General features: G+C 37.8%; 6 protein-coding genes, 1 long non-coding RNA gene and 1 other non-coding gene across 17 annotated transcripts; 7 read left to right on the plus strand and 1 right to left on the minus strand.

Annotated features, from left to right (window-relative positions):
* The first annotated feature begins 146,813 nt into the window (after positions 1-146,813).
* LOC127476524 (cell surface glycoprotein 1-like) lies at positions 146,814-157,719 on the plus strand. The gene is made up of 5 exons (XM_051799528.1): positions 146,814-146,823; positions 148,147-148,218; positions 148,699-149,336; positions 154,951-155,346; positions 157,489-157,719. The coding sequence occupies exons 1-5, from the start codon at positions 146,814-146,816 to the stop codon at positions 157,717-157,719; spliced, it is 1,347 nt and encodes a 448-aa protein (XP_051655488.1).
* A 17,951-nt stretch (positions 157,720-175,670) lies between these two features.
* Positions 175,671-179,992, plus strand: LOC127476525 (microtubule-associated protein 1S-like). Its single transcript, XM_051799529.1, has 3 exons — positions 175,671-175,856; positions 176,566-177,583; positions 179,746-179,992. Exons 1-3 carry the CDS (start codon positions 175,757-175,759, stop codon positions 179,990-179,992), a joined length of 1,365 nt encoding a protein of 454 aa, XP_051655489.1. The 5' UTR covers positions 175,671-175,756.
* Positions 179,993-181,249: 1,257 nt separating this feature from the next.
* On the plus strand, positions 181,250-191,205 carry LOC127476526 (cell surface glycoprotein 1-like). The gene is made up of 3 exons (XM_051799531.1): positions 181,250-181,435; positions 187,779-188,826; positions 190,959-191,205. Exons 1-3 carry the CDS (start codon positions 181,336-181,338, stop codon positions 191,203-191,205), a joined length of 1,395 nt encoding a protein of 464 aa, XP_051655491.1. The 5' UTR covers positions 181,250-181,335.
* A 17,998-nt stretch (positions 191,206-209,203) lies between these two features.
* Positions 209,204-213,525, plus strand: LOC127476527 (cell surface glycoprotein 1-like). Its single transcript, XM_051799532.1, has 3 exons — positions 209,204-209,389; positions 210,099-211,192; positions 213,295-213,525. The coding sequence occupies exons 1-3, from the start codon at positions 209,290-209,292 to the stop codon at positions 213,523-213,525; spliced, it is 1,425 nt and encodes a 474-aa protein (XP_051655492.1). The 5' UTR covers positions 209,204-209,289.
* Positions 213,526-214,783: 1,258 nt separating this feature from the next.
* On the plus strand, positions 214,784-219,105 carry LOC127476528 (cell surface glycoprotein 1-like). Its single transcript, XM_051799533.1, has 3 exons — positions 214,784-214,969; positions 215,679-216,772; positions 218,875-219,105. Exons 1-3 carry the CDS (start codon positions 214,870-214,872, stop codon positions 219,103-219,105), a joined length of 1,425 nt encoding a protein of 474 aa, XP_051655493.1. The 5' UTR covers positions 214,784-214,869.
* A 42,695-nt stretch (positions 219,106-261,800) lies between these two features.
* CDH18 (cadherin 18) lies at positions 261,801-748,811 on the plus strand. 10 transcript variants are annotated; one of them, XM_051799307.1, is made up of 17 exons: positions 261,801-262,139; positions 369,764-369,861; positions 455,492-455,577; positions 529,383-529,481; positions 559,817-559,948; positions 569,223-569,299; positions 589,790-590,264; positions 617,362-617,656; positions 623,935-624,054; positions 679,112-679,279; positions 688,069-688,256; positions 694,845-695,098; positions 710,653-710,789; positions 723,745-723,866; positions 729,947-730,064; positions 742,511-742,762; positions 743,968-748,811. In XM_051799307.1, the coding sequence occupies exons 7-17, from the start codon at positions 590,043-590,045 to the stop codon at positions 744,468-744,470; spliced, it is 2,379 nt and encodes a 792-aa protein (XP_051655267.1). In that variant the 5' UTR covers positions 261,801-262,139; positions 369,764-369,861; positions 455,492-455,577; positions 529,383-529,481; positions 559,817-559,948; positions 569,223-569,299; positions 589,790-590,042; the 3' UTR covers positions 744,471-748,811. The 10 variants fall into 10 exon arrangements, with proteins under 10 accessions (XP_051655267.1, XP_051655277.1, XP_051655269.1 ...); XM_051799317.1 differs by having other exon boundaries at positions 743,980-748,811; XM_051799309.1 differs by lacking the exon at positions 559,817-559,948.
* A 113,545-nt stretch (positions 748,812-862,356) lies between these two features.
* On the minus strand, positions 862,357-871,238 carry LOC127476434 (uncharacterized). The gene is made up of 3 exons (XR_007906614.1): positions 870,792-871,238; positions 867,378-867,438; positions 862,357-862,478 (listed from the first exon to the last, which is right to left on the minus strand). It is a non-coding gene; the product is annotated as an uncharacterized LOC127476434 (long non-coding RNA).
* A 96,715-nt stretch (positions 871,239-967,953) lies between these two features.
* LOC127476535 (U6 spliceosomal RNA) lies at positions 967,954-968,060 on the plus strand. The gene has a single exon (XR_007906663.1). It is a non-coding gene; the product is annotated as a U6 spliceosomal RNA (small nuclear RNA).
* Positions 968,061-1,153,433: the final 185,373 nt, after the last annotated feature.

Here is a 1,153,433-nt window from a genome sequence, read left to right on the forward strand (position 1 = left end):
AACTATCCAGGTTCATGATTTCTCTACTCTATTCTAACATTCTCTGGAACAGAGAGAGCAGCAGCAGAAATACATATGAACAGGTAAATGTAGAGGGAAGCACAAGGGAAATGTGCACATGTAAGTGATGTACAAATGAAATTATGAGCCCTGACCTGATTAGGTGGGCACCATGGGATTATCATAGCTCTGTAAAATCAGCAGCTCAGTACTCAGAGACAGTCAAAAACCCAGCAAAACATTAGAAATTATTAGGAAAGGCATATAGAATGAAACAAAAATATTACTACTTTGCTATTTAAGTCATCCAAAGTAAGATCTAATAAGACAGGAAAAGGTCCAGAATGTTGGAAAGAACATTCAGCGGCATTGGACTCTTTCTGTATGAAAAACAACAGACTGTCTTGGCATCTTCAAAAGACTCTTGTCTCTCGAAAGGAGAGATAGAGATAAAAGAGGACTATAAAATCAAACTGACGTAGACACAATAGACATGGAGAAATTGCACACTGTCTCTTCCAATATAAGAACTGGGGGCATAAAATGAAACTAGTAATAAACCAGTTTCATAACAAAGGAGGTAGTTGCTCAGACAATGCAAGAGTCCCATAAGATGTTGAGAATGCTGAGTTTACAGAGCCTCCAGGGCTGAAACATTGCATGGAAGAAAAACTCTGAAACCACATTTAGTTAAAAGTCTTGTGAGTCAAAACCAGTTCAGAATTTAGAATAGCTAAAATGAAAACCATTATATGCCCTGTCCTTACTATTAGACATTTGCTCTATAAGCTCTGATGGGAACCAGTCAGTAAGCTAGAGGAATCTTTGGTCTGACCCAAAACAACCTTTATTCTCTTATATTAATGTCATTTTCTGAACCTCAGCTAATGCATCTCCTTTGTGTTCTTAAACTGTAGTCAAACATAATCAACATTGACTATTTAAAGTTCACATTATATCTACCATGTGAAAATTTCCTGTCTATACTATTGCATTAATGAAATGAAACTAGAAATCCCCACACACCCAGAGCTCAGAAATTACTGTTTTACCAGATACATTTTCTAATGAGTGTGGGATTGACATAGTATACTTTTTGAACCTTCAATTTTTTCTTACTCAGACACAATGGAATCCTATTTTACTATATAATGTGTATATATATACTGAAGTATAGTTCCTTACCTGAGAGGGTTTGCCAGCTGAAGGAAGACATACAGCAAATGTGGGCATGTATATGAAAGAAATCTCTTACAGAGGATCTAATGTGTATCAAAGCAGATGACCTATTCAAGCCGAACCTAGTTCTATATGCAATTTCAAGCCACTGTAGCATGAAAAGTGTCCTTTTTTAAAAAAAATTTCTTCTCCCCGAGAGGTCCATGATGTTCATCAGTTTGGGATTTTATACAAATACATCTATCTATAGCTTGTTAAGGTTACTTCTTCATGAAGATCACAGTAGGAACTAATTTCATTATCTGTGACAAATAAATTTCCTTACGATAACAGTATGTTTCCTGAACCCTGCTAATCACTGTCAAAACCTGAACTACCATTTTTGCTATGTGGGTTATACATACCTTGTAGAGTAATACCTGATTTTTGCTGGATTAATTCTCAACAGGTTTCTCCCTCTCTGGCCCTGAAAAGATGGAGAGAAGTCTATGATGATGCAGGGAGAGTCCGCTCCAATATAACAGCTGATCTGAAAATAATCAACCTATAGAGACCATATATACGTTGTTTGTACAGTTTTGTTTTCAGTTTTCTTAGTGCAGAGAGTGCTCGAATAAGCATTGTGGTTTGGGACAGATGAGAATCACAGAATGGTTAGGGTTGGAAGGGAGCTCTGGATATCATCTACTCCAACTCCCCCTGCTAAAGTAGGGTCTCCTAGGGCAAGTTGCACAGAATTGCATCCAGGCAGGTTTTGAGTATCTACAGAGGAGTACATTCCACAATATCTCTGGGTAGCCTGTTCCAGTACTTCGTCACTCTCAAAGTAAAGAAGTTATTCCTGGTGTTCAGATGGATCTTTCACTGTTTCAATTTGTGTCCACTGTGCCTTTTCCTATTGCTGGGAGATACATATAAGTGAGATATCATATAAGTGATCTAGATGCAATATACAAAGTATTTCAGAAAAATTTCTTTGTAACTTTGATTATAAAAGATACTCTAGTCCTTGGAAATCAAATTTCAAGGTACACGGTTAATTTGATGTGAGTTATTGATCTGACAGATATATGGAATCTTGCCTTAAATAAAGACCATTACCGATACACACAGCGGAAAGGTAAGTTTACTACCAAGAAGATAAACTAAATTGCAGTAACTATGGTTGAGTGAGTTCAAATTGAATATCCATTTAGGAATTCAGGTTAAAGGATACCTACTTTTGCATAGGTATGAATAATCAAAGTATCAACAGAAAAAAAAAAAGTTTGGGAAAACGGGGCGTTAATATCTGTGACAAGACATTTTTAAATAGCTCCTAATCAAAGTTTGACCTGCAAACATTTTTAGCTGGTTTTCCCATGGAAAAATTGCACTATTTGTCAAAAGCACAGAGATCTAAAATGCATTATGTTCCTAGCAGCTGCATGGAAATAGGAAGCCTGTCAGAGGAGAGAGACTGTATGGACACTTATTCTTGGAAGATGTCTGAGTTTGCATGGCGGTTTCACGTCAGACATCAAGTACACAGGCAGGAATGAGCAGAATTGCCCCAAAACATGTTTAATACAGCATTACACCTTACACTAGGAGATCTAATCATGCTTTATTTCCAAAGAATAATGGGCCTAGCAAGTTCCATCAATAATGATAGAGCTTCTTAGTTATAGATATGAATTAATTTTAAGGTTTTGAAGTTCTTGCTATAAAATCATAAAATTCCAATAACACACAGTTCTGTCACTAAAGTCTTAGGATGTGTGGATAAATATCTTTAACTTTGAAGAAAAAGAAGGAGAAACAGAATATTTTTCCTTCCTGAAGATGTTTCATCTCTCTCAATGTTGAATACAAATGTAAAAAGGACAAAGATACTCTAGGGTTCACAGGGACTTTACAAGAAGAATATCATCACAGTCTCTTTTCTTTCTACTACACTGTATGGTGTGGCGCTATGAAGAATTACCTGAGAAAAGTTAAAACATCCTTCCTCAGGTATCAAAAGTAATACATAATATAGCTATGCTGTGTGGAGGTGTGTACAGTAATTCACCAGGTTTCTCGGTGGCATAGATCTATACAGTTGGTGACCACAGTTGAATGCCTGGAAGGAGTATTTGCTTTAGTAGTTCACTGACCCCACTAACCATTAGACAGTACTTCCCAGCTGTTTGGGAAGAGAGAAGACATCCACTGATGCCCGATGACTTTCACAATTTTGTGAGATGTACAAATTGCCTCATAGTGAATTAAGGTCACACTTCTTTTCAAAGGCATTTATGGTTCTTGGGAAAAGGATGCACAGAGACTTAAAGATAAGGAACTTAACATGTTATAAAATAATGCCTTTCAAACCTCAAATGAAAAGATGTATTTTCACTTGGCAGCATTAGACATGTAAAAAAAAGTCCCTTCCAACCCAAATTATTCTGTGATACTATAATAACGACACAGCATTTTCCATATTATGTTCCTGTTATATTCTTTTTAGTTTTCATATCTGAATTCAAAATAAACAGTCTTTTGTAATAGCATCTGCACAGATAAGAAATTCTGCAGACCTATCATATGCTAATTAGCATATCACCTATTTGAGTCTACGAGGTCACATTTGATAGTAGTGACCAAAAGAGAAAATATGTTTTTTAATTAAAAAAGAGATTAATAACATACAGAATTTTATATGACTTAAGACAGTATGCAAATGCTAATTATATATATAATATATAATAAATATTCCATGTCAAACGGAAAAGAAAGCTGCAATTTTACTATTAAAATTAAAAGACCAATAAAAACAAGACAAGTTAACACTGGAAAAGATTTTTTTTCTGCTTACAGACAAAGATGAAAAATATCTAGGGAATTAAATGCTATGCAAGAAAAACAGTGGAAAAAATATGCATAGGTAATCTTAATGAATCACAGAATAGAGCAATATACCTTGAGAGGTTATCCAACTCACATGCTTCCCCAAGACATGATCGTGAGAAACAGAAGAGAAAAATCATTCCAAAATTTCTGAAAACTATCAAGATTGACTTGCATGATCAAATATATTTAATAAAAGACAAAACTGTCAAGGTTAACAGTGCTGAGAGAACAAACAGGAAAGCTGAAGAAGAAAGGCGCCAAAGATTTTTGTAAATGGTATTTTTCCCAGCATCTGGAACTAATATCTTATTTTTGGCAGTGTTTGACTGGATATCAGGTATCACTGAAATAGCATGTCAGAGCCCTGATAGAAAAGCTATTTCTCTTTTGTTTTTCCTGTGCACTGTGCAGGTAGGAATATTTGACTTCATACTACATTTGCAAATTGCTGTGGGGATTCCAGAAAGCCAATTTGACTTTACAAAATTGATGAATGAGAAAAACATACTGCTGGATTTGTGTCTGTTGCTTTTGGAAGCTGCACGCCTGGGATTTTGGCACACTGGGCATTGCTAATGATTCTTTGTCACAGTGCTGCAGTGAAAATGCTGAAGCTTCTTTTAATCCTCATGGAACTTGTTAATCAGAATGCATAAACTATTTACATTTCACTGTGTTTTTTTTTTACTGTTCACCCTTATGAACAGCAAAAAAGAAACACTACAAAATTAACCTATTAAATCCAATAATGTTTTTAAATTAAAATGTTCAAGCAGAAAAATCTAAGAAAGGACACAATGCAGGCTGAATAAGGGAAACAAACAGGACTGCAAGAGGGACTGTGATGTACAGCTGCTGCTGCATCAGGCACAGAAAGCTGGTTTGCATAGCACTGTACCCAGCATTAATGTGAAAGGACTAGACACACTAGTCTACTTTGTTTTTTAATGATTTTAATGGAGCAACGTTAGATCTAAGTTGAAAAGGAACTTATAAGATCATCTGATCTATTACATCCACAAGATGTGGACCCTAATCCAGTTATATTTTTTTGAACTGTACTGATCATCATTTAGCACACTAAATAAAACAGACTTCCATAAAAAAGTTCAGTGAAGTACAAAGCAATCATTCACAATTCAAAAAAGCAAAAATGATAGGCATCCTAAACCAAAAACTGTTACTTAGAGGTTTCTATGTGCTAAAAATACTGAGAGAAATTTTCAAAGCAGAGAGAGAAATATTATTTTATATAGAATGGTGTGTGGTTTTACCATTTTAGTATATAGTTACTAATCTGTGTTCTACAGACATAATATGCAGTAATTGATAAAAATAATTAAATGCAAATTAAATATCTGATAGATGTCAATTCCTTCAACCATAAGGAATGAATGAATTATAAAGCTAATAAAGCCATGGAGAGAGAGAGACTAGCAGTGATCATTTTGAAGTCGCTATTGCTGCTTCCAGCTCAGAGTAAGCTGGTATGGTCTTGCTTGGTGAAATGAGGCAGCTACACGTAATGAGGCAGATGCTCCTGAGACTGCTATTTTTCAGTCGCATCAAGATCAGAAAGGAACTTCCCTTTTATACATTCTTGGGTAACTCCATTGCAGGGACCTGAACACCTTCTGTGATCATGTGGATTAGCCAGGATAAAGAAAGGAACCCTTTCCACAGGTCATACAGACTACTCCTTAACCTCCATGGAATGGAGTCAGAAAACTGGAGGATTAATATCGTAAAACTGTATCACCTCAGATGCATTGTACCTCAGTCCCAGTATGCAGCATTTAGGACTTACTTCATTGATAGAAGGGAATAAGACAACAGGGTGCTCAATAACTGGGGCTGAGCCTTCACTGAAGACTTTGTCAGGTTAACCAATCTTGCTGCCTAGCAGAGGGACAGAACAGATACTTCTGATCACACTTCCTCCCCATCCCCATTAAATCTGCAGTTTGACTGGGGAAATATTTGGGAGTAAAAAAAAACAATCTTTCATCATTTAGTGGTTAAAATGTATGCCTGCTTTTTCAACATATACATCTCTAATTGAAGTCTTCTTACCATGCCAAAAGAAAATATCACATTACTCCTCAAATTTATGCTGTTTTTATTTTAAATTTGGACATTATCATGATACAAAATATAGGAAATGCTTAAAAATTATTACATGCAAAGATGTCCATGATAAGATACATCTGCATTAGTAATATCTACAGCTATTTTGTGATCCTTGAAATAAACAAAAAATATGAGTGAAAGAATATCACACATTCTTGCTGCATAAACACTTAATTAACAAACACATTTAAAAAAATAAATAGGCAAACATTCCTCAGGCCTCAGATATCAAAAAACCTCTTAATTCAACCTTGATTTATCCAAGACAACACTCCCTTGAGTGCTAGAAGGTGAAACTGGTTGAAAAATGCTTGTCCTCACTCAAATATTTTTCAAGCTTTCTGCTAAGTCATAAGGCAACAGGAAACGAAACAGACCCCCAAGACACAAAAGGGCAGTGTCCTCATTGATTTTGCTTCATTCACCATCACCACTTTCTGCAAAAATCTACCAAAAATCTCTCAAATAAGCAAGAATAATTATTTGCTGTGAGTGTGTATTGCGTTTGTGTGGCCAGGTTTTGGTAGCAGGGGGCTACAGGGGTGCTTTCTGTGAGAAGGTGGTAGAACCTTTCCCCATGTCCAACAGAGCCAGCCAGTCAGCTCCAAGACAGACCTGTTGATAGCCAAGGCTGAGCACATCAACAACATGGTAGCAACGCTGGGATAAAGTATTTAAGAAAGGGGGGGAAAAGCTGCACAAGAGCCATTGCAGCTGTAGAGGGGAGTGAGAGGAACAAACCTGCAGACACGAACGTCGGCAAACAAGGAGGGGCAAGAGGTGCTCCAGACACCAAAGCAGAGATTCCCCTGCGGCCTGTGGTGAAGACTGTGGTAAGGTAGCTGTCCCTCTGCAGCCCATGAACATCCACAGAGGAGCAGAGATCCACCTGCAGCCCTTGGAGCAGGTGGATGTCTGAAGGAGACTGTGACCCCGAGGGATACCAGGGCTACAACAGGCTCCTGGCAGGCCTTGTGGATCTGAGAAGAGAGGAGCTCATGATGGAGCAGGTTTTCTGGCAGGACTTGTAACCCTGCAGGGGACCCACTCTGGAGCAGGGGAAGAGTGTGAGGAGGAAGGCGTGGAAGAAACAACATGTGGTGGACTCATAATCCCCATTTCCTGTCCACCTTCAACACTACCTGGGGAGGACACAGAGAAGATCAGGAGTGAAGTTAAGCTCAGGAAGAAGGAAGGGGTGGGGGAAAGCTGTTTTAAGATTTGGTTTTATTTCTCATCCTACTCTGATTTGATTTGCAATAAATTAAATTAATTTGTCTGAGTCAAGTCCGTTTTGCACATGATGGTAATTACTGAGTGATTTCTCCCAGTCCATATCTCATTCTATGAAGGTTTAAACATATTTTCCTCCCCCTGCCCAGTGAGGAAGGGAGTGATAAAGCATCTTTTTGGACATCTGACATCCAGTCAAGGTCAACCCACAACAGAGTGAAAACTAAGTTCCCGTTTTAATGACAGGTTAATATAACTGGAACAAATTGTTTATATAAATCCTGAACTTGCATCTCCAGGAACAAATGTTTCATATGCATAAGAACTCAAGCAATAACTATTATAGACTAGCACCACACCAATTCCCAGTGCTTGGCAACTGAGAAAAAGGAGTATTCAGCTTCACAAGTCACTTCAACCAGGCATCAAGCACGCTTCTCACTTCAAAGTATGACGGAACCAAGAACTAAATTAAAATGGAAGCACAATCCACTCATGCGTATCAACTCACACATGCAATATTTTCCCCCAGACTTAGCAGCAGCTCCCACCTCTGACTAGCAGAGCAAATAACAAAACTCCTTAATGCTCAGTAGGCCAGGCTGGCACTTGAAATGTCAACATAGAAGTTTCTGGGAAGAACAAATCTAAGAGAGTAATAAAAATGCTACAGAACCCAGCCATGATATTAGCACAGAAATAGATTACCTTAGCACAACTAAATGCACACAATTAAGTCAGACCAAATGCAGACTGACCTATCGCAAAATAGGTGAGGACGTAACCATGCAGAAAATACTGGTTAAATACCTTGTTCTTCTTTCTTACTTTAAATAAAAGTTTATATAGCTCAGTATTACATTACATACTGAATCACATTGAATAACCTACACTCATAAACCAAATAGGAGAGATGTGTGATAGTCCAGTTTCCTCTTCTTTGGGAAGTTGCGTGGACATGTAGCATTTTTGCCTTCAGTATTTTCACTATTAAGGAGACTGGACACAAGAAATTTCACTTCCCAAGAAATGCTGTTCTTTCACATTGAATTTTATACTGAACCAGAAAAATAGATGCCATTTGAAATTTAACAATAATCAATTTCAGAAAAAGTGTTTTAAATAAGTCTATTTCTGCTAATTAAATATTTTTTCTTGATTTATTCCACAATGCTTAAATCAAGTTGCAGTAATTATTAAAATAAATGCCTGCAAAAATAATTCCACACTGTAACATTAAAATGCCTGTGGTATTTGGTTATTTAATAGAATCAGAGAATTAACCAGGTTGGAAAAGACCTCCGAGATCATCAAGTCCAATCCTTGATCCAGCACTGCCGTGGTTACTAGACCATGGCATTATATTTGACTATATCTTTTTTTTTCAACTTCTGCCTTCTCAGTTCTGTTCTCTGCAGCACAAAAAAAACCCAACAAAACAAAAAACCCAACCAAACAAAAAAATAACCTTCACCAAAGACACAAGAGTTTTTTAATATTTTTTAAATTTTAATTTGCATATTGAAGGATAGCTTACTGATGTTAGGCAAGAAAGGGAAGTATATACAAATCTTTATTAAAGAAAGCTCTTGAATTAAGAATTTCAGGGGGAAAAGTATTTATTACTAAGTTACAACTCAGTGTTTGGCACTGATATTATTCGTTACAAAAGTATTAAAAGGCTCTTGTCTGAACTCGATGTTACTATAAGACCATACAGCTCTGATTATGGTTTTAATTAAATAATTTGTGGCAATTTTAAACCATAGCCATTAATTTAAAGTGGAGAGCATGACTCATCAGACTTCTACAAATTATTAAAATTCTTACATGTAGATATACTGCTCTGGTTCACCAGTGTGTAATGACTTTATAAATCATTGTGTAATCTAGAAGAGTCTCTTTTTTTAAAATTTTAAAATTAAGAAGTGCTGCTGTGGTGTACAGTACATGTTAATTAGCAACCATACTTTTTCTCATCAAAGGTAGTAACAGCTGCATTTTTGAATGAACTGAGGAAAAGAAGCATTTGGATTAAATAATCAAGCAAAATACTCTCCCTGTCAAATCCATGTTTCCCTGACTCTTTCTCTTATTTGATTCTATTTGGGCAGTATTTCCTACCTGCTTATATATGCTGAAATTCAAAACCTCGCAAGAAAAGTTTATTTTATTCACTTTTCGTTAGAGTTTTCAGTCAGATTTTTGGCAATCCTGTTTTGTTTGAGAAAGATTACCAATAAAGACCTTTAATATACACAAAACAGAAAATGTAGATCTCAAAACATGTTTTTTATTGTATTGGGTTTTTTTCAAACAGAAGCCCAAACTGAAATATGTCATCACATTTGTTCAGTAACTGAAACAGGTAAGAACAATTGTTTCTGTGCTATGTTGAAATTTAGATTATTAGAACTGTTAAAAGACAGAAAATGCAGCCAGAGAATTGCATAGCCTTCTCTGTCTGTCTTCTTTGAAGGTAAAGCTTGCAGGGGCGGGGGGGTGGGAAATAGCATTTGTTTTTGTTTGGTTACCTTAGAGCGTTCTAATAATTCAGAGAAATCTACAATAAACAATTTGCAAAAGCAAACAATTTGCAAAGGTTTGTTCTCTATGCCCACTTCAAATCCTATTTAGAAAATTAACTACACATTGCAAATCAGAGTTCAGTACTCAAAGCACTCTGAATAGTCAATGAGTTATAAATGCCTAGTCTAGCCTAGCCTATTTATTTCTCAGGTATAAGCCTTTTCCATATCTTTGATCACCACTACTGTGCTTCCCTCAATTTTAGTACTTTGTATTCTTCTTTTCTCTCATGATAAGAGAAAACTGTACAAAGTATACATCCTCTGGAAAAGTATGCAATTATACAACGGCTTAAAGATTTTCTCTGCTCTGATCTCTATTGCCTTCCTAATAATTCCGAACAATTGTTTTGAGACTGCTAGTGATGAGCAGCTGACATTTTTGAGGCTCATTCCTTCCTAACTGAAATCTTCCATATGACTACAGTGATTGGGAATCTGTTTTAAATGGCAAGTTAAGCTGGTCCACTCTATTTGTCATCAGTATCCCTTTAAATTTATCTACACTGAATTTCATTATATTACCTGGTCACTAAATCTTATAAGAATTTTCCAGAATTCATCACAGTCAGCCCTTGTCTCACAACCAAGGTTTCATTTTAGAGAGGTTCACAAAAGTCTTCTGCAACACACAAGTTGCAATGCACTTCAAGCAATCTATGGGATGCAGTGTTATTCACACAGTCCTTCAGTGTCCAAAACACCCCACGCATCAAATTCCATTTAGTTTATAAAGCACCCAGTAGCTTATAAAGAGCCTTGAGGGATGAGCAAAGTGGAGAGAGTAATGAACTGGTTTGATCCATTTGCATTCAGGAAGAACCTCCAGAACTCAAGAAATAGCATAATAATTTTCAGTCCCCTATATGGTGTGTAAGACTGGATCAGACCTTACCTAACCAGACTGTTATTTGTAACAGATTTTATTTTCACATACATAATATATTCTGTAGCTGCTGGTAATAAATTGCACATTAGGTGACTAGTGACATAATGAGTCATTGTATTTGTACTTGGGATTGTCAGGGAAAGCTGGAATTCACTGTCATTGTAGGGATTCTTTTTACTTCATTTCATGTAGTTTCCCTTTTGAAATGGAGCAGAGATACAGTGATTTTTTGATTGAATCTGCAGGGACATTGAATATAAACTCATCACAGTTACTGTCATAGAGAGGCTCTATAACTGAAACTTTCAGACCTGTTGCATCTTTTCTCAAGGATACAGAATTTCTATGATTTCATCAGCAACAGATTACACTGAACAATGGTCTCTTTCAGTGTGGTTGAATTTATGGCGTTCATAAATTTATATATAAGCTAGTCAGTTTTCAATATCAAAAGCCCTAGATCTTAAATCAAATTAATTGCATCTCTATTGTATATGCCTTCTCTATTATAGAGGCATTTCCAGTCTCTGAAGAATCTGAATTCCTGCTTACTACCCCTTCAACAACCAGGCACTAAAAAAATCTGCCTTTCTTCCAGTTTCCAAAATGGCACGTAATACTATGAGAATTTCAGAGAATGCTATTACGGGTGTCATGGTTTTCAAGAACCTTCCTAAACCCCCATATTTTGTTTTCATAGTAAAATGACTTGTGGAATGAGGTGTAGACAAAGGGGAAAGTCATGGATGCCAACTATCTTGACTGTAACAAGGCTTTCAACACTCTTTCCCACATAAAGGTCTGAATGGTTGAGCTGCTAGATGGACAAATAAAAAGGTGAATGATCGGACTCAGAGGATCATTGTTAATTAGCTGTACTCTCACTGGAAGCTTGTAACACCGCTTTATATTATACTGGGGTCTGTATCAAAACCAAAGCATTTGACCAAAATTAAGCATAATTCATTGTAACTGACTAAGTCTGGGAAACCTTCTCTCTTAATGAATGCCTAAAAGAAGAAAAGAGAATATGAAATGTAGAAACTTACTTTGCAATTTATGCAAGTGTTCCGATACCTGCTTTTCTCAGATCTTTTTCTTTTTACCCCTTAATTATTTGAATTTCATATACTTTTCTGTTCTTGTAGATTTCTCCCCTGATGCTACCTATAATTTCCAGTTTCTCATTCAAGTCTTTCCTCACCCTATTGCTTTCTAAAAAAAAAAAAAAAGTATAATTTGAGTCTTTCTTTTAGTTTGAGATAAAATTTCAGCAAAATAATTAGAAAAATAAGCCCAGAGCAAAATGATCAATATATGAGGTTTTCTACTAATCTCATGCAGTTCAATCACACAGTTTTGTTATTACTATAACCCATATTTCTCATTTGATTTAATTGTAATTTCTTATGGCAAGACTGTGTTCAGATTTATTGATTTTATAATTATCTTGATGCTGATAAGTAGTTATATTGATAAAACTTTAAATGTGGCAATCTTCTACTACATAAAGACTCTCAACTATCTCCATAGCACTGGACTAAATGGAAGGAAGCTCTTCCTGTACAAAAATAAAAATGTAGATTCATAATTTGCTGATTTTAGAATATATATTCATACTTCTGTAGATTTCTACTAGCTACAGTCACATTTTAAAATTTAAATAAATATTATGAAAAAGAGAAATTTTTAGATTTTCAAGGATTTTAAAAGATGCCACACAATAGTGTGCTTTACTGAAACCTTCTATTTTCTGGGTATTTTTCCATAGTACACTCTGAAAATCCCTCTTGATTTTTTACACTGTTTTCGTAACCAAGGACAGGGACATGGTTGTACTTACTTGTCAGTTTGATGTTGTGCATTTGACAGGTTATCTGTCTTCTTTTCTGACAAAAACATTTGCAACAAAGTACCTCCAAGGCTTTCACCTAAGTCTTTGAGGAAAGTAAAAACCCCAAGATTATTAAAGCAGACCCTTCAGAATTATTTTACATATTGTAGTTTTGGTTGCTGAAACCTCCCCCCTCCCCACAGCTAGTAAGTACATCTATTTTACAGTTAGCTGTATTAATAATAAATCATGATCAATTTTACCTCCTACATAGTAGGTAATAATATGTAGCTACTGTACTAGCTCCCCAAGTAATTTCAAGTTGTGGCAACACTTGCAATTTCACAAAAAACCTGCACAGTACAGCAGAGCTTATTTCTCATATCTACTGTGATACAGGAGAAGAATAAATATTCTCAACCTTATTAGAAGTAGGACTTAGTAAGTTTCTAACTTTTAGATGCATTGGATTACCCATTATTTTGAAAAAAAATTGCAGAAAATGTAGAAGATTAAAAGACAAGATTAAAAGAATTTTGCTGACGCACTCTAGATATGGCAGCACAACAGAATAAAGTGTCATTTGTCATGGTAACACAAACAGAAACTAGTTCTCTCTCACTGAAATGCAGTGCCATAACAGAGAAGTAAAATCAAGCATTTCTCATATTACACGTTCAAATCACATACTCCCCAGTGTGGGTGGGTTGGCTAGCACCAGCAGCCCTCTACGTGTATTTTGAGTCTTCTGGGCTTGCCTTACAAAATATTCATTTGTCAATAGCCAGCCACAAACAGTTTTGGTGCAGCCATTCCCAGAAGCATTCATAGTGCAAATAGCCTAAAGACCCATCTAAGCTCCTACCATGACTTTTCCTTCATCTACAGAACCTTTGGGGGGCTGAGCAAACTTGGATCACAACTGACAGCAAAGTGCAAACTCTTGGGAATCACCCTTCTCTCATCTGTAAGTTTTTGGAAGGCACACCTTGTAACTTACAGCCATTTGGTTTTGAGTCAGATTTCCATGTGACATTTTCTGCAAGAAGGAACAGGGTTTCTGAAACAGTAGTCCCACCAAGAAGTTGAATGGGGCCAGGGCTAGGGCCTGAGGTCATGTAGCTGTGGTAATGAGGTCACAGCAACACAAAAGGTCCTGGTCAGTTGGCAGGGCGGGGAAAAATCAAGGCCAGCAACCCTACGGCATGTCTTTGGTAAAGGCAAGGCAAGGACCAGAGGCTTGGGACACGCAAAGGTCACAGCAAGGCTCCTTTGCCTCTTCCACATAGCTGTGGGCACAGCTTCCCAAAGCTGCTGGGAGAAGGTGTTGGAGAAGGAGTTACACAGCAAAGCCTCCTGGTGCAGTGTGGGGCTAATGGTTGATTTCTATTCAGATGTTTAATTTAGATGAGCTGTTCTAACTATCTGCTCTCCAGTTTCCGCCATGCTTGAATCTGTTGCCCATGAGCTGCAGTCTTGGACTGACTTGAAGAGGGTTAATCTCATCTGGGAGATGGTGCTTTCTGTTGCCTTCTGTGCTGCCTCCAGCTCTACCTATTCATCAGTGTAAAGGTGCTGAAAACAAACCTGCCTTGAATTAAACGTTCTTGGTAAAGTGTTCCACTTAAAAGAGCCATGAGAGCCATTCTTGCAGCTTCTATCTGAATGCGAAATGGCTCTGTGATCTGCAATATGAGATTTTTTTTTTATTCTTACTTTAATTCTTAATTGTTGAGAACAATTCCTTTTTCAGTAAGGTCTGGTAATTACATTAGGAGCTAAATGTGAAGTTTCATACTTATATGAAAAGTTTACTAAGTAATTTCTGGTGAATTCTATTTTAATGAAAAGTTGAAAATATTTCTGTAGGATATTTTGCAAATATATTTGTCCAAAAATATTCAAATTCAATCCTTAAATTGTTTTTGTTTGACATCATGTAAGTTTTTAAGGACAAAAAATAAAATAAAAATTTGAAACAAGTTCAATGTTTTATTTCAACTAAAAAATAAACCCTTTGCCTCCCAGATTTGGTCACACACCAGGAAAAACTTTTGTTTCTCATCACACAAACCTAGTATTTCTTTCTCTTCAACTATATCCTAATTAACCCTTTGAATAAAAAGAACCTATTACTGCATATTCTTACCTATACACAAGATAAGGACTCCATATTTCAAGAAATAAATACATGTAAGTAAAAATCTCTCCCCGTTCTTTCATGTCCTTTACATCCATGATGTTACGCAGTCAGCATTTCACAGCTGAAACAGTTTGTGTCCTTTCTCTACAAATGTACAGTCTACTTATATCAAATAACTTAAAACTAATGCTGCTGACTGCAGTGTTCGTGACTAAGACAGTACAAAACACATATGCTGTTAACATCAGAGCGTGATTATCTACTGTGTAGGAACTCAAAGTAACCAAACAAATAATTATAATGGCCCTTGTAAAATTTCAGTCTTAAGAGTTTCAAAATAAAGTCTGCATAAATTTTGATGATGTTTCTTAATCACATCCATTTCATAACATTTTGAACAATTAAACACATATTATGATGTAAAGAACAGATTCTGTATAAAGCATTTCTGTTGCTGAAGACAGCACGGGAACTTTTTAAGGCCTCACTAAGAGTATTGCATTTATTTTTAAAATAATATTTGTTAAAGCAATCATAACAGACTGTTATATGATTAGCCTTGAATGCTAGGGTTGGGTTTTATTTTGCACATTCCCCTAGATTCCCTAAAAATTTTGTCTTCAGCATTGCCCTTATAAATTAAAAGATCAGCTAAATAAAATTTTTTTAATGAAAGAGTATGCTAAATTATTTCATTTTTGTTGCACTTTCCTAGCAGATTAAAAATCCACATCTAATCCAAATTTCAGCAGAAAATTTTTTGTTCTGTTCAGTAATCACTCCTCTCCATTTAAATATATTATCTTTTTAAAATCCTGTAGACTTGAATATCAGTGGAAAAATCGCACAAAGTTTTCATGTATAAATATATTTTAGAGTGTTCATACTTTGATTGTTGATCAAATAACACAAAGAATGTAATATTCTCACACTGTATTAAGCAAGTTCAATCAATATACTTTAGTTGCATGTAATGTCATTCTATTTTTTCAATTATTAGTGGAATAAAGGAGAAATCTAATATATGTCTAGATTAGTGACGAAATTTATTCTGAAATAACTTTGATAAAAAACCCACAGCATTTGTATTTTTCTGCAATACCTTTAACTCCCAAAGTAAGTTTCTTCAGGAGGCTTTATGGAACTCTAGATTAATCTTACTGGTTTTAGGCTTCAGTGATTAAAGTAGCAAATACTGCCCGGTTACTCAACAGTTGAGCTTGTATGAATACGTTTATATCTTTACACCTGAGTAAGGATTTCTAATTTATAATATGTTTTTGCTCATCGTTACCAAGTCGGAGACAGGTTTAGCTCTATGGAAGTGACTACAACTTTCAAACTGTAGTCTATAAGCTATGTTTATCTTCAAAATAACTCCAAGTCCACCTCCCTGTTTTAAAGATGAGGTAAGAAACAAGAGATTACAAACATTTTCTCAAGATCCCACAAAAACCTATCTCAGAGCACATAACACATTCAGTGCTCTTGGATTTCCATTTTGCATCACAATCTTACAAATAGGCTTCCTATTGCTGCTGGAGATAAAACTGTAAGGTTTTGAGAAGTAAAATTCTTCAAGGCCTGGAATATAGTCCTTCACAGACAAAAGCTAGAAACAAATACTCATTCACAAAAAAAGCCAAGCTGGAGAGAGAAGAGAGAGAGAAAGAACAAAGAGCAAGCCGAATAATTTAATGTAGAATGGAACATTTTCAGAAGCAAATATTCAGTCTGTAAAATCATGCCAAACAAAGTTGAAAAAACCTTAGCTTAATCAAGTAATTTTCCACAAATGAAATTCAAAACAGAACAAGCTGCTTCATCCTCAGAAGACACATAAGGCAGATGATCCTCAGGCCAGAGCATCTCTTACAAGCACATTGAGAAACTGCTGCTAAGTCACAGTTCCTTATAGATGATGCTTCTGCTGAGCCTTGCTGTACAGATGAGATAGCAATCTTTGGTATCCTCATGGTCAGATACAGGAGAAAAGCACCCAGGTGCACTTAGGAAATATGTCCTGCCCTGAATTCAGGCTGGAATCTGTGGAAGTTCACTTTCCATTTTAAGCATCTTATTTTTCTGTTAAAGTCTAGCCACTATGCTTTTCATACCTGGAAAAATTAAATTTTCTTGAAAAGTGAGATTGATCAGGTTCCCTGAAGTTGCTTAATATTCAAAGCAAAATTATGCCTTGAAATAGCAATAATTATCTGTATGTATCAGAGTACTATAGTATTGACTTGCCTCAGACAACATTGACACACTGCCATCAGAGACCCAGGGGAAAAACCTGTGAAAAAAGCTGCCCAAAGCACGGGAGCTCTGAAGACACCCCACTCTGGCCACACACAGGCAGAGGTGCAGAAGTGCTTAGGCTGTCAGTTACATCAGGGTATCAGCAAAGGGCAGCACTGGGAAGGAAACATAGACAAAACTGCACTCAGAACAGCAGTCAGAATAGGACTTGAATTGCTTATTTTTTTGTTTTGATTCTTTTTAAGATGTTTTTCTTTTAGGGGTAAGATCTTGCCCATTATCTTCAGCTTCCCATTAGAGTGATGCTGAGTTTTTGCTATGTTTCTTCTGAGGTCAATGCTGGATACTGAGTTTCCCCCAAACAAACATTAAGAACTATATACTTGGAAGTAAAAATAAGTACATAGAGTAAAGATGATGACATACATTCATATCTGCACCAATAACCTTACAGACTGGTAACACTGGTTTTTATAACATACTATTAAGATTAATGAGGTTTACTAACATAAAATATTTGAAACCGACAAAATACCACAATTAAAATCAAGATATATTTCTGAACTGTGTTCCTAGCTGCCTTTCTTTCATCTTATTACTGAAAAACATGTAGTTCTCACGTGTGTTTATATTTTAATGTTTAAAAATAAGATTTTAAAATCAAATTTTTTTTAGCATGTTATCCCCAACACTGTCGAACATGAACAAATAAACAAATGAGTTAAGGGGCACTCAATCACAATTTGAACACGTTGACTATGCAAAACTGAGATGACAACTTTTTTTCTATTAGGTTAAAACATAAAATCTGATAGGAGACTTATTCCACTAAGGACTTAAATTGTGCCAAATGTACACACAAAGGTATCAGCAATTAAGTGGTAGAAGTTCTAAACTAAATTCTTCCAGGATACATCACTGACAATAACAAACACAATTTTGATTACAATTACATAGCTTATAAATGTTAGTAGCTAGCTAATGACCAAGTATCTGAAAATACAATATCATTGTACAGATATTAAGTATATAACCTTTTCTAAAATTTCAAACACACATGATGAGCATGACCTTCGTATTAAGAGAATAAAATCATTCACTGAGAATGTTCAAGAGGCTCTCACTTCTAACTGAAATTTTGCATTTTTTTTCTGTTCACCTATTTTCTGCAAAAGGCTCTGAAACAAAACTGGATAGTTATAATTGAATTGCAACCCCCACTTGTATAATTACTTTTCAATGTAGCATACAGTAATATAGTAAATTGCAAGCCTCCAATATGTGACAGCATAGTTTAAAAAAAGCAGACTGAGGCTGAGGGATGGAGGAAGAAGTAAAGTCCATTTCCTGATCTGACAGAACTCAGAAAAGGGTGCCATTATGTAAAACATTTTGAAGGCAATCACAAGTAAATCAGAATCTTACAAAAGATGTCTTGCAGAAATAATAAAGACAGGAAAACTGTATTCAGATAAAAGTATGACAGCAAAAAAGTGACCATAAATGCAAAAACTACGGCTATCAGGAAGGATATGTAAGTGCTGCCAAGGAAAAGAGTCCCAAGATGTGAATCCTACTTAGTCTTAAGAAAAACCACTTTGAACAAGGAAAAGAGAATACCATTCTGTAACCTTCCATTGGAAAGATAGGGTTGAAATACAGAACCAACTGAAAGGCTAGATTTCTTTAATCTAGAAGAGGTAAAGATATTGATCCTGAGGAACCTAAAACAAGAGAAAATTCATTAGAAATGTCTTGCATTGGCTTTGGTAGATCAACACAATAAACAATTTTTTTGCTACTAAAAAGGAATCCATTCTAGGTAGGAAGAGCTACTTTCTAATCCTAGGAAACATCAGCATTCTGGTACTTAGATGATGATGATGATCACTGAAATTCAAGTGAAGTATTTTGCTGGTGTCAGAAATAAATGTACTTCAAAAAATTATTTATCTGTTATGGAGTTAGACATTACTGTCTTGATAGTGTTTAAAGACGGGTCACTTGAAGCACACTCACTAGACTGACATTCAACAGCACTACATATTGCCAGTGGATAGTTCTTATTACCAATCATTATCAATATGTATTTAAAGCAACTACTCATTCCAAATGGATTATAGAGAGCCAGAAAACATAATGCTTCTTGACGGACTCTGCTGTGAAGAGTGTAATTCCAGCAATATCCTAATCTCAAGCTATCAGTGTCAGGACATTTGTCTCTATATCATTTATCGGAGTCTGCAATAGCTGATATCTGTGGGACTGATAAAAGTCTAAGAGGTACATTTGGATGACAGATGGTGTGGCCCATACACCAATTCTAAAGAGTGGCTCTGCAGTTGCAATATAAGGGTGTACCTCAGGTACTACTGCAGTAACAGACAACAGCAACACTAATGGTCACGAGTATTTGAAATTGCATTGTCTGGAGGAAATGTCCCTGACCAGTCTGATTTTCTGAATACTACTAACATATGACTGACAAGTCAGTCCAGAGACCCTGGGGTATACATTCTGACTGTGCTCCCTGCTCAAGTATGGAATAATGAATGATTACCCTGTAATTGGAGGATATTCCATGAAAGGGCATACCTTATATATTGTGCTTGGGTCTTTTCTTCCAGTGTATAGATTTATGCATGAATTCACATTTCTAGGGAACAAATAATCTAACTAGATAATATTTAACTAGAGCCAAATTTGAAGGGTCAACTTCCTACACCAATGGGTCGTGAGACAACATACTGTCATATGAACCAGAAACAGAGTATGATGACTGGTGTATACAGAGGAGATGAATCTGATCAGAATCCTAGCTGCTGGAGGCTTCAGTAGTACTCCTAGGAGTTCTATCTGCTGATTGTTCTAGATGCCAGAGAACTCAGGATTCCTATGGTTTTGTTCATGCAATTCATTGTTTCGGGAATAAAAGGACTCATCCTTTATCAGTCAGTTACCAAGACAGGGATGTAGCTTCAACATCTGACAGTTAGGACTTTACCCAGTGTATTAATTTGTTCAGGCATCATTCACATTATGCAGCAAAACTCTGCTGTCAGGTTATATACAGTGTCCCTGGTGGCCAGTCAGTCCCACAAAATGAGGGAAAGTTGGTCTCCTCTTCTGAGAATTGGTTGATCCACATTCTTATCAAATTGCTGTATTCAGGTTCACTGCTTTATCCTTGGTGTCTCATAAATTATTATTTTCTCTTGAATCCTTGAGCCACTGTCACCATCTCAGCAATTTCAGTTCTGTCTGCATTCTTCCATTTATTATTGAACATGGTTTTAGCTCACGTCCCTTCTCATGTCTTAGCAACAGATTTCATAATAAAATTGAGTCAAGATCACATCACTGTGTTCCACCAAATGAGGTCTGAGGTGACACGTTGAAGGTTACAGCATGCTATCACTGTAGCTAGGAATGTCATTGAGCACCTGCTCATTAAACAGATTCAGTGCCATGTGAAAACCAAAGGCCAGAAGCAAGAATGGATAATGATCCTGATCTATTGTGAATCTAAGACACTTACAGCACAAAGAGCTGGTAGAGACCTGGAAAAAAACTTCAAATTGAGAAATGGGAACCAGCCTTTTTTTTCAGGAACAAGAGGATTATGCCCACCAAGTCACCATCCTGCAATTCAATTTTTCAGAACATGTGGTTCAGGCTCCTCAAATCTGAAAGGGATCTTTAATATTAGAGAAGTAAGTAGTATAAAGAGTTATGCTGAAAACGGTGTTATGAACTGCTATTTGCAAAAAAAGCCCATCCCCACATCTCTAATGTAAAACTAAGATTTAGTTATTATAACTGAAATCCTAACTGAACAACAAATTACAGAAGTCCAGATCTAATTATAGAAAAAGAAAACTGAAAGAAAATTTTAAAAAATGCTATTATATTACACAGTACAAATAAAAGCAATAGTTTAAACTACACACGTATCCCAATGGCTACCTCTTTTTTCAATGTTATAGTCATTCTGCTTTCCTGTCAGGTCTAAGGTTGATGTCTTCAGTCTGGACTATTAGCAATAAGGAGATGGGTAAAGTCAAAACAAAATATGTCCTTAGTCCTTAACTGAGAGGTTAATGTTTATTTATCATTTTGATGGTTTCCTCCTCCTCCGTCTAGGATCTGTTTGGAGTAATTTTTATTTATTTGTAAACACATTCTACACCTTGAATTCTTCACTGTCAGCAAGTCCATGTTGCATTAAAATTTATCATTTGTTCAAGACTTCTGTATTTTAAATACTTGTTCTTAATTGTTACCAATTTAATATAGTCCTGTTCCTGGATCTGAATTTTTGACTGACCTTTACTGAAAATTTTACAGCCTAAAGTTCTCCCCTGTAAGCATGAGTCCTTTTTTTTATGATCTTACATCTGTACACCCCTGCACTATCTCCCCAAAGTTAAGACCTCTGCTATTATTTCAAGCATTTATACAGCTACATCACTGTGTTATAAATATTTACTTTTACATGGAACTACTCATTGCTAATATATATCTAAAACCTGTGGCCATACCATGCAAAACTAAGCAAAAGTAAAACAATATTTTATTTGTCAGGCTACAAGTCACAAAAGGCATTTTACTGTCTTTTCTGTTGGCTTGTCCATGACAGCTTCAGCAGGAAATGAACTTCAGTCAAAGCCAGGGAAGGGGTCCTAAGAGAATATAGAGTGAGAGACATAGATATTATTAAAATACATCATTGATATAGTTAAGAAGTATGAACTATAATGGCCACTTGGAAATAAGAAAAAATTTAGAAAAAATTATCTCAAAAGTAAGTGTGATAGTGACAATGGTGAAAGCACAGTGACATTTGGCAATAGTGATGACATTGTATGTTTCTCACCCTCCTCCTGGGGAGGGGAATAAGGAGCAGGAGCAGATGCTGCTGATGTGGCAAAGTTAACAATGCTTGGCCACTAGTTCGTTTGTTTTGATAGATATTCTAGATATGGTCTTTCAAATTATTATTATTAATATAGTAATAAATAAAAAAAAATGGAGAAAGCTAGCAGGTTGGTTAAAAAAGATTTCCCCTTAACAAATCCTTGCTGTCTAGTCCCAATCACCTTCCTGCCCATACTTTTAGGGATCGAGGTGAGTCTGACTGGCCTGTAGTTCCCCAGGTTCTCATCCTTGTCCTTCTTGAAGGTAGAAGTGAAAGTTGCTTTCTTGCCATCCTAAGGAACCTTTCATGATCACCGTGACCCGTCAGAGATAATTGAGAAAAGCCTTGTAATTATATCATCCATCTCCCTTGGCACTGTGGGTGATTCCTGTCACATCCCATGCACTTATGCAAGTACAATTTGTTTAAATGTTCCCTAACTGCATCCTCTTCCACAAAGGCTATTTTTCTTGCTCCAGACTGATGCAAAGAAGACATTGCAAACATCACCTTTTCCATGCCCTTTGGCACTGTGGCTCCTGCCTCACACAACAGCAATTTTCACTGGTTTTCCTTTTGCTGTTGATGTACTTGCAGAAGTCCTCTATGTTACTCTCCATGTCTCTCATGAGATTTAATTTCAGTTGTACTTTGGCTGTCCTGAGGTGGTGGTGTTAAGTGACAGTAATCACCTTGGAGAAAAGTTTGCAGAAGCAGCTCCTCCTTTTTTGTTCCCTACTCTAACAGCATTTGGAACTGGGGGAAAGTGGTCATGTGTAGAAAAAAAGTACTTGGGAAACTGATTTTCTGGTTTGACCCAGTACACCTTTTGTCACATTCTCAATAAGCTGGGGTGAGTAACCTGTGTGTGAACTCCAAAAACCATGGTGCCTTTGTGAGATGAGGTGTTTCTAGAAGCTGCTTAAACAGCAAGCTGTTTGTAGAAGATATCAGTTTAGTGCAATGCACTCTTTCAATGAAAGAAACAATAGAAAGAAAAGAAATCTAATGTAGTCCTTCAAATCAGAAATATCTGTTGTACAAAATGACCAGAAAGGCAGATTTGGCCCAAACTGGGAGGATAGATCAAACTGACAGGAAAAAAATATGATAGCAATAATTGCTATAAGTCTCCAGGGCTCAATAAGGAAACTGGTCAGATAACCGAAACTGACTTATGAAGAAAGAAGTTAAAACATTTATCATAGCAAATTTCATTTAGTTTGACAGTCAGAAGCAAATATGAAATGTGGAAATGCTAAGAGATGGAACATAATTTACTCTCTTCGCTGTCCAGAAGAGCACACAAAACAAGGAATTCAGCCTTTCTTGGTTTTAGTGATAGGGACACACAGGGATATTTTTGTATAATAAACCAAAGTTTACGAATCTTTGCATTTTAATATTAATTGAAGCTTTAGTTGTACGAAATGATGGTGAATATTCAGGGCTTTCAAATGAGAAACTGATTTACAAAGTCAGTATATCATCCACATATAACAAAGCTTCCATTGTAAGATGGTGCCTTACATCAAAATCAGGAAAAATACATAAATGTATAATTATAGTAAAGGACTTACACAGAAATTATAATTTGTGTTTCACTGCACTAAAGATTTACTTCAATTCATGACAGGATTACTAAAGCAATTTTATTTATGGATGAAATGCCTATGCCTGTAAATACTATACTCACTAAAAATTGCTTTCAAAAGCTTGGTAAAAAAATCCATTTACACTATAAAAACAAAACAAAAAAACCAGCCATGTAAAAACTCAGTACTAGGCAATCCATGTAACTCTTGGGAAAACCAATATCAGACAGCAGAAGTAGTATGATTTCTCCCAGGATGATTTCTGTCCATGTTCCTACTGAGAAACAATAATTAGTATTTTTAAATAGAATTCTAAATATTTTAAAAAAGGGACCAGCTGCCCTTGGAATCAATACCTATGCATACCTTAAAAGCTTTTATCACTCCTACTTACACTAACCGATAATGAAGGTGCTGAATTCAAAAGAAATCTTAATGTACAAGGTTAGATATGAAAGAATAGTGAAAGAATAAAGAAAGTAGGCAAGTATTAGATCTTTTAGGAAAAAAAGAGAGAGAAAACATACAGGAAGAAACAATACTGGAAGAGTTTGGAGAAAGTGAAACTTACATGACCTGAAATTATCAGGCAATCTAAAATAAGGCAAGCAAAAACAATACAATAGTAAAGGAGCATGAAGATATAACAAGTTAAAGAGGAGAAGGAAAAAGCAAACACTGGGAAAATTAATCAGCAATGAGAAAAAGCAATGCACTCTGAACTACTTAAGAAAAAAGATTGCTGAGGAAACAAAGAAGGAAATACAGGCATACAGAAGATGTAGGCTTTGGAACAAAGTTTTTTACCAGAAAACTAAAATGCCAAGGTGCTACAAAATAGATTCTGATAAAATTATTTTAACACTAAAAAAGAAGAAAGGATGGTATGGTGAAAGTGGGACAAATATTGAAATTCATCTAAGAGAAAATTATACAAAACCTAGTTCTGTGATGGGAAGAAACAAGAATATTAAAGTATGATTTAAGTTCAGTGGGAAAATTCTGGGAATGACATTATAAAAGCCATAAATAAGCTTCTGTGTAGAAAACTAAATTTGATGCACTGGTGTTAATTCCCAGGCTCAAGCTGTTTGAGCCTTCCCAGGCACTGAGTTCCACCTTGATTTAGTTGTATAATTCAGCATCACAAGAAAACAGAAGGAACCAGACCTACCCACATTGACTGAATGGTGAAGCCAGACAAGGGGCAATTGAAAATTTCCGAAAAAAAAAATTCAGTCTAAAATACAAAATAAGGACAAATTATTTCAGAGATTTGGTCAACTCATCTATTTCCCATCAACATTCAAAGATAAAAGAAGGTGTAAGTTTTTCCACACTAAGGACTACTGACAGGAAAAAAAAAAAAAAAAAAAGAAATAGTGTTCTGCTGTGGTGGAAACAGATAAATGGATTTTGTAAAAAAAAGAAAATCTCAAAATTATAGTGATAGTAATTGTGGTTTTGTTTGTACTAGGATTTAAATTTATTTCAGTTCATGCAGAAAAAAAAGTCAGAGAATCAGAGAATCATTAAGGCTGGAAAAGACCAAAAGACCTCTAAGGTCAAATCCAACCTTTGACCAAATACCAACCCGTCAACTAAACCATAGCACTAGGTTCCATGTCCATTCATTTCTTGAACACTTCCAGCAATGGTGACTCCACCACCTCCCTGGGCAGCCCATTCCAATGTGTAACCACCCTTTCAGTGAAAAAATTCTTCCTGATGTCCACCCTGAACCTCCTGTGCTGCACTTTGAGGCTGTCCTCTTGTCCTGTTGCTAGCTGCCTGGGAGAAGAGGCCCCTATCCCACTGCAGCCTCCTTTCAAGTAATTCTAGATAAAGTCTCCCCTGAGCTGCTTCTTCTCCAGACAACACAACACAATGCAATAAAACTGAAATTTTTAAAAGTTTCGTGTGCAGTTTCTAATTTGAATGCTAATATGGTTATTCAATGAAACACTCCAACCTCTTGCAAAATCTACTTGTGGAAAACTTGTCATTCTTAAAAGCTATTTTGTGCAATGTGATTTCTATTAATGGTTAATAATTATTCAATAATAAAATTCCTCCTTAGGGAAGAAATATTAGTCATATCAGACAGGTGAAACACAAGTAAGTAACTGGGCAGCTTAGTGAGTCTTTCTTAATACTCTGGGGTTATGTGTGATATAGGAACTTTCACTCAAAATCCATGATGTCATTAAAAACTCAGATCTTGAACTTTGAAAGGCTCAGTAAAATAGAAAAAAAAAACCCATATGTTTTTAATTACCCACTGAAATTTGTCAAAGTACTCTAGGTAACCTACTAGTAGTTGTAGAAATAAGGTTATGCATTAGATATGTGTTTCTATATTGTACTGTTTCATAACTCCTCTTTATAAAAAGATAGTGAGACATAGAATAGGATTTCTACCCATAACTGTGTTATTTTTTCTACCTGTGAGTAAACAAAACACTGTTGCTACCATGCCTAATTTAATATCTTTTTTAATCAAAAGTATTTGTTCAGTGTATTTCCCATGTCTATGCAATGTGACATACTCAGACCTTTATATTTTAACAACATGTGACTTATTGTACCTCAGGTGAACCCATCCTTGAATGTTTTACATGGCATCTGCATTCTTATGTATTACCATGTTGCAGTGTTCGAAGGGTGGTTCCGAAGGAGACAGAGACTTCCTTTTTACAAGGAGTCACATGTAAAAGAATAGGGGTGCAAGATACTACTGGGATGATTCCTGTTGGTCACAAAAGGAAATTTTTTTGCAATGAGAACCATCAGCCATTGGAATAATCTTCTCAGGGAAGTGGTGGATTCCTCAACGTAGGACACTTCTATGATTCACCTGAACAGGGTGTTGGGCCATCTTGTCTGGATTGTACTTTTGCCAAGAAAGGTTGGACCAGATGATCCTTGAGGACCCCTTCCAACCTGGTATTCTATTATTCTAAGATTAATGCAGTCCTATTCACACTTAAATAAAAAATAAAAAATCTATTTATATTTCTTGGCAGGTTAATTCATAACACTGGACAATAATGTACACCAGACAACACTTTAAAATGTCAAGCAGATCTGTTTAATTGCATTACTACCTTTGCAGGTAGGAATACATAATTTTGACCTTCTGAATGGTCATATTAATACTTAAGACAAATCTACACATATCAAACTATGTATAATATTTGTTGTAAAGTTCAAAATATTTTGAATCAATTCATGCAAGATTAGATAAGGAAATGTAAAAGGCAGAAAGAAGATGGAGAACCACATATTCTGCTGTTAATTACCAGAAATACAGAGCTTTCCATCTGAATTTGAAATCACAAAAAGGCATTTATCTGTTGTGTCAAAAATTTACATACAAGCATAAAATCAAAAATAAACTTAAACCAAATCTGATACAAAGAGCAGTGATCTATTACAATAATCCAAAAATTTCACATTAGGTGTTTTAGGAATTGAGTTTTAAAAAACAAACTATTAATATCAATATGCATTCTTAATTTCTATATTTTTCCATGAAACTACAAATATATACTCCTTGAAACTCTAACAAATACTATGGAATTTTTAGTGGGTTTATTAACCCCCAAGTTTCCAAAGAATGTTAAACAGGTTTTAAAATTTACAGAGATGGGGGAATAGATAGATGAAGCAATTCATTGAAAGCTGAAGCACAAATTTAAGTTGAAAGTGAAAAGGCAATATGTCATAAATATTCTATTACTGATGTTCACAAAGAAGTTTACTTGTACCTAACAATGTATGCGTCATCTCGGTGGTCACGGAATTTCCTACAAGCTTTCATTTTTCCTTTTACCCTAAAAATTTTTTTGAAACATATTTTTCTTTCTTCACAATGCAGTATATGTGAAAATATATGGAAGTGTACTTAGTATATATGCAGCACATGAAAACATAGAATGTGTCCATCTTGTGAAAAATTCAGTCTACTATTATAATGTGCTGCTTTTGGTTGGGATAGGGTTAATTTTCTTCACAGTGGCTGGTATGGGGCTGTGTTTTGGATTTGTGCTGAACATCGGGTTGATAATAAAGAGATGTTTTTTGTTATTGCTGAGCATACTGCCATGTTGGCATGGAAGTTGGGGATGCATGGGAGGCTGGGAGGAGACACAGCTGGGACAAGTGACCCAAAAGTGACCAAAGGGATATTCCAGATTGAATGACATCATGCTCAGGGTATAAAGTGGGGGGAAGGAGGAAGAGGGGAGACGTTTGGAGTGATGGTGTCTGTCTTCCCACTGTTACTTGTGATGGGGCCCAGGTCTCCTGGACATGGCTGAACACTTGCCTGCCCATGGGAAGAAGTGAGTGAATTCTTTGTTTTCCTTTGCTTCTGTGTGAGGCTTTTGCTTTTCTTCTTAAATTGTCTTTACCTTAACCCACAAGTTTTATGGCTTTTACCCTTCTGATTCTCTACCTGATCCTGTTGGTGAGATTGAGCAAAGTGGCTGTGTTGGGCTTTGCTGTTGGCTGGGGCTAAACCATGGCATAAATATACTGCGCAAGCCTCATCATTATCTTATAGTATGATATCCTTAAAGACTATAAGGTCAATTCTGGATATTTTACACACTAATAAAGACATTTTGATGTAAAAATTAAGAAAAAATAGAGTAGGGAGAATAGATATAAAATGATCTGCCCATTCACAAGGCTGCAAGTTATATTGGGGCATATACCCACATACTTATACATATATCATTCCTGGAGATTACCTGTTCTAATACCTGTTATTAGAAAAATTATTTTCCCTTAAAAGGTGTAAAACTGTTCATCTGGTTTGTGTTTCTGTTTCTGAAAATTTTCTTTCCACCTTGGCACATTGATTCTGAATAGCAGATTAAATGTAGATCATGGTGAATATATTTGTGCCTATAACTGCCTATACTGCCCATGAATTTGGTTAAAACCAGAATGATTCTCTGATTCCTGGAACCCCCATTTCACTCCATTCTGTTTAAAATACAATATAATCTTTAAACATTTGGAAAAGTGTCTAAAATGAATGTTTCATCCTCACTTTTTATACAGAATAATGGTGATTCCAATCTGATCAATCCAAAGAAAATACCCACTACAAGTAATAGCATCTTAATTTGATCTTTTAGAAATAACGTTTACACTGGAAAATTTCTATGCTCACATTACGTTTAAGAAGATCTACTGAAGAATTCAGATTTGTAAAGTGACATACTAAGTCAGCAAGTTATACAGTATTTCAAGTGATGTTTTCTCACCTCTTGTCTTCTCCTTGATTTCACCTATAGGATAAAAACTGTTTAGGGACTGAGCAGGTCTTCAATTTTACTTTGTATTCACATCATTAAATATGCACAACCAGACCTTACTATTTTCCATACTGCAAGACCAAGAATAGAATTAATAGTTACCTGCTGGACTTTTCTATAGTACTGCTTATTGTTTTATCTAGACAATAATTTAAGGAGTTTAATATTCACAACACATCCATTAAGCAAAAAGAGATTATTGTTCACACTTCACAGATAGGGTCTTTTTGTACTTAGTTGAAAATGCTTTATTTGAATGCCAGAAAGATTCAATTCCAAATTCAGAAAGTATAGATTTTTTCAGAATTATTGGTCATTCACAAGTCTCATTCTCAGTGGAAACTGTGACTGCTCCATACCTATGCTAATTAGATTCCAGGTATTTATGTCAAGAAAGGTTTTCACTATATTCTTCCTCAAATCAGAGAAGAAGTCTGCTTAAATGATGCTGGACTCAGTCCAAGACAAGGGAAGTAAATACTTTCTCCCTGTATTAAATCAGGATTTAAGCAATTTCTTTTAACATTCAGTGGAATTATAGAATAATTTAAATTGAAAGGGATCCCTGGCTTGATTGTCCAAGGCCTTGTTCCATCAACTCCATCTCCATGAACTGACAGTCCACTGTCTTTGCTAACAACCTATTCAATACATTTGATTACATTTTGTTTATACCTACTGTGAATTTCCCTTGCTGCAACTTGTGTTCACTGATTCTTGTTATGTTACCCTCCACTTCCAAGAAACGCACTCTGGCTCTGACATAGAACACTTCTAGAAAAATACTATGTCATCATTTGATGAACAGCAATGAAGGGGATGAAAGAATTAAAATAAGAAACTCTGAAGCTGTTTTGCAGGTGAAATGAACTACTTTGTATCTGTTGTGTGAATTCTAACCTTGCCTAACTCATGATAAATTACTGAGAAGAGATTTAGATAGCCTGAGATAACAAAGTTCCAATTCAACTGATTACATGTCAAAAGATTTCAAAAGACAAATACACAGTAACTAGACGAGACCAAGTTTACCCCTGCAAGCCCTGAGACCTGGTAAACTAGAAGAATACAAGACCCGGAGCCAGAACTCTAACCGGAATGTGTTAGCAGTCTAGCCAGAACAGAGAATAAAAATAATTGTCTCTCAGCAGGGGAGCATACATTAATCATATATTTATGTCACGAAGGGGAAGGGGCCTTAGTTATTAATTATTGTATTAGTTAGACACTGTTTTGATTTCAAAATGGCTATGGTTTAACTTCATTCTTGCTATGATGACTATAGTTACATTAACACCATATCTAGAAAATCAAAAAACAATACAAATAATAGTCCTTTAGAAGCCAATAGACATGAAACACATTACTATTTTGTAACTCAAAATATTGTCAGAAATAACCACTGAGAGTAGCCACATGAGAATTTTATCTTGGGAACGGAAAGTTGCAATTTAAACAAATTGGCCTATACTGGAAGAAAATTCCAGTGAGAATGTAATTTTTAGATAATTGCTAAGCCAAATGATGTGGAATGGACATTTTAAATTCTGTTATTAAAATTAATGAAAAAATCTTTGCATAATTACTATTTCCCAAACATGGAAATTCCCTTTCATTAACAAAAAAAAAAAGCAAAGCTTTTACAGTAAGTATGTTTCTGAAAAAAATATGTGTAAAATGAATACTGATTTGCAAAGTGAACTGTCACATGACACTACTAATACAAGAAGCTAACAACACATTCATTTTCAGCCTTATGCAACAAAATCTTCGAATATATAATCTCAGTGAAATGACTTTGACCTCCAATGCTTTTAGCCAATCTGCAGTTACAGGTTAATTTTAGAAACATGTACTTAGTAATGGAAGAGCATAAAACATTCTAACTTTAGGACTGCAATACTTATCTTGAGTAACACACTTGTGGTAGGTTGACCTTAGGTGGAGGCCAGGTGCCAAACAAGCTGCTCAATCACTCCCCCTTCTCAACTGGACAGAGGAGAGAAAATAAGACAAAAAAAATCTCATAGTTTCACATAAGGCAGTTTACTAAAGCAAAAGCAAAAGTTTGTGCAAGCACAAGCAAAGAAAAAAAAAACCAAATATTTATTCTCCACTTTCCATGAGCAAGCGATGTCTGACTGCTTCCTGGAGAGCAAGGCTCCAGCACACACAGTTGTTGCTCTAGAAAGCAAGGATTGTAAATGGTCAGTGCCCCCACTTCTTCCACCTTTCCTTAGCTTTTATATCTGAGTTGATATCACATGGTATAGACTATTCCTTTGGTCAGTTTGGGCCATTTGACCCAGTTGTGCCCCCTCCCAAGATTTTGCCCACCCCCAGTCTACTAACGTCAGAGAGAGAGCACGGATGCTGTGCCAACACTGCTCAGCAGTAGCCAAAACACTGATGTGTTATCAACACCTTTCCAGCTACTAATGCAAAGCATGGCACTATGAGGGCTGCTATGGGGAAAGTTAAGTCCATTTCAACCAGACCCAATACAACTTTCTTAGTTAAGTGACAAAAAGATGCTCTCTCACCTAATCTCTGTTCATTTGCTGGAGTGTAAGCAGAAGAATTCGAAAGGTGAGAGAAAAGTTCCTGAAATTAAGTTTCTTACAACAGGGAAGTAGCTATCTGGAAAACCTACGAAAGAACTCAGTAGTGAGGTTTTTTTCCTGGATTCCATATAATTTCTGTTTCAGGATTTCAGTGTCTAGGTAGGAGATCTTAAATATTCTGAATCTCACATAGTATGAACAGTTATCCTGGCCTATGTGTCCTTATCCAAATTCTTAATACACATGCACATTTCTGGTGTTAATAAGAAAGTCTATGTTCATTTAATTATGGAAAGTTCTGTGTAAAGAAAGTCATTACATTTGCTAAGAATGTAATGTAAAGGTCATTCGTTTAGATCAGTAGCCATATAAAACACTGTATCAGGAATATTTCTACTGGAATCATGGTTTTTGCACAATAATATGTCATTTATCCTTACAGTGTTCTATGACTTCAGTATTTGAGTATCAGTGATGAAACTTAGAATATACTTGGATGATCCATCACATGTGTTCTGTCTTCAAAACAGAGAAACAATGCTGATTTTGGAAACAGAAACATCTATAACAAAAGAAGTAATATTTCCAGAACAACTCACTGTGGATATTTCTGAGGATGAAATGGAAGCAATTTATTGAATGACCATGCTGCAACTTCTTTTAAACCTTACAATCAAAGTTATTCCTAACATTATTTCACTGGGGTATTATGAATACTACATTTCTTGAAATTTAATTTAATCTTTCTTATGAGGGCTCTGATTATAATTCAAGCAACTGCAGCATATACAAACAAACACAGTTTTCAAGAAATTGGGAGTAGATAACAATTTTGCTTTTTCTATGTAGTGTGTATTAATGATTCCAACAACTTAGCTTAGCAAAGACCTTAGTACAGTTATATCATTTGCGATAGTATCTAATGGGTTACTCAATAAATATTAATAGCATACTACAATTCCTATGCTAGATGAGACTTTAAATATCATTACATCTGAGTAGTTATCCAGTAAAGTTGAGTCAATGATATCGGTCATTGTGTTGGTCTTATTTCATTACATCTTGTGTTCAATCTATTGTCTATATTATCATAGACTTTTAAAAGCCAGGTTTAGATTAATTTTTTTCTGCAGAAAGTCTTCTTTCATTTTTTATATGATTTACTGTAATTTCAGCATCATAAATTTAGTTTGATCTCTGAATTTCATAATGTTTACACTTACTCTTGAATCACCAAAATATTAAATTAAATATTCACTACTCCCAAAATGAACAGATCTCCCAAAAATCTGTCAAAATCAGTGGCTGTAGAAAATATCTCTTGTTCCTACTACATATAGAGAATATATTGCCATTAAAAAATTAATTGAAATAAAATATATTTACAATTCATTCATAGGATTGCAGAAATTGAATGATAATTTTATTTCCATTATAAATCTATTTTCACCGTAATTTGCACAGTTTAGGTTATTTCAAGAGATTGGAGGTTAACAACAGGGAAGTATTAAGCAACTGTATTTACTACCCTGATCGTAGTAGTTCTCTCGTATGCATCTCTATTACTTTAGATTATGAGGACTTATACTTTGTAATTTTTTCCACCTCAATAGAAACTTCCGTATTTCTCTAGTTTTGGCAGATTTCTTTTGTCCTTGCAAGGTTCTAAACTAATTTTCCAGGTTTTATCTTATTCAGATTGTTCTGTCATTAATGATGTCAACTCTTAATATCAATTAAAATCTACTTGAACATTTTCATTATCACCCTTAATGCTTCAAGTTACATATCATTGAAACTAAACTAACTTTTTATACTCTCAGTACCTTCAAGTATTCCTTATCTAATCTAACCTCCTATTTGAAGCTATTTTAGAAAATGTCATTACTTTCTAGTTATCCAGTTATCTTTTCTTATTATTAAAGATAGTTAACAGAACTCAGTCTTTTTTTTTATTTTTTTTTAAATATCACCAGTTTATTTCCACATTTATCAATCAGGCAACTTTATCTTTCTATATTTCTCCTCATAAACTTGTAAAAAATATTCCCCTTAATTCCCTTAAGCCTTTCAGATGTCACTCTGCTCTTTTGTTTTCCTTCCAACAACTGTACATGTCACATTACAGAATTACACTCATTTTCCTGATCTTTTCCCATATTTCATTCATACTGCAAAGCAACCACTTAAGAACTAAAAACCTAAGGAGTTTTTGCTTGTTTCTTTTAAACAGGTTCAGAGTATTCTACATATCATTTTGAAGTTCCCTCTGCTGATATATCAGAAAGCCAAGTCCTGCATAGGGCTGGTTCTGGGATCCCAGCAGTAGGGCAGGTAGACCTTAGTACTACTTGGATTTCTAAGTTGCATGAATGATTTTATGGTGGTAATTCAACTCTGACAATATCCATTTTGCTGAAACTGAGTCTCTTTGCACTGCTGTATTATGTGAGCTCAGAGCTTCTTGTGCCTACAACATTCCAGTGCTCGACAAATTCAGGTGTTTTGTATTTACCAGTAACTTCCTTAGTCCTATTAAGACTAACCAGGCACTCAGGATGGCTCATTTCCTTTTCTGGATAATAAAACAATCATTCTGAATAAGTTCTGCAAAACATACAAAGAGCCATATAACATCAGGCATAAAATATCAGGCAACAACAAGGGCAAGCTGCTTCCGGGAGGGACAAGGAGCCAGGAGCTGAGTATGGCAAGACAGGCAGAGGCAGTTGCCACTGAAAATTTATGATCTTTCTGCTAATGAAAAACAAAACAACTAGCTCAAATTATTTACTTGTAAATTGCACTTATGTGTAATACAATAATAGAATATAATCAAGGAGAGGAGGCAGAATTTTAGTTCACAGAGGTATGTAGTGACTTAACACGCAAAACACAAGACCTTCATGCAGAAGTAGGTTTAAAATTTTGCCTTCAACAAAAGTAACACATTTTTGTCTTATGGTATGTTTTGTTCACATAGAAATGAACAGTACAGTTATTATTTATGTGGTCTGGTTCCCTTTTCTAGCACAATCTGTGCTTGCATATTCCTCTTTTTCTCACTTGCATATCAACTGTACTTCTGTTGTTTTCAAAACATTCATATTACATTTCAGACAATGTCTCTCTTCGCAGCTGTTTTGTTTTGCTTAGTTTTTGGATTTTTTGAATGTGCTATTTTGTTTCAGACACAAATAAAAAAAAAATTTCAACACTCTCCCTGCTCCGGTATTCTGTCTAGAGGGTGACTAGATGGCTGTGTAAACTAGAATTTTAAATCCAAGGCTCTATTTGAATTCTGTCTGCTCTTCCCTAGACATATGCATATATGCATTGACACCATCGCAAAAGAAAACACACTGAATGAACCTACCACTATCAAAGCCATTCATTTCATAGTTCCTCTTATGCATGCACCATCTACCTCCAAGTTCCGAGCAGAAAATTCCATGAGACAGGTAGCATACTGTTAATCAAATACCTTTTAACTTTCTCTAGAGTGTCCAAGCCAGTCCTACCTACTTGCACGCTACTCTTTTCATTTAGTTAAACAGTTTTTCCCTCTGACATTCCATTTCCTTAACGTTCACCTGTGATTTAATGACAGAAGACTTTTCATAGTCTGATGCATTACTAGTATAATATGTCACAGTCTGATATGTTAACTAAACACGTATTTTTAATCTTATTCTGCTGACAGAAGCCAGAACATGGGGCAACAAGAACAATGGATTTATCTCATAGAATTTTTATTCATATGCATATATATATACACACATGGTTGTGTTCTATGAACCTTTTATTTTAAGAATTCATGTCACACGCTTCTTACCTTTGTGCCTGCAGGTATCTTTAGTCCACTTCTACTTTTCCTACTGTGAAGATTTTAAAGTGAAAATACACTTCCCAAAGAGTAAGTTTTTAAAACATATTTAGTAAGAACCTTCCCCACTATTTTCCATTTAGCTACAAATTCTTATTGTCTCATATAGCCAGTTCTTAAAACTGGGACTTGTACAGAAATTGAATAAGTGTTAATCCTTCAGTTTAATGCAGTACTTTACATTTGACACCATACTTTTATTTGACACAGATGCTTTATAGATGATGAGATTCAATCTGTTTAATTTAGCTTGGTCAAAACCAGAAGGAACAGTAGAGTAGGGGAATCTGACATGATGTCTCTGGTGTATTGGATTTGTACCATTAACTTCTACAACCTCTAAGATTTGAGGTTAAATTTATATGTTCCAGCCAATCCGGTGAGATCTCAACAATACAGAATTGTGGTATAAAATCCATAATGACCTGTTCTACTTCAATATGAATGCACCCTTGATCTTAAACCCTTGATATTAAACACTAGATTAAAAAACACCTTAAAGCATTAATCTCCCTTTCCAATAGAAAAAAAATAATTTCTATTTTAGCTCATCCAACCTTTCAAAATAGTCCTTTGTGTGAGTTTGGTTATCTTTTGATGCCTTGTTCCTTTTAATATCTTTTTAATGTTGTGTAATTGACCAAAGGAAGCATCAGAGTAAGTCACTTTACTGACTGAATTAATTTCTGCAGATAATACAGTTGAATTTCTTTTCCTGTTATCACAATTGTCAGTAGTAATCTATACCAACAAAATGCATATGATTTATTTTCTTATTTTTACTTCAGGAGGCAGTGAAGAGTTATTGAACATTCAGAATTTAACCTTTTATGTAATGCATTGCAGCTTAATGCATCAACAAAGAAGAGAAAACTGCACATAATCATTGCCAGTGCTATTTTTACCTAGTTGCTAATGTATTAACTCAACTTGGTGAAAACATGTGTTGATTCTTACCACTAGAGTTTGCTCTTTCCATCAAGAGCAGTTCTACAATCTCAATCAAATTCAAGAGAAATGGTGAAGTTGAGAGTGGGTAAGTCTGAGCTGTAGGTAAACTAAAAAATCCAAATAGAAAGAATCTTAATATCCATAAGCTCTCCATTTTACTTAGTGAATGTGTAAATATATTTAGTATGCCCAAAATACTATAACAGTTTTCTCTGGAAAAAAATCCACATCACTTGCATCTTCACATTTCTTTAAAATCTATTGGGCCTGTAAACAGAACATAGAGAAGGTAAATTACATTTTGGCCTCTGTATATTCTCCTTTGCATTTTGGGCAGAATGAGGGCACAGCTTTCAGCCTACTATCCCTGATGCTCAGTACAAACTAAATAATTTTCTGAATATGATTTTATAGGCCTCACAACAAATACAATCCTATAGACCTGACAATGTACAGCCACTTGGTGTTAGAGAAATATCTCTTTTTTCCCCTCCAAATTAAGTTACTATAACTCTAGCTTCTTTGAATCTACACCCTTTTCACTTATTCTGCTTCTCATCCCACAGGCCATATACCGGGTTGAGCAACAAAATCTATAACAGTCTTGAAAACTGCAGTTGACTAAAGTTCAACTCAGTTTCTTTAGCTGTATTTTCTGCACTTGACACAAACTATCTTTCTCAGAACATGTTATGTACAATATGAATGTAATTTTCCTTTTGTTCTACTATTTTCACTTGTTCTTGGATGCTGCCAACATGAATGACTTTAGATTTTGAAATAGTTTTTTTTTTATACTTGCTTCTTTACAGAACTTTGGTGTATGTTACTCTGCAGTCCTTTTTTTTTTTAATACTTTTTATGAGTCTTTTGACAACTTGTACCAAGGTCAAAAATAATTATTTGAACAAAAGTAAAACTACTACCAGTTCTCAGCTTTGAAGAACATAGATTGCTATAGCTCATTATAACACTCTAGATTCTTTCTTCTAGTAAACTTTAGACCAACGACTCCAACCTAAAATTAATATTTATTCTTTTGGTGGCTTAGATTAGGCCAAGTGACACTTTATTGACTCTTCAATAAAATATAGACTACATTCTTCTCTCTCCCTGCGATTTAATTTCGAAAACTTTTCCAAAAATCCTTTCAGAGACTTTGACAAGACCTGCTCCTTACAAACCTATCATGGCAACTGATTATCTCATTCCCAATCATTTTTCAAACATCTGGTCTTAATGTCACTACGGATTATAAGCCTTCTCTGATATTGAAGTTCTCAGTCCATAATTAAAAACAAAAACCTTTTGCTTTTTACCACTTTTTATTTTTCCAAAATAGAAATTCCAGTAGGTCATAGATTAAAAAAAAATAAATTATTTTATGGTTCATTATATTAAAACTTTCAATAACTAAACTACATACTCAAAATTTTGCACACATATTAAAGATGAAAACGCTAACATATTAATTAGAAGTTAAATGTCAATGAGTGAGACTCTTTCACATGGGAGGATGAGGTGGAAGTCATGGGTGATACCAACTCAGACAGTACCCTCACCAGCCAGGACACAATAGTGCGATATCCAAAAACTGTGGGGAGAGCAAGGTGCAGGTAACAGGCTGCAGTGACACTCCCAGAGAAATCAAAGCAATCAACTGGGTCCAGAGTCTACTTAGTGAACCTAGTCAGGAGGTGGGTCAGAAACACAACTGGAAACAAGACTACAACATAGGTCCAAGGCTCATCCAGAGACAAAACTTGAGAAAGCACACCTCCAGCACAGCTCTGACAAGGAGGGCATGTGTGGCCTGACCTGAAATGGCCCACGGGCAGGGTGTGAAGGGTGGATCCAGGGGAGGCTGCTCAGGACAGTTGAAGTGTCATGGTGTACTCAGGATCCTGACACTTAACTAAGAAACTTTTCCTAGTTTCTATATCTTTTTTGGTATTGTGGCCAAAGTGTTCTACTATTTTGGGCTCAGTTAAGATTTGCATTAAGTAAAAGCTTAAACATAATAGGTCTTGTACCTCAAACCCAAATTTTGAAAATATAAATACAAAAAGAAACAAAATGTGTACATGCAGGTACATGAGTTTCTCTTGATCTCATTCACCAAATTTTTCTACAAAGGAAGTTTTCATATCACCTTCTAAAACATTCTCTGCTATTGAAGTTCTTAGCCAACAAATAGAACATAATGCCATTAATTTATGTCATTATCAAGCTGAGGATTTTTTGTCCCATTTCAGATGAGTTTACAACTTGTTCATTTTTTTTTCTACTGGAAATCTCCTATTTCATGTTACGGTTATAGTTTCTCTTTTAGTTAATTTCTTTAAACTCATAAAAGAATCATCCAAAATTTTCAAATTATTCAAATTATACAACAATTAATCTAACCGCTTTTTTGTGCTCTTAGCTTTTCATTTTTTAAAATACATTCATCTCACAAGTTTTGCATCACTTGGAATTTCGCATGCAATCTAGAAAGCTATTAGAAAAGGAAAAGTTTTTGTGTTTTTCTGTTTTGTCATGTCTTGTTTTTCCCCCAACCCTCCCCACCCCCTACTTTCCCCTGGAAAAATCACAAGCATACTTTTGTATAAAGGAAATAATTTGACAGAATTTTAAAACTCAGTATTTTGAAACTATCTACAGGGAGTATATTTACTTAATTTATAGGACTGTGGTTTTGCTTCTAGGGCTATTTATCCTTTTCCTTGACATTTATTTGAATAAAAATTTCTCAATGGAAGCAGTGTACAAATTATTTTAATTACCAACTCTTCAAATCACTCTAGGTATCAAGAGGCAAGAATATAGTCTTCCTATACCTAATTGTCTAAACGAAGGCCAAATTTTCTACAAGTACTAGCTAGTTACCTCCCTCACCTTCACAATCTTATGCAAACACTTGAGAGAAACCAGGTAGACTTCTATACTCATGTACATGAAGGTATGCTTCCTCTGTACTTTTGAAGAAGGGAAATTTTTAGGTATAGTAGCTTAAGAATGGTGCAGAAACTGGTTTAGAGATAGGAAAAATTTAATTACTTTCCACTGATATTTCATTACTTTCATGATCGCTGAATTGACTTATTCTCTTGATGTATTCAAAAAGATGAGAATGAGGCAGTACATCTAGCATACTCACATCACTGGAATTCTGTGACCAGCTAGTAGTCTTTCTCTTGCTATCTAACACCCGTTCTCGACCTTGAGTCATATTGTTCCAATAAAACCTTGATTCATTACTTTTAATGAACACACTTCTTTTTTTTCCAGTCAAATATCACAAATATGCAATCTTCTTTGATATGAGAGTTCAAGAACTGCCACATGGCACCTTTATCAAAATGGAAATGAAGAGACAAGGACAAATAAATTAAATTAAAAATTGTATTATTTAGTCATTAATGATGTATCATTGTATGATTCAGCTGCATCTCAGCCAGAAACAATTATTTCTAATATTAACATTTCTCAAAATGGTCACATTGCTGCTGCTTTTCATGGAGCTATGTTATCTCCCTTAGGAAACCGACATTCATTTAATGAAAAGAGTTTGTAAAATAATACACTCCTCTATGATTGTTGCAAGCACAAACTTGATAAAAATAATTAAAAATTTCATTTTCCACTACATCTAAAAACATTCACTCTCAACTCTTCACCTCCACATAAACTTCTCAACATAAAGACACAGCTAACAGAAATGAACATTTTAAACTACAAATCAGATCAATGTGACAAGGCCCTGTGATTTTAGCAGAGCTGAGTCTTAAAATTCTGCTAGGGAAGCTGTAGAAAAAGTAAGAAGAAAAAAATATTCCAGAGATTTATCAAAGGGATAAAGGAAAAATGGATTTGATTCAAAGTGCAAAGCTTCCAAACACAGTCTAGAAATCATAAGGTTCTATCAAAGAGGGTATTCACAATGTATTTCTCCTTTATGGTCTTTTCTCAGGAATGATACATCAGTGAGAGAGTATGAGCTGGGAGAAACAACAAGCTTTTGGCAGCAGAATCCCTTCATTAGTCACAAACATGCTCCTCATTTAGGACTGCTTTCTACCAAGGGGATCCTCAAGAACACATGATAACACTTTAATTTCTTTATCTACCACCTGGTGACCAAGCATACAGATAGTACGGCAGATGGATGCATACAAAGACAAGCCAAAAACTCAGTGCCCACATCAAGATGAAGTATTGCATATGGAGTCTGTATCCAAGTATATAAAAGGTAGACTTGTGATAAACTACAGCCTCAACATATTTAGGACTATTACAGATTGCAATTAGTATAATCACTGACATTTCTAATAATTTAGAACTACAGTTATTTCACTCTCCCCAGGGAAAAGTGCAATTTAATACATTTACACAACTATCCAGTTGTTCATAAGAGCCTTCTGCAGATATAGAGATGATCTCATTTGAAAACAAATCTAAATGCAAAAAGTCTAAAAGCATAGGTCATTTTATATGCATAGAAATATTGTGAAGCTAACAAATGCAGCAAAACTCAATGTAAGATCATACAGGAGGGTAATGTGAGGTTTTTTTAACACAGAACAGTTTTATTTGCTTACACTGATGCTCTCATACACACCATCAACCACCAAAACAGTTGAGTCCATGTAGTCTGTCCAAAAGCACCAAGACATATATCCAGTGATCTAATAAAGATTAAAAATTACAATAATAATAAGTGACTAGAGCTATCCAGTTCTGCTAATCCCCTGCTATTAAAATCCAAACATTCTTGGAATGTTGTCCATCCGCTAATTATACAACTAGACATGGACATACCCAGTTTTTCTCCATTCACATCAATTTAACAAATTCATCTTTCTATTCTATTACAGATAGCTACTTAAAACACTGACACCTGGTATATTAAAATTATGGTATTCTTAACAGGGTCCTAGCTACCATGACATGAAATCAACATTATTTTGACACTTGTTCAGTGTCATTTAAGAATACAGATGATCTCAGAATTTTGTAATCTGTACAGCTTATAGCCTGACCTGTTATTTCTGAATCATTAATAATTTTAAAATATTATTTTGCTTTATGATGGGTTTAGAATAGCTGTAATTATAAAAAGCTCATGTTTATGATAGGCAGTTCTAAGTATTGTCATTAAAGGATTAAATGCAATTAGACTATGATGTAGTTCATAATGGGACCATAAAGATACACAACCAAAAGAGGCTAATAGTGCCAGTCAGATTATATAGACTGACATAAATTAAACAAATACTGTGATCATTTGAGCTCAAAAGAGTGTTAGGTTGTTATGCTACTACACAGAATTTATGAAAATAAGTGACTGCACTGATGCCAAAAAAACTACATGTACATTATGAAACAAGGAGTGTATTGAAGCTAATCGTGGTCTGAATAGTTTCTAAAACCTTCTTGGATGCATCCTGCTACTTGTATAATTTTGAAGGTCATAAAAATGAGACTACAATAACCTCCCAACAGAAATAACTACATGAAATTTACTTCCATCTGCCAATGACATTACTGACACAAACATCAGCAGTGATGAAACCTATCTTTCAAGAAGCCAATGAAAATACATGTGCACATTTCCTTTGGGCTTTTTGAAGATATCAGAGGCATCTGTGCAGCCAGACTGTATGACCAAAAAAAAGGAGCCTCCAAGTGCAGGTGACTCAAAATACCAAGCTCTAGAATTCTGTTCAGAGTCAATCTGTATATTTGGCACAGATGCAGTATTTAATGTCTTCCTAGCATCCATGCATTATGGCATTAACTCTGTTAAACAGAGAACTTGGTAGTACAAGGCTGCTGAGGATTTTTGCTTTGAACTAATTTTGTAGAGGGATAAAACAGGAAACATTTTGAGGTATTAAATGGTTAGATTAAGTTCTGCATTTGTTAGTGGCATGAGCACTTATCTCTAGTAGGCTAAAGGGTTCTGCTGCTTGAATGGCTTCTAAAAGTTGTAAATCTCCTGCTATAATACATGTTACTGTACACATCTCAAGATCTTTGCTTCCTCCCTAAAGATTGCATGATGAAGCACCTACAGCTCAGGTAGGTAGTGCATTACAGTAAATGTCAAAGCAAAATAATGAACAGAGCTATTAAATACTGTATTGTTGGAATGCAGCTTGTCTAGGGTTCCTTTTGTATTCTGTATTGAACTACAGAAGTGCACATATTATGATATACAAATTGCTCAGAATAGCTCACTGCGTAAATGCAATCCATTAACGCTACCTGAAAGAGGGTTTATTATAAGCAGTTTCTTTTAAAATACTAATTTAAAAACATCTATTAGACTCTTGTTAAGTTTCGACTGTATTACTGTTGATAACCTTCCCTTGTAACTAACTATATGGGTTATTTCCTTTACCATTTTCATTCTTTCATTATTTAATTCAAAGCACAGTCACAAGAGATCCTAGAAATGCAGTATTGCTTAGTTCTTGATCTTTCCTGAGTATGTCATAAAACTACAGAGCCAGAAAAAAAAACAAATTCTGAAATTATTTCAACAAACATTAAAGAAACAATATTTCTGCCTAGGAGTACAAAGAAGCCCTTCCAGGCTCTACAGTTGTAGGGCTATAGCTTGTCGATCAGCAAGAAGTGACTAGCTTCTCCTTAGCACTGCATATAGTAAATTGCAGATTATATGAAGCTTATATATTTCATCAGCCAGTTCACCCAGGTTCCATTTGGACAAAACAGATTTCAGTATAATTATAAAAGGAAATACTCTCAAGCTCTTTCTGCACTGTACTCCTAGTTTAAACTTAAACTTAGGTTCGCTCTTCGCTTTCCCAAGACAATTATCTTTCATTTTTTTGAGTTAGGAAAACTTATAGGATAGAAGTTACAGATGTGCCTAGAAAGACTCAGTCACCTACACCAAGCTAGCTTTGGGGACAAAACCTAGTTCCTGTACACTCGAGGTGCAGATGAGATTATTTAAATTCTGTGACCAACAGAGTTCTTGCATTAATGAACTCTAATCATGTAGAAGACATTTGTACTAGTCAGCAAGCTTCAATGAACATATGTAACTGTTTTGAAAGACCTTTGTCTTGGTTTCAACTGGGATAGAATTCATTTTCTTTTTAGTAGCTGGTACAGTGCTGTTTTGGACTTAGTATGAAAATAATGTTGATAACACACTGATGTTTTAGTGTTGCTGAGCAGCCCTTAGTCTGGATCTGACAGTTTTCAGTTTCTTGTACTCTGCCAGTGAGCAGGTGCACAAGAAGCTTGGGGGGGGAGCATGGCCAGGACAGCTGACCAGAACTGACCAAAGGGATAGTCCATACCATGGAACATCATGCCCATTATATAAACTGGGAAGAGTTGACTGAAACCTGCTGATTTCTCTTCTGGGTTGGGCTGGGCGTCAGTCAGCAGGTAATGAGCAATTGTATCGTTCATCATTTATTTCTGTTGGGTTTTATTTCTATCTCTCTCTCTGTTTCATTACAATTATTATTATCATTGCCATTATTATCATTGTTGTTGTTATTATTATTATATTTTTTTTGGTTTCAATTATTAAGCTGGTTTTATCTCACTCCATAAGGTTTACTTTTTGTCTACTATTCTCCTCCCCACTGGCGTGAGGGTAAGAAGAATAAGGTGCTACGTAATACTTAGTTGCCAGCTGGGGTTAAACCATGATGGACTTTCACAATAGAATAATTTAAAATTTATTAAAAAAAAAAATCAAATACCTTCAAAACCGTATGTCAAAATCTCGTTTAAAATCTCACACGTTTTAAAAATGCAAACATTTCCAAATTGAAATAGGTTCTTTTTGTGTTAACGGAAAGTCAATATTTAACATGTTTAATAGGAGAAAAATTATTATTATTATATAAATTGCTAGTAACCAGAAATGAAACATTGAGTTTCTAAAAAGCTGCTTTTGAATCACAGAAACATGACTGTAACTATAGTATTAATTTTCTATTAGACATTCCTATACTATCTCCAAAATTAAAAGAGCCTACATATTACAAACATCAACCTACTTCAAATTATTCAGAATAGGTCTTTAGTTATTTCAGTGTTCCATCAGTCTCATTCAGAAAACTGTGACAAAGACTATACCACATTTATTTAGATTGTATATTTCCATAGGGGGAATGTTGCCCTCCATTCAGTGGATTTGCTTTCTCCCCTACCCCCATCTAAGTTAAAAGACTATAATTTAGTCACAGTAGGGTACTAAGAGAGATGAAAAATTCCTCTATAGCATTGTTTCACATAAAAATTGCAGTAAATGTTCTCTTATTCTAACAGAGAGAGGTTTTGTCATAAAACCACTTAAATGACAGTGGGAGAAAATGTTTTTTTCAGCTTTTCACATTTTTTGTAACACTGAAGAAGTCATTCATCTCTACTGAGGTAACTGAATTTAGCTATGTGTCACAACATATGTGATATTCTATAAATGAAAACAATGCAAAAAATAAAACCTCTAGGTACTTTTTAATACAATATTCAGTTTGTAGATTGCCCAAGAGATGAAGACTGCATTGCAATGTGAAGATGGATCCTTCTCCAGAATGCCCAGAGGTCTAAGGAAAATAAAAATCTAAATGGAGACAGTTTGAATATAAAAGTACAGAAATAAAAACTGGAGGAGATTGCAAGGAGATATTTGCCCCTTTAATGCTGTCGAAAGCCAAAGTGTTGTATTAAGTGAAGCTGACTTCTGGGAAGCTTATGAGAAAATCACACTGACATTAGGAAAGAAAATTCCCACCATACTTATCGAAAAATAAGGAGTTTTAATCAAAGTTACTTGAATATGCATACAGAAGTATATGACACCTGCAATTTTGAAAATTTTCATGGACCTTGATCTTTTTTTGTTTCAGTTCCTCATAATTTTCAATCACACCAAATTATACTCATAAAATATGTAGGATTGTAGTGTTACTGCAAGAAGTCTGCTTTCTAGTAGCTGAATAAGTCACTCCACAATGGGTCACTAAGTCACTGGTTTTTTGCCTGTTGATGAAAACTATTCCGTAAATGTTTTTATCTTTTTCTGAGTAAATATACAGATATCACCGAATGTGTGACAAAGTAAACTTTGGATATATGACAACACTAAATTCAGATATTCAGTTTAGTTTCAGAAGAGCTAAATTTCAAGTACCATTCAACCTTACCAGATATAGGCAAATAACAATTTTAAAAAACAAATCACCATATCACCTTCAGTAAAACACTGTTACAGTCTCACCCAGTAATTCCAAAAAGATGGACTACGTAAAACTGTTATTTCATTTGAAGTACATAGTTTTAACTCCTCTTTGTTGCTTAAATATCTGCCTTAGTATATATGAAGGTAGACATAGATGGCAATACACATAATTTGTATGATGGTACTTGTGTTTGACCTAAATCTACTGGCATCAGAAACATTTGCAGCTAGCATCTAATTTTTTAGTGTTCTCACTCATAAATTTTAATGTTGCAACTTCAGGACTTATGTTACATTTAAAATACATTATTTTTGTTTTGCATTCATTTGCAAAGATTAATACCTGAAATCTGCTATTTATCAGTGGCAGCTAAGAAGGCAACATAAACAGAAACTATTTAAAGACTGTTTAAACAAAGCACAGCTCTCATCTGAAGTAGTCTCATTTTCATGGTAACAAGAACCAATAATGTTAGTTATGTCCCATTACTACATATCAAGTTAGGCCTTTGGGGTATAATGAAACATACTCACACTGAAAATTAATATACTGCAAGGTGTCATTTTAATGGCATGAAAAATTAAATATAAAAACATAATAAGAAAACCTCATTCCAATTCACCTGATCTTGGTTCTTTTCCAAAGAATTTCTAAAGTTTTTGTGATTTCAGTAATATCCTGAAAATGGGGTAACTACAGAAAAGAACTTCAAAGATCTGTGATCAGTCTCTTTGGCATATCTTATTATATGTACTGGGGAAAAAAATTTCAGCTTCTTTTCAGATGTAATCTAACAAAACTTCCAAATTCTACCCTTCAAAACAGTTTTTAAAAAGAAAATGAATCAATAATCAAACACTACCTATAAAAGGTACTGAATTCTAGCAGCAGGACAGTAAGACAGTGATTCAGTTCCCCTTCTTTTGAAACCTAAGATAGGCTATACTGAACAAACTATTTCTGAGAAGACATTTCACTATGACTTAACCTTTTCATAGTATAGTTAGGTATAACCAAGTTCGTGCGTTTCCACACCTTGTCTTCACTCAACTTTTTGACCCTACCTACACACCTCATTCCTTTTAATTTGGTTATGCCTCCCATTTATTTTTCATTTCCTCTAATTTCTTGTTTCTTTCTAACACTGTAAAATATCACTAATATTAGATTCGATTTTGTATTCAAACAGTATCTTCCCTGTTTTCATCAGGTCTTTCACTTACTCGCTGTATTCAGCTAGTCTCAGGACTCCCCTATTTGAAGTCCCATTCATCCATCTCAAACCTATTTGAACACATTCTTGTTCCAGGGCATATATGTTGTCTCATTCTGTCAGAGTTTAAGGTGAAATTAAATTAGTTTACATGAGAAACACACATGAGAAAGAAAAACGACTGGTTAACTCATTCTGTTGTATCACAACGGTCCCTTCCAATATCAATAGTGTCAGATATAGAAAGGCATACTACAAATTCAGTACACACTCAAAAACTTATTTGATATATCAGTCACATCCTATACAAGACATTTCCTTTCCCAGTATTTGCATGTGATCAGGTCACTTTATGATGGTTATGAATATGTGCTGTTTTTAGCAGTATGTTTTATTTTTCTAGATTGCTCAGTTACATTCCAATTTTTAGCAGCATTTTGCTCTACTTACAGAGAATAAAGTAGATTTCTGAAGGCAGATATCCCTCTGCTGCAAGACAGCTTGAGGTAGACTGCAGCAAGAGATACATCTTTTCTGAGCCTTATGTAAATTCTTCAAGGGCCTGATACGTTCAAAAAATGTAACACATCAAAATGGTAAGGCTATCTGGCTACTTGCTGTGTGTGTTTTATAGCATAATGCTGAAAGTGCATTTGCCTGTTAACTTGTTTTGGAGGACTGCAGTAGCCGGAAGTGAGGTCTAATATAGTACTGCCCTTTAAAGTTCTCCTAGACCAACTGGATCACCTCATGTTTTGTCTGGGAAGAAATCTGGCAGCAAGACTGCAGAAAGAATCCAGGGAGTAACAGAACAATCCCACAGTGTGGGCACCAAAACAGAGAGTGATCCAAACTGGAAAAGAAAGAGTAAGACAAAAAAAGGAAAGTACTTTTTAGACATTTGAAATGAGCCATTTTTCAGGCAGGACAGGGTACTGGTATGTTCCTTTCATTAAGTGTGACAACAAATATTTACTCCTGTTAAAAAAAGTGCTCATGTTTTTACCTATTGGCATTGATGAAGGAGAACTTCCATGGGTATTGATTGACATATGGACCAATACTAAATAAAAACATATTATGCATGTTCATATAAAGTACAGTTTAGGGCTTGGAAATGTAACAACAGTAGATGCAAATAATCAGTGAATCAAAAAAATTTAAAAGATCACACCCACATCCTATTTGCACAGGATTGGGGCACAGAGGGAACTTGTCTGAATGACAGAGAACACTCCTTTGGATAATTAGGCAATCAGAAATGTAGGATACATCACAGAGGGCACCTGCTTTGAAATCTAGACTTAACCCTTCTAAGAAGAGAGCCCCTGAAGCCATTCTCTTGACAGTTTCCTCATCTGACAGATCTCTTGTATTTTTTCCCAGAAGAACTCCTTTGAACCAGCAGATTGACATGGCAACAATATAAACCACTGGAAAAATTTTAAGAGTTTTACCTGCCTGTGTAGGAATATATAATCTGTGCTCTGTAACTTATGTCTCTGTCTTGTTTTTTGATCAGTACAATGAAGTGGTGTGGTGCTATATATGCCTAATCAAGATAGTGCATCTAGGGTGACCAGAAGCCATGCTTTGTACTACAGATTAGTTTTCATCATGGACACACAGGTACCTGTTTTTCAAGGACAGCTTCCTTCACATTTCATTATCCCCTGCAACTTCCAAATCAGTGAAAACCACATTTTACTGACTATTCAGAGCCTACTAGTATATTGTCACAATAAGAACAGTAACAACAACAAAAGGCAGACTCTGCTCACTCCTCCCCACTGGTCCTTCCGTATCTTTTCTGAGGAATCAAACTTAAAAAAAAAAGAGTAAAAGTCTGTAAAGTCTTAAAAATAGCCTTTTTTTTACAGTTAAAGTTGCAGTACTTTTCATTTAGTACACTTGGAACATACTTTGTTGCATTACCTGATTTTCTGCAATGAACAGTCTATTTAGTATTGCCACTTAAGTGCAATGTCTCTTCAAACTTTCCTCCTTGAAACAAACTGTTTTCTATGTCACAGGCATCCTGCAAACCTTTAGCAGTGTCTCACCTGAAGTGCAGTCTTCATTGCCAACTAAGAACACTCCTGCACTATTATTTTTTAAGCCTCAAACAAAACTTTTCTGTGTATCCATTATAGGAGTATATAAAATATGAATATTTTAAAGCATAAAATTTTGACTCTTGAAACCTAATATGTTATAGACAGTGCTAGAAAACATTGAAAAAGTTTGTAGACAAGGAATTTTTGGCCACAGAGTCCATATACTATGGAAGACACACTGTTTCCAGAGAAGAATACAAAATAGGAGGATAAACCCTGTACATATTGAGGTTCCAGATCAGTGCAGAACTTCTGAAAAATGATAGGTACAAAAGTCTCAAAGTGTGGGACTACTTTCCAAAATCATAAAAAACATAGAATGGTTTGCATTGGAAGGGACCTCAATGATCATGTAGTTCCAAACCACCTGCCGTGGGCAGGACAACTTCCACTAGACCAAGTGTTCAAAGACCCATCCAACCTGACCTTGAACACTTCCAGGAATGGGGCATCCACAGTTTCTCTGGGAAGCATGTTGTAGAGTCACCACTCTCATAGGAAAGAACTTCTTCCTAATATCCTATATAAACCTACACTCTTTCAGGTTAAAACCATTCTCCCTTGTCCAATCACTACATGCTTTTGTAAAATGTCCCTCTCCAGCTTTCTTGTAGGTCCTCTTTAGGTACTGGAAGGCTGTTATAAGGTCCCCTTGGAGCTTTCTATTCTCCGGGCTGAACAATCCCAGCTCTCTCATCCTGTCTTCATAGGAGAGGTGCTTCAGCCTTGCGATATTTGTCACCCTCCTCTGGACTCACTCCATCAGGTGCATATCCTACTTATGTTTGGGCCCCCAGTGCTGGATGCAGTACCTCTTGGTGAGGTCTCATGAGAGCAAAGTACAGGGAAAGAATTACCTCCCTCAGCCTGCTGGTCACACTTTCTTTGATGCAGCCCAGCATACAGTTGACTCTCTGGGCTGCAAGCACACATTGGCTGCTCATGTACAGCTTTTCATCCATGAGAATGCCAAAGTCCTTCTGTGCAGGGCTGCTCTCAAGTCATCCTCTGTCTAGAAGGTATCAGGTACAACAGAGCATCTTTCCTATCAGCTCTTTTATCACCCATGTCAGGAAGTTCCTCATAAGACCTCCAAACGCAAGGTTTCTTCCAGTTTTCTGAAGGTCTCATACATTACTTCCTAATCAGGTGTTCTTACAACTTTACACATGTTAGTCTGCCTTTTAATCCTGACCCATCAGGTCTTGTCTGGCTCATCACCAGTGCCCACGCAGAGCTCCATGCGCTCCAGCTTACCTCTCACTCAAACAGAAACGAAAGGTATTTTACTTACTGTGAAAGCAGCGCGCATATACATACATATAGGTAACATAGATACATCTGCATTGTCCTGTAAAAACTAATACAACATTTTAAATTTATTCATTTCAGTTTCAATGCATAAAAAATTTATAACATAACCCAGTAGTTCATGTTTTTGCATTGAACATACTTTCATAATGAATCATTCCTGAAGTGAAAGATCAAAAAAAATCTTTCATTGAATAAGAATGTTTATAACAAAGAGTAAATACAAGTCAAAATCCCATTGTTCTAGACAACAGTGAATATAATTTCAAAAATAATTTCTATGGCTTCAAAACTTCTGCACAAATGGCTCTACACTGAGAGCCTTTATAATGTCTGTAGCAAATAGAACAAATTTTCTTTCTGCCCCACAAAACACTATTCAAAGCTAGTTTTTCTGCTTTGCTGGTTTTGACAAGCAGACTATGAAACAGATTTGCAAGACAATATACAAAATCAGGGAACTGCAGAGTTATTTCAGTATCCCTACTTACAATGCAGAGTTGGAAAGACAAGGACTGTCAATGCTTTTCTTTACAGTGCTCAACTATCAGCTGGAAAAAAAAGCCTTACTATAGCAAAAGTCAACTGGATAATTACAAGTACCTCCAACACCACTGAATAGTAAAATATCTCATGTATATTTCATATGAAAAATCTACTCGATTATACTCTTATTCTTAGTAAATCTACATAAGAAGACAAGGTTTAAATCTCAAATTAAAGGACTGATCTAAAGCATGGAAACACATTGAAACTGATTAATGTATAGGGAACCTGGTGAGGTCCAATGAGCAGACCATGCATTGGAAAAACAAAATATTGTTCAATCGTACTGCTTTAACAGCCAAACATATTCCTATTGTGCTCACTCATAATAGCATTAACATGAGCTTCTATGTTTAGCTATTGCTCCAGGTAGATCTGTGCAGCTCTGCCTCCCAAGAGACATTCCTCATGGCTGTTGAGATCAGACAGCTATGAACTTCTTTCTACATAGCAATGTCATTGCACAAGTCTGGCTACCTGCATTGGAGCTATGTTGGAGCAAATCTACTGAACACTTGTAAGCTCCATTTTTGCTGACTACTCTCTTGCCATGACTCTGGGGAAGGAGTTAGTCAGAGCACAGCGATATCAATTTAAAAACGAAGTGGTTGAACAAAATTCAGAAAAATATTGTGGTAAAACTTCAGAGAGTCATATAGAGCAATGGAACTACAGCTATCTTGAAATGAGTGAAAGCTTTCAGCCAGACTGTGGTGAATACACAAATATCTTTCCATATCTGTGAGGAATAATACTAGATCTAGAGGACTTATTATATGTTCATTGCTGTGTTCCAAAGTTAATATACAATGTATACATTAATGCCATCTTTCAAAAAAACACACTGCTAAACAATTATCAATAGAATTGTTATGAAGAATCCTCAGAATTAATTATATAAATAAATAAATAGTTTCTGAAAAAAAAAATACATTTGATGTTCATTTGAAAAGCCTATTCTATTGCCATTAATCATGAGATTTTTCCCTATGCATGACTATCAATGAACAGCAAAGGAGACAGAAACATTACAAGACTGAGTGTAGACAAGTTGGCCTAGGCAAAGTTGAATCTCTTCCAGTAGACTTGCCCTCTGTATGAAAGGATAAACTAAACTTTCTATAAATATAAAATAATCTTTAGCTCCAAACACTGCAAATATTTTCTTATGCCATTTCTTCTTTGGTAGTGTCATGAGTTCTTGGAGAATAAACATGACACTACAAGATAGCATAAAATTATTAATCTCATTTGAACACTTCCTAGACAGTTTTCTAGAGTACTTAAAAACAGGTTGTGCTTTTTCCTTCACCAGAGTGAAGAAATCTCTAGTAAAATCGCTTTAAGCAAAAAGGATCAAGGAGCTGCCCAAATTTAGTCCTATTCTGCTAAGCCCTTCCAAATGCAAGGAGGAAGCAGAGAAGAGCTACAGCAAACAAATTAAGATAAAAAAAGTCCTCTATCACTTCAGTCTTGAAGAAATAGCAAAGCCCAAGACTCTGGTTACTGTAGAGCTTCTTTAGGAGAATTCTCCTGCCACATTCCTCAGACGCATATCCTAGTTCCCTGTTTTTGCAGTAAAAAAGATGATTAGGAAAGAGAAACTTTAGTGCTGTATTTCTCACAACAGTTTAGAACAATTCTTGCCCCCTTTTCATTCTGAGACACTTGCTACCTTCAGTGTTTATAAGCATAAGTCACAAAACTTTTCTTATACTTCATTATGCAGAGAAAACTAATGGGATTTACTCAGACCTTCAGTTCTTCTCTATCCAGTGAGGAATCAAGAAAGGGAGTCGTCTTACTATAAAGGAATATTAAAAGCTGTTAACATTGTTTTCTGCTGTATTCAGATCTCTGAGAAAAAAATACTGTAACTTGCTCATTTGAAATTCTGCAATTGCATCTCAAGAATTTAAACCACAATTATAAGGACACAGGCTTTGTTTGCATTTTCATAATATAGCATCCATTATTTTGTGACCTTGATTCAAATTAAATACATACAATGCCAATGTTGCAGTAAGGGAACTCAAAATATTTGTTTAACTCATCTTTGTTCCTAGAAAGCATTTGCAGCTTCCCTAATCTGTGACACACTTAAAATATATGGTTTCTCAAGAGGGTTCTATATAGATTTTAGTCATACAGTGCTCAAATTTTAAATTGAAATAGAGATTTGACAGAAGACTTTTGTGTGGCTGCCATTTTTGATCCATCTCGCAGAAGAAGCAAATCCCCATGAACATTCTTAAGGAATCATTCTCTTGAGTTGCAAAGAATTATTTGAACATCAGTAGTAAAGCCAAGTCTGTCACTCCAGCTGAGAACAAAGCTTTTCAAGCTTCAGAACTTCCACAGGGACATATTTCTTTTGAGGAGCAAATCCAAAGTGGCACTCAGGATTTTATGGCTCCTGTGGAACAATGGTGATTGCTTTGCTTTTTTTTTTTCTATCCTCCACCTTATAGGGATGAAGTACTTAAAAAGTTTATTTTTTGTATATTTCCATGTGTCATCAGAAATGAGAAATCATGTCATTCTTTTCCTCTTCCCTCTCTCCCCACAAATTCAAGCTCTTTTTGTGTTTGAAGAAATTTTTATTTTAACTTCAAAAAGCATAATCAAGTGTAACTGATATCCTTGGGTAGAAGGAAAGTTCTTTCATGAGCAAATGCAAAAAAAAATATTTTATCTATTTAAGAGAACAAGATGGTGCAGAGATTAAAAGTAGCAATGCCACAAGAGTAAACATGAAGGATGCACTTTTAAAAAATTGTGCAAGAATATCCAAACACTGAGATTAAAAGATGTATCTTCTTTGGTTGCATGGCAAGCCACAGCCTGCAATAGGAAAAAAAATAGCAACATTGTGAGTGAACTTAATCTCTTACATGATTCTTTTGACTTTAGTCATGTTACAGCAGAATAAACTCCTCTGTCTACTCGGCAATCACTAACATCGTTTATGTTAATTCATTTTGACTTTACTCTAAGATTTACCTAGGAAATAAAGTCAGACAGGGCTTTTTGTATGCAAAATGTACAATAATTTCATACTTAACCTACATGGAAAGAATTACTGTAAATCAGACCCTTTTTTATTTTCAGTGTAAAGCTACTTTACAGGTTGCTTGCTCAGAAATAACAGAAGTCTGACTGCATCTCACAAGTCTCAAACTCCCACCCTTGACAACTATTCCAACAAATTCAGCAGAACTTTCCTGGTTTACATTAGTCATAGACTTCACCTCTCTCTTCACTTGTTTCTCATCATTTTCTGCTACCATTAATTGAAAGCAAGTTGAAAAGGACTATTTTGCCAGTAATTCATTTTACAGAAGAAATTTCAGCTGCAAGTGATTAACAAAAGGAACGAGTTAGAGTTGATGTGCAACATTTTTAAATATAACAGTAGTTATGAACATACATATTCACAAAAATATAACCCGATCCAGTGTTTTCTACTGAGGCTTGAAAGTTACTAAAAGGTATGAAAGAACTCCTTTTGGCAATTCTTCTCATTCACATTGTCCCAATCATGTAACTGGGACACAAAAACCTCTCCATTTGTATGCAAGCTAAATGCAGATGTATTCTTCACTGCACATGCCCTCAAAAGAAAAAAGCCCCACAGCACTTAACAAATCAAAGTATACACCCATGAAAGAAAGAAAGAAAGAAAGAAAGAAAGAAAGAAAGAAAGAAAGAAAGAAAGAAAGAAAGAAAGAAAGAAAGAAAGAAAGAAAGAAAGAAAGAAAGAAAGAAAGAAAGAAAGAAAGAAAGAAAGAAAGAAAGAAAGAAAGAAAGAAAGAAAGAAAGAAAGAAAGAAAGAAAGAAAGAAAGAAAGAAAGAAAGAAAGAAAGAAAGAAAGAAAGAAAGAAAGAAAGAAAGAAAGAAAGAAAGAAAGAAAGAAAGAAAGAAAGAAAGAAAGAGAAAGAAAAAAAATACAATTCTCACGTGCGGTTTGTTAAAATTTAAGCCTACCAATACTCTCAAAACTGAAGGTCAAATATTCTCGAAGACACTCCTTTCTCAGTCTTTTAGTAATCTCATCATTTACTATATGTTCTCCAATCCCAGATTGGTTGTCATTTGTTTAACTTCTCATTTCTGACACATATGAGCAATGCCAAGTAACTCAATAAAAGTGACAGAGGCACCCTAAATGTATGCCAAATGTCACACATCTCAACTTTGCTTTTTATGAGGACTAGGACCCTGGGAATGGATCAATTACATTTCCTATTTTCAGCACATTGCTATTGATTTTCTTTCAACATCTTTCTTCCAAGTGGTTTTATCCCTTTCTTTCTACTGGACATTCTGTCTCTGTGCAAGCTTATGCTAGCCTGCAGACTTCTACTCAGGCTGTTCAGAGCTTAAAATTTCTTTTCCCCTTTCATGTCCAGAGTTATAGCTCCCATAAGAGGATAAACTCCACCCATACCCTCATTTGGTTGCATTTAAGAGCACATGGTAGTACACTTTTCCTTCAATAGCTCTATGAGTTGCCACATTCAGAGCTTTTCTGCCTTTGGGCCTAGTAGATGGCTGCCTGAATAAGGAGTTTCTTATGGGTAGACTCTACTCAGAAGTAAGTGTCAAGAAAAACAAGAAAGAGACAACTAGGATTGCCATTTTGTAATAACGTAATTGGAATATTCATCTAATTACCATTGCATAACCAGTGATGACACAGCTCACACTCTGAAGCATTCAAGACTTAGTAGACTTAAATGATCCTCTACATTGGATTTACATGTCAGGATGTTGGCAAAAGTGTGGATGTAGAGTCAGCCTTTGTGAAATATTTTATGTGTCTGCAACCTTAGAGTTGCATAGTCAGTCTAGGGATCTTCTATTTCACGAAAGACATGGTAACACTTTCCAGTACTTTATTCTGCTGTATTGCTGAGTTTATAGGTATAACCAGCTCTGTAGTTTGACTGCACTTGGCAAGCAGGAATAGTGCAGCTTTTTGATTAATTTATTCAGGGAAGAAATACTCCCTAAACAATCTGTTCTTACACTGTATGGTCATTGATCCAACTTGTAATCTCCCTAAGATGTCTTTATTCAGCTATTCATATCTAATTCTCTGTAGATTCTGTTGACAGTCATCCTTGCTGATCAAGTCCATGAGCCATCTTAATCTGCACATGTGTTTAATGTGAACTTTGAGATATTTTATATGCCTGGGGTTATTCATTATTGAAACATGGAGTTAATTGGGCAGATCTTCTCAGATGCACAGGTGTCAGGAGGGATTACAATTGCAAAACTGAGTATATACCTTTTGGTAATACATTTTCTTTCTACTCTTTGTCCAACAGACATCAAAGAATCTCATTTTGTATGTGTATTTTCTAAGGTTGTTTCTACAGTTCTAAATTAACACTGTAATTCACTTAATTTTACAGAAATTCTTACCTTCTGTACAGTGACTTTTTCCTCTATTAGTAACATACTCATCAAAAGTACTCTTCTTAAACCACTAGCATCAGTTTGCAAAAGAATTATGTGATATCTGTAAGATAATATCCCATGATGTTGCAAATGTGGGTATTTTAACAGTCCTCCCTCTTTACTTGAACCCAGTTGAATTAGAAAGAAATATATATTCTGTGAAAGATGTTTCTCAGAAGTGCATCTCATTTAGAATCCATTCTGGAACACATACTTTTTTTTCCCTTTGTGTTTTCTCAATAGGATAGTTCTCTCATGATAAATCTTGCAGCTAGAAGCCGAAAGTAATTAAGCACTATGGATCCATTTCCTATCAGAAACTGTGAACTTTAAGGTGCCATAAATAAAGATAAGTGCAGTACTAAAACCCAAAAATATTAATATTAAGTTATCTTTCTTTTCAGTTAACTGCCTCTCTTAAATCAGGATGTGAGCATTATACCCTCAACCAAAAGGGATCATTATTAAATTTAGATTGTTAAAAAGCTTTCTTTGGGAACTGTCTGCAAAGTAAGTTCTACCAAACAGCAAAAACTCATTTCTCAAAATAAAAATATCAAAGACGAGTGCTTGATGAGGCTGTTTGAAATTAAACTAGAAACATAGGAGCCAGAGATGGAAAGGGTCAGCTGTCTTGTCTATTTTTAAATGTCTCAAGCAACTGGGATTCTGTATTATTCCTTAGGAGATGAGTACATTGTCATTCAAACATTTTCTTATTAGCTCCAACTGTAATCTTATTTTATAATCCTTTAATTATAAAACTTACTGTCAACAAGGTAATGCCATGCATGTATAACATCCTTCTAAGAAGGACATTAGGGATCAATATTCCTTAATCCACTGCCACCCCAGAGTGATTAATTATAACCGTGCCTGTGTTCTGCAAGAGCCAGTGGTAGGTACACATATTTATCCCATTTATAAACTAAGTAAACTTTACAGACTGGTATAGAATGAAAGGCTTCATGCAAGTTTAAAATGCATTTGCCAATGAAGTGTAATATCCTAATGGGAAAGAAGAAAAGCTTTTCAGGACAGAAGCTCAGTGTTAGCCAAGTAAATTGAGCAACTAGTTCCTTCTGTAACAAAGATGCACCTGCATACTCAAGAGGAACAATTTAAAATAACCAGGCTGTCTCTTGCAGTAGGACAGTGTCCTAGTTAGGACAACTGAGATCAGTTCATCATGGTGGGTGTAACCCAAAACTGTATTCTATAGCCTTCCATGTCATTTCCCAGAAACTAGACTATTGTTGTCAATAGACTATTCGCACCTTCTGCCCATAGAGCCTGACTCCTCAGGCTATAAACTAGGTGTTAAGAGGCCTGTGAGATAGGAGGATGTTTCTGTCCTCACACCCTTTGTGGAACTCCCCGCCCTGAGGGGAGCACTGAACATTCCTGCCTGAACTGGAGGATATATAATCTTGGAGTTTTGGAACATTTTTCAACCCACTCGTGGGATCCAGAGGACGGCTGCATCTCATCGCTCTCAACCAGACTTAGACCACCACTGGACTGCGATCACCACTTTGGCCAGACTGCAGCAGCTCTCCCACCAGCAGGTTCTTCCCCTCTCCCTTTGCTTTGGACTCAAACAGGGCCCAAGGAACACCACTTTGTTCATGCCCCAGGGCACTGGGTTATACATTTGGGTTTTTGTGGGTTGAGACCAATTGTTTGTTTGTATTATTGTACTTACTGTATTATTTTAATAAATTGTTATTCTGACTTATAATCTCTCCTTTGAGTTGAGTTCATCCCCCTGCTGGTTAACTTTTAAACCAGCACAGACAGAAAAGATTAAACTTCAGAAGGAAATGTTCTCTTGAACTCCTGAAAGAATTCACAGGGGGACTGGTAGTATGAACTAACATGTTTCATTAAACAAGAGTAAATCTGAACCAATCCTAGAAATCAGAAAAGATAACAGAAGGCAAGTTGCAAGGGCTGTTACTAAGGATATCTGGTAGAAACAGTCTTCTGGAAAAAGATTGAGGCTTCCAAGTCAGCCGTCTGCAACAATGTGACTAAGGTTTAAGGTTTGCACACAGATTAAACTATGGTTCTTCTAAGAATCTTCTTCAATAAAAGCAATGATGTATTTCTAATTTTCTTAATATCATAGCCAACATGGAACTGCATTCTTAAAATCAGGAATCTGCTACAGTTACATGGAGATCATTGCCAAAATGCAACTGATCAGAAGAACAGCAACAGACATGAAAGTGTGGCAGTAGTCCTAGGCTGATGGATCAGTTTACGTGAGTCGAAGTAACAGTGAAGTGTGACTATGAGAGCTACTCACATTAAAATTCTGAGTCTTACGTATAATAAATATCTTCCTTCAAACACAAACTAGCCAATCCATTTGATAAAGCTGTAAAAATCACCTGAAGACTCAGATGCTCACATGTTACATCATATTCTTTCTAGCATTTCAAGTGTCATAGTGCACATACTCTACAATGTCATTTTAACATCAGTTTATAACACTTCTAGTCAGACTAGAAAATCGTCCACAGTAGAATAGTCAGACTAGAAATAGTTCTGGAGCAGGAACTATCTCTGATGATGTCACAGAGCAGCGTAAACAGATTCTCTGTAGGTTCCTTTAGGCACAAATCTAGTAAAAGCAATAGCATCACATGGTTAATAACAACTCATACAAGCAATTCCCCACCTGAAACAAAACCAGTCATTTAGTCTAAAAAAAAAAGAAAAGAAAAATTAAAATAGTGAAACTGTATTTGAAAGCTTAAACATTTTCAGAGAAATTAAGCATTCTTTTTTCCTTATTCACATTTCTGTGAGCACTTTCAAAATATCACTTTCAATATATAAATCCAAATTTTAAACAACTTTGCTTTTAGCCTCTCCTCCGTGAATGTTAAATCTTGGATTTGATGACTATCTCAAAATATTACTGTGTTAACAATGGTAAAGGCTAATATGCTCTTACATGGCCTGAGAATTTGAAAATAATCTCTACACTCTTTTCCTCTTCTCTTGGCAGGTCCTCAAGGTCACTCTTATAAAGGTACTAAGCTACATGAGGATATGGCTTGACACCATAAGGGTATTTGAAGATTGTGGTTAGATGATTTCTCTAATTGGGAGATTCGGATGTATTATCAAAATTATTAACTGACAAAACAGTTGGCATTTTAAAAATTAATCTTTGACTGTAAGGTCAGTATGACTGAAATATTGGGGGGTTTTGGCCACCAATATGCATATGCAATTGAGCTGTAATGAGCTCAGTTTCTTCCGGAAGCAAGGCAGAAATTTAAGATATTTTACTGATTTCATTTAAATTTATAAGACTGCCCATTCAAATTCAACTGACTGTGTCTTACATGTCTGAATAAATACACCAAAGAACCAAATCTGTTATTAAAAGAATTGAAGATATACCATCCTTCATCAACTGAGAATTTAATGTGATATTTTTAGTGCTAAGTTTTATACGTATATGACAAAAGTTACAGTTTATCAAATGGGAACCTCAGTACTGTAGGAACCAAGCCTGATTTCTCAAATACTAGCCCAGAGATCAGATTTCACTCTGGAAAAACATTATTAATTTTTCCAGACTTTGTAACACACTTACAGAACAAATTTAAACCATTATACCATGAGGTTCTATTCTGACAGTATTTCTGTTCCAAATTCTCTCTAGATGTCCTGGCTCTCTCAGACCCAGAAACAGTGATACAGTCAAACCACTGTCAGCAAAGTTACTCAAGTAACCCCCCAGAAGGTGCTAAGTACAAAGGACATAAACCCCAAAATGATGACGTGACTACCTGTTATTGACTACTGCCCATGCTGGAATCAGCAGGAGGAAGACCCTAATAGAAGACATGCTTGCTTTCAAGAGTAGCTTGAAAGCAACAGGCAGTCTTGAAAAGTCATATTTACCAAAGCTCCAAACTTTGTATTGAATACAGACAGACGCACAGGTCACTTCTACCAACTGTATTTTGTAGGAGAAATACTGCAACACAATAATAGCTTCAATCTCTAAGATGTATTGCCAAATGTAGATTTAGCATCTGGACTTTCATCTTAGCCAGTCTGGTCAGTTCCAGTTACTCACATTCATACAAACCTAGAAAACAGACATATCCTACATAAATAAGAGCTTTCTTAGAGAGAGCCCTGGCAAGGATTGTCAACTCCTCAGAAGCATATAAAATCAATCATACAGCATGGGAAAAGTAATGCAAAGGAGATGGAGGGTGAGAGGGGAGGCTCTGAATATTTGAAACAACACAAAACACAGTGGAATTACATCATATAATCCAGATTAGTAAATGGTGTTTTAAGATAAAGATGATGAGATTTCATAAATGCAATGACCAATTTTGTACTTAATCCTGGATTTAAAGTATGTGTACTACTATATAAAAACACCTTCTGAGGGAAAAGTTTAACAGATAAGGGAAATCCACTTCATATATAAAAAGCTTGCTAACTAAGGCAAATGTAGTGAGAGTACAGAAACATGAGGAAAACTACATCTAGTATTCCTCCCTAAGCAGGGCAAACATTCAAGGTCCTGCACTGAACCTGTTGTGCTCAGTAACCTGACACAACATTTGCAATCATTTGTGCTGGATTACTGGGGACTGTAACATGTAAGTGGTTGCATCCACTTACAGCTACTGATACCAGTTAAGTGCTATAGTTTAAGAAGAGCTATTAATTGTACCTTCTTGATACTGGAAAGGTTTTATACTAGTGTATTTCCTATCTACAGTAAAGCCATGAAAATTTTACAGTCACAGTGTAAAGTCATAGAAAATTGAGAAACTAAATTCAGTTTCTCAGTTTCTTAAAGTTTGAAACTGACTTCAACTTGATATGTGTAACTATGAAAATGAAAAGTGTAGGTAGATCTGAGATCTATTAAACTATCATAGTAAGAAACAACACTTCTCACAATCACATTTTTGACATCAAACTACTTACTATGAGTTGTTAATTCATGAAATAAGTTTGGTTCTAAGTAAGATTTCACTTGCTTATGCAGGCCTACTCTATTATTTTCAATAAGCAAAATCCAAACATTACAGCTTAACCCTTAAACCTCACTACAGGAAAAAAAAAATGATTAATAGAAAGTATGCAAAATATTACAACTAGAAAATAAATTAAAGTAATTGGAATAAATTTTAAAAATCCTGTTGACACTTAACCTTAGACTTAATCTATAGAAGTAATATTTGACATCTGTTTTTATTAGGGTTTTTCACAGGTTCGACTCCACACACTTAGAAATGTTTCTGACTTCTGTGCATATACAATCTTTACATATGAATTATAAAGAGTTTTAACTGAAATGTGTTGAGTAATGTTTCTTACATTTTTTAGTCTGATTTTCCATGTTTCAAAACTGTACTGTACAAGAATGAAAATTGTACCTTCTGAAAATCATAGTTTAGGACTTCAGTGCAGAAAATTCTGCCATATGGAGCTTGAGTATTAAAATTTCACTTAAATTTCCACCATCATGCATATATGTTCATAAAGACCACTTTTCATTATTACAAGTTAAAATTGATACCCGGTAATATAAAAATTAACCTAGGGTAATAATATTTTTATTTTATTAAGGAATAAATGTATTAGGTGTCTGAAAATTCCAACACTCATTTAATATCCCTCTACAAGAACCACGGGTACAAACTACCCAACATGCAGCCCTTTTTCCTCCTGTCCCATTGCACCTGATATATTCATCATTTGACATCTTATACCTTTATTACAGAGCTCTCCACACACAAGATGCTTCAGTCTTCCCATTCATTCACACTCAAATTTGTATATTTAGTGGCATCCAAAGCTAAAGATCTTCAAACTGGTCTCCACCAGGAAAATGGGCTTTTTCTCTGGCTCAGAGCAAATTTATACTGAAGCAAATCTAGAAAGTTATATGACATTTTCATTACTGTAATTTCAAGAACTTGCACATTATTGAATGAGGCTAAAGTTCTGGACTTAGGCTGGGAATTCTGTGCAAGCTGATGATTGCTGTATTTTTAGGTGTCCAATGAACATTAAGAAGGTCATAATTTTGAAGACGGATCAGGTATGACTGCAAAATTTTCTGCTGTATCATTTTCTTTAAGAGTCCTTATAAAGCAACTAAACAACCATGTTCTTTTCATCCCAATCTTTGGGTTTCTTTAAATAAACAAATGAGGAGGTGTCAGTAAGAGCAGGGATGAGTACCTGATTTAAACTGAGTTGCCACAATTTTCACATGAAATAATAAATAAAATACAGGAGAATTTGTGACCTAGCAGATAAAAATCCAAAGACAGTGGGAGTGTGGCTAATATACTGGTTTCAAATTCTGCATTGTAGACAGCTGCCCAGACTACTTTGTGAGACAGATGGGTATGTTCAGTCACATAACCAAGTAAACATCCCCACCCCACCCACCCATCCTACAGACTAATTGCTCTAAAATCATTTGTGTATGCAAATCCTATAAACAGAATCGAGACACTTCAGATGTGAAAATCTATGTTACACCTATGTAAAGTTCATGCATCTTACTTGGAAGGGAAACAGGCAACGCTAATCCTCTAATAAAGGTGAATGATCTTGAAGTTGTTTCCCTCTTTTGTCTGGATACTAGCTAGCTTTCTTACCCTGACATTCCTCAGTGTGGTCCAGTCCCTCTTTGGACCACCAGCATACTGGAACATAACTTACACTTTTAACCTTCTGGTTTGTGCAGATTTGCTGGCCTCTAATACATCTTTCCCAAAGTGCAAAAAAGTTATCTTTTTTTTCTTATTCAGTCTATTCTTTCATTTAGACCTTATGGCACTGCTGAACTTGGGTTTATACATTTATGTACAGACTTTTCAACTCAAACATTGTCTCCTAAATTCCAAACTCACCATGCATAGGGAGAAATAATTCTATGAATATTCTGGGATTAGAGCAGGACTAAAGAATAAAGTACAGAAGACTTGTTTTCAGAACAAGAGTATTTGAAGCATTTACTTTTATTTCCTTAAATCATACCAATGTTTGTAACAGTCCTGTTTCTACATACAATGACATTCATCTCATTGTCATACATAATTCTCAATTGTACTAAAGTATGGTAGAATGAAGCAAATAAATCCTAGTAAACTGATATAAATCATTCAATTTACAATTTGTATGCAGTCAACAAGGAAAATTAATACTTATTTATCAAATTTGATTAGATATCTCACATCTGTAATTAAAGGTAAGTGGTTTGGATTTTAAATTTGTACTCTTGTTAATTTTAAGAACCATCTATCAAGGAGGATATAACTTGGCCAGTGAACTTTGAATATTCTCCAGGATCTGCACAGAGATAGCAAACTTTTGTTTGAGATTGTGTATCAGATCACCTTCCCCTCTGTCTGCTTCACAGTAAATGGACATGCATGCTTAATTTGGGTGTCAAACTACAATAATTCTTTGCGGATTAAGCCCAGTATGCAGCTTAGCCCCACATGGCCACTCACTCACTTTCCCACAGTGGGACTGGAGAGAAGGGAAAGTGTAACAGTGGTACAATCTGCTTAAATGTTGCAGAAAGAACTTCAGATTCAAATATTCCCTTGAGTAAAATTAAAACTCGCACAAGTTATCTGTTGATACCAAAATTGATTTTATTAATTGCTATGAGATGCAAAGAGAAAGAGGAAAAAATAAGAAAAGGTTGGAAAATGCTAAGATTCCTTCTAGAAGAACAGAAAAGATACCACAAAAACTACCTTTCCGCTGAGTTGGTGTTGAGGGGGGGGCGGAGAAGCAGTTTCAGCTCTTTTTTTTCCTCTGCCGCTTTTCGATGTTCTCTCTTTAGCTGCAGGGGGGGTGTCTTAGCAGCTTTAGTTCTCTGGAATGTGGCCAGGATGTGTGGGTTCCCAACTCACACAGAGCCACGTCCCAGACTGTGCAGCATTCCAGTTAAGCTGCACCTTTCGGCCCTCAGAAATATGGTAAGGATAGAAGGATAAGATATAACTCATGCATGTGGTAAGATGGGTCTCTGTTCTCTCCAGGTCGGCAGAGTTTCAGTCTCTAGAGGCAGGTAGGCAGCATGCAGTGGCAGAGAAAAAGTGAGGGGGAAGGGGGGAGACATTCTCAACTAGGGTAACTGGTTCTCTCTCTTTCCTCTCTCTCTGATTTTCCAAAATTTTTCCTCAACTTTTATAGTGTTCAAAGGAGGTTGAACATGGTTTCTTGGCACATAGCCCTATTCAGATGTTTGAAGGGAAACAGTGACAAAACTTCTGGATCAAGATAAAGACACTTTAGTAGGGAAAGGAAAAGCCATACACAAGAAAAGCGAAATGAGGCATTCATTCACCACTTCCCATTGGCAGGCAGGTGTTCAGCTATCCCCAGGAACGCAGGACTTCATCAAGTTCAGCAGTTGCTTGGGAAGGCACCATCACTCCGAATGGCCCCCCTAGCTGTATGCACTGAGCATGATGTCATATAGCATGCAATATTCCTTGGGTCAGTTAGGGTCAGCTATCCTAGCTGTGTCCCCTTTCCAAATTCTTGTGCACCCCCAGCCTACTTGCTGGTGTGTTGGGGTGAGAGATAGAAAAGGACTCTTCAGCAATGCCTAAAACATCCCTTGTTATCAAAACTTTGGTCACAAATCCAAACCACAACACCATATGAGCTGCTATGAAAAATATTAACTCTTATTGCAGCCAAAAAGCAGCAGAGCATTTATCCAAGTCATATTGCCACAGGCTGCCTGGTATTTTACAGGACTTGCAGTAGACCTAGGCTACTTTTGAACAGTCACCAGTACCCTGTCTGGATACACTTGGCATATCATATAATGCCAGGTATCTGTAACCAGGCAATAAATTTGTTGGAGACTCTTAATCATTACAGTTTACAGCACAGCATTCTATCCTGTTCAGGAGTTTATTCTTAAGAACCACTGAATACATACCTATGATAAGCAATTAGGAAAACCATAGTGAGTCCCCTCCTACAGCTGGAAAAGCCTTTTGCCAGACTGGAAATGTAGCTTGAACAGTTTATTAGAAATAATTTCATGTACTTCACTCCCTGGTTCGAAGAGTACTAACATTTTTGCAAGTGTTTTTAGCTATGAGAGTGATTGTGTAAACAATGACTTTAAAAATGCAATGAGAAATTCAACCAGCTTAATGCAACCATTCAAAAAAATCCCTTATAGCGGTCATCAACTTAGATTTTTAACTGTGCAGAAAGCTTCTTTTCTACAGACATAATTATACAGAGTTATTTTGACAAATACTAATATGACTGAAAACCAGCTCTAGGACCTGCAACCAGATTTTTGTAGTGTCCTGATATAAATTGCATCACTGTAAAACTCTGAAGAGAATTGGCAGCCTTACTTTTTTATGCTTAGTTCATCACATCAATATAGTGGTAAACTAATAATGTCAACATAACAGCAATTAAATTACTATACTCACTTTAGAACAGAAAGCAATGGAGCTACTTCAGAACAGCACTGAAAGTCCAGACTAATAGGGAGGAATCCTTGGGCATGCCAGCATGTTAGTAATGTTTCTGGAATTTGATGTAACATCGACATTGTTGCCCTGAACTATGTGAATTAATCAACACACCGAACTTTAGTTCAGACAGTTTTATGCAATATTCAATTCTTCAGGTAACAAGCCCAGATTATCAAAACAGTGTTGATTAGCACAGCTTGGTAAACTGAAAATACTGATGGATAAAGTGAACAACTAGAGCAGATATCACTAAATTGTTATCATTTAGAGTGACCCACCATTTCATATACGAATGTATATTTGTATGTGCACATGCACATATAGCTAAAACACAGATCAAAGTGCAAATGTTCCATGAACAACACTTAAAGCCATGATCACAATAGCTTTTCATCAGATGTTACTTTAAGCTCAGTTCAGAATTTATGCAAATTTTGTTGAAATGACTGTCATGGAAGCAACAAGTTTCTGAGTATAACAAAGAATAACATTGGCCCCCATGCCACGCTGACCTGCTTACACCTTAACTATTAACACCATTCATCCATACAGTGATGTAATTTAGAGCCCCACCCTGGAGCACACCAGCTGTAAACAGGAATTTGGTGTCATCCACAAACTTGATGGAGGTGCATTCTCTTGTTTTGTCTGGGCGATTGATCAAAGTATGGTAGAGGATAGGCTTCAAGACAAATCCCAGAAGAACTCCACTTGCAACTGATCTCCAGGCAGCGTACAAACTGTTAACCCCTTTCCTTCAGGTTCAACCATCCAGGCAGTACTCAAACAAGCTACTAGTCCACCCATCCACACTGAAACATCTCACTTTTAATACAGTGATGCTCTGGTGAGCAGGGTGAAAAGCTTTCCCAGTCATGGAATAAAATAGCCACCACTCTCTCTACGTCTCTAAACCTAGTGACAAATGCTAATCTTGTAATAAGGCACACTCAGGTTATTCAAGATTGATTCACTCTTGTTAAACTCATGCTGACCATTACCCATTACCTTCATGTGACCAGTATGTGTTCCATTTACACCGTGGTATTACCAGGTATTGAACTGTGGTTGATCAGCCTCTTCCTGGAGTTCCACTGATATTCACACTCGCCTTTTAAGATGAGTGCAACATCTGTCTGACTACTGTCATCAAGGACATCTCCTGTCCTCCATGACCACCCACAGATAATAGTAAGCAGCCTCACAATGACATGAACCAGATCACTCTATACCTCTCATAGGAAGAATTAACAGTCTCGGGCCCTCTCTGGCAGTCTTCTTGTGACACCAAAAATACAGACCTTAAATCCATGTCAAGCAATAAACTTTCTGTGACAGTGTGTCTGGTCAGCAGCTAGAGGTTTCCATTCCCATCAAAAGGGAATCTCAATCTTGATGCCAATGGTCTATTCAGGCCCAGGTCTCTCACTGATCCTCCTTAGAAGAACCTGTTCTTCTGTATTGGCTATTATGGCACAGTGTCCATGTCTGTAAGACCAGATCTAACATGAGAGAAGAATTTCTCCTGCTCTTGAAAATTAAAAGCTTCAAGCCTGTCTCATCTTTCAGGTCTCCATCCATGAGTCACTCAAACATAGCCTCCCTGTAGCTGTCTTTTCTTCTCTGTGAAGGGAAGAACTTCTCTATGAGGAAGAACTTAATGCTCTTTCCTCTGTAAAGTTTCTGTGAAGCCCCAGTCAAATCCCCTTTTTATCCTTTCTAATAGCACACAGTCTGCTCATCTTCCCCTGTGATATTTCATAGAGTCATAGAATCATTTAGGTTCAAAAAGACTTCTAAGATCATCCTACCTTCACTGCCACCCTCCTTTCAGGTACACGCAGACAGTGAGATAAGATCTCCCTTGAGCCTCCTTATCTCCAGGCTAAACAAGCCCCACTCCCTCAGCTACTCCTCAGGACACACTATCTAGACCCTTCACTAGCTTTGTTGCCCTTCTGTGGACAAGTTCCAGCATCACAATGTCTTTCTTGTAGTCAGGGGCCCAGAACTGAACACAGCACTTGAGACATGGCCTCATCTGTGCCAAATACAGGGGAACAATCACTGGTCCTGCTGGTCACAATATTTCTGATACAGGTCATGTGGGCACAGTGCTGCTCAGCCAGCTGTTAACCAGAACCCCAATGTCCTTTTCCACCAGTCAACTTTCTAGACATCCTCCCCCAAGTCTTTAACATTGCATGGAGTTGTTGTGACCCAAGTGCAGGACAAATTTCTACCCAGAAACACAGGTCTTTCACCACCACTCATTTCCCAAAAGTGAGACTATTTCCATGTTCAACAGGCAGTCCTAGCTGCTCCAGACCGAGAGATCAGCCATCTCCTCAGGAGCTTCATCTGGGTCACAGTCTCTGATGTGCCCAGGTATCACACCAAGGCAAGGGATCAAGCCCTGTGGGGCATCACCATCTGTACTCCCACACATCCTAGAGCAGCTTCTAGTTGCTGCCACCTGTTGTCTCTGGGTGTCAGTTCATCCCAGATTGGCCAAGACCCTCCACCAACTGGACTCCTTCTACATACCCAGCAATCAGATAACAACTAACAAGTCAAGGACCCACCAGTTATGAAGGAGATAACATCAATCAGGAGTTAAATCTGACGAGTCCAAATGCCCGATTTGCACTCAGGACAGAGTAACATGGACACAATTATAAACTGGGAGGCAAGTGGCTGGAGTGCAGCTCTGCAGAAAGGGATCTGCAGGTGCTGGTTGGCAACACCTCAGTGTGAGTCAGCAGTGTGCCCTGTCCGTCCAGAGAGCAAACCCATCCTGGGGTGCATCAGACACGGCATCATCAGCTGGTCAAAAGAGATGATTATTCCACTGTATTCAGTCTTGTTGAGGCCTCATCTTGAGTATTGTGTGCAGCTCTGGGCCCTACAATTTAGGAAGGATGTAAAGGGTCACAGAAGGAGGCAGCAAAGCTTGTAAAAGGGCTGGAGGGAATGTCTTGTGAGGAGCAGCTGAGGACTTTGGGCTCGTCCGGTTTGGAGAAAAGGAGGCTGAGGTGTGACGTTATTGCTACAACTTCCTGAGGATGAGAAGGGGAAAGGGAGATGTTGAGCTCTCCTCTCCTGTATGCCTTGATAGAATGTGTAATAATGGTTCAAAGCTGTGCCAGGGCAGGTTTTGATGGGACACTAGAAAGGATTTCTTTACCTAGAGCGTAGTCAACCACTAGAACAGGATTTCTGGACATGTGGTCAATGCCTCAAGGCTGTCAGTGTTGAAGAGACATTTGGACAATATCCTTAAAAGTCTATGCTGGTAAGCCCTGAAGTGGTCAGGCAGCTGGACTAGATGATCATTTTAGGTCCCTTTGAACTGAAATGATTCTATTCTATTTTAATATAGGCGGTGCCTGCAGAAGCTCCTGGAAAGTACCCTAAGGACCTGAAAACACTTTTAATAAAAAAAAGAGGAAGACTCAATAAATAAATTACCTGACTAACCCACCCACCCTAAAAAACCTAACAAACTACTAGGAGAGGGTGATGAATAAAAAGCTACTGAAAAATCAAAATAAATTTTAAAAAGCCAAACAACAAATGCCCAGAAAAGTACTACATGGTCAAAGTTCAGCATTACTCCAAATCTGTAATTTCAGAAATAATCAGCATCACACTCAAGGAAGTTATTTCTTCATTTTGACCTCAGTCCCATGGTTATTTGGTGCTCATTTAATGAGTTTTAGTTGACACTGAATAGAGTAACCTCATCAAATAGTAACGGTGTGGGTTCAGTTGGGTCAAAGTACTTTTAGACATCATTTACTTTAGGTTGTGTTTGTCTTTTACGAAGCACATAGCCTGGTATCTTTCTTGTGATTTTAACAGTTTCCAGGGTGATAGGAAGATCTGGTAGAAATTAATCATGTTTTCTGAGCATATATGTTTAACTATTATGCAACTATTTTTTTTTATTATTTTTCTTTCATTTTCCTAGAGCTGACTTGAAGTAACACTATTACTAACTCATTTTCAAATATATTTTAAATATGATGAGCAAAAATCCTGGAATGTAAATTCCTTCTGTGAACAAGCTATGAATATATTCAACATTCTTTCCCTTGAGCAGATTAAATAGTAGTCCTTTTCTTACAGTCACACTTAAATCTGCACTGATTTCAGTTTTATATTTTCAGTATAAGCAATACTATTTAGTCAAGTTTGAAAATTCTTTCTGCAATTTACCATGAGATTCATCTTTATGAAAGTTTGTGGTAGGCTGTGAAGACATACTCTTTCAGTTTTCTGTGGGACAAAAATATTCAAGACAAACTGTCTTGCTCACTCTAAAATAATTTGTAATGAAATACTGCTTTCTGTCTAGATTGCATTGAAGAGTGATTGCCAATCACAGAGTTTCTGAAAAATTGTGCCATTTTATAGTTGTCTATAATATTAAGACAGTTCTGCATAATTGAAAAGCTAATTGTAATGTAATTAGAATAATCTAGCTGAGCTACAGCTGTGAAAAAAACACAGTAGTTACAGTAAACAGATAATATGATGAAATTTTATCTTCTGGTTTGCTTGACCTTCATCTGGACCCACAGAAAAAAAAGCTAAAGCAACCCAAACTTTCTGAAGTTATTTTGACATTTAAAGAGAGAGTATATAAAATGTTTCCTTTGGTGCATGTGATAGTTTTCACTCTAGGCCTTCCTGGAGACCAGCTTGTAACCAGGAAGGCACTAGGAAGGTGACCACGGAAGTATTCCATGCTATTCCTTTACGTAACTCTTCCTTTCCGTTGAGGTTCGAGAACGGTGGGTCCCTGTCTCAGTCTTGCTTATCTGGAGCTGAGGCCTGCAGTGACTGCTGTTCTCTGCCACACGTGAGGGGAGAGTGCTGGCCTGTGTCCTGCCATCCTGCTTCTCTCAAGGGAAGTGGTGAGATTTTGCCAGTTCTTCAGTTTGCTGGTTACAGGGTTTTTAGATAGTGTAGACCTGTTTTAGTTTTGTCTCTTCATCCTATTTTGTCCTTTTCACTTCTCCCTTCTCCTCTTCCCTTTAGGAAGCTATTTAGGGTTTCTGGGGTTATAGGTATATAATATTCTCACTGTATATATCTGTTTCATATGTAAAATATATATTTTTGATGTAGCTTTGGCTGCTTGGTTTATTTCTTCCCTCTCTGGGAAGCAGACCCTGTTGTCGAGTTTCGGAGACTTGGCGGGAAGCCAGCTCGAAACTTGCACAGTGCAGACATTCAATTTTATTTAAAATAAAAGTTTAATTTCTATTTTCTACTGTAATTTGTTTTGGAAGTTTAGGCGTTATGCTACAAAATCTAAAAATGGTGGGAGTTTCTTTTCTTGTATTTCTTGTGTGAATCAACCTGTGTTGATTGCTAGAAAGTTTAAAAACAAAGTTTCTTACAAGTCATATTTGTATATGTATGTGTAAATGCTCAGAAGTCCTACAGTGGATTCCTTTCCTCCTCCTGCTTTTGGAGAACTGGCCACCGGGTAAGCTTTCAAGAATTTGACTACTATAGGTTATAGGCCTAGTACCAAGAGAAATGATAGATTCAGCTTTGAGATTATGGTTTGGTCAGACATTATAAAATACAGAAATACAGAAAGCTGCCATTTGATATTGTAAGCCTTTTTTATTTTTACCATAAATTTGCTATTAAGTGCTCACATAAATTGCTGCTGGGGATGCAGTCTTACCGCTGCTATTACAGAGTCAGTACCTACTGCAACAGAATCTACCTGATGCCTTGATTGCTACTTCTTGGTCACCCATGTCAGCAAAGTCTCTAGAGCCATGTAGTACTTCGTTGTTACCTGAATAGCAGAGAAAAAAAAACCACTTTTTTTCTTATGCCTGCTATCGTGAATCTTGCTGACATTGTCTGCTGCTGAGTTTGAGTGCAGCTACCACCACTCTTCTACATGTGCAACATAGGGTGAAGCACTTACCCATGCTATTGTTTCAAAATAAAAATTCAGCCTTCCAAGTCATCATCCTTACTTTTCTAAGTATTGCACAGGAAGCAACCTACCCTTTCCAAAACAACTGTCAACCTTTATTTCCCTCAGCACTTGGAGTGAATTACAATCCAATCGAGTTTTCTGAATTCAAGTGTCTTTAGGTAACAGTTTACTGTTTGACCCAGTTTCTCCAGAATAGTTCAGGTAGACATTCTGCATTCACAGGAACATCTTCTGTCCTCTACTGTCAAGATATCGAACATTGCCTAAGGTCTCAGCTGAGCTCTGACCTTTCTAATTGTTAATCCAAATCTGGTGCATTCAAATCTATAACAAAAGTTTTCCAAGGCAGACCCACAGGAAATCCTGATCCATTTTTTGCTGGAAGCACTTTATGAAACATGTCAAACTGTAATGTATGAAGCTTATGTGCCATTCAAAACCGAAATATAAATCCAGTGTTGGTTTTGGCTGAGTTAATTTTCTTCACAGTACCTAATATGGGGCTATGCTTTGGATTTGTGCTGGGAATAGGGTTGACTTCTGTTATTGCTGAGCAGTACTTGCGCAGAATTAAAAAAATTTCTGCTTCTTGCACTGCCCCGCCAGTGAGGAGGCTGGGGATGCATAAGAAGTTGGGAGGAGACAAAGCTGGGACAGCTGACCACAACTGACCAGAGATGTTCAATACCATATGGCACCATGCTCAGCATATAAATCTGGGGGAAGAAGAAGGAAGGGGTGACATTTGGAGTGATGGCTTTTATCTTCTCAAGTCAGTGTTATGTGTGACAGAGCCCTGGGAAGCTGCGAAGGAATTCCTTGTTTTGCTTTACTTGTGTGTGTGACTTTTGCTTTATCTATTAAAGTGTCTTTATCTCAATGAGTTTTCTCACTTTTACCCTTTTGATTCTCTTCTGCATTTGACTGAGGGTAAATAGTAAGTGGCTGTGTCAGGCCTTTTTGCCAGCTGGGTTTAAACCATACAATAACTTTGTATCTATGATTAACTTGAAACAAATTCTCTTCCTTTTATCTCCTGCTTCCTCTGTAGTCTGTGAGATTCTCTGTCTCTTTAAAGACGTAAACTCTCAGGAAAGGGGATGTCTCTGAGTATGATTAAACAAAAATGAAACAGAGTTTTCATCATTAGTTAAGACTTTTAATCTCTGTCTTTACTGTAGTAATTATGCATGCACACCCACAAATATGAAGAATCAGTACTTCATTGCCAAGAGTGGGATAACTTCAGCCACTTCAATATAAATTGCTCACCACATTAAAATTAGTTCATATGAAAAATATTTATTCCAATTTCTATCTTAGAATGTAAATGTACTGAGACATTCAGTTTGTTAACATTATGTTGTCATTGAAAGTAGTTCTCACTAGCTAGCACCATCTGTTTATACCCAAATATTTTCCTTCCATTCAGGCAAGATGAAAGTAACAGTAAAAACAGTCTGGTAGGGAAAAGAAATGTGCTAAATATGTTGATACACATACATATCAAGAGCAGTTTTTAATACTGCTTTACTCCATAGCCAAATATCTAGCTGTTGCTTTTCAAATCCAATAGGGGAAAAAGTAAAAAATTCTTGTGAACATCTGGATCATCAAAGTCAAAGGAAGAACTTCCATTTACTGCCACATATAAGTGTTAAGACCCTGATTCCAATCACTTTAAAAGAAATCTTAGAGAAAGTAGAGAATAATTATTACAACATACTTGTAGCATTCTTCTCTGTAATAGCAACATTTATGTTTCAGAGTTCACCTTCCATGAATTGAAAAGGAAGAGTCATTTGGTGGGTCAGTTCTTTTTCTATTTATCCCAATGCCATTTTTCATCCTATGTGATTCTTTATAGAACTTTGTATTCTCTTCCGTTGAAGAAATACTCTTTCAAGTGGTCCCCATTCACAGTTCAGCTTCTGCCCCTGACCCAACTGTCTTCTGTTTTCTAGTCATGATTCTCATGAAGTAATAGACAAATAAAACAACAACCAGAAGGATGTCTCCAGGAAGGCAATCTAGCTATGCTGGCATTTAAATTTTCTATGTTTCTTTGACAGTGAGAAGCACTTATAAATGCTTCTTTAAAACTATTTACATCAAGAATCTTAATATATCACTGAGGGAAGGACTTGAAGTTCCCTCTGGAACTGTATAGACTCCACTGAAGTCTTTTCTTTGTTATCTGCATTGATTTTGGGTCTCAGTTGCATTCAGCCTAGAAGACAAACAGCCTCAGTAATCAGCAGCTCTTTACACCAGTTGCCCTTTTACAAAGTCTTATTTCCAACTGGGACTGTGAAAATTCTTTCACCTGCAGTTTACACAGAGGAACCTATGCAGAGGTGGCTAATAGGAAAAAATATAAAAATTTATAACCTGCCTTGTCAAAAAAAATGTGTTCTGTGACTAGGCAATTTTCAGATAAATGGTTTGGGATTTATAGGCTACTTGATGTTGGAGTGTTGGAATCCAAAACTCGGCTATCAGCAGAAAAGGAAATGATGGAATTATGTAGCAGACCATGAACAGCAGGAGCTGGGAGAAACTCTGAGGAACTTCATAACAAGACTTGTTAGTGTTTACCTATGTTTGATTGTCCTGTCTCCTTCAACAAGATATGGAAAGACTTTGTGGTGATGTTGTCAGACAATGCAGAAACCCTTTTGTTCTCTCCCCCCCCATGTGGTGTTCACTATAGGAAAATATTAACCACTTGTGTAATTGCAATAGAAAATTGTGTAATCCTCTAGTTAGTGTAATCCACCCCCTAGTTAGCATAACCTGTCCTCTTCATTAACATGTCCTGCCTTCAAGACCCTTATATTATGTGTTGCATGTTCAATAAATATTCCAGCTTCTACCCCCAATCTCGGATAACGTAGTTTTATTGACCACTTACATTGGAGTGTTCTTCTTAAACACCTTTCTCTTACTCATGTACTGTTAAATTGGTGGCAATAAGGGAAGCTGCAGTGAAAAAAACTTTCTATGTTGTATCACTGATCATTAGCTTACCAGTTATATTCCATGAAACAAAGGTTTTTATACTTTGCTCCCACAAACTGACTTTTCTATCTGTTTTAGGCTTACTGCTTTCTATTAAGTTCAGTGAGAATATATCGATTCAATTTAATGAGCATTGGATTATCTTGCTCTTCTATGTACTAAATTTGTATTTCAGTGTTGAAAATGCTGATACTGAGAAAAAGTCAACTTTCAGTTTAAAATTATAAGAACATCATTTGAATATGCCATCACTACTCAGAAAAGGGATATTTTTGCTCCAGTGTTACATATGGCTTTCTTTTAGCATCTGTAAATCACAAAGGTGTTTTAAGTGCTCTGGTTTTGACACTGAGTAATACCATGTGAGTGGGTCAAACTAATTAACTACTCAAGTTGATATACCCTAATTCAGGTCTATATTAACATGATATTTGCAAATGATAAGATAAAAAACAATTGCAATTATTTTTACTGTCAGACAAAAATATCTTGCATTCTCTGACTAATTAAGGCTTTGTATATAGAAAGAAATAGTAGTTCTGTGTGCTAAATATGGCATCAGTCAATGCTGCAAATTTTTTAAGAAAACAAACCAGAGATACCAAGGGCTTTGGAAAGAAATTCTCTCCAAAGGTAAAAAACCCTACAACAAATAAACACACATTTACATACATGTATGTCTTTACATATACATACATAAATGCAGCTCAGTTGAACACCTATGGGGAATATGAAAACTAATACTGACTTATTTTGCTGTCCATTTTCTAGTTTTCGTACATACGAATAAACAGATGGAATTTTTTCTACTGGGAGTTTAATCTACTGATAGCAAGGGTTATGAAAAAATACATGGCAGTTTCCCAATTTCCAGCTGATAACCAGATGACTCTTTTTACAGAGGCATACAATGAGCTTCAAGAGACAAACTTATCAAATAAAAAAATAAGCTGCAAAGTGACAGGACATAGAAAATGTGACTGTTCTCAGCAATGGTATTTATTGACTGACTCACCAAATATGCAGCAACAATTTATCAAATGGTTTAGAGGCCAGAAGGGTGTCTAGGCAATTCTTTGGTTTAAAAACCTATTTTGTTTCCAGAAAGGTTATTTTTTGATGTGTCACTCTGAATTCCTGAATCACTGCTTGAAGATATTTTAAAACATATTTCTATGTTACCTGAAACTAATGGGGCAATATAGCCAAAAATGGAGCTTGATATCTGCCATTTATAACCAGAGATTTCTAGACAGAACATTTTTGTCCATAACATGGTTAAAACTCCAAAAAGGAAAGAAGCTAACCCAGCTTTGACCTAAGAAGTTACTTGAATAAGTAATGCTGAATTGCAATTATGAGATCACATTTTGTGTGAAGCCCACTATTAAGAAAAATGTATTTTTGGTTGCAGATCTTTTCAGTTAGCTTATGGTTATGAATGCCTTAAAATATATTATGAGGGAAAAAAATGCAATTAGAATCTGTGAAAATAGCTTTGAAGAGAAAAGCACCACTACTTTAGATGTTACTTGAAAGGAAAACACACATTTTGTAAAACTTCTGTTTCCGGGGACGTACGGATGACACAGACCTTTCACTGAATAACTTATACATTTATTTACATTTTAAATGGTTTAGATAACCTAGTTAAAAAAAAAAAAAAAGTATTTTTTTAAATTTACCTATAACAAAATACTTCTTTTTCACAACTCATTCTTAGCAAAAAATAAGACTTCTGTTAAAGGTTTTCGGTTTAGTGTTCAGTACTACTATTCTAAAGTAAGCAGTTATCAATTCTATTCTAAAGTAAGCAGCTATCTATTCTATGTGATCAGCAGTGAAATCAATCTTCCCAGATGTTACCCAAATCTTTGAATCACAGAGACATTGGAGGGCTTTTTTGGGGATGACTGGATCAAGGCTGTTCTTAGAAATACAGGGCTTTTTTTCCTTTTTATTTCAAATTAATGCTAATATTACAGAAATCTTGCAGACAAATTCCATTTTTGCATTGTCTTTATTGTATTTCTTACCAAATATTATTGATTTCAAAAAAAGAAAAAAAAGTAACCATCTGGTATATTCACAAAAAATTGTGTTAATAGGATAACACTCCCTTCTAAATGTCAAAACTGAGGAGATTCAAAAAATATATTTGTCTTTGAGACAAAAAAAAGTTAAAGAACCTATGAAATTTCTGTGCTACATCCAATTGGAGAATAGTAATTTTTGCAAACTGTTAATTTTACTGTACAGAAAATAGAAAAGATACACTTGACTAGTAGAATTGTATATCCAAATAAATGCAAAAAAGTTGTGTTAACATTCATAAGTCAAAGTTTCAGTAGTAATTCAGAACATTATTAAGCTACAAATTATTTTCAAAGGCTTGAAGGCAAAACTTTTTGTATTTTTAGATGAAGGCATAGAATATTCTACAATATTAAAAATTCTCAAAAAACTTAAGTTACTAAACTGGTCAAATAAGGTCATAAGTTGTGTACTCTCTTTGGTTGCTCAGAGAAAGCCACTATTACTAATGAAGTCCTCTACTAGTTAGTACATTTGGCACTGGTCCATTATTATGAAGTTCACAGAAGTTCACAAACAGTTACTAGTATGACATATTAATGTCTTTATGTCTTGGTAACAAAGATGACTGAGAAAAAAAACATATTTATGGGCACGCTCACAAAGACTTCTGAGGCTCATAGAGAAGTCATGTATTTCAGAGTCATATACATGTTTTACAATACATCATATATTTAAACAATACATGTTTGCATGTTTTAAAATACATTGTTTTCGTCATCATCATCGTCATGGCTAGGCTTCGTGAACGAAGATTTGGGGAGGGCTCTACCCACGTTTGTTACAAGCACGCTGGTGGTTAAAAAGGCCAATACGAGATAGGCACGTCTGGTTGCAAAAGGCACAGGAAAAAGACTCTTTAAGTGTATATTCTGCAAGACACAATTCTTTCTGTGCTGTCTTTTCTCCTCAAGAGTGATCCTGCGTGCTTCCTCAAAAGCATCAGCAGCGTTATAGGTGGTGTGTCTCCAGACCTCCTGATTGGAGGCCAGAGTAGATCAGTTATGTTGATCAATATGGCCAAGGTTGAGATGTTGTTTCAGGGAGTCCTTGTATCTCCTCTTCAGGGCTCCTCTCATGCAGCAGCCAGTGGCAAGTTCACCATAAAGCAAGATCTTAGGGAGGCGGTGGTCCTTCATCCTTGAGATGTGCCCTACCCTGTGCAGCTGTGTTCTCAGCAACGTGGCCTCAATACTCATAACTGCTGCCTGTTCTAGAACAGACGTGTTAGTCACATAAACTGACCAGTGGATGTTTAGGATTGTACAGAAGCAGTGTTGATGGAAGCGTTCTAGGAGTCACAGGTGGTGGTGGTAGATGACCCATGATTCAGATTCATACAAGAGAGTAGACAATAAGAATAGACTGAGCTGTCCCATGAGACTCAGAAGAAGTGTTATGAAGGTCATATTTAGACTGGAGGTAGAGCTACAGAGTGTATCCCCCACTTATGCTCTTCTTTTCCTTGACCCATGAAGACGACATTGTACATCTCTATGAGCTGTTAAACAAGTCAGGTTATTCAGTCTTTTGAAACAGCATAATGAGGAGAAAATCTGTGTTTTTCTACTTGAAGGATAATTGGTAAATTAACTCTTCCCACGTATCCAGCTAGTCAATGCTTACAAGGCTGCAGAAGGGAAAAGCTTTCTTGCCCTAGAAAGTGATTGTCTTGTGATATGAAGCACAGACTTTAATTAGCTTTTATTAAATTTGCACAACTGTGATGTTAGATCCATCACAGGCTGATTGATTAGATATAGGTGATATAGATATAGATATAGATATAGTTATACAGTTTTCTCCCTCCCCCCTCCAAATGACACTGTGTTTAAACATTCTTTGTTCTTTTCTGTTGTATGAGAATATAAAGGATTTACCAAAGCCAGTCACTATAAACCTAGTGATTCTGCACATCTAAGTTAGTTGTTCTTAATTTTTTTTTTGTGCTATCTAGTGACCCTATATTTTATCTAACTTTAAATAAAATTTTACTTCCATTTCCTTGCTCTGTGTCAGGTCACATTTTCAAAATGATACTTATTAAAGGTGAGGGACTAATTAGGTACATAACTGTATAACTAAGTGTGTCTGGAAGAAAACATGAAATAGTTATATTTATGTATCTGCTTCTTTCCTAGTGACCCTAGATAATTCTATTTTCTCTGTAGAAATGCTAGAAATTAAGATATATTCCCAGGCAAAAAATTAAAAGTGCAATTAAAAAGTTAAGAGCTTAGAAAAGCTTTTTCAATAATAAAAGTATAACCAGATATGTTACACATATTTTTCAAAGCATTTAACACTAAACTAATTCTATTTCAACTCAGGCCATTGACCATAGGAGTAAGGTTATGCCATAACTGAGTGCCCTGTAAAAAATAAAAATGAGAAAAAAACAGAAGCAGAAGATTGTTAAAGAGGTATAGATTTTCTGTAGAGAAGCACATTTCTACACGTTCATCTCGCAGTCTATTCAACACATAATTGAATATTCAACACATAATTTCTTTTTCATTTAATCAAGGAAGGTTCTCAAGGACTAATTTAAGCAAGGTTATACTTTACAATACTGGAAAGCAGTAAAACTTAGAGGGTCAGAGTCTCAACTAAGTTTAAATGCATTCTAAAATTTCAAAGAAAAAGGGTCTGTATTATTTTATATCATCTGGTGATCTACAGCCTTATTTTTCATGTTTGCCTATATCAGTAGTACTTCTTTCTTCTTTATGAATCTTTAGAAAAATAAAGTAAAATTTTGAGTCTTACAATAGCACATCTCTGACATGATTTCCAGCAGTTTGTTCAGTTATTCCAAAATATACCACTAAAATATTTGTCATCATATCGTTTACACTCTGAATTACTAGACAATTTTGTAACTAGGAACTTGTCCTATATCCTCTGTGCTTTACCAAAATTCAAAAGAAATATGGAAATATGCAGTTATTGTGGTAAGTGTGCAGGCTGAAATAAGATTTACTTTATATCAAAAAGATTTACTTTATATCAATCAGGTCTTTCTAAATTATTGAAGCTCTATCTGAAAGCTCCTGACAGGCAAAAATAGATATAAAAGAACAAGGCATCTAGCCCTTTCTTATCTTATAGTAGTGTTAGAAAAGAAAAGAAAAAATTACAGCACCAATCATATGTATTGTCATCAGCGCATAGTTTCCAAGACAGCATGAAACAATTTTCTTTTATATAGATATATTAAAAAAAATAAGTAAAGCATTTACACAATACAAATTTTCAGAAAAGAACAGGTTTTCTCTTCAAAAAGGATTGATCTTAATGTGTGAGGTAAAGAGACAGAAGCTCATTTGCTTCAGCAAAATACAAGTATGCTGTGAGATGCAGAACCTGGGCCTGAAAATCTGGAAAATAAAATAGAAATTGCAAGAGATGACAACTCTTAAGAATCCATTTACATGCAGAGATATGTTCTGGAGAGTCATAAGCCAGAACTCTTCACTGCAGAAAAGCATGACCATCCTCAATGAATTAGAAGAGCCCTTTATCGAGCCTGTGCAGACTGGCCAAGGGCGAACCAAACATGCCACAGACGAAACAAGCATCAGAAGCTCATCTGGGCTTCTTTGCAGCATAGTCACTCTGAACCCAAAAATAATATGTTTAATAGCTAGCAGGGTGGAAAGAAAAAAAACTCCTGAGGATATAAGGGTTTTGGTTGCAATCCCAGTATTCAGTTTCAACAGACACATTTCAAGAGACACCTTAAAAATAACTGATGAGGCTAAGGCCTGTAATAAAAAGTGCATAACAAATTTAATCTATATCAGATTCAGCACAAAATCACCCAAGGATCTGTACTGAAGTTCACTCTAACCTAAAAACTGTAAGAAATGTGTAATAGGGGAGGTACTTGAACCTAGCTTTGAGTTAACAATCTTTTGTTTAGGAAGTAAAATTATGTATCTTAATTATAAGCCGCAATTCAGCTTTTGCAAGTAAAATAGCAGCAGCAAGTGTAGAGCGGTAGATGAGGTAAATTTTTTCCATAAAACTGGTTTAATATCAGTTTTCTTAAGCAATTGGAATTTTGAATATTCAGCATTTTGCAAATCAGTGTTGTTGTTAATTCTTCAGAGAGGTTCTTTCTATAGCAGAGGAACAATGCACCATCTGTGTATAAGCGTGATACTAATTGCTAGCACAACAAACATTAAAGTTGATTATCCAGACTTATAAATTATAATAAATACAAGTAAAATTGAAGACAGCTTTTTCATGCCCCTCTGCCTCTACTACCTAATAAAGAACAAAATGTTTAATACAGAATGAAATAATCTTTTTTAAACATGTTGCTCACAAACATCTTGGAGGAAGTCAGTGTGTCATTGGTCCATATAATCCCTCCTGATTATAGTCAACCATAATGACAGTATTTGAAGGGCAACGGATTTTGTTTCAGGCTATGGGAAATCAAAGCCAGAATATGATAAATCTTTTTAATATAATAGAAATTTTGAGGTCATTTAAGAAGAAGAAAAAACAAACAACCACAAAATGCTTAGGTTTTCAAGTCCAACAGTATTATTTTTCTAGGGTGATAAAAGCAATAATGAATTTTTTGGATCCTCAGGCTTTGCTTTTCCTAGTAAAGTATTTTTGGTCACGTCCTAGTCTGAAGTGGTGGCATATGATCATACATACTGCCTAACTGTTGGCCTGCGCTTTGACACGGAACATGCTTAATTAGCACCTTCAGAGAAAACACTTGTACAAAGACTGAGGAAAGGTATGGGTCAGAGATGATTGACAGCAGCCTATCTGGAGAAGATTACCTGTTTTTTTTTAAGGGAAGTGAGTTAAACTGTGAGGACAGTGTCCCATCTTGACATGGAAAGGTCTTTGTATTCAATAAGATAAAAGGGTTCATGTATCAACCCAAGGGAATGCAGTGTGGAAAGGGTACACATAAAAATGGTAGCATGCCACTTGTTGTCGGGGGTAGAAAATTAGATAAGTTAATTTATTAAAAGGACTGTAGCCTCAGTAAAGTGGAAAACCACTGAAAAAGCTGGCTAAACAACCATAACTATTGAATTATAAAAAGGATGAAATGAGTATCAAAATTAAAGCCCCTAAATGCTATTAAACTATCAGGTATTATGCTAGTGAAATTTTGAATTGTATGATTTTGTTACTGTCATTAATATTCAACACATTTCATTTATTGTTAATGATATTCAAATATGGATAGACATATTTAGTCCTTAAGCCTCTGTGATAAATACTTTCCACTGACATTGTAAAACAGGGTTGAGAAATACTATAAACTTTGAGTAAACCATAAGAAAATATCTATTTAAAAAATGGGTAGGCTTTCCTTTGCTAATGTCTGTAGATTCAAGGAATTAGTTTTTGTCTATGTGATCATCTAGAAAAATGAGATATAATTTAGCATCCTCAAATCTTTCAACAGGACATTGCATATGGGTTATAGGATAAGGAAAAGATTTTAAGAGGTACAATGGGCATTAAAACACTAGTTACCCTCTGCTTACTGCCACACTCATTACTAACTTGTCTTCCCAAGCCTGTGCAGATCAGAGCTGAATTTTGTTTTTTGGGGACTATAATTTGTGTCAATGACAGACCACTCAACAAATGTTTCATGGATAAGCTTAATTTTCTAATACAGTATAAGTACTGTTTTCTTTGAATAATGGTCTTGGTCAAGGACTGAAACTACAGATGAGCCAAAGTCTGCGATCTCACCACACCTAGGCCTATGAAAGCTAAGCTACATAACCAAACAAAGTCATAGACAAAGGCTGAACCTTTTAACTACCAGGTTCTCAGAAAGAAAAGATCAAATGGGTCACTGTTGCATTGTCAGTAATACTATTCAGAAATCCATTCCCATGAGTATGTTCGACAAGACCTTTTCTTCGGTCCTAACAATTTCCTGTTTAGTACTTTTGCATAGTTTTGGTCTGCAAATGGAGAGTAGCTCTCATGTTTTACTCATTAATATGTCATCACACTTCCAACCTCATGCTCAGTTTATGAAGCAGTGTCAGATATAGTTCGCTTTCACTCCCCTTTCCTGTTGCCTCCTCTGGTATAAGGGTAAGGAGTTACACTGGTACTGTACTGTATTTCACATCAGTTATTAATTCAGAAAAATGTCCCATCACAATATTGACAGTATTGTCAATATTCTCAGAAAAAAAAATAAAAATAAAAAACCCCTACCATATTCTTCCAATGTGTTCACACTAGCCTCCAAGTAGAATCGGTGTTTAAATTAACCCACTCCTCAGTCTTTTCCAGTTACTTTTTCCTGGAAGGTTCCAGATAGTAAATTTTAAAGTCTGAAACAAGAAGCTAGGCCCAAAAGAGTTAACTGAAAGATTTGGGCCTACTAAGAGACCCCTTAACTTCTAGTTGGTCTGTGTTGCTAAGGCTTGTTCTGTTCTGCTTACTGGACCGAAACTTGGAAGAATGCTAGAGGCAATATACAATAGGCCTAGAGGTAATAAATTGGGATACAGTAAGATAAGGTAGACATTTGAATAGGAGAAATAGGCCTGGAGCCAGGGCTTTCTCCAAGCTTCACGTAGCTGGTCAAGAACAATGGAAAGGTAGAAAGTTCAGGATGACGAAGTGGAGCAAAGACCCCAGACCCACGGGATGAAGAATGAAACCCCTGCCAAAATTGAGGGCCAAGAGAAGCACTGCCCCAAGCTCTGTCTGAGCTCCACCTGTACTCCACCTGTTATTAATATGTATAGATAGATGTCGTAATCGTATGAATATGCATTTAATCATATATGAAAATTGTATAAAGCCCCCTGATTTTGTGTGAAACCTTTGAGCAAGTTCTCTGTGGTGCAAACCACGCTTGCTCCCGACATCGGCAATAAATACCTTTGCTGCTCAAAAGATCCAAAATTCTCTGAGCAGTTCTTTATACCGGATTTTTTGGAATCGAGTCACTTTGTGTTACTACACTTTCTAGTTCAATAATATGACAGAACTGCTTTGCAAAACTCAAAACATGTTTTCTGCAGCTAAGAATAACATCATGTTGCTTCTTTCATATTGGTAGCCACAGGGTTTACAGAAGCGGACTTGAATTAATAGGCAACTTCATCTATTGTAAAATGTTGCCAATAAATGTATAGTCTTGTAACAGACACAGCCCACGTGTATAAATGAGTTATGATTTCTGTATACTGCAACTCAAGCATCAGTGCCTATTTTTAAAATCTCTGTGTGATGTGGGTTATTATTGTAATCATTCCGTCTTTAGCTATATTTAGCTAAGAGTTAAAGACAACATGGGTGTCTCATTTCTAGCCCACCTACACAATCACCCATTCATTTGTATATTGTGTTTTTAGATTAAGTTAGAAATAAAAGTGTGTTTGAACTAATTATTTATTTATCCAGGTGTTAAAATTCAACAGTAAATCAAAATTGACAAAAATGTCAAACAGCTTTGGAGTATTGTCTACATATGGGAGGTGGTGGATGATTTCTAAGCTTCTGAAACAATACTTTCATGAGATCGGGATTGTATCTTACTGCAGGATGTGAAAAATACTGACTTTGTTTTTAAGCAAGCTCTTGTGCTAATAAAAGCTAATAGATCAAAGACAAATGAATCAAAAATTATTCAATCTGTCACAGCAGAAACTTGTTTCAATGCAACATATTCACAGACTGCAGGAAATCTTTCTGATTTAATTGGAACTTGTATCACCTTGACCTTTCCTAGCACAGAGCAGAGTGCCCCTCTGAACCAATGGCAGCATCTGCATCCTCATTCCATTTTAATCAGAGCTCAATTTGGATTTCTATGTCTCGGCAATCAGTGCATTGCAGAGCAAGGAAACTGCAGAAATAAATGAGATGTTGCCTTGTTCCAGCTGATTAAAACATGATTCAAGGTGACTTTTAGGTGACATTACAAGTTGTCAGAACAGCAGTGTACTTTTCTTTATGACAGAAAAAAATGTGTGAGGGATGTTTATTTCCCCTATCTGAGATAAGTGACAGAATTGAAATGAGAGCACTGGTGTGTCCACGAAAATATATCAGTGTTTAAAGAATCCTATTATTAGACACAGTGGAAACTACATCTTGGATAAGCCTCCCATACTGCGGGTAATTATCACAAACCAGAATGCTAATTGCTTTTCGATCTGCTCTGTGCCTCTGATGAGTCTTGTTGAGGGCTACTGGGGCTGTACCAGACACTAACACTTAATGAGACAAAGTTTATCAGAGTACAGCATCTGCTATTACTAAGTGAAGAACAGGAAAAATATGCCTTAAGATGAAAAGAGAAAAAAATAAAGAGACATGAAACTATGGGACAACAAGAAGAATTAAAAAAATGTTTTCATTATACTTTCTTTTCAGGTGTTAAGTAACTATGTCCTCATCACAGACAAAAAAAAAAATAAATTGCTTGTTATGGTCTGGTCACTTGAAAAGGTGAGCACTTGTTATGTATTTAAACAGGTTTGCTTTGTTCTTCTACTTACATAAGAGAAGTTAAAATTCATAAATCATTTTTTCTTTCTGTTCTAACTATTCTGGTTAAGAACAGTCAAGGATGGAAGCCTATACATTTTTTTCACTTTCCTGTGAAAAGTGAGAAAACAAACTAAATTGGAAACTATCTTCTGGATAATCTTCCATGTCTTTGATAGTAGATTTCTGTTTAATCCCTGAGACTCCAGAAAACATGGGCAATGTGTATTTTCCAGAAAGCTTAACCCAATAAAAATGACCATTCTGAAGAAAAGTGGGGACACTTCCACATTTCTCTGTTTCACCATATTTGTTCTCTTATAATTAGATCTTTTTCATGAAGAAACTAGGGAGGCAATTTCCACAGTAAATATTCCAAATATCATTAAAAATGGTAAGATATATTGACTGCTTTATGGATATGATAATGAAGTTACCAAAGTTCTACTGAAAATCTTCAGGGAAGGGAAAAAGAACCCAGAGGTCAGTGCTTCCACTCCTGTACTAAATGGAGAAGCGTTCTCCCCTGTAAAACAAACCTAATGCCTTGACAGAAAGACATCACCAACAAAATCGTAGCTGCATCATGAGTTATTTGTTGAACTGATGCATACTTTGTGTCACTTCTTTTTCTAATCTGTGATTTAAAGAGGGTGAGAAGAAATAATTATAGTGAGGAAGTAGAGAAATGAGTCTTTGACTTTGGTTCTGCAAAAATTTGTCAGTTCTCAGCACTGACAGTTTCAAGTGCAGAGGTCAAAAGAGCAACAACGGAGAACACAAGTAAGACCAGTAAGTAATGGACCTCAACAGTAATGATACTAGTCACAGCTGCTGTGAAGATGAAAGTAAATCTGAGTAGATCAAGTGAGTAGATTATATCAGAAAATTTTAATGCAGATGTCAGTATTTCTGCATGTATGTGTGTTCGCTCACCTTTAAAAGAAAATACTTCACCATTTTTGTTACTTTTTAAAACAGTAAGACACACTACCAAAAAACAATGGTTTTAAACCTACTCTTCATACAGTCTTGAAGTCTTAGGGGTTCACACAAGCTGAAGAAAAGCTAGCCTATTGCCAGTAGGTTGCTTTGAGTCTCTCAGTAGTTCAAAACGAAAAACTTTTGAGGATCTAATTCAAGAGAAATATAAAAGCAAATTACAGAACACAATGATTTACATATAGAAAAAATTCATTAAGCTCCTAATCTGGTTGAATTTTCTGTTTCTGTTGTAATCATAACTAAAATTACACGATATTATAGTCTCTGATCTCTCCTTCTCATAATAGGTGCAAACTTTATTTCTAATAAGGATTTTTAACACCTGATATTGCCTTAACCTTAAATTGCTCCATCTCTAGGGCAATCTCATCCTTCTTCAGAAAAGGTGACCTACTTCCAAGATGAAGTCTAACAATTGGGTTGTTCAGTGACAATACTGCTATACTTTCCTTTTGATTTTCCTGAGAATAGTCTATTTGCCCTAAAAATCCCTTACCCTCATTCTCTAACAGTTTTTATCCAAGTAAACTTTTGACAGCTTGTCTTAATATCGAGTATTATGGCAAACAAGATAAATATGCCTCAGTAGTGACTACAACATTATTCTCTGAATTCTCAGTAAAATCAGTCAACAAAAATGTTTCATTTCATACATCATTTACCATTCCTACAGGAATTGCAGAAGATACCACAAACGAATTCTAAAGTGAAAATTTTGCAGTAGCAATAGATGCATGATGCGTGTATAAGATTACCTTCTGCCAGTTCTTCCCACCTGCCATCATTGTGATCCATAGACAACAGGATTAAACTTTGGAATGAAAACTACAGAAAAGCCACAGAAAGGAGAAAGAAAACATTCAGAAAGAAAAGATAGCTACATGGTAGATCTTTATTCACAAACTTTGTACGAACAAACTCTAACTCAAGAAATTATGGCAGTAATTGGATAAAACATTTGAACAGCTAAAAAATGGGGGGGGAAAAAAGAAAGGATAAAATAAGACAAGCTTCCTCTACTTGGTACAAACACTGCAATAAGGGTATGACTTCACCCACAGTATTATCTACCTGCTGACACATTTTCTTCTCCCATTTTATTATTGTATGAAATAGAAGGTAACAGGAGTATGGCTGAAAGACGACAGAGAGACTTTAAAGATGGGTAACACACTGCAACAAGAATCTATGAAGTTTAGAAAGTCTCTTCCCAAGGGATTAATCTCGAGCTGTTTCTACCTTCATACTCTCTAGATGTGTTGACCATGGCACCAGGCAAAGAGATGATGCATCTGCTCAAAATGGAAACAAGTCAAAAGAAAAAGGCAGTTTTCTCCATCTATCTGGTGTTCCTCCCTTATTTTCTAAGCAAAATTTTAAACAGAAGTGGGGTTGTGGTTTAAGTTTTGTTTGTTTGTTTTTGTAGTTATTTGGGGTTCTTTTTCTTTTCATATATATTGAGTGATATTTATCAGGAAAACTACAATTCTGAAGGCATATTTTCTTTTATTAGACCCTTGTACATACTTGGCTTGGAGATGCTCATATTAGAACCTAGGAATTATAGCAAGTTTTCGGTGGTTTTGTATTTTGACTTTTTTTTTTTTAATTTTTAGATAATGTTTTGATCATGCTGTCCTTTTGGTGGTTATGGTGACAGCTCTGGTTTAGGTTATGGACTACTGTCCAAATGTTGTGGGTAGTCAGCTCAGCCCCACCCAGCTGCTCATTCACTCCTTCTCAGTGGGATGGGAAAGAGAATGGAAAGGATAAACATGAGAAAATTCATGGGTTGAGATAAACAGCATTTAATAGGTAAAGCAATTGTAAAGATGCATGGAAAGTTTGCCCAATTTTACTATTTCTGTCATCTGCTAAATATAATATGTTATTATGCCCCTTTGTTAAAAAAGCCAGTGTTTTTAAGAACCAGAGAGAATGAACTCTGTTACTGCAAATAGTTCTACCAGATTCAAATTAAATTCTGCAGTAGTAAGGGTATTAGCCCGCTGCATTTAATTAAAGTAGTTCAGTGTATTTCTACAGAGCACCCATTTTTCTGCATTTTAAAAAACATATAAAAAGCGAGAAATTAAGAACTAATATGAACAAGTATAAGCAATGATCAAGGTTAAAAGATTAGAAAAGTGAAGAGAAAAGTAAGCTAGCACAACTTTGAACTTTATAGGTCATGAAATAGTTGCTGCTTTCAGAAATGATAACATTTTGAAATGGAAGATTGTATCTCTTTTTACACTTTGCTTTTTTAATTCTCTCCAGTGTCCAAGTTTACAAAGGTTAGATGCCACTATAATCTAGAATAAGAGCATCTGTGACTGATTTTGAAAGGTTACTGAGAGGGAAATCAGATGCGCGAGAAGCCTCAGGGAATGCAGTGCTGACTCCTATTGTTTTCTAATAGATTTGATATTCCAGTGAAAGACAAAATTGCTGAATTCTTGCCTGGATTTCCAGACAACATATCAGGATATCTATGAAGTCAAATTAAGAACATATTTTACCACCTTCTCCCCCACCTCCTCTAATATTGTGACAAATTGTTGTCAAAATCTGATGCTTGTCAGAGATGCTGTGAATGCTACCTGCATATCATAAACAAAATCAAATAAATAATGTGCATTTATTCTCTATAACAACAAAAAACTCTTCAACCTTTAGAAGTCCTTAATAAAATTGACAGGATATTTCAGTAGAGAAGAAAGGCCAAAATTAACATTCATCACAATATTTCTGCAATTTTCTACACTTCTATCATCAGGTCACACCAATAATCAGGGTTAACCTGAGGAAGAGAAAATGTTATCCAGTCTGAAATGGCACAGTCTAGTCGCATAAAGAGCTTTGAATATTAAAGCCAAAATTCTCACCAGGGTCCCTGAAGGACACTAAAGCATAGTAAAAAGGACTTCAACTACCATAGTAACCTTACTTGTTAAACAATGGAGCTGCTGTGCTTTGTACCCAGCAGTTTCCTAGGAATGTATATTATTCAAAAGGTATAAAACAAAGTAATTAAATAGCATATTTGGACTTCAGGAGTCTAATACTGTGCAATGCTAGTCAGGATTGGGACCAAATTTTCAGATGAATAATTTCTTTGTTCAAGGTCAAGTCATCTGAACTGTTTCTGAACAGAGTGATTTACTCACAGAAGAAATAGATCTGTGAAATATCTGCAAATTTATACATTTCATTTGGGTCAAATGAGATATTCTGTGTGACTTGCAAAAAAGGAAAAAAAATTTGTTTTTTTATTTCAGCCACCAAACCAACAAACCAGCTATCCACACAAACACAGTAAAAAATCTGTCAAGAACAGATATCCAAAAAACACTGTGTAGTCCAGACTAGCAGCATGTAACTATCATTTAAAAACAGGACGGTTCTGACTTAGCGATTTTGTGTTAAATTGTTTCTTCCCTTCAAATACTATGATCTCCACCCTCCCCTCCATTCAGTTTTAGGGAAACTGCAGATTCTAGTATGACTTTGTGAAAACTGGGACAAGATGTACCTATATCTGGTCTAAGGGACATACAGGAATGCCATCTGTACAGAAAGCACAGGAACTTGCGTACTTTTACCCCATCTCTCAATAGTTTTCTATGAATCAGGAACAATAAGAAGGAATACTGACTTTGAGAAGAAGAAATTTTGCCCACAATGAAGTGAAATGCTCTTCCTGCAAGCTTTGCAGAGATCACACACAATTTTGAAACTCACAGTTCTAAAAGTTTAAAGAATGTTGTTTCTGCACCATCTTCTCTCCACCATCAAAAGGAAAACCACTTCATAGTAAAACTTTAAAATAGAGAAACCTTTAATGATAATTGTTGAAACTGATATGCCATAAGTGTTACCTTTAAATCTCAAGTATTAATTTGGGCAGAAAAAAAAAGGTCATGGTACTTCGAGAATCTAGATACATGCTAACTTCTTGATTTAATTACCTTTTCATAACATAAAAATTTTCATACTTAGATCTACATTAGTAACTATTCTGGCTATCTAGGAGTATAGACTGGCAAATACAAAGTTATGTAAAGCTTCTGTGGTCAAACTCCTCTTAGAGCTGTACCAAAATATTTTTTTGTATTATGTGTGCCCGACTGTCCAGCAGAGAACAAAATCCCCAGACTTTTCATTCCTAGTCTTTAAAAGTAAATTATTTATATTACCATTTTTAATTATTTTAGATAATCCAAGATTTTGAAAAGACTGGAGTTTATTGTTATTATCCTTTAAATGAGGAACTTAAAAGTACAGAAATAGCCACAGTCTATTTTATGATGTTTCTTTTATCAAACTAACCATATTTGAGTTTTCACTTTCTGTCTGCCATTTCAGCAACACAAGAGAGTTTGTGACAAGCCATTTTACTTACAGTTATTTTGGCATTTTATTTAGGCGTAGAGGAAGATAAACATTCTGAATATTTTATTTTGAAGACTGGAAATAATTACTTGATGCAAAGTGTGAAGACATACTTCATTCGTCCTCCTGAAAGCTGAATCGTTCGCACAGTTCCAAAAACGGAGTCACAGTAAGTAAAAGAGCAGGGAACTGAATGTCTGGTTTATAATTCCTTCAAATATATTCTGAGTGGCTGTGCTGTTTCTGATGTGAAATGCTTCTAATTTGGGTATGTTGTCTAACCAGGTTACTTGGTAAGGTTAAGTAAAACCCACAATCACCTAAATGTTTTGCAGTCTGGCTTGAATCCCAGTAAGATATATCAGCTAGTAAGGTGATTTGTTAAGCTGACTAATCACACAAACAGGCTGTAGCAAGTAGCAATCTTATCTGTAGTGCATGAAGAATAACATTTTTCCTTTAAATATAAGAGATAAAAAAGAATAATCACTTTACTTTTTATAAAAACATTAAAAATAGAGTGTCTTCTTGTTTTTCAGTTATGCGTGTGGTACAGAAGTGTACCTGGTGCAGGTTTCCAGATGGCACATGGCTACATTATAACATCTTAGATGGGTCATAGCTTTTTGGGGGGGGGGAAAGTTTTGACTCTCTTTGACCTGTACTGATGCAAAGAGAGAGAACAAAATGAAATAAAGAAATATGATTCAACACAGTGTGCTACTATAGGGAATTTACATTTCTACTAACTGATAATTTTTATTTTTGTTCTGTACAGAATTCCAGGACATACTGCCAAATTCTAGACCATGGTACAACCAAGTTGGATGCAAGCTTGAACGCTACAGAAAGTTCCAATTGCAGAGAAAAAACCAAATTATTTCTATGTAAAAGGCCTGTGAGTTTATATCCCAGATTCCTAAACAACTTTAAATAAAGGTTGATATAAAAGTGCTGTATCTAGGCAAAATATTTTGCCTACAGTGATATGTTCTGTGAGCTGCAGACATCTTTCTCAAGTTGCCTTTTTTGTTTGTCCTGTGAAAGTACACTGATGCTGAAAAATAAAATTTATCATATTCTGACATATAATTCAGAATTTCAGAGAATATATATTTTTAATATATATTTTGCTTTCTGCATTAGAGAATTTTTTCCCCTTTGTTTTTAAAAAGAGATATTGATTTTATTTGTTTATTTGCTAACTACAGATATGAAATTTTGAGAGTCTAGTTAAAATATGTTTTGTACCTTGAGGTCCCTTTCCATTTATTCAGATTGAGGATGTGGTAGGAGGGGAGAATGCAGGACCAAAAAAAAAAAACCAATACATAGTAAACAGAACATTTACACTAAAAATATCTAATAAAGGTACAAGATATGCTGTACTTCAGGTGTTTGCTGGAATAACAGGCAGAAAAGAAGCAATAACAACTAAAGTCACTTACTTGAAAGAAATAAAGATCAGAAGGATAAGCTCACTAACTGTATCTTCACAGAGATAGAAAATGTTTCTCCCAACAACATAGTGCCTTGACAAGAGCACGTCATCACAGTCAAAAGATGCAGTGGTCATGTATACATGAGACAAGAAAATGTTAGTCCAGAGTTCTCACTAGCTAAATATTACTTGGTCTACTCTTCCTCACTAGTAATCAGCAAAAGGAAGTAGCAATGCTGATTAGCACACTGAAGGAAAGGAGTGTTACCTTATACCATATATTTGTATTATGCAGTTGGCAACAACAATCTAGATATTGCTTGCTAATAAGCTAGGTTGGTTCATTAAATTGTTCAGTTTAATTTTTTTTTTTTTTTGGTGATGTGGACACATGAAGGACTGAAGACAAACAGGACTCTTACTTTTCAAGGCACCTGGTAACAGGTCATTACATATGCTTAAGGTGTATGTTATAGAGACAATAGAAGAACTGCATCTAAGGGAATATTGGTTAAACTTTAATTTTACTTAGGCTTATTCTGCTTATTTTGAAAACTCTTTATGCAGAACTTAAATGTGTAGGTCCCTATTTTAATTTTTTCAAGCAATTATAAAGATACTATGATATGAGATGCAACTACCTAGTGTTTTTCTTCTCAAAGTTTAAAAGAACTACTTCAAGTAATGCAGTTATGTAAAAATGAGGATAAGAAAAGATATTAAGATGCAAAGCTATTAATTTTTTGGTTTAGCTGTTCCACAGTTGCAAACAACCACATGCTGATGTGCTATGAAGCTCTCATGAAGCTGACGAAACCTACACAAATCACTGACAAAAATTAACTAAATAGTTCAGATGAGTATTTAGTAATTTTTTTTACTATTTAAAACATATTTTGGCATGGTTCATGAACCTACTGACATCCAGCGACAGTCAAAGACAGGATATCTATATGCCTTCCTTTGATGACTGTTATAAACAAAGTTGTAGAGACTGGATTCAATCTAAAGCTTCTGGACCATACTTAATACTGATACAAAACCCTTTGGGTTTCTTATATCATAATGCGCATATTCATAAGAAAAATCCAACCACCCTATTATAAAATTACTAACGCAAAACGTATTTGTTTTTTCTATTATTTGCTTAAAGTAAAATTCAGTTAATTCATAGAAATGGACAGTATGAATAAATGTAGTAGAGGCAAGGATAAGATTTTATATATTTTTTTTTAGTTATTATTCAAGTTATGTAAAATTAGAAACAACAGAAAATTGAATATAGATGTTATACTTAACCTTATCCACTTCATTTATGAGTAAAGTCAATGTCTGAAATGTTCATCCTTCATTTAGAGTTTGTCTTGTCTTAACCTCAGCTAGCAGCTCAGCCCCACACAACCATTCACTCACTCACTCACTCGCTCCCTCCCTCCCTCCCTTTTAGCAGGAGGGGGAAGAGAAGTGGAAGGGTAACACTGAGAAAACCTGTGGATTGAGACGAATACAGTTTGATAAGGATAGTAAAAGCCGTGTGCGCAACCAAAACAAAACAAGGAATTAATTCAACACTTCCCATGGGTAGGCAGGGTGTTCAGCCAGTCCCAGGAAAGCAGGGCTCCATCGCATGAAACAACAACCAGAGAAGACAAATGCAATTACTCTGAACATCCCCCCTCTTCCTCCTTCTTCCCTCAGCTTTATGCGCTGAGCATGACTCCATAAGGTATGGGACAACTCTTTGGTCAGTTGGGGTCATCTGTTCCAGTTGTGTCCCTTCTCAAATTCTTGTGCATCTCCAGCCTACTCACTGTGGGTGGAAGGAGCAAGAAAGGCCTTGATGCTATGTAAGCAATGCTCAGCAATGGCTAAAACATCTCCATGTTATCAGCACTGCTTTTAGTCACAAATCCAAAACACAGAACCATAGCAGCTGCTATGAAGAAAATTAGCTCTTATCCCAGCCAAAACCAACACAGAAGTTCACTACAAATGGAGTTTAATTCACACACAGTTATCCAAATCTAAATATTATGATAAAAATATAGTGGCAGTTATGCCACATTCGATTTTAAAGGTCCTGAAGTGAAAGGTGAGCCTAGAAAGTGAAAAATAGATTATGCATTGTTCTAAAATCAATCCATCAGTATAAAATGTTTAGTTTTTTCTAGCTGTGCTGCACTGATAAAAAAAGCTAAGAAGAATGCTGAAAATGGTATTATGAAGAAAATTATAAGCTGTACTTAAAGAAAAAATAAAAGTAATGAAAAGAAAGCATGTAAAACGTACGAGAAGGCCAACTCCAAACCAACCTACCTACATTGACAAATTCATGCTGTTTCCCAGTTGCTGAATTTCTTAGTAAGGTGCATTAAACTAATGCTAATAAAACCTAAGTTCATAAGTCCACATTAAGGAGGGGGATACCAGGTGAAGGGAACACACCAAAATACTTTAAAGAATAGTTTTGCAAAGTCAAACTAATTCATGAACACTCTTTTTTATAGTATAATAAGGTCATTGTTAAATGTTATATATTTTTAATCTTCAAACAGGTCAGCAGCATGCCTTCTATTTATTATAACTATTTCTTTGTGCTACACAAGAATTTGCACCCAAAGAAGTCAACATTTGTGAGGAGATCTTATTAGAGGACTTTTGAATACATTACCACTCTCTGTTGTAATTAATCTTTTAATTGCCTGCTCCTACTTCAGCAGAAAGAGGTGGTCAATTAATGCAGAAGCACATGTCTATGTCTATGTCTGTGCCTGCCAATAGTTTTCCTCCTCATTGCATGAAAACAACTTCGGTGATTTCTTTTTAGCATATAGAATGCCTCCATCAAAACACTGATGTTTTTCAGTAGTAACACTGCTCTATCTTTGTTTTGGTAAAACTTGAGATTTTCTTTTATTTTACTCCTGTGACAGAGGTTAGTTTCTCCTTCTATTTGCCCTTTTTTTTTTTCTCTCTAGCTCCCTGTACTTAACACACAGTTAATATGCATTCTTCAGGTAGTTCTGAGTGCCTCAGACATCAAATCAAGGACTGCAGTGCTCGCTCCTTGTGACCTGTGACGTGGACAAATTATTTTCTTAGGAATGCTCTGTATCTGGACCAGTAAAATTATTCCTACTAAATGCCAAGTCGTTGCATGGACTCAAATGCAGTCTGGAAGCAACATATTTGAAAAAAACATAACAGCAAAAGAACATATGGCAAAAGGTTATGGTCTCCACTAAAATGGACAGTTAGTGTTTGTGGTAATAAAAAATACAACTAAAATGCTACCCATCAAATTTGAAATCAGCTTCCAGTTCTGTAAAAATCTGTAGAAAAAAAAATCTAATACTAAGTTCCCAATAATAGGTGACAAAAACAAAAGAAGTGTTTAAATTCAAACATGCAGTACTCCTCCAACTTTGTTGTATCATTTTAATTTACTTATCAATTATGGGATTAAGGTATTTATTTGCAGTCACTGATTTGAAATGTGCTTTGGGTTTTATTCAAGGTCAAATTGAAATAGGAATTTGCACAAAATGAAATGATAATACTGTTTTTTAAAAAAGAAACAATATAAAGAAAGAGGAGGTAAACCAGTTCATTAAAAGATTTCTACCATGATGCTTGAAAGCTCTGATAATCATTGAAACTAAGTAAAACAGGGACACCGTGCAATTTGAGGTTTCACTTAAGAGGACTAAGCTGACTTTTGTAACTACTTCAATATTTTTATTTCAGATTATAAAAGAAATAGAGAGAATTTGTGCCCTAACTTGGAAATAATGGCTGTTAAGAATGCAACAGATTAATTTTTATCAAATGGAGAGTTAAACAGAACCACAGAGTTTGGAAAAATTGAAACTCTTACCTTTCAGGCACATAATTTTGTCAGCTTTTACAGTGTTCCCTTTTTACTTAAAGGCTATTCATAAGAGAAAAAAAAAAGGATAGACCCAGAAATAGAGCTTTAATATCAACAGAATCAAGTTATTTCAGTCAAAATGGCAATCAAATCAAGAATTTGTGTGGTTTATAGGAAAACAGCTTTTTTTTCAGCTGAACTCAGACCAAAGAATCTTTTCTGATTGCCATTAATGATAGAATGTTATTGGATGTGAGATTTTTTGTAGCAGGCAACTCAAGTATTTCTTAGCTCCACAGAGCAGAAACAACCCCAATCACCTTCACCTAGACATCGCCAGGGCCAGCTTAAATTCATGCTGACATTTGCAGATAGTCAACTGGCATACTTGCCCAGCTGTGTTCTCCAAATACACATCAGATTCCACATTATCTGATTTTATACTGAAAACCGACCCAGTGAAGCATCAGAGGAAGCCATATGAAATGCACAAAAAGTGCTTCTATTTTCCCTTTCCATATTTTACACAGTCTAAATGTACAGACTACTGCAATATTGATGCAGCAAAGACAAAAGAAAGAAATAAATCTTGGTTGTATGAATACTTGAGGTACGTCTTGGTAATGTGCCCATTTTGATCTAGTGCAACATTTTTAGGTATCATAAATAAATATGACCTGCCAGCTATTAAGTCTGACACAGAGACTGTGACATATGGCTGTTATCCATACATAGTCCCTTGGATTCTTACAAAACCCAACAAAGGTCAAGGAGTCCTGTGCCTTCCCTCTCTCACTTATATTTTATGATTCAAGAACAAGATGAGGTCCTCTAGATAACTGTTACTGAGTCACACAGTAGATGGATATGTTTCAGATCATGAATTATTAGGCTCAAAAAGTGGTCTAACTCACCTAGATTTTAACACAATTGCCTGTGATACTTAAACTATTAGGAAATAATTTAAGACAGTTTAACTCAACTTCAGAAATTCATAGTACTTGAAAAGACTCTCACATCTTTTCTTCCACTGGGTGATCATAGTATTAGTAATGCTATTAATGATTCTTTAGGTAGAACACAGCTAATATATTCTGACACATTCATCACATGCATATTTGTGTTGATATTGCTAAGAGTTGGTTTAGTTTTCTTTATTACATGTTTCTTTGCCAAAGACAAAATTATGTCCTGTGCCAATTTTCATTCTAACTGTGATAATACTGAAATTCCACACCTGGAAAGAAAACATAATAAAAAGAAAATAGTTTTGATAAACGTGAACTGAATTGTGAGGTATGTTCTTTGTTGTCTTATAGAACCTCAAACACAAAAATAATGAGATTATCTCTGGCCTCAGGCTTGAATCCTAAAGCTTATGCACCCCCATGACTTCATAAACTTCTACAGTCTCATCAAAATCAATAGTAGTATTCATGAGATGAAAGTAATTTGCATGCTTAGGTCTTTTCAAAGTCAATGGCTTAATTATTTGGATTCAGGCTCAAAGTTTACAGTGACCGACTGTGTCAGGAGCTCACTGAAAGAGTAACAGTAAAATTATGCCTGTCATGCTGAGTTCCAGGACAAAATACTTTCTTCTCCTCACCTTCACTTCCTCTCCTATGTGCTTTGAATATGGCAGCAACTTGATACACCAAATCAGCAAGCCAGTGGTTTATGAAAATTATTAAAGTATGTTTAATTTAGCATTCAGCAAGTATAGATTTTTTCTATTGTTGCAACATTGTTTTATTACTGCTGAAGTACAAAAATGTCACAGATTTTATATGTAAATCATGTAAAAGCACAAAAATAATACAAATAAAAGAGTTAGTGCGATGAAGATATCTAAGATATCAATTCACTGAGCAAGAGGTGGAGGACGTAGAACAGAAAACATGTATATTAACAGGACCACCTGTGACAATGCACAGAAATCGTCTAACTCTGATCTTTGAAAAACAGTCAGCAACAAGATGCTGCAACTGGGTAAAGCAAAACCAGAAATATCTCATCGACCCCTGGTTAAAGAGTCAGCTCTAGCTGAACCATTACAGAAGCTCCAGTGAGATGGCAATGTCTATTTTCTGACTTCTTAGAGATGAAAAGAAGGATGTTCCTTTTACATATCTGTTCGATAATAAGAATTTATAGCCCAGTGCTCCTATCTTCTTTAGCTAGGAGTTCCAGATGAGAGAGAAGGAAGACAGGAAAGCAAATCACTCTGCTTTTTTGAGGGCTTAGTCTGCTTGAGACCTTCCAAGGCGTCAGGTCCACCCAGTTGCTCAAAGCGCCATCTAACCTGGCCTTGAACACTTCCATGGGTGGGGCAACCACAGCTTCTCTGGGCAACATTTTCCAACGCCTCACCACCCTCACAGTAAAGAACTTCTTCCTAATACCTATTCTAAACCTTCTTTCAGTTTGAAGCCATTCCCCCTTGCCCTATCACTAAATACCCTTGTCAAAAGTCCCTCTCCAGCTCTCTTGTAGATCCCTTTAGGTCTTAAAGGCTACTATAAGGTCTCCCTTCTCTTCTCCAAGCAGAACAACCCCCGCTTGTTCAGCCTGTCTTCATAGGAGAGGTGCTCCAGCCCACTGATCAACTTAGTATCTCTCCTCTGGACTTGCTCCAACAGGTCCATGTCTCCTTATGTTGGAGGCTCCAGAGCTATATGAAGCAGTATTCCAGCTGGGGTCTCACAAGAGCTGAAAAGTGAGGGGGAATCACCTCCTTCAACCTGCTGTACTGGATATCCTTTGCTCACTATTTTATTAAATTACTCATTAAAAATTTTGATATTTAATCCTTAGAGACCAAAGATAAATACAGCTATTACAGTATTTCTGCATTTCTAAACTTCCCTGACTTGGATGAATTGCTTTTGCAGGTAAAAAAACATGGATATGTGTATTTGTATGCTTAATGAAACCAGGATAGTATTATCTCTACTAAATTACTTAAGTATCAAGTAAGAAATACCATAAAGTTCAGTGAGCACATCTTCCTTCTCAGAAAACCCCAGAGGAATATACACAAGGATAGTACATGCTATGTACTTACCATTAGCAAAATCGTAGATTCTGAAGTTCCCAAAGGTGAAACAAGGGTATCTAAGAATAGTTACAGTTTTGCTGACCTCAGTTCTTTAGGGAAGGTAAATACCAAAATTAGTGTTGAAAGAGCAACTGAATGGAGTGAGCCTAAAACTTTTCACAATATAGAATGTGATTATCATTTGCACATATAAAGATACAGAATAGTTTTAATTCATATTTTGGTTCATGTACAAATATATGTTGCAGCTTTTATCAGATTCTGGGTTTCAACTAAAACATTGTGCATTTTCTTCTGTAAACTCCAAAATTTTCTATCTGATTAACTGAATCTTCAGATGCATGCTTTATTTAGCTACTTTTCATCATCTTACATATACTCACAGAGACTTGATTGGCAAGTGCAATTTAGTAGGTATATGGCCAAAAAACATCTTACTAATTTGTGTGGGAACTTTTTACAGTTACACATTAAAAGTAACACATTAAACCTCTGGAAATCGGTACTATGCATAAACTGAAAGAGTTTTCCTCATATCTACCTAAAAGCCTAGAATAACAAAAACAATAGGATCTCAACAAGACTGAGAAGTTGTCTTTAGAGAAAAGACGCAAAAAATTACTTGTATGTAACACTCGTCCCTCCTCATTTCAAACTGGAAACAAAGCAAATGAGCAGATCCTTTGAATTGATTGCAAGTTTGTCCTGTTTTTTGCCTACATGCAACATGAGCATGTGTAAAACCTAGAATCCCACAGATTTTGCAGTCAAGGAAAAAGGGGATTTAAGGCACCACTATAATATCAGATGCATATATTCTTTAGAAATGTAAAGCAGATAACCTCATGGGAAACTCATCAAATTGTGATAGGAATAGACATTGCCAAGAGAACATATATTGTTACAATATACACAGTAGTCTTGAAAATTAAAGCATGTCAAACTGGGCACACAGCGCAATACAAAAAAACTAGGTCTAGTTCCCCATATATGACTACAAAAGTGATTATGGAAGTATTTTTTCAGATTTCTGAAGAGAAAAAGAAATCTTATAAAATTCATCAGGACCAACTGCAAAATACTATATTCAAGCAGAAACCATCAGCTGCATAATTATAGGATAAGGAACAATATCCTGAGATGCAGCTGTTCAGGAAAGAGAAGCCATGAATGACAGCAAGACATAAGATCAATTGAATCAGCATTGCCATAGTGTTCTAACCAAGACAGATGCTGCACTGAGAAAATAAACAGTACCATATCTCATTAAATCCAAAGGTATAATACCGTGAATAGTTCTGAACTCTAAACTTGGAGTAAGATAAACCTATTTGAAAAGTATCAATAGAATCATATTCCCCAGAACTGCCGCTGAAAAAAAGACTGAATGAAGTAGCCTTTCGCAGTGAAAACTGTCCTGGACATGCAACAGATAATGTGATGATAGTACTCAAATATGTGAAAGTCTGCTGAAGAGAGGAAAGGGAGAAAACAGATACAGAGTACATTATGGCAGGTCCTACAGACCTGTATGTACTGGTACCCAAAAACTTTTTATCAAAGTACTTATAGAAATTGACAAACCATTGTTTAAACTGATTTCACAACCGGTAACTATAGAACTGTGCTGAATAGTCTTAAAAAATGATGACCGAATGGCATAGTCCACCTGAATCATGTATCAATAATCATGTTTCAAAAATTCTACCCATAATATCTAGTATTCTGAAATTAATTCTATCTGTACACCAGCTAGGATGCTTAATCACTTACCTAAAATTTCAGTAGGTCAGGGCATTAGTTCGCCTTCTGAAAGGTTTTAAAACACTTGTAAGAAACAACAGAATTAGCATGCCAAATTTAAAGAGTTTTTTTCCTATTCTTGTTATTTTGATAGTCCTCCTCAGAAAAATGATACATTGCATATCAGAATTAAGAGAATCATCCCCCTGAAGTCAAAACATGTATTTCCCTGGATTTCTGTCTTTTAGAATTAATCCGAAAAAAAAGGAAGGGACGTGACAGAATGCAGCAGAAGTTGTAGAGAAAGATCTCTCATCAACAGTATTGATATTGTGAAAAACAGTAAAAGAATTATATTAACTTCAGGGAAAAACAACAAAAGTATCTCAGAACACTGAAAAATACATGAAGTATATTAAATGAGTCCTACAGGGTTCAAAATCCAAGAATATAAGGTCAATCTAAATAGAAAGTCTGTCTAGGCATTTAAGGATAGACATGACAGTGTAGCCCTTTCCTTTTTCTTTTTCTAATAGGGGAATAATATTTCTAAAGGTCAGAATGTAACTCTAATCTTCATGCAGAAAGGAAAGATAACCACTCTTTTTTCAGTCCCCAAATACAGTTTTTTTCCCAGCAGTTTACTGTGTGTTTTATCTGGTTAACAGAAGACACATAGACTATAGTGAAGATGAATAAATGTGAGGGTGTTGAAAAATGAGAGGTGTAGTATAGCCCTGTAGCCCACAAGGGATGGCGTTGCCACTGCCAGTAACAGACCACAAGTGTTTTGTCAGGCTCATGGCCCTCGGATGGTGTCAGGCCTTACTTGGACTCATCTTGCCTGTCCAGAGCCACGTCTTTGCTTTTCTAGCTGTAACAGCAATATATCTAACCACCACTTTATTAGATTACCCTTCTGTATTTCTACCTCTTGTTTAGCTTTATCAGTTATTGTGTGGCTATTGTTGTACATACAACTGTAGTAACAACTGTTGGGGCAGCTCCAGCATGGTTCCCCAGCACACACGTCTCACAGCATGTTTGTACAATTAAATCTTTCACTAGCAGCCAGATTCAAAACCGCACAATTGCGCCAAAACCTGGACCTGGGCCCAGACTGCAAAAGCCATGGAAGGAGGAGAGAAGAGGTCATGCTCAGGGCATGACAATAGCTTACTTAATCTGTGTAGAATGCAATATCTATCTGTGACCCTAAAATCAAATGCAAGATAGATAAACAGAGGAGGCTCGAAGGCTATGAACAAGTCATCAATGGTCCTTCACTGTTCATTAAAGGGACATAGTCATAGGAGCTGGTAAAAACAGTTTTAAGGGTAACAAAACCCCGAAAAGTATCCACTATCCATGTAAGACACTCTATATAACAAATTGGGATCCGAAGGGGAATTGTAAACAAAATAAAAGAGAGATATGTGTTAGCAAATTGATACAAATTACCAAAAGTAGACAAAGGAATGAGGAGGAAGAAATCATCAACCTCACTTTGCTTCTGGTGAAGGACTCTGGATGCCGATGGCTCCCTCTAACACCAAAACCACAGTACCACCACTGACCCTAATATCCCCAGGAGCAGTGGAAGTGGGAGTAGAACATCACAGAGAGGAGTAAATACCAGAAATTTTGTTTATATAATTTTAATGGCATACAATTTGAATGCTAAGTGTTAGTATACTTGCAACTAGACTAATAGTAATTCTTTGATTAAACCTTTAAAATGTTAGGTTTAGACTAAATTCTTGACTTAAACGTTAGACATGTTCCTTTGGTACACAGAATGCACAAACTCTAGTGCAATAAACTGAATGAGTGTTCAAGCAACCTAGTCTTTAAATTGGATACTAGAGTTGTACCAGGAGTATTAATTTTTTGCTGACACTATTTCTTAAAGATATTATTGTCAACTGGTAAGTGGGATTAATATTTTTTTAGTTTCTTCATTATCCAAACATAAAGTTTTCAACATGTTGCTCTCCATCTCCCACTGTGTATCATCTAGCTTAATAGTGAGATAATTACTGTCTCACCTTTTGGTTCATTTGGAAGAATCTCTTAAGGACCACAACTCAGTGGTCCTTGAATGAACATATTTTCTAGCTACACTTGTGGCTACAGAAAATTTGTGATAGCTGCCAACTGACTCGTAAATAAATAACTTATGGTTTTTCAGAGAGGTGCTAACGTCTCTTTTTTTTTCAAGTGAGTATTTTCAACAACAATTACAACAAAATAACTTTCAATTTAAAATATTTAGTTTACTTTCATACACATTGAGGTACTGTTCTACTACTACATATTGTTGTAGAGCATTCAGCATATGCTTGCATGTTCATCTTTACACAGAATGGAAAAAGAGAAGTATGCTAATGTATGGCACAAGGTTAATATAACTATATACAGGTTTTTTTCTGAGAAATATATAGAATCCTAAACTGTACAACATGTAGCTATATTGCTTGCAGCAGAGTAGAAATCTACTGGTAGCTTGCTATTCTAATTTCCATTGAATATTGTTCCCATTTAAGTTGCATTTTACTCCATGAGTCATTTTCCTTCTTTGGTACCTACAATAGCTGCTTCTGAGAGAAAATACCAGAAAGAAGTTGCTAAATACCTGGATTAAAACATAACAATACTTGACCACATCTATTCTTCAAAAAATTTGGAGATAGGAGATTCAGAATTAGACTAAATGCTGAAAGGAGGTATTTTAAGTCTCTTCCTGCCTATGATGGCATTCAGTAACTGAGAAGTATCAACATTTCACAACTCTGTTGTGCCTCATAGTTTTACTATGTGAGGTACTTAGGCAAAGCACTGGAAGCTTTAAGTAAAGTAGTCATAATTCCATATGAAATACAACTGTACAAGTACCAATTGTATTGATAACTTTGCTTTGAACACCTACCTGAACAGTTTGTTCTTATATTGCTTTCAAACTTAAATTATAAAAACTCCGCATAAGGTGCCTGAAGTCTTCCTTCAGGAAAATATACAAAGATTCATAATTTAATCATTCCTCCTTTCTTTTTAAACTTACAGAGTCTAACCAATTCTTTTTCATTGAAATATGAAAATAGTGCAAGTAGAACATCTCTCAGCTGTTGCAGTAAAGAATAGCTAATCAGAACTTAATATGTTGTCATTAGCAAAGAGATAGAAAAAGTGTAAATATTTGTTCAGTAAATCACTTGACATAATGAGACATTCAAGACATTGCAGCAGAAATAATTGTGCAAAAGCTTTCTTTTTTTTAATGTTTTATCTAGTCTACACTCCCCCACCCAAAACAGTGACTGTTAGTTTATTTTTTCATATTGTCACAAGAATATTGTAAAGCATCTCGAGACAAAATTTTTAAGATCTCATATTTAAGTTTCTTCACTGAAATGTAGTCCTTCTTTCTTTTTTACTATAGCATATATAAATGTTTGCAATAGTAAAACAAATTATTTCCTGAAAGCTGTGTTCGATATAATAGAAACCAGAAATTGAGTACATTATCAGAAGTACATGATCAAAAGAATATTTATTTTGCATTAAATTAATTACTTTTTATGAGACATTGTTAGTGACTGTTTCTCACTATCCACGTAGCTGCTCCTAAATTCTTTACTTTCATCATAATTCTTGAAGCATAAGGCTTTAAAAAAATTCCTCAGGGAGTAATGCAGGTTGTAACATGTCAGCTGTTGCAAAGGAGCTGACTGTATTGCAACATAAAGGAGATGGGAAGGTGGCTTTTGTTTCAGATAAACAGTTATTAACAGCTGAGTGGATCAAGGGGTGGTGTAAATGTTTCTCCTTGAGTTCACAAAAAGACTATGAGTGCCTTCCAGAGTTAGCCAGACCAGTATGGGAGGAATGAATGTGTGACCCAGGCCAGCATAGATTATAAAAACTGGACAAGTAGTAAAAGAATTCTGAATACAGCAACAGGCTTGAGTAGGCTTCACCCATGTATTTCTTTCTTGCAACTGAAGATGCCCAATGTCATGACAGCGAACATATTATAGAGACTGGCAAGGGGAATCACATTGGTATTGGCACTGAACTTTGTATTGTAATTGCTCTATTTTCCTAAATGTACCTTACATTTTTATTGTGCTTTCATTATATTTTGTACCACTGTGCTAAATCAGAAATCCTGTGTAGCATTGACTTTGAAAAAATTGAACATTAAACATTACATCTTCTATGCATGGAGTATCTAAAAGGACCTCATCAGAGAATATTTAACAATGCCTTTCACTTGAACTTGTAACTGTCAGGTACAATGCTGTACCACTCTAATGACAAGTGATTCACAGGAGGAGCAGTGTGTAAATCATGAAGCTCGGATAGGTCACAGACCGGTTGCCCATGCCTTTTCCTGCTTCTGCTATCAATTTGCATGACCTTTAGCTAACGATTTCATTGTAGAGGTGGCTACTTGTGACCTGCTTTTGAAATCTTCTATTAGAGAGCAGCAAGAGTAGGGTTGCACTTCAAGGAAGGATGAAGTAGGAACCAACTCTGAGAGTACAGGCAGTACCTTCACTGCCAGGGTGTCACCTTGCAGCACCTGAGGAGGTTCCAATGACAGACCTGTGATCTTCAACCAAAGGCAAGGTTAACAAGTCAGGATTGATCTTAATCAATGAAAGGTCAATGCCTGTTCAGGGAGAGCTTGAGACAGAACCAGACCCTGGCACAACTATAGCATAATTCGAGCCATGCCTAATCACCCTGACCTGAACTGAGATGGAGCCTTTTAATGGATTACATTTTTTTAAAAAAAGAGACAGGTAATCCATCCATGAGCAGAAATCAAATGGATGGAGAGATTTGTTTTGTGGTATGAACATTGATAAGAACATCTGCATTTTTATTGATACTTTCTGGTAATAAATTGTTCACATTGTTTTTGTTTTCATTCTTCCTCTTTTAACAGACTTGTGGATGTTCATTAATGCATTCTATAACTCTATATATGGCACAAGCTAAATCAACCACAGAAGACAGAGACAGCTAAACTTTGATCAACATAAAGCTGTCCATCTTCTGAACAGGACATTTCTTGGCACAGTAAGGCACATTATATCTGGTCTTATTATCCTTGGCATTTCTCACAATCTGAGTCCACCAAAAATTAAACCGCAACACACAGATTTTAGATATAATTAGTGACAGAATATGGAATTTGTATATTAGAGGGCTGGAAATCAGCTAATAGCAGTAAGAGCATCTCTGCAATGGGTGTTGGAGCCTCTCCTTGACTTGAGATTTCAGTTCTATAACACATTTTTATGAAGACAGTTCCTTAATATTGCACAAAGTCCCACTAAAATAGATAAGGTTCAGCCCTGCAATCCATGCGGAGTTCAAATCTTCTGTTGGCATAGGGAACAAAAGCAGAGTCACACAAGATTGAGAAATTGCACTGCTAGTGTCAGTAAATACAAAAGGTGTCATCAGTTCCTTTTTATTTTTAGATGGTGAACCTTTCATTTTCACAGCTCTTTTTAACCAAAACTCTTTTTGTTTGTTTGTTTGTTTGTTATTAAAGGGAGGTGGATGAAGGGGGAAATGTTCCCCTGTTAGCAGCCACAAGTCAAACTGAGCTTGAAAAACCATACCTGCTGCATCACTAAAGAGAATAAATTTTCAGCTCACAGAAAGGAATAACAACACAATACATTGTCATATTAGGGATCAAGCAATACAAGACAAAAGATTAAAGTAAAACACAAAGCACCTACAAATATTACAGTTTAGTAATGAACTTAGAACAGCAAGGTAGAGCTTTGTAGTTGAACCAACACGCTACAAAATCATGAGAGAGCTTGTGGAACCACGCTCACCTCTTACAATTGGAGAAACAACCTTTCAAAAATGTACTTCTCCAGTCTTATCAGACAGAAAAAATAAATTGAAAATCACCCTGCTGTGACCTTATATGCTACATCCTGTCTTTTATCCTCACAGACTGCTGGATTTCCAGAATATTCTCCTTTCTTTCCATAGCCTGACTATGCAAAGACCCCACTCCTTGAAGCAATCTCTTCCCTGCAAACAGTTATGTTGTGGGTTATTGATCAGACCTTCCAGCCAGCTCTGATGTAGCATATGCATAGTTAAAGCAGTCTGTCCTCATAAACTTGCCCAACATTAGAGAGTTCTTTTCTCACACCTGAAAGCAAAACTTAAATACTAGGCCATATTTAGTGGAATATAACATTATGGAAAAGGAAAACAGGGAGAAATCTCAGCCACAGACTTTCAGTAGACTAGTATTGTAAGCTATAAGGTATATTGTTTCTGCTCTGTTCTCTAAGCAACAGATTGAAAGAAACATTTGGGTTGTGGTTTTTTGAGCTAAAAATAATGTCATAGTTTGAAGTTACTTATAATACAAAAGACAGAGTAAGTCTACAGCTAATAAAACTGTCTTTGCAGTTTTCCCCTCAAAGAAGTAATTTTTAATATTGATTTATATTATTCAGAATTCACTCTAAAGAATACATGGAGCAATAGTGTCTCTAAGCATTAGGCAGTCTAAGCAGGCATGTCCATTCTTCTAAGACATGTTGTATTGAAACTGAATAAGCTTGTTTTTTACTAGCGAAAGTCACTTCTACTAAAGTAGACCTTGCTCTATCTAAAGGATTAATTTCGCAGCCTATATATAATAGAGAAGATTTTTTTAACTAGATTTTGTAGTTACAATAATTGTGCATTAACAGTAGCAATCAACATGTAGGACTGATTGTCAGCCATCACTAAACAATGAATGAATTACATACAAAAAAATATGGTTTGTAAGCAGCTACTGTCTCCTTGATGTATATAACAGCCATTACAAATACAGGTTCACATCAGGAAATTTTGCATATTTTTATATCTATCCCTCTCTCTCAGTGTCCTGTTTGAGTTGTGATGTTTACCCACATCAACCTCAAACTCATTTTTCGGCTTTACTATTTAAGAAGGTTTTGCTGCATCAAGATGTATTGCACAAAAAGATTGGAGTAATTTGAAACCGAGACTGTGCCCTTATCATGACTTCTGCACAGCTCTTAATCAACAGTAATTCCTACTTTGGAGGCTATATCCACCTGATTATTTGGTATTGACTTACATTTGTGACAGCAGAACGCTAATTCAACTACAAGCTCTTTATAACCTCACACCAAACAGATGACATTTTTGAAAAATAGCTGGATTTATTGAATTCTATTTCAGGAGCTGAACTTATTCTAAGCATTGTATCTAAGGCCCATGAGGCAGAGGAGCTATAAAGTCTTATTTCTAGTTGTAGGAGGATTCCCTTGGTTCAGGCACTGAGGAAAACAGCCACAAGGCAATGCAGTAATGAGCATATGCAAATCTGGCTACAGGCAGAGCTGGTGAACCTCTAATATAGTTGGGGGTGAAAAAGGTACTGCAGGACACCAGTGCTCTAGCACAGCATATTGGTATATAAGACATGCATTATAGAACGAGTTTCCAGGATTTTCTGCTACTTTTCACAGGCACCAGAGTAGACATGGATTGGAAAATATAAAAGGTAGCTTAAAACTGCCTTAACTATTTGCCTTCAAATTCAAGGATGTCTTTCTACATTAGAGCAGGTGCAAGTCATTAAAGAGACCTGCAAAAGATTATCCAATGAAAAACAACCCTTGCAGATTATAGAAAGCCTTATCTTGGCATTAGAATGGTTGAATTGAGCTTCCAGAATCAGTGGCTGCAAAAAGAAAAACATTTTTATTTTTTTTTCCATTAAAAGTAAGTTCCTCAGCACATTCTGATATTAAATTACTTAGATTTGACTTTGTGATAACTGAAATTAGCAAAACAAAGAGTAGTTCAATTTTAAGGAGCAGTATTAAGGCACAATAGATACAGTGTATCAAAAATTTATCTTGCAAAGCGGTTTGATTAGACATTAATAGAATGATTTGTTTTATATAAAGTGTTGTTCCCATCTGTCTCAGAGGTCCTCTTTCTAGGAAAGAAATATAAACTATAACTCATAATGGTATTCCCCCTCCAAAAAACCCCACCTGCTTTTTCCCCAAATCTGGGTCATGCTCTCAAAACTAATTTAGTAGAAGAGAAAACCTGAAGAGGATTTGTGATATGAAGAAAGATGAACCAAGGAAAAGAGGAAAAACTTCATATCTTCTCAGACACTTGTATTATAATGAGTTTCAACTCTCTCTTTTATACAGTGCCCAAGTTGAGTGGGATTCCTCTGACTTTCCTTGCAGAGTTCACTCTAAAGGCTTACTTCTGCCTTTTGCTACTTTGCCCTCTGATTTCCACTAGCTACTTCTACGGCAGAAAGTCTTGGTGATAATTTATATTGTTCTTCATTCTTAATCCCTAGGAAGGATCATTCACAAACTAAAACATAATAAAGAACATATAAGAAAGTATTAAGTTATAATATATACTATAAGCTTAGCTGAAAATAGTTTAGTGAGAATTTGTCTTATAACTTACAAGCTGGCACCAATACATGATACTACACACACACACACACACACACACACACAAAACATATTTATGGTAGTATAAATGTATAGATACAATACTAAGGTTAACAGGGAACACAGGAAAAAGCAAACCTCAAGGAAATGCTATTGAACATGATCACAATAAACTTTTTTTAACATGCTATTATTTCATTATTAAAATACATTTGAAACAGAACTTAAATTTTCACTTCCACATAGTATGACTGAAATGAAATGTTCTGTACAGAAACTGCAATGCTGTATTCTACCTCATTTTGATTCAGACAAGAATGTAACATTTCTTCCCCACTACCCCACTGTAAGCTAGTGTCTGACAAGGAGAATGAGCCTGGGGTAAGAACTACAGATGAAAATGAAAAGAGGCTGGATGGAAACCATTTGGAAAAAGAGCACATCAAGGTTACATAGGTGGAAGTTTACCTTCATCAGCATACCTTTCTCTTCTCATACTTAAAGTGAAAAAAAAATCCAAAAAATCACTAACAAATTAATTCCCTCAAAACCCTCTGTAACTTCATTAACTCAAATGGCAGCAGTTTGCACAGTTACTCACCTGTCTCCGCAGTAGGTTTCCGTGTGATGGAGTTTTCAGATAAGACAGAGGGAAGGACATTGGGAGAAAAAGCAAACTAGAAACTATATGCTTTATAAAGACTGCATTAAAAGTGAAAAAAGTAAGATTCTAGCCTTAGTTCTTTACTTTTAAAATGTAAGCTATATTTATAAACACAAGTACAGACTCATGTGTCATGGTTTAACCCCAGCCAGCAATCAAGCACCATGCAGTCTTTCACTCCCTTCCTCTCCACTGGTTCTAGGAGGGAGATAATTGGAAGAGTAAAAGTGAAGAAACACATGAATTGAGATAAAGATAGTTTAATACAGAAAAAAAAAAGCCACATACACAAGTAAAGCAAAACAAGAAATTCATAAACTACTTTCCACGGGCAAGCAAGTGTTCAGCCATTTCCCAAAAACAGTGCTCCATCACATGTATCGGTTACTCAAGAAGACAAATGCCATCACTCCAAATGTTCCCCCATTCCTCTTTCTTCTCTCAGCTTTATATGCTAAATATGATACCACATGGTATGGAATAACCCTTTGGTCAGTTTGGGTCAGCTGTCCTAACTCTGTTCCCTCCCATCTTCTTGTGCACCCCCAGTCTTCAGACTGGTAGAGAATACAAGAAGTGGAAAGGGTTTTGTATGAGGACTGCTCAGTCAGCAGTCACAAAAGCATCATTATATTATCAATACTGTTTCCAGCACAAATCCAAAACATAGCCTAGTTAATTTTCTGTGAAGAAAATTAACTCTACCCCAAAACCAGCATGTCATGTCTTGATTTTCTTCTCTATGAAAGATATACCAGAAAGAAAAGACATTCACCTTGGCTGTCAGGTGCTTAGATGAAAGCATTCAGTCTTTTCCTATTTTGCATCTGTTTCAAAGTATATAGTCTATCCATTTCCCAACTTTCTTTCTGAATAATGTCACAGTTATTTTGGAAGTAAGTGGATGAGTTCACCTGTGCCATTTCCCCCTTCCAACTGCTAATCATAGATCTCTATGCTCTCATTAAATTTAATGCTTAGTCAGCTGTTCACTTTCTTCAGGTGACTCTTCTTTGCATTCATTTTCATCCAGCAAGGTGGCAAAATATGGCAGAAGTGCAGCTGATATACAAACTGCTGACAGAGGCAGCTCCCTTCCTGAACATTCTAACTATGAACATATGGTTTAATATTACTTGCTTGCTATCACAGTGGCTGGAGATAAAAATGATTACAGCTTATTTAGCCTATATTTAAATTGTTACACCAAAAAAAACCCAGAAGCTACATCTTGATTTCTCTTAGTAACAATGACAAAAGTTCCAGCTGCTTGTACTTTGACAGCCAAAGAAACTATTATGATGATTTAAAAGGATATTCCACATAACAGAAAAAATATTCAACTAGTAATACTTTTTGCAACTTCTGCTTGAGTTAGAATATGTTGTTTATAAGAAAACCAGTGACAGTTTAAAGAATATGTCAACTTATTAATGTCCTTTTAAGTTTTAATTAGCATCTGTGGGTGCATGCTCTGCGTGAACTAGAACTTTGATCCATGGTGTCAAAACCAGTTCTCCTAACCGAAAAGCTGAATAGGATCATGCAGAGGCTATCTGTATTAAAAAGATCTTTACAATTGGAACAGTGGGGCTTCGTTGCCTTTTATCAATGTTTAATCTCAGAAATCTATTAGAGCGATAGCTGGGTGAAATATAATGGTTGTGATATACTGTGAAAACAGGTTAATGATCTAATGATTTCTCTCAGCTTTAAAATCTATTTCCTCAGACAATAACTCAATGTAGCATAAAGAGCACCCTAGACCATCCGGTTTGATTCTCATTGTCGTTAGTGTACTGTGGAACAAAGGGATGATTAGAAAGGAAGATTAAAAAAAATGCCTCAAACACTCACAAGCACTCACATTGAGACAAACATTGGCGATGAAGGGTAAGGATGATTTAGCAAGTTGGTTTGGAGAGATGATGGTGTACTATGCATGCAGGATAAAGGTGGTGAATTCATATGGACCTGGGGTGACACATTCGGAAAAGGTTAATGGGCTTGAGAGAATGCAGATTTCTCAGATATATCTAATTCCATGAAGTTTGTTTTAATATTTCTTTTCAACAATAGCTTTTGAAAGCTATTTTTTCTCATTCTAATGATAATTTATCATTACTCTTCAGTGCTCAAAAACTATATGTTTCTGCAAGAAAAAAGAAATATCAGGATACTTTGTGACTTTTTGACTGTAACATATCTTAAAAAAAGAAAAAAAAAAAAAAAACACAAAATAAAATCAAAGCCAAAACACTCCAACATTCTTTTAGTGGCCAGATTCTGAAACATTTTACACAATAGTATTGAAATAGAGGCATTTTTTTTAAATTATTTTTTAGAGAGATAGAAAGGAAATCAGATTCTCATCCAAAATACTATTAAGAAATGAACTTAAAAACTGTTTTATTTGTGTGTAGTCTTGGGAAATAGAATATTGAAAAATTTGATAAGGATCTCATCGCTTGATATCAATGGAGCATATGAAACAAACACATGCAGTAAAATAAAGAAAGATCAAATCATATATGGGAAATCTTTAGTCTTACCACTTAATGCACTGACTAAAACCACTCAAAGGTTATAACAATGGAAATGTGATCAGAATATATCTGGAACAAAGTAAGAATGGAAAATATATACTCCTATCTTGTTTGAAAAATCAAAGTAGCTACTTTGGCTTCACAGGAGCTATCTTGGATAGAGATAAGTTTTTATCTACTGTTTAATTTTTGGTTCATACCCCTGGAAAATGAAGAAGGGGTTTAGCTGTAAATGGTTTCAATGACCAGTAAAATTAATTCTTTTGCTATTTCGTGAAGCTTGCATCATTATTTTTTATCTTCTATGAAGAAAAAAAAATTATATTTGTATTTTCACAGCTGGTATATTGCTTTGCAGAATCATTTTTATTTCAGCTGCTATATATTTCTTTGAAAGGATTTTATTCTGAGAGCTGACCATTCTCTTTTCCATTTGTTTTTGAGGTCAAACTGTTTTCATTCCTAGCTATACTGGATTTTACCCTTGATACCATCTAGTACAAACTCCCACCAGTTCCAATTCACGAAAGATTTTAATGTTGACTCCTGGGACCTGCTTTGCGTTCACACTTTTTTAACAAATCACATTAATGCAGAAAACTTTATTAAGGTGATATTTTTGGCTCAAATTCTATATTTTTTTCTCCCATACAATTTAGAGAAAAGTACATAGAAGACAGAAGCAATATCTTGTTTCCAGTTCTGCAGAAGAGAACGGAATGAAATGTAATGGAACAAATAGAATAGAATAGAACAGAATGTTTAAGTTGGAAGTGTCCTAAATTGATCATTTAGCCCCATTGCCTGGTCATTCTAGGGCTGATGAAAAGCTAAAACATGTTATTAAGGTCATTGTCCAAATGCCACTTCAACATTGACTGAGGTTTGGGGCATTGACCACCTCTCTAGAAGCCTGTTCCAATGTTTGACCACTCCCTCGGTAAAAAAAAGCTATCCAAAATCCAGTCAAAACCTTGCCTGATACAGCTTGGAACTATTTCCACACATCCCGTCACCGGATATGAAGGAGAAGAATTCAGCGTCTCCATCTCCACAGCAAGATGTAGAGAACAATGAGGTCAGCCCTCAGCCTCCTTTGTTAAAAATTAGGCAAGCCCAAAGTCCTCAGCTGCTCCTCACAGGACACTCCTCCCAGCCCTTTCACCACCTTTGTCACCCTCCTCTGGACACATTCGAAGATCTTCATATTCATCTGAAATGTTGGAGCCCAGAACTAAATACAGCACTATAGATGTCTCATCCCAAGTTCCCATGCACGCCCAGCCTCCTCACCAATGTGGCAGTACGAGAAAGGAAAAAGGACTTGATGTTGTGCAAGTACTACTCAGCAGTATCTAAAACATCCCTGTATTATCAACACAGTTTTCAGCACAAACCCAAAATATAGCCCCATACTAACCACTGTGAAGAAAATGAACTTTATCCCAGCCAAAACCAGCATACAACATCTTGAAATACATCTGTGTTTTGACCTTGTCTGACACACCTTTTAAGGAGAATTTACTTCCTTTCCTTCAGTGTTTCAGACAAATGAAATAAATGCAAACAAAGATTGAGCACAACCAAGAAAAGAGGAAGATAAATAGTATTTCCTTTTCCCCAGTTTTTGCCATAGTATTTAAGTACCTTCCCAACCTGTATTTCTTTATTCCTTTTGACCCCATCATCTATTAAAAACAAACAAACAAAAAATACACTAAAGAAAAAAAATCAGAAAACACAAAACACAGACACAAAGCAAAACTAGTAAAAAAATTCCACAAAGAAGTTTACATCTGTTACGTATGCACAGTTCACCTCCCAAGACTTGAATAATCTTATCAAGTATTTACATTCTTCACAAAACTATATGAAAATCAAAATTACATACCTCAGAAAGACCTATGAAAATGGACAATCACAGATTAAACAAGCAAACAAAGAAAAACTTATTTTCCAAATGCACTACCCATTGGTAAAAGAGATCTTGGTTTTGGTGGTTTGCGTTTTTTTGTTTTTCCTCTGAGTGGTATATAGATTCTGCTGTAGTGAATGATGCATATATGCAAATAGGTATATAAGAAAACACAAAGGTTTTAGATATGGGCACAGACAGTCTTCAAATGTATTACCAGCTTCAATGAAAGTAAGACATTTTGTTACTAAAAAAAATTCTAGACTTTTGCTTTAAACAACTACTGCCTCTATTGTAACTACAATTCACTCTAAAATGCCTACAGCTACCGAGGAATATACTGTTATCTAAATGTTGTATCACAGTGAAGTTTCCTTCAAATTCTGATACTCCTGGGTTTCACACTAGCCAGAAGGTAATTTCAGTGCAGAGGTGCAGATCACAGAATGTATTTCTACTTCTAGATCTAATATCACCTGGTAATAAAAGCCCATACTATATAGCTTCTCTCAAAGATTCTTAACTGAAAGCTACCAATTCTTCTCATATAGCAAAATGATCCATGGAATGTAATTTACCATTTTTGTATGCCTGTATTTGATCCAATGTAAAACTAGTAATATTGATAAAATTCTCTGTCATTCCCAAAGACCAGTCTATTTCATGGAAATGGTCTAGGTTGCCCTAATGGAATCTTTTACATGAATATGAACATTTTTAATACAACCTTTAAATTCTAAATTATGGTTGTCATGGATAGCAGCTCTGACAAAAACACCTCTTTGTGGCCTCAGCAGGCAATTATTGACAGCAGCCTAACTTTAAAGTCCTTCTGAGGTTTAGTATTTGTGGACAGCAGGAGTTCAGGAACAATGCGTGGACGATCAATGTGACCAAAGCGATGTCCAATTTATTATTTAAATGAGTTAACTTTTATACAGTTTAGTTGTTCTGGGTACATGCTTACAACAAGGTGATTCGAGAGCTCAGTCTGTGCACATGCCTTCAGTTCATTGGATTTGGTGCTCTGTCCATGAGGCCTGAGATAATTTTTGACATACAAAGTCCCTTCTATTGATCCACCTTTAGGGGTTTTCACATATTCTGCATGTGTCTCATTATCTCCAGTTTCTCAAGGCTTTCTACTATAAACATACCATTTTCTCATACCTTATAACTATAAACACACAGCTAACGAGTATAAACATTGCATAGTTTCACACAGCTTGCAGCTTCTAAAGTCATGTCAAGCAAGGCCTACAAAATACAGAAGAAATTGCTCAGAAAAAACTCTCTGCTCCGGCCACAAGTATTAGTGTTAGAAGTTGCAGTATTAACCAAGATGCATATAACTAGATCATTTTGCTAAAATATAAGGTAGCCTGAGAACCAACGAAATAATTATAGCTTGCTCTGCAAAGGAATGTGCCAAATTTCATGCATCTGTTATTTCTCAGTGACAACATGGAACAGGACCTTGTCATATGTCTCTTTCTTCCATACATCTTCTTATTTTACTATCTGTGGACTGGGAAAGCAGATGATGAAGATGAACTTGCTCTGCATATGGGCGTACACTGATCTCTGGCCTCCACCCTTTGCTCATGCCTACTCTATGCTTTGTTCTTCAACAACTAAATAGGTATTATTCTTCCATGTTTACTGATACTTTCTGACAGACTAAAAGACACTGCTTTTAGTATTGCAAGGACAATTGATTTAGTAGGAAGTGGTAGTCACCTTTAGAACACTAAAATGATGGTTGTGTGTTACCTAGAAGGAATGCAGGGAGCATGATTGGCCAAACCTAAAGATGCCTGTGTGTCTTACAGAAATTATCAATAAGTAGTAAAAGAGGGGATTGTGGTATAACACATGATGTCTTCGCAAGTTATTCTAGGAAAAAACTTGAGTGTATAAAAGCATACTAAAGCTGGAGGAAAGTCATTAAAGAACTGCCTAATTACTTTAGTTGTGAGCTCTTACTGAGAACTGGTAAGGTTTTCTTAAATACACAACATATTTAAAGCACAGTTTTATAGTTTATTATTTATTATTTATTCATTCTATAGGATGATCCTTCAGATTTTCATTAGGATTCACAAAAGGTTGGTTGTTAAGTGAGAAGCAATAACCTACTGATCTCAAAAAAGGGAGAGGATACACAGACTGATAATAAACACATCAAAAGGAAGCTAAATCTACAAACTAATTAAAAAGTCTTTGCAGGTGAACAGAGGTGGACTAAAGGATGCTTCAGAAGAATCTCTCTACATAGTGTGCTCATTACTTGGGTATATTTGTAACCTGAATAAATATAACATTCTTCAGACTCCATTGTTCAGTTCCATTCCTCTTCTGTCTGACTAATGAAAGTGCATCAGACAAACTGAGTTAATTATCCCTGCTCCATACTAACCCTGTGAATATCCTAAGGAAATTATATGCAATTTTCATTCGGTGCCTGGGTACCACTGAAACAGGATTGTTAGAATAACTGAGTTTGATTGCTGTTGGAAATACCTTGACAAATCAAAGCACTAATCCTGCCTATTGCTTTTCCCTATCAGGCACCACATTTCACTTCTGGATGAAGATTTGATCCACAGTCTTTTAAAAATCCATTAATTCAAATTTACTTAACATACTATCATAAAGGTTTTCTGTCTGACCATTTGTTCTTTTAGTAGAAACTTTCTCTACTAGAGAAATTTTGGAACACAAGGTTGCCAATGTAGAAAGAAAATTAGAGCAACAAAGGCACAATTTGAACTCAATCTTGCCACTTCTGTGAAGTGCTTCTACAAATACATCAATAGAAAAGGAGGGGCAAGGAAAACCTCTATTCTTTGTTGGACATGGGAGGGGAACATAGTCACCAAAGATGAGGAAGAGGTTGAGGTACTTAACGCTTTCTTTGCCTCAGTTTTCAACAGTTAAACAGGTTGTCCTGAGGACAGCTGGCTTCCAGAACTGGCAGACAGAGACAGAAGCCAAATAGCCCCCCTGTAATCCAGGAGGGAACAGTTAGCGACCTACTGAGCCACTTGGATCCTCACAAGTCTATAGGACCAGATGGGATCCACCCTAGGGTGATGAGGGAGCTGGTGGAAGAGCTCGCCAAGCCACTCGCCATCATTTACCAACAGTCCTGGCTCACTGGGGAGGTCCCAGATGATTGGAAGTTGGTGAATGTCACGCCCATCCACAAAAAGGGCTGCAAGGAGGACCTGGGAGACTACAGACCTGTCAACCTGACCTCAGTGCCTGGTAAGGTTATGGAGCAGATCATCCTAAGTGCAATCACACAGCACATACAGGATGGACAAGGGCTCGGACCCAGCCAGTACGGGTTTAGTAGGGGCAGGTCCTGTTTGACCAACCTGATCTCCTTTTATGATCAGGTGACCCACCTGGTGGATGAGGAGAAGGCTGTGGATGTGGTCTATCTGGACTTCAGCAAAGCCTTTGACACTGTCTCCCATAGCATTCTCCTGAAAAAGCTGGCAGCCCATGGCTTGGACAGGGGCACTCTGTGCTGGGTTAGGAACTGGCTGGAGGGCCGGGCCCAGAGAGTGGTGGTGAACGGTGCTGCATCCAGTTGACACTAGTCACTAGTGGTGTCCCCCAGGGATCAGCGTTGGGCCCAGTTCTGTTTAATATCCTTATTGATGATCTGGATGAGTGGATTGACTCCACTATTAGTAAATTTGCAGATGACACCAAGCTGGGGGCGAGTGTTGATCTGCTGGAAGGCAGGAGGGTTCTGCAGAGGGACCTGGACAGTCTGGAGAGTTGGGCAGATTCCAACAGGATGAGGTTCAACAAGGCCAGGTGCCAGGTCCTGCACTTTGGCCACAACAACCCCATACAGTGCTGCAGGCTGGGCACAGAGTGGCTGGAGAGCAGCCAGACAGAAAGGGACCTGGGAGTTTGGATTGACAGGAAGCTGAACAGGAGCCAACAGTGTGCCCAGGTGGCCAAGAAGGCCAATGGCATCCTGGCCTGGATCAGGAACAGTGTGGCCAGCAGGACCAGGGAAGTGATTCTTCCCCTGCACTCAGCACTGGTGAGGCCACACCTGGAGTGCTGTGTCCAGCTCTGGGCCCCTCAGTTCAGGAAGGATATTGAGGTCCTGGAGCAGGTCCAGAGAAGAGTAACAAGGCTGGGGAAGGGACTCAAGCACAAGTCCTGTGAGGAGAGGCTGAGAGAGCTGGGGTTGTTCAGCCTGGAGAAGAGGAGGCTCAGGGAAGACCTCATCACTCTCTCCAACTCCCTGAAAGGAGGTTGTAGCCAGGTGGGGGTTGGTCTCTTCTGCCAGGCAACCAGCAGTAGGACAAGAGGGTATGGTCTTAAGTTGTGCCAGGGGAGGTTTAGGTTGAATATTAGAAAAAAATTTTTTTACAGAGAGACTGATCAGCCGTTGGAATGGGCTGCCCAGGGAGGTGGTGGATTCACTGTCCCTGGAGGTTTTTAAGATGAGACTGGATGTGGCATTAAGTGCCATGGTCTAGTAACCACAGCGGTATTGGATCAAGTGTTGTACTTGATGATCTTGGAGGTCTTTTCCAACCCAGTTGATTTTATGATTCTATGATTCTATGATTCTATGATTCTATGATTCTATGATTCTATGATTCTATGATTCTATGATTAAAGGTTTTGGGTGATCCTTCTGTCTGCTAGCAAAATGATTTTTCAAATTGTATGTTTCTTCAACAAAAGCTAATACTTATGTGTACTTAAAGGAGTCCAAAAACTCGGCCTTTGAAGAAAATATAGTGCATCATTGGAGTGGTGATAAAATTCTCAAAATCTTCAAATTAAATATTACAATACTTCAAGAAGTGTTACTGTGACTTTCAGCACAGTTCCTGTGTTTTTTTCAGAGAAATGGACACTGTAGAAGAGAAGGAAAAACCCTACACGTACAGGTAGTTCTTTTTTGTTGTTGTTGGTTTTTGTTTGTTTGTTTGTTTTCCTTTTTCATCAATCATTGATCATTTTCTTAAGACCACTTATTTCGATTTGTAAAAGCTCCCAGGCAACACCTTGGCCATTCAGAGAAAAATTCTGAAGTGTCACTTCTTCATTCCATGGTATAAATTCATAAACTTGATATTTATTTGGAATACAAATATTTTCAGTTATATTGAATACACTTTCAGTACACAGTATTGAATGTAAACAGAAGACATGGAATGACTACAAATGTAACATATATTCAGAGATACACAATAGTAACAAAATATTTCTACAGATTCCAAACCTGCTTTGAATGTAGATGTCTCCTCTTTGTGTAACAATGGCAAAAAAATAAAAGAATTTAAGGAAAAAAGAATTGAAGTAAAAAATATAAAAGTATTCGTAAGCTACTATATAAATTCAACTGTATTTGACATAAATCTTTAAATCTATGAACAGTAGAATAGAAAAGTAACCCCGTAACAAACAGGAAGTAAAAACCAAAGCACTATTGCCAGGTTTTGAAATTACTGAAATCCAGTGACATTCCAGCAGAACCTCAATAGGGAAACCTATGCTCGTGAGGAGTAGCAGCAGCAGAGACAGAAACTGTATTCATGGTATGCAGCAGTTAGGCAGCACCTCAATTCCAAAGAAACTGCCCTGAGCATTATTATTCTTACTGAAATGTAATTCTTCATCCTGTGGGTTTCATCCAGCTCTTTCTTAACTATTTCTATGTTGTTGGCCCCTTTGTTAGCAGACATTTTTGAAGATTGATCACATTGCTCTGTACATATTACAGCAGAAAATGAAGGCTGGGTAACACATACTTTTTTATTTTGACCCTCTCCTTGCAGTTTTGTCTCCAGTTCTGCTAGTATATTGGTGTGCACTTTTGTGAATATGCTTTATCAAGTATCAATACAGCTTTTCTTAGTTCACGCATCCTACTCCTCTCACTTACATGAGTGGTGCTATCAAAATTTACTCCATTTATGTTCCTGGTTTATAGTAAATACCGTACTATTTTGCCATTTTCCTCTATTTTATTGTGGTGAAAAGTCTCTATTGTCCTTCCAGGCTGAGAATTGGCCATGCAGTTGTATTGAGGAAACAAGAAAGGCAGCAGACATCAACAGATCTATATCCATGATGTACCAATGGCATGAAAAAGCCATGCAAGGAGAGTGATCCAGTTAGTACAGCAAATTATAGAATTGAGCTAAAAAGCATATAGCAACAGATTTTAGTCAATTAAATTAAGAAAGTATTCATAATGCACATGAAAATACCTAATACTAAAATGAAATGATGGCTATTTCCTCACTGGAAGAGTATGAAAAGTATCACAATTTGGCAAAGACTGGCAAAGAGAAATTCTAATTCCTCTCCCCAAATAGTTAAAATAAATTGCCTTGAATCAAATTCATTTATAATGAAAAATATTCTAAAACGCTGTCAAAATGTGGTGTCATAAATTGTATTGACTGCAAACTTCACACTTTTGACCCATCAGGGCAACTAAACAATTTTCACTGTCAGTATAGCTGAGATGAAATCTCTCCTACATACAGTAGCACAGGAAGGACAGAAAAAGAGCCCAGATGCAATTTTTTTTAAATATATGAGAAATTCTTTCTTATTCACTTTGATAAGGCCATGATTAAGAACAGCATTCTGTCAGACCCAAAGGAGAACAAAATCTGTACTACTGCTGTGATAAAGTGTACTGCCACTGTTTCCCCATTAAATATGTTTCAAACATAACTCTTCCTCCATGATATGAAGTTGAAAATGAACTTTTATGTCAGTGGTACTAAATCAGAGTAGATTTGTAGCAAGCATAGAATGTCCAAAACCATAATTAGTTCACTCACTATTGAAAAATACTAGGAAAATGGCTTTCCAGTGACAGAATTCTAAATTTGCAACATCTTGCAATAACGTCTGCTGTTCTACTGTATTGACAAGTTCTACAGAGTTCTGTGGTGCCTCCAGTTCAAAACAATTTCAGATAGAGAGTTAGTTTATGGGCATTTTGGAAGACTGGTCACTGCTTTGCACATATTACAACAGAAAATGAAAACACATGGAAAATAAAGAAGTGATTGGTGACAGCGTGGCTTCACTAAGAAAAAATCACACCTCATAAATTTGGTAATCTTCTAGGATGGGTTTAGAACACTGGTGGATGAGGAAAGAGAAACTGACACCATCTGTCTAGACTGCTTCAAAGCATCTGATGCTGTCCTAAATGACATCCTAGTCTCTGACCTGGAGAGATACGGATTTGGCAAATGGACCACACAATAAATAAGGAATTGTCTGGATGGTGACTCTCAAAGGTTTTCAGTTAATGGCTTGATATCGAAATAGAATATGATTATGAGTGGCATTCCTAAGGCACTGGTATTGGGACTGGTGTTGTTTAACATCTAACTCTGTCGGTGACATAGAGAGTGAGATTGAGTGCACTCTCAGTAAATTTGCTAATAACACCAAGCTGTGTTGCATAGTTAACACAGTGGAAAGAAGGGATGCCATCCAGAAAGACCTTGACAGGCTTGAGAGTTGGACCTGTGAAAAAATCACAAAGCTCAACAAGGCCAAGATTGCATCTGGGTCAGAGCAATCCCAAGCACAAATAGAGGCTGGGCAGAAAGTGGCTGGAAAGCAGCCCTGAGGAGAAGGACTTGGGGATGTTCATGAATGAGAAGCTCAGCATAACCCAACAACGCACACTTGTGGTCCAGAAAGACAACTGTGTCCTGGACTGCATCAGAAGCAATGTGGCCAGCAGATTGAGGGAAGTAATTCTGCCCCTCTACTCTGCTCTTATGAGACCCCAGCTGGAGTACTGCATCTGGGGCCCCCAATTTTAGAAGGGCATGGACTGTTGGAGTGAGTCCAGAGGAGAGTGACAAAGATGACCAGAGGGCTGGAGCACCTCTCGTGTGAAGACAGGTTTAGAAAGCTGGGGTTACTCAGACTGGAGAAGGTCTGGGGAGACCTTATAGCAGCCTTCCGAGTACCTGAAGGGATCTACAAGAAAGCTAGAGAGGAACTTTTTACAGGGGCATGTAGTGATAGAACAAAGAGGAATGGTTTCAAACTGAAAGACCATAGGTTTAAATTAGATATCAGGAAGAAATTCTTTACTGTGAGGGTGGTGGGGCACTGGAACAGGTTGCCCAGGAAAGTTGTGGGCATGAAAGTGTTTAAGGACAGGTTAGATGGAGTTTTGAGCAACCTGGTGTAGTGGAAGGAGTTCCTGCCCATGGGAGGGGCACTGGAACTAGAAAATCTTCAAAGCCCCTTTCAACCCAAACCATTCTATGATTCTACGATAGAGAGATTTCTTCAGGACAAAACACTGGCCATGACAGACAACTGCTGTTCAAGCATAGGACTATCACTGACAATTACATGAGGTCCATTAGCAAAAACGAATGACCTATCAAAAAAATTAAAAAGATTTAGAGAAAGTTGAAAATATCTTTAACAAAGGCAAATTTCTTCACTTGTTTACAGCACAACAATTCATTAGAAGAGTACTTATTCTTCTGAAGCAGCGACCAGTTTGCTGGTAATAATTCCCAAGTGATTAGGAAGCAGACTGATAAATCTACATTAATAGAAAACAGTTAAAAGTGATGCAATGGCAAAATAGTTTCTATTAAAACCAAAAAATTTTGACATGAGATAATAAAGCATCGTGTCATCAAAAAAGAGTTGAATGCATTTTAACTTGTTTAAACCACAATCATCTCATATTAGGATCTTTTGTATTCTTTTGAAACATCAGTCTTCCTGTGCTATAAATTCAAACTGATGGAAACAATGACACACAGTTTCAGGTGATAGATATTAATTGGTCATTGGAAATGAGATAAGACTTTTCAGCAGTGTTTCAGGATCAGTGTTTGCTTCCTGACCTCCAGCACTCCTCAGCATGCTGTAAATTGTAAGGGATTTTTTTTTAAAGTCTTTTAGTTCTTATACAAAAATTTGAAGAGGTTATTAATATTTTCTGTCTCCAACAGGATAAATGTGAACTATCATAGAATCATAGAATGGTCAGTGTTGGAAGGGACCTTAAAGATCATCAGTTCCAACTCCCTGGCCATGGGCAGGGAACTTTCCACTGGACCAGGTTACTGAGAGCCCCATCCAACTTGGTCTTGAACGCCTCCAGGGATGGGTAGTCCACAACCTCTCTGGGTAACCTGTTTCAGTACCTCACCCCCCTCAAAGTAAAAAATAATCTCCCTCTCCAGGTTTCTTGTAGGCCCCCTTCAGGTACTGGAAGGTTGCTATAAATTTACCCTGAAGCCTCTTTTCCAGGCTGAACAGCCCCAACTCTTTCAGTCTGTCTTTATAGGAGGAGTGCTCCAGCCCTGTGATCAACTTAGTAGCCCTCCTCTAGACTCATTCTAACAGGTCCACATCTTTCTTGTGTTGATCCTAACTGATAACTTAATTTAAACTCATACTTGTTATTAATGTTCTAGTATCTGCTTAAATCACTCTGAAGATCAGAGAGATGCAACAAGTGCCTTTAGATAAACATAACATTAACAAAACAGACATAGCTGAGATACCAGGCATCTTCTGAATCAGGTTCTGAGACAAGAAACACAGATGTCATGTGACACTCAATTAAGGCAGTTAAAAGGTCAAAGGGCAAACATAAGCTTGTGAGTTATTTCCAATTTTCAATTCTTTATAGAGTGTTTGTTTTCATTTACTCAAGAATTACACAAGCTATTGCCCCATATCCAATTATTATAATTCATTCACAGATAGCTTATAAAAAGGCATTGATCTCCGCATATTCATTGACTATAAATTGAGCACCATTTCCCATGTTCAAGTGCACTGTTATGTATTTGGGAATGCTTTCAGAGTATTGTTGCATTCCTCCAAAAGACAAAAATGTTTTAGAATTCTAACTATGTAGCACTAACATGTATTTATCTTATTTTGAAACAGTATGACCTGTAAAGAATGCAGTTATTCACCCTTATTACAAGCTATTATCTTCCATGTGTATTTTATTTTGATATCATGAATACGAACCAGGATTCATATTACTCTCAAATGTTTTCAGCACCATATAGTCTATTTTATCAATTTACCAATGACTACACTTCTGCAAATAAAGTGTGTTGTTTGTTTCATGCAAAGCTTAAAGTCTCAAGTCAGCAACACTCCTAGAACTCTGGCGCCAATTCAACAGCAACAAATTAGAAACACTCATTTGGGAATATGTAGGGATAAGTAAAGTCCAATTAAACTATGAACGGGGACTAATTATATTTAAAAGTAAAGCTTAAAATGAAAAAAAATCCTTAATAACAATATTAGACTTTTATTTGCGTTTATTTAGGCAAATATACATCTTGACTTCCAGGGGCTTTTAATTCAAGACATTCAAAAGAAATGTCAATATTTTGATGTCTATTTATTTCACGGGGCTGAACTGTAGCTCTAAGGAATTCTTAGCATTTGGCTGTGATGTCTGAAGGGTAGTTTAGGCCACCTTGGATTATATTATGATTTTGAATCTCTTGCTTTGGTTTTCAGTTTCTCCCTCACTGCAAGGCTTGGAAAGGAACATACTGTCTTAAAAGATTTTTAGTTTGGCAGAAATTAGAGAATTCCTTTTGTAAGTGTATTAGACATAATATACACAAAAAAAATCATTTTCAGTATTTTCAGTGCCTCCATTTAACTGGAGAATCTGCTCTACCAGCCATGTTACTATAGGGCAAAAATAGTTTGCCTCCTTGCATTAATTCTACACGTTAATCTAATTTTCAGTAGTATTTAATCTAAAGCTAACTGCTTTGTGGAGTTTCTCATCTCAGAAACATATATTTCAGAAACATATATGGAAGCACATAGGTGTTTAGCTTCTACTTCAGGTATTACACAACTAGAATGCAAAGAGGAAAAGTAGGGTCTGTGCCAGGAAGAATAGCCAAGTAGTTCCCATTCATGTAAATTACTCAAGATGAAACAGCCCTGCAGTGATGTTGCTTTGAATTCTTTATGGGGCTTCCAAAAGTGAGATATGCTGCCAGGCCTCCAAATTAGACAACCTAGATCTGCTTCTAGAAAAATCACAATTTGTTCCTTCTTGTAGTCTAGTTCCAAGAAAAAATAATGCACACAAACCACAGCTACTCAAGTGGAAAGTTGTAGACTGATCATTAAAGGACCAAATCAGAGGCTGCAGTGACCACCACGTTGCCTAAATCTTCTCAGCTCTATATTTACCCTTAGAGCTTGCTGTTCTCTTCTTCTTGCCATTGAATTAACTGAAATGGGTAACATTCCAAACCCACTTTCATTGAATTTGAAGTAGGCTTAAACATGACTAATGGGTACATCTGGTATATGCAAAGTTTTGCCTCATAGGAGATATGCATGACAATATATTAAGGTCTACTGTAATATTTTTGACTGTATGAGGCATAATATCCCATTGCAATTTCTGAAAGTTTGCTTAGACCAAGTACAAAGAACTCTTCTTCCTCTGAGCTGAAACTACGGTTAAGGATTCCAAATATGACATATAGACATAGACTGTAGTGGAATTGGCATAGATATACCAAAAAATAAGCCTATTTCTTCCACTGTAGAAATTTTCATTCTACTTAACATCTTGTATTCTTAATTTAAAAACTTCCAAGCTATCTTTCCAGTCTTTTTCCAAATTGTGGAAAATATCTCAAGTTGCTATTCTCTGTTAGTGTTTTGAAATGCTTTAGTAAGACTTTTTCATTCTGACCACGTGGTGTTATTAATGATTCATTGTAAATATGTTGTCATAAAATGTAGAGATCTAGTGCTAAAGGTAATTCCAAATTCTTTTTACAACAGAATTTACAATTTAAGTAGATGCGCACAAGACGAGGCAACGTTTGTTTGGTTTTTTTTCCAAACAGGGCAATGCTAGATTTTAATTTTCCTTTCATACATTTTATATCTGGACTTCAGATTTCTGCTTTAGGAAATCAGGCAGCTGTGCAAGGGAACTCTGTTTTTACTGATGTATTATTTTATTCTAACATAGAACTCTAATCACACACAAAGTCTGGCAGTAGTTTCAAACATAAAGTTTGAACTGTTTTGGTAAAAAAACCCCAAACTACCTGTAGTCATTATGCAATCGCTGTAGCTTTCCAGAAAACATGGGTGTTTGAGGAAGCATTTGACAGCTCGATGTATGCTAATTAAGAAGCTTTGGCAATTAGAAAAGAAAGTTGCAAAACTGCCAAACATAAAAGAAAGTAGTTCATGGAGTTTAAGAGTGGAGCAGATATCCAACTGCAGACCATGGAGGACCCCATGCTGGGTGTCACAGTTTGAAATTGGCCCCCCCTGAGAGAGAGAGGGGGCTCAGAGGCGACTGGGTGCCAGGGCAGTGTTCCCTGGAGAGCCAACCACCGCTTGTCTTGTCCGCTTCTGCTCAAAATCATATATCACAGCACTGGAAGCTGTTGGCAGTCTGGGTGTTTTGCTGTTGGTGTCTGCTGTGTGTAGGTGGAGAAGGCTAGGGGGTGGCTGGGCTCCTTCCCTTTCCCCCTCTGCGGGGGGAGAGAAGAGCCCTGCGGCCCCCCCCAACTCTGCCTGGGCCGGAGTTGGAGGCAGCATTTGGAATGTGTGCTGTGAAGGAACAGATTTCACAGCACCTGAGGTAAGAGGAAGGAGGCTAGGCCCTCTTTCCCCCCCTGCAGCTGCGGGATGCTTGGGACAGTGTATGACTGGATCAAACTGCCTGTGGCCAAGGCTAGGGGGCTTTTTCCCCCCTCACTGCATTAAGACTGGTGGGGGGTGGATTTTAAGGCTCAGCATTTAAGCAGAGGCAAAGTGGACGGGCTACTGACGAAACAGCTCAGAGCCAGGGAAAGGAATCCCAGGCGAAACTGGAGACAGACCGAAGAGAGGCCCGGAGGATGTCTCTGCCGTGATCTGAATGGAGGACAGCTGAAAACCTGAGGAGGAATCAACATTCCAGGATGCAGACACTTGATAAGGTAAACTACACTGTAGCAGCCTACAAACCGAGGTATGTGACTGAGAGAGATCACACAGCAGCAGAAGAGAAAGGACTCAAAGCTATCTTCTTGGACTTTGTTAGGAGAAAAACTGCAGTAAACAGCTGAAGGTTGGTTAGCGAGTGTTTCAGGGGCCCAGAACACTCCCACGAGAGAGAGACTGGTTACCCAGCAGCCTTGAAAAACTTTTCCTGGACTAAAGTTAAAGGGAGGAACTTAAAAGGACTGACAGAAATGTAAATATGTATATATAGTTGCTTTTAGTTTGTACAGTATATTTATTTGTGTAAATAAATGTATATACTTCCCCCCTTCCCCTACAGAAGCCTCTGGCCTGAAAGTTTCTCTCCGGTGTTGGGATAAATTGTGGGAAGGAGTGGGGGGAAGCCTGGAAATTGGATTTTGGATTTCTAATGTGACTCAAGCTGCCACACTGGGACAGATGGATGAATGAAGGAGACCGTGGGAAGTCTACAATGGAGCAGACTCCTGATGGGACCTGTGGACTGGTGGAAAGAGAGGGGATCACACTGGAGCAAATTTGCTGACGGGACTTATGATCCCATGAAGAACCCACACTGGATCAATTTGTGAAGAACTGCAACAGGTGGGAAGGACTCCCATTAGAGAACTCTACTCCCATGGAGGACACTGTTCCTTGATAGAGTAGGAGCAGAGGACGAGAATGAGGAAGGAGTGAATGAGATGGCATGTAACAAACTGATTGCAACCTGCATTCCCCATCTCCATGTGTCACTTGTACCCACTTGATGGGTAAAAATAGAGAAGTCAGAAGTGAAACTGAGCACAGGAAGAAGAGAAAGGTGGGAGGAAAGTGTTTTAAGATTTGATTTTGTTCCTTTATTGCCCTGCTTTGGTTTGCTTGGTAATACACTACATTAATTTCCCTGAGTTTGTTTAGCCCATTATCGTAATTGTTGAGCGATGCCTCCTTGTCCTTATCTCAACCACTGAAGTATTTGTTATATTTTCTTTCCACTATGCAGTTTAGGAGAGGAGTGGTAGAGGGGCTTTGTTGGGTGACCAGCCAGGGCCAACCCACCATGCTCTTTAGAAGATTTCTGCATGGTAATGAGAGTTTGATTTCTGGAGGGTATGGATAGTTAGATCACATAACAATTTGTGATATTTGAGAGATCTAAATTATTACTGTAGGTTGGTGAACAGTTAGTCTTATTTTTCCATCTGAAATAGTTTTTAAAATAAATACAGATTTACCTCTAGAGGATAATATGCAATCGTTCAAGATGTTCCTTAAAGAGTGTATGCAAAATACTGAAAAATATTTGTGCAACAGCCTGTTTCTATCCATCCTACAGTTTACAAGTGGAGAATCTGCCAATGTGCTGATTAATCACCAGTGTGCACGTCCCTTGTTTTTTTCAGAGACCAGTGCAAAGAGGTGATGCTAATGAGGGAACAAGGACAAGTTTGTATGGAAGCTGAAAACAAATCATAATTTCTTGTCAGATATATTTATCTTTCCAGTGATTTTTTTTTTTTTTTTTAGAATTTAGAGACAGCTTGTTATCTGATATTATTTGTCACAACTATTTGGTTGTAAGCTTCAATTTAACACTGCACCACTACTTCACAGTAGCCCTCCAGGAGACATAGTTGACCTCAGATACCAAGCTTAACATATCTAGCAGAAACAGTAGAGACAAAGAGATCACTTTCAGACCAAAGTGATCCCTGTCTTAAAGACTGTGAACAACAAGCTACCCTCAAGAACCAATGAAAAGCATCAAGAAGAAAATCAAAGCAAATATGAGGACCAAAATACCGTATTGCCTCCAGTATGACAGCTCTCCAGTATTGTTGCCTGTGGACTATGGTAGATTTGGAAATGCTGCTTATTTTACCATGAGAAGTAGGGGACATAAAATTTATCTTATTATCTCCCAGCTACTCTGATAGTTTACTGGGATCACAGGAAACCTCCTGACAGTTGCCCTAATTTACATTTAAGGGATCAGCCCTACAGATATTCTATAAAGCTTACTCGTCCACCTCCTCCCTAATACTCTTATTGTATTACCTGATGCTCCTCCACAGCAAAGATGATAGCTTTTCTGCTATATCCTCCTTGATGCTGGAACTGAAATACATGGTTAACAAGGTACAGTACTTCAGAAGTGACATACCTTGCTACCCTCCATCCAAAATGCACATTTTCTTTCAAAGTACTTTACTGTTGAAACAGTGGCCATGTGAATACATATCAGGCAGTCAGCAAAAGCCATGGTATTGTTGCATTCAAACATTCAAACATTTCATCATGTTGAAAATTTCAATTAATCTCAAGAAATAGGGATCTGATTTTAATATTACACATCACAAAAGATTTTTAAGGAAGATACAAGTCAGTGGTGGGACTAAAAGTAAAACAAAATTGCTTCCCCACATCTCTTTTCCCAGTAGGTTATAAATAACTTCTTAAGTGTAAGGCAAAAAAATAGAAAAAAAATTGAATAATCCTACAATTACAAGAAAATTACTGTGTTAATCCAACATATGACTTACTGTTTGTTTAAACTTTATTGTATTCCATTCTCACCCTCCCATGTTTCATCTCAGAAAGGTCAGAGACCCTGTTCAAGCCTCAGAAACAAACATGAATCAAAATAATCCTTTGTATATGGATGATGCAGACCTTTGTATTTCACTTAGGGTAAGCCAATCTGTCTCTTTGTCCTGATATTAATATCCAGTCAGCATTTCTCCTTGTATAATGAGATCATAAACTTTATGACAGAAGGAAATATATACAGTGGTTATTTGGGGGGAAAAACCCAAAACCCAAACCAAAACCAAACACAAAAAACAACGCATCTGACCCTGACCAAATCTTTGTATATTGGCCCAGCTTTGATCATAAGAGCTGGACCAGAATGACCCCTAGAAGTATCTTCCAATCCCTTTCATTCTATCATCTATGATTTCATAAGTTTCTTTTAGTATATTTCCAAAGTCATTCACATTAAGAACAACACTGGAAAAGGAAGGAAAATAAAAAAGGTAAAGATAATATTCAGATTTGGTTATGGGCAAGTGATATGGACTACTCACAAATGCTTGTTTTAATCCTTAGCATTAAATGTGTCACAACATATTTCACTGGAGTTCCTCAGATCTCACAATTACTGCACCACAGAAATATCAAACCTACTGGAAGCAAGGTAAAATTTTTTCTCTTTGTTTCCCCTACCCTATAATTGAGTGTGCACTTGATGAGATGGAGACAGAAGGGCCAAATATGACACCCGTGATGATGGAAAAGATAACAAACGTCATTGTGAATCGAATGCCCTGAAATAATGTACCAAATTATTTCCTCAGTGAGTGATATGCCATGCACACATATGAAAAAAGAAAATATTTCTTCTTTAGTACTTTTTCCAATCACTTTCTCCCTTACCAGTAAGGTTCTTCTTTTTGCTCTGTCTGCTGCTGGGCTTTGACTGTGGATTAATCACCAGTTGTGATGCAGTCATCTGCAGTCTGTGATGCAGACTCAGATGACCTAATTTCCACCTAGGACTTTTTCCAGCAGTCTTCAACTGGCTTAAGTCTTCTAAAAGTCTGAAGCAAGTCAATAGAAGGGTGGAAGGGAAGTCAACAGCTGGGGTGGAATCTAGACCTCAGTGCACTTCTGCTTAGGGATTTGATTTCTACTTGATTTCATTCAAAGCTGGGTTAACTTTGATGTCATTGCACCCACATTTCCTATTATGTAATTTCAAGAAACCTGAGCCCACAAGCAACACATTTCCTACTCCAAAATATGCTTCTAGATGTGCAGCACAGTCTTCCTTCTACCTTCACTAGAAAAAATTAAAACAGATATAAAGATGACTTTTTCCCCCATTTTCTGCTATTCCCCCTTGCCTGTGATAGGATGGAAAGTGTATTTAATCTTGTCTGAAAATGAAGTTTATCTTTAGATAAAAATTCCATTATTTTACAAAGTTTTCAGCATTTGACTTCTACTGGCTGAATTTGAACCCTCACATTCCTTTCGACTCCAGAGTTTGTTATTAAGCTGTTATTTTTAACAAAAAAACCCAAATCAAAACCAAAACCAAAAAATTGCAGAGAATAATTATTGTACTGTGTGTATTTTACTGTCTGTAGAATTCCACAGCTAAATTCAGCTTCTGAATTTACAGGGTCTAAACAGCAGACCACAAAATATTTTGGTGAGACTGTCACTCACTTTCTGTCCTTAACTACCAGAGGATATATCTTTATTACCATACCCAGAATTTTTCTGAAAGCCTTGGAATCCAGGTGCTTGGTCATACAGTCCCCTCTTTGTAACACAGAACAGAGTTTTTTATTTTTGTTTGTTTGTTTCAGGTTTAGAAGGAAACCAAAATACACAACACAGATGCAGGTTCTTATATGGACTAATTTCATTTTTAATCCAGCTATGATTTAGGATTCCAGCAGAACTTTAACCTAACGCCTTGAGTGGTTTCTCAGCTCCTTCTTTACATAAGGAGAAAATACATTTTTCCACTTGCTCTTTATCTGTCTTGTCCATGCCAACCCTTATCTTGTAAGTGTAAATATATCTGATTACAATGACACTAAGTGCAAAATCAGATGAACAATGGGACTACATAGACATGAAGTTAATCTTCTGCACAAGTGTTGCTGGGAGGTAGGTCTTAGACTGTAAACACTTGGAGGCAACAATGCTCTCTTGATAAGGTGTATGTTTGCCTATGATAGAGGATTGGATTTAGATTAAGCATTACTACTACCAGTCACTACTAACAATGAACTATAATCATACTTACATGGAACTCAAAACTGTACGACTGTGTTTGGACAAATCTAATTTATGTGATAATCAACTCTGTTGGTATTATTAAGTAAGAGTTTTTTTGCAAAGGTCAGGCAGGACATTCATTTAAAACCCCTACTCACATTAATTTCTTTTATTTCCCCAAAGGCATGTATAAATTGTTTACAATGTTTAGCTTTTCGTTCTGCCTGAATAATATAGAGACAACTCATGACAGCATGTTTTATTACTTCTAGAAGTGAGCATGAGTCTAATTTTCTCTTACTTGCTATTTTTTTAAAAACATATAAAGCTCTATGAAAGTGAAATACATGCTTTCATTCTTCGATATGTGGAGTGTATCAGCTAATTACTCCCTTTTACTTAAAGTAAATTTTTAAGTATGACATAAGTTATATTTCACTCATTTGGAGCCTTGCAACTCATTTTCTCCTGAAATAGAGAATAAATGAGATCTTTTTTCCTTCATAGTCATTGTTCTGATGCTTAGCTTGTATGCATGCAGGAAAGTTATGTTTCTTGTTTCAAGTTCCTTGATCAAACCTGGATATTTAAGGTCCTTAGTAGGTGTTCCATGTACTACATTACTCCACATTTTAAGGTCTTTGCCTTTCCTTCTTTTCTATATAGAAGAGTTATTTCAAAGAGTTATGTCAAAACCCATATTTTGGAAAGTTTTTTCATTAACTTTTACTTTTCTCTTTGACTAAATTATAATTATGTAATTATTTTTCATATATATTATTTTATTTGTTAAAATTAAAGAAAATTTCCTTAAAACTTACGAAAACCAGCAGATTTACGGTGAATGGAAAGCAGTTGAATTTAGGACTTTGATTAATATTTTAAAGACAGGAATATATCTTCTGCCTCAGGCTGCATCAACTCCATCCCCTTTGCACTTCTTACATTTTTTTTTTACATATTATTATAAAAGCCAAGTAGCATCACCAATGGTCAGAGGAATTATTCCTATTGTTTTCTTACAATGTTCTGATTCCACATGCTTTAATCATTTATTGGTATCCACTAACTTTCTTTTTTACCTTCCATCAGTCTTAATAAATGGGTTTTTTTCTACTCTCTAAGTCAATTTAATGCTTCTTTTCTGAGTTTCAACTCTTTATACCTCTTCTGCCATTTACCTTTTATGTTTGCTTTTGTCCTAGCCCTGGGTTTTAATGGTTTGAAAGGCACTTCGTAATTTTTCCGCATCTGTGATGAACGGAGTCCGTGATAAACATATCCATTTATTGATGTAGAATGATATAGGCTTTCATTTTAAACCAGTGGTGCATTTTATAGTTGATATGTACTCTTTGTGGAAACACTACTCCTGTCAGTTGTCTTCAGTTTCTGTTTCTAGTGCAGATAAAACAGTTTTCAGTGTAAGGTGCTTTGAAAAGCAGTGGACTGCTGTTTTGACCTGTGGTTGCTCTGCAGTCCCTAAACATTGGAAGGCACAAACACCTACAAAGGATTTGTTTCGGTTTATAATGGTATCACAGAGTATTCACTTTGATCAGACTTCATATTCTATCATCCCTGCCCATTTTTTGTCACTGTTGTCAGTTTAGGTCTCCCACTTCATGGACAACAGGGCTTAAGTCAAAGCACAAGGTTGAGAAGGTTGTATGCTATTAGGGAGCTTTTGCCCTGTGTAGGTAATGTGTCCTTAAACCCTTCCATGAAGAGCTCTTATTTGCATTTTTGCATGAAAAGACAATGTGGGAAAATATGGGTGAAGATTTTCCTTTGGGTTTTAGCTATGTCCTTTTATTCAATAATAAAAGCCTGCATCTATGCACTCTCATCCAGTTCCATGGGATGGTTCTTACTTTCTAGGTCAATTAGTCTTCTTTATTACATCAGTCCCTCTATAATGCCTCCACAGTTCAGCAGCACTTTCCAAGATAACCTACAGTTTCGTCTGTTTCTCTACTCATATCTACGCTGTAGATGTTTCAAAACAGCATCTATTTGGTTACATAATGGGAAATACTTAGCTCCTGTATTGATATCGTTGAAATCGAGTTTGATCTGGTGACTCGTTTTGCTTGAGTAACCCTTATTTTCCCTTTTTGTGTCCATAATACCTGCTTTTTATTTTTTTTCACAAAATCACAGAATAGGCCAAGTTGAAAGGCACCCACAAGGATCATCAAGTCCAACTCTCTGCCCTGCACAGGACATCCCCAAGAGTCACACCATGTGTTTGAGAATATCACCAAAATGCTCCTTGAACACTGTCAAGCTTGGTGCTGTGACCACTTCCCTGAGCTGCCTGTTCCCAAACATCCTCTGGGTGAAGAATATCCAGTCTAAACCTCTCCTGACACAACTTCAGGCCATTTCCTTGGGTCGTCCTCCACAGAGAAGAGATCAGTGTCTGCCTCTGCTCTTTCCCTCACAAGGAAGTTGTAGATGTCAATGAGGTCTCTGCTCAGTTTCCTCTTCTCCAGGCTGAACAGAACAAGTGACCTCAACCACTCCTCATACAACTTCTTCTCGTGGCTCCTCACTATCTTCATTGACCTCCTTTGGGCACTCTGCAGTAGCTTTATATCTTTCTTATATTGTGGTGCCCAAAACTGTACACAATATTCAAGGTGAGGGCACACCATTGCAGAGCAGAGCAGGACAATCCCCTCCCTCGACCAGCTGGCGATGCTTTGCCTGATGCCCCCCAGGACACAGTTGGTCTTTCTGGCTGCCAGGGCACTGCTGACTCATATTCAACTTGCTGTCGACCAGGACCCCCAGATCCCTTTCCGTGGCACTGCTTTCCAGCACCTCATTCCCCGGTTTGTTCGTACATCCAGATTTGCCCCATTCCAGGTGCTGAATCCAGCACTTTCCCTTGTTAAACTTCTTTTGTCTCAAATAGGAAAAAAAGTTCCCAAAGTACTGTGTGAAAAATTTCAGGAAATTATATCTACATTTTCAAAATATTTGGGTATTTCAGCATCATTTTGCCCATTATTCAGAGTCAAAGGATGAATATTGTCATTTTTATAGAGGGGGAAAAGTGAGTTTACACATTTGTAAACAAAAATCATATTAGCTATGTCAACAACTTGAAATTGGGATGTACACTTTAGTGACGTTGCTTTCAAATTTTATCTGAAGTTGTAAACTTGAAATTAAATATCTAGTTCAAATTGAAATTTGCACAGAACAGTTGTGGTCAAGAGAATCATAGCTTCAGAATATCCCACAGAAAATTGTAGTGTTTTACTGCAATAGAAGAAAGGTACTAGAACATAATTGCATAATTTAAGAATAATATTTTAGTAGGTTTTTCTGATTATCAAGGCATTTCTTGCAATTGAAAGGGCTATACCATCTTTTGCTCTTTTAATAGACGTTATCTTAACCTAAACAGTGTAATTGGACATCATATCCTAATCTATGTGTTACTGTCACTTATGGAAATTCATAGTATGCTCTGTTCTCAGGCCTGCCAAAGAATCATGACTGAATCATAGACCTATAAAACTATCTATTATTTTTGACAATGACATAAATATCAACCATCCTAGAAGGAATACAAACTGTTAAAGAAGTCTTATTCAACCCTAAATGAAACTAACATCAGTTTACAACAGGATTACAGATTCATGCTCTTGCCAGAGCGTGAACCTGTTTAACAGCTTGTAGTAGTTGTCATTCTACTTGAACTGATTCAATAAAAAAAAAATCCCAACAACCTCCCCAAAAAATACCCAAATGAAAACAAAACAAAAAAAGACACAGTGCAAAGTGTTGAAAAGCAATTGCATTACTTATACTGGTATATCTTTAGGGAAAAATAAATTTAGATTCCAGTCAGAAAGCCTTCTACATCAAGCCTGCAGCCAAATTCCACCTAAAATATCAGTGTTACTAGACACTCTATTTGCAAAAGCTACATGACTGCCCAAGCCTGCTACATTACGAAAAGCTGTCAAAGATCTATATGTTTCAAATGTTCCTTAAAATTTCCTAGCAGCTATATTATCATATGGGTTTGTATCTTTTTGCCTTAGCCCACAATAACATTGAATTGATTTGCAAGGTTTTAATTAAACAATTTGGCAAAGTGTGGAACCTTTATTATTATCAGAAGAATTAATGTTTATCACCTTGTTACAGAATCTACAGTGGCATTAGTATGGAGACAGATAGAATAATGTTGTGCATACAAATATATTTATCCAGCTCAAATACAGGTAGACAATACTATTTTTTGAACACATAATGTTCCAGATAGATAAAGGCTGCAAAACTGGGAACTTTGAGAGAAGACCTTTTGGATGTATAAGTTTTTGGAGAGCAAGATAACATCAAATTCTTTCAGCCATCAGTACAGCATTATCTACATGCGCCTAATTACAGGAATATTTGTCCTGAGATAGATACCACTCACACTCTGTGCAAGTTTGGAGCTGGCTTCCCGCCAAATCTCCAACACTCGACAACAGAGCCTTGCTTCCCAAGAGAGGTGAGAAAAAAAAAAAACAAACAGCGAAAGTTATAGCAAAAATATATTTTACATATAAAACAGATATATACAGTGAGAATACTATATACCTATGACCCCATAAATCCCAAATAGCTTCCTAAAGGGAAGAGAGGAAGGGAGAAGGGAAAAAGGACAAAATAGGACGAAAAGGGACAGAATCAAAACAGGTCTACACAGTCTAAAAACCCGGTAACCAGCAAACTGAAGAACTGGCAAAATCTCACCACTTCCCTTGAGAGAAGCAGGATGGCTGGACGCTGCCCAGCACTCTCCCCTCACGTGTGGCAGAGAACAGCAGTCACTGCAGGCCTCAGCTCCAGATAAGCAAGACCGAGACAGGGACCCACCATTCTCGAACCTCGCCGGAAAGGAAGAGCGCGAGTTCTCTTATCTATGCCTTATTTATATCCCAGGTTACGTAAAGGAATAGCACGGAATACTTCCTGGGTCATCTTCCTAGTTCCTTCCTGGTTACAAGCTGGTCTCCAGGAAAGCCTAGGGTGAAAACTATCACACGCTTAAATGTGAGTCATTGAGAACTCTTTAAGACCTGTATAAGACAGCTATATAGAGACATGTCAGGTGACACCAGGAAATCCAAGATGTACAGCTGAAAGTGAAAATGGAAAAAAAAACCAACATAAGAATGAATAAAAATCTACCAAAATTCAACCAACAACTTCTACAACAAACTTCTTTATCAGATTCCCAATGGAAGGGATGAAGGGTAAAAATTAAATACTGCAGAAGACAGTCATAGAAGGGTCTGAATCTACATTAAGTGGGATCATTCTCTAAATGTGCCTCAAAGGTAATGAAGATGAACAAATGTGTAATTTCAGTGTCTCTAGAAGTGGGGTAGGTGATATCATTGGTAATAAAATGGTCTTTTGAACCCTCTGGGAAATCAAATGCAGTGATTAGGAAAAAAGTAAATGAAATTTGTAAATGTTAAAACTGGAATCCTGGGTAAATAAAACAGATAGAATTACTGCTTCAGGGTATCAGCAAATAATAAATCATAAATCAGTCAACAGATCAAATAATAAAATCATAACTGAAGTACAATTATGGAACAAAATATTCATTTTCAGAAGGGATGAAAAAAAAACAAACAAAGCAACGGGACTAACATTTTTAAGATAGAATTGGGCCATGAGTTTAATAGGCAACCACAGCAACATCATGTGTTGACCGTCAATAAGACTGAGAATTGTGTAATTTTTTAAATCTTTATATTCTTAGGTGGAAAGATGGGAAGAAATACTTTGAATAATAATATTGTCCAATAATGTCCAATATGAGACATGATTACCATCATTACTTTACCAAGCAACAAAACACAATAACAATATTGATGCTATATTATTTATGCTTATTACGGTACATGATAGAGGTTCAAGAAAATGAAAGTCATAGAAAACAACAGGCTGGAGTGAATGGAACTTTGGAGCAAACCAAAATTACATTCAGTGAAACTGACTTATATGTAAGGTGTTTTTATTATTCCCATATAAAATGGAAGACCATGAAACTAAGGGAAAACTCAAAGGCTCACCAGCTCTCGGAAAATATCTCTCTCTCAAATAAGATAAGTTTTTGTACTGCTATCAAAGGGAAAGAAAGTCCAATGACAAGGCCAACAATTAACTATTTTTCTCACAACCTCGAAATCAAATTACATAAATGTAGTAAGAAAAGATCAGAAACAAAGACTGTACTTAAGGGGTTAATCTATGGTCACACTGAGTCATATGAGTTAATGGAATCAGAGACACACAACCTTCTTCTCTTGGTTTGCTGTTTCTTGAAAGAACTAATTTAATTTAGCAACCATTTCAGCTGCATTGCTTCTTACACCTAAATTAGTCTATTTAGAACTAGATTGCACATCTTACATGGTACTAGCCAGAGATTCTTGAGGTTTCTGTCTATATAGTATCATCCATACACTTTTTTCCCCACAGTAATCCCACAGGAAATAGAGGTTTGACCACTGAAAACTGGATTTATCCTAAGATCTGCAGAGTCCTTTGGTCATCCAAACCAGACAGAATTATTCTGGAGAAGTCCAAGGGCCCATTTACCATTTCTGTTCCACAAGCAGTCCCTCAAAAACTGTGTTACTAGGAGAACTAGGCACAGAACACTAGAACATATTTCTTGGAATCATACACACAGGAACAACCACAAACTCCCCATCAAAACAACAACAACAACAACAAACAACCTCAAAATTTTTGTTCAAGCAATAGTTTTTCCTGATGATGCTACAAGTATCTCCCCCCCAAATCCAAAGGGAACAAAGATGAAATAGATGCCATCCATACTAACTCTGCCATGTAGTTCATTGAAACTTCAAAACAGAAAATGCATTTCTTATCTGGAGGTAAAAGAAGCACATGTATTGCTGCTTCAGAGTCTGCCACCTTCTGTACTGTGCAGATTTCAATTTAACTTTAAAATGACAGCACTTTGCATATTGTCTTTTGGAAGATAAATTAACACAGTTCTTTCAAGTCTATGTAAGAAATCATCCACTTACTAGACAGAATATATTTGAGTATTTTTTCTCAACTCTCTATGACATGAATGGTCATTCCTGTTAAGAAAGTGCTGGATCATGTGGTATCTCTGAAATGAGAGGAAAATAAATTGTTCCCTACTGTGAAATTTCTCTGTCCCAAGCAGAGAAATTTCTAGGAGTCCCAGGGTTTGGTAAGGGAGTTATTTGCCTGAAGTTCAGATGAAGACACAGCCAGATATCTGGTAAAAGGCAAAAGTCACAGAAGATCTGAGAGTTTCCATACAAGCATAGTCTTCTGAAGACAGCAGATGGCCAGACTTGCCTGACATTCCTCCTAAGCACCCGAGAAGGTTCTACAGGGTTAGTTGAAGCTGAGGAAGCCATTGAGCTGACTGAAGAAAAACCTGGAAGCAAAGAATCATCCCATAAAGAATTCTGCATTAAATCCCTTAACTCCCCTGAAACCCGGCAAGTAAATTACTGGTATTGGTGAGTCATTATCCTACAAGAGGAGGGAGTATCAATCTCAGCAACAGTAAACATCTTCCTATACTGCACAAGGAATAAATTCCAAAGAACTTAGGTATAAAATATTACATGTCAAACATATTTCTTAATAGTTTTGTATTCCATGTTCATGAAAGTTTTCTGTAAGAGAGCAAGGCTTTAATTTTTGTTTGGACACTGTCCAAGGCATTGCACATATTTCTAAGATGCTGAATAAGAAAACAACAAAGTCTGCTTGATTTGCGCCAAAAGGAATTTAGTTTCAGAATTTATATCTATAATATATAGTTAAATAAAAGTTACATATTTGGAGAAAAATTGTTAAAATAATGAAGACATGTTCAGGAGATCTGTGCTCCTTCATTGTTTTGATACTGTGTGAATTTAGACAAGTTATTTAAGCTATGTCCTCAGCAGTTCCAAGAGACCAAAATACTTCTGACCTGGTATGCTCAACTGAAATCGTTGCCTGCACTATGCCTCTATATGGGGTTAAAAATGTACACAACACAGTCACCTATGTAATTTGTCAGAATAGGGTACCTTTCCTCATTCTGAAATCTACAAAAAGCTCTCTCTTACCTATTTACACTGAAAATCAGTTCCTGGCCAGAGACTTTCCTTTTCCTGATTATATACATCTGATATAGGGAGAATTTTATTTCACTTGGGATATTTAGATGCCACTAAAAAAATAACTAAAATTTATTTCTCTGCTTCTAAGATCTATTTCTCTGCTTATACTTGCATAAGTTATGAAAGGGGGAGTCAATTTGCAACTAATTTTTTGTCCTTTAGAGTATATTTTGTTGTTTTTATTGCCAAACTTTTACAAAAAGTAAATATATGAAATAAAACCAGACAAAAATAACGGATTATAATTTTTATTTTCCTAGTGACACTCTCACTTTTATGGATGCAGAAAAGACAGAATTGGGCATTTGCGATTTTCAGTAAAGTTAGTTAAAGTAAATATTTTTTATGGAAGCAACTCATTACAAATGTCTTTGTAATACCCAACATTTGAAAAAATATTTTATTTCTATTTTCTTCTACTTCCTGAGGGAAGTCTGGGGTCATAGTAGTAAATTATTTGTCAGTTGAGAGGGAGTTAGATTTTTCAGAAATACTCTCTGCTGTTGAAGCTTTTAAGAAATATGTTAGCTATGTACCAGAATTAGAAATTAGTACTCAGCAAACCACTCTTCAAATACCAGTGGTATAAATGTATTTGCTTTAAAAATTATTCATATACAGGAGAGAGGTGGAAAAACATCAACTAATCCCTAGTGTTATGGAAAAAACCTTAGTTAGTTAGACTTTAATTAGCACTTAGCAGTCATTTAATCAATGTGACCTCAAAGCCTAATCCATCAAACTATAACTACCATTACCAGTGGTTTAAAAACTATGTATTAACAAAAAAATTTGCAAAAATCCTACAGAACAGCATCAGGGAATTGCAGCACTATGAGTTCCAGTTCTGTGAATCTGTCAGATCTGGTTACCTTGGGGAACTGAATTTTGTGAATTGTGTGAAGATGAAGCCTAAACTACTGTAAATAAACTGGGAGTTACTCTAATTCTTTTGATTCTGAGAACTGGAAGATGAAATCTTGAGTTATCACAAATAGTTCAAGACACTACAATTAACTGCCTGTTGAAGTTCACAGAATAATTATGAAGATTACCTGCTTATTGTTTAAAATATTTCAATTGCAATAATTTGTAATTGGCACTCAGAACCTTAGTAAAATCATAATACTGAAATATTAGGTATTGGAATCGCTACTACTATTGAAAGTAACAGAAATTACAGCATGAAGTCATGCAATACAGATAAAAAAATCTGGATTCTACAGAGGAAAATCATGCTTTTCTAGTCTACTAGGATCATTAGAAAAGTCAGTTAAGGGAAGAATTAGAGAAAGATCTGTACTTGAACAGAATTTTAGGTAAACAGTGTATTTGGAACAAAGGAGAAAGATAATGTGTACGTTGTAGACAACGCATAGACCTGTTGCATCCATAAACTCTAAATTTACTAAGCATAATGTAATTAATAGTACCTTACTTTGGACATGAGCCAAGAACGTGTTTGCATCTCAGAAAGCTAGTTGTGTCCCAGGCTGCATCAAAAGAAATATGACCAGCAGGTGAGGAAGGTGATTCTGCCCCCTACACTGCTCTTGTGAGACCCCATCTGGAGTAATGCATCTAGCTCTGATGTCCCCAAGATAAGGGCATGGACCTGCTGGACCAAGTTCAAAGGAGGGCCACAAAGATCATCAGAATGTTGGAGCACTTCTCCTATGAGGAAAAACTGAGTGAATTGGGATTTTTCAACCGGGAGAAAAGAAGGCTCTGGGAAGACGTTATCTCAGCCTTTCAGTTCCTGAAGGGAGCCTACAAGAAAGGTGGAAAGGAACTTGTTACGAGGGCATGTAGTGACAGGACAAGGGATAATGTCTTTAAATGGAAAGATAACAGGTTTAGATTGTATATTACTAAGAAATCCTATACAAGGGTGGTGAGGCACTGGAACAGCTTGCCCAGAGAAGTTATGATCTATCCCTGGAAGTGTTAGAGGTCAGGTTTGATGGAGCTCTGGGCAACTTGGCCAAGTAAAAGGTGCCCCTGTCCACAGCAAGGGAGGTGGAACTAGAAGATCTTTAAGGTCCCTTACAACCCAAACCATTCTATTATTCCATAGTTTAAAAATATTGACCATTTCGTCAATATTTTTCTGTTGATCCTCTAATCTAAAACACGAAAGAAAGTCTTAGAACAAGACAGAGGAGAGCATAGCACAGTTAGTGCTTTGACAAGGTAAAGGCACTGCAATTAATACAATCAAAACAGTGACATAATTACATGGAACATAGTAAAGGTAAAATCTAGGAAGAAATCTGTCCTCTCTTATCAATGACAAAATTAGTAGTAGTCTACAGAGATTATCTGGGATTACTGGATTTTTTTTGTCCATAAAAGAGGCAAGGCCCTTGGAAAGATTCTGAAAGGTTAATACTTGAATCCTTTATAGGCTAAGGAATGCACTGACCAGGCTGCATTAAAACTCTTACCCTCATATCATTTGTAATATTTTAGCTTCACTGTACAGCACAACATTGAGAATCAAGAATTTGTATTATTCTATGAGTTTAGCTGTTATATTAGTGACAATATGGGGCATATATTATACTAAGATGTGAGGCCACGTAACTGTTTCCAAGAAAATGATTGTGTATCAAGTTCAAGAAATAAGTCTCCAGCTTAGATCTTATTGATAAATGTTGTTACAGTGCTAGCTTCTGATAGCTAACATTTTTGTTACTTTCCTCTACCTACCTGTGTGGTGTGGTGATATGGTCTGAAGCTGGCTCCCTGCCAAGTCTCCAAACCTTACCACAAGAAGTCCCCCCACCCCGAACCTCAGGGAGAAGAGGGAGAAAAAAGCAACCAAGAAAAACCGAAACAAGAGAGCTAAAGCAATATATATATATATATAAATATATTTACACTTATGTTACAGGTATATACAATTGAAATATATATACAATTTCACAAGGGAATGGGAAGGGGGAAGGGAAAAGGAACAAAACCAAAATAATATATATATATACATATCCCGATTAGTAGCCCAATATCTAACAACTAAAATAGTTAGCAAAGGAATATCTCACTACTCTCCTTGGGACAGCCAAGAGTCGCTCTGGAACGATTGCCAGCAACCTCTGTCTCCCAAGGTCGACAAGGCCTTACCAGGCCTGGCTCCCCAACACAACAGACTCAACAGCAGGGAACCTGCACCTCCAAGCCACCGGAAGGAAAGAGAGGGAAGGTCTTTCCTCCTTTCTCCTTATAGCCCAGATTACGTAAAAATCGTAAGGAATACTGGATAAATCTGGAGCCTTCCTTGGTTACAAACTGGTCACCTAGGAAGGTCTAGGCCAAAATACCACATGTGGTTTTTCCCTACATCTTTTTTTCTCCCTACCCAATACAAAATAATTAAAAAGGAAATCCACAAACATAGATTATTCATATTTGTATAAAACAGCTCTTCAAATGGTATATGCTAGTAAAGGTATTTAAATTTACAGCTAGAAGAATACATACGTATTAAGCCATTTAAATTATAAATTCTATCAGTCTGTCCATATTTCTCTTTTTATATAATAATAGATTATGTTTTGCGGAGACCTGTGACAAATGGATACCTGAAGATCAGCAGATAACGGTAATGTTTGGAATAGAAATGCTGAGAAATGACGTGAAATAGTTGCCATGTAAAAGATCATATATACCTCACTGAGCATTAGTAGTTATGCCAATCATTCTCAAACATAACTGAAAGATCTAACAATCTAAAGTAAAAACACGAAGGATGCCTGTAAAACAATTTTCCCTACCAGGTCACTGGGACAACATATTACATTATTTAAATAGTTAGAAAAAAAATGTGATAAACGATCTCATGTTACTAGTTTAGGTTGAGACATGCTTAAGATAAAAAATAATGCCGCAGAAAACTCATTCCATATAATAGTCTCCATTCTGAAAGTTAGTAGTTATACTGGTACAATTTCTCCAAGCAGCACAAGAAGCAAATAGCACCAAGCAGGTCCACCAAGGCCCAAAGGGCTCCAAGGGCACCCAAAGGGCACTCCAGGCCTGAGTCAGCGCCGGAGGTGCAGGCATTCATGGAGGGTCCCCTTCCCTTGGGGAAGCAGCCCTTTGGCATGGGAGCCAGAACAGAGGGGTCCGTGCAGGACTCACGCACATGGCCCCACGCCGAAAGCAGCCCCGAGCACAGCCTGGGCACTGTCCTCCCACTCTGGGGTTTTAGAAGGCTGCTCCCACTGCTCCCACTGACCCCAGCATGTCCCCAGTCATCCCACTGCAGCCCCAGACAGAGCTCCTGCAGGCTGCCCCGGGGCTGCATTGGGCAGGGGTGGGAAGGGAGCGGGAAGAACGTGCTGGGAACCATATGCAGGGCCTCACAAAAGTCCAGGGAGACAACCTCTGTAGATCTCTGGGAGGTAGCACTTGGGATGTATCGAGCTCTGTCGGGGGGTGGGCGGCGAGCCACTCGGGACTCGATGGGTCGGGATCAAAGGGCAGGCTGGGAATGGGGACGCTGCTGAGGGCACTGCGGGGACACCGCGGGCCTCCTGAGCAGCAGCAGCAGGATGGGGATGAGAGCTCTACAGGCAGCTTGAAGCAGCCTCAAAGTCACAGTCCCTGGCTCTCGTGGGGCATTCAACTACCCTGAGAGCAGCTGGAGAGGCAACGCAGCCAAGCACAAACAGTCCAGGAGCCTCCTGGAAGGCATTGCTGACAACTTCCTGACCCAGGCGGTGGAGCCTGCCACAAGGAATGCTGTGCTGCTCCACCTCATCCTAACACACAGGAAAGGCCTTGTTGGAGATGGGAAGGTAAGGGACAACCTTGCCTGTCGAGACCACGGCACTGTGGTCTTCTGAAGGTCCAGGTACTGGGAGACACATAAATACCAGGAGACAGAGGAGCTAACTACGAAGAAGAAGCTTTTATTCCAATGAAAGGGAGAGTTCACCGAACAAACCTCAGTGAGGCCTCTCAGCTCAGTGGAGGTCGCAGCCCCCTTTTATCCCCTTTACCCGGAGCGCTGCTCCCTCCCCAGCGTTTCTCCACTGGCTGACATACGCCGGGGTTACAGGCTTCCCAACACGCCTGCTCTGTGTCCCCCATTATGTCCCTCGGAGGGGGCTGGGAAGGTCACTGGCGCTTTTCAAAATGGAGGCCACAGCACACTTCAAAACGGAGGACGTGGCCACCTGAGACCTTCTCTGCTGCTGATCGGTGCCCCTGTCTCTGGGTAAAGGGCACCACTTGGTAGCCAACAATTGAACCACCAGTAACTTACTGCTTCTTACTGCGAACTGCAACTACCCTACAAACTTTGCAAGCGCACTTTCTTCTTCCTAAGGGTGGAGTTGAGGACTGGGGGAGGACGAAGCAGGGCAGCATGGAAGATCAGAACCACGCACCTCAGGAGAGCTGACTTGAGCCTCCTCACGGATCTGCTTCCTCCTTGCCTGATGCCCTTTTTCCCCTCACTCACTGCTCTAACCCCACAACCTGATTTGCTGCACACCCTGTCTTCCTAAAACACCGCCCAGTTAGTCTTTCTCGATGGACCGAGCTCCTTGTTTCCCTTTGCCCTTGTGCCAATGCCAGGGAATGGGAAATACCCTCATTTTTATGGTTGGGCTTTTGCTGCCCAGCCTCACTTTCTGCAACAGTTGCACAGTTTTCAATCTGGTTCTGTCCCTGTTTCTTTTAATGCCCAGATTTTCTCCTAAACAGCCAGCCGACATCCAGGCAGTCACTGTGCCCAGAACTGCCAGGAGAACTCCACAGGTTCAGAGGCTCAAGTGGGCAGAACCTATCTTGGATACAGCCTTGCCCGCTTTGAACATCGGATTCCACGTCAGGAGACAGATGCTGAGCACTCCCGAAGAACCCCCTTTTCTAGACCCAATCTCCAAGCACAACGGATCACAGCACACACCTAAAGTGCCTCTGACCGTCACCTGACAGAACCCCCTTCTTCTTGTCCACGCTTGTCTCCCCATGGAACGGAGAGCAGAAAAAGACTCTCCAGTGTAAGGCCAGAACTGCCAGGTTTACGGCAGAGGCAGAGAAATTGCCCAACCCTTGCCTCCAGGATGGTGAGCTTGCTCCAGGATCCTTCCACCAGGCACTTTTGGTTGCATTGTTTGGTTTTATGTCAACGTGCATCGCTTCCAGCAATGGTAACTTCCAATGCTGAGAAGTCACGGGATTAGTCCCCAGAATGAGGTGATGACCTTCGGTAACCAGAGCCTGACTTCGTATGGCCAACGCTTTTATTTACCTCCCGCTTTCTGCAGCTGCCCCCTGCTTTTCAAGACTCCTAGAAGAGTTTGCGCTGGAAGGGACCTTAAAGCTCATCTAGACAAGGTTGCTCCAAGCCCCGGCCAACCCGGCCGTGAACACTTCCAGGGATGGGGCAGCCACAGCACCCCCGTGAGGGTGGGGCCTCACCACTCTCACGGGGAAGAATTTTTTTCCCAGAATCCCATCTAATCCTGCCCTCTGCCAGTGTGAAGCCATTCCCCCTTGTTCTGTCACTGCAGTCCCTTGTAAATAGTCTCTCCTATCCAAACCTTCTTGGTCCTCCCTGTTGTGTTGGAAAATTTGGAAGTTGATGTTGTGCCAGCTGGCACCAGCCAAGCCCTGAGCCGGGTGCAGGACCTTGCGCTTGAGGTCTGAGGTCACTGGCTTTGTTCAGCCTGGAGGAGACTGAGCTCAGATCTCATGGGGGGCTGCAGCTTCCTGCCAAGGGGCAGCAGCGATTTCTGCTCCGTGTGACCAGGGACAGGACCCCAGGGAACGGCTGGAGCTGTGTCGGGGGAGGCTTAGGTTGGATATTAGGAAAAGCTTCTTCCCCCACAGGGTGGTCGGCCACTGGAACAGGCTCCCCAGGGCAGTGGTCTTGGCCCCAAGGCTGCCAGAGCTCAAGGAGCGTTTGGACAACGCTCTCGGGCACTTGGTGGGATTGCTGGGCTGTCCTGTGCAAGGCCAGGAGCTGGACTGGACCATCCTTGTGGGTCCCTTCCAGCTCGGGATATTCTGTGATTCTAACTCTTTGGTTAACCCTTTGTCTCCCCATGAAGAGCTGGCAAAGCTGTTGGGGGTGGGGCAGAACAAGGGAAGCTGTTCTGCCTCTATGACATTGTTGCTGCCTCTATGACATTGTTGCTGCCTCTATGACACTGTTGCTGTCTCTATGACACAACAATGGGAGCCCCAACATTCCGTCCCTGGAGACGCTCCAAGAGGAGCGTCCAGACCCGGGTCCAGTCAACAGACCGGAGCGGCCGCCGAAGCTGACTGACCATGGCTCTGTCAGCTCTGTGGCAGCGTTGTGTGAGCTGGAGCTCAGCCATAGCCCAGCTCCTGCAGCCATTCTTCTCTCGCGGAACCTCCTGCCCCACAGGTGAGGACAGACCCTGAGCCCGAAAGCCCCCGGACGCACGGCGGGGACATTCACAGCCCTTGCTCCCCTGCCCCTTGCCCTCCTCCTCCTCAGTCCTCTGAGCGCCCGACACCCCCCGACTGGCATGTGACCTCCAGCATTTGCTCTTTCTCGCAGGATCAGCCAACCTCGGCCAACAGCCTGGCCAGAAGCAGCAGCCCTTGCCAGCTCCCTCTGCCCCAGCAGCAGGTATGGCAGTCCCATCTGCCTTGGCCCCTCGGCATTCCCTACCCCCCAGTCCCTCCAACCCCCAGGCCTGCCCTGACTCCTCCAGCCCTGCCGGCACCTCCGGCAGCCACAGCACCCCTGTCCCCCTGCCAGCTGGGGCACCTTGGCTCAGCACGGCACAGCGAGCAGATCTGGCATTGCCTGGCCCAACTCTGTTCAAGCAAGAGCTTTTAGAGATATTTTCCCAGGATCTTGGGGCCATCTCTGCCATTTTGCCGTCCCCTGTGCAACCCCATGGCCGTGGCACGGCAGCTCACCCCGCAGGGATGGTCCCTCACGCAAGCTCCCGCTCAGAGCAGGGGGATGCCTGTGTTCGGGACCGGCTCCGCGGGTGCCCCAGGAGACTCTCCCAGCCCCGAGCCCCCCATCTCCCTTCTCCCCTGTGCCAATGGCTCTGAGCAGTGACTGCTCCAAGCCCCACCCATATCTTCTGCTCCGCAGGGACACGGACTCAGCTGCCTCCACCAGCCCCCTTGGCAAGCAGCCATGGCATTGCTCCTCCATCAGGCAATGCCCTGGGGGGGGCCCGGGGCTGCAGGAAGCCCCTGGCCCCAGTCCCCTCAGTGCGGGACACCCAACACGGCCCTACCAGATCAGCCAACACCTCAGGGACACCCCTGGGCCGTGGCAGCCCTCCAGACACCAGCGTCCCCATGGATTTGGACACCACCCCAGCTCTTGACATCAGTCTGGGCAGTGATGTCCCCATGGATGACGACAGCCCGTCAGGCTGCGACCTCTCACTGGCCAGCGACGTCACCATGGACGAGGACAGCCCGTCAGGCCGTGACCTCTCCTTGGCCAGTGACGTCACCATGGACGAGGACAGCCCGTCAGGCCGTGACCTCTCGCTGGCCACTGACGACCCCATGGATGGTGGCTCGCCCTCAGGCAGTGATCACGTTGCGAGCTGTGACATCTCACTGAGCAGCGATGTCCCCATGGATGAGGACACCTTCCCGAGGGCTGACATCTCTCTGCCCAGTCACAGCACTGCCAGCCACCCAGGCCCACTCCACGGCCAAGCCATCGGGGCCCATGGGGTGACTCCAGCCAGCGACACTGGGCTGCGTCGCAAGGTCCCGCCGAAAAGGACTCGGAGCCACTTGCATTGCTCCCAGGGAGCCGTGGGCACCAACCGGGATGATTGCAGCAGCATCCCCATGCCCACGGCCCATGCTGGCCCCAGTGGCACCAGCCCCCAGCCCAAGAACGCCTCGCTCTGCCCGCCCAAGAAGATGCCGTCCACTGACCACAGTGTCCCCAAGTCTTCCAGAGCCGTCCTGAGCACGGGACACTGCAACACGGGCGGCACCAAGCCTCAGGACCCTCAGCAGGGTGCGGGCACGGACCTGCCACCGCCTCAGAGCAGCGTGTCACCACGCAACAACATCGCTCTGCAAAGGCGGGGCAGGAAGAGGAAGAGGGGCTCTGGGCCAAGCACTGGGAGCAAGTGCAAGGCTCCCGCAGCCAGGGCTGGGGCAGGAGGTTGTTGAGGGACAGATCGTTTGGGGATCTGTCCCAGGGGGAGGGACAGATCGTTTGGGGATCTGTCCCAGAGGGAGGGACAGATCGTTTGGGGATCTGTCCCAGGGGGAGGGACAGATCGTTTGGGGATCTGTCCCAGGGGGCGGGACAGATCGTTTGGGGATCTGTCCCAGGGGGCGGGACAGATCGTTTGGGGATCTGTCCCAGGGGGCGGGACAGATCGTTTGGGGATCTGTCCCAGGGGGAGGGATAGATCGTTTGGGGATCTGTCCCAGGGGGAGGGACAGATCATTTTTTTCTGGTTATCAATTAAAAGATTTTATTTTTTATTCCATAAGCTGTCTGTGTCTGCATGGAATGGGGAGGGAGTGCAGGGTGGTAGCAGGAAATGGCACCAAGCAGGTCCACCAAGGCCCAAAGGGCTCCAAGGGCACCCAAAGGGCACTCCAGGCCTGAGTCAGCGCCGGAGGTGCAGGCATTCATGGAGGGTCCCCTTCCCTTGGGGAAGCAGCCCTTTGGCATGGGAGCCAGAACAGAGGGGTCCGTGCAGGACTCACGCACATGGCCCCACGCCGAAAGCAGCCCCGAGCACAGCCTGGGCACTGTCCTCCCACTCTGGGGTTTTAGAAGGCTGCTCCCACTGCTCCCACTGACCCCAGCATGTCCCCAGTCATCCCACTGCAGCCCCAGACAGAGCTCCTGCAGGCTGCCCCGGGGCTGCATTGGGCAGGGGCGGGAAGGGAGCGGGAAGAACGTGCTGGGAACCATATGCAGGGCCTCACAAAAGTCCAGGGAGACAACCTCTGTAGATCTCTGGGAGGTAGCACTTGGGATGTATCGAGCTCTGTCGGGGGGTGGGCGGCGAGCCACTCGGGACTGGATGGGTCGGGATCAAAGGGCAGGCTGGGAATGGGGACGCTGCTGAGGGCACTGCGGGGACACCGCGGGCCTCCTGAGCAGCAGCAGCAGGATGGGGATGAGAGCTCTACAGGCAGCTTGAAGCAGCCTCAAAGTCACAGTCCCTGGCTCTCGTGGGGCATTCAACTACCCTGAGAGCAGCTGGAGAGGCAACGCAGCCAAGCACAAACAGTCCAGGAGCCTCCTGGAAGGCATTGCTGACAACTTCCTGACCCAGGCGGTGGAGCCTGCCACAAGGAATGCTGTGCTGCTCCACCTCATCCTAACACACAGGAAAGGCCTTGTTGGAGATGGGAAGGTAAGGGACAACCTTGCCTGTCGAGACCACGGCACTGTGGTCTTCTGAAGGTCCAGGTACTGGGAGACACATAAATACCAGGAGACAGAGGAGCTAACTACGAAGAAGAAGCTTTTATTCCAATGAAAGGGAGAGTTCACCGAACAAACCTCAGTGAGGCCTCTCAGCTCAGTGGAGGTCGCAGCCCCCTTTTATCCCCTTTACCCGGAGCGCTGCTCCCTCCCCAGCGTTTCTCCACTGGCTGACATACGCCGGGGTTACAGGCTTCCCAACACGCCTGCTCTGTGTCCCCCATTATGTCCCTCGGAGGGGGCTGGGAAGGTCACTGGCGCTTTTCAAAATGGAGGCCACAGCACACTTCAAAACGGAGGACGTGGCCACCTGAGACCTTCTCTGCCGCTGATCGGTGCCCCTGTCTCTGGGTAAAGGGCACCACTTGGTAGCCAACAATTGAACCACCAGTAACTTACTGCTTCTTACTGCGAACTGCAACTACCCTACAAACTTTGCAAGCGCACTTTCTTCTTCCTAAGGGTGGAGTTGAGGACTGGGGGAGGACAAAGCAGGGCAGCATGGAAGATCAGAACCACGCACCTCAGGAGAGCTGACTTGAGCCTCCTCACGGATCTGCTTCCTCCTTGCCTGATGCCCTTTTTCCCCTCACTCACTGCTCTAACCCCACAACCTGATTTGCTGCACACCCTGTCTTCCTAAAACACCGCCCAGTTAGTCTTTCTCGATGGACCGAGCTCCTTGTTTCCCTTTGCCCTTGTGCCAATGCCAGGGAATGGGAAATACCCTCATTTTTATGGTTGGGCTTTTGCTGCCCAGCCTCACTTTCTGCAACAGTTGCACAGTTTTCAATCTGCTTCTGTCCCTGTTTCTTTTAATGCCCAGATTTTCTCCTAAACAGCCAGCCGACATCCAGGCAGTCACTGTGCCCAGAACTGCCAGGAGAACTCCACAGGTTCAGAGGCTCAAGTGGGCAGAACCTATCTTGGATACAGCCTTGCCCGCTTTGAACATCGGATTCCACGTCAGGAGACAGATGCTGAGCACTCCCGAAGAACCCCCTTTTCTAGACCCAATCTCCAAGCACAACGGATCACAGCACACACCTAAAGTGCCTCTGACCGTCACCTGACAGAACCCCCTTCTTCTTGTCCACGCTTGTCTCCCCATGGAACGGAGAGCAGAAAAAGACTCTCCAGTGTAAGGCCAGAACTGCCAGGTTTACGGCAGAGGCAGAGAAATTGCCCAACCCTTGCCTCCAGGATGGTGAGCTTGCTCCAGGATCCTTCCACCAGGCACTTTTGGTTGCATTGTTTGGTTTTATGTCAACGTGCATCGCTTCCAGCAATGGTAACTTCCAATGCTGAGAAGTCACGGGATTAGTCCCCAGAATGAGGTGATGACCTTCGGTAACCAGAGCCTGACTTCGTATGGCCAACGCTTTTATTTACCTCCCGCTTTCTGCAGCTGCCCCCTGCTTTTCAAGACTCCTAGAAGAGTTTGCGCTGGAAGGGACCTTAAAGCTCATCTAGACAAGGTTGCTCCAAGCCCCGGCCAACCCGGCCGTGAACACTTCCAGGGATGGGGCAGCCACAGCACCCCCGTGAGGGTGGGGCCTCACCACTCTCACGGGGAAGAATTTTTTTCCCAGAATCCCATCTAATCCTGCCCTCTGCCAGTGTGAAGCCATTCCCCCTTGTTCTGTCACTGCAGTCCCTTGTAAATAGTCTCTCCTATCCAAGCCTTCTTGGTCCTCCCTGTTGTGTTGGAAAATTTGGAAGTTGATGTTGTGCCAGCTGGCACCAGCCAAGCCCTGAGCCGGGTGCAGGACCTTGCGCTTGAGGTCTGAGGTCACTGGCTTTGTTCAGCCTGGAGGAGACTGAGCTCAGATCTCATGGGGGGCTGCAGCTTCCTGCCAAGGGGCAGCAGCGATTTCTGCTCCGTGTGACCAGGGACAGGACCCCAGGGAACGGCTGGAGCTGTGTCGGGGGAGGCTTAGGTTGGATATTAGGAAAAGCTTCTTCCCCCACAGGGTGGTCGGCCACTGGAACAGGCTCCCCAGGGCAGTGGTCTTGGCCCCAAGGCTGCCAGAGCTCAAGGAGCGTTTGGACAACGCTCTCGGGCACTTGGTGGGATTGCTGGGCTGTCCTGTGCAAGGCCAGGAGCTGGACTGGACCATCCTTGTGGGTCCCTTCCAGCTCGGGATATTCTGTGATTCTAACTCTTTGGTTAACCCTTTGTCTCCCCATGAAGAGCTGGCAAAGCTGTTGGGGGTGGGGCAGAACAAGGGAAGCTGTTCTGCCTCTATGACATTGTTGCTGCCTCTATGACATTGTTGCTGCCTCTATGACACTGTTGCTGTCTCTATGACACAACAATGGGAGCCCCAACATTCCGTCCCTGGAGACGCTCCAAGAGGAGCGTCCAGACCCGGGTCCAGTCAACAGACCGGAGCGGCCGCCGAAGCTGACTGACCATGGCTCTGTCAGCTCTGTGGCAGCGTTGTGTGAGCTGGAGCTCAGCCATAGCCCAGCTCCTGCAGCCATTCTTCTCTCCCGGAACCTCCTGCCCCACAGGTGAGGACAGACCCTGAGCCCGAAAGCCCCCGGACGCACGGCGGGGACATTCACAGCCCTTGCTCCCCTGCCCCTTGCCCTCCTCCTCCTCAGTCCTCTGAGCGCCCGACACCCCCCGACTGGCATGTGACCTCCAGCATTTGCCCTTTCTCGCAGGATCAGCCAACCTCGGCCAACAGCCTGGCCAGAAGCAGCAGCCCTTGCCAGCTCCCTCTGCCCCAGCAGCAGGTATGGCAGTCCCATCTGCCTTGGCCCCTCGGCATTCCCTGCCCCCCAGCCCCTCCAACCCCCAGGCCTGCCCTGACTCCTCCAGCCCTGCCGGCACCTCCGGCAGCCACAGCACCCCTGTCCCCCTGCCAGCTGGGGCACCTTGGCTCAGCACGGCACAGCGAGCAGATCTGGCATTGCCTGGCCCAACTCTGTTCAAGCAAGAGCTTTTAGAGATATTTTCCCAGGATCTTGGGGCCATCTCTGCCATTTTGCCATCCCCTGTGCAACCCCATGGCCGTGGCACGGCAGCTCACCCCGCAGGGATGGTCCCTCACGCAAGCTCCCGCTCAGAGCAGGGGGATGCCTGTGTTCGGGACCGGCTCCACGGGTGCCCCAGGAGACTCTCCCAGCCCCGAGCCCCCCCATCTCCCTTCTCCCCTGTGCCAATGGCTCTGAGCAGTGACTGCTCCAAGCCCCACCCATATCTTCTGCTCCGCAGGGACACGGACTCAGCTGCCTCCACCAGCCCCCTTGGCAAGCAGCCATGGCATTGCTCCTCCATCAGGCAATGCCCTGGGGGGGGCCCGGGGCTGCAGGAAGCCCCTGGCCCCAGTCCCCTCAGTGCGGGACACCCAACACGGCCCTACCAGATCAGCCAACACCTCAGGGACACCCCTGGGCCGTGGCAGCCCTCCAGACACCAGCGTCCCCATGGATTTGGACACCACCCCAGCTCTTGACATCAGTCTGGGCAGTGATGTCCCCATGGATGACGACAGCCCGTCAGGCTGCGACCTCTCACTGGCCAGCGACGTCACCATGGACGAGGACAGCCCGTCAGGCCGTGACCTCTCCTTGGCCAGCGACGTCACCATGGACGAGGACAGCCCGTCAGGCCGTGACCTCTCCTTGGCCAGTGACGTCACCATGGACGAGGACAGCCCGTCAGGCCGTGACCTCTCGCTGGCCACTGACGACCCCATGGATGGTGGCTCGCCCTCAGGCAGTGATCACGTTGCGAGCTGTGACATCTCACTGAGCAGCGATGTCCCCATGGATGAGGACACCTTCCCGAGGGCTGACATCTCTCTGCCCAGTCACAGCACTGCCAGCCACCCAGGCCCACTCCACGGCCAAGCCATCGGGGCCCATGGGGTGACTCCAGCCAGCGACACTGGGCTGCGTCACAAGGTCCCGCCGAAAAGGACTCGGAGCCACTTGCATTGCTCCCAGGGAGCCGTGGGCACCAGCCGGGATGATCGCAGCAGCATCCCCATGCCCACGGCCCATGCTGGCCCCAGTGGCACCAGCCCCCAGCCCAAGAACGCCTCGCTCTGCCCGCCCAAGAAGATGCCGTCCACTGACCGCAGTGTCCCCAAGTCTTCCAGAGCCGTCCTGAGCACGGGACACTGCAACACGGGCGGCACCAAGCCTCAGGACCCTCAGCAGGGTGCGGGCACGGACCTGCCACCGCCTCAGAGCAGCGTGTCACCACGCAACAACATCGCTCTGCAAAGGCGGGGCAGGAAGAGGAAGAGGGGCTCTGGGCCAAGCACTGGGAGCAAGTGCAAGGCTCCCGCAGCCAGGGTTGGGGCAGGAGGTTGTTGAGGGACAGATCGTTTGGGGATCTGTCCCAGGGGGAGGGACAGATCGTTTGGGGATCTGTCCCAGAGGGAGGGACAGATCGTTTGGGGATCTGTCCCAGGGGGAGGGATAGATCGTTTGGGGATCTGTCCCAGGGGGAGGGACAGATCGTTTGGGGATCTGTCCCAGGGGGAGGGACAGATCGTTTGGGGATCTGTCCCAGGGGGAGGGACAGATCGTTTGGGGATCTGTCCCAGGGGGCGGGACAGATCGTTTGGGGATCTGTCCCAGGGGGAGGGACAGATCATTTTTTTCTGGTTATCAATTAAAAGATTTTATTTTTTATTCCATAAGCTGTCTGTGTCTGCATGGAATGGGGAGGGAGTGCAGGGTGGTAGCAGGAAATGGCACCAAGCAGGTCCACCAAGGCCCAAAGGGCTCCAAGGGCACCCAAAGGGCACTCCAGGCCTGAGTCAGCGCCGGAGGTGCAGGCATTCATGGAGGGTCCCCTTCCCTTGGGGAAGCAGCCCTTTGGCATGGGAGCCAGAACAGAGGGGTCCGTGCAGGACTCACGCACATGGCCCCACGCCGAAAGCAGCCCCGAGCACAGCCTGGGCACTGTCCTCCCACTCTGGGGTTTTAGAAGGCTGCTCCCACTGCTCCCACTGACCCCAGCATGTCCCCAGTCATCCCACTGCAGCCCCAGACAGAGCTCCTGCCGGCTGCCCCGGGGCTGCATTGGGCAGGGGTGGGAAGGGAGCGGGAAGAACGTGCTGGGAACCATATGCAGGGCCTCACAAAAGTCCAGGGAGACAACCTCTGTAGATCTCTGGGAGGTAGCACTTGGGATGTATCGAGCTCTGTCGGGGGGTGGGCGGCGAGCCACTCGGGACTCGATGGGTCGGGATCAAAGGGCAGGCTGGGAATGGGGACGCTGCTGAGGGCACTGCGGGGACACCGCGGGCCTCCTGAGCAGCAGCAGCAGGATGGGGATGAGAGCTCTACAGGCAGCTTGAAGCAGCCTCAAAGTCACAGTCCCTGGCTCTCGTGGGGCATTCAACTACCCTGAGAGCAGCTGGAGAGGCAACGCAGCCAAGCACAAACAGTCCAGGAGCCTCCTGGAAGGCATTGCTGACAACTTCCTGACCCAGGCGGTGGAGCCTGCCACAAGGAATGCTGTGCTGCTCCACCTCATCCTAACACACAGGAAAGGCCTTGTTGGAGATGGGAAGGTAAGGGACAACCTTGCCTGTCGAGACCACGGCACTGTGGTCTTCTGAAGGTCCAGGTACTGGGAGACACATAAATACCAGGAGACAGAGGAGCTAACTACGAAGAAGAAGCTTTTATTCCAATGAAAGGGAGAGTTCACCGAACAAACCTCAGTGAGGCCTCTCAGCTCAGTGGAGGTCGCAGCCCCCTTTTATCCCCTTTACCCGGAGCGCTGCTCCCTCCCCAGCGTTTCTCCACTGGCTGACATACGCCGGGGTTACAGGCTTCCCAACACGCCTGCTCTGTGTCCCCCATTATGTCCCTCGGAGGGGGTTGGGAAGGTCACTGGCGCTTTTCAAAATGGAGGCCACAGCACACTTCAAAACGGAGGACGTGGCCACCTGAGACCTTCTCTGCCGCTGATCGGTGCCCCTGTCTCTGGGTAAAGGGCACCACTTGGTAGCCAACAATTGAACCACCAGTAACTTACTGCTTCTTACTGCGAACTGCAACTACCCTACAAACTTTGCAAGCGCACTTTCTTCTTCCTAAGGGTGGAGTTGAGGACTGGGGGAGGACGAAGCAGGGCAGCATGGAAGATCAGAACCACGCACCTCAGGAGAGCTGACTTGAGCCTCCTCACGGATCTGCTTCCTCCTTGCCTGATGCCCTTTTTCCCCTCACTCACTGCTCTAACCCCACAACCTGATTTGCTGCACACCCTGTCTTCCTAAAACACCGCCCAGTTAGTCTTTCTCGATGGGCCGAGCTCCTTGTTTCCCTTTGCCCTTGTGCCAATGCCAGGGAATGGGAAATACCCTCATTTTTATGGTTGGGCTTTTGCTGCCCAGCCTCACTTTCTGCAACAGTTGCACAGTTTTCAATCTGGTTCTGTCCCTGTTTCTTTTAATGCCCAGATTTTCTCCTAAACAGCCAGCCGACATCCAGGCAGTCACTGTGCCCAGAACTGCCAGGAGAACTCCACAGGTTCAGAGGCTCAAGTGGGCAGAACCTATCTTGGATACAGCCTTGCCCGCTTTGAACATCGGATTCCACGTCAGGAGACAGATGCTGAGCACTCCCGAAGACCCCCCTTTTCTAGACCCAATCTCCAAGCACAACGGATCACAGCACACACCTAAAGTGCCTCTGACCGTCACCTGACAGAACCCCCTTCTTCTTGTCCACGCTTGTCTCCCCATGGAACGGAGAGCAGAAAAAGACTCTCCAGTGTAAGGCCAGAACTGCCAGGTTTACGGCAGAGGCAGAGAAATTGCCCAACCCTTGCCTCCAGGATGGTGAGCTTGCTCCAGGATCCTTCCACCAGGCACTTTTGGTTGCATTGTTTGGTTTTATGTCAACGTGCATCGCTTCCAGCAATGGTAACTTCCAATGCTGAGAAGTCACGGGATTAGTCCCCAGAATGAGGTGATGACCTTCGGTAACCAGAGCCTGACTTCGTATGGCCAACGCTTTTATTTACCTCCCGCTTTCTGCAGCTGCCCCCTGCTTTTCAAGACTCCTAGAAGAGTTTGCGCTGGAAGGGACCTTAAAGCTCATCTAGACAAGGTTGCTCCAAGCCCCAGCCAACCCGGCCGTGAACACTTCCAGGGATGGGGCAGCCACAGCACCCCCGTGAGGGTGGGGCCTCACCACTCTCACGGGGAAGAATTTTTTTCCCAGAATCCCATCTAATCCTGCCCTCTGCCAGTGTGAAGCCATTCCCCCTTGTTCTGTCACTGCAGTCCCTTGTAAATAGTCTCTCCTATCCAAGCCTTCTTGGTCCTCCCTGTTGTGTTGAAAAATTTGGAAGTTGATGTTGTGCCAGCTGGCACCAGCCAAGCCCTGAGCCGGGTGCAGGACCTTGCGCTTGAGGTCTGAGGTCACTGGCTTTGTTCAGCCTGGAGGAGACTGAGCTCAGATCTCATGGGGGGCTGCAGCTTCCTGCCAAGGGGCAGCAGCGATTTCTGCTCCGTGTGACCAGGGACAGGACCCCAGGGAACGGTTGGAGCTGTGTCGGGGGAGGCTTAGGTTGGATATTAGGAAAAGCTTCTTCCCCCACAGGGTGGTCGGCCACTGGAACAGGCTCCCCAGGGCAGTGGTCTTGGCCCCAAGGCTGCCAGAGCTCAAGGAGCGTTTGGACAACGCTCTCGGGCACTTGGTGGGATCGCTGGGCTGTCCTGTGCAAGGCCAGGAGCTGGACTGGACCATCCTTGTGGGTCCCTTCCAGCTCGGGATATTCTGTGATTCTAACTCTTTGGTTAACCCTTTGTCTCCCCATGAAGAGCTGGCAAAGCTGTTGGGGGTGGGGCAGAACAAGGGAAGCTGTTCTGCCTCTATGACATTGTTGCTGCCTCTATGACATTGTTGCTGCCTCTATGACACTGTTGCTGTCTCTATGACACAACAATGGGAGCCCCAACATTCCGTCCCTGGAGACGCTCCAAGAGGAGCGTCCAGACCCGGGTCCAGTCAACAGACCGGAGCGGCCGCCGAAGCTGACTGACCATGGCTCTGTCAGCTCTGTGGCAGCGTTGTGTGAGCTGGAGCTCAGCCATAGCCCAGCTCCTGCAGCCATTCTTCTCTCGCGGAACCTCCTGCCCCACAGGTGAGGACAGACCCTGAGCCCGAAAGCCCCCGGACGCACGGCGGGGACATTCACAGCCCTTGCTCCCCTGCCCCTTGCCCTCCTCCTCCTCAGTCCTCTGAGCGCCCGACACCCCCCGACTGGCATGTGACCTCCAGCATTTGCCCTTTCTCGCAGGATCAGCCAACCTCGGCCAACAGCCTGGCCAGAAGCAGCAGCCCTTGCCAGCTCCCTCTGCCCCAGCAGCAGGTATGGCAGTCCCATCTGCCTTGGCCCCTCGGCATTCCCTGCCCCCCAGCCCCTCCAACCCCCAGGCCTGCCCTGACTCCTCCAGCCCTGCCGGCACCTCCGGCAGCCACAGCACCCCTGTCCCCCTGCCAGCTGGGGCACCTTGGCTCAGCACGGCACAGCGAGCAGATCTGGCATTGCCTGGCCCAACTCTGTTCAAGCAAGAGCTTTTAGAGATATTTTCCCAGGATCTTGGGGCCATCTCTGCCATTTTGCCGTCCCCTGTGCAACCCCATGGCCGTGGCACGGCAGCTCACCCCGCAGGGATGGTCCCTCACGCACGCTCCCGCTCAGAGCAGGGGGATGCCTGTGTTCGGGACCGGCTCCACGGGTGCCCCAGGAGACTCTCCCAGCCCCGAGCCCCCCCATCTCCCTTCTCCCCTGTGCCAATGGCTCTGAGCAGTGACTGCTCCAAGCCCCACCCATATCTTCTGCTCCGCAGGGACACGGACTCAGCTGCCTCCACCAGCCCCCTTGGCAAGCAGCCATGGCATTGCTCCTCCATCAGGCAATGCCCTGGGGGGGGCCCGGGGCTGCAGGAAGCCCCTGGCCCCAGTCCCCTCAGTGCGGGACACCCAACACGGTCCTACCAGATCAGCCAACACCTCAGGGACACCCCTGGGCCGTGGCAGCCCTCCAGACACCAGCGTCCCCATGGATTTGGACACCACCCCAGCTCTTGACATCAGTCTGGGCAGTGATGTCCCCATGGATGACGACAGCCCGTCAGGCTGCGACCTCTCACTGGCCAGCGACGTCACCATGGACGAGGACAGCCCGTCAGGCCGTGACCTCTCCTTGGCCAGCGACGTCACCATGGACGAGGACAGCCCGTCAGGCCGTGACCTCTCCTTGGCCAGTGACGTCACCATGGACGAGGACAGCCCGTCAGGCCGTGACCTCTCGCTGGCCACTGACGACCCCATGGATGGTGGCTCGCCCTCAGGCAGTGATCACGTTGCGAGCTGTGACATCTCACTGAGCAGCGATGTCCCCATGGATGAGGACACCTTCCCGAGGGCTGACATCTCTCTGCCCAGTCACAGCACTGCCAGCCACCCAGGCCCACTCCACGGCCAAGCCATCGGGGCCCATGGGGTGACTCCAGCCAGCGACACTGGGCTGCGTCGCAAGGTCCCGCCGAAAAGGACTCGGAGCCACTTGCATTGCTCCCAGGGAGCCGTGGGCACCAGCCGGGATGATCGCAGCAGCATCCCCATGCCCACGGCCCATGCTGGCCCCAGTGGCACCAGCCCCCAGCCCAAGAACGCCTCGCTCTGCCCGCCCAAGAAGATGCCGTCCACTGACCGCAGTGTCCCCAAGTCTTCCAGAGCCGTCCTGAGCACGGGACACTGCAACACGGGCGGCACCAAGCCTCAGGACCCTCAGCAGGGTGCGGGCACGGACCTGCCACCGCCTCAGAGCAGCGTGTCACCACGCAACAACATCGCTCTGCAAAGGCGGGGCAGGAAGAGGAAGAGGGGCTCTGGGCCAAGCACTGGGAGCAAGTGCAAGGCTTCCGCAGCCAGGGCTGGGGTAGGAGGTTGTTGAGGGACAGATCGTTTGGGGATCTGTCCCAGGGGGAGGGACAGATCGTTTGGGGATCTGTCCCAGAGGGAGGGACAGATCGTTTGGGGATCTGTCCCAGGGGGAGGGACAGATCGTTTGGGGATCTGTCCCAGGGGGCGGGACAGATCGTTTGGGGATCTGTCCCAGGGGGAGGGACAGATCATTTTTTTCTGGTTATCAATTAAAAGATTTTATTTTTTATTCCATAAGCTGTCTGTGTCTGCATGGAATGGGGAGGGAGTGCAGGGTGGTAGCAGGAAATGGCACCAAGCAGGTCCACCAAGGCCCAAAGGGCTCCAAGGGCACCCAAAGGGCACTCCAGGCCTGAGTCAGCGCCGGAGGTGCAGGCATTCATGGAGGGTCCCCTTCCCTTGGGGAAGCAGCCCTTTGGCATGGGAGCCAGAACAGAGGGGTCCGTGCAGGACTCACGCACATGGCCCCACGCCGAAAGCAGCCCCGAGCACAGCCTGGGCACTGTCCTCCCACTCTGGGGTTTTAGAAGGCTGCTCCCACTGCTCCCACTGACCCCAGCATGTCCCCAGTCATCCCACTGCAGCCCCAGACAGAGCTCCTGCCGGCTGCCCCGGGGCTGCATTGGGCAGGGGCGGGAAGGGAGCGGGAAGAACGTGCTGGGAACCATATGCAGGGCCTCACAAAAGTCCAGGGAGACAACCTCTGTAGATCTCTGGGAGGTAGCACTTGGGATGTATCGAGCTCTGTCGGGGGGTGGGCGGCGAGCCACTCGGGACTGGATGGGTCGGGATCAAAGGGCAGGCTGGGAATGGGGACACTGCTGAGGGCACTGCGGGGACACCGCGGGCCTCCTGAGCAGCAGCAGCAGGATGGGGATGAGAGCTCTACAGGCAGCTTGAAGCAGCCTCAAAGTCACAGTCCCTGGCTCTCGTGGGGCATTCAACTACCCTGAGAGCAGCTGGAGAGGCAACGCAGCCAAGCACAAACAGTCCAGGAGCCTCCTGGAAGGCATTGCTGACAACTTCCTGACCCAGGCGGTGGAGCCTGCCACAAGGAATGCTGTGCTGCTCCACCTCATCCTAACACACAGGAAAGGCCTTGTTGGAGATGGGAAGGTAAGGGACAACCTTGCCTGTCGAGACCACGGCACTGTGGTCTTCTGAAGGTCCAGGTACTGGGAGACACATAAATACCAGGAGACAGAGGAGCTAACTACGAAGAAGAAGCTTTTATTCCAATGAAAGGGAGAGTTCACCGAACAAACCTCAGTGAGGCCTCTCAGCTCAGTGGAGGTCGCAGCCCCCTTTTATCCCCTTTACCCGGAGCGCTGCTCCCTCCCCAGCGTTTCTCCACTGGCTGACATACGCCGGGGTTACAGGCTTCCCAACACGCCTGCTCTGTGTCCCCCATTATGTCCCTCGGAGGGGGCTGGGAAGGTCACTGGCGCTTTTCAAAATGGAGGCCACAGCACACTTCAAAACGGAGGACGTGGCCACCTGAGACCTTCTCTGCCGCTGATCGGTGCCCCTGTCTCTGGGTAAAGGGCACCACTTGGTAGCCAACAATTGAACCACCAGTAACTTACTGCTTCTTACTGCGAACTGCAACTACCCTACAAACTTTGCAAGCGCACTTTCTTCTTCCTAAGGGTGGAGTTGAGGACTGGGGGAGGACGAAGCAGGGCAGCATGGAAGATCAGAACCACGCACCTCAGGAGAGCTGACTTGAGCCTCCTCACGGATCTGCTTCCTCCTTGCCTGATGCCCTTTTTCCCCTCACTCACTGCTCTAACCCCACAACCTGATTTGCTGCACACCCTGTCTTCCTAAAACACCGCCCAGTTAGTCTTTCTCGATGGGCCGAGCTCCTTGTTTCCCTTTGCCCTTGTGCCAATGCCAGGGAATGGGAAATACCCTCATTTTTATGGTTGGGCTTTTGCTGCCCAGCCTCACTTTCTGCAACAGTTGCACAGTTTTCAATCTGGTTCTGTCCCTGTTTCTTTTAATGCCCAGATTTTCTCCTAAACAGCCAGCCGACATCCAGGCAGTCACTGTGCCCAGAACTGCCAGGAGAACTCCACAGGTTCAGAGGCTCAAGTGGGCAGAACCTATCTTGGATACAGCCTTGCCCGCTTTGAACATCGGATTCCACGTCAGGAGACAGATGCTGAGCACTCCCGAAGACCCCCCTTTTCTAGACCCAATCTCCAAGCACAACGGATCACAACACACACCTAAAGTGCCTCTGACCGTCACCTGACAGAACCCCCTTCTTCTTGTCCACGCTTGTCTCCCCATGGAACGGAGAGCAGAAAAAGACTCTCCAGTGTAAGGCCAGAACTGCCAGGTTTACGGCAGAGGCAGAGAAATTGCCCAACCCTTGCCTCCAGGATGGTGAGCTTGCTCCAGGATCCTTCCACCAGGCACTTTTGGTTGCATTGTTTGGTTTTATGTCAACGTGCATCGCTTCCAGCAATGGTAACTTCCAATGCTGAGAAGTCACGGGATTAGTCCCCAGAATGAGGTGATGACCTTCGGTAACCAGAGCCTGACTTCGTATGGCCAACGCTTTTATTTACCTCCCGCTTTCTGCAGCTGCCCCCTGCTTTTCAAGACTCCTAGAAGAGTTTGCGCTGGAAGGGACCTTAAAGCTCATCTAGACAAGGTTGCTCCAAGCCCCAGCCAACCCGGCCGTGAACACTTCCAGGGATGGGGCAGCCACAGCACCCCCGTGAGGGTGGGGCCTCACCACTCTCACGGGGAAGAATTTTTTTCCCAGAATCCCATCTAATCCTGCCCTCTGCCAGTGTGAAGCCATTCCCCCTTGTTCTGTCACTGCAGTCCCTTGTAAATAGTCTCTCCTATCCAAGCCTTCTTGGTCCTCCCTGTTGTGTTGAAAAATTTGGAAGTTGATGTTGTGCCAGCTGGCACCAGCCAAGCCCTGAGCCGGGTGCAGGACCTTGCGCTTGAGGTCTGAGGTCACTGGCTTTGTTCAGCCTGGAGGAGACTGAGCTCAGATCTCATGGGGGGCTGCAGCTTCCTGCCAAGGGGCAGCAGCGATTTCTGCTCCGTGTGACCAGGGACAGGACCCCAGGGAACGGCTGGAGCTGTGTCGGGGGAGGCTTAGGTTGGATATTAGGAAAAGCTTCTTCCCCCACAGGGTGGTCGGCCACTGGAACAGGCTCCCCAGGGCAGTGGTCTTGGCCCCAAGGCTGCCAGAGCTCAAGGAGCGTTTGGACAACGCTCTCGGGCACTTGGTGGGATTGCTGGGCTGTCCTGTGCAAGGCCAGGAGCTGGACTGGACCATCCTTGTGGGTCCCTTCCAGCTCGGGATATTCTGTGATTCTAACTCTTTGGTTAACCCTTTGTCTCCCCATGAAGAGCTGGCAAAGCTGTTGGGGGTGGGGCAGAACAAGGGAAGCTGTTCTGCCTCTATGACATTGTTGCTGCCTCTATGACATTGTTGCTGCCTCTATGACACTGTTGCTGTCTCTATGACACAACAATGGGAGCCCCAACATTCCGTCCCTGGAGACGCTCCAAGAGGAGCGTCCAGACCCGGGTCCAGTCAACAGACCGGAGCGGCCGCCGAAGCTGACTGACCATGGCTCTGTCAGCTCTGTGGCAGCGTTGTGTGAGCTGGAGCTCAGCCATAGCCCAGCTCCTGCAGCCATTCTTCTCTCGCGGAACCTCCTGCCCCACAGGTGAGGACAGACCCTGAGCCCGAAAGCCCCCGGACGCACGGCGGGGACATTCACAGCCCTTGCTCCCCTGCCCCTTGCCCTCCTCCTCCTCAGTCCTCTGAGCGCCCGACACCCCCCGACTGGCATGTGACCTCCAGCATTTGCCCTTTCTCGCAGGATCAGCCAACCTCGGCCAACAGCCTGGCCAGAAGCAGCAGCCCTTGCCAGCTCCCTCTGCCCCAGCAGCAGGTATGGCAGTCCCATCTGCCTTGGCCCCTCGGCATTCCCTGCCCCCCAGCCCCTCCAACCCCCAGGCCTGCCCTGACTCCTCCAGCCCTGCCGGCACCTCCGGCAGCCACAGCACCCCTGTCCTCCTGCCAGCTGGGGCACCTTGGCTCAGCACGGCACAGCGAGCAGATCTGGCATTGCCTGGCCCAACTCTGTTCAAGCAAGAGCTTTTAGAGATATTTTCCCAGGATCTTGGGGCCATCTCTGCCATTTTGCCATCCCCTGTGCAACCCCATGGCCGTGGCACGGCAGCTCACCCCGCAGGGATGGTCCCTCACGCAAGCTCCCGCTCAGAGCAGGGGGATGCCTGTGTTCGGGACCGGCTCCACGGGTGCCCCAGGAGACTCTCCCAGCCCCGAGCCCCCCCATCTCCCTTCTCCCCTGTGCCAATGGCTCTGAGCAGTGACTGCTCCAAGCCCCACCCATATCTTCTGCTCCGCAGGGACACGGACTCAGCTGCCTCCACCAGCCCCCTTGGCAAGCAGCCATGGCATTGCTCCTCCATCAGGCAATGCCCTGGGGGGGGCCCGGGGCTGCAGGAAGCCCCTGGCCCCAGTCCCCTCAGTGCGGGACACCCAACACGGCCCTACCAGATCAGCCAACACCTCAGGGACACCCCTGGGCCGTGGCAGCCCTCCAGACACCAGCGTCCCCATGGATTTGGACACCACCCCAGCTCTTGACATCAGTCTGGGCAGTGATGTCCCCATGGATGACGACAGCCCGTCAGGCTGCGACCTCTCACTGGTCAGCGACGTCACCATGGACGAGGACAGCCCGTCAGGCCGTGACCTCTCCTTGGCCAGCGACGTCACCATGGACGAGGACAGCCCGTCAGGCCGTGACCTCTCCTTGGCCAGTGACGTCACCATGGACGAGGACAGCCCGTCAGGCCGTGACCTCTCGCTGGCCACTGACGACCCCATGGATGGTGGCTCGCCCTCAGGCAGTGATCACGTTGCGAGCTGTGACATCTCACTGAGCAGCGATGTCCCCATGGATGAGGACACCTTCCCGAGGGCTGACATCTCTCTGCCCAGTCACAGCACTGCCAGCCACCCAGGCCCACTCCACGGCCAAGCCATCGGGGCCCATGGGGTGACTCCAGCCAGCGACACTGGGCTGCGTCGCAAGGTCCCGCCGAAAAGGACTCGGAGCCACTTGCATTGCTCCCAGGGAGCCGTGGGCACCAGCCGGGATGATCGCAGCAGCATCCCCATGCCCACGGCCCATGCTGGCCCCAGTGGCACCAGCCCCCAGCCCAAGAACGCCTCGCTCTGCCCGCCCAAGAAGATGCCGTCCACTGACCGCAGTGTCCCCAAGTCTTCCAGAGCCGTCCTGAGCACGGGACACTGCAACACGGGCGGCACCAAGCCTCAGGACCCTCAGCAGGGTGCGGGCACGGACCTGCCACCGCCTCAGAGCAGCGTGTCACCACGCAACAACATCGCTCTGCAAAGGCAGGGCAGGAAGAGGAAGAGGGGCTCTGGGCCAAGCACTGGGAGCAAGTGCAAGGTTTCCGCAGCCAGGGCTGGGGTAGGAGGTTGTTGAGGGACAGATCGTTTGGGGATCTGTCCCAGGGGGAGGGACAGATCGTTTGGGGATCTGTCCCAGAGGGAGGGACAGATCGTTTGGGGATCTGTCCCAGGGGGAGGGACAGATCGTTTGGGGATCTGTCCCAGGGGGAGGGACAGATCGTTTGGGGATCTGTCCCAGGGGGCGGGACAGATCGTTTGGGGATCTGTCCCAGGGGGAGGGATAGATCGTTTGGGGATCTGTCCCAGGGGGAGGGACAGATCATTTTTTTCTGGTTATCAATTAAAAGATTTTATTTTTTATTCCATAAGCTGTCTGTGTCTGCATGGAATGGGGAGGGAGTGCAGGGTGGTAGCAGGAAATGGCACCAAGCAGGTCCACCAAGGCCCAAAGGGCTCCAAGGGCACCCAAAGGGCACTCCAGGCCTGAGTCAGCGCCGGAGGTGCAGGCATTCATGGAGGGTCCCCTTCCCTTGGGGAAGCAGCCCTTTGGCATGGGAGCCAGAACAGAGGGGTCCGTGCAGGACTCACGCACATGGCCCCACGCCGAAAGCAGCCCCGAGCACAGCCTGGGCACTGTCCTCCCACTCTGGGGTTTTAGAAGGCTGCTCCCACTGCTCCCACTGACCCCAGCATGTCCCCAGTCATCCCACTGCAGCCCCAGACAGAGCTCCTGCAGGCTGCCCCGGGGCTGCATTGGGCAGGGGCGGGAAGGGAGCGGGAAGAACGTGCTGGGAACCATATGCAGGGCCTCACAAAAGTCCAGGGAGACAACCTCTGTAGATCTCTGGGAGGTAGCACTTGGGATGTATCGAGCTCTGTCGGGGGGTGGGCGGCGAGCCACTCGGGACTGGATGGGTCGGGATCAAAGGGCAGGCTGGGAATGGGGACGGTGCTGAGGGCACTGCGGGGACACCGCAGGCCTCCTGAGCAGCAGCAGCAGGATGGGGATGAGAGCTCTACAGGCAGCTTGAAGCAGCCTCAAAGTCACAGTCCCTGGCTCTCGTGGGGCATTCAACTACCCTGAGAGCAGCTGGAGAGGCAACGCAGCCAAGCACAAACAGTCCAGGAGCCTCCTGGAAGGCATTGCTGACAACTTCCTGACCCAGGCGGTGGAGCCTGCCACAAGGAATGCTGTGCTGCTCCACCTCATCCTAACACACAGGAAAGGCCTTGTTGGAGATGGGAAGGTAAGGGACAACCTTGCCTGTCGAGACCACGGCACTGTGGTCTTCTGAAGGTCCAGGTACTGGGAGACACATAAATACCAGGAGACAGAGGAGCTAACTACGAAGAAGAAGCTTTTATTCCAATGAAAGGGAGAGTTCACCGAACAAACCTCAGTGAGGCCTCTCAGCTCAGTGGAGGTCGCAGCCCCCTTTTATCCCCTTTACCCGGAGCGCTGCTCCCTCCCCAGCGTTTCTCCACTGGCTGACATACGCCGGGGTTACAGGCTTCCCAACACGCCTGCTCTGTGTCCCCCATTATGTCCCTCGGAGGGGGCTGGGAAGGTCACTGGCGCTTTTCAAAATGGAGGCCACAGCACACTTCAAAACGGAGGACGTGGCCACCTGAGACCTTCTCTGCCGCTGATCGGTGCCCCTGTCTCTGGGTAAAGGGCACCACTTGGTAGCCAACAATTGAACCACCAGTAACTTACTGCTTCTTACTGCGAACTGCAACTACCCTACAAACTTTGCAAGCGCACTTTCTTCTTCCTAAGGGTGGAGTTGAGGACTGGGGGAGGACGAAGCAGGGCAGCATGGAAGATCAGAACCACGCACCTCAGGAGAGCTGACTTGAGCCTCCTCACGGATCTGCTTCCTCCTTGCCTGATGCCCTTTTTCCCCTCACTCACTGTTCTAACCCCACAACCTGATTTGCTGCACACCCTGTCTTCCTAAAACACCGCCCAGTTAGTCTTTCTCGATGGGCCGAGCTCCTTGTTTCCCTTTGCCCTTGTGCCAATGCCAGGGAATGGGAAATACCCTCATTTTTATGGTTGGGCTTTTGCTGCCCAGCCTCACTTTCTGCAACAGTTGCACAGTTTTCAATCTGCTTCTGTCCCTGTTTCTTTTAATGCCCAGATTTTCTCCTAAACAGCCAGCCGACATCCAGGCAGTCACTGTGCCCAGAACTGCCAGGAGAACTCCACAGGTTCAGAGGCTCAAGTGGGCAGAACCTATCTTGGATACAGCCTTGCCCGCTTTGAACATCGGATTCCACGTCAGGAGACAGATGCTGAGCACTCCCGAAGACCCCCCTTTTCTAGACCCAATCTCCAAGCACAACGGATCACAGCACACACCTAAAGTGCCTCTGACCGTCACCTGACAGAACCCCCTTCTTCTTGTCCACGCTTGTCTCCCCATGGAACGGAGAGCAGAAAAAGACTCTCCAGTGTAAGGCCAGAACTGCCAGGTTTACGGCAGAGGCAGAGAAATTGCCCAACCCTTGCCTCCAGGATGGTGAGCTTGCTCCAGGATCCTTCCACCAGGCACTTTTGGTTGCATTGTTTGGTTTTATGTCAACGTGCATCGCTTCCAGCAATGGTAACTTCCAATGCTGAGAAGTCACGGGATTAGTCCCCAGAATGAGGTGATGACCTTCGGTAACCAGAGCCTGACTTCGTATGGCCAACGCTTTTATTTACCTCCCGCTTTCTGCAGCTGCCCCCTGTTTCTCAAGACTCCTAGAAGAGTTTGCGCTGGAAGGGACCTTAAAGCTCATCTAGACAAGGTTGCTCCAAGCCCCGGCCAACCCGGCCGTGAACACTTCCAGGGATGGGGCAGCCACAGCACCCCCGTGAGGGTGGGGCCTCACCACTCTCACGGGGAAGAATTTTTTTCCCAGAATCCCATCTAATCCTGCCCTCTGCCAGTGTGAAGCCATTCCCCCTTGTTCTGTCACTGCAGTCCCTTGTAAATAGTCTCTCCTATCCAAGCCTTCTTGGTCCTCCCTGTTGTGTTGGAAAATTTGGAAGTTGATGTTGTGCCAGCTGGCACCAGCCAAGCCCTGAGCCGGGTGCAGGACCTTGCGCTTGAGGTCTGAGGTCACTGGCTTTGTTCAGCCTGGAGGAGACTGAGCTCAGATCTCATGGGGGGCTGCAGCTTCCTGCCAAGGGGCAGCAGCGATTTCTGCTCCGTGTGACCAGGGACAGGACCCCAGGGAACGGCTGGAGCTGTGTCGGGGGAGGCTTAGGTTGGATATTAGGAAAAGCTTCTTCCCCCACAGGGTGGTCGGCCACTGGAACAGGCTCCCCAGGGCAGTGGTCTTGGCCCCAAGGCTGCCAGAGCTCAAGGAGCGTTTGGACAACGCTCTCGGGCACTTGGTGGGATTGCTGGGCTGTCCTGTGCAAGGCCAGGAGCTGGACTGGACCATCCTTGTGGGTCCCTTCCAGCTCGGGATATTCTGTGATTCTAACTCTTTGGTTAACCCTTTGTCTCCCCATGAAGAGCTGGCAAAGCTGTTGGGGGTGGGGCAGAACAAGGGAAGCTGTTCTGCCTCTATGACATTGTTGCTGCCTCTATGACATTGTTGCTGCCTCTATGACACTGTTGCTGTCTCTATGACACAACAATGGGAGCCCCAACATTCCGTCCCTGGAGACGCTCCAAGAGGAGCGTCCAGACCCGGGTCCAGTCAACAGACCGGAGCGGCCGCCGAAGCTGACTGACCATGGCTCTGTCAGCTCTGTGGCAGCGTTGTGTGAGCTGGAGCTCAGCCATAGCCCAGCTCCTGCAGCCATTCTTCTCTCGCGGAACCTCCTGCCCCACAGGTGAGGACAGACCCTGAGCCCGAAAGCCCCCGGACGCACGGCGGGGACATTCACAGCCCTTGCTCCCCTGCCCCTTGCCCTCCTCCTCCTCAGTCCTCTGAGCGCCCGACACCCCCCGACTGGCATGTGACCTCCAGCATTTGCCCTTTCTCGCAGGATCAGCCAACCTCGGCCAACAGCCTGGCCAGAAGCAGCAGCCCTTGCCAGCTCCCTCTGCCCCAGCAGCAGGTATGGCAGTCCCATCTGCCTTGGCCCCTCGGCATTCCCTGCCCCCCAGCCCCTCCAACCCCCAGGCCTGCCCTGACTCCTCCAGCCCTGCCGGCACCTCCGGCAGCCACAGCACCCCTGTCCTCCTGCCAGCTGGGGCACCTTGGCTCAGCACGGCACAGCGAGCAGATCTGGCATTGCCTGGCCCAACTCTGTTCAAGCAAGAGCTTTTAGAGATATTTTCCCAGGATCTTGGGGCCATCTCTGCCATTTTGCCGTCCCCTGTGCAACCCCATGGCCGTGGCACGGCAGCTCACCCCGCAGGGATGGTCCCTCACACAAGCTCCCGCTCAGAGCAGGGGGATGCCTGTGTTCGGGACCGGCTCCGCGGGTGCCCCAGGAGACTCTCCCAGCCCCGAGCCCCCCCATCTCCCTTCTCCCCTGTGCCAATGGCTCTGAGCAGTGACTGCTCCAAGCCCCACCCATATCTTCTGCTCCGCAGGGACACGGACTCAGCTGCCTCCACCAGCCCCCTTGGCAAGCAGCCATGGCATTGCTCCTCCATCAGGCAATGCCCTGGGGGGGGCCCGGGGCTGCAGGAAGCCCCTGGCCCCAGTCCCCTCAGTGCGGGACACCCAACACGGCCCTACCAGATCAGCCAACACCTCAGGGACACCCCTGGGCCGTGGCAGCCCTCCAGACACCAGCGTCCCCATGGATTTGGACACCACCCCAGCTCTTGACATCAGTCTGGGCAGTGATGTCCCCATGGATGACGACAGCCCGTCAGGCTGCGACCTCTCACTGGCCAGCGACGTCACCATGGACGAGGACAGCCCGTCAGGCCGTGACCTCTCCTTGGCCAGCGACGTCACCATGGACGAGGACAGCCCGTCAGGCCGTGACCTCTCCTTGGCCAGTGACGTCACCATGGACGAGGACAGCCCGTCAGGCCGTGACCTCTCCTTGGCCAGTGACGTCACCATGGACGAGGACAGCCCGTCAGGCCGTGACCTCTCGCTGGCCACTGACGACCCCATGGATGGTGGCTCGCCCTCAGGCAGTGATCACGTTGCGAGCTGTGACATCTCACTGAGCAGCGATGTCCCCATGGATGAGGACACCTTCCCGAGGGCTGACATCTCTCTGCCCAGTCACAGCACTGCCAGCCACCCAGGCCCACTCCACGGCCAAGCCATCGGGGTTCATGGGGTGACTCCAGCCAGCGACACTGGGTTGCGTCACAAGGTCCCGCCGAAAAGGACTCGGAGCCACTTGCATTGCTCCCAGGGAGCCGTGGGCACCAGCCGGGATGATCGCAGCAGCATCCCCATGCCCACGGCCCATGCTGGCCCCAGTGGCACCAGCCCCCAGCCCAAGAACGCCTCGCTCTGCCCGCCCAAGAAGATGCCGTCCACTGACCGCAGTGTCCCCAAGTCTTCCAGAGCCGTCCTGAGCACGGGACACTGCAACACGGGCGGCACCAAGCCTCAGGACCCTCAGCAGGGTGCGGGCACGGACCTGCCACCGCCTCAGAGCAGCGTGTCACCACGCAACAACATCGCTCTGCAAAGGCGGGGCAGGAAGAGGAAGAGGGGCTCTGGGCCAAGCACTGGGAGCAAGTGCAAGGCTTCCGCAGCCAGGACTGGGGCAGGAGGTTGTTGAGGGACAGATCGTTTGGGGATCTGTCCCAGGGGGAGGGACAGATCGTTTGGGGATCTGTCCCAGGGGGAGGGACAGATCGTTTGGGGATCTGTCCCAGGGGGAGGGACAGATCGTTTGGGGATCTGTCCCAGGGGGCGGGACAGATCGTTTGGGGATCTGTCCCAGGGGGAGGGATAGATCGTTTGGGGATCTGTCCCAGGGGGAGGGACAGATCATATTTTTCTGGTTATCAATTAAAAGATTTTATTTTTTATTCCATAAGCTGTCTGTGTCTGCATGGAATGGGGAGGGAGTGCAGGGTGGTAGCAGGAAATGGCACCAAGCAGGTCCACCAAGGCCCAAAGGGCTCCAAGGGCACCCAAAGGGCACTCCAGGCCTGAGTCAGCGCCGGAGGTGCAGGCATTCATGGAGGGTCCCCTTCCCTTGGGGAAGCAGCCCTTTGGCATGGGAGCCAGAACAGAGGGGTCCGTGCAGGACTCACGCACATGGCCCCACGCCGAAAGCAGCCCCGAGCACAGCCTGGGCACTGTCCTCCCACTCTGGGGTTTTAGAAGGCTGCTCCCACTGCTCCCACTGACCCCAGCATGTCTCCAGTCATCCCACTGCAGCCCCAGACAGAGCTCCTGCAGGCTGCCCCGGGGCTGCATTGGGCAGGGGCGGGAAGGGAGCGGGAAGAACGTGCTGGGAACCATATGCAGGGCCTCACAAAAGTCCAGGGAGACAACCTCTGTAGATCTCTGGGAGGTAGCACTTGGGATGTATCGAGCTCTGTCGGGGGGTGGGCGGCGAGCCACTCGGGACTGGATGGGTCGGGATTAAAAGGGCAGGCTGGGAATGGGGACACTGCTGAGGGCACTGCGGGGACACCGCGGGCCTCCTGAGCAGCAGCAGCAGGATGGGGATGAGAGCTCTACAGGCAGCTTGAAGCAGCCTCAAAGTCACAGTCCCTGGTTCTCGTGGGGCATTCAACTACCCTGAGAGCAGCTGGAGAGGCAACGCAGCCAAGCACAAACAGTCCAGGAGCCTCCTGGAAGACATTGCTGACAACTTCCTGACCCAGGCGGTGGAGCCTGCCACAAGGAATGCTGTGCTGCTCCACCTCATCCTAACACACAGGAAAGGCCTTGTTGGAGATGGGAAGGTAAGGGACAACCTTGCCTGTCGAGACCACGGCACTGTGGTCTTCTGAAGGTCCAGGTACTGGGAGACACATAAATACCAGGAGACAGAGGAGCTAACTACGAAGAAGAAGCTTTTATTCCAATGAAAGGGAGAGTTCACCGAACAAACCTCAGTGAGGCCTCTCAGCTCAGTGGAGGTCGCAGCCCCCTTTTATCCCCTTTACCCGGAGCGCTGCTCCCTCCCCAGCGTTTCTCCACTGGCTGACATACGCCGGGGTTACAGGCTTCCCAACACGCCTGCTCTGTGTCCCCCATTATGTCCCTCGGAGGGGGCTGGGAAGGTCACTGGCGCTTTTCAAAATGGAGGCCACAGCACACTTCAAAACGGAGGACGTGGCCACCTGAGACCTTCTCTGCCGCTGATCGGTGCCCCTGTCTCTGGGTAAAGGGCACCACTTGGTAGCCAACAATTGAACCACCAGTAACTTACTGCTTCTTACTGCGAACTGCAACTACCCTACAAACTTTGCAAGCGCACTTTCTTCTTCCTAAGGGTGGAGTTGAGGACTGGGGGAGGACGAAGCAGGGCAGCATGGAAGATCAGAACCACGCACCTCAGGAGAGCTGACTTGAGCCTCCTCACGGATCTGCTTCCTCCTTGCCTGATGCCCTTTTTCCCCTCACTCACTGCTCTAACCCCACAACCTGATTTGCTGCACACCCTGTCTTCCTAAAACACCGCCCAGTTAGTCTTTCTCGATGGGTCGAGCTCCTTGTTTCCCTTTGCCCTTGTGCCAATGCCAGGGAATGGGAAATACCCTCATTTTTATGGTTGGGCTTTTGCTGCCCAGCCTCACTTTCTGCAACAGTTGCACAGTTTTCAATCTGGTTCTGTCCCTGTTTCTTTTAATGCCCAGATTTTCTCCTAAACAGCCAGCCGACATCCAGGCAGTCACTGTGCCCAGAACTGCCAGGAGAACTCCACAGGTTCAGAGGCTCAAGTGGGCAGAACCTATCTTGGATACAGCCTTGCCCGCTTTGAACATCGGATTCCACGTCAGGAGACAGATGCTGAGCACTCCCGAAGACCCCCCTTTTCTAGACCCAATCTCCAAGCACAACGGATCACAGCACACACCTAAAGTGCCTCTGACCGTCACCTGACAGAACCCCCTTCTTCTTGTCCACGCTTGTCTCCCCATGGAACGGAGAGCAGAAAAAGACTCTCCAGTGTAAGGCCAGAACTGCCAGGTTTACGGCAGAGGCAGAGAAATTGCCCAACCCTTGCCTCCAGGATGGTGAGCTTGCTCCAGGATCCTTCCACCAGGCACTTTTGGTTGCATTGTTTGGTTTTATGTCAACGTGCATCGCTTCCAGCAATGGTAACTTCCAATGCTGAGAAGTCACGGGATTAGTCCCCAGAATGAGGTGATGACCTTCGGTAACCAGAGCCTGACTTCGTATGGCCAACGCTTTTATTTACCTCCCGCTTTCTGCAGCTGCCCCCTGCTTTTCAAGACTCCTAGAAGAGTTTGCGCTGGAAGGGACCTTAAAGCTCATCTAGACAAGGTTGCTCCAAGCCCCGTCCAACCCGGCCGTGAACACTTCCAGGGATGGGGCAGCCACAGCACCCCCGTGAGGGTGGGGCCTCACCACTCTCACGGGGAAGAATTTTTTTCCCAGAATCCCATCTAATCCTGCCCTCTACCAGTGTGAAGCCATTCCCCCTTGTTCTGTCACTGCAGTCCCTTGTAAATAGTCTCTCCTATCCAAGCCTTCTTGGTCCTCCCTGTTGTGTTGAAAAATTTGGAAGTTGATGTTGTGCCAGCTGGCACCAGCCAAGCCCTGAGCCGGGTGCAGGACCTTGCGCTTGAGGTCTGAGGTCACTGGCTTTGTTCAGCCTGGAGGAGACTGAGCTCAGATCTCATGGGGGGCTGCAGCTTCCTGCCAAGGGGCAGCAGCGATTTCTGCTCCGTGTGACCAGGGACAGGACCCCAGGGAACGGCTGGAGCTGTGTCGGGGGAGGCTTAGGTTGGATATTAGGAAAAGCTTCTTCCCCCACAGGGTGGTCGGCCACTGGAACAGGCTCCCCAGGGCAGTGGTCTTGGCCCCAAGGCTGCCAGAGCTCAAGGAGCGTTTGGACAACGCTCTCGGGCACTTGGTGGGATTGCTGGGCTGTCCTGTGCAAGGCCAGGAGCTGGACTGGACCATCCTTGTGGGTCCCTTCCAGCTCGGGATATTCTGTGATTCTAACTCTTTGGTTAACCCTTTGTCTCCCCATGAAGAGCTGGCAAAGCTGTTGGGGGTGGGGCAGAACAAGGGAAGCTGTTCTGCCTCTATGACATTGTTGCTGCCTCTATGACATTGTTGCTGCCTCTATGACACTGTTGCTGTCTCTATGACACAACAATGGGAGCCCCAACATTCCGTCCCTGGAGACGCTCCAAGAGGAGCGTCCAGACCCGGGTCCAGTCAACAGACCGGAGCGGCCGCCGAAGCTGACTGACCATGGCTCTGTCAGCTCTGTGGCAGCGTTGTGTGAGCTGGAGCTCAGCCATAGCCCAGCTCCTGCAGCCATTCTTCTCTCGCGGAACCTCCTGCCCCACAGGTGAGGACAGACCCTGAGCCCGAAAGCCCCCGGACGCACGGCGGGGACATTCACAGCCCTTGCTCCCCTGCCCCTTGCCCTCCTCCTCCTCAGTCCTCTGAGCGCCCGACACCCCCCGACTGGCATGTGACCTCCAGCATTTGCCCTTTCTCGCAGGATCAGCCAACCTCGGCCAACAGCCTGGCCAGAAGCAGCAGCCCTTGCCAGCTCCCTCTGCCCCAGCAGCAGGTATGGCAGTCCCATCTGCCTTGGCCCCTCGGCATTCCCTGCCCCCCAGCCCCTCCAACCCCCAGGCCTGCCCTGACTCCTCCAGCCCTGCCGGCACCTCCGGCAGCCACAGCACCCCTGTCCCCCTGCCAGCTGGGGCACCTTGGCTCAGCACGGCACAGCGAGCAGATCTGGCATTGCCTGGCCCAACTCTGTTCAAGCAAGAGCTTTTAGAGATATTTTCCCAGGATCTTGGGGCCATCTCTGCCATTTTGCCGTCCCCTGTGCAACCCCATGGCCGTGGCACGGCAGCTCACCCCGCAGGGATGGTCCCTCACACAAGCTCCCGCTCAGAGCAGGGGGATGCCTGTGTTCGGGACCGGCTCCGCGGGTGCCCCAGGAGACTCTCCCAGCCCCGAGCCCCCCCATCTCCCTTCTCCCCTGTGCCAATGGCTCTGAGCAGTGACTGCTCCAAGCCCCACCCATATCTTCTGCTCCGCAGGGACACGGACTCAGCTGCCTCCACCAGCCCCCTTGGCAAGCAGCCATGGCATTGCTCCTCCATCAGGCAATGCCCTGGGGGGGGCCCGGGGCTGCAGGAAGCCCCTGGCCCCAGTCCCCTCAGTGCGGGACACCCAACACGGCCCTACCAGATCAGCCAACACCTCAGGGACACCCCTGGGCCGTGGCAGCCCTCCAGACACCAGCGTCCCCATGGATTTGGACACCACCCCAGTTCTTGACATCAGTCTGGGCAGTGATGTCCCCATGGATGACGACAGCCCGTCAGGCTGCGACCTCTCACTGGCCAGCGACGTCACCATGGACGAGGACAGCCCGTCAGGCCGTGACCTCTCCTTGGCCAGCGACGTCACCATGGACGAGGACAGCCCGTCAGGCCGTGACCTCTCCTTGGCCAGTGACGTCACCATGGACGAGGACAGCCCGTCAGGCCGTGACCTCTCGCTGGCCACTGACGACCCCATGGATGGTGGCTCGCCCTCAGGCAGTGATCACGTTGCGAGCTGTGACATCTCACTGAGCAGCGATGTCCCCATGGATGAGGACACCTTCCCGAGGGCTGACATCTCTCTGCCCAGTCACAGCACTGCCAGCCACCCAGGCCCACTCCACGGCCAAGCCATCGGGGCCCATGGGGTGACTCCAGCCAGCGACACTGGGCTGCGTCGCAAGGTCCTGCCGAAAAGGACTCGGAGCCACTTGCATTGCTCCCAGGGAGCCGTGGGCACCAGCCGGGATGATCGCAGCAGCATCCCCATGCCCACGGCCCATGCTGGCCCCAGTGGCACCAGCCCCCAGCCCAAGAACGCCTCGCTCTGCCCGCCCAAGAAGATGCCGTCCACTGACCGCAGTGTCCCCAAGTCTTCCAGAGCCGTCCTGAGCACGGGACACTGCAACACGGGCGGCACCAAGCCTCAGGACCCTCAGCAGGGTGCGGGCACGGACCTGCCACCGCCTCAGAGCAGCGTGTCACCACGCAACAACATCGCTCTGCAAAGGCGGGGCAGGAAGAGGAAGAGGGGCTCTGGGCCAAGCACTGGGAGCAAGTGCAAGGCTCCCGCAGCCAGGGTTGGGGCAGGAGGTTGTTGAGGGACAGATCGTTTGGGGATCTGTCCCAGGGGGAGGGACAGATCGTTTGGGGATCTGTCCCAGAGGGAGGGACAGATCGTTTGGGGATCTGTCCCAGGGGGAGGGACAGATCGTTTGGGGATCTGTCCCAGGGGGAGGGACAGATCGTTTGGGGATCTGTCCCAGGGGGCGGGACAGATCGTTTGGGGATCTGTCCCAGGGGGAGGGATAGATCGTTTGGGGATCTGTCCCAGGGGGAGGGACAGATCATTTTTTTCTGGTTATCAATTAAAAGATTTTATTTTTTATTCCATAAGCTGTCTGTGTCTGCATGGAATGGGGAGGGAGTGCAGGGTGGTAGCAGGAAATGGCACCAAGCAGGTCCACCAAGGCCCAAAGGGCTCCAAGGGCACCCAAAGGGCACTCCAGGCCTGAGTCAGCGCCGGAGGTGCAGGCATTCATGGAGGGTCCCCTTCCCTTGGGGAAGCAGCCCTTTGGCATGGGAGCCAGAACAGAGGGGTCCGTGCAGGACTCACGCACATGGCCCCACGCCGAAAGCAGCCCCGAGCACAGCCTGGGCACTGTCCTCCCACTCTGGGGTTTTAGAAGGCTGCTCCCACTGCTCCCACTGACCCCAGCATGTCCCCAGTCATCCCACTGCAGCCCCAGACAGAGCTCCTGCAGGCTGCCCCGGGGCTGCATTGGGCAGGGGCGGGAAGGGAGCGGGAAGAACGTACTGGGAACCATATGCAGGGCCTCACAAAAGTCCAGGGAGACAACCTCTGTAGATCTCTGGGAGGTAGCACTTGGGATGTATCGAGCTCTGTCGGGGGGTGGGCGGCGAGCCACTCGGGACTGGATGGGTCGGGATCAAAGGGCAGGCTGGGAATGGGGACACTGCTGAGGGCACTGCGGGGACACCGCGGGCCTCCTGAGCAGCAGCAGCAGGATGGGGATGAGAGCTCTACAGGCAGCTTGAAGCAGCCTCAAAGTCACAGTCCCTGGCTCTCGTGGGGCATTCAACTACCCTGAGAGCAGCTGGAGAGGCAACGCAGCCAAGCACAAACAGTCCAGGAGCCTCCTGGAAGACATTGCTGACAACTTCCTGACCCAGGCGGTGGAGCCTGCCACAAGGAATGCTGTGCTGCTCCACCTCATCCTAACACACAGGAAAGGCCTTGTTGGAGATGGGAAGGTAAGGGACAACCTTGCCTGTCGAGACCACGGCACTGTGGTCTTCTGAAGGTCCAGGTACTGGGAGACACATAAATACCAGGAGACAGAGGAGCTAACTACGAAGAAGAAGCTTTTATTCCAATGAAAGGGAGAGTTCACCGAACAAACCTCAGTGAGGCCTCTCAGCTCAGTGGAGGTCGCAGCCCCCTTTTATCCCCTTTACCCGGAGCGCTGCTCCCTCCCCAGCGTTTCTCCACTGGCTGACATACGCCGGGGTTACAGGCTTCCCAACACGCCTGCTCTGTGTCCCCCATTATGTCCCTCGGAGGGGGCTGGGAAGGTCACTGGCGCTTTTCAAAATGGAGGCCACAGCACACTTCAAAACGGAGGACGTGGCCACCTGAGACCTTCTCTGCCGCTGATCGGTGCCCCTGTCTCTGGGTAAAGGGCACCACTTGGTAGCCAACAATTGAACCACCAGTAACTTACTGCTTCTTACTGCGAACTGCAACTACCCTACAAACTTTGCAAGCGCACTTTCTTCTTCCTAAGGGTGGAGTTGAGGACTGGGGGAGGACGAAGCAGGGCAGCATGGAAGATCAGAACCACGCACCTCAGGAGAGCTGACTTGAGCCTCCTCACGGATCTGCTTCCTCCTTGCCTGATGCCCTTTTTCCCCTCACTCACTGCTCTAACCCCACAACCTGATTTGCTGCACACCCTGTCTTCCTAAAACACCGCCCAGTTAGTCTTTCTCGATGGGCCGAGCTCCTTGTTTCCCTTTGCCCTTGTGCCAATGCCAGGGAATGGGAAATACCCTCATTTTTATGGTTGGGCTTTTGCTGCCCAGCCTCACTTTCTGCAACAGTTGCACAGTTTTCAATCTGCTTCTGTCCCTGTTTCTTTTAATGCCCAGATTTTCTCCTAAACAGCCAGCCGACATCCAGGCAGTCACTGTGCCCAGAACTGCCAGGAGAACTCCACAGGTTCAGAGGCTCAAGTGGGCAGAACCTATCTTGGATACAGCCTTGCCCGCTTTGAACATCGGATTCCACGTCAGGAGACAGATGCTGAGCACTCCCGAAGACCCCCCTTTTCTAGACCCAATCTCCAAGCACAACGGATCACAGCACACACCTAAAGTGCCTCTGACCGTCACCTGACAGAACCCCCTTCTTCTTGTCCACGCTTGTCTCCCCATGGAACGGAGAGCAGAAAAAGACTCTCCAGTGTAAGGCCAGAACTGCCAGGTTTACGGCAGAGGCAGAGAAATTGCCCAACCCTTGCCTCCAGGATGGTGAGCTTGCTCCAGGATCCTTCCACCAGGCACTTTTGGTTGCATTGTTTGGTTTTATGTCAACGTGCATCGCTTCCAGCAATGGTAACTTCCAATGCTGAGAAGTCACGGGATTAGTCCCCAGAATGAGGTGATGACCTTCGGTAACCAGAGCCTGACTTCGTATGGCCAACGCTTTTATTTACCTCCCGCTTTCTGCAGCTGCCCCCTGCTTTTCAAGACTCCTAGAAGAGTTTGCGCTGGAAGGGACCTTAAAGCTCATCTAGACAAGGTTGCTCCAAGCCCCGGCCAACCCGGTCGTGAACACTTCCAGGGATGGGGCAGCCACAGCACCCCCGTGAGGGTGGGGCCTCACCACTCTCACGGGGAAGAATTTTTTCCCAGAATCCCATCTAATCCTGCCCTCTGCCAGTGTGAAGCCATTCCCCCTTGTTCTGTCACTGCAGTCCCTTGTAAATAGTCTCTCCTATCCAAGCCTTCTTGGTCCTCCCTGTTGTGTTGGAAAATTTGGAAGTTGATGTTGTGCCAGCTGGCACCAGCCAAGCCCTGAGCCGGGTGCAGGACCTTGCGCTTGAGGTCTGAGGTCACTGGCTTTGTTCAGCCTGGAGGAGACTGAGCTCAGATCTCATGGGGGGCTGCAGCTTCCTGCCAAGGGGCAGCAGCGATTTCTGCTCCGTGTGACCAGGGACAGGACCCCAGGGAACGGCTGGAGCTGTGTCGGGGGAGGCTTAGGTTGGATATTAGGAAAAGCTTCTTCCCCCACAGGGTGGTCGGCCACTGGAACAGGCTCCCCAGGGCAGTGGTCTTGGCCCCAAGGCTGCCAGAGCTCAAGGAGCGTTTGGACAACGCTCTCGGGCACTTGGTGGGATTGCTGGGCTGTCCTGTGCAAGGCCAGGAGCTGGACTGGACCATCCTTGTGGGTCCCTTCCAGCTCGGGATATTCTGTGATTCTAACTCTTTGGTTAACCCTTTGTCTCCCCATGAAGAGCTGGCAAAGCTGTTGGGGGTGGGGCAGAACAAGGGAAGCTGTTCTGCCTCTATGACATTGTTGCTGCCTCTATGACATTGTTGCTGCCTCTATGACACTGTTGCTGTCTCTATGACACAACAATGGGAGCCCCAACATTCCGTCCCTGGAGACGCTCCAAGAGGAGCGTCCAGACCCGGGTCCAGTCAACAGACCGGAGCGGCCGCCGAAGCTGACTGACCATGGCTCTGTCAGCTCTGTGGCAGCGTTGTGTGAGCTGGAGCTCAGCCATAGCCCAGCTCCTGCAGCCATTCTTCTCTCGCGGAACCTCCTGCCCCACAGGTGAGGACAGACCCTGAGCCCGAAAGCCCCCGGACGCACGGCGGGGACATTCACAGCCCTTGCTCCCCTGCCCCTTGCCCTCCTCCTCCTCAGTCCTCTGAGCGCCCGACACCCCCCGACTGGCATGTGACCTCCAGCATTTGCCCTTTCTCGCAGGATCAGCCAACCTCGGCCAACAGCCTGGCCAGAAGCAGCAGCCCTTGCCAGCTCCCTCTGCCCCAGCAGCAGGTATGGCAGTCCCATCTGCCTTGGCCCCTCGGCATTCCCTGCCCCCCAGCCCCTCCAACCCCCAGGCCTGCCCTGACTCCTCCAGCCCTGCCGGCACCTCCGGCAGCCACAGCACCCCTGTCCCCCTGCCAGCTGGGGCACCTTGGCTCAGCACGGCACAGCGAGCAGATCTGGCATTGCCTGGCCCAACTCTGTTCAAGCAAGAGCTTTTAGAGATATTTTCCCAGGATCTTGGGGCCATCTCTGCCATTTTGCCGTCCCCTGTGCAACCCCATGGCCGTGGCACGGCAGCTCACCCCGCAGGGATGGTCCCTCACACAAGCTCCCGCTCAGAGCAGGGGGATGCCTGTGTTCGGGACCGGCTCCGCGGGTGCCCCAGGAGACTCTCCCAGCCCCGAGCCCCCCCATCTCCCTTCTCCCCTGTGCCAATGGCTCTGAGCAGTGACTGCTCCAAGCCCCACCCATATCTTCTGCTCCGCAGGGACACGGACTCAGCTGCCTCCACCAGCCCCCTTGGCAAGCAGCCATGGCATTGCTCCTCCATCAGGCAATGCCCTGGGGGGGGCCCGGGGCTGCAGGAAGCCCCTGGCCCCAGTCCCCTCAGTGCGGGACACCCAACACGGCCCTACCAGATCAGCCAACACCTCAGGGACACCCCTGGGCCGTGGCAGCCCTCCAGACACCAGCGTCCCCATGGATTTGGACACCACCCCAGTTCTTGACATCAGTCTGGGCAGTGATGTCCCCATGGATGACGACAGCCCGTCAGGCTGCGACCTCTCACTGGCCAGCGACGTCACCATGGACGAGGACAGCCCGTCAGGCCGTGACCTCTCCTTGGCCAGCGACGTCACCATGGACGAGGACAGCCCGTCAGGCCGTGACCTCTCCTTGGCCAGTGACGTCACCATGGACGAGGACAGCCCGTCAGGCCGTGACCTCTCCTTGGCCAGTGACGTCACCATGGACGAGGACAGCCCGTCAGGCCGTGACCTCTCGCTGGCCACTGACGACCCCATGGATGGTGGCTCGCCCTCAGGCAGTGATCACGTTGCGAGCTGTGACATCTCACTGAGCAGCGATGTCCCCATGGATGAGGACACCTTCCCGAGGGCTGACATCTCTCTGCCCAGTCACAGCACTGCCAGCCACCCAGGCCCACTCCACGGCCAAGCCATCGGGGCCCATGGGGTGACTCCAGCCAGCGACACTGGGCTGCGTCGCAAGGTCCCGCCGAAAAGGACTCGGAGCCACTTGCATTGCTCCCAGGGAGCCGTGGGCACCAGCCGGGATGATCGCAGCAGCATCCCCATGCCCACGGCCCATGCTGGCCCCAGTGGCACCAGCCCCCAGCCCAAGAACGCCTCGCTCTGCCCGCCCAAGAAGATGCCGTCCACTGACCGCAGTGTCCCCAAGTCTTCCAGAGCCGTCCTGAGCACGGGACACTGCAACACGGGCGGCACCAAGCCTCAGGACCCTCAGCAGGGTGCGGGCACGGACCTGCCACCGCCTCAGAGCAGCGTGTCACCACGCAACAACATCGCTCTGCAAAGGCGGGGCAGGAAGAGGAAGAGGGGCTCTGGGCCAAGCACTGGGAGCAAGTGCAAGGCTCCCGCAGCCAGGGTTGGGGCAGGAGGTTGTTGAGGGACAGATCGTTTGGGGATCTGTCCCAGGGGGAGGGACAGATCGTTTGGGGATCTGTCCCAGAGGGAGGGACAGATCGTTTGGGGATCTGTCCCAGGGGGAGGGACAGATCGTTTGGGGATCTGTCCCAGGGGGAGGGACAGATCGTTTGGGGATCTGTCCCAGGGGGCGGGACAGATCGTTTGGGGATCTGTCCCAGGGGGAGGGATAGATCGTTTGGGGATCTGTCCCAGGGGGAGGGACAGATCATTTTTTTCTGGTTATCAATTAAAAGATTTTATTTTTTATTCCATAAGCTGTCTGTGTCTGCATGGAATGGGGAGGGAGTGCAGGGTGGTAGCAGGAAATGGCACCAAGCAGGTCCACCAAGGCCCAAAGGGCTCCAAGGGCACCCAAAGGGCACTCCAGGCCTGAGTCAGCGCCGGAGGTGCAGGCATTCATGGAGGGTCCCCTTCCCTTGGGGAAGCAGCCCTTTGGCATGGGAGCCAGAACAGAGGGGTCCGTGCAGGACTCACGCACATGGCCCCACGCCGAAAGCAGCCCCGAGCACAGCCTGGGCACTGTCCTCCCACTCTGGGGTTTTAGAAGGCTGCTCCCACTGCTCCCACTGACCCCAGCATGTCCCCAGTCATCCCACTGCAGCCCCAGACAGAGCTCCTGCCGGCTGCCCCGGGGCTGCATTGGGCAGGGGCGGGAAGGGAGCGGGAAGAACGTGCTGGGAACCATATGCAGGGCCTCACAAAAGTCCAGGGAGACAACCTCTGTAGATCTCTGGGAGGTAGCACTTGGGATGTATCGAGCTCTGTCGGGGGGTGGGCGGCGAGCCACTCGGGACTGGATGGGTCGGGATCAAAGGGCAGGCTGGGAATGGGGACGCTGCTGAGGGCACTGCGGGGACACCGCGGGCCTCCTGAGCAGCAGCAGCAGGATGGGGATGAGAGCTCTACAGGCAGCTTGAAGCAGCCTCAAAGTCACAGTCCCTGGCTCTCGTGGGGCATTCAACTACCCTGAGAGCAGCTGGAGAGGCAACGCAGCCAAGCACAAACAGTCCAGGAGCCTCCTGGAAGGCATTGCTGACAACTTCCTGACCCAGGCGGTGGAGCCTGCCACAAGGAATGCTGTGCTGCTCCACCTCATCCTAACACACAGGAAAGGCCTTGTTGGAGATGGGAAGGTAAGGGACAACCTTGCCTGTCGAGACCACGGCACTGTGGTCTTCTGAAGGTCCAGGTACTGGGAGACACATAAATACCAGGAGACAGAGGAGCTAACTACGAAGAAGAAGCTTTTATTCCAATGAAAGGGAGAGTTCACCGAACAAACCTCAGTGAGGCCTCTCAGCTCAGTGGAGGTCGCAGCCCCCTTTTATCCCCTTTACCCGGAGCGCTGCTCCCTCCCCAGCGTTTCTCCACTGGCTGACATACGCCGGGGTTACAGGCTTCCCAACACGCCTGCTCTGTGTCCCCCATTATGTCCCTCGGAGGGGGCTGGGAAGGTCACTGGCGCTTTTCAAAATGGAGGCCACAGCACACTTCAAAACGGAGGACGTGGCCACCTGAGACCTTCTCTGCCGCTGATCGGTGCCCCTGTCTCTGGGTAAAGGGCACCACTTGGTAGCCAACAATTGAACCACCAGTAACTTACTGCTTCTTACTGCGAACTGCAACTACCCTACAAACTTTGCAAGCGCACTTTCTTCTTCCTAAGGGTGGAGTTGAGGACTGGGGGAGGACGAAGCAGGGCAGCATGGAAGATCAGAACCACGCACCTCAGGAGAGCTGACTTGAGCCTCCTCACGGATCTGCTTCCTCCTTGCCTGATGCCCTTTTTCCCCTCACTCACTGCTCTAACCCCACAACCTGATTTGCTGCACACCCTGTCTTCCTAAAACACCGCCCAGTTAGTCTTTCTCGATGGGCCGAGCTCCTTGTTTCCCTTTGCCCTTGTGCCAATGCCAGGGAATGGGAAATACCCTCATTTTTATGGTTGGGCTTTTGCTGCCCAGCCTCACTTTCTGCAACAGTTGCACAGTTTTCAATCTGGTTCTGTCCCTGTTTCTTTTAATGCCCAGATTTTCTCCTAAACAGCCAGTCGACATCCAGGCAGTCACTGTGCCCAGAACTGCCAGGAGAACTCCACAGGTTCAGAGGCTCAAGTGGGCAGAACCTATCTTGGATACAGCCTTGCCCGCTTTGAACATCGGATTCCACGTCAGGAGACAGATGCTGAGCACTCCCGAAGACCCCCCTTTTCTAGACCCAATCTCCAAGCACAACGGATCACAGCACACACCTAAAGTGCCTCTGACCGTCACCTGACAGAACCCCCTTCTTCTTGTCCACGCTTGTCTCCCCATGGAACGGAGAGCAGAAAAAGACTCTCCAGTGTAAGGCCAGAACTGCCAGGTTTACGGCAGAGGCAGAGAAATTGCCCAACCCTTGCCTCCAGGATGGTGAGCTTGCTCCAGGATCCTTCCACCAGGCACTTTTGGTTGCATTGTTTGGTTTTATGTCAACGTGCATCGCTTCCAGCAATGGTAACTTCCAATGCTGAGAAGTCACGGGATTAGTCCCCAGAATGAGGTGATGACCTTCGGTAACCAGAGCCTGACTTCGTATGGCCAACGCTTTTATTTACCTCCCGCTTTCTGCAGCTGCCCCCTGCTTTTCAAGACTCCTAGAAGAGTTTGCGCTGGAAGGGACCTTAAAGCTCATCTAGACAAGGTTGCTCCAAGCCCCAGCCAACCCGGCCGTGAACACTTCCAGGGATGGGGCAGCCACAGCACCCCCGTGAGGGTGGGGCCTCACCACTCTCACGGGGAAGAATTTTTTTCCCAGAATCCCATCTAATCCTGCCCTCTGCCAGTGTGAAGCCATTCCCCCTTGTTCTGTCACTGCAGTCCCTTGTAAATAGTCTCTCCTATCCAAGCCTTCTTGGTCCTCCCTGTTGTGTTGAAAAATTTGGAAGTTGATGTTGTGCCAGCTGGCACCAGCCAAGCCCTGAGCCGGGTGCAGGACCTTGCGCTTGAGGTCTGAGGTCACTGGCTTTGTTCAGCCTGGAGGAGACTGAGCTCAGATCTCATGGGGGGCTGCAGCTTCCTGCCAAGGGGCAGCAGCGATTTCTGCTCCGTGTGACCAGGGACAGGACCCCAGGGAACGGCTGGAGCTGTGTCGGGGGAGGCTTAGGTTGGATATTAGGAAAAGCTTCTTCCCCCACAGGGTGGTCGGCCACTGGAACAGGCTCCCCAGGGCAGTGGTCTTGGCCCCAAGGCTACCAGAGCTCAAGAAGCGTTTGGACAACGCTCTCGGGCACTTGGTGGGATTGCTGGGCTGTCCTGTGCAAGGCCAGGAGCTGGACTGGACCATCCTTGTGGGTCCCTTCCAGCTCGGGATATTCTGTGATTCTAACTCTTTGGTTAACCCTTTGTCTCCCCATGAAGAGCTGGCAAAGCTGTTGGGGGTGGGGCAGAACAAGGGAAGCTGTTCTGCCTCTATGACATTGTTGCTGCCTCTATGACATTGTTGCTGCCTCTATGACACTGTTGCTGTCTCTATGACACAACAATGGGAGCCCCAACATTCCGTCCCTGGAGACGCTCCAAGAGGAGCGTCCAGACCCGGGTCCAGTCAACAGACCGGAGCGGCCGCCGAAGCTGACTGACCATGGCTCTGTCAGCTCTGTGGCAGCGTTGTGTGAGCTGGAGCTCAGCCATAGCCCAGCTCCTGCAGCCATTCTTCTCTCGCGGAACCTCCTGCCCCACAGGTGAGGACAGACCCTGAGCCCGAAAGCCCCCGGACGCACGGCGGGGACATTCACAGCCCTTGCTCCCCTGCCCCTTGCCCTCCTCCTCCTCAGTCCTCTGAGCGCCCGACACCCCCCGACTGGCATGTGACCTCCAGCATTTGCCCTTTCTCGCAGGATCAGCCAACCTCGGCCAACAGCCTGGCCAGAAGCAGCAGCCCTTGCCAGCTCCCTCTGCCCCAGCAGCAGGTATGGCAGTCCCATCTGCCTTGGCCCCTCGGCATTCCCTGCCCCCCAGCCCCTCCAACCCCCAGGCCTGCCCTGACTCCTCCAGCCCTGCCGGCACCTCCGGCAGCCACAGCACCCCTGTCCCCCTGCCAGCTGGGGCACCTTGGCTCAGCACGGCACAGCGAGCAGATCTGGCATTGCCTGGCCCAACTCTGTTCAAGCAAGAGCTTTTAGAGATATTTTCCCAGGATCTTGGGGCCATCTCTGCCATTTTGCCGTCCCCTGTGCAACCCCATGGCCGTGGCACGGCAGCTCACCCCGCAGGGATGGTCCCTCACGCAAGCTCCCGCTCAGAGCAGGGGGATGCCTGTGTTCGGGACCGGCTCCGCGGGTGCCCCAGGAGACTCTCCCAGCCCCGAGCCCCCCCATCTCCCTTCTCCCCTGTGCCAATGGCTCTGAGCAGTGACTGCTCCAAGCCCCACCCATATCTTCTGCTCCGCAGGGACACGGACTCAGCTGCCTCCACCAGCCCCCTTGGCAAGCAGCCATGGCATTGCTCCTCCATCAGGCAATGCCCTGGGGGGGGCCCGGGGCTGCAGGAAGCCCCTGGCCCCAGTCCCCTCAGTGCGGGACACCCAACACGGCCCTACCAGATCAGCCAACACCTCAGGGACACCCCTGGGCCGTGGCAGCCCTCCAGACACCAGCGTCCCCATGGATTTGGACACCACCCCAGCTCTTGACATCAGTCTGGGCAGTGATGTCCCCATGGATGACGACAGCCCGTCAGGCTGCGACCTCTCACTGGCCAGCGACGTCACCATGGACGAGGACAGCCCGTCAGGCCGTGACCTCTCCTTGGCCAGCGACGTCACCATGGACGAGGACAGCCCGTCAGGCCGTGACCTCTCCTTGGCCAGTGACGTCACCATGGACGAGGACAGCCCGTCAGGCCGTGACCTCTCGCTGGCCACTGACGACCCCATGGATGGTGGCTCGCCCTCAGGCAGTGATCACGTTGCGAGCTGTGACATCTCACTGAGCAGCGATGTCCCCATGGATGAGGACACCTTCCCGAGGGCTGACATCTCTCTGCCCAGTCACAGCACTGCCAGCCACCCAGGCCCACTCCACGGCCAAGCCATCGGGGCCCATGGGGTGACTCCAGCCAGCGACACTGGGCTGCGTCGCAAGGTCCCGCCGAAAAGGACTCGGAGCCACTTGCATTGCTCCCAGGGAGCCGTGGGCACCAGCCGGGATGATCGCAGCAGCATCCCCATGCCCACGGCCCATGCTGGCCCCAGTGGCACCAGCCCCCAGCCCAAGAACGCCTCGCTCTGCCCGCCCAAGAAGATGCCGTCCACTGACCGCAGTGTCCCCAAGTCTTCCAGAGCCGTCCTGAGCACGGGACACTGCAACACGGGCGGCACCAAGCCTCAGGACCCTCAGCAGGGTGCGGGCACGGACCTGCCACCGCCTCAGAGCAGCGTGTCACCACGCAACAACATCGCTCTGCAAAGGCGGGGCAGGAAGAGGAAGAGGGGCTCTGGGTCAAGCACTGGGAGCAAGTGCAAGGCTCCCGCAGCCAGGGTTGGGGCAGGAGGTTGTTGAGGGACAGATCGTTTGGGGATCTGTCCCAGGGGGAGGGACAGATCGTTTGGGGATCTGTCCCAGAGGGAGGGACAGATCGTTTGGGGATCTGTCCCAGGGGGAGGGACAGATCGTTTGGGGATCTGTCCCAGGGGGAGGGACAGATCGTTTGGGGATCTGTCCCAGGGGGCGGGACAGATCGTTTGGGGATCTGTCCCAGGGGGAGGGATAGATCGTTTGGGGATCTGTCCCAGGGGGAGGGACAGATCATTTTTTTCTGGTTATCAATTAAAAGATTTTATTTTTTATTCCATAAGCTGTCTGTGTCTGCATGGAATGGGGAGGGAGTGCAGGGTGGTAGCAGGAAATGGCACCAAGCAGGTCCACCAAGGCCCAAAGGGCTCCAAGGGCACCCAAAGGGCACTCCAGGCCTGAGTCAGCGCCGGAGGTGCAGGCATTCATGGAGGGTCCCCTTCCCTTGGGGAAGCAGCCCTTTGGCATGGGAGCCAGAACAGAGGGGTCCGTGCAGGACTCACGCACATGGCCCCACGCCGAAAGCAGCCCCGAGCACAGCCTGGGCACTGTCCTCCCACTCTGGGGTTTTAGAAGGCTGCTCCCACTGCTCCCACTGACCCCAGCATGTCCCCAGTCATCCCACTGCAGCCCCAGACAGAGCTCCTGCCGGCTGCCCCGGGGCTGCATTGGGCAGGGGCGGGAAGGGAGCGGGAAGAACGTGCTGGGAACCATATGCAGGGCCTCACAAAAGTCCAGGGAGACAACCTCTGTAGATCTCTGGGAGGTAGCACTTGGGATGTATCGAGCTCTGTCGGGGGGTGGGCGGCGAGCCACTCGGGACTGGATGGGTCGGGATCAAAGGGCAGGCTGGGAATGGGGACACTGCTGAGGGCACTGCGGGGACACCGCGGGCCTCCTGAGCAGCAGCAGCAGGATGGGGATGAGAGCTCTACAGGCAGCTTGAAGCAGCCTCAAAGTCACAGTCCCTGGCTCTCGTGGGGCATTCAACTACCCTGAGAGCAGCTGGAGAGGCAACGCAGCCAAGCACAAACAGTCCAGGAGCCTCCTGGAAGACATTGCTGACAACTTCCTGACCCAGGCGGTGGAGCCTGCCACAAGGAATGCTGTGCTGCTCCACCTCATCCTAACACACAGGAAAGGCCTTGTTGGAGATGGGAAGGTAAGGGACAACCTTGCCTGTCGAGACCACGGCACTGTGGTCTTCTGAAGGTCCAGGTACTGGGAGACACATAAATACCAGGAGACAGAGGAGCTAACTACGAAGAAGAAGCTTTTATTCCAATGAAAGGGAGAGTTCACCGAACAAACCTCAGTGAGGCCTCTCAGCTCAGTGGAGGTCGCAGCCCCCTTTTATCCCCTTTACCCGGAGCGCTGCTCCCTCCCCAGCGTTTCTCCACTGGCTGACATACGCCGGGGTTACAGGCTTCCCAACACGCCTGCTCTGTGCCCCATTATGTCCCTCGGAGGGGGCTGGGAAGGTCACTGGCGCTTTTCAAATGGAGGCCACAGCAACACTTCAAAACGGAGGACGTGGCCACCTGAGACCTTCTCTGCCGCTGATCGGTGCCCCTGTCTCTGGGTAAAGGGCACCACTTGGTAGCCAACAATTGAACCACCAGTAACTTACTGCTTCTTACTGCGAACTGCAACTACCCTACAAACTTTGCAAGCGCACTTTCTTCTTCCTAAGGGTGGAGTTGAGGACTGGGGGAGGACGAAGCAGGGCAGCATGAGAAGATCAGAACCACGCACCTCAGGAGAGCTGACTTGAGCCTCCTCACGGATCTGCTTCCTCCTTGCCTGATGCCCTTTTTCCCCTCACTCACTGTTCTAACCCCACAACCTGATTTGCTGCACACCCTGTCTTCCTAAAACACCGCCCAGTTAGGTCTTTCTCGATGGGCCGAGCTCCTTGTTTCCCTTTGCCCTTGTGCCAATGCCAGGGAATGGGAAATACCCTCATTTTTATGGTTGGGCTTTTGCTGCCCAGCCTCACTTTCTGCAACAGTTGCACAGTTTTCAATCTGGTTCTGTCCCTGTTTCTTTTAATGCCCAGATTTTCTCCTAAACAGCCAGCCGACATCCAGGCAGTCACTGTGCCCAGAACTGCCAGGAGAACTCCACAGGTTCAGAGGCTCAAGTGGGCAGAACCTATCTTGGATACAGCCTTGCCCGCTTTGAACATCGGATTCCACGTCAGGAGACAGATGCTGAGCACTCCCGAAGACCCCCCTTTTCTAGACCCAATCTCCAAGCACAACGGATCACAGCACACACCTAAAGTGCCTCTGACCGTCACCTGACAGAACCCCCTTCTTCTTGTCCACGCTTGTCTCCCCATGGAACGGAGAGCAGAAAAAGACTCTCCAGTGTAAGGCCAGAACTGCCAGGTTTACGGCAGAGGCAGAGAAATTGCCCAACCCTTGCCTCCAGGATGGTGAGCTTGCTCCAGGATCCTTCCACCAGGCACTTTTGGTTGCATTGTTTGGTTTTATGTCAACGTGCATCGCTTCCAGCAATGGTAACTTCCAATGCTGAGAAGTCACGGGATTAGTCCCCAGAATGAGGTGATGACCTTCGGTAACCAGAGCCTGACTTCGTATGGCCAACGCTTTTATTTACCTCCCGCTTTCTGCAGCTGCCCCCTGCTTTTCAAGACTCCTAGAAGAGTTTGCGCTGGAAGGGACCTTAAAGCTCATCTAGACAAGGTTGCTCCAAGCCCCGGCCAACCCGGCCGTGAACACTTCCAGGGATGGGGCAGCCACAGCACCCCCGTGAGGGTGGGGCCTCACCACTCTCACGGGGAAGAATTTTTTTCCCAGAATCCCATCTAATCCTGCCCTCTGCCAGTGTGAAGCCATTCCCCCTTGTTCTGTCACTGCAGTCCCTTGTAAATAGTCTCTCCTATCCAAGCCTTCTTGGTCCTCCCTGTTGTGTTGAAAAATTTGGAAGTTGATGTTGTGCCAGCTGGCACCAGCCAAGCCCTGAGCTGGGTGCAGGACCTTGCGCTTGAGGTCTGAGGTCACTGGCTTTGTTCAACCTGGAGGAGACTGAGCTCAGATCTCATGGGGGGCTGCAGCTTCCTGCCAAGGGGCAGCAGCGATTTCTGCTCCGTGTGACCAGGGACAGGACCCCAGGGAACGGCTGGAGCTGTGTCGGGGGAGGCTTAGGTTGGATATTAGGAAAAGCTTCTTCCCCCACAGGGTGGTCGGCCACTGGAACAGGCTCTCCAGGGCAGTGGTCTTGGCCCCAAGGCTGCCAGAGCTCAAGGAGCGTTTGGACAACGCTCTCGGGCACTTGGTGGGATTGCTGGGCTGTCCTGTGCAAGGCCAGGAGCTGGACTGGACCATCCTTGTGGGTCCCTTCCAGCTCGGGATATTCTGTGATTCTAACTCTTTGGTTAACCCTTTGTCTCCCCATGAAGAGCTGGCAAAGCTGTTGGGGGTGGGGCAGAACAAGGGAAGCTGTTCTGCCTCTATGACATTGTTGCTGCCTCTATGACATTGTTGCTGCCTCTATGACACTGTTGCTGTCTCTATGACACAACAATGGGAGCCCCAACCTTCCGTCCCTGGAGACGCTCCAAGAGGAGCGTCCAGACCCGGGTCCAGTCAACAGACCGGAGCGGCCACCGAAGCTGACTGACCATGGCTCTGTCAGCTCTGTGGCAGCGTTGTGTGAGCTGGAGCTCAGCCATAGCCCAGCTCCTGCAGCCATTCTTCTCTCGCGGAACCTCCTGCCCCACAGGTGAGGACAGACCCTGAGCCCGAAAGCCCCCGGACGCACGGCGGGGACATTCACAGCCCTTGCTCCCCTGCCCCTTGCCCTCCTCCTCCTCAGTCCTCTGAGCGCCCGACACCCCCCGACTGGCATGTGACCTCCAGCATTTGCCCTTTCTCGCAGGATCAGCCAACCTCGGCCAACAGCCTGGCCAGAAGCAGCAGCCCTTGCCAGCTCCCTCTGCCCCAGCAGCAGGTATGGCAGTCCCATCTGCCTTGGCCCCTCGGCATTCCCTGCCCCCCAGCCCCTCCAACCCCCAGGCCTGCCCTGACTCCTCCAGCCCTGCCGGCACCTCCGGCAGCCACAGCACCCCTGTCCCCCTGCCAGCTGGGGCACCTTGGCTCAGCACGGCACAGCGAGCAGATCTGGCATTGCCTGGCCCAACTCTGTTCAAGCAAGAGCTTTTAGAGATATTTTCCCAGGATCTTGGGGCCATCTCTGCCATTTTGCCGTCCCCTGTGCAACCCCATGGCCGTGGCACGGCAGCTCACCCCGCAGGGATGGTCCCTCACGCAAGCTCCCGCTCAGAGCAGGGGGATGCCTGTGTTCGGGACCGGCTCCGCGGGTGCCCCAGGAGACTCTCCCAGCCCCGAGCCCCCCCATCTCCCTTCTCCCCTGTGCCAATGGCTCTGAGCAGTGACTGCTCCAAGCCCCACCCATATCTTCTGCTCCGCAGGGACACGGACTCAGCTGCCTCCACCAGCCCCCTTGGCAAGCAGCCATGGCATTGCTCCTCCATCAGGCAATGCCCTGGGGGGGGCCCGGGGCTGCAGGAAGCCCCTGGCCCCAGTCCCCTCAGTGCGGGACACCCAACACGGCCCTACCAGATCAGCCAACACCTCAGGGACACCCCTGGGCCGTGGCAGCCCTCCAGACACCAGCGTCCCCATGGATTTGGACACCACCCCAGCTCTTGACATCAGTCTGGGCAGTGATGTCCCCATGGATGACGACAGCCCGTCAGGCTGCGACCTCTCACTGGCCAGCGACGTCACCATGGACGAGGACAGCCCGTCAGGCCGTGACCTCTCCTTGGCCAGCGACGTCACCATGGACGAGGACAGCCCGTCAGGCCGTGACCTCTCCTTGGCCAGTGACGTCACCATGGACGAGGACAGCCCGTCAGGCCGTGACCTCTCGCTGGCCACTGACGACCCCATGGATGGTGGCTCGCCCTCAGGCAGTGATCACGTTGCGAGCTGTGACATCTCACTGAGCAGCGATGTCCCCATGGATGAGGACACCTTCCCGAGGGCTGACATCTCTCTGCCCAGTCACAGCACTGCCAGCCACCCAGGCCCACTCCACGGCCAAGCCATCGGGGCCCATGGGGTGACTCCAGCCAGCGACACTGGGCTGCGTCGCAAGGTCCCGCCGAAAAGGACTCGGAGCCACTTGCATTGCTCCCAGGGAGCCGTGGGCACCAGCCGGGATGATCGCAGCAGCATCCCCATGCCCACGGCCCATGCTGACCCCAGTGGCACCAGCCCCCAGCCCAAGAACGCCTCGCTCTGCCCGCCCAAGAAGATGCCGTCCACTGACCGCAGTGTCCCCAAGTCTTCCAGAGCCGTCCTGAGCACGGGACACTGCAACACGGGCGGCACCAAGCCTCAGGACCCTCAGCAGGGTGCGGGCACGGACCTGCCACCGCCTCAGAGCAGCGTGTCACCACGCAACAACATCGCTCTGCAAAGGCAGGGCAGGAAGAGGAAGAGGGGCTCTGGGCCAAGCACTGGGAGCAAGTGCAAGGCTTCCGCAGCCAGGGCTGGGGTAGGAGGTTGTTGAGGGACAGATCGTTTGGGGATCTGTCCCAGGGGGCGGGACAGATCGTTTGGGGATCTGTCCCAGGGGGCGGGACAGATCGTTTGGGGATCTGTCCCAGGGGGAGGGATAGATCGTTTGGGGATCTGTCCCAGGGGGAGGGACAGATCGTTTGGGGATCTGTCCCAGGGGGCGGGACAGATCGTTTGGGGATCTGTCCCAGGGGGAGGGATAGATCGTTTGGGGATCTGTCCCAGGGGGAGGGACAGATCATTTTTTTCTGGTTATCAATTAAAAGATTTTATTTTTTATTCCATAAGCTGTCTGTGTCTGCATGGAATGGGGAGGGAGTGCAGGGTGGTAGCAGGAAATGGCACCAAGCAGGTCCACCAAGGCCCAAAGGGCTCCAAGGGCACCCAAAGGGCACTCCAGGCCTGAGTCAGCGCCGGAGGTGCAGGCATTCATGGAGGGTCCCCTTCCCTTGGGGAAGCAGCCCTTTGGCATGGGAGCCAGAACAGAGGGGTCCGTGCAGGACTCACGCACATGGCCCCACGCCGAAAGCAGCCCCGAGCACAGCCTGGGCACTGTCCTCCCACTCTGGGGTTTTAGAAGGCTGCTCCCACTGCTCCCACTGACCCCAGCATGTCCCCAGTCATCCCACTGCAGCCCCAGACAGAGCTCCTGCCGGCTGCCCCGGGGCTGCATTGGGCAGGGGCGGGAAGGGAGCGGGAAGAACGTGCTGGGAACCATATGCAGGGCCTCACAAAAGTCCAGGGAGACAACCTCTGTAGATCTCTGGGAGGTAGCACTTGGGATGTATCGAGCTCTGTCGGGGGGTGGGCGGCGAGCCACTCGGGACTGGATGGGTCGGGATCAAAGGGCAGGCTGGGAATGGGGACACTGCTGAGGGCACTGCGGGGACACCGCGGGCCTCCTGAGCAGCAGCAGCAGGATGGGGATGAGAGCTCTACAGGCAGCTTGAAGCAGCCTCAAAGTCACAGTCCCTGGCTCTCGTGGGGCATTCAACTACCCTGAGAGCAGCTGGAGAGGCAACGCAGCCAAGCACAAACAGTCCAGGAGCCTCCTGGAAGACATTGCTGACAACTTCCTGACCCAGGCGGTGGAGCCTGCCACAAGGAATGCTGTGCTGCTCCACCTCATCCTAACACACAGGAAAGGCCTTGTTGGAGATGGGAAGGTAAGGGACAACCTTGCCTGTCGAGACCACGGCACTGTGGTCTTCTGAAGGTCCAGGTACTGGGAGACACATAAATACCAGGAGACAGAGGAGCTAACTACGAAGAAGAAGCTTTTATTCCAATGAAAGGGAGAGTTCACCGAACAAACCTCAGTGAGGCCTCTCAGCTCAGTGGAGGTCGCAGCCCCCTTTTATCCCCTTTACCCGGAGCGCTGCTCCCTCCCCAGCGTTTCTCCACTGGCTGACATACGCCGGGGTTACAGGCTTCCCAACACGCCTGCTCTGTGTCCCCCATTATGTCCCTCGGAGGGGGCTGGGAAGGTCACTGGCGCTTTTCAAAATGGAGGCCACAGCACACTTCAAAACGGAGGACGTGGCCACCTGAGACCTTCTCTGCCGCTGATCGGTGCCCCTGTCTCTGGGTAAAGGGCACCACTTGGTAGCCAACAATTGAACCACCAGTAACTTACTGCTTCTTACTGCGAACTGCAACTACCCTACAAACTTTGCAAGCGCACTTTCTTCTTCCTAAGGGTGGAGTTGAGGACTGGGGGAGGACGAAGCAGGGCAGCATGGAAGATCAGAACCACGCACCTCAGGAGAGCTGACTTGAGCCTCCTCACGGATCTGCTTCCTCCTTGCCTGATGCCCTTTTTCCCCTCACTCACTGTTCTAACCCCACAACCTGATTTGCTGCACACCCTGTCTTCCTAAAACACCGCCCAGTTAGTCTTTCTCGATGGGCCGAGCTCCTTGTTTCCCTTTGCCCTTGTGCCAATGCCAGGGAATGGGAAATACCCTCATTTTTATGGTTGGGCTTTTGCTGCCCAGCCTCACTTTCTGCAACAGTTGCACAGTTTTCAATCTGGTTCTGTCCCTGTTTCTTTTAATGCCCAGATTTTCTCCTAAACAGCCAGCCGACATCCAGGCAGTCACTGTGCCCAGAACTGCCAGGAGAACTCCACAGGTTCAGAGGCTCAAGTGGGCAGAACCTATCTTGGATACAGCCTTGCCCGCTTTGAACATCGGATTCCACGTCAGGAGACAGATGCTGAGCACTCCCGAAGACCCCCCTTTTCTAGACCCAATCTCCAAGCACAACGGATCACAGCACACACCTAAAGTGCCTCTGACCGTCACCTGACAGAACCCCCTTCTTCTTGTCCACGCTTGTCTCCCCATGGAACGGAGAGCAGAAAAAGACTCTCCAGTGTAAGGCCAGAACTGCCAGGTTTACGGCAGAGGCAGAGAAATTGCCCAACCCTTGCCTCCAGGATGGTGAGCTTGCTCCAGGATCCTTCCACCAGGCACTTTTGGTTGCATTGTTTGGTTTTATGTCAACGTGCATCGCTTCCAGCAATGGTAACTTCCAATGCTGAGAAGTCACGGGATTAGTCCCCAGAATGAGGTGATGACCTTCGGTAACCAGAGCCTGACTTCGTATGGCCAACGCTTTTATTTACCTCCCGCTTTCTGCAGCTGCCCCCTGCTTTTCAAGACTCCTAGAAGAGTTTGCGCTGGAAGGGACCTTAAAGCTCATCTAGACAAGGTTGCTCCAAGCCCCGGCCAACCCGGCCGTGAACACTTCCAGGGATGGGGCAGCCACAGCACCCCCGTGAGGGTGGGGCCTCACCACTCTCACGGGGAAGAATTTTTTTCCCAGAATCCCATCTAATCCTGCCCTCTGCCAGTGTGAAGCCATTCCCCCTTGTTCTGTCACTGCAGTCCCTTGTAAATAGTCTCTCCTATCCAAGCCTTCTTGGTCCTCCCTGTTGTGTTGAAAAATTTGGAAGTTGATGTTGTGCCAGCTGGCACCAGCCAAGCCCTGAGCTGGGTGCAGGACCTTGCGCTTGAGGTCTGAGGTCACTGGCTTTGTTCAACCTGGAGGAGACTGAGCTCAGATCTCATGGGGGGCTGCAGCTTCCTGCCAAGGGGCAGCAGCGATTTCTGCTCCGTGTGACCAGGGACAGGACCCCAGGGAACGGCTGGAGCTGTGTCGGGGGAGGCTTAGGTTGGATATTAGGAAAAGCTTCTTCCCCCACAGGGTGGTCGGCCACTGGAACAGGCTCTCCAGGGCAGTGGTCTTGGCCCCAAGGCTGCCAGAGCTCAAGGAGCGTTTGGACAACGCTCTCGGGCACTTGGTGGGATTGCTGGGCTGTCCTGTGCAAGGCCAGGAGCTGGACTGGACCATCCTTGTGGGTCCCTTCCAGCTCGGGATATTCTGTGATTCTAACTCTTTGGTTAACCCTTTGTCTCCCCATGAAGAGCTGGCAAAGCTGTTGGGGGTGGGGCAGAACAAGGGAAGCTGTTCTGCCTCTATGACATTGTTGCTGCCTCTATGACATTGTTGCTGCCTCTATGACACTGTTGCTGTCTCTATGACACAACAATGGGAGCCCCAACATTCCGTCCCTGGAGACGCTCCAAGAGGAGCGTCCAGACCCGGGTCCAGTCAACAGACCGGAGCGGCCACCGAAGCTGACTGACCATGGCTCTGTCAGCTCTGTGGCAGCGTTGTGTGAGCTGGAGCTCAGCCATAGCCCAGCTCCTGCAGCCATTCTTCTCTCGCGGAACCTCCTGCCCCACAGGTGAGGACAGACCCTGAGCCCGAAAGCCCCCGGACGCACGGCGGGGACATTCACAGCCCTTGCTCCCCTGCCCCTTGCCCTCCTCCTCCTCAGTCCTCTGAGCGCCCGACACCCCCCGACTGGCATGTGACCTCCAGCATTTGCCCTTTCTCGCAGGATCAGCCAACCTCGGCCAACAGCCTGGCCAGAAGCAGCAGCCCTTGCCAGCTCCCTCTGCCCCAGCAGCAGGTATGGCAGTCCCATCTGCCTTGGCCCCTCGGCATTCCCTGCCCCCCAGCCCCTCCAACCCCCAGGCCTGCCCTGACTCCTCCAGCCCTGCCGGCACCTCCGGCAGCCACAGCACCCCTGTCCCCCTGCCAGCTGGGGCACCTTGGCTCAGCACGGCACAGCGAGCAGATCTGGCATTGCCTGGCCCAACTCTGTTCAAGCAAGAGCTTTTAGAGATATTTTCCCAGGATCTTGGGGCCATCTCTGCCATTTTGCCGTCCCCTGTGCAACCCCATGGCCGTGGCACGGCAGCTCACCCCGCAGGGATGGTCCCTCACGCAAGCTCCCGCTCAGAGCAGGGGGATGCCTGTGTTCGGGACCGGCTCCGCGGGTGCCCCAGGAGACTCTCCCAGCCCTGAGCCCCCCCATCTCCCTTCTCCCCTGTGCCAATGGCTCTGAGCAGTGACTGCTCCAAGCCCCACCCATATCTTCTGCTCCGCAGGGACACGGACTCAGCTGCCTCCACCAGCCCCCTTGGCAAGCAGCCATGGCATTGCTCCTCCATCAGGCAATGCCCTGGGGGGGGCCCGGGGCTGCAGGAAGCCCCTGGCCCCAGTCCCCTCAGTGCGGGACACCCAACACGGCCCTACCAGATCAGCCAACACCTCAGGGACACCCCTGGGCCGTGGTAGCCCTCCAGACACCAGCGTCCCCATGGATTTGGACACCACCCCAGCTCTTGACATCAGTCTGGGCAGTGATGTCCCCATGGATGACGACAGCCCGTCAGGCTGCGACCTCTCACTGGCCAGCGACGTCACCATGGACGAGGACAGCCCGTCAGGCCGTGACCTCTCCTTGGCCAGCGACGTCACCATGGACGAGGACAGCCCGTCAGGCCGTGACCTCTCCTTGGCCAGTGACGTCACCATGGACGAGGACAGCCCGTCAGGCCGTGACCTCTCGCTGGCCACTGACGACCCCATGGATGGTGGCTCGCCCTCAGGCAGTGATCACGTTGCGAGCTGTGACATCTCACTGAGCAGCGATGTCCCCATGGATGAGGACACCTTCCCGAGGGCTGACATCTCTCTGCCCAGTCACAGCACTGCCAGCCACCCAGGCCCACTCCACGGCCAAGCCATCGGGGCCCATGGGGTGACTCCAGCCAGCGACACTGGGCTGCGTCGCAAGGTCCCGCCGAAAAGGACTCGGAGCCACTTGCATTGCTCCCAGGGAGCCGTGGGCACCAGCCGGGATGATCGCAGCAGCATCCCCATGCCCACGGCCCATGCTGGCCCCAGTGGCACCAGCCCCCAGCCCAAGAACGCCTCGCTCTGCCCGCCCAAGAAGATGCCGTCCACTGACCGCAGTGTCCCCAAGTCTTCCAGAGCCGTCCTGAGCACGGGACACTGCAACACGGGCGGCACCAAGCCTCAGGACCCTCAGCAGGGTGCGGGCACGGACCTGCCACCGCCTCAGAGCAGCGTGTCACCACGCAACAACATCGCTCTGCAAAGGCGGGGCAGGAAGAGGAAGAGGGGCTCTGGGTCAAGCACTGGGAGCAAGTGCAAGGCTCCCGCAGCCAGGGTTGGGGCAGGAGGTTGTTGAGGGACAGATCGTTTGGGGATCTGTCCCAGGGGGAGGGACAGATCGTTTGGGGATCTGTCCCAGAGGGAGGGACAGATCGTTTGGGGATCTGTCCCAGGGGGAGGGACAGATCGTTTGGGGATCTGTCCCAGGGGGAGGGACAGATCGTTTGGGGATCTGTCCCAGGGGGCGGGACAGATCGTTTGGGGATCTGTCCCAGGGGGAGGGATAGATCGTTTGGGGATCTGTCCCAGGGGGAGGGACAGATCATTTTTTTCTGGTTATCAATTAAAAGATTTTATTTTTTATTCCATAAGCTGTCTGTGTCTGCATGGAATGGGGAGGGAGTGCAGGGTGGTAGCAGGAAATGGCACCAAGCAGGTCCACCAAGGCCCAAAGGGCTCCAAGGGCACCCAAAGGGCACTCCAGGCCTGAGTCAGCGCCGGAGGTGCAGGCATTCATGGAGGGTCCCCTTCCCTTGGGGAAGCAGCCCTTTGGCATGGGAGCCAGAACAGAGGGGTCCGTGCAGGACTCACGCACATGGCCCCACGCCGAAAGCAGCCCCGAGCACAGCCTGGGCACTGTCCTCCCACTCTGGGGTTTTAGAAGGCTGCTCCCACTGCTCCCACTGACCCCAGCATGTCCCCAGTCATCCCACTGCAGCCCCAGACAGAGCTCCTGCAGGCTGCCCCGGGGCTGCATTGGGCAGGGGCGGGAAGGGAGCAGGAAGAACGTGCTGGGAACCATATGCAGGGCCTCACAAAAGTCCAGGGAGACAACCTCTGTAGATCTCTGGGAGGTAGCACTTGGGATGTATCGAGCTCTGTCGGGGGGTGGGCGGCGAGCCACTCGGGACTGGATGGGTCGGGATCAAAGGGCAGGCTGGGAATGGGGACACTGCTGAGGGCACTGCGGGGACACCGCGGGCCTCCTGAGCAGCAGCAGCAGGATGGGGATGAGAGCTCTACAGGCAGCTTGAAGCAGCCTCAAAGTCACAGTCCCTGGCTCTCGTGGGGCATTCAACTACCCTGAGAGCAGCTGGAGAGGCAACGCAGCCAAGCACAAACAGTCCAGGAGCCTCCTGGAAGACATTGCTGACAACTTCCTGACCCAGGCGGTGGAGCCTGCCACAAGGAATGCTGTGCTGCTCCACCTCATCCTAACACACAGGAAAGGCCTTGTTGGAGATGGGAAGGTAAGGGACAACCTTGCCTGTCGAGACCACGGCACTGTGGTCTTCTGAAGGTCCAGGTACTGGGAGACACATAAATACCAGGAGACAGAGGAGCTAACTACGAAGAAGAAGCTTTTATTCCAATGAAAGGGAGAGTTCACCGAACAAACCTCAGTGAGGCCTCTCAGCTCAGTGGAGGTCGCAGCCCCCTTTTATCCCCTTTACCCGGAGCGCTGCTCCCTCCCCAGCGTTTCTCCACTGGCTGACATACGCCGGGGTTACAGGCTTCCCAACACGCCTGCTCTGTGTCCCCCATTATGTCCCTCGGAGGGGGCTGGGAAGGTCACTGGCGCTTTTCAAAATGGAGGCCACAGCACACTTCAAAACGGAGGACGTGGCCACCTGAGACCTTCTCTGCCGCTGATCGGTGCCCCTGTCTCTGGGTAAAGGGCACCACTTGGTAGCCAACAATTGAACCACCAGTAACTTACTGCTTCTTACTGCGAACTGCAACTACCCTACAAACTTTGCAAGCGCACTTTCTTCTTCCTAAGGGTGGAGTTGAGGACTGGGGGAGGACGAAGCAGGGCAGCATGGAAGATCAGAACCACGCACCTCAGGAGAGCTGACTTGAGCCTCCTCACGGATCTGCTTCCTCCTTGCCTGATGCCCTTTTTCCCCTCACTCACTGTTCTAACCCCACAACCTGATTTGCTGCACACCCTGTCTTCCTAAAACACCGCCCAGTTAGTCTTTCTCGATGGGCCGAGCTCCTTGTTTCCCTTTGCCCTTGTGCCAATGCCAGGGAATGGGAAATACCCTCATTTTTATGGTTGGGCTTTTGCTGCCCAGCCTCACTTTCTGCAACAGTTGCACAGTTTTCAATCTGGTTCTGTCCCTGTTTCTTTTAATGCCCAGATTTTCTCCTAAACAACCAGCCGACATCCAGGCAGTCACTGTGCCCAGAACTGCCAGGAGAACTCCACAGGTTCAGAGGCTCAAGTGGGCAGAACCTATCTTGGATACAGCCTTGCCCGCTTTGAACATCGGATTCCACGTCAGGAGACAGATGCTGAGCACTCCCGAAGACCCCCCTTTTCTAGACCCAATCTCCAAGCACAACGGATCACAGCACACACCTAAAGTGCCTCTGACCGTCACCTGACAGAACCCCCTTCTTCTTGTCCACGCTTGTCTCCCCATGGAACGGAGAGCAGAAAAAGACTCTCCAGTGTAAGGCCAGAACTGCCAGGTTTACGGCAGAGGCAGAGAAATTGCCCAACCCTTGCCTCCAGGATGGTGAGCTTGCTCCAGGATCCTTCCACCAGGCACTTTTGGTTGCATTGTTTGGTTTTATGTCAACGTGCATCGCTTCCAGCAATGGTAACTTCCAATGCTGAGAAGTCACGGGATTAGTCCCCAGAATGAGGTGATGACCTTCGGTAACCAGAGCCTGACTTCGTATGGCCAACGCTTTTATTTACCTCCCGCTTTCTGCAGCTGCCCCCTGCTTTTCAAGACTCCTAGAAGAGTTTGCGCTGGAAGGGACCTTAAAGCTCATCTAGACAAGGTTGCTCCAAGCCCCGTCCAACCCGGCCGTGAACACTTCCAGGGATGGGGCAGCCACAGCACCCCCGTGAGGGTGGGGCCTCACCACTCTCACGGGGAAGAATTTTTTTCCCAGAATCCCATCTAATCCTGCCCTCTGCCAGTGTGAAGCCATTCCCCCTTGTTCTGTCACTGCAGTCCCTTGTAAATAGTCTCTCCTATCCAAGCCTTCTTGGTCCTCCCTGTTGTGTTGAAAAATTTGGAAGTTGATGTTGTGCCAGCTGGCACCAGCCAAGCCCTGAGCCGGGTGCAGGACCTTGCGCTTGAGGTCTGAGGTCACTGGCTTTGTTCAACCTGGAGGAGACTGAGCTCAGATCTCATGGGGGGCTGCAGCTTCCTGCCAAGGGGCAGCAGCGATTTCTGCTCCGTGTGACCAGGGACAGGACCCCAGGGAACGGCTGGAGCTGTGTCGGGGGAGGCTTAGGTTGGATATTAGGAAAAGCTTCTTCCCCCACAGGGTGGTCGGCCACTGGAACAGGCTCCCCAGGGCAGTGGTCTTGGCCCCAAGGCTGCCAGAGCTCAAGGAGCGTTTGGACAACGCTCTCGGGCACTTGGTGGGATTGCTGGGCTGTCCTGTGCAAGGCCAGGAGCTGGACTGGACCATCCTTGTGGGTCCCTTCCAGCTCGGGATATTCTGTGATTCTAACTCTTTGGTTAACCCTTTGTCTCCCCACGAAGAGCTGGCAAAGCTGTTGGGGGTGGGGCAGAACAAGGGAAGCTGTTCTGCCTCTATGACATTGTTGCTGCCTCTATGACATTGTTGCTGCCTCTATGACACTGTTGCTGTCTCTATGACACAACAATGGGAGCCCCAACATTCCGTCCCTGGAGACGCTCCAAGAGGAGCGTCCAGACCCGGGTCCAGTCAACAGACCGGAGCGGCCGCCGAAGCTGACTGACCATGGCTCTGTCAGCTCTGTGGCAGCGTTGTGTGAGCTGGAGCTCAGCCATAGCCCAGCTCCTGCAGCCATTCTTCTCTCGCGGAACCTCCTGCCCCACAGGTGAGGACAGACCCTGAGCCCGAAAGCCCCCAGACGCACGGCGGGGACATTCACAGCCCTTGCTCCCCTGCCCCTTGCCCTCCTCCTCCTCAGTCCTCTGAGCGCCCGACACCCCCCGACTGGCATGTGACCTCCAGCATTTGCCCTTTCTCGCAGGATCAGCCAACCTCGGCCAACAGCCTGGCCAGAAGCAGCAGCCCTTGCCAGCTCCCTCTGCCCCAGCAGCAGGTATGGCAGTCCCATCTGCCTTGGCCCCTCGGCATTCCCTGCCCCCCAGCCCCTCCAACCCCCAGGCCTGCCCTGACTCCTCCAGCCCTGCCGGCACCTCCGGCAGCCACAGCACCCCTGTCCCCCTGCCAGCTGGGGCACCTTGGCTCAGCACGGCACAGCGAGCAGATCTGGCATTGCCTGGCCCAACTCTGTTCAAGCAAGAGCTTTTAGAGATATTTTCCCAGGATCTTGGGGCCATCTCTGCCATTTTGCCGTCCCCTGTGCAACCCCATGGCCGTGGCACGGCAGCTCACCCCGCAGGGATGGTCCCTCACGCAAACTCCCGCTCAGAGCAGGGGGATGCCTGTGTTCGGGACCGGCTCCGCGGGTGCCCCAGGAGACTCTCCCAGCCCCGAGCCCCCCCATCTCCCTTCTCCCCTGTGCCAATGGCTCTGAGCAGTGACTGCTCCAAGCCCCACCCATATCTTCTGCTCCGCAGGGACACGGACTCAGCTGCCTCCACCAGCCCCCTTGGCAAGCAGCCATGGCATTGCTCCTCCATCAGGCAATGCCCTGGGGGGGGCCCGGGGCTGCAGGAAGCCCCTGGCCCCAGTCCCCTCAGTGCGGGACACCCAACACGGCCCTACCAGATCAGCCAACACCTCAGGGACACCCCTGGGCCGTGGCAGCCCTCCAGACACCAGCGTCCCCATGGATTTGGACACCACCCCAGTTCTTGACATCAGTCTGGGCAGTGATGTCCCCATGGATGACGACAGCCCGTCAGGTTGCGACCTCTCACTGGCCAGCGACGTCACCATGGACGAGGACAGCCCGTCAGGCCGTGACCTCTCCTTGGCCAGCGACGTCACCATGGACGAGGACAGCCCGTCAGGCCGTGACCTCTCCTTGGCCAGTGACGTCACCATGGACGAGGACAGCCCGTCAGGCCGTGACCTCTCGCTGGCCACTGACGACCCCATGGATGGTGGCTCGCCCTCAGGCAGTGATCACGTTGCGAGCTGTGACATCTCACTGAGCAGCGATGTCCCCATGGATGAGGACACCTTCCCGAGGGCTGACATCTCTCTGCCCAGTCACAGCACTGCCAGCCACCCAGGCCCACTCCACGGCCAAGCCATCGGGGCCCATGGGGTGACTCCAGCCAGCGACACTGGGCTGCGTCGCAAGGTCCTGCCGAAAAGGACTCGGAGCCACTTGCATTGCTCCCAGGGAGCCGTGGGCACCAGCCGGGATGATCGCAGCAGCATCCCCATGCCCACGGCCCATGCTGGCCCCAGTGGCACCAGCCCCCAGCCCAAGAACGCCTCGCTCTGCCCGCCCAAGAAGATGCCGTCCACTGACCGCAGTGTCCCCAAGTCTTCCAGAGCCGTCCTGAGCACGGGACACTGCAACACGGGCGGCACCAAGCCTCAGGACCCTCAGCAGGGTGCGGGCACGGACCTGCCACCGCCTCAGAGCAGCGTGTCACCACGCAACAACATCGCTCTGCAAAGGCGGGGCAGGAAGAGGAAGAGGGGCTCTGGGCCAAGCACTGGGAGCAAGTGCAAGGCTCCCGCAGCCAGGGTTGGGGCAGGAGGTTGTTGAGGGACAGATCGTTTGGGGATCTGTCCCAGGGGGAGGGACAGATCGTTTGGGGATCTGTCCCAGGGGGAGGGACAGATCGTTTGGGGATCTGTCCCAGGGGGAGGGACAGATCGTTTGGGGATCTGTCCCAGGGGGAGGGACAGATCGTTTGGGGATCTGTCCCAGGGGGCGGGACAGATCGTTTGGGGATCTGTCCCAGGGGGAGGGATAGATCGTTTGGGGATCTGTCCCAGGGGGAGGGACAGATCATTTTTTTCTGGTTATCAATTAAAAGATTTTATTTTTTATTCCATAAGCTGTCTGTGTCTGCATGGAATGGGGAGGGAGTGCAGGGTGGTAGCAGGAAATGGCACCAAGCAGGTCCACCAAGGCCCAAAGGGCTCCAAGGGCACCCAAAGGGCACTCCAGGCCTGAGTCAGCGCCGGAGGTGCAGGCATTCATGGAGGGTCCCCTTCCCTTGGGGAAGCAGCCCTTTGGCATGGGAGCCAGAACAGAGGGGTCCGTGCAGGACTCACGCACATGGCCCCACGCCGAAAGCAGCCCCGAGCACAGCCTGGGCACTGTCCTCCCACTCTGGGGTTTTAGAAGGCTGCTCCCACTGCTCCCACTGACCCCAGCATGTCCCCAGTCATCCCACTGCAGCCCCAGACAGAGCTCCTGCAGGCTGCCCCGGGGCTGCATTGGGCAGGGGCGGGAAGGGAGCGGGAAGAACGTGCTGGGAACCATATGCAGGGCCTCACAAAAGTCCAGGGAGACAACCTCTGTAGATCTCTGGGAGGTAGCACTTGGGATGTATCGAGCTCTGTCGGGGGGTGGGCGGCGAGCCACTCGGGACTGGATGGGTCGGGATCAAAGGGCAGGCTGGGAATGGGGACACTGCTGAGGGCACTGCGGGGACACCGCGGGCCTCCTGAGCAGCAGCAGCAGGATGGGGATGAGAGCTCTACAGGCAGCTTGAAGCAACCTCAAAGTCACAGTCCCTGGCTCTCGTGGGGCATTCAACTACCCTGAGAGCAGCTGGAGAGGCAACGCAGCCAAGCACAAACAGTCCAGGAGCCTCCTGGAAGGCATTGCTGACAACTTCCTGACCCAGGCGGTGGAGCCTGCCACAAGGAATGCTGTGCTGCTCCACCTCATCCTAACACACAGGAAAGGCCTTGTTGGAGATGGGAAGGTAAGGGACAACCTTGCCTGTCGAGACCACGGCACTGTGGTCTTCTGAAGGTCCAGGTACTGGGAGACACATAAATACCAGGAGACAGAGGAGCTAACTACGAAGAAGAAGCTTTTATTCCAATGAAAGGGAGAGTTCACCGAACAAACCTCAGTGAGGCCTCTCAGCTCAGTGGAGGTCGCAGCCCCCTTTTATCCCCTTTACCCGGAGCGCTGCTCCCTCCCCAGCGTTTCTCCACTGGCTGACATACGCCGGGGTTACAGGCTTCCCAACACGCCTGCTCTGTGTCCCCCATTATGTCCCTCGGAGGGGGCTGGGAAGGTCACTGGCGCTTTTCAAAATGGAGGCCACAGCACACTTCAAAACGGAGGACGTGGCCACCTGAGACCTTCTCTGCCGCTGATCGGTGCCCCTGTCTCTGGGTAAAGGGCACCACTTGGTAGCCAACAATTGAACCACCAGTAACTTACTGCTTCTTACTGCGAACTGCAACTACCCTACAAACTTTGCAAGCGCACTTTCTTCTTCCTAAGGGTGGAGTTGAGGACTGGGGGAGGACGAAGCAGGGCAGCATGGAAGATCAGAACCACGCACCTCAGGAGAGCTGACTTGAGCCTCCTCACGGATCTGCTTCCTCCTTGCCTGATGCCCTTTTTCCCCTCACTCACTGCTCTAACCCCACAACCTGATTTGCTGCACACCCTGTCTTCCTAAAACACCGCCCAGTTAGTCTTTCTCGATGGGCCGAGCTCCTTGTTTCCCTTTGCCCTTGTGCCAATGCCAGGGAATGGGAAATACCCTCATTTTTATGGTTGGGCTTTTGCTGCCCAGCCTCACTTTCTGCAACAGTTGCACAGTTTTCAATCTGCTTCTGTCCCTGTTTCTTTTAATGCCCAGATTTTCTCCTAAACAGCCAGCCGACATCCAGGCAGTCACTGTGCCCAGAACTGCCAGGAGAACTCCACAGGTTCAGAGGCTCAAGTGGGCAGAACCTATCTTGGATACAGCCTTGCCCGCTTTGAACATCGGATTCCACGTCAGGAGACAGATGCTGAGCACTCCCGAAGACCCCCCTTTTCTAGACCCAATCTCCAAGCACAACGGATCACAGCACACACCTAAAGTGCCTCTGACCGTCACCTGACAGAACCCCCTTCTTCTTGTCCACGCTTGTCTCCCCATGGAACGGAGAGCAGAAAAAGACTCTCCAGTGTAAGGCCAGAACTGCCAGGTTTACGGCAGAGGCAGAGAAATTGCCCAACCCTTGCCTCCAGGATGGTGAGCTTGCTCCAGGATCCTTCCACCAGGCACTTTTGGTTGCATTGTTTGGTTTTATGTCAACGTGCATCGCTTCCAGCAATGGTAACTTCCAATGCTGAGAAGTCACGGGATTAGTCCCCAGAATGAGGTGATGACCTTCGGTAACCAGAGCCTGACTTCGTATGGCCAACGCTTTTATTTACCTCCCGCTTTCTGCAGCTGCCCCCTGCTTTTCAAGACTCCTAGAAGAGTTTGCGCTGGAAGGGACCTTAAAGCTCATCTAGACAAGGTTGCTCCAAGCCCCGGCCAACCCGGCCGTGAACACTTCCAGGGATGGGGCAGCCACAGCACCCCCGTGAGGGTGGGGCCTCACCACTCTCACGGGGAAGAATTTTTTTCCCAGAATCCCATCTAATCCTGCCCTCTGCCAGTGTGAAGCCATTCCCCCTTGTTCTGTCACTGCAGTCCCTTGTAAATAGTCTCTCCTATCCAAGCCTTCTTGGTCCTCCCTGTTGTGTTGAAAAATTTGGAAGTTGATGTTGTGCCAGCTGGCACCAGCCAAGCCCTGAGCCAGGTGCAGGACCTTGCGCTTGAGGTCTGAGGTCACTGGCTTTGTTCAGCCTGGAGGAGACTGAGCTCAGATCTCATGGGGGGCTGCAGCTTCCTGCCAAGGGGCAGCAGCGATTTCTGCTCCGTGTGACCAGGGACAGGACCCCAGGGAACGGCTGGAGCTGTGTCAGGGGAGGCTTAGGTTGGATATTAGGAAAAGCTTCTTCCCCCACAGGGTGGTCGGCCACTGGAACAGGCTCCCCAGGGCAGTGGTCTTGGCCCCAAGGCTGCCAGAGCTCAAGGAGCGTTTGGACAACGCTCTCGGGCACTTGGTGGGATTGCTGGGCTGTCCTGTGCAAGGCCAGGAGCTGGACTGGACCATCCTTGTGGGTCCCTTCCAGCTCGGGATATTCTGTGATTCTAACTCTTTGGTTAACCCTTTGTCTCCCCATGAAGAGCTGGCAAAGCTGTTGGGGGTGGGGCAGAACAAGGGAAGCTGTTCTGCCTCTATGACATTGTTGCTGCCTCTATGACATTGTTGCTGCCTCTATGACACTGTTGCTGTCTCTATGACACAACAATGGGAGCCCCAACATTCCGTCCCTGGAGACGCTCCAAGAGGAGCGTCCAGACCCGGGTCCAGTCAACAGACCGGAGCGGCCGCCGAAGCTGACTGACCATGGCTCTGTCAGCTCTGTGGCAGCGTTGTGTGAGCTGGAGCTCAGCCATAGCCCAGCTCCTGCAGCCATTCTTCTCTCGCGGAACCTCCTGCCCCACAGGTGAGGACAGACCCTGAGCCCGAAAGCCCCCGGACGCACGGCGGGGACATTCACAGCCCTTGCTCCCCTGCCCCTTGCCCTCCTCCTCCTCAGTCCTCTGAGCGCCCGACACCCCCCGACTGGCATGTGACCTCCAGCATTTGCCCTTTCTCGCAGGATCAGCCAACCTCGGCCAACAGCCTGGCCAGAAGCAGCAGCCCTTGCCAGCTCCCTCTGCCCCAGCAGCAGGTATGGCAGTCCCATCTGCCTTGGCCCCTCGGCATTCCCTGCCCCCCAGCCCCTCCAACCCCCAGGCCTGCCCTGACTCCTCCAGCCCTGCCGGCACCTCCGGCAGCCACAGCACCCCTGTCCCCCTGCCAGCTGGGGCACCTTGGCTCAGCACGGCACAGCGAGCAGATCTGGCATTGCCTGGCCCAACTCTGTTCAAGCAAGAGCTTTTAGAGATATTTTCCCAGGATCTTGGGGCCATCTCTGCCATTTTGCCGTCCCCTGTGCAACCCCATGGCCGTGGCACGGCAGCTCACCCCGCAGGGATGGTCCCTCACGCAAGCTCCCGCTCAGAGCAGGGGGATGCCTGTGTTCGGGACCGGCTCCGCGGGTGCCCCAGGAGACTCTCCCAGCCCCGAGCCCCCCCATCTCCCTTCTCCCCTGTGCCAATGGCTCTGAGCAGTGACTGCTCCAAGCCCCACCCATATCTTCTGCTCCGCAGGGACACGGACTCAGCTGCCTCCACCAGCCCCCTTGGCAAGCAGCCATGGCATTGCTCCTCCATCAGGCAATGCCCTGGGGGGGGCCCGGGGCTGCAGGAAGCCCCTGGCCCCAGTCCCCTCAGTGCGGGACACCCAACACGGCCCTACCAGATCAGCCAACACCTCAGGGACACCCCTGGGCCGTGGCAGCCCTCCAGACACCAGCGTCCCCATGGATTTGGACACCACCCCAGCTCTTGACATCAGTCTGGGCAGTGATGTCCCCATGGATGACGACAGCCCGTCAGGCTGCGACCTCTCACTGGCCAGCGACGTCACCATGGACGAGGACAGCCCGTCAGGCCGTGACCTCTCCTTGGCCAGCGACGTCACCATGGACGAGGACAGCCCGTCAGGCCGTGACCTCTCCTTGGCCAGTGACGTCACCATGGACGAGGACAGCCCGTCAGGCCGTGACCTCTCGCTGGCCACTGACGACCCCATGGATGGTGGCTCGCCCTCAGGCAGTGATCACGTTGCGAGCTGTGACATCTCACTGAGCAGCGATGTCCCCATGGATGAGGACACCTTCCCGAGGGCTGACATCTCTCTGCCCAGTCACAGCACTGCCAGCCACCCAGGCCCACTCCACGGCCAAGCCATCGGGGCCCATGGGGTGACTCCAGCCAGCGACACTGGGCTGCGTCGCAAGGTCCCGCCGAAAAGGACTCGGAGCCACTTGCATTGCTCCCAGGGAGCCGTGGGCACCAGCCGGGATGATCGCAGCAGCATCCCCATGCCCACGGCCCATGCTGGCCCCAGTGGCACCAGCCCCCAGCCCAAGAACGCCTCGCTCTGCCCGCCCAAGAAGATGCCGTCCACTGACCGCAGTGTCCCCAAGTCTTCCAGAGCCGTCCTGAGCACGGGACACTGCAACACGGGCGGCACCAAGCCTCAGGACCCTCAGCAGGGTGCGGGCACGGACCTGCCACCGCCTCAGAGCAGCGTGTCACCACGCAACAACATCGCTCTGCAAAGGCAGGGCAGGAAGAGGAAGAGGGGCTCTGGGCCAAGCACTGGGAGCAAGTGCAAGGCTTCCGCAGCCAGGGCTGGGGTAGGAGGTTGTTGAGGGACAGATCGTTTGGGGATCTGTCCCAGGGGGAGGGACAGATCGTTTGGGGATCTGTCCCAGAGGGAGGGACAGATCGTTTGGGGATCTGTCCCAGGGGGAGGGACAGATCGTTTGGGGATCTGTCCCAGGGGGAGGGACAGATCGTTTGGGGATCTGTCCCAGGGGGCGGGACAGATCGTTTGGGGATCTGTCCCAGGGGGAGGGATAGATCGTTTGGGGATCTGTCCCAGGGGGAGGGACAGATCATTTTTTTCTGGTTATCAATTAAAAGATTTTATTTTTTATTCCATAAGCTGTCTGTGTCTGCATGGAATGGGGAGGGAGTGCAGGGTGGTAGCAGGAAATGGCACCAAGCAGGTCCACCAAGGCCCAAAGGGCTCCAAGGGCACCCAAAGGGCACTCCAGGCCTGAGTCAGCGCCGGAGGTGCAGGCATTCATGGAGGGTCCCCTTCCCTTGGGGAAGCAGCCCTTTGGCATGGGAGCCAGAACAGAGGGGTCCGTGCAGGACTCACGCACATGGCCCCACGCCGAAAGCAGCCCCGAGCACAGCCTGGGCACTGTCCTCCCACTCTGGGGTTTTAGAAGGCTGCTCCCACTGCTCCCACTGACCCCAGCATGTCCCCAGTCATCCCACTGCAGCCCCAGACAGAGCTCCTGCAGGCTGCCCCGGGGCTGCATTGGGCAGGGGCGGGAAGGGAGCGGGAAGAACGTGCTGGGAACCATATGCAGGGCCTCACAAAAGTCCAGGGAGACAACCTCTGTAGATCTCTGGGAGGTAGCACTTGGGATGTATCGAGCTCTGTCGGGGGGTGGGCGGCGAGCCACTCGGGACTGGATGGGTCGGGATCAAAGGGCAGGCTGGGAATGGGGACGCTGCTGAGGGCACTGCGGGGACACCGCGGGCCTCCTGAGCAGCAGCAGCAGGATGGGGATGAGAGCTCTACAGGCAGCTTGAAGCAGCCTCAAAGTCACAGTCCCTGGCTCTCGTGGGGCATTCAACTACCCTGAGAGCAGCTGGAGAGGCAACGCAGCCAAGCACAAACAGTCCAGGAGCCTCCTGGAAGGCATTGCTGACAACTTCCTGACCCAGGCGGTGGAGCCTGCCACAAGGAATGCTGTGCTGCTCCACCTCATCCTAACACACAGGAAAGGCCTTGTTGGAGATGGGAAGGTAAGGGACAACCTTGCCTGTCGAGACCACGGCACTGTGGTCTTCTGAAGGTCCAGGTACTGGGAGACACATAAATACCAGGAGACAGAGGAGCTAACTACGAAGAAGAAGCTTTTATTCCAATGAAAGGGAGAGTTCACCGAACAAACCTCAGTGAGGCCTCTCAGCTCAGTGGAGGTCGCAGCCCCCTTTTATCCCCTTTACCCGGAGCGCTGCTCCCTCCCCAGCGTTTCTCCACTGGCTGACATACGCCGGGGTTACAGGCTTCCCAACACGCCTGCTCTGTGTCCCCCATTATGTCCCTCGGAGGGGGCTGGGAAGGTCACTGGCGCTTTTCAAAATGGAGGCCACAGCACACTTCAAAACGGAGGACGTGGCCACCTGAGACCTTCTCTGCCGCTGATCGGTGCCCCTGTCTCTGGGTAAAGGGCACCACTTGGTAGCCAACAATTGAACCACCAGTAACTTACTGCTTCTTACTGCGAACTGCAACTACCCTACAAACTTTGCAAGCGCACTTTCTTCTTCCTAAGGGTGGAGTTGAGGACTGGGGGAGGACGAAGCAGGGCAGCATGGAAGATCAGAACCACGCACCTCAGGAGAGCTGACTTGAGCCTCCTCACGGATCTGCTTCCTCCTTGCCTGATGCCCTTTTTCCCCTCACTCACTGCTCTAACCCCACAACCTGATTTGCTGCACACCCTGTCTTCCTAAAACACCGCCCAGTCAGTCTTTCTCGATGGGCCGAGCTCCTTGTTTCCCTTTGCCCTTGTGCCAATGCCAGGGAATGGGAAATACCCTCATTTTTATGGTTGGGCTTTTGCTGCCCAGCCTCACTTTCTGCAACAGTTGCACAGTTTTCAATCTGGTTCTGTCCCTGTTTCTTTTAATGCCCAGATTTTCTCCTAAACAGCCAGCCGACATCCAGGCAGTCACTGTGCCCAGAACTGCCAGGAGAACTCCACAGGTTCAGAGGCTCAAGTGGGCAGAACCTATCTTGGATACAGCCTTGCCCGCTTTGAACATCGGATTCCACGTCAGGAGACAGATGCTGAGCACTCCCGAAGACCCCCCTTTTCTAGACCCAATCTCCAAGCACAACGGATCACAGCACACACCTAAAGTGCCTCTGACCGTCACCTGACAGAACCCCCTTCTTCTTGTCCACGCTTGTCTCCCCATGGAACGGAGAGCAGAAAAAGACTCTCCAGTGTAAGGCCAGAACTGCCAGGTTTACGGCAGAGGCAGAGAAATTGCCCAACCCTTGCCTCCAGGATGGTGAGCTTGCTCCAGGATCCTTCCACCAGGCACTTTTGGTTGCATTGTTTGGTTTTATGTCAACGTGCATCGCTTCCAGCAATGGTAACTTCCAATGCTGAGAAGTCACGGGATTAGTCCCCAGAATGAGGTGATGACCTTCGGTAACCAGAGCCTGACTTCGTATGGCCAACGCTTTTATTTACCTCCCGCTTTCTGCAGCTGCCCCCTGCTTTTCAAGACTCCTAGAAGAGTTTGCGCTGGAAGGGACCTTAAAGCTCATCTAGACAAGGTTGCTCCAAGCCCCGTCCAACCCGGCCGTGAACACTTCCAGGGATGGGGCAGCCACAGCACCCCCGTGAGGGTGGGGCCTCACCACTCTCACGGGGAAGAATTTTTTTCCCAGAATCCCATCTAATCCTGCCCTCTGCCAGTGTGAAGCCATTCCCCCTTGTTCTGTCACTGCAGTCCCTTGTAAATAGTCTCTCCTATCCAAGCCTTCTTGGTCCTCCCTGTTGTGTTGAAAAATTTGGAAGTTGATGTTGTGCCAGCTGGCACCAGCCAAGCCCTGAGCCGGGTGCAGGACCTTGCGCTTGAGGTCTGAGGTCACTGGCTTTGTTCAGCCTGGAGGAGACTGAGCTCAGATCTCATGGGGGGCTGCAGCTTCCTGCCAAGGGGCAGCAGCGATTTCTGCTCCGTGTGACCAGGGACAGGACCCCAGGGAACGGCTGGAGCTGTGTCAGGGGAGGCTTAGGTTGGATATTAGGAAAAGCTTCTTCCCCCACAGGGTGGTCGGCCACTGGAACAGGCTCCCCAGGGCAGTGGTCTTGGCCCCAAGGCTGCCAGAGCTCAAGGAGCGTTTGGACAACGCTCTCGGGCACTTGGTGGGATTGCTGGGCTGTCCTGTGCAAGGCCAGGAGCTGGACTGGACCATCCTTGTGGGTCCCTTCCAGCTCGGGATATTCTGTGATTCTAACTCTTTGGTTAACCCTTTGTCTCCCCATGAAGAGCTGGCAAAGCTGTTGGGGGTGGGGCAGAACAAGGGAAGCTGTTCTGCCTCTATGACATTGTTGCTGCCTCTATGACATTGTTGCTGCCTCTATGACACTGTTGCTGTCTCTATGACACAACAATGGGAGCCCCAACATTCCGTCCCTGGAGACGCTCCAAGAGGAGCGTCCAGACCCGGGTCCAGTCAACAGACCGGAGCGGCCGCCGAAGCTGACTGACCATGGCTCTGTCAGCTCTGTGGCAGCGTTGTGTGAGCTGGAGCTCAGCCATAGCCCAGCTCCTGCAGCCATTCTTCTCTCGCGGAACCTCCTGCCCCACAGGTGAGGACAGACCCTGAGCCCGAAAGCCCCCGGACGCACGGCGGGGACATTCACAGCCCTTGCTCCCCTGCCCCTTGCCCTCCTCCTCCTCAGTCCTCTGAGCGCCCGACACCCCCCGACTGGCATGTGACCTCCAGCATTTGCCCTTTCTCGCAGGATCAGCCAACCTCGGCCAACAGCCTGGCCAGAAGCAGCAGCCCTTGCCAGCTCCCTCTGCCCCAGCAGCAGGTATGGCAGTCCCATCTGCCTTGGCCCCTCGGCATTCCCTGCCCCCCAGCCCCTCCAACCCCCAGGCCTGCCCTGACTCCTCCAGCCCTGCCGGCACCTCCGGCAGCCACAGCACCCCTGTCCCCCTGCCAGCTGGGGCACCTTGGCTCAGCACGGCACAGCGAGCAGATCTGGCATTGCCTGGCCCAACTCTGTTCAAGCAAGAGCTTTTAGAGATATTTTCCCAGGATCTTGGGGCCATCTCTGCCATTTTGCCGTCCCCTGTGCAACCCCATGGCCGTGGCACGGCAGCTCACCCCGCAGGGATGGTCCCTCACGCAAGCTCCCGCTCAGAGCAGGGGGATGCCTGTGTTCGGGACCGGCTCCGCGGGTGCCCCAGGAGACTCTCCCAGCCCCGAGCCCCCCCATCTCCCTTCTCCCCTGTGCCAATGGCTCTGAGCAGTGACTGCTCCAAGCCCCACCCATATCTTCTGCTCCGCAGGGACACGGACTCAGCTGCCTCCACCAGCCCCCTTGGCAAGCAGCCATGGCATTGCTCCTCCATCAGGCAATGCCCTGGGGGGGGCCCGGGGCTGCAGGAAGCCCCTGGCCCCAGTCCCCTCAGTGCGGGACACCCAACACGGCCCTACCAGATCAGCCAACACCTCAGGGACACCCCTGGGCCGTGGCAGCCCTCCAGACACCAGCGTCCCCATGGATTTGGACACCACCCCAGCTCTTGACATCAGTCTGGGCAGTGATGTCCCCATGGATGACGACAGCCCGTCAGGCTGCGACCTCTCACTGGCCAGCGACGTCACCATGGACGAGGACAGCCCGTCAGGCCGTGACCTCTCCTTGGCCAGCGACGTCACCATGGACGAGGACAGCCCGTCAGGCCGTGACCTCTCCTTGGCCAGTGACGTCACCATGGACGAGGACAGCCCGTCAGGCCGTGACCTCTCGCTGGCCACTGACGACCCCATGGATGGTGGCTCGCCCTCAGGCAGTGATCACGTTGCGAGCTGTGACATCTCACTGAGCAGCGATGTCCCCATGGATGAGGACACCTTCCCGAGGGCTGACATCTCTCTGCCCAGTCACAGCACTGCCAGCCACCCAGGCCCACTCCACGGCCAAGCCATCGGGGCCCATGGGGTGACTCCAGCCAGCGACACTGGGCTGCGTCGCAAGGTCCCGCCGAAAAGGACTCGGAGCCACTTGCATTGCTCCCAGGGAGCCGTGGGCACCAGCCGGGATGATCGCAGCAGCATCCCCATGCCCACGGCCCATGCTGGCCCCAGTGGCACCAGCCCCCAGCCCAAGAACGCCTCGCTCTGCCCGCCCAAGAAGATGCCGTCCACTGACCGCAGTGTCCCCAAGTCTTCCAGAGCCGTCCTGAGCACGGGACACTGCAACACGGGCGGCACCAAGCCTCAGGACCCTCAGCAGGGTGCGGGCACGGACCTGCCACCGCCTCAGAGCAGCGTGTCACCACGCAACAACATCGCTCTGCAAAGGCAGGGCAGGAAGAGGAAGAGGGGCTCTGGGCCAAGCACTGGGAGCAAGTGCAAGGCTTCCGCAGCCAGGGCTGGGGTAGGAGGTTGTTGAGGGACAGATCGTTTGGGGATCTGTCCCAGGGGGAGGGACAGATCGTTTGGGGATCTGTCCCAGAGGGAGGGACAGATCGTTTGGGGATCTGTCCCAGGGGGAGGGACAGATCGTTTGGGGATCTGTCCCAGGGGGAGGGACAGATCGTTTGGGGATCTGTCCCAGGGGGCGGGACAGATCGTTTGGGGATCTGTCCCAGGGGGAGGGATAGATCGTTTGGGGATCTGTCCCAGGGGGAGGGACAGATCATTTTTTTCTGGTTATCAATTAAAAGATTTTATTTTTTATTCCATAAGCTGTCTGTGTCTGCATGGAATGGGGAGGGAGTGCAGGGTGGTAGCAGGAAATGGCACCAAGCAGGTCCACCAAGGCCCAAAGGGCTCCAAGGGCACCCAAAGGGCACTCCAGGCCTGAGTCAGCGCCGGAGGTGCAGGCATTCATGGAGGGTCCCCTTCCCTTGGGGAAGCAGCCCTTTGGCATGGGAGCCAGAACAGAGGGGTCCGTGCAGGACTCACGCACATGGCCCCACGCCGAAAGCAGCCCCGAGCACAGCCTGGGCACTGTCCTCCCACTCTGGGGTTTTAGAAGGCTGCTCCCACTGCTCCCACTGACCCCAGCATGTCCCCAGTCATCCCACTGCAGCCCCAGACAGAGCTCCTGCAGGCTGCCCCGGGGCTGCATTGGGCAGGGGCGGGAAGGGAGCGGGAAGAACGTGCTGGGAACCATATGCAGGGCCTCACAAAAGTCCAGGGAGACAACCTCTGTAGATCTCTGGGAGGTAGCACTTGGGATGTATCGAGCTCTGTCGGGGGGTGGGCGGCGAGCCACTCGGGACTGGATGGGTCGGGATCAAAGGGCAGGCTGGGAATGGGGACGCTGCTGAGGGCACTGCGGGGACACCGCGGGCCTCCTGAGCAGCAGCAGCAGGATGGGGATGAGAGCTCTACAGGCAGCTTGAAGCAGCCTCAAAGTCACAGTCCCTGGCTCTCGTGGGGCATTCAACTACCCTGAGAGCAGCTGGAGAGGCAACGCAGCCAAGCACAAACAGTCCAGGAGCCTCCTGGAAGGCATTGCTGACAACTTCCTGACCCAGGCGGTGGAGCCTGCCACAAGGAATGCTGTGCTGCTCCACCTCATCCTAACACACAGGAAAGGCCTTGTTGGAGATGGGAAGGTAAGGGACAACCTTGCCTGTCGAGACCACGGCACTGTGGTCTTCTGAAGGTCCAGGTACTGGGAGACACATAAATACCAGGAGACAGAGGAGCTAACTACGAAGAAGAAGCTTTTATTCCAATGAAAGGGAGAGTTCACCGAACAAACCTCAGTGAGGCCTCTCAGCTCAGTGGAGGTCGCAGCCCCCTTTTATCCCCTTTACCCGGAGCGCTGCTCCCTCCCCAGCGTTTCTCCACTGGCTGACATACGCCGGGGTTACAGGCTTCCCAACACGCCTGCTCTGTGTCCCCCATTATGTCCCTCGGAGGGGGCTGGGAAGGTCACTGGCGCTTTTCAAAATGGAGGCCACAGCACACTTCAAAACGGAGGACGTGGCCACCTGAGACCTTCTCTGCCGCTGATCGGTGCCCCTGTCTCTGGGTAAAGGGCACCACTTGGTAGCCAACAATTGAACCACCAGTAACTTACTGCTTCTTACTGCGAACTGCAACTACCCTACAAACTTTGCAAGCGCACTTTCTTCTTCCTAAGGGTGGAGTTGAGGACTGGGGGAGGACGAAGCAGGGCAGCATGGAAGATCAGAACCACGCACCTCAGGAGAGCTGACTTGAGCCTCCTCACGGATCTGCTTCCTCCTTGCCTGATGCCCTTTTTCCCCTCACTCACTGCTCTAACCCCACAACCTGATTTGCTGCACACCCTGTCTTCCTAAAACACCGCCCAGTTAGTCTTTCTCGATGGGCCGAGCTCCTTGTTTCCCTTTGCCCTTGTGCCAATGCCAGGGAATGGGAAATACCCTCATTTTTATGGTTGGGCTTTTGCTGCCCAGCCTCACTTTCTGCAACAGTTGCACAGTTTTCAATCTGCTTCTGTCCCTGTTTCTTTTAATGCCCAGATTTTCTCCTAAACAGCCAGCCGACATCCAGGCAGTCACTGTGCCCAGAACTGCCAGGAGAACTCCACAGGTTCAGAGGCTCAAGTGGGCAGAACCTATCTTGGATACAGCCTTGCCCGCTTTGAACATCGGATTCCACGTCAGGAGACAGATGCTGAGCACTCCCGAAGACCCCCCTTTTCTAGACCCAATCTCCAAGCACAACGGATCACAGCACACACCTAAAGTGCCTCTGACCGTCACCTGACAGAACCCCCTTCTTCTTGTCCACGCTTGTCTCCCCATGGAACGGAGAGCAGAAAAAGACTCTCCAGTGTAAGGCCAGAACTGCCAGGTTTACGGCAGAGGCAGAGAAATTGCCCAACCCTTGCCTCCAGGATGGTGAGCTTGCTCCAGGATCCTTCCACCAGGCACTTTTGGTTGCATTGTTTGGTTTTATGTCAACGTGCATCGCTTCCAGCAATGGTAACTTCCAATGCTGAGAAGTCACGGGATTAGTCCCCAGAATGAGGTGATGACCTTCGGTAACCAGAGCCTGACTTCGTATGGCCAACGCTTTTATTTACCTCCCGCTTTCTGCAGCTGCCCCCTGCTTTTCAAGACTCCTAGAAGAGTTTGCGCTGGAAGGGACCTTAAAGCTCATCTAGACAAGGTTGCTCCAAGCCCCGTCCAACCCGGCCGTGAACACTTCCAGGGATGGGGCAGCCACAGCACCCCCGTGAGGGTGGGGCCTCACCACTCTCACGGGGAAGAATTTTTTTCCCAGAATCCCATCTAATCCTGCCCTCTGCCAGTGTGAAGCCATTCCCCCTTGTTCTGTCACTGCAGTCCCTTGTAAATAGTCTCTCCTATCCAAGCCTTCTTGGTCCTCCCTGTTGTGTTGAAAAATTTGGAAGTTGATGTTGTGCCAGCTGGCACCAGCCAAGCCCTGAGCCGGGTGCAGGACCTTGCGCTTGAGGTCTGAGGTCACTGGCTTTGTTCAGCCTGGAGGAGACTGAGCTCAGATCTCATGGGGGGCTGCAGCTTCCTGCCAAGGGGCAGCAGCGATTTCTGCTCCGTGTGACCAGGGACAGGACCCCAGGGAACGGCTGGAGCTGTGTCAGGGGAGGCTTAGGTTGGATATTAGGAAAAGCTTCTTCCCCCACAGGGTGGTCGGCCACTGGAACAGGCTCCCCAGGGCAGTGGTCTTGGCCCCAAGGCTGCCAGAGCTCAAGGAGCGTTTGGACAACGCTCTCGGGCACTTGGTGGGATTGCTGGGCTGTCCTGTGCAAGGCCAGGAGCTGGACTGGACCATCCTTGTGGGTCCCTTCCAGCTCGGGATATTCTGTGATTCTAACTCTTTGGTTAACCCTTTGTCTCCCCATGAAGAGCTGGCAAAGCTGTTGGGGGTGGGGCAGAACAAGGGAAGCTGTTCTGCCTCTATGACATTGTTGCTGCCTCTATGACATTGTTGCTGCCTCTATGACACTGTTGCTGTCTCTATGACACAACAATGGGAGCCCCAACATTCCGTCCCTGGAGACGCTCCAAGAGGAGCGTCCAGACCCGGGTCCAGTCAACAGACCGGAGCGGCCGCCGAAGCTGACTGACCATGGCTCTGTCAGCTCTGTGGCAGCGTTGTGTGAGCTGGAGCTCAGCCATAGCCCAGCTCCTGCAGCCATTCTTCTCTCGCGGAACCTCCTGCCCCACAGGTGAGGACAGACCCTGAGCCCGAAAGCCCCCGGACGCACGGCGGGGACATTCACAGCCCTTGCTCCCCTGCCCCTTGCCCTCCTCCTCCTCAGTCCTCTGAGCGCCCGACACCCCCCGACTGGCATGTGACCTCCAGCATTTGCCCTTTCTCGCAGGATCAGCCAACCTCGGCCAACAGCCTGGCCAGAAGCAGCAGCCCTTGCCAGCTCCCTCTGCCCCAGCAGCAGGTATGGCAGTCCCATCTGCCTTGGCCCCTCGGCATTCCCTGCCCCCCAGCCCCTCCAACCCCCAGGCCTGCCCTGACTCCTCCAGCCCTGCCGGCACCTCCGGCAGCCACAGCACCCCTGTCCCCCTGCCAGCTGGGGCACCTTGGCTCAGCACGGCACAGCGAGCAGATCTGGCATTGCCTGGCCCAACTCTGTTCAAGCAAGAGCTTTTAGAGATATTTTCCCAGGATCTTGGGGCCATCTCTGCCATTTTGCCGTCCCCTGTGCAACCCCATGGCCGTGGCACGGCAGCTCACCCCGCAGGGATGGTCCCTCACGCAAGCTCCCGCTCAGAGCAGGGGGATGCCTGTGTTCGGAACCGGCTCCGCGGGTGCCCCAGGAGACTCTCCCAGCCCCGAGCCCCCCCATCTCCCTTCTCCCCTGTGCCAATGGCTCTGAGCAGTGACTGCTCCAAGCCCCACCCATATCTTCTGCTCCGCAGGGACACGGACTCAGCTGCCTCCACCAGCCCCCTTGGCAAGCATGGCATTGCTCCTCCATCAGGCAATGCCCTGGGGGGGGCCCGGGGCTGCAGGAAGCCCCTGGCCCCAGTCCCCTCAGTGCGGGACACCCAACACGGCCCTACCAGATCAGCCAACACCTCAGGGACACCCCTGGGCCGTGGCAGCCCTCCAGACACCAGCGTCCCCATGGATTTGGACACCACCCCAGCTCTTGACATCAGTCTGGGCAGTGATGTCCCCATGGATGACGACAGCCCGTCAGGCTGCGACCTCTCACTGGCCAGCGACGTCACCATGGACGAGGACAGCCCGTCAGGCCGTGACCTCTCCTTGGCCAGCGACGTCACCATGGACGAGGACAGCCCGTCAGGCCGTGACCTCTCCTTGGCCAGTGACGTCACCATGGACGAGGACAGCCCGTCAGGCCGTGACCTCTCGCTGGCCACTGACGACCCCATGGATGGTGGCTCGCCCTCAGGCAGTGATCACGTTGCGAGCTGTGACATCTCACTGAGCAGCGATGTCCCCATGGATGAGGACACCTTCCCGAGGGCTGACATCTCTCTGCCCAGTCACAGCACTGCCAGCCACCCAGGCCCACTCCACGGCCAAGCCATCGGGGCCCATGGGGTGACTCCAGCCAGCGACACTGGGCTGCGTCGCAAGGTCCCGCCGAAAAGGACTCGGAGCCACTTGCATTGCTCCCAGGGAGCCGTGGGCACCAGCCGGGATGATCGCAGCAGCATCCCCATGCCCACGGCCCATGCTGGCCCCAGTGGCACCAGCCCCCAGCCCAAGAACGCCTCGCTCTGCCCGCCCAAGAAGATGCCATCCACTGACCGCAGTGTCCCCAAGTCTTCCAGAGCCGTCCTGAGCACGGGACACTGCAACACGGGCGGCACCAAGCCTCAGGACCCTCAGCAGGGTGCGGGCACGGACCTGCCACCGCCTCAGAGCAGCGTGTCACCACGCAACAACATCGCTCTGCAAAGGCGGGGCAGGAAGAGGAAGAGGGGCTCTGGGCCAAGCACTGGGAGCAAGTGCAAGGCTCCCGCAGCCAGGGCTGGGGCAGGAGGTTGTTGAGGGACAGATCGTTTGGGGATCTGTCCCAGGGGGAGGGACAGATCGTTTGGGGATCTGTCCCAGAGGGAGGGACAGATCGTTTGGGGATCTGTCCCAGGGGGAGGGACAGATCGTTTGGGGATCTGTCCCAGGGGGAGGGACAGATCGTTTGGGGATCTGTCCCAGGGGGCGGGACAGATCGTTTGGGGATCTGTCCCAGGGGGAGGGATAGATCGTTTGGGGATCTGTCCCAGGGGGAGGGACAGATCATTTTTTTCTGGTTATCAATTAAAAGATTTTATTTTTTATTCCATAAGCTGTCTGTGTCTGCATGGAATGGGGAGGGAGTGCAGGGTGGTAGCAGGAAATGGCACCAAGCAGGTCCACCAAGGCCCAAAGGGCTCCAAGGGCACCCAAAGGGCACTCCAGGCCTGAGTCAGCGCCGGAGGTGCAGGCATTCATGGAGGGTCCCCTTCCCTTGGGGAAGCAGCCCTTTGGCATGGGAGCCAGAACAGAGGGGTCCGTGCAGGACTCACGCACATGGCCCCACGCCGAAAGCAGCCCCGAGCACAGCCTGGGCACTGTCCTCCCACTCTGGGGTTTTAGAAGGCTGCTCCCACTGCTCCCACTGACCCCAGCATGTCCCCAGTCATCCCACTGCAGCCCCAGACAGAGCTCCTGCAGGCTGCCCCGGGGCTGCATTGGGCAGGGGCGGGAAGGGAGCGGGAAGAACGTGCTGGGAACCATATGCAGGGCCTCACAAAAGTCCAGGGAGACAACCTCTGTAGATCTCTGGGAGGTAGCACTTGGGATGTATCGAGCTCTGTCGGGGGGTGGGCGGCGAGCCACTCGGGACTGGATGGGTCGGGATCAAAGGGCAGGCTGGGAATGGGGACGCTGCTGAGGGCACTGCGGGGACACCGCGGGCCTCCTGAGCAGCAGCAGCAGGATGGGGATGAGAGCTCTACAGGCAGCTTGAAGCAGCCTCAAAGTCACAGTCCCTGGCTCTCGTGGGGCATTCAACTACCCTGAGAGCAGCTGGAGAGGCAACGCAGCCAAGCACAAACAGTCCAGGAGCCTCCTGGAAGGCATTGCTGACAACTTCCTGACCCAGGCGGTGGAGCCTGCCACAAGGAATGCTGTGCTGCTCCACCTCATCCTAACACACAGGAAAGGCCTTGTTGGAGATGGGAAGGTAAGGGACAACCTTGCCTGTCGAGACCACGGCACTGTGGTCTTCTGAAGGTCCAGGTACTGGGAGACACATAAATACCAGGAGACAGAGGAGCTAACTACGAAGAAGAAGCTTTTATTCCAATGAAAGGGAGAGTTCACCGAACAAACCTCAGTGAGGCCTCTCAGCTCAGTGGAGGTCGCAGCCCCCTTTTATCCCCTTTACCCGGAGCGCTGCTCCCTCCCCAGCGTTTCTCCACTGGCTGACATACGCCGGGGTTACAGGCTTCCCAACACGCCTGCTCTGTGTCCCCCATTATGTCCCTCGGAGGGGGCTGGGAAGGTCACTGGCGCTTTTCAAAATGGAGGCCACAGCACACTTCAAAACGGAGGACGTGGCCACCTGAGACCTTCTCTGCCGCTGATCGGTGCCCCTGTCTCTGGGTAAAGGGCACCACTTGGTAGCCAACAATTGAACCACCAGTAACTTACTGCTTCTTACTGCGAACTGCAACTACCCTACAAACTTTGCAAGCGCACTTTCTTCTTCCTAAGGGTGGAGTTGAGGACTGGGGGAGGACGAAGCAGGGCAGCATGGAAGATCAGAACCACGCACCTCAGGAGAGCTGACTTGAGCCTCCTCACGGATCTGCTTCCTCCTTGCCTGATGCCCTTTTTCCCCTCACTCACTGCTCTAACCCCACAACCTGATTTGCTGCACACCCTGTCTTCCTAAAACACCGCCCAGTTAGTCTTTCTCGATGGGCCGAGCTCCTTGTTTCCCTTTGCCCTTGTGCCAATGCCAGGGAATGGGAAATACCCTCATTTTTATGGTTGGGCTTTTGCTGCCCAGCCTCACTTTCTGCAACAGTTGCACAGTTTTCAATCTGCTTCTGTCCCTGTTTCTTTTAATGCCCAGATTTTCTCCTAAACAGCCAGCCGACATCCAGGCAGTCACTGTGCCCAGAACTGCCAGGAGAACTCCACAGGTTCAGAGGCTCAAGTGGGCAGAACCTATCTTGGATACAGCCTTGCCCGCTTTGAACATCGGATTCCACGTCAGGAGACAGATGCTGAGCACTCCCGAAGACCCCCCTTTTCTAGACCCAATCTCCAAGCACAACGGATCACAGCACACACCTAAAGTGCCTCTGACCGTCACCTGACAGAACCCCCTTCTTCTTGTCCACGCTTGTCTCCCCATGGAACGGAGAGCAGAAAAAGACTCTCCAGTGTAAGGCCAGAACTGCCAGGTTTACGGCAGAGGCAGAGAAATTGCCCAACCCTTGCCTCCAGGATGGTGAGCTTGCTCCAGGATCCTTCCACCAGGCACTTTTGGTTGCATTGTTTGGTTTTATGTCAACGTGCATCGCTTCCAGCAATGGTAACTTCCAATGCTGAGAAGTCACGGGATTAGTCCCCAGAATGAGGTGATGACCTTCGGTAACCAGAGCCTGACTTCGTATGGCCAACGCTTTTATTTACCTCCCGCTTTCTGCAGCTGCCCCCTGCTTTTCAAGACTCCTAGAAGAGTTTGCGCTGGAAGGGACCTTAAAGCTCATCTAGACAAGGTTGCTCCAAGCCCCAGCCAACCCGGCCGTGAACACTTCCAGGGATGGGGCAGCCACAGCACCCCCGTGAGGGTGGGGCCTCACCACTCTCACGGGGAAGAATTTTTTTCCCAGAATCCCATCTAATCCTGCCCTCTGCCAGTGTGAAGCCATTCCCCCTTGTTCTGTCACTGCAGTCCCTTGTAAATAGTCTCTCCTATCCAAGCCTTCTTGGTCCTCCCTGTTGTGTTGAAAAATTTGGAAGTTGATGTTGTGCCAGCTGGCACCAGCCAAGCCCTGAGCCGGGTGCAGGACCTTGCGCTTGAGGTCTGAGGTCACTGGCTTTGTTCAGCCTGGAGGAGACTGAGCTCAGATCTCATGGGGGGCTGCAGCTTCCTGCCAAGGGGCAGCAGCGATTTCTGCTCCGTGTGACCAGGGACAGGACCCCAGGGAACGGCTGGAGCTGTGTCAGGGGAGGCTTAGGTTGGATATTAGGAAAAGCTTCTTCCCCCACAGGGTGGTCGGCCACTGGAACAGGCTCCCCAGGGCAGTGGTCTTGGCCCCAAGGCTGCCAGAGCTCAAGGAGCGTTTGGACAACGCTCTCGGGCACTTGGTGGGATTGCTGGGCTGTCCTGTGCAAGGCCAGGAGCTGGACTGGACCATCCTTGTGGGTCCCTTCCAGCTCGGGATATTCTGTGATTCTAACTCTTTGGTTAACCCTTTGTCTCCCCATGAAGAGCTGGCAAAGCTGTTGGGGGTGGGGCAGAACAAGGGAAGCTGTTCTGCCTCTATGACATTGTTGCTGCCTCTATGACATTGTTGCTGCCTCTATGACACTGTTGCTGTCTCTATGACACAACAATGGGAGCCCCAACATTCCATCCCTGGAGACGCTCCAAGAGGAGCGTCCAGACCCGGGTCCAGTCAACAGACCGGAGCGGCCGCCGAAGCTGACTGACCATGGCTCTGTCAGCTCTGTGGCAGCGTTGTGTGAGCTGGAGCTCAGCCATAGCCCAGCTCCTGCAGCCATTCTTCTCTCGCGGAACCTCCTGCCCCACAGGTGAGGACAGACCCTGAGCCCGAAAGCCCCCGGACGCACGGCGGGGACATTCACAGCCCTTACTCCCCTGCCCCTTGCCCTCCTCCTCCTCAGTCCTCTGAGCGCCCGACACCCCCCGACTGGCATGTGACCTCCAGCATTTGCCCTTTCTCGCAGGATCAGCCAACCTCGGCCAACAGCCTGGCCAGAAGCAGCAGCCCTTGCCAGCTCCCTCTGCCCCAGCAGCAGGTATGGCAGTCCCATCTGCCTTGGCCCCTCGGCATTCCCTGCCCCCCAGCCCCTCCAACCCCCAGGCCTGCCCTGACTCCTCCAGCCCTGCCGGCACCTCCGGCAGCCACAGCACCCCTGTCCCCCTGCCAGCTGGGGCACCTTGGCTCAGCACGGCACAGCGAGCAGATCTGGCATTGCCTGGCCCAACTCTGTTCAAGCAAGAGCTTTTAGAGATATTTTCCCAGGATCTTGGGGCCATCTCTGCCATTTTGCCGTCCCCTGTGCAACCCCATGGCCGTGGCACGGCAGCTCACCCCGCAGGGATGGTCCCTCACACAAGCTCCCGCTCAGAGCAGGGGGATGCCTGTGTTCGGGACCGGCTCCGCGGGTGCCCCAGGAGACTCTCCCAGCCCCGAGCCCCCCCATCTCCCTTCTCCCCTGTGCCAATGGCTCTGAGCAGTGACTGCTCCAAGCCCCACCCATATCTTCTGCTCCGCAGGGACACGGACTCAGCTGCCTCCACCAGCCCCCTTGGCAAGCAGCCATGGCATTGCTCCTCCATCAGGCAATGCCCTGGGGGGGGCCCGGGGCTGCAGGAAGCCCCTGGCCCCAGTCCCCTCAGTGCGGGACACCCAACACGGCCCTACCAGATCAGCCAACACCTCAGGGACACCCCTGGGCCGTGGCAGCCCTCCAGACACCAGCGTCCCCATGGATTTGGACACCACCCCAGCTCTTGACATCAGTCTGGGCAGTGATGTCCCCATGGATGACGACAGCCCGTCAGGCTGCGACCTCTCACTGGCCAGCGACGTCACCATGGACGAGGACAGCCCGTCAGACCGTGACCTCTCCTTGGCCAGCGACGTCACCATGGACGAGGACAGCCCGTCAGGCCGTGACCTCTCCTTGGCCAGTGACGTCACCATGGACGAGGACAGCCCGTCAGGCCGTGACCTCTCGCTGGCCACTGACGACCCCATGGATGGTGGCTCGCCCTCAGGCAGTGATCACGTTGCGAGCTGTGACATCTCACTGAGCAGCGATGTCCCCATGGATGAGGACACCTTCCCGAGGGCTGACATCTCTCTGCCCAGTCACAGCACTGCCAGCCACCCAGGCCCACTCCACGGCCAAGCCATCGGGGCCCATGGGGTGACTCCAGCCAGCGACACTGGGCTGCGTCGCAAGGTCCCGCCGAAAAGGACTCGGAGCCACTTGCATTGCTCCCAGGGAGCCGTGGGCACCAGCCGGGATGATCGCAGCAGCATCCCCATGCCCACGGCCCATGCTGGCCCCAGTGGCACCAGCCCCCAGCCCAAGAACGCCTCGCTCTGCCCGCCCAAGAAGATGCCATCCACTGACCGCAGTGTCCCCAAGTCTTCCAGAGCCGTCCTGAGCACGGGACACTGCAACACGGGCGGCACCAAGCCTCAGGACCCTCAGCAGGGTGCGGGCACGGACCTGCCACCGCCTCAGAGCAGCGTGTCACCACGCAACAACATCGCTCTGCAAAGGCGGGGCAGGAAGAGGAAGAGGGGCTCTGGGCCAAGCACTGGGAGCAAGTGCAAGGCTCCCGCAGCCAGGGCTGGGGCAGGAGGTTGTTGAGGGACAGATCGTTTGGGGATCTGTCCCAGGGGGAGGGACAGATCGTTTGGGGATCTGTCCCAGGGGGAGGGACAGATCGTTTGGGGATCTGTCCCAGGGGGAGGGACAGATCGTTTGGGGATCTGTCCCAGGGGGAGGGACAGATCGTTTGGGGATCTGTCCCAGGGGGCGGGACAGATCGTTTGGGGATCTGTCCCAGGGGGAGGGATAGATCGTTTGGGGATCTGTCCCAGGGGGAGGGACAGATCATTTTTTTCTGGTTATCAATTAAAAGATTTTATTTTTTATTCCATAAGCTGTCTGTGTCTGCATGGAATGGGGAGGGAGTGCAGGGTGGTAGCAGGAAATGGCACCAAGCAGGTCCACCAAGGCCCAAAGGGCTCCAAGGGCACCCAAAGGGCACTCCAGGCCTGAGTCAGCGCCGGAGGTGCAGGCATTCATGGAGGGTCCCCTTCCCTTGGGGAAGCAGCCCTTTGGCATGGGAGCCAGAACAGAGGGGTCCGTGCAGGACTCACGCACATGGCCCCACGCCGAAAGCAGCCCCGAGCACAGCCTGGGCACTGTCCTCCCACTCTGGGGTTTTAGAAGGCTGCTCCCACTGCTCCCACTGACCCCAGCATGTCCCCAGTCATCCCACTGCAGCCCCAGACAGAGCTCCTGCAGGCTGCCCCGGGGCTGCATTGGGCAGGGGCGGGAAGGGAGCGGGAAGAACGTGCTGGGAACCATATGCAGGGCCTCACAAAAGTCCAGGGAGACAACCTCTGTAGATCTCTGGGAGGTAGCACTTGGGATGTATCGAGCTCTGTCGGGGGGTGGGCGGCGAGCCACTCGGGACTGGATGGGTCGGGATCAAAGGGCAGGCTGGGAATGGGGACGCTGCTGAGGGCACTGCGGGGACACCGCGGGCCTCCTGAGCAGCAGCAGCAGGATGGGGATGAGAGCTCTACAGGCAGCTTGAAGCAGCCTCAAAGTCACAGTCCCTGGCTCTCGTGGGGCATTCAACTACCCTGAGAGCAGCTGGAGAGGCAACGCAGCCAAGCACAAACAGTCCAGGAGCCTCCTGGAAGGCATTGCTGACAACTTCCTGACCCAGGCGGTGGAGCCTGCCACAAGGAATGCTGTGCTGCTCCACCTCATCCTAACACACAGGAAAGGCCTTGTTGGAGATGGGAAGGTAAGGGACAACCTTGCCTGTCGAGACCACGGCACTGTGGTCTTCTGAAGGTCCAGGTACTGGGAGACACATAAATACCAGGAGACAGAGGAGCTAACTACGAAGAAGAAGCTTTTATTCCAATGAAAGGGAGAGTTCACCGAACAAACCTCAGTGAGGCCTCTCAGCTCAGTGGAGGTCGCAGCCCCCTTTTATCCCCTTTACCCGGAGCGCTGCTCCCTCCCCAGCGTTTCTCCACTGGCTGACATACGCCGGGGTTACAGGCTTCCCAACACGCCTGCTCTGTGTCCCCCATTATGTCCCTCGGAGGGGGCTGGGAAGGTCACTGGCGCTTTTCAAAATGGAGGCCACAGCACACTTCAAAACGGAGGACGTGGCCACCTGAGACCTTCTCTGCCGCTGATCGGTGCCCCTGTCTCTGGGTAAAGGGCACCACTTGGTAGCCAACAATTGAACCACCAGTAACTTACTGCTTCTTACTGCGAACTGCAACTACCCTACAAACTTTGCAAGCGCACTTTCTTCTTCCTAAGGGTGGAGTTGAGGACTGGGGGAGGACGAAGCAGGGCAGCATGGAAGATCAGAACCACGCACCTCAGGAGAGCTGACTTGAGCCTCCTCACGGATCTGCTTCCTCCTTGCCTGATGCCCTTTTTCCCCTCACTCACTGCTCTAACCCCACAACCTGATTTGCTGCACACCCTGTCTTCCTAAAACACCGCCCAGTCAGTCTTTCTCGATGGGCCGAGCTCCTTGTTTCCCTTTGCCCTTGTGCCAATGCCAGGGAATGGGAAATACCCTCATTTTTATGGTTGGGCTTTTGCTGCCCAGCCTCACTTTCTGCAACAGTTGCACAGTTTTCAATCTGGTTCTGTCCCTGTTTCTTTTAATGCCCAGATTTTCTCCTAAACAGCCAGCCGACATCCAGGCAGTCACTGTGCCCAGAACTGCCAGGAGAACTCCACAGGTTCAGAGGCTCAAGTGGGCAGAACCTATCTTGGATACAGCCTTGCCCGCTTTGAACATCGGATTCCACGTCAGGAGACAGATGCTGAGCACTCCCGAAGACCCCCCTTTTCTAGACCCAATCTCCAAGCACAACGGATCACAGCACACACCTAAAGTGCCTCTGACCGTCACCTGACAGAACCCCCTTCTTCTTGTCCACGCTTGTCTCCCCATGGAACGGAGAGCAGAAAAAGACTCTCCAGTGTAAGGCCAGAACTGCCAGGTTTACGGCAGAGGCAGAGAAATTGCCCAACCCTTGCCTCCAGGATGGTGAGCTTGCTCCAGGATCCTTCCACCAGGCACTTTTGGTTGCATTGTTTGGTTTTATGTCAACGTGCATCGCTTCCAGCAATGGTAACTTCCAATGCTGAGAAGTCACGGGATTAGTCCCCAGAATGAGGTGATGACCTTCGGTAACCAGAGCCTGACTTCGTATGGCCAACGCTTTTATTTACCTCCCGCTTTCTGCAGCTGCCCCCTGCTTTTCAAGACTCCTAGAAGAGTTTGCGCTGGAAGGGACCTTAAAGCTCATCTAGACAAGGTTGCTCCAAGCCCCGTCCAACCCGGCCGTGAACACTTCCAGGGATGGGGCAGCCACAGCACCCCCGTGAGGGTGGGGCCTCACCACTCTCACGGGGAAGAATTTTTTTCCCAGAATCCCATCTAATCCTGCCCTCTGCCAGTGTGAAGCCATTCCCCCTTGTTCTGTCACTGCAGTCCCTTGTAAATAGTCTCTCCTATCCAAGCCTTCTTGGTCCTCCCTGTTGTGTTGAAAAATTTGGAAGTTGATGTTGTGCCAGCTGGCACCAGCCAAGCCCTGAGCCGGGTGCAGGACCTTGCGCTTGAGGTCTGAGGTCACTGGCTTTGTTCAGCCTGGAGGAGACTGAGCTCAGATCTCATGGGGGGCTGCAGCTTCCTGCCAAGGGGCAGCAGCGATTTCTGCTCCGTGTGACCAGGGACAGGACCCCAGGGAACGGCTGGAGCTGTGTCAGGGGAGGCTTAGGTTGGATATTAGGAAAAGCTTCTTCCCCCACAGGGTGGTCGGCCACTGGAACAGGCTCCCCAGGGCAGTGGTCTTGGCCCCAAGGCTGCCAGAGCTCAAGGAGCGTTTGGACAACGCTCTCGGGCACTTGGTGGGATTGCTGGGCTGTCCTGTGCAAGGCCAGGAGCTGGACTGGACCATCCTTGTGGGTCCCTTCCAGCTCGGGATATTCTGTGATTCTAACTCTTTGGTTAACCCTTTGTCTCCCCATGAAGAGCTGGCAAAGCTGTTGGGGGTGGGGCAGAACAAGGGAAGCTGTTCTGCCTCTATGACATTGTTGCTGCCTCTATGACATTGTTGCTGCCTCTATGACACTGTTGCTGTCTCTATGACACAACAATGGGAGCCCCAACATTCCGTCCCTGGAGACGCTCCAAGAGGAGCGTCCAGACCCGGGTCCAGTCAACAGACCGGAGCGGCCGCCGAAGCTGACTGACCATGGCTCTGTCAGCTCTGTGGCAGCGTTGTGTGAGCTGGAGCTCAGCCATAGCCCAGCTCCTGCAGCCATTCTTCTCTCGCGGAACCTCCTGCCCCACAGGTGAGGACAGACCCTGAGCCCGAAAGCCCCCGGACGCACGGCGGGGACATTCACAGCCCTTACTCCCCTGCCCCTTGCCCTCCTCCTCCTCAGTCCTCTGAGCGCCCGACACCCCCCGACTGGCATGTGACCTCCAGCATTTGCCCTTTCTCGCAGGATCAGCCAACCTCGGCCAACAGCCTGGCCAGAAGCAGCAGCCCTTGCCAGCTCCCTCTGCCCCAGCAGCAGGTATGGCAGTCCCATCTGCCTTGGCCCCTCGGCATTCCCTGCCCCCCAGCCCCTCCAACCCCCAGGCCTGCCCTGACTCCTCCAGCCCTGCCGGCACCTCCGGCAGCCACAGCACCCCTGTCCCCCTGCCAGCTGGGGCACCTTGGCTCAGCACGGCACAGCGAGCAGATCTGGCATTGCCTGGCCCAACTCTGTTCAAGCAAGAGCTTTTAGAGATATTTTCCCAGGATCTTGGGGCCATCTCTGCCATTTTGCCGTCCCCTGTGCAACCCCATGGCCGTGGCACGGCAGCTCACCCCGCAGGGATGGTCCCTCACACAAGCTCCCGCTCAGAGCAGGGGGATGCCTGTGTTCGGGACCGGCTCCGCGGGTGCCCCAGGAGACTCTCCCAGCCCCGAGCCCCCCCATCTCCCTTCTCCCCTGTGCCAATGGCTCTGAGCAGTGACTGCTCCAAGCCCCACCCATATCTTCTGCTCCGCAGGGACACGGACTCAGCTGCCTCCACCAGCCCCCTTGGCAAGCAGCCATGGCATTGCTCCTCCATCAGGCAATGCCCTGGGGGGGGCCCGGGGCTGCAGGAAGCCCCTGGCCCCAGTCCCCTCAGTGCGGGACACCCAACACGGCCCTACCAGATCAGCCAACACCTCAGGGACACCCCTGGGCCGTGGCAGCCCTCCAGACACCAGCGTCCCCATGGATTTGGACACCACCCCAGCTCTTGACATCAGTCTGGGCAGTGATGTCCCCATGGATGACGACAGCCCGTCAGGCTGCGACCTCTCACTGGCCAGCGACGTCACCATGGACGAGGACAGCCCGTCAGACCGTGACCTCTCCTTGGCCAGCGACGTCACCATGGACGAGGACAGCCTGTCAGGCCGTGACCTCTCCTTGGCCAGTGACGTCACCATGGACGAGGACAGCCCGTCAGGCCGTGACCTCTCGCTGGCCACTGACGACCCCATGGATGGTGGCTCGCCCTCAGGCAGTGATCACGTTGCGAGCTGTGACATCTCACTGAGCAGCGATGTCCCCATGGATGAGGACACCTTCCCGAGGGCTGACATCTCTCTGCCCAGTCACAGCACTGCCAGCCACCCAGGCCCACTCCACGGCCAAGCCATCGGGGCCCATGGGGTGACTCCAGCCAGCGACACTGGGCTGCGTCGCAAGGTCCCGCCGAAAAGGACTCGGAGCCACTTGCATTGCTCCCAGGGAGCCGTGGGCACCAGCCGGGATGATCGCAGCAGCATCCCCATGCCCACGGCCCATGCTGGCCCCAGTGGCACCAGCCCCCAGCCCAAGAACGCCTCGCTCTGCCCGCCCAAGAAGATGCCATCCACTGACCGCAGTGTCCCCAAGTCTTCCAGAGCCGTCCTGAGCACGGGACACTGCAACACGGGCGGCACCAAGCCTCAGGACCCTCAGCAGGGTGCGGGCACGGACCTGCCACCGCCTCAGAGCAGCGTGTCACCACGCAACAACATCGCTCTGCAAAGGCGGGGCAGGAAGAGGAAGAGGGGCTCTGGGCCAAGCACTGGGAGCAAGTGCAAGGCTCCCGCAGCCAGGGCTGGGGCAGGAGGTTGTTGAGGGACAGATCGTTTGGGGATCTGTCCCAGGGGGAGGGACAGATCGTTTGGGGATCTGTCCCAGGGGGAGGGACAGATCGTTTGGGGATCTGTCCCAGGGGGAGGGACAGATCGTTTGGGGATCTGTCCCAGGGGGAGGGACAGATCGTTTGGGGATCTGTCCCAGGGGGCGGGACAGATCGTTTGGGGATCTGTCCCAGGGGGAGGGATAGATCGTTTGGGGATCTGTCCCAGGGGGAGGGACAGATCATTTTTTTCTGGTTATCAATTAAAAGATTTTATTTTTTATTCCATAAGCTGTCTGTGTCTGCATGGAATGGGGAGGGAGTGCAGGGTGGTAGCAGGAAATGGCACCAAGCAGGTCCACCAAGGCCCAAAGGGCTCCAAGGGCACCCAAAGGGCACTCCAGGCCTGAGTCAGCGCCGGAGGTGCAGGCATTCATGGAGGGTCCCCTTCCCTTGGGGAAGCAGCCCTTTGGCATGGGAGCCAGAACAGAGGGGTCCGTGCAGGACTCACGCACATGGCCCCACGCCGAAAGCAGCCCCGAGCACAGCCTGGGCACTGTCCTCCCACTCTGGGGTTTTAGAAGGCTGCTCCCACTGCTCCCACTGACCCCAGCATGTCCCCAGTCATCCCACTGCAGCCCCAGACAGAGCTCCTGCAGGCTGCCCCGGGGCTGCATTGGGCAGGGGCGGGAAGGGAGCGGGAAGAACGTGCTGGGAACCATATGCAGGGCCTCACAAAAGTCCAGGGAGACAACCTCTGTAGATCTCTGGGAGGTAGCACTTGGGATGTATCGAGCTCTGTCGGGGGGTGGGCGGCGAGCCACTCGGGACTGGATGGGTCGGGATCAAAGGGCAGGCTGGGAATGGGGACGCTGCTGAGGGCACTGCGGGGACACCGCGGGCCTCCTGAGCAGCAGCAGCAGGATGGGGATGAGAGCTCTACAGGCAGCTTGAAGCAGCCTCAAAGTCACAGTCCCTGGCTCTCGTGGGGCATTCAACTACCCTGAGAGCAGCTGGAGAGGCAACGCAGCCAAGCACAAACAGTCCAGGAGCCTCCTGGAAGGCATTGCTGACAACTTCCTGACCCAGGCGGTGGAGCCTGCCACAAGGAATGCTGTGCTGCTCCACCTCATCCTAACACACAGGAAAGGCCTTGTTGGAGATGGGAAGGTAAGGGACAACCTTGCCTGTCGAGACCACGGCACTGTGGTCTTCTGAAGGTCCAGGTACTGGGAGACACATAAATACCAGGAGACAGAGGAGCTAACTACGAAGAAGAAGCTTTTATTCCAATGAAAGGGAGAGTTCACCGAACAAACCTCAGTGAGGCCTCTCAGCTCAGTGGAGGTCGCAGCCCCCTTTTATCCCCTTTACCCGGAGCGCTGCTCCCTCCCCAGCGTTTCTCCACTGGCTGACATACGCCGGGGTTACAGGCTTCCCAACACGCCTGCTCTGTGTCCCCCATTATGTCCCTCGGAGGGGGCTGGGAAGGTCACTGGCGCTTTTCAAAATGGAGGCCACAGCACACTTCAAAACGGAGGACGTGGCCACCTGAGACCTTCTCTGCCGCTGATCGGTGCCCCTGTCTCTGGGTAAAGGGCACCACTTGGTAGCCAACAATTGAACCACCAGTAACTTACTGCTTCTTACTGCGAACTGCAACTACCCTACAAACTTTGCAAGCGCACTTTCTTCTTCCTAAGGGTGGAGTTGAGGACTGGGGGAGGACGAAGCAGGGCAGCATGGAAGATCAGAACCACGCACCTCAGGAGAGCTGACTTGAGCCTCCTCACGGATCTGCTTCCTCCTTGCCTGATGCCCTTTTTCCCCTCACTCACTGCTCTAACCCCACAACCTGATTTGCTGCACACCCTGTCTTCCTAAAACACCGCCCAGTTAGTCTTTCTCGATGGGCCGAGCTCCTTGTTTCCCTTTGCCCTTGTGCCAATGCCAGGGAATGGGAAATACCCTCATTTTTATGGTTGGGCTTTTGCTGCCCAGCCTCACTTTCTGCAACAGTTGCACAGTTTTCAATCTGGTTCTGTCCCTGTTTCTTTTAATGCCCAGATTTTCTCCTAAACAGCCAGCCGACATCCAGGCAGTCACTGTGCCCAGAACTGCCAGGAGAACTCCACAGGTTCAGAGGCTCAAGTGGGCAGAACCTATCTTGGATACAGCCTTGCCCGCTTTGAACATCGGATTCCACGTCAGGAGACAGATGCTGAGCACTCCCGAAGACCCCCCTTTTCTAGACCCAATCTCCAAGCACAACGGATCACAGCACACACCTAAAGTGCCTCTGACCGTCACCTGACAGAACCCCCTTCTTCTTGTCCACGCTTGTCTCCCCATGGAACGGAGAGCAGAAAAAGACTCTCCAGTGTAAGGCCAGAACTGCCAGGTTTACGGCAGAGGCAGAGAAATTGCCCAACCCTTGCCTCCAGGATGGTGAGCTTGCTCCAGGATCCTTCCACCAGGCACTTTTGGTTGCATTGTTTGGTTTTATGTCAACGTGCATCGCTTCCAGCAATGGTAACTTCCAATGCTGAGAAGTCACGGGATTAGTCCCCAGAATGAGGTGATGACCTTCGGTAACCAGAGCCTGACTTCGTATGGCCAACGCTTTTATTTACCTCCCGCTTTCTGCAGCTGCCCCCTGCTTTTCAAGACTCCTAGAAGAGTTTGCGCTGGAAGGGACCTTAAAGCTCATCTAGACAAGGTTGCTCCAAGCCCCGGCCAACCCGGCCGTGAACACTTCCAGGGATGGGGCAGCCACAGCTTCTCTGGACAACGTGTGCCGTGGCCTCACCACTCTCACGAGGAAGAATTTTTTTCGTAATAATTAGTCTAAACTTTGAGACTTTCAGTTTGAAACCCCTCCTCCTTTTCTTTTCACTTTTCTTGTAAAAAATTCCTCTCTATCTTTCTTGTAGGCTCCCTTCAGGTACTGGAAAGCTGAAATTAGGTCACCCTAAATCTTTCTCTTTTCCAAGTGTAACAAGTCCAATGCTCCGAACCTTTTCTTAGAGAAGAGGTCCTCCATCCTGTGACTAGATTATATTCTTAGTTTCTGCATTCAATCTTTTAGTTCTTTTTCATTAACCTGCCATAATATTTTAGGTTATGTATCAGTGCTCATCATGTTTGAAGTATTAATTTTAATAAACTTACAATTTACTCAAATTTCAGAGTAAAGCCTTGTTGATATCTTAGAGATATGTACATTTTAATTTCTTTGTATTTTATCTTTTTATAATTTTAAATGTCTTTTCAGGAGAAGTAATATTTTTTACATTACCCAGAAATATACTATATAGCAACCATTACATTACAGTAAAGAGGGTTGGTTTAAACAGCCTTCAGAGACAATTTATTGAACATGCCATTAGTATTGTACTTCTCCAACAATGCCACTGCCACCTCAGTTTCAAATTGCAAACTTTAGACATCATACCACAATGTGTTCAAAGTCCATAGAATGGATTTTAAAGTGATGCATAAAAAAAATTAAAACAAAAATAGGCCACCACTTCTGATGTCATTTTATATTGGACTTGGTCATAGTTAAGTATCAAATTTGTTGTGACATTTGTTAGCAGACTGTTAAGGAAAACTTGATGAAGGCAAAGTATTATTCCCTAGGAAATTTTAACTGACAACCTTAACTTACAACTTTCTGCATGCAGGCACATATTTCTGTAAAACTCAGTATAAATAAATGCTGATTGCAACACTGGTAGAGTTAAAATGAATCTATTGTACATTGAATAACTAAGATGATGATGACAATCTTAGTAGATAGTAACTTATTCTTCTATGTCTGCCATTTACACCAAATTGTTATTAAGCAGACAGCAAATTTATACTTTTGATTTGAGAAAAGTTTACCTCAGAACTCTTGATCAAAGCAAATTGAAAATGTAAGAATTTGTTGCACATGTGCAGCAGCTTTCTCCCTTTCTAGCTGCTGACAGGCAAGATGTTTATTTGAAAGAACTTGCTTTTCCATGAGTTACAAGTAGAAAAGATATATTATCTAGGGCAGAAAATCTGTTGCAAAACCAGTTAAAATTTCTGTAGGTTTGTTCTTTCTCTGTGCCGAGGCCAAATCAAAAGTTCATAGAATCATAGAACGGTTTGGTTTGGTGAGGTATTGTGTAAAACATGGTTGTCTTCAACACTTTATTTTGACTGGAAATGAGGTTAATAAATATTGTAATTATGAATTTAAAATCCAATAGCACGCTGCATCCATTACTGAAGGAATTTTACTTGGGAATAGAATTTAAGAGATTGCAGTACTCTCTGGGAACAGTTGCAGCCATGAGTAATGCTCAGGATATTAGTAAAAGATAATGCAGGGGCATTTCACAAGGCATATACTTCTACAACATATTGGTGAAATCTTGCAATATTTTAAGTTGTAGAGGGATTTGACATAGATTTTAATGGAGTTAGGATTTCAGTTGATAATCCTAAAACATGAAAAAAGACGGTGTTCTTGAACTCAAAAGTCAGTAGAAAAGACAAAGAATCAGAGGGTATGAAAACAGTTTTTATCTTGCCAATATTTAACATAAAGTGATTGGCTTTTTCCCATGAGAAACTGAGTAGTAGGTAGAGAGAAAGCAATCTGCGGAGAAGGAAATAAATTTAATGAGGTGTGCAACTAAAGAAATGGTGTTGTAGGTCAAGAACAGAAACATGACTTCTAAAATAGCAGGTGTAAAAAGAAAAGCATAAAGGAGTTGACAAAAGGACACTTGGACATACTTATCCTTGAAAAGAAACTGTGAGAAAGTATGATCTTCATTTAATAGAACTTGTAAGCATGAGTTCTTCAATATCCTGCTATGCTGAGTAGACACTGCAATGCAAGAGGTACAGAAATTAAAAAAGAGAAACAGCACTCACATAAGTCTACTAAGTTCTATACTAACTTTGCAAATGATACTAAATTGGGAGGAGTTGTTGACTCCCTTGAAGGCAGGGAGGCCCTGCAGAGAGACATATTACAATTGGACAGCTGGACAATCACCAATCCTATGAAGTTTAATAAAGATAAGTGCTGGATTCTGCACCTGGGATGGGGCAACCCTGCGTGTACAAACAGATGGGAATGAGATCCTGAAAGCAGTGTTGCAGAAAGAGACCTGGGGGTCCTGGTCAATGGCAAGTTGAATATGAGTCAGCAGTGCCAACTGTGTCTGAGGGGGCATCAGGCACAGCATTGCCAGCTGGTTGAGGGAGGTGATTGTCCTGCTCTTCTCTGCCCTGGTGCGGCCTTGCCTTGAATATTGTGTTTTGGGCACCACAATTGCAATTTTGGGCAGCACAATATTAGAAAGGTATTAAGCTATTAAAGAATGTCCAAAAGAGAGTAATGAAGCTGGTGAAGGGCCTTGAGGGGAAGATGTATGAGGAGCAGCTGAGGTCATTTGGTCTGTTCAGCCTGGAGAAGAGGAGACTGGGGAGAGACCTCATTGCAGTCTACAACTTCCTCGTGAGGGGAAGAGGACGGACAGGCACTGATCTCTTCTCTGTGGTGAACTTATGAATGAAAATATGACTTATGAATGGAAATGTGACTCACTTTTGAGTGCAACTTAAGTAGGGAAAGCCAAGGAGAGGAGTAAGGATGTTGGCACAAACCAGTAGCAGTCTGTATCTGTAGCCCAGAATGAGCTAAATGAAAATTAGATTGGAATGATGTATTAACAGAATGCCAGATTGAAAAAAAAAAAAAGATAATTGAGAACACACAGCCCATTTCCAGACACTACCAAAAATCTGGACAAGATGATTTTGCTTGTAATTAATCACAAACAAAATGACAAATAAAATGAGAAAAAAAAGTTTTAACAACATTTTTTAACTGCTTTAACAAAAACATATTGATTAATCTAAGCAGAAAAAAAAGAATTTTTTTAAACAGTGATGAAAAGGAATCAAAACATAGCTAAAAGTAGCCCCACACCTTCACAGAATCAAGAAAGCCTGACTGAAAAAAGTCATTCATGGGAGATTAAAATATGACAGGGAAACTGGAACAGAAAAATATGTCAGCAGTCACATCACAGCACTGCCCAAGTTGGAGAGATACCCTCCTTCTATCAGCCTATTCAGGTCTTTAAACTAAAGCTTAAATTGTTCATAGCCCTGAATCAGAGTCAGTGAGGTCAAAAGAGACCTCTGGATGTCATCTAGTCCAGCTCCCCTGCTCAAAGAAGGGCCAATCACAATGTTTTTTAGGTCATGTCCATTTGGGTTTTGAGTATCTCCAAGAACTTTATAAACTCCTGGAAACCTATTCTACTGTTGGATCATCCTTACAGTAAAAAAAAAAAAATCATATTTAAGTGAAATTTCTTTTATTTTAATTTGTGCCTAGTGTATCTTGTCTTATCACAGGACACTGCTGAGAAGAGTCCGACTCCCTATTACTTCCTCCCCTCATGTATTTATACACATTGATAGCCTGTCCAATCCAGGCCCTCCTTTTCTGCAGGCTGAACAGTTCCATTTCTCCCAACCTCTCCTAGTTTGACAGATGCTCCTGTCCCTTAATTTTTTATGCCCTTTTCTGGCTTTACTCCATTATGACCACATATTGTGCTGGGGAGACCAGAAGTGGACCCTGTTCTGGGGGTTCCGGACATACTCCAGATCTGTTTTACATGTGTTTTACAATGAGCTGAGGTCACCTCCTTCCACCTGGCAGTGCTCTTCTAAATGCAGCGCAGCATACTGTAGGTAGAGAGCCTGAGTATTGTCTTGTCATGTTTTCAAGACTTTTTTCACAATGATGATTGATAACAATGACAATAAAAAAATAACTCTAATTCTTCTACAATGAAGTAACTCTGTGAACTTGAACCGAAAACATAGGTACTAGATGACCAGATTTTTAATCCATTGTTGATGAAATTGATGTCTTATAAACATTGTCTGCAAATGTTAGCCTTGCCCGTCTCTCCTCTTAAATTTTAATAGCAATTTCATCCTGAAACCACAAGTCTTTTTACAATTTATTTTTAAAAATCTATTATAATAATTGTAGTTTTCCTAGAAAAGACTATTGACTAAAAACCACTACCTTCAATTTCAAAATATAGTCCTGAAATCTGAAAGCATATTTTTAAATCTTTTTAGGGTGTCTTCCTCTGTCTAAAAAATTAATATAGAATCTCAGATTGTAACAGAAAATGGATGATGATTTGTATTTTTTTCTCTTAGTGGATGAAAAAATTACTCATTTCCAATCCTATGGTGCTCACTTAGTCTGACAAAGAACAAGTAAAAAAAAAACAGGATAATATCCATTATTATTATTTTTTTGCAGATGGAAACACATATAGTCATAAATTCACCGGTACTCTTAAGCTTGGTGATTTCTTTAGAACCTACTTAAAAGTTGTTTTTGTTAATCACTTTGGTTATTGTGTAAACATTCAAAATTCACAAAATGTTTATCCAATTACCAGAAATGGAGAAACAGAGATATAAATTCCCATTGAATTTATGCTATCCTTCAAATACATGTTCAGTGTTGAGCAGAAAAGTTCACGTTGAGAAAGATCTTAAAAGTGGTGAAAGATTCAGCTCTGAATTGGAAGCCCAAAAAAAGTAAATGCTTAGATTTGCATCACTACAGAAAACATGAAACTCAGATTTTTTAAGAAAGTTACTTGGCTTCAAGTATTGAGCCCCAACATAGAACCTTGATAGGTTTGGTCTATGCCCATGTCTAGACAGATTGTGCAGTGTTATGGTTTCTTATTTGGTTTTTGTTTGGGATTTTTTCTGTTATAAGGTAAAAAGACTATTTGAATTTGACATGCTCCAGCTTTGATTTATTTTTTTGTAAGAAAATCCTTGTAAGTTCCTCATAAAAATACAAATGACTATGTTTTTTCTCCCTTTTCCTCTTAAAGCCATGTCTTTTGCAGTCATATGATATTTGATGAGTAGATTATTAGCAATATTTGAACTCTGTTCCTCAAGAAGATGGAAAGAATAATCATGATTTCTATCCATGAAACTAAACGCCTTTGTTCTCATTCCTGAGACTTTCATGACTAAGTGATCTGGGTATATATGGCAATATATATGCCAAATTCCTGCAACTTTTTCTGATTTAAATGAATAATTACGCCTAATTTGAAAATTGTTTCACAGTTCATAAAATCCCCAGAAAACAACAACACAAAAAACCATTTAAAATTTATTAGTATGTGTAAATTAGTCATTTTCGTATGTGTAAATTAGTCTTTCTAGAATGCATACTGATGTAAAAATTGATTGCTTTCCTGAAGAGATTTTGTTTATATACTACTACGGTTTTAATTCTTCCTATGTTTAATACTTTCGTGTGATTTGTGGGTATGAAATACTGGATTACTAATTATTGTCTGGGACCAACTCAAGCGTGTGTGTGTGGGCAGGGAAGGGATAGGCAGAACGTCACGAAAGTGAGGTCAGGCTATAGCCCACATGTCAGCTCCCGCAGCGCCTTGGGGCAACCCCCGGGGCAGCTGTCAGTGAAAGGCAGCCCGGGAACACTCCTCCCTCTGGAACACCTAACCCAGCCTCAGATTGGCTGGCACAGCGGGAGCACCGCCCCTCGCCCCACCCCCGAGTCCCAGAGTGGCCAGTGGGCCGGGAGTCCTGCCTGGGAGGGGGGGCTACAGAGGGCCAGAGCAATAAAAGCAGCAGCATGTGCTATCCATGCTGTTCAAACCCTCCATCTTTTATACTGCTGTAGGTGGACCTAGGAATGGTAGCTATATTTCTTCTTTTATCTCCCTTTGCTACTTCTCTTAATCTCCTTTCTTAATTTGTTGGGTTACTTGGGACTGGATGGGCTAGATTTTGCTAAGTTGTATGGGTTAGCATGTGCGAAGTCAGTCCTTTGTGGAATGCTTTATTTTGGTTGTATGTTATCCTTTAAACTTTTGCCGAATTCCCTTATTTTCTAAAGTTTACCAGTAAAAGTACCCCCTGAGAAAATCTGTGCAGCTTTTCTCCTTTGTGCTCTCTCTTACGGTGTTAAAAGAACCAAGGGCTCTTCTAAAAATTTGATGGACAAATTTTTGGAGCCTTGTATATTTTTAAAGTAAAACTCCTTTGATGAGCTCATAGCTCCAAGACTTGGGGTCTTACAGTGGGGTGTACTAATTTGAAATTCAGAGAGATGGAAGATAGTAAAAAAATTAAAATAGCGAAGTACTACTGATACATACAGATTTTAATTTTCTGCTTTCCTGTTCTCGTTTTCTAAAAAACCCTGATAAATAGCAAACTAAATCTGCAGAATAAGGTAACATAAAAAAGGAATTCATAATTATTTGAGGAAAAAAACAAGTGTGACTTTTTAAATAATATCTTCTTGAAAACATATGTTTTTTCCACTGTTCTATCAGAAATTAGTATCGCACAAAAGATCGAGAGACTACACACAACCACTTATAAGTTTTAATCAGGATTCTATGGCCATTCTTTCATTCCAGTGCTTGGGAATCCAAACAAAAGCAAATAGGGAAAATACTAAATATTGCTAATGTCTTAGAGCACAAATATGAAAATAACACTTGTAATCAAAGTCAATGCTTTTCATTTGAGGGGAAAGAGCTTTTAGTCCTCTCAATGGCTTCTGATCATATTTTATTTCAGGAGAACGTATTAATTATGCATTTTACCACCATCCGTTTGAGTTAGGAGAGAGTTTAACTAAATTGCTATTTGTATTTCCATCTCTGGCCTTCCAAATAGCTCGCAAAGGCATATGATGTTGCTAGCCGTTCCTCTTTTGAACAGCTTCAAGAAAAAGGTTACATCTGCCACATCAAACTTGCTGTCATCTCTAGAGCACTCAGCAGTTTAGGCTTCACATGTGTTTATTTTTTCAGGCTGTGCTATTGCTGCGCTTCTCTCACTGCAGTGCAGCAGCTGTACCCTGGGGTTCAGCCAGCTTTATACTGCACTGACTCCTTGTAATGACAAATATATTATTAATGCTTAAAACTTGTGTTGCCCCCTGTTTCTAGTTCATATACCCTTTCTGCACCACTTGAAAAAAGAATATTAGTAGTTGTTTCTGTTTAGGAAAATAGGTTACTGCTTCTCTCTTCAGCTCCATGATTCTATCAATCAACATCAACATATTGATCAATAAATTCTTGTGTCAATCCTATCCCACCAAAGCACAGGTATACTGTGAGAAGTCTAAGCCAATTTAAGTGAACCCAGAAAAGGATGCACTGTGTCTAGAAGCTACACAATATTCAAAAGACTTTGAAAGTCTCTCTACTTTGCTAAGCTCCTGAAGTAAGTAGCAAGTTCTGTGAGAGAGTATTAAGTGAAAGATGTTTCCTGTGTTCGCAGTCACAAAAAAAATTATTTCAAAAGTGAAAGTGTTTAACCTTCAATTCAGAGAGAGAGGATAAGTTGCACTGTCAAATTAACGCAATTTATACAAAATAGTTTGCACAAGCTTACATTTACTATTACCCCCAGAACACGTTGCATTGTGTTAATCAAATACTTGTCAGATTTTTATTGAATGGGCTTTGCTACACACTCTATACCAAACCCACTTCTATAACTGAGTTTACTTTTTGTTTACTGAAAAGAACATGATAAAAGTTAACATTGTCAAGTAAGATTTCAAAATATGGCAAGCTGGCAAATGTGGCTGTGTGTTACTCTCAAATTTAAATTCCTCTTTGCTATTATGATCTGTTTCCATCCATATGTCTAAGACTGTTTTTTCTTTATTTTTCATTGCATTGCTGAGATAAGATTTCTGAGAGTGAGGGTAGCACTCTACGCTCTCATATATCAATCATAAAACACTGTGAATACAAACAGAAATACCTGGTAAGGACAGAGAAATAAGATGGATTTCTCTTCCTACAATGGGCTTTCCTGATATTTTTTGCTGGTGGCTATACAATAAAGCACCTAGAGCAAAGTAAAAACTTCAGAAGCTCATACCAGAAAAGTACAAATTCTTAAATATTCAACAGAGAGGGTCATAGTGGCAGCAAAATCTTCAGTAAGAGAAAGTGAAAGAAAATTACACCCTTTGGTAAAACAGTTTGATTTTTTTTTCAAATTTGCAGTTAACAATGAAGGTAAAAATAGATCTGTAGACAAATAAACTTCAGAAGCTCATACCAGAAAAGTACAAATTCTTAAATATTCAACAGAGAGGGTCATAGTGGCAGCAAAATCTTTAGTAAGAGAAAGTAAAAGAAAATTACACCCTGTGGTAAAACAGTTTGATTTTTTTTTTCAAATTCACAGTTAACAATGAAGGCAAAAATAGGTCTGTAGACAAATAAAGCTCAGTAGATTTAACTAAAACCACTTTCAGAATGGAGAAACCTACTATACTTTCGGTAAGTAAGTGCTGGTTTAGGAAATGAGTGTGTGTGCATTTTGTCATGATCATTGTGTTCGTGCGTACCTTGAAGTAATGATTGCTGAAATCGTGGAGTCCATGATTTCCACAATTCAGTAACCTCAAGAGGTCCCATGATCAGGATATAGGACATGGAAGTGTATTCTGACAGTTAATTTTTAATCTGATGGCCAGGAAAAGCTGGGTCATTTTAATGAAGATATGATAGGTCAGGAAATGAAAGCATAATATGCTCCAGAATAGATAAAATAAATAAACCCACCCTGTTAGCTGACTTAGAATTCTGAACCTGCATATCTCGCATTTTCTGGGCAGTTATGACTATTGATTCTTTATGTGTTCCTTAGAGAGAGAAGTTAGATTGAGCCCAGAATGACTAGAAGTATAGAATGACTGTATAACAACAAAATCTTAAATATACAGTAATTCTTATAAACACTTACTTTAATCTGAGATTTTGTATTTTTTCCCCTTTTTTTTCCTCTCTCCTCTTTTCTTTGTTTTTTTTTCTTCTTGGAAAATTGAAGGGGGATTTCTTCATTCTCCTTGATAAAGAAGAATGCTCTTTTCAAATATCAAGTACCTCTTCCTTTCAATCTGGAGTACCCCAGCATTGCTCTAGTGTTCATCATTCTCTCAGAGAAGCCATTAAGGAAACCTCAACATGCTGAATTTTTTTCCTAAACAAAAGCAAAACCACAACAAAACCCATCCACTTTCTTTTTCTTAAAAGAAACAGATCTAACTCTCAAATTATGGATCCTGACATTACTGTTACCTTTGTGGATAAATACAAATTCTATAGTGCCTGGTCCTTTGACAATTTTACTCCAGTGAGGAATGTCAGCAGCACTCTGTCTTCTATTTCTAAGGGAGAATCCGTTATATCCTCAAGGTCTTTTCATTACATACTCTCTGCTGTACCCTCTTCTTGTAGTAGGTAGTGCAAAAATTGCCTGATAAAAGTGCATGAACTATGCTCATCCAACAGCTCCTCTTTAAGAAACCTGCAAAACCCCCATTGTAAGTCTTACTATCCTAACCACACCATACAGAGTCTGCAAAATTATTCTCAATTTTCAGAGTATCTTTCCCTACTCTACTTTCCCACCTTTCCTTCTTTCCTCGTAGTACTCACATAGAAACATTTTTTTTTCAAGAGTTCTTGTCAGTATTGCCAGTGCTACATGTCTGCCACACATTGTTTGGAATATAAAAGGAATAGATTCCTCTCACTACTCTTGCATTGTTACTGTCTCATCTCTGCCTCTTCTTTTTTTCTTCTGAAAACTGGCACAATATTATTGCCTTATGCATAAAGAGCTGGCCAAACATTTAAGAGGGCTCAATTCTAAGGCTGCTATTCTGATCCTATTTTAAGATGAACTTTCTACAGACAATTTTGTTTCTCCTGAGAATGCAGGAGATATTAAGAATTTCAAAGATACAAAACCACAGAAATAGTTCAAATATTCTTACAAGTATGTTATTATTTCTATCCTTCCCAATCTGAACACTGTGTGATTCTCACATATCACATTTGAAGTACCATCTGCCTAAGCATAATCAAATGATTGTAAACTATCCCTAGTGTAATAGTATACATAATTCTCATCATCTCAGTAGTACAAACTTTCATTTTCTTTCTGATTATTTTTCCCCTTCATTGTATAAATTGCAGGTAGAGAATTATGCTCCCTCTCTCCCTCTTTTGCACTCAGTTTCTCTTCCTGTTAAAGAACTGGTATCTTTCTGATGTCTGAAGGTTATGTTACATAAAAAAACCTATTTTTCTAACCTTTATTTCCAACATATTTCAGTATTTTCAATAACCCTTGAAAGACAGTGTTCAAAGAGAAAGTATTCTGTTTTTTTAAGAGATAATTTTTTTTTTCTCTTCTCTACTTATATGTTTAGACAATACTTTGGTTGCTTCCTTTGATTTCAGAAATAGGATTTTCTTATACTGTAGAGTATATGAATCTTTTCATGCTAAGTGTTTTTCACAATCTGTTGATCTGAATAAAAAGGTTGTGCATCCAAAAGTTTTATAAGGAGACACAAACTTATCTATATTAAGCATAACTAATAAAAGATGCAATTTTATATTGAAAACCTGATTTTAGAATGTGCCTATTTTGAATAAGTTAGTCCCAGAATAAAATTCTTCTACAAACATTTTATTTTTCTCACCAGATTATGATAAGCAAACAAAAATGTTCCTATAGTGTAAGTGCAAATTCTGCTCACTAGTGTGCTATTAGGATAAAGACAGAAAAACGTACAGGTAATAGACAGCTTGGAAAAAGATACCGGAAAGATGGGGACCTGGAGACCTTTAAACCTCTACATGAAATGCAGCAAAGGACATGCTATTTAATCTTTAAAAAAGTAACCTGATTTTGCTGGGATACATTAGACTAGTGTTTAAAATGTTTGCAGAATTCAGACTGCAGTGGTAATGCATGGAGAAAACCTGGAAAAAAGTCTCATGTTTATTCTGTAAAATATACTGTACAGTAAATTACAGCATGATGGTAGGGTGGAGTACTGTTAATGAAGGTAATCTAAAAAAAATAAATAAACAACATGTGGAATGTTGTACATATGCTTTATGTCATCAGCAATATGACGTTTCTAAAGTAAATGACACAAAGGGGAAAGTAATTCTTCTAGTTAAGAACAATAAACAAGAGAAGTTTTGACTAGCCTAAACTGGGCTGAGAAAAAGCTGTTCTAATAACACCAGCATAAAAATAGTTGTATGAACACTGGAGCATGAAAAACAGTGCAAGATTTTTAATGGGACTGAGATGCTATTTTTGTCCAAATGTATGAGAGATAATACCATAAACTGTGATTAGTACAGCAAATGTTTTTCCTGCCTCTTCATTTATGGCAAACAGCAACAGAATCCTTTCTCTGAAAGCTTTCTTCAATAAGTCTAAATAGTGGAAATACTTTGAGAATTATCTTGAAAGATGCAGCTCTGTTTCAAGAGATATACCCAAGAGAAATTGTGGTACGTGTAATATAATAGTGAAGTATTCAACCCTAGTCTTCACAGGTTCTCAAGTAAATAGGCATTTTCATAAAAAGATAAAAAATTCCCCATTTTTTCCAGTAATTCTCAGGATTCTGGAGTAAATTCAGAAAGTTATAAAGCAAGTTCTGAATATCTTCAGTGAGGGAGACTCCACAACCTCTGTGGGCAATCTGGCTCAGTCGCCCACACAGTAAAGTTTGTCCCCGTATTCAAGTAGAACTTGAATAGTAGAACATCAGTTTCTTTTCATTATCTCTTGTCCTATTGCATGGCACCACTGAGAAGAGCCTGAATTCATCCTCTTGACACTCACCCTCCAGATACTTTCACATACTGATAAGCTTGCTTCTCACTTGTCTCTTTTTCTCGAGGCTTTACAGACCCAGCTTCCTCAGCCTTTCCTTGCAAGAGAGATGCTCCAGTCCCTTTATCATCTTTGTGCTGTGCTGGACCTGATGCAGGAGCTCCATGTCTCTCTTGTACTGGGGAGCCCAGAACTGGACACAGCACTTCAAATGTGGCCTCATTAGGGCTGAGCAGTGGAGCAGGATCACCTCCCTGCTGACAATGGTCTTTCTAATCCACTCCAGGATATCACTGGCCATCTTGGCCACAAGGACACACTGCTGGCTCATGTACAGCTTGTTGTCCCAGGTCCTTCTCCACAGAGCTGCTTTCCAGGAGGTTAGCCCCCAGCCTGTACTGATGCATGGGGTTATTCTTCCACAGATGCAGGGGAAGGTGCAGGGTGTTATATGGCCTGATACAACATAGAGGAATGTTTGAGAGAAATACTCCAAGGAACTCCAGGATGGAGTTAGAGAACTATGCAATGTAGCAATCAGATATATTGTGACTGATAATTCTTTCACAGTGCAGATGTACCACCAGCTATTGTACTTTACAACCATATCTGCATTAAACCAGACTAGTCACTGCAGAGTATCATTGCATTAGCTAAAAGTAAAACCGAATTATTTTTGAAGCCTTTCATTTACTTTCTTTTAGCGATGCTTCATATTATATTGGAACACTTTGAAGAAAAATGTTCTGTTTGAAACAAAAAGGTGCTGGCATGAAGGTCACATAGGAAACATTTAACTCTACTTGTGTGTATCATCTTGAAATATAAGTAGTGGGCTGGGAGAAGGGCAAGAAATGTGTTGTTTGTTTTTTACAGTGAGAGAAGAAAAAGGGAAATCATTAAGTTACCACTGATATTAAAAAAAAGGGACAATTCTGTGGAACTGAGCATATATCACACAAAGACATACCCTTTCCCTCCCTAATGGACCAGGTTATCAGTCAGAGTGACTTAACAGCCGTTTCTTATAAGGTATGAAAAATCACAATTAAGCAGAAATAGTTAGTCTTGCAAGAGAATCTCAAGCACTCTTTTTTCCTGGCCTGAAGGAAGCCCTTTTTTAGTGTTAAAACACTAGCTTTTTATTTCCAACCTCCAGGCAAAACAATGAATTCTAAAGGACTACACTGCCTCTTACACAAGGACCAACTGCCTCACCTTAAGATAAAATGCACTCCAGCACTGTCAAATACTCCTTTCTTACCAGTACCATCTCCATCAGAAGAGACACGATTGGCAGACCAATATTTTACCTGCACAACAATAGAGTATATTTTAGTCTGGCAATATATTCATTCTTGCATCTAAAACTCCTTTTTAAGAAAACAAAATTGTCTTTGACCATCCATTATTTATGGTAGGTAGGTGACAACTCAGGATTTTCCAAATCAGGAAGAGAACCATTATTACTATTTCTCACTCACAAATAGCTTCCACTGACTCTTTTGGAAGTCTTCTTGTATTATGACTGAAAACCACTGAGGAAAAACTGATTTAAGACATGAAAAAGTAGTGAACAGAGCCTCATCACTTGTAGGCCTAGCCCACAGTCTTAAGAGTTGGCTTTAGATGGAGTCACTGTTAGCACACCAAAACATCTCATACAATCTGGAAAGACAGGGGAAATTATGGATTAGGTGGGCTGTACTGCTTTTGCTTTAATGAAAACATACACTGATAAATGCCAAGTTGTTTTCGCTCTCACACTGGCTGCATTCGCTGCTCTCTCATCTATTATGTATTTATTTCTCTATTTCTGCAGACTCAAGGTTTGATTTCAGGTAGAGCTGCCTGATAAATGGTTTTGTCTCCACAATTAATATTCTAGGAAGCAACAACTCAAGGATGACTACAGACATATCTGCAGGAGGCTATGGAAAAGTGAAGGAACCTATTTTTCAGGTAGTTGCTAAGGAAGACTTCCAAAGAAATTTCCACTCTGAATTATTTTAAAGGAAAAAGCCAAAACAAACTTGCTCCCACTTTGTCTCAGCAAAAGGTAATATTCAATGTATTGTGACTCCTGAGAAATGACAGAGACCTATGGATATATGAGCTTTCTTCTTCTTCTTTAAGAACATATTTTGCTCTGCTACAAGGAGATGGTTTTAGTGTGTGCACTATCCATGGTGTAAACACAATGTTCCCAGGAAACGAGGCAAATTGGAGATACTGTACACAATATACGCCCAATCCTGTTATCTACCCTGACAAAACTTTGATTACTTTCAGTAGAAATACTGTCCAAAGGAAACTAGAAAATTAGAATCCAAGTTTATTTGAAAATGGTTTCTCTTTAGCTATCACAGTTTAAAAATTGCATCAGACAATTCTCAAGTACTTGTTTAACATACTACATACCTGATATGTAAAACACTAAAGCAATGGACGGCATAGTGATTCTACTAATGGAAGAAATATTTTCTTCCTAAGTAAATATGCTTCAATATTGCTTTTGTTTAAAGGACATTTCATTACAATGACTCTTAATTTTACATCATTTACTTCTCTATTGCCATGTGGCACTGGAGAGAACTTGCATATTTTCTTTCCTGCCTTGAACATCTGCTGGTCTCTTCCAGCATATGAAGGGAAGCCTTCATATGCTAGCCAGGCCCTTGATCTCCTCTGCACTGGCCAACCCTCTGGAGAGACTCTGAATGTGAGCTTGACCTTCATCTCAAAGGATATATATGATAAAGTTCAAATCACAGACCTCTGTCCCTCACAGAAGATTAGAGTTTCCTCCACGACATCTGAGATTGCTGTAATGGCTATGGCAATGCTGTGGAGAAAATGCAGTTGGTAAAGGCAGCTACAGTGCTACAGGCAGACAAAAAGACAGGAAGGAAAAGTAGAACCACAACCCTTGTCTCTAGGAGAGCAGACTATGACCTGTTCACATCTCTGCTTGGAAGATACATGGGATAAAGCCCTGGAGAGAAGAGCAGAGAATCTGGTTGATTTTCAAAGATCTCCTCCAAGCTCAAGAATTCATCCATCCCAAAGAGCAGAAAACAAAGCAAAGTCAGTAATCTGATGCCTACAGGGATAAATAAGGGGGTCTTGACAAAACACAAGTGTAAAAATAAAACAAGAGTTGGAAGCAGGGACATGAGTTAGGAGGAATATAAGGACATTGTCAAAGCTTGCAGGGATGAGGTTACGAAAGGCAGTGTGGCTCAGGGGCTAATAAAGGGGACAAAACAATTTACTATCTTCCTTCATGACCTGGATGATGATCAAGTCGGTGGGTGATACAAAACTGTAGGGAGCTGTTCCTACATCAGATGGTTGTGCTGCCATGCAGAGGGACCATTCAGAATAAGACCCTGCAGCAGTACATGCTGGAGGACAAAAGGCTGGAAATTGGCCTTGAAAAGATTACATCATGATCCTGGAAGGCAACAAATTCAACATGTTCCAACAATGTCTCCAGTAGCAAGAAGGCCAACAGCATCCAGAGCTGCATTAGAAGGAATACTGACAGGATGTCAAGGGAGCTGACCATTCCCCTTTACTGGTGAGGTCACACCTAGAGGGCTGGGTCCATTCCTGGACTTCCCAGTACAAAAACAGACATGGACATACTGGAGCATGTCCATCAAAGGACCATAAAAATGATTAAGGGACTGCATAATCTGTCGTATGAAGGCTGAAAGAGATGAGACTGCTCCTCCTGAAGAAGATGAGCCTTGGAGGTCTGAGGAGGGAGAAGGAGGAAATAAGGAGATGATAAGGCCTTTGCAATGGTTTTCTTCTTTATTTTTATTTTTCTCACTTTAGAGAAAACAAACAAACAAAGCAAAACAACAAACAAAAAAAAAACCCACCAAAGATGGTACTTTAATGCTTTAATACTTTAATACTTTTCAGGTGATGCTAACTAGGAAACCTTTTACCAATCTCCACGAAGAAAAATAAATAAAAAATCAAACCTAAAAAAACATGCCCTTAGAAATTGTAAGGCAAGCTGAAAAAAAAAATCAAATTTAAAAATAATCTTGGCAAACAAAGTATTTATTTGCTCTTGTGCCCAGTGAAATGTGACGTAAAACATACTGTCAGGGCCAGAAATGCATTCTCCCCTTCCATAAGATTACCTAGCTGCACTCAGGGTCAGCTTGCTGATTAAAGTTGTTGCAATAAGGCAGAACAAACCTCAATGGGAACTCCCCTCTCCTTTGTGTAGCAGCTGTTTTTAAGCTGAGGTCTTTGTTTCTGGCACCCACCTGAACTACCCGTCAAAGAGCAATAAGAAAGGGCTGGTCTGCAGAGGAAGGTGAGCCAGGAGCATAGAACCAGAGAGGCACTGACTTCACCAACAGGGACGCAATCCGCAGCACCTGAACAAGGAGAATGTGATAATATGTAGGGTCAGGAATCACGCAGTAAGATCACAGTAAGAAGACAAAGTCAAGATTGAATCAGTAAGTCAAGCCTTTGATAGGATCAGTCAGGTACAAAGCATCTGCAGATACAGTGCCACTGCAGGGACAGTATAGCTTACAAGTCCCAAGCAAAGGTGGTGGAAGGGAACAGCTACTGAGGATTCTTCCAGCTCTTCACAGCAGCTCTTCCTACCTGATAACTTGGAAGTCATCTAAACTTCTAGAAGGAGGGAAGTGAATTCCAGTTCCTGACACATAACAAAAGCATTCCCATTAAGATAATGCTTCTTCAGACAAGGAAAGAACTCTCCTAGAAAACAAATCATAACCTACTGAAGGCACAGATGCAGACAGCTGGGCAGCATTTGATGAGAGAACTTCCAAATCAAATAAAAATAAGTTCAGTTATTTTCTTTGTCTCCAGGGAAGACATAAAAATGTTCCCATACTTTGCATTGCTCTTACTTTTCTATTTTATCCCTGCTACTCTTGTGAGTTAGTCATTACTAGTCTGTCTTTTACTGCACAGGAAGAAGCTTTTTTGTTTCTGATTACATCAAAATTTAAATCCATCATAATTAATTAGGGTTTAGATCCTGGAGGGACTTCTAGGCAGTCTAGAAATTCTACTAAACTTCTGGTTTCTTGATGGGCAGTTCTCAATCTTCTGCTGCATATTCCTGATTATGAAAAATAGTTCTTTTTGACAATAGACATGCATGCTGATTAAGATTCAAAGTTAGCGTATTAAGCAAAATCCTATGAATCTTGTTCTCATTATTATTAATTGTATTTCAGGTTCAATGCCACAGTCAGTGTGACATATAAGTTACTGGTTGTGGTTCAGAAATATTTGCAACATTACATTTTTAAGTTTCTCAGTATTAAATACATTTAAAATAAATACTTTCTACTATATTGAAATATATTACCATCTTGTCTGTTTGGTAGGTAATTTTTACAGTATTTTGGAGGCGGTTCTATTTAAATCATGACTGGTAATGTTATATTTGTTTGGTTGTTTTTTCTGGGTTTGGTTTGATTTGGTTTGCTTATGGGTTTTTTTGTTTGTTTTAGTTTTGTTTTCCAGTGAACTTCCGAGGGAAACTTAAACAAACTGGCTTAAATCAGAAAGTTTCTGAATATGACTTCAAGAAGAGAAAAAGTCGGTGAGTACTTGCAATGAAGGATGACGGAGGATGAAGTCTCCTTTGTGATTTGGTTACAGCCTTCTCTGCTACATAGCACACATAATTTCCTGCAGTTGGAAATACAGTATACACATTATCTTTCACTTCACTACAAATGTGGCATTCACACGTTAAACCCTATCTTCAACAATAGTGTAACTCTGCCTTCCGTTAGCAATTCAAGGTAATGTTTCCCTGGGCTTTCTCTGTGCGAGCTAGAGAAATAAATTCAAAATCTATTGTAAAGAATTACATTGGTTTATAGTTTGTATTTACGTCTTTGATTTTTTTGGGTATACACCAGGAAAGTCATATATCATATTCAAATTGATGGTACAATACAAAACTGAATTCTGAGTATTAGCTGTGTTTTATTAACTTCTCTGGTATTTGTGCCTGGAGCATTTTCTATTGTCTTCATTGTTCAGTAGAAAAATATTTGGATATTATGAGTTTAAATATTGGATGACAGGACTCTCACAGGCTAAAGCTAAATCTCTTTGATAGGCCTGTTTGCCAGAATTTGAACCTCCAACAAAAAACTCATAGGAGATCTCTTTTTTCAATGCACATAGGGCAAATTCTTCAGGCCTAATTTAATGGCAAATTGCAATAAATATTTCACAGAAGCATAAGGAGAGACATTATTTGTGCTACAACACTAATTACATTTTGTTCCTCATTGTGCAATAAACACATTTTCAGTTTAAAAGCATTATTTGGACTGTCCTGTATTGTGTTGTAGTTAATCATTGTACAGTGCATAGCATCTAGACTTCTGTTACTGCAGTACCACTAATAATAATGAAAAATAAAGACATTTAAAGCAACGCTTTCCTCTACATACATTTTCTACCAAAACTTAGGCTTTTCATATTACCCAGAAGAAACCATGACATCAATTTAAAAACCAGTTAAAGTTGTACACTGGCAGCCACATAGTCTACAAATACATTGTTATTAAGAGTTTGTTGTGAAAAGATATGAAAATGGGCATATACACTACTCAAAACAAACTAATAGTTCTTACCAAGCTCCAAATAACATGAATTCAATCAAAATGCATAACCTTTCTTGGACAACAAAACACGTCATAATAAGGAAGGGTTGAAAGTGTGCAGGCAAACAGCACCAATGGCTTGACATGATGTAGGACACAATCCACTAGTGACTACTACTACAGGAAAAACAACTTTCAAAATTGCCTGCAAAATCAGCATTTTTACTATTCCATTCCATCTTTCAAAGTTGTTACCAGTTTGGTACTTTTAAACCTTGCAAGACAATGCTACTTAGCATAACACTACCAAAGGACCCTCTATCTGCTGATCCTTAATGAAAATAGACTACTCCTCATCAGAACTTTACAGTTTTCTGAGCCAGCTGCACTATGTTTTGTGTCAGAAAAAGAATTTTCACTATGTGTCTCTTGAACTTGGGAGCTGGTGTAGAAGACAATGACAGCACAATTAATTTAGTTCTATTTCACAAGATTTCAGTATCAAGAACAATGAAACTACAGAAGTATGGCTTATGAGAAAAATTCTATAACCTGCAGTCCTGTCATACTGTGGTTATTGCTAGAGGCAGATCTCAAACCTTGTATCAAACTTGCTGCTCCTCAGAACTGAGGTTTGTTGGACTTTCTCTAAACTCAAGTTTTGATTTAGTTTGGTTAACTACAGCACAGTTACATACAGGAAATACATACAACATACAGGATTTTTTTCCCCTAGATAATTTCTTTGACTTATTTTGTTAGTGCAGCCTTAGTTTTATAGGTATAGTGGCCACAAATAGTTATTTTGTTTAGAATTAGTTATTTATGCCATGCCATAATGATTGGTGTAAGATAGCTCAAGATAGCCTGGCATGATAGCAGAGCCCTTGAGAAAGAGAGACCAAGGAAGCTCTAAAGTACAGGCATAGGATGACAAGAGATGGAGCAAAGACTGACATGAGGAGAGAGCATTTCCTTTTTGCCCTTTAACACATTCCAAACTTGGGAAAAAGGTAACAAACAAACAAACAAAACCCAGCTGTCATGCTGGGAACTGCAGTCAGTGGCTGAAGGTCATACTGCTGGATTAAATGTATTTTAGTGATGCATGTAGGTTACTGAAATCACTTTCAGACTTCACTACTGTCCGTGTTTTAGGGAACAGAAACTGCTTTCAATGAGAATTGAAAATATTTAATTTCATGCAAATATTTAATTTCTGAAGCTACAGACCCTACGGCAACTGTGAATTTTCATGAAGATCCTCTTATTTTAAAATACAGTAATTACTTTTTCTGTGTTTTACCAAAAAGCTCATAGAAATTTAATTTTATTATACTGGGACTCAGGAATTTTGGATTAAAAAATTCAGTAATTGCCTGTATTTTTAAATGTCCAAGAAAGTTTTGACTTGGACTAACTCTTCCAAACAAAGCTTATGTAACATTTAGAAATTATCACAAACATTCCAAGAAGCAGCTTAGATGTAGCTATGGTGTTCTGAGGAAGAAAAACATTTAAGTCTATGCATGTGAGTTTTCCATTTAAGCTGACTTTGAGGATAGCCCAACCCGTTTCCTTCACTAACATCAGTGTGGCCCTTTGAAGGTTCTGAAGTCTATGAAAAAGACCAATTCCAATTGTGTTAAATAGATCATAAACACACATGAAATTAGAGTAGATCTGGTAAATTCCAAGAGAAACATTTACAAATATGGAGTGGATGATCTTTGCATGGAGATGCAGAAGATAAATATAGTCCTAGAAATGCTACCCATTTAGTTTTGCAATCTGTTCTAGAGAATTGTTTGTCTGACCTAGAAGCATCATAATAATACAAATATTAACAGACATGATAATAAATAATTTCATTTCTATTGGTTTGCATTTTTATAACAATGTTCACCCTGAAGCTCAGTAAAGCATTCAGATAGAAAATAAGGTATGTTGTGTTTTATGGACATGTATTCCATTATATCAGGTTCTATACATAGCTTTCATAGCTGAAATCAAAGTCTTTAATAACAGAGATTTACCTTCTCTTATTCTCTAGGATGTTTGCCAAAACTAAACTGAGTATCTACAAAACTAAAATACTAGCTTCTATAGCTTGAAATAGAAAAAAAATCAAATCAAATTTTAACATATTTGTCTATTCTGTGAGAATCAGGTTGGAAGGGACTACAGCAGGTCATCTGGTCCAACCTCCCTGCTCAAGCAGGGTAATTCTAGAGCACATGGCACAGGATTGCCTTCAGAGAGTTCTTGAATATCTCCAGTGAGGGAGACTCCACTGCCTCTCTGGGCAATCTGTTCCAGTGCACAGTCACCCGTGCAGTAAAGCAGTTCTTCCTCATGTTCAGGTGAACTTCCTGTACATCAATTTCTACCCATTGCCTCTTGTCCTATTGCTTGACACCACTGAGAAATAATGAGAAACACTATATAGAATATGAGAAACTATGTATTGTTATCTTAGGTAACTCAGAACTTGTATCTTGGCTTCTTTCCTAAGCATGCCCTTCCGGATCTGAAAAGGAATTTTTCTAAGGAAAAATGAAATAAAATTTGCAAAATTTATCCTCAGTATTCTTATGTTTACAGTCAAGCATTTAAAACAAATTTTAAATGCAGTTTTGTCCCCCATCTGTGGAAAAAGACTTTTCTTAAGTATCATTAAAGTTAAATAATGTTTCAGGTTTCTACATTGAATAGCTGAGTATGCATTACTTAATTTCAAACGTGAAATGTCTGAGAATTTTAAGAATGTGTTAAGACTCAGCAAGACTGGAGACTTGAATGATACAGTCAGCAATAGTACAATTAATAAAACTAGTGTTTAGGTTCAGTGTAGAAAGCCCATTTAATTCATTCTTTCCTGTGAAAGGTATAACATGTAGAACTCTGACTTTTTATTTTCATTGAGGGAATCTATCAAAGGCACCTCTATGAATAGGCAAATCTGTTATTTCATTATTAAATGTTCACCAGATATAGTCTTACAGAGCTGCACGTTCTGGCTTTCCTTTGATTACTTGGTTACAGAAAAACTATCTTGATTGTTGTTGGAATCATAAGGTAGGAACCACATATATTTTCTCTTTGTTAATTAAATCTGAAATAGTGGAAAAAACAATTTCTCATACAGAACTAAACTTAATAACATATGAAAACACAGGGCTCACAAACCAAGCAAAACAAAATGAAAAACAGCTGGATATGCAGAGCTTCTTAACAGAGTTTATACAGTATGCCTTTTATTCTAAATTACTTTGGCATTGTTTAACTCAATGTTTCAATATTTCAGGCTTAAACACTGGTCTCAACATTAATCCCTGCAGTATTAAACATCTATTTATCTAGATAGCAACCATACATTTTATCTACTGAATATACATTAGTGCAGTCCTGAATTATCATGCTGTGATATGTTGTACCAATATATTCTTAAAACAATTTATCATACTTCAATACAGACATAAAGGCCAAGGAGATGTTTCCATATATATTCCATATGAGCACAAATTCCACACAGCATATGTAGAATCTAAAGCTACCCCGTAGACAAGTGTGTGCTAACATTTGTATTCTCAAAATACAATTAAAATTTCAGTAAATAGTTTTTCGGTCATTAATTCAGTGTTTGCATAAAAGGACACTTGCTGATTTACAGTGATTATCTTTTTAAAAATGTGACCCTGACAGTCCTGCCTTCAGCTGAAGAGTAAAAACCAAACACTAATGTATCAAACTGCGCAGTGCAGAATTCTGTAATAGCAGCTCATACAACTACTGTTTGGTTTGCATGGGGTGGATTAGATTAGATGCAGAAAGAAGTCATCAAGAAAAATATCAGAAGAGTACTTGGAAAGTGAGCTTCTTCCACCTCAATACATGAAACAGTGCTCTTCCCATCTGTATTGGGAGCCTTGTGGAAAAGAGTGCATTCTTCATAGTGGTTCTTGATAACCTGCACTTGCTCTGTAGGGCTCCAGGCTTAGGGCTTGAGCAGCCCATATATTAGCATGAGCTGCTGTTTTAAGGGAACTTGTTGGTATATCCCAAATCAGTTTGTGCTGTGCTGGTTGGTGTTATGGCAGAGATAATATTAAAAAATGTCAGGATATGGTATGTGATTCTCTTTGTTACACAAAACAAAGGGTACAACAGTGTGGGAGAGAGAAAAAGTCCTCTCCATGATTAGGATCTGGGTAGGGTGCTTTAGGAAAGTCTACCCATGGTCTGTGCTGCATGAAAGAAGGGTTGTCAGCATACGAGGGATGCAAGTTGTACTCTCTATCTATAGTCCTCTTTATAATCTCTTATTAAAACAACTGTTTTATTACACCATGTGTTATTGGGCTTTATTTCACTGAGATCTGCAAAAACCTGTGCACTGCCATACACCTCTCTGCTTCCACCCTCCCTTCAAGGGCAGAACACTCTAATTGCCATTCTTGCAACATATAGGCCTGTACAGGCTTACACACTTTCACTACCAGATCTACACTCATACAATTGTATGAACATAATTCTATCCATCTTCACTTTTACTTACCCATGTTAATCTTTTTTTCTATCTATGAACATCACTCAAAACACTTGAGACTTCTGTTAAATGTGTTAATGAGGTATTCCATATGCAATTGGGAAATCAGAGATTGTTGGTTGATACTATGATATTTCTCATGAAGAACAGATGAGTTAAACTTGCTGCGGATACTGTGACTTCATTGGTTGTTTCCTGTAACTTTTTTTGTATGTGCGTTGAAAGAGGTTCAAGAGTATAAATGTGTTATTTTCTACCATCACATTACCTTACACATACTCTTGTGTAAACATTCAGAGTAAACAGAATTTTCTTCTGATAGCTCTAAATCTCTGAATAGGCTTAGAGATACCCCTTAGTTTTGATGAACACCATATATTTCCTTCTTATGTTGCAAACTCCAGTTTAATAGCTGGTCTTTTTCTTCCTGCTGTCTTTCCCTTTCAGTCTTTGACTAGAACTTTCAAGACACTAATAACATAAAATTGATGACTTAGTAGGCCTAGCTTATGTTTATCCAAGAAGTCTGGATAAGTAGGTAGGTTATGTAAGGAATAAACTATCTGATGTGACTCTGTAAATCTGTTTAATGGGGGATTTTTTGATAAAGGGACTGGAAAGGAACAACCCCTTTTGACCACTCCTAAGAGATTACACAAGAAATCTCATGAGTCAAGTATAAATCCTAATCAACCAGGTTGTCACAACAAAACTTAATTAATTATTAGTACATCTACTTATGTCAGACTCTGATGTTAGACTACAGAGCTCATACTTCAGTAAGAGTTTTGACATTTGTTAACTCTCTAAGTAAGCAATTTTAACCATGGAATAAAGAGCTGGACCGCAAGTTCCAGTTCTCAAGACAGGATCTCAGACGCAAGGTGTTAGTGCAGTAGTGTATTGAGAGATCCTTTGACTGATGGAAAATCTAAACACTGAAGAGGTAGAAAATCAAAGCTCTCATTTTGTTTCTGGATTCAGTTGAATTTGTACAATAATCATCTATGAGGTACCCACTAAGAATGTGACAGTATGTTCTCTAAAAAAACAGATGCTTTGGACTCGTGGTGTTCTTTAGTTACAGTTGCTGTTTTGAATTATGAACAGAATACAATAGTGTCAATATGCTGCTATGTGGAAGCATCTGTGACTGATGTAACTACCCTCTGGACTTAGGAGTATGGTAGGTACTTTCCCACAGTTTGCTTGAGCATGAAAGTTAGTTCATAATTTTCAAATGCAACCAGAATGAAGAGGTCTCAAATCAATGTTCTGATGATTTAGTGTCCCTAAATCATAAAATTAAATTTAAAAAGAATTCTGGTTTGTTGCAATAAAAATATTTACTTTACAAAATATCTTTCCTGAAATTTTGGTTTTACCTACCAAAGAACAGTCTATTTCTTGCATACCTGCAAGCACATCTTGAGCACGCTGCAGTGCAAGATAAGGTATGCTTGTAGTGTACTACAAATAGTTATTTCTATCAGTTAATTCTGACCAATGTTTTGGCAGAAAAAAAAAAAAGTGAATCTGCTGAGTAGACATTGTACCTCCAGTTATTCCTGAATCTGAATCTGTGATGTTCCTATATAAATTCTTAAAAAAACCTTCCAAACAACAAAAAACACAAACGAACATAAAAACCAACCAAAGAAAAACACAGGCAATGAAACAAAACCCACAACCTCCCCCCCAAATCACACAAGGTGAAACATAAATAGTGTAGGAAAAAAGTGAGTTCTAACTGGCATGGGTTAGAAGCACAGTCTGTGAAGCACAATTCTCCTAATTCTTGGTTTATGCCTAATTTCCACAATTGCCATAAACAATTCCAGGTTGCAAAACACACTACTGGATTTTTCAGAACACAAAGCCTGAGGCTTGCCATGCAGGTTCATTTCTAGACTGGGGGATGGGGGAAATGTTTCTGTGTGTATGTTCATTTTCTTTTCTTTCTTTTTTAATATGCATTCTAAAACACGCAGATAGGGTAAAAATTTAAAAGTGTCAGTGCACTGCAATGTGCATGTTTATATAACTCTCACAAAAAGAATACAAAGATAGCTTTGAACCTGGGCTCTGCTAAACAATTTTTCTTCAAGAGAGATAAAATAATGAAAAATACTTGCTTAAACTGCTGCCCAAACTCTTATTGTTTATACCACTCCTGGAAAAGACCCCAGGGAGCAGCAGCGGAATCTGTGCTATTGATTGGCTGGTTAAATAGAGGCCTATTAGATTCAGACAGGCTAGATTGATTATACAGCAGCAGAAGGAGCTCAGATTCAGAGCTGAGTGAACGTCAGGGTGAGAGGGAGGGAGAGCAAGCGAGAGAAAGCGCGCAATAGAGGGAGACTGTGCACACTCTAGCATCAGTATGTGACTACCGGTGCCTGATAACACTGATATTGAGCTCCTTCAGCGGAGAACTTGCTGAGCTACCTTTTTTCATTTGCAAGAGGATGCCAGCTCTAAGCCTGTGCAACCGATGACAGACTGGACGTTGGAATAGTTCATTTTACTTACAATTACATCTCTCATGTTCTGCATCTCTGAAAAAAGGCTTATTACTGAAGACAAAAATTCGTCCTCTCCCCTTAGCTCACATAATACTGATGATATACAGAGTTTCATCTTCCAGGTAAGGAAATTATAATTTGTTTTTCTGAGCAGCTAAAAAAAGGAATTATTCTTTTATATCTTGCATGTTAAACACAAGCTTTGGCATCTGTTCACAGAATGCATTTTTGCACTTGCATTTCTTCCAGTCACAGATTATATGTGTCAAATACTATGTACACTGGAAGACAATTAGCAACAGGACATGGTTTTGCATTGCATTTATCATGCTTAACCCTTCAAGTAAATGGGAATGAAACAACCAGAAAGATTATTTCTAACTACTTGGATGATGTTTTAATGTAACTTGTCCCACACGTGCTAAGCAGTCCGGAGTAATAATGGCACACAAGAGCTCAAATATAATTAATTCATTAGTGTATGTGTTCTGAAGCCAGGTAGAGAGAACATTTACCTGAAGGATTTTTCAGTGCTTGTCAGTAGTTTGAAACAGTATCTGTCTTTTGACTGCAAGCTTACCACAGCTGAACATATATGGTCAGCCTTAAATAATATGGCATTAAACTGCCTTTTTTTTTTTATATATATATAGATATAGTAGTTATTGCTAGCATTCTGCCTGCAAAGCAAAGATCAAGGCTTATGACCTGAGACATGAAACCTAAGATGTTCTGTTACACTGTGCTGCATATTTGATGCAACCATCCCACAGACTGATTGCTTGTTTTGATGTGACATTGGCACTACTGTCTCCTAATTGCCTATCTCTATATAAACTTTCTACATATTTACTTCTGCTATGCTGTAAGTGGTTTTGCTGTGATAGGTTGTGATGAATTGCTGTGATTTTGAAGGTGATAGGCTAAAACTGAAATAACCCGACTTTTGGTTACGAAGCAAGTCAGGAAGTTGATCAGCTCGGGATTTACAGGCCATGGGAGCATAATGCTAGGAAGACAGCATTGTCACTTCACTGGTAGTATATTCCTAACAGATGTGATAATCTGCACCTCCTTCCTCATCAGTTTGTGCATTCTGCTGCTGAAGAGTTTTTCATATACCAGCTATTGTGATTACTCCCTCTAAGTGGAGACATCAGTCTATTAATGTAACCCTGTAGGTAGACTTGCACCCAGCCAAGTACAACATTCCAATGCTTTGTCCAACTAGGAAACTGCCTATAGCAAGATCTTGCTCTTAGATTGTGCACCTAACTGTAATCCAATTTATCCAATGACAAAAGCATCACAAATATAGAAAAGCACATTCTTCCTTTACCATGAATTTTTTTATAAATTTCTATAAACCACCATACTCAAATACTTAATGACTTCTCAAAACCTAAATATGGAGTTACCAAAATGATTATTTATAATTTTGTAAAAGAAACACATTATAAATGTTGAGGACCTTAGACATACAGAGTTTTTTTGAAAACTAACAATAATTTGAATGGGTGTCTAAGTGGTCACATGAAAAAATAAGTAATGCTTAAGAGAAAGCTTCATCTTCTATAATGTACAATATGAATAAGCACTGACAAAACCAAGATCTAAACTGATGAGCCAAAACTAAAGGAATACTTAAACTATAGCATCTGTGCTCTTTTATTTCTTTATATTTTCTTCATGAATAATGTTTATGTTATTTCTTACATACATAATTGATCCATGTCAGCAATTTCAGTGTTTCCTTCTGAAATTCTTTCCAGGTAGAAGGTAATTCTCTTAGGGGCACATTTTGCCACCGTAGCTTTCATTAAGTGATATTTTACTCCAGAAAATACTGCCAAAAGTGAAGACTGCATACAGTGACTATGGAGTCAGAGTGCAGAATCTGACCATAAAAAAATGGAGAGAAACCCTTTACATTTTAATTACCTGACTGAAAATTTTAACAGTAAGACAAAGACGTGGATATCAAGAGTTAGAGCTACTAAATATGGACAATATTTCATAAGGAGCTAAGATAATTGGATGCCTAATTCACTGGATTCTTACACAGCTTAAGGCCTGCCTCAATATATTTCATGTGCAGTTTGACTTGCAAAAAATAATCCTTTATGTAAGTGCAAAAGCTTTCTTACAGCTCTTATTAATCTCTCTTTTCTTTCTGAAAAGCCTTGTTCATCTGTGCTCTCTAAATATACCTTATAATTTTTTGATTGGAAATAAAATCATGGTAATTCTGTGATTTCAAAATCAGCAATATGGTTCCCTCCAGATTAGTAGCTGTTAGTAGTCAAACTTGAAATTCCAAATAAAGCTAAAAAGTGTTTATTTTTGAAAAGACAATATTAAATTTGAACCTTTTTTTTTAAGCACAAAAGAAAATCACAAACCCAAAAACTTAGCTATAAGATATTCATTTCCACATTACAGATTGCAAGCATCTTCTTTTGTCAAATTCAGAAAAACAAATGGAATGAAAAAATCAAATAAGAAAGGTTTAAGAATTTACATACTACAAATTGTGCATTTTCTTTCAAGTCTTGAATGTTGTTAATCTGGACTTTTTGCAACACTTTAAGCTGATTCACTTGTATTACCTTTTTCTCAAAAAGATTATTTGGTTCTTTTTGAAATTAATGTTGTGTTTCTTTCCAACTTGAATTGACAGAATGTGAAATTTATTTTTATTTTCCTAGCTAACTTGAAGCCATTAGGGGGCCCTTTCCTCCTATGATATCACACAGCAAGCTGCAATAAAAAGATATATCTAGTTATTAGACTTGGCAGAAAAACAAGTTCTACTTGTTTTAATTTATTCTGGGTGTAGAGCATTTTAATAATACAGAGTAATTTAAAATATCTCATTTGTTTATTTGTTAGTTCATTTGTTGGAGCGGGTTCTGTTTGGTTTGGGGTTTTATTGCACATAGTTAAAAAATGATATATCTTTCACTGCCAGTTAGATGGTTATGTTTTGAAGTTACCTTTGTCCCATAAAGCAGAGGAAGCAGGGAACACAGTCAGCAACAACTTTGAAGTAATCTCTGGGATTACTAGATCAAGCTAACAGGCTGATCAGACTGAATATGAAGCACAACTTATATCCAAAAAGCTAATGTTTGCTTATTCTAGTAGCTGGGACCAACAGCGCAGCTAGCATTAAAAAAAAAAAAAAAAAAAAGAAAATAAAAAATTAATCCTGTTGAGTACTGGTATATTGTGCCGATAAGAACCTAGATTATATAGAACTGACATATTCTTCACTTGCGCAGCTTGCTTTCAGAAAGGCTAAGAATATCACCAACATTTTTGGATGACTTTATTTCACAAAGGTTGGATGACTTTATTTCACAAAGTAAGAAAGGTAGTTTCAATTCTGCAAATATTCACCCGTGAGCAGCTGCGCTGAAGTTACTGTGGAGCAAATTCCAATATACTTTGTTCTGCCTCTTATGCCTTTAGTAATTCCAGTCAATTCATTGAACCACTGTACCTGAAATCAGTACTGTTTGTACAAACTGAAGCTTTTATTATTTCTTGTTGAATTCCTTGGAATGAACTATAGAATAACCAGATCCAGACTAAGAAGAAGAAATAGATTTGTTGCAAAGCACAGCAAGGTGGCTGCAAACACTGCAGTAGCATGCTGAGGTGAGACCAGGAGAAATATGAGTGTCAAAAGACAAGCAAATTAATTGTCCACCTGTTTCAGTTTTAAAGAATTATATTATTCCTACCAACCTTGAAAGAAAAAAATCCCATGTTGGTAAATGACTTTACCCACCCTGGTGAACTTGCTACTTTACATGGTTTAGCTTGGAGAGATTCTAATACTACCAACTCCATTCAAGAAAAAAAGAAAAAGAAGAAAAAAACTAACACCCTATGTGATACTCTACATTCAAAACAAAGTAGTGTAATCTGGCCAAATTGGAATTTGTTTTTAAGTGCTTCAAGCTAAAAAATTATATTCTTCCCTGGTTTTACTACACATCTGAATAATCTCTCAAATTTTACACATGCTTATAGCAACTATCTTATGACACGTCAATGAAGAATTCTTTTCTGCTAAACAGTATGTGGAAATTCCAACCAAGATCTGAAGACATTGTGTTTCCTGCTCTGCATAGTCAGGAAAATAGTTTCAGTTTCAGGTTCATGCAATGTAATAGAAATTGTCAACAACTGGAATAAATCATTATTTCTGAGATACATAACTGATGTTTCAACTCATAGAAGGTGGTCTTTATTAGGTATGTTATTAGCACATTGTAAATTCAGCGTCATACAAATTAGCTTCCTGTCAGTGGAAGAGAGTTTTTTCATTGCTAAAATGAGGATAAAGTTAACTGTGACTGGCTTGCATTTCAAGTAATTAATTGTGTACATGTGAAAAGTCACTAAACTTGAGCTGGTATTGTTATTAGAAATCCATCAGGCACAGCATCTCCAGCCAGTTGAGGGAGGTGATTGTCTCGCTGTGCTCTGCACTGGTGTGGCCTCACCTTGAATGCTGTGTGCAGTTTTGGACACCAAAATATAAGATATTAAGCTATTAGAGAGTGTCCAAAGGAGCGCAACGAAGATGGTGAAGGGCCTGGAGGAGAAGCCCTATGAGGAACTGCTAAGGTCACTTGGTCTGCTCAGCCTGGAGAAGAGGAGACTGAGGAGAGACCTCATTGTGGTCTACAGCTTCCTCACAAGGCAAAGCAGAGGGGCAAGTACCTCGTGACCAGTGACACACGAGAAAATGGCATGAAGCTGAGTCCAGGGAGGTTTAGGTTGGATATTAGGAAAAAGTTCTTCATCCAAACAGTGACCAAACACTGGAACAGGCTACCCAGAAAAGTGGTCACAGCTCCAGGTCTGAGAGAGTTTGAGAAGCACTTGGGCAATACTCTCAGGCACACGGTGTGATTCTTGGGGCTGTCCTGTGAAGGGCCAGGAGTTGGACTTCCAGATTCTTGTGGGTCCCTTCCAACTGAAGATATTCTAGGATCTTATGTTGTTGTGTAAGGCCCAAATCAGACCAAATTGTTGGAAGATGACATGAGGTGTGTGGCAGAAGCAAGTAACAGAGACCACTTCTTTGTTGGAGTTAAGTGCCTTAGCAGTAAGATTCTTTTCTCCTCTATAAAACACAGTTTAGTTCTATTGTATGCTTTGCTGCCTTGAAATCAATGAAATTCTATTTAAAACGTAAAAATTAAACCCATATAAGATTCTTGCCACAAAGTTTTTGCAGAGCTTCACTCCAGAGGTAACTCTAATTTACTGGTTGGTTAATTTATCCCTTATATAAACACACTGTGCAAAGCACTTTGAAATACTTTTGAATGAAAACTGTTGTGTAAATGTAAAGTATTATTATGGTAAACGGAAGTCACTCAAACTTCAGCTAATGAAACCTGCAACAGTCTGGGGTGCTCTATGAAGCATGAATAAATAATTTATCTTTGATGAATGTTTAAAGAGTGAAAAACAATTCTTCAGTCATAAATAAGAAATACTTAATTTTTTTTTCCTATTTCATGTTTTCTATAATATGTGAGGGGAATAATTCATATAACTGGATTTTAGAAGTAGAGAAGTTTGTAATAGCAATTTATGAACATATTGTCAAAACATTTTAAGGAAAAATACTAACAATGTAGTCTAAAATACACATCAGAATGTAGTGAAAAGCAAGATCTCTTGCTCCTTTAATCTTCTCTTTACAGAAAAAAAAATTACATAACTTAGCAAATGGAATTGCACTGAAACAGCAACCTGCAGCTTCCTCTTGTTTGCATAAAATCCCTGTGTTAAAACTAAATTCATACGTATATATGTATATATTATGGCTTCCCTGCCCATAGCAGGGAGGTTGGAACAAGATGATCTTTAGGGTCCCTTCCAACCTAACCCATTCTATGATATGATTCTATTATATGTGTGCATATATATGTCTATATATTCTATATTTAAGCTAACCCTTTACTGTCTACATTCCACACAGATGTATATTCACTGTTACAGTGAATTTGCAACTTTTAACAATACAGCCATGTAGAACCAAACATATTACCTGAGTTCCATAAAAGAGGATTTTTTAGTCATGAAGCTGCTTGAGGGTACAAGTTATCAGAAAAGTGTCACCAAGAAATGCAGATCCGCAGATTATCAGATGCCAGGATCCTAAAACCAAAATACTATTTCCCCTGGTATTGAAAGTATTTTGTTCACATAATCTGTTTTAATGTTGTAAGATAGCAGAAAGGCTTTGCTGTGCAACATGCAACGAAATGCCATTGAAACACACAGTACACTTTGGAGAAAAGCTCTTTAAATTTTGGGTTTATTTGAATTTCAGAATATTTAGACCTGAGCCAAAAGCACTGTTGCTTTGCAAAATACTGATTATGTTTGACTCTGGAAAAAGACATGGGCAAATCTTGCTCTAATCAGGGACTATTAGCACTAGTCTGTGGAATATAAAATAAGTGAACAAAGTTCCCCAGAGCAGATGATAATGAGAAGTAACTCATTGTCCTTCTATCACATATCTGTAATAGCGAGAATTACTGTACTTAAGCAGTAACAAAGCTATGGTAACACCTAAATTATTTATACACCTTTCTCTTTTTTCCCTCAGAACTTTTTGTAACTGATTTAGGATATGGGACTCTGAAGGTTTTTTTCTTTACCTCTGATGTGGTTTGAAGCTGGCTCCCTGCCAAGTCTCCAAACCTCACCACAAGAAGCCACCCCCCCAGCCCATACCTCAGGGAGAAGAGGGAGAAAAAACAACCAAGAAAAACCGAAACAAGAGAGAGAGCTAAAGCAATATATATATAAATATATTTACACTTATGTTACAGTTATATACAATTGAAATATATATACAATTTCACAAGGGAAAGGGAGGGGGAAGGGAAAAGGAACAAAACCAAAATAAAAAATATATATATATCCCGATTAGTAGCCCAATATCTAACAACTAAAAGAGTTAGCAAAGGAATATCTCACTACTCTCCTTGGGACAACCAAGAGTCTCTCTGGAACGATCGCCAGCAACCTCTGTCTCCCAAGGTCGACAAGGCCTAACCAGGCCTCGCTCCCCGACACGACAGACTCAACAGCAGGGAACCTGCACCTCCAAGCCACCGGAAGGAAAGAGGACGAAGGCCTCTCCTCCTTTCTTCTTATGGCCCAGCTTACGTAAAAATCGTAGGGAATACTGGATAAATCTGGGCTCTTCCTTGGTTACAAACTGGTCATCATGGAAGGCCCAGACCAAACTACCACAACCTCCAAAACAAACAAACAAACAAACAAACAAACTACATCAAAACACTCTCAAATTCATCTTTAGGCAAGATGTTAAAGGTGAACAGCATTAACTGGTAAAAATTACTATGATAAAATTTTTTGTTTAACATAACGAAACAATAGTTTTGTTCTTAATACAGTGCAGTAATCAATAAGTAGCAGCTCTTTGTGGCCCAGAATACTTAACAATGACTGTATGAGTATTTTGTAGCATATGGAAATTATGTATACCAAAAATAAAAAAAAGGAATATATTATATTCCTTTGAATTCCGTAAATTTTAATTTGAAAAATCTGTTTTTCATAGGGGTACACAGACTTCACTGACTTCTAAAAGTTACTCAAATTACATTGTAGTGTTTTGCTCTTCCTGAATTCCTAAGACCCATTGATAGCTCTTAGTTCTATGCAACATAGCTCTATTGATATACGTGAAGGGACAGCTCTGAAATTAATGTTACAGCTTTCAAGTGGAAATAAGAAAAAACTCATCTGACAATTCCTGCTACCAGTGCATTTTATAGAACCAGATTAAATAATAGAAACATATCCTTCATGTTTTTGTAATTTAACTTATAACAGACTATACCTTCTGTATACTGTGTGGGGAACCAGCATTTGAAACTATCTTCTTAAATGAAATCATGAGTAAAGATCTTACAGGGAAACCTTAAAAAATAGAATTTAAATCACTTTATTTTTATCTTTGTTTTGGTACATAACATGCTTTTTGTCAGTGTATCAATATGGAAAGACATGAAGGATTCTAGTGGGACTTGGTTTTACTCAGAATCAGCTCTTATATTAGAGATAGTGGAATGGATCCACCCCAAAACTTTATAAAACTCACTTAAATCTTCTGTTATCTAGTCTTAATATTATCCAGTCTTTATATTGAGGTATCAGAGAACAGCAGTATGCAAAATTATAATATATTTAACAAATAATTCTGTCTTGGTAGTACTATCTTGAACCTAAATAAGCTATACAGCTGTTGTTTTATGTGACATTCTTTTAAATCTCTATTTCATTATAGATGTATATATATGCACAACTGAGTCACTACAGAATTTCCTTTAGACATCTTAATCAACTAATCACTTGATCCACTGCTCCTAGTTTTATTTCAGATAAAACACAGTATATGATGGAAATTTCATTTCCCCTCCACCCCCAAAATAGCATGAACAGTCAAAGTCATTGATTAAATTATTTCAGTAAGCCACTAATTCTCATAAACAGTTGAATTCTCTTGAAATCGGATCCTAAACACGATTTGCTTCCAGTGTTCCAAGAACCAGGATGATTATTTCTTCTGAGCCAACAAAACTGTTCTGGCATAAAGCAGCATATAAATTTTGGCTAATGTAGCATATTTCAGATGATATGTTGTCATAATAATTTCCATGGCTTTTAATTATTCTTATTTAATTATATTTTAAAGTAATGAAGCCAGCAGTAATTTAATTTTGTGATTTTGTATGACACTGAAATATTTCCAGTGTCTTTTTATCATCCTGAACACAGGGGCTGCTCCTTGTGCCTTACGCTGTGCATTACTCACAACTTTATATACCAAAAAATGTATATTCTTAACAATTCTGAGCAAGTTTTTGACCAAAAAAAAAATGTCCCCATAAATTTCCTTGTTTAGGAAATGGAAAGCAAGATATAATGAAAGTCCACATTTCTATTGCTGTTTGATATTACAGCTCTTTCTCAAACAAGAAATCAATTCTTTAACACAAACCAGACATATAGGATTGTTTATCTTGACAAGGACCAAAGAAATATAACACCACTTTTCAATCCATGTTATATTTTCTGACAAATCTACATGTTATTATTTTGTATTAATGGACATTTCTGCCCTCTTTCTCCCATTCTCTTCTCAGGAAGAAAATAGCCCTAGAGGTATCATGCTTTTAGAGAATAGGTGTAAATACAATTCTTGTAGATATAATACATAAAATTCAGAAAGCCCAGAAACACTGTTGAAAATGTTCTACGACAGCTTAAAACTTTCAAGATGAGAAACAATCTTTAATGTGTCTGTGTCATCAGAGATGCTAGATTTATTTCATACCAATAAATGTGGATTAAATCAACCAGCAAAACACTCAAAGTCTAAATTTGATACTTTGGAATCATGTAGGGATAGCTATACTTCTCTTTCATCATGCATCATTGGTTTCTCAAGTCAGTAACTCATATTAAAAATTACTTAGAGTAAAACCAAAATCTTGTATTAAATTTCCTTTGAATATTGGTGATTTTGCCAATTACAGAATGCATGATTCAAGGATAGTTCCAGAATTTCGGAGAAAATAATGTCCTTTATCTACTGTGAAAAAAAAAATACAATTAAACTCAGATTTCTAGGTGCCTTAATTTAAACTTTTAAACTGAGAGCATTCAAGGCAAAGAGCAAATCTATTTCTACTATTGCAATGACAACACAAATATATTTAATGTGACTTTTGCCTCTACAGTTACCTCTACAACATGAAGTTCTCTATTCCCATAGTTTGATTCAACAAACTATATATGGGCTCAATGATCCAAAATGAATTATACTGGGTGATTTATATTTCATCATAAGTATGTGAATAGCTGATTTTCCTATGCATTATCTAGAATGCGAATTGTGTCTGACATGCAAAGATGTAACCTCCTTGGGAATTACAGCTACAGTTGGTTTACATATGATCACACACAAACCAGTGCATATAGATAACTACAACTGTAGAACGTGTCCATATAGCCACAACCTAGAAGTTTCTGTTTGAAAAGTGAAAATTCCCAATGCTCCAGGACTGAAAAAAAAAATAAAATTTATCCACCAGGAAAACTGAAATGGAAACAAACTGTGCATCGTGATAAAATGGCATGCTTGTTTAGCAGTAATATTTTGCTGTGAATGACTCCCTCACCTGCATTTAGCATGTGTTGATTGCTCAGTTCACTGAAGCACAGGACGCTGAGTAGAGACATCAATCAATAAAGTAATTTATAATGATCAACCTTCTGGGCAGACTATGGGATGAACTAGTCATTACTATTTTCTTCTGGCTGAGAAAATCTGTTCCACTATTGATAAATATTTGCCAAACAAATTCTTCAGCCTCTCTAACATTTTCTCCTTACAGAGAAGTGAAAGGGTAAAGTCGAAACTGATTGCACTTGAATACAGCTTAACAACAAGAAGCATTTCTATTAACCTACAAGACTCTGATAAAGGTATTCATCAATAACATGATTGGTTTAATGATAATAGAAGCTGATGTTAGGGTGGCCTCAAGTAAAGGAAACAACTTCCCTTAAATGTGTTAGAAGCAATGCTCAAACTGATGGCCACCATTCCACTGAAGCAGAGAGCAAAATATGGACATAATATCTCACACACTTCCACTGACTGTTTATCTTGACAAGGATAATGAATGTCCCCTGCAGATGTGCCAAGGGTCAGGCTCTTCAGGAGTACCCCAATAAATCCTCTCCTGCTGGACTGGAAATGAATCGCTTCATTTCAGACCTCTGCCAAAGCTGCCTCTGCAGGGTGAGAAGCACCCTGACATGGGTTCGGGCCAGGGCCAGGGCCAGGGTTGGGACTGGAGGCTGAGGCTGGAGATCAAGGGTAGGGCTGTCCATAGAACCTTCTGGAAATTTGCTGTTAGCATGGGAAGGAGACATTCACGCCAGGCACAAGATAGCCAGGGGGTAAGGAGGGCAGTCTTGTGCCATGTTGTGGCTGTGGGAGTTGTTTCCTAGTTAGTGAGAGAGGGGAGTGACAAGGAGTGGGGCTGTGAGGTTGGGTGAGCCCTGTGAGTCAACTGTTTTTCTCTTGGTCTGTGTGGGGCCCTCCTTTAGAGCCTGTACTATGGGGAGCTACCTTGTTGTTTGTATGACCCACCAGGACTGAGGGACTTGATTTGCTGCTGGGTTTGCTGTAGAGGAGCATTGGTGGTCCTAGCTGTGCCAGTGGACCCCCTACAAGGAGGCAACCAGTCTTGAAGGGGCCAAGAGTGATACCTTTGGACAACTGGGGAGTTAATCTCAGGAAAACTCACCTGAGACACTGCAGCCAAGATGTTTTTGCCAGTGGTGGTGCTGGGTTAGATGCCAGTCGCTAAGGCTGAATCCTTTTAGACAAGAAGTGGTTCAGAAGAAAAGAAGGGCAATAGGTAGGGGGAGTTCCTGGAGGTGGTGCATGCAGGAGTGCTAGAGGAGCAGACCTATAGTGTAAGAGGAGTAGACTTGTAGTATAAGAGTTGTGCTTGACGGTACTATTTGCAAAATAGGGCCATATTGTGGATCCTTAGCTAAGGAGCTGTATTATGTCCTGGATGCTTTTGACTGAAGGCAAGATAAGGAAGTAAAAAGTATTCAGCTCTGAAGTCTGGGATTGTATAGGGATTTGTGTTTAGTTTCATTTTGCTCTTTTTACCAAAATATTGAATCTTACTGAATGACACTCTCCTGTGTTGCTGGTAAACCAGTCTAATTGATGTAAGGGCAAAGGTTTTTCCAACTTTGGGTGCTTTATCTCTGTTCGGTGTGTAAATCCAAATGAAACAATATCAAGAAAGCCTTAGAGAGATGTGCAGCTGATGCATGTTTCAGGGATTCATGTACTGGGAATTAATTCAGCTAGGCTGCTGACAGATGGAGAGAGTCTCTGGCCTTTGCCTTACTTAATCTTGCCATCCCATTGACAGTGGCCAGAGTAGCCCTTGAACAAGCTGTCATTACTCATTGCTGCCAGACCTGTTGCAGGCAATTCCCATAGCACTTCATTAACTATCCATGACCTCCTTGTTTCAGAAGTCTCTAGTTTTCCAAAATTGTTTTTTATTCAAGCTGTCAATCTGTTACAAAAATGTAGAAAAATGATGGGCAGTTCATGAAGTGACAATGACTTTATGACATAGGCTCACATTCAGAGAATAATTATGTCCCTATCTCTCAAGCACAATATGTCATACTGATCACAATATAGGTTATACTTGAATTGGAGATAGGGTTTTCCTACAATTCCCAGGTTCACCATGAAGGATGCTTCTGAATTAATAGGCTAATAACTGATGTCATTTGGATTGTTGTTGTGAAAAACTTCTTTCTTTTCTCCCTCCCTAGGAGAGAGTGTTGTGCCTAAGCCTCAAATTTAGTTGATTAATTAACTTCCATATTTTATTCAAATATTTGCTTAATATTACTGAGTGACATCAGCCTAACTGTGATATCTGGAAAAAAAGAAACCTATATTAGACTGAAGCTTTCACTCATGGTACCAAATTCTGCACTCTTTTTTATCAAATGCCATACTGAAAAAATAAATAGCTGGGGATGTTTCTTCGTGGAATTTAGGATTATTTCAGTTGGAAAATACAGTTTCACCATGTTTCCTTCTATTTGGAGATTTATGAACTGTTGAAGAAATCACTTTAAACATACCAAGATGTAATACTGTTTTCCTTACTCTGTTTTTATTGAGTCATCCATAAATATATGTAAGATTTAAAATTGGTTAACTTCTAAAATTTTTCTTCTGGGTCACTGAAGTTCCCTGATTTTTCAGAAAGGTCTTATAAATTGATCTAAAAATAAAAAAAATCTGACTTTTTTGATGGGACTGTGAAAAGAGGTGAGTGATTTCTGGAGGTCTTTTGCTGAATTATGAAACTCCTCTGGAAATTGCAAGGTGAAAAACAAACTTAGTATACTCTTTCTTGAACCTTGGTGATAGTAAAAAGTACAATCTCTTCACTCTGCTGCCATTGAGGAATACATATTGTACATTTCTTCAAGTACACTTGCAAATGGATAACTTTCTATAATTGTTTTTTCAGATGGACTTAGAATTAGCAGAAAGAAGCATGATTTAATAAATAAAAACAAAGATAAATTCCTTGCTTTGTTTTAACGAAAAAAAGGCCCCAAAACCAACTAACAAACCAAAACCAACAACCAACTGAAATTTCAGACCTTCTCTCATCTCTTACCTTAGACCTAATTAATAGTCTGCTATCAGAAGACTCTCCTTCAGTTCATCTTTCTATAGCAAGGGGTCTATAACTTAAATATAAATTGTAACTTCGGTTTTTGTTCGGCAAGTGAGAGTAGAGCTTTTACTGCATTGTGGTGTTATTTTCAGGCTGTTGAAATATTGGTATGGGTTTGGTATTTTTTCACTAACAAGTGCTGTTATGTACAACCATTCACTGAATTCAAATATCACATAGTCTAGGAGGTTTTTGGGAGCCAAATGAGAAAAAAACTTATTCTCAAAGGCATTTCATTTCCCTGCTTGATTTTATTACAATAGCCAAGAACTCAAACTATAATTAAATAATATAAATTTAAATATAAATATAAATATAAATTACCTTGCAAATTATTACCAAATGCTGACGAAATACCAAGAGTTCTGCCACCAAAATTACAAGTGAGACATGACCAGTGTAGAAGCTGTTACTTCTATGCGTATTACTTATCTTATAGGACTGCTTGGTATTTTAATTTTCTTCTGACCTGAATTCTTGCCCATACTTTTGGCTTGTAATAGAATACTTTCTGTCCTTTTCTAGCTATATTGTGGTGTATTGTGATAACACTGCACCCCAGGTATTATTTTCCTTTCAGGGATACATGTGGTAGTCAACAAGAGAGAATCCTGAATTGCATTCATAGAAATCTTTATGGAAGATGGACAAAGGCTTTCTTTGCAAGTCAGTAGGAAAAATGAACATGTAGAAGGAAGAGCAGTCATTATTTAGAAACATTCTCTCAATTAATCTGATTCTTTGTTTTTTAAATGCTTTCTGTCTGTGCTTGCAGAATATTCTCTTCTATTGTAAAACCATTAGATAATAGCCTACATTTTCCACTGCTAATGGAGTCATTCTGATAGAGTATAAACTCAAAGTTGGTGCAGACCTAGTATTTAAATTCTAATCTATATCAGTTTACAATATAATTCATGAGCCATGCTACATGGATTAAGGAATCTTGAGTAGATGCTGCTTTTTAATTAGTATTGATATGGTGAGCTTTTAACTTTTGCCAGTTTACATTGCAAAATTTCCCTCGATCAGAGAGGATTGTAAATTTGACAAATTAACATTGATTCTGAGGCAAAACTGCACTATTATGTCACTGCTAGCAGCATTAGTGACATATGCAGCCACATTACTCCATATGCAAAAACCTTGTCTGACCTGTGCGTGGAATACAAATATGGAAACGTGTTGATACTGAAACTATGACACTAATTACTATTAATTAACATTAAGCTATTTTTCTAAGTGAGGTGAAGGATTATTCACAACATGATGATTTTACATCAAGACTGAATACCTTTCAAGGTTAATACTTCAGTTTAAGTACACGTAGGGGGAATATGCAGGAAGAGTAGATGAAGTCCTCTCATTTTTTGTTTTTTTTTTTGTTTGATTGGTTTGTGGTTTTGGTTTTATGTTATGCAAGAGGATCAGTCAAGGTAATCATGATGATCTTCTCTGTCTCCCTCTTAACTCAATAATTTTTCAAGGAAAAAAAATAGTCTCATGTCTTCATAGATCAGATCCTGTCATTTTTTTCAATGTTTTTTTAATGTCATAGTGTTTTTGTCTCAGCCCAATGTCATTCAGGATTTTTTTTAAAAGCATCATTGAATCATATAACTTTTTCTCAGATATTTTGATAGTGTTCTGCTGCTTTTCTACTTGAAGAAAGGAAGAACATATATTATCAACAAGTGAAGTACACCTTTCAAAATTAGAAGGGTTGAGTGGGGATTCCAAACCGATAGGTAACTCAGAGTATTTGTCAAATGATGATTTTTTTTTTTAATCATGTCTGTTTTTCTGGGTGGGGAGAATAAACATAAATGTCTACACTGTGCATTGAACACCCCAAAATTTTGGGGTAAAGCAGGTGAAGATAAATACTCCTCAGATTCCCATGGATTCTGTTTTCATAGAAGGTAGACAGTGCAAGGTATGTGCAATATTATTCTGTTATACTGTTTTCTTGAAGGTGGAGGGCAATTGCAGACACATGCAAAGATACCTTCACAAAATTACAGAATATTCTGAGTTGGAAGGGACCCACAAGGATCATCAATTCCTTTCTGAAAGTAGACTTTTACTTGTTTGTGCCTCAAAGGAATTATGTGATGTAGTTTGCAAAAATTTTTATTCAGATTTTCTCCTAAATTATGAGAATATTTGAGAAATACTGTCTCTTGATGTTTGAGAGTCTTCTTGTGAAAATTGTAATTAAAAAAAAATTACTTCTGTGCAGTTTAACATTAGTAGACATCAAGGATTTACCAGGGAAAAAAGAAATATATATACTGAGCTGATTTTTCATAAATCAGGAATTTTTCAAATCTAGACAAGTTCTAATAGAACATCATAATATAGTTATTTTTGTCTTTGTAAGGCATGTATCATTGAAGTTTGGTTTATACAGGATTTCAATAAGAAAAGTAAGGGGTTTTCTGCTATTAAACTAGATATATTACCTGAACGCTGTGGTAAGTTTAAGGTGCTTGTTGAGTGGCAGGCAGCAAAATGTTTATACATATGCAGAAGGAATACAGGATGATGGCCTATAATAATCTTTAGAGTGGAAAAAAGCATCAGTTGTGCCAGATGACCTCTGTAGATTTAGTAGGCTTTCCTTGAAGCACTTCTCCCTCTCAGATGCATTTATGCCACCAGAAAAGACAACATACGGAGAAAAACTTGTAAGATGCCTTCAGGTGCAGCAGCTTATTCATAAATTTGATGTTGTGTGTTTCATATCTAATTTTTTTTACTATTGTGGACACTTGCACCATCAGAAGTAAGTAAGAGCAAACAAAAGAACTGTACACAAAGAAACAAAATCTTGACATTAACTGTATGGCTTTGTACTGTAACAATCGTAACTTGTATAGCTGACCATTTGTATATCTTAGGCGTGGAACATGTATGCTACAGCAACTATTACAAGGGAAAGTGTTCAATTGGACATGTCTATCTCGTATTGACCTTATTAGCTTGTAACAAATGTAGATAGAGCCTTTCCCAAATCTTCGTTCGCGAAGCCTAGCCATGATCAATGAAACAAGGGAAAAGGTTTCTTTTCAGGTTACCTTGCCAGATTTCAACAAAATGACTCACAAATTGTGGATGAGTAAAGCTGTTCCTTTGTTTATGATCCACAGGTTTTATTTTCTTAGAGAGAGAGTATAGATTAGAGAGTATAAATTAACAGTGTTCTGGTAACAAGGAGCTCCGTAGTAATTTCTTGTTTACACTTCTGCCTTAACTAGTGTATAAACATGATCGATTTCAAGATACTGTTTCAATTTCAAGATATTGTTTCAATTTCTCTCAAAGTCTGTCCCTTAGAGCTTGACACAGATCTGACAAAGGAGGATATAGAGAAGAGAAAACATGGGAAATCCTCAGATGGCTTCTTTCATTTGTTATGAACTAGCCCTCTGGAGTTTCTGATAACATCTTAGCTGTCATATGGGCCTTGCTGTTTTATCCTGTCCTGCGGTACCACAAGCAAGAATGCAGGAGATGCTCAACCTCTTTCAGTGAAAATCCTTCAGAACTGGAAATAGACATCATTGGCATCTCAAACTGCCTGCCTTTAATCTGCTGTTAAATATTTGCTTTAGATCTTTTTTTTTTCCCTCTGTATATGCTTTACACATTAATTAGGCTAAGATTTCAGTGATGTAGTAGGAATTCAGAATTTTTTGTTTGTTTTTCTTTCCCACATGAAACTTCCCTTCCCCCACTCCCCAACTGACACTGAAACAGTGCCAAAATGAAGCAATAAGACTCAGTGTTGAGGAAAGATGTTAAATATTTTTTGTCTTTTTAAAAAAATTAGAAACAAAAAAAAAAGAGAAATTGTAGGAATTGAAGTAACAATGAAGGAATTTGAGGAAACTGTTAGAAATCATCTGCTTTTTGTTCTAAGTAGTTAATGACAAATTAGGATAGTTGTAACGTTTGCACAATTGGACTCTCTTTTCAGACCTCATATAAACGTTGCAAAAAGCTAAATATATTGAAGATATTAATGCATGAATTTTGATATTTAGTGATGTAAATCTTCATTGATTTATATGATGGATTAAATTCCACAGAAAATATAGATCCAAGAAGTATTTGGTCCTTTCTTTGTTTATAATTGTCCTTTTAGAAATGTTTTACAAAGAAGAGGGCTACAGTCATCTTAGTTTTGCAGGGTCTTGAGCTAATTCATGAACAACACCTATTTCCTCCGAGAAAAAGAAGTGTGACCTAGTGCTAAAAGACTACTAAACAGTTTTAAAATAGTGATGTGTTTCTGCTGCCATAATTCAGAGTAGTTTACTTTTATAAAAGACAAAAACTTCAGGTCTTCTTTTGAACATCTTAACACTGGGTTTTTCTTCCTAGCTAGTTGTCAACAGTAGCACTAGTGCTTAAATTCACCCTGCAAAATTATTCTGAATCCTCCTTCAACTATTCTCTTAAGGACACAGCTTAGTAAGAAAACAATAGTCAAACCAAGTTGGTCTACTAAGAAAGTAGGCTGTAACTTCGGGAATGTAAAGATGGAAGTCTCTACCAAGACAAGTGAAATCTGGGACTGAAATATCTGTGACATTTTGAGAGGAAGAAAAGTAAACTAACTGGGATTTCAACACCTCATTCTTCACTTAAAAACAGCAGTATCACTGATTCCTAGGCCTTACCTGAAATTCATTTATTTATCTGGAACACAGGAACATTGATGTGTTGAGAACATGCTTCTAGGCAAATGCAGTATCCAAATGTATTATCCTAGTTTATAAAATTTATCCAGATGGTTATTCGATTACTTATCTCTGTGCATTATCTGGGAAAAAAAAACATAAACCAAACAATAAACACACACCATAATTCCTGCATCCACTCCCCCAACACCTTTTCTGAAGGTATTCACAGCACATCTGAAGCTTGCACTTGTCACCATTCATACAATGTAATTAACAATCATCTGTATGCACACCAAAAAAAAATCTTGCCTTCTCCTGCTTTGTAGGTTCCACTACATACTGCATAAAATTCAAACTTTTGAAGGCTAAAATTGAAAGAAAATATATTTTTAAAATTGCATGATCATTAAAATATTACATTTTCTTATTCATCAGTACAAAGATAGATCTTCTTGCTTTTTAAAATTATACATAATTTTGTTTTTTAAAGTAAATTTGTGCATTGGCTTTAAGTTGCGGGAATTGAAGTGATTGGAAGGGATGAGAAATTGCAAGTTTGTGTTTGGGGGTTTTTTTACCTTCAAAGGTAGCATGCATTTTGTTTCTTTTTGTTGTTCACAAAACAGGATAGCAAGAGCGATGATGATTTAGTGTCTCTGTACAGACAGTTCACCCCTGTCAAGGACAATGTTGAGACTTCCATTTTTATTCTTCTTTGTCCTCTACTGCTTATTGTAAGAATGCTCAGGAAGTTAAAGTACGTGTTTGTCAATTAGAACATCTTTCTGTTATGACCTGGATATTCATCACCAGTCTTACTTTAGAAGTGTGGAATAATGATAAATGTGGGTGCTAGCTGGTCTGATCTGGCTGTGAACTAGCAACATTGAGTTGAGATGCTCTTTCATCTTGTCCAACACCCAGATTCATGAGACATTCAGCCTTTAAGTAAAACTAACTATTTAACTTTTCTTCCTAGATCACCAACATGGTATATTGGTGTTTTGAACTTAATTTATGCAGTAAACAAACAATGAAATGTATTTCTGTCAGCAATTCCATCTTGGAAAGAAAAAAAAATGTGGTGCAGTGATTAATGATTGTGATTAACTCTCTGCAGGCTATGACTTCATGCCCCAGTGATTCTTCTGTCATTATTCTGGATAAGATGCTATATTAAGTGCATATGCCTTCATCCATACAGCTTGCTAAAAACCTAGAGGTTAACCTTTAGCTTTGTATTTTTCACTAATGCACTTTTAATGCTGAATGTGTAATTTGTGGTTTATTCTGTTGAATTACCCACAATGCTAATGTATAGTAGTCAAATTTATTTAAAAATATTCATTCAGTATGAAAGGAAGAGTAAAATGATAGTAAAAGAAAGAAACAATTATGCAATTAAATGCTTCAGACTACTTTTGCGGGTGCTGCCATCGACTTCAAAGTAATTTTTGTTTTCTTTAGCATCAGTTGTACAAAGACATTATGTAATTGAGTGATACAATACCAGTTGAAACCTATAAGCTGTTTATGCTAAATATTAGTATTTGTTGTCCAGTGCAAAGAATTTTAACAATGGTCTCGAATAAATAGATCACCTTATTTTTCTACCTAAAATATAATAACTTCTAATTCTAGATGCTGTACATTCCCTTAAATGCATAAATATCCTTGGTACCATATTACTAGCTGGATGAGGCTGAGGTGATTCAGGCTTCTTCCTATTGCCCTGTGAGAAAAAAAGCTGATAAAGACCTCACTGTAACCAAGACAATTAAGATGGTCAGCTCCACAAATAATTGCTTACATGTTGCTGCCTAATGTGAGGTATTGAGCCACTGTAGAATGTATGTTTTAGAATATAAGTGATATATAAATTATCATTAATCAAGAGTGAGTGGAAGGGGAGTAGAGTGAGTTAATCATGCTTTCTAACTAGGGTGACTTAGCTAGCCATTTAGCTATCTCACACTAGGAGGGGAAAGATAATTTGTACTCAACTGGTTCAGGAGAGTTGTGTTTTATTTTGGTTGCTTTTCAATAGTAGATGGGCTTAAGCAGACTACATAGCTGGAGAAAGGTTATAAAATAATTAGTTTACATTCTTTCTCCCAAGTTTCCCCATAAGCTGCATACTATGTCAAATTTGTGACCAATGCAAATCTTAACATCTTAACATATCTGATGTAGGTACAATCCCTGTTACAGAATACTTGAAATTCTGTGGCAGACATATTAAAATATAGCACTTCCTTGGGTTTTGGTGAATGAAGAAAATAGTTTGAATTTTTATGTTTAAAGAAAATTTTATGAATGCAAGAAAAGCTTCAATTGGAAAAAATTAAGAATTATTGCAAAATTTAGAAGGTATTTGCACAGAACTAAGCATTCATCCTGTATACTTATTCTTAAACTAAAATTACAACCTGGTATGCAGTAGTCATGCTTCTGGTCCCTCTTATCAAATAAGTAAATTTCTAAAAATATGTAAAATAAAATATATATGTCTCAGAACATTGTATGGAGTACCCAGGCCCTGAAATTCATCAAAGGAAGTACAGTCTCACACCAGGGGAGGAACAACCTGATACACTAGCATGTGCTGGGAGACACCCAGCTGGACAGAAGTATGGCAGAGAGAAGGACCTGAGGGTCATGGTGGTCACCAAGAATAAGATGAGCTAACAGTGTGTTTGCCACAAGAGTGGCAAAGAGGGTCAATGGCATCCTGGGCTACAGTAGGAGGAGTGTTGTCCCTAGGCTGAAGGAGGTGATCCTTCACCTTTACTCAGCACTTGTGAGTCTGCACCTGGAGTACTGTGTCCACTTCAGGGCTTCCTAGAAGAGCAAGGACATGAGCAAGTTGGGAAGAGTCACAATGAAGGGTCACAAAGATGACAAAAGGACTGTAACATCTTGCCTATGAAGAAAGGGTGAGAGAGCTGGAACTGTTCAGCATGAAGAAGAGAAGGCTCTATGGGATCTCATCAATGTGTATCTTCCCCTGAAGGGAAGATACAAAGGTGGCTGGGACTGATTCTCTCTTCAGTGGTGACCAGAGGCAATGTGCAAGATCTAACACAGGAGGTTTCTTCTGCACATCGGGAAACACTTTGTAGTGTGAGGATGACTGAACTCCAGCACAGGTTTCCCAGGGAACCTTCATCACTGGACATATTCAAAGCTTCCTGGACGTGACCTTGGGCAATCAGCCGTAGGTGGCCCTGTCTGAGCAGCTGTATGAGATGTTCTCCAGAGGTCTCTTCCAACCTCAATCATCCACAAGTTTCCCCATCCCATTGTGCTGTTTGGCAGAGAAGAAGAGAAGGGGAAGAAAATGTGTTTTAGTTTTCCCTTTTGTTTCTCAGCATCCTACTTACTTTTAGTTGGCAGTAAATTAAATTAATTTTCCTTAAGTTCCTTTTTTTTTATTCTGTGATGGTAGTCAGTAAATGATCTTCCTATCTTTATTGTGAATCATAATAAAGTGGCTTTTGGTTTTATTTATTCTCCTTCTCTTTTGAGGTAGAAGACTAAGAGAGGAGGTGGGTTGGGTCTGGTGGTCTGCCAAAGTCAACCCACCACAGACATAAATAGGAATAAAAGCTTTTAATTTGATTATAGCTTCTTATATTTCTATTTTTTTAAAAAAATCAATTTGAATGTATATTAACAGGAAAGATAGAACTGTGATTCACATACCAATTACCACAGAATGTGTCTAGAGAATGATTATGACTTTGTTTTTTTTTTACATTGACATGAGACAATTCTCTGTTTATGTTACTCTGTTTAAAAAAGCTCATTTTTCGTATTATTTTAGTCTTTAGCTACTGTGAAAATCAAATGAATGACATCTTTCCTACAAAAATTGTTGAATGGTTTGAGTGGGAATGGACCTGTAAAGAGCACCCAGTTCCAACCCCCTGTCATGGACAGGGACACCTTCCACTAGACCAAGTTGCTAAAAGCCCCATCCAACCTGACCTTGAACACTTCCAGGGACTGGGCATTCACAGATTCTCTGGGCAACCCGTTCCAGTGTATCACCACCATTACCTTAAAAGATTTTCTTCCTTGTGTCCACTATAAACAAATTGGAACTGTTGCCCTTTGTACTGTCACTACATGCCTTGATAAAAAGTATCTGTGTAAAAGGTATCTGTGTCTTTATCATAAGACCCCCTTATACATACTGAAATAAAGGTCTCTCTGAGGCCTTCCCCAAGCAGAACACAGTCATAACTCTCTCAGCCTTTCTTCGTAGGGGAATTGCTCTACCCAACAACCAAATACCTTGGTTTGTTCTGTATAGGAATGTTCTACAGTTCATTCTCTATCTTTTTTGCCCCCAAAAATGCATGTACCTTTTATATGTTAATTTAATTTAGTTGCACAATCAAAATGTGGGGAGAATGTGTTCTTGTCCTTCTTTACAATGTTATTGCAATTGTTACATTATTTTATTTTATTAGTACCTCATGGTTCCTGTAGCTTATATTACAAAACCAAGAGCATTTTTAATTAAAAAAATAATAACTATTTAGCTAACTAGGTAAATTTTGGGAAATGACCAACTTACAGTTCCATAACAAAGACATTATGTATTTCAGCTACTGTTCCAAAAATTTGGATTTAAGATGAAGCACACTCTTTCCTTGAAAAGTAAACATGTGACTTCTTCACAGCAAACAGATGATTTCATGTACTGCTAATCAGGTTATCAAATTCTTCTGAGATACCCTGAACTATCCTTATTTCCAACATACTGCATCTGCCATTCGTCAGAAGAAAATGGGTTTTGGGTGTGCTGGGTTTTTTTTGGTACGGCTTTCTCTCTTAAACTAAAGGCAATGCTTTTGAGATTATATTTCTGTTCATATAGTATTGATCAATATTTTTAATATTTAAATTAATAGAACAAACATATTATCTAAATGTAGAATTATTATTATAATTTCTACTTTTTTAATAGACTCAGAGTTTTATAAGACACTTTATAAAAAGTATTGTAACAGTGAATGCAGATTTAATCCTCCAGTATAAATTTATTATTGAAGTATGTCCTGTCATTAGAGTTTCAGAGCTTTCATTACTCAACATTATTGTATGTAAGATGTTTCAGAGGAACTTAATTTTTATAAGAAAGTGAAAACTTTGTGTATTATATTACTTATGTTACTTTTTCTCTATCATATAACAAAAATCTTTTTTTCTCCTCCCACCTTCCCCATCTATTTCATGTTAGTGAATTCTACCACATCTTGTTAAAATTTTGCAAATACATTTTGAGCAATTCTGGCTCCTCTTTTTTACTGCTTGGAACTTAGGAACACTATTTAGTATTTCCAGGGCCTTACATAGCAGAAAACTATTCAGGCTTTTTTATCCAGAAGAAAAGGAGGTTTTTGCTAATGCTGGTAGTCTCAGAAAAAGATCTAGGAGTAAACTTTTACAAGGGTAAAGTCTATTTCTAAAATTCTATTTCTTCTCACTACCTGGTGACCTGTCAATTTGAGTAAGCCCAACAAAATGTAGAATGCAAACCAGGGTGTTTCAAAGTGATATTCCAAAAGTCAACATTCAAGTTCAATTTTAATTGCTTAAAGAAGCAGTCTTCTATCAGAAGTCATCATCTTCTAGGAACTATCAATAAAAATTAGATTACTTAGTTTCTAATACAGGAGCCTGTATATATGTATCCATCCAAGTGAACTTGGTTAAGTAGTGCCACTTACAGGGAATATCACCTAATTTGCTATAAAAGATTGACCTTTTTGACAATAATTTGTTAACATGAATTTGGCACAGTTTTGCAGTGCTAAGTGATTAGACAATCAATACAACTTGACGTGTGACATAATTACTGTGTGTTTCACATTGCTGTGAGGATGAGAATATAGTCTGAACTGTGTTGAACCCTGTTTGGTTCTGTTTGATGCACTTGGTAGGTCACAATAAAGCATGCAGTGCCCCTGGAATTCATCTGAACTACCTGAGTTAATAAAGACTGAGACAACTTACAGTAAATGCTGTGGTCGTGGAAATAGTAAAACCAGTTGACTTTCTGAGGGGATACTCTAGATATATTACAACTGATAAACTTGGTCAATAGTTAATTTGGAGAAATCTTACTTATCTGTAGTATATATGCAGGTTGATCAGACAATGGACGCTATGGAAATGCTGCCAGGTTCCTTGTGAATGATGCTGATTAAGAAGGATGTATCAAGTGACAATAAATGCAAAAGTTCATACACACAGACTCTGATATGAACATTTAATTATGCAACATGAACTTGCAAGTTCAACAGTTTTTATCTGTAGTGGAGTAAATTAGGATTTTAGAATATGGGAACATCCTTTATCATCCACTGTGGATAAATCTGTGTGCATAAATAGGAAATAAGTTTCTTCTAGGTAATTTTAATAACTTGTAAGGATTTTTTAACTTTTTGAAGAAAGTATGGTTAAATATATACATATTTAACTAATCTTATGTTGTTGAATGTTATGGAAAAGTTGACATTGAAACCTGATAATTTCCTAGTTTCATACATAGAACATACAGAGCTTATTCTATTGTAATTTAGATATTATTAAGGACAATAGATATATGACATGAAGAACTTTGGACAAAATTAGACGAAAATTAAAACTGATAATTCTAGACCTTCTTACTCCTCCACTGGAAAGTAGTTATAGAAAGTAATACACAGGAAATATGTTCAAGTAACCTTCCACATTCATCACTTATAACAGTCTTTCAATATTTCTAGAATTTAATAAGTTAGTAATAATAATAACTTAATTTGTGAAAGCTTCCCTTTGGCTGTTTGCTCTATTTTATAAGTGCATACAAAAAGTCTATAGTCCTTCTATTAGTATTACAATTCACTCTTCAAGTATTCCTTTAAGTCTCTCATGTTTAAATAATGCAATAATCTAGAAAGTAGCTTGTAGGCAACATACTGTTCTTGATATCTGCCCATATGACTTTAAAAAAATAATTTTAGTTTGATCCAATCATTGTGTTCTTAGTTAATAGGTATTTTTTAGCTGTATGTAGAGTGTTATTTTCCCCATGCTTGATTTTTAGTTCATTTTAGCAATTTCATGTTACTATTGTATTAAACTTATAGTTTACCTTATAGTTCACCAAAACACTTGAGAAAAGGAATGGTAGTCACAGGAGGGTTTGGAAAACAACTCTGTTTGTTTGTCTGGTCTTGTCGCTGGGGTTTTTTTAGTAGTCTTGAACCACTAGGCTCAAGTTGGGTAGTTCTTTTACTAGAAAGCACTTCTCACATAATACTAACCTGGAGATGAGGTTAGAAAGGACTAGAAAAGGTCAAAGAAATCTGTTATACTTAAGCCTCATGTGCATTAAGCTTATGAGGAAAGAGGACTCCAAGTGAGAGTTATAAGATGCTTGCTCCTTCTGGACAGTTACATTATGGGTGATCCTTAGTGATCCTGCAAAAACGATAGTCACAGAAACTCTACCCTCGACAGAAATGTGAGAAATCACACTGGGAAGCTTGTGTTGAATGCTAAAAATAGTGGAAACAAAACTTTTTTTCTCTCTGACTTAATGTATGAAGTGGATATATTCTAGATTTTTAATCGTTTGGGGGCTTAATTTTTTATTTTTTCTTGAAAAGAGTGGAATACACTGTGTGTTATTTCACAATTCAGTGCTAATTAGCAGTGATATTCTGGCAGGACATCCTGAGGTGAACTCCTGACGTTTCCTAGTGCTTCTTGAAACGGAAGGACTGCTATCTTTGAAGGAGCAGATTTTCACCTAAGTACATCTTGATCAAAAAGCTAGGAAGTAGGGGTAACCACCTACTCTTTCTCAACTCATTTTGATGGGCACTAGACACCAACTGAGGAATTATCTGTACAAAAATCATGCAAAATATTGTCAAGCTGATCAGGATAGATGTTATTTGTGGTGGTCATATGATGCAATTAATAAATTCTGGTGTTTAAGTTTGAATTGGTCCTTTGCAGTCCAGCCTAACTTGAATCTTAAGAAAAGACAGCAAGTTCTCAAAATTAATGTTGAGTTTGTTTCTGTGTTTTAGTAGTTGTAGAATTTAAAATTTCTTCCTGTGCTATTTAAGTAGAACTTTGTATTTTTAATTCAATTGAGTATTGTTACTAACATGGGTATGTGATTTTGAAGTTATTTTTCCCATAGTGCTGTGCTGTGTATTAGTAGCTGGAAAGGTGTTGATGACACACAAGTGTTTTGGCTTCTACTGAGCAGTGCTGAAACTGTATCAGCGCTGTCTCTTCACCAACAGTCTGGGGTGGACAAGATCTTAGGTGGGGACATAAGTAGGCCAGATGACCCAAACTGACCAGAGAGGATATTCCGTACCGTATGACATCAACTCAGACGTAAAAGTTAAGGAAAAGGAGGAGGTAGTGGGGCATTCATTATTTACAATGTTTGCCTTTCAGAGCAATCGCTGTGCATGCTGAAGCTGTGCTTCCCAGAAAGTGGACAGACATTGCTTGCTCCTGGGAAATAGAGAATAAAATCTTTTGGGTTTTTCTTTGGTTTTGTTTTGTTTCTTTTCTTGCATACATGTGACCATTGCTTTTGTTTAGTAAACTGCCTTTATCATGATATGCAAGGGTTTTTTTCCACCTTCTTTTCTCCCACCCCCCCACCCTGCATCCTGCTGAGGAGGTGAGTGATAGAATGACTTGGTGTGCACTTTGTGTTCGGCAAAGGTCAACCTACCACCACTGTTATTTCATTTACCTGCCCTCTTGAAAGAGAAAAATTTGAGGAATTCTTCTGAAGTTTTCAGATTTTTCCCATCCAAGATCTTTGGTGTTACTTCGATGAAGGTAAAAAATTAACCTGAAAAATTGCCTGCAGGAGTCTTGCAGACTAATAAGATTGCACCAGTAAGCGCACACTAGTAAACATGCATAAAAAGTGTTTTGGAGAAAACAGTTTTTTGGATTTCATCTCTTTTTTGTGTGAAACATGTGAATGTCATTATTAAAAAAAAAAATAAAGTTGTTGTTAAAGCTCTTCTAAGGCAGACTTTTGCATGGTTCTGGAAGCTCATCTGTGGTAGAAAGGAAACTTGTCATTCTGTAAATGCAGAAGTGTTTCCTCTGTATGAGATGACTACATTTAGAAGAAAAGTTACAAAGTGACTGGGTACTGATGTGGGTGAATTTCAGGAATCTTTCCCCTTTAACAGTTACCTACTTTGAAACATACTTACCTTGTGGCAGTTGCTGGATCAAGACCATAGATTGGAGTCCAACATAACTGATTCCAAAAGCTGAATATCAAGACCAAGTGGGTTTGTTGCAAAATCATTAAATAACTGTTCTAAGCATATTGAGGGAGAGAGTTAGTTGTGTGTCTGGGTCATTGCTGAAATGATAGTAGTACCTTTATGTTTAGAATTAACCACAGACTTGAAATTCTTCACTGAACATGGGATTCTCTGTGGCTTTTCGCTAATAATTATTTCCAAAAAGCGTAGGTATTTCAACTTTCTGAACCCACCTGTCAGCTAGATTAATAGCATCTTGGCAGCTGATTACAACCACTGGTATGTAGTGGCTACCAGGTGAGCATTAATTTAGTTTAATATTAAGCATGCAAAGCAAGTAGAGAAAATATAATCATTTATTATTATAATAGTTCTGAGTTATAACCAGCTGCATGATTTATGCTTCAATTAAACTATGCAGCTTGTACAAAGTCTTCTTCCTGTATTAATCATGCAAACTGGCTCATTATTTATGACTAAAAAAAGCAGATGAGCCAGGTTTTTCAGTGATGATTGGGAAAGGTTTCATATTTGCAACACCCCACATATTAAGCATGGCAGGGAAGATGAAGCATTTAATATGAAGGAAAAATTTGATAGTGTAGAATTTTCCAGTTTGGATTGAAATACTATCAATCTGCTGTTACTCTGTAAAATGAAGTTAAATTATACTATCATTTACACCACTCAAAGCCCTTAGACTACTGAAAGTCAATAGCTGTCAGTGAAAGCAGTTTGATTTTCAGGACATTTTTTCAAATTTGGTTGTGTTTGGTAAATTATTCACTAGGAAAGACCAGTGATTATCAGTGGGCATGACAACAAAGAGAACTAGTGGCTATCTATGGCTTTACTTTCTGAGTCCATTTTGCACCTCTTAGGTGTACTTGATTGAACACTGGTCTCGAGGAATAGAAACATTTCAAGATGGAAAATGTTTCTTCTACTTTACATAAGTTTTGTGAATTTCCAAATATTTTGCAAACTATTGTGATGATAAAACTTTTCATGTTTTTCAGGCAGAAATGGCAAGGTGGTGGATTACTGGGACTTTGTTAGCTCAAAATTATAGATTGGCACTGGAACCTGTCCTGTTCTAATTTTGACTTGAGACAACACCAGCTCTGTCAGTTGTGTGAATACCCTGGGTACTTCATGAGTGGCTGTTTGCTGAAGTATTTCTCCTCCTTTGTTCCTCTTGGATTTACATTAGCCATAGCATAACTTTCACTGAAACCAGCATGTTGTGCCAAAAAAAAACCCCCAAAACCCCCACAAACCAAACCAACCAACCAACAAAACAACCCACAAGGAAAAAAGAAACAAACAAAAAAACCCCACCCAACCAAACTTGAGGTTTACAACAGATTACTTAATATGTAATAGATGGAGCAAATTCATCCAACTTACCTATTTTTTATAAAAGTAAATAATTAAAAGTTTACAAGGTAAAATATGAGAATGAAGATCACAAATAAATGTAGCCTTATTTCTTCACCTCCCCTAACGTGTCTGGGTTTTTTCCCTCCCCTTCCTAATCCTCTATTTTTTCTTTTTTACCCACTTACAACTTTCATTTTCTTCACTCCCATTCTTCTGTCTGGGGTGTCTTAAACCCAGTACTGTAATTTCTATGGTGAAGAGAATAAGCAATGAAACTGACTAAAAATAATTGATTTTATAAGTTATTAATCTGTAGTAATATATTATTAAATAAATGTGACACATACTCAGAGTTATGATGCCACAAAATGCCTAATTTACTGATCCAAAGTTTTGTTACAGTAATACAGTTGAGTGCACAAACTCTATAACTGAAAGTTCTGAAGCTATTTTTTATTAGTTAAAAGAGAATTGATTTTTTCCCCCTATTACAACTAACCGAATAAATGTAATGAGGGAAGAAAAAAGCCTTTAGTAAAAAGACAGACATATTTTCCTTGTTTTTCCAACAGCTAAATATCAATAAGTACTGTATTTGGTAGCAAATGTTATAGGAGCTGATATTAAAAGTAAATTTAAGTTTAACTTCATTGTATTACAAGAGATCTTTCCAAGGGAGTTAAGAAAAAGAGTAACATGGAAACAGTAGATTACCTCTACAGAATTTTAAGCAATTCAAAGTTTTCACTGTAGAATTTCACTGTATAGGTCTGGGTACATTTCTGTTTTACCCCACAACAAATTTATTTAGACAAGAAATAGCAAAACTTAAGGTCGCCTACCCTCGTGGCATAAGGCAATAGACATTCATTGCAACAGGTTTTCCTATTGCTGAGAAAACAAACACTGAAACGAGGAATGCCAGCTGACACCTTATAAAGGTGTCTAGAAAGCAAATAAGGAACCAAAGGAAATGATATTTTGTATTTGAACGTATAGTTATGGAAATACAATGCCATGTACACAGAAGAAAATTTGACACCACCCAAGGTTATATGTCTATGATTGTTTCAGTGATTTCTCAAACCTGTTGTGAGACGTGTGAAAGGTATCAAGTCTAAAGGATTGTATATTGGTAGAAGCAATAGCAAAACAGTTTTAGATAATTTTTTAGGGAATTGCATGAAGATAATGACTGTGAACATACATAGAAATAAGTAGCTGTTTTCAAAAATTAAAGTAGTACATATTTCTGTGTTTAAGGCATATATATCTGGTGATAACTTTTTGATATTTTGTGTGCGTGTCTGTGTATATGTCTCTTATAAAATAATGTGTTGTCTAAAAATATAGGTACAAATACACTAAACAAATGTTTGGATTGATTAATTAATTGCAAGTTCCTAATATATTGGAACCTGACATGTTTTAGGATAGCATATGTGCAGAGTAGGATTCTTGCAACATCGGCTTTGGAGAAAAGAACGTACATGATCTTGTTTTCTTTTTGTTTGTCTTTCCATTTGAAGTAGATAGAAGAAGACTTATAAAAAAACTACAATTCATTTATGAATGACTATTTTAATGTAGTCTTAAATCTGTTTTTTTTTTTCCTGTAGAGAAATATATTTTATTCATTAAATTGAACCATGAACAGAAATAAGTGAATTGCAATAGTCTTAGATGATAAAGGTATTAAATCACAGTCTAAATTAGAACGAACAAACCATGAGCAAAAAACCTGACGAAACAACAACAACAACAAAAACCAAAATGCAAAAACCAAGCAAACATGAATTTCCTTTTGTCTTTCCTATTTTTATAACTTTTTTTTTCATAGACTTCTTCTTTCTTGTTTGTTCCTGTTCATGTTTCTAATGAATTTCATTAAAGAGTCATTATTTGAATAATGAAGTCAGTTAAGTGTGTTTGGAGTTAGCAATGAGTTTTTACAAGTCCCTTTTTTTATTTTTTAAATTCTGAAATCTATTGAAATGATCAAAGAGCTAAAGGAAACAGCACACTGGTTCTTTCTGATGCATTTTCTTAGCACAGTATGTAGTTTCTGTTATCCTATGATCAAAGACCACACAGTGAATGCCATAGTTATATGACTGCCCCATGAGGAGAGAAATAAAAAAAGAGTGCTTATAAATTCTGATTTTCATGGCAGCTTTGGGTTACTGAAACTTGTGGTATTTGGACAGAGTAAAATTTGCCAAAGTATGTCCTGAATTGTGATGAAATCTGTTAGGGAAAGAAGGCTTGTTAAGGAAGAATCTGTGACTTTGTTGAACAAAGCAACCGCAGGAACATAATAGTATCTATTGAAAACATTTCAAATAAATTATGTAAGTTGCATACCATGTTCAATTGTTTTTCCCATTTCAAATCATAAAGGAAAAGGATGAAATGTGAAAACAATTAATGCGGATGATTCTCTAAGAAACACTGGGCCAGTCTTTTGTCTATTGCAGATATGGAAGCTATTAGCTAGTTATAGATTGCAAAATGACAGTACCTTTTCTCAAGGTTAAGGACTATAATATGAATGTATCCTCAAAATGTATCAATTCAGTCTTGTTGTCTGTATCTGGAATGCCTGATACGTTTTTGAGCAAGACAAGCTATTTTGAGCAAAATAGCAAGTCACCTGTAGTTAGAAGTAAGATCAGTAATGGAACTACCACTATTTCTTTCCATTTTTAGGCAGTTCATGCTACATTTGAAGATTATCTGTTATTTAATACAAATTTTGAGTGCATTATCTAGATGTAAATATTTGCATTTGCATGAATATCTGTTACACATTTTTATTATGTAGTTGATGTTTAATTCTAAATATTTAGTATTATGATTTTCAGAAGTTTTAGGTCTGCAAAGTTAAGCTGTTGGTCTGATCACTATGTGCTACTCAAATTCCCTTCCAAATTGTTGAAGTGTGTAATTAATGGATATGTGTAACTAATGAAGAAGCAATAAGACACCTAACATTTCTATTGAATAAAATGTTCTATTATATCCTGTAGAAAATGGGTAGAGGGCTGCATAAGCATTGAAAGATAGGGTGGTTAAGAAAGATCTCTGGGGTGTGTTTGACAGTTTTTGTGTCCCTGGAGAATTTTAGTCTTGGTATGTCAGAGCAGAACTCCTGTAGAGCATCTTCACTGCTTACTTTCAGTGCCAGTTAACATTTGAAGTTAAGACCTTGGGAAGTCCATTCATCTTATCTTCATGATTGATGATATGTTCCAATCACTTTGTCATCTTTGTCAACCTTCATTGGATTCTTTCCAGTTTGTCCATGTCCTTGCTGTATTTAGGTCCTTCTCTTTGCTGAGTTTTTCTCCAGTTGGATGTCCCCCAGTTTATGCTGGTGTATGAGGTTTCTCCCCAGATGCACAGCTTGTTGAACTTCCCTTTGTTGAACTTCATTTGGTTCCTGTCAGCCCAGTTCTCTAGCCTGTCCAGGTCCCTCTGGATGGCAGCACGACCTCTGGACTATCAGTTGCTCTTCTCAGTTTTGTGTCATCAACAAACTTGCTGAGGGTACACTGTCCCATCATCCTTATCGTTAATGAAGAGGTTAAACAGGGCTAGACCCAGTATCGCCCCCTGTTTGTAGACTGCTACTGTAGTTACTGACATACTAGCACTGTGACAAACTAGACTGTGACACTGATCACTGCCCTCTGGGCCCAGCTTTTCAGACAGTTTTCTATCTGCCTCACTCGCTGTCTGCTCACCCTGCTCATATTTCATCATACTTCTTTATGAGGATCTTACAAGAGACAGTGTCCGAAGCCTTAGGGAAGTCCAGGTAGACAGTGATTTCATCATAGAAGTCTCTCAAGATGGTCAAGTATGACTTCCTTTTGTCGAAGCCATGCTGACTTCTGATGATTTTCCTGTTGTTCGTGGGTCTGGAAATTGTTTAGGGATTTTGTTACTCCATCATCTTCCCAGGCATTGAGATGAAGCTTACTGGCCTGCAGTTCCACACATTTCTCCCTGCCCTGGGTGATATTTTCCTCAGGCATTTCTCCTAATCACCTTAATAGATCAAAACCAGCACCTTCAGCACTCATGGATGCATCCCATTAAGGTCCATGCACTTATATACGTTCAGTTTGCTTAAGTATTCCCTGATGTGATCCTCATCCACATGGGTGTCTTTCTTGCTGCAGTCTTTCACGTCTCTAAGGCCTGAGATCCCTGAGTGTCACGGGTGACAGCGGGTCTGTCAGCACCTTGGCACATACTGACGAAGCAATAGATGTTGACCAGATCAAAGTATACCCCTGAGATGGACTGAAAGAAAGGACTGAAAATGGAGGCCCTGATCCTGACAACATACTGATGCATCCTGAAGAAGCTGTCCTGTGGGAACAGAGAACACTGTCTCATGAGAACAGGAGCACTGTCTCATGAGAACAAGGACCTGTTTTGAACGAGAGTGGTTGGGAAGAACATCAACATGAGAGAAAAATAAGAGCAGGTGCTCGGGACTGTTGTGGGAAAGAACTGGGCTGTTTTGAGAAAGAGCAAACTTGTTGTGAGAAAGTAGAGTTTAGAAAATGCACCTATTAGCTGTAAGAATTCTGGTGTGAAAGTTTGAACTGTCCTATCCATGTGCATTACGTGTGTTCAAAAACTGTACTTAAGGGGCTGTGCAGCAGCCGCGGGTGGTTGTCCCTGCTTTTTCCTTGGAATAAACTTTGCTGGAACCTTTTTCGTGTCGCTTTGGCCGTTCCGACATTATCAACGACACCTGAGGGCTGTTCTTAAGACTGAGGAGAGGAAGGAATTCAGTACCTCAGTGTTTTCCAGGGCTTGTAACACCAAGTTCCCTGCTCCACTCAGCAATGGGCTAACATTTTCCCTAGACTGTTGCCCCCTGTTAAAAACAGGGATGTTTTTAACTTCCTTGGACAGATTTAATTTTATTTTAGCTTTCATTAGCCTTAAGGCATTGCTGCATGACCAGATGGCATCTCTGTATTCTTCCCAAGTGACTTGTCCTTGCTTCCACTCTCTATATGGTTCTTTATTTGTGCTTGAGTTCCTCATTGACTCAGGACTCCTGGCATTTTTGCCTGACTTATTGCTTGTTGGCATGGACCACTCTTTAGCTTCAATGTTAACCAGCTTTCTTGAGCAAGTCTTCCTTTAGGGCTTTATCCCACAGGCTTCTGACAAACAAATTTTGTTTACAGTTTTGTGTACGTGTCTAGATAGACTATTGCTTAAACTGAAACTTTAGATATTTTTAAATGAGAATGTAACAGGTAAATGTTGCAGTACTTCATTACATTTGCAGAAAATTCAGGCAATGGAAATAGTGAAGATGGATTTTGAATTCCCTGTCCAAAAGAACCTAAGATCTTAATACTCAATCCTATTAAGAAAACATAACTAGTTTCTTCTATTTTTTCTCTTTGTTTCAGGATGGCATAACTTTGTTTCTGTTTAGTTCCACTGCACATTTATTTTATCATGAACTGCAGCATCCAGGGGATTCCTTGTCTCAGAATGAACCATCAGTTACATTTAACTTTCCTAAGCTTTTAAAACTTCTTAATAATCCTTTAAATATGTTGGTAGCTTCCTGATCAGAGGAGAAACGTGCTATTTTTATCATGTGAGTGCCTTAGTTCACAGCAATCTCCTGGCCTCTGTTTTGTGGAAGTAATATCTAGTTGTGTGAAACACCTGGTGGAATAAATTAATGGGTAGAACCTTTTCAGTCTTCTGTTCATGGGGTAGCTGATATGATTTTACCATCTATCATACTCATTAGAATATTAATTCACTATATCTGACTGATGAAAAAAAGAAAGAAGGCAGTACATACTGTAAGCAACCTGACTGGAAGAAACTGAGCAAATGTTACTGTAAGAAAGTATTTTATTAGATCCCGCAAAGTCATTATGCTAGCTAAGGGAAGGAGGTGGGAAGAAACTTCATCACTGAGATTAAATTTTCCACTCAGTCTTCAGTTCTCTTATTAAAATCAACCAGAGCTCCTGGCTAAACCACTAGAAAAGTAAATAAGGCCAAAGCAACAGTTACATCTTTTAGAATACATAAATAGTAACATTTTGGGATGATGTTTACGATTAATATAATGACTATCTCAGCTATTCTTTGAAGTTTAAATTCTGTATCATTCTCACTCAGTTCTTGAATCCCAGATATGTGTTGGGTAACAGAAAGAGGGAAAGGTAAGTCACTCCAAATGATAGCTTCCTGAAAGATTCTTCTTTTTTTTGAGGCCTGCTTGATGTCAGTTTTCAAAGAAGTCTGATTTTTACTGAGCTATGCTGTGTATTCTCTGGATACTCTGAAATAATTTACTGGGGAGCTGAGCACTGGCCCAGTTGCCAAGGAGTTTCACACTCTGGGAGAGAAAAAAGTGGAATTGGGAATCATTTAGAGCTAACATCCTCATCCATTTGTATTAAAGGTAAAATTAATTCATTTATTTAAAAGCAGAAAGGGAGGAGTTATATAAATATAAAACATTTCGGTATTAGTCTTATGCTTAACTATAAATATAACTCTTAGTTACATGAGCATAATTTTTTCATTTCTTTTCTTTAGGTGGACCATCTTTGCTCAATAAAAAGGGTGAGACAGGGTAAAATTAAATTATTCTGTATATGACTTTATATACATATTCTGTATATGACTTTATGACTTTGTTGTCATAAAATAAAATTCAACAATCTGTTTTATTTTTTGTGATTGGGCACCATATAATAGTATGTGAGGAGGGTAATAAATTTCCTTTGTTTATTTCCATCTACCTAATGAATATTATGTAACTAAATTTTTAACTAAACGCCTTAATTAGCACATCCCTCGCCTCAGATATCTTTTCTGTTACAACCTTTTGAAGCTGCATTGTTCATGATTCAGTGTGTAGTTTTACTTTTGTTATGTGTTGTTTTAAGCAGATCCTTCCACACTCTCTCCCATTTTCATTAGCACGTGGATGCTTTCTGACAAAATCTCAGAAAAAATGACAGTGCATATTCATCTTGATGTCGTTCTGCAAACACGTTGTGAGCTCAGCCTGTTGGGATCGAGTAAGCTTGCATACATAGTAGATGTACCATCAAGAATACGTTCTGTATTTATTCTTTTGTGACTTGACAATGTTGGGAAATCTGTGAATACTGCCTTTAAGTTTCCTTTTAGAAGCTTTCCTCAAACAAACAAAATCAAACAGAATGGACAGGATGGGTGAAACACAGAGATCCTATTCTTAAAGAGTTTGCTACTTGTTTGAGTTCTTCCTGGATGTGGGGAGATGTATCAGCTGATGAGTGCATTACCATTTCCTTATCCATGGCCAGTATTAAGAGAAAGTACTACACCAGTAGATTAGTTTAGAATCATAAAATCATAGAATTTATAAGATTGGAAAAGACGTCTAAGATTATCAAGTCCATTATCTTGTTCACCACTAAAGCATATCCCCAGGTGCCACAGTTTTTGAACACTCCCTGGGATAGTATTTGCAGAATGGAGTTTTTTACTTTTTTGTCTATTTATTAAAGATGAAGTTCTTGGTGCCATGACTATATATACCAACATATATTTTTGTATTTTTGTATTCCACTGCTTCTGATGATCTTGTGGTGAACTGAGTTACAACTAATCCATAAGAAAACTTTTTTTCCCTAAAGTAAGGTAAAATTATACTTTTTGTCTTAATGCATGAAGTGTAAAGAGCAAATCTGAAAAAGAGATATCAGTGGCAACAATGGAAGGATGTGAATAGTGGAGAGTAGGAAAAGCAGTTTCGTAAAGAAAACATGAATAATTCATTATATATTTTGTTGTGTAAGTAGATGTTGTTTTACAGGCAGTAGCCCCTTATTCATTGAGAAGAGTTTTCTCCTAAGGTAGTTACTGTTCTAAGAAGGAGGTTTGATTATAATATTAATTCTGTAAATAAGGTGCAATTGCGGCACACAGGAGTGAATGTTCTCATTTAGTATTCCTTTAAAGAATAACATTCTTTCATCAATGATTCAGTTTTACAAATCATTATTATGCTGTAAATTATTAAGTTGCATAAATTATTCTTTGTATGCAATGTGTAAGTTTGAAGGCAAACAGAATTTTATACTTTCCATTAGATGACAGAAACCATTCTTGTCTTGTTATTCATTCATTTGGAAAGATTGCAGTTCTTATTTTTTTAATTTGTTTTACATAACTGAATAAAGCTTTGACCAAAATAACCTAAGAGTTATTTTTCCATGCAGAACTTGCATCAATGAATATCAGGACTTCTAGAAGAATCAATTTTCTGCATAGTGGAGGGGAAAAATTATACATCATTAAATATGCATGTGTCTTTAAATATATTTGTAAATACTAAAAATCTCTTGTTCTGGTAATTGTGTTTGATTGCCATCCCCTCAACACTCTCTTCTCCCTGCAACCAAAAACCCTTTTTCCCCAACTGAAAACCCTTTAAAACCAGAACAGAATCCCGCAACAAAAAAATCCAACCCTTGGGCTGAGTTTACTCTCATACAGTTTAATCACAGGTGATATTGTCAATTGGGTTGGAGGCAGGAAGTATGAAAATACAATCAGCATTTTTAGAAGAAACAAGGAGACTTCTTTTTTTCCTTTTAAACTTGTCGGCTAATATCTGAAAGATAATTTATCAATGTTACAGTCTTTGTATTATGACCACTTTCATATGATGCCAGCTAATTTAATGCTTAATTGTAAGACTGTCTTTGGTTTCTAACAGATCTGTGAGGCATTTTCTGTAACTGAGCTGGCCAATGCCATCTTGGAGAATGTAATTTTGTATTAATTAAATCCATTTATTTGTTTTATTGTTATATTTTTAAGAGCTGTATTAATGCCAAAATGGAAAAATAATCTCCTGCCCAATTGTTCTGTTCACAGATGTTATTTTTATCTTTACTGTTAGTAGTCATAAGATGTCTGATGGAGCATCTTTTTCTCCTTGTTAAGCAGAAGCAGGCATAAAATTTTACATATAGATAGTTGTCTATTTTCAAAATGGTTGTGAAGTATTTTCAAATTATATGAAAGTAATATTGATGGCAAACTAGCACTCCTCTGAGGTAAAGCATGTATGTCATCAATGTGAGTTATGAATAACTAATTTCTCCTATTAATTCATTTTCATTTTAGTCTTCTGCATGACTTATTCCCCTTTTCCATAGTAAGTGCAGTGACCATATTAACCTCAACAAAGTTGTAAAATCTTGACTTGTAAAAAACCAATTGCAATTATCTGTGAATCATTCAATTTCCAAGCAGTATCTCATTATAGTTATTTTCATTGTAGTCAGCAACACTGCAGTGAAAGAAGTGATGAGAGAAATAGTCCATATCATGCTGGAAGAGTCAACTATTTTTTGTTCTTATATATAGGAAGAAAAGCAACAAAATGATAGTTCTCTGTATCAATTTTTGATCCTTTGAAATAAGCCTGAATGATTTCCGCAGATTATTTTCCAGGAGTGTGAACCCTTTGAAATCCAAGACCCTGCCTTGAATATTTACAAACTAAGCAATTGGTTTACTATATGAGCTGAGGCACAGTTCCAAAATTCAGATCTTGCTTTTATTTTTGCTGGCAATGACACCACAAGCTGGTAGAAATAGTCCAGCACAAAACTGATGTCCCTTTCTGAATGTTTAGTTTTAGTAAGAAAGAAAGAAAGAAAAGAAAGAAAAGTCTTCAAAGAAATGTTGCTCTAATTAGAGGTAGGCAGAAAACTTGAACTTCATCCTTGGTTTGTACCTGTTTGGCTCTGAGTGATTTACCTATTCCAAACTCTTTTCCCCCACTGGCCATCTTCCTGTCTCTTCACAGGCAGGTAAATAGAAGAAATAGTGTAATATTTTTTTTTGCCCATTAAAGTTCAAATACTATTCTTGTATAGAATTTTTCTGGAAACCCTGGCAATCTCCTGCTAGTGAAAAAGAACTTTTCTTTTAATGTGTTGTTGTCTTTCAGTAATCCCCAGTAAATAGTCTGCGTATATCCTGTTAACGTTTCTTACCAATTAAAGAAACGTTGAGGTATTTGGTATTCATTGTGGTCTCTAGGTAGTGTAATGTTTCCTTTATTTATTCTTGAAATTCTCAAAAGTATTCTGAGTTGTTTTCATATGTTGTCTCATTACACCATATAAAATTGTAGGAACTTAATGAAAACAAATTTGCATTTACTTCAAGACAATGGTGTTCCACATTGAGAATACTGGAAGTATTATGCAGTATGCTGTTTTTGAAGCATCCTGAATACCCAGGAAAGATCAGGAGATGAGATTTCTTTGTTTGTTCAGTGTTCTATGAGGATTTGGTTTTCTTTTACTGATGTGAAAACTTTTGCAAGCTGCCTCAAATAGAACTATGCCCCATTCCTCTCCTAATTCAAATGAGGACTTTACTTTTTTAGCAGTACCTCAAGCCCCATACCACCAGCTATCCATCTAATTCTATTGGTCTGTCAGAACTGCAAAATGAATTTAGATGAGCTTACAATATAATAACCCAAGGGGAAGGTCATTCATTAACCCTGTAGGTTTCCCATTAGGCCAATACTTAGTTACTAAGGATAGTTCTATCAATTTATTCATCAACCGAGGTAACCAGAAAAGGAAGTCTGGACTGCAAAATGACTGTTCTTAATGGGCATGTGTTAAACTCTGATTCAACACTGCTTAATTTTTGGCACTTGGAGTCTTTCCAATATAAAAAATATTTTTATATATTTTGGGTTTCAAGGTACTTCTTGTCTTTACATAACTGAATAAATACATAAATAAATCCTACATAAATCATGGTACATTTAGTTATGAGAACAAGAAACAACAGACAGCGGACTCAAAAAATTATTTTGATAAGGTTGGTCCTGCTCATTACAAAAATTGTTAACAATGTGTACATCACCTGTCATCTGTTTCAGTGGTGAAGTAGGCTAAGTGTTAGGTCAAAGAATTGTGTACTTTAAGGTTCTCCTATATTATATAATTCTAGAATGCTAGACCCCATTCTGTTTTGATAGCAAATGTGTTATTTGTAAAACGCAGCATAGGAAACAGGCATTAACATCAAACTCATTACAATGGCAACTTGACATTTCATTCCAGCTGTTTTATAATAAAGAGAAATACTGTTCCCATGCCTTTCCATGTCAGTCAAGGCACAAATATATGTTTAGGGATATATAGAAAGAGAAAGGAGGGAAGAACATATATACACATAGATGAAGCAGTATGTGTGCTGGAAATCTGCTTCTTTTAAATATGACTCACTACCCTTTGTTCTTTTCATACTCAAATACTCTCTGTATCAGAACCTGAAATAATGTTCAGAAGTGTTTGACTCACATGTAAGCTCAATCATGTAAGCTTTATAATTCAGTAGTTGCTCTTTTTCTTCTTAAACCACTGTTTCAGAAGATTCTCACATTTTCATAGCATAATATATTACAAAAGGTCTTTGATTATGTCAAACCATGAAAACATCAGTTATGCAAATGGTAGAAGGTGATTTTGTTAGTTGTTTGATACTGGATATATATTTTTTGTTATTAACTGAAGTCCAGAGTTATGGTGGCTTGGAGGTACAGACAAATCACAATAGGAATCTCATATAGATCTAAGTACTACATAATCTGTTACCAGTTAGTGGTATTGTATATGACAGGAACCCATATGTCATGATCTTTCAGAGCTGTGAGCATATTGTACAAAACCCTGTTTCTTCCAGTTCACTCAGAATTTGACTCCCTGTTTTTTCTGATCTTTCCTGTTTTATGAATAGATGGAATACTCCAATACTGATAACTTCACATGTTTTTGGAACTCCAGAAAAACTACTATTTCATAGTGAAAGACAAACTGAAAAAAAAATATTTCTGATATAGTTTTATATGCATTCACATTTGTGCATAATAATAAAAAAAATTCTGTTCTTCTTGAGGGTGCTTCCTAAGTCACTATAATAGAAGGGAGAAGTATGATTCCTTGCATATATAGATATGTGCGTTAAGAATGTCTGTATTTTTAATGACCATAAAGGGTAAAATCTTGAGTTCACTATAAAAGCATTTTAATAGTATGCAGTTCTAATAATGTAAACAAGAAAATACATTTTCTGTAAAATTTGATAGAATAAAAAATTTTATATTTTAGGACACAAAAGGTCAGGTGTAACATTATACAGTGAAATCAATTCAGAGAAGATTCACTTCAGCTCCTGCAGCATTAAAATATCATAATATCCTCTAATGGGTTTGGAAGCCATTAACAACCACTGATTCAGCACAGGGATGAGGGTTTCCTTGTTTTTGTTGAAAGGTTTCACTAATGCTGTCAAGTATGAATTCTCTGAAGAGAGAAAAAGGTTTAAATGACAAGTGAAGTCGTCATTGTATGACTTTTTTTCTGATTGTTTTCCAGTGAAGACTAGAAGCAGATGGAGTGTATAAATCTATTCTAAAGCTGAAAGATTTAGCCGAAGGGCAAAAGGTCTGTAAAGGATTTACTTTTACTTGTATCCACTCTAGAGGCATAATTGAAAATTTATATGTATAGCTGTGTGGTAACCACTGTGATTGTTTTTAAAAGTGAAGTTTTAAAAGCAAATAATATAGTCCAGAGTACAAGGGAAGAATCTTTTCCGCAGTATAGACTGTAAAAAGGTGGTAGTATTTTAGACAGAGGGGACAATTACTAAACCATATTTATGCAGTAATGACATATAACTATGAAACTTGTGCACTAAATCACATTTGTTAACATAAAACTATTATCTCTAAAGTACACAAACATAATTTTTCAAGCTACAAAGGGTAATTATGAAGTTGTAACAAAACACATTTTTAAGATATTTTGCAGCCAGAGGCAACTCCAGATAAAACTTTAGATTTCCGAAAAGCCAATTCATCAAATAGAAACCCTAGAATTAAGGAGAAACGTGAGATACTTTAAAATTCAGTAACTTTCCAGTTTATGAAACTTCCTTTCCAGCTGAAAACAGAAGTGATTGTATCTAACTGGCTTAAGAAATACCATAGTGTGGAAATTCTCTATATTAGTAGATGATGCGTATCTTACTTGGGTGACTAATGAAAATGTGCTGGACTGTGTCAAGCAGTCTCCATCAAGGACACACATACATTCTTTTCATGAAGTTGCACGTTTTTACATGTTAAGGCTCTCAGCAGTGATTTGAGGATGACTGCAGCGGGTTTTGTGAATTACTACTTGTAAGACAGTACTTAAACATGTTATTTTTGTCCTTCATCTATTCTATTACATTATTGCTGTTACTACTTAGAAATGTTTTCACTTTTCTCTAAATAGTATTTTGCATTCCTTTTATTTTTTTAAAGGGGCTTTTTGCAACATCAGAAAATAGAAATCTGTTTTCTATTTAATCATATATGTTATGCTTGGCAGTCTAAAGGTAGAAGCAACCTTTGTTGTTTTTCTTTTTTTAAATCAACAATAAAATAAACACTGTTGTGTTTGTACATTTTTTTGTTCTTTACAATAGCTGAGGTATAATTAGGTGAAAACTAGCCCTGCTTTTGTTTAAGAAAAAAGTTGGAAAGAAACTTGAAAATTAAGTTTGTGAGTTTAAACCCAGAAATGTAAAAAGTTCTTTTCCACTTACATTTTCTTTATTTTTTCTATAATTATTTATTTTTGAAATGAAAAATAAATTGTTAATTGATATATTCAGAATGTGAGAAACTATCTTAGGAGTGTTCCTGAAGTATAACTGCTTTGAGGGAAGAATGTCTTATGATTAGCTGCCACAACTGGTGGTCAGGGCTTCTTGATTCTCCCCCATCCCTCAGCTTTTGTGTGATCTTGTATTTTGTATATATCAAGTAATGGTATGGAAATAACAAAATTGCCTGTTTCACATGGGCATCAGTAAAGAGGGCCTTGGATTGAAGACACTCTATAGCTGTCATGTACTAACATGTTTGACGTATGTCCAGAGGTGCTTGTTTTTGAACACATGAGCATTTCTGTAGCCCAAAAAATTCAGAAGGATCTTTATTAATATAAAGGATGAACCATATTATGATATGTTCCATTGTTTTACTGTAATGAGAATGTCCTTCTTTATGTTGTAGGATTGTGAATAGTTCCCAAAAGGATATGGTACTTTTCCCCAGTTATGATAAAGAATGATGCAGTTTATCATTATGTTGTTTTCTGTTACAAGAGGCTGATAAATCCAACAAACTTGTATCTTTTGTTTTGAAAAAAAAGTGTTAGTTGAGGATTCACAGGGCTAGTGAAAAAGGGCAACAAATGTACATAAAAGGTTAACTACAAAAGTGTAGGTTCATAGCTTATTTGATTCAATGGATTAACATTTCCTATTCTCGAATTTTATATGTGTAAATTTTGTGTCTGTGACTTTCAGGGGAAAGGAGCCCTATCAAACTCAAGCTAAATAATGCACTGAGATTAGCTGTGAGCTTTAATAGATAATGAGGCACTTGATCATGTGTCATGGTTTAAACCCAGATGGCAACTGAGTGCTACACGGTCACTCACTCACTTCCTCATGAGCAGGATCAGGGAGAGAATTGGAAGAGTATCTCAACCCATGAGTTTTTCAGTTCTAAAGACAGTTTAATTGGTAAAGCAAAAACCTCACACAAGCAAAATAAGGAATTCATTCACCACTTCCCATGGGCAGGTAGGTGTTCAGCCATCTCCAGGAAAGCAGGGCTCCATCACATATGATGGTTACTTGGCAAGGCAGACACCATCACTCCAAATGTCCCCCCCTTCCTTCTTTTCCTACAACTTTATATACTGAGCATGACAGCATGTGGTATGGAATATCTCTTGGGTCAGCTTACATCAGCTGTCCAGGCTGTGTCCCCTCTGAGCTTCTTGTGCCTTCTCAGCCTACTTGGTGGGGTGGTGTGAGAGGCAGAAGAGGCATTCACTCTTTTTAAGCTACAATACTTCCATCTGTGCTGGATGTGTTTGTCAATAGTACTTTCATTGCTGATTTTGGAAGTCATATCTCTAGCAACTTTTAAGTCACTATGAATAGAAGCTAAAAGGGCTGCTTGAGAACAATTTTACTTTAACATAAACTCCAGGTAAAGAATGTAGTGCAGAACTGCAAATCAAACCTTCTCTCTCTTTTAACTGAGCATGGATGCAAAATTATGTGACTGAGACAGCAATTAAATTTTTAAAAATAATTAAATATTCAAATTTTTCCTTTCCATATGTAGTTTAAAATATTCTGAACAATAGCTATATATGAATGAATGAACACCATGTTTTTTACAGTGCAACACGCATCTTAATGCTGAGAAATATTGAATTCTGACACTCTTTTTTTTTCCTTCCTTAGTAATAGTAATCACATTTTCTTTGGTTAGGAGAAAAACTTCAAGCTGTTTCTATATCTCTACATTCTCACCTAAAACTCAGCCCATTATTATGCATCATATTATGCAGCATGGAAGCAATTTTCAAAGAAAAATGTAGTTTGCTTTTGACAGCATCCAAAACTAGTCTCATCAGCAGTCTGCTATTTGAAGTTCCAGAACCTGTTTTTTTCTAGTGTTTCTTTTTATAGCTTATTTGTACTAATGTCTTGGAAATCTTAATTCTGCAAAACTTCACACTGTTATAATTTCAAGGCATAGATCTTAATATTGGTGTCTTAGTATCTGTAAATAAATACTGTTTCCTATGACTTTCAAACTCTGTGAAATTAATTTTCTTAGTACTTAATTAAGAAATACTGCATTGTTTCTTATTTATTTGAAAGTCATTCAGAATGCTTCAAATATTTATGAACTCTAGGGATTATTTCTTCTATAGATATTACAAGTTTTGTTGTAATGTCATCCAAACTGACCTTCCTGATTATTTTATGGAATGATTCAGTCACTGTATATATGTAATAGAAAACTTTACCAGCTGCTATTTATTAATTATATATAACTATAAATGCAGATATGTCAAAGCATAGGATGTTTGTTTTATTTATAGAAGGTAAATAATTTATGTCTTTCAAACAGCTTTTTCCTTTACAAGAAAGATTTTTAGAAAAGAATGCGTGACCATTAAGTATGTAGTTAGAAATTTTTTTTTAAATGTATAAATTATGTTACAGTTAAATTTTGTTTTAGAAAGAGGAAGAGGAATAAAGCAATGGATTTTTTTGTCTAACTTTGGCTTGAGTGACATACAGATTCACACTAGCTACAATTTGAAAAAAGATTTTGGATTTATGATGGGACAATATTTAAGAAGTGACATAAGACAATTAATTAGTACTAGCTCCTTCCATAGGATATAATATACCATTGATTTAAGGTAGTAATATTCACTGTAATATATTTAAATTACTATGTTGGACACACTAATGCTTGTTGATTTAACATACATGTATCAAATCCTTAAGTCCCATTTGAAAATTGATTACTTAATTTTGTTCTGTTGGATAAACCAAGCTAGTTCTTCAGGTATGAGACAACTTTATGCAGGTAAATGCCTTATGGTATTATTTGGCATATGTTGTCGACTTTGAGAAGATCTATGCAGTTGAAGGAAGAAATCTTTTGTCTGGGAAACAGGAGATACTAAATTATTTCTTTCTTTTTGAGAGGAAATTTGTGTACAGCTCCTGTGAAGGAGCAGTAGTTGATCAATAGAAGCTTGTCAGTTCTGTGCAGGATTCTGCATAGTAAAACTTGCTATAATTATCATCACAGCTCACATCTAGATTTCCATCACCATCTGTTTCTTTTGGGAGTTAAAGACCTTCTAGGAAGTGGTTTGGATACTTTTTTAGATTTCCCCTGTTTTTCTGGACAGTAGAGACAGTGTAGGTGAGGAAGGCAGAAAGAGTATTAGGAAGGTGTAGCTAGCCAATATTACAAGGAGATGGAGAGTGTGCACAGGTTCCAGAGGCAGAAGGGATCTGTGAGGCTGACCAGCCACTGGTCAGCTTTATGCCCTGCATTTTGGTGGCTCATGCAAGGTTTTGCTGAATGGACAGGTGAATTTAAATTGAGAAATTGAGATATGTGTAGGGCCTTAAAGTTTACTCCAGATTAACTCTCTCTGAACATCCCTCCAAATTTTGATGCACCTCTGAGGGACAACAGGCAGTGTAAGTAAAAGAGGTCTTAGTCTGTTCCTCTTGACATCTTCCACAGTGACCCATGTTCACAGCAGGATTTTTGACATGCAACACTTGCTGTGTAGCTAGCACACTTACAGAAACAGACTCTTCCTTTGAAAGAGAAGCTGAGGGTAGGCTTAACAGCTGCAGTTTGCCTGCTTCTTTCACACTGTCTTAAAGAAGAATGTATGGAGGAATGATTTAAAGGAGCAGAGTACACTTACTCTCTATTATGTGATAATGGTGGTGCTGTAGAAACCCTCGTGTGATGAGGAGGATTTTGGAATGAAAGGAATAAAATCTACAAATTCTTGACAATGCCTTTTGTCTCAGGTAAAAATACTAGATATATATTCTGTCATTCCTAAACTTTTGAAAGCATTGTGCGGTTTCTCAAGTAGTCTGAAATACATGCAAAATGGTTCCTCTTGATATCTTACTAGCAGGCAGCTACTTGCAGAGCCTCAGCAAGTATGATGTGCTTTCCTTGTGGAAGTTCTTGAATGTATGTAAATTTGAAAGGCTGACAAAAAGCATCTCTAAATGAAACCACCTTAAGCAAAAATGCTGCACTAGTGATTGCCTAATTAGATAACTGGTTTCTAACCCTTGGAACCATATATACATTGAAAGAGTAGTTCAGTAGGACATTTTCACTTGCATATGTATGTCCTTTTCTTTTTCCTTTGCATTACTATTTGATCATTGAAGATAAAGGCCTTCAGAAGGCACGCAAAAATGCACTCTGTTTTCAACTTGTTTGTACTTTATTGTTACAGACAAAAACATGTAGAAAAAGGCAGCCTGTAGTTAGCCTTCAAGTGAGTTATTTACACTTGAAATCTCGCAGTAAAAGCAGTAATCAATTGGGCCATAAATTGAGATGTTAGTTTTGTACCAGTGAATGTTTTACATAACATGTCAAATGCATTCAGGAAGTTTTGACTTGAAATTTGAGATTAGCAGGGGCATCTTGTTCTAGTGATCAGCCAAAACTGAAAGCATGTGTATCATAATAAATTTGGGGGATTTTTTTTCCCTATTAAAAGCTGTGAACACCACATGCCTATGCAGCATTTTTAAAATAATTAGAGCACGCTTAACCGAATATATTTACAGTCATAGAAGAACATAACCTTTTAGTATTTCTTTTATAGAAATTATCCTATGTGCAGTAACAACTGAATCGCTGTTACTGGTTTTGTTCTAGAACACAACAGGGAAAATACTTCATCTTTGGTGTCAGACTACAACTATTATTGGGACACATTTTCAGGTTCTAGCAAGTTTCTTAATAATAAACAGTGACATAGTAGACTAAGGATATAATAATTCACCAAAAGGGAATGCTAGAGAGCATTAGAAAGCTGATCCCTATTTCATTTTTATTTAAGTTACTTTTTACTAGAAATTATCTTTATTTTTTATATATTCAGTATTCAATCTCACAGTGATAAGAATGGACAATTTTTAACACAATTTTCAGTCTTCTACACTGGAGAAACAGGTGAGGTTTTTCTGCTGTGAAAACCAGTTTTTCTTAATATTTGCCTGACAAATGGCCACAGTGCTTTGTTTTGGGCGAGTGTATTGGGAAGAGGACAGGAAGAAGGAATGGAGTTGTTATCTTAGGAGACCCTTCTGGGCCCCCCTCCTTGTATGTGTAATAGTTGAATCTTCGTACTTAATCTTTTGCTGATTACAGATTGGTTTTCAGAGCCTTGGCATCTGGTGATGCATTCTCTGAGGGGAAAGCAGTTTCAATGACATTTCAAATTGCATTTGATTGAGATGGGGCAGTCCTTGTATATTGCAGGGATTAGCAGCAAATCCAATATTTGAACTAGTAATAGAGTGTTGTGTTCTGTCGGCCAACTTCACAGGAGATGGGAGATTTTTTCCTTTGCTTGTGCATTTATGCCTTTTGGGAAGTGGGATAGGTAAGATCAAACTTTTTTTTGTTATGTAAATATTGTTGTCTTTGGATTATGTCATAATTTTCAGTTAATGCTGTGCAAATGAAGAGTAATAGTACTGGGAATGAGAAGGCCCCTGTTTAGTGAGTGCTGCTCAGAAAGTCTATCTCTGTCACACAGAAATGAATCACAGAGTAAAAAGATTTCTGACCATAACAAATCTCATGTTCAATTTAAAACTCTTCCCTTAGATGTGGGAGTCAAATATGTACTTGGTTAAAATCTATTTGAAGAATGGATTTGAATGCAGAATTATTAGCACCTAAGTAAGCATATGAACCTCTGTATAACTGCTTCTGAGTGAATTTTAAAACATCTTTTTAGAAAGGAGGATTTAAGTCTGTGTTTGGAAGCAACGAGCTTCTGAAGATGGGACTGTTCTGGGACTCACATCCATTTGCTTCATGCTGTACTAGCAATGTGAAGGTAGCATCTCCATTTATTTATATATTTATTTATTTGGACTGCTGTTCTGAGAAATTGAACTCTTTTAATGCACCAAGAAGGTAATCAAAATTAGCCAATTGATTTCTTGATTTATTTTTTTTCAAATTGTGCTGTATTTTTGGTATAAAAGATCAGAGTGTTAGATTTTTCAGTGAGGTGGTCTAAGCAGATTTTTTCCTAACCTCTGAGGCACATCAACAAAAAGTTATACCATAAAGTGGCTTCTAACATTAGACATCACTGGAACTCAATAGAAGCAGGAAGCACCTGAGGTATCCTGAAAGTTACAGGGATAGTAAAACACATCAAATTAGTAAAAATTAGTACTGTTTGAAGTTCTGAGCTCAATTATCTTGGTTTGGGGTAATAAAGTCTGACTAGAGTGGCAGGATAGATTGGAAACTGTTAGTAAATAAATATTATAAGCATCTAGTATGTGTGCTCAAATGCTAAATATGTTAATGTTGAAAAAGTAATGTTGAGGAGGGCTTAGAAAAATAACAAAAGATAACAGTGTTTTAGTTATCCAAGGTTGTATTGATGCTGCTTATTGCAGTCTACTCACTGGAGTAAATAAATCCCTGATACAGCTATAGTCATGTCTTCAAACATATTTATACTTTTGTCTGAAAGACCAAGAGAGGTTTTAATCTTCAGTAGGAGAAGTGGGGTTTTATAGTTATGTAAGACTAGAAACAGCAATGGATGACGCTTTAGAAATACTTCCAGAGAAGTGCATATTTGTTTCATTGCATCTAATTGCATTATTGCAATTAGATGTGGCCTGAACTTCCTATAGAAAATCATGTAAATTCTGAGATGGCTGATGAATGAATAGCAAGGTGTGCACTGGCCACAGTTCTCTCTTTTCCGATGCTAAAATTATATTATACTTGCTGCTCAACCTTTCCATTAGAGCAGTCAAAGGCACAGTAGTTAATGACCATAGAATATGTGAGAACCTAGCTATAGCATATCTAGGCTTCACAGGTCTTATAGAGTAAGCACATGTTCTTTTTGTGTAATACTAATTTAAATAACTTTCTGCAATGTATTTGGTAAATTAGCTTGAGGGTTTTTTCCAAGTGTGCAAGAATGGCACTGTACAGGAGGTCTAGAACACTGAAGTTCATAAAATCCTATGTATTAAACAATTGAAAATTCTTTTCCCCACAGAAAAGAAAGAATTGTTATGTGGGTTTTTTTCACCTAGAATGTTCGTGGAACTTTTTCTATTCATAGGACTCTGTGTCGAGTGTTAGTATCTGTAAGACAGACACTTGAAATTTGAACAGAATTTTTTTTGTGTTGTAAATTTCCTCATTTTTGTGACCTTGCAATGTGATGATGTGGTAGCAGAATACTTCGATAATAAATGTGTGCTGTTGTGCAGTGGAAATGATGCCTCAGCACTGCAGCAGAATTTAAAATGGGAGCATCCTGTGGTTTCCATGGCAACAGGGAGTGCCAAGCTGTTTGCATTGAGGAAGGCAGTGGGTAGCACGCACTTCAATACATGCCAGTATTTATTAAGACTGTTAGGACGGCAATTTCTGTCTCCTACATCGCAATTTATGCCTAATTTAAAGTTTCAGTCTTTTGCGGTGTCAGCTACTTTCAACTCCTGTTCCCTCTAGTGGAAATACAGATAATTGGCAATGGTTAACAACGGGTCCTCACACCAGCAGCTCCAAGTGCATCCATTATTCTGGGAGGATGCATGATACAAAAGGGGAAGGCAAAGAAAACTAGCTGATCTGCTGAGGCTACAGTGGCTTTCTGGTTTGTTTTAGCTTTTGATTTTTGTTTGCTTATTTGTGGTTGTGATTTTTGCTGGTTTGTGTTGTGGGTATTTTAAACAATGAGAGTGTTTAGTAATTTTGGACATTTCAGGGAAAGCCACAGTTCAAATCTGTACAGTTTAGCCAACATATCCATAGGTTATTCACTGTAGGAGTTTCAATTTAATGAGCTTGAGAAACATTGTGAGACTTCCTCACATGATAAAAAGTTCAGCAGATTTATCCTTGGTTATAAGCCAGCCATGGAATTTCCTTTTGTGTAGAGCATACTTGCCTTCTGTGATGAGGAATTTTCACTTTATAATCGACCGAGTTTTCAAAATCCCAATTTGTCATATACTTAGCAATAAAGAATTGGAAAGGAATACATAATCAGATACCAGCTACATCACAGTCTCTGTTCATATATACTTGGAATTTGTGCCCATTGGCTTAATGGAAGCACCTATCATGTTTGCTTAGATTTATCTCATCTGAAAGATTACGGGAGCCACTCTGTTTGAAAGAGAAACTTTTTTTGTGTCATGATGTCTCAATAGTTTTGCATACATATTTTTTTAGAGGAGGGTTTGCTGGTGTTCTTCCTGCTAGCTTGGAATGTGAGCAGAGCAAAATAAATCTTCCCAAGAGTCTGAGAAGACAGCTCTCTTTGAAAGGGATGCTAGACTCAGGGTTTTTTTCTTGGTTGTTGTCTTACTCAGTGGTCACTCAGACTTTCACTTGCTACCATGAGACAAGTCTAGAGCCACTTTGGTTCTTTGAACCATTCCTCTGTCTCTAAAAGTCCATTCTTCAGCTGTTTCTATAATTTATTTTTAAAACTTACATATATAAAATCTTAACAAGGTGATTTTTTTGCTCTTTAATTATCTTTAATAAAATATTTCTCTTTAATTTTGCTAAGTGGATTAAAATCTTATTTATGCAGGCTACTATTATAAGACATCTGTATTTTGAGGTTTAAAGAGAGAAAAACAAGACTTAAAAAGACTGCTTTTGCTTTGGCATTGGTGGGCTTTAAATCTGGCCGTTAATGTCAGTCATTTTACATTGACTCTAGAGCAATCTTACTTTTCATTAGACTATGATTCTTGAGTGACTTTGTTAATATCTGTTAATTTTTAAAATTTCTGTAATGTAAACAGGTATTATGTCTTGGTAAAGTGCTGAGTATGAAAAGTCAGCAAATGAAGCAAGAGGATGGCAGTGGTCCAAAGATGATTTTCAGAAGGCTGATTCTTTCAGGAAATGTACTACAAAAAAAAAAAAACACAGTTAGAGTGGATTTCTAATGGAAAAAAAAAAGAATTCTCATATTAGTAATTCTCTCTTTCCATGTGCTTTAAACTAGTTCCTCATCTCCCATAGCTGCTCTGTGTGTGTATTATCTTTTCCCCATCTCTCTTTCACTTTATTTCAATATCAATGCACAGTAACCCCTTAGAATTAATTGCTTGGTTACGTAATTTGTTCATTGTTTTTCTGACAAGAGTAACCTGTATTTTTAGTGATCTTCTAATATCATGTATTGTATTAAATGCATTTGTGTGAATTATTTTAGTGTACGATAAAAAACTCCATAAGTTTAAACCAATTTTCTTTACTCCAAAGGTCTTGATTTTGCATGTACACAGTAATGTGAAAACCTTCTACTTCACTGGGGCTTCCAAATTCCTAGAAACAAGATGTGCAGATTTTAAATATAGGTCAAGGTTCTCCCTCAGTACCATATGTACATATCACTATATCCTCCTTTTCAGTAAAGCATTTCACTGTCACTTCTGATGCTGAATTGTATAAAGTATTGAAATGTTATAAGTTGTTAGGATAGTTTTTTGTATTATAATACTGTTTTCTTCTAATCTCTTTCTCTAGGAAAAAGAAAAATTGCTTTCCTCTTCATCAAGTAAAAAATAACCTCTCTGTTATCTTAAGACACCCTCTAGAAAAAAGGCGGTTTTATAATAAAATTCAGTATGAGATACTCATTAGCTGGCATCCTAGCAGAAGTTTTCAGGCAAGAAAACAAGTATGAAATGGATATGGGGATTGAACTTGGTTGCTTTGATTTTGCCGACATTGATGTTCATCATCAGGATAGGAGAACTTTGGTTATATGGAGTTGGTAGGATTATTTCATTTTCAATGCCACTCTTGTGCCACTGTCAGCTATTTTGAAAATCTTTTGTCAGTAAACCTGTCTCAAAGAGAACACAGAAATTTTTTTATTATTTCAAAATGCAAAAGAATCATTTTGGTTTGTTCCTAGAAATGAGATAGTAGTGTAATATCATAGAATCACAGAATCAATTAGATTGTAAAAGACCTCTGAGATCGTTGAGTCCAACTGATGACTGAACACCACCTTGTCAACTAGACCATGGCGCTAAATGCCACATTCATTCTTCTTACACACCTTCAGGGATGGTGACTCTGTCACCTCCCTGGGCAGCCCATTCCAATGCCCCGTCACTTGTTCTTTTAATGTATATCTTAAATCTGTGGTGCAACTTAAGACTGTGTCTTCTTGTCCTATTGCTAATTACTTGGGAGAAGAGAGCAACCCTTACCTGGCTACAACCTCCTTTCAGGTAGTTGTAGAGAGTGATGAGGTCTCCCCTGAGCCTCCTCTTCTCCAGGCTAAACAACCCAGCTCCCTTAGCTGCTCATCATAAGACTTGTGCTCCAGTCCCTTCACCAGCCTTAGTACTCTTCTCTGGGCTTGCTCCAGTATCTCAATATCCTTCCTAAATTGAGGGGCCCAGAACTGAACACAGTACTCAAACCTAACTAGTGCCAAGTACAGGGGCGGAATCACTTCCCTGTTCCTGCTGGCCACACTGTTCCTGATCCAGGCCAGGATGCCATTGGCTTTCTTGACCACCTGGGCACACTGCTGGTTCATGTTCAGCTTTCTGTCAATCCAAACTCCCAGGTCCTTTCTGCCTGGTTGCTCTCCAGCCACTCTGTCCCCAATCTGTAATGACCCATGGAGTTGTTGTGACCAAAGTGCGGGACCCAGCACATGGTGTTGTTGAACTTCATACTGTTGAATTCAGCCCATTAATCCAGCCTGTCCAGGTCCCTCTGAAGAGCCCTCCTACCTTCCAGCAGATCAATACCCCCCACCCCCAACTTGGTGTTATCTGCAAAATTGCTAATGGTGGACTCAATCCCCTCATCCAGATCATCAATAAAGATATTAAACAGAACTGGGCCCAACACTGATCCCTGGGGGTCACTACTGGCCACCAGCTGGATGTGACACCATTCACCACGACTCTCTGGGCCCGGCCGTCCAGGCAGTTGTTAACCCAGCAGAGAGTTCCCCTGTCCAAGCCGTGGGCTGCCAGGTTTTTCAGGAGAATGCTGTGGGAGATGGTGTCAAAAACTTTGCTGAAGTCCAGGTAGACTACATCCATAACCTTCCCCTCATCCACCCAGGTTGGTCACCTGGTTATAAGAGGAGATCAGGTTGGTCAAGCAGGACCTGCCCCTCCTAAATCCATGCTGGTTGGGCCTGATTCCCCCATCCATCCTGTAGGTGCCGTGTGATCACACTCAAGATGCTTTTGTTTTCATATCAGATTCTTCAGTTGGAGATACTTCAATTTACCTTCCCTTTTCTAAACAAGTTCAAAAAAAATTCAGAAACTCAAGCAGGCTGTGGATCCATGTGTGTCTCTGCTGTGTGCATTCTTCTGAGGGAGATTACTAATTTGTGGTAATCTAAGATAGTATATATTATGGCATCTGGTTACAGAGATGGTGTAGCTGAAATATTAGTTTAGAAATTATTGCATTACAGTCAAGTATACCTCTTGGTAAGGGCAATGGGAAAATAAGAAATGACAGTATAATATGTTAATATGATGATCGTATGATGTGGAATAATAACAGACTTTTCTTTGTGTCAATTGAAATTTCCCCAACTTCTGGGTTTGGTAAATATATTTTGCTAAACTTCTGCTTTTCAACAAAAACACGTTTTCAAGTGGAATTTTTTCATGAGTATCCATTCTGTCCATTGTTTTGCAGTTTTTCATGAATTATGTAATATAGGCATCTTTAAAATCTGGAAAAGAAAAAAAATATTCTAGTAAATATACCCTTTATTTGGAAAGTGGTAGGTAGAAGCCATACTTGGTCTGTGAGGAGCCTCTTCCATTGTGAGTGGTGTTGCTCCAAGATTATTGGCCAATTGATCCTTCTCTGACAGCCCTGAAGGAGCCAGGTAAGGGGCAACTGGTTGCTCTGACTGGGTTATTGAAGTTCCTCGGTCTGTTGCTGTTCCTCTGTGCTTCCTTGTGCATATGGAGGTCAATTAGCCTCAAGCAACTTGGCAAAGCCTTCTGCAATTAATGCAATAACCATACTGAATATAACATCATGTAACAGCTTATGACATTGATCTGGAGAGTTTGGTACACACCATAATGTTAGTACCTATTTCTGACAATTATTCCTTATAATGTACATAAGCCTAAGTCAATGGGCTTTCGGTGTAGAAAATGTATACAAATGCTTGAAACAGAAATATTTCAGGCTTTTGTATTGTTGAGGGTTGCTTTGTGAAGCAGCATCAGTATGAAGGCAAATATGAGCAAGGGCTGAACACAGCTTTATTGTTTTTTCCTGGAAGCATCACAAATGTTCATGTATAGTAAGCTGTTTGCTATAAAGTCTGCTCATGTGAAGCTCACTTCAGATGTATTTGTGTCACTAGATCTGAGACACTTCCTAGAAGTGTTTGAGGTCAGTGAGTGTCAAATACTTTAAAAGTAAACGAACAACAAAAGATCTTTTAAGATCTAGAAGCATTAACATTTCATTCTTAACATAAATTTTAAGAACAAAGTATGCATCTGTTAACAACAGACACCGAAATTAAACACTACAGTGTTAGTTTCAATAATCTGAAGATATTGTGCATTTATTAAACAGCACTTAAACATGCTACTCCACTAAAGACAAAATTAAATGTAATTGTCCTATTACTGATATGCATTTTATATGGTATCAGAGTACTGAAATTTGCCCATCTTGATAGACTGCATATTCTTATTGATTCTACGATAAAGCAACTACACGTGTTGAATAACAATGGCAATCATATACTGAGTGGTATAAAAGCCATAGACTAATCCAGTTTACTTTCCAGTAATTACCTGTGGACTTTCAAATTATTGCTTAGCTTCTGATGTTCATTAGTCACTGGAAATGAAAACAACAAGGAAAACAATAGTGCATCATCTGGAACATTTTAAATGCTTATGGATTTCTTAGCATTATTAGAAAATATAAGTGGTACTGCTCTTTCAGATCCGTAGAGGCACATATTAAGTACTATAATAATTGCCTTCCCAAGGACAATGATTTGACACTGTCGAAAGTGATGCTGAGACTACTGATTTCTTATACCTGCATTAGTGTGCAATGAAAACTGCAGGTTAAAAAGAAAAAAAAACTAGTTGTGTTTTGTTTTGGTTTTTTTACTAGGGTCTTCTTGACACAGTTAATTGTTAATTTAATAGAGTTTTATAATGATATTTAATAATGTTGTTTTGAGGTTTCAACTGTCTCTGAACTTCAGCTATTGTTATGTCACTAGTAGTGAAAAATATCAACTAAGAGCAGTATATAAAACAGCTTTGATAGAAGTTCTTTCCCTCTAAAACTGAAATTTCATAAATAAATGTTGGTTCACTCTGCCTGAGTAAGCTTACCCTGTCCTTGGCTTGACATATTAATCTGCAGAAATGCATTAAAATGCAAATTCATGTATTTCAGCCCTTGAGCTGTTTCATTCCATCCCTAAAATCAAAAAAGAAAAAGAGAGAGAAAATTTTAATATTCTACCAGGTATTAAAACCAATACTCAGTCATTTAAGAATAATCAGATTGATCTTGTTTGATTTTCACATCTGACAGTGCTTAAAATATAGCTTGTTTAATGTATATTTTAAAGCTTAGAATATAGTTTTATTTAAGTAAAGAAATAAAGTTAAAGGAAAAAATAATTTAATATTAGGTTTAAATTGAATTTTTAATAGGACAGGTCTTTTATTTTTTTTTTATTTTATTTAACTTTTTTATATGCACACTTTCACAATATATATACATTCCTGCAAATGAACTGACATAAAAATATGGTGAGTCTGCTAGATGAGTATATACTGTTAGGATTTTTCTGTTGTAATTAGCAAGAGAAGTAAAGCTGTAAGACTAACTATAGTTAATGTAGGTTCTAGAGATGTCCCTCAAAATAAAATACATGATATTTGAATTCTCACAACCTTAATATTACATATACTTTTATGACATAGCAAACAAAAAGAGAATAGACTGAGAGGGAAGAAGTCATAGCTCTCAAAAGAAGCATTAATTTTGTTAAGTCTGGAATAGACTAGGGGGAATGATGATCCAGCAAAGAGAAGAGGTTGATGGTTGTCTATAGAGTTGACAAGTAGAGCGCAGTTTGCTTCAAAACATATAATTTCAGTTAATTATATTTATATTCAAGCCATTACTTAAATTCAATTATAATAATTATGCAAAAGAGCTGTATGTCAAAGCGGACACTTCAGTGAAGGAGAAGACAGGAAATATTAGAGAAAGGAGAGAAGATAATCCAGATTCTCCTAAGAGCCGGTTTTGCCATTAAACGGAGTAAGGTCAAGGGACCTGCTCAGGAAATTCAGTTCCTAGGAGTGAAGTGGCAAGATGGACGCCGCCTAATTCCAATGGAGGTGATTAACAAAATAGCAGCCATGTCCCCACCAACCAGCAAGAAGGAAACACAGGCTTTCCTAGGCGCTGTGGGCTTTTGGAGGATGCATATCCCCGAGTATAGTCAGATTGTAAGCCCTCTCTACCTTGTGACACGGAAGAAAAATGATTTCCAGTGGGGCCCCGAACAACAACAAGCCTTTGAACAAATTAAACAGGAGATTGCCCATGCGGTAGCCCTTGGGCCAGTAAGGACAGGACAGGACGTGAAGAACGTGCTCTACACCGCAGCCGGGGAGAATGGCCCTTCTTGGAGCCTCTGGCAGAAAGTACCTGGGGAGACCCGAGGACGACCGCTGGGATTCTGGAGTCGGGGATACAAAGGATCTGAAGCCAGCTATACACCAACTGAGAAAGAGATCCTGGCTGCCTATGAAGGAGTTCGAGCTGCCTCAGAAGTAATCGGCACCGAAGCGCAGCTCCTCCTGGCACCCCGACTACCAGTGCTGGGCTGGATGTTCAAGGGAAGAGTTCCTTCCACACATCATGCCACCGATGCCACATGGAGTAAGTGGATGGCTCTGATCACGCAGCGAACCCGGATAGGGAATCCTAATCGCCCTGGGATTCTGGAAATTATCACCAATTGGCCCGAAGGTGAGAGTTTCGGACTATCCTCTGAAGAAGAGGAGGAGAAGGTGACACGAGCTGAGGAGGCCCCACCATATGACAAGCTACCCGCAGATGAAAGGCGATATGTGCTCTTCACGGATGGCTCCTGCCGCATTGTAGGGACAAACCGAAAATGGAAGGCAGCTGTATGGAGTCCCACACGGCGAGTTGCAGAAGCGACCGAAGGACAAGGTGGGTCAAGTCAGTTTGCAGAGCTTAAAGCCGTTCAGTTGGCTTTGGATATAGCTGAACGAGAGAAGTGGCCAAGACTCTATCTCTACACTGACTCATGGATGGTGGCCAATGCTCTGTGGGGATGGCTGGAGCGATGGAAAAAGGCCAACTGGCAGCGCCAAGGGAAACCCATCTGGGCGGCGGAGATGTGGTAGGACATCGCTGGCCGGGTAGAGAAGCTGAGTGTGAAGGTCCGTCACGTAGACGCTCATGTAGGCAAGAAACGGGCTAATGAGGAGCATCGTAACAACGAGCAGGCGGACCGAGCTGCCAGGATTAAAGTCTCTCAGGTAGATCTGGATTGGCAGCACAAAGGAGAATTATTTCTGGCTCGATGGGCCCATGACGCCTCCGGTCACCAGGGGAGAGATGCAACATACAGATGGGCTCATGACCGAGGGGTGGACTTAACCAAGGACATTGTCTCACAGGTCATCCATGACTGTGAGACATGTGCTGCCATCAAGCAGGCCAAGCGGGTGAAGCCTCTATGGTATGGTGGACGGTGGTCGAAGTACAGGTATGGGGAAGCCTGGCAAGTTGACTACATCACGCTCCCCAAAACCCGCCAAGGCAAGCACTACGTACTGACCATGGTAGAAGGAAGCACTGGATGGTTGGAGACATACCCCGTGCCTCATGCCACTGCCCAGAATACCATCCTGGGCCTTGAAAAACAAGTCCTGTGGCGACACGGCACCCCGGAGAGAATTGAGTCTGATAATGGGACCCATTTCAAGAACGGCCTCGTAGACACCTGGGCCAAAGAGCACGGCATTGAGTGGGTGTATCATATCCCCTACCATGCACCAGCTGCTGGAAAAGTTGAGCGGTGCAACGGACTGCTGAAAACCACCCTGAAGGCACTGTGTGGGGAGACTCTCAAACACTGGGAGCTGCATTTAGCAAAGGCCACCTGGTTGGTCAACACCCGAGGTTCCATCAATCGAGCTGGCCCTGCCCAATCAGAACTTTTGCATACTGTAGATGGAGATAAAGTCCCCGTGGTACATATGAGAGGAATGTTAGGGAAGACTGTTTGGATTAGTCCCACCTCAAGCAAAGGCAAACCCATCCGAGGGATTGTTTTTGCTCAGGGACCTGGTTCCACCTGGTGGGTAATGCAAAAAGATGGGGAGACACGTTGTGTACCACAAGGGGACCTAATTTTGAGTGAGAATGGTCTGTAATGTTTCATTGTATATATATATAGATAGATAGATGTATATAGTTTTAAAGGGATATAGTTTTTAAAGGGGATTAATTTGGGCATGACATGGATGGCATAGAATAAGGGGTGGATAATGTCCTAGTTAGGACAGCTGAGATCAGTTCATCATGGTGGGTGTAACCCAAAACTGTATTCTATAGCCTTCCATGTCATTTCCCAGAAACTAGACTATTGTTGTCAATAGACTATTCGCACCCTCTGCCCATAGAGCCTGACTCCTCAGGCTATAAACTAGGTGTTAAGAGGCCTGTGAGATAGGAGGATGTTTCTGTCCTCACACCCTTTGTGGAACTCCTCCCCCTGAGGGGAGCACTGAACATTCCTGCCTGAACTGGAGGATATATAATCTTGGAGTTTTGGAACATTTTTGGAACCCACTCGTGGGATCCAGAGGACGGCTGCATCTCATCGCTCTCAACCAGACTTAGACCACCACTGGACTGCGATCACCAGTTCTGGCCAGACTGCAGCAGCTCTCCCACCAGCAGGTTCTTCCCCTCTCCCTTTACTTTGGACTCAAACAGGGCCCAAGGAGCACCACTTTGTTCAGGCCCCAGGGTACTGGGTTATACATTTGGGTTTTTTGTGGGTTGAGACCAATTGTTTGTTTGTATTATTGTACTTACTGTATTATTTTAATAAATTGTTATTCTGACTTATAATCTCTCCTTTGAGTTGGGTTCATTCCCCCTGCTGGTTAACTTTTAAACCAGCACACTGAGCCAAAACTTTGGGGAAGGAATAAGTGAAGGCATTTAACTTTTGCATGTGTACTATTCCTGTTTACCGCATTGGTTTGATTTCAACTGATCTTAGAAACTAAGCAGTTTTGGATCTGTCTAGCAAAGTCCTGGGAGACCATCTGGAAATCCCAGGAAACAAGCCAAGGTACCATAATATGGAAGAGAATACACAAAACGAAGGAGATGAAAGGCTTTGTTGCCACTCCTGAGCTGAGAGAAAGGTAGGCTGAAATATCTACATAGGCAGATAGAGGGTGTGACCTGCAGAAATACCCAGGAAACAGAAACCTGCCATGGTTAGTAGGGACGGGGATTCCCCCAGACATTACTATCAGGTGTGGTGGTGCTTCTATGCCATTGTCCACCTTTACCATGGAAGGATAAAAATGGGGAAAGAAGAAGGTATGCTGGAATAGTTCTTCTTCAGTGGGATATTCAATGCATGTATGATTAATGATAAAACTTACTTGAACTTAGTTTCTGGAGTTTTAATCTGTAAGAAAAAGCATGTAATACTGTGGATTACAATCTTAGATCCTGCGTTGTGTACCTTTCAGATATAAATCCCAGAAGAACCCTATCATCTGCTATACATTGTGGTTATGTAGTAGAAAACTGAATCCAAAATAACATTTTGAGTCACTAAAAGGCATCAGAAGAAAACAATAAAATTTAATAATCAGTGAACATTTAGATACAATTCACTTAGAAGGAAAAAGCCATCTCTTTTTAGCTTGATCTGTTTATGCATTTCAAATGTAAACAAATATGAGTAAAAGACCTGCAGTACTGCTGAGTAAGAGATACAATGTCTGATCTAGTCTCTCCTGTGCTCTGTCAGCTTATTCCTATTTCTTTTTAAGATGTAAACAATTTTTGTCTCTGAAGATAAAAATGCAGATAAAGTTCCTGATGTATTACCTCAAACATTTAATTGGATTCCAAGTTGTATGACTAAGCCTACAACTTGTGTGAGCATTCATTTATTTTCCGTGGCCAACTAATATTTTGGATATTCTTCATTTAAGGATTTTTTTCGACATAAGTCAGTTTCCACATAAGTCAGTATGCCTACTATGTTTTTAAAAACATGACTGCTTCTACTAGAACAGATGTCATATGCATTGTAAAATAACAGTGTTTTATGGGAAGCTTTTAAGCAAAACCACCATAATTTATTTTGCTTAATGTCAGACATGATCCCACACTAAAACAGAAGTGCTCTAAATGTCAAAACAAATCAATTTTGCAAATGTCAGACCAACATTAATGAAAGCACAGCTCTTTCACTAAGGATGCTCTCCTAATTCATAATAAGTACTATAACACTTTATACCATGGTCGTGTATAACAGAAGATATACATACAGTTACCAATGTTGTGGATTTCATTTCACAGTTCAGGTATGTACTTTAGAACCCTCTCTATTATAGTGACAGAAGTTTCTAATAATAGAATAACCTGAATGGGAAGGGACCTCAAAAAGTTAGCTAGTCTGCTCAAAGGAGGGCCCACTTCAAAATTTTGGTCAGGTTTCTCAGGACTATTCAGTCAAACTTTCACTGCCATCAATTATGAAGATTCCACAGTCTTTCTGGGCAAGTTGTTTCAGTGTCAAGCAAAAGAACAAACCAAAAACCCCCCAAACCCACCACCAAACGTACCAAAACCAAAACAAAAAAAAAAAAGAAAGAAACAACAATAAACCTAAAGCAAACAAAAACCCCACTCCCTCCCTCCAAACTGAAACCTTACACCTCTGAGAAGAGTTGAGATCATTATTGTTCATGGACCACCTTTAGGTAGTAGAATAATGCAGTTAGATCCATAGATAGCCTTATTTTCTTGAGGCAAAAGAGAGGTTCCATAGCCTCTTCTTTTAGTTCACATGCTCCGCTCACTCACCATCTTCATAGTCCTCCATTTGATTGTCTCCAGTTTTTTGATCTTTTTCTTGCACGGGAGGACCCCAAATTGGACATAATGTACATAATATTCTACATGTATCACCATGTGTTTTTCATACAGAAGAATTATGATTCTTGACCAGTAACTGTGCTTTTGGTAATGCAACCCAGCAAGTGGGTAATCATCATTGCTGCAAGGTTACACTGTGACATATGTTGAATTCATGGTCAACTGGAGCTCTGAATCACTTTCTAAATGATTGTTACTTGTCCTGTTGTCTATATTGCTGCATTTTCTTGTTTTTGTTTGGTTTTGTCCTAGGTGTAGAACTTGCCTTTAATTTTTTTTTTTTTTAAATGTCTTAATAAGCTTTTTCCTGCTCTTTCCTTCTTCTTGTTGAGGTCTCTTTGAACCCTACTTTCCACAACTGGATCACATTTGGTATCAGTAGAAAACTTGTTGAGAATGGATTCTGTTCCCTTGTCTGGGTTTTTTAATGAAGGTATAGAATTTTGGCTTTACTAACAACCTCTGAGGAATGCCACTAATAGTTAGCTTCCAGTTGAACTTCCAGCACTGATCATTATTCTTTTAGCTCAATGATCTAATTGACTTTCTACCCAATCTTCCATTGGTCCATTTCTTCCCATATTGAGATTTTATAGGAGATGGCATCAAAGACCTGCACAGACTAAGGTATACAACATGCAGTGCTCTCCCCTTGCTGGATTTTAAAAAAGAAGTCAAGCTAGTCAAGAGTGATTTGCCTTGGTAAATTCACAAGCCTGTTTCCAACCACCATTTGTTCAAGTGCCTAAAAATAACTTCCCATAAATGGCCTTGTTCTATAACTTTCACAGGGACTGAGGTGAGCCTGCTAGCCTGAGTTCCCTGGATTCAATTCCTCTCCGCCAAGGATCTTCCTCCACCCGAGGATGGGCAATCCCCTTAATTTTTATGGCATTTTGAAGTTGGTAAAGATTGACCTCACCTAACTGAGTGGCTTCCTCAGCAGCTGTGGGTGCATCCCATCTGGTCTCACAGTCTTGTATACGCTGGTTCTTAAATTACTTTTCTCATATTATCAAAGTGCTTTTGCCCCTGGGGCTCAGCATCCTGGTATGGCAACCTGGCGACCTGAGGAAAATGCAGCATTGAAAACTGAGGCAAAGAAGGCAGTGAGTACCTCAGGCATTTCCATGTGGATACCCTCCTTCAGTAATGGGGCCACATTTTGAGGATCTTCCTTTTGTCCATGTTAATATAATATGTATAAAAATATAGATTTATATATATACTTTATATTACATGGAAAGCTGTATATTTAGCTATTAACAACTTGACTATTTTAAGCAAATTAGTCCTATCACTGAAGTGAAAACTGGAAGTGCTTTGATGAATTAGGAAAGAGAATCAATGCCATGTTGCTCAGCAAACCAAATGCAGCTAAATGCCACAGCTGCTGTTTTGAATATCTGTGGCTCATTCTTCAAAAAGATTGTGTTTGAAGAACTTTGAGATAGTGAAGAATTTCAGACCACCAAGAAAACACAAATTCTATAATATGGAAGAAAAAAAACTCGTGATTATTGCGGTTTAATCGCTCAGTTGCAGTAAAGTGTATAAAATAAATGCCTGTTATATGGTTAGGCAAGGAATAGTCAGTTACTTGTAAATGAAAGATGATTATGCTCCTTGCAAGCAGAATGCACAGTTGTGCTTAAGCACTATCTATGTACATTCCCCCTTGGCCTATTGTCTGATACTGAATGAAAGGTAATTACTTAGGGAAAAGGTACGATGTGTACAGATGATATTTATACCATTAGGTATGCTGTTAGGTGATTACACTTTTTCCTATAAATACATAATGAATGGCTCACTAACCTTACAGTTACGACATGAAAACTGACACTTACTTTTCAGAGAAAGCTATGTGATAGTTTTCTGGAAGACATAAGCAACTTTAAGTGCTGTAGACCCACATTGTGTGGCTCCATCCAGACTTTTAGACTGTGGAGTACTCTCCAGTTGCTGAGTTTGATTTTGTCCCAGCATGTTGGGAAAAGAGCTGAAAAGCCCTCACCTTGCACCCCCTTCCCCATCATCTTTGGAAAAAACACTGAGCATGAAAGCTGGAAGGGCATCATAGAAAACCAGGGCTTATTGCAGAGTCTACAGCACATGTATGTTCTCAGAGGCATCTAATTATGAAGTAGCTGGTTTACTTGGTGTCTCCTCTGCTACATCGTGCTTCGTGCAAGTTGTCATTCATACTGAAGAAAGTATAATGCAAAGGCTCAATAAATGGAAGCAAGCTTTTTTAGGTAAAAGTCATGTCTATCTTTCATACTAATTTGCAAATGAGAGAGAACTACAGGAAGTAGAGCTCATGCAGTTTTGACTAAAACAAGTTTGATAGTTTGGCTAAAATAATGTGAACCTTTATGCTTAGTTCACTGAAATAATTTTCATAAATGATGATACATAAATGTACAGCAAAACTTAACAGGATAACAACAGGTGAAAAAATTAGTTTATTAAATTATTACTGTATGAATTCAACTAGGTATATTTTTCAAAACTAAGCAAGAATAAATCTGAAAAGAAGTATAGCTACTTACAGCAGATATCAATAATCAAAAATATGTGTAGGCTACCTGGTCAATATTTATCTTTCTTCGAGGATCTTTTTTATTTTCCTGGTCTTTTCCAAGATAAATATGTCTGAAGAGAGGAGAAATCACATATTTCAATAGTGAAACAAACCTAATGGTGACTTTAATGTTGAGACTGACTTTGATACTTTTTTTCAGAAAGTGCTCTTTGCTCTTCCTGACACTCTGTTTTATCAAGTAGGACCATATTTGCATTGACCTGTTCATTATCCAAGGGTTTTGTTAGGCAGATAGGCTCTCTACTCTATAATGACTACATGGTTTTCTTAACATTCTTTGCTCTTCATTTTAAAAGTATGTTGAAAAACTGCTCAGTCTTAAAACTTGTTGCCATTTTGTCTACTGAATTTTTCTCTGTATGTTTGGATATTTGTAAATTTAGAAAAGGCCTTTCACTGTACCTCCTGTTGCTCAGCTGGTAAGATAAGGCTTGAAAGGAATTATCCAGCATGCAGTCAGGATGTGCATGTTTAGTTAAAGAAGAGTCAGAATACAATGTAACTTTTAAACTTTTTTTTTTCATCTGGGATAAATAATATATAGACTATTTGTATCAAACCAATTATTTCAAGATTGAAACCACCAATTATATTCTACGTGTTTAAATAGTGTACTACAAAGTGAACAAAGAGCAGAGTTGTGCTTTTAAGATTATTCCCTTTGTTGATTTAAGAATCTGAAATATTCACCTTTACAAGTTTCCTTTTCTTTTTAATTCTAAATAGAGTGTGATTTTTTTAATCTGCCTCATTTGATGTAGGGCCCAATGCAGACAGAAAAGTTGAACTTGTTTAAAATGTTAAATTTTGAAAAAAAATTTTTTGTCCATAATCATCTTTGAAAATGATTTAGCCTTTTGTGAATACCTCATCAATTTCCAGGTGTCTCACAGGACTGATATGTGGAAGTCTCTGGTTCTAACTGAGCAAGATGTTCTCTCAGGTGAAAAGTTTCAAGAGGACTATTTTGGACTAGGTGGGACTATTCAGCATGCTTCCTTAAAGGCAGTGTAAAGTTTAACAGGGCCCATCTCACTATTTCAATTATGTGGCACTCCATCCCCCTTCTATCTTCTCCAACTTTTAGTGAATACTTTTTAAAATGTCTGAGAAACAGGAAAAGAGATATTTCACAATACTTTGCATTTTAGGAAGTACATAGTCTTGAAAGTGGGAGAACTCTTTTGAAAATTAGCAATCATTCCTGAAGGACTCATTTTTCATGGAGTGTTTATCCGCATGAATAGCTGACACATCTCCGAAATAGGAAAGGAAAAATCCTGCCTTGCAAAATAGAACGCTTTACTTATTGTCCAAATGTAAAAAATTCCAGGATATTTTGTTTTAACCTTATTTTATCTTGTTGATGTATTTCAAATTGCTACATCTTTGAAGTTCAGAGGATACACACTCTCACAGTGTTTAGTCCTGGGGCAACCTCAGCTCACCATTGGAAGGCTTTAAATCCTTGCAGGAGTTACCATTTCGGCAACTCACTCACTTGTGCCAATGTAATGACTTTAGAGTAATTTTAACTGAAATAGTTTGTTCCTAAAATTTTATTCTACTTATTCAACCCAAAAATTATATTCATAAACACAGACTACTTGAAATAAATCTCCTTGTTTTTCCAAAACAATACATTTATTTCCAAATCTGTCATGTATTATATTATTAAATGACAATATAATGTATCTCCCCATGACCTAGTGATAATGCTTTTGTTCCCATAACTTTAACAAGGGTTGGATAGGAATTTAAAATTCTAATGAAATTATTTTTAATGGTTTTACTGAAGAAGGAAGTTTGCCCAAAGTGAAACTTGGCCGTGTAATTTTACAAGTGTGGGATTTACCTCTTGCAAGCTATTGTAAAGAACATATTTCAGTGTACTGGGCACAAAACAAGTGTATCACTTACTTTTAATGTGCTTGTACTAATCCTAGTGAGGCATACAGGTTGTAGGCAATATGATGCACATGCTGTTCAGAATTGGTGTTATGTCCAGCAATGTTTGTACCACATCTATCCCCGTTGTTTCAGTGGTCCTAAAATACATAAAGGGGTAACTTGGTTGGGAAACACCAGAAGTTAAAAACAGATATATTATTCCTACCTAATCAGTAGCATGAATGGTAGTAATTTTAACATTATTATTCGATTGACTTCTCTTTGTTATTCAGTGATAGAGCCTTATATGGCCACATGGGCTAAATAAATTTTATACTAAATGCCAGAAGGTTTTACTTTGTTCTTCTAATCCATATCTGCATCCATACTGCTGGTATTAGAGCTTGAGGGCTCACTCATTATTCAGTCCATGTAGTCTGATGCCAGACCCTTGCAAAAATCACTCTGCTGTGGGGGACTGAAGTGGTTATAGTCGTAGGGTCTCTGACCTCTCTCTATGTGGTCAGAAAGGTACCCACACTTGAGACAGAATTGCTAGCTGAAGTTTACTGGCCTTGAAATAAATGCTTTTATATTAAGCAAAGCACCATTCTTTCCATATTTATTAAATGATAATCATTGGCATCTACACTATTTGGTTTTTTATTGGGGTTTTGTTTGTTTGCTTGTTTTTTGTTTGTTTACTTGGTTTTGCGTGTGGAGGAATTAATTTTTTTTCCTTCAAAAACCTCAAGCAAATTTTACGTCCTTACCGTTACACAAAAATTATGGAATATAATTTGGAATATGGAATATAATCCTTGAACTTTTATTGGTGACCACTTAAAAAATTAAGTATGATACCAAGGAGGAAGGTTTTCCTGGGTTAAAAAAAAATGTAACTATACAAGGCTGGCTCCGGGGTATGGTAGAATGTCAAGGAAAATTCCCTGTGGGATCATCCAGCAGCCACAGTCAGACCAGGTTTCTTTACCGGCTCAACCCCAGGTTTCCCATAGCACAGACGTCCAGATCCTTCAAATCCTTTAATCTTGCTGCAATAACTAAATAACAAAATATCAGTTTGAGGTGGTGCCTCTGAGGAGGGTCCCCAAAGAAAGGACAGGAGTCAGGGTCATCATCTCCTGCCGTGCATCTGAGTGTCCAGTCCTGTGGCTGGACCCCAGGTCACCGGGCCCTTTGTTATGCAGAGGGATGGCCTTTCGTGGCCTTTTGCCTCGGACTTGGGCTCCTGCCCCCACAGGGCTCAACCTGCAGCTCCCGCGGTGGCTGCACACCAAGCTACCTGCACAGAACGTATTCCTCAATAAGAGGTCATGGGTGCTCCTCACAGAATTTTGTTTCTGTATAAAACATAAGGAGTTCTTTTGGTTGAATAATTTCTTGGGCATTCAATGGCTGCACAGTTAGGCAAATTTCATGGGTTCTGCCAGTTTACTGCAACTTTATCATATATTTATGAGTGACAAAATCTGTTTTACTTTTATTACAATACATATTTAAAAAAGAATATTTGTACTTTTACATATAAAATGCATTTACTATACATATACTATAATGTATATACTATACATTAAAAAGTATACATTTTTAAATGTGCACTTGTATTTGAATTAGTAACAAATAACTTTTTAACTTTTGTTTGATTGCTGGTAAAAGACGACATAAGATTGGAAATTACTTCAATATATACTACAGATAGTTTATAGAACCACAAGGAGTATGTGCATGTGTCTTTTTGTTTTTTTGGTGGGTTGGCTTTTTTGCTTTTTTTTTTTAAATTTTATTTTGAATGTAGTATGTTTATTAGTTTATAAATACAGAAATGCTGGTAAATGTGTTTAAAAATGTTTGCAGTGCTTTGATAAAGCTGAAACTGCAGATGGATGGATTTTTGAGTTTTAAGTGTTTTGGACATGAATTATAGTACTATTATGCAAAAGGAATTCAAAATCACTAAGGTTTGCAGACGATGACTGTAAAACACAGAGTGAAATATAATACAGAGAATGTAATTTACTTTCTGTAATACCAGTTAAAATGGGGAAGACCAGAAAATACAGAACACTCTATAAATACATTGGCACTGGGAATATAGCAGGATGCTTTGGGTACAGTAGATTTTTAATAGCAAAAGAATTTTACTCACAGTTTTTTATTTTGTAAATACTTATGATTTATTCCAAACCATCTCAGATCTCCAAATACAATTCTTACTGTTCAGTTTGATCAGCTGGAACATTTCTATCTGTGCATTTGTTTAATCTCATTAATTTTAATCAATCAAATATGAAATAATTAGAAGAATGTAACTTTCTTGGTTGTGATAGTGTCTGGAGAAAGAGAGAGAAAATTAGAAAAATTTCTCCCTCCCTTCTTCCCAGATTTATCCTGTGTAAGATATGCCATTTATATGCTTTTCACCAAAGCATGTGAAACAGTAAGCTGTGTTCTGTCTGGAAATTAACTAAGATTCTCTTACGAATGTGGTAGGCACGTCAGAACTGAGTCTTCTTTACAGAACATGGTCTGCTGCTTACTGTACTCATTTGAGCATAACATGCCACCACTTGACAGGGTGCCTTGCTTGTGCTCTTCCATGTGCCACATCTTTTCCTCTTTGCTGAGCCCAATCATGTGCTATGTTGCTGAAACTTCACCTTGCCATTTGCCATAATTCTCTGTTTGAGATCACTGTGCAGCTATTTTCTTCCTCATGTAGAGATTTCCTCCCTTGCTGCCTGCAGCACCTGCTTATTGCTAGGTGTGAACTGCTAATCCGCTGTTGCTGTTGTGGAATCTGATTTTCAGTATGTCCTGGAAAGATGCTGGGCTTTTAAGGAGGCACTCAGTCTACTCTGGGAGTGGTATACCCAGGACATGGTGTTCAGGCTCACAGTGCCTTTACAATTTTAACTTCAGCTTTGTTGCTTCTGTCCCTATCCATGAACCATATCTCTTGGATTTTTTTGGTACTGCCTTGTAATTGTTTTGTTGTCTCTCTGTGCTACAAGACCCGTCAGAAAAAAATGCAGCACAACAGGCAGTCCTAAGCCTGTATATAGGTAACTGGCAAGATCAGTCCAACCTCATTAAAGTCTGTTTCACTTAAGAAAAATATAGGGAATAAGAGGTGAGCAAGTGGAATTGCTTTGTGGGTGACAGCACAGTGGGCCTCTATGTTTCCTTGGTGCTTTCAGTCTCCTTATATATACATACAATTGCAGACATTTTTTTTTAATCCTGGGAGAGACCCCTTGGAAAGATGAAGATTAGAACTAAGTTGCTGTACTGCCACATGAATAATTATGGTGGCAGTAGGCCCCACTCTTGTCAAATATTCATGGAACAATTTTGGATTACAAAGAGACTCCAAGGGACTGAGATTGAACCAAAAAGCAATGTGCAAATGGAACTCTTATAAAATTGAAAATAAATTAAGAAGTTTTACTTGCAAGATCTAATGCAATTTCCTCCAACTTATAAATGTTGCAGTTTTAGGACACATTTTACCATTTCTGTTATTGTATGTTTTGTTGGTTGTATATTAATATTTTCAGAAGCTGGTCCTTTGATATGACAAAAGGTGTATCTTACAAACTACTGGCTATGTGAGGACAATTTGTGCCTTCTATTCTGAGCTTTACTGTGACCTGTGGCTTTGACTGAAATTTCCCCATACTGCCTTGTTAACTTTTCTCTTTAATGCTATGAATTGCTACACAACATTATTTTTCTTCTATTGTGCATTTTCATTTCAACTTTCTGCACAGACAACATCTCTGATTAATTACAGAAGAGCATAATGTGGTTAACTTTGTGTCAAAAAATAGGAGAGATACAATTGGCTTGTGATACATTCTGATGAGACTGCTCTTTAAGATGGGCAGACACTGCTGGTATGAAGGGCTTATCTAAAAAAGGTCAGCTAGGGAAATATAGCATGTAGGATGCAGTGTGGATCATGTTTCAGTCCTCTTGAGAGAGGGGTAAGAATGGTGAGAGAAATGTTTACAAATTGCGTTGCTATAATTGTATGCTATAAATCTGTATAGAGCAAAGTAACTCCTGAGGTAATTTGGAGTTCATGTAGGTCTGTTGGGCTCTGTGCCACAGGAGCTGCAATCACTTAATATCAATCACTTAATAAATGTCTGCTAAAAACTAACAATTTTTTTTCTGTATTGAATTATATTTTAGTATGCATATACTTGATAAAATCACACAAAATATTTCAAAGTCCTATTCCTAAAGTATAAAAAAATTACCAAAAAATTCTCATTAGCTAGAAGAATATTCCTTACTAGGTACCTTGAGATCTTGCAAAATATGATTTTTTTGGCATGTCCTTAACTGCTGCTAAAGACAACATTTTTTAAAAATACAACTTGGTCTCATATAATTTCAAGGCATGTGACTGCAGAAATGTAATAAATTGTATTATTTCAAATGTCTTTGTTTTACTGAAAAATTCAGTGGGACCATGTTACTTGGTATACTTAGAGAAATTACACTGATTTGTTTCTTTACAAGAAACTTTCCTTACTTTGTTCTCAAGCCTTCTACATTTCATTATAGATCAGTAATTGAAAGAGGAAAAGGAAATTTACTGAAAAGATCTAGATCTCATTTCATCATTGTAAGTAGAAGAGACAGGGCATGTCTCTTAAACAAATATTACATATTCTAATCCTGATTTTCCTGAATAAACCAAGAGCTGTAGCTGTGAAATGTGTTGTTGGGGTTTTTTACAACCTAGATCATATCAGAGAATGAATTTTATACTTCATGACAGCAGGCGCTTTTTTATTTTTCCATGTGATAAAAGGAAAATTAAAGTTTGATTCCTTTAGTGCTTAGAGATTCCAGAAAATGCATTTTTAGTGTGCCAGATACATAATAAGTGAATTTTTGTGTTACCTGTTCCATATCTCAGTACAAATACGGGGAAGAAACAACTGTATTTGTAATGGTGAGAAGTCATTGTTATTTTATTTTCCTCTACACCTTCTGTAGATGAATGTAAAGAGACAGTAATGCTGCAACAGAAAAAAATGCCTTTGTACACAGATAGGTTAGGTGTTTGAATTTGTGTATCAGAATGCAGGAGGTTGAATGATAATGAAATAGAGGGAAATGGAGCTTATGTTGTCTTTTATTATTTTGTTGTTGAGAAGCTATTCAATAAGTTTCACTGCAGTGATTTTACCACTTACAAACAAACCCCCTCCCACCTCCCAGGCTAAAGCAAACAAACTCTTGAGGTAAATGTGCAATGGACAAGACGTACTTTTGGAGGACGTGAGGTGTGTGTGTGTGCGTGTGGTTTTTGGTTTGGTTTGGGTTTTTCTATTGTTTGGTTGAGTTTTTTCACAGTAATAGGTTGGTTTTTTTTTCTCAGTGTGACAATTAACTGAAGATGAGCTCTGCAATCTGCAAAACTAATGGAACTTCTTTTGGTACAGATTGACTTAATTTCGCCTCTGTGCTGTGCTACATCAACTCCATAATCACCCATGTGTCTTGCGATGTCCTCACTGGGGAAAAGATACAATACTGAGACTTTTGGGGAGCTAAGCATGTACTTTATGACAGGCTGACTTTTAGCCAGAGCCTAACTCATTTAGCCAGATACTAAGAACATAAAAGAGTTGTGGCTTTCCTACCTTTCCTCAGTAAAAACTGTAATTTGTATCTCTCTTCAATATGTAACTTCCAAGTGTTTTTTCAAACAAATATGGGATTTGAATTATTTACCCACTCCTAAAGTTGACTGATAATCACCTGAAAGATCAAGATCAAGTAGTTTAGCAATCCTGTATATTTCATTTACTTGAGAATCTAGACTAAGAGCAAGATAACACTCTGTCTTCTTACACCACTGCACACTAGAAATAACAGTCAGATCTGGGGTTTTTTTCATCTTTAATTACACCTGTCCTGGCACTGACAACAATTTTTCATGTCAGGAAAAGAAGATCTGGTAAAGCAGTAGACTGCAGCTTTTATTTGCATGTTTGGTGTGAAGCAGGAGTATTATATTATACTCACGTGAAACTTAATTGATTCTTACAGATTTGTGCTTTACTGATGCATATACCATTACTTTTTTTTTTTGTCCGAATATCTTTGTAAGACACTTTAATCTTATAATGATATTTATAGTGCAAGTCTGACTCCATGAAGCTGACTAACTTAGTCTGTTAAAAATAACATAAAGATATGGGGTTTGAATAATACCTAGTTGATAGTTCATCAGTGTAAGAAGCAGAGACGAGACAGGATAAGTAATAAATTACATACTTAGATAGGTAAACTGTAAGGGAGAGGAGATAACAGAGAAAGTAACAAAGATTGTATCTCTCTGGTCACTGATCAATGGACAACTGAAAGAACCACCTGGAGCTTTGAAGAAGTTCAACCAGAAATGTTGTAATTGAGAAAAAACTGGGGAAACAAGACTATTATTGGACCTCCTGGGAAAGAATTTTTATGGAAATTTTCAGGGTGTTTGTGGGATTCTACAAATCCTGTAGAGGTATTCTGAGGGCATTATGTGCATGTGTAGGTAGACTATTTTGGGATCTATAGGAGAAGTGCCAAAAGCAGTGAAAGATGGGGACTAAGTTGGATCGGAGAGGAGCAGGCATAGGAGAGCAGAGAGGAGATGAGATAAAATGTGCAGCTGCAACTGATCAGTATACTTGTGGAGCTACGTTCTGTGCCTGATTGCTGTAGTTCGTCCTCCCTTCTTACTATTTTCTTCCTATTTTCTGTGTGACCTTGTTCTTCATTCTGTATCTGTCAGAGACAGCACCTCCTAATAAATTTCAAGCCCCACTAGAGAGGAGGAGGGCAGGGTGGAATCTTCAAAGACCCAAGATCTGAACTAGTGACTGGATAAGGTACGTTGGATCCAGATGGGGATATTTGACTAAGTTGGCTCATGCTGGTATTCAACAGATCTATGAATATCAGTGTGCTTATGAGGTGAAAGTGTATGTCCTGCTAAATAGGCTTTGGTACAAGTATTTACATTCATCTTGAATTTAAATGTACTTGGAACAATTATTTTTCATTCAGGTATTTATATTCTTGAATAAAAAGAATAATTTAATTGAAGGTTTTGTACTTGCAATTACCTTATTTGTAAATGTTTGCTGAGTTTTGTAAAAGAGAAAAGATGTGTGTGTCGTTTTCCAAAACTGATGATAAAATTTTGTCAGCTTTACCAAATGCCAGAAAAGAGACATTTATAATTAGGATATTTTGTAGTAATATAATAGTAAATCCCTGGGAACACTAATGTTGAAAACACACATTGGAATCTTGTTGATAACACTTGCTTAAGAGATGTTCATGTTGAGGGTTCGGGTTTGTTTTGCATTTTAATTTGAACTTCTTATTCAGTATATGAACTGTAGTATTTGAGACTTATGAATAACATTGTATCAGAGGTCATTGGTGTTAGTCACTAAAAATCAATTCAGAGCAGCTAGTTACATGGTGAAAGTCAGGGGGGCAATGAGGTCTGCTCTCAGGGGCTGACTGCAACAGCCTGATGTCACACTGCATTGAAGAGAAAGGAGCTGTGCTCATCCAAATCCCTGGGAAAGGCACTTAGATTAAGCTTTCTGCTTCTGAAGTGGTAATGAGAAATTGGATATTGTGTTCCTAGGGGGGAAAAGGGAGTTCGTGTGCAACAAACAGTAATGTGAATTTTGCTGACAAGATCAATCTTTTATTTCAAAGCTCAGGGTATTGTTTGGGTTTTGTTTGGTGGTTTTGGGGGTGGGAAGTTTCTTTTTTTTTTTTTCTTGGGTGAGAGGGTGTTTTGGGTTTTTTTGGGGGTTGTTTGTTTTATTTTTTTTCCTCCTGTTTCTGTCATTACTAAAGGTCTCAAACTGCTATCATATTTGTCTTGATTGTTCTCTCAGTCAATAATTTGTTGGTAACGTGCGACTTCTTTATTTGTTTGTTTGTTGGTTTGCTTTTTTTTTAAGCCACATTATACTGTTAGTATGAGTACATCTTTTATGATTCAGACTTGAATATTACTACTTTTCTTTTGTGCTACTTTTTTCCCAGGTACCTCCAAAAATAGAAAAGTACTGCCCATATATGAAACTGTTATACTTAGGATTTTCTAGCACAAAATGAAGGGAAGGAATAAAAAGGACCATTATCCCTTCTTTTCCATAGTGCACAGCCATATGACGCCATGTCCCTCTCTGGAGACATTCAAAACCCACCTGGATGCTTTTTTGTATCACCTGCTCTTAGTGACCTTGCCTTGGCAGGAGGGTTGAACTAGATGATCTCCAGGGGTCCCAACTATTCTGAGCTAATTAAATAGAATGGCTGTTTGTGTGTATTTCTCTGTATCCTGCTGGTACTGCCTACACACTATGGTTTTTACAGCCGTTGTGAATAAATATGATACCTGCTTGTTTTGCATCTGGAGAGGCTGGTTCAGTATCATCCAAGTGAAAAAGGCACTCAGACTCCATTAAGTATTGCTTAAAATGCCATTTATTAGAGATAAAACTACAAAGATAGAATAGTATTAATGATCTTACATTCCTTCAGATGCTGGTAACCCTAACTTGTGCCACCTTGAATGGGCTTTTCATCAGGAAACAGAATCACTGGTACTACCAGGGAGCTGCTGACAGGCTTCTCTGTTATCATCAAAGGTGAAGTTTATCCTGTGACCATGGAATATGTGCAGCTTTAGTCTCAATGCCAGGCTGTACATGTAGCACAACATGAGCCAGGGCAAACTCAACTTAAATGTTATGTTGATTACCAGCTTGGTATGCAATGGCCTTCCAGCCAGGGTGACTGCTGGTCAAAAAGACACAGGGTAACCATAGCTTTCCCACTAACCTAGAAGCCATTGTCCTGGGAGAGCATGAAGAGACAATTAATGTAATAAAAAACAAAAGGAAATTTCTTCACCGCCACCCTGTCAAAATAAAGATAATTAAAACAGATTAATTAAAACATACTCTTGCTATAAGAGCAAGTGATGGTGGTGTCTTGAATGTTATGCCAAATTGCCTATTTTTGGTACTCCTTAAAAGCTGGGAGGGGAATCTAATTTAATAAAGAAGTAGACTTGATATACTGGATGCTGATTTCATATCAAAACTTCAAAAGATACTTATGCTTGTTGACAGGTGAAAGTATTCATTCTTACAATTCCCTATTGGCATATAGCTGGTGCTTCAGCAAAAAGTGATAGTTTCTGAACAAGCATAATTCTCAGTAATGTGAGGTCAGAGTGATAGTCATCTACTTTTTTTTTTTTCCTCATTCCTTACCTTCTCTGGAGACTCAGCTGCAGTCTATCCTGTGAGCCAAGGGGTCACAGCTTATTAATTATTACAATTAGCAGACTTCTGCTGACTCAGTTCAAGAAGTCTCTTACAAAGAGATGAATTCAGCAGGATTCCGAAGTTAAACTTTCATTGTATTAATATTATACTGATAATGTCCACCTACCTTATGAGTAATACTAAACTTATAAGCAATGTAAGTGGGAATTCTCAAAGTTACAAGTCTTTTTGGATGAAAGGGAAAAGTCAAATTTTTGAATATACTTATGCCAGGATTTATTGTCACTCAGCATATATGAATGAAAAAAATATTCAGGCTAAGATACGACCACTGTAAGCAAAATATCAAATATAAAATTAAAGTTATCTTTAAAGAGAGGGAATTTTTTTTTTTGTTTAAGTTTTTTTTCTGGTTTGGCTTTTTAGTTTTTTACTTGTTAGAAGAGGAGAAAATTAGAATAGAGGTTTGGGGGTTTTTTGGTTTTGTTTTTGTTTGTTTGTTTTTTGGTTTTTTTGGGGTTTTTTTTGTTGTTTTGGTTTGGTTTGGGTTTTTTGTTTTGTTTGGTTTGCTTTGCTTTGCTTTTTTTGTTTGTTTTTGTTTGGGGTTTTGTTTGTTTGTTTTTTTCTTTTTTTCCCCCAAAAAATTGGATTTTAAAATCATTAACACCACAACCTGATTCTTATAACTAAAAAATAGGTAAAAGATAAGGTAGAAATAATGGAGCTTAAATCTCCAGAACTCTTTGGACTTTTCATGTGAGTATTTAGGAACAAAAGGAAGGATGTTATAATGTTATGCAAAATGTTGCAATGTAGCCCATGTTTCATCTGTCCTCATTTAAGCATCACTGATGCTTAAGGTTAGCAAGTACTTGTTAAAAATGTTTCATTAGTTACAAAAGAGGAAATTACAAAAAGGCAGCGCATCTTTCCATAGTGGATTCAGTATCATAAGACAAAAACCATGTAAAATATTTCTGATATTGAACCTAGATTAAATGTTCGTCTTGAACATGGCAAGTGTGTAGAAATTTTCTTGATAACAGAGAAGAACCCTTCTTAGGAAAGAAATCAATAAAATCCAGTGCTGGTGGATTGTAATAAATACAAGCTTGCTATCATCACTATGCAATGGAGGAGAAGGCAAGGGGTAGGCATTCATCCAACCTTCAGTCTGATAGCACATTTAAAACTTAAGTCTAACAACACTTGAGATTTTGAGCAGGAATAAAGAAGATTTCCTGTTGGCAATTTTCGCTGGTGTGTTCTGCCTCAGGTAATGCCACAGTATTGTTAACTGGTCCAATTTTATAGACACAAGGGTAAACAAAATTTTAAAACCAATGGTAAACATTATTCTTTTCACCTTCTATTCAAGTGTATATTAGATGGGAATTTAGTACTTGACATAAAATCCAAGCAGTTAATTGTATTTCTCCTGTCACAGTAACAGACTGGTAGATGGTTCTACTCTGAACTACCTGCAGGGAGAATTCTCTTAGCCCCTATGATTTTTTTTCTATCTGATTTCCTTTTACTATGAAAAGTTAACATTGATTTTCTTGTTGAAGATAAATTGTGGCCATTGTCACCAACTCCAAAAGTAAATATCATAGTGTTTTGCCAGGTTTTATACCCAGTGTTAACACTGAGCTGGGCAAGAAAATCCAAACTTCCAAAAAATCTGGAAGCTCTAATAATAATCTTTTGGGGGTTTTGTTTGCTTTTCAGAGAGAAAATGAGCAAATTTGTCTTTTGTGGGCTGATTTAGTTTAGTTTTGATTTTTTTATTTTTATAAATGAAAAATCTTAATGTACAGCTGGATCTGGAATGCAAAATCTAGCAAAGTATTTATCCATGTACATGCAAAAACTTCTGGAAGAAATTGCTGTTGAGAATGGGTAAGGTTGTAAGGGACCACAGTGGGTCCACCCTCCCTGCTCAAGCAGGGTCATCCTAGAGCACATTACACAGGACTGCATCAAAATAGTTCTTGAATATCTCCAGTGAGGGAGACTCCACAACCTCTCTGGACAACCTGCTCCACACACACACAGAGCAAAGAAGTTCTTTCTCTTATTCCTGTGAAACCTCCTGTGAACCAGTTTCTGCCCATTGCCTCTTGTCCTGTTGCTTGGCACCACCAAGAAGAACCTGACTCCATTCTCTTAACATCCACCCTTCAGATAGATGCTCATGGACATTGATGAGGTCCCCTCTTAGTTGTCTCTTCTTGAGGCTGAATAGGTCCAACTTCCTCAGCCTTTCCTTATAAGAGAGATGCTCCAGTCCCTTTAATCACCTTCATAGTCCTCTGCTGGACCTGCTACAGGAGCTCCATATCTCTCATCTACTAAGGAGCCCAGCACTGGACACAGCACTGCAGATGTGGCCTCACTAGGGCTGAGTGGAGGGACAAGATCACTTCCCTCGACCTGCTGGCAACAATCTTCCTAATGCACCTCGTAATACCACTGGTCTTGGCCACAGGGGTACACTGCTGGCTCATGGAGAAGTTGTTGTCCACAGGACCTCCAAGTCCTTCTCTGAAGAGCTTCTTTCCAGCAGTTGGCTCACAACCTGTATTGGTGCATGGGGTTATTCTTTTAGGTGCAGGACCTTGCATTTGCCTTTGTTGAATTTCAGGCAGTCCTTCTCTGCCTATCTCTGCAGATTGTCAAGATGCTTCTGAAGGGCTGCACAACTCCTACCAGCTTTGTGTTGTCAATGAACTCACTCTGGCCCTTCATCCAAGTAATTGATGAATAAGTTAAATGATACTGGGCCCAGCATTGAACCTTGAGGACACCACTAGTGACAGGCCTCCACCAGTAGCAACTAGACCCTGTTCCACTGATCCCTTTGGGATCTACCATTCAACCGGTTCTCAATCCATTTCCCTGTCCTCTCATCCAGTTCACACTTCCTGAGTTTATCTATGAGGATGTTGTGAGAGACAACATCAAAAGCCTTGCTGAAGTCTAAGTAGATAAAGTCCACTACTCTCCCCTCATTCATCCAGGCAGTTGTGTAATTGTAGAAGGCAATCAGGTTGGTCAAGCATGACTTACCTTTAGTGAATCCAGGCTGACTACTCCTGATCACCTTCTTGTCATTCATATGATTAGAGATGGCCTGCAGAATGAGATATTTCATCACCTTTCCAGCAATTCAGATGAGGCTGACTGGCTGGTAGTTCCCTGGGCCCTCCTTCTTACCCTTTTCTGAAAAGTGAGGTGACATTTGCTTTCTTCTACTCCTCGGACACTTACCCTAATTGTCTTGACTTTTCAAAGATGATCATGAGAACACTCACTGTGGAGTCCTCCAGCTCTGTCAGCACTTATGGATACATCCTGTCAGGGCCTATGGAGTTGTAGATGTCAAGTTTGCCTTGGTGTTCTCTAACCCAATCCTCTTTTAACAAGTGAAAGTCTTCCTTCCAACATTCTTTTACCCTGGTCTCCTGGGTCAGAGATTCCTGAGGACTGATCTTGTAAGTAAAGAATGACGCGATAAAGGTATAACTTTGTCTTCTCTGCCCCTCCAGAGGGGTCCCCCCAGGGTCCCCCCTCCATTTAGTAACAGGCTCACATTATTCTTTGTTTTCCTTTTGTTATTGGTGTATTTGAAGTGGTCCTTCTTGTTGTCCTTGACATCCTTGGCCAGATTTAATTCCAGAGGTGCTCTGGCCTTGCTTGTTTTATTTCCACTTACTCTGACAACCTCTATTCATTCCAAGTGGTCTGACCTTTCTTCCATCTTCTATGAATTTCCCACTTACTCTTGAATAATGACAGGAATTCCTTGTTCATTCACACATCTCTTGCCCCCTTTGCCTGATTTCTTGCTCATTGGGATGAATCATTCTTGAGTCTGGAGGAAGTGACCCTTAAATATCAACCAACTTTCTTGGACCCTTCTTCCCTGCAGGGCCTGTTCACACGGGATTCTTCCAAGAAGATCCCTGAAGAGGTTAAAGCTAACTCTCCTGAAATCCAGATTCATTATATGTTGTAAGATATGCATATGGCTGTTCTTAAGAACCTCACAGATTTTTTTTTTCTCCAGGGCAATGTTTGCCTCATAAAATTAAGTAGTACTAGTAGCTGTTTTTAAATGAATCTAGTATTTCTTCTAATAAGACAGGAACATGCCTACTGAGAAATTTCTGCTCAATATAAAATGAAGGCACACTGAAATGAGCTTAATTTCTCCTCTAGTCTTTGTTATATCTTTATTTCTTTGCCCTGAAAGACATAATATACTTTAAGGACAGACAAACTACAACAAAAAATTATTGATTCTAGGGATTCTAGGGATTCTAGGAATAAAGAGGGAGATGCATGTAATCAGAATGAAAGGATACATTCATCTAGAAAATCTCCTAAATGCTTAGACAAGTGTCAACTTCTGTCATCTTGTCCTGTTTGGAGGAAAATGCTAACAAGGTATTGCCTCTTTTCATTCTCTTAAATTACAGGAGCAACTAAAGGATAGGTTTACATCTTGAAACATGTAGAAAGGTGATTTTTTTTTTTTAATTATGATTATTGTACAATTTTAAGAACTGAAACACTGTAGTTGCCTTGCCACAAATTAGGCTGAGCAAAGCATTGCAAACAAACCAACCAATCAAACAACAAAATCCATATCCAGTTTGACTAGAGTGGAAAGAACCATGTGTGATAGCAAAATTAAATAGTTGAGTGCATTGGAATCAAAAAGTAGAAAATTCTGATTTGAAGTTCACATGTAAAAAGTCAGCGTTAGATTTGAATGAAGTATAACAAAATCTGTTGTGAGAGCAATTGAGAAGAGTGAAACAGAAGCACTCTTGCCTTCACTTTAATGACATAACTGATCATACACAACATTGAAGGATCTTGATTTAAACCTCTGAGGGAGTCTTCAAGTGAAACAGGAAAACTGTTTTACAGGTATTCAGTGGCTATTCAGTTGAATTGAAAAAATATTTTCTCAGTATGATACTATATTTTACTTCACCATTTAATTTGCTGTACAGTGTATCTTTGTGCATGAATTGTTAGCCTGAAATCACAAAATTGTGTGCTAAATATTTGTGTCTTGAGGCTTCTTCTAAGCTGTGAGTAAGAATATTGATTTTTTTTTTATGTGATTTGGGCTTTTTGTATGTTCACAGTGAAACTGAAAGCAAAAAATAAACCTTTCATGAAAAGAGGAAAAATATGCCACTTTGCACTAAGATTAAATAACTTATTTATTTATTTATTTATTTATTTATTTGAACATAGAAATGGTATCTAGTTCAGAAAGTAGAAAACTACCATGAACCTGAGCCAAAGACCACTTGAATCAATAGGAGAATTTTATTGACCTCAGCTGGCTTTCACTGTAACTTAATTGGGCTAATAGATAATTTAGTCTTCTTGAAAGAGTAATCTTAACCTAATGGTTTATTACATTTCTAATAAAAGCTGTAATTTAGTTTTTGTCAAAAAACTGTTTTTCTGTCTTTCCCAATCCATGGGAACTCTTTTTTTCCCCTTGCACTAGGTGAGACAGCTCTCTCAAGACAATAGCAGAAAAAAATGCACCATTGTCATGCCCTTGCAGGAAGTCGACAGTGAGGATTATAAAACTGAGAAACTGCAGTAGGAAAATAGGGGCCAAAAACCTCTTGAGAACATGTGTTAATAAATTGAAAATCTGTAGTAGGAAGACAGGGGCAGAAAAACCTGAACAAGTCTGTGGAAATTTTCTCCACAGCTTTTTGGCTGTTTCCCAGTACCTGGAGAGGATTTCAAACTAGACATAGCTTCATTGACCTTAAAAACTACAGGATGAATTTGTTAAATATTTCTGGCCAGTGTTGAAATTTGCTGATATGCAGTTATGTCATATTATCTACCTTTCAAAAAAAGAAGCCAAGAGTGAAGTTTCATCACAGATTCTCAAGTAAATCGCTTGTATCTCGGGGTCCTACTTGGAAGTACTCTCATGAAGGGTGAGTTTGTGTATCAGAATCCATTAGTTCATGATCAGAACACTGTATAATTTCTTTCTCAGCAGTGAGTTGTTGCTTTCTTTGTGATTCTGTATCAGCCTCCGATTTTGTGGGACTGCTTTTTGCACAGTACAAATAATAAGATACTGAAAACTCTTGTTTCTGTCTGGCTTTTCTTTCATTGAAGTCAATAAGAAATTGTCACAAGCTTTAAACAATAAATGTATTTCTGTTTCATACTTAGCTTTCCTGAGCATATTCTTCATAGCTGAATGTTAGGCTGCTTCATACTAGATATTTCTGGATTATTTTAAATTTGCTTTCTCAAAGTGATGTTGAATTGCTGTCAAACACAATTTGTCAGTATGACACCCTTGTCACAATTGGTAGTTCTAGTGAAAATACTTTTGTATTAGTTGAAGAGAGTGCAATTACCTGAAAGTCATTTTGCATAAAAGATAAATGGAAAGTGTCTCTGACATGCTTGATGGAGGTTAGCAACCCTTTCAGATCTAATGAAATGTTGTGGATATTTTCATTCTTAATGCAATTTCCTTAACTTCTAATTAGAAGGAAACAGATGTTTAAATGCAAGTAATACAATTAAATTGGTTGTGGGTGAAATGCACATGACATTGTTTCATACTTGAAGGCTCACACTGCATATGCTTGGTATGTACGTGTGTCTAACCTGTGTGCCAGCTGGAGTGAAGAAATTCAAGATTTGGGTTTTTTTTCAGGGGACTGTGACTGTGTTAAGGCCTTTTCAAGTTAGTAAGAAGCATGAGATCAGATTCACAGAGACTGCAGTTCATTGATACTTTAGGTTACCTTTTAAATATTTATTCATTTAGTCATGTGTCTCTTTAACAATATATAGAGGAAGGATGACCTGCTGATTAACCTGTTATCTGACATTTGAAAGTCAGTTCTCTGTTCTGCTTGCGTGGAGTCTGTAAGAAATTGTATAAAATACATTTTCAAATTGTAAAATACAGTTATTAGTACTGCCACATTTTAGATTGCTTTTGCATATTGCTGTGATATGCTCAAGTCCCAAAGAAGAAGGGTCATGTAAAAGGCTAAAATACATAAGACCAGATAATCCTGATCAATAGGCAGAAATAAACTAGTCAACATACAGATTTGATCCCATTTGCTCTCTGGTTCATCCCTTAAAACAGGGAATGAGCATAATACTTCTGCTTATTTTGTAGAACATACTGCTGCTACACATTTTATTTAGCCTGTGGCTATAACAGGAAAATCTAGCAAAGCTACTAATTTTGTCTTGTCCCTATTCCCCTTTCACCCTGTCCCCCACCACTCCTTCTCTTTAGTGAAACTGATGTCTTCCCGTGTTTTAAACTGATCTGATGTGGATTCATTTTCTCTTTACACAGTTGCATGACGAAAAAATATTTGAAACAGTCCAGTTGTAGTTTGGATGTGGAACTCAGTGTGTTAGGTTATTATTAAATAAAAAGACAATTAAAATATATTAGACATTTAAAGAAAAGGATATCACCTGAAGCCATGAGTAAAAATGATAAGATTATCAACTACGTGTTCCTGAGATTAACCGAGACTGTATTCCCCAGTCCACAGTCAATGAATAATTCCTGCTCAAATAGGTATGTGTTGTTAATTATCATGGCAGATAATTCAGTCCCAGGGTGGAGTTAAAAACAACATCTCCTATTCTGTAAAACTACTTAACTGTTCTAATAGCAACCAGTGGGAGCAACACTCTTCCAAACTTGAGTGGTGATAGCAAGAATGGATGTGTGCTCTGAACATTGCACATGTGGTTGAGATCAGCTGTGGGATAGGACATGCATAGGTAGTTCTTTACAGAGATCATATCAAGGCATAAAAATACATATATATACATATATATGTATATATATATAATGTTTTTCCTTATCTATACATTTCCTTAAAGGGGTAGGGAGTAGGAGTTGGGGGAGGTCAGATTATAACTGATAGTTCTATGAACATTTTTTTTTTTTTTTGAAGCTGCTTCTATCAGTGGAGTCAAGCTGTCATAAACAATATAACTAGTCACACCACAGTCACTTAAAATGTTTGCTCACACATTAACTAATGGGGCAACAATTGGAAGATGAACCCCAGCTGCATACTCTGAAGAAAACTGTTGGACTGAGGTAGACTAGATTGGACCTAGAAGTCACCAGTGGCTTCTAAGGTACATCTTCATGAAGACCCTAACTCAATCCTTTATTTCATCATAATCCTGTAGTCTTTATGTGAATATAGAGGCTAACATCCTCTTGAAAGTGGTCTGAGCTACTCAACCTGTTGTTGGTACCGGGCATGCTGTGACCCACTAGGAATTCAGCAGATTCTTGGTACCAGATTATTGGTACATGTAGAATCAACTGTTCTGCTACCCTGCAGAATTTATCAGTCCTTTGTCAACTATATCTTCAAAATGTATTTTTTGTAGGGAGGCTTTTCCATCTAGATATATAGGAACCCATTCATAAGACATTCACACCAATGAGGCCTTTCGGCACCACCACTCGGACCATCTTTATCAAAGTTCATTTTACAGTATTTTCCATTTACATGATCATTGACATTTCATTAGATCCATAATCATTACATTTACTTGTAAGCATAAGCTTTTTATGCTACAGTGTGACTGTGATTATCATAATTAATAAAGCAATACATACAAATGTAATTAAGCACAGTGTAAGGTGCAGTAAGAGGGGGAAAATAAAATTCACCTTTGAGTTCTATTCCTTAAAAGTACAACTTTGATATCTCCCCATGAAACACTGGCAATGGTAAGATGTTTTCAAGTCTTCATGCAATTTTTCTGTTATCCAGTATGTTCTCTTTTCTTTATTAATGTGCAGAAGATTAGTACATGTACAATAGAGATGTCCAGTTCTTTTATGCAAGTACATCTTACCCTGATGTAAAATGTCATCGTATCATTGTCCTCTAACTTAGTACAGGGAAATTACTGGCCATTACTGGCAATGGTAATAGGTGGTAATGATTACCAAAGCATTCTTTTGCCACTCTCATTTTTCAGTATTGATGACTTGATCTGACTGAAACGTCTCAGCTAAGCAAAACTGCTTTCAAAGTAATATCTGCTTTAAATGTTTTAAACAAACATTACCAGGTCATTTTGTCCCAAAATACAGGAATCAACACATTTGCAAACAAAAAAAAAAATGTAACAACTTTTTTATTTTTAAAAGCAACACATTTTCAAATTAAACTGTATTTTATGAGAATTGCATTACTAAATTCAATGACTGTAGCTGTTTTGTATATTACATAATGACCTAGAAATAATACTTTACTTCAGAGGAAACAGTCTTGTCCAGTATGGAAAGAGATAGGGCCATATTCTTCTCCTCTATCCTAAGTCCAGCTGTGGCTAATATTTTTTTTTGGTCACTGATGCCAAAATTATTTAAGGAACACTGTAATTTACTACTTTTCTGTGCCAGTCTAAATTTATGTCATTGCCAGAGCTGGTACTACTATGGAGGGATCACCATTGTTGCTGCAGCCATTTATGAGGTGCTCAATCAGAAGTTTAACTATTCTCTACTCATTACAGTAATATATCCCTTCTTGTATTAATTGTTTTCAGGAGATGCCTATGTCTTACCTTTGACTGTACAAAGAACTTACTGTATTTAGGATGCAAAACAAATTTTCAAAAATCCTATGGAAACATGTCCAATTTGTTTACATGTTCTCTTACAAGTTGAAAGTAAGATTTCTTTTTTCCACTGTGAGTGCCTGATCAATTATTTGTTAGTAAAAATGCTTTACCTCTACCTTAGAACATCACACAGCATAAGCCAATTTTAACTCTAATTATGAAGAAAAGTTTAGCTAGTATTACCTCAGGCAAATACTTTTAATTTTTTATGAGTAATGCCCCGAGGTAGAATATCTATTTTGAATGAGTTCTGTTAGTGGTTAATGAAGCTGAAAAGTAATGTGTAGGTAGTCATATATGATCATGGTCCAGAAGCTTCTTCAGGTTAAGACCTCTAATTGGCTGTGGGCCCTGTCTGTTGGACAAGGGATGCCCATCTCATTGATGTTGCCCATCTCATTCCCACCACCTGGTTGGTATGTACCTGTCACAGCCATGGGGGTTGCTGTATGGCACAAAAATAAGGGGATGAATGGCTGGCAGCTGCCAGATATTGGCTGTGGGGCAGGAGTGTGCTCCTGACACAAAACTACATTCTTTTGTCTTTCATGACTCCGGTCTGCCAATATTCACCTGCTTTTGTCTTATTAGGTTGGTTTAGCTCAATATGTTAACTTTGTGTTAGCAATGCAAGCTTTGTAGTAGCAATTCAACTATAGTTTTAATAGCGTATAAGATGAGGGTGATCACGAAGTTCAGCGTGAACTCGAACTGTATTTTGAAAGCAACATACAGTTGAGGGATGAACAATATATCTTTAAAAAAGTATAGTCTCTCTGCAGACAGTTGATGCAGAAAAACTCTAATTTTTTCCAGAGTTTTTTTTTTTTTTCTGGCACTGCTTTGGATTTGAAACATTTACAATGTAGTGCTGAGGTACCTTAATAAATTATTGACAGTTTGCATCCAACTGAACTTTTTCCCAAGGTATTCTGAAGCTGTAGACAATAAGAAAAACTAAAGAAACAGAATAAGAAACACTGTATGGTCCTAGTACATGTTTTAAATTTAGAATGTGCCATGCCCATTCATTTATTTTGGATTCCTTGTTTGTTTGTTTTGTATTTTTTGGGTTTTTTTCTTTAGTTTGTTTTTAAACACAGTGAATATAGAAAAATTATTCCACCTTTTCCCACAAATGAATTTCTCATTTTTAAATTAGAGTAGTCATACTGGGATTGCAATTCTCAGAGTTACTGCCATTCATTTAGAGAACAGACTTCCCATGTGGACTTCTATCCAGACAAAACCCTCTTGAATTAGAAAGTCAGTGTTCAAAATGAGTTTTAGTCAAGAAATTATTGCAGAGAGAAGACACTAACAAAAATTATGGTTGTAGCTAATTTGCTAGCAGATAAAAAGAAAGATTTGTTCTATAATATATAATGAATTAATTTTTAGCCTCCTGTACTAACATGAGCTTAATTATACTTCTTTACTCAATATGAGTAATAACTAGGTCTATTTTAAGAATCAAATTTAGCTTTCAACTCAGTGCAAGCTGGTTACTCTACTTGTTTGTCATGTTCACTGAATGGAAACAATAGCAAGCTGAATTAAATGTTTCCATTTCCAATTTAGGTATTTTATTGAAAGAAAACAGAATGAATAGTTATGATGGTGTACTACCCGTGAGACTGGGAATGAAGGTTTTTGTGGGGTTTTTTTTTGTCACTTTTTATTTAATTATAGGATTTAAAATCTCAGTAAACTCTGAAAACTAGTTTATTTTTCCTCCCTGTAGGACTTTAAACCCACACCCAGCCCTCACCTCAATTTAGATGCTGTAACTGGTTGTTCTCTGTGTCTTGGTCCCTTAGGACCAAAAGGAGGGGTTGAAATCAGCTTTGCACCTCACTACCACTGGTCTAACATTTGGTTGTTTCTCTTTCTCTCTGTATGAGCATTGTGCACAATCTGAACCACAAAACGGTATGCTATTTCTTTTTGCATGTATTTATGTTTTTGTATCTGTAGACAGACAAATACCTCTATACTCTACCCTTAAGGTATACAAAGATATAAAGCAAAGTAAGAAGAGTATCCATATGAAATCTTTTAATGTGATGACCCTGAAATTACTCATATTAGATTGGTTAGAGCGTGTTAATCTGACATGTAAATGTGGTTCCCTTTAAGGAAATGAAAAAGTCTACCTGATTTATCAGTAATTTTCACGACCCACTGATAGCAGGCAAAATGTTGTACAATCTTACCAAGTCGAACTCTTTGGCAAGTGGACCGTTACTAGCTGCACTGGTACCTTGTACCTGCTACTTTTTTTTTTTTCATTTTTTTCTTTTTCTTTTAAATATGCTTGCTTCACAGAACAACCAAACGAAACCAAAACAAAACCAAAAACCCACCAAACCAAAAACCTCAAACATGAATGTCTGCTGCAAAAGGCTTTGGGGCTAGAAAGTTGATTTTCTCCATCTTCATCAAACCTCTCAAAATGGCCTCAGAATAAATTGTGTTTAACATAAACACACTAAAATTAGTAATTGAATTGAAATCTTTGCAGTTCTGGAAACATGTATGTACTGGAAATTTAAAATTGCTCAGCGTGGTTAGAAAAATATGAAAATTTACAGTCTTGTAGCTGTTACAGAGGTTGAATTCATTCCAAGTCATTGAAGACCTGAGACACTGTTGATATTGGACTTGGAAAAGCAGGCTAAGTGTGCTATTTTTCTGGAATACCTGTGAGACTGCCTGACATGATCCCCCTCTTTTTGTGCTGCGATGGTATTGTATTCCTAGAGATATAAGAAGAGAATGGGTAGCAGGTGTAGTTGTGAAGGAATGTTTGAGTGAACCAGAACACTCATCTTGCAAAGTGACTAGATGAATGCTTCAGGCCTTGTTTTGGCCCACCATCATTTTCAGTGTCAAAAGTAGGAATTGCTGGTATGTGATACAAGGACAGAACTACTGCCTGGCTCCATTCACACTTTTCTACTATCATTTGTGATTTAGTGAGACAATGATTAGTACGATTAGCACAATTAGTAAACCCACAGGCTGAGTCTGAATATATCTCAATCCATATGAGACAATTTGCTAGACACTGGGAAGTACGGCTGCTAAAAAGGCGATATTTATGCAAAGGTGTTGATGGAATTCACTGCAACCTGTTTAAGCTGTAAAAGGTGAGAAATCATTGTCATGAAGTTAAATAATAAGATCTTTTACTGTCTTGTAAGAATTACAGTGCATCTCTCTCACTTCTGTCTTAAGAGACACTGTGTATCAGTCTACAGGATTTGAAGAATAAAAGGGAAAACCAGATACCTGGGAAGACGGGCAACATTTTCTTCATATATACATTTGCTGTAATTTATTTATTTTTATATGCATAACAAACAGGTGTTGTCTGTGCCTTTTCAATAGAGGCTTTTGTTTTCTTCAGCCTATCATTAAAAATGTTTTCTCCTTCTTATCCTCACTAGTGTTATGGGTGCATAATATATACATACTTTTGGATATTTATAAAACCAGACTGATGTTTGATTCCTGTAGATTCCTATGGGGGAGCATAGCACAGCTTCAGAACATTAAAGGTCACCCTGATTGAAAAAAATACACATAAATTTCACCAGTTCTGTCTCTAGACAGGAAACAGATGCATGCATACATTATTCTTCCACTTTTCTCATTCTCATCTTTAGCTCTTAAATTCAGTGTGAACATTGAAGCTTTTTAATGCACCATACGAGTCACATACTTTGAACAATCTAGAGCCCACAGAGAACAGGGCAGTTTAAATAAGGATGTATACGAAGAGTGGCTTTATCCTGTGTTGTGTAGCTAAAGCTGAGTAAACAGGTATAAACTGAAATAGGGACTTATAATTCTAGTATATTTGATATTTCTGGTTTGATGGTTCTGGTCCTTAAATTGAAACAAAAAAAAGAGTCTTTTGTATTTGAATAATGAGGCATTTTAAGAAAAAACTGATACAGTATCTGCAAAGGGAGTAACTACTGTGACAATCTATGCCTATATTCACTCAATCAATTTTTATTTTTGCATATTTGGTGCACATTTATTTTAAACTTGCTATTTCACTCAACTTCCTGTTTAAATCAGAAAAGACTTGCATTTGCTTCAGAGGGAGCTCTATCAGGACCATAGTTAATTACTAACAGCACTTGATATACTATAATTTGACCTTAATGTCTTAATATAGATATGCAGATATGCACATAAAGCTCTTAGTTCTAGTTTTAGTTTGAAGGGGCTGTGGTACCTCAGGGGCACTGTGCAAATTTGCTAAAGAATCAAGAATTATTTTATTCAGGAGCTAAATCTTGAATTAATGTTTAATGAGAAATTTAACCTTGTTCTTTCCTGTTATGGAATAGTTCTTAAGAGAACTTGTAATACTTCACAGAACTAGGGAAAATTTTTTATTTCTCATTCTTTGAAAAGCTAGAAAACAGTTCAGTACATAGATTACACTTCTCTGTCTGATAATTGATATGTCCCTATTTAAAAATAAAAAGTTTTTAAAAAAATCTTATTTATGAAGCATGAATGAAAATTTATTTTCCTCTTAAAATGGGAGACATTGCAAAAATGGGAGTTTGTTGCAAAACAAGCTTTGAAATTCACTGCTACAAGTAAAATACACATTTCTTATATACCCACACACTGAAGGAACATTTGGATTTAGATTACTAAATTTAAAAACCAGTTTGACACTGACTAGCTTGAAAACTGCATTTTCTCTTGCATGTAAATTGTGTCCTTATAGTGTTGTCATGATGAGTTTTCTTATCTCTAGAGCTATTTGGAAGTCCTAAACATATCTACTGAGTTACAATGGTAGTATGGCAACATTTCCCTTTACTCCAGAAAAGCAAATGTAGCAATGACATTCTGTTCTTCTTGCTATAAAAAATTAAATTAAGTATTTGTGCTTAAGACATCAACAAAAAGTGAAGACATTGGGAGGACCTCTGCAGTCATTCAGTCAATGGAGTATGTTTCTGAATTAAAATACTGTCCTGGTTTAAAGATGCTGGATTTACTGTGTGCCTGTGCATTGCATGCATTGCTTTCTATGTGACACAGTGAGAGCCGAAGAGGAAATGCTAGTCTGAGGTCAAGTTATTAAATAACAAAGATCCCGGCTGAAAAAGGTACATCCGTATGTTCTGATTCCTGATGAAGACAACCTGAACACATGCTCACACTATCTTTGATGTTAAAGGGGTAAAAGTGAGGAAAAAATGCTTCACTGTATGACTTGAGCAGAAATATTTAAATTGGGTCTCACACCTTTGTAAGCAACCTGTATTCATTTACATTTAAAATTTAAAGCCCATACTTGATTTTTTAGGTTTTTTTTTTTTTGATGCTGAGGTAAAATTGATGAAGAATAATATATTTTATGTAATGGTATTCTTTTTGATATGTGACAGTCGGATAATTTAACAAAGAATGGGTAGGTTAATCTAGTCCTAGTGAAGTCCTTTGCATGAAATCCTAACTTTATTGAAGAGATGGCATTCCACTGTGTTAGATTTCATACTTCGCAAAGCCTTGCATTTCTTGTTATTTCTGGAACCATGTGCTGGAATTCTGCTGTTTTGATCTGTTAGAGATCAGGCTGGAGATGAGACATTGGGCTCTTAGGTATGTACAGGTACTAATGGCAAAAGCAACTTTGGTGATTTTAGCATGAAATATCCAATTTAAACTTATCTTTACCTCATCTTGATGAGCAGTTTGCTGTTCAATAGAGCCACAAAGTGGAATCTTTCTTCACAATAGACTTCAGTGTGCAATAGCCATGTGACTCGGTGAGAAATTTTAAGGGAGAAGATATTGTTAGAGTTTTTAATTATTTTTAATTATTCTGGAAAGTGACACCAAAACTTACCTGACTTTGTCCTGAACCCAACCCATGGCAAACTAAAGAATGTTAGTGTCTTATACACTTAAATTTATGCGACAGGTGCAGGTTTTCTTGTACTTTGGAGAAATATGAAACAATTTTTACAGAAATATTTGAAAAACAAGTACTTTTTTCACTGTTAAAATAGGTTATAAGTTCCCAAATCAATATTTGGATCAGTATTTGTATTTTGTTCCTCAGATACTCTGGAATGCTAGAATTCAAGATCAGCTTAATTCTTAGTATTTTTAATGAGATGTATGAAGTATATAATTTTTTTTCTGTTTTCTTTGTACTTTCAGTCTCTTCACTGAAAATTACACTTAGTTTTAACTTTAGCACAGTAAAAAAAACATTCAGTGCTTGCTATCTTGTGTGCTAGGTCAAGTGACATTTTCTTGTTTTGCAGGATCAGATCTAAATATAACGCATTTTCTCTGTAACTACAGTAGGCTAACATTTGGATGTGCACCTCACCTAGGCATTGTTCCTTTACTCATGTGTCAGTGTCTCTTTTTATAGGTTTTGCTCTGCTTTTTTGTCTGCAATCCAAGACAGGATTTCTGTCCAAGTAGCTCAGCATATATTTAAATGCCTCCATAACTGGCACTGCACTATGTTCTGTTTGCACAAACGTGTTCTATATAATGATAACATACTTGGTGTGAATTTTAGTTCAATTGTAAGAATCCTGTAAGTTCTGTTTGCTTTACTAGATATATGTTGAAGGTTTTGGCTTTGAATACGTAACTAAATTTCAACTCAGTATGTTCTTTTTGTTAGTCATCTCTTAAAGATCTTGAAACTCAGACTTTGCCTGAGTTGTGTGTTAATGTATTCAGAAAGACACTGAGTGTGCAGCACTTCTGACATCTCTAAGTCTATTTTGTTTCTGGAAATCAGGTAGAAAAAAATGCATTATTGTCTTCCAGTTCAGTCACCGTTTATTAATAAGTGAAATCATTCAAAACATTCAAAGCAATTTTCCATGAAGAAAACATTCTTAAATGAATGTCATTACTGACTTGTCAGCTTGTTTTGCTGTAGGCATCAATCTTCAGGGTTTTTCAGAATGCCCTGGAGAAAGGCAGAACCAAATGTGTGTTTTTTGTTTTCACCAGTGGGTTATTCTAAATAGAGATGGCAACATTTGTTCAGGATGAGTGAAGAGGACCTAAATAGCTGGGCCAAGAAGACCTTAACTGTGGGGTAGGCACAGTACAAAGACATTGAAAATTTGGGGTTCAGTTTCAGTTTAAGAATGCATGAATCAAAGCATGTCTTATTTTACAGCACAACTGAATAACAGAGGCTGTCTGGAACAGAGGCCATCTGAACACAGCCACACGACTAAAGTGATCAATAACGGCAATTAACAACAAATGGTTTATGACAATTTGAAATGTTGCTTCACTTTGTGGAAGTGAAACGAAATTGATCTCCTTCTGCCTTTTACTTCACCTTGCCTAGTTTTAACTTTCTTGTAAATGTTTCACAGCAAGAGAGAACTATCACTGAGCTAACTTGTTCTCCCAATAATTTTATTGCCTTATTTATTTTAGTGCTTCAACTGCTCCCATAAACTATCTGTTATTTTCTACTCTATTTGGTCCTCCTTATTCATCCAGAGATTTACATGATTCTTCTTTTTGGTCTCCATGTATAATCTCATGGTTCAAATTTTTTGTGTTCACTACACCTCCAATTAAATGTGCCTTTCTTCTACCTTGTGTCTTATTTCAAATCTCTACAAGAATTATGATGTTGGGATTATCTACATGCTGCAGAATAAAAGGAAATAACTGGAAAAAAAGATAGCAATTTGGACTAATTCATGCCTCAAGAAGAAACATAGTTAAGGTCTTTAAAGTGAAAATGCCCTACAATATTTCAAACTTGACACTTGCGATTATAAACTGTTTAACTGGTCTCAATGCCAAGAGCAGTTAAGGAAATAGCGTTTCAGGCAGATACAAGGCATTCCTGGCAGGTCTCCTTGGCTCAAAGGCAGACCAGGAAAGGAGGCTACAGGGAAAAGAAAGGAGACTGTTCATACAGTTAGTTGGTATCATAGTTTTTATTGTTTGTTGTGTTGCAAATTCAGGTGTTTTCAGGTTTCTGAAGAAGAACTTCATAGCATGCTCTAGTAGTATATAGGTCTAATGAGGAGGCTGGATACAGGAAAACTGCTTGCCACGGTCCGAGGGGGGAGGGGAATGGGGCCGTGACACAGCACGGATGGGGTCCAGAGTCAAGGTAGAGGTGCAAATGGAATACTTTATTGAGATGTGTCAGGGTTTTATGAGTTCAGGCAGGGAAAGGGCTAGAACATGGGATGGAGCATGAGACAGACAAACGGGGGAGCAAATCGGGGTAGGGACACAGGCAAAGGGGGAGGAACCAGGGAAGGAAAGGTTGAATGGTAACTGTCTCCTCTCTGCGGCTTTCTCAGCTAATCAGAGGGAGGAGTGGGGGAGCAGGTGTGCCCAGGCTGTGCACTGTGTAGTGTGGATACAATGCAATACACATATTTAAACTACATAATGATGGTAAAGTCCATAAAAACTGTAAAGTCCATATAATAAAGTCCTGTCAATTGCTGTATGTCTTTCTCCATGCCTGGAACCATTCTCATCCTGAATCTTGCTCCTTCACAACTGCTGGTTTTCAGTGCAGCCATTAAGAAATGTAACTGACAGAATTGCCTTTTGGTTTTGCAAACTCAGTGAATGGACTCTTGGGTATGTCTCTGAGATTTGTTTTATTTGGTGTAGTTGTAAGAGAATTGCTGTCCGCTGGATATACCTGCAGTTTTATCCCAAAACAGTTTCTCATTATCTTTATTATGGATTTCATACCAGGTTAGTTGTAGCTGACAAAGTCACAGATTACCAAGATGAATTTGCTGATATCCTGTGGCCTCAGGTTTTGTTGATGGGGAATATATTCAGATTTGAAAGCACTAGGGATCATAATGAAACGTAATCTCTTTTTGGAGACCTGCGCAGCACATAATCTGTAGTTGCAGGAGTATTTCCAGTTAGTTCTCTTTACTTCTGCATACTGAAGACACCTCCTCGTTGTGTAAGATGACCCAAAATTAGCTGGGCTCTGTGTGTGCATGAAAGAAAGAATAAGCCTTGCGTTTTTTCTAGTGTAACTAGAATCAGTCTTGTGTAAGTAACAAGCTTAGCAGAAAAGTAGGTTTATTTGTTTTGGAAAGTTGTACTGTGTTCTTTCCTGACATTTATATACAGGTTTTGTGTAAGTGTTTTGGTTTGGGTTGTTTTGGGTTGGGTTTTTTTGTGTGGTTTGGTTTGCTCTGGTTTTTTACTAATAACTCATCAACAGTCTATCAGGTCAAGAAGATTGCACAACCTTGTTAAGTTGGTAAAATTGGAAAGGTCTCCAATAAGTGCTTGAAATGTTTTACTTGTTGTTGGCTGATGTTGCTCAAAACTCTGACTATTGGTATGTTATCAAACTTTAGTGTTACACAAGAAGCTTTTATAACAATTAGGACTTCAGTACTCAAGTTTTGAGTTTTGAAACTTTTCTGGTGATGATTTAATCTCAATATAGTGCAGTCTCTGATATGCTTATCTTCAAATTATGTTATCAACAGAATTCTATAGTTATTTTTACTCAATTATTTTTGTTTTATTTCACAAATTAAAGCAGTTTTCTTTATTTTTTTTGTTCAAATTATAATGAAAATTAGTTTTTATGACCACTAATTATCTCTTTTTATCTGTGGCCAGGGCTTAGTACTTTCCTTTCTCTACTAACATTTTACCTAAGCTTTAAAGTTTTAAAGACTTGGTTTTTTTGGGGTTTTTTTTAAATCAAGTCATGCTTTATAGTATTAAATCAAGAAATTGACCCAGCTATTCAATTCATCTTCCATTCCTGCATTTTCAGGAGAAAATTGGGATAAACTTGCTCATTATGAATCTTTGAAATTTTCAATTTTATATTCAACACTAAACTGTTGTTGTGATGTCATTATTCAACTCTGCCTTTAATCCAATCGTGATACCATGTGATACTCCTATTCTCTAACCTCTCCTGATGGTTTCTTCCTTTCTTTTCTGTTTTGTGAGCCAATCTATTAATTCACATTGCTGCTAAATTGGGATTAATTGATGGCAGTTAGGAAAAAATTGTTTTCCCCTTCAGTTGAGAGGACTATTAGAGGAAAGGTTTCCATATTAATTTTACAGCAAATTTCGCCTAAAACTTGCCCAATCTGGTTTATCATGTGTATCACATCTTAAATGAGAGAGAACTATGGGCATCACTACAAAGTTCAGATTGAGACAGAAAAAAAGAAGGGCAGTTATGCTGGTTGACATCAGTTTAAACTGATCAGATAATTATGATAAAATACATTGCAATAAATTAATTTCAGGATATCGCAGGTTTTAGGTAGTACCTTTCATACCAGAGGATCCCAAAACTGTCACATAACGATGTTACTTTATGTGCTCCCTGTAATAAAATGCAGAAAAGCAGAGGGAAAATATAACAATGTAATTTGTTAAACCACTAATTAATGTCAAGTAATAGATAATATTTCAGGAGCTGATTATGCTTTTCAGGTCTAGTTAAAAGTTTAATCATTTTATTCCAAAGAGATTTTTAATGCAAACATTAATATTGGTGTTGAGTAGCTTACAGTAAGGTGACATGATGGCTACTTGAAACAGAAGTAGAATAGGCGATGCCTTCAGAGCCTCTACATAAAAAGAAATTACACAGTTTCGACATAGACCTTTTAGTATGCAGTTTAGAAACAGGCACTTCATTTAACTTAGTCTTTGTTGTATCACTACTATGATACCTGAAGAGATCACAGACAGTAAATACATAGGTTTCCCTCAGCAAAGTTTTATAAAACCTCAGTATGAATTGTCTGGTGAGCTATATGAAGAATTCCAGTCAAGAACAACAAAGGTAGTTTTGAGGAGGAAGAGAAGTCCACAGGATGCTGCATGGTGAATGAGAGTTTCATATATTGGAAAGAAGTCAGTCGTTGTAAAAATAAGGACTTTAGTTGCAGCTTTGTTAAAGAATTAGAATTATTTTGTACATGGCTTCTTTGTATTCATTTATGGAAAAGAGAATTAATAAATGCAGTATAAATGCCCACTTTTTTGGTTTAACTCAATGAAATTGAAATTGTTAGCATTGGGAAGCAATGGCTTACTTGTGAACATCCTGGCATTTGGGAAGGTCTCTGATATGTCTTTAATTTACTTGGCCTCCTGTCTCAGACCTGAACCTCCCACTAGCACTGGTTGTTGGGAGTACCACATATGAAAGATGGTCTCCTCAGGCAAATAAAAACTGTGCAGGGAATAACCTGAAGACATGGAATTGTTTCCTGTTGTGATATAATATGTAGGAAATATAACCAACATGTCCATTAAAACCTGTCCTCTATATGTATGAAGGTCAATAAATTGCTCTTGGTTTCTTTTTCCTTTTTTTTTTTTTTTGTTTTGGAGTTATGAATACATACTTAATATTTTTTATAAATTCATTGCTGAAGCATAGGCATTCAAGGTACCCCATATTTCAAAAATCATGTTGATGCAGAGAGGAGAATAAACTGCAATTTCAGGACTGCTAGCAGGTGTCAAGCCTGGTTGACCAGCATCTTATGGCACCAGCAATCAATAGGTTTCTGTACGCTTTGTACCAGAAGGACACCAGAGGTTGTCCATTCTGATGATCACAATGAAAATTAGAAACCAAAATAGTCTGAAAGGAACACTGTGTGGGTGACACAGATTTTGGTACCACCCAACGCTCTCCTTGGGCTTTGAAATAAAATCTGCCACAGAGATCGGGCCAGGTGAAGACCTCTGGGGACCTTGTGTGTGCTGATGAAGCTGCTGCCTCAGCAGCTGTGAAGCAGCTGTGGGTCTATATAAGGAAAGATCAGCCAGTAGATGTGCATATGCTTGCAGTGCAAGTATGATCTTCCAGATGGCTCTTCAGTTGTTATAGAGATGCGTTAGCATTTTTCTCTGTGAAGAAGGTGTAACATGTTTTCTGCAGTATTTTAAAGTTAATAGTATTAAAGCTGATGCTAAATTGATATTAAATTTGTCTAATTGTAAGTGAAACTGAACGGTGGTAGTTTCCAGCAAAGTCACCTTGAGTTTCTAACATGTTACAGAGTAGTATCACTACTGTGGGACAACCTTCTTGTCTCATTTTCTAATAATTTTCGTAGCTACATCTTAGTTTTTTGATTCTTTTGTATATAATAGTCACTATGCTGATGGACTTGTCTGCATGCTACACAAAGGGACTATTTTCTATGTATGTGTCAGTGAACTGATCATTTTCAAAGTAAGACAATGAGTGGTCATTGAAATCTTATCAGTTAGAGAAATAAATATCTAAATTATAAAGGAAGTTTAAGGTTAGCATAAATTTTTTAAAAATCCAGTTAGAAATATAACTGACCTGAAACTCCTTCAGACAATTGTTGTAGCCAGCATGATAATGGATGAGGAAAAGCAAGATCTTGTGTTACTCTAGGTGCAGGTTAAATGGAATCTTGTGTTATTAAATGATAATTTGTTAAAATCTACGTAACTATACAGTTGTGATTTTACATAAAGGTATTCTCTTTTACAAATACAAACTGCTTTATCATATATTCTTATGAAGATAGCACTAACTTACAAAAAAAGTAGTTTCTCTTTTTATAAACCTGAGTCTTCAAAGGCAGAGAAAGGACTCTGGGCATAATCAGCTTTTCTTTCTCCTTATCCTATTTCCTTACCCTTTCTTTTGTGAAAAACAAGGTAAACACACCCTTCTTTAGGACAGCAGGGAGGAGGTAAGTTGAAAAATAATGGTGAGGTTTCTTCTCTTTACCTTTTATGTAACTTCAGTGTAGGATTATTCAGGTTGCTTTCTGCTTTATGAGTTGCTATTTTAGTTTACCGAGTCTTGACATCTAATTAGTACTAGTTTTGATTTACCTAATCAGGTTTGCATAATGCAACCTGAAAAATATATGGATTTGCATTTAAAAAGTGAACACTTCTCCATTTTCTTCTTTGAGAATTACACGTGTGTGCATGTATGGTACAGGCAATAGGACTGTAGTCTTTCAGCTACAGTCACTGACAGAAAAGTATTTCAAATACTCTTTTGTCTGAAGAAGTTCAAGTTACCTAAGGTTACAGGACTTTTTTTCCTAATTATTAATATTTTATGAAAGCTTAACAAAAGATAATAAACTTTCTCATTATAAGTATTTGATAGTGCAATAATAATAGTGTGGGAAATTTTGGTTTGGTTTGGTTTCGTTTTTTACCTGTGTGGAATAGAAAAACATATTGCATACCAAACAATGTGATCCCTGAAGGTAAAGTGTTCTGTTTTGGAACAATCATAGCACTGAAATCAGTTTTATTAACCTCACTGAACTGAAAGAAAGCAGACCTTACTGAGGAACTCTATTTTCAACCCATACTGCCAAAGTGAAGCTTTTTCCTTTTTTCACCTGAGCTGTTACACTGTATTAGCACTATTTCAAGGGGTTTGGATTTTTTTTACATATGCCATTCTAATGACTTGTTTTATGTAATGCTTTATTGTATTAATGACAATTCTTTTTGATGCTACAAAGAACTTGTAAACAACTATAAATTTTAAGGAAGGTCGTTGCATAGATAAAATTTTTAAATGATGTTCTATTTTTATGACATAGAGCAAACTTGAAATTTTCTTGACATTGAACAAGGATATATGTTGGTAATTTTATTTCAAATGTGGTGTTTTGGGGTTTTGTTTGAACAACTGATAATTGCTCAGTCAGAAAACACTAATCTGTATATTAAAATATGGAGGGCAAACAGTTGCTGTCCTTTCAACTCAGAGACACAAAACTATTTTCCTTGCATGGTAAATCAAAGAAAGGTCATACTTTTTCCAATAGGAAGAACTTCGTAATCTTTAACAGTCTTTAGCAATTTAGGTTACTTTAGCTTGTAACCTATATGGATGAATTAAATAAGTAATTTATTCATGAGGGTATCAGGCCCCTTGCCTATTAATATTACTCGTCTAAGTTCTTATGGCCTCTTGGCATTATCATTGATGATGATGTGAGCATTATGGGAGCAAGGAGTGTTCACTCTGACTCTCATTACTACAGCTTCCTCCTTGCAAAAACAGGGTGTGGTTTATCCACCTGCCTATTGGAAACAGCACTTGTGCAAACTGTGCACAGTCAGTGTCGAGGACGGACCTGTTGGATATGAGTTAAAAAGATGCTGAGAAGGGTGCCAATAATCAAACAATGTGGGCAATTGGGTGGCCTTGCCTACTCCTGTGCACTGGCCCAATTTAGTTCACAGGTGCAGATGTAACCACATGTGGACAAAACCACCAATACTGCATTTCAAAAGCAGAATTTTCTGGTAAGTAGATCCATTCAATTTCTATTCTTTTTGCACAGAAATATACAGTAATCATAACACCAAAAGAAACAGAGAAAGGGAGAAAGACAAGACCTATCCTCTGGCTTACTTCTGTAATAAAACAGTTTCACATGTAGGAATCAATATTAAAGCTCTGTTTCTATAAACTGACAGTTTGAAAAGCACTTACTCCCTCGTATGTTACTTTTTAGTTAGTCTAGCAAACTATTTAGCTATACAATGAAAAATATTCTTGAAGAACTGTGCTTTGGTTTTTGAATAACACCAAGCTTCATCACATTTTTAGCTGTTCCTTTACTTCTGTATACTGTCCAATTCCTGAGATTTCTCTCTTTTGCTATTAAGAACTTTTCATAGGGAAAATTTTTCTAGGTTTCATATTAAATGCCAAAAGGAATAAAAATACTGTATTGTTCAGATACTGTGGAGTGGATGTTTGGTTTTAGTTTTTTGTTTGGTTGGTTTTTTGTTTGGTTGGGTTTTTTTTGTTTGGTTAGTTTTTGTTGTTGTTTCATTTTGGTTTGTTTGTTTTTTTTTTTTTAATAAGGAGGCTATATTTATGTTCTTTTAGGAAACTATTTTTGGAAATTTCAAAAACCTGAATGTTTCTGTGTACATGGAATTACATAGATCCAGGTGATGCAAAACATATATGAAGATAATATATTTTGTAACTTAGATCATGCACATTTGTTGGCTACTGATAGTCTGCATTCCAGTCTGTGTGACTATGGCTAAGAACTGTAAAAACACCAAATGATCTTAGGTTTTTAAGAATGCACTTCTGTAGTTGTTCAGGTAATGTATTTGCTAGTAAAGTATATTGATGCCACTTTCTGATGCAAATTTGAGTCTGAAACATTTTAAAAGAAATAAGTTTAATGGGCAAATATTCACCACATTCAACTTTTGCCTCATTTGTCCTTGAGCAAGTGCTGCAGGTGTTTATTGCTGTCCCTTTGTAGTTGGGATTAATATTGATTTTAGATATAAAATTAATTACAATTTTTTGTAACATAATGTGGTAATGAAAATTAATCACAAACCAGCTTTACTGTTATTCCTAACTAAAAATTTTATCAGGAACATTTCACTGCCATATTGAAATAAAAACATCATGACTGACCAAATTTTTGGTTGTCCCAAGTAATTTAATCCTGCAACAGCAAAAGTTTTTAATAAAAGTATTTAATAAAACAGCAATGTCATGGTGGTATAGCATCCCTTTTGAAGGCAAGTTTGATTTGTGTTGCAAAGGCATATGAAGTGAAAAATTCTGTTGACAGGTTTCCCCAAGAAAGCATACCTGTTGTTACCTATCTGGGTACCTGTGTAGCCTGTGTAGCTTTGTGGATAAAGTGTCATAATTCTGGAGAAATTTCATTACTGGATGAAGAACAGCGTGGTTCTGGTATATGGGTACTAGAAAATGTGAGTAACCTCTTGGGGATATATGGCAGAAATGTAGATAGGATTTGTAGAGGTGTTGTAAACCCGTTCTTTTTTGTTTGTTTATTCTGATGCAAGAATGTCAAACTGAAGATAAAGCAATGAAAGAAACTAGAAAGTCTGTGCTAGAAAGCAGTTTAATATCTTTTTCAAGGTTGATAGTTCTCCAGGTATGATATTCCAGTCCTCTGACAGTAACTCCTAAATATATCACTTCCATTTTTCATTAAAACTGCATTTCATTAAAAAAATCCTGATTTTTGAGGCAAGGTTAATGAAAAATACAAATCCCAATGGAAGTCCTCGAGGTACTCTAGTAGGAATTTTTCTCTAACCCTAATCTTCGCCACTAATCCATTATTCTTTTTTTACTGGTTTCTTACTATTTTTAAAATTCTTGCACTGATTCACATATTCTGAGTTCTAATGTTGACTTAATAGATGACTCAATTTTGAGATAGTAGAAATAAAAGCCCTACCAAAGCATTAGTAGATGTAGCTGTCAATAACTTCTTTTATTTTTGTCCTTACTTTTTCATAGTGATATGAAATAACAGGTGATATAGAATTGAGACAAGAAGCATTTGAAATGTTTTGTGATATTACTCAGGAGACACCTCTGCTTTCTAGTCAAATCCCCTAATATGAACCTCCATTTAAACATAAAACTTCTGAATCATTTGCTGTTGAAACCAAGTTCACCCCATAGCTAATGCCAAGCATGCTAGCATTCTCTCTTGTGTTAGTCATCCATACAGAATCATAGAATTTTTAAGGTTGGAAAAGACCTCTTAGATTATTGAGTTGAATCATTAACCTCGCACCACCATGTTCACCTTTAAACTGGGTCCCTAAGTGCCACATCCACAAATCTTTTGAACACTTCTAGGGATGTTTACGTACTGCTTCACTGAGCAGCCTATTCCAGTGCCTGACCAACCTTCCAGTGATTGAATTTTCCCTAATATCTAATCTAAACCTGCCATGGTGCAACTTGGGGCCATTTCCTCTGGTCCTATTCCTTGTTACTGGGGAGATGAGACTGACCTCCACCTCACTGCACCTTCCTTTCAGATGGTTGTAGGGAGCAATAGGGTCTTCCCTCAGCCTCCTTTTCTCCAGGCTAAACAATCCCAGTTACCTCAGCCACTCTTCATAAGGCTTGTACTCCAGACCCTTTCAGCAGGTCTTTTGCCCTTCTCTGGACATGCTCCAGCACCTCGATGTCATTCTTGTAGTGAGGGGCCCAAAACTGAACACAGGATTTGAGATGCAGCCTCACCACTGCTGAGTACAGGGGGACAATCACTATCCTAATCCTGCTGACCACACTATTTCTTATACAAGTCAGGATGTCTTTGGCCTTCTTGGCCTTCTGGGCACACTGCTGACTCATATTGAGCAGAACCCCTTGGTCCTTTTCTGCCAGACTGCTTTCCAGGCACTCATCCTCAGACCTGTAGCATGGTGTGGGCTTGTTGTGCAGGAACAAGCACTTCACCTTGTTTAAACTCATACAGCTAGCCTCAAATCCATAGATCCAGCCTGTATTCCTGCAGTCTTCCTACCTTTGAGCACTTGTTCTCATCTGCAAACCAACTGAAGGTGCACTTGATTCCCTCATCCCAGATCATTGATAAAGATGTTAAACAGAACTGATCCCAGTACAGAGCTCAGGGGAACACCACTTGTGACTGGCCACCAACTGGGTGTAACCATTCACCACATTTCTCTGTGCCCGGCCATCCAGCCAGCTTTTTACTCAGTGAAGAGTGTGCCCATCCAAGCCATGAGCAGTGAGTTTCACAGAATCACAGAATAGAAGGTATCACTGTGGGTTGTCTGTTCCAACCTCCCAGCTCAAACAAGGTCGTCCTAGAACGCATTGCACAGGATTTCCTCCAGATCCTAAGATTATCTCAATTGGTTAGAGGATGGTGTTAATAACACCAGCGTTATGAGTTAGATGCCATATAGGCCACTCAAGAGTTGGTCTCGATGGTCCTTGTGGGTCCCTTTCAATATTCTGTGATTCTGTGATCTCCAGTGAGGGAGACTCCACAACCTCTCTGGGCAATCTGCTCCAGTGCACAGTCACCTGCACAGTAAAGTTCTTCCTCGCTCAGGTGAAACTTCCTTTGCAGCAGTTTCTGCCCATTGCCTTGTTGTATTACGCAGCACCACCAAGAAGAGCCTGGCTCCACCCTCTTGAAACCTGCCCTTCAGATACCAATATATATCATTGAGATCGCCCCTCAGTCATCTCTTCTCAAGGATGAACAGAACCAGCGCTCTCAGCCTTTCCTCGTAAGAGAGATATTCCAGTCCCTTAATCATCCCTCATCCATATCTGTTGGACCAACTCAAGGAGCTCCATGTCTGGCTTGTACTGAGGAGCCCAGAACTGGACACAGCACTCCAGATGAGGCCTCACCAGGGCTGAGCAAAGGGGAAGGATCACCTCCCTTGACCTGCAGGCATCCTTATGCACCCCAGGATACCACTGGCCTTCTTGGCCACAAGGACACACTGCTGGCTCATGGACAACTTGTCCACCAGGACCCTCAGGTCCTTCTCCACAGAGCTGCTTCCCAGCAGGTCAGCCTGTGCAGGTGCATGGGGTTATTCTTCCCCAGGTACAGGACCCTGCATTTGCCTTGTTGAACTTCAGACTGTCCTTCTCTGCCCATCTCTCTAGCCTGACAAGGTCCTTCTAAAGGCCCATATCTTCCCTGGGGTATGGGCTGCTCCTGCCAACTTTGTTTTGAAGGAGAATGCTGTGGAAGGTAATGTCAAAGGCTCTACTAAAGTTCAGATAGACAACGTGCTCCAGTGTAGGCATGCCCTTACATGCTGTAGTGCATATGGAAGTATTTGCTTCAAATCACAAGTTACATGAACATATGTGATTAAAACTCAAGAGTCCTGATTTCCATTTGTGTTTGGTATCCACAAGACTTTGTCTAATATGAGCAGGATAAAAACTCTCTGTATGAATGTCACTGGCAGTTTTCCCATCCAGTTTCAGGGAATCAAGAATTCATCCATAATATTTCATAAAACAAAAAAGAGGAATGTATGTATGGCTTTGCAATTATCCCTAATGAGAAAATAAGAACAAAGAGACAATATGTGTACATTTTATTTGTATTAATATCAATGAAATTTGAAGGTCATGTACTCCAACCTGTTTCTCGAATTACATGGTTGACAGCAGATAGCTGAACAGTTTGTCTTTCAAGACTTGGGTCTTGAAACATTTTAGGGATGGAGACTGCACAGCCTCTATGTTATTTACCTAGTGGCAATGACAGCACTGCATTACAGGGCCATGCGGTTAGAGGTGAAACTCACAAAGGGTAAATAAACTTTATGGACTGAAATGTGTAATAGGAATCTGCTACAAACAGTATAATTTTCTTATGACCTTGCCTTGCTAGCCATTTTAAAATATATCATCAAATACATCATACATCATGTTACATTGCTGATGAGTAATTTTGAAGGATGATGAGAGTAGCTTTGTTTGTGAGAGGTAAGAGTCAAGGTAATTTTTCTTCAAAAGTCTGAAAGGTGTTTTGCAGAACAAAAAAAAAAAAAAATCTGTTGTGCGTTCTTTAGTATTAATCTCAGTTACTTTGAGAACAATGTTAGACAATCCTGGAATCTGAGTTCTCTGTAATTAAGCTGTCTTCTCCAGTTAACTAACCTCTTTAAGATTAAGAACTCTGGAAGAAAAAATATCTTTAAATATGTATCACTTCAAAGCAAATGAAGAGGGAGACTTTACAAAATCTGTGATTCCATACACCCTCCCAGGTCACCAGTTGTTTTGTATATGGTATTGAACTGTGATATACCTAAGATAGTTTTATTTTGTACCATACTCTCTCAGGGGTAAAAGCAGCTCGCCCTAAAGCTGGAGAGTCATCATCTAAAAAAGGTAGATACTCTTCTAGTGATTTCATTTCGTTATTCCTGGCATGCACAGGACTGATCTCAAATCTTGTTTGAAAACATCACAGCATAGCCAAGTGGGATTTAGCTGTCTTAAGGTCATGTTAGATGTTCTGTGATATTTAATCATGTCCTGAAGACCACTTCAAAAGGTCTACTGTAGAATCCAGTTTTATATCTGACTGTCCCATTTGGATGTTGTTAGATGCCTATATTTGATTAGTCTCCCCTATGAGGTTTTCTAGCTGTGAATGTCTGCCTAAAAGAAGGTGGTGGCTGACCACTAATGTCCCTTGGCCTTTTCAACCAAAACTCAGTAATTTCCCATCTACCAACAGCTTTTTTTCTATTATGATACTTTTCAGAGTTTTTAATCCCTATTGGGCTTATTTATTCACCTTTGAGCTGAACACTTACAAACCCAGAAAAAAATTGAACTCTGACAGATAATAAGCAGTCTATATCAGGTAACTAATTATACATCACATAGGGAATAAAAATTTGGTCTTGAATTTCCAAGAAATAGTGTAGGAGTAAGAAAAACTCTTGGGCAAATTTGGGATCTTAAGAAAACACACTAAGAGAAATAAATAAATAAATAAATAAATAATACACAATGGTTTAATGTATTGTTTTGTGTTCCTCTCATTGTAAATCCTGTAGCTTAGAGGAAACAAGCTCTAAAATTAATTAATAATTACAACAGTAATTGAGGATTAGTATGCTAATACTAATATTAATATTAGTATTAATATTAATAATAATTATAATTACTTCTACATATCTCAATGTATAAACAGAACCTTAATACTAGGAAGAAACATTTCAAGATCATGCATACAAAGAACAACACAGCTTTCCTTCTTAATAAAACTATAATTCATAAAACTATCAATAACAGTTTCTGTAAGACTAGCTAGAGACCAATTATCCCAGTGGGATATTAAAAGCAAATCTATCCTCTTGCTTTGCGACTACAGGAGAATTGTTAAAGGTGAGATTAGTGGAAGTGAGCCAGAAAAAGTTAGCAAATATGAAACAAGACAATTTAGCAATGAAGAAATTTCCTAATTTTGAGGAAATGTGGGAAAAGAACAGATAGGACTGTGAATCTTACAATATTTTTACAGGGTAAACTCAGCAAAACTGATATTTTTTTCTGTTGTATGGAAGAGCTACAAACCTACATGCAATAAGTCATGTCGCTGATGACACATCTCAGATGTAACCAAGAATCAGCAGCCTAGTTCTGGGGCAGTTGACACTTTATTTGTAACTGGCTTGCTCTGTGCAACACAGGTACTGCTGGTATTCTAGCTGTTATTGTCTGTAGTTTCTCTGGGGTGAGTAGAGTTCTCAGATACTTACCAGTTATATTACAAGGAGGCAAATGAACGGTAATAAAAATTCTGCAACCTCTGCTGATATCTTGACCCAAATTCTTGTGGAAGGACTTTGGGGTATATTTGATGACTTGCTCATCTATAGCAAGGTTTCTTGACTTGCGAAATGATATCTTGTTGTGGGGCAAAAAAACCCCACCTGCATATGGAACAGAGGGTTAGTCTTGCCTGTGGTTTTTCTATTTCTTATCATGAATGATTCATGAGTATGTTAAAGCAAGCAGTGCATTTTAAGAAAGCTAACAAAGTTTCTATGTAAATGAAGTTCAAATATTTGAATGGTAGAATTGACAGTATACTGAGTAATGCTCTATCTCATATGCTTTTTTAAAACTAATTTGTCTTCCATTTAAGGCATACTCTTTCGGTGTCATAGATCTACAGACATTAAAGACGATGAAGTAAAAAAAAGAATTAAATTGATAAGTTTATTTCAGTTTTTACATGGTGTAACTAGATTCTGTATATGATTTCACATTAATTACAAATCTACAGACATGTATTTTCTGATAGGGTACTTACAGGAATAATACAAAAATAATTTCTTGTTGATTTGATTTATCTTTAATTTTTTCTTCTTTGGTTATTAGTTTTATTAGTATCATACACTGTGAGATTAGTTAGGTGATAACAGCAAAGACAAGTCAAAGTGTTTAATGAGGTTATATAGATATAGTGCATATTTGAGAAGGGCTGGTAAGTAATGTATATAAATGAAGAGAAATATTCTCTAAAACAGATTCAGTTCTAGGTTTGTGCAAAATTGGGACTAGATTATTTTGTCATTTGAGTATTTTTTGTAGTTTCTGAACAGTTTCAGAATCAATGCTTCCTTATTTCTCTATGAAAGTATCTAATTTGATTTTAATCAGAAGATTTTCAAATTAGCTCATTTTCCTAAATTTGACATGAGATATGAATTCACCTATTACTCCCAAGCTACTTACAAACCTTGAAAATACCATTGGTATGCATTTAGTTTTTTCAATTAGATTTCCAAAGTTGAACAGCTGTTTAAAAATAAAAATTTGTATGCTACTGTAGTACTGACTCTATAGATTTACCAGGGAAAAAAACATCTTAACATCTTCATGTTCTGCTGCAAGGGACAATCCAATGCCTATGCTGTTGTCTGTCTACATAAGTATCTTGGAAAACATTGTTTTCTGATCATGTTAAAAATTTTGTTGTTCTGTTTCAGTGAAAGCTGCTGAATTGTCAGGTTTCTGTTATCTTCAGTGGAAGCTCCCAAGACTGTTTGATAGAAAAGATATTTCTAAATACTTGGTTAGTCATCAAGTAAGTAGTTTCTCATGTTTTATGTAATTTTCATTCACCTCCAGTGAAGTGTTTTTGTTGTCTTAGATAAATAATTTTTTTAAATTACTTTACCATTATTTTGACTTTCTTTTATACAAAAACGTTTTTCTCTAATGTCTGGTGTTTCTTTAAAGTCTGTAACACATTTAAATCAGTTTATAAGTATTTTAGAAAAAAAAAAATTTTTTCTTAGTATTCCCTTTCAGCACCTAACAGAATGCTGTTCAGTGACCTGTATTACTCCCCTACTATGAAGCATAAGTAGGAATAAGAATTGAACAAATCATCTAAAAATGTAGCTCCATTAGCATGGTAAAGGTGATCAAAAATGGTGTCATGTAGGTAAATCTTAATCGTACCCATTGGAACGATTAAGAAATGGTTAAATGGTTAGATGGTTTCAAAACAACTAGGTTCTACTACTATCATCGACCTGTTTGATTTTCAGATTTTCTCATTTTGCATACTATTTCACATACTTTGTTCTTCATGCCAAAGAGTACTTGTAAGAGCAAAGATATCATCTTAATTTTTTTAAATTCCTTTAGACAAATGGCAAACCACTCATTAAAAGCAGATTCTCTTTTGATCTTGTTATATGTGTTGTCTAGCATAATATTTTTTTTTTCATTTCTATTATTTTACTCTGTTTCTAATCCTAAAGATGAAAATTGGGTTGATGGGAAAGCATTTGAAGTAGAGAAATTATAGGAAAAACCTCAAATCATAAAACTGTAAAATGAGGTGAACTAGCTGTTACATTTAAGTGGTGTTTACAGATTTTACTCAGATAACAGATTTAACCTTTTAAAAATTATGCTGGTGGAGATTAGAGAATTGATGCACTGTCCAGGTCACTTCTCATCAAAATGTAGTGATTTTGAATTTTTTTTCCTCCCTCACAGAAGACATAAACGTTAATTTTCAATTCAAAAAATTGATTCAGTCTGAGTGGCCATATTTGAACTGGTCTCAAAAATATGTATTTGGATCTGTTTACAAAATATTCTTCTGTTCTTAAACAATCACAGCCCATGAAATCTAGCAATGCTTATTTCTTTATTTGGTGAAATAGAAAATACAGTTTTAGTGATGGAAATAATTTCTAATTAGTCAGTCAAACAATATAATCTTATTTCACCACTTGACATATCAAAAATAAAGGTGTATTTATCTGTAGGGAACAAGTACCAAGATTATTTATTCTAGAATTTTATAGCTCAAATTGATCATGTCATTCATTACTGTTTAACTTACAAAAATAACAGACTGAGAATTATGTCCCCCTTTTAATGCTGTTTTGTGAATTTAAGCCTAAAAAAAAATGTTGATTGAATTGATTGATTTGTCAGGAGGAATGATGAAATTCAAATGTTTAATTCAGTTAGTTCTCATAGAAGAAGGGAATATCTAACTCTAAGTTGGGAAGCAAAATTAGGCTTATATTTGGGAAAAAATAAAACAGGAATCAAGTATGAAAAATCAAAGAATTAAGAGCTAATTTTTTAATCACATTAACTGTCTAGCAAATTTGTACAGATATTTTCACTCTGGAATAATTTGGCATGCTTGGGATTTTATATACCTCTAAGACTCTAAATGAAGTCTGAATGTATAGGTTTTTAAGTTAAATGAAATTTACAAGTGCAGAAATTATTATATTCAAGTGCACATCTGTGTCACTCAAAAGGTTACACAAAATGCTTACATGTTCCCTGTCTTCCAACATATCCAAAAAGGGAACATATTCAGTCATACACCTGCTCATAGACTGAGAAACCTAACATAAATCATATTAATTTTTTCATATGACATCTCATAATTTTGTTCATACTACATCTAATTGCAGTGTGCATTGTGTCAGTTATGTATGACCAAGTTAGAGAATAATATTATAAGGATGGGAATGTTACAGGTGTTTTTTCAATGTCATTGAATGTCATGAAGTTTTTTCAACTCTTTAGCTGTTGAATAATTTGGGGTTGCTTCTGTATTTTCTTTTATCACATTAACATAAAAGTGAAGAAGCTCTTATAGGGAACAAAGTCAGTTTTTTTCTGATGTGCTAAAAAAGCAAGAGAGTGACTGATGTCAGTGAGTCATAGTTAAAGATGTTGCTACTTCAGTGGTGTGACACTGGCATGATCTCATTGAGTAGGTTAAACTGTAACACAGAGAGGTGGAATAAAGACATTCAGTTATAGGGGACTCATCAGATGACACACTCACAAATTCATGATCTCTTTGACTAATATTACAATGCTGCACATCTTCAAAGCCTTTGAAGAGTTGTGCAGTTCCCTTTTATGTCAGCAGGAGACAAGCTTTGCTGTGATAAGGTTTAGCTGACTTCCTTTCACATACTTTGTTACTGAACAAAACAGACCTTTATCACTTTTTTTATGGTATGCTATGCATTCTGAAAGTATGTTTAGGCAACTAGTAGATTAATTAAGAAATGAAGCATATGATAAGTAGTCAGTGTAAGTTTTCTATTATCTTAGCGGTTTTTTTATCTACAGTTTTCTGTAGTATGAGTCCCTGAACACTTAACATATGTTTTCAGTATCTCCTTGTTCCTATTTTGTCCTTGGTTCATATTTCCTTTTCCTTTTACTCAGATGAAAATAAAGATATTTGGGTTTGGGACCTTGAATTATTAGTTGCAAAAGGAACAAAACTACTTCCATATGAGTCATTGTTAAAATTCCTATTTAAATTAATTATTAGTTTTAGGACTGAATTCTAGGACTGAATACAGATCTGGTATTCAGTGAACTGAGGATAGGTTTTACATGCTCAGTAAATACCTGTCATAATGCTTTTAGGAAATAAATAAATAATCCATTTGAGGTTCACATGCTATGAGAACTAGAGAAGATTTTGGTTGCAATATAAAGACAAACTGTGTGGGTGACTAATATTCAGTAAGGCCAACGAAAATGTAATTCAACTAATTTAGGTAACAGAGCATCTCATTTTCTTTTGCACTCCCAATATAAATGCTATTTTCATCTCTGTGGTGGTTTGTATCAGCTAATTCCTGCTTAACTACAGTTGCTGACAGCGGGTAAAACATTGTCTTTGCTCTTACAAGTACTCTTTGAAGCCTACAGAGCAACACTGGCTGAAATTGTTAGTAATAATTGAAATTACTTTTCTGAAAGTAACTTATCTCATCCTAACACACCTTATATTTCTGTCTGCTGTAATTTTCCTTCCTATGTTCCTTTCTGGATATACAAAGAAAGCCAAAACATAAAAGTATAGAGTGTAGGATTCATTAAAAACTGTTCGAATGCTGTGCAGAGGTTGTGCTGGGAAAAACACACAGAATGAATATTGATTTGTAATGTGTGTTGGGAGTGAGAGAATGATGCATTTTACAAGAAGCTTTTGATTATTTAAAGAATTCCTTCTGTCTTTACTGACAAAAAAAAATCTGTCTAGAATTGTTCTTACACAGAAATGCGAAGAATACTTTTTAATTTTAAACAATTGTTAGGAATGTATTAACAGGAATCTGTGTGCTTATTAAAGGATGATAATTATATTGTCTTTGCAGTTAGTGGGCAGCAAGCAGATTCTGGATTTTCTGGGGGGCTTTGGGGGCTTTGTTTTTTTTTGGTTTTGTGTAAGATTAAAAATTGAATGTTCCTGTTAGAATGCATATTCAAGAGAAGAGGAGTTACAGCAGTTAACAAAATGGAGAAGCAAAGTAGGTGAATAAGGTACAAAATCTACTATTGTAGGTTTTTTAAGTTTTTAAGGAATATCTGTCCCTTTTGATCTCACTTTCCCTTAATAACATGAGAAACATTAAAAAAATCACAGAAAGATTAAATTCACTTTATTACCTCAGAATATGTCAGTATTTTTTTCATTATATCCTTGCTCTTTCATGGTCTCACTGGACCTGTGAGTCTTTGGGTTCCAGGCAGAATTTAAGAGAATTTCAGGCAAAGAGGGGCCACTGACACAAGGTGCAACTGCTGATCCATTGCTGAGTCTTTTGGAACATCAGGAGGAGTCCAGCTAGAAGAATGGAACTGAGCCAGATTGCTCTAATTTTAACTGATTAGTATTGAATGGGGACTATCCCACTACCACCATCTCATCATCATGGATTTTTTGTCAATGTTCATTGCTTCTAAAGGAGTACTTAGCATAAGAAATCACTGTAAAATTCTGTTACTTTCTCAGGCTCTTCATGCCATTTTTACATAACTAGTTGATATAGATGAGTTGCACAGTAGAGATTAATGAGAGACAGCTGACTATTTGCACATTTTGTTTATTTTTAATTATGTGCAGTATTTATTATTAGATCATTATTTAAAAACGATTAAGTAATCCTTGATGGACTCCTGAATTGAACCTAGTTATGATAATTGCTGAAAATATCCTTACGAGATTGTTTCAGCTCACTCTGATATGTGCTTAGCCTTGTCTAAACATTGTGGAAAGATAACAATTAATCCTTAGTCATATACATATTAAAGATGATATGCTTCCATAAAGTAAATTGGCCCATCCAATGTTTAAATATTGGATACGGATTTGAAGAAATAATCTGATTTTGCTCTGTGGACAGTAATTACAACATATGTCTGGTGAAATTATTTTTCTGATTTAGAATAAGAAGCACACTGGTTATTGCAAAGTGAGGGACAGTTATGAGGCACTGAGGGACAGAAAACAAATATGAACAGAAGTATCAGGATTATATCATTATGTTGATGTGCTTTTTAGTTACAGATGTATATCTCACGCAAAATATTTTTAAACAGGATGAGATTTACTAAGAGAGACACTCAGTTCAGGCTGCATGTACAAGCACTTGTGTAGGAATATTTCCTACCTAGAGTCCTCTTGGACAATTCATTGGATATCTGCTTTTCCTCAGAGTCCTGTTTCTCTGCACAGATTACCTTTTGAAATCAACATTCAGCTTTAAGGCTGTGACCTAATTTCAAATATAGTATATTTTCATTAGCCTTCTATACTTAGTTTCTCCCAAATGCATGTTAAAAATGCTTTTCTTCCAGTGTTCTTAGTATGTTTTAAGAGATGTTCTGTGGTAAGATGTTGATCCTGAACAGTAGAACTTGAGATAGTGTGGTATCCCTCCCTGAAAGGGAAAAGAGAACCCAAGATTTGTAGATGCCTATAGTCACTCAAAAAAGGGACAAAAAAAGTCAGAGGATCCACAAAAACTTACAAAGTTTTATTAGTAAATTATAAACACAACATGGAAATTGGTATAAGCTAGTCTCTTATCTTATAGTACAAATCCAAGGCACTGGATTTTGAACAAAGAGTAGGGTAAAAGGAAAGAGAAGAAGGGAGGGAGGGAGGCAGGAAGGTAGGCAGGAATGAATGAATGAAGGAAGGAAGGAAGGAAGGAAGGAAGGAAGGAAGCAAGGCCTGGTTTCAGTGTTGATGTAGCTGACAAGGTGTTTAGGGTCCTGGGGTACACCATCTTCATTTTGTGGGGGTACCTTTTAATAATTAAGTTCCCCCTGACCCTCACCTCTAGCGAAGTTTCTGGCTTTCTATGCAAATTAGTTATCATGCACAGTTCATTCTTCCAGACTTTCAGACCTTTCTGGAAATGGGTCAGAGACCTTCACTTGTCTTCAGTGGTCTTGTTCCCCTCTACTGTGTTAGTCTTTGGTTGACAGTCCATGCCTGCTTCTCAGCTTCATTCCTGCACTTGCTCTGTACTGTGTTGTGCTTATCTCCAGGAGCTAAAACAAAACCTTTGTCCCAGAAGAGTGCTGTCCTACCTCCGTATGCCCCCCTTCTCCAGCTGTATCCCACTCTTTCTTGCCAATTCACACTGTGTGTTCTTACCAACAATACTTAGTTGGCTCCATGGCTAACCAGCTATCCATTTTTGAGACATGTGCATTAGCCCCTTATCTTCTGGACTTCTACAGATAGTCACAAATGTACTTGGCTTTTTCTCATTATTTATCATATATTATTTTTTAAAGATTACTATGTAAAGTCAGTGGTCCTTGTAGATTTCTTCTGTAAGTCATGTAAGGCTCTGCTTGTGTATCCTTGCTGTGTATGAAATGATTCTACATGCTTCCATTTTTGGTACTAGTCAAAATGCAAATGTGAATTATAAAGACTGAGATCTGTACTACCTTAGTCTTGTTTGGACATTTATTCCAAAGCAAACCATAGAAAAGTTGTACTAAATCAGAATGATAGCCAATTTTTTTCCCCTTTGTATGGAAGTGGTTTATTTCATAAGGTGATCTGTGGTGTAGAGTCATTAGCACTGATGAACTTCTTAGCACTGATGAACCCATGTTTAGACTCACAGAATGAGAAATTGGTCTAAATAACCTGTCACAGTATTAACAATAATAATGGTTTGTTTTTCAGTGCTCTGAGAATTAAGTTGCTTGGCTTCTGAATATAAAATGCAATGAAGTAGGAACAGTGTCGAACGGCAGTACGTATTTTTAGGCAATGAAAATGGTGTGTCAGCCAAAACAGTTTTAGTAGGTTTATTCATGTTTTTTTTTCCCTAGCTGTCACTGTGCCCTTATAATTTGGTTTTGCCTCAGCTGTGCACACCTTCACTATCTAGAGGTAGTTTAACCTCTTTTGTATTCCTTTCCCTACCTCAAGTTAATCATAGTTACACTAATTCAGTTTGTTGACTGTTTTTGTCTGGAAGACATCAAGACAGAAACTGTGAAAATAGTTCAGGAGATTTATCATCATCATACTATTACAGAATCAAACAGTCCACATTGATGAAAATAGAAATTTTATATATAAGGAAGAAAAAGCACATGGCTTACCCTACAATCTACCATATACTCTCTGAAACTGCAGCTTCTCTGGATGTAACATCACTGGTAGATTCAGACCTTTTTGTGAACATTGTAACCAAAACTTTTGCAAGCAGATTCCTGCTCATTTTGTTTTCTATAGTTTTTGCTTACTCAACCTGTTTTGAGACCCTGCAATTCTAAAATGTTTGAGAATCTGTTCGCTGATCTCAATCTAATTATGCAGACATGAAGGAATTCAGAATGGCAAATTCATTTATGGAAACACTAATACTCAGATGTGTCCTCTGAAGAATGTACCTCGTCTCTAGAATAAAGTTTATTTTCTAATGTTATTTTCTACCATAAGATTTTACTTGCAGAGTGCTCTATTATATTGATACTTTCTTATTTATACCTCTTCTCACCAAAAGTGATTATTTTTATTCTCTACTGTGCCATTGCAACAAAGCTTACAGGTAGCAGGACTTTTGTTTTTCATTACGTCTTTTTCTACTTTTCAGATATTGCTTTCTGCAACACACTTTCTAAGTGTGCTAACTGAGGTGTTTATGTCAGTGGTTTATAAGCAGCAAAAAAAGTGATTCTGGTAGAAGGTGAAAGCCTTGGCTTATTGTTCATGTTGCTTGCCATGAATAATCTAAGGAAAATTTCCAATCCACCTGTGAATGAGAACAGTGACCACATAGCAGATGGTTGTAAGTGTAAGCATACAGACGACCATGTCCACGCATTAAATATGTTCACTGAGGGCAGACTTCCCAAGCTAAAATTTCATGTATCTGCAGCTTTTGAGCCAGTGACTGGGAGGATATGCTACTATTAGTCATCTTTTAAATAAGTATAACTTTGAGAAATAGTAACATTTTTCTGCCTAAAAAGTCTGCATAAGAAGTCTTCCACGAGATAAAGGAATATTTTTTCTTTTTTTTTTTCCATATGGGATTAACAACAGTTTTTAAGTTTTCTTTTTAAAACTTTAAATGAAAATTTTAAATAAGACCAAAAAGAAGTAAATGTACTATGGTTGAGCAGAAGACGAATTATTACATGAAATTAACACAGCTGCTTATGCCGGAATTGTCACAGAGTTAAGAGCTGAAAGTGAAATCCATCGCTTCCCCAGATTTTTTTTTCTTCTGTTGTAAGGTTATTTTATACTCAGATTCTGTAATGTTTATCTCTATCATTAATTACTGCAGACAAACTTGCTCACATAGATACAACAGCAGAATGTCACCGTTGGTTTGCTTCATTGAAGTCTGTTCCTGTGTTGCTTCTTGCAGGACAGATTTATCAGTCTCATTTATTTCAAAATACCTCTGTGTCTGTTGATAAAATCAGTGAACAATGCCAGGATAATCTGTTCTAGATACTTGATTTTGACTCACATTTTTCTTATCAGATGCACATAAATGTCTAATTTGAAATAAATAGATATTAAATCTGCTTAGAATCCTGGTCAAGTGAAATGATCAATAGATGGTCTTAAACAACTTAAGTACAAGAAAAACAATGGAAAGTGACTACAGTGTTTGAATGAGTACAGAATATTCATTTCAGTGGGTTTTTTTTAATGAGTTGATCTAGTCTCCTTATAGTTTATACTACATGATAAGGATGATTAACTGAAATTTATTATCAGATTATTGCTGAGGCCAAAGTTATACTATTTGAATAGCAGCATTACTGAAAGCATTATTAAAATATTTTCACTATTAGCACACATTTAATAGAAAGAAAAAATTCTTTACAACTTAATATTGCTAATCAGATGTTCTGTATTTTAGAACTTTTTAAACTTGGAGTGTTGCAATTTTTAAATATATACTTAAATGCATTTATTATTGTTATTCAAAAGATTAGATATTAAGGCTGTTTGATGGATTGAAGTCTGGAGAAAAAAAACCATGAAAATATGATGTTCATTTATTCCTTTGGGAAGAGGAGGCAGTTCCAGCTACTTCCTTATATATTCACTATTATCCATCTTCTTTATACTGGTAAGAATGTAATCGTTTGGGAAAAAGGAAATCTCATTGCTTCTTTAAGTCTTCTATGCAAAAAAGTCAAATAGTAATGCTGACAGTCAAAACAAACTTGGTTCCTACCAGGAGATTATTGTATAAATTAAGGTAATCTATGGGAGTCATTTTTTGAAAAGCCCACTCAAATCACAGACTGGTTTTATTTTGAATTACAGAAACATCTGCAAATATTCCACTGAGAAGAATATTTGACTAAAGCTGTCATGTTTTGGGAGGTCTGTTAAAGAGACTCAGCAGGGATTGGTAGACTTCAGAAGCCAGGTCAGTAGGCATAAGGGACTACCATCTAAGTAAATATGATAAAATCTAAAACATAGATAAGTTAGACTACCTTAGGGAACACATTATTTGCTTTAAGACAGTGCTTTTCATAACCTTAATTGAACTTCAATACTAAAAAACATGCTTATTGTTTGAATTTTGCAGAATAATGTATGGTATCTTGAGAGGTAGGAGGGATATGATTTCAGGTACATAGAAATTCCATTTTAGGCAGGATCCAGAACCAAGTACTTCTGACTTAATTTTCAAATTTCTTTCCTTCTTCTGCTTGCAGCATATGTACATTGTGAACTAATTCCATCCTCCTCTCCCCTACAGAAAATATTTGTTTTAAAAAGGCTTTGCCAATGACTTTTTTTAAAATATGTTAATCCCTAGTATCTGATTACATTATACAATGTGTGGTCTGGACTACAGCAGAATTATTTTGCTTCAAGTAAGACTTTATCAGTTTAGCAAGCTATGTATATTTTTGACTGGGTCTAATAAATTAGCCACCACTTCTTCTTTATTTTATTATATTTACTCACAAATCTTTGTCTAAGCAGTGAATTAAAATATCACTGATTAAGGTGTTAACAGCATTCAACATTAATAAAATGAACAATGCTTAGTACAACTATTATAGCCTAAAGCAATTTGAATAATTGCATAAACTTTGTCTAGAGAAAAGCATTTGTTAGCAGCACTTGTGTTTCCAAATGAAAGCAGAGTGAAAACTCCAAATGTTGTGTTGATAAATGTTTTGTAAAACCTGCTGATCCTACTCCATATATGTGGGTAAGGCATCTAGACACTGACACTCTCATAACATTATTTTTAGCTGCAGCAAAAAGCAAATGATAAGTGCACTCAAGTGCACAGAATGTTAAGTGTATAAGATGGCAGCTTAAAAAGAGATCTGTGTACTCAGAGGAGAAATAGCCTTTAGGGTGTTCACAGCAGAAAAAACCCTGGAGAGCAGATGAAAGCAGGTCTAGATATGACAGAGTAATTCTTCTTTCAACTGAAGATGTTGAGAGTTTAGTTCAAGAGATTGCATTTTCAATCTACTAATTTTTTTAGTTTTCTTTCTTTGACTTCTGCTGTGATTAGAAATTATTGTAATAAGATATTTAGTTTGGTGAATCTACCATAGTCACCTTGGAAATCTGATGAAAATTTTGAAGAAAATACCCAACAGAGAGGGGGAAAAAAAGCAAACTGCAATTATAAACTGAGGGGGAGGGGACAGGCAGGAGTGGAAATTAAAACCAGACAGAAGCCTAGAATATCCCTCAAAAAATGCACTTAAACTAGACCATGACACTTTGATGAAAGGTTAGTAAAATATTAAAAAAAACACATGGGAAGACATTTCTATACCATATACAAGGACAAAAAATAGCTATCAAATTTTTTTGCCTGAAGAAAACCAAACAGAGTGACACCAAGCTGAGAGGTGCATATGACATGCCTTAGAGATGGGATGTCATCCAGGGTGACCTGGACAGGCTTGAGAAGTGGACCCATGTGACCCTCATGAGGTTCAACAAAGCCAAGTACAAGGTGCTGTACCTGGCACCTGGCTGTACAAGGGCACCTTGTATTGCAGGGCAACATGCAGTACTAATACAGATTGGGGGATGAATGGATTGAGAGCAGCCCTGAGGAGGACTTGGAGTGTTTGGTTGATGAGAAGCTCAAAATGTATTGGCAGTGTGCACTCGCAGCCCAGAAAGCCAACTGTGTCCTGGGCTGTACAAAACAAAGTGTGACCAGCAAATCAAGGGAGATGATTCTCCCCCTCTACTCTGCCCTCAAGAAGAGGGAGGCATGGACTTGTTGTAGCAGGTTCAGAGGAGGGCCATGAACATGATCAGAGGGTGTGGAGCAATTCTCCTGTGAGGACAGGCTGAGAGAATTGGGTTTTTTCAGCCTGGAGAAGACTTCAGGAAGACCTAATTGCAGTCTTTCAGTACTTAAGGGAGAAAGATGGAGACAAACTTTCCAGCAGATATGGTTGTGATAGAACAAGGGCTAAATGTTTAAAACCATGCTGGTTTTCATGTGTTGGGAGAGATCAGTGTTTCTAGTTACAAAAAGAACACCTAAAGTTAGTTTTACTTTTCTTCTGCTGACTAGTAATAATTTTATGGGAAATAACCCGATCTTGCTGCTGCAATATCTTATCAGGGTTGCTTGTGTAAATGTGTGATACTGTCTTGAGTCTACTGTAAAGAAAGAGTGAAGTTATAGGTCAGTGAATGAATTGTTCTTCTAATAGTGTGCAATAATCACATTTTTTTTAGGTGGCCTAGAGTCCCAGACTATCTCCTCATATATGTTTGCTGTAAATTGGAGTGTTTATTATTGTTGGCATCTCAGATTTCCTACATCAGTCTGTTCAACGCTGGCAAAATCCAATTTCTCTGTGTTTTCAGCCACACTAGCAAACACCATACACTTAGTTGAAAAAGAACTTGCATTTCCTAAGATTGGTCTGACTGCTTCCCTACATTGTACACTGTAATAGCAAACAGAGTATCATCATCCACACTGCAGGAATCAGGAAAATCAGCAGCAGGAGGAGAATATAACTTACTGTAAGGCAAGAAACAAAATTACCTGACAATTGTTAAGGTCATATCCTACAAGGACAAGAAGCAAAGAACATGGCTTAGTTGTTTTTATTTTTTGCATAATTTGTATAAAATACAGAAAAACTGAGTTGTAAGGATAGGTTGGTAGGGCTGAATTTTAATGATTGGGCTCGATCTTAGGAGTCTTTTCCAACCTGAATGATCCTATGATTCTAATAGATTACTACAATTATGAATAATCTTCTGCCAGAGCTTAATAAAATCAGTAAAACCCTAATGTTATTTTTTTATGTCTCCGCTTACAGAGGTGATCAGATCTCAACTTTCTATTTAGTATTCACCCATAGAACAAGTCTGTTCAGCAAAAGAATCTTCATCCAAGCTAGTGTAGGAAGAGTTATCTCTACATCCCCTATGGCTGCTATGAAGGGTTTACAAACCAGCATGCAGTGTTGTGACAATTTCTTGGGTTATATTATTATTATTATTATTATTATTATTATTATTATTATTATTATGTTCTCACTGTCAAAACTTTAAAGGTCATGCATATACAGATGGTCTTTATTAATTAGCCCAGTAATTTCTGAGCTGCAGGTGTCAGAGCTTTGCCCTTGAGGATTTAGCAGCAAGTCAACTCCCTCCAGAAGTGACTGATCATGCTCAGCTTGATTGTAGCTTGAAGTTTAGACACCGTTTTACAGGGATTCTGTAATATGTATATATAGGCAGAAGCATTATTGTCGACGGCATGAAAAATACACACTGATTTGATTTACTAATGCAGTTAACAGTGTCAAGGCAAATGCCTTAAAAACGTAAACAGTAACAGCTCTCAAAAACAAAAAAGAAAGGAGGGGGATTTGCATTTGAGGTGGTAAAAGAGGAAGGGCAAGAGGAAGAAAGAGAGGGCTTACTGCTTACCACTTATTGCTTTTAAAGGTAGAGAGTAGGAAATATATGTTAATGACTGGAAACAGTGAAAAATTAAATGTGAATAGCTGTAAAAACTGTTCCTTAAATTTACCCAAGAACCCATGTGGAAGGGAAGAGCTTGGGAGGGAAAAGATAAAAGGATGATCACAATGGTAAGAGAAAGAGGAACAGAGCAGCTACTAGCATGTAGTTACAGAATAGAAAGGTTAGCTTCAGGCAAATGATAGAAGTAGAACACAAGACAAAATATTCATACCTGCATAAGTAAAAATACAAATTTATGGAACAGAAGCTTCTTTTTCTGAAGATAAATGGTAGAAGAACATAGTCAGCAAACAGCTGCATGCATTAGATTTGAGAAGTGAGATATGGGATACCAAGCAGGTTGCTTCCTGCAGGGTGTTTTGGATATTAGAAAAGTATGGCTCCACATTATCACTATATATATAAACTCTTTGTGTGTGTGTGTGTGTGTGTGTATACATATATGCATATATATACATGCATATGGAAAGTTGGATATGGGTCCAAATCTGCTGCAAATGTTCATTTTTTAGAGGGAGACATATATATACATATATATATTCTTTTATTTTTTTTATTTGCCGTGACTTTACTTCCTTCATTTACATGTCTTTACTGTGTCCTTATTTTGATTAAGTTTTTAGAAAAATGAGGGACACAAAATCTGTGAAGTTTAAGTTGAAGTTTAAATGATTCTTTTGAAGAAATAATGTGATGTAATGCTAAAACAAATAGAGGTGCAGCCTGGAAGACCACAGAGCTCTTTCCAATCTTGGATATATCTTCAGTTTCATGATAGGACTCTACTGGTTCCTACAGCCTTCTTTTCAACATTAAACTGGCAGAAATGTAGGCATGATATTTTTACTCTGTTTTATTTGAGAAAGTAAGCCATCATCCCTCAGATTATACAAATGTAGTTACTGTGAGTTAATTGCTCTGAGATTTCTAATCTGTGCCTGGTAGTGAATCTCTTAAAATAGGCAATTGCTCAAATGAATAATAAGTCTAATGTCAACAACTGTGCAATAGATGTATGCTTGATGCAGCTTTGCTCTGTCAGAAGGTATCTCCACTAATTTCAGTAGAACTTAAATAAAGCTCTTGTGTACTGGGTTCATATGGTGTAGGTGGTGACATTTCTCAACTTGACAATTTTTAGGTCTTCAGACAGAAAGTTGTCCTGAGAGGGTTCCTCCTGCTTTGCCTGCTAGAGAGAATCATAAAAGGAGAACAATGAAATTCACTGGTACTCATTAACAAATAATGTCAGAAAAACATATTTTGAGACTAGTGCAGTAATTATATTTTTATTCTGCCTCTTGATCCCCTGTTTTAAGTTAATACAAAGATATAATTCATACATGCAGATGTGTGTCATAGCTTTCAAATCTTGTATTATTTGTTGTTTATGTCTTTTCTTTGGAATATATTGCCTTTTCAGAACTTTGTGCTCTCTGCATGCTCTGTGTAAAGTTATGGTCTTCTTTTACCTTTGCTGTTGATTTCACTATCGACCAGTGCTATATTTTATTCTTGTCTTTCCTTTCCAGAGTGGCTTCTGCCCCTGTTTCTGAAGAATTCAGAGAGAACTTATAACCTTTTAATACTGATTTACAAACAACCTTTACCACTATGTTGTTAGAACATAATTCTATGTGGGTTTTGCCTTTGTTTGTTTGTTTTCCTGTAGAATGACTTTCAAATCCTGCATATAAAACACTACTTCTTCTCTGTGAAAGAAATTATAGGGGATTATATGTCTGCATAAAATGCTGGTAAGTGTTGTCCACATGAAAATGACCTTCGTGTCCTGTACAACAACCAGGATGATTTCTTGCAGTCTTTTATTTCTCCTGTGTGACTTCTCACTGACTACATGCAGTCCACCATAAATGCATTCTCATCAGAGTGTGTTTATGCATAGCAGTGTTGGAAGTAATAAGCACTTGGTTTTTCTAGCATATGAGTCAGTAAATACATAAACAGGTACAGATTTATGACTCTGCACTTCAGTGTCACGGTGCTTGATACACAGTGCAGTCAACTTTATCTGAATGTCAGAGAGGATAGTGAATATATCTGTAATACCAAGGTCATTTTTGATGTAATTAATAGGTTGGGATTTCTTTTGTAGCACAGTTTCAAATAACTTGATTTCCCCTAATCAGGGTTATTGGCTATGAAATGGGCGTCCTTGAAATATGTAAATTATCCTGTGAAATACAGGCATGCAGATATTAAGCATAGGCTGATGGCATTTTACCACTGTGAATATTTTAGTGGATACCATTTCTCTTGGAGATATATTGAGTCTTTAGCGAGTAATTTCAAAGTGTTTATTCACGTTACAAGTGTTAGTGAAGCCTTCTTTGGTGCAGTCAATGGAGGAACTCTTACTGCTCTCAGTGGATTAAACATTTCAATCTGCAAAACCTCCCAGCTATCGCTGCACACAAGGTAACTACACTTTATCTCACTTTCACTATTCTCCATCTTACAGTTTTACTGAGCACATGTGAGTTACACTTCCTTATTTTGCATTGCTTTGTGTCGAAGAAATATGCCATGACAGTAACAGCTACAGTAGCTGACCAACACTATTTTTTTCCCTTTTCAAATGGGAGTGATAAACTTAGATAATATTCCAAGAGCCTAATCTACATTTTTTAAATGTAAAAGCAATCTTCTCAGTTATGTCTTACTTCTAGAACTTGAAAAAAATAGTGACTTATAGTGTTTCTTATCAGAAAGAAAACTGTGTTCTGTTGTATGCGTGGAGCTAAGGCATTGAAAGAGATGCCTTTAATAAGCAGGCATTATTTTTAGCATTCAATTTAAGCCAGAATAAAACTTAAATAGCAACTCTGGCTATGTAACATATGTGAAAGTGAGTGGAAGATCCATCAAGGGACAGTGTGTGCTACATTCTGCGTGATTCTATTCATTATATAAGAAGAGGCTGATACCTGTCAAAATAGTCCTTGCACTTCAGAATTTTACTTAGTGCTACTGTTTGTGATCAGTCTTCAGCTGTTCACATGCCAGGTGAATCCTTATAAGCTATTTTAGTTATGAACTCTTACAATTCAAAGTCTGAATATGCTGTGGTAATCTGAGCTTGATTTGGGAATTTTAACGGAAATAAATTTTACTGAAGAAAAGATTAATTCTGTTTCATTTAAATGTTAAGTAAACCTTGGATTGTGTATAGTTAATTAGATTTTATTATTGTTCAGCACATACAAGGGCAGATTTAGTGAACAGGTTATCATCTCCTCTGGCCATCATGCTTGGATCTCCTGGGGAAAACTTCTTAATTCTTTGTAATTTGCAAATTATTTAACTTCCAGTGTATTTTTCTTTTTTAAGCAAATAATTCTAGTCCATCTAAGCAAATGCATCACCATATAATTATTTTTCTATTCACTGGAGGTTCTGTCTGAACACAGGGGAAACTTCTTTACTTGTGAGGCTGAACAAGTACTGGCACAGTTTGGCCAGAGCAGTTGTAGACTCTCCATCCTTGGAAACAATCTAAAACTGACTGGACATGGTGCTAAGTGAGTTGCTCCAGGTGAGTCAGATTGAGCAGAGAGTTGAACCGATAACCTCCAGAGGTTCCTTCCAACCTCAGCCATTTTCTGATTTCACAATACTGGAACTGTGTAAGAAACGGAATTATTTTTTGTGTTCGGATTACTTCCATTTCTCGGTGGAAAATGTTTGTGTTGTCGTCATCTCTACACAAGAAATTTCCTGATTCAGCTTTTGCTGTCCCTACTAGAACTACCTTTCACTGTCAAGAACTTTATGTAACTAAGCTATATTAGCAAGAGCTGTTTGGCTACATGTTAGTAGAAGTAACAAATTATGTAAGGTGGCAGAGTTTGAATTGTCTATTAAAAAAACTTTTCTCAAAGAATTTTTTATCATATTTCCTTTTGTTTTCTCCATTCTAAATAGTAAACAATATTTTTACTGGAGACTGTCCTTTTTTGGCTGCCTGCTTGTTTGCAAGCCACACACCTTCAGCAGCTTCATTTTTACTCTCCCACTCTTAAGCTGTAATGCAGACTAGAGTTTACTGGGGGGATTTGTAATCACTGTTATTTCCGCAGTCACAGAAATAATATCTTGTAGATGTGAGTGGGACTGTAGCTCCTAGCTATGAGGGTGAAGCAGGATACCAGAACAAACATATCCCTATATATGGCAGGCAGTTTGGCTTACAAGCAACTACAGAAACTTTCATTTTTATACTTTGACTATTTATGCATCATACTCAGCAACAGAGTGTAGTGTGGCTTCCAATCAGTCATAACAGAAGAAACATAAAGAAAGAAGCATCTATCTGTGTAAATTAGCTAGCAATATATGAGTGGTTCTAGGTGAATGCTGCAGCATCAGGGTAAGGTGTCATCTGTGGAAGCATGAAAGGCACTGAGGAACATGTAATTTCATGCCATTTTGCCAGAGAGTCTGAGAACTGATGGTGTAACAGAAGTAATGAGGTTGAGCAGAAGTACTGTGAAGGCTTAGATTCCTTCCATTCTCATCTTGAATGAAAAGATTCTTGAATTTTGAACGTGGTGCTAAGAAGAGCTGGAAGATCAAATAATGCTTGATCAAGTTGAAAGGCTCCACGGTCAACAGTGTAATGTGTACCACAAATCATGGTTTCACTGACAGATTTGTATTTAAATAACTATAACAAATGATACACTTAGCCTACATAACACTGAAAGTTCTACACTGGGTGATTACAGCAGTAGTGTCTAATGCTTCCTGACCTGTTGAAGTATCATCCAGCCAATCAACTGGAGTAAGAATGTACCACTAGAATTAAACTTACTTGGGGGCAGAAGATTTTGATGATTCCCTAACTTTATTATATTTTTAATATATAGCTAAAATTAGTAACTTCCATAAGTGGGTATCGATGTAGGAAGGAGCAAGCTATCTACCACTTGAAAATTTTCAAGATATGTCTGAATACTGGCATAAAAACTGGTAAAACCAGCTGAGTATGCAAAGATAAAGTTATGACCTTATGCTACCAAACTTAAAAGAAACTATGTAAATTGAATAAAACTTACATAAATTATTAAGGCATTAGGCTGGGATTGAATAAATTCCAGTAGACTAGATAATCAAATTTTAAGGGCTTAATTACATATGCAGCTTTTGCTGATTAACTCCAGAATGTTTGGGGGTTTTTTTCAAAATAAGGCCTTTTTTTTTTTTTATCTTGGCTTATTTTGATACCACTGAACATTCTACCATTATGTCATCTGTATATAGAACTATCCAGTGAGAGGTGAGAGCTAACAAAATCTATTGTAAAAAGATAAGAATTCAGAGTTACCTTTCTGTTGATTGTAATCATAATTAAGTGGTTCATCCAGCTAAGTAAAATCTATAAATTAGGACAGGTTTTACATGTTAATGGTTAATTTGAGTGAATAACTCAGCATTTTAAGTCAGTCACAACTTTAAATAGAGCATATTTGGAATTTCAGTGATAGAAATATTCAGACAAATCTTTTTTTTTTGTTTTGTAATAGACTTTACTGAGACTTTCTGGGAAGTTTTTTAGTATATATATGACAATTACAGCACAGAATCTATCTTTTTACTATATGGAAATTCAGAATACTCTTGTCTACGGCCACTTTTGTGTTGTAGTAATTAAGGCAAAACATATATATGCATACATATGGAAAATTATAAAAACAAAACCATCCAATAAATAAATTTTTTTGAGTAGAACCCAAATATCTTTTCTTCCTTGAATTGAGTCATTGAAAACAGAAATTTCTTATCTGTCCCCTATACAACATTCGCTACTTTATCTATCAGTCTTATTTTTATTCACCTCTTTCCAAAGGGAAAAAAGTAATTTTTTTCAATGTCTGTTCAAATAAGCATTTTACTTTTTGGTAAGGGCACATCATTTTTTTAAAATATTCATTTACATTTTCTATGCATATTGGTTGAAAAACAAGCAAGACATTAAGTAACCATTCCCCAAATCACTGAAGTCAATATTCTCAGATCATGTTTCAATTTTTTGTTTCAATTATTCCAGTTATACAAAGTAGTACTTCACTTCATATTCTTAATGGCTTTTAATTGATGCCATAAAGATTTAGTGCATATATGTGTTTTGAAAAGGAAGTAAATAAAATTCATCCTCTTTCAGTTCAATCTTGTCTACACAATAGCCAAACTAAAAATATTTAATAAGAATGTTTACTGTGGCATTACTTTTACTAAATGTAGGTCAGCTAATTCTTTTTAAAAAGTTGGTAAGTAGTTTGAGGTAAAGATTAAGCATCTGACATTTGTTTTGTTGTTTTGTGGTGTTTTGGAGGCTTTTTCTGCCCTTATTTTTTAATTCTTCCCTCAATGAGGAATTCTGTTTAGGAAAAGGTGTATCATTCTCGAAGAAACACTACTAACCTCTGTCTACTTGCATGAGTTCCTGTGTTCACATAGTCAAGTTCTGGTGATCCCATGTTTCATTGATGGGAACAGTCTGAAAAACAAAGATGTAAGTGGAAGTGTTTTAGCTTTTTCTTTTTTTTCTTTAAGTAGAACAGATTATTGCCTTGGAATCATATTGTCCTCAGTAAAAGGAAAATAGCACTGAGATCATATTACTGTTTCTTTTCTTCAGTTGATTCTCTCCACTTTGTTTTTCTTGATAGCTGGGCTATTTTTCTGTGGCAGTAAAGTAACACTTGATTAAGTCACGGAATGCTAGCCAAAAGATTTACTTAATTTAAATCTTTGAATTTCTAAGATCAATTACTCTGTATTCCTGCAAAATAAGACCACATTCCCTCAAAAGTTTCTGCTGCTACAGCTGCTTCATTTGTAATTTTCTGATGTTTCAGTGTGAAGCTGATTGGATTGCAGCTGAGAATAGTGATTTTTCAGATAAAATGTCCAGAAGCACATTTCATGATTTGTGGTTTTTAAATGTTTTGACTAAAACTCTTGACAAATTGTGCATTTTGTAACAATTGAATGACACTTCAACAGTCATGAGAAATGACTTAGTGGTTGCACCATTTTAACAAACAGTGCATGCAACGCTAGATACAGTTTTGAAAGCCTTCTACTAGTTATTATGGCTGGATGAGGAAGAAGGCAGGATTCTTACAGTGTGGTGAACCATTAGTTTAAGTGTCATGAATAACTCAGATGTAGATTTCTTTTCGTAAGGTTTTTAATCCAAATCCTCTCCGCTTTGATTTGATATCAGCTTGATACTCAGGTTTGTCATCATGACATACAGGTAATGATGAATGAACAGATGTTGTCTCTTTTCTGTGCGCTCAGGTTTTTTTTATTATTTGGACAGGCTGTGAAGTGTAGAGCTATATAGAGAAGTGAGTAATACAATTATCAAACTCACAAATACATGTCCTCTGCATATTTATACATCATTTTCCTGAATGTAACCTAAACAATATGTAGATGTAGAACTCCCTCTGAGATTTAAAGGAATCTAGTAAGATTGTTTATCTGTAATTCGGTTTATTCTGGTGATTAATATACTAATGGTAGTTCAATTGCCATGCTTGTTTCTTTTGAAATTCATAGAGTTGACATCTGACCTATCCACTTTTTTGTGTGTGTGTGTTTTTGTTTGTTTTGGGGTGGTTTTTTTTGTTTGATTTTTTGTTTCTTTGGGGTTTTTGGGGTGGGGGGTGTGTTTTTTTTAATCTTTTTTTTATCTTTTCTGGAAAGTGAGTTAATTGTGGTAAGTGAGACTGCAAGTTATTTCCTGGATCTGCTCAGAATAAGAAGTTTACACAATATATTTTAGATAACAATATTTCTAGCGAGTAATTCTGAAATAGATAGAGAGATAGGTAGATATACAGACTATTGATTCTTCTTGACACTAAAGGTTGTTCATGGACAAAAAGCTCTGCACAATGACGCAGTCAAACAGCTCACAATAATGGATAAAAAAAATTATTAACTGGTTTATTTTTGCAGAACTCTTAAGAACTTTAAATCTATAGCTGCGACTATAATAAATCCAATCTCAAAATTAATTACCTACCTGACAATAAACGAAAGAAATTACATTGTGAGAGAGTATTTGTGGTTACCTGGGTGGTGGTAGGGGTTTGTTTATTTTTTTAAAATGTATATTTAATAATAGTGGTTTGAGCATCCTGAGGGGTAAGTTACTTTCTTTTCTTCCTATTGGGAAGCACAGTGATAATGAATGGGCTCAGGGCATAGAGATGTTAGATATATTTTGGGTGAGTATGAACAACTTTGTAATACTTTAAAAAACTTTTTTTTCCTTGAAAATTAAGAACAGTGAATAGTGTTGTATTTCCCTTGTAAAACTGTACATTCTCATTCTTTATTCTTCACAGAAGAAAAAATATCTCTTGCCAAAGTTCAATTACTTTCAAAACCTGGAAAATAACTTTTACTTGTAACTCTAACAGTACACAAAGTGCAAGTATCTTGGAAATTTGTTGAGTACTTTATTAAGGGTAGAATGGCAACATTACCTTTCTAGTTGATTTCTTACTGCTGATAACCCAGGGCATCACATGCTTCTTCCAGACAACCATTCGGAGAAGAGCTTTATCTGGGATTTAAGGGTTTCAGACTTGAATTTTGCGATTGACTGGGAGCTTCGCTCTTCAATGTCTGTACTGTTTGTGGAGGGCTAGAGTTCATTAAATTCTACCTTTTGCAGTCTTCCAAGCATTTTCTGTTTTTACTATGCCACCATTGTGTCTTACCTACATCCACTATTCTAGGTTTAAAAGAATATGCAGCTCTACTTTCTCCACTCATATTGCAGAGGATCTTTGCAGCATCACTCTCAGGTCTAGTCTCCTCCCAGTGATTTTGGGATTCAATTGAAATCTTCCTTCTTCTCTTTAAAAAAATATTCTGTTGACTGTACTGACATTTGTCTATTTGATTCAAGTCAAATTCAACAAGCAGCTGCATGGTGCTTACTTGCTGGCTGGGGTGAAAACATGACAGCGTAAAAGTGATAGATTTTTACAGACAGTGATAGAGTGAGGTATAATAGTATCCTGGATATTTTCATGTAAAATGTAAGCCCTAAATACTACCATTTAAAATGAAATTAGCATTAAGAGAATTTGGTTTTTATACTGAAATTGTTTTTCTCTTTTTTATTATTATTATTTTATTTTATTTTATTTCATTTTATTTATTTTCCTTATGCTGCAAACAGTATGCCAACTTATTTAACTGAAAGTGTTCTCTAAAAACTCACGGTGCCATTTCTGGGTTGCCTATAGTTAAAATGATCTTTTTTTATTCTTCTGTCATCAACTCTGAATCATTTTATTCTGGTAAGAAGTGATGTGTTCTCTTTGACTACTGTCACAGCAACAGAAAATGACTGTGCTTCAAGGTGACCTCAGGACATTGCCTCAGGCAACCCTCCTTGTTCAAACAGGGTTGGTTAGAACAGGTTGCCCAGGACCAAGTTGGGATTTGCATATCTCAAGGGGACTTCACAGACCCTCTGAGGAACCTGTTTCAGTGTTTGATCCCCATCAAAGCACTTGTGTTTAGATGGATTTCATGGATGGATTTTCCATTTGTGCCCATTGACTCTTGTCACTGGGCACCACTGAGAAGAGTGTGTCTGTGCATGTGTATAGCGAGATGGTATTGATGGAAATACAGGAGTACTTTATTCAAGGAGAAATCATGCAGTCATAGACTCATAAAATGCCTCCGGTTGGAAGAGACCCTAAAGATCATCTAGTTCCAACTCATCTGCCATGGCCAGGAACACTTTTCACTAGACCAGGTTACACAGGGCTCCATTCAACCTGGCCTTGAACACTTCCAGGGATGGGGCATCCACATCTTCTCTAGGTAACCTGTTCCAGGGCCTTACCACCCTTACAGTAAACAATTTTTTCTTAATATCTAATCTAAACCTACCCTTCTTTTGTTTGAAACCATTTCCTCTTGCCCTGTCACTACATGCCCTTGTCAAAAGTCCCTCTCCAGATTTCTTGGAGGCTCCCTTCAGTACTTGAAGACCACAAGTTGATAACCCCCCAGCCTTCTCTTTTCCAGGCTGAACAATGCCAATTCTCTTAGTTTTCCTCATAGGAGAGGTGCATCATACCTCTTAATCAATTTGATGGCCTTCCTCTGGACTCGCTCTAACAGGTTAATGTCCTTCCTCTGCTGGAGAGCCCAGAGCTGGATGCAGTACTCCAGGTGGGGTCTCATAAGAGCAAAGTAGAGGGGCAGAAACACTTCCCTTGTCCTGTGGGCCATGATGCTTTTCATGCAGCCCAGGGTATGTTTGGCTTTCTGGACTGCGAGCGCACATTACCAGCCTGTGTCCAGGCTCTCATCCAGCTTCACCACCAAGTCCTTCTGGGCGGGGCTGCTCTTGATCTGTTCATCCCCCAGCCTGTGTTGGTACCAGGGGTTATTCTGACCCATATGCAACGCCTTGCACTTGTTCTTATCAAAACGCATAAAATTCCCATGTACCTGCTTCTCGAGCTTACCCAGGTCCCTCTGGATGGCATCCTGTCCTTCAGGCATGTTAGCTGCACTGCTCAGCTTGGTGTCATCTGCAAATCAGTTGAAGGTGCACTCCATCAGTTCGCCTATCTCATTAATGAAGATATTAAGTATCACTGGTCCCAATACAGACCATGAGGGACACCACTTGTCACTGATGTCAGTTCGGACTCTGAGCCATTGATCCCCATCCTCTGGATTCCTTACCCACCAAACAGTTCACCCATCAAACTCATCTCTCTCCAAATGAGAGAAAAGGATATTGTTGGGGGACCATGTCAAAGGCTTTACAGATGTAGTCACTCCGTCATAGAAGGCCACTAGATTGGTCAGGCCCCTGGTGAAGCCATGCTGGCTGTCTCAAATACACCTCCCACTTCTCCATGTACCTTAGCATAACTTCTAAGAAGATCCATTCCACGATCTTCCCAGACACAGTGATGAGGCTGACAAGTTGGTAGTTCCCAGGGTCTTCCCTTTTACCATTTTTAAAGATGAGTGTAAAGTTTCCCTTCTTCCAGTCACCTAGGACTTCACTCAACTGCTCTGACTTTTCAAATGTCATAGAGAGTGGCCAGCCAACTACATGAGCCAATTTCCTCAGGACTCTGAGATTCATTTTGTCAGGCTGCATAGATTTATGTATGTTCAAGTTCCTCAGGTGGTCATGAACCTGATCTTTGCTTACAGTGGGAAGTACTTTGTTCTCCTTGGGACAAACAGGATTTTTCTTGAATTAGTTGGCTTGTCCCCATAATAGACAGATCAACGAGTAAGATTTCTAATTAGATAGAAGAGAATTTTGGATACAAATTTATTTTAATTTTCAATCCAGTAGTAATATTTTATAACTATTTGAAAATTAAGCATTAGTGTGATTAAAATGTTGTCCAATCTTCTTCTCTATCACCTACTGTAAAAGCTGTCCCTAAGGAGAAGTATACAGGAGTTGCTTGTGTTATTCTTTTTAATATGATACATAATTTCTTTTATTCTTCCTTTAATGATGAAGGAATTAAAAAATTTAATGATACTGGCATTTAAAATATCATAATTGGCATCTGATTTAGTGTCCATTAACATGAATGAGTCCTGTTACTGGAAATTATTCAGTCATTTACTCTGCAAACATAGATAAATTACTTTATGTATAAACTAAACATGTTTAGATTTTCAGTGTTTCTTTATAATCCTAAATCAAATATATTGCTTGTATATCAGACAATAAAAATGATATGTGAATATTTTAGATGTCTACCCACATTTATTTACCTCCCAATAAATGTGGGGTTTTTTTCATGTGTGCAATGATTCATACACTTAACAAAAATTACCAATACCAAATTTACCATTCTAATTTCACAGGTGTATTTTGTAATTTTTGTTTTGTATAATTGAGTTCCATTTTACCTAAATATTCCAAAAATACTTATGGGATTGCAGCAATATTGATTTTCAGACTGTTCTCTCCACTCCTGTACTTTCCAGAATGAACTCAAAAACCAATGTGACAGACAAATATAGTGAAGCCCTTTAGACTATTTAAGTGCCTGCAGTCAGGGAACTCTTATGTTGATAAATGATTACTGTAGTTCTGTCATGGGACCAGATGAGTGAAGGTGTGCAGCAAGAACATAACTTATCATTTTTTGTCAGCCTGATGGCAGATTGAGCTGTCACCTATTTAATCAACCAGCTGATTAGCCAACACAGAGCAGCTGCCTTGCCCCACCACTTACACTGCTTGCCTCCTCATGGTCAGTGGAGAGTCTGAAGGAAGCCAGAAAACCAGGTATGAGGGATGCAGGAGCTGATCTGGTAAGGGATGGTGACTGTAGAGATGTGGAACACAAATTTGTAGAAAATTAAGCTTTATTAATTTATAAAATAACCTTCGTTTTCTTCTGAACTACTTTGTTATACAATATTCAACATTAATTAAAACCTTGGGTGTCTTACTCATTTTGAAACAGTTGTTATAACGTGTGAGAAGTCTTAGAAGAAGAAAAAGCTATATATTGAAGATGGATTTTGAGTAATAATTGAAAAATTAGGTAAACTAGTTTTTCTTTGAAATTGCATGAAATATATCTGCCAAGGATCCATATTTTACTCTATTTTAAAATTAAAAAAAATGTTAGTTAACAGTAAAAAGGCTTTGATTTCTATTCAGATTTTCAGACTAAATATGTTTATCTAGCAAAAATATATTTGCTTTTGAAAACCAGCAAAATGTTTCTCTGTGGCAAGTAATGTTTTGTGCATAAATGGCTGTTGGTTTCAAAGTAAAATTTATGCTTTTCACAGCAATGCAAACCATGAAAATCAATGTTGTTTTACACAAATATACATACTAATATCTCATAACTTTCTCTGATTTCTCCTTTATTAAAACGTCTGCATGATCATCCTTTGTTACACATCAGACTTTCTTGGAAAGAGAGACGCAAGAAAAAAAGAGGGAAGCAGCAAAAAAGTGCTTTCATCTAATTCAGTGCAATATTAACAAATGAAAAGGAAAGACTTGCTTTGCACAGAGTAGCTTTAAATACTACAAGTACAAAACTATTTCTAAATTTGAGGTTCATTTTATTTCATCTGATTGCTCTAATGCATTCTAATTTCTCTGTAAAAAATGGACATATTATTTTTTGTGAACGCTTCAGCTTTTAAATGTAGGGTTTTTTGGGGGGAACTAAAAATAGTAATATTATACTGATCTTATTTATGGAAAAGATTTTAAGCTCAGCAAATGCCTATTTGGAAAAAGATATAATGAAAATCTTTAATGTCTTAGCATATCCATTGAGACAGAGGAAGAGTCAAACCAATATTGTTCAATCATTATTTTCTGCTAATGAAAACCTGAATAGAAAAAAATTGTGCCAATAAGTATCAGAAAATGGCTTGTGTTATATAATGCATTGACACACAGTGGACAAAAGAGAGATGTATAACGGGCTTTAGAAAGTTTTATCTTAACTATCCTGAACTGTGTGATTCAGACCTTTGATTTCCATTCTTCCTGGGACAGCTTCACATGCATTGACTCATAGGACAAAAGATATAAAAAGCAGGTAAAATGTTATCAAGGAACTGGCATTACATGCTCCTAGAAACTTTCTTGCTGCTGTGCTGAGGCAGATGGAGAGAGCGTGTGTATGTGTACATGTATACCAGGAGAAGGGGAAGGAGTCCTCCAAGTACAACCGTCTCAGTCACAGAGTAACGCTGTATCCTCTGCCTGACAGACAGAAATGAATAGTGGCGATGCATCAAACGCACCACTTGCATATGTCTTGGTAAGAGTAACAGAATGGGACAGCCACCATTATGCTGAAAATGGGGCTCTTTCTGGGCAACAACTTCTGTAAGTCTCTGCAAATGGAAAAAGAGTGGATATGATTTGCAAACAAGTATGAAGAAAATTTTCTCTGATCACACAGTGGAATAATATTTCTAGATATGTCAGTGTCTCTGCTTCAGTAACACAAATATTAATTCCATGTTCTAATTTGAATATTAATATTCTAATTATACATTAATATTTCTTTATTTTTTTGTTTGACAGGCATTCTCAAAACACTTCTACTGTACCCTAAATCAGAATTTAAATAGAACATGTAAATAGGACAAAGTAGGAGTTGGTTCTCATATTGGAACTGCTCTGGCTAGAGCTGCCACATCATTCATGCAAAAATAAATTACTCCTTTTGTGTATTTCAAATGCACAAAATCTTTTATGCCAGTAGAAAAAACAAACTTGGCACACAAATTCTAACTTCACTTAATAGTTTTAGAATAAGAAAACTTATAATTTTACCAGTTTTTATATGCTTTCTTTTTAGAATATATGATTTTTTTCAATGACAGTTTTGCCATTTAGTATGCAACCAACAGAAAACAGAGGAAAATAAAAAATAAATCAAAAGAAATTAATATATAAACCTGAAGGAATATATTTATTTTTGTCCTTCATAGATCAGAGCCTCAGTTTGTACCTTAACACTTTTCTTTCTATATCGTAGAATTTCAAAGCCCAGGCTACAATACCTGTCATCTTATATACTTAAAATTTTAGTTCCTTAGAATTAGAGTCAAGTCAATTTGCCTCCCTAATGTGTAACATGTATCATATACAAGAGGTCGACTTAAAAATGAGGGAGATTTAGCTGCAGTTTCTGTACCATGACTCACCAGCCATTCCTGTGAAGAGATTTAGTCCTGTTTGTTTTTCACTTTTGGGATGCATGGGCACTGGTCTTATTTGGGAAAAGTTATGGAGGGAGAGTTTGTAGCTGATAGAACAGAACATGATAGAATAACTCATGGAGGTGTACACTTGAATTACTGGATAGATTCTAATGTGTAATTAATGATATTAATGAAATTAAAATGTCCTGTGTCAATATTGAGATGTTTAAAGTTACCATAATTATTAAGGGATATGTGTTTTTGTCACACTGGTTTTGTTTTTTGTTGTTGTTTTGTTTGGTTTTTTTTTAATAAAAGAAGGAAATAAAAATAGAGGCCTAGTATGTTTTGTTTCAGGCCCATTGGACTTTTAAATATATTACCATTGTCTTAGATAGTGTTTATAATTTTTCTAGTAAAGGAGACCATGTGTTTTCAAAGCCCTTGTGGTTTGTGTAGAGCCACTAGAAGTGGCAGAATGTTATTCATTGAAAACCATAATAAATGAGCAGTGCTATGTGCTTGATATTAACTTTTTCTCAGGTAGTCTTTCATCAGTAATTGTTCCTTGAACAAGTCAAATCACTTATATGTTAAAACTGTATACTACACCGTATATGTAGTGTATAGTATTGGTATTTTATAGAAAGAACACAGACCTTGAATTTAAAACTGTGATTATGAAGTATTTGACTTTGGGTAATGAAAATATTGCACCATGATGAAAATGTGAACGGAATTTTTAGGCTAGGTGTCATCTGTTAAAATAGATATGATTCCAGTGGAGACCAACTTTTCATCTAGTCCACTTTCTTCTCATAACTACTGAGAAACTACTGATTTTACTGGTGATTTTTTGTTTTCGTTTGGTTTTGTTACCCTTTATGTATTTTATTACTAATAAATTACTTAAAGATATGAAACCTTACTCTTCCAAAGTAGGTAGATCGAGGTGTAAATGATGGAAGTCTGTGCTTTGACACAAAAGACCTGGAGTAAGTTTTTACAGTAGAGAAACACAAGAACTTTTAACTTACTCAACAAAGATTAAGAAATGTTAGGTGTGTTTATGAGTGCTGTTTTTAACAGCATAAAGACTTTTCATATTCTGATCAATGTAGAGTGTAAAAAGGTAAGAGGAAAGCAAGACTGGGAAAATATTTATTTTCAGTATTGCTAATCTGTATTCTCTTACAGTAATTTAATTATGTATCACAAAAATATTTATCCAATCATACCAGGTAATAGCTTGAGAAAGGTCAGATAGAAATTTTCTGTCTATTTATAATGATGAATAGCTGATTCTACAAAGTTAAAGTGTTCTGTGGAAATATATTGATTTCATCAATGTATTTCTGCAGTATATTGGCTTAAGAACAGAAAATCCAGGGACTTAATAACATAAATAAAATAAAAACTAGGCTGAGAAATCAGTCATTTCTCACATGCAGTAAGTTAAGATTTTGCAAAACATCATGCTCCTTTCTGTCTGAGATTTTTTGCAGAGCTAACAAGTGAAAAATGCATTGAAACAATGTAATTTAATATGTTTTACAGCAGATGCACACTTTCCTGAAATTTCTTATTCTTATCTTGTATTTTTGGTATCTCATGTTTTCTACTCAAACACTTTAAGGAAGTTATTAATAATTAATGAAGAGGACAGAATGAAAGGGGGAAGGGATTATCAGAACTAGATGGACCCAAAGTAGAATGTCTTTTTTTTCAAAAGCTTGCTTTTGGCATATTGGCAAAAATGGTAACAATTGTAAGTATATTTAGAGTTCATCAGATGCTACTACTTTAACATGAAAAAAAATATTGTTTCTTTTAGTTTTTACTACTGTCAACACCACAAAGTTCAAAGAGCACAATATCCTGTGCTCAGAATTGCCCATAAACAAATGTTTAGGAAAGAAATTTATAAATAAGGCACACCTATATGAAAGTTTTTCTAATATTTTCTCGGTCTTAAGATGTTCTCAGATACCAGATATGGTATCTATGTACTTTGTGAATCTCTCTTCTATGATTTGTCCTTTTTCTCTGTGGAATAGAGGTGATTTTTATGTATCCATGACAGCTTTTTTTAACATTTTGTTTTAGTCCAACTGCGCATAGCGTCTGCTTGCATTTGTTTGAAGTCTTGTTCCTACAAGTCTCACTTCATAATCCTTCATTCTTGGAAGTCCATGAATAATCAGTCGTTATCTATCCTCTATGCACCTTGCATTTATTACATAGTATGATATATCTGTCTTAACTCATTTGACTTTTCTCCATAGGATTTTTCTTTCTGTGTAAAGTTTTATATAACTTTGAAAATCTTTTTTCATTTTTCTATCTTATTCTCCTATATTCTATGATTATTTTAAGATAGGGAACCAGAACTGAATACCATAGTCTTACAAAATTTAACTCCTTTTTTTAAATCTAAATCATCCTCATATTTTTAATATTTGATTAGCATGGTGGATTACTGTTAAAAAGAAAGCTAACTTTTTCCTGAAAAGTTTTCTATGAAAAACTTATGAACTTGGTCTTAAATTTGTAATGAATAACTGAGGATCCACTGTTTTATTTGTGAAGCTGGATTATCCTCATTCCCTTTTGGGTGATATTTTACTTATAATCACAGGAGTTTTACAGAGTTTTTCTGCACTTCTCTGCAGTCAGTGGTTGTCTCAATTACATGAGTAACAGTATCGACAATAGACTTTCTCACTGTGCTGTGCATTTTCTTTTCTGTCTTGTTTATTAATTTATGGAATTTAGTGATATTGTTTATATTGTCAGTATTATAGAAGAATACATTTTGTAAATTTTTCCTGAAACAGTTATTAAAGAAAAAGTCTCAAATGTTCTTTTTAAGGTAAAATACATCCTGAACAGACCTTGCATTCCCAAATTCATTACTAAAATTTTATACAATTACTCTCAATAACATGGCAAATTATAAGTGAAGAAAAGTATGTTTTTCTGCAATGAATAAAACACTTTTTCCCCCATGTTTTTCTTTATCAAATATATACTAGCAGGCATTTGAACACCATAGTGTCAAATATTTTAAAATCTCTTGTAAAAAAATATATAGCAGTTACGAAGATATAAAACTGGCTTTTGTTATCACAAGTGGCTATTCCTTGTTCCAACCAGGGAAGGCTGGTGATTCTGCTTTGTGATTCTGGTTATGTACCATGCAGCATATAATTCCTTTTCTGTTGTCAGTCACTAATTTTATAAGATGTGATAACATTTCTTTGTTACATCATTTGTGTTCAATTGGCATTTTTTCCTTCACACTGCAGTTGCAGCAGTTTCACTAGAAAAAAACCAAACCTTAAAATCTTGTGAGAGTGCACCAGTTCTCGGGGAAAATATTTGACTTGTACAAAGTGTGCAATATACAGCTTCACAAAATTTTCTTTGCTGCATTTCAGATTGAATGATACATTGGTTAATCATACATTCATATTTATTGTTTTAAAACATGATTAGCAGCCATTTAACTTCCATAGAATTCCATGGTTGTCTCACAAACATGTAATTAATATGGAATGGTGGATTAATTTTACTGATTCTTGATTTGTACGGGAAAGAAAATTATTTTTTACCCTGTTCTGTGCCATCTGCAGGATGTCAGTGAACTTGGTAATAACTGCTATAGAGATGGCCCTATTTTTATACAATTAATTTTAAAGCATTTGCTTTGATTCTGCAGTTACGTATGTATGCTTGTTTTGGTTGTCATCATCCCGAGGTGCTACATAAAACTATAAGCCAGTTTTTGCTTGTTTGGATATTTCTACTGTTCATTGCAAGGTAAATACGCATCTTCGTTCTGCGGTTCTGAAATTTCATTCAACTTTCAGGAATAAGCATGAGTCACTCCTATGACATTTTCAAAATTTCAGATCCTAGGCTCATCTCACTTGTATTTAGGATAAAAGGTTTCAGTTTCTAGCTGCCTGACAGTATGAACTAATATTAGTTAAGAAAAAAAAACAAATCACAGTTCAAGAGAAAGAAGGTACCTTTGTTTAAAATCTAATATTTTAAATTAAAGTTTGTGATTTTTCTTGTAATTTCTGAAAGTTTGTAGTGGTCACAATTGAATGCTGAATGAAATTATGACTGCAATTTAAAAATAGCAGAAATACTTTCAGGGTATTTGCAATAAATATATATTTTTTATTATAAAATCATGACAATTTTATGAAATCAATGTGTCTACTGGGGAACTGCAAATGGATCATGTATGTCATGCAAAGGTTACTTCTAAAATCACTGAATCTTTCTGAAATGCAAGTTTTTCATTGATCAGCTGGGATCAATGAAGAGCATCAGTCTAAAATTTATTTTAATTCTGTTTCTTGATCATTCTTTGACAAACTTATGCACAACTCTTAAGATTTCCCATGATAGCATTTACCAGACAAGTGTAAAAATAATAGCAATGAATAGTAATGACATCCTAGATAGAACAAAATTTTCAATAACTTTTATCTGCCTAAAAATAAATTGTCTTCAGTTAGTGTCTAAGTTTAAATTTAAACCAAGATAAATACAGGCTGCTACTGAAAGGAAATGTTGACCACTCTCAACTGTTTTTCTGCTTCCCTCCTGACCAGCACTACTACCAGTGTACAGCTGAATGAGGGGACTGCCATTCCTGAATGCTGATCCTTTATTTCAGTACTGGTTGGGGAAGGAGATAGAGAAGAGATTAGCTCAACAGCATCTGGCACTTAGCTTAGCTCAGAGAAATTGTATTCTTCCCAGGAGCTGTGCTTTTCTAAAACATCAGTATGTGAATAGCCAGGTGACAGTAAGTGCTCTTATTCTTGTTCCTGATGTCCATGGGCTTTAGTGTCTGAACCTGCTGTAATAATTTTACTTCCTGAAATTTCTGAGACAAAATTACCAAGTGCCCGATTAGCTCCTGTATATCTAATATGTGAAAAGAAACACATATGGTGGAGATCTTCATAACACTGTGCATGCTGGTCTTCCCCAGCAGATAGATTTTTGTGGTACAGCAGCAATTTCTAAGAACTCAAATCCTTTCAAGTAAGTTTTTGTTGTCACTGTTTACTTTATTTGAACTTTCACGTGTTTTTGCTATTCAGAAGCATTTGTGTCTGCTGCATAGTGTTCTCTGCATTAAAGACAGTTAACAACTAAAAAAGTAAAGATCTTACTAGTTCAAAAGATGGAGGAGAGTAGTCAGGTTCCCTTAAAGGTCTTGCATTCAACTGGCAGTTCTAAAAAACTTCATGCAATTTTCTTGATGATTAAGGCAGCTCTCCTGATGAGCATGGAGAGGCATTGCTCTTTGACACAAGGAGCATAAAGTTGAATTTTCCTGCTATTCCTAATAGGACAGAACTCTTCATTCTTTTGTTTCCCGAAAAATGAAAGACTGATTGTGAAACTGTGCATTCATATCCCTCTAGTATTCATTATATTGGAAGTCAGGAACTACCAGACTTCAGCAGCGACTTCAGTTTTCTTTTGTATTTAAAGAAATATTAACAGATAAGATTGCAATAAACCCCAGGTTTTATTGCTGTCAGTTTAATATCCTTTAATATGAATTGGAAGTATTTTTATCAAGACTATTAATACAGTAATATAATCCAATTACCTATTGGTTCAAGAATTGTGTGGATTAGTAATGCTGAGTTTCAAACTCTGTTTTAGTCTTGGCTACTTAAATTCAGCTTCTCCAGACTGTAATAATTTGTCACACCTACAAATCAGGTAGTTCCTACGTAGATTACTAAAATATTGATGATGATGTATGCATTAAAAAATTGTTTAGACGTTTGGGGCATTTTACGAATTTTGTTAGTAATAATGTTTGACAAATGTATCTTTCAGCTAACTACCCTAAATTGAATAGGATTAGAAAATTGCAGAGTTTGGAAGGGACCTCTGGCAATCTCCTTGTTCATCTTTCTTCCTTAGAGTAGATTTAGCTGCAGCCAGTTGATCAGGACTGTCACATCAGGTTTTGAATGTCTCTCGTGCTGTTCTCTGTGCTCTTTGCCTCTTGGCACCACTGAGAAGTCTGGTTCCATCTTCTTTACTCTCCCTGCATCAGGTATTTATTGCTGTTATATACTTTGCTATCATACACATACGTACATACATATATACACACATGCAATTTTTTTTAAGTGGGATGATTTGTGATTATTACGTTGTATTTCAAAATGTTAACTTCTATTTAATACAATCTAGTGAACAAGTCAGCAAACTTACTACTATTTGGACTGAGCATATAGCTGCTGAACATCTAACTTGAAAGAATGGATCTAAGCCAGACAAATTAGAAGATTTAAAGTAAACTATTAAACACAAAACATAATAGTTATTTTGAACTACTGGATATGCATATTAACTGGAAATAATTTTTCCTATTACTTCACAGCTCTCTGGGTTCACTTGATAAGTAAAAAGTAGAATACTTTCTTTCCCTCTAAAAGTTAAGGAAATATAAAAGACTATCAGATATTTCAGTTTTCCTCCCAGGACATTTACCAATGAAGATTATTTATAAACTTCAGTAGGGCTTCTGATGTTAATTTTAAATAACAAGTTATCATGTAACTACTCTGATAAGTGCTCTATTTCCTTCATAACCTGATATCAAATATGTATTTTCAATTATTCTCAGTGTCTTACTGCTTATATTGAGTCTTCAGTGTAATGGACAGTAACAAAATACAACTAATCAAAGTATTTTTAATCATTATTTATGCATAGTAATGATGCATATTCTGATAAGCATAAATCAATAATCAGCATGGCTTATGTTAAGAGAATTATGTTCTTTGTAAAATCTTTCATTTACGTCTTTTTAATATGCACAATCCTCATATAGCAAACTGAGCAGTTCACAGTTGGAGTGCATGAGGACGATAAATATTGAAGTGAGGAGCATGTGTAATGTTAATCAGAGTGGGTTTTTTGTAATAGTGTTAGAAAATATATTTGTAGAGAAAACTACCACTGAATTGCAACTTTGCCCTGGTATTAGGGTATGTAGCTTTTCGTGAGGCTGTAATATATTCACCATTTCTTTTTCTAGTAACAGAGAAAACAGTAAGGTTTTGTTGTTTTGGTTTCCACAGAACATAAATTCCATATTTTTTGTTTTTCAGAGTGTGAATGAAACTAATTACTGTCACAATCAGTGTCAAATCAGATTACAAGGTTTTTGGCTACCATTGCCATGTGTTTTTGCAACACTTTCACGAGCAACCCAACTGCAGACCAGCCACTAGAGAAATGCAAAGTGTTTATGATTTGAACATGACTGATGTCAAGAAACTGAGTGTTAGAAATTGTTTTGTTTTAAATTAGGAGTCTTCTTGTTGTTATTTATTCTGACATATCTTTGATAGTCTAACAGATAACAAGTCTTGATTAAAATGGGCAAGCTAAATTTCTCTCTCTGGCAATATTGCTAAACCCTCTGTATTTCATAAAATCCTGCAGATGAGTAAGTACATTCTTATGTTATTTAATTTTTTTTTTTTATGGCTAGTTTTCTCCAAGGATCTTAGTTTTACTAGAATAGTTACTGCAGGATTGTGATATGTTTGGCTTCATGGACAATACTAGGCTTTTATGCATGCCCTTTAGTCTTTAAAAATTTTTAAATTGTTTAGTGGCCTTTTTTTGCTTTTGCCTTCCTGAATGCCCACAGCACTAAGGGGACATCTACAAATCTTTTCTGAGTCAGTTATTGTCTTCTATACTGCAAATGCTTTACTTAGCAGAGAACCAAAACTCTGATGTAATAGTATTTTTGGAGTTGCAAATAGTTTGTTAAAAAATAAAAATTCATTTTATGCTTCTTAATTTTTTGAAAGCACTTCTTTGACCCTTGTCTTCCAAGTAATAATTCCAGTCAGATTATATATTATCATAAGTGCTGTTAAGAAACTATGATTCTCATTACTGGTCACAGTATAATAATTTCCAATACATTGACCATTGTATTAAAAAAAAATTATGACATTTTATGTTGTAGGAGTAAAACAATTAGCTCTGATGAAGGATCTACATAAGTATCCCTTTTTTTTTTTTTTTGTGAGAGGATTATGCATAAAGATTCTGATGGTATTTTGGAACGTTCTCTCAAAAATTATTCTGAAAATGTTAAAGAAAACTCTATAGAAACTTCATTTAATTAAAAGAAGATGTGTAAGCAGAGATGAGGTGTGCTGTCACTCTAGGTACAATTTCTTTGGTCTCCAGGTAGTCACCATGACTAATTCAGACATCTTTTTCTAAAATGAAATAATACTGTTTAACCTCATAAGATTCTTAATTTATTTGCTGCTTAAAATTCTGGTTTCTTCATGTCCTTAGTATAATTAAAAAAAAATACTATGAGAAAATGATAAAATAAGTGCTATCTTTACCTCACACATTGTAAATAGTCAGAACTTAGAGTATGAAAAAGCATAAACTACAAATGATAACAACTTAGAATTTTGTGTGATGAACCCTTAGGGATACACTGATCCATGGTGAAAGCAGATGACAGAGTAGACTTGTGAAGTGTGTAGCTATGACCTCATATCTGGTGCTGAAGTATATGTCCTATCCCCTATCAAATGTACCCACCTACTTAGCATGATGACATGAAGCACACCCTCTTCTGAAGTCTCATGAGGGAGACGGGATTTTAAGCAAGAGATAAGCAGTTATCACCTACTGAGTGCTGCCTCCTCTTCTTCAGTAACTTGCATATCAGGTGAGATTCTGGTGGAATGACAAATTGCAGTTAGGAGACATAAATGTGGTCAGGGACCTGGAAGAACTGTACAGCGATGTGCTGATTATTCATGTGTTCACTGATGATAACTTATTGGAGGAATCTCTGAATTTGATTGGTAGAAAAGGTCATATTACTGACCATGCTATTAACAAGTATAGTTGCTTTACTGATTCTGGATCAGGTAATACTTGTGGTTGTATGATATAGAGCTACATACACATATATGAACTCTTTCTTCATTTAATCATCTCAGGAATTTTCTAAAGTAATAATGATCCTCTTGAAGATAAAATGGCTGTGATTTCACTACTGTTTTCAAGCTTTTCCTGTAAAAAAACAACAAGGTGTGAAGAGGGCAGAGAAAAATAGTGTCTGAATTTTCACTTCAAGTTTTGGGTTTTTTTGCAATAAATATTTTAGTGCCTTTCATGGTATAATAACGTACATTGAAAGTGTGATGTTAATACTGTCTTGAATCACCTTCGGAATTAGGCATAAGTGTGTAAATTGACTTTTAAAAAAAAGTATCATCTTCTGTGGCTTATTAAGAATTAGGCTTTAGTTGTTTACTAAAAGAAACATGATAAGAATATCCTACTAAAAGCTTTTTTGTTTTAATTTTAAGTTGGTTTTAGGTTAGTCTTCTCAATTTTTATTGTGCAGCTGAGTTTTGCATTGACAATTTATAACTTTTTTTGTAGGAGCTGCAGAGAAAGAGCAAATTAATATCTGACAAATGTAGAGTTTGAGTATCCAGTGAAGTCTGGAAAAAATATTCTAGAGGAAGCATCAAATGGATATATTTATGTGTAAATGAGCACCAATTAATATATTCAATAATTAAAATAATTGATATAAATATAAAATAAATATTAGGATGGAATAGACCACTGGTGGCATCATTGTAGATCATCTGCAGAATGAAATAAATGGCTATCCAGGTTTTACTTCCATTTACTAAAATGTCATTAAAAATATGGCTGAAAAATAATATTCACAAAGTGAAAGTTTTAAATTTCAGATGGTAAAGAGAACTAGCTTTCTGCACAGCCGAGCTAATGCTCCAGTTACTGGAGGGCTGTGTGGTTGTTTTGCTCATGTTTTTTTAGTTTTTTTAAACATGGCTTCAACCTCTTCTGTATGAATCAAGGAAAAGACTGAGTTATCAAAGACTTGATGCTGCTGTAAGACTGGATATGTCCACGAATTTTGTTGTGCTGAGCAGAAGGCAAATTTCCTTTCCAAAACATGAGCACAAATGTGTGCATGTGCTTCCCTCCCTCAACAGAAAATGCAGGGAGCACAGAGATGAGAAGTTGCTGCTCTTTTATCTAGAAGGCCCCTGGTTGTATTTAAAAATTAAGGTTACTGTCAGATGCTGTTCCTTTGAACTCGATTAAAGATTAAAACTTTGGATATTGGAAGGTTAAATGTATGGGAAAACAGTTCAGAGAAGACTTTAACTTTAAAAATATGTGGCTTTAAAAATAAAATACCTTTAAAGCTACTGATATTAGGAGCATCCATGTTACTGCAGCATATTGAGGTAAAAAGAAAGCATAAACATTTATGGAGTAATTAAATACATAGTTCCCTTTTTTTTCCCAGGGTAGGAAGGAAGCAATCAAGGGGATCTCACCTGCTATGAATAAATAAAGTCACTTTATTTTCTCATATAGGAAAAAGTAGATGAGTATTTACCTTCGTCCCAGTATCAACATGAAAAAATCATGTAACTCAGTTGATTAAATTTGTAGCAAATAAAGGAAAGCATATTTTGTTCATAGTTTTAAATGTTGTAAGTTAACATTAACACCACAAAAATAAAGATAAAATATATGTAGGAGTAGTATGTAATATGCTCTTTTACTTAAATGAATTATCAGGTCTGTTGTAATGTAGAACATAAAATATTTTGTCTAAAACTACTTCATAATAGATTTTATGAATAGCTTGAAGTACTTAGCAGAGAAAATATGTCTAGAAGATTATTCTAAATCAAGTATGAATGAAGGAAACAAAATTTGGGGCATCATCAGGGAAGAGTACAAGAGAGGAAGAAGCATGTTTGGGAGCAAGACAACATCATTTTCATCTATTTCAGATTGGGTAGTTTAACATCATAACTATGATGTGCAGTTCTGGACTGCATCTGAAGAATCAAGTAGTGGAGTTAGAGCATTAAAATGTTACAGCAGAGCTGACACCAGAGCAGGGGCATAAAAGAGAGAGAAGTGCATCTGAGTCCCATTTTCCAACCTGTAAGCAAGATGAACGTTCTTTACTTTCTGGAGAGAAAAGAAAATGTGATATGAAGAAGAGAGGAACAGGACAGGGGAAAGGTCCATACTATTTTTAAACATGAAATAGGAGAGAATAGTCTCTTTGCTGAAATAGGAAGTATCTCTCAATATGAAAGGTTAAGTACTTTACTGCTAAAACCGATAGTACATGTTGATACTTCTGCATATTGCAATACTAGAATAATCAAGGTGTATGGGTTGATGCAACATTTATTTTCACGGTTAATTCCACACCAACCATAGCTCTTCATGGTTAAATGATGTAATTCACTATTCGTAGTTTAATAGTATATGCTTATGGTTACCCATGACAAAAGTTTGTGATTATTCATATTTAGTTGGCTCCTAGCAGAGAAATTTGAAAACAGTAATGTTTAATTCATATGAGAAACACAAGAACTATTATGAAAATTTTTATAGTGGCAGTCTGGAGTCTTACAGTCTTCTTCATTTCACCTACTCAAAGTAAAACATTTTTTTTTTTTACATTTTGCAAGGTATCTATAATTCATGATTTTTTTTAACACTATGAAACTTGTGAATCTTTCTGTAACAATCAAGAAGCATGTTGTTGAGCATACTCTCTGATATAAATGACAAAATATCCTTCTCTATACTTTTTTTTCTGTGCCTACTCTAATGAATGTAGAACTCCTATCAGTTTTTATATGCTTTTCTCCTTTTAATACTTCATTATTAATATTATGTGAAGGAAGAGGCACATTTGATCTACAAATGTCCGCTGTGCTAGAGGATGAAACTTAGGGCTCTTCATTTCTGTGGTGCTTTTTTAATTATCTGGACTAGTCTTGTTGTTGGAAGCTGTGAAAATAAGACAATCAGAGTGTGAGTATATTTAGCTGAGCATAACTAACAAAAGATAATGTTGAGCTCTATGGTCTATGACAAGCACAATGCACTCAAGAATCTTAATTTTTTCTAGTTCATAGTTGGCCTTTAAGATTTATTACTGTTGTGATGTTTAAGTAGCAAACACTACTGAATATTCAGAACCAAATAAGAGTATTGAAGGAATTCAATAGTGGAAACAATTACCAAAATTAATGAAGTGCTTAGAGTAAAATATAAGTTCATTTGGACGTTTAATTCAGGAGGAAAAAGTAAATCTTCTCCTTGTAATGTTTTGCTAAGTAAAGTAATTACACTGTTGTATCACAAATGTACTACATTCATCATTTTGTTTTTCCTGCATATATTGTCCCTGTTGAAAACAATGATTATTTTCATTGAAAGAAATGCTGCAATTCAGTTATTTCTCTGAGAAGGTGGTAAACATGTTATGTTGTCTGTTCAGTAATACTAGACAATTTTAATTAACATTTTTTGTAATTCATTGAAAATTAGAAGAATTAATACAGAGGACAATAAATGTCATTCAGATGTAGTCAGTTTACATGCAAAATAAGAGTCAAGTATTGTAGTAGAAAAATAATGAAAATAACATAGCTCTAATAAAATAATTTATCTTCTATATAGCTGAATGTTCATTGGAAGTGTAATATACTTTCTTTAAACAAATTAATTTTTGTTAATTGTCGAGTCACACATGCAACACTGTAGCATACATCATATTAATATTAGTCTATGTAGTTTCCTTATGACTGTCCAGTTAGATACTGAACTGTGTGCATTACTTTAGGACCCTTTTCCTTTTATAAAAACTCTTGACATACAGTCAAAAATTGTGAGGGGCCCATAAAGATGACAAGAAAATGCTACTGTCTACCAGAATTTTTTAGCAGTTTACTTTTAAATAAAGGACATATAAATACTGAGTATTTTTGCTATTGATGTATATGCTGCCTTCCAACATTTACAGCCCATGGGAAAATTGTTGCTCACACTGTGATTTCAATTTGATAAAAGTTTGCTGATATCCAGTGACGAACAGTCACACGTAGCACCATAACTTCTGATCCTGCTTTCCGAAAGCTCTTCCTCCCACTGTTTCTGGACCTGTTTGACTCTGACTAGTAGCACGTGTTATGTCTCAAAGGTCTGTATCTCTTGGGACTTGCATTATACCCTGAGCTATGTGTGAATCACCAAAGTCTCCATTGCTTAGGGAAGGATGATTCTTCTTTCTTTTAGTAATTAGTTAATAGACTGATTTTTTTGCTCCCCTGTGGAAATCAGTCTGTGATTATTCATGAAATATATTTTTTTCAAGGTGTTTGATTTCAGTTTTATTTGGATAAGAATGGCACTTTACCCACTACAGCTTTCTCTTTCGATGAATAATTTTCATATTATCTTCTAAAGCTGCTTTTGAATTTAAACTCTGTTTATGCAGACAGTAGTCCTGTTGGATTATTTAGTACCTCTAGGTATGTGCCTCTCAAAGAGGAGTACCAAAGCAATATTAGTTTGATGAATTTAAGCTTATATTTCAGGCTATTATAGTCAGACTTTGTGTGTTACAATAATGAAAAATCTAGTATTTCCATGCAGTCTATGAAGTAGATTTGACCCATAATGCTCCATTGTTTAAAAAGCAATTATTGATGTGTCATGGTTTGAGAGCCCCAAAAATCTAATTCCCTAGTCCAAACTCCCTCCCACATCTCAATCCAGTGTGAGATGGATTTTCCAGACACCACACGAGACTCAAAATGGGGGAAAGGAATTATATATTACAATGACTATACAAAATAAATACTACAATACATTATATACAATCTTAATTATCTCTACCATGACATAAAAGTATTTACAATGGATCAAATCTCTTCTCCCCTCCAAATAAAAGTCCAGGAGGGAAGAAGGAAAAGATCTTTTCCACTCTCAGAGCAGCAATGTCTCCAGGGCAGCAGGTCTATCCTCTTTTCATGTAGCAGCTGTAGCTGGATCTCTGCCAGCACACACAAGGGGGTATCCAAGCCCTCTCAACTGCTCATCTCCAAGCGAGGGTCTTCTCTTCTGTGGGCTGTGTTCACCCAGACAAGGTCGTCTCACCACGGTCATATCATGAAGCTCAGGGGTCTTCGTGACAGTCTGTATCTTCAGGGGATTCAAGCCCCTTTGCAGAGCTCTGTGCTCTGTCTCAAGCAGCGGGGGGGGCAAGGTCACCCCCTCCACATTCCTTCTGAGTGTTTAAGCTCCTTTCTGCAGTGCTGTAGCACTTCAAGACTCTTTCAAGTAAGAGTTCATCATCCTCCTCCTTTCTAGGAGGGGTCTCCAAGGAGTTTGGGAGGTTTTGGTTCAGTTCTTACCCAAACTCTGTCTCTGTAGAGCTTAGTCTTGCTCTCTGCTGCTGGCTCTTGTCTCTCAGACAACTCTGTGTCTTCCTGCTCGGCTGCATGCTTGTTTGCTGCTTCTTCAGTTGTCATCTGTTGGCTCTCTGCCACTGTCTTCTGTATGCTGCTGCCTCTGCTGCTGCTCCGATGGAGGAGAAACTTCTTCAGCTTTCTAGCTACAGGTACTTAGTTCAGTTTAACACTGTTCCAAGTCCCTGCAGCCCCCCAGCTGGGGGCGGGAGGAGCCCAGCCCCCCAGAGGGGCTCCTGCCCTCTCTTCTCGTGGCTCTACAACATGGCTACTTCTTCTACAACCACTACAACTACTATCTCTTCTAGTCTACTTGTGATATGTCTATATTTTGTAGAAGTGCTCATTGGGTAAAACCTCAAGGGTCACCACCCCCTGGGGTTTTACCATTTTATAACTTCAGGGGGAAAACTGTTTACCCCCACCACAAGATGAAATATATATTTATGTAGGAACAACATAATTAAAAGGTACCCAACATAAAGCAATATAATATTAAGTTCATGTAGTTACCTAGAACTTCTGTCAAAAAGATCTCAGAATTGTAAGGGACCCACGAGGATCATCAAGTCCAACTCTTAGCCCTGCACAGGACCATTACCACAAGTCACACTATGTTACCGAGAGCACTGTCCAAACACTTGCTGAACTCTGGCAGGCTTGTTGCTGTGACCACGTCCCTGGGAAGTCTGTTCGACCACTCTCTGGGTGAAAAGCCTTTCCTGATATCTAACCTAAACCTCTGTTAACTCAACTTCATGCCACAGTGAAGGAACAGCAGATCTTGGAAAATAATAAAGAAAAAAATAATGCCTAACTATGCAGAAAATGCTGCTGTGGAGAGGACAGGAGTTAGTTTATGTTTACTGATGCATATTATCCAAGTAGCTGTACTAATAATAATTTAATGGTTTTTTAATGGTTAGACTTGATGATCTTAGAGGTCTTCTCCAACCCTAATGATTCTCTGATTCTATAATTTGGCACTATTGAGTAAAACCTAATACAATAAAGATATGATAGATCTTTTATCTTTTTCCTGTGCTTAAAGTTAGCAAACTCTTTTCAGTAATGAAAATAGTGACAAGTTCTTTTTATTTACTTGTCACTATTTATTTACCAAGTGTTAAATGTCTGTGGTCTTTTGGATGCTCTTACTTCATGTTGCACTTTGGTTTGAGTATGGACATTGCACAGCGTTGAGTAACTTCTCAAAAGCAAGAAAACACCAAGAACTGAGGACATTGTGAATGTACCTGATGTACTAGACCTGCACTGCCAGAAGATTTGTTAAGTGCGAAAGAAGGTAAAAATCGTCTGCACATCTCTACAAATTGCATCTGAAAGAGGAATTCCTTTCTAACATCCAGTTGTCAGAGATGATGTTTACTTTAACTTTAGGAGGAGAGAAATATGGCAACAAAACAGTGGGTTTTTTTGTAGAAGTACCTCTAGGAGCTAAATTGACTCAATAGAGAGTAAAATTAATTCCAGATTCAAAAATAAGCAATGGAAGCCATGCATTCTCATATAATACAAATACAGGATATTATGTTCAACATTAAATTCAGCAACTGGATAATATAGTCAAGTATTTACCCCAGTGGCAGTATTCACGTGAACTAAGTTGTTCTGATACTTTAAATGCATTTCTTTCTTTTTTGCATAAAAATCTCTAGTGACTTATCACAGTGATTCATGCTGTCAGAGAAATTTGTGCAGTTACCAGACAGATTATAGAGAAATATACATTCCATAAATAGAATGGGTCAGTTCAACTGTGTGAGAAAGAAGGGGTCAATGTCTTTGTCTTTTAATACATTCTAGTTGAGTATCAGTAAATCCCATTTATGGGTTGCATTCATTCTTGCTGTGTATAATTAAAGCATATAAGATAAAATTATGAACTAAAAGTAACAGAATCACAGAATCATAGAATATGCTGAGTTGGAAGGGACCCACAAGGATCATCGAGTCCAAATCCTGGCCCCACACAAGACCATCCCCAAGAGTCACATCATATGCCTGAGAATATTGTCCACACTTCTTGAACTCTGGCAGGCCTGGTGCTGTGATCACTTCCCTGGGGAGCCTGTTCCAGTACCCAGCCTCTCTCTGGGTGAAGAATCTTTTTCAAATATCCAACCTAAACCTCCCCTGACACAACTTCAGGTCATTCCCTCTGGTCCTGTCACTGGTCACCACAGAGAAGAGATCAGTGCCTGCCTCTCCTCTTTCCCTTCCGAGAAAGTTGTAAACAGCAATGAGGTCTCTCCTCAGTCTCCTCTTGTCCAGGCTGAACAGACCAAGTGATCTCAGCTGCTCCTCATACAGCTTCCCCTCAAGGCCCTTTACCATCTTTACTGCCCTTCTTTAGATGCTCTCTAAGAACTAAATGTCTTTCTTATAGTGCAGTGCCCCAAACTGCACACAACATTCAAGGTGAGGCCACATCAGTGCAGAGCAGAGCAGGATAATCCCGTCCCTCGGCCGGCTGGCAATGCTCTGTTTGATGCCCCTCAGGACACGGTTGGCCCTCCTGGCTGCCAGGGCACTGCTGTCTCATATTCAATTTGCCAGTGACCAGGACCCCCATGTCCCTTTCTGTGGCCCTGCTTTCCAGCATCTCATTCCCCAGTCTGTCCACACATCCAGGATTGCCCCATCCCAGATGCAGAATCCGCCGCTTTCCCTTGTTGAACTTCAGTGGTTAGTCATTATCCAGCACTCTAATTTGTCAAGGTTTCTCTGCAGAGCCTTCCTGCCTTCAAGGGAGTCAAGAGCTCCTCCCAGTTTTGTGTCATCTGCAAACTTGCTTAGTATCCCTTCTAGTCCTATGTCCAAGCCATTTATGAAGATGTTGAAGAGCACAGGGCCTGAGATGGAGCCCTGTGGAACCCCATTAGTGGCAGGTCACCAGTTTGATGTCACCCCATTACTCATTCACTATTACTCTCTGTGCTCGACCCATGAGCCAATTGCTCATCCACCGTATGATGTGTTTATCCAGCTGTGTGCTGGACATTTTGTCCCAAAGGATCCTGTGAGAGACAGAATTGAAAGCTTTACTGAAATCCAAAAAGTTTGTGTCAACTGGCTTCCCTTGATCAGCTAGGTGGGTTACCTTGTCATAAAAGGAAATCAAGTTTTATAAGCAGGACTTTCCTCTCATGAAGCTGTGCTGGCTGTGACCAATGACTGCATTGTCTTTTAGGTGTTTTTCAATACCTCCCAGAATAATCTTCTCTATAACTTTACCAGGCACTGAAATGAGACTGACAGACCTGTATTTTCTGGGGTCCTCTTTCTTGCTTTTCTTGAAAATCAGGACAACTAGCTTCCAGTCAGCTGGGACCTCTCTGGATTCCCAAGAATGCTCAAAAATCATTGAGAGAGGGTTTGTGATGCCATCAGCTTGTTCTTTGAGGATTCTTGGATGAATCCCATCAGGCCCCATAAATTTGTAGGGATTGAGCTGTTGTCACTCATTCTTTTAGAGAAAGTAAAAATATTTCTTTCATGGCTTTCATTTCTTGCACAGCTGTCAGTGGCAGACACACAGAGTTTGCATCAGACGTGTGCATCAACACCCACACAGTAGTTTTTTAGTCTTCTTCATGTTACTTTAAAAAAAGCCAAACAAACAACTACACATAAATGTCAGAATTCATGTCACATCATTTGCTGTTTTGTAAAGATTGTGTTCTAGGTCAGGGAGCAACGTGCAGTGTATAAAAAAAGTACTTCCCTTTATATTTCTGAAAAGGTTCCTCTTTTAATTTATTTTCCCTGGTGAGTGTTAATGTTACTCCCGATAATGATACCTCTTGAGAAATGCGATGGTGCAACCAACATGCCCTGATACTGTGAAATCTTCTATGTGTATGTGTAAAATGGCCCAAAACCTTTCCTCCTTTACTTTTTAGTTTTACATTCTGCTGTGATTTCTTCTTTTAGTCCATTGCTAGATATGATTATCATTTCTGTCAGATGTGTACTGTTCAATCTGATTCTGAAATGTCAAGCAGATTAAAAAGAAATCCCAAGTGTTTGTTATGGTCTAAAATTTATATACATGCATCCATTACTACTAACTATGTAGAGACTGCACGTTTATAGCAACAATACTATGACATTTTCTTTAAAACAAAAATTGAGTATACACCTCTTTTATCAGTAGACACATTCCTAACAATATCAATTGACCTTTAGTGATTATTGAGACTGGTATGTAATCATAAGAAAACGAGGAGTGAAAACTATGCTGTTTATGCAGTGAATAAGAGGCAATACAACCAGAAATGGTCAACTCCACCCATATAAATTCAATGTGTTATTGCAACATGCAGAAGGTAGTTAGTTGCAATGGGTCAGTGATTGTATAGAAATTGTAAAATTGTTAAAACTGTCTGAGCCCTAAAATGAAATTAAGATACAACTTCACATGTTTTCCAAATGGATAAGATTGTCTATGGTTATGTAGAAGCAGCAGTAGACCCTAGGAATAGAAGAAAGTGATTTGGACCCTTTATTTATTAAATAATAATAGTAATAATAATAATAATTTTTCCCTTGTACATTGAGAGTACTAAGGAAGATTTTCTTGACCACATGAAATAAATATTTGAAGTAACAAGACCCTTTGCAATCGCTCCAGTCTTCGCTACTCCGGGCATTATTTGAGAACATTCAAATCCCTTTTAAAGGCAATTCAGACGGTGTGCCTGATTTCTGGTATACTGCCTGAGATCGGAATATTTTCTTGATATGCCATGTCCATGACAGAAAAAAAAATGTCTTTACAGTCTCTCCTGTAGTTAAATCTCTCTGTCATGAAGGTCATATTTTACAGATACTACAGGTCTATATAATTTAAGGAACTATTATTATTTGGTGGACTTCTCTGGTAATGATGGGATCAGTGTCAAAAAAATATTATCAACATACCTGTTCCTTGTTAATTTTGTATGTGTTTTTTTCTTTTAATTGATCAATAGTGTAATTTTTCTTGACTCAGTATTATGTCAAAGTTTCTTCAAACCTTTGCCCAGCTTTAAGAAAATGAGCAAAATTCATTCATATTTAGAAAGTAATTACTTTTGCATGCAAATTAGTTTGTTTTGTTTGGAAAGATTTATTTAGCTCTATGTCTAATGGAAGGTTATTCTAATGATGCCTGTTACAAAAAAAAAAATATTTTTGCTGTTCAGAAAGATCTGTGAGGTACAACAAAGATGAAAAGCAAAACTGACTGAAGAGAACACATTATACTTTGATCCATCAGCTTATATTTGTTCACTTTCATGTTCCAATTTAAGGGATGTTTTGGAACTCAATGGTTTGACCATCAACTGGGAAACTTCTAAGGGAATCCAAATGGATACATTTTCCCACAAATTACCTATTACCCCTTCGGAATTTTTACTCTTTCTGACTGCCTTGTGTCTGTGCCAAGCTCTATTGCAATACTCAATTGCTGTTTGATAATCCTGACTGGACATTCCCTATTCAAGCACAAATATGGTTTTATGTGACACTGACAAAGTTAATTTCCAGATCTAAATAAATATATGCTATTAAATATTTTATCTGAGTTTGATAGTTTCACTTACATAACAACCACAGTCATGAAGTGAAAAGATTTTTTAGACCTTGCAAGATCCGACTATAAAAGAACTGAAAGCAACTTTAACTCTCTTCTAGAAATTTCTTATTGCAAATGACAGATATTCAATATGAAAACATTTTCATTTATATTTAGTAGCTCAATGTTTTTCTGTGACAAAATTTTAAAGACTATGGGAAAAAATATTAGTTCCAAACTGTTCAGAAAGACAATTTTCATAGGTTTGATTTTTTTTTATGTTCCCCTGATTATGAATAAACATAAAAATGTCACCTATAACTGGGTGCAATAGAATGAACTATTGGTGGGCAGCCTTGCATAACTCCTATTTCAGGCTAAATGTAGCAGGGATTTACACGAGGTTGACTTCTTTTCTGATAACTAACTGGATATTCTAGAGATCCATGTCTCTATATCACCAGTGCACTTGATATGATGCACCATATTGAACAATTAATGAAAAAATAGTAATTACATAATGTTATAAAATAGATAGAAGTGGCTAAAGGTGAGGCAGTATGCCTATGCTTAAAGAAGAACTACTTCTCTGGAGACAAGTTACTAGCATTGTTCTTTATTTAGGAGATCATTGGTATTTTATTTAATGACTACCTCCAAAACAAAAGTGTGAACAAACGCTGACACAGAATTTTCAGGTATTTTGGCAAGATATGTAGCCTGAGATATCATTTGAAATGTGATGACCCTGAGGTTTGAAAAAATTGCAGTGGAATGAATAGGGGAAAAAGAAAAAAAACTTCTGCTTTTTGAAACTGGAAGCAATCGCATCTTTAAAAAGACAACTTTATCAGCAGAAAAGGTGGAGAAAGACAAAGCTTACCTGCCTGTCCAGCTTAGGTGTTACTATCTCTATGTTCAGGTGTAAAGATGATTATCAAATGAATTGAACTTCTCCTTTCTAGTTGAATCTTAAATTATCCAGCCTAGAAAAATGATGGCAAACGGGAAGAATAATCACTCTCACATCTTGAGAGTAACCCGCTTTTTTTCATGTTATTTTCTTCCCCCGTTCTGTTGAGCAGGGGTAGTGAGAGAGTAGCTGTATGAGTGTCTAGTAGCCAGCCAAGGTCAACCCATCACAGGTCATCAAGATAGAAAAATATCTGATTGACTTTTTTTACAGCTTTGGTAAGACTTTGAAATATAAATAAACTCAGTAATATATATTACATAAATGTGAGTATTCGTGAGGAACAGAAATGTTAGGCATTGTGATAACTCTAATGACCATCAAAGTCCAAGTTTCCTTTATTAAATATTTGAAGGAAGTACAATTAATCCCTTAGTTTTTCCACTCACTGCTACCTTTTTGTCTGAAAGATCAGATAGTTAAATCCTTATCAATACTAATGATGACAGAGCAAATTAATTCTTCCAGCCTTTTATAATGTAGTTGTCTGAGAATAGAACAAGACTTCAGAAACTGCTTTTTCTAAGGAAAGTACAGTGAATAACCCACTGAGAGCCACTGGAAAGTCTGATGAGTGAAGCAGTGCTGCTCCTGTAGACAGCTGTCAATTTGTGATCTCTGCAGGATTTTCTGAATGATCTATGTAGCTTTGCAATTGAGAAAGAAAGTACATGGGAATCTACTATTAGAAATTGCTTTTATACATAACAAAAGACCACTCACATAAGAATCAACAAGCAATAATTATGACCTGAAATATGGCTTAACTAATACGCATGAGTAGAAATTAATTCAAATTAACTTTCACAGGGGACAGAAGCTAATCCTAAAGGTGATAAGTTTATCACCTGTGACAAATGAGAATAGACATACTATTCTCTGCTTTAAGTAAGCAGAAGGAATATGATAATAGTAATGACTTATGTGTTTTTATACCCATTTTTTGAAAATATTTTAGTCAAAGGCTGAAAGAATTTTGCAAGAAAGCTGTCCACAATGATTGAGATGTATCATAACCTACCATTACATAAGAGGGACATAGACCTGTTGAAGTGAGTCCAGAGGAGGGCCATGAAGATGATCAGAGATTTTCCTATGAAGACAGGCTGAGAGAGTTTGGCCTGTTTAGCCTGGAGAAGAGAAGGCTTCAGGGAGACCTCACTGCAACCTTCCAGTATCTAAAGGCGGCCAACAAGAAAGCCGGAGAGGGACTTTTGGAGAGGACATGTAGTAAAAAGGATAAGGGACAATGGCTTCAAACTGAAACAAGGTAAATTTAAATTAAATATCAGGAAGAAATTCTTTACTGTGGGAATGGTGAGGCACTGGAATAAGTTGCCCAGAGAAGCTGTGGATGCCTCATCCTTGGAAGTGTTCAATGCCAGGTTGAATGGGGCTCTGAGCAACCTGGTCTAGTGAAAGGTGTCCCTTCCCATGGCAAGGGGGGAACTAGATGACCTTTAAAGTCCCTTCCAAGCCAAACCATTGTCTATTTCTCTGATTAATTTAAATGCTATTTAATGAATATTTTAATATGTAAATTAATTTTTAAAAAAATTTTTCTTTTCTTTTAAAAGTTGATGTGAATAGTATAGGGATATTAACTGTTACCAAGTAATCTGGTCTTATTACCTAATCATCTGATAGAGAATATTAGTTTTCTTATTGTAACAAATGTTGCACTCTACTGTATTTAAAAAAGTTACTCGGCATACAAAGTCCTATAACAGACTTACCCTGTACACATGCTATGAACTAATGTCATATATAACTATATTAGTACCAGTATAGTGTAATAAAGATGGTTTTGAAACATTTTTCTCTTTACAGTTAAGGTAGACATTTTAAGAATGGGCCATGTTTTCCTTCTGTAGTTGTCCTTCTTAATATTGTAGCAAGAAGTATAAAAATCTCTTGCCATAATTCCAACCCTGAAAGAGTTACATTTCATTTAACTGTCAGCTCTTATTGTTGAGGAGCAAGAATATTCTGAAAGAAGCTCTTCAAATCTGAGCTCACACAGAAGAATATAAAATCAATAGCAAGAAAATATGGACGTAAATGAGATGGGGCATAGTGAGGTGAGAATGTCTTGTCTGTTGGCCTTTGGAAAGGAAGAAATAATTTGTATTGGGCCACACTAATATAAAAATGGAGTTGTATCAGATGTATCTGGGAAATTATACAGAACTCTAAATACCATCAATAAGTTCTGTGAGTTGGAAAGAAGAAAAAGTGAGAATTTATTAAGTAGATTTTTTTAAATCAGAACATCAGTGTAAGACTTTATATATAAGAAGATGGAAAAATTGAAGTGCTAGGTGATTTTTTTTCTTCTATTAATCAATTGAGGAATACATTCTGACATTTTCCTTTCATCAAAGACCTAAGATCTGCTGAAACAATACTTTAATATCTGATTTGGTAAATCTTTAATTCTGTTAGGTGTCTTTTATTTTTGAAGATAATCCTTACTTCATTCATCCGTTGCACAAATAAGGGAAAACTGTATTGGTAATCAAATCTTTGAAGAGTTACAGTGAGCACTGTAATTGTTGATTGAAAGAGGTTTTCGGCATGTGATTATGTCTGAAGTAACTTCTTTTTAGCAAAACATGCAATTCACAAAGTGCAAAGAGGAAAAAACCAGAGAGAATGTTCTCATTTAGCATTCAGAAAAACAAGAAATTTTTGCAGCTCAAATAAAATCGTGTCAGTGTTTCATGTTTTACTCTTTTTCTCTTAAAATGCATTGTTTCCTCTGAGTGCCTTATTTTGCCTGAGAAGGACAAAGCATGTCAGAAAAAAGTAAAAAGCAACAAACTTTTGGAAGATTTATGCAAATGTAACCAACAAATATTCTTCTACATAAGGACACTACACTCAGTGAATAGTGTGTGCATGAGTGGAATTTTAAATGTGCATAGCAAGTCAACTCTTCATACCGTACCCTGGAATTTTCTAGGTGAAGGTCTTATCAGAGTCCTTTTAAATTTCTTTCAGGCTCAGCAGCATATCAATGAAGAAGGATGCTACCCTGTATCACTGTTACGTGATCTGAATGTTTTCTGGGTTCTTTATATAGAAGAGGGTTAAAGCCATAGAGTAGAACTGAGAAAAAAAGTGAGATTCTTTTGAGTTTAAGACTTGTTGAAGGCATCAAAGAATGAGTTGAAGGACTCTCTCCAAAACTGGTGGAGATTGATTCATGCTCTTAACTGGGCACATTGCTTGTAAACTAAAAAGAGTAGGTCATGATGTAAAGAACTAGGAATAATGGAGGAAGGTGTTATCTTTTTTTACCAGTTCTGAAGGACTTTTGAATAAATAAGTCTGAGCTGCTTTGCTCTTTTCTATAAATGACTTGCTGTTTAGATCACCTTGTGTCCTAGACCTCAAATAGTACTTACAAAGTAGCTTTAAAACCAAAGATTCCTTTGTGTCATTGTAAACTTCAAGGAGAAATGTTTTCAACCCTTAAATGAAATGAAAAATTAATTTGAAGTACATTTTTCAGTATATTTATTCCATCTAGAAGAATAGTAATTAGGATTGCTTTTTATGATCAGGCTTTTTATTTTATACTGCATGTTTTGCACAGATAAGTATTTGTGTGATGGAATACAAACACACAAAATGCTTTGTGTTATCCTACACATAAAAGATGCTCAGCACTCTGATTATAAACTAAAGTTGAGTTTTTTTATTTGATTAAGTTGCATTTCCATGTGACCAATCCTTCCCCATCTTCCTTTCCATCTGTTTTCTCTCTCTTTCATCTACTTTTATCTCCTAAAATATAGCAATGAGAAACTTTTCTTTAAAAACAGAAAAACAAAACAAACCATAACAAAAGCAGAAAAAAGACTGTGCATGGATCAGTTAAAAAGACAATATCTGTAAGGATTTTTCTATGCTTTTCTAGGAGGAGTCAGCATTGTGGAATCTAATACAGAATTAGGTAATAAAAATTTCTGGTGAGTCCTTAAAGATGAAAAAATGGTGAAAGTTGTAGTTGTTTCTAAGAAATGTGAAAATGAAGAAAATAAGATATTTTGTACAGTCACAATAAACCATGTGACAGTGTGATCCCGGTCACTGAAACAGACTGTTTTATTAAGGTGGAAAAATCAACTAGTTTTGTTTGCTGACATTCACCTATGAAAGAAGTACCTTCTGGTGGTGCTGGATGTGAGATACGTGGCTTTGTATATTACCAACATGTTAACACCTCTTTTAGTTCCAAAAAATATAACAGACTTGACTGAAAAAGAGCATACTTTTCTTTCACATCACTGAAGTTTCCAACAAATGTATCAAAATATTAGAGACTTTTTTATGTTGAAATATAGTTGAAAAATTTCAAGACAGCAGTGAAAGCATGGAGAAAATATAAAAAAGATTAAAAGATTTACGATCAAAGTGTCAAATTGATATGTTTAACTTTGTGAGAAATTACTCCATATATAAATTACCGGAGAATTATAATGAATATTTGCTTACAGTTAATTGCTCAATTTCTATATTACACAATACAGGGAAGTATGAAAGAGATAACTCATCATTTGATCTTGAAGCTTGTGTTACCAAAGTTTTCAATCATTTTTCCCCACCTGCTAGAACAGTTTCAGATTTGTCAGTTTTTTCAGCACTGAATACCTGGAAATAATGATGCATTCCCTCCACAAGATGATTATATTTTGCAGATGAAAAGATCTTAATAGTTATTTCATATATTGGAAGCTGTATTTGTTCATTAAAATGGTACTTGCCCAGAGAGAGTTTTGGCAATAGAGTAATTGTCTTCTCTCTTTTTTTCTTTTTTTTTTTTTTTTTTTTTTTTTTAATTTTTTTAGTGCTGACTTTTAAAATTTTTTTAGTTACTACTGAAATATTAAATACTGTGGATATCAGCAGAGGTTGTAGCCATGATTCAGGTGGTCATGTATTACCAAAAAAAACTCCACAAAGAAATCCCCCTTTTTTACATATTATAGATACAGTACTTTCCAATAAATATATCACATTTCAAATGAATGAAAATATTTCATTAAGCAGCATGTAAATACTCTGGGTGAGTCACCGACACAAGTAATAACACCCAGTAAATTTTTAAGTCGATATTTGTATGAGGACATGTACATGCGCTAAAGCAAAAAAAACTCTGCCAGTCTTTGTGAGGAGAGTGGTCAATTCATGCATCACTGGTGTCTGGAAGAGATTACAACTGTAGAACCATGTGTGGCTGTTAGATGCATTATGGGCTCCTCCCAAGCATTACCTTCTGAAACCATACTGTATTATTAATTTTCACAGCACTACATGCATTATTGATCTTTCCTATATTGCAGGTCTCACATCCCAGCTTTTATGGAAATAAGTGTTAGAATTGCTGCTGCTACTGAGTGAACTAGACAGTATCTTACATGAAAGGGGTTGTTGCTCTGTTGGTTTATTAATAGATTGAAGTTCCTATAAACAGAATAAAACATGCCCTCTAAACCAGACCCTGCATCTGACAGTAGTTATTACTTGCGCTAGTCTTATACAGATGGAAAAGTATATTGATATTTTTAAGAGAATTAGTTGGTTTTTGTTCCTTAACTGACGACTTAGTTGTCAAAACAGATCATCATGTGATCAGGTTTTTTCTTGTTTTGGAGTTTGTCAGATACATAAATTTGAAAAGATCTAGCATTTACCTTGTACCATAAGGAACAAGGATGACTTTGTGAACATTAAATGGAGTTTTAGTGAATCATGTTTAGGCTTGATTAAAAGCCTAAGAGATAAATTTACCAAATATGTCTCTCTAATTAATTGATTTTAGAAAGATTTGCTACCTGCCTATCATTAATTTACCTAACTTAAAGATATCCAATGCATCTGATTAGTTGGTTTTGTTTAGTGATAGAAATTGTACTGAAGAGGACATAAATACTTTAATAGATACAATTATACAGTCTCCAACTTTTGAGGCACCCCTTTTTTTTTTGGGCCTCATGACTAGAGTTGAATTTGAAGTTAAGTGCTTCCCACTTTGACAATAAAAAAAGCCATCACACACTCAGTAAATGCAGATTATTCACTTTCTTCTGTGTTAATGGCCATGTGGCAGGTGAGCACCTGACCATTGGGACAGCAAGATCCATGGATCACTGTGCATTCATATGTTGCATTTGCATGACCTTCTGAGACATGTAAGATGCCAGAGCGTGAATGTACAGTTGAGAAATACTCATTTTATGGGACTACTTTGAGTCAACAACTCACCTCATGGACGTGCTGATGTCTGCAGTGCAGCACCGGGGTCACCGGGACATACCTGATTCTACAGCACATTTCAGGCTGCCATCACTTCATCCAGCACTATCTGACATGCTGGGCTCTGGCACGGAGGGATGCAGCAGTGCAAATGGGGTATGCTTCAATCTTGTTACTATTTAGTTGAAAATATGTGAAAAATCTCATTTCTTCCAGTTTCACTACCGTGTTTGACATCACTTCATGTACAGCTTGATCTTTGTGTCTCTTTCATTAAGTAATAGAGTGACAGACAAATAAGAAACTACTTTTAAGAAATGGAGGAAAGTTAACCTTTGGGGGGTTACCTTTGATGATCAGTGCGCACCTGACTGTCTGCTGGTGAAACAGCTCTACCAACAACTCAATTTCCACTGCTGTGAGATTTGTCTGCTTCTCCAAAGTGCTAGATACGCTGGCCTTAAAATGTCTCTAGATGAAGTTGTCCATTTGCACTATCATTCTCCAGCACTATCCTGCCCAACTGTCTTCAACTGCATTTGGTTTTTCTTACTTGTACAGTTAACTGCTCTCACTTTACAAAAGATTACTTTGTCTCTGTGGACCATGAACTACTTGTACCAGGCATACATACATGCTATTTGCACGAGGAAAATCGTTCTTATGTATGAACTTTTGGAAATATTGCCTTTATTATTTTATCATATATCTCTGAGACTGTGCTATGTTCTGAATTAATTTTCCAAATACAAGTTGAATAATGCAGGAGCTTCACAATGTAACAACGCAGTATTATTCCAGTCTCTTCTTTGCATAACAGCATTTTATTAAATACAACAAAAAAGGTAAAATGTCCTTTTTCTTTGCTCAATAAAAGTAATACCAGAAGAGTTTATTTTATCGGACTTCAAAGGATTTTATTCAGAGCTTCAAATAATTCTAATTTAAAATATGAATGTAAGCCTTTAAAACCATTTTGTGATGTTAGTATTTAAATACAATTATGAAAAGATTTTGGTGGCCATTCTTATCGTATAGTAATAAAAAGAGCAGTATATTCACAGGGAATATGTCAAGCCTGAATAAAGTGTTCATCAAGCTTTTGATAGACAGCAAAAGCAATTTCTTTTTTTAATTAGAGTGTTGGAATTGATGTCATAATTCTATATTGTTCTGACTGATTATTGATACTTTTACTGTCTCATGAAAATATGATAATAATAGGGTTAAAAGAAAAAGTTCTCAAGTGATTGAGAAGAGGACCAGTAGAATGCCACCTTCAAACAAGTAGTACTGAACCCTAAATTCAGTTGATTTCATCTTCAGATAAAATCAGGAGTTAACTCTAGACTTTATTAAGTTCTGTGAAGAATTCATGATCAAACTGAATATAGGGACAGAATTCTAATTTGCTTTATCTGTGTCCAGATTCCCTTTTCCTTCCTGCATATTAATTGAAAGAGAATGTAATATAGTCATCATTTATTTCTAGATTACTATTTCTGCAGTCCAGATATTGCTCTTCAATTCAGTGCAATATTAGAGTAAGTAATATGAAACTTGGTTTATTGGGTGGGGGTTTTCTGTTTTCAGATGAACATTTGGATATATGGAATTAACACTTGTATTTTATTGCAAGAAGGCTTGTTTAAATTTTGTCTTTAAAAAACATAAACATTTGGTTTTTTAGGTTATACCTAAAAGTGGTGGGTGTTTTTCTTTTCTTTGTCCTCCTTTTCCCCTGTGTTCAGTAGGAAAATTTGAGGGTGAAAGGCAGATGAAATAAATAGATGGAAAAAGGTATTTAGAAGTATGAAAAAGCAGAGAGATAAAATTTGGTTTTGTTGGAAATATATTTTAGGTTCTGGATTGAAATAATACACACAGAGAACCAGTCAGTAATTAATGTAGGAATTTCAGAAACATAGTTTTAAATTTTTTACTCTGAGTTAGAGAAAATGAGGATTAGAACCTGTTTATTTTTCAACAGTTCATCAGTTTTTTTCCCCTCGTATTCTTGTTTTTATATTGTGTGCTTTCTCCATCAAACCGTTCTTGCTTTTAGCCTTTTCATTTTTTATAGCATTATAATAATTATACTGAGCAATAATAATGAAAAAGAAGTTACTTAATATTCTAGTGATTAAGAAATTCCCACAGGTATGGAAATGCTTGTTCGTTTTGGCATACGAAAACAGGCAGACAACTGTTTGAAATGTGAAGACAGTTTACTGTCTCAACCCCTGTTAATTTCTGAAGTTATTTCATTTTTGTGCTGACTACAAATATAAATGGAATCTCCATTTTTTTTCTTTATTTTGTGCCTTATTCTCCCTTTTGAAACAAAAGTCTTGGATTTTACAGCTACCTCAGGATACGGCCAATGGGTGTACTACATGTACTACTTGTTTCCTGCAGTCATGGACTGCTTTACGTTACACCATGCTGTACTTTAAACAAAACAAAAAAGGAAACATCTAAGCCCTGTAATATGCTTACTTTGAGTGGTCTTCCTGTCTAGCAAAACTTCCTTTAACTTCTCATACTTTTCTTTAAAAACAGTTCTTCTCTGACTTACACAGTATATTTGATAATGGCTATGAAAATAAAACCAGTGTAGGAGTAATCACTGGTTACCTGTGCTTCTGCTCTCATTACATAGTGTGTTGTACTTACCTATCTATGTTTTTCTAACTACTGAATCCTTTTATTTATCCCCAGAGAGGTAAGAATAATAAATTAACTACTTTACTAATCATGATTGTGACATTTGAATGAGGCCTCAGTGAATTAAAGGTCACTAGTAATAAACTCATCTTGAGTTGTTAAATATTTCAATTTTTTTCATGAAGACACTTGAATAATGAGAGCAACAAATACTTTCCAATAATCCAGAAGACTTATTTTTCAGATTTGCCTTTTTGGAAAAATATTGAAACTCTTTTTACCTATATCTGCATTGTTATATCAGTGTGCCTGCCCTTCAGGGCAGCAAGAAAACAAGCATATGAGGAGCAATGAAAAACAGCTTCCAGAGCAGCAGCCACTGGAAAGAAAATGGCTTATGCTGCCAGAGGGAAGTATTTGGATTACTTGGTTCTTCATTGTTGGGAGTTGGGGTATTTTGCTTGGGTTTTGTTTTGTTATGTTTTGCTTTTGAGAAAAGTACTTGCACTTGAGAATGAACAAATTGTATGAATATGGCACCTGCTGGCAAGTTGACAGTGGGTAGTAGCTCTACAGGCAGAGCTTAGATAAGAAGAAAAAAAATGCAGTAAGGCTTTCTGTTGAGATGTTTTTGTTTGCTTAGAATTCTGTGCATGTCTGGTTTTGTTTCAGTTTGTAGGAGGCTTATTTTATGTAACAGAACTTCTGCCTGAGGAATCAAAGATCATAGAGTAATGAAACTTATAGATCATTTGTGATAGAAAGAAAAATCACTGAGTTCAGAGTCTCAAATTGCCTTGTTTTCCAAGCTGTGGGTGGAAAACAATAGGCATTTCTAACCTTTCTTTATCAGCAAAATGAAGAGATGAAAATCAGCTTCTGACAACATTGAGGAAAGTCAATTTAGTGTTTTGGCTCTCCAATTCCTGTAGGGTATTTCATCTTGCTGTTGCTGCAAACAGCCCAGTCTTTCTGGAAAACTAAAAATAGTTTTTTGGTTATTGGTTTTAAGCTACTTAATTTATTTTTTTATCCAAATTTTTTCTTTCTGCAATGCATGGTCAAACTGGAGTTGCTAAAACTAATTGTCTCCCAGGTATCAATCATTTTATGTCATCACTGTGTTGCTATCCTGCCTCACATGAACTGTTCCCTTTTTTTTTTAATTTTTGTGGTTCAAAGTAGCTTTAAAGTGTTCTTTTCTTACCTGTTCACTCAAACCAGCAATATGTTTCATCTCTAAATGAAATTTACCATCAGAACAGAGACTCAGGTAGTTGAACTCATCATCATCAATACACAGAAACAGTTGAGCACACAGAAAGAGTCTCTGCACTGAGTGGGACAGGTCAAGAGCATGGAGGGCTGTGATAAGGAATAATTATTGCAAGGAAATTAAGATGTACCTGTAAGTTGCTCCAGTCAGCCTCCTATGTTCCTGCTGCATGAAATGAGGACAAATTGTGTATGATGCTGAGGTTTGAGTGATCAGTGAGGGGCACTAGGGTACACACTGTAGAGCTGTAAGAAGATAGCTGCTTAGATAACTAACTTTTTTCACTTTTTTGTTCATAGTCATGGAATTTGAAGACAATGAATGCCATCTAGAAGGCTGATGCAGAGTGATGGTATACTGTAGTAGTATGCAGGATTACTTCTAGAAAGGGAAATATTGTGGAATTCAGGGCTCCATGAAATTAATAGAGTCCTATTTCAACATGACAGTGTTATCTTGAGTTGCTGTTGACACAGTGTGGTAGCTATTTAGACTCTTAAGCCCACAGAAGTACACTTTGAAAGCAACATAGATCCCCAAAATTCAGAAAGAATCTATGCATAATCCACCCTGAAGATACTCTTACTTTCTATAATGTACTTGGATTTAGAATAAAAGCTTGTATATTCTCTGAAATTTAATGAAAAATACCTAGAATGTTCATAGCTCCTTGTCAAAAAAAGGTATTTATGTGTTTATTTGATTGTATTTTTTTTGGATTTTTACTAACATCTGTGTTTTCTACACAATCCAAAATAACTGAAGAAAAGAAAGGGAGGAATAAAAAAAAAAAAGCAAACTTTTTTTTGACATAAATGTTACTTTTTATCTATGCTTAGAAAAAGTATTTATGCTTCTCAGGAACCACTGAAACAGTAATTTTGGAAACTGTTCTACAGAAGAAGAGCTTTCCATTCTGTTTGGTAATTGTCCTTTTTTTTTTCCCCCCTGACAGACTGCCAATGCATGACCTTTGCCTGAAAAGAAAGTTATGTCTTAGTCAGAACTAATAGATTGCATTTGATTATGTTGTCTCCTCTCTCATGATAAAACCCTGGTTCTCCAGAGATGCCTCCTTCATCCTGGACCATAGAGGTTTAGTGCTTTGTGGCAGTGACTGACTTACTCTCTGCGATGATTTGTGGAGCAAATGGTACTCTGATCGCAAACACAGTATTTTGAAAGTTTTCTGAAAACCTTTGTAGAAGCAAATTTACTTTTGTTCTTCATATGATTTAGCTAGCACTTCATAGTCCTTTCTTGAGGAAACAAGAATAAAGTGTTATGGAGATACAGAATTATTTTTTTGTAGACATTCCATTAAATTTGTACGTTAGCATATTTCTGGGAGTGGGTGCTGACTAGTAATGAGATGGCAGCAACTTTTAGTCTGCCTTTTTAATCAGGTTTATACAAGTGTATTAGAATTCTGCTTCCATTGTCCTGCACTGTTAACTTTTCTCTTAGGAAATGCTCTTTCTCCAACAGGACACTTAGTCTTGCCACTTAGAACTCACTTAGTTCTGTGAGTTTTTACTTTCTACAAGTAGGTCTATGGTAATATTCCATATAAGTTGCATGTTGTTTGGCAGCAGTAATCAAGCTTTGGTATTTCCATGTTGAAATAGGAGAGTTTTAGATATAGAAGTTCAACATTTGTGAATCTCTCTTCACATTACTGAGCAGGGAGTTTTCATAACTATTAAATAAACTTTTGTCCTTAAAAGAATTACAGTAGTTTAGACATATTTTTTTTCTCTCTCTATCAGTAACATGATATGGTAATTGTAGTATATCTGAAGCAAAAGTCAATTAAACAGCACATGCTTCATCTGAGCAAACAATATGTTCATGATGCTAATACATTGTTCTCTGTGTTTCAGACTGTTAATTATATTAATTACCAAAGATCATTTTGCAGTTGAAATCCTGATTGTCAAATCTAATTTGACATTAACTGCTGACAGCTCTGACAGTATAGTCTGGTAACTGCAAATAATGTTGTTACTTTCTCTCTATAATAGGACATTTTAGCAACATCATTGGATGTGTCTCGTAAAGTATATAGATTGAGTATTGCAGCAGTGATAATAGCTGTTCCGTGTTGCTTGCAAAATCTGTGGATTTATTGTGGAAACTTTGGATCCTTTAATAATAACAACACCTACTGATCACAGAACATCTAAGACTGACAATTTTTATGGAGTAATAATCCTACTTTCATAGAGCTGGATTACAATTAACTTTTCAATGTTGTTGATGAGCACTGAAAAGTGTTTTTCAGGAAAAAAACAAAACGTATCCCTTGACTGATTCTAGGGATCTGTCTGATTCCCTGTGAATGTCTCCCTCTCTGCAAAGTTAAAATATGGTTTCATCATGTCTGTCTTGTGTAATGGGCTTCCTTCAGAGGTCTCTGAAATACTGGAGACACACAAACTTATTAACCTGGGGAAGACCTAAAACTTTTTAACATCTAAGTGTCCCTATGATGGTCTCTCATTTGAGAAATTAAAAGTATATGGGGTTATCTCTCCTCCTTTGGCATGGAAATACCCTTTGAAATTCAACTTAAAATGTATTCCTGCAATGAAAGATTTTATCATTATGGACTGAGTGCCTAAAAAAAAGATTTTGCTGAATAACATTTGTGAGAAAAAAACATAACATAAACACAGGACTAGGAATACAACATAAGACTTGCCAGCCAGTGTTAAATCAACATTACCTATATAGTATCTCTGGCAGTGACAAGTAGCTAGTGATTATGGAGGAATATAAGAAAAGAGCATTGACAAAGGGATCTTCCTCATACATTGTCACAAGTTTTTCACTTCATATGCTGTTAGATTTCTATGAAAAAGGTCTATCATATTAGTAGTCATAGATATTGTTGCCCTGTGAATTTGAACACATTTCTATTTTGGCCTCCAAAATATCTTGTGGCAATGAGACCTATATTAGCAATCTCAAATTTAATCTGTTCCTGCTGAAGTAGCTTCATTGTTTCAGTGCTTTCTGTTTCAGCTTCATAACTAGGATAAACCCAGTATGAGACTGATCTGTTTTTGTGAGATTGTCAAATCCATTTTTTAAATTCCAGGATTTGATATATATGGTTTAGCATATGTGTTATAACAGCAAGATTATTTAGGATGATCCAATACTTAATAAATCAGAGGCATAAGTAAATAATTTTCTGAAGTTTAAATATCTTTAAAACAGAAAGGGGATAGTTTTATAACAGGTAGTAGTTAGGACCTTAGATTCTCATAAAATGCTGTTTCTAGTTCCTGACACAAGTGTGTGTTCTCTGAGTATATTACAAAATTTATATATACTTTCTTCTTTTGTTTTTAGATAAATATTTCAAAGTAATGAACACTTAATAAGTATAAAGAAAGGGAGGAAGGTCTGTAGAGTATTGCATAACTTCCATGCTGTGTGGTTGGAAAGGTGTTACTGAATGAAAATGAATCTGCTGGAAAAGAAGTCTTACACCTCAAAGTGAGCTTTGGTAAAAAAAGAAACAAGAAACCTAGATGAAAGTGAATTCATTATATTCTTTCATTCAGTGTTTCATATTGAAAAGAAAAAGCAAAAGTATTTTTTGTTATAACTAAAAACTTTTACAATTGCATTGCCTTAACTATGAATAATTGTGTTTTCATCTTGTATTCTCTGTACTTGCTCTTTCAGGGAGTAAATAAACCCAGAATACATGAACATATCCCTAAGGGTATGGCACATGCATTTGAGGTTAAATTCCCTCTGTTGATGATGTGGTTAGTTTTATTTCACCGTGAGTTTCATGGGGCAGCAGGGCACCTACCCAAATTCCTGGGCTGCTCTCAGTGTTAACAGCAGAAATGCAGTTCAGCCTGGCCAATGTTGTATGTAGCTCTGCACAGGTGAACATTTTCATGAAACATTGCTGTGTGCACAGGTAACAATATCATCTTCTAAATTTCAAACCAACCATATAAAATTATCTCAGTTTTAGTGCCTAGTCTTTCTGTTATAATTTGTGGGTTTTCTTCCAAACATCTTTCTTGAATACTAAATCATAATAGATGACTAAAAAGGAGTTTGGAGAGCTTCTTATAGACCCACACAAACAAAGCATAAAATTCATCTAGTCAGTTCAGGGAGGAATTTATCAAAAGCACGTTCAGGACCTTTGGCTCATGTCTGTGTTAATCTACTCCTTTCTGAGTGTTTCATAGATCAGTTCTGGATTTTGTGTTCCTGGAATGTATTAACATTGTTTTTATTATGTTTATATTCTGATTCTAATTAGAGATTGCAACAACAGCAGAAAGGAATTGGAATAATTCCTGATTTTATTGCTTTGAGGACAGATTATCTCATTTTTAAGTGGAAAGCCATTTATATGAATACATGGTTCAAAAAAAGATAAAAGATTAATTTTAATACAGTATGTTTTAGAGGTTTTCCCAGTCAAGATGAGATCTTTTCAAACTAATGTTCAACTTGAAATAGCTTTCAAAATGTATTTAAAAGATTCCATCAAATACATCACATAATTGCTGTCATAGAATAATAGTTGATAAGTAGTAAAATGAAAATATTTTGTCCACCTCTCATCAGGCTCTTTGGCTTCCTACCAATTTAGGCTGAAAACCATCTCTACACAGGTTCAAAAGAAGACTTAAACTCCATGAAGTGTGAGTTGTGATTTCATGTCTTATTACTGGCAATATGTATTGGTTTGGAGTTCTTGTTGAACATGACACAGCATGTACAGAAAAGGAGCTTCTTCCAGACACAGCAGCAGCACAACTGAGATGTCCTCTACCTTACATTTTTTAAAATATCATACATGTGCCATTCAATGGCTGGAATGCCATTCCGTGGATGTTATTTTCATCTTTTTTTTTTTCACCCTTTCATGTGCTTTCTATCTTTTACTTTTTACTCCTACAGTTATATTTCAACATGAAGAAGAGTTGATTGAATATTCTTCAACAAAAAAAAATAATTCTAATACTAAATTATACGAAAATCAAGCCTCTATAAAGAAAAGAATTTTCATCTGAACTAGCTCATATCAGAGAATTGCTCTTCTCTGGAGCAGACAAAATGTAATAAGCACTATTGTTTCCGTTACAGAAAAAAACCCAAAGATGACTATTTCAATGGAACCATAAATGGAGAATAATGGGAATACCATTAGCCATAAAAGTACCTATTACTGATAACATTTCAAGCAGGACAGTATATTTTAAAGATTAATTCCAAAACCTGCATGCTTTCCATTTTATCTGACTCCATTTGCACAATCAAATATATTCCTGAGAGTTCTGAACAGGGAGGAAAACTAAAATTGTTATGGTATGCTGCAGTAAAAAAATACTGAATTTTTTTTGATGAATTATACTTAAAATAACATCTCTAAATAAATAAAATTTGCCCTATTTTTTTAAAAACTGGATTCAGTTTAGAAGTAACTGTTTTATACCAAGCATATAGGTAGTAAAGTACTTATTTTAAATATATCACAGCTAATTTACTTCAAACCTTATGTGTTTTATGTTTATAATATTTTTATTAGTAAATTAGTTATTTTTCACTAGAAATTGTGACTTTCAGTGCCTGAAACAAATGACTTGTTCCTTTTGAAAGAGTTATTGAGAATGTCTTACTTTATAATTGTAATAAAAATAATAACACATTAAAAAGACAAAAATGACTGCTGTCTGTTCCAATCCTGAGATTATCTCAGTTGGCTAGAGCATGTTGCTGATAACACCAAGGTCCTGGATTTGATCCCCATATGGGCCATCCACTTAAGAGTTAGACTTAATGATCCTTGTGGGTGCCTTCCAACTCAGAATATTCTGTGAATATTCTGTGAATTAATAACACAATCTCCCTTTCTATAATATATACTTGAAAAGAAGAAAAAAAAGATAATTTGTCTGGATTTGAGGATTGTCAGTTTAGCTTTGTACATTTCAAACACACAGGAAAAAAGGCAGAGGAAAAACCTAAACTTTAGAACCCAACTACTTAAATCAGTTAAAGGAACAGGTCAGGAAGGAAAGAAGTATCATATGAAGAAATCCTATGATATTTAAATAGAGAAATATATTTCTATTGGGACAGAGGAAAAAAACCAACACTGCAAAGCAAACTCTTTTTAAATCTCATGCCTATACATGCGTATAATAAAATAAACTGCCTAGTTCAATAGATGTGAGAGTCACAGCTCCTCAGGGGCACTGATGCATTGCTTTAGTTGCAGATTTATTGAAGTTTCTAATAAGAGGCCAATCTCAAGGGGGAAAAAAAAGCATTTTGAGGTACCAGTTCTGAAGATATTCGGATTTATGGAGTTACATTGAGTAGAACATGTAAGCAAAACATTAGTTGGTTTTCACTTTGATTTTTTTTAGGTTTTGTTTGTTTGTTTTAAACCCATAATAGGAAACCAGCAAATTTCATTCCACAGTGAAAAAGTCTGATTTTCTGAGTTCATAGTAGCCAAAGAAAATTTCTTATCATGTTATTATTTCAAGGGCCTGCAGTGTTTGCTGTCACAAAAGCAGGTTGCAGCTACTTCATTATGTCCCTGTTCCTATGGTGCACAACCATTACAAATTCTGTTTGTAGAGGATAACCTGTAATACTACCTTATAAACCTAAAGTACAGTGTTGGTTTGGCATGATGATTTTTTGTTGCTTAAATATTTTTTCTCTTTAATTGTAAATGTAGTTTTAGAGGATTCTAGATAAACACCCGCTTAACACCTGAGTTTCTCTACGTAGAGATGGAGACTGAGGGTGGAAAACCTGGATCCCTAATAAGGCCTTTCAATAATTGCTGTAACCAAAGGATTAACATGGCCCACACATTCTTTGGTTTCAACCACCTTTCTTAGCGATCTATAATTTGAACAGTCCGGTTCTCACATTAAAGTTCTTCACTTTGAAACACTGAATTAATCTCTTGTGTTTTAGTAAACAGAAGCTATTTCTAAAAGTTAATCATGTCTCCAGGTTGTGAAATTTTATGAACTTTTATCCCTTGACCCTGAATTTTGCCTGAAATATTCATGAGCATTTTCATATTTTCATATGAAGCAGTGTGTTCAGTGTTTTTGCTGTTAGACATTGCTGAGTTAGTTTGTATTTTTTATATTAGTATAAAGATACAGGAATCTCCCACAGTGAAAAATGAAGGCATTTATTGAGATAAATTGTCTTTTATAGTGGTCTGATTGTTTCTGTACGAAAAAAAAAAAGACTTTTTGCTCATATGTAGTTGTAAGCTAAACTAAACAAGATGTACCAGATGCCAGATAAAAAGTTTGACCTCAGTGAACACTGATAATAGCCTTTTTTAGATATAATAACAACAGATGAAATCAAATTTGACTGTATATGTAGTATATATGTATACATACTTACAGTGTTTGAACTGCAGCCACATCATCCTTTTTCCCAGGGTTTTGGTTTACTTTGGTTGTGGTTTGGGTTTTTTGTTTTTGTTTTTGTTTTTTTTATTTTTAACCGTGACAGAAAATTGTTCTGGGTGGGTTTTTTTATTTCTTTCTGTAGGGGAAAAAGCCTTCCTCATTGTGTCTGTTGGAACTCAACAAGAAGTGTTTCTTCCATGAAGTTCCTGCAAATACTGAAGGGAAGTCTTGTTCAAAGGAGACTGATTGAGCTGTAATATTTGTTAATGATCACCAATGGGGGGAAGTCAGGAACAAAATCTAAAATTTTTGCAGGTTGTCTAACCTGTAGGAAAGGCAGTTTCTCCATGTGAACATCCTCAAGAGTGTCCCTGTTACCTCACTAAGAATTTCTTGCTTCTGTCAGGAAGGGGTTCTTGGTTGTGCACTCCCTGATGATTTCTGAATTCAATAATATTTGGATGCCCCTACCCCATTTCAAGCTTTTGCTTCGGCTTTTCCCATTCAGCTTATTAGCAGTATCCTTCCCCTATGTAAGTCAGTTTTGAAACCAAATCCTGACTTTACCCACCTCCCAGGATAAACATATGTAATTCCCTTAGTGATTGGAGCAGCTGTGGAAAAAATATGCATGAGTGACTGCACGATAAGACAGTTAGTAATGATCAACATTTTAAAAGTATTTAAATTAATTTACTTATTTCAAGCTATAACAAATCAAATATGTCCTTAGCTTATCAGAAGGAAAGGGTCTTCATTAGAATAGCATTGATATAGGAAAGTAATGCAAGACAAAAAGAGGAGTTATCAGATATAGATTAAACATTTCAGTATTGTCATGTTATTACTTAGTTTAATTATTTTTTTATCTCTGGAAGAAGACAATTGAGTGGGAAGTGAAAGTGGTAAGTATAAAATTGTTACAAATTTTTTGCATCCAAGTTTCAGATTAGCTTGCTTGAATTCCCATCAATTTGAGAAAGTCTTGTTGAGTGCTATAGTCTAATTTTTAATCTAAAAAGAATAATTATTAATCCAGTTGCAATAACGCTAAAACTTGTAATTCAGTTCAATCTATTCAGTTAAAAGGAGATAAATACAAACTTTCCGAGGATCTACTCCTTTTTTTTGATGTTCTTATCACCTTTGCCCTGCCCTTTAGTCTCTCAAGGCTTACTCTGGAGGACTGAAGAAGCGCTGCAAGCCAAGAGGACTTCCTTTGTGATTTTCTCCAGGGATGAAATTCAGGTTCACGAGCCTGTGTGTTTCAGTGATTATTCTTTTGACCCTTTTTGCGGATGGTTACAACATGAATCTTGCTTTTATAATTTCTGTGTCCCTGGTTCTTGTGGTCGCATCAGGGATGGCTCCCTTGCCTTAAGCACTGGCTAGATTCCACAGTTATCCCAGAGTACTTCATGCACAGCGAGACAGGCTGAATGTTTGACTTTATATACCAAGGCCAGTGGTAAGGGAGGAAAGAAATGCTGAGGAAAAGAGTGCTCCTTTACTGTACTGCCATGGACAAGTTGCCAGTGAATGAGCAACACACTCAGTTAAACACTTGGCCAGAACTGTGTGAAGTCAGTATTCATGTCTGAATTACAGGTGGCTTCAGGTAGATATGGGAACATCTCAGTTTAATCAAGAACATTAATATATTGTTTGTAGGTGTCCAAGTGGCTTCCTTAGTCAGTCGATTACTTGAAGAGTCCCATTATGGTGAGATACCTGACATAAGGACTGCAGCTGCTGGCCAGAAACTCTCCATGTGGAAGCCTTGGAGATTCTGTTTGTGAGAGACTGGGAGTCTTTAAATCTACTTTTAAAGTTCCCTATAACTATCTTTAATTTATTTTACTTTAAATAATTTTCTGTCCCAAACCTATAGCACGTAATTAATTTCTGGAGAGCAATCACTTTCCTCTTGGCCTTAATTTTGTTAAGCTTCCTTAGTTTTCTTGTGTGAAAAGTCCCTCCAATTCCATTAGTATGTTACTAGCTTTTGTGGGCTCTTAGTTCAGTTCAAATGCATTGAGCAGACTGACCAAAAATATACAGGTTATTCTAGATGAAACACTAGCGAAGGATCATCAATGTTTTGTATAGAGACATTGATTCTTTTTTCTCTTTTCTTTCTTACTGTTATACTCCATTCTTTATTTAAAGTATCTTTAAATAAAATAAGTAAAGTCTCTTTTAAACAAAAACTACAGATAAGATGAAAACTGATTGTGAGGAAAGTAGAAGAAAATTGCAAATGGATGACCACTGCTAGTGCTCTCAGGTTATACTCAGGTAGAATAATCTGTTATTACTTTGTAGACAGAGAAAATGACACATTTTTATTTCTCTTCCAAATCATTACTGAAATGCAATTTAAAATACTTCTAGATAGTATCCAGATTTTTGTTCAGTTCATATCAGAAGAAGAAAGTGAAGAATGACCTGCATTGGGGTAGCTGGTTTCTGCTTAATGGTCTGATTTAATCTCTCTGCTTTTGTGTACCCAACTAATTTCCTCAGAATTTCAACTTATGTATCAGAACAAGCAATGTGATTACTGATTTGATGCTCTGCTGATATGTGTGTTGTCATCAAGACCAACAGCTTTGCATATGTGGATCTCAAAAAACTTCATATTTCGAGACAGTTTGTTGTGTATCAAAATATTATGTATCAACTTGAAAGAATAATAATTTCAGCAAATTACTTACTTTCCACAGTCAGACCACTGTGCTACTTTATAGATACACTTAAATATTCTGTAGTGTCAGAATAATTATGTCTGAAACTCCGCATATAAGAGGAAGTGGAAGGCTTTAGGTTCTATTTGCATTATTCTTGCTCTTTTCTCAGAAATTTCTAGATTACTTGAGCTGACTGTATGTGGACTGTAAAAAAATCTGTATTTGTTTAAGGACAGTCATGCAAGACAATTTTTTTTGTGTTTACATAAATGAACTATTCAAAATCTGGTTCTGGCTCTGTTATGTTTCTTTTTGTTTCAATTTGGCAGTTTTGTGACTTTTTTAATAAAACACAGACCTTTCCTTTCCTTTCAGTGGTGGTATTTCTCTTGCAAAAAGAAATCAGGACCTTTTGAAATCAACACCACTCTGTTCTATGAACATAGTGACATTAAACTATAACATCTCTATTTGTAAATAGTTGTTGATTTTTGTAATTAGACAGATAAAAAAGGAATGCTAGTTACACTAGAAGGCTGTGTTGTACAACACTGTTGATTTAGAATTACTGCAGTATCACTGCCTGCAGAAAATGAAGCAGCTGCAATAAGCAAATAGCTATTTGAAGAGAAATTGGGACTAATGAATTGAACAGATTGCTTAGGACATATTGAAAAAGTCTACAGGTGGTAAATTTAGAATTAATTAAACCTTGAAGTAATATCTAAAGAAGTTCTTTGGACTTTCTCCTAATCAAGTGATAACTACTCTAATCCTTTTGTTGTTCAAAAGTTACCTTTAACAGGTTCAAAATTTCTGTCCCTAAAATACATAGAAAAAGAACTTTAGATGTGATAAATTGTCAAGAGAAAGTAACTTAAATTTTGGGAGAAGGTAAGCCACACTTATTTCGGCTATAGAAATAAAATTTATTTCAAACTTTAATTGTCTTCATATATCTATGATTGTGTAAACCAGATATTTTATTAATGTATTTATGGGGAATTAATTTAGGTTATTTAGGTTCTTAAAATGGGTTGTATTGTTCATTTCTTTCTCTTTTTTTTTTTAATTTTGTATTTTACTTATTTTTTTAAAAATTATTAAGTCTAGATTATTTCAAAGATCATTTAGCAGCCATGTAAATTAACCTGTTAATGAAAATGCATTATGGTTAGGGTTCAGAGAGGCACAAAGCCTACAGATCTAGGTACACTGGGGCTGCAGAAGGTATGTCAAGGGGAGAGTGACACAGCACCAACATTACTCGCCTCAAATCTTTCTCATCTGGGCCACTCACAAGACCTAAGCCTCAGATGCATCTCAACCTCACATCCAAACTGCCATTAGGTTCAGGGTCAAGAGACCTACAAATCCTACAGCTCCAGGGGTTCCAGGGCTAAAAAATACATTTTTACATTTGAGGCTTAGGTGCTGTGGGTGACCCAGATGAGAAAGGTTTGGAGGGAGTAATGTTGGTACAGTGCCATGCTCACCTTGGCGTGTCTTCGGCAACCTCAGTGTCCCATGTGGCAGCAAAAAACAACTGCTATAACACCCCCTCCCTTTCATCCTACACAGAGAGTATGAAAGAATGTAGTTCAGGAGTGTTTTTTGCTTTGGAGATGCCCTAGCTCCTGGTAGAATTCTGTATTAGCTTTATACTTGCTGGAGGAGGTTTTAGAAGCGTATTAAAGTAACCATTGGTATCTTTGTTGAATAGGCAAGAAAATACTTGTCTTCAGATTAACCTGTTTTGCAGATGTAGACTGCCAGTATTTTTGAATATATGTAAGAAATTGTGACACTCAAAAAGGCAGTTATATGAACATGGTGTTTCTTGAGTTATGCAGGTTTTGTAACTACAGAAAAATTAAGGATACTGAAGATATAAATTTGGGACCAGTTAACAGTGTCAAGCACATGTTATTTCTTCCAGCCTTAAATTTTGGCTGGAAGGGTAAGAATCTCCTTAGGTAAACAGAGACTGTGTTAAGCAAAGCTTCAAATATAAAACAGGCATTTAAAAATTGAGGTCATAGTTCCAGAAACAGGTTTGAGATTATATTTTTAAAAAATAAATCCATCTTAGCTAGAAAGAATTTCATTGAGCTACATGTGATTTTTTTGTTTGTTTATTTCTTTCCTAAGGGAACAAATAAATTAGTCAAAGCTAAAATTATCAGTTGATTTCATTGCACAATAACCAGTATTTGTTACATAAGACTGTATGAAACAATTTTTACACATCTAAATCTTGTGTCTGAGGAGCTTTGGAGTAATGATAATCTGCTGTGTGTACAAACTAGTTCTATGATTAGCCAAGCAGCTGAAGAGATGACAACTGCCAATGAAACCTGTTAACTAGAAGTTAAGAATAGGCATACTTACCAAAACTTGCCATTATGTTTTTTCCGCTTTGTATCATAATTGGGAATAAAATGTAAAAGTAAGTATAAATTACTGATTTTCAACAAGTATTCTTCAGTGATGAGTAACAAAATTTAAAAGTGATCAGAACTGAGCAAAGCAACAGCAATAAATCCAACAGCAATTTTTGCTGTTATTCGGAGAAAGGGTGACTTTGATGCTATTCCATTAAATTTTTCACAAGTTTTTGGTTTTAGGTTGGTATTTTGGTTTTGTTTGGGGATTTTTTTTGTTTGGTTTTTTTTCAAGTTTTTTCTTTTTATCAACAGTGTTTTCTAGCAAAAAACATTTCTAAAAGAAATTAGCCAGCAGACTACTTTTCTACTAAGTAGTGATCCAGGCAAAGTAATCCATTAGTTCTGCTCTGACTCAGCCTTACATATAATCAGATGAATCATAGGTATTGATGAGAATGTCTTGCAGGTCTTTTTCAAAGGCCATGGTGTTACTTGAATTCTAGTCATACACAAAGTGTGGTCATTGATATTTTCTTCATGAACTTCAAAATGTAGAATGCAAGTTACTGAGGTTAATACTCTGGCTTCTTTCACTTAGTTTGCTAATTGTTGTATTTTAAGCTCATAAATGTCAGCCAAGCATAAAGGAACACACACTCTGCTAAAAACTTTAGAAAACGAAATTTAGACCATGTCTAGTACAAAATAAAGAATCCAACTGTTGCAGCTGGTTAGATTGCAAGTATGATTCATCTGGAAGATGAAGTAAAATCATGTTCTGTACCAGTTTAGTTGCAGCTGCTGCTAATTCTATTGCCAGCTGTGTATCATTTGTAGCATAATTGAGGGTATGCTTTCTACACCTTGAATGCTGTTATTTACCTAAGCCACAGATTTGAAGTTGTCTACACTTGAATATGCACATGCGTATCACATTTTAGAAAATGGAGTACTTGGGAGGATAACAAGATGGTTTAATTGCATTCATTATCTTTATCATAGTTTGTCTCTGGGGAAAATGCTACTCTAAATTTTCTGGATTGGCTTAAAGATACAAGTGGGTTTTATTTGTGGATTTATGTTTGTTTTCGTGTTGGGTTTTTGGTGGGGTTTTTTTTGAACTTCAGTTATTCTTAATAGTTGTGATACCTCTTTTATTTATTTTTCATTTCACCACTGTGAATTGCTTATTTATTTAAAGGTTGTGAGACAGTGGTGTATGAAATATTCCTACCAACAGAAAAGGCAATTATGTTTGACTGACCAAGAAACATCTGAAGATAGTTTTAGTTTGAGGAATGCTACAATACTGACACATAACAAGTTGATATAAATGTGTTTGGAAATGGGAGCAAAAGTCTGTGTAAGTGATAAAATCACTTATATATTAAGTATATTAAGTATATACATAATATTAAGTTTAGTAAGACTTTTTGACAAACTGTAATTTTTTATTACAGTACCAGAAGGTTACCTAGGATATTTTGTTTGTTTCAGTGAATTGATTAATCAGTCTAGGGAGGTAAACAGTTTTGAGTATCTTTTGGAAGAGCTGTAAGATTGAAGGAGAAGAAAATAAGTCAATATTTCACCTTTGTTGGTCTAGTCACAAAAAGTTGAAAACAGTTTAGAGAGATTTCCTTTTACAAGAAAAGACCAAGAAAAAAAAATACAGATCTTCCTTTTTTTTTCTAGAGTAGGACTGCTGTCATCACATAGAAATTGAATCTAGTAGTTCTTACTATTTTCTGAAACAAGCTGGTTACTCAGTGGTTATGAACAGTAATTTTCATTATCTGTTATTAATAGGATAAGCTCTTTAAGGAAATAAAGCAGTACATTGATAATTGCATGTAATTTTTTAAACAGTTTAGTGTGATGTTATGTGCACACATAATATATCAATAATTAATTGGCATTTATTTCATTACCGTACATGAAAATATTTGTGTTGATCTCAAAAGTAGTATTTTTTTATTTAGAAAGAGAAGGAAAAGTGGGTTGTTTTAGGGTTTATAATATATCTTGAAAACATATTTTTTGCATTTATACATTTCATTCCAATGTGCTTTTCAATAATCAAGATTTTTCTTCCTAGATTTCTATTTTAGTTCAGTCATAGCTTCAGCTCAGTCATTTCTTTAGTTTCACTTTTATTATCATAAGTAAGGTTATGATTATAATTATCTTTTCCAGATAATTTAGCATACTTCTATCTTTATTAATTTTTATTTAAAAACTTAACATTCCAACTCAATTTTTTATATTATATCTATTTTTCTCCAGTGATGGATCAAATATACATGAAAAAATTTTTACTGCTAGAAAAGAAAATTAACCAAAAGTGAAACTTATTTATTATTGAAGAATTCAGACCAGGTGAAACTATAGTCATTTGAGACTGTGAACTTGATATTGGCTTAGAGGAAGACAATCATTTGGAAACTATTCAAGTGAAAAATGCATCACATCTTTTCAGTTACTATGCGTTTCTTACCTTGTACTTTGAATTATAAAATGAGAATGCTCTTCCACAAAATTCATCTCCCATTATTTGAAATAACTTATTTTACTTCAAATGTCCATGAAGGAATAAAATTCAGCTAAAGTTTGTGATGCGGAAAATAAAATTGAAATAGATGACTTCAGAATAATCATAATGTAGAAAGATAGATTTTTTTTCTTTTAGATCTTTGTGGTTTGCTACATTTTCTTTGAAGGACTCTTAGATCTTTACTTGATTTTTTTGGGTGGTTGTTATTTTACTTAGGACATTATTATAGGATTATTATTATTATTAGGATATTGTTATAGGATTTATTATATTACATGTGTACCATTTCATAAAAACAGATACTGACTCATTAAAATTCAAATGATAAGTGATTAAGTTAATTTTTTAAATTAATGTTATAGGTCTGGGAAAGATTTTGGATTACCTATTGCATTTACTCCCTGTATGTTCCATGGTTATGACCATATGGTCTTATGGACGCAATCGTAGGCTTTGAATTTACATTCTGTTTTCAAGTGTGCTAAAATTGTACTGACAGCTCACATAGTTTATTTAAGCAAAAGGCCTGTACATATGGCAAGCATAGTGTGAAGAACGATTTTGTAACTAGTTCTCATGCACAGTGCTGCACTGAGCTCAATCAATCAACACCATCTTGGCACAGCGGCAGAACAGAATCTGCATAGCTATTATAGTCCATCAGTGTGTATTGTCTTACAATTTATAATTACTTTTTTACTACTTTTGTATAAAATGAATTCTTCATCTACATTTTCGCTGAATGCTTAGAGTACTCTTGGCTTATTTTCCTTTCTAAACGTCATTTAACAAGGCTACCTGCTTCTATTTGCGAGTCCTTCCTGAAGTGGTTTGCCAGTATGTAGTGAAGGTGAAAGTACAGAAGAAATCTCAAAGGTCATTAGGTTTGTATTTATTTGTGTGGAAACTGGTTAAAGAATTGAATTGGGGGGCAGAATCAGTGTTCCCTTGAGGGAAGGACAGACAGGATAGGATTTGAGCATCACACATACTGTTTGTAGCAGTTCATCAACCAATCATCGTATTTCTTCTAACTATCCTTTCAGTGCACAAATAGCTGCAGGCACAGCATGTGCAATCTTTTGTTTAGTAGTGGTGTGATAGGGATGCTTGGGAGCTGATGTCATTGTCATAAAAATAAGAACAAAGGATGTTTTCCTGTTTGTGAAACAACTTGTTCATACTGTGTTTTTACTGATAACTGCTAATGTACAGGTATCAAAAAGCTTTCTATGCTTTCATTGGACACACTAAGCAATTTTTAAAGAAAAAAGGCCTATAGGATTGGTATGCTATAGCAAATTTTGTATTTCTATCTAAAATAATGGACTGGTTACCTACTTTTTCTTCTGAAAGACCTTCTAAGTATGCATGCAAGACTTTTGGAATGAGATGTGTTTTCTTAAAATGAAAAAAAAGTACATAACAGAACATAATATTAGCAAGAGAAAGATTGGAGAGGGAGATCAGCACTCATGAAAACCTCTAGGAACATGTGTCATTCAGAGACAGGACAAGGGATGTGATATTGGGAGAGTAATTTGTCTTTGTATGGTTTGCCTTCCATGGCTGACTTCAGCTGCACTAAAGTATATCTGAGACAATAGGTTTCAGCTATTCAGTTCTGGAACCTTTTCATCTGTTGTGAGGCAATACAGAATACCATAACTGTAGGTGTAACATTGTTCTAAAGTTTCTGGGAGGCAGGCCTAGAACTTAAGCTTCAGAAATTAAAAGGTTCTTCTGGCTCCAGCATGAGGAACAAAATATTTACCTAAAAATCATTTTTACTGGTGAGTCTGGACATAGATTTTATAATTGATGGAAATTCTGAGCTGTTACAGACATCTGTTTTCCTCCACTGACTCTAAAGAAGGTCTAAATGACTAGCTGATGAAGATATTTTAGAGGCAGATTAATCCATCTTCAATCTGTTAAGTTACTTTATGGAAACTGACAGTGTGTGTGTAAACGTAACCCTTATCAGGTTCTATTTTCCAAACCCTTTGAACATGCTAATAATTATAATAATCTTATGAGTAAATTCAGATACTTAGTAAGGCACTTTTAAAATGTAATCTTATTAAGATGAACGCAGTATAAATGTGGGAACCATAATGAAAAGAAAATGAATTATTAGAAGAATCTGATAAATTCACTCAAGTTTATTTTTGGTTAAGATTTGTACAGATATTTTTCATCGTTTTAATACCAATGAGAACTTTGAGACAACACCGACTCTAAGTCATTATGGTCCTGAGTATGTGAAGGACACAGTTAACCCACGAACAGGGGGTACTGTAATGTAGCCTGAGAGTTCTACATCCTTAGTAACACTAGAATGAATCTAGACTTTGATTTTACTTTTTTTTTAACAGATACGCATTATTTTTTTGAGATTTTGGTCACTTTTTTACCTTTTGGTTGCTTTCAGGGTCTTGGGGTAAGAGGAGGACTCCTAGTATATTACTTTTATATGTTGCTCACTACCTTTGTAGTCCTTAAGATGAAAAGTGTCCTCTTTACCCTGAAGATGAAAGTTACTCTGCATTGTTGTGTTCTTGTCCAAAAGGTTCTTATTCCATTATAAAAAATAAAAGAGGAAAACAGTAACAAACTCTCAGCCTATAATTTCTATATTCTTCCAAAGAAAATGAAGAAGTACTTTGGCAAGAACATATTTGTTTCTACCTGCTAGTATTATTCCAGGATCAAAGGAGGAGAAAGGCAGGAGCGATCCTAAATGGCAATTCTTGCAACTTAGACTTCTAATTGAAAGGGATAACCAAATATGTTATCTCTTTACTGTCATCATTCCTGCTGAATTATCTGGAATAATTGTGAGTGGAAGTTGTGTGCTGTGTGCTCTTATTTCAGAGAAGATAGAAGTGCACAAGGATTTTAGGGAGACTATGCAAAAATGGCATTTTGGATGTTAGCAGTGGCAGATAGATTTAGAGCTAGAAAGAGAACATATAAGTAGCTAATCTAAGTTTAATTTACCTGTTTGAAGAAATCACTTTTTAAATGGGAGAGAGTCCAGTGCAGCAGGTGGTGGTGATGATAATTTTTTTCCCATGCCTTTTCCCAAATTTTTATGCTTTTCCTTTTATGTAAGATTTTTAGTAAAGTTAGCTTTAGTAAAGTTGTCCATGTTACCTACCTAAATGAAAGAACACTAAAAGTGCAACAGTTCCATTCAAAATTATCAACATGCTGCCTATGTAAGTGTGGGAGTACATATTATAAAACATATGTGGGTGTATTTACACAGAAAACAGTTTGTTTGGCTTATTTATGTTTGTTACAAGATTTCACGTGGGCACCAAGAAAAGAAATATTAAAATGCAAAAAGTGCTCTTTGCTAGAAGACAGTCACTGGCTGTATTCTGTGCCTTTCTTGTACACATTTCCTTCACAGACCAGAATGAGTAGTCTGGCTGAGGTGATAATTTATTACCTTACTATAATACTGCATATCTCTGAGGAATAGGTCTTCAAACAGAATAATCCAGATAACTGCAATTGTTGCAAAACTTAATATATAATTAAAAATACTTAATGAGTACTGAAGGCCTGATGGTTTATTTCTTCCTTACATTGTGCAGTTCTGGCACTTTTGCAAAAATGTGTGTAAAACGTCACAGGAATTGAGAAGTGTCAGTAACTAGCTGGGTACAGAAGAAGTTCTTTATGCTTTGAAGTTCCCTGAGTGCTGGTGCAGCACTTTGAAAAATTCCTTAACGACTGAGTAGCAGTTCTTAAACTAGTGATTTGGGAGCACACCAATGATTCAGACAGCAACATTAAATCAGTTGCTTTAGTTTAAGTACTTCTTGAATGTACATAAAGTCTCACTTTATTGGGAATTGAACTAACTACCTGCAGTTTGAAAAGCAATAAGTTGTGCACTTAAGCAAAGGTGAATTACTAGTAAAGAGAAAAATTTTTCTCCTATTAAAGCTCTTAGCTGTTTGGGTAGAAGGGTGGTACAGCAGTTGTTGAAGCTTCACGTACTGAACCTTACCCATCCTTGGAGAGATCTTTTTTAACAATCCTCAGAAAATAAAGTGACTCACAGAAATACCATAAAAAACACTTTTGAAAGACAGAAGAGGCAACACTTCAACACTCTTTCACAGATTCTTTAAATTCCCCTAATCTGTTTAGCAGCTGCACTCTTATTCTCTGACAGGGCCTTTAGAAAAAAATGAGAACAGTACTATCAGAGTAGAGTCTACCTTCTGACTGTGTTGATTTCCTACAAGTTTTGTTTAAATATTAAAAGTTTCTTTGTATGCATAGTTTTGTGAATTTGCCTCCTATGGGTTACACTGATAAGAAGACCATTTGATAAATACTTTAACAATTTTAGATTTTACTGTTCTCAATGCATCTCTACAAGCAGAAGGTCAGCCAAAAATATCAGGTCACTGCATGGATGAACTAGGATCTCCTGAGCAAACTTGAACACAAAAAGGAAGCATACAGAAGGAGGAAGGAGGGACAGGTGATCTGGGTAGAATATAGAGGTGCTGTTTGAGCCTGTAGAGGTGCTGTCAGGAGGGACAAAACCCACATGAAACAGAATCTGGTCAGGGATGTCAAAAGACGATGATGTACATAGGTGATAAAAAGAAGAATAGGGTAAATGTGGGCCCTCTGCTTAATAAGATAGGGGACCTGGTGGCATGGGACAAGGAAAAAAGCCTTCAGAAATCTCAAGCCCTGAAGACACGGGAAAACCTGGAGCACAGAAGTTATACTCGATGTGGAAGAGGATCAGGTATTTAATACCTGAATATTTAAGCAAAGTCAATGTACATAAGTCCATGGGCCATGACAGAAGATCATGTTTGACCAAACTGATCACCTTACATGAGAAAATGACCATCTTGGTAGATGAGTGTAGAGCAGTGGGGAGTCAGCAAGCTTACCTAGGTTTCAAGGGGTTTGACTTTCTTTCCTGTATGATCCTCATAAATAAGCTGATGAAGTATGTATTGGATGAACAGACAGAGTTGTACTTTAAACTGGCTAACGGTTGGGCCCAGACTGTGGTGCTCAGTGGTATTAAGTCTAGTTGAAGGTCAGTAACTAGTAGTGTACCCCAGGGGTCAACACTGAGTCCAGTTCTTCTTAACATCTTTATTAATTACCTGGATGATGAGGCAGAGTTTACCCTCAGCAAGTTTGTTGATGACACAACACTGGGAGGAGTGGTTGCCAGGCCAGAGGTTGTGATGCCATCCAGAGGAACCTGGACAGGCTGGAGAAATACACGGGAACTTCACGAAGTTCAACAAGGGTAAGTGTGAGGTCATGGACCTCGGGAAGAACAAACTGAGACACCAGTATATGAGAGGGGCTTACTAGTTGGAAAGTGAAACACAAAGAAGGCTGCTGATGTCCTGGGTTGCTTTAGAAGCATTATTACAGATGAACTGTGTAACCTGCCCAACAGATTTGGACAACCTAAATATAAAGAAGTGTGTACAGGTAGATACAAAGCAATATAAAGCCAACAGATGAAAAGATAAAGAGATAACAGATAAAGCCTATGTGGGAGAAATAAATACACAGAAGATTCCACTGGTCACAGAAGCATGGAATAATGGAATGTTTCTTCAGGAGTAAAGAGAAAACTATCTCAAATTTAAAGAAAAATAAGACTTTTCCCTTAAAAATATTTAATTTGATGTGGTTTTTTTCTTTTTTTTAATTTACATTGGTATAAATAACTTTGTTTTAACATTTTATGTATATGAATATATTTTTTCTGTTGGTATAAAACTAGTATCCTCCTAAAATTTAAATATTGCTTCTCATATTTCTGACTCCATTCTAAAATGCCATAGTGGTATGGAGAATGTTTTCTTAACAATCAATTTAATTTTCTTGAAAAAAAGTCAGAACAAAGACTGATTTTGTGCCTACAGATGCTGATGTGTGCTGTTCCAAACTGAAAAGAGAAAAGATAGGCTAGAAGAGGTAGAATCTCTGTTTCTATTCATATTCCTCAATCAGCTGGTGAAATCAGAGAGTGTACATTTGTCCAATAATATTAGCAGAAAGCAGAAAAATCTTTCTTCCCAGACATCTCTTCAGTGAGTGCTGTGTTCCAGGTTTATTAAAGGAGGTATTTGTAAACTTCAGAAATCCAAAATCATTCAACACCATTCAGATCTCCTAAATAGTATACACCTCCTTTGCTGTAAAGAAGAGAAAGAAAATTCCAAGTAAAACAAGTGAAGCAAGTGAATTTGTGCTTTCTTAGAGGAAATTTTGTCTTTCACCTGAATTTCTTCCAAATAAGAAGACCACTTGCCGATACAGGCAGGATGGCATGCTCACTATAATATAAGAATCTCACTGGTTCTGATTCTCTTTCTCCCATTTTTAGGCATTATATGATGTCTCTAATGGAACACTGTATCTATCACTTCAGGCTTGCAGTTTCTATCTACTTTGGATATATCAGACTGAAGGAGAATATTATTTCTAATTAATTTTCATATTTTTAATAATAAATATTTAAACCTTACATAAAGTCTTTTGATCTGTCAGGATAGGCAGTCATTCTTTGTTTGTAGTATATTTCTGATTGTGGTATGCTGACATTCCAAGGATAGTTCTTTAGTATCACATTATGCAAGCCCCAGCAAGAATCTGACCCCCTCATGGGCCAAAGAAAGGGACTAAAAGACAAGGGAAAAAATGTTGCTATTCCTTTTTGATAGGTTAGGAAACTGAAGCAAAATCTGCCAAAACAGCTCATGATCATACAGCAGTAAATGATTTATCAGACTATTAATCAGTGAGTTTTCTCACCTCAAAATTGTGTTCCAGTTGACAGACAAGTCTTTTTCTTTTTTCTTTACGTGTTTACTTACTGTATTTTTGGAATTTAAAGGACATTTTAGTCAGAACTAAAACTCGGCTGAGGAAAACAAAGCACTTTTCTGATGTTCTACTGCAAACACTTGTATTCCCATCTCTTTGTTTTTGCTCTTAAGACAGAGGATCAGGTTGCTCTGCTCTCCTGATATAGAGACAACTGCAGTCAGCACCAAGCCTTCAGTTGTTTCAAGTCGTTTCCTTTCCTTCAAGACACAGATTGTTTTCAACATTGAGTCAATTTTTGGGAAATGAAAAATTGTTTTGTAACTTCACTGAGAAGACCAAGACCCGGTTATACTTTATGAAGAAGAGACGTATGTCAGTGTGTAATTTAAAATATACTGTGAGACCTTCTGTGGGCTCAGAAATTATTTTCTAAGTCATAGCTTAAAAAAATTGTTTGCTTCCTTTATCTTTGGATGTCTCTTTTTACCTGAAGAATATCATCAGACTTCAAGCGGTCTAAAGGAAAGCAGAGCTTTTGCTTCTATATATCCAAGGGAAGCTATATGCTATCAGTCTTGATCGTTTGACAGGAAAATAAGCTCATACCAGTTTTTGCTTTCACTATCATTCTCTGAAGAAAATTTATGATACTGCTATGGTGAATCTAAAGCTGTTTCACTGCTTTCTATTTTGTCCTGTTTCTGCTTAATACAATTGTATTCCTCTTTCTTGTGTGTTTGCCTTTTAGTAAGTCTGTTTTTTTCTCCTTGTGCTAGACATTTAGTTTTGTCCTTTTGGTAATATAGATTAAAATGTCACTGCAGACAGAAGTCTCAGACTGAATTGAGAGTAAGTAATAGTTAGACTCATCCTGAATTTTAACAACAGAATATATTTGTGTCAGAAAATGCAATTTTTCTAAAGCAAGCTCCACTGAATTTGATCAAATTTTGTTTTGGGAAGCTGTGCAATGTTCTGATGAGCAATTATAGCAATAATTGAATGTTCTTACTTTTATCCGACTTTGTTATCAAATATCTAGAGGGACTACAATAAATCCAAGGTTTTCTTTCAATCTGATATCATTAAGAATAAATAAATAAATAAATAAATAAATGTCTTTAAATATTTTACTAGTATAGATGCATGTGGTGCTTAAATGGTGTCTCTTAAAGCACAATACAGTAGAAAATATCAGTTTTCAAAGTTTTGAACAAATACATGAACAACAAAGATGTCAACTTCATAGGAGCCTTTAAAATACCAAAACAGACAAAAAAACCCCAAACAAAGTGAGGAGAAAATAAAACAGAAAAAAATTTAGCTGACTGAAAGAACTGGACCTTTTCTTAATCTCAGTAAACACAATAATATCAATAAATCTGATGAAAATACTCCAACTAATGTAACATTATGAAGGTGTAAGGATTTCTGTGTGAGACTAGAAACTACTTTTAAATGTGTGGTCTTGCTCCATGAAACAATGCTTTTGAAGACTTCTGCTGAATGTATCTATATAAGAAAAAGAAAGACATAAATATGAAAGAAGGGGTCTGCTTTGTTGCCACTTTTCCACTAAACATCGATTAAAAGATACATACTTCAAGCAAGAGTTATTTTTACCACTGTCACTCTATTATCTCATTTCCATTGTACCATCAAAATGTTACAACACTTCGATGACAATAGCCTATGGATGAAGAGACATCAGTTAATCTTGAAACTTGCAAGTCTAAAAAATTGTTATCAAAAGGAGAAATAAGAAAAATTACATGAGTCTCCATTATACTATAATTTGAAAAAGTCATAGAAAACCCTCAAGTCAAGGCCACTCTGACTTATAAATATTTATAAATCAAGATCTTGCTTTAATGGGAGCAGTGCGACTATTTTAATTTTTTGAATCTGAAGTGCACAGTCCCCTAGCTCTTAAAAAATCTTAAATGATAGCATAATATATTCCACTTCTTCACATTGTGAATGCTGGATGCCTTGTTTTAGTTTCTCAAGTGTGCATTGGCTTTCATGTATCCAAACACATGTATGTGTGATTTTATACTTTTGGTTTTGAGAAATACTGAAGTAAAAAGACAGAATCAGCTATTGTTAGAAATTTGTTTCCTGACTTCTTTCTAACTAGCTGCATTGCTGGCTTGTGGGTATGAGTGAAGCTCTGATGAACCTTTTTTAGTTGTTTTTCATTTCTGTTTGGGCTATATGTAGCTTTTATTACTTTCATTTGAATACTGTCTTCATTAGTTTCTTCCACATTGTGCTAAGGTTTCATACGACACAATCATCTTCCAAAGCTGAGTTGAATTAGTTTTGTTATTCATGCATACACTTCAAGCGAGCTGTGTTCTATGTTGTTTTTATTTAAAATAACTTACTTATGTTGGTCTAGATAAAGTAATTTAAACTGACGAATAACTCACGGGATGAGTAAGACAGAAGTATTTTAAAAATAAACTTGTAACAATCACAGAATTACAGAATGGTCTCTTCTTAATGAAAAATATCTTTGTTATTTTAATATTGACTTTCTTTTCCCAAGGGTTTGATAACCCATGTTTTCTTTTTCTAACTAATATATCAAAAACATGCTTCAAATTGGTAAAAATTTTCTAAGAAAACTTAAAACATTCTAACAATGATAGTTACTGCAATAGTTTGTCTCTGATTTCACTTTATAGCATGTGCTGTTTTTTCACTGCTTATACACTCCACGTGCACTTCTAAAAATGTGTAATGAGTGCTAAGATGCACCTAGGGATTATACCTCCTGAATTTTACATGCTTATGGAAATAAAATAAAAACATAATAACCTTACTTGTTTTTTACTTTCTTTTAAATTCTTCTCAGGAAATAAAAAATTATGATGACATGCAGGAGTGGGAGTTATGACAATTGAATAGCTACTCTTGCTACATTTTACGTAGAATCATAGAACCGTAGAATCATAGAACCATAGAATCATAGAATGCTTAAGGGGTTGGAAGGGACCTTAAAGATCATTTTGTCCCAACCCCCACTGCCATGGGCAGGAACACCTTCCACTAGACCAGGTTGCTCAAGGCCTTTATCCAACCTGGCTTTGAACACTGCCAGCTTGGGGCATCCATAACTTCCCTGGGCAACCTGTTCCAGTGTCTCACCATTCTCACAGTTAAGAATTTCTTCCTAATATTTTACCTAAATTTCCCCTTTTTGAATTTGTACCCATTACTCCTTGTCCTGTTGCTACAGTGTCTGACAGTCCCTCTCTGGCTTCCCTGTAGGCCCCCTTCAGATACTGGAAGGTTGTTATTAGGTCTCCACGCAACCTTCTCTTCTCCAAGCTGAACAGCCCCAGCTTTCTCAGCCTATCTTTTTAGGGGAGGTGATCTGGTCTTATCAATTTTGTGGCTCCCCTCTGGACTTGCTCCTGCAGTTCCACATCCTTCTTAATTTGGGGGCACCAAAACTGTACACAATACTCCAGATGGGGTCTCACAAGAGCAAAAGAGAGGGGGAGAATCACTTCCTTCAAACTGCTGACCACAGTCCTTTTGATGCAGCCCAGGATTCGGTTTGGCTTTCTGGGCTGTGAGCACACACTGCTCAGGTTGAGCCAGCTCAGGTTGAGTTTCTAATCAATCATCACCCCCAAGTCTTTCTCAACTGAGCTGCTTTCAATCACTTCTCCATCCAACCTGTAGGTGTGTCTGGGATTGCCCCAAGCCAGGTGTAGAACCTTGTGCTTCCCTTTATTGAACTTCATGAAGTTTGCATCAGCCCACCTCTCAGCATGTCAAGGTTCCTCTGGATGGCATCTCATCCCTCCAGTGTGTGAACTGCACCACACAGCTGGATGTCGTCAGTGAACTTGTTGAGGGTGCACTTGGTCCATGTCACTGACAAAAGTGTTGAACAGTATTGGCCCCAGTACCAAACCCTGAGGAACACCACTCATCACTGGTCTCCATGTGAACAATGAGCCATTGACTGCAACTCTTTGCATGCAACCATCCAGCCAGTTCATTATCCACTGAGTGGTCCATCCATCAGATCCATGTGTCTCCAATTTAGAGGCAAGGATGTCATGCGGGACAGTATGAAATGCTTTGTATAAGTCCAGGTAGATAATGTCAGTTGGTCTGACCTTATCTATCAACATCATAGCCCCACCACAGAAGGTCACCAAATTTGTCAGGTATGATTTTCCCTTTGTAAAGCCATATTGGCTGTTACCAATCACCCCTTTGTCTTCCACATGCCTTAGTATAGTTTCCAGGAGAATCTATTCCATGATCTAGCCTGGCACAGAGGTGAGATTGAATTGTCTGTAGTTCCTTGAATGTTCTGCTTTCCCTTTTCTAGAATTAGAGGCTAAATTTCACTTTTCCCAGTCATCAGGGATTTCACTTAACTGACATGATTTTTCAAAAATGATGGATAGTGGCTTAGCAACTCCAGCTGCCAGCTCCCCCAGGACTCACAAATTAATCTGATTGTGTCCCACGGACTCGTGCACATTTAGATGTTCCTTAGATGGTCTCAAACCTGATCCTCTGCAACAGTGGGCTTAGGGTCTTCATTCTCCCATTCTCTGCATCTACCTTTCTTGACTTGGGCAGCATGGTTAGAGCATTTGCCATTGAAGATATATAAATAATGTATCTCTATGATATTGTTCTTTCTCTAGAATCTAAATGAGCATATTTTCTTAGACTCTAGAAAGTTTGCGGTAAACGATGCCGACACATTTTATTTTAGGAATTTGTGAAATCATAGTTACATACACATCTGTTGAAAATCTTCTAAGGATTGCCTGATAGGAACATTTTTATATAGTACCCTATTTATGAGCTTCCTTGCTGATCGCATTTTAAGAGAATGTCTCCCTGCACAGATGACATTCAGTTTTCTAATTTGCTCTTAAAAAGACAATCCTTTTCAGAGATTTATTTGCTTAAGATAATGAGGTAGGATTACAGAGGAATTAACTTCAATGCTATTAAGTGGGTTGTTTTTTTTCCCCGTGGGTCTAGCCTTATGCTTTCAGTTTGAAAGTAAGCTGAGATTTATTTTTCCTAGGCTACAAAACAAATTCAAGACCAGAAGACAAAAAGGCAGTTGAAGTAGTAATTCTTCAGAAGAATTAAGACACCAGTGTCTTTGAGGTATGTTGGTTTTGGAAATGCTGTTAATTTTTTATTAATTTTGCTGCTATGTATGAGACTAATGGTGAGTGCTTTTGAACACCAGTGACTATTTCACATCTTCAGCTGTAGTTGATTTGAAAGGAAAATCCAAAATACACTTTTCTGGTTTTCTTTTCTTTTTTTTTTTTTTTTGATAAGCATGAGGTATTGGTTTTAAATATTCTTGTCTTTTATCTGACACTATTTTTCTGTCTATAAAATTAGATATAGCCAGATGCAAAGTAAAAAAGCTGGAGGTTGTATGTTCTTTCCGACTCAACAATCACAGTTTTCTTCACGTGTCATAGTTACTGTGAAAAATTTCCAAATAAGAAAGTTCAGGAAAAATCTGTTAAAACTTTCCATTTTGTATGCAATATAGGTTGCTATGTTTTAAATAGGTGCAAGAAATATTTCTATCAGCTAGATGTTAAAGACCATGATATAGAAATAAATTGTGAATAGAAAGTCATCAGTAAGTAGAGTGAGTAATGGAGGATAAGCTAAGGAGAATCATCGCTGCCTTACCACAGGTGTAAAAATAGCCTCTAACACTGTTTTTCAGTTACAAAATATTTGTACTCAGAAATTGGGATTTCACTTTTGTAAATGTACAAAACAAGCTTGTGGCGAACTAAGTAAATGGAGTTGATGTTAAATTCATTTTAGGTCTAGTTATCACTTAGCATGTTAAACAGAGCTTAAACAGAACAAATTATGTCTTCTTACATTCAAAAAACCGCTGGAGATCAGAAAACATAATTTCTATTACATTTAGGAAATATTTGTGTGTAGCTTAATTTTCATAGGACTCATTTGAACCCTAGTTTTCTCTTTCATTCAATATATTGAGTTTCAAAGAATAAGGTTTTTCTCTTAGAGAAGGCATTTTCTCACAACAGTAATACTGAAATTCTACTATCTTTAATTACTTCAGTCCTCACCTGAAACTGCCTTCTTTTTGCACGAAATGTATCTCACCAGCATAGACTGTTTTCTCTTCTTACATTCCCATCGAATATGTGCAATTTTTTCATGTTAGACATGATAGTAAGACCATTTAGAACTTTTAGCTAGTGACACAGACATCTTGTGTCTTGTTAAATAATGTAAGTCTATAGTGTGATACACAGATTTTGTCCAAAAATATATTTTCCACTTAAAAAACCCTAAAACCTCAAACCTGGCCAAGACTACTGTCCTCTAGGATTCTTTCCTTTTCTTTTGCTTTAAATGTTTAATAATAAGTTTGCAGCCTTTGAGGTTGAGAAGTTGAGTTCAGTAAAATATCTTTGTATAATATCATTCACAATGAATAGATTCAGAGCACCTTCTTGCCTCCTAGCATTTGTAACCACAAATATCTCTCTTTTATTGTCAGTCTTGTTTCCCTTCAAACAATATTTGAAGTACTGTAATGAATGACAAGAGAGAAATCATCAAATATATTTTCACATATTTAACCTATTATTCTCTTATCTGGCAGAATACCTAAATTTTGTATCGGAAAAATGACTTTAACACTGTTATTGAACTTTTGGTGATACTCTACACACGTGCCAGTGACATCTGGGAATAATGTTTCCTGATAAATGAAAAGTCTCCATTGCCTTTTCCTGACTCCCACTGAGATACATATGTGTTCCTCAGGGCACACTTTGTCTTGCAGATTGTATTTGATTTGTAGTCCGAGGATAGAAGCTTATTGTATCAGTGTTAAATACATATAGCTGTCAGAAGCATGGTAAGGCAGTATATTTATATTCAACCATTAGGAAAAATGTGTAAATAAAAACAGATCTAATTTTACTGAGTCTTACTGAAGTAAGACACCAAATAAAATATTGAATATCTTTTAATCAGTGTGTTTTAGCTTCAGATGTACTTGTGGCATTGATGTATTTTTGCCTAGCCTGATCCTTAAATGTTCCCACGCACTGTCCATTATTATATATTTTTTAAGCCTTTATAAAATCTTCATTTTCAGTTATGGAGAAATAATTATAAAACTGCAGGAAAAAAGTAATATATTATGAGGAAATACAAAAGAAGCAAAACATATCTGCCCTTTCTCATTCAATCTTCCAGATTGTTTAATCTCGTTCAGTTTAGTATTTCTGTCATTTTTGAGGGTTACATGATGGACAGGTTAGCATCTGTTTTCAAATGGATTTTAAATGGATTATTTAATCTGCAGTTCAAAATCTCTGACATTTTACAGAATGGTGTTATGGTCAGGTTACCCAAGTTACTTCAAATCACTTGATTATGGTAGTTTCCATGGTAAACATTGTCCTTCGTGTCAGAGGGGACTCTGACTTTGCCATGTGAGAGCCTTTATATTATACAGTAATCAGAATAAGGGAGAGATAATTTTTGTAGCAAATAATTGCTCTCCAAATATATCATACCTCAAAGTCTTCACATTACAGTTTAAAAAATGATTTTGTGTTTATCTGACATGGTACTTTAATATCTTCTCCCAGTGATATAGGCCTTCTTGAGCAAGCAGTGCAAGGAATTACTAACAAAGTTCATGATGATGCTTTTGAAATAGTCTGCCTTACTGATTTAATAAACCCTGGTGCAATAAATTAATGAAAGACGCTCTATACCAGATAAGTGAAACTTTTACATGTAACTTGTATATCCATGTTAGGTTGCTCCATGGCTAATAGCCCAACATTTCTCTGTTCCAAACTCAGTGATTTAGTTTTGCTTCTCTGATTTAGAATGAAGTTACCTGGTTTGACCAGTGCTCCTATGCATATTTTGTCTTTATATGTGAATATACACACATGAAGCACATATACAATTTTGTCTAAGGTACTAACGCATGCTGCATTCTTTTGATGTATTTACCTTTTAAAATTGCTACATGAAAATAGTTTATATATGGAGCACTCTGAGTTTTTATAACCTTCTGCATGTCTGTGTGAAAACCTCACTTGATAAATGCAAATGGAAGTTTAAGAGGTACCTTGTCCCAGATATACATTTATGATGGGACTAAAGGAACTCTCAACCTTCTTGCAAGGTTGAAAGGCAGAACTGATATTCAGTGCTGCTAAATGTTGGCCTTATTTTTCAAGATATAAACTGAGAAATGAATTACCTAAAGTAATGTATTTTTAGTCATCACTGGATTTTAGCCTACCTAAGTACTGCAAGACTAATTGGCATTTTACTTCCCTGAAAATCCAGAAATATTGCAGAATGTTTTAAGTGTTTTTTCAAATGGAGTTGAAAAACATTTTAAAGAAGAAAGTTGATTGAAGCTTACAAAAAGAGCCAACTTAGATTTTGAATATATGAAAAAAATATATTCTGAACTTTTCAAGGTTTTCTACTCTGAAAATAATTTTAAAAATTGCAATTATTTTGGAAAAAGAAATCACAAAATCATTTCTTAATTCAAAATCTGTATAAACAGATCAACATTTTTCTCAGGCTTAAGAGGATTTGATTACATTTAAAATAATGATGTAAAAGGCAAAGGCACTTGATAAGAAACATATCGCCCTGTATGTCTTGAAAAAAGAAAAGTGTTTTGAGACTATTTCAGATTGATCATTAGGGTCAGAAATTTTTAATAGTTTGATTGTGTAACAACCACAATACTCAAGCATTTTTGGAAATCATGAAAATAGCAGATATTCAACCATCTCATTCAAATCTATTAGAAATATTTCAAGAAAATTTTCTAAACATAAGGTCAAAACTTAGTAAAATGTCAGTCATTATTATGACTAGTCTGAACTAGAAGCTAATTTAGTTGGAACCTGTCTGCAGTTTTCCTTTGTGTAACCATTTTCATTTAAAAGTAAAAAACCTAGGTATTTTGTATCTCTTTTGTGAAATCGATCTCATCTTCAAGTAGCCTGTGTACTCCCTTTTGGGCTTGTAAAGAAAATAATTGGATATCCATAAGATTGTTTTCCATTGTAAATTCAGCGGCGGATATTTCCTATTCTAGGAGTAAAGCAGTGGAAGTACAGCTGAGGATCACATATGAAATGAAACAGCAGGAGGAATCAGGAAGAAGGGAAAGAATTAATTGTATTTATGACTTCAGTTGAGGAAAGTAGCAGGAGATTCCAAATTGAGATGGCCAGGCCGCTAACCTGCCTGTGCAGAGGAGGCATATTTCCGTGAAGAGGCAGTGGGGCACAGCCCCACTTCATCAGGGCTGAAGTATCTCCCAAGAGCAGCAGGTGGTGAACCAAGGTCCTGGCACTTGGCCATGGTGCACTGCTTTGATGTGGGCTCTGCTGCAGAAGCCATACCCTTTGAAGCAGCTTGGGAGTGAAAGTCAGGTTTGTTTCTCACCTGCAAAGCACGTATTAGGTGTGATCTGATCAGCAGGGGGTCAGTCATTTTGTATACAGAAGTTTGATTATAATTGGTTAGTTCTGACACTCGCTAATCTGCTATCTGTATTTGCACATTGTTTGGTTTTGTTTATGAGTATTTATTTAAAATCTAACAGATCCAAAAGGACACTGAAATTCAGACTTCTGTTATAAGTTTTTCCTGGATCTATATAATTCAAAGTGATTATTGATTTTTAACCATTCCAGTGAAATTGCAGAAGTGAAAAAAAACCCCACACATACATGTATTTTTTCCTTTCAGAACACATGGAAGCTGCTTAGCATGTCACTAACAGCACCTGAAATCTAGGACTTATAAATGCACAAATGTCAGATTTACCCAAAATGTTATTATTTCTGTGTTCTCCCAGTTCTGTGGGTTTGCTAGCAATATGAATTATTTTTTCCCAACAAACATTTGCTTATCCTTGTGATTTTTTATGCTTATTTCTTTCAGTTATGGTTGGTTGTGGGGTTTTTTTACACTGCTTCCTTATGAAACGGCTAAATAGCATAAAATAACTCTTTCAATATATGGATTTAGAAAGAATATCTCTTCCACACAAAAGAGTAGTTGGCCCTTCTCTTTCTTTTCTATTAAAAGATACTCAAGTTCAAACAAAATAGTGTTTAAATTAACCTATAGGGTTGCCTCGAGAGGAATATGGACTAGCTTTCTTTTTTTCCTCAAACTCTGAGATCACAGTGTCCAGATTCGGCACACACTGAGGGGAATTTTTTGTATTTATTTTTAATGGATCAGTTTTTGAACAATGAAGCTGCTCTTGAGATAACATTCCAGCCATCTATAGGTAGCACACAATTAACTTGAGGCACAAGGAGGAAAACCAGAAAGGAGTCACATACAATATACAGACCATCTCTCTATGTTCTGTATTCTATGTCAATTTTAATGGGTCTGTAAATAGGTCACGGGAGTGATTGATATCAGCCCTTAGCTTCCTAGGTGACATCACCCTCTGCTTCTTTACCTATTAGAGATTAAGATGTTGACACACAGAAACTTCTGCTTCCTGGCCTGAGAAAAGTAAGTAATTAAACAGTTGTAGACTTGACACTGTCTGAATTATTTACCAGTGCAGCTACAAAGTGGAGACCAACAGGAAAGAAGAGCACAGAGAGGATGAGGAAAGTGCACAGACATGCTTGCAGCCCATGTGTGTGAAGGACTTTAATTTAAAGAAACTATTTCAGAACAAGTCGAGGACAGGACCAATTGTGAGTAAAATGATGGTGCATTTAAAATCTTTAAGTAGAAAAACTAGTCAAAATACAGGCAAAAAAGCTTTGAGATGAAACAAAAAGACAACTTTTACAAGGCATGGCCAAATGTACAGAGATCTTGGCATGAGAGGAGAGCAGTAAGTATCCAAAGAGCATGCAATTCAAAGAGAGAGTGTCAGAAAGAAAAGATGAGAAGGGTGCCTTATATATCTGTACATAGAATACTCATAAATGCAGCAAAGGATACAGCTTAGAATGGTTCTTAGTTTAAAAATATCTACTGTTTTTCAGACTGAACATACAAGGGTATCTGTATGTAAAACTGTACAAACCAGCAGGAACCTTTTACTCATCTTTATAAAAGTATTACGACTGAGTTGCTGTACGGTGAGGCTGAAAGAGCTTGATGCTATCATTAGCGCTTTTTAGTACTTTGTTGTTAGGGAGTCTCTCTCTTCTTTTCAGATTTTCTTTTACTTTTTGGAGGTATTATTTCCAAACACTGATTTTAATTTATTACATGAAATATTTAAAACCTGACTTTTGAGATTTTAGGAATTCTGTTGTTAAGAATGAAAAAACGAGGAAGTGTACTTTTCTGATTTTGTGTCTTAAGATTTAGTTGTGTTTGAGAGGGACTGCTGGCTGGTATAAGATGATCTTTATTTTTGAGAGGACTATAAGGAACGTGGTTAGACATGGCTGTAAGAACTCACGCCTGATAGTAGGAGCTGGCTGCAGAATGAATATAAATGACTTGATGTGAGAACAGAAGAAAATAAATTTGTAAACTTTTGAGGTAGATAATACACTTAAGGCTCTGAGACTTAAGGCTCAGAGATTTCCATAACAATTGTGAGTTGAAACCTAGTTAATGTGTGCTACATGTAAAAGGTTTGCTTGTATTCTTAATGTTCAGCAGGAATCCTCACACGTACATCTGCAGGAAATAACATTTGACTATTGTATATATGCTTTCAAATAAATCAGGAAAGGTAGTGTAAATAACATTTTGATGCTATTTCGTACAGGCTTTCATCTCGTATCTATTTGCCATTTGTAATTTCTGAGTTTTGTGAAATGCACTGACAATTTGTTTTAACAGCTGTGTTAGTTTTGAAGTTGTTTCTGTTGAGAGGCCTCAGTGTCATTTTGAAGTAGGAAATAGTAGGGATGTCCTATGAAATTCTGCTACGGTATTGCTCCTGACAAAAAGAAAATCAAATACGCTGATTTAGAAGCACTAAGAATAGGCTTAATCCAAGTCTGAAAACTCTAATCCAAAGTGATACAGAAGCTGTAATGAACAGGATGAATGGCTTACTGGCACCTGATCTGACAGGGGAAGAAGCAGAAATTAGATACAATGTGTATGTCAAAGATTTAGACCAAGTAGCTGCATCCATTTGATTGGTAAGGCTAGAGTCAATGGAATAATTTTTTCCAAAATATCTCCTTTAGTAGTTAACTTTAAAATAAGATTCAATTCTTTGTTAGCCTGTGGCTCAGTAACAGATCTGAATGCATCAAATCTCATTAGTTTTCCTCAAGTAGAGGGAGAGAAAGAAGAAATTAAAGTAAAACACCCATGCTTCAAAAATTAGTCTCTTCTAAAGTTACCTGTGTTTCTGAGCAATATATTTTTCTAGAAATCACTGGTACTATGAAAAAAAAAATGTAGTGGATACTAACAGTCCTTGACAGGTCATCTTACTAATCATTGGTCAGAGGTTTTATCTTATTTGCCTCCAGAGCTAAAAATGTGAGCAGAAATTGAGTTGTGAGTTGTGAGAAGAGAGCTGCTGCCCAGAATTTCTGGCCATACAGTAGTTTGAATAGATAAAACAGAGATAAACTTGAAACTTCATACAGTCTAATGAGATGAACATCAATATCTGGACATTTCTATTTTATGCTGTCTGTGAAGACGTATTCCCGTGAAAAGCTTTAAAACTTGTGGACGAGAGAGTTCTCACTCTCCTTTCTCATCTTCCTTCACTCTTGAAGCACATATGTGAGCTAATGGAGAAATCACTGATTTCTGACAACCACCAGTAAATATCTGCTGGTCTGTTGACGCAAGCTTTTACTCTTCTGTTTCAAACCTTTTATTCAAGACACCTTGTACCAGTATTACAGAAATAAATGAGATTTGCTGCAGTCTTATAAAGGTGTATCTCTGTCTGTACGTGCTCATCACTTTTTAAACCACTTTCTACAGCAGTTGAATGTTTTTTTAAGGGATCCCAATGTTTTTTCATTGTTGCTGACTTTGGCTGATATCGGGACAGCTCTCCAAAGTGCAAGTCCCATCACAGAATTTTAGCTCCTTAGAAGTTCTTAGCTTTTCTAGACTCTCCTTGACTGACAGCAAACTTTCCAGTGTTTGGGAATATTTCTCCATATTGGTTGTTGTTTTTTCTTTCATGTAAGGGTATATTTTGAAATAATATGTGACCCCACAGGCTTTACTTCTATTAAGGTGTTACCTATACGTTAATTCATCTCTCCTTGTTGCAACAAAGAATCTTAAGTTGAAAAAAATTAGATGCCAAAATTTTCAATGAGTATTTTAATAACTTATTTTAATTGAATGAAAACAGTGATCTATTCATGAACAATTTGATTTACTTTTTCTGTAGATAACTGCAGTGAGAAACTCCTTATTTTCATTCATGTCAAACTTTTTCAGAGTATGTGGAGAGTTTTAACTCTTCATGTTTTAGTTCCTAAAATTCCTCAGGGTGTTTGAATTAGGAGACTGTGTTCATCCCTGCAATATACTATATTGCACAAGTGAAATAGTTCTTGATGTTTGAAAGGTAGAAGCCAACTGCATAAATTTTTGCCCCTCTTCTTAGTTCCACTTAATTCAACTGGACTTCATGTATCAAGATGAGCAAGTAAATGCACAAAAATAATTGTTTTCAAAAGCAGGTTTATACATCATCCAAATTTGAAAAAGAAATGCATTATGCATAAAGGATTTATTATTCTGTTCTACCATTGATAGAGGTGTAATCTCTCTTAAAAAGATTTATGATGAACATTGGCAGCTGATGTAATCCTGTAGTGTAAATCTGAATTGATAAATTTCACAATAAATAATTGCTCTTAGGATCTTTCCTAACATGATGGAAAATTATTTTTTACTCTGAATGCTTACAGTAAATTAAAGAAATAAAAATAATACAATGTATCTAAAACTTCTGCAATGTGATACTTTTTAATTGCCTGCATATTTTACATTTTGTTACATTACATGCTCAACCATCTACCTCTCAGAGAACAAGAAATAATTTGGTCACAGTTACATAATCTTCTAAATCCTAACAGTGTTTCATTGTGTTTCTTCTTAATAGAGTGACTCTAGCAGTTCCAGAGGAAGAAGGCTTAAGCTTTGAACATTCATTATTCATCTTTGACATCTACGGTTTTCAAGCAGTGTTAAGGTTAAATGAGAGTTCATTTATGCTCTATTTCATTTAGTAAGTGCTCTCATAATTAAATGCAGATCCGTGTAATTTAGTGGTAGAAAGAGAAATTCGTTAAGGCTCCTGAGTAGGAAAAAATGTTAACAGAACTGCAAAGGTTATAGAAATTTAGCTGCTGCTTAAGGTAAATTAAGCACAAATCACATTCCTGTAACGTGAAAGAGATTGTTTAAACTGTAACTGACAAGAAAATTCAAAATTCATTTTCATCATCTGTGTACACTAAGAGCGAAAGTAAATGTGCATTTAATAAATCAATACAGTTCATATAGCTTTCATACATTTTGTAATGTATTTTCTTGTTGTATTAGGTATAATGGTTAATATTATTGCAAATACTCATGAAATTGTCATGGACTCTAGGTTATTTCAAATTTTATTTTTAATGAAATTCTGAAAATGAACTGAATTAAAATGCATTTGCCTAGTATCTCTGGAAAAACAGGTAGCCTTTTATTTTTTCTGGTGCCTAAATTTGCATTTCATCTAAACTGTTATTTTCAGGAAGTCATAAAAATCAAAGGGCCAGCAGGCTTTACCTTTTACTTCTGCAGAGTTGAAGTTCAACACTGATTTTAATATTATTTGGATAGTATAATAATCTGATACTAAGGAAACATGGAGGGTCTGTTTACTATCACAAAGTAAAAAATACTTTGGTTTTGGTTTAATTGTTTGCTTAGATACAGCTGAATGAGAGCAACATGCTTTCACCTAACCCTCGAAAATATTTTACTATTCCCATAGCATTTTTCTCATTATGGCAATCAAACATATTTTGACAAAGAATTAATTCCTAGAATATCTGATGCTTCTCCTGTAAGGTGAAAAGAGATTTTGAAAATCTGTAATAGTATTCTTCTTGAACTTCTATAAACTTTCTCTGTTCAACTATGGCAGTCTAAATCTAGGATACTTTTTTATGCTCTTCTTACATTTCAATTATCTATGCCTTCAGTTAACTGTTTATCTTGGTCATTTTTACTTTAGTTCAGTTTATAGGTTTTTCTTTAATATAAAATTGCTGTTACATACATGTGGTACTGAAAGGTGTAGACTTAGAGCTCTGCTGAATTGCCTCAAGTGACCTGTTCCACAACACTGCACCTGTGCCCATTCGCTTGTGCATAGGTGTTTTTTGCCCTTTGGTTACTATGATGTAAATTTGGGGGTGAGGGTGTGAGGGAGAGGATAGCAGAAGTTGGACTAGTGGACCTCTGAGGCTCCCTTCCAGATTCTGTGGAGGTTAACCTCTGTACAGTAGCAGTCTCTTAGGGTGTGTGTGGTGTAAATTACATGATACTAGAGCATCTGAGGAGCAACGGAGCATTCCCTGCTCCCTCTGCTGTGTTCTGGACTGTGTCCAGTTCTGAATGCAATGGTGCTGAAAAAAATCTTGCCTAACTTTCTGTTCACCATGGCTGTCCTCAAGTTACCTATCATTAGAACAGCCTTCCATTTCTCATTGTAAAAAAAAAAAATAAAAACAATAAAAGCAATCAACAAAACAAAACAAAAAACCAAACACAAAATCCAGCTGAATTACAATTTCATTTCTGCACTTAATTTTTTAGAAAATCTGCCAGATAATAATGGAAAATACTCCAAATCAATGATGAGATATTTTCCTCCCCTACATTCCAAACTTTTCTCTGTTGTTTGATGTGTAAGGCACCTTCCAATTTAGATATGTGAATCTCATTAGCACGTTCTTTATACTTTTTTTCAGATTAATGGGGAATTTTATTAAAACCTGACCTAGCACTCATCCCATTAACATTCAACATGCATGTCCTTTTGACATGATACATTTCTGGTTTTCACTGATCCACACTTTAAATACTAGCCAGTTTTCAAAGCAGCAGAATTGGCATACCATGTTATTAGGGGCAAGTTACTGAATCCTAAAAACAATGAAAATTAAAAAAGGTTTTCACTGAAGGAAAATGCACCGTTACATTCTACCTCTCTTTGAGCAATAGTCTTTTTAATAAGCTACCTAAACCTATTACCTCATAACTCAGTTTCAAAACAATTACATTTTATTTCTTGTATTAGAGAGATAAGAAAGATTAAAGGTAAATATTACCTGACAAGCTCTTGTCATATTTTTCAAGAAAATACATCTTCAAGGCCTAAATTTACAGCTCTTCACTCTGAAGAATATTATGTGGTAGCAGTGCTGGAAAATTGGTGTAGAAGTAGTGCTAAAGCATTGTTTCACTAGTTTGACCAGGTCCTCTAGTAATGTAACTAAGCTGTCTAATATTGATGTGCTGCTTCAGGAGTTCTTACTATGCAAAGAGAAGAAATTCTTCACATGGTTTAGTTCAATTACATTTATTTGAAATAAAAAAGATTTTGTGTTCACAAGTGTATTTAGAAATGATGTGATTCTTTGCTTTTCATCCTTTATCTAAAATAAGTAGATTGTTACCTTGTGATACTAACTCTAATATACCATATATATACATATGTGTGTGTGTATGTGTGTCTGTGTGTGTGTATTCAGTGGTATAACTCACTAACCTGGATTGAAGCACGAGATATTTATTTCAAGTCAATAGAAGTGCTGGTCTCAGTCCTAACTGTGTTTGTTTTCTATTTCCTCTGCCATGAATGTTTGAAATATATAATTACTTAGAGTTTTATTTCTTTTTTTTCCCCAGATGTTCTTCAGATAATCAACATATTTGTTCTAATTTTATGTCTGTTTGTTCTGAGAACTAATTTGATCTTAAGTATTTCACTTATGCGTGTAACACTGTGCCATCTTTGCATCACATGAGACGTAGTGAATGGTAGACAAGGAGATTGGAAACACTGGCTCAGTTATGTTTATCATCTGCCGTGTATAAGCTCTATTGCACCTCATTAAAATCTCCTTAAAATGTCAGTTCAAATGTGCCATAAGAATGGCTGATAATTGTGTTACCAAAACACAGATAAAAAAAGAAAATGAGGTTCACATACATTTTCTTTAGCATTTTGAAAGATATTTATGTGGAAAAGTGGCTGATAGAAATAAGAGGACTTTGCCACTTATCATAAACTCAGTGTTGTGCCCTCACCAATATGTAGTAGACTACTTGAGGTGAACTTTCTTCAGAAAGGCTGAGAAGGTCCAGTCATTTTCCTGCACAAGCAAAGCACTGCAACCGCCATCAGTCTTTTCCTTTTGTACTATAAAAATCACAGTGACTGATAACTCTTAAAATGGGTCTTCCCAGTATTCATTTGTGATGTTCAGTTGGCTTTCACGCACTTACCTTCATTGACAAGTAACACAGTGAAGGCACATAGCTTATTACTCACGTTGCTTTGATAAAAAAACTTTATACTGGTTTCTACTGGACTTAAGACAGTAACAAACATTATTCCTGAGGGAAAATATTAAATAAAAGAGCAGTGTTGAGTTCTAAACTTTCATTCAAACTAGACTATATCTGTTGACAGTGGGTTTCTTAGAATTTTGTTTGGTTTGTTTTTTTTTATTTTGGGGGGTTTTTTTGGTGTTTTTTGGTTTGGTTTTGGTTTTGGGGTTGTTTTCGGTTTTTTGGTAAATCTAAAGTTCCCACCTCAGGCACAGATCCTGTTCTACTGATGTCATAGCAATGATTATTGGGGACCATTTCTGAGAATAAAACTACCTAATACCGATCACAAGTGGCATTCTGCAGGGCTCCGTCCTCAGCCCAGTTCTCTTCAACATCTTCATTAAAGTCTTGGACACAAGATTAGGAGGGATACTAAATTTGCCAACAACAAATTAGGAGGAGCTGTTGACTCCCTTGAGGGCAGAGAGACCCTGCAGAGAGATCTCAAGAAATTACAGAGATGAGCAATCACCAACTCTACGAATTTTAACAAGGGCAAGTGCCAGATTCTGCACCCGGAACGGGGCAGATCTGGTTGTGCGTATGGACTGGGGAATGAGAAGCTGGAGAGCAGTGTGCACAGAGGGACCTGAGGGTCCTGGTCAATGGCAAGTTGAATATGAGTCAGCAGTGCCCTGGCAACCAGGAGGGCCCACCATGTCCCGGGGTGTATCAGGCAAAGCATCGCCAGCTGGTCGAGGGAGGGGATTGTCCTGTTCTGCTCTGCACTGGTGTGGCCTCACCTTCAATATTGTGTGCACTTATGGGCACCACGATATGAAAAAGACATTAAGCTATTAGAGATCATCCAAAAAATAACCATGAGGATAGTGAAGGGCCTTGAGGCAAAGCATATGAAGAGTAGCTGAGGTCACTCAGTCTGTTCAGCCTGGAGGAGACTGAGGGGAGACTTCATTGAAACCTACAACTTCCTTGTGAGGGGAAGTGGAGGGACAGGTCTCTTCACTCTCATGAACAGTGACAGGACTCAAGGAAATGGCCTGAAGCTGAGTCAGGGGAGGTTTAGGTTAGATATCAGGAAAAGGCTTTTCACCCAGTGGGTGGCCAAGCACTGGAACAGGCTTCACAAGGAAATGGTCACAGCAGCAAGCCTGACAGAGTCTAAGAAGCGTTTGGAGAACACTCTCAGGCACGTGGTGTGATTCTTGTAGTAGTCCCGTGCAGGGTCAGGAGTTGGACTTTGATGATCCTTGTGGGTCCTTTCCAACTCAACATATTCTATGATTCTATTATTAATTAAAAAACCATTTCATTCTGGATCAATGAGCTAAATTTAAAGGAGTTATGTGCTGATTTTATGTAAGATGGTGGTACATTTTAAGGACAGGTAATGAAATGGGGCCAATTTATATAATCTGGTGTGGCAGAATCATTACTGAGTCAACAGTATTAGTTCATGTAAGGTTTTCATGAAAGATTAATTCTTTCTTGGTGCTTTATGATCCATAATAGGGGATAAAAGTAAATATTGAAGAAATTTATATGAGAAGCTAGATTCCATTTCTGTAGTAATTTTAGAAGTCCTCTCAATAGATATCATATCTGACAAAATATTTCAAAAATAAATCAGCAAATTCCTTAGACATGGAGTATTTATTACAAGTGCGTGACTTGTCCACATTATTTCATATCTTTACATTTCACAGGTTTCAAAATAGTTTTAGGACTTGGTTTATGAACAATATTGGTAAATACTATAGTTAGTAATTTTATTAGTAAATAATTAACCAAAGCTAAAAGTTAAAACTGAAACTTATTAATCAGTAACACTAGGATATGGCCCACTTCTCTTTCTATTGGGAGATGAGATTACAAGCAACATTTTTCTCCTCCAACCTAGTGTGTTTCAATGTTACTATACCTTTTCATCTGAAATGTGTGGCTCATTGACAGTCTGTGCTGAAATCTGTTTTCACAATATCTGCTGTACTATGCTGTTAACCAAGCTCTTATCTGCTGTGACTAAGAGATTACATTTCCACTACATGGAAAAATTATTTTATCATTCCCTCCTACTAACCTCCTGCCCAAAACCAACTTCTAAAAAATTTGCTTTTACTGAAGATTAGACCGAGAAAATGTGTGAAAGATTATCTGTCTGTCTAGGCAATGAACACAGTGGATGTGTGTAAGTAGTAAATTAGTTGGAAGTAAAGAATTTCTCTTGATCATTCACATACTTAAATTATATTGAAAAGTTATTCTCACTCAGATTAAGACAGAGGATATAATCTATTAGCTGGTGTAGCCTCATTTACTTCTGTATTATCACACCATTTCAGCTTGTGTCAACTCTTCACATAAGATGTATGAGACGGCACAAAGAGATGTAGTAACTAAGATTATTGAACTCGGTACACTCTTATTTTTACATGGGTGCAGTTTACCTAACCTTACCTTGGTATCACAGAATCATAGAATCGTTTAGGTTGGGTAAGACCTCTAAGATAATGTCCAACCATTAATCCAGCACTGCCAAGTTCACTAAACCATCTCCCTGAGTGCCACATCTCCACATCTTTTAAATACCTCCAGGGATGGTGACTCCACCACTTCCCTGAGCAGCCTGTTCCAATGCTTGACAACCCTTTTGGGAAGGAATATTTCCTAATATCCAATCTGAACCTCCCTTGAGGCAGCTTGAGGCCATTCCTCTGGTTCTATCGCTTGTTACTTTTGAGAAGAGACTGACATCTGCCTTTTTACATGTTATTTCCAAGTGGCCTGAATTTTCATGGTGGATGATCTTCATCATGTTTTAAAATATGTAAAGCAAAGATACAGAAAAATAAAGAAATAATCAGTAATATTGTGAGAATTTTTTTTAAATAAACTTTGACATCCTAGACAAAATTAATATTTTGTGAAAATTAGAGTGATATGTGAATGATTTACCTAGGAATTACTAATAAGTGATCCTTGGTAATGTAAGTATATACAAATTCCTCTAACAGTAAAATTAATTTATACCGTCAGAAGTCTTTCCTACATGATATACAAACAAAAAAGAAAATAATACAGTTATAAAGGTACAACTATCTCTTGGGCTTCCTAATAATCCTTGTATAGCCATTTTGATACTGTGACTTATTTCAAGAGGATGGTTGTCACTGTTTCAGGTAAAAGGTATGTAACATTTTAAGTAACAAATATGCTTGGTACAGGACCACCAGGTTGAATATGAGCTATGTAAATATTACAGTGTCATGTTTTGAGATCCTAGTAGCATGTGCATGCTTCTTGGAGCTTAAAATATTGTCTACTGCTTATTATTGTGATGGGGTCTTATTTTGTAGCTGATGCAGAAAACATTGTGTGTTATAATCATAACATGGAGTTCTCATTTTCATGTTAGCTTGACTGAATTCTGAATACAGTCACTAAATGCTTGTGGAGTAGCACCTATTTTCTTTCTAATGTATGCCCAATGTGTGTCAAGTTAGTCATCAAAGAATATCAGGTAATTGAATTACTCTTATTTCTATGACTTCCAGACAGTAGCATGCAAACTATTCAGCATATTTAATGATGAACTTACATAAGCAAAGTGTTTTCTAATATTGTGTGACTGTAAAAGGTTTAAATTTTTTTTATTCTATTTAAAGAAGCTAGAGTGGATTACTACATGTAGTACAACTAGAAAAATCTGTATTGTTCACCTACTTGGATTTTGGTCCTTAAAAATTTATTCTTGTATTTTAACCACAAAGTGACTTATGTGGAAGTTTCATTGGGTTGGAACTGTTTATATTACACAGTGCATGGAAAATAAATAGAAGCAAGTTAAAAGTGTGACATGGGGTACTCCAGAGATTATGCCTGTTATAGACAGAGTTTTTATTTCCTAATCTAAACATGATTCAGTTCATAATTACCTTTAGGGTACATATCAACTCTTGACATTCAATCCTGCCATTTGTCTAGTGTCTTATTCCCCAGAAATCTTCCTCTCAGATGAGAATTGTTTTTATATAAAGCATGTGACTGGATAATGCAGTTTATTTATCTATGATTTCAAAAATCTATTTATGCTTTAAAAACTTTCTAATATTTCTGTCAACTTACATTATAGAAATAGATTACATATCAGTCCATTTTAAAAGTCTATTCATTTTATCACTGTTGCTGAGTTTCTTGTATTATAAACACCTATGTCCTTCAGCTTGCTTTTCTGAGCAAAGTTAATCAGAAGGAATTAATAATTTTATGGATACAAAAAGCATTGAATTATCAACTGTTAAAACAATTATCTGAATTATAGGCAGTACGAGTCACCACTTAATTTTAAAATGATGAAAGCACTCATTGAGATATGCTCTAGAGTTATTAAGTACTCTGAATCCATACTAGTGGTTTTTAAACAGAGTTTTCTTGGTGGGTTGTTTATGGTTTTGGGGTTTTTTTGGCATTCAAATGAACGCAAATGTGAGCCATTATTTAAAATTATTACTTGCTCATTCTTATATAGCACCAATTAACTATTTCCAGTTGTCTAAAACAATAAGAGTTTAGAGTTGTATTTATAAACTGAAAATAAAATTTTGTAGACTACATTGCTTTTAGTGATGGTCATCAATACTTCTAAATTGTTTGATAAGCATTTACATAGGTAATAAGGGACATTAAATAAATGGAGACTCAGCCTAAATAAATTAAAGTTTAAAGCTGTTAATTAAAACTGAATCTAAACCATTTTGCACAGAGACTGCATAAGTCTCAGATATTATATGAGTAAAATGTATTTGTGGAGAACTAAATCTAACTTCCCTGTGGTGATTCATTTGAAAACTGGTTTTCATTTTGCTTGTTTCAATGGAAGATATTATTTTAATATGGCTTGTTGAACAACCTGAAGAACTATTTTCATCTGTAAATTTTAAACTTTATTTATAGGACTTGATATCATTCTTAGGGGGAAAAAAAATTCATGAATGACCCTTGGGAAAAAATATTCCTACTTTGGCAAGAGAAAAAGTCCATAGTACACAAGATGGCACTGTTTCACTTGTGAAAATGCCTATTTTTCAGAGATAACTATGAAAAACATGACATGAGAGTGCAAAGGGTTTTATATTTTTGTATAATTGAAATGAAAATAAGATGTTTATATGGTTGGATATGGTGGTTTTTAATTATTATTGTTGACAAGTCAAAATATAACTATATAGATGCAAGACCACATAATTGAGGCAAGTGAAAATACCTCCAAAGTCACTTGACAAAACTGAATGATTCAAGAATTGGAAACTATATATGAGTTGAAATTCCATGTGACTTACTCTTTTGCCTCTAAGAATTTTGGAGAATTTTGAATTTAGCCTTCAAATGGTCATTTTTCCCTGAATCTTCTTCAAACTACTCTAACATGCATAATACACCTACCATCTCAGTTTCTGCATTCTTCTTTTAAAGTTAGCTTGTAAAGAACAAAGGGTATGTATCTTTATACATTAGGTCCCAGGATGAAGATATTGACTGGGCAAACTTTCGAGTGTATCCTTGATGATAAGGAAGTCAGTATTCAGTCCTAATGGAGAAAACAAAGGCAGACTGTAAAGTTGGTAGGCCTAGGATATGGGAACTGCAATAAGGCCTTGAGCTTTGCCAAATGTATTGCCCATAGAACCTAGCCAATGAAAACGCTGTTGCTTGCTTACCTAAAATAAGGATACTGCTTGCTGCTAGCAAGGGTTATAAAAAAGCAGATGAGAAAATAAAGACAGAAAACATCTTTTCTGCACATAACTGACTCCTTTATCGGCCATCACGACTCTACACTGACAGGTATGTGCTAAAGTAAAAGTGCTAAAGAATTTCCTGTAGTGTAGAAGACTTAATTTTTTAAGTAAGCCTTAAAGTCTAAAGTAGGTTTTAACTTGTAATTGAAAAAAAGTTCATCATAAAAAGTATACAGAATATTTTCAAAGATTTTTTTTTTCCTACTGTAGACATTTTTGATCTTAGGTAATATTCACATGTTCAGTTTTTGTGAAAACCCAGCTACATCTATTAATGTGCCAAAGTATAATATAGGAAGATAGTTTTTAATACTTCTTAATATTTCTCCAGGATTTGTTAAATAAATTGACAATGTTTATATATTGTATTATTCCTCTCAGGGGTTGAATAGAAAATCTGTAAAACCTTTGACCAAGTCAGATGCAGTCACTGCAATAACATTTCATCATTTCAGTCTCAGATGTCTAAATGTAAGTACATGGGTACTGATAGTTTGGTAATCCTTGATCTGTTCTTAGAGATAATAAACTTCCTTAGGTGTTTTGGCATAGAAAGGTGTGAATTTTTTTTTTCTTAAAAAAATTCAGTTCCTCTAATTTTAGATAAATTTTTCAAGGTAGACATCAGGTTACTTTTCACAGATTTGAGCTCCATTTAAAGACATACAGAAGTCAGTCAGTGAAGGCACCATTCTTACCTGCTTATATATTTTATAAGTCTCTAAATAAGTTACCTCTGAAATTTACAAGGTTTACATGTGTTTATTCTGGGTTGTCACCTGTTGGTTATTTGCAAAATATCAGTGGGAGTGTGTTTGAAGCAGGTCTGTTTTTAACAACTGTCACTTTTTGCTTTGCATCACTGAGCAATTACAACATTATCCCTCTTAGAGAAGAACAAACTGGAAGATGCTCCTTGGAAGCACATGCCCCCATATTTTATAGCTGTTATGCGGTACTTCATTACAGGACCAGATTAGAAGTAGATTCCATGAAATGTGTATATTGTGGTTAAAGAGTCCACAGTGTTTATAGCTTCACTTTGTATTCTGTTTCTATTCCACTTTCTAATGTAGCCAATATCCATAGTCAAGCAGAATGGATTAGAACGTAATTAAGAATCTAGTACGCAGTCTGTAAATGAATCTGCATAACTCTGAAAAGCTAACTGATTATTTCCTTTTTATAACACTTGTGAATTATCACTGGCCTGAACATTCATGTTTCCTTGACATAACCACCTAAATTGCTATAGAAAATGGTTCTGATTTACAGATCTCAAAGTGCTTTGTAGTCACAATGTATGTGTAATTTGATATAGTTTTATTCCTGTTTCCTGGATACAGGAATTTGAGTATGAAAAGAAGTTGTGATTCAAGCAACAAGACAATGACGTTGTTTTGTAAAAGGACCGCTTGTGGTAACTACATTTTGTAGACCTTTACCATCTGCTAATGGTAAGGGACATTGTGCAAGTGCATTGTAGTAAAGTACTAGGGACCAAGATTCTCTGGATTTGCTTATTTGTTTAACCATTTCATATCAAAATCTAAAAGACTTTTGTTCTTCTTCATGTAAAGGTCTTTGGAGTGATGAGCTTTATTTTGATACTACTGCTTGATAACAAAAGTATCTGTGATCCCCAACTGGAGATGCATATGTCTGTGCTACAGTAAAAGTGACCCTCTTCAATGTAATCACTCCATTAAGGTTTTAATTAAGAATAATAACAAATAGCTCTGGTTAGTCTTCTACATTAAAGAAAATGGTAAAATAATCTTCAACTATTTCTACATAGAAACATTGTCTAGAGCCTAATTCCAAACTGATGTTTTGTTAATTTTATTTTGTTTGCAAATATTAGTTGTATATTGCTGTCTTCAAAGCATAATTTTAGTACAGCTTTGCAACTAGCAATTTTATACTGTAAGTGATAATTGTTCATTTGCTAGAGAATAATAATGTCTTTTAAATTTTAAATTTTGAATTTCTACTGTTGCTAACACATAATTAAAATTTCAAGGGGTTTACATGTGGTTTTTTGTTGGTGGTGGGTTTTACCTCTTGTTTTCCCAACAACTATTTTGGACACTTGGAATGGTTACATTCCAATTTTGCTGTGATGTTGCATGCAGTTGGGATTGGAGATATTTTAAAGAAACAAATCTCTGGAAAGTTTCTGTGTTCTGAGCATCATTGTACTGAAAAATGCAAATAGTGTTTGATAAACGTTTATAACACAAACTTTTTTTTTTCTAAACCACCCTATTTTTTTTCCTGAACTTGTTCAACATTTTGCGTAAAACCTTGGAATTTAAATTTGCTTTCGTCTTGTTTTAAAGTGCATTATGAAGTAACAGAAGGCAATTTTTCAGTAAGTGAAATGAGCTTGGAAGGATACCAGCAAGAGAGCCAGTGTCTTAGCCCTTGCCATGTTTAACAACTCTAATGAATAGACACATAATGAAGAAACTCAAGCATTAGCTTCCTCAAAACATCCAGTAGAGACTGGAGTGTCTTTTTGGTGTTGGTAGTCATATAACAATTTAACATTGTCTATTAGTGAGGAATTTAGGCTTTTGTTTTTAAAAATAAACTATCCATTAACTGTTACAATGCTTTATTTAATTAAAATTATCCAACAATAGATACCACATCAGAAATCAAAAGCAGTCTGAGCTGGAAATCATGCATGAATACTAACAGGGCAACGAGAACTTCATTTCCAGTGGGATTATCTTTCTGTGTTTAACTGGCTCTGGTACTCCAAGGAATAGTCAGATCCACTCTCCACATTCAGTTCTGCTGAAGATGCAGAATGCAGTGTACACTCTGCTTTTACACTCAGGATTAACTAGTTAATGAGATAAAGATAGGAGTTTTATTTCCTGCTTCAATAAACAAGATGAATTTTACATATCTATTATTATTTTACATTAGTGGAATACAGCATTTTCAAGATGTAAGTCAAAATGCTGAGTTTTCTCCATTTTTTAAAATATTTTTATCATATTATGTTGCTTTGAGCTGAGGTGGAAATGTTGGATTTGATGAGGTCTCTTCCAATGGGCACTGTTTAATGATTTTCTGCATCTAGTGATTGTGTGAAAATTGTGTCCTGCTTTCCAGACTGGTACAATGTGAAACTGATTTTCATTCTGTAGTTTTCCCGTTAATGGCTGTTGAGGATACTATTTATAGTAATGACTGCACAAGTTTTTTCTGGCACTTACTGGTCAGCTTGACTTTGGAACATTAAGTTCTCTTGCTGATCATTCACTGCTGCAGTACATTGTCATTTTGATGTTTAAAGGTATGGAGACTGAAAATAGAGAGAACCTCTCAGGCTTTATAGTGCTATGACAAAGTTAAGGACCTAGAGAATTCTGAGGAACTTTGCAGAACAAATCACGCTTTGAGTCTCAACCTTTTTTGGAGGTGGTATTGGAACAATCCTGAAGAAATTCATCAACAATTCTAAATATGAAATGAAAGGAACGTAAGGAAAGGAAAGTAAGGAAAGGAAATTAAGGAAATTCGGCAGAAAAAAATGAAGGTCGAAGGAAGAAAGAGTGATTAAGAGGACTTTTTTCCATTCTCTTCTGCTTTTTCATAGACTTGTTCAGGTTGGAAAAGACCTCTAAGATCATTGAGTCCAGCTGTTAACCCAGCACTACCAAGTCCACGACTAAACCATCTCCCCAAGTGCCTCATCTACATGTCTTTCAAATACCTCCAGGGATGGTGACTCCATCACTTCCCTAGGCGGTCTGTTCCAATGCCTGACAACCCTTTGAGTGAAGGAATCTTTTCTAATATCCAATCTAAACCTTTCCTTGTGCAATTTCAAGATGCTTCCTCTTGTCCTATCACTTGTTACCTAGAAGTGACTGCCCCCCACCTGGCTAACAACCTCCTTTCTGGTAGTTCCAGAAGGTGATATGGTTTCCCCCTTGAGCCTCCTTTTCTCCAGGCTAAACAACCCCAGTTCCTTCAGCAGATCCTCATAAGACTTGTGCTCCAGATCCTTCAGCAGCTTTGCTGCCTTTCTCTGGAATCACTCCAGCACCTCAATGTTTTTCTTGAAGTGAGAGGCCCAAAACTGAACACAGGATTTGAGGTGCAGTCCCATTAGTGGCCAGTACAGGGGGATGTTCACTACCCTGGTCCTGCTGGCCACACTATTACTGATACAAGTCAAGATGCCATTGGCCTTCTTGGTCACCTGTGCACACTGCTGGCTCATGTTCAGCCTGCTGTTGACCAGCACCCCCAGGTCCTTTTCCACAAGGCATTTTTCCAGCCTCTCTACCATAAGCCTGTAGTGACACTTGGGGCTGTTGTTACCCAAGTGCAGGACTCAGTGCTTTGCCTTGTTGAACCTCATTCAATAAGCCTCAACTCATCAATCCAGCCTGTGTAGAGCCTTCCTACCCTCCAACAGATCAATACTCCAGTCCAACCTAGTGTCATCTGCAAATTGACTCAGAATGAACTCAATCCCCTCATCCAGATCATTGATAAAGATATAAAACAGAACTGGCCCCTTACCTGAGCCCTGGGGAACGCCACTTGTGACCAGCTGCCAACTGGACTTAACTACATTCACCACCACTCTTTAGGCCCTGCCATCCAGTAATTTTTTCACCCAGTGAAGAGTATACCCATACAAATCATGAGCAGCCAGTTTCTCCAAGAGAACATTGGGGAAAACAGTGTCAAAGGCTTTGCTGAAGTCCATGGCCTTTTTATCATCCACTGAGTGGGTCACTTTCTCATAGAAAGAGATCAAGTTGATCAAGAGAATCAACTTACAGGCCTATAGCTCCCCACATCCTACTTTTGACTCTTCTTATAGATGGGAATCACAATGAGTAATCTCCAGTCCACTGGGACCTCCACAGTTAGCCAAGACTGATAGTAAATGATAGAAATTGATTTGATAAGCACTTCCACCACCCTTCTGAGTACCCTTGCGTGGATTCCACCTGGCCCCTTAGACTTATATATGTCTAAGTGGTGTATCAAGTCACTGACCATTTCCCCTTGGATTATGAAGGCTTCATTCTGCTCTCTGTTCCTGTCTTCCAGCTCAGGAGTCTGAGTACTCCGAGAACCATTGTCTTACTATTAAAGACTGACAAAAAGAAGCCTTTTCCTCTGTCATTATGTTTCTCTCCACATCCACTAAAGAAGGAAGACTGGCACCTTCCCTGGTTGTTTCACCCACTGGCGTGTCAGGAATTTATCTACCACACACCCCCGGATCCTCCTAGACTGTTTCCTCTCTGCTGTGTTGTATGTCCAGCAGACATCTGGTAAGCTGAAGTTCCCCATGAAAAAAATGGCTACTGGTGGTGAGAATTCTCCCAGCTGCTTACAGAATATTTCATCTGCCTTTCATCCTGGTTGGGTGGCCTATAACAGACTCCCATCAAAATATCTCCCTTGTTGGCCTTCCACCTGACTCTTATCCATAAGCACTCAACCCTGTTGGCACCATCATTAAGCTTCAGACACTGGAGACACTCCCTAACATACAGGGCTACCCCACTGCCTCTCCTTCCTTGCCTGTCCCTTCTGAAGAATTTACAGCCACCCATTGCAGCACTTCAGTTGTGTGTGTCATCCCACCATGTTTCCTCCCAGTCATACTGGCAGTCCTTGCACTTCCTTAACTTCTTTATTCTAACTTAACACTACCCACACCAAAGTGGAAGAGAGAAGTAAAAGGGATTGATGCTTCACTCTGTAAATGCAGAAGTCCCAACACTTCTATTTCAGAGCTACAAGATTCAGTTGCTTGTAGTGGCTTCATGCAGAATTATGGTTTGTGTTTTTAAGCATGAAACTATGACACAAATTGAGAAAAGATAATGTCTTTATTCAGGCACTTTCAACCCTCTCCATTTCTCTTATTTTTGATTGAGATTCCTAAAGAATTATTACTGAAATTCTGATTGAATAGCAGTAAAGCTACTGGAGTGTATTAGGATGCTAACAGATATCACTTAATTGGAATTTTGCAGGGTGATGTTGTTTTTCAAGTTCTCTAGAATGCTCTTTATATCTACAAAGGCAATAAATAGGAACTAGCTACCTAGTTGCTCACTGTACTTTCAGAGACGTCCCTTACCATTAAGACAAAGTATAGTTCAAATAACGGACTGGATGTTTTTATATGTTAATTAAATCTTACCAAAATTTTACAACCCCTGGCACACTAGGCATGCCTGTTTATAAAGAAAGCCCTCAGGTATTTAGAACATCTGTGAAAACATAAGTAGACCGTAAAACATAATATTTTCCTAGAGTCTTATATGTATTTCTTCATTAGTGTGTAGAGATGGGGAAGATGCTTCACTTCTGTCGTCCCAAATGTAAGCATCAAAGTACATACATCTCGCATATGATGTATCTTTTGCCTACTTAGCCCATGCCTTTTTTTCTGCAGATATGAGCATTTTATTGCGTGGTATTGCCTGTCTTCAACTTCTTAAGGCAATTTCTCAGTGCAATCAGAATATCAGTGAACTTATAGATGTGACTTCTCTGCCTTGAGAAGTTGAAGACAGTGTCTTCCAAAGATTGATCCCAGTCTTCTGCTTTCAACAAAAGTATCCAGAGGACCACCCAGGTGTGTTAGGAAAATTTGTACAGGGTACAATAACATCAAGTTTGAACATTTTTAATCCATATTTTCCCTTGTCCTTCAGTTTCTGGTAAACTTTCTATGAAATTAGTGGGGTTTGTCAAGAGTTAAATTTGATTCATTCTTTAAAAAATATATTTATGTGGACTATATTGTCTTTATTAGCCTTGGCTGTATAGTAACATTAAATACTTGCAATAAGGAAAAGTAAAATATGAACAGTTCTCAAGTTTAACAAATATTAACAGTATTTTCTTCATTTCACTAGAGCTCTATTCATGACAAAATTAGTTTGGAAGCTAGAACATAGTTGTTCTTAAACTACCTATGAACATGCAAACATAAAAAAATCTAAGATTATATAATTCTTTGTAGCTTCTATGCAGTTGGCATGAAAACCTTGCATGTTTAATGCACATTTGCACAAGGTCGTCAATAAGTTACAATATCTTTTCATTTTGGATTTATGTGAAAATAACGTAAAATCTCTTTTGCAATTTCAGAGGGCTTAAATATGATATTTTATTGGCTTGTACTGTCATTTATATTTTATGTAAAATGAGGATGAAAAGGACATTTTAACAAATCAAAGACTTTGAAAATAATGTATATTTTCCTTTCTTTTTCTGAAAGGATTTTTTTTTTTTTTTTACATAAAAAAGGTGAATAGAGATCTCAAGATCAAGAAAGGTCACATTGATATTGTGATACATAATAAGACTATTCATACTGGAAGGACAGCTACCTCTCTGTTGCTCCAACATGGGCTTTGAGGCTGGTCCACAAGAGCAGGGAGAGGGGTGAATCCTCTCTGGTGGACAAGTAGGACCATCCAGCAGTCAGTAATCCAGCAAAAGGTGAAGTAACAAGTCAGGTCTGGAGTTGGTCTGGGAAATACCAATGACAGGGCAGAAACAGCCAAGAGCAGGACTGGGAAGAGGTGTACCTCCAAGAGGTTCATCGGTCCTGGTCTAGGTGTTTCCATATCCCTGTGAATAGGTGCATTCATAAGGACCCCTGGTGAGGCTGGTCAGGGCAATTAAGGCCTGCTGGTGCCTGCAGGGCTCTGACAACAGGTATTTATTTCCCTGATTGCAATGCAGTTTGGTCCTCTGATGGAGATAGTAGTTTCACTGAGATCCCCCATGGCAAAAGGATGATGTGGAAATGTAAGCCAATCACACAGATCAGGTTGTGTATTCAGCTGTAGATTTACAAGAGTAATTTAATCACAGGTTGTGAACTGACATAGCTCTGTGGATAACAAAAAGGCATGGGTTGCTGCTGGCATCAAACTGTTTTACCTTCAAGCATGCAGGATGCTGGTTTTGGCACTCTTCATATAATTTCATGGGAGAAGACTGTCATTACAGAAGATCCTATTTCAGAAATCATGTCTAAAAAATCAGTTTTGTGATTTGGACAGAAGAGATGGAAGAAAATGGAAAGTAATGGACACTTCAGTCCTCTCAATGGTATTAGATTCTTGCTTATTACATCGTGTAGGATTTTTTTTTGCCAAAGACGGCTGCTGTGATCATATTCCCTAGGATCACATTCTAATCCTGTTACTTCAATAAAACTTTAAAGAAATTCCATTGACAGAAGTTTTTTTCTGATCTCCATCAGATTCGTTTAAATTTCTTTGATAGTCAGAATCCCTGCGTTGATGGAAATTGAATAGTTACCTTTACAGCTCAGCAAGAACAGACTTTGGCTGGTACATCAGAATTCAGTGATCTAAGTTTTATTAAAATATTCACCAAAATGTTATAAAATTTTGAAAATATTTATTTTTATGCCATTAACTGTGTCAGATCACTAGCATGTGTTTTGTTAATGATTAAAAAGGAACCAGAAGTCTGAAGTGGTTTGAGGCAATTTCATGGGTTATTCATTGATAAAAACTCTTCTTTATTTTGATGCTTTAACTTAAATCTTTTTTGATATCTTTAAGCATAGTTATGAAGCACAGAGTGGTGGCAATAAACCTCTGATTTCTATAATTTCTTTAAACATATGGGTTTATAATTTCGTGTATTTTAGTCATTTTTTTTCAATTTTGTTTTGTTTAAAACCAGTGCAATTGAGTTAGCATGTCTGCTGCATAGGCAGCCATATTGCTGAATTTGTTAGTACATTTTTGTTTAACTGCTTTTTCTTTATGCTATGGTGTGCTGTGTGTCACTCTCCCTTTCCCTCCCTGCACCCATTCCCCTCCTCACAGACTAATGCAGGTGCAAGATAGATAGGGAATGCCTCCATTTCTACTATGCTATTGTTGATGTTGTTATCTTGGGACATATAGCAATGGAGATATGTTTTTCTGTATGGGTTAACCTTATGTAGAAGAATATGACCTGCTTCAATTATATCTTCTAGACCTTTTCTTTGGGCTTCATGTTTTCCCAGTGTATTTTCTTGAGCACTACAATTCACTGCAGCACAATGACAGCGGAGAAGAAAATATATACAGAAAGAAAGTTCAGATGTTCAACTATCATTTATGCTGATGACATCCATCTCATGAGTACTATTTCTGACACAGTTTGATTGCCATAGTTTCTATGGTTTCATAGAAATTTGCATGTTCAACTCATGCAAGAAGTGTACTCTATGAAACAAAGTCAAGGATTAGCCACAGAAATAATTCTTAACCTAGGGCAGAGTCCTTGAGATATGCAGATTTGGAGACAGTCTTTACAAATATCAATATCACTGGGGAAGAAGGAATGGGGAAAACACAACTTTCAGTGGACATACCGTATCGACACTGCAGAAAGCATGGAAACTACATTCTGGTTATTGCCTGGTCTAAATTCATATTGCTAAGCTAAGTGCTCCTAGTAGTTATGAAATTTCATTAAAGATATCATTTTTTTCAAAGGAGGCAATTTTGGCACAAAACCATAATTTAGCATTCTATAGTTGCACGGAATATAAGTAGTTCCAGAATTTTTACTTTTGTAATATATTGTAAATTGAAAAGGATGCAGACAATCAACATAGAATACTCCTTTTAAGAAACAAAAATTTAGCTGTGTTTTCTTTTGCCATATATTTTAGGCATTAGGCCTTATAGGAAAAACATGATTAAACAAATGGATAGTAACTCTTTCACCTTTCCTTGACTTTTTTTTTTCAGAACAAAAAAAATTATTGGTATGACTTCTGTGCTGCAGAACCCTGTTTCAATCATTATGTCAGGTCCTGTAGTTTTAAGAATTACATAGACAAACTAAGTGGAAAAAATTTAAGAAGATTTCAGGAGCTTTTTTAACACTAAACTTTCCATATTCTCTTTTCCTTTGATAAATAACTGGCATTTTAAAAGAATCATTCATTCTAACTAAGAACATGCCTTAGAAAACAGTGTTCACATTTCTGAGTATTTCTGAAAGATGTAGGAAAGTATCCTGTGGAAAGAATGTTGGACACTTCAGTTTATATATAGAAGGAATTTGGAAGAATGTGTTTGGATCAGAATGAGAAATTACGTATTATCTTTGTATGCTTATTGAATCACTCTTAGGACAAACACTGCAAGTAGAAAATAATTAATTTTTAGCAACTGGGATTACCTAGTGATCCATTTTGGAGTTTTACCAAATCAGTTGCTTCAAAGGCATCTTAAATTTAGTAGAGGAGAGGTATCTGCCATTTTAAAATACCCCCCTCTGGAATATAACAGCATATGCTGTCCCACAAAACACATACAGCTGATTCTCCATTAAAACGTCCCACAAATATAAATAGGTACATCTATTTTGTAAATATATAAATATTCTCCAGTTTTTCATGATCTAACAGAAAAACATTAGCTAATGAATAATACGGTACAAATATATATATATATATATATCAGCCTTGAAAGATGAATAAATTATGTATGTCTGTAAACAGAAATGATGATCTAGGTCTGTATTTTAAAAGGTGCTATCTTATATTACAGCAGTGGAAGAGCATATTGGTTTAGAGCATGGCACTGCAGTATAAAACACAAGGTTATAACAGTACATAATTTAGAAGTCTGTATAATTGTCTTATCAATGAATAAAGGTAGGAAATTATTTAAATTAATGCAAATAGGAACATATGCAGATGTGCTCTCAAATTTGCAATGAAAAGTTCAAATTTTATTTTTAACTTAAAAATAAATGTAATGAACTTTCTTTTTTCTCTGCTCTGTCACATCTCAAAAATTCAATCATTATGGAAAATAATTAAAAATTAAGGAGTAATTCAGTGCTATGGCAAGCACCACAGGACAAGATGAGAAGATAGGATGTCTGTGCGATGTCAGAGCAGTGCTCCCTTGTCCCCAGAGCCTTACCTCCTGAGGATGGGACTGTGACTAGCTGGAAGTGCCAAAGCTCTCTCCTGCACCACTGCTCTCCCAAGTGGTGGTAGAAGATATTTGAAAAGCAAGAGGGGAAGGCAGGTGAACCTGGCCACTTCCTTTGGGCCAGTTGTCTCCTGCTATCAACACTTCTTGACTTTGCCTGACAATTCTGTTGGACAGATTTTTGTTTGAGCTTGCCCATATGGCTTGCTATCAGGGCCTCCCACAGCTTCAGATTTCAGTCACTCTGTGTCTGCTTTGCAGAGTGGTATGTTCTTTCCTTTCTTTAAAGCTGTCTCCAACCAGTTTGTCAGTACTTTTGCTTCGTCAGGATAGGATAAGTAGCAGTTGCTTGTTCAGTTTACTCCTGTATTCATGAGTTGTGCCCCCCCGAGTACCTGGAAGCTGAAGAATCATAGGTTGTTTACTCTTTCCTCACAAGGCAGATGCTTTATCTTATTTATGATGGAATTTTTCTTCTTTGAATGTCATATCAATCAATTAGTAGGGAACAATAAGTATTGACATATCTAGCATCATACGAAGCACTTTAGTATGAGACCTTCTTCAAGCCAGTTATACTTGTGCCTCAGTACTCAGAGCATTTAGGATTTACTTAGCATGAAGTAGTTAAACAATAATATAGATAATGTCATGTTTTTAATACTGTGATTATTTGAAAAACTAAAATTAAATTACTAATACAAAGCTATGGAAGTCTAGTGATGAAAATTTAAATAAATATACAACAAAATGTGGCAAAATGAAATATTGTAAGCATGAGAATTAACATGAAAGGGCTCTTAACACTTATTCTTTATGTGTCTCTTGATACTTGGCCATTCTCTGGTGTACTTTTACAGTACAACTGAGAGCAAAATGTGGGCTGTTGATGAAAAAGAGTAGTTTACTATTCTTCTTCTCTCATACATATTCTTGTGTTGCTTTCCTCACTGCTAGCGTTGGTATTCCTCTGGCACCACAATGGAATAGTGTAAAAAGCTGAACAGAAAACAAATTAAACCCTGTCACTCCCACTCCCATTTTTGTTCTTTTTTTTCTTGATTATTTCTGTAAACTATGTCACTGTGGTTCAGATAGTGTTATGGGTGTTATGGGTGTTATGCAAGAACAGACAGAGAACTGGATAGCAGGAACCACCCAGCAGCAGCAGAAACAGCCCAAAGATAAGTTTCCTTGCCAGAAAAAAATTCGTGCATGTGATTATGGACTGCTAGTAAAGGACTTTACTAAATCTTGACCATTTATGTTAACCTGCCAAGTGACAGCTTAGGGTGATAATCAGTGTAGTTTATCTCAATTACAAAATTGCTGCTTTGAATTTTATTTCCATATTTTCTTACATTGGAACAGGCTTTAGTTTTCTGAGCTGGAAATTGATAGACAGTGGGGCTGCCTTAGAGCTCTAAGCAACTGAAATGGTTCAACTCTTATTTGAAGTTCAGCACAGCCTCACATGCAATATCTCTGAAGAGCATTCCATAGGTTTATTATGCAGAAATTTAAAAGCATATTTCACATCTAATGCTTAATTTTGCACTTGTGGCACTGCATCCAGAATTCAGAATGTTGCTATTTATTCAATCAATGTCTAAAAAAATTCATACCAGTACTATTGCTTTACTTGATGTTGGAAATTATTGCTGTATCTCAAAGGGTATACATTGATTTTTAATTATTTATATTTTACTATCCAGTTTTACACATAAAAAATGTTTTTATTTGGTTAAATAAACACACTGGCAAGAAAAATGTAAAGGAAAATTAATTGTGTAGTATCTTCACAAGCCACCATGGAATTCATATTAGGTAGAAGGTAACCACTCTACATTATAAAAATAGATGTTTTGCAAAATATATTGTGATTTTGACATACATAATTGTCTGAGTTTTTTATTTCTTATAATTTTTTCTGACTCTTTTTATATAAACACGGACTGATGCTCAAAATCTCTTTATTTAAATGTGATTAAACCAGCCGCACTGGTCCACTGGATGGAGATTTTGTTACTCTGTAATTTTATCATTTAACATGCCAACCTCTTTGTCTTTATCTAATATGATTTTTCAGGTTGTCAGTATATATCTAACGGTAATACCACAGGAAGTTCAGGGGATTATCTGTGCGAGATTACATTATTGGTTTTATTAATAATTCCTTCACTTCTAGTTGCTGATGGCTAATTATTTGGGGCTTTCTGAGATTTGAGAATAGAGTGGGATAATTATTTTTTTATCCATCATACCAATTGTGTGGTAAATTACTATGTCTTGTTTGAAAGGCTTCTTGAGCAGATTTCTTAGGATAATGCTTAGTATTTCAAATTTGTTTTTCTACAGATGTCTGCCATGATTAATACTAAATTTTGTTGTCTATGTAAACATTTTTAATGATGCACAATTTTGCAAGATAATAGTAAAATGAGTTATAAGGTATGATATCTGGGAAATTTTACTGGTAGATCGTTTTTAAAGGCTGTGATTAGTTCAGTGCTCTGTTAAATTTACAGAATTTTCAGAATAAAGTTTGCCACATGCAAACACAGTTTTGCTGCCTCCTGTAGGTATCTTCTGAGCTATAAGCCTATGCAGCTTGATCCATCTTCCCATGTTCTCCATCAGTGTCTTTCGCATGGAAAATATTCATAAGAAAACTATTATTAGTTAACATTATAAATAACTGGAAGATAATAGGAAGAATCAGATGGTCTGTAGGGCAGGAGATGTGTTACGTCATCCTAGTACATACAAGAAGGGTCCCTCTTGAGAGAGAAAGATCTCTCTTCTGATACTACCTGAAACTCATGCAGGGGACACCGATACCTGTGACTTGCATAGGACTTCGGTGGGTTGGTTTCTTGTTTCCAATTGTTTATTTACACTAAGAAAGATTAAACATAAGTAACTTTTCTAGGTCAAGAACTATAGTTGCCACACAAGTGGAGAGAGAAAGTAGTCTTGTGGGTGGGTAGGGAGCTAACAATAAGTAAATCCTTCTATTAAGCCCAAAATATTTAAAAATTCAAAAAGTCATAGTCAAAGGCAACTGCCATGATGTTTCCTTTTCCTCAGTAGTTTCAGCAGCAGTGCACTAGGTGTTTGACTTAAAACAAGCAAGTGACAGAAAGTATCATAGAGTTTGGCTTTTATAATTGGTAATGCAGGTCTGTGTATCCCAAGTGGAGAGGGCAGACGTGCCTGGCATGTGGTTAATAGATGGACTGATAGTATCTATACTTACACATCTGCCATTGCTAAAGAATCACTAAATAAAATTAAATTATTTGGTACCTTATTGGATTATATGATATACTTGATATCAGAGCACAGTGTGGTGTGCTGGAGACAGTCTTATTGAAGTAGTATTATTTGGGATATGTAAGGATAGTTGCTACTAGTGAAATTAAACAAAATAACTGTGCTCTCCTCTGAAGTGGAGAGGAAAATTAGCAAGCATAATTTGCTTAATTAAATTGGTAGACAGGCTTCACTTTTAACTTGATATTCTAATTAATCTTGGAAGTCAACTGCTAGCATCTAAAGCCTACAAATCAGTATTCTTTTTTCAAACTGAAAAATACCTGTAAAGATTGTACTTGATTTTAGAAAGAAGGTCTTAGTGGTAATGAATAATACCATTCGCATTTCTATAATGATATCAGAAGAGTATCATAGTTACATTAGTTTAAAAAGATTGTTAAACTTATTGTAAAACACTACAGTAGGCTTAGTGTTTTAGAAACTTAGAGTACACTTACAGGAGTGGAGGGGGTAGAAGAAAGGAATGGTGGAATAGAATGAGTGAGCAAAAGAGAGATGCAAAGATGTGGTTCCTGTTGCAGTCAGTTTCTTGGGAAAAAAAATGAAGAATATCGGTAATTAGAAGCTTCATTAAAAGCTACAGTGTCTGATGCAAATTTTATGGACTACAGTAGCCCCTAGCTCTAATAGTAATTGTACTTCTGGATACTCCATCACTGTACAGCTGTGGTTCTGATTAAACACTGTAATAGCTTTTGCCTGAATCTAGAGCATAAATGTGAAAAATAGTGGTAGAGTTGTATGCCTAAATTTCTTATCAGAAAAAAAATAATAAAATGAAGCATATTTTCGGCTCTTGTTGAGATGGGACTGAGCCATGTGTAAATGTTACATTTTGTAGGGCTGTTTATACATAGGAGCTAATATAGATACTTTCTTCATCAAAGTGTTACTTGTTTGGCTTTTGAAAAAAGAATTGCTTGAATTTGATCTACAGAATCAGAAAACATGATGCTGTCCTCTGTAGAGCAGTTAAACAGGGTACAAATAGTTACAATTTGCCTAAGTGAAAAATCATATCAATAAGTTTTTTCATTTACTTAATATTATGCATGCACATATACACACACACATAAAATACTTGACTACATGTTAACCAACTGAATAGAACCTTGTGATATTGTTTTGCTCTTTCTATATAACTGACAAACTGTGACCACATTAAGATGCTTTCATCTTCATGTGTGAAGGTTGTAGGATTTTTCTAAATGCCATTTTAAAGTTCTGTATACTTCTGTTATTAAGAACATAAAAAGAAATCCCACAACTCTTTTCTTCCTACCCTCAGAAGAAAGAAAGTCTCTCCCAGCAAAATGCCAGATAATGTCTTGGTGTTTATAAGGGGGTAGGAGTAGAGGACAAGAGAGTTTTATTATGGTTAGAAAAGTTAGTTTTGTCTTATTTGGGGCATAATGAGAACTTCGTCATCATTCTGCTTGAGTGGCACATTTTTAGCGCTGCCTTGGGCTGTCAATGGGTAAATGTGAACCTCCAGTTATTCTTTTTGACCTTAAAATACAAAGTCAAATCCAGAATAAATTTCAGTATCTTTGCATCTCTTTGGGGAAAAAGAAAGCAAAAAGGAAATTCTAATACTTTCACCTCCTCTTAATCACTAATTCTAGCAGAATTTTTTTGAATATGATAACAATATCGTAAGAAATTTCAAATTTTGTTCTCATCATTTTAGGGAGAACAAAACATTAAGGGTAGCAGTTTTGTAAGGGGAGCAGAATATGGAGCTCTTCTAAATGGCAAAGCAAGTTAACGTGGCTTTGGTCATAAAAACCACTTATATTCAAGATTTAGAGGGATTTATAGAGCTTCAGTGGAGCAGGCAGATGTTGCAAGCAGCAGTGCTCTCCACATTTTTTTAACCCACTCTGCAGAACAGACTCTGTCCCATTAATAAGCATAGTTAGGAGTGTTGCCAGGAGAGGGAAGAAGGCTGTATAGAAGCCCAAAGGAAGAAAGACACAGCACCTGAAGGCACCTTCCTCAACCACTGATCTTCCTTCATCTGCTTTTTGTTTCTTCAAACCTCTAAGACCTTTTTTTTAAAATGTGCTGAGGAAAATTGAGCTCTGTAATCTATCAATTTTACACTAGATATTAAGCTTGCATTTATGTTTCCTCTTCACATAAATTTTTCATATATAGAATAGTTTTATCTTGAAATGTATGTGGGATCCCCTGGTACTTAAGAAAGAGTGGTGTATGTGTGTGTGCATATCCTTTAAAGATAGAACTTGTACTAAGAATCTTAAGAGTTAATTTTAAAATCAGCTGCCTGTTTTCACCATCTGTACCAAACATCAAAAATCTATTTCTTTCTTTAAGACATTAGAAAACAGAAGAGTGATTTGAGATCATAATTTTTTCCTCTCTAACAGATGAGGCGGTAAAAAAACAACAGCAGAAATATGGATTTCAACAAGGGAAGGCAATGTCAGCCTTCCTGGGTGCACCCCAAGGGGAGACCAAGGAGTGTATTGAGTTAGTGTGCTTCCCTTCTTTCTTTTCCTCTTGCCAGCTGCTGACCAAAGCAATCTCAGGCAAGTTAAAAGCAGTAATAAACATTTATCTTCATTTTCTTGCTAATAGTGCTCCTGACAAAGTTGTTTATGTGAAAACAATTTGTGGTTCATCACATCGTATCATCTTTACATTTATTTGAATGATGTCAATGGCAATGTCAGTAGGGCTTAGTGTGAAACCTACAGCTTATGAGAGCTGTTCCACTGAACACTTTCTTTGACTTATTGGAGTAGCACTATCATTTTATTTTGAGAATTGCATAGAATAAGAATTTGGGACAAATTCTATACCTCAGTCTTTGATGTGTAGCCACTTTTTAATGGGACAATACATGATGCCCACAAAATGTTTTGGGAGCTCTTTCCTCAACTGCTTCTGAGGTAGGACTGGTAATACCTGAATCTTGTGTCCCGGGAATAAAACACTCTTCCATTTCCCTCATAAAAGGACAGCTGAAGGATGGTTGTAAAAATTATCCTGTGGACAGCATTGAACAGAAAAAGGAAGAAAATAGTTAAAATTAACCTCTGTAATCTTCCAAAATAATGATGGGAAACTGAATCTGTTTAAATTATGACAGATTTCAGTGCTCAGAGAGACCATTTAATAAATTATGCATTTAATTCACTTAACACTGACAGTGACCCAGTCATGCAGGAAGAAAAAGATCATCGCGTCTGATTTGATTCAGATTACATCATTAAATGTATTTGATGTTCACCTTAAAAAAACAAAAGTAGTCCTCTCCAGCATTTGATGTAGGTTAAGTTTAAGCTTTCCCCAAAGATAGTAGAAACAGGCTCAGTCCAGTGAAGAAATTTCTGCGCAAGCAGAGGCATCACATCTTGCACATGCTGTTTTTTAGTATTTGATTTGAATCTTATGACAGTGGTATTTCTGAGTATTAGTTATGCTTAAGTGTACTGACTGTGAACATCACAAGGAATACATTGACTGGGATGTCTGTATCAACTTCAGTACTAGAAAAGTAACATGAAAATAACAAGAGGATGGAAAAATATTCTTACAATTATGCAGATTCAGATTCTTAGAAAATTCTATTAATTTCTTTGAATTCTTACCAAAATCACATTATTCAGGCATAATTTACGGTTTTCAGTAACTTTGAGGAAAAAATTATGGGAAAAGAACAGAGATTTAAGTTGTATGTGATAGATTTGCTAAAGTCCTCTACCTTCTTTACCAACTTGACAGTTGTCTGGTGTCGATCTCAGGCATGTTTAGGAGCAAACATGGGTAATATAATATTAATTTATTCTTCATTTTCTCTTGTTTAAGGTCTTGTGTGCAGATGAACCTTTACTGGACAAGATAATTTAGGAAGGAGTTGTAGGGATTTTAGCCTCCCACTTCTACCTCTGAGTTGAACATTAGCAGCCCATTTATTCCCAAGACAGTTCAGCAGCCTTCTTTAAATTCCTTAATCCCAACCACCACATGCAGCCTGTCTCCTCAGCTGCACCATAACTGTATCATGTGAAGGGGGGAATTTTGTGCTCAACTTTTACGTTACTGAGTGACACAGATCAGCATGCGCTATTTCGTTTACTGGATGTGCTGTGCATATAGCAACTTAACTAGGCATTCTTGTATTTTAACACAATAAAAAAAAACTGTTAGTATTTAGAGTCACTTCCTAATTTAGTGGGATAAAATAATCTACATGAAATAACCTACGTGACTATCAATCATGTTTTGCTTCTTTTTTTTTGTTGTTTTTGTTGTGGTGTTTTTTTTTTAATTCTCAACTAAAAATCAAAGGTTATCAGTCAGACAGAGCAAGAGAGGCTTAAGGTTAAATCAATTCTGGATAGTACCCAGGGAACACTAAAGCCCTGCTTCAGGAGGGGAAAAACATTTGCTTGCAGAATTCTGCTCCTTAACAGGAACCTGGCATTTTTGAAACACAGAGGATATATACCAAACAGAACAGAAAGTTAGTACTAGGGACTGGTTATACTTTAAAGAAAACTTTAAATCCAAACTAACATTTCTGCAGACATTTGTCTTGGGAGGTTCTGAGCACTCTCTGCTAAAAACTGGACTGCTGGTGACTTGTGGGCTTGCTGAGGCAGGGATTGATGGAACAGGCTTTCCCTAGGTTTTGGTTTTGACCTTTGGGCAAATGCTTCACTTCACTCCTCTCTTATCTAGCTCCCTCCATACCAAATACAACAGGCAAATCCTCATAGGCTGGAGGAGTCTTGTTCAAACGTGGGTACATAGAATACTCTAAAGATTACAGATACCACATGAAAATATTGACCATACACATATCAAGACAGATGTGTTTGATGTCAGTGGGTACTTGGCACATCTACAAATTGAGATATTTGTCTAAGTATCTAATTGTAGTTAATCAGTTTTGGTCATGATAGCCAGGAATGGAGTCTCAATTCCACTGGAATTTGTGTCAGAAATTACATCGACTTAAATAACACTATAACTTTGGCTGTAAATCCTTGTCATCCTCTTCCTTTCCTAAACTCTCTTCAAATTCTTAGTCTTCAGGATGTTAAGAATCTGTAGGAAGCAAATCAGTTCTTCACGGCTTACTCTAGAACATAAGGCTGGACTAGTCAGACATGAACATAGAGAAGTTTATGAGCTGAAGTCACTACATCTGAATTTGATCCTCCTTACAAGGCATGCACCCTGGAGCCGAATGTAACTTTTTTCACTGAGCCTTGGCAACTTAGCAGGAGAGGCTGTTAGTAAGTTTGAACTCTGTGTTTGGGATCAGGGATCAAATTATAAGCCTGCCAGCTGACTTCTCCACTTATCTAAAGTTTTCTTATGTCTTTCTAGATGTCTGGATCATGGGGGTTATTTTTTGGATTGTTTTATTTAATTGTGAACTAGTGCTGTTTAGCTGAATGTCAGTGCCTGGGGAGTCTTTGTCTTTTGTTCTTACTTTTTGATGTCTCCACCAGTACAATATTTACCACAACTTAGACAGATTGTACTGTTTCTGTGCCTATTAGTAGTATCAGCATTGTTTTATGATGAAAAAAATGCCTAAAAGGTACTAATTATTCTGCTTGGATTTATTTCTAAAATCATATTCACTTTGGCTGTGCTTTGATTTTAACTGCTTCCAAGGAAATATCTGCTGAGCTGTTAGAAATTAGAAAAGTTTTGCTTCATAATAAGAAAGTGGGAGTAACAACTATAATGTGCTGTCAAAATCCTTTTCAAACAAAACCCTTTCTTTGTCATTTTAGTAATTAACTGATCAAAACCAAAGAACCCATGCTCCATCATTTAGCAGTTTTTTGACATGGAACACAATCCAAATCAGTCTAGAATAGCACAATTAAAACCAGCACACTCCAGTCTCTTTCCAAACTACCATGTGTTTACTGGTGTTGTATTAGCAGCAGATTTTGCTTTGAGATGACGTTATACTTTTTCCTCACCTCTTCTCACATTTCTGCGACAACAGAATGAAGAGTGTCCAGGAATTTGAGAGAGGAAGAGAAGGCATAAAATTAAGAATGTTAGGAAGCCAATTGGGCTTGTAGGGTACAGATTCACATGTGAGATATGATGGATGCTCACTGGTATTATGATACCTCTGCAACGTGTGCAATATTACAATATTTGGATCCTCATCCTTTTACAGTATATTTCTTTATGGCACATTTCAGAAAAATGACAAACTGGTAGAAGCCATATTTTTAAATGGGAAGTGCAGAACTGGAAAGACTATGTTACTTAATCTTTTTTTTTCCTCTCTTTTCTGTTTATTCTTAATTTTTAAGTCACTGTCATCACTGTCCCCCTCTTGGGTCAGAACAGTTTAGTAAAAACATTCTGCAGACTTTATGGAAATTTCATCATATATTTTCTCTTTTCCATCTAAATGGGAAAGTTTGAATCATAGTGTGATTGCTTGTATGAAGCTAGACACTGCAGTGGTAGACAGTCCTTGTGCTGCCTCAAGAATTAGGCCTGCTAATAACTTCTCACTTGTCTACCAACACAAAAGTCAGCTGCCATCTGGTACTTAACAATGTATAACAACCACCCTTACCTGTGCTGAGAGGTAATTAGCCTGCCCTCTATTGCTTTTTCACATTAATAATAATAATAAACATTCAGCCACTGGATTGCTACAATGAAAAACTACGGGGTTTAAAGAGCTCTAAAAAGTCATCTAGTGTAGCTGTGTTTTCTGTTCTGAAATGGAAAGAAAAAAAACCCTAAAAGCTAAAAAAAACCCTGGCATTGAAGAGATATGAAAGATAAAGACATTTCCGATCATAAAAATCAAAGCTCAATCTACAGAAGAAATCTCATAAGCTACTGAACAGTAAGTATTAGGAACTCACACCATTGTTCAACTGTTGGTGTAAATCTTACCATATGGAATAAACTGAATTGGCCTGAAAGTATTTATTCCTTACAAGACATGGAAACTCAAAATAAATCTAAATCTAAAATGTGAGATATTGCCAAGAAAATAAATTATGGAAAGGGACTAATGTACCTTAAGAAGTGCTGGAATAAAATAGAGCTGTAGCTAAAATCCCAGTTCACACACAGATCTTTTTAAAGTTTGAGTTTCTCTATCAACTGAGCCTGTACTTAGGAATATGTAAGCCAGCACTCGTCTTGAGGTCTTTGCCACGTATCACCATTTGGATTTGGTTGCTTTATATTTTGCAGGTAGAAATTGGCCTATAGGAGTTGAATAGGGAGAAGAGAAACCCTGATAGTTCAGTCCAATACATCCAATTTTTATAGTGTTTTTGTAATTATAGTACAAATTTCAATATTTCATTTCTTTTGGAATTGGTACATACAATCTTTATTATATGGAACTTAATTATAATTTTAAAATTACTACATATCCTGCCTTTATATGTAATTTGATTGACTGAAGACTGAATTGAATTCTACCTCAAAAAATGTCAGAACTCTTCATATTAAAAATATTTTACTTTCTGTTACTTGCATGGGGGGAGACTCTTGACTTCAGTAAATTTGATTTCAGCTTCTTACATCTCTTCTTACATCTTTTCCATTACTTCAGGAGCCTAAGGGAGAAAGATTCTATAAAGTGAATTCTGGATTGAAGTATATTTTACGTAAATGTAGCTTTTATGGAGATTTCAGTTTTGTAATTTGTACAACTAAAGTGTCAACACATGTTGAAAACCAATGTACCATTCATAAAATTTATCCTAACTGTATATGCTAATTACATTGTTTCCTTGCCTACTTAACTTTGTACAAAACTGTGTTCTCGACTTTGCGTGATGGTTCTTTTTAAAAATTATACCACATATTCTTGGAACAGAAATATATTTGAGTAGCATATTTTTATAGCAGTCTTCTTCAAACAGAAGAGGAACTGACTCCCACTTAGAAATGCTTATTTCATGTCTGTACTGACAGCTGATCTTCTCCTCTGCCTTAAGGCCAGGATTAATTTTTGCCTTACTACACTGACACTGAACAGACCAAGAAAAACCCACAGCCTGCTCTGGTTTTGTAATTGTTATGTAGACTATTTGGTTAAAGGTAGATTATTCCCCATGCTCATTTTTTTAGGTAGAAACATATGCAGAGACACAGGCACCCTCTTTCTCATATGACTGAAGAGTTTCATCTGTAGTGAAGGAAGACATGAAGTAACACCAGCAGAAATTAAAGGTATTCACAACAGGAACCCATGAGAAACTTGAGATGACATATCTTTCAGGAGTGGTTTAAATGTTGTTAAACTGCTAGTATCAATTTTTGAACAAAGATAAATACTTAAAAATGGGGAGTATAGAAAGAGATAAAGCTTTGGGATTTGTATAGACTAGTTAGTCTGATGCAGATCCTAGGAAATAATTTATGTGTCATAATAAAATTAAGGAAATACCGTATGTCATCTATGTAAATCCAGCATAATTGCATATATTAAGTCTTCATAAGCAAGACATTCTGGTAGCCATGCCAAATATCTGATTGATACATGTGTTTGAGTTCATATGCCATACTCGAATTCTCTAAATTATCTACTTTACTGGCAGTATTTTGATTTAAGAAACATTGTTTTATATAAAGTTATTGTCTCGAACAGATTCAAAAATGAAATAGTAAAGGCTGTTCATTAAAGGGGTGACTTCAGTATTACCTGAGGGGAAAGAAAAATCTCCACCTAAGAATCAATGCAACTTTATAACACTTATTAGAAGTTTGAGTAGTTAAGATTTGTCCATAATCTTGTATTGGTAGTTTGTAGGTCAAATAAATACTGGGAGAGTATGCAGGTGAAATATATCTCAGTTATATAGTAAATTATGAGCAAGGCAAGACACAGCTTGTAGAGTCATCCTCTAATCTATCTCCTAATGAAAGCAGAGTAATTCAACAGGAGGAAATTTAATACTACAAAATTAAGTTCTTTTATGATCCAGTTTTCTCCTATGATGGCAGACTTTTTTCTGAAAATTACTGTCAGGAAACGGATAATGAATCATCACAGAAAATTACCTCAAAAAGAATTTTCAATACTCTAATATACCAAAAAAAAAACCCCAATCCTGAACTGACTCTTGGATGTGCAGGAATCAGACAAAAGAAAAGAAAGGAGCAAGTGAACTTATGTCTGTGCACATAGAGAAAGACCACTATTAAAATACAATGTATACCTCAGGTGGTTTTGTTGATAAAAAGATGTGAAGAGAACTATGCAGTACTTATAAGAAGAAGGTAAAAGAATTATCCAAGATGAGTAAAATAAGTCTCCTGAAATAAGAAGTGAAGAGTTCAATTTACTCCAGCACCATCTTTAGATATAAGTACAGTATCAATAGACAAGACAGGTGAAAAATTACAGTTTATCAGCCTTGGTGACAAAGTGTAATAATATGCTTGATTGGAAGTTGTCCAAAATTACCACTTTACTAACATACGCATTCTAGATGTCAGGATAATTAATGAAGTTCAGTTATAAAGGTATGGAAAATAGAAAGCATATCACTACCATAAAAATGAAGTAAGTTCCAAAAAGAGAAGTTTCAATCCCTTTTTTGTGTGTTTGATTGGTTTGAGGAATTGGGGGAAAGTTCTGAGTGGTTTGTTTCCTTGCTTTTTTGGCTTTCCTGTGTTTTTCCTTATCAGACTGAATGGTGCAGATAGTTGGGTTGGGTAGTGCTGTTAATCCTTCTAACCTTGGAACTTCTCAATACACTTCGAAAGTCCCAGTGAAAATAGCATCACTCCATTCTGCCACCACATGCTCATCAAAATACTTGTTGTGGTGGAAAGTTTTGCCTCACATATTTGGGAAAGAGGGAAGATAGTATCAGAGTAAGGAGGGGAAACAGACACAGACCACACCAGAGAGACTGGGACCATCCAAGAGGAGGATAGTCTTTAATGTGCTAATGGCTGAAATTCATTAAATAAATATAACATGAAAACTGATTAGAGTGGCTAATTTTTCTGACAAACAGAAATAATTGTAGATCAAAGGAACAGAATCTTAGAATCACAGAAGGGTTGAGGTTGGAAGGAACCTCTGGATATCATCTGGTCCGAACACCCTGCTCAAGTAGGGACACCTAGATTCTGTTCCCCAAGACCATGTCCAGACAAGTTTTACATACCTGCAAGGATGAAGACTCTACCACCTTTCTGGGTAACCTGTGCCAGTCGTTGGTCAGTTAACAAAGTGTTTACTGATATTCAGAAGGAACTTCCTGTGTTTCAATTTGTGCCCATTGCCTCTAGTCCTGTCTCTGGGCACCACTGAAAAGAGCCTGGCTCCCTTCTCCTTGCACCCTCCTTCAGCATGATATATATATATATTTATGAGACAACCTTGGGCTCCAGTGCTTTGGAAACATGGAAAAGGGAATCTACTTACAAAAGTACAACAGTATCATCTTATTGATCACTGTATCATTTCACTATTTCATCTAGTTCCTATTGTGTCTAACTACTTGTGAATTAACACTCATTTCGATGAAGAAACTTCTCGTAGATTACTTTTCCTTTTCTGTTTTTTTTCCCTTATGTTTTTAAAAAGATATATAAATGTGTGTTCATTAAAGGATTTAAAAAAAACACTTAAATCCCATTTATTTCAAGAAATGATCTTTAGTATTATACTCCAGAGATAAGAGGTAATAAATACTCCAAACATCTGATTTGCATTATTTCATCTGAAGAACAGGGTAAGCCACAGTGTCAAAGGTCACACTCCTCAGTTTTTCCATTCAAATTGGCATGGTTTGTTATACTGTAAACTTTTGATCCTTTTTGTTATATCTGTGTAAAATGGGCAACAGATACTCAAGTCTGAGTGGCCAGTCAGGGTCAGTTAACGTGAATGCAATAAGACACTGCTTGAGGGGGCTGAGATCTTTGTTTTTCTGGGCTTTTTTAGAGAATATTTCATATATGATGTCTTAATCTGTTTCTATCTCCTTAGATCATCTTAAACAAATTTTCTTTGTTTCCTGTAGAACAAAGATATATAATTCATGCCTCATCAGTCAATTATTTCCCTTGAAAATTTTATTTTAACATATTTTGAACTCATGGAAATTTTTCTATGCCTTTCTGATAGGCCATTTCCCAAAGACCAGTTGCCCTAAACCAATTTCAGGAGCATTTATATTTGTATTAGCCTGCACTTATGCCAAAAAGAGCAGTCGTTCTTGCTGTTTTGTCACTCATTATCTTGAAAGCATTTGTGAGATGTAGTACTTCATATAGAAATGCACACGTAAATTTAGGTTTATGTTTATACTTTTATTAGAGAAGATGCAGCTAAAGAAATGGATCTTGCGTTTGAACTGTAATGTAATGAAAGCAGTAGCTCACTTTATGGTCCCCATCAATTCTCAAGGAAGCTCTGCACAGACCACAGAGAACCTCCTGTACTTTGGCAATAGAAAGGGCCATTGTGTTTGAGGATTAAAGTTGTCAATCACATTCTTTTCTGCTTCAGTATAGGCAACTTTAAAGAATCTTGGTACTCAGCAACAATGGTTTGAAGCAAAAATTACAAAGAGGGAAATAGGATAGAACCTTTTTCTTTTAACTTTTTGATATACTCATTCCTTTGAAATGGAAGAAAATATGTAAGAAGCTCAAAACATGAATTTTATTCCAATACAGCTCTTACAGCTAAAAGCGGTCTTTTCTTGGTTCTCAAGGAATAAGACAATGCTGTAGTAACCTTACTCAGCCAAAATAACCAAAAAGGTAAAAAATATGCCAGCAACAAAAACACATGTAAGAAATTATGTAAATTTTTTAAATGTGGGAGCTAATAAAAGAAATATTCACAGCAAAAACCAGTATATATTTTTAAATTTTCATTTCCTATACTGAGAAAAAAGGGAAAAAATGCAAACAGGAAAGAATGAAAAATGACAATATAGAAGAAAAATCAAATAATTTGACAGAGATAGAGAGAAGTACTTCAAATCCTTTCAGTGAGTCACTTATGTGAGTGCATATCTTCTTTTTAGCATGGTGTGGTGCCCAAGTATCTTTTTCTTGATGTATACACATATATCCTTGTACAGATACGTCGACTGATTGTTTATTCCTAGAACATGCAGAACACTGTAATACTTTTCGCATGCAGAAAATAAATCTCCACAGTAGGAGTATTTTACATCCACATTGTAGGCTGAAGATGTGGGGGTTTTTTATCTTTTATCTGCTAACACATTTCCATCTTTCTGTAGTAATCCAACTGCTAGATGGCTATCAACTGTAATGTATACTTGTAAATGGTATGTGGAAACAGTAGTGAAATTGTTAACAGTATTTGATTCCCAATTCACATTCCATTAATCTCTGTATTTTTAAGAGGTCCCACTAATGAGTTCTTTATGTAATTAATCATGTTGACACAGTTCAAAGTACATGACTTAAATCTTGGCTGAGAAGTAAAGAACTGACAAACTCTTGCTTATTGTAGATTTACTGAAGTGTAATGGTGAACTGAATGTGCTATGCGGCTCCTCAGTGTAGTATCTTACAGGACTTGATCTGAAGTTTATAAAACATTTAACATAATTTATTTTAATATATCTCTAGTGTTCATTGCTAAATGATCTCCAGATTGCTGCTGAAGATTATTCTTTTAACATTGTAGAAAATACAGATTCCAATAAAATTTTTTTTTGGTCATGAGTAATACCTACTAAATATGAAAACATTATTTTAAGTAATCAAGAAATAGTGATGTGTTTCTGGAAGTTAAAGTATGTGATAACATTTGCAAAATCTAAACTATATAAATATTCTAAAAGTGTGTTATTGAAAGCAGATCAGCAGAAACATATTAAAGACCCTGCAAGCACATGATGACCTACTGTGATCGTGGAAACCGTTCACTGTAAAATAGTTAGGCCATACATATGAAAGTATTCAGAATTGAGGGACTAATCTGGTATTATGATGACACAAACTAAAATTGCACAAAGTCTTGCAAAATTATGTCTCTTTTGTGGTGCATGATGGCATTCAGTGGAATGTAAAGAAATTTGTAAAGAAATAAAGTAAAAAAAACCTCTATGATGTGATAAAAATAATGGCGATGTGCTCTATTAAAAAATTTGATATTGAAGCACACATTTGCTATTAAGCAACATAGTACAGGAGATAGCAAAGATCCTCTGTGTCATGTGAAAATGGGAGATTCCCTCAAACCCTTTCTGTCTAATTAGTCTGTCAGTACCTCAGGAAAGCCAAGACCCTTGTGCCTGATCAGTCTGCCAGTGTCCTGTTGCGGACACTCTTCACTGAGCAGTCCACTGGATTAGAGAGTGATTTGACTGACTTGTTCAGGGTCACATGCCAAACAGAGAGACTCCTTTCCAGGCCTCCACATCCTTATTTGAGTCTGTTACCTGTTGCCAGTGACTGCCAGTACCCGTGAAGGACTCACACTAACAGTTTATGGAATAACACTTTTTATTAATAAAATTGTGACAGGTTCAAGGATTGCTGGTGATAGTATCTGACTGCAAAAGTGGATTCAAAGTAATATGCTAACAAACTCTCATCCTTAACCAAAGCTAGCTCAAGATAATCATTTAGTGTGCATAAGAGCATGGTTCTCACCCAATAGGAGTCCCTATGGGGAAGAAGACAGCATCAGCCCATCCACTGATCCCAGAAGGTACTATGGAGTCTTCTTTAACTTCTTCCCATTCTTAACTTACTTTTATACTATTTTTTGTGTTTATGTGGAGCTTGAGTGACTCTAGTCATGCATACCTTTGTCACTGATTGGTGTAAAATTCCAAGATATAGTCAATAAAATAGAGAATGCAAGCTCCCTCAGGGGTGGTTGTACCTTGGAGGCAGGTAGTTTATGGATGGAGGTGTGTGTCAGCATTACATAACTTTCAGGATTGAGGTGTACATCAGTATTACATCTGTGATCTCACCATGGTTGCTGGTTCAACAGCAAGACATCTTTTTTTTTTTTTTTCTCCCTTGGTTGACAGCTGTTATGTGGCTTATCAGATATGAGGTACCACCAGGTTCCCTCCCTTGCAAGGATTTCAGCAGAGCCTGGCTGTGGTGTTTCCACTCCACTACGCCCTCCATTTTGTTCGCCTTTGCATGTATGGTGTGTGGGAAGTCAGGCATGCTGACCGCATCCCATACAGGCATAGCAACTGCATTTCACCCTATAATCTCTGTAGATATAACTTCTGTTAGAGTGTGACTATAATTTCACAGTTTTCTCTAATTTTACCCCCAGTCATTTCCGTACACTCTGATACTCTGATAAACCAAAGGGTGGAAAAGGGGAAAAGAAGAAAAGGGTCATAATGAAGATTCAGATACTATAGAAACTAGAATTCCATAACTTGGTGTTTTACCTGTTTCCTTATATATGTATAATGTGTTTTGCCTGCTTTCTTAATCAGAGGGAAGAAATAAACTGATTTCAGAATTTATCTGATGACTGTCTCAATAAGAAAGAGCAGAAGTGTATATGTGGATGATCACGCATCTTTCACGTGGCAGCTATGAAACATAGGGAAGAGTGTCTTCAATTTTGAGGACGTCATCTTTGATGTTGACTAAACGTTATTCTATTGGCAGTTCTATCCAATTTATCAGGCAAACCAAGAGTGTAATCTCTGTAATCGTCCCAGTTTTGTTGTTTAAAACATTGTCAATGATGAGCATTTTGATATGTTTTGTGGCTAGAGCCTCTCACTCAAAACATTAGTTCAACATGCTAGTCTTCACAGAAAATGTGCTAGCTGAAAAGACACACTAGTGTTTAAAACATTGATACCTGCAACATGTTATAAAGACATTTTATCTACCTTAAGTTAAGCTGGAAATGTCTTTCAAGAAATGTTTTGGGTTTACCTAAGAACCACATGGGATGTAACTTTAATGTGCACCAAAATGGTGGTATCTCTGAGGCATTAATGAGATTTGAATTTCTAAAAATAATCAGACATGTCTGCTTCTTGGTATTTCCTTGACATTATGAAATTCTATCTATTTCACAAGTCAATAAACAATTTTTAATCACAGTAGACTGACATGAGTCATCAGTTTAACAGTCCTAAATTTTGACATATTATACATCAATAAACATTGTTTCTTACTCAGTTTTTTCATAGTTTGGTCTAGCCTATAATTTTTTTTGATAACTTACATGATTGCATTGGCAGTGAAGACATGGGATATTTATTTTGATAAAGCATATGACACTGAAGATGTTATATCAATAGGACACTAAAAATAGAAGATAGATAAGAAGATTGTAAATTCAAAATCAGAACCAGTTTCAGTGTATGGATGATTGGTTTTCTTTTCATTGCAGAATACAATTAACATTTGTGTTGAGTATAGCTATGATGGAAATCTCTTTTTCAGGTATTAGTGTGAATTTTTGTTGAAAAAAAAATATTTTTTAAAACTATTCATTTTCTTTATTTGCGGATTTTCCTGTCTATGTGTTATTATGCAGTTATTACTCTGCATTAGTTGCGTTTAAGGTGCTTTACATGCTTAAATGATGGTAACTTCAATAATAAAATAGTTATCTGTATCAGGCACTAGTGTTTGGTTTTATCTACAAATTTTTTACATTATATATCACTGTTTTTGTTTGAGGAAAGAGTGTAGTGAAAGAAATGAGTCATTTTTTGCAAAAATATGTTCACAATCCCTTTCCTGACTCTTGTTGAAATTCTGCCGAGGCTTTTTAAGCTGACTGTAGACTTTTTCAGTACTCTGAAATTCATCCATTTATATGAATGCTTCTTAGTACTATCAGCAGTTTAAAGCTAAAGTACCTGTCAGCCCAGAAGCTGGCCTTCACTGGTCTGAAAGCCAGATGGCTTTGCCTTCTGCTATATTCACCCCTCCAGAGCTGTTCACCCTTCAAAGAGGCCAAGGGCTGCATGTTTCCCTGTCCTGTTGTAGTGCTGAACTCACTGAGTAAATCTAACCCAGCAAGAGTTTTTTAAGTGTTTATTAACAAGCAAGTGCTGGAGCAAACCCTACTCATGGGAGGTAGAAGTGTGACCAGGTTAAAAAACAGAGAAAAAAAAAAGTTGAAGAAAACTTCTGTGTATCAGCTATTGTCTTTCAAGTAGAAGCCTCCCACATGGCCTATAGGTATTAAAGTGTCTTTTCCTTGTGTGTATCTACTCCTGGGTTAACTGTTGGTGGCTGGTTCAATGCATGCAATGTTTGATTCCTGCCTACCCTGCTGCCCTCAGGCTTGCAGTGCCCCTTGGGATCACACCAGTACAGCTGGATGCCACACTTAGCACATCATCTGGCTTCCCCCTCTAGGTTTGGGAAGGGCTTTGGACAGCCTTAAAAGGCAGCTGCTCTCAAGCCATGTTTCTGTTTCTGGATTCTTCTTCCTTCCCCTTAGCAGCATAAAGACTTTAGAGAAATTCTGCTCTTTCCATACAGTAAAGTCTGAGCTGTCCCCCAACTAGTTTTGAAAATGCATGTTCTGTAACAGGCTCTTTGGACTCATGTTTCCATAAAAGTAACAGAAGCATGTTAATAACTAACATTAGATAAAGAGTGATTTATCTTCCAACTTAGATGATACTTATGAACCTTTTACAATAGATAGGCTTAAAAAACATGCACTGCAGCAGAAGCAATGAAATTAGAAAATACACTATTATTTAAAAGGCATATTAATGGACTCAGGTCTTGGCCATGGAAATAAAATCCTAAATTTAATAATGTCCATGTTGGAATTTAATAATGTCTGTTTATTAATACTGATATTGCATTGGGACAAAAAAGAACAATGCTGGAAATTGATTTTTGCCTATTCATTTAGGTTATGGTAATGTACTGATTCCATTAAATTCCACTGATAAAAATATTTTTGGATATGGTACAATGTAGCATGCAAGTAAGGTCAAAATGAAATTAATATTAAATGAAATTAATATTAGATAGTATAACCTTAAAACATATTAAATACAACAGTCCACATACTGCAAGTGTTACAAGCAGTGAAATCCTGCAGGCATACATTTTTGCATACTGTACACTGAGTTTACTATCTATAATGCCGCTGCTGATGCTTTTGAGTAAGCACGCAGGATCACCCTTGAGGGGAAAAGGCAACGCAGAAAGAAGAATCGTGCCTTGCAGAATATACCACCTAAGGAGTCTTTCTGTTGTGCCTTTTGCAACCGGACATGCCTGTCTCGTATTGGCCTTTTCAGCCACCAACGCACTTGCAACAAATGTGGGTAGAGCCCTTCCCAAATCTTCGTTCGCGAAGCCCAGCCATGAGTGACTGACACTGAGTTTTCATTTACAACAATAAAGTTCCACTTTTATTGAAGCATTTAGAAGAAAGAGAAAGAATCAGCGATCTATAGTCCTGTATTAAAAAAGGACTGGAAGGAAAAAATAAATTTTTAGCTTTGAAAAACTTGTTACAAGTTTCTATTTTAATTTTTTTTAAAAGGTCACCTAGTTAATTCTTCCTTACCAATCATAATTTTATATAGTGTTATGGTTTTGATTGTGCTTTTCTGCTACACTAAAAAAATACTGTAAACCCAGTACATTTCTTATTGCATAGTCTGTTCTTTGCATCCATATAGTTAAGTCTAGCTCTTTTAGTAATAACTGCAAGTTTCTGTTAGTTTTTTCTTTTCCTCATTGCCGATCCTGTAAAGCTAAGAGTTTGACTTGATTGTCTTTAGCACAGCCAACTGAGAATAGAATTTCATACCACATGAGAAATTATACTGACTGGTTCATTGTGTGACTCAAGCATGCTGAGTTATTGTAGGTGACTAACTTGCAAAATATTTTTATTATTGTCAATATAGGGAAAGAAAAAGAAAGGATTGGTCCGTTTTTAATATATCTAGCTTAGTTTTGCAGGTTGAAATAAAAATAGATTGAAAGACCTCCTCAAGGTATGTCTTACTCAAAATTAAGTTGGATTACTTAGGACTTTGGCCAGTTAAGTTTTGAAAATCTTGAAATCTTTTGAAAATCATACTGTAGTATATCTCTGAGCAACCTGTCCAAGTGCTTAACCTCACTTCCTGTGAAAAGCCACCTCCTTGTGTCCAATGGCAGTGTCCTTTATTGCCACTTGTGACCACTGTCCCATTCTGCTACTGTATACCTCCCAGGAGAGCCTGGCTCTGTCTCTGCTGCTGCTTTGTTTCTGGTACTGGCACACTGGGATTAGATCTCTGCTGTGTCTTCTTTCTCTTCTCCAGGCAAAACAGGCACAAGTCATGCAGTCTCTCTAATCTTCCAGCATCCAAACCACCTCAGTGGCCATGCCTCAGCTTGTTGGAATTCCTTTGAATGTCATCCTGACAGTGCATGAACCACTTCCTCCAAAGTGATTTCATCTGTCGTCTTGTATACTGTCCTACTGTTCATGTAGTTGACAAAGATGCTAAATAGTATCTAGACCACCCATGAGAAACATAGTTCTTAGAGTCTTATGGTCCAGCCAGACTTTTACTACATTATGTTCCACTCAACCCATAAGCTCTTAGTTTGGCAATTAGAATATTGTTGAGAGAATGTGTCGAAAGCCTTACTAAGGTCAAGGAAAGATATTTGCCCTGCTGTGTTGGTCTATATTCAGTTGTTTCACCAGGGAAGACAAGCTAATTGGGCAAGATTTTCTCTTGGTAAATCCATACTTGCTATTCAAGTCAGGTTCCTCTCCATGAGCCTGGAAAGATTTTCTAGGATTTTCCTAATAGATTTGGTAGGGAATCAAGTAAGGTTGACCAGCCTTGTGATTCTGTGGATCTTCCTTCTTGCCATTTTTGGAAGATGGACATGGTTTGCCATTTTACAGTTGCTAGGGAATTCCTCTGTTTGTTTAATAGATAGCAATGTGCACCTTCAACCCAGTCAGTCAACTCTATCCTGAACTGCATCAAAAGAAGCATGAAAAGCAGGTTGAGAAAGGTGATTCTCCCCCTCCACTCCAGTTTTGTGAGATCATATCTGGGCTTCTTCATCCAGCTCTGGAGCCTCTAACATAAGGAGGACATGGACCTGTTGGAGCAAGTTCAAAGGAGGGCAATGTAGATGATCAAAGGGTTGAAGCACTTCCCCTGTGAAAACAAGCTGAGACAGTTGGGGTTGTTAAGTCTGGAGAAGAGAAGGCTCTGGGGAGACTTTATTGTGACCTTCCAGTATCTAAAGGAGCCTACAAGTTATGACAAGGGAATGTAGTAATAGGACAGGGGGTAATGACTTTAAGCTGAAAGAGGGTAGATTTAGATTAGATTTATTTTTCACTGCAAGGGTGGTGAGGCACTGGTACAGGTTGTCCAGAGAAGTTGTGCATGCCCACTGCCCGAAAGTGCTCAAGTCCAGGTTGGAAACCTGATCTAGCAGAAGGTGTCCCTAGCCATGGCAGTTTGGTTGGAACTAGATAACCTTTAAAGGTCCGTTCCACTCCAATCCACTCTATGATTCTATAGCAGAGAGTATCTCCCCAGTGATGACAGTCACTCCACTCAACACGGCTGGATGCATCCTGTCCCATTTTGTATTTCTCCAGTTTACCTACATACCTCGAACTTGCCTGAAAGAATGGGACATTTTATTAGTAGATGGAACACATTTCCTTAAAAACTACTGAAAGTCAGTAAATTAAATTACCAAATACAGGAGTCCACTAGAAAAAAAACATTACAAAGGGAAGTGGCTGATAATCCATTTCTTCAGTTTCTTACATGAAAATTAGTACCTTCCTGGACTATATGCATCAATCAAAGCTCAGTTGTTTGGTTTACTACTAGAGAAGAGTAGAAAGAAAGACAAGAGTCTTTCATCTTGTCTTGCACATGACTGTTATTTAATTGTTCCTTCTTGGCTAGAATCTATAGAATTGCCCTTGCAATAATTTCCTCAGGGAGAGCCGCTCTTCAGGAGTTTTGATTTAATGGCAGAAAGAATCAGAAGAGTAAAACGGTAACAACAGTTCATCTAATGTTATACAAAAAGAGAACTGGCAGATTCTACTTTGTGAAAAACTTCTTTCATTTGGAAGATATGGGATCAAAAAACAAAGTGCTTTAGCAAGCCTTTTTAAGGGAATAAGGCTTTATATGATGTGTCTTTCCTACACCTTTAGTGAACAGATGGGTAGTAATCGATTATGAGTACAATTGGGGCACTAAAGAAAATGTTGTCATTTTTTCCCCTGCTAGCCATTTCTGTATTTAATTCTTTGACAGAACAGAGGAAATGTAACTAAATGATCTGTTTTAATTAAAATGAAAGTAAATTTATTAATCAGGGAAACTGCGTTCTGTTTATGCTTGGGGAACAGAACAAACATATGTCTCTGCTTCATTGTTTGTCGCCATCTAACAAGAGGTTATTTCTTGTTGCTTATTTGGCCTATTAAATAGATCATACTAGTCATAGACTTAATTTTTCTTAATTCTAATGAATTGTAGTGAGCAGTAATAATTAAATGGCAAAAGAAAAGCACATCCTGAGAAGCATTCCAGTAGGCTGTGTTTTTAAAAATAGCTAAAAAAATGACAGTCATGACATTACCTACATGGGAGATGTAGTTGGCTGGTGGAACTGCGGTGTTTCTTCAAGTAAAAAGAAAGATAGTAAGACTCTCATTTCTATTTCTTCAGTTGCCTTATTACCTAGCTAGAGGAGTGTTACAGAGGGGCATCAGGGAGGGCCTTTTCCCTTGGTGATACCAGAGATTTATCTCCAATGGAATTTTAGAACCTTCAGTAAAATCTTACAATTTCTCACTTGTGCTAACCACACTGGAAGGAGACATGCACACACAAGGCCAGGCACTGATGAATAGGAAGGATGCTGTGCCTCCTCATTAGCCTTTATAGGGAAGATTCCCCATCAGCTGCAGTGCATTAAGGGTGACCCTGCAGACTGTGCTTATATGTTTTTGAACTTTGTTTTCTCATTTGACGCTTCTAAATGAAAGTGCTGTCCATCTAAGCTTTCTGAATTTGGAAGTGACCTAGAAGTTTACCTTTTGTTTCACTTCCTCTCAGTTTCTTCCTCTTTCAGAAATCTACTCAGATTTATCCTCTTCCCTGTTCTAATTGGAAACTAGATTAATCCAGTTAATAGAAGCACCAGAATTAGACATTAACTAATATTACAACCCTGTACTAAACACAGTTGTCCCACAAGGGGTAGGCAATTCAACAATTAAGAGCTCTACTAAATGGTTCAGTAATTTTCAAAATTCAGTTTTGGTCCTATGTTAGTGCTCAATATTATTATAAGGCATGACTACTACAAATATAGTACAAATTTCTACCATTGAGACAAAGAAGGCCAACAGTATCCTGGATTACATTAGAAGAGCATCAGCAGCAGGTTAAGGGAGGTTGTCCATTGCCTCAGTCCTGGTGAGACTCACCTGAGTGCAGTTCTCAGCTCCCCAGTAAAAGACACACGAGCATGTACTAGAGCAAGTCCAGAAAACACTCACGTACATCATTAATGAATCACAACAGACACCATATCAGGTGAACCAGAGAGCTGGCACTGTGTTCGGCCTGGAGAGGAGAAAGCTCTGGGGAGATCTTACAATAATGTAAAAATACCTGATGAAGCGGTGGAGGTAAAGAAGGGGAAACCAGACTCTTCTCAGTGCTGCCCACTAACAGGGCATGAAGCTATGAACACATATTGCTATATTTAAACACGTTGTTGGTCCTGCACCTTTTTGGAAGGAGCAAAACAATATCTGTATTCACCTCCATATTGGCAAGAAGTACTAAAAAAGAATAGCTGGAACAACATACAGATATAAGACAGGGAGTATAGGTTACAGTACAGCATGGAGGACTGCTAAGCTGCAGTGAAGATTCTAAATCGTAAATTACCCTGTTTTTCCTTAAGATACCTCCAACATGCTTCAGCACTATGGTTTCAAAGGAAAGGATATTCTCACTTCAATAAAAGTCTCGTCATCATCTTGTAACATTTTACATTTCTTTTTTTTTTTGATCTCCTGTTAGCCTTCTAAATACTGAGTTTAAGAGACGCAATTTCTTTATCTTAGTAAAGATAAAAGGTACATAATATGCCCCAGAAATAATGTCCTTCAGGATGATATTAGGACAATCTGTCTTTATATTATCCCAGGAGCCTTTGCTTGTTAGTGTTTTCCTACCTCTAAGCAAAAATTTATTAAAGCTCTTATCAACAGTGGGAAAGAAGTCTATATCTCACTACAAGCTGTAAGAGCCAAACTCCACTAAATATAATGCTCATAATTTAAAATAGGACATATTTGTATCTGATGTTTTATATAAGTATAGAATATCTAAATAACCATTTCCGAAAATCCGGAGAGAACCTTGTCGAGGATCCAATAGCGGCCTGTGAATGAAAAATAGTTTAGTTTTGCCCACACTAGTTTCAGGAACATCAGAATATTTTATTACCAGAGTTAAACTTACAAAAATGCCACCTTTTAAACGTAAACATTATACAGTTACTGAGAAGCATCCCATTTTATACTGGTCACTATATGATCTGCAGTTACAGAGTTATATAGTTTCCTAGGAAATATCCCAATTAAGCAAGTTTCTTGATTGAATAGTGTGTACTATATGTACTAGTGTGAAATTCCACAGGATGGGCAGAAAGATCTACTAATGTCTGAGTCGATCACTTCATTGCCTTCAGCTGAGTCTTCTTTCTTGTCTTTCCCTTGCTGTTGTGATGCAGAGACTGACACACCATGGCCCTTTATATTTTTTTCTGTGCTTTCCTGCATTCAGAGAGGGACTGATTAGCTCAGTTTTATGGTAACAGGTAGCAAAATGCCAGGTATTATGTTGTTTTCTTAAAGTCCTGTCAGCATATTTTACCTGCCATTTCATGCAATACTAAAGGCAAGCGACTATATTATCACAAGTTTTCTGTGACTGGCAACTGTTATTGGCATCATATATCTAGGAACAGCTGTTGTTGTTTTATTAGAAAATACTCCAGTGATGCTTAGTGTAGAAGGAGCCAAGACAATATCAGCAGTGCTGTTGCCTCTGCAATTAGCATTGTGTAGAATTTGCTAACCTGTATTAAAAATTTACTTTTTCTAATCGACTATTTTAATTTTTTAGAGGAAATGCAGGCCTTACAGAATATTCAGAGAGATCATATGCAAAATGAATTGCCTTAAATCCACTCCCTCTGAATATTTCTGCCAATTACCAAATTAAAAAAAAAAAATTAAAAAAAAAAATAAAAATACAGTAGAGCCATTATCTGGGAACCCTCCAGAAAGCCTTCTTTAGAAACATGAAGAAGGTTCAGTTGTGCGTTCATCCACTAGAATAGTTAAAAATTTCTGTCCCACCATTTTGTATCAGTAAATGAAAAATTTGACTGCTGTGATCTACTTTGTTATGATTATCTGTTAGAAATCCAAAGATAGAAATGCAACAGTACTGTGAATGCATTTGATTTCAAAATTATTTTTGCATATTTATGTCTTATTACTTTTAGTAAAATTGTTAATTCCAATTATTGATATACATTTTTAGATGATAGTTTCTAAATAACTGTCATTAGTGAATCACATACGAACTTTTAGGACAATTCATTTCAGTGGTAGTTGTAAAAATATTTATTAAGTAATAACTGCAAATAAAAAGGTTTTATCTAATAAGAGGAGAAACAGAGATTGAAGGGAGTGTCAGTGTTCTCAGACATATTACTGGGACTGGTTGTTATGCACTGGAGCTGAGAATAAAAATAATGATTTGTGAATGTAAAATTGGTGGCAGGCAATGGTAGAATCCTTTGTTTTTATCCTTTCAATCTAGGAAAAAGGGAAGCTGTTTGTAATTTGTTTGTAAGACTGGAAAGTTGCTGCTGGCAGTGGGGGTAACTATGTTATTCCCTGGTGCTTTTGAATAACAGCATGAAAATTCCCAGTATGATTTCTCTCTGTGTGTGAGCAGAGGTTCTTGGCAGCAACTGAGCTAATTTTCTTCGACTGCAGCTATTAGAGTACACGTGTCTAAGAACAAGGAAGAATTGGACTTGAACTTGGCAACATCCTTATCCCAGTATGATCTTAGCCATTCCTAACATATCTATCTTGGGTACAGGAACTTTATAATCTATACATGACCTAGAATCTTCATTATGTTATGTATTAATGAACCACTTAGTCTTTTTATAGCTGGTTGAATGTTAGCTGGATGATTAGTTCTCTAGCAGTTACCTGCAAGATGATCAATACATGTTTAGCATATTAAGAACCAACAAAGAGAGACTGGTTTTGTGGGTATATCCTTTAAATTTTTAACTGAAACAGCAAAATAATAATGTTTTGTTTTTTAAATCTGTAGAAACTGGTTTCTTTTTGGTACAGCTATATATGCTCCTTCATAACTACTCTACCTCTTCAGTAGTGCTCTTAAACATATAGCAAGTCCACAAATTAGAAGGTACAAAAAGAGCCCCTTCTTTTTTTCTACCCCTCTAATAATTGTCACAAGCTCTCAAGTCTAGGAAGGGGACTTACTGAATGTGATTGGCAAAGTTCTGTGTTTTGATACACTGCTAGAATTGTGTAAGTCTGATGAATTCCTAAGGTAAAACTATGCACACAAAGGGTTATACCCAAATTTCCCTGGAATTCCTTTGGCCATACTGCTGCAGTCTCAGACAGTAACTTCATTTTGAGGTTCTTTTCTTGAGTCTTTCTGTCCCCATGACAAATCCAGATTCTTTTAGCATTCAAACTGATGAAAGGATCGACCTAACACCAGTAACACCAAATCTCAGTACTTAGTCTTAAAATGTACGCTTGAAAGAAATGTCAGAGTTCATTGAGGCTAATGTTTTCAAACTGTCAGCTTCTTCCTTGAAATGGCATAATTTTGAATTCTTAAGAAAATCTTTGATCATTGTATATCAAATTAGCCTGCAATACCGGTTATAATCTCTTTACACAGATATTCTTTACTCCTGCTTGTGAGAAGTCTCTGAAATACGTCAATACAAATGTACAGGCATCTATTTATTTATATATATATATATATATGTATACATATATAAGAAAAAAGAACTGTAGATTTTCACTTTTTAAATGCTTTTCTGGAGCATCAAGACTTCCCTCTACTTGTCATATTTCTTATTGCAGAAACAAATGAGCTGATGGCTTATGCTCTGAGTATCTGCTGAATATTCATAATTCTGTCTTATTCACTGGAACCTACTGAGAAAAGACCTTAAAATAAAACATGTTGTTTTCGTCTGCATCCTTGGGTTGTTACACCTAAGCAGCATTTGATGTAATGGTAGGTAGGCTGAAAGGCAACCCTATATTTTCTCTCTTTTACTTCATGCACTGACGAGGGAATCTTTGGAGGATGGTTTGACATGAATTCTTTTTCATGTGAAATTATCTGGACCCTTAGAGAATGAAAGGGAAGGTGTGTCTTTTCCTTCCTTTTTTCCCCTCCTTTTTCTCCCCTTCACCTTACTAATGTAACTATCTCCCCGACAGGGAGATTTGAAATTTACTTCTGCCATACTGCAATAAAATAGTGAAAGCATCTGGATAAAAGCAGCCCATCCCCCGGATTATGAGATCTGAATCTGGAGCTTTGCACAACCTCACAGAAGTTGCATGAGAGAGAACATTCTGAAGACTGTGTATTAAAGCATTGATTCATATGTGCTGCAGTTGCAAGCCAGAGGATGTATAAATAGCAAACTGAAACAGCTTCTATTTCATTCCCTCCAAGAGCTTACATCCCCCAAATTCAAACAACTAGCTGCTTTTGCCTTCAGTCCCCTGCCCTGCTAGAGAAATGATTTTTAATGTATATTGCTGAGCAGCTCAGAGCGCTTTTGTTTGAAAAGTTCTCAAAATCCAGCACTCTAAGTCGTCTCGGTGAGCAGTGTTGTTCTTTCCATCCAGTGTGGTGTAACAGCTTCCCTCCTGGTTGTGTTAAATTGTAGAATTCCTCTTTTCAGCTCTCCTTTTCAAATCCAGATCATTTGTACATGGGGTACCTATCATTTATACTTCAGATGCTGCTTCTGACCTTTAATACATTAAAAAAAAAAAAAAAAACAAAACAGGAGCTTTCTTTTCTTCCATCCTGCCATTTCCTACCAGAGCTTTGGGACTTACACATTCTCTGGTTTCATTGCTTACTCCAGGGTACACATTCTGCTGGCTGGAAGCAAGGTTCCTTTGCACCAGCGGGATATGTGCCAGGGCTTTCACTTGCATGTTAATTGCATTTTTAATACACTGCCTTAGCAGGTTAGATAGCAGAGTCTGACACGGTTGCCTCATTGCTGAAACCCTGGATCAGGAGAATGCCATTAGTCTTAATTCTGAATAAGGGGTGTTCAGAGTAAAGGTCCAGATTTTTGAATGACTTCTGCATCAGCCAGCCTGCCTTGATCCAGACCAGCCTGAAAGGGCACAAATTAGCAACCAACTTACAACCAATGGTGTACTAATATGAATATAGGGGTCTTAGAGGGCAGGAAATCTTTAAAGGAGTGGGGCTGATCTGGAAGGGGCTGGCTTGCCAATGTGGCACCTCCTGTGCCCCATCAGGATTGGAAGAAGGCATTAAAGGGCACCATTCAATCTGAATCTTACAGCCACCGCCGGACCATGTGGACAGCTGATGAACGAGCCGGCAGTGGAATGTTTAGCAGGCTGTGACGACTTTGCACGGAAATAGGAAAATTTATCGCCAGCTTGCCACAGCAGTGCCGTACTGCCCGCTTTCGGTGATTCGCCCCTTCCCTGCACTCCCGCCCGCTCAGCAGCGCAGCCCACCCGGCCCCCGGCCCCCCTTCCCAGCACCGAATTTAGGGGCTCGCTGTCACCAAGCCGGAGCCGTCCTTCTTCTGCAGCTCGAGCACGAAAGGGGGGGTTTTCTCAGCCGCCGCGCAGTTGCCGGACAAAGATGTTCCTGTGCCCGAACACAGCGGTTATATCGGTATGGGAGGATAGATGGGAGGACGAATGGACGGACGGCTGGATGGATGGATGTACCGCGCATCTGTCCGAGTGAAGGGGCTGGCCGGGATCTGCCATTACGCGCAGGAGGCTGCGTGCGGCCCCGAAGTATTGGAGAAGGGGAAAACAGGGCGGGGAGGGGAGAAGGACGGGGGCGGGCGGGGAGGCGAGGCGGGCGGGCGCGGAGCGGGGCGGGGGCGGGCGGCGCGGCCAATCGCCCGGGCTGCCGGCGCTGCAGGATCCGCGGCGCGGGGCTGGGGGCTCCGAGGGACGCGAAGCCGGGTGCCTCTCTGAGGACGGCGAGCAGCTGTGCCGCTAGCACTGCGAAAAGTCCCCATTTGCTTCTTATAAATTAGTGTGCCTTGTCACCAGTTAGGGCAAGTCAGCCAAGGTAAGGCTTAAATAAAATGACACTTTAATATGTGGCAACATGGATATTTCTGAACAGCGGTACTGCTAACACAGCCTTTTAAGCAGCGCAAAATATTTTGTGCAATAATGCTATCATAGCGGGTCCACAACCTGTAATTTGTCTGTGTTAAAGTTACCGCTGGTACGTAAGCCTTACCCTTGTGATGCTGTAGAAACGCGTTTGCTTATCCTAAGCAGTTGCAAAGGGACCTGCAAAATACAGGCATAGAAAGGTAGCGGCGCTCTGTATATGTGTTTGTGTGTGACCGTGTTTGCAATACCTACAGTTCTGCTCCTTAACTTATGGGGATAATGTGCAGATGCATTTTAATGGTGACAGCAGGCAGATTCTTTAGCTCAACTCACATATGTGAGCATTTCTGTACAATAAAAAAGCATGCTATGTTGAACTGTGTATGAAGAACATTAACCTTGATATTTGAATAGCAGTTTCAGGTTGTTTTTTGTGGTTTGTTTTTTATTTATTTATTTATTTATTTTATTTTATTTTTACATGCTTGTAGTGTTATGTGATAACTGAAGATTGAAATTGCAGCAAAAGACCTCCTGCAGATATCCAACTTCACTTTTTGTAAAGGGCACTGTAAATAACGCACAACCAGAAATAAATCCTCTCTTAATTTCCCCCTAGCCCACCCCAACAATACCTTTCTTAATGAACAAAAACTACTATGTACCTTTAGTTCACACTACATTTTGACCAACTGAACTGTCAGTCGTCCAGAACTGAGTGTTTCGGTAAGCAAAGAGTTCCTCTGGATGACTTCACTAACGTGTATCTTTGAAAACAACATAGTGCTGAACCTGTGTGTGTGTTTGTGTGTGTGTCAGTGTGTGCCTGTGAGAGTTGGTTTTGTGCACATGAGTGACAAGATACAAGAAGGACAAGGTACAGAAACCAATGAAACGTGGTAAATGTAGATGCCTGCATGTATTTCTCTGAGTGGATCTCAGTAAAGCAGTATGAACATTTCTTATATTTCAATGTAGTTCATCGTTCAGGTTAGGGTTTGGGGTAAATTCAATTTCATGTGCATCAATGCCCCATTAGTTTTTCATAATCAAAAGAAATACAATGGAAAACACAAGTAAAATTATCAGCACAGGTGATAAAACTACTGCCTCTATTCAAGGTACAGAATTTATTTTTCATTCCAAGACACTAAGCATAGCTCCTACATTTCCAAATCTTCACTTCTGTACTGCAGTCAACCATACACAATTGTGTGAAAACACTGAAGTCTTCCTTCTGCATTAATTATCCTTTTACTGAATGATAGTAACTGTTTGTCTTTTGGAAAAATATAAAATTAATTTAAAAGTTTGGCATATATTTGACATTTTGCCTAACTGTAAAGGTAAGAAGACTGATTTAGAGAAATAACTGAAAGCCTTCCCTAACCTACTCCACTGCCTTTGACAGAACATTTAATTTCAGATACTTCTGAAGAAGGCATAGGATGGTCTAGTTACCTAATGCAAATTAAGGTGGGGCTCTTTTTTTTTAAAATAAAAACAATCAAAGAGGAAAAAATAATCCAACAAACAAACCATTCACTTGCTTTTTCTAAAAAATGACAGGAGAAATAGTGTGTCAGACATCACTTTCCTTTAAATAGGAGCAAATCTGATGCCCAAGCATGGCTTAGGGGGCACTGTGTTGCTGGCTGAACAATTTACAAATGAGATTGAAAACCAGATTCCTTCCATTTACAGCTGCTGAGGATCCTATAAGACTTCTCTTGGACAGGATCCTTGACTCTGCTATTAGGACAAAATACCAGCCGAAGTTGTTGTACTTTGTCCAGTTTAATTCCTGAAGTAACTTAATTTGATAGCACTGTTCTTTATTACCCACATTAAAAGTGTTGTTTAGTGCTTTTGTCCTGCAATGCAGACACTGTAACTCAACCACTTTGTTGGTTCATGCTATGCTAATTCATGGTGATAGTTCTGGTGAACATATGCAAAGTTATAAAACAACTGGGGATAAATGTCTCCAACATCCAAAATTAGTGTACCAGAGTGCATGTGTGCATGCTAGAGAAGCACAGTTGTTACTGCACCACTACTGACATTCCTGTGACGTTTCAACCTTTATCTCAGACTGATAAATAAAACTTGAAAGGTATGAAAAATTCTGTTAACAAGAGCTCCTGCTCCTGATTAAGAATTACATTTCTGCTAATACAGTCAGTACTAAGAATTATCAGTCTTATCAGATTGAATAAAACCAGCTAAATACCAGTGAGTCATCTGTACCATGCAGATGAACATGAGCTCCAGTTTGGACAGATAACAGCTAGTTAGCCGTGGCAGACCTGGCCTGTAAAAGGACCTAAGCTGAATCAGCCACCATGACACCATGGGCCACAGTTGGCTGTAGGCAATGCAAAATGAAGGTGGCAACTGACACAGCAGGAAGGGGAGGAAATGCATAGCCAAAACCACCTACCAATATAAAATGATTGTATTAATAGAAGAGACTCTATTAATCTTCTCCTAGAGGAAGGATATAGATATGCAAAGGCCACAAGAGGAAACCATATAAAAACCCCAACATTGCCTATAAAGTTTATGTATAATCTAACATATATATCTCGCTAGCATTAATTATAGTGGAAAACTTATTTCCCTTGGTCAACAGTGCTGTAGTTTAAAAAGTGTGTATATAGACAGTGATAAATCAGGGTGAAGTGTTTCAATTTAACCATATACTTGATGGGTAGTCTTAGACAAGTCCCTGAAGCACTCTGTAACTTCATGTATGACATGAACATTGCATGACAAATATAGAATGAATATTACATGATACTGTTTTAAGGAAATGCTGCAGAACCTAATACTGAAGTGTTAGTGTCTCCATTACTCTATTACTTGGTTTTGATTGGTACAAAATTTTTTTATCCATTTCCAGCAAACAAAGCTCCATGGAATTTGAAATTTCAAAGAATGGAAGCAGAATTTTTAAGAAGCTCCTGAATTGGGAGCAAAAAACCCCATATATCCTATAAGAAAGAGCAAAGACTGGCAGATTGAGATTTTTATCCTCCAAAACCAGCTTTTATCAGACAAACTGTCAATACTGAGGTGCTTTAAATAATGCACCATTACCTTTTTTTGGACTGGTTTTACTATGCATACAGATAATCAACAGATATTTAGAAGAAACTAGTTTGGTATTTGAAATCAATGAATAAGACTAATCTCCTATTTGAGGAATGTTTTTCTGGGGGGGAATGAGTTGTTTTTTCAAGTTTGTTTTTTATGTTTGTTTGTTTGTTTATTTGTTTTTTTAAATCATGTCTCTGTTCATTGAACCCAACCAGAAGAACACAGTGGTGTAGCTCTATAAGTCACTGATAAGCAACTCGTTAATGTTTGCACATCTGAAGTTCTCATATAATGAAAATACATTAAGCAGATGTTTAAGGTCTGTAAGAAACATGATTTTGCTTGATAGCAACTGTCATTTATGGTTTTGTGTAATTAGTTCAAACCTCAGCAGAGTTAAGGCTGGGTTTGTTATCATAGAAAAGACAAAGCATTATTTTACAATTATAAACTTTACTGCCCAGTCCTTATGCATTCCTTTAAGCAGATGTTCTTGTAAAGGGGTGTGTATTTAGGTCACAGACATATTTTTCCATTCTTACTTCACCTTACCTAGGTTTCAATATAATTTATCAAGTGCTTACATAGACAAATTTTAAAGGCTGTTTGTGAAGTGTGGTGTAAAAATACCCAAGCTAGCTAAGGTACTAGCTGCATTTCTACCATAAGACTGTAGCTATCTGTGAGATTTTTTTTGGTCTTTATGATACTCCACAGACTGTAATATTGAACCCTCAGATTACTTTACAAGAGGGATCAGTTGCATTGTCTTGACTTAGCAGATGGGCAGAGTGAGGCTGTAAGTCTATCAGGCTTTTCCTTAAGACCGTCTGTTGGATGTGGAAGTGGGGACTGCAGTGTCCTCATTCAGGTCATCTGTCAGATGAGGACAGTGGACCAGGCATTGCAAATCAAACATCTTCAGGTTTTTCATGCGCTTAGGGGGTCTTGCACTTCGATTATTTTGAACCATTCTTTGGAGAAATCCGCCTCTCCCTGTTACTGATATTGAAGTACATGCTTAAGTGTAGGTGGCCTAAACACTGCCTGTCATGTGGGCACTTACAACCACAGTTATGGATGTATATATGGTTACACATGCACACATATATTCTTTGAGAAGACACAAAGAAATTAATGTCAACTTTAAAAAAAATAAATACAATGCTTGGTACTGTTAAAAGCATGTAAAAATTATTGGTCACATTATGTGGCATTAAACTGAGCTATTCTTTGTCTCAAGTCTGCTTGTGTTCACAGATGGGATTGTGCATTTCCATAACTATATTAAATTATTTATTTGAACTCCATGATTAGTCAGCTTTACCAAATGAGTGATATACTGTTATACAAAAGTTATAAATTTGGATTAGAATTCTGTTTATTTCACATCTCACTCTTGTTGGGTGCTAGAAAAGCTGTGAATGAAAATCTTTTTGTTCAAGAGTCTATGAAGTGTCTTTCGTTTTCAATAATTATACCTTGTCCAGGAGAAATACTCTTGTTCTGTCTTTTACTTGTTAACAACATTTCTGTATTGTTTAGAATGAGGCTTAAGTTGACACTTCAAATTGGAGCGGGGTGAAATTTCTCAGGCTTGTATTTGGTTGAACTTTAAGTCATGTTCTGTTGTTGATGGAATGAAAATTGATAGAATAAATAAAAAAATAGCAATATGGAGACAATCTCTATAGTTGTAGGGCAAGCATTTGAGATATTCAGAGCCAGGTTTGAGACTGTCTCAGTGAATCTTGTGCTATTTGTAAAGTATAAGTGCTGCTTCAGTAGAGAACTTCCTAAAATTAGTAAAAATTTAATAGTTTAGCGATGGTGGCAGGACAACAGTGTTTTTATTAATTTTGAGGGTGTTGAAGTGCATATGCATGTGTTTGTGCATATTTGAAGGAAAAAGTAGTTGATAAAAGGGAGGTAGCTCCTTTAGTTTGTTCAATAGTGAGAAAGATTTCATTTGACTGTTAGAAGGTATTTTTAACACTGATGTATTGTATTAGCACCTGGGAACTGCTGACTCTTCTAAGTGTAAAACCTTGGCTTTCAGGAGAGGTGAAATAAAACTGGGGCATATGAGCAGCACTGTAGCATGGCAGGTATTAACTGCTCATGTAACTGCCAATATTTAAAAATAAAAAGGAAACTAATTTATGCCAGGATTACAGTTCTCAATCACTACTTCTTTTATGTTTTACATTTGGTCTTTCAATAAATAATAAGCCTTCTTACTGGAGTAATAAAAAAAAGAAGAAAACTACACATCATTTATTACATGCAATTTCCACACACTTTCCTGATGAAGAACATTTCTTATATATTTGCTGTTCATTAAAGCGTGAATTCTTGCATTCATATTAGGGAATTTGAGCTCAGAGTTATTATCTTGCTTATTCAACCTAGAGATATCTTAAATATTTTTGTATTTGCATGGGAGAAGGTATAAAATGATCAGTTCATTTAGCATTGTATGTTAAGTTTGGTTTTTGTTTTGGTTTGGGTTTTTTTTGAGTTATGAACCATATAAGGCTTCTTTTAGAAAACTGCTGAAGAAGTGTAACATTCATTCTTATTAATTTTCAGTGAATGCACAACTAACACTTTGAAATCCAATGTAGCTTTGTACTAGAAAACCTTCTAAGTGTTTTTGGAAAATGCCAAGGCAATCAGCAGGCTAACATGTTTTCAAGTGGTGCTCTACATTTCTAGCTGGTTGAGCTTCTTTCAGTGTCAGGTAAAGACTGGCAGAGTATTCACAGCAACAGTTGATTCATAGGAGGTCTAGTGTTTCCTGAACTGGATTTGTTTGTTATTCTGTGTATTCTCAGGACAGCTATCCTAGGCATGAAGTTCACAGCACATTAACACAGTGAGTACACCAGAGTTGTCTCATGCAGCAGCATGGTGAGAAGGTAGTTACTGCTCCTGGAGCAGATGATGTGACCTGCTGCCGCAAGTCCCTTCAAGCAGCAGGTACCTCATCCCAGGTGTTGACCAGACGTGTTATCAGCATGCAGACTACACATGGCTTTTATATAGGGAGTGGGTCCCCAGTGCTGGTGGAGTTCTGTGGTTCAGTTCTGAGCTTGCCCTGGGACATAAGTGCACTGGCCTGATGGTGCATGTCACTTTTGTGCTATAAATTGGACACTAGGTTTAGAGGGCTTAGGGGGAGTGATCTTATTACATGAATATTGTCTTGTAGGAGGCTTTTGTGTTTCTCAGATCCCACTCAAACAAATGCCTCATTCTAATACCAACCATGTTTCATACTATCAGGGAAAAACGTAATGTCGGAGACCTTGATTTGTTAAGAAGGAGGTAGTACATGGATATGTGTTACTGAAGAATCAAGCCTCAGAGAGCATAGCAGAACCTATGTAGAACATGTGCAAGATTATTCAGCCTAAAAGTCACCGCTTTTCTGTAGGACTTGGTTTTTTTTTTCTTGACTTATGTTTCTGCTGGACTAGAGTGCTATGTTATTTTATATGAAGTTTTGGCAATTTCCAGATCTAACACAGTGAAAATTGGGAGAGCAACAGGCTGGATGTGAGGAAACAAAAATAGGGCACCGTTATTTTGATAATCTTTCTTTAACAAGGAGGCAGATGAATAGAAAAGATGACCAGAGGAATGTTCCTTTGTACAGACATTTGAAAAGTAGCCTCCTAGGAGGTTATTTAGGAGGTTTATAAATACTTCCTGGATGTAAATATAAGGAGAGGAAGACTGTTGTTGACTATGTAGCCTTACATTGTGACTTGAAGGCCAAGGAACTTGAGCTCTTTCAGACTATATAGGTCAGATGATGACTGATTTCCTAAAACTATTAATGGCTACTGTGCTACTGAAGTCAGTTTTACCTATGTTGTTACATTATGGTAGTGTGTTTGATCAAATATACTATGTCATGTCAACATGCCTATAAGTTTCTTAATTCTGAACCAAGACAGGAGAAGCCCTCATTTATGTTTGTTTGGAAAAAGTTGTCTGTTTGTTTGCTTGTTTTTAAGAAAAAAAGGTATTACTTTCTTGGAATGCAATGGATTTACTCCACAGGACCACTGTGTGATAATTTTGATCATTATATTATAATGAGCACTTGCTCTATTCATTGTGGAGCTTAGTATATCTTAATGAGTGTTGTGACTCCCCTGAAGAGCAAAACTCAAGAATGTCCCCATGCACGTGGCTTATTTAAATGAATGAGTTACACATATTGAGACCTGTGTGCACATACTTATTTGCAACACATAGCTGTAATTTTGCCTTAAAAGCAGGGCATTATTTTTCTTAACTTTACAGAAATCCCAAAACATGAATGCTTCTATACCTAGCATTCATATTTCATACAAGGTGAAATATGAGTGGTTTCACTAAAACACTTTTGTACTAAAAGACAACTTGTAAATTTTTTGTTCAGGACTGACATGTATTAATTAAAATTATAGCTCACAAGTTAGTTTGATTTGGTACTTGACCCCACTCTAAATCTACCCTTTTTAGATACAAGTTTATGTTTTTTGAAAAATATTAATTAATGTTTAAATAGGGCTATGGCATCTGTAAACTCAAAAGAGGAACTTTAAAATAGAATTTTTTTTTTGTCTTCTGAAGATTGACCACATTCTGGCATCACTGTATTCAGGAAAATGAGAACAGGAAACTGAATGTTATACAAATTGACTAGTAGACAAGGTCTTAAGCCTGTCAGTCTATCTCATCAGTCTTTGTAGGTTGCTGGAAATCTTGCTGTGACACCAAAGCTTTTAATGATGACATTTCTGTAGCATCCACATATGGTGTTAGCCTAAAGGCAAACACTTTGCTCTTCTCTATTATCTCTTGATGTTGCCACAAAAGCCAGCTTTAAAATGAGGCAGTGGGTTTGAAAAATACTGTTTTATTAACATTAAGACTTAAAAATATTAACTAATTTTCTGAATTGACAAAGTTGTTTGTCCTTCACAAAACCTGAAGGCCATCTTCATTTTATTATTCAAAAAAATGCAGTATTAGTACATTCAAACTGATAGACAACTCTTTAATCAAACTATTCTTTTATTTTCTGTACTCTTCCTCTACTGTGTCATTTTTATTTGAACATCTTTTACCATCCACAGAGAATTGCAAAAAGGAATTTACTGAATTTATGAGTACACAGCAATTATTTATTTGCTGATAGAAACAGTAGATAGGTAAGGCTCATCTACTCCCAGGCAGAATGTTATACTGCCTGCTAACTCAGATGTGATTTCCTGCTGAGTTGCTGAACACCAGACAGTTACCAGTCAGGTAGGCAAGTGTGAACCTCCATTGCTTCTGAGGACAGGGCTGTTGTTATTCTTGATTAGTTTTTTGTCTTCCCAACTCTCCACTTTTCTGTTTATGTCTTTATATCTTTTTATGACTTTTTTCATTACTTTTTAATTATTGCTCACTCTATATTTTCACTTCTGCCTTTATTTAACTCTAGCTACACTAAGGCTCCAAGTTCTTTGCTCCATTTTGGTACAGTGTTCAATATACCTGGCATCAGAGAAAATTTGGAAAAAAGATGACTTTGAATAATTGCAGAAACAAAGAATTTCAAATGGATATTTTAAAGCAAATTTGACCCCATTCCTGCTACAACTGTGAACTTACATTGTCTGCAGAAAATGTTATTTTTTGGACTGCACATAACAACTGGCCTTTTAAGCTCCTGTCTCTCCATGTATCTCATGCCAATGAAAGGAACTGTTGTATACCTGATGTGCAATTCTGCTGAGTAATTTTAGCAGTTGGTTTAAAAGGCCAGAAGGGAAGGGAGAAAGGACATGAAGTAAAGAATTAAATAAAGAAGTAAAAGTATGTCATTTAAGAAAGAGATTGAAACCTTTTTTTTTTTTTGCAAATGATAAAAGAAAAGAAGGGCATGACTAAATGTGTGGTTTGCTCCTCTTGAAGTATTGTTCCCGATTATTGTAGGAAAGGTGTCAATTAGAGTCAGCTCCTTTATGCCTTCTTATCTTCTGCTTTTCACAAGAAGATGTAGTTCGTTTTACAGGTTACCACACAATGAAGTTGATTTTTTTCCCCCTTAAGAAGCTATTTATGCAGTATATATCTCACTCCCAAAGAGGATTACAGGCTTAGACCAAATAATCAGGGTTTGTAAATACTTTTTATGATATTATAAGCAATATACTAGATACTGAAAATTATACATATCTTCTGCTTAATTTTCACATACGTATTTGCATACTGAGTTGGATTTCAACCTTGAAATATATTGAGACCCAATAGCCTCAGCTTTTATTGATGCTTCTGCTCAACAACACAGAAAAAACTTCTGCAATGGAGATGACTTCTGTTGGCATTAACCTTCCCATCATACTGATCGAGGAGCTTCTGCGCAGCTGCCAGCATTATTCTAACCTGAATAAAGTGCACTGAAAATTTGTCTTCAGGAAGCAGGTCTTCGCAACAAGGTTGACATGAGGACTTATTAAAAAAGTCGTCTTTAGATGTATACATCTCATTTTTGGATGAAGGATACCACTCTTGTACCATCTGCAACAGCTGTAACAGTTGTACTGGAATAATCTTTACAGATATAGGAAACTGTTCATCCAATTACTAGCATCTGCCTATTCTATGATAAGGAGTTTTCTTCTTGCTATGAGGACTAAATAAATTCTGCATGTCAAATCTTTGCATAAATTAAGGGAAAGAACTCTACCAACCAGACTAACTTTTCAACATTTTAAATATACTAAGTTGAAAAACATGAATCTTTCTTATAGCATAGCCCAGTTGAAAGTTATCAATTTAGTGTTGGAGGTTTTTTGGGTGTTTTGGGGTTTGTTTGTTTGCTTGTTTGTTTTTTTTTATTTTCAGTTTATCTTAAAATTAAGGTTTTTTATAAGTGTTATGTGTTCCCATGCAGATATTTCCTTTGTCTTTGACTCTGTTCCTTATTGCATAAACAAATCCTTTCATTTTTATTTGGTTACTCTGCAAGTTGTAAATAACTATGACAAATGCACCATCTCTGCGTGTGAAATCTCAAAAATATTGTTATTGAGTAGATTCACAAAGGCCCTGTGAGACTAGTATCTTAACATTTATTCAGTCTGATCCTCTACAGTTTGCACTTTTTCAGTTCAAAAGACCACATAATTCTCTACTGCCTAAAGGCATGAGAGATTGGTTTTTCTCACAAGCAAAATGAATAGGTATTTTCAGCTCCCTCCATTTTGTTTAAAGTTTGTCTTTGAAAACTTAGGATGATGAATTTGAGATTTCCTTTTAGGCTCATGCTTATTTCTTTTCATTACTTATATTTTAAGGTTATACCTCTCACTCCTCATTGTTCAAGTGCAGTAGAGGTTTATTGAACTCTTTTTTGTCAGGTAGTACAGACAGACCGCAGTACTACTTTTCCTTTTGAAGACCTTTTTATACCTGACATGTCTTGTAGTAACTTTGATGTCGCCTAATTGGAATCTTGGAAGTGAAAAAATAAATAACTGAATGAAGAGATGAGCGGCAGGCCTAAGGTTGTACAGAATATTATTTTGCTTTCAATCATTCTTCTGTTCCTGTACCTTACAGTCAGGTAACCCTCTAATACTATTGCTTTATTTATGTCTATCACCCATTCCTGAATTTGAGTCTCTCAATTATCTGTCTCCCAGACTTTGAACTCAGAAGCGCCTGAATTTGCATTTGTCTTCATGGTCCCTCTGAATCCTGATCCAATCTTTTAACTAGCCTCCTTTTTAATGTCTTACCCTTCTTGAAGAGTTATTTTTCATCCTGTCTGATCTACTTGACTCACCTAGTTTAGGCTTAACTTTCTCAGGACAGGACTATGTGTCTTAAAACTGTACAAATACCCTTCACACAGATAGTTCTGCAGAAGTCCTGCAGAACCGATTTGGCATTACCCAGCGCAGTGCTGCAGACCAGCTGCCAATAGTCACACAGAAAAGGACATGGGAATCTGGTGGGCAGTGACTTACTGGTGAAGCAGCCATGTGTCCTTACAGCAAGGGAGGCTTCCTGATGGCTGGGCACAGCAGTAGGGTTGGGGCAGGGGATTCTCCTCTTCCATTGCGGTGGGACAGCTGTGCCCTTCTTGCAGTGCTACAAAACAAGGAGATCAAGAAAATGCAGTGGTGAGTGGAAGGCCCCTGAGGTTCAGGAGGATTGCCAGGAGACAAGAGAGGGCATCACAAGGAGCTGGTTGCAGGAGCAGTAGAGGAATCAGAGCCAGGCTCCCCTGGGAGGTGCACAGCAACAGGACAGGAGACACTGACCACAAGTGGTGGTGAAGAAGACTCCCATGGGATTTGAAGAAGCAATTTTTCACAAGCAGCAAGGTTAAGCACTGAGACAAGTTGATTAGAGAGGGACCTCTATCCCTGGGGGTTTTTAAAACTCATCTGGACAAGACCCTAAAGCAACCCAACCAAACTTAGAAGGTAGCCATGCCTTGGGGAGGAGACTGGAATAGATAATCTCCAGAAGTTTCTTTCAACACACAATTTTGCTTTTATTACCCAGTGTGCAGTCTTATTTACAGTAAGTGTTTACTTAATAATTTTCTATTTTTTAAAAATAGCAAAGTGTAGAGTCCTGTGAAGCTATGCGGTGATTTCACAGGGATCAAATTCAGGTCTAAGTCTTCAGCACTGTAGTTTTTTAAGTCCTGACTTGGGAATGTATTTCATCTAAGTGCTCATTTCTAGTAACTTTGGATGTGAATGTCCACTTCCAACTTCGGTTATTGGAGAAAGCAGGTTATTGAGACAGACTCATTTTTAGATGATACTTTTTTTACCTGCACTGATTACTAAGCCAAGTCCCCTTTTTCCAGAAATGTGTATTTTTGAAAAGAGCTAAAAGTATTTATGGAGGGGTAAGAGTACCGGTAAATGGAAAAATTCAGGACTTGGAGCATGAAAAGGATAAATAGGACTTGTTTGTCATAATGGCAAGAGCAGAACTGATTTATAGACTTTGACATCTTTAAGACCAAAGGAAAAGATAAACCTGTGAAGGTGAAACAAAATGTTTATATCATCTTGGGGTAAGATACAGAAAATAGAGTGATCGCCAGGAGGACCAAAGATTTGTTTGGCACTGGAGTAGTACTTGAAGGAAAGAAGTTGAAGGTCATGAAGGAAAATTACTCAGAGGTACAACAGAGCATTCTAGAAAATAATAATGACAGAAAGCTTCTTTGTGTGCTTAAAACATTAATTTATAAGGTAACCCTCTTATTTAGTAGAGCAGAATTAAAAGTCCTTCTTCTGATTTCTCTGAGTTTAGAATTAGTTTTTCCCCTTGAGCACCATGCCAGCACAATTAAGAGAGTTAATGTACAGCATGGCCTGGCAGAAAGTACTAATTCGTAGTGCTTTTCTCAGTGTGTTGGGGCCTAGCTGGCATTAAGCAAAGGGAAGCACCAACCGTCCTAAGGGACTGACTCTACTGCTTCATTTCTGAGTATGTTTAATATTTTTCTAATTTCTAGTGCAGTTGCATTTCATAATCCTAAGTAAATGTTACATGTGTAGTGCCTTGCGCAACCTTTGGAGAAATCTCAAACAACCTTATTATATCTCTCCTGAGAATATGCTAAATAATGTGGAGAAAATAAGTTTCTTGCAAATGGACACAGAAAACAATGCAGACATTGTGTTGAGCAAGATACCATCTTTGTCATTATTTGCCTTCTTTTACAAAAAGAATAATACCATGTTGTATGTTTGTCTGCATTAAGTTCTACAGTAGTGTGTTTTTGAAACAAATGCATTTTTAAATTGTTCTGTTAAGTTGATTTTATCCTTTAGTTTTAATGGTTTAGATTTTTTTGTCTGGAATGCGAGATCTATTCATTGGCAAGGTGTAGCTCAATATCAGCTCAGTAAGATTCCTATCTGTTATGATTTGCATGGACTACAATATTTCATTTTCTCTCAAATACTATTGAATGTGTTAGCTGGCACCTGATAAAATCATAATTGAGTTCAACTGCCAGCTCTGGCCAGATACTTCAAAATAATCAAATGTTTCTATTTCTTGGAAGTGGCACATATACTGTATCATTTTTACTGTTGTAGTGCCTCTTAGAGACACCTAACTTTTTTCTTGCTTCTTCGAAGGAGAAAGGTAATTTAGATTTTATTTTTTCTTTCCAGCATAGAAATCAAATTAGAGTGTGTTTTATTCAGGCAGAAATTATAAAAGTAGCTACTTCACTCTTCCCTTTTCTTTCTTTTCCAATGAAGCAGTGTGTCATCTTTTTGAATTTGTTACAGCTTGCTGACCAAGGAGAAAGTAAACATGGCATCTCTCTTCTGTTTATTAATGACTGCCTGTCTTTTTTTATAATTTGAAGGGTTAAGGATGCTGAGTAAGCATTGCAGTAACATTGCTTTGCAAGTACCTTTGATATTCCCATCTGAAATTTATGATCTCTTCTACAGGACCAGCACTACAAAAAAATTCCTAGTCCAGTTTCTGAAAAGGGACTACATTAAATGAATATTTCCAAGGCTATCTCAGTGAAATCTTCTTTTTCATTTCTAGGTGTTGTGAAATGAGCAGAGAATAAATTTTATTTGAAGTAAGCAGAGAGGAGAAGCACATCATTTTGGCTACACCGCGTGTCTGGAACCCAAGAAGGAGGTGAACTCGCTATTTCCTTACTTTTTGCAACAAATTTTTAGCTGGGTAGCAGGCAGCATTTACTTGCCTTTAACGATTGGGCTTGGTTAGAAGGTATCCAAAGGGTCTGAACCACTGCCTGACTTTTACCACTGTGACTGTGCGACATGGCAACAAATGGGCTCATAGAGACGGGCTTTACATGTACCCAACTCTTAAGCTTTGGAGCCGACTGGTGTGGTCGTAAGATGACCAAGAAAGGAGAAGGATCAGGAAGCTCCAATGTAAAATTATCTGGACTGTGTCCTTCACTCAGTTGCACAGTGAATTTTAAATGCTGCTGGGTTAAGTAGACACTTCACATCAACTTCTTCCTTATATGAAGAATAAGTTTTATCTTGCAAGGATATAGTTTTATCACATGCTTCCACTTGCCCAGTGAGAATTGTCATGGTCTCATATTTTTATTGGTTTTGGTTATTCCATTAATGCAAGCTATCATATAAAACTGAGGAGTTTGTTCTCTTTTTTTTTTTTTTTTAATTCCATAAGACCGAATTGGGTTTTTTCAAAGCCATTGACAGCCTCTAAAAGAGTACAGTATTGTGTCTGTGATATTCTGCCACTTCTTCCTCTCATCTGTCCTCCAAAACTTTGAGGCTGTGGTCTGAAATGCTGTCTTGGTTGCTGCTGAGCTTGGTGGCAAGATTACAGCTCTGAGCCTACCTCAGCTGCTCTTTACTACATCCTGCTAGAAATTATTACAGCCTCCTGTCTGACAGTTGATTTGTATCTGTAGCCTCTCCTTACCTTGTCTCTGTCAAATAAGCTGCACTTAAAAGCTAAGTTTAAACTGATACTAGACATTTTGGCTGGCACCAGTACTGGCTAGGCATGAAGTTAAGCTAGCAGATCTGAGGAGGCAGCAACATGATGAGAAGAAAGATGGTAATGTGCAACTAGGGCATGTTGTGGATGATAACTTTTTGCTTTTTGACTTAACTCACTGTCAGCCAAAAAGATAGCTAGTAACAACTCTGTAGTTTTTAGAAGAGTGAAAAGATGGTGGAAAACTAGCAAAATATGTGTTTGAGTTGATGATAAAAATATTTTTTTCTAGATTTTTCTTTTTTTGCTTTTTGTCTTGCTGGATATCATTTGATTGGTCCCAAATGAAAGTTTTCTTCCTTGTAACGTTATATTTTTATCCCATAAGCAAGTGGGCAGTAATGTCTCAGTATGAGATTAGTTTTTATTTTAAGTGTTCAGCTTCAACTTAGAGAACTGGGGAATGAACCCTGCTTAATGAACAGGTCTTTGTAAAATTAATTCTGAAAATAATGAGCCAGAAATTTTACTGATTGATGCCTGATGCAACACCAGTGAAGTCAAAACTGTTGCCTAGAATATAACTCAGAAATAGCTTGTGAAAATGTGCAGAAATCTCTCTTTGGAAGTTTTTTTAACTATTTCCAGTATTTCCTAGTATTACCTCAAATTCTGTCAAAATCATTACCGTCAAAAGTCACTGTTGTCTCTGGAGGTCACAGTGCAGCTGATGCAATTTTCATTGAGTCTAAAGACTTACTTTTTTCCCTTCAAAAAATTTCAAGTCATATGTTACCCTGGAAGTTTTGAGACAATGATCATGGTTGTTTCCAATGCTCTTGTAGTGGCAATATGGTTAAATGTTCTTTGGCAAGCATTTCAGAAATGCAGGTTTACTTAAAAAAGGGTATAAATATAGATGGACAGATGCTTGTATGTGTCTGTGTGGTTATCTGTGCTCATATGAAGGCTGACTTTCTTATAAACTCCCACAAAAAAATGTGGAAAACAGATGCTGCACTGTCTTTATCTCACCATATGATTGTTATTTTTAATAATTATGTGAGTCCTTCACTAAGTTTGTATACATAGTTACCATGCTCTAGTGGGTCTAGAGCTGACCCGTTAAATAATGAAAAAGCTTTTGTAGCTAGATGTACCAATCTAGTTATTAAAGGGGGAAAAGAAGTTATGACCTTATGGCCTGCATAGTGCACTTCTGATAGACTATTCCACTTTCATTTTTTTTTGTCAGTAGATACAGGTAACTGGTTGGAGCTGATAAAATCATAGGAGATTTCTTTCCTGGTTCAGATAAGTTTTATGCCTTAGCGCTCCTTATCTTTGCTCTCGGTTTACAGATTTTGAGAACACAGCTGTTTAGCAGTCACTGTAATCACAGAAAGTTTACTATATAGATAAAGTTTAGTTTCCTAGCAGAGATTTCCTTTATAAAAGTGTTTATTGACAATACTTGTCTAGTGTTACAGACTTACTGAAAATCGTAGTGAGAGGAGAATCTAGGCATTGATCTCTACTTTCATGGTTTTTTAACTTTATGTAGCTTGTCTAATTCAGTTCCAGTGGTGGGATAACTTGGTCTGTAATGCTGGGCGTCCAGATAAACCTGCAGAGAATCAGAATTGGGTAAGCTGCTGGTGAGAAGGTAATAAAGGTTAAAAGAGCATCTAAGACTCAGTGTTGTAGCTTCTTTCCTTACAATATATGTGACACATTTGACACGAAATTGAAAGGTTCAGTTGTTAGATCTATAAAAGTACCCACAAAGCATGACCAAGATAAAAGGTGCATAGAGTAGAAGGTCATATTTTCTTCTCAAATGGATGGTTCTTTGACTATAGGAGGTTTAGCAACTAAAACTCACAGAAATAAAAATGTTTTTTTAATATTTTTTTTCCTCCAGAGAGGTCTTTGTTGTTATATCTTTAGAAGAAATACTTCTTTCTTTTCCTTTTCTATTATCACAGATCCTGAAGTGGCTGATTACTTTTGTTGGATAACCTTGTCTAACAAAGTATTATCTGAAGAGGTGAAACAATCCTTAAAGTAATGCCAAAGAGTGAAAAATGTCAAGATGTCAAAGATGTCTTCTGGATAGGTTAGAAGTTATTTTCAAGAGTACATATTGAAAGGGAAAGAAATTGGGTCCATTGGGCTTAACTCAAAATACAGTTTGGCTGTGAAAAGTAGTAGTGCTCCATAACAGCAGGGTTTTGTCTGAGAAATACAACCAGCCATATAACAAGAGCAAGTCAGCTGGCCGTAGTTCATATTCAGCCTTGTCATAAACAGGTTAAGTATTTTTGTAACAAGTGCATTGTTTATAATTAATTTTAGTGTTACTGTTTTGTGGGTTTTGTTGTGTTTTGGTTTTATTTGAAACAGTAAAACTCAAAAAAGAAACTGGAGTTGCTGAGCATGCTGCCCTGTCTCAGGGTTGCAGATTTTCCTGAGTAGGGACCTCTAGCCCACTCTCTAGAGCTTTCAAAGGTAAAAGACTTCACATAGACTGTTTTCAAAGCTTGTATGAAAACATTAGTAGAGGAAAAAAAGTCTTCCAGTGATCATTAAGAGTCTACTTTTGTATGTGCAAAACTTTCAACAACATGCAGGAACATTCAGGACGTAGGAAGAGGTTTTAAGGTTTTTACGTTTCTGTAGAAGCTTTGAATGTTTAAATAAATATCCACTTCTTCAGACACATTTTTATGTTCAAAGTGGACAAGAAGAAGGAATGTGACTCATTATACTAGGGCATATATTGTATTGGGTTCACTTCAATAGTCCTGGTAAGTAGGATATTTTGAAGAAAAACTAATGTCTTGATTAAGGAAATTCAAATTCCCCAAATTCTTGAAAGCTGTATAAGGAGCAAAAAAAGAGAAATATGTCTCAAAATCTGAAAGTAACTAATAATCTAGAAGAATTTTACTGTTTAGGTCATTAATTTAGTATGAATTATAATGTATCAGTAACAGCAGATAATTAATCAAAGAAAGAAAGGGAGGAAAAAGGGCCTCTGTATTCTCTCACTGCTGTATAAAAGCAGTTTAATACATGGAAGAATTCTTTTTAGTAGTATTTTAAATTCAGTAATTATCTTGGAGTGTGGCTGCTGTGTATATCTATTTTTTATTTATTTTGTTTTAATAATAAATGCAAAAATAGCCTATGTTATAGGAAATAAATTTTTGGTATGGTATTGTAGTATTTTAGTTAAAATTTTGGAGTTGGCCTAAGGACTTGCTCTGCAAAACATTTCCCAGGAAAAAATCAAGTATAATTTGCTCTCTCATACCTCCACGAAAGACTTCTTGCATTTAACAAAAGCAACCCCCCCCCCAAAAAACCCCAAAGCATCCAATCCATAGTAACTCTTGATGATTTAAAAAAAAATAAAAAGTAATTAATATTAGTGATAAATTATCTGACTACATATTTCACTATTACAAGGATAATTCTTCAATTAAATATCTCCTTCTTTATTGTACTAATGATTAGTCAGACCATTGCATTGTTACAAATGAGAGGATCTAGAACTGGAAGATTTAACCCAATTGTATGATAATTTTTTTCAAAATTCTTCAAATCACACATTCAAGTAACTATTACCCATCACTATTTTAAAGTTTTACAAAATTTTTCATTAGAATAGTAAATAAAAGTAAGTTTTAATTCTAAATGGGGTGGATACTTCTAAATAAGGAATTTCACCTTTTTTTGTAGAATGCAACATTTTGATTTGCAAGTCAGAAGTGTATTTTATTTCATAGTTATATAGTCAATAGATCTTAGCTTATGGGTTAAAAAGATCACTTGTGAATTATGTTGGCTGCAAAAATTTTTATAGATTTTTAATTTATTATAGATTTTTTCCATTTTATGAGAGGAAGAGAAAAAACTGATGCATATAAAGATGACTGTGTTTCAGATGAGCCTGAGACATAGGTGGCAAACGGGCCTCTTAGCTGTTGGTGTCATGCTGCTGTGATGCAATTTAGTAGCATATGTCAACATTTCCATAATATTATGCAGTGTTTATTCATTGTATGGATTTACTTTGATACATAAATGAACAGAATACAGGAAAAAAAGCAGTCAGCATTTATATAATGAAGTTTTCCAGATGTTTGATACACACTACAGTGAATTGCCATGGTTTATGATGTTTTCTATCTCTCTGCTTGAATATGGCATAAATACAGTTTTTTGGATTACATGCAGTACAACCAGAGGCAGACCATTTAAAAATGCACCTTGCTCTCATTTTCTGAGAGTGAGAAATATTTTATATCATGAGGTGATTTAATAGTTGACATTAGGGAAGGATGTCTACCTAAATTCAATCTGGTGGCTTTTAACTACTTATGTGATTTGCTAGTATGTTCTTACTTAACTTGTAAAACACATACCAGATTCACAGTTGACTGTGACTTCTCAAAGGATAATGATGTGTTCACATGTCTAAAACCTGTGCTTCTTAAAAGTTGAAAATAGTATGATTTTGGGTTTAGATTTCGTGTGTGTATAAACTGCAAGATGATTTTACATTGTTCATTCATTTCACAGTAAAAAAGTATATTTTAATGTACAAACCAAAATTAGAGTTTTGTGCTTTGAGACCAGTTTGTGCAAAATGATGCAGTCATGTATCCAACATTCAGAGTCACCTCTGGTAACAACTTTACATTTGTTTACATGTTTTGGTTTCTGCAGCTCATTTTATTATGCCATAAATATTTTCTTTTTTTTTAATACAATTTATATTCTCCTCATTGTCCAATTATCTTACATATTGTCAGCAAGGTTTTTTACTTACTACTTATTAGGATGACAGACCAGTAAAGTGCATAGATTTTTCTCGACCCCATTGATTGCTGGTGCTGAAGAACAATCTAGTCTGTGTATATGGGATATATTTTCCATATAAATAAAGTAAATCTTTTTTTGGCAAATACCATATGGAAAGGTGTTGACATTTCATGTCATTCTTTATCTGTTTTTGTCACAAAATGGTGTTTGAGATGCAGTGTTTCTGCACACATAAAAGGACAGAAAACAAGCACATAACTTTCACTACTCTGACAATTCAGCAAGTGCCCAGTTATGCAAGTATGGCTGTAAGTGGTCTGTTTTACTTGATTTATTCCTTTTCCCCAGCAAAGAACAAAAACTGGTGAGGTTTGAAGTGGCTTTATAGTGAAACTACAGAAACATAAAGCTTTTATTACAGATTCACATGCTTAAAATTGTAGTTATAGGAATTACATGGATTTTTTTTTTGTCACTCGTGTCTCATAAATATGTAATTAAAAACACTGAATATGCTCATGGTCAGAAATGTCTGAGATGGCTGGATTTATCTAGTTCAATCATAAAAAATTTGCACAGAATCTCGATTCAACTTCTGAGCCTCTTGGCTTTTTTTGATTGGTACAGTAAAATAGTGTTAAATTATGTCAAAAACTGCAGGAATTTCATATCTGGAAATGTTGATTTACAGAGACATTTATACTAAAAAATATTTTTTGTCACAAAATATCTCAGACGTATCTAGCCACAATTCTCACCATCTTCACTGCTCACCCACTTTTTTGAAATATTTTCCTCTTTTGTTGTATCACTTACACTCACTGCCCAAACTATAAATCAGACTTTATAGTCATCTAATAAAAAGGTAACCTTGGTGTTACTCTGGAGAAGAAGGAGAAGAGCTGCAAGTGTGAGCCTGAAATCTAGGAGGTGGGATAATACAGGGAAATTTTTAAGTCAGATTCTCAAATCTACAGATTCCTTAAGGCTGCAGGCTTTACTTTACCTCAGGAATGTTTGTCTGAAGAGTCAGGCTGATCAGAATGGTTATTCCTTTCCTGTTAGGCTGGAATACTATAAATTAGCCTTAGTGCAACTGTTCCATAATGTCTAACAGGCTAATTATTCCAAATGTATGAGCTAATTAATTGCCTAGAGCTCACAGTGAGGAGCTGTTGTTCATGATTTCTTTATCTGTGGTACAGTTAAGTATTGTGCAGAAGTATACTTCTAAAACCTTGTCTGTGAGGCTTGAAAGACTTCTGACGTACCAACAAAGCTTAGAGAAGTCTCACCTGGATTCTCATAATACTGAAGAAATTTTAAGACTATTCTCTTTTACTGTGTTGCATATTCCTAATAATTGGATCACTATTGCTTAGAGTTCTGTAAGATGTCATTTAAGAAGTAGAAAAGTCAAACAGCAGAAAAACTTGCATTCATGCACTGTTGCATCTACACTTCTGCAGGCGGATGCTAAACTGACCAAAAAATGAACTTTTTTTTTTTTTTAATCTTTTACCTTTTGGCTGTTAGTATTGTCTTTCATATATTATTTGCACTATGATACCACCTATAGGCCCTTGTTAATATAATGCATGGAGATGATTAATGCGCTGGTGTTAGGTATGTGGTTGTCTAGAAACACCTTTACATGTATTTGGTAGAAGACCTTTGAAAACTAGGGAGTCCAGAATCACGTGCATTGGAGAGGACCTCTTGAGTTCATCCAGTCTGCTATCCCAGCTCAAGCATGGTCAGCTACAGCAGCTTGCCCAGAAACATGACCAGCTGTGTGTTGAATTTTTCTACCGATGAATGCTCTACAACCTCACTGGACAACCTGAGTTAGCGAGTTACTGAAGTAAAGATGTGTTTTCTTGTGTTCATTTGGAATTTCCTGTGTTTCAGTTTATGCCTGTTACCCATTGTCCTGTCACTAGGCAGCACTGGGAAGAGTCTTTTTGCCTTTTATTCAATCTCTCCCTTCACGTAGTTATACATATTGGTAAGATCCTCTCTGAGAATTCTCATCTCCAGGCTTAACAGTTCCAGTTCTCTCAGCTTTTCCAGTCTCTTCATCATCTCCTTAGTCCTTTGTTAGACTCTCTCCAGTATGTATGACTCTCTCCTGGGCTCTCGTACTGGAGAGCCCAGAACTGGACCCAGGACTCCAGGTGTGGCCTCATCAGTGTTGTGTAGAGAGAAAATGTCACGTCCTTCGACATTACTGGCAACACAGTGACATAGCAGTGAGAGGGTTGTGGCATTACAGAGTTCTGTTTTTCATTAGGGCCACTTTAAATATAACAAAGATGGAAATGTCTGTACACAGATGTCACTATGTTTTCAAAGTCAAGAGAAATCAATATTTAGTAATTTGAACTCAATCAGTTAAATTTTTCATGCTGGGGAGCCCATAACTCAGTAAATATGTTTTTAATGGAGCTAAGAAATAAGATAATTTATTTTATAAAGCTGTGAGATACACGACTTAGAATTAATTCATACAAAATTCCTAGCAGAATTTTGCAGTCTAAGTAAGTTTATAGGTAATTCGATCTCACACTGTCCTAGTATTGAGACTAATGAATGGCTTATGGTGTCAATATACATAAACAACCACATTACTGCTAATAAGATCTCTGAAAGCTTCCAACATATCCTTTGTAAAATGACTTATGGAAAGGCATGTAGTGGCTTCTTGATACTTAAATTTCTGTGTGCCACACTGAATCATTCATTAGCTTTTCTGCTGCTATGAAGATAAAATGCAATTTAGAAGTTAAAATTTCATTCATTTCCACTTGTGGATGCTTTCAATTGGCCTTGATATTATTGTCAAAATTGCAGTGCACAGCTCAAAAAAATCAAAGTTTTAATTCTTCTGGGTTTGAAAGAAAATTTATGAGTGAGACCAAATCCCCAGTGTAACTTGTGGAAAACAAGTGATTGCTAATGGAATCGGGAGTAACAGAAAATAAAACATATTTTTCAGCATGATCCATAATGGTATCATTTTTAGCAGGGCAGTGAAAGAAAAATCTAAGTGAAAGGAAAGGAATAGACTTCCTTTCTTTGATCTAGCAAGGGTTGGGAGTGCGAGAGAAGGGATGGCCACATCAGACAGGCCTTGCGTATCTTTGTAATACTTGGAAGGGAGAATCAGCTGAGATGATGGTGCAAAATTATTTACATTTTTCTTTTTATTTCATAAAAAATCTTTGTTTTCTTGCCTCTGGTCACGGATGGTACATGTGTAATTTCTGAGAGACAAGCTTGAAAGCTCAAAGTGTCATTTATGCTGAAAAAGAGCTTCAAGATCATTGAGTCCAACTATTACCCTAACACTGCTAAATCCACCATTAAACCATGTCCCTGAGAGTCACGTCTGTGGGTCTTTTAAATGCCTCCAGGGATGATGACTCCACCACTTCCCTTGACAACCTATTCCAATGTCTGACAACCCTTTCAGTGACAAAATTTTTCCTAATATCCAATGTAAACCACCCCCTGGTGCAACCTGAGACGGTTTCCTCTTGTCCTATCATTTGTTACCTTTGAAAAGAGACTGGAGAGTTATGGAAAGACACTGAGTATGTATTGAACAATATGTGGAGTCTATGCTATTGTGTGGTACCGGGCTATTATTGAGGAGGAGATAGTGGATTGTATCTTAATGAAAATAATTTACACCTTTTCAAAGCTGCTATTTTCCGTTTGCTCTATCTGCTATGTTTGGGGAAAGGGTTTTATTTTGTGTCCTGTGAGTCATCAGATCTAGGAAGGAAGTGATTTTCAAAAGATTTTTCACACGAAATATCCTGTTATTTGTCACACAGACTGAAGGGTTTTTTTTTTTCGCCTGCAGGCTTGTGATTGTGACAGATACTGCTGTATGATAAGACATGTACCACAGGCTCTCTAGCAGATGAAGTTTGCAAATTATGTCATTTTGAAGAGGTGGAAAATGATACAGTAAACTTAAAATCATTTACAGTGTGAGAGATATCCTGTTTATTAACTGAGCTCTGCAATAGTTGCTATTTCTGCAAGTTTTTATTTATGACCCTGTACAGAGTTTATTCCAAAGAACATTGTCTCACTGAGAGTAGATAGAAAATATTGTTGAAATGGCATTTGAGAGGGAAAGGTTTAATCTATTCCTGTCAACTAGTGCTACCCAAACTCCTTCAGAATCTTGGGATCCAATATATCTTTGTAGTGATAAATTTTAAAGGTTAGGCATATCCTGACACCTTTTAAAAAACCTTTTTCTTTTATAACCCATGAGCTTTTTTTCCATAGCTCATAAAAATGTTATTAGACTAAAGCAGTTTGTGTAAAGTCTGTATTGGGGTTATGCACCTGAACTGTTGGACTATGACTAACTGTATCGCATTAGTTGTCTTCCTCTTTTTCTTACTCTCTGAATGTTAGTTTATGTTAGGCATACCAAGTCACACAGTTGTACAACTTTATATACATTTGAATTATGGGGAGCACCTTACATACTTAAAATCCTACATGCCTTCATAACTTCTAAATTATTTCTTTTCTATTTTTATTATCTCTTTCTTAGTACAAAAAAAGTGCTGTCAGTAATAATGGTGCCATGTAAGTACAATATATTTCTCTGTGTTACTCCCGAAAACCAGAAAAATTGTAATCCCTTCCTACTATGTTCTTGCATTTGTCCTAGAAATTAAAAAGCAGTAGAGTTTGTCATAGTGTATTATAATAAATTTTTTGTGAGTCCTCACTACGAAAGGAGACAACACTATTCAACCAATTAAATTGCCTGGAACGGAGAAACTTCTGATATCTAGTGGGTAGTTATAACTTGAAATAGTATGTACTGTTTGCTCACATGACTGTATAAAATGTATGGGGTCTGTACTGGCTAATGAACAAGGTGAGGAAGATAGTAGTTGTTTGACCATTTTGCAGTATTGAAATACAATTTCAGACATTGATTCTTCCATCAGTGGAACCTGGACTTGAGTATGTATTTCCTAGATAATCTCACTTCTGAATGTCACTTTTTGGAAGCAGCTTGTGTGTAATAAAGATCGTAATCAGATTCTTTACTGGATAGGAAACAGAGTGTTTTAGGTACCAGTCATCCTCAGTCTTCACTGAGTATTGCTGTGTTCGGTGATATTCTGATCACTTTGCGCATGTAATGATCAGATAGTAGTCAGCTGTACACAGGAGGGTGTTTTATCATTAAAATCCAAAAGACCTGTTCTTAATTTTGATTCGGTCAATGTGGCTGAATGCTTCATATGTTTGGTAGATACCTGAGCTGAGATAAATTAATACAGTTAGATTCCTTTTATGGTTTTTATTTTGAACTTCTTCTGTAAGGAGGAGAAACATACATACAATGACACTTGGAATATGCAAGAGATACAATCTGTATTTTAGTTAAAATTACTTTTTATTGACATATGGAGATACTTCTTAACAGACATGCAAAAGTTTCAAGAAATAAAACCATTGCTAACACACATGGTCTAATTCAGGTATGGTCTAACACCTAATCTAATAATACATACTGTCTGTATGTGTATCTGTTATCCTTCCCTCCTCCACTGCTAACAACTTTTTAAACCATTGGCCAGTTCTTGCCAAGTTTCACAGATGGCTAGAAGCCTCAAGGATGTAAAATTTCCTATAAGTTTTACAAAAATAAGTACTGCTTCTAGGAGAAGAGCTTGCTGTGTGATAACACCTTCTACTAAATATCCCACAATCAAGAAAATACTCAAGTTATTTTGATTTAGCTGTATTATGATATAGCTATATATTTCTGGGTTTGTGGTGTCATGAAGTGTGTTTCTTTCCAGGGCTGCTACAAAACAAGGTGCTAATTGCATCAGAAAGGAACAGTCTTAAAAGTTAAAATGGTTGGAAATTAAAAGGTCTTCTATTGATGCATTTTTTTAATTCATGCTGTAAAAATATTATTTGATTAAAATCTTGTATATTAGTTAATAATTTAATTTTTTTGCATCTTTTTAATATACCCATGAAAAATTGTGCAAGGAATTTTTTTTCTTATTCATATTGGGACTATATGTTATTCAGTGGTATACCAGAGTGCCTCCCCAAAATGGTGAAATTATTCCTGAATTATGCCAGTACATATGAAAAGAGACTTTGTTATTTTTTATTGGACTTTGTTGAAAGTTCTGGGGTATTATTTTGATTATTTTCTTGTTCTCTTATGTTTCTATTCAGAGATATCTGAAACTGCTATGTAGAAACTTTTAAAAATGCAATTTGCATTCAGATTTAGAAAATATAATCAAGAATCCTAAGTAAAATAATATTCTGAATAAAATACGGATAATTCAAATATAATTCTAGATATGTAAAGTGCTTTGAACACAGCAAGAAAATATACTTTAACTGCAGGAAAAAAATCTCAAAATTGAACAAAAGTAGAATTTGTTTAATCTTTGACTATCAGGGGAAGGGAGTGATACTCAGGAATGTGGACACAGGAGAAGGAAGTGTTAGAAGTATGACAATTTATGGACTGTTTTAAATAAGAATTTTAGTACCTTATGGCAAATGTTAGGGAAATATTATTTACATCATGTGAAACAGCAGTTTACTATCAAATATCTATTCATAACTATTCATAATCCAGAGGTATTACTTACAAAATTTGATTATTTTTTCGTAGATACAGACAAAATGTGTGCCGTTCAATATAGTGAACTGTAAATATTCTGTCTTTGTATAGGTAGGATTTACTTAACGATGTCTCCATAGCATTCAGCACATAGCACTGTCACCAAAACATACCAATGGAAAATTTTTCTGATAGTCACTTCCTAAAGACCAAATGTGAGTGACCCAAAATTATAAAAAACTTAGTTTAAGTAGTAGTTTGTTCAACACTGGAGTGATAGGTGATCTTTAGGCAGAAGATGGTGGACTCTGCACACTATGAAACTGTGGTTCACAGACTGACTGACAAGTAAAGAAAGACTCAGATACCAGAATCAAGCTCTGACAACAATCTTATTCTGGATATAGGATGAAAAATGAATATATTTTGTGTGAGAATGCATAGAGAGTGAATATATATATTTTTTTATGTCTGAACACAAGCACTGGTGAAAACAGAAGAAAACCAGACTCAAAGAGCTAGAATTTTGTCCTAAAAAAGACACTGATTTAGGATTATTTCGATGTATAAATGTTTGCAAGGCATATATTCGAATTTGTTTTTATAGGGAAGAGTATCAAACCTTGAAGAAGTTTGAAGCTCTGACATGACAATTTAGAGTAATTAAGCTACTTTGTTTTTGAAAACATGACTTAAGGATCTAGATAGCTTTGACATGTTAAAAAAACCTTCCACCATTATTGTTACTCCATTTCGTTTACGTGACGTAAACAAGATAAACACTACTTTTCTTGTGTTTTTTTTTTCTTTGTCTTCCTCACTAGGGGAGGAGTTTGAAAGTTTCCTGTCTAATGTAAACTTTCATGATTATTTGTTATTTTGTACTTAAACTATATAACTGGGAAACAGGTGAAATTTTAAATTTTTCAGTGAATGACCCATTGGTGACGATTCTGCTGTAACTAGTTTCAATAAGCTAGCATTTGCTCTAAGCCAGAAGATGAACATGATGCTTATTTTGTATGTTAAGTACCTGGAAACTTTTTCATTCTGAATTTCACTGTACTTGACAACAATTACTTCTTTCTTTGGTCATAAGTTGTCTGTGTTTTCAAGGAAGCAGAAATCTTGGATGAAAAGTATCCTTGTGATCAAATATTTTACTTCTACATTTTGGGAGTTGCTTTTCATTAAAATGTTAATGGAGTATCTTGACTATATGTTTGCATAATGATATCACTTCAGTCTCAATGGAAATGGAAAAACCGTCTGCTTTCTTTTCAAACCTTGAACTGTGTTATTTGGTAAATAAACAAAAGAATCATCTGGTAAAAACATTTTAGCATCTGAGAATATTGTTTCAACAGCAATTTTTGAGTCATCCATTCTATTCAAATGTATCAGCATTGGTTATTCAGGAGGTTTGTACAAATAATTAAGATGTTATTACTACATAAATAAAAAGCTATTGCCACATGGAAATATCTTGCTTCTTACTCTTGTTAAATTATACTCTTTCCAAAAGTATTTAGTAAAAATGTGTCTGGAAAAAAACTACCTAAGGTCTTGAGAGTACAAAATTTTATCAATTGCATGAGGCATTTTAGAGAAGGAAATATAAGTTTTTTAAACCATTATATTTCACAGAATCATAGAATATCCTGAGTTGGAAGAGACCCATGAGGATCATCAAGTCCAAATCCTGACTCCACACAGGGCAGCCTAAAACTTAAACCATATATCTAAGAACTTGGTCCCAAACGTTTCTTGAACACTGACATGCCATGACTGCTTCCCTTGGGAAGTTTGTTCCAGTGCTTAACCACTATCTCAGTGAAGAACTTTTTCCTAATATCCAATCTGAACATCCCCTGATACAGTTTTAAGCCATTCCCTTGCATCCTGTCACCAGACACCAGAGAGAAGAGATCAGCAACTCCCACTCCATTCTCCCTCATGGGGAGGTTGTAAGCAGCTAAGAGGGCACGCCTCACTCTCTCTTTCTCTCTGTAAGAAGAGTACACCTAGTGTCACAAATGATGCCCTCTAGACCATTCACCATCTTTGTTGCCTTCCTTTGAGCAGATTCTCATATTTTTATATGCTTCTGATATTGTGGAGCCCTGAACTGCGCACAGTACTCCAGGAGATGTCACACCAGCCAGAGTAGAGCAGGACAACCACTTCTTTCATCCGGTTGGCTATACTGTGCTTAGTGCTCTCCAGGATACAGTTGACCTTTTTGGCTGTTCGTGAATGTTGTTGGCTCATGTTTATCTTACTATCAACCAAAACCACCAGACCCCTTGTACGAATATTGTTCAAGCAGAGTATCTTTATTTTTTCCCCAGAATAAAAACAGTGAAATTTTTCAGCTTTTCTGTGAGATAAATAGGTGGATAAAGACATTGAAATTCATAACTTTTTGTCTATTGCCTATTGTTAATGCTACTCATTATGCATTAAGAGATTACTGCACTGTACAAGATGGAATAGCCTCTGCAATTGGGATCATCTGCTATAGAGGGAACAATGAGTTCTATGTAGAAAGCATTGGACAGAATATATTAATTTTCTATCAGGTTTACCTTAGGAACTTGTTTTTCCGTATTTGCTCAGCAAGCCTCTGTATTGCTCCATATTTTACTTTTTGCTACAGAAGTAGCAATAGTGATATGTTCAAATCCATTTTTAAGCCTTTTATTACAACTTTGATTTACAAATACTGAGCTGGTGGCTGTGTAAATCTGTTGCTGCCCGTATAGTTATAGATTTTTTCTGGCTGTGGTTCTGGCTCCTTAGGAGTTGATTTACATTAAAAAACCTTGAAAAACATGATACAAGTGTTTGGAGAGTATAAGATAAACAGAATTCTTGGTGGTAGGTACATTACAACTGAAATTTTCAGTCTGTCTCAGTAGAGGCTGACTGACTTAGTGAGCTTTTGCCAGAGCACGCTGCTCTAAAAAGAGCACCTGCCCTTCTTTTGGTATATGGAGCAAGTTATTTATTCCAGCTCAGATAATTCAGCTTATTTTCTCTGCTGTTCTCTGTACAGTTACTTGCTGATATACCAAGCACAGAAGGAAGAATGCAGGTATTCACTGCATTATCTATTTAACCTGCTTGATGAGAGGAAGAATGTTTTAATAAGTTAAGGCCCTATAATTTTCCTATTTAATTCCCTGCTCTAAAAGGTACTCTGGGCTTGCAAATTTGGAGATAGCACATGAATAAAGATGATAGAGTGTATTCTGCAATAGAAGGGGTTTGATCTCAGTAGCCGAATCATTCACTCCTGTCTTACATGTCTGCTCTTAGGGCAGTAACAGCACTGCAGGAATGAGGGACAGATTTCTCTGAGTTTTCCTATGTGGGGATGGTCCCTACTTAAGCACAAAAAGTTAGTCCAAATCAGCTTGAAGCACAACTGAAGACTGATTCTGTACCTCTGCAGTTCAGGTTTCTCAGGTTTCTCCACTAGAAGGGAGATCGTTTTCTCTCTGGTCTAGAATTGTGCCCAAGTGTTAAAAATGATCGTGAATGTTAAATTATCACTTTGCTGATGTGTTTAACAGATGCATTTAAGGCATTTGAAAATTATTTAAGTATAATAAACTTGCTGTGCTTTCAATCCTCGTATTCTGTGTCTCAGGAAAGAGAGAGCACAGGCTGATGTAAATTATATTTTAGGTTTGCTTTGTTAGGGTCTCTGAAACAAAAGTTTTCGTGACTGTGCTTTTCAGATGTATATTTGTGTATAAACCACACAGCATGATAACCCGTTTGGGATTTTTGTGTATGTGTGGTTTCCCAATCTTTCAGAATGATATCCAGCTCTCATGAATCAAAATATTTTTTTTCTTGAATCTGCTTGCAAAATACTTTCTGGATCCTGCAGTGCTGAACTTAATACCTCACAAAGTTTAACTCCTGTTATTTAAACTACTCTCTTGTGTACCCTGCACATTTGCAATGTACTACAAGGTGTTACAGGAAAGAAGTTTTAAGTAACTTCTTCCCTTGCTCAAGAAGTCATATATGTATCTGTAGCCATCATAGCTCTTATGAGCCTTGTTCTTCAGAAAACAGAGTAATTTATGCAATTCTTGGACTGTTTCTTTCTATCTATCTTTTGAAAGCATTATAAAGCTCCATATTTTTCTCTTTGCCCTTATTAGAAAACCTATAGATGTACTTTACCAGATTGAGTAGAAGTTGTTGATTCCTTTACAGGAAGTGAGAAATGGATGCTGGATTTGTACTTCCACACTATGGTAAAGACAGATTAGCGAGAGCTACCTTGAAGTTCTAATGGGTAAAGAAAATGGGGTAAATAGAAACTTCTAATTTAGCTAGTGAATATGATAGCATATGTGTAAGTATTAGGCTTGTTTGATATTTGTTTCTCGGACATGACAATAATTAGTATGCTGACAAAGAAGTTTAGGAATAGTCCTGGATATGCCATCTATGTTGTCCAACACAAGTAGATGAGACATATTGAAATAAGGAAATAGGAGAGCTCTCTCTGTCAGCCATTAATTGGAACAATGTGAAAGAAAAATAGCTTGCAGAATGATTGTGATTGATAACCAAAGTTATTGATTGATTGATAACTTTTTATTAAAGTAGAAGAAATAACAAACAGAACAGACTATGTAATGAACCTTCCACTTAATTGTCATGGCAAGCAATAAAAACAAATGTTTAACTGCAGTATGTCTACTTTGAGACACGCAATTACAACTCATGAGGTTTAACTTGAAAGAAAGGTCAAATTCCATATTTTCCATTTAGTAAAAAAAGAAAGTAAAGGAAATCCTGATATTCTAAATATTTTTATGAACACCTTTTCCTATACAATGCATAAATATAAATAAAGTGAAATATTTTATTTGTGTTTCAAAACAGATATATTTTCAAACTACTTCTTGTAGTACTATCAGCATTGTAGAAAGAGAAAATTGTTCCTACTTGTATGAGGAGTTATCGTGCTTCATTCTGAAGGTCAGGGAAAAGAGGGTTCGAGGGAGAGTTTATGGTACTAGCCCTGGATTACCTGAAACATATTACCAAACACAACAAAACAAGGACAAGTGCAAGAAGTATTTTAGCTGCATTCTTAAGATCATCAGTTCCTCTGCCTGAGTGTGTAACACTCCTATCTAATTTTGAAAAACCCCATCATGAATTTACTAATATTCTACTGAAAGACAGAGTAGCCAAGCTAACACTAAGTCAAAAATGGAATCTACAAGATGTGTCTTGTAGTGACAGTAGAAATTTTTAAGTGAAGAATAGATCTCAAGAAGGCCATATTTTTTCTGTGTGAATTTATTTTTAAATGTTATATACCACGCCAATTCATAAATACGAAAGGATAGCTTGTCATTATCACTTTTACCACATTGTCTCAGGCTTCTATAAGGACTGCTCATCCTTATAATATATTCACAGCCTGCAGCAAATACCCCAAAATTTGCTTTTGTTGTTGTTTAGGTTTTGTTTGGGTTTTTTGTTTTGGTTTGTTGGGGTTTTTTTTGTGTTTGGTTTGTTGTTATTTGGGTTATATTTATTTGTAAAGAGTTATGCTAGCATCTAGCTCTACATCTTTTCTCAAATTTAAACAAAGTTACAGCTCGAGTATGCATTTAGTACAGTAAGTGAAGTCTTTATAGAACAACACATTTTTGTCCATAGCTGAGTCAATTATTTACTATGACTTTTAGTATATCATAGGAAGTGCATGGTTTTGTGCAAACATGTTTCCCTTCAAATCAGAACGGGTGAGTGGGAAGAGGCATAATGCCTTATAAAATTGCTATTTGAGAAAATGTGAAATGTAACACAGTAGTGAAATTGATTTGCCTCCTCAATAAATATACTAAATAATCTGTTATATTTTTGAGAGTGTTTTTGTGCTGCAGTTAACTGAGTACTTTGAACAAATGGCTTGTTCTTTTCTGCATCTTATGTGTGAAACAATTCATGGTGACACTGACACACTTTATCTTCAGACCCATCACAGAGTATTATAATTCCTTTCCTACAACATTGTGGGAGTTGATGCATTCATTTAAGCAGAGCTAGAGCTATACCTTGTGCCAGATCACACATTTCACAATGTCAGCCAAGATTATTTGATAGGATAATTTTTTTTATACTAAGAATCAGTCTAAGAACATTTTCTTTCCTTTAAGTATCCGATGTATGCCTAGTCACTAATTGTGAAGATAGAAAACAGATACCTTAAGATTCTGGCATTTCTCCAGCTTGGCCACTTATTTTGGAGCACTGAGCAGTGTGGCTGCTGATAGGATACTCTGATTACTATCAAAATCCCAAGCTATAGCAGAGGTGCTTAACATTAATGTTAGAGTCACACGTGTAAAAAGCAGATGTTTTCTTATAACCTCTCTGAAAACTACACCTGCATCAATTTTTTGTGGAAGCCAATTTTACCTCTTAGCAGAGAAGTAGTATGATTAGAAACATTCTTACAATGTTACATCTCAGTTCCAATAGGAAAAAAATGCTTGAACATTTCTTTTTCTAAGTTTATATATGTTAGTAAAATGTTTGCCCACATACAAACAACTAAGTAGGTGATTGTCTTTTATTTTCCTTTGATTATTCATCTCTTAATAAGAAGAACTTTACTTTGTAGCAATAATTTTTTCTACAATGGAGTATGCATTTCCCACCTTGAATTATTACACAGCCTTTGTTCTCTTCTCTGACTTTCAGTGGTCTAACAGAAAGCAACTATTTATTTTGAAAAATAATGCGCTTGCTTGTACATCACTGAAAAAAGAAATATAACCCTGCTTCTAGTCTGTAACAAAAGGACTACTAGGTATTACAAGACTTCAATAAGGAAGACCCTTCCCAGCATAAGAGGTTTGAAATCTTATAGACAATGAGATATTTTTTGTTGTTATTTAATATTGCTGATTTCTTCTTTTTATTATCTTTTTTCAATGCTGTACTCTGCAATTTCATGACTTTTGATTGTCAAAACTTGGGAAAAGATTGTTTTAGAACAAATTGAAAACTTCTGGAAAATGTAGTTTCAGATAATTGAAATCGTTAAATGATTGATTTTTTTTTCTTAGAATATGATGAATAAAATACATTTTCAAATATTTTGGACAAAGATATTTTAAAATAAAAAGATAACATGTTCATTTTTATAATGTAGATGTATGCAACAGTGATTTTCTATGGAATTTAAGCATTCTACAGCAAAAACATTCTAACCTGTTTTAGCCAATGGCTATGTGAGTAGAAAACAGAAGGAGTTTTGTGACTTAGAACCCATTCTCTGGAGTAATTTTCTTTTGAATGTGGTGGGAGTTACCCTTATCCTTGGCAAAATACATAGGGTCCTGCTCATGACTTTACTTTGGCAATGACTCTTTGTGGTTATTTAAGCTGCTTATACTCAACATCTTGAAACATAGAATGGAATAAAATTTATTTCATTGCTAGTATAGCAGCCGTAAAAATTACTAGCCTATTTAAAAACTTTTCAGCTTGGTGGCATTCCATGTGAATACTTAATAATTACATAGGAAAAAAAAATATTAGCATGAAAAAATTGAGAATCCAGGACAAATGAAGAGGAAACTAAAATCCCTTAATTTTACAGAGTTTCACAGGTATGGAAACCAAATTGTTTTAAACTCTGCCTTCATAAAGACTCAGTGCTAAAATCTTTTTTTTTATTCTTAGTAAATATTGCAAAGATGAACATACTGGAAAGACAAAACCACCAATGATATAAGCATGTGCATTCCTTAGTTTTTTTTTTTCATTCCTTCTAAAAATAGTATTCTTTAATTTTAGAATAGTGTTGAAGTAGAAGTAAGGATTAAGACAATTGAAAGGGTGGGTTTGAAAACTGAAACAGTTTATTATCTTGTAAGGTAGGTATGTTCTCTGTTTTATGTAGCAGTGCTTTGAGCTTCACTTCTGGATTTTGTATGTCCTTATAATTTGAATTGAATCAGAAATATTTCAAGGCAGATAAGAGTGAAAGAGAAGGTACAATACAATAAAAAAATCACAAATTATTGTTAGATGATGTTTGTGTGTGCAAAAATTCTATGTATACTGCTGAGTTATATTTTAAGTTCTTTTCAATTCAGGGAACCACAAGAGTAAATATTATAGACTAATATTTGCAGATGACAGGACAGATGAATTAAAATATTTTCTTCAGCCAAGAACTGAAATTCCATCTGCTCAGCTCAATTTCATGCAAGTGCTCTGAGCTCCTTAGAGTTAGCTTAATTGAACAATTTTTTTTTTTTTTTTTTTAAATCAGACATAGTGTGATAAAGCTGTTGCAGGACCTATTATAGAATAAAACATCTAGGCAGATTGCCTTTTTAGTTAACAGGCAGAGAACCTTTGGCTATGTTGTGTTTTGAGTTTTACTTGTAAAATTGCTCCTTTTCCTCTGTCAACCAAGAGTAGTTTCCAAATTTTCTGGCACCAACAGGCAGTCAGCCATGATTGCTGGCATCACAGGCACAGCTGCCTTTACCCTAGACCCTTGAGGAACCATATAACACATGATTTTTTTTGCAGATATGGAGTTTTACCCTTGTCTTCCCTCCCTCCAATCCCTATCCCCTCCTCAATCCCCCTGGAGGTATGGGCATGACTGAAAGAGAAAGCAGTGATTTTACCTGTGCAAAATCTCAAAAACTGTCCTTGTTATAGCCAAGAAATGTGTAGGACTTCAATGGCTATTTGCAGTTACAGTATATTTTCTGAATTTCAAAAAAAGTTTTCTTTGACAGTCATTGGCACAAGTTTGGGAGTCCTCTTTATCTGCATGCCTTTTTTTCTCTGATGAATCAGAGTTTATGAACCAAGTCACTTATTTTGTTCTGACGTGTGTTTTATGCTCCATTTGTTTAAAAGCTGTGAGCTATTTCTTCAGAATTTGTTTGAGAGGAAAAAAAAACAAAAATCTTGCAGGAAACAGGGATGTAAACCTAATGTTATTGAAGTCAATCATAGAAATCAAACTGATTAAAGCGTGACAAGCATTTGCTCCTGGTTTTCTCCACCAACTCATAAAATTCAAATTAATTCATTTTTTCTCTTTTATAACATATTTATTATAATATTCATAGAAATATCTTGAGTGCCTTGGGAGATTTTTTGCACATAAAAAAGATGACAGAAGATCCTTCCTAAATCATACTAATCATAATGCTTAGGCATACACATACCCTGTAAACTAACTGTCCCAAAAAGTTTTTTCCCCTGTATTGCAGCCACTAAACCCCCAGCTGTTACCTCAGCTTCTCTGTGATTGCTCTTCCTCTTCAGTAAAGAGATGCTTGTTTCTTTTGGGAGTTCCATCACAGTAATTCTATTTAAACTACTTTGACTTAATTGATTGTCCAGAGTTTGCAGTTCCACAACTGCATCCAAACACTATGGAAATGATGGAGATATTCAAGAACTGTTTGAACACTGTCCTGTGCCATGTGCTCTAGGATGACTCTCCTTGAGCAGAGAGGTTGGACCAGATGATCCACTGTGGTCTCTTTCAAACTTACCTATTCTGTGATTCTGTGATACTGAGGCATGAAGAGGCTTATTGATCTCTTGTAGGAGCCCGAGTCCAACAGACCCTTATTTATTACCATATTTTCCATTCTTCCTGTGCTGCTATTTACATAACTATAGACAAACTGTAATACATATTTGTGAACAGAGAAAGCCAAAGGATTAGTTGCTTCCTACAAGATTATTTTATTGTACTTTAGATTTGGTATTTAAAGAAGTGAAAATCAAAAACCCCAAACCCTTCAACACACAAAGTCATAAGAGATATTTTTATAGGATGTGGTTAACACCTATCCATTTGTCATAAGGCCAAGCTATTTACTGATCCTATGCTTTAATTTGTTTACTTCGTTTACATTTAACACATGAAAGGTTTTTTTGAATGGCTTGAGGAGAAGACCTTGATTTATACTTGTATGAAAAGGATCCTAAGTTTTTGATTCTCTTAAAATATTAAGTCATGAGAAAGAAACCCAAACCCAACCAAACCAGAACAAAAACTCAAGGAAAAAACAAGTGAACTTTTAGTAATAATAGTATTTCAAAGGCTTTTAAATTTCAAACTAATGTGAAAACAGCTGGTATTGTTTTGTGTAATGGAGAGAAAAGAAGAAACATGGGAAAAGTCTTCCCTGCACTTAGTACGGACTGTGTGCCTCAGACTGTGTAGAACGTGCTGCCTTTGCATTAATGATTCCTACACTCTCATAGAAAGGGTCACTGCTGAAGCTGGTTAAGACTGTGTTACTCATTCAGCTTCCTGAAATGAGTAACAAAGAACAGGTTTTTAATGACATGAGGTGGTTCTCAGTGGAAGGAACCACTTTTAATCCAGGATTCTGCTTTAAAGACCTGACCCCTGGAGGAAACAGAAGGAACCTTCCCTGTCTCGAATCTTCTGATATGAAAGCTGCAGCAGGGTTCACTGTAGATCACACACTGCTGCAGTCTCAACTGAACCACTTTGTCAGAACTGACTGGAAAAAGTAAATATTTTAATGTAACTTCATTTTGTTTTGAAATCTAGCTGAGATTCTTAACCAGTAACCAAGCCCTCCATCTTAAATACAGAGTGCTCCTGCATTGTCTACTCTATTTGAGTGGAAAAAGTTAGAGAAAACCACTGAGGATAATACTCTAGGGCATAGAAAAGCATTTTATATGCAGGAATATAAATACAATCTGAAGCCAAAACCTAATTAAAATTGATGTAGAATATATAATCTATACATATAGATGGATAGAAATTTGTGCATATTTAAATATAAGTGGCTTATTAAAAAAATGTATCCTCTTTCCTTCTCTTGTGACGTTTTTCCAGTTCAATGTCTTCTGTGTTTATGTGTATATACGACCAGGAGACAGGTGCTGCTGTTTGTAGAGAGATTCCAATTTTTGTTTAATCCAATGTTCTCTGTTCTGTGCAGCCAAATCTGAAGGACTCTTTATGCCCATTTAAGTAATCAGCTCTAATTCAAACAATAGCTGTTTATATTTATGTTTTATAAGTTTGATGAATTATTACACACATGCATGATACCTTACTTTGTCCAAATAAGCAAAAAACCCCACTCTTTTCCCTCAGTCAGTAGCATCACATTTGAGGATATTTCTCTAATAACCTCATTTCACTGCGGCTGTCACACAAATTAAAGACATATATGCTAAATGCACATAAGAAAAGCTGCAGAGAGGGGAAGGGATATCTGAAGGAGGATGTTTTTGTCTTGAGCTCAGTTTTGTGAGCTAGGTTTAATAGATTAACAGAAATCTGTTGTGCTGTTGTATTCTCCAATGTTGTCTTGCAGTATGGTTATTTGCTTTGCTGTTATATAGACAGGTCGTAAAGAGATATCATGATGACAAAATAAATATTTTTTTCTGCTACAGGGTACAATCTGGGGGGAAAAAGTTTAAAGTAGAAAAAAATGGATTTTTTACCTCTTGAAAGAATTTTGTTGTTTTAAAGACATATATCTTATTTCTGGAATTAGGACAGCAGCAGATTATGAACTTCAACTGTTCTTAAACAACACGAACTCTGTTGTACCTAAACTTGCCCTTAATGGTGAGCCTTGTGGACAAGCAAAAATTTTCTAACTAATACAGCTGTGATCATGCCCAAGTCTTTTCCCTGTGGAGCTTTTCTAAGTAGGGAAAATGTAATTTGTCTTTATTTATTTTTGCGTGTTTCTGTGAATATGAGACCTAAAAATCAGTATTTTTACATTTTCTTTTGATGCCTTCGTTACATCTTTTAAAAAAAGAAAAAAACAAACCACAAAGAAGTGCATGCTGGTTTAGTGAATGAGAACTTGTATTCTTACATAGGTACAATAAATTGTTAATTTTTATTTTGTAATTGAGGGTGAATCCAAAGAAGCAAATGCACAGATGCCCGAGCCTTCATAACTTGAACTCTCTGCATGGTTGTTGTATTTTGGGGACCTTCCTCATTATTTGAAAAATAAATATATTTCATCAAGGAATGTATGTGTGAGATAATTTTATATCCTCCTATGAGCTTGCTATTGCACACTGCTTTCTACTGCACATTTAAAGTCTCGCAAATTATGTTCATTATAAATAGACGAGATGATCTATGGACTCTCAATAAAGTGATTGAGCTGTTTTCTTTATGGCTGTGTCTTCGGCAGATACAGTAAAAAAAATGCACTGATGAACATGCAAAGTAATTTTTCTTTTATTCTTGGCTACAGTGCCAGCTTTCTTCAATCTAACTTGTAGTGATCCTTCTCTCCCTAGTTCACACTTTCCACGGAAACAATCCAGCTTTCTCAGCTGTGATCTTCATCCTTATCCACTAACAATGCTCCTGAAGGTGCTGGAGAATGCCTTGGAAGATCTTAATGGAGTTCATCTATTACGTATTTAGAATGCAGAGTGAACTTGTCTATTCCAAACGTGTTAAAACTGTGACCACACTCACTAACTTTAGTTGCAAAGTCCAGTCCACAAATTATTTGTATGGCAGCAGGTTGCAGATCCATATACAGGGGTGCTTTGTTGTCCAAGGCAAAATATAAGCAAATAGGAAGGACTGAGATTGTATGTTGCAGCCTCTACAGTTGAATGAACAGAAATTAAATATGGGGCAATTGTGTGAAGAATGGTGGAACTGATGTGTTTATACACTTCATATAAACATTTTTTCTCTTTCGTGGCCTTTTTCCATACTGCCACTCAGTTAGTTCCTCTTGCTTCTATTTTAAAAGATGTTTTTTTGAAAAATCATTTGGTTGGTAAGCTAGTCAGCTCCTCCTTAAAGTCTGTGAGAGAACAGCATTCCATAAATACTTTTTTCCCCTGTTATGTGTTCTTTCTTAAACTGCAGTTTCTGGCTCCAGGCAATATATTTCAAAATTCCAGCTTACATTTAAAAAGAAAATCATGAGAATTCTTCTTCCTTTAGCATGCAAAAAAGATCTAAAACATCATTTCATTGTTTCATATTATACTGCAGACTCAAAAACCAAATGAAAAGTCTTTTTTTTTTTCCTCAAATTGACTGATAAATTTAGTGCTCAGGGTTATCAGTATTAAGCTTCTGTAAGAATTACAAAAATTTGAGGCATCAAAACAAAAGTCACTGTCTTGATAAGGCATGTTTTTGTGATAAAAGGCATCATTACTTTTTAGTTAATGTGCAAAAGGACATAAAAGATAAGTTGGAAAAAATGTATGTGCACTTCTCACAGGAGAATGTTGTCTACACATGATGTGTATGAGACAGTATAAAGATACAGTGGGACATTTATTTATTGCTCATTATATTGTACTTTATTTCTTCACTTGCTTTATATAAATCCAAAGTTGTCATCCCAATTATATAGAAATTGAAAAATATTTTATTAAAAAAAAAAGAAACCAAAAAACAAACAGAAACCACACCAAAAAACTATAACCCCCTACTCTTATTAATTTCTATAGCTGACCTTCTATATGACACTTGACAGGAGTAAGTGAATAAATGAAAATAGAGTGATATAATAAATTTTTAAAAGCCCGTTGATTTAGGTAAGTGATGGAAGGATTTAACAAACCGATTTACATGACATGAGTGGTTCTGCAAAACACAGCTCTTTTAGTCATATGTAGAAGCAGATATAAATGTGTCAGTTGTGTGTAACCCTATCAGACCTCTGAGTAAAATGTTAGCTGTCACATTGTATGCAAAATATGTATAAAAATTGTGGGGGTTTTGTCCACTGAGAGAGAAGAAAAAAAAATTACATGGTGTTTAATATGTGGATCTCAAAGTAAAGAGTGAAACCCTCCAGTACCTGAGGTTACTGTTCCCATAGAGTTGTAGGATTAAAATGAATTGCTTGAATTGCAAAAGTGCTTTGGAAGATAGAGCAGTCTTTGAGGTGCGGGCAAGTTAATTAGCGCAGGAATAGTTCTTTTCATAAAGAATGAGCACTGTGACGTTTTATGTTAGCAGTCACTGTAATCTTCTGGGCAAAGGAGTGGCTCAGTTGCAAAGAGCTTTGTCTTGGTGCAGTTGACAAGCCAGTAAAGAGCCATCAGTAATGATCATGGGACGGACCAGCCTGAGTTACATAGTGGAAGGCATCTGCTACAAATTGCATGCCCAAAAGAAGTAAGTAGATGAATTCTCGAACCAGCTTAAGGAAGTCTCATGACCAGGAAAATCATGGGAAATCTTAGTATCTGCTAGAAGGGCAACATAACATGGCAGAGTGCAAGCAAACCAAGATATGCCTGTTGTGTGTTAAAGACAATTTCTTGACACATGTGATCAGTGAGCCAGTTAGGTCAGATGTTCTGCACATCTGTTATTCACAGAAAAAAGAAAAAAAACTGGTTAAAGATGTGAAGGTCACCAGTTGACTTAATTGCATTGACCACGAGACTGTAGAGTTTAAAATTCTGGGAAAAAAAAATGACCAAGAGATGGACTTGAGGAGAAAAATAGAAACACATGGACTTGAGGAGAAAAAACTGTCTTGTTCAGGGATCTTTGTGGCTTGATCCTGTAGGAGTCTGATCTGGAGAAAAAGAGGGCCGAGGTGAGCTGGTTAACCTTCAAGGACAACCTCATCAGTTAGAGTGGTCTATGCCAGTATGCAGATAGCCACATAGCTATTGCAGAAGACCATAAGGGGTGAACATCAGAATCTTGACTGAAGATAAGCAAAACCATAATGTACACAGAAGATAGAAGCTGAGATGAGCTTCCTGGTTATTTCCTACAGAGGATTGTCTAAGCATGTAGAGGTAAGGTTAGAAAGCTGTAGCTCAGTTGGATAAAGAACTGTAAAAGAAATAAGATTAGCTTTTGTGAGTACATGCAGCAAAAGGCAGCCTAGGGAAACTGGGCCCATTGCTCAGTGGGGCAGAGGATCTAATGACAAAGGATGTGGAAAAGGTCAAGCTGACAGAAACCTCATGAATTTCAACAAAGGCAAATGCTAAGTTTTGTGTCTAGCTTGGAATAATTCACCATGCAGCAGCATGGGCTTAGTGCCAGCAGGATAGAAAGCATCTTTGCAGAGGTCATGGGCAGGTCTTGGTAAAGAAAGCTATGCAAGGAAAGGCAGCTACATTCTGCAGAATATTAGCAAGAAAGAAGCCAGCAGGCTAAGGGAAGTAATTTTCCCCCACTATTAAGCACTTATGAGACAGCATCTGGAATATTGTGTCCGGTTTGAGTACCTCATGACATAAAAGACATTGACGTCTTTGATATCTTGGAGTGAACTCCATGAGGAGCTACTGAGATGTTGAGGGGATTGGAGGAGTTGATGATTGAGCAGAGGTTAAGAGAGCTGGGTTTCCTTAGCCTTAAGAAGATAAGGCTACAGGGAGATCTTAGTGCTCTCTTCAGCCACTTAATGAGAGAACACAGAGAAGATGGAGATGAATTCTTAGGGGTGCATGACAGTATAGCAAAATTCAATGGGTACGGGGTGATAAATGAGAAATTCTGGTCAGAAGAACATGAATATAATGACAGTCAAATACTGCAACAGGATTCCCAGTATGGTGTGTAATCTCCACCTTGAAGATATACTAAACTGGACTGGACAAGTCCCTGAATAACCTGATCTTCTTGTCCTTGCTTTGAGCAGAGGTCCTAGCCAAACTAAGTAATTCTACTGTTCTATAATCACTGCTTAAAATAAGATAAATCATTAAAACCAAACCAAAACAAAGAGGCATGAGTATAAAATAAATATTTATAGTACTTAACCTTTAATCTTAAAGTTTCCTTTATTGTTTGAATGTACAGCTTTCCTGTATTTCTGAGAAACTAAGTAGGAACTCAGAAATGTGACATTGCCAGTTAATTTCTGGCAGAAATGACAAAAGGTGTATGGGAAAGCTCTTGTTTGGTGCTCCTGAGTTTTCCCTTATGACTTCCAGAAAAGTATTCAGAAGTGTCACAGATAAGCATTGTAGATGCTTCCAACTTTATTTGAATTGAACTCTACTGTCAAAAAAATCAACTTTTCATTATTTATGATGGGTCCACAAAGAAATGGAAGGAAGACTGATCATACAGTGCTGGGTTTGTGACCATATTTTGATTTTTCACACAGTTGCTAAAAGATCCGTAGAGCTTTTCGTAGGACAAATGTTTTTGTTACATAAGAACATAATTCAGTGAAAACTATTTTCCACATTTTTATTAAAAATATTTATTACTTTATTGGAATTAGAACCAGGACTTTAATATCACTTTGTCATTTCACTGCACTATTTAAATGGAAAGAAATTACCCCACAAAAATATTCCTGGTTAACTTGAAAACAAATTTGCAGTAAGCATTCTTAGTGATTAATATTTCTAGCAGTAGAAGCATATTATGCTCTTAGTAGAAATAATCTGAATATCTAAGAATATAAATACATAAACTCCCAGTGGTCATTTAAGGCTGACTTGGATTTTAAAGGAGGGGTTGAGGGGGTTTTTTTGTTGGTCTGGTTTCCTTTTTTTTTTTTTTGAATTGAGAAATGTACTCTCATCTGGACAAAATATTCTAATGCTGTTAATTTGACAAGAATTCTGATTATACTCTATTTGGTCTCCAGCCCTTCACTGTTATGCAAATTAAGCTCATTTTCTTTTGCTATGTGTGAAGTACATGAGCAATACATTGTGTCAATAAAGGAGTAGAAATATTATTTATGATGACTAAAAGAGAGTTTTTACAGAAATTTATTGATAATTCTTGGTACTGAAGTAATGGAGACATAAATTTTTATGCATTGTTAACAGCAACTTCAATAGCATCTTGATAAACCTCAGAGGCTTGACTGGCAAAACTGTCAAAATTATAGCCGAGAACATGTTGATAGCTGTGATGTTGTTGTTTTCTACCTAGAGATGGACTGAAGGAGGTGACCCTTCTCTGGGATTTATTGTAAGACTTTGCTGCAGGACAGAGGATCAGAGTGTAACTATAATTTTACTTCCCATTAGCTGTCATTCAAAAAAATCTGTTGGGAAGATGTCCTATTCACAGATTTCTTTATAAAACAATCTAAAATTACATATTTGAGCATATTCAGTTGACAGTTACATAAAAGTAATGATACAGTGGAGAGGAAATAAATAGTTTGAGGCCAATGAAACTTAGTTCCATGAGCGAATGGAAATTTTCTTCGAACATGCCCTCCGTGGGATGAATATAATTTAAACATAGATGAAACAAGAAATAGTCTTATAATTATACATATTAAAGGGCTATTCTAACAGTATGGAGCACGTGATAATTATTTTTTACAGTTTTATTCTTACGTATTCTTCAGTTTTCAGTTTGCACTGTTTTGCTTAAAGCATTTGCAAGCAAATGACTTTCAGATATGACAGTCAGGGTGTGGTGTACCTGAGAATCCCTTAATAACTTCTTACAAAGTGGTTATTTCACAAATACTAAACTTGATTGATTGACTCAACTACTCTGCAGTAATCATCAGGGGTGGGGGACCGAGGGGGGTGGGGAGGCATTACTCAGTTGTTGGGAGGATTTTGAACTTGGCAGGTGATTTTCTTATTGAGCTAGAGTCAGTTTCCTCCTGCATAAACTAGTGGCCTCTCTGACTTTTGTAAGAAGAATGTGAAATTCTTTTGCCGAGCAGTTTCAGTCTCAGATGCAAAAATCTGGCTATACAATTCGAGCAATTATCTTTGAGTTATACTGAAAGATGGATATGTCTGGCTCTGAAAGGGATGTAAGCTGGGGGAAAGGAATGGTTTTCTGGATCAGAGAGAATTACATTTCTGATAGAAACAGGGAAGCCTTGTGAGGGAAATTTAGATTAAATTTGTTTACTCTCTTAAGCTATAAGGCTAAACCCTGAGTTTTAACATAGAATATATGATAATTTTTGGTGATCTTTATGGAAAGACCCACCTCCACTGTGAGAGAAGCTGGATCAAGCTCTGTGTGTTCTATTTTGTTCAGGCTTGCGGGTAAACTGCTGGTGGAGTTAAAATACTCTGAAGAGAAGTAACAGCCTCTGCCTGTTAACTTACAAATCAACAGAAGAATTGTGCATTGCTAGACAATATAAAGCTAAATGAGTACTTTTTTCAGGTTAGTGTTTTTATTATTTTCTTTCTTTTTTCCTTTTTTTTTTTTAATGTGTACATTAATTATTAGGGGTTCCTATGTCATATTAGGGGTGTCTAACGGTCATGTCAAGTCACTGAAACATCTTTCTTGCAGATCTTTATTTTTCATGTGGTTTTAGGACTGTGTGGAAAACACTGAACAATGAGTGGAAATCAGAGTTTGATGGAAAATCAAACTGTAAAATAATATGACAAAAAATTAAAGCAGGACTCAGAGAACATAACCTCATTAATGACTAATTGTGTTTAGTAAACTATCCCTGTTAGTTACTGTTGTGAGTTAATTATCCTTGCAGATGTTCTTTTCTAGTAAACAGGAAGGCATTTTTTAGCTTTACCTTATGTAACCTTTTTAAAAAAATATTTTCTTCCTACTATGTGGACAAAAAAAGATGATATTTAATTATTGGATATCAGGTGAACATTTTTGTAGGAACACTTCTCTCAACAGAACAATTATGCACTTGAGACTGAAAAAAGTTTAGAAAGGCAGTTTTGACTATGTCCATTAAAAAGTCTTCATTTACCTTTTCCTGAATTCTTTGAAATAAATCTTGTTTTAAGAAAATTAGAGATTAAAGTAAAAAAATAATATTTGCAGCTGATTCAAATAATTACTGCCATTTATAATTCTGGTATTTACTATAAAACATCCAAACGTCAAACCTCAATGCAAAATCCATCATGGTTATACTCCTATAGTGCTAGGGGTTTAAATGTGTACCTGAAAATATTACTGTGTCCCAGAGATCCCTCAAGGTCATCACCAGTCACCAGGAGATGCTCCTGCTTCCACTGGCCCTGAGGTATCAACTTCATGTATCCATCCTCCACTGCACCCTCAAAAAGGCAAAGAAATCTGATTCCGGGGGTTCTTTTTAGGCTGTTCCAGGATCCAGTGTATAGGTTTTAAACACACTTAGGTAAGAGCTGCCTTGTTATCCAGTTGCCACTAATAAAACTCAACTAAAACCAAGTTACGGTAAAATTCAAGTACTAGCACTCTAGTCTATAACATTCAAAACAGACTAGACTATGCAGTTTAAAATATTTTTAGGCTAAAATGAGAGGTGTTGCATTATCCTTGTTGCACCAGCCTTGCATCAAATTATCTATTCCTCACTCATTGAGTTATATCTATGCTGTCAAGATGGCAGTCAAGCTTATACTCTCTCCGCTTGTCTTAAACCTCAAATTACACTTGCTCAGAAGGTTTTGTAAGATAATTTATAAAACACACTTGGTGGCCTCTTACATTTCACTGTACAAGGTCTTTTGTTATGTGTTAATATTCTATAACAACCTGTACTTTAAACTGTTTTATACAAAGATCTCCATAGAATAACTGAATAGTAACATTTGACTGAGTCCAGATGTATTGCATGGCGAGATCACCCATCTATAATTTTTTCCCCTCCCTAGACATAATGTGGAAGGAAACTAACAGGAACACAGGAAACAGCAGCAAGTGTTCATGATATATGAAAATTTGTAAAAAAACTGATAAAGAAATTACTCGTTTGTGCTTCTTTATTGGCATTACTGCTGAGAACTCCTGCTGAACAGTGTTAGAATGTTTATTTCTGAAGAACTTAAATGGAGAAATTGAAGCACTTTGAGTGTATTAATGTTTAACTGTACTGTTAATATCAGAACTGTTCATCTATCTCTTTGTTGGTACAACATTTTCTTGAAGCTCTAACATCTGTGACACAGGGAAATCATTCAGTTCAGCCATATAGTCTATTTTTCACTAAAGGTTTGCATCATAAGAGCAATATAGATGACTTTACCTGTGGAAAATTCTCTGGATTTCCCTGTTAGGCTACACATTTAGATTACAATTTCTGTATCAAGAGAACACATATTCTCAGTCCCTAAACTGAGCATCACTGTCTCTTGAAGGGTAAAGCTAATTCATGACATTACATGAAATATTATATTCATTAGCATTCATTGCCAGAGGGGTTCTGGCTGCTTGAAGACTTTCAACATGTGACAAAAAACTCAGAGAAAACAGAAACCAAGATTACTTGCTGTCTTTGAATTCAAGCAAGACAACAGTTGACTGTACAAGAGACCATCCAGCAGTCAGTTGCAATGCATACATCACTGCTTCAGTGAATTGGGCCCTAAATATTTTTTCTGTGAATGATCTGTCATTTGTCTGAACATCTACCTCCTCAGTTGCAGGACTTGATGGGGTTTTTTTTAGCTCTCTACCCATTTCTCCTGCCTCTTGACATCCTACTTGAGTGGAAGCACAACCATCTGGCGCATCTGCTGCTCAACCCACCCTCCCCTGGTTTTATATCATCTGCAACTTTCTGAAGAGTGGACTCTGTCTCATTTTAAGAGCATTAATGAAAATGCAAATAGTACTGGCCCCAGTATTGACAACTGGGGTATAGCATTAGGCTCCAGTGTTAGATGCTCCATCACCATCTCAGTGACTGAGGTGAGGTTGACCAACCTGTAGTTTTTTGGATCTTTTTTCTTGTCCCTCTTGAAGGTAGGAGTGAAATTTGCTTTCTTCCAGTCTTCAGGAACCTCTTCGAATTGGCATGCAATGACATCAGTCGGCTCCCTCAGTACTCATGGGTGCTTTCTGCCAGGCTTCGTGGGCTTATGTATGTCCAGGTTATTTAAAACTTCCCTGATCTGATTCTCGTCCACCAAGGATGTCTTCCTTACTCCAGGATTTGCCAATGGCCCAAAGGGCCTGTGATTCCCAAAGGCCAGCTTTTCAAATAAAGACTGAGGTGAAGAAGACATTGAGTATCTCAAGTGAAAACACTTAATCAGAAACATGTTTGGCTTGATTCATTTGATAGAGAGCTTTTGTAGACTTTTGCCTGAATTCCTGTTAGTGTATTGTAGATCCTAGCTTTTCCAGACATTGTAGGCGTTATACCCATGGAGCTGAGAGTCTGCCTACAGCATGTGTTCATGCCTCAGTGTCATAGCAGAAGGCACCAAAGTACTGCTGAGTTTAAGGATTCCTGAGCTTCTGTATGTGGAATGCAACCACAGCCTTGAGGTTATGGGAGGTTACAGTGCATTTTCCCTGGATTTTTTTTTACCCCTGACTCTGAGAGTTTAGAAATACTGATGTCAGATGGTAGCTAATTTTATTTGCTCTATTTTCATGGTGACTAAACAATGCTGAAAAGAGAGTTAAGTGACTTACTTAACTTGTAAGTGGCTTAGTTATTTCCCCTACTTCTTGAAATTTAATCAATCATGTTGGGTGTAATTATTTAGTTAATGTTGATTACACGTAGACCTCAGATATGGTTTTCTAAAACCTGTTACAAATCCACTCACTAAATAGGTTCCCTGAAATTATTTATATTTATTCTTTTATACTTTAAATCTTCTTTCTTTTTCCCCAGCCAGCGTAGGGAGAAAAGTTGTCACACTAAAAGCCTGATTTTGTTCTGCTCTTGTATGTGCAATCCATTTGCTCAGTGGGATTCCAGCTAAGTATAGAAAAAAGAACATCACACTGGGGAATGCATGCACCTAACAGAGACCTGAAAGCTTCCAACCTTAAGCTTTGCTAATGGCAAATTATCTTAGTGGTCTTACTCTGCTCTATCTCAGGCAAGATTAAGAGAAAAGCAAAAAAAAATGGCCTTGCTTACTTCAAACTTAATTGATAATATCTGTCCGGTTATTTTAAATTGTTATTTGCATCTTGTGTTTGCTTAAAGATACAGAAGGCAGTGTTGAACTTTACTTCTTTTATTGATCTGCCAGGAGTTTTTTTTGTTGACACAGTTGGAATATGAGTTAAAACATAACTCGTTACTCTGCTCAGAGGTGTGTAGCAGATCACAAAATTTAGTGCTGTGTGTTCTGTTCCAAACAATAAGCTTTAGCCTGTTTCTGCTGTAAACCCACTGCAAATACTGGAGCCATGCAAGGAATGAAGCCTCTCACAGTTCAAGTAAAGGCTTTGATTGTGACCTGTTTTGTTTAGCGCTTGGTCAAAAGTTGTACTAAATTATTTCGGCCACTTGTTTTTTTTTCTTTAATCATAAGTGAAAGGAATAACTGCATACAGTGTTTGTTTCTCCCTATTAATAATAACTGTTGCACAGTGGCAGAGGTGACTTTAGAAATAATTTAAATAACCATTTCAGAAACAGCATTTGAGCACTTTAATTTGGTTCCCAGAAGTTGTTTCCTAAAGGTTTCCTCTGTCGGTCACTGAGAGGACTGCTTTCCTTAGCAAGCACTGAAAATACTTCTGTTACTTAAACTTTATTCTTTTTTTCCTGTGCCCATATTTTATAAATATTTTAGATATCCAAAGAATCATTTAGGGTCATTCTGTTAGCAAAGACTATCATTATGTGTATTGTAACTGGATTTGTGATGGCACACTGTAATTTTCTACAGAACAATTGGGAAAATATTAATAGTGATACGAAACAGACTAACTATTTCTTCATTAGGAACTACAAAAATTGTAACATTATGAAGGACATCTGTAGGAATACAGAGCATTGAGCAGCTTCTGAGATACTGTACGTGCACGGTTTCAAATAAAGTAATTGGTTTCTGAAATCACTTAATAAGCTTTTTATTTCTGCCCAAAAATAAAGTTTACACTGGTAAAACTAAGCCCTTTCTGGAGTTAAATTTCTAGTTTTAATTATGGTATCAGTAAACTCTTGCACAACAAAGAAAGGGTACAGGATGAGCAAGGCAAGCTAGAGAAGTGATAAAAAAAAGTGAAGTTAATGGGTTGTTCTGATAAATAGACACACTGCATTTGATGTTACAACAGTGTCTAGTAGAAATTGTGGAACATATTTCCATTTTAGAAAGAATAGATGAATCACAGACCTCAAGACAAAAAATCTGCAGGAATTACCCTAAGGTTTATAACCAAAGTTATAAACTCGTATCTCTTGCTGATGAATGTTTCTGCATTTAATTTAAATAAGTGTAGTTGCAGGAAGTGATGGAATGTGTTGTGCTTTGTTTTGCTAGAGCTCAAGAACATAAATACATTATTTCTTTTTAATTATTACTATTTTTACAATTCTAGATCACTTTTTAAAAAAAAGAATTCTAGATAAACCTTATGGTATTTTTTACTGAACAGCTGAAAGAAGAGCAGATTATGCAGTGTAAAAATTGTTTATTAATATTCATTCAAGCCCTTTTATTGCAAAAGATACACAACACTATTTGGAATATAGAAGGTAACAGACATGGAGAGGTTCATGGCTGAGGTTCATCCACTGGAGATTGAGTGTTAAGAGCTTGGTACTATTGGGTAGATTGTTTAGCTCACTCTGTTTTCATCATTTGGTGATAAAAAGTAAGCAAAAAATATAAAAACTCTGAAGAGAGCCTTTTCAGACTGTTCTTTTACAGTTTAGCATTCAGCCAATTTATCTTGGCCTTCTAAATCCATTGAGCTGATCTAATATCTTCCTTCTCCAGACACTACTGATCTCCTTGATAAATCATTATTTTTTCATTTCCTGAACCAGTTCCTTAGCTAATTGTTTCCTTAAGGGTAAACAGTTGCTTCCGCAGTGATCATAGAATCATCAACTCATAGAATGGGTTGGGTTGGAAGGGACCTTTAAAACTCATCTAGTGCAACTTCTATGCAGTGAACTAGGACATCTTCAACTATATGATTCCTCAAGCCCCATCCAACCTGACCTTGAATGTTTCCAGGGATGGGGCATCCACAACCCCTCTGGGCAACCTTTTCCAGTGTTTCACCATTTCATTGTAAAAAACTTCTTCCTTATATCCAGTTGGAATCTACACTCCTTCAGTTTGAAACCCTGACCCCTTGTCCTATTTCAACAGGCCCTACTAAAAAGTTTGTTCCCATCTTTCTTATAATCACCATTTATGTACTATGAAAGAAAGGAGTCTTGTAAGAGCTCTCACTTCTGCTTTTCCCTGTGTTCTAATGGCAAAACTGGGTGGTAACCCCATGTCCTTACTTTGCTTCTTCTGCTTTTCTATTGGTGGTTTGCAATTTCCTTTACCTTTATCTCTCCAGGAGTTCTCAAAAAGAGGACAGGAAAGTGCTTTGCCCTTTCTATTCCTTGACATTTCTTCTCAGGTCTCTTCTGCAATTTTGTAGAAATAATATTTTTCATGGAGTAGCTTTGGGAACCAGAGCATGCAACAACCACACTGGTGTTCTCGTTTGTGCCCTTCCAGCATTGTCTCCTGACTCCAACTCTGTTTTCATTCTGCAGGACTTGAGCACACACAGAAATGCCAAGTAAAACACCTGTACTGGCAGGTGTCATTCTGGAGATAAGATGACATTAATTTGAAATAGGTGAGGAAAGGAGATTAATTAAGCACTCGATTAAGTACTCTATCATCAGAAAATGAGCTTTTTTTTTTTTTGACAGGATCTCTCATCTCCAACTTGATGTTTCCTGCAGTGCAAGAATGAAAATGTTAATAACAGAAATTTGAACTAAATATCCCTCTGTAACAAAAATAAATAAAAAATAAATTTTCTTGATAAAATTTTAATTGTAGCATTGGTAAGTTAAAAAATAATACTTGGTGGATTTTTTTTTCTAGGGAATAAAAAAGGAAAAAGCTGTAAGAATTAAGTTGATGGTAAGGTGCTTGGAATGCATTGGGTATTAGAAAAACCTGGTTTTTATTCTGCTACAGCTATCTCGTGGTGCTTCTGCAGGTTGGTTGGAGTCACAGGGAATTTGGGGGTGAGGCAACTGCAAGAGGACCACTCTACCCATTGATACAGGTTTTCATTTCTGTATTGGCTGAGTATTGCCAGAGGTGTAAGACCCCAAGTTCTTAAGCTACAAGCTCATCAGAGGGGTTTACTTTAAAAATATACGAGGCTCCAACAATATTTACCCTCTGGACATACTAGAAGAGCCTTCGGTTCTTTTAACACCTTAAGAGAGAGCACAAAGAAGAAGATGCTGCACATGTTTTCTCAGGAAGTACTTTACTGGTAAACTTTAGAAAATAAGGAACTTGACTCAAATTTAAAGGGTAACGTTCAACCAAAATAAAGCATTCCACAAAACAACATGTTGCTTTAGCAATTTAACACCATTTAACAAAATCCAACCCATTCATTCTCAAGTTACTCAAAATAATAAGAAAGGAGATTAAGAGAAGTAAAGAAAGAGAGAGAAAAAGAGAAAAATTATAGCTACCACTAGAGAGTCCTGTGCAAGTCCAGTTTCCACATGACCAAATAGTAGGGTTGAAATGAAGACAGAGAACACATCTTGCTGCTTTTATTTGCTTTGGCCCCCCTGTGTCCACCCCCCCCCCCCAGGCAGGACTTCCAGTGTGCCAGCCAGTCTGGGGCTGGGTCAGGGGCTCTGAGCTGTGGTGTGGGCAATGCTCCCGGGATTCTGTTCACAGACAGTTGCTCCAGGGCTGCCCAAGGAGGCTCAGAGGGGCTGCAGTTTGAGACAGGGCATCACCTCACCTCCATGAAATTTGACCCGTCCCTTTCCCCCCCACACACACTTTAGTTAGTCCGAGTCAGTAATTTAATGTCTCACAGCTGGGCAGGGTGTGCCAAGGAGGAGCACGATACACTTGCATTTTTGGTATAGTGTGTATATTCACATGTGCCGTATCTGCAGTGGCCCTGCTCATGGACATGATCAGCACCACAGGCTCAGGGGAGAGGCCATCCACTGCCAGCAGGGGTGATGCCCCAGGCCCATAGGACAGAGCTCCGTTCCCCTGCAGTGATTCAACCCTGGGCTCCTCCTGCAAGGTTGCAGCCCTGTTCATGGTTTTACACTTAGTTCGTTAGCACAGGCCTCACTGATCCCTCAGTCAGTCTCTTTGACTTTCTCCACATCTAAACCCAATAAGCAATTGTTAGCACACTGCTTCTGGTCTCCTGCCCAGAAGGCCTTGCAAGGATGGGAAGTTAGTAGCAGCTCATCTACGCTTCTCTCCTGTGCGTAGCTGAGCTAGTAGAGTGGACAGATGTTGTTCAGACCTCATTTTATCTGAGCACTGCTCTCAAGTAGATTTTACCCCATGATATTTGGCATGCCTCATTTTTCTGTTTGTAACATGGAGATAATGGCCACTTTTCATTCAGGCAATGCTTCTCTCCAGAAATATATTTTTAGTACATTTTCACCTATACAATACAGGGGCTGTCTCCTAGCAGTGTGTAAGGAGTGGGTGTGTGTAGCGCAATAGAGCTCTTCATGTAATCTCTCAGCATCACCAGCAGCTGCTATGAATAGAAAAACATTTTGTAACTTGTGGTGGTCATTTAAAATCTGTGCCTGGTGTTGACAAGAGGTATGAGAATGCTGCTGACTTTTAGAAAGCAAACTGTTCCTATTTCATGTTTTAGTCATGATGGGTTTTACATACTTTGTGAAACAGAGGTGCATTCAACGTGGTGACATCTCTAATATTCATTAGGCTTGAAAAGACTATTTAATGTTCTGTTATCTGCTGTCTTATGAATGAGGCTTACTGTAAATTGTAGGTGCTTCATCACACTAGTTTTATAGGAATAATTCCAGAACATTTTGTTTGTGATAGAATTACCATTATTAATAATTCAGTTGAATAGCCAGTGCTAGCACTGCATTGCTTACTGGTACCTATGGGGAATGTTAGATAATCAGTGGCTATCCTCTACTTTGGAAAATATGTTTCTTACAGTTGTCTTCTTTTCAATTACATTTTCTCCAATGGATATTTGCAGCTTTTGTATTAAAAAATAGATAAATAAAAGCTTCTTCAAAGTAGCTTATTTCTGTATAAAGGGGAAAACATTTGTATTTGCAAATTAAATGAAATTGATACTAGTATGGTGGTAGACACAAACCGTGACTAATCCTTTAATACAGTAGACCGATGGAGAAGGCATTAGAAAAAATTAATTCATTGTTGAAATATTGATGGTTCACAGTTTGGTAAAAAGACAGAGACTTGAGATATTTTTATATTTATTTATATAATTTTAATATTATTGTTTCTGGTTTTTTTTCTTTCTTATTGTCTAAATATGTTAATTCTATGCATGCCACAGTATTCTTGTGAAGGATTTTCATGTTCAGAGATCCTTGCTAGGTGTTATGAGAAAAAGTTTGTGTTAATACCACTGTTACACTTCTCTCTGAAAGAGATTTTTTTAGTAAAATACCCTCTCCCTCATTTCCTTGAATTCTGACATGTGTGGGTTTTTTGGTTTTGTTTCCCATCAGCTAAAAAGGCAGTTGATTTGATTTGTCAAGTCATTTGGAAAAGGAGGAGTGGAGAAGTGCCCTATAACCACTGAAGAGTAAGTGCCTGTTTTACCTGCTATTTTAGCCACAGAAGTAAGTAGGATACACAGATGGATTGGTATGAAACTTTTATAATACCAAGAGACATACAAAAATGTGCACACACGGAAGTATAACTGTTCTGAAATACTTCAAAAAGAAAACCAAGAGATCTGCTTGGAAGTAATTATGGATCAGGTCATGAACAGTGTTGAGGTATACAATGTAAATTATTGAAAGCCAAAATTGAGAAGTACCTTAAGTGAAATTCTGTTAAATTGATTCAGATACTGAGTAGCTTTAAATATTCAATATAGAAAGTCTCTAAAATTAGAAAATGCAGTTTGGATGTGTGCACACAACTCTGGCCTTGAAAACTAGGAACTAATTGAATAAAGACATGGATGTCAACTGTATTTGCATGCTATTAAAAACACCGCTCTGTTTTATACTGAAGATGACTGTCAGCTTTGTTTGCAGCATGCTTGTCTGTTAATTCTAATGCTTTTTTGATTCACGTCAAACTAAAATTTCATTTTCAAAACGCAGGTGTTAACTGCTTTCAGTTTCTCCCCAGCAGAAAATATCTGTGTAGCAGAAAGCACTATATAATAATGAATCTTACGGAATAGATTTGGATATGAGAAGCTAAGCTGGAATAATAAAGTATTAAGCTTGGACTTTGAAGTGTTTAGACACATTCGCAAGTGTATTAAGCATTTAAGCTGTTGTTTGAGGACAGTCATATAAGAAAAATATTTAAACTCTGCACTTAATATACAACACTTTAAAAATTTTGCTGCTTCAACAAATTAGTTTAAAATGAAATTTTTACTTTTCTTACAATTGAAAATATTAAAGGAACTGAGGGTGAAGTTCATAATACTAGGTTGTACTTTTGTTAGCTTAGGAATTATGAACATGGCTTTAATATACTGTAGTGTCTTTTGTTCATACACAAGTGTGGGGTAGGAGAGCACCATTAGATCTCCCTGACACTGGGACAAACTGCTCTCTGCATACTTTGGAATACACAGAATATTGATCCTTTTAGAGCAGCAAACAGCAGGGTTGGGAAGCAAAAGAACGGTGTCATATTTTATTTGTGCAGATGTACCTGGCATTCAGATTGGACCCGGTCAAATCAATCTACTTGTTCATTGCTACTGGATGTACAACTCTCAGCTGTGTTCCCTCTCTCCTTTGTGGTAGCACATCTGATGCTCCTTCATTTCCTTGGGAAGCCAGTTGCAGCACAATAACCAGAGAAAGACTGACTCAGCCAAAAATCTGAAGGGTCTTCTGTCCATTAAGTGAGCTAGATGGAAGTGAGATGGCAGGAAATGAGAAGAAAATCAGAGGAAGTGGACCACAAATTTCAACAGCTTTAGTGTTGGAGAAAATAGTCTGGCTTGTCTAGCCAAAATCTTCTTCTATCTACACAATTCAGATTCAAAACTTCTGTCTCTGAGGGACTGCACACCTCTTTCTGCCATCTCCTTAGGTTTTGGATAGAAACTAACTTCAGCTCCTTAGTAATGAATACTGGTTTGCTAGAAAGGAAGAAAGGAACTGAAAAAGTGAGAAAATTGATAAATTACACAAACTAGAAGGGTTGTGGGATTTTAATGGAAGATTAGGTGGTTTGGGTTTTTTTAATAAATATTACATATTTTAGGATTGACTGTGATTTATAGGACATCTCCTGTGGTTGATAGAAATACGGTTTGAGAAGTTATCTGAACACAAGTTGCCATGGCGATGTAACTGCAATACTGTATTAGTAATCAATGTCAAGGCTGTGTGGTAGACAGCAGTGATTGAATTGCAAGTATCGTAGAAGTAAAACTAAAAGCTTTGAGTAAAATATCATCAATAATTATGAAGATTACAAGACACATAAATCCTTTACCTGAATTTTGGAGGCAATAAGATAGTTGATGACTTCTTTTCAGAAATAGAGCTTCTGATCTTAGGTTATTGGTATAAATCCTACCTAGTCTAGTAAGGTTAGAAGGGTTGCTACCTACCCATTTCTAAGAACTATTTTTCTACATTTGGCACTAATCATTTTCTTATTAAAGATTTTAATTGAAGAGATCGGGGAAATACCTGTATTATGAGTCTGTAGGATGTTTTCTCCTGTATTTCCTGAAAGACTGTTTTTCAGCACAACCACAACATGTGAGTTTGTGTCAGGGATAAAGACTGATTACTTTGACATTAACTATTCAGGGCCTTGTCCGTGCATATGAGAAGGTTTATGATTACTGGGAGTGTTCAGTCAGTGATGAACAGTTGTTCTGATGATCTGTAATTGTGCAGAGTGGGAGTATATTGACACCAGTAGTACATAGCTGTCACTGAGTTTATTTAAGAAATACTGATAAATGAAGAAGACCTGTTGTTTTTGTGTGTTGATGTTATTCTGGTGGTTGACGTTATTCTGTCATGTAAGTTTTTGACATATTGGATTTATGGTTAAGTGTCAAAATAGGTAGAAGTACAACTTTCTCATAAATAGTTTTCTTTCAGTCATTTATTTTGGTACATATCAGAGGATTGATGTCTTGTGAACTGTGTCTTACTACTAGTGTGTGTAGTCAGCTTACCTGGAGTCCCATTTTCATTGCTCCCTGGTGAAAATACAGTAAAAAATGAATTAGAAAAAAGTGTGGTCTCTGGCGCATTACTTTCATAATATTGCTAAAAGCAGCTGTAGGTAGACGAGATGGAGCTCCACCTGTGTATGTCTTCTTTATTCTAAATTTTTCGTTCTGAAGAAGTGATTTTTTTTTTATACTTTGCTATCAATGGAAGGTAGACATCCAGTAGAAAGACGATTTTAGAAATGCAGATGTTTTCTCCTGTATTTAGAATGCTTCTGTTTAGAATAAGAAAGTGCATATATATAATCTAATTGCCTAAAAACAATATGATTTTGATTAGTTACAGTCCATGTAATAAAAATAATAAAGGGTAAAGGATGAAAGAGGGGGAAAAACCCGCAACAACAATCTGCAAGATTTTTATGTTTAGCTATATAATTTTTTCTGGCAAAATTTACTTAATGGCAGTAGTGGATTAGTTTTATTTCATGTTTGTATGGCAAAAGACCTAAAGGGCATGGCAAAAATTAATAGGGTATTTTCTAGAAGAAAGTATGGCTAAGTAGCATTATGGACCTAATATTACTGAGACATACCAGTGCTGTGCATCTACTTTTATCTATTAGCTAAAAAAAGGTAATTATTTCTTTTAGTAGTCTATGAAAATTGCATATTTGAATGATTTACTGTCCAAGGTATGTAAAGTGCATCTTACAGTGTTTATGTAGTATATATGTATCCTTTAATAATCACATTTTAAGTGGGAAAAGTACATAGCAAATGTCCTTGTTTATTCATTAAAACTCCTGTATCCTTGTAGCAGACCATATTTCTCAGACATTTGTTTGAATATATCCTGAAATAAACAAAGTTGATCTCTACCTCTTGATAATGCCTTGGTCTTTTCTTGACCTCTTTTTACAGAGGGAGATGTCACTGATTGGCAGTATCCCTAGTATACTGTAGATAAGTGAGTTCTAAGTTAGCTTACGCATGTATCAGTGTACATGTGGTGTCCGAACAAAATGCAGGTAGCCACTGGCATTTTAACACAGATGCCTGATCATGTAGTGCAGCCCAAGCTCAGTCCTTTGCTGTTAGAGCTGGAGAGACGCTGTTCACAAAAAGTAATTGTTCTCATATGTATTCCTCATTTACAGACAGAATAACTGGAAATGTGAGAATCAAGTAGTTATATTAGAAGCATTTTGGGTTCCTGATCACATTTTTCTTCTTTTTTTTCTCCTTTTTTCTTTTGTATTATATATACCTTATGTAATTCAACTGTTTCTTGTATGTTTCTAAATAAAATATAAATTACTATTTTGAAATATAAAATCTAAAAAATAACCCCCTAACACATTTTTTATTAGTTAAAAGTTTGGAGTCCAAACTGATCAACACAATTGATTATGAAAACATTCGTAAAAGGTAAGACTGCAGTGTAATGAATAATTCTCCTTTCAATCCTTTCCCCAGTGTTTTCCAAGAGTAGTATTAACAGTGCAATCTAATATTGAACTCTTTTTTATTATTTCCTCTCTAATGATAGAATTAACTGAGGTGAGGAATATCTGGTTTCATAAAGTGTTGTAGATCATATTAGGTAAATTGTTACAAAAGCTAATGTAATCTATAAAACTCAGAACTTACAATTTTATAAATGTCATGCCTTACACTAAAAAGTTTTCTAGATGGGAAAAGAGACTGTTTAACTCTTTGGAATAGTGGAACAGATGAATGCAATTTTTTTTTTACTTTTATTTAGGAGAAATACTCTAAAATATTATTACTCTATTATGTCATCAGCGTTGATTCAGAATTGTGTCAATTCTTCAATAATATTATTTATTTTCATTACCTTTGGATTAAGCAATGAATGTGAAATTCTTTACTGGATACTTTCTTCTCTGTATGTATGCATCTTTTCATGTGTCTCTTTGCCTTTTCATGCACAGTAAATCTGCATTATGGTAATAATTACATAAGAGGCCTTCACCTTTATGCAAGGGGCATGCCCAAGTGTTAGACGCCAGTCCGTGTTGCTTAAATCTGACATAGATATCTTTTACAGACTCTGTTCAGTTTCAAGATGTGCATAAATGCAATAATGTCAGCACCTCACAATTTAGAGTTTTAGAAAGAAAACTAATATTCAAGTTTTAAAATTACAGCAAGCTGCATGATGATTACGATGTGTGGGAGGTGACTTCATAATCATGAAAAAACCCCGCAGCTTTGTTCTGCTCCTTTAAGACAGTCATCGCCTCAGAAAACAAAAGAACAAAACATTCTTCTGATGTTTCTTCAGTATAGGATGGTGTTTGGGACAGAACATCATTGCTATATATATATCTATATATATCTATATATATATCTTATTCCATCAGCCATTATCTGGGGATTAAAAATTAGCTTTATGACAGGCCTGTCACAGTAACCCCTTAGTTTGTTAAGTTGCTTTAGCCTTCTGTGCAAACAATTTCTCTATCAAGAAGAAAGAGGCCTAAAGCTTCCTTAATGCTATTATATCTGCATCAGATCAGGATTATGAACTTTTATTAGCTTTTTAAGCTTTTCTAATCACTATGGGTAGGTTGAGGTTTTTTGATAATGCTGCTCTGTTTTCTGCTGAAGCTTGTGGCAGTTCATTTTGATAACTGCATCCTTTTAATTCTCAAAAGGTGATAAGGTTTTGCTACTAGTCTCATAAATGACCCAATCCATATCTAATAACAGTAGATCTATGCTAGAATATGTGGAAATTTATGTTTTCTTAACAGTGAGATACTTATTTACTTTAATCAAAAGTAGCAGGTTACAGATGACATTATAGACACCCAATTTTAGTTATTATTTGTCTTGATTGTTTCCATAACACATATCACAGACCTCATTAAACAAAAAACAAAAAACCTGGAGGCTGTAGCACTTTTCAATTTCTTTTGCATTGATCTATTTCTCATTACATTGTGTTTTCTCTAGTAACTCAGTTGCATGACTACTTTCATACTGTAGTGAGTTTCTGTGGCTAGGTTTTGGTAACGGGGGGAGGCTACAGGGGTGGCTTCTGTTAGAAGCGGCTAGAACCTTCCCCTGTCCGATGGAGCCAATGCTAGCTGGCTCCAGGACGGGCTTCCTGCTGCTGGTCAAGACCAAGCCAATCAGGAGTAAGAGTAATGCCTCTGAGGTAGCATATTTAAGAATAGAAGGTTATTGCGCAGTGAAAAAATTCCAGCCAAGGAAGATCGGAGTGAGAACATGGGAACAACAATGTATACACCAAGGTCAGCGCAAAAGGAGGGGGAGGAGGTTCTCCAGGCGCCGAAGCTGAGGCCCCTGCAGCCCGTGGTGCAGACCATGGTGGAGCAGCTGTGCCCCTGCAGTCCATGGAGGACCACTGAGATGCAGACACCCACCTGCAGCCCATGGAGGAGCCCATGCTGGAGCAGGGGGATATCTGAAGGAAGCTATGACCCCGTGGGAAGCCCACGACGGAGCAGGGTCCTGCTGGAAACCTGCAACCTGTGGAGAGTGGGACCCACACCAGAGCAGGTTTTTTTGCTTGGAAGCACTTGTGCCCCCCATGGGAGACTCATGCTGAAGCAGCTCATTCATGAAGGACTACACCCCACAGAGAAGTGACCCACAGGACAGCAGTTTGTGAAGAACCGCTGCCTGAGGGAGGGACTCACACCAGAGAGGTCCGTGAAGGACTGTGTCCCGTGGGAGAGACCCTATGGGAAGCAGGGGAAGGACTCCTCTCCGTGAGCAGTGGCAGAAACAATAACTGACCATAACCCCCATTCCCTGTCTCCCTGCACTGCTGGGAAGGAGGAGGAGGTTTGGAAAGAAGGAGGGTGGGGGGAAGGTGTTTTTAAGATTATTTTACTTCTTGTTCTTTTCCTCTGATCCTGTTAGTAATAAATTTAATTAATATCCCCACTTTGAGTCTGTTTTGTCCGTGATGGTGATCAGTAAGTGACCTTTCCCAGTTTTTGTCTCAACTCATGAATCCTTCACTGGATTTTTTTCTTCTCCTCTGTCCAGTTGCAGAGGGGAATGAGAGAGCTGCTTTAGTGGGTACCTGGCATCTGGCCAGGGTCAACCCACTACACATTACAGGATATATACACAGGATTATTACAACTTGTTAAAAGATTATTCTCATATTCATTTAGGTACCTTAGTCCACCATTTTTCATTACTTGCTTGAGTAGAGTACTCTGGGAACAGTGTAGTTGTAAGCATGGCCAAATAAAGCTCAGAATAAGATTGATATATGAGTTCTTGCTCAGAAAGTGATCTCTGCTCTGAAATGCTTCCCCTCTTAAAAGTGAAAGTGCAATTTTTCTGGCTCTTCAGTTCTGACTCTGGTGTTCTAATGATGCTCAATGAGTGCAAAATTCTCATCCTACTCACTTGGAGAAACAAATCTAAACTCCAGAAAACCTGTAAGTTACAACTTGAGTCTCCCTCTGGGTGCAAAGAATCTGATTTTTTTTCTCTTAAGTACGCTGTGAATGATTTCTTTAAGATCTTCAAACCACAGTAGAAAGTCTAGTATCTCATACCATGCCTCTTATTTATGAACAATATAAAAATGATCTTACATCACTTGTCATTAGGCTATTATTGATGTGATAATGGAAGACAAACATATTTTGAAACTGGAATGCTGCATTCTTAAGTTTTACCGGTGCATTTAAATGTATAATATTATTTGTCTACAGAAGCTGTTCTTCCAGCACCATTAAAGCACCAATGACGTGATCTTTAAAAAGTTCAGTTTTAAGCTTAGTTTTAGTCAGACAATCCAATTAATGTGAATGAGCTTTTAATTAATAGGCCTAAAGTTAAGTAAGTCTTTTTTTGTTTGCACAATCAGAACTTAAGACGTGATCCTACTGATTAACCTTGATTCTCCTTCCCCTTCTGTTTCTGAGGATTTGCTGATGTTATGCCTTGGGTAGATAAATCTCAGTTTATCTACCTGTTTGTCTGTTCCTGGGAAGTTGCTAGGATGAGAATGAAAGCTGAAATTTTCACAAGAATGCAATGAAATTGCATGTACAAAGCCTGTGGCTATTCAGTGGGATTAATGTATCTAACACAGTTTGCTATTTAAATCTTAAAACAAACTAGTACCTGAAAATTGTCTGCTGTACAAATTAAATTAATCTTAAGACCATTAGTAAGGTTGAACTTTAGTTTGAATTAAAAATCCCGTGTGCTCACATTTCTAGAATAATGAAGAACTATACAAGAAAGAACAGTGGGTGATTTACATCTAGACAAAAAAAATGGAGGAATAACATGAAAGTTATAACAGACTACCTTGACTGGAATGAAGGACAGGCTCTCTGCCTAAGAAAAGAAGCTTAGGAAGAACGGTAAAGAACAATCTCAAATAAAAAGCATAGAAATATGTCTTTCTGTTCTGAAAAAAGTGGGTGAGAATGAACATGACTTTGTGTGGTTTAGTATTATCACGCAATTAATTTCTTAAAAATTATTTTAATATACTGACATTTATGAATGAATGGAATGAAATATTATGTGTTCAAAGATACATATGCATCAGAACTGAAAGACTTGGAAATTTTCTTTTGTTTTGGTGTTTTGTTTTGTTGTGCTTTTGCATTCCTGAGAATGAAAGTGGTGATAATATGCATGGATGTTGGAAAAAAAAAGGTATCAGATAATCTGAACAACATAAGAACATGCCACCATCTTCCTCATGTCAGTATTGACTTCTACTAGTAACTGGACATAGTTATTTACCAATTACAGTGTTATTTTTGTAGGTATTTTTACCTATTTTACAAATACAATGCCAGGTAATGTAAAGTTTCTTAAGAGAAAAAAACATTCCACTCATCCCTTGTAGCCATTTCCTTCCCCTAAAGAATGAAAAAAAAAATTCATATGCATATACAATGCAAGTAGGCATATAAGAGTATTTTTACTTTCTGTTAGAAAAAATCCAAGATTACTGAATGACAGAATAGGTCAGGTTAGAAGGAACCACAGCAGGTCATATGGTCCAACCTCCCTGCTCAAACAGGGTCATCCCAGAGCACATTGCACAGGATTGCGTCCAGATGGTTCTTGAATATCTCCAGTGAGGGAGAGTCCATAACTTCTCTGGGCAATCTCTTTCAGTGCACAGGCACCAGCGCAGTAAAGAAGTTCTTTCTTCTATTCAGATTATTAAGATTTAAGAAGTTTTAGTTCAGTTGTTGAACTGAAATTTATTAATTGTAAAGAGACTTTAATGACTTGGTTTTTTTCGGTTGTGGGGTTTTGTTTTACTTCTTTTTGTTTTGTTTCCATAATTTAGAACAATGGAAATGGGAAAGTGAGCAAAAATCAAGTAATCGGGGAACATTTAGTTAGAAATGTCAACAGACCAGGATAACTACTGAGAGATAGGAGCTTGTAGAAATTTTGTTCACATAAGTAAATACACACACATATACATATCTTTGTGCAGGGTGTTTTTGCATGTGTGTGTTAACACAGCCTTCAAAAATCAAAGTATTTTTAAATGGAAAAAATATTTCCTTGATCTTCTTGTAGCTATAAATTCTAGTGTTTAATTAGAAAAAAATTAACTTTATACCCACAGAAATTTTAGTGGCAAAGAACTAAATTAGTTGCCTTTTTTTTTTTTTTAAAGTCACTGCTTTCCATTTTCAGGGAAATGGTAAGAAAACAACATCAGAGCAGAAGGGTTGTGTGGTTGACAGTGATTATAGTATGTGTGGCCAAAGTAGTGTTGCAGGAGAAATCAAAGACGTAAGGAGATCAGAGTTAAAGTGTGATATGAAAAGACATGTTTTTAAATACAGACCTAAAATTTAGACTCAGTATATATGAATGTCTCTTTTTCTTTTATGATATTTATTTTTACAGCTACATAAGAGAAATCCTGCAAGTGACCATTGAATAGAGTTTTTATTCACCTTTGTGTCATTTCAAATTATTAATTTTCTTCAGTGTTGGATTCCTGTGTGATAGTTTTACTTGTAAGGATGATTTTCTTTTATTGGAGTTTTTGAGACTTCCATGATTTTTCTTTTTATTTGAACTGAAGGGTATAGATCCAAGGAATGACCTGATCCAGCAGGTGCAGAATTTGATTCTATTTGTCCATCTGTGAAACAATGAGTAGATATAAACTGAACTGATACCAATTAATTATAGACCTCATTAAAGATCTTTGTAAATAAATCTAGGCCCACAGAAACTGGAAGAGAATTCATGGATGTCAAAATTCAGTCAGAGCCTCTGGTGTGTGTTATAGGAGACATGAGATGGGAAAGTTTTTAGGTGGTACCCTCCAGGGGTTCCTCCATCATTCAAGGAAGAACAGATGCTAGGCCTCCCTCAGCAACTCCAGGGAAGGCATGCCCTCGGACTGCAGAAACAAATCAAACACAAGTTCAAAATCCATGGTTATTGTCCTGCTCAAAATGGCAGGGTTTAGGCACTGGGCTCTATACAGATCTCCAAATAACATTGATCATATGATTTTCTGTCTTTCATATTTCTTCTTTCAGATTTTTCCATTTTACTACTCTTCTTGTCCCCTCCCAAACAATCACTGCTCATAATTATGTTTTCCTTATTTGTCTTAGTTTTTCTTCAAATACACCCAAACTCAGTATTTCTGGTAGCATTATCTTGGTAGTCTCAACTTTAAAAAATAATACTCAGATAGTTATCTAAGCAGCATGGACCTTGCAGGACTTAACTCTCCAAAAGAGCTCCCATATGCTTCTGCAATGATGAGTAGAGTTCAGTTTCTTCTCACATAGGTCTCTGTGAAATTGAACCGTTCTACATGGCTCTGTCTCTAACTTCTACATTGCTGTCTGTTGTATCCAGCAAGTTTTGTCATATCTGGTGTTTTCTGATGATCTCATCAGTTAGCCTAACCCCAGGCCAGTGCTTGCATCCTCTTTTCCATAAATTTCTCTACAGCTTAACAGTCTACAAACTCAAGAAATATATAAATACTATATATTACGTGTTGTTAAAATTTCTGTAACAGTAATGTAATTAATAGGGTACATGATTTTAAGGAATTTCTAGTACAGTGAAATACTGTACTTAGTGGCAAACATGGGAGTCAAATGTCTTTACCTATTTTGGAATCCTCCAATATCTGCATTAGACCCTTTTTTATTTTTTACCAGTTATTTGGAATGCTACCATACTGCTCAGGGGAGCTCTTGCTATTCATTTTTGAGAAATAATTTGTTAGAACAAACAGTACCTGTGGATTATACACAAGTGGGCTGTTGCAAGTTCTTTCTATTTAAACTGGGTAATTGTTCATCAGAGTCTCATGTATTTGCTTTTATCCCTGATTGGGTGACCTGACCTTAATATATGGCAGGAATGACTCAAGAACTGAAATCTTTATTCTTCTAGCAAGTTCCTTAGGAAGAGAAAGAGCATAGAAGAAAAGCCTCTGCTGCTTTGGGGATATAAAGGACCCTTGCACTGTCTTGAATGTCTGTATTATCCTTGACCACATGGACCTTAGATATAAATGTAGATGAATCGGTCCCTGGTTGAGGAAAAGAGAAAGACGTGAGTCAAAATAATTAATCATCTCTCTGTGTTTCACAGTTGTTCCTTTCACAGCAGGTAATGACTAGCATGACTATGTGTGCAATTATAGTTACAGAAACGGTGGCTGGATTTTATCTGAATAATTGTGTTGTTACTGTGTTGTGCTTCTGACAGTCACTCTCTGTGCAAATCATATGGGTATAGTTGCAAAGATGTTTCTTCAGTCGTCGATTATAGCAGATCATTTTTCTTATCCTGTAGTTTCTGTGTTCCTGCTTATTGTAAACAAAATAGTTTTGTATGCCAACTGAGGACTGGCACTGAATCCCTTAATCTTGTTTTAATGTCATGTTTTCACTATCTGTTCATTGTAGCATTAATTGACTGTGTACATGCAGTGCTGTTTTCAGATTAAGTACTTTTTTGGTCTTGTTTGCAAACTTTGCAGATCTCCCTTTGTTCAAGAAAGATCATGTTTCTTAAATCATTTGCACTCTCTTTCATAAAAAGTCTTTGGTCAACAGGTTAACAAATCCATTGCTTTGTAGTGTTTAATAGTTTCCTATATCTATTTATGAATATGACAGCCTTCTAATAACCTTCTTAATTTTTTTTTCAAAAATCAAGGAGTCCTAAATCATCTCTACCGTTAACCACTCATTGGAGACATTTATTGCTAAAGGCAGCATAGCAGATCACAGCTCATCTTTGCACATCAACTAACAAAAGCATCAATTAGATACACTTTTAAAAATCATGTTATGACAATAAAACTTGGATTGCATAGAGGTTTTAATATATTTCTAGCATAACAATGCATGTGAAGATCTTATATGATCCATCTGTTTGTAGTCTGGCAATGATAACCCCTCTTCTGAGGGGAATTTCAAGGGGTTTTGTTTATAGGGTTTTGTTATGGGCCATTGGTGGTTTGTATGTAAAAATTGAATATTTTTGTGTATAAATGACTAGACCTCCAGCCCATTTTTCTTTTTGGTTCTATTGTTGTTGTTGATTAAACACAAACCATTCTTCTTCGAATTGTTAGGGGTTTTCTTTATTTTTGTATCATACTGTGAGTCAGTGTACCTAGAATCCTTTATTTGGGCCATGGTATGAAGCTCGTTTGCCATAGAAGTTGCTGGATTAGTTGCCTAGTTGTAATGTGGCTAGTTTTCATGCTTTGTGAGTGGTGCTTCAATTTATGCTACCTGTTAAGAAATACCTTAAAGCTTGTGGTTAGTGATAAGCTACACACAGTACAAGAAAAAAGTAGCTTGATCATCAGTCCACATTGATTTTTATAAATTCCTTGAAATCCTATTAAAACTACTATTTTAAGATGTTGGTACAAGACAGTTTTGACAATCTATTTTATCAAAAAAAAAAAAAAAGGAATGATAAAGCAGGTTCTGGCCCAACAACTATTCAAGAGTTTCTTTTGCCATAAGCAACATTCAAACTTTTTGAATGTTTTTTGTGGCTATTTGTCTTCTAAGGCCTTTTCAGCTTTTCACACTCCCTTCATCCTCATGCTACTGTTAGGTCAGGTTCCAGTGGGGTTTTGTCCTCTGGGGAAGTGCATTTAGATATAACACATGACTAATCTCCTTTAATCTAGGTGTTGTGGGGAAGGAATTTTACCCAGGACAGCTTGCACTGGTTCAGCATTTCTGTGTTCTTCTAATTCTATCAGGTACTGATAGGCTGTACTTCCAATTTTCTTCATAACAAACTCTGAACATCAGTTCACATGCCTCCTTCTGTAAGGAATGCGGCACCTCTTCTAAAAATAATCATAGAATCACAGAGTATCCTGAGCTAGAAGGGGTCCACAAGGATCATCGAAGTCCAACTCTTGGCTCTGCGCAGGACCATCCCCAAGAATCACAGCATGTGCCTGAGATTCTTGCCCAAATGCTTGTCAGGCTTGGTGCTATGACCACTTTCCTGGGGAGCACCCAACCACCTGCTGGGTGAAGAACCTTTTTCTAATAGCCAACCTAAACCTCCCTTGACACAACTTCAGGCCATTTTCTTGGGTCCTCTCTGGTCAATAGAGGTAAGAGATCAGTACCTGCCCCTCCTCTTTCCCTTGTGTGGCAGTTGTAGACAGATATAAGGTCTCAAAAACTATTATATATGCCATGTCTACCCTGTTTTTTGACCCTAGCTTTAAATCATCCAACCTGTTCCAGCCAACAAGGTAACTTTTTAATGCTTATTAAGGTAATAGGGGACCTGGACTCTGAACAGTGTATCTTATACTGGAGATAAAAGTAAAGGGAAAAGAAAGTGAGCTTTTATCTAGAACTTGGATCGAACTAATACTGGTTAATTGCTAGGGCTGCAGCTAGGATTTTAAAGGAAAGTTTTGAATTTTTTTGATTCCATCTTGACAAGATAGAATTTAAAAAAAAACTAGAAAGCTCAGTGTGCTAATTCTGGATGTAAAACCATTTCTAGCCATCTTCATTTTTCAGTCACATCATATTTTATATATAATATAATAAATATAATATAATATTTTTACAAAGGAAAAGATCTGACTAATTTGTTGTACTAGAAATAGACAACAGTCCATACTTATGGTGTGTTGAAGGTTTAGGTACAAACTGTCTAGAATCAAACCTATAATGAAAATGTGAACAAACGCACTAAGTTTCAATTAGGCCTCTGAAAACTATTGAAATACTTAAAAACTAATTACATATTCAGCAATTGTTAATCCAAAAATATGGCTAAGCTGTATTTTCTGTGATCTTCACAGAACAATAATATTATTTTGGTTTCTGTGACTTAGAAGGTACTGAAATTTTATGGTGTTGAGATACCAAAACAAGAAATGTATAATTAAGAAAAATATAGCAATAAACCTCATGAAATATATCACTGAAGGTAAAAGCAATATTTGGAAATAACATCTACCTTAAATGGAAGAGGGATTGGAAAGAGAAGAAGAGACAGTCTTAGACTTTAAAAAATAACCTGGATTGTGAACACTTGGGAAGAACTCTTAGGTGTTACAACCTGTAGATTTAATGGAGGCTTTTGACATAGTCTCTGTGGAGCTCTGAGACAGTAGGAGGAATGGAGTCTCATAGGAGGGATTGTTTGATTTATGTATGTCAGTCAGGATGCTATTGAAAAATTCATCACACTTTACTATCTTAAAATATATTTTTTTTTTAAGATATATTTAGAATCTGCATCTAAATGCTACTGTCACCTTTAAAAAATCAAATAGGGAGAGGAATTTATTTTTTCCTGCACAGTGACTGTTTTTGGGTATCTAATTACAACATTAGGGCATGTAAAACCAACATCTGTCTTTATGTTATGTAATATAAGAAGTTCCTTTCCAGAGGACCAGCTAGCTTGCTTTCCCATGTGAAAGATTTGTCTGGTTTTGTTTTTGCTGTTTTAGAATGCTCAAAACTGTGTGATTTCCCTTTTCTTAACAGTATTTCAGGATACAGCCACTAGGTTTTGTTTCTTCTTGGTCTTTTCTTATAACTGTTCTTTTTTTGGTAGGTAGGAGGTAAAAGGGGAGAAGAAATGAAAAAGGAGGGCATTTCTTTGCCTTTCTTTGATTTTCATTTGAGCAATGTCAGGAAGAGTGATGTACTCATCTAAATAATTAATTTTACATAACGTGTTTCTCTGATTGTAAATTGAATCTAAGAATATCTCAGCTTTTTGCACATACTGCATAACAACCTGTAATCATCTACCCTCTACGGTTGTCCTTATGCTGTTTTATTACTTTATATGGTATATATTTTTTATTTTTTGATATCAAATGTGTTAGCCATTGGCTCGATCTGTGAGATGTACGTGAAAAAGTGGAAGTTAGAAGTAGAGATTTTTGGGTATGGAAGGTAAAAATCATAACGAAAAATATACCAGGTTTTTACTTCCCTTGGCAATTTCAGCATACTGATTTCCAGAAACAGATATATTTTGTGTGGAATTTTGTTCCACGATTTTTGTTTCCAGTTAATATTTTCTTTATTTAACCATCTCTCTCTTGAGCTGTATTAACTAGATATCTCATATTTCATAGAAATAGTACTGCTGGATTTTTTACATCATCTCTGATAGCTTCACATATTGGTTTTCACAGCTTCAGCTGTTTCCAATTGAACTTTCCAATCTGCTTCTCTGCCTTGATTTGTTTTCCAGTGATTTTTTGTTGTATCTTTTTCTATTTTTTCTTATGATATTTATCTTTCTATAATGTCTGATTGCTTGTTGGTTGGATTTCCCCACCCCCAACTTTCTCTCTACAACAGAATTTCTGTTGCCTTTTATGAAAGAATAACCTTTATTTTTCATGGAGAATTTCATTGTTGCTGTTGTTCTTATTTCTATTTATTTCGTAAAAGGCAGTTTATATAAAATAATTTCCTAGGTGAAGTAACAGTCAGTATCTATTAGCATATATACTTTTTGGCTTTAGGTGATTAGAAGTGGTCTTTACCAAAAAACTGCAATTAAATGTGAAAGAGGTACAAAAAATAACAACCCTTGACACTGTACAGCCATCAGCTAGATTTGCTGGCTTTAAGAATTGAGGAGAGGGATATCAAATGCTCTTTTCTCTCTGTTTTTTTCTTGATCACCCTGATCAAGTTTCAGGGTGATAAAGACTAGCTTTCAGAAAAGTAATATACCTACACATAAATTTAGCGATAATTTAGTTCTATATCTCATGCAGTTATCTCACCAATAAAGGAAATTTCCTTATGCTATTGAAATTTAAAAAGTAGCCCAGTTTTTCATTTGTAATTTTGTCAATTTAGAACTATATTGTCAAAACATTTGTGATTCTTGAAATTACTATGAAATTATTTACAGAATTTTCATTTTATTAATTGCTTTTTTTTCTAGTTTTCTATTTCATACACATAGGTACAAGTAACTACAACAAAGGGGCAAAACAACACGTAACACAGTTTTAAATGCTTTCCAAAACAGTTTTGCCACTACTTCTGTCAAATTGACTAGCATGAGCAGAAGACACTGTATGTTAGAAAGCACGGACTATTATATAGGCTGAGAAAAACTTGGTGCTTCAGTTTGTCATGTCCCTAGCTCAGCTCTACCAGCCTTGGGAATAGAGATTAGAGATCAACTATAGAGGAACTATTTCCCTTCATCTACCTAGATGAAGGCCACTTTTTTTCAGCCAGTTACCTGAAGTCATCAGGAGTACTGTATATTCTCTTTTGGCAATCTATGAAACTCTTATTCAAAGGATATAACAAAAAAACACATCCAGTTTTTTCTTTCTGACAGTAGTCCGTTATTCTATCTTTGGTCTCCCGGTCAATACACCATTGTTTTTGCAGTGCTGGGAGACCTCATCACTGTCTCCAACTACCTGAAAGGAGGCTGTAGCCAGGTGGGCGTTGGTCTCTTCTGCCGGGAAACCAGTAGTAGGACAAGAGGGCATGGTCTTAAGCTCTACCAGGGGAGGTTTAGGTTGGATATTAAGAAAAAATTTTTTACAGAGAGGTTAATCAGGCATTGGAATGGACTGCTCAGGGAAGTAGTGGATTCACTGTCCCTGGAGGTTTTTGAGATGAGACTGGATGTGGCACTGAGTGCCATGGTCTAGTAACTGCAGCAGTGCTGGATCAAGAGTCGGACTTGATGATCTCAGAGGTCTTTTCCAATCTGGTTGATTCTATGAGGGATATAGCATTGGGAATAAACAATAAGCACAGGCAATACCGAATGTAAGATTTTCCTGCCTGATTATTTATATATAATAATGACATGGTTTTGAAGCTGTTCAGATTTTGATAATCAAAGAATTTGTTCTGATGGGGAGGAGGTTTAGAGGGCAGAGTGCAGAGGGAGAAGTCAGAAAGTGTATGAGCAATGCAATTTCTTACAAGTTCTATAACTTTGTCACTCTGTCATCATGGAACTGCAAAGGGTCCCCAAGGGATGTGACAAAATATGTGTTGAACTGTGATGAATGTGCATTTACAAAACTCAGTCATTCAGATGAATTCAAATATGGGTCAATTTGATTATGGGAGATAGGGGACTCTGAGATTCAGGAGAATTCCCCAGTATGAAGGATGCATGTCCTCATGATGGTGAAGCATACGCATTTTGCATCACTGTGCTCCTGTTGGTTTCCTGGGAATTCATTATAGTCTTGCTGCCACGCTAAGCAGTAACTACTCTGCTGTAATGATTTCCAGCAATGCTGGTGGAACTTTCCCACCTCATCTTATTTAATTATTTCTTTTAATTTTAACTCAGTCTGATAGTCTCTTGAGATACACAACTCATTTTCTTAGGGGCTCCCAGGAGACAACGATAACACAAGTCTACTCTGCAGTTGCATGCATCTTTATAACAAAAATCATAAAGCAGTGCACTTTATCTGAAACTGCAGACAAGAGCAATGAGCAGGCAGCATCTCAGCATATTAGCTTAAGGCAACAATTCAAGGGATTTCAGAAAGTTCAGGGGTTTGGTTTGGTTTGGTTTGTGGGTTTTTTCCTTTGGTCACAGTTCAAGTTTCTTTGTTCATTGCTTTACTGCCTCTTCTGTGTTAACTGTTTGAGGTATTTCCATCTGAACTTCCCCCTGCAGGCCACTCTGATCTGATGTCTTCAAGGTAGATTTGAGGTTTATGTGGTGGAGGGTGGAGATAAGGGAGGGTGGGGACAGGTTTGTAATGAATGCTTGTACCTTTAGTACCTTTAGTAGGAGAGTGCTGAGTGAGAATGAGGACCTTGGTACTGAACATTAGTTAGGCTTTGTTTTTAAAGATGTTTGCCAGAGCTATAACACTTCAAAGAATCTGCACTAAAAATCCCCTCCCTTTTAATAGTTGTATTTCTCTTAGCCTGGAAATGATTGCCCAGGCTTCACATACAATTTGGGATCAATTGAGGCCTGAACTTCTAAGCATGATTATAACAGAAAGTAGGTGTTGTTGTAATATTTCTTTCCTATTGTTCAGAATAAAGGATTTTAAAGCTTTAATTTTGGGGTCAGGTGTTTAAGAGTTATTCTCTTAATTGAGTTAAATAAAATAGTGGTTTTAACAAAATATAAATTTAATGCCTCCTAGTTAATGCTAATGCTAAGAAGAACAGATATTTTTTGAGATGAAGAAGCCCTTGATATTTTGCTGCTTTTTTTCCTCTTATTTTTTTTTGGTTTTGTTTTTGTTTTTGTTTTTTTTTTCCTATGGATGATTTCTGAGAGGGGGGAGAAATAAAGTTCTGTATAGTAAATCTTGATTTGTTGTTATTTCTGCACTCATTTATACTTTTTTATAAGGCAAGGATTTTCCATCACAACCATTTCCATAGCTTTTATAAAAGAAAGCTTAGCAGCAATGATTTCAAATACATTTTAAATGTGTCATTCTGAGAAATTTCAATGCACTTTATATAGCATTTTTAACTTATTATGCACTATTTATAGTCTTATTAATGGCTCCCAGTCTTTTCTCAAGATGGAAACTAAGGGAAGAAAAATAATACTTGAATGGATAAAACTACAGCCCTTACATTTTTTGAGGTACTTCTTAATTTTAATGTATGTCTGAAGTATAAAAGTGATTGATATATTTAAATAATTCATCTGTAAATATAGAAATCTGTAGAAGGAAATTGCATGCCTCAAGGCAAAAACTGATTTCTGGCAAGAATCAGGAAAGAATGGAGAAAGGCAAGGAAATCAAGAAAGAAGAGTACATAGCAAGAAACAAATGTGAGCCCCAGAATGGCTGGATTCTGTCACTAGTATAACTTAGATTTCATACAAAATTTAACTGTAAAAAAAAATCCTATTAAATCACATTTGTACTTAAAGGAGATAATATTCCTCATGTTGTATGAATCTGTTCTGAGATGGAAGACAGTCTTTAAGACAACAGTATCTTGGTCTTCATAGGGGTTGAGGGGAGATTACATTGTTATGGAAATAAGTAGCAGGGAAATACTAAATGTCTACAAATTTCTTTCCTCAGTTGTACAGAGTTTCTTTTTGAGCTACCACACAGCCACAAGAGACTGGAGTTCTTCCTTTAGTTCAGCAAAACCCACTGTCCTGAACCAAATATTAGCAGTGGAAAATATGTGCTTTCTGGTTATTTCTAATGTGCAACAGTATTCTTCCATTATTCTGATGAAAAACTGTTCTTAGCTAAAAGTTCCAGGCTTCTGTTATTAATATGGACTTGAAAGAAGCATAAGGTCAAAAAATCTGCAACCAAAATGCAGCTAATAAATTTCCTTCCACTGCAGTATTTTTCCAACTGATTTCTAATTTCTAGTTTGTTTCTTCTTTAGAAATCATGAATTTATTCTGTTGGGTTCTCATAAAACTTAGAAACAAATTTAGTTTCATTGTGTTTCTGTTTACGTAGCTTGTAATGACTTTAAGATACCTCAACAAAATCAGTATCGGAAGATTCCACTTTTCATAGATTTGTTTGCATGTTTTCAGACTCCTGGCTGACTGATTGATATCTTGAGGTAACTGAACAAATGGTTACCTTAAGGTAACTGTTTCTCTAAGTTTGAAGAATTATTTTACTCCTTTCAAGGTACTTTGCTTTAAGCGCTACATCAACTTCCACATACATATTTATATTTTACTACTGTAGTATAAAACGTTACATTTTCCTTTTTTGAGGCTGAATGAATATTGTCACTGGGAATAATACTGATCATCTAAACAACAGTATATGAATTTTCTGTCAGTATGACATAATTTTATGAAGGTCTAGTGTGATGTTGGTTGAAATTTATGTAAAGCACAAGGTGTAAAAATAAACATTTTGACTGAAAGTTCCTGTCAATATGCCCTAGTATTGACTCAGAATCCTCAAATCCCATTTTGGAGGCCTTCTTTCAAAACCTGTTATAGACTAGGTATTTTTCGTCAAGTTGAGTATCTGTGTGGCATGTGGAACATCAAAACCCCATGTGAAACGATTTACCAATCACTGCCTAATGACTCTTTAGAAGAGATTTTGTTTTACTGCCAGACCATGTCAATCATTTGCATGTAAAGGCCAAAGGAATTGTCCTGAATCATCCAGGTTTTAATGATGTGAGTGTTTTCATAGCTTGAAGGAGCCGTGCTAAGTCTTAGAGGTATTTTAACATAAACAATCAGGAAAAACTTTTACAGGAAGGATTGAAAAGAAATTTTAATTCCAATTACAGTCTTTGACTGACTGGTTAGTACAGCTTTGAGTGTAGGTCAGAAACCTGAAAATGACTGGTTTTAGTGATGAGTAAGTGGCTTTCTTTTTTTTTCTATTAGATAGAAAATGGCCGGCTGTGGAACTCTATTGTGAAGATCTCGGAAGAAATATCAATTTTTCCAGTCAGCTTTTCATAATGTAAATATAATTTGAGCTTTCCCAAATGGGCAGCTAAACAATGAACAAGAGGAAAACCCCAATTTGGACTGTATTTCTGAACCAGGCTTCACCTTCTGTCTCGGGAATTTATTAAAGGATTACAGCTGAAAAAGACAAGAGAAAGAAAACCTTGAACAGGAAGCTTGTCCTACAATGAGAATTACATCTTGTATCTACCCAGTCCTAGTTTGTCTCTGTTTTGTGCAGAGGTGTTATGGAGCTGCTCACCATGGCTCCATCAAGGTGACTAGAAATCAAACCAAACACATAGAAGGCGAAACAGAAGTGCATCATCGTCCCAAGCGTGGATGGGTGTGGAATCAGTTCTTTGTTTTAGAAGAACACATGGGACCAGATCCTCAGTATGTAGGAAAGGTAAGGTCATTGTCTTTTTTTTTGCTTTTGGTTTGTTTTTTCCCATTCTCTGAACTGTGGCATTGATAGAGGAAAACTCTAGATGGCACCTCTTTTTTTAAAGGAGGATGTACCTCTTAGATTGGTACATACATTCATGTTGAACTTGCCAGTTGTATACTGTGTTTATTATAAAGAAAAAAATTACAAAAGTATATAGGGTGAGGATAATAAAATATGATAAAACAGCTTTTCTTCTGAGCTCAGCTGAACACAAAGTGAGTGCCGTTGAGGCTGTTACATCAGTTTCCAGATCCCCCAATGCACGGGGTCATAGCTAAAGGCTTTTCCAGACTATTTCAGAATTATATTCAGTTCTGCTTAAAAGAACATTACAAATGCAGTCTAGGCTCCATAGGGTGTTCATTCCACTCTGACTGTAGGGTGGAAAAAGTCTCCTCCAAAAGGAAATTCTCTGTGACTTCCTTCATAAAAAGAGGTACAAGGTGTGTTACTTGTTAGAGTTCCTCAGAAGTCTTTGAGAACAAGCCCTGCATTTATGTTTTCATGTATAGAATGAGCTTCAGACAAAAAGATCAGGCTGATGTAGTTGAACTGAAACCTGGCCAACTGAAGTCTCGTTGTGTAATGTTGTCTGTATAGCTTGGGTTTTAAATTTGCATTAAAATAATGCAAAACTCTCTGTGTAGCTTTAAGGCATGGTGTATGACAGAAGGAGTATTTTCTCCCCCTGAATTCTGTCTTGCAGCATTATGATAGATTTTTTTTTATTACATAATCTAAATAAGTCTTAATTTCCTTAATAGAAATGGAGAAAGACATTTAATATGAGGCATAAAGAAAGGTGGACATGGTAAAGGAACTACTTCTTTTTAGTTTGCCTTCTAATGGGGAATCCTGAAATTACATTGTAGAGTAAGAAAAACATCCAAGGAAACTAGTAGCTTCTGAATCACAGATGGCTGTTAGTGAGGGCTTTCAAATTTGAACAGTGTCATCTGAAATAAAAATAACAAGTGAAGCAACTGTATTTAAGCTACTGTTAACACAAAGACAAAAAAAAAAAGTATTTATTCAGTTACACCAGCCTTAGTAAAACACCAAGTATTTCAGCACACCAAAAATTGTTGAAATATGTGCAGGAAATGTAAACTGAGAAAGGACCTTTCTAAATGGAGCTAATGATTTGCATTGAAAGAGAAGCTTTTAAAATAGGTGAGGGAACAAGGAGTTATCCATCCAGATCCACCTTAGACTGATTAACATTTTCATAAATGATTTTGGAGTAGAAGAAACATGTTGCAAACATCTTGCTGATGTAACGCTATGCAGGAGAATAAAACATTGTCTGGAGAGAGCTAGATATCATGAATATGATTTGGATATAGAAATATAGAGTAAACCTCAGGACTACAAGGTTATAAGGCTCTTACAAAACAATATATTGAATTTATGTTATACACTAGTGGTTTATTGTAAATGACAGAGAAAGAGAAGGGTCTGGTTACCAGATAAAACATTGCCTCTAATGTCATACTTGAAAGAAGGTAAGTATGATACTAAGCTGCAAAAGCTGAGATAATAAAAAAACAGGGATAAAGTAGTATTGAAGACATTGTGCAAAATAATGTTAACCTATTTACTGTACTGGCTAATTTTGTTCAAGAAAAATGGATTTATATATGAAGCTATACAGAGAAAATTAAATACTATGGCTAAGATGGTAGTGGAGAATATGTTTGTTTAATTATTCCCATAAATAATAGAGAGGGCACATTATAATACACCTCAGAAGAAACCACAATGAAAAGAGAAAAGCTATTTAAGTTGATGAAATTTTACTTTATATGGGAACAAGAATAATTCAGATTCTGAAAGAGTCTACTAATAGGAAGAATTAAAAAAAAAAAAACTGAAGGGGTTTCAAATTTAAGTGTGCTTGTCTTTATGAAAGTATTTATAGACATGATTTCATACCAGAACAGAGGTCTGGATTCAGTGAACTAAAGCATGATCCCTTTCAATTTTATGTTCTTATGATAGCATTATGTATTTCATTTCATCCTCTGACCGCTCTATTAATGCTACATTTACAGAGATCAATCAATAGAGTTTCTTTCAGTCCTTTGTGGTCAAAATGTGACTGTATGCCTTGTTTGAGGACATTCCTTCTTCTGTACTGAGAGATTTTTCCCCCCTCTTCCTCAAAGAATTCCCTCTGATGCTTACAATTTTCTGCTCCAAGTACTTTACAACATTAGCAAGCTTATCTTTGCGAAACCTTTGTGGAACTTAAAAACAACTGTACTCTATTTTCCATTTGTTGTGATGATTCTGATGACCTGATTTACAGCAAAGATCAATCATATTAGCTCAGGCATATATTTATATTAAGAAAAAAAACGGTGAGGCTGTCATAATATTAGTAATTAGCAAAATTTCTGTAATGGTCATTATGCACGAGCTCCTTTTCATTTTGAAAAATAGATGTTTTACTAATGTTGCAATTAATTGTACACACCCCATCAAGGTCTCATTCTATGTACCTTTAATTTGACAAGTGATTTTTGTGCAAAGTCTCTCCATTTATAAAAGAATGTAGTGCCCTTTAATTCCAGGCTTCTGTTCGGTGGCAGCATGGTATCAATTCTGTCAATTATTAATTCTGTAGACTACTCTGCTTCACTGGTGAGAGTTTTGCCATTTGAGATCTGTCCTTTCACATTTTTCACACTCAATTTGGGAGTAACATCACAGAAAGCAGAGTCATTATGTACAATGCTGTTATAATGATCACAGTCATTGTCATGGAAATGCACACTGAGGACAAGAATAGGGTAGGCCTGCAATGAAAATGGTAAGGTTTCTTATTCTTACCATGAAATGACTGTCAAGAGGATGGATTAATTCACTGCCATCATCTGTTACACAGCAAGCGTCAGGACAACAAATCACCATTATATTTTAATATCAAGCATATACCCATTCCTCAGACATTATTTCTTTTCTCTAAGAAAATGTCATTTGGAGATTGGAAAAATTAATATAAAATTAATCCATATTAGCCATATGCAGAAGGGTTTTATGTATGGCAAAACACACATCCTGGAAAAATGAGGTTATTGTAGAAACAAGAAATTATACTTTTGTAGATGATAAGTATTTTCTGTGGTTCTCGGTTTATTGAAATGGTTCACTGCTGTTGCACTTGGGGTAAGGTTTCAATGTTTCAGGGTATGTTTCCCCGAAGAAAGAACTGAAAAAAATGGTTCTGTATTTAAAAAGATATCTTTAAAGAATTTAACACCACAGTGACTTCTTTTTCCAAAACTATGAATTATCTGGGGAGTATGTCTTGAAAATATGAATTATTTGGTTTCCCAATAATCAGTAGTATCTAGCTATGTTAGTTCAGAATGACTATTCATCTACAATAGCAAGCATGCGTGTGTTTATCTGCATGAGGGTGTGCAATGCCGAATCTGTGGAAATTTGAATAAACGAGATAAAATATCGTTGTGTAAAATAAGTAACTTGAATGCACAGAACTGAGCTTTGAGCTACATGAGACCTTTTGTCTTTTGCATGTCTCTGATGTAAATTTTTCCAATGAAAAAAATAGTTGTGAATGCAGAAAGGGGCAGGGTTAGTGAATGCACTATGACCTGGTGAGGAATTGGGTACCTAATGCACCAGCTCAGAGGAATGAAGATTCTCCTGAAGAAATCTAGAAAAACTTAGACTGTGGGACTGCAAACTTTAACATTTCTCAGTTGTCATGGTTGATATAGTTTACCTTTCTCTTGAACTTTCTGCGTGCTTCTAGGTTAGATAACTCATGTCTTAGGATATGATAAAAATAACAAAGAATTTTAGAAAGAAGTGAAACACTATATGTTTCAGTCTATTCTTCATTTAGAACCTTCACACCTCTCTCTGCAGAAGGTCTGCTCCTTCTTGAAAGGATATTTCTTGAAGGTCAGTTGCACTGGAAGCAAGTCATAACTACACATTCGCTGTGCTTTTTTCTTTGGAGAGAGAAGTCAATAAGCAGTGATAAAAGGAAGATCAGTGTGAATTTGAGGCTGAGTGAGTCATGCTATTAAGAGGGAATAGCAGAAAAATATAATGCACAAGACTGACAATTTCTCTGTGGACTCTTTGGATCTCTGAAATACAAAATGTATACCTCTTAATCCACTTTCAGATGTCCTCTGAAGGCTAAAGAAGAATGATTGTTCTGGTATTCGGATCTGTGTTGGTTTTCAAATGCATTTTTCTTCCAAAATTTTGCGAGTGACACTTTTCTTAGTTCTTACATTTTTATCTGTAGTTCAAAAACAGTTTCAGATTTGTGTTGATGCAGGAGATAAGGAGGTATGGAACAGTTGGAAATGAGTGTGAATTCAGGAAAGGGAAGGGGAAGAGGAAAGTAACAGCTTTTAATATGTCTTGAAATGCTTTGTTGAAAGTTAGATTAGGAAAGTAATCCCAGTTCTTACATTGGATTTACAAGACAGTAATTCTGTTAATTTATTATTTTATTCTTGAAAACATAAATAAGGCATAACAGATTTGCCATTCGAAATTATTTTTCAAAGTAATATGTGACATGTGATTAAAAGAAGTTAGTTCTAATACAGGACAGTTAATCTAATCTTCCTCGATCATATTAAGAGAATTTAACATTAACTGATTTAATTACAGTAAGGGGAAATTATGTATATTTTAGAATAAGTGCCAAGGAAGAAATAAAAGTGGAGTTTTAGAATTAAAATGCTTTTATTCAATGATAGAGGTTTACATAAAGCACATCAGATGTTTCAGCATTTTAAACATAAGCAAAATAGTTCCAAGTTTTTTTCTGATTAAAAAAGAGTTGTATTTTATAATAGAAAAAATTAAAAGGAAAAGGTAGATGATATAGTCTGAAGATTTTGTACATGGCCTGTTTGCCATTTTCATACCTCTGTAAGAAGATAGACAAGTGGTATAAGCAGCAAAAGCAACATCTCGAGTAACACTTACTACCTTTTAGGTTGCTATTTTCACAAATAAAGTATTTATATGAAATAATTTTCCTCTATATCTAGTGAAAATGTAGTAACAGTAACAACCTAAACAATATACTTGATATCACTAGAGCACGGTATTATATGGTCCTATATCATGTTAGCTGACTCATTTTCTACCGTATTTTTTACAAAAAGCTAACTCAAAACTGTTGCCAACCCAAAAGCTTTTCAAAATAAAAATACATACATGTGCACTGGCTTTATCTTGAGTTCTGTTGACACAGACAGTTCCTCTTTGCTGACTCCATTCAACCTTCATTCAACAAATGTTGTTTGGTTTCATGTTAAGAGGTTGAAGGCACACTACTTGAATTCTGCAAGTCATAAAATGCTGTGGACCACTATGTTGTGGTTTGGGGGAGGGGGTTTAAGTGGAATCTCTAAACATTAAAAGGTTATTTAGGGGAAATTCAAAGTTGAGGGAAGAGAGTGCTTTCATCAACCTGACAAATCTGACTTTCTTCCAGTGTGTTCAGCTATATCAGGTTTCCTGAAGCATAGCACTGACAAGGGCATTTTGACTTGACAGACCAACCAAACAAACAGAAAAGTATGAACATATTGAAGTTCAGTCCTAGTCAAAAGACAGAGGATGAAGTGTTTACCTTTTTAAACTTCATTTAAGTCAACATAAATTTGCACCAAGAAGAAACTTGCTCTTTTATGTCAAAACAGTTACATTGGATTTAATATGTAAAAGTAATAACTGTTTTCACAAGGAAGCTTTATAGAGTCTGTCAGTTCTATATTGCAAAACATCAGTTCTCTATGTGGAGACTGTTATTTAAATTAACGGTTCAAGATAATTTTGTCAAGGTGATCTAATCTTCCTTGAAATTGTTATGGACTGAAAAACTGAACAAATCTTGACCTTTTTTTTTATTTTTTTTATTCTTAACTTCCTATAATTTTATGATTTTCACACAGCAGCAGCTCGGTTCTGTGGCTTTTACATCTTTATACTGAACGACAACATTGATGAAACCAGCATTTTATGTGGAACTGCCATTTCTCACTTAAGTGGTTTAGCAGTAATTGTTTGAGGGGAAAATCCACCCTTGCTCCTATCTGGTCTTATTCCTTCCTCTATTCAGTTGATCATTTTGGTCATGAATTAGTTTTATGTGTCGAAATGTTGGCAAGGGGCTGTGCCGTGTTGGGCCCTGTGTGGGGCTGCCCCATCTGGACTATTGCCGGTTCCAGCGGCCCCAGCGCAGGGCAGGGCTGAGCCCCTCAGCCACGGGCGGGCGGGAGAGAGCCCCGGGGAAAACCTGGGCAAGGGAGGGCAAAACGCTGCCCGGCAGCCAGGGCTGAGGGAGGGGAACGGGGTGAGGAACAGCCCTGCGAGCTCCGAGGGCAGAGAGGGAGGAGGAGAGAAGTGGAGAAGATACCCCGGCAGGGATGGCCCTGCGACTCCAGTAGGGACCCCAGTGGGGCTGGTGTTTCCCTGCAGGCCACAGGAAGGACCCACGCTGGAGCCAGGAAGAGTGTGAGGAGGAAGGAACGGCAGAGAGGAGCTGCTGTGGGCTGACTGCAGCCCCTCATTCCTCATCCCTCTGTGCCGCTAGGGGAGAAAAGATGGACCAATCCGGAGTGAAGGCGAACTTGGGAAAGAGTAGGGTGTGGGGAGAAGGTGTTTTAATTTTTTGTATTTTTTTTTTCAATATCTATTTTAATTTCCAAGAAATTAAATTCAATCTTCTCATACTAAATGTCTTATACTAATTAGCCAGTGGTCTCCCTGTCTTTATCTCAACCTATGAACTTTTCTTCATCTCATTTTTTCCCCCTGTTCTCTTAACAAGGAGGAGTGAGAGAGCAGCTTGGTGTTTTTTCAGAAGTTGGTCGAGGCTGACCCACCATGAAGTTGGTGTGGTACAACTTGCCTTTTCTGTAGTTGCATCTTTAACATACACCATACTCTGTATGCATGAGCTTTTAACCTCTGGCAATCTTTATATCAGAAGTAAATAAAATACCCAAATACTTACTTTCTATTTAAAAAAAACAGACAAACAAACAAACAAAAAAGACCCAGGGGTGATGCACCAATTCAATCCATAAGATGTTGTAAGGACAAAATAAAGATAATTCTACATCTTTTTATATTAATCTTGAACTTGGTAACTCTGGTTTTTAAGGATATTTATCAGCTAATTGTAAATCAATAGGTAGTGAAGCTGAAGATATACTGATAAACTTGAGCGTGAATTAGCATGTCAGTTACTTCTCAAGTATCTTCTGGACCTTATTTTGAGAGAGGTGCTCATTCATGTTTGTTGTCTGTCTAACTTTCAACACCCACATGCCTTATTGTCCTAAAGATTCTGCTTCATTATTTTACTATTAAATATCATCAACTAGGTGACAAATAACATTAATTATACTAAGCTACTGAGAAGAAAAAAAATGGGAAGGATCAACCATAAAGAAATACAACAGAGAGATCTTCCAAGATTGACTGAAATTCAATACAGATAAAGCTAGAATGAGAAACATGAGCAGCAGCAGAGTTGAGCAGTTTTAACTGCATTTACCATTACCACTCATTAAAAAGGCTGTAAGCTCCTATGAACTCTAAGGTAAACCTCCATCAGCTAAGTTCTTAAAAACAATCCAATGAACGAACTCAATATTAGAAGTCATTACGAAGGGGGGGGGGGGGGGGAAACAAACAAGCAAACAAACAAAAAAAAAAAAAACAAAACAAAAAAAGACTCAAAAAACCAAAACCAAAACTAAAACCAAAACAAAAACAACCCCCCCAAAAACAAACAAACAAAAAAACCCAAAAAACCGCCACCACCAAAAAAAAAAAAAAAAACAAACCAAAAACCCTAACCAAAACTGACCAGTAATTCTACAAAAACACAGTGCATCTGTGTCTGAAATGCAAAGCATGGTTCTTATTTTCTTGTCTTTTTGCCTAGTCTTGCAAAAGAAACATTGCAGAGAGGGGTTACAAAGCTGATTCTGTAATTGCTCTTAACTGTGGCCACTTTCTTACTTATAGAGCTATTAACTTTTTCCTTGAACTATACTGTCTTTCGTCTATTGTGAATTATTTTCTGCTTGATAAATCAACTGCAGAAAGTGGTAGTTTTTATTAAAGTAGCACTTCTGCATCCCTCAAGGATAGTGACTTCTCTAACTTCACTATGGATGTTGATAGTTATTACAGTGGTTAATAGCAATAGCAAGAATGCATATCACCTCATTAGGCAGCATATACCAATGTACTTGACTGGAAATTGGAAAGTTATAGTAATGTTTCTGGTTGTTTCATAAAAGAGATATACTGTTAAGTTGAAATGTTTTTCTCTTTCAGCCCTTTGTAGAAAACCCTAATTAAAAGAATCCCTAGGTGGAAACATGATACAAGTATCAAACCACACAGGCATCCTAGGGAGAATGTAGAAGTTTCGCTTCTGGCCAAGTAGTTACTGAGTAGTAAGCTAACTTAAAGTTTCTTGAAAATTGATAGAACCATTTCTGATGCCTATAATCAGTATTATTCCCACCACTCCCTCCAATTTAAAACTCACTGATATTCAGGAACTGTCTTAATTGATATAATCCCCTAAATACATCTGTAGGTACAATATTGGTTTATTAAACTGGATACATCTAAATGAAAATACTCATATCCCAAGAAAAATTGTATGCAATGTTTCAGTGTCTTGAATACTAAGTGCAGAAAAGGAATCTTCTCTGTGTAGGAGAGTGTTCCAGTTTGTCAGCCCTTATGTTTTACCTTGAATATTCTTCATTTGAAATACTCCTCATTTCTCATAGTATTCCCCTCTTTTGAAGTGTTTTCAGACAATAGTTACTGTGTTTTCTAAAACCTGCATCCCTCTCCCACCAGCAATACTAATAAGGAAGTGGAGGCAAACTTTTTAAAATCTGTTCAGATTCTACAGAACTGTCTTCATTATTCACCTGGATTCCCTTCCTTTATGGAAATTTCTCACATTGCAGTTCCCAGTTTCCAGCAATTTGTGACTGCATTTCGTTTTTCTAATCTTTCTTTGTGTTGTTTTACCTGTGACTCTAAGAGATCACCTTGTTCTAACCTCATGTGGATCCTTTGGAGGCTAAAAGAAGATTCAATCTTCACGTTACCTCAGCTCCATGTGGCAGTTTATGAAAGACCATATTATTATGTGAACAGAGAGGTATATGTATGTGGGCACGAGAAGCTAAATAAAAGCTATTCGATGCACCTTTCTCATTCTGAAACATACTAAATATGAAGATAATGTATGTTTCAAGACTATGTGTTACATTAATATATTACAGCTGCATGAATTGCTAATGGGGAGCAAGATAGGAAAAAATGTGAATGATTTTGGTTTGTATTGCCTACAGTCTAAAGTCCAAAGATTTCTGAGATATTATTTAGTTCACCTTCACAGCATGTTTCTGAATCTTAGTTTTAGGAATAGTTCAGCATAAAACAAGAAAACCATTCTCCCCATCCTAGCATTTATTAATTTTTTAAAAAATTATTTAAAAAAATGTATATGCATGGAATGGCAGTTGGTTTTCCTGCATTTTGTCACCACAACAGGTAAAGGTTTTTTACATCAAACAGATGCAGACTTGTTACCAGTATCTACTCAAATATGTCTGAAGGTATAAACCAAGAACACAAAACAAGAGAATTAACAAACGGGTTCACTCTGAAATGTTCATCAGTCAGCTGAAGCCTATAATTAAGAGGTAGTCACCCAGTGCGAAAGAGGGCTCTGCACCTTCCATTTCCTTTTCTTCTTCCTTCTATGTGCAAATATTTTGCAGAGAGAAATCTGTATCTCTGTTGTCTTGTTTCAGGCGAACATAAGCACTGAAGTATTGGAGATCTGCAGCTCACTAGATAGTAGGTGTAGCATCTCATATGGCAATTAATAACATCTAATGTAAAATTAACATATTAAAGAGTTTTATGTGGTTTCTGAAAACCTCTAGCAAACCATGCTAATGTGACAATAATCTGAATTTCACAGACTGGCTTCTCAGTTGTTGTAAATGGAAAATCATTGGATTTTTTTCTCTAAATTGTATTCAATGGTTTAGCCACATCTGTAGAGAATCAAGGAGAATTGTATACAACGTAATTGTATGTCGAAGTCTGTGTCCTACTTGCTGTTTATTTCATGCACCCTCTGAAGAGTTTGTGACAGAAACCAGTTACGAGTTTAGTCTGTGAAGCTCTCCCAGAGGGAAGAATATGAATACTATAGTTTTGTATAGTAAGATACTTTAGGGAAGCATATGTAGTTAAAGATGTGACAAACCTGGTTTCTATTTTGTTAGTCATTGAATAATATCATGTATAGAGAAAAAGTACATGGGAAATACAGAACAGAGTTTACAGGAGCAAGAGAAAGTGCAAGTGTTGAAAGAATTTACTCAAGTGTCCACTATGCAGTGCCTGTACAGATTAATCTCAGATCAGCCAGATTTCAGGCATAAAATTACAAAGAACTTGTTTGGTCACCCTTTGGGGTATTTATCACTTTTTGTACTTATCACTTTTTTGAAAGCCTTCTGATTTGGGTCAATGTTTTCAGTTCTGTCCCTCTTTGAGGAATATAGATCTTTTTATGCTTTACATTAGTTATATGAGACATGTATGAGTTTTGAAACAAATTAAAATGCTCATCTATGAGAATAAAATGGATGGCTTGTCTTTGATGGCTATGGAGAAAAATTTTTGTAATTCCCATGAAGTTGTCATACATTCAGATCACTAAGATTTGCCTACATTCATATTTTTTCTTGTTGCTTTTCAAGTTAAAACAAAAGAGTTGCAAATCGGAAATATTAAGAGTTCTGAAAAATGAAATTAAACTATGAAAGCTTTGGGCTTCATCATAATCAGTATTTCTACTTTCTGGGAACTTTACAGAACCCTGACTGACTTCAGAAAATTTCCTGAGCATTGCAACAATGGTTTATCGTTTATATTAACATTCAGCTGACAATCAGAAGCTAAATTGGGAATTGACTTCTGGAAGGTCTTTGTTATGTGGAGGTAGCAGGATCTGGGTGAGATAATGGATAAAAGAATCTGTTATTCATCCACTGCGAGTTTCAAAGAGTGTAAAGGGACAATTTTCACCCATTCTACAGAGCTGGGATGCCCAGCAGAGGACACACTGAGAAGCTATGTGACTGAATTAATTGTACACATGAGACATACAACAAATACACCTTGATTAATTAATTAACCATCATGTTTGTTGATTAGGTGAGTTTCAAGTGCCTTTAATAGTGAACTTAGTTTCCTGACAAGGAGAGAAATTGAGTACTAAAGATATTCGTTTGTACATACTTGTGAACCTGCACATCAGGGAGGAGAAATGAGCCCCGTTTCATCTCTGCATTTAACTGGAAAATAGAATGTACATCATAGCAGAAGAGGTTTTCTTCTCTTTCTTGAACTATTAGAAATTAGAAATTTGCGACAAGAAGACCAGTGTTGTATTCTGTATAAATTTCACTGTTCCTTTTTTTTCCTGTTTTGTCAAAGATGTCAAGAATATGGGTCAGATTCTGACATGATATTTTTTACATTGGATATTAATATTATATTCTGTAGAGTTATTTTATTTTGTGCATTTGTGTCTTAAAATTTGGGCCGCTTACTATTTTTTCCCCAGTTTTGTTTTCACAAATGCTTATCATGTTAAAAGAAGTCAAACTACCTATTAACATTTTTTTTCTTTTCTTTTCCTCTGCCTTGAGAAATTATAAGTTTTCCAAGGGCAGGATGGCAGTGGAGGGAGACAGCATCTGGAATCAGGAGGAGAAACAGCAGAGAGCAGTAATAAAGGGTACTCCTAAGTCCCTAAGCAGACTCTTAGGTCTCAGGACAGCAAGAATAACATCATATGGATCTGTAGTGAGTCATTACACAAAACAGGTAGAAAGGACAAGAAACAATTATGTGCAAGAGAACTTGATGAGATGGAGTTGACAGCCAGAGCTGGAAGCATGAGGACCATGACAGGAGGGTAAGGCTATAAATCAGTTTTGGCTTCACCATTTATTTGCTGTTAAATTTCTTCTGCAATTATGAACCATAATGATGATCCTAATTTAAATTACACTGTCACCTGTCTGTGATTTTCAGATCGCCACAACAGTGGAAAGGATTGTTACTTAAATAAAGTCAGTATTGTTACAGTTTCAATACTATCTATTAGTTGAGTAGTCCTACTGACTGACATTATCTTTCACAGTTTAACATTGTCCTTTTATAAATGATTTTAAAAGTATAAAATACTGTTTCTAAGTTATCCATCAGTATACAGGTGTCCAAGAGCATTAGCATTGTTCCTTTCTGTCCTGCTTCATAGCTGCAAAAGGGGAAGAAGCTTTTGGCATGATTTGCTTAAAAATGAGAAAAGATGAAATTCCTCTTAATGGGAGGGTCACCAAACATTTGGGCAAGTCTCAACACTCCATAGAGATGATGTGCAAGAGATAAAATGACACATATAACAAATAAGTATGTAACCCCATGAGCTCAAAATATGTTATTTTCTTTAAAAGTTCCTGCATAATTAAACCTCACCTCAGTAGAAACTTCTGTTGTTTTTCTCAGAAGTGATGAAGTTCTTCTGATGACCTTATATTGTGGATAAAACCTGTGCAGAGTGCAGCAGAGTATTGCCCTGTTATATGTATATATATATATATATGATTAAGAAATATGAGTAATTAGCACATGATAAATGCTCTAAACACTAACATTAGTGGTATGAGCACATATTATTTTTTTTATGTAAGCCCCTTATTCTTATGGGACTAACCTTAAACATAAATAGCTATTTCATGAAAGATAAGAAAATTGATAAATATGTTATTTTTCAAGCCTTGTACCTCTTAAGAAATTTGAACTAGAACAACCTTTCTTTCAAGATGCTTGGGCTTTTTTGCAGATTTTTTTTTGATTCAAGAAAAATGTGTTGCTGTAGTATTTCAGCATTAGTGTCTGCAAGACAAATTAAGCGTTGCTGATATACAGTGAAATAATGATTCCCTGCAAAAAAATAGACCCTTTTTCAACCCTTTATAAATACTACCGTTAAAAGTTAGAGTCTAATTTATTCTTAGAATTGAACTAGTTTACCTATCCTTAATCAAGGCAAGATTGCACATTAGAAGGAGGTGATTTATACATGAAATAGCTAAAATGTTTTTTAAAAGGACAGAGAATTTTAGGTCAGGAAGAAACATCAAGAGATTAGTTATTCCATAATGATAGTCAACTATGAGATCAGTTATGACTAAACCTTTTCTAATAGAGTTTTGTCTACTTTTTCTCGTTTAATCAGTATTCTTTTGCATCATCTCATTCATTCATTCATTTCTTCATTCATTTTCTCTCATGCTTTCTTTTTTTAACGTATTTGGGGTTTTTTTGTGGGGGGATGGTGGTGGAGTTTTGTAGTTTTGTGGAGGAGTTATTTTGCAGTTTTTGTTTGTTTGTTTTTTTCTGAGGTAATGGTCCATAGTCAGAGGTACTTGTATATTAACTACTGAAACTCCATGAACAAGGTAGAGATGTTTGAGGAGAGTAAGTAGAATCATCACTAACTAAAATGAAACCATATCCAGAACTAATCAGATAGAAATGTTCATCTATCTTAACATCATTTTTTAATGTATAGGTTTTAAATGCATAGGACATCAGAAAATGTCCCAAGATTCCCTGGTGTGGTAGGGTTCATACTGAACATTCTAGGGCCCAATTGATTTTTTTTCTGAAACTCCTGAGCCAATGCAGCTTTTGCACAGAAAGATATCCTTTTTGCTGCAGAGGCTCCTTGGAGAACATATATATAGGGTGTCAGAAAAGAAGGTATTTTAAAGATTTGGTTAGTAGGTAGTATTTCATAATCTAGTCTGGATACCTCATCAACCAAGGTTTTGAAATATCCCCTCTCTATTCTTCTATTGTGTGAGACAGGGGAGCACGACCATGGAAAGTTTTGTTCCTCTACCATAAAAAATAATATTTTATTTTTAGTTTTGTTATTATTGGAGAGGATTATCCAGAATTGGAGTGATGAGAATATTTTTCCTGACCAGATTAGTCTGAAAAAAGTCTTCCATTTGTTACTGAATACATACTGAAACTGAAATTGAAAGCTATCTGAAAACCTGTTGTTAGATGTATCCATATATAGTAACCCATGCTTACTGTTGTCAGGAATAGGTAGCAAAAATTCGTATTCACTAGAAAGAAATTTGCTGGCTTAATGTCAGGTAGTATTTTGCTTTCTGTTTTCACAGGACCTCATTTTTGCCAAGGAGAGTTTTGAGACCAAATAAAACTTGAAAAAATACAAAACTCACAAAAGAGCATGAAGTGTGTCTATAGTATATGAAGTAAAATTACACAGACATAGGTAAAGCTATAACATTACTACAGTAAGAATAAAATGGAATTAATTTGTAACTAGGTGTAATAATCCCAATGTACTGTGGGCTATGAAACCCCTTTCTAGAGTTTTGCTATTAATTAAATTTTGCATTTTGAGAATTTTGCAAGTATTCCCTTCAAATGTTAATTTGAATAACAGCATGATACTGAAAGCACCACTTCCAGGAAGAAAATAAATGGCATGCAAACTCATACTTTACTAAATGTCCATGTCCTTGGTGTCTTTCTGCAAAGCCATTATCACAGCCATGTCCTGTGCTTTAAACTGAGTGCTGGAAGCTTTCTTCTTTATATTAAAAGTTAATGTAGAATTGTGAAAATTGTCTTAATCCCCCATTCAAAAGAAAAGGCAAAATGGGAGTGAAGTATTCTAAAATATTTTTATTTCTAAACTGTCTTTTCAAGTGGACTAGGATTGCATGTGTGCTGTATATATAAAAAGGTGTGCATCTACCTTCATAGAATTAAATGTGGATATTTTGCTGGGGCAGGGCAGGTCAGGTTTTTAAGCTGAAAATGCGTTTATTGCCTGTCCGTGGAGATGTGTTTAGGAGAGGCTGAAACACAGATGGCCCTGAGAAAGAGAGCTCCTTTGAATTATTTACTTCAATGAAAATTCCACATTGTCCACGTTAATTCTAAAAGCAAACAGTTTTAATTTGGGATTTTTTCTATTAGAAAATTTCCTGTTACATGTTTCTATAACTCTCTATTTGCTGCAGAGTTTTGCACTCAATTGCCCTTCCAAAATTCTCCATATCATAAAGCAAAAAATTTAAATGCTATGAGCTTATATTTTAATTTTCATGTGTCGTTGACATCACAGTTTAACAGACTTTTTATCTCTTATTTTAATAAGTGATAGCAGTGAATGGAACACTGTGTCTGGGACTCCTTAAGTGTACAGAAAGGGAACATTAGTGTTACATATTTGAATTAGATGATGATGAACATAGGACAGTGCTAAATCAGAAACATAAATTTTGTGTTAAGAGTAACATGCAGAATATATTGCTGTTTGTTTCAGTGAATCGATGAGCCTCTAACTTGCTTTGTTGAAATACTTTCTGTTAAATACTATCAAAGGGTAACCGGAAAAAAGTAGTTCTCCACTAGGTTTTTCTTGTGATAAATTCAAGATATTTCCATGGTCGGGATATATCTCTCCTACAGAAAAATGAAAACAAGTTCAAGTATCAAACATGTATGACTTTACAATGGACAGCAAAGAACGTAAATATTTTTTTAATGAGAAATTTAGAACTTTGAGAAGAACATTTTATTTCATTTTAAATATCCATTTATCTAAAACTATGTAAAAAAATTCTTCAGCCCACTTTCCATGGTTTTTAAACATATGGTAGAATTTTAATGTAACTTTAACTAGAACAATAGTAGAATATCAAATATTACACAATTTACATCACAATCTCATCTACAGATACTTCTTGTATATCCCATTATAGAAAAATATATCACATTTGCTTTTAGAAACGGGCCTTTCGTGAATTAAACACAGAAACAATTAAGCATTTTTCAAATTTAAATGTTAATTTCTGGAAATTTGGAGGGCTTGGTCTCTTTGGTTACTATTTCAAAAACCTAGCATACTTTCTTATCCTCATTATTAGGCTGTGTGTTGTCAGTCATATTGAAGAATAGGTGTTGTCCATGAAAAGATAGAAATTTTCTGTACTGTGCCAAGAAGATATCATGCAGTACTTGCAATTACACTGTCAGGTGGAAAAAGTAGCAAAAGATTACATGTTACACGAGGCCTCTGTAGGAGTGCTGTTAATTCAAAATGCCAGTCAGTCATAAATTGTAATATACAATTGGTTTATAAACATTTTCAGAACTTGTGTTTTACTTGTCCAGAAGTTGTACTGAACTAAATGTAAAAAATTAGGGCTTTATTATATCTTACAATCCAAACCTTACAGTAGTGGCAGTACAGATATTTATGGACTGATGGGTGTCATGGTAACTCTACAGAGGAATACAGAAGCAGTAGCACAGTAGCCCTTTGGAAAAAATGTGTTCATTGGTAGGAATTACCTGATTAAAAAAACCCTTCAGCTCAGAAATTGTATTTCTTCTTGACAATAGTTATGTGAAGTAGGGAAATACACAAAAAGATTCTAAATTTCCCCAGTTTACATTCATGCAAGATCCAGAAAGCTTTTGTAACAGTCCATAAAAAGCATACTAAAGCTAAGGACAATTGTTTACATTCCCATTCACTGCCATTCACATATCATTGCTATGTTTGTATTTCTTTATTCCTACTTGTAAAAGCATAGTTATCATTGTAACAGGATCACTTTGTCACTTCTTTATTGCAGTCATTACATGACTTATATCTGTGAACGGGGCTTCTGCTGTAAACATGAACATTTGCCTGACTTATACAACAAAGATGTTGAAAGTAGCAACAGTTTTCCATTATCAATGGATTTTGAGTCATGGGTGATCTTTTAAATCTGTGGAAACATTTCTTCAATGTGATGATGCAGAGTTCTTTTCCTATGTCATCTAGTACTTTTTGTTTCTAGCAAACAGCAAGAGTTCTGCCTTATATGAAGAAGGAAAGTATCTGTGATCAGAAAAAAGCAATTTTTTTACAAATCTAAATTTCAGCCAACAAGAAGAAAAGCTGTAGACTACATGAGAGAGATTAAATGGCATTCCAGATGCAAACCCAGAAAATTACTTTATGTGTTTAATGCTGTATAAGCAGTGAATTGAGACCCCAATAAATTAATATTCTGATATTCAGTATTGTGATATCACTTTCTAATATTTTAAAAGTATATAACAAAGAACTCTTAACAAATAAAATTACAAACAAATTCCTTCAATAATGAAAACATGTATTTCTTTTACGTGGAAAAAGCATTAACATGAGTTGATACAGAGCTCACAAAAATATGGAGATTCAATCCTTTTGAAATGATGATATATGAAGTTCTTGATGACACATGGTAGTGGGGTCTTTTCAGTTTCTTTAGAATGAATCACCTTTTTCACCTGAAATAGAACCCATTGGACAGTAGCTAACCTGTTTTCTTTCCACAGTCTTACAATTTTCTCAACAAATTAACTTCAAAGAGATCGAAACCAAAAATGTGTGAAAGATTTTTGGAAGGATGGGATAAAAGGAAGCTGGTAAATTAATTATCTCTCCTTGATCCTTTCCACATAATACTTTTTTTCCTAATCAAACTCTGTAATTTAGTAAGTAATCAAGTCCCTGGCACAAAATTTCCTCTAGTTGATTTTACACAGCTCACAAAAACTATATCAGAAAATCACACATTTACTTTTTATCTTCACAGTATTGTTTAGGAAGAGCAAAGTAAAAAGAATTAATTTAGAATTTCACATCAGTACCCAGCAGAGTTGTTTTTCCAGAGCTTAAATATTAATGTGCTGATCTTTCATAGAGTAAACAGTATTAGCTGTAGCACTATCAAACAAACAAGCAAATGAACTGTACTTTCAAAAAGTGAGTTTGAGTACTATTACACTTACAGCTATGTGTTCCAGTGAGCTATTTCTATCACTCTCACTAAAATCAGGAGAGTGCATGGAGATCAGTAATATACAATTCATTGGTCACTGTTTTAGAGAACTGATAGTTCTTTCTCATTTGGAAAAATCTAAATAATCCTTAGGTTGGCATTCTTATTCAGTAAAGGCATATATACCTTTTGTTTTTGCAAGATCCTATTAAAATGGATGTGTTCCTTTTTTGTCTTCTGTACTGCAAATGGAAAGGAAAAGCAGAGTTTGATTCTCTCTTTTTGCACACTAAAAAACAAAATAAAATACTGCCATGAGAGTAGCTTGACTGAGCAAGCACCAGACACGAAGGTCAAAAGCACCTGTAGAAAGTCTGCAGAAACAGTGTGTGGAAACAGTAACTCTGTTTTTATTCAATCTTTGTCACAAATGTGTAATGTTTTTCAGTGACGAATAGCTTTTTGTTGCATCAGTGATTTTCCAAGTCTGGAACTTTTGTATCTCTTGGGTCTTTCTAAAGAGTATATGCACTTACCATTTTTCTGACCTAGACCTTTTCGGTGTCCCAAGCAAACATCTTTTCATATGAAAGCAGGCTTACTTCACCAGATAATGCAAGTTATAATATTGGTAAGTAGGACTACTTTTTGCATCTTTGATGTGTAACGTGACTATGTAGCTGAATGGTCCAGCATTTACAAACAAATGTAAACCCAGTACTTTGGGGGTCTAAGTAAATTAGAGGTTTCCAGAGCCCATGCTAGAAAGTAGTACCATGAACTGAAACACTTTCACTGTATGCTTGTACCCACTTATAGGAATGGTGAGATTTTTAGACGTGATTTATACTGGCTTATATTAAATTATTTATTATAATTTAATAACTCAATCTAAAACAAAACATTGTTCTTCCAATGGTGATGACGTGTGGCCACGGTTTATTTTAGTAACAGAGTATCATCAAGTCATTTGGATTCAAATTCAGACAAATTTATGACCCTCCTACATGGATCTGGGAATCTAAGTTATTACCATGATTACAGATTTATTGATTGTAAAGTGTGATTTGGTGACAGTAACTGTGAGGAGATGCTGAAAACTGCAGAACACTCTGTTTTATGAATTTGTCTAAAGAGCATGAAATACAGTTTTCTGCATGGCTTAGTAACATCAGAGGGGGGAAAGGAGTCATGTATTGCAAGAGCACAATGCTATGAAGTAGTATATCATCAACACGTGCATAAACTCCTTGTTCATACACATTGGAGTCAGACTTTTGGCTACCATATGAACAAACCTAGCGAAAATCCAGCCTAGATCTTGAGAATTATTTGGCTGAATGAAACATTAATTTAGAGCCTAACTTGCATCTCTCATGGTGTAATTTACTCTTTTTTTTTTTTTTTTTTTAAATTGATGATGTTTTTTCCAAAGGAATAGAAAAGATGAGTTTCTAAATGTTCTGAAATTCTATTGCCTTCCAGGAATAATTTTTTTAGGGCATCAAGAATCCACCTCCCCACACTCTTTCTCTGGGAGTTTCAAAAGTCAGCATTTTTTAGGGTTATCACAACTGGATAGACTAGAATCTGGTTTGGGGCTTTTTAAATATGAATTGTTTTCTTATTTCTCAGTAAATTTGGTTCAGTTCAAGGCTGTGAAACACTTAAAAACATCTAAACAAATATACTGTGTAAATCGTACTTGCTGGAAAAGAGAATAGTTTCTGTGCCCATCATAGCATTTTCCCAAGTAAAAGATGTCTGAAATGAAAGCTTACTGCTGTGAAGAGAGTTCAGATGAAAACTTCGCCAGAGTGGAATTGTTTATCTTCTGTATACATTTAGACACATAGTACACTGAAAGAACAATTTTGGATTCTCTTTTTCTTGAAAATACATAGTGTTCTTTGAAAACAAAATGATGGTTTTATACATAAACGTTTTCTGTGGTGTTTTAGGATTAGTTTTTTTGTTTGTCATTTGCTGGAGTCCTTTTGTATAGAGAGAAAAATAGAAGTTAATGTTGACCACTTGTGGCAGCTTTAGTACACTTGATGTTGTTTCAGATGTGATTGTCTATGTACCTGCATTCTTCTGTCATTACACACTTGTAAATAGCTGCAACAAAGGAGCTAACTTCAGATAAGCACATCTTTCGAGAACAGCTGTTTGTTTGCTGCAGTGTTATGTTGTGAAGTTAATACTGTTTCAGTTGTGTTTTTCCTGGATGATTGCAATCCAATTATTTTTCTTCTGTCTCAGAAAACTCATTCAGCAGATGGGGGAAACTGCGATTCTGCATTTTCTTCCTCTGTTTGACAAGGGTGTGGAATAGCTTCTTCTCAATTTGCGGACACTGATATGGGTAATAGTTATCTCCTGGGCTAATGATACCCCCTGAAAATTCCATCAAAACATGTGACATTGCCCAGAGCAGTGTCTTTCATTAAAATATATATTATGACTCAGACCAAAGCAAGCAAGTCTCTGGCAAATCTAATGAAGCTTTTACTGCATAGGCACAATGAACATTTCAGTAGTATCAGCTAGACTTTGATTTTGCAGTATGCACCATCCAGAAAAATTTTATATGTAGTTTTTGCTACTAATATGTTATTCTATAATTTCTTTTAAATGAAATGTTTTGTCTACACAAACATCAAAGGAAGTCAAAATGATTGCAGTTATTATTAGATAGAAGATTAAAATATTTTACTCAGTATTTTAGTGTTCTACCATTATACATATCTACATTTTGAAGTTTTTAGTGACACATTAAACAGTTCTGTGTAATAAAAGTAAAGTAACATGCTACATTCTTTTTAATATATTCCTCTATGGTTTTCTAAATTTCATAGCTTATGTTGTTTGGGGATAATTTCGTCATTCCTCTGTGTTGGTAGACTTTGCTCCGGTAGTGTTATGCTGGGGCCCTCTTGTCAAGTTAAACTTATAGGCAATGACAATAGAATCGAGAAGAGGAGGTTCTGCTGCTTTCCTTGAAAGAATGTGGTGCTCTCTGAACAGAAGACAATATTTAATTAAAAATATATAATGATAGTGTCACTACCAGAACTTAGGTTTTGATTTTGGAGTGCTGTTCATATTACTTTTGTCATTTATCATTTTTCAGCAATAATTTTTAATTATTTGCAGTTATTTCAAAGTACTTAAAGTTTATATGTACATAACCACTTCTACTCTGATTAAATTCATTAGGTTAGTGCTACAGTTCTTGATTTTTTCAAATCAACCTTGGATTTGAGTTTAGTATATGTAAGGGAACCTCTTCGTATTTATTTTTCTTAACAGAACAAGATATATCTCATATCCATATCCAAGAATTTATTGGTAATCCAATTAAAATATTGTAGAAGTTGTAACTAACCCACTTAAAATGCCACCCACATAACCAAATTATTCAATCAAAGAAAAATGGAGGAAGCAGTTACACAGCTAAATCACTAATGGACAATTCTGCTTTACAACTGCCTCTCTTATGCAGGTTTCTTTCTCTTCTGGTCAGGCACGGTTTCCTGGTTGCGGCTTGTTTTCCTTAGGAAATCACAGGAGAACATGATAATCACTATGAGTTGTTAGCGTTCCACATTCCTAGTAGAAGCAAAATGTTATCTTTCTTCTCAATTTTTTGATTGGTTTTGTGGTACTTATTGATGTGCTTCTTTCCTATTGGGCCCCACTTCTGTACTGTCCAGTAGTTTCTACCTGTATGTGGTCATTTGCTTAACAATTAGGTATCTTTAAATATCTGGATGTATGAAGTGGCTCAGCCTTAGCTAAACAATGAAAATGCATGAAGTGGATTGGTAGTGATAAGGTCAGTAACTAAGAAGCAATCACTTGATGTTTGGGTTTGTGATTAGCTTGTAGCCACCCTATCGTTTTGCAGTTACTAACAGTAAAATGCTGTAGTATCTGGGCAATTAACCTTCAGTCTGTGAATCCACCAGTTAATATGCTGGTACATAAAAAAAAAGTATTTAAAGATTCATGGTATCAAAATTAATATATGACTATACAGAAAATTCATTAACTGAAATATTTGATATAACTCTTCAAATCATGCCTTTGGTTAATGTAGCCCTTCTACAGTTTCTGCAGGAATACTAAAAGAAAATTAAGCATTTAAATGGACCTATGAAAATAAAATTTGAAGTCTTAGCAAAACAAGGACATCTTGGTTGCTATTCTGCAAAATCAGTCATACAGTGATGATATAGGCTGGCTATAGATAGAGGAACCATCATAAATTATCCTGAATGCAGCTTGCTATTAAGTATATCCAGTATAGCCCACTGGGTTGATAAAGGTGACATTGCAGATGTGCCCATTGACTATTATTTTCAGTTTCTTCTTCCCCAAAAAAATTCAGAGAAATAAGGACAAGAGAGGATGACCAGCAGAGGATGAAAATTAAATACTTTCTGGAACCTTCTGGTTCTGGACAGAATTAGAATATGTAATAGATATATCCTTGTAGAAGCATAACCAAATCAGCAGTAATATTTGCAGAAGCCAACCCATCACTTAGGATAGAAACCACATTTCCAAAAGGAATTCAGAAGCCTACATTGACTGCAGTTTGGGAGATTGGAAATGTTGCTGTCGGGGATCAGCAGAATGAGGAAGCTCCCTGGGACTGGGACACTGGAGATTCCCCCAGGTAGGTCATGATCAGGCCAGCCAGGAGCAGGGAATCAGGGGTATCAGGGCAGTCCCTGCCCCAGGTACCTCCCTGGAGATGGAGCCAAGCTGATGCTGGGAAGGGCAGGGCTGTGGGGAGCTGGAGACCAGCTCTGCTGCAGCATTGCTGAGGCAGAGGCTGGTGCCTCTTGGGTGCTTCAAAGAGGTCCTGAGCCGTGGGCAGGGTGGGGGAAACCTTGTCAGGCTAGAGAGGGCTAAGTGGTAAGTGCAAGCTGCACTAGTATCTAGTGGATAACTAGGCAAAATATTGATCTGCAAAGGAATTTTTAAAATAGTGTTTGGGGTCTAATGTGAGACTGCTTAGGGAAGCAAGTTGGAACAATTAAAGAAGAGAAAAAAAGGTTCTTTTAATCATAGTTAAACAATCAATATCACAGATCAATATATAATCATCAGACTATCATGGAAACTAAGATCTATTAAAAAGCATTTTCAGTAATATTTTCATAATCATAGTTAAAACCTCTCACACAGATATCAGAAAGCCGTGTTCTAACGTTTGGCATATTTCCCTAGTATCTCTTTTCAATGCTTATTTCTTACCTCATGTTATGGTAATCATGTTTCAGTTTGCAATGCCTTTGTATTTCTTTTTAAATTAAGAGACTGGCGCAGCATTGCATCTTTCTGTCTCTGACCAACAGAGCAGAGAAAAAAGTAGCACCAAATTTTGTGTTTAAGCTATTGATTCACATTGCTACAGCACGTGAGTGTCTCATCCTCTAGTGTAAGCATGTTCTTGCAGTAGTGATGGCAGAGGTTGTGGCATCTCATTGAAATGTAATGACCGCACACTTCCTAGGGATCTGGTTTGAGATGACTTCCCCAGGTCACACAAGTTGGATCTGAACTGGTGAGCAAAACACGGGTTGGCTTGCATCTACATTGCTTAGTGGCATCCTCCTCTCTGTCAAATTAATCTGAAAGAGAAATACCTATAGCAGGTCCCACAAAAAGAAAAAGTCCACTATTGTCCAGCTAGATTTTGCTCCCTTGATGTCTTTTATAAATTATTATAGACATAGCTGCAGAAATACACTCTCCCAAGCCCTGTAGTTGTAACCTAGGTGATGAATCGCATTTATTCTAATTGGAAATGCTTTTGTAGAATAAACCATATGTTGTGGAGATGATTTCCTAGTAGGAATGGAGAAGAGAGAAGGGCATCATGCTCAGCACATGAATCTCTCATTAATGTGGTAGGCATTGTCTTAAGCAGGGATTCTCAGGGGCTCTTTTCAGCACAACACATGTTGCAAATAAACATTTGAGAGAAACCTAGATATTTTTCTACTTGGCCCAGTTTGTACTGAGATGGAAGAATTAAAGAAGACAAACAGTTCTTTAATCTTTATTTTGCAGATAAACTGAAATATAAACCAACTGACAAAAGAAAAGGTCTTTTGCTATGCAAAATCCTCCCATGTGAATTTAAAATTTAACATTAGAAATTAAAAGACCTAAATCAAAGTGCTATATTTCAAACAATATAAGAAATATCGGGAAGTAAGGAAGCAGGAACTTCTCGTAGCTTTTACTTGTTTTCACTTGTTGCCATACAACTGAAGTTTAAAAGATCTAGTTGCAAATTGAAGGCTTTCAGTGATTATTAATACCCAGATAACATTCTTCTAATGATATCACTACTCGCATTTTTCAGTTGAAGTTTGCTGGATAGCACAATGTTTAGCAGGAATAATATATAATTTGTTGGCTGTGAAATCAGCTGAGTATCTCTCGTGTTTCTTAAATTTTCTTGTTAGATGTAAAAACCATCCGACTAAAATGTACCTGGATTTTCTTCACTGATGACAAGTAGAAGCAATTGTCTCTTTACAACAAAAAGTATCTAATGTTATTAATTTTTCAGAATGGTCCATCCATTTCATGCCATCACAGTGAATTTGTGAACATGCCTTTCTGTGGTATGGTATTGGAATGCCATTTGGATGTTCATATTTGGGGTTTTGAAGAACCTTACTTCTTAAATTCTACAGCAGTTCTTTATTCTATGTATTTCTTACCTAGCAATGTAACCAATTTTTAATTGTTTCATACTTTCATAATTCCAGTTATTGATGCAGTGATTTTTGCTGGGATCTCTATCTGATATATCTTAATATATTTTAACATACTTCTGTGGAGGTAAAAGGAGAGAAGTAGGATAGAGATTCTTCTGATCTTTTTCAATTTGGTATAGTTTTGAGTTCCTAATATCTTCATAAACTCAGCAAATTTGTCCTTTTCCTCTTACCATTTGCAAACACTATCACTTAGAGCTCATTTTATCACAAAAGGAACCTACAGCAAGAGGAAACAACTCCGATGTTTTCTGAAAAATCGGAATACCAGCAAACCTAGGCTAGAATACAAGAGTACCTGCTACTCTTTGTTTTTAGGAATAAATCACTTCAAAGAACATTTTTACTTCATCATAAGAAGTTTGGATTCCTGGTATTTTGCATTGAGTGAATTATTCCTTTGTTAATAGAACACAGTGTTATTCTAAGGATAAGAAATTATTAATTTTGCCAATGACTACTGTAAACGAAATGTGTAAGACTGTTCTGCTGTTGTATAAAGGCAAAGCCAAAGTCAGACTCTTTTTCTGCTTCTTTTTTTCTTCTATTTTCAAAATAAAACCAAAACCAACAACAACGACAAAGAATAAAGGATCCACTGTGGTGACTCAGTCGTGTTTTGGTTATTCTGTTAGATATTCTTGTGGCTTGCATATAGTGCATTGACTGATTTATATGAGCTGAAAATCTTAGATTTATTAGATTTTACCTCTCCAAGGCCCCCTACAGTAAGATATAAATTATGTGCAACACCATAATTTCATGGATTTAATACACAAGATGAAAAATTCCATCAAGTGACATATGCTTACTGCTTTTACAAATAGCAAGGTAGATAGTTTTAATGGCAAGACAGAGACCTGCAAAAAAGGTACGAGTAGCATGTGAGAAAATAGCAGCATCTCTGTATCTTATGTTTTAAGTAAGAAAAAAGATGTTTTCTACCCTACAAGTCTTATTTCGTCTCTATCCAATCCTGAGTAGTTTTTGAACTGAGAATGAAAACGAGTCTGGAAACTGACACCTTGCATTCCATTAATTAAAAATAATATCTTTCATTCTGCTTCTGTTTTGCTCAGATTCTGTATAAAAACTTAGTAATGCCACATTGCATATACTGAGAAATAGTCAAGGCAGTAGGATAAGAATGAGTGTCTTCTTAAACAGAAAGTTTCCCTTCTGATTTTACAACACAGTATAGCTGCACAGTACCCGAGGCTATTCATTTCCACATTTTCACTTTCTTTTAATTGTGCTTCTGAATAAATACATTCTGTTCTCAAGGTCATTTCAAAGAAAAAAACAAACCCACAAAACTTCTCAGTTTGTATAAAAATCATCCTTCCTTTTCAGACAACACATATTCTTTTTTAATCTAAACAGGCAATTCTTTAAAGTCAGGTTAGAAGCAATGAGACTTAATGGGAAGCTGTTTCATGTTATCTCATGTTATAACCAGTGTACTTAGTGGCTTTTCCTCCCTCCTTTGCCAAATAAATAAAAGCTTTATTCTACTCAAGGAGGGGGTATAATATATTTAATGAATATTTCATAGCACAAACTGTGTGTTATGAACAATAAAAATGCTGGAAGTATCAGTCAAACTTCATTATCTAATTATAAATAATTTAAATACAAGCAAATTGTTTGATTTTCTGATTAAAAATAAACAAACAAAATCCAAAGAAAATGCCTGTGTTTTGCTGTAGGAGAGAGTAATCCTGGACAGACATCTGCCTCTGTCACACTATGCAGTTTCCTTTCACAGTAAATGATGTTGTCCTTGCAGACACAGAAGAAAATGTAGGTGATGAGACTGAAGTACCACCATTGAAGCAAACAATCCTCAGTGTGATTTCATGCAGTTCAGTGCTTAAGACAGGGTTTCTAGCAGTGAGTGCTGTAAAATAACTACTAGAAGGACTAAAACCTAAACGAAATAAAACAAAAACCACCCCAGTTACTAGAATATTCTTGATTTTGATTTTCTAGAATGGACTTAGAACCCAAGAAATCTCAGTTTAAGAAATCAACTATGCTGGATGGAAGTAACCCTGAACAAAATTATTGGGTTGCCAGAAAGAGCACATGAGAAATTATGGTAAAGAGATGGAAAGGGTAAAAACTAAGTAGAGGGGTGCTAACAGTAATATAGTTGTTATATCTTATGTGCAATAATCTTTAATGAAATGTAATAATTATCTTATGTGATTTTTTGTGTTTCTACAGCTGCATTCAAACTCCGACAAAGGTGATGGATCAGTCAAATACATTCTCACTGGAGAAGGGGCAGGGACTATATTTATTATTGATGACACGACTGGAGACATCCATTCAACCAAAAGCCTAGATCGAGAGCAGAAGACACACTATGTGCTTCATGCCCAAGCTATTGATAGACGGACAAACAAGCCACTTGAGCCTGAATCTGAATTTATTATCAAAGTGCAGGATATCAACGACAATGCACCAAAATTTACAGATGGACCATACATTGTCACTGTGCCAGAGATGTCTGAAATGGGTAAGGAAAAGAAACTGTTCTATTCAACAGTGTTTTAATAAGTGAAAATGCCACTACTTTTTGTCAAAGTTATAACACATCCTCGTATCATTGATTGTACGTTAAAGATATTACAATTAAGAAGAGATTATAAGAAAACATGAAATGCAACCTTGTATGTTACTTGTGACATTCATAGTAAGCAAACAGTGCACACACAAGATGATTGTAAGAGGAGAGTCACTCTTAATCTTGAATGTTTTAACATACATTCCTGGGCAAATGGTTCTTTGCATGCTAGAAACACGATATATTCATATATCCTCATTCAACTACGCACTTTGTGGCATTCTCTTATGTATACAGAAGCAGTCTGCAATTCACAGAATTAAACAAATACAAAGGAATAGTAGTTTCCTAGATGGTGGTTTCCTAGATTATTTTAGACATATATTTATTTATCTTTAGTAAGGTTCTTATAAAGTGAAGTTCTAAAAAGTACTGATCTTTCATTTTCCTGGTTATGTAGTTCAGATATTCTTTAAGGTACTACATTAAGCAATCAATTTTTTTTTTATTTAATACTTCTCTGGTGTTCTAATTATTTTATAACTTTCCCCTAATAGAGGAATTGCCAACAAAAATTTATGTAAGTATAGAAGGGCAGTATTTTTATGAATAATGTCATAACACCTTTGTGTGAGTTACTACAGTGAGTGCACAGAGCTTCCAGTAAAACTATTGTGAGTCTGTACAAAACCTCTTCAACTGTCTTTGATAAATCACTGTGGCACAAAGCTTTACTGTTAGAGTTGCAGTTCATTTCAGTAGCATCTAAACTTTATCTCAGTTATCTCTCATTACACCACAGACTGTCTTAATGAGAAATTAATTTCCTTTATCAACTGTCTCCAAAAATGTGTAACTCCATCCTTTTCTTTCTTCAGTTTCCTTTATCTTTAATGGAGACCATTTTAATTGATTATTTCCTTCCTCTTTGGAAGCCTTTTATTTTCTGCATAGGGGGAAAGACAGTGGAAAGGAGATCAGTATGATCCTCAAAATCAAAATTACCTAATATTATTATTATTTTTATTTGTATTCTATTTATGAAAGTTATCTTTTTTTCTTTTTCATCCTCTCAAAATGGAGCATTCTTACATAAATGTTAGTCATAATTCTTCAGTAATCTGAACTGTGTATTACCATACAACTACATCATACAAGTTACTGTTTCCCAAAGAATAATTTGAATAGATAGTCTGGAATGGTATTTTGGATTATAAACCAGAGTAGATTATGGTAAAATAATGAAGTTTTAGTGGTAAAATAAGACATTAATGCACGTTTTAAAAATAAAATACTTTACTGGTTGTACCTGAGGCAAGTCGTTAAATATTTATTTCACAAAACTTTTGTGTTCTGTGAATAAAACTGAGTTTTCATATCGCATCATACAGGTATGCATATGTTGTAGGTATACATTATATTTTTCATTGCAAATTTATTATCGCTATCTTTTTCTCTCACTGATTTGTTTGTATTTGTTGCATACTGAAAGAATTCTATTGCCTGCAATTTCAGGAAGACTAATTCTATTATTATTTCCACAGGATACATTCTTTGTGTCAAATTATGGGGATATCTGTGCCACTTTTATTTGTTCTGTAATTAACATGTTTTATGACACTTAACTGCAGAGTATATACATAACTGAACTTCTTGATGTTATTTTATGGATTTCTAAGGATGCTTCACTACTTTAAAAATTTCTTATGGTTTTCACACGATCAACGTGACCTTTCAATGTTACTGTGTTTCTGCAACAGTCCTCATGCTGAATGGTGGTATTTCTGATCTCCATTATGTTGTTTAGCATCAGCAACAGGTTCTTATTTGTCTCCTCAAGATATTAGGTGGTATTTCCCCCACAATTTGAACTTTTCTCAATCTAGTTGTAAAAGCTGTAGGACCTTTATGACCTTTCTGTTTTTTTAAGGTCACTGACAAGAACGTATTCACCGTGACACAAAGTGAACATACTTTATCCTTTATGTACTATTCTGAAAGAGCTGAAAGAAAACACCTATTCCTTGCCTTCATTGAATCTTTTCCCTAAAAGTTGGCTCCAGATCCAAGGTTTATATCTGAAATTATTTCTTCTGCAGTGTAAAAAACTCAGTTTCATTGACAAATCTGTGACATCTTTTAAGGTTTATGAAAGTCATCTTTATGTAAATTAAAAGGAAATAAGAATTTTTTTTAATCAGTAAAAGACTTTCATATGTGTTAATTGTCAGCTGCAAAATGAGTGAAACTCTGCATATTAAGCTTTTAATGCTGAGGTAATTTAGAGGCGAGATTAGATGATCTCTAGAGGTCCCTTCCAACCATAACCATTCTGTGATTCTGTGATAAGAATAGTATTCCCAATAAATTCTACTTCAGAAATTAGCAGATATAGTGGACTCTTCTGAACTTCTTTCCAGGGTATTGTAATGTGAGGCAGCCATAATTATGGATAATCTGGAAGACAATATTCATGTTGTTCATAAACATGATTTTTATTAGAAGTGGCTATTTAACTTCCCATGTTGTGAAACTAAATCACATTTTGTTGATTCATTAGTGTTCTAAGACAATACCAAGAATTCAGTTAGTTAGGCAGGAAAAACTTCACATTCTTTTCACTTCTTTTAATTTTTATTCAATATTGATCCATTTGAGATTTTAACAGTGCAGCAAACTATGGAAAGTCATGCATACAGAATGCATACAGATTTGCGTTCTCAACAGACATATTTTATTGAACTGCCTCATTAAACATTAAAAATTTTGTCTTCAGAGAGACAAATTGAAGTATTTCCTTTCATCTTTTGTTTGATATATAACACTAAATTTTTTTTATTGCAAACATATTAAAAAAAAAAGGGAAAAACAAAGGAATATATTTTGAATAAAACTACAGTTTGGTTCCACAATTAAATAATCCTTTTTTTTTTTGACACAAAAAAAGGAAAGCTTACAATGTGGTGTTCAGAGCATACAGACATGTTTTATAGTTCTATATAAAGCATTAATTAAGGAAACAGAATTCCCAATATGTAATCTCTGACATGTAGTGGGAAAGCATGTGTAATGGAAGTTATACTCTGAATAAGCAGAGACTCTGCTTTGGGGAAAAAAAGTTCTTTTTTATTGCCTAACTGGAGTGACAAATTGCTTTCATAGCAAAATTTTGAGTTTTTCTTGACAGGCACTTTCACAGTAAGTTAGTGAAGAAAGAATGGAAGGTATGCCTCTGGGTCAGATGTTCATATCTCTCCTGCGGTCTCTGGAGAAATTAGACCCTTATCTTTTGTATCAGATGATTTTTTTTCAGGCTTGTTAACATTTAAAATAGCAAGGTAGCTATACTTTATACTTCTCTATTTAAATCCTTCATTACACGTAACTCAAGGACAAAAAATGATGCTGCATCTAAATGATACAAATGTATCCGGAATTACGATTTGTCTGTTGTGCTGATGACCCTGAATGATGCTAACTTTGAAAGGAGTAGTTGGAACGCAAAGGTACCCTCTTTACTTTTTTTCTTGCAAGGTATTCTAACCCACAGCTTTCACAAGCTGCCTTTCCTTGGTGCTCAAAAAATCAGGCAAGAGTTAGGCAAAAGGATATTTTACAAAATGTTGAGCATGCTTGTGTAAGATAGTGAAAAAATTAAGCTTCACTGAATGAGAGTTTGAGAGGTAGGGTGGGAGTTTGAGTTAAAATTTGTGATTCTAAGTGTTCTTTTAGGTAGAAAGAGAATACTATGCCACTATTCAATACTAAATTACTGTTATCAAGTGTGTCTTGAGAGAGAGATACAGTTGTATTAGAAAATCACTGTGGCAAATTTTAAGGTACAATGGCATTCCATTTATGCTAAAATGGCCTGTCAGCTGCTTATGTGAGATATCCCCTTTTACCGTTCCTGTTTCTTTTGTCCCATAGCAATGAGCAATATAAGCTCTCAGATTCTTTTTTACCTTTTAAAATAAGGAGAGAGAAAAAAGTCTCCCAAGGATGAGAGAACTATGAAATCTCAGTAGTTCTGGTACTTTCTTCTGAAATAGCCAAAATCTGTTCATCCATTTCAATTTTCTAGAATTCTGGGGAAAAGTGCTAATTCAAACTCACTGTGGTGGTAACTGTTTTGCTAGAAACAGGAAAATCTATAGATAAAAAGTTATGGAAGTTGCCCAGCATTCTGGATAGCAAACTGGTAGGTGACTGATTATACCTGTTTTTGCTGTATGCAACTAAAAAAATAAAATAAAATCATTGTTTATCAGTAACCTATTAGACTTCAATGATTCCACAAGATTGAAACATACAAGTTCCTCTCAAATTAGAAATTATTGGAAAACTGGGTTACAGAAATATATCATTATAGCATTTCAATAAGCTATATAATAGGGGGGAAAATGCATTGTCTGTTCTTTGAAATGATAAGAAGTGATTTCAGGAACCCTTATTTTGTTTAGATAGTAAATAAATACAGCTGAATAGATTCCTAGAACAGTTGAAGACAAAATACACAAACTAATTTGTATTTGTTTACCTTTCCGTATAAACATAAATGAAGTAATAAATTTACTTTTACCATTAACTTCTGAATAACTATGAACAGACTCCAGCTCCAGCTCCAACTTGATTTTAGTACAGTTTTCAACTTCAAATTCATCAAGATATCCTTATATCTGCTTTGTGAATATATTTATCTATGAGACTGTATGCATTTGGGCTTCTCAGAGATCAGAGCCATACGTTTTACTAAGTCTCCAGTAGAGATAAAAACAGCAACTCTGGGTATCCAAGTTAGTGTGGCACAAATGAGAGAAGAGTTTCTCAAAGAGTGAAGAAAGTGTGAAGATTCGCATGCTTGGTTTGCTAGACCTCAAGTGAGTCCCCATGATTTTAGGTACTTCTATTTTCACTGTACACTGAGGGTGTGCACATCAACAAATAGTTCTGTGCAATGGAAATTGATCTAGAAAGGTAAACATTTGTAACTGAGGAACTGATGGCCCCGCCATATGTTTTTGGGAAATCTTATTTCAGATTAGCTCTTGTCTGATCTCTGAGGCTACCTGCCTGTTAGCAGTCAGAATAAATAGTCAGAATAAAAGTCAGCAGGTGTGCTGCTAAAGCACATCTCCTGGTTCAGTTTCATCTGCAGAAATCTAGTTAGCATGCTCTGAAACTGTTTCATAAGGCAAATCAAAGTACAACAAGTAGAGGAGATCAAGGGCTTCAATTAAAAAACATACTTCTCCTCAAAACTAAGATGTGAAATTGAACACCCCAGAGTGGAGGTGATGCCTCAGTGGTTAATTTACCTGAGAAGCCATTTTCAGATGCAGAGTTACATGACAGCATCCTGTTCTGTTATTATTATTCTGGTATTTTGATGGTGAACCAAAGAAGCCTGTAGAAAGCTGTGTCTGTAGAAGGATAAACAAATGGAATGAAGGCTAAACCTTTACTAAAGTGCAATCTTTCATTTACTGATTAATTATGTGAAGTGTTTGGCAGTGATAGCAAAAAAGATTCATCATTAAACATGAAAAATATAGTAAAAAGTAAAATCACTTATCTCTATTCTATCTGTGCAATACTTACACATTTTATATTCTAAAAAATGTTGTCATAACTTATCCCACCTTGTGACATTCTAGAAACCGTGATTTTATTTTTCTAGTGGTTTTTATTACTAGCATAAAAATAATTGTCTTTTACTCATTATCTTTCTAATTTGGATCCCTAGCAATGTTCTTGTAGTTTTTGAGATCTTCGATGCCTTCCAATAGCTAGATTTTTTATTCCCTTGGCATCTTTTGTTGATACGGGCGCATTTACGGATGTTATTTTAAATACTTCAACATTAATTTGTATTGTAGATGAAGATAATCCTGAAGTGCATAAATTTGAGCTTTTCAGAAATCAATACCCAAGTTTGAGGTCTATGTGTGTGAACATGCATAAATATGCATACCATGTCATTACTATTTATGTTTCTATGTATGTAGTTAATTTACATATACATATATAGAAAGAAAGACAATAATGATTTTAACAAATTAGTATAATTAGTTTTCCTAATATGGTAGTATAATAACAAATAGAGAAAATGTTATGAATCTCTCAATTGTAGAGTGTGAAGACTGCAGAGGTTTCAAAAATGCATTTGAAAATATTTGTCATAAAATTATATTTATTACCAATGAATTTTTATTTTCCTGTACATACAGGTACATCTGTTCTACAGGTGACAGCCACAGATGCAGATGATCCCACATATGGAAACAGTGCCAGAGTAGTGTACAGTATTCTTCAGGGACAGCCATATTTCTCAGTTGATCCCAAAACAGGTGGGTATTTTATATTTCTGTCAGTGGGATTTGGCTAATATGATGCAGTTATTTAAGTCTAGTGGGTGAAATCCAATGTACAAAATGCAAGTGTGTGAGATTTTTTTTTTAATTCCTTTTATATCCTGCTTTTTACTTCAGCACTATGAAATGTAGGAGTTGCTATGTTTTGCTGAGTACTAAAGTGAGCCTGCTGTGTACAGAATTAATTCTGTATCATGTCATGATGTTAGCCATTCAGCCAAACTGGAATAGCACTCTTTCATCTTTTCAAGCCTCTGTTTAGGAAGTGACTCAAGTATGCCTAATACATTATGATTTTAAATGCTTAGGAGGATAATTGAATGTGTGCTTCAACACATATACCACAATAAATTATTACCATTCTGTATTTGTAAAACTGTAGTACTGCAAATTTATTCTATGATTTAAGAAGTAGAATGAACTGAAATATTTATGCTTAAACTTTATGCATCACCATTTCCTTTTTTCCACAAACTGTAGGTTATGTATAATGTATCCAAATTGGTTTACTTAAAGATAGAAAAAATATCTTTTGAGGTTGGGAATTGTTAGTAGTTTTGGATTTTCTAAAGAGGATGATCTTAAATATTAATATGATTATACATTTTTAGCATGTATTTCTAGTCCTCAATAATGAAGAAATATAATTTTAAAAAGTACATTTTTTAATCTGAATTTTGTAACTGTTTTTCCTGGTCTATATCAAAGCTTTTATACTTAACAGTGTATTTTCCCCTAATTAACTGTAGGGAATAATAGTGATTTTTAAAATGTGCTGAAGTGAAGTGTAAATAGTTTTCATTTTAATGTTCTTGCGTTTAAGTTTCTTTGCTTGTGTACATTAATCTCTGTGGTACTTGGAGGTGTGCCCTTGCTTCATTACAAGTGTATCTGTGCCATCTCAGCTGGCTTTGAGGTTAGTCCTGCTTTGATTAGGAGACTGAACTCCATGACACCCTGAGGAAAATCTTTCTCAATCTAGAATGTTCTATAAATTTGTGAGCTCATGTTAGCGAGGCCTAAGAGTGCAAAGCCTGACAGGATCATGTTAGAGGACTATATAAGGTGCTGGCATGGAAACCTGAGGCAGGCCTGTTCATATATGCTTCGTGTTTTGCGAACATCTGCTGGCACACACCTTACCCAGCCACGTGTGAGAACAGTCTGGCAAAGTACTGGGTGCACAGGTGAAAACCACTCTTGGGTGCGTGTTAACAAGTAAGAGTTATGGAAAATCAGTGATACAGTCCTCCAGCTCTCTCTGCCCTTGCGTTACTTAGAAATGAAACCCTGTTTTATATTTCTACTTCTGTTTCGGCACTCTGAGGCAATGGTCTGCATTTTTTATTTTTATAATGGTGTGGAACTTGTAGTCTGAAGCTGCTATTCAGTCAGTGAAGAATCGTAAGGGATATTGTCAATATCAAGTGTGTATCACAAAAGAAATAGTATTGTTACATCACTGGATGTCATAAGGAAAGCAGATTTCGCTCTCACGCCTTGAGCTTTGACAGGGATTTAATAACTTTTTATGAACTTAAACTTTTTTTAATATTTGTCTAGAATATGAAAATTATTTTGATACCTTAGTATATGAAAATGACAAAATTAGATAAGTAGACAATGAAACAATTAAAAACAGGAGAAAGCCTTTTTGGTTTTATAAGCTGGCTTTTTATAATTGTAGAATAGCAGTTAATTTAATTTGGCATGATATAATGGGAAGATATAGAATATTGGAAATGATGGGAAAGTCTTGAAAAATGGAGTTTTTCCCTATGAAATTTCACTTTGAATTTCTGGGGTTTAAGACTCATTTTCTAAAAACATCACTTCTGAATTACAAGCATTTCTGTGACCTACTTTTCCTAATAGCTCAGTTGTTCAATTCCATCTTAACTATATTTTATCTGGATGTCCTATGAATTTACACTGGCATGTGCAAACTTTCTTTACAACAAAGAAGGACCAAAAGAAGCAAAAAGGGAAAGAGAAAGGTCCCAATATTCATGACTGAATATAATGTTTGTGAAGCCTAAGGTTATTAACAATCAGTAGAGCTTCTTGGAGCTATCAGAAGCAGATATCAAGGTGTTTATAGCTCTAGTGTGATTACTCTTGTAAGAAGTCTTCTACCTTAGTGCTGCCTATATTTGATTTTAGACAATTTACTATATTAACACTTTAAAGTTATAGATTTTTAGAAGCCTAGAGTAAAATAGTTTAAAAAAGGTTATAGAACTCATACATTTAAAATATAACGAAGGACCAGCACTAAATTACAAACTCTGAAGCAGAAAAAATTGTGTTCTTGGCAGAACTTATCTGATAAAAGATAACACACACCCAAAGTCGGACAGAGATGCAGTGCAGGGAGAGTAAATCCTCTGTCCTACATATACTCAAGCCCAGCCTCCTCCCAGGGCTGTCCCAGGACAGCCTCAGCCCCATGTGCCAGGACTGAAACGTACCATGAGGAGTCAAAAGGAAATGCTGCCCTGATTGCTCTTCAGACTGAGAGAAGTACTTCCTACAGGAGTATAGGACACATTACGGGATGCAGGGAAGAGCTTCTTGGGATTGTGTAGACTTATTCTTGGATATTTAGAGAAAGGACCACAGGTAGGGAAAGGGAGGGATTGAGAGAGATTAGGGAGGGAAAAGCAAATGAAAATAGGGGGATAAGAAGATTAAAGGGGTCATCCGTGTGCAAACAGGCTTTGCTCAGCACCATTGTTTGCTTATGCCTTGTCCTTGATCAGCAGTTTGTCCTGTGTCCTGTGTCTTATTATGCCCCATTTCTAACTATTTTCCTGAGTAAAGGGTCTCTCTTGTATGCATGTTTGTATGGAGGTTTAAGTGCCAGCAGCTGGAGCTGGACCATGAGTCTGTGAGTCTGCAAACTGGAAAATGCAGACTATGTGTGTATTGCATGGGTGCCTATGCCAGTGTAGGATCACTAAAAGGTCTCAGACTAGAGTAGCCAGCAAGTTGGATGAGTGGCTTGGATTATGGATATCCACATGGCCAAAAGTCCAGACCAGAAGGCTGATGAACCAGCTTTTGGAGGAGCCAAAAGTTCTAGACCAGTCTGGAGACATTGAGGGTTGAATGAGAGCCCTGTTTGCACCTCTGTGTCTCTGTGCGTGAGTTAAGGGGAGACCAGGGAGCCAGGAGCCAGCTCCTGGATAGCCTCAATGCCAAAACCAGCTACTAGGAGCTCATAATGTGTATGTGGGGATATCACTGGGCACTGGGGGCCTGAGATGTCCAGGTACTGTTACTGGATATGTACAGTATAAAAAGCCCTGGGGGATCAATAATTTGCTGGTTGAGTGGAGATGTGTGAGCATATCCAGGATTAAAAGTGGGTCTGTACCTGCAGCTGGAGGGGAGCTGAAGGCCTCAGAGTTGTCTGTCCAGATGGCATCAAGTGTGAAGTCTGGAGATCCAGGTGCTAGCTACTGGATAGACTGAATGTCTAAGGCAAGTTACAGGAGTGGTTCATGTTGAGGATGTGAGCATCTTTCCAGTTATAAATCATCCTTCCTCATGGTCAGTCAGAGAAGAATGAGCCTGTTTGGGCCATGTGTGTTTGAGTGCTGAATGGTTCTGTGTGTCATCTGTTGTGTGTATATGTTGCATCTGTGTGTGTGTGCCTTATAGGAACACAACTTGACCTCATTTTGCTTCTAAACCATGGATTAAAAATAGGGAGCTGCAGCAACTTCATCTTCATCAGGCTACCAACAATTTAGTTTATCAGTTGATTGGCTCTAGGACCCGTATTTTGCTTTGTTTTGTTTTCCCCTGAGGAAAAATTGTGAATTCTGTACGTAGAAATTTGCTGCAACTGTCATTTTGGCCATGAATGTCAGAACTATTGTCCACACATAACCTAAAGTTTTAAGACTTCCAAAATCTTTTGAATTCAAAACCTTTTTAGGAAGTGTTTTGTATTTGTGTATATTAATTTTTTTGGTAATTACCTGTGGGGCGTAATACTAATTAGTTATGTAATTAATAATTACCTGCAATAGCCTCTACTGGTTCCTGTTTGCTTTCTACCCCAATTGCAGTAAAATGTTCTGCTGAAATTTTATAAATAAGTATGTACTAATAATGCTGATAAAAGAGAGGGAAGAAGTCAATGTCTAGATCTCAGGTATATTTGCAAAGATTATGTATATAGGATTATATGTTTTTTTAAAATCAGAATATTCAGGGAACACCAGAAAATATGATATACTTATACTTTTAGAGTATCATTAACTTCATTGTAAAAAGAAAATAAATTAAAAATTGGAGTTATTAGTGAGGAGTAGAGCTAATAATTTATTCATATACTTAGTGGTTTAATATTTTTCCTCCTTCTCCCACTCTCACCTTTCCACATACACCTTCCCCACCCCGCCATTCCCAAAGCTTGAACATCTTTTGAAATGCCCAAATATACAAAAACTTCCTGGGAGTTTTAAGTGGAAATTCAATATCCCACCTTTCCCAAACCATGAGGTCTTTTGATCCATAAACTTGATGTAGGATCTATCTCTGTTTTTTTCTTTGCTTATGTGAAGTGTGGCTCATCAAACAGCAACAGTCAGCACTTCCCTGGTAACCCCACCCCAAGAGATCATTTTGCGTCTGAGGAAACCTTAAATGAGACTGTGAACTTTTTCTATCAGCTATAGCAGCCCACTTTCAATTGCCACATGCTTTGGGAATGCAAGTGCAACCTGTAGTCCAGTTTTACTCCTTATATGGTAAACCATTTCTAGAGTATGTTAGCTACACACAACTCTTTCCAGATACATCAGTCTCTCTAAACTGAATTTACAGAGTGGATTAATCTGTGGGGCAAGTGTCCTTTCAAATCAACAGTTCTGTTACAAAATAAGAGATAAAACCTTCATACATTACAGTTTTGAATTTAAATATAGATATTGGTGGGATGAGAAACATATTTGACATTGAATGGAATGTGAAAAAAACCCTTTAGATATTTGTATTTTTAATGTTCTGCTGTTACAGCAGTAATATTATAAAGATGTTAATCAGGTATGATTGTTTGGGTTTTTTTTTTTACTTTAAGATATTAAATAGTAAATAAATACATATTTCTATTTCTCAAAGAATGTCACTGCAAATTAGTCCAGGCTAATCATGAAGTGTGAGAAGAGTGTCGATCTCCTTCTGCTTTCTGTCTTCACAAAATATGAATAACAGCTTCAAGGATCCCTACAAGAAATGACCTATTCACTGATTATCTAGTTTAGTTCCTGACTGAGAGCATAATACAAATGATAAATGTAGTCAATGGCTGAATATAGAGATTCCAAATATAGAGATGAGCCTCATAAACACCAATTAACCACCCCTCAATTTCGAGACTTTTGTCCACATCTGTAACTCTTCTTATCCTTTTCTAGAAGTTCTTGGTCATAGTTCATATGGGAATGACAGATTTTTTGGTGTTAAAATAAATAGAATGTAATATTAAAGCTGCATGTGTATTCCTCTGCAAAACAAGAAAAATATATTGTTTATCAAGTTATTCACAGATTTAATACTGCTAAATAAACACTAATGCTTAAAGATATAATTAATTGATGGAATCTATTAAAATTAAGTTCTTTTAATAATGAGGTCATAATTATTGATTTAATGGATTAGAGCCTACCTCATCTTCTTATTACAGAGAAAATAATTTACACTGATGTAAAGATGAATTGAATAAACTTTCCAGTGCAAAAAGGAAGAGCACCCTTTGCATGCTTTAGTAGAACAGCCTGTCATGATATCCCAGATAAGAATCTACTGTGCTTATTAGAGTAATGACAAGGTATTTCATGACACTATGTCCCTGTGTACATAGAATATCACATCAGTTAAGAAAATAATTTCAGAAATCAATTTCTGACACTTCCTTGAATAAGCACCCTTTTTTTTCCTGTTAAGAATTTTTACTTTTTTTGGTTGAAATATCTTTCTTATTGAACCTGTTTAAAATGAGCATGTTTACCAGGGTTAATGATTCCCTGTTGATATACTGGTTGGTTCATATTAGACTGTTAGGTGAATATGAAAATGGAGAGTCCTGTGTTTATCTATTTGCTTCGTGCTGAGAGGCTCCAATATAATATAAATAACCTTACAGGACTACAGCAGTATCTTACATAAATGAATGCTTCGGCTGTAAAGGAATACCTTATGACAATCCCCTAAATCCACAACTAAGACACCACAGCTGATTCCCAGGTTCCTGTAATGGTCTTAAAGTAACCTTGACCTCCTCTATCGCAGTTTTGCCTATGGGCTTTTAAACTGTTATTGGACACTGTACAATGATAATAAAGGGCAACAAAACCTTTTGAAAGACTTGGAGTATAATTCTTATCGTATCAGTGAAGAATCAATTTGAAAGTTTAGTTATTTTAGTGAGTGATACCTCTTGCTAATAGTGTGCAGGATTAAAATTAATCTATTTTGCACATGAGTAATGAAATTCTATCTTGAAATTCTAAGAACTGTATTCCATATTCAGGTTTTCCTATGTTTAATTTCCCTCAAGGAATTTCTGAAATGTTGTGACACAAATTACATCTCTAGTGTAGACCTTTGCCAAAATCTACATTTTGTTGATGAGCAAATCACTAAAAATTCAAACTCAACATTTGAAAGAGTCTTATGTTTTTTTTCTAATTCTAGCAGGTACTTGTACAATGCACTCCTCCATTCCTAAAGGTACAGAAATATATACTTCATCTAAAAATATTGTCATGAACACTTCTTTGAGAGTGTCATCTTCTAGCTTTTAGCTAAGAGTAAATATTGTAATGTCTTTTGGTTTCAATTTTAAGTAAATATTGGATTTTCTACAACTACAGTTTTGACACTTTTAAGAAAAACTCTGAACAATGTACCTAATTCTCACAATTTTCTGGTGTGTTCAAGATATACTCTTACAGTGTTCCTGAAAGTCATTCAAAGGATAACTCTAAGGACTAAGCTTTCTAAGGACTCTGTTTTGGTATAGCAGAAGACTTTATGAGGGTATTGGTACAACTAAAAATCTTGTTGGTTAGGCCTTGTTTTCCACTTTCATGGAAACCATGCAAAACGGCCTTTGCTAATCAAAAGTGTACAAAGAGGACGGGCAAAATGTTCTATGCAGCCTAGTTCAGTCTTCTTATGGTGACTGATATTTGCTGGGACATCATCCTTCCTGTGTATCCTGATGTAATTTTTACCATCCGCCCCCAGGAGATACTGTAGTCTATCTGTTGGAGCAGACTTTGAGGAGCACAAGATGAATTGATCACTCACCAGGACCAGTGTTCTGGCACTGTACTTTCTTTTCTTGACACCTACCAACACTCTCTCTCCTAGCATCAATTATACTTAAAAATGACAGGCATAGGAGGCAGAAAAGTTAGGGCAAAAAGACTACCTGATGTTTTAACCTTGTTTTTAACTCTCTTATGTAGTGGACCATGTGTATTGGAGATTGATTTCAGAAATAGGGAAGAAACTATTCCTTGGTTGATCTGCTTTTGTTTTTTTCTGTGTTTGTTTTTCTTTTACCATCTGGTGTTGGGGAAAATTACTATGGGCAATATAGGCTGCTGTCCAGCCACAAGTTATCCTCAAACAAAAAAAAAAAATTGAGTAAAAAAAGAATTGACAAGTTCTCAGGTTATAATATCATCTTGGCTCCCTAATCAGGAGTACTGTAATATAGTAACTGTGTTCCTTTTGTTGGAAGACATGTTTTTTGTTTATGTATATATATATATATTTATAACCTTTCATCTGTAAATACATAGATATATTTTTATACTTAAAATGTAATGACCACTTATTGTGGGATAGCCCCAGTAGACAGCTTAGCCCAACACAGGCACCTACTCACTCCCCACATGATGGGATGGGGAAGAGAGTAGGACAGATACAAGTAAGATAAAGATGTTTTAATAGGGAGAGTAAAAGCAATGTCCATAAGCAAAGCAAAAGAAGGGATTAATACACCACTTCCCATGGGCCAGCAGCTGTTCAGCTATCCTCAGGAAAGCCGGGCTCCATCATGTTACAGTGACTTGAGAAGACAAATGCCATCACTCCAAGTGTCCTCTCTTATACCGTCTTCCCCCTACTTTTATTTCTGAGCGTGACACCACGTGATGTGGGATGTCCCTTTGATCAGTTGGGGTCAGCTCTTCCAGCTGTGGCCCCTCCCAGCTTCTTGTGCACACCCAACCCTCTTGTTGGTTGAGCGGTGTGAGAAGTGGAAAGGACCTTGATGCTGTGTAAGCACTGCTTGAAAAGGCTAAAACATCCCTCAGTTATCAGCACTGCTTGAGTCACAAATCCAAAGCAGCACCATATGAGCTTCTATGGTGAAAATTAGCTATTCCAGCCAAGATCAGTACACAGGTGAAGCACTGTCTTTATTTGTGTAACCAGATTTAAAATCCTGAACTGGAAGCAGCGAGACATGAATGATCATGTAACCTGCTCACCATTGCCAGGTTTTTCTTTTACTTTCTACTGGACATTGGAGAAGGTTCCTAATATTAATATTTATTAAGATTGACTTTTCATGCTTCTAGACGTTCACATCTTTCCAGATGTGATGAGGATTTTAAGGAGTTTGCTGTGTTTTTAAGGTCTAAAATACTGTACTGTATCTATTAGAAAAGTTAAAGGTCTTTATGTGAGAAAAGCATTACATTTCAAGTGTCTCTAAAATGTCTGGTTTTCCAGAATAGAATTACTTTTATGAACATGTTTATCTCTGTATGTTTGAACCTTACAAAAGGGATATATGAACCATTAATTTACGTTCTCTGTTTTTAAGCAAGGAAGGCTAATCCATCCAAAGTGTGGAAATTACATGTGTGATAAAATGTGCTTAACTTTAGGGAAAGGGAATGAATAAGATTTCATCCTAAAGGAAAAAATACATTATTATAACTTTTAGTTCAACTGGGATGAGAACCAAGACATTGACTCAGAAGATTAAGGCACTAGACTGTTTAAAGACTCTGCCCCTAAGGACCAGTCCACATACCAGCAATACTTTTACAGATAAGTCTTTATTGTTGTGAAATTAAACATTGAATTTATTGTCTTTAATTCTGCTAACAGGTGTCCTTTTTCTAGACAATAGATTATTATTTGCATCTCTAGTTCTACAAAGAAGAATTACTGGAACACTGAATCTTTTTTTCCCCTAAATTTTTACATAAGGGCCTGAAATGAAGATACAGAGCAAAGCATTAAGTTGAACTTTGCAGAAGTACTCTAATTCAAACTCATCTCTTTTCAATCCACATTTCCCTTTTCCAATTTAATTTTCTCTTTCACAAGCTGTTGTGGGTATTGCTGTTGTTGAGGATAATAATTTCAGAAATGGTATTAAAGGGTGATAATGAAACTTTGAAGTGGCAATGAAAATGAGACAAAGCAGCATTGAGGTTCTATTCCAGGAGCTATGTTATCTACCAGTTTAGCAATGCTAAAATGCCTGCTTATAGTTGGAGACACATTGGTTATGTATTTTTTTTTAAATGGTTTAACTTCTTGCATTTCTTTTTTATGTTGGTTTGGGTTTTTTAACAGATATATTGTTTTAATAATGCTATTGCTTTAATAATAAGCTTCAGTAAGTTCACATTTATGCCTTTTATATTTTGAGGTTTTATATTTAATTCATGCTGGAGTGGAACTCCTGTGATTTAAAAACATAGCTACTCTCAGAATTAATGCATAATCTACATTAGATCAATAAATATACATTAATCTGTTTTCCCATCAGCCTTCATGTTTTAGAACAATGCATACATTTTCAGTTACATTCAGAATAAATATAATTTTTATTATACAAATATTATTGTTATAAATATTATTATTATAAATATTACAAGACGTGATAACGTGATAACAGAACAAAAAACTAGTATGATGATAATGATTTGCCAAAAGTTATATATGAAGACATTGCTTCTCAAGAAATATTACCCAGCAAAAATTATTCAGCTGCAGTTGAACTCCTAAGAAAAACTGAACACTTTATAAAATTAACACAACCTCCATATCTGTTGACCATCCACTTCAAAAGAACAAACAAGCACAAGGTATTTACAAATCCATTTTACACTAGTTTTGCAATATGCTAACAACAAAGATGACATTTGGGGAACTTTTATAATTCAGTTATCTGAATAGAAAGGGAAAAAGAAATCACCTTCAGAGAACACCAAGAAACATGTGATGTGTTCAGGAAATTTGACATTTACCAGCTGTATGACAGAATTTGACTTCTCTTCAATATTCAATTCTGATGCCTTCACAGCATCACTGCCTGTGTGAATGGGGAACACGAAGCCTGACAATAAGCTTAATCGGTTTCCCTCAGGTGGTGTCCGTCTTTTCTGAATTTGCCCCAGAGTGTGTTTTCATGCCCTTGCTGACTTTGTCAAGCCCAGGAGTAGCAGCAAAAGCACTATCATGCTTTCTCTGGTCTCTAGGACTGAAGATAGGCCCTGATCAAACACAGTAACCAGCAAATTTACCTCATATCTTTATAACGGCCTTTATGAGTTGCCAACATATTTGTTAATTTAAAGCTTAGGAAAGATTATAACCAGACTTCTTGAGACTCTGTACTTCCATGAGAGGATTCTGTTTAGTATTATTTGGGTTTTTTTACTTATCTTTTTTTACACATACATTCTCTGACTTAATTTGTGAATGATAGTAAGAGTTAGTTGTTGGTTTTTATTCTAAGCGTTGGATTAACCAGCATGTGTCCACCTGGCCGAATTGGTCTGTCCCTGTCCCCAGATCCCTGTCCCCATGGAGGTAACCAATGCCTGGGAGTGGGATGACTCTGGTGCCCCCAGCTCCCTGCCCCTTGCTGGGGGTGGGACATACCCCATCTACCAGACCCTGCCATTATCCAGCTGAGGACCCTCTGGCATCTGACCCCAGGAAGATACCAGCCTCTCTGGTGCCCTGACAGTGTTGCAAGTGTTGCTGTCAACAAAGGTGTGTAAGACGGTTGTTTTTCTTCACATTTTAAAACCCATTATCAAAACCCATCCCTCAGGAAAAAAAAAAAAAGCTTTTCAACTTCCCAGTCAGTATATACCCTGTGCAATATTTTAAGCATTAGGTAATGCCCCTGAAAATTCTCATGTTAGAAGAGGGAGAAGCAGATCTTTGTTTGCTACCCATTGTAGAGGGGCAAAGCCCACTCTGCTGTCTATAATTTAGGTCCTTAAGGTAGAGTTTTGTTTTCTTTTCACATGGCTTTGTCTTGCTTTCTTTTTGGTACACTTTTCAGGATTAGATCATGAAATTTTCTATTATATTAATAGTCAAGATTGCAATATTAAAGTATTGAAAAGTTGCTGATCCTTTTCCTATTTCCTTAGCTGGTCCATAAAATTCTCAGCATTTCTGTTAGATAGTTTTTGATAGCATGCTTATGATGTCTGCAAGGAAAAGTTCAATTCCATCTATAACACTAGGGAAGGTACAAGAGTAGAAGCCTTCCTGGAGTTTAGTAAAGCACTTGCAGTCCCAGAAGCAGATATAGCTATTATGGGAGCAGTTCTAAGGCAAGAAGGTAGATTAAATGAGGTTTTGTTCTCTCACAAACTATTCTTTCAAGAAATACATTTTAGATCAGCAGATTGCATCTAAAAGTGTTCAGGCAGAAAATGCAACAATTCCCTGTATATCTAAACACCATAAGAGTTAAACTTCACTTTACTTGAATTGAAGATGAAAAAAAGGTACCTTAGGAGCTAAGGCTGTTTCTTCCTCAGAAATCTCTCCTATGATGAGGTTTTCTCTAGGTTTTTTGTCTTCAACATGAAATGGCAAGAACTGGTAACAATGCAGATCCTTTGACTTGAATGAATTTCCAAGTCTAGACTTTAATCCACTTGTAATCAGTTCTGATTAAAAATTACTATCATAGTGAAATGGATTAATCATTTGTAAAAGAACATACAAGTATGTCTACTTGTGTAAACCTTTGCTTTTACTTAAACACAGTACCCTTTTGTGCTGTAGAGAGGAAGCCTCCATTTTCAAAGTGGATATTTGTATGGCAAATATCTGGCTTACTTTGCACTTTTGAAGAGAATAAAAAAAAAAAGAAAACCTGCTTTAAATCAGGAAAATCAGAAAAAACTTATTCTGTTGTTTTTTAAGAGAACTTTGTATTCATCTAATGATTCTTCTGGGTTTCTTTTTTAATATGCCTCTGTTTTAGTAAACCTGTGGTTCAGGTGTGATACCATCTCCAAGGAACTTGATAGTATATGTTAACATATATTATTTCTAATTCTGAAAAAATTGACATGAATTACAGTATATAATTTTTTTTAAAAAATTACTCCAGAATTTTTCTTCTGACCTCAAATTTGTGTAGTGCAGTACATTCTGCTGGAGTTTCAGAATGCTCTGGTAAAACAACACTTGCAAAGTATACCAAGATAATAAAAATAATACAGTGCATTGCAAAATGCTATAAGGTGTATCTTAAAATTATTTTTTGTAATTGCTGCTATGTTGAATGGTTAATTATAATGCTATGAATTGTTCATATAAAAAACTCATTTATCATGAAGTGAATGATCATGAAAGAAGGTAAAAAACTTATCAAAAAATAATTTTACTTCTGAACATGATGGACTACTATTATGCTATAATGTTAATAGTTTTAACACAGTTATACATATAAGAACCTTTCATTTTTTATTCAACATACTGTTTTATTTATTTTGAGATGCCGCCTCCTTGTTCAGCTAGTATCCTATTAAATCAGAAAACTAAGAGTGAGTGTAATATAACATGAAATACATGTCTAGTACAAATGAATTTGGCTTGTGTAATTGTTTTTAAAACACCGTTTCTTGACATAGCTTTTGGATATTCATCATTCTTCTAAATTCTGTCTTTCTGCTTATCTTCAGGTAAAATCTTCTTTTTCCCTGATAGCATTTCCACGATAAAGATCTTACAAGTAGAATTTTTAAAACTGGACTGCTTAAAAAAAAAATAAGCACATGTACCTAAAATCAACATCTGTTAATTTTTAAAACTTTTGAAGCATTCGTTTCTGGAGTTGTTTCTTTTCAAAGATGAGCAGATGCAAAATGAAATTTTAAAAAAATGCAAATTTAAATATAGTTGATTAGTCTGTGACTTTTCAATGTGTCACGAAGAGATAGTGATACATATTTACCATCCATGTGCTTCTCTTAGGACATATTGTTCTTGAAAGAAATGCGAAGTAATGAATGTCTTGTTTCTCACTGGAGTGGTCTCCAAGTGTAGTAATTTGTTACTGGTTTATATGTCAGATACCCATTACCATCAATGGTAATGGTGGGTATTCTAAGAGCTAATAATTTCAGCAAACACTGAAATAAATGGAATTGACTGTATATGTCTCAACCAACTAACCTTAAAAGAAGTGAAAGACCCACAGATATCTTTCATTTGAAGGTGGTTTACTTTGACTTCACAGGAATCTTGTCCACCTTTGAACTGAGACTCCCTGGCAGGACTTTAGGAACACTCTAACTCTCATGAACCTTTGTTGTGGGGTATCTACTGCATTCACCGAGCACTGCATTAGTCTGCTTGTCAAAATCTAATAAGTTTTTTTTCTAGATTTAATTTTGATTAGTAATACAACTAGCAGCTGTTGCCTGATGACAGCCATAATCTTGCTGTATTTTTACTATTTTCTTCTTTTCATTCTGAAGATCCTTTCTTTCGGATGGGAGTCCTCAGGGTGAGTTTCAAGGCCTCAGAATTAAAAATTATTTATGTAGCTGCTGACACATATTCCTAGGCAAAAACAGAATAACAAATCAAAACCCAATGTCCTTTATGTTTTCTCCCACATCAACCATTTTACTTAAAAGATCCTGAATTATTAGTGAAAATTTCATGTTTAATAGAGCTGTACTACATGGGAAGAATGTAAGAAGCAATAGGTAAAAAAGTAGTGCTTTTAAATTCACATTAGGTTATAGAGGTTTTTTTAATCTACCTCACCTTTTCACTGCATTTCTATCTATTTTTTATCAATTGTTAAGAAATTTACACCATTGGTTGTATGACAAATAACTTCTCCCTATAGAGCATATGAATTTAAAATACTCATTGGTGCAAATATATAAATGAATTTATTTTTTTTTGTTACAAGAGATAGAACTTGGAAGAATATCCAGGCAGATTTTTTTTTTTCAGTACTTGGAGCTTTTGTGGTACTTTAAAACCCAGTTCATGATGTAGGCCATGCTGCAAGCTGTCTGTGGCTGAAAAGAATATCAGACTATCTGTCTCCGTAGTGCCATAGTTATCTCAATCAACTTTATATCTGAGCCCTTCTCCAGGGCTCGCTCAATATACATAAACAGAAGGACACTCCAACATATTCTGACCCATCAGTGTCCCCTGCCCACACACGTGCTTCCTGTCCTTAGAAGGAAGCAGGGTCTGAGGGCAGCTGTGCATCTCGAGCATTGCTGAGACTCATGAAGGGAGAACCAAGCCATTGGAGTGGTGTTCCCTGCAGCTGTGGGCTGCTGCAGGCATGCTCTTCTCGCAGACCCTACCTGGTACATAGTGAACCAAAGAATAGAAAAAGGCTTTTTTGGCATTTTCCTTTTTAACTGATCAAGTGGAAAGAGACAGTTCATGTTCAACGATTTTAAATGTCTTTTCCAACCTAAATGATTCTATGGTTCTATCTTAGCATTTACTTGTGCTAACCAGTTTCTTATAACATGGACACTGAAATACCCATACATCAAATAGCAAGGAATTCTGTCTGAGGACCACTGGTCCTCATATACATGGTAAAAAGAGTCTCCTATCTGATGGTAATCATCATGGTGCCTATGGAAAACTGTGATGTCACCTGATTTCAGTCCAAATCAGTTTCACACAGATTTAATCTTGCAAGCACAGCAATATATACCTAATCATGTTACTGTTCTGAGAGAATAGCTTAGTAGACCATAGTTCAAAATATACTATGATGACATTATTCCTTTTTTGTTGCCCATTCATGGTCTATTGCAGTGACTTAGATATAATAGAAAGTTGTAGAATATCTGATTAAACTCTAAGTTCAAAGATATTGTCTTTTGCTATTCAGTGAAATTTGTATTAAGCTTCTGGAGACGAACCTTTTAGTATTGAATCAGAAATTATTAAGACAACAATACAGGATCTAACTCTACTGTTTTCACGTGAGATTTGGCTTTGTTTCAGTGCTTCTTGTCTCCGACTAGAAAGACCAACAAATAGGAAAAAATTCAAGTCTATTTGAAGAGGAAAGGAATTTTTAAAAGCCTTCATTTTTTTAGATCTCTTTTTAAATATCACATGATAATATATTTAAAGGATCATTATGGGGTGTTTCTTTATTCTAATAGTTTTAACTGAAAATAACTGCTTATTCCTCAGGATACTTTGAAAAACTGTCTTACAAGAAGTGATGAAAAAAAATTCATTGTTTTTCTGAATCAAAATGGAACTGCTAGTGATGTGTTTAGGTATAAATTTTCAGTTATGAAATAATTAAATGAGATACCTTTAATTCAACATCAAATCTCTGATTTGCAAGAATTTATGTCAGCTTAGTGGGCACAATGTCTTTTAGATAGTTTAGTGTAAGTTAAGGGATACCTGTCTAGTGGAAAAGTGAGAAAGAAGAACTTTTTCTGCTCAATCACCTGCTTCCCTGCCCAATAAAAGGCACACAATAACCCTTGTTCATTTTTCTTTGAAAAAAAAAATTCTAGTGAAAATTTTCAAAGTCATAGCTTGTCTGTTGAATATATTTCTTATGTTACTTGTAAGTTAGACAATCCATTCTCATATATATTTATAGTTTATGTTCCGTGATTCAGGAACTGTTGATGAAGTAGTACATAATAATCTAATTTTGCTTTGTGCTTGTTGGAAATGTGGGTGTAGTACTGAGAACAAAACATAAAAGGTAACATGTTTAAAGTTAGAAATTGCAAGTGGCAGGTGGTAGGTTAGACTGCTGATAACTCTGAATTAATTATGTATAACAAAAATTCTGCTAATTGAAGGAAAATATCAGCTTTCAGATGTTTCAGTTTTTTTACTATATTCTGAGAAGAGCTGATGGCAATGCCTATAATTGAGGCTGAGTAACAGTTTCTACTATAAGGCACATAGACTTTGATACATTTTATTATTTAAGCTGAAATGGTCTATTATATAACTGTGTTATGATCCGATTATTAAAATTATTAGAAATGCCTCCGAATTAAGGTGCAAATGAGACTGGGTGCCAAAGTCAATAGTATAGATTTTATTTAAAAGTAAGTGTGAAGCAGAGAGACAGATAGAAAGAAATAGATAAAAGGAGGGGACGGGGAAGAAAGAGAGTGACAGAGGGATTAAATAGAAAGTATCACCACTCCGTGGAACCCGGTGGCATCCCATGGGTCCTGTTCTTCTGATCTTCTTGGTGGTGAGGTTCCCACAAAACATAGAGTCCAATGGATTAATATATGTTCAGGAAGTGCCAGGCATCTCCCCTGGGGCAGAAAGCTTTGCAGGCTCTTGCAGTAGGCTCTTGATTTGTTGCCTCACTTGGATCATGTGCAGTCCTCTGGTGGTAGAAGGCCTCAGGAATGAGTTTGGGAGATGCTTTGGGGGTCTTTGATGGTTTATGACCCCTTCTCAGCTGCCTCTCATGTGAATGTATCCTGTGTATGTGGTCTTCCCAGAGTCGGGGGTTTACTCCTTCTGTTTGGTGCAGAGAGATTTTGCCACCACACACCCAAAACCCTTCTCCTCCTCCTCCACCTGCTGAGCCTTGTTTACTTAGAGATAAATCTGAACAATTGAAAAACTCTGCCCAGTATAAACTTCCTCAAGGTGTTAGATGCTTAAAAGTCTTCTTCTGTCACTGTTAAAGAGCAAAAAACAGAGAAGAAAGACACTAGTATATGATCACAGAATCATTTAGAATCATAGAATTCTTTAGGTTGGAAAAGATCTATAAGAACCATTAGTGTAACACTGCCAAGTCCGCTACTGAACCGTGTCCCTAAGTGCCATATCTACACGCCTTTCAAATACCTCCAGGGCTGGTGATTCAACCACTTCCCTTGGCAGCCTGTTCCCATGCGGTAAAACACTTTTCATAAAGAAATTTTTCCTAATATCCGACTTAAATCTCCCCTGATGCAACTTGAGGCCATTTCCTCTTGTCGAATTTTTTTGTTTCTTTGTTTTGTTTTGTTTTTAATTTTATCCCCAGTTTAATGAAAATAAGTTACCTGTTTCTTTTTTTTTTATGTAATCATGCCGAGCAATCCCATGTAGTGATTTAAGATCCTTTATACTAGGATCTTAAATCTTCTAAAGATGTTTTGGTTTATAAAAAGAGATTTGCATTATACATGAAAACTAAATGCTTGAATTCCCGGTAAATTGTAATATCTTGGATCTCAGTTTCAGTTAAGTTTCCTGTATATATCTTCAGTCATTCTGTGCAATACAATATAATGTGATTTTAATACCTACTATGAAATCTCTGCCTGGAACAACTCTTTCAAATGAGATTGTTTACTGTTATAGTCAGTATGATAGAATAATCAACAAATATATGAAACAATATCCCTGAGTATTAGTGGAACACAATCATAGCTCATGACTTTTATAATCCAGACCTATTTGAATTGGTAGAGGTAGGTTTTTTTTCATTTTGTTATTCCTTGTGTGTATTAATTTCTGCAACTCCAAGATAAAGCACTGATCTTGTAAACAGTTATATGTGTGCTTATTTTTAATACTAACCTATGTCTATTTTGGGTAATGCCCCAATATACAGGAAATCGATTAAGATAATGCAACTGGCTTTTTTTTAACTGTTTCAATCTGGAGTGTTACACATGTGAACTCCAGCACTTCATACATATACACACTCTTGATGTCTTTCTAGCAAAAGGTGAAATCTTTTTTCATACATTAGACTCAGAAATTTCTCCCTTCTTCATTCCAAATAAGATGTAAAACACTATGCATGAGTTTATTAAATAAAGAAGCAATGAGGTATAAAAGCATGTAAAAATGCTTTCAAAAGGATGGAATATCAGATATTGCCAATAACAAGATGACAATATTTAAGAATAAAATGGGGTTTGGGCAAATAAGAAGGCAGAAAAAAAAATAACTAGTATATTTTTTTGCAAGTTAGAAAGCTATTATTTTTAAGATTGCAAGAGCAAAAACTGTTTTGAATGTGATGTTGAAGAAGAATAAGAATTATCTCAAGGATAGATATGAACTCTGTGTACCTCGACCATCTACATTAAAAAAATGGGAATTTGTAGAGACTGTGAAAGACATTACTGTATTAGTCTAGGCAAGAAAAAATGAAATCATGAATTAAGATCTTAGCTGAAGTAGAATTGAAGTATTTAATTAGAATGTCTATGATTTGTATATCTGTGAGGTCCTTAGGACTTTATTTATGTAAGCAATACCTTTCTTTAAATTAATATTCTCTGGTTTTGAAACCATGTACCCTCACAAAATTCTTGTCTATGAGATCTGGTACGAAAAAAATTAGTCACTGGAACCAAAAACATTGCTGTCCCTATTTCTGGGTTTCCTCACTTAGGGGTATAAAGTAGGCTGTGGGTCACACTAAATGTTCTGGTACCTTATTTTCTGACATACTCTTATTCTCTGATAAATAGAGGTACAATTAGTACAGACCCAAAATACAGACCCAGATACCCCATTTTCATACTACCGTGTGAGTGGACACTGTGGTGTTGGTTGTGTAACATGGATTGGCCCATGAAATCATCCATTATTTTATTGCAACCACTCACCTTATGCATCACTGTTGATAATTCCACTACATTTTTTGTGAACAAGTTATATAAATTCTCCCCTATTAATAATTCAAATGTTATATCTTCAGAATTTGTCTTAATTGGACATGACATTTGTCTTTTTGGTGATGAACAGATCCATGCTTTTTCTTATCTCAAAAAGTCATGAAAAGTTTCAGTATGGTTGGAACATAGAGCAGATCACATGATTGATATCTTAACTAGGTAGCGATTTTGTCTGACATTTTAAAAAGCACACTGATTATTGATTTCTTGGAAAATATATTTGCACATCATCATTCTCACTATCAATTTTGTGGGCTTTTTTGTGTCAAGTACAAAATGGTTTTATTATTCTCGCATTAAAAGGAGTTAACTTATTTTCTTTTTCACATGGACAAACAGGAAAAAAGTCCACAATACTACTAAAGCAAATATATCATAAGCGCAATCTGACTATTCTGATTTTACTATATTTGCTCTTAATTTTTCATAGTACATATGTTTCAGTAAAACCCTGTGCCAGCCATCATATTTATCATTCATATTTTGTGTTAATAGTAGGTGATTTTCCCTTGGGACTCTTCTTAATATGACTGGTGAATGATTGGTAGTCTTAAAAATCTAATGAGACCAATGAGAAACAGTATCTTTGATTTCTTCATCAGGAACTGTAGTGATAGTACAAGAAGTAATAGATACAAATTGAAAGAGGGGAAATTTGCTTTAGATATTAGGAAGAAATCTTTTACTGTGAGGGTAGTGAGACACTGCAACAGGTTGCCCAGGGAAGTTGTGGATGCCCCAACCCTGGCAGTGTTCAAAGCCAGGCTGGATAAGATCTTAAGCAACCTCTAGTGGGAGGTGTCACTACTTATGGTAGGGAGAGCTGGGACTAAATGATCTTCAAGGTCCATTCCAACCCCTTAACATTCTATGATTCTGTGATTCTATTGTTTTGGCAGGGTTTGTAGTTCAATATGGAGATACACAGACCTTTAACTTGCCACTTTGTTAATTCTTATCTCACTGATATAAAGATATAAATGTTGTCGTGTTTGCACTTTTGCCAAATCGTCTTTACCTAATAGAGGATTCATTTGGTATTGATACCAATGATGAAAATCTTCACCTCTGCTGTGGAGCACTTTGTTTCTCAGAGATTTTGCCTGCTATCATTGCATGCTGACAAAGAAACCTTTTTATTTTGGGATGTGCATACTGCCCTTTTGTAGGATGTTTAAGAGGTCCTGATTATATTTTAAAACCCTAATAGAGGCTGACATCTTTTACCCTCATGAAGAACTACAACACTTTGTACTCATCAGATCACAAAATCCTAGAATGATTTGGGTTCTAAGGGGCCTTTAAAGGCCATCCAGTCCAACCACCCTGCAATGAGCAGGGACATCTTCAACTACAAGTTGATCAAAAGCCCTTCTAACCTGACCTTCAATACTACCAATTATGGTCCATCTACAGTGTCTCTGCATATTCTAGTGTTTCACCACCTTCATCCTTATATCTAATCTAAAATTATCCTCTCCTAGTTTAAAACCATTACCCCTTGTCCTACTGCTACAGGTCCTGCTAAAATATCTGTCCCCATCTTCTTTATAGGCCCCCTTCAAGTACTGAAAGACTAGAGTAAGGTCTCCATGGAGCCTTCTCCAGGCTGAACAACTTCAACACTCTCAGCCTGTTCTCACAGGAGAGTGCTACAGCCCTCTGAAGTTTTTGTGTCCTTCGTGTGGACCCATTCCAAAGGGTCCATGTCTTTCTTATACTGAGACCTCCATGGCTGGATGAAGTATCCATAAATTAGTCATAATCATCATAAACTAGTGAGTTACTAGAAAATAAATAATCATAAGCTAGTCTTTATTCTTTATGATACAGTCAAATATTCAATTTGCAGTATTTCTTCGCTTCTGTCATTAATCCATTCAATTTCTGAAGTGCAGAATGAGAGAAATCCTAAGATTTTGCTGCATGAAATGTACTTCAAGGTATGTTTTTAGTTTTCCTTTGAAAATCCAGTCCCTAATAATCGGATTGTACTCGCCTAATTAATGCAAATAGAAAACTGTGGATAGAAGGAGAGAGTGCAATTTATTTATTTTTTTGAATTCAATAACCTTTCACACACTCTGATTTCCAACTCCAGCCAAATTAATTTCTTCCTGTTTAAACTGGTTGTTGTCTTTTGCATTGATTATTGACAGAGTGAAGGCTTAAATACAAGCGAACTAAATGAGTGAATCCATTCAACAAAATTAATAACTCTTTGCTTTGTTTAAGTCCTGTATAATAACTGCTGGTTTTATTATAATTTTTTTTTTCTCAAATACTGTACCAGCTTCTGCTGCTTCTGGAAAGAAATGTTCCTGGGTTATCATTTCACAAATAGTAGCTGCCCAAGGGAAATGGTTAGATCAAATCGTGTCTACAGATTGTCCTCTGTTTCTAGTATTCTAGTATTCTAGCATTCTTTGTTTCCCCCCTAGTGACATTTAAAACTTCAGTTATTGTTTCTTTGTGTGTATGTCTGTGTTCCTTTTTCTTTTATCTTGTTAGTATTATTTACATTATTGTGAAACATCACAGAGCTTTTGATTCCTGAGTGAATGGAATTCAAAATCTATGCAAGTCTTGCCTTCGGCCCAAGTTACCATCTTCTCTTGGAATTGAGCTTTCCTCTCAGATCTAAGCCTGTATTTTATTAGATACATTTTATTTGATTTTACTTGAATCACGAATACATGAATAATTCAGTCTTGATTGAGAAGATGGAAAGTAAAAAAACCTATTGAACAAAGAAGTCTTAAGAAACCAAGATATAATAAAAGCCTTCTGGGTTAGTGGTCCATGTAGCACAGTATCCTGCCTCTGACAATGTCAGTGGGGAGCTGTTGTTTAGGGAGAACACATTAACTTGAGCACCTTCTGTAGTCTGCTTCTCTAATACTTTCCCAGCATCCACAGCTGTTGCATTAGGGTTGTAAGGGTGTGTTACCTTGCCTAGTCCTTATACTATCTCTGTGTGAATATATTGTCCATAAGTTAGGCTGTTTCTGAACTTGCTAATGCTATCCTGTGGTAACAAGTTACGAAAGTTCACTACATGCATTTTAAAGAAATACTTTCTATCTCTTTTAAATTAGCTTCCTTTAGGAGTTTCATAAGTTGTCTTCAATAATAGTGTTGTCAGATATGGTGAACAACAGTTTAGTGTTTATCTTATCTTACATTTTATTACCTAGAAGAAATTACTGTCATCTTCTCACTATGAGATTTCACTGAATACTACTTTGTCTTTTGTAGAAATACTGAATAATAGTACAAAACCCAAACAAACAAAAAGAAAAATATAGTAATCCTAGTTTTCTTGAAGCAAAATGCATTACCTTCCTCGTTCATAAATCTTGACTGTGTCTTTCTGCAGTTCTCAGTCAATAGGTCAAAGAACGTCAGCCTCTCTAGTCCGTCCTCATAAAGTACCTGTACTGAACAGTCAATTTACTAGTTCATTTCTGTACCTGACTTAACTCTTCTTGGATCATAAGACATATTTTTATACTCGAAGACCAAAACTTCTCTCAGTACTCAAGGTGTGGGCACATTAAATTTTAATGAGTGGCACAGTTGCCATCCTCTGTCATGTTCTTAATACATTTCCAAATGTGCCCAACATTTTGTTGGGTTTTTTTCAGTTACCATTTTTCCTCTGCTGTCTGCAATATGTAAAAATTTTCTTTTCCTTATTTGTAACTTCCAGTATGCATAGGCAGAGTTTAGGTAATTTTTCCACAGTATATTATTATACATTTCTGTACGTTAAAGCTCCCCTTTCCCCTTTCTGCCTAGATTTTTTATGCTTGTTATGGAATTTCTTGCTGGTGTTGGTGTTCTGTGACCCTTTTACTTTCTAGTGCCAGCAGCTTGGCTCCATTATTACTAAAGTGTAGCCTGATGGTTCTATCCAGGTTTCTCTTGTATCAGGAGGTTCCCTGCTTCCTGCTTTGCCAAAATCGTTCCTCTCTACACTACAGTATCATCCACATAGTGAGACTGTAAATCTCTACCAGCATCTCAGGTTTTATATATGAACCTAGCAGTTTTCCATGGAAATCCTGGACTTGAGTTTCCTTGCCCTGAAGGCACGAGCAAACCACCAGAGCATCGCTCCTGCACTTTTCTGTGTCCCTGATATCAACACAAAGTATGCCTACTGAGTCTTCCACTTCACACCCCAGCTCTCTTAACACATTAGGAGACCTGTGTTACCTTTACATCTAGCAGGCAAGTTAACCTGTGACCTCTCAGATGTCACAAAATTAATTACCTATGTCTATAATAGTTAAATCTTTCCACTGCTACCATGTGCCTCTCTTTCTACATCTGAAGTTCCTCTCTGTGGACAGAGTGTGCTTGGAGCATCCTGCAAGACAGAAAATCAGCTTTAGTGGCAGGACAGGTCTCAGCCTGATCAGTTGATCTCTTTTTCTCAGCTAGGTGCCCTCAGTTGCTGAGATTCCTGTACTCTCTGGTAAGAACTTCGGTCCACTGATGTTATGGAAGAGAAAGTCCCGTAAAGCTCAGCAACTGACCGTTCAGACTTTCTTAACTGTTCCAGGGAAGTACAATAAAAACGGGTGTTGTCAAGTAATCATGGTTGTGGTACTGGGTCTTTATATGATCCTCTTGCAGTACATTAGTAAAACTTTATCAGTGGATTGAAGAAATTGTGTGATCACTACTAATAATTTCTTTATACTGACAGATTTAGTGGGAAATGATGGAGAGAATGGACCCTGACATAGAGTGATCTGAAACATCTGAAAAATTGACATAGGCTAAAATACAACTGGACATAAATACTGTTCAAATATACCTTTCTTTGTGCTACTCAACCTCAAATCCTCTTATGTGTTTTTTGAGGGGAAATGGGAATTTCTGTGACTTCTCAGTTCATTGAAACATCTAAGGAATCCTAGAACTACCTAGTTCTCTTAGTTCGTTAGATAGAAAATTTAGACAACCAGCTCAACCTGAGTTATTGGAGGTATTTAAAGTTAAATCAGATGAGTGCACAAATGCCCAGTTAATATGGAAAGGGGAATTACAACAAGCTTTAGCATGTACTGGTCCATACCTTGTTTGAGTGACAGGTGTATTTTTACTTGAATAACTGAAGTATAGTTATCACTTCCAAATTTGCTGAAGTAATTAAACCCCTATTTATAAGGAAAACCTTGGGGATATCCAGCAGGCTGGAATCCTGTGCTTTTTCCTTCTATAGTCTTTAATGAGTTTTGATAAAAAAAAATATTTCCTTATAGATTATTTTTGCTGGATCTGAAATAATGAATAGCATTGATATCCAGGCTGCTGCTGTTAATAAACTGTTTTAGCAAATGAACCTCATAGATTATTGAAAACTGAGCTGTAAAGTTCTAGATAAGCCACAGAAAATGATAGTTTTAGAAATTTTCCCACTCACTAGCTTTACTAGGCCCAGTAAAGCTAATAAGTATGATAAAAATTTAGGGAAAAATTTTCTGAAAAGACATGTTGAGAGCATTTCCTTGTTTGCTCAGAAGGAAGTGATTGGGAAAATGAATCATAAAAGTCCTCAAATATCAAAAAAGGACTGTAACAAAAGGAAAATGATTGCGTTCTGTACATGTCGCAGATGGAAGTGTTAATTAATGTAGATTTCCAGATTTATTATAATGCCATCCTTTATTTAAATTAGATATAAGGAAGATTTTTTTTCACAAAGAGGTTGGTAGAACACTGACATATGTTGCCCAGAGAGGTGCTGAATGCCCCATGCCTGGAAACATTCAAGGTCAGTTGAAGATGTCTCTGCTCATTGCCTGGGGTCTGGACTAGATGACCTTGAAAAGGTTCCTCCCAGCTCAAACTATTCTGTGATTCTATGAGTTTAAGATAAGCAAACCCTCAAACAAACAAATACACATAAAAGAAAAAAGCAAGCAACCAAAACAAGAATCAAATCAACAAAAAAAATGAAACCGACCCTCCCAACATCTTAGGTTTTGCAGGGAAAAAGTATTAGTCTTATCAACTAAAAAGTACGTCCTGTAATGTATCCATGTTATTTGAGACGGTTTGGAACCTCTTACCACTGAAGGTTCTGTGATCAGGTTAAATAACAGCTGGTAAGAACGCTTGATGTGAGGTTCTTGAATTTTCATGTGGGGACATGGGACCTTACAGATATGTGGGACTGAAGGAGGGAGAGGGCTGCAGTGTGAGGCTCAAAGTGAGAAGATTGAACTCCCCATGTCAGAACTGCTTCCAGTATGGAAGGCAAAGCTTCATCTACTCTGTTAATCCTAGGTGGTGTGGTTTAACCCCAGCCAGCAACTGAGCATCACTCAGCTGCTCCAAAACATAGCCCCATACTAGCTACTACGAAGAAAATTAACTCTGCCCCAGCTAAAACCAGCACACAGGCTCAAAGTGATGCTAGTGGGGGAACAGCAGAGCAAACCACCTGGTTGGAGTTGTTTATCCTGAAAGGAAGCCGAGGAAAGACCTTGTCACTCTCTACGACTACCTGAAAGAAGGTTGTAGGAAACTGTGGGTCAGTTTCTTCTCCCAAGTAAAACAATAGAACAAGAGAAAATGGCCTCAAATTGTACAAGGGGAGGTTTAGAATGGACATTAAGAAAAATTTCTTCACTGAAAGGGTCACCAGGAATTAAATTGCCATCTCTGGAGGTAGTTAAAAAGCACATAGATGTGGAGTTTAAGGACATGATTTAGCGGTGGACTTGGCAATGTTGGGTTCATGGTTCTACTTGATGTTCTTAGAAGTCTTTTCCAACTAAAATGATTCTATTATTTTAGTACTTGTAGAATAAAGACGCATTGTGCTACAAATTTTTAAAAAAAACCAGGACCTGCAATGGGGAAACTATAAATAACTTATATATATGTATATATACATATATATATGTATACATCTTATGCTTTAAGGGGCATGCTTTTTACAGAAGTATTTTCAGCTGACATTTGGATAAACTTTTTAAAATTCATTAATGAATATGACAGTAATGACAGTATTAATAGAAAAAAAAGAGTAAGAACAACACTCATGAACAAATTTGAGGACAAAATTTCAAAATTCTACAAAAAAATAACTGAGGATATAATAGAAACTACATTAGTAAATTAAGTTAACAAGTACATTATTTGTTTTATGCAGTTTACATAAACCTTGATAATAGAGGTGCTTTTTGCAATGATGAAGCAACACATGAAATGGCAGCATTAGAAATGAGAAACAGGCTGCTCATATGCATAATGACACACAATGTAATATAGTTCCTCCAGGCTTATCTGAGCTGTCATAAAGAATGGAGAAAATATTTACTTGGAATAAGCATTTCAACTTCTCACAGTATGAATGGTGTCACTATACAGTGGATTTTTTGATGTTTTGTAGAAGTCCAAGTTTTCTACTGAACAGACTCTAAAGTCCATCCACCTACAGTGTTACACACCTTACTGTATAGCAGTAAAGTCAGGATAGGAAGGGAAATCTAAGATCATTTATGTCTCTATAGGCTGTATTTTTATTTCAGTTCTACAGTATGGCTACATAAATATTTGAATAGATAACTTCTTAAAAAAATCAGTGTATTCTATTAATTGCCATTTAAAAAAAATTGTTCATAAATCTATGTTTGTTTCAGTTTTCTCAGAAATGCTTTGTATTCACAGTAATAAAATAATGTTCCATCAACATGGGGAAAACTGAAAGTCCATCAAATACTTTTACACCATGAGATTGTCAATTTGATAATTTGATTGTTTACTGGAGAACAGACCTTCACTGCCAAAGAGAATAGAATCAATAAACTGTACTGTCCTCTTCAGCTAATCTATCCTATATGTACATATTTGCCAGTAATAACAACATAAAAGTAAAAAAAATTGTAATTTAATACTGAGTTGTTTCTCCTTTACATCACGGGAAAGCATTTAGATTTATTGCCTGATTTTTTCAAGTGTACATCCCTGTGTGTAAAGAATTCATTCCTGGCCATGAATGTGTCAAGTAGACAGCCTCATCTGACTAGGAAAAGACAGAGATTTCCACTGTGTCAGTTCATATCTTATCATAGCTTAGAAAATTAAAGGAAAAGTAATAAACAAATGAGAGAAACAACATCAGCAAAACAAAAAACAAACAAGTTATGGGGCATTAAGTCCCTATAAACAAGAAGATCATTGCAGTACAGTGTTTGTCTATCCAAGAAACAGCCTGACATAAATGTGACTTGCATGCTATTTGTACTAAGAATAGATTTACTGGCAACTGTTGATGTGGGTGGCATACACTTCATAGTTAAGCAATCAATCACATAGACTTTTCATATCCCTTTTTTTTGCATACCTGCAGATGTTCCCATAGAAAAAAACAAAGAATTAAGAATTTTAATCCTATTATAGCTTTTCACAGTTACCATTTCACACTTCCATAGTTATGTAAAGGTTTTTAGGCGATACTTCTTAAAAGTATCAAAAGTATGTTGAGATATGTGTGTGTATATATGTATGTAAAGAATAGAGACAGTGCCTCTAAATAGAATGGAAGTGCAGGAGTGATTGGGACTAAAGTGAATGAACAGAGCTTGTGCATAAATCAAAATGCATTATTTGTTTTACTGATTCGCTTGCTGATTCATTCAGAGTAGTGGACAACATTTTAGATGGAATATAAACAAAAGGCATAGCATTATTTCCCTCCTTGTTCCACTGCAGCAAGCCCCCTTTTTATAAATATTCACTACTGCAGAAAAATCAAATGTATTCTTGGAGTTTGGGAGTACTGTGTGTCATTCAGAAGCATCTGTTTCTGGCAGACACCTGAAGTTGTGTCAAAGCTATTTTAGCTAGGAGGGTGGTTACAGTAATATAGGGCCTCTAGCATAGAAGAAAGGAGAATGAAGGGGGAATTACAGATTTTCATAAACCATTGTTTATTTTTGAAGTGAGCAAAAAATGGTACATTTACACTTCCTTTAGATACTACCTTTTTTTTCCCTCTGATATTTTTAAAGTCTATCTGATGTCAGAATTTTTAAGTTGTGTTTTTGATCTGATATTTCGTTACTGTACTATCTGCACAGCAATGTGCTATCTCCACAGCGGGAAACTACAAAAAATGCACAAGTAACACATTCAAAATTATTATACAAAGGCACCTGAAATCTGCTGTTTTTTTCTGTCTGCTAAATTTGTAGCTATTTGGATGTATTTTTGAGCTACCAGGATGTTTAGCACTGTCTCAGTTAGAAGAGACTGGAACGTTTGCTAAAGAGGATGAGTTATGAGACAGACCAAACTCCTCTCTCTCAACTGTAAATTTAAAATTAAGGGGCTTTAATCGAGGAAGTGTGGAAAAAAAAAAGAATAACAACCCTTTATTAAAAGATATTTGTATGTTGGCAAGAACAGTAACAGAACACAAAAAAAACTACACAATAGTCCTGTACCCAAAAGTCCCCTTCAAACAAAAGAAAAAAAAAGTCTGAATACTTCTCTGTCCTTCAGCGCAGTTCTAATCACAGTTGGCAGGGGACGCTGTTGGATCGCTGAAGGTGCAGGGCCTTCAGTTCTCTGTGTTTACCTGCAGGGGGCACTGTTGGGCTCTGGTGGTCACCACGCAGGAAGGGGGGTCTGGAGGGTGGTCTCGGGTCACAGGAGAAGCCGAAAAGAAAATGAGGACCCTTCCCCCAATGGAAGAAGGGGGAAAGGAAAACAGTCCACCCCCACGGAACTCGCTGTTGTCCTCAGATGACGGTGTCTCAGGGTTCCTCCTTTTTTTCCTCCCAGTGAGCACAGAAACTCTCCAATGAAAATGCAGCGGGTCCGGACTGGAGACAAAAGATAGCTTGCAGGCAAGTTGAGGCCAGTAGTCAGGGCTGACCAGGACGAGAAGCCAGAAAGACAGGTCTCTAGGCCTTTTCTCCAAATGCACCCACGAAGATCCCTGTCTCCATCCCCAGAGGGAGAACCCAGCAAAACTCTCCTCTCCCTTCCGAGAAGAAGCAGCCCACCCCTCCCCCAAAACTCCTCCCCTTCTCCCCCCAGCCTCTGATGTGCCATCCGTTAGGAATGCAGTTCGACCAGCTAGGTTCTTTTGTAAAGCTAATTGTCCCCTCTTTCCATTCAAACTCTGTCTTTCCTAGAGGGGGGGTAGGGGGAAGAAAAATTTCCCCCCCCCCTCGGATTTCTAACTTATAACAAGCATATTCATTATATTAGAAATAAATTCGTTGCTCATAGTTTAGATAATCCAGGGGAGGTAGCTATCCTTTTAAAAATAGTCATCCAAAGGTGGGCTGGTTTATTTCCTTATGTAACAATGAATTTTAACGTGTACATTGTGAGTGGATCATATATTAAAGCTAGCCTCAAGTGGGGTACTTAGGGGCCCAGGAAAAGAAATTAATCCAAATTCCATCTCTTGCCTTGTCTACCAGAATAAGGAATGGAGCAGTGGTATTTCTTTCTGTTCATTTAAGATAAAGTGAAGAGTGAAGAACATCACTGATGAGACCTGTCAATGACAATCTCAGAAATGTTATTATATAGAGTGACTTCAAGAAAATAACTTCTGGCAAGAAGAAAAAGTGTAGACCCTGTTTGGAAGAAAAGTATCAGTGTCTTAGGTCAATTGACACCCAAGGAAAGTTTATATGAAGTGGTTTTGCAGCTTTTTATATGCATCAATGAAGATACACTTGGTTCATGCAGTTTTCAGTCAAGGATCTCCTACTAAAAATTGCTAGTTTTAAACTCCAGATGTTCATCCAAGTCAACGAATGCTATCTTAGATAATTCAGCAAACTAATCGGGTAAATGAAAACAGGTGATCTTTAAGACTCTCTGTACCTATGTTGTGAAGAGTTACAACTAAAAATTAACTGCTTGAGTTCCATTCAGAAAGAAGTGAAAAACAAAACCTTCTGACAAAATTTAAAGTTAAATAGAAGTACCCTTATATTCAAAAGGGCATCTAACACAACCCTGCAGTGAGAGACCAGTAATACTAGAGGAGAAGAATTTTACTGCCTTTTAGAAAGTTTTCTTTCAAGACATAATACCAATCTGCTTCCACTTACTCTAAAACCCACTATTTTTCCAAACTAATAGAGGAAAGGGACAAGGCTTTATCCACAGAATGTGGTTTGCACTGTGAAACCTGGATACCCTGTCAGGTGAATTTTGGCAAAATGTTGTGAAAAAGGAATCAGACATCTACTTGATGCTAAGATGGTTGCTCACATCTGGGAAACCAATGTAGAAGAAAACCCCAGAGACATTGAATATGGTAATGAAATAGCTGTGCAGATTTGTTTATTTGAAAAGACACTGTGTGGGTTGACTTTTTCTTTAAATATATTTAGAGTCAAGGTCAATTCTACTGTTTAAATTATACGAAGCACTAACACATCTGGGGAAAGTTACTTTACATAGAAATTATACCTCGGTTAAATATTCCTTTGTGAGTTCCTCAACCAGAATTTCAATTACACCTTGGTTTGTCCCAGCAAGCCATTCAGAGTCTTTTTGAAAGGCTTGTGTAAGAAAACTGACCTGTTCCCTTACACTGTGAACATGCAAAGAAAGGGTCAATTTACCTACATTCTAATCCTAAATGGAAGAAATTGCTTTCTTTGAAATCTGGTGTAATTTGTTGCAGGCTGCCTGTTAGATAGCAATTTCTGAAGATGATAGAAGACATTAATTGATTTTATAGTTTAGTGACACTAGGATAAGTGATTTTCTCAATCAGACAGCTTGGCTTTGAGACCTGTTTTCATTTTTCTTCTTCTTGATTTGAAAGGTTTGTATCAAATATGTAGGAGGCACTTGATGGGAGAAACATAGCATGCAACACATAATTAGTATGATGAATGTATCAGCCGGTGTCTGCTTTTAGTCAACTTACTGGAATTTAGGGTAAGTGCATTAGTGCCCTAGAGGAAAAGCAGAGCGTAGATGAGAGAGGAAGAAAAGAGTAAATAAAAACGTTCTTTGCTGTTAAGGGTTAGTTGAGAACTAGCACTTAGATATTAGAAAATGAAAACCAGTCTGTTTTCTGAGCAGTGTTATTGCCAGTATTGTTTAGCAACCAGTAGCAGATATCGCATGTTATCCAAATGATACATATAATAAATCATATATGATCCAATATCTCTTTAATATTTTATGTATTTTGCAAACAAATACCAAATTTTCCTTGCTCAGGAACTCAGTTCCAGCAGCTTGTGGTGTAGTGGAGAATGAGTAAATTTACTCATCAGTCTGTTTTCACTCCTCCTTTTCACTTACAAACATACACAGCTACACTGCGCATAGAGCAGTTCTGTTACCCGCTCTTAATGGTTTAAAAGATAATCTTCTCTTGTTGTGTATGTGTAGTACATATTGTCTCTTCAACTCTGCCCCTATACTGAATGAAAACATATTCTGTAGATACAGTTCTCATAGGTGGGGGTGGAGGTAGGGGGGAGTACAACACAGTAATTTCCTTGTTAATGTTCCTTTACATTCTAATAAATAACATTGGAAAACTGCTAATAACAGAAAAAAAAGAAAAAAAAATCTTGACGGTTTCGACCAACTGCACATATACAATAAAGAAAAATTAAAATAAAACCAAATGTTGCTGAAATTAATTTTATATAATGGAATAATCAAGATAAGATAGCTTTGCAAATCTGTTCCCTCCTACTTCAAACCTGTACATGGTTTAATTTCTGCAGGCTGTATTTAAGTTGATAAGAGAAGAGTCTTTTTTTTGTATTTGTAATGCTCTTCATGGCCAGTTTTGCAGTAAGCTTATGCAGTCCTTGAATTTTCACTTTGTTTCATTCTTTCCAGAGTTACAGAGTTGTAAGCCTGTGCAGTTATACTGAATTTACTCCTGATAGAGTCACTTTGAAGGGTATTGCATAAAGCTTGGTTTTAACTGTGTCTTCAACCTCTGGCTTTAAAGTGTGTTTGCTATCAGAGACAGTAATAGGAACTACTTGCAAAACTGACTTCTGGTTATAAATTGATACTTCTCCAGTACTGCATGTTCTAAGGCAATTTTTATTATATTTCATCTCTAGCAAGAAAAATACTTCATGTTGACAATTCATCCCTAAATGGAGGTAATGGTGAATGAAAAGCTGGACATGAGCTGGCAATGGGCCCTCATAGCCCAGAAAGCCATCCATATTCTGGTCCAGCAGGTCAAGGGAGGTAATACTTCTCCCTTACTCTGCTCTGGTGAGTGACTCTTAAAATGAGTCCAAAGAAGGGCTACCAAGATGATTAGAGGGATGGAGCACCTCTCTTATGAGGAAAGGCTAAGATAGTTGGGGCTGTTCAACCTGGAGAAGTGAAGCCTTCAGAGTGACTTTATAGCACCTTCTAGTACTTTAAGGAGGCTGATAAGAAAGATGGAGACAAACTTCTTAGAAGAGATGGTTGTGACAGGACAAGGGGCAGTGAAACTGAAAGAGGGTAGATTCAGGCTGGACATGAGAAAGAAATATTTTACGATGAGGGTGGTGGAACACTGGAAGAGGTTACCCAGTGAGGTGGTGGATGCTCCATCCCTGGAAACATTCAAGGTCAGGTTGGATGGGACTCTGAGCGACCTGATGTAGTTGAAGATCTCACTGCTTATTACAGAATGGTTGGACTATATAACTTTTAAATGTCCCTTCTAACTCAAATTATTTTATGATTCTACTGTTTTACCAAACCATTTAAAAGTTAATCAAAACTGGCAATCTTCAGTGTCAGAGAAGTCTTATTAAGAAATACTGTGGTAGATAATGAAAATTATTCTAATTGTAAAATGGGGAAGTATGAATGAAAGTGGAAATGATAGGAGTGATAAATCTAAGCAAATATGTCAGCACAGATAAAACCACCTGTTGTTATAAAGCAGGAGATTCAGTTACAGTCTGTAAAGAGTGAGTTTATATAAGCATAGTTACTTCTCAGGACATGACTCAAGAAGGAATTCTGACAGCTTGCTAGGGGCTATGCTATCAAAGGCTTTTAACAAAAAATAACTTTAACAATATAAAGTTATTCTACCATCGTCTAGGCAGCCAGCCTGAAAGACAGGCATGATGATTGAATGGTTTTTCAAGGCAGCATGCTATAGTCTGTACTAGCTATAAAAAACTCTGAAAAGCTGCCAACAGTCACCTCTGGCAGGAAATTGCAATACTCGAGCATTTTAGTTACACACATGCATGTTTTTTCTCACAAAGTCATCAAGATATGAAAACAAGAATTTTGTGACTGAAAAAAATCCCCTCATGCTTTTAGATATACATAGTTTTCCATCACAGTGGACAACAATTCTGTTAGAAAACATACTCTTTTTGGAAAAGCCTGGATTACTGAAATTGCAATAGTTCATATAGTTGTTTTCAGTTTTTTATTAAAGGTCTTTGAAATACATTTTATTTTTATGTTTGTAAGTGGGAATTTGACTCAAAAAAGAACTTAAAATGAACATCTTCAATATTAGTGATCTTTAGAGTTTTGGGTTTTTTTCCTCATAAAGAATCCTGAAGCTTTTTACTTTGATTCTGACTCTGAATGGGGAAAGATTTTGCTCTTTCAAACTTCTAAAGACAATGAAAAACATTTTTAAAAAATACCTGATATATATCAGACATAACATCGAGAGTCTTAGCCAGTCACTTTTTTCCCATGTCTCTTCAGTGTCCGTAAAAGAACAGTCATCAGTAACTGAAGTACTGATAAATAATGTTTTCACAAATTCCAACGTATCTAGCTAATGACAACATGCAAACATACTTCCATAGCTGAGAACATATGTAGAGGTTTTAATAGAAAGGAAGATTGAAACCCCTCCAAATCTGGGAATAAACTTTTTTTTTTTTTTTTTTTTTTTTGCTTTTCTACTGAGAAAATAATTAAATTGAACAGAAGACAGCTCAATTTGTATTTTGCAATTATAGTTTAAGGAACAGGAATTAACTTTTTATTGTCTAAGGGAAGCTATATGATCCATAAGGCCACAAAGTCTACGGTCATAGTTGTGAAAAGCTACTGAGAAATACAGTGTGTTTTACAAGGACAGCTGTTCAAATGCAAAACATCATATCTGAAATCAGCAACAAGTTCTCTTTGAAAGAATAAAATCAAGAGCTGTGTGACACCAAAGAATGATGCTTTAGCCAAAAGTGAGATTTGTAACTGAATATTATCAAGAGAAATCTATGATTTAAAAATCTTATATATTTAAGTAATATATCATATGGGTTTTTCCCATCAGAATGTAAATACGTTATAGTAGTGTGATGCACAATTCATATTTATTTGCATCAAAAGTGAACATAAAACTTCATTGGTTAAGGTTGTCCTTTCCCTTTAATTTATTGCTAGAAATTTTATTGTAGCACATACTAAATAAAGCATAAGACTAGGCATTTCAGAATTTCATTTTTTTTTAAAACTTTAATCTTATATTATTCCTTAGAAATAAACCAATATTTTTTGAAGCATTTATGGATGCATAGTTAGATATAGACAGGTCCTCAGGCCTATATAATGCCAGTTATACAATGTACAAAGTCCCTGTCTGTCACTGTTTCCTGGTTTTTTTTTTTCTTCCTTAACACAGAGATCACAGAGATTTAAAATAAGTTTCTTCAAATGTACTGATCAGGCATTTTTTCTTTCACAAGTATATGTATTATCTTATATGAAATCAGAAAGATAAAATGCCTGAGAAGTGACAGGTGAACCCACAAATTAGAAGTTGTTTACTTTGTAGGAGTCAAAAGGAGCAACTTCACTGTTTTAGTTTTCAGACATTTGCACAGTATTTTACGTTTTCTCAACATAGTCAATGTAAAAAATTGTCATTAAAAATATTTTTAACTGAAGTGTTTTCACTCTTAACATGAGCACCATCAGTTTGCCAGTTCAGAGCACAAACCACTGTGGAGAAAGGGGATTTTTTTTCCTGCATGTTTAAACAAATTACAGTGTTTGTTTCTTTGTTTTTTTTAATTCTTTCCTACAAAGTAGATCATCTTTCTTTGGAAAATAAGGAATACTTGCAAACTAGACAGAACCTGTACACTGGATGTGGGGGACTATGATGAAATTGTAACCAGGTTCTGTTGTGGTTCAAGATTGTCTATATCATCTAAATGCCTGGCTTAGAAACAATAGTAAAATGATGTGATGACTGCAAGATAAGTTAAGGAACTTAAGCATTATACTAACACACAGATCTCTGCTTTCATAGCACTGTTTAGTTCTGCTTCTTCTAAATAGCACAGTTTAATAAAATGGAAATATACATAGAATTCTTTTGGTTGGAAAATAATTCCAAGATCATCGAGTTCAACCATTGAGCTAGCACTAAATCATGTCCCTAAGTGCCACATTTATACATCTTTTAAATACCTTCAGGGATGATGACTTAATCACTTCCCTGGGCAGACTGTTCCAATGCTTGAAAACACTTTCAGTGGAGAAACTGTTCCTAATATCTAAACTAAACCTCCCTTGTTGAACATGAGGCCATTTCCTCTTGTCCTGTAACTTGTTACCTGGGAGAAGAGGCCACACCCCACCTGGCTACAACCTCCTTTAGGGTAGCTGTACAGAACAATAAGAGCTCCTTTTCTCCAGGCTGAACAACCCTAGCTCCCTCAGCCGCTCCTCATGGGACTTGTTCTCCAGACTATCCACCAGCTTTGTTGCCCTTCACTTTACATGCTCCAGCACCTCACTGTCCTTCTTGTACTGAGGGGCCCAGAACTGGGTACAATACTTGAGGTGCAGCCTCACCAGTGCTGAGAACAGGGAGACAATCTCTGTCCCAGTCCTGCTGGCCACACTGTTGCTGATACAGACCAGGATTCCACTGATCTTCTTGGCCACCTGGGCACACTGCTGACTCATGTTCAGCCAGTGGTCGACCAGCACTCCTAGGTCTTTTTCCAGCAGGTAGCAGAAACCATAGTATCAAACAAGGGAGTAATGGCTACAATCATTCAAAACTGGTTTGTTTAGGTTTTGGTTTTTTTTTAATTTTTAAGGAACTGTTTTGGAAGTCTCAAACTAAGGCTTCTGCCTAACATTTTCCGTGTTTCACTTGCTGTGATATCTCTTGCAAAATAATGATAAGAATGTTTTTTACATGAATTATGGAAGTCTTCAGAAACTTGGAGGAATCTATAATTTTCCTAGTTTTAAAGACTTAAGTAGGTGTTCTTTCCATGAAATCTTCAGAGGAGTTATGCCTTTGGGAATTTCTTATTACTCATCATTTTGGACATACACAAACTTGAGCTCTGTTGCTTCATTTCTTCGTAAGTAAATTTCAAGACATTGCCTTTCCTTTTCATGTTTTGAATCACTGCAGAGATGAATAGAGATAATGGCGTAAATTCATAATTGTGCATGAAACAAATGATTTTCATTTCTACTTGAGTTCCTTATTCATTTGTACATGTAAAATAGCCATATTACATTAAGGGTATGGTAATATAGCAGAAAATAAAACCCCTTGCATTCCAGCTGGTCATCAGGGATCAAAGGGGCTGGCTGCAGCTGGGCCTAATTTCTGGTTATAGCCAAGGTAGTACTATGAGTCTAGTTGAGTTCAGTAAGAACTTTCAGAAGCACAAATTTACAAAATAGTGCAGTTTTGTCACTATAGGTCTGTCACATACAATAAGAACTTGTGTAATCATTGATTCACAAATAGTGCAGTTTGCCAATGATACCATAGGCTGTCCAAGTTCAATGAGAACTTACAGAATCCAGATTCACAAATAGTGCAGTTTATTGAAGCAACAGAACCGCAGGCACAGGATTATTGGTGATAAATGCACTGACTCAAGAGTGTTACATGTGTTGAGACAGAAAGGATAATAAGAGAGGTCTATTAGCACTACATGTATATATACATTTACATATATATACACATTTACATATATATATACATTTACCTAGATATATATATACACTACATATGTGTAAAAAGTATTTCTAGGTCTACTCCAATGCAGTTGGAGGGACAAAGCTCACCTAAAGGTGTCTCTTCAGAGGAAGGGGAGGGACACCATCAGCTGATGCTGAGCAAGTACAGATGTTATTTTTCCCCCCTCTGTCTTTTTGCCCGAACTCCCTCTTTTATATTATAATTTTTAGCCTTTCCCAAAGGAATAGAACAATCACTGTGAACAAACAGTACGAATAAACATATACGTAAGGCATCTCTTCATTTGCATTCTTAAAGATGAGAAAGTTAGTATGTAAATAGGGCTTATAGAGGGTCTTGGTTGCTTTAAGTCAGAATTTATAACTTATACAACGGTAAAATAAACACTTTGGTCCTCCTCTACCTGCAGCATTAAAGGCTGTCTGATCTTTGCCAGAGAGTCTTTGTGAGCATTCTTATCTCCTGGAAGGACCAGATTTGCAACAAGGCCGGTTATGCCCAGTGAAGGGGCAGTGAGGCCAATGGCTGGTACAGGGAGGCAGGTGCTCTTCTATGCCTCATAGAGACAACATCAGGCCATGAGGCCTCTGCTTCACCCCAGACATCCTTCTGACATTAGGCCTGGTTCAAGCCTTGTGCAAGATCAGTGAGGTGCTCAGTTTTTCTTAACCAGTCTCATCAGTTCTTCACTGACTTAAAGCAACTCCATGGCAAGTCTTACAATTTACCACGATAACAGAGATGACATATCATTTACACTTGAAAAATGTGACAATTCCTCCTTAACTTCCATTCAGAATTCCTTCTGAAGTCAATTTATTTTACCAGAATTTTGTTCCATTCTTTTGGCTTTGCAAATACTCTGTTATTGCCAGCTGCTCAGGACATGCATACTCCAAACACAAACACTGCATTCAAGTAGAGCATTATAAGAGATGAATAAAAACCTATTATCCTTCCAGCGTTTTGCCATTTGACAGGTTTGTACCTGCGTGCACTTGTTTAAATTATCTCTGCCCTACTATCAGCATCTCAGTCTTTTAAGTTGGGAATGCATCTAATGGTCTGGAAAATTATTTCAATGTTGCTTAGAAGCTGTATGTGACACAGTAGTGTGTGGTACAGTAAACACTTGTCAGGTAACACCACGATGAAAAGGGTGAAATATAGGTATAGATAGTGAGCTGTAAAATAAGACATCAAATTAGTTTTTCTTCTCATTAAATACTTTTTTAAAAAACAAGGTAATACTATCCTATGGTAGCATGTTTATATATGATTTCTTATTAAGGTATTTATCTTAAATTTATGTTCTGCTTATAATGATCTGTCTGAATGTCTGTTTAAATAAAAATAAAAAAAAAACTAAAATATATTTATAGTCAGTGATGTGTACTTTAGCCCATCTCTATCTCACCAAATTTCGGCTTCAAGGAAAATAGAACAAGAAGCACTGAACTTGTTCTGTAACTAAAAATGTTCTGACTAGTCATTGGAAAAAATTATAATGAGATTTTTAAAGCACTGGAATGCATTGCCTGTTAAGAAATGCCAATTTTCTTAGAGGATGTCTTTAAAACATGTTAGATCAACATGTGTTGATGCTTCAAATATAGTTTATCCTTCTTTAGGACAGAAGAACTTGTTTCTCCATGATTCTTTTACTTTATACTTAGGAAGATCCCTTTACAGCAATAAGATTTAGTGCTTGAAAATTATATCCTCATAGATTGCATTTATGTAGAAATTAAAGATTAATTCAGGCTGATAAATGTTTTGGAGGGGGGATGATAGTGACTGTTATTTTCACTGCTGTCAGAGTGATTTTCATAGTGAAATACTCATTCCTTAGCTCAGAGGAAAGTGAAGCTAATTTTGTTGTTTGTTTGTTTGTTTTTTTTTCTGGAAAAAATGTAACTTTCATTAAAAAATATGAAATTCAAATTTTCTATTATTTTTAAGTCTATAACATAACAGAGAAAAATTAACCAAGAGCTATTGAGGTGACTAAATGAGTATTCTCTCAAGATGCAAGATTAGTCTAACCTGGAATGAGCATACTTGCTCCTGAGCTGTCTTTGAAGGAATGGGCTAAATGAATTTCTGGAAAAGGAGGTAAAGAACAAAATATAGAAATACTAGGAGACAGTAAACACAGAGTTTACTCAGTGGAGGACAGCGTCTCTTATTTCTCTCTAGCATTTCCAGAAATATATATTCATCTGTATTAGACACCTACATATACGAACTGTAGTTGCTCTGATCAATGGTCAGTAAGTTCATCACTTTCAGGATGCACCAAACTATTGAGTATGTAAAGACTTAATTTACAGTGGAAGATCCCTTTATTTCCTAGATACATGTAACTGGCTGTGGAGGTATCTATTATCTGTTTAATACGGATGTAGTAAATCCAAAGTTGGATATATAGGACATCTCACCGGAAGCATCAGCTGGTTAGATTTGCTGCGTATTGGAAAAATGCACAGAATTCTTAAAGCCTGTCACAAAAAAATTTCAGGCAGGTACACAGAACTCAGTTTGAAAAAAACCTCAGGATGGGATTAGAGATCTGTCCTTTTTTTTGTAAGTTTTTCTGAGTTTTGCACCATTCTTTTCCACGTAAAATTCTAATTTATATTAATTTCAAAATTGGAGTCTAGAAGATCATATAATAAATGTATTCCTTTCATAATCTTTTTTTCCTTAATTCAAAAGGATGGAGGAAGGAATTCAACATACCCCCACCCACAGATGTGCATACACAGTGTGAAAGGAGCATATTCTTCTTTCTTTCTCTCCCTCTTTCTTTTTTTTTGGATGAGTCCTTTTTGGATAAGGTATTGATAACTCTTACATTTCTATGCTATAGCCAGTATTCTTGTTGCTCATAGAAGCTTATTGTATTAAACGCATTTTATTGTTCAGAAGCAGGGAAGTGGGAACATCACCATGCTGTAAACTAAAATAGGTAGCCACAGAAGAAAACATACAAGAAGAAAAAGTCCTTTTAACAATGCAGAAATAATCACACTTGTTGACCTGGTGCAGTGTTTAAATAATCCTAATGAGTTTTATATGAAGAAAAATCTATACTAAAGTGTTTCAGAATATTTCAGTGGATTTCTTGAAATGTGCTCTTTTCCTGAATAAGGTGTTCACAGGCAATCCTCTGTTATTTAGAACTGTTCAGAGTAAAGCTGAAGGACACTGAAAGTTGGTGGAAATTCTCAGGCATTTGCATAAGCACTTCTAGAACACCAGACAGCATTGTGCTTGGTATTGCCCATTAAAATATCTGCATAGCATAATGGTGTATTGGTTTGTTTTCCATTTTGCACCATTAAAAATGGGCCATATTTCCTGCAGAGAAAGTACAGCTCTAATAATGAGTCACAAATACAGAAAAACCTTGCATAGCTTTCAGACTTCATAATTGCAGGGCTAGCAGTTTAAAAAAAATATTTACACTCTTTTTGAAGTTTGAGAGAAGGTTAAGTCCTTCATATATTTTCTTACTATTTACTCAGTATGTCCCTTTGAATATACCACTCACTAAACTCATTAAACAGATATATAATTACCAAGATGTTCTTTGTGCCATTATAGAATATGAATTTAATGCATAAATCCCCGGTGCTGACAAGTCAGTCTTTTTATATGTTTTTATAATAACAATAGTCTTACAACAGAATATTAAAAATTCCATTTTGACAGATTTATGAGAATTTATGGTGTTTATGCAGAATTGTCACGGACATGTTTTCAGTCCTTTGCTAGACATAGCTTTCAAAAATGTACCTAAAAACACTTATGTGGAATTGGAATAACTTTAAAAAAGGTTCCTTCTGTGTTAGGTATGTAAAGCTCAAATAAATAGTGAGAACTTGTAAAATGCACAGAACCTCAACCACAAATATTGCAAGGGAAGACATAGTGTATCTCTGGACTCCAAACTCCAGCACTTTTCCTGTAATCAAGATGTATGAATTTAATGTAATCTTATGAATTACATACATACATTATACAGCAGTCATACTATTAACAGCACCTTTCTAGATCTTGAAAATGTGAAGGGAGTATAGCTACGGGTCAAAGGGGCTGCTCTGGAGCCAGCTGGCCAGGACTGCTTTCTAATCATCCTTAAGTATTTGCTGTGCATCATGATACATCGTGCATGTAAAAACTGGAAGGAGCTCTGGGTCAAAACTCTGTGCAGAAAGTAGTCAGTTCATCTCATGGTCTGTGAAGCTGTAGGTTTGTCATGGACTTTCATTCAGTCCCCAGGACATGGAAGTCCCTGTTTATGATTCTCACCTAGCACTGATGGGGAAGATGAACTGACTGACAAATGACAGGCCAACACAGGACTGTTTGGACTGTGGTCCTAAATGTTCTGATATTTGTTGATATTATTTATGCAGTCATAAATTATCAATAGTTCATAAGTAACATTATCCAAGAAATAATAAATGATCAAACCCCTGTTTCTCCTTGGTCTAATCACTGTCCCCTGCTTTACACAGCAAGACTGATAATCAGTTTTATAGATAGAAGAAGATAAGGATGAAAACAGTGTTTTGAAATTTCATTACCCAGGGTTAGGGCTGATTTCTCAGGGATAAGTAGGCACACTTAATTGCAGGCCATGTTTTTAAAGGACTGTTTTCAGGCATTTATGGTTGAAAATTGCACCTTTTATCTATATTATCTTATTATCATTTAAGAAAATAATTTTACTAGGGCTTTAATTTTTTCAGAATTAGAACAAAAATAGACTAATGCTTTTAGATGGCTTTTGGAAATTTCTAAAATCTTGTTCTTAAAAAAAATAAAAATTGTTCAAAGCAGAGCAATATAGCTGTGTCCTTTGCAAACTATGCATGTATAAACCATTAAATTATCTCAAGATTCTGAGGATATATATGTCATTTTCCTTTGATAAATGAAATCTTTTAGAAAGGGTAATAAAAGTCTGTTGTCCAATATTTCTGTAAATGGCTTCTGCAACACAGTTCCTAAAAACCCCAAGTGATATTATATCACTGTTATGGATCACCATGTGAAAGTTTTATGCATGTCAAAATATATTTTTAAGATTTACTTTTCGGTCTCCCAACAATCAGAATACAACTTTTTACTAAGTCTTTGAAAGTATTTAAAAGAATTTTTTAGGAGAGTATATCCTTTGAACTCAAGCAGTAGATTGTCCCATACACAGGAAAGTGTTCCTCATTAAAAGTGAATTTTACAAGTGTAGGAGAATTTCTAATCAAAATTAAGAAAATATTATTGACATAAATGGGTAACCTCTACTAATACTAAAGCAGCTACTCTGAACCATTGTCACTTTATGGTCAATTATATATTAGAAGTTATTATTTCTTACATAAACAGAAAATCTACTAGAGTACAGCAGAAAATAACCATGCCATTTGTTCAAATATGAAGTTCCTTAAAATGCGCATGCTTCATTTTAATTTTCATTTTCCTGAGAGTTACCACAAATAAGTTTTGCAAATAACTGTCCTAGATTCAGGAAAAACCTAGTTCTTTGTAGGCATACCCTGACTTAGATCTATTTAATTTTCAATATTTGGTTTAATTTATAATAGCTGAGCTTTAGGAAGTCGAAATTTTATTTCACACTTGCACTGTTGGTTTACTTAAAGCTTATCTCAGAAGAGGCAGTTCTAAGTTTTTCCATGAGAGTTTCATTAGTAGAAATGCACCACTCACAAAGCTTCCTTCTGTAATTATTCTGTGTTTTATATTCAAGCATCACTGTGATCCTATAGCAGATAATGGGTTTCACTTGTATGTTGAACTTTCTCCAGTAAGACAAGATGGTAAAAGACTCTGGACAATCTAAAATTTAAACACAAAAGAAAATGTAGGATTGGAAGTAGAGGTAGAGAGATTCAAATTTAATTACCTGTTCCTAAGAGGAAGCAAAAGGCCAAAATAGGCTTGCTGTCTATCTATCCTATTCCTGACCTCAGAACACTGAATCAAATGTATATTTTACTCTTCACTTGTGATTCATAAACATTAAAATATAAACAAAATGAAATTATTATCCAGATTCTACGGAGCTGTAACACTAAGCTTGCTCTTGTAAGACACTCTTCCCTGCTATAAGCTCCCGTCACCAGTAACACCTGCAGAGCGAAAACTCATCAACTAGATTACTAGACTGACAACTTAGTCCTAATTGTAGTAAGAAGCTTTTTGCCTAAAAATAAAAGATAAGATTCTTTACCAATGTCAATCAGCATAACTTCATTATCTTGATTTGAAGTACCTGGATTTATACCATATCAAGACTGACAATATGAGGTCTTGGTCACCTTCATCATGTATGTACTTTAAGAAGACCTTAAGAAGGGTGGGCAAGAAAAATATTTGACAGTTCCAAACAAGCAGGCTATAATAGCTGCATAATCTGCACTAGAAAAGCTTCTCATTGTGGGTCAGATCTGTGATAAAGTCTTGGCTTTTCCAGTACTGAAGACAAATTGTATGCAGACTTATTCCTAAGTAAATGTTACTCCAGTAAGAGTTTTTAAGAGTCAGAGCTTGTATTTTCAAATTTGTGCTTTGTCTAAATCCAGAAAGATTTCAAATGCAAACATACATTTTTCCAAATCAAGAGGTCTTCAATGCTAATTTGTACAGCAGAGATTGAGCACCCTGTGGAATAATGTATTCCCTCAAAAAGAGCAACAACTTTATAAAATTGAGTTTTGTCATGGAGTGGTCATATTTTGTGTTTTGTGTGACCTGATTGTGAAGTTTTTTAATTCACTGTAGTGTGAGGGTGCCACTTTTCAACAAGCTACACCAGTAATTCAGCAGTCATTTTCTTGATAGTAGTGTACATGTAACAAAGAAACATCAAAGACTTCTGTTTTCAGCCAATTGAAAGATTTATTGTACTTTCAGGTAGAGATTTATCTTTTCTCTGACTAAATCAATATCTAACTCTCAGGTCAATAAATCCTGATTGAATCTCAGCAGAAGTCAATAGCTGCCTATTATGTCACCTAATACACAAAGATTTTGTGGATGTTGGGTTTAAAAAGAAAATAACAGTTTTGAACATGTATCAGAAGTTCTAAAATAGAATTCCTTTAAATGTTATCTATATAACATCTTCAGCATTTTGGCGTGCATCAGAAAGTTACAAAAATCGTGGTTCATTTAATGCTACCACAGACACATTTTCAGCATTCAAAAATATCTGTTTGTTATCTGTCACAGTTTCTTAGTCAGCATTCTGTTTATCCAGAGTGCAGTTCTTAGGTATTTTTTCTCTTATGCGGAGTTCAAACTAATATTTTTTATTCCATGAATAGATTGGGATTTTTATACAAATACCAAGATTTCAATGAATTTTTAAATTTTTTTGTTCATTAATTTTTTTCTTTTCCAGTAAATATTACGATAATATTTTGTTTCTAGAATTTTTCTTTCAAGGACCTTTAAATAAACCAATTACTCATAGTTATTGTAACATATATACATGTATGTATGTGTATATGTATTTGCACTCTGACATGCTAAATCTAGCACAAAAGCACTTTCCACAACTAAGAATTTTTTTGCTGATGGGATTCTGCTGGTTGTTGAATTTAATAGATTTGCTTTGAACAGACATTAGCTTGCGTGGCCACTATTGTTACACATCAAGCAGAATTGGTTTCATTGTAGTTCAGGTATCTAGGATACATGGAAAAAATGATTCACATTTCCATATTGACACCAGTCTTGTATTTCATGGAATAATAATACAAATAAGCATTCTGAAGTGCTCAGTAAGGTTGCACTCTAAATGACTTACAACAATTATAAGTTATGCTATACTGCTGTAAGGTCCTTAACATGTTATGCATGGGCCAATTAAGCATTGCAGTTCAACAGAATGCTCACGAGTATGTAAAGGGTAAGTATCACAGAGAGAAAAGAGTACAATCAGCATGCAAATGCTTGGTCTGTTGGCTAAGCAAGCTTTCTCACTAACAGGTTATCTGAGTTATATGTCTTGACCTTGTCAGTCAGTTGTAATTAAATTAGTCATCTTGTGAGATTTTGTCCAAATGTGGAATCTTTTCAAGACTGTATGCTGTATTCAATTTTTTAATTAGCTGGACACCAATTTAAACCTATTTGGAAGGAAGGGGTTATAGTCATTGTCTCTCTTCTTGACCTCTTATCAAGATGATCTGCTTTGAAAAGAAACCAAAGTATTACTCAAAAGGCAACTATGTTAATTGTCACCATTTAGATACATTATTATATACTTATTAAAGATAAAAAGTTTAATTTGTATGAAAGACTAATTCAATACTAGTAGGCAAGAGATGTGAAGTCAAGTCTGTGGCTCCATCTTTATTTTCTCTCATTATGAAGGAATAAAGAGCTTTGTATTATGAGTGAAATACTAGCAGCTTTAACCTTCAGCTGCTCTTCTTTTGTCATTTTCATTCAAGCTATATTTTAAATATATTTTTGTGTAAGTTGGAAGGTATGTGACATTACAAGAAGAAATGTTTATTACTGGCAGTCAATTCTATTTTAAGAGAGCAGTATTTCCAAGCTTGTGAATAAAAGTAGTTAGTTTTCAGACAGTTTTCAGCTCTTTCTTGTCAAATATCATTTCCTTTGAGAAGACTCATTTACTTAATTCCCACCTGCTGTGTTCAGAGGTTACTGAATGCATCCCCTTTTTACTTAATTGTTTTGTTTCTCATGTGTCATAAGGTTGTTCTTTCTCACAAAGGATTAAATACACCTATAAGAAGTTTATATCTGATGAAATTGAACTTAGGAGTAATTTCATCTCTTCCGGCACACTTTGCCCTTGCCTTCACAATGACATCATTTGCTTGGTTCCTCTGCTTGCCTACCTGACAAGTAAAATGTTGTGGAGAAATCATCAATAACTAGACAACATTAAGATATATGTCAGTCATATATATCTGTATCTAGGTATGTCTTACCCTAATACTTTATATCATATTTCAACCAACAGTCACTTGTTGCCATCTTTAAGCAATTATTCCTTCCCCCTGCCCCCATTAGGTACAGATTCCTCATTGTTTTAAAACACATTTTAATTAAATTGTCAAAAAAGGAAAATACATTTTCAGCACAGCAGCTGCATCATATTGCTACAGGCTTACCCCATTCGGCTTTATCTGAGACACATACCTACTGCATTAACAGGAACACATCAGAGTGGGTTGCTCAAGCTGGATAATCTGACCATTGAGCCCTCTTTGCTCCTAACCACGTGTTTCTCCAGAGCTATATAAATGACACTAATTCAGATTCAAATCCAAGGATTCATGTGCGAAACCACTGAAGTATCTTCTGCTAAAATTGAATAATTTCATCATGACAATTTTGCAGAAAATTACAGTAGTCCTACTAGACACAAGATTATTTTTATTCACAGTCTGTCTTTAAGGCTTTCTTCTACTTCTCCATACCACATCTCCAACAATTTTGTGTGGAAAAAAAATTAAAATGTTCAGTGATGGAGTAACAATTTTAGAAGAGGTCAAAACCACTCAGGTAGAAGATTTGCTTGAAAGAGCACTTAACTCCATTTTGCTGTCTGAAATAGTCACATAACTTATATGCAATTTGTACTTCAATAGAAACTACTAGCACAGTTTCAGGACATAACATTTGATAAGCAATTTCTGAGGAATTAGTTCTTTTTTGAAGTCTTCAGAATCTGCAAAAAAAAAAAAAAAAGGTAGAATTTCCCCTTTTTTTTCCTCCCTGAACTGCTGACTCTTTTAGAAACAGAATTTAAATTTATGGGGAAATATAGTCGTTGTCATGTCCCAAAACTAGGAAGGTTAGTAGATTCTCCCTGAATAAAGAAGTAGATAAGGAAATTTGTAGAATGAAAATGTGTGTCAGTTTTCTGAAAGACCAAGCTAAAGAAATCTGTAACATGAGGCTGGCAAATTTAGGCAAACAGTAAAAAGGAAAACAGAGGAACCGAGAAAGAATTTAGCCATGAAAAGAAAAAAAAAAAAGGCAGTGCAATGATGTCTTTTTGGGAAATGGGTCATGCTAAACAAACATGATTTCTTTGTTTTATGAAATGTCAAGTTATATTGAAAAAGATAACTGCCATGTCGCATGCCATTCTAGTTAAATAGATAGCATTAAGTAGTAGCAACAAAGCACATATTAAATGGCTATGAACTGGCTACCTAGGAGGTAGAAAAAAGTTATCATCAAGACAGAACTGTCATGAAAGGAAAAGATTCCACCAGGGCTTTACAGGGATCTGTGTAAGACCAACTCTATTCAACCTCTTTCTGTGTGAATTAAAAGGAAACTCAAGACTTCTGCTAATAAAGTTTTTGGATGACACAAAAAAATACAGAATGATGATTGAATATGAGAACAGTCCATTATGTAAAATAGCCTAGATTGCTTGTAAACTGTGACACTCAATGCAATAAATGGAAAGTCTTACAATTAGGCAAGAGAAGGGTGAGAATGTATCCAGGAGGACCGTAACTATGTAAACTAAAACAGTCACAAGTTTGTGAGGGTGTAATAAACCAAAAAAACCCAAAACAAAATGAAAAAAAACCACAAAACCCCCACAACCAACCAACCAACCCTTAGACTGATTCTTTATATATATTGTAGAAAGATTAGGGAGGTAAAATTTACATCAGAAATTGGTTCTGGGGTGTGTGTGTGTGTGTAACATTATTAAAATATCAATATTAATTTTATTTTCCTGTACTTTTTACAAAATTTTTAAAGGCTGAAGAACAAAAATGACACTATGAATGGTAGAAAAGGCTGTAGAGCGAAAACTTTTTCCTATTTAGTTTATCAGAAAGGGTAGCTTCATAAGAATATAGTGGTATCTTCACAAGGAGAAATACTGTGAACTAATACAAGTCAGTCTGACAGAGGGAAACAAGAGTCGACAGTTTGAAATTGAAAGTGCACATTATCAAATAAAGGGCAGACCTCTGACTTTATGATGAATGAATAGAATATTCAACCAAGGAAACATGTGATATTTTCTACCTCTTCATCACTTCAGTTCAAAATTACATGCTTTCAGAAGGACTCGCTTTAGCCAAAATCAAATTACTAGATTCAGTGCAGTGCTAATTCAATTAGTGGCTTGAGTTCTACAGGAGATGTGGTGGTCCCATTTAGCTATTAATAGTAAATCTGTTAGATGAATTAACCATTACACTTGAATATCCTGGAGTTTTGAAAGAACTTATTTTAGCTGTGAATGTATCAGGTTGCATAAATGATACTAAAAATCCAAGCCATACATAGATTTCTTTCCAAGGTGTGGATTGTTGCTTGAAAGGAATCTAAAATTTGAGGATTTGCATTATTACACACACTGTAGTTAATTAGGTGTTAAGCCATATAATGTGATTGGTAGTAATGTCTTTGGGGGGAAAAATGATGGTTTTATTAAATAGAAGAGAAAATAGCTAGGTTTCTGGCTTCCAGTGATTCTACTGACCACCTCTCAGGCTTCCAAGTAGTGGTTTCCCTGCTTCATCCCTCCCCAACTTCCTTTACAGAATCTGAAAATACTTTTGGAAACTGAAGACCACCTATTTTCTTATAGTCCATTTCATGCCTGTTTTGTGTAGATGGTTGTATTAGCTGCTTTTCTTGGACTAGAAAATATTTGAAGAATTGATGCTCTTTGTCTTGCTGGATTCAACTTAATCTACTCAATTTGTGTTTTACTTAATTGTTACTATGACAGCAGTGCCTTATTCTGATCCATTTCTGCTGACTGTTCCTGTTACTCTGCTACTTTTAAACGCAGAAAAATGTATTTATACATAATACTTCAAGTTGCAGCTATACAGCCTGCCAGACAAAACTGGAGTCGTGCATGTAAACTCATGTTTATGGTCCAACCCCACAGAGGTTCTCAAAGAGTAGAACCACGTCTGTATAGCTCAGAAGACCAAATGAAAAGACAGTTGTTTCTTTACAGCCACATAGAGCTACAGGAGACTTAGGTTTGTTAAGAGAGTTTAAGTTGTGACTAGCCAATGAGACCCGCATCAAAAAAAAACCCGCCTTTTTTTTTTAATGCCTAATTGCTGAAAAGTTTGATGCAAACATCTAGGCCAAAGTGAAAAGTTGATGCTTACAGGAAAGACAACACTCACAGTGGAATAAACCAACAATCCCCAGCCACTAAACCCAGAAAATATCCCTTCCAAATCCAGCGATTTGGAAGTTCTAATGAGCTGAAGACAACGGGGCAAGTACAACACTTCAGGAGAAAATCATCTCTGATAATAATGACCTGATGGCTAAATCAGCCTACATGAGGCTGAGGGAAATGTACTTAGAAAAATTATGAACCATACTGACTTAATCAGAGGTGGTAAACCTGATATACATCTACATATGCTTTAACCATTGGAAGAGAAAAAAATGAGAGCTTTCTGCTCTCAAACAGGGTGGCTGTTTGAAATGATATTTCTATAACAAACTCCTTTGATTGCAGCATTTGTGTATTGCAGATTAGAGTTTCTTGTCTTCTTTCTGGGAGGCGACAGGGCACCAAATTCTAAATTTAATTAATTTGATTATGCTTTGAATTATGAAAACAGGGGAAGGTGCTGTGATTACATTTGACATCCATGCAATTGCCACATAAATTGCTGTATTTTCCACTCAGTTAGAGAAGCTTTATTCAAATTCCTTAATTTAGGAGGCTTCAGCATAAGACTTTTAATTTTGCAATTTCAGTCTATTACTCATAGAGATTTCAGAGAAGGCTATATTTGCTAGTAGTAATTTGAATAGATTTTTTTTTCTCCTGGGGTCATTCATTGTAGTACAATTAGTCTGGTTAATCCCCTGCCTTTTTTTAATACCGAATGAATGCTATTCTAGCATATTTCTTTTAAAAATCTTACTAATTCTTTAAGAACTCTTACTATTTTGTTTTAAAAATATACTTTTTTTTTCTATTTCCATATTTTTAGCAGTTGTCTTTAAGTGTTGTCTTCATGTGAGGGATTCATGTATTTCATTTCAATGATAAATTTCCATAAGAAATGGCTGCCTTTCAGTACTATATTTATACTATCATGACCAGAGAAGAAAACTGACCACTAATTATCATTTCTATAATGCTATGACTTTTAACCATGAAGTAGCTAGTGATGTCCCTGTAAAGGAACAAAATGTATAATATTACTTATATAAAGCAGATCTGACTCAAGGGCCCAGATTAAAACATCTTAGTTATAGAAGTATTCAGAATGTGGAGTATGACCAGAAGCTTTGTATTGCACATTTCTGTTTACAGTTATGATTTGGACTAAATCACGAGTCTTAGTCAAAGTCTATTGGGACTTCTAAATTTGAAGTTTATTTTGAAGTATCTGCTGACTTGCTCTGTATCTGTGTTAAAGTGTAAAAATTTTATTTTTTTTCTCCTTCAAAGTAGAATATTATTAGATTTTAAAATGTATTTTAATATATACAATATATTGAGAATATTAAATTACAATAAAACAAACTAGATACATATCCTAGAGCAAAGCAGTGACAAAAATAGAATTTTTGTTCAAAAAATAAAAATAATATTAATGAAATCATCCTCTGCAATAGTTCACATCCCTCAGTGGATTGTAAAATCCCACATTTAATTGGTTATTAAATAGATATTTAAAATTATATTTGAATCATTATTGACTATGATCATGACAAGACAGATATATAAAAAACTAGAATATGGGGAATCTAGTATGATCTAGTGGTTCTTCATCAAATCTCTAGTGACCAGGCTCATGATACAATGGAATAGAAATTTTCCAAACAAAAAAAAACTTACTTCCCCATGATAAACTAATTTGTCATCAAAGTGGAGTTGTGTTTTCCCCACTAGATAGAAAACCTTTGAGCTCAAAACTTTGAAATATACCATGTTTTATTCTGGGGCAATTCCATTTGGATATCATGCAGGACTAAACTGTGGTTACTGAATTTAAAATGAGTTCTTATTTTGTGGATGTAATAAGATAAATTATTTCAAGAGTACCAGACCAATATTTAACTACATAGTTAAATACTTCAGTAAATGCATAGTTAGGCACTTGGCTGTGGCAGACATTTCCTTGATATTTGTCTGCACTTGAATTAAAGTCTTGAGTTTTACAATCTCAGTCACAGTGGAACCTTCTGTTGTAGCTTTTGTTGTATGTAAGTAAAATGGTTCTTCATAGAATGCTAAAAGAGACAATATAACACACTGTCAGATGCTGTAGACCGTAGAAGTGTCTTACAGAAATCTTGGGGAAAAGAAGGTATTGACTGTAAAGAAATGTATCTACTGACTTGTTCAGTATCTGTGTTAAAGTGCAGAAATTGTATTTTTTTTCTCCTTCAGAGTAGAATAATCAAATTTAATAGTGCTATGTAGTAAAACTACTTAGTAAATATATTGTTTATTTTAGTTAGTCCTGTGAGAAGCAGAGAGTAGGACTGGATCCTTTGTCCTTTCCAACTTAAGATATTCTATGGTTCTGCAGTAATTCTGGTCTCATTAATTTGGAAATATCACTGGAGGAAATATTATTCATTTATAGATGAATCTGCCAATAACATGTACTTTGTATAAAAAATAAAAATGTTTTAATAAGAAAAGTTAGTGTTAAAGTCTTATCTGGAAACTAGGTAGTTTTCATGTCATATTTCAAATAGAAATTGTCACAGAAAAAAAACAAAACTAAAAACCCTACCAAAACTGGTGTGATTTAGAGCTGAATAGATGTAGAAAAGAAGTTAGAAGAAAATTTGTGTTCTGGGAGAGCCTTCCATGTGGGATAAAACATCTGTCACAATTTTAAGATAGAAATAGGTATGACCATTTGTGAGGGCAGAGGTCCAGAATTGTACATCCTTCTCAAGTCTGTTCCAACAGATATAGCCTTCCATATGTTGTATGTGATTTTTGACACAATAGTGAAACTGTAAAAATTCTTCACTTAATACAAGAAACAGGATGGAGTTATGTCTGCAATGATGTCTATATCTTGATTTTTTTTATTTTCTTGTTTTCTTTTCTTAGTAAAGATGAATAAATATTGGAGTCATAGCTGAAAAGCGCTCAGTTAACAGGGTCACGGGGCTGCCTAATAAATATGAGACAAAATCAGGGTTGTGTTTAAATTTAAAAAGCCTGTGACAATTTTCTTTTTAACTTTTTTTTTCCTTATTGTTTTAGTCAGAGAAACATCTTTCTTAAGATGAACTTCCCATTTTCTTATGGGATTTATAGGAATCCCTGCCAAGTACACAGCATATACTCAGGGGCAATTCCTAGTTTTAAAGAAATCGCTGGAGCGTGTAATATTGTCTTATTGGAAAAGACATATAAGAAAGTTCTCCTTACACATTTTGGGATCATGAGAGAAATCTGAAATTGAGTCTGATTTTAGTGCTATACTGCCAGAACAGTTGGTGGAGCTACTAGTGACAAGGATAAAGCATTAGGATCCTCACGGTAGTTAGATACTTCATATTGATCTTATGATTTTGGGATGTATAAATATACATGCATCCAAGAAAAGAGAGGGAACTAAATTTTCCCTTATGTCCTGCCTTCAGCACATCAAAGTTTAAAACTAGTTTTCTTATTCTAAACTTTGAATATAAGCTTTGGAAACCAAAAACTTGCTCATTTTCTTTACTCATTTTTAGAAAAGAGATTTTTCAGAACCTGCTGCAAGTGAGAGAGGTCAAATGATTAGTCATCCACAAATCCTTATTAGCTATCTATAAGCATTGATTCAGTATCACAGTCTTTGAAGCAGAAAAGAAGAGGAAAGTAATCATAATACAGAGGAATTTCTGCTTGTTTAAATTAATTTAGAAATGTAAGTGACTAGTGTATTTATGAGGATAGTACAGAAGACAGATGTTCTCCTATGTAACACTTGGTCTGTTTCAAATAGAAATGGAAGGTTCTAAAAATCCCATACTTCATACATGCATATGCATAAGCATGAAATGTTTCAATACATTTGGTGTCAATATAAAAAAACTGAAGCAATTTATTTGTAAAATGTCAAAGTAGGACATTCTTTATTCCAATACTTTCCTATATACCTTTTTTTCAGTAAAATGAATTTTCAGAACAGTAGTACCAAATTTTGTGAATATTTATTTTGATGAAAATGTATATTTAAATTATATCAGTTTCTTTTATCCAAATGCCTCCACATATTTGTGTTACAATGTGTATAAGTTGTGGTTAATTTCAACATACCATACTGCAATTTCCAAAAAAAGGGTCTGTTTCAAACTGTATCATTTTAAGGAAAAAAGCACTGATGAACTAAAACAGACTTGTATACTATTTTTAGTCAGCTTGTCCAAAATCTACACTTCTGATGGAAAGGAACTTACAGTGCAAAACTGTGTTAAAATAATTTAAAATATTATTCTCTGTGGATAGATCTACTTATTTATGTGTGATTTGTTTTCAGAATAGAGTGGAAACAATTACATAAGCTACATGAAAATTTCCATTTTGTATATAATAATGGCTAAATGGTTTCACAAAAAAAATGCATAGAAAGTAATCTTAAAGTACAGGAAAAGTAGTGTTCTGGAAACCATTTTTTACATTATCTGAAACTCTGGGGGTCAAAAAGCTTGAGATCATACTGTACAGAAAATTGTCTAGAAGAGCAAGGCTCTACTTAAGATGCTTTGCTTTACTAGCTATTGTATGTTTAAAATTTACCCAGAAGCAACATTTGATCATGCTATGGTATATTTTCTTACTGGTTATAGCAACCACTCACTTTAAGAGTCCAAAACAAGTTAAGCTAAAACCTTAATTCTTTGCAAATATAATGTTTATAAATTTTCATAGTTCTCTATTTATTTCAATGAAACTCACTCCAGTCTATCAATGTCTTTTATGTACTGGTGTGCTCAGAACTAGACCCAGCACTCCAGATTTGACCTCATGAATGGTGAGCAGAGGAGAAGGATCCCCTCCCTTGACCTGCTGGCAATGCATTTCATAATACAACCTGGAAAGCAGTTGACCTTGTTTGCTGAGAGAACACATTGCTGGCTCATGTCCAACTTGACTACCACCCCAGATCATTTTCTGAAAGGCTCCTTCCCAGCTAGACTGTCCACAGTGTGTGCTGATTCCCTAGCATAGGACTTGACATTTCCCTTTATTGAATTCCATGATGTTTCTGTCAGCCTGTGATCAAAGAAATTATCAGGGCCTAATTTAAAGGTGAAAAATGTCCCCTAACTGAAACTGTGCCCACAGTATTGACTGTCCCTACTTTTATTTTAATCTTTGCTTCTGCATGTATAATTAACTAAATGTGAAAAAAAAAATCTGATAGTGATAGATAATAATGGATAGAATTTTAGGCTCATTCAATTTTGATTTTCTCTGTGTACTGTAGTCAAACCAATTAAAAGCCTATCTTTTAGTTTACAGACAATTATTAGTTAAGTCACACTTATGAACATAAATCTACATGATTGACATATATTAAATACAAAAGTATCTTTTTTGAGATTTGTCAAATAAGAAAATTTAGCTTTTGAGTAGTTTTAAGAAGTATGTCATATTTTAAATAAGAAATTACCTTTTGTTAAAATACAATTTGTGTCTTATTCAGTGGAATAAGAGTTCCCATTCATTACTTTTTCTTTTAAATAGCTATTTAAGCAGTTACAATATCTGAGAAAACACTGGTATTTTGGCAATGTATATTTGGGCTAGAAATGTTTTATAAATTAGATTAATTATTTGGTAGTATAATAATTGATTCAATAAATATTATTTTGATTTCTCTATAACCTCAAGCAAATTGATTTTCTAGCAGCATTTGGCATTGTGTTTTATATATATATGACACAAATGACTAAAGACAACTTAAGAGAAAGGTTATACCCAGCCTTTGCTCTTGTTTGAACAAGCTAATTCTGATCATTTGTTTGTTTGTTTGTTTTCTTTCCCTCACAGGAGTCATCAGGACTGCCTTGCACAACATGGACAGGGAAGCCAGAGAGCATTATTCCGTTGTCATTCAAGCCAAAGATATGGCTGGGCAGGTCGGAGGGCTGTCAGGGTCAACAACTGTAAATATCACACTCACTGATGTCAACGACAATCCACCCAGGTTTCCTCAGAGTATGTACAATTTCAACATATAACTGATTTGAAAATCATTTTGATTTTCAGTGAAGTGAGAAACTATTAGTGAAATCCAGTTAGCAGTCAAATTCATGGGGAGAAGGCAGCTTGGGAGGTGTTTGGATTCACGAATATTATTTAATTTTCCAGTGTTTTTAGATGAACCACAGAGATGGCATAGCTAGAATACTGAAACCAGTGAAGACATCTTTCAGTTAACTACTGGATAAGAGTGAGATAGGTGACAAAGGAATACTCTTGTCATATGCGGATTATTCTCCAGTCCTTGTTGAATGTGTATTTCAATAACTGTGTGTTTGATCCCACAAGGGAATTACGCTAATCCTATGGTAGATAACAACAAAAGGTAATGCATTAAAAGATTTAATCTAGCATGTGTTTGGTTGCTTCCATACACATACATCAATCAATCTTTTTCTTCTGTTTCTTTCTCTATACCCAAGTAAACCTTTAAGATCAATTATTACATTACAGATGGGCAAAAGCTGTTTCTCCCTGATGTTGAGCTATGATAGAGTCTGCCTCTATTCTAGTTAAGTGAATTGGTGATGTTGATGTCAAATATTGTTATCACATGTACATATGAAGAATATATACTAGAATACTCCTAGAATATCTTAATATGACCATTATTAAGAAGTTAATTTCTATCCAATTTATTAGATGTAGATTGATCTGACACAGTAGCTGGGGTCTTGTAGGAATTCTGAATTCAGTCGACAATTTATTTAAAAATCCTCTGAAATGTTTCCTTTTCATGATGGCTCAGGGCCAAAAAGAATACTGTAATCTGGTCTCAGACATTGTGTGAGCTGTTGTAGAACATAATGGACTGGTAGCTATAGGTACATCCACTAGGAAATGCACTAAGCTGTTTGAATTAGAAGATTTATAAAGTAGTAGAGACCACAAAGCTCCACGGAAAAACAAAGCTCCCTGGCAATACACATTATATAAAATCTGGCCAAACAGTACGTAGGCTTATTTAAAGTGTTGCAGAAATGAATATTTTTTTCTGTGCCTCAGAAGCACATGAAAACATAAAGCCTTTGAAACATGGCCTTAAATAAAATATATTTGTTTTCATGTTCCACAGAATTTTCATTACATCCATCATTCTATTAAATACTTTCTAACTATTGGAAAGGCAAAAGGTAAGGCCTATCTTTGAACAGATTTAACATCTAAATGAGCTAAAGTAGAAGAAATGTCATAAATTTTCTTCAAACTCAATGGATGCAGAAACAAATCCCTACATATCAGGTATCAAAAACTGACCTCTTTTATTTTGAATGGAAGGGTCTGGATATCAAACTGACTGGCCAGCAGAATATTATTTTAATATTTATTGGTTTTAGCATAAAATATTATTTTAGAACAAGTCTTGTAGAGTACAAGTATTTGCTTTCTTTCCTTACAGAGGATTTCTATACCACAGCTGTGAATGACATTGCTTTTTTACTCCATTTCAAGAAATATATTTTAAGCCCCTTGCAAAAGAACAGCAGCTATATGTCAGTAATAGAGAATGAAAGTATAGTTGATCTAAAAAAGGCCATTGTAGCATCATGAACTATTACAATAATACACGAGTCTTGCACTAACAGAAATAACATCATTGTTTATTTTTCTTCTCTTTTCTTTGTGTACCATAATTTTCAGTTAAATTTCTCTTCAATTTCCTTATTAGACGGAATGCTAAATGAGACTTACTGAGGTTTGTCACATTCAGAATTGAATTCAAGGGAAGTGCTAACCAAAACTGCACATATCGAGTGTATAACCCTTGGGACAGGCTGAGCCTCAGCTAAACCACAGACTTTCTTTTGGTTAGTTTCTTTTTCTCCGTTACCATACTTTTGAGTTTTGAATCTGGTTCTAACTGTATGAGTACCTTACTTGAGAACATGCTGAGAAGCACATCTGATTGATGCCTTTATTATCTGTTTTATTTAGAAATATACTTTATTATATGTATTTAAAAGATGGTACCTTTCTGGCTTTGGTAGATCATTGGTCATTAGACATGTATTTGCAGTAGTATATGCAGGATTTTTCCCCCTAAATAAACTCTTTAAAACCCTACTTAAGACTTAGAAATAAAGGTTGTAAATATGTCTGCTTAAATGAATTTACTTTGTTTTTCTCTGTACCTACTCTAAATATAGCTGATTTTCTTGCAAAGAAATTTCTAAAAAAAGAGCTATAGTTTTCCAAAACATAAAAAAAATCTAGAAGGAATAATGTGAAACAGGACTGCATAATTTTGTCAGTCTGATGGCTGCGGTTCTGACATAGTTGTTAATAAACATTTCTGTAATAAGAAACATAGATGAAAAATTCTGTATGCAAAACACACTAGTCTGCCTCAAAAGTAGGCAAGGAGTTGCAAAATCAGCAGGAGAATAGCCTGAAACCTCAAATATATTTTGCTCATCAATTAATTCAGTGCATTTTGAATAATACTGATTTCTTTTTCTTCATCATCACAATTTTCCTTTCTTTAGAGAGATGAGTTATAATGAACTATCTATTTAACGTAAGCTGACAGACAGTGTTCTACATGGGAAGATTTTTGCATCTCTCCATTCTTGTTAGTTTTACCACTGATGGATCCATGTGGCTGATGACTAAGGACCCTAATATCAAAGTCATAAATTTATTTCAGTATTTTGATAGAAGATGTTCCATCTACTGATGACACTGTTATCAGCCTTGAGTGACATCAAAATATTCTGTATACTTTTCCTTCATTAATTCTTTCTGGTCTTGCTTAAGATGAATAAATTCTGTGTGTTTTGCCTTGTTTAATATGAAGAGATTCTGATTGCATCAAGACCATCACACTAGACAGATGCTTCAACTGACATGCTTTGTAAATCAAGTGCTAATTATTATATTCTGACCTGTGTGTAGGAGATCTGTAGTTATTGTGTTATTATGTAGTTATTGTCTAGAGTCTAATTTGTAGATTGATACATCTAGCTCAGTTTTTCAGGATAAAGCAGGATTTAAACACAAGTCATGGCTTAAAACACTTTTCATATAGCTTGATTGTTGAACCTTGATTGTTTCAGGGTAGTATGTAAATATAATGTGAAATTATGTAGATGCATAGTTTGACCTAGATTTTTACAATGGCATTGTATGAAAAGTACACAGTCATGTTAAATAGGAATATTGCAGAAGTAGACATTAACTCCGTTCAGTGCTAGGAAGGTGTCCATTATCCAGCCTTGTTAATATGACTCATTAGATAATTATGTGCAAAAGTATCTGCTATTCATTTTCTTTTGAAATTCATACTCCAGTGTGGTCCTGTCTGTATCCCCAGTTCCACATAGTATATCCAGTTCCTATAATTTCCATATGCACCCATCAGCATTCTCTCACTAGTAGTGACATCCTCTCCTATTGTGGTGACTAGTTCAGAGCTATCTGCCTGCTGTTTTACCATTTGGATCCTGCCAAATGAGATGAGTAAAGCAGAATTTGTTCTGATTTTCTTTTAGCAGGTCTTTCTTTATTCACCCAGTAAGTGCTAAGAGGCTTGTGGAATCATAATGTGTTTTAGGGCTCTGCTCTTTTGTTAGAGTTGTCTGAAATTGGACAAGGGTTAAAAAAAAGTTACTGGAGACTATTGAGTTAAAATGATTACAGAAGTGTTCAGGGTCAGATTGGATGGTGCTCTGTGCAACCTGGTCTAGTGAAAGGTGTCCCTGCCCATGGCAGGAGACTTAAAACCAGATTATCTTTAAGGTCCCTTCAAATATAAGTCATTCTATGAGTCTGTGATTCTACCTGACGATGATGAGTTCAACACTGATCCAGTATCCAGGCAGTATTAGAAAGTATTTTATTATAGAAATTATTCTACATTTATTTGTTGCTAATTTATTAAGATTTTTTTTTCATTATAGTTAGAGGAATGTCTTCTTTGTATTTCACGCTCATCACTTCCTATCTTTGCAACTATTATGTTTTCTTATAATAGTCACACAATTTTACTGCTAAAAAGTATTTTGCTCCTCACACATTCTTAAAGGGGGAGATTTGTTCCAATTTTTTGTGGAACAATTAATTAGTTAATTAATTGTGTTTATAAAACATATGCTCAGGTTTCAAAGTAAATGACCAGTGAGTGACATTTCCTTTGTGAGTACAGTTGGTGTACAGTCTCTCTAGACAGTGCTAGAGATCACATCCAGCTGTTAAACTGCCCATTTGCAATGATTATGGAGTGTAGATGTTGTTTTTCCAGTGCTTTTTGCATAGAAAATGCATATTTTGGTATTCAGTGCCTACAGGAAGTACTTCTGAAAATCCAGGAAACCCAATTTTCTTTATCTTTCTACTTTTACCTATGAGTGGCATAAACGACACACTTTTTACAAGAAGTCAGAACACTTTTAATCTCTGAGAACTAGTCAGAAAGTTCTCAAGAACTTTTAGTTGCTGTCTCTAAAGGCAGAGTGTCATGGAACATAAACCCTGATTAAAATCTTAATCACAACCATAACTTCTGGTTTACATTGGGATTGTAAAAAGCAGGGGCATGGGGGTGCACAAGTCTTGTTCCAGCCAATGGATTCTATTGCGGTGAAGAAGAATGTTTGTGGTTTTTTTCTAAATTGACCCAAGATTGCTATGTTCTTAAGAGTTTCAAGGCAAACAAATTTTGAAGGATTTGAGTTTTGAAGTTTGTTTTAGTGTTGTATTTGCAAATAAGAAGTAACTTCACTTATGCTTCAAACACTTTTAGAAAGTGCAAAAGTGTTGTTTTTGTATCAGGGAAGAAGAATAAACCACGCATACCCCTTAAAAATTTCTTTCTTAGTCTAGTTGTATGAAAGAGATATCAGCATCAAAAAGAATATTCAGATCAAGGACAGTAGATATAAAATTGACTGAGCTGCAGGAATCATAAAAGTTGCTGTATTCATAATGATGATGGATTAAAATTGGATTTGTTATATTAAAAATAAGCATAGTACAGAAAGATGTGACAAGTCCAAGACATACTGTGAGAAATAGACTTCTTTAAAACTGCAGTCTCAAAAGAGAAATCCAGATTAATCTGTTAGGTTTAATGAAAACAAGCAGCTCTGTGAATGCAGAATAACTTTCTCAAACAAAGCCACCAAGGAAGGTTGAGCACAATCCACAGCTGGAGCTCCATTTTAGTTTTATCAAAGATGGTAGGCAGTAAAATGTAAGACATACTTTCATAAATGACAGGATCATAAGTTCATGTAAGACTTGAAAAGGCAATGTGACCTGAAGCCCTGCTTAAAGCAGGTTCAGTTAGACCAAGTTGCTAAGAGCCTTGTCTAGTAAAGTGTTATAAGGTCCTTTTCACATCCTTTTCTGGAAAACTGCTTTATAATGGGCTGGCCCCAGCATGTACTGATGAATGGCATTATTTCTCCTCTGGTGCCATCATTGAGTGTCATGAGGTTTGTGTCAGCCCATTTCTCCAGCATGTCCAAGTCCCTTTGGACAGCAGCCCTGCCCTCCAGCATACTAACCAGCTTTTTCCAAGATGGTGTTGTCCCCATGCAACCCGTTATTCAGGTGATTAATTACCACATCAAATATTTTTGGCCACAGTTTTGATTCCTGTAAAACTACTTTTTAATTGGAATTTTGTTCTCATAATCATCAGGCTTCAAGCTTGGCTCACTGTTCCTTATTCTCCATATCTCATCAGTTTGGTTCATGAATGGATATTTAGGTAGTAAGTTCAAGGAAAACTTTCTTTACATAACACTTTGATATACATTTCGGATACAGTGGTATTTTATGTTAAGACAATGAGACGCTGAATTTATCAGTTTACTAGTAGATAGAAAAAGGCATTAGCATATGAGCTGTGATAAACACATCTCTTGGTTCATCACCAAGCAGTATTTATCCTCATGTTGCTAAACTATACCTTGGATAAAAAAGTAACAAGAAGGCCAGATACTTGCTTATTTCTCTATTACTTCAGTATTATACCTCTTCTCCCTTCCTTTGTTAAGTAAGGTAATTCCTATTGTTCAAGAAGAAATTATAACCTATAAAAGTAAGCCAAAATTATCAACAAAATAGATTAATGAATGAAATAAATTGAATAATATGCTTATTGATTTTCATTAAATATTGTCATAATTCTTTCTTTGAGAGGTTCAGACAGAGAAATCACTTTTCTGAGAGTAAATAACAGCATTGCAGGTTGCCTGTAGACTAACTGAAATGAAAGTAAATTGTTCTAAAGATAAACAAATTGTTTCTGTATTATTTTTACAGATAATATAATTATTATACTTAGTATATTACTATAATGACAGATAAGCCATAAAGTTTATTAAAAGATGAAGATCACATATACGCATTTGAAAAATGTTTCAATTTTCATAGATTAAAGTCCTGCAAAGTGGTATAACTGTCCTATACAGTACATTATCTGGAAAGGAGTATTAATTTCCTCATTTCATGAGAATGCATCTGAATGAATGTTATAAAAATTGAGAACCAAATCAAACTCTGTAGATTCTTGACCTATAAGAAACTGGGCAGCTCCTCTAGAAAAAATTAGACCATCCCAAAGAAATTTCTCTTTTACAACAGCTCCTGGAAGTCTGTGATGCTGGAAGGATCAACTTGGGCAGATTTGGCGGAACACTTTTGGTATAGACTGATGATACCTGATCCCCAGGGATGCCATATTCCCAATGAATTTTTTTACAGGGTTGAGACAGACTCATAGCTTACAATACAGAATCATAAGAATCACAGCATACACATCCCACATTTTATAATGATTATCAAACTTCCTTTATCCAATGCCCAAGAAAACGTTCAAAGAATCACAGAATATGCTGAGTTGGAAGGGATCCATCAGGATCATCGAGTCCAGCTCCTAGCCCTTCACAGGACCATCCCAAAGAATCACACCATGTGCCTGAGAGTGTTGTCCAAACGCTGAACTCTGTCAGGCTTGGTGCTGTGACCACTTCCCTGGGGAGCCTGTTCCAGTGTTCAATTGAGCCTTTAGTTGGTTCCTCTTAGTAGGAATAAAGTTTACAGAGATTTAGTGTTTAGTAAGAACATTTCTAATTTTCACCACTAGCCTAAATACATGCCTATAATACAGTTTATCTAACCTTCTTGTTGCTGAATTTTATCCTCTATGTTTGTTGGTTTTAGATAGTGTTTCTATTTATCTATTTGGCTCATGTCTGTACGAGACATCTTCAGGCTGTCTCTGTGAAGTAATGGTTACATACTATTTGGAAGACATTTCTGACCTTGTGATCTAACATTTTTAATTTTTTTAACAGTTTTCTTTTAACTCCATTTACTTCTTTGAAACATTTCAGTTCTACAAATACTGACAGATAATTAATGAGTCATTTCAAATATTTGTTTTGCTTGAAGTTTTAGTATTTAAGAATGTTTCAAGCTGGTATCAGTAAAATGATTTTCTGAAACAGATGGCTAACACTTGGGGTGTGATTATAAAGCAGAGTGGAGTGTCATGCAGATATATTTGAACTAGCTATAAACTATTTGGAAGTCTCCAATTAGTTCACCCTGTCATATGAGATATAACACATCCAGTTCCTGAAGTGTCTTGATTATATAACATATCCTTAATGGCCTCAACCTTTCCCTTTTTGGAAATAATTAATCAGAGCAAAAGTGTCAAAAGAATACATTTTGCATGTGTTCTAACAATAAGTAAATTATCCCATTATTATAATTTTATGTAGGAAATAAAGCAACCAGCAATACAAAAATATCAGTTGACATCATCTGTAAGCACAAAGCATGGCAGATCATTTATTTGGAAATTTGTGTAGGTGGCTTTTATATGCATATCAAAGAATTGCATCAAAGTATTAACTATATGTTTTCATTAAACTCAGTAATTATCCCGTTACATCAGTGTTGGTATTTTATTTTTTGCATGGCAAATCATACTTTTTGTCTTGTTCTGCAGGACATTTCTTGTTTTCCTTGAGATTTCCCTTATGAATGATAACTTTTTTTTGTTTTCCTAGGAAAACTCTCTTTCCTTTTGGACTAACAAAGTTTAATGTTCTCATCCATCCTTCTCACACTACTATTTGTTTATAAGTATTATGGACTAGTATTACACAAATAATAGGTTTAGGAATCTTCTGTCTGTGTCTATAGAGTTAGTCATATTTTAGTGATGACATCCATTCCCTTTACAACTGCACATTCTGTAGATTCATAATTTCTTCAGCCAGCCAGTGGTTGGTTTCTGCCATAATTCAGGTTTAACCTCTGAATTCAATGTAAATTTTGCCTTTCTTTCTCTACATGCTTACCAAGAGCACCTCTGCAGTCATGCTAGCTGGTTTAAACTCAGCAAAATGTAACAACATGTTAGCTTTCATATATCCACTTTCAAATCTACTTTTCTGCTGTCCTGCAACTCAATTTTGCACTACTGCGCTCCCTACCACAGAATGCCTAAGAGGAACATAAAAGACACTTTGTAGAGTTTCAGAAGACGTGTAATAACAGAAGTTATTCTGCTCTCTTTTCTGTGTTGGTGGTTGGACTGTGATCTAAACTCCTCAGACTGTTAAAAAGGCATTTGTATTGGCATTGTTTAGGTAGGGAATAAGGATGATGTGCACACCTATTGGATGTATGTTCTCATTTTCAGTGCTGGTAGTTTTCAGAATCACAATGGTAACATTATTGGAGAAAAATTCTTTAAGCTGTTGTTTTTTGTCCCCCCTTAGAACATTATCAACTGTATGTTCCTGAGTCAGCTCAAGTTGGATCAGCAGTTGGCAAAATCAAAGCAAATGATGCAGACACTGGTTCCAATGCAGACATGAAGTACACAATTATAAATGGTGATGGCTCTGGGGTATTCTCCATATCTACTGACAAAGAAACAAGGGAAGGAATTCTTTCCCTCAAGAAGGTAAGCCATAGACTTCAGAAGTTTCCTGTGTATGTAATTAAAATATAATGATGAGTACTGAATAAGCAGACATCACAACAAAAATATTTTACTGTGTAAACCTATAGAGTCATGAACTTCAGCAATGTAAGCTTCTCCATATTGTTCCCAGAGACACTTAATCTTTTCAGGAAAGGCAGGAAGAAATTCAAGGAAAGAAATAGTTATTTAAACCCTCTGTGTTTTTTAATGGTGTTATCTAATATTTATAATACTCTGATAAAAACCTTATTGAATTTTAATTAAGATAGCTCACTTTTTCTGAGTGATAGTTTTGTACATTAAATTTCTTTGGAAGAAGTAAAATTTGGCTGAAAGTTGTGCTGTTGTCCCCAAACTACTTGAATATTGACATAGAAAGTTTTTCTGTGGTAATGATGTGTAATTCAGTTTTCATAGACTGTTATTCCTTGATTTACTTGAAAGCTAACATCTAAATGGTCCAGTATTGTGATAAAGAGCTTAAATGTTACTGGTCAAGCAATCATACAGTTATCATTTATATGAATTCCCTCTATTTTTCCAGTCTTTTTAAACCATTATTTATCAATTTTTCTTGCCTTTTAATTTCATTCTTAACTGAATTCAATACATAAATCTAATTCCATAGATAATTTCATCTCCATATTAAGTCCTCTGAACTAGGATCATGGTGGACATTTCTTGAAGTGTCTGCCAACTTATGTTAATATTATATGAATAGATTTAAATTTAATTTTATAATAACCCAGGGATATGGGTTATTATATTTAAGATTTTTTAAAAAACCTTTCTAACAAACGAAAATTTATTGATTTCAGTTTTCACTTGGAGTAACAAATGTCAATTAACAATTCTCATGTGGACTTGTTACTGTCTTGTAGACATCAATTATATCCATATAGCCTAAAAAGTAAAAGTGATTATGTATTTGTTAGTACATATTCTGGGGTTTACTAATAGTTAGAGGAATGAAATACAGAGAAAATGCGAGAAAAGACATTAAATAAAAACTATCATAACGCATGTTTGTGTTTATATTGCTTCTGAACAGATATATATATATTTATGCACATTTTTATATAGCATCTTAAAAATAGTTCGTAACTAAAGGAAATGTTATTTTTATAATTTATGATGATTTAAAAAGGGCTTCTGTCTCTTCCAGTATCTGAAAAATCTTTAACTCAGTGTCTCTTATGAAGGTTGTGTAATACCTGCTTCTTTCAACCACGAAAAAGTAAACTGTCTTTTTTATACCACTGAACTTATTTCCTGGTGACCCTGATGTAGCTAATGCCATAGCCTGTTATTTCTTCTTCAAAATGAGCACTGTACTCTATTTAAAAGTTCGTTATGGCTACTGTTCATTAACTGCAACATTTACGCATATTGAGAACATGAAGCAGAAAGAAAAAACATGAAAGACACATAAAAATGTGTTAAATCACATTTCTTACTGCTTTCGGTAGACAAAATAGCTTTGGAGAAATTTTCACTACGTTTCAGAATATGACAAAAGCATATGTTGCCTATTCTTATACATACACTACAGTGATTTGAATCATTTTCCCATCAAGACAAGAAGGGGTACATTTTGCTTAGGTAATGTTATGTTCCAGTTGAGCAGAAATTCAGCTCTTAAAGCTACATAAATTGGTGTGAATACCTCAATTACTTCCTCAGATATAATATTCTATTTTACAGTACAAAAAAGTGATCTTTTTTCTTCTTTTTTTTTTTTTTACATTCAGATTCTGTATGCAATTTAATAAGTATTTTATATTCTGTGTGCTGCAATTTCTTCTGATTTAGACTTGGTTTCAAGCTGAATTTGTTTGATAGTCTACCCATGTAAGACCCACGTGCTGAAGCCACAAGCTTAACCAAGAGTATTACTTTTATATTTGAGAATCCAAGAGTTCACCCACTAAATTTTTGCAGAGCCTTTGGTTCTTAATACCTTGAGAAAGCCTAATGAGAAAAATACTCTGCAGGTTTTCCCAGGACAGGCTTTTAATTTTAGGAGAAAATAAGGATTTTGGCAAAGGTTTAAAAGGGATAATAAACAACCAAGGTATAGCATTCCACAAGGCACCAACCCAGCACATGTCAAACCAAAAACTTAGCAGAATTCAACCTACTGGTTTTAAGTTACCCAAAAGAGATTCAGAAAACAGTAAAGAAAGAGATTAAGAGAAGAAACAGGAGTAAAGAAAGAGAGAGAAAGGAGATTATGAAAAGATATTTAGAGAAAAATAGCTACCACCGAAAAATCCTGCAGAAGTCCTGCTCCACATGGCAATGGCAGGTTGAGAGAGAAAGGGCAAGATGGAAACCACATGCTGTTGTAATTATGTGGTTTGGCCACTGTGGCCACCCCTGCCAGGGAGGACATCCAGCTCACTGACCACTCTGTGCCTCCAGACCAGAGTGAGGGTGGTGCAGCCAGTCAGAGGCTGGGTTAGGACTTGCAGGGTTCGTGACGTGGGTGGGCTCCCAGGCTGCCCTTTTGACTGACAGCTACTCCATGTGAGTTCCGTGTGAGTTCCGTGTGAGTTCCGTGTGAGTTCCGTGTGCCCTGCCCCACAAACACACGGGTTGGTTCCAACCCAATAATAAAATAATACTTTTAATGATCCAGGGTCTCACAACCCAAAACAGATAAACTCCACTAAGAAGAGAACTTATTTTGTTTTGTATATCAGATGCCAGTACCTTCTGTAACAGAGAAATAGAATGATTTTTGCTCTAGTATTCTCTAGAAGAATTTACAATAGGAAAACCAGAAAAGGCAGAAATAAATAGGTTATTTTGTCTAACAATCTGAAATCCTCCTCAAACCTTTTAAAACCTCACTTACTTGAGGTTCTGATGCAAAAATCAAATTTCTCAGCCTACAAGTAGGCTTTTCAACAGGCACACTATGGCTGTGAGTCTTGGAAGTAATATTTTTTGATCTCATTCTGGGATGACCCAAAACATCCAGTACTTTTATTATTTTCCCTATTGACAAACCTGTGGAGCCATTCTTCAGTCTAAAAATCTTTCCATGAAGGGTTGATTACAAACTGTCATTTGACATTTGGTGTGAAAATCATAACATACAATAAATTCATACTGAAGTTACGTGGATAATTGTCATAGAAAGGCATTATTCTTTGGAAAAATAAGAAACATAAAAATTCTCATTTTTTTCATCTAGAATATAATTTTTTTGCCTTATTTCTGGGGAAAAGTTAATGTTTTAAGTAAATATAGAAATGATATATATATCTAGAGACACAGGACAATTCTGCCTCTCACCTTATAGCTACAGCTAATTATTAAGATGTTATGGGAAGAAGAGAAAGCAAATGAAAGCAAAAAACTGCTTTAGCTATGGTTGAAATGTCAGCGTTTTCTGATTATCTGAGGGGATTATTCCCGTATTCTTGGAAAAAAGAGGGGCAAAAGTCTGATTGAATAACTACATCAAAGAAGAAAACAAGACTTTGTGTTATTACAAGAGTCTTTCTGTGTTTTCTGAGATAAATTAATCTTCCTATACAAATTAATTCAGTCATTGTCATTATAAATTTAATTTTCTAAAAAGACATCATAGTTACAAGTTGCAATCCTATTGTAAACCTGTTTAATCTTAGAATATATATGCTGCGGAGCAATGTAAATTACTATTCAATATTTCCCTACTCATAAGAAAAATACATCATAAATTAAAGTACATCTGAGTTAGAATTTACTAAACTTTTGTTTCTTTATGAATTGGTTTAATCAAGTAGCATACTTAGCTCTTTTTTCTTATAGTGGTGGATTTACTATGCTATGGTTAATTTCTATGACTTTAAAATTTTTATTTTTTCATTTGGAAAAGGGAGACAGAGAATGTAAGGGTCAAAAAAAGTCTCATACTATTAGAGTTAAGAAAATGAATTAACTGTCCTTCAGTACACAGAGAAGAAATCAAAGAAATATATAAAGCATATATAAATCCTGACCAACTATTTTTCTTATACATCATCAGTCAAATTTATTGTAGATTTTATCTACAAAATATGCACTGACATTGACAAGTCATACATTGAGTTTCTCATTTGTCCTGCCTAAAATACTACTTCTCCACTCTTTGGGGTGATAGGAAATACCAGTTTAGCCTTGGATGAAAGCTTCGATGCTTGTAATGAGTTTTTTTAAGACAGGTTGTCAGGTCCACACAGAATGATCAGAATTATACTGGTAGTACTGGAATTCTGCCATGCCATAATGTCCTAAAAATTGCAATTCCAAAGAAGAAAAATAAAAAAAAGATTCCATGCATATGCAATCTCTTTTAATGTTATGCCTGTATTTTGAGACTGTTGGAAACTTGGTGGTATTATATATACCTGTATAAACTACCTGCTTTGTCAAGTATAATAAAAAATATTAACCTACCTGTACTTTTTATAAATTGGTTGAAGTCATAAATTTGTAACACAAAAAATATTGAGGTCTTTATTATTAAGAATGAGTGCTTTTGCCCAGCATAGAAGCACATTTAAAAAATAATGATCTGAAATCTACCTTAGGACTGCCTGGAACTGAGCTGGTATTTTTAAAGCCTTTTAATTAATAATTAGAACTAACAGGCAATATATAGAAAAAAATTACTTTTCAAATGAAATTCTTGATGGACTGTGTATGAAATGTAGTCAATTACTTTAGTGAGACTGAAGAAACCAACCCAAAATAGTTGTGGTTCTGTAAATATGACTTCTAGTAAAAACATTGACTAGCTCTATATCTGCTAATGAGCTTCACTACTTCTTTACTTTTAAGTTAAATATCCTTTTTAGTCCCCTCTACTACACTGGGAGAGTTGGGAGTCAGGTGTGTCATGTTTATCTTACATCTTGAATAAGACAGTGCATTAGCATGCTGATGTAGGATTAAAATAAATATATAAAGTTAGTAAAATTAGTTCATAATAATCTGAAAACTAGAGAAACTGTAGATAAAATTTTCACTTGTGTGAAATGGGAGTCCTAAGAAAGGAAGTATCCATGTTGTGTGACATACAAATCAGATTCCCAGCTTCTCTCCTAGTAGAGAGGTAGGATTCATCATAGGAATACATTAATTTAAATACAGGGTAATGATAAAACAGCAAAGGTGTTCCCGGTGTATGGTACAGCTGGGGATGTGCCTTCTAGAGAATTTTACTGCACATTAGGCTCTGTAGAAGGCATATCCCCAACTACAGACTTCCATTCCATTCATGATGGATTGTGCAGTACAGCAGTACATGGTAGGACTGGCTGAAATCTTGTCTCTCTTGTTACTGGAAATGAATTGAAAAGAAAATGGTCTAGAATATAGAGATGCATTTTTCTGATTAGAAAAACACACAAGCTCATGTTTAGGCTATTCTTACACAGACATGGAATCCTAGATTCATTAAGGTTGGAAAAGACCTCCAAGATCATCCAATCCAACCTTTGACTGATCATCACCATGCCACCTTAACCGTAGCATTAAATCCCATGTCTAGTTGTTTCTTGAACACTTCCAGGGATGGTGACTTCCTACTGGCAGTCCCTCCCAATGCTTAACCACCCTATCAGTAAAGAAATTTTTCCTAATATCCAACCTGAACCTCCCTTGATGCAGCTTGAGAGTATGTCCAGATCCTTCTGCATAGTCTTCCCACCCTCCGGCAGAACAATACTCACGCCCAACTTAGCGTCATCTGTGAACTGACTGAAGGTGCACTCGATCCCCTTCTCCAAACCATTGATATAGATATTAAACAGGACTGGCTCCAATACTGAACCTTGAGGAACCCCACTAATGACCAGCCACCAAGTGAATGTAGCACCATTCACCACCACTCTGTGGCCCTGGCCATCCAACCAGTTTTTAACCTATCAAAGAGTGCACCTTTTCAAGTCATGGGCTACCAGCTTCTCCAGGAAAATGCTGTGGGAGACAATATCAAAGGTTTTACTGAAGTCCAGATGGACTACATCCACAGCCTTTACCTCCACTGGATGGGTCACCTGGTCATAAAAGTTCATGTCTCTTATAGTAACTGAGTGTTTTCCTGCAAGAAGTTGCTTTTTTCAGTCGAGGATTTAAGAGATGACCAAAAGAATTTTAGTATTGCTGTTACTGTTTATTAAACTTTTTAATTAAAAATGCAAAGTTAATTTAATTCAGGATATATCAGTCTCTGCCTTTTTCTGGATTTAGAATTTACTGATTAAAATCAAAGGGTGATAAAATCCAGAAATGTTGCATTATCATGGAAGAAGAATCTGAGGCTCATTCTGAATCTTGAGTTATTTCTAAAACTGGTACCTTGTCCAATACTCTGTTGTAAAGAAAAACTGAATCCATCCTGCTTCATGTAAGTCATTCTACTTAGAAGGCATGGCAGTGGCTGCAAGAATGTCAAAGAATATTGTTCCCTTCCAGTAACACGAAAAAATGTTTTTTAAGTTAAGCAGAAAAGATTTGGTTAACCTGGTAGCAGACTAAACTGAAAAACAGAATAGCACTGATAAATCTTTGGTTTTTTTCTGCTGACAGCCTCTCAACTATGAAAAAAAGAAATCATATACTCTTAATATAGAAGGAGCAAATACTCACCTTGATTTCCGCTTTTCGCACTTGGGACCTTTCAAAGATGTAACAATGCTGAAGATCATCGTTGGCGATGTGGATGAACCTCCGCTCTTCACTATGCCTTCCTATGTCATGGAAGTTTATGAAAATGCAAAGATTGGGACTCCTGTTGGCACAGTAACGGCACAAGATCCTGATGCTGCAAACAGTTTAGTGAGGTATAGTAAGTCCAAATTACATGAGACCAAATTTCACAATCTAAAGGTTTAATGAGATCTGGGATGTCTAAAGACTATTTATTTTAGTACATAAATGGGAATACAGATCATAACAGTGCCATGATCAGTCTGTATGGGTTTAATAACGTAATCTTCTACCTTTTGGTTTGCACTAAAATTCCCATCTAGTAATTGGTCTGAGCAAAGGTCTGAAGTGCCAGTCAGTATCTTGCCATCTTGCCACTAGTTGCAAATCTGTTAAGGATCATAGCACTGTTTTTCCCTTTGACTCTCTGCACACTTACTACACTGTAGTTGTTCCCAGTGCTTATGGAAGACAGAGACAAGCAGGATCATTTCTGCAAAGTTTTGGTTGAGGACGAACCCACTGTTTTGTAATATGCTTCAGCTTTAGTGGAGTATCAAAAGAATAGATTAGATGTAATAATGAACCTCACTGATGTTGCTAGGGGTATGTCATCTCCAATTGCGAGGTCTAGGGCAAAGAGAAGTGCCGGGAAACAAGCACTTGCAGCATAAGGTACATCATTTGAAAGCTAAATGAATATGTAATATACTAGTGTGGTGGGTTGACCTTGGCTGGTCACCAGGTGCCAACCCAGCCACTCTGCCACTCCCCTTCCCAGCTGGACAGGGAAGAGAGCAAGATGGAAAACAACTCGTGGGTTGGGATAAGGCAGCTTATTAAAACATAAGCAAAGCAAAAACTTGCGCATGCAAGAGCAAAGCGGAAGATAACATGGTTTATTCTCTACTTCCCATCAGCAGCGATGGTCGGCCACCTTCAAGAAGCAGGGCTTCAGCGCGTGTAATGGTTCCTCAGCAGGCAGCTGCTGGAGACAATGAATGCCCCCCTTCCTGCTCCTTGCCTTAGCTTTTATATCTGAGCTGACGTCATATGGTATGGAATATCCCTTTGGTCAGTTTGGGTCAGCTGACCTACTTGAGTCCCCACCAAAGATCTTGCCCTGGATTGAGGAAGGAATGTTACAGTGCTGATGCTGTGCTCAGCAGTAGCCAAAACACTGGTGTGTTGTCAACAGCCTTCTAGCTGCCAATGCAAAGCACAGCACTGTGAGGGCTACTATGCAGAAATGAAAACCATCTCAGCCAGACCCAATACAACTAGGAAGGAAATATTTTGAAAGTATGTCAAATTTTTTTTTATTCTCAAAGTAAATTTTCTCATTAAAAGGTAAAAAAAGAAAAAGAAAGAAAGATTTCTGTGCTGATGCTCTGGCCAAAATACTTATTATAAGAGAACTGGCTTGGGAATAGATCATGATTTGAACTAAGAAACTGAAATCAAGCTGGAAATACCCACACAGCAAGCTCGAAATGCATTGGTGCTGAAAGCATATATACATGTTAATTTGACTTCTAAATTTAAGAACATTTTGATTTAACTTTGAACAATCAGGAATTGGGGGTTTAATATGTTACTGATTTAAAGTTTTCAGTTCCGTGTTTTCATCTATAACATGATCTAACCATATTTTTTAATGGCTTCATTTGTGGGCTGAGTTATTTTCTAAACTGGCATACAGTGCTAGAATTTTGTGGAGCAATACATGAATTTTGTCTTGAAGGTGGTAGTAGATTTAAAATTTAAAAAATAATCTTCATGAAAACATATTTTATGCTATTCCTTTTTATGACATAATGCTATAGCCTTTGTAGAAATAATATGATTATACACATGGAAAACAGTTTTTCTTAAGGTAATTGGACATTTTTTAGTCTCCTGACAATTGAAATCTGCTGGATACATGCAACAGTCTTGGTAAGATGAAACCATTTTTTCAGAACAATGAAAACATCAGGTTTTTATGGTTCTCTTGTGCTAATAGTCTAAAATTCAAAGTGTTTTGTGTCAGAGAATCAATATATGCAATTTCTTAGTGGCAAACTATTGCCTTTGAAAAATTACCACTATGGTATTTGTGTCTAAATCATAAATAAAATTTTTTTTTCTAAAAATAACTACCAAGTGCCTGTAGCTTTAATACTATAATTCTGAAGCAACCAGCACAGTCAGGGAGGTTAGCCATCATGGTAGCTTGGAGTAGGAAGGGCAAGCGCAGATTTGACTAGTTCCTCCATAATTCAACTGTCTGTGGCCCAGAAGCATTTTGTCTAGAAAGAAGTAAGACAACTGTGATAAAAGGGAAGCAGCAGCAGTTTGTACAAAGCCTGGGAAAACCAGAAGTAGATTTTCTGAGTGAAGCAGGCAGTAATTTCGAGGCAGAGGGGTCAGAAGGAAAAATATTTGCAAATATTTTACTTTTTGTAAGTGTACCTCTTTTTTTCCAAACATGAATTTGTAACCAGTGATTGACAACAGAATATTGTATCCATAATATTCATATAATTGAGGGGCAAAAATGTTCTTATCTTTGTCTATCCTATTTTCCCCTCCACTGGCATTTATTTTTGCATTTTTCCTTCCATCATTCTCTGTTTTAATAAGGGAAAAAATATAGTGCTAGCAAAACATACCAAATCACGAAGTTCTGAAAGAAACCAGCCTTCAGTTACATGTTGTTGAGGTTTGGCAAGAACAGCAGCAGCTCAGATATCCTTGACATATCATTATATTGTGACCGGGTCCGCTCTCTAGCCACGCTTTATCCATCTTGGTGGAACTGATAGTGAATGTCATTTGTAAGAATGTGAGCTTTTTATGAAGATGCTGATTCTCTAAGGCCTGAATTAACACACTGGTTCATGGGACTCTAAAAAGACACCAGATTGGTGTGCCCTCAAGTTTTCCTTGAGCCTTCTCGTACAGGAGGAGGAAGATTGGTCTGGGAACAGGTAACTTTAATCCACTTTCCCTTAACTTCACGCAAACAATGACACGGTGCAGAAGGGTTTTGTATTGCTTCAAGATTTGGCTGCATCTGGGGAATCTATGGGTTGGAAGTGGTGCATGACTTGACAAGCAGGACAGACTGTACAGGCTGAGCTGCTGCTCTACATGGAGGCAGGGTCTTGCTCCACCATAACCATGAGGAAAGGAGCAATTTGGAGGAAGCTGCATGTCTCAGAAGCATCCACACAGTGCACTTATGTCCTGTGATGGTTTGCAAGAAATATCTCCAATGTTTGTCCGAAACCCCGATGAGTCTGAAAGATAGTCAGAGGGTAACAAAGTCACGTCTCTCCTTAATTTCCAAACAATTCATAGGTCATTGAAAATAAAAACAGTGATTAGAAAAACAAGCCCAGGAAAATTCAATGCAACTTTCTTAGAAAGCAGAGATCACATTCTTCAGGGAAGATAAGTGCAGATAGGACTTGCACTGCTGATCTGTGTACAGCAGGGGAGTAACAGAATAGAGCTTCCTCAGCCAAATGGCTCAGATACATCTCCAATGCTGTGAAGCTATAGGACAAGATACAGAGCAGTGATTTGCTTATCAGTCTTTCCTAATTCACTTGTGCATCCTTTCCACTTTAGGAGGACACTCATTGCTGTGTGTGTGACTGATGAAGCATTAAGCACACACAGTTACAATTGTATCACTTTGTTGTTCAGCTGCTAAAAGAGATACAGTGCTGTGATTTTTTCACTGCCCAATTAATTAACAGTTTATTTTGATGGCAGGAACAATTCTTATATACAGAATAATGATTAGTTAAAGTAATTAACTTGGCTGAAGAGAAATCTTTTTCAAAAGGTTATTCGAACTAAACCCAAAAATGAATAGCAACCTCTATTGTTATCAGTAAAGAGGGAGACAAGGTGGTTTTTTTCTTTATTTCCTCCCTGCAATTTCATCAAAATGATTTTGATTTCATCTTGTTCCTGAGCTGAGCAGTCTTCAGAGGGCACTGACTTTGTGCCAGTGCTTGTACTGGTGTTTTAATTTTTAAAACTCAGCAAACACCCCTCTATAATAACAAAGATAAGATTAATAGAGGTGTTTGTGTTTTGGTTTTTTTGTTTTGTTTTGGGTTTTTTGGCTTGTTTGTTTGTTGTTTTTTTTTTCAGTATTTATCTGATTGGCAATTTGTACTTTTTTAAAGGACTTTTCTTTTTACATTGATTTTTTTTCTTTAAATAGATAGAAATGCATTTTCAGGGAAATTTATTGAAATGTTATGATTTGGAATAAGAGATTATTATTCCATTGAAATACAGAAAATAAGCTTAATAATAGAAATCATAATAAAGAAATATATTAAAACTTTATAATGTAATAATTTTAAAGATTTTTTTAATTAGTTTGAAAATCAACTATTTAATTAAATTGTTTTCTAAATCAACAGAAAACTTCATTCATTCACACGTATTGCTACCTTGTTGGAACATTTATGAGAAACTAATCCCCTTTCATTGCATTGTGACAAGTATTCTGTTTTCACACACGTATCTTTTGTTTTTTGAAAAGGTCAGGGTTAAGTAATGTTTTATAGTAATATCTGATGTGCAAGTGGGTCTTGAAAATTTCCCATAAAATATTACTATTAAATACCCTAGTTATAATTTTATTTTAATGTATTATTCTTTTTAAATCCCTCCATACCTATTTTGAAATTATCTTTTTTCTTCCTGAAACCATACACAGAAAACTTGCACGGAGATTATGGGTGAAAACAGCTTTTAATTAACAAGTCGCTTACGTGCAGTGAGGGTAGCCCTAGGCTGCTAGTACTGCCTCAGGGCTGCAGCAGTGCCTATTGAAATCCTGCCATCCTCCTGTAGGTGATTCTTGGGTGGTGAGTCTGTCCAGCCACAGCGCATACTCCAAGTGATTCTTGAAGTTTTCCAACTGCATCTAGTCTGTTTTCAGTGGAACAATTTTCAGAAACATAATGTTGCAACTATTCCCCAAACCACCTCTAAGTTAGTCATTCAGAAAAGAGAAAAGGCGTAATTCTAAGATCACGATACTTTCTGAAACTCTCATATAATAATGAAAATACCTTTGTGATGTAGACCAGTTCCCTCATATTAAGCTTGATCTCAGTTTGATATTGTACTTTGAGGAACTGAAAATCTTTATTAACATTGTACCCTTAAAAGGGTAGTGTTTGAGAAATAAGACATGCTGTTATAGAAGTACTGTAACATCATTCCTTTGGCTGCTGCTGTGCAATTTTTGTCATGCAGCAGTACAGGAGGCAAACAGAGGTACTGTTTTGAGCACTAATGATAGCATCTCTGTCCCCTCTGGTTATTTTTTACTCACAATTATTATGTTTAACTTATGTTGTTTGCATTTCTGGGAAGAAATGTTCTCTTCTCAGTATTTAACAGAAAATATCTGATGAATGGGCTAAGGCTACTGATCAGCACTCTGCCTGTGACAGTAGGGTCAACTGATAAAAGCATCTTCCCTTTTCAGAATTTCTACAATGGCTTGGTTAAAAATCAAGCCACTGTATTTTGTTGGGTCCTTGGAAGATTGATGCATTACATTAATACATTGGAATTCAAGTAAATTTTGTGTTGGAATCTAGTTAGGCTGTAACATATATCTTACTATGATGAATTTTACTCACAGGAGTTGATTAACTATAGGAAAGAGAAGTCAGAAAAAGCTATTGTTTTGGTTTTCTTTGATTTGGGTTTGAAGGGGTTTTTTTAATTTTTGTGCTAAAATTAGTTTATTGTTTTTTGGTGCTAAAATTTGAATGTTAATTTTTTGCTAAGTTGAGGAAGAATGCAAGTACAGTCTCAGCCCTGATTCTGGCTTCTCACTTTTTAAAGTGTCACATGGCATTGCCTTATAATGGCTGATATATCATAATGGTTATAATACATGTGTATACTAATGAGTAGGAAAATTTGCTTCCCAACACCACACCTGGTATCTTGAAGCTCTAATAAAAACATAGTTCCCTTGCCCTACTTTGATTTAAATTGAAAGTCTTCTCTTTCTTTCAAAAAGAATACTGAAAAATTAATAAATTACAGGTACATATGATTACAACAATTAATGCGGTATAGGAATTTTTCTTCAATTTTCTTCAATTCCTGCATCAGAAAGCAGAGAAACTTATTTTAACTTTTGCTGCATTGTCCATAAAAGATGTCCATCTGAAGTTGAATACTTTCTGTCATCAGCCTTTAGAAAGTAATCTTAATTTTCAGGAAATGGTATTTATAGAGGCATGCTTATATAGAGTAAAGGACACACACAGGGTGTTTCAGGTATTCCTATTATTATTTCTAAAGCCTTAAAGACATAAAGTGTTGTGGAAGATTTAGGTTTCAGACTGTTTTTCTGATGTAAAGTTTATATTTACTAGAGGTAGAATAAGACATGAACTTGCAATTCAAACTCAGTCACGCAAATTTATTTTGAAAGATATCATCATATTACGTGAAGAGAGGTGCAGGAGAGAACTGCGTGAGTGGATCAAGGGAGGGGTGGAAAATTAAAATTTTATTTTAAAATATTTTTTTCCCCCTGTAATCTGAGATCAGTTTCTATGTCACTCAGCCATACTGTCAGTAGGAAGAGAGGATAAGATTGATCCTCTTCTGCAAAATATAAAAGTGTCTTCGCTTAGTTGTATTAATTTGTCTTACTTGCTCTTTGGATGTCATAGGAGTGAAATAAGATCAGTTTGTTTTCTGCTATTCTGTGCACCGCCAGCATGGCTTCACCAAGAACAAGTCCTGCCTGACCAACCTAGTGGCCTTGATGGGGTGATGACATCAGTGGACAAGGGAAGGGTTACAGGTGTCGGTTATCTGGACTTCCGTAAAGCCTTTCACACAGTCTCCCATAACACCCTTTTCTCTAAATTGAAAAGAGAAGGATTCGATGAATGAGTTGTTAGACGGATAAGAAAGTGATTGGGCAGTCACATCCAGAGGGTAGTGGACAATAGCTCAGAGTCCTGATGGACATCAGTGACAAGTGGTGTCCCTCAGGGATCTGTATTGGGACCAATGTTATTTAATATCTTCATTAATGACATAGGTGAAGGGATAGAGTGCACCCTCAGCAAATTTGCAGATGACACCTGAAGGACGGAATGCCATACAGAGGGACCTGGACAAGCCTGAGAAGTGGGACCATGGGAACCTAATGAGGGTTAATAAGACCAAGTGCAGGGTGCTGTGCATGGTTCGGGGCAATCCCCAGAGTCAATACACAGGTGAAGATGGGGGATGTAGAGATTGAGAGCAGCTCTGCTCAGAGGGACTTTGGAGTGCTGGGTAATGAGAAGCTGAACATGACCCAGCAATGTGCATTTGCAGCCTCGAAAGCCAATTGTGTCCTGGGTTGCATCCAAAGCAGTGTGATCAGCAGTCTGAGGGAGGTGATTCTGCCCCTCTACTCTGCTCTGGTAAGACCCTGCTGGAGTGCTGCATCCAGCTCTGGGGCTGGATATCAACCTGTTGGAGCAAGTCCAGAAGAGGGATACCAAGCTGATAAGAAGGATGTTGTGAGGAAAGGCTGAGAGAATTAGGTTGCTTCAGCGTGGAAAAGAGAAGGCTTTGGGTGACCTAATTGCAGCTTTCCAGTACCTGAAAGGAGCCTACAAGAAAAACTGAGAGAGGTTATTTACAAGAGCATGACAGGATAAGGGGAAATGACTTCAAACTGAAAAAGAGTAGGTTTTGGTTAGATATTAGGAAAAAAATTCTTTGCTATGAGGGTGCTGAGACACTGGAGGACATTGCCCAGTGAAGTAGTGGATGCCACACCCCTGGAAATATTTAGGGCCGGGTCAGATGGGGCTCTGAGCAATCTGGTCTAGTGAAAGGTGTCCCTGCACGTGTAGGGGGGTTGGAAGTACATGATGTTAAAGGTCCCTTCCAGCCCTGGCTATGATTATGTGATTCCATGATTCTTTGTTAGCTGTACTTAGGGCAGCCTCCACAGTAAGTGCAGAGAGAAACGTAACTCAGAGAGAAAGTAATCAGAGAGAAACAGTGTCTTCCTCCTCCATCTCACTTCCTTCATTTGCTTTCTCTGTTTCTCCAAAATATTCTCTAAGGTTGTCAGTAAATCAAGACAGAAAAAGAACACCCTATTTTGAATGGCTGGACAGAGAGGGGAATTTTTCTTCAATTTATTCTCTAGCTCTTCATCTGTCTTCACAGGGAGGAAACATTTTAAAACCTTTCTTTAAAATGTTGAGGTGAGAGGTCTGTTGCTGTTTTATTCCTTGAGGCCTCAAATTATTTTTCATTCTTGTCAAACTATATGCCCTAGACCTCCCACTAACAAAAATGTCAATCTCTTTGTCCAGGAACTGGTAAGATGCTCTGACAGCTCTTCTGACTAGAAAGCATCCAGCTCGGGATGATGGTCAAAATCTCACATCAACCAGAACAATCTCTATTCCTCCCTTAGAACTGAGAGAGAAAACACTGACAGAGCATCTTTTTATGGTGACTCTGAAAGACTGATTTTTCATGCCAGAACATCATCTTTATATTTCTGTGATATCCACTGACTTCAGAATGCCTCCAGTGTTTAATACTCTTTTATGATTTTAGAGTCAGCCTTCATGTGTGAACATCTCTGTAGTATGGCCTTCTGATAGGGTCATTCAACTCCAATAAATAGGCATAAATCTATCTGTCTTGGGTTTATTTGGGTCAGTCGATAATATGTAGAGAAAAAAAAGATAATATGTAAGTAGAATATGATTCTTAAGCTAGTAGCTGAAGCGTATTTGGACAATCATAATCCTCTGAAGAAATTAATAAAGTAAGGAAAATACCTTGCTTTGAATTCTAAATTATGCTTCTGAGGATGTGGCCTGTTATTAGCCTATATTTACTGTGAGAATTAGCTAGAAAAATGATCAGTGGTTAATATATGCAGACAGAAACTGTCAGCTAGAAATGATGAGTGTGTTTTCCTTCAAATGAACAGTGTTCCCAATTTCCCATGTCCAAGGTGAGCAGTGATAGCAGTGCATCGGGGATGGGAATAAGAACTGGAGCAGGAAGCCAACTTCTGCCTAAAATGCAAACCAGCAATGGCTGCCTTTCAGAGGAGTTTCTAGGAGGCAGTGGTTCCCTGCTTGCAACTCCCCTGTGTTTTCTGGGTTCTGCCAACTCACATCTCCAGGACAAGGAGATGGAAAGCTGCCACTTCTGCTGAACTGAGATTTCAGTATGAGAGGTGAACCAGGAGTCCTACATGGGAGACAACAAGATACTTCTGATCAGCTGATGGATGTCAGCTGGCAGCCATTACCAGAGATAACACAGTGGGAACAGCATATCAAATCAACTTCCTTCAAATGCTCTGAGAGGAACGGTATTTTTCTCAAAGTTATGCTAAGCCTGTCTGAAAAGAAAGCAAAGGAATGGTAAATAGAGAGATTACCTTCTCCAAGCTATCTCCAAATGTATTTACTTTTCACAACTGGAAAGCAGTTGAAGGCTGTAGTTCTCAGTAGCAGTCTTCTGCCGAGGACCTCTGGAACATCAAATGTCTCCTTAATCTACCAGGCACTGCAGCAAGGAAGTTGGATACCTGGCTGTATTGGTATGTGACTTCTGACTCACACTTCATAATTGCTTCTCTCTCCTGGCAAAGTTTGTTTGAACTATGGGGAAATAGATTGGCCCTGGAAGGGAGGTAGTGTAGTGCAAGACAGTCATGGAAGCAGAATGTCTCTCCACCACCTCATTTGGCTTCAAGGGTATGCCACTGGTTCCTAGGCTTGTGAGTGCTGCTGTCAGGAGGCAGAGAGAAGATAAAAGGCATGCACTTGAGTTATGTCCCAGCATGGGCCATCTCTTCTTGTTCTTCAGCTGGCCAAACACAGAGAGTTGCAGCTGATGAATTCTCTTGCTCTTTGTCCTGTTATATCTCCTCTTCTCACCCTATGCAGTTATTGCTTATTCTTCTTTTTCTAAAATATATTAGAAAGGAAAATAAAAATTTCTGTACTTTGAGTCTGACTGTGTTTCTGAGAAAGTTTTTTGCTTAAATCTTTAACTGATCAGGTTTCCTTATAATGGCATTTGATTTCTAATTGATAAGTCTTTAGAAGGTGTAATTGGTTGGACAAGCATTCTGTCTTGTTCCTATAGGCTTTTTTTAAGTGCTTCCTTATAGCCAGTTTCACTTGATATTAGAGAACTGTTTATTTGCTTATGTCTCAAAACAAAAACCCAAAGAAATACTGTGAATCTACATCTGGCTGAAATGTGCCTTTGGAAGTTTGTGAGCAGTATCAGGTTTGTAGCCAGGGTAGAAATATGTAAAAGAGTTTGAGTTTGCAGTTGATAAATAGGATAATCAATGAAAAAAAACATAATGAAAAGATAAAGATTTGATTAAAGAAAGAAAAAGAGACAACTTAAAAGCTCAAAAACTATTACAAAAATTTAAACTCAAGGTTCTTCCTTAAAACACAGTAACTAGAGGGAGACATACTGGAATAGTAACAGCCTATGCCAGTTCTCTATCCAGTGATAAACTGATGTTAATATTAAGACTGAATAATTTAGGGAGAGAGATTCTGAAAATACTTATGGGTTTTAGCTTAGAAGTCCTCTTGAAAGGTTTGGAAATCATTAATATTCCCAAACTACTTTAGCACCTTTTAAAATTTTCTCTATTTCAAGCAGTCTTTGTATTATTAGAGTCTAACTGCTTTAATACTGAAAGCAGATTTATATGTTCTAGAGTGACCTTCTGCCCAAAGGCCATCTTGCAAATATATTACTCTTTAGTTTCTAATTGTCGCAAAAGCTTTTAGTTTTCAGTAAAAATGTGGGTAATATCTGCCACCACTGAACCACTGCTTCACTAAAGGACTGGAAGTGAGGAATGATGTCAGAGAAACCAGAGGCTTTCCTTGGTCAGAAGAGGAAATAAGGACATGGATGGAAGCTGGGAATGCCCTTCTGTTCACTGACACTTCCTAACAAAAAGGTGGCATGTGTTGCCTTTCCCAGTGCTAGCAGGATTCAGTTTTAGTATTTGATTTCCTTCAGATTATGTTCAAAGTGTGACTAATAGGTCTTCTGTATTCATGATCCTTTTAAATGTATTTTCTTTCAGATTGGTTTCTCTTGCTGGTTTGAACGTAAGCAGTTTATGGAGCGCTGTTTATCTAGGCATGTCTTGTTATTAAGTCTCTTTATTAACATGTGTCATGCTACTTAGATGTTCTGATTTAATGGTTAGTGGTTAAATGTATGCTCACACAGCATTGTCATGAGTAAATGTCTATAAACAAATATTTCAAATGGATATTGTAAATTAATTTTTGAATTAATGTGTTCTAAATAAGAAGAAACAGTCAACTGTATAAGGGTGAAAAATCACATTTGAAATAACACTTTGAAATTAAAAATTTACACTATATCATTTTGTGGTCTAGAAAAAGCATTGGAAAGCAGCTCAGTACATGTGGAGGGACAGGTAGGAGGGGAAGAAAATGACTATTTCTGTTGCCACTATTATCTACATGAAAGTAATTTTTTTAACCAGATGAAGTAAATTCAGAAGCCTAAGTGAAGCATCATTAGCTCCACAATGTGCAATATTTATGGATATATCTGGTATCTATTCTCAACATATAGATAAATCAGTTCCTAGTATTTATAAGAGCCTAAATTTTTCAGCACTTTGTAAATACAGTTAAACTTGTTCTAAATGTCCTCTAACATGACAAAAATGCGATACTCTACCAAAAGTGTTTCTTGTACGAAATATTTTTAAAACACTTGGGAGCAGAACTACCATTCTGAGTTTTTCTGCTGTGTGGGAATATTTTCTGTAACTTGTTTTACTGAGATGTTCATGAAGATTGGAAACCACAGAAGTGCAAATAGCTGCTTTAAATGATACACAATGCAATTTTAAGGAAGAATCTGGAGTAGTGAAAGAGAACTGAATGTTATAATAATGGGAAAGCAAAAGAAAGTACAACTCTCTTATTCATTAATTGATCAAGAAAAATTTGTCAAGCTGTGAATATTTCAGCATGTCTGTAATTGTATGCAAAAGTCAGCACATGGAGAGGATGTGCTATTGTGGAGAAATTAGAAACATTTTTCATTATTCTAGTATCTTTGGAAGTAAAAGTGCTAGTACAATAAGTTACCTCAGGACCACTTTATTTCCATTAATGACACAGAAAATACAGTTGAAATTCTTCATGCAATGGAGATCTTTAAAAAGAGAGATTTGAGCTTCTTTGGAAAACTTAAGTAACTGTTTTAGAAAAAGGTGTTCATATTTGAAAAAAAAAATAAGACTGTCTTTTACTATATGTTTCTGAAAATGAACTATTAGGTAATCACAATTCATCAGAAAAACAAACTTCAGTTTTTGTACACAAGCTTCATATTTGGGACAGATTTTTTTCATTTTTATTTCTGTACTCAGAGGCAGATGTAATATTTTGTTATAAGTCACATACACAATAAAGCAGCTGGGTATTCTTACTGTTTTATTTTTTTCTCATTGAAGCCCAATTTGAAATTCTGTTTATTTTTAAGCTACTGTCTACAAATAATACATAGCCCTATTTTTATCATTCTGTGGTCAGCACAATAGTGACTCACAGAATAGTCACTGTGCCTGATGTTGGTAATGAGCAAACAATGTCCAGAGTAATAAATGTTTGCAGGGACAAGACTCTTGTAACTTGTTTTGGATTTGCAGTACATATTCCATAAGAACTGGTCAGGAGAGCATGTTTTATTTATTTTTTTAGCAAATAATTCTCTTCATTATCAGGACACTTCTAGAGTCAGGAAAAACAAAGCTATAGTAGGAGAGAAGTAATTAAATTTTATCATTACATAACTGATTGTAAGCTTTGCCAGTAAAAGGTCTCCAAGAAAACTGAGGGACAATTATACTTTCTACACTTTATTAGTTTTCTAGTTCATCATGTAAGAGATGTTTGTGTATCTGTGTGTGTATCTTGCCCAACACAACCAAATGTTCATAATTTCTGCATTACTATTATACTACTACTAGTAGTATAATCAAAACGTTCCAACTATTTGTCGTAGCTCAGTTTTCCTACACTGCCAAGCATAACATGTAAGGCATGGGGGCATTTCTGCACTTGAGGCATGTATCTTTCATACAAATTTCAAATATCAACCCAACTCTGTGACAAATGTCACAGAGCCTTGTGGATTTTTACAGGTTGATACCACTGTCTCCAGAATTTTTGTAAATAGTAAAAGGTAATTCTATCTGTGCACATGGTAGATAGAATTTCTTCAGTGAGACTGGCAGTCTTTCAAAACATTTCTATGACAAATAAACACTTGGAGAACCTGCGAATCTGTGCTTCATGGAAGATGGAGACCTGAAGAAACACTGGAAAAATCAGTTGTTTTGAAATTGAAAAACAAATCTGGATTCCTAAATAAAGAGGCGATGATAGCCTGGATGAATAGTGTCACATTAAATAAAGCCAAGAGGATAGCTGTGTGGTTCTTTTTTGAATGGGTTTTTTTTTTGGATCTTTGGGTTGTTTTTTTTTTCTTTTGTGATGTGTCCTCAGAGGATTCCAATATTCCTCAAAGTAACATCAATTTGTTTGGATATCTGCACCATCCAGCAAGTCATCATCAGTGACCAATGAATGTTCATCAAGAGTTTGCTTTTAATTCCTCTCCTGAGTTTACTGAGCGCAGAGAAGCACACTAAGTTGAAGAAGTGTCTGTAATGGCCACTGTGATCCAGCAATTATAAATTCAGCATTTTTTTGTTCTTTTTCTGGCAACATCACTTGCTTTGGTTTTCTCTCATCCAGTTAGGGATACTCTGATTAAATAATGTCCTCTGAAAAAAAATAAATTCCTGACTTAAACTCTTAAAAATTGCCCCATCTCTTACATAATCAAGATTTTGCCAGTCCACTTTCATAAGGAGACAGTTTGAGTCTGTCACTTGTTAAAGCAACTTCAGCTGCCATCTTGCACGTTCAAAGTGTCTTTATTGAGTAATTGTGGTGTATTTTAGAATGAGGTATTCTCAGGAGTTGGTAATTAATGAACTGCACAATAGGTTCTGACTTAGCTCAGATGGGAGACAGCAAGTTAAATCCTTATTCCAGAGAAATAGGGTAGGAACTGAGGTTTGTTGTCTCTTAAACAACTCCTAAAGTCACATGGGAGGGGGTTCACTCGTCATGATGTCAAAAGGCAAGATGAAGTACAGGCAAGAAGCCTAACTTTGGTTGCTTTGATTTCTAGTGACTGAACTACGGTTCTTTATTGCTAAAAATACTAGAAGCATGAGAAGTATTCTGGAGTACCAATAGGCAAAATAGTACATTTTAAGGCAGATGTAAAACACTGCTTCCAGATGGGAGAGGTGGGTTCAGATTCTCTCCAGTAAGGAAGATCTAACCTAAGTCACCAAGTCCTAGCTGGCTTTTTCAGTGAGTGTCTGATCTTTTGACAAGTTAAGGTGACTCAAATTGCTGTTTCCTTCTTTAAATGTTTTCTTTCTTTTGCTTTTTCACATCATCTCTCACTTCAGTATAGCATTCAATTAAATGTTTGTTTACTTTTCCTTTCCACAAATAGTATAAATAAGTACATTGTGAGAGAAATAAAACTGAAGTTATTTTTAATTTTTTTGAGCTTGTCAGCTTTTATGTGCACCCTCTTTTTATAAGCTGACAATTACACTTCTGTTGATGTAAAAATAAGTGCAATTGGATGGGGAAAATAAATCATTTTGACCTTTATATACCTTCCATATGTTAAAAACTTCACAGAATAAAAGCAGGGCTGACAAATTATAAGGAAAAATAATTATGGTATATAAAATAATCTATTTCCTTATTTTTTTGTTTTTGGTGGTAGTGAAGAAGGCCTGATAGTGTCTTGTAATTACTTCATTTGTTAAAAGCCATTGTAAATAGTTCTGACTTTGAGAAAAAATGTCAACCTCTTCTTTTGTGTTCTTTCCCTCTGCTTCCATTATCCACTTCAAGGTTTTTACTTTCTCTGCCAGGCAGAGTGCTCAGAATCCAAGGCTGTAAAGCAGGGATGCTTAGCTCTGCTTCTATGGTAGTGGCAATTGCAGCTCTGGGAACCAGCCATTTCTGACATTAATCTCTGTAATGGTTATGCTCAAAATGGCTTGTGTCATCATGTCATCAACTTCATGTCAGAGAGACGTACTTCAAAACAGGTACCAGCGCTGAGCACAGTGGCTTGCAGTGACAAGCAAATAAACAGAAAAATAATATCTTAATATCTCTCTGCTTTCTTTTCTGCTTTTCCATTTCACGATTTTTAGTCAAAATACATGTGTCTCTTACCTTTGACAGGATTGTATACTGCTGTGTAAAATGCTACCTGTTAGCAATTTATATCCTTGTGACTCACAGTGGAAACCTTGTTGTGTATCAAAAGAAATGAAACATTATGAAAAAAAAATGGAATATGGTGCTACATTGGGTTTTTCCAAAATATAGATTTTTTTTCTTAGGGTGTTTTTAAAAATGTCTTTGATTTTAAAGCTTGAAAGTTATATTCTTATGTAGCTTTCTGTTGCTTTGGGTTATATATACTACAATAAGTATATATTTATTGTTATATTTCTTCATAGATATTTCATTGATCATAACACAGAAGAAGATAGGTATTTCACCATTGATGCTAGTACTGGGACCATTAAGACTGCCAAGATCTTTGACAGAGAGGAGACACCTTGGTACAACATCACAGTGGCTGCTTCTGAGATAGGTAAATAATATATTTGGCACATAGTATTAAACATAAAACTTAGAAAGGAAAATAATAATTTTCAGATTTTAAGAAACACCATCTTGAGATGTTATGTTCTTTTTAACACCATTGGGTTTTTAGCCAGTCTGGATAAAGGAGAGTTTTCTGTCTGTGTATGTGTGAATACCCTAAATCCACAGAACAAGAAAACAAAATGCCACACATCTATGTGATTCCACCTGTGTAAATTTGCCATGTTTTTCTGTATGTAACAGAAGGCAGCCAGATAACCTAGGAACAGTTTCAAGCATATCGTGTTCTAAAATCAACAGCTTCTCTGGTTTGTGTTTCATAGTTCATATATCTTAGAAGTTAACACTTTATAGTATTGTCTGAGAAATACATCCTTCTTTCTTGTATCTACTATTGAACTGTTTTAGCAAACTGGATGTTAATATGCCTGTGTTAATTTATCAGGGTATACCTCTGGCCTTTTATTAGGCAAATTACCAGGTAAAGATACAATAAATACTTACCTGTGTATTTGAAAGTCCTCTAATTTTGATGAATTTCCATTGTCTCAGATAAACCCTGCAATAATCAAAAAATGTCTGGCTGAGTAGTCCCAGATAAATATTTTTACATGAGGCAAGGACAGTTTAAAGAACATTTCATTTAACCTTTTCATTACAGGGTCTTTATTTTCGCACAGTAAAGTTTTAAAGTTAAAAGACTCAACAAAGAAAATGAAGGAAAAAAATCCTAACCTGAATCAATAGATTCAGCCCTGCTAAGCACTATTCATAATATCATTTTTCCTTTTTTTTTTTTCTTTGTGTATGTGTTCCATCATTTCCATATAACAAAATGCAGGGTTTACTTTTAAGAGGTGCCACTGGTATTTTTGAACCTGGTCTTCTTTCATCTGTGCATTTCTGGGTTAAAATGTAATCTGTTCCACCACTAGATCACTAGTATATGCATAGAATAAACAGCATGAACAAATTTTATAAGGACAACAAATTGTTTCTTATTATTGTACCTACTTTCACAACTAAATTGACATTTTGAGCTAAGTACTTTTCTGTAGTAAACAATAAAATCTAGAGTTTTATGGTTAGCTCTTTGAAAAGGTAGTCACTGACACTTCTACGTGCTTATCTGTCTTCATATCTATAATGTGCTATTTCAGTGCAGCATGAAATAAAATATAATTTAATCCTAATTATAAGCAGATGAACAGTAAGTGCTAATTTGAAATAAGATTTGAAAACTACAGTGGGATACTGAAAAAAGGAGTAGTCATGAGTCCTCTTCTGGAAGCCATCAAAATGTAATTATTTTGCAGAAATAAATCTCAATAGCATAAAACCTAAATGGAGCTTCCTACACATTATTTATTTCGCATAATCAAAAGACTGGTGTTACATGTATCATGCTGAGAGAATAGTATGGAGAAATGAGGATTATGTTTATAACTAATATAGAATGGAATAAATAATAAGGATGATATGTCTTTTTTTAAAGACATTTCGAATTCTCTGTTCCAGGTGCAACTTCTTACAGGAAAATATAGATCTGTTTTTTTCTCACTTGCATTACCTTTGTTATTGATAAAGTTGGAGCTGGAAAAATAAGTAAATCTGTGATGTCAGTTGGAAAAACAATTCAGCTATGAAGAAAGGAAGAGATAGTAGTGAAGAAGAGATGGATGACAGACAGATTGACATAACAGGCTGTCTGTTGTGTCTGCTTCTTCAGCCATTTTCTTATTTGCAGTAATTTGAAAATTACAACACTGTTGTACTCTTCCAAATCCATTGTGAAATTAGTAATTGAATCCATGGTGGAGCAAGAAGCATATGTTTTGTATGGCGCATCAATGCCAAAGCTCTTAAGTGCTGTCTATCCCATATTTACAATCTTTTATGGCATTTGCTTTAAAGTCCATGCACAAGGTATTGCAGAACTAAGCTTAAAGCTGAAAAATAGGCCAAAGGCTATGACCAAAGTGTTATTTAGCTGTGGCAGTGGGAGTCTTCAAGTTTATCTGTCATGGTAGAAGGCGTTGGTAGCTTCTGACACCATCTGCTTAGCCAGGAACATAGCAGAACCTGCAAGGCCCAGAAAGATTGTACTGCTTCAACAAGAGATCCTCTGCAGAAATAAAGCATTGGTTGTAGTTAGTTTCTTGAAGTATTTTCCTCTCTTGATTTTGTGCTACATTTCACTGATAGAATTCAGTTTCTACCTATCATTAGAATCAGCATCATATTTCTACCCTCAAATGTATGATATCCTCATGCTACTCTTTCTGAACCTTCCATAAGACATTTATTTTCACTTTTCATCTTAGTATGTGATATACACTCTACATTGGTCAAGTGTCCTCTGAAATCAGTGGAAGTTCTACCACTTTCCTCTGTGGGAGTAATGCTGATACAATAATCAATGATTTTTTTCTGTTTATGCTGCTACTTCTTAAGGCACACCAGAGTTCCTTACTATAAGAATGGATGGGCAATCCTTTTTTTCTTTAACATGCATTGTTCTTAAACAGCAGTATACAGTGAGGAAGAGTGGGATTTTGGTGTCCAGAAGCTCTTGCTTTGATTGTTTCAGTACTGGTATTTCCTGTAATCTACTTATGGTATTAGAGAATAAGATGATTAAGGAATACTGTATTTTTATTGTAAGATCTACAGACTATGTCTGGGGCAGGGGGAAGGAGTAGTAATAGTAGTAGTACTTTAAAATACAGTTTCACATAGAATTATTCACTGGCTTTTCATTGTCTTTTTAGAATTCTTTGGAAAAAATTATGTAAGTCTATTTGAAAGAGGGAGGAGAGAGAATTTCCTTGGCTGTAGTAAAGGTTTTTGAACAAGTCTTTGACAAGAGTAATGAAAATAGGAAAATAGATGAAAGACTTGTCAGATGAAATACAATCATAGTAAATGGCTGTCCCTTTGGAAGTGGGAGAAGTTAAGGCTGAGCTATTTTAGGGATTGGTGTAGGATTTGTCAGTTAGAACTCTTTGTGATGATGTCACTCAATGATAGAAAGTGATTCAAATTCCAAAATAACCTCCCTAGATGCTAAGAATTAAGGAAGATGGAGAGAGATTCTTGTAAGAATCGTAGAAGTGTAGGCTAGATAAATGAAGGGCGACATGGATTGAAAATTGTCTGAAATGTCAGGTTCAAAGGGCTGTGACCAACAGCCGAAGGCCAGTCACTAGGAATTACTCCCAGTGTCTGATACAGGATACAATACTGGTTTATCTCTTCATTAATGGCCTTGTTGGTGGAACAGAGTGCACTCTCAACCAGTTTGCATATGACACTGTTGCCTTAAGAGACCACAGAAAAAACACTTTCCAGGTCAATTTAGTGTATAAGACAAAGAGAGTAGGTTCTATGATTCTATAATAAGGTCCATTCAGTCCCAGATTTACCCACCCTGCGGTTCTGCCCAGTTCTGCCCCCTGACACACCCCTTCGGGAATTGGGTTTGGGGTCTTTGGGACCCCTTCTTCCTCAACTTCTTTGCAACACGTATAGTCCTTGGAGCTCCTCCAAAGTTCTGGGCTTGAAGGTAGCTGTGTCTATGTGATACCTTCTGATCCAGGCTTTTCTACACTTCTATCTTGAAAAGAAGACTAAACACACTAATAGAATTTAGAGAGATTGATATGAAATGGGACAATAGGATTGGGTATGTGTAAACATTATGCTGGAGCATAAGTGATATAATACAGCTACATTAAAATCTACATTTACTACGCGGCTACTTCTAAAATCTACAAAAGTTAAAAAATCCAAAAAGCTCTGAGACATCAACAAAACTGAAGCAATGCCTGATTCACCAGTCCGTTGTGGTGCCAACCAGAAGGATCTCAACAGGCTGGAGAAATGGGTGAATAGGAAATCTCGTGAAGTTTAATAACAGGAAATGCAAAGTCCAGCATCTGGAGAGGAATAATCCTGTGCACCAGTCCGCATACAGTGCCAACTCTCTGTAGAACAGCTTTTGAAAGAAGGGTGTGGAGGTCCTGGTGAATGAAGGCTGAACATGAGCCAGCAATATGCCCTTGCGACAGAAAAGGCCAATGACATTCTGCACTGTGTGAGAAAGAGTGTTGTCAGCAGGTTGAGAGAGGTGATCTTTCCCCTCTGTACAGCACTGATGAGGCCATGTGTGGAATGTTGGGTCCAGATCTGGGCTCCCCAGTACAAAACAGACATGGATATACTGCACTATGTCCAGTGAAGGGGCATGAAATCATTAAAGACTGGACTATCTCTCATAAGAGGAGAGGCTGAAAAAGCTGGGGCTGTTCATCCTGGAGATGCGAAGGCTCAGAAGGATCTTATAAGTGTGTTTAAATAACTATTAATCAATATGAGGAAAGACTTATCTGAGTAGTATCCAGTGAAATGACAGGAGGCAATAAATTGAAATACAGAAAATTCCATTTAAATTAATAAGGAAAATGGTTTTACTGTGGAATTGGTCAGAAATTGGGACAGGTCACCTAGAGACCTTGTGGATTCTACACTCTTGGAGATATTCAAAACCCAACTGGACATAGCTCAGAGCAATGTACACTAGTTGATCTGGCTTTGAGCAGAGGACTTGAACTTACTGATCTATGGAGGTGCCTTTCAAATCCAACAATTCTATGATTTTCTGATATTGGGAACTGTGTTTTGAATGTGGAAAAGACAACAAATTGTGATGTATTCTCAAAGAAAACAGGTGATTTTAAAAATAATTTTAGGTGATTCCATTAAGGTTTCTTTCAAGCATATATTAGTGCTGATAACAAAAGCAAAAGCAACAATAGCAGCAAAACCCCAAATCACAGCAATTGCAAGAGAAAGGGGCAGTGAATGCAAATGGATGGATTTTAGCCAGTTCCAAAGCCAATTTCAATTAGAAAAATAAACATGTACTTCAAAGTTTTTCAAAGAAGTGCTGAAAATAAGACAAATGATAGTATCATTGACGCTCAAGAAGAAGGAATAAAAGCCACAGGGAGAAATAAACAGAAGGAATCAGAGAATGTCTTGACCTGAGAATCAAAGTGAGGATTATAGCTTTCACTGGAAAATTCTGTTTAAAAATGTTGCAAGGAATACTTTATCATAAATTCCTTTTAGATACTACTTATAAAAACAGAACTTACTGTGTTCAGTGTTTGTACTGAAATTTATACTGTATCTGTAGACACAGAATAAACCAGCTTCTAGATATGGCTTTCCGATGATGCTAACATCAAAAAACAGCTGGAATTCATAAAGTACTGGACATTTAGATGGGTAATAACTGTTCTTGTAATGAGAAACACAATTTTTGAGAGCAAGATAAGTGCTTATATTTCAAAGGTTTTAAAGGTGCTTTTACTCAGGCATTGGAATGGACTGCCCAGGGAAGTGGTGAATTCTCCATCTCTGGAGGTTTTTAAGATGAGACTGGATGTGGCACTTAATGCCATGGTCTAGCAACAACTACTGTAGTGGATCAAGGGTTAGACTTGATGATCTCAGAGGTCCCTTCCAACCCAGCTGATTCTGTGATTCTATGATTCTCTTGGGAATTTTTCACACATTTCTCTTATGCAACTGGTAATCATACCAGTATGTGTAATGGATTTCTGGGTTTACTAGATCATCAATAGTTTTGTGATGGAGTTATGGTATTCCTGAGTGTCTCCAGAATGCTATGAATGGAAAAGCAGATAGTTTCCCTCTGTTTACCTAAAAGACCAAATTAAATACAATGAGCACACAAACTTGTCTTTGAAGGGTCAATAAAGAGTTCCTAATTTGTAAGCTGTGGAAAGGCTGTAGAGAACAGGAGAACTGAAATAACAGTGTTCCTATAACAGTGTTCCTGCCAGGTTCTGTCCCATCCTCCACACTCAAAAAAATCCTATCAAGAGTGGACAAATGACCACATGAAAGGATACTGTACATACAAAGCTTTCATACTGCAATAGATTAGAAATAAAAATACTGAACAGACATCATTATGCAATTGATTTTACAGAAAAAAAAACCACCAGAGATCTTCAAGGTGTTAGACAAAAACAGATTTGGAAAAAAACCAACAAAACAAATATATTTGTCTTTGTTTATGTCTTCTCTATTTACTATGCCATGCATATTCTTCATACTAGCTTCAGGGAAAAAGATAGAAATGTTAGAGAAGTGTTTCATTGACAAAATATGCAATACCTTATGATGTGGCATTGAAAAGATACCAGAAAAATACAGTCATTACAAAAAAAATTCAAAAAAATAACTTTCAGCTATATTTTCGTAGAGTGCCAACAAAACCTTTTCAGAAATAAAATATGTGAAAAGGCAAGATAGCTCACAAGAATAAGAGTTTGGAATAGTTAGTTTGTAAGAATTAGAGTAAAAAGCATTAAAGTGCATTTTTTAATTATAACATAAGCAGTTTTTAAATCAGTAAGTGTTGGTAAAAACAATAACAGAAAAATATAGTTACACAATTCAGATGAAAATAGGATACATAAAGACAAATACTAATTTTCAGCAGTGAAATATAAAACCGCTTGACATGTTGAATGAATAGAATAGTGAAAGTCCTATAATTACATTAAATAAACAGATGAAGTATATAATCATAGTGAGGTGCAGTTATATCTTTTCTTTAGGAACACAGGGATATTGCCAACTCATATTGCCATCGATGAACATCAAGTCATGAGAAGAACTTGACAGTTCTTTTTCACATTTTATGTTTGCATTGTAGCTGAAGAGACATTACTGAGATTTTGGTAGGATATTAAAATATGTTACTCCTGGTAATATATTGAGACTCTCATATGAAGAAGGAGAACTGAAGCTAGAGTGGAAATGTAAAGTATAAATAGTATCCCTGTTAATGCTATTAAGAGGCACACTGATTTATATTACAAGAAGTAAAATCAAAAGACAAAAGTCCACAATTAATTTCTGTTTATTTTGAAACTTGTGAAAACAACATGTGCATTGCCTGAAGGAAATAAGTCTATGGGGTAATAGCTTCCTGGCCTACAACATTGAAAAAATTAGAAAACAACAAGAATTTTTGAAAATTTATTTTCTAATTTTAATTTTTTCCACATAATCAAGAGTAACTCTAATACCTTGTGTCAAATAATTAATTTTTAGAAAATGTTCCCTTTTCAGTATCTTTACGAAAGTAATCTAATTACAGTGTTATAATCTGCTAACACACTGTGTCTTGTGGAGAATTGGATGATTGTTTAATACCACTGAGTTTGTTCCTAGATTTGTGTCTCAGTTTTATTTTAAAGTGAATCTTTTTCTTACAATAAGTAAAAAAAGGCCTTGTGATTTTTTATATCAATTTTTTTCTTCAAAACTAAAAGCTTTTTTTTAGCAATAGAGAATAGACTTAAATAGTGAAATTCACTCAATTTTTTTAACATCATTACAGGGAAATATTGTTGCATACATGTCGCATGTATTGTTTTGCTACATTTGTTATTAACTCTATTAGGTACATTACAGAAGCGGAAATAATGTTGTTATCATAAACCCTACCTTCACCAGGAAAAAAATCACATTCATCCTTTGTCTTTTACCTCACTTGCATTCTACCTGCTAGCTCAGTTTCAGAAAGAGTTTTGGTATTGGTAATATTTACCTTATTTTTCCAAGAAACAGAATCTGCCACAAAAATATTTCCCTAAATATGAAATCAATTAAAAGATTAAAGTAGATTTTAAAAGTTACAAGGTCTGAGTTTTAAGACTGTATTTGTCATGGAGTAGTGACAAATTGGATATCATTCACAACAATATGAATTCATAGAATCATTGTTTGTAAAAGACTTTTAAGATCACTGAGTCCAACAATTTAGTCTGAAGAAAAGGAGGCTCAGGGGAGATGTTACTACTCTCTACAACTACCTGAAACGAGGTTGCAGCAAGATAAGGGTTGATCTCTTCTCCAAAGTAACAAGCAATAGGACAAAAGGATATAGTTTTAAGTTGTTTAATCTGGATATTAGGAAAAGTTGCTTCACTGATAGGGTGATCTAGCATTGGAACAGGCTGCCCAGGAAAGCAGTGGAATCACTATCCCTGGAAGTGTTTAAAAACTGCGTGGATATAGCAGTATCTACCACTCTTTAAAATGTGCTAATCAATGTGATAAGGAAAGCCTACACAAAACTATTAAAAAAATCCAATAGTTGTTGAAAGGCAGCTAGTTCAAGAAGTGATGTATCTAATTCCAATTTTGGTGCTTATTCTCTGTTTATATTGGTTTGGTCATTGGCTTCTAGGCATGCTGGATTTTCTTCTCCTCTGTTTCTTTGGGAAAAGCTATGATGAAGATATTCCTATACTGTCATCTGAAGATGATGTAGGCTATTGCTTTTGTTGGTTACCAAGGCGGGTCCCAAAGAGGGGATAGATTTTGAGATCACATGGCATTTATTTCCCTGTTTGAGGCTTTGTAAATCAGTAACAGAGTCTCAAAACAGACATTTTTTGCCACAGAACCAGTATATTTTGTGGTATGCTGATTAACATTGTCTATGAGCTGCAGAATTTTGCTTGCATTAAGGCAGAGGGTTTTCCAGCTTGAGAGTTCTAAATATTTTCAGTCTGCTGCAGTGCTGTAATCATTACTATTGCTCCTGTAGCTGCTGCTTCTATCCCTATGAGCATAACTTAAGAGAAGTGAGCAGTGCCTTCAGGTTTGTGTTCATCAGTGAAAAGTTAAATTTTGCTACAAGAAAAAAATAAAAACATTTTCTAACCAACTACAGGCAACAATATTTAGAAGTACTCACTAGCTGAAAAAAGCAGACTAGAAAATTACACTTATTACTAAATTATGCATAATTTTCAACCTGCCAGAAAATTTAGTTTATCACGTATGCACCATCCTGAATTAAACCCAGTATTTTCTGAATATTGCTACAGTCACTTATATATTAGACATTATTTCATCACTTTAGGTCTGCTTCAGTAGTTTATTTTATCCTTCCTAGATCTGTGTTTATTATTCTCATCTGTTAAAACTAATCTTTATTAGAGAAATGTGATGAGCCCTTTATACTTTTCTTTAAAAAGTAAGGGTATAGATATTTAGTTGGTAATTTCCTGTGTATTGGTTTACCTCATAAGGTCTTGGAAAGATGTCAAAATGGGATTTATATACTATAGTTACACAGTTCATAACTGTTTAACTCTACCAGTCTAGGAAAAAAACCAAACCAAACAAAAAAACCACAATAACAAACAAAACAAGAAAATGAAACAGACAAAAAGCAAATAAACAAAACCTCAAAAGACTGTTCATCTCAGGACTGCTATTCTGAGAGTCATTCAGGTAGAATTTATTTTCATAAAGCCCATGGGAATTTTGTTAATGAAAAGGAAGTATCAGACAGCACTAGCTATATTAAAAAGCTTTCTTCTTAAATATGGATTTTGAAGTCGGTCCCGCAGAAACTAATGAAAGAGAAGATTGAAGGCTTCAGACTGGCTGTTGATAGGGTCTTCTGTAAATTTAGAGTGGACTTACCAGTGGAGGATCTGATGATGAAATTGATTCACTTTACAGATATTTAGTATTCTGAGAAAAGATCTGTTCTGGGAAAAGTCTCAAGCATAAGAAAGCAAGTATCTAGCATAGGTGAATCAGAGCAATGTTTCTGCTTCAGTTACTCCTTAAAACAGGGAGCATTCACTTTGAAAAATCTACTCTAGAGGCATAATGCTAATAGGACACAGAATGTTTTATAATGTGCAGGCCTGAAATCTATGTCAGCACTGATTATCTTAAAACTGGAAATCTGCCAAACTGCTGCAAGAAATTTGTCTAATTAACAAAAAAGGTACTATTAAAAGGGCCAGTTATTAGAGTGGTTTGGAGATCACAGGTGAGTTGTATACCTGAAAAAGATTGTAGGTTATATTGATTCTCTAAAGCAAACCTTAAAAGAAAAATTAAAAAAGAAAAAAGCTTGTATGTGCTTCAATTCATTCTCATTCTCTTCCCCCATTATAAACTGTTCTGTCATCTTGGATGCAAATCTATGTTATATGCACAATCTTCCAGACTGTTTTTGTAAGTGGTGTTAATACTGTCCCTATTAGCATTTTGTAGTGAGTAGGCTGTCAGTATGGAAATTTGCCTGCAAATGTCAGTGATCCCATGAGGTAACTCTTTCCAGAGAGATACTAATAATAATTTGTGAATTAAGAACTCTTTCAAACTGGTGAGGTATTCATAAATTCTTTGTACTGAAAAGCAGCTGCAGAAGAAATAAAGGTAAACTTTCTGATTCTCCATAAAATATCTCTGTGAAAATACTGCAAATCTAACCAACTAGAGTAAGACTGGTCTGGGTAGTAGTGACTGGCGTACAAGAGGACACCTTTAAGGTGGGACAAAGAGGTCTGCTGCACTATACTGACAAAAAAAACCATTAACCCTTTTGCTGCACGCTGGACTAAAAAGTTTGATTTTTCCTTCCACAGTAACTATTCAAACATGCCAGACCTAAAGAGCAGTCCTATATCTCTGGTACCCTCTGCCTTGTCCTCTTCCAGCTTTTTTGCTCTCTTCATCTTAGATGTATTATATCCCCTTATACTTTTGAAGATGGCACTGTTCTGAGCTGGAAATTCAGACTTCCAGAAGTCCCTTTCAACTAAGATTTTTTCAGTGATCCTATGATTACCTGATAATCACAACCCTTTTTTGGCTTCTGGTTAAAACTCCTTTGAGTTTTCTTTAGTATTAAAATCCTCAAATTCTTCATTATAGTTTTGAATACCCTCCAAAATGGATTTGTTCCTCTTTAACCCTTTACTATGATCTCCGCCTTTTATCTCCTTTCTATGCTTTTGTGTGCTCTTTCTTTATGTGCATTGTGTCCTTCATTTCATTTATACCACTTTCTAATTCACATACCACACAAATTATGTGTGACAACCTCCTCAACAAATCGTCAAAACCAGAGTTTCTTTTAGCCCTAGACACCATGTTCTGTAGTTGTAATCACAGGATTTTTGTAATTGCATTGTCTGATGATGTTGACAAAAGAAGTTACCTAAATCTGTTGTAAGCTATATTTAAGTGAACGGTAAGAAATATTAAATTTCTCTACCACTTATGATATTCTGCACAGTTTCTTGACCTATCTCCAGGAAAGAAACAAACATCTTTTGTGTTAATAATCAAACTGAAAAGAGTGTCCTGGAGAGAAGATTGATTCCTTCAGTAATAAAAACAAGAGTAGATAAATGGTTCCCTTCTCCCAGACACTTAGTGGACAGCAAAGAGTCATTCCTTCTCAGCTTCACTTCACATATCCCCAGCATTTTAACATTCCTCAAAGTTTTCCACTAAAGGTGTTTTCTGTATAGCAATAGAACTGTCTTGCATGAACACAATTGAGATAGCCCGTTTTAGTCCCTTAGTTTACCTCTTACAAAGATATTCATAGGTTCAGGGTAAAGCTGAAAATAAGAATATTTAAGGAAAATTTCAGCAAGAAAATAGAATTTACAAGTCTATAAATGTCTTCTGAGTGTATTCTTCTAACTCCTAATGTTAATGGTATTGGGAATAGAGGTTCCTCTGTTACCTGTCAAGTCTTCTGTTGACTTTTTTGATCTCCTTTCAATTCCCATTTTACAGGGATAATTGACTAAGTTCCAAAAGTGAAGAAAAATCATCAGGTGAATTTAGACTTATTAGTTAAAAAGAGAATGTGAATAATCTGAAGAGAACTTCTAAGCCCTAGATGCTTTGGTCGGTATCCCATGTGAAAACAGGGAAGATAGAAATAGATCTCTCCATTTGGCAAAAGAAACTTCAACACTCTCAAATATTCTTTCATTATGAGCCTACATCACTGATCACTTTGAGGCCAAGTATATGTCTAATCAATGCTTTCCAGAATTCTGAGCAGACATCATTAAAGGTTTGACAAAAATAAAGCATTTTACAAATGACCCTCTTGACAGAAATACGGTTTGGATTAATTACAATCAAATTGACAAAGGAGAATGAGGTTTAGACTACTTATGTTTCTCTTTTTTTTTGTCTTTGCTTTTCATGAACACTCACAGGGACATGAACTTTTAATATGTCAGTTTGTAATACCCCATTTTATTGCATTTGAAAGATTGACTTTACTGTCTTTTACTGATAGTCTCATTTAATTGGTGAATGGAAGATGAAGTTTGTCATCTTATTGATTGATATATGGACTTCAGAAGGTGTATATTAGTTAATTATAAAAAGTTTAAACACCTAATTATTTCAATAAAATAAAATTACCTTATTACTTAGAAGTAAGACCAAGGATATTATGGATTGAAAAGAATTGTTGGGGTTTTTTCCATTTTGTCATGTAAAGTGTTTTCTCATTGAAAGGATTCTATTTATTGTGCTAGGGTGAAATCTTTCTGAAGGTGAGCTCTCATGAAAGTACAGATCACAGACTAAGACACTGGTACTTAGACATTGTTTTCTTCCTGCAAAAATTATTTTGAGAATTAGCATAATAACTTGTGAAAAATTAGAACTCCAGTTTGGGAGAGGCTTACGCATTTGTATTTTTTTATTATGTTTGTATTTTATTTTATCAACTCTTTAAGGAACTGTGAAAAAGAAAAAATTCTTTAATATTTTTTGTATTAGATTTAATTCAGTACTGTGATGACACTTTCACATTCATTGCAAAGCAATTGATCATAACTTACATTTGACTTAAGTGACTTAGGACTCATACCATGCTTCCCACTCTTTTTACTTACTGTTTTTTCAAAACGGTTAGTGAAGCACAGCAAACACCTTTTAATACATTACTACCAAAATTTCTGTAATAAGCCACCTTTAAATTGAGGATGCAAAGGAATATTGAGTACTTCAAAGGGCTTAATACCCCCCTGTGTGTTTTGCAGACAATCCTGGACTGGTGAGCCACGTTCCAGTTGGTGTTAGAATACTGGATGTCAATGACAATCCTCCAGAACTTGCCAGAGATTATGACGTAGTCGTCTGTGAAAATGCAAAGCCTGGTCAGGTAACTCTCACAGTTATCTTTGTCCCAGTCATAAAAAACAATTACTTTGTTAATGTAACATGTCAGAAGTTTGATTTGGGGAACACATGTCATAATTCTTTTTGATTTCATTTTAGCATTTCATATTTGATTCAACTTTTTAACTGTATTAGGGTGAAGGGAGGAAATTTGTCTTGTTGCTGCAAAAAAAAAATACTCAAACTCTCTTCTGTAAAGGCAAGTAAAACTTTAATCTTGTCAGATAAGTGATAGAATTTGACAAGCCTGACTATCCTGAACAAAGTGAATGAAGCAGATTTAACATCTCTCATCTAAATGCCACATAGTAGTAAGGTTTCAAATAAAGCTTACTGAAATGGCTGGTGAACATGGCTAACATCCTCATTTTTTGCATGTTGCTTGCCCTTGTCTATGCAGGGTCATTTTGGCAGAGATGTTGAATGAGTTTTTCACAACTATGAGCATGGGGAGGGTTAGTATGAGAGTAAATAGCTGAATCACATTCTAACCACTGGTCCTGTAATCCATGCACTTCACTGCTATCCAGGGTTTGACAATTTTACCAAGTGTCTTTGCTTTTCTGCATAGATTGAGTTTTTACACACCACACTATGCTACTTTTGCATTATTGCATAGGACAGGTCGTATGTTTCAATTATGAGCTCATATCTTTCCTGAAGAATATATTACTAGAAATAACATTTTTTTCCTCAAATTCTTAAAAGCAGTGTACATAAATGCATAGTGGCATATTTCTTAAATTTTAAAGCATAGGTTATAAAAATGCTGTACTTCATCTGACTGTTGCCTGATCAAAGTTGTCTTCACTCTAACAATGTCCAAAAGCTGACACCTAAAGAGCGTTATAAGAATGTGGCAAGCGTGTATGGTACTTAACCAAGTACTTTCCTGGTCTCGGATCACTTGTGGATCATTTCCTGACCCAAATGTGGTGTCTGTGTTTTTAATAATCCTTTAATAACCATGGCATATGAATCTGGCTAGTTTTTCCCACAACCAGCATAACCTTTTGATATCTACTACCTTGTAGTTTTACATTTTAACTGCGTACTTCAATAAAACCTACAACCTTTTTCCTTTTTTTTTTTTTTAATCTTCCCATGCTGTATTCCATTGATATTTACCAGTTCTTGTGTTGAGGGAGAGGGAGAGAAAGTGCAGTTGATCCCTATTTATTATCATTGTGTCATGCATAAGTCTCTAGTGCGTTGCCCCTTAGCCACCTCTTGTCCAAACTGAAGAGTCCTACTTAACTGGGACAAGCCGTGATAAAACCCTTCTAGACTTCTGATCATTCATATTTTCTTCCCTTGAACTTTCTCCAATTCCTCTCTATTCACCCTGAGGGGGAATCAAGATTCAAGATGCAGGTATGCAGTGGTTTATAATTCTTATAATAACTTATGCTTCATAGTGTATGATGATCTCTGCTTTGCTCTATAGTACTTTCATAGCAATTTCTAACAGTGGCTTTGCTTTTTAACCACTAGTAAGCACTGAATGCAAAAAGCTGCCTGCAATAACACCAATATCATTATAAGTAATAGTCAGCTCAGAGGTCATCATCATGTATATGAAGTTAAGACTTTATATATCCTATAAGACATTTAATGTTACATTGATCAACAAATGGTCAAACATAAACAGGAAATTTCTGTGACTTTCCCTGCTCATGGAATAGACAATATACAGAAGAGACTCCATTTCTTTTAAACAATTATGTGTACAAGGACCTTCCCTCCTATCTAATAACTATCTGCATAGCTTTCTTCAGTGCTCTTATTGAGACACCTCATTCAAAGCCCTGGAAAATCTAAGTCGGTCTGTCTGTTAACTGAATATCTCTTATTAAATCCTTATGAAAGTAAAAATAGTTTCTGAAAACCTCAAATAAAGCCAAATATAGAAGAATTAGAACTTGTAAAAGATTAAAAAAAAAAAAAAGGTGATATTTAAGTGGTACAATTGCACTTGCTTCCTATTTGGGTCAGCATTGTATTTCTCTCTGAGCTACTGTTGCAAGTGAGAATGACTCCATATTTCTGTAACATTGCAATTTAACAGCCGAGATTAATGCTACCATGAGGGACTCTACAAGTAGTCCTTTAATGTCAAAGGCTGGACCAGCTTGGTGTTGTATGCTTAAACTAAGAGGACATACATGACATGCACTATTTTTTATTTGCATTGTACAAAAAGGTTTCAGAAAAATTGTGACACTATTGCACTATACGAAAACTAAAACAAAATGCAAAAGTGCACAGGTCTTACTCGGAAGATGTTACCATTTAGTCTAAGGAAAAGAAAAAAGACAGTGTTCAACAAATATTAGGGAGGGACAAATAAGGATTGCAGAATAAGGCAAGTGTACCATATGCTAAAATGCGTTCCCAGCTGGGTGGTTTTGAATCACTGAAAAGGCAGAATTACTCTTGAGTTTTTCATCATCTTATGGGAATGCTTCATAAGATTTATCCCTAAAGAACATATTCTGTACTGCTGGGGATATCTGTTTGACTAGATCTTTCAGGTTGGGCTCCAGCTCTACACTGTCCTGTAAGAGTCCTTATTTGTTTCCTCAGTACATCTATTTTGAAATTATTATGTGCAAGATAAGCTAACCAGTAGATTGTCATTGGAGGACTTTCTGTCTTCATTTATTTGTTATCAGAGGAGGCTTCTATGAAGAGAATCAAAGTATCATCTAGTTGCAAAGCCTCTACCGCTTCTTTTTCCCTCTACTGCTCTATTTTTTTATTTAAAATATCCCAACCAAACCACCAAACAAAACCAACAAAAATCCAAACCAAAAATTTCTTAAGAACTTTATGCTTAAGCTTAAATGACCAGTCCTAAGGCATGACAAAAAGAAAATGCTTATGAGAAGATGATCATTTCCATGACATACTGACAGCTTTAGTCCCTTAGTAATTGTATTATTGAGAAGAATGACCAAGTATCTACAATGGATTCCAGGTGAAGCCTGGTAGATATTATATATTAAAGTCGATAAAGCAGCTGTGATTTTATCTTAAATGGCATTAAGACTTGAAGAATACTGACTTCTAGACATATACTCATTTTTTGAATGATTGTGAAATTCAACCAGTATGGGAAAATGACATTTTGCAATCTTCCACAAAGGAAATCAATGTTAGCTGACAAGGAATGCCTCTACTATGTGTTTGTCATGTGCATATTTGCTTCTTTATTGATGCAGTTCTAAAAAAGGATCTGAGTAGAATTTAGCACCTGCTCTCCACCCTCTGCAATTAGGTCTCCTCAGTTCTTTGAATTCCTTTTTCTTGCCAAGTCTTACCTTTAAAGAAAAAACATAACCTTTCAGTTTCATTCTATGAGTATTGTCAACTGAACTTTACTGCAGCTGAGGCTATATGTCTACATTTTTATTGTAATCAGCTTTGGTAAGGTGCCTCCTAATAGGATATTAAGCAGTTGGCAAATTAAATAGAAAAGGGTTAACAGTAGATTTCGGTGTCAAGAGGACCCATACTTCTGTTTCTCACCTCTGAGTTAATGTCTTACAAATCTTTTCGGAAAGACAGTGAACTTTCTTTTTAAAAACAGGTCTCTAAAAATGTTCTGACCTGTCCTATTAAGCATACAATGTTTGTTTTCTACATGGAAAAGCATGATTTGTATAACATCTGGTGCTATATTTTTTACTTATATGGGTGAATTCTGTGGACATGTGAATTTCCATGTGTGAAATCAGGGAATGTAGGCAGTATATTTTGAGTTATAAAGTTAGTCTTAAACCCAAATAATTTTTATACTAGTCTTGTGGCACTGAGGCCTTGATCAAAGGTATTTCTTTTGCAAAATGGCATGGCCTTGATGTAAGATTCTGTAAAATGTCACTGAGTGTTTTCATTGGAGAGGGCAACAGGACAAAAATTTATCTACTAGGCTGTCAAATAAAAGCATGACGAATTGACTTCTATTTCTCTGATTAACAACATTGAGGATTTTTAAATAATATTTCATAAATTAATATATTTTTATGGTCTTATCTGAAGTTTTTACAGATCGAATGGCATTTAACAGTATTTTTACTATTTGAATAATAGCAGAAATTGATTCTTTTGAACATATTCTTCCATCTCCCTTTTTTTTTGGTCTTACCTTGCCTCATCTCACCTCATACCATTTCCAAATTATGAACTAAATATAGTTCAAGCTAGGAAAATCTTATATATCTGGTTTTGCATGGTAGTTTCACTCACAGTTTTACCACCTTTGCAAAATTCAGTAGTGAACAATTAGCTTTTGCCAAACTTTTTAGCCAATATTACCATGACTTTGATAAACTGCACAATTGTTTAAGATTGATCTTACTCTGCTACACTTCAGCAAAAAAGTATTATGACAAATTCTTAAAATATTCTTGGCAATCATCTTAAATATTGTTAATTGTCTCAGGTGTGTATAGTCAATAAAATGTACTTTGTTGTATACAGTAAGTAGAATAAGCATTATATCCCATTGAGTTGTCATGGTTTAACCCCAACTGGCAACTCAGCCACACGTAGCTACTAACTCACTCCTCCACAGTGGGATGAGGGAAAGAATCAGGAAAGTAAAAGTGAGAGAACTCATAGGTTGAGATAAAGACAGTTTATTGATAAAGCAAAAGCTGCATATGCAAGCAAAGCAAAACAGGGAATTAATTCACCACTTCCTATGAACAGGAAGGTGTTTGGCCATTACCAGGAGGGCAGGGCACCATCACGCCACAATGGTGACTTTGGAAGACAAAACACTATCACTCCAAACATCCCCCCCTTCCTTCTTCTTCCCCCAGCTTTATATGTGAGCCTAATGCCACATGGTCTGGAATATCCTTCGGATCAAGGAGCAGAAAAGCCCTTGACACTGTAAGCTCTTCTCAGCAATGACAAAAACATTCAGTGTTATCAACGCTGTTTCCAGCACAGATCAAAACCACAGCCCCATACTGGTTACTGCGAAGAAAATTGACTCTACCCCAGCCCAAACTGACACATGGTTTCAAAATGTATTTGTTTTGCTTCTCTTATGTGAGAAGGTAGGGAGATAGGGAACTGTGTGCTGTCTTTCAGTTTTAAAACAGACCAAACCACTTGAGCCTGCACTGTTTATGCTTCAGGTTCAGTCCAGACAGACTAAAGCTGAACACTGAGCAGAAAAATTCTCATGAAAAGAGAACTTTCCCTCCTCCTTTTACATTTCCTTCAGGATAGCTATCATCTCTGTGGAGATCATCTTTGTGTGAGCTTCACTGCCTATATCACAAGAACAACCTTTATTGGATTCCACTTCAGCATTGAGTTTCAAGACCCAGCATGAAAAATAAAGTAGAGGTAGAAATACTGTTTGGTCCCACATTCCAAAAGCTTAGATCAATTTTAGTTGAAAGTAAATATTAAAAACCACTAGGGCTTTTGAAGGCAAAGCCCTACCTTTCAAAACACCTCCCTCATATGTCGTTGCTAGATCTAGTTCTGGTCCTTTTTGGGCAAACCGAACTAAACCCAGGAGTGGCTGCTGTTCTTCCTGTTCTGTTCTCTGGCAATTTAAACTGACTCTTGATGGGAATTCTAAATAGATAGATATTTACCTGCCGTTATATACCTACCATTTTAGATAATTATTTTTCCTAATCAATATTGACATGCATCTAATTATTAGGATGGCAGGCAGATGATGCTTCACATAGACCATCCTGATTCAGCCTGTCTTTTGGTTCCATAAAAACTGATGTTTAGCAATTCAGAAAGTTATCAGGATGCAATGACAATGGTGATAACTTCTGTACCAGGTCCTGACCATATCAAAACATCCGAAAGTATAGATCCTTTAGATGCTTTCATATAACTGTGAAGTGTGGTTCCTAAAATCTTTCATGCTAGAGAAATCAAGCTAATGATGCAGTTGTTTCATCTGTTGAATTTAGCAGCAGTCAAGTAGAAAATTAAAAAAAGGTAAGCTTGAGCATCCTGCTGAGTTCAGGCACCATATGAGTCAAGTTAACGTTTCACTGTTAATTTTTATTTCAGGTAATTCAGACTATCACTGCGACTGACAAAGATAACTCTGCAAATGGAGCGAGATTCCATTTTTCTCTTGATGAAGGGCTTTCTTTGAATCCCAACTTTACTCTAAGGAACAATGAAGGTAAATCAAACATATAAATCTCAAAGAAATGGGTCTCTGTTCTGTCTGGGATGTCTGAACTGAAGAGAAAAATTTCCATGTGTTTCTTGACAGAAAGGGAAAACTGTAATATGTTATCACTGAATTGTCAGATGTCAAGGGCATGCATAAAGAACGTATTGCAAACTAAAAATAATCAGATATTGCATTTTGTTTTTATATTCCACTTAATTTTAACATTTATTCTTCATACATTCAGGAATGTTTTTTTAAAAGTGGATAAATGAAAATGGTGTTAACAATTTAGCCTATTTCTAGGTAAAATAGGGTACTGGATACTGACTGTCAAGGTTATTTCTAATTATTGCTTGGAGGAGAAAAAAAAATTAAGGGGCATAAAAATTGGAATTCATACTTACTTTTACAGACATGACAGAAAGAGTAGGTCCTTCAGTGCTCCCTGGATGATAGCCTATTGCTTCATGCCCTTCCTAACAAAGTGTGCCTGAAAATTACAATCAGAAATTCATGACATAGACCCTGAAGGAAAATGACTTTCAGAATCACCAAACCAAGTGTTTCTGAACATTTCTTGAATCAAAGAAACTGCCCAACCGTTCCAAAACCCAAACCTAAATTAAACTTACTCTTGGTTGAGTATTGCATTTTGATCTCCATTTTGCAATCTGATGAAAATAAGATTAAACTTTAAATGTTTGTCTGAGTTCTCCTCTTAAGCTTTTGTGTATGTGCATGTATTGTGTGGTTTTGTTTTTACACCTGTTTGTATGTGGGAAGTGTGGGGGATTGGCTTTACTTTGCAGTTATATATTTGTAGTAGTGCTGTGGAACACCTGATCCTATAGATCACTAGACATCTCTGATGAAAAGCATTAATTCCATCATTGGTACATATGGTATTTACAGTGATATTGAAACTATTCTTTACAGAATTTTTTATCTGTAAAATCTTTCAGGGAAGGAGACTATATAATCTTCCTAAAGAATCAGTTCCTACATTTAGCTGTATTTACAGCAGAAAAAAATATTAAGTCAGGCTATTTATTAGACTAGATTAATGTATTTCATATCCTAGTTCCAAAAGAGATCAATAAAATATATATCAATATTAATTATAACAATAAAATTTGAAGGACTAATTCATATATTAAAAATATTCTTTAAGTGAGACACCAGACCTTTCTCAGATTAGCATGTCAATCCCACTCAGATTGTGATGGAACATTGTAGGAAAAGCCAGACAGCTGTTCCTGAAATAAAGGAGGTGTGCGGTTATGCATTTTTGTATTTTAGTAGAAGTTTCAAATAAACTCATCGAGTATTGGACTGTGATCTCATGTGGAAGATCATGGCCATGTAAAAGATATTTATATCAAGATGTGCTTTTGAATAGCTGTATTGAACTTGTTGTTCATGATGAAGTTGACATATGGTTTTGAACATATTTTAATCTGGATCTATATTGTATGCGTTTATTACTACGTAAGTTGTTTAATACAAAGATTTATAAGAGGGTGAGGAATTTTAGTAAATCTTTGATGCAGCAATGTCATGCTTTGGCTAAAAGTATGCACTAGTAATCACTTGCTGCTTTCTTGTTACTTCCCCAAGAACAGTGAGAATTGACTTTAGAACCAACAGCAGAAAGCAGTGTTTGGACTGTTCTAAATTGGATTTGACAGGGGAAAGTAGCTGAAGGAACTGAAAAAGGTGTCTTTTAAGGTAAAGGCCTATTGTGTATTACGTTTTTATTTCACCTAAGGAGTAGAAAAGTATGCACTTCCTATAGCATCTTGCATAAAACTTCTCATACATACAAAGACTCCAAAAACATAACTTTCAAATTGCCCTTATAATTAACACAATGACCGTTTATCTAAAGTAATAACAAGAAATTTATCTTAAAAGCAAATTCATTGTTACTGTTTTACTTGGCACGTGACCCTTTGAATATACTGTTTAAACACTGGGACCTTTTCTTTGTGGTACATTCTATGAATAAAATAGCAGTGAAACACTTATGAAGTGCATTCACAATATGTAGTCATCTAGCATTTACAATTTTCATATTTATCACCTATTCCTATTGCTTACTCTTCTAGGAAATAGTTGAGAGAAGGTGGTCAGAAAAAGCCTTTCTTATCTCTGTGACAAGTCTGCACTTCTGAAAACTCATGTTTTTGTGCATCAGCTGTTAAAAATAATCAGAATGCTCTTACAAAACAGCTGCTGTTTTTACCTCTGGATTTAATAACTCCGTAAAGATCGACATTCGTGCAGGGTTTTATTTATTTGTTCACTATGTAGTTTTTAAAGGAAAAAACTACAGAAATTACCTTAAGAGAGTTTTCAATAATGTTTTGTAGAGTGGTAAGAAATAAATTCTTGATGTCACGTTGAAAGTGGTAGTCAGAAATAGATGTATCTGTCATTACAAAATTATATTTCTCTTGCATTCATCTTCAAATCCAGTCATCTTCTTTTATTTCTTTAGGATAGAGGTCTCATTTCATAAAAATCTCGGTAGGCATTTTCTTCCCTTGTTTTCAGAACCCAAAACAACAGGTTTTTTTCTTTAAGTCCAAATAGACTTGCATGAATGTTCCCCTACTCCATTATTAAAAGCAGGCTCCACAGCAGTGCCTTGGATCTTCAAATGTTAATGCTTGTATCTATGTACGTTGAAACCTAGGGCTTACACAAGCATAAGATTTTGTAGTTTGTTCCTATCTACCTGTATAGACTGCAGCAATATACAATCTCAGCATGTGTATGGTTCAGGTCAATAATATTCTATGGCTTCAGGAGACCAAATAAGTATTAAAGCCTCAGTCCAGATAACTGATCACATGAGCAGTTAAACTTTTATCTCATGTGCCTGAACCTGTGCTTTTTCTAAATAAAAATCTCCACAATGTTAAATCTCCATTCTTTGAATATTCACCCTCATAACGCAGAGCTTAAAACCCTCAGGGAAATGTAAGTCAGGAGACAGTCACAGGGCTGTACCAAATATGCAGTCCAGCAGAACTTAAGAGTTGTTTGAATCACCTTCTGGATTCTGTTTGTGTTGCAACTTTCATTAAAAAAAAAATGGAAAGGACAGAGTATGATACTTTTCCCCCACTGTATTCTTAAGGTACGTGAGATTCTTTGTTGCTATTTGAGTTTTATTTTATACTGAAAAAGTACTATTCAGAGCAGAGGCTTAAGAGTATGAACAAGACGACAGACAACAAAATTATGCAGTATCTGTACTCATGTAAGCAAGACAGAACAAGAGCTGGAATAGAATTTCTTTGCTATACAAAGAAAATGCATTAAGTTGTAATAATTTCCTGCAATTTTAGAGAGCAAACCCAGGGAAGATGCCTTTTTGTTTATCTGGGAGTTGTACTTATGAAGATCATCTAATGAAAACAGGGTTGTTTACAATTTATTCTGCCCAGAAAAGTGTAGCAATCTCTAGTAAAACATGGTGCCAAGTACTTTTTGGGCTGTGCTTTTATTTTGTAGATCAGATCTACAACTCATTTAATTGTTGTCTATGTTCTCCTCTTTTTGTTTTTTAGGACAATGTCATAGATAATTTTTTAATCCTTTTTCCATTTGTTTGTAATATCTTAAATTTACACATTTTACCTAATCAGAAATATCTGATTTTGCATTTCCCATTAAAAAATTCCCAGGGTAGTTCGGGGCTAAAAAAATCTGTTGAGGAATCAGAGAAAAGATGACAGTTCTTCCCAATAAAACTCTTTCTATGTACTGAATTTTAAAATTGCATTTTTTTAAATTTTTACTCTGAAAGAATCACAGTATTTTTCCAGATGCTTAAAGAATGCTGGATATATTTGTCAAAATTTGTTAATTCATGTGAACATGTCATTATTATTATAATATTCCAAACCATTAATATATAAACACGCATTTGCATAACATCTCTCTTCTCTGAGTTAAAAAAAAAAATCATTCTTTCTTTCTGTCTAATTTGTTACTTCTTAGAGGCCTCTTTCAGAAGTTACATAACACTTTCTAGGAGCTGAAAAAAAGATTGACCCCTTAGAGAATAGTTCACTTAGAACATTTATGAATCTTATGCACTGTAAAGCACTGTTTTGCTGGTGCTATTTTTTTATCACAAGATATGCAGCCTACCATGGATGCTCCAATGGGTATTATAAATTTCCTGGACAATAAGGGTTTATACCAATACTGGGCACATTCACCCAACAGTACCAATAAGATTTGTGCATTCTCTTACTTTAATAAATTGAGACTGCTCACTTCTGGTAGCAGATTAAATTTACCTTACTTTCAAGGAAGAACAACTCCCTAGAGAATGCTTAGCTACAGAAACAGTGATGAAAGTGCTGGCTGACAACATGTATGCCATGTTTCTGATAGTATCACTTTGGAGATTACCTTTTCATAATGTTATATCAGAAGATACATTAATACCCACAGAAGCAGAGTTGTGGTTTTCTGTAAAATCTGGAGCACAATGAGTTCATTGTGTAAAATGACATTTGTAATGTGTTCATCCACTCATGCTTGTGATACCTTTTTCTCTCTGTCACAGATCAAAAAATGCTAAAAAAAAAAAAAGATCAATTTTACTCATCATTGCTGTTATTTAGAAAGAGAGCAAGGTCCAGAGATTAATTGATCCCATCCCAGTGTGAATTTCCTTACATAACCTTCTGTTTATCTCTCTGCCCTTCTTATTTCCTACCATTATTGCACACTAGCAGGCCAGTGAACTGACTTTAGGGCTTTAAAATTGCAAATAAGCATGCCAGATACCAGATCATGTTTTAGTTGTTTTGGAACATCGGAAGTGACATCTAAAAAGGTCAGGTTGAAACTCCCACTTTGCAACCCAAAGTGAGGGGGAAACAGCTACATAGTTCCTGCCCTCATTGATATCAAAGTGGAGTGTTTGGTCTAGTTCTGTGGTATTGCAAGTTACTACTGACCTACCATGAAATATTATCCCATAAAGAAAGTCGTAATTTGAGACAAATGATATCTGAGAAAGTGCAAAGTTAGCATTACACATGATGACTGTAAGTAATTCGACAGAAGTGCTGTTACTGTAAACGGATTGAATATCTGAGTAGGTATTATCAGAGTCAACATATGAAAGTTAAAAAGGAACTCTACCATGAGTACAATAGACAGAAAACCAGGGCTAGCTACTGCAGAGGGAGACATTTTTCTTCTTCAGGCATCTGAACATCTTTGATGATTTTTCGGTTTAAAAAGGTCGTCTCTAAGATTGATCACATAGGTAAGCTAGTGCATAATGTACCGGTTCTTCTTGCATTTATTTTCAGGGCTGCAATCTGTTGGTGTTTCACAAACCAATCATAAGCAAATAAATGTATTTCAGTCCCTAAAAGTCTTCTATGTTTCTTTTCATTTTTACTACCCACTGAGCAGAAATACCCACTGAAAAACCAATAGCTTCTTGCCATTGGCAATAGCTTTGAAGCCAGCACAAAAGAAAAAATATTTACAAGAGTTATCAGTAGAGAAATGAAACAGAAATGCCTATCAAGATAGTCCACATAAACAAATTAACTGCTCTAACTTTAGAAATGTAAGAAATGCAAATCATTCCAATGTATTTTCTTTGGGTTTAATTAGTTTATGACTTCTCAGAAAATTTATATAGTTGGACTGCTGATATAAGCAGAACTGAAAATTGAAACATGCCTTAAGATATAAACAGGATTTTACTCTACTTTTTTACTTCCATTTCTCTTGTCTCTGCTTGTAATGTATAATATGTCAAAGGAATTCTCAAATTTTGAATGATAAATGAACATCGGCTGAAGCGTTCCAGTAGTCACTTTCCATGGTGTTATCACTGTATCTCTGCTTCCTTGGTTTTCCTATGCCCTCCTTTCTTTTCTTAGTTCAGAAGCTCAGCATAAAAAGGTGGAGATGATGGAAAAAGACTGTGGTAACAGCCTTGTATACAGTGTACAGTCTGGCTTAGTAAACTACGGCATCTTCAGAGTGTGAAGAGCTTCTGCATTAGAGTCATGCAGAATATTCCATGTGTAACCTCAACCTCACTTGAAGTGAATCTTAAGTTCTAGTTGCCATATCTGCAAAGAACAGCCCAAATATGAGAAAGTTTAGATCATTAGAAAGTTTATATCATTACATGGTGCAATGTGCACCACAAGGAATCAGATAAATATTTCTTTCCAAAAGTTGGAGTTGTTAATTTTCTTTAGATGTCAGTCCTTTCATCTCCAGTGAGTCCTGGTTCTTAACATACTCCCCAGAGGTGAAGTTCACCATTTAAATCCATTGAGACAAAGAGGTCTTTATTTCCATGCCTAGAAGAATTAGACCTCTAGTTCCATCATCCTAGTACTATTGCTGCTATCCTATACCCTTGTCTTCCCTGTCTATCTGTTGTATCTCTTTTCAGATATCAAAGAAATTTCTCAATACATAAACCCTCAACTACCTTTCAAAGTACTGCTGTTGATATAACTTTTTTGTCCCCCCTCAGTAAGCTCTTTCTTAGGTCATCAGTGTCTGTCTTTATACTTGACTTTCTGTAGCTCTTACAGATTGTGAGATTCTTTTGTTCCTTGCTATGAGCCTCCTCTTAAAAGTTGCTGTCTTTCTAGCTCCTCTCTCAGTGTGTTCCTACAATGGTTTTTGATAAGAAGTGTAAACAATTAAAATTTGAAATTTTAAAACATCAGAATAGTTGTCAGGATGTAGTCAATACTAAAGTTTGGGTAAATTTTTTATTCATTCATTTGGTTGGCATACCTTTACATGTGATCGTCCTCAATAATAGAGCTCTGACTAGAACATTAGACATACGATTTCTCTATTGTGGCAACGTGATTAGCTTTGATCATTTTTTGCTATCCTTGATTCTCAGAGACCTTTAGAAAATCAGACACAGTTTTCTTCTTTGAAAAAGTGTTAGATAACTTATTTGTAAAATATTTTAAGAGATTTAATGAGAAAAAAAAATAGTCTGTGAGAGCTCAGTTACTTTCTAAGTATTTTATTTATATGTACACACAATGCACTAAGAGTCACTAGATATAATAGAGTCGTAGCAAGAATCTACACCTCTGATGACACTGGGAACAGAAAATTTCCATGCCAGTGCCTGAAATATTGTGATCTTACTTTTTATTTATGTTAAAAGCTTTATATTGTTTCTTTGAGAATGCTTATAACTGGATATGTTATACAGAAACTTCTGGCTATATGTCATGTAACGTCTGTTTCTACAAAAATCTAGTTATTCCTCAAGAGAATACAAACAACACAAGTTGACCACGACAATTCTTTGAAATTAAAAAATTTATACTGGCTCCTCCTTTTCCTAAAATTGTTTCTTATACTAATATTGAATTGCATGATTTTAACAGTGCAAGAAAAACAATTTAATGTTGAAAGAAAAAATACAACATTGAAAGAAAAAATGTGTTTTTATTTAATTTGCATTTATTCTATGCAGTATAAAAATGACAGTTCCTTGTTTGCTAAGACATTCCACCCCAGAGAAACACGGTTTAATTATAGGGTTTTTTTCAGATTTTTTTCACTGTAACATTTGAATTGTATGTTTTGTCCATTTTGTCATTTTTGTCCTTTTGTTTTTTAGCTTTTATTTTTTGCACTCACAATTTTCCCCCCATCTATCCACAGTTTTCCTCATAGCATACATGCTCATATCCCAATGCTCTTTCTTTTACATCTTTGCCAATAGTCTCTGTGCTAAAATCCTTTCATTACTGCAAGATTCCTGCTCAGGAATCCTAGGTTTTTCTTCCTTATATTCAGCCTCTGATGCTTTTGTTGTCAGCCAGCACTTTCATCGCTGTCTCTGTAGCTATATTGTGATCATCTTTCAGTCTTTTTTTTTTTATTTATGTCAGAGGATAGAAGGAAGGGGCTATCCTTTCCTGCACAGATATGAGTACTGGGCCTTTTTTGGATATTGGCCCAGGAGCATTCACTGGGACATAATTTTTTAGGATTTTCTTCTTATATGGACAAAGTAGCTGAACTGAAGTGTCTGGGACCTGTAGGCACCATAACAGAAATAGAGCCTTAAGCAGAAATGAATAGGTGTTCTTACTATGGGTTATAACACTTTCTGTCACCTTTTGGAAATCCAGTATAAGATCTAAGAACCTCTTCTTTTGTGGTGAGAGACATGACACTTGTTAATATTAATGCTTAACTTGTGGATATAGTGTCACTTACTACCAATAGAGAATTACATTTCAAGCTGAGTCCTTGAACATATCCCTAGGTCTTTAAGGTATTTCCAGGTAACTTTGTTGTGTGATTGTCATCTTCTCTTCTGTTGCAACTTGAAATATGATTCTCCTTAGAACTGTCACTTCTTTGAAATTGCTTTCTTTTTCTGTTGATAAGTACATGTGCTAAAAACTGCATATAAGGATGTTGTACTTCTCTAATGTTGATCAACATAACTGGTCTACTCTGGCCTCAAATCGGGAGGCCTGGAGACACACCATCTATAACGCTGCTGTTTTCTTTGAGAACGCCCACAGGATCACTCTTGAGGAGAAAAGACAACGCAGAAAGAACCATATCTTGCAGAATATACCACCTAAGGAGTCTTTCTGCTGTGCCTTTTGCAACTGGACATGTCTGTCTCGTATTGACCTTATTAGCCACCAGCGTGCTTGTAACAAATGTGGATAGAGCCTTTCCCAAATCTTCATTCGCGAAGCCCAGTCATGACTTCTCTAATGACTTCAGTGGGATTTCTACGTGTCCAAGCAGACTAGTTTAAAGTGATAGTACTGGTGCTCAGGAAAAAAAGAAAGAACAGCCCACAATGTTAAACAGGACTGTGGCTGTTGTCTTGCAAAGAAGCTTAGTAAAACAGGCAACATACAAAGCACTTGACCTTGTATCTCCTCTGGACCCTGTGTAGAATCTAATAGAGCCCAGGTTTCATTATCATGGGTTTTTTTCTCTTTTTACTTTATGAAATAATGTGAAAGCTGTATTGCAGCCTAACAGCATAGTGTTATCATGTCACAAAAGAAATGTACACGCCACAGTGTGTTGTGATGTGTGTAGCATGAGGCTATTTGGGGTTGCTTAAGAATCCACAGGCTGTTGGAATAATGTTGAGGCACAGTGAAAAGTGGGAGGAAACAAACCTGGAGCACTCTTGCCCATACTGCCTGCCGAGAAGGGTCCCTGGTGTATGATAATAACACTGACTGTGTTTGGGTGTCCTGGTTGGCCCAGATCAACAAAATACCAGGGAGAGTGCTAAATTCATCAGTGTGAGCAATCGGTGTTCCAGGGATCATAAGCACTCCCCAGTCTTGATTGGTTTAACAACCAGCAACTGCAGGAGATAAAAAGGGAAATTGCTAGAGAAGAGCTCTGCTAATAATCTGTAGTAAGTTTCATTTTAAGGAAAGGAAGAATTTATAAATTGCATTCTGAAAAACTAGAAAGTCAGTGAATTTTTTCCTGCACGTGGAGGATATGATGATATGAGTCTTTTTTTCTGATGTAGAAAGGCAGAAGCAGCAGTCATCACCTTATATATACTGCAAACATTGACTTTTTTTTTGCAAAATATGCATTCATTTGAAATTCCCTACTGATCACAGATTTGTGAGTTTATTTCTGCTCTTGGGCTGTATCTAGAGCTCAATCTACCACTGCTTGGACAGCTGACAGGGTGAAGGTCGTTTTGTCGTCTGTGGTGATTTCCCTCTTTGAAACCCTGAAGTTTTTATCCGTGTCCTCCAGCAGTATTAGGGAAGTTGGGGCTTACAATCCAGGTAGCATAAAAAAAGTGGAGTGGAGTGAATAGACAAGATATTATAAAAGAAAAAAAAAACAAGTAAAAGGGTTTTTTATGCAACATTGTGTAGGAGAAAGATAAAATAACTGCTTACTTTACCTCCTGATTATATCCATATGTGTGTTGAAAAATTAAAAGACATGCAGGCAACCTACCTCTTTATAATCTGTGTTCCATAAGATTATTTGCTTGTTCTAGAAGTATTTTAAAATAAATCCCTGAGGTTGCTCATGTACAGTATTTAATTAAATGTAGAAGACCATACATGTATTAAAAAGTGAGCTGGTCAAAATTTGAGAAATAGGACTTGGTACTTTTCATATATCTTAGCATTAGTCTGGCAGAGTCTAGCAAGACCTCCATGAGTGAAGATGGTCTATAATTATGGTCTTAAGGCCCCTGCTCATTCTATTATAGGAATAAGAATTTTCTTTATACAATAAATGCATTTTGAATTTCAGCGATACCAGACTTGATTTCTTCAATCGACTCAGTTATAACACAAAACAGTTTGCTCCCTAGTCTAATTGCAGAATAATGTGGAAATAATTTATTTCTTAACTGTAATATAATGAAAAAATCAGCATTAATGAGAATACCACAGTATACTTTTATAAGATTTCACAAGGCCAAATTAAGCAATATGGAGAAAAGCCAAAGTTTAACACAGTTTTCATAAAAATGAAATAATAATTCTGCATGTCATATGCTATATGTATATAGGAATCATTTCTACAACCCCATATTAAAAAAAAACAAACGGCCAATTTACTGTCCGTAGACAAGTAGAATAGGGCTTCAGGGTCTACAGCAAATAAATAAATAAATAAATAAATAAATAAATAAATAAATAAATAAATAAATAAATAAATAAATAAATAAATATATAAATCTTATTTTGTGCCCACTTCAAGTGAAAAGATCAACACTTAATGAGTTTATAACAAACTCTCCGTGCTGGATATTTTCAAGAAGATGAGGGTGTATGGGTGGTGTTCTTGTGGAGAAGTAAAGGACTTTAGTGCTCAGTTCTTGGCCTACCAGTAAGGGTATCACTTCCCAGCTCATAAATATATTTCTTGTGTGAAACCTGTTAACATATATATTAGTATTATGTGGGGCTATACTATCAGTTTTTCTCAGTACCACTGACAGATGATATGCAAAACAAAATGTTGGCAGAAGTGGGTTAAACTGAGTGCTTTAAAATTTTGCACAGAGCTTGATAGAAGGTGTGGCATGAAGAATAGTCACCTGAAAAAGAGCATTTATCCAGTTTAAACAAAAATGTTTAACTCCTCCATTCAAATATGCATGCATCTGTCAGATGGGCTAAAATATGCCTCACTAGTTGTATTGCTGTGCTAAATTTTCATGAATCAACACAGATTTCATTTTTCCATTGATTATATAAAGGCATTCAATGCTGTAGCTACAGTGGTAGGGGAAAAGAAGAAAATGCCTTGTTTGTTTGCAATAGGAAGAGAAACCTGGCAGATGTTTCTTTGTACTCATCATCCCTTTGTTTGCTAAAAAATTTCAAACTCACAATCCCACAATTTGGAAATCATGGACAACTAGTATGAGAGGAAAGCTCTTTTATTCTAATCTCTCTTTCCATTTATCAACCCTTATCTCTCTTTCTTTCCGTAACGGCTCATGTCTCTGGTCCTCACTGTCTCCAGTTTTGCTTGATTTATCTTTATTCAGGGGCTAGTACTTTTAAAGTGGTGGCAACAAATTGAAAATAAATTTTACACACATTGTATATAATGTAAATAAATAAGATATTATTGTAGCATTTCTTTTCCCACATTTTCTTTATGCCCCTTAATTTCTTGGACTTAAAGAGATATGTGCTCTTGCAACGTGTGCATAATGAATGTTATGTTCTCCTCGAGTAATATGTGCCAGATGGACCTATAGGTAACAACGGTGACAAAATCTTATGTCACTATCTCCCTTTTGCTTACATACCTTTAACCTCCATTAGTTTAGAACATGTCATATCTGCTCTTTTTCCCTTCCTTTGCCTTCCTTTCCCTTCCTTTCCTCCATCCCTCTCCCCTTCCCTCTTCCTGTTGACCTCTCTATAGTATGAGTCTTTGGCCACTATCTTTCTGATGTTTTCTGAAAGCTCATTTGAACTTTAAAACCTGTCGCAAACAGTAAAATATGAAAGTCTCATTTTAGCTTTTACTAAAGACCTTTTAACATTCTTCTGAGAATCAAGACAATTTTGTGTTGTGGAAAAATTCCATAACAAATATCCTCAGAATTCCAGATATTCAAATTGATGACTGTCCATATACTACCAACAGCATAACATGGTATTAAAACACTTGCAAACAGGACCTCAAATGTTTGTCAAAGTTCCTTTACATTCTAATAAAAGTACAAGAGTTTTAAATAATTTTATTTATATCATGCTAATTACTTTCCACTGCCTCCTCTTTTTCCTCTGTTGGCCACAGATGCTTCCTGACAAATTTTAATTCCTGCTTTCACTTGATGGGAAACAAATAGTCAATAACTTTTTTTCACTTTTTTACTTCACTGAAATGTTATTCTGATTATAATATTGTAGATAATACGGCCAGTATCCTGACAAGACGAAGGAGATACAGTCGAACCACTCAAGACACCTATTACCTCCCAGTTTTGATTTCCGATGGTGGAGTGCCCCCTCTCAGCAGCAGTAGTACCCTCACCATTCGGGTTTGTGCATGTGAGAGAGATGGACGAGTGAGAACTTGCCATGCTGAAGCTTTCCTCTCCTCGGCTGGCTTGAGCACAGGAGCTTTAATCGCAATCCTGCTCTGTATTGTAATTCTTCTTGGTAAGCCATTTTCAGTATTAAGTAATGCTCTCCCTCCACTGGCTCTCTGAATGTGACAGAGCAGAAATTTTTAATATGGTATCCTTTTGAACCAGTGGCTGCCTGGTAGTAGGAGACAATTAGAAACACATAGCTGTGATTGGGGGGGAAAAGTTTAGCTAAAATTAATAGGGGAAAATGCCTTTAAAGTACATTCAGGAAAATATGGAATGCACTAGAAATTATTTTTCAGAGGTTATCAAGTAATCAGCACCGCAGATCTTTTTTCTGTAATTTGGAAATATTTCAAAAAAGCAACTGACTCTAATTCCATGTCTAGAACAGTGTGAAAAAATGATAGAAAAGAGATGAGGAAAGCTTTTTGAAATGCATTATGCAGCAAGAAGCACCATTAGCTCTTGTACAAAAGCCATATCTTAATTACTTTTGTGGGATAAACTGATAGCAATGCACAGCATAATCCACAGGGGTGAGGGACATGTGAGACTATAAACTGACCCATAAGATAAATGCCATCACAAGTGCATTTTTTCCCCAGGACAGTTTTAATTTTACCCACTAGTTAATATTGGGGAGGGCGCGTGTGTGGGGTTGATTTGTTTTGTTGAGTTTTTTTTCTGTCATAGACAAAACTTGCTGCACACATATCTCTGTGCTACTCATGTGCCTTTCTGAATTCTTATAGACGTGGCAAGAAATAATGGTAATTGCAGTATGACCCACATAGGAGATTCAGAGGATTTTTTTTCCAAAGACTCTTTTCAAAATGTTCTCTCAGAGATTTTCTAGACTACTTTCCTTGCACCTTACTTCAGAATTTCCTTGCCAGAAGGCTGTTTTAAAAATATATAATATATTTAGCTTATAATTTTGCCTTTTATTATACAAAATCAAATATTCATAAGAGAAAAATAAATCTTTTACATATTAATTCAATTGATATGTTAAATATTTGCTTTAGAGAAGCACTGAAAGCCCTGGACTATGCTTCTGAAAAATGTCAGCTCTAGTAACTCATTTTTCATTTACCTGAAAGAATGTTATCTCCATTTATGTCCTTTATGAGATCTCTGATAATCTAAGTAGCAGATGATCCCAAATACCAATATTAGCCTGAAAATAAAACGTCTGTATTTTTGACTCAGTGTCTGCTATTTCTGTAACATATTCAGAGGTAAACTTTAAACCTACTCTAATATCTGCAGTTTTCTCTTTAGCAATTGTGGTCCTTTTCATCACCTTAAGACGTAGCAAGAAGGAGCCCTTGATCATCTCAGAAGAAGACGTCCGGGAAAATGTTGTGACATATGATGATGAGGGTGGTGGAGAGGAAGACACAGAAGCATTTGACATCACTGCACTGCGGAATCCATCTGCTGCTGAAGAGCTAAAATACCGGAGGGATGTTCGTCCTGAAGCGAAGCCTGTGTCCAGACATCATCTCTCCTCAAGCCTTGACAGTATAGATGTTCAGGAGTTCATTAAACAAAGACTGGCAGAGGCTGATCTGGACCCCAGTGTGCCACCATATGACTCCCTGCAGACATATGCCTATGAGGGTCATAGATCAGAAGCTGGATCTATCAGCTCTCTGGATTCAGCCACAACACACTCTGACCAGGATTATAATTACCTTGGAGACTGGGGACCTGAGTTCAAGAAGCTAGCTGAACTCTATGGGGAAATAGAATCAGAAAGAACAACTTAGTTGTAATTCCCAAAACAGAGAAGTTCCTGAACAACTGGACATATAATGACAGCAACGGTAACAAAAAAAAAGTGAACACAGTACTTGGAACTAAGTTATGTGCAGTTACTGTAGAACAAGTGCCCTTTTCATATTTGAAACTGGGTTCTCCAATTGGAAGAAAATCAAATTTTGAAAAATACAGAAAAAAGAATATATTGTCCCTTGTGTCTTTTTTTTAATTGCTCAATAAAGTCTGTGGTACCGTATCTGCAACAATACCTACAGTAAAGACAAGCAATGACATTTTTTTTTCAATATGCGTAACATCTCCAAGCTACAGTAAGTTTATGGTCATGTCTGTTTAAGAAGATAGGTAATGGAGGAGCTAATCTCTTGCAGGTGGTTATAATGTTGCTTTTCTAGCTGTGCTCTAGGCCTTGTGATCTCAATGTGAGGTAGCCATGGGGGCTTACTATCAGTGTGAGAAGTGCTACCAGTCTGTTTCCTTTACAGAGGTGATACGCTACACCTGTCCTCTTAAATAAATGGTCCTTTGATGATTTAATCTTATTGAATTAGCAGGTTGCATTGAGAAGCTGCCATTTCATAATGTCCTTCATAATCTTGTCATCCATAACCAGCTAACAGATGGAGGGCATCCTTAGCTGTAGCTCAAACACGGCTGTAAACCCAGACCTGCTCTGTTGCTACTGCGTGCTGAAGGAACTGTTATTTACAGTGTTGTGCTTTTTCTTTTCATCTTTTCATGGAAACATCATTCATTTAAATAGAATGGGCCCAAAGTAGTCTTTATGCAGCGAAGCAGATGAAGTGTAGGCTCTTTCAATAAAAACAATGGCAGCACCATTAAACTATGCAGTTGTTTGGTTCACTGTGCTTCACTTAAGAGCTGAAGCTTTTTAAGTCTTTTGCTGGTCTGAGTCCAGGAGCTACAGCACTCAGTTTAAAACAGAGAGTTCTTAATCATAATGTCTTTCTATTTCTGTGTCTGACTAAAAGCAAAATCGAGCTGCTGTTAGGTCACTGGGATAGTGAAAATTGAAACAAAGAGAATAAGATGATGCTGTTCTTTTTCTTTTTAGTTCAATCTACTAATATTTCTTACGCTTAATTTCCACCTAAGCAGAACAAGCGTTTTTCCCCCTATTTCAAGCATCATGGGAGCAGGTACATTTTAAGTCAGTGGAAGAAATGTATCATTATTGTGGTTTATATGGCTTAAATAAGTTGATTTCTTATGTTTGTAACTGTATTACATTGCAGATCTGCTAAACAGTTCTGCTTAACACTGTGGGCTGCTTAACAACTCATCCAGCAGATTCTGATTTTTCCTTTGTTTTATTTGAAACTTTAACCTTTTTGTTTGTCTTTCTTGTGATAATACTGTGAGAGTACCAGGTACTCAAAATATTGCGTGAAAGATTATGGCCTATAAGGCTCACAGTCTATTACAGTCCTTTGCTTTTAAGAAAATTGTAGTTCCACTTAGGGAAGTGGACTTCTTCCAGTACGCATTTGATAAGAAAGCTGTCCAGAGCAGAAGCTGTGTACTGTTTTTTTTACTCTGTGGTCTGGTGTGCAGAGTGATACAGACTTGTATGCTCCAGTAGATTCCTTCCTCTGCATTTTAGGTGCCACTTACATTCAGCTTAGTAAAGCAAGGTCTACATTTTTTGATGACCTTCTGTGGGCCACACAAGTGAACAAGATTATTAAGCCTTCCCTTCTTTGCTCCAGGGTTGCGTAGGTCCTGGACGTGACTGAAACTTCTGATCAGTTCTACTTTGAAGGGATTTTTTTTTTTTTTTGAGTGAACTTCTTCCTGAGATGTAGTTGACTGCTTTTGGCTTAGACAGCCTTCTGGAAAAATTAGCCAGTACCTTTGCAAGAAATTTTCCATACTCTAAAAAGTATTAGTTGTACTGTAGTTCTAGAACTGGCTTTTACTACACTGTTCTGTTTGAAAATTATTTTCCTTTCTTTCAGCATTTTAACCCATGAGAAAATTTAGGAGGGAAAAACCCCTGAACCATAAATGTTCTGCTGATGATTTGAAAGTAGTCTAATAATTTGTGTTCGGATTTTTTTTTACTTTTTACTAAATACAGAATCTTCTAGAAATGCATTTAAAAAGACATTATTGCTGTAGAGTGAGGTTAAACAGATGTTTTAATGCAATAAGCGTTGCACAGAAGCTGAGAATGGCCCATATATTATCTTTTTTGGGGGTAGAGTTAGGATATGTTTCAGTTTTGTCCCAAATGAAGAAACTAATAGTGTTCGATTTTATTAGGAGGTTTTCTTTTGATTTAGGTCACACTTGCATTATGCTAACATCTAAATTTTTATATTGTATGAGTAGAGTGTTAAAAAGAAAATCTTTTAGCATTACTACTACCATGGGCTATAATACTTTGTACCACATCTGCATGAAAATTGCATTAATTGTTGTATTATTGTTTTGAGAACCAGGTATTAGTTATCTTTATGTCTGCTCCATCTGGCCCTACACCAAAGCAGGGAAAATCACTTGTATTTTGTGTTTTAAACAGTGCTCCCACCATTGTTTTCTTTTATTTGCATCATAGAACATTCAGGCTTAAAGGCAACAGAAGTGCAGTGACTTAAGCAAATATTCCCTCTTTGCACTAATGTTCTGTTTAAGTTTATAATATCTAAGAGAAATAAGAATCCCCTTTTCATCATTCCTGGTGCTCTCTTTGCTGCTATACAGCATGTGCATCATACCCCCAGACCCAGGAATTCTGAGTCCTTTAAATCTCTGCAGGGTTATTGAGACGCTGCTTCTGTGATGCTGCAGTGTGTTCTGTTTTATGTCCTATTCACAGTGATCTCCAAATGTGCTTTTCTATCATGATATGTCTGCATGCTTGCTATGCTTACTGTTTTTTACTCAAATACACATCACAGTGTCGTGTTGTTTGCATGACAAATAGCAGATTATTAAATCTTCAGGGCCACAGAAAAAGGCCTCACAGTGCAGAAAGAACAGGTTTACAGATTTTTTTATCCCTATCCTACAATATTTTCCTTTGGTCCTTTTTGTCCTAGAAAAAAATTTAAACTATATTTGAGAATATGTTAACCTAGATTGAAGTAGAAGAAGGTTATACTGTTTACCATGGACATCACAATCATTTTGTAGCATTGCTAATTTGAAAAAAGTATACATTCAGTTGAAGTATTGTGGGAAACTCTTTCCTGGCTTATGGATGAGTTTGATTATATAGACTTTGCCTAAAGCTTTCATGGTTCTTTTGTGTACTCATATTCTCAAATATTTTCCTATTTGCCTAAATAGTAATTCTGCTGCTGCATAACAACTAAATGATGAAAACTGCCAGTTTTACTTAAAGTGGAAGATACTGAGTGAAGTTAAATGGCAAATGCAAAGTGTTACTTAAGGGCTTTCCCATTTACAATTTGATTTCTGCAACAGCTATTCAACTACTATTACATTTGCACCAAAATAAGTAATCGTATTCCTCCAAACAAACCCTCTTACTTGTATGCTGAGGGCACTCTATGCTGTAATCTTGACAAGTCATCTGAGAAAATGGTCAATATAAGAATTTTAAAATGTGTAACTATATTGTCAAACTAAAATCTGTCTAAAATGTAGTTTAATGCACTTTAAATGCAAGGAAGATCTTGGATTCAACTGGCATTAGATTAAGATTCATATATTGAAAACAAATTAACTTGTTTATCAGTGTTACCTTTTATTACATATACATAGAACACTGTAAAAGTTGAAAGTAATTTCACTATGTTATGCACTTTATTTTTTTGCATTCCTCTTAGAAAACCAAAATAATTGCAAACATTTTTTGGGTTGAATTCCAATTGATGCAGTTGTTTAAATTGTGAATACTGAAAGAAAATATCTATATGAAAGTATTCTCATTGGTATTTAAAAGGAATTAAATAACTTCTGTCGTCTCAGGCTTTTTAAAATCAACTTTTAGAAATTCTAAGTATTCCACCAGTCTGGAATTAACCAAACTCATAAACTCACACAAGGATAACAAAGGGAATATTCTAAATGCAAAGAAGAATATAAAATTATGCTGCCTAGGGTTATTTTGTGTATTATAAACTGCTAAGACCTTGTACTTGCAGTACATATAAATGGCAGAGTGCATTCTAAGGAAAACTAGAAGTGTGTTGCAAGTTTTGGGCCATCCTTATTTTTCCAAAGTCTCCAAAAATATATATATTTTTTTTAACAAAAGAGTTATGTAAAGTATACCTCCTTATGCAAGTGTTACTGATAGAAATTGTTACATTTTCTTTTAATAAACAAAAGGGACAAAATCTTTTATTCGTATTTTTCAAATAAAATGTGCTCTTTGCTATGGTGATGGGTTATTGTATTCCTCATCACAACTAGAACATGTTTTTTTCTCTTCACTGCTGTATTCTATACGCACCAAAGAACTATAACATCTAAAGACACTCTGTCTTTAAAAATCAGATGTAATACAGTTGTATTAATGAGGTGAATGTCAGAAATGGTATGATAAGTTTAACTAGATTTTTAATGTCTGGTATAGTCACTTCATTGTGCCACTATTTCAAAGACTGTCTTACATGATTATTGCTACAGATGGATAGTGATAGTGAAAGACACATCAGATAGTTTACAACAGACTGCAGTATAACTGCTAAATGGTTCATTACTTTTACTTGTGGTAACTATTCCGCTCCGACCATCACTGTCCTGAAACTGAAACACAGTAATGAATACATTATCCACATGAGTGAGTTGGGGAATTGTGCATCTATGAATCCAGATTGTTGGTAACAGCCAGGGTTATTATCCTAAGCTGACACAGAAGACAGAAGCAGACAAGGACATTTACAATGATCAAGCTCAGGCACATGCAATTCAAGTGCACAGGAGTCACTAATTCTTTCTCAGGAACTTAAAAGGAATTAACAGACTTTACCAACAAATTACATCTTAGAAAATAAAGGTACCACAGTTCACAAAAAATTTGTTGCATGCAAATTTTACCATACTGACATGAGTTTTAAAAATAAAACTGGGGTTGACAGGAAATGAAAGTAGAATTTTGCTGTTGTACCCTACTTCCTCTACTTTATTGCCCACAGGCCAATTTAGATTGTGTACCACAAAGCTATGCAATTCTCACATGTGCCTTGCCACAGACCCAGAAAAGAAATTATTGTAAGATAATATTTGCAAGATAAATATTGTCCGCCTGAATCTGAATGCAAGTTCAGGGAGGTTTTGTGGTTTTTGTTTTAATTCTCATTTGAGGTGTTTAAACTTTCAAAAGAATTTTTAGAAATATTTTAGATAATCTTTCATATCTAAGATTGATTAAGCTTTTAATTTTTTTGTCTTAGCAAAGCTTGCTATCAACTTATTGTGAAATTGATTTTTGGGTTGCTTGGAGTCCATACTACTTCCATATGTGGCAAAAGTATTGTTTTTATTTAGGTGCAGAGAGTCTTCAAAATCTAGAAAGCTTTACTTGTGAGTTTAGTAGACTTTTTCTGGAGCATTTTTGTGTTCTTGGTACTCCTCACAAGTCCATCAACACACCTGAACCTTTAATTAATCAAGGATGTCCCAAAGATCCAACAAACTTTCCACACTTACTGTCTCTAGATTTGTTTTTTTCTGAAGTACATGTAACAGAGCATATTATAGCTGATATGCAGCCAATGCCTGCAGAAGCGTGCTCATCCAGTAAAACTACCTTCAAAGAAAAAATAGGCACTGGGATTAGGACTCAGAGGATCATGAGGAGCACACAGACTTTGACAGGTGTTAGATTCCTATCCAAACCTGAAAAAAATCAGGGTCCATGGGACCTTCCACCATAGTGGATCTTGTCGTCATGCTTGTTCAAGGTCCAGATTGCTGGTGAACTCAATGGAAAGCCCAGTAAATGTACATGTAATGAAGTTAAATGTTCAAATATCAGAATTGCAACATCTGATAGGGTCCTGGGTAGGAATGGATCAGTAAGGCTTACAGTGTGATTGAAATTCTGAAACATACTGCAGTTCTAACACACACCTTTACCTGCCACATTAACTGTTTTGAAACAAATTGCTTGCTCTTGACTTTATTCTGAAGATTATACATTGTTTATTTAAATCTGAATTATTATTCATATTTCATGTAAAAAAGCAGTTCTTTCCTCTGTCTTCTGGAATTGAACTGGGGACAAAGCAGCTACAATTAAAATTCAGCTCTGTTTTGAAGTCAAGCACACACATCTAACAAGTAGTTTTATTACTGGATTTGGGCTGGGCAAAAATCAAGCAAAGCTCACTCTTACTAAGCAAACTATTTTTTTTTTTGTTAGTGTAGGTCTATTGATGTAAACTATGCTACAAGTGTAAAGTTATATGAAAATATACACATCCTGATAGTCATATAGACCACATTTGAATTTCTCAAAAAACTCATAATCTGTACTATTTACAAACTCCTTGAACTTTTTTTTTTTCAAACTTGTATTTTCCATTTAGTCTCAATGCTTTGTGCTACATAAATTTTCAGCTGGGAAGTGGTAAACATGAAGGAGAATGATTGAGAGATCATAATCTTTTTAATTTCTAGCTGCTATAGTTATGAAAACGGACAAAACTTGAAAACATCTTTCTTTATGAAACAAATTGGATTATCAGCTCTGAAAAACAAGTCACTTGTATATGATGTTGGTAACAATAACAAAAATGTTATTTTTCTTTCTTGTTTTCATAATAATTTTTTCAATGTAGGATTCCAAAATATACTTTAAGTGTTGACTAATTGAGTTATATAAGTGCAAATATAGCATGTGATTTTCTGAGAGAAGGAAATGAAATGTAAACTTCTAAAAGCTTGTATGCGGAACAGAAGCTCAGACTCTTTAAGCGTATCTGAAACTACCAACTCATAAGCATATTCTATCCTTTGTAGTGTTATTTAAAAGGAAAACAAAAAAGGCCACTAGTGCTCACTTCATATTTTGTTCTTTCCAAATGAAAATTTCGTGTATCTTTATCAAGATTTTTGCAGTAATATTTACTGTTTCAGTAAGACTCACTAAATTTTTTGACAAATTTACTTCTTTTAATTTCCTCAAAAAATTAGGAAGTCACTTCTGTTGAATTTGATGGAAAAGGACAGTTCTTTGACCAAGTCCAGGATAGAACTTTCTCATCAAAATCTGCAAGGACCAGTCAATAACCAGCTGGTCAAAGCACTTTATAATGGATGTGCAAGGTTGACTTCAGAGCAGGATGTTAGATAGGGATCTCCCAGTTCAATTATTCCTTTATCATAATCCCACATTATGAGTTTCAATGAATTTTTACTAATTGCTTAATGAGTATTTTTACATAAAACAACATTCTTGTTTTCTGTCACGCTCTGTGGGACTGAGGGATCCTGAAAACATGAGTTATACATTCTTCACTTTATATCCTCCTTTATTATTTAATTTTTTTTCCTTTCTTTTCTACCCCCATAGGCTCCCTTTTTGTGCTGGATGCTTGAAGCACTGTAGTATGATAATTTATGTTAAGAATGTCAGGGGAATCTAGGAATAAAACTTCATCTCTCCGAAAAAGTGGAAATGCTTATCAGTGGTATCTGATACCGAATGTACTAATCTTCGTTTTTGTACTCTTGGGCAAACATTGAAATTGGACTTTATCACAGCTGAATTTCTTACCTTTTTTTCCAAGCATAGTAATACAAAATTCAAATTACCTTCTATAATAACTTAAAGAATCTTGCTGGTTTTAAGTATTTATATTGGCCAAGACCCCAATGTCCTAAGTCACATAGAAAATGACATTATTTGCCTAAGGAATTTCTTATTTAAAAGGCAAGATTTCTGATTTCAGTGTTACAAAGCAAAGGCTTGTAAGGCAGGAAAGGGAATTATAGGAAGTATGAACAGCAATGGAAGGCTAATAGAGTGTCAACGAATATCGCAGGACAGATACGATTACTGGCAAAATGATCAGAGAATACAACAAAATACATAGTGATAGAGGACAGATTTTTAAGTAAGGTATTCTGATTATTATTGTAAATTTTATGAATTAATATTGCAATATTTTATGACTATTCCCCTTAAAGGTAATAAAAACTTAAGTTATATGTGACATATAAGGGGGATAGATTAGGAAATTCAGAAAAAACGCAGTGGAAAATGGAACATAATTAAAAGCTGTTTATTTATTTTTCACTGTGTTTCTTTATACTATTCAGCTAATGCTAATGTCTATTGCTGATGTGGTAAATAACCCATATTGCTGAATTAGTCATACACACAGATTCCCATCGTTATGCCTAGATTTTTGGCTTGCTAATTAGACATATGGATTTTGAAAATATTTAGGTTTTTTTGCAGGAAGTTTTGGACTGAACTTTTCTAATGAAAAACTGCTACAACTTCTTCACTTCTGGAACAAAATTTTAATTTTTCTGATAAAGTTTATGCACTGCAAGAACGGTGACAATAGCGACCCAGATGCCTGCCAGTGAAAATGGTTATGTGTCTACTTGAAGGAATCTACTACTTTTTGCCTGATTTGTATCCACAAAAAATATCATCAGAGCTCACAAGGCATTGGAGAAAGCTGTGGCTATGAGGTACATAACAAAACCTCTGCTCACTCTCTTCTAGCTCTTTCACATCTAACCAAAGTTAAGGTTAGGTGAGTTTAATATGATTTCATTGTTCACGTTTTGTTTTACTTGTATGGAAAAAAAACTCCAAAGAATATAGACATAACAAAAACACAGATCATAAATGCACAAAAGTGCACCATACGATATGTTCATCTTACTATCTAAGCTTTATCCCTTAAAGGATAAAGTGAAAAGGGGCAAAGTCTTTGGCTAGCTTGGGTGTTCAGCTTCCACACCAGCTTCTCAACTGCCTTATGAGTGAGATGATAGTTTTAATGTGCACATAGAAAGATGCAGTGTATCAATTGCAAAGTAAGTTACTTTGGACAGCAGTTTAGACTTGAACTCAGATAGTCTCTTCCTTAGTTATATTTTGGAAGGAAAAAACACATTTTGAGAAAATTGGTCAGATGATACAAACATCCTAATTCAAGTGAGTGGAAAGACTACTTGGTGTCTTGTAGAGTTCTACCTGATTCTGACATCCAAGAAGATGTTGCTATGATTTGTTACTGTGGAAAAGAAAGCTTTTGTTCTCTGAATGTGAAAAGCTTTTCCTTGTTTTCATGGTGTTTTATGACAGACATTATCACAACTTCGAAGGATTCATCCTGAATGTGAGGGTTTGTGATGGTCGATCTGTATTTTTGCACCTTGTGCAGTTCTTGTTAGTGGTGCAGTCTGCATGGTCCTTGGTATTGCTAAGGAGTAACCCATTGTTGACAGACTTTTTAATAAAAGTATGATGGTAAATTTACTTGGTTCAAAAAGTTAATATGAAACACTGAGCATTTCAGTTCAAGGTCACTAGCTCATATTTGAAATAGAAATGAGAAATGCAAACATGATTACCACTAAATGACTGCTTTACAGGAAATTTGTTTCTAATCTCACTTCAGTGTTAGTACAGAGAAACCTGCATGATGGCAGTGCCAAAGAAACAGTCAGTCAGTATAATCACAGTATTCCTGTCTGCTCCTAATTGTAGTCTGAGTCTCTTGTTTTACTTTGAGGATTTGACAAATAATCATGTAACAGATCTATCCCAATTTTTAAATAATAGCACTGGGGCTGTGTTCAGCACAACATTCCAGTTCCAGCTTCCACCCTTGCTATGTCACCAGTCTTGTTCCCAGACTGCAGTGGAACTGAAGAATATCCGGATTATAAGGACCTGAAACTCTTGCTACTGAATAAACACCAGTTGAAATTTGTTCCCTCAGGAACCTTAACATCTACAAGAGGCTGAGAAAAATTGTCATCCAGCTGTTGAGAAAAACAATATGAATAAAAATAAAATTGATTATATTTTTTAATTGAACTCCAAGAGACAACTTAACTAAGGGGAAGATAAGATTGAAACATTTCTGAGAGAAGTGGAATAAATAACTTGATGCTTCTGGATGATTTGATATTTCTAGTTATTTACAATGGAAAAATTATGGATGAGCAAAATTTCTTGTTTCACCTTTTTTGTAATTGATAAAGGATAATTTCACAATACACTCAGGAAAGAGAAATAACCATATAGGATCCAGTAATAATGGACATAAAAGTGTAGTTCACTTAGTGATAAGAAAGTTCTTTGTGTATACAGTGATATGAAATTGAGGTCAAATATTCTGTTAGTAAAAACAATACAGTAGAAGAAAACTTGGTCCTTGAGCTTAGTATACTAAACATGAAATTCTGTTTCATGAAAAAGTAATGCTGATGCATCTACAAATATACTTTTCCTGTCTCTGTCATTGATTCCCTATCTGTCCTTAAGAAAATATCCTAATATATGCCTATTAACAAGGAACTTGCTGATATTTTTTTACCTCTAACTAATTAGTCCCAACTGTTACATATATCAATTTTTTCCATATAACAATGTACTCTAAACAGAAGATGATAAAACAAAAGGCGCTGAAGCTTCCAAGTCGTAATTTCTATAAATAACCTGGAACCTTAAAACTAAGTGATTTAGAATCTCAGTTTTAATGTTCAGCTTTAAAAATCCCTTTTTTAAAGTACTTTAGGAATGTGGGGTGAAAGCATTGGAAAAGTCCAAAACCTACCCATTCTATTTGGAAATAATCCTTAAAAAGTGTGTAGAAACTGTCCCAAAGAGCAAAATCAAGTGGACACAGCAATTCATAGGATATGTGAGGGAAAAGTAAACCTAGTTTATATAGAAGGCTAATCTACTAGATTTTCTTGAACATGTCGACAAGCCTTCGAATAAGGATAATATGATTCAGTCACTTGGGTTTCCAATAAGATTTTGATAAAGTCTTTCATCAAACCTATAATAGAATGACAAGATCTTAAAGACTGATTTAAGAACAGGAAACAAAGTACAGGGATACTTTGTAAGGCTTCTCAGTGTAAAGAATACTATTAGACATTATATTAGGATTGGAATTTTTTGATAGAGCCAAAGATAATCTAGAAAAGCAAACTGTGAATACTTGCAAAGTAGTCAATGGATAGTTACTGTGTGAACTTAAATTGTAGTTGAAACAGTAAAAAATGCAAGGTAATGAGCAAAGGCAAAACCTACCATAATGCACCTGCATCATGAGCTCAAACTGAATTGTTATTACACAGGGAGGATATTTTGAGTTACTGTTTCTAGCTAAATATCTACTAGGTAGTCATCAAAACCAACATAAATAAATCTGGTATTAAAATTTATTAGGCAATAAGAAAAAAAAATTAGAAAATATCATTATGCTGTTTCAAAAACCCACAGTGATTCCACATTTCAACTATTCAGTAAAACAATCTGGTGCTTAGGAAAAGCAGAGAAAGCACACAAGAACAGTGTCCACAGTTATGGAATAGCATACCTCTCAGGAGCTTTTAAAAGTTAGGACTCTTCAATACGGAAAAGAAATGACTGATGGAAATAATATTTAATAAGTAAAAAATTACACAATCAGAACTGTCATGTGGGAAATAAACAGAAAGTTGCTATTATTATTTTTCACAATAGGAAAGTAAAAAGAAAAAAATAGGAACTATTAAATGAGGTTTTAGTTAACAGATTTGAAATAATAATGAATATAAATAATAAATTACATCCTTCTTCACATGGTATGCAACCGAGTGGTAAAAATCATGCTGTGGATACAGAGCTGATAGAGCCTTTTTTCTATGACAGATGTAGCTTTGGAAGTCACACAGCTGCAATTGCTAAACTGCACTATATTCCTCTTTTTTTAAATTATTTTTTGTTTTTGTTTTATTTTAAACTACCTCAATGCAAAGAAATTTTACCTAGTGGAAATGGAAAAAAAAATAAATCAGGCTTCTGGCAAAGAGGAGAATACTAAAAATGGGACCAAATATCTATGGGGTTAAAACTGTTTCCAGTTTTAGCCTAATGGTTTGGAATACGAAGAAATCATCAAGTAATTTCCAGCTCTGTACTACTTACCTTCATCCTCTCCTTTGTCTTTCAAATCTGCCTGTCACCCAGTTACAGATGTAGTTCATGAACCTTCTGCAGCTAACTTCACAGAATCACAGAATATGCCAAGTTGGAAGGACCCACATGGATGCTCTGTAGTTTATGGATCATCTGTAGATTATGCCAGTCAGGAAAATGAACCCACAAGTCCATTTAAAGTCCAATGAATGATGAAACTGAAGTCAAAAAACTGCTGGCCTCTACTAATCCTGTACTGTCCACAGGCTTCTATTATCCCATTCAAAATACTCCGAAGTGAGTCATTACTTAATTAAATTACTGAAAGCTGAGATTACAGAGTAACTACATAAAATATTCAGAGAATCAGTTTTAAAGAAAAATAGAAATATGAACTGTTATATTTCTCAACTATTAATCACATCACCCGTGACATTCATGGGGTTCTTTCTTATTATGCTTGAGACTGTAGCTGATAAAATACCTGGTGAGAAATTAACTCAGCTATGTGCTTTATTCAGTAACGAAATTGCTCAAAGACAACTTTTAAATTAATGCTTCCAACTATATACATTAAAAGTTCAGAAATTCAAAGCAAACCCAACTAACCGTTTAAATCCATCTATTGTTGGAAGTGGTTATTTAGAAGAATGCATTGAACTATCACATCTTTTGTTACAAATGTGATAATTTGAAAGAAAGTCGTATTTTACGCATATGAATTTACAAATTTTACATTGCCCGTGTAATAAGCAAAGAGATTATTCATATTATGCATAATAAATAGGCATATGTAGTCAAAAACATATTTACTTCTTACCTGCAAATTAGTGAGTGGTTTTATTTCAATTACTCCTCTTTCCAGTACCTAAACTTTTTAAAGGAACCACTCTTAGTTATATTCTCTAATAGAGTTTTATACTCTTAATATAAAAATAAACTGTTTTGTATAAAAATTAAATGTCTAAATGCTGCTTACTGAGAAAAAAAAAAGTCATATATTTAATTTAACAAAAGACAATTTAATCATATTGATGATAGTAAAACATATGGATGGGACTTGGAGTATAAACGTCTCTGTGTGTATACATATGTGCAGCTGTATATACATATAAAGTACATTGTAGCTTATAATTCTTGCTATCCTGTTGCAGAATGAAGATTACATTCTATGTATACTAAGAGTTTATTGATAATACACAAAAATTCTGTGGGGGAATGGTTGTGTTGCAGTGAGCTATTTTTTCCTTCTTTCTTGATCAGTGGAACACTTATTTCTTGTATTTAAAATTCATCAGTCTACCCAAGCTTATACCTAGCTTGCAGCACTTTATTAGTTTTGTCAATGTCATTTACAAATGTGACAGCTACCACCCATTGTTAACAGTTCATTTATTTATACTGAACTCGTACCAATTTACTGGCCAAAATAGTCATGTAATCCAGTTAGGTATCGGCATTTAATGTGCTTCTGCACAAAATGCAAGAGAAAATCTTGGTCATATAAACAAATAACTACCTATTTAATTTAGAATATTTTCAATGTTCTAAATTAGCAGCCTTATATAACAAACTGCTCCTACAGATCCAATTTTATTCAGTAAATCAGATCCCCCTCTTCCAAAGACTCACACCACACATATACACCTCTGATATAGTTTCATCTTAAACATTTTAAATATATGGTAAAATTAGTAACTTGGTGTCATGGTTTGACTCCCAAAACCAATTTTTCAGACCCCTATAAATCTGCTAAAATGTTGAGAGTTTTCAGACAGGCAACAGACCCAGCATGGGGGAATTATATCAAAATTTATTACTAACAGAATAAAAACTATAGAAACTAAAGAGCAAATAAATACACACTGTTAATACAATTTCTACCACCATTCAGTCTCCTCCCACATCAGTCCAGAAGAAGAACCTTCAGGGCGATGGTTAAAGTCTCTTCCTCTCTTATCGAGGTACAGAGGGGTCTTCTGCACCCCCCCCCCATCTACTCGGCCTCCAACAAGGGCTTCTTCATGGACCATAAGGGGACACTTACTTCACCATGGTCTGCATCACTGGCTACAGAGAGTTAAAGCTTTTGAGTCTTTTCCGCTGTTCCATGGATGGTCCCTCTCAGGGGGTAAGGTTCTGGGACTCCTCCAATTTGGGGTCCATTCTTCCTCCTGTATCGCAGGATTTCTGGGTTTTGGTCAGCCTTTATACCCCAATAACTCTCATTAAAGCCCTTACCCAGAAAAAACCTGCTTGGTTTGGCTTCTCTCTGTCTCAGTTGCAGGCATCAGCTCAGCTGCAACGTGACGGGGGCCATCCCCCACATTCCTTATTTCAGCTGCCCTGGTCAAAACCTCACTCAGGGTGCCTCCGGGCTCCCTCTGCCTGTCTCTGCTGCTCCAGTCTCATGGTGGGGGAGGTGGCAGCAAGACTGCTTAAGTTTCTCTTTCCTCTACCTGGAATTCTTTCTGCTCTGCTTGACTATCGCCGCTGCTGCCCCCCTCCGCTCACAGGGGGAAAATGGAGAGGAGCTGCCACAGCCCTGGCCATAGCACCAGGGCTGCAGGGTGCCTAGGGGCATCCCCAAACTCCGGGCTCCCCTTGGCTACCTCATGACTCCAATTCTTTCTGCGCAACAAGTGCTTCTCTTCTGGTCTATAAAATATGGAATTCCGCAGAGGTTAAGTTGGCTCTGCATTGGAAATGCTACTCTGGAATTAACTGTTTCCAGCCCCAGGGGAATGCTGGACAAGTCAAACTATGACACTTTGTTTGAATAAAGTGTTTAAACTAGTGAAAACCAGCATCTTGAGAGAAGCAGAAAGTCACAGCAGAGCAACTAATTTCATACACTTGTGTCAAAACTTGACAGATTTTATTTTTGTACTGAAAAACTTCAATACATCATCTTTACTGTTGCGTTTATTTGATAGAACCAAGCGGGTTTGTTGCATCAAATTGAAAAAAAAGTCTTTCTTATTAGTCATAAGTACTTACTGACTGGGTTATTCTTTTTTATTCATTTGGGGTATCACTGGAGCTAGAATATTTGTGTATAATGTATTTATATTTATGTGTCTGTTCTTTAGCATTGCTACATGAACTGCAAGGCTTAAGAGACCAAGTTCTGGGATTACTCCCTTGCTTTGCTGCTTGCATTTGAAATAGGCTCAGATTGTCTTTCTGTCTTTCTGATAACCTTCCTGGGGGAAAATTTCTTTGCATTCCAAAACGGCGGGGGCATATTAGGGGAGAAATGGCAGTGGGTGGTGTGTGCCAGAAGAATTTAATTTTCTGTTTCAAAAAGCCGGGGGTGGCCACAGTTCTGATCTACATTTTAGCCATGGCTGATGCCTCTACATTACCTAAGAGCCTTACAGAACATTACAAAATATTATGTATGGGAAAAATGTGACTGATGTGTGAGATTCAAACATCTTTTGATCAAAAATTTTCTATTCTAACCACTCTATATAAGCCAAAATGCAGATAACTGCCTATAAATCTAGGCTATGGTGTTAGAAGAGATAATGATGCGTATTATCATTCTGTCCTGCAGAAGCACAGTGTCAGGCTGACCTACATCAGGTTACTGTTTCTCCTGAAGCCTAAAGTTTGTGCAGCTGGGCATGATGAGCTATCATGAGCTATATTGTTGGATGGTGTGAAACTGCTTCCCAGCAGGGCTTTCTAAATGAAGTTTTGCTGTAAGTCACATATCCAACTGCAATGCATTCACACTGTTGTCAGAGACACAACAATAAGAAAGAGGTCTTTGTATGTCACCCAGTTCAGTACTTGGGAGTCATGGCTGCTAATGTCTTATCACAGCACATAGGCATGAGGAAATAAGGAGCTCTGCTTTCAGCAGCCTTCTCCTTATCATTATTCCTGGGAGCTGAAGTATTCATTCGGGTTGTTTGGCATTTCAACCTCTGTCTAATAAGAGACTTGATTTCAACTGTTAGCCTCAAGACTGGGTGGAAAAGGTCTTGACTCCCTAAATGCAATTCCACTGGCTAGTTTTATTATTTGACTTTTAGTTGTAAGTAAAGTGTATATTAACTTATTGCATGATTTGACTCTCAGGCAAGGCAGAAATACGGGTAAATAGGAAATCTAGAGCAGCAAAATATTTCCTGAACTTCTCTGTTTTTTCTTATGTTCTTCAGCTAGTGGAAAATAAATCATTAACAACTCAAAGGCTTTCAAAAATTTCATGATTAATTTTTACTATCAAGGCTGGGGAGACAATTGTATAATAATGATTTATGTTAGTGTATTCTTGTGCATCTAACTTGTTAACCTCACACTGGGATCATCCCTATCCCAGCAATGCTGCAGCAGGGCTGGTCTCCAACTCCACACCACCCTGCCCTGTCTGGTCATAGGTGCCACTAAGCCAGGCCCACTCCATGGCTCACATCCTGGCCACTCCACAGGGGTCACCTCTGCAGCCCACCCTTGCTGTCAATATCTAGTCATCTGGACGCAATACAACCATGATTCTTCCGTGACTTTAGTACATCTGACATTCCCATTTTAGAGAATCCTGCATGATTTCCAAAAGGTTTTCTCATCTCATCCCTATCTTGTCCAATCTAACCTCTATAAAGGCCAATAAGAATGATGCTGCTCTTTGGACTGCCCTTTGAATAAACTGTGCCTGAAAACCTGCATTTTGTAAAATTCGGAGTACTCCCTCATGTTTAGTGGTCAGATAAGAAGTGATCTCTGATGATGCAACATTTACATAGCTATTCTTATTTTGTTGCTTTGTATAGCTTGAGGACAGCTGATGTGTTTTAATACATTCAGCTCAGAGAATGTGATAGTTTCCTGCTTGGTAGCTAAGCCTAGTTACCAAACAGGACTGCAGAGAGGAAAAGTCATTCTCTCCATGCTGCTAGATTTTACCACTACTATAAACTTCAAAGTGAATCTGAAGTAGCACAAACAGAAGTGTGACCAGTTTCTCAGTGTGGATGAAGATAGAAGAGCCTCTAAAACTTAACATGATAAAAACTATGACCCACAAAAAAATTGCACACCTCTGTATTGAAACAATGCCCCCCCAAGGTTTGTGCAGTAGTGCAACATTATGTGCAGGAGAAGATCATGAATACTGCATCATATATATTCGGAGCATAGTACTTGATCTAATTCCTAAGTTGTTATGGTACATCACCACTCCTAGTGGTGTTTGCCATAAGACAAAATAAATTTTATTTCAGGCATAGCAAAAGATACTGGTTTTTTGTGGTTTTAAATCTAATTTCTTAGAATGTTCTATGAAATTCCATGTAGTTTTATGCAGAGAACAAGACAACTAGAATTTTTTTTCTTTACTCTGTTTTAAACATTACCTCCTTTACCTCTCTTTTTACACAGCAGTAATCAAGACTCAAAAAAGCTCTTGTAACACTTTTCAGACAGTTTCAGTCATTTTTGCTTCACTTGATGGAAATTACTATTCCCATGTGTTGTGTTAGCAAAGTAGTCATGCAGCACACTTGAAGTTTGAATTAAAAGTCCATTTTTTCCCCCTGAACAAGATTCATAAATAAAAAATATCTTCTTTGAATAAAATTCAGGTATTGCACAGAAGAGAAAAGGCTTTATGTGTTAACACTGTCAAGACTCAACGATGCGTAGTAAAATGGCTCCACAAGTGATGAAATTCAGATTTCAAGCTAAGTTCTATGACTTTCATTTAAGAAAAATGCACCAGTTTACTTAGTTTTGTAAGGATTTCAGTCAGGATCAGTTCAATTTTAGTATGCTAGTGTGCTGAATAAAACCTTCAAACATAAAGGCTGCCTTTCTGTACCTTAAATTATCACTCATAGGTTTGTCCCACAGCCCTAGAGGAGACCATTTTCAGAACATTATATCTGAGAGACACTGCCAGGTGACATGTAGATGCATCCATTTATCACACACACACTTTTCCTTCCCCTAACTCTAAAGTTCATTCAGCAGAGCTATATCCTACTTCATCCTTGTACACTTAACTGACTGTCAGTGATGAAGAAATAAAGACTATTACCAGTCTTTGGGATCTCATTAAAATAAACTATCGAATGCCATCAAATTGCATCTATTCCTGCAGCTGTCAAAGGAATGCAGTTGTTCAGATTACAGGTGGTCTTTCCAAGAAGTGATAGTTCTATTAGTTGCCTTGAAAAAACATTGACAATGGTACACATTCAGTTCATATTAGTTAGGCATTTTAAGGAAAGCGTCCATACTCAGTTCTTGTTCTTTGTGCCTGAACAGTCTCTGGGTAATAGGTATCTAACTCTATTTGATAGCAAGACATTAGGATACCTATGTGTATCCAGCTGGGAAAACTGAAATTCTTTATGGGTCAGGTGTTCAAGTACCATACTGAAGTAATACTCAGAATTTAAATGTATTAAGAGTGTACCTACTGTTTGTATTAGATCAAGTTTATTTTAAAATTGTGCTTTTAGGATGTGGTTGTTTGGGCTGGTCAACTCCAGGGGTGGGGTGCTTGGTGTTGACCCAATCAGCACCCCTGCAAAATTAACATATTACAACAAACCGGAAAAGGAGACTGATACGTAGGTGGAAGAGAAGCAACCATGGCTTGAGATGCCACATGTTTGAGAGAGAGGCCAGTGAGCCTCGCTGAGGCCACGGCCCCCAGCCCCCGGCTGGGCTGCGGGGGGCCCAGCACAGTGTTAAAATTGGACTGAGTGCCGTGGCCAAAGGCTGGGGGGAGTTTCTCCATTGTGAGTGGACAGCAGAAGAATGGCAGCAGAGGCAGTACTGAATAGAGAGCTGTGGCTGAAAGCCAAGAAGATAGTCGACAAGCAGCAAGATTGCATGGAGCCAGGCTGAGAGACGCAGAGATGTCCTGCAGGACAGAGAGCCGGTAACAGAGCAGAGAAAACTCAGTAGAGACTGTTTTTGGGTAAGACTGAATTACTTTCCCAAACCCCTGAGACCTCCTAGAAAGGAGGAGTGGGCTTCCAAACTTTTAGGGAGTCCTGAAATGCAGCAGCAGCTAAAGAGAGAGAGGAAGGAGCTGAGAACTTGGAGACATCCTGTGAGCTGAAGCAGGATGGTCAGATCAAGGAATGCGGGGGAAGTGGCCCCCCCCCTGCCACATTTGTAGCAGAGACAGAGCAAAGGAGCTCTGTTAGAATGCTTGGGGCAAAAATGGAACTGAGAGCCCCTAAATATTCTGACTTGGGGGGGGGACTTGACCCCCCGAGGAAGGGACTTTCACAAGATGCCTTGCACTTCATGATATGACCGTGATGAAGAGACCTTTGTCCCTGCTTTGCAGCCCATGGGAGAGACCTTCACTTGGAGCCGAAGGACCGAGAGGGGTGAGAGAAAAAACCCCTGCATTGTAATGGAGAGAGAGAGAGAGAGAGACAGAGAGAGAGATTTTCCAGCTACAACAAATCAGAACTACTGCCTTGAAGAGGAGAGACATTGCTGTCCTGAAAGTAGAAAAAACTTTTTCTTCTTTCCTTCTGGACATTTATAGAGGGAAGGAAGGATGATCGATGTATATATATTGTTTCACCATAGGAGAGATAGTTAGGATTGTTGTATATAAATGTATTATAGTATTTATTGCAATCGGACATGCCTGTCTCGTATTTTAGCCACCAACATGCTTGTGACAAACGTGGGTAGAGCCCTTTCCCAAATCTTCGTTCGCGAAGCCCAGCCATGATGATTTATTGTGTTAATAATAAATCTTGATATAATTTCCTCATGTTAGTGGTCGCGTTATGTCTGAAACTTCTCTCACATTGAGGCACATTGTGGGAAGTTTGGAAATTAGAGTTTTTGGTAGTTCAAACCACAACATAGGGTGTAATTAGTTTTGTGCTACAGAAATTCAAAATTTCCTTTACATTCCTTAGACAGTTTTCCTAACAAAAGTCATACCTCATATTCTAGAAAATACATCCACTTTCAGAAATTCACGGATTTGAAGAGTACAAATATGTCAAATGCAGCTGATAAAATAGTTAATTGTACAGATTCACACAGCATAAATCGAGAAAAAATATCTGTCCTGCTCTGTTCGTCTTTGGTACTGTGAACTGATTACACACCAGATAGACACACAGAACAATCAAGAAAAGTTATAGCTGCTTAAATATGTTTCTGTGCCAAAACAGCACTTGATTTCCTTGCTATTTTACTAATGTGTTTACTAAAGAAAGACACAATGGTTTTGCTCATTATGTCAATAGATTTGAAACTCAGTTTCTGTGCACTTGCTGGCCTCTCCTGTTTTAGAAAGTAGCTGAAAGCTTTAAAATCCTTCAGTTGACTTGATTAGACAGTGACCTTTTGCCTGGCATTGATTTCAGGATTTAGAGTTTATTACTGGGTCATCATGGTAGATTTTTTCCTTTGTGTTGTTGGCCATAACCCAACTTCTTGAACAACTAAATATTACAATGAATCAGAAATTATGCTAATCTCTTTAAAAAGGTTTCAGTGTTTCATTTTCCTTTGTATAATTACAGAATTTTCATCTATATACACGTACTTAAATATATTTTACATGCTTATGTTCTAGCTCTAGAATGTAATTGATTTTTTTAATATAGGAATGCAGTGAATAAGAAATGGTGATTCAGTATGGATTTCATTAAAGGCTAATCCATATTAAAGGCTTTTAATGAAAAAAAAAAAGAAAAAACAGAATGAAAAACCAAACAAGACATTTACTAGAAACTTATAGAGTGATTTGCAGTGTGCCATATCACTCCCTTCTGAAGACAGAACCAAAATTAGAGGTTTTCTGTTTGGTACTTACATGGAAAAAACGTTCAATGAATAAAGCACGGACGAAAAAGAAAGGTTACAGTCTGCAGATTGTTGGCCACATCATGGCTGTGTATAAAGCATTGATTGATGGTATTAGAAGCAGAGTGCTAAGTAGAGCCTCTAATAACTGTGTAAATATCCAAACAAAATGGATACTGTACAACACAGCCTGCAATCCCTCCTTGTTTGGAGCAGTTTGCATATTTAGTAAGTGTACCTGCTATTCCATCATTACAGATATTGAAAATTGAGAGTAGTAAAGAATTATGGTCCCATTACCACAGAAAAGCGCTCAACGCATTTTTAGTAGTTTTTACTGTGACCTTCAGCTGCCTATTCTCTGAACGGTTTTCTGATCAGTTCAGCATCCATTTGATTGAGACTGCATCCATTCCCCTAACTTGCCCTGAAATGTAACATGAAAGAACATTCAAGTCTTTACTCGTGTCTACCTATGTGAAACTTTTCTTTATTCATGACAGGCAATGCATTGTGGAAGGTGGAAAATTGATTAGACAGAGAAGTATCTTCACCAATTGAATTCTGGTTGAGACTCAATTTTTTTTTCTGCTTAATGTATTTACAAATAAGTTGTAGGATTATTTGCTTCAGAATTCTGCTGAGAATTGGACCTCAGCTGATTGATGCATAGTATTTTGAGTCTTATTGTTTGATTGTCTCAGACAAGCAAAATCACAGAATGGTTTGAGTTGGAACGGACCTTAAAGATCATCTAGTTCCAAGGCCCCTTCAATGGGTAGGGACATTTTCCACTAGATCACGTTGCTCAGAGCCCCATCCAACCTGACCTTGAACACTTCCAGAGATGGGATATCTACCACCTTTATGGACAACCTATGCCAGTGTCTTATCACTCTTATTGTAAAACACTTCTTCCTTATATCTAATTTAAATTGACCATACTTCAGTTTAAAATCATTACCTCTTGTCCTATCAAAACAGACCATGCTAAAATGTTTGCCCCTCTGGTCCTCATAAGCCCCCTTTTAGAATTGAAAGGACACTATAAGGTCTCCCTGGTGCCTTCTCTTCTCCAGGTTGAACAACCCCAACTCTGGTAGCCTGTTCTCATAGGAGAGGTGTCCTGTTCCCTGGATCACTTTTGTCATCCTCCTCTGGACCCAGTCCAATAGGTCTATGTCTTCCCTTGTGCTGAGGACCCCAGAGCTGGATGCACCGCTCCAGGTGGGGTTTCACCAGAGCAGTAGAATCACCTGCCTCAGCCTGCTGGCCACATTACTTTTGACATAGCCCAGAAAAGTATTTGCCTTCTGGGCTGTAAATACACACTGCTTTTCATCCACCAGCACCCCCAAGTCCTTCTCAGCAGGATTGCCTTCCATTAGTTTTCAAATAGAAATTAATGATCAGAACCATTAGATGTGGAAGAGCTTTGTCTTTTTCTCATAAAAGTAATCAATGAATTTCCCAGTAAATTTTCTGGCAAATGAAGGGAACAAAGACGTTGCTTTGATTTTTGGTCTTAGTATACATGCTATACTTAATAATTTATTCCTAGTAGATGTGATTATCCACTTTGTCTGTTGTCTATAGTCATACGAAGTTCCTGAGAAAACCTACTCTGCAGACTTCTTATCTCTTGTTAAGGCTCCCATCTTTCTTTTAAAATGAGTACTTTGAAGCTATGCTTTTAGTAAAGTTTCTTTAAGTTCTTGTTCGTGTCTGATAATTTTTCATTCTAGAGTAGTTGTATTTATTCTGAGGAAGAATAAATACTACCATGGCCTATCATGATCCAGAACCTTTCAAAAAGTCTCTCTTCTTTTGTATTCTGAAACTTCATGTAAAAGAATTTGTCTATGTTTTGGAATCCCAGGAAGTTGAGTTTATGATTCTTCCTTCTCAGTCTCCAAGGCAACGTGCAATGCTCTGTAAGACACAGTCCCTCTTCGTCCAAGAGCTACAGATGTTTATATTTCTTGCACATTTCCAGACACTTTCTCTACCTGTTAGTTTTTGAACTTTTTTATATCAGTTATTTTATCATAATTTATTCCCTCTCTTTTCTTTTTCTACCTTTCCATACTTGCCCAATATTTTTGGTTTTGTCCATAGTTACTCCTTTTCTTGTTGTTTGCACCCCCAAAAAAGTTCCCTTTAGAGCTTTTCCTTACAAAATGGCAAATTTAAATCTGCTCAGGGAAGAAATATGTTCTAAGACCCACCCCCCTGCAAATAATACCAATGAATCTATACTCAGATCAAAGGCAATCAATTAGTCCTTCTGACAAGGAAAGCCCTGGCAATATACAAATGCAGCTCTAACCAAACTTGCAACTCTGCACAGTGGTGTATCACACAGATGTAACTGTCCACTTAGGCCTAGATGAGAAATACATCTATTATGCTTCAGCTGAACAGGAAAAACATATTCAGAAAATCACAGACATCTCCAGATGCTTGATTTCATGTATACCATCCATATGACTAGAAAGCAATCGCTTTTATATGTGAAGGACCCAAATAGTACTCACAGTTCAGAGTATGCATACCATCAAATCTGATGCATACTTCTTAGAATCATAGAATGATTTGGATTGGAAGGGACCTTAAAGAGCATCTATTTCCCACCCCCCTGTCATGGGCTCCTTCCACTGCACTAGTTTGCTCAGAGTCCCATCCAACCCAGCCTTGAACACTTCCAGGGATGGGGTATCTACCCCTAATCTGAGCAACCTGTCCCAGCAACTCACCACCCTCGCAGTAAAAAATTGCTGATGGGCTCAGCTTGGCCAGTGGAGGGTCTGTTTTGGAGTGTGATGGAACTCTCTTTGTCTGACATAGCAGCAGCTCCAGCCACCACCACTGCAGCCCCTCCAGCTACCAAAATCTTGCAACATGAACACACTAATTCTTGGCTATTACTTTCGATGAATAATTGACAGCAGTGGTCTCTGTGATTTTTTTTGTTGGTTTAGAAGTTTTCATCTCTAAATGGCAGAAAGCAATAATCTCGTTTGATTGTTAGGAGAATTCATGCAATACTTGCATTCTGTTTTGAATATGATTTTACTTTAGGTATCAATAATGAAAAAAATAACAGTTACAGTTTTTTTATGTTCTAATTCGTTATTCTTTCCTATCATATAAAAAATAGATTGTATATTCCTCCACTCATTTCTCTAATTTATTTCTAAGTACATTCTTTTTCTTGTATCGAGGGAAATGTAACAAACTCAGTAATTATTTTGACACATACTTTAAATTATGAGGTAGGAACTGTAGTTTTTAAACATATTTTCTTCTTTTTTTTGCCGTTTAAGTATATGTTAAATGACCTGACACTAGAAGGAAAACTAAATACTTTATCAAAAAGGATTACATTTTTTTATAACTCCTCTGGTGAAAGGCATTCACCATTTCTCCCCATCCTCACCCATCTTTTCATCCTGAACTATAATCCCATCATTTGCTTGACTGACTCTCTTGAACTTTGACCTTTGCTTTATTCATGCAATGTAAAAAGTATTAATCTGGCACACACACCCAGGTGTGATCTGTTTGCCTATACAGTCATTGCTTCTCTGCCTCTGATTTGTCTTAATAATACAGCCAGCAGCATTAATAAGCCCAATCAGGTCACATCAGTTAATGGACTGTTCTTGTCACAGACCGAATTTTCTCTTTAGAAGCAGAAGGGAATCATTTAGATCTCTTCTGGATGTTATCTATCTGGATATTTCCCCCCTTCCCTGCAGCTCTCCTGTCTAAACCATCACTGGTTTTAATTAATATTCCCTCTTTCTTTTTTTGAGTCAGTGAACCAGCAATAACCCATGATGTGTCATTTTCTGTTATGCTACTTGTATGCCGGTATCTTGAGTATGGCATTAAACCCCTTTCTGAAGCTGCAGATCTACTGTTTGTTTCTATAGACCATTGCAAAGAAAGTTAGAATACTGCTTTTTAAAGTTTTTTCTTATATTTTGCATCTTTTATTGAAGAAAACACCAACTATATTACTGGGCATGTAAGTTTGTAGCATTTATATTAATGTTGAATAATATTAAATGATAATACATTTAGACCACACTAATAATGGGATATGATCCCTAATTTTACTATGAAAAGGTATCAGTTGAATTTTTGCCACTAACTTAGCAGAACAGAGATTCATTCTTTAATTTTATTAAGATTCAGATAAAAATGTAAGGTGTTTTGGAAAGAAACATGATGGCAAGAGGATGAGACATCTGTTACAGTAGTGCTCACATTTTTATCATTTCAATGGCTACCCTCCTTTTTTTTTCCTGTATTTTTTCAAAGCTCAGAGCAAGTTTCCACCCTCATTTTCAGAAGACATAATTTTATATTCTGTCCTGGTTTTGGTCTTGACCGTAATTTGTTATTTGATACCATCTTATGTCAGTGCTGGTGTGGGGGAAAGGGACTCTCTCACTTCTGAGAAGGGTCGTCCCCTCTGGTGGGAAAATCATGATGCTGTGAGGAAGAGTTGGTTGGTATTTGTTGCAGTTTTCTGTGTAATATGATTTCTTTGTCTTATGCCTTTTGTTATTAATATTGTTGCTGTTACTGTTCATTTTCTTATCTCATTGCTGTTTCTACTAAATTGTTCTTATCACAACCCATGATTTTCATCTTTCGTGCCTCCAATTCTCAACTCCATTCCCAGAGCGGGAAGAAGAAGAGAGAAGAGCAGAAGTGAGAGAGCAGCATCTGGTTTAGAAGAGTCTTGGTGGGGTCACTGAATTGGGGAGTACCGTTCCTAAACCACTGTATTTCTGAAGTATCAGCTGCTTTTACACAGAGAGAGAGGATATTCAGAACACTGTAAAGTCTGTGCTTCAACAGGAGACTAAATGTAGGAAACTGTTACTGAAAATCTTAACCATGGTTGATTTCAAGAGAAATTATAAAAGCTTCTTTAAAAATTCAAGAATTGATTAAAATTGGAAGCTGATATTTACTTGATAAACTTAAGATAGTTATCAAAGTACTCATCATGCTGTAAGTCAAATATTTTAATTTTGAATTATTTATTCTGTAAGTCTGTGAGTTATAAAGTCAAGAATTATTTCTGAAGTCTTTGCTGATTGCTAAGTTTATTTCTGGCATATGATTGGTTTGTTTAACTATTTCTATTATTTGCTGTTAAAAAAAAATGAAGGTGTCCATGCTATTAAAGTGTGCCTTCCCATATCAGACTAAGCAGCTATGTAAAAGCATTATACAGTCACAAATCTATCAAAAATACTAATGCTATTCTATATCTCAAGATGAGGAAAGTAGCATAAGTACAGAAAACTATGAACTTCTTGACTGAACATTTCTGATTGATCCAGTCATACCATCACTGCATTGTCTGTATTTTTGTTTGCATCCAAAAGAACAAAAAAGCAGATATGTAGGAAAACAGCACCAAATTATATTTTGCATATCTCTTCCATAAAAATAGTCAGACTCCTGAAAATTGGATTATTATCTGAAGGTGGAATTTTGCACGCAGGTAAGCAGAGAATCTTCATTTCACCTTTAATGCTGAAAAACTAATAGGTCCTTTTTTGGCAGATGAAAAAATTATGAGTTTGTGCAGTTAAGCATGAATGAATAAATAGTATAATTTTAAAAAAGTAATTTATATGTTTTATAGAAACTTAGTTCTTACATTTAGTAAGCTATAATGTATGAACAACCAAAATACTTGTGGGACTGGATCAATATGTTCTGAATTTACTTATTGAAAAAATTTATGTAGCACAGTCTACTTAATTTGAAACTTACACAAATGTAGTGCAACCAAAGAAATGCTTGTGATTGACAACATTATAATAACTCATTCACCCTATCATCTTTTTGTGTTTTATGAAATTAATTGCCGATGTATTTTTTTTCTTTTTTCTGCTGGTAATGATAGTCGGCTGTTCATTTTGTGTTATGGAAAAAATTCAAATCTCACAGAGTTCTACTCAATTTCTGTGATTTTATATCTCTACTGGTTAATAGTGTTGGTATCAAAGCAAACCCAGCTAAAACATCTGGACTTCATAGTAGTGCTCTATAAATCCTATTTACCATATTAATTTCTATTTTAACCATCAACTAAGGAGAAACAAAATGATGTGCAGTGATATTTGGCACAATATTATACAAAAAGAAGCATGAGCAAATCAAACTAAAGCCTCAGTGACTGAACAAACACCCAGCAAAACCCCTGCTAGGCCTTCTTTAAAGCAGACCCTTCAGTGCAGTGGGAGAGCATGGGGGAACAGACATAGGTAGCTCTCTTTCACTTCCCTCACAGCTGGAGAGTTAATTCACTCAGGCTCCTGGGTAGCTGGTTGATCTTGAAAGGTTTGTTGCATAATGAATATTTGCTTGATATGTGGAAAATAACTCTCATCCTTTATGTGTTTTCCATCAACAGCTAGCAGCTTCTGTATTTTTTTGCCCCAGAGATTTGTGTTGAGAAACTAGAGCTCTAGGTCACAAGAGAGCAATTGCCTACATCATAATGAAAATCTTTCCAGAGTCATTTAAGAATACTATTAAAAACCAGTTGTTTATAAGATTGGTTGCAGTGTTTAATATCTACCTGATGCAAGTTCTTCTTCAATGGGTGATTGTAGGGATAACAAATACAGTGAAATTTCATGATCAGTAAATAGTCTTGAACAGGTGCGCAATAACTGTATCTAACTTGGGGGGAAATATGATTTCAATGAAAGGAATGTAGCAAGCCAAACGTGAGAACAAGAAGAGGAAGGCCTGGGAAATGTCTAGATGACCTTGAATTGTTTTCTCTAGGCTGTGATTTACTGCCCAGGGACTGAGCTGAGCTTTCAAGTTTGCAATTCACTATGCAGAGGTGTGAAAAAAGAGTAACTTGAAACTCCAAGGTTTGTATGTGTGTGATGTCTGGATGATCAGGCTGACCTGTGAGAGTGATTGATGTGTGACTTGCAGCTGTGTTCTACCTTGATTTGCTTAACCACTCCCAGCTGAAAGTGAATGAGATAAAACCCATGGATCATCAGCAATAAAGTGATTTCTGTCCATCAAGCCAGAAGTTCCTATGACTTCATGAAAGTCCCTTCCTCAGGGGGTTCACCCCTGAGTCAGAACATCTTGGGCATCACAAAGGAAGGAGAATATTTAGTATATAAAATTTTCTATAGCAACAAATTTGACTGCCGCATGGTAATTAGAAACATTTCCATCCAAATCTATAAAAATCTCAGGAAGAACATTTATGGAGTGCTGAATAAAGTTGTAGGTGATGGTTGTAGATATACTCTTGGCTATTCCAGGTGTTTCTCAAAGTTTCTGCAAAACAAGGACTTCCCTCCATTCTTTTACATTTTGGAACTGTATTTGCTTATGATCACTGTCTTGTTTTACTGCCGTAAGTTATAGATGACTCGTAAAATATTCATAAAGGTGTGCTAAATTTTCAAACTCTTGCTACAGAGTTGCCTGAAGTTGGAAAAAAAATGGCGAGGTTGGTTGAGCAAGAATGTGAGGCTCTCGCTTATCCTGCCTCAAACTAGAGCAAGGTCTAAAGTTGGAAGGATGTCTGGGGTGAAGCAGAGGCCTCATGATCTAATGTTTTCTCAGTGAGGCACAGAAGAGCACCCACGTTTCTGTACCAGATATTGTCCTCACTGCCCCTCCACCATGAAAACAGACCTTCCTGGAAATCTGATCCTTTAAGGAGATAAGAGCGCACAGAAAAGCTCTCTGGTAAGGGTCAAACAGTGTCTACTGTTATGTCAGTACGTAGAGGACCGACATGTTTATTCAGTATTTATTTGCATCAACTATAAATTCTTACCAGAAGTAACTAAGATGCTCATTAAAACCTATTTGCATATTCATTTTCACATCTCTAAAAATGCTAATGATGAGAAAAGAGAGCATGGCTTATGTGTATGACCACAGTCGCTAACACCTCACCTATAACATACCCATTGTTCTACCCCTTTGGGAAAGACTAAAAACAGAGGGGGGAAACACCACCACTTGCTCAGTATCAGTTAATGCAGTGTGTCTCTCCCCCTCCCCTGAAGGTGAATTTCATGCCTCCAATTTTATATATACATACATATTTATATTTTATATATAATATTTATATTTTATATATTTTTTATATATTTATATATCACATACAGATCTCTGTTACTATATTTTCTGTCATGACACATATAACATTCTGCAGTTAGTGCATTTATTGACAACAGTCCTGAGTCTGCTGTTTTGTTGCTTCAATAAACTGCATTATTCAGGAATCTGGATTGTATAATTTCTCATTGGACTTGGCCAGACCTATTTTATCAGGTTGGTAAACTGCATGATTCACGAATCTGAGATTGTGCAAGTTCTTATTAAACTCAACGAGGATGATAGTGCTGAATTGGCTATAATCAGAAGTTAAGCCCAGCTGCACCTAGTCCCTCTGATCCCTGAGGACCAACTGTAAGGCAAGGGAGTTTATTTTCTGCCAAATCTCTATACATTTATTTCAACAGAAGGTAAAGCAAAATGCAACAGAAACAATTTCCACAGATTTATTTGAATAGAAGGAGTGTCAGGTTCGTCATTTGGTTGAGTTTAGGAAGTCTATAGAAATAGTGATCATGATCATGTCTCTTTTCAGAAGAATATTATAACTAATTCATAAAAATCATAAATTTTTGCACATAAATAAACATTGTGTCAAAATCTGTGATCCTATAGTCAAATATTTAGTATGCAAGGGTAATACATAAAGAAACTGCAGTTTCTGTATTTCATTTTAAAAAGAGTAAGACTAGAAAGAGATAGAGATTATGCAGCATTTTAATTATGACTTTGGCCTTATCTTAGAGGAATAAAGAAAACATTATGCACAATGTCATCCATAATTGGGATTGTACAAATTGGAAAAAAAAAACAAAACAGAAAAAACAAAACAACTCACCCCCTCCAGCTTTCCTACATCCTAATTTGCTGTCTCCTCAGGAACAGAACATATATAAGGAATTTTGTGCTTGAGGTCAAATGTTATCTGGACAAAATACTACAGAGCATCAGCAAAGGATGATCTCATGTACTGTTCCTCATGAATAAACTATTTGCACACTGCAGACCAGGTACTCCCAGAAAATGAATTGTGAGAATGTGATTATCTAGTCATAAAATTTACCTAACTTCTCTGGAAAGACTATGTTGTTTTACTACCAGCGTGACAGAGACTTTCAAATGATTTTAAGTCATGCAAAACAGGATGCTTGTTTTTTCAAATAAGATCAGATGGTTTCATCCTGCAAGTTTTCATAACCTTCTAAAACATTATCAGGCCAATTTGCTTATTTTAAGTTTTCAAAATATGAAAGAAAAGTATTAAGACTACCCAAAATAATTAAACATCAAAAATCAAGCAGTTTTCCAAGCTGTAATGTAAAACAAATTGTTAATTAACAATGTCTACAAGAACACATGACATTTTTCACTTAGCAAAATCACACACTAGCAAAATGATGATGAAACTACCTTCCCTCATGTGGTTAGACCAAAGTAAAGAACTTCAGTAATTTCAACTGAAATCATTGATAGGGCTAAGTCTCAGTAATCTCTTTATATGCTAAATTGATCTCATATTATACACCTTCACCAGAAAGCAGTAGTAATTGCAAAGCACACATGTAATAGTTGTAATTCTTTTAAAGGAAAGTATTGACTGGAACAATGAGTCAGACTGATAAGACAGTTTAGGAGTCAATCAAAGGCCTTCATCAACAGAGCTCTTTCTTAAGTCCATTTCAATACTTTTTTTTTCACCTTTCAGGTAGTGCAATTTATAGTCATGACAGAAACACAGAAAGCAGTCCCAGACAGAAATAATGTCATACACAACACCAGATTGATTCAAAATTTCATTCATTTTCCTCAGTGTGACACTGTCAAGAGTCATTGGCCTTTAACTCCTTAGAAAGTGCAACGGAATCTGTGATATATTCCTTTAAAGAAGCTCCCTATATCTTTAACCTAATCAAATCCAAGTTCAGAAAGAGATCAACACATTATCTACATAAATAGGATACATATACCCTTGTTCTTCTGATATGCCTAAATTTTGGTAAACTTCAGTTTCTAAATTGTCTTTGATTCAGTTTTGTCTGAATTATGTAAAGGACTTGCTTTAGGACTATTTACCATTACTGTATAAACTATTTCTGCTGCAGTGATTTGCCATTCAAAACCAGAGCAGAATATACTTTTAAAAAATTGATCAATTAAACCATCCTTTTAGTGCAGCTTCCAGCACAGCCACTTAAACAAAAGGAAGTAAAAAGAAATTTGAAATGCCTCTTTTATAATGTGAACAGTTATTAAATCTCTGACACGGTCAATGGAGACATAAATTTAAATTAATTTAAATGGAGGACAGTGGTAGTGATGGAGAAGACAGTATGAAGATAAAAGTAGCTGAAACAATATCTCTGTTACACCAGGATGATGAAAACACCTGTATTAGTAAGAAATGGGAGCTGATGAGCTGCACAGGAAATATTAAACAATACTCTTCTCCTTTGGACAAGGTATCCTCCTCTCCTACTTCTCATCCTGCATTGTGGTCTACCAGCTAGCTTCCCTCTTTTCTTCCTGGATTACCACTGGCACATTGACACATCTGTTGGACGCTACTGTTGCTTCAGCTATTACTGGCCATGGATTTGTTGGCTGTTCTCTATTTCCTCAAAATTAATGTTTAATAGCAAGCATGGTTCTATATTTAGACTAATTGTACCTGCAAGAGCTACCGTATTTTCTATTTCTTATTTAACATTGCAAACTGAATCTGTTCCCCAAGGACCCAGATAGGGTCACTGATTTACCTATGCGGGATTTGCATCTGATCAAACCTTGAGTCTGTGTCTTGAGCTGGGAGCTGAGCAGTTGTACTCAGTTATAGTTTAGTATTATACTTACCTCTTTTTCCAAACTCAAGAACTTTGCACTAATTTCTAATGAATAAGTTATTATGCAATGTGAACACCATGTAATGTTTTCGATATTATGCTAAGTGCATTTATTTAAATATCAGTGAGACTGTGTGCAGCTTATATGCTGCATTGACCAGGAGTATTTCCCTGGAATATGGTCTAATAAGTGATGGAAGTGTAAAACGTGCCACACAGGTTTTACAGATGATGTAGATGTTATCGTCATCATGGCGAGGCTTCACGAACGAAGATTTGAGAAGGACTCTACCCACGCTTGCTACAAATGCACTGATGGCTAAAAAGGCCAATGTGAGATAGACAAGTCCTGTTGCAAAAGGCACAGCTGAAAGACTCCTTAGGTGGTATTGGCAAGACACAGTTCTTTCTGTGTTGTCTTTTCTCCTCAAGAATGATTCTGCATATGTTCTCAAAAGAAGCAGCAACGTTATATATAATGTGTCTCCATGTCTCCCGATTGGAGGCCAGAGTAGACCAATGATGATGATCAGTATGACCAAAGCTGAGATATTGTTTCAGGGAGTCCTTATATCTCCTCTTTGGGACTCCTTCCTTGTGGCAGCCAGTGGCAAGTTTGCCATAGAGCACAATCTTAGAGAGGTGGTGGTCCTCCATCCTGTAGACGTGTCCTGCCCAACGCAGCTGTGTTCTCAACAACATGGCCTCAATACTTGTAACCACTGCCTGTTCACGAACAGATGCATTAGTCACATAATCAGTCCAGTGGATATTTTGAATTATATGGAGGCAGCACTGATGGAATTGTTCTAAGAGTCTCAAGTGGTGGTGGTATATGACCCATGATTCAGACCAATATAAAAGAGTAGACAGTACAATGGCTCTATAAACACTAATATTTGTACTTTTCTTCAAGTGTTTATTGCACCAAACTCTTTTCTGGAGTTTTCCGAAAGCTCTATATGCCTTTGCTAACCTGTTGTCTATCTCTTTGTCAAGATGATGCTTCCCAGATAATTAAACTGGGACTGGCTTGAGCTCTGATTCATGATAATGATATGGGGATGATGGAAGATTTCCTGAGGTGCAGGTTAGTAGAAAACTTCTGTCTTCTTCAAACTGACTTCCAGTCCAAAAAGCTCAGCAGCCTCTGCAAAGCAGGATGTTGAACGCTGCAGAGCTACTTCTGTGTGGGCAACAAGGGTGGCATCGTCAGCAAAAAGCAGCTCCCGGACAAGGTGATTTAAGGTCTTAGTATGGGCCTTCAGTCACCTTAGTTGAATAGGCTTCCATAGGAACGATATCGGATGTAGATACCGTTTTCTTCATTGAGATCTGCGATGACCCTTTGGAGCATCATGCTGAAGAAGATTGTAGAGTTGGTGCAAGAACGCAATCTTGTTTCACACCACTGATTATTAAAAAGGGCTCAGAAAGTGCATTGGCATATCTGACTTGACCGCATTGATCCTCATGAAGAAAAATGATCATTTTTGAGAAACTTGGGGGGACATCCTACTCATTCCAAAATCTACCTTTTCTGCTCTTTTATGTAAGAAAAGCAACCTTTCACCTTGTATGCAGCAAGCTCCAACAGAAACTTCGAGACATCCAGAAAAAGTGGTGAATCAATCTAGCTGAAAAGATTCAATTATGCGCAGATTCGGGTGATTACAGAGGATTCTATGAGACTTTGAAAGCAGTGTATGGACTCACACACCAGATTCAAAGCCCTTTACTCAGTGCAGATGGTCAAATGCTTCTCACAGATAAAACTTCCATTCTGAATCAATGGTCTGAACATTTTCAGACTCTTTTCAGTACCAACCACGTAGTTGAAGGCTCAGCAATTCAGTACATTGCACAACAACCTGTGAAAAATGAACTGGATATTGCCCTTACTATGGGAGAAACTCTTAAGGCCATAGAGCAGGTGAAAACTGGCAAGGCAGCTGGGGTTGATGGAATTCCACCTGAAATCCGGAAGCATGGGGGCCAAGCACTCCATGCTAAATTTCATGAGTTTGTGGTGCATTGTTGGGAACCAGGCAAACTACCCTCAGATCTTCATGATGCAGTCATCATCACCTTGTATAAGAAGAAAGGAGATAAATCAGACTGTTCAAATTACCGATGTATTACTCTGTTCTCCACTGCTGGTAAAATCCTTGCAAGAATACTTTTGAACAGATTAATACCCACTATCGCAGAAGAACTTCTACCTGAAAGCAAATGTGGTTTCAGAGCCAACAGGAGTACCACAGACATGGTATTTGTTCTCAGACAACTGCAAGAGAAGTGTAGGGAACAGAACAAAGGTCTCTATGTAACTTTTGCTGATTTCACAAAATTTTTGATACTGTGAGCAGAAGAGATCTGTAGATGTTATAACTATGCTATAAATCATGTAGAAGAGCTCTTAGACAATAAATGCACAGTGCTTTTAATAGTTTCTGAAGCACTATAGAAAGAAGTAGTGTTTTCATAGAATCAACTGGGTTGGAAAAGACCTCCAACATCATGAAGTCCAACCTTAAATTTTCCTGGAAATACATAAAATGTTCAATTGGTTATCCAAATCAAGTCTGAAATTGGTTACTTTTTTCAAAAATTAGGAACATGCAAATCATCTGAATAGATCGATATTTCAATGCAGATATGTTACCCCAGCATCACTTTAAAGTTCATATTTGTGAATGTTTTGCTGTCTATTCTGCTTCATGATAGTAAAGAGCTTTTCAGACTGTCATCTGAAGCTACAAATATCACATATACAAATAGCACATATGTAATACATGCATGTACATATCCATAAAGGCTAGACTTGAGTGTCAGTCTTTTCACTTCAAGAGCTGTATGTGAATATAAAGACTGTAATTCTATACACAATGCAGCACACTTCTGAAGTGTTAAAGTTCTGAATTTGCCAGTCATCTATTCTTTCCTAGGAACACACTTTTGGGTGAAATACTTAAATACTTTACTTCTGTAGCCCAGAAATCATAATAAAATAGAAATAAATCTACCAATTTACATATATTGACTAGAGATTAATGTTCTAATCTGTGAGACTATGTCAGTGTTGGTATTATTAACTGAAGTAATGACCTGAATCTGTGGGCAATGAGAATTTAGAGATAGAGCTGCAGACATTGCTGACACCATTCCTTCCTTAAAAACTCATTTCAATGTAAAAATAAGTGAAAAGGTTCAAGTGATAGCTTCTCAATAGAAAAGAGGTTTTACCCTTGTGCTTCTTCATTACTCAACCCTTTACAAATTCTCTGTCTCCAATGTACTTGCTTACTAATCTGCCCTGTATGCCTGGTGCTTCATGGCTTATTAGCTGTCTGTCATCTTATATTTCACAAAACTCTTTTTCCAGAAACCAGATAGATTTTTTCACATGAACTGTTTTAACCAAGCTTGTTTGTGTTGAGACCTCCATAAGAAAGTGCAAAGCAGCTTGGCAGCATGTTAAGATTTTTGGAAATGTTTTATGTTCTTATTTTGTCTTTCACCTTTTAACTGCTTTTTTGAACTAGAGATATGGCCTTCAATATTCAAAAACCAAAACCGAATCCAAAAAAACCAACCAACCAACTAACCAAGAAAAAAGAAAAAAAAGCCAGAAAAAAATCCTGTGAAAATTCCATATATTTTCCAATTTAAATACTTAACAAATTAAGAAATGCATATGTCAACAATTGCTACTTTCTATCTAAGAGTCAGAAAGATGAGAAAGAACATATTTAGAGAGTTCAAATTTCAGTTATTGCAGAGCTACAATATGTACAGATAAATCCAAGGCATAGGCAGACTTTCCGTTTAGTTCTTTCAATCTTGTCTTCTTTTGGAAAGAGATCTCGTTTTATGAGATTCTCAGATACCCCGTTAAGTCTACATTAGTCTCTAAGAAAGATTTCTGGATGTGTATGGGCAAAAGAGATGAGCAAATGGTCTTGGTGCTTTGGTTGTCACTATTAATTTTCCTGAAACTGTTTACTTACTGTTAATTATACATGCACTAGCGACGATGTTAGGAATGTCAGACCAGCTTTGCTAAAATGGTAAGTAAAGTTGCAGCAAACTCAACGGAATGAAAACACTGAATAAGTAAAAGGTTGTTATTTATAATAGATGGGACTTGATTTTTATTCTATATTGATTTTAAAAAGGCTGGCTTGACAAGAAATTTCACTGTGTTTTTAGCTGGTATTAATCACCAGATGGCTGTGGCCTTTTATAAAAAATTGTTTATTTGATAGTATTATTACTAAAGTCCAGATCACGACACAATATATCACATACAAGTCAAATATTTTCAGAAACCTTCCAGAACACTAGTGCTTCCTTTATAATGTTAATTTCCACCAAAGTCTATGGGCAAATCTTGATTTCTTTAGACAGTTTCATCCACTTATTTTTAATTTGTAAGACAGAATATGAAGTATTACTAGTGGAAAACAAGCCCAAGTGAATTTAAATGAAATCCATTCCCTGAAACTCCGTACTCTCGTGGGAAGGTGCCAAACATATTCAAGTAAAATTGAAGTCTGGAATTGTCGTGATTTGTCCTAAATAATTTATTGCAGTAACTATGAAACACTCAGGTGGCTAAAGTATGAAAATCAAATGGTGGTTGTTGTTTAACTACAGACCTTTTTTACTATTATTAATCTCTGTACTTACTCAAACTTTTTTTATTAAATTGTCTTATCTAATGCTTATTTGTTTGAGTTACTTATACCATATAAGGTAGTACTTCCCTGTACCATTTGTATCAATGGTTTATAAACAAACATAGAGAAAGCATTTTTACAGTATAGACTTGCAAACCAAATGGAAAAGAAGCATAGTGACAAACACCAATATAAAAAATTAAAAAATTGAAAAAATTTGAAGATCTGAAGAAGGCACAACCATAAAAACTGGGTTAACAGACCTTTATAGATACCATTTGCCTGCACTTATCTACAGGAGACAGACGCGAATAAGGAAACTTTGCAACGAGAACAGTGAGAAAGAAGTTCAGGTAATAGTGACATCAATAAAATAGACTATTAATAATTTAGCTGCATGATTACTTTCCCCTTTTATTTTGCTTGAGCAATTTTGATTATTGGTATGTTGCATGGGTGTAACTTGACCTGGAATAGTAACAGTTTCTGCCATATATCAGTATGATCCATAATAATACCACCAGTATGACTAGTAAATTCATGGTTCTGTATATTGAGATACGATTTCTTTTTGCTCATAACCAACTTCTGAACATAACACTAGGGAGTATGGAGGTTGCACACCTACTGTTTTGAATGTTGAGAATACCTCAAAGGAGTAACATGAGGAGGAGGTGAGATGCTTTCTCCAAGTTACCTAGCAGAATTGACTTTAGCCCCCTTAACTGTCTGAACTTTCAGAAATCAGACATGAAATGTCATTACATATTCTTACCTATGTAGAGTAATATGCAACAATCTCATTTTGGTCTTTTCTTATCTTGCTGAAAGAAAGATCTAAAGTTTGACACTCCCCACAGCCCAAGAAATTTACAAAAGTGATGTTTTCCATGTAAAGAAGCATATAGTGTCTGGGAATGTTCTCCTGTTTAGGATTTCTGTCAAATATGTTATTAGGATTATAGCCTCCTTGAGGTTATATTTTAATTTTTGTTTAGCTTTTGTCCTAAAAAAACCTGCTGTTCCAAGGTTTGTGCACTGGTTCTAAGTGTATTTAAAAAGTACTGGAGGGTGCTTACTCATTTTCTTCTTTCCTCTTTCTCTGGTTTATTGTTTTATTCTCCTTTATTATATTCATCTACTTGAAAAATACCTGTCCTCTACTGTATTAGGACTCCTCTGAACAAGCACTAGTGTCCCATGCTTTCTGTAATTATTAAAACTGGCTCCATGTGTTTCTTGCTACATTATGCTTCTAAGCTTTCACTAATAACCTTATCTTTTTTCAAATTATTTTACTATATACTTGCATACACACTATATATATATACATACATGTACACATACATACATACATACATATATGCAGAGAATCACATATACTTCTAGGAAAAAGTCATCCAAAATTATACATACTCGTAAGTTGTGTCTGGCGATGAAAAAATGAATGGGCAGGTTTGTTATTGATGAACACCGATGCAGCTCAGAATTTAGTTTCACTCTGTAGTCATTGCTTTATCAGACCTGAGCAGAGGAACTTCAGCTGCGAGGTGACTGTGTCATCTAAAACAATAACAGTGTTCTAGCCAAATGTTTCTGTATTTATGTTCTATAGTTCAATACATTTTACTCACTTTTTTGCTGGCTGACAGTGGGAGTTTTATCTTGCCTTTCCCTCTGGTCTGACCTTCTGCTAGACCACAGCCTCTGTTAGGAGGTGTGGTCCTTGCCTGGCAGGTATATAGGAAGTGAAAGCAGTGGCATACCCATGCCATGTGCACCTAGTGGGTACCTCTAATGGCCTTGCAAGCCCTATGTTCTAAGTAAGATAGAAAGATAAAAGAAAATGACTTGACCTGGTTTTAGTTTTAGATGAACAGGTGCAAAGGTGGAAATCAATATGCAGTTCTTAACAGCTACCTGATATCTGCTTCATATAACCACCTGTAAATTAATACACTAATAGCAGCAGACCAAACAGGATAAAAGAAAAAAATATGCTTAAGGGAAAGCCTGACCTTAAAATACTTCTGATTCAATTTTGTCATGGGTACTGGCTACAGAAATTGAATTTTTATTTTCTTTTAAAAAATATATGTCTTCCTTTGAAAGTACTTGATTTGTGAAATTAAATTGCTGTATTGTTATACTACACCTAAATTCATACAAAACGTTATGTTTCAATACCATGGTGTGGAGAAGGTCCAGAAAGATCAACCACTGAATAAACCTTCAAAAAAGTCTCTCTAGAGCTGTAGCTGGAAACACTTATCTCTGTCCCAGAATTCAGTTGTAGCTTTTACTATGCAACTAAGTTACATCTCAGAAATCTGATGCATTATATAGATTTTTGAGAAGATTTCCAAATAGAAATTGATTAGATTGAAATAATGACCAGGGACAATACATTACTGTATTACTTTTTCTTAATTTTAATGAGTAAATGGCACTCATGCTCGTTCTTATTAGCAGATACGACAAAAAGTAATGATATAAGAAACTATTTTAACACAGTGACAGATATGAAATATGAAAAATATCGGCAATTACTGATAAAACTACATATTCCTTCTATGTAAATAATGAATACAGAGAATTTTAATAAACTACCTAAATTTCAAAGAAATTCAGTATTCTTTTAGCATGTCTGTAAAAATATATTGAAATAATAATGTGGAAGGTAAAAAAATATGTATTTTTACAACAACTCTTCACTTCTACAACAGTTTCTAGGCAAAGGATTTAAAAACATTTAGGATAAATTACACAGCAACATGTAATTGACACAGAAGTCTGAGTCTCATTTTCAAATACCTAAGTAGCTGAGAGCACCTAAATATGCAGATTTGGTCTACCTGGAATTTCAAATATTGGCCTGTGACATGTTAACTAATTAATCACTTGGACTATATGCCATTAGTTATCCAGCACATAAGAGAGTCACTTGAGCTGAATGTTATGTTCCTGGAGAGATATCATCACATTTTTACAAATAGAAAAAGTAAATAATATGCAGTACACTTTCTATGAGCTTCCTGCTTTAAAGCAGCATGAGCTAAGTTCTGAACTCCTATAGGTAAAACACAGATGCACATGTGACAACGTATTTTTCAGAAATTGGTGAAAAGACACAAAAAGTCTCAGTTCCTTTATTAAAAAAGACAATGCAATATTAATAGTCTTAGAATTGATTTCCTTGAAAATTAGTTCAATGTTCAAGTTATATCTGAATTGTCTTTAGCCTGATCTGATGTTATCTAGAAAAACCAGAGAAGAAATATGCCCAACAGTTTTACTTGACTAAGTCCATGGACTTCTGCAAGGAGAAAGACAGTATGTAATAAACAAAATGTAGGCTGATGGATTCAGTCAGTCTAAAAGATTCCAAATCTTAATTTTTAAAGCCCTTTAATTTTTCTTAAAAGTGCAAATTAACAAACAAACGAAACCCCCAAATCAATCTCTCCTATAAAAAAAATCAAACCTCTACTTTCCCCCATTATGCAACATTTTAATGGACAGAGTCTTCAAGGTGAGAGGGTAAGCATATGATAGACCTTCGCGCATTGTTTAATGCACTACTGGAGACCCTCAGGCATTAAAACGATTCTCACGTGATAAGACTACATGTAGAAGCAATTGATCTGATCCACAAATACACTGCACTTAGGTTTTTTTACCTATCCTTGATAATAGCAAAACGCATCTGAAATAAACCGTATCCACAGTCAATGGCAGAGATGGAATAACACTTTCTTCCATTCAAATAAAACGTATTTAAGAAGCAATTAGGCTGATAAGGACCTTAATTTCTGAAAGCGTTGTTTGCATACTGATTTAGAAGGGCCAGGCACTAGGGCTGTTTGACAGAAGCTTCAGTGTGTGTGGAGAGACTTGTAGAGATCTTGGAAATAAAAAATGTTTGCCTGTAGATCATTAAACGTGAGCAGAAGCAAAACTTTGCAGGAGCCAGAGAATTAAAATGTATTTTTCTCTTCTTTCTTCACAGCTTTCTTTTCCTCTTCTTCCTACTCCCAGTATCCCTGAGCAGTACACACTGATGCTATCTCGTTAGTACTAAAGGCAGTAGGAAAAAACAAGCAAACAACACACTTTTAGCATTTTAGAAAGAAAACAATAAAAACAAGAATGCATCTAAACAAAGAAGCAGAAAATGAGGATGCATTTGGAACCCTATGATTCCATAAAATCAATTATTCAGAAGAAACAAGAGATCAAGACAAAAGTGTAGCTAAAAAACAATGACAGCAATAACAAGAAAAGGAGATGGGTAAAGAAAAAAAGATCACTGCTGTGCCTGGATAATGTTTTTTTTTACACAATAGTTTGTGTAAAAACTTTCACACACCTTCTCATTTTCTGTATGAGGCCACAGTATGGCTGTAGTACATCAAGGAAGAAGGCAGCATTTCTCCATCAATGCACAGGACAGTTCTTCAATAATTAAATATCTGTGATCTGAAGCTCATCAGGCATTTAGAGCTCTGGAAGTAGCTCCAGAAATTATAAGTTAAATGTCCATGGGTGAGAAAAGACCTCACAAAAACAGGTTAAGCGTAGTGTTCTACTTCAGAATTGGTTCTTCAGTAATTGACAACAGAAATGTAGGGTTTCCTTCTAGTGGTTTTATGCAACATCTAACATGGAGGTAATACTGCTGATAGTATTTGGTTACTGTGGGGTCTAGCAACATTATGTAGACACTGGGTCATATTTCAGCAGCTGCTGTACAGAATTTCTCAAAATAACCACCCTGCCCCATCCTTAACCCTAGATAGTCAGCAATTAAAAATTAGAAAATATAGTTTTGAAACTGAAGTGCAGAGTTAAGATTGCAGATTTCCTCTTCATGCATTCCTTTAAAACATGAAGGGGTTTCATACCACCTTACTCTAAGCACTGTGAGGTTGAAGCGTAGTTGAAAAGCAGAGAGGATCCCCTATGTAGTAATTTCCGATAGGAGCTGAAGGTATGTGTCCCCAATCATTCACTAGATGATGCTCTTTCTCTTATTTATACATAGGACTTAGACAAACTAGTCCCTAAGCATATTAATTGGTTGCACTGTTATGCTTCCCTGATGCCTTTATTTCTGAAGTAGGATGAACTGTTGTTACAAAGCAAGTAGAAAATATCCTTAATATTGTTAGCATTTTTCAGTGAAGTAAAGCTGATTTTTATGGTGTTATTACTTTTGATCAATTGATATTGGTGGGTCATAGGCAAAAGAGTTCAGGTATTCTTAGAAAAGATATGTTGAAGATAACTGACCCTCAAGCCAATCCTTATAACCCAGGAGTACCCAATTTTTGTTTCAAGAATTCAATATTTCTTATACTAGATTACACATACTGAATTCTTCTTTACTCAAAGGCAACTGTACTGTGTGGTACGTAGTAGAGTAGGTTTTCTTGTTTCCACCTACACACCTCCAGGTGGCTGATTAATTGCAAGCCAGATTCTGGTTGCTACTGTGCAGGAATCATGGACAGGCATAAGGAGTAAGGTAAGTCTATGAATGGCAGCCAAGTAGAATTGAAGACTCTATATTTTTAGAACTCTATATATAACTGCCTTGGGACATACAATATCTCAAATGAGAAAGCAGCAAAAACTTACTTTTTAATATAGCTAGATGGAGAGGAAGATGCAGGGCTTTGTAACACCACTTAGAGTGATATAAAGGAAGAAATCTTTCTTCTGTGATCTAAAAGGTTTTAGAATTATTTTAGTCACTATAGTTCACTCAGGGTAAAACCTCTAGCAGCAGCTGCATTATGTTTGGAAAGAAAGGTTAAAGCAAATAATATACATTTAAGAAACCTTACTGCTACCATTAACCTATTCCTACAATTAGAATTCACATTTATTCCATTTGTCTTGATCTATCTATGCTGACCTATATAGTCAGAAGGAAAGTCTAGCAAGGGCAGAAGAGAGGAACTAGTTATTTTCAAAGCAAGCAAACTTAAAAAAACCAGCTTTTTTTTCTTTTTTTTTTCTTTTTTTTTTTTTTGGTGTGAAATATTATTCTTTATGATTTTTTTCATCATGGTACATTATTTTATCCAACCCCTAGATCCTGAAATTCTACCCCTCATGTGGCAGATTTCTTCGTCTGCGCATAAAATGTCATGTAGTTCAGTTATAAAAGGAGATTTCTTTCTCCAAAGTGAATTATTATATATTCAGAAGATATTTAAAGATGGTAAAGGTTTAGGCTACAGAGAAAAACCTCAAGTTTAATATGAATGTGGGTCTTTGCTCTGCTGGGATTTCACTTCATTGAACTTTCAGAATGTTCCTGTCAAATGGTATTTTGCACAGTCTGCAAGGAGCATCAATAGCCTATCAGCAGATATGTTGCAGGTCTTTCCTGTGTGTCTCACAGAGGATTCTATTTGGTTACACCCTGCAGCTGACAAAGTCTCCATGCTGAAGTGCCTTCGATGATTAGGGGTATACTACCTGGGAGTGTGGAATGGAAAACAGTAATGATGCATGAGTTTAATTAATGCAAAGTAAAAGTATTAAGAGGGTATTTTTTTTAATATTACTTTTGTAACTGATAAAATATACAGCAAGTTTTCTTGGGTAACTACATCTTTCTTGACAGACACAGCAAAAACAGTCTGCCAGGGGGAAACACCATTATTTTCTGCAGTTCATGCATGTACAGACTACCCACTTATTCAGATTTCTGTGTTGAGTCTAAATCTTAATTTTCCAACTTGTCCAGAACAGACAGTTTACTATTTTGCAATCCCACCGAAATTTGGAAGCCCCAGGTAGACCTTCTCCAGTGGTTCTACTGTAAAAAAGTAACAATGAGTAGATGATGTATTTTCTATCTGCCATCTCTCATTGGATAAATGAGGGCATAGTTCAGGGAACTAAAAATATATCAAAAAGGCTTCTTGATTAGAAAGTGCTTTCTTCTGCCAGATTCTTATTTCTTATGCAGAACTAAATTAACCTCCTGGGACCATGACTTTATCTGACAAATCAGTTCGTCATCTGCAATTCCTGTTTTAACTTTGTTCTGCTACATGATCTTGCTTGTAAAACATTTCCTCAAAAAAGCCACTAGGGGAAATGTCAGATAACTCAATTCATCTTCTAAAATGAAACTATACAATCAAGAACTGTCCTTCTGCTACAAATAATTATGACAAGCAAAGGTCTGAACTCAAAATTTTTGTGTCTCTGTTTTATGTCAGTATTATTCTACTGAATTCAAGATAGATAGACTAATAGTAAATTTTTTAAATGGTGCAAGAAGGTAAAGAATCTAATTGCAATACTTTTGCAAGTTCTGAAAAGAGATATCTTGACTAAATACGCGTCGTGAAGTCTTGGTGACTGACTTGTGGGTGAGAAGAAAAAGAGTAAGGATGTCTGTTTTAACTGAGATGGATCATAGAACAGTCAGCAGTTGCAGCTCTAGTGGGAACACATTAAAACTGCTTTCTGTCTGAACTACTCATTGCTTAAGAGATAATTGTTGAGACTTGAAATCAGTGACAAAACAACTATTGAAAATAATAATTTTCCTCTTCCATTTAATGTCTTCAAACTGAACTCGGGGTAGCTAAGAATTACACATCTGGGACTGAAAGAAATAATACATTTATATCGAACCTGTTACTGTTTTGAATTGTAATCTAAAAGAACAAGCATAAATTCTGCACAACTCATTGTTTAAACCAACTGCACAGAATTTCTGATTGTTCTTTTAGATTATTACTTTGGTTGTAAATATATCAGGGCTATGAAATCTCTTTAAAAAGGCAGCTTCTATTGAAGAATGTGCTTATACTATAGTACTATACATATAATGTAAAATTGTGTTATTCTCTTCATTTTGGTTTGTTGGTTTTGGTTGTTTTCTTCTTTTTTAACCTTGTAAGTCATATGATCATTGCAAGATAAAAGAGGATGAAAGTTTTTGGAAAAAAAAAGAAAATCTCTATCCTGCTAAAGCTAGAAATCTGAGAATAATTGCAGAGGAAAGTAGGAAGAATGGGGATTCTTTTTACCAAAGAGACTACACATGTATATAATCATATTTTCTCAATTAATTTACTATGAAGGTCAATGGGTTATTTTGATGTACAGTGAGGTTAGCACAGAATTTTGAATTAGTATCATGCATCACTCAATAATTGAAAAATATTTAATATTATTTCTTACTAATAAAAAATATTTTGGTGCAATAGGAAAAATATCCTTTTGGGTAATTTTTATTGGTAAAATATTAAGTAGTATATGAAATAAATTAACAAAAAGAAGTTAGTAGGGTTGCATTCTATATAGAAATATATACAAGTGTACATTTTTTCAGACTTCGCAAATTACACACTCATTCATTTATTCTTCATACCGATCTGGAACATGTACAGTCAGTAGCTGAAAGAAAGCTATTTTATATTTTTTTGAAAGAATAACCTAAAAAAAGATAAACTTGGAATATCTTCCAAATCATAGGGGCCTTATATTGCAGCATAGTAGCAAAGCACTAACTCCAGATTAAATTCGCTCATCACAATGCATCCTGAAGGACCAGTTGAGCACTTTCACTGAAAACTCCTTAAAATTATGCCAGAGGGCTTAATTTTTTTTAAGAAATTCCCAAATGTTAATGAAAAGAACCATACAGACCTTGTAAACTGATATTTTATCATAAGCAAACAGGCAAGTATCCCTCAAGTTGCCTGCCTACCTGTAGTGTCTACCTGTCCACTTTCCTCTATGAGATCTGTTTCTGTCCCCTACTGCTAACTGAATCCCATTGGAGACTTTACTGCGTTACATCTGGTATTTTGTTGTCACTTATCAAGAATTTTGCATTCCTTAGGTATTTCTTCCCTTTAATTGTTTTACCATAGCCCTCTCCTTGCTATGACTGCTCTTTTTGCTTTGCAGATTTCCTAGGAGAAAGGCATTAAGGATATGTTCAAATGCTGTATTACAAAAACTTCTGAACAAGCTCTGTTTCAAAAGCCATACAGAGTGACATTAAATCTAAGGCACTCCTGCTGAGAGGCAAGGTATGTTAGCATGAGTGCCTTATCATATTCAGAATTTGAATGGTTTGTGTCCCATCTTTTTCAATGTGAGCAGAAAGAGTTCAAGTTGCCTGCGGTATATTGCATTGATATATTTTTACTGAAAGATGTAGTCATTGTTGATAATATTACATTTATCAACACTTCCACTCTCAATCTGCACTGGCAGTTTTTCTTGATTTCTTTTCCTTTTTCTTTTCTTTTTTTTTTTTTTTTTGTCTAATCAGAAGCCTCTAGCAACTTTTGTCCTGAGATAGTTGCTATTCTCACCATGCCATACTATCTATCTGCATACAGTATTTGACAGTCTTAGGTTTTTTTTTTGTTTTTTACACATAATGTTGGTCTGATGATATTCTGTATGTCCCTTAAAGGTTGGTTTTGTCACAGGTCATAGCAGCAACCAGAATGCGCTGAACAGCTTCAAGGGTGTCTACCATTTTAGCCTTTATTGGACAGCTGAGTATAAAAGTTAAAGTCCAAAAACACAGTTGTAAACTGAAATGAAATCATACTTTTTAAAAATCACACTTTAAACTGTTTATACTAAGACTGAATCTGAAAGATCTTTCCCACATTTATTTGATTTGTGTAGATGCGTTCCCAATTCACTTGTGCAGGGACTTTATACCATATATCTGGTAGGTTATTTCCCCATGAAAGAAACCTAGTTTTAAGAGAAAACTGTTTTAGTGGACAGAAAACATATGATAGTCCTCTCTATCTCACATGCAGCTATGCAGATGCAATCTCCTGAATGTATGTACTCCAACTAATTCAAGAGCTGAGTTTGACTAAACTAACAGCTTCCTCAGAATTACTTTGGGAACTGCTGGCAAAACAATTTTGTGAATGGAGTCTTGGCAGACCACTTGTCTTCTCTGTAACCTTACAGAACATTTTTCCTTGATCTCTGTTCCAAACCCCATACAAAGCAGACATTTAACAACCCCCCAAAACCTTCCTAGTGAGAAAATGATATATCCCTTAATGTATTCTCTTATAAAGTGTTTTTATTTATTGAATCAATACCATAGCATATCTTTCCATTAGTTCAGAAATAGATACCATACAAACAGCTACACCAGGTTAACGACTGTAGCTTATTCTGACCCTTGAGACCAAACACAAGAATCATCAGCTACGCTGGGTATCTTTGAGACAATCCATAACATTTTTTTAATATTTCTTTTTTTCTACAAGCACCGTTGCACTTTCGTACGCTTCGCACAGTACACAAGAAGAAAACCAGCCTGTCAGATACAAGTGTCTTTCAGGCAGCTTCTTTTCTTCTTTTAGCTCACTGGTATATCTTTCTATTGACATGATGCTCACAAAACAGAAAAAGCATTCAAGGAGCAATTGACTTCTAACATTTCTTTATGTTGATCACAACTGAGGTCAGAGAGGACTCAGCTAGAGGATTAAGGTCTTAGCTTCATGTCAGTTGTTTCAGCCTCTGTTTGTTTTAGGTCCAGCTCATAGATGGCTCCAGTAATTTCAGCTCGGTTTGTCCACAGCTCCTCTTCAGTTCAAGTGCATTTCAGAACCTGGTCAAATTCATTTCTCCTTCTTCAAGCAATCCTGGTTTTTGACAAGGTTGTAAAACACTAGGCCCTGCCAGGAGAACCAGCCCCAGTGATGGGCTGGCTGGCACGGCAGAAGTCAGTGAGTGGAGGGCAGTGGATGTTGTCTACATCAACTTCAGCAAGGCTTTTGACACTGTCTCCCATAACATTCTCATAGGTAAGCTCAGGAAATGTGGATTAGATGAATGGACAGTGAGGTGATCAAGAACTACCAGAATGACAGAGCTCAGAGGGTCATGATCAGCAGAGTAGAACCCAGTGGGATGCCCCTGTGGCCCAGGAGGGCCAATGGTATCCTGGAGTTCATTGGGAAGAGTGTGGCCAACAGGTCAAGGGACGTGATCCTGCCCTTCTACTTGGCCCTAGTGAGGTCACATCTGTAATACTGTGTCCAGTTCTGGGCTCCTCAATACAGGAAAGAAAAGAAGTTAACGGAGATGTTGCAGCAAGGGACCATAAAGATGATGAGGGATCTGGAACATCTCTCTTATGAGGAGAGACTGCGGGAGCTGGGTCTCTTACTCTGAAGAAGACTGTGAGAGGATCTCCTTAATGTGTATAAGTATCTCAAAGGCAGGTGCCAAGAGGATGGTGTCAGACACTTTTTTGTGGTACCCAGCGACAGGATGAGGAGCAACGGCCATAAACTAAAACAAAAGAAGTTTCACCTCAACATGAGGGAGAACTTCTTTACATTGAGGGTGGTAGAGCACTGGAAGAGCTGCCCAGGGAAGTTTTGGAGTCTCCTTCTTTGAAGATATTCAAAACTCCCCTGGACATGTTCCTGTGTCCCCTGCTCTAGGTGACACTGTCTTAGCAGGGGATTGGAGCAGATGTTCTCCAGAGGTCCCTCCCAACTGTAACAATTCTGTGATTCTGTATTACTGATGATGTGCATGTGAATTTCCTGCTCATATGTATTGGTTGCGATTCTGCATGGAAAAAGCAAGTAGAAATAAAAATAATAAAACTTGTATCAACTTTTCTCTGAGGAAAGCTTGCACTGGCTTGGAGTCTTCAATATGAAAGGTGGATAAGGAATATTTGTTAGATATTTATAAAAAAATGCAACATCATAGAGGAAATCATTAAAGAATACTTTATGAGCAGATCAGAAAAAAACCTGTAAAGTTTGTTTCCACATTAAGTAGCTTAGTCAAAATCAGTTTCAAAAATTTTAAACACATACATGGAGAAGAGATTGAGCAGTGACTTCTGCAAATAAAAATCTAGGTGAAATTCAAAGGTCAAGAAGACCTTAAACTAGAAGTCAGGAGGATAGAGAGGGAGAAGGGTCTTCCCTTAACTAACTGTAGTCGTTCACTCTTACAGAAAAAAATGGGTGAGATGCAACTTTGGTCTGAGCTTTTCATCTGTCATACACTGTCTGTTAAATGTGAGACTAAATAATTTGTCTTGCATAATACTCAGTAAGCATAAAGTTAAAAAAAACTGGGAAAACATACTTGTTTTCTTTATTTTAGCACTTTAACTCTGCATTTACAGTGTCACTGGCAGGAAAGATTGCAGTTAAACAAGTAGAGAAGTTATTTCAGATACAACTAAGTAAACCATTTCCAATAATCAGAAATATGGTAAAATAATCCCAAATTTTCTGTTGGAATGAAACCGGAGGATTTTACTATTTTGTAAGAGTACATTCTCTTAGGTTAGTGACTGTAATCTTTACAGACACAGTAAAGGACAGAGTAATCTTTACTCAACAGTTTGTAATTATTAATTGAAGTAAAATAAGAAGGTCTTGTTGAATTTGTCTTTCTAAGCCTTCTTGAGGAAATACGGATTAGAACAGATATAATATATAAAAATAAAATAACTCTTAAGCCTTGTGTCAGATGTTTCTGGGAAATTAAGTGCAATTTTCATAATACTTTATAAGTAAATTGTTAAAAATAAATTCTAGTATTCTAAAAAATTCTGTTTTGTTATTTGTAATAATAATAATTATTCTGATTAGAAAAATATGGTTGATACACTTAGCCAGCTTTATTAGGGGATCATAGAATCGTAGAATCAGTGGTGTTGGAAAGGACCTCTGAGACCATCAAGTCCAACCCTTGATCCACTACCACTGTGGTTACTAGACCATGGCACTGAGTGCCACATCCACTCTCATCTCAAAAACCTCCAGGGGTGGAGAATCCACCACTTATCTGGGCAGCCCATTTCAATGTCTTATTACTCTCCCTGTAAAGAATTTCTTCCTAATATCCAACCTAAACCTCCCCAGGCAGAGCTTAAGACCATGACCTTTTGTCTTACTGATAGTTGCCTGGGAGAAGAAACCAGGATGTGGAAGGGGAAATAGAAGTTGCAGGAAAATCTACCCAACCATTGTTTTCCCCTCAATTTTCCTGTGTCACTTCTTCTCACATAAAAAATCCACTCCCCCCATCTGAAAAAGATGGCAATTTACACATTTTCTCATGAGTGTGGTTCATCCACTTCAGGAATCATTTATACATAACAGCCTTTGTTATGAGGCGAAAGTGGTTAAGGGACATTGAGATATCTTGACTGCATTTTAAATTTAAATGAGCTATATATTCTTACTCTTAACTATTTATGTATGGAATGGGGAGCAGGGCTTTTATACACATGCGGAAGAGTATTGCCAAAAATGTTAAATGGCCAAATAGCTTAGTGTTTAAAAAACCAGTTTTACTATACTACCTCTGGAAGAGATACTGTGGTGTGAATCTCTTATTCCCTAATCTAATGTTTTTATTATGGTCTGCCACAATAAAATTTAAGATTACATTTTCCAACACTTCTTTTGGGATGCAGTATTTTTAAGAAAAGGTTAAGTTCTATTGCTTCAGAAAATCTGTCTTCACGTTCTCCTCTAAAGAAAGACTGAGAACCTTTGGGAAAAAAAAGGTAAGCTGAGGATGTGAAAGTCTGTCTTCTGTTATAAAAGATATAATTTAAAGAAATTATGATAATTGCTGACATTCATGTAGAGAAGTGCTTATAAGGGAAAAAAATGCAGAACTCAAGAACAGAATGAAAAAATTGTAAAGACATAGAGATTTAAATGGATTGCCTCTTCTTCGGAGAATTCTTGAGTAATAACAGCATTCAAAGCAAGTTAGTCAGAGGAATGTTGGAAATACTCCTGTATTGGATTTGCAAATTCTAATTCTAAATTTGAATCTTTCGTTTCAAAATTAATTGTGGTTGTTTTGTTTTGTCTGTAATTTAGGGCCCAAAGCTGTTAGAGCAATCCATACTGCCTAGTCACATATATGTTTCTTAAAATGGTTGATGCAACAACTTTTATTGCATTTTTTATTTCTTATAGAAGAGGAGAAGTTGCCGATAAAGGACAGGACTTGATTCATTTATGTCAAATAGTACCTGACTTATAAAGTCTTATGGTGAAAGGAATGAGAATTATAACATAATGTTCTCCATAAGGGTACCAGGATCTGTGTTATGCATAGTAAGATATCTGGATGTCTTGGACAAAAAAAATGACACCTGAGATCTGGCATACTAACAATGAAGAACAACCTAAGCAGCTAGCAACAGCCAACTCTGAAGATTTGCTTGAAAAAATGGCATTTCTTTCATTTTTCTACCTCTAAGAGTACCTTGCAGATAAAATGTTGAGGATATATACACTCCAAAATTTCTAGTTGAATTTGTAATTAAGTTAGGGAGACTTGACAATAGTTTCTATGTGTTCTACATGTTTATTAAACTGAAAATCAGTATTTTGCAATATAATAGAAATGAGGTACAGGAGATTCAATACAATTGCTTTTTTCTCTGAATTTTCTCTGAATAAGGAAATTAGATCTAAGATTTTTAGATATGGGATTTAGTATTAATTTGGCTTAATGAATTACTGGTATATTGCTTGATCCATTTAATAATGCAAAAAATTTTGACTTGGGGATTTGGAGGATTCCTTATTCCTTTTTTCAGCTCCAGGAAAGCTTTGGATAAGACCTCAAAAGAAAATATAAAAATAAAGTATCATATATTTTTAAAAAATTGAATTTACTGGTAGGGAAATGTTTGAAGATTATTTTAGAAAGGTAATATTTGTGTGTCCCATTAGATGCTTTGTTGCTGCTAGGTGGTGAAAGCCAGAGTCTCGTTTCAGTGAAGCAAGATGTAACAACAAAGATTTAGGCTGAATGAGAATACTAAAAACAGAAAGAAAAGGAAAAGGAAAAGAAAAGAAAAGGAAAATAAGGAAAAAGAAACCTGGTGTAAGAAGCTTTCTGCCTTTTTTTCCAATTCATTTTTTATTAAAGAATAATTTAATGAATGTTAAACAGAGAGAGATGTTTTGAGGAATCTTATTCTGATTCTGAGAGACAAGACTACAGATTCAGTGATGTAACAATGAACAGCTATATTAGATAGATTAAAATCTAGATTTACCAGAGTGAATAACAAAACTAAGGTGCTTTGGAAGACTCTTCAGAACCAGGATTATTTTTTCTCCACTGAGAAAACAGTCTACAGTTAGATGGTCATTTGAAGTCCTATGTGTCTCCTGTTCTCAGGTAACCTACTCACATATCACGTGGGCAGTTTCAATAATTTCAAACAAATTCATGACCTTTTGGGGGACTTTATTACTCCCCACAAAAATTGCCTGCACAGCTGGTCACAGAAAAGCAGGAAGGAAGCTCAAACTTCAGACAGGGAAGAGATTTTGTATCAAAATCAAAATCAAACGAGTAGTGTTCAGAGATCTCTTACCCTGGATTCCTAAGAAACAAAGCTAGTGAGACTGTACTCCTTACTTGTGGTATGTATTTATGCATATTTCCCTGCCTCACAATAACTTTCAGACCAGGTATCAGAGAACTGAGATGACAATTTTTATCCAAATTTGACAAATGAACAAATCTGTTCATTTCAGATTATCAAACTGTATGTCTGGATACAAGAGGGAACCCTAGTAGATTTAACCTTTCCCTATTCTGGAAATAATCCCTCCCAACTCACCAAGGAGTAATGCTGCAGCAAAAGGCCATTCTGTGACAGACAGTAGAAAGAGATGTTGTAAGCGCAAGAAAACACTTTGAACCTTAAATCAAGACAGGCTTCATTAGTCCTGTTATTCATAGAATAACATAGAATTTCGCTGGCTAATGCACCAGCAAAAACATCCCAGCACACTGACAAGGGATTCTTATCCGTTAAGTCTGATGAGTCGGGCACATATCACTTCTTCCCTGGAGCAAAATTAAAAAAGTCAGGAAGTTGAACTTTGACATGACACTTTCTTCAAGTTTACGATAATTTTGCCACTCTGTTTGAAGAAAACATATTTATGATGAGGAGACTGTTAACAGAGTCTGCGTCATTGACAGACATCAGGCACTGAATTCTGAATTAATTTTTAAGCCTAATTAAAAATACAAAAGGGCAAGGGGACTAAGGGGTTATTTCTTTATCCATCAGCTTGTGGTTTACAAGGTTCATTAACACTTTCTCTTTCAGTAAAGGAGCATTGACACTAGGCTGATCCTATCTAGGACTAATTTGGTCAAATGTCATCATTAGCAAAACCAGTCATTATGTATGCTTGCAGAACTGAATCCAAGGCCCAATAAAAATGTAACACGTTTGCTAAAACATAATACCTGGATTTCTTGCACCCATTTTATATATAAAATGTATATATATATATATTACAATAAAATAAATTTTATTGCAATAAAAGCAAATTTATTGATTAACACTTAGGGAATACACAGTGAAAGAAAGGCAATTATGACTAGTCAAGCCTCCAAATTAGGGTTTGTCTGTCTTTTGCACCATGTATTATTTTAATGAGTTGTATCCTGTACTATTTAACAATTCTGTCTCTCTTGGTATTTTGACAAAAAGAAAAAAAAAACCCCTCAGTTGTTTTATTCTCCAAGAAGTGCTAATTTTCCACAGCACTACTAGAATTTTCTGAAGAGAGTTAAAAAGAGACCTGTAGAATGGAAGCTTTTCTTGCAGTTGATCTTGTGAATGGAGCCAAGAGGAGTTGTTCTTTAATACTCCTATATTTATGCTTTCATTTCTTCATCAGTTTTGGAAATCAGGAACTCCCATCTGGCTTCAAATATGTACCTCGAAAGCATGTAAATGGTGTGAAATAAATCTAATGTGAAACAACTAGTATCAGGGTAAATATAGATTCAATAGTTTCAAGATTGAAAAGCCTATGGTTCCTTTTAAGACCTCCAAATATAAGTCATACCTTCATCCTGCAAATCTGTTAAGTGTGTACTGGATAGGTGACACGGCAGATCTGGAAAAACTCCAAGAGTTCCCGTCAATTCTCAAACACATATGGCAGAGTTCCCTACTTCGTGACACCCCAAGTGTATGATTTACTTTGCATGTATGCAGAGGAGGAGATCTATTGGGAGCCTAGTTGCAGAAGCTCCTGAGCCCATGCTAGCTGAAACCTAAATGAAACGAGAGCTTTAAAAATTAATTTTAAATCGTCCAACTTTTAAATGGACTTTTTATTAGTAACATTTTTACTTCAACATACTGTGATAATAGTATGCTGCAGTTTGTAAATAATCTGACTCACAGAGAATTTATTATCTGATAAATTGAAGTGAATATATTGCCTCGCTCCAAAAAAATTAGATTTTTTTTTAATCTTTAAGTTAAATAGAATAGCATATTGTGCAGAAGATTTACAGAAGTTAATCATTAGCTATCTTCTACTCCATCGAAATTCAGATAGATCCAATACATGTAGATCCACAAACATCACTAAATGCATAATTTAAACATTGTAAATTGTTACAAGAAAGAATAGGTTTTTTGCTATGTTGATTCCTTTCATATTTGTCATTGTGTTTTCAATTTTAGTTAAGGAGAGATCTTTGTCAGTCACTGTGTTTGTTTCTGAAATTTAGATCAGAGTGTACTATCACATTCAGTTAGCTTTACTACATTCACTGTATGCGATGACTCGGAATAAACTTGCTGTTCTAACATTTTTTGGAAGGTGCTTTTGAAGCGGCAACAGCATGATTTCAGACTCATGTCAGTGTCATCATGAGCAGGGCACAAGATTTGGGATCACGGGCGCCTTATACCTTTTGAAAAACTTGGTAAACAAAGATTGGCAATGGTATTTCATAAAAAATTTTACTTAGACTGATGAATTAGGTAAATTCTCAATGTTCCTGTAATCATCTTAAGCTACCATGTATTATCATTAACAAAACACTATTAATAACCGTATTTGTGGATAAGCTATTTCTGGAAAGCAATGATGATTTTAGGAAGACCTACTGGCATGTAGACTGCATTTTAAAGAAAAGTCTTATACAGTGTCTTTCTAGCACATCATTTTATCTATCATTATGGTATTCATGCTCTTTTTTTATAACAGATACTAAGATGTTTAATATAACTTGCATTTTACCAAATACCACATAACATCAACTTGCTTATTAATTATGTTTTTACATCTTTGTAATGTAGTGTATTAGAGGTGTTCCTTCAAATTTGCTTCAAAAAGACAAATTATTAACTGTAACTTTCAATTTCCAATACTTCAAGGATAGAAACATAAGTCTAAAAACATATCAACTCTTCAAGAAAAGCAAAGTGTCAAAAATATCAACAATATTTTAATTGAAACTTGACTTGATACACTTTAATACATGCACAGAGAAATTAGTCTTTCAAAATTTTTAGTTTTTTCATAACCCAAAACAGTAAAGCACCACGAGCTCTTCTAATTATGAATCTCACAATAAAACTTAAAATTATATCAGCTAGGGTTCCAGAAAGATCCACTGGCTGACCTTTTGGTCAATGCCATTCTAAAAGCTTTGTTTAACCTGTGGGAGTCTACAATGCTTGAATTGTTCTGATTTTTCTATTATTTTGAAGTCTACTTGTTACTTCTCTAAAGAGGGAAAAGTAAAAGCATCTTTTCCCTTACAGCATTGTGCAACGGAGCAGTGAGATATGGAGGTTATATTTTTGATTGTGACTGGTATACCTAAATTAAAACTCTTTTCACTGTAAACTCTTAAAAGGTAGTGAAGGAAAACAGAAATGTGTTCCTGCCTCTTTTAAGTAAAAGTCTGTAGTGTTTAAAAACCCACTTTAAGTATTTACGTATATAAAATTAAACAGTTAATTGGTAATTAATCTGGGCTTTGGTGCTATTCTCTTACAGATCTTACTGTTGTCTCCTGTGGCCAGGCATAATAAAAATTTACCCTGTTGCTGTTGGCTGACCTTATGAGTTACCTGCTCTGAAGCATACATTAGGGTTTTGAGCATGAGGTGAAGTGCATCTTACTGTGAAAGGCTGTCAAAGACATCTGCAGCAGAGGAATCCAGACAGATCTGATCTGAGGCTCACAGAAGTAACTGTCTGTATGCTTGATGATGAAAAGGCCCCTGGCTTGTACCCCTCTATAAAAAACCTTGGATGGAAATAGTCAAAGTTTCTGTTAAAAAACCCGAAGAACCCACAAACAACAACAAAAAACAAAGCCAACAGAATCCAAACTATATAAGAATAGATTTTTTCCAATGCACAAAACGAATTGATGAAGGTGAGAGAGAGACACAGACTATCTGTTAGGCGTATAGATCTGTTAGTCAATGGGGTTGTTGAAGACCTAAGTTCTGCCTCAGAACTTTTCAGATGACAGAGGTTACTTTCATTATTTTGTGTTTTTTTATTTTTTTATTTTTCCTAGCAGGAGAGACTGAGAATGACCTAATTCTGACTGATCAATAGATGAAAGATTCAGCTAAAATGTGAGAGAACTTCAAAATATGATCTTCCCTCAGGGTCTTCCACATTCCACCTAGAAGCCCTTGTTGTACAGATATTGTCTTTCTACTTCTAAGAGGAAAAAAAGTACAGCTTAGTGTTGTCTATCAGGTTTTTTCTTGTTAGGTTTGTGGAAAAAACTTTTTAGAGCACAAGAGGGTGTTCCACAGTGAAAAAAACAGTCCAGTGTTGCTGCAGGCTGAGCAGACAGCTCATAGCTGGTGTTTTAGCTTCCACATGAGATACTTTGAGAGTACTGAGAGCCCACTGTGGAGTCTGGGGTGTGCTCCCCCAGCGGTGCTGCTGCTGTCAGATATTTACTGACCTCATGATTGTGGCTTTTTGTAGCACTGAGTTTTGCTCTAGAAAACATACAAGGATGGCTCATCTGTCAGCACCTCTTTGAAATCCTATGAAATAAGTGAGATGACTGCAACATAAACTAAAAGTTAACTGCGTGATGACAGAGGAAATTCAGTCTCCTGGTATGAGCTGAATGTTCCTTGAATTGTATACTCAAATAATTTGGCATTATAAGTGGTCTTAAACAGTAATTAAAATATTCACGTAAACAAAAATGTTCTTACACAGATCTTGAAAAACAACTTTGGAAATGTCTAAAACAAACTAGTTAAGTGTTTAATTCTCTAGGTACAACAAGATGTGAATTCTTGCAATACAGCTTCTTCCTTTTAATCTTTGTGTAGTGATGCTTCAGGAGTCTGAGCTATGGGAATTTTTCTTGAAGAGCCTATTGTTTTTACCAGTATTCAGAGTGAAAAGAACAAAGCCAAGGACATAATTTACATTCTGCATTTCATCAACAGTTGATTAGGTGATAACAGTATTAATTACTCTCTGGCAGGCAAAGAGCCTAGGTAATCAAAAATGTATTTGCTGCAGTGAGATTTGTATTGTCATGAGAAAATAGATGTCAGACAGCATTTTGGAGAAGGAATCTGGACAAAGTAGGGCTCCTCTCTATCTAGGTGCAACAGCAGTACTGCCAGCTGGTAGATTGATTGCGTGACCACACCATCACTGAGCGCTTGGCTTAGGCTGCACCGAGGTAATGTCTACACACCCTCTTACTAGAGGAAATGGCAAGCTTAGCATTATTGTATAAGTACTAACAAAATCTTTGCACAGAAAATTGATTAAATAATAGATATTACTTCCTAGAAAACTAGAAATGAAATATTACATTGAAGCTAATATTAAACTATAAATTCATAGATTATTTTGAGAAAATAGTTTGCTGTTTTAAGTATGTAAGATGTAGCTTGTGGCATTTAGGCAGTTAGAAAATAAAACAAAGTTTTATAATGAAACAAAATCAAGCAACAAAGTAAAATTATAGTTGAATATCACAAATATTTATTATGAAATCCATGATTAATAATATTTAACATTTTTATGAATTAACTGCATCCTAGGTGTTATCTGTAGAAGAACATTCCAGCTCATTGACTTCCACCGATACTGTATTTGCATTTCATTGACTCCCTCTTTTATGTTAAAAAAATACCATTTCAATTATGATGAAGCAATAGAAATGAGTTCATTTAGAAGCACAATCTGAAAATCAGATATTATATATTTATAAATATCATGTATAGTTTCTTTTTTCTTATATCTCAGCTACAACTTTCAGAATTTTCATTCAAAATAGTCTAAATTCTCATTATAATGAGGCTGCAAAGAAAATAAATAGTGAAAATAAGAGTAACAAGGAGATTTGATTTTGTACATTTGTACAATTTGTACACAGTACATTTTGTAGCAAGGAAGCAATTGATTGCTTCTCCATTCATATGAGTGAGGTTAGGTGAACTCACATAACTAGCACTTCTGAGATCAGTTCAAGAAGCTAGAGTTCTTCTACTTAATGATTTTCAGGTTTTGAAAGAAATGTAACATTTAGGAATATATTTGCTGATTTTAAAGGATGGGAGGAAGCTCTGAATCCCAGGAGACAGAAGGAAGAAAATTATAGTCTTTTAGGGAGCTGCTAGCACAAACGTGGGGCTTTTTTATGGTGTTGTAGATGCGGCACTTTTCTTTTGTTTGGTATGTTATTTAATTGCAGGTTTTGTTTCAGTATGTCCTGCCAGAGGGAACTCCTTGTTTATGTTTCATCTCTGTGTCCAGTTATTAGAATCACTGTATTAATGCCAGGATCTTCTCATAAATTCAATTACAACAGCTGTTGCATATAAGCAATTAGACATCTGTGCAGTAGCTCCCTCATTGCAGTTGCCTTTTACCATTCTGTTGTTGCAACTAAACTCATAATTTATATGTGTACTGTGCCTTCCTTGCATAGGATCTTGAACGATTAACTGCTCATAACCTCTTTCAAGGCAGGTAAAACGCCAATATATTCACCTTCCCTTGTGGAACAGCTGACAGAGTACTTGGAGCCTGATTTGGCTGCAGAAGGACAAAGGACAGAAGGCAAATAGCCAAGATCAGTTGAACCAAACCTTGTTTTAAATTGAAAAGAACAGAGGGACAAAGAGAGCCACTCTGAAGCACATTTTTACTAACCAAGAGGGCAGAAAAAATATTTGAGAGGTAGATGAAAAGGCTGTTTGGATTAGCTGTTGGAAAGCTGAACAGAACTGTGTTACAAATAAGTGATATATTCTTCCTTTACCTGCAGAGGTACGGTGATATTAAAAAACCCCTTTATACTGGTATTTTTATTCTGTATAGAAAAAAAAAGCAATCACTCTGTTAACCATGGTTACACAGCATTACTATATACATTTGGGTGTTTATTAGTGCAGATGTTTGGCTGAAAAGAAATCATAGATCAGATTGAAGTAGATTTTCTTAAAACTATCAAGTTACTTATCTGAGGGTTGTTTAAGATAGAATGAGGGAAATGAAGCATTCTTTCTTCCCATAAAATTCAAATTTGTCTAAATGTTTTGGTGTATAATCCCCCCTCCGTCTCCCACTTGGGGCATCAGTCACTGCAGGACAGGATGAATAGGTGTGTCTTACAACCATACTGTGAATTATACTGGATTCCAGCAGTGTTGCCCTGGCTCAAGACTACACAAAGTGCAACATGATCATCCCATGGCTCTCATCTCCAAGTGCAGTTTGATGAACCATGGACTCCGCAGTAGCACCAAATAAAGAAATTCTTGTCACTTCTCATTCCTGTCTCTACTCTGCCTCCCCTCTACTCATTCTTGACAGAGTCCAAACAGATACCTAGGGAGCATTAAGATTGCAGTGGTATACCACAGTAATATTAACCCTTCTCAAGCCTTTGTTCTTCAGAGTTTGTTTTTTAACCCAGATCAATTCATCTGTCTGGATTACAGGCCTTTTTACAGTTTTTTGTGCCTTATTTTAAAGACAGGCACAAGCAAGCAGGGGAAGCAAGGAAACTCTTAAGGTGAATGTGCTGACAAACCACATTACTAAAGTCGTATACTAAAAATTACTGTCAGAGGCCTTACTTGTTCTGATAATGAGTTTTGAGGAATGAATTGAATATTTGTCTTCTCTGGTAGAAAGAAAGACTATTGCTGATTAACATAATTGATTATTCTTGGTGCATTTATGGGAGAGAACATTTACACCAACTCTTTCCCTTGAAGAGGAAGTGATTTTGATATTCTTATCATTTAATCTTCCAAACATGTCAGGGATAGCTCCCTATTGATGTTCATGGCTGTAGAAGTACTACAGAATTTCGAAGAAAACTTTCATACATATTTTCAGAAACTAAATGTACGACAACTCTGCATTTCCAGAGTTAAAGTTTTATTAAAATGAAGGATTTCACTTTTCCAAACAGAGACACTTAGATCCTTTGGTGGGAAGACTAACAGTAAAATGAACTGAGAATAACTATCCAGTCTCCTCACTGCACTCTTGATAGGAAGGTCCTTTTTACTAGTCTTACATTCAGTTTACCAATTTTTCTGAGTTTCATCAAGAGCCATACCCTTTGTCTGGATCTCTGATAGTTCTTTCCTTCTGTTGCTTCTGACATTTACTTATTAATTTGTTCCGCTATTTTCCAGAATCTTTCTTATGGTCTTACACCTTCTTCTCTTTTTTCAGTCACTGCCTGTACCCTGTGTGTACCGGAAAGTCATCCACATGAGCTGTGTCAGGCATGCTCTACAGAGACACTCCCTACCCCTTCTCCCTAAAGGGTTCTGCTGGTTGCAGAGGTTAGCAGGCAGAACAAGGAAAACAGGAGTTCTTCTGCCTCCTTATGCCCCTTTAACAGAAAAAATTAACTGTGAGCAAAACAGGTATCATCCATCACAGAGAGCAACATTGGCAATTGGCTTTTGAAGGGAAATGAAGTGTGTTATTTACAAAATCTTGCTTGTTTTGTGCACTTAGCATTGTGGTCATTCACTGAGAGAGCTCTTTTCTGTGGTGAATTCTGTTTTTGAGGAGTAGGAGGAAAAATCTTCTGTTGGATTTAAAATCATAGTACAATCTGATCGCAGTAATTTAAAATCTAAATATATGATTTCTATGGCAGCAGCCTGTGAAATGTTCATTTTATGAATAGCGTAATCATGTTTAACATATGAGATGCTTGTTCTGCTTAATAGGCAATGTTTCAAAGTAAAGAAATTTTAGACAAGAAGAAAAACATCAGGAAACACAGGGCTTCTTCACTTTGTGTAGAGTTTATGGGAAGAAGGAGCTTCATCACATCACGTGATGGTTCATTACTTGGTAAATGAGTCATAAATGCACCCACTTGTACATCCAACTCACACTGCTCTCAAAATCACAGCAAGATTTTCCCTTGATGAGCCTTGTGGGCAGTTATTTTATCTTCCTTGCCCTAACTCTGGTTCCATGCACTGCGGGACTTTTCTTGCAGCACATTTTGTGATAAAAAATGAGAGCTAGCTGGAAGCAATAGCAGTTCTGGCACCAGAGGTCAAGCACCAAGATTCTCTTTTCCAAACATCCTGTAGTTTCTCTTGATTTAGCCAAGGAACTCCATTTATAACTATTACCAGAGAGAATGGACAAAGCATTGTTCTTTACTATGGAGTAGGTAATTTCAAAGATGTAATGCTTTGCATAGGTAGCAAACCATCTCGATGCCAGGCTTGCTATGCTGTACCTTCATGCTCCTGACCATCATTTGCAGCAGTTTTATTATCAATATTAGCAGATACCCTGCCTTTAGTTGTCATGACAGGAGGATAATGCATATCAGCTGCACTGGAAAGAACCCTTCTGATATGCAGCAACACGTCTACATATGCTGGTATTTAGAATGTGATATTTATATGCTAATATTTGGTGGGGGGTTTTGGTTTTTGTTTGTTCTGTTTGTTAGCTTTTGGTTGTTTGGGGTTTTTTTACAGCAACTGGAGACCAGGAAAGTAATGTAATCAGTGCTTACAAGAGTCTTTCAGAGATTTTCAGAATGTTATGAGCAGGACAAAGACACTCTTCTTAAAATAGCAATGACCATACTGATGAACGTAGAAAATAACCGCCTTGACAACTTTTCTTAATTCACAGGACATGGAATATACAGTTATATTTCATGCCATTATATGAGAACTTCAAGAAATATATCAAGACTCTTTAAACTAAAGTAGGTTAATATGTTCTAGATTTCTTCTGTTGCTATGTTGTAAATATATACAATTAAATTCTAAGCTTACTTACTTTAAAATATCTATAATTCATTTGGCTTGTACTTTTTTTGAAAATATGTTTTAATACATTGGATTCTATATTTTATGTGCTCTTCATGAGAGCTGAAAGAAGATCATTTTTTAGCTTTTCCCCCAAATCCAAGTGGATATAAATATTTTTAATGGAAAATGCGTGTATAAATATTTAACTAAAATTCAAAACTAGAGCAAACAAATATGAAACAACTGAAACATACAATTTCGGATCATATTTTGTTGGAAGCCCTTACTTTGAGAGTACCTCCCATGTACCAGAAACCAAAAATAGAAACAAACTGAACTTTTTAGGAGGAATGGTATAGTTTCTCAGAAACAAAAGGAAAACTACCTGTTATGGAATGAATTGGATGACAATTTTCTGCCTGTAACTTCTAAAAAAGGATGATTGCATTAAGTACAAAAAGTGTATTTATACCTGCTTCAATATACCTATCAAAATTAAAGTAGTAGATATTTTCAATTATTTACAGCTACTGAGCCTTAACTGAGCCCTCATGATAATTAATATCAGTAACAATAAAACTGATATTTTTACCATTTCATCTGTCCGCATTTTACTCCCTTTAGTAAATACTTCGAACACCTGTGTTGCAAAAAATAGGATTTTTCTGTTTGTTGTTTTTTCTTTTTTTTTCTTTTGTTTTATTTTTTCTTTGCTCCAGTGATCTCCCATGATTCAAGAGATTCACAATCCCTCAATGGCTTCAACAGAATGCATTTGGTTTGGTATTGCATCACAGTGTGTTATATAGATATGGAATATAGATTAGTACAACAATCAGCCGACCAAATTTGAGTGAGACCGGATCAAGGGAACATGATTTCGCATCACTTAAAGAACACTTAGACAAAAGTTCTGTTAAATATATACAGTGTGCAAAGAAGCATGGGATGGCAGCTAGGCAACTGTTCAAGAAGCATTCTCCCATCTGTTGCCAAACTGGCACTAACATACCACTCACTGAAGAGAGAGTTCAAAACCTGTGTCCTCTTGTCAGAGACTATCAGTGCAAGGCATTTCAACATGTAGAAACCAAGCTTTGGGTAAACTGACTCTTGCAAGCAGAGCTAAGTACAAGACCATCCAGAGCAAAGGAAAGATGTAAAAATTAGAAGAGGTTTTTTAAAATGACATGAGAAACACTACTCTTTTCTTGAGTATTAAAAAACAGCCTAAGAGTACCAGCTCTACTTTCAATCTGCAGCGGGATTTCCTGGGGGACAATTGGTCACTGTTAAATTTTAAAAAAGCCCTGCTATACAAAGGTAGAGTCCTGTTTCCTTAGTCTGTTTACTCTATGTCTTTGAAAGTGATATGATTCCTTCAGTGCTATGATTGCATTTTCCTTTCATTGTTGTCATTGCAATACTGAACAGAGGAAATACTGTTCCTTGGGACTCAGTCTCTTATACTCTACTTAGAAAACTTGCAAAATCATACAAACATGTTAATACATCATAACTTGTTTTAACACAATTATAATTTGCAACTCAATGGATAGGCAGAAAGTCAGGCACATCATTTAGAGCCATTTATTTGTCATTCGTCATTATTGCTGTAGATACTAATTAATCTTGTTATCATTCACTCTTGGCATACCTGGTGAAGATGTTCCATTTTGTTCTACTAGATCAGTTATCTTTACAACAGATTTGGAAGGGAATATTAAAACTCAGGATTGCCACTTAAATTGTCTAGAGGTCATATATCTCTGGGTGATGGCTTGTTTGACACTCCCTAATGGGTCTCATTCATAAGATTTCAAGTAGGTATTGAATTATTCTTCTTCCCCACAGTTTACCTTTCTGATACTTCTTTTCCTAGAGACTTTCTATTATTTTGTCCTTCAGAATTTCAATTTTAATTTTAAAAAGTAGTATTTTATATTCAGTGGAAATATGATTAATTTATATTGCAATAATTGCCTTGATGTGGAATGCTATTAGAAACATATCTGGTTTTATCTCCCTAGAAGCAGTTTCCTTCAGTGTTTTCATGTCATCTGGTATTTTCTTCATCTAGACACATCAGGGTAAAAAATCCATGATCCGTCTCTTCAAGAATATTTCATGAAGAAGCAATATTGGGTTAGGTATCTCACCCCAAAAAGACATCTAAAAATGCAGCAAAGAAATAAATTATGTCTGCACTAGGAAAGACACTCACCTAATTGAGTGCTTGCATTGCCCACAAGCTGAATGAATTGCAGAAGTTTGTGTCCAGAAGTTTCATTGTTTTCTCTCTTTTAGAGCCAGTCAGGTTCATGTTACCTGGTATATCACCTGCCCCATGTGCGTGATTAGATTGACTCATTATAGAACGGATCATATGAACTGTCCACGTTAATCCTGGACTCTTCTCTGATGCCTGACTGTATGCACTCTGCTGAGAGAGTATTCAGGACATCTAAACTTAGAGCATTTACTGTAGAGTGACAACTATCCCTCTACAAGATACTGAGGTTACCATGGTCTGGCAGAAAAGAAGAAAGGCAGAATTGTGAGCAGGTTTTACTATCTCATTCAATAAACATCTGGTTTAGTTTTGGGTTTGGTCAAGGATTTTTTTTTCCTCATTGTTATTGTATTCTGCTTAGGATGACCTTTATTGTTACTATTGTTACTACTGTAACACTGTCAATCTTTAAGGAAATTTGCTTTGATATTGTTCTGAGACAGTTAAACAATACTGAAAGCCTTAGGTAAGCATGCTTAAAATATATCAGTATAGGTTCTCTGGGTAACAACAAAAAGTAAACTGTACCAGTGTGAATTTCCTAATGCAAAATTAGGGGCTTTAATTCAGCACAAAAATATTCCTGATGGGCTTGCTAAGGAATGTTTGAGAATGTGACAAGTATGCTTTTAAGATTGAGTCATATTAGGGAATTTCTCCTGATACTTTACACATTGATAACCCTATACCAGTCCAGTGAAGAAGAGCTGTAAATTAAATCCTGTGGTCCACTATGTCATCTGAATATATTTCCTACCCTTTCATATAGACTGCCTCAAATATTAGTTTTAAGATCTAATTCAAACCAGTAAAAGTTAAGTTTTGGGACGGAGAAAGCTAGAAACATTTTAATGAAAGACAATCAAACATTCTCTTAGATCATAGATCTTAGATCTCTGTTGATTCATTGCAAATATTTTATTATCACAAGTTGTGGCAATCTTATCAGCTAAGATGGTATTAAATATTTTGGGACAGAGGTAGAGGCTCAAACCCCACAGTATTAAATTAAGAAGTGGCCTTGGTATTTATTTAAAAACAAAACTTTAAGGAATTGAGGATTTCTATTTTGGGTTCCTCCTTCAAAATCCCTAATTCCATCCTGCTCATTTTACTGGTCCCCAGGCCTTTCTGCAAACATCTGCTGCTCTCATCTTGATAGCTGCAGAGCTTCTAACATGGATTAATAAACGTGCTTCATTGCGGGTGCACAGCAAGGATAGACATTTGCCAAATGAAGTTGCAGATGCAGCTTTAACCCTGTAATTGCACACTGAACAAGAATGCCAGTTGAAAAAAAAAATGGATGAATCTCTGCATGAACAATAATTAAATTAGCAGGGACTAAGGATACTGGAATTGGCAGAGCTTAAGAACTTCTGTAGTTTTCTTGAGTCAAGCTGTCCTTTCGTTTCATGAGGAAAGGTGTCTAATATTCTCAATACATTTTCATAGGTCATTTCTAGTAGGTCATAATGAGGAAAGTTTGCTCTTGTCAGAGTAAAGAACTGAAACATGCAAAGGAAAATGATTCATGTCAAGGATTAAAAAAACTAGACTTCAGCATGCTTGGAAAATAATAAGCCATTTCAGAACTCTTTTCAGAACTTTTTTTTTTTTTGTGGCTTTTAAGAGTAACATCTCATGAAAGTCTTATCCCAGGCATCAGTTATAGATTGTACCTCCTCTTCTTTCATAAATTATCATTTCACTCTCTTAAGAGAAGAAATAACATGATTAAATCAAATATCCTTCATTCATGAAGATTTCCATTAGAAGAGGTTGGCAGAGGTGATATTGGCTCATCCGAGGTTTAGTAATATTTTCCTAAAACTAGTGCCATTTTAATTTTATAAGCATTGCCACTTTCATTTCACACAATTTTATCATAGTGAGACCCTATAGTAATGTCAATTATGTCTTCTGCCAACAAGTTTTCCAGTGTTGGGATCCTTCAGTAATCACATATTGCAAGTTTATTCTGCTTTATTCCACTGGGTAAGTATCAGTATGCATATTCAGACTTATGACAAAGGCCTTGTATTTTTTCTTTGTGGATAGGTAAGAATACTTAGTTTCTGCTTTGTCAATGAGTTATATATTCTGTCAGCTTAGGCTGTGCCAGTTCTTATCCTCACTTTGTGCTACAAGTTCTCAAACTTCAAACTCCAGGATATTTTATGTGAAGTACTCATTAAGGCCAAGTTCATGTGAATTTATTTCCCATGCTTTCTAGCTGTTCCTCAAACTGTTACTACTTTATCTCCAACTTTGCCTGCTACCTCCTCAGCTTTCATCCTTACCTCTTTTTCTCCTCCAGGAAAGCTTTTACCTTCCATGTCACTGGCAGCACTGCTGAGCTGAAACTCATTTTTTTCCTGCTGTAGGGCAATAATCTTTCTACTCTCATGCCTGCTTTTGTGAAACTTGTTTAATCTTAATAGCTGTGAGACCTCTACTTCTCTATTACATGTGGTAGAAATTGGACAATTGCTTCAAAATTATTAGGGAAAGCATTAGCAGGTCACATAATCTATATCTCACAGAAATAAAATCAGTTCCTTATCAGGAGAATTATCATGAGGATATAAAGAACAATAGTTCTGACAATTTTAATTTGGTCATGCTGAAGAAAAATCAAGTTGGTAATTATTGAATCTAAAAATATCTTTTCGAGTGAAATGTTCTTTTGTGTTCTGTAACATTTGTTAGATTGTGTCAGTTACATTCAACCCTCAGCTGCTAAGGGTTTTCTGTATAACAGCCCTACTTTCCAGGATATCATTCATTGCCCTAAACATGGATTTACCTTCATATTTACTGAGGTTACATTCTTTTCCATCAGACCATTAATACAGATGTCAAACAATAACAGTCCCAGTATCAACACCTGATGAACATGGCGCATCATGATCTTCAAACTGCTAGCCAACTAACAGTTGGGCCAATTTTCCTCATAGCTCAACTATCCACTCAGTATTATACCAATCTGGTGGTAAAGATAATATAAGAGATTGTGTCAAAAACCTTCTGAAAGTTAAGATTGCCAGCACCCACTTCTCTGAGCCCCCCCAGCCTCTCAGGGGGGGCAATTTCAAACCATGACACCCATACAACCAGTTGTCTGATTTTAGAAGACACCTTGATCAATGACTTGCCCTAGGTATATATATGCTCGCCATTTCCAGTCACTTCCTTGTGAGCCAAATCCCAAACTGAAGGTACCAAGTTTTTTATGTCTTTTCTTGACGTAATATTATATTTGCCTAAATAAGAATGTAAATGTTCATACTGATAAAATGAGAATTCTCCAAACACAATACTGAAACTGGACCAAAATATATTCTAAAAATTAGCTGCTTGTGTCACACTACTTCAGCAAAGGTAATATTAAAACCAGGTAGCCAGGTAAATCTCATGCAAATGTCTTGTAATGAAAGAATCTGTTTTATGTTAGACTGTTCTGTGAATGCAATGAGCACACAGAAGAAGCATAAACGTGATGATTGATATACAGTTCTGGTAACTAAGTTTATCTAGCCTGGATGCAAATAGTCATATAGAAATCTATAGTTTGCTGAGCTGTGAGACAAATCTGCTGCAGTGATTGTGACTATATCCTATGATACTTTTCACTGTAGTAAGCTGAGCCACTTTATATGGTATCTTTTCCAATCCAAGTGAGAGAATTTTCTTTTAGCCTCCCCGAGTGGGTGATAAATCATTACAGGACTAAGATTCATGGCAATTGGTCTGTGTTCCCATTGCAAAATCAGCAAATCATCAACATAAGTGAGTTCTCTTGCCCTACTGGGAAAGACCATGTGGGAGCCATCAGATCTGTAGAGGAATCTGCCTCTCCCTGAGGGTATGAAGTGGCAAGCACAATTCTCTGTGACAAAGGTGGCAGACTATCTTTGAGCTAGAATGTTTTCCTATGTGCTTGCCGTGAGTGGTGTTGGAATAATGACACTATTCTACTGGTGTGAAGCCAGAGAATATAAGCAAAAAGCTGAATTCTCAGGAATTATAGGCACTACTGTTTACCTCACTGTCAAAAAGTTTTCCTGGAAAGATGAACAAAACTATTTTTTTTTAAGTATCTATCTCAAGAGCAAGTATAAATAAGACCTAACAATTAAAATACCTGTTTATAACAATAAAACAAGCCCTGCAAAAAAACCCAACCACCTTGTATTAAAATAAAAGTATAGAAATTGAAGCAAGATTTTTTCCTACAAAAATTATACTGCATCTTTGGTGCCCAACTTCAGTTACATTGCAACAGATGCAATTTCCCAGATCCAACCCCTACAGGAGAAGGATGAGCATTTGGAACATCTGTCATTTGATGAAAATAGGATAATTGCTACATTCTCCTGGTATTCTTAGTTGAGCTAGTACATAAAAATTTAGGAAAAAAAAAGATGAAGGAAATGTACAAGACAGGTGGATGTTCAGCAAGGGAAACTCCCCCCAGACTTTCAATAAATGTCAGAAGTGTGTACATATACATTTCTGTAAATGTGCAGGAAATTCAATTTCCTTTGGGTATGAATAGTTTGGACTCATTTTACAAAATGAGCTTATTAGTTTGAGGGGTGATTTTGAGAGAGACAAAGGAAAAAGACTGATATTTTGTTTTGGAAAAAAAATATGTTCCAACGAAGAAAATAAAAAAATAATGTAACCATACTTTAGTGAAAGAATAAAGTTACCACTGGATAAGAGAACGACTAGTGCTGGATTTTTTTGTGTAAACAAGGAATACATAAACAGACAGCAAACCAAAACCAACCGAATAAAAAACATTTTTGGGAAAATGAAAATCATTAAGGTTCTCTCTTTCTCTCTCTATGGAAATAAATCATCTGTACAGATAATTGTTTGAGTATCTTGAGAGATTTCTTTCTACTAAAAGGAATAAAAAATTATCAGAAAAAAAATCAGTTTCTATTGGACTGCTTGGGATTTTGAAGTAGAGAAGCTCTGTGTAAGAACTGTATGTGCAAATAACATATATGAACACTTATGCCAGTGCTTACTCATTATTTTGACTAAGATGCTTAGCATGATGCAAATTATTTCTTTATAATCTTTCAGAATCTGTTGACACTTGAGGCTTTATTGGAACTCAGCAAACATCTGCTGATAGAACTACTTCTCAAAACCTTGAATACAGCAGGCATGATCACAGAAACTTCCTTAGGGCTATGGCCCAGTGTTCAGAACACATCAGCGGGTTTCCACAAAGCATCTCATTTGTCCTTGAGGAGGTCTCAGAACATGGGCATATATCTGATGCCTTTGATACATTTTTCATGCTTCTTTAAAGATGCAATGATGATGTTTACTGCACAGGGATTTTTACAGAATGACTCCATATAAACCTACCTTTTGGAAAATGATTTTCGTTATTAATACCCTCAAAAAAAATATTTCCAAGAGAAAACAAATTAGGTTTTATTCTTAATGCTATAGTATTCTTTGTACTCATTTTCCAAACTTTTGGGTCCTGAAACAATAGCACTTAATAAATTTCACCAGAACAGTGATTCTGCCTTCCTCAGTGGCCTGCTTCTACCTGTAGATCTCTATCTGATACTTCGAGGGGAAATGAAAAGCCACACTCCCTTTTACCTGCTCAGTTAAGATTCACTGGATGAAACACTTTTTTTCAATCTTTTCAGAAAAATACTTGGACCTCTAAAATGTGAGATTTGATTGTTAATCCTCAGAGTCAGGACCTCAGTAACAACTTCAGTCTTTGCTTCTCTGTAAGGGAGGACTACAAAAGTGTTGATTATTCTGTCTCAATATATTATCTTGTGCTTTCCATCTCATTCTTTCCAGATACTGACTGTGAATAGTTTAGAATTGTAGAGTCCTATGGAAACCTGCTATAAACCTTAAGACAAAGGCATAGAGAAGAGCAGGAAAATACTATCCCCATCGTCAGTTCCATGATGTTCTCCATGTGAGCTGCAGATGAATGGTAGATAAGATGTTTTAGGGAGTTCCGTAGAATCATCCTCCTTTAGTTCCACATTTCAGGTCTATTTGTAGCTTCAAGAGATCAAATACATTTTATTTCAATCCCAACCAAAATACAGCTTTGTCTGGATGAGATGAATAACATTCTGAAGCCTCTTTCCTGTTGTATAGAAACAGAGATAACTGTCACAGAATAGTAATTTGATTTACCAGTCAGTATCTGAGTAAAGGACCCGTGATTTATATCATAGAGTTTATTATGAGTACCTACAAACCAAGAACAAGTTCCAGCATCTTTATCTCACATCCAGTAAAGGTAGTCATGGGGGACCAGTTTTGCAAACATCAGAGTTGATAGAGCATCTGTTTCTTCTTCTGACGGTTTTGGACACAGAAAGACTGAGACACATCCTGACAGAACAAAGAGTGGAGAAGAGGAGATGACACTGCAATACTAGCAAAAAATCAGGTCTTAGCATTGATAAGAATCACAGCCTCCCTTCCTGCAAACATCTTATTTCAGTAAGGGTCATGCTGTTTTTTCAAACCATTTCTTAAACAATGTCCTTAGGTAACGAGGTACTTTATCAAGATTTTCACTTTTTGTTGTTCACTCTGATGCTTCTCTTCTCTAAGGATCAAGTTATCTCTCATTGTCTGGTTTACTATTCAATAAGATAGTAGAAAAAAAAAAGCCAAAATTAAAGCATCTCTGAAAAGTGTTGAATGTGGTTTTCTTGTAAAGGTGAGTGTCACTTCCACGTGTAGTACTGTCTTATGCTTCTGCTAGTAAAGGTTTATACTGTAAATTCATCTGCTTTCTGTGCTAGACACTCATCAAACAAAGTCCTAGTTTATCTATTGGGTGGATATTTTAAGCACAAGTAATTTCTTATTAACTTTAACCAGTCAGCCTTGGAATAATGTTTCACTTCTACAGAGCATTATGTTGTCAAAATGCAGTCCTCATTATCCCATTCTGACAATAGCTTTGAACATTTAAACATAGATGAATGGCAGAATTGATGGTATTGAGAATCCTAGAGGTTAACCAGCACAGGCTTTCCTAAGAGAGTTTTAGGAGTTCAGTGCATCAGAAAGAATTGTAGCATACAGTATAATGTACTCAGTTTTTACATGACAGTAGGAAATGCAGGAAATGTTTGATACACATGTATTTTTGCTTATAATGTGACCAGTCTGTCATCAATACTTTCGTATGTCCTCCATACCTAAAAAGGGATTCCTTGTTTTCACTCCTCTCAGGAATGAAGAATTCAGAAGATAATACAGGTTTATCTGGCAACTTAAGACACCAGAACACCTTAAAATGAAATGTTTTCAGTGACTTAGGACATATGATTTACTTGAAGAAAAGTTTCTATTAAGTCTTACTGAGTTCTTTACTTTTATCTATCCTATCATCTGACCATGTGGACACTTGACTTGCACAGGTGGTAGCTAAATTGTCTCTTTTTCTCTCTCTTTCTTTACTTCTTCTTTTCTTAATCTCCTTTCTTAATATTTTGGGTAACTTAAAGCTGGATGGTTGGATTTTGCTAAGTTGTATAGGTTAGCATGTGCTAAGTCAATGCTTTGTGGAATGATTCATTTTTGTTGAATGTTTCCCTTTAAACTTTGAAAAGTTCCATTATTTTCTGAAGTTTACCAGTAAAAGAGTGTTATTTTTGACCTCCTGAGAAACATGCGCATTATCCTCTTCTTTATGCTCTCTCTTAAGGTATTAAAAGAACTGAAGTCTCCTTTAATAAATTTGGTCAGTGAATTTTTAGAGCCTTTTATATTTTTAAAAAAAAAATTCCTTCAATGAGCTTGTAGCTTGGAGCAAGGGGTCTTACATATACAAGGAAAAAATTCTTCACTAAAAGAGTTATTAATCACTGGAATGGGCTGCCCAGAGAAGTGTTTGAGTCACCGGCTCTGAACATATTTTAAAGATGTGTAGCTGTGATACTTAAGAACATGGCTTAGTGGTGGAATTTCCAGTTCTGGGTTAACACTTGAACTCGATGATCTTAGTTTTATTTTCCAACCTAAATGATTCCATGATTCTGTGATTGAAAGGTTTTACAAAAAAAAAAATCCTTTGATGTTAAATGATGCCACTTCATTAGCATGGTCATTGTCATGTAGATATCCTGATTCTAATTTTTAGAGAGGCTACATTTATAAAAGGTCCGGTTTTTCTGCCAATTTTCATTTTGAAACAATTTCCTTTTATGTATCTCTGACAGAAACTTGATTTGTGGCCTTGAGATGACAAAGCTATACATATGTTCTGAATTGAAAGAAAAGAGTGCGTTTCCTTTTTATCTCTGCAGTGACATTCATTAGTGTACGCAATTTTTTTGTGTGCTTTGTAAAAAGTTAATGGAATGCTGCAAAGGAAATCCTTTATTTTGTTAAAATACACTTCTCAGCACTATTTGTGAAGAAAAGACCTAACACAGTACTGACTTTAAATGAAGGTCAGCATTAGATGTTAGATAAAAAGCAGAGAACAAAAAAATGAAGAAGAAAGGATGAACGGTGCAAAAGGGTGAGATTTTTAGGAAATTAAGCCATTGAAGGGAAGGACAAAATAAGAAGTTTTTTTAAATTTTAAGAAAAGAAAATAATGATCTCAGTAAGTTCTAAGGCAAGTGTTTATTTCATTAGTGTTGCACAAATAATTACTTGCTCTTCCTCTAGTCCTCATAAATCTAGCTAATGTGATATATCCATTTTAATAAGAAGATTATTGGACAAAAGTACACAAATGCACATGAAAGACATACCAGAGATACAGAGAATTTTTCTCCTTCTTTTGCCTAAAATCAGTGTAAAAGAATTCTCTGAAATAAGAATATAAGAGAAGCCCATATTTAGTATTCTCCCATGCTTCTGATTTCACTGGATGGAAACCTTTCATAATGATGCCTGTTACTGCTGTTGTTCCTCACCTGTTATTGTTGACCTGGATTTTCTTGGAATTCCTTCTTTAGCTCAATAATTTCTTCAATTTCCATCATTTCGAAGCTATCAGACCTGAAAAATAACTGTCTGTGTCGGTACTGTAGATCTGTGCATGTAAGGTGAATATAGGTGTCATTCTTGGATTTAGAGCCAAGGATCATCTCTATTCTGATGCAAATTCTGGTTTTTATGAAATGAGTAAAATATTTCTCTAACTAGATTTCTCTGGCTTTTTTTTAAATATACTTTGTGTATGATTAAAATGTGTTTAGAAGCAAAATTTTTAGTGAGCTTATGTTGTCATACCTGTATAAGAGAGAGTGTGAACTGACACCTTAAATCTACTATCACTCCAAGTGACTGATTGATGTTGACTCTTGTCTCACCCAAGAACTCTAGTAACATACATACAATTAGAAAGTGTTATTTGTATTAGCTTTCAATTTAATACATGGATTAACATAAAAGGATCATCAAAAGATCCCTTTTTGACTAAAACTTGATAAAGAGGCACCAAAGAGAACAAGAGCTCTAAACTCCATTGATGCAAATAATAGTTTGCTAACTAGTAAAGTGCAGGAAATAACTTCTAATATAACGAAAAGACTTCATGTAGCTATTGAAGGGAAATTACTTCAAATGAGTTAAGCAGGTGATCAGACTGCCCTTTAGGTAGAAAGAATAAAATGAGTTAGAGTTTAGAAGGATGAACTAGGGAGGTGAAAGGAGGAATTAACTGTTAAATCTCTGATATTTCACAGATAAGAGAAAACTTTAAATATATCACACTATTTTAAGTACATTAAATATAGCTTTTCAGTCACCTATACCTGTATATTTCCATTTAGACCTGTACTGTCTATTTTGCATGTTATTAATAAAAATTTACATCTGTATATTTATTTTAACTTGTGTTAAGTGGAGGGAACTGGAAAGCACCAATGTCCTCCTCAGCCTGTAATGGAACATGTCCATGAAATGCCCCAAGTGCTTTTTTGCACATTTTTAAACCTTCAAAAGATAAAAGAAGAGTTCTCTGCGTCAATTAGGGGTAGAGGCAGCACCAAGAGTGTTGGAGAAAGTAGAAATGTCTTTCAGTTACTGCTGATGACATGCAACAATCCCCGGTGTACACTGGAGTACAAGTTTGAACCACGCATGTCACTTAATCAATGTCACAAATTGTACTGAAGGAGCAAAGGCAACTACAGGTTGCTTACAGGGGTCTGTATTTTTAGAAGGCTTTTAAAATTGGATTATAATCAACATATATAATGTTCAATATATAGTAGAAACACAGGACGATACAGTGGTTAATATTTAATAAATGAAAAGGAAAACAGAAGAAAGAGATATAGAGAGAAACAAAGTCATAGTAAAATAATATACATGGAGATGCCTGTATAATTATAAGGATTTTAAAATTAGCGGTGTCCAAACCAATAATCATCCAGACATACCAACATAGCTGTGGCTACTGCTCTGTTATCTAGTATTTGCACATTTTGAGATGAAAATGAGAAAATATACGCTCTCTTACTAGCATAAGTCTGACAGTATGAAATATCAAAACTGGAGACTTGATAGAAAACTTTGAGGGAACAATGGGCTTTACAATGGGTTACTTAACAATCAGAATGAACCACTTGGCTAAAATGGAAAAAGATTAAAATGTTCCTATTTTCTAGCAAAGATAATGGATTTTCTTGTTTCCCTAGGGATAGGAAGTCAATTTTTCCTATTGGAGATTGAAATGCAAACCTTAGGGACCCATAGAACTTAAAGGGAAAAGTAATTTTCCTTCTTTTTGATATTTTTTCCCCACTTCTTTTGTACAGTTCACGTTATTTAAATAAACCACACAGAAAAGATAGAATAGTAGCCACATTTTATTAAAAAAATAGATCATGACAGGAAAGTACAGAATAATCAACCAATTTTATGGAAGTTTTATATAGTTAACTTGCAGAAGTGAAGGTAGAGTTGTTGAAGTTTGTCTCCATTTTCACCTTTTCAGCACATAAACCAACACTGAATGCTAATATTTAAGAAACTGTAGGCTAACACTGCAGGGTGCAAAATAAAGATCATTTATCCACTCAGGTTTTCTTCTACCATTTGGACTTTCACATAATTAAGTTTTCGAAAACTCTGCATGATTTCAATCTCAAGGTATATTTATCTTGTAATCATACACCTTTGGAAAAAAATCCTTTCATTTACTCTACTTTTTGTACTGTAGTATTTTAAATCAGTTTTCCCTTCTCAACAGCAGTAATGAAACTTGTGTACTAATCACGGACTATAAAGTACTGAGACCTAATTCCTCTGAACTAGATCTCTGTAATTCCACAGAATGACAGAATGGTTGGGGTTGCAAGAGACCTCTGCAGATTACCTAGTCCAACTCCACTGCTAAAGCAGGTTCACCCAGAGCAGGTTGCACAGGATCACATCCAGGTAGGTTTTGAATATCTACAGAGAAGGAGACTCCATAACCTCTCTGAGAAGCCTGCTCCAGTGTTCTGTCACCCTCACAGTAAAGTTTTTCCTCATACTCAGCCAGACCTTCTTGTGTTTCAGATTTTGCTCATTGCCCCTTGTCCTGTCACTGAACACCACAGAAAAGAGTCTGTCCCCATACTCTTAGCACCTGCCTTAAGATATATGTATGCATTGATAAGGTCCCTTCTCAATCTTCTTTTCTCAAGACTAGAGCATATTTGTAATCAAGGATTAAATCATCCATCAGACCATGATGAACTTCTAAGGATTTGGTATTCCACAGATAAGTAGTTAGTATATTATTCAACTATTCTAATCTCAGAGGTCTGCAAAACTAAGCTGAGCTGTTCACAATGAGTTCATTGCTCAGGGTGCAACATCCAAGTGCAGTGCATATTTTATCTAACCAGTTTCCCTACAATTAGAATAAATTGTGTTCAGATCATAAATTTTTTTGTATCTAGTAAATGAACCTGCCTGTACTGAAGTGGCCTGTGGAAAATACTTAAAAAATCAAATATGAACTTGGCCTTCCCATTGAATGCTTTTGAGTCTTTGGCATGTTCCAGAGTCTTTCAGGTTGAGATGCCCTGGACCATCATGACACCTTTTCCAAAACAAGCTTTCACCATATTTTCTCTCTTGCAGCAATGCCTGCCTGCCACTGAGCCCAACCTTGCTGATGCCACACGCAGTACTATATACAGATCACTGCGTGACTCATGCTGTTATCTCCCAGGATGCTACAGCAAAAGGCAAAGGTAACTTTGGCTGGGAAGGAACTTCAAAAAAGCTTTTGATAGTGAGCTATGAGACCTCTTTGCTCTAGAGATTTATAGTCCCCATATGTTGGAGCTGATGTCAGTGGGATACAAAGACTTGATCCTACTAAATGGAAAGTGAAAAAGCTGCCTCTACCTTACACTGTTCAAATTCAGCTACATGCATGTCCATCCATTGTCTCTTTGGAATTTGATGGTGTTTGTTTGGATTCTAGTAAAAAAAATGAGTTCATGAAGTCTGGGAAACGCTTTTTAGGCAGAGAATACAAGTTCTGTCTGTGTTTTCTTCTTGATTGTATATATGCTGATTGGGTTTGTATGTTTTCCTGTCCAAAACCAGCATAGCTAGTTGAGACAGTTTCTCTGGTTGAAGGGGGTGTTGGGGGAGGAAGTCATGCAGTGCAAAAGCTGTGAGCAGTGAGTGTGGAAGCACAAAATTACATCAGGCATACGCATATGTGCACACTGGCCATCTAGGTAGCACTGTATGCTGTTGTTCCAGGCTGCAAAGTATGTGGCTGATGGGAAGACTTGGATCTACTAACAAATGTGGTTTGCAGTATTATTAAAAATTTTCAAACCACATTAGAAACAGAAAATGTGAATGATATCTGACAGCTCGTTTACTTGTTTGTGGTGGCAAGGCAGTAGTAGTTCAGGTTGCTCAGGTTTCAGGTTTCCCTAATAATAGAAACTGAAGACATGTTTCCAACTAATGAGGAAAGACCTCTGTCCTGGCAAGTGTAAGCTCACAGAAGGTGATGCAGAGTCTTTCTTATACTCTCACCACATGGTCAAAATATGTATCTGTTATCCTGTGGGCTTAAGAACAGGATAACACAAGACTACAGCATAAACAAATACTGTGAAGATGGCAAACTGGAGAGTATCTCACCAGACGGGTATCCACAAGATTTTATCTCTACTTTTCAACTGCAAGTTGGATTGCAACTCAGGGGCTTGAAAACAAAGAGATGGTACCTGGGGAGAAGACATGGGAAGACAGACGAGACTGTCAAAAGGTAATATAGATGTACATCCAAGACTAATTTTATTTCCTGTGGCATCCTCTTCTACTTTCACCTGACAGTCATGGTTTTGATGCTCAGAACTGGCAAAGAAAGAGAGAGTGGTAGCATTAATGCTTCACTGCTGCCCACATAACAAGTTTTGTCCCTCTAGATCTGCATATCATGATCCTTATTTACTGACCCAGGTTCCTGGCTTGACCTCAAAGCTGTCTCATTGTGATGGTCATGCTTGGTGATCTAGACTCTTGGATGAACCTGACTACTCTGAGCAGATTGGTTCTGCTCACGCTGTTCAGGTACTGTGAGACTGCTGCAGATTACTCAGTGAGGAATCGACCCTTTACCAACCATATTCCTAGACAAATTGTACCTATGTTGCCTACAATAATGTCTCTACAGTGGACAACCCTGTGTGAAATGTAACGGTTGCACAGACTCACACTAATGTGATATCTATGAAATGTTTTAGCCAGTAGAATGCATAAGCAGAGCTAAAAAAAAGAATAATGATGCGAAATGTGAGCAGGAGTGAAGACCTCTATGGTAGACAAACATTGCTGCAAGAACATTCATTCAGTCTTGAGACCTCGGAAAGTTTCTGTCTACTGCTATAACTGCTTTCAATCTACTTGTCTATGCTTGGGTCAATACCACTCCCTGAGGACAATGGAGTGAATTGACTAAGTTTGTTAATGCCACTCTTACTTTGTAGGCAGTTTTCTCATTGGCCTAGGGAGTGCAACAGTCCATGTTTGTGTTATTTCAATTATACTGGATACACTCTGGTGATATTTCCAAAATAAAAGCCTTAAGAAAGGCTATTTTGTCAATAGTGTCACTGAAGGTAGATACATAGTGTCAAGCAAATATCATGCAGCTTTTTTCATAAACATCAATGTAGCATTCACACACTGGAAACATCAGGAATGCTCATACCATTAAACTATGCCATGTATAAAAAAAAAAAAGGTGTCAACAAATAAACTTCCAGTGAATGTTAAAAATGGAGAAACCATAGAAATTTTGTCAGATTCTCTCAAAAATTAAATTATTTTAACATAAATGAGAACTTCAATCAACATCAAAATCACTTCACCTTCATGTGAATTAAACAACCATTAAAATTATTATTGCAATTACTGAAATCTTAAGTATCTGTGTAAGTGAAAAGTAATAACAAAATATATTTGCTTAAAACTTAAACAGAGTCCATTAAATCGGAATACCAATTTAGCTTCTTCATTAGTAATGTCACAAACTGAATATAGTACAAGAGAAACTTAATTTTATGCCTAGTAGCAGATTTAACATTTTTCATTTTCTCTACTTTACAACTTTATTGCGCAAATAGATCAAGAAGGAATATTTTTTTGACTAAAACGGTACATCCTAAGTTTCATTGATTCAGCAATAGGAACTTCTGCTACCAAACAGCTACCAAACAGTTGTCTGTACACCAACTTTGTTAACTTTTGGAGGGGCTATCATCTCTAAGTTCACAGTACTTTTCTTTTTATAGATAGGCCAGATGATTTTCTCAGTGCAATCCACGAGGTGTGCAGGAAAGTCTTGCAACTTGTCAGATTTTAACCATTATATATTATGTTTTGATGGTGTTAAATTATTTTATATAAGATGTTGATTCAGGCCCACTTGAATCAGTAAAACTGTGTGTTGCATCTGGGATTCCTAATCTTTCTAGACCTTGTGAAGTCTAACCAAAAAATTGTCCTTCTAAGTAATACATGATTAAAATACAACTTTTAAGAATTCTTTCTTCTACTGTTGCATAAACTCAGCTGCAGATACTATTTGACCTCATCTATTTTACTTGTTATGGTAGCAACAAAATACATTATAACATTATGGAACGTTAAAACAGGTTCTTTTCTTCTCTCTTCCTCTATGATAAAGTTACTGTTAGTTTTTGAAAATGGTGTCTCAGCTTAAGCAGACTGAATTGTTTTGCTAAGGAAGATGAGTTATGAGGTAGACCAAACTCCTTTCTCTCAGTAATTGTAAATTGAAATTAAGAGGCTCCAATTGAAGAAGTATGGAAAAAGGAAGAAATAACAACCCTTTATTAAAGAACACAAAAACAACTAAACAATAATCCTGTACCCAAAAGTCCCCTTGAAAAAGGAAAGAGTTTGAAACTTCTCTGTCCTCTACCGTGATTCTAATCACGGTTGGCACTGTTGGACCACTGGAGGAGCAGAGCCTGCAGTGCTCTGTGGTGGTCAGCAGGGGGTGCTGTTTGGCTCTGGCAGTCGCCGCGTGAGGCCCCGGTGCGTGGTAGAAACCGACAATGAAGATTTCCCCCCCCTCCCACCGAGGAGGGGAAGAGGAAATAAGGGGAAAGAAGGGTGTTTCTTTCCTACTAAACTCACAATATCTGCAGCTTACTGTGGTCAGGACTTCCCCCTTTCCTCGTCGAGCACAAACTCTCCGATGAAATCTGAGCAGGTCCGGCTGGCGACAGAGCAGACCGTAGGCAAGCCGAGGCCGGAGAACAGCCAGATGACCAGGTCAAGAGCAAAACGGCCTCAGAGCTTTTCCAACACACACCTTGCCCCCCTTAAGGCAAAAAGTGAAGTGCCCCTTTCCAAGGAGAGGAGGGAAGAAAAACTCCTCATCCCCCCCTTCTGAGCCCTAGAGAGGGCTATTAGCCAGCAACACAGTTCTACCAGCCAGCTCCTTTGTGCAGGTCAATCACCCAACACAGAAAACTGCCCTCCCCATTCAACATCCCTCCCCCACATTGCAGTAGAGGAAAGAAAACTCCCGTTTGGTTTTTTAGAACAAGTAAACCCATGACAAATGGTTAAAGCAATATTAAACAGGAATTCAGATAGAGAGAGACTTTTCTTAATCAGGATATATATTAGCCATTTAACTGAGATCTTTCAGAGGAACAGATTTAAACCTAGTCACATAGAAAGTCAACAATGGTGATTTAATGTCAGGCATGTTACTGCTTGGTAGAGGGTCTAGGGGCATGATAGTGAACATTACACCTTTTTGGCAGTCTCATGTACTCACCTGTTTGCCAATTCATTAACTCCTTTGAAAGCACAAACTACATATAAGGTTTAACATTCCAGCTACTGAGTTTGCAACTGGAAAGTCAACTGTTATCATTATGTGTGGTCAGACCAAACTCAGTTATATTGAAGTATTAAAAAAGATAAGGCAAACAATAGGTTAATGCAACAGTTGGTGTTTCCTACACATGGTTAATATGAAAATTTTAAAATGGCCTAAAATATTTTTTTCTGAAAATATTGAGTATTTTTTTCATTTGTCAACACTGGTAGTAGAATTTACCAGAGCATTGGTAAATGCACACATCACTGAGATGCATTATTAATAACAGAAATAATTTTGGCACCAAGCAGGCTTTGGTTCTATGCCAGCTGCTGAACATTTTATTGTACTTGTATCTCACAGCTGCCTTTCTTGCTCTCAAGAGGCACAGAACAAGCTATGTCTCTGTTCAAGTGCATACCCTTGCCTACTCTGCTAGCATGTTTATGTCCTGAAGGCTGTCCAAATGATCAGACTTGCAACCATCCAAGCTTTGAGACTGTGAGTGCAGCTCAAGGTACAGCCTATACATACCTGCCAGGTCATGCAGTATATTTCATGAAGAAGTACATCCAATGGGTTTGCTAATTCTGAATATGCCCTCCTGTGCTGTGAACACCAGTACACATAGTGTTCACATGTAGCTCTGCAGATGTTTCACAGTTATCAGGTAGGAGACTCCAGAACCCATTTTATCATTATATAAACTCCTTGCCATTGAAGTCTCTCCAGCTTTTGAGCAAGTCACAGTGAACCTTAATTGTTATCTTACTACTGGTAAAAGAGAATTGGAGTTGAAGAGAGTAGAAGTGGGTTACAGTGCTCTCCAATTCAAAATTTTCTAGAGAATGGAAATATTTCAAAGTGGATGCAATAATTGTCATGACTATAGAATGTTTCTAAGGTGTTCATTAAAATTGGCTAATTATTATTCACTTTCAACTTGTTCAATAGCATAGGCCATAAGAAAGTGCAAAGCAGGTTATGGAGGATTTTGTTGTATAGTTTTGCAGGTTGACTGTTTCTTTGAATGTTAGATTACTTAAATCTACCATTATATTCCAAATTAGAATTATTTTTCTTTAATTAATATTAAATGTGTATTTAATAATTTATGGTTAATAATCCCTGCCTTTTATCACTTGAAAAATATCAAGTCACAGCAGTGTCTATCATTCTCAAACTGGTTAGAGGTAGCTGCAAGAGGAAAATAATTGAATGATTAAACAAAGAATATATGTATGCAATATAAAATGCTCCATCCCATTTCAGGAAATGCTTCTCTTTATTAAACTCTTTGTTGGACTGATGTTTATGTGATCCTACTATATCCAGTTTCTCAATAAAAGGAAGACATAAGAAGAAGATGAAGTAAGAAAAATTAGTGAACTTAAACATTACCAGAGGTTGAAAGATAACCCAGTTTTCATACAGATAGTAATTAACGTCAACTATAGTGTTTGTGATATGAAATTTGAATTATTCTTAAAAACTTACAAGTATATATTTACCTTCAGTACTTACTATAACGATCTGATGCTGCCATTAATACAGATGTTCATACAGAAAACTACACTGGGAGCCAGATATCTACATTTGTGGCAATTTGTAAAGTGCATATGTTTTATAAAAATTCTACTAATTGAATAATTCGTCTCACAAGTATATTTACAGACTGGGACATGGGTTTTAAACAAAAAATGGGAAGTCATTATGCCTCACTATCCATCTGTAAACTATGGATAAAGATGTTTAACTCTTTAGTAATATGCGTACAGAGCTAATAAAGAAAAGGTCATTATATATCTAAGTATATGAGTACATATAGTTCGTATAAAGAAGCACAAGAGAGTTATTTGCAGAGGTGTCAGATAACTATTTGGTCTCACAGTGCAAAAAGTATTTTGAGAATATTCAATAAAATGACCACTTCTGATTTTATTGTTTTTATTTCCTCTTTAGCCTATTTCCATCTGACAGATTTTTTTAATGCTCTCTCAGTTACCCACAGTATTATTGTGCTTTCTGCAATTCTTTACATCTTTAAGACGACTGTGTTCAAAGTGATTAGTTTTGTGTTAATTAGGGTTTGTAAAATATTCACAAAATGATAAGAAATTTTTGAAAGTTAATGTATTTTCTAAAATATGGTGATCATTGTTCTCTGAAAATACAATGTCTGACATGAATCAGGCTAGTTATGCTTCTTTAGCTGGTGTCAGGATTGTGCTGAGACTCCGATGCTGCCATGTGTGTTTGATATTTGCTATGCATGTGGTTCCACTAAAATGTCTTCTCTTGACATGTGGAAAACACAGAGCTGTATGACTACAGGGTGTATCTAGAGAAAAGATATGGGACCATACTGTCTCATCAAATACACTAGGACTGTTTCATCACGGGATACACTTTCTGTAGTAATATACACTTATGAAAAGGTGAATAAAACTCTATCTTTGTGTTTTGACAACTTTTTGCAACCAGCACAAGTGACGCACAGTAGTAAACCCATGGAGACTAGAATATCTAAGTTTAAAAATTTTTCTAGTCTGTAAAGAATTACTAGAAAAAAGCCTTCCTGGAGTGCAGTGGAATCAGTTTTATACATCCTATAAAACTCAGAAAATATTCTGAGTTTTATAGAATATAAAAATATATAGAATATAGAAATTTCTTGAGAAAGAATGCTTATTTGTGGCACTGATCTTTAAAAAAAAAGAAGTAGATCTAAAGACACTTTTTTACATGTTAAACTTGAATTACTGGTAATGTTCTACCAATGTCATTATTGCTATTAGAATGTTAGTCTAACATTGCAAAAATGCTTCATACATGTAATAGAGTGTAATGTTTAGTTTTATAAAAAATTCCAGAAGTAAATAAACAATTCTGAGTTTATAAAGGAGTTGAAAACTGTGCAGTAAATACAATAAAAAACAACAGAATGCACAAGACTGAAACAAAATATTGAACAGCTGCTCACTAATTAACCATTATCCTATCAGTGCACAGAACTAAACACAGGGGAACAGGGACCATTGCAATCACATAATTAAGGTTGAATCAAGATGCATGTATGAAGCATCTGAATTAAGAATACGTAAGAGCTTAAATCTTGCATTTCTTACCCTCTAAGTGCTGAATGCTACAACATGAACAATTTCATGTGCCATTTCCTAAACTTTTTTCTAAATACTCTCACTGAGAAAGCCGTTTTCATTTTATAATGCTGCATTGATACTTAACAGGTTACTAGCAATGCTTTAGTCTTTGGTTCCATGCAAAATGTTGCTACTTGGCCTAATAAGGTACCTGATAATAAGTGTTTAGCTTTTATGGAGACCAGAACAAGAGCAGGACCAAAAGCAAAGGCTTTCTGACATGACCATGAGGAGCAACAAATCTTGAGATGAAAGATCTACTCTGAGGAAAAAGAGTCCTTAGGAGAAGTCCCTGATGAATGTTCAGCATTATTTGGACATTTCATCACATAAATCTTTTGTGTGGCAAGATGTAGCTTACCTGGCCCAAAATATGAGTCAAATGCATGAAGTTTTTCTAACTCTCTAGGTCCTTTTACAATGCAAGGTAAATTAAATGTGAGATGCTATGTTCTGGTATGATCACCAAAACTTGAAAAAAATACATGTCTTTCAGATCAAATTAAAGAGAAAAAACCTTTAATTAATGACAGGCAACTGATGAGGATTTATCCTCTGTTATAGTGAATGCATATTTTTCTGTAAAAGAAACTTGAATTACAAAGAAAACAATGCAAAGACAGAATGATCATGCAAGATTTACTTCTGTTCAGCTGAAACACTTTCTGACACAAATCAGATGTCAGCCTTTTGCCTCTTAGGAATGCCACAGTTAGCAGATGTACGAACCTTCAGAGAAAGACCATGCTACAAAGGCGAAAGAAAAAGATACAACCTGCATAATGTTTTCTCTGGAGATTTTTGTAGCAATTTAGCAGCCTAAATAATCAAAAGTGATATAGAGTAGAAATTACTAAATCAAAGTTCTGACTGAGAGGAATTTGTGGTCTAAATTGGAGTTGTATAATTGGGTATGGTTTGAACCTTACAAGTCATTATCTTCTTATTGACAACTCTAAGGAAAACACATTATTGAAATAAACAAATGATTTCTATGACCTAATTAAAAATCATAATTGTTAAACAAATTGAACTGACAAGTTTATAAAAGAACTGAACAAATAGCAAAAACAATGCAACAATGCTAACAACTGTTATTGAGCTAATATCACATTAAAAACCTGTCAAGAATATGATAACTGGCCCAGATTTGCATAAACTCTTCTAACACTCAAATATATCATGCATATATTTAAATAGAAGTCTCAATTTTTCTGTTTTTTAAAACTTCTGTATTTTTAACAACACTACTTCTGTCTCCCACTTCTTCAATCTTATGCTTTTTCTCTTTTCCTGGAGTCTTCTTTGGTGCTTCACTCCAGAAGAAAATCAAACAAGCAATAAAAAGTATTATTTTCACATTCCCAGATGCTTGAACAAATATTTGCATGGTACAATGTTTTAGGTTACATAAAAGCTCATCTGTATGTGTGTGAACACACCTGTGTGTCTCTAAGGCTGACAGCAGAGGGGGGCTCAAGTGTGGTACTGGGGGAGTCCCTGACAGGTCTATGTGAGTATGAGTGTGAGTATGAGTGTGTGTGTGTGTGTGTATGTGTGTGTATGTGCACCTACAATGGTCTGTACCAGCAAGCAGAGTGGGATTTTGTATGCCTGGGGGACAGTATAGCTGGGGAAACTGGGATCCAGGACCTAGGATCTGGACAGACTGAGAAAGTCTAGCTGCTGGAGGGATCCTCCTTGTACATATGCATATGAATATATTCTCACCAGAGAACTTTCTTATTTTTCAGACTGAGAGGAGAGCAGAATGAGACTATAGCTTATATCTGTGTTCATGCAATATGTGTGCTCTATGTGTGTGGCTATGGGGAATACGTCTTCAGTTAGTTGAATTAGTTGAATTTACTTAGTTGAATCTGGGAACATGGAGCTGCAGCAGCCTCACCTCTCTCTGTTGGATCTGGCACGATAAATTTTCCTCTAAGAAAATTTAGGGCTATGGACCTATTTTACCTTTGTCACAAGCAAGACGTAGCATATCTCTAGTATATGCATGTACTTTGTGTGTGCATGCCTGATGGGAATATATCTTCAGCATCACTTTTTGGATTTGAGAACATGATTCTTCTTTCTCCTTTTTTGGTCAAACACTGTTTAAAAACAAGATGCTTGTGGTGACATATGACATTTACATTATCAGGTATCTTCCATTTTTCCTTTTCTGCCCACAGTCATATAGAATCAGAAATATAAAGGAAATATAGGAACTAGGTATTAAAAATGTACAGTTTTGTCTTTCTTTACATGCATCTCTTCTGTCTGAATGTATTTTTTTCTAGATTCCTGGTTGAGGTCCTGTGTTTTTTTAAACAGTGTGTTGCACTGGACCCTTATTTGCATTTTTGCTCCAGTGGGTTTGCCAAAGAAAAAATGACAAAAACCTTTGCTACATTATCTGTCCAAGGTACAGTTAGCACTTTGTCTCAAGTGAAATTATCCCTCTTCTACTGTGTAGTGGTTTGGCTTTAGGCCTTCGATGGCAACCAGGTCGAAACCAAGAAAGTACCATATCCCAGTATTCCATTCTATTTCTTTATGTAAGCAGAAGTATTAATACTAGGGGAGAAGTAGGTTGGACCCTTCTTCTCTTCCGGTGGACTAGGAGAAAAGCAGCCTCTCTGTGGCTCCTCCATCTGTGGGGGTGTTGGACCTGTGGTTTGTCGAGAGGCCGCTGCCTTCTTCCTGAGTTCGAGAGGGAGACGTGGTGATTGTGGACAGGGACATTCCTGCTTTTCTCAAGGAAAGTATTAAGATTTCATTTGTTAGTTCTTTATTGACTGTGTATATCTGGTTTTTTTCTTTTTTTTTTTCTTTTTGGGGGTGTTTGGGGTTCTCTTTTTATATGTATATAGTATTGTAACTGTATATAAATGTAGTAGATGTAAATATATATATATATATTACTTTGGTTGTGTTATTTAGGGTTTTGGTAGCTTTTTCCCTTCCAATTCCTTCCCCTGTGTTCTTAAGAAAAGGTGGGGGGAGAGGAGCTTTTGTTGTGGTGTTGGGCACTTGGCAGGGAGCCAAGCTCAAACTGCCACATTCTGGTATAGTGTTCTTCACAGAAACAGTGGTGACTTTCGTTCAGGAGTTTTGATTACAGACTACTTATCTGCTCTTCTACAACTTGTGTGATGCCTGATCAGTAGTGATACTTAAACCACTCCTACTTTTAAAGTTAAAAGGTTCAGTTCATACTTTGAAAAGTAAATGCTTCAGAATCCACACAATCATTAATCACTTCACTATTCACAGCTTCCATAAGATCACGACACACTTCTATGTTAAGGTTTACAAAACCATCATGCATGTGGTAAAGGTAAGAAATCTTGTATGGGAGTTTTACTTCTGGTATTGTCACTCTGAGTGTGTGACTGTCTCTTGTTTGTGCAGCGGCCCTTGTCAGTAGAGTTCCACTGCTGCTGTTTTTGGTGCTCCTCATGTTACAAAGAGGAAGAGGAGAAATGGAGACAGGTTTGAGTATGGACAAAGACAAACTGGGAGTGGGTTTTGGTGGATGACAATGAAAGACAAAATACTTCAGGTTGGGAGGTAGAAATAGAACAGAAGGAAAAAGACACTGAGAAGGCAGAAAGTAGAGGAGAAATAAGTTTTTTAAATGCATTCTTTCAGATACTGAGGGACATGTACATGCAGTGGAAAGTGATAGGTATGGTCTGCATTTTGACTTTCCCAAGTCCAACTTTCAGCAGAAAAGATGCACACTTCATTCCAGCACACGTTTCTCTTATTTGCTTTATCATTCCTGATGCTGATCAGCTAATACTGCTAATAATAACTGTGGCAGTTAGAAAGAAGTGTCTCGCAGAACAAACCTTTCTGGGGTGAGCTTTTCTGTTAGAGCGAAGCAGATACTCCGTAGCATGTGCGGAACCACTTTCACATTCTTTATATTCCCATGTTACTGTATATGTATTGAGGTAAAGAGCATATTTTTTGTTGGTCTAAGTTGTGATACTGATCTATTTGATGTTTGTTTAACCTGCCTGCGAAAAAAGAACTACAGTATTGCAATATTTGGGCAAGTAAACCATCAGTTTGCTTGTGTGAACAGCCTTACAGATCTTTCTAATATTTTCTAAATCACACTAGCTAATGCTGAATAATAAGCAACAGATTGTTCCACGTGTCCCAAAAGTGAAATGATTGGGGCTGAAAATCCAGACAATTAAATTTCCTCCTTTGTGACCAAATCAATTGTTGCCTTTTTGTTTCTTTTGGGAGAATAAAAATTTTGAAACTGTTGTCATGGGGAGAGGAAAATATACATTCTGAAAATACGCCCAAGATCTGAGTTTTCAAAATAAATTAGGAGATGTTTGTGTGTATTCCGAACGGTGTAAAAGAACTATGGACTTTCAGAGAATTCTAATCTTTTGCTGACAGATGGGATGCAGGTGGGTTCATTGGTCTCTCAAATTAAACAAATATATTGGAGTCTAAAAAAATTCCCCTTGCCTTGAAAAGATGAACATTGTAAATAATGCAGTTAGTTATTTTTAGTGGTATGCAACCATGTCAAAAAACATTAAACAAACATTCTTGGTATAACTATCTAAAAAAAAAAAAGTTTCTCTGTGTTATCATTTCAATTACTCAGCTACAAACTATTCAACTACTCTTTTAAATATATTAAAAAGGTGATGATAGTAGCTCTTAGCAATAATAGTGGGGCTCACCAAAAAAAAAGAAGCCAGAGAGTATTGTACCACCACTCTCTAGAAATGGACCTAAGTCTTTGGATCAGTCAGTGAAAGGAAGCAGACAGGTCAGTCGAGATGACTTGATAATTGTCTAATTGTCCTTTCTGAGTAGAGATTATAGGTGAGATAGACTTGCTAGTCATTTTTATTTGGATCAGGAAAAGGAAACAGAAATATTACTCCAACAAATACCATAATTAACAAAAAGATCTGTGTGCAGAAGTGGCTGGCAGGCCCTTCTAACCAGCAGATATCTAGCAAAAGAAGCAGAATAGCTGGGAAGACAAGTGGCAGTGGGAAAGAGGAAGAAGGGAAGAGAGAAAAACTAATTTCCTTTTCTTCTAGAGAACAAAGAAATCAACCATTTAGTTACTAGACCTATAAGTTGCCTTCATGGATAATTACTTGATATTGAAAAAAATACCAGATGATAATGTAGTGAATGGTACTGTTACTTGAGAAATTATATTACCCAGAGAAGTGGATTTGTTCACAATATATTTTAATGCTTTTTTGCCTACTGATTCACTGCATTTTCTTTTTAAATCTTGCAACCCAAGAGACAAAAATCTCAGTTGAAAGATTACATCAACGCACAGTATACTGTCCTTAAGAGTTCAGTCATATTTGCAGTCATGTGGCTTTCTTTATTTTACAAGAAGGTGTCTGAGAAATAAACTTTCACTATTACTTATCTTCTAGTAAATAAAAAAAAAGTACTAAACTATTTTTTATAAGACCTATGTTGTCCCATATATCATTTCCTTTCTGAAAGCTCTAGAAATTCTAAATATTTTCCAAATAGTCTCAGGCATGTTCTGACCTCAACAGAGTTGGTTCAGCAATCAGCATTATGTTTGATATTTTGATTGAACTGAGAGATCTATCAAGATTCTTGTAATGAAAGAATATAACCTTGCCAGAGGCTCAATCATTAATGTCCAGACAGACCTGAGTATTTTGTATTGCTGTTTACAAACCTTCATGTTTATGAATAAGGAGATGAGATAAAAATGTTCCCCTAATATTGAAAAAATCATACTCTAAATCAGATCAAATCAACAATCTAATTTTTATTCCTTATGTAATCTTTTTTTATTAGTGAATTATTAGTCATAATCTCAAATTTTGCTATTCCATATGAGACACTAAATGAAATCTCAGTCACATTAGTAAGAAACAGGGATAGTTACACTACAGTCACTTGATTGCTTTGAATTACTCAGTGTCTAGAGAACAGAAAATGAGGCAATCACTTCTTAGTAGCAGTGATTTCAACAAAAGTTGCTAAGCTATCAAAAATATTTCACAAAATGTCCCTTCATGAAATCAAGAAAATATAGAATAGAAGCAAACATATTAAATGAAGAAAATATATTCATACTGTTGAGAACACACTTGAAGCTATGTTATATTGTAAACATTCAAGTATGGATTAGATTTTATGACTCGATCATATGGGTTAAATATAAATTAAATTCCATTCCACCTGTCAAGAAATAACATCTTCAACATTTATTGGTGTATGGTGAGAGAAACACGACATTTCAAGCTTGCAAGGAGTAAAGTAAGTTAATATGCAAGGAGGGTAGGCAAACCAGCAAAATGGCTGAACAAGAAGAGTCTAAATTATAAAAAATAGCATATATTATGACTTCTAAGAATTATACTTTTAAGTTATGCATTAATAGTAGTGACACTATATGGTTTTAAAGGGAAAAAAGGTAGTTGCATTACTGAAAGTGTGACTTTTTACTTTTGGTTATATGGACCTGTAATATATGGGTCTGATTTGACTGTTCATGAAAGAATGGCTACAAGATCCCAGAATGGCTGTTAGACCTAGCTCTGAAAGCCATTGTGGGCAGTCAAGAAATGCTTGAGGAAACAAAACAGTTACAAAATGTCACGTTGTGTTCAGAAATAAGCAGGTGCAGGCAGGTAGAACCAGGCTCTCCATGCAGGTTTTCTGGTAGAGGGAAATACTACAGAAAAAAAAGTGTTGTATTATTTTACTCTTTCTGAAACAGGACAAAACCAGAGGGATCACTCCTGCTATGCTTTCAAGGACAAGCAACCATGTTCTGTTTCTTGCTGAGTATCATCTGGGATTTACAAGATGTAAAGACTGCTGCACTAAACTAGATTTTCTCCCCAGTATCCTACTCCCTACAGAGGACATTAGGGAGACAGGCACCAGCCTTACTCACTCCCAGAAACTCTCGGAACAAAGTGTGCCTAAAAAGTGCTGCACTGAAAGAGATAGTGAGAATAATGACTGATTCATACATCAGTTGAATACCTGCCTATGTAAAATGAATTGTGGAATACAGTATTTGTTCAACTCAGCTCTTATACTAGTGCTACTTATCATGATGAATATTCCCACAAAAAAAGTTAAACACTGATAGCATTAACTTGAACAGTAGCAGTCAAACTGTCTTAAAAGCATGCTAACAAATTAGATAGATATATTTATACATTTCAAGGTTTGACCATTTCAGAAGAAAGGATTTTTTTCAGGAAAAAAAAACAAACAACACCAAAAAAACCCCAAAAAAACAAAACAAAACAAAAAAATCAAATCACTTTTCTTTGCAAGGTGAAGTTGATTTATTCTTGATCTTTACTCTGAGGCATTTCATCCATTACCAATGGATGTTATTCAAAATTGTCAACATTCATTTTCAGGGTTCTACATTGAGCATCTCAGGAAGAATTATTTGAAGACAGAATCACATTCTCAGGAAATAATATCCTTTCAGGAAAATTACAAGCAAGCCCCTTGACAGGTTCATTATAAGCTTTTTTGTACTTTAGATTTATTAAACTCTTTTAACTCATACTGTTAAAATTATATGAGAAAAAGGAAGAAAAAAATAAGTCTAGAAGAATTCTATTACTGATCTGACAAACAAGTAACTCAATTTTTAGAAATAGATCTTGATCTGGGTGTCTTGGCCTCCAGTAAAGGAGCTTCCATTTATTTCTTCACAGGAGTTAGAGTTGCTTTTTTTCTGCTAAAGAGATAAAAGGTAAAAATGTGTCATGATTTCTGTGTAATGAAAAGTGATTTAAAAAACCGGAATTGAAGTAACAGGGCTGAGAATTCTCAGCGTGTTATTTGTCATGTCTCCAACATTACAAAGACCCATGAAAAGTGATGCCTTTGTTTTTTCCTATGATCTGTTGCTGTTGGGTGGCTTATAGGATTCTTATGGTGTCTAGGTTTCTTTTGTAAAAGTCCTGGTACATTATTTAGAACACTCCAAGTTTAACGCAGGGAAATAAAAGTCAGTGTCTTCAGCTAATGCCAAAGCGCAGTTCAGAATCTGTATAATTATAATACAGGTCATTTGAACTGTCATATCTGGAAATATTGATACTGCGTGGGAATTTGTAAGGGAGGATGTCTGTAGCTCTACCATTTCCTTTCTTCCTCTTCTCCTTCCTTGACCAGTAGATCACTAGTGATCATCATAGAATCATAGAATCATAGAATCATAGAATCATAGAATCATAGAATCAACTGGGTTGGAAAAGACCTCTGAGATCATCAGGTCCAACCCTTGATCCAACACCACTGTGGTTATTAGACTATGACACTAAGTGCCACATCCAGTCTCATCTTAAAAACCTCCAAGGACAGTGAATCCACCACCTCCCTGGGCAGCCCATTCCAATGTCTGATTACTCCCTCTGTAAAAAATTTCTTCCTAATATCCAACCTAAACTTCCCCTGGCAAACCTTAAGACCATGCCCTCTTGTCTTACTGAGAGCTGCCTGGGAGAAGAGACCAATGCCCACCTGGCTACAACCTCCTTTCAGGGAGTGGTAGAGAGTGATGAGGTCTCCCCTGAGCCTCCTGTTCTCCAGGCTGAACAATCCCAGCTCCCTCAGCCTCTCCTCATAGGACTTGACTTGCGCTAAAGTCCCTTCCCCTGCCTTGTTACTCTTCTCTGGACCTGCTCCAGGACCTCAATATCCTTCCTGAACTGAGGGGCCCAGAACTGAACACAGTACTCGAGGTGTGGCCTCACCAGTGCTGAGTCCAGGGGAAGAATCACTTCCCTGGATCTGTTGGCCACACTTCCTGATCCAAGCCAGGATGCCATTGGCCTTCTTGGCCACCTGGGCACACTGTTGGCTCATGTTCAGCTTCCTGTCAATCCAAACTCCCAGGTCCCTTTCTGTCTGGCTGCTCTCCAGCCACTCTGTGTCCAGCCTGTAGGGCTGCAGGGGGTTGTTGCGGCCAAAGTGCAGGACCCAGCACTTGGCCTTGTTGAACCTCATCCCGTTATAATCAACCCAACTCTCCAACCTACCCAGGTCCCTCTGCAGAGCCCTCCTGCCTTCCATCTGATCTACACTCCCCCCCAACTTAGTGTCATCTGCAAATTTGCTAGTGGTGGACTCAATCCACTCATGCAGATCATCAATAAAGATATTAAAGAGGACTGGGCCCAACACTGATTCCTGGGGGACACCACTAGTGACCGGCCGCCAACTGGATGCAGCTCCGTTCACCACCACTCTCTGGGCCCGGCCCTCCAGCCAGTTCCTAACTCAGCAGAGAGTGCCCCTGTCCAAGCCGTGGGCTGCCAGCTTTTTCAGGAGAATGCTGTGGGAGACAGTGTTAGAGGCTTTGCTGAAGTGCAGATAGACCACATTCACAGCCTTCCTCTCATCCACCAGGTGGGTCACCCGATCATAAAAGGAGATCAGGTTGGTCAGACAGGACCTGCCCTTCCTAAACTCCTGTTGGCTGGGTCTGATACCTTATCCATCCTGTAGGTGCTGTGTGATTGCACTTAGGATGATCTGCTCCATAACCTTGCCAGGCACTGAGGTCAGGTTGACAGGTCTGTAGTCTCCCAGGTCCTCCTTGCAGACCTTTTTGTAAATCGGCGTGACATTTGCCAACTTCCAATCATCTGGGACCTCCCCAGTGAGCCAGGACTGTTGGTAGATGATGGAGAGTGACTTGGCGAGCTCTTCCACCAGCTTCCTCATCACTCCAGGATGGATCCCATCTGGTCCCATAGACTTGTGGGGATCCAAGTGGCTCAGCAGGTCGCTGTTTCCTCCTGGATTACAGGGGGGGTATTTGGCTTCCTGTCTCTGTCTACCACTTCTGGAAGCCATTTGTCCTGAGGACAACCTGTCTTACTGTTGAAAACGGAGACAAAGAAGGTGTTAAGTACCTCAGCCTTTTCCTCATCTTTGGTGATTATGTTCCACTCCCATGCCCAATAAAGAATGGAGGTTTTCCTTGCCCCTCCTTTTGCTATTGATGTATTTGTAGAAGCACTTCTTGTTATCCTTCACAGAAGTGACAAGATTGAGTTAAAATTGTGCCTTTTTCCTCTAATTTTCTTTCTACAAGACCTAACTATATTCCTAAACTATTCATGAGTAGACAGCCCTTTTTTCCATAGTCAGTAAACTCTCTTTTTTCCCCTCATTTCCTTCAAAATCTCCCTGTTCAACCAGACTGACCGTCTTCCCCGCCGACTTGCCTTTCAGTACACTGGGACAGCCTGCTCCTGTGCTTTCAAGACTTCCTTCTTGAAGCATGTCCATCCCTCCTGGACTCCTTTGTTTTCAAGGGCTGTTTCCCAAGGTAACCTCTGAACCAGTCTTCTGAGTGGGCCAAAATCCACCCTGTGGAAGTCCAGGGCAGAAGTTTTATTGATGGCCCTCTTTGTATCCCCGAGTACTGAAAACTCTATTATTTCATAGTCAATGTGCCCCAGTGGGTGGCCTCCAACCACTACATCACCCACCAGCCCCTCTTTGTTTGTGAACAGCAGATCTAGTGGGACCCTACCGCTGGTAGGCTCATTTACCAGCTGGAGCAGGAAATTATCCTCTACACAATTAAGGAATCTCCTAGACTGCCTCTTCTCTGCTGTGTTTCCAACAGACATCCAGCAGGTTAAAGTCACTCACAAGAACAAGGGCTGGTAATTTTGTAGAATAATTCATCATCCTCATCATCCTGATTGGGTGGTCTGTAACAGACTCCCACCAGGATATCAGCCTTGTTCACCTTCCCCCTGATTTTGATCCATAGGCACTCAACCTTATTTTTACTGACTTCAAGTTCTACAGAGTCAAGAGACTCTCTAACATGTAGAGACGTCCCTCCACCTCTCCTACCTTGCCAATCCCTTCTGAAGAGCTTAGCCACCCATGGCAGCACTCCAGTCATGTGAGTCATCTCACCACGTTTCTGTGATGGCGACTACATTGTAGCTTTCCTGCTGCACGATGGCTTCCAGCTCCTCTTGTTTGTTACCCATACTGCATGTGTTGGTGTACATGCACTTCAGCCGGGCCGCTGACTTCACTTCTAACTCAGGCTTTCCACCCTTAGGGTCATCTCTGAAGAGCCTGATTTCAACCCCTTCCCTCTTTAAACTTAGTTTAAAACCCTCCTGATGAGCCCTGCCAGCTTATGGGCTAGAGTCCTTTTGCTCTCCCTAGATAAATGAAGCTCATCTGACTCTAGCAGGCTAGGTACCATGGACTTTGCTCCATGGTCGAAAAACCCAAAATTCTTCTGGCAGCACCAATCCTTTAGCCACCTATTGATGAGTTTTCCTACTCCTCTCCTCATTCATTCCTGCTACTGCAGGAAGTGAGGCGAACACAAGCTGTGCTCCTGTCCCACTAACTAATCGACCCAGAGCCTTGAAGTCCTTTTCAATTAGCCTGGTACCTCTTTCATTAATGTCATCACTGCCAGACTGGACCACCAACAGTGGACAATAGTCAGAGGGCTGGATTAGCTCAGGGAGCCTCCTACTAATATCCCTCACCTGGGACCTTGGAAGGCAGCAGACTTCCCTGTGGAATGGGTCCAGTCAGCATATAGGTTTTAGATTAATGAGGTTTTAGAAACTTCCCTTCTCTCTCAGTGCCACATGTAATATTTTTTTTTATAAAACTAATTTTGATCTGAAGAACCAAATAACAGCTACTTTTACAGGAAAAAGCATTTATTATATTATTGGGTTGTTTGTTTGTTTGGTTTTTTTTACACATATATATGAAGTGAGCAGCAGAAGTCTTACTGATAGTCCATCATTTGTTTTGTCTGCCTACATATTTTTGCAGGTAGACTTTATGCACTTAATCTAAGGTATTGGAAGGGAACATGTAGTGTAGTTGGAGGAAGGAGTTTCAATGACATCTTCATAAATTACTTACAGGAAAAAAATATAATTACAAGTGCACAGATGGATATCTGGGATGATATATATTAGTGTACAGAGTGTTTGGTATTGATCAAGAGTAAAAAGAGCATAAATCTATTAATAAAAACTATTAATGACAAAGTTTCAGAACAAAGATGCAACCTAAAAATAGAAGAGAAATTAAACACCTGGACTTCTTAGTATCTGAGAAAAAGGAGATTTATTATCTATTTTCTGTATGATTTGCACATAGTGAAAATAGGTTGGGGTTTTTTACTCACTTTTTTATGCAAGAAGGGAACTAGGTCCTTTTGTGGATGAGGGTAATATTTGAAATATAAACTCTGCAGAATACAGGAGTTGTGTACTACTGTATCCCTTGTTTAAATCATTAATTTTAATAGATGGTTTTCTCATTGTTGCTTGACCTGTGGTAATCCTAAAAAATCCTTGTCAGGAATTTGTATAGAAAAAAATTTCTCACGTGAACAACAAATGACTTAAGAGCAATAGTCACCGGTAAATGAATCACATAGAATAGCACAGACTGCTTAATACAGTAAATACACAAGACAAATGAGTTGGGTATTAAAAAGTACTCCTTAAATCAATGGAGTATTTTGCAGGTATGATATGAGATGAATTTTAAGGTAGAAACTGAGGAAAGGCAGGGTTCTTTCTTTGTAATGTTGTTTATTTTGCACTCCTGAAGATCACTAGTACCAGTGAGGAACATTTCAAGACACTTGGCACATTAGTAGTGAGGGCAAATGGAATTTTACAGATTATTTTTTTACAAAAAATACAATGCATATATATTTCAAGAAATACCACAGAAAATTTATGTTTAAATACAAGACTGCAATATTAGAAGGATTTTAGATTTTAATCCAGGTTTTACTAATAGTGTAAAAAGAGACAACAATGTGTTCTCATTCATATGTGACTCAAGTATTTTCATAATCTGTAGAAATAAATAATTAATTTTAACAAATTAATTTTGCTCTTTACCAAAGTCTGGTATACACATCTAATAGTCTTCAAGGTAAATATTTTAATTTTCATTACCATAAAAATGCATGTGTACTGGCTAAATATATTACTGCTTGCTGATAGCTGCTTGATTTTGTGAAGATTGCTAGATGCTTCTGTGAACTTTTGACTCTGCGGATATCATTCAAAAAGACCAAGTCAATACTGCATCATTCATCCCCTCTTGCTGATCATAAATACCATTAAATGTGGTAAATTGCTATGGTAGTATTTTATAATGAGACTGAAATGTTATCGTCTTTAGAGAGAAGTATTGGTTGAAACATATCTTTTTTAAAAGCTTAAGTTCACATAAGGATATCTCCAAAAATAAGTAGAAAAAAACTTCAAAAAATCTGATTCTCATAGATATGTGGTGCAGTCCAAATTATGTGCATCATCTCTTTATATCAAATCATAGGAATCAAACAGAGGAGAAATCATACACATGATTCTTAATGGTTTTGTTGGTAAACCTTAGCTCTTCTGCATATTCTCAGCTTTCCCATGGGATAGATAAAGATTGAAGAAAGAATCAGGTAAACTCAAGAGAAAGCTTTGTTTTCTCTTTAACAATTTCTGAACTTTAATCAGATATCAGAGTATTTGCAAAATTCAAGCCTTTAGAGTTGCTGTCAAGACACCTTAAATTTACTATTTGAATAGCACAGAAGGAAGTATATAAGGAACATATAAGAAATATCTAAGAAATATAAAAGGATTATATTTCTAGTCCTTCCTGGTAAATTTTCCTAAAAAATGTGATCAATTATTAGCTGCACTATACCTACTGAAATTCTTACTAAGTGAGTTGTATTTAGAATTCAAATGCGTGCTTTCTGGCATGCATTTAATTTCTGATAGGGTTCTCTTTTCTTTCTACAATGATAATCAAATTTTATTAACTATAAACACTGCATCTCATTTTGCTCATGTGTTGGATTTCTGCATGTAACTGTAGGAATTTGACTTTAATCAGTTTTGTATTTAATTATTCAGCATATATGTCCTTTCAAAAAATAACGATAAATCATGCTTTCCGTTGACCTACAACTTCTAGATCTATGCCTCTGGAAAGACTGCTCTTAGAAACAGAAAAGCAAAATTACAGTTGAATAGATGTATCTTGGCAACACTGTGTGAGTTTATAAACCTAAGTGACTATCAATTGTAAGCAGTCAATTTCTCTTGCCGTTGAGAAAAGCCAGAAGAAAAAACAAATACAAACAACCTCCCCCAATATAACTGTAGTGTTGACCGTCTTATTTTCAGGGTACTTGCTTATTATAGAAAGATCAAGATTTAAATCTGTGTTCTGAACCTGTGGGTCACAAATCTTAAGGGAGGGTGCACAGTTCAGTTAGAGACTGGGGCTCTCCTTGTCCCTGCAAAAGAAAATACAGACCTGTTACTTTGATTGCACACCTCAAAGAGAAAAGGGAAAAACATACAAGAGTGAAAAGAAACCATGCTTATGAAGTGGTGAAAAAGGTGACAAGAAGAAACTCGAGTTCAGAAAGAATTCTTTTTTTATTGATAACATTTAAACAGAATGGCTTTTTGTTTCACAAGCAGTAGGTGTGAAGATGGGTCAGGCAGCTGAAAATCCAGTTGTCACAGAGAAGGCTCCCAAGTGTTGTGCTGCTCAGTGGTGCTCCCCTGTCCCCATCTCAGAATGACTTCCACAGCTACCACTCAGCCACGTTTGAGCTGTTCTCTGTAACTACAGCTGTCTGCATATGTCAATGTTCCCCCTGCCTCAGACACACAGGGGGGTGACAAGGAGGGTGGGGTTCTGCACAGGTTTGGTTCATGCACACAGCATATGTTCTCATGCATTAATTGTTTCTTTGACATACCAACTGCAGTTTCAATCAACAGGAAAAGAAAGCAACTAAGAGAGCAAGGGAATCATAAAATCTGAATGAGGTCCCAGGAAAGCAAAGCAATCCACAGTTGTAATTTTCAGCTGTTCTTTCAGTCTGGAAGGAATCTTATTGTTTTCTTAACCTACCTCGAAAGATCAGGCTTTGTAACTCTGGAGACAGGAGAACTGGTATCAGAGCATTGTAATGAGTTGACTGTCCTCCATTAACTACTTTTACGTGATGTACTTTGGCTGTTGGTTGAAAACGCTTTTTATTAATCTGACTATTTCCATCTAAATTTCTGGAAAACTTTCATTTGTAAAACTTTGCATATGGTTTATCCCATTGTCTATGTTTTATTTGGTTTTAAATTGCCTATGCCATTTTTAAAAGAAAATGCTATGAGAGTATAGACAGATAAGGTAAATTTCCAAAGTCAGACATTGCAGTATAGTCAGTTCCTTTTCAAGTCATATCTCGTCAGTGCTGAGGTACAGAGCTCAGAATCATTATTAAACAGAAGCATATACGTAAATGAATTTGTGTATCATAAGTTAAACAGTAAAAATGTTATTATGTAATATAGGGAGATCATGTTTAAAGTTCAGGCTTAAACTTAAGTAAACACATTTAGACTTGCCCATGGACAAGATTTTCATATTACAACTTGAAAAAAAATGAGGATCTAAGTACCACATGTTTCCTAAATAGAACATTTATTGCACAAATAGAATGTTTCTCAGAACAGTCATGCTGCTTACTTCTTATTAAATATACGTATTAAGGAAGATGTTTTAATCCTGTTATCTGTGAGCTTCAGAAAGTACTTCTGAGTTTTCTGGCATTATTCTTCACTTTTAAGTGCTGTGAAGAACAAACTTTGTCAAAAAACACCATGTGGCATGTGTTGTCAAACTGAGCTTTCTCAAGTAATTATTTTCTGAAAGTAACAGGTTGAATGTTATGGATTGTTCTAATGATGCTCACTGCTGTCAAAAAGTGCAATAATAACTTTCAAAATTTAGCATTTCAATTAGAAGTGACTGCCAAAAATCCCCCATGATCTTGTCCAACATGCCTTGTTTTCTATATGATTTTTCTTCATTCTTATTTTTGGTTTCTCCAATGAGGAGTTCTGCCATTCAAAACTGCCCAGAGAGAGTGGGTAAAATTCAAAACTCACTTCAAAATTAATAGAATGTTATTGGATCCTAGTATTCTTGCAAGTCTTAAGTTTTTCAAATTTTATCTCAGAACAGTTTAGAATAAAAGTTATTCTATCATTCAAAATGTTTTGCAAATAAGCTATTTCTAGTATTTTTCATCAGGTGAATGAATTGATTTTTAGACAAATGTTCTTTTGAAAAAGGGTAATAACCTGATATATTTTGTGGTGTGCTCCAACAAAGGCTAATATTTAGATAAAAGAGATGCTTTATCTACTCCTTGTTGCATCTGCTTTTAAAATTTCTGATACTGTAATAATTGTGATTAACAATAATAATTATCTTTAAAATCAGGAATCTCTTTTACTGTTATGCAGTAACTCAAAAGCATCCCTTTCATGTTCTGTCCAGGTCCCAAAAGAAAAATATTAAAATTTTAGTTAGTACTGAGTAACTATTAATAATACAGATTTGAATACCAATTATAAAGTATTGGGGCTTTAGAATGGAGGTAGTATTGCTGTCATGCTGACTGTGAAACTAGGAATGTAAACAGAGAAAATGTCTACATCCTGTGCCAAGGTATAAAAATATAAACCTTAAATAATTTATACTAACTTGCATTTTAAAAACAGAATACACAAACTGTGTCCATGTACAGTTTATCTGCAAAAAAATTTTATAGATTTTTATAACTTTTTCTCTATATGTTAAGAGTAGTTTGAGCTAGATAACCTAGAAGCATATGTATTATGCTAGTGTAAAGGTGTTACACAGAGAAGAACAGTCTGAAATGTATTGCATTACCCCTTCTTTATTCTTTCATGACTTGCGTTTTGTTCACTATTTTAGAGGTTCCTAATGTGTTAACACTGACTACAGGAAGATCATTAGTTTTACAGAATGGCAAAGATGCTGTCTTTATGTAATATTCTATCTGATTAAAAAAGAGATTTCCAAAGTAGGTGGGAAGCTGACACAGGATTGAAAGTTACTTGGAGAAGGAAGATACTGCTTTACTTTCAAATTATTTACCCAAATATATGCTTTCATTTCATACATTAGAAACTAATGCGCTTCTTTAAGGAAGGGGAAAAATGTTGGAGGACTCACCAGGAAATATGTGAACTGTTGTCAAAACATTGCTTTGATGTAAGAGTAATGTGAAAAATCCTTCGCTCAACATAGGTGGAAAAAATAGACATAGAAAACAATAAACTGTCTTTTGTATACTTCTTAATTTTCAATTACCTGATAGGTAATCCTTGATGCCTCTTTCTCATGAAGAACCATAGCTAGATAAGAAAGACCATAAATTTTTAACAGTTGTGACATATTGGCCCTATTCAAATCCATCTTCAACATTTTTATGACGTTATATCTATAATGAGGGCCACTGTATAATTTTAGAGAAGATATCAGATTAAAATGGAGATGATACTTTTAAGATAAGATCTCTCTTTTATTAATAAAACATATTTTTGATATAACAGTGTGCAGATTTTTTTTAAGATAAAAATAATCATATACAGAGATAGCTCTTGTAATTGTAGAATTTGGTGCCCAGAGGTATTAAGTGGAGATTTTGGATTTCTTTTGTAACTCAGATTACTGATATTATCAGGAATGACTGTTGTGAATTTAGAAGTTATAGAAGAATAAATATTGTTTTAAGAGTTACAGGAAATATCTTGTAATGGATCAGAGTACAGAAGAACAAAGTTCTGTTTAAAGCATTAATTTCTTTCAAATAGATTTCTTCTCAACAGAAATGTGAATCTTGACTCTAAAAAATGCAAAGTTGCTCTATATTACAGTTTTACAAAGCAGATATTAATGAATGCATTTGATGGCATACTCGAGGTCCAATGAAAAATATGCCAAATGCTTAAGACAATGTGTGATAGCTGTGTACTCTCTGTATGCAGCTAGTGTACTCATAAAAATATGAAATTTCATTTCTGTAGAGGGTATTCTCAAAAGAACAAATTTTAAAACAATGATATAAAAGACAAAAATTTCCTGTAAATTAGTAACATTAATTCACGGATGAAACAATTGCCTATTTCAGTATCACGGCATTGTTGGTTTGGTGTGTCAGAATATGTTTTATCTAATAAGAAGTAAGAAATCTGAATTGCTTAAGTGAATGTATTTGAATTCTGAAATTCACTATCTTGCTTTAACTGTTGAATATTATAGGAAAAAAAAGAATTTGGCAAACTCAGATAAAATCCTATTAAAATACAAATGCCATGAATTTCTAGATAATGAAGTATGCATTAAGCTTGGAACACTAATGATCATAATAAAAAGTATATGGCATATTTTATGCACCTCTACCACTTCTGTTAACTTAGATGAATGCATTCAGATAGTTACAAGGTTTTATATTCCTTTTGTCGCAAAAATAATTAAGAGGTTTAAATCCCCGTTGTCTCATCTACATATTTGTTTTATTTTTCTGCTTATATATACAAAATATTGCAGTCCAACAAGTAAGATTTTCAGATGTGAGCAGCCAATTTTGCAGATTTTTGGGAATTCTAAAAAAAACTTTTTTCTTTTTTTTACAAAGTCGAGTGCGAATTACTCCATTTGCATTAGACACATAAATTGACTCTATTTGACTCATGTTTCAAATGATCGCTGCTGTTACTTTCTTTCAAAAAAAAAGAAGGAGATGACTTTTAAGGCACTACAGAGGTATAATTTTATGTCAGCTTTTCTGAATTTTGTAATTTCTATGTTCTTTCAATTGCTTTTGTTCCCTAATTAATCTGAACTCTTCCGTCCCTAACCACTTCCTCAATAATGAGCTTGTTCTTTACGAAAGAGACTTTTTCTTTTACTTCAGTCCACTAATAAAGTGTTAACCAAGGCAAAAATTTTTTTTTTAGAGCTGGCGAAAATTTTTTGACATGGAAGTATAAAGTTACTCTTGATGATGTATATTTAGAAACCTGAAAAATTATCTTCAAAGAACATTTTTAACTGATGTCACATGGATCACATTAAAAAATAAATAAAATCATCATGAACTTAATAGACTTAACTAAGAAACATCTATTAATTACAAAATTAAAACCTTGCATTGTAGTTACCTACAAGGACATTTTGTTAAATGAAAACTTGAAGGTCCAGTCATTGGGATCTGTCCTGAGAGCAGGATCAGGTCAGAAACATCCTGTTGTGGGATCATCTTGAAAGGAGGACCTGCCAAGCAGAACAAAGGTAGGAGAGCAGCATGAGAATTTAGTTTAACAAATGCCTTTTTTAGCAAGCATCTTGGGAGCTAGCACTAGTTTGAGCTGCCAATTCTTCAGAATTTTTTTGAATCACTTTAGGCAGAGTCCCATATATCTCTAGGCAGTCATATTTTAAAAATTAAAATAACCTTGAAGCTTTTAGATTGGCTACATCATACTGATTTCCACAAGTCACTAAAACTACTTCAAAATATTTTGTGACTACTTTCTTCTTTTATTGGACATAATTCATAACTGTAACAAATTAGGGCAATCACCTCTTTGGGGTGATTCATAGGTACAACAGATTCCTATCATCAATAACAGATAGAATCATAGAATGGTTTGTATTAGAAAGGACCTTAAAGATCATCTAGTTCCAACCCTCCTTCTATGCGTAGGGACACCTTCCACCAGACCAAGTAGCTCAAAAGCCCATCCAGCCTGGCCTTGAACACTTCTAGAGATAGAGCACAACATCTCTGGGCAACCTGTTCCAGGACCTCAGCACCCTCACGGTAACGAATTTCTTCCTTATGTCTAATCTAAATAGAAAAATGGGACTGGAGACATTAACTTGTTGAGCAGGTAGAAATGGTATTTTGTTATTAAATTGAAGAAGTGCTTGGCTTAAATTACACTTTGAAAATAATGTGATGCTATTTAGTTAACTTGATGCTTAGGATCCAAAGAGAGTAATTATGAAGTAAAAAATTCAAAATAATTGCAGAATTTTAAAGATATTTTACATGACCAGTTGGTAAGTACAACCTCAAAAATATTAAAATAAATATTAAGACAAAAAATATGGATATAAACACCTCCTGAGGAGCGCTGTCTTTGCAGACAATTGAACCCATATGTCAAACAGCATCAGTTTTTCTAATAACCTGCTTCCTTATCTAGGTCATCCTGTGCTGTAACTTAGAGCACAGTGATGTAAAATAGTCTCCTACATTTGTTAAATTGATTTTTTTTTACTTAATTAATGATTTGTTGTGTCAAATAGTCTTGCTAACTGAAAATAATTTTGTTTGTCTTTTCATTAAATGCTTGTCCTATTTGGGTTTTATGTTCATAAGTTCTGTATAAAAGATATTTAGCAGATCTATATCATTACATTTAAAATTCTACTGTTTTATGTAAAATAACATTAGAGACTAAAAATTAAATAATTGATTCCTGGCAAGTGGAAACTATCTCTTTATTTTAAATTATTTATTTTGTTTTGTATCAAATAAACAAAAAGAAAATAAAATCAATGGATCAAATTTACTTTGCAATGTTAAGCAGTAACCTTTGATTGCATCTCTTTTTTCCAATATAAATTTCAGCACAGTAGACTAAAAAAAAAAAAAGAAATCCAAACATAAAACTTTAAAAGGGGGAGAATACTGTCTTTTTATGTTACTCCAGTATCATCCCCGAAGCAAAGGCCATTGATGCGGCTATATATGTGTGACTTTACATTTTAAAAACAAGATTCTCCAGGTGAAGTATGGAAATTACAAGGAAAGAATAAAACTTGTGAGAAAACTTGTTAATGACTACGCAAAGAGAAAGTACTTGTCAACTTGGGTATTACTATGTCCTATTGCAAAAGTCCAGGAAAGTCTGCACAGAGGTTAGGTCTGAAACAATATAATCATCCAGCACCTACTGTGAGCATCTGGCCTTTTCTAGATAGGGGGCATGACTGGAGTTCCTCAGAAATTTTTCTCAATTGCTTATAAATAGGAAAAGTTTCCGTCCCCTAATAGGCTACATTATTATGTGCTGTGAGTATGTACTGAGCTACTGGGGAGACTGAAGGAGATTTTGAAAGTTATTTCATAGAAACTGGAAAGATAAATTGAGTTTGGGACAAAAATGGGTTGAGAAATTCAGAGAGAAACATTGAACTTTGTCTTACTGAGAAAACTGGGGCAGCGACTCTCAGTGAGTCATTTGCTCCATCTGTCAGGTTGTTCCTACCTGCAACTTACATGTCTAATTTAAAAGCAACCTCTCTTATTTAATTGTGCTGATTTCTTCTAGAAACAGGAGAATCAGAAACCATTTAGCCAAGGGCAGATGTTTATGATGCCAACAGGGATAGGAAAATATTAATTAGAAAATACTAATCAAGACTAAATCTAGTAAGAGGTATTTAATCCTCTGACTACCATTATCACAGCTTTCTCTATTCATCTTTACACCAGATGTACCAAAGGCTTAAACGTGAAGAGGGAAATACAGAACTCCTAGGAGAATGAGGTGAAAGAGACAGGCATTCACTTCATAACCTTTCAGATCAGTAATCCCCTAAACCACATAACAGATATGAACTGACTGATTTTCTTCAAAATATTCTCAACTTATAGGATGTTAGGATTAAAGTTGGTAAAATAATTCCTTTGATTTGTTTTGTGATTTCTTTCAAATGGGCTTTTGTTATTTTTTACTTACAGAGTTTATGAATTAGTTAAATAGTCCGTGAATCTTTTGATCAAACGTTATCTGTGTGGCAAAATTCAAATACAGTTTTCAAATGTGCTTTTTTTGGCCTCTATTATTAATTTAATTTTCAGTGGTCCATTTTAATTGTATGATAGCTTATATGATATCCACAGTAACCAGACAAATATGAAGTACTTCTGTGAATCTTAAGCACTGTCCTGCTCTTCTTACTATCACATTCAGATATTGAAAGCGTAAAGGAAAACAGAAGGTAATTTGGGACTGCCTCAGGGAAAAAACAATTTGACGATTTCTGGTGGTAGCAAGTCAAGATGTTGACACTAGAGTCTACCTTGAATGAACAGAGAACAGTGGTTGAGCTTATGGAAGCTGGTGATTTTTTTGGTTGTGTTTTATCTTGTCCTCTGAACTTTTCTCTCTGGTATGGAACACTTCCTCCTGGTGTTCAATTGAAAAAAGACCATTCCAGGATAGATACTATAAAGGAACAGAGGTCTCTTGGGGAAGGTGAGATGGAATTTATTCAGCATTAGAAAGCAAATGTAATTTTCATCTCTGAACTCATATATATACATATGAATACTATATATAAAAATATGTATGGATGCCTATAAAATTTATGTGTCTGAATGTGGACTTATAATCTTGTCTACTTCTACTTCTCTCAGAGTCACTGAAACCACACAATGTCCTTCTTAACCAATGGAGTTATAGATAACGAGCAATTCTATCCTTTCAATTATTCTTATGAAGAAGAAAGGCTATAGAAATCTTTGGATTCAAATGCTTCAGACTCTTTGGAGAGAAATTATAGGTCTATAAATAGGACTTTTCAGAAATTAAGCAGTCAATATGAGCTTCATAGTCCCAATTATCATGTTTTCTTGTGCGCATATAATTTGTCTGTGTATAAAATATACCAAAAGCATAGTTCTAACGCAAGATATATAAAATTTACTTTCACTGCTTTTGAAGTATTTTTGTCTTTTAAATGTCCAAATACATTGAATCACTTCAGTTTTATCGGATATAGCATTACTATCATTTGATTTTTCAAGATTCATGACAGAAAGAATGTTCACAAAAGTAAGTACCTCTCAAGAAGTATGAAGAAATGCAGAAGCTCCTGTCTAGCCCAGTGATAATCATTGTCCTTACTGAATGAGATTAATTACTTGCTTTCATGGTATTAAAACTTTGTTAAGTCTAACCCTATGCATGAACATCCAGGACTAGAAAATACTTTTGATTTAATTTTCTTCCTGTTTTCTTGAATAAGTTCAAGGAAAAATGGCTTTTTCAAAGTCAAGTAGAGTCTTGATCAAATTATTTTGGTGGGATAAGTGAGTGAGTCAAAGCAAAAATTGAGATTGCTGATAAAATTCTCAGTTGACAGCTGATGATCTCTATTGGTTTTTTTTTTCTCCAGATGTTTTTTGTCATTTGTGGGTTTTTTTCTCTTTCTATTCTGTGAATTAACTATGTTTCGACCGATTCATAAATGAGTGAAAAGTACATTTTGATGTAAAGGTAAGGAGTGGAAATTGATGTGAAATATGATATTTAAAGCATTTAGTATCTTTTAATATCAAATTCATTTATTCTGTTGTAAGTAGAGAGGAACTAAAGCATTGACATTTCAATTTGTATGACATTCGGATTTCTGACTTTAGCTCTGTCACAGAACTAAAAGCACAAAAAGGATTTGTATTGAGAAATTTGAATTTAACCTCCTCCTAAAATTTTGATTATTTAGATTTACTGTCCTGGATTTGTGCTTTTTCTAATTCTGAATGATATTATATATTAATAACTATCATGTCAATAAATCTGATAAGCAGATGTCATCACATCTTAGTCACTCTGGAATGAAAAAGTAAAAAAAATGATACACTTATAATCTTAATTTAATTGCACTTTGTGTAATTTGCCTGGGTTTAACTCTTGTCATAGTTTTCTTTCTTGTAGATATGGGGTTTATTTCTGAAAAAAAATGCAGTAAATAGTCCTGGCCTATGAGGCCTACTATGCTAATATTTGAAACTAAGATTTAGCTTTTATTGGGTGGATATGCGTGGTACTGAAATTAGATTTTCTACTTGAAAACAGAAATTAATTACAATGCTGTGACTAATTTACAACCACATATATTTCTATATGCAAACCTCAATGTTATATCAGAATTCCTGTAAAACAGCAACCTTTATCTGGCTATGTGCAAGTACAAAGAACTATGAAATTAGAAGTCATCCAAAAGATCTTCTTCTATGTATTAGTATTTTAAACTGGAACTGAAGTTAGCATATCCTGCTTAATGTGCATATTGGATAAAGTGGGATTGCAGTATCATTTCTTGTAAGTCAGTTAGAAAGTCCTTTCCTTCAGCAATTAAGGAATCTGAGTATTCATCCACATGTTGAGGGAATTCTAAGCTGTGAGTTGCCAAGGCCTTTTACCAAAAGAGGTTTGCTGTGGATGTCCAGTAACATGGTTGTGTCACAGGCACAGGGCATCATATTAATCATTTTGCAGGTCAACAGCTTGTGCCTAATGCTGTCAGGTCATGCTGGATTCACAGGCCGTGCCCTGGAAGCAGTCATTTTGTACAACACTCATCCTGGCAGTGGCCTAGTTGCTGGTTGTAAACAAACTCTGAACAAGTATCTTAAGTCCTTTATTGAGCCCCTCTTAGAGAGCTTCCTCTACTCAGACTTCCAGGCATCCATACTTGGATGTAAGTCAGCACTGTACCTGTGGGACTACTGAATTTTTAAATGTGACTTTTAGTGTATGCAAGATGTGTACATAAATTAAGGTTACTGCTTAGGTGAAAGTCATGACCCTAAGGACTCTGCCAGCTGTGACTGTCCCTGCCCAGCCCAAGGGGTTTCCCCCACCCCGTCCATTTATAGAATCACAGAATATGCTGAGTTGGAAAGGACACACAAAGATCATAGAGTACAACCCTTAACCCTGCATCCCTGGGACCCAAGTCAGACCCCCGAGCCCATCAGCACAGTGACTCCACAGCACGGCTGGTCTCCAGCTCCCCACAGCCTTACCCTGCCCAGCCATGGGCCCTGCCAAGCTGGGCTCATCCATGGCCACACATCCTCAGGCAGGTGCTTGATTCCCAGGGTTGGAGCTTCCCTGGTGTCTCCTGGTTGCCCTGTTCCTGGCCAGGGGTGGGACAGGTCCTGCCTGCCAGGTCCTGCCATCACGAGCCCTGGGAGCCTCTGGTGTTGGTACCTTGAGTAAAAAGGGGGCACATTCTTGAGAGCTTTTTCTGTCTATGATATTTATCTATTCCTTATTTGGAAATAGAACAAAATGTCTTACCTCAAAGAGAAAGCATTATTCATCATGAGGATAATAAAACCGTACACCTTTTAATGTGTGAAACTCTTAGACTGAGAAGCTCATACAATGGGCAAGGCAAACACTTCAGCATGACATGCCTTAGCAAATATCTGTAAAGATGGGCTGAATTCACACTACATACAGTTGTAAATTCAAACTGATATATGAAGTGACTGAACAGCTGATCTGGTTTCAGATGGTGCCTTTTTTCTGATTACGAGATCTTTGGTGTTTCTTCTGGTTCATGTTTATTCCAAAACAAAGACATTTTGAACACAAGACACTGCTGGAAGGGGTCGATTTGCTGGTTTACTTGTTTTTAGGGATAGCAAAGTAAATATGGATTTGTTGTTTCTATGACTTTTTTTTTTTTTCTTTTCCTTCCATTGTGGAGCAAACACCCCCGATGGTTACTTAATTTTAGATGTTTAAGAAGGAAGAATGTAGTAAACAGACTATAGGATTTTCTTGATTTTATTTAATAGTATTTTTCTCTAAAAATTTTCCATTAACAAGTAGCTTCCTAGATATTCCTTGTTTTTCCACCATTGTCATTGCACATGATATAGGTGTTCTATGAACATGACATCTACCAATTGACTTATTACTGTATTCCTTATAGAGCTATTCATACAATCATTGGTGCTCATGAATGTGAGGGGTGTTTTTAGAATACTTAAAGGATCATGTGATGATGGTTTGTATTCATTCAGTTTGCAGATACATAGCCATTGCTGTATGGGGTCCTGGTCCTGTGAAGCAAGTCTCTGTTAGAAACAACAGGTGTATTTTGTCTCCATAGTGTTTAACTCCATAGGTATAAGAGTACCTTGGACTTGATGACTAGTGGAAGAATGAGAACGTTCTTAATCTGGACACCGTTGACTAACTGATCCAGTTGCAGCAGTTGAGAAGCAGGAACTGTGAAAAGTTTGTCAGTGATGAACATTTTCACAAGGAAGAAACAAATCATTCCACATTGCAAGGCTATTCGAATGTTCTTTTTGCCAGTAAGTCTGACAGTGAAGTTGGTGCCCATGAAGATTTGCAGTTCTTTATTTTCTCAAGGCTAGAAGAACACATCAGATTTATCACTTAAAGTGTTTTCTTAGAAAAAAAAATCTGTACAAAGGTTTTTATAAAATAGCTGTCATAGCTGTCTCTAAAAGCATAGAGGAAAAAATAAAAGTTTTCCAGAATTCAAAGTTATTTCTCTTGCTCATGTGTTTACGTATATACTCGTACATAAGTAAACAAGTGTAATATAAAAGGGACAACAAGTTCCCTGTACTTGTTGTACAAGGAAAAATAATTATGAGTTTAATGTCCATCAGTTATGAAACAAATAATCAGTTCTGTGTATTTTAATACATATGTGGAAGTAGACAGGAATGGGGAGAGGAGGTTGTTTTAAGGAAATAGCTATGATGTCAGTTCTGTTCTGCTTTTTCCATAAACTTTCTGCATTATATTTATAGCTACCTGAGGTATGATTTTCAAAACATTGTCTACCTGTCTCTGGGGTTTTGTGAGGACAAATGCATTAGTATCTGAGTCATCAAGATGCTCGGATGGTAAGGCACAAATAATTGTGAAGATAAAATTAATATACTCTTTTTATATTCTTGTACACAGAGCTTGCCCTTGTTTCCTACTGAATTAATCTGGTATTAATCAGTGCTATCTTCACTTCTGTACATTGATCTGTGGCTTTTCTCTTCCTCTTCACAATCTCCTTGTAGGACTCCACAACACCAGCAAGTCAGGTAAAATATTTCTGCCTGTATTCTTATTGAATAATTTATACAGTGTTTGTAAGGCCAATGCTATGTCAGAGTCTCTGTCATGTCAAGTGATTACACATGCACAGTGTGCATGCAACCAGCCAAGAGAAGAGCAAACTGCGAGATGTAGGTGCATTTTGAGGGAAAATCGCTATAAAAGTCAGTGTTTTCAAAATTTTTTTTCAAAGATTTTTCAAAAATTTAGTCTGAGAAAACACCACCAACATCCTTTCTTTTCTTTATTGTAAGTTATTGTTCTTAGTGGCATATGAAAATGTTTTTGATTTAAGGAGATTGCTTATGGATTAAGGAGGATTATTGTTCTTCATATACGACAGCTGTAAAGAACTAACAGAGCCTGATGACCCTTTTCCAGATAGAAGTCCAGGTCACCATCTAACAATGAATTTAAAAGAAAAAAGTGACAATACTTTTCTTGGCCTATATTTATGTAATTATTCAATAAAATTGAAAGACAAAGGGCCTTGGAATGCATCAGGGAAATGCCTGAATAGCCAGCATGACTGAGAATGGAAAAATGCTAGACATGAAAAACCTGTCAAGGGCAATTTGAAAGGAGCTTGGACTTGGTAGCAAAGATAGAGTTTCCTTTTCCTAGGTTCTAGAATTTTAGATATTCTCTTCTTGGAAAGGGGGATTATATCAGGTATACCAGATTCTTTCATTTTCTCTGAAGAAAAGTAATCCATGGGGCTCTGAATTTTGGGTAACTGCTTGCTTTATAAAGCAGAGATAGCTACCTCTGAAGACCACTGATTTACTTCACCTGCTCTGACTTCAAATATTTGCTTTAAATTTTATCATGCTGCTCCTGTATGTTTCTTTTGGTGATTAACATAGTGTTAATTGCTTAAAAAAGCTTTAAATAATTTCATTTCTATTCACAGTGCAGAATAATGCCGACTTAACTGCTTTTGTCTGACAACTCTACACTCTGTAACACAACAAGTTCTGTGGGTTTAGACCTATTCTTCTAAACCTGTCACCCTAGTACCTAAGATTCTGAAAGAGTTTGTTTTAGAAAGAGCAGAATTAATTATTAACTACTCAATTCCTATACAAACAAGTGTTGAGGAATACATATAATGCAGGTATGCAACTGCAGTGAGAGCTGCAGTTGAGCTCTGGGTGGCAAAAACCCTGGGCAAGAGGCTGACCCTTTGCATAACAAAGGGACCGGGAACCTGTGGCCCAGCCAGGGGACTGGACACTGAGGGACATGGCAGGAGCTGAGACCCCCAGACTTTCTCATGCTTAGACTAAGAGTATAAAAGCCCAGGGATTCCTTTGTTCTGGGTCCCTCCTTGGAGGCACCAGCTCAATCTGTTTTCTCGTTACTACATCATGATTAAATTATTTGAAGGATCTGGACATCTGAGGCTCTGCTATGGGAAAACTGGGGTCCAGCTGGTGAGGAAACCTGGTTTGAGAGTGTGGGCATGTAGCTGCGAAGGAGTCTCAGTCCCAGCTCAGATAGTGTGAGTGTGACTGCTAGAGAGGCTCCTGGATGGTCACACAGGGAAGTTTCCTTAATATAAAAAAAATTAAGAAGAAGAATTGCTAATATAATAATTTTTCTTGACCAGGAAAATGCTATCTGCTTTACTGGTAGTGGTTTGGTTTCTTCAGAGTACAGGTAAACTTTTGCGGGCTGAGCCGATGCTGACTCGGGATTTTGAAAAACAGATGAGAAAAATAATGTAATATTCTCAGAAATTTGAAGATCCACTCCTTAATGAAAATACAACAGATTAGTCTATGTCAATATTGATACCACTGTTACACATTATTCCAGTTCTGTTGCAAATTTACAAAACATATCCCATTTCCAAATATTCACACTACTTATCCAATTATGTCTGATGAAATGAATGGAGTACGGCCTTCTCACAGAAAGTTTATGTAGACATTTACCCTGGGAGCTCTTAGAATAAAACATAACCTAAATATTAATAAGGACAAATGTTCAGAACTCAGAACAGATAAAACCAGTAGTAACTGCTCATCTAAATCTTTTTAAACATCTTTGAAATGTTACCTTTTAGCTCTTATGTCCGACTGCTCAAGAAGATGCCAAGAATTTAGTGACAAGTTTCTGAGACCACTGTCCAATTTCCTTAAAAAGAACAAGGAAATTATGCTGGACTACTACTAAATTGTACTGGAAAATAATGATGAATTTTATAATATCAGTAGAGGAGAACCCCCCCTCTAGAAATTAATATAACAGTAGTTCTTTGATTCAGTGTCAGGGTGCTGCAAGGGCTGGTAGCCCCAAGGTATCCCCTGAGAGCAGAACAGAGGCCTTGCCAGGCAGGGCCTGTTGTATCGTCCCTAGCAGGGTCATTCATTCAACTATAGAACCGATGATTTGCAACTGCTAACATTTGCATAATTTTAAAATACTTTTGTGACAAACTTTGAACTAACAATCAAACTCTTTGAAGAAGACCTTTGTTATACTGAGATCTGAACCTAAGTACTCTGAGGAGGATTTTCTAGTCACATAAACAACAATCTTCCTTGGGGTTAAAATAAAAGTACTAAGTGTGTTGTCAACTTATGTTAATTACTCGTAAAAAAACCCAACAACAACAACAAAAAACACCTCTTTCTTTTTTTTGTCTTGCATATTTGCAGGAAATAAGAAAATCTTTTCCTATTGCAGATGTAATTTCTCATAAGCACTGATGTATATATGAGATGATGACAACTGGAAGCACTAGCAATTGATCAATCCTATCTGTGTCAACAGAAGGCAAGTTGAAATTAAGCAATTAATGTTGGAGAAAGTAATATCAAAACTATAATTTTTAAATTTTTTTTTCTAAAGGTCATATAGTTTACTCCAATGACACATGGCTGGAGCTTCAGCTAAATTGTGTTGCATATTTTTTTTCCAATTGATTTATAGTATTTGAAAGTATTACATCATACCTTAATATCAATCCAGTCCTAATTTTTATAAACATAGTAGTTGTGGAAAACCAAATAGAGTGCTGACAAAGCATATGATGTTGAACTTGAATGCATTTGATAAATAATATTCAACAATATGAAATATTAATCGTATATTTTCCTGGAACTGTTAGCAAGACAAGCACTTTTAAACCTGACTTTCCCATGTACTAAAGGCAGACGGAAAAATTTTGCCCTGATATCCCTATTTTAACCTTAGTTCTCTACCCAGTTCATATGCTCCTTTTCAACTCTGTTTTCTCTATTCCACTTGAAACCATGTACAAAAACACAGTAGTATCATACAGTGGAGGAAAATGATCTTTTGGTATTCATAGCAAACTCAGAAATACCAGCAGAGCAGAATGACATTTATTTCTAAAAACACACTAAGTAGTTGCAGTCAGTAAATCATCTGAAAGGTATAAGCAAAATTGTCAGCCTGTTTACAGGTGGCTAAGTAGGTTGATATGACAGCAAGGTACATAAACTTGTGCCTATGAAGTCACTGGAAATACTTATTGAAGTAGCTCTTATACATATGCAGTGCAGAATAAAAATCAGCCTGTTTAAATAGCTGCCACTCATATATACTTTCTTCTCTTCTTTGTGGCATGGACCAAGGAAAACCTGTAATAGTTCCGGAATGAATACAGTTTTTAGCCTGGTACACTATCATTAATGGATCCTTATTTGAATCTTATAAACTACAAGAAAACAGTGATGATGCAGAGGCTGCTTCATGAGCCATTCAGACTTCCTGTTATGAAAAGCTGTGAGGGGTGAGAGGCAGCGACCTGGGTTAAGAACCCTTGCAGTCATACGGTTTTCTGATAGCACTGCAGGTGACGCAGAACTTGTAGCTTTAATGCTCAGTTAGTCAGTCATTCCTTCACACACGTGGGCACTGCAGTCTGGAGAGTCAGGCTTTCAGAACATCTTTGTGTAGATGAGATGGAAGAAGGAGATGGAGGTCCTTTGTAAACAGCAATCATCCACACATTACAACAGGAGTGACAATTAATGCATTGTCCGCTCAGCATCACTGTGCAAACTGTCTCTTTACAGTGAGAATACTCAGAACTTGTAGCCAGTAATGTACTCTTTTTTTACAAAATATTGCAGAAAAGTACTTCTATTTTATGAAACAATTTTTGGAGTTTAGCATGAAATTCAGATTATAAATCCTAGTATGTTTCTATCAACATTCTAAGAAACAAACATTTTACTTTTCAAGCTTTCACCTTGCTAGTGTTTCTAGATGCTTCTTACTGCCTAAAATTTCAGTTGCTATAACAATGCTATCAAGATTTTATTAGTCTTTCAACAAAAATATGTCTCTGATAATGTATCATGTTACAAAGTCCTGAAATTTCTTTCTTTGAAATAATTCCAATATTGTCCTGGTGCACAAGAATGGGTCTTTATATAAAAGTTCTTCCAGATTTGCCCTTTCAAAATATATTCTTATTCTCCTTCTTTGCTTCCCATCTTTCACAGAGACATCTTCCTTTCTTTGGTAAAGGTCTATAGCACAATCACCTGTAAGGGTACAACATTCTGTCTTTAGTACACCTTCCTTTTCATTGTGATAGTAGTTCATTGAAGCCAACTATGTAAAAAAAAAAAAAGTACTAAAAGATGATTAAAGAGGACTGTAGTTCTACTTATAGCATTTCCTAACTTGAGCATCCCTTCTTGATAATCTCACACTTAAAACAAATAGTCTTATTTGGAAAAATTTTCTTCTCTCAGAACCAAGTTCTTTTCACTAAAACCTCAGCAGGAAAATTGAATGTTATGATTTGTAAGTCCTGCCTTGATACCTTAAAGGAATTTTCAAGCAGATATGCTCCCACTTTTCTTCTCTGGATTGAGGTTTTCTTGAAATCACACAGAAGCAGCAGTATCTTTTCCTTTGATAGGAAAAAGAGTTTATTATGGTAGTCATGACATACAGTGTTTTGTGGATTCTGAGATGATAAACTACAACCATAAGATATTCTAGGAGTATTTTCAATTAAAAAGAGTTGACTTTGCACTGGGAAAGCTAAACTTTTATCAGACGGTGGATATTTCATGAGAATCTTGTTTAGTTGAAAACTCAGGTTACCATTAAAAATATATAACATTGAAAATAAGCTTGGTACATTTTTTCTGTCTGTTTTATTCTCCATTACTTTTCACCTTATTGCTCCTTTTCTAAGACATACTTCTTATTAGATTGCACTATCTGATGTCTCTCTTTCAATTCTTTTTTTTTTTGTGTGTGTGTTTTCTTTGCTGGATTCTTACAGTAAATGTTATATTTAAAAACCAGGATGGAGGCAATGAAACAACAGGAAATCTTATCCCCTTTTCACTTACAATTTTTCTGAAATTTCCACTTAATTTGTCAAATATCCAGTTAGAGTATCTGATGATATAACATTCCAAGTGTTCTCAGTTCAGTCTGCTGAACTTTCACAAAAACTCTCCAAGACCTCTACTGAATTCCATTCATTAACCACAGGTTATATAAATAATATATACGTGCAGTGCTTCTTTCTTCCCATCCTCCTTCACTTAAGATGTAGAAATTAAGTATATTCTCTTCAGCTTCTCCTATGAATACAACCAACCTATTGGATGTCTGTGCCACTCTGTGCCTCTTACATAACTCACAATTAACATTTCTATTTCCAAAAAAAAGTAAATAATGACAGTATGTTTCTTTCTCCATTTTCATCCCTGCAATGAGAGAGTTTTATATATGTTCTGGGTACTTAGTTTCTTTCTGGCTTGAAATATTCAATTTTATAGCTATTGTGTATCATTAATATGAATCAAAGTAACTGAAGTAGCATCTTGGTAAACCTGACCATCATTTTGGCATGTATGTCTTATTATGCATGCAGAACATATAAAGGATCTATGGTTTGAACTTTTAGTATTTTAATGTATTGCCATTAATTTTTTGAAATGTAGAGATAATTTATTACATGTCATGTAAAGACCAGAGCAACTCTGATGACTTTTTTCATGCGTGCTTGTCTTTAAAGTCAAGCAGCAAAACTGTACTTTGAAAAGAAAGATTTCCATGGCAACAAAAGGGAAAGAAGACATTTCAAAATCACGTGTCTTTTTAGCCAAGAGTATTCCTTAGATGCTTTTATTTTATTTGTTTTCATGACAAGAAAACAAACCAAGAAAAATCTAAGATATTTTTTGACCAATTTTTCTACCTTTATGGATAACAATGAATGTCAATTCTCTGTCAATAGCATTTCCCAAATCAACAAGGTTACATAAATAAATGAGGAAAAATAAGGTTTTCCAAGACCACTCTTAACAAACCCTTTATTTCTTGAAGGTGGCTGCTTATCCTTACTAATAGTCTAATCAAGTGAAGCATGTGGAGCAGTGAGCCTGAAGAATTCCAACATATTCCTAGTTTACTTCTGAAAAATATTTGTAGGAGAGTTCAATTTCAGGATATTTTTCACCTCTGGTAGTTGTTGTTTTCTATTTAAATAGGAGGATTTTGCAGGCATGCATAGCAATTAGAACAGGGACTGCTATCCTTGATGATCTATCAAACAGTGTAACTATCAAGCATAACTTTTAAGACACTGCGTATGTGGATACAGGGTCAAATGGCTGCAGTGTTAGACTGCAAGTGCCTAGTGAAGTGATGTCACAAACCCCAATGGCAGAAATAAGGGTTCTGTATTGTGTAGGCATATAGTCAATAATCTTAGCAAAGAAATGAAAAATGCAAAATATTAAAAATTTTGTTTGCAATGATTCTTCACAGCAAATCACATTTTTAATTTATATAATGGTCGAATTGTACTTTTTTTATACCTAGGACACGCTGTATTCTTGAATTATGCTCTCAGTGTTTTCTGCCAAGTGTTTCAGTCCTTGAATTCCTGTGGAGATAGACATGCAGATGTACATACAAGTGGTGTATGAAAGCACAAAGTTTCTTACTTCAACTGATGGGACTCTTTCTAGTGGAAACATGTAGAACTTTGGTGGTGTTTGGAGACAGATATCAATATCATATTCAAAAAGATTTGATCTATTTAAATATTCAGCCTATGGAACAGGTATGGTCCCCAAATTTCAATTTCTGTACATTGGTATTGCACGGTACTTTGGGTACACTGGCTCAAAATCCAGACCATAATTTCCTTATTGAATCATTTTAATGCAACACACTACTTGTGACAGCAAGGGATAGACTGAAGGAGGGAAATCTACCAAATATATTTCACTCTTCCTGCGTTTTTCTCGAATATACTTCTGTGTATATGCTGAGTCAAGCACACACTTTTTTCATCTCTTATCTCAGTGAAGATAACCTGTACATCATTTAAGGAAAAAAAAAAAAAAAAGGAAAAACCATCCTGCTGAAATGCTGAACTTGCTTTTACTTTAAGTAGAAAAAACTACTTTGCTGGTTACCACAAACATAGAAAAGGTTTTTTTAAACTAGAGCAAGTTTTGTAGTACAGGCACTAGCTGCTCCTTCTTGAAGGATTTCATCATCTGTGGCAATGTAATTTCTTGGTCATATGTGTGTCTTGCTAACCAAGATGTTGCAGGAAATTGTGATACCTGCGAAAGAGAGAGGAGATAGTTGTTGCAACATGTAAATATATGGGTTAAGTATTAATTCATTACAGGAAAATAATGCTAAGAACAGCAAAAAAAAAATAGTTTTTTTATAATTTTGCGGTTATTTTCTTAGAGGAAAATAATGTAAAACAGAAACCAATCAAGCTCCCTATTCTTTAAGAATAGTTGGGCAACTGAAAACTAGTTTAATAATCATATAAATGTAATATATCTGATACAAAATTTTCAAGGATTCCTATAAGTTTGTTCAGCTGATACCAAATCTAGCAGTGGCAGATTTGAGAGCAGAATCAAGAACTTACCCTGAGATTAGCTTGGGGGTTGGTTAGAACATGGTGCTAATAACACCAAGGTTGTGGGTTTGATCCCTATATGGACCATTCACTCAAGCAATAGACTCAATGATCCTTGTAGGTCCCTTGCAACTCAGAATATTCTGTGATATTCTGTGAAGTTTCCAATAGCAAGACATGTCATTGAAAGAAGGACTCATGTAGGACCACTGTATTGAAATTTCTGATTGTTATGGTTTAGGAATGCTATACCCTAATTTAATGTTCCCACTAAAATGAAAACTATGAGCCACTTCCCATGAGAGACAAACAAGGCAGAGATAAGAACAATTTACTAGAAACAACGAGATAAGAAAATGAACAGTTACAGCAACAATACTAATTAAAAAAAAACATACAAAAAGAGGGTGATTTATATGCAGAAAATGCTCACTGACTGATCCAGTGCTGTGTGGTCCCTAAGACAAAGAACAAAATGGTGCTGGACCTTCTGTGTGCCACCTTTTTATTCCCAACAGCAAGTCACCCCCTTCTCAGAACTGAGAATCCCTTACTTCCACCCTCCAGGGATGACATGGGTGGCATAGAATAACAATCTAGATATGCCCCAACTCTGCTCCAGGATCTGTCCCCTCGTGGTTATTGTGAAAAATTAACCCTGTCCTTGGTCCAAACCAGGACACTGACAAATAGGAATAGCCACAAGAGATGGTCATGTTTACTGTATTTTTTTACCAAAATCATTTTAAAGATGTAAAGTAAGCATCAGCAAATAGATTAATAATTACCAGTTGGTATTGCTTCTCTGTGATGTGATTTACCTAACTGTAGGCTATTTGTTAAGTATTAATTAAATTAACTAAAAACTCGCTGTAAGTTTAAGGCCTTAATAAAAATTGAATTAGTTTATTTATTGCATTAACTGCCTGCAGGCAGACAAATTACTTGCATGTCATCACAGTTTATTTTGTGCTATTATTTTGTGCTTTAAGAAGCACTCTGCTGAATATTAAACATATTATGATATTTCTATCTACCTCGTTTAGCAAATTGTTTCACTCAGCTGCATGGCTGTCAAGTACATACCAACATGTCTGAGAAAGAATTAAAATCCAAATCTATTTCTTTTGCCACATCCAATGCAGTATGTGATTTATATTGGAAAATAGAGTGTTAAGGAAGGGAAAGGTGCATCTGCCTGGAGCTACAGTTGCGAGAAGACTGTAGCCTCATTTCCCGCTTTTCTGTAGGAGCAGTACCTTTACTTATGTGTCTGCCTCACCACTTTCACTTTTTTTTAGCTTTCCAAGGCAAGTGACACAAAGGAACATAGGAGCTAAAATTCTGCTTTGAGACTGAAAGGAGAAGATTTCAGTGAACAGGGAGGTTACACTAAATCCCATCAGCCAAATTTTATGCACACAAAAGAAGGAGCAGAAATGCACACACAGACCTTTATTTACTGCACAGTCTACCAGTGGCCAGCCAAGGCAGAACACACTAATGATTTTAAAGGTTGCTTTCAAGACCCAGGGACCAGCAACAACGCCGCGTTTTCCAACACAGAATAGTCAGATTTAAAGATGTAGCTGCTATCTCTCCCCTATTCTCAATTTCTTAAAGGAAATTCAATTTGAGTTTGTTTCAGGTAGGTACAATGCCCCCTTACTAAATATTTGCATCTTGTCTGAGGTCTGTGACGCTTTGTATTTCAGAAGTGACTATTCATGGTAGTGGTGTGGAAATGCCAGTGGATCATGGGCCAAAGAAAAACAGAGAGAACAGCTGAAACACTGAATCACCTTTGTAACTAGTGGGTGCACTTACAGTAGTTCTAGAGTTAGGACTGGGAGAAGTAAATATCCTAGTAACCCCTGTGAACTATGCTTTGGGTAAAATAATGAAATAGACTTCATGAACATGGACTCGATTCCCTTCTGGGGAAAATAAACCACCAGACGAATTCTGGGAATGCAACTAGTACACTCCTACTTCTATGGGACATTTTATCCTCAGATCTAGGTTTATCTGAAGTTGGTTTTAATCATTTAAAGCATGTGCAGTGTCAATGTCAATTCCTCAGTGCTAGCTGCTCAGGTCACAGATGCACATTTATTCTTCCATACTACTTTACAATGTAGACACAGTAGGAGTCCCCTCATGGATATGGTCTCTTCCAGGGGGGTAAGATGTCAGGTTTCCATATTATTACTCTGATTTTCTGGCAATGATGAATTCTTCAAATATGTCCCATCCAACTTAGCCAGTGCTACAATATAGAAAAGTATTGCTTTTGTTAAAAGTAAATTATTCTTATCTGCAGACAAGGGATTTTTCTTGTAGAAGGTACAAGACTGTGATTAGACGGTTTAAGTTCAAAATAATGTTTTAGGTTCAGATATTAGTCCAGGTAGAAAGTTCAAAATAGGTTTTTGCTTGAGTTCCAGTTGCCTTTCTGGTTCAATGTAGGGGCTCTTCTGTCAAAAACCCCAAAGAAAGGAAAGCAGTAGAGCATCTTTGGTTTATGTAAGGAGACAGTGCATTCCACATAACAAAAACACCCAAACAACTCACTCTGCCAGTTATTTTCTAGTAGGTTACGGTTTCAGTAGCTTTCATGACTCACTCAGGCTGTCAGTTCTACAGAGCTGCTGCAGCAGCTGAGGAAGCCTGTTGTCTTCACATAATCCTGATGAGTCACATTGTGATACTCTGTGAATCTGATATGCAAAATCCTGCAGTCCTACATCATAAGAGTCCATGCAAATCTTTTGTCAGTTTTGATCTACATGAATTTGTAAACTGAGAATTCTGCTTTTATTGGAATATAATCATATGCTTACAGGCAGAACAAACATCTAAGCAATAGTGTTCCTTTTGTTTCATGTGTAAGCCTTTCAAAGTTGTGATTTGCCAATGTTTTTGATGATGATTATGTGTTAAAAGGATTGCATTTGATTCTGTGTTCTCTTGAAAGGTCACTGACTCATGAAAAAATCTGCATTGAACAGGAGTCATAAGTGAGATTTTCAACAATATACTGGAACCCTAGTAAATGAGGCTGAGGTTTTGTACTGAAATTTTGTTAGAACTTGTTTGAAGCTAAGAGAAAGAGCTACTTGATTTTTACTGCTTTTAACGAATATGTTGAAAGTACTATAGCATTAATCTGAGAAGGAACTGTGAGTCAACTCAAGGCACGTGATTACTGTCTCTGTTTTGAAACCAGAGCATGAAGATCATGGTACTGCTAGATTCATTAATGCCAGACAACAGGTAGGGAACAGTGAGAATGTGTTTAATATTTCACTGTAAAGGAAGGAAAAAAACTGAAAAATAACTTCCTTATGGTTGGCTGAATTTCTACCCTAATCCCTAAAAAGAAAATCTTTGTATGTCTAAGTGCATATAAAAACAGTGTTATGAAACTGGAGGGACTTACATTTGCTGGCCCTCTTTAACCTATTCTGCAACACAGAAGTCCTGGTAGTCAAACTATAGCATAAATAAGCAATGAAATATCTGACATGAAACTACTACATATATTAAACAACATCTAGGTTTATATTGGTAGGCATGCTCTTGCATGAAGTAGAACTTGAGGCCAGATTCGTTATGCGTACAAAAGTTTAACCTTGACTTCTGCCCTAGTACTCCTGACAGCATCTCAAGCTCTCGCAGGACAAGGTGTGAGATGAGAGTCAGGCTTGAAAGCTGAAAAAGAGTGTAGGTAGCTACAACTTCTATAAGGGCTGGTATTGATTATCTGAATATTTGTGTTTCAGAGCTTAGTCAAGTGGATGATCTTTAGCAGCTTGAGGGCTCTGCACTGGGTCAATGCTGGATAAGAGTTTGTGCTATCTTCATTTGGGAGGTGGCAACAAGGATGGATCACTGTTTTATGGCTTAGTCTGGTGTGTGCCACCCAAGGGGAGGAACACACCTGATTGAAGCTTATTTTTGCAGATCAGTAGTAGCCCACAAGGTTATTAAGCAGTGGTAAACACTCAGGCTAAGAACAGATATGTGATGAAATATATATAGCTCTATGAAAGCTCTTCTGGGAAATACTAGAAATGTCTGAAATAATTATACTTTAGATGTGAATACAGTGAAATCCAAAGGCGTAACTGAAGCTTGCATAGATATGTGGGATTTAATGTTAAGCTAACTGCAGGAAGGAATTTTAAGAATAGTTCTTAGCAGTACGGGATTCCAAGTAATATGTAAAATCTGTCCAATGTCCTGCATAAACCCTCAGGAAGCTGTGCAATACTCTAATACTCCTTTGTCTGAATTGTTAGCAGGACCCAAGACAGCTTTATTAAATTTAGCTGAGACAAATCTTTCTTTTTAATGCTGACATAAGCAGAAGGTGGTTTATTTTTTCTGTTGTTATATTCAACTTATTGTAATTTACATGTTATAAATGATGAGAATGTGTTTTTTCTAAATTTTCTTACCTTATTGTGAATAATTTTATAATAGGACAAGGCTCTCCCCTTCTTTCTTTTAAAAAGTACATGTCCACGTTGCATTTTCTTCATTTTGATCAAACACTAGTAATAATGTACAATATAATTACCTTGACTATAGTGAGACATGCAGCTATTCAGGTCCTGGATCATGTCTGAATATCTGAAAAACTAAAAAAACAGGGGACAGAGTAATATAGATGATATGGCATTACTAAAATGTCATTTTAAGTCGAAAGTCAAACTCAGGACAGAGTTAGTTTACACTGTGATATTGAAGTAGAATATTTTCTCTTTGTCATGGAATTACTGCATTTAAATATAGTGCTAATCACATTAAATGTCATGTAAGTCAGGAAATATTTAATCTGTGTAAGTTATAAAGTGAATAATTTTTATAATCTATATTTCCATTGTCATCTGTAGGCTAGTGATATTTACCTTACTTTTTTGGAGTCTAAACCAGCTCATTTTAACACCAGAATTATAGAAGTTATACAGTGCTATATTTTGATAATTTAGATTATGCAAGGATTGCCAGGATTGTTTGGGCATTTTGGTGACCAAACACACTGATTCCTGGAATTGACAGTGTTCTCAGTCTGGAGTAACGGCACCTGCTTTTCCTGTCATCATTCGTTCTCCTTTTCCTTACTTTCCCTGAAAGCAGATAAGTAGATATACAAGCAAAGTAAAACTGTGATTTGCATTTATGCCTCTTTACCTTTTTTTTCTCTCTCTTCCCTTCGTGCTGTGAAAACACACAAAAGATGGACCTATAACTAAAGCAGCTAATGGTGTCTGATTTAACAACCATTTTTTTAAGGCCATAAATTACTTCTTTAATACATCACCATAGAATCATAGAATTATTAAGGTTGGAAAAAAACCTCCAAGATCATCAAATCCAACCTTTGACTGAACACCACCATGCCCACTAAACCATGGCACTAACCACATAGTACCAGGTGCCGAGTCCAGTAACTTCTTGAACACTTTCAGTGATGGTGATTCCAACCACCCCCCTAGACAGCCCATTCCAACACTTAACAACCTTTTCAGTGAAAAAATTATTTCTGATGTCCAACCTGAACCTCTAATGGTGTAATCTGAGGCTGTATTCTTTTGTCCTGTCACTAGTTGCCCGCAAGAAGAGATCAACCCCTATGGACTAGGATAAATGTTGGAGAGTGGCTTAACGAGCTCTTCCGCCAGCTCTCTCAATACTCTCAAGTGAATCCCATCTAATCCCATAAACCCATGAGTGTCTAAGTTGTATAACAGGTCACTGACTACTTCCATAGGCACTCAATCTTGTCATCACTGTCCTTGAGCTCTATACTGTCAAAACACTCCCTAATGTACAGACACCCCACTGCTTTTCCTAACTCGACTGTTCCTTCTGAAGAGCTTATAGCCACCCACTGCAGCACTCCAGTCACGTGAGTCATCCCACAGTGTTTATGTGATGACTTTTGTGGCTTACAGCTCATCCTGTTTGTTACCCATACTGCATGCATCGATGCAAATGCACTTCATATGTGCTATCAATTTCATCACCAAAATGTTTGCTCAGACTTCCAGGATGATTGTAACTAGTGTAGTTTACTTTTCTTTTCCAAATTGGTGGAAACCTGGCATCATGATGCTGTTGACATAGTACATGGGGCACACAAGCTAAACAATTCTCTTTTTTAGAAGCAGGCAGGCAATGTAATGATTTCTGAAAAATTCCTGGTATAGACCTTCACCCCACACTTGGAATAGCTCAGATCTGATAATTGTCAAGGTATGGTTCTGAGCACACCTCTTTGACTACTGAGGGCATTTTACAGGATGGTTATGGATTAGAAAACCATCAAAGAAACTTTGAGACTGGTGAAAATTTAGTTTCATTTCTGTTGTAATAGATGGCAGGTGTCTCTTTAAAATTTTTGTGTTAAAAAAACCCATATAAATATATTACTGAAATGCAACATTTCTGCTTTTGGTCATCAGCTTTTCAAATAACTCTCTGTGTTTTATGAAATAACATTGTGGTGCTCTAGATTAGCATTAACCTTACTGCTTGTGAGGTTACAAATGTTTACAAAAGCTTCTATGTTTACAAATGTGTTGAAATCAGAATAATTTCTACCAATTAACTTTAGTGTAGGGCAGAAATAAGCTATATAATGTTTGATTTTTGTCAAGTGGTGTGTTGAGTCGGTTTTATTTCTGATTCAGTTTAGTTTTTTAGTCTTTTATTGAAACATGTTTTTGGTACACTTTGCTACCATTTAATCCTTAAATGCAATTTAAATATTAATCCTAATAATTTACTAGACAGTTTGCATTAGTTGTTCATTTCCTTTAATTCATGTTGTCTTAGCAGATCAACAGCTGTGTTAACTCTTAATGAGGGTTACTGTCTGTAGGACAGAAAATTGCCTCCCTCAGTCTACTGGAAAAACAAGCACATTCCTATACCAGCAGAAATCTTCAGCACCCTCCCATCTCTCCCTCTCTCTCCCAAAAAATATTTTATATGAAGATATTTTTTTATTAGTGTCATGGTTCAGGAATGGTATTCCCAAATTTAGTGTTCCCACTGTAACCTTCCAAACCATGCACTGCAAGCTCACTTTCCTCTCCCTCTCTCCCTCCCCCATGCAGTGGGTTGGAGAGGAGAACTGGGGACACAAAAAGTAAACATCATGGGTTGAGATAAGAATAATTTACTGGAAACAGTAATGAAATAAGAAACCGAACATTTCTGCCTCCTGGCTACTGCAAAAATTAACCCTGTCCTGGCCAGAACCAGGACAGTTGGTAATGTTTATTTAACACAGATAAATTAACAAGGAATTAATAATGAAAATCATTACATATCTGTATATCAGTATATATCTCTCCAATTCTATGGAAGATTTCCGTGTACTACAGATAACTGAAATGCTGCTTAAATACTTATTGCAGCTATTTAAGAATTAAGAGTTAGTCATCACTGACCTACTGAAATCATCACATTACTGATTTTTATACCATATGGAATAAGTATTAGATTTTTTTTACTGTGTTTGAAATTGGATGTTTACCAAAACTTTAAAATTAACCTTTCACAAACATTCCAGATGTTTTAAACTTAAAACTTGACCAAAAAAGGGAAAATGAGATTGTCAAGAGAATTCTTGCAAAATATTATCATTAGAAAATAATTATTTAAAATATTTGTCAATCTCTAACTGAAATTAGAAAGCCATACGAGTGTTTTATATTTACTTGGAAGAAATCTGATAGTATTTGTACAGATCAAGTCAAACAAACAAACAAAATACTTTGTAATTTCAGTTAGGGAGATTCCATAACCTCTCTGGGCAATCTGTTTCAGTGCATGGTCATCCCCACAGTAAAGAACTTTTTCCTGTTATTCAGGTAGAACTTCCTGTGCATCAGTTTCTTCCCATTGCCTATTGTCCTGTTGCTTGGCACTTCCAAAAAGAGCCTGGTACCATCCTCTTAACACCTTCCCTTTAGATACTTACAGATATTGTTGAGGTTCCCCCTCAACTGTCTCTTCAAGAGACTGAATAGGCCCAACTCTCCCAGAAGAGAGATGCTTCTGTCCCTTAATCATCTTTGTCACCCTCTGCTAGACCCACTCTAGGAGCTCCATGTCTCTCTTGTGCTGAGGAGCCCAGAATTGGACACAGCACTCCAGATGTGGTCTCACCAGGGCTGAGTAGAGGTGCAGAATCCTTTCCTTTCACCTCCTGGCAATGCTTTTCCTAACACACCCCAAGATATCATTTGCCTTCTTGGTCACAGGGACACACCACTGGCTCAGGGACAGCTTCTTGTCCACCAGGATACCCATGTCCTTCTCTGGAGAGCTACTTTCCAGCAGGTCAGACCCCTGCCTGTCCTGGTGCAGGGTGTTATTCTTCCCTAGGTCCAGGACCCTGTATTTGTCTTTGTTTAATTTCAGACAGATCTTCTCTGCCCATCTCTCCAGCCTTTCAAGGTCCTTCTGAAGTTGCACAGCTGTTTTTTTCTCTACTCAGATATGTCCCAGAGGCACTATCACTGTGACTGACGGCCTCAGCCTTGACCAGCAGTGGGGCTGTCTTAGAGATGGCTGGCATTGGGCCTGCCTGTTGGACATGGAGGAAGCTTTTAGCAGCTTCTCACAGAAGCCAGCCCTGTAGCCCCTGCCTCTGGCTACTAAAATCTTGCCAGACAAATCTAAGAAAATTGTGAAAATATATTCAAAGAAAATATTGCTCAAGTATTAAAGCAATATTGAATTAGTGCTTGAGTGCTGAAAATGAGGATAAGATTCAGAGACTGGACTATTCTCTTTCCTAAAAGCTATAATTACTTTTTTCAACATTAATTTTGTCCCTGGAGGCAAAATCAATGTTATTTTAAGCAGAAACACAATGTGGGCTATTACAACTTGACTTTATTTTTGGATTTAAAGGGACCAAACAATTGCTGTTGATTTTTCGGACCTGGCTGTTTGCTGAGCTAGTAACCATATATATATGGTTACTATATACTATATACTATATATTATTCAGTGACCAGGGCAGTTATTTTTTGAGCCTGTTAGGGCAATATGTGCTTTTCTAAGCTACAATTAAGACTGAAACCCTGTTGTGTGACTGAGCTATGGAAATCTTAGATTGGAATGGATCTGTAGCTTGCCTGATTATTTTTAAGCTTTTTAGTTCAAAATATGCTGGAATTATCTGAAATAACTCCATAGCCAGATGATGACAGAGTACCCTTTTGTTAACATTAACAAAGGATTTCTATTTGATTGGCACTGTGTAGCACAACAGTTTTTGCACTGCATGGTAGTGCTGTAACCTTTAAAGACACAGTTTCCAGCAATCATATAGGTATATCAGGAGACCTTTTGGTGGATATTCCAAATATTTCAGGACACATTTGGATGAATAGTCTGAATTATACAGCATCAAGTAAGTATGACCAAAATGCTCCCATCGCAGATAAATTGGTTTAGCTTTTTGGTTGCTTCTTCCTTGGAAACTGGATGAGGCTGAAGAGTGTGCGGGAAGTGAGCATGTACTCATAGAGTCAACTTCAGGCTTCTAACATGTGCTCTTAATCTTTCTTGGGAGCATGTGTTTCTGCCGACAACTTAAAATCATAACCTTTATACTCTGAATTGTGTTCTAAGGTGACTGTATAATGAATATCTCATCTCCACTGAAAATAGATAGGCCTTATTAGGTAGACCTCAGTCTTTGTCTTCTCCCTAAAACAAAAATACTAATCATTTTCCTCCTGTCATGCTCCTCTATGACTAGTGTATTAAAAGGGGGGGCTATCAATTCCAAATACAAATCTCACCCATAATAGAGTTTTTAACCCATGTTACTGTTCTTACATGGTGAAAATAAGGTGAATTTGACTGGGGTTTTTTATAGCACAGAGGAACTCTAGTTTTGCACTTTAATTAATATAGATTTCTAATTAATTAACTGCTATATATTTGATTTGCAATAACTCAGCAGTGGGCATTTTGTTTCTCCTTTTAAAGTTAAAAAACGGATGGATTTTCAGAGAAGGATTTTTTCCCTACTGAAACTGAAAGTAATTTTCATAATTTCATGTTGGTATAGAAGCATATGTTATTAAGATCACAGAATGGATTTTGTTGTTCAAAAATAACTTCTATTGCCAAAGAGGGAAGAATTTGGAAGAGGGAAATGAAACTGTTATTGCTTTGTGGCTTATTGCGCAGTATCTCTTCTTAACACAATAGCAGTTCATAACGAAAGAGCTGGAGAATTACGGGGAGATAGTTTGCTTTTCTAGCTTTCCTGAGATTTATAATTTATATAATTTTATTTATCTTTTCTAGGCTAAATCATAAAAACTGAGTGAAACGTACCTCACACAAACATTATTTTCTCGTTCTACCCCAACAGAAAGGACTCTACCTCAGTCCCAAAAGCTACCAATTCAAATTACCCTCAGAAATCTGCATTGTTAGAAATTCGGATATCTTCTCTGATTATTGCTTCAAGAAAGCTAAGCACTGCACAAAAATTCTGCTCTGAGTTAAAAACAAAGGTGTATCCTTGATCTATTTTCACTATCAATCCAAAACCCAGGAATCTTCAATTCGGCACAAGACACCCATGTGAGCATTAGGAGGACAGCTAATAGAAAGAGCTGAGCTTTACTGTACAACCTGATGCCAACATATTCTTTGCACTTGGTATTCTTTGTTTCACCTCACTCTCTTCATTCTGTCTAGAAGATGCCTGGGTAACCATCTCAAAGTGTATTTCCCTACTGGTTCTTCTGAACCTAAATTATGAGAACAGCCACTCTCAATGGTAAAATTGCTCAAATTTTTTGATGCTATAACCAGTGGTGCTTTTTTAATTTATTTCCTACATGCAAGACAGTGAGATTCCCTTGTGAAAATAGATACATATAACACTGTAAAGGAACCAACTGCTATGGGAGATGTAACTTGTCCATGTAGCTTTGTAGAAAATACCAACAAGGTGAAGTCACAACAGCACTTACTCAGACCAAAAGTTAGAATAGAGGACACTGCTTCCACAAGAGCTCTCCAGTCTCCTCTCTTATTAGAACAACTTCTGAGATACAAATTGATTTGTCTCATTTGTGGTCACTGGGGACAGTACTATAATTGTTTTTTACATAGAGATTACTTCTTTTACACTTTTATTTTCTTTCACCAAATTAGCTTACTGACTTTCAAAGTTTTTTGTTTTTTTTTTTTTTTTGCTTGGTATTCAAGTTTCCATTTCCTCCTTCTGTTATCCCAGATTTAATTTCTTTCAATCAATTTTGTTTTAGCTTTAGTGGGAATAAACACACTAGGAAGTAAATTCTCTGAGACAATCACTGTCCTTTCTATTTGTGTAAAAAGCCTAGCACTTATAATGTAACTTAGTAAGATTGATTTGCTCGAAGTGAAAACGAATGGTAGGGTGAATTATATTCAGGAAACAATGACAATCTTACTTCTTGCACTGTTATTGCATTGCATGACAAAAGTAAAATTACGCAGTTACACAGCTCTTCTTTCGCCCTTTCCCTCCACTTCCTGCACCACTGAAAATGGAACGGACATTGCAAATAGTACTGTGAATTTATATTATACCTATCTTCACTACCAGGACTACCATCAGATATGAAATATTGATGTCTATTTTAAAACACAGTGGACTCTCGTTCAAGGAATCCTCAATGCTTTTCTAAGTATGACTCCATCCTCTATTCCAAATACATTAATAGAATAATAAAAATACATCATATTTAGGCAATGATATTTAACTGAGAATTGTGGATGAGTAGTACCGAAAAGGCTTCTTAGTCTACCCAGAATCAATCATCAGGCTTACATCAAAAAAGCAAAACAGAATCTGAGTTTTAAAAATATAAATACTGAGTTAATTAACAATACTGAGGCATGTACAATTGTAAGAGATCATAAATATTCCTGTTCTTCAAGGCTAATCCAATAATAGCCCCTTCCTCTGAGATAAAATTTATTAACACTAATAATGGTGTCATTCAAAAAGGAGTTGAACTTCTGGAACTTCAAAACACTATTCTGAAATATTCATACCAATGTTCTGAAAGTCAATAAGCATTTTTATATTTGCTTCAATGATGTGAAATCTGGGCCTTTGTTTTCTGATAAAGCAGATTTTCAGGTGCTAGGAAAAGTATGAGAATTTCATGGACTTATAACTGACTTTATGAGAATAATATGAAACACCGAACAGATGTTTTAATGTAGCAAATTCTGCATTGTCTAAATCTGTATTGCTTTCTTAATGTTGAAGATAATGTACATCTATTTTTAAATGTGCTAAATAGCATCATATAGCGTTAAGAATAACTTGAAACTGTGTATTGTTGTTGGATTTAAGCCATCTCAGCAAACACCCTGTTTTTTTAACATTCCACATGATCACACATTGTTCTATTTCTGACTTATTTTTCATAATCATCCTTCACATCTGTAAAAATAGATGTGCATGATATCTTTTTGAGGCCTGTTATTACAATTAGTTATAGTGAAAGCTGTGTAGGCAGTCTACTATATAACTGCCCTAACAGCTAGCAAAGTCTAACTCTGTATAAGAGTTCAGCTATATGAATTGCACTGCTTTATATGGCCATTCATTTTATTCGACCAAAAATCATAGCCCCTTTCATAGTTGCTTTCATCTTCTAGCCAATATGATTTAAGCAGTATGCAGTCAACCTTAGTGAGAAGAACTGATGAATATTTTGTCCTCTGAATTTTGAAACAGTAAATAAATAAAGATGTTATCATGTAACCTACAGAGTCTTCCACGTCTTCAGGAAACTTGGTATAGCCATGAAAAGGGAAGAACTGTATCTAACCACCTTGGCCTCCCAGGAGACTGGAAGGCAGAACTACCAAGCTGAATAAATACTTCTCTTTATTGCTGTTCTTTGATGTCTTCTCAGTCTTGAGGGACTTTGCAGATGCAATGCAACAGTTGACTCTCCTCCTACTCTATGTAGGTTCCTTACAAGAAAATGAGGTTATGTTTCCATTTCTAGAAGTCTGTCTGTGAAATGTTTCCTTTCTTGGCACAAGATATTGTCAAGGGTCTTTTGGTACATGGTGTCAGAGAACATTATTTCAGACCTCAATGATATTTTTCTTGGGTTTATGTGGGAAGCTTTTAGTAGGGAGTGGCTGTGGAGGTGGATTGTGTGGCAAGAGAGAGATGCCCCGGTGTTGTTGTACAGAGACAGTTCCACCTGGCTTCAAAATGAACCTGCTGGTAGCCAAAGATGAGCCCATCAGCAAAACTGGTGGAACCTCTATAATAACATAACTAACAAAGGGTGAAAAACTCTGGGGAGCATTTGTGAGAAAGTAATTTAGATAATATTTCATATTCCATCATTTAGTCTTACTCCAAGATATGTGCAAATCCCTATGCCTTAGAAAATATGTTTCTGATGTTGACAATTTTTTGTAATGTTTTTAGCATTCTGTGAATCATATTTTACTTGCAAGAATTTTGTCTTCTGGTACCTATGTGGTTATTTCCAATGCTTTCCAGCTACCTTATGGTTTCTTCTGAGAATACCTTGAATTTTACTCATTTGACTCAAGTATTCAGAAAAAAATAATAACTTGGGATACAGACTGAGGTTTTTGTTTAATATTCTTGGAGGAACACTGTTAAATTAACTTTATTGCTGCATAGACTGCACTTTACAAATTAAGACTATGATGTTTGCACATGAATTTCTTTTCTCCATCTGGCATGCCTGCTTTCAGGAAGATCTTCTGAAAATGCTGAGATTTCAAGAGTAAATTATAATTATCATGAACCTCACTATCAATATGAAAAATATCTCTGAATAACAAGGGTGTAATGTACCGTTACCATAACAGTCCAAACCAGTCCTGTGCAAATCAAATTTCTTGGGGTTTTTTGTTAACTTGGAATATCTCTGAAAGTTTGCTAGTACTATCTGGGATGGTCCTGGAACTCTATTTTCTTTGAGAGACATTTTCACAAGGATTTTATATTGTCATAATTTTCCTTGTACTACATCAATGTCACCAACTTCCGTGGGAGCTGAAGGAGTTACGAAAAAAATTTTCCCTTTCTTTCTTTTTTCTCCTTCCTTCCTTCCTTCTATTCTTCCTTCCTGCCTCACTCTCGTCCTTTCTTGTTCTTTCACTATACAACCTTATTTTTTGAACATATGCAATGAAATACTTTTCCACAGCATTTAGATCATTAGCAAAGTTAAATACAAACCCAAGAAACTCCTGTTATAATTGCAATATAACTAACATAAAAAATTAAATAGGATTGTATTTGTGTTTTAGGAGGCATTTCAGCCTGAAGCCAAAATCAGTGCTTTGTCAGTATACACTGCAAAGACAAGTGCGTGCTCCTTTAATTTAAATTGCCAACTATTCTCAAACAGCAGCACGGAATTTGAGTGCAGAGATGGAACTGAAGATAAATATAAGCAGAAATCCCAAATTGAGCAATGCTTTCATAAGTCATAAAGGCAATTTTAAAATGAATTTGGCATTTTTTCAAATTCCACTTTAGGTTTTAGAAGATGGAATTGAAATGCTGAGACCACTTGGTGAGATAAAATCCCGGTAACAACAGCTCTGCAGTTTGAATCCTATGCTACTTTTTTCGTCAGAACACATAAAAATAAGTCATAGGGCTCTGACATGCAGGCTATGCACCACAGTGCTTTGAATCAGCTTCCCAAATAATTTGGGATAATTACTTTCAGGAGTTTCTCTGGTGACTTCTGTTTCTGTTTAATTTGGTTTTGTTTAGTATTTTATATATGAAGTGATTTATTATGGGTTTACTTATTTAGATGTGGGTTTCAACCTGCTATGAAAAATGGGGGAACACATACCATTATTGCTATAAGAACTTACCTGGCAAGAGAAGTGTGACTGTGAATTCCAGATGTGAGCAATAGTCCTGCTTTTGGCTATTCAAATTTCCCACATACTATTCTTACTAAAGTGGCACACATAATAAGGTACATCAAAACTCATTCTCCATCCTTTATGTAATGGGAGGAGTCATGGTTGGTTACTAATGGTTACCCTGTTAGTATCGACCAGAGATGTAACCTCTGTGGGACATTAAAGTCTTAGTGTATGTTTCCCTATGCAGTTTTCATGTACATAGGGCAAAGGTCACCCTGGTCCCAGATGTTATTTAGCACTGTGAGGTTCTGTTTAGAAGTAGAAATATAGTGAAGATGGTGAGCAAAATACGGATAGGGACATAGCAGTGCAGAATGTAACTTGCTTTGTCAGGAGGTAGGAAGAAATGCAGAGCTATTTAGAGTTGATTTCTTACATTACAGTCCCCAGTTTTTGGAATTGGGAGGCTAATGTCCCAAGTGTATTGGTTCTGGCTGAGATGGAGTTCATTTCCCCATAGCAGCCCTCACAGTGCTGTGCTTTGCATTGGTAACTGAAAAGGTGTTGATAACACACCAGAGTTTTGACTACTACTGAGCAGTGCTGGCACAGCATCAGCATTGTCTCTCAACAATCCCTTTCCCACAGCAAGGGTGGGCAAGATCCTGGGAATGGACACAACCAGGTCACCTAATGCAAACTATCCAAGGGGATATTCCATACCATATGACATCAGCTCAGATATAAAAGCTAAGAAAAGGAGAAGGAAGTGGGAGCATTCCTTTTTGCAAAGTTTGTCTTTCAGAGCAACTGCTCTGTGGGCTGAAGCCTTGCTTCCTGGGAAGTAACCAAACATTGCTTGCTGATGGGAAGTAATGAATAAACCTAATTTTTTTCCCTTTGTTTTTGTGCATGCAAACTTTTGGGTTTTTTTTAGTAAACTACTTTATCTCATCCTATGAGTCATTTTCCATCTTATTTTCTCTCCCCTGTCCAGATGGGAAGGGACATGGTAGAGTGGCTTGGTGAGCACCTGACATCCAGCCAATTTCAACCCATCACATACACGTATCTCCAAGCTTACACTTTGAGTCAGGGATGTTAGCTCAGATCCAGCCTCTTACAGGCATTTATTCGGGGCTTTTTAGGCTGTAGAACTACACCTTAAAGGGGACCATAAGATAGTTTCAGTGGATCATTATGTAGTCCAAAGGGACTGTCCCTGTTTTCATATGGAAAGATAGCTTGGTTTACATTGTGGAATGGAAACTTCACAGTAATATTTAACCAATTTTCTTGCATAGGTACACAAATTGGCTGAACCTCAGAGACAATATGGATTTATTTTCAATAAAACTATGTAGAATTTCACCCCTGAGGATTTGATCCTTATTGTATGCATTGTATCAAAACAACAAAGTAAGAAACTGAAGAGGATGAATATTGCTGAAAGTTATTGCACTGCAGTATTTTTCCTTTTAATCAATTAATAATTTATTTCTTTAACATTGTTAAGAAAAGGAATAATTTTTTTGTCCATATGTTCAGTATTAACAAAATTCCATTCTGTGACTGAACTTTGTTTTAATATTTGGCATAGAGAGAAAACAAATTATGCATATACACATCAAGGAAATATGTTCTCAATTATTAAAATTAAGATGTTTACATCAATAATCATTAAAATTTACTAGAATAATACAATTTACTTCTAAATTAAGATATTCCAAAGCTATCACAGTCTCAGTATCCTGAACACTGCCCATGTTTTTGTAGTTACTGTAATGGTATATGAATGACTTCATATGCCATGCAAAAGAACATATTTTCCAGTATACTGACAAGATAATAATTTTTCGTTGTCTGGTGCTTGTATCATAACAAATCATCATGACAATATAACATCATAACAAAATGTTAAATCAATTGATATGTTCCAGCTGGCAAATATGTAAAATATCCCTACTCATCTGACTTTTATTTTATGATTGTGTCCAGAGACTTAAAGAATACTTTAAAAAAAACAAAACAAAACAAAAACAGAAACAAAACAAAACAACAACAACAAAACAAACAAACAAACAAAAAAACCCAAAACAAAACAACAAAAAACAAACAAAAAACCCCAAACAAACCAAACAAAAACCCCAACTGTCTAAATGCATGTTGCATTAATTCTTAAATACTTCGGAAATAAATTCTAGTTCCTAAGCTGTTTCTCTCTTTATAAAAAGACGTCAAGAACTGTTCTATGATCATGACACCAGGAAGCACATCAAAGTTTGTGCCCACATCCTTACAGGTCTTATTTTTTCTATTAAATGGGGTGGTTGCACCTACACCTGACCTTTGAAAAAATGCTGTTCCTGCCACACACTATAACCTGAGTTCTGTCTGCTCCCACCCATGTTCTATGCATTCTATGGATATGCATAGATATCCCTATGATATTATATAGATGATATTTGAACTACTAATAAATATATTAAGCAATAGATCTTCATTACACAGATTTTTCATTAACAAAGACAGACACACAAAATAATACTTATCAGCATTCTAAATGGCATGGAAACACCCCCTCCCCCGACATTTCTCTGCTTTCTGAATGGTGAAAAGGAACTTTTAATTTGCCCGATGACCCAGAATTCCCTTGGAATAAAAGTGAAAATGCTGGAAAAAGGATAGGTTCAAATTAAGTACATGCACCTTTCCATCCTATATATATTATTATTGACCTGGTGAACCCAGTCTCCCTCCAACTGCTGGACCCATAGAAGGTGAAGGTAGGATATGCACATTGTGGAGTATGTAAATTGCATTCTATATTCTCTCTAGCAGAAGAGGAAAACAGTGATTTCATCTCTCCCTGCAGTAACTGCTGCTCTACTCTCTGACTAATGTTTATAGGCTCAGAATTCTATTTATATTTGAAATGGCTTTTCCAGTTGCCAAGTTTGGTTGACTCTGATCAATAAATTAAACAAAGAGTAGGCATCATGGATAAGGTGAAGATAAATGGATGAATAAACCATGCAAATACCTAAGACTAATTTTTTTCAGAAAACCAAAGTAAAAGAATGTCTTTAGATATTTAAGGGGTGTATTAGCCAATAGTTTTGGAAAGATGAATATTTGTTCACGTTAAGAATGTACATGCATGCATAGAATAAACTACTTGACAAGGGCCATTAAATTTATTTCTGTTATTCTGAATTAGTATCACCCAGGGGACATATAGAAAAAGCATATAGAAAAAAATAAGAAAAAACTCAGTGCTGGAAAAAATGACCAGGCCTGTGGAAAGAGTATAAAGGTTCCCACCTGAGCTTGCACTGAATTTGCTAATGACTGCTTTGGACCAGTAGAACAACAGAGTCAAAGTTTGAATTTTCAGAGAAAGAAATCACTAACTTCAGATGAAGTTTTGTTTTAGGGAAATCAGATTTTATGAACACCCTTTAACCTTTCTGTTTACTAGAATGACATATTCTCATTTGCAAAATAAACTCATGCAAATAAATCCCAAAATTTTAACTGCTTTACGATATTTTAACTGCTTTTCTACTTATGCAACATATATAATAATCTGACACCTTCAAAGATGTGTACAGACACTAAATCAAAATGTTCATTTGAAATTGGAAAATATTTTTTGTCATCTTAAATGGTTGAAGGATATTAGACAGATTGACTCAAGCTCAGCACTACCATTTACTTACTGGCATATAAATTTAACTCATTAAACAAACAAGTTGTAAAAGGAGATAGATCTGCCTCTGTGCTTCAGTCAAACAGATCATATAATTAGGACAATTTTTTTTGTTTAATAACCTACTTTATGCATACCAGACTAAAAACTCATCCCCTTGGCTTGTCCAGGGACACAAACAGGAGCTGAGAAGTACCTTCAGTGATTAGCAACCTCCTACTGCACAGCTGCAAAATGATAGTGAAGACCGCTGAATGTCCGTCCCCTGATGGCTAAACTGTGACTCTTCCAGAGCAAGAAGTAGAGAACTACATACCCAAATGAGGTTGAGGGTTGATAGAAACTATGCAAATTGGCCTTGGACCAGGACACTAGGCTTCACATCTTAACTGCCAGAGTAATTATGTCACTAGACAGATAAGACAATAATTCTATGTCTTGTCTTGGATAGACTCAAACACCTGGCATGGGTATTATTTCATTAGCAGCTCAGTGGGAATGCTGCTATCTGCTGAATTTCTACTTGAGTGTTCCCTAAAGGGCTCTCATCTGAGCAATGACTCAGCCCGTTGTCACTTATCTTTTGAGACCTGAACTCACAGCTTGAGGTGACAGAAGTACAAGCATAATAGTCATGGTAAAGATGTTCTTTCCATTTTAAGTGCCTAATTTCTACTGCTTATATCTTTCCAAGCCTTTAACTCCTGGAAGAAAATTTCTCAGTCTGGTGCTCATTCCAGAGGTGAAGTGCTTAAAAAGTTTGACAAAAATAGATTTGGGTTTTACTGAGGTATCTGAATGTAAAGGTAGAGGGGAGGGGTAAACCACTCCCTCTTACACAGGCTTTGTATTCCAGATACTTTTCTTGTTTCTGGAAATTATCAAGGTAATTAGTTTTCATGGTCACACAGTTCAAACTGTCAGAAAGCTGTTACTTCTCTATCAGGTAATATTCACTTCATACACATTTTGTCTTACCATGAGGAACATTTTCTGTGGTCTCACATACCCCTTGTGTTTACTTACAGGTCTTGTTTGGAAAGAACAGCGAATATCTACTTTTGTATAGAAGATGAAAATAGGATTAGAAACCACAAAGGTACTCTTAAAAGGACAACTGGGAAGATATTTTAGTCCTTCCTATAGAGAAATGGTAAAATCTATTTTGCCCTAAATTTTGGCATTTTCTAGCATTCTGGCAGATGAACATGAACCTGACACATTCTGGAGTCTCAAACTGAATCTCCAAAAATTCCAGGATTTTCCTCAAACTGTTCTGAAATTAAAATGAATGCCAAAATCTTATTTTTACCTCCAAAAATTTCTGAAAGCAAGTTATTCACTCAAAACTGGACACGGCAGACCAAATCCAGGTTTGAAAAAATGAATTGTTTCCCAAGTTTGAATAGGTGAACACTTCTTATGCACTACATCTCTATCTATATTGATTTTCACATATAATTCACTGCATATTCTGCACTCCATCCTGATGCTGTTTTCTTGCACCTGCTTGTTCTGCATATGTCTCTCATGTTCCTTTCATGGTTTTCTACCTATCACATTACACTGTAAACTGGCAATTATTTTACTTGTGGGCATGGTTACCTTTAAAACACCCAGAATATATTTTTTAATCAGAGAAAATTTTCACACACCCTGTCTTTAACCATGTTTCCATATGTAGCAAGCAGGTATGAATCATTAAAAATGCACAATAAAATCCTTGTATTTGATGACACTGCAGTTGCACTTTTGAATCTGAAACATGAAATTATGTAAAAAGTACTGTAACAGTTCATTGGAAAACAAAGACACTTCTGCTCCATTTTTTTTATGATTTCTGGCACTGACATACCAAGAGTACGGACTTTAAAACCCAACTGCTTGGAAGATACAAATTAACTGGACCATCTGGTGCATTAATGCCTGTATGTCTTGGATGCCACAGTTATATCCAAAAAAAATGTATATAGAAGAGTCATAGCTTCCTGCTTTTTAGGATGGTTCTTTGGAAGGTGCAGGTTGCACTTAAAAGTGTTCTGGGAAGAAGAAGCTCACAATTTTTTTCACAGATGCTATGATGGAGAAGCTCTTTGTCAGGCTACAGTGCTCCAGAGTATCTGGCAGCAGTGAAGAATAGGCGAGAGGAGCCAAAGACATAACTTCTACTAACTTCTGGAAAGGAGAAGAGTACAGAAGCAAATTGGAGACCCAGAAGAATATCAATTTCCTTCTTGAATCCTGTGTGTACACCCCATTCCTTCATTATGACTAAACTTCTTGATGTGCAATGAAGGAAAAAAACAAATCATAAAGGATGCTAAAGAATTGGTGTAGAGGGAGTTCTCAGCAACTCCCAAGAGAAAGCCGAGTGGGAGACTATAGCTAGTGAAAAGAAATAATCTGTGAGAAATCCTGAGTTTAATGGTTTAGTGGCAGTGTACATGAGAGGAACCCTTGTAAATTGTGCTTCCCACAGTGTACACATGAAAGATGTGATATCCTCAGCTCATGAATGCTGGAAAATTTTCATCTGAAATGCATCAAGATTTATGGATGGAAGATTTAAAAACTAGAAAACAGATCCCACAGAGTCAATGGCTGCAAAATCAGAAAATGTTTTCATGCTGCCAGATTTCAAAATCACTTGTATAGGAATACTATGACTTAGTTTCTTATCCTGCTACATGGAGAAATGGCAAAATTATACTTGACTGTGCTGTGACTCTTAATCCTTCTGTAAACTGAGCAGCACACTGAATAAAAATAACAAGAAATTTTTTTTTCAACTGCAGAATTTTTTAACCATTCTAATATTAGAATCAGTCTTGACTGGTATACAGACCGAGAAATGATTACACTTGTCTTGTTATCCACTTTCTTTTTATATAAATTTGTGCAGTTATGTGAAGAAGTTAAATAGATCCTCCCTTGCCATATACACTTGTAGTTTAGCATGATAATCCATTATTTTTTCTTTGTAGTATTTCTATAGTATTTTGGCAATGAGTCTGGCCCATAGATGTTGTTTAGTTAGACTTAAGTATCTAAATTCAAATAGATTTATTCCCCTGTGGCTTGATTTTGTTGTTCCATCGACATTGTGTGCTTCACTGACAAACCGAAATCAAAACCAGTTAGTTTTCATTCTCTTTTTTTCTTTTTCTTTTTTTTTCTTTCTCTTTAGAGAGATGTACCATAACTTAGCAAGTTTTTTCATCAGCAAGCATGTAGCCTGTTGCTGCTGTTCATCCTTATCAATATGAATAGTTTCTGTTTTCCTTTTTTTTCAACTTTCTTCCCTGTAACACCCAGGAAAAAATATCTTCTGAATATCCTTTTCCTATTTTTAAAGTCGTGTTTATAACTTCTACTCCTATTCCTTGGTATGGACACTGAAGTAGAAAATGAGGCTGCACACAGAGAGTTTGATTTTGGGACTTGTCCACTGATCTTTCTGGTATTCCCCTTTTATTAGGGCTCCTTTGTAAACAGCACCTGCTGTTTGTCTTTTAGTTAACTGAAATTCCCAGAATCATCCTAAACCAGTGTCTTGATCCCATACATTCACCTCACATCATAGGGTGGCTGTGTTCAGCCAAGAGAGAAAAACACGGGCTATCATGCAGACCGTTCAAAGTGGTTTTCCACTTTGAGAAACAACACTCTCTTTATCGAAAGCACCAGTCAAGGCCAAAACACTCCTTTTTGATTCTAATTAAATGAGTGCGGTTGCTGCTGGCTTAACTTGTTCCCACACCTTGGTAATCTACATATATCATTAAGCATAAAAGAAACAAAGTGTACAGCTTTATGGTTTTGAAAAATGCAAGTTTACATTGAAGGCATTTGTGAAACCATGATTTATTCAACAAGAAAAACATTTTAAAAAATCTTTATACTTTTCTTTCAAAAGTCTTTCATTTGCACCCATAAAGACATGATTGAATATTATCCTATTATCAGTGATGCACATCATTATTCCAATGTATCTTTAAAATCCAATGGAAAAAGTCGACATACTGATTTATTTGTTTCTTAAGTTCTTCATTACATTAATTGGAACTACTCTTATTAAAAAGCATAGAGCAAACAAACAGATGATGAATAAAATAACCCCAGCATAATTTTTGTTTCTGTGTTTAGAAGTGAAAAGGGAACATATATGTTGTCAATAAAACTTTACAATATGTTTTAGTCTACTCATTCTTGTGAAGGGTTGAAACATTCTTTATAAACAGCAAAGAATGAAGATGTTCAGAACACATGATGGTTGGAAAATTACAGACTTTTCCTTTTCTATAAAATACCCTTAAATGCTGTACTCATGTTTAACAATTACACAGTCAGACTAAACATACTGTGAAATATGTGCTGCAAGCTTCAGGTCTTTTGTGCTGAAGAGAGGATATTACCGTAAGTATCATGATAGGGCCATAGATACATCAGAATATATATGCATTCTAATATGGATTCATTAGGGCACAGATACATTAGAATGTGATTGCAAGTTCCATAGCAACTTGAATGGGACACTGTATTATAAAATTTTCTTTAAAATTTGCCTTCTTTTTTATATTTGTTTTTTATTTTATATGGTAGGATGCCCTATGTGGGGCATGAACACTAGATACTTCCTCCTTAAAGAATGCACTTAGATGTTGATTATCCCTAGTGCCTCATGACCTCCAAACAGGTTTGCAAACTGAACAAGCTATTCTGGTACATAACATATTCTGGCCTGCTCCTGTCTTCCTGAAGTCTTGTGATTCACATCCAGTCTGTGATAGAAAACATAGTTTTCACATCCTTGTCTTGCCCTTTAAGTTGCCTTTTTTCCCTTTCTTCTCCTTTCTAACTTAGCCTCCCTGAATATACATACAGATTTATTCTTTCTTTTACTAGGCGGCGAAGTCAAGAGGTCTGTAGTTACAGAGGTACATAGCAGTGAGTCGATAGAGCAACTCTGTGATTTTGAAAGTGATTAATTATGATGGCCTATGCCCATAGGATCTATGTGATTAGTCATCTTATATTATCCTCATCTTACACAGTTGACTCTTAGAGAGTATATAGTGATTGTGATGGTGTTAGGATTGAGTAGAAAATTAATTTTACTTATATTTACAGTTCTTACATCAGTTCTAACTTCCACATATGGATAGCACTCTTGTTGGAGAAACAATTAAAGAAATAGGCCCAGAATAAACATTTTGGAATCTGGAAGATATTTGTGGTGAATAGTCATAGTGAGAAACTTCTCTGAGCTAATCACTGATTTTGAAATGTCATTGATTGTTAAGCAGCTTTTTCCTGAAATACAGGGAGAAGAGTAAAAGTTTTTCTGGCTCTAGGCAACATTTAAGAAAGAGTTAAATTTCCTTCTTGTGGTACATTCCTGGTGTTTGGGAAACGCGATAACTGATTTTTTTCTGATGAAAATATTTTTAGCTTTGAATTGTGATATTTATCATATAATAGATTTATTTAGTTTTTTGAAGGTGACAGGACATAGTTGCACACCAAAAAGGTGCTAAGATATAATGGTATTGAAACTGGAAAAAAAGAAAGGCTTATTTGAATAGTGTCAATCTCATTCAAAAACAGTTTGGGCTTTATCAAAGTTTCTGTTTCCCCTTGACACTTTTTGAGGTATCATTTCTTGCTGTTAATTGCCAGAGAAAAGCATGCTGGCACTGTGAAAGTATGGAAATTGTGGAACATTTCTCTTTATGTATTAATTGCTTCTTACAGATAAGTATATCACATGTACAGTACAGAGTTTTTTCTCTGTGTGCCACAGGGAGATTTCACTATGACATGAAAAATTGACTTGTTTCTCTGTTTGTATATTTGATCCAAACTACAAAGTTCTCTCTTGCTTTGCTTACAGAGATCCACAGAAGGAATCCCCAATGTGTAATCTGTGTGAGACCAAAACTCTTACAAACACAGAACTCTTGGGCATCTGTAGTAATGATAATAGACATTGAAGTCTACACTTGTGTCTAGAGGGTATTTATATATGCTGCTTGAAGTAGTTAACAAAATCTCTGTACAATTTTCTTTGTGCAAAAGTATTTTTGAAAGATAACTACCCCAAGGTTACTTAGAAATTACTCTTAAATGAGAGAATTTTATTTTCTCCCTAGGTCTTTCTATGCTCTTAATAAATGGTGACACAAATGAAGTTAAAACTCTAATGGAAAGCTTAAGAAATTACTGTGATAACAGGCCAATATTAAGTAAAAGTAAAATAAAGGTCTTCAGCTACTAGAAATATTTGAAATATTATCTTCTGGTTTAAGGCCAGATTCCAATACAATTTTCAAGTTCATTACTTTTCCAACTACTGTCTTGAAAAAGAAATAAATTGTTTCATCTTCTTCAACAGGTTTTCTGGACCATTGGCATATACTTTATCACTTACTGAATTTGCTTGTAAGAATTTTGTATTGTTAGAAGGATGGCTAGAATCCACATAATGCAATATTCTGTGGGAGGTTTTTCTAGTTATTTGGTGGGTTACATACATTTCTAGCCACTTCCCAATGGTCTTGAATAAATCAGTTTCCTTTTCATTTTGCTTTGTAAACAAAGTGATTACCTGTATTTTAGTGGCTGACTGGCATTTGTGTCATCTGATTCTGGAAACTACTTTTCTAGAAATGGTGAAAAACATTCTCATCTGCTAAGTTGTAACTATAATTGTTTAGACTTCAGAAAAACATATAACACAGTGTCAAACTGGATGACATTTTTTTCATCCACTTGGCAACTCCTCTTCCCTTGTGGAAGTGCTATGCAATATGCTGGGCAATGAATTGTAACGCCCACTAGATTTCCTGTAATTGAAATAAATTTTGGGAGGGAGAGAGTTAGTCAGAACATGAGTAACTTCTAATCAAGTTTGTTGTTAGATGAAAGTGTTCATGCAGTAGATTGACTAGCAATTAACTACATTAATTGACAGCTGAATTCCTAGACATGGCAAAATAGAGAGAATATTCATCTAGCATTTATCTAAAAGACCATCTTTCCTATAGGACCTGCTTAGTCTGAATGACTGAGTGAGCTTATATGTATAATTTAGAGCACAGTGCAAAACTGTGTGTTTAAATATACCTTTGCTTTTCGGATTTAAAAAAAGTTTCAAAGTCAAATTGTAGCAAACTGTTGCACTGACACACAAATTTTTGAAAGAAACTGAAAATTTATTTTCCTGCTGCAGGATACCATTTCTCTCAGTGACGGTACCAGTTTTCGGGAGATGGATTTATGGCAAATTAGTTTATGACATTTCCCTTTCCCTTCTTCTTTTTCTCTTAAATCCTATGCTCAGTGCAGTCCTATGGTGGAAAATCAACTTATTCTATTCCACTAGAATACAAACTTCTCCATCTACCAGATGCATTCTCATTAGGAAAATAAGTTCTCAAAATGAACAGAAGGTTCCCATTTACGACATTAATAGATGCCTTTCTAAGGTAATTAAATAAGCAAATACAAATAAGTGGTATACATGAATAATTAATAGGTACAAAGTTATGTTTCATTTCTACTTAAAGCTGATTAAATGTCTTGTAGACAGTGTTCTTAGGATGTCGTAACACTGGAGGAAAATTTTATTAATCATTCAGGAGTTACTTCTGTTATAAACTAATTAATTTGTTTTATATCTTTGTGCAATTTGTAAAAGCTTCTAGAAGTTACAATCTTTACTAAAAACATTCAGAGCTTAAATCTCATAGGATAAGTCATAAAAAAGAAATTTTTTACTCTTTTTAATAAAAAAACCCCTTTTAGCTAGACAAAAGTAAAATTATTAATTCACAAAAAATAAAAGATTGATCAAAATCCTGTGATGCTGGTTGAACAATACATCTTTGTAAGGTTGTACGGTTGTGGTGAGCCACATATAATAACTTCTTTATGTTCAGGTGGAGCATGACTAATCAGTTTCTGGGATTTCAATTTTGTTTTAGGATTTAATTTTATTCTGGATTTCAATCAGTACAGTGTTGAGGCAAGATCATGGGATTCAGCAGTCAAACCTATTTTACCATGGAAAATCTCTCATTGACTTCACCAATATATATCTGTATCTATTAACGTTTCATATTTATTATAAGAGGAATAGTTGATTACACTGGCAGAAACACTGGGCTCCGTTCCTGAGTGGTCTTACATGGTTTAGGTTCCTGATGCCTGAACAGAGTCCATTTATCAAATGAGTGCTAAAAGTGATGATTATTAATACGAAATTGACAGAGGTTTTATATAGAGAGACTGGAACAAGATTCCCCATGCCTTCAACAAGGTGAGTTGAGACTATGTGAAAGAACTAAACAGCAGATGAAAATCCCTTGTTGAATAGTTGAAATCTGTTGTTTAAAATTTCATATCCAAATGTTGTGATAAACAAAGAATTATTTGAGAAGCAACTTGGAAACTTTCATATCATGTATGCACTATATTTAAAAATAAATTTCCACTCTTTTGTGAGAAACCATTAAAGGATCATTGGTATACTCTCAATGCAGGGTATGAAAACCAACTTTCAGCTCTTTATGGTGACAACACTAATAGAAACATAGAATGGTTTGGGTTGGAAGGAACCTTAATGATTATCTAGTTCAAATCCCTCTACCATGGGCAGGGACACTTTCCACTGGACCAAGTTGCTTGAAGACTCATCCTACCTGGCCTTGAACACTTCCAGGCAGGGGGCATCCACAACTTCTCTTGGCAACCTCTTCCAGCATCTCACTATACTCATAGTAAAGAATATTTTCCCTTATATCTAATTTAGATCTGTTCTCTTTCATTTTGAAAGTATTGCCCTTTGTAAAACGTCCCTCCCTAGCTCTCTTGTATGATCCCTTTAGGTACTGGAAGGCTTCTAGATGGTTCTTTTTTCTAGCAGCTTTCTTTTCTCCAGGCTAAACAGCTCCAGCTTGCATAGCCTGTCTTAAAAAAAGAGAGGTGCTCCAGCCTTCTCATCATCTTGATGGCCCTACTCTGGACCCACTCCAACAGGTCCATGTCCTTTCTCTTCTGGGCATTCCAGATTTGAATGCAGTACTCCAGATGGAGTCTCCTGAGAGTAGAGTAGAGGGGGAGAATCACCTCCCTCAACCTCCTGGCCGCCCAGGACACAGTTGGCTTTCTGGGCTGTGAATATGCACTGCCAGGTCATGTCAAACTTCTAATCCATCAGCAACACCAAGTCCTTCTCCTCAGGAAGAGTTTTTCTTCTTCATTCTCTTCTCAACCTGTATTTTGTGCTTGGGATTACCCTGACCCATATACAGGACCTTACACTTGGATTTATTGAACTTCATGAGGTTTGCATAGGCCCACCTCTCAAGCCTGTCAAGGCCCCTCTGGATGGCATTCCTTCCCTCCAACATATCAACTGCACCACACAGCTTGGTGATGTCAGCAAACTTGCTGAGGGTGCACTCGATACCACTGTCCATGTCACTGAGAAAGATGTTCAAAACGCCAGTCCCAATACCGACTCCTGATGAATGCCACTTGCCACTGCTTTACACTTGGCCATTGAGCTGTCAACCACAACTCTCTGAGTGTGACCATCCAGTCAATTCCTTATCCAACAAATTTTCATCAGTGAAATCCAAGTCTCTCCAGTTTAGAGACAAGAATGTTGTGCAGGACAGCGTCAAACGCTTTGCACAAATCCAGGTAGATGACATCAGTCACTCTTCCCTCATCCATCACTGTTGTAACCCCATCATAGAAGGCCAATAAATTTGTCAGGCAAAATTTGTCCTTAGTGAAGCCATATTGGCTGTCAGCAATCACTACCTTATTTTCCATTTGCCTTAGCATAGTTTTCAGGAGGATCTGCTCCATGATCATGCCAAGCACAAGATGAGACTGACTGACCTGTGGTTCCCGGAGTCTTCCTTTTTTCTCTTTTTAAAAATAGGAGTCATGTTTCCTCTTTTCCTGTCAGTGGAAGCTTTACCAGAATGCCATAACTTCCCAAATATAATGGATAGTGGCTTATCCACTTCCTTCAACAATTACCTCAGGACCTGTGGATTTATCTCATCAGGTCCCATGGAATTGTGGACCTTCAGGTTCCTTGAATGGTCTCAAATATTATCTTCTCCTACAACGTGCAGTTCTTCATTCTCCCAGACCCTGCCTTTTCCTTCTGTGACTTGCACAGTGTGGTTGGAGCACTCAGTGGTGAAGACTGAGGCAAAAAAGTCATTGAGTACCTCAACGTAAGTAGAGGTAGTGAAGAAAAAGCAGATGTAAATCTGGCCTATATTTCTTCCAGAATAAAGTAAATAGCTACCTAATCAATATACTTGCAACCTTGAGCCCAGCATTTTTTCTACTAAATATAAGGAAAAATGGGAAGGGATCTTGTGTGAGGGAGAAAAGAGAGGGCTTTAAGGATGTGACAGGGAATGAGGGAACTGGAGAAATTAGTTAACAGAAAATATAAAACTCTACTAAATAAAAATTTGAATTTCATTATCTCTGCTTTTCTTACAACATCTCCCTTTACTTAGCCATGTCATAATAATAGCATCAGTAGATCAGAAAACGGTAATGACAAGAGATAGGTGCTAATACGAAGTTCATTGTTTAAGTGCCTTTAAATATAAAGGTGAGAAAGTTTTCAAGCAGCTAACATAGCAGAGGCTGCTGACAGGCAGGCTAGGTGCCAAAGGGGTTTGCCAGAGGGATTTGTCTGAGGCAGATTTTTAAATGAAGAGCAGAAGGTCCATCACTGAAGCATAATATCTGGCAAGTAGTATCTATGAGAAATAGTTGTTTTTCCTGATCTCTAGGAGGTCCAAACTCAGCAAAAAAACCCGGGGAGCTTCTGCCTCACGCAGAGACAAAGTAGAGCAATTAAGATACTTGGATCCTTTTCCCCTGAGAGGTAGCATCTTCAATCTCCAATTTGAGAATGAAAAAATGCAGCCTGACACAGCAACCTTGATATATTGCTGAACCTCTTTCTGGCTTTTACTTTGGGTGCAATCTAAACTAAAATTTGCTTTTTCTCTTTTTTGAGTGGTTCTAATGCTTCAGGAAGTATCACTTATTTCTTAATTTGCTGTGAGAGAATAGAAAATCTGTAGGGAGAAAGATAAGCTAATGAATTGAGGAGGGTTTTTTGGTTAGGTTTTTCTTTGGGGTTTTATTGTTGTTTTGTTTTTGTTTTTCAGGTCACTGTTATAATGAAAACCATTGAAACTGATTGTAAAGCAGGCTTCGACTTGGATTTATCCTAAAACTCAATCTACTATTTGGTGCCTTTAATTTTGCATTGTACTGAAGAAACTTAAATCACTGTCTGATATCTTAGCTTTGAAACCTTGTGATAAGGCATGGTTTTAAATATACTACCCCTGCATATGTGAGAACTAAAGCAGATAGTTAAATGGAAAGAGAGAGAGGTGTCTATCACCAAAATAGCTAGTGAAGAAGGGAAGCTGTGAAAGACTATGTGTCCCCTCAAAGAGTAGGCTTTATAGAAGGACCCACATTGTTTCTACTTCTCTTCCTTTAATAGAAATTATTACCAGAGTTTTTATAGTAGTGGGCATGTGCCAAAGTAATAACAATTTTTATTTTTATAAACAGAGATAAAACTAAAAAATACTGCATTTATGTGGAAGATGCTCTCTTTGCAAAGAGGCTTGTAAATAATACATAAACATGCCTCGACATATATATATATAGTAAACGTAGGCAGAATTTCCTTCCTCTGATCTGCATTGCAGATATCCTATCTACACTGGGAAATTGTGCTGCATATTCTGTAGTCATTTTGCATACAGAGTAGCTGACAGAATTTGCATTAGAGTTCCACAATTTATATGATGAGAGTACTTTTTCCTAGATATGTAGAATGACAGTTTACTTATATAGGAACTGTGTTGGTTTTTTTTTAATGCAGCTTTCTTGGTCTCATTATCTATTTATTCATTCATTTATTCTTTCGTTCCCTACTTGTATCATTTATAGGATGCATAGTCTTGTTAGTTGAAACTTTCAGGATTTGATCATCAAGATAAGCCTCATTCATTCTACTTCATTAAAAAAAAAAGATAATTTATGCCATATACTTCAATGATGACTTACTTTATATCTGAAAGAGTTTGCAGAATTGTGACCTTATATTCTAGTGCATATTTTACCCCATTAATACTTTTCAAAACTTAGTTTCAAAGTTAAGAGAAAAATTACAGAAATTAGATTTTTTATGTTGTTAATATGGCATTATAATTTCATATAGAATTTAATTACATTACTGAGGATTAATAAATGTCTTTATCTACACAGCAACACTTTAAATATCTAAAGGAATGATTACACATTAGCATGTTCATTAACAAATAAGAATATCTTAATGTCAATTGATTTCAAGGAAAGTTAATGGATTAGTTAAACAAAAAGTATTTCAGTGGAATACTGGTGGAATCACCATGTATAGCTAAAGTTAATGATGCCTTTCACTTCATACCAATTATAACAAATCTTATTGCAGGCAAGAGATTTGACACTTTTCATATTTTGATGTCTTCAAGAATCCCCAGGCAAATAATCCTTTTTCTTTAAAGGCAAACTGCAACAAAATCCTGTGCAATGAAAAATTGAAGTCTCCATTTTAAGAGAGCTTTAGGGTATTGGTTTTAATCCTTATTCTCTTAGTCATTTTGAAATATCTAGAAAATCACAACCAATAGTACAGAATGAATGCAGAAGTATCTGTATTCCACATCTTGTAAGAAATATATTTTTATTTGTCTTCTTGTCTTTTAGTTCTTAAAATTCATATTATGTGAATCTAAGTACTTCTCTTTTGTCGTGAATATCAGTCTTATCATTTCCATCTAAGTCAATGTGCTGGTTTAAAAGTTAACCAGCAGGGGGAATGAACCCAACTCAAAGGAGAGATTATAAGTCAGAATAACAATTTATTAAAATACTACAGTAAGTACAATAATACAAACAAACAATTGGTCTCAACCCACAAAAACCCAAATGTGTAACCCAGTACCCTAGGGCCTGAACAAAGTGGTGTTCCTTGGGCCCTGTTTGAGTCCAAAGTAAAGGGAGAGGGGAAGAACCTGCTGGTGGGAGAGCTGCTGCAGTCTGGCCAGAACTGGTGATCGCAGTCCAGTGGTGGTCTAAGTCTGGTTGAGAGCGATGAGATGCAGCCGTCCTCTGGATCCCACGAGTGGGTTGAAAAATGTTCCAAAACTCCAAGATTATATATCCTCCAGTTCAGGCAGGAATGCTTGGTACTCTCCTCAGGGCGGGGAGTTCACAAAGGGTGTGAGGACAGAAACATCCTCCTATCTCACAGGCCTCTTAACACCTAGTTTATAGCCTGAGGAGTCAGGCTCTATGGGCAGAAGGTGCGAATAGTCTATTGACAACAATAGTCTAGTTTCTGGGAAATGACATGGAAGGCTATAGAATACAGTTTTTGGGTTACACCCACCATGATGAACTGATCTCAGCTGTCCTAACTAGGACATTATCCACCCCTTATTCTATGCCATCCATGTCATGCCCAAATTAACCCCCTTTAAAAACTATATCCCTTTAAAACTATATACATCTATCTATCTATCTATCTATATATATATATATATACAATGAAACATTACAGACCATTCTCACTCAAAATTAGGTCCCCTTGTGGTACACAACGTGTCTCCCCATCTTTTTGCATTACCCACCACGTTGAACCAGGTCCCTGAGCAAAAACAATCCCTCGGATGGGTTTGCCTTTGCTTGAGGTGGGACTAATCCAAACAGTCTTCCCTAACATTCCTCTCATATGTACCACGGGGACTTTATCTCCATCTACAGTATGCAAAAGTTCTGATTGGGCAGGGCCAGCTCGATTGATGGAACCTCGGGTGTTGACCAACCAGGTGGCCTTTGCTAAATGCAGCTCCCAGTGTTTGAGAGTCTCCCCACACAGTGCCTTCAGAGTGGTTTTCAGCAGTCCGTTGCACCGCTCAACTTTTCCAGCAGCTGGTGCATGGTAGGGGATATGATACACCCACTCAATGCCGTGCTCTTTGGCCCAGGTGTCTACGAGGCCATTCTTGAAATGGGTCCCATTATCAGACTCAATTCTCTCCGGGGTGCCGTGTTGCCACAGGACTTGTTTTTTCAAGGCCCAGGATGGTATTCCGGGCAGTGGCATGAGGCACGGGGTATGTCTCCAACCATCCAGTGCTTCCTTCTACCATGGTCAGTACGTAGTGCTTACCCTGGCGGGTTTTGGGGAGCGTGATGTAGTCAACTTGCCAGGCTTCCCCATACCTGTACTTTGACCACCGTCCACCATACCATAGAGGCTTCACCCGCTTGGCCTGCTTGATGGCAGCACATGTCTCACAGTCATGGATGACCTGTGAGACAATGTCCTTGGTTAAGTCCACCCCTCGGTCACGAGCCCATCTGTATGTTGCATCTCTCCCCTGGTGACCGGAGGCGTCATGGGCCCATCGAGCCAGAAATAATTCTCCTTTGTGCTGCCAATCCAGATCTACCTGAGAGACTTTAATCCTGGCAGCTCGGTCCGCCTGCTCGTTGTTACGATGCTCCTCATTAGCCCGTTTCTTGCCTACATGAGCGTCTACGTGACGGACCTTCACACTCAGCTTCTCTACCCGGCCAGCGATGTCCTGCCACATCTCCGCCGCCCAGATGGGTTTCCCTTGGCGCTGCCAGTTGGCCTTTTTCCATCGCTCCAGCCATCCCCACAGAGCATTGGCCACCATCCATGAGTCAGTGTAGAGATAGAGTCTTGGCCACTTCTCTCGTTCAGCTATATCCAAAGCCAACTGAACGGCTTTAAGCTCTGCAAACTGACTTGACCCACCTTGTCCTTCAGTCGCTTCTGCAACTCGCCGTGTGGGACTCCATACAGCTGCCTTCCATTTTCGGTTTGTCCCTACAATGCGGCAGGAGCCATCCGTGAAGAGCACATATCGCCTTTCATCTGCGGGTAGCTTGTCATATGGTGGGGCCTCCTCAGCCCGTGTCACCTTCTCCTCCTCTTCTTCAGAGGATAGTCCGAAACTCTCACCTTCGGGCCAATTGGTGATAATTTCCAGAATCCCAGGGCGATTAGGATTCCCTATCCGGGTTCGCTGCGTGATCAGAGCCATCCACTTACTCCATGTGGCATCGGTGGCATGATGTGTGGAAGGAACTCTTCCCTTGAACATCCAGCCCAGCACTGGTAGTCGGGGTGCCAGGAGGAGCTGCGCTTCGGTGCCGATTACTTCTGAGGCAGCTCGAACTCCTTCATAGGCAGCCAGGATCTCTTTCTCAGTTGGTGTATAGCTGGCTTCAGATCCTTTGTATCCCCGACTCCAGAATCCTAGCGGTCGTCCTCGGGTCTCCCCAGGCACTTTCTGCCAGAGGCTCCAAGAAGGGCCATTCTCCCCGGCTGCGGTGTAGAGCACGTTCTTCACGTCCTGTCCTGTCCTTACTGGCCCAAGGGCTACCGCATGGGCAATCTCCTGTTTAATTTGTTCAAAGGCTTGTTGTTGTTCAGGGCCCCACTGGAAATCATTTTTCTTCCGTGTCACAAGGTAGAGAGGGCTTACAATCTGACTATACTCGGGGATATGCATCCTCCAAAAGCCCACAGCGCCTAGGAAAGCCTGTGTTTCCTTCTTGCTGGTTGGTGGGGACATGGCTGCTATTTTGTTAATCACCTCCATTGGAATTAGACGGCGTCCATCTTGCCACTTCACTCCTAGGAACTGAATTTCCTGAGCAGGTCCCTTGACCTTACTCCGTTTAATGGCAAAACTGGCTCTTAGGAGAATCTGGATTATCTTCTCTCCTTTCTCGAAGACTTCGCCCGCTGTGTTCCCCCATACAATGATGTCATCAATGTACTGTAGGTGCTCTGGAGCCTCACCCTTTTCCAGTGCAGTCTGGATCAGTCCATGGCAAATGCTGGGACTGTGTTTCCACCCCTGAGGCAGTCGATTCCAGGTGTACTGCACACCTCTCCAAGTGAAAGCAAATTGTGGTCTGCACTCCGCTGCCAAAGGAATGGAGAAAAAGGCATTGGTTATGTCAATGGTGGCATACCACTTGGCTTCCTTGGACTCCAGCTCATACTGGAGCTCCAGCATGTCCGGCACAGCAGCACTCAGGGGTGGTGTGACTTCATTGAGTCCACGGTAATCCACCGTCAGCCTCCACTCTCCGCTGGACTTATGCACTGGCCATATAGGGCTATTAAAGGGTGAGCGAGTCTTGCTGACCACCCCCTGGGTCTCCAGTTCGCGGATCATCTTTTGTATAGGGGTCACAGAGTCTCGGTCGGTGCGGTATTGCCGACGGTGCACTGTTGCTGTGGCTATCGGTACCAATTGTTCTTCAACCTTCAGCAGTCCCACAGCAGAGGGGTCCTCTGAGAGACCAGGCAAGGTGTTCAACTGTCTAATTTCCTCCGTCTCCACAGCAGCTATGCCAAAAGCCCAACGAAGTCCTTTTGGGTCTTTGAAATACCCACTCCTCAGGTAATCTATGCCAAGGATACACGGGGCCTCTGGACCAGTCACGATGGGGTGTCTGTGCCATTCCTTCCCAGTCAGGCTCACTTCAGCTTCCAGTACAGTCAGCTGTTGGGATCCCCCTGTCACCCCAGAAATGGAGATGGATTCTGCCCCTACGTATCTTGATGGCATTAATGTACATTGTGCGCCAGTGTCCACTAAAGCCTTATATCTTTGTGGCTCTGATGTGCCAGGCCACCGAATCCACACAGTCCAATAGACTCGATTGTCCCTCTCCTCTACCTGGCTAGAGGCAGGGCGCCTCTAGTCCTGGTCATGGTACTCATTGTGCTCTTCTTGTGGGTATGACCTGGAGGTCCCTTCAAGAGGATCAGACGTATCATCATTCCTGTACCGTCTGGAGTCTTGCCCACGAGAGACTGGAGCAACGTTCACCCTTGAAGAGTTCTTTATGGTATTTGTTCCTCTTTTCAGTTCACGTACCCGGGCTGCTAAGGAAGAGGTGGGTTTCCCATCCCACTTCCTCATATCTTCTCCGTGCTCACGGAGGTAAAACCATAGATTGCCACGTGGAGTGTACCTTCTCTCCTTAGCTGGGGGGCGCTGGCTCCTGATAGCAGAGACTCTTGTTTGTCCTGGCGAGATATGGAAAATCCCTTCCTTAATCTCTTCTCTTAGCTTCTGGTGTCCCTCTTCAATTTTCTCTTCCAGGCTTCGGACGTGTTCAGCCAGTTTGGTTTCCACAGATGAGACGTGGGCTCGTAATGGGGCGGTGACAGTGTCTTCATAAATCCTGAGTTTGCTAACCAATGCTCCCACCTTGTCCTCTCCCTCCCTCCATTGCAGCGTTGCTAAGTAGCGGGAATACATTTCTGGCCCAAGTCGTGCAAACTTTAACCACATTTGGGAGGTGCACTGTACGGCATCTGGACTCTTAGGGAATCTTTCATCCTCTGAAAAGATTATCTCCAGTACAGCTAACTCCCTTAAGCACCGGATACCTTGTTCCATCGTGTTCCACTGTCCTTGCTGTACGTGGAGGTCCTCCTTGCAAAGGTATCTCTCCCTCACACTGGACAACAGTCGCCGCCAGAGGCTGAGAGTTTCCTGCCTCCTTCCAATCCCCTGATCAATGACTACATCTCGAGACAGGGATCCCAGCTGTCTGGCTTCACTCCCATCTAGGATCGTATCGTTAGCTGCGGCATCCCAGATTCGGAGTAGCCAGGTCAGAATGGACTCGTTCGCCTGTCGTGTGAACTCTCTCCGGAGCTCACGTAGCTCACCCAGGGACAGGGACCGAGTGATTATTTCTGGCTCTGTCTCCTCCGGTGGATGTGAAGGTCCCGCCTCTTCGTCATCATTTGCTATGCGAACTGATTTAGTCTTTGATTTCCTTTTCTGGACAGGGGCGACTGCTATTGGTTTTGCTTGTTCTTCTGGCTCCTCGATGGTTTGTGTGGACACGGTGCTGGTTGGTTCATTTCTTTCTCCCTCTGACTCAGCTGTGGTTTGGGTGGACGTGGTGTCTGCGGATTTGGTCCTTCTCTCCTCCCCCTGACAGTGCTGTATCATGTCAAGCAGTGCCCGGTAGGCAGTGGCCAGGGCCCAGCAGGTTGCTGTGAGCTGGCCATCTCTGGAGCTGCCAGAGCATTTTTCCTTCACCAGTCTTATCATGCTAACAGGATCCTGCAGTTGTTCAGGGGTGAATTTCCAGATCATTGGAGGAGAAAACTTTTCCAAATACTGGCTGATGTCCTCCCACTTCCCGTGCCACTCAGCATTATCTGCTCCCAGGGCAGGTGTCCAACCAACCTCCCTAAAAGGCACTTTTCTGACCCTAAACATGGTGCACACAGTACAGAGCAGACAGAGCAACACTAACAATAACATTATGCTGTCCTTAACATCAAAAGGGAACTCAATATTTTCAAAAACTGTTTTAGCAGGTCTGAAGGGGAAGAAGGAGGTGGGAGGCTGGAAACCATCCACCCCTGTTCCCCCAAAAAGCTGGGTACGATTTTTAATGAGGCCCCAGAGGTAGCAACCCAAACCAGGACAGGCAAACAGGACTGAATACACATTTACAATGAAACTCATTGCTTCTGATGTTAGAATGACATAAACATAATATACTAATAAAGCAATTTGGATCCCTCTCCCTGGTCTTAAAGAGAGCATCAGAACAGGCAAATAATACGCCATCTGTGGAAATATGAACAGGCTCAAATACAACATCCATGTGAGTGCATCAAACAACATGGTGATCAGGGAGTTTCTATATTCAAATAGACAAATGCTTCAAATGAAATTGTGATTCTGACTTCTCTCTCTCTGCCCGACGTTTGGGCGCCAAAATGTGCTGGTTTAAAAGTTAACCAGCAGGGGGAATGAACCCAACTCAAAGGAGAGATTATAAGTCAGAATAACAATTTATTAAAATACTACAGTAAGTACAATAATACAAACAAACAATTGGTCTCAACCCACAAAAACCCAAATGTGTAACCCAGTACCCTAGGGCCTGAACAAAGTGGTGTTCCTTGGGCCCTGTTTGAGTCCAAAGTAAAGGGAGAGGGGAAGAACCTGCTGGTGGGAGAGCTGCTGCAGTCTGGCCAGAACTGGTGATCGCAGTCCAGTGGTGGTCTAAGTCTGGTTGAGAGCGATGAGATGCAGCCGTCCTCTGGATCCCACGAGTGGGTTGAAAAATGTTCCAAAACTCCAAGATTATATATCCTCCAGTTCAGGCAGGAATGCTTGGTACTCTCCTCAGGGCGGGGAGTTCACAAAGGGTGTGAGGACAGAAACATCCTCCTATCTCACAGGCCTCTTAACACCTAGTTTATAGCCTGAGGAGTCAGGCTCTATGGGCAGAAGGTGCGAATAGTCTATTGACAACAATAGTCTAGTTTCTGGGAAATGACATGGAAGGCTATAGAATACAGTTTTTGGGTTACACCCACCATGCTCTATGGGCAGAGGGTGCGAATAGTCTATTGACAACAATAGTCTAGTTTCTGGGAAATGACATGGAAGGCTATAGAATACAGTTTTGGGTTACACCCACCATGCTCTATGGGCAGAGGGTGCGAATAGTCTATTGACAACAATAGTCTAGTTTCTGGGAAATGACATGGAAGGCTATAGAATACAGTTTTTGGGTTACACCCACCATGATGAACTGATCTCAGCTGTCCTAACTAGGACAGTCAATAAACATATTGCGATTACATCAACACTTGCCTGCCTGAAAATTGAAAACGGACTTTTTGCTCTACAGAAATGTTTTGCATTATGTTATGGTTTCTTTTATTTGTGCTTTGTTTTGTCTGGGTTTGGTTTTGTTGTTGTTTGTTTGTATGTTTTTGTTTTAATGTAAATTTCTTGACTGTTTACTGTGCCATTTCCTTTTATTTTGTTTTAGTACTGTGACATGAACCTGAACAGAAGGTTCTGTTGCCCATACTTTGTAGGTTGTTTGCTACAAGAGGTTGCTGAAAAGAAATTTATCATAGAAATCACTATTAAAGATTGACATGTTGAAAAAAACCTTATTTTATATCTGTCTTAATATACAGTATTACAAGAACCTTTTGTGATTAAAAAATAAAATTTTAATGGGGGATATAGTGAAGATAATTTTTTTTCTCCATAACAAGGGAAGATCCTTACAAAGAGGTAAAACCTAAAAAAAAAGTTGGAGACATGAATCTGCAAACAATAATTGAAAAAGTCCAATTGAAAAGTCAAAATGAAAATAATTTTTCCTATCTCTCTAGCAGAGGATTCCATACAGACAAAATTAGAGATATAAATATATATGTTTATATTCTATATGTTACTGTCTTTAGTTTTGAGGAGTTTGTCTTAAAATACATTTTTCTGTCCATTAAATGTAGTCTAAAGAAGAACATATTAAAGACAAAATATAATATTGTTCTTTTGAACTGGTTAAATGTGTAAAGACTGTCTGCATTAAGGATGAAGAAGCTAGGACCAAGTTTGCAAAATTCAGAATTGTTTTGGCTTTACTTATAAGTTTACACTGCTTAGTTCTGCCTCCATTTCCTCCGGAAATTTGTCTTTGACATCACATATTTTCTGATTGTTATTTCAATAAAGCTTAAGAGGTAGACAAGAAGAATTAAAAATCACTTTTTCAAAAGAATTTTATCATGATTCTTCCATATACTGCTGTTTAAGTCATAGAACACACCTAAATGGGAGTATATATACACTTTAAAGAATAACTAAACAGACATGAAATTCCAACTTTGCACTCCTTCATTTGATTTATGCTGAAAATTGGAGTTTTCCTGATGAGCTTTGCAAAGTTTTTCTGTCCTTAATGAATTTTTCATTTTTCAGATTAGGCTACAAAAGCAGGAAGAATTAGAAGTCAGTATGGGAATATTATAATGTAATGACAAAAATTACTTCCAAGACAGAATATGGGAAAGCATAAGAAGTTTGGATTCTTTATTTGTTGAAGACATGACAAAGACTATGAAGCATGGCAGGTAGGTTGAGGAAGGTGAATATCCCCTTCTTCTCCACTCTCGTGAAACTCCACCTGGAGTACTGCATCCAGGCTCTGGAGCTTCCAGCATAGAAAAGACATGGAACTGCTTGAGCAGGTCCAGAGGAAAGACAAGAAAATGATCGGAGGCTGGACCACATTCTCTGTGAAGAAAGGTAAAGAGAGTTGGGGTAATTCAGCCTGGAGAAAAGAAGGTTCTTCAGAGACCTCGCTGCAGCCTTTCAGTACTTAAAAGGGGGCTTATAATAAATATAGGGAGGGATTCTTTTTCAGGAGGTGTAGTGTCAGGATTAGAGGCAATGATTTTAAGTGGAAAGAGGATAGATTTGGACTAGATATAAGGAAGAAATTCTTCTCTGTGAAGGTGGTGAGACACTGGAAGAAGTTGTCCAGAGAAAATGTGTATTCCTCATCCCTGGAAGTGTTAAAGGCCAGGTTGGATGGGGCTTTGTGCAACCCGGTCTAGTGGAAAGTCTCCCTGCCCACGGCAGGGGTGCTGGAAAGAAATTATCTTTAAGGACCCTTCCCACCCAAGCCCTTCTATGATTCTCTAAATTATTGTTAATAAATCTGTTATGAAAGAAATATCAGTAAATTGAGTTTAATCCCTTTTTAATTGTGTTTAAGTTTTCCACAGTTTTTCAAAGAATAAGCCATCTTGCCCACTGCCACAAGCCAACACCCAGCACTTCCTTACCAACATCAAAGATGTACATCAACTTTTTTAGAATAATAGTTTAAGCTCCAGTTTTGACTTGTTGTGACTTTTTTAGATGGAAAGTCTCTGGGATTGTCTGTAGTTGACCTGGCCTACCCTGCAGCAAATTTAAACTAAGTGTAGGTTTTTCCTCCAATTAGGTGGATGCCAATCAAATCTAACTAGGTTGGATACAAGACACAGCACAAATGCAGCATGACTGAGAAAAATATACTTTGCCTTCAGCTCAGATGTGGAAGACAGCTGCTACTACATCTGAATATAAGGACAGTTGACTTGTAAAAGAATGGGAAGTGCTGTCTTTTGTAGTTTTTCCTCCTAAATGTTCAGAACATCATAACCTACATTGTCTGCTGAATAATATTTCCTTTGGCATATGAATTTTGACACCTCAGGTGCTAGGGAACACTCCTAACAAGCAAAGGACAGTAATATTACATTTGGCAAAAGTACAGTGCAGTACAAAAGGATCTTGAAGAGAACTGTAAAATAAAAAAACAATAGCAGTGGCTAATAGCAGACTGTAGTGGGCTTGGTAGTCTCTCCATGATGTCCCTGATACAAGCTCCCAGTAAGCAGCACGTCTCTCCAGAAAGTGCATCAGATTGGCAAATTGGGGCTATTGTACCTCTCAGAAGACAGTTGCCTAGTTCTGTTTAACTGTCACCTTTCATTAGTTGTGCTGGTTGTTACAAAGGAAGAGGATTGGGCTGCCTTACTCAGCCCCAGCATCTCTCCTGATGTGATGAAGATGAACCTCTTCATCTTCAGTCTGAAGAGGTTCTGCCCTTCTGCAGCTCCTTGCTTTTGCAGCCTTCCATTCGTCTACATTATTGGGTCCCTCCCTTCTCTATGTGTGCTAGTGGGGCAGGTTTTGGCTGTTTGGCCATAGGATGTGAGTCCACTGTAGACTGCACTTGGGAACAGTTATCCAGCTCCTCAGCCTCCTTGATGCTGCAGTCTTATCAGCACCTCCTGCAACTCAGTCACCTGGGCACACCTTTTGCAGGCAGGTCTGCTGCTCGTCCCTGCCCCAGGAGAAATGTCTTGGCACTTCCTGTAGACTGAGATCTGCTCTGAAGCCTCTCCCTTTTGCAGTTCCTTCTGGGTGCAGGAATTGGGCACCACCAGTGTAGATGGTACTGACTCCCCATTAGGAGTGGGAGCCTTGGCTTTCAGACAAGCGTGCAGCATTCTGCTTTGAGGGTCAGGTAGGATAAGTGCCCTTGAGCTGTGCAGATGATCACAGAATGGTGCCTGGTTGCTGGGACTTCAAGTGGCTCGGCTCAGCTGGTGGAATATCCCTCCTTTGAAAAGGTGCCATCCCTGCCCACCCTCCCACCCAAACCCCTGCACCACACCTTGGCTGACATGCCATGGTCTGTTTTTCTGCCCTGGTCATGGTGCTCCTTGTTGCTCATGCTCCCTAGGGCTGACCTTTGTTGGTGTGGGAGGCACCCACCATTACTGGTGGTTCCTGCCCACTCAGGAAACACACCCTGTATATCGTGATACTCTGCTTGTGGAATGCACCTGCATCAGAGCTGATCACCTCGGTAACCATGGAAAACTTAACCATGCTGGAAAAGGGATTAAACTATATTTTTTGGTAAAAATAAATTGATATAAATTTCAAAACATTGTAGACATTTTTCACTATCTGAACAATACTAGTGCAGAGCAACTACCTTAATTTATTTTCTCTGCTATCCTACAACCTTCCTGTGACACTTCATTTTGCCCAGGATAGCTGAAGTCATGGTTTCTAAGTGAAAGTTCATCTCTGTTCTTAGTATCTCCTGTTTCTCAAGACTGAGAAACTTAGTTCAATCCCTACCGGAGTAGTTCATGTGATTTACACTTTCTCATACCAGGGTCTAGATTTCAAATTTTATATACAATGCCTATAAACATCTCTACCAAGTTGATTTAGTGTTGAAGACACAATTCAACATATTTAAAAAATATATATTTCCAAAGTAGCTAGGTCCATGAACACTGGAATAAACAACTTGATTTTCTGTCAACTCATAAATTTACAGAAACTTTTCTAGGAATTTTTGGAAAACTAGTTATTTTCAAGAGCTGTATTTCTAACAAATACAATGCAAACTGACTGACTATAATCTTAACCGTGGCAGCAGGGGAATAATACACACACACGCGCGCGCATGCACATACACACTAGTGAAACTTTCCTCCACAGAAATTCAGTTTGACAATCCTTGATTTCATTGTTAAAATAATGAAAAGATTAAATTCCTGTCTACCTTATCAGTATCATATATACAGAGAACCTCTAGATTCTAAGGCATCAGCTTTTCCTTCATCAGCACTTTTTCTTGTCAGAATTTGACTGCTTTTTTATCTTTCACTCCTATATCAAATAATTTAGAAAGTGTCATTTTTTTTCTTATAATCCCAGTTCTGACAGAGTAAAGTTTCTAACATGCTGGAGTCATGCACATAAATTGCCTTTGCAGTAATATCTTTGCATCTTTTAAATTAAATGTCACTGTTGCTTTTTTTCATTTATCCTTTCAAATTTGACTATGAGAATGCAAATACTATGATTTTTCCTCAGTTGCACAGGAAATCCAACTGAAATACCCCACGTTCTCCTAAGAACATGTGGTCAAATACAGATTTTGAATCATTGTACATCATAATTCCCTGAGATTAGCTCAGTTGGTTCAGCGTGGCGCTAATAACACCAAGGTTGTGTGTTCAATCCCCGTATGGACCATTCACTTAAGAGTTGGACTTGATGATTCCTGTGGGTCCCTTCCAACTCAGAATATTCTGTGAAATTCATCATCTTTCTGTTTCTCCTTCATTTGACTGTAGTAGTTTTTCTAGCTGTTTTGACATTGGCCTTGCTCATGAACTTATTTTCTATTGACAACTCAAGCTGCCATGAAGGCACAAAGAATGGTGTTGTCCGTATAAACTTTTTTAGTTATCTCAACATTACAATTGTGTTTAAGCCACATTCACTCAGGCACTACAACAAGCATCTAAGCCTTGTGGATTAAAGAGCAACATGCTAGAGTTCTGCTAACTACTCTCAATATGTAAGGACTGCAATCTATGAAGTCTTTTACACATGTGATATTATGCACCTATGGATATAATCTCTGTCTGACAGAAGTATCCTTTATTTGGAGATGGTGAATAATATTTTGAAAATAGGTGTCATTGAGAGCTGTATGAATTCCACACACCATATGCACTATGCAATCCTAATGACATTAACACTGTTTGTCATTTAGGTCATACAGGATGTACGCTAGTTTTATTTTACAAACTTACACTTATATAGATCTAAATGGTTACTTTACAGGTTTTCTTCTTTCTTTTGATTTATCATTGCTCATGCACGTGGAGGAAGCTTTACAACAGTCTCTAAGGCTTTATTTTTATAAAATTCTTACTAGCAGATTTTGAAAGCATTCTAAGAAGACTAAATTGTTAGTAAAATCCCTAAAACCTACTTGTTAAGGAGTTATGTGTAAAAATTCTGCTAAGGGATGATATATGTTTTACCTTGACAGTACCACTTCTCATTTTGATGAAAGCAAAACAGTGCACTTCCAATTGCTCTAGCTGTTGTGAATAACAGCACAAAATAAGAAATATCACCTCAATTCTTGGTTTCATTTTTATTTAAATAATAATTTTATTTTATTAAAAATAAGACTATCTACAGGTACACAAAAGCAGTATTTTAAAACTTATTATTTTATAAATACCTCTGCTTTGCATAAAGCTTTATGCACTGTAGGACAATTGGTGAGTGCAATAAAATGTTCTCTATCGATCTATGTCATAGCCCATTGCTTTGTTGCCTTGAGTGTAGTGTATAAACCAGCCAGAACACAATCTTTTTTTCCCTTAGAAAGATAACAGCAGTAATCTACACTTTCTATTGCAGCTGTCAAGTTCAAATAAAATGTGGATAGTAGATGTCACCCACCATGTTTTGGGAGAAGGTAGCAAATCCTTTTTAGTCATTTATGTTTTCCATGTCAATTTTCAAGATTTAAAAACTATTCAAGGACAAATATATGAGTCAGTTTTTTTCATTCACCATTGTACATGTATATTCCTGTTGTCATATATCTGTGACCTGTATACATTATTTTATTTATAATATTTGCACATCATCATAGTTATATTTGTAATTTAAGCAAATTTTTTCTCTCATACTGATATGTGTTGGCAAATGCAAAAATCTTAGAAATTTCACATAACACTGTTCAGAAATGCTTAAACTAAAACTATTTTTCACTTAGGATGCAGAAATAGTGCATCCACTGCAACTGACTGGGAAGGATAAGGTAAGTCAATTATGCACTGGGTATTAAAAATTTTATGGAAGAAATAAATACTTTTGTTAATAACAGTAAAGGAAAAAGCTAAATTCTTTGCATATATGCCTCTCATTAAAAAATGTGTAAAACTGGTTGCTGTCACAAAGACCATTTCAATTACCTGCTTACAGATTCTGATTTAGTGAGCTAAATCACACAGGTGTAAATGAGGTTAAATCTGACTGTTCATATCCATAAAAAGCCCAATTTCTGCTTATAAAAGAGATACACAGGAATTAAAAGTAAATACATATAGAGCTAAAGAAGAAGTTTTGACTGCAGTTCAGGAAAATAAGTTCTGATCTGATCCAGTAAAATTAAGTTTTTCACAGCATGCTTTAGTAGAAGAAAAAAAAATCTTAAAATTTGAAGACTGTACAATAAATATTTCAAATTAAAATATTTAGTATGACACTGATCATTTTGATTATGCAAGATAGGAGACACAAAGGGTAAAGAGAGAACAGAAGATTTGCATTCTAGGTCATCTAGCTACAGCATGTAATCTTCCAAGAAGCATGAAAGGATACTTATTCATAAGACGATTTTAGACAGAGGTACATTGTACCTCTACAATTATACATCAGATGACCTGCTTGTTGGAATTCAAAATATTTATTGCATATGAAAAAAATAACTCAGCAATCATACATTATCAGTCCCAAGTTGCCCTAAAATGCTAAGATGGATGACTTTTTCAGACTGATGCAGATCAGTAAGACTTTTGAATCCCATAAGTGACTTCACTGGGGTTTGTTTAGCTAACAACCTAGAGAAGTGTCTGAGGATGACAATAATTTCATCAAGGTCAACTAAGCATACCTGAATTTGCTAAACTGGAACCCTAAAAGGCTTCATCTCAGCAATGCATTGCCAAGGTCCTGAAGGTAAAGCTTTTAATCAGAATGTTTTTGCACCATTTATACTGAATTCCTTTTTGTTTACCTTTCTGTTTACTTTTCATCTAGGGCTTGACAAGACACTTAGAACACATCATGTATAAACACTACAAAGGCTTGGTTAAATGCAGTTCTTCCCTTTTCTCTGTGACAGAAATCCCAAGTAGATTGACTATACTTTTCAATTAACTTGAAAGCCATTCTGTTGACATCAGTCTGAGAGGCATCTGTACTCCTCAGGCAAAAGGAGTAATGAGTATGAGCAAAAAGTATGAGCAAAGCATAACAACATTTTTCCCAGTAGCTGCTGCTGAACTGTGCATCTTAGAGCTTCAATAGATACAGAAAAACCTTTTGCAAAGACCAAAGACTATTCTTCATTTACAGGCTATTCCGATGCAGTTTGGAATGAGAAATAAACCTAAGAATGCAGAAACATTAAATCTATACTTACCATCTGTCAAGAGGACAACTATGTTTTATATACAATTTTTTCTCTATATTTATGTATGTGTTCCTTAGGAAGCTGATTCAATGGAAGTATGAATATACATGATCTTTTTTTTTTAATATCCAAATTTTAATGCATTGTTTTAAGTTATGAATCTATGATAAATTATAATTTTCACATATTCAACTCATGAGAGATGCATGAATTCATCTCAGTGAATGTGTTTCTAGAAACATAGAATCAGTGGTACTTATTACATACTGTACTGTGTTTGGCAAATAGGATAGGACTCTTGTATGTGGATCACTTTTTACTGGTTAATACTTTCTCTAATGGTCTTCTGAAGGATGAATTCAATTAAAGGGTCATGGCTTATGGAGATGGGTTTGCATTCTTGTTAATTAGGAATTACATTCCTATCACAATCAAGTATGCCAAGAAGACATTCATCATTTACTGAAAATTCCTTTTTATTGAATGGTCATTTGGACCTCCACTTAAGAAGGATAATATGCTGTAATACCATAGGCACGAAGCCACACGTATCAAAATGGCAGAAGATGCACCTCTATGTAAGAACACAACATAGGCTCCGGTATCATTCCAGCAACATTGGAGACTTTCTTTGTGAATGCATGAGGCTGAAGCCCTCTCCTCTTAGTGGCAGCTCTAATTACTGAATATGAGCTATTTAAAATTTCCTTTTTAAGTTGAATTTTACATCAGCATATTTTATGAAGGAATCTCCCAAACATGGTGTTAAGGTTAATCCTTTTGCCTCTACACTACAGGTATTTTCTACACTATTTTCTGACAATTTGTGAGTATTTCTCTTGTTGCGATTTTCAAAATGTCAGATTGAAATGGAATGAGCAGCTGTTAAAATAAAGTCACTAGTTACATAGGCTTTGTTAGTTTCATGTTGTAAAACCTGTATAGAGACAAGTGTTGGGTTCCAAAATATGATACTTGCAGAAAGAAATTTGAATGGTCTCTGCGGAAGGCCATGGGGAACAAAAGTTGAAAAGCCCCTTTTCACTGACCTCATATCTGTGGACTCTTCCTGCCTTCTTCAGCAGGATGTAAAGAAACTCCTTACATGATGTTATCACATGTCCTGCCCAAGCCAGAGAATCCACATCCTAATCTCATCAGATCTCTGCATAAACCCATTGTGTTCCCCCCTTTTGCACACATATACTCTGTATCCCTTGCCCAACACCTAATCCCCCCTGTGAAGTCCCCAAGATAAAGTAGGGTTTTTCCCATGAGGTAACTCCTAAGACCCCAAAAATGTGTTAAACTGGGTTTTTCCCTTACCTCATCCTTTTGAAACCCCTCCATTTTAATACCAGGAATATGTAAACCCCCTCTTAATTATGTAAACCCTGAACCCTTTAGAAATGAACTTGTGAGCCCAAATAAACTATTCCAGTTTTATGCCTCCCTGGGATCGTCTTAGCTTCATTGACCTCCGCAGACAAGAGTAAGAATGAAAGGGGTACTAATCTATGAAATACATTTAATTTTGACCCTTAGTTTGCTTTAAGCTTACTTCAAAACTAACATAATTATCTTTAAATATTTATGGATTACTTCTAGTTTGGCTTGATGGGATTACTATATATTTTACAAGTAAATAACACCTCAATTACATTATCTTCAGATTCCTGTTCTAAATGGAGACTGAACTACATACAGAGGAGACTCGCTGCTTGCTCAGCAGAGGTACTGACAGTATTCTGCCTGTGTTGATTTTCCTAAGCAGTTTTCATCCCTAAATAAACAGGCTGCTTTTAGGATAATAAAGCTTCCTTGGGTGATCTTGTGATGTGATAATGTAAATGTCATGTTCTTGCATTAAAGTTTTCCAGTCACAACCTCAGACAATCCCTGCAAGGGCTTTCTAAGAAGTATATTTCCGCATCTGACCACCTGCTGTAACAGACTGCTGTCCATCTTAGCCAAAAACTTGAAACATCCCCTGGAGCAGACACAAGTGACAACTGTGAATATCAGCTTGCACTTACACCTATTTCATATTAGCTTAAGATATGAAACTGTGAGCTGTGGCAGCTGAGGCAACAGCCATGCCACCCATTCTGCAGCTTGTGGTGCCATTGTGTAGCTGAGAGATGACTGACTATTAGCTAGCATGTGGTATGAATATTTCAGGAGTATAAACCAGAACACCTAAATTAATGACACCTCAGTTTTGTTCAGCTGAATTAATTGTGGCTTATTCAGATCAGCTCATGTTTTTCTGAAACAGTTCATTGAGCTCTAATTTTCTGATTTCCACCTCTGTCCTAAAATTACATTCTTGGATCATTAAAGCCCAAGAAGCTCAACAAGCTCTCCAAATAATTGGACAAGATAAAATTCTCTTTTTGAAATTAAGAACTACATTTTATTCACTAATGAATTTATTGCAGTAATAACAGAAATGACAACAGGAACAAAATAATAAAGAAAATTATTTTCTGAAGGGAAACCACAGTTACCAGACACCTTTTTCTTTTTACTGTCTTCAAGGTAGTTTCAATTTTGCTAAAATAAGAGTACACAGAGCAGTATGATTTCAATTTTCACAAAAAATACCATAGCCTTCACAGCACTGAGAAACCTCAATTTAATAATTTTCCTTAGTTATTCCAAGGTTTATAATTCAACTCATTGAGAACAACATCAGGCCCGTATAACTCCTATGAGGAACTATTCACTTTGTACACTTAAACATCAGATTACTTTTTAAGAATACAAAGTAAATTCAGATTCCTCAGGAATAATAGGCCAAGGTCTTCTGCTGTTTAATGTAAATTTATAACATTTAAAGAAATGTTTAATTTTTACTAAAAAGAATTTATCAACCATTGTATGAAAAGCGACAGGTCCTTGTCATTATTGAGAATATGCACACTTGCAAACAGATGGGAAAACACAATCTTATATTTTCTAGGAGACATTTAAAAACCATTTATCAATACATGGTAGTATAGAATACATTAACAACTGGCTGCTGCTAGCTTACAGTTTGAGGACACACCATAATAACTTGATATTCAAGTGCATGACTGGGAAAGCTGTGGACAAACCTGTTGTTTCTGTTTGTTTTTGGAAACAAATGGAACTTTTTATTCCCCAAGGACCTTTACAGAGGAAAGGTATTATTCCCTATGAGTATTACACAGACAAAGGTCCTTGTGTACCTGCTTAAGCAGAAAACTTTCCTAAAATTCATAGGTGCCAAAAAAACCCACCACTCCCCCAGAAGTCCTCTTATTACCATCTTGGAATGAGATCATGAATTCAGAAATAAATAAGTCAGGGAGGTATAAAAAATAATTTATTACTCTTGAATAATCAAGATAGATATAGTGAAAACGTTTTTGAGAAGCTAATTGGCAAAGTGGAGTTTTCTTGTTCTCTTTTTCTGTAAGATAAATTGTTAAACAAAATATCAAGGTTGTGTATATATATGTATTTGTTCATTTATTCTTTGTAAACAGCAATGTGTTGAATTAAGATTTATTGAGAATAGTTTACAAAGATGTACCTGGGAGATGTGGAAAATATTTATTTTTAATAACAAAAAGTGTTACAGAAACTGATAATATATTTTCAACTAGAAGTGACAGGTTTGTTTCAGATGATGCATTTTATTATCTTTTCTCGATACTTCAGGCAGCTAGGGAAGTATGCTTTTAGTGAAAAATGTATAGGAAAAAGAAAGAACAACATTTCAATAAAATAAATTTAAGAAAACCAAACAAACATGTCCTGCTCTATGAAATTAATGTTTCTGTCATGTCTATTTTGTTCCTAGGTATTATCAGAAATAATTCTTACCTGTAAATTAAAATTGATAGTAAACCATTAATGATAAAGTAGGGATAATTTGCAAATACAGTTTTGCATTTGAATTTTTCCTTCTAGCTTAACTTTTTTTTTCACTTTTCTCACTTTTTTTTTTTTTAATCTCATAAGGATTAAGAACACAGAAATAGATAGTCTGCACATTTGAAGCATCCAGAATGTTGGTCTTCAAGAAGAATGCTGGATTCACAAGATTCAGGGCAACATTGTGTCCTGGTTCCAGCCAGGACAGGGCTAATTTTTGCAGTAGCCAGAAGCAGTGGTTGTTCTATACACCCTCACATCACTGACGGGGGCAGGGGGAAGGCATTCTCTTCCATATGGTGGCGGTTTGTGTATTACCACCTTCCACATGGTGAGCCTTTCTTCTACACTCCTTTATTAATATTGTTGCTGTTACCATTCATAGAATAATAGAATATGTTGAGTTGGAAGGGACCCACAAGGATCGTCAAGTCCAACTCCTGGCCCTGCACAGGACTATCCCCAAGAGTCACACTATGTGCCCGAGAGTATCATCCAAATGCTTCTTGAACACAGACAGGTTTGGCACTGTGACCACTTCTCTGGGGACCCCATCCCAGTGCCCAACCACCCTCTGAGTGAAGAACCCTTTCTAATATCCAACTTAAACCTCCTCTGACACAGCTTCAGGTCATTCACTCAGATCCTGTCACAGATCACCACAGAGATCAGTGTCTGCCCCTCCTCTTCCCCCCACGAGGAAATTGTAGACTGCGATGAGGTCTCCTCTCAGTTTCCTCTTCTCTATTTCATTGCCATTTCCAGTAAATTGTTCTGATTTCAACACGTAAGCTTTACCTTTTGTGCCTCCAATTCTTCTGTGCATCCTACCACAGGGGGAGAGGGAATTAAGCGAGCAGTATATGGTTCGGTGGGTTTCAGTGGGAACACTAAATTGGGGAACACCATTCCTAAACCAGGACACATTGTAATTTCTGGCAATACTCATTTTGGTACACCAAATAAAATACCTGAAAACTCACTATTTTTTGTATAGAAATTATGTATTTTTTTTTAAACTTTGTTTTCATAAGAAGTTTTATGGGAAAAAACCTTGGCTTTGTAACTATATGTCCTGGACAGCTTCAGCATCTTTCAGAAATCTCAAAAATGGTTTTGACTGTGTTTTAATTCACTTACATGGAATATTAATCTAGTGCCAAAATCAATTTCCCAAAAACCAATTGACAAAAATGGTATTCAAGATTCAAGCCTTGAAATAAAATACACAGCGTTCATTTTAACACTCTTTACAGTTCAAGATTCAAATGGTGAACCAGAGCAGAAAAATCCTCTGATGATAATTTCTGGATATTCAAGTCGGTTCAGGAAATGGTAGTGACCATGCAGGTTTTCACTTTCAGTAGGTTAAAATAGGGAGATAAAACACTTCCACTGCAGCAGTCTTTCCTCCCTCTGAGATCAGTGTGTAGGCAGTGAAGGAAGATACTTTTCTTGTCAGTTGCACTCCTGTTTGAAAAGACTGTACTGACTCTAAGTCTTATTTTACTAAGCTTTTTATTTAGCAACCATCTGTTTGCGTGATATATCTTGTACTTTAAAGGGACTGTCCAGCAGATTTATCGACAATTTGTTATGTAGGCAGAAGGGAAAGAAATGTGTATTAGATAACCCATGTTAATGCTGCCTGGGCTGCATTGGAGACGGAAATAGGATAGGCGGTTTATGGTACTTGATCTCAGATCTAGAACACAGTACCCCTGAATCTACATTTGTGCAGACATAGCCTGAGGTATATGAAATTTTGGCCTCTCAGTCCCTTTCAGTAACTTTTTCAATTGATGAAATTTTTGGAGAAAAAAAAGGTATCAAATAAAGTTATGATGTTTGGATTCTTTTCTGAAAATAAGAACTAGGCAGAGAAGAAAGACTTCATGTGTCAAGTTGATTGCAGAGTTGCTGCATGACCTCATTATTAGCCATAGATACTCCTACAGAGAGCATGGATACACACTGCAACTGTGGAGAAACATCTTATATAAAGCATACTGCAATTTCTGACTACTTTTGCTCATAATTTCACATTGCTTTGAGGAATACATTTATTTTAGTTTTGGGAGTAGAAAATGACAGTATCAATCTATATAGAGGATATCTATATATCTATAAGTTATGGTAAGAAAGACGTATGCATAGGTCTCTAAAATAGAGAAATTTAGTCTTGCTTAAGTACCAGAAGCAGTCCAGTTGTAATAACACAGAACTCGAGGAAGGCTCTCACTTTTATCCTTGTAGACACATGCTGCATCACCTCAAATAACTTCTGTCTTCATTTAGGCATGATGTGATGAAAAGTGAAAGCATTTTGCTGTCTCTCGTTGCACATTTTTCTCCTTGAAACTATGAGAACATGCAGTTTTGCTTAATATCCTTCAAAGGTTGACAGCTGGCGTGAGTTATCTGCAGAGTTACCTATAAATAAGCAATCCATAAAATGCGTAGAAATCACATCAGGTGGTCAAGTCTGGAAAAGGCAATGAGTTGCATAGCTCTCTATTTTTTGAGTTTACTTCTACGTCCTTGATATGACTTCAAATTGAACTGTGAGGCAGCACAAACTGAAAAGGCAGTAGGTCTACAATGGTCTGTCTCAAAAAATAATCACCAATTTAATTAAGAGAAACCATTAGGTTCATAGTCATTGAAATAATAAACTTGTTACCATTCAGACATAGACTATTTTAGACAGAAAATGCAGTTTGTAACATACTTATACTAGACTTGTAAAATATTTTGCTTCAAATTATATTGTAAATATGGTTTAAGGATGGCAGTTACAGCCCAGATTTCATTATAAAAAAGAGCTTCATTTTTGTTTGCAAATAATCCAGGATTGAATCTAGATCTTTTTGGTCACGTTTATTATCTTTAATTACTTCATGAAATCTTTGAATAAATGACCATTTATAAATAATCTTTTTTACTTTTTGCTGTTTATGGGTTTTTGTTGGAGCTTTTTGGTTTGGTTTTGGGGAATTTTTTTGGTTTATTTTTTGAAGGTTTTTTTGTTTGTTTGTTTGTTTTAATTACATGTGTTTTTCCACTTCTTGACAAAATAATGGCAATATTTAAATAGAGAGTTACTGCTGTAATATTTCCCCAACAGTGAGTAGGCTGGAGATGCACAAGAAGTTGGGAAGGGACACAGCTAGGACAGTTGACATCAACTGACCAAAGGGGTATTCCACACCCTGTGTTCAGCAGTATAAAGCTGGAAAAAGAAGATGGTGGGGGGACATTAGGAGAGATCACATTTGCCTTCCAGAGCAACCATTATGTGTAATGGAGCCCTGCTTTCCTGGGAATGGATGAACACCTGTCAGCCTATGGGAAGTAGTGAATGAACTTCATATTTTGCTTTGTTTGTGTGCATGTTTTTTTCTTTCCCTGTTAAACTGCCTTTATGTCAACCTTTAGGTTTTCTCACTTTTACACTTTTTATTCTGTCCCCTATCTTAATGTGGAAAGAGTTACTGAGAGGCTGGACAGGGTTAAACCACAACAATATACTTGAACCATTTCAAGAATGTCTATTTGTTGCTTAGATGAGACTGACTCTAACTTCTTGTTCAACAGTGCAGCTTCTAAACTTATAAGAGGACAAGTTAAATTCAGCACCTTTCCCCAGAAAAATCAAAATAACAGGAAAAATATGGATATCAACTGATTCCTGGTGTCCATGCTAAGTTAGATTTCGCTTTGAATGGAAGAAAACATAAAGTATCTGCAACAAAGAACTGTAAGTGGCTTCCTTAGAAGTTTCTGAGTAGCACATATTCTTCCACAAAGAACACAAGGTCACAAAACCATATAGATGTTGTAACATAAGAAACCACAATGGACAGTCACAAAAAGAAGAGGTGAGAAATCTGAAGACAAAGCAGATATATATGGGATATATATAAAAATAGAAATTATATGCATGTTTTCAAAAACAGGAAAGTATGCTCCATTGAGCATAAGTCAAGTTATGCATTCATGGAGAAGAATAACTGGGAAAATATTGATCTTATCTCCTGTGTACAACATGTCAGTAAGCAATTTTGTCCCATCTTCTAACAGCATGTACTGCATTTTTTTTTCTTTTGAGCTTTGTACTGAAACATAGTTTTTAAAACAGACTGTGAAGACAATCCTGGGTGGATAGGGCAGTGATAGATGATATGCATCTATTTATATGCATATCTAGAAGGCACTATGATAGATGCATTCTTTGTTCTTTTTTTCTTTTTTTTTCTTTTTTTCTCTTTTTTTCTTTTTTTTCTTTTTTTTTCATTTTTAGTAATCATTGATTCTATTTTCTTTATGTGGAAAGAAAAGACTCTATTCACATCATGATCTAATTTTAACTTGAAAAGCTAAAAGTTAACAGGTTCATTCTCAGTAACATTTTGTAATGCTATTTTAGTGTCTGTTCAAGTATGTCTTCTGAAATGGATATAAAAAGGAAATTTTGCATTTATGGGTCTTTCAATTTTGGAATTTATCCAAAGGAAAAACATGAGCTATTTACACTAAAGCCCATTATTGAAACGAAACTAAATAGTCTCATTTAATATATGAAAATAAAATTAGCGTGAGCATGAAAAGTTCTGCCATCTATAGAACAACCAGCCTTTGGAAGAATTCTTCATTTGGAACACTAGGTGCAAAACATCTGACTAAATTAGAAGTGAAGGTCACTTCTAAGTTTGTGAACAGAAATACACTGGGTAAACTAGGAAGTAACTGATGTCTGGGGTTCTCATCATATCACATTCAGTAATGGAATATAGTATATAGACCTTGAATATTTCAAGTTCAGCAAACTGCCATCAAATCTAAAGTAGTTTCAATATGATCCTCCTTGGAATGTTCATGTTTCTGCTGTAAAGTCTATAGCCCAGTTTGCTTCATAAATAATACTGTTTATTAGAAAAAGGGAATGAAACCCAAAGAAGTAGCAACAAGTTTTCAAGAGAGTAGGTTGTCACCAAGTAAATGCATCTATGATGAATTTTAGACTTTCCAGACTGATGAGGTAAGAGCAGCACAAACCCCCAAGGACTGTTGCACATCAGTTGAGAATATTTTCAGTCTGCTCTTGAACCTCTCTTGGTGGTCTTTGTGGATCACGTCTCTTAAGAAGTGGGCATAGCTATCCCAACATTCAAGTGACTGACATTTTAAAGTACTGTGACACATTATTGGTCAATTACTTAATGTATCATTTCATAATCAACAAACAGAATTTTCTTTAAAATTATTCCATCATCTACCAAAAATAAGCAAGGTAACAGTTAGCTTGTTTGAATGCAGGTTCTTGCCATTCTTTGGTGTTATGTGAAGACCTTCTCTGTTTTGTTTACCACAATGCTCTCCTGCCCTCACCAGTCATTTTCTATGTTTCCAGATGATACGTAGGACTAATCCCTTCCAGCCTAATGGAAGTATTATTGCTGCCATAGGAAGTTAAGCTTCTCTCCGCATTTCCTCCTGCTTGCTGTGATTTTTAATGGGCTTGGTCTAGCTTATGCTATTGCTGAGTTAAGCTAAATTCAAATGCCACATCCTCATTTACAAAGTCAACATCTTCCTTATGACTACCTTTTCAAAGCCTAGACCCAAATCTGAATAACAGTGCTAACCTGCTGGCTCTGCTAAACACATTTCAACTCAGGATGCACTGAGAAAAAACCCCAAAGTATTGGATTTCCAGACAGCAGCCAGAAACCGTAAACATCTTAGAAGACTGGATCTTCACTATCCACATACATAGTCATTACAAGAACTTGTCTAAAACCAAAGGATTATCTAACCTTAAAAAAAATTCAAACAGTACATTTTTACTCTCAACTGGGAACAAGGCCAAGCATTTAACTTTTCAGCTTTTTTTATTAAATTTTTGTAAACCTTCATTTTCTGTTATCTTTGTTTCTGCCTGCGTCACCATGTTCAGTACAAGTCTGGATTTCCTGTCTTTTTAGTAGCCTTGACTAAGTTGTACCCAAGACTTTGCTGTACAGTAAGAAGCTGTAAAATGGTTGTACCTTTCAATGTGACATTTAGAGTAATGGTACAAGATAAACAGTTGGTGAAACATCTCTGTATCGTAGAAAGCTTTGTTGAATTAAAGACTCATTTAAGTAATTTGAAGCAGACAAAGAGTTTGATGCCTTCAGACAGATCTTGATAAGATAAATCTAAGCATCTTTGAACTGCTGAACATCGCAGCAAAGGTCCCTTGATGATGCTCAATATTCTACTCAGAAGCTTAGAAATACCAATGCTGGGTTTCATTTCTGATGTTTCCATCTGGTTTTTATATTATTTTTGGTCATTTAACTGATTTGCATAATTGCAATTATTGTGAAACAGCCTAAAGTTGTGATTTGATAGCTATAAAATGTTATGGAGTTGGATTAATGATATATTAGAAAAGTCACATTTACTATATGCTTCAAAGACTAAATACATCTCAGTATTTCTCAGTGTCTTTGCTCTTCAAGACAATAATCAAATGTGTTTTTTTCATATAGAAATTGGGTCTCTTGGCAATCTAGTTTTGTAGATGTTTTCAGCAAATTGAAAGAACTCTACTTCACACCAAATAAAAAATGGATTCAATTTCACTTTTCATGTGTTTGATACTAACACAAACAGAAAATAATTCAGTTAATGACTGAATTAAATAGCAGGCAAAATTAGATAAGGTTAATGATCTGTTTTAGCCTTATATTTTATGGGCCTACTGAGACTACTTTTTACAGATATTTATTGGGTGTTTATTGTGTATACAGTAAGACATAAACCAAATTCATTAGTAACATACAAGAAAAACAAATTTTTCTTTTGAGCATTAAATATAGCTACATATAGACACAGCAAATGCAAAAATCTTTAAATGAAAAAACAGTGAGATCTCATGTTTGTTTGAATAATATTATTTATTTGCATAGATCATAGTTATGGGTTCTTTTTTGCATTTTAACAAATATGGATCGCACTAGAGCAATAAATACTGACAAGTTTATTCACAAAATGTAACTAAATTATGTTTATTATGGATTTTTTAATTTCTTCTTGGAAATATGGGTTATAAAGCTAAAATGCATATATTTTCAACAGCCAGTCTGATTTTATTATTTCGATCACGAGGTACACCTTTATATATTTTAATGGGTCTCATAACTATTTTATATTTTTTTTTGAAGTAAACATTAAAATAATGCACAGCAGTTTACATAATTCACACTAATTTTTACAGACTTTCCTTTTCTGATGACATATTTATACTGTTATCATTTAACTATCCTTAAAATAGCTTAAATATATTGTATAATCCAGTAATAATGATGCATTTACCTGGGAGTTTTTCTTACCTTTCTTTTTTATTTGTTTATCTGTGTGAATATGTCCAGGTTCATAATTGCTGCTAACAGGAAGTACAGAATTTTAAAGAGTCTTCATCTACTTGGAATTTTTTTCCCTGACTCTACTATCATTAAGTACATTTTAACTGACTTGGTACTCTTAGAAATAGATTGTCATAAAATCTGTATGGGTCACCAAGAATTTATATAAAAACATTCTCTTTCAAAGCCTAATACTAGTATCTCAGTATTCAATTCACCCCTTTACATTAGCCTCAAACTGCTGTGGACCTTTTGGATCACGTAAAAATATACACGAATGTGTGACATGTGCATACTTATACTAAAACACACACACACATGTGCATATATAAATATACATACAACCATATATACACATATATACTGATATATATATATATATATATATATATACACACCCATATATATGTGTATATATATACAAATATACATATCTTGACCCGAGGTAACTTAGGAAAAAGACATGATAAAAGAGAGCAACTTCCTGAGAATTTTTAATTGGGATGATCCAGTCACAAATGTCAGTTTCGTACCTGTGATTGGGACTTTCAGTGATCACAAACTGAAACACAGGAGATTTCTGCTGAACAACAGGGAACACTTTTTCCTGTGAGAGTGTCTGAGCACTGGCAGTGGTTGCCTGAAGAGGTTGTGGAGTTACTATCCTTGAATGTATTAAAAAACATCTGGATGTGGTCCTGGGCAACTGCCTCTGGGGGAAAGGGGGTTTAGATCATTTGAATTCCAGATCCAACCTCAACCGTTCTATGATTATGTGATAAAATTCCATTTGATAGCCAACCTTAAAACAGTGTCTTCCCAACGTCTTGAATTCATGGTTCTCTAACTTCTGTTTGTATGAGTTGTGGGGTAATGCTATCATTCACAGAGCCTTCAGATCAAAAGGAAATGTGGAGACTTCCTGGTGTCAGTCTCCTCCTATGTTGCTTCCAGCAGAAAGACAACTAGTCCTTTAAGAAACAATATACCTAAACAGAAACAAATATTGCAACTGGGCCGGTTAGTTTGATAGTTTGGAAACTATTCAAAAATTCCATTTTTTATGTCCTTTTTCTAGCTTTCTTTTATCTCACTTTCACTCTCCTAATTGAGTTCATTTAAGGAATTATTTAAGAGCATGCATTAACTTTACACTCAACAAAACCCAGTGTAAAAAATAACTCCCCTTACACATAAACAGACACACATGATGAAGAAACACCTATTAACTCCACAGAAATATGTGTCAAGCAGTTCAGCAAGATGAAGAAGGTAGTACCTCTGGGAAGCTTCTAGTGAGAAGAGTATGATGAATGATGAAATGTGATCTGCAATACATTCTGCAATGTTTCAGTTGGCTAAAAATCATGTTTATTGCCTGGTCTTTTTAAATTATATTTGTTTTATGGCGGTGCTTATGAGTAATGAAACAAGTGCTAAAAAATGGCCATAAAAGAACAAATGTTTGGAACTTTGCTAATCTTCTCAGGTAGGTTACATTTTATATCAACTTATAGTTTTTCCAATGCTCAGATATTGCAAGCTCTATGTTCCAGGAGTACTTAAATAAAGTGCTCAATATTGACCCAAATAAATAAAATCTTTTTTTGTTTAACTTTAAAATATGAACCAGACCAATACCTATCAGAAAATGAAACATGAGATTTCTACCTCTCCACAGAATTCTCAACAAGTATTGATCACATTTAAATACTTAACTTTATTGACTCTTTTTTACTATTATTTTTCTTAAAATAGCTATGAAATATTATTCTTAATCATTAACTATGCTGAGAAGTGTACTCACAGACACGAAGTATATTATCTGATGTTTCAACTGCACAAATACTGTGAGCAGATAATGCTGTGAAAAGCTTTCCTACTCATTCATCATCAATCTTCGATGTGGCAAACAGAGCAAAGAATTATATTTGTGATTCTTAATAGCACACTGTGTCTTTGAGTTTATGCAAAATATCTAACTTTAACTTGTGAATTTTGGAGTATTTGAACCAAACTTTTGTCTCAGTAGTAGGATGTTGTGTGAACTCTACATAAATTAAAAACAAAATAAACTCTCTGGAATGTGATCCTTTCCCCTAGCCTCCTACCCATTATCAGTTTTCTTACATTTTTATTTGAAATGATACAGTGAAATAGTATTTTCAGCTTTTCAACATAAATACAACCTGTCAATTTGAAGGGAACACTATGCATCTATAAAGAACATTCATTTTGGAGATTTCTAAAGATAACTGGATAGCACTTCAATCATAGAGAATTTTTCTGTATTGTCTGTAATTCCAAGGAAGTGTACATGTGAATTCTGAGAGCTTTTCTGAATGTTGATGTCAAGTTGCCTAGAACATCATGTTATCTTACAGCATAGAACACCTAATATAGAACCTATTATAGTTGCTGAGGTGTCTCATAGTTTTTACTATAAGTAAATAAAGTATATCACACAAAAATCGTGAAGAAAAGTAGAAAAAATTATTTTGATGGTAAATATGAAGGAAAGAAGAACCTATGCACCAGATTCAGTATCACATCTGCAGACATGTTTATAGTCATACATGTCCATTACACTGGACTCAGAGTGCAATATCTGACACTTGGTGAACATCAGTGTATGAGTAGCCCAGTTAGGCAGATGTGAGCACTTACCATATAAAATACAAAATAAATGTAAGGAGGATTTTAAAAATATCACTATAAGATAAGTATTCAAACCTAGTAATTCTACTACAGAATTCCAAGAACACAATAAAAAATAAATTAAAAAAAACCCCTTTTCCCAAATATTTTTTCTTAAATATTATTAAATGGATACATATTATCACAGCATACCTTGTGAATTATAATTACTATTACTATTATTAAGTCAGAATTAGTCTCAAGATAGAAAAAATGCAGAATGATTGAATGTAAAAACTAATTTTCCAGTGATATATTCTGTATATTTTTAGAACAATGGTGAAAATAACTATACTTTCCAGACAAAAGAGCTAATATAAATAACTTCCTCAATCTATTTCAAAGACATTTTTGTGGTAATAATAACTATCAGTTTTCAGTATTTTCCATTTTATTTTACTAGTCATCAATGTTTAGTGCTTGAGTGGTTATTTTACTCCAGAAACTGGATATCAAGATTCAGTGAACACCTCACGTCAGTGCCAACTGTTCAATTTGTTACTGTTTAAATTAAGAAAAGTTCACCAGCTTCTCAGTTGATGTAAACCTGAAGCACTCTTTTTACTTCTGTGAGGGAATACTAATCTATACCACTTTAAGAGATGGAAGCCATTTACCATCCCTCTTTACGTCTTCATGGTTCAACACTTAGAGTGAGAACTAAATGAGAGAAGATCCCTTGGAAGCCTTCCACTGAAAATAAGAAGGTTTATATATTCACAAAGGAGACCTTGTGTAGTGTTAATTGGAGGTCATCGGGTATTATTTAGTCTCATACTGCCTTAGGAATCATTTTCAAGTCTAGTTCTTACAAATGTTAAAGCTTAAATTCATTACCTAAAAACATCTATAATTTTTTAACAGATCCCTGAAAAACAGTACGGTTTTCCTGTAAATATTGAAATATTGACAATAGTTACTCATACTATTTGGTTTTTAATTTTTTCCATAATTTGCTGAACAAAATTGTTTACAGGAAAACAGAAGTACAGAATTTTTTTTTTCAGCTATAGATCAATAACATAGAAATGTGAAAATAAATATCCTATGTGAAATTTTGCTCAGGGGAAAAAGTATATGTCTATGTCTACCATAATAAAAAACCCTATAGCCTGTTTCCTCTCAAAGTAAACAAGAAAATCAAACATAAAAATAAAGTGTATCTATTGGTGATCAAATATAGCAGACTAAGGTAAAGCTCTCCTGTTCACTAAATATTTGCAAACATATAGCCTCACTATGCTGATACCACCTGCTAACTACATATTGCTCTGTGATACATTTCATAATAAGTCTACTTTTTTTCAAATGCCTTATCTTGTAAATTGTACAAGGTCATAAAATTTTTCTTATGGCAAAGTATAAAATGAAATAGAGAGTGATTATAAAGAGACAGTTCTGTACTACCTGGAATCTTGCAGCCGAACAAAATAATGGCTTATACAAATGGAACAATACAGTGAATATTTCTTATATAGAGTCACATGTATTCAATCTGTGTTGCAAGTGACAAATCTAAGATCTTTGGAAATAGAAACCTCTTTCACAATTTTTTTGTGCAGTGAGATTATCTTTAGAAAGATAGGATCTCTGAAGAGTGAATAGCTTTTCAAATACTTCCTAGAATCCTGACAGCTTTCAGTCCAGGTATTTTTTCTCCTAGTTCTTTAAAAGACTTGTCAGTTCTTGGTTTTTGGCAGGTAGATGCTCGTACACTCATCAGCTGGCCTATGGCATCCCATTTCTCCCTACTCCTGTCAATAATCACTCTCAAGTTTGGCAGATACTGCTGATTTCTCCTTTACTCTTTTACTGCTGATTTGCTCACTTTAAAATAGCTGTTCTCATTTCTATGCCTGGAACACACACTTTTTCTTCAGTTCTCTTCTCTGTAGCACAGGAATCCTCTCTACTCATGTTGTTCGCTGCTAAAGTCATTCCTGTACTGCCTTGCTCTAATGAGCTATTTATTCTTCTGATGTGTGATGACTGTTACTATCATGTTTTCAGTGCTTACAAGTATACTGTTTCCTAAAGAGTCATGTGATCATAAGAACTTGCTTTTAAAGATGTGTGTCTGGTTAGCTATGGATGTGGATATGTACTATCTGCCTAAAAGGTGCTTGTTTGCCTTAAAAATTGAGTGTCTGACATTGTATTCTATAAGTGAAAGATTACAAGGCTGTTTGAAGCACAGATCATGTCTCTACTCATTTTTTTCAAATTTCAGAAAGGTTTACACCTCTCAAGGCACATAACCTGTGGCAGGACATTCCCCCCTGGAATGTGACCAAGAAAATGATCTATTCACAAATATATCAGTGATGGGCTGTCTCAGTTTAAAGAGACTGGAGTGTTTTGCTAAGGAGGATGAGTTATGAGGTAGACCAAACTCCTCTCTCTCAGCAATTGTAAATCTGAAATTAAGAGGCTCCAACTGAGGAAGTATGGAGAAAGGAAGAAACAACAACTCTTTATTAAAGGGTATATGTATATTGGCAAAACCAGTAAGAGAACACAAAACCAACTAAGCAATAATCTTGTACCCAAAAAGTTCCCTTCAAAAAGGAAACAGTTTGATACTTCTCTGTCCTCTAGCACGGTTCTAATCACGGTTGGCAGGGGGTGCTGTTGGATCACTGGAGGAACAGAGCCTGCAATACTCTGTGTTGGTCAGCAGGGGATGCTGTTGGGCTCTGGCGGGCGCCACATGGGGGCCCCGGATGACAGGAGAAGCCAAAATGGAGATCTCTCCCCCCCGTCAAGGAGGGGAAGGGGAATAAAGGGGAAAGAAAGGCGGTTTCTTTCCCACGAAACTCATGCTGTCTGCGACTGGCTGTAGACAGGACTCCCCCTTTGTTCGTCAGTGAGCACAAACTCTACAATGAAATCTGAGCAGATTCGGCTACCAACAGAGCAGACTGTAAACAAACCAAGGCCAGAGAACAGCCAGATGACCAGTTTGCCATCATTAAAACTTGCAGGACAAAAGTGTTTCAATCACACCTCTATAATTTCTTAAATTTAAACTGTTGACAAAATCTGAGGCTAAGACTGGCTCCAGCCACACCTTGTCTCCTTTTGTTAGGGATCCCTGTAGTTTTATAGTTTTAGAGTTTTTTTGCAACTGTTCTAAAGTTGGTTTTCTAAGGCATCAAATGCTACATTGATTAACTGAACTGGGGACTAACATGATGTTCACAAAACCAGATTGGGGAATCACAAAATTCTGTGTGGAAAATGCATGTTTTTCAGATTGAGAAAGAGGTTAGCCATGGTTTTCTACAGTTATGGAGTAACTGTTCTGAGCCTTCTAATTATGTTTTCTTTTACAGATAATTTTAAAACATAAGTTTTCCACAAGGTATAGGTATCAGCAAGAAGCAGTATGTTCTTACCATCAAGACTGAGAGCTATTTTCTAAATTACCTTTCAACTTCAGCCAGGCACAGTAGGTCAGAGTTCCCCACATGCAAGCTGTTAATACCAGAAATCAGAAGCACCTAGCTGGTGTAACATTTGTTCCATGAAAAAACAGTCAGACAGGAGGGCTGCAAATACTAAAATGTCAAGAAAAGAACTCATCAGATATCAGGTGTTGCCCAGTTAATCTATGTTACTGAATTCCTCTATAATGAAATGTTCTTCTTTAAATGAATTAATTTCATTTTAAGAGGGGAAAATTAATTCACTGACCACCAGAAGTTTTAGAACAATTTTCCCAGTTTTCTGTGTGGTATATGAGGTCAGTGTATTATTACAGTCCCACTAAACTGAAAACTGGCCTACCTGTCATCAGGTAAACAATTTGCTGTATTAAACTTCTTACTCATAACTGTGACTCAACCATTTTCCTGGGCAACCTCAATGCACACACCACCTTTTGGTGAAAGAAATTTTTCCTAGTATCCAACCTAAACCTTCCCTGGTGCAACTTGAGGCTATTTTCTCTTGGTCTGTTGCTTGCAGAGGCTCACCCCCACCTCACTACAACCTCCTTTCGGGTAATTGTAGAGAATGATAAGGTCTCCACTGAGCCTCCTTTTCTCCGGGCTAAACAACCCCAGCTCCCTCAGCTGCTCCTCATTAGATTTGTGCTCCAGACCCTTCCCCAGCTTCGTTACCCTTCTCTGGACATGTGCTAGTACCTCAATGTCTTCCTTGTAGTGAGGGGCCAAGAACTGGACACAGGATTTGAGATGTGGCCTTACCAGTGCCAAGTACAGAGAGACAATCACTGCCCTGGCCCTGCTGGACACATTATTGCTAATACAGGCCAGGATGCCATTGGCCTTCTTGGCCACCTGGGCACGCTGCTGGCTCATGGTCAGCTGGCTGTCAACCAATACCCCCAGATCAATTTTCACTGGGTCACTTTCCAGCCACTTAGCCCCAAACCTGTAGCAGCTCATGGGGTTGTTGTGACCCAAGTGCAGGACCTGACACTTTGCTTTACTGAACCTCATACAGTTGGTCTTAAACCATATATCCAGTCTGTCCAAATCCCTCTACAGAGGCTTCCTACCCTCAAGCAGATCGACATGCCCAAACAACTTGGTGGCATCTGCAGCCTTATAGAGAGTACACTCAGTCCCCTCATCAAGATCATTAATGATGACTGCGTTCAGCAAAAAGATGTACTCAAATACTTCAGTTCAACAAAAGATCATGTTCTGTTAAATTAAACAGAAAAGTAAAAAAAATAGGCCTATGCTCAGATTGCATTTAAGACCTGTTAAAAACAGTATTTCAGTTTGTAGGATTACCTTTATCCTCATTGTAAATCTATTGTCTTTGTAGTTTTCATCCAAGAAAAAAAAAGCTAGCTCTCCAGGCATCCGAGACTGGTGCCCTTATTGAAAGGTTGGAGATTATGATAACGGAAAAACCAAGACTTCAAGGTGAAATGAAAACTGATGTGCCCCCACCCTTCTGTAAGATAGCAGGGCCTTTTCACCACTGAGTCTGAAAGCCATATTTAGCTCACAGGAAAAAAAAAGACCTAGTAAGGACAATGTCCTCTAGAAAGTGTGATTTGTATTCAGGGATTTGGTCATCTCCCAGTGAGCAAATGCAGAGAGATGTATTTATTAACTGGGAAAAAGTATTTCTGGACTAGTTTGACCTCTGGGCTACCTGAATGTGTCTTTTTATAAACTGCTGGACAAGAATACTGGTAAGCTGACAAAGAAATTATTAAAAAAACCTACAGTATCAGGCCATAGCTACTTAACCACAATAAACATAATTATGAGAAAAAAAGATGAAGTTACCCTTTTACTTTCAGAATCAGAAGACAGAGAAGGTGATAAAAAGAAAGAATTTATCTTTAAAACCTGGATCTCTGGGCTCCTACAATAACATGAAATCAATTTAGGGTTAAAATGTTCTTAATTGTTTATTAATATCTGTTATACATCTTCATACATTGTTTATACATTTGTTTACATATCTTAAAATTTCTGATCCCTTTTGATCCCAAATACATATTTACAAAAATTTATTCTGCTCTGTGTTTCTTAGCATTGCTATTTGTGAAGGAAAAGTACAGCTTCCACACTTGCATGAGCAGTAACAGAAGCACGTGTACACTGCTATGACTGCATCCATGAGTGCCGCAAGCCAGACTTCATAAATCATGAAAAAGATATCTTACATAGAGTTTAGTTCTGGGAAGTAGTGACTCAGCTATGCAGACTGGTTAGGGGCAGGTACGAGCTTCCTGCTTGTTTGAATGTGAATCTCTTACAGTCAAGAAGTTTTTAAATTTTTCGGGCATTTTGACTAAATTAACATAGTTTTCTTCTACAAAAAAAAAAGGCATAAACAAATAAAATATGCAGTCAAAAGTTGACTCCAATTTTAACTAAAACTGACAACTCAGAAAAAATAAAATACATAATTTCTGAAAGTATTTCAAGGAGAACTACTATTTTGATTCAAGTAGAGTCAATATATTTTAAAATATGACTTTAATAAAACTATTAAGTCCACACAAAACAGCTTAAACTATCTCTGTGTTCTTTCATTAGAAGCTAACAAAATGAACAGTGCTCATGGGAATCATTGTCTAAAATGCGTTATCTTCTCTGCATTCTTTCCACAGCCCAGGATTTTTATTACGTGTTGAATGTCTGCTGGCATTTAATACCCATTATCTGAAAGCAAATATCTTGAAGAGTTTCAGAAGTGATCCTAAGGACATCCTCAGACTTTAATGTAAGACAATGAATGAATATTCCAGCAACTTTGTTGTGAAAGGTAATCATATGAGAAATACGTAGAATTTCTTAAATGCATTGACAGATTGATTGATGAGATATGGTAAAATTGCTCAGGAGAACTGCAGAGAATACAGTGTCATTACCTGCTAATAAATCAACTGGAAATACCAAAGGAAATGCAAGCCAAGCCAGCAATATTAGTCTAGCCAATGCCCACATTTCTACTTTTATTGATTTTTAGAAATAATCATCTGTTCCAGCTTGGTCATGACTGTCAGCATGGCACTAAACCTGTTATCTGTGATAACTTTTTGCTGAGGAAAACAATGAACAGAAAAATGTCTCAGTCACTTTTAATCTCCGTTTACTCTTCAGTTCCTACACAGGAAAGCATTAAGCCACACCAAGAGATAGTTCAAGAACAACTCTGGCTGTGAGAACAACCTGCTTTTGAAGTTGAATTTCAAAACATTTTATTTCTCAGCCCTTTATGAGATGTCATGTTTATTTTTCTTTTTTTTTTTTTAATTATTATTATCCGACTAATCTAAACTGTAATTTAATCAATGTAGTAGGAAACAGTTCTGTATATTTTCTTCCACCAGTCAAACAAGTTACTTAGTTCAACACCTCAAATATGGGTATTGCAATATTTTAACTCATACAAAATTCATCAAATGTCAAGATTTGATTTTGCAAAGTTGCATTCATATGGTGGTAGTTTTTCAAACAAAATCTCTGTGGTTTTCTTGATCATTGTTATTGTTTCTATGAAACATTACTATCATGGTTTAACCCCAGTCAGCAACCAAGGCCCACACAGCCACTTGCTCACTTCCCCCACAAGTAGGACTGGAGAAAGAATCAGAAGGGTAAAAGCTAGGAAATTTGTGGTTTGAGATAAAGATGGTTATCTGTTATTATCAGCAAAAGCTGTTCACGAAAGCAAAACAAGGAGCTAATTCACTGCTTCCCATGGGCAGGCAGGTGCTCAACCATCTCCAGGAGAGCAGGGCCCATAATATAATGGTGACTTGTGAAGATAAACATGACCACGCCAAGCATCCCCCTTTCTTCATTCTTTCCCCCACTTTACATACTGAGCATGATGTCATTCGGTCTGGAATATCCCTTTGGTCACTTTTGAGTCACCTGTCCCAGCTATGTCTCTTCCCAACCTCCCATGGACCCCCAACTTCCTCACCAGTGTGGCAGTACAAAAAGTAGAAAAAACCAAGGCTCTGTGGAAGCACTGCTCAGCAAAAACAAAAATATCTCTATATTGTCAATCCTATGTTCAGGACAAATCCAAAACACAACCCCATTCTAGCCACTGTGAAGAAAATTAAGTCTACCCCAACCAAAACCAACACATTTATTTATATTAATCCTACTGATTCCACTGAGATAAACTGATTACTTCACTTTAATCAGCCTTAATCTTTGCCAGGATTCAAGGAGCAGAAGATCCATTCTGAAAACAGGAGAATTTTAACAGCCTCTTGACAATATTCATTCTCCTGCACTGTGCTGTTTTATCAGACGTTCAGCGAAGCGGAGTCTGAACTGATATCTGCAAAGAAAAGACTGGGTTTAGATCAGTTAGAGTCAAGCAACATTTTGCTCTATGTAGATTTTTATTTTTGTTTTTGAGTTTGCTCTGAGTCCCACATGGATACATTTCACTTCCTAAAAAGTCCCTTCCTAGACATTTTCTTTTTTATTGGAGTCTGACAGGCTCACATACCAAAAACTTACTTAGTCATTTACTGCAAGCAAAACAGAACACATATTTGGAGAAAAACATAATCTATACCCTAGGGAAGAACACAGAAAAATCTCTCTCTATGAAGTGTTTAGGGGTAAGGAATAGAGAGGAATCCAAGGGCTAAAGTGCTTATTGTGGAGTAGGACTGGTAGCCTGATTCCAAGGCTTCCTTATAATATTAATTTCACCTTTTTCATCTTACTGTGGATTTGGATAAGAGAGCATTTCCAATGCAGCACAGCTTGTGGTTTTCAGCTACAGGTTGAAAGCCTGGTAAAGTAGCCATTCTTGGAGCTTGTGAAATGCAAGTAATGACTGGATAAGCTGCCTTCCCTGACTTATCCTCTTCATCAGCCCAAGAAGGATACTGCTTTTTAAATGTGGTAACATAGGTTGGGATTTTCCCACATTTATGAGCAATGTATAATTTTTATTCAGCTGGCAAATTAATTATAGCTTTAAATGTTAATCCTGTTAATGCAGCACAGAGTAGAAATGTTATGTAGTCCCATAAAAAACCTTATTTTAAGGTTTTCTATCTTAGGCGTTGAAATGCAATTTAGATGTCACCTGATATATGTGAATTTCAATTTGGAAAGAATGGTTTACACTTGTTGTGACTAAGGTGTGATTGATTTCTTTCTCTATTTATTTATAGGTTTATTAAATGTTTCTTTCTCATTTGCAACCACAGACAAGAAATAGGTACATGCTGTTCCATAAGAAATATAACCCTCTCAGTACAGAATCCTACTTTGTGTTCTTCATAGAAAGAAATAAATCCCTTGATTTAATATACACTGTAATTGTTTTTCCTTAGAATAAGGATTATTATTTTACTAAAGATCTTCAGATAGAATTGGCATATTCATTTTACAACCACAAAAAAAAAATCAATTTCTGTGTCTTTTTGACAAATGGAAATGCTGTCAAGATTTTTCCATACAGCTGTGGTGGCTTGACCTTGGCTGGATGCCAGGTATCCACCAAGCCATTCTATTGCTCCCTTTCCACCTGGCCAGGGGAAAGAAAGAAAAGATGAAAAACAACTCATAGGTTGAGATAAGGCAGTTTACTAAAGCAAAAGCAAAAGTTTGCATGCACACAAGTAAAGTGAAAAAAATTAGGTTCATTCTCTGCTTCTCATCAGCAAGTGATGTTCAGCCACTTCCCAGCATGCATAGTGGTTGCTCTGGAAGGCAAACACTGTAAATGTAAATACTGCTCCTTTCCTTGTTTTTTTATGTCTGAGCTGATGTCATATGATATGGATGATATCCCTTTGGGTCAGCTGGCCTAGTTGCGTCCCTCCCAGGATGTTGCCCACCCCCAGCCTACTGATAATGAGGGGAATGTTGGAGAGACAGCACTGGTGTTGTACCAATGCTCTTCAGCAGTAGCCAAAGCAATGGTGTGTTATCAAGACCTTTCCAGTCGCCAATGCAAACAACAGCATTGTGAAGGCTGCTAAGGGAAAATGAACTCCATTTTAGCCAATACAATCTCCACCCCTTATTTCATACCATTTGCATCAGATTACATGAATGGATGAAGAATGAATTTTGCAAAGACCTGGAACAGAATCACTGCAGTCTCTCCAACATTCCCACCATCAGTAGGCTGGGAGTGGGCAAGATCCTGGGAGGGAACAGAACTAGGCCAGCTGATCCAAATTAACCAAAGGGATATTCCATACCACATAAGCTCAGATATAAAAGATAACAAATGGAAGAGGGGGCATTGTTATTGCCTTCCAGAGCAACCACTACAAGTGCTGAAGCTCTGCTTCCTGAGAAGGGGCTGAACATCACTTGCTAATAGGAAGTAGAGAATGAACTTATTTTTGTTTGCTCGTGCATGCACAAACTTTCACTTTTGCTGTAGTAAATTGCCATATATCAGCCTACAAGTCATTTTCCCTCTTATTTTCTCTCCCCTGGCCAAGTGGGAATGGGAGCAATAGAGTGGCTTGGTGGACACCTGGCATTCAGCCAAGGTCAAACCACCACAATAGTCAAGTCCCTTTTTTCTGTTTTGATATGGACAGGAGACACTATTTGCAATGTCATAGCAGAGTATATGCGAATGAGTGAACAGCAAACTACAAACAATTAATAAATGTTATACCACAGGTACTCATGTGGATCATCATTAAGTTCACAAAACCAACTAGTCCTCATTCACAGTGTAATTATTTTTGAGTTTTACTTAAAAAGGAAAACTTAGTGAAAGAAAATGAGATTGTATATGAAAAAGATTAAAAAAAATCATTACTCTGACAAAAGAATGTGCCTTACCAAAGCTGATCTTGGAACATTAGAACTGACATTGGATGGCAGAATGACACATGCATATATTGTTAAAATTTTTTAATCTTCCTTCCTGTTTATTTTTCTCACTGAAAATTTTGTTGGAGAAACAAACAAAGAAATAATCAAACCCACAAAAAACTCAAAACCAAAACAACAACAACAAAAAACTAAAACCCAACACTTAAGTCTCATTTTCGTTTTTGATAATTGCAGTTGGGCTTTGGTTGCAGTTGGGCTTTGGTTTCATCAGCATTTGCATGGTCCTATTTGCAACGTGATTTTCACTGATGACAGGTGATGTTTATAAATGGACATGAAGCATTCTGCAAAGTTCATGATTTTTAAGTGTAGCATGGGACATGCTTACAAAAACAGAACCCTCAAAGTTAGACACCTGGCAATTACGTTTTGAAATTCTTAGAATGCAAAAATCTATTAAACATGATCAAACTTTTGTGCTGGTTTAAAGGTAAACCAGCAGGAGAAATGACCCCAACTCAAAAGAGATTATAATTCAGAGTTACAATTTAATAAAAATAATACAATAAATACAATACAAATACAATAACTACAATACAAGTATGGACAAACAATTGGTTTTAATCCACAAAACCCAGATGTATAACCTAGCACCCTGGGGTACAAATAGAATGGTGTTCGTTGGCCTCCGTGCTGAACCCATTGTGGTCACCCTGAGTCCAACATAAAAGGAAAGGAAAACCTGTTGGTGAGAGTACTGTTATGCATGATGGAGCCCTGCCTTCCTAGAGATGCCTGAACACTTGCCTGTCTGTGGGAAGTGGTGAATGAATTCCTTGTTTTGCTTTGTCTGCCTATGCAGCTTTACTTTCCCTATTAAACTGTCTTAGTCTCAACCTTTGCATTTTCTCACTTTTACCCTTCCCATTCTCTCTCCTATCCCATTTTGGAGAGAGTGAGCGAAGAGTTGCCTGGGGCTGAGCTGTCCATCAGGGTTAAAGTATGAGAGTGGTATGCTGTCATTTTTATACCTTTAAAAGGATTTCCAATGCAAACATTTCTTCAGGCAAATTTCACTGCTGAAAATTATTATCTAAAGAGTGAAGGAGTTACCAGAATAAATTCTTGTACATGCTTAGATAAATTAGACATGTTAAACCCAAACCTGGCTAATTAAATGGTGTTTTGTTCACTTTTACATATATGTGTATTTGTACATTGAGCATTTGAAATTTTTCTCCTAGAATACAGTCCTGAGAATAAAAATCTAGAAAGTACAAAATGGCAAAGATGGTGTAGACATTAATGATATTCTCATATGGACTTTGAAACTGCTAACATAATATATATATATATATGTGTGCAGATAACTGCCAAGTGCAAGTGCAAATATTTAGTTACCCTGGAACTCAGATCAGGATAAGGTATGTGTAACTGTACTGTGTGTGTATGGAATATTTAATATGGCTATCAAATATAATTTTTAAACTTAGTAGTCAGCATTACATTAGCAGACTGCAATTGACAAGTGATGTCCTTCCTTCATGCTTTGCACTTTTTCTGTCAAAGAACTGCTCTTGCTAGCAAGCAGGATGTATAACAGGTATACACAGAACTCATCAATATAGTAAAACAAAAATTCAGATGTCAAAATAAAGAACCGTTCTGGAAAAGAAGCAGAGTTCAGAAACAACCTGTGCTTTTGTACCAGATTGTGCTTCACAAGCACTCTTGCGATTCTCGTCTCACAGTTCCTCAGAAAAAGAACAGATCTTCATAAGCACTTAGAGTTTCAAACAAGCACTTGAAGAGTGTAAGAGATGCAGCAATCTGCAATACACCTGAACAGGAATATAAGAAGTTTGTTCCACCAAAGCAATAGGTTAATTCAACTACTCGGTAGAGGCAATTTGAATGCTCAGCTTGTCTACTGTACTTGTAAGAACTATTAAACGTCAAAATTGACACAACATCAGTGCACACTTTGTTTTGGTGTTCTAAGAGGACCAGGGAAATGCTCCCTGTGATCCTTCCTAAGAAAAGAAGACCTGTGGTCTCACTCAAGCTCCACAGTCACCTACCAGCAGTAAACTCAGGAGAACTGTGTAAAACAGTGTCCCAAATGTGACAGCTTTGCAGAGTCTGCAGTGGGAAGCTCTTGATTCTGCTGGGCGTGTCGCTGACTACTTCTATTTTGGTAAAAACTGAATAAAGTCACCCTATGATCTTAATTTTCAGGATAGAGAGAAAGGTTTTAAACACTTTTCTAATTGTTTTATTCATCAAGAAATACCATATTATCAAAGAAGATATAAATTCAGTCTTTGCTAATTGTTGCTCACCTCCTGTGATGAACAGAAGATGAACACTTACCTTTTTGCCAAAATACAGATCTTTCTACCACTAAGAGGCCTTCTTAGATCTACTTAAGCAGTAAGCTTTGCGTAAAAAAATAAATCCTAAAGTGTGAGAAAAAGAGCTCACTAGCTAGATAAATTTGATAGGAACTTCTGTAAAAATTATCTGGTAGAAGATTGTAACGTGCTTCAAGAAGCAATCAAATAATATCCTAACCACAGGTATCTTCCCCATGGTTACCAATGCTTGTTAAATATGTTATTTCTAAACTTCATGAAAGAGTTTCCTGAAATATTTTTTGTCAGGTCCAGCCATACCCTGTGGTGGGGCCGCTGGAGCTGCTGGAACCGGCTGTGTCCAGGCAGGGCAGCTGACCCTGCACCCCTGCAGTGCTGCTGCTGTTGCCACCAGCACCTGGGTACCTGCAAGTACAATACTGCTTTCCACAATTTGGTTATTTGTCATTATATTAGATACTGGAATTGGTGCATTGCTAGAACTTTTGTGACTGATTTTTTTGACTGAAACACAAGAGCACGCCCACAAAGCGGAACCCAGAACACTGACTGGCACTCGTGTTTTCATCCAGCTGTGCTCTCTTCTGATCATGACAGTAAGTGGATGCACTGAAATGTGAGGAAAGAAAGTTCTTTACTATTAATCTTAACCTATCCAGGAGAGCTGCCTTTAACTTTCCCCCCTCTCCCACTCTTCCCTTGTCTCTGTCCGAAGACAAGTCTGATTTTTGGGAGATTTCTAATGCACATTTGTTGGCTCAGGAGGCTAGTGAGGAGAATTAAGTATCTGGGAACAAATGTGATAATAGTCCCTTATTTAATTTGGACAGTGATTTTCCAATTGTCACAAACTATTTCATATTTCTATTTTAAATTATTTGCTGTAAATCATAGCTCAGAATATTTTGGTCCTGTATAATTTATTACGTTTTGTATTTTTCCAAATAGAAAGATACTTACTCAATAGATGAACTGGCTGTGCCTTTACTGATAATGACAGTCACAGAAGAAAAATATTATTAGGAAACATAGAACAAAAAGGAAAATTAGCCTAATATTAATTATAGTTATCACATTTCAACATAATTTTAACAAATATGCAGATTTGTTACAGCAAGCTTTCTTATGTCGTAGTTCATTGTCTATAAATCAGTATGAACAGGTTGATAAAACTGACCCAAGAAAAAAAAAAAAAAATATACAAAAATCTCCCAAACCACAAAAATTACAGTCCTCATTCACTTTCATATGTGCATTGCTAACTTCAAACATGAAAAATTTTATATAAATAAAAAAATCTTTTAGAGATAAATCCAATTAGTCTGGCAATGGAAATGTTTATTGAACCTTTTAGTAGACAATCTTCAATTTTAATTTTTTTTTCACAAACAGCATGTGGTTTATTGCATTTTATATGGGCTAAAGCTAATGGTCAATACTATTTACTCAAAACAACCACAAGCTGCAGGGAAAAACCATTTTTTCACTGAATGAAAAAAGACTTAAATTCCAGTACCGTTACTGACTTCTGTTGCTCAGAAAGGTCCCCAAACAATCTGATGCATGAAGATGATAATAATGTGATAGGATAACCTAAAGTGTGATGATCTGTGATTATCTCATGTGATCAGACACGAAAAACAGAGGTTAATTTTCTTTTCTCTTTTTGGCAGTTTTCTTGATTAAAATGACTGGCATTTTCTGTCCTTATCACTTTTAAGATGAACAACCTCTGGAAATTGAAATGATCAAGGAGCATAAATTACATAAGAGGAAAATGCTGTGAACTTTTCAGTCTCTGGTATTGTATCTGTATAACTACCAAGTCAGCAACTAATGCTAACAAAGGTTTTATTGCAAAAAGAAAAAGCACCATGGATGTCGTGCAATAAATACTTAAAACAGACTCCTCAAGATGTCTTTGATTATTCTTTCTAAGGAAGATTGACCTTCATATACAGTTACTGGTACCTTTATACTTTTATGGAAAGGCTTGAGTGAAGGGTCAATTGGAAACAGGAATTGAACAGTTGCTGCACTTAATGAGACTTTTGAACTCTTGCTTTAGGATGGATAAAATTCACTCTGAAAATGGACTGCGCTTATGCTGAGGTATACGAGCGGCTCCAGATTTAGTGTCTGGTTACTTCAACTACTGTTGAAGAAGTAGGCAGATAAAAAACTGCACAACTCTGATCTTCTTATTTACACTCATGGTATGTGGTAAATACTCAGTCCTCTGCTAGACAATGTAATTAATGTCGGAAACAAAATTTTCTAAGTATTGGAGATGGGAGGATTTTAACTGCTAACAGAGTTTTTGCTTTAAAAGTTTCAACCATTTGTGGTTCACATGCAGGCCAGTTCTGAGACTGCGATGGTCACAGATTACCAATAATACCATGGCTTTCTTTCAGTAAAAAAAATTGGTTCAGATTTTTAGATTAAAAGAATATTGTAAATATATTTTTCTTGTTCATCTGCTCATGTTTGAAGGACCAGCTTGCCATGACTCCATCAGATTGAGAAGCAGTGAGCTTATAAACCTTTTCTACTGACAAACATCTCAGCATACTGGTACCTGATTCTGTACCACTGTAGCATCTTCCTTTTTTTTTTAGGAAGTTTCTCAGACTATAAGGAATATTATGAAATGGATGGAGGTTTCAGCTCAGGAAAGCAGGGAAAGCACAACTGATCAAGGAAGGTTCATGTAAGCAGAGGGGTCTTGCACACACTGCAGTGTAGTCTGCAGTGGAAATGAATCACCCAGATGAATTAGTTGGGCCCTGCACTGTGAGATTCAGACATGCAGAACACCAAAGGCTACATCCCAAAATTTGTGTGAACATTTCCATACTTTTTCTAAGGCCAGTAAGAGTATCTTCATCTGTGTTTCATCATTTTTCACTAAGAAGCAATGGAAACTATAGGTGAGATTTTTAAATTTATTTTACCTACAAACTATTCTGCTTCTGTATTGCATTGCCTCTGTTATGATTATGATCTGTTATGATTATGAGACAGTAGAAGCAAATGAACACAAGCAAAATAAACTCTTTTTATGCACATGTACTTTGCAATGACCAGGAATAATGAAACATACAGAAAATGTCATATTGAACGAACAGCCATTTCAAAATATAACGATCTCAAAAGGAAAAAATTTAATAAGGTGCCAGCATTTCTTTATGGAAGCAAATATTCATTTTTGATGTCATTAACTGTTATCCATCCCTTGATATAAAAAGCTTAATGGTGCAGAGAAGTTTACACAAGCCTTTTGCAATTGGCTGTGTTGGATCACTAACATAAGTGTGGACATATATATGGAAACATACGGGTGAGGAAATAAATTACTTCAGGTTAGAATTGCCACAGCAGAGAGATATGCATTCGTCCAATCCTTAACAGATGTAATGGAAAGCATTTCATTTTTTCTTTGTAGTTTACGATGTGTACTAACTTCTGTTCTGTTAAAAAGATTGCTTATTTGTGCTGTTATCATGCTTCAGGAATGGTACTCCCCAGTTTAGTACTCCCACCAAGATTCTCCAAAACCATGCTTCTGCTTGCTCACTCCCTGTCCCCCTCTTCTGTCCTCTCCCTCCCACCTCCATGCAGGTGGCCAAAGGGGAGAATTGGAGGAACAAAAGGCAGAGATCATAGGTTGAGATAAGAACAATTTACTGGAAAAAGCAATGAGATTAGAAAACAAACAGTAGCAGAAACAATGTTAAAAACAATAGGTATAAGAAAGGAAAAGGATTCACACAGAAAACCTACCAGGTAGCTCCTCTCCATGTTTTCTCAGTTGGAAGGAACCTCTTCTCCCCAGAAGACAGAGACAGTCCTTTCCCCCATCCCTGGCAATGATATGAGGTGATATGGAACAACCTCAGAGTCCTGACCATGCCCCCTCTTGGTTACTGCAAAAATTAACCCTGTCTTGGCCAAAACCAGGACAACTGTCCTGGAGCTGGACAGAGAGCGTAGTGTAAGTATATGGAGGAGGGAGAACTTGCATCTGAGAAAAATTGAGAAATGTTTGTGCAGAGAAGTTTCTAGAGCATGAGAGTAGGAGATCCATGGAAAGAATATATTGAGTGTGTGAAAAACACAGCCAGCACTGACTTAGTAGCATAGTAGAGAACAAAGTTCTCAGTAGATCAAGGTGCTCAAGTAGGGCATGGGAAGGAACACAATGAAAAATACTCACAGGGGATGCAGAAAGATTTGTGTCATGTCTTCTGCAAACCAGAAAGTCTCCAAGAGGCTTCTGGCACACATGGGAACATGTAAAAAATAAAGTAATAGTGATGATTGAAATAGAGGGAGACAAATTACCCTCCTTCTCTGGGTCACTTTGGTCAGTTGTTTTTTATTCCATGAAGGAGATTCTGTCAGCAGGATGCAAATAATTGAAAGCATAGAGTAATTATTTATTCACTAATACTTGCAGTAGATAGGTAGGACAACCATATTATTCTGCCAAGCATTAGTATAGTTGCTCTGAACATCTCCCTACTACATCTTGCACTCTGCTCTTCTGACTGGACTCTCAAGCCGTTTAATTTCACTCTAAATTTCCAACCTCTTCTCAGTCCTAGATCCTACTCCTGGTTTAGGATTTTTGCTTACTAAACACCCACCAGCTCTCCTAACTCCTCCTTAAGGCTGTCTTTTTCAGATATCTTTTCCATTTTTTTCTCATCAGATACTTGCTGATTCCTTCCCTATTCCATACTCAACACTTCCTTGCTCCCTCTGGTTAAAGGTTATTTCCTTATACCTTTTGGTGACTTCTGGGGTGGACTTCTCTGAGGACAGGAAGGGAAGACGCAGAGAAACAGCCCTCTATGTGGTAGTGCCCTGCTCCTGACCTATTCTTCTGTAGCTGGGGTTGTAGAGTTTCCCGAGGAGACCTTAGTCAGGCTCTGAAAAAGAGTCCCTGAACTAAAGTATGCGAGGTTTCTGAAAATATATAGCGTATTTAAGGCAGACATGATGAGGGTTGCATTTGCTGTAAACACAGATGCTGTTTACATTGCTTCTCCCGAAGAATGCAAATCCAGTCAACGTGACTAAATGCTATCATCTGCTGTAGAAGCCTATCAGTGGTATGCTTCATGAAAAAGAGGGCAGCAATTTTCTTGATCAAACACAGATATCTAGTGCCATTTGAGGTTCTCTAAGTTATCTGAAAAATCCTTAGAATGGTGGTAGACACAACTGAAAGAAGACCCACATCCTTGTGGATGACAAGCTGGTTGTACACTAAGCGTGCAGAGAATCATAGTGTCACTACGTTTAGGTAACTGAGCCAGCTAAAGTGTTCCTTAGTGATCCCTGATGCATGAACTTCTGTTTGCACAGTTGAGTAGAGTCTGCTGTAATCAGCAATCTGAGAATAAATTGTATTTTGTGAATTTTTACTTTTATTGTATCTGTTATCTGTCTAGTTGTTTGCCTCTTGCAACAAATGTTATTGCAAATCTGTTAGTTGATCTGTAGTGATTCAGGCTTTTCTATGCAATTTAGGTTTCCAAGTAAATTTTCTGCTATGTTGATAAGATCCTTATAAATAAAAATATCTTTTCATTTCTTTGCAAACCCTGTCTGGATAGAATTTTCAGTGCTTTTTTTGTTTGTTTGGTTGGTTGGTTTGGTTTTTTTTAAGAAGCTGGTATCTCAAGGGATAAAAAAAGCACATTTTACAAGCAGACCAGTCAGACCAGTTACAATTCAAACTGAATCTTTTAAAGTGTTATGCAATAAAATGTGACAGGAATAAGCATAGGGGAAATCTTGCATGCAACTTCATTAGGTTCATAAATTGTCCATAGTGACCCTGTTATTGATTGCACAGATATAGCTGTGTTGACTACATAAAGTCATACTAGAGCTACAAATACAAAGGAATCAGGTTCTTAAAACTGTGGTTCCATCTAAGTTTCTCCTTTCGTGTTAGCTTAAAAAACTTCTGTCCTGTGTCAGTATGAGCATTGATATGATGAAACAGTTTTGTGAATTCATGTAGTTGAAAAATATTGCTGTAAATAGAGGTGTTATTTTGCAGCTAGTCTAGTTACTGTTTCTCCAATATCACTCAGTGCATGTCTGCATAAACAAATGTTCCCACATTTTTGTATCTTTTTTTGTCTCCTTAATGGATTAAAAAATAAAAAAAAATTATTTCCCTTTAATGTGCTGGAGGTTCACAATGAGTCTGATTTGTTAAAAAACCACTAAAGATTTATAGCAGTTATTTAACTAGTCCATTCTTTTGACCATATTGAATATGGGAATACAAATTTATCTACCTTGATTATTGATCGATGAAATAATCTATTCCCAAAGATCTTGTGACATACAAGTAAATAAGTAGGTGCACTAGGAAGTTTTGATGACAAAAAAGACATATTTCAAGAGGTGTTGCTCACTAGTCCACTTTTTTTCCCCATTTGATTATATCTTTCATTTGTTTTTATTGTAGATCCCCCCTGCTTCCTTTTTTTTTTTTTTTTTGTACTATCTTTCTTCCATTGTACCTTTACAACTTCATCATCTGCATCTCTCCTTCATTCCCCTCACTACTAACTTCCCACCTGCAAACCCTTCTGTGCAGGACTTAGTTTTTCTAGTATAAAAGTTACTGTCAAGATTATAAAAGAAAGTGGTCAAGTTTTAAGGGGAAAAGAAAAAAGCTAACAATATGCCTCAGTTCAGGGCAGAGATTTCAGTTGTCATCTTTATAAGACTCTATTTTTCATACATGAGATCTGGTAAGCATAAGATAAACATGAAAATGTAGGCAGAGGAAAGCTAGTCACTGGGATCACTTAACTCTCTTTTTAAAAACACCACTTTTTAAGCAGTTATTGAAGCTATTAAGAATCTGGTAAGTGAAATTATGGCCCTGTGAAGTCCTTTGTTAATTTTTTCTTATTGAGGGCAAATAAAGAACATATTGCTGGATCTTTATGTAGTAGTGTGGCTGCATGAATGAGGTTCTTAAGAGAATTTGATTGGCTCTTGCCTTTGGAAAACTTTTGGCTGAATGTCCAACTAATTAGCAGCTTTACAGAGCCACAATAATGACAAATTTTTGGAACTATTTTTAAGATAGTGCTCCTGGGAATACTCTGTCCAGGCAACAATTATGTGCAGAGTTAGTAGTTGCACCAAATTGCAAGACAGTCTAAACTATTAACATATTTTAAGATTACCATTCCATCCTGTTTGACTGAAGAAATTGTTATTGTACTGTGTGAATGGAATATGCAGGTAGAGGAGGGTAACGCTGTAGGGGAGATGACTGCACTCACACCTAATGGGTAGAATCCTCTTGATTCTTGGGAGCACTACTGTGTAGTTTAAGTAGCTACTTGGTTACTTAAGGTTTTTGGAAGTTCTAAATCCATGTTTCTGCTTGTAGCAAATTGTTTCAGTTAAAAAAACGGTATTTCACAGGAAAAAATGTATCCAAACTATTAAGCAGTGTCTTTCAGAGCATGTAACACTCTGGGAGAAATGCATATTCTGGGTTGTCTTTCCAAATTCTGTCTAATCACATTACTCTGATTCAAGGCAAACAGAAGTTTTACAGATAACAGAGGCAAAAATGACCATGAATACTGATACATTCAAGTTTGGAAAATAAAATAAAATTACAAACATTCTGGATTTTTTTGAAAATAGTCCAATGTATTTGTTGCCAAATATCTCTTCCTTTAAAGAAAACTGTTTTCATTTTCCTGTATTATGGCATGTAAGATACCCTAAAGCATTTCTCCACTTTGAACATATAAGGGGGAGGGTGGAAAGTAGTGGAATTAAAAATCTGTAATATAGACTGTGGCTTTAATAAACGGTAGAACTTAGACCAAAATTTCACCTGGAGACCAGGAATCCACCTGAAATAGACAAGGTGACGACTTGCAGCACTGAAGAGAGAGCAAATGTGACTACACATCCCTAATTTCATTCATTAATTTATCACCTATCTCATTCATTAAACAATAATCTCAGTTTGCAATCCAGACTGCCATTTGTCTTAAATCTTTTCTTAATTCTCTCACGTCTTAGTAGGTTACAGAAGAGGCCCATCTAGCCTGTTATTCTGTTTATGACACTTGTGAAGAATGAGCATCTTATGGAAGAAGGAGAAACAGGAAAAACATTTAATAGCATTTCTCCACTGTGCTTTGATGGTCTCTAGTGATATACAACTGAGACTGCCTGAATCCTATTCACATTCCTCCCCACACTCCTTTTTGTGTTTTCGTTGCTGTTGTTTGTGTTTTGTGTGTGTGGTTTGTTTTTATTTCATTGGTTTATCTTGTTTGGTGACTTGGTTGGTTGGTTTTGGTTCACCTTTTGAATCTTCATGTAACTTTAGCACTTTAAACATCCTTCTGTATGACTGTGGCTACTCATTAGGTGAAAGATACCTTGTCTGTTAGAAGCTTTCACTCTCATGCTCCTCTGCTGTGTTGTTGCATTGCAAGGATAATGATTATGTGCTTAAAAACCATTGCATTTTTCAGGACTCAACATGAGATATATACTATGAAAAGATCAGAGTGCTGTTGGAATAGATAATTGAATGACTGCTCAAGTTTCAAGTTGCTCTTCAGATTGTGCTTTTTCCAGTTCCACACAATTGCCATAGTCTAAGGTACAGGCACTTAGGTGTCATGGTGTGAGTCTGTGCAGCACCTGTCTGGAACACAGGGGATCATCTGCAACCTGGTATGCCCAGAGATTTTCAAACTATATTAAAGTATTTTACCTGCTCTGGGAACTAGCACAAAACAACAAGAAAAAGATCAGCCTTCAGGCAAAATAAAGAGCTGTTTTAGCTCTTAGTAGTAGTTTGTATTTCTATTTCCTCCAGATAGAAAAACTTTTTCGTTGAGAGTTATTCTGTCTTTTCGTTTCTCTGCCAACATACCAGCTAACAAGATGAAATGCATCCAGTTTGTATTTAGAGTTAGCGATAAATGTAGTTTAAGTTCTTTGAGATCCCATGGAGAGACAAAGCACAAGTATATTTTCCCAGATATATTCAAAGGGATCATAAATGACAAGTTAATTTGCAGAGTATTTGATTTAGGAATTCAAAGGCACTATTTATCCCAAGATCCAGCTTCAAAAGAAGGTAAATGCAGAATCAGGAAAAATTCAAGGATGTATAGGAAAGTTATTTTTCTATTTGTCTATTAAAATACGCTTAAGGTGAGATCTATGGAGAAAAATGTGTTCATGAAGTTACATGGAACATTTTTTTTTAAGCAGAGAATTCTCAGAGGATGAATAATAGGAGTATTTAAGGACAAAAAGTCCTAGAAATAGGTTAGTTCACCCAAGCAAAATATGAATGGATTTTTAGCAGCACACTAAAAGTATCACAGTTTGTATGCACTGCAAATACATTTACGGGGGGGAGAACAGAAAAAATGAACAAAAATATCAGACAGCATTTGTAACCTCAGTATTAGTTAGGTAGTATTTTTTCTTCCTTCCTTTTTGATGGTGTCACTGATAATATATTTACTAAGGAAAAAAACACCACTCTTATTTAAAGAAAGAATCAATTTGCTGCAGACAGGAAAAAAAATTGCTTTTATTTTGAAGAATTTTACTCCTGCCTGTCAAAGAAATATCAAAATGGGCTGGATGTGACAGTGAAGTGACACTACAGACACCTGCAGCCTATCTGTATGAGCAAGAAAAGGCTACTGCAACAATCTCTTGAGGAATTTCTTAAAACAACCTCTGTTCCAGACAGAACCAGGAACAAATCCAGTTTAAAAAAATACAGAACAACAAGAAAAGAATTCCTTGGCATACTACAGCAGATAATAATCCTGCAATAATAGAGCAAATATGGAAAAAAAAATAAATACAAAGAGCAAGCTTCCAAGTTTAGATTTCTAAATAATGTCACAAACAACCAGCACAGAAAGAGGAAAAGAATACATCTTTCTGCCAGCTGAAGTATTTTAAGGTATGCTAATGGTGTGCTATGAAGGTTGCCCAAATGCGCTGCACACATTATGTTGCTAAGCAAGAAAACAGTTGAATGTGACTCCTCACGTTGTTAGCAGTCAGCAGCCCTACAAATACAGGCCAAAAATATACTAAATAAGACAGAGCCTCTGCAAATATTATAAAACAAGAAATAGAGGACTGTTGTGCACTGTGGTGGTTGGAATGTTTTCTGGCCCTAGTACGGGCATTTGAAGGACATATGTGGTATTGAGTTATTTTTTTCTGTAGTTTCGAGTATTAAACAGTCTATCTCAAAATTTAATTTATGGAAATCCTATGCCCATTGTGAACCATTTGGACTTAATGATGGATGTTTGGTGAACCTGTGGCGTGCTATTTTTTCCAGATAGCAAAGAGTTGGAGTTGAGAAATAAACCTTTAAACAAAGACCATTTATGCTGGCCTGAGTTCCATTCTGTTACTTTTTGCATCTTCTGTTTTGGTGCTGCAAAGTATATCAAAACAAAGTTTGTCATGCAACAGTTGCTGAAAGGACATTTTCTTTGTCGAAATAACCTTGAGGTTTCAATTACGGAATTTATCTAAAGTGCTCATCCTTATAAGAGTAATAAAGGATGTGTATGAAGTCTATTTGGATCAGCAAATATTGTGTCCTTAAGCTTCTAATATAACACTAGATTACAAGCAATGGGCAGAAAGACGTAACCTTGTCACAGATCAGTTTTCAGCTTGACTACTTACTGACACGTGTACAGAAAAAGCTGCTTGTACTTGTACAGAGGAGTTGTCATTCTTGCCTTCTACCTTGCATACGTGTCTCACCTGTCCAGAGGGAATTCAACACACAGTGCAACTTGAAAATGCAAAGCAGGAGAATTGAGTTCAGTGTAGCTCAAACAGGGAAATTAAAGTAATATCAGATTAGTTCATTTTAGTCATGTTGGGAGTTGCTCCTATTAAGCAATGGAAGCAAACCACTGGTGAGCTGTCAGGTATGCTTATGCAAAGCATTCCTGTGGTTGTGATTCTTACTGCTTTGACACAGATGGGAAGGACAGATACAAGAGCCGATGAAGTGTCTGTGAGATCAGCTTAGGCAAGTAGGAATTACACTGCTAATCAAATCCAGCATTGCAAATCAGCTTTTAAAATAATTTTTGATGTGAAAATAAATCCTGTGTGCACACACAGCACTATGGGAGAGCAGAAAGGGCAATTTCCAGAGAAGCTGACCAAGTAGAGAGTTCAATGTAGTTGAGTGGATTTCAAAATAATTATACACTAACTGATTGAGCTGAATTAAAACTGATTGAAATCTGTTGAAAATGGCAATAATTTTTGTTTTGCTTGTCTCCCTCATAGTTGTGCATGCAAGACTGTTCATGAGTAGTTGTTTATAGTAAACATTACAGAGGTCATGATTTTGTAAGATTTTTATTTGTATGTACTTTTCCCCCTTCCCTTCTCATTTACCCTATAAATCATCATCATTCTGACCACAGTACTCACAAGCTGGAATCAGAATTTCTTCTAATACAAGTATAAATTTTCTTCCTATGGCTCCATAATTTTGTAGTCTATTATTTAATTTTTGTTACCTCAACTCATGATAATAAAGAAGGACTGGATCTGGGAGGAATGACACTCTTTCTTAACTTCTACAAAATCCATTTTGCCAAGCACAAAAGAATGGTATTTTTCAGTGAGACTCATCAGATGACTTGAAGGCTGTAGCCCATCCCCAAGATATAAGCATCCACCTGCCTGACGGTTTTCTGGAAAAAATTGGAGCAGGTGTTTGGAAAGCAGATTTTACCATAAAAGCCAAATCTCTTTGTTTGTGAATGGCTTGGTAATGAGCAAGTTGCAATGGCATCACAGGTCTGCAGGCACACCTCTTCCTGAGCCTGCACAGCCCAGCACTGCCAGAGTCAAGTATTGCCTCTTCTCTCATGCAGGAGAAGGGAGTCCAAAATTGAGACTCATCCCTCCTTGCTGTTGAGGCTGGACCAGTTTGTAAAACCAGTTTGTAAAACCAGTGATGAGACACTTCACTGCAGTTAGCTAGGCTTACTGGGCTGAGCAAATCACATCTCCTGGATAATACTGCAGCTCATATGACTCAAAGACACTGTGAATGCTGGAAATATGGGGCTATAATTCAGCACATAATTCTGGTCAGCACACAGTCCTTTGTAGTCCAATAAATGCTACATAGTACACAGTATCTGTGTCTGTATATATAGGGAAAGATAGCTCAGGAAGCATGAGGTTTTTGCTGCAAATATGAGATCATTGAATAATTACCTCTTCCAGATTAGCCCTGTTACTTTCTTAAGAATGAATGAGCTGGTTTTGGATGCCTGTCCACTAAATGTAGGAGGTAAACAATTCATACTCTCATATTTGCAAAATGAATTGTGTACACACATATACATGTATATATTAATACGTCTTTACTATATTTTCTGTAATCAAAGACTCACAAACTCATTATGCAGTCACAACCACACACACTTGGAAGATGAATTTTGAAAGTAAAGATGCAATATTTTCCTTAAATATAGATACTTTTGTCACATGAAGCAGGATGAAGCCATAGTTAATGAAGTTAGGGTAGGGTCTAACAGAGAGGTTTCTAAGAGCTCATGAAGGCAATTAAGGAGCAGATCTCACCTTTGTTCTCAAACATTTTAGTCATTGACAATGTAGGTAAGATGTGAAATACAGCTAGTCAAGTAAGTTCACAACAGCTCTGCATGTCTGAAGAAGAAGCAGACCTTTCTGATTTTGACCAGAAAAGAAAACCACCATTTCTTAAATTATCTTCTCCTTTGCAGTTAATAATTTTAAGCTCTCCAGAGACCCTCTGATCCTCCTAAATCTTCACATTGCATCCAGTCAAGGAATTAAAGCTACACATGAATGAACCAAACATCGTTAGCCAATACTGTTCACATGATATCTTTCCTGCATATACAGAATGCTAAATACCTCCACTCTCTATAATCAACAGACATGTTAAAAATTTCACAAATATGGGCTTATCAAGTAAGTCAAATAGACAAAACTGAGATTTACTTGCAAAAAGAAACTCATAATTTTTGGTGGAGCCATTTTTTATTAGATAAATGGGGTTCACAGATGTGGTTTAATGGCTTACCCCTTTATGTAGATGTGAGTCATCTGGTTTGGTTTTTTTTTTTGGTTGGTTGGGTTTCTTGTGGTTTTTTTGGTTTAGTTTTTTTTGTTTATTTTGTTTTGTTTTGGTTTGGGTTTTTTTCATTATTTTTGTTAGTTGGTTTGGTTTTTTGCTTGTTTGTTTTTATGTAGAAGCAAAACATACTACAGTTTGCTTTCAAGACAAGCTGAACCTTGTAGATTTAAGTCAAAACAGTGGATTCTACTGGTTTTGTAATATAACTGTAATGTCTTGTATGAAACTTGAGAACTGGATCCCGGTATAGATATAAATTAAAAACTATTCCCTACAACCCATTTGAAGCAAGGTTGCTATGCTTTTCATAAATGTTGCTGTAAGTAATTTTTTAACACAGTAAACCTGTATCTCTTGCAGTAATATGATTGCTGTATTTTTGCTTTCCAACCTTGCCAACTTCTCATTTAGAAGGGTAATATAAATACTTTTTTCCTCTTCTTTGCAGATTAGGGACATTAATCTGATTTACTTTTTTTTCTTTCCAGATTAAGAACATAATCAGAACTCATTGTAGCGAGTAGTGATAAGCCAAGGAGAAGAAAAGATAAATGTTGTTTTTTTAAAAAAAAAACTCTGCAATTATTAATCCTAGTTTAATAGTAGTATACTTTGTGACATTTCCTTCGCCATATACACACTAATTATCTTTCCCTCCTACAGCATTTTTCCACTGCTTTTTTTCTCCTTTCTCCTCCCATCACCATCTCCAGTTGCATAATACGGAAAATATATTCTACAGTTATTTTTTCAGTTTTTTCATTTGTCATTTTGTATAATAAGATTAGATTTCATAGTCTACTCAGGGTAAACCTTCAGGTATATATTGATAAAGAATGGTTCTACTAGAGGATGTGTATTTTGCTCCCCTTTCCCCTCTGATTGCAACAAGCAGACAAATGACTTGCATTGACACTACAATGTCACCACTGCAGTATAAGAAAAATGGGATGTATTTATTTTTGGAAACACAAATACACTGTAATATATATATTTTTCTAAATAATAATCAAAATACTTAATTTTAAGTATTAAATATTTAAGCAGATGTCAAATATCTTTAAGAAAAATTAATAATTTTTAAAAAACCAAAATAGACTTAGAGTTCTATAAGGATTTTGTACATATTGTCTTGCCCAACATCTTAAGAAACAAATAATAAATTCAAATCTTTATTAATTGTATAATCCTGGTGAAAGCAGTACAGTTACAATAGCTAAAGAGAAACAACTTTCTGAAACACAGTGCTGCTAAAACTTTTCCATATGGTGACAAATGGAAGGACTAAGAACATTTTCTTTTTTTTTGTCTTTCAGAGTAGATTGTTTGAAAGTGGGGCATCCCATTGCAGTCATCAAGACATCACCTCTTCATCTTACATATCTTCCTGCTGCTATGCTGAGTAGTAGAACTAAAATAATAAAAGGTCACCATATGATGCTATACAGATTAACTTTTTGGTTTGCATATAATAAAACAAATTTACTTATAGTTTTTTTCTATAAAACCAAAGGTAAAACAACAATTCTATGTATCTATCTGATTGTCCATCTGCTTCAAATAATTTTTGAATCTTTTAACTAAATGGACAAAACTAAAGGAACACTGGGTCTTAAGCATAAGGATTTCATTTAATTTACGCAAAAATTCATTAATGTTTTTTTACAGAAAACCCTCATGAAAACAAGGATGTACAACTTTCAGTGACTTCAGAACACTGATATCAGATTTCTTTCTAATTATGAAATACATCCTTCAATATATGTCTTCTTCCCTGTAATGAATGAGTTTTTATGCTGTCCGCTAATCACAGTAGAATTCTTTTAGCTCTTTGAAACACCAGATATTGAGACCACTTCAAAGCATGAAAACCTGACACTGTGCATAGACTTACAATCCTGGATTACCTTAATTAATTCATTTTTATTGTTCAAAATCTACTGAAAATATGAGATGATGTGTACCTGAGAAGAAAATTTAGTATTGCCCTACATAAGAACTAACTAGAATCTTGTATAACTTTTACATGTACTTCATGCAATTCAAAGCAAATGAGTTAATGTAGATGAATATTCTTGTCAAAGAAGCCTGATCATAAGTAACCATGAATGACTTGATCATATTGTTTGTTATTTATACTATAATAAAACAATTCAGTTGGAAAGGACTTATAATGATTACCTAGTCCAACTGCCACTTCATGGATGTCCAAAAGTTAAAGCATGGAATTAAATCGTTATCCAAATTCCTTTTCAATACTGACAAACTTGCAGCATCCACCACTTCTCTAAGAAACCTGTTTCAGAGTTTGGCCACCATCTCAGTAAAGAAGTGTTTCCTTACATCCAGTCTAAACCTCCCCTGGTACGTCTCTGAACCATTCCCACATATCCTACCACCGCACATAAGGGAGAAGAGCAACAATAATTAAAATAAAATCATCACATCGGGGTGATAGTAAATGTACTACAAGTATGGTATTAGAATGCCTCGGGATTTTTTAATCATCTTTACTTTTTTTATTTGGTTTTCATTTTGATAAATGGGAACCTCAGCTGTAAATAAACTTTTCCTTCTGTTTTGTTTGTTTGTTTGTTTGTTGAGAAGGTTGTTGCTTGCCTGTTTTTTGTGCTTTGGTTTTTGTTTTTTTATTTCTGATAAAAGACTTTGGAGAAGATAATATGTATTCCAAACAACTGGGCTAGTGGTTGTGGCTACTAGTCTTAGACCAAGCATATATATTTGAACAATCACAGTCAACACAGGAAAAAAAGCTGGGAAGGTAAGAGTCATCTGACCTATTTTAGATATTTCCTTTCAGATGAGATGAACTTGCCCTATAAGTGTCTATCTTTTTCTATTGGCAATAACAAAGCTTGAGAGCATGAATCTGGATAGAAACCTTTACAATGAGAAACTGGCCGTGTTTAAATAAGGACACCTTTAATCCTGTTGTAGAAATCCGTCTATTTTTTATATTCTTGGCCTTACTGCCACTGCACCTCTACAGTGATATTAGAGTAAATGCTACTAAGAAAGATGTGAGTGTTCTTTGACAGGGATATGTACAGAAATATTAAATGAAAATTATCCAGACTTTTTAACACTTTATATATCAATATATCATTTTTAAATTGTCTATATATCCCCTTGAGATTTTTAAATATGTACTGAAATATCTTTAATTATATATTTTTATTAACATATACTGAAACTTTATAAACATGTAGTTGATAAATTAGCAACTATACAGTTTCAATTTAATAACAGAAATCAGTTATGTGCTTCATCTTCTTGATGAAAGGTAGAAGACAGTGAGAAATATTCAATCTTTTATTATGTTAGTCAGTTGACAAGATTTCTTTTGTTGTGATAATTAGATTGATGCCTAATTGTGATATGCATAATTTATATTACTTTGGGTTTACTAATCAGTTCCTAATCCTCTCATTCTATTTTTTGCAATTCAAATAGCTACAGTTATGTAACAGTTACCTAAATCAGTGCTTGCAAATTACTCTGAGAACTGACCTCATTGTTTGGCAATTGATTAAATGGTTTTATCAATTTCTATTTCTCAGCTTCTCCTTTTTCTCCAGCTATGACTTTCTATTGCTTCTTCCATAAGTTCTTGGAGGATGATTTCTTTTTTGATATATATTAATTTTTTGAATAGTAATAAATACTCAGCACTCACAAACCACGGTCAATAGTTTCTGTTAATAATTGAAAACTGTCTGATTTTGCAGAGGAAGTCATAATCTTCCTCTCTATATGTTGAAATAGATATATAAAATGTAAACTTACAGTTCTGGGCTCTTCCGTACAAGAAAGAGATCTTTGAACCTTAACCTGTCACAATTTTGTGTTTCCAGTGTGCCTATTAGTAAAGTGAGTTATTCCATAACCTGGTTAGTGTGAGTACTTCGAGGGCACTAGCAGTCATCAGCAGCTGACAACAAACTCCAATAAGAGTGGGGAGATCCAGGAGAGAGTCTCTCTTTTTAAACTGCATTAAAGGATTTGGCTCCAACCCGCTATCAGCACATGTCCCGACAAGTTAGTTGAACTGCCCACCAATACATCAGACTGTTATGGTGGAGTCACCATAAAGGGACTCTGACAGGCACAAGAGTGGGGCACAAACATCTCAGCTTTCCTGAGATGTTGACCAACAAATCAAACAAAACAGGTTCAAGGAACAGCCCCCTTTCATGTGACAAGACATTATTAAGGTGTACAAGTATCTGAAGGGAGGGCGTCAAAAGGATGGAGCCAAGCTCTTCTTGGTGGTGCCAAGCAAAAAGACAAGAGGCAATGGGCAGAAACTGATACACAGGAGGTTCTACTTGAATATAAGGAAGAACTTTAATATGCAAGTGACCACACATTACAACAGGTTGCCCAGAGAGGTTGTAGAGTCTCCCTCATTTGAGACATTCAAGATGCATCTAGACACAATCCTGTGCAATGTACTCTAGGATGACCCTGCTTGAGCAGGGAGGTTGGACCAGATGGCCCACTGTGATCCCTTCCAACCTTACCCATTCTGTAATTCTGTAAAATAAATGTTTCTTTAAAAAACCTTAATAAATTTCTCCTACTGCAATTGTATGTGAAGCTCACAACTGTGGTTTTAGATAAACCACCATCGTTTTTTAACCACTATCATCTTTTAGCCCAAGAAAATAAATTGGTATGTGTATTTGAACATGCTTGCAGAAGGAACGAGACCTAGATGGACAAAAAACCTGGGCCACTATTGAGGCCACATTGAGTTTTCATTCTATTAGCAGCACAGAATCCATTGATAAACCCTCTTGAACTACATGTGAGTATGCATGCATAACACTGCATATTTATTTGTAGGATCAGAACCTTGGATCCTAGCATTCATAAACATATCCACACAAAAAGTGTTTTTCTAGAAATCAATAATCTCAGAAATAGGCACGTGATTATAAGCAACAAAAAAATATATCAGTAACCAATAATTATTAACAGACCTCTGAAAACCTATAAATATAATAATTTTCAGATTTCTTATTGCTAACATCAGTGACATCCCATGGGTTGCATAGTTTGGCCGAAAGGTGCTTATAAAGTTCAGCTAACCTAGGAACACTGGTAAGGATCCTTTAGGATATGAAATATACATCCCACCAATCTTTGCTTTGTTTCTGTGTTGTTATCTTGTTGTTTGCTTGGGTTTTTCTGAAATGCCTTCTTAGACATTTGATACAATTATTAATATGAAGTAATATTTGAATTAAGCTATACATTATTGTCTCTAACCCAATTAAACTATTTTGAAATAAAGTAAATAACTAGGTTGAAAACACACAGTTTATTTATTCTTGAAATAAAACATGACACTAAAAAGAAATGAGCAAGTGTTATTAAAAACTTTCAGCTGTAAGCTAATCAGTGTTTAACTGGCTGTGGAGCAGCAGTGCAATCCACATTGCAATCTGTTACCGAACATGTTGCTATTAAAAAAAAAATTCAGTTAAACATGAAATGTTACATAGAGCTGCAATTATGAAATCTAAATTTGAGTCATGTTATTCTGAAGATTAATGTTTTAAATAGATGTAATTCTAAGGGGCTCTGTATGGTCCAGCAAATATGTGTGATCTGCAAAAAGCTGTAATGTAAACATTTAAGTAAGTGGTTAAGTGAACAGTTGCACTCTTGTGAACATTTTTTCCATCTGTTTTTGTTTCAAGGATGAACTCTGTATATTGCTTGACATATAATCCGTGAGAAATTCCTGAAGCAGAATTTTCTGCTCTGTAGGACTTTGCACTTTCGCTTGCCTGTTCACACAAACCTAATGCAAAATCAATGCCTTTCCTCCTCTTATCTTTCTGTGGTTTGTTTGTGATTAGCCAGCACACTTAAAAATATTACAGGGAGCTAGCAGATAATAAAACAGACAGCATAAATGAAAATAGCATATGATCACTTAAACCTTATTTTTATTTGGTCTTTGGATATATCTCCACATATAAAACATGGGTTATTTTGATTCAAAATATATTGAATGACAATTTTTTTAAAGAAAACCCAGTAAATTCAAACCATTAGTTTTTTTTTATTATTAGTCTTTAACTTAAAATGGATATTTTGTCAAATCATTCATTAATTTCATCATTCAGCAGACTGAGAGAGCACAGTGGTTTGAAAAATTTCCTTCATAGGGAATACAGAAATGGCATATTGACAACACATTATTTTTGCTTATTAGCAGTACTGGTTATTTACTGGTGCTAAGAGAAGAGACATGGAAAAAAATAAACTTTATCTTCCCAGGAACTATAATGTATATTTCTTTTTTTCTGAATGAGCAGACTGATGATTTCAATGTGGAAAATGTATAGACAAACTCGAGTTAATTCTCAACTACCTGGCCCAGTTTTCAACTACCTGGCCCAGTTACTGAGAGCAGTCTGGACATGACAGGACACAACTGGATGAGGGCAAGATACCCAAACACTACTTAGGGTCCCAAGGATGTTTTTTCAGCTTGTTTTCAGCTGCTTTACTGTTGTCACCTCTACTAGATTACTGAAAGGTAGTTTGTAATCACACTTGGACTGTGAGGTAGATTTACTGTCTTCTATTATGTCCAGCACACTGTGTACAGCTGCAATGACCAAGTCATACACAATGCAGTGGACAATATTTTGACCGTGACTAAACAAAGTGGATTGTTTTCACAGCTTAGGCTTCCTCCCTTCTTTTTTTTCCCCTCTCCTTTAAATTGGCTCAACATACAGTGAAGCTACCATCACCTGATGGGAACTTCTGCAGTTTGGTTATCCAGCAGACCTGCAGTGAAATTACGTTAGGTGAGAGTTACTGAAATCCAAGAAAGTCCTGCTCACCTTCCGATGAAAAGCTAGGCAATGCTTATATAGATGTCAGAACACCAACATGTTCTCTGTTAAGGTTGACCACAAACTCTGTCTATGACCTGGGCTATCATAATAAAAGAATGGATTAGAAAACTTGAAACATGGTGGGACCCTCTAACTTTGTCTATTACAAAGCATGGCTTCTCAATGACTGGTTTTTTTTCTATATTAAGTTTTACTGTAAGTAACAGAAAGACTTGCTGTTCTTCTAAATTAATTTTTCTGCTCACTATTTTGTCTCCTCTCTTCACATTGGATTTCCCCAACAACTTCCCTCAATGTTATCATCAGAGGAAGAAGGACAGAAGAAGTTAAGGGTTATAAGAGAAGTCTGCATCTTCTCTTATAGAAGAAAAAGATTTTGCAGGCAATCAGCAGATTCTTCTGAAGTGCTAGATGTTTACTATCTGATGCTGAATTATCCTCACAATATAATAACTTCATTCTTTGAGGCACTCCAGTATGAAAGGATTGGAGTGTAGTGTCCAGATGATTATTTTAATCTGCTGGGTCACAGGAAGACCAACTGCTTTGCTTCAGATATTAACAGGATGAAGGAAGAAACTGAAAGCTCAAATCCCAAGCCCCAGACTAATCCCCCAAACACTGAAATGTTCCATCTTCATGTGCAAGAGCTTAGAATAAGTAGATTTCAGAAATGGACAAAAAAGGAATGAAATACTCTTTGAGGATCCTGTAAGGTAAAACCTGTTAGTGGGTTGACATGCAGACTCCTAGATGTGCAGGAACCTTCTCACAGGTATGTAGCTCATGAAATCAGCAGGAATTAGGTGCAATGTAGAAATTGTTTAATAGCAAATAAAATGAAAGCGACATACAAACAGATAAACAAAATAAAAAGCATTTAAAAAACTTGAGACAAGAGGATACAAAGGCAAAATGAATCTTTGCATTGAATTAGACACTGCTTGTTTCTCGATTACCTGCACACAGAAACTAGAAATTTCTGCCATTCATATCACTTATTTCCAAGTTAATTTTGTAGGTACATGGCAAAGATTCTATGTTTTCAGGTTTTTAATAATTTTAAAGCTACTTCAGAAGGATAATGTATGACTTCATGAACATTTCACATGACTGTCTAAATATTGAAAGCAGTTTCAGAATTCAATTTATGCTGCTGCAGAATTCAAAACCTCTCTTGCATAAACTATATGTCTTGTTAATGTGTCAAATAATATATAAATGGCCAATCAGACTAAAATTTTACTTTTGTATTAATTATTAGGTACTTTTTTAATATTTTTAAATTAAGTTGGCTGCCTGATTTGAGAAATTAAAATTCAGATTTTAAAGATCACTCAATCTGAGCAATGCCAATAGTTTCCTGGGATACATCCCCTGTGATGTGCAAAAACCTTTCTGAAATCTTAAACTATACTTATCTCTGACAATCTTTAGATAAAATTTTTTCCTTACTATTTTTGATAACTGTTATTGTCATATATATCTCTTACTCTATTTTGCATTTTCAACAGCTGGCCTTACAAGCAATTCCTATGTCATTCTTGTAATTCTATCCCTTATATTCTAATCAACTGTCAGGTTGGCATTTGGAATCACGTGGTGGCTGAATTTGTTGATTAAGTTTCAACTTTCAGTTTTTCAGTCAGATTTGGAGCCAAACCACTGTGAAGTGACTGTTTTCTCATAGCATTCTAGACGAACAGAAGACTTCTACTGTTTTGGAAACTCACTTAAAACAATAAAATCAGAATCTGGACATCATTCTACTATTTACTTCTTGAAAATACCTGTTGTTTCACTCAAAATCAGTGACTGAAATCCAGTCATATCATTTTAGCTGCCTTCTCTGAATATTTATCCAAAATTGGCTTGCTGCTATGTCACAAATAAGTGACCAATCTCAGAAACTGTTCTTACTTGAGGCAGGTGGTAGTAGTATCAAAGCCCAGAAGACTTCTACCTGCTGTCATGACTATAATCACCTCTGAGCCAAACAAATATTTAAGAAGACTTTGAAAGATATGCACATTTAGCACAGTGTGATGGAGAGAGTGAGAAAGTAAGTTATAAGAACCTCAAACTCATTGAATCCCTAGCCATTATGTTTACACAGCTTTGACTGAAAGTTTTAACTGTTTCCAATGAGGTATGCAGGGTACTAATCCAATGAGATAAGCTAAAGTAGAGAAAACAATTGCTATTCCCTTCCAGATGGGAAAAAAAGCAACTATTGGTTTTGTTACTCTGAGAATGGCTTTGCCGCAGATGAACATTTCAATTCTAAAGTGTCCAAGATGCTGCGGAGTGAAATGTTGCTGTTCATACTGAGATCTTAATTTTGTTTGCTACCATATTTTCATGGCTACAACAATTTTCATTGAGTTTTTCTCCGCTTTGCTCTGGACTTAATGAACTTGAATAGATATTAGAGGGCTTAACACTAGAATGCTTAGAAGGTTACATTGTCATATTCAATGAAATAAATCTCTATATAGAGATATTCATAGTACCTGATTTACACAGCAGGTATGATCTATGAAAGAATCCCAGATTCACCTCTTTGCAATACTAATCTTTAAAGGAACAATGTTTCATTGCTGTTAATGAAAAGTAGGTAGAAAAACCTTCCCTTTACTCTTTTCACGTGACAAACTTTTTGAATTCCATGGGGATAATAATCCTTAGTTCTTTTCCAGGACAGCAGTTGGGGGTCACTTTTTCAGACAACTGAAACATGCTTTGAACAGAATTAAGTAAAAGATTAGTGTTAGCAATTTACAACTGTGATAGGCCAAAAGATACATAGAGGATAATAATGGAGGTATTGAAATAGAAAGCATAATTTAAAACTTATCACTTTCAGCCATAGTCCTGAACAAATCCAGATGCACCCTAAAAATAATATTATTAATAATAATCCTCTAGAAGATTAAACATTAGACAAATGGAAAAGCATCTTGATGAAGGTTAAGACTAGCTGAATTTAGTGATCAGTTTACAAATTTCTCTCCAAAAGGCCTCATAAGTTATCTTTTTTTGGTGACAATTATTAGTGAATAATTGTGTAGCTAAGATCTCAGAAGTATAATAAAATTATGTTCCTTTCAGAACAACGATTTGCAAACTACAGCTGCATTATTTTTGGCAGTTTTTCATAAAGCAGAATGACCTTGAAATGTGAGATGGTTCTTAAACAGAGAATATGATCAACATAGTCAGATTCAACAAACATTTTGTAAATATGTTTACATACCAGTGACTGGTTCAGATGTCTTCTGTCTGGTTATGTACCAGTGCATATGCCTTAAGGAAAAGGGAAGTGAGTAAGAAAAATCTTTCTTGTCCTTTCCCTTTTAGTCTCCAAATGCACTTAATATTTGATACACTTTCTGGGGTCAAGGCTAGGTTACTCCTGGTTTTCTGCAAAATTAGTTTTGGAAAACTTGCAGAGTGCTCATATGTTCCTTTACTTTTTTAAAAAACATTGTGATTTCATACAAAGTTTATGGCAGATAGTAAAGATGATTATATACCACTCAGATGAATATTGTTCTGCTACATAAAATTTATATTTCATACACTGGGAACACAGGGACTATAAATTCATAATGATTACTGGTACTTCTGAACACTACTGTAGTTGCAGAAAGCACTTTATTATCTACTACTTTAATGTTTGGAGACCTTCACCCTTCTAGTAAAGTAAAACTAAAGCAACACAAACCCTTCTCTTTAAACTGAAGTGCTTTCTGTTGAAATGTTCATAAATAGCAGAACTAAAAAAAATTACCATCAGCAAACACCATTTATTCAAGCCTTAATATTTCCTGATTCTTACATCATCCTACTGTTGGAATAGTGATTACTCAAATACATTTTAGACTCAGGTGAATCATTTCTATTTTCAAGAATTATTTCCCTAGGAGTTTTTCTCTGCATTCAAAGTGTTGTATTATAAAATTTCCTCTGGTTCTTCACAAACATCTTCAGTGGTAATGATAAAAATTTGAGAATTTAAATTCTGATAAATTAGTATTTTTATTTAATAATTGTAAATTACTATGTTGCTTTGCCTTTAAATAAAAGGATATTCCTTAGTAGAGAATATTTTGCTAAATTAGTTACTCTTGCTTTTTCTTTAAATTAACACAATTTGTAAAGAATGGTTTTCTTTAAAAGTTTCCATGCTTTCTCCTTTTCACCAAAGAAGATCAAATGGCCAAATATATTAATTTTCGATAGTAGTATAGAGATCATATCTTTATTTCTGTTACCTGTTGTTAACTTGATGCAAGTTTGGAGATATATAAAAACAGATATGCTACAATGCTGTCTTTAATTAGTCTTATTTCTCTCATCTTTCTTTCATTTTTCTAATCCTACCACATTCCCAAAGTTCCTTAAAGTTGGTGAAAATATCATATGCTTATTTATGCATATAATAATTTACAAGATATGATTAAAGGTCTTATTTCTGAGATATAATTTTTAAGGCTATATCCCATATTGTTTTCCTGACATGGAACTATTTCCTGATAGCACAGCCTCCTTACACTCCTTCCATCTTCTTTCTGATCCATGTGTCTTCTAGAATCACCTCTGCTATATTGATGCAATAATTTTTTTGCTCTCTTAAACAGAAATCCAGTTCTATATTACAGAGGATAAAAGGTGGTGATTAGAACATGAAAAACTGGTTGAATTTAATATTGTGTATTCTGTGTCAAACTGTGAGCCAGATATACATAAACCTCAGTCTTCTATTCATATATTTAAATGATTAAATTGCAGCATACTTATAAAACTAGGAAACAAACCTCCATTTTAGTTACATTGGTAAGTTATTTGGCAGATTGCCTTTATGTGTCTTTGAGTTTCCAAGCTAGTAAGCAAAAGATTGTGTCCCGTGTGAAAATATTATTTATTATTTATTTTTACATTATCTGATTGAAATATCAATCTTCCAAAAGGAGGGAAATGGCACATAAGAAATCATAATGAGAACAGTTACTTCTAATTGCGATAACTGACATATGCAAAGGAATATTTCTGCAAATGTTGAACTCTTTAGTTTAAATGTTCCTAACAATCAAAATTTCATTCCTAGTGTGTAACCCATAGAGCTCCAGTGAGTGATAAACAGAGTCTCTCTATAAAGGTCACTATTGATTTTCTATGCAGTTAAAAGAAATTCTGATTTAAAAAACAAAACAAAGCAAACAAAAAAAAGTAAACCTATTCATTCAGATGGGCTCAGATTGTCTCATAACATTAGAAAGGTTTGTTTTGCTTTTTTTTGTGTTTTTTTTCAAACAGGATAGGAGAAAGGTTTTACCCTCAAAAGTTTAACACTCAGACCTCAGTCCAAATAACACACACCAAGGTTTCTGCCTAAATGTCTTCTTTCATTGTAAGTCGAAAATATCAGAGGATCAGGTTCTTGAGTGTTACTTTCAGGGACACTCAATAAAAACAAAACAAATTAAATTGGGGTGTGAATTTAAAATTGACTGGTTATCTGCACTAAATCTTTGTGTGGACACCTATTTAAGAATAAAGCAGTTTTCATTTATCTTTATTAACTCCCTAAGTTTCCAAACAAGGGGTTAACACTGTTAAACTAACCAGGCTTGCCATTCTGATTGACTTTCCTGAATTTTCAGGAAAGAGAAGTGCTCACTTACAGAACAGGAGCTATTGCTTTACAGTATTTAAATTCTTCTGCATCTGGAAAGCAATTGCTTTACAGTATTTAAATTCTTCTGCATCTGGAAAGGAAAAGATATGAAATACAGGCAAACATTTGTTTCTTTTAAATGACTGAATTTTATTTTACTTAAGAATGGCCAAGATAAGGCGAGACCTTTTTCTGTCTGCAGCAATTTACCCATGCATTATTTTTATTCTTATCTATTTGTTCATAAGTGCATACCTATCCCTATGGGCTCTATCAGTCATGACTTGAATTCAGTGGACTTAAAAATACCAACAAGAGCAGAATAATTCTCACTTTTGGGGCAAAGAGATTTAAGAGTGAATTATTCAGTCAACAAAATATCTGAGGAAACAGAAGTGAAAAACATATACTGATATCTCTCACAACAGATCCTGCCATTCTACGTCTGGAACCTCATTAATAGCTAACTTTGCTTTTTTAAGAGTTAGTAAAAACGTTATATTACAAAACCTTTTACCTTTGATTCCAAAGGGAGAAAGCGATGAAATTGTGATTTAATGGTGTTTACTTCCAGTACATAAGCAAAATCTGAGCCTTATTGTGTTTTTAAAGATAAAAATGGGGGGAGATTTCAAATTTCAGCTGAGGTATATCTCTTTTTTGCAGACATTTGTAAAGTAAATCACTTGTTTGCACACCATGTTGTCAGCTACTAAGCTGCCACCTGAAGTATTCTGTGACACCTGATGAAATTTATTTTCAAATTTTAGTTGTGTTTCTGTTCTTTTTTTTTTTTTCATATATCATGTTCAGACAAAGATAATGTTCTGCTACAGTTTTGGTTTTGCAAATCTATTGGGGATTATCTCCTTAGAAACATCATATTGTACCACAGAAGTATAGAGAGAACTGTCATGTAAATAAAAAATTTTGGGGCATTGAAAGTCCTTTATAGTTCACTGTTCTTTGATCAGACCTAAATTTTAAATGTATTTTACTTGCAAAGGGAAATAACAAGTTATGTTATATTAAGAGAGTGAAATCAAATGATGTGAAAATAGTTCATTTCTACCCAGTACTGCCGACAGACAGCTAGTAAGTCAGCTTAAGTAAATAAGACAGGTACTTCTGAACTGGCACATGATTGCTGTAAATTGACAACACAACAAAAGTAAAATAAAAATTAGTCTAAAATAGTACTACTAAAAGTTTTTTGTGTGTCTTTTTATAGTCTGTGTTTTTTATCAAATGTTTCCTTTATACCCTCCTCCTCCTTCCAGTTGCATATATAATCAGAAAGTTCATGATTTTTTATTAAAAGCTTTACAAAATTTTCAGAAATTCCATTGGAAAGAAGGGTTGTTACATGGTATTCTTTTGCTGCATGAGGTCTAAGTGATTTTGTAGCTAATTTCTGTCATCATTAGACTTCCTACAGAAACAATCTCCAGTTGTCAGATTTACTGAAGAGACAGGGAGGAAGGGAGCAAGAAGGCAGAGAATTATTAATAATTTGACAGAATAAGTCCAACATATGGCTGAGAAACTTTTGATTTTACTGATTTCTTCTTCTTACCTTTCGCCTTAGTGTTATAAAACTGAGGAAAAATGCTAATGAGCCTATAATTGGCCTAAATCCCAGGAGATTATTTTGGGGAATTTGTATTTCAAATGCATGAGTTTTATTATTTTTGCAGGTAATTAGCAGATCAGTTAAACTAAATAATTTCCTGCTTCTATAGGCATATGCAGTCAAATGCAAACTTATTTTACTCCTACATACACCTACTTCAAAATTATTTGCGAAAAGGCTGAAATTTAAAAACACTGTGTATGGAGGAGGAAATTTAGTTATGCTCAGTAATGATTTTTTTAAAACTAATTAGTTTTATAAATCTTCTTGGGTTTTGCTTTTGTTATTTGTCTACGTGTTTTCCTTGGGGAAGATCTCTACACATTTTGTCTTTCATTCCTCCAGCTGATGCTAGCACTACAGAAAAGGTAGAAGTATACCTAGTTCTTACAACACAAAAATAACTTTGCATACTTTTCATAACGTTACCATTACATAATTCTGTCTTCCCCCCCCCCCATTTAAATTTAGGATGCTCTAGAAAGAAAAGATATTTTCACAAAATGCTCTCCAGGACTCAGCCTCTTTAAGGATCTGAAAAATATGGGAAGGGCCAGAAATTAATACATCTTAATTTAAATAACTCTGCTTCAGTCACAAGTCATTAAAAAATGGGGATTAATAGTGGCCTTAATAAAAAAGTTTGTCTATCCTAATGGCTTAGTATGGATACAAACTCACTTGAAACAATCCCAGACTCAGACCTTTCTCTCTCCCTATTTCTATAACATCATGTAGCCCTTGTGAAATATGTCCAGTTTAGAGTCCTATTTCCAAGGTGTGGCTGTACAAGTAATGAAGGGGGAAACTTTCTGTGAATGAGTTTGTACTTGATACTTTTTTGTCCTCTGAAATTCCAGTCACAAGCCCTGAATAAAGCTGTACTGCTCAGTTTGGAATGGTCATAGTAGCGTGAAGGAAATGAGAAAACAGTGTGAGAGGGTTTGGTTGCTTCAGGGCTTCTGGGATGGAGGTCAGGGGAAAGTTAATACATCCAGCAAGGTCACAGCCACAGACTGCCAGGCGTACTGCTGTGGAAGAAAAAGTATGTATGGTAAGTTTCCAGTGATGTGGATTCCCACTGTTCTCCCTTTCTAGCAGCTACTGCAAAGTGGCATTTCTAGACTACAAAAGCTGGCATGGGGTAGAAGGATACACTGTTTCTGCAAGCACACAATGATCACACACAATTTCCGTGTGAAAAAGCAGATCCATCTAAACAAAAAACTTACACAGATCTTCTAATGCCAGTGTCAGGGAAATCAACAATAAAGGAATGGGTAGCCAGAACAGGGTGCAGTCACAAGCCCTTATTTCTACTAAGCCATAACTAGTCAATTTGCTACAGGCAAGACAACTATTGGGATAGTGCCATTGGACACTTATGTTGCCATATTGTCTGAGACATGTCTGCTAAGCCATGAGTTTTTAAAATTTGAGATGTACTTGAAGGAGAAAGCAACTTCTGTTTCTGTTCTCTGTTTTTGAAGCTTGGATGGTGTACATGCAGTCTGCACTCCTAAGCAAAGAGGAAACTCTACTCTCCAGGCACAGCATTCTCTGCTTCAACAGGCTCTGGCCAACCACTAGAGAAGGTTCGCAGCAATCAGGGAAGAAATGATTAAACTCTCCAACTGTATCTTTGAATGCCTTTGAGTTATTTCAATTTTTTTTTTATTGTATGAAATGTTTTAGTAGTTTGTCCTAATGTATCATTAATGCACAGATTGAGTGTGCTGTTTTATCTTTGTATTTCTTTAGTAAGGCCTCTGAATAGGCCACTGTTTCTTACCAGAATTGGACAGTAAACAGCTTCTAGCAGCTCAGTTATTAAGTTGGACACATTTACAAATAAAGTACAGATAACAAATAGAAAAATTCCTAACAAATTAAAAGAAAATATAGAACAAATGAAACTGAATTTTTAAAAAAAAGTTCAAATTAGAAAATGTGTTATAGATTTACACCTCAAAAGCCAAAGAAAAAAATACATCTGCTAAACAATTAACTACATATAAGGGAATCAAAAGAAAGCAGCTATTGGAAAGAGTAATCTTTCCACTTCCTACCACTGCCAAAATGAATTAAATGTGTAGACCTAGGGATATGAACGAGGTATATTTTGAACAGGATTTTAAGGCCATCTCTTAAGACACCGGGCAGTAATGCCTACTGAGTCTTTTCCCGTCTCTTTCTTTCCTTCCCTGTCTCCTTTCTGTGGGTATTTTTGCTCTGACATAAAAAGTCAGTATAGGAAGGTATTCCTTGTTTACTTCAGTAAATGTGGAGTAAGATAATAGTGTAGGGAATCCCATTTTTTCTAAGTCTACTGTTGCTCATATTCATACTGTTGTTTATGTACTTCTGTGAATTTCTTCATGTCAGCCAGCAAATACATGATGCTGAAAACGTCAATGGTGTGCTGCTAGTTATGGAAGCTAGCATGCTTTAGCCATGTGAATCTGATGAGCTGCCTAGTCAAAGGTTTATTTGAAGGTTCTGAGCACCTCACTAAGCTGCATCTTTAGACTGCAGATGAAACCCCAGTTTATTTTGCTGTAAAAGAGTATGCATATGATTTTATTTTCACAGGATTTGGCACTTAACAGAGTTTCAGTCTGAACTTGTATTTCTGCCAAGTCCACAGCATTTTTACTTGGTATCTTAACCACTGAACTCCTAAACCTTCTGTGCAGTCCTACAGAAGCGCTTCCTATGACCACATCCCCTAATAAAAGGCAAGAGGTCAAATCTTTTTGTACATCAGTCACGAGAACTCTATGAGTTGGGGCACTATTTTCTTGATGTTCTCCTCAATATCTGTGGGCAGAAAACACCATATAACATCTTTGTGACATTTCTCATACTTGTCTTTTGAGAATATTAGAAACCAGGGACTGATTCCTAAATGACTTTTTCCCTCTCCTGCTTAAAATACATACATTTTAAAAAGTCATAGATAAGTATGTCAGCTTTGCAGAACTGAGCAAAGGCTTCAGGCATGGGAAGCAATTGAGCAAAGACAAGTTAGGCACAAATAAATAATGAAACTTTACAGTTAACTTGATGTGCAAGCTCATCTCTAGAGTATGCCCAATTTACTCAGATATTCCAAGCCTGGGGCATATGGTCCACTGGCAACCTCGCAGTTGTAGTTTGAAGAGGGTTGAGCACCTGGAGATTATGTGGTGTCAGGAGAGAAATCATTTTGAATGTCTTTCCTGCTTCAATGAATTTTATAAATTAAAAATGTGTGCCTTGGGCTTACTCTTCTCAGACTGTAAAAAATAAACTTTCCAAGTTTGTCAATTTTAAGTTATTACTTTGCATTTCTTTGGATGCATGTCTTTATTCTATCCCTTGACTTCATCAAACATACTTGGAATAGCCATATTTTACCTAGTGATTATAATTATGCCAGAATACCAGTTGGGCTTAAGGTGTAAAGTAGCAATACAAAAATAAAAGACAAGGGAAATGGAGTAGCTTTAAGGAATGTTAGTCTTTCTAGTATGCAAACAAACTTAACAAACAATTGCCTGTTGTAAAATGTATGAATTACTAACAGAAAAACTGCTGAAGTTGATCCCCAATGGTAGAATGTTTTCTAAAATAGTTTTGGTTATGTTATGCAGTTCCATTATGTTTTTTAAAATAGCATGAGCCAAGTGCAGTTGTTTTGAAGGAGGCAAGAGGAAAGGAAGGCATTGCTTTTGGGACCTTAACTGAGCAAGCTCTTAGAAAAAAAAATCTTGAAAGTTAATGCAAAGATCAAAAACTTTCAATGTCAAGACATTAAAGAGCATCTTGATTCAGCACTATTGTATTCTTCCCGATGCACAAGATAGACACAAAGTCTTATGCAATTCCTAGCATTCCCTCTGCAGTAAGGGATCTTTTCACTCCCCTGTGACATTTAAAAAGAGTTTTTAGCCTCACTAGCTAAAATAGCGAGCGAAGGAGAGGGGTTTAGGGGGTGAGTGGGTTGGTTGGTTGGTTGGTGATATTTTTTTTCTTGTGACATACAAATGTTTTTCTTTCAATCTTGTGACATGTGTAGGAACAAGAGACTAAGTGTGTTATAAACATTGCACAAAACACTTTATAGAAAAAGCAGATGCTGCAAAGATGAAGCATATATCACGTTTTTGTTAGCAGCACTTAAATTTTACATTAAGTATGAACTACAAAACTGTGCTAATGTTACTGATTCTGTTGGAGTACAGCAGCCTTGTGGCTCGGGAATAAAAGAACTAAGTAGCTTATAAAAATTAATTTTCCATGAGAAAGACAACAAGCAATATATGACTGGTTATCTGGTAGCTGTCATAGGTTACTGGAGCTCAGCAGAGCCCAGTGAGTGGCAAGGACTACTGGATCGCAGCATTCATTCACTCACAAAAAAGATGCAAACAAAATAGAAAAGGCCTGACTTCTCTTCAGTTGGAGGTAAACAGAAATTTGTAGGGAAATCTTCTATGCTTTTAATTCTAGTTCTAATCTTTGAAGAAATTTTTCAAATTAATGGATAATGCTTAATAGTCAGTTTCAAGATATATTTTTCAGCTTGTCTGATTTAGATTGGACATACACATGTTCAAGCTGTGATGATACTAAAACATAGGTGCTTGATTTATAGCATAAAGTGCTGGACTGTCAGTCAGATATCTCCAGGCCAGCTGTCTCTGCTCAGCAGCTTCATGGATTATGCACAGATTATGTCCCTTTACAGAGTTGGAAGGGACTCAAGTCCAACTCTTAAGTGGATGGCCTGTATGAGGATCAAACCCACGGCCCTGGCATTATTGGCACCATGCTCTAAACGACTGAAATAATCTCATGTGCTCACTTTGGCTGCACATATACTAAAATTGGAACAATACAGAGAAGATTAGTATCTCTCCCGTGGCAGGATGACATGCAAATTAACTCAATCTACTATCTAATGATGCAGTGTACACAGTCATGCAAAAACTTAGAAAGGGGTCACATGATTCACATCAAGAATTAAATGTTATGGTCTGTCATGACAGAAAGAGCCAAGTGACTACATTCACTACTAGCTGCTAAATGTATGTGTTGTAAAGGAGAGAGAACAACTAAGAACTTGAAAGTGTAATTCATTAGAAGTGAATTGCAATGAATTCTGCTAAATAATATTTATGTTCAAAAAATCTTCACTTGAAAAAAAAATCTTGTTCTTGAGAAAAAGAAGTTAGGGGGTTTTTCTGTATTATATATAGTTCATAATCACACACTGTATCTAAGCACTTCATCTATTCAGTATTTCAGGTCTGAAATGACAATAAAGATATTTTTATCTATGTTCTACAATATAATGTAAGTTAAATCTAAAATATTTTACTATTCTGTATATAATGTATGTATTATATATATAATATATATATTCTTTCTATTATAATTTGACAATGTTACAATTGCACTTGACGAAGTCAACACCCTGAAAATTGGCACTGAAAATGAAAGGATTTTACTAGTATTTGGTGATTTCAAGTCCATACACATAACAGATTCTTGTTGCCTATTCCTACTATACTTAGTCATGACCTGCTATACAATCCACCAATTAAGTTGAAATTATCTTGAGTTTTTATATTTTATTTTATATATAATATAATGATTTGGTTAATTACTGTTGCTTTTTGCAGAAGTAACTTTATGTATATCTTTGATTGAAATAAGTATGAGAAATGGATAGTTTTAAAAGAACATTTTAACATTATTATTCAATGTACATTAAATTTGAGCTGTTTATAATCAATATTAAATTCCACATGTAACTGGAAATGTGACTTTAGGAGACTAGGTTGGTGAGCAAAAGGAGTAAAGGGCTATCTGTGGTTATATAAAAATTTTAAAATGTAAGCTTCTAGTGAAAAAACTGAAATTGAACTAGGTCTTTCAACAACATCTCACAATTTAGTAAATACCACATTGGAAGTAACTTAATTTTTCTTGTCAAATATCTCACAACACTAATTAGATAATTATATCCCTAAGAAGATGCATTACATCCTAGCTTGCAAAATTTTTCTACTTATGTAGCTCATTTACATTTATTAAGTATTAAGATACAAAAATTGTTATTATTATTGACAAACTTTTGAGGTTAAAAAGTGACTGCTTACTATCTCAAGTAATCTTTTAGCTTTTTAGCATTACTTATTGAAAACTACCTGTATTCTTCAGCCTGTCTAAAAATTCAGGGGCACATTATGGGTTAACCTTGACTCAGAACCTGCTGTAAACGTATTGCATGTAGCATTATGATACAAGCTCTTTACCTTTACATGTATTTCAGGTTTCACTACTGTTGGGGGAAGTGAAGACGAATGGCAGCGTTATGAAGCCTGGAGGAGAGTTTATAATCCCTGAATGGACATTTATATACCAGACTTGACTTATTAATGCTGGACGTGACACCTCACGGATATGACAGTTTTACCCCAGTTCTCCCCAGTTTATGGTTATATTGTGATATGGTTCTGTATACCCCCAGTTGTTGTTTTTAAATTATCCTCCATGTTGTCTTCTCCTTCCCCTCACGGTTTTCCCGCCTTTTTCCTGTTTTCCCGCTCCTCTGCCGGCCATTGGACAGTGTTTGGTGCAGTGCAGAGGTAGCTCCCATTGGCCCATTCCCCTGGTTACACCCAAACTCCTCCCCTCCTTGCCTGAGTACCCAATCATCCTTATCCCCAGGTTGTCAGTCTCATGCTCCTCCCTAGCCCAATCTCCACCCACAAACCTACCCTATATAAGTTGTTACTCCCCTAATAAACTTCGGCATTGCACCTCGACCTCTACCTGTGTCAAGAGCCCTTATTCGCAGTGCTCGACCCCATTCCCTTCCCCGATCGGGTCGTGGCACACTACCTTTTCATAGTTTTCTTAATAATGTGGTAATATTAAAACTATTCTGGAAAACAGTATAAAAGTTTTCCTTTGTAATTTTACTTTGTAATGGAAAACATTTAATTGTCCTTATCTTTTCAGGACCAGATATGCCTTTGCCTGATTTATAAATGTTTAACAATTTCTCACTTGGATATATATTCATTTTATCAACACTTTTATTATGAATAATATATATTCTTTATTATACGTTAGCTCTTATGAAATAGCTAAACTATCTGCTTGAATTTTTCTGCAACCTAAAATGTTATTTATTTATCCTGTGGACCACTTTACTTCTAGAAGGAATGGTATTTATAATAAAAATAAAATATTTTTTTTAAATCCTTCCTTTATAGGACAGGTAGTTATAGAGTCAGCAGTCTGTTACATAATCAGAATAATTAAATTATAGTTGCCATCTATAAATCATTATATGGAATTGCATATGTTCTGTCTTTGACAGAATAAAAATATTTATGTAAATTTATGAAACCTGTCTTGTGAAGGGAGTAAAATTAAGATTCTACAGAATAGACAACCAAAGCTGACACACAGAGTTGCTATAACCTTTGAAACTATGCCTTTAAAGTATCCCAGTGATGACAGCTTTTAACAAAAATGTGAAAAATATTGTATCTCTCTAATTTATTAGATACAAGCATTACACTTAAGTAGCTAGACTGGTTTACAAGAGTCATATGACATAAAAGAAAAAGACATTAATTGCAAAATCAAATGGTGATCTCCTTCAACTGGAAATTAGCATCTACCATAATTGCACATCACTGAATAATGTAGAAATTCTTTGGTTTTAGTTCAAGTAGTCCCATAGAATGTTTAGGCATTATTGTAAGTGAGTAGATATATTTTATTATACTTATTACAATGGTGATTCCAGTGAAAGGAAAGACATAATCAGTAATAGCACATCTGTTTCTCCAAAAGGCCTCTATTTTTATTCTTTTCAATAATACGAGAAGCAAAGGTCTGTTTTGTGGGTTTTTTGTTTCTTTCTTTTAACAGCCTAGCTAGGCATGGGAAGGGTATGTATGTGTGTATCCTTGTATACATATAATTGCAGGTATCAGTGCAACTCATTTTAGTCTCAGTCCTTTGACAAAGACAGAAAGCAGACACATAGCAACGCCCCTCCAGAGATACTCCGAGAATGTCAATATTTATACCAACCCTTCAAGAATTATTTTATTTCAATAATTTACTCAACATATGTTATGTTTAAAAGGTGGACAAGCATTAAAATAAGTACATTAAATATGCATTGAAACATCAAAGTATTTTGATCATAATTCACTCCTTATGCTTTGCTGACTCAGTATTTTCTAAGTAGGTTAAAAGTAGACAGAATATGCAGAATGAAAGACCACTTGCTTCTCATACCTTCATTAAATAGAATGATGTTCCAGCAATACCTCATGAAATAAAATCTTTGCTCATGCACTAAGAGAAACAACCATACAAGTCTAATTATTTGTACCTTATGGAGATCTCTCAATGGCACTCTCCTCACAGGGAACCTAAAGCTGTGTGAGAGTATTAGAGTAAAACCATGTATTTCTCAGTAAGTAGTTTTCTTCAATAATACCATTTTTATCATAAATCTACATTATTAAAATAACTCAGTTCATTCTCCAATATGAAATAGAAGGGCCTTTTGTTACTTAAATAAATGTGTTGCTTTGTAGCACAGAAATATTTTTCTAAAGATGTTTCCTAATTTCCAGTTTCTGTAGATTTTATGAATTAAGCCCCAACCGCCTGTAATGCAGATGAGAACAAAGAAAAAACATGTAATTCACACCACTAGTACTTACTCTTTTCTGTAGATTCAGAAATGTCACCCATTACAAAGACTTGTATTCTACACAGTTCTGATGTCAAACATCAAGAAATACACATACTTTTCCTATAGTTTAGGAATTTTATAACATCCTAGGAGTTTTCTGCATTTTATTTTTCAATATAGGTAAATCTATATTATAATTATCAAAATTAAAAAGCTGTAAACCTTTTGCTTATTAATACTCCAGGTTTGAGATGAAAAGAACAAAGTCTTCACTTTATCTGTTAATATGAATAAGAGAATACATAGTGGGAAGATGTTTTCTAAGGCTAGATTTGTCCCATTTTTCAATTTTATTAAATAAAAGGTACATAAATTCATATATTTAATAAACATAAGTCAAAGGTTTTATATATTAATAAGACTATCTTCTTAATCTCATCCTATAGACAGATCAAAATCATCTGACTGTAAGACTGACTGAGAAAATCCAGACTAAGGGTTCTTCCACCAGGACTACCTTGCTACTGTCCCATTATTCCCTCTGCAGATCTGTTTTTCATAGAAATGTCCTGTACATATAAATTTCATCTAAAAGTACTGTGCAACTCATTACTGCATGTACAGTCTAAGCAAATCCTCAAATGCTGAAATTATTGTACAGGTGTGCTGGTTTGGGCAGGGGTAGAATTAATTTTCTTCACAGTGGCTGGTACGGTGCTGTGATTTGAGTTTGAACACAGTGATGATAAAAGAGATGTTTTTGTTATTGCTGAGCAGCGCTTACATAGAGCCAAGGCTTTTCCAGCTTTTTGTACTCCTAACTGACAAGGAAGTTGGGGATGGATGGGAGACTGGGAGGAAACATAGATGGGACAGGTGACCCAAACTGACCAAACAGATATTCCATACAATATGACATCATGCTCAGTATATAAATTGAGCGGGAGAAGTATTAAGTATGTCCTATTACTGTAAGACTTTTGTCTCCTGTTATAACATGCTACTCCACACCTCCAATCTATGCAAAATGTAGGTAAGTGTATTGGCAGCATAATCTAAACTCTTGCTTGAAGTGAGCATATGCCATAGTGACAGCAGTCATCAGACTCCAGTGAAAATTCCCGTGGTGGAAAATACAAAACTGTGACTTACAATTACTACAATTTCATGGGAGGAGTCACTGCACTTATGCAAGCTATGAATAGGTCTTACTTTTACTGTCCAATCCATAAGAATTGGGATGGATTAAAGAAAATTGATGCAGTGACACATTCATCCCAGTGAAGAACATTGCCTGCTGTTCTATGTGAAGACTGTGTGTGTCTTGACAGGTATCATTTAGCAGCATCTAATTTATGTGCTTGAAGTATGCAGTATGCAGAAGTATACAATATATCCATGCATACATGACATTTTAATTTATCCCATATTCTATTCTCATAAATGTGACTCTTTTTATGAAATCTATTATTTGTTCAGTATCTCTTGTGGAATCATTCTGACTGGATTTTCCATTTATTTCAGCTTTGTTGTAATTTTAAACAAAAAAAGTCCTCCAATGCAAAACAAACAAAATGCTATGTTTTGTCATCTAATCTTTATTTGTGTGGTGAAAAGTTTCTGTTAAAACAGTACTGATGTAAGCTGCATGCATTAACGCTCTTCACAAGTCTGATATGCAGAGTATAATTAGAATGCAATTAATGGTTGTTACTAGAAGATGAAAATACTTAGTTCACTATTATTGTTGAATCTGATATCAAAAGTGGTAATGGCACACAACTAATCAAAAAATAAAAACGTGTAAATAGCAGGACTTGCCTCGAATAAATAATTTGGGGGTTTCTCTTTGTATCTACCAAATAAATGCTTAATAAAATAAATTATTTCCTTAGTAGAGAAAGATTCTTTAGGGAAATATGAAGAAGAAATATTTACTTAAAATATAAGCTGAAACATGATATGGATGCCCATATTGATCTTATGCAACCAGTTCAATAGTTGTATGAGAAAATAATGTACACAACATACCTAATTTATTTTTACAGATAAACATTGACACTCAGATTGGAAAACAGTTAATGACATAGATAATAAATGTTAGATAAACACTTTAACTTGCAAAAGGGCACTGCTTCTTTAGTAGCCTTACTTGCAGTGAAGAAGCATAGAGTGTGAGAGATTTCAATTTAATTTACCATGGCATGAAGCAGAATAAATCTACTAAAGTCAGCATGGAATACTACTGTAAAACTACATCAAGTCAAGTGAGGACAGTAAAACTAAGGCTGTGGAAGAAAAGCACTCAACAAAGGGATTAAACAGAACTCATCCTTACATTTTTTTAAGTACATAATACATTTTTGTAATTACTTACATGAAACTTGAGACTTTTCATCTGCTTAGTGTACTATTTTTTAAGCTTTAGTCTTCTTCATTTTATATTATTTTAGCTCTGCCTATAATTTTTGGAAAAAAAATCCAAGATTTTCAGTTCCTTCAATGTTCTAGTTTTTTAACATTACTTTATTATTAAAATGCATTTAAATTTCAAACATTTATAATTTTAATTTTCTTTTTACAGATGTAAATGTTGCTTTGTCTTTCACAGCATTGATTGCTTCTTCAAAAACAGTAGGAAACGAATTTATTAAATAGACACAAAAGGTGCGAGTGCTTCAGTGAATCAAATGAGAAAGAAGGTGGAATTCTTCTGATGCAGGAAAAAACTTCTCTACATTATTCTATATGGTAAGTAGAAGAAGCTTATGTCTCCAGCAATGCCTTTGAAAATAAGGGTGAGTGTGGTCAAGCAGCACAGGCCTGCTCTCCAATGACTGCAGATAATGGCACCATGAAATGCATCCATAGGCACATCACAGTAACATTTTTTATCATTTACATGGGGTAGCAAGATGAAAAATTCCTTATTCTTGCTATCCTTCTTATCCATGTGAGAACTAGAGATGTTGTGTCCCTTAAAAAAATAAGGAAGCTATTAACAGCCTCCTGAGAATTTATAGTATTCATTATTAAAACCTGATGATCACATCTTAACATCTTAAAATATACTTCAGAAGAAAAGATGCTGAAGGGTATTTTGGATATCTTTCTTCCAGATTTGGGAAAATGTCTGAAACAGTGCTGCAGTAAAACAGCTCTAGGACAATGAGAAGTTGGAGAGAGATAGATGAAGAAAGTATACCTTTCAGAGATTGGAAGCTTCTTGTCAGGGGAAGCAACCTAAAGGATCAACAAGGTCATTAGTATAGTACCAAAACAGTATTAAAGATAGAGTCTGTTCAGCTTAGATCTCATGACTTGAAAAAAGGACTCTCCAAAGTAGTGAGAAAGTCTTCCAATGATGGAAAATGAATGATATCACAAGAAGAGACTGGTAACATCCAACTCATCTTAGAAAGAACAAGAACTGAGCATATAAAAGAACATATTTTGATGGAAAGAATATGATATATGGGCATTTCCTGGAAGTTTCCACACAGAGTTAGAAAAATAGCCTAAAATATTTTCTCTGCAAAAAATATTTTAATTCAAATTTCTTTTGTATGAATAGGTCTCCTGATTATTTTCCTGTTAACCTAGGAGATGGAAAAGAAATTCCTTAAATTTATCCTAATCTGTTTGAACTCTCTCATATAGTTCTGCCTTAGAAAATCAGAAAAGAAAGAAAAACTTCTGTTTGTTAACTCATTTCTCTTTTTTATTTTAGTAGTGTCTGGTGCTGGCTGCACCAGCTTCATTTTCGCCACACTGCTCTGACAGACTGTAGCTGAAAAGTAATTTATTTTCAAGTTAATCAATAGGAAAGAAAGAGTGAAGAAAAATATATCCTTATTTAAAAAATTTCTGTAGAGTGCAGGTCTGGGCACATTGCACAGTTGGACATCTCAGACACTGACATCAATTTCATCTTGTTGAGAGCTTTGCAATTTTATTTTCAGTTAACAAATAAACATGAGCAAAAGAAGTACACCTACACTCTTTGAAATGTCCTATATGACAGGACTAACTTCACTGAAACCCACTAAATCACGCATCGAGTCACTACACTTCAAAAAGATACTGGGCCAAACAAAACCCAACAGCTAGATTTCCTAGCTCTTTCATCTATTTGTTATGAGTCTTGAGATACCTCCCACTAGTCTGATACAATAGCTTAATAGTCTGCAGTAAAACTAGTCTCTGAAATCACTTGCCACACTTACTGGAGATGGTACTGGTCCTTGATAATGTGAATGTCCTCTGTCCCATAAAGTTAACTTTATCAATAGACTCACTTCTAGTTCAGTGATGCTGTGCTAAATTTGAAAAAAAACATAAAAATAATTTTTACCATTCAAGAACAGTCTGAGGACTAGAGTTTTGATAACTATTAGTCTAAAAAAACTGTGTCACATGACTGAAAGACAACACTGAATAAACTGCAGGTTATGCCCTTTCTTTCCACCAGGAATATGCAGTAGACAAAATTATCCAACCAAGAAAAGAGAGGAATAATCTTTTCCTTCAATCTCCTGGATGCATTCTTTTGTGTATAGCCCAGGGTTGATCCTGAGGTCTCTTCCTGCAGAGTAGCTCCCAACCAGATAGGCTCTAGCCTATGTCCTCACACAGTGCTTCCTGCACAGGGACAGTGCTTGGTGGTTCTCCTTGATGGATTTCATTAGCTTTTCTCTGACATTTCTACGTCCCTGTGGATAGCATCACTGCCTTCAGGACTGTTGTCTGTTTCCTTCAATTTGCTTTAATCTGCAAACTTGGTGAACTTGCCCTCTGTAATCTCCTCTAGGCCATTGATGAAGACACTGAACGGGAAAGGACCCAGTGTAGACTCCTGTAGTACTCTACTTGTCAAAGACATTGCATATGACCCATTAACCACTAGTCTCTGGGCCCAATTATCCACCCAATTTTTTACTCACCTAGTTTTCTAGTCCTGCAGACTGCAACAGCTCTGCTAAAGACAACAAAAATCTCAGAAGGCAATGGTCACACATGATTTACCCTTAGTAAATCCATGCTGACTGTTCTCAGTCAGTTTTCTCTTCTACATGTGCCCTGAAAAGACTTCCAAGAGGACTTGCTCCATGATTTTCCCAAGAGCTGAAGTGAGGCTGGCAGCTTACAGATCCCCAGATCATTCTTTTGGTCTTTTTTTTAATGTGTGGGCAACATTTGCCTTCCTCAATACATTAAAGAGATCCCAGATCTCCACAGCCTCTCAAAGATTATAGATAGCAATCTTACCAGCACACTAGTTAGTTCTCTCAGCAGACGTGCATACAGATTTACCTACCCTAAGTTGCCTATGGAAGCTAAGCATGGACTAGAAATAAAACAGCAATTGAACAGCAGCAGATTGAATGGATAGAAGAGCAACAGAACATTAATACTACACAGAATTATATTATCAAGCCCATTAGAATTACATGGCATATAATTGAATAATTTTCACATTTGTCAGAAGAATCCTAGAAAAACTCAATGGGAAAATTATAGCAACATGAGTCACACTTCTATTTCACAATAACAAATCAGGCAAGAAGGTATGTTTGACATTTGCTGCCTTCTAATTTCAGAACAAACTGCCAGAGGCATAAAAAAAACTAAACTAAAAATTAAACTTTCCTTCAGTCACAGGGGTATTACCCAATTAAACTACTCACTGGTATAGAAATAATCCTATGTGCTTGAAAAAGCAAATGTTCTTAGATAGTAGTAACTATCTAAGTTACTAAATACTACCAAAAGGTGTGAAAGAGATCATAGAATCATAGAATGTCTTGAGTTGGAAGTAAACTGAAAAGATCATCTAGTTCCAACACTCCTGCCATGGGCAGGGACACCTTTTACTAGACCAGGTTGCCCAATGACCCATCCAAACTGGCCTTGAACAATTCCAGGAATGGGGCATCCACAACAGTTCTGGGCAATCTCTTGCAGTGCCTCAACACCTTCACAGTAAAGAGTTTCTTCTTAATATCTAACCTAAACCTACTCTCTTTTGGTTTGACATGTCCTGTCACTACATGCCCTTGTCTAAGGTCCTTTTCCATGATCTTCCTAGGCACAGAGGTGAGGCTGACAAGTTGGTAGTTCCTTTCTACCCTTTTTAAAGATGAGTACAAAGTTTCCTTTTTTCCAGTCACCTGGGACTTCACCTGGTTGCCATGCCTTTTCAGGTATCATGGACACTGGCTTGGCAACTACATCAACTAATTCCCTCAGGACTCCGAGATGCATCTCATCAGGTTCCATCCACTTGAGAATGTGGGAAGAGAGGTTGTCACTGAAGACTGAGGCAAAAAAATTGGGTACCTCAGCCATGTGATTTTAGATATCACAATATATGTAACACTAACTGTTAAAGGGGTTTTTTTAATCTCTTTTTCTTTTTTCCTTTTTCCTTTTCTTTAACTATAGAAAAAAACCACAGGACAATTACAAACCATGATCACTGCTGAATGACATATCTTTTAAAGAAGAGAGAGAAAAGTGCGCACTATTAAACTAAGCTACTTCCTTTCCAAGTCTTTTGCTAGTACATGACTGTATCTGCTTTCTTGCTAAGACAAAGCTGCAGAGAACATACCCAAAGTTTTAGTCCTGACATGATAATGTTCATAATTTTTCACTAACTCTTGTAAATACAAAGTACCAGCAGTGCTTCAGCAAATTTACATTGGAGTTACATTTAGTCAGTTTAGAATTTGGCTCCAGATCTGCATTATTGACTTAGATCTCATTAGATCAATGAATCAATAAGCTTGATGGGGTCATCTAAGTGGTCATCTTTTCTGACGGAAAAACTTATCTAGTTGGAAGGTAGAAGAGCAGTAGTCCCTACCTCAGAGATACAAATGAAGGAGACGCTCCAAGACAGTGCACGGTTTGGAGATAAGACACTTAGCTGGGTACAGAACTAGATCACAGAGTGACATCATCATGTAAGTCTTATCAGCCATGTGGCCACATTTCATTTCTTTACACAGGCAAGGATTTATCCAGCAGATTATTTTTCTGTGTAGCTTCACCATCAATCATGTGATTTAACAGCAGTTACATTGGACCTACATTTCCAGCATCACACAAACCACTGTAATCACTACATGTGAATAGTGCTTTAAAACATATGTTCAGTGCATCACAGCTTCTTTGTGCGGGACTAAGCAAAGCTGTTGCAAAGGTTTAGTACTCTACACAGCTTCCTTCATTTTAAAAAAAATAAAAATCTTGGGACCAATTTTTCAGAGGAAAACATCACACCTCTTGTCATAGGCATAAAAGTATTTGTAAGTATGCTAAGAAATTATGCACCGTATGCATTCTCTGAGTGTTACATCTAGAAGTTCCCCTGTGGCTTTCTGGTCCTCTGCCAAACCTTCTCTCATTTCAGGGATGTCTCATACAGTGCAATAGGCAATGTTCTAAGCTTTGGGACTATGGAGTATATACTGGATACACCATACTACCCCAAGAGGAATTAATTCAATTTGCCTTCATTTGATTCTAATCACACATTCATCTGTTAGTTGCGGCACTGAATACCTGCAGCTTACAGTTTTAATTAACAACACTGTTATAGCTGCAACTGAGGGAATATCAAAAGTGCATTCACAATTCAGTTGAACTTTATACCCTTTTTAATTTTATGGAGTACACTACTCCTCTCGATTTTTATAGTACAAGAATGGGATTCTATGTTTGCACCTTTACCTACAACAGATATATAACATATACCGAATAAGAATATAGCTTATGAAGTTTAACAAGGGCAAGTGCCAGATTCTGCACCTGGAATGGGGCAACACTGGTTGTATGTACAGACTGGGGAATGAAATGCTGGAAAGCAGTGCCACGGAAAGGGTCTTGGGGTCCCGTTTGACAGCAAGTTGAATATGAGTCAGCAGTGCCCTGGCAGCCAGGAGGGCCAACCGTGTCCTGGGGGGCATCAGGCAAAGCATCACTAGACAGTTAAGGGAGGTGATTGTCCCACTCTGCTCTGCAGCGGTGTGGCCTCACCTTGAATATTGTGTGCAGTTTTGGGGGCCATGATATAAGAAAGATATTAAGCTCTTAGAAAGTGTTCAAAGGAGGGCAACAAAGGGAAGAGCCTTGAGGGGAAGCTGTATGAGGAGCAGCTGAGGTCACTTGGTTTGTTCAGCTTGGAGGAGATGGATCTACTGCTCTGCTGATCTCTTCACTCTCATGACCAGTGACAGGACTCAAGAAAATGGCAGGAAGATGGGTTGGAGGAGGTTTAAGTTAGATATCAGGAAAAGGTTTTTCATCCAGAGGGTGGTTGAGCACTGAAACAGGCTCCCCAGAGCAGTAGTCACAGCACCAAGCCTGACAGAGTTCAAGAAGTGTTTGAACAAGGTTCTCAGGCACATGGTATGATTCTTGGGGTGTCCTGCGCAGGCCCAGGAGTTGGACTTGATGATCCTGATGGGTCCCTTCCAACTCAGCATATTCTATGTTTCTATGAACTTTAGCAAAACAGGATACACAAAGTAAACCTGAAGTTTTAGATATGCCACAATACAAACTTAGTTGTAAAATTAGGTTGAATATGACACAAAAAAATAACTTCAATCATTCCGGAAACTTCTGTGTTTCCTCAGAAGTCTACTGCTTCTGAAGTAATCCTTATTCTTCCTTTTAAGTCTGTCCTTCAACTACTGTCCTCAAATCCTATAGCAAAGAATGTCTCTGGAAAAAGTCAGAGCAAACGACAGGAGCTCAGAAGAACATTCTCTTACAAAGGAGGAAAAGAACAAATTGTTCCATTTCTATTCTACCCAGAAAATGAATGTTCCTTTGTTACATAACTGAAATAATAATCTCACTCATGAAATATAATGTGCATTCATAATAAAAAACTTATTCTTGAAAATGTGAAGTTTTTATTTGCAATGTAATCAACTATGGGTGATTACCTCTCAGGAACAAATATTACTGCTTGCATATTTTATGTATAACTATCTGTTGCCATGGATTGTGAATGTTTTTTCAGAATAATTTTTTTGATTAATGAAGAGAAAAGCTTAAAAGTTGTTGCTTTTAAATGGATGATGCAATACTACTCCAGGCAAAATATTCTATTGTGATACTCCAATGAAAACAGTAAGATCACTTCTGACCTCTGAACAAGCAATCAGTAATGTTTTTTAAGGCAGAAAGATAAGAAAATTACCAAGCAGTCCGGCAAATAAACTAGTGAAAAAAAAATATTAGAGATTGAGGTCAGAAAGTCATTTTTGTGGTATCATAAACACATCTAGTTTCAGTCTTTCAACTGCACTGAGTTATTCAACTACATTTTCCCCCAAGGCAAGAAAGGGCATCCATGAAAATTCCATGTGGATTCTTGGTCAAATGCACCACTGCCAAAAATTTAGTGCCTGTAACTCTGCAGTTATGGAGCAGTCACATTTGCTGAGGCTTCAGGTTGGCTATCTTAAAGTGTAGAGACACAGGTGTAACTGGCATTTAGTGCAGAGAACTGCACTGCACTTTTGCAGTCCCGTCACAGTTTCCTGGTCATTGAGACTCTCCGGGGGAGAACTAGAGTTTGGAGCTGGGAAGTCCCGACGAAGTAGTTCTGACACCAGGTCCCAGAGGTCTTAAACAGCATTGCACTGAAACATGACTCTTCTAACACAACTGCTGATATTAAAGTATACTACACCTTAATGGACAAAAAACACTTCTTCATGGTTAACTTGAGTGGTGACCCCTTTAAGAAAATTACTTTTGCAATTTTGTATTGAATGTGGAGGCAGTCCAGTTCCACCAAATGGGCTATGGCTGGAAGAATGTTTGATTTATCCTTACATTGCATATCCAAAATTCCACAGAAAGATTGTATCAGAGAAAGAAATTGCACCAATGCTTAGCACCAACGAAATTTTCCTCTCTAAAGGGGAGAGGGAGGAAAAAACAATCTTTTTGCACCTTTTTCACATGCATTTCTTCAAAGGCTTTTTAGGAAGAGAATGAACTCAAAAACATATGCTTCACTACAACTTCATCATCTTAACAGATCAAAATTGTCTAATTTGTGTCTAGTGTATAAACACTGAAGTGTTTAAATATTAAAAGGCATACTTTGCAGTGCTGATTAAAATTCTATATTATCCACAATTAAAGTGCTATTTCAGCTTTTCCATGTTCTGATAAAAATTGTTGTGAAAAAAATTCATTAAAGGAGATATGGTGAATACATCCTAGATATAGTCCTTCATGTTGTTTCATTAGAAAATACTGATCTTCTCTGCTTCTCTCTGTTGCTGTGCTGTCCCTCTCCCTATCAATGAGTTTAAGGTGTTTTAAGACTGATGCAAGCACTGATGGGGTAATGTTAAGAATTCGGAGGACACTAGGAAAGGAAAAGATTCATGAAATTATATTCTGCTGCCATAAAGGCATAATTTAGGGAAACAATAGTATTTCTGCTGTTGTTTTACATCCTATGAAAAGGGAAGACTAGCTCCCTGTTCTGCTCAACAGTACACCTTAATGTGTGAGTCAGCTCTTGGATTTCTCATGCTCTTTCATTGTCTTACACCATTAAAAAAACAAACAAACGAACAAAAGCAATTTTCTCCTAGCATCTTTATCTCAATCTCTTCTATGCAGAAGATAAACACAGTAACAATCAAATTCTACATATTTCAAATAGAATCATAGAATCATAAAATTGTAGAATATGCTAAGTTTGAAGGGAACCATCAGGATCATCAAACCTAACTCCTGGTCCTGCACAGAACCACCCCAAGAATCACACCATCTGTCTGAGAGCATTGTTCAAACACTTGAGCTCTGGCAGTCTTAGTGCTGTGATCATTTCCCTGTGGAGCCTGTTAAAGTGCTCAACCACACCCTGAGTGAAAAACATTTTCCTGATACCTAACCTAAACCTCCCCCAACTCAGCTTCATGCTATTGCTGGTCACAAGAGTGAAGAGATCAGTGCTTGCCCCTCTGCTTTACCTCACAAAGATTTTGTAGACTGCAATGTAGACTGTTCAGTCTCCTCCAGGCTGAACAGACCAAGTGACATCAGCTGCTCCTCATAAAGCAACCCCTCCAGACCCTTTGGTTTGTGTTAAACCTATTGCCTGTGATATAGTCATGTTTTAAAAAATGATGCATTTCTACTTTTAATAATTTGGGGTGGATTTGGTTTTACTGTTTTGCTGTATCAATTATATTTTTTCAGAAAAGTATGAGTGGAAAGGCAAAATCAGTTACCATATTATACACTTAGTGCTCTGCAAAGTTTGGGAAGGCAGATTCTATTCATTTAAAGCTTCCTCAGTTAAATGAAAAAAAATCAATTCACAAAAGATAGTCCTGTGAACACAAAAGAAACCATCATAAGCTCTTCTTTATCTTCTGACTTAGATTTCGACTAAATAATTCAAAATTCTCTGTATTTGAGGTTTACTTCAAGAGGGATTCTTTTATATAATGTTACCACTTGCTTAATCTACAGCTTTTAAATATGATCTTACATTTTTCTTGTTTTATATGCAATGAGTCAGAAAGATTATTTTTTTTCTAAAGGTAGTGTCAGTCCAGAACAGTGTTGACCTATCCCTGACTGTTGGAAGTGATCTCACTCATGTGTCTGTGTGCTGAAACAGAAAGACAAGCTCATAAGAAAAGCTGCTTGCTATATGTAAAAATTATATGGCTGCTGTTGAGCATCAAAACCTTCTAAAACAACATGAATCCAAAAATTACGTTAAAATGATCTGTGGGTGCCTCTGTCAACCTGTAGTTGCCACCATGGTTCCTAGTACTCCTGCTTTTGGCAAAGCATACATCTCTTCTGAAGCCTTCAGGTGTCTCTGTTTCTTTATCCTCATGCTCATGTAGGTGGTAGAAATGGCTTATAATAGGAAAGATTTATCTATAGGAGAAGGCATTTCAGAAACTTAGCTGGATGGGACAGAAATCATGAGACTCTATTGGCACTTAAAATCTGGCAGGAAAAACAAGAAGAGAACAGCAGTGCTGGAGGAAGACTAGGAGGTTACTGTCAGACAACGGATTATTATATTAATTATTGGGTTGAAACAATTCAAATGTCTGTGCTGGGGGGGAAGGAAAAATAGAATCTCTTGGAGGTAATGCCTTATCCTACATGCCAGACCCTGTAAGACTCCTGGGGCAGCCCTGGAGCAGCTGTCAGTCAGTCACTGGACAATAGGAACATGCTTTTATCCCAGCCCCTTGGAGTCTGCTCCAACCCTGGAGTGCTTCAACACACTACACCCCCTGGAACCCCTAACCCAGCCTTGGATTGGCTGGCACACTGAGACCACCACCCCTCACCCTGCTCTGGAGTCTGAGTGGTTAGTGGGTTTGAAGTCCTGCCTGGGATGGGTGGCCATAGGGGGCCAGAGCACATAAATTCAACAGAACATGGTCCCCACCATTGCTCAAGACCTATCACCTGGCCAAGTGAAGCTGGACTTGCACTGGACTCTCCGGTGGTAGCTATTTTTCTCTTATTCTTCTGTCTTTCTTTACTCCTTCTTCTTCTCTTAATCTTTTTTCTTAATATTTTGTGTAATTTGGGGCTGAATGGGTTAGATTTTGTTAAGTTCTGTGGGTTAGCATGTGCTAAGTTGATGCTTTGTGGAATGCTTTGGTTTGGCTACAAGTTAGCCTTTAAACTTTTATCAAGTGATATGAAACGGCTTTGATATCTTCATATTGTTGCTTCAAGTGCCTGATGTGAGCTCACTGATGTTATATATACTGAAGAAACTGTGACCATCATTGATATGATCTTAAACTAAATAGCAGCATCTGACCCCAATATTTTCTGTAGCTGAACAGCAGCTGGATCAGTAGATCAAATATTCAAAACAAGTGACTGTTGCTGCTAGAGAAAAAGGTTACAGGTGGCTCACAGGACAATTGAAAAGACATACCATTGGAGGTGTGAAGCAGCAACTTAAACCTTACTTTTCTACTAATATTTAGTATATTATGTAACATAATAAGTATATTTAAAAATAGATCAAGAGAGACAGTAAGATACATAACAGTAACTTAGCAAACTGTGTAACAACTGCAGGTAGCAAATATTCAATTTAACTTCATAGTAGGATAGTAGGAAGTAAGTGAATTCCAGACTGGTTGATTATGTATTTAATAGCTAAAAGAAACATCTATTAGCAACAAAAACTATATAGTATTTACTATAATATATAGGACAAATAATAAAATATTATACATTATTTGATAACACTAAATTAATTGCAATAATTTTATATTAATGACAACTGCACACAATACTCAAGGTGAGGCTGCATCAGTGCAGAGCAGAGTGAGACAATCCACTCACTCAACTGGCTGGTGATGCTTTGCCTGATGCCTCCCAGGACTCAGTTGGTCCTCCTGGCTGCCAGGGCACTGCTGACTCATATTCAACTCACCATCAACCAGTACCCCCAGGTCCCTTTCCACGGCACTGCTTTCCAGCATCTCGTTCCCCAGTCTGTACACACAACCAGTGTTGCCCCATCCCAGGTGCAGAATCGAGCACTTTCCCTTGTTGAACTGGTTAGTGATTGCCCAGTCCTCTGATTTGTTGAGGTGTCTCTGCAGGGCCTCGCTGACTTCACAGGGCTCAACAGCTCCTCCCAGTTTATTATCATCAGCAAACTTTCTCAGTATAACTTCAAGTCCGGCATCCAGCATCCAAGTTACTCATGAAGAGCACTGGGCCTAAAATGGAGCCCTGAGGAACGCCACTGGTGACTGACCACCAGGTCTAATACAACCCCATTTACTATAACCCTTTGTGCTTGACCCATGAGCCAGTTGCTCACCCATTGCATGAAGTGTTTTTTTGCTAGGAATTTTGTTCAGAAGGATACTGTGAGAGATAATATCAAAAGCTTTACTGAAATCCAAAAAGATTACATCTTTCTTCTTTCTACCTATCCACAGAGGTAGCAATCATCCAATTCATGGGAATGGGCATTGAGAGAAGTCAGTATCAGTACAACTGGCAGTTTCCCAAATAGGTAACTATTTTTAGACATCAGACTTCTTTTGAAAGAGGAATGAGATGTTATCTTTTTAGAAAGTGTACTTAATGATCACTTAATGAGACAGTAACTGAAAAGGAAAATTATTTAGTCAATACAAGTTGCAAGTCCTTTCTCAGCATATCTGTATCAGATTTTTTTACAGAATTTCCACCCCTAGTAGTGATGAAGGTGATATTTTTCACATCTGGTCTATTTAGGGTTGACCTTTACTGGTTTTTTTGCCTTTCCTTGAAGTGCACTCAATCTCACCACATGGTCCTTTCACAATGTGCCGTTCAACATTATCCTGCAGATGAGAACTATACTTTAAAAGATAATAATGAAGAGTCTTAATGCTAATATATCTCTTTATATTTTCATCCTATTCATGATAATCCTTAGCAAGATAATACAGAAAAAACTGGTTCTAGGATACTATATTGAAAGTTCAAGAAATGGGAAAGTTTAACTGAGTCTAAATCATTGTTCCTTCACTTTTCTCCTGGATGACAGGGTTGTCTATGGTACACTACAAACTATCTATGAAGTAACATCCATTTTTTCTGTCTTTATCTGAATTATGATGAAAACAGAGTATTGTCACATTTGGAGTCTGAACCACACTGTGAAAGGAAAGTGGAAGAGGTGAATATTCTGTCTATCCAAAATAAGGGGAAAAGTCCAAGAAGCAAAAGATGCAGCAATGTTGTCTTTTCAAAGCAGTCGTAATAGGATGGGCAGATGCTTTGTTGAGTTTTCCTGCAGAGAACAACTGAAGTAGCAAGATTTCACTGTCAGTGAATTTCCATTTCTCTTATAAGATTGGAATGGTTTAGCTATTCTCTTTAAAACAAAATCAATTCTCTTTATCATACCTGATGAAGTGATGTTATCACAAACAGCTCAGGAAATATTGGGAACATTTACACACATTGATATGAAGGCTGTGATTTTCGAGGAATTCCCTCAGAGATAGAGGTTTCAAGGAAACCTTAGGAAGCTCACTGTCTGAGCTGTTTTGCAAGTTTTTCTGACCTTCATGTGAGCTGTAGAACTACCTAGGTTCTCTAGAACCGCAAAGGATTTATGTCCTGCTCTTTTGACAGAATTGGCAGATTTCACTCCCAAATATTAAGTACCTCACAATACAGATGAAAGCATGTTATTGAAGATAATACAATTCTTATAGCCTCATTTTCTTATAACTTCAATAGCTGATTGAATAAATTGAGTGTTTTAGCTCACTGAAATATATTTATTTTAAATCATCAAGGGCATTGTATAAAGGTCAATTTTGGTCTTAAAGGTCACAGACAAGACACGATAAGTGATTATCCTAGAGAGGTAAGCTGTTATGTTATAAACTTCATAGGTTTTATAGAAGAAAAAAAAGGAAAAGGAAAGAAAAAGGAAAGGGAAGATAGCAGGAAAATAAAAGGAAAAGGAAAGGAAAAGGAAAAGAAAGGGGAAGGAAAAGAAGAGGAAAGGGAAAAGAAAAAGGAAAGGGAAAAGAAAGGAAATTTCAGGAAATTTCAGAAAATTTCAGGAAAGGAAATTTCAGGAAATTTCAGGAAAGGAAATTTCAGCAAATTTCAGCAAATTTCAGCAAATTTCAGGAAAGGGAAGGGAAGGGAAGGGAAGGGAAGGGAAGGGAAGGGAAGGGAAGGGAAGGGAAGGGAAGGGAAGGGAAGGGAAGGGAAGGGAAGGGAAGGGAAGGGAAGGGAAGGGAAGGGAAGGGAAGGGAAGGGAAGGGAAGGGAAGGGAAGGGAAGGGAAGGGAAGGGAAGGGAAGGGAAGGGAAGGGAAGGGAAGGGAAGGGAAGGGAAGGGAAGGGAAGGGAAGGGAAGGGAAGGGAAGGGAAGGGAAGGGAAGGGAAGGGAAGGGAAGGGAAAAAATAACAGAAAAACAATAATTTAGTTTTTTTAAAAGTAATCTAGAACCGTTTGTAATAATAGAAATGAGTGCTTCAAACCCCTTAAACAATACTATACCAGCATGAGTTTTCACTTCATGATTTTGCTGTACTTTGATTTGCTCAGAACAAAGACAGCTTAATATTCCTTAATGTTTTTTCTACTGCACCTTGACATTGCTATTAACTTCCCTATTTGTCTGCTGTGTTTGTAATCAGGGAGGCAGAGTGACTCAAATGAACTCTTTTTTTCTCTCATTTATACTGTTCAAATATTAATTACTTGGTAAGAAAACCACATTTGCTTGTGTTTGGATAATAGAGTTTTCCTCCTTGAAGCTTCATTATCCCTATACATATTAATAGCACTTCTGGTTTTACTCCTTTTTATCACACAGAAGAAATATAAAGGGGGAGTGGTTCACCTTACATTACATTTTGATATCAGCTCTGTTTCTTGCAAAAATCTTTCAGGGGCATCCAGTCACAGCAACTTGGTCACTACTCTGTTGAAATACTCTAGAAAAGCAATCCAAAGAACTTGGAAATTAGGCACCCCACAGAGTGTTAGTAATTCTTGTGGCCTTATAAATATTGATAATTACAAAACTGCTAAGTAAATGCATTTCTGTTGCAAAACATACCATGGGGAACACTGAAGGAGATTTTTCCCAATTAAAAAATAAAAAGAAAAGAAAGAAAGAAAATAATCCTACTGGAATTTCACTGGGTAGCTCACTGCTTTCTTCAGGGAAAAAAAATGCAGAAATGTGTCAGGCACAGCCTGGTATTGGACAATAAAGAATATTAAAGACTGACATTATAGCTATATCTGCCTTTCAAAGTGAAAATGAAATACAGATTTCCATGAAGAAATTTAGCAGATCCCATCTATAATTGGGAATCAATAACAGGAGTTCTACCAGGTAACATTCTGGTCCCCTGTAGTCACATTTCCAGCTTTGATGATGTAGCCATGGATGCTCTTGAACTTACATAGTAAAACTAGTACTAGGGCACTGTGGCAGATCAGTAGTGAGAAGACTCTCCATATGATTATGTGGATAATTATGATTAGATTTATTGTTAATACTGTATCTAATTATTTTCAATGAAGTATATAATGTAAGCAGGCGTAAAGGGTTTATAATATAAGCAAGTTTGGCTAGAGGCATACAGGTTTTCAGCCTTTGGCCTTACAGAATGCACAACAAAGCACTTATGAAGCTACTTCAGAATTTTATTTTCATATTGGCCAGATCTTAGCACTCTTACTCACCCTCCAAAAGCAAGTGTTCCCTGTTTTTGGGCTGGACGTACCCTGCAGGTGTCCCTGCTAGGGACAGGGGATCCATCTGGAAGCTGCCTGCAACCTTGGGAGACCAGTTATCCCAGTTGACCCAGTCTCCTCTGCAAGCAGTAATTTTTGCCTTTTTGCAGGTTGATGTGTACTGAAGTCAGTCAAAATCACCACAGCTCTGCCATCTCTGGAATGTATTAGTTATGTGAGCACACCACAGTTCCTCCTGCAATTCCCACCTGGTGTTCTTATCTTAGGACAAACCATATTGCCTATCAGAGACAATGTAAGGGAGAGGGTGTGTGTGTGGGGGGGAGGATGTACTGCAAAGACCTGATGATCTTTTGTCCTTATCACAGGTACATCAGCTCCCTGAGGCCAGCAGTGCTGGGGCTCCCCTGTGTCCATCAGGAGAGGACCTGCAGTCAGGACCCATCCCACCACCCTCAACAGGGGAGTCAGGAGGCACAGAGATAAGTCAAGCCCCAGGCACCGGGCACCTCCATGGGGATGGGGACAAGCTGAGGCCAAGCTGGAACATAGGCCTGTGGGTGGGTAGAGCAGGGCTGGGATCACCACGGGGCTGCCCTGGGCTTTGGGATGGGTCGGTGGGAGCTCCAGAGGAGGTCCAACAAGGACAGTCTAGGCTAATGGTGTTTTCGGGGACATGATGGGAGGTAGCTGAATCAGTCTACTTGGATTTTCAGAACAACTGAAATTCCGTACTTGCTGTTGTGCCAAAGCTCAGATTCTGGCAAGGCAGGGCTGCCAGGGTGGCCCCTGTGTGGAGTATCCAGGGCTGCCCCACCCGGGCCCCACCTGTTCCAGCGGCTCCAGCGGCCCCAGCACAGGGCATGGCTGAGCCCCTCAGCCACGGGTGGGTGGGAGAGAGCCCTGGGGAAAGCCTGGACAAGGGAGGGCAAAACGCTGCCAGGGCTGAGGGAGGGGAACTGGGTAAGAAACAGCCCTCTGAGCCCTGAGAGCAGAGAGGGAGGAGGGCAGGAGGGGAGGAGAGACCCCACCAGGGATGGCCCCTGAGAGAAACTGTTGCTTTTGCGAAGGTGTTAATCATTTAATTGTCTGTAACCACCTAATCTAGTCCATGAATCTTCTCAAATGACTCATAAAGAAGTTCTAGGCATGCATAAGATTTCTGAAATTTCTTCAAGATACCATCAAACACCTTTTTAAAAGTTGTTTATACTCATGTAGAAGATAGGAACGCTGGGTGAACTCTAGAAGTTCATCTATCCTTAAAGCAAAATTATAATCAGGGTCTTATGACAACTAAATGCATTGCTGACACTAGAAAATAAAAGTAAATTAATGTAGAGTAACATTTTATTTCACTCACGAAATAAAGGACTTGCAGAATGGCATTTCAAACGCATGTGTGATTCAATTTAAGCAACTTAAAAATATATAAATTTAAAACTCCTTCTACTACTAACATAGTAGTACTAACATATCTTACTTGTTCTAAAACATAGAATTTTTTTTAAGTATAGCCTAATTCAAAATCCTTTTCTATGAAAAAATAACTTGTACAAAAAATTGAAATGAGTATTCAAAGGCCTTGAAACATAGCAGCTTAACCCATTTCAAAGCCAGTGGTATGCTTTCCTTGGAGAAGTGCACTTTCATTTCATACCTTTCTAAATGAATCACAGCTCTACATTACCCATTAGTTCAAATGTAACTTCCATGAGATTTATAAAAAATTACTTCACTAAAAACCTTTATTGCAACACCAGCTAAACTACATTTTTCTAGAGGGAGAATGATCTCAGCAATGTTGAATTAAAATTACTAAGGAGTTTGATATATTTCACTATGACTAGATGCTGAGTCTCTAAACAAATATTACACAACTCTCTTCTAGAAATTATCAGAGGGAATAAAACCCAAAAAAGCATGGTGTGATAATGCATTTCTTTCCATTCCATAACATGATTTCTTTGTTAACTTTGATTCTACTAGCAAGCTGGAATTCACAGCAATAAAGGTATTTTGGTGGCTAAAAAATGAACATTCAGTGATAATAACTACAATTTTTAGCACTGAGTTCCCACATCTGTTCCCCACTCAGCACTCAATTTTCATAGAATAATTAAAGTTGGAAAAAACTCCAAGATCATCCAGTCCAACATTCAGCTGAATACCACCATGCCCACTAAACAAAATTTCAAGGTGCCACATCTACTTGTTTTTTGGATACTTCCAGAGATGGTGATCCACTACTTCCCTGGGCAGCCCATTCCAATATTGAATCACACTTTCAGTGAAGAAATTTTTCCTAATATTGAAACTGAATCTCCCCTGGCACAACTTGAGGCCATTACTCCTTGTCCCATCTCTAGTTGCCTACGAGAAGAGGTCATCCCCTCCTTGCCTTAGCTTTCTTTCACATAGTTCTTGAGAGTGATAACATCTCCCCTGAGCCACCTTTTCTCCGGACTAAACAACCCCAAGTCCCTCAGCTGCTCCTCATAAGACTCGTACTCCAGACCCTTCACCAGCTCCATTGCCCTTCTCTGGACATGTTCCAGCTTGTTAATGCCTTTCTTGCAGTGAGGGGTCCAGAACTGAATGCAAGCCTCAAGGTGTGGCCTCATCATTGCCAAGTACAGGGGGAAGATCACTGCCCTGGTCCTGCTGGCCACACTATTGCTCATACAGGCCAGTATGCCATTGGCCTTCTTGGTGACCTGGGCACACTGCTGGCTCATGTTCAGCTGGCTGTTGACCAACACCCACAAGTCCTTTTCTGCTGGGCAGCTTTCCAGTCACTCTTTCTCAGCCTGCAGCGTTGCATGGTGTTGTTGTGACCGAAGTGCAGGACCCAGCATTTTGCCTTATTAAGCCTCAGCCCGTTGGTCCAGCCTTTCCAGATCCCTCTGAAGAGCCTTCCTACCCTCCAACAGATCAACACTCCTACCCAAGTTGGTGTTGTCTGTGAACTTACTGAGAATGCATTTGATCTCCTCATCCAAACCATCAATAAAGATATTAAACAGGACTGGCCCCCATACTGAGCCCTGAAGAACACCACTGGTGACCGGCCACCAGCTGGATTTAACTCCATTCATCACCACTTTCTCATCCTGGCCGTCCAGCCAGTTTTTACCTAGCAAACAGTTCACTTGTCTAATTCATAAGCAGCCAGTTCTCCAGGAGAATTCTGTGAGATACCTTGCCAAAGGCTTTACTGAACTCTAGTCTACTGAAGTTGTTAAGGATTTGAGGGGGAATTTGGGTAGGGAGCTACTATATTACTATGCTTGGTTTCAGAGACCAAGAAAACTTTTTAGATGTTTGAGAAAAACTACGATGCTCATTGTAAGTCTTAACTTTTTCTCCTATACTTTACCTGAAACATTTGATTCTACATAGCTCACAAATTCCTCCAGCCCTTATTAGATAATTACAGTCAAAGCTCATAGAAAACTGATTCTACAGCTATAAAGAAGATTTAGATTAGGTAATTTATTATTCTTTCACAAGTACACTGATATATCTGATCAAATCTGAGTCATCTCAGTTATATACAATTTTATATAATATACAATATTATTATTATATTTATTATAATAATTGTTACTATTCCTTAATATTTTTCTTTATTTTCCCATTTTTTCTATAAAAAGAAAATAAAAAATATTATCTGTTCCTGGGAGACACAAGCCTTGAGATAAGGAGGAACATTTCCCTAACTATAATACTTTTAATCCTCTTGTGCTTCCACTGAAGCCCAACATAAACCTTTCCAGTGTAAATCTAACTTTTAAATTGGATCAACCACTGCATATTCATGTACAAGACAATAACAATTCTATTGTTATTTGCATTGTATTGTACTCTGAATACAGAGTAACTGAATTGCAAGACTTGTCAGCATCTGACAATAAGATGCTCACAAAGGTATCCTGAACTATTGCTTCATTTTCAGGTAGATCACTATCATGTTTTTCATAATTACATAAAACACAATGGCTGAAATCACTGATACTTACATGGATAAAGGAACAAGATGATGTTCATTTAATCATTTCTATATAAGCGGGTAGGAGGGAGAATAATTATTTACATGGAAATGGAAAACACAGCAATAAGGAGGTTCTTCCATAGATCTTTCATAGTGAAACCAGCTTAATAACACTCATGACCATCACTATAATTTTTTATTTCCTTCTACTCATATAAAGAGTTATCCATTTCAGGTCCTGTCCTCTAATCATGTAAACTATACATCTTTCTAAAATTCAGAACAAAACCTACACACATAACAAAATTATCAACATGAAGCAGTGATTCATAGCGGCAAAACATCTTATATAATTACAGTAGTTTCTAGACAGCAACAAAAATTTTTCATGCATTATGACAGCTATATAGGACTTAGACAAGAAGAAAAATACTCAGGACTGTGTAGGGTAAAATAAAAGAGCACACAAATAGAACAAATAAACATACTATGAATAGTTATTATGACGGGATATTTGCTTTATAATACCAGAGAAAGCCTCCACATATGCCAGGAACATGCTGCATTGGTTTAATTGAAACTTATGGCAGAAATTTTAACATTGCCTCAGAATTCAAACACCTAAACTGTCAGGGGAAGGAGAGAGTCTTCCTCTCTGTGTGAGGAGAGGAAGTAGGAGCCAAGGGTGTCTTGTGGTTTAAAACTAAATGACACTGTGGAGACTAAATGGATTTGAACACCAAAACACTTCAATTACAGACATATGCACAGTTTTACAAATTACATGGTTTCCCTGTTCGGTAGCAGAGATGATGTGGGCCAAGAGAAAAGTTAGGTGGTTTTGTGTAACACTTCCAGACATGGGGTACACCAACAGGGGCTGGGTTGCAGGGTCCTATCCTAGATGCAGTGTGCGCAATTGCAAGTCCCTTGGAGTCCTCTCCTGTTCCCTGGCTCCCCACGTTTTGCAGGGATGCTTCCAGTTACCTGGGGCAAGGTAATAGGGGCCCCTGGTTTTCCACAAAGTTTCTCAGGTTCTTCTTTACTCTGGATTCCCTCTACATTCCCTCCTTCGAGTATGCCTTAAATTTCTCTAGTTTCTTCGGTTATGTGGTTAAGTTGAGAATATTTCCTTGGTGACCAGCATTTTCAGCTTATGCTGTTGATTTCTCATAGACTGTTGCCATTGTTGGTACCATCATTGAGATGATCAGGACACTTCTCTTCATGTTCACATTTGAGGATCGGCAGGTTGTTAGTATAGTTCAGCTTTTTATTTTCTTGAACACACAGAAACTATTCGAGGTTCATTCTGATGTTTTGGCAAAAGTTGTTGGTCACATTTTGACTCTTCTGCTTAAGCAAAAATTTGTTAGAACTCCAAGGTTTATGCTAATAGCTGTGCTAACTTGGTTCTAATTCATGCAAAGGGCTACAGAAATTCCCACCTTGACCTCCTTTTCCCAGCTGGGTATAGTCTCATCACACCCCAACAAGTCCAGCAGTCTGGTGACACCCAGGAGAGGTAACAGCAATGAGAAAAGTTCTGGGGCAGTCTGCACAATCGAGGCAGTAGACTGGGAAAATGAAGTGCACAGTCACAGTATAGCTCAGTTCAAGAAAAAATCTTACCACTTTAGCTTCCCACGAGATGGGTGCAAATCTTTTATTTTCACAGCTCTTGCCCAGAAATTAGACTCAGCATTCCACAGCTGCACCAGGTCAGAGCTAGCCTGAAGCACAGGTAGCTAAATCCACAGTGGAGAATGGCTGCAGAGCTTGTTGGCTCTCTCAGGGCCCTGTTGCTAATTTTACTGGAGAGCTAGAAAGAGGAAATGTAGTCCATGATAGCTTCCCAAAGTCCACACAGGAGAACAGTTACAGACACTGTAACGGTATCCTGTATTCTATACATCCTAAAGTACTGTAGTCCCTGATGAATCTGGTTTATGTTTAAACATATAAAACAAACAAAGAAATCTAGATAAGAAGTAAACCCTATTTGGAGATGCAGTTAATAAAACAAAGATAATCACTCACTTCAGGAAACTTAATATATGAAAGCAAAATAATTCAACATAAGATAGCAGGAAGAACAGTTTTCCAGAATCAGCAGTGAAGAAATTCCTATAGTGGTCCTTTTAAAATCCAGAATGTTATACAAATATTTGTAGCTCCTCCAGAAGGTCTATGTTCTGAGAATGAAGATGCATCTCAAATAAAAATCCTAGCTAGTAACACGCTTTTTAAAAAAGAAAAATGTTTATTATTGATGTGTATAAAATGGAAGGTATTTCCCATGTGGAAATGTGCTGATAAGCATTCAATTGCCAGATGGGATCAAAACAGGAATATCAGTTTTAAACAAAAAGATTTTATTTTATTTTACATTTTCATTCACCACTGGAACAAATATTTTCTTATATTCTCAACAAATCTTTTCTTATATTCTCTATATGTATAAAATTCTATAAGGAAATGGTAAGGATTCACTATAACAATGCAGTTATTTTACCTTTAGAGAAGTTATTTACTGTGATGATATTATCTAGGTCCTTCCCTCACCTATACCACTATGGCTGAAGAATGAATCACCATAAAACTTAATGTACTACTTGGTAATTCAGACTCAACATGTTGAGTGAAAGACTGAAGGTCAACAGCTACAACAGTATATAGGCATAAATTACTACTTAATAAATTCACCTCTAAAAGAATCTTATTGTAGGGCATAGGACTAGGAAGAGGGAAATAAAAAGGCCTTTATTGGCATAAATTAGAATGACAACATTTCTTACCAGTGAATGGAGAATTCTGACCTTTTAAAACATCTGTGAGAGCATAGTGAAGCATTTTTGGCTCTAAATTATGATGACATGACTCTGGATTAACTTCAGAGATACCTTAATGGAGTAGTACAGTGCTTAGTATAAATTCTGATCCCTGACCAATTTCTGAAGAACGATAAAGACCAGGAAACAGATAAAGTATTTGGAACTGTCTGAAATAACTGCTGCCTACATACTGATTGGTATGTTTGGCCCTTTTCTAGCATAATCCAACAAAATTAAAAGTAAAATGAGATCTTATATTGTTATAAAAATAGTATGATTAAACCCCCTTGACTGATGAAAAGAAATTCATTTCAATAGTTTGAATTAATTTCATTATTTCCTGCACCCGTATTGATAATATGTGTAAAAGAATCATCCGTTGTAGTTTTACATTCCTTTAAAGTTTTGTGAGTGTTGTGGCCTCTCCCTTTTCTGTTCCACTCCCTAGTATTTATGTATCAAAGGGACTTGACCATGTTTACATTCTTGTTTTTAAATGAACTGCACTGAGAGCAGTTGGATAATAAAAAAACTTATACAGCAGCTTGACTTTGACAAGGAAGGTTGTCATTCCTTTACTTTGAAGAAGCAGAACATTCATAACAAAGGGTTGGTCTATGCCAATAGATGATGCTCCAGTATTGACTTACATCTATGTTGAAAATGGCTGAAAAGTGCGAGTGTCTGCTGCCTCCTTAGTTTCCTAGACAAGGAAGAAACGGTATATATCAGAAGGGAAAGAGGTATATTCAGTATTCATCTCTCCTTGGGCTTCTGAAGATGGTCTACAGAATTCCAAGTGGAGGCCACTGTCTGAAAAGGAAATCATACCCAAGGTCTGAGTCCTGACAAACCAAGGAACTTCTGTTATCAAAAAATGTGGTGTCCTTAGGCCTGGACTTGTTAGAGTATTGCTTTACATTTCTAATACTTCAACAGTTGCGTGAGATGTAGACCTTCAAAGAGTATTTAAAATCTGAAATTGGTCTTCCTCTGATAATGAATCATCAGACATGCTACAGGGCTACAATGGTTACAAATGTCCAACAGTCTGAAGTGTGCACCACTAGAAGAATCTTTGCACACCTGTACCTACGAGACTAGCTCCTCGAGCAGTATTCAGCTCTATATCCAGACACACAAGTTTAGGCACATACAATATAAATTTTAGCAGACTAGCTGCTCATAAAGGATGCAGATCTCATCAACAATGGACTATGGGGAACTGTTTTTCTCACCCTAACTTGGATGCCTATATTTGAATAGTTCACTTCACTTCATGGACTGCATTAACTGTTTATTGTTGTTGGACTGTAGCAGGAGCTTAGACACACACAATTAGCTCGCATGCAATTGTCTGCACTGCAGACACATAAACACAGATGACTGAATTTGGAGCACAATCCCAGCCACCATGTTTGTGTCAATATTGACCACTATCTATAAAAAAGACAAAATTAATGGAGATATCTCCCAGGTAGAGTAGACTAAGGAACAGATCAGATATTAAACCACTCTAGGGTTGAAACACGACAAGTTTTCATCTCTTTTGTGTGAACCAAAATTATTTCCTGAACACTTACTGAGATGGTATAGTTTTATTGACGTAAGCAAGAGACTATTAAGCACAAGAAAAACTGCTAATATATTTTCTATTCTGTAGCAATGTTTAAACCAAAACATAATCTCCTGTAATTTTTGTCTTCTAAGATGTTTAAGGTGTTTCAGAAACAAGCCCAGACTTTGGTCTGTGTTGTCATTGAGGTTAAGAATTTAAGTGCAACAGTGTAGAGTTTTGTGATGAAAAACCTCAATACCTCCATGCATTTGGAGTCTTGAAGGGGGCACAAGAGGAATGCTTTTAGAATAGGATTTCACAGTTATTTCCTAGACAACAAAATAATCTGAAAATGTATTCCAGGTACTAGAATAGCACACAAGGATAGATTCAAATCTGCAAATACATTTCACATTCAAGACTTCAAATAGGCATACTACACCAACCTATGCTGAAAACCACCTAAGAATGAGGCTAGAAAGATATACTACAAGAAAATTAATTCCTGGTGAATATTCCTAGTCTGTTTCTTGTTGTCATACCAACCCACACAGCTATCTTATTGCCTTCTGTATATCAAACCACAAAATTGGTTTTTCCATTTATATCATCTGAAGTTCCCTCTTCTTGATCCTCATCCTGTCTCTCTCTGCAAGTAGCATCCAATGGCTTTCCTCCATCCAATGGCTCTGCCTTCCTCCTCTTTACCTTTGATTCTACCTCTTTCATTTATTATTTTATTCTCTTCCCACCCCCAGTCTTGAGCTGAGTTTATTGTTTGATGCTTCTCCAGGACACTCTGTTTATGTAACCAAAAGCTAGACTTTTGGTTACATCAGGGAATAATCTGTATCAATAGAGGGGAATTTTGCTCAATTCTTGCATCCCTGAAATGCTTCATTTCTCTGTGAATCTGATGCTTCTGTTTAGAGGGAGTATGAGCATTGGTGAATTAATTTACCGCATTCTGAGAAATGAGATAGTACATGTACTCACTTGATACTTACTTAATTTATCTAAGCAACTGAAAATTGTATTTCATAATGAAAAATATCAGACAGACTTTGCAACGGACGTTATTTCCTGCACTGTCTTCTAAGATAAAGCAGTATGCAATACACACTTTATAACTTTGCTTTTAGGGATTTTGCCCTGTTTGGCAAGTGGAGGTAGGACTGTCAGCTTGCTGAGGACTGAGTATACAGCTTATAAGCATTTGTTGTTAAATAGAGCTTCCAGGACTGCATGTAGGTACAAAGCAGTCTGAAATTTTTTTCTGTTTTGAAAGAGAGGGAAGCAAAAACAACCAGAAGATGCTATTGACAATAAGAATAAAAAGAATTGAATGTATGCATGTGTATTTGTCTACAGTTTTTTTAACTTCTACCTATATTAATTCAATTTCATTTTTAACTGTCAATCAAAAAGCAAAAATTTAAAACTTTTGCGTGGAGAAATTTTATCAAGTTCGTGATAGTTCACCAAGAAAAAATAATTCCATGTTCCAACATTACATTTTATAGTATATATATTACTAAGGAACTGCTTTTCAGTTGATCAAAATTTATCTGTCTCTTGATTAAAAATTTGTACAAGATACATTGAAAAAGCTTGTGGGAAATTCTTCAGAAAGTAATTTCTTGTCTAGAAAATGGTGTTTAATAGTCTTTCCTCACTTCCTCTAGAGTGATGAAGCTTTCTTCTATTTGACATAGTGTTGTCATCACTCAGTCAGGTTCTAATCAAAAAATATTTTCAAGATACAGCACTCCATTCAATCAAGACAAACTACCCGTGTCCATGCATTCATCACAGACAATTGATTTCTCTTTATTCCAAACTTCCTTCTAATGACCTTCATCATATTTGGTGCAGCAAAGATGCGTAAGACAGTCTGTTCATCAAGACTTTTTCCTTCTCTCTCTTTTCATTGCCAAACTGTCAGTCCATTAGTTTTCAGGTTTGTAACTTTGCTTACTGAAGTTCATGCATCACCTTATTTATCAGATTCATTTCTCACTCACATATTAGCTTTGTCTGGCAGTTTTATGCTCCCTCTCTATTCCTTCTTCCAGGACTCTTTGTTATGAGTTTAATCAGAGATTTGTAGTACCTGCAATTCGGGAAATTTTCTATTCCCATAATATTAGGTGAAATTACTTGAATGAAGTAGAATCTACTGAGGCATGTAGGTGACCCACACAGCAGGAATGAAACCATACCATGGGTATCAGAAAGCAGAATTTTGACCTCAGTTTCACTTGATACATAGGTCTGAAGCAAGTATTAAGTGAGATAGTGCTAAGAACAGCTTTTGTACAGGATTCAGGAAGTGTACTTTCAGGACACACACCTTACATGACATGAGGTAGCACGTGCAGAGAAATTTATAACAGAAATTTTATTTCCTGACAAAATTTTTACTTCAATTCCAAAGTCCACATTACTGTATACATTTTTTTTTCCCCAAAACAAAACAAAAATACCATATGTGTTTGGATAAATCATATTTCTACAGGGGAGCTGCTAATTTAAACATTTGTCAATGTGACTCATACATAAATATACACCTGTACTCAAGTTTCAATATTTAGTGCAAAAACTTATCAAAAATACTTTAAACAGAACTAATGTCTCTACTCCCTAAGGAATGATTTTTGGCATAAGAAAGAAATCTGACAGTCAAAGACATCTAATAATTTTTTTTTCCCCTAAAGAGAAGGCATGTGCACATATGGAAAATGTATCATTTAAAGAGTTGTAAGACAGAAACTGTTCTGTAACAACCATTGTGCTTGAAAACTGGCAGCCTTCGACAGGAGGATAAGAACATTAGTGGATAATGGGAGTGCAGATGATGTCATCTACCTGAACTTGTGCATAGCTTTGACACTGTCCTTTATGACATCCTTGTCTGTAAACTGGAGAGACATGGGTTATCCACCTGGTGGATAAGGAATTAGCTGCATGGTTAGATTTAAAGAATTGCACTCACCATCTCAATGTCCAAGTGGAAAGCAGTGACTAGTGGTGTTCCTCAGAGATCCACATTAGCACTGGCACTGTTTAATATCTATGTTAAACACAGATGTGACATGGGCAGTGGGACAGTGGGATTGAGAGCGTCCTCAGCAAATTTGCCCAACAATCCCAAGCTGTGTGGTGTGTTCAACACATTGGAAGGAAGGAATGCCATCCATAGAGAACTTGACAAGCTGGAGAGGTGGGCCCGTATGAACCTCATGAAGTTCAACAAGGTGAGTGCAAAGTCCTGCATGTGTGTCAGGACAACCCCAAGCACAAATCTAAGGCTGGGCAAATAATGGATTGAGAGCAGCTTGGAGGAGAAAGACTTGGGTGTGTGCATTGACAAGAAGTTCAACATGATGGATCATGTATGTTTTCGGACCAGAAAGCCAACCATATCCTGGGATGTATCAAAAGAAACAATAACCAACAGGTGAAGAGAGGTGATTCTCCATCTCTATTCTCCATCTGGAGTACTGTGTTCAGCTCTTGGGCGCCCAAGAGAAGGACATGGATCTCTTGGAGTGAGTCCAGAGGAAGGCCATGAAAATGATCAGAGGGCTGGAGCACCTCTCCTGTCAAGACAGACTGAGAGAGTTGAGGATGTTCACCCTGTAGAAGAGAAGGCTCCAGAGAGATCTTCGAGCAGCCTTCCAGTACCTGAAGGGGGCCCACAAGAAAGTTAGAGGGGGACTTTTTACAAGGGCATATAATGACAGGACAAGAAAGAATGACTTCAAAAAGAAAAAGAGTAGGTTTAGGTTAGACATAGTGAAGAAATTCTTTACTGTTAGGGTGGTAAAGTACTGGACCATGTTGCCCAGAGAAGTTGTGGATGTCCCATCCCCTGAAGTAGTCAAAGCCAGATTGAATGGAGTTTGAAACTATCTGGTCTAGCAGAAGATGTCCCTGACCATGGCAGGGTTTTGAACTAGATGGCCTTTAAGGTCCGTTCTAACCCAAACCCTACTATGATTCTATGTTTCTATGATATTAACCCATGGCATCAGACTATGATATTCTTCTCATTTTTGTTCTATGTCTGGAAACGTAAATATGTTCTTTCTATGTTTTTAATCAGGGTCAAAGTCTTTTTTTGCCATAGAGCAAAGAGGAGCTTTAATGTTAATTTTTCTTAAACCATAGTAGTGAATTCTTTTGAGGGTATTCCCTTGTGAGATTGAACAAAGTTTTAAAACTATAAAAACTGATTCTCTCAGTAAGAAACCTAAGGATTTATAGTAACACTGCAATGGTGTGCCAGTGAGAGTGAGTTCAATCCTAATTTGTAACAATAACAATGTCAAAGTTATTATAAGAGGACCATTATTCTTCTACTTTTTTTGTCTGTTGTAGTCAGAGACTCCATTTTACCTGGTCTCAGTAACTTCTTCAATCATTATTAGAAAAAATTATGTTTTAAACTATTAATTTTGACCATCTGAAAGACTTTCTTTTTAACAACTTCCAATTACTCTTTATTCCACTCTCTAGCTGTAGAAGATAATGTATTAATTTCCTTTTATCCCCAGTGATAGCAAGATTCTGTTTTACAGTGCCTAACATTTAGACTGAATCATAGTAGTAAAATTGGTGGAGATCCATTAAATTACTCAATCTATTTCCATGAAAAAATATAACTTTTAGGAATAATATAGAATCATAGAATAATAGAATGGTTTGAGTCAGAAGAAGCTTTTAAAGATCATCTAATTCAACCACCTGATGGGCAGGAACACCTTTCACTAGACAAGTTGCTCAAAGCCCTGTCCAGCCTGACTTTGAACACTTTCAGTGATGAGGCATCCACAGCTTCTCTGCTGTCTCACCACCTGTATTGTAAAAAAAGTCTTCCTTGTATCAAATCTAAATCTACTCTCAGTTTAAAGCCTGTCTTTAATCACCTCCCTATCTTTCATATGTTTCAACAGGTCTTCCAATAATATCTGTTCCATAATTAGGCATGGAGGTGAGGATGATTGGTCAATAGTTCCCAGGGTCTTCCTTTTCACTCTTTTTAGAAACAGATGTAATAATGCGTATTTTCAAAAGCCCCATCAAGAGGCATGAACAAAAGGTTCTTATCATAATTAACTGATCATAATACACTCATCATCAACTTTAAAACTTTCTCTTGTACTCAATTTTGAAATGTATTTTTGGATGTCTAATTAGGGTAATACATTTAGAAAACAAAACAAAACAAAAAAATCAAATTAAGCATCTGATTACAGAAAACCTTCAATGATCAACTTTTTCATTATGTCAACTTAATTTAGTTATGTTTTGAATGCTTTTTCACTGTCCTATAAGAATTTTATGAATTATTAGACAGGCTCTTTATCTCTCTGAGATTACTTTTAATAGTCATCATGCTTCTAGATGCAGTTTTTATTAAATTCCCATTAACAGAATAGCATTTGCACCACGAATCAAGTACTCTGTTTGAACTTTGTGTGTAGACTAACTAGTATACTTGATGAAATGTATTTTAAATGCAAATGCTTGTCATAAAATGTAATGTAATGTGACCAGTGAAATACAAGAAAATCATTCCAGTCTGCCCATATTTATATTATGACATTTGGAACTGAAATTCAGGAGTGGACTGAACTCAGCAAATAAATTGTCTGATATCCAAATATTTCAACACAATCTATTTAAATAAAATCACTGTTCTTCCTAACCAAAATCAATCAATTATGCTTTAAAACACTGAGGCATTCACTGCTTTCTCTGTCTTCTACATTATAGTTTTTCAGCCCAGTCTCATCACTGTTCAGAAACACCTGAGCATTTCAGTAGTCCTGTTACTCATGATTTCTCCTAAACTGTTCTACATTTGTGACCTTCTCTTAAGAACATTCCCTATTCTTCAAACCAATTAGCTTACATTCATCATGCTTGTGGCCAGCCTCCTCTGATGTGGACTGATTGTGCCCACAGACCACAGCAGACAGGGCAATGGTTGGGTCAGAATCTGTTTTGCAGGACTCTGAGTTTATTCATACATGTTGGCCTTTCAGTCATGCCAAAAAATCAAGATATGATACTTGGATTCTTCCCACACATATGCCACATAAATGTATCAGTTCTTAACATTGTCTTTGATATCACAGGCCACACTTGATACTTTTGGGGGCCTGAAGACCTCCGCACAAATGTTCTGACAAGTCTGAAAAAGGTGGCTGGGCAGATTCTTGGACCCTGTGTGAGGATATGGTATAGGTGAAAAAATTATTTCTAGGATGGTCCAAATCATTATTTAATAGTTAGTGATTTCTTATAATATTCCCATGGTAACTTTAGGGCTGGTAGACAGAACACCATATTTGTGTTTGAAAGTATGATGTTAATTTTGTTTTGGTTTGTTTGTTTGTTTGGGGTTTTGTATACACAACAAAGAAATTTTTATTGTGGAAGAATGTAAGGTCTGTTAAAAAAATGCTGAAGACAGGTGCTGTGTAGGTGAGTGAGATGTCACTCTGTTCTACTGGTACTGTCTATGAGTGCTTGTTGAAGCAATCCAATCCATCAAACTGCTCTTAGCTTTTGCTTGGAGACAGGAAAGTATAGTTCCCCTCCAGAAGGGATCCTGGGCACAACTGTTTTTATAAACAATTTTGAAATGAACACTGTGGAGCAAAAGAGGGAGTGATCCAAACATAGAGATTTTTATTTACTATCTGATAATAATTTCGTGTTACTATTATACTACTGTATATACTATATATTATACTGCTATGGATTATTACCATTTACAGACTTATTAATATAAATCATCCTAAAATATTCACACACATTTAAAATAGTAGTACTTAGGTAAAACAACCTTTTGGAAGACAAATCAAATCTGAGATACATGAAGTGCTATGGTTTGGAACTGTATTAGTGGAAAACTGCCTTCACATATAATGTCCAATATTCTTGTATAATTCATTACAGCAAGGTTATGTATGAAAATATATTACCTTTACATCTGGGTTTTTTATTAGACATGTTACCTAACAAAAATAAATACTTGCATTTAAAGGTATTTGTTGCACTCTTAGCTTCACCTTCACTGAAATGGAAAACAGAATTAGTTCCTTAATATGTACTGTATTCTGCCTGGCCTCTAACCTCTGCTCCAGAAGGATTTGGGCCTTCCATGGATTCTCTGTGCAATGGCATCTGTTCAATGCCTTGGATATCTAATGCTCTTTCATACTTGTAAAGCAGAACTAAGTGTCTATGCTTAGGCACTGAAGCACTCCTTATAATGTTGAGAACCCTTCATATTTTTCTCATTATAACCTGAGAAGCAAGCAGAATGCAACAAAAACAATCTCTAAAATTAAAAAGGCAGCCCAAAAAAGGGAAACCTTAAAAAAAGGGTGTTGAAGGTACTGAATACCTGTGCCTCCATCTGTCCTGAATGGTGTCCATCTGCCAACCTGTATTTTTCAGAAGACAAGTTTCTTGATAGCAATGTTTTCATTCTCCCGACAAACATTAGGGTTTCATGTGCTTTGGAAAATGTAAATTGGCTTCTTAATTAAGCTAATTTCATAAGCAAAATCTGTGCCTTTGATAATATCACACACATATAAATACACAAAACTGAAGTGGCCTTTAAAAATTATGTATTCTTTTTTTTTTTTTTGTAGAATTAGAATCATGGAATCATTAAGGTTGGAAAAGACCTCCAAGTTCATTGAATCCAACTATTAACCTAGCACCACTGTGTTCACCACTAAACTGTATCCCAAAGGACCACATCCACACACCTTTTGAACACTTCTAAGGCTGGTGATTCCATCACTTTGCAGGGCAGCCCATTGCAATGCCATAACAACCTTTCAGTGAATAAATTTTTCTCAATATTTAATGTAAACCTCCCCTGATGGAACTTGAGGCCATTTCCTCTCATCTTGTCACTTGTTGCCTAGGAGAAAAGACCAAGACCCATCTCACTACAACCTCATTTCAGGTAGTCTTAAGAGTATTAAGGTTGCCCCTGAGCCTCCTTTTCTCCAGACTAAATAACCCCAGCTCCCTCATCTGGTATCTATGAGAACTGTGCTCCAGACTCTTCACCACCTCTGTTGCCCTTCTCTGTACACGCTCCAGTGCCCTCATGTCTCCTTGACAGGAGTCAAGATCATTATTAGTACCAAAAAAAAAGGGACAATCAATGCCCTGGTCCTGCTGGCCACACTATTTCTGATACAGGCCAGGATGCCATTGGCCTTCTTGGCCACATGGGCACACTGTTGGCTCATGTTCAGCCAGCTGTCAAACCACAAGTCCAGGTCTTTTTCCAGTGGACAGCTTCGCAGGCTCTCTGCCCCAGCTGGTAGTGCTGCATGGGGTTGTTGTGACCCAAGTGTAGGACCCAGTGCTCGGCATTGTTGAACCTCATACCATTGGCCTGAGCCCATTGGTCCAGTCTGTCCAGATCCCTCTGTCTAGCCTTCCTACACTCTCACAGATGAAGGCTCCCACCCAGTCTAGTGTTATCTGTAAACTTACTGAGGATGACTTGATTCCCTAATCCAGATCATTGAAAAAGATATTTAACAGAACTGGCCCCAATACTGAACCCTGGAGAACACCATTGATGATTGGGCATCAACTGGATTTAATTCCATTCACCAGCACTCTCTGGGCCAGGCAATCCAGCCAGTTTTTTGCCCAGGAGACAACGTGTCTGCACCATGGGATGCCAGCTTCTCAAGGAGAACACTGTGGGGGACAACATCAAAGGCTTTACTAAGATGTACTACTTAGCCTTTCCTTTATCCACTAAGGGAGTCACATAGTCATTGACAGAGATCAGATTGGTCAAGCAGGTCTGTCTCTCATAAATCCATTCTGGCTGGGTCTCATCCCCTGGCATGTCACATGATGGCATCCAAGATGCTCCATGACCTTCCCCAGAACCAAGTCAGACTGACAGGACTGTAGTTCCCCGGATCCTCTCTCTGACCTTCCTGGTAGACAGTGTTGCCTCCCTCTCCTAAACAGAAGGGAGCACCTGAGAGCTGTAGATGCCTGTGATTTAAAAAGAACAGCAAAATTTGAAGGATCTGAAAAGGCCCACAGAGTTTTATTAGCAAGCTACACACGTGGCATGGAAATTGGTATATGTTTTACCCCATCTTCTAATAATAAAAGCAATAAGAGAATAAAAGAAAAGACAAAAGAAAGATAGAGGGAAAGACAGATCAGATAGGAGTGATGCCAAAAACGGCACAGAATAACTGCTCAGAGACAGAATTTGGTCTTTAAGCAGCAAAGGTATTTATTGCATACAATGCTGGGGAGACTAGCCGGTTCGCACCAGACAAGCTAGCTCCGAAGTTCTCCGTGAAATATCAAGCAATTTATACAGTTTTCATGAAGGATTACAACATCTTTACATGCATATTCATTCAGTTTTGCAATCTAATTATCATATTCATAATAGGTGGCGTTTAGGCGGAGCTTGAGGCAGAGTCATCCTTTTGGAGTAATTCCTTGGGGTCATTCTGGTTTTTCAGCCTTGTGAGAGGGTCATTTTCTTCTCCTCATCTTCAGTGAACTTTTCAACTCTTCCTGACTATGTGCTAGGGGCTTGCAAAAACCCCTTGACTCAGTTCCTTTATCTCCCCGGATGTCCACTTTATCTTATTTATGACTACTAAGTTGACCTTTCTGTTATCCTTTATTAGAACAGAACATACCAAATGTAGGCAGGACTCTCAGAGCAAGGTACCATCTCTCCCTGGACTAATCCCTTAATACCTATTCTCTGTCTCTGCTACCTTTTAACATAAATGTAGCATTCCTCAGAGTGAGATCTGTAAAATCTTCCTCAGAACAAGATTCCATTATCTAAACCTTTGCTCTGTTTCAGGACAGGAAAGGAGATCATGAGTCCTGGGTCCAACATCAATCCAACCAACATGATGTCCAGTGCCCTGGAGCAATATGCCACATGGAATTTGAAGGGGTACCTTTTTATAGCTAAGTTTTCCACACTCTGGGGTTAGGTTTCTCACTCTTCCTGTAAATGAGTTAACACATGCAGTCTCTTATTCTGGACCTTTCTGGAAATCGGTCAGGGAGTTTTGAGGGTCTTCTGGTGTACTTGATCCCCCTCTAGTGGACTGACCCTCAGGCGACAGTTCACGCCTGCCTCTTGACCCCACTTCTGCACTTGTGCTGTCCTTTATGTTGTGCGGTCAACATGGACCAGAACAAGGGAGTTGGTCCCAGAAAGGTGCTGCCCTAGCTCTGTACAGACCCCTTTCCATCCACATCCTGTTTTAACTTGCCTTCTTGAATGGTCATTGGTGTTTGAGGAACAGAAACATATTAACTCCTTGCTCAGTCTTCTACAGGTGTGTGTTACATTTGCACCAATGTCAAAGGGATTAGGTTAGCTCTTCTCATAATATAGTCTGTTAAAAAGAAAGAGAGAAAGTGATACACACATACATAAATATATACATATATATATATGCATACACATATTTGTATGCTTATTTTAATGAAGAAACTCTCTGATATTCTTGAAATCCTGTGGCTCTCCTGAAAAAACAGCCTTCTGTCCATTATGTATCTGCTATTGCCATCAAGAAAAACATACAATTAGAATCTACACAGGGAAACACCCTTCTATGTGTCTTCACTGTAAAAGTAAGGTATTCCAATGACAAATTTCAATTTATTTTTGATGAAGACAACTTATGTGGTATCCTTCCTTTCCAGTCAAAACAAAGGGAATATATTATTTTTATATATACCATTTAAACAGCCAATGAGTGTAGGGCTTATAAATGCAAGACCAATTATACTGATTTTTCATGGATTGAGAAGAAAAGCACTATACAAGTTTATAATGTAAAACAGCAGAGTTGAATTCTAGTCTTGGCAGCATAGTTATTTCAGTTCTCTTTACATCATAGAATAAAACATCTTGAATGAACTGTACCGTGACAATTTACATTTGTTTAAAGCTTTACACAAAAACTGGGCAGAGTTCCATTACAGAATTTTTATCTAAATCTACAGATACAAAGAGCAGTATACATAGATTTAACCAAAATAAAATGCACAACTGAAGACCCATCAGGTCTCAGGTTTTCATGTTATCTGGAATATGGATGCTAAGAGTACAAACATTGGAAAGTGTAAAGTCTACCCCCTAAGCAACAGCTGTATCCTGAAAAATGGTTGTCAAGATGATATCTGCACCTCCTTCATGTAAATATATCCAATCATAAATTACTAAAATTCTGAAAAGTGTAGTTGGCAAAACATGGGGTAAAACATGCTACTTATCATTGTTGTATATTAGCCATAAAGAAAGGAAAAACTGACAGATGAATCAAATGCTTAGTACAGTTAATTAACATTCATCTAGAATGCTTTCAAAATTAATCATGCTGAATTCAACTCTTTTAATGGAAGTAAAAAATTTGGAAATGAAGACTGGCAGGTCATCTTCTAGGGGGTTGTCTGCCAGCTCTTTGATTTGCTTAGAAACCAATGAATGAGTGTTTCAGTTTGTTAAGTGGTAATAATGCACTATCAAGCATGGGCATTATATAGTCATGTCCTAATTTCTCCATCTGCTGCGGTTCTTTCCTTTCTTGAATCCTTTCCTCTCTAAACAATCCACACTGTGTTTTGACTTTCTAGTCATTGGTCAGATAAAGGAAGAGTAGAGATGACTGCACACAAAAGAAGTGCATTATAAGGGTTTGCCAGTGTAAGACTTCCTATTTTAAGTATTTTATTCCAACACAACTGGGAGACAGATATTGGAAAAGAAATTCCATGTTTTTCAGAGGTTTTGACGAATTGCTAGGCAAGTTCATGCAAGGCAATTGCTTCTCACAATCTATAGTAAATAGTCTTCTTGTCAATTGAGGGTTTAATATTTCTATTTCCATTCAAGTAATGAGAAGAAAATAATTATTGTAGAACTCTGATAAACTGCATTGTCACATTTTTTACACTATTGCAATTGAACAGACATTCACAAATTATACTGTGGTAAACAGGTAAAGAATCAATACATTGCTATTCTTTGTTACAGTATCACAAATGGGAATACCAGCTGTATTACTTCATAGCCAAATAATGAGCTATTAGAAAATATGTGTTTAAAGACATGACCATGGCATAAGACTATAATCAGGAATTATTCAACAGGCCTGATTTGCCCCCCTTTAGTGTCCACAGATAAGCAAAATTAATGTAAAACAGGAACAGGGATAACAGAATCACAAAATCCCCTCAGCCTCCTCTTCTCTAGGTTGAATAAACCAAGTGACCGCCACCAATCCTCAAATGGCTTCCCCTCAAGGCCCTTCACCATCTTCGTTGCCCTCCTTTGGACACTCTTTAACAGCTTAAAATCTTTCTTATATTGTGGTGTCCAAAAGTGCACACAATATGGAAGGTGAGGACACCCCAGTGTAGAGCAGAGTGAGACAATCCCCTCCCTCGACCAGCTGGCGATGCTTTGCCTGATGCCACCCAGGACACAGTTGGCCCTTCTGGCTGCCAGGGCTCTGGTCATATTCCATTGACCAGGGCCCCCAGGTCCCTTTCCATGGCACTGTTTTCCAGTATCTCATTCCCCAATCTGTACACACAACCAGGGTTTTCCCATCCCAGGTGGAGAATCTATCACTTGCCTTGTTAAACTTCATTCAGTTGGTGATTGCCCATCTTCCTAATTTGTCAGGATGTCTCTGCATGGCCTCTCTGCCCTTGAGGAAGTTGAGAGCTCCTCCTAGTTTTGTGTCATCAGCAAACTTATTTAGTATTCTTTCGAGTCCTGCATCCAAGTTAATGAAGATGAAGAGAAACTGGCTGAGGATGGATCCCTCTAGAACCCCACTAGTGACTGTATGACAGTGAATGTATGTTACCCCATTCACTATAACTATTTGTGTCTGACCTGGGAGCCATTTGCTTACTTGTCACATAACATAGTTATCCAGCTGTATGCTGGACATTTTGTCCAGAAGGATGTTGTGAGAGATAGTATCCAAAAAGATTACATCAGCTGACTTCCTTTGATCAGCTGGGTGGGCTACCCTGTCATTGAAGGAAATCAGGTTTGACTAGCAGGATTTTATTCTCATGAAGCCATGCTGGCTGTGATCAATGACGGTGTTGTCCTCCAGATGTTTTTCAATACTTCACAGAACAATATTTTCCATTATTTTACCAGGCACTGAAGTGAGACTGATAGACCTGTAGTTTCAAGGGTCTCCCTTCTTGCCCTTCTTGAAAATTGGGACAATATTTGCCAGCTTCCAGTCAGCTTGGACCCCTCTGGATTCCCAAAACCACTCGAAAATCATTGAGAGGCCTTTGCAATGACATACAGCTACTTGAGTATTCTTGGATGAATCCCATCAGGCCCCATAGATTTGCAGGGGTCCAGCTGGAGCAGCAGATCCCACACAATTTCAGGGTCAATTGGGAGTTGATCATTCTCTCAATCAGGGTCCTCCAGCTCAGGGTACTGAGATCCCCTTGGTCCATTATGAATGTTGAAGACAGAGGCAAAGAAAGCATTAAACACCTCTGCCTTGCCTATGTCTGTTTGTGAGGTGACTGTCCTTATCCTGTAATGGGCCAATGTTATTTCTACACTGCCTTTTGCCATTAATATATTTGAAGAAACATTTTTTATTGTCCACTACATTTCTGGCCAGCTTCAACTCCAGTTGAGCTTTGGTTGCATGAATTTTCTTGCTACCTTTTACCTTTGAGACTTAAACTGCATGCAGAACCTTATGTTTCTTTCCCTCATAACCATTATAGCTATGCATTGCTCTGCTCAGAAATACAGGATCTGTGTCAATGCAGATAAGCTGTTTTGAAAACTAAACAAAGATATCTCCCTTTTTAAAGATAAAGCACAAAGTTAACAGCACTGAAAGTCAAGATCAACACCATTAGAAGTGATGGCAGGCAAAACAGTCCATATGTTCCTGAAGGTCCATCTAAACAACTACCCTGTCTCAAATTTAGGTATGTCATAACCTTACAAAAATTTTTGGAGATATCTAGCCATAATAACACATTAGTTTTTACACTATAAATGAGAATTGTACAGTAATTTATTAGAATAAGAAAGATATTTTGTAGATAATATTTACAGATACTATTCATGACAGTGTTCAGGCAAGGTCTGTCTGAGATCTCATGAATCTCTGATATTTTGCCAGTACAGCAATATACTTCAGTCAGGATTTGAAATCAGTCCCTGAGTAGCACAACCCACTGTGTCAAATAATTATTTTTAATGAGTTTATGCATTTGTATTGTGCCAGCTATTCCTTGTCATGCTATTGGATTGTTAATGCAATAGGAGAGAAGCTATTAATCTTGGTAATAAAATGTTTGAATACAGAATATGCAAAGTTATGTGTAGCAGAAACATACAGAAGTTAATGGGCCAAATTTAGCACTGGTTTAATTCCACTCAAATCATTGGAAATAAGCCAGGTCTCAGTCTGAGTTAATGACTTTTGTACTATGTTAGTGAATTTCTGTCATACATCTGACTTGGTATAATTTATCGTATTTTAAACAACAAATGGCATTCCATTCTGAGTGCACTACTGGTTATTGTCTCAGTTATTCATGTGAAAGTCATTGAGATGATACTGAAATGCATGTACACAGCAGCAAAGCCATTATCTGGTGAGACAGAAAATTGTATTGTCTATTGAACTATCAATTATGATGAATAGGAACCAATATTAACCAAGAGTAACTACACTGATTCTGTGAAAAACTAATTTGTTAATGAAGTTAAAAAAAAACCAAAACACATAACTAAACCTTATAGAAATGGTGCTTAACTTTTAACAAACATGGCCAGCTTGTTAAGAACTAATGATCACATGCTCAACATTTACTGTGGCAAACAGTGGCACATTATGGGAGCAATTTCCATGAAGTTAACTTACCAGTTAAGAAATGGCAGTTTCTAAGGAGCAAAACTTCTGCTTAATTACTCAATAAACAGACATGAAAACATTTCAAGTGGACTAAACACTTAGTGAACAGTCACCTTTTGTGACAAGAGCTCTCTAGATTCTAGAGCATAAAAGAAAATTTCCTGTCTATTCTGTTGGAGGAAAAAAATTATGTGATCTACTTTTTTCTTACCTTAATTTTCAGGTTTTCCTTCTCTGGACAACCTGTTCCACTGTCTCACCACTCTAATAAAAAATAAAATTCTTCCTATATTTAATATAAATGTATTCTCTTTCCATTTAAATGTATTACCTCCGTCACTAAAAAAAATCTTTATCTTTCTTATAATCCCCCCATAAGTATTCAAAGACCGAAATAAGGTCTCCATGGAAACTCCTCCAGGCTGAACAACCCCAATTCTCTGAGCTGTTCTTCATAGTAGAGGTGCTCCAGCCCTGCGCTCATTTTTGTGTCCCTCCTTTGGACCTGCTCTAACATGTCTTTGTCTGGCTTGTACTATGGATCCCAGAGTTGGGCACATTACTCCAGGTGACATTTCGTGAGGTGGAATAGAGGAGGAGAATTGTCCTCCTTGACCTGCTGGCCACAGTTCTTTTATGTAGTCCAGGGTACCATTGGCTTCTGAGCTGCAAGTGCACTTTGCTGACTTACACATAACTTATCTCCCAATACCCCAAGTCCTTCTCTGTAGGGCTACTCAGTTCTTCACCTAGTCTGTATGGATATTGATAATTGTCTGACCCAAGGTCAGGACCTTGGAATTGGCCTTGTTGAACTTCATGAGGTTTACATCAGCCCACTCCTCAAACCTGTCAAGGATCCCTCTAGATGGCATTCTTTTCCTCAAGTGAATCAACTGCACCACTCAACTTGTGTCGCCTGCAAACCTGCTGAGAGTGCCCTCCATTTCACAATCTATGCCATTGATGAAAATATTTAATAGTATTGGTCCCAGTACACACCTTCAAGGGACACCTTTCACTTCTGTTTTCCATTTGGACATTGAGACATTGCCGGTGTAACCCTTTGGATATAGCCATCCAGCCAATTTCTTATCTAACAGTTCTTCAAAACCATATCTCCAATTTAGAGGCAAGAATTTTGTATGAGTGGTCTTACAGAAGTTCAAGTAGATGACATTTGTAGCTCTTCCTGTGTCCAGGGATGCAGTCACTCCATTGTTGAAGGTCATGATTACTCAGGCATGATTTGCCCTTTGTGAAAACATCTTGGCTGTCTCTAATCACCTCCTTGTCTTCCATATGTTTCAACATGTCTTCCAGGATGATCTGTTCCATGATGTTACTGGGTCCAAAAACGAGTCCTGTTGGTCAGCAGTTCCCAGGGTTCTCCTTATTATCCTTTTTAAAAATGGGTGCAATATTTCATTTTCTCCAGTCACTGGGGACTTCACATGATTGCCATGACTTTTCAAAAGTCACTCAGCATGCTTTTATGCAAGTACACATATTCAAAAGGTGTTCATGGAATTTGAAGCAGAAAATGTGGCAACCATTGTTCTTTTACAATGTCTGTTAGATGGTGTGTTCAGTTATTAGTATTTTATCATAGACAATAAAATTTTTGAAAAAAGTTTTTTTAATGAAAGGAATTCACATATTGTGTCCTCTTTATTGACATGTTCATGGTCAATGTCATCAAATATGCAAACGCACTCATAAACAAAGCTATTTCTTTGCTTCACAGAACAAAACAATTATGTTGGCAATAAATACAGCCAATGACCCTTTATATTGTGAAAAGGTAGTTCTATTTTTTTCAGGGTTGTCAATCTAAATCTCCTTATTAATGCTGCTTTCATATATTCAACTCCTAATTCAGCTCCAACCCAATTTCACTTACTCTTTGAAATTCAATTCAATGGAATTTTTATGAATATATTTTTTATCTTTTAAAAAAATAAATTTTATGTTCCCTTTATCTGTTCAACGAGAAATTCCAGGTACGTTGAAAGTGTGTCTCAGGGAAGATGCAGCTTCCATCAAGCATCAGATAGGACAAAGTTAAATTACATATAAAATTACTGCACAATGGTTTCAGGTTTGCAATCCATTATTGTCTTACATGTCCTTTATAAAGACATTCTCAAACACATGAAAAGCTATCCATTTTATTTTATTTTATGTAACCAGCTTCATTACTCAAAGGAACAGCCTCCTGTGGCACTCTGAGTTTTCTTTGAACTGCAATATGTTACACAGCCATCTGCTTTTGCAGAAAAAGTGCGAGAGTTAATACATTTTTAAAAAGAATTCCTGCCCGGTGAATACATTTGTCTATACCATCCCTCTTCCATCCATCAGAGATTCTCTACAGTGTGGTACAACTTATTTCCCGGCTTCTGCCTATGCTAAACATATTTACAGATATAGCTCTCTTGGGAGCTTCCTTTCATGACATTTTATTTGGGTTCTTTCCTTTCTTAAAAACAAACAAACAAACAAACAAACCCCCGAACAAACAAACAAACACAAAACCTAAAAAACAACCAACCGAACAAAAAAAAACCACACCACACTATTTTTGAGCATATAGCATGATGCCATATATCATCATCCCATCAGCAACACGTGTCTTGGAAAAAGAAGCAAAGGATTTATTCTGGAAGACTTAATGTCAGGGACTTAACTGAAAGATCAGATCCAAAGGTTTAGAAATATACTAATACAGTAATTACATTTAATAAAGAGTTATTGAGGTAATAACAGAGAGAATGGCATGAAGCTGAATCAGGTGTGGTTCAGGTTGGATATCAGAAAAAGGTTTTTCACCCAGAGGGTTGTTGGACACTGGAACAGGCTCCCCAGGGAAGTGGTCACAGTACCAAGTCTGAGAGAGTTCGAGAAGCATTTGGGCAATTCTTTCAGGCACACTGTGTGATTCTTGATGTGGTCCTGTGAAGGGCCAGGAGTCGGACTTTTGTGATCCTTACATGTTCCCTTCCAACTCAGCATATCCTTTGATGCTGTGAAAATAATTTTTTCTGTCACCATTTACAGAATCATAGAGTGTTAAGGGGTTGGAATGGACCTTAAAGATCATCCCTTAAGGATATCCCTAAAGATAGTCCCAATGCCTCCTGTCATATGCAGAGATACCTCCTACTAGACCAGGTTTCTCAAGCCCTTATCCAACCTGGCTTTGAACACTGACAGGGTTGAGGCTTCCACAATTTAGTACAAGACCAGCTGTTTCAGTTTCAAGCATCCCGCACAATGAACTGCCACTATCACTGCATTTATAATGGATATTATGTAAGTTAACATAATACAGCTATTTTCTGTTTTCTTTGGAGTGTGACCAGTTTTACAAAGAAAACAGACATAAATCATTACGGATCAGTTTCAAAATATGTTAACTAGCACATTCTTAGGAATGAGTGGTTTTTCTATTAATTATTTCTTTGTTACAATGCCCTTCTTAAAATGCTAGGAAAACACACATTTAAAAGATATTTAAAGTTCTTAGTTTACTACTGCACGTGCTCTGAACTTCTCTGTTTCTGTATTCCACTTGAATCCAGTGGTCCTGACAAAATGCACACTTGTCTTATAGGCAAGAAGTCATACATCTGTTCACAAAAGAGATAAAGACAAAAGGAAATGGTAGAACATTGTAAGTCTTGCCAATTCATGAGGCATTAGTGGGATCATCTTTAAAGAGCAGATGATCATACTCGCTTAGTCTTATTTAATCCCTGGAAAAGTCAGGATTTGGAAATACATTCAAGTCTGATCACTCACTGAAGTCTGATCACAGACAGCAGATAGTTTCAGTCATTAATGACTTGGCTTGGTTTAAAAACAAATTCCAGATAAAAAATCACTTCAAAGCTACATGGCAAAAGCATGTATCTCAATACAGAAGTTAAGCTTATATTTAAAGGTCCTCGTTCTTACTTAAGCATCTACTAACTATCCAGAAACTTAATAGAAACTCCAAAATAATTATTTGTTTTATTTATCAATGTCTACAGTTCTTTATTAGTTTCTATAGGACAGTGTTGTCATTAAAGGAAATAGACTCATTGTTCTTGATATAATTGAAGAAAGCAAGTAAGAAGCATTTTTCAAGGATTTTAGTTAGTCTATGTTACTAGAGGTATTTACATTTTAAACAGACTTGAGGTTCCCAAGTTTCAAAAACTAACCTTTTCTAACCAAAAAATAACTTTTTTTTAAAACTCTTCTGTTTATAAACGATGTCCCTTTTCTTGTATGCAGTAAATACTTTAAAATTATTTGCAAGTTTCTTTCATCTCTGAATACAATATTTAAGTTAGATAATTTAAGCACTATCCAGTCTTACTTGCCCATAAAACTATCATAAGCATATTAAAGCATAACCACATAAAAATGGCTTATCTAAAAATTAATGTCAAAGTAGTTTTCTGTTTAGTGCTAATGTCCTTTCATACACACAAAAGGAAGACTGAGCTCTCCCAGAAGACTATGAACTCACTGCACTTCTCTGTAATACAAACACACACACATACAGGTCACGGATAGTAAGAGCTGTCAACTTCCATTCATTACTTTAAAAGTTGTTGGCTTCCAGTCATTAATTTAACAATTATGTAAATTACTTTCTCTAAAGTACTGCACCCAGCACTTCCATCTCACTTGAAGGGGCAGAGAAGGTTTAATTTCCTAACTATTGTGCCTTTTACCTAAGTGAGCAAATTTTAATATCATAAAGTCTTTTGTTTCAGTGAGACAGTTACTTTTCTGCTAGAGGCACAACAGCTTTGTCTCATTCTTTCCTTACTTTTACCTTACTATATGCTTCATACTTCTACAAATATGAAATCCATCTTACATAGACTTTACTCAACCCCTGTGAAAAGTCCGCCCTTGATCTGAGAAGACTGACTCATGCTGTTGAGTTGGGTATGCCTTGTAAAACAACTAGAGCTAAATACCTTACCCAGTTTCCAGTAGTTTTATATTATTTGTGGAATTATTACTATTCTTTATGTGTTTCACATACCCTGCTTGATGCTGTAGAAGATAAGCCAATGCCCCACAGAGTTCAGCTGCCTAATGTTTATTTCTTATATTGGATAGCCCTTGTCTGTTTAGTGACATCAGAATGGATCAATTATTTCAGATGCAAACAGGAATGAAGGTGAAGTTTTACTATTTTTGGTCATAGCTACATGTGGAGAACTAATAATTCTCATCTTTGGCCTTGCTGCTTTCCAACAAAATTTTTCATTAACTTGAATGTATTGCTTGACAATTCCTCTTGACATTATAGACTATGGACTCACATTTGTATGAAGAGGCACTATAAAAAGATGTCAGTGTTTGCCGTGAAATTATTGTAGTTAGTTAGTTAGGCATTTGTATTATTTCATTGAGAGGGAAAATAATTTCTAATAGTTTCTTAACTAAAATTTGCAGAGTAGAAAATTTCAGTTTCAAATATGTGAAAAGTATAAACAGACATTTTTCATTTCCCTGTGGATATTAACAATACTTCCCTAATCAGAAAGTTGTATACTTCATGAAGATTAAAAAAAACAAAACTATTAGATTCAAAAATTTGAAAATCTGGAAGTTTCCAAATGTTCTTATCAATTATCAAGCTCATAATATGTGCAATTTTAAAGTCTACCATGAGGTTTGTAAAGTTTTACTGTAAAGTAAATTTTTATTCTAAGTGGTTCATCCTCTATCTGAAACAAGAATCAAACCTCTTCTGGCAGATACTAGGGTCCTCCCTCTGGCTTATGAAATACTTGGATCAGAGTTATAGGAATAGTTAATAAGAAATTATAGTTTTTCCCAAGAACAATTCAGGGCTGGAGTAGAGGTGATATGATTGATGCTTATCAGGAAAAATGTTGTTCTACTTTTAGATGGAAAGAAGTTGCATTCTTTATACAGTCCTCTACAAATCTGTATCTAAAACTCAGCAATTAGAACTCTTATTTCTCTCAAGGTGTTTTCTTTCTGACAGTTGATAACTGGAAATGAACACTAAGTAAAAAAAGAAAGAAAAAAATCCCTTCATACAAGCTCGCACCACTGACAGTAACATTCTGACACAGATACGAATGATATTTAAGTTGGTATAATTGATGCACAGTAACAGCTTCAGAAACTATTAACGATCATGGTAAATGGTAAATGACAAATGAAAAGGTAGAATCATTTATCTGCACCACAATTTAAATTAATTTAATATAATTAAAGATTGCAGTTCATTTAATGCATGTTTTTCTCACTGATGAGTTATCAAGGCAGGCAAGCTACTATGTGAATTCTTGTCCTCTTAATACATGTATAAAGAAATGATTGAAATAAACATTGCAGGAAGGTCCATGACTTTAGATACCTTTAGCAAATAGACATGATCAACATAATCTTATGTTTTCTGTTGAGAATTAGCATTTGTTTGCGCATCATACAACCTCACATCTCAAACATACTTTTTGTCAGAGGGTGGCCATTCTTTATATCCAAACCACTTCCATCCAATTGGGCAAACTACCACTACATTACATAGAACTTCTTAGATTGTCAGCTGGAGACACATGACACGTATGTTGCAGACCATTTACGGTATGTCCTACAAGAAAGAAAGGATATTCATTTTTTTTTCAGTTTAAAAAAAAAAGAAAAAAACACTTTTAAAAGGAGGCCTGTCACATGGCTGAAATAGATTCCTAGAATGAGTCCCTATTGAATTAATTCAGTGTTGGTGGTTTTTTTTGTTCTCTTCATTGTTTGGGGTTTTTTGTTTTGTTTTGTTTTGTTTTTTAATTAATTTATGGTATTTTTTTAAAGTGTTACAATTTTTAGCTGGTCAGAGGCAAGTCTACAGGGTAGTTTCAGCATGCCACCAGGTATGTTTGTTTAAATACTATATGTATTTATTCATAGTAGATGATCAGTAATATTCAGCACTACTGCAGACAAAAATGTTAGCATGTTAACAAAGAAATTAATTTTTTTATGGAAACAAAAATGTTTTAGTGGGTTTTGGTGTTCCTTGTACTTTAAAACAGATTATTACTGCCTTTTTTTTTCTCTGGGACAGCTTTCATTGAACAGCTCCTTAACTCTGTGGAGTTTTTTTAGGAGTGCTATAACAAAAGAACATCTGTGAAAGATCTCCTCACTGTTTTGCAGAGGAGCCATTCAACTTCATTGGTGAGGCTCTGAAGGTTTAATTTGCCAGTTAAATTTGATGACACTAGAAGACACTGTAAATTGAAGTGGTAAAGTCTTTAAAATTCTGATTGCTTTTCAAGTTTTAAAATTTATGGAAATAAAAAGGAGATTTTCAACATACAGCTAGATGAAGCCTTGAGCAATCTGATCCAAGTTCACCAGCTCTTAGCAGCAGGTTGGACTGTTCTGGCCTCAAGTTCCATTTCAGTCTCACTTTTTCAATATTTGGGTTCCAAATATTTAAAAACTCATCCTTTCACAACCTTGAAGATTTTAACCATTTTCCAACAAATTATATTTTCTAATAAATCTGAAATTTTAATTAAATGTTCTGAAGCTATGCTCACTTTGTATACAGCAAATAGTTAAAAAAAGGTATAATTAATTCTCAGTTTGACAACATAATTTAATCTAATTTAGTTCAACTTAGAACAATAGTGTGGAAATTCTGACATTATGCTGTGATCTTGTCTTTAGCTTCCTGTCAAGACACTTTTTCTGACCCTCCAGCACAGTCTAATAAGTAAGTTAAACATATGAACTGTCTGGTTCTTCACATTGCAAAAGAATTTCATTGAATGAAAGAACTTGAAGTGGTAGCTTTAATGGTTCCAGAGAAACTGTAAAAGATTTATTGCTCTTTTTACCCCTTTAGGCAGCAAAAATTAGCTGTCAACACATTTGCATAGTTTGCTGCTTTTTGTTCTAACTACTTTTGCTCCAAAAAGACTGGACATTCTGAAGTATCTTTGTGAAGAGATGCATTCTGGATTTAAATAGCGCAGCACGGCCTCACTGGCAGTCTCGAAAAAGAGAAAAAAAGTCTTTAATAACCTTATGCACAGGAGGAAGCCACAAAACCGTTAGGTTTCCTTATCACCTGACATGATCCAGGATACAGGTTATTTCATGATTCATGGTTCTGGTTCCAAAGGGAATGCTCTCAGTAACTTGGCAGGTGTCTGTTTCTGAGTCCTTGGAAGGGTGAGAAAGGGAAGCCATTTACAGCAGCGGATATTGAGATACCACCAATGTGTTCAAAGCTGTCTTCATCTGATAAATGGCTGAGAGTGGCATGACCCTGTGGCCCTGCCTACAGCCCCCAAGATTTACAGAACATGTCATGATTTTTGCAGTCCCTAAATGCTGCTGTTATGCAACAGCTACTGTTCTTGAGGGCAAGATAAGGGTTTGTCTCTCTGAATGACACATTAATCCTGTTGAGCTCCAATTTCATTACAGTGGTGATCTGTGGCCCTTCACAGCTTGCGTTCATGACTGGCAGAGGCTCCCAGGTATAAGATGGAAATCTTCTTTTACAGAAAAAAGTATTTTTTTGTGTTATGTTTCATATTGGATCATACCTTTTTTTCTTCTAAAAAGAAGACTAGCTATACAAAGAAACTGAAATTTCAGCTGCTTTCTTCATAGATTTAATTGTCTTCTACTTTGATTTTAGTATGTAGTATGAGTACACTTCCTTCATTAACTCAGCTACTGCAGAAGACCAGTAAGGAATACAATTAGTCTTTTATTACCGCAGCAAGTGGTGGCTTCTGAAGAGACTCTCTAGGTGATGAACAATTGCACAAAAAAGGTGATACATGTCTAACTTTCACGTTTCTTAATCTAACTACGTTCCTGAATCTTCTTTCTCTTACTGCAGTATGTTGTTGTACTGTACTGTTATACAAGTTTAAGGGGGGAGGTCTGTAAATCTGAATCACAGAATCACACATAGTAGCTTTATGGTGGATTAATTAATCCTAATTGCCAAGAGTCTTGAGGAATAAGTATTAGCAAAACCCAGAAATGATTGAATGACCACAGAAAAGATGTAACTTCTGTCATTGACCGCTTTCTGTGCTCACTGGGTATATGTAAGAAAAAGGTTCCTAATATTTCATTGGGGAATAGAGATGTGTACAAAACTCAGCTTCTCAGAGCACTTGAAACTAACTTGTCTTGCGTGTGATGTCTGTGACAACTAATTCTGTTGACACAGAAGTCTGGGAAAAGGATTATATTATCTGTGAACATAAAATCCCTGTGGCTCCCTAGAACAAGGCAGTATTATTAATGTGAAACTTCTTGCCTGACAGGAAGCATAGATAATTTTCTTTGAGGCTGCAAACTGACATGACACTTGGAGTACATTACTTTCAACAACTGATATCTTTTTCAACACCATTAAGAGAAGCTTCTCATCTCTTAGATGCCCATTAGTTACTTTGCTTCAACTGTGGCAAATCTCTCTTTTCTCCTTAGTACTGTCCTTAAGCAAGTCATCCAACAGGCAATAAATTCCCCATAGTTTTTAGCATTTCTTAAGCATTGCAGCAATCAACAAGTACATGGTCAGTCTGGTTAACAGCAAAGAAAGTTCTGTATATCATTCTGTGAATGTTGCTATGTGGAAGAATGGTAATATATCACTGTGTTAAGAAGATACATTCCTTTTGTGTTTAATACTTCAGTCTCCAAGGGTATCTGCAATCACGACGGGGAAACTAACTTCTTTCCACATTTTTGGTGAGTACAAATTTATGGACAAAGTTGATACTTTTGCATATGCTTTTTATCCCTAGAAAACATATTGAAGACTAGTGGAGTCAGAAGGGCCGTTGCCTATCATTTAACATAACATTTATCGTGAAATGAGTGGTTTAAGGTCGCTCAAAAAAACCGCAGTGAAATACCACTGTGATTTTTTTCTCACTTATCTGGTGAGGGTGGCGTGGGGTGGGGGATGCACTACCACACCTTCTTCCATTTTTTTTTTTTTTTTTACTTAATTGCCTTTTTCCCTACTATAAAATAGTGAAACTTTCCTAGATGTAAAAGATTCGGTTCCTAACCACTTCCTGTACTACTTGCATGAGTACACAGTGCTGCCTGGTTGTTCTACTCTATTTGAGAGTGAACTTGACTTGAATGAGTGCAAAAGCATTCAGTTTCCAGAGCTTTCCAAAGTTTTTGCATATTAGCATTTGTGTTTTTCCAAAACTTAGCAGTTTGCTTAACAGAAATTTGCTTATTAGAAATTGAAGATGAATAGTCCTATGATTCATTCTGCAATATTGATAAACAGTAGATTTTCTTCAGACTCAGCTTGGGAAACTCTACTGCCTTAATAGTTGGTGTTTTTTCCTAAATGGAATAGTGGGACCATGTAAGATCTCTTCCAAAAATGTATACTACTGAATGTTAAAGCTCGTCATTATTGCCAGTATAATGATGTTGTAAAAACAATATTGTATTCAGTAAGAAACTATACGTCACCATACTCTCTCTGATACTTATATATTCCCATGAACACCTATGTATTTACTCAGTTAAAATATGCTCCTGAATCTTCTGAGTTAACAGTACAGACATTCACTATTCAATTACATCCCTAACAAAAAATATTTTTTTAACTTTGCTAAAATACAATGCATGGTTCTATATTAAATCTTATCTCTTTGTTAAAGTTACTGTTTCAATTCTTAGTATTAATTCTGCCAGTGAGTATACTATCTTAATGAAAAACTACAGAGAAAGCAAACAGCAAGGTCTTCATAATCTTAAATCTTAACTGGTGCTCGCTGACCAGCTATCCAGTTAATCTTCACTAGTGCAACAATGACAATTTTATTTACATTTCCTTGAATTTAGAAAGCTGATTTAAATAAAGGCAATTTGGCTGAGGCTGTAAAACACAATTCTGTGCATCATTTCAAGTGTGGGTCATTTCTGTTCACAGAAGCACAATTTATGAATATATATTAAGCTTTAGTTTCTTCATTAGTTTTTCATTACTGCTTACTACCAGTTCCCAAATTTGTTAGCCCGTATGTCATTGTTGCAATATAGTATTTGCTCTGAGTTTGTCTAACAGCACACCTTAATGAATGAAGGTGGAATTTACTTCAACACTCTAGACAAGAAATTTTATTTCAGCCATGGCATTCTAGTAATACTATTGTTCTAGTAATAATTTCTACTATTGTCTCTGGTCATATTATCTACTACTGATTTATAGGTGCCATACTAGCATCAGTTTTCTCTAGACAACTAGTAACTGTCTAATAGATCACAGCATTTCCCAAACTTTGCCATTATTGTTTTAATGAATAATTATAAGATGCATTTGGAAAAGGTTGGGCATTAGAATACGTGCATTTTCTTTTTTCAGCTGCAGAAAGAGCATTAGATATTAGTTTGAACTATATTATTAATACAATGATTAATTTTATATTTTATTTTGTCTTTTGTGAAAATATGTTACATGATATGGATTTTTACATCAAACTTTGAGAATAGCTAGAATTGCAGAACACATTGCTTTAACTTGGGAGAGTAGAAATGAACTCCTGGGATAATTTTTCATTAATAAAAAGGTATAATTTTCCTTGATTCCTTAGGTCTGTTGCACTCCAAGGTATTACAACTGAATCCATAAGACCAGGTAATACTAGTGAAAAATTTGTAAAGTCTTGTGTAAAAGAATGAAGTATGGATTTTCCTTAATCTTTTCACTTGAGAGGCCAGAGTTTATGAAATTCCTTCTCATTTGAAGAAGGAAGAAGAGGCCTGGAAAAATGTGCAGTCAAAATACATGTAAACAAATGCATGCAAAATTCATGGTATTTTTTATAAACTACATAGCAAAAGATGACTGGCTGGAAGCAATGTCATTTTGTTTTATCCCTTCACTGTTTCTGTCTTTATAGATTTTGGGAGCTTGTATTATTAAGAATACATTTCCTCTTAATTTAATTTAGGTAATCTAAATATAACATAAACACACAAGCCCTCCCCACAAAATGCATATTTGGGTAACGCTAGCATTGCTATCCAGAATAATTAAAGATCAAGTTGGCTTGGCAATAGTTCAAACATATCAACTCAATGAGACAGAAAATCAGATTCAGTATGGCTGGCCAGGGTGAGATAAGGTCCTTAGTGCTGAGCTTGGTGCAAACCTCCCCCACACAAATAAGGAAAACTAATCATGCAAAAATACACAACCCCCCAGAAAACCCACCACCACCAGTTAAAACCACTCACCTACTAAAGATCCCGATAATTAATAAAAGGCAATAATTAAAATTGCTGGATGAAAAATCTCATGAAAGTTTACCAATGGTGTGGTTTAGAGGCTGCCTACTGGTTTCTTGAAAGTTCGTGCCACCCAAAAAAGTGTATAGCTCATAGAAGTTTTAGTTTTCTCACTGCACTCAAGGAAAAAAAAATATAGCCTATATTGGGCAGTTTACACAGAATATTTTTGCGATCACATACATAGTGCATATCTATTCACATGAATTTCATTTTTTTCTTACCTGCTAAGCATATAACAAAATTTCCCTTCAGAAAGACCTGAAAGAAACATTTAATCTGAAAACCAGAAACAAATCCTATTAGATAAATCCAGAATAATGTCTTATGGCCCTGTTATATTATCATGTTATAATGATTTTTTTATACTTTACAGTGGCAAAAAGTATCCTAAAAGTCATTGCAAAAGCATTTTTCAAGCCTACAATATTAAAAGAAAGGAAATTTCTTTCTCCTTTATACTGATCTGCTGTTTGCGGGGGCAAGTAAAATCCACGCATGGAAAAAAAAACCCAAATGACAAAATATTTAATTGTATATACCTTTTCTTCTTTTTGAAAATCAAGATATTTTGGTTGGGAGGAATTCTGAAGATCACCAAATTCCAATCCCCTGCCATGGGCAGGGACGTCTTCCACTAGACCAGGTTGTTTAATGACCCATCCAAGCCGGCCTTGAACACGTCCACTGATGAGACATCCACAACTTCTCTGGTCAGCCTGTTCTAGTGCTTTACCACCCTTACAGTAAATCATTTATTCCTAATATCCAATCAAAATCTGTCCTCTTTCCATTTGAAACCATTCCGCTTTGTCCTATCACTACATGCCCTTCCTGGATGCCCACTTTTGGTATTGGAAGACTGCTATAAGGTCTCTAAATGCACACAGTGAGAGTTATCGAGGAAATGGCAACATTCTGACACAAACACTTTGGTATCTTCTGCAGCTTAGGGTTTGTTGGCATGTTACAGGAAGCCTAAAGAAAAGACTAATACTTCTCTGTGCTTAGGCTTAACAGATAATAGGGGGCATAATATGGAACAAGCTGAATACTGACCAAGCTGTTTGTCCTGCAATGTACTGTCTTTTTTTTCTCTAAAGAGAATGAAAAATGAGGACTTCCAAAGCATACACTCCAGGGACCATCATTTCAACTTATTTGACAGGAAAAATATAACATTATAGTTTTCTGACTTAAAAATGAAAAAGATATTTGTTGTAACATTATAATTCCAACAGATTATTCCTGACTAATTCTCCCTGAGATGTTGTAGCCATAATTCTGCTACCAGAGACATTTGTGAAAAAGGTGATAAAAACCGGAGCAGTTAACTTTTAACATGTGAAATGTTAAAATGAGCAGGGAATCCTCAAGTGACCTATAAAATTGTCATTGTTGGACTCCCTAATCCACTTTTGAAAGAGTGAAGGACTTGACCCATAAACTGTAAGAAATCTGGCAAATGACATCTTGCTTCTAAAACAACTGGTGCTATTTTAAAAATATGACTAAGGTTAGGTCTCACCTGATAGTCTTTTCTGTAGAGATAAAATATGGTATAATCTGCAAAAGGAATTTTCTTCCTGATTACACCAGTTAGTGAATGTCTCGTATTCTGTAGCCTGTTTATATATTTACAATAATTAATTTGACTTATCTGCCCTACCTATTGTTGATTTTGCTGTTAAAGTAAAGCCCTACCCTTTCGATGTAAACTGCATTACACATGCCCTATTTAAATTTAATATTTTGCCTATTTGTCTTCTGTATTTTTGAGTATAATGAATACTGTAATCACAATCATCACATTCCATATTACTGAAAGGAAAAGGAAGTAGTCTAATATTATGGCTCATAAAGAGGATAATATTCTTTCTTTCTGTTCAATTCTATTTTTTAGAGGGGCAGATTTTTGGAAGATGATGTAGTGCATCTGGTTCCAAATATCAACTAAAATTTATATAATTCATTTCAATTTAATCTCTTAATATAAATTATTTTCCATCTTTTGCACAACAAGTTCTCCTAGGAGACCTGTCCTCAACAGCAGAGGCTGGCCTCACACTTAAGGAGATGTGATGTGAGGTCTGAGACACCTTGTCCATTAACACCTTGCAGAGGTGCATTTACTATTGCCGTAGGGGGAAGATAAATGGCATATTTTGAGATCTTGTTTGTTCCTGCACTTAAAACCATTTCCAAAGGGAATTTAAAAGTCAGTACATATGGCGCAAATGTAATTCTGGACTGAGCGTGCATATGAATTACAACTCAGAGTCAATATCACCATCTGTCCAAAAAGTCCTTTCTGATCTCTTTGCTCAAAGTGCAACAGAATCAGAGAAAGCAGGCAACACCATGAGAGAAACAGAAAAAAGCAGCTGGTTCTCCGTTGTAATAAGAAATGAAGTTAAAAAGAGGTGCCTGATAATAGGCCTTCAAATCTAAATGTGTTATTCCTTGATGGTCTATCACCTAGTCATTGACTGAATTTCTTCACTAACCCTCAGACTATCTTAATACTCTGTAATGACTATAAAAGCCGTTGTTATGAAGAGAAATTTTGGCTCAGCCTGAAGCTTTCCATTAGAATGTCTTATTCCACAAATAACCACAATGCATTAAGGCATCATTATTTATAAAAAATGGCCAACTGTGATTTGTTGAACTAATCATTGTCTTTTGATAACCATTATTTCAGTCTAGGAATGAACTAAGTAATACTTGAATACACCTTGTATATAAAAAGATTTAATTTATTGGAAATTTAACAACACAACTAAGAATTTTTAATAAAATAAATTAATAATTTTTATAGTTACTTTTGCAGAGAAAAAAAAATCAGATCAGATTTTCTTCCTTAAATAGGTTGTTTCTATGTTTGTATCAGTGTTTGCTTAGCTTAAATCTGAACTTGTATTATGGATAAAAATACAACTTTTACTGGTACATTTTGGTTGACAACAAATATGGACAAGAGTTGAAAGCATCTTTACAACTATTTTCTTAGCAAAGTAGGACAAACATCTCCTGCATTTTCCAAATTGAAATTTTAAATAGAAAAAAATTTCCTACACCTTCATATTCCATATAATTTTTTTTAATGGTTTTTGCCAATTTATTGAAAACTCCTAAGAGACTATATCATAATAATGCCACTACAAAACAAAGAAAACTGCAATTAAAAATTAAACTATGTGGCAAGTGCAGCTGCATTAGATTTACTGGAAAGAATAGAACTAAATGGAAAAGCAAAAGAAATGTCCACTTAACCTGAAATTTACAGTTCAGTATCAATCCTGTATATAAATACCCCTTTCAAATCAAGTTATCTATTCAGGAAGCAAGGGAGGATATTTGGTCTTTTTCTTTTGTGTTTACATTAGACAGTTCAAAGGATCATTTTTTATTTATTAAAAAAAGGTCACCTTAAGGCCTTAAATTAGGGAATAGGAACATAGTAAGCAAGCTTAAAAAATTGAAAAATCCAAGGATTAAAAAGCACTGGAAAAGTGTTTGGGCATGAGGATTCTAAAGAATCTGTGAGCTTTTATATCGACTGGGCTCCTGAGCCTTAGGTTAGCCAAGGAAAGTTAAAAATACCCTTGCAGAGAAAACCAACCACTTAAATAAAAATCAGATACTTGAAGACTTCCTGGTCACCCCTGCAAATCTTCTAGAGTTGATACTATTCTGAGTTCAGAATTCTCAAAGGATTTGTGAAAAGCTAATATGTTCTGTCACTATAAAGAACACACTGAATTGTGAGGATCTGTGACCTGACTTGACAATACAAGGAGCAGACCTAGAGCTGTATGACAATTAATGTGCTGATTCAGTGCTTGTTAGGGAAGCAAAAGTTTTGCCCTAGCAAAAAGACACTGGAAAATGTGGCTGAATTCTCCATCTCCTTAAAAAAATCTCACTGAAAGCAGAAAAATCTCACATGCTGCAAAGACACAAAAGTCAAATTCTACAAAATATGAAGAGATACAGAGTGCCTCCAAGGCTCTTAGACTGCAGTATAACTTGCATATGTCAAACTCCTCTCTAGGACAGGAATTACATGTCTGAATGTAAAACATGCCGTTATAAATACCCATCTTCCTTTCTTTTGGGAAATAAACAGCTACTGGTACACATACTTCAGAAGGATGCACAGCAAAACTGCAGATACTCTGAGAAGGTAACATATATAAGAGAAATACAGTGTGTTTTCTTGTAGATTAATCCAGGAGCAAGGTAAAATTGTCTCTGTTCTGCCAATGAGCAACTGTGTGAATATGGGCTACGTTGTATCCACTCCACTCTTTCCTACTGTCCCTACAGGTATTATTAGCTCTTAAGAATAAAGAATGACAATAGTCATTATAAGTCTGGAATAATGTTTTTATTCATAGACCTCCGGTGTGCTTTACAAAAGGAGGTGAAATTCACTATTTGTTATACAAAGCGAGATGAAATGAATTCAGAAAGAGTTGTACTTAACACTAACCAAGTCTCCTGATTTCAATTCAAATGTGTTATTTATCATGGATGCAATGACATATTTGAACAGTGGATAGCATACAGGATTCTTACTCTTGATGAGGCTTCTAAAGGCAAATGGATATGATCAAGATTAAAACATGAAAACATATCCATTAAGCAGTTAAAAACTCAAACTGGCAGTAGTTTATCACCCTATATTGTGCTCAAAACTTGATGGGTAAACATCCAAAGACATTAGGACAGTGCCTGAAAATAAGAATCTGGGTCTTGGTTAGTTGACCAGTTGTTTTCTTATCATGTATAAATGATTTACATTCTGGGATCTGCAGAGCGCTCTGCAGAGTAACAGCACGTGATATTCTATTACAAAGCTAATGTTTAATTAGCTGTCTGAAACCTGACTGATTAATGAAATATGCTCATACATTTAGCATTAATCCACTATAAAAATCATGTATAATTTCAGCCAAGAAGATGATATTGTTATTACAAAACCCTTCTGCTTTAAATCCAGTTGAGACCTTGGAAGATACTCTTAATATCAAGCATTTTTAAGTTGCTGGTTAAACATTATACTAATTTTGTGTGTGCATAGCATACATACTCCAGAAATGTATTTTTAAAATTATTTTGAATTTTATTTTTTTACTAGATTAGAGACATGATACAAAATTGTGGAATTAATTTTTCTGGATTCTAAACTAAAATTTATTTCTAAATTGCAAACTAAATCTTAGAATACAAAATCTCAATTCATGTTATTATATCCTTTTAGATACTTCTTAACTTCTCCTGTTCGGTGTTTATGGGTTTTATGTGCGTGTGTGTGTGTTTCCCCACAAAGCATCATAGGTTATCTTGATAATTCTCTTGGTTGTAAAGATATGTCTGTATTTATTTTGTCTGTGTCTATTTTTCAGTCCAAAAAGGTATGCAGTTAGTCTGTTTTAAAAGACTTCTACACCGAACTCCCTTAAAAATTAAGTTAGGAATAGTTTAGATTTTAAGCTCTATATATCTGTATATCTCCACCAAACTTCAAAACAAAACAAAAAAACCCAACCAACCAAACAAACAAAAAACCCCACCAGAAATATCAAAATAAAAAAATACTCTAAAGACTTTTAGTAATTTTTTGCAGATTCAGCTGATTTAAGTTGTAGAGCATTACCTTATCTGAAGTGTTTGAGGTCCAGTAGTCACTAAAATGTGACCCTCTTGGAAAGAGCCTAGAGCATATCTAATCTTCAGATATATCACTAGAGTTGGAAAGGATTTCATATGATCCTGGGTGGAGGATTAAAATTTAATCAGGATGACAGAGAAATGAGACATACTGTGTACCTGATTTAGGTCCACAAAAGGAAACTTGCATTGAAGGATCAGACCTTGCTCATTATGTTTGACTACAGCCCCTGTTACTAAAAAAACTTTGAAATAAAAGTGAATTACTGAATAAATAAATTAACAGAAATTCAACGCATATGAAATGCTTAATTGTGAACAGCTGGCATTTTTTATCACCCATTCCATCCTGCTATCACTTATTTATGAAATGAAATGATGAATTATTATACTTCTCACTATGTTTTCATACATGAATCTGTTGTGAGCTGAATTCTGAAATGAGTACACTTCAAATGAAAATTATTATCTCTGTTTTAAAATTGTATAATAATAGTGATGTCAAAGATGTCTTACAGAAAAATAAATATAAAAATTAAAAATTAATTCTCAACTTATAACATAGTAATATTTTCTCCATAAATTAGGAAGAAGAGATAATGAATGGCAATGAAATTATTTAATTCTGTGATCCAGCAACTCTTACTGAACATATTGATTAGAATTCTAGAAAACTACTAAAAGAAGTAAGAAAGAAAGTAAATAATTGCGTGCCTCCTCATCTTTGGAAAGACTCATCAAGAACTTAAAGCCTGAGAAATTAAGACTAGTTACTGCATAGATGAATCCTAGAGATCTCTGTTTTTCTATAGAAGTGAGGTAGTTTTTACCATTCAAGAACAAAAATACTGTTCTGTCAGATTTTGGCATAAAATTATTATCCCACCTGGAGGGTGGGCAACCAAATGTGAGATGATCATTCCTACAACCAAATTTGTCTCCCATCCCAAGCAGCAGGTTTCAAAGGCTGAGAAGATCATCTTTGCACAGCTACGCCATAACTGGGAAATGGGAGGGACAAAGTCTCAGGGAAAGGACTGAACTAAGGAAAGGTAAGAAAGACAATCTGGCGGTTAATGATCACTGGGAAAACAAAGAAAATGGAAAGCAAAACTTCATAGTAGGACTCTCCACAGCAGAGCTAAATGAATCTGCATCCTTGTGGCCCAGTAACTCTGTTGTTACTTGCAACAAACAATGTTTTATGACATGCTTCCAGACCCATCTGGGTTGAGCTTGGTTTGCCAGAAGGCTTGTTATATCCCATACCAGCTCTTGTCTGATAATGAGTTATCTAATATTTATCTGAGTAAATAAAAGCACTGTACCCTTTGATTTGGCACCTTGATATGACAAATTTTAAAAGTAGACATAAATTTCACAGCAATATTCCACTACTAAAATATTAATATCTCCATATTTTCTGTGCCATTCCCCCTGAAGCCCTGCAACCTCCACCAGCAGACATGCCCTTGCTTTGCTGGAGGCACAGTGTTGTCAAGACACAAGAAAGCACCAACCAAAGAACTGCATAAATTTTTTAAGCATTTTTAGCAGCACATCTCCTTGAGCCTCTTAGGCACAGGAGAGAATATTTTGGTTTTGTCCATAGCAAGTAGAAATATCTTCATATGAATTCTGACCACTTTCTGATACATAGATTGAAATAAAACATAAATGCTATTTCTAGTTAGCTTAACATATTCAGTGATCATATAGTTCAACTAAGAATTGTGAAGGAACAAGATTCAGGATGGCAGAGATTCCAGGCGTGGAGAAAAACATACAGCAATTGACAGGACTTTACTATATGGACCTTACAGTTATTATATGGACCTTACCATCATTATGTAGTTTCAGATATGTATATTGCATTGTATCCACACTACACAGTGCACAGCCTGGGCATGCTCGGGCTTGCCATGAGTTTTGCCTGCTCCCTGCTTTCCCGCTCCCCTCTCTGATGGGCTGTAGAAGCTGCAGAGAGGAGACAGTTACCATTCGCCCTTGCCTTCCCCGGTGCCTCCCACTTTCCCCCCCCTTTGCCTGTGTCCCTACCCCAATTTGTTCCCCCGTTTGTCTGTCTCATGTTTCACCCCATGTTCTAGCCCTTTCCCCGCCTAAACCTCATGTTCCAGGTGCAAAATGGAATACTTTATTGAGGTGTGCTGAGGTTTTATGGGTTTAGGCAGCTTCTTCAGCCTATCAGAGAGGGGAGTGGGAAAGCAGGGAGTAGGCAAAACTCATGGCAAGCCCGAGCATGTCCAGGCTGTGCACTGTGTACTGTGGATGCAATTCACATAATAACCACATAGTAACGGTAAGGTCCATATAATAACTGTAAGGTCCATATAATAAAGTCCCGTCAATTGCTGTATGTTTTTCTCCACGCCTGGAATCTCTGCCATCCTGAATCTTGTTCCTTCACAAAGAATATTCTCAGCACCCTGTGAAATAAACCAGAAATGTCAAGAGCAAGTGTCAGTGGTTAGCAGTTGAGTGCCTTTCTCAAGATCATTGCAGCCCGTGACAAACAATCTTCTGGATCATTGAAACCATAATTTTTCTCAATTACTCCTATCATTGATTGGAAGAATTCTGACATAATGTTCCTAATGACTTCACATTTCCATTGTTTTATCAAAGAAATCAAGGGTTCTGGGTTCAGATTTATTAAGATTTAAAACACTGCAATTCTTGATCTAAGATAATATCTTTTTCTTCTTTCTCTTTTTTATTTTCAAACTGATGTGAAAACATAAAATATTACATTGCAGTGCGCGGTCAAAAATTAAATGCTAGGCCTTGTTTCAGGTATAGCAATACTAAGTAAAGTAGCATTTACACACCCTTAAAATGCTGATCATTAAACCTTAAAACCTGCCTTATATACAATAATGAAACTGAATTTATTGGACTCTATAATGAAAATGATGAAAAAATCCACTCTCAGTCATCACTGTCATTATTTGAATTAATTAGTACCAATACCTAATTTTGGTCTAATTTACCTTATGTCATTGTAAGTCCTTAGAAGATTAATGTTTTGAGGAACTTTTTTTGTATAAGTCACTGAGAGGTAATTTTGCATCCATTATAATCATCAACTAAATCAGATGCAGGATGTTAACAATCAGTTAGCAAGCAAGCAAGATGTAACAAGCAAGTTTCTATTTTACTCAGCAGGATTTTCTGTTTGTTTTTTTCTGACATGGTCTGCATCTATTCAGAAACTTTTTATTGATTCTTGCATCGTTATTCTGAGTTCATAAACAGCAGTAAATCTAACATAACGATTGTGTCAGAATATCTTATTGCAGCTACAATGAAGTATTAATTCATATGAAATTGTTTTCCTCTGGATTCCAATAATGTTTTTAATTTCATTTATTTTTCATTTATTTCTAGTACAGCTGGGTGTAGTAGAGAAATAATTAGCAGTGCTATATGTTGGATTGTTCACTCAAGACCAAAAGAATTTCATAAGCTGAAGCATCTGTTACTTTTCAGTACACTCATTTAAATATTTCCATTAGTTAAGTTAGTTTGGATAGTTCAGCTGTAGGTATGAGTAGTCGTTTCTTTCTTCACCTCTAGACTGTGAAACCACTTGTTCCAGACCATATTTTTGTCCACAGCTCATCCTAGGTAAATGTAGGAATTTCTATTTCTATGAGTATTCATAAGTGCTTAACCTCCACTCATTATTGACATAAGATGCATTTTTGCAGAATTTTCTGAAGTTTAGAATCTCTGTTTTTGTCAAAGAACTGGGATTATGTAGAATAATAATTCTGCAATTACCTAAATTGTTATGTTATTGTTGTGAGCACTGTTATGCTCATTTTCATACTTACCACCAATCATATGCTCTAAGAAGAAAAAAGATATTCTGAGAAATTCTATTTAATTTGCTGTATTCTTTGTCACAAAACAATTTTGTCTTCCTCTGAGAAAGCTTTGTAAACTGTGCATTTCCTTACCTATTCATATTTATATTAGTTTTTCTAACTATTCATATTTATTCATTTAACCAAATCATTGCAGCATCCTATTTACAGCATCTAACCATTGTTAATGATAATAAGGAAACTAATATTTTCCTCTTTTATTTGTTAAATATTTTTTTTGTCAAACATTTATTTAATAGATTTCTTAGGCCCAGGAACAAAAAGATTTATTTACCAGGGTACTGCACAGGAAAACCACATAAATTAAAAATTATTCCTATAATCATAGAATCATAGAATCATAGAATCGATTGGGTTGGAAAAGACCCCCGAGATCATCGAGTCCAACCCTTGGTCCAAATCCAGTCCATTTACTAATGTTTTAAAATATTTTAGAACACCAGAAATCCTAAAGAGAGGTGAAGACAATTGACTCCTCCTGAAAAACAGATGAAAGCCAGAGATCATTAAATCTCTGCTAGATTTTAATCAACTAATTTTGAAATATTTACTATAATTGTACAGAATAAATGAAATGAAGCTAATCCAAGAAACAGACAGATCACCCAAGATAATCCATAAACTAAAATAACCCATAGAAAATAGAAATTGTTATAATATTTTTATCATACAAAAAAGTATAAAATACAGAACTTGTTGAGGACACTTAGTTGGGTTCATTTCTCTAAATACAAAATTTATAACATATTGATTAATTCATAACTTAATGTTGTACTTAGAAAAAGTGCTTTGTTATTTGGTGTCCATCAGAAAAGGATTGAATAACAACAGCAACAATAATAAAGGTCAACTTTAAAATCTGTGTAGATAACAAAACATAAAATTATAGAAATCATAAAATGATATAAATTTATTCGCTTGTGTTTTAAGCTATTATTAGTGCAGTGTTTGATGTTTAGATTGTTCTATTCATATATATGTTCTAATACAACACTTGTATTTTCTTGATTTTTCTTCTGTCAAATTGAGGTTTTACTTGTATGTTGGGTTTTTTTTATGACACAGTAGTTTGAGGGAGAGATCTGGGATCTTTTCTGCCTCATCAACCGTAAGAACAGTTAATGGTGTCAGCCTGAAAAAACGATGTGGTCTTTACTTGAACAGGTGGAAGGTCACTGTTCTTAAACCTACCATTTTTCTGGTATTGGTTTTGCCTTGAGCACATGCTTCACCTCCCACAGTAGCAGCACGGGGTTATATTTGATTCTGTCATTAACCACTCATCTTCACAGAGAAGTAAGCTGCTTACATTTCTTGTCTTTTAGGATTATTCTCTGTGTTTCTCTGGACACTTTGCATTCTCACAACAAAATTAATCTTATCTTCTTCATTTCTTTTATTCCCATTAGTAAGATGCCCATAACATGCAAATTCTTGTAATTTCAGCATTATACATCACACTTTTACTCTGACATTTATTAAAACTGCCAGTTTACAAACAAACAGAAATTATCAAGCTATGTTGCAGGCAGAGAAAAATCAGATTTTCTCCTGCAATCACAAAATCTTCTGTGCTATTGGCAATGCAATATACATATATACCCCTTAATGCCTGAGGTATTAGTCTCACTGTTTCTTAAAATACTTGTTCTAGAAGGCTAGAGCTGGGTTATCATTTCTAACTTACTATGTACCCATATTTTTCTGTTTCTTCACTTACTTCCACGCTAAAATGGAAAGGAAAGAAAATACTATTTTTTAAATTAAAGCTAAAGCATGACAGTGTGCTCTTATTCACAATTTGCACAAGAAGTTCTTAGATGTACTCACCTGTTGACAGTGATATTCCTAGATGGCCAAACTGAAAGTATGAAAAATAGAAGATATAAATTCACAATACAGAATTTTAAAAAAATCATTAAAAATAATAATTAATAAAACAAAATATTAAAATGAAATTAAAATAAAATAAAATTGAACAAAATATATAGATGAACATAACCACACAAGTCTGTGTTAAATGCCTGTAGGGGTTTAAGACCACTCAGCAACTACTTGTTCACTGTTCCACTCAGGGGGATAGGGGAAAGAATAAGAAAAGTGAGAAAATTCATGAGTTCAGATAAAGACAGTTTAATAGGGAAAGCCAAAGCCACACACACAAGCAAACCAAAACAAGGAATTCATTCATTACTTCCCATGGTTTAGCCATCTCCAGGAAAGCAGGGCACTGTCATATGTTACAGTAATTTGGAAAGACAAACTCCATAACTCTGAACATCCCCCCTTCCTTCTTCTTTCTCTGGCTTAATATGCTGAGCATGATGCCATATGGTCTGGAATATCCCTTTGGTCAGCTGGGGTCAGCTGTCCCAGATGTACCCCTCCCAGCTCCCTGTGCACCCCTAGCCTCCTTGCTGATGGGGTGGGGTGAGGATTTGAAAGGCCTTGCCATTGGACAAAGACTACTCAGCAATAACTAAAATATCCCACTGTTATCAGTACTGTTTTCAGCACAAATACAGAACATGGCCCATTATGAGCTACTGTAAAGAATATTAATTCCACCCAAGCCAAAACCAGCACAACAAAAATATATTGGTAGATGTAAGTAACTTAGCATCAGAAGATAAGCTGTAAGTTTTTTTGCAACCTTATTTCTAGTAAATTTAGATATTAAGTGAAAAAAATTGAATAAGCAACCTGAGAGTAGATAATGAATTCATTTTGCTTACTTTTTAAGAAAAAAAAGAAAGATATTTTGATGTAAACTGCCCTCTTGTAAACAAGTTTTATTGTTGACATCATATCTTTCCTGGATCTATAGCATTGCTTTACTCCCAAACTTTTTTAAACCAGTAGAAAAAAATATAATTTTTAAATAAAAAGAAAAAAAATTTGTTTTCAACGTAGTGAAATGAATAGGTGGTCATCGGAATAGAAGGACTAACTGATCGACTAACATATTGCTATAAGATAAGAATCCCATATGTAAGTAATATGGGCATCTGTGTCATATAGAATATCTCATTATTATTTTGATTTTACTACTAAGAAATTACTAGGAACTAAAAGGAAGACTTTTGAGTTTACTATTTTTATTCAGTACCTCCAGATAATCTCATGCATTTTGACCTGAATCTTTTTATTCTTACTTGGCTGTTTCCAGTAGGTGATTCATTTCTTTGTGTTACTGAGAGAACGGCAGGATATGATGAGCTGTTTACAGTGGTAAACTGTATTATTACTTACACATGAACAGTTTTTGGAAAAACATATTACTAAGGCCTCTGGTGTCTTTAGATAATGTCAGTCCTTGCTATTTTTACTTTGTTTATTATGTATTATTTTTATTTATTTATTATTGCTTTACTTATTATGGAATCATTTTTGTCAGACCCTTTTCTGGGCATAATTCAGCAAGTTCACAAACAATTCATTTTTAAAACATCCTATTTTTGTTCAAAATGTTTGGAGTAATCATCTACGTTACAGAGACTTCTCCATGAATGGATGGCTGACTTTTCCAAAACTGTGAAAAAAGTTAAGTGATTTCAGACAGCTTGGGAGACGTTCCTTTGGGTAACATCATTTTATACAAACAAATGAACAAACAAATGAACAAAATAAAAACCAAAATCCCAAACATCTAAGCACTGTTATATAGGGTACTGAGAATTATAAGTAATTTATTTTTCCTGAATAAAGGTATGGATTTTATTAAAATAATTATTAAAAAAAAATCATTCCAGTCCTTAGAGTCTTACTAAGAAGTGACAAATAAAGGGAATGCCAGATTTAAATGCATACAGTTTAAGATGGAAAACACAAACTTTATTCAGTTTGCTTTTGAGATATTTATCTCAGAGATGAAGCATCAGTAATTGCTTCATGTGATATATACACAGACTGAAACCTAATTAGTAATTTAAATGTACACCAAATTGGAACATTTTGTGTCCCAATTAAAAATAATGGCTGCAATTAATTCAGACTTATTAGTCACCATCTTGTTCTCCATTCCAGCTGCTGACATTTTCAAGTAAATGAAAAAGTATTTGGTGAATCCATGTCACAAACAATGCGATCAAGGGATGCTGTCATCTGTTTATTTGTCAGAAAGATGTTAAAACCTTTCCATCTGCCTTACAATTGCCTTTACGAGGGATCTACCAATCACAAAAGCTGTCAGATAACCAACTGCATAATGTGAAAAAGCTTCCATGAGTCCTGAGATAAGCACAGAGCTGTTCAACTCCTCATGTGTATTAAATTAATCTTTCTCATTAACATGTGAGGAAATAGAAATTCAAATTTGTTTGTACATGGTTGACAAGAGGAGTAATAATTCATTTGTATAAACGTTATAACCATATTCTTGAGAGTACAGGATCTTACAGTAGGCAATTTAAGAGTCATCCTTATTTGCCCTTATTCCAAGAGGTAATTTATTCAGAGCTTTTGCACATATTTGTTAAGCTATGAATTCTAACACAGAACTAATTCAAATCCAGACAAATGTGAAATTCTTATTTGTCTGGGGAAATATTTCATTAAATATACATCGAGTTTCACCCTTACTTTTACATGTGATTATTACACTACATTTATTTTAAAACTGATGAAAAACAAAACATGGAGAAAATTTCACCTGGAAGTCAACTAGAGAGTCTTATACTAGACCCTTAGCATAGATACCCTACACCCAGTGTTCCAGTCATTAAGTGATATTGTTTTTTCTAAAATAAACAAAAATCTATATTAAAGTTCTTAATTCACTTAGTGGTAAGATGTATTTGGACTGTGCTACACAACATGCTAAAATCTTCTAAACATGGCAAAATAAAGCTATATCTTGTCACCTTAGGCTATTATTTCATGTAAGGTAAAATCTAACAAAAAATTTCACATGTCAGAAATAGCCATTTTACTGAGGCCACTGAGAGAAATATCTGCCTTTAGCTTCCAAAATGACCTATGCAAATCAATTACAAATAAGCAGAGTGAAATATTAATCTAGAAAACTTCAGTAGACAAGTCAATTAATAGTAGATACATTTAGGGTGCACCAGGTTAGGTGCTATTAGTTTGTTAAGCATGTGAGTAGACAACAACACGTTATCTTCTTGGTATTTTCAGATGGGCCTGAACTATGCTTGCAATTGTTTTTCTTTTCAACTGGCACCATTAAAAGCAGTAAAGTTTGTAAAATCTCTGGTATTTATAGAAATTTTATCTGTATTTCCCTGGACTGTCAACAGGCAAAAAGTACCTTTTTTTTTCACAGGAGATACCTTGGCTTATACATTTTATTTATTAAATGCAGTTTCCCATAAAATCCCTATTTTTCTGTCATAATTTCACTGCACATCACAACCACAGCAATAAACTGCTTCTCTGGGTTTAGGATGTGCTTAGCAATCAGCACAGTTAAACCATACATCACAAAAAACTGTCCCAGACTGTCTTTTTAGTCCTGCAATCTGTTGAAACTTTTATTTTTTGTAAGAGGTTTCTAAATGCTTTTTGGCTCCTTACTGTTAAGTTTATGTCCCTGCTGCTTCATAGAAACACAGAGCTACAAAATACCTGTCCTCTTCTTTAACACATGTACAGTCATGCTCCCATCCCTGCTTGTTGCTTGCATCCTTTTGGAACCTATGGATCCTTTCTAACTTATCTTTACTTATCCACCTAATCTTGCCAAAAAATCTATGAGAGAGAAATTATATTATTTATATTATTTATATTATTTTTATCTCCTATTATATCAAGAGAATAACAGGAATTTTTATGAAGTTTGCAATTATTCTGTATTGCTCTAAATTTCTGATACACTATAAAAAAATCAAAATGCAGTGCTCCAGTGTTGCAAAAAAAAACCCCACACCCAAACCTGAATGAAAATATTGGAGTTCATGAAACTACTGAAAAAAAATTGAGTTTTCCTTCCAAGTGATGATTGAGATCGATTTTTTAACCTTTTCTATCAGAATTACACTCTTTGAATAATTCTAGAAACAGCAAGAACTGTTTAATTAGTCTGAAGTTAAATAATAAAATATACAGCAGTGAGTAGGGGGTAAAGAGTAGTAGAAAAGATTAACTGGTGCTAGCTGAAGGTTTTTCACAATAGCTTTATCACAATTAAAGAAAGAAAGGTTCTGTGTTACTATCTATATCTACACACATAGGAATGTTTAAAAACATAAAGTGAATACCATTAAAATTAAATCTTGGCTATTGATAACTATCAGAACAAAGAAAACATTATTTCTTTTTACAAAAATCTGACCTTTCCTTTCATATTGAGTTCTCAGTACAGTAGGATGACAGATTTCTTTATTCAAAGCAAACACAACTGTATTTTTTTTAGTTTCTATGTTTATGAAAATACTACTGGTAAAATGTGGTATTAATTATATCTCAACAAGACAACAGCAATTTACCCGGAGAAGCAATAAAAAGCAAATGTGAACTATGTAGAATTCTCCAAATTAGTCAGTATAAAGTAATTCCAAATAATAAAATTATAAAATTAGATTTTCAGTTATTACTAACTGTTTGTGTGCTTGTGCTTGTAGACACTTAGCTTAAGACAGAGTAAAAATTTACCATTGAAAGGGCAAGGTGTTTATTTTTTCTCTTGAAATCAGACGAAGTCCAGGCTGCTACTCATTTATGAATTTTTACCCTTGCAATCCAGAACACATATTTCTTAAAAAAAATAACTAGTAAGTATTTGACTCTAAATTTTATTAACCTTTATTTAAGGGAAGAGCTATTGCTAATTATATGTACAATGTAGGACTAACACAAGTGTTAACATGTCAGTCGTGACCCAGAATTCATACTGAACCAAACCTTTAATTTTCTAGGTAGAAGAACATACATTTTGCATTTAGTTTCTGGGCTAAGGCAGAGTCCTGCCTGCAAATCATCAGCTGCACACCTCTGTAAAAAATGGACATATGCTATTGCACAAGCAGTATAGCTCTTGAAATCATTGTGATAGTAAGCAGAAATACAGAGATTTCCTAACTATCCTAATAGGTTAATAGGAAGTTCTTCAAATAATTATTATAAAAATATTTCTAGTCAGTAGTTATATTACTCTGGAAGACTGTTATTTGGAAGGATCTAAGGAACAGTTCCTAGGCAAGCTATCTTTAGAGTTTGTTATCCACCTCTTGCACTCAATTCATTTGTTCTCCAAATTCCTGTGTTACTTTGAATAGTTTGTTGTCAAGTGGCAGCATTGTCTCATGAGCAGCAAATGAATGTTGAAAGTGACCACAAAGAGATATTTTTCATAAAAAAGGAAGTGATCTTAACTTTTCAGATTTGGGGAATTAAAGACTGTTAGAGAAAAATTCAGAGGAAAGGAAATCCAGAAATATATCTTGAGAGACACATCTGTTGAAATGAGTGCAACTTTAAAAATAGAAATAGTATAAATACTTATCATGCTGTTATTTTTTTGCAAAACCACAAAACAAGTGTTTGTCAAATATAGCACATTAAATAAGGGTGCAAAAACCAATGTAATTTTTTCATCTGTTTCTTTTCCTTTCTTCTCCGATATTTCAAAAATGTTTCAGAGTGCTTAAAATACATACAATTAAAAATGTCTGCTGTAAGAAGCATTTATCTTAATGAGCAATGTAATGCTATACATTTAAGTCTTTGGAATGTAACAGGGGCACACAGTATTAAAACCACTAAGACACTCCAGCAGCAATGTCACAGTTGAAAAAGCAGCACTTATTTTAATAAAGAAACACTGAAGCTGAAGCAAGCTAAGTCAGCATTTAAATATTTAATCATATTTTCTAAAAAATATAGGAACTAATTAAAGGGATCTAAAGAAGCAATTAGAAGAATGTTACTCCTTTGTGATAATTTTTTCCAAGTTTAAAAAATCATGGCATTTCTCAGTTTAGATTGCATTTTGTTTGCATAGAGATTCAGTTGGGAGGGGGAGGCTGTGATTTCCCCCACGTTAGTAAGCAGATAATGTCGACATAATGCGATAAAATGCAGTAGAATAAGAGTGTGAGAATGACCAGAAATTGATTATCGGTTTTCTCCAATTTCATATTTAGAAGTTGTTTCAACTTTAAAATACTCAGTTTGGTTAGATTAGTTCTGCAAAATCACAATGAATTGCCAGGAACAACAGAAAATGTTTTCAAATAAATATCTGCCCTCCAAATAATGCTTGTCATTAGCCAAAAGTAGAGCAACAATTTACAAAGTCCGTGGGGTTTTATAGTGAGTACACCTGTAGCTCTGTATATGAAACTGTCAGAGATGTTCACCATAGATAAAGACAGGCCCTGGACCATCTCCACTCTTGGAATTTTAACTGGAAGAGATTCTGAGGAATAAACAGAATACAAGAGATGTATAAGAAGATTTAAAAATAGTGGGCCTAGGCTAGCACCATTCCTCAAATCCATTTAAATAATAACAATCTTTGATAGTAATGAAACATTTGGGAAGAAATATTTTGATAATAATTATGTGAAGAACTGCCTATTAAACTATCAGGAAAGTTAGGAAAGCTATGTATTCTTGTAAGCTCCAATCATGGACATCAAAACACAAAGAACTAAAAAAATTGTTACTCCCGTTGTAAAGGCCTGCACTTATATAACGGATCCCTCTCCATCTCTGTGCCCTTTGTAAAAGGCTATATGTTCCTTTGAACCCCACAAAATCTTATAAAATGATATTGCAGTAAATAACAGTAATTCAGAGACAGAGTGATCACTCATGCTATAAACTCATTTTGTGCTTGACAAGATCTCAGATAAATAACATCCATGCATGCATCTCAACCATTCTCATGTTTTATAATTTTGCATGTAGACCATCAGTATGTACTGCCTCTAGGCAGTAGTTAAGGAGCTAAATTTTTTCTTTTCTTGTGACTGCAAGTATATCATAGCAAATGTTTACAGTAAAAAGTTTTTTAAATTACTGGACTAATTAGAATTAGTAAGAGCTGAATTTTGCAGTAAGCCACTTGAGAGTCATTATGTAAATTCAAAGAAATTGTTTGAAAATGGCCAAACGAGAATATATTTGAACCTTAAAAACCAGTAGACAAGAACAATTTCTGGTTTTAAACGTCTTTTAGTATCTTTTGTATCAGTGGAAGCCTTCTTTACGCTAACAAAAGTAGAAATCCCCAGGACACGGTGTTAGAAAACTCCAGGTACAAAATAATTAATTAATAAGCTTAAAAATGCCTGAGTCACAGTAAATATTTATAAAAAGAGAACTTCATATAGCTTATCCGATAAAAATGCTCCTTGTTCAGCCATAGTGTTTTGTACACTGTGGATAGAGGTCATTCTTAGACAATGACTTGCAAGAGATTAGCAAAACATTAAGCAGAAGGAAGAGGAAGCACAGTCCAAATAAAGAACCATTATAGGTTTTGCAAATCAGAGACTATAACACAACTAATTCTTTAATGCTATTTCTTTTATTTTGGCAGACATATTTCATGACCATGGCATGATCAAATTTGACTTAGAAACTTTTAATTTCATCCTGTTTCAGATATTCTGCTTTATTTTCTGCAACATTTATTTTTTACTGGTCTGGTCTGTCAAATTATCCTCCATTCAAATGTCTCCTGAAAATTTCCCTCTTTCAGTGTTGCCTTAGTAGTATACATTGTCTTTTATCTTGACCTGTATCTTAAAAAAAATATGCTACAGCAGAATGTACTATGCCAGTATGTCACAAATAGAGTAGAATTATCACATCTAAGCCCTGTCTCAGATTGCCTCCTTCCTACTACCTAATAGTTGGATTTATTACAGCAAATTTACTTTTCTGGGACACAACTTCGGTAAAGATCTTTTATTTTCACTGAACACGGGATCTTAAGTGGCCCTCAGCTTAGGAGGGCACTGAATTCAAGTTCTCCATATACTAAGCATTATCACCTTTGTGATACTGCACAAAGGGAAGAAACACCACTCGCTGTTTTTGGTAAAAAGGAGGTATGCACATTGTTCCTCATACTCTCAACACACTTTCTGGATTGGTCTGTGTGAAATGCCTGTGCAGAGGTTTCCAGTTGAAGACAAATGGTTAGAATGCGTTAAGATGCTCAGTGCTACCAAGTTGGGAAAGATTTGGAAGCAAATTTCCTGTACTAGCAGTAATTCACTGGCAAACTTTAAGTGCCTACAGGTATTAAATGCCTAAAGAATCACATTGTGATTTTTAAAACTGTCTGATATTTAAACTAGGGGCCTGTATCCCTCCTAAATCCCTTGTGGATTTGAGCATTATACATTTAAATATTACAAGTAATGCCTTCCTCTTTTTCCTGTCTCTGAATGCAATCAGGGGAAGATTCCTCTGGTCCCTTGACACCCTGCTGTGTCCCACTTAAGGAACAATGGTTAGAAAATCATGAAGTTGTGATTAAAAAACCAAATTAGATTTTTATTATATATTGAGATGTCCAGAATCTATCCCTTGAGCTACAGTCCCTTAAAGATTGTACTTTTTAATTTTGCATTTTACAGCTAAATATTTAAGAAACAGTTTTACTCTCTTTCCTGATTTGATTAAATGGCCTATAAAAGACATGGGGCAGAACTTCCTCCTTACGTAGCTTTGTTTTTTTCAGAGGTATCAAATTTCATTCTCCTTGACTCTTTCTTTACTTTTATGACCTTCCTACACAGTTTAAAATCAGTCTGAATACTGCAGTCATTATTATCCTTCCAGTTTCCCTAAAATCACTAACTAAAATCTAAAGTTAGTTTAGCTTTGGATGAGTAAGACATAAAAATATATCCAAAAAAGAGAGTGCCTTATGTGGAAGAACAAGCAGGCCCTGTTTCAAGACATTATTAAAATGGAGATTGTGCTATTTACAAAGACTTCTGTCATAATTCCCAATAGCCTCTACAGATACTACATTTTCATACTGGGAGGTGAAAGAGGCAAGGCAGAAAAAAGCTCTTCTTATCTCTCTGTAGACTGCTGTTTTATTGAGAGAAAGCTGGTATTGGTTAAAATTAGCAGAGATACTGCATTTCTTCAGGTGCAAATCTGAACACAGTTTTGGTCCAGTAAATGCCTTGGTACTAAAAATTCAAATACTCAAATGCAATCACAGAACAAAAAGGTAAGCACGCTTCTGCGATGAAGAAACCAGGAAATTCTGAACAAATGTAGAAAACCACTGACTTAGTTTATTTCATTTTGGTTTTGGAGAACACAGAAAAGAATGTTTAGACTCATTAACCCCAAAAGATAAGGATACAAATGCCAGATAGCATTTTTATTAAAACAGGAATCAGTTTTGAATAAATTCTTTCCACATATCAGGAACTTAAATGTACATTTACTGCCGTGATAAATATTAAAGTGGGGCCATCAGAATCTGATATAATCTTCTGAAATTCAGAAAGCTAACTGATAATGAAGTGAAAAAGAAAAAATCACACAGCACCATCTGCTATGATCTTTGCTTATACTGTAGATTACATTTTATGGCCAGAAAAAGCTCTCCAAAATTTAAAATGTGACCTTCCAATAATGCAGGTTTGTGTAAAAAAAATGACTAGCTTTAAGATACTGCAGAGAAAGAAGCTCTGAAATTAGATGCAGGGAAAAGAAGAAGAAGAAAATTAAAAAGCAAGACAAAAGCATACAGTTGCAATTGTTGCAATTTGTAGCAATTGCCTACTTATCTTTTTAATATAGAAGATAAGTGACTAAAAAATAATGAAATCTCAGGATAATTAATGCAATTTAGATGCTTTCTCAATTAATATCATCACTCAAGAAAACACTTGGGATACTTCTTGGGTATTAGGGGAAAAATATACAAAAATTGATTACTTCATTACTTAAATTTATCCAGGCATCCAGAGTAACTATAATTTTCTAATTACCTTTGATTTCTGAATGTGAAGAAAAATGTCTGTGAAGAAAATAAATATATTTTTATTTTTATAAAAATAACTTTTTTATATAAAAAAAAAATTGTACCTAAACCAAACAGAAATATTTCAGGATTCTGTACACCACAAGATGTGTCAGTGAATAACTGCAATTAACCAGTCAGTGCCCGCAGTGCCTACACATTGAATTTCAGCACAGTGCTATTAGAAAGTCAGTACTAACTTTGTGCAACTTTTTCAGTAGGGACCCTCTCTGATGAACAGTGAGCCAAAAATTTGGTTTTCAAATTTGTTCCCTTACATGAAAGCTCTCCTGTGAGTTCAATTTTTAGAGGAGAAACAACCAGCACTTTCAGGAAAACATGCTTAGTTCCTGTATTTTAAATTGGACCTAACTTGGAATTTAGGTTGATACTTACCTTTAAAATTCTCACATCTCCCTTGTCCATTGTACATTCATTTCAAATTGGTGTTATTTCCAAAATGTGTTGTCTTATCTGCACAAACAAATTCAACAGGAGACAACAGACTCTGTGGACTTGAAAAAAATCTCTGAAATGAGGAGAAGGATTTACAGCAAGATATGGGAAAAAAAGAAAAGACCTTGATGTATGGTTATCTGGAAGCTATCATACTAATTTCTCCTGTACCTTGTGCCAGCGGGGCACAAACCATTTCTGATGGGAATAAAGCAGCTGTATTCATAAAGGCAGATCCAATGCTAGTAAGACCACCTGAAAAATATTTTTTTTTTTTTTGCCTGGCCATTCCTACATGTTTATAGGTTCTTATCACTTTGGAACTTGGAAATGGAACTGCTTGAAAATCAAGGGGGTGATTTTCAAGCTGTGGGATGAGAAATGGCTCTTGGCAGAGCAGAGCAATCTGACAAGCAGTTACAGCCGAACAAAAAGGTATCATTACAGAAATAAAGCTGGTGACTATCTAGCTCTATCTGGCTTGGCTAATGCAGTTCCGCTCCAGAGTCAGGAAATTTGGAGATGAGGAAAAACTGCTTCTACTGCAAAAAAATAGTAATGATTTTCAAGATGTCAACAGGACTCTGTCATTCCCGGGACAGACACATATTGTTCTTTAAAAAACTATTAGCTAAAAAAATGTAGAGACACATTTATGTTACAGTTAATATTCCATGATGCATTTACAAGTGTTCAGTCAAATATGCATGTGACTACTGAAAGCACAGAATACTAATATTGAAACAATTCTAAGTACAAATTTAATACCTAAATAGCAGTCAGTGAGCATCACACTAGCTACTTAAGTTTATTTCAGAACAAATACAACTTTAAAACACTGAGTAAGCTTTATTTACTCTTTATAGATCTGTCCCAAAGGCTGTGCAAAATGTCCTTTTATACACAGTGCAATTTTAAATGTTTTACATCTAATGCAATTGCACAAAGATCTCAAAGTTGAATATACTTTTAATAATTCTAATTATTTGGCCATGTTTTCAAATACTTACCAATATGGATAAATAATATAGATCAACCTTTTTTCCAAAAAATATAATCCCAGGTATTTAATTAGAACAAAATGATTTGTGGCACAACACTTCAAGGAACGAGAAAATACAAGTGAAAACACACAGCACACACACATTTTAAAATAACTGATGTTTTAATAAGACTCAGAAGCAAGATAAAGCTGAACCCAAAATGGTACATTTGGGAGTTCAGATTTTGACCTGCCTTAAAATGTACTCCCCTAAAAAATTAAAACTGCAACTGTAACAACTGGAATTATGTTCAACTTGCTTTATTTAAAAAACCCCAATCAAACAAACAAACACCAACCAAAAACACCCCAAACATAAATCCAAATTAAATTAGCTGAGCCTTTTAAGTACTTTTTCAGGCAAGCTTTGAATTAGGCTTTAAGTAATTGAATAAACTAATGTTATTTAGAGCTTGAACTCTGGTTTGCTTTTTTTTAGACAGCTGTTAAAAGACAAGTTTTAATTTCTCTAATTTCAAATAATTGTTTTAGCATAAGGGTAGCTGTGGCAAATATCGATCTTGTCAAATTAGTTTTAAAGCCTCAATTTTACTTAAGAGTGGTTTTACCTTTGGATATTTACTAGACTTTACCACTGCTTTTAAATTTGGATATTATAGAAAAAGTAGCCAGATATTTTGGGGGGTGAGGAGTTGTACTTTTTTTGTCTTGGACAATGAGAATAAAATAGAAACAGTTTCAGGATGGACAGTGCTAATTTACAGAAACTAGCACACAAACTAATAACAGTTTGCATGGCAATATAGAATTATGAGGGATTTTTTTAGATTTGGTAAAATATTAAATGTAATGTACCAATATATGTTCCACATTGTATTACATTAAACTCGGATTTCTGCCCTGCATCAGGGACTATCCCTGGACTTGCACACTGGAGATCGGACTTCATGCCTCTATATATATTAGTAGAAATTCTAAACTCGGAGGGTGGTGAAGAACCAGAACAGGTTGTCCAGAGAGGATGTGGATGCCCCGTCCCTGGAAGTGTTTAAGACTGTGTTGGATGGGGCCCTGAGTAACCTGATCTAGTGAGTGGTATCCCAGCCCATGGCTGGGGAGAGTTGGAACTAGATGATCTTTAAGGTCCCTTCCAACCCTGACCCAATTGTATTATTCTATTATTCCATGAAATTAAAATAGTTTTGTGTTTGTATTTAAAGATTTTTATCTTAAATGTCTTATTGATTTCTTATTCTAGATTCATGTGGCATTGTTTAAAACAAAAAAAGTACCACACAAAGGTTACTGTATTAGTTTGGTGGCTAAAATATACTGTGACTTGAAAATATACTAACTTCATGCAGTGCTTAATTTAACAGTAAAGACAGCTGAGCCTGAGTATTGCAGAAGTCCCTGACTGAACTTTAACTGAAAGGTCTTCACAAAAAGGCAAAGGAGAAGTTAGGATCAAAACTTCCATTAAAAGTTAGTGGAGTAGGTTACCAAACTCCTCTTTAATCAGTATCTCCCACTCGTGAATATTTATGCAAATACTTTTCCATGTCTGAAAATCTGCTTTACCTCATTAATCAAAAAGTGGTTTAGATTGTTGCAACCTACCACAAAGCGAACAACTGAGCAGGAGAACTAAGAGGATAACAACTTTCTTGGCAATTGAAAAAAACATTTGAAGGTCCTATTTGCAGATGAATGCTTCAGCAATCCTGTTGGCAGACGTGCTGGTTTTTGAAGGTTTTTCTTCTAAGATGCAACAGCAGAAAGCAGATTGATGGACCAGAACAATTGTTTTCTTTCAAAGGAGGAGACAGTATGTATGTATGCTTATTCAAGACAGAAATTTTCTGAAAATAGTTAAATACTAATCTGGTATAATAAGAAAAATGACTAAATATTATTACGTCACTAAGATCAAGTAATATCTCCTTCCATTCTCTGGAATTGGTTCCTCTGAAAAGAAACCAAGTAGGCTATATGTTTCATCTAGTCACTGCAGAGAACTTTATTATTCTTCTAACATTGCTCATAATTCACCTTTCTATGTAATTTTCTTGGGGCAATTTTTACCTATACTTTTATTTCTTTATGCTGGGAACATGGAGAAACTGCTTTCATTTCAAGAAGGTGCTAATTAAAACATAGCTACTTATTGAAGCTGATAAATTTTACACTCAGAAACTAAAGCCCATGAAGACATTTTTGAACATCTTTATCACTGGTCTCCGTGAACAGAAAGCCTAACAAAATCGCCATTAGAAGGAAAAAAGTAGATTAGTACTTGAAAAGGAATCATCAATGTGCAGTGTTTTCTATTTTCTAGCACTTTGCTTGTGCTAGTTCACATTGAAGGTGTGTCTTTGGACACATGGATAAATAAATCTTGCTTCATATTGCTGTGCTAATGACAAGTTCTCACTGAAACTACAAAACAAGATTGTGTCACCTTTTCTACTTCAGTAAAAGAGCTGTGTAACTCAATATGAAGAATAACATCACGAAAGCTACTAGCAAGGATTGTTTGTCTTCTTGAAGCTGCGATGGTTTTGTTTCAGATATGTAACACACTGCACAGTCATTATTTTCTTAATACGAATCATCAATAACAGCAGGAATTAAAAATAGCTTCCTAAATGTTTGGCATTCTTACACTGCAATTAAATTAGAACACTTTACTATGAAAACCAAAGCAAAATAAACTTCTGTAAGAATGTAAACCAAACAAAATAAAACTTTTATCAAGGAAAACTAGAACTGGAACTACAATTCTGCATAAGCTATGACTTTTAAAATGTATCAAACATATCCTGATAGTAAAAGACATTAATTAGAACTGTAAAAAAAGAACCAAAATAAATAATTTACTTGATTAACTTGATCACCTTCAGCTTGCAGTGTGTCTGTGAAAAGATAATGATTGCTTTTGTTGCATTTTGGTTTTCAAAACTTCTGACCTATTAAAATGATCTCCCATAAAGTAACTGGTAAAAATTAATGATCATACTTCACAGTGAAGGAAATTTTTATTCCCACAAATAATAATATCACCTTGCATAGGTAAATGCATATGGCAGGTTTTGCCATATTGTGTAGTTATGCAAACATGTTAATGGGTTCTGCAAACAAATTCATTGAACAGAGATGAGAATACTGGAAAATTCTTCCTAAATTCATGTGGTCATTATGTCTATATGATAATAGTCTTGAAATTCCACAGATTCTAAAAGTGATTGGATAGAAAAAAAAAATACCAAGAAAACAGCCCCCAGCAGGTTATCAGTTTTAGTTCTCTAAATGACAGAGAAGAATATGTATGTTCAGATCCCATTCTGACAAGGGTCAGTATGTAGAGTGTGTACTTGGATCAAGGATATGCTGTGGTTCATTTAGCTAAATACATCCTAAAAGATAGTTAGTAGGGATTACCTTTTCAAGCAGATTAAAATCTATTGAGAGACACAAAAGATAAATTGAAAAAGGTATTTCTCAAAGGAGAGGCACACAGTGTGGAACCCCAGCCAGAGTGTTAGACCTGCTTTCCTTATGGTTTAGGGATAGCTGAAATGTCTGGTAAGGAATGAGCTACTGAAAAAATGTAATAATATGATGCAAGCAGCTCATGTTGGATTCTTAAAGCCCTGTTTTCCACAATATCTATTACAGGGCTATATCTCAAAGTAATGGAGCAGAAGGAATGAGATAGTAAATATAAATGCCAGAAACTATTCATGGTTATAGGTTCCTCTGAAATATTTAAGAGCGTTAGATTTCAACTTAACATAGGTTCTTATGTTTTATATTGTGATTCATCTATAATCCAAGCATTCTTGAATTAACAACCATGATGAATCTTCTAATGAGAGACCAATGCCTTTCTTTTACTCAAGATATAATGATCATGGTCTACACTCAAGGGTCTAGTTCATTTTCCAAAACATTAGGTATCCTAATAGTGACATATTCACATATTCTCTCCAACTTTTATTATGTTCTAACATTAATCTACGTGTAAACGAACAAAAAAACACAAAAAGGGCTGCCAGTATGTTGTCCACTATCTTCCAAATGGATTAAGCTTATATAAACTTATCTTTACTCCGGTGGGATTTTTTTTTCTATGAATAAGGTTAAAATTAATTGAAACCTGAGCCTTACCTTCATTTTTTTTGTGTAACTGTAGAACCCACAATACTCTGTGAACTCATGGAATAGTACTTTGAAGCCAAGTGCATGGACAGCTTTAGAAGAGATAGGCACTAAACACATGAAGATGAATGGGATGTCAATGAAGAACAAGCTTTGAGGCATGGGTATAAAATGTTCACAAGAACTCATATTGCTACTTAGACTGAGTTCTGAAAAAGGTATGAAAGTACATGATCAGCTACTTCATATTTCATTACAGTGGAATGAACTCATTCTGTGAATAAACAGACTTGAAATGATACTTATTTAACACCTATGAGAGTACTACATTTAGAAGTGCAATACAACTGGAGTTTATTTACAATAACTGGAAAGTAAGCAGCAGGTACATCCTATCAAATTAAGATTACAATTATGGATTGTCTTATGAGTTACTAAGTGTTGATTCTTTCTTTTTTGTTCCCGGTGGGAGAAAATGAATCTAGGACTGTGACACTGAAGAAATAAGTATTTTAACATCTGCTGCTCCATGGGCTTGCTAACAAACTGCAAGTAAAGCTTAATAGTGATAATGCCAAATGCTGTATGCATAAAGATAAATGTCTTCCAGTCAGTGCACAGTTTGTTCAGAAGGCTGCAAGCCATGAGGTGGTGCATGAAAATGAACATTCACATTTTACTCAACAAGCATATTCTAGTTTTTGCTAAAGTGTCAGATTCAACAACGTACCAGAACATAATCAAATATGTGAATAAATGTGCTAATAAAAACTTCTCTTCCTTCAATCTCACTGTTTTTTCATTAGTTTCCCCTCAATTCCTTAAAATACAAAATGTCTGTCAACACAATTTTAGCCAAGTGGCAACAATAAAACATTCACAATATCAACTTTTGAACAAAATATATTTCAACTCACAGTCGTGTACTAATTAATTTAATGACTTAGAGAGCTTTTCCACCGAAAACACTTTAGAGGTTGTCTCCACATTATAACTTTGAGACATTAAAACAGGGAAACATTGGAATTTGTGCCAAACGTACAAATCACAATTCATATGTTTCTGGAGATCTGTAACCATTAATCTTGTCAATTACATGCAACTTGATTCTGGAGAGTGAGAGAATCTCATGGTGTTAGACACCAGATCAGTAATTATTGTGTTGGAACCAACTTGTGGGGGGTGCCTGTCATGGGTTAAGGTGGCTGGGGTTTTTTTTTGGTAGGAGGAGAGGCGGCTACATAGGGTGACTTTGGTTAGAAGCTGCTAAAAGTTCCCCCCCCCCCCCCAATGAAGCCAATGATAGCTGGCTACAGGAGGGACTTCCTGCTGCTTCCTAAGGGAGAGCCAACAATTGCTCCTCTGTGATAACATATTTAAGAACAAGTTTGTTGCGCAGAAGAATTTTCGAGCCAGGGGAGAGCTGACCGAAGCTCCCGGGCAGCCCCGCTGCCTCCTCTGCTGCGGGGCGGGGGGCAAGGGGAGGGCGGCAGCAGCCCGGCCCGGCCCTCTCGGCGCCCAGCCTGGAGCAGGCACCGATGGCCGCTGCGAAGGGGCTGCCGGGGCCAGGGCGGCCGGAGCCGGGGCGTGCAGCTCCATGGAGAGAGGCCCTGCAGGCCCTGGGCCTGCCCCATGAACAGCCCGTGCTGGAGCCTGTCCTGCCCGAGGAGCCGAACAGCATCGACAGCGCCAAAGCCCCCAAGGTGAACTGGGGCGGGGGGGGGTGCCCTGCGGGCTAGGCTAGGGCGGCAGGGTGGCCCCTGCCGGCGGGCACTGCCCTCCCTTCCCCTCCGAGCCGAGTCGAGCCGGAGCCCAGGGTGGGGCAGCCTGCCGCAGTGCAGCCTAGCCCATGCTGGAGCAGATGGATGCATGGAAGAAGGCCATTACCCCCTGTGGAAGGCCCAGGATGGAGCAGAGTCCTTCAAGAGACTTGTGGCCCATGGAGAGGAAAAACCAGAAAATCCACGCTGGAGCAGGTTATTCCTGGGTAGGACTCATGGCCCTGTGGGGGATCCACATCGGTACAGCTCACCCAATGAAAGACTGTATCCTATGAAGGACCATTGGGGTGCAGAGACCATCCCCTGCACCCCATGGAGAAGTGACCCTCAAGACAGTAGATATGGAAGAACTACTGCCTGAGGGGTGGACCCACGTTGGAGAGGTCCATCAAGGACTGTTACCTTTGGGAGGGACCCCATGGAGCAGGGGAAGGGCTCAGAGTTATGGCCTCCCTGTAACCCGTGGTGAGGACCATGGTGAATCAGGCAGCTGTCCCCTTGTAGCCCATGGAAGAGTGACATACAGGACAGCAGATTTGGAAGACCTGTTGCCTGAGGGGGTGGACTTGTCTCTCGGCCCTGCTGCAGGGGGAAGATGGAGAACATGGAAGAAAGGAGGGGTGGGTGGAAAGTATGTTTAAGATTGTTTTATTTCTCACTCTTTAGATCTTATTCTGTTAGTAATAAATTTTAGTATTGACCCCACACTGAGTTTTTGATTTGCCTGTGTGACCTCTGCCAGCTCAGAGTGACTTTATCAGGTGCCTAGAATCTGGCCAAGGTCGACCCATGACAGTGCCCGTGTGTGTAGGGGGAAGGGATGTGTCAAACCTCACGGAGGTGTGGTGGCATTGTATCGCTCATGGCCGACCTCTGGAGCCCACATGGGAAAGCCCTGGAGTAGGTGTCAGTCACAAACAGCCTGGAGCCCCTCACTCAACTCAGATTGGCAAGGACAGTGAGGACACTGCCCTTCACCCTGGCCTGGAACCCCAGAGTGGCTGGTGGAGGGGGTGACCATAGGGACAGAGCAGATAAAACCATAGGCATGTGTTTGCCTCCTGTCATGGCCCTGCCATCTGGATGTGTGAGAGCTGGTCTTCCAAAAGGTTCCAGTGGTAACTATATGATCTGTCTCTCCCTCTTTTTCATTCTCTCTTGCTCTATCTGCTTCTCTTTCTTTGCTCCCTTCTTGATGCTTAGGGTGGCTTGGAGCTGGAAGGATTGGATTTTGCCCTAAGTGTTGTGGAATAGTAAGTGCTGGGTCCGTATTGTGGAACATTTTGTCTAGTTTGTGTGATGCCCTTTTGAACTTTTGCCAACTTCTTTATTTTCTTCCCTAAAAAAAATAATAGAAGTACCTTATGGGAACAAGTCTGTGGCTTATTCTTTTAACACTATCTTGAGGTATTAAAGAACCCTATATATATATTTTAAAGTAAAACTCCTGACTGAGGCCGTGAGCTTGCGGGTCCTGGGGCTGGAGTGTTACAAATGGGTCTTTCAAGGATGTGCAAAATTCCCATCTGCAGACTAGAAAACGCATCCTATCTTCAACTTTTATTTCAGGATGATCTAGATGTTCTTTATAGTGCAAGAATGAGCAAACTTACAAGTCTGCTTAATCAGGTCAATTGCTTTGTCCATGTGATCACCTCTGTGGGTTTATAAATAATAAATATAATTAAAATATGTTGACTAATGTAGTCCTGTTGTCTCACAACAGACAACTACTGACCATAAATAAAGAGATATAAAACTTCACTACAGGAAGTTTTTTATTTATCTTTTTTTTTAACTCAGTTAAATGATTTTTCTATAACACTAAAATCAATGTGCAAGGACTTTCTGTAAAGAATTTATCTCGTCTTTCCAGCTGATACAACTGACATATAAATATGTGTATTGTAAATACTTCATTACTTATCAGTGTGTTTAATTTATACCTCCTTTTTGTGTCAGTAGATTCACTGCTTTTAGTATTTCTCAGGATAGCATAGGCCACTTGACATCAGAGAACAGGGGAAGTAAAGGAAACTGTAACTTTGGATCACTTCTGACTCTCAACTGGGACCATGTTTTCTTCATAATATTGAAATAGATTCTACTCACGGTTAAGAAATTTCACATTTTTCTGCACAAACAGGATTAACAGAGCATAGAAAGAAGAAACTTCCAGCAAGATTTCCTCAGGTGTTCCATTTTGCACAATTGATCTAATAATGACTTTTTAGTAAAAAAAAAAAAAAAAAGTGGAAGAAAAAGGCTTGCAACAGAAATTGCATGCGGCATATTCATTCGCTGCCTCCAAGTTTTTAGAACTAGCAGAAGTAAAGTAGGTAGTAATTCACTTTATAAAGTACATGAACATTTTCAGAAATAAAGCCATCAACTTTGACAAGATCCATAAAAATATTTAGTTACAACTGTAGGAGGAGAAAATTTTTTATAATAGAACTTCCATTTTGCATTTAAAGTTTCGGACAAAGAACATGAGATAGATACAGTTCAACTTGAGACATCTACCTATTTGAAAAGCTAAAAAGGTGGATATTGTACTCAAACCTTAAGTAGTTTGGGTTACATGGCACATACGAATACGTGAGAAAGTGGATTCTCATTATCAATGGAGTAATTGATAGAAAGATAGTAAAAAAGAATTTCAACTTCAAAGAAGTTTGAAGATGGAAAAAATGGTATTTTTTAAAAAATCTAACCATCCAGCAAAATTCTAGTTTGAATGTTATGTGTAATATCTTTTTTACAAGCTATCTACTAAGACTTTTGTTAATGTTGTAAATGCTTTTTAAAAAATATATTTATATTAATATTGCTTACTTGAGATATGTACCTTGGCTTCATTTTTTCTCCAGGGAATTTCTGAAAATTAGAAAGTTATTTATTTGTATATAGGTAAAATCTAAAAATACTGTTAAAACTGCGTCTGAATGTCCTGAGTAATATATACATATAATAAATATAATATAAAAATATTTTTTAAATATTTGAGAAAATTATTTTCATTGGAATACTTTACAGTCTCAGTACCAAAATTGAGTGAAGGATGTGCTACAAACAATATGTTCTACTCAAAGTCTGACAGAATATAAACCCTGACTTATCTCAGTTTTTGCCTAGAAAAGTCTACACAGAACAACCATTCTCACAATATCTCCTTGTCTCAACTTTCATGAAAATAATTTTACAATCGACCTATTATATCAAAACTAAAAATTTTACAGAACCTATTGACTTCTGCACTAGGAAACAAATGACAAGTCTTAAATACAAATAGAAATGTATTCTTCAACACAGGAACAACACTACCTGCAATTATAGTTTTTAAATTGCATATTTTTGATATTCATATGTCTTTATGTATAATAAGACAGTAAGAGAAGATGAAGGCCTTTGATACCTGGTATTGGGCAAATAATTAAATATTTGTTTTCTATGAACTTGATAAAACAAACTTCTCCTCATAACATTAAATTATTGTATTTTCATTATGTTTAACTACTGAATATGTTAAATGATATTTTTCTTATGAAAAAGGTACTTCATCCAGAAAATTTTGGCATGGACTTACATAGTTTGACTAGAAATGGAGTTATTCTTAAAAAGATACAACATTAGAAATGAAAAGTTTCATCGAACTACTGCAACTTTGTTCTTTGTTCTTCCTCACAACCCTTCACTGAACTATTCCTTCCTAAGTTTGCGTCACACAAACGCTACTTGAATATCCCAAATACTCATATTCCTTTAATTTCTCCCTTCTTATCAGTTACAAAGTCCAGGTATCCCTCTCCAAAGCTGTGTGTCGAGTTTGTTAATGGCCTATCAGTTAGTGTCTGGAGACTTAGTCTTTTACCATGTATCCTTTGTCCCTAATCTACTAGGTTTATGTCTCTATGTGGTTTTGGCTATCACCTCCCCATTTACTTATTGCTTTTTGCACTGAAAAGGTCCTTGATTGGATAATGAAGAAGATGCTTACCCTTAAATCATGTTCTTTGCCCTATGAACAAAATACTAACAGGTGTATAGACTTATTTTTAGTTTCAGTTTGTAGAACTTTGCTCTGCATTCTGTTCGTATATCGCTGTGAACACTGCGGTTAAAACAGAAAGGTAGCTTGATGAATGACCCTTAAATATGATGTTTAATCAATTTTCACACTTGCATATTGATTGGAGAAGTGTGGCAAATGAAGTCACCTGCCCATCACTCAAACGATATCCTGAAGATTTCCAAATTTGTTGCAAAACTCGAAAATACAACTCATGCTCCATAGAAGCAGTCTGTCCCATTTCTAACACAAACCTGTGACTCCTTGTTCAACAAGTGCTGCTGTGCTCTATTTTAATAGAGTTGTGACCACAAGGAAACCTTTTTTTTTCTTTTTTCTTTGAACGCACCTGTCAGGTCGTGCGTTCACCACAGTGAAGAAAGAAGCCTCACACGGGGCACCATTTGCATCAAATGAATTGAAGGGGAGACATATTTGTCCAGGCAGAACTAACCCTGTTTCTTTATCACCCCATATATATATCATACAGATCAGGATCTGACCTATGAAACCAGGCCAGTTTTTTTATCAGTACACACACCACACATGCCCACGTGACTGCTTTCAGTCATAAAGAACAGTCATGCCTCAAACGGCCTTCCAACTTGACCTTGTCATGCTTTCACACACACTATTCTTAGCTCTGGCTTGCTCAAGACCACACTATTTTGCTTTACTATTTTATTTTTCTTGTTTTGTCATCCATGTGGTTGGTGTTGTCTGTCCAGCTGCTCCTACAGAGAAGCCTTTGGATCACACTCTCAAATGGTCTTTCAACTCCTAGCTGTGTGCAGGTTAAGTAAATTTAGTCATACATTTTCAAACACATGCATACACATCTGTGTAAACGTTCACATTAAAATCTTTCAAGTTAGTTCTACAGTAGAGAGCACAGTAATTTCGGAGGTGTACTATTGTCACAAATTGCTAACAATTGCTAATAAATTGCTATTGGCACAATGGCAACACACTGACAACATAAGAAAGAGAGTAGTTTGAAAGAGGTTGCCTGCCCTCCAGGAAGAATGGTTATCTAAACTGCCTTATTCTGACAGAAGCTTATTTGTGTATAATTTTTCTTCATAATCTTTTCTTTCTTGAAATAAACAAAAGGTCAAAATTTGGGTAAACAAGAATGAGTCCCAGAGATGGCCATCTGAACACCTAAAATTCTAAGAATTTGAAATACTTCAAAACAGATACATGAATAGACAGATCTAGGCCAATTTCTAATACATGAAAATGTAAGGGCTATACAATTCTGAGGGGTTCTCTTACTACACTTAACTATTCAAAATATTCAAATTATTATCTTAAGTATTGAAAATGCTATACGGAACTTTTGACAACATAACTCTTTTAGAAGGCTTTTGCATATCTCCTAAAAAAGAAAAAGACCCATTAATTCTGTTATCTTTAGGATCTTTTTAAATGCAAGAAGTGTACCAAAATTTGAGATTTTACCTGTATGTCTTCATATTCATTAAATAATTTATTTTACTTAATATAATTAGAAAAAGGTTTATTTTTATTTTTTCTATTATTTTATTTTTTAGTATCCGTGAATTTCTCTCCGAAAAGCATAATTAAAAACCTCAAAGGGAAAAAAAAGCCACCAAAAAAAACCCCAAAACAGTTCTGAAATAAAGTTTGAGCAACCACAGAGTTTAGTAAAATTTTGATCTTTTTATTTTGAGATGTCAGATTCTGCTAACATATAGAAAAAAACCTCTAGCCTCTGGTAACAGAGTCAGTTTACTGTTTTAAAGAAAATAACTTCAGAATTTGATTTTAACTATTTTTCCGATTATTAACAGGTACTGTAACAAATTCATTTGTAGGATATTTTCTGGCAATTCAACAACTCAACTTTTGGCTATGCAAAAGTATTTCAGATTATTTTCTACCTTCTCTATAAATTTTACAGAGATTGAGTTGAGAGTGAGAGAAATGCCAAAAGACAAGTTGCCCAACACTGCAAATAGAAATCCAAATATTCTAGAACAGTCTTTATGTTCTTTGCACTTTGGCAATCTCACTATTTGCCATATGTTTCTTATTATCTTTGGCTAGATCTCTTGGTGTCAAAGAACATAAAATTTATGGGCATTTTTTCTGTTTTGTTACAAGGGCTGGTTTTTTATTTTAAAGTTTCAAGAAAGTAGGAAACACATTTTTCATAAAATAAAAGATCTTTAATTGCAAAAGACAATTAACAGAAAGCTTCTGTCACCACAGAGCAACACAGTAATATTTCATGATGAAATGTTATTTTTTGCTTTGCATCTTGTTCATGAAAATTAGTAGAGAATATTACAAGTGGAAGGAAGAGGTAGATAATGGTGAGTGAAAACATAAATCTAGTTATGGAGCCTGAAGAAGAGTCATCAGTAAAAGGTGTAAATATTATTTGCAACTTGATTTAGGTTTTGCAGAGATTAGGAAAAAATCCTAGAGTTTTCTTGTGTAAAAATCCAAATCAAGTTGTACAAATAATAAAACAGAACTTTTAAATACATTTTCTTTCCTTGCTGCATCTGTGGAGAGGAAAAAATACAAGTCTAAGTATAAACCTAATATACAAATAAACACGCATTGACATTTAGGTGCCTACTAAATGTAGAAGAAAATAGATTTTTTTTTTTTCTGCAGTAGATAGTTAGATATTTTTGTAAATTTGAGATACTGCCATATATCAACAAGAACACTGTGAATGGTTTGAATTATTTGAATTCTTAGACCATCACCATTTCAAGGCCAACTTCATGTGGCATATGTTTATCTAAGTTTCTATTACAAATTTAAAGAAATAATAGACTGGAGAAATTCACCCCTCTACCCTCTAGGCTGTAGTTTGTCTTAGAGTCAGATATTCTAATTTCTCTGAAGTTGTGAATTTCTCGTATAAGTAGGATGGAAAACCCCTCTCAAAAGTTTGGCTATTAAAAATGAGATGCTTAGACTGTCATTTAAATGGTCTAGAATAATTTTAAAGAAAGACAGAGTACTCTTATAATGTTTATAGAAAATTCTAAGATTAGAATTGGAAGGGATTACTATTTCATGTTAGCTTGCAAAGAGAGATAACTAGCACAAAGAGACTAGGCATTCTCTTTATTCTTTTGTTTTGTTTTGTTTTTGTTCTTATTTCACTGAAGAAATACTATTAGATTTCAGGTTCACAAACCAGGTCTGAAATCACCATTTTTTCCTTTTCCTCTGACTGTAACAAAATTGCCTCCAGAGCTCTGTAACGTTTGGTGTTAATTATGTGCTGCAATGCAGTACATACTCTGAAAAGCAATATTGCCTTTGTCATTTGTGACTGATTACCCAATTCTGCCTGTGCTTGAAAGAAGTTATTTCCTGAAATTTGCTTTGTAATTCAGTTCATGTGCCTGCTCATTAGTTTCTTTCAAGCTGCATTATTTTGCATACTTTATCACACAGACAACAGAAATGTAATGCTAGCAAATGTGTTCACTGAAATATATTTGGTCAGCCCTGCAGTATTCACACGGAGCACAATACTGTCTCTGCCTCTTAAGAACAAGCTTCTCCCTGGCAACAGCTGTTGTGATGTAGTACACACTGTATCCTGAGTCCTGTTCAATGAGCAAAGCATACTTTGTTTTAGCCTCAGAATTAATAAGTTTTTGGTCACTCCTTCAACAGTCTACCACCACTGCATCCCAGTGTACACATCTTCCCTGAGCACCTCCAGTGAGTTTAGTGAGGTGATTTTTCGAGCACAGCTATCAATAGTAATTGATACCCTGTCTGTAAGTAATTGTGCATGTGTTTTACCTCTACACTGTCTCCAGCTTTTGTACATTAATCATTTCAGGTCTAGTGATTTTTTTATACCTGTTTACTCTTTCAGGCTTATCTTAGCAAGAAAACCACAGAGGCATTATCTGAACTTAGAGTTTAGTTTTCCCACCATGAAACTTAAAGATGAACTCTTTGAGATTATGTTACTGCTACTGTTTATACTGCTTTAGTATAACGAGCTGAGGCTAAACAACTGCTAGGCAGTAACACACAATGAATTTAGAGAACTGATCTGGGAATACCTGCACTATTGGAAACATTAAAAAATTAGTTCAGGATTTTTGTTAAGAAAACAGCAGTGACTCAGAATACAACTCAGGGAAATAACTCTGCGATATCGCAGAGGCCTCATCACAAGACAGGATGAGTTATTCTCTCTTGAAATATCATTTTAGCTCCATTACAGGAGAGGAAATGGTGGCATCTGAGTGTAGGTTTTGGACACTTAATTTTAGGAAAATGAATCTACTTAGAAAACAAGAGCTAAAACCAGTCTCAAAACTGAACTTCTTCTCTTCGGATTGGACAAAAAAATTCTCGAGTAATAATCAAAATCTTCAGTTACCTCTATTCTGAAGCTTAGATTTAATAAACCAGTCAGCATTACATAAATTGTTTTCTTCCACCTACTCCTCTTTGAATAATTAATATGTATTAAACAAAAAAAAAATAGAAAGATGTGACTTCTTACACAAAACCATCTGTACCCTTAGCAACGACAGTTCAAAATTTAGCAATCTCTCACAGTACTGTCTACTCAGTAATACACTCTACCACAGTGTCTTCTAGGTTGTTTTGTATTGCAAGTTATTTTGTTTGTTTATTCTGAGGTTTAATTATAAATGTCACCCCTAGTGTAGAAGACCGATACTGTGTCTATCTGCAGTATTATTGTCTACTTAACTATGCTACCAATCCCACCTATTTTAATAATGTTCTCCATAGCTCCTGAGAGGGAGAATTTCATACAAATGTTCTATGCAAATGAGTGAGGTACCTAAAACATATAAGGAACTTTAACATGTGGATGGTTAGTGTTAACTGTTAGGGCACAGGCTACTCAAAAATTTGCAGAATTTCTGCAAATTTTGAATCAACACAGTACCTGTGATCAAATCTTGGCATTGAACAAGAAGCTCAGGGTGCTGACTTGTTCTGTTTCCACTGACATGGTTACCATGTGGTCTGCAACAATGAACAGCCAAAACCAAACTTCACAGTTATTCTAATCAGACTTATTCCTTATTGAGTCTGTGGACTCATGAATTCAACATTGGCCTGCAGCCTACAATTGTGAAAGAAAGAACTGCTGACTTGCTTTTGTGATTGACAGACCAGGATGCTAAGTAAACTGCCCCAAACTGAAGGGTATCATTTGAGTGAAATGAGCATAAAAACAGAAAAAGAAAATTCAGTAGAAAGTTCATGTACATCTCTTTTTAACTTTACATAATTTGACCTCAAAGTGCTATTATCACTGTAACCAAACTAATACTAATTTTTTTATTATACAGATAAGACTTTAATTCTAACAATAAATTATTGGGCTTGCATTGGTACAAACACTTTTTGTTTAAAAGATTTTGAGTATAAAAAGCTGAGTATTCAAACAATCTATTCTATAACTTGAATGGAATGAATTGACAAGATTTGTTTTTGTTGTGTTTTTTTTTTTAATTTTCATCTTGGTGGTTTTTTGGGCTGGTGGGTGTTTTTTCTTTCTTTTGTTCTTTTTTTTTTCTTTTTTTTTGTTTGGTTTGTTTTTTTTTCCAAAAATCCTTATCCTTTCCAACAGGATGTTTTCCTTTTTAACTGACAAAACTGAACACACTGAACACACATCTGTTCTGTAATAACATAGGTTTTCCATTCAAATGAAAGACAGAAGGGAACAAACAAAAGTCCTGTTTTTCTCAGTGACAGGGAAACAGAATGTTACATTTTTTTATAGTTGTTAGTAGGATGTTGACCAGTTGGAGAAAAAAAAATTAAATACATTCTTTCTTTAGTCCTTTAGACAACTACACTTTTCTATTTTTCTCCTCATTTTAATCTAGAGTACATCTGCTGCTTAAGAATTAGATTCAAAATAAATTTGCAGCATATCCAAAATCCAAGCAGTAATGATAAACCAAATTATCCAAAGCCTTGTAGAAAATGTACTGAGCTCTGAGAAAGAGGACTGTTGACTGCTTTGTGCAACTCATTAAATAATACAACCCATTCCAATTTAGACTCTGTAGGAAAGATGATAAGAAACAGCAGCTCTTGTAGTTTTCCGTTATGCTGGGTATCAGAGGAATGTGCAGGCTAATGTTAATGGAGGATAACTGTCCTGCACAAACAATTAGAGCTATAGATTCTAATAACCAAACAAAGTAGTTGAATGTGAAGCTGTTTGTATTAATGCTGAAGCATGTATCATTAGACAGACACAACCCCCTTAAACCACAATATTTTTTACTTTTGTCCAAATCTTTTCTGCAGCACTGGCTACACTTTCATGAGTCAAAGGAGAATAGCTACTGAGCTGTTGCCAAATTCATAATCCATTGATATAGAAAAATAAATCTATAATCTGTGCATCGATATGTAACTGCATAATTTGTTTTTAATTGGTTTAGAAATATGATTAAAGTTATATTTAATGAAGGATACTTAAAGATATATTTCAGAATATGCCTGCTTTTCTTATGCTTTAATTTGTTCTACATGTCCTTGTCAAAAAGAAATTAATTTTCTCCAGTGTGTGTGCATATGCGCATTTCAGTTAGTGATAAATCAGTGGTATCTTTAAGAAGAGATAAAAGTTACTCAGATACCAGCCATTCATCAGAACAACTTGAAACAGCTTAACCAAATTATTCCCTTTACTAAGTCATATGTATTTATAACTAGACATATATAAATAGCAAATCCGGCATCCTAGGTTTAAACAACTTTTAATAATACCAAGCACTGCAATTCCTTTGAAGACAAGTATTATAAATAATTGTAACATGGTATTTTCATTGCAATTTAGACATATGAACCCTATAGAATGAGTACCTTTGTCTAAGTTTTACACATGTGAATCCAGTAACACAGAGTTTTTATGTAAGTTTTAGTGGGACGATATATTCTTCCATATTCTTTACAACAATAAGAGATCTTTTTGCATCACCCAGGTTGTTGTATTTTTTCCCACGTTCTCTTTCATTCAGATTTTTATACTGTTCTGTAAAGACACTTTTTCATGAAGGCTCCTTCTAGTCTCTGCCTTTTTATTCTGTGTTTTCCTTGGCTGGATTAAAAACTCACTGGATTGCCTAGCATAGAGACTGGTGGTGAATGGAGTTACACCCAGTTGGTGGCCAGTCTCCAATGGTGTTCTGCAGGGCTCAGTATTGAGGCCAATCCTGGTTAATACCTTTATTAATGATCTGGGTGAAGGAATCAAGTGCAGCTTCAGTAAGTTTGCGGATAACACCAAGTTGGACAGGACCATTGATCTGCTGGGGGGTAGGAAGATTCTGCAAAGGGATCTCAATAGTCTGTATTGATGGGCCGAGGCCAGTTGTACGAGGTTCAATAGTGCAAAGTCCTGGGTCCTGCACTTGGGTCACAACAACCCCAAGCAGTGATACGGGTGGATTGGCTGGAAAGCAGCCCAGCAGAAAAGGACCTGGGTGTGTTGGTTGACAGTCATCTGAACATGAGCCAGCAGTGTGTCCAGGTGGCCAAGAAGGCCAATGGCATCCTGGCCTGTATCAGGAACAGTGTGGCCAGCAGAACTAGGACAGTGATTTTCCCTCTGTACTCAACATGGGTGAGGCCACACCTTGAGTACTGTGTCCAGTTCTGGGCCCCTCCCTACAAGAAAGACATTGGTGTGCGGAAGAGTGTCCAGAGAAGAGCTGCTGAAAAGTCTAGAGAGTACGTCATATGAAGAGCAGCTGAGGGAGCTAGGTTTGTTTAGCCTGGAAAAAAAGGAGGCTCAGGAGGCCTTACCGCTCTCTACAACTACCTGAAAGGAGGTTGTAGCCAAGTGGAGGTTGGCTTCTTCTCCCAGACAGCTAGCAGCAGGAAAAGAGGACATAGCCCCAAACTGCACCAAGAGCAGGTTTAGGCTAGACTTTAGGAAGAGTTTCTTTACTGAAAGGGTGGTTAAGATATTGAATGGACTGCCCAGGGAGGTGATGGAATCACCATCCCTGAAGGTGTTCAAGAAAAGATGGGATACTGCACTTCATGCTGTGGTCTAGTTGCAAGGTGGTGTTTGGTCAAATACTGGACATGATGATCTTGGAGGTTTCCGACCTAAATGATTCTACGATTCATGAAATCAGTGAGGTTGACTTGGCAAGATATATACAGGCAACACATAAACATACAAGCCATGCAGCAGAGAATATTCCTCCTCAGGAAATTTGCCATTGGCTGCAAATTATAATGAGAAGGAGAGGGAGAAATCTTTCAACATTCTCCAAAAGTTTTTTAGTTTGTTGAAACTTTAAGCCCAGATTGCTAAATGCATAATTTCTCTGAAGACTGTGACTGAAAATTGGGATGGTATATAACTTAAAAAGAAGTAAAACAAAATACCAAATTTAAAAAAATAGGAAGGGTGAAAGTTTGGAAAAGAATGAGTCTGAAAGGACTGAAAGAGAGTATGTGAGGTTGGAAGAAGCTGTGAAATCACAGGAGAAATGCAGAAACCAGAACACAGGACCAAATGTACCCAGGGGCAGATGAAAGTATAAATAAATCACAGAAATGTGACATCAATAAGAATATGTAATTTAAGACAGAGTGTCATGAGAATGTCTGAAGATAAAATAATAAATAATAATGAAGAAATAAAGTTTAGTATTGAGAAGGAGTTGAGAAAGGATGAGGGGAGTTAAATGACATCTTATTTCAGTGAAGTAAATAAGTACATAAATAAAAATAGTAGAAATGGTCAGAAACAAGAATGGCACAGTGACAGAAAAGCTCATTTAAGAAAATCTGTGGGAAATAAAAAGAAATAGAAAATAAATTGGTATACTAATAAAGGTCTTTAATTTTCATTTTTCCCACTTCCTCATAACATTTTTAGCTGTCATAGGAATTTACTCCAGACAATGTCCTTGTTTCTATTAAGTCTGTATTTATAAGTCACCCATCAAAGTAAGTAATGTTCTATTTCAGTTACTTATTTACAGCATGGGAAAGATTGGATTTCTTCCATTTATATTAAATAACCAAACAAACAAACAAACCCAAACAAATAAAACCAAACCAACAAAAATGAAACCAGAAACCTTGTTCTCTCAACTGCTTTGGCAGTCTAGGTTATATTGCAGAATTGCAGATAACATTGGTTTAGCATTAGAGTCAATTCCTTAGATTGCTAGGCTGCTATGAAGACTGTTGGATTTCAAAATTTGTATAGGAGAAAAAGAAAAACAAAAGCCTTGGGCTGACAGAGACTGGGAAAAAACCTCCATCTAGAGTCCAGACAAGGATCCATTGATGTCATGGGTTTGGAATGTCCTGCCCAAGCCTGGAGAAACCATGCCCTGATCTCATCAAACCTTCATACTTGAAATCCTCTCCCAGGGAATGGGTCAGTAAAGATGACAGTTGCTGATATGTCCATGGAAAATGAATGAATCGTAGATGCTGAAATCTCAGACTGTATCACGGAAAGGGAAAATGAGCTCAGACACATTCACAGAAGCAGAGACCTCCAGTTTCCACCTTCTCTGGAAGTGAGAGGATAAAGAAGGGGTTGGTACATAAAAACATTAGTCCTGCAGAAACTTTTATATCTGGCCCATCGTGCAAGATCCTCCAAAATATAGGATAAAAATGCACATCTAAGAATGAGGATCTTAGAGGCGTTGTTTTTCCCATTTCACACCATCAGCTATGCTATCACTCATGCACCATGTTATTTCCAGCTTCCTTACAGTTTCTTTGTAGTTCATTCCATCTTGGGTTAAGTCTCTAACCCTTTTCCCTCCCCCTATTATGCATCTCCATTTATGTCCATACATAAGTCCCTTCTTATCATTATAATACTTGTCATTAAACCCATGCCTGCAGTGTGGATTCATTTTTTCTAAATACTTTTCAATTTTTTTACAAGCAAGAGTGGCAGATTCTCAACAGGTTAAGTTTACAGAAGGTAAAGAGCACCTAAGGTAATTTTATTTCTGTTAGAATGTACATTTATGCTGTGAGAACTGAAGTTATTTAATAAACAAAAAGTTATTTGCCACTGAAGCTATCTCACATCATCTACATACATTTATATTCACAGATCTTCTGATCTTTATTAGATATAAAAATTTAAAATTCTTGACCAATGCATCAGTAATTATTGGCCTAACAAAGAATCAATATGAAGGAGGAAGAGAAAAAATCTCACTGATGCACAGTATTTTTCAGCAAACCATTTAATAAGAGTTTTGAGCCATGCAGAATATGAATTTTGGAGTTAAGGCTGATTAGTCTTCAGATTATAAGACCCTCTTATAATGTCAATAAATAAGAAACAAATTTCACAAAAGAGAGTGACTAACATTATTTTACTATCACATTGAAATGCAAAGATGCCTAAAAGCATAGCAATAAGGCTGAGATTCTAGTTACTTATGAAGGTGGTAAAATTAATGTAGATAATGTTTGCCCTTTCAAGCTAAACAATTAAAACAGGCAATGGCATTAGCATTCTCATTAAATTTTTGAATAAGCAAAAATCACCTAAATTCCTGTAGCTACCTGCTCAGAAAATAAATAATAGTTATAAATACCAGTAAGGAAACTAGAATTTTAAGGCTAATTCTTCAAGATGGACGTTTTTTAGCAATGTTCTTGAGAAATTCAGGAAAATTAACTAAGAAAAAAGAAGAAATATAGTAGATGAAACTTTTCATATTATAAATATTCATAAATATGACTGAGCCCTTGGCAAAATCTAAAAATAATTTTTCATTGAAAAGCAGATTTCTTGTCCTGCAAATACCCACTTTTTGTATCCTGCATGCTTCTACTGTATCTTTTATTTAATGCCTTATGTAAAAAATATAACTATTTATTTATTGTAGGGCTGAACTTTTATTCATAAGCAAACAAAAAAAATCCATACTTGAAAGGTTAAAACTAAGCTGGGAAGTTATTGATTTGCCATCAGGACTTATACAACTCAAAATTAATAACCTCAGCAGGTTGAAAAGTGACTGAGCAAAAAAAGTAGAGTACCTCGGCCTTGTCGGTGTCCCAGGTAACCAGGTCTCACGTTTTCTTCCAAAGAGGACCCATATTTTCCCCAGTCTTCCCTTTATCACCAACTTACCTGTAGAAGTTTTTCTTGCCTTTGACATGGCTGGCCAGGTTTAATTCTATCAGGACTTTAGCTTTCCTAACCTGATCCCTGACTGCTCAGACAATCTCTCTGTATTCCTCCCAGGCTACTTGTCCTTACTTCCACTCTCTATAGGCTTTCGTTTTATGTTTGAGTTTGTCCAGGAGCTCGTTGTTCATCCACGCAGGCCTTCTGGTGTTTTTGCCTGTCTTCCTCTTTTCTGGAATTCATCACTCCCGAGCTTGGAGGAGGTGGTCTGTCGTAAGGCAAAAATTGTGTGAACAATTTTCTTTACATTTCTGTGTGTTTCACCTTAGCATGGCTGGGTGCTGATAGTAAAAATTGCTGTGCCACTAATATGGTTGCAGGCCTTGTGCCAAGATGCCAAGGAGGAGTTTTGGCAGGTGAATAAAGTTTTCTCATCTCCTATGACCACCTGTTGTGGTCCAATTAGCAGTGAACAGCAGAGTATGTTTTCCTTATGTAACCAATGTAGTGTGAACAAGAAGCTGAGCGTCATGAGCACTATATAATCTGTCTTTCTCCTAATAAATCCGACATTTGCCTGATCATATTGATCCTGGAGCAATCTGTCCATACCCTTCCATCGATAGTGGTCCTTGAATATTAATAATATTTCTTGGACCCTTTGCCCTTCCAGGGTTTTAGTCAACTGTTCTCTACCAAACAGATCCCAAAGAGGCCAAGGTCTGCTCTCCTGAAGTTGAGGGTAGTGAGTTTGCTGTGCGCACTCCTTGCTTCCCTAAGAATCTTTAACTCCACCATGGCAGCCCAGGCTGCCCTTGAGCTTCACATTTGCCATCAGTCCCTCCTTGTTGGTGAGACTATAGCACAATAGTACCTCTTCTTGATAGCTCCTCCATTACTTAGAGGAGCAATTTATCCTCAAACAATCCAGGGTGCTCAAGGAATGCATTATGCCCTGCTGTGTTATCCCTCCAACTGATATCCAAGTACCTGAAGTCCCCCATAAAGACCAGGGCTTGTGAATGTGAGGCTGCTCCTATCTCTCTGTAGAGGGCTTTATCCACTCTGTATTCCTGGTCAGGTGGCCTGTAGCAGATCCCCACTAAAATGTCACCTGTCCCTGTCCTCCCTTTAATGTTGAGTCATAAGCTCTTAATTAGCTCCTCATCCATCCTCAGGCAGAGGTCCATGCACTTCAGCTGGTCATTGACAGAGGCCAACACCACCACCTCATCTCCCCTGTCTGCCCTTCCTAAAGAACCTCTATCCTTCCATTTCAACCCTCCAGTCATAGGAGCCATTCCACCATGTCTCTGTGATGTCAGTAAGATGATAGCCCTGCAGGCATGCTAACTTGTTTATTTCTCATGCTACGTGTTCGCATAAAGCAGTTTAAGTTGGGCCCCAATGAAGCAATTTACTGTATGGGGTAGCTGGAATTCCTTTGTGCTGTCCTTCAGGTGCTCTCCTGCTGACCTGTAATCCATCTCCATACTCTTTGCATCTTTTTCTGGCCCTGGCATCAAATTGGTAGGAGTGGGCTGGATTGAGATTCCCCTTCCCTGGTAACTTTAGTTTGAAGTTCTCTTCACCAGCTTGGCAAGTCTATGGCTGAAGACACTCTTTTGAACTCCTTGCTGTGGCACCAGTCCAGTAACCATTTGTTAATTCACCAGATTTAACTGATCCTGTCAAACCCTCTCCCTCTGACCAGGAGGAATGATGCAGACTTTCAGCTTATATATGACACTTAAAAATTTGGAACACAAAAACATTGCAGAAGAATGAGAACATAAAGCAAACACTCAAAAGAAATGCCAGTTTGAAGGAGATGGAGTTATGGCTCCACTGGAACTGAGTGAGTTACAATTTAAAAGTATCATGTGCTATTTTTTCCTACAAGTGAATGATTGTGCAAAATTTCTATTCAAAGTCAATTAACACATAACTCTAAAGTTTTGTTACTATACAAAGCATGAATTGATGGTAGAATCCCAGTTTCATGGGCTAGGAGTAGATGCATGGATGTTGTGACCAAAACTGCTTATTAATATATGGACTGCAAAATAAAAATAGCAAGGATATTAATTGTGAAGTTGCTTTGTGTGGTATAATACATTACCAGAGTATTTACTTTATATATGTGGGTCTGTGGTTGAGTTTGGGTTTGTTGGGGTTTTTTTTCTGGAAAATTAACACCAAAAATTATGCATATAATCTCATCTGTTTTCTGTTGGAGACCCAGTGTCTTTTTCATGCACAGATGGCATCTTGTGCAGGATGAAAGTAAAGGACATACACAAGATAAAGAGTCTGTGACTCTGATTAGTACTGAAGCTTATCTGCATTAACATTAAACTGAAAGAATATTGGGGAAAATGAGTCTGCCTTACAACTGTGTATTTCTGATCCAATATGTATTTTCAATAAAAGAAATTGTAATTTCAAATTACAAAAGAAATTTCAAAATAAGTAGAGCTCCATCATATCATTAGAGGTTCATAAGATATAAGCACCTTATGGATTACATCAGAGGAAATAGAAGTTGCTGTCTTTATAGCTACCAGATACAACTTCAGTGTTTTACACTGCTCACAAAACCGTATTCATCTATAACTGCATGTGTTAATTTTCTATATATTTTTCTTTTCTCAATCAAAATATTTTAATAAAATTAAGTGGTCTTTCAAATTATGACTTATATAATGACAAAGTTAATTCAGGCAAAGGTATTTAAAATCATCATTTATCTGTATATTCATAAAATCCATTTTCTCAATAAAATAAGATCTTGATATATAAACATTTTGAATTATAACAATGAAATGGGCATTAGTGTAAAAAAGGTTTCTGTTATTTTGAGAAATTACATTAAAAGAAGACAGAGTCAAAGGATGACATCCAAACACAAAAAAAACCCAATAATATATTTTCAAAAATTTAATCAATGACACAATATTTCCAAACATTGACAAATGATTAATTGTTTCAATGGCTGTAGGATTTTGTAAATTAAGTGAAAATATATTATCTAAATTATCTGAGCAGAGATGGAAAAAAATCAGTAAGAAACATGTAGAAGATCCCTACTTCTGAAGCATAAGGTCTCTAAGTGTTTTGCTTTAATTTAAAATTACATGTCTCCGTTGAATTTCTGTAAAAATTTCAAAAGAGACCCTAGAGATAACCTCATGGTTATAATGCAAACCTATGTTGGAGAAAAATCTTTTTATGTTACATCAATATTTTTATCTGATATAAAAGACAGAAACTGTGGAGAATATGTTCCAAGGATCTACAAAGTAAAAAAAAAAACAAAAAAAAAGAAAAAAAAGAGTAAGAAGGTGCTGAGAACTACTCCTGAGAATTACTCTTTTTAAAAACTTAATAACCCAAATTTTTTAGTTTATGCTTCAAAACTGGTGCTAGTAAGTTCCGGCAAACGACATGAAAGATTGTGACTGAACTGCATTACTCCCTCCTCCCCTACCTGATGAGGCAGCATCAATACTTGTAAAAGCTTTCCTAGCCTGTTCTTAAGATGATTTGTGATGGAGATGCCACTGCCTCTTCCCCAGGCACTTTCAATGTTTCACTAATATTTCTTTTTCTAATATTTTACTTGCTTTGACTTCGTTGTAACAGAAGTCCATTATTTCCTGTTTCTAGCTACCACAGATGTGGATGATTTTCCATGTCCTTTACTTTCTCATTTCCAAGGGTGTCCAAATCTCTAATCTCAAAGAGCAGTGCACAGAACTTGCTACAGTGTTTGCAGGAATGCCCTACTACTCCAGAGCAGACCAAAAGACAATGTACTCAGCAGTAGCCATTATTCTGTGCTACATATAGCCCTAATGCACAGTCAAGTCAGAGTGAGAGGAGAGAGCTGCAACGAGGAGACTTTGTGGGCCTTTCTGAAGAGAGACAGTATCCATGGAAAGGCTGCACATACATCTCTTTTTCACAGGAGCTGTATTTCAAATTTCTTGCAGAGTATATTTCTGTTTAGTTTTTTCCTAATATAGTGTTTGTGCCTCTTTCAATATTGTTGACATTCATTCTTCTGCTTGTGACATTTTAACTTCCTGGTGTTTTTGTAAAGAACCGTTGCTCAAGGTCTTGCTCCCATTTCTGCATCCGTGCAACTAATTATTCCTGTGTTAAGTCCTTTGCACTTGTCTCTGTAAAAATTCATCCTGGTTTTTCAGGCCATTTCCCAAACTATCCAGACCACTTTGAATTGTAATCTTGTTCTCCCCCACACTTGCAACTTTCTCCAGGTTTGTTTCAACTTCAAATTTAGTAAGCATATTTTATATTTCATTTATATATTTTACCGTGGCCAGTAACACTAATAAGGAATTCTACATCTCCAGAATGCTGGTTTTCTTAGAGAATGATTTTGACATGCTCTTTTGACAGCGAAGCCTATTAACTCTCTGGAAACATCTTTTTCCAACAAGTGTTGCATCTGTGCTATAATGCCAATCAATAGAAAATGTCCTTTCTTTAAAAAAGTCCTGTGAGACACTTTCAGAAGCACTATTTAAGGTCAAGATCTGTGTTACTTACTCTTTTTCTTTCTCTCCACAAAGCTTTTTAACTGGTAACAAAATGTTCTTGTCAAATCCATGCTGGCAGTTAGTACTTTGCAGGTGCTCACAAATAGTTTCACTGCTTTATCATATTTCATGGAATGTTAATTTAACAGGATATTCTGTAGTTCCTTGAGTACCCTTTCTGTCTTACCTCTTTTTTTTAATTAGGTTTTTGATTGTTATTTAACAAGAGCAATGAATCTACATGTTTTTAGCTGTTAGAATTTAATTTTCTTGACTTTCTGAAAATAACTACTGCTATGAGGCACTCTGAAGATGTGACTAATTAAATACTTTTAAAGTTTTATATTGTGTTTTTGTCCTAGTCTACACAGACTCCTTCTCATTTTACCAGGATTAGGTATGCTAGCTGCTAAACACAGCTGTTCTTTTTGGACATCAGTGATGAAAAGAAAATTAATTCCTTCCACTGAGTTATGGACATGTATTTTCCTAGAAAATGTTTTCCACAGAATCACAGAATTGGTTGAGCTGGGACCTGCAAGGATTATCAAATCCAACACCATGTACCTGAGTATCATCCAAATGCTTCTTGAGGTCTGGCAGACTCAGTGCTGTGACCAGTTCCCTGGGGAGCCTGTTGCAGTACCCAACCATTGCGATTGCAGACACCGACTTCACATGATGGTAAAAGTGAAGACATTTATTATTTATTTCAGCAGGCTTTTTATACCTTTTACACAATAAGCTCCAATTGTTCATTTACATCCGTGAGTCCTTGCTGCTAGCTACAGTATTATAATATTTTTACCTATTACCAACATTAGTTCCTTTTGTCCTTTGTTCGAGTTCCTCTTTCTGCCCTAGGGAACCGCTTCTCCTTACTTTTCCCATGGTTTGCATCCTACCAGGGTAACAATGTCCATTTCTTGCTGTCTTCCCATATCAGACACCTCTACACCCCACCACCCTTTGGGTGAAGGACCTTTTTCTAATATCTAGCCTAAACTTCCCCTGACACAACTGCAGGCCATTCCCTCTTTGCTAGCACTGTACAAAAATACATGTGCATTGCAATACAATGTCTTGTATTCCTTGATATATTCTTGCAGGTTGCATCACATTTTATAGTCCAACCTTTCTGAATTTTCCTTTATAAATAAGTATATTATTATTTTATGTTTGGTTGTAGCTTCTTAAATTTGCCTTAGAAGCTGTGTATATTTTATTGTTTGTTGTTTTGTTGTTTTATTTTTAATACTGTTTTAGTCAGGTTAAACTACAAGCTTGCAATTTATCAGCACTGGTCTTCTGCACTTATCCTCACTCATTAAAATAACTTGCTTTCAATTCCTCAAAGGTCTGCCATCTCTTTTTAATTCCTTTTGATCATACCCCAGCCCACATAAATTCCAAGCTCAGTTTTGCACAAATAAAATAAAGTTCTCAAAACTCTTTTAATTATTACTCAGAGAATTTCAGTCTATTTTTCTGTAGGTCTAAATCTCAGACCTCAGCTCTTGTATTAAGTAATATCTATCTTATACTTGTTGTTGACTTTTCTGAAGATGAATAGCATTACAGACCTTTAGATCTATAGACCCTTAGAAGCGGCCTGATCTGTCCTGCCACCACTTAGAACCAAGCCTGGCTGGATGCTAATAAAACATAGTCTTTTACAATACTACTCAAGTCACGCAAGTTTTACTGGTTTGGTAATTAAAACATAATCTTGAACTTGAATCATATTGATTCATAGAAGCAGAAAATAACAGTCAGTTTCTTGAGAGCAACAGGCTTATAGCAGTGACTCTGTTAAGGCCCTGCAAGGCTCACTATACCCTTTATTTCAATTTCTTCACTTTTAACAGAAAAAACTTAGATCATACATTTTTCTTATCAGGTGACTATTATTTTCTGCTAGTAAAATAAAAATGATTCTACAGTGTAGATTCTATTAGATTCAATGTAGATTCTGTTAATTTGTCTAAGTGGCAGCATGCAACATGAAACTTGAAGCTAGTAAAGAAATAGGAAAATACCTAAATTCTTCCATTTTATGGCTCAGTCTGTATACAAAAAAATAATAAAACAAAAATAAAATTAACTAACTAAATAAATAAATAAACCCCTGTATGTTTACAGACTACTGACATCTCTGTGTGCTACAAATTACAATAAAAATTACCAGTTTACATACCAATATTCTCAAGAGAGACCTGGTTTCAAAAAATGTTGGGAGATACAACCCTTTATTATGCAGGTACAATAAGAGTCAAAATATTATCAGCCTTTGAACTGGATAGAGTACACATTGCAGGTCAGAAAGATAATGTATTTCTTCAGGCTCAGTCTTTAGAGAGATCTGGAGATCTGTTGCAAAACAGAACTTGGCAAACACACAGAAGTATAGGAATAATACACAGCACTCTATGTATTCCCTTTGCTTTGTTTCCTGCCCTAAATAAATCTTCACACGTTTCTGCTTGGCAGGCAGTTTTAGACCCCAGTCTATCAGACAGTGAAAGCACTTTATCAAACCCCAAAGTAAATTAAAAATAAAAACACAAACCAAAAAAAACACACAAACCAAAAAAAACCACACAAACCCACCTCACCAAAGGAGAAAACAGAGTAAGAAAAGCTTTGGCATGTGAATCATATTCAGTACTCTCCACACTCCTTTCTAGCAGGTAACCATACTTTACTTTCTTCAGTTTCAAGTTCTTTACTGCTGCACTCCTGCTTCTTCTGTTGACCATTGTTGACCACCGGGCAATTGAAGTGTTAACACGTTTGTTTTGTTTTTAACACCACTCAGTGAACTTTTCAGTTTCCTTCATTTCTGTGACATCTACAAACAGATCTTTGTCCAGCTCTTGATACCTTTTGCATCTACTGACACACTCCTTCTAGCTGCAGCAGCTTGGAAATATGAGACACAGCTCTTCCCGTTAGCAGTTTCTCCTGGTCCTTTGACTATTTCTGTTTTTAGCTGCTTTACAGATGAGTTTTCCCTTCTAGCCATGTCTTATACATCTAAATAATAAAGCCCTGTTTATATGCCTGTTGATGTTGTCATAAACACTATACTTTTCCAGAAATAATTTCTTGTCATATTTCTCTTGCCATTGAAATTCAAGACTCTCTGGTTCTAGAAATCATTATCCTTTTTTTTTTTTTAATAAATAAATAAATAAATAGTATCTTACCCTAGAAATAATTAACTTTCATTAGTCATGAAATCCTGTTAACTTTCCCCAGAAACCCGCATAGCCTTATCATGATGTAAAAACCAGAAAAGGATATATATATATATAAATAAAATATACACTTATATCCCATATACATATAGATATCTCCCATATACATATAAAATCACATATGCAACATGCAATGTACGATTTTTATATATATAAATGCAATATGTGCTAGAAGACATCTGCTAGGATTGAGTTATTCATACAGATAAGATAATTCATTCTAATGTCAGATAAATGAATAAATAAAGTGAAAGACCTGAACTGCAAAACTATTATGAAAAGTAAATATTTAGCAGCCAAAAAAGGAAGAAAATAAGAAAAAAAATTATCTAAATTTTGACAGTAATTCAGCCTTTAAATTATTGAAATAAAGATAAAAACTATACAAGAAGAAAAGCTGAAAAACATCTCTGTGAATTCCACAAGATGATTGTTTTGGAGGCATACCTTAGTTTAAAGGAAACAGATGCTCACATTAATGGCTTTAGATATAGCTTGTCACAAGGTTCGTCTTCGACTATGCCAACTAAGTGAATTATGAGTCATTTCAAGTATATTCAAATAAGAGGAAAATGTATTTCCTTGAAATTATTGTTGAACAAAATACTAAAAAGTTATATGATGCTGAATTATTCTACTACTCATGTGACACCACTTCAGTAACTCAAGTTTTATTCCAATTTAGTCATGTGGAATGTTAGAATAACTCCTTATGTACTTGAAAAAAATAATTTAAAAGACCCCTTTATGTACCAGGTCTAAATATTGATGCTACATTCAATTAATCAACTTTGCATTCTCACCATAAACTAAGAAATAACCTTATCTGCTGGAAGAGAATCATTATCAAAAATAGCATATATTGTCATTTGATCATGTGGAACACGGTTGATTTTAAAGAATGATAGAATAAACAATCTGAATGACTTGCATCGTTCCAACTAATAATAGATATCTTTTTAATTGTCAAATAAATTTATTGACTTTTCAGCGATTAACAAGGCTTCCAGGGGAGAAGTGTCAGGGGCTAACAAATTCTGTGCTTACATTGTGTGTACTTTGTGTCCATTTCAGAACAGCTATAACTTAAGCCATTAGCTCTTCAGGTTGTGAAGGAGGGAACAGATAATTTCATAATTAATTATAAGCTCCTATCTAAAGACTCAAGGCCTATTGAATTTGTCAATGCAGAAACACTTAAGAAAGGTAATCTGAAGTAACTTTTAAAGTGGATTAATTAAAATGAATTAAAGTCATGTATTGATCCTTTTATTCAGATTTTCAGCGCCTTTAATTCAATGTAGTCCACTTCAGACTTCAAAGTGAATTAAGCTAAATTAAATTAGGGACATTTTTATTCTGAATATGTGTCTACACTGGGATAAATGCATTTTAACATATTTAACATTTAACATGCACAGGACTACAGACACTCTAAAAAACCCTACAACGAATTATCTACTTAAAGACAGCTGCCTATGCTCGCATACTTTCTTCATAAAACATTCAATTTAAGGTAATCTTCTTACCTTGCAATGAGAAGGGGCAAGCTGGTCATTTGTCACTTATTCATATCTTACTTTGACATGTTGGGTATGTCCTTCTTATTTCCACACTCAATTGATTTAGACAGGCTTACTTGAGCATCCAAGACAAGTACTTTTTGGATGCAATTAAGTCTGAATGAGCTCAATTAGAAACTGACTTCTAAACCCAAAATAATGTTATTTTGGAATTTATATGTGCGTGTGTGTGTGTGTGTGCGGCTAATCTTTCTCACATGAACAGTTCATTTTTTAAAAACGTCTTAGGAAGACAGTTTTGATGGAAAATTGTTTATCACTCCTGAGCATGGTGATGACAATGCTTGTTCTCTTTTCTGAGAATGAAAAGCATGTGACGAATGCCGACCTTTGAATTTCGGACAAGGTTTTTATGTAGAGGCAAGAATCTCCTCATTTCTGTTTTTTTCTCTGTGCGGTTATTTGACTTTCGGAAACCTAAGAGTTGAAGTTGTGATTTTTAATAAAAAAACCTAATCTTATCTTGTAAACTAAGTACAAAAATAAAGCAGTAGTAATATTTCTTTCAATACTTTCAAAGCATAATGAATTACTGAAATATGATGTTCAAAACACAAGTAAGTTCAAGCTTTAAAACTTTTTTTTCCAAGTTATTACAAGACATTTTTTGAAAATAAAAGTAAGACCTAATATAAAGGAGCTAATGTAACAGCCACTGTCATGGCTAACATGCTACATTAGGGATTTTCAGAGTTCAAAGCAAGAGTAGCTGTATCTCAGACTAAAAATACATCATTCTTATGATTGGTTTTGAATGAGATTTAAAACAAGAACACCTATAATGTGTTTCATAACATAAAGAAGTAGAAGGGTGGTGGGGTGTTGTCCAAATTTTTGCACTCCTGAGATTAAGATCATGTCTGAATGGATCCTTAGTCAAAAGGATTTGAAAATTACACATACAGTTAATTTCTATTGCTACTTTTTCTAAGGGATTATTGTCTTTTTATCTTTTTGGCCCTACGAAGATGGCATGGAATAAAGAAAACAAAAACACATAGGCATAATATCACATGGAAAGGTGGAAGAATTTGTTTTTGTTCATAAAAATTCAACAGTGAAAGGCGACAGCGAGACGTGGTCCAAAGGATGAGAAGAATCTATACGGTGAATTTTTGTCTTACACTGACTATTCAACAGGCAGAACCAGAAAGACAGTTCAGTGCTATCTTCTATGCAATTCTATTGGAGACAGATGAGGAAAATAAAGTTTTCTCAAGGTGAAAAAAAAAAAAAGACTACTTAAAACAAGGAAGAACCATGGAATTATGTTTGTCTGGCCTTCATACTGTAAGAAATTAAATAAACTAACCCTAACTAATCAAATAAAAATACTGACATGTAAAAGCTGTAAACATTCTAAAGATTCAAGTGGGAAAGTTGATTTCTAAATATGATCTCAGGAAAGAAAGAAAAATCAAAAAGGTCTTTAAATTGGAAAATTAGTTTAGATAGGAGAACTGAAATGTCATATGAAAACTTTTAAGGTTTTCATTTCATTTAGATTTATGAGCCTGCCTGTGCTGCTGAAATATAATAGATATTGTACTGCACTAAAATATGTACCAAATACAATTCTTTTTTTATCAAAAGATCTGTTTAACATTAGCGTGGCAGAACTTAACTCTATTAAATAGTACCATCAAGAGACTACATGAAACTGTTTAGGGAATGACAAACCACTGTTTATGACAAACTATTGAAATATATGCCGTTTATGATACAAAGTCAATAAGCTTTAATGTGATTTTAGCATTTGTACTTTTTTTCTGGTCTGAGGAAATTAGCAAACCAAGCCTTAGCTTCCACTGGAAAAAAAAAACAAAACCTTACTTGAATGTAATACAAAACTGTATGACATCACTGACTAGGAAGTTGATTTTCAGGATAGCCCATGTCAGTGTCATTTCAGATCTGTAAACACAGCAATGGATGTTCATGAAAACCTAGATCAAATTAACCCTTGAATTATTACCTTTTTTCTTATTTGAATCAAAGTCCTCCAGCAGTCTTCAACCATTTGCAACTTGTAAACATTTAAAAAAATTCAGAGTGCAGTATGAAAAACATAAAGTTTTTGAGATCCACTAGGGAAACAGCATATGGACCCCAAAGTGTGAACAGGCTGCAGCTTGACAAAAACAGATCAATGAGTGACCTTAGAGTGCTGAAGGAGCTAAATTTCCTGAGGGAGCTTTCAGTTAAGCCATTTCCTGCCTAAAAAGTGTTTGAAATCACTGAAGGAAATCATCTGTCAGAGATAAGAGTAAACTGTAATTTTATAGAAGGGAAGCTCTCATCCTAGTTTAGAGAAGGAAGATCAGCAAAGCCAGCCTGGTCAGGAGAAGGCTCCAGGAGACCATGCAGGTTGAATAGTACTCAAGTGATCCTAAAGCTAAAGGAAGAAGTGTAGGGTTTATTACTTTTTTAAAAAAATATCTTTGTTAAGAATGATAAGTATCACAACAACTCTGCTGATCTTGTATTCTGTATTTTCACTGAAGTTCATCTCTTCATGGGGGAAAAATAAGGAATCCTTCTTGCTGAAATACAGTGTTTAGTGTGTTGTGGCAATGCCTGCAGGTAAATCTATGTGCCTAGCATTTCTAAAGTTATGTTTTCAGAAATTACATCCTAAAATCCACCTCCTTTTCATGAATTATATAAACAGATAATTTTCTTGAATTGTTTTTCTACCTATTTGCTATTTATGTTTGGGGATTCATATATGTCCTCTCTGATTAATGCATCAAAAACAAAGCAGTTATTTAAACAAAAAACAAATTCAGATTCTTCTTATGTAATTACTGACTTATGGGAACCAGTAAGTTTAAAGAAGTACCAATCTGGTAAAGTCATAAAAGGTGTTAATATCTAGTTCAAGAACTTCAATTTTTTTAGTTTTCATAAAATGCTTATTTTACTTTTTCTTATCACTGGGGGACAGATAAATAGTCATTATTTGACAAAAATTATCAAAACAATATAATATGTTCTGTTATTTGATAAAGACACAAAATCTACCACATTTTTTGCTAATGTTTTCAGAACAACTCCTGCAGTTTACTTTCACGAAGAAGTTATTGTCTCTTTTTGCAAAGAAATTTTATTTTATTTTAAATTTATTTTATTTAATGTCATTATTTTTTATCAAAAATTTGTGTGGACCATTGTACTTTATCTTGTCCTTTAAGTAATTAGGTGATATTCCAGATAAACTGATGATTCCAAAATGTTAATGAGAGGCTTTCTTTAATTTGTTTTCTGCAATTTATCCTTTGTAAATGTCAAAACTGATATAATTTTCTCACAGATGACTTTTAATATCTTCTTGCATTTCTATGTGAGCATTGTTTCTGCTTAAAGTGAAGGAAATCTTAATTGCATTTTTGTTGGAGGACGGTTTTGTTTTTAGTTTTATCAATGTTCTTAATTATTACATTTCATCAGCACAAATTAATGAATTTCTGAACACTTCTTGAGTATACTTCACTTGCAACTTTTTTTCCTCAGGTGTTTTTGTCCAAATTTTAGCCAGTTCTTTTATGTTTTCATGTTGCACTCTTTGAAATATGGAAAGGAATAGAGATTTAGATTTGTCCTTTCTGCCATGTGTATCATCATTCCACATCTAAGAACTGCAGGAGTTCCCCCTTTCCCGATCTGATGCTACAATTACTGGAGTGTGTCCTGAATCCCCAGAGTGCATCAATGAAAACAACCACATGAGAAAAGGTCAAAATTAATATCTAGCACCCCATATCTATTCTATTCCCTGTTCTCACTGCCATTCATGTCTGTTTATTAATATTCATACTAATGGAAACACTATATTTTTGACAAAGCAAGTTATTCCACGACATGAATCACATTAATACATTTTTGCTTTCTCTAAACTGTAATTGTCTTGCTTTTTAACTACCCCTTAAGTAATTCCATTTCATTCTGTTCTTGTGAAAAATTCTTTAAATAAAAGTAAAAGGAAGAAAACAAAGAGTGTTTCGCCTAGTTTAAAAAAAGTGTTATCAGAAAACTATGGGGAAAATTATTTATCTTCACTTATTAAGTGCAGATAAAGAATAGATGCTATAAACCTAATTTGTGTTTGTTTATTGTCTTAATGATGAACCTGGAAGAAAAAAAATACAGAAATCCTGTTGTCCTTAATTATATTTATAATTTTGAAACTGTGTGAATTGATTTAGTAAAATGTTGCTCTTGGTGTACTTGGATTAATTTTTCCCTGAAGACTTCATTTTCTGAGTAAGTTCTGAAAAGTTCCCTGTGAATTGGATGAGAGCAGATCACAAACGGTGACCTGGAAATTTGGAGATGCTGAGCCTCTTCCCTGTGCTGGCTGGATTTGTGTGTGCTCAGTGACACTCACAGCTGCGTTTTTTCCAGAGAGTGTTCAGACTTCCCAGTTATTGCTTGAGATCCTCCTCTTCAGAATGTGCCCTAATTGCCTATTCACTTTGGGAGGCTGAAGCTTTTTAGATCAAGCAAGGCCTAGGACTTTTAATATTGGCCTGTTTGAAGTCATTTTGTATTTCTTCCAAATATTTATGAGCCCTGTTTGTATTGGTGGTCATATCCTTTACACAGCTGAAATCCATACCAACATAAACCTTTATGGAAGCCACATTTATCTCACACAGTCCTGTGGAAAACTTCAAGTTTGTCATTTATTTTTAATTTGAAAACCACTTGAGACATAGCCAAATTTTTAGATACTTTTTTTTACCAACTTAATTTGGCAAATGCTTTTACAAACAAAATATAAATGTAAGTTACATATCTCACTGTACCATTTATCCTCTCATTTCTTCATAATTTTATTTTCTAAATAAAGCCAACATAGAATATCCCAGGAGGTTTTATTTTCTTTCTAAGTGCTTAAAGTTACTTTGGATGAGGCATACAAAGTCTCCAGATGTAGTCTGTGCGTATTAAACATTATTCAAAGATCCATTTGCTGATTCCATTCCATACCTTTAAAAATCTATGAACTTGATGAAATGAACACCCCACAATTTTTATTACACCTAAAATATAAACTATTGAATTTTTTTTCTGGCTATGTAGTTCAGGCTAGCGTCAGCAGTATAGCTGCAGGTCAAAGCTTAATCAAGTCATGTAACATGAGTAGCACCCGTTATTCTCTATGCTGCTTCAGTATATAGGTTTTCTTCATACAACAAAATTAAAGTTAGTTAATTCCACAAGTTTCAGAAATTTAGAGCTAGCTAAATGGTTGGTGGGGGAAGGAGGGTTTGGTGATTATAGTGGATGTTTCTTTTTTTCCTTTGTGATTCCACACTTACTGTAGACGCAGCAATTTCATCACATTAATGCTACTTGAAGGACATGAAGTTCAAACGTATTATTGCCTCAAATCTAGAGGCTTTGCTTCATGACTGAGGGAAACAGCGAAGATCAAGATCTCCAAAAGAATTACTGCTTTTATATATTATACCACCATTTACATTTCATGGCCTCCCAGTCATGTAGGAAATATGTAACTATTGCATATACATGTACACATTATAGAAAAGAGACTGAACTTTTTAATGGAACATATTATCAGTTCTTCCAGATGTGAAAATTCTTATACTAAGTACTAATTATACATGCATATAATATTTCAGTCATTATTTGAGGTGTTTTAACTTCATATGATCAGCCCTACAGCAACTAGGGAACCTGATTTCTCAGGCAGAATGAATCAAACAAGTTCAAGCCTCGAAAGTTATTTCCCATAAATTTTATTCTCCGTAAAAATATATATATAAATATGCACTGTGAATTCCTTATTTCTTTGTATTTCAGTTTGTTTATACAATAGTATATTCTTAATGAAAGATTTATGTCACACAACATTCTAAAAATTATTATGAGACTGCTTCAGGTTACCATGTAACTCACTACATTCTGTACTCCTTATGTCACTAATTTTTATCTTCTTTTGTCCCAGTCCACTTCTCAAAGACTGACCAACATAAATCCCCACACTTCATGTTATGGAAATATATACAGTTACAGATGACAAATTCAAATTCCAGATCACAGATCTTTATGTAGCACTTACCTTGACAAGTAATGCTGTATTCATTTATCACTTTCTGATTCTTCAGGCAGGAAATTATCAAGTTAATTCTTATTTTCAGTACTTTTGTAATTTGATTTCTAGGTTTTCAGGGTTTCATAATACTTTGTCTTCTATTTCTATACCATCAGGCTTCATTACCACTTCTTTATTATGTTTGCTAAGCATGACCTCTCTTTTAAATTATCCTGCTATATTTGAGTGCTACCTTTCCAAGTGTTCTCTTTAATCATGTGTTCAAGAGCTATTCCCTTTGCAAAGATTTATGTAAAACTCCATTCTTTTTTTTTTTTGACTGTTGTATAAAATGTATGCTTCCCTTTTCTCCTTCCTATTTTTCATAAAGACTTGATTATTAACACCCTGCTATGTTTTGTGTTGATACTCTTCCAATTCAGTAGCACAGTGACCAAGTCCCTTCCCTCCTCTTCCCTTGTCCTTTTTTATTTATACCTACCATTTGATCTTTAGAAGATGCCTTCGTTATATTTACCCTTGCAAACACAAATCACATGAAATAAACCAGTGTCACACTATAAAGTCTGTTAATCCTTGACAGGTTTCCTTTATGTTGTTCTTCCTTAATCCTGCAAATTTTACCCTCAGTATGTTCCCTCTTTTCAGGAAGCTTTGTGAAAAGAAGACCTCCTAATCTGTTCTGAATGCCAGATGAAAGAATAACAATGCTTTCCATGGTGAAGGATTGAAATTGAAAACACTCCTTCAGCAGCTTCCAACACCTCATGGGAATGCAAGCTTAAAAAAATAACACCTTTGAACAGAACTGTTATAGTAGCTGGGGAAAAACCATAACTGTAAACAGTTTAAGATGGGATTTTCACTAACTCTCATCAGTTGCTCAGTTGTGGTGATTTTGAAATTCACTACATAGTTCACAGACTCTAACAGAAACATCAAAGACAAGGTACTGCTGAATATCTGATGTATTGGGAATTTTTTTAACACCAGCACCTTCAGATACCCAGACAATGAATTAATAGGTAGCACACAGCTCACAGGATGGTTTTAATGTTTTATCTGTGAAAAATGTAACTGCAGGGGAAGTCATCTTTCACTGCTGAAAGTCAACATATGGACCACACAGGTTGCACTACAATTACACAAGCTTGCAAGAAAGAATTTAACTATGAAATATGCTAGGGACCAGAAAAGAGGGCTATAGCATCTTATCTACATACTTGGATAATTGTTTATTTGGTGTTGAGCTAAACAATTATATTCATATCTTTTCCCGATGTGTCATAAACTGTACACATACATCTTCTATGAAAATCAGTAGATTAGCATTTACTATTTTTTCTAATCACCTTCTCAGTCTTCCTGAGGAGTTCCTGTTCCTTAACCTTTGCAAAAAAACATGGTTATGACAGAATTATAAATCTCCATGCCGTGCACTATGAAACTACCACAGTCCATGCACCATTTCTAAGCACTTCACATGCTGTATGCAAGAGTCTTTCTAAAGACTTCCATGAAGAGCAGATAAAGGTGAAAATATTAACAATTCTGTTCAAAAAAAATGCAATGGGTGGAGCAGCAAAAGGGAATTCTGTCTGAAGGACTGCTAAATAGGACTTAAAAACAGGTCTCACAGGAGACACAAGTGCCACACTCAGGAGAGAGAGACATAATGTTTAAGCAGAGATCCTACTGCACCAAAAAAGAGTATATAGGGGCTTCCAGAAGCACTGCAAGAGTTTTTAGACCTTGAAAACGCAGAGGAGAATAACAGAGATTGCTGAAATTTTGCAGAGAAAGGAAGGTGGTTTGTCTATATTATTTTAAACTGTCTTTGTAAAATGAAGCAATGAAAATTTTTGGTGCTTTGTTACAATCCTGTGGTAATGCTGCATGCTAGCAAACAGCACCTTAAAATGATATCTTGGGTAGTATAAAAACACCAGAAGACTATTAGTTTTCAAATTAAATCTACTATTATTACCTACCTTTTTCTGCTTTCAATAGCATTTACTGTCAGACACAAGCATCTGGAACACAGTATATATCCCTCTGATGAGCTCAGCATGTGGTTGTGACTGGGTCATTTTCCACTTTGTTTGGTTTGGCAACAAACTAAATTATCTCCTTGAAACAAACATTTCAGCAAGGTTTTTTTATTCCGGCTTTTCTCTCAAAAGCAGTAGCAATAAAAAATCACCACAGAACATCCAGAAGCTGGACTGGTTTCAGAGAAATTAAAGATAGAGATATTCCAGAGTTATCAATAAAAAAACCCAAACCTCAACTAGGAAGAGTTTTCTTAAGTACTAATTAAGCTTTCTTACGGATTAACTTTCATTTTGAGATGTGTTACCTCTACACCAAAATATTTGCTATTATATAACTTCAGAATTAAATATCTAAATATTAAACCACAAATTGGGAAGTAAACTGTAAGATTACTATATGCCTGCATAACATTTTTCAAAATAAGTAATAATCACAGTCATGTAATTTTAAAATATCTTAATCTGCCAGTCTTTCATGTGTCAGTCCTGTCTTCCTACATTCCTTAAAAGTAGTACTAGAAACCTATAGCCAATTTATTAAAACTATACTCTTTTAACTACAAAATCGAAGTCTTAACTAAACACTTCAGCCTACTTTACATGAGCCCAATTCAATTTTAAGTTCCAAAAGATTGCTTCAACCCCACTCCCCAGGGCAAAAATAAAATCAATTAGCCTAAGGAATTGTTTAAGCCTTTAAGTAAAATTTAAATGGTGGGTTGATTCCAATATCATTGACAACTGAAATTAGAAAATTTGTGTAAATTCTGTTCGATGAAAGTTTGGTAAAGAAAGATCAACTTTCATAGCCTGTGAGTCCCTGTGGTCTAAAAAGGGACTAAAGCACAATTTCCCAACTTCAACAAAATGCAGATATACCACCACAGAAGGTGTTGCAAAAACCAACCATAATACCTCACCCTGAGCAAATCTCTGTACTAAAGCTGGATGGTTTGCAAACTAAGTAGGAAGCATGTGTTGGAGTAGACGTTTCCTATAGCACTGAGTATCAGTCCCTCTCGATCTTACTGCTGTGCACTCCAGGACTGTCCTGAGCAGCCCCAGTAATCAGTGAGGAAGGTACTGGTTGTCTATACATTTATTCAGTGTCCTTACTAAACATCCGCTTAAAGGCTGCCAAGGTGATCAATATTTGTGAGCACAGACAGGCTGTAACAAGGTCTCATAATCAGCAAACTATTCATGTGGACTTTGATTAATAAACATTGATTTAAAAAGAAGAAAAAGAAAAGTTAGAGGACTGCAGAATCTAACACACTGAAATTTAACACATATTTTCCACATATCAGATTTATTTATCTCTCTTCCCTTTTCCAGACACAAGTACAACTACAACTGCCTTCAGTCAGGTTAAGTTTGTCTCAGGACATCTAAGTTCACTTATTATTAACTGATTATTTAACTAAGGATAGACAAAATAACATATATTCGATCTGACTTGGGCCCTATGCAGTTTTTTCATTTCTTACTGCCCTGAAATTAAAAATGAGAGAGTTTACACATATTTTCCACTCATTTTAGGGTGTAGGCTGTGAATGAAATACTAAAACTTCTGTATCACTATCTCAGGAACTAAACTGAATACACATTGCTTGTTTTCTGTTTTCCTCCAGAAACATGCACTGAGGAACAGTACACCCCATGTTCTGACAAAATCAATCAACAGATCAGAGTTTTAAAAGATCTAAATTACTGTAATCACTTTGTGTCAACGTTTTGTGACTTTTTAGTCATTGGCCACTGGATGCTAAACTGTAAAATAAATTTAGATTTCAGAGGACAGTTTTGGTTGTATTCACTTTTTGTGAGTTCTTTAGATGTCCAGACGTACACCAGACGATTTTGTACTGCAATTTAAGGTATCTCCAGGAAAAAGCTGATCAGTTTAGAAAATCTCTGAAGAAGCATGCAGAAATCCACCCTCATTAAAGTCTTCATAAGGAGCCTTTTGGAATTCAACAACAGTTGAAGCTATTCAGAGCTAAAATAATGTATATTATATGATAGTGTCTAGAGAGCAGACCCACATCTGCATTCTGGACCACCCAGTTATCACTGTATGCAAGACTAGCTTTTTCATCACTGCCCTAGCTATCAGGACAATGTTCCCAAGTAAAAATCCGGCAACTAGAACCTCTATGGATGTGATTCTTTTCTACTCTTCATCTCTCTTCAAGATTTTTTTCTCTGTTATGGTACATAACTTATACATCTTTCCAGTATACACTGCTAAATATCAAGGTTGAATATGACTTAAAAAGTCTTCAAGTGGAGAAGGATTTTTCTTACTCACAACTATCCATATGCATGAAAATGCATTATTTGTTTGTCTTTCCAAAGTGCATTAATACATTTAATGAAAACTCAAATCATTACAAGTACCGTTTTCTCACAGGAAAATTAGTCCTGAGTGGACACTATCCAGTTTTCAAAACTGATTTTGGGAGATCTACAAGTCTACAGACATGCTACTGCTATATAGACATCATCAAAAGATATTTAAAATAACTACAAAAAGTATTATGTTATGTCTTGCATTCTTCCCAGGGTACATGCCCCTCATTTCACTGCCTATGCACTTCCCTCTTACACTTCAATTTGATCAGGAGACCCTTACCCAACCTTGTTTGTTTTCTGCCTTCTTTGCATGATTTCTTACACTCAGGATTTGAAAGCCCTTGTGCTCTAAGAACAATCTCCTCAAAGAGCTGCCAGCTCTGTTGTGCTCCTTTATCCCTGAGGGAAGCTTCCCATAGTGCCATCCACTTATTCCTTGAACAACCAAAAGTTCTCTCTCATAATATTCAGTCTTGACGTAATTCTTCTCCTGGCCCATACCCCTTGTGAATTCCATGAGAGTATGGTCACTGAAGCTCAGGCTGCCATCACTCTTGACATCTCTAATTCATCTGTGTTGGTAAGCAACAATCCCAACAATGTTTCTCTACTGGCTGGACTGTCTATTATCTGGATTAAGAAAGTATCCTTGACACACTCCAAGAGTTTTCTGTATTGTCTACAGCTTGCTATGTTGCTTTTGCAGCAGATGTCAGGGTGACTGAAGCCCCCCAGAAGGATCAGAACCCACAAGTATGATATTTCCTGTATTTGAAGTAAGAATGCTTTATCAACATGCTTCACTTGATTAGGCAGCCTGTAGCAAACAGCAACCATGAAGTTTCTTTTGTTAGTTCAGCCTCGAATTTTCACCCATAAGCTCTTAACCTGTCCATCACTATTTTTCAAAGTCAGTTCTGTGCAATCAATCATTTTTTTTAACATAGAAGGCAACCTCCCACCTCTCCTTCCTTGCCTGTCCCTTCCAAATAGCTTATAAGCATTGCTTTCAGCACTCAGTCGTGTGATTCAGCCCACAAAGTTTCAGTAATAGTGATCAAATCACAGGTTTCTAGTTGCACAGTGGCTTCCAATTGTTTCTGTTTGTTACTCATGCTACATTCATTGGTCTAGAGACAATTCAGTTTGGATTATTGACCATGTCATCTTTTTAGAGGAACAATTTTTCACAGGTATTTCTCCATTGGTTCCTAATATAACAGCAGCCTCTGTCTCTTTCCTGTTACTTAAAATTCTCCTTCTTTCCCAGATTAGTTTAAAACTCTCCTTATAAGTCTGGCCAGCTTGTTGACAAAGATGCTTTTGCCCCACTTGGTGAGTTGAATCCCATCAGCTCCCAACAGACACAGCTTCTCAAAATTAGATCCATGATCACAGAAGCCAAAATTTTGGATAACTAGACTGTGTCACTCCAAATAACATTACTTGAGAATCTGACTATATTAAGATGCTAGAGACATGGGAAATATCCAGGGTTTTATTAAACTAAGTAGTTCCATATTATTAGTAGAAATAAAATATATTTCTATTCATTCATTCTAAAATGAATAGAGTCATTCATCAAAAACTGTGTACAAGTAGACAAACACTTACTAAAACAAAATCACAAACTGTTTTCTTTCTTTTTCTTCAGTAAACACATATCCTGCCCCACTGAACATCGGTGTTTTATTTCTGAAATAAATTCCCTGTATATCACCCAATGTTTTCAGCTCTTTCATTTACCTTGTAAATAAGGTGTTGGCATCAGGAAATTGCCATAAAACAAACAAACAAACACAAACAAAACCCCCCAAATAAAACAACAACAAAAAAACCAAACTCCCAAAAGAAGTAAACCTGCAAGTAAATAACAGAAGCTCTTCCATTCAAAAAAGATCAGTCTCTCAGTGCACATCAAAGCGATTGTGACCCATTCTTGAAAAGATGAAAAAAATTATGAAGTAGATTAATTCTTACAACAAACAGTCTTGACTCATACTTGTTGCACCTCAGTACAAGTATTCATGCTAGGGTAATGCAAAATATCTGTCAACTGTCAACTTATAAGTATGCTTCCAAACCAGACAACATCCACACCAAAGTCAGCAACACATCCTTATTCCAATACATAATACATTTATTAGTTTCCCCTTCTTTTGCATAAATAGAGATTGGATGCAATTCAGTATTTCTGGTTTGATACAGAAATATATACTGCATCAATTAATTTTTAATGTGGCATTTACAGGTATAAATTCATATAATGACTTAAGTGAAAACTAAGGTGATAGAAATTCCACTTTCAAGTTTTATTTCTAGACCATCAACATCACAAGTTGGAAGAAACACCAGTTAGACTACTTTCTTGCAGAACTGTGGTACATTTAAAATGTAAATTCAAAAATCACTCATCACAAAAGGCGAGGGGGTGAGGGATAAGCTGAAAAGATGTCCAACTTCATTCAAAAGAGATAGCATCAGGGTCTTCTATTATACTTCACTCTCATCAGGATCTTGGGAAGTAAAGTTACACAGGTCCATTGAGAAATGCTGTTCACAAGATAATCAACTACTTTCTAGATAATTAGTAGATATTACTTGGACAGTATGATCATATCCACAAAGACACAGATTAAGGCTGGGCAGGGAATGAAGAGCAGAGACTATCTTTACCTAAACACAAGAGGGACACAACAGTGCAGGCACAGCAATCTTACATTATGGACAATCAAATGCTGCACTAGTTTCTGGGTAGAATAGGAGATTAAGTATAATTTTCTTTCCTTTTTTCTCCTTTCTCTTATTATCACTACAGTTGCATCAATTTTCATTTACTTTCCACAGCTTATAGCTGGGCACCACGCATGCCAAAGGTGACAAAATGTGGTTCAACAAGTATTACAAATATAGCAAGCAGATTTCTCTATAATTGCTAATACATTTTCTGCTTTCTTTCTTTTACCTTACATAAGAGAATAAATGTACAACTTCAATTCACCAACACATTCAAATACTGGGAAGCTACACAAGTCAGAAGCACACATTCACAGAAAGATACAAGTGTCAGCAAAGACAGAAAACTAACAGAAATGGAATGCAAATCAGTAAACTTTGATAATAAGTAGTCATGACAATGTCTCTGTTAACATCACTAGTGTTACATCAGTTTTCACTGTCTGTAGACTCTTGGCAATTTCACAGGGTGCTATTTCCAAGCTGACCTTCTTCACCAAGTCAAATGGAAACAAATACTCAGTATGAAATATGAAGAGACTCTGGAAAGGACTCTGGCTAATTTATTGCCCTAGCATATATTCTTTTATCAGCTACAACCAGCAGAGTTTTTTCATGCCAGCATACTTTTAGTTTTATTTTGTGTGTATTCTTCTTCACTCTGGAATTTATGAAGACTGCTCAATTTTAATTTGACCTTACACTAAAATCTAAGACCTAACTTAAAGTTCCAAAAATAAACAGATCAGTCATGGAACAGGTACACGGGACACTTCAACCTCATTTTCTATGTGTTGGTTTGTGTTTTTCCTTTTAGTTACACTTGCAAATGAGCCTATGTGAATACAAACATTAATAGATTGGGAGCTGCCAGACAACTTTCTGTCTTAGCAATAGCCATCAGAGGTGATTGTACCCCTATCTACCAGGTGTCAGAAGACTGGAAAACAATATAATATCACCCGACTATGTGTTGTGATTCTCTTTTCCCAAAGTATGATGATCTGAGTATTTGTGGTTTTAACGACCAGCATTTTAGGAAGCAATGAATGCTTTATAAGGACAAGCGACTGAGCAGCAGTGTAAAACTCTGCATCTATTTACAGAGACAGAAACAACTGGATGAACTGCTATGATCAGTGTTGGGGAGGAGAAATATTTTTTTACTCTTTTGGATTTTGTTTGCCTTTTGCCACCCCTAAAGCCACAAATTTTGTTTATTTCTCAGTCCTAGCTCCCAGTTACACTGCTAGAATAGCAAGAGGCCAAAATCAGATTAGCATCCAAACGCAATAGTTGCTGTATGAACACACAGACAACACAATTTAACAAAGGTGTACCTCTCCAAGACAGAAGAAGCACAAATAAATGAGCAAAAGGAAAATAATTATTTCTTTTCTGAAAAAAGCAATTAAACTTTCCTAACACCTCAGAACAGTTTGAAAGACGTGCAGATGGAGCCAACACTATTCTGCCTGAAATGTGCATTAAATGGACTTGCTACAATAGAGGATTGATTTGTTTGTGGACAATGTCATTCCAATTTCCATGAAAGGCTTTTGGATCTCAAATGCCTTCTGCCCAGCCAGCACAAAGAACAGACAAGGGCATTCTCCCTTATCTGAACCTGATTTCTTAAGTCTCACTGAAAGTTAATGGTATTTTGTGTTTACACAACATTAGCAAAATGGCTACTGCACTATTACCATTTTCAAGATCCTGCACTTTTGGAAACAGGTAAAATATCAAAATATTTTACATCTATGTTTAGTTATGCCCACAAAAATGGAAATGTAAAGATAATTTGTTGAAAAAAATTTCTCACAAGTAGAAAAAAATTATACTCAAAAGTATTTTCTGCAAACAGTATTTTGGGAGTTGGCCATAACAACCCTGTCTGTGAAGAGAAAAAGAGCTCGCCAATGGGAAAAGAAGGTAAGGATTAAGGAGATATTGATACTTTGTTTTTCTTAGTGTACCTCCATTAATGCTAGGACTGGGGGTCATATTAGTGAGTAGCAAGTCAGTACAGGTAGACTTTTACTCCAGCATTATCCAGCCTGGCTCCAGGGCCAAAATTCCTCAGGGTACTAACTTCAAGAATTATGGACAGCCTTAAACTCGCGAGACATCACAGTCAATATGCATGGGTGGAAAGGGGAAAATGTATATACACATTGGGCCGAATACTATAGTTAGAAATTATTTCAACAGAGAACAGACAGAAAGGCTTCAGAAATGATGTACTTCAGTGGCACTTAATCCACTACCACAATATTAGATACAGAGCTTCCTGGTGACAGCTGCTGCTTAGCAACAACCCTGCTATCTCCCCTGCTACCAGGGGAAGAGTAGTGGCATGCTAGGAATACAACTCAGAAAACAATATTCCTTGTCTTGTTTAGAACAACTACATTCTCAGAAGACCACACAAGGCTAAATTTACTTGAGTTTGTGTTTGAGTAAAAGAGAATGCATGCCTGTGTGTTAATTCTAACATACGTACCTGCCTCCTACATAGCAGGAGTACCACCATTTGGAAACCCATTTAGTACTGCATCAGGTAATATATGAACGGAAAAGAAACCAGTGTAAAAAATCCCTGTCTTGTTGTCTACTTGCCCTCCCTCTTTGCCTGTCTTAAAGAGGATGTGATGTTTGCTTTTGACTAGCCATCGCAAACACCACCTCATTACAATAATCTTTTAAGTGGAAGCTATCTCACATCAACCTTGGCGAACTCTGCCAGCACCTAATTTGCTCCCATAGGTGTGTGTTCGACTTACTGGAGTACTCTATTTCTTTTTCCTGTGCTCTGGAGAGTGTTTCATTCCCAAAGCCTCTGTCACAAGGCTCTGTGACTCATCCAGACTGAGTGCTGGAGAGTTTACTCTCCAGTAACAATGGAGGCAAAGAAATTAATCAATATCTAGATCTTTTCCATTTCCTTCGTCCCTAGGTCCCTTACCTCATGAGAAGTGGCTACAATTTTTAGCTATTTTTTACCAATGCACTGGGCAATACTAAGGCACTCAAGTCTAAGTTAGGAAACTTATTAACACCTACTTGGCCATTAAGCACCAAACGGTCCCTTGCTAACTCATGGACTTTTAGCAAAATAAAGTATGACCTTTAATAGTGTGATAGTTTAAATTTTTATCAAAGTAAACTAATGACAAAGACAGAACTCTAGTATTTCCTTTGTTCCCCCCCCCCTTCCATTCCAGACTAGGAAAAGAAAACTGAACTTCCTGATATGTAAAATGAAAGGATACTTGCATGTCACACTTCAAGACTTCAGCTGCTTCTACAAGGACCAGGAAGGGTAACTTTCTTCCCATCTTCTACTGTTAAAATTGTCATGTTTACTTATTCAAGTGAGTAGGGGAGGATTGGAGAAAGCAGTCCCCATCTTCTTATGAAGCATAGATGAAGGACCAAGAAATGACATGCAGATGCTCTGATATATGAATAAGTCTGAGGCATAAGACTGGTAGTAACACCTCTCACACTGTCCTGCTCAACGAGAGCCTGATCAATAGCTTTGGGGTCAGGTAGGAATTTTTCTCCAGCTTAAACCTTATTCAGCCAAAGCCATTGAGATTTTCCAATTTTCATAGAATCATAGAATCATAGAATGGTCTGGGTTGGAAGGGACTTTAAAGATCATCCATCACGTTCCAACCCTCCTACCAAGAACAGGAACACCTTCCGCCAGACCCAGTTGCTCAAAGTCCCATCCATCCTGGTCTTGAACACTTCCAGAGCTGGTGAGCCTCTGGACAACTTGTTCCAGTGCCTCACCACCCTCACCATGAAGAATTTCTTCCTAATATCTAATCTAAATCTACACTCCTTCAGTTTAAGGCAATTCAGCTTGTCCTATCATTATCCATCCTTGTGAAAAGCCCATCTCCAGCCTTCTTGTAAGCCTCTTTCACTGAAAAGTCATGCTGGAGCTTTCCAATACTTTTACTTGGGTCTATCTCATTTAACACATTTCTTACTCTTCCTGACACTGATAACATGTCTGTCCTTCCCCTGCTCCATCTGTGGTCAAAAACACTTAGTCTTCTGAAATGCTCTGAAGCAACCTAATGGAGCTTCATGCTTGCCTGGTTGCTTTAGATCAACAAAATACATCTCTAAGTGGGTAAATTGCAGGTTTTTTGTCATCAGCAGGGAGACGCATTTACAACTGCTAAATACTGTTAACTCTCCCTGGGAGTGAAATTTTCTGCACCAGATGGAATAAACTGAAAAATGTAAAAAAATAACCAGAAGACATGTGCTGAGCAAGCGGTAAATAGAAGATGCCAAGCTATCTAGGAGGGTGGATACATGTCATTGAGAGCACTATCATTTTGAAGTAGTAGCAGCAAAACATGAAATTTGGCTTATAACTCAGCCATCTGTATCAAAAAAATAGCAGTAAGGCTAGCAGGAAGTAAATATTCCTTTATTTTTCTGTCAGGAAAGCAAATTCTGGAAAGCACTCAATTCAACACACAGTTCAATAAAGCTGCTTCTTACCAAATAATGTCAAAAGAATATAGCTCTTAAAAGATGTTCACCAGGCAAGAGACATTTTTTCAAGACAGTGTTTAGGTCTGAATATTTTCTAAATCACATAGAGGGTCACAACATCGCCAGCCAGTCGAAGGAGGGGATTGTCCTGCTCTGCTCTGCACTGGTGCGGCCTCACTTTGAATATTGTGTGCAGTTTTGGGCACCATGGTATAACAAAGATATTAAGCTATTAGAAAGTGTCCAAAGGACAGCAACGAAGATGGTGAAGGGCCTTGAGGGGAGGGCCTTATGTGGAGCAGCTGAGGTCACTTGGTTTGTTCAGCCTGGAGAAGAGGAAACTGAGGGGACACCTCATTGCAGTCTACAACTTCCTTGTGATGGGAAGAGGATTGGCAGACAACACTTCTCTGTGGTGACCAGTGACAGGACCCAAGGGAATGGCCTGAAGTTGTGTCAGGGGAGATTTATGTTAGATATTAGAAAAAGCTTAACCCAGACTGTGGTTGGGCACTGAAACAGGCTCCCCAGAGCAGTGGTCACAGCATCAAGCCTGACAGAGTTCAAGAAATGTTTAGATAATGCTCTCAGGCACATGGTGTGACTCTTTGGGGATAGTCCTGTACAAGGATAAGAGTTGGACTCTATGACCTATGGGTCCCTTCCAACTCAGCAAGTTCTGTGATTCTGTGATCTAGAATGAATAAAAGGATACATTATAAAGAATTTTTGGCTCCATGAAAACGTATTTTTAAAAATAGTATTCTGCTGTTTCTATTGTTTCATTAATTAACAAAAGATACAGTAAAGCTAGAAACATAATTTCCTTAAGCTCTTGCCACTTCATTTATTTCTCTTTAATTTTACAAAGAGAACATCAATTAATAAATCAGAGACTAGCAAAATAAAAGTTTATTATTCATTTAGGAATGGCAATGTGATTTTAGCATGTTTTACATTTGAAGTTCAAATTTTATTGTTTAGGGTTAAGAAATTCTATTAAAAAAACACATGCAGATGGCTGCGGTTTTAACATCAAAACATGGTTAAGTTGATACAAATTTGTATAAAATACTTTAACTCATAGAAAAATATCTGAATGATGAAAGCATTTAAAGGCTTTTTTGATGAAAATTTGTAAAGAATCGAAATACAGAAATAAACATATTTGCACTGAGAGATGAGATGATACAGGAAGAAAAAGCTGTTTAAGTCCCTTAAGAGTGATAAACAGAGTGGCAGTGGAAACAATGTGAGGAACAAACTAGATCTGTGGTACTGTATTAATAATACTAGCTGTTAACAACTAGCAAAAGTTATGAGTCAATAACAACTTAATGATCACATGGTTTTCATAATATATAGTAAAACATAAGCTCTCATGTCAATGAGAGCTTTGTATTACCTTGTTCACACACAGTGTTTAGCAACAACTAAAGGTAAGCTTCTTAAAGACCATTTTTTTCAATTCAATAATTGCATAAAACTTTCCATTTTATATGAAACTACAATAGAACAATTAAAAAGAAAAATATATTTTTCTAGATTAAAAAAAAACTTGAAAAAACATAAACCTCAATAACTCAAACTGAGTGGAGTTAAATGTATAGGTTGGATGAAAAGAAGGCATCATCAGTTATTTTTTTGAAAACAAACAAACAAACAAAACATCCTTTCATTATTTGCAAACCAATTTCCTGACTTTTTCTGCCTGGCTAGTTGACAGCAACTGTGTTTTAAGTAATGCTGCTCCTTGGACCGAGAAGTTAGCCAATGTTTGACATCTTGCTGGAATAGCTTATAATATAAAGCAGATATGGAGAGGTGGGTAAAGTCTCCTTGGACTCTTTGCAAGAAGCAGTTCGGAGGATCATGGGGAGGGAAGTAAAGGAAGTATGGAGAAGTGATTCCCTGAATACTAACAAACACTAAACAGAAGCAGCTCCAGCTTTACAGCTCAGAAATCCCCAGGCTTCATACTGCATAATCTTCCACACTCAGAAAATCTTCTCATTGTGATGCTCATAGCTGTATATCCTGGTTTTCTGATGGATTTTATTGCTTCTAATATAAGATCTTAGGCTTTAAGTTAAAAGTAACTAGTATCTACTTTACTTACTAACATCTTAGTATGAAGTCTGTATATTTCTATTAGAGAAAGCAGTGAGTTTGTGGCAACTCAGAGTAAACTTCCAGATTATGGAACAAAGTGTACAACAAAAATCCAATTGTCTTTTCACTCTACACTACCAGGGAGAGGGCTGTGCAAGCAGCTGGAACGTGATAATGTAATAAGCTAGCAAAGTATTTGTATGATCATACCCATAAACCACCACAGATAAAGCTTTTATTGATGCTGATCTTTGTCGTGACAGAAAGATGTCTAACTGTCCTTCTTCCTTATAACATGGAAATATGTTCTTGATAGTGCTTCCTGTCTTTAACGACGTACTAATGTACCTTCACATCCAAGCTTTTCTGTATAATAGCTGCTAGAACTTCCAATGTAAGGCATGAAAACAAGCAAGTGATAAGTATTCACTCTGTGGCAATTAGCCATGCTTTGCCATAACATTCTGTGCATTTGCTGAAGGCAGGATGGCAGCAGAGGTTCCAGTGAAGCAAGGTGTTACAGCTCAGGGACTTTGAAGAAATTTGCAGAGGGAAATATTGACTCTAAAGATCAAAAATGCCCCATAGATATTCTGTACCCTTGCAGTTAAGAGCCTTCCCTCTCCGTCTGCCACTACATCTACTCAATACCCACAAGTTAGTGTATGTGATATAATCATAACTTGTTTCCCACAGCAATAGTGTATCTTGTTTCCTTGCAATGCAGTTTGTGGAATATCTTTGAGACATGACTAGGAAGAATAGGAATTCAGGTTGCATCCCATGGTCAGTCTGACTTGTTGCTAAAGAAATCTTTTATACCAAGCTCTTTTTCACATTAAATCAATTTCTAAGGTCAGCTTCTTAAGCAACAAGAGGCATTGATCATGTCAAACAGTTTGAGACAACTAATCTCTTTTTTTTTCCTTATGATTTTTCATTCCATCCTATGGGGTCAGGGGAGGTTTAGGTTGGATATTAGAAAAAGCTTCTTCACCCAGAGGGTAGTTGGGTACTGGAATAAGCTTCCCAGGGAAGTGGTCACAGCACCAAGCCTGTCTGAGTTCAAAAAGCATCTGGATGATACTCTCAGGCACATCGTGTGACTCTTGGGATGATTCTGTGCAGGGCTAAGGGTTGGACTCAATGATCCTCGTGGGTCACTTCCAACTCAGCATATTCTGTGATTCTGTGGTTCTGTGATTATCTCACTGAAAAAGCTTGGATTTAATCATATCACAATAAATGAAGAACGGAGATTTCTTTTTTTTATTATCACACTCTTATTATTTGGACAACTAGAAAACAGGAATGTGCATAATTACAAAGCAGGCTTTTGGTAAGGGAGGAGGGAGCAAACTGCATATTAACAGACTGGTGTTAAAATTTTAAGAAAGTTTAACACAAGAAACTTCCTAATGCATTATAAGGATTAGAAGAGGATAGAAAGAAAAAATAACCCCCCAAACCTTATCTGTACATCTCTTCAATTAGCAAATGGATTAGAAAGAGTACACAGTATTCATCCTACAGAATTAAATGCTGGGTAGGTATAGAATGAGTTCATGATCTTCCTTCAGCAGCTGAATAGAAGAAAACCAGTGGGGGGAAAGTGAAAAGAAAAAAAAGAATAGAGGAGTTACAGAGCAAAGCTACCTGTCTCAAACACTATTAAGGCCATGGAAGGACTTTGCCATGAGATAAATATAGCTAACTCCAGGCCTGGTAGAGGCAAGATCTGGTTAACACATCCTGCTTACTGCATCCAGACAAAAATTCCCACTGTGGCAAACTGTGTAAAAAGCAACTGCTCATATGCATATCACCAGACAAAAAAATATCACCCCAAGTTTTGGGACAGATGGCAACTGCAAACACCAATGAACACCAAAGCCCCTCAAATATACCCCTGTGTATACCTGGAACTTGGACTGCAGATAAAGCCATCGTGGCAGGAACTTGAGATATAAAGGTGGTACTATTGTCTGGGTGTTATTTCAGATGTAGAAGAGGTTCAGAAAGCTTGTGGAGAAGAAATGTTTCACTGACAATGGACACAAAAGCAGAATTTATGGTCCACAAGGAAAGCCAACTCAGCAACTGTGCTGAAATCAGCTTGGACTGGGTAAAAGGTAATTCTGGCAGGGGAAGACCATGACCCACCAACCCAAGAAACCCACTGACTCAAAAGAAGAGAAAGACTGAGTATGAGGATAATTAGCATAAGAAATGAAGGAATAATTTAACCAATAGAAGACAGAATAGTCATCAATAACAGAATTATGTAGCCAGTGAGTATTAATTCCTTTTTTTACTAAGATGTATAAATAGTAGAATAGCAGAAAGTTTTGAATGACCATGGGACCCCTACCTCCCAGAAACCCCGGGTGAAGAAGGATCAACGGGACGCCACTGGATCCATGGATGTGACTATCTTCTGCTTGATCTCTCTCTCTCTCCCCCTTCTTTTCTGTTTCTCTCTCTCTACCTCACATTCATTGTTAAAAAAAAAAATCCATATTGTTGACTTTGGTATATGGTCTCATTTGCACCTTAATTTGGGCAGACGCATCTCTCACTAATTGGATCTTAGCGGTTGCTTGATAAATGTGCTGTTCCTTGGTACATGGCTCTTGTTTGCCAGCCTGAATCTCTCTCTGAATTTCTGTTTGAGTTTACATAAGATATGCACATCAATCTAATAATTTTAATTAACTAGAATGATAGAATTGGTCAGGTTGAAAAAGACCTCTAAGATCCTTGAGTCCAACCATTAACTGAGCACCATCATGTTCATTGCTAAACCATATCCCTTAAGTGCCATTTCCCCTCATCTTATAATTTCTCATTTAGGAGAAGGTACCAACACTCACTTGACCACAACCTCCCTTCAGGTAGTTTCAGAGATTGATGAGGTCTCCTCTGAGCCTCCTTTTCTCCAGGATAAACAATCCCAACTCCCTCAGCTGCTCCTCATAGGACTTGTGCTCCAGACCTTTCACCAGCTTTGTTACTCTTCTCTGGACACAGTCCAGCACTTCAATGTCTTTCTTATTGTGAATGGGCCAGAACTGAACACAGGATTCAAGGTGCAAAAAAGTTATTGTGCAGATATAACTGCAGCCAGGGAAGAGAGGAGGTAGAATACGTGACAGGAACAGTCCTGCAGATGCCAAGGTCAGTGGAGGAGGAGGGGAAGGAGGTGCTCCAGGCACCAGAGCGGAAATTTCCCTGCAGCCTGTGGTGAAGATTATGGTGAGGGCAGACCGTCCCCCTGCAGCCCATGGAGGACCACTGGGATACAGAGATCACCTGCAGCCTGAGGAAGAGGCCCATGCTGGAGCAGGTGGATGCCTGAGAGAGAGCTGTGAAACTGTGGTAAACCCATGCTGGCGAAGGCTCCTGGCAGGGATCTGCAGAACCATGGAAACAGGACCCCATGCTGGAGCAGGTTTCCTGTTAGGACTTGTGGCCCTGTGAGGGACCCACACTGAAACAACTTGCGCCTGAAGGACTGCCATCCCATGGAAGACAGACCCACATCACAGCAGCTCATGGAGAAGTTTATGAAGGACTGTCTCCTGTGGAAGCAACCCCATGCTGGAACAGGGAAAGCACTCTTCTCCCTGAGCAGAGGCAGGAAAAATATTCAATGTACTGACAGAAACCTCCATCCCCCTGTCTTCCTGTGCCACTGGAGGGGAGGAGGTAGAAATTGGGAAGGAGGGAGGGGTAGAGGAAGATGTTTTTAAAATTTATTTTACTTCTCATTCTTCTGCTCTGATTTTGTTAGTAATAAATTCAATTAATATACTCAATTTGAATTTGTTTTGCCTATGACAGTATTTGGTGTTATGTCTCCTGGACCTTATTTCAACTCATGAACCCTTCATTATATTTTCTCTCCCCTGTCTAGCTGGGAAGGTGAGTGATAGAGTGACTTTGGTGGGTGCCTGGCATCCAGCCAGGGTCATCCCACTGCAGATGTGTCAAATGTGAGCAGAGAGAGGTACCCTGAATGATGGTGAATGTAAGAATGGGATAGGTGGTTTAAAGAAGATTAGTGTGATGGGTTTTGGACTTGTGTGGGGCACGTGTTTGCATGATAAACCATATGATAATGCAGAAAATGAAATGGAAAGAGTTGCAAGTTGATTGAGTTGCAAGAGATCTCAAAAATAAATATATCCTTACTTCTTCCCAAATGCCCTTAAAACAGATTTCAGAATATTTTCATACTTACTATTGGATTAAAATCTAACATAAACTCTAAGCATTAAAAATAATCAATATGGCAATGCAGATTTTGAGTAAAGCAAGTCAAAGTCCTGTGTTTGCCCTGAAGTTATGTGAAAGTATCTGAGGGAATGGCGTGAAACCGTGTCAGGGGATGTTTATGTTAGATATTAGGAAAAGGTTCTTCACCCAGAGGGTGACTGGGCACCAAAACAGTCTCCCCAGGGAAATGATCACAGCATCAAGCCTACCAGAATTCAAGGAGTGTCTGAACAATCCTGTCAGGCACATGGTGTGGTGCTTGGGGCTGTCCTGGGCAGGGCCAGGAGTTGAACTTCAATGACTGTTCTGGGTCTCTTCCAAGTCTGGATAGTCTGTGTTTCTCTGACTCTATATTAGTTGCCCCCAGACTGAATTGCACCCCCTTACAGTTTCTCAGTCTGCCTAATACTCTTTCAATTGCAGAAGGTAGTTTAATATATGGATAAAGTAAACAAACCATCCTTACAAAACAATTTTACCTTTTCTCAGCTGGAAAATGGTATTGCAAATAGTCAGGTAAGGATGATGCTGTTGGAAGCTGGTGTGTTACAAGACAGGATGTGCTGCGCTCTCCAGATTTGTGCTCCAGAAGAGTGCTTACAGCTGCACTTAGTGCTGCAGCTGCACTAAATGTGAAGCAGATTAAATAGGGCTCTTTGCATAACTAATGCTATTAGATGCAACTGTACTTGAACACACCTCATTCCAGAACACGACAGTGTAGGTCAGTTCACTAAAGATATGTTGTGTTTGCACTAGAGGGACTGCCAGCAGCCAAATAAGTAACATAACAGTAATGTTTCAGGTAAAGACAAAGACTGTACCTCACAAAGAATTCTCCATTTGAGTATAAAACAATAATAGTGCTGCAAGTATGTGGTGAGAAATAAGTAGGAAGGAGTGCAAGACAGATAGACTTGGACACATTCTGCAGTACTTACTTGTCTAAAGAGCTTCTGAAATGAGCACATGAGGTAGGTACTGAAGATAAGATACAGTTACTCATAACCATTTAATATGTAATCAAAACCAGTTCATCAAATAAAAATGCACTTTGCGTTCAAAGTATTTCAATTACTTTTTCCGTGTCTCTGAATTGCTAACATCAGCCAGTGCTGAAAGAAAGAACTGAAGTCTTAGGAGATTCCTGAAGCAGCATTTTAGAGCTATTTGGAACAAGAAAGAACTAGTTTATATTATATTACTTCAGAGATGATCTGGAATATCTAAAAATACCATCTAGACCCATCCCAAATACAATCAAAACAATATTTAGATTCTTAAACAGTGAGATGAAGAATTAAGGCTAGCTTAGCTGTTAAGCTTGTGTACTGCTAGGGAATATACAAATGCCTGCTACAGTGGGTAAAACACAGATGAACAGGAGCAATTATAGCCTCAAATATGCATAGGCTCTCAAAGCAGAATGTATTGGTCTTACACCTTGTTCAGCAATATCCCAGTATGAGTATGCTTCTGTAGCTTATCCTTACCGGCTAAAGGATGGACAAAATGAGCAGTCTCTGTGGCACACTCAAAACCAAATGTGTGAGAGAGAAGCAAAGATTGTCTGCTGAAGTTTATTCTGAAAAGTTCAGAATTCAGATTTCCATTCTCTTCCTGTGAAAGTGGTGGAAAATACAGGCATATACTGCTGTAATGTTTCTTTCGTCAACAATCACAACGACAAATCTGTTATAAAAAATGGAGTTTATAGGCAGCTTCCTCTGCCAGTGAAAGGATCTAATTCCACCAGCAAAGGTTTAAGTTGTTTGCTCAGGAAACATACTGTGTTTAATGTTGTTATTCTGATGCCTTACAGTCCATTGAGGCATGAATGATATGGCTTTTTGTAGTTTTTCAGTAGTTTGTCTCAGGGCAGAGGTTGTGTATACTGGAAGACTAGCCACTATGCAGATAATGCGAGTTCAGATTTTTAAACTGATTGCTATTCTCACCATCTCTACCTATCTGATATGCAGCCCAAAGTTCTGATCTACTTATGAGAAGGCTGAAGCACTAAGGAAGAACTACAAAATAGTAGCTACCACAGCTTTTTCTGAACAGGTAATATGATGGATTATTAGAGTATAGTTTTATGTATCAACTTGAAGAGCAGTTTGCTTTTTCACATAGTATAATAGAATTTTTCAGCTGCTATGCCACCTGTCCAGCTGACTGCTTTCAAAGCTGTATTTATAAAGCCTTAAATATAAACAAGGCTTTATTATCACAATAGTTTGAAAACACATGAACAGACAGCAAGCACTCATGTTTAGAATACTCTAACACACATTTTGTATTTATACAGACAGATGACAATCAAAAACACACAAAATCATGCATTATATTTATAGAAATACTCTTTCAAATGCATTAAAAAAAAAAGTCCCATTATTTTGTACGTCTGGTGCGTGCATTGTCCCTCATGAACAAATATGCAATTATAGAAAAATCCAAGTGTCACATCATAGGCTATTTAGGCTTTCTTATTTTAAGGAATAAAAATGAATAGTTATTGTTGTTGCAATGGATTTATAATTGAAATACTGTCTGTTCATCTGGGTATCAGTAGAGATGACAATGTAAACATCATTTTTTTTTAATTTATTTCTTTTAAATGCAAGAATTTTAGGTTACTTTCTGCCAGATTTTCAGATTGGACAGTTGCATGAAGGAAGATCTTCAGATATTTTATCTTCTTTTCTTACGAGTTTTAACTCGCAGCACAACTGCTTGGTATTCTACCAACGAAAAATAATTCATAATTTCATAATTTCATTATTATATGAAAGAGAAAGAGAGATAGTAATTAATTATGGACATTGAAAATTACATTTGCTCTGCCCCTTGAAAGAATTTTTAGGAAATTCTGAAGTCACTGAGTTTGCCATTGTGAGAAGCACATAATGTGGAGAGTTCGCTTTTTACATGTTTATTTCTATACATTATCCTAATGACAAGTAATGGAAAAAATAGTGCATTAATTAAAAAAACAACAACAACAACAACAAATCAAAACAAAAAACACCCCAAAAAAGCTACAACGGTAACTTAAAAAATTAACAAGGAATTTCAAAAGTTTGCTACAAAATGGTATCTTAGTGGTGAGCTTTGTCACACAGCTCAATTCCCTTCTGACAACTTTTATGCTGTTTTTCCTTGAAAAGAACAGCTGGCACATTTTATTTAACCCTAGTGCATGATGTCAGACTTCTGCAAAACTTATGAAGAAAAACAAGTTCAATGGAACAGACATGCATAGGCCCACTATTTGTACACATAATGGTTTCCAGCACCCTCTTGTCCTCACTCTTAATAAAGTATAAGCCTTAACCTTCTCCTTGACAGATTTCAAATTTAAAACCTCCAGCTTCACATCAAGGCTATCAGTCAGCCTTAAAATTCTACTCCTTATCATAAACCATATGAATGGCTATGTTCTCATTTCTTATGTCAACAGAAACCTTCCCTTGAATATCAAGCCTTGAACCAAATCTGCGATCAACATTTATTTTGCTTCTTACGTCCACTCTCTCACGATCACTTCTCTAGCTGATAGGCTTCTGGTATGAATTAGATGGTAATATCTGTAATATAGCAGCCAAAACCATTCCTTTAAAAAATTACTCCTGTTCTGATCATCAGCATTAATCAAGATTCTTCCACATAAATCCTACTATCTACATCAAAATCAAGACTTGCACAGCCTTACATTCCTAAGAAAATATAACAGTACTTAAAATGTCCAAGTACAAATGCATATTTGACACAGAGTTACTAATCTCAGCCTCAGCTGAAATGTGATCCTGATTTTCCTCTGTACTTATTGCATAGGCTATTCCTGGGAAGTTTCCTGTACCCTTGAGAATTTTCCTTTATGATAATGAATTCCAAGATCAGTTAACTCTTTCTTCCAGTATTCTAATGCATTAGTGAAGCTTCCCATTCATGAATAGTTCACATACATGAGATTACAAGAAGGTCTGTATTAATTGTAGTCATTTGCCATCAGTTGAAGACAATTATCTTAAACAATATAAAACTAAGAGAAGTTTAGTGAGAACAGATAGGAAGATGCCCATTCAAGGTCGTTTAAGCATGCCATATTCCAGTCTAAACACAATAACCAGAAATGTGTACAGAAATATAAGACAAGTGAGAAAAGACTGCTGTTTCCACCAGTTCTTGTGGTTGCACTGTTTGATCTGGCAACTTCGTTCAGCAGAAAGAAGTTGACAGTTACTGCTGGGGATCTGAGCTAAGATGAGCAAATGAATTGCTTTTCATTCTTTTTATCATCCCTATTTTATGTTACTTGCAATATGGCAGATGGTACTGCCACTTCCTCACCATTTGCTGTCTGACAATTTACACAGGGAATAGCACATTTCAGAAAGCTTTGATTTTATTAATCACAGTGAAAGCAGGTCTTAAACTTCCTGTGATATATCCATGTTGACTCAAGCATTCCAAAAACAGTGTTTCAGTTTTTCAACAGCAGAGTCAGAGAATACACCCACTGAAAAAGATTCAGATATACTCGGAAGAAGGGAAATTTATTGTTAGTGAGACATGAATATCAAATAGAAAAGAAAAAAAAAAAAAAAGAAAAGGCAGCATGTATCCATTCCTTTATGAGTGTCCAGTCTAGAATATGCTCAGTCTATTGCTTCAGCTGTGCAAGACACTTGAAACTAGAGTAGGGTCAAAAATGAAAGAAGAGAATAGAAAATCTTAATCTAAAATATATTATTCTAGAAAGTCCTTCCAAAGCAGCTTCCAACAAAAATCACCATAGAAAATGTATGTCTTTCCTCTGTTTTTCAACTTGATTTTAAAATTCCAAATTAAATACATCTACTTGCTGCTTTGCTAGAAGATTCAAACGCATTATCTGTGGATTTTTTATTCTCATTTCCTTCTATGTAAAATGGAAAAAATTATAAAAGGGAAAGAAACAATTCAGAAATAAAAAGACAATATGACACAGAAAAGCAACTATATATTGCCTTAGCGTATTACTTTTCTATTTTATGCCTCTATCCCTTGTAAAAATAGGAATGCTTACAACAACAAACCAATTCTCATGACAAGAACAACCAAAATTCCAATGAACCAGTACAGAGTTTTAAACCACAAACTGAGTCACACAAATTATATTTTCACACTTCAATTCAGAGATAAACACAATAGTACTATGATGGGAATATAAAATAAAAAATTTATAGTGAAAGCAGGATAGAAAACGATTTCACTATCACCTACCTGAAAGAACTATATCACATGCCAAGATCAACAACCAGAATTATCATGTGGATTTGAAGAAGACTGTCAACTATTAAGAGCTCTGTAAATCTTTATTCCTACAATGTGAGGGAGACAATTATTTTTGTATGCAGTTTATTAGGACTTCAGAGATATGAATCTGAAATATTCCTGCATGTAGTTTTGTAGGGTAAGAAAATTATTTATATCAATCTACTGTGATATCTCCTCAAATTTTTTTCTCTAGAACAAAAGTCAGTGCTTTTTAGATCTTCTTTTCCTGTGCATTCTAAAAGAAACATTCAAGTCTAATCACATTTTGTAAAGATAACATAGGGTATGTACAGATTTAAATTATCTTTATCACTTCTCATAAGAAAGCTATATTATCATGTGATTTTGATGATGAATCCCATACTCAGTTAAACACATGATGTGACAAAAATACAACCTAAAAATTCCAATTCTACGCTACAAAAAAAAAAAAAAAAAAAGTGAAAACTGAACAAGGGAAAGTATGCTACTCATAGACAAAGGTGTATTTAATTTGAGGAAAAAAAAAGAAGTCTCCAGTTCCATTCCATATGGAGTTGAATAATAACTTCTAACAGGCTATTCTCGCTCAGAACTAAAATCTGGTGATACTTTTTTTACAAGAATATCAGAACTCAACCTCATTAAAAGCATAAACCTCGGGAAGTAGGCACCCACAATCTATGTCTAACTAACATTAGAAACAAGGACAATTTTTTAACTTTTTTATTTTCTTAAGACTTTTAAGATTTTACAGAGAAATCTCCAAACCATTGATTCCAAACTGGGTTTTTTTTGAAAGTGTTAGTAAGATTTTTTTTTCTATGAAAATAATTTAATGTACATAATGAAACAGTCAACTGGAAAGAAAATTTGGTGTCTATCTGGACATTTTGAAAAAGGTGGAGTAGATCACACCACAGACATTAAAAGTTAGATTAAGTCAGATTGTCCCCATGCTTTCTATAAAAACACCTGAGAAAAAAAGCTTTATCCAGGACATTTCATCTTATGTATCTTAGATACTTAGAATAAGACGAATCATGCTCAGGAACAGTTCAATTTCTCTCTACTGAAAACAAAGAGACCCCAAATCAACTCACTTATACTCGAGACAAGTGAATTTAAAACCCTACATTTGGTGATCAATGTCTCATTTCTCATTTCTTCATTATATCAATTTTTCTAAGTATAGAATTGGGGTTGGTAACAATCTGTGCTTGTTTTGAGGCCACACTACTATTTACTGCATTTATTTTCATTAAAAATTGAAAGCTTTAAGGTTAATTACAGGAGAATAGTTATTCTTTCAATAGTGCTTAAAGAAAATGGAATGTTATGTGTGTCATGATCACCATAGATAGCTTTAAATCAGACTATTTGCTCTGTCCCAGACAATTTTATCTTCATATGTCAGATTTATTCCATTTACTTTCTTTCCCATCTAAGACTTTGCCTCTGCTCCTGTGTCTTTATGCATTTATCCTCCTTCTCCCCAAACCTGCAGTATGGCGCTGGCAGCATGTTGTGGTTTCTTATCTCTCTTTTTGAGATACTTGCAAGAAAGAGGAAAGTAAGGAACAGAAAAACTGATCCATCAGTTTCAAATGAGACAACTTGATTAATAAAAAAAAAAAAAAAGAGGGACGCTGAGGAGACTTGTCCCTTTCTTCTGTTTTTCTGTTCTATGTAAAGTCCTCCAAAGGACAAGAAATGTTTTCTTGCTTCTTCCAGTAGTCTTTACTGAATGATTCCCCATTTGCATGTTTCCCTAGGGAGATCATCAGTCATAATTGCTTTCTCCTCTAATAACATAAATCAGCAACCTCACATTTGCTGCAAATTTTATTTTCAAATGTAGAACCTGTGATAACAACACAACTTACTCCACTCCAAAGAATATTTCCCATTTTAATTTATGACACCTATAGCAAAAAGGGGAAGACTGCTCCTTTGAGAACAAAAACCAGAAAGTTACTGGATGGTGGCAAAGGTGAATGAAACCTGAGATTACAATTCCCTTCTCCCAAGTCTTGATCTAGGAGGGAAGTGGGGGTTGTGCCAGGGATCTCTAGCCACTTGTATTTGTGAAAACTATAATGAAGGAAAATACAGACATATCTTTGAGTTGTTTGAAATTATCGTATGTGAGAACTCACTCAGATGCTGTACCTTTCTACATATTTTGGGAGAAGTGCCTCAAGCTACAGTGAGTTTTGCTTTTTATTGCACACAACAGGAATAGTACAATCAAGCATAAAGTAAATCTTTTAAGTAATTATTTGTGAGAAATGTTCATTGGCAATTTTGGCAACTTTGTCACAGACAATTATTAAAGAAAATTTCCCCAACACTTGGTGACCTTCAAAATGGGTGACTTTAAGATAACTAATCTGTACTCATTCATCTGGATGCATGTCATGCAGGTAAATTATTACACCATTGATTTGGAAAATTCATCTATAATTGAAAAGTTGTTGAAAACACTTAAGATAAGAAAAAAAGTGCAGCTTACTACCAGTTAGTATAGTCACAAAATTGTATACAACTATTTGGAAACAGTCCAAAAAAGTATACATTCAATGTAAAGAAAAAGTGTACAAATACTTTGCATGAAACTTGTATTAATGATGGACTAGGTTTCTTGAGGAGACAACAACACGAATGATATGACATTATGTAACTTCAGTGAATGAATAAAGAATAAATAGACAAAATATATCATTAAGAGGGGATTCTGAGACTATTTTGTAGTGAAATCATCCAGACTAAATTTGTTGGTGAAAAAAAATTACTATTACTAAAACATGGCAACATTAATCTGAATTGTGTTCTCCTCTCCTCTTGCATAATATATGTGGTTCCAGCTACAGACATATTAATTACCTTATAAGAAGAAAAGTGGGATGGTCAGATATCTGCTTGTTTTTTCGCTTCAGAGTACTCATGCTTTCATGGTGGAAGGGATTGTATAGGAATGATTTGCTATATCACAGTGCATAGAAATTGATATGAAATCTCATTTCTAACCACTGCCATTTCACTCCCAGCATGGACTGAGACTGGAGGATCAGCACTGTAAAAGCTGTGTCCCTGACAAGCAGAGGGCTTGAGAACAATCAAAAACTTCTCGCTGAGCATCAGGATGACACTGCACCAGAAATGCTTTAGTACCAAAGCCAAGAGCTTTTGGCTTCCCAGCTCTGCTGTCTTTTCTCCAATGAATCTACAAAACATGGCTATTCAGATATAGCTATACTATTTGTTTATCATTCAGTTACATGCTCTTTCAGTGCCTCTTCACTTTTCAACTCTCAGTTTCTCTTTTTCTACTGTACGTGTAGAAATGCCTCTAATAGTTCAGCTTAAAAGACATAACTGGATACTGTAAAAAAATTTTTGTCTTGTTCCAGATGGTAGGATCCAGCAGAGAAAAAAGCAGATCTCTTTCAAGAAGTGTAAGCACTGTGTGGTTGCTGAAGTCAGCATGATGTTAGGACTATACAAGAAGAAAGAAAATACCAAATAAAAGAACAGGGATGTTTCAACTCTCAAAAGAATAGCACTCCATGGGATTGATGCCCCCAAACCCACCCCACAAATAGAACTCCACTCCAAAAAAAACCCCAATGAAACAAAAATAACTCACAAAACAAAAATTTTTGTTCTTTTTATGACTCACAAGCACCAAATATAGATTTAGTGATTAGCTGCCTCTTTCCACAAGGTCGTGGTGTATTTATTTGGAGGATCTCCAAAGGTTCCTTCCAATCTCAACCATCTCTCTGTGTTATTTAGGGAGAAAGAGGTAGACAAATTGGAAATGAGAAATGAAAATCAGCATGTGGAAAAATGGAGGGTAGGGAAAAAGGAGCTTTGCGTCATCTAGCTCTATTTTAGTTGTCAAGAAATTAAATCAATTTTGCGCAAGTCGAACCTGTTTAGCCCACAACAACTGCTAAGTGATCTCCCTTTCTTCATCTTAACCCACAAGCTCTTTCATCCCGTTTCCTGCACCTGTCCCTCTGAGGAGGGGGAGTGAGTAATTGATTGTGTGGGCATTTAGCTACTAGGCTAAACCACCACACCAGAAAACCCCAAGCCCGTGCTCAGCATACAGGAAAAGATGAAAGTTACTGAGTACCATCAGTTTGAAAGACTTCGAAGAAATCTATAATGTTGCAGCCCTAATAAAGACAACTTAGAGAGCTAAGTTAAAACTGAATCTAGCCATTTGGGCAATGTCTATGAAGCAAGTATTTATTTGAAAAGAAGTAGTATGTATTATGATCAATTTAAAAAAACCCACACCAAACCCAAACACCACATTTATCTTCATGGTAGAGGAATTTCAGGTCTCTGGCTTCATTGGAACAAACCAATGTAAATGAAGAAGCTGTTGAGAATATCCACTGAGGACATACGTCTCCCTCTAACATATAGAAAAGACTGGAAAAAGCCTACCTGTGCCAGGGTTCAAATGTTTAGGCTGATTCCCTGTCCTTAAGAAATGGATGACTAGAAAAAGGAGAGGCACATTTCCCTGGACACAGACCCCTGTCTGTTTCTGAGTTGGAAGAAAAGCATTGGAAACTCATATGCGTCACTGAAATGGAAAAAAAAGAATGGAAAAATGAAAAGTGAAAGTGCCTAGGACATGTCACTTGCTGGCAGCTAAGCACTTCCAAGTCACGACCTACTTTTTCCTGTGTAAATCATATGTAGCAGAGGACAGTAAAAAATACAATAAACATAGAAAAAGAGGAAGAGGTATGACAAAATCTTGAAAGAGAAAACATGGCTGCCTCCTTTAACTTCTGCATATAATTATATACTGGCTCACACTATTTTTTTCCTCTGAAAGACTGAGACTTTTTTTAAGAGACATAGTCAATCATATTCCTTTTGGGACTAAATTACTGTTCAAATCTTTATTATTATAAACAGAGACCACTATTCACATATTTTAAAAAAATTTTTACTCTATAATATTAAGTATCTGACAAAAAAATATTCATGTGGTTGTGTGGAGCTCTTATGAATAGCACCTTGGGAATTTAGTGTTTTTAATATATTCCTGTATTATACATGAGCTATAAAAAGTACATATATGGTAATGTATTGTATATATTAATTTATTAATATTATATGATAAATATTACATAAATATATTAAATATTAGTATACATATTCTATATTTTAATATTATTGTATTTTATATAATATGCAATAACTATAGTTTATGAACTATATATTATATATATATTGTTCATATATGAAAAATTCAGTTAGCTTTGATTCAAAGACAAATCACACTCCTCTTTAAAGTCATGAAGTATTTTGACTGCTTTTCAGATAATGAACTCAGAGCAATGAAAACAATTTATAAACATGACAGGGTTGTACTACGCTATGGGTTTCCTCAAATGCAAACACTATAATAGCGATTTCTATGGGATAAAATCTGTGCGTGATAGAGAAAGACTCTAGAAAACATGAAGAAATAGTTGTAAACAGGAAGAGAAGCAGCAGATAGAGTGGACCTTATTAATAGTGTGATCAAAGTCAGTAACTGCCTCCTTCTTGCTTGTTCTTTTGACATTCCTGAGGAAAAAAAAAAGGCTTTGATACTTCTCAGACATAAGCAGGGTCACACAACAGAGTATGACAAGTCCTCTGATGTTTTTCATCCTCAAAAAAACCACACAAACTGTTGGGTGGAGTGTTAATAGTGAAGCTCTACTACTGTCCCTGGGTTTTTATGCAAATTACTGAAAAAACAAGAGGTGGGAACCATTGCTTGTAACCAGTGAATTCAATTACATCTTTTACTGAGTTTGTGTTTAATTGACAGCACACTAGACTGCAACATTTTGCTCTGTGAACATTTGTATAAACTAGAAGATTATGTTAGAACTGCTAATGGAATTTTAACTACAGGAATATAAGAGAGCTATAGGGTCAATCTGTAGAACTGCAATACATTAAATACCCATTGTTTTAATTTATAAGTAAGAACACAGACACTAAAGTGCAAACATGGTAATGAAAGGGAGTTTAATTAAGACACACTTCTTTTATATCAGTTAAAGATATACTGCATGTCAAATGACTATGCATGTGCTTGCAAAAAGCCTTAAGAACAATTTACTTCCTTGTGCTTTGGCTTTATGACGTGCCTTCTATAGATATATATATTATAGAGTTACATTTTTTATCTTGTAAGATCAGGCTGTCTAAAACCTACAGAACATGAATATTGTATTCTGCCCAGGTTTTGAAATTTGAAGGTCTTTTTTCCCAAAATTTTCTCCTGATCAGAGTAGTTGGTATTTTGTTGAGTTGCCTACAGAGTTCAAAGAAAAGGTTTATGTTACAGAGAATCCAGATAAATGTCTTCTTACAGAGGATACATCTTCATAATAAATATGTACACATACATGATTTTCAAACAAATATGATATGAAACCAGGTAAATCTTAAAAGAATATTTGGGATTTCCTGTTGTTCAACCCATAAGGACTGAAAGAGAGAGAGGCAACATAACTATGAAATCATGTAGGTTTCCACATCAACCCAGTATGTGTTACAGTCACAGAGACTGGGGGAAAAAAATGGTTTGTATTTAAAAGATTTACTTACACTTCTATAATTTTAAGGATATTATAATTAATTGCTTAACCATAAGAATCAGTAAAATAAGATTAATTTTCTTTGGACTGTTTCTGTAAGGAAATATGGAAAGTAATTTAACAAGAACAGGTCATATTTTCATTTTGTTAACATTTTCAATCACTGTTGCATTTACAATATTTTTCATATTTTTCTTAATGTGATAAAAATAGTGTCATAGTGGGAAACAGTTTGACATGTAACAACCATGTTTTCATACATTAGACTAGGTTAATTTAAATGTGGCATCCCTAGGACTTCTATTCAGAGAACAAAATTTTAGATTAAAAAAGCTTTCTACCATTTGAAAAACAAATCACGTCCTTAAACTTCTGTTTGTCCTTTCTAATTGCAGCAGTTTTGGTTTTTTCAGATATGATGCTATTTTAGCAAAAACTCAGTTTTGAAGATCCTTGCAAAATTCAATGACATGACATGTTGCTGTTAAGGTGAGATGGCCACGGCGACACAGAATCAGTCTTCTTCCAAAGCAGGGACAGGAGAGAAGGATCTTTATTGCAACAGGTTACAGACATTTATAGACCTTAACACAACACACATGTTAACCTGTAATTGGTGCTTTTATGTACACATACTTCAGAATTGGCTGCCAAATAGCAAAGTCATGCTGATACAGAGTCTGCATAGTCATGATGACCTGGCTAGAGTAAAGTCACGGTGACTTGCAGAAAGTCCAGGATATCCGCTTTTGTAATTCCTGTCTTCCATCTTCTCACTTCCATCCTGAGAGTTATTTACATTCTTCTGTGTTCTGTGTGTCCTCCTCCTTTCAGGGGTATACTGTAATCTGGTTTATGTCGATTGCTTTGTCGATAAGTGCCAGGCTACTGATAGACCTGTTGTCTCCCCCGACAACAACATATCAAATTGTCAATAATAATTAAGGAAGAAAATATCCACTTTCCTAACAGAAGTATTGGTATTACAATCTCACAACTGAATGTTGTTTAAACAAGAGGAAAAAGAAGCAACCTGTGACACATCACATATTTGCTTATCAGCTACAAAAGTTCTGGATCGCACTCAATGAAGCAAATACCGGTGACCGTAAGCTGTGTGTTTCGGTCCTTTCATGAGTTCAGAAGTGGCAACCTTGGATTTACTGCCCCAGTATAACAGATAGAATGAGACCTAGTTTCTTGAGTACTGTTTGTGCAGTGTGCTCTCTGCAATATGATATTTTGATGATGTGAAATTCAGCTACTGCAGATGCTAGAAGTTCATGCATGCTAATTCTGGAAAACATGATTATATGTAAAGAGATAAGCTTACCAGTGAGGCAGTTGTTAGTTTAATCTCTATCACTGTGAAAGCTGCTATAAACCACATTAGCAGAGTGACATTTATTGGTATATACCACGTCTGTCTAATGATATTTACCAACACACCACGGATGGCAGAGCCATGGTAAAAGCAGCACTAATCACAGACCTCAGTGTAGGACTAAAGCATGGCCAATTTCAAAACATCCCACACATTGTGTAACTTGCAGATCATTTGCAAATCTTCTTTCTGAAAGTCTGGAAGGCTTTACCAGTTTTTACAAGTGGAGAGTAAAATTGCAAAATCTCAGGAAGAAATGCTACCATCTGAAAAATAGAAGACAGGAGATAAACCAATTTCATATTTCTGATCCTACACTCGTGCCTTTCTCTCACCCCACTAAAGAAGTCAATTAATTTGCCTTATGAAGAGAAACAAAGATTTACAGCAACAGAGATGACTGGTCCTTAAATTACAGTGTATATCTATCTATACCCAATGTGCATCAGGCTCTCTCCAGTGAAAAGCATGAACACTTTCTACACCTTGGTACTTTAAAACATCATTCAATGAGTAGCTGACTTTTTCTTCAGAAGTCTTACCCTGTTCAGTGCCTCCACAGAAAAAACCTCCAGCAGCCACATGAGATTTTACTGAGAAATCAATAAATCTTTCCCCCCTTGCAGATGCCTTTTACTTCCTGTTGTTGTCATGCTCTTGTTCATACCGCATGATTTACACTATTTGACACACCGAGTGTTAGTACTGTTAAAGACCAACCTGCCTTTCAGATTCCATCTGATTTAATACCACCCTTCTGAGCAGAGAGAGAACAGCAATAACACAGAGAGATAGTTTATCACATCTCAGATCATGCACAAAATTATTTTGGAGGTTGCCTAACAGTCAGTGAGATGTGCTGTCAAGGAGAAAGACTAATAAAAGCTCTGACGACCCAGTTTGTTCTTGTCAATTCAAAATGTGCAGAATATTGCTTTACTTCAAAGACACTATTACGAACTTATAAAATTGTTAGTCAATTTTCTACAGAGATATACGAGTGCCAGAAATCCAAAACCAGATTCTGGAAACCTACTAGCACATCTGGGAAAATAAGGACTTTTAGCACATTTCAGTTCTCTGGGTATTACACCATAATACAAGCTTCTGTGTCAAAGGTGCAAAAAGATTATTCCTATTTTTAAAGGAGTGTTGTGTTTTTCATGAGCCACCATTTTTAAGGACAGAAGTAAAAGAACTTAATCGGGACCTGTATATTTCACTTTGATAGGGTAAAGAAGTGGAAATTTTGACCAAAGTTTACTCCTGCTATCTGTTTTTTACCTAACAAATTCTCACTCTACTTTCAGTGGAGTTTTCTGCTCACCCTTGAGTTGTACATCTTCATACTGCAAATACGTGCAAAGTAATACCCTAGACCTAGACATCCTCAGGTGAAGTACCATGCAGAAGACAAGTTTTTGACTGCAGACAAGAATTAATTTAATTTTCTCCTCTGATGATATTTAAATTTCTGACGTGTTCAGCACAGTAATAGTGGCCACATATTCCTTATCCCCTTACTTGCTTCTTGTACAGAAGAGCTGCCACCCTATCTCAACACAGATCAGATCATCTTCCAGTGCAAAAAAAGAGATAGGCACGCCAGTTCCCATTGACTGATATGGTCTTGATAAGCAAAGAAGAGAGAAAATGAATGATGGGTGGGTGGGTGGGGAACTGCTGTATCCCTGACTCTGTCATTCCCTTTCCAAGAAGCATGCTGACAAAGGACATACATGTCACAGCATATCCTGGAGGGTTAGACTCCAGAAATCCAACATGTAGTCCCGATCAGAGTATGTATAGCTCTTTTACAACTTCTGAAACTCTGGTTCGCATCCTGTATGTGTGCAGACATGCTTATGAAGAGGGGGAGGACAGAATGCTGAAAACTCCAACTTTGCTTCAGTAAAGATTCAGATTAGAATTCGTAACTGGAGTGAAAACTTGTGAAACCTTTTTGTGGTGAAAAACAACTGGACCCACTGATGTTCAGTGAGTGCTTTTGGTCTTTTTGCCTGAAGCTCTACAATTGTTAGATTTTGTTTTTTTCCCACTAATAATTTTAAGCATTAAGATTAGACTATTTAGACATGAAAATTACATAGTTTTACCAGTAAAATAATGACAAAACATAGGTACTCTGTTTTCAAGGAATTTAATAAATTAAAATGCAGTGTAAATTATGGAGAAGCATAAAAAACTCTGATGTGTGAAATTCAGAAAGCAGATATATCTGAGCATTTTTAAATATAACATTGTTACTTTGGCATAATAGTAAACATGGTTGATGTGCTATTTATTTATTGATGAAGTCCATTCTAATGGGTTTCAAAATGACTGCTGTTAGATAAAATTTCAGATGAGTGAATTATTTAACATTCCTAAATGGCACACTTGACTACCTGCCACATTTTTGCAGTAAAACATCCGAAGGCAAATATACTACTCAATTACACCAGAATCAGCAGATAAGAAAGAAGCCCTTATTTGATTAAAAAAACATTAACTCCATGATGACAGAAACTGTATATTGAACAGACATATAATGAAAAGGAATCATTACCTGAGCATTAAAATAATCAAGTTTTAATATCAATGATGACAAGAATAGCAATATAAATTATGGGAAGACTTCTCTTGGGGCTCAGATGTTGAGCACAGCAGGAGCTGAATGCTTCTTAGACATTATGCAGTGCAGCTCAGCTACAAGATATATTAAGACTGAGATTCATGGCCATACAGTTATGATTAGATCCCATAATCTTCACTATTATGAGGGGACCTGAATGACATTACACAGAAGAATTTAAGCAATAAAAACTTTTAACTGTTCTCATTCCCTTTTAAAGTACAAATTCATAAACAGCTTAGTTGCTACAGCCAGGTCTTAGCAACAGAAATCAAAGAGAATAATGGCCTACAAAGACAAAGTAGTAAGCTTAGCAGTAACAGATATAGCATGAAAAGCTTCTTGGTGGGGTAGGTGAGATTTTTAGTGTGTGAGCATCTCCTGTCACATATGGGGAACTGGCAGCTAGACATGCTAGGGAAAAGGTCATACAGTATGCACAAAAATGACTCAATATTGACTCAAAAAACAGAAAGTTAAGTTTGTTCTACATCATCAAAATGGGTGGGTGCAAGAAGAGTCAGGGAACACTGGAAAATATCTAAATGCCCTGTCAAGAAATGAGGAAAATTTCCCCGAGGAGTCAGGGAAGGAGGCAGGGGAGGGGAGGGGAGAGGTAGATGATGACCAGGACTGAGATGAGCTGAGAACAGAACAGATAAAGGAAGCAGGGCTAAGGTGAAATCAGCTTTGACAGAGCAGTTTTGTTTTCCAGTGATCATGGAGACATTCAGATGTCTGTGGAGCTTTATAACATCATCTCCCATATTTGTTCTTTAAGGATTACCTCTTCTGCTTCATTTACTCACTGAATTTCAGTAGATGATTTAATGATATGTTTAAAGGAAATCTTCATAAGTCAACATGAACTACAATTGTACAGGTAAGTGCAAGTCCCTGCATTAAGAAGTGGAGTCCATTCTTGAGTTTATAAAGAATTTTACTTAACTGGCACAACTGGAAATCCAGACAGAGCACATAATGCAAGTATGTATGTCTGTAGGTTGACACCTAGATATATATTCTCAGTTGATTTACGTCATGTTTTATTCTTTTTTTATCTGGCCTTGGTTTTATAAAAATCTAACATTCTAAAAATCTCCACTCTTTCTTCGAGCCCCAGAACATACTTTGAACTGTACTGTCCCTTTTTGAAAGTGTTTGGTATAATGAAATCCCAGACTGTCTAGGACATTGTTCTAGAAATAAGGACAATGTAAAACGTTGTCATTTTCAGATAAAAGCAGGAAAGTTCAATGAATCCATAGTAGGATGGTGGAAAGAATATTTACAGTGGAAACCTAAAATGAGACTGCTGTTATCTTACAGGACGGTTATATTGTTTTCTCTCCCCAGTGGGATGAGATAGAAAACCAGGAAGCATCTGGCACAGTCAGCACTAAGAAGTTGCAAATGTTTTGGTTTTACAACTAATTATCACATCATTCATAAGCAAAAAGAGAGGGGGAAAGAAAGAGAGAAAAAAAAAAGGAAAAAAAGAAAAAGAAAAAAGACAAAAGAAAAAAGAAACATAAAAGACAGGAAGGAAGGAAGGAAGGAAGGGCTAAAAATTAGCAGTCAAATACCAAATACTCCAGATTTACCAAAGTACCTACTTAAATCAGGAAGGACATTTCTGCCTACAAATCAACATGGATACACTAATTCTGTGTCTCATTCCTCTCTTGCCTTTTTTTAGGCTGTGAGATTCTGGGCACAGTTACAACAGGATACCAAAAGAAACCAGTAAGCTGACACCAGGAACCTGAGCCTATCAGTGTTTACCTTGAGGATACCTGAGGATATTTACTCTGATTCTCTATTGAAAGTTGACTGCCAGGTCACACCAGGTGAATTCGCTGAAGAGTTTTGCCTCCTGTAGTGACGGGAGGAGAGCTGTAACCCCCCTTATGCAAGACCCAGAAAGAATCACTCTGCACTCAGTCACAGTGTGACACAGAATGAAGACTTATTAAGCATGGACACCAGCTTTTATAGGCAGAGCAGGGACTTTTCTGGAACAAAGGGTGGAGACTGGGAGGAGTATTCCAGGAGTGGCAAATCACAGCAACAAGGGGTGGAACTGTCTGAACATGAAGAAACGAGAAACTGTCTCTGGGGAGAACAGGTGAAGCAGGGTAGGACAAATAAGGAAAGGGCTTACATTGAACCAATAGGAAAAAGGGTAACATGGCTACAGTGTACGGAATAACACATTTTTATAATAAAATATATTAGACTAATAATAAAACAATTGCACAACGGAGTAAAGGCACTGTGAAATAAACACTCTCGCAGTCGTGACAATCACACTCAGCTCACCACGCCATAAGTACATTCCGATATTTTTTCTTCCTCTTCTTCTGATTTCTTTTCACAAACTTCTCTCCACCACTCATAAGTCTCCATCGGGGCACCTCCAACACTGTAGTGCTCTTGGTACTAAGAATAGTAGACGTTTGCTAGGAGTATTTGGGACATCAGTCAATCCATTTCATACCATTACAGGACACTCAGAGATCAGTGATATACTTCTACTTTTCTAATTGTGGCTTCCACTGTCCTCAAAGTTCTTAGGCTTTTAACAGATGTGGCTCCTCACCACTTACTAAGGAGTTTTAGTTCAATAAATTTAATACAGATAAATTATGAAATGAGGGTTGATTTTAATCTCTGCTCTCATTCTGTCTACTACAGGTATTTCCGGGATTGAAACCATGCATGTTAAAGACAGAACTGAATCAGAATTAATCTATCTAATTGCTTTTCCAAAATATTGTTTGGTGAAACTGTTCTCGACACGTAAATCTACAATGAACAGTTTCAATACATTTGCATAGAGTAAGCTTGTACTGAGGACGCTGCGAATTGGGTAAAGCATGCAATAATTCAGGGATGCTTCACAAAATGCATGAAACCAATTCTTAGACTGTAAAAGCTGTGGGAGAGGATTATGTCACTGAGATCCTAAAGAGGTGCCAAATGTGGGAATTATAGGACAGGACTGAGTAGATAAATAATATCATCCAAATTCAGTGCCTGGTCTCCAAAAATTAAAAAGAGAGAATAAATTGTTGGTATGTGTAAGAGTTCTGCCAGGATGTAGCTACAGGATTGATGCCAGGAAGGAACAGGGTATGATTTTAGGAATCTCTTATCAATTCGAGCTGTAATCATCATCAAAAGATTTTTATGATGGACCAAGACGAGACTGCATCTTTAATATTATCATCAAGTACAATAGGAAGTAATTAGAGATCTAGTCACTGAATTAAGAATTGTTTCATAGTCACATACAAAGGTTAAACTGTGAAGTTCTTCCAAAGACTTTCAGTCTTCTGAGTGCCAAGTAGCTAAAAACGTGGAATTCATATACCTTTCACAAGTGTGAAGAGGTCCTTTGAGGGGAAAAAAAAAAAAAGAAAGTAGAACCTTTTGAAAGGGCATTCTTGTCCTTAGTATTTAACTTGGTCTGTTTTATACTACCAAGAGAGTAAATAAAAACAAAGGTTTTATTTTTTTCCTATACACAGTAAAAAATCTTTAGTACTAATGAGCCTTACCAGATTGATAGACTGGGAGAATAACTTCTGTACTAGCAAATCCAGAGAATGAATTTTATATTAGAAGTGATAATGCAAGTTCCCTTAGACTAACCCATCAATGTGTCTCAGTCCTGACCCGAAGGGGACTATCTCCAGAGACGGAAAAAGTTCAGTCTCATTAAGCATGCATCTCTCAGCCTTTTTGTTAGACCTGCCAATCATTGTTATCAAAGTAATAGTGATGGCATTCAGGGTTACTGGGAACAGCATTATTAGCAGAATTTAGATAAAGTAAGCTGCAAAACTGAGATTATAAAATAACTTTGTTGCATTGTCTCATTTTCTTCCTCCCATTATCTCATTTTCTTCCTCCCACATGTTTAAACAGTATTTGCCTTTCTGTGGAGTTGTTCACTCCCCATATTACTACTGCTCTAATAAAAAAGCTCTGTTAAAAAGAGAGTAATTAGCTACACAGCCCATTTAGAAATTGAAATTTCAGTATTCCAGGACTCCTGAGTCTTTGAAATCTACTCCAAGAAGACTGCTTTATAAAATCACTTTGGGAAACTAGTTGACCTCTATTCAAGCTCAAATTATAAAGCTATCCAGGCTTCCCAGTACTATTTTTCCTATTGGAGAGATACTCCAGACGGTCACTGCTCTTATAGCAAGGAAATGTCAAACTTTCGGGCAAAACTACTGCTGGTTACTTCCTGCATTTTTCTTTTCCCATCACCATCCTTCAGATTCACCAACAATAGCCCTCATTTCCCTGATGTATTTCTAGTTAGGTTTGTATGACAGTATAGATAAGACCTGTTATCACAGCCTTTGTCATAAGATATTCTATTAGTCAGAAATTATACAAAAAGAACTGAAAATTGTTCTATTGTAAACCAAAAAGCAAAAGTAGTTTCCTAAGCAATAGCCAAGGTACAGTAATGTCTCTCTGAACAGAGAAACTAATCACTTGGTCACTTGGATATAAAACATGATATACGGGACAATTAAAGTAATAACAAAAAAACCCAACTTCATCCCGAAAAACTATAGCAAAGAAAAAAATAATTCTGTGCAGTGCTAATATGATTTAAGCTACATTACTCAGAAGGATTTATTATATCAGTGTACCCCTCTACTTCCGATACTAGTCTCTAGTAATCACTATAGTGTTCTCATGACTGTGACCAAGCTGATTTAGAATACAGAGAGCTTCACACATCTTTTTGAAAAACAGTCTGTTTTGTGGTGTACTTTTTTGTTCATATCCACTACAATTTTATAAAATCACACACCAGTCCCATAGTTCACTTTCTCCCTAGTTAATGAGTTCAAGAAAAAAGGCCTCAAACCAGAAATCAATTCATACACAATATAAAATGACTTCTGAAATCTCAAGATAATTTTCCACTACTCTTTTTTGTCATAATTTCTTCCTGGATTCTTTTTAGTTACCTTGCATTCATGATTAATTGTTCTCTTGCACATCAACATTTAGTACAAGTTTTTTCTCAGTGCTTGAGAATTGATCTGAAAAGAATGCAAGAGAAAGTCAAAGTGTTGTAGAAGTGATCCATGCCTCAACTATCCCAGTATTCCTAAATCAGTTGAAAGCATCTTCCGCCTTTGCATATGAGGATGAAATTTAGAATTAATCTTAATTAATCTTCAGTTTTAACCTATTTCCCTGAACTATCTAGACCAAATTATAAAATGTCTGCTAGGTTTTTTTGTTATGAATTATTAATATAGAAGCTAACTTCAACATATTAAATATTAGTAGCAGTCCAGCTGAAACCACATCATTCAACATAAGTCAACCACTAGAGTATTTAATGAGAGTTTTTGGTACATTTTTGTGTCTATACTATGTTACAGATGCAGTTGCATTGCTATTCATATCTGAACTAACATGTACAAAAGTCATACCCAGATTAAGGAAGATTTGTCAATTTTTTCAATTCATCCATTATTCGCAAAACTTTTCTGTATAACATTTTTATAGTTAAAAATATTTTGAAATCTCAAAAAGGTCAAAAGAAAAAGAAAAAAAAAAGGCAAACAAAAGTGAACAACAGCAAAGACTGAGAGAAGTCTAAATCAAGTGAGAGAAGAGATTTTTCCACTATTTTGAGTTGAACGGAGGATAAAATGTTCAAGAGAGATGGAAGCACATAATGAGACACTAAAGACTGAATTTCTCCATCTGCTGAAGATAAGACACCATGACGATAACTAAAAACAAATAAAATAGAACTGAAAATTAATTTAGAGGCTACACAAAAGCAGTTTATGAGAAATAACTCACTGGTTACTTTTCCTGATATTTGTAACAGAAGGTAGTTCCTGATACTTAATAATACCCTTACACTCTTAGCATCTATGTGGGGATTGAGGAAGGGAAGTCCCTCCCACTCTAAGCAAAGGGCAGGTTCTAGACCACCAGATGAAATTGAATTGTTACAATTCTATGGGGCCTGACAAGATGCATCCCAGGGTCCCAAGGGAACTGGCTGATGTTGCCAAGCCACTTTCAATCATATTTGAAAAGTCAAAATGGTCGAGTAAAGTCCTCTGTGACTGGAAAAAGGGAAACATCACTCCAAGGAGAGAAACTGGTGAGCCTCACTTTTATGCCTGGAAAGATCACAGAGCAGATCCTCATGGAAGTAGTGTTAATGTACATGCAAGGCAAGGATGTGGTCCAAGACAGCCAGCACAGCTCCACCATGGACAAATTGTACCTGACCAATCAGGTGGCCTTCTAAGACGGAGTTGACGATCAACAAGTGAAGACTGACTAATGTAATCTGCCTGGACTTCTGTAAGCCTTTGACAGGGTCTCATACAACATCGTTCGTTATCTCTTAATTGAAGAGATATGAACTTGAAGGGACAAGGGAGAATGGTTTCAAACTGAAAAAAGAATGAATTAGAGTAGATGTTAGAAGGAAAATCCATACTCAGAGGGTAGTGAGGAACAGAAACAGGTTGCCCATAGAAGTTGTGGATGTCCCATCCCTGGAAGTGTTCAAGGCCAGATTGGATGGGGCCTTGGGCAACATGATATAGTGAATGGCATCCCTACCTATGACAGGGGACTTGGAACTAGGTGATCTTTAAGGCCTCTTTCAATCAAAACTATTCTATGATTCTGTGATAAAAGGAAAACTTAATGCAACAACATCCAAGAGATGGGGTTTTTCCATAGTTTGAACACTTTGAAGATTGACTGGAAACTGGAAGCAAACATTGTATTAAAGCTTTAAGATAGGAGAAAAATTAAAACACTAGTTTTAAACATAAAACTTCTGTATTTGGCACTGGTGAGGCCACACCTCGAATGCTGTGTTAAGTTCTGGGCCACTCACCTCCAGAAAGCTCTAGAGGTGCTGAAGCGTGCCTAGAGAAGGGCAACACAGCTGGTGAAGGGTCTAGAGCACAAGTCTGATGAGGAGAAGGTGAGGGAACTGGGATTATTTATCCTGGAGTAAAGGAGTGTCAAGGAGGGTACCTTATTGCTTTTTACAACTATCTGAAAGGAGGCTGTCAAAAGGTGGTTGTTGGTTTCTCCTCCCAAGCAACAAGACAAGAGGAAATGACCTCTACTTATAGCAAAAAATTCTTCACTGTAATGATTGTCAAGCATTGAAATAGGCTGCCCAGGGAAGCAGTTGAGTCACCATTTTTTAAGGTATTTAAAAGATGTGTAGATGTGGCACTTAGGGATGTGTTTTAGTGGTGGACTTGGAAGTGCTGGATTAATGATTGGACTCAAAGATCTCAAAGCTCTTTTCCTGCCTGAATGACTCTATGATTCTCACTTAGTCATGAAGATCAAACCAGGTGAAACAAAATTTAGAGAGATTGGACTTCAATATGTACATATTTTCTGAATGGGAAAATTAATGAGGTCCTCCCATAACTAAATAAAAAATCAAAAGGAATGGCTATGACATAATGAAAGAATTACTGTTATTATTTCATATACATCAATTTTTTTACTTTTTGCAGCTAACATCTTTATGATTTTTTCCAATTCGTTCAGAGTGTAAATAAGGAAACAAAGAAGAGCATGAACAAATGGAGAGATGGAAGAAAATACCCATGTGTCATTTAACTGGCACTGAAATTGGTAGAGCTACATTGCTCTATACCTGCTACAGAAATGGACCCCCGTTGTTGCACAGAACAGACATAAAAACAAAGTAAGAGCCACTGTTAGGCTACAAGCACAGATATAATGTCATGGTATGGGGGAAAAAAATTAAGACAAAGGACTGAGCTATGGTTGTACAAAAAAACTCCCATAGAAGGCTTACTATAACTATAGTACATCTTATTTTTTCCAGCTGTGTAAGCTGAGGTTTTTATTTCAAACTGACCATTGATATTGGCAGGAATGGGTAAACAATCCACAATAAAAGATGTTTCAAGATATATTGCAAAATGATTTAATTGGAAAATTGGCAAAAAGTAGAAAAAGTAATTGAGAATGTTACCTCACAGACATCAGTGTCTTAAAAATAATTTTATACTTTTAAGTGCAAATATTTTCATTCTGAAGTCACAAAGAATCAGGAAAATGAAATAAAATGTCAAAAATTACATAGGTATTGGACTTTTAAAAAGCCCTAGTTTTTATAATCTTTTTGCTGTTTGGAGAAGAAAGGCATAGGAACAAGTTACAAGAAATTATTTAAAACACTTTCCCAAATCCAATTTTTTCCTATGATTTCACAAGAGCAAAATTGTTTCACAATATGATCCACAGTACTGCAGGTAGAAACCACTTAATTTTGTTTTGGCATGTGATTTTAGATTTTAATCTATAATAGTTTGGGGTTTTTTTTAATATGATATGTAATAAATGAAAAACAAAACTATCCGTGTAAAAGAGTTAAAAAATAATCAAAGCTACTCTAAGTTGTGTTTTGTTTTGTTTTGTTTTTTTCTGCAGTTCACCTACAAGCTAAAAATTCCCTCAAATAATCCAAGCTGAAAATAAATCATGAGGATTCAAAGCAAAAGTTAATCATCTACTTAAGCTGCTATGAACAGTTCTGTGGAAAAACAAATGACAAACAAAGTACAAACCCAAATAGTCTGAAATTTCCCCCCATTAGAAGAAGACAGTAGTAGAGATTTTATTAAAATCTACACAACAATTAAAATAAATATCTACATTAAATCTTAAAAGACCTTATGTGAATTGATCTCCTGCCTTTAGCAAGTCCTCTCCATAGCATTTCACAACAAACGATGCTCTTAAGAAAGTATTTTCATTGTTAAATGTTACGGGGAAAATACATTTATAAATAATTCAACACTATTACCTGAGAATTCAATCAGTTTCAAGAGATGATCTGTATTTTCTTTTTTTTAAAAAATCAGTTGTTACTGTCATTCAAAATGTGAGATAGGTCACACTACTAGAATATTTGAGAAAGAAAGTTTGGGTACGAAATCTAAGTAAAGTAAGCAGATGAAGCTGGTTAGATTACAATAGACTAAGATGCCGACTTAAAACCAGACATTGCAAACCTATCACTTCCCTTTCTGTTTTTCTGACTTCCATCTGAAGTACATTGCCATTTCTTTGTCTCTTTGAGACATAAAAACTATAGAGATATTTGTGATTGGGACTGCTGCATAACAGGACCTTGTTCTGATTCTGTAGCGTAAAAAGAGAGGAGAAGAAACCATTGGAAAGGTGGCATAGAAAGAAAAAGTAGATATGAGTAAAAAAATAATTAAATAAAAAAGAAATTAGTGATTCTCTCATGTCTTTGAATGAAACAAATCTTCATTGAAACAAACATACTGGCAAGCTGCCAGTGGTTGCAAATACACATTATTAAGCTGTGACAAATATTATATTGCTTCAGTGTTTAAAAGATGAACCTTATTTCTATCATTGATGTCGAGTAAGCAATATTTTTGCATCTGAGGAAAACACAAGCTATCTCCTAGCTTATTCAGCCTACCACCCAAAGAGCTCTTCAGCCTTAAACACTAGGTGAATGAGTTTTATTCAGCTGAGATGATGGATGTTCTGGATCTCTTTAATGCATTGAATATTTTCTATTATTTCAGATCTTTCTTCCTGTAGCTATCCTACTTGGGCATCAGAAAAGGACTGCATAGTTTGGCATCCACCAGCAATCCACACTGTTTTACTCAGTGTTTCAAAAGTTACTAAAAGTCAATTTTAATTAATTGCAAACCTTTTTATAATCATAAAGATGTTTAAATCATTGTAGATAGAAATTATCTTTTTGTCCAGTTTTTTTATATCTAAATATAGCCACTGGTGTTGAACTTTCTGAAATATTGTTGAAAAAGAAAAGAGTTAATCATCTTTCATTATGACCATGTCAAAATCAAAATTTATTGAAAAATCCTACTCCTTTTTGACTGTATTTTTCAACTCACTCAAGAAGTGAATCTACAGCAGTATTAGGTTTTTTTTTTTCCAACATTATTATCAATTTGGTAAACAGTTAACAACAAAGTTAACAAATAGTTGACAGCAAAGTTAACAACAGCTAAATGTCCTCATAATTTGACTCTCTGTGTTGTTCTGATCCTTTTATTACTGTTCCATAGTTCTTCTCATCATGCTATCTACTTATTTTAATTGCTGCTTTCACTTTTCCTTCAAATTCTCATGATTTGGGGGGATTGGGTATGCAGCAGGAATGGAATTATAATCGGAGGAGAGAGATTAAAAATCCTATCTATAAGTATTTTGTCTTATTAACATGAAAAAGAAGCAATAGAATATTCAAAATTTTGAGAAATGGTAATGATCCATCTTACTTTAACTAACAAGAAACTCTGGGATGCTTGAGAGGATCAATGTTTCAATAAACTCATAGTCATAAAGAACAAATGGACAGAGAAGCATAGACAATCGTTAGTACGGAAGAGTGAAAAGAAACAAAAAATAGCCAAAAAATTTGCAGACAGAAGGATCCTAATTATTTCTCTACTCCATCAAAAATATTCTGAGCTCAAACAGAAAACTAGGAGAAAAAGGAAGAAATCACTAGTGCCTATCTCTTACTACTTTCAAATGTTACCATGTCTAGTAAGTACAGGATCTCTCCTTCAGTTCAGTATTTGGTAAACAGAATGAAAGGGAGGAAGTAAGTAAAAATGTTCCTATTAAAGTTACATGAAATGTCATCGACTTTGATAAAAAAAGTTAAACCCTACACAATATTTGAAACTGCTATTCTGAACCCCTAGTGATGCTATGACTTTGAAAATCCCCTTTATTCCCAACAAGCAAGGTCTGGAAAAAATGCATGGCTGTTCTGTTTAATTGTTGTCTTTCTAGGGCAAAGGAAGGTGGATTACACATATAAAAGAGGCTCTAATTTTGATACAAATTTAGTAAAGCATTAAAGCATAGGCTTGTCAATTTTCTTTGTGTTTCTTGAATGTATAGAGAGAAAATTTTTCAAAAAGATCCTATAGTTTTACCTTTTTCTTCTGAAGTACATAACAGAAAATCCTCTTGAAAAATAACTAGCAGTAAAGATTTCCTCAGGGTAAGTCTATTAATATATTCCTGTTCATTTATATTCTTAATATGATTGTAATCAGACTCAATTATACATATTTTTGCAGATTTTTTTTTGTTTTCTTCATTTTATCCTAATGTGTCAAAACTATTCTTATTTACTTATAATGATGTGAGTTAGGTAGAAATGCAGAAAGATGACTTAAGCCCTGAGACCCAGAGATGTTAAATGGAGCACTGCAGTTCAGTGAATGCTGAAATGCACCAAAATATATCTTTCATTTTGAACAATTTGAGAAGCATTTGGGACAATGAGGGTAATAATTCATTATGGAAATCCTAGAAGATGACAAAAATAAACCAGAAGGATTCTGTTCCATCTTGATGTGGTCATTATCTGCCTTCTACATTTACCTTGTAATTTGAGATACTCTGAGGATTTGGTTGTTCCACCGTTAGTCTGGAAAGCATGAGAATATACACGTCTAGAAGTCTATGCCTCTGTAAATGTTTGGGAAACTTTGCCCTTAGGAGGTCACAGCCTGTGACCTGCCATTCTGAGGAAAAACCACAAGTTTTAAAGGCAATCAATCAGCTGAAGAGGATTCCGTTAAATGTAGGACAGAGGTGAAGCAAAGACAAGCCATGAATGACAGCAAATCCTCACTTTGGAAGGTTTACGATAATCTCTTTGGCGGGTTCATTGCCTCTTACCATCTCTTTGATGTGCAGAGGCCTACTCTAGCCTTCATCACTGGGGTAAAGAGGAAATTCAGGAAGGTAAAAGGAGAGAGAGACCCAACAGAACAAACTGTGGTTTGTATTAAGTCAGAGAAATGCCAGGAAGTTCCTAACTTGTATTTCTACTGTACAGAAAAATAATACGTCCGGGGACACACTCAGCAATGCATTATCACTAAGACTTGCCCCAGTGGTGGTTATGACCATGTAGGTGGTAGAAACAAGTTGGCTGCCATGACTGTGCCTTCCTGCTCCTGGGTTTACAGAGAGAAACTCACTTAAAATGAGGACACATAATTTTAATGAAGTACTACATAGCACAGAATAAATATGTGCTAGATGAAGGCTTGCAAACAGCCCAGCTCACACAGAGTTACCTTAATTATCATTACTGGTATTTTGTCCCTCATATTACTACTGCCCACATTTTTCAATGTATAGAAATATTTAACCGAAATCAGAATCTAAAGACTAATTCAGCACCTTTGACATGGTAAAAAATCTTTAAAGTCCCTCACCTTCGACCATTACCTTTGCAAGAACTCATGGTTCATCATATCTATTACATGTTTTTATTCCTACTCCCTTCCTGAGGCTTTAAAAATAATCTGGATTTTTCCATTCATGCTGTGATCAAGAAAAAAAAATGTTAAAATAGTGCTGCAGTATCACAGTGGCTGTACACACAACACAGTACCAAATTAATTCATAGCATTTATAGTGTTTGATCACCCAAGGGGAGAGATACATGAAGAAAATCAGTATCATCTAAAAGCAATTTCTGAAGCAATTTCTTCTGCAGAGATTGTCGTGTAAGAGACAATGAATTTGATAAACATCAACACATTATCGTTGGACCATTCAGGATATGAGTATGATTAACGCTTTAAATTAGAGGAGGATCAGAAGAGAATGCTAAAAATCTGTGTACAGAAGAATATGAGAGATGTCTGGCATAGATACTGAGCAGAAACAAGTGTGCCAGAATCTGCAGCACCATTTCCTTAAAATTACTGATGCAAGACAAGGAAAAGTCCATCTCAATGGACTTATCGCTCTATGACAGAACTAATAGAACAGCATGTGTCTTTTAACATAAATTTTGTTTTCTAAACAGCAAAATCAATGCATTAAAAATTCTGAAGTGTCAGAAAGTATTATATTATGTAAAACAACAAAATATATAATTACTATTTGCATTATATTCTGGTAGTAAAGAAATAGATGCAAAGAATCTGTGCATTAGTACGGTGCATTCATTTCCTAAAAGGGTAATTGAAGCACAGTAAGTTAGGTTTTCAAAAATACAACAGAAAATTGCATCCTAAGCTTGAATTTAATTGATGATTATGGGAAAAAGCTCCAGCAGATACTAATGGGAAGTTTAGACAAAGTCCAAAGGGAAAACAAATAAACACAGACTCTCCAATTGAAAACTTAGGTGCTTTAAAAACCATTGCTGCCTCTATTTGTGTCAATTATGTAAGCAACTAAAGCTACACTACTGGATATATTGAAGACAATGTTACTTTGGCTGTTTTGAGTGTATTAAGCAAAATGAACAAAGCAGGCCTCCACTTATCTAAGTGCCCCACAGGGCCCTATTTAGAAAATGTATTCAGAGTAAAATTTGTGTATCAAGACAATACAGATTATGGTAACATGCATAAGAAGAGCGGCCCCAGTCATTTCAAAGCATAGCAAAGGAAGAGAAGAAAACAACAGAGAACATGACTCTATGGCCCACCGATGACAGCATCTCTGTTGTAATTGGGAAAATTTGTTTGCTTCAGGGAGTGCTTACACATCTTGTACTTATCAGCCACAGGGTAAAGTACAGTATATGTAAGCGAGTACTGGAACTAAGCACCGTAATCTAGGACTTTTGCTGGCTGGATGCCCTGAAAAAAACATCACTAGACCACAGATTTTATTTTGAGTCCTGCAGTGTCATATTCTTAATAGCACAGCTTCTTCAACAAAGTGAGCCCACCTTTACTTCAAGGCTTGCTTTTAGTTAGGTGATAAGTGCTACTGGAGAAGAACAAAGTAAGGGGTTTACATGGTAAAGAATGCTTGTTTTATAATTCTCTAGGACAATGTGATGTCTGAATTGTTTATAACGGTAGGAGCAATAATTGTCACGACCATTTTTTAATTCTTCACTAAGCTCTCAACCTGCAGATGGGAACAAACAGCCTGTTTGAAGACATACATAAGGGCTAGTGGGTTAAGCTATGTGGCTTAAGAGAGATTATACATTAAACATTTGATTGTTACATTTTAAAATAGAGATTAAAATCAATTCTCGTAAACAGACTAACAACTCAACAAGCAGCTCAGAATCTACATGGATTGAAATTCTGAGCTTAAATGGAAACAGTGCAATACTGGCTCTTCTTTACTGCTCATGAGAAAAGGGCAACAATTTTTACTGTAAGCAGATCAAAGAGACCTCAATAATAAAAAAAGAAATCTTAATTGTCCTATTTAGACTGAAAAAAAATGTAATAAATATAGTGAGAAGATCAGAGTATTAGATAATAGCAATAACATTTTTTAAGAAAAATTTAGATTAAAGAGATCAAATGAAACTCTATATTTTGGCATGAGCAACTTGCAACAACTGGATCAATATCTTTAAGAGGTGCTGCGAAAAAGCCATAGTGGAGACAACATGACTTTCTTGAAAGGAAGTCGTCCTTATAGACCTACTAGCATTCCTTGAATGGACCAACAGCTGTGGGAACAAAGACCATCCATTTCACACAACCTACCTGGTTTTCTAAAATGCCTCCACAACTTGCTCATGAAAGATTTTGAAAGGAACTAAACAGCCCTCTTATAAAAGGGATGTCACTGCACAGATAAATAATTGATTAGGAAGCAAGGAAGCAAAGTGCAGGAGTGGAGAAGGGCCACTGGGTAATTTTCACTTGGATTTGTTCTGCTTAACACATGGAAAACAGGGTAAGGAATTGAGTGATAAAGTTTTCTACTAAAATTATTTTTTTCAGAACAGAATGGACAAGAACAAATAAGAAAAACCAAAGATGAGAGATTTATGAAGTGAATGACTAGACAATAAAAACTCAAGTAAAAGTCATCATATATGAAGAAATGTCCACATGGGAAAAAAAAAAAAAAAAGGAAGAAATATTTATTTCAAGCAGAAAAAAGAACTCTGAGACCCCTTTGGAAATGTGGTTTTATGATCATAAAATAGAGCTCTATGAGAAATACCAATTTATTGTTTAGCATCAATAAAAAAAAAATAAAATGCTATCAATCATTTCAAAAGGCAGAGGGACAAAACAGAACATAATTATGCCTTATAATAAATACCTAGTTTGCCTGCCTCCTGAGTAATTTGCGTAGCTTGGTTCCATTTCAAAACTTGAGCAATAGAGCTAGAAGTTCATAGAAGTAAGTTCAGGGCAAGAAGAATCATTAATGTCATGGAATATTTTCTCATGGGAAATGGCTAAGTGGACTGCACTTTCAGCCTGGAAAAGAGCTGAATCATACATAGACAATAGATGTAAGATAACTGAGTTTCTCTCTTTTATCTAATAGTAGAATTTACTATATTAAGGCAGTAAGATCCAAAATGAAGAGAAATAAAAAGGAGATGATTCTTCAGGCAACAGGTGGATGAAACAGAATTCCCAGGCACAAGAGTTTTTGAATGTCATCTGTTTATCCGAGTTTACAAACAGTCTGGATCAGTTCATGCATGCAGTGAGACTTGCTTTAAGAACGCATAACTCAGAAATGTGGATATGGATTTAGCAACATATGTGAGCGACCATCTGAAGCATTTGCATATATGGGACATATATGTTGAGAAAAGGGTTGAGAGGAAGCAAGAGGAAAACCTAGATACATATTTTGGAATGGGCTACACTTCCTTGCAAAAAGCTCACATGAGTAGAAGAAACAACATGTAGATAGTTCCTAAAAGGCTGAGAACTAAGTTTACCTCATTCATCCCTGTTAGTATCTCCTCAGGAATGCATTTCCATTCCTACTTTATCAATTTTGAAACTTGCACAGTTCACCAAAAATCCTGTCAGCTCACATACTATTCTAAATTTCAAACAAGCAACAGAACTTCATATCTCCGAGTTCCACCTTCATTAAAATCTTTGCTATTCTCATTCTCTCAGATCAGAAAAGGAACTAATTTATTTTCTGAGGAAGTCAGCAAGTTTTCTCTTTAAAAAAAGAGATTAAGCACAGAAGAAGAGACAATATCCAGTGCTTAAGGATCAGTGATGGGGTTGGAGGTTTATCATCTCTGTTGAAGGTCTCTTCCACTTACTCCAGACTGATTGCTCATTATTTCATACTGATCTCTGTATCAAATTTTTACTCAGAACCCTTTCTACTAAATTTTCACAAAGGTATTTCAGGCATGACATAACTATCAGACTAAAATGTATGTGCAGCTATAAACTGCATAGGCTTAGAATCATCTTACAAGACATCTAACCTTGTAAATTTTCACTTTTTTTCTTTGCTTTTAGATTTTTCAACTGGGAAATGAAAAAATGTTTTGTTAGTAAATTCCTTCAGGTACTATCAGGTTTTATATGAGAAAAATTTTAAGAAAAACATAGTAAGAAGTTAAAAATAATAATTAGGTGGCAATTTCTACAGGAGCATTTTCTGTGTTACTCTCATCATATTTAGGAGAATCAACAGCTCATTTCAGTGTGCACTGATCACACAAGGACAAACACCTGTTAATTTTCTATTAAATGTTTTTCATGATTATCGAAATGTACCTACATTCCCATCTGGACAATCTGAAGAATAATATTCATAAATACACAACCAATTTAAGATTTCATTTGTCATTCACTTCTCTTTAAAAAACAATCATGACTGGGCTTCGCGAACGAAGATTTGGGAAGGTTCTATCCACATTTGTTACAGGCACGTTGGTGACTTATGAGGCCAATACGAGACAGACATGTCCGATTGCAAAAGGCACAGCAGAAAGACTCCTCAGGTGGTATATTCTGCAAAACACGGTTCTTTCTGTGTTACCTTTTCTCCTCGAGAGTGATCCTGCGTGTGTTCTCAAAGGCATCAGCAGCGTTATAGATGGTGTGTCTCCAGACCTCCCGATTGGAGGCCAGAGTAGACCAGTTATGATGATCAATATGGCCAAGGCTGAGATGTTGTTTCAGGGAGTCCTTGTATCTTTTCTTCGGGGCTCCTCTCTTGCGGCAGCCAGTGGCAAGTTCACCATAGAGCAGGATCTTAGGGAGGCGGTGGTCCTTCATCCTTGAGACATGCCCTGCCCATCGCAGCTGTGTTCTCAACAATATGGCCTCTATACTTGTGACTGCTGCTTGCTCTAGAACAGATGTATTGGTCACATAATCTGACCAGTGGATGTTTAAGATTGAATGTTTCTATAGTAGATTTTCCTACCTTTATTTAAAATATTTAATTTCTTTCTGAAATTATTTCCCACTCCTGTGACAAACTATTTTAAACCCTTTTGTCAAACACTTATGAAACTCATTATTATGAGCTTCATATCATGTTGGGAGGTTAGAAAATTCCGTTGCCATAATTGAATGGAGGAACCTGTGATGAATCAATTATGTTTCTCTGATCAGTGTTTTCCTTATAAAACTACATGAAACTTTTCAGTCTGAACACAAAGATGATTTTTCAGTTCTTAAAATATGTCATATCCAGGAAAAAGTTAATTAGAATACTGAAAATACCCTAATCTCAAACACAACTTTGCAAGAACAAGTCATGTCTTAGGCTCCAACATCAGGATGCTTTGTAAACACCCATCATGTTCAAAGTGCATGTAGGCATAAGCACATGTGTGCCTGTGTGTATGTGTGTTTTACTCTTTAACTACGCAGAACTTTTATACCCCATTGAATTCATCACAGGGAGAAGATTCTAAAGTAGTGTTTATTTTAATCAAAGTCATTCAACAAGCTATTTTTTGCACAGTACATACTGGGCTATGATGCTGTATGGTAAACACTTTTACAACTTGAGTATCAAAAACATCTGCTGCACAGCAATGCACAACCTACCAAAGAAAAATGTAGATGGCCTACAATTTACTACACTAGATATTGGAAAGGAACTGTGAAAAATCCTGGAAAACAGCCTTATTCAGATTTGTGTAGTTAGTAATTATGAGGATTGTCTCTCAAATGAAGTTCTCATCTCATTGTATGATGCTCAATAGACAAGACAAATAATAGGTTCAGTTAATATGATATATTTAAATATATAAGTACTGTACACAATTATTTGATTAACACTGATGCATTACAAATGACCATATAAATAAGAAAAATATTCCAGCATGGCATTGTCATAATTTTTTTTTTCTGCAGAAACAAGTAAAAATTTTTCATTGTGTTGCCACTTTAATCAACAGTTTACTAGATCTGCAAGGTTTCAGGGAGCAAAAATTTTCACCTTGTGAACATAATAAATATTATCAGGTTAAAGTATCTTCATGGTCCTGCAAAGGGAAACTTAAAAGAATCAGAAGTAAATGAAGAAAAAACTGAATACTGTATGTCTTTATAGGTACATAGGAATGGTAAAACTTTAAGTTCAATAGCATCAGCCTAAGGATATTCTGTTTGATATTATAACGTGTATTTTAAATAATATTTACTTGTCCCAAAATATCAACCAATGGGAAAAAAATTAGTTACCAGTTAGAGAAGAATGAGAAAATCTAGACTTTAGTCAGTTCCCTAAAGGCATAAAATTTTCTTTGAAGTCTAAATTTTATATAGTGCAGATACTGAATTTGTCAAGTCAGATGATATGAGTTGTTCTGGTTATTGATCACATATTTGTGCATTGTATTTTTAATGTTTGTGGGTTTTTCTGCTACTTTGTATCTGACTGCCACAATCTGTTTGGTGTGGTGAAGAAAAAGAAAGATAGATGTTTAGCAAACAAGGGTGAGGCAGACAATAAGTGTTTACTAAGAATGAACATTAAAAAAATTTAAAAATGCTAAGTAAAACAAAGCCCAATGTCCTACATAGGAGCTAATGCTTTTAAGCTTATCAAGCACAGCTCCCGTGCTAGGGTTCTTTCATTTGTCCAGTGACTTGTCTGTGGTGCTACACACTGCTCAGACCTGTCTAAATTCCTGGCCTTAAGGGCAAGTAGGGCAAATTCAAGAACTGCCCTTGTTTGCTTCTGCTCCATAGAAGCATTTAGTCTCTTCTCCAGGTATGATGTTTGTATCTTGTGACTTGCTAACAGTAAAATTTTGGTGTGCAATTGATACGGAGTGTTAACTAACTCCATCTCAGTTCATTTTGTCATGCAAAGTAAAAATGAAGCTGGTTTTCAAATGCTGAGCTTCCATTACCTAAAACATTTTACCCATGTAGTGCAGGTCCTTCCAGAGGGCATGGATAGATGACAGAAAACAGAGGAGAAACAAATGAACTTAAAGTTTTATCTTTAACAGAAAACTTTATTTTTAATTAATGTTAAAGGACACAGATTTGTCCTATTTTGCATCATATTTCCATAATAATCAAACCCATATATTACAGAAAAGCAACCTGATCACATTTTGCTATAGTAAAGTCAAAGAGAGTTAAGTCAAAATGATGTTAATTTAGAACTATTATAAAGACACAAAGAAAGCTGTCCTTTAATTAATTTTTCCATTACAGTTCTGTATTATTCAAGTTTCACAGTAAAGGTCAAAGTATCAAAACACCCCAGTTAACATAGTAACATTTTTTGTCATTCCAATTTGGTAACTTATTTCTGAAATAGAAGGTGAGTACTTATGTTTTCTTTTTTCCTTTTTCTCTCAACATAGTCAGTTCAAGACTATGGCAGCAAACCTTTTATAAATTGTCTGCATGTGGCTGTGCTGTCCCAAAAGCAGTGCAGGAGAGGAATTGTCTCTGAAATTTCCTCTCTGATTTCCTTTTGCTCTGGGCATGCAGTAAATTTGCTACTGACCCCTGTTAATTTAGCTGTGCTTGGTTTGTTATTTGGGTCAGGGTAACATTATGTCTCAGCTCCATTTTCTCTACCTTTCCTGTTGATTGCAGTGCATGGATAGCACCCACTGTTCTATGCACCCTGTCCATGAGGTGTAAAGAATTCAGACTCTATCAAGATTACTTTAAAGGTTTGTAAATTAAATGGCAGCAGAAATGTTAAGAATTGTGTTGGAGCTGAAGAGACAGCGTAGGTATTCAGAACACTGATACACCAAAGTCTGTTTTTACTGCCATTGTCAGAGCAATACACTTTTCTGTAGCAGTAAGACCAAAAGTATTAGCTACAATGAAGAAATGAAAGCAGTGAAAGTGCAGGAGGGCTCTTCAGTATTGTCTGTAAGATTATAAAATATTTCTTCTAGGACTAGGTCCAAATACATCATAACTCCAACAGGGTTAGCTGTGAAGAGCAATTGGAAAACACAAGAAAAATTGGAACACTCTTTTTTTGACTTGTAAATAAAAAAGGTTCCTGCAGGAATACCTTCAGATCCACTAGTGCAATCTAACAACAATTCTTTACTATGGAAAAATGTACTATTTATTTAAATGTAATTTGCTAAATGTGTACAAAATTTTAAGAGAGAATTCTCCGTTTTGCGGAAGGAAGCTTAAAAGTATCAATTCACTGCAGGACTGCAGAATGAGGATTTATGGTTGAATATTGATTGTTTGGTGGATGAGGAATTGGTTGGATGGTAGCATCCAGAGTATAGTGGTCAGTGTTGCAATCTCCTAACAGACATCAGTAACAAGTGGTGTCTGTCAGGGGTCTGCACTGGGACCAGAACTGTTTAATGCCATCACATAGGCAGTGGGATATAATGCAGCCCCAGCAAGTTTGCAGATGACACCAAACTGCATGGTGCACAGGACAAGCCTGAAGGATGGGATACCATCCAGAGGGACTGGGACAAGTGGGCATATGGGAATCTCATGAGGTTTAACAAGTCCAAGTGCAAGGTGCTGCGCCTCAGTCAGAGTAACCCCTGGTATCAATACAGTCTGCGTGATGAACAGATCAAGAGCAGCCCCACCAAGAAGGACTTGGGGGTGAAGGTGGATTAGAGGCTGGACACGAGCCATCAATGTGCACTTGCAGCCCAGAAAGCCAATTGTACCCTGAGCTGCATCAAAAGCAGTGTGGCCAGCAGGTAAAGGGAGAGGATTCTGCCCCTCTACTCCACTCTCTTGAGATCCTGTCTGGAGTACTGAGTACAGTTCTGTGGTCCCCAGCATAGGAAGAATGTGGACCTGTAGGACCAAATCCGTAAGAGGGCCACAAAGATGATCAGAGAGCTGGAGCACTTCTACAAGGAAATGTTAAGAGAACTGTGATTGTTCAGCCTGGACAAGGCTCCAGGGTGACCTAATTGCATCTTTTCAGTATGTTATAAGAAAGATAAGGATAAACTTTTTAGTGCTGTTGTGACAGTACAAGAGGTAATGGTTTTAAGCTAAATGAGGGTCGATTTAGATTCGATAAAAGGAAGTTTTTTAAAATGAGGTTGGTAAAACACTGGACCAGGTTGCCCAGGTTGTGGACGCCCTGTCCCTGCTCACTGCAGGGGTGTTGGACTAAATGACTTTTAATGTTCCCTTTCAGCCCTAACTATTCTATGATTCTATGATTTTTAAAACCATTCATGAATATAACTCAGAATTTTAAAAGACCATTCAAATTACTGATTTATGTTAGTGACCTTTCCATTTTTTCTTACTACATCAAACACTTAGAGGTGTCTGTGACTTCCATAATGCCACTGTTTAACTGCATTTTCACTCCTTTTTTTAAATCAGGATTTTCATGTTACTCAATTTTATGAACCTCACTGAACCACACAGATTTTGCAGGCTCCCTACACAGTCAGTAAAAAAGATTAGTCTTATCTATAAAATTATATGGAGCAAAACCATAAGACTGGTCTTCTGAGTAATCTGCCTTAGCTGTCTGCTATGGTAAATATGTCAGATTGAGGATTCTCTCTATGTATTCTTCCTCAAGGTATTTTACAATCAAGCAGATTTTGTGGGACAAAATCCTATGGTAACAATTATTGTCTTTTTTGTAGGAGTAAGGTCCCATTTCTGTCAGTTTCAGAAGCAGCTAAATTTAATAAGGGTTGACACCTATTAAAGTCTCCTGTGATGCCATCATTCCTGGATATTTGTTGAAAACCTTCAGTTTAAGAAAGTTTTGTCTAGGAGTAAGTCATTCTTCTGATGAAATGTTTTTGATGATACAGTTTTCATAGCAAAAATCAGAACTAGTCCTAGAAGAGACAAGGATTTTTTCTATGTCCAAGAAAATAAAAAATTATTAGAGTTTTAAAAATTTACGACTAAAATTCTTCAATGAGCTTGTGTATCACATTACATATTTTATAACATCAAACAATAAACAAATCTTATACAAATGCAATATTGTTTGCAGCTACTTATACTATAAAGAATTAATAAAATGAGTGGAACCAAAGCCATTTCTTAACAATTACAGAAAACGTGTATCCAATAGCATTGAACATACAGTTATCAAGAAACTGAATATCTTTGGATTTTTTGACTATAAAAGCAGGTGCAATTATTAAAAAGTTCATCTGAGTCAGGTATTTGGTCCTGAGACACAGACAGACTCTTTGGAAAAGTCCTGATGCCTGCTGTAGAGTCAGGAGCAATCTCTCTTCTAACAAATTCTTTCTTTTTTTTTTTGGGGGGGGGGGTCAAGCTTTTGGTAAACTTATAGATATCAGCTCTGTGAGGTCTGTATTCCGAGTCAGCAAGCTGTCACTGCTTTGATTGGAAAAACTGTCTGAAGCTGAGGAACAAACTTCCCAAACTGACACCTATGGTGTGGCAAGGCTGCTTCACTCTTCTTCAGTGCTAGGCTGCAAGACTAGTCCTCACCCCCACCTCCTTTCCTTCAGCACTTGCTTTCAGTGACAGTGATAGAGGCAGTGCTGCTTCTCACACATTAGCTGGATGATCTATATATTCTGTTAACACTTCATCTGGGTCACCAAAGAAGTGAGGATGCTAAGATTAAGGTCCAGCAACATAACAAACACATTTTTCTTACTGTTACACCATATTGTAGACTGTCAATTGTAGAAGTATTTGAACTTTTCCAGTACTCTGCTTTCTCATCAGTTTCCTTTGACTCTTAGCAAAAAATCAAAAACTGTTCAGCTCTAGGTTGAACAGAAATGTCAACACTTTGCTGCATTTCTTCAATCTCTATATGATTTGATAGGCTAATAACTACTTTATTTCTTACGTTGTTTCCTTGAGTCTGGTATAATCTGGGAGTATATGAAAAACATAGACATTTCTTCCACCTTTATAGATGTTGGTAGTCGAATTTCATTACACATTACTTCCAACACATTTATTTTTATTCTGTTTAGTTTCTTTATTCCAGACTTTGTTCACAGTGAAACAAAAAATTTATCTGTTACTACAGAACATAGATAAAAACAAGTATACATGGTTCCCAGACTAAGAAAATCATAAATGAATTCATTGAAATTTGTAATAGATGCCCATTGGTAAGATAACTTGTATTCTCGCAGTCTGAAAATTCTTTCTCCATGGTATGTCAGCCTTTGGGTAAGAAATCTAATGTTTTCTAGTCTACTCTGTTCAAGAAAAATCATTTCACTAGACACAACTTTTAGTGTCCATATTCACATCACCAGCTGACTTCTACTACTTGCTGACATCTCCTTAAACTCTATATTTCTTTGGGACGTATGTGAAAATTTGACAAACAAATATGTTTCTAGACTGCCTAGAAAGTGTTTCATTAAGTATTACTGAATACTAGGGGAAAATCATCAAAAGGGAGCATAAATCATCCTCTTAAAAGGCCCGTAGAACCATTACTGAAATATTCCACATAATTCTAGATTTAGGAAAATCAGAAAAAGCTCATGGTATAGTCATACACTGAGCAGTGGAGACGCAAATTAATTAATCCTACAAAGAAATTACTTATTATCAAAGATTCCAGCATCACCAACCCAAAACAACTGCACTTGTATTAGCATAATGTCTTCAAGACAAAAGAGAAATCAAGCTTTAATCAAGCTGCAAATATAATTAGCAGCACTTAATGTGCTGCAACAATTCTCAGTCCTTGTGAAAAGTGCTAAGCTCATAGACTGAGAAGGTGATAGTTAAAGGTTATTCCCAAAAGCATTTATTAAACATTTGACCAAACTATTCCCTTATTCTGCCTCGTCTATGTCATTTTTATTAAAAGGAGAGACAGAAGAGCCAGGTTGCCATTTGAACACTGATAATAAGGAGTCCATTGTGAAAGAAAACATACATAACCTAAACTGTAGCTCTAAAAAATGTCAGATTCTTGTAGCCTGGGGAAAATTATGAAAAAGCAAAAACAAAGACAAAACCAAAAACCCCATAGCAGTGCTGCATCAATCTAAAGGTGACTTTTGAATTTTATGCAAAAAAGTGCAGTTCAAAGTGTCTGAGCCTTTCTGGCTTTCTCCTTTGGTTTTGGCTACTTTAGACTCTCTCAGTTACCACTCAATGCCTCCGTGGTTCAGCAACAGAGTTGAGCTGTTCTGCCTTTTCCTCATGTCTTTCCTTCCACCACATCTGAAAAATGTGGTGGAAGCTAATAAATTGTGAATTATTTTAAGAACTAAATAGAAAGCACAGGGAAGGTTAAGAATTATGGAAGGAATAATTCAGGAAGCAATAATTACAAGTGGATTTTACTTAAGCCGGAAACAGAGTAGTTTTTAAGTGAAGAGCTGGGTGCTGATAGTTACCACTCCAGGAAGAAGGTGCAGAAATTGAACCAAAACTCTTAGAAGGGGAAATTTGCCTACAATTTTTCAGTAGTTCAAGGAGGTCATCTAACCTACCTTTTGGAATTATTTTTAGGAGCTTACATCTACTGTAAAGTAGCATGACAGCTGCCATTGACAGTTAGGAGGGAGAATTACCAAATAGCCTACAGTGGCAAAATGCCAAGAGAAAATCATTATAGACAATGCTGTGTAAGTGTTGCTAATGCACACAAGACAACTTTAAATAGACAACAGTTTACAAGGTTTTGATAATTTAAAATAAGCATACTTCTGTCATGCCAGAGCTGAGCAGTTGCTTATCTTACAGTAGACCACAAGCAATATTACCACTCTCTACTACAAATCAGAAGTTTGAGACTTCCTCTGAAAAATGGAAATACTTTCTGTGTTCACAGGGTTTCTCGTTGATATGAAAAATAATTTATCTGTGTCAGCTTGCATGAATGGACTGCCAAAATGAAACTCAGCATTTCCCAAGTATTTCATCTAGATGCCTTCACTTGAGTTTATACAGACAGCTATGTTCAATTTTCCTTTTTTTTTTTCAGTAAGGAAAGAAATAAAATGAGACCTTAAACAGGCCAGTTTTTTAATTCCCCTCGCCTTGAGTTAAGTTGGGTATTGGATTGGTAATTCTCATGATATTTGTTAATAGACAGCTAAAGCCAAACGAAGTACCAAAGTTGTTTCCCTCTCTCCACATGTCAAGAAGTAAGGCCAATACACTTTGTTTTCATATAAATGCTGTCCACCTCACAGTAGGTAAGAATAATTTTGTTTAATATTAAATGCTCAGATTCAATATGACTAACTACCTTATCTCCTGTGTAGTCTATGCTCTTCCTGACAACTTTTTTCCCTTCAAAATATTCCAAAAGGTCTCTCACTTTAGTCAAGATACTATTAAGATAAATACAATGAAAGTGTGTCATATGTGCAAATACATTTATGCATGCATCAGTAGGCATTTGTTGAAAAGAGAAACTACAGATTTAACAGCAGCATAGAATACATGGACACAGTTAATAATGAGGGCCTGATTTTTAACAAGCCTTTGTTTATACAAGAGTGCTATTTTCTCCTGTTAGAATTTACATTTTTGCTAAATTCTCAAAGATTATTTTAATGGGGAGGCCAGAAAAATCAAAACATAATAACAAAATAACACAATCAGACTCCCTTATCCTGAATTACTTTCATATGATCCTAGAAAATGTAAGTTCCCTGTACTTATCGTGAAGTCTTATGACTGTATATGGAGCAAACAATTGAAAATTGCCAGTGTCTGACTGCAGCACAAGGAAAAAGTAATAGAATAACTAATTAGAAAAGTATTGTTTCACTACAACTTTTTCATTGGAAAAACAGTTACTACCGAAAGGCAGTGGAGTCACAGACACCACATCACCTTGGTTTGACCTTTTTTTTGTAAGCATTGCAAAGGCTGTGGGTTTAGGTGCCTACTATACCTTCGGTAGTCTAAGCTTACTTCTCAATTTCTTAGATACTACAGTGCTTAAATACAAAGGACAAGGAATCCCAAAACCTCATCATAAAAGGCAGACTCACAACTCTATTCTCTTGATTCAAGGGGAAGTTGCCACTTTTCTTTTTTTTTTTAGGATTTTAAATTTTAATGTTTTAATCCTTACCCCTCGATTTTCTGTTGAAGAAACAATATAATAAAAACATTCAAATTTGGTAATACTAATATAATATTGAAAATTCCTTCAGAATTGTGCCATGAATATTCAAATCTAGAGAAGAAAGTACTCCTAGGAGACATATATTTTCCTCTAATATTTATAAATGGTAACTTTCCTTGATGTACTTATTTGAAGTCAAATCAAATTACTCTCAGAGTCAGGCACAATGCAGAAAAAAATGTAGCCAAATCAGCCTGTTATTACACAGTTACTTCTTTCCCCAAATACCTATTATACTTTCAAAAGAGAAAATGCAACAGTAATTAAAAATGGAAAAACACTGAGATGAAGAGGATGAAATGCAGCAAGTGTGAAAATGAATAGAAAGGAGAGTTTGAAAACGTGCTCAGAGGAATAGGATGACAGCTTTACAGAACCAGGATATTGCAGGCTACGATGATATACAATACCCCTTGCATGTGGAACAAATCCTATTTTTGTCAGACATCACCTGGATCAAAATAAGATTAAGGATGACATGAATCGTCACGCAACATGTTTTGTTCAGGAGGAGACTGACACAGTAAAACTCTGTGTTGCTAAGTAGATAACAAGATGTATGCTTGTGAACTCTAGTTCACATATTCTAATATTTCATAGATAATCCAATTAAAAAACAGAAGAGACATGATCTTATATGAAATTTCAGGAGTATTTTGCCTTTTTAAAGAACTAAATATATGGACATTATGTGAATCCTAGACACAGGTGTTATCCATGAGTTTCCAAAGCATGAAACATTATGTAAAATGTATATGTAACCACTAGTTTTTTTCAGAAAAAGGTAGAAGCATGCAACGTGAGTCTCACTGCCATTTCAGGGATTCGTCATTTTCTTCCCACAGACATCAAGATTCCCTGGAGTTCTTTAAAGTCAAACAGTGATATCAGGCAGTAAAAGTTGTAAAGGTCACAAGCAATAATGACTGAGTTATTAAGGCTGGAATAGTTAATAAGAGTATGATATTGGGAGCTATTTCCAAGAAATCATTTCTGGCTAGATACAAAACCTTCATTGAAGTCTTTAGTAAAGAGCAAGCTGCTTAATGTGTAATTTATTTCTATTACCTTTTCAATAGATTTGACTTTCTCTCTGGGATTTCAGTCACTAAGTATAAAATGTTTAGAGAACAAACATACACAAATAAACCAAATAGCCTTGTGAGGCTTCTCCAAAACCCACTAAAAATGCAACATTAATGAACTATAAAGGATGACACCATAAAATGAGAGAAGATGGGTTTAGATTACATATTAGAAAGTAATTAATTACTGTGAGGGTTTTGAGGCAGTAGAACAGGTTTTCCAAAGGAGCTGTGGATGTCGTATCCCTGGAAGTGTTCAAGGTCGTGTTGGACAAAGCTCTGAGTAACCTGGTCTAGCGGGGGATGTCCCTTCTTTTGGCAGAGATTGGAACTAGATGATCTTTAATGTCCCTTCCAACCCAAACCATTCTATGATTTTTTTGTTCCTAAAGACAGCAATATAAAAAGAGTGTAAGCAGTAGTGACAGTTTACACTAAAAAAGCACTTATCTAATGCTGTTTCATGAACAGTTGCAATGTTTTTCTGTTAATTTTAATATTAGATTTAAAGACATACAATACCTTTACAATTGTGCTTTGCCTGCAGTGGAAAACAGTGACATTTTTTATAATTATAAGTTTTCCACTGAGCTTCTAATGGTTCAGACAGGTTGTTTGGTGCTTGTAGCAAAAGCATGTATATTACAGGCATTTTACTCAACATTCAGATAATTGTAATGGAATAAGAACACAGACAGGATAATGCAACCCAGGGTGCAGGAAGAGAGTTACCTGTGAGACTAGTTTTGGACTGTTGTAAGCAGCATGGTGCCCTTTAGAGCAGCAATATTTATAGAGACATGAGTCCTTTCGACACCACAACCAGCTGCTTCTACAACAATGGCTGTTTTAACAGTGTGAGGAGTAGGTAGTGAGATAATAGAGGTTTGATCATCAGATGACATTTGTTCCTCGCTTTCTTGCTTTTGCAGGGATAGATTCATCATCACCATGCTAACTGCTTTCAGTGCTCTGCATCTTAATTTCCACATCACTTTTCCTTATCTGTCATTATGATTTGCCTTGGAGATGTGCACAATGGCACATGGTCGTTTCTATAGATAGTAAGGGCAATATACTGGGTCATTGTCCAAAATTGAGTTTTGCATGGCTACCAAATTTTCATCAACCCTGTGATGATGCAAGCAAATTCACACCAACTTTCTGAAATCATTTCAGATATACGCAAAATTCTTTGCAAAAATCAAATACATACCTGAACATACTGAGCCAGAAATCTACATTAGGAAACATACCTTAACAATATCTGTTACTTCTGTGCAAATAGAGATTACTGATTCCAAGGAAGACAGAATATCTCAAATAATTTGTTATTTGAGATATTCAACATATTGAATAAAGTTCAAACTGTGCTGATTTCTAAATCAGACAACAGTGGACAGACAGAGTTATTGTAGAAGACAAAGACCTACAACTCTTAAGAGTTAACCTGATTCTTGTACTTTTGTTTATGTTATGTTTTGTTTCTATAAACAGTACTGAAACTGTAGTGTAACTGTAATATAAATATCAAAGGAAAAAAATAATGTAATACCCTTATGGATAGAGTAAGAATGAAGTATTTATCCAAATAATTTCTTTGTATTACAAGCATTACCTTATAAAGAAGCTGCTAATTAATTCAACTGAGTCAGATTGATAATATTACTGAAGCATACCCAAGGAACTGCATGTAGAATTGGGGAATCTCTTTTAAGGGGAAGAACTTTAATTTTGGTAGTATTTAAAACTAACAAACATACAAACCTAACACATCTGGGCTTTGCACAGAGGTTTTTGCTGCACAGGAAAATAGAATAATGATTTATGAAGAGGTTTGAATAGCAAAATCAAGTGAACGGAGAATCCACCACTTCCCTGGGCAGTCCATTCCAATGTCTGATTACCCTATCTGTAAAGAAATTCTTTCTAATATCTAACCTAAACCTCCCCTGGTACAATTTGAGACAATGCTCTGTTGTCTTGCTGATCGTTGCCTGGGAAAAGAGACCAACCCCCACCTGGCTACAACCTCCTTTCAGGGAGCTGGAGAGAGTGATGAGGTCTCCCCTGAGCCTCCTCTTCTCCAGGCTGAATAGCCCCAGCTTCCTCAGCCTCTCCTCATAAGACTTGTGCTTGAGTCCCTTCACCAGCCTTGTTGCTCTCCTCTGGACCTGCTTCAGGACCCCAATATCTTTCCTGAACTGAGGGGCTCAGAACTGGACACAGTACTCCAGGTGTGGCCTCACCAGCGCTGAGTACAGGGGAAGAATCACTTCCCTGGACCTGTTGGCCACACTGTTCCTGATCCAGGTCAGGATGCCATTGGCCTTCTTGGCCACCTGGGCACACTGTTGGCTCCTGTTCAGCTTCCTGTCAATCCAAATTCCCAGGTCCCTTTCTGTCTGGCTGCTCTCCAGCCACTCTGTCCCCAGCCTGTAGCGCTGCATGGGGTTGTTGTGGCCAAAGTGCAGGACCCAGCACTTGGCCTTGTTGAACCTCATCCCGTTGGAATCAGCCCAACTCTCCAACCTATCCAGGTCCCTCTGCAGAGCCCTCCTGCCTCCCATCTGATCTACAATCCCCCCCAACTTAGTGTCATCTGCAAATTTGCTGATGGTGGACTCAATCCCCTCATCTAGATCATCAATAAAGATATTAAACAGAACTGGGCCCATATGAAGCAAATTACTTGAAAACGCTACACTTTTTTTTTAAGTGTAATAACATGTTTTTGAAAAAGTCACCTCCCTGATTTAAAAGAAATTACATGTAGCAGTACTACTTGTAAAAAACTGCAGTGCATAGTTTTTGATGTTTATTTACTAAAAGAGGGAGAAATGCACTATAGAAAGAATATGATATTTTTAATAAAAACAGTATTATATATACTTCAACAAAAATACGGTTATCTACTTGTCCTAGGATGCTTTTCTGACTTGACATTAATAATTTCTTTATTCTACTATTATATCTTATCTATCAATACAAATTTTGGTAGGTTTTTTTCATAATTTAAAATCTTGCCACATACCAAACTTTATTCCTTAGGATCATACATAAGCATAGAATGGAATCATAGAATCAACTGGGTTGAAAAAGATCTCCGAGATCATCAAGACCATCCCTTAAATGCAAGTATGTGTTATATGCAATTGTATTTGAGAAGAAAATATACCTGAAATTGCATCTGGAGTAACAGTTAACAACAGTTAATAACAGTTTTACAGTGCTCAGTATCCCCCTTCTCTTTTCTTTTAACTATGGGGTTTGAAAGACTGCTGTCTCAGTTTAAGATCTAGATAGCATAGAATTTTGTATGGTTAAGTTCTCCTCATTTTCAGTTTAATGAGAATCGAAGAATAACCTCATTCAGAATATGTGAACTTTATATAAGACATTAATTGTGCCCTTTTACATATTCATGTTGTAAAAGTGATCAATTAAACATATACTGCCCATATTTCTACTGTTTCTTTTGCATTTTCAGTGTACTAATAGCAGGACAAAACAACTATGAGCAGTGACATGGCATGAGAGGCATGGAATAAGTCTGTACTGTTGCAATTAAAACTGATAGTTTAAGTCTATCCTGTTTCATCATTGAATAACACATCCCATTGCAAAACCAATGAAATGCACATGGGAGTGCGCTTCGAAAGACAACAGAAAGTGCATACTTTGGGCTAAAAATAATCCAGACTCTGGAGATGTGTCCCTCTTTATTTCAGGCATTTCTGTAGTCATTCCACATGAGAATATTTCTGAAGATGCAGATGAGGAGAAGAATCCATACTTTTGTGGGTTATGGGCATAAAAATTGTGATGCTACATTTCTTTAAGGGGAGAAAAAAAAAATATGATAACATATAATATTATGATTATTATTCCATCTAAAAAGCCTGTTTCTGTGGGAAGAAGACAGTAAGTACACTGGCTAACAAGAAACAGTAGATAAAGACAAGAATAAAACCAGTAAAATTGGAGAGAACAAAAATGTTATAATAGTATACAATTAGTTGCAGTGGTAACTGAAGGACTGAATGGTCAATGTTTAAAAATGACTTTTTAAAGGAATTTCTCCCTACAGTCCTTTAGAGTTCTATGTAAGGGAAAATAAATCTCTCTTGGATTTTATCCTTAGTCTTTAGATTTTAACCAGCTAGATTTTCATTTATTAAACGTATCTTTAATGTTTGGTTTTATCCTACCTTATTACTCATTTATGAAACTTGTGTATTTTCATAGGAAAATACAAAAAAATTCCAAGCCTTGTGAAAAAACTTCAGTATATTCAAATTTTAGTTAATTTGTACTCTCAAGTATTGCATAAACTTATTTGTGACTGAAATGTCAGTTTTAAAAGTGAATCACTTAGAACTTCTTGGAATTTAAATATAGAATACCACTTTAATGATGCCTTGAAAAATTCAGATCACGCTCTTAGGCTCTAATTTCACTATTTGCCAATCATGAACAGTTTATGGATGACAACTAGGTTGTTTGTTCTCTTTTTGTTTTATCTTTGCTTAAGTAATTTTTCATTCAGATTTTTGGAAAGATCTGATGCATTATGGGACTGTAAAATTGTTAGTGGAAGCAGAAGAAAAACAAGAATGTCCTAAGCACTGATAAGCTAGATCTGTCCTTTCCCAACTCGGGACAAATCAAAACATGTCACTGTCAGCTAACCTGATTATAATAATATGACTCATCACAAAAATCTTCTGCACTATAGGTTAATATTGGTGTCAGGATCCAGAATTCTTCAGGCTTCTGACTTGGCATTTACTGTGTATGACATACCCGAAAAAGCCCTGAAAACACTCTGAGTATATATTGAAAAATGTAATTTCTGCTTTCTCCTTATCCAGAATACTGTTATTCCTAACATTCCTCCCAGTACCCAACCTACTATCTCTATCTGTATGCTTTCTGAAGAATTTTTGGATAACCTTTAAGGAAAGCCACCAGAATATATATGCCAACAACACTGCATTCCAAAGGTTGAATCACTCAAAATATTTTCTTTACTGCTCACTCATGAAATAAATATGAGTTACTAGAAACACAAATGACACTGATGATCTTTAAAAATCTACAGCAAAATTCTGGCAGTGAGTAACACTAAGGTGCAAGTTAAAAACTTAGAAAAGCAAGTTTCTGGCAAAGTTATATTCGAGAACCAACACTCCTGTCCTACAGAGGAAATGGAAGCATGGAAGATGGCAAAAATTATCCAATATACATTTTTCTTTTTAGGATTCAGACATTTCCAAAATAGTACATTATATAATATTGGGAGAAATGCAAAGAGGCTATCATGAAGTTAACCTTGCAAACAAAAATTGTTATAGCTTTTGGATAACGTATCCAAAGTAGGTTCACTAAATCTAAAACGCAAAATACTTTCCTGAGTGAAGAAAACTACATTGGTATTAAATCAGTCTAATATTTCTTACAATCAGGATAATTATTTAACATATACTACTGTCACTACTGTAAAGGGTGCTTTAGTGTACTCATACCTAAGTTCTTCTATAATCTTTCTTGGATAGTAATCAGAGATAGTGGTCAGTGGTAGTAGGCCAGGAGAAAATAAAAATAAAAAAAGACACAGGAAACACAGCTATCATTAGTACCAGTAGTAGTGGAATAATTTCTGTAGATAAAATATTCTTAAATATGATCTAAAAAGTTCAGCCCACTCAATTTCAAATCTATCGTCTTCTGAGGAAGGAATATCTCATGTATGCACATAGGAATGTCTGTTGATTTGTTGGTAACTTTCTTCAAATGCCACAGAAGGCATTAAAATACAGGGGATAGATAAATACAAGAGCAAATTGAGAAGAAAAAGCATAGATGTAGGGATGGATGTGAAGGCAGAACAACCATTCTTTCTATAGAAATTATGAAGCAGGAATTCTTTTCCAGTTATTGGTTTCTAAATCTGGGAATGGTTTTGAGCAGGTTAATTTTATTACTAAGTGAAAAATTCCTCTGTTTTGACATTCAGAGCAGCCATGACCTGGGAGTGCTGGGACAAGGTTGCCACAGCCATCTGGGCATAGCAGTAGTCCCTGGTTGCCCTTAGCCCAGAGAATGAGGTCCAGGAGCTCCACAATGCGTGTTCAGTCAAATTAGGGGGTTGGTGCACCTGTAAAGCAGATGTTGATTAAGCAAACTCATAGTAACAGGACTTGTGGTATAACTACACAAACTGAGTGCAGAAAAATGCACATGGATCTTCCCCTATTCTTTTGAGGATGCAAGCAGTATAAAAACAAACAAACAAACAAACAAAAAACAAAAACAACAAACCACAACACCCCCCCCCGAAAAAAACTAAAACAAATAAACAAAAAAACCTCAACACAGAGTGAGGGAAGAGAATGAAGAAAAATGGTGTGCACTTTGTTTCCAGCTCTCAGGCCTGACACCTCAACCTCCATGACAAAGACCACTGAGGACCAAGGTCAGTCAGCGCTAATAGCCAGCATCAGCCCCCTGGTGAGCTTTACTCACCAGTGATCAAAGAGAAGCTAGTTAAGGACTAATTCTTTGAGTCTGTAATGATTGATAGTCATTAAAAACTAACCAGTGCCCATGTGTACTCTTCAGTACACATCAATCCAGTAAAGTGCTGTTTTAGCTTTTTTAACGGGTGTGATTTGACAGTCTTCCAAGCACTCCCATTAAGGCAATCCCTAATTCCCCAGTGTATTCGTACATACATACATACATATACACATATATATATATGTATAAACATACACACAGGTGTTCAGTTACAACACACACTACATTATTAAGTCCTGAAAGCACTCCATGCTTCTGTCACAGTGTTAAAACAACTACCAAGGATACAACTATATTCATACTAATTTTGTTTCCTGCTGAGATTATGGTTTATGATGTGCAGATGACTGTTTATGTAGAATGATCTGAAATATGGATATCTTCCAGTTGCCAGTCGTGTAGTTGTTAAATATGACTGGCCAAGCAGACCTGGTAACAGCAATTTAAATTCTTTGAATATTACTTGACATTTAGGCATTTTATATTGACATTAAATTTTAAATCAGATGAAATAGGCATATTGTAAGATGTTACAGAAGATTTAAAGAGAATCTTAAAAGAAAAACTTATGGACATATTCATTGTTTCTTCTTTCACTTACACAGATTAGTCATTTCTAAATAGTCAAAGGGATAAGACATTTTACTTCATCTTGATCAGCCTTAGTTCTAAACTAACCCATAGTCCAATGATGATACACAAGTACTTTGATAGGATGTAGAATTGAGTTTTAGAATGTCATAATTCAGAAATGTTAGCAGGAGACCACTGAAGCTGGTTGCATAAGAATGTTTCAATTAACAACTAATAAAACATTAATTAACAAAATTATCACT

Source organism: Manacus candei, unplaced genomic scaffold, assembly GCF_025592945.1.
Source record: "Manacus candei isolate 608988 ecotype Guabito, Panama unplaced genomic scaffold, ASM2559294v1 h1tg000049l, whole genome shotgun sequence".
NCBI lineage: Eukaryota > Metazoa > Chordata > Aves > Passeriformes > Pipridae > Manacus > Manacus candei.

Bases quoted from the DNA above. Each gene is read 5' to 3' on its own strand.
- LOC127476527 (XM_051799532.1), top strand. From the start codon at position 209,290: ATGGCTCTGTCAGCTCTGTGGCAGCGTTGTGTGAGCTGGAGCTCAGCC. The intron at 209,390-210,098 runs GTGAGGACAGAC...TCTGCTCCGCAG, and splicing joins CGGAACCTCCTGCCCCACAG to GGACACGGACTCAGCTGCCT. The intron at 211,193-213,294 runs GTAGGAGGTTGT...TCTCCTAAACAG, and splicing joins CTTCCGCAGCCAGGGCTGGG to CCAGCCGACATCCAGGCAGT.
- LOC127476526 (XM_051799531.1), top strand. From the start codon at position 181,336: ATGGCTCTGTCAGCTCTGTGGCAGCGTTGTGTGAGCTGGAGCTCAGCC. The intron at 181,436-187,778 runs GTGAGGACAGAC...TCTGCTCCGCAG, and splicing joins CGGAACCTCCTGCCCCACAG to GGACACGGACTCAGCTGCCT. The intron at 188,827-190,958 runs GTCAAGCACTGG...TTTAATGCCCAG, and splicing joins AAGAGGAAGAGGGGCTCTGG to ATTTTCTCCTAAACAGCCAG.
- LOC127476524 (XM_051799528.1), top strand. The intron at 148,219-148,698 runs GTATGGCAGTCC...TCTGCTCCGCAG, and splicing joins TCCCTCTGCCCCAGCAGCAG to GGACACGGACTCAGCTGCCT. The intron at 155,347-157,488 runs GTTGGGGCAGGA...TCTCCTAAACAG, and splicing joins GCAAGGCTCCCGCAGCCAGG to CCAGCCGACATCCAGGCAGT.
- LOC127476528 (XM_051799533.1), top strand. From the start codon at position 214,870: ATGGCTCTGTCAGCTCTGTGGCAGCGTTGTGTGAGCTGGAGCTCAGCC. The intron at 214,970-215,678 runs GTGAGGACAGAC...TCTGCTCCGCAG, and splicing joins CGGAACCTCCTGCCCCACAG to GGACACGGACTCAGCTGCCT. The intron at 216,773-218,874 runs GTAGGAGGTTGT...TCTCCTAAACAG, and splicing joins CTTCCGCAGCCAGGGCTGGG to CCAGCCGACATCCAGGCAGT.
- LOC127476525 (XM_051799529.1), top strand. From the start codon at position 175,757: ATGGCTCTGTCAGCTCTGTGGCAGCGTTGTGTGAGCTGGAGCTCAGCC. The intron at 175,857-176,565 runs GTGAGGACAGAC...TCTGCTCCGCAG, and splicing joins CGGAACCTCCTGCCCCACAG to GGACACGGACTCAGCTGCCT. The intron at 177,584-179,745 runs GCGGGGCAGGAA...TTTAATGCCCAG, and splicing joins AACAACATCGCTCTGCAAAG to ATTTTCTCCTAAACAGCCAG.
- CDH18 (XM_051799307.1), top strand. From the start codon at position 590,043: ATGAGAATTACATCTTGTATCTACCCAGTCCTAGTTTGTCTCTGTTTT. The intron at 688,257-694,844 runs GTAAGCCATAGA...TTCTGCTGACAG, and splicing joins GAATTCTTTCCCTCAAGAAG to CCTCTCAACTATGAAAAAAA. The intron at 730,065-742,510 runs GTAAATCAAACA...ATAATATTGTAG, and splicing joins TACTCTAAGGAACAATGAAG to ATAATACGGCCAGTATCCTG.